At 49.6% G+C, this 1,132,605-nt stretch overlaps 27 protein-coding genes, 3 long non-coding RNA genes, 2 other non-coding genes and 2 pseudogenes across 96 annotated transcripts; 20 read left to right on the top strand and 14 right to left on the bottom strand.

The window, feature by feature from the left end:
• Positions 1 to 9,434: 9,434 nt before the first annotated feature.
• Positions 9,435 to 42,967, top strand: Eeig1 (estrogen-induced osteoclastogenesis regulator 1). The gene is made up of 11 exons (XM_046451605.2): positions 9,435 to 10,376; positions 31,032 to 31,152; positions 31,401 to 31,430; positions 33,559 to 33,675; positions 35,470 to 35,516; positions 35,659 to 35,816; positions 37,755 to 37,859; positions 37,951 to 38,146; positions 38,584 to 38,705; positions 38,799 to 38,868; positions 40,319 to 42,967. The coding sequence occupies exons 1-11, from the start codon at positions 10,231 to 10,233 to the stop codon at positions 40,362 to 40,364; spliced, it is 1,158 nt and encodes a 385-aa protein (XP_046307561.1). The 5' UTR covers positions 9,435 to 10,230; the 3' UTR covers positions 40,365 to 42,967.
• Positions 42,968 to 44,781: 1,814 nt separating this feature from the next.
• On the top strand, positions 44,782 to 47,609 carry Dpm2 (dolichyl-phosphate mannosyltransferase subunit 2, regulatory). 2 transcript variants are annotated; one of them, XM_046451754.2, is made up of 4 exons: positions 44,782 to 44,950; positions 45,241 to 45,330; positions 46,119 to 46,221; positions 46,952 to 47,609. In XM_046451754.2, the coding sequence occupies exons 1-4, from the start codon at positions 44,948 to 44,950 to the stop codon at positions 47,008 to 47,010; spliced, it is 255 nt and encodes an 84-aa protein (XP_046307710.1). In that variant the 5' UTR covers positions 44,782 to 44,947; the 3' UTR covers positions 47,011 to 47,609. The 2 variants fall into 2 exon arrangements, with proteins under 2 accessions (XP_046307710.1, XP_046307709.1); XM_046451753.2 differs by having other exon boundaries at positions 45,241 to 45,402.
• A 2,767-nt stretch (positions 47,610 to 50,376) lies between these two features.
• On the top strand, positions 50,377 to 59,618 carry Pip5kl1 (phosphatidylinositol-4-phosphate 5-kinase like 1). 2 transcript variants are annotated; one of them, XR_009227446.1, is made up of 11 exons: positions 50,377 to 50,683; positions 51,463 to 51,666; positions 52,812 to 52,862; positions 53,077 to 53,231; positions 53,489 to 53,613; positions 53,948 to 53,982; positions 54,070 to 54,125; positions 54,855 to 54,967; positions 55,233 to 55,386; positions 58,233 to 58,946; positions 59,068 to 59,618. XR_009227446.1 is itself a non-coding variant. In XM_046451815.2 (10 exons), the coding sequence occupies exons 1-10, from the start codon at positions 50,654 to 50,656 to the stop codon at positions 58,498 to 58,500; spliced, it is 1,191 nt and encodes a 396-aa protein (XP_046307771.1). In that variant the 5' UTR covers positions 50,377 to 50,653; the 3' UTR covers positions 58,501 to 59,618. The 2 variants fall into 2 exon arrangements, 1 of the variants encoding a protein (XP_046307771.1); XM_046451815.2 differs by having other exon boundaries at positions 58,233 to 59,618.
• A 2,462-nt stretch (positions 59,619 to 62,080) lies between these two features.
• On the top strand, positions 62,081 to 71,207 carry St6galnac4 (ST6 N-acetylgalactosaminide alpha-2,6-sialyltransferase 4). Of its 2 annotated transcripts, XM_046451982.2 has the most exons (6): positions 62,081 to 62,244; positions 62,660 to 62,746; positions 64,192 to 64,380; positions 68,053 to 68,465; positions 69,432 to 69,539; positions 70,524 to 71,207. In XM_046451982.2, exons 2-6 carry the CDS (start codon positions 62,735 to 62,737, stop codon positions 70,711 to 70,713), a joined length of 912 nt encoding a protein of 303 aa, XP_046307938.1. In that variant the 5' UTR covers positions 62,081 to 62,244; positions 62,660 to 62,734; the 3' UTR covers positions 70,714 to 71,207. The 2 variants fall into 2 exon arrangements, with proteins under 2 accessions (XP_046307938.1, XP_046307939.1); XM_046451983.2 differs by lacking the exons at positions 62,081 to 62,244; positions 62,660 to 62,746; positions 64,192 to 64,380 and adding an exon at positions 67,197 to 67,217.
• A 2,165-nt stretch (positions 71,208 to 73,372) lies between these two features.
• Positions 73,373 to 90,998, top strand: St6galnac6 (ST6 N-acetylgalactosaminide alpha-2,6-sialyltransferase 6). Of its 8 annotated transcripts, none has more exons than XM_046451900.2 (7): positions 77,201 to 77,319; positions 78,223 to 78,277; positions 79,795 to 79,885; positions 82,304 to 82,483; positions 84,475 to 84,881; positions 88,882 to 88,989; positions 89,593 to 90,998. In XM_046451900.2, the coding sequence occupies exons 2-7, from the start codon at positions 78,252 to 78,254 to the stop codon at positions 89,975 to 89,977; spliced, it is 1,197 nt and encodes a 398-aa protein (XP_046307856.1). In that variant the 5' UTR covers positions 77,201 to 77,319; positions 78,223 to 78,251; the 3' UTR covers positions 89,978 to 90,998. The 8 variants fall into 8 exon arrangements, with proteins under 8 accessions (XP_046307862.1, XP_058437772.1, XP_058437771.1 ...); XM_046451907.2 differs by having other exon boundaries at positions 77,203 to 77,319; positions 89,589 to 89,928; XM_046451906.2 differs by lacking the exons at positions 77,201 to 77,319; positions 78,223 to 78,277 and adding an exon at positions 73,373 to 73,397.
• A 4,954-nt stretch (positions 90,999 to 95,952) lies between these two features.
• Positions 95,953 to 105,820, top strand: Ak1 (adenylate kinase 1). 2 transcript variants are annotated; one of them, XM_046451992.2, is made up of 7 exons: positions 95,953 to 96,041; positions 98,459 to 98,497; positions 99,856 to 99,891; positions 100,081 to 100,244; positions 100,835 to 100,951; positions 104,433 to 104,624; positions 104,734 to 105,820. In XM_046451992.2, exons 2-7 carry the CDS (start codon positions 98,491 to 98,493, stop codon positions 104,800 to 104,802), a joined length of 585 nt encoding a protein of 194 aa, XP_046307948.1. In that variant the 5' UTR covers positions 95,953 to 96,041; positions 98,459 to 98,490; the 3' UTR covers positions 104,803 to 105,820. The 2 variants fall into 2 exon arrangements, with proteins under 2 accessions (XP_046307948.1, XP_046307947.1); XM_046451991.2 differs by lacking the exons at positions 95,953 to 96,041; positions 98,459 to 98,497 and adding an exon at positions 99,537 to 99,696.
• Positions 105,821 to 114,818: 8,998 nt separating this feature from the next.
• On the top strand, positions 114,819 to 146,538 carry Eng (endoglin). The gene is made up of 16 exons (XM_046451281.2): positions 114,819 to 115,232; positions 123,690 to 123,841; positions 132,944 to 133,084; positions 135,307 to 135,472; positions 135,967 to 136,011; positions 136,176 to 136,341; positions 136,561 to 136,687; positions 137,077 to 137,251; positions 138,031 to 138,173; positions 141,990 to 142,127; positions 142,320 to 142,358; positions 142,756 to 142,872; positions 143,194 to 143,445; positions 144,325 to 144,379; positions 145,501 to 145,602; positions 145,732 to 146,538. Exons 1-16 carry the CDS (start codon positions 114,842 to 114,844, stop codon positions 145,854 to 145,856), a joined length of 2,334 nt encoding a protein of 777 aa, XP_046307237.1. The 5' UTR covers positions 114,819 to 114,841; the 3' UTR covers positions 145,857 to 146,538.
• Positions 146,539 to 147,119: 581 nt separating this feature from the next.
• On the bottom strand, positions 147,120 to 163,115 carry Fpgs (folylpolyglutamate synthase). Of its 2 annotated transcripts, none has more exons than XM_046451284.2 (15): positions 162,745 to 163,115; positions 153,590 to 153,718; positions 153,442 to 153,495; positions 153,294 to 153,358; positions 151,744 to 151,858; positions 151,561 to 151,638; positions 151,371 to 151,432; positions 151,169 to 151,271; positions 150,785 to 150,862; positions 150,384 to 150,531; positions 150,203 to 150,292; positions 149,326 to 149,476; positions 149,155 to 149,230; positions 148,408 to 148,474; positions 147,120 to 147,964 (listed from the first exon to the last, which is right to left on the bottom strand). In XM_046451284.2, the coding sequence occupies exons 1-15, from the start codon at positions 162,865 to 162,867 to the stop codon at positions 147,555 to 147,557; spliced, it is 1,749 nt and encodes a 582-aa protein (XP_046307240.1). In that variant the 5' UTR covers positions 162,868 to 163,115; the 3' UTR covers positions 147,120 to 147,554. The 2 variants fall into 2 exon arrangements, with proteins under 2 accessions (XP_046307240.1, XP_046307239.1); XM_046451283.2 differs by lacking the exon at positions 162,745 to 163,115 and adding an exon at positions 154,851 to 155,003.
• A 2,837-nt stretch (positions 163,116 to 165,952) lies between these two features.
• Positions 165,953 to 170,292, bottom strand: Cdk9 (cyclin dependent kinase 9). The gene is made up of 7 exons (XM_046451941.2): positions 169,602 to 170,292; positions 169,063 to 169,144; positions 168,341 to 168,431; positions 167,867 to 168,033; positions 167,599 to 167,770; positions 167,296 to 167,444; positions 165,953 to 166,870 (listed from the first exon to the last, which is right to left on the bottom strand). The coding sequence occupies exons 1-7, from the start codon at positions 170,033 to 170,035 to the stop codon at positions 166,505 to 166,507; spliced, it is 1,461 nt and encodes a 486-aa protein (XP_046307897.1). The 5' UTR covers positions 170,036 to 170,292; the 3' UTR covers positions 165,953 to 166,504.
• A 6,155-nt stretch (positions 170,293 to 176,447) lies between these two features.
• Positions 176,448 to 205,520, top strand: Sh2d3c (SH2 domain containing 3C). 4 transcript variants are annotated; one of them, XM_046451593.2, is made up of 12 exons: positions 176,448 to 176,563; positions 178,173 to 178,650; positions 188,508 to 188,547; positions 195,445 to 195,573; positions 196,562 to 197,010; positions 198,524 to 198,648; positions 199,971 to 200,506; positions 201,279 to 201,394; positions 201,910 to 202,081; positions 203,056 to 203,167; positions 203,515 to 203,721; positions 204,928 to 205,520. In XM_046451593.2, the coding sequence occupies exons 1-12, from the start codon at positions 176,527 to 176,529 to the stop codon at positions 205,101 to 205,103; spliced, it is 2,577 nt and encodes an 858-aa protein (XP_046307549.1). In that variant the 5' UTR covers positions 176,448 to 176,526; the 3' UTR covers positions 205,104 to 205,520. The 4 variants fall into 4 exon arrangements, with proteins under 4 accessions (XP_046307549.1, XP_046307551.1, XP_046307552.1 ...); XM_046451596.2 differs by lacking the exons at positions 176,448 to 176,563; positions 178,173 to 178,650 and adding an exon at positions 180,252 to 180,403; XM_058581786.1 differs by lacking the exons at positions 176,448 to 176,563; positions 178,173 to 178,650; positions 188,508 to 188,547 and adding an exon at positions 191,494 to 191,589.
• Positions 205,521 to 207,295: 1,775 nt separating this feature from the next.
• Positions 207,296 to 211,132, top strand: Tor2a (torsin family 2 member A). 3 transcript variants are annotated; one of them, XM_046451600.2, is made up of 5 exons: positions 207,296 to 207,509; positions 208,071 to 208,336; positions 209,218 to 209,393; positions 210,011 to 210,138; positions 210,399 to 211,132. In XM_046451600.2, the coding sequence occupies exons 1-5, from the start codon at positions 207,359 to 207,361 to the stop codon at positions 210,641 to 210,643; spliced, it is 966 nt and encodes a 321-aa protein (XP_046307556.1). In that variant the 5' UTR covers positions 207,296 to 207,358; the 3' UTR covers positions 210,644 to 211,132. The 3 variants fall into 3 exon arrangements, with proteins under 3 accessions (XP_046307556.1, XP_046307557.1, XP_046307558.1); XM_046451601.2 differs by lacking the exon at positions 208,071 to 208,336 and having other exon boundaries at positions 207,394 to 207,509; XM_046451602.2 differs by lacking the exons at positions 207,296 to 207,509; positions 208,071 to 208,336 and adding an exon at positions 208,496 to 208,593.
• Positions 211,066 to 225,050, bottom strand: Ttc16 (tetratricopeptide repeat domain 16). Its single transcript, XM_046451597.2, has 14 exons — positions 224,574 to 225,050; positions 223,724 to 223,896; positions 223,342 to 223,432; positions 222,998 to 223,141; positions 221,790 to 221,890; positions 221,571 to 221,700; positions 218,661 to 218,875; positions 217,846 to 218,090; positions 217,418 to 217,559; positions 215,255 to 215,420; positions 214,597 to 214,739; positions 214,259 to 214,439; positions 212,867 to 212,951; positions 211,066 to 211,970 (listed from the first exon to the last, which is right to left on the bottom strand). Exons 1-14 carry the CDS (start codon positions 224,589 to 224,591, stop codon positions 211,228 to 211,230), a joined length of 2,577 nt encoding a protein of 858 aa, XP_046307553.1. The 5' UTR covers positions 224,592 to 225,050; the 3' UTR covers positions 211,066 to 211,227.
• Positions 224,976 to 226,833, top strand: Ptrh1 (peptidyl-tRNA hydrolase 1 homolog). The gene is made up of 5 exons (XM_046451604.2): positions 224,976 to 225,149; positions 225,495 to 225,714; positions 225,931 to 226,030; positions 226,206 to 226,251; positions 226,352 to 226,833. Exons 1-5 carry the CDS (start codon positions 224,991 to 224,993, stop codon positions 226,532 to 226,534), a joined length of 708 nt encoding a protein of 235 aa, XP_046307560.1. The 5' UTR covers positions 224,976 to 224,990; the 3' UTR covers positions 226,535 to 226,833.
• On the bottom strand, positions 226,609 to 232,994 carry Cfap157 (cilia and flagella associated protein 157). The gene is made up of 9 exons (XM_046451599.2): positions 232,781 to 232,994; positions 230,635 to 230,906; positions 229,857 to 230,010; positions 229,175 to 229,442; positions 228,803 to 228,933; positions 228,434 to 228,584; positions 227,668 to 227,834; positions 227,104 to 227,290; positions 226,609 to 226,805 (listed from the first exon to the last, which is right to left on the bottom strand). The coding sequence occupies exons 1-9, from the start codon at positions 232,948 to 232,950 to the stop codon at positions 226,719 to 226,721; spliced, it is 1,587 nt and encodes a 528-aa protein (XP_046307555.1). The 5' UTR covers positions 232,951 to 232,994; the 3' UTR covers positions 226,609 to 226,718.
• Positions 232,995 to 248,753: 15,759 nt separating this feature from the next.
• On the bottom strand, positions 248,754 to 314,879 carry Stxbp1 (syntaxin binding protein 1). Of its 2 annotated transcripts, XM_058581787.1 has the most exons (20): positions 314,701 to 314,879; positions 286,914 to 286,963; positions 283,898 to 283,979; positions 278,510 to 278,586; positions 277,663 to 277,741; positions 276,251 to 276,354; positions 274,169 to 274,317; positions 272,209 to 272,293; positions 271,249 to 271,379; positions 269,698 to 269,805; positions 267,900 to 267,960; positions 265,963 to 266,028; positions 265,194 to 265,274; positions 262,641 to 262,779; positions 261,938 to 262,047; positions 261,336 to 261,437; positions 259,454 to 259,539; positions 257,837 to 257,991; positions 256,018 to 256,143; positions 248,754 to 250,583 (listed from the first exon to the last, which is right to left on the bottom strand). In XM_058581787.1, exons 1-19 carry the CDS (start codon positions 314,735 to 314,737, stop codon positions 256,034 to 256,036), a joined length of 1,812 nt encoding a protein of 603 aa, XP_058437770.1. In that variant the 5' UTR covers positions 314,738 to 314,879; the 3' UTR covers positions 248,754 to 250,583; positions 256,018 to 256,033. The 2 variants fall into 2 exon arrangements, with proteins under 2 accessions (XP_058437770.1, XP_046307554.1); XM_046451598.2 differs by lacking the exon at positions 256,018 to 256,143 and having other exon boundaries at positions 314,701 to 314,878.
• A 140-nt stretch (positions 314,880 to 315,019) lies between these two features.
• LOC131424457 (uncharacterized) lies at positions 315,020 to 333,530 on the top strand. Its single transcript, XR_009227478.1, has 3 exons — positions 315,020 to 315,166; positions 330,393 to 330,499; positions 333,378 to 333,530. It is a non-coding gene; the product is annotated as an uncharacterized LOC131424457 (long non-coding RNA).
• Positions 333,531 to 346,802: 13,272 nt separating this feature from the next.
• On the top strand, positions 346,803 to 394,456 carry Niban2 (niban apoptosis regulator 2). Its single transcript, XM_046451752.2, has 14 exons — positions 346,803 to 346,980; positions 376,913 to 377,043; positions 380,547 to 380,675; positions 382,296 to 382,401; positions 383,561 to 383,728; positions 388,043 to 388,158; positions 388,803 to 388,907; positions 388,991 to 389,153; positions 390,311 to 390,498; positions 391,164 to 391,319; positions 391,673 to 391,789; positions 391,911 to 392,018; positions 392,092 to 392,203; positions 392,528 to 394,456. Exons 1-14 carry the CDS (start codon positions 346,926 to 346,928, stop codon positions 393,121 to 393,123), a joined length of 2,250 nt encoding a protein of 749 aa, XP_046307708.1. The 5' UTR covers positions 346,803 to 346,925; the 3' UTR covers positions 393,124 to 394,456.
• On the bottom strand, positions 352,475 to 352,622 carry LOC124097547 (U12 minor spliceosomal RNA). Its single transcript, XR_006853281.1, has one exon. It is a non-coding gene; the product is annotated as a U12 minor spliceosomal RNA (small nuclear RNA).
• A 3,246-nt stretch (positions 394,457 to 397,702) lies between the features above and the next one.
• Lrsam1 (leucine rich repeat and sterile alpha motif containing 1) lies at positions 397,703 to 433,478 on the bottom strand. 7 transcript variants are annotated; one of them, XM_046451355.2, is made up of 26 exons: positions 433,346 to 433,478; positions 432,831 to 432,969; positions 431,119 to 431,247; positions 430,745 to 430,801; positions 430,177 to 430,221; positions 429,133 to 429,210; positions 426,881 to 426,949; positions 424,692 to 424,776; positions 423,721 to 423,842; positions 420,608 to 420,698; positions 418,696 to 418,826; positions 417,349 to 417,378; positions 416,865 to 416,987; positions 416,407 to 416,546; positions 415,503 to 415,547; positions 413,506 to 413,576; positions 409,959 to 410,058; positions 408,558 to 408,645; positions 407,626 to 407,700; positions 406,178 to 406,258; positions 404,717 to 404,812; positions 402,160 to 402,258; positions 401,318 to 401,449; positions 400,232 to 400,313; positions 399,526 to 399,671; positions 397,703 to 398,375 (listed from the first exon to the last, which is right to left on the bottom strand). In XM_046451355.2, exons 3-26 carry the CDS (start codon positions 431,188 to 431,190, stop codon positions 398,250 to 398,252), a joined length of 2,184 nt encoding a protein of 727 aa, XP_046307311.1. In that variant the 5' UTR covers positions 431,191 to 431,247; positions 432,831 to 432,969; positions 433,346 to 433,478; the 3' UTR covers positions 397,703 to 398,249. The 7 variants fall into 7 exon arrangements, with proteins under 7 accessions (XP_046307311.1, XP_046307312.1, XP_046307315.1 ...); XM_046451356.2 differs by having other exon boundaries at positions 431,119 to 431,222; XM_046451359.2 differs by lacking the exon at positions 406,178 to 406,258.
• Positions 422,080 to 422,665, top strand: LOC124097149 (large ribosomal subunit protein eL18-like; annotated as a pseudogene).
• Positions 433,479 to 433,484: 6 nt separating the features above from the next.
• Rpl12 (ribosomal protein L12) lies at positions 433,485 to 437,162 on the top strand. Its single transcript, XM_046451362.2, has 7 exons — positions 433,485 to 433,616; positions 434,032 to 434,105; positions 435,051 to 435,149; positions 435,526 to 435,607; positions 436,108 to 436,194; positions 436,810 to 436,922; positions 437,081 to 437,162. Exons 1-7 carry the CDS (start codon positions 433,580 to 433,582, stop codon positions 437,084 to 437,086), a joined length of 498 nt encoding a protein of 165 aa, XP_046307318.1. The 5' UTR covers positions 433,485 to 433,579; the 3' UTR covers positions 437,087 to 437,162.
• Znf79 (zinc finger protein 79) lies at positions 435,024 to 445,950 on the bottom strand. Its single transcript, XM_046451361.2, has 4 exons — positions 445,521 to 445,950; positions 443,234 to 443,322; positions 439,998 to 440,095; positions 435,024 to 439,183 (listed from the first exon to the last, which is right to left on the bottom strand). The coding sequence occupies exons 2-4, from the start codon at positions 443,305 to 443,307 to the stop codon at positions 438,057 to 438,059; spliced, it is 1,299 nt and encodes a 432-aa protein (XP_046307317.1). The 5' UTR covers positions 443,308 to 443,322; positions 445,521 to 445,950; the 3' UTR covers positions 435,024 to 438,056.
• Positions 435,909 to 436,035, top strand: LOC124097548 (small nucleolar RNA SNORA65). The gene has a single exon (XR_006853282.1). It is a non-coding gene; the product is annotated as a small nucleolar RNA SNORA65 (small nucleolar RNA).
• A 6,853-nt stretch (positions 445,951 to 452,803) lies between the features above and the next one.
• Positions 452,804 to 453,592, top strand: LOC124097084 (nucleophosmin-like; annotated as a pseudogene).
• Positions 453,593 to 454,057: 465 nt separating this feature from the next.
• Slc2a8 (solute carrier family 2 member 8) lies at positions 454,058 to 467,594 on the bottom strand. 15 transcript variants are annotated; one of them, XR_009227445.1, is made up of 11 exons: positions 467,319 to 467,590; positions 467,084 to 467,246; positions 466,658 to 466,864; positions 465,363 to 465,462; positions 462,487 to 462,686; positions 461,531 to 461,677; positions 461,273 to 461,381; positions 460,432 to 460,602; positions 459,599 to 459,676; positions 458,218 to 458,367; positions 457,188 to 457,203 (listed from the first exon to the last, which is right to left on the bottom strand). XR_009227445.1 is itself a non-coding variant. In XM_046451209.2 (11 exons), exons 1-10 carry the CDS (start codon positions 467,372 to 467,374, stop codon positions 458,230 to 458,232), a joined length of 1,437 nt encoding a protein of 478 aa, XP_046307165.1. In that variant the 5' UTR covers positions 467,375 to 467,586; the 3' UTR covers positions 457,227 to 458,106; positions 458,218 to 458,229. The 15 variants fall into 15 exon arrangements, 13 of the variants coding, with proteins under 13 accessions (XP_058437767.1, XP_058437768.1, XP_046307170.1 ...); XR_006853106.2 differs by lacking the exon at positions 457,188 to 457,203 and adding an exon at positions 457,227 to 458,106; XM_046451209.2 differs by lacking the exon at positions 457,188 to 457,203 and adding an exon at positions 457,227 to 458,106 and having other exon boundaries at positions 459,599 to 459,744; positions 467,319 to 467,586.
• Positions 467,595 to 470,509: 2,915 nt separating this feature from the next.
• Positions 470,510 to 614,311, bottom strand: Garnl3 (GTPase activating Rap/RanGAP domain like 3). 5 transcript variants are annotated; one of them, XM_046451190.2, is made up of 31 exons: positions 614,173 to 614,311; positions 601,576 to 601,746; positions 588,309 to 588,362; positions 582,507 to 582,576; positions 555,723 to 555,797; positions 542,905 to 543,004; positions 541,125 to 541,243; positions 538,331 to 538,395; positions 535,242 to 535,305; positions 532,126 to 532,152; positions 527,344 to 527,419; positions 526,593 to 526,691; positions 524,247 to 524,350; positions 518,381 to 518,489; positions 516,146 to 516,191; positions 515,442 to 515,548; positions 509,496 to 509,611; positions 507,655 to 507,759; positions 506,424 to 506,498; positions 503,388 to 503,499; positions 498,734 to 498,832; positions 498,269 to 498,385; positions 497,543 to 497,718; positions 495,593 to 495,751; positions 490,253 to 490,319; positions 479,176 to 479,283; positions 477,733 to 477,851; positions 475,788 to 475,926; positions 474,697 to 474,912; positions 473,348 to 473,474; positions 470,510 to 470,979 (listed from the first exon to the last, which is right to left on the bottom strand). In XM_046451190.2, the coding sequence occupies exons 1-31, from the start codon at positions 614,262 to 614,264 to the stop codon at positions 470,796 to 470,798; spliced, it is 3,297 nt and encodes a 1,098-aa protein (XP_046307146.1). In that variant the 5' UTR covers positions 614,265 to 614,311; the 3' UTR covers positions 470,510 to 470,795. The 5 variants fall into 5 exon arrangements, with proteins under 5 accessions (XP_046307146.1, XP_046307147.1, XP_058437759.1 ...); XM_046451191.2 differs by lacking the exon at positions 588,309 to 588,362; XM_058581776.1 differs by lacking the exon at positions 614,173 to 614,311 and having other exon boundaries at positions 477,733 to 477,893; positions 601,572 to 601,676.
• Positions 599,594 to 602,705, top strand: LOC124097081 (uncharacterized). Its single transcript, XR_006853105.2, has 3 exons — positions 599,594 to 599,924; positions 600,176 to 600,247; positions 601,578 to 602,705. It is a non-coding gene; the product is annotated as an uncharacterized LOC124097081 (long non-coding RNA).
• A 36-nt stretch (positions 614,312 to 614,347) lies between the features above and the next one.
• Positions 614,348 to 616,922, top strand: LOC124097345 (nascent polypeptide-associated complex subunit alpha, muscle-specific form-like). The gene is made up of 3 exons (XM_046451782.1): positions 614,348 to 614,560; positions 614,676 to 615,344; positions 615,489 to 616,922. The coding sequence occupies exons 1-3, from the start codon at positions 614,348 to 614,350 to the stop codon at positions 615,648 to 615,650; spliced, it is 1,044 nt and encodes a 347-aa protein (XP_046307738.1). The 3' UTR covers positions 615,651 to 616,922.
• On the bottom strand, positions 616,461 to 861,710 carry Ralgps1 (Ral GEF with PH domain and SH3 binding motif 1). 13 transcript variants are annotated; one of them, XM_058581778.1, is made up of 20 exons: positions 861,439 to 861,707; positions 826,461 to 826,582; positions 823,797 to 823,904; positions 812,086 to 812,136; positions 772,968 to 773,051; positions 763,997 to 764,086; positions 761,264 to 761,356; positions 746,501 to 746,627; positions 658,765 to 658,902; positions 657,219 to 657,312; positions 653,607 to 653,674; positions 643,485 to 643,611; positions 642,210 to 642,364; positions 639,929 to 639,980; positions 630,035 to 630,118; positions 628,680 to 628,785; positions 626,781 to 626,873; positions 626,532 to 626,637; positions 625,552 to 625,643; positions 616,461 to 620,963 (listed from the first exon to the last, which is right to left on the bottom strand). In XM_058581778.1, the coding sequence occupies exons 2-20, from the start codon at positions 826,515 to 826,517 to the stop codon at positions 620,934 to 620,936; spliced, it is 1,755 nt and encodes a 584-aa protein (XP_058437761.1). In that variant the 5' UTR covers positions 826,518 to 826,582; positions 861,439 to 861,707; the 3' UTR covers positions 616,461 to 620,933. The 13 variants fall into 13 exon arrangements, with proteins under 13 accessions (XP_058437761.1, XP_046307150.1, XP_046307154.1 ...); XM_046451194.2 differs by having other exon boundaries at positions 861,494 to 861,707; XM_046451198.2 differs by having other exon boundaries at positions 630,035 to 630,115; positions 861,494 to 861,707.
• Angptl2 (angiopoietin like 2) lies at positions 696,115 to 731,057 on the top strand. Its single transcript, XM_046451206.2, has 5 exons — positions 696,115 to 696,605; positions 709,764 to 710,629; positions 724,348 to 724,541; positions 726,868 to 727,138; positions 729,384 to 731,057. The coding sequence occupies exons 2-5, from the start codon at positions 709,813 to 709,815 to the stop codon at positions 729,581 to 729,583; spliced, it is 1,482 nt and encodes a 493-aa protein (XP_046307162.1). The 5' UTR covers positions 696,115 to 696,605; positions 709,764 to 709,812; the 3' UTR covers positions 729,584 to 731,057.
• A 17,122-nt stretch (positions 861,711 to 878,832) lies between the features above and the next one.
• On the bottom strand, positions 878,833 to 904,254 carry Zbtb34 (zinc finger and BTB domain containing 34). 9 transcript variants are annotated; one of them, XM_058581772.1, is made up of 4 exons: positions 904,150 to 904,217; positions 886,021 to 886,142; positions 885,417 to 885,484; positions 878,833 to 885,315 (listed from the first exon to the last, which is right to left on the bottom strand). In XM_058581772.1, exon 4 carries the CDS (start codon positions 885,303 to 885,305, stop codon positions 883,791 to 883,793), a length of 1,515 nt encoding a protein of 504 aa, XP_058437755.1. In that variant the 5' UTR covers positions 885,306 to 885,315; positions 885,417 to 885,484; positions 886,021 to 886,142; positions 904,150 to 904,217; the 3' UTR covers positions 878,833 to 883,790. The 9 variants fall into 9 exon arrangements, with proteins under 9 accessions (XP_058437755.1, XP_046307817.1, XP_046307815.1 ...); XM_046451861.2 differs by lacking the exon at positions 904,150 to 904,217 and adding an exon at positions 901,230 to 903,854; XM_046451859.2 differs by lacking the exons at positions 885,417 to 885,484; positions 886,021 to 886,142 and adding an exon at positions 901,230 to 901,350 and having other exon boundaries at positions 904,150 to 904,254.
• Positions 904,255 to 922,627: 18,373 nt separating this feature from the next.
• Zbtb43 (zinc finger and BTB domain containing 43) lies at positions 922,628 to 946,672 on the bottom strand. The gene is made up of 3 exons (XM_046451843.2): positions 946,546 to 946,672; positions 942,471 to 942,593; positions 922,628 to 928,013 (listed from the first exon to the last, which is right to left on the bottom strand). Exon 3 carries the CDS (start codon positions 927,988 to 927,990, stop codon positions 926,587 to 926,589), a length of 1,404 nt encoding a protein of 467 aa, XP_046307799.1. The 5' UTR covers positions 927,991 to 928,013; positions 942,471 to 942,593; positions 946,546 to 946,672; the 3' UTR covers positions 922,628 to 926,586.
• Positions 946,673 to 1,038,241: 91,569 nt separating this feature from the next.
• On the bottom strand, positions 1,038,242 to 1,114,070 carry Lmx1b (LIM homeobox transcription factor 1 beta). Of its 2 annotated transcripts, none has more exons than XM_046452037.2 (8): positions 1,113,896 to 1,114,070; positions 1,112,880 to 1,113,066; positions 1,045,686 to 1,045,918; positions 1,043,895 to 1,044,076; positions 1,043,663 to 1,043,740; positions 1,043,461 to 1,043,527; positions 1,042,469 to 1,042,633; positions 1,038,242 to 1,042,198 (listed from the first exon to the last, which is right to left on the bottom strand). In XM_046452037.2, the coding sequence occupies exons 1-8, from the start codon at positions 1,114,032 to 1,114,034 to the stop codon at positions 1,042,041 to 1,042,043; spliced, it is 1,209 nt and encodes a 402-aa protein (XP_046307993.1). In that variant the 5' UTR covers positions 1,114,035 to 1,114,070; the 3' UTR covers positions 1,038,242 to 1,042,040. The 2 variants fall into 2 exon arrangements, with proteins under 2 accessions (XP_046307993.1, XP_046307994.1); XM_046452038.2 differs by having other exon boundaries at positions 1,042,490 to 1,042,633.
• A 502-nt stretch (positions 1,114,071 to 1,114,572) lies between these two features.
• Positions 1,114,573 to 1,129,665, top strand: LOC124097366 (uncharacterized). 2 transcript variants are annotated; one of them, XR_006853184.2, is made up of 5 exons: positions 1,114,573 to 1,115,061; positions 1,125,607 to 1,125,787; positions 1,126,203 to 1,126,407; positions 1,127,942 to 1,128,042; positions 1,129,396 to 1,129,665. It is a non-coding gene; the product is annotated as an uncharacterized LOC124097366 (long non-coding RNA). The 2 variants fall into 2 exon arrangements; XR_009227444.1 differs by having other exon boundaries at positions 1,114,574 to 1,115,061; positions 1,129,411 to 1,129,665.
• Positions 1,129,666 to 1,132,605: the final 2,940 nt, after the last annotated feature.

Genomic DNA, 1,132,605 nt, shown 5'->3' with positions numbered 1-1,132,605 from the left:
CATGCCTTTGACATTTAAAAACAATAGCCATCACCAGCAGTAACTCGAGGGATGTGACTAAGAATTCATCAAATAAGCAGAGCTCAGCAAAGACTAAAGGGCTCTGTGCACGCAGGTATCTGCGAGGACAGGGAGGTGACCCGGGAACACCTCTTGGCAGGAAACACAGCCCTGATCTCTGGGTGAAAGGTGTTGGGCACCTGCCAGGTTATGTAAGCGCTGTGCCCTGCGGGGCAGACTCCTGGCCTGCTGGGTGGGCTGTAGGAGGGTCCAGAAGACCAAGTCCAGGCTTAGGGGTCTCCTTCCGGTGGCCTTGCAGTCAGGCTGCCCAGGAAAGGCCCCAGCGGGCCCGGCCCTCCATGTCTTTTGGGGCCGGCTGGGCCCAACAGACACTTCTCAGAAGCCGGCCCTTTGGGAAGCCCCTCCAGCCCTTGGGTGGCTTTGGTTTGACCCTGCACAGAAGGGGTTCAGCGGGACTCCTAAGCGGCTCTGGGCCGTGCACTTTTCCCTCCTGACTTATGTAACTGTGCAAAGAAGGTGTCATTATCTCCATTTTTACAGGTGAGGACACTGACCGTGAAAGAGGCTAATGACTTCCTGGAAGCAAGAGGGCCAAGGAATCTGCGGCCTAGGATCTGAACCCAGGTCACCTTTTAGGCAGAAGGCAGGCCTAGGGAACCGAGTGTTCATGAACACAGCAGGTGGAGAAGGAAAGGCGAGGAGGTGAAATTCCTGAATCTTTTTTTTTTTTAATTAATTAATTAATTTTTAAATTCACATCTTCATACATGTATTTTGGAAATTCCTGAATCTTATGGGGAAGCAAGGGCCATGCGGGGAGCTGAGCTGAACCAACTCCAATATTCTCTCCCTAAAACCTTCCATGGCTCCCCATTACCTTTAGGATACAATACAACATCACTAATACCGCCTATAAGTCCCTCTGGGGGTGTTGGGCCTGGCTTCTTTCCTTTCTAGCCTCACCCACTCTGGGCTCCTACATTCTCTCCTGCTGGGGCCAGTCAGAGAGTCAGAGGGTCCTCTCTACAAACTCCTCTTCTCCCCTGGCTGAACTTCCCATCTGTCCTGCTTGGACTCGCATGCAACCTCCTCATGAGTGTGTCCGCACCACCCACACCAGGTCAGGCCCCCTCTCAATCCCACTGTTCCCAGAACTGCTCCCTGCCCCACCCCCAACGAGGTGTGTTACAGCGGCCTTCACTTGGGCCACCTCAGCAGCCCCTCTCTGCAGCCCCAGTCCCACAGCAGATGGTGGGATAAACGCCTGTGAATGAAAACTGAATGCACGAAGGACTTGGCAGACCTTGGAAAGTGGGGTAGGAGACAGACTGGTTGAGGACAGGGAGGCTCCTGGGCCGGTTGGCAGCTTGTCATATAAAGGCGGGGACAGTTCTCAGTGGCTGGGAACTCAGCTGAAGAGGTGGGACCTTGCCCTGTCAGTGGTAGACCTCAGCTGAAGACCTGCTGGAACCAAAATACTGGTTTAAGAAGGTAAAGCTGGTCGGACTCGGTGGCACATGCCTGTAATCCCAGCAACTCAGGAGGCCGAGGCAGGAGGATCGCAAGTTGTGGGCCAGCCTCAGCGATTTAGGGAGGCCCTGTCTCAAAATCAGAAAAGCTGGGGATGTAACTCATTAGCAAAGTGTCTGTGGGTTCAATCCCCAGTACCAAAAAAAAAAAGAAGAAGAAGAAGAAAAGGTAAACCTGGACTCTGAGTGGAAGGGGGAGATGAGTGGCACTGGGAAGGCTACCCATGGGGTTTCTGGACATAATATAAATTGGCAAATATACAATCTCATGTTTTAATCTGTGAATCAGGCCTGATTTTGCAATGTCAGGCCTCAGCCTTCACACACTTATTCATCAGATCTAACAACTGGGCGTGGTGGCACACACCCGTAATCCCAGTGACTCTGGAGGCTGAGGCAGGATCGCAAGTTCCAAGTGAGTCTCAGCAACTTAGTGCGGCCCTTAGCAACTTACATGAACCGGTCTCAAAATAATAAATAAATAAATGAAATGACTAGGGATGTGGTTCAGTGCATAAATGCCCCTGAGTTCAATCCCTGGCACACGCGCTCGCGCACACACACAGAGGCTTCTGTCCAACAATCCCAGGAGGCAAGGGATTGCTGCAGACACCAACGAACAGATGAGGTAACTGAGGCTTACAGAGGTGGAGGGAGCTGGCCCAAGTCACACAGGAATTCTCCAATCCCTGCTTTGGGTTGTACCTCCACCAGAAGCGTAGACCCTCTATACCTGCTCTGTCCAATATACCCTGTCATCGGCCACGTGGAGATATTTAAATTTTAAATTTGAATTCAATGAAATTAAAAACTCAGTTACTTACTCTACTACCATATTTCAAGTGCTTAGGAGCCACGTTTGGCTAGTGATTACCATATTGAACCATACAGATATGGAACATTTCAATCCTTGCAGAAAGTTCTATAGTCTATGAGGGTCTAGACCATGGAAGTAGACAGGTCCTCAGAGACCATTTCATTCAATGCTCCTAATTAACTAGGAGGGAAAAAGAGAGCAAAGACTGGTTGGAAGTCACACGGGCAATCAGGGGCAAATGTAGAAGTCAAAATCTGACCTCCTGACTCCCTATCCAGTACTTTCTCCATTGAAGTAAATCAACTCCTATCTCTCTTTTTTTTTTTTTTAATTTATTTATTTTTTAGTTTTCGGCAGACACAACATCTTTGTTTGATGTGGTGCTGAGGATCGAACCCAGGCCGCACGCATGCCAGATGATCACGCTACCGCTTGAGCCACATCCCCAGCCCCAATTCCTATCTCTTAACTGGGGCTTGGGAAAGTGCTTCTGTGAGGCAAACTGACTTGATATATAGTCTAAAGATAATTAAGTGGAAGCAACATTTTAACATATGTAAAATTGGTAGCTGCAATATGTAATAAACTACTACAAATAAATAACAAAGCATTGCTACCCTAATTTAAAAACAAACAAAGGCTATGGATGATTTAAGAAGAATTCAAATAGCTAAAAGTAAAAAAAAAAAAAAAAAAAAAAAAAAAATTCTAGGGGCTGGGGTTGTGGCTCAGTGGTAGAGCACTCATCTGGTATGTGTGAGGCACTGGGTTCGATCCTCAGCACCATATAAAAATAAATAAATAAATAAAAGGTATTAAAATGCTAATATAAGACATGAAGTACATAGGAAAGCTTTTATTTTGTTCAGAGGGTTAGTAAAAGTGGAGGAAGTGGAGGAATGAACACTTTCTTGTTTTGTTTTTGGAAATATAAATGTGTCCAACCTTTTTGAAAAGCAGGTTGGCAGTATCTCTCAAGGGTAAATATGCAAATACCCTCTGACTCAGGAATCCCTGGGCTGGAACCCAGGGCTGCCTGATTCCAGATCTCGTGCTGTGAACCATGACTGGTCTCTGTGAGTGATGGTCAGGCTGGGCTGAAAGGGCAGAGCTGGCTGGTCAACAGGGAGGCTTGTAGACTTGGCTGTGGGAGGCTTAAGCAGGACAGATTGCTGGGGTTGAGTTCTTTGGAGCCTTTATCTTCTCGTGTGACTAGCTTGAAGGGTAGTGAGGAGTCTAGCACAAATCAATATGCCCTCGGTCAGCTGCTTGGCTGGCTCTGCTGCCATTCCCATTCTGCAAATGACTGGAGTCTGGTCACTGGTGAATCAGCACTGACTGCTCTCGGCCCGTGGGGCCGGAAGGCGTCTTGGTGTGACCAGGCTGTATGAAGCAGGCTGTGCTGTGTGTCATGTGACTGACAGCTCAGGCCAGCTGCATAGCTGCCTTCAGGGTGATCTGGGCAAGTGACATTTCCCTCCCCTACCTCAGTTTCCCCTTTCTCTGTTTCTTTTTTATTCTTTCTTTTCTTCCTGTCCCCCTTCCCCACCCCTGCCCTCCCTTCCCTGTCTTCCAACGAATGCCACCTGTGTACCAGGTATTGTCCTGAGCCCTGGGAGGCAGAAAACAGGAGGCCAAACCCTCATTTTCTCTGTACATGAATGCAGGTAAAATGAACATGAAGTGGCGTTTGCCTGACGGGCAGGATGGGGTGGGAGTGCTTGACCCAGAGCCAGACATTTAGTAAGTGTTGCTGGGAGAAGGGGGGTGAGACTGGACCTTCAGGCAGCAGGGTTGCAGGGGCCTGAGGGAGGCAGGCAGGGAGGGGCTGCTTAGCTCCTTCCAGAGAGGCCAGAGGCCAGGTTAAGAATCTTGGGTTTTATCCAGAGAATGACAGAGAAGCGTGGAAGAGTTTTTGTTGATAATATGCTTATAATTACATATTGTTAAATTATAAAACGAATTCATCCTATTACCAGTAATATTTTAAAAAATTACTTAATGATGTGTGTGTGGTGCTACGAGGTCAAACCCGGGGTTTGCACACACTAGGCAAGTGCTCTATCACTGAGATACACCCCTAGGCCCTAAAGCCGGAATATTTGTTCAAACAAAGTAAACCAACTGCAGCCCTTGATGTTTGTATTTATTTTACATTTTTGGTACCAGGGATTTAACTCAGTGCTTACCCACTGAGTCAGATCCCCAGTCCCTTTTTTGTTTTATTCAGAGACCAGGTCTTGCTAAGTTGCTGAAGCTGGCTTTGAACTTGTGACCCTCCTGCCTTTGCCCCCCACCAAGTGTCTGTGACTATAGGCATGTGCTATTGCAGTGGGCTCAAGAGTCTTTTTTTTTTAATTATAGTTTTTTAGTTATTGATAGACTTTTTTTTTTTTTTAATTTATATGCGGTGTTGAGACTCAAACCCAGTGCCTCACACATGCTTGGCAAGTATGCTACTGCTGAGCCACAGCCCCGGCCCCTCAAGATTCTTTTTTATGTATGGGTAAACATGGACATTTTTCTTCACAAAAATAAGCTTGGCCGTTAATTATGCTCTGTGACTCGCTCTGTGCAGGAGGGTGGCCACCTCCCCCTTCAGCCCATACCTCTTCAGCCCCCTACTGACAGCTACACAGACTCCTCTTGATGACACTACCTGTCACAGGACACTTTATGAGCACTCTTGTGCACCAGGTGCTGTTCTGGTTGCCCAGGATGGAGCAGGGAACAAAGCAGTCCTTGCCCTCAAGACCTCCCTTTGCTACCACTAGACATTACCTGTTCCCAACAGTTTCCTAGAGTGTAAAACGGCGCATGTATAGACATGTATCTTTGCATGCACGTGAAAGTATTACAATTGGGTAATTTATGTTAAAAGGAATTGTGCACATCAAAACTTTTTAAAATATATCTTTTTTTTTCTTTTAACATCAAAATTGTTTTTGAGACAGGGTTTTATTACGTTGCTTTGGCTGGTCTCAAATTCCTGTCTCAAGAGATTGTCCTGCCTCAACCTCCCACATAGCTGGGACTACATATGTTGAATTTTTATTTTTATTTTTGCAGTGCTGGGGATGGAACCAGGGACGTTTTACCATATGTAAATTAATACATATGTACATACATGCATCTGCCATGTATACACGTGTCCATCTAGGCACACATGCGTTCATTTGGCCTCCAGTAAATGAAGCATATATGACAGGCCTTGAACTGGACCAGGGGACTCCATGGCAAGGTGTCTGGCCTTGTGCCGCTCCTGTTGGAGTGGGAGAAAGAGCTAAGTGAATGGCCTCATAGGGTTTGTCCGGGGGCCAAGTAAGGGTAAGGATTCTCTGAGGCACTCCCACTTTTCCCAGCTGTTCTGCAGGCTGTGGTCACAGTAAATTCCTTCCTTCCTCTTTTCTTTCCCACATCTAATCCAGTGCTTAAGTTCACTTACCTCTCAACTTCAAGAACACTGCGGCACCCGATCAAATTCAAAACTGGGGATATTCAAGAGGCTCTAAGCCTTTGCTGCTCTAAGTCTTTGCTGGGTGCTGCAGTCTCAATCATGACTAACTTTTCTCATGGCTCAGCACCTTCTGTCAGTGCTTCTGTGAAATGTGCCCCTTTCTCTTTCCCTGGCTCTTACCTCTGCCATGGTCTGAGCCACCACTATCTCTTGAAGGACTGTTTGAAACATCCTCCTCACCCGTCTGCTTGCTTCTGTGTCTGCCCCCTGGCAACCAAGGCATGTTCCACACAGCAGCTAGAGGAACTTCTAACAGCATATTTTGGATTTTTTTTTTTTGTACTGGGGATTGAACCCAGGGGCACTTAAGCACTGAGCCTTTTTTGTTGTTGTTTTGTTTTTGAGATAGTGTCTTGCTAAGTTGCTTAGGGCCTTACTAAGTTGTTGAGGCTGGCTTTGAACTTGTGGTCCTCCTGCCTCAGCCTCCAGACCCACTGGGCTTATATGTTGGATCTTGCCACTTCCCTGCCAACATCTTCTGATGTGTTCCTTTGGACTTAAAATAAAATCTAAACTCCTCTTAGGCCCTCAAGGGCCCATGTGACCAGGGCCCTGCCTGCCTGCAACCCTCTCTACCCCCTCTACTCACGCCATTTCTCACAGAGTCTCCCAAACACTCCAACTCATGCCTTTTCCCCCAGAGCTTTTTGTGTGTGGTGGCCATTATTATTATTATTATTATTATTATTATTATTATTATTATTTTAAAGAGAGAGAGAGAGAATTTTTTTTTGATATTTATTTTTTATTTTTTGACAGACACAACATCTTTGTTTGTATGTGGTGCTGAGGATCGAACTCGGGCCGCATGCATGCCAGGCGAGTGCACTCCTCTTGAGCCACATCCCCAGCCCGAGAGAGAATTTTTTGATATTTATTTTTTTAGTTTTCAGCGGACACAACATCTTTGTTTGTACGTGGTGCTGAGGATCGAACCCGGGCCGCACGCATGCCAGGCGAGCGTGCTACCTCTTGAGCCACATCCCCAGCCCAGCCCTTATTATTTACTTGGCTGAGAGGACACCTCCAGGAGGCCTTCCTTGAGCATGCCTTCTGAATCAGGACCCCAGACCCAGTCATTCTTTCACATTTCTTGGACTTCCTTCTCCAGACAACTTGCCTCAGGTCTTGCTTGGTGTTGGGTTGTTTATGTGTCTGATCAGGACCTCAGGGAAGAAGGATAGGCCATACCTGGGAATCTGGGGGGACTGGAGAATTGTGGGAGTGCTGGGCTGGAGCTCCCCACCGACCATGCTCAGATGCCCTTGTCCTTCCAGGACTGAGCCTTTTGTAGACACACCCTCAAGGTGTCCTTGCAACATTATAGAAAGGTTGATATTTTTATTCACATTTTGCAAGTGAAAAAACCGTGGATCAGAAATGGAAGATTCCCTTCTATGCCTATAAAATCATACCCAAAGTTTGTGTGACATAAGTGGTCAATAGCATGCCAACTGGATTTCGAACTCAGTTCTGCTAGTTTCAGGACAAGTGATCTTAGCCATGTCATACTGAAATCCCTCCCCATTGGCAGCACCAGAGCCTCAGTGCTCCAAACTGAGCCTACACTGCCAATATACACCAGAGCCAGGATTCTAACTTGGGCTTGTTTCACCCGAAATTTAGCATCCTGTGTTGGTACCATGATCTCTGCTTTGCCCAGACACCATTGGGGAAATGAGGGAAGGGAAACTTCTTGGGTTCCCAGCCTTCAGGCTGCAGAGAGATAAATGGAGCTAAGCCTGGCAGCAAGGCCCACCCTACTTCCTGTCGGAGAGGACTGAGGCTGAGGTTATTCTCGGTCACAGCTGAGGAGTCACCCAGGCCTTGGGATATCCTTGACTGGCTGCCTCTGAAATTACCTCCTGGGTTCAGGTAGCCAGGCCCAGGCAGGATTAATGAGAACACACCCCCTGTGCTTGTGGACAGCACAGTGTAGCACTCAGCACTCAGGTCAAGGGATTTAAATCCTCTATGTCTCTACTTCCCTGCCTGTAAAAAGGATACAAAGAAGCATGGGGATCTACTATTATAATTTTTCTCCAATCTGGCTGTTATTTCTAAATTATGGGACCAATGAGAGAAGCATGGATGGCCCACCAGTGTCACTGGGAAGCAGGAAGAAACCAGAGATGGGAGTCCTCATTCACACGTCTAGACATAACACATGCTCCAGTCCTGCCCAATCTGCCCATGTCTCAGAATCCTCCTCTCATTTCTCCATGCTGAAGTCCTGCAGCCAGCCCCTCTTGCTCTGATCACAACAGACCCCTCACCCACCTGTTTTCCATCTTCTCCCTTCCACGTCACCTGAAGCCAGAGCAAGCTTCTTACCAGAAAAAGCAAGTCCTACAGGTCAAAACATGTTGGTGGTTTCCTTCTTACACTGGTCTACTAGACTGGCAGATCAGGCTGCTACAGGCCTTTTTTAGCCTCATCTCTTGCCCCTCAAATCACCACAATGTAGCCAAAGAGGTACTGGTAACTTCCTGTGAGCACCATGCAGTATGCCAGGCCTCCGGTGGTTTTCTGCCTGCATCCTGTCCCACCCAATGCATGCATCCTGAGGATGGCTTCGGTTGCTTTCTGCAGGAACCCTTCTCTCTGAGTCTCCTTCCATCCCCGCATGCCAGGTGCCTCCTTTGAGATCCCCAGCTCCCTCTATGTCTCCTACTACAGTTCTTATTCACCACATTTGTTACTGCTTATATCCAGGTCTGCTTTTCCACAGGTCTTAAGCTTGGAGGGGTCAGTGAGGGCGAGACCACCAGGCTCCCCATTGGGTCCCTGCTCAGAATAGTGCCCCTAAACATTTGGGGACTGGAAGAATGAGTTACAAAATACCCCAGGGCCTTGGGAAACCGAAGTTCCTGAAGTTGCTCCATCCCCAGAACAGTAAATCTAGCCAGTGACACTATTTAAGAAACTACAGGACAACAAAAGACTTAGATAACATCAAGGAATCAGACAAGCTGGGTCACAAGGCTGCGTGATGAACTGCTTCAAGTCACCTTCACGGCAGGCGAAGCCTTTGCAGACACTTCGCAGATTCCGAGGGTAAGAAACCAGCTTCTAGGGCCACCTCTCTGCGTGTCAGTTTTCTGAGAAACGGGACTCGCTCTCTTTAGAGCCTACTTTAGTGCTCAATGAACTAAAGTCTGGCAGGACCTTGGAAGGCCGTGCCATTCACAGTTTTCAGACTGTTTCTCCTCGTCATTGTTTCTTCTGCTCTCGCTCTCCTCTCTGCCCTGCTAGCCGCGGCTCCCCGCCTCGCGACCTCCCACTGCCCGGCCTGGGCCCCTCTTGCGGCCCCTCCGTTCCGCCCTGCCCGATGAGGCGGGCTCGGCCGCAAGGCGCACCAATAGGGGCGGCTCTGCCTCCCACGAGTCCCGCCCCACACCACCGAGCACCAATGGTGTTCCGCGCTCGCCCCGCCGGGCCGCCAATCGCGGGCGGGCTGGGCCGCCGACGCCCCGCCTGCAGCGCGCGGCGGCCACTCGGCGGGCGGCCGAGCAGGGCCTCGGCAGTCTCGGAGCGGCTCGGCGCGGCTGGGTGCAGCGTCGGGCTCCGGCGGCCTCGTCGGGGGCGCAGGCGGCGGCACTGCTGCTCGCCAGGTGCCGAGCAGAGGCGGCGGGCGAGGCGAAGCCACCGGCCGGGCCGGAGGGTGCCTCGGTTTCGCCAGGGCCCGCGGCGCGGGTCCCAGGACCTAGGAGGAGGCGGCGCCCCTGGCTGCCCGGTGTTCGCCCGGAGGAGGCCCGCGGGCGGACGTTCCCTACCGCAGCGTCCCCGCCCGCCTCCCGGAGAGGCCGCCAGAGTCCCGGCAGTGCTGTGGGTGTCCTTCGCCACCACCCCTGGCCTCACCTGCGCGGGCCGCCTGGCACCAGGTGCGGGGGCGTGTGCGCAGCGAGGGCACCTCCCCCGTCGCCAGCGGGGCGGGGGCGGGGCCGGGGCCGCCCGCCACCCTTGGTCTCACCGGCCCGCCCGGCCCGCGGCTCGGGATGCTGCAGGTCCGCGCCGCCGCTCGCGCGCCGCCCGCCACACTAGCGCCTGCCTCCTGGGCCATGCCCTGCTGTTTACATGCTGGTGAAGCCCCCGGCCGCCCCGGGCCCCTCCGAAACCCAGCTGCCCGAGGGTGAAGCCGGCCCGCCCGCGAACTGGACTGGTCACTCCGACCTGGGGCTCCGGACTCAGATCCCTGCTCGCTCGGCCGCCTCCGCCACCATCTGGGCGGGATCCGGCTCTGGGGTTTTGGAGGAGGGGGTGTGTTGTAAGGAAAGGAATCCTGGGGATTTCTACCCCTTCCCTTTTATTTGGCCTTCGGGGCTTTAGACTCAGGGAACTCGCCCATGGCTTTCTTGATGAAGAAGAAGAAATTCAAATTCCAAACCACTTTCACCCTGGAGGAGCTGACAGCCGTCCCGTTCGTGAACGGAGTCCTCTTCTGCAAGGTCCGGCTGCTGGATGGCGGGGATTTTGTCAGCTTGTCGTCAAGGTAGGAGCTAGGGCGTTCGTGCCTGCAGGGGATGGGGGTGGTGCTGGCAGGGATCTAGTCATTTGGCAAGTGTGGAAGCCCCCCTGGGGCCCGGAGGATCCTGGGCATTATGTGTTTGGGGCAGGTTTGCACAAGACAGAACCTGGCCTAAATAAGTTGGTAGAGTGACAGTCACCAGTCTGCAGGTGACCAGCCAGATACCTGAGGTTCTGTTTTTTCAGGCCCTGCATGCAGCCCTGTAGGCCCATTCTGCAGACTTGCATGTAGAGCCCAGTAGGATTTGGGCCTTGAAGGAGTGGGTAGGGAAGGGGTGTTCCAGGCTACCTTGCAGTCCAACTGGCCAGTGGGGCTGTCATATGATTTAGAGACCCAGCCAGCCACAGGATCTCTGGCTTTCCACTGTGGCTGGGAAAGCCGGGTTGTAGGCACTCCCCAGTCTGGCTGGAGGGTGGTGGCTGGATTTTGGCCAGTCCAGCCTCCTCTGAGTGACTGTCCTCCTCTGGCTTGAGCTGGGCTACTTTGCATTGCAAAGGCTCTTGTCAGTAGGCTGCTCCCCAGTGTGAAAGAAGGTTTGATCCCCACCCTGTCAGGTCTAGCTGCCCAGCTTATTGCTGAATGTCACGGAACTCCCAGGCTGTTACTTGCTGACTGGGCCCACCTGGGGTCTCACAGTCCTGGCCTGTCCAGAGAGATCCTTGGAGTCCTAAAGATGGGGATTCGAATCCTGGCAGTTTCTGGGCTCCCTTTTCTTCTAGGAAATTGGGCCTGATACAGGTCTCATCCAGAGTAGATAGAATGGGGTGCAGGGCCTGGCCCATGGCCTGGGACACTTGCTCCCCCCACCCTGTCTGCCCTTTGCTCCTCAGGCCTTGTGGGCCTGTTAGCTGCAGCTGCCTCACTATTCAGAGATGGCGGTGTGTGTTACAAATGGAGAAACTGAGGCCTAGAAGGAGGAAGTAAGTGGCTTTCCAGGGAACTTGCAGGAAGCAGTGTCAACTGGACTTGGCCTGTTTGGAGACCTGTTGGATGAATCTGGAGGTGGAGTGCTCTCTGAGTGGGAGGTGGGGAAGAAGAGGGGAGCTGCCTAACCAGATTTTGGAATCTCTGGTCCACACAGAGTGGGGTACCTCTTCTGTGCACTAGCTCCCTGTTCTGGGAGCTACTTATCTGAGGAATTTGAACAAGGGCTGTCCCTTGTGGTGGGGGTGGCAGCAATCCTTGGTTGCCTGGGAAGCCTATGATCCTACAGCCACCCCACACAGTGCCTCGTGGTTTCAGAGGGCTGTGCTCAGAGCTAGGGCCTGGAGTTGGCTACTTATTGGCTGGGTGACCTTGGGTGAGTTACCCAACCTTTCAGATCACAAGAGCCAGCAATTGTTGTTGCTGAGCTCCTTGTTTTGCTAGCACCTGTCAATACCTTGACTTTGTCATGGAGCAGAGGTAGAGGCCAGGGCATAGGATTATCATTGGCCCCATAGGATTATCATCCCCATTTTACTGAGGAGAAAACTGAGGCACAGAGTGAATGATTTGCCTGAGTTAATAAAATGGAACGTAGATTCAAACTCAGGATTGCTTTTAACCATTACCCTGTTGTGCCCCCGAGCCTCAGTTTCCCCTTTTGTAAAATGGGTTATAAGGGGGATAGATTATGTATGTACTGTGTCTGGTCTGGAAGATTGATGCAGCAGAGGGGTACAGCAGCCCAGGTCTTAGGGGGACATCCCCTTGGAATCAGCAGCGTGCCTACTGTGAGCCAGGATGGGGACAGTATCTTGAATCCCAGGGAGGAACTCATAATGAGCCCCAGCCTGAGGTCTTGCCTGGCCTCCCAGGCCCTGTAGCCAATCTCACTCTACCCGTCAGCCTTTCCGTTGTGTGCTAAACCTGCCTCCTCATCCAGGAAGTATGGAAAGTTCCAGGTCTTAGCCCACATGGTCTGGATTTCACCTCTGTTTTCCCTTCTCTTCTGGCAAGGGGCCTCAGATTCCCTGAACCCAGCAGAGCCCAAACAGCTTTTCCCAGCCCTCATCCTGGATGAAACCTGAGTGGGGAGGAGCTGACATTGAGGCCCACAAGGTGCTGGGTTCCTGTTTGCTGCTGGGCAGGTGTGACTGGAGAGAGCAGTGATATTGGAACCAGAACCCAGTTTAGAACCACTTTGGCTTTGGCTGGGCTTTTGCCCAAGAGATGGGGGCTTCTGGGTTCCTCCTCCTTCCACCCACACCCCATCCACCCTGGTCTCTAGCCCAGAAGCCCTGCCTCACAGGCCACTCCTCCAAACCACCAGGGCCCCATTGTTTACAAGTTGGGGTAAGGACTGGGGTGATTGGACCTGGTTAGATCCTGGGCCCAGATCCAGTAGTGCATTCCCCCCAACCCCAGGGACCTTTGAGATGGCTCAGAGCCAGTGTTGGCAGCATGGGCTCTGTCACAGTGAACTGCCTGAGGCCCCACCCTGCAGCACCCGCCCTCCTAGCCAGAGTGTTTCCCTCTGTGTTGGGTGCCATGGCAACAGCTGGGAACTCTGCACTGCCTGACCCAATTTGAACAGGTATAGCAGGTGGTACACTGGGGCTGGACCATTCCCCAGCCTTATCATTCCGACACCTCCTGTGAACAGTAATCCTCACAGCCACCACATTCGGAGCCCCGTGCAGTGTGCCAGGCCCTGTACTGAGTATTTTGCAAGTGGTATCCCCATTAATCCTTTGCCATCTGGAGAGGCACTGAGATCAGATAGAAGTCACCAGGTGGGAAATGGCAGATGGGGAAATTCTTTTATCATGGTTTAAAGTCCTTTGGCCTGTGCATATGCTGCATGTCAAGGAACTCCTCAAACGCATGGTCAGTTGAATCCCCATAACCACCTTGAGCTGAGGGCACTGTCCTCGCTATGGATGAGGGTGCCGGGGTCAGGAGGACTAGGCCTCTGTCACTCAGCTGGAGACTACTGAGATAGGACTTGAATTTCAGCAGGTCTGGCTCCAAAACCCTGTCCTGCTATGGTGGCAGTGGGTGAGGAGCAGCTAGAGACCCATGTGACGTTCCAGACCTTTAAAGAAGGCTTTTTTCAATAGATAAGGTGGTACAGGAAAGTCCAGTTCTGGGTAGTGCAGAGGAACTGAACTAGATCATGGGAGGCACAAAATGAAGAGTTCTCAGGACCCTGAGGCAGGGTGGGACTGGGGTCACTGGATTTGGAAGCAGGAAGAGGCTAGCACTGGGGCATAATGGGTTCCAGCCTGAACACCTCCCAGGTGGAGGGATCCAAGTATGTCTGGGAGGCTTTTCTGAGGTGGAACAAGTGGGGCCCAGAGGGATGCAGAGGTCCCAGCCAAGTCTGAGTCAGAAAGTGGCCAACCTGTCCTGAGGTGGAAGAATCTCAAATATTCTGAGAGGGTTCTGCTCCCAGCTGGCATGGGTCCTTTAGCTTGCCCCACGTAGTGCCAGAGGAAGGGAGTGCATTGTTTAGCCAGTGGGTGGGGAAACTGAGGCCTAGGGCAGAGCAGTGACTTGTCAGGGTCACTTCATAGGAAGAGCATACGTGAGGAGACTGGTCTGGCCCTGACTTCTGTCCCCTGTGCCTCAGTACCCCTCAAAACACAAGCCCTGCCTGCCTATTGTGGGCGCGGCTTTGTTCCCACAGGGATGGGAGGCCCTGGAGAAAGGCCTTGGACAGATCAGCTCTGCAGACGGAGGTCCTATGCTTAGGCCCAGCCCTGGGGAGGCCAGGCAGGCTTGGTCTTTCCTCACATGTGCCATACACTTGGCCAGAGCCCACTGGCCTTGCCCACTCTCCTTGAAAAAAGCTGCAGAATGCCACTTGAGGCTACCACTGTTCGAGCCTGCTCTTAGGGATATCTTGGTGTGGAGCTTTGGGAAGGCAGGATGGAGAAGGATTCTCAGATCTGTCCCAAGGGGCTGAGGGGAGCAGGGACAGAGCCCTGGGCTGTGGAGGCTCAGACACTGGGAAGGGAGGAGGGGCCAGCAGACAGGTTCCATTCTACATTTTTTAAAAAAAAAGTTTTATAGTTATAGATAGACAACATGCCTTTATTTTATTTATTTTTTTATGTGGTGCTGAAGATCGAACTCAGTCTCACACATGCTAGGCAAGCACTGTGCCACTGAGCTACAGCCCCTGCTGTAGCTGATTCCACTTTTTAAAAAATATATATTTTTTATTTATGTTTTTTAGGTGTAGATGAACACAATACCTTTATTTTATTTATTTATTTTTAATGTGGTGCTGAGGATCGAACCCAGTGTCTCACGTGGGTAGGCAAGTGCTCTGCCACTGAGCTACAGTTGCAGCCTCCATTCCACTTTGACCCAGTATTCACCATTGGTCCTGGGCTTCCAGAGATGAGAGGACCAGACCGCCCTGTTCCTGTGAACTCCCAGTGGGTGGGGCCAGTGTGCCTGGCGGGCATCATGGGAACTTTGTAGCCTCACAGATGTGGGGAGTCTCCTCTTGGATCCCATTAGCCCCTGGCAGACCAGCTGGGGAGGCGTTTCTGTCCAGGCATGTGTCCACTTATTATCAGGTGTCGAGTGAGCGCCCATCCAGGTTGGCATGGTCCTGGCCTCACATAGCTCACTGTCTCATGACGGGGCTCGTCAGTGCCATAGGGAGGGCTTCCTCAAGGAGGGAGTGCTGCATGGGAGCCCCCGAGGCTGCGTGGCGTGGCCTGGAAGAAGTGGGAAGACTGTGGACTGGAGGGCCCTGGCCTGAGGCACTGCCTCTTTAGGGGATAAGGCAGGGCACGTTCGTGGGTTCGTGGGTTGGGGTACTGAGAGGGAAGGAAAGGGACAGAGTAAGTGATGGAAAGGAGACAGGCTGCTGGCTTTGGGAGTCCTCTGAGGGGCAGGGGAGCAGTGTGGCCTGCTTTGCCCACCAGGACAGTAGCTCTTAGCTGCCAGGTAGAGATGATGGAAGGGGGCTTGGAGAGAGAGGTGGAGTGCTGGTCCAGCCCTGGGGGGGGGGGTTCTTCACCCTAGTGGCTCGGCACCATGCCTAGTGCGTGGAAGGTGCTGGAAGATGGACATTCAGAGTATGCACAGTGGCACACGTAGCCGGGGTTCTGTGGAGCCATGCAGTGCTCCAGGAGTTGTTGATCACATAAAAATCCTGACTTTCCGTTTCTTTCAAGTTGGGAGATCTGACAGCAGTGCTGCCTGGCTGTTTGGCTTAAGGGAATTTGCAGCTGCCTCCTCACGTGGGCTTCCTGCCCAGGGTTCCTCTGACCCCACCAGCACACCCTTGGGTTCCTGGTGTGATCTTCGTCCCTTGTTTTACCTGGACCAGCCTAGTCCCTGGGGCCCCTATGGAAGCCTTCTGTATGCAGGCATGGGGACAGAGAGGCCTATGGAGAGAAGTCCTTCTGGCGGGGAAGTGGACAGGGCCAAGCTAGTAGCCACAGAGGCCAGAAGGGTCAGCAAGGTTGTGGCACCAGGTCAATTGCCAGCTCCCTTCAAGGTCACGTCAGGCTGCTGGTGGCCAAGGTGAGACCTGAAGCTGCCCAGCCTCTGCCTGGCCTTAATGTCTGCTCCTTGGACCTGACTTTTGATGCCAGCTGGCCACATTGTTAGCAGGTGCCAGCCTGGCAGCAGCCCTGACCCAGGTCACCAGGCTCCATGGAGCCAGAGCTGCTCTCTAAGTCCTGTTCCTTGCTTGAAGCTCCATTCTGGGAGATGCCTTGGCCTGGGATTCTTAGCAGCAACCATTTTGCGTGCATGGAGGTGGCCGGAGGCCCAGAGTGACTTTGAACCCTCTTAGTACCTGGGAGTCCTAACTTGCTTTCAAGGAGCCCTGCATATGGGTACTGGGATAGCTGCTGGCAAGTCTGTGTACAGACCTTAGGAGCCTAGGGACTCTGGAGTGGAGACCTGGCAGTAGTACTGTGGCGACAGTTTAGATCTGGCCTCCTCTCACCATGCAGCCATGGGAAGGTTGGAGCAGGGGAGAGCTGCCAGATTTGCTTAGAAAAGACCTAGACAATTAGAACAAATAATTAATTAATTAAAAAGAAAAGACAAGACAAGACCTAGAGCTAGTGTGGGTGGGGAGGGGGTTGGCTGCTCATTATCCACCTCTCCTGGCAAGTGCTTGGGATTGGGCGGACACCAGACCTGTCCTCAGGCTGCAGAGGTAGGCTGCTGTTTGGTTGGCTGACGCTGCCCAGCCTGTTCCTGGCCCTGGTGACTTCGTAGGGTTAAGGTTGCAGACACCCAGGGCTGGGAAGAACTCTCAAATGTAGGCCCCAAACTCCCACATCCCCACCCTGCCCAGCTGCTAACTGGCAGTGGACAGTCCTCATCCCCAGCCCGGCCAGCTTGGTTCAGTGGTTGGAGGAAGGAGCTCTGATAAGAGATTCTCTTTGCCTATTGGGTTTTTGTCTTGCCCTCCTCTCCCCTTGACCTGCTATTCACTGCCTGTGACCTTGGGCAAGGGACTTTAGATCCCAGCCTCCTCTGTGACCCTCTCTTGAAGCACAGAGTCTGCCTCGCAGAGTTCCGGGGAGGATGTGGTGAGATAACACCTGTCAGGCGTCCAGTTTGGCCGCTGCCCATGGTGGACACAATGTATGCTAAGGTCTGCCCTCCTGTCTCTGGGCTGAGTCCCAGCTGTGCCAGATGATGTGCCCCACTTGCCCCTGGTAGCTGGTATTCTGCTGTGGGCCAGGATGATGGGGTGCTGCCAGGAAAGGGCACTTCCTGCTCAGGGCCAAATCTCTGCCCCCTGCAGGGGTGTGAGTAGGCAAGGAACGTGCCTGGTATCTGAGCTCAGGCGAGGGGCTGCATGCTTTCTTGCCTCGTTAGCTTGGATCTGCCCCATATGCAGTGCCTCTGCACGGCCAGCTCAGGGACTGCTCTGGGAGGCAGGAGACAAGCGGTGGTGGGCCCTGGCTGTCAGCCTGCTGGTGGGCAGGGGCATAGGTGAGAGAGCCCGGGGCCTCCGGGCCCTCACTCACCCCTTGCCCTTCTGGTTTCTCTTTGTCCTGCATCTGCCTCGTCCTCTGTTCTCCCTTCCCACTCCTGCCTAGCCCAAGAGCTACCTCCTCTGGGAAGCCTTCCCTCGCCTTTTTGGCCTTGTCACACCTGTAGGCCCTCATCTCAGGGCACTGGTCCTCATCCATGTGTCTGGCTTCCTTCCCAGGCTGTGGGTCCTTCCTGGGCAGTAGTGGCCTTCCCTGCACCTCAGTTCTGGGGCCTGCTGCTGTGGACTGGTGCTGCCCTGGGCTGGGACTGTTTTATTTTTTCCCCCTGGTTCTGGGGATTGAATATAGGGTCATGCTACTGAGGTACACCCCTGGCCCTCTTTTTATTTATTTTTGAGACAGGGTCTCACTAAGTTGCCAAGGCTGTACTCAAACTTGTAATCCTTCTGCCTCAGCCTCCCAAGTTGCTGGAATTATAGGCATGAGTCACTGCACCCTGTACCACTGTGCCCTGCAGCCAGGCTGGGACTTTGCTCCCTTGGCTCTGAACCAGTGAGGGTGCTGGTAGGGACTGTGTGGCAGCCACTGCCAGCTGCTGAGCCCAGCCCCTCCCCTAGCCTGTGCTGGAGGTATCAGTCTGTGTCAGGAGCAGCTTTCACCCACGCACCAGGCAGCTGGGTGCCACCATGGCCTCAGAGGCTGTGACTGAGAGGCAGCTGAGGGCCCTGCTGGCGGGAGTTGGGTGACTGTCCTGCAGGGACAGCAAAGTTCACAGCAGGCTGGGGATGGGGGAAGGGGCCTGGTGCCACAGTTGTACCTTGGCAATGCTGGGTCACTCTCCGACCACGGCCAGGGGCTTTGCCCTGCAGCCTCAGCTTCTTCCTCCACGTGGGGATGCTCACTTGGGGGCAGGAGGGCTCCCTGAGATCAGGGTGTTTGTGCTTAGCACATGGCCAGGCCTCTGTAAGGTAAAAACAGACCAAACCTGCTGAGAGGGGCTGCAGAGCCTGGGCTGGGGGTGCCCAGCTGGGTCCTCTCCACCTGCAAAACAGCCTTGCGTCTCACCACTTCCTCTCTGAGAACCAGACTCTCTGCACACATGTGGGGGCAGCACACCTGTGGTTTGTGCTCTGCGTAGTCCCCCTCTAGTTGCTCTGTGATCATTTCCTGGGCATCTTCTGTGGCTGGGGCCCTGGCTGGGCCCTGCAATTGCAGCCCCCTCCAGGATCCCTTCTGTAGGGGAGGCACATGAATCTAGTTAGAGTTCCAGTGACGGTCCCAAGGAAAGATGTTGGCCTGGGTCCAGGGGATGGGTGGGGTTAGAGGACAGCCCCAGGTGAAGAGCCGGTGGCCTGGGAGTGGGCTTGGGATAGGCAAGGGCCTGGAGAGGGGTTCCATCTGAGGGGTGGGAGCTCGGAACAGGTGGAATCAGAGTAAAGTTTGTATTTTAGAACCACCAAGGACAGTATAAGGTGGCCTGCTGGGGCTGCAGGTCACAGAAGGGCAGGTGAGTGTCAGCTGAGACGCTCCCCACCCAGTCATCATGGAGTGACTGAAAGCAGAACTCAAGGCACCCTCTGCCACTGCTGCCCCTGAGGACCAGCACACAGACACTGTAGAACAAGAAGGCGGGGCGGGGCTGAGGCTGGGGCTGGGGCAGAGCCCCTGGTGTCAGACTGTGAAGCCCTGGGTGCGATCCTCAGCACCTCATAAAGATAAATAAATAAAATAAAGATATTGTATGTATCTACAACTACAATAATAATAATAATAATAAAAAGAAGGCTGAGACAGGTGGTGTGATGACATTTGTATAACGTTTGGAAGTGTCCAGTACAGGTTGGGTGAGGGTTACGTCTGGAAGGGGCTTCTGGGCCTGCCCTATTCTGCTTCTGGAGGTTAGTTTCATGAATATGTACCCTGAGCTGCACTTTTCTGTGCCAGAAACAAGTCTCCAGATGCCCCGCACCTCTAGGCAAAAATGAGGCACCTCTTTGGGCATCAGGAAGCCTGGGGGAGGTCCTCGGGATGTTGAGCAGGCCAACCTGCACCGTCCTGACCCGTGAGCATCACTCTGGTTTATAAGACAGTACCTTGCCTCGCGGCTGCCGGCAGTCCTCTCTGGCTGGGAGTTTTTCTTCTGTCTCTTGCAAACCCCAGCAGGGCTTACGGGGCAGTTCTGAAGCTTGGTAGGCTCCTAAGGTGCCAGGCTGCTGGGTCTCTCAGCCTTACTTTCCTCATCTGTGAAATGGATAGTAAGCTCCTCTGTGGTGCCTGGACGAAATGGGTGATGCCTGTTATGTGCCCATTATAGACCCTGTGTTTGATAAAGTCTGTGTTTGATAAAGGTTTGGTGGTGGTTGGTATCAATCCAGGGCAATGGACAGAGGGGGCCCAGGGCTGGGAGCAGAAAAGAAAAGCCTACGTTTCTCCCTTTCTCCTGGAGTTTCTCTTCTGTCTTCACGAGGTTCACCCATTCAAACAATTGTGATTAGAGCTGGGCCACTGCCTGGCCAAGATGCATGGTCCCTTTCTGGGGCCCATGCACAGGGGAGACCATTAGACACATCCATCTCAGACCTCTGAGCAGAACAGGGGAGGGGGACATCACCACTTTGCTTGTGCTGCCCCAAACCCTCTCTTTGGGGTTGGCCTTTGATGTGCTCGCTCTGAGAGCCAGAGAAGGGTGGCATTGGACTGCAGCAGTTCCTAAGGGGGTTGAGTTGGCTAAAGAGGGTCACATGTTATAGCTGGACCCAGATGTTGGCTGCAGGCAAGCCTAAGACCTGGCCTATTCAAAGGAGTCCCCAGTGTCCAACTCGGTTTGTAGTAAGCACTCTCTAAATGCATGTGGAGTGAATAACAGAGGCAGGGACTGGCCATTTTCAGAGAATCAGGTGTCCACGGAGGAGGTGGAAAATGGTGAGTAAGGCCCTTGTGGTCCTGCCTGACCCTGAGCCTTTTGTCCTGTGGTTAGAATCCCTGGGAGCTGCTAAGAAAGACTGGAAAAACAGGTCTGAGTTGGTGTCAGACTGTGAAGAAAAGCAGTCCCTACTTGTTTCATGGTCACCTGAGAAATCTCAGGAGCCACAGGGAGGTTGTGGATCAGTGGGAACACCTGGTGGCAGAACCAACGATGGTGATGATTCTTGACTCTGCAGAGAGGTGGGGAGAGCCCAGCTGGAAAGCTGCTGCCTGGGAGTGGCGCAGGAAGGTGTTGGGCAGCCCTGTGGAGCAAGCTAGGGAGGCTCTTGTGTGGCCAGCAGACATTCCTGGGTACCTACTGTGTGCAGGGAACTGGTGTTGGGACAGGGGAGGTAGTTGTAAACACAGCAGGGGCCCTGCCTCTGGGACCTTTGCTCTGGGAGACTGGCTCTGCTCTCACCATTATCTGACTCAGGCCCAGAAGAGGAAGCTCACATGTAGAGGGGGTACCCTCAGAATGGGCCAGGTTGGAGGATGGGGTGCAGAGGACAGAGGTACCCTCAGGACCTGAGTCCAGTCCTTCAGGAAACCAGGCCCAGGAATGGGAATCCTCCCTTCTCTCTCTCCCCCTGTCTCCTCTGGTGAATCAAACACCACCCAAGGGTGAGTCAGCCAGGGGCGCCTGCATGTGCCTGGGCCACCTGCCCAGCCAGCTTGGTTGGAGGCCTGGGGAGACGACCAGATCACTGGTCCTGGGTCAGGGAAGGGGACTGGCTTAGGGGCTCTGCGTGCTCTCTGGAGCTCCACATCCCTTTCTGTGGTTACTGCTGAAGGGCTAGGCCCTGCCCCAAAGGAGAAAAAGTTTATTTAGCACTCCTGTTTCAGAGGTCCCAGTTCATAGACGGCTGAATTCGTTCTTTTGGGCCCAAGGTAAGGCAGAGCATCATGGCAGAAGGGTTTGGCAGAGGAAACCAGCTAGGAACATGGCACCAGGAAGCAGAGTTTATATTTTGTCCTCACCAGGACAAAATATAAACCCCAAAGGAATGCCCCTAGGGACCCACCTCCCCCAGCCCCAGCCTCCCTGCCTACAGTTACCATCCAGTCGAACTCTGTTGAACTCTATCGGGGATTAATGCATGGATTAGGTTCTGGCTCTCCTAACCCTATCTTTGGGGGCATACCTCACATCTAAACCATAATAGGTGCACACTCTGTGCTTGGTAGCAACTCCACAAGACAGGGACAGGTGATGAAAGAGGCCCAGAAAGGTCAAGTGTCCACTGGGTGGCAAAGCCTGATCTTGGACCCCAGTGTCTCTGTCTTCCCATGCCTCTGTGGTGGGCCTGCTGAGCATCTGACAGGCTGAGGAAGGGCAGTCCCCTACCAGGTTCAGCACTGTAGCTCTCTGTGCTGCAGTCGAGGGTCCTGGAGGGGAGGTCGCTACCACAGACCAGTGTGATGGTTGTTGTGTCTTCACTTGAATTCTTGGGGCCTCTGGCCTAGTTCAGTCCTGGAGGTCCATGGGGGTCTAGGATCAGACAGATGGGTTCAGATCACAGACTCTACTATCCAGGAGACCTTACATAGGTGACTTCACCACCTGTGACCTCAGATTTCTAGCCTGTGACATGGGAGCGATGGGCTGTGGATTTGGGGAGGTCAAGCAGGGCACGCTCTTGGTTTAGTGCCTGACTTGTAGCAAGTGCCCAGCAATGGGAAGCTGATCTTGGGCACTTTGCTAAACCAGCCTGTGGGGAGCATTTCCTCACATCTCCCTGCAACCTGGATTGACCTCACTTGTTCCCCAGCACCAGTGGGTCTTGCTGGGTTTGGTCCAGGTCATATCCCACCAACCCTGCATTCTGACCCAGTGAACATCTCTCACTCGGCATGAGCCTGTTTGCAGAGGCCAGTGTGACAGATAACTCATGCTGCTGTAAGACAGTTTCCTGAGAATGGCTCCATTCTCAGCAGATTTCTCAGGGATCCTGCAGCATGGGGACTGGGAGTGCAGACCACCTCTCACCTCAGTGTGATCTGTGGCAAGTGCCTGCACTCCCTGTTGATGTCCTCATCTGTGAAGTAGAAGCAGGAAGTCAATGCTCGAGAAGCCCCCAGCACACAGGAAAATGCCCAGGAATCAGGAGCCAGGCTGGGCCACACTGGGTGGTGGGGGTACCTTTGCTCAGGTCAAAGCCAGCTGTTTACTTTTTTTTTTTCTTTTTTCTGTGCTGAAGATTGAACCTATGGCCTTGTGCTTGTCAGGCAGATGCTTTACCACTGAGCCACACCCCAACCTAGCATTTTACTTTGGGACCCTTCACTTGCTGTCCCTTGTGGGTTGCTCTTGTAAGAGGAGCAACTCCTGGCATCAGTTGAGAATCACATTCACAGATTGGAGCCTGGACAACAGTGCTAGTCGGCCAGGTGTGGGGGCACACACCGGTAATCCCCAGTAACCTGGGAAGAGGATCACAAATTCGAGGCCAGCTTCAAAAATTTAGTGAGGTCTTAAGCAACTTAGCAAGACCCTGTCTCAAAATAAAAAATAAAAAGGACTCTGGGGGCAGAAGACAGAGCATGGTGGCTGCTTGCCTGGGTCTGTAAAGCAGGGTTGCTGGCACCTGCCTATGCTGGTTATTTGAAGACCATTCTCAAGGTTATTTGGCTGGAGAGCATCAGGATTCAAGCCCAGGTGGTCTGACTCCAGAATCCTTACTTTTAACCCTGTTAATCCCACCCCCTGCAAGCCTGAGTGACTGACCCATCTCTCACCCCTCGTCTGTCTTGGGGTTTGCAAAGCCTCAGTGTGCTGTGCATTCTGCTTGTTTGGTCACTTGCTGCTGCCAGCTTCCACTCCCTGCCCATCTGTCAATCCCTCAGCCATTGTTAAGGAGTGAAGAAGGCAGCGTGGGGCTCCAGAGGGCTCCTTTGAGTGCTCCAGCATCAGGCCCCAAGTGGCTTGGCTTCTAGGAACTTCTTGCTGTCTCACTGCGGGAGGAGGGGCTGGCCATGCCAGAACTTTTAACAAGCTGCTTCCCCTGCACGTGGCCCTGAACTCCTGGCAAAGGCCAGAGCTGCTGGGCTGCCACGTTGGCTCTTCCGCCCCGCAGCCTCTGGACGGACGCCTTGGCTGGTCCTCCGGGTGGGCTCCTCCCCAGGCGGCTGCGCTCTTCTCCTCGTGGAAGCGCTGGCACATGTTGTGGATTTAAATAGTTTACTTTTTGACCCTCGCTGCCCGGCCTGGGCTACTTTCATCAGCTGGGACCTGGCTTGCGTCTGTCACTGCAGCCGCTTGCTCCTCCGGGAACTCGGCCAACTCCAGGATCTGCTTGCTGGGAGTAGGCAGGGCCCAGGATGGGTGGCTGCATGGTAGAGGAGGGACTCACACGATGGAGTTTGCTAGGTGACCCTTATTACCATTATTATTAATGAGACCAGCCTTCCTAGGGACCCAGGAGCACAGCTGGGCCTGGGCAGTCCCTGGTGCTCTCTCAGGTCTCATGGCTGCCAGTTCCCCCACCCCAGAATCACCTGAGGGCTTGTTTGAAGTGTCTTCCAAGGCCTACAGCAGCAATCCTCAACTGGGGGTGATTTGGCAGTGTCTGGAGACGTTCCTGGTCATACGTGGAGCTGTGCCACAGGCAGGTGCTACTAAACATCCCACAATGCACAGAGCAGCTCCTCAAAGAGGAGCTCTGTCCCAGAGTCTACCGTTGGGACCGGGCCTGCTGGGAGTCTTCATCTGTGAGAAGCTAGTGGATCTGTTCATGCTCCCTGAGTCTGAGTGGCCCTCACTGCTGGCCCCACTCCACTCTTGCGTGCGAGGTTGAGCACGTGCTCTTGCCAGGCAGGGCCCCATGCCAAGCACACTGGTGGTGAGAGTGCTGGGCTGACGGTGCTGCAGCTGGAGAGGTGAAGTGCTAGGCGGTGGTAGGGTGGTCCTGCACCGTAGCTCCATCATGAGGGCTGGGCTCCCCACTAGTCCCTGGGGTTCCCTCTGCAGGGCTTTCTGCTCCTGCCGTGACCACCAGTCACCACTGCACTTAAGCTGTAACTCAAAGAAGAGGCCTCATGGGCCCATTGGTGCCTGGCAGTCTGTGCCCAGGAAGTAGCTCCCATGGCATTGACCCCTTGTTACCCGCATGGTGGAGACCCACCCAGGGCCAAGGCTCTGGATTCTTGTTGTACTTACTGGTGCTGCAGCTGCTGAGGACGTGGCAGAGAGCTGACCTTGGCAAACCATGGAGCCTTAAATCCAAGGTGGCCCCTACTAGGAGGCCCAAATTTCACCATTTGAGAAGCTGAGGTTGGTAACTCACTGCAGTCTGACCTGCCCCCCTTCACAGCTTCTGAGACCTCTTCATAGCCTTTGGTTGCTGGGAGCCTGGGGCCTGCATCCCCCTCTTCCAGACATCCACTTAACTTTCCTGCTGTCGAGAGCAGTTGACTCAGGGAAATGGAAAGGAGGAGTCTGGGAGTCTGAGGGTGGGCTGCTTTAGGCAGCATCCAGCCCTGGTGTGTAACCTTGGACCTCCCCTCCCCCTTGGACCTCAGCCTTTTCATCTGTGAAATGGGAACAATAGTGGCACATCTTAACAGGACTGCAGGTATCCATTGGTCATGTGATAAATGAAGAAGGAGCTCAAGCACAGGATGCCTCATGTTGGTGGCTGAGGGGAGGCCGAGGGGAGCGTGCTCCGAGCAGGCCCTGCCCAGGGAGAGCACACAGCTCTGGCTTTACTCTCTCCTGGGTTCTGGGGAGAGAAGCAGTTGCAATAAAGACAGGAGATGCGGTCCCTATCTGCATGGGGCCCTGATGGTGGCCCACGACCCTCCCTCGTCTCCTGATACCCAGTGAGGAGGACGCTCTGAAGATGTGGCCACAAAGATACTGTTTTGGCAGAATTCTTTGTATCTTGGGCAAGCCTTGTAGAAAGGAGCCAGGACGTGGCACCGTAGAGTCACCCAAGGGCCCCATGCAGTGCAGGGAGACCACCCTTCACAGACAACTCGAGGCTCACAGAGATGGGGCTTCCCTAGACCTTCCAGGCAGTCTGGCCCTGTTCTTGGCCTTCTCTCAGCTCTGTGAGAGCTACCTCCTTCCTTCTGGATCTTTCCTGTCCTCTTCCTGCTACCTGGGACATCTTTCTCCCAGATCTTCATCCAGCCCCCCTCAGACTTAAGGTCCCTTGACATCACTGCCACCGGAGCAGCCCCATTCCTGCTCTGCTGGTGTTCTCTGTCCTCTGTCAGAGACTGTAGCAGCTGCCTCCCCACTTGACCCGGGCTCTCCAGGAGGTGTGCCCACATCATGCCCTACACCCTCAACGAGCATCCACAGCAGGTTTCTATGGGTGCGTCACGGAGAGCCAGCTTAGCAGCTGGGTCCAGGTTCCAGGAGAGTGGGGAGGTTCTGAGGATATCCGCTGGTGGGGGGCTCCACTCTGTTTCAGGGCAGCTCAGAAATAGCTGGGTTCTGCCTCTGCCACGGTCACAGTGGCTGCGGCCCAGGGAGGGCTCGCCCTGTCTTGCTGGGATTTGCACGTCTAATTGTGTGTCCTATAGCTAAAAAAGAAACCAGTCTCTCTAATTACCTGTCCCCAGCTGTGGGAACTGGGAAGCACGCCCTAAACCCTGACTGGTGGGGCCAACTGGCAGTGCCTCGGCAGGGGGTGGCCCAGGACTCAGGCCTCTGGTACTTCACGCTTTGCTTATACCCTGCCTTCCTACCCTCATCCCATCGTCTCCTTTTTCAATTTAAATTCAATTAACTGGGCACAACTCTTGGGACCAAACGATGGTGGCATCCCTCACCTGCACCACAGACCTGATGAGCTGCCGCCTTCCTTCTGTCCTTTGTCCCCTTACACCAGTGTGAATAAGCTACGTCTGGGGAGCCAGGGTTCTGGGCCTCCCTGGGCTGAAATGATCTGTTCCTCTGGGCTTTGGTTTTGTCATTTTATTTTACTCATTTATTTAGTACTAGGATTGAATCCAGGGACTTGTGCAACCTGAGATTTTGTCATTTTAAAATTGCATTTCTGGCTGGACGTGTGGCACGCACCTGTAATCCCAGCCACCCAGGAGGCTAAGGCAGGAGGATTGCAAGTTCAAGGCCAACCTCAGCAATTTAGCAAGGCCTTAAGCAACTTAATGAGACCCTGTCTCAAAATAAAAAGGGCTGGGGATATGGCTCAGCAGTTAAGTGCCCCTGGGTTCAATCTCTGGTCCCATCCATCTCCCCACCCCCACCCCGCCTCCCAAAAAAAGAAAAAAAAAATTTGCATTTCTGAGCCCCATTAGTAGGGCAAGCAGGGGGATGCACACTGGCTTGTTTTTCCTAATAACCATCTTATTACTGAGTTTTCTCCACAGCTCCTCATTTGCTTAGTTCTTTCTTTCTTTCTTTTTTTAAGTGTGAGAAAGAGAGAATGAGAGAGAGAGAGAATTTTTTAATATTTATTTTTTAGTTTTCGGCGGACACAACATCTTTGCTTGTATGTGGTGCTGAGGATCGAACTCGGGCCGCACGCATGCCAGGCGAGCGCGCTACCGCTTGAGCCACATCCCCAGCCCCTTGCTTAGTTATTTCACACCTTCGCTCTTTCCAAGCTAGTGAGCTCACTGCACCCCCAGTCACTGGGGACACATGTTGGGTGCCACTGTGCCTGGCCAACAGTGTTCCCGGCAGGCCCAGTCTATGCAGTGCCATGTGAACATCTCCAGTTTTCTCTGTGCACATGGACATTTGTACATGTCACTTAAAAAATGTGGGACGCTTCTGCATTTTGTTTGAACCGCGATGGCTGTCCCTCCCTGTTGGTGAGCAGACCACCACCCTCCTCCCCCTTCTTTCTGGCACTTGCTCACTTGACCCGGTTGAGTGGTCAGTCCCCTGTTGCACATTTGGCTTTTTCCTCAGATGTGAACGTGAACCCTCCATCTGTGGCCACTCCTGCACAGGCGGGGCTCCAGGTTCCCAGTGTCTTCACATGGTCCCTTTGTAAGATTGGGATTGAGCCTCCCCTCCGATCTCCCTTCCCTCCCCTCTGTCCCTTCCTTGCTCCCTCTGTACCAGCCACACAGGCCCCTCACGGCTCCACAGTGGCAGCAGGCGTCCTGCCTGAGGGCCTTTGCACTCCTGTTCCTCAGCCAGGATTGCTTTCCCTCTCACTGCAGCTCTGGGCTCCGCGGTGATGTTCCTGCTCAGACCTTCCCTGGCCACCTTCTCTCATGTCCCCCTTGCCTGGGCACTGCCCACTTCTGTTCCAAGTTCCCTTCCCCCACGGCACTTGCCACCCTTGGGCATGTGCCAGCGCGTGAAGGCAAGACTCTGCCTGCTGTTTACTACTCGTGTCTTAGGGTTTGGGTGCCGGGCGTGCAGTGGGTGCTTCATAAAAGGTTCTGAGTGAATCAGGTCTCGGGCCAGCTCCCTCCCTCTGCAGGGACCCCGGGTCTGATGGGGAGCCTGTGCTGTCCTGGTGGCAGCTGTGGCTTTAGGGCTGTGACCCAGGCCCTGGGCAAAGATGAGCTGGGGTCCAGATGGCTCTGTTGCCCATAGCTGTGGGATTTGGGGTGGGCTGTGGAGCATTGGCGCCTCCCTTTCCTCATATGAAACTTGGGCCAGGAAGAGTCTCCTGTCGTTGAAGTGTGTGGGGGGGCGCAGTAGGCCTCCAGGAAGGAGCTGCCCCTGTGGCATTTATCTTACCTTGCTGTGACCCCGGGGTGGGCCAGGGTGCGGCTGCACCTTTCTTCCCGTGGGAGTGGTGGCATCTAATCGGCCTGCAGAAACAGAACAGAGGCCCCACACTAATCCTGTGGCCCTACCCAGGCTCACCTTCCTGCAGAAGGAGGGGACACGCCTGTCACCTGAGCCTGGAAGGTCTCCCTGTGGCTTTCCCAGGCCTGACCTGGCAGGGCTGACAGGAACTACACGTGGGCCTCGGGCCTCCTGACCGGGCGTCCCCTGGCAGTCTCCAGAGGGGACGAGAAAGCCCACACCTCTTCCTGCTCTGGTTCCGAGCACTACCTCACCTCCCCTGGCTGTTTGAACAGCCTCCAGCACTGCCCGCGGGTGGGTGAGGCCTGAGGTCTGCCCGCGCCGGCCATGCCCGCCTCCCTCTCTTCAGGCTTGAGCTCGGCCTCTTTGGCTCTGTTCTGTCTTGCTCCTCTGCCTCCCTTCTGTGTCTGCTCTCAGCCTCTGCCTAAGCCACAGTCCATGGGGCAAGTAGTCACTTCCAATGAGATCCAGCATCCTCACTGTGACCCTGGAGGTCCAGTAGGACCTCACCCCATTCTCCCTTACCCGTCTCCCTGCTGGCCTCTCTCCAGCTACCTGCTTCTGTGCTCGTTTCTACCTCAGGGCCTTTGTACTTGCTGTTCACACTCACACCGTCCCTCACTGTGAGCCTTGCTCGAACGTCACTGCCATAAAGGCCATCACCAGCCACCCACCTGAAGTAGCAGCCACTGCCTTGAACTTCTGCCCAGCACCCACCTTCCCTGTACTGTCCTCCCTATTTCTACCTGACCCACCATATATATTTTTAGGGGTAGGGGAACAGTTCTATTGAGAGATAATCCACACACCATACAATTCACCCATTTAAAGTGCATAACCCAGTGGGGGTTTTTGATTTTGTTTCCGGTGCTGGGGTGAACCCGGGGCCTCAGGCATGCCATTCCCAGCCTGCAGTCCAGCCTGCAGTCCAGTGGTGTTTTTATTTTTGGTTTTTTTTTTTTTTTGGCACTAGGGATTGAGCCCAGGGGTGCTTAACCACTGAGCCACATCCCCAGCCCTTTTTATTTTTTATTTAGGGCCTCACTAAATTGCTAAGGCTTGTGATCCTCTTGCCTCAGCCTCCTGAGTCTCTGGATTACAGGTATGCGTATGTGTTTTGTTTTGTTTTTTATGGTGCTGGGGACTGAACCCAGGGCCTTGTGCATGCAAGGCGAGCACTCTACCAACTGAGCTGAATCCCCAGCCTTTCAGTGGTTTTTAACATTCACAGGTTATGCCGTCATCACTATGTTATTCATAGAACCTTTTCGTCACTCCATCAAGAAACCCTACGTCCATTAACTGTCACTCATCTCCCCAACTCTCCCAGCCCTGGCAACCCCCAGTTTCCTTTCTGCCATGGATTTACCCTTCTAGGCATCTCACATAAGTGAGACCATGCGCTGTTGCCCCTGTGTCTGCTCCAGCCATTCACTGTTGATGTTTCCAAGGGTAACAGCGGTGTAGCATGTGACGTGCTTCATTTCTCTTTATTGCCCACTAATATTCCATCATGTGACTGGACCACGTGTTATTTATCTGTTCGCCCACTGATGGCCATCTGGATTGCTTTCCCTTTTTGGCTGCTGACCACTTATGTGCAAGTCTTTGTGGACATGGGTTTCATTTCTGTTGCTGTATACCTAGGAGTGGAATTGTTGGATCATTTGGTGACTCTGTGTTCAACCTTTTGAGGAATTATGAGCCAGTTTCCAGATGGACATGGCTGGGTGTCTCAGGGACATAGCAGGGTACTGTTGGCCCCATGAGCCTGTGGGGCCTGCCCACCTGGCTCTCCTGGGCTCTGGGCCTATGAGCCAAGTCCTGGTTCTAGCCCTGCCTCTCTGCCTGTCAGACTTGGGGCTGTGATCTTGGATGAGGCTGTGTAGGCTTTCTCCGGGGGCCTTAGTGCCCTCAGAGCAAGCTTGGGGGCTCAGAGGATACCTCTCTGCCGCGCTCTCTGACTCTGTACCCTCAGGCCCCATCAGGTGGCTAACCTGAGCTCCTCGGGTCACCCAGGGTGCAGAGAGGTCACTTCCTCAGCTGTCTGCTTGGCCATCCGGTTAGGTGGGATGAGCTGAGATATGGTCTCTCACCCCGCCCCCACCCTTCCGCAGCCACCCTTTCCTGAGCACAGGTTCTGCCGGGTGGATGGGATGAGGCCAGGCAGGCTCATGGGCTCCTGCTGCCCCCACAGCAGCTGGCCCAGCTCGGCTCAGTGGCTCCCATCGCTCTGATTCCCCAGGAAAGGGTGCTGGGTCTGCCTGTGTGGCTGTGCTCCTGGGCCTAGGAGGGACTCGGGGACGGCCAAACCCCAGTCAGTTCCGGGAAGCCGGGGGCCTAGAGCTGGGCAGCTTGTGTTCCATTCTGTTCTGCTCTTGCCGGCGCTGGGCCTCTGGAGGGGGTCACGGCTCCAGGGCACCTGGGTCCTGGAATCTGCTGATAGTGGTCAGGAGAGTTGGGCACGATCACCTGTCTGCACTCCAGGCAGGCGCAGTGACCGTGGCCTTTTTGTTTTGCAGTTGTAGATGAGCAGCCTGCCTCTGTTTTGTTTATTTTGATGTGACGTTAATGCTCGAACCCGGGGCCTCACCTGTGCTAGGCAGGAGCTCTGCCACTCAGCTGAGCCCCCGCCCACGGCCACGGCTTCTCAGTTTTCTGGACAGTGCCAGGCACGCCACATGAGCAGCGGGTTAGCCGTTTCCAGATGGACATGGCCGTTGGATGTTGCTGCTGTTGTTACCAGTGGTGAAGAGGGGCTGGAGTCTGGCAGGACCAGGCTGAGGGCCAGGAGTTCACCTGGGGTGTTCCCCTGGCCGAAGCCTAGAAGTCTGATGTGGGCCACGGGAGGTGGCCAGCAGGAGCCTGGCAATTCTTGTGAAAATACCGTCACTTGTGATACGAAGTGGGAAGTGAGGGCTCTCTCCCTCCGCTGGTACAGGCCCCCTAGCGTGGACCCTGCCCAGCTGTCTCACACTCACTGTCTGGCCTGGTCTGCAGGGAGGAGGTGCAGGAGAACTGCGTGCGCTGGCGGAAGAGGTTCACCTTCGTGTGTAAGATGAGCGCCAACCCAGCCACGGGCCTGCTGGACCCTTGCGTGTTCCGTGTGTCTGTGCGCAAGGTGAGGCTGGGCTCTGGGGCCCTGGGCCTGGGAACCTGGGGTCCTGGGCCTGGGAACCCAGGGCCGTGGGTGGGGGTGACTTCTCTGGTGGCTTTAGGCCCCTCCCTGACACCCCCTCAAGGGGAAAATGTGGGGAGCTGCCTTGCCCTCTTCCTCCCTGGCACACAAATTTGGGGGGGATCTGGGGAGACCTGTGAGGTGCCTAGAGTTCCGTTCACCCTGTTGCTTGTGTCTCCCTCCCTGTGTAGGAGCTGAAAGGTGGGAAGGCTTATTCTAAGGTAAGAGGAACTGTGTGAAGGGTGGTGGGATGGGCTGGGGTAGCACTGGATGGGCCTATGAGAAATTTCCAGAAGGATTTCTAGCTCTCTCTCTGCTCCAAACAGGAGACACTCAGCCCTACATGAAATGGAGTGTTTTTTGTGTGGGGGGGGAGGGTACTGGGGATTAAACCTAGGGGTGCAAACAACTTGCAGGTTCATAGAATGATCCCCCTCCTCTTTCCTTCTCCACCTCACCACTGGGGGTGGTTAGGATCTTTCTGACCTTTTTCTTTTCTGTTTTTGTGGTGCTGGGGGTGGAACCTGGGGCCTCATGCTTGCTAAGCAAGTGCTTTCTACCACGGACCTATACTCTCAGACCTTTTAAGGAAAAACATGGAAGAAGTATTTTACATATTGAATAAAGTAAAAACACACATTTTATTTAGAGAACTATAAAATGGGTGTCTCTACATGTATTCATGTGCCTGAAAGCAATATGACTTTATAAATACACAAACCCTGTAGCTTGGGGTTTTTACTTGCAGTGCATCCTGGGCATCTTTTCTTGTCATCGCAGATTTCTGTGCTTTCTAGTGGCAGCAGCTCCCTTTGCAGGGCTGGCCACAGCTGACTGAGCCAGGCTCAGTCCTGGCATCTGTGCTGTTTTGGGCTCTCACAGAGGGTACACAGCTCAGCCCTGCGTAGTGAAGGCCTTTCTGCTGGGAAAGTGGGAGAAGACGGCCCTGGCTCTGAATAAGCCTGCTCTGCCCTCAGCCCTTTCTGTGGGAACTTCCTGCCCACCCTCCCCGGGTGGGGAGCTCTCAGCTTGCCCTCTGTGGCTCTTAGGTGGCCAGCCCAGCAGCAGCAGCGTGGGCTCTGTCATCAGGCAAGAGGGGACGCACCTTTGCCTCGCCTCTCCCCCTGCATGAAGCCTGTGGAAGCTGAGCCACTCGGTTCCCCACCCGCAGAGCTCCAAACCCTGTGGGCTGCCCTGGCACAGAGGGCAGGGTGGCTGGAACCAGCTGTGGAAGGAGCTGTTAGGGTGGACATTTCTCCCCTACCGATTTATTTGGGTGAGGACAGCTACCCACCTAGGAGAGAAGCCACCAGCAAACAACCAGGAACATATTGAGGGGTGCTGATGGGATCCCAGCTCGGCAGAAACTGCCCCTCCTTTTGCAGTAGGGTGTCCCCACCGCTCAGCAGTGCACCAGTCACTGGGGACGACACAGAGCCTAGAGCAGTGCTGCTGATCAGGCCAAGCTCCCATACTGTCCCTGCCAGTCAAGCCGTGTGTCCCTGATGAAGTCACTTTTGTCCCTGAATTTAAGTCTCTTTATCTTTAAAATGGGGGTCCCTCTGTGAGCCAGTGGCAGAGCTGGCTCCAGTGACCTGATTCTGGAGCCTGTGCCTCCAAACACTGCAGTAGACACTTCTGTGCAGCTGGTATCCAGTAAATGTCCCCAATAGGCTAGGTTGTCCCTGATGTCCCCAAGCCCTGCACCCCCCACTTCAGCCTCAGTTTCCCCCACAGTCGCCAGATGAGGTCGCATCTAGCCCACGGCCTCCTGAGCTTCCGTGTTTCCTTCACTCCCTTCCCATCCCTGCTCCTCACTTCCACTCAGCGTTGAGCAGCCCCTGTCTGATCCTAGACTCTGCCCAGCCGCCCCACTTCCCTGGGGATCCTGCCCACTCCACAGAGGGTCCCTTCCTCTGTTCCCAGGCCCCCTCGTGGGGTGCCCCTTCACCCCCCTGCCGGGTTCCCACGGGCCTCCCCTCCTCCCGCTCCCGCTCTCCTGGCAGCTCTCGACAGCACAGCCTTGTTTCCCAGGGAACAATGTGTCTGTGTCACAGACAACAATGTCCTTTCATCTCAGGCGTGCTGGCCTCAGTGCACACTGGGACGCGGCACAAAGGGTGCTTTGTGCCACTCAGGGATGTGAGCTCCTAGCTTTGCCACGTCGGTGCTGCCGACCCAGGGTCCAGTGCCTGGGTGCCAGTTACGCAACAGTTTCTGAGGGCCATGGGGTGGCCCCGGGACTGTGCCTGCCCTCCCCTCCTCCACCTCTGCAAGTTAACCCTTGCCGTGCGTCTGCTGCCTTGCCCACACTCTGCAGCCTCCCACACGCTTCTCTTCCCCTCCCAGCTGGGCTTCGCCGACCTGAACCTAGCTGAGTTTGCGGGATCAGGCTCCACAGTGCGCTGCTGCCTGCTGGAGGGATACGACACCAAGAACACCCGCCAGGACAACTCCATCCTCAAGGTACCAGGGACCCTGCTGCCTCTTGCTTCCCTCCCAGGATGGACCTGACTCCCAGCAGAATCCTCCAGAGGGTTATTAAAATACAGGTTCTTGGGGCTGGGTGCAGCTCAGTCGCCTGGTGCCTGCCTGGCATGCATGAGGCCCTGGGCTTAACCCCTAGCCCAGGGATTGGGGCATTATGTGGGCCCTGGGATCAGGACCTCAGCTTTGCCATCTGTGGTGGGTGGACCCAGCAGCCTGAGGGTTTGGCAAGCATGTTCACCAAGTCAGCCTTGTGCTGAGTGCTTGCCGCCTCCTACCTCACGACCAGACGGTAGCTAGTTGAAGCCCCAGGTGTGTGCAGGAGGAGGGGAGTTGAAATATAAGTTCCATCATTTGCCCCCTCACAGGAGATCTGGTACTTGACCCCCAAAACATTGCCTGAGGTCTGAGGGGGGCTTGGTGGGAGAGCATTTGCCTAGCCTGCGAAAACACGAGGCACTGGTTTCCATCAGCAAAACACACACACCTCAGCCAACCTGACTGAGGCAGCCTGGCTCCTGTTGGAGTGGGGAGGGTAGAATCCATGTCCTGACCCATGTGCGCCGGGAAAGCCTGATCCAACTGCTGGCCATGTACAGGTCTCCAGTGGCCAGGACAGCTCCCACCCTTTGGGCAGCTGCCTCTTTGGCCTCTTGGGAAGAGAGATGTCTGGATGGCCACTACCAGCACACCTCTTCCTCCCTCTCCACACCTTTCTACCTGGTTGAGAAGACAGGCTCATCCTAACCCCACCCAAGAGCTGACCCAGGAGGAGCCAGCTGTGCCCTGTGCACAACTGGGCATGAGATGGTGGCAGGGGTTCCAGAGGTACCAGGAGAAGTCCAGGATGGCTGTACTGGGGCCAGGCCTTTCAACCTCCCCAGTAGTAAGCCTGTGCACCCTCAGCCAGAACAGGTCAAGGGAGCCTGGGGTCAAGTGGCCTGGGATTCAAGGACATCTCCCCGACATCCCATCTGCAAGGTCTTGGGCAGTCATTTCCCCCAGTCTTTTTTTTTTTCCTAAACTCAGGGCTTTCGCCTGCTTTATAGGCCACTGTGGTGACTGAGTGAACAACCCATAAAAACACTAAGCCCAAGCCAGGTATGCTGGTATATGCTTGTCATCCCAGTGATGTGGAGGTTGAGACGGGATCACAAGTTCAATGCCAGCCCCAGCAACTTAGTGAGACCCTGTCTCAAGATAAGAATTGAAAAGGCCATTGCCTGTCTTTGCCCAAGTGGATGTTCAGTTCCTAACTGGCTTCATGCTTTACATTCATTGGACTGTCCCAGCTGCCGCCTGCCTGGTGGACCCTGTGAGCAACCCCCAGACCCATGAGGGGCTCTGTGAGACCTCTTCCCACTCCTGTCATGGTGGGCTCTGTCCCTCACACAGCTGGGCACTGCAGATGGGTGTGAATGTGGCCCAGCCCTGGAGGAGCTCCGTGTCTGGTCATAATTTAATTTTCATTTTTATTGATGCATTATGGTGTAGTCAGTGGTGGGATTTGTTGTGACACAGTAGTCCGTGCACACAATAGCTAGTCATAATTTAAAATAAGAGGAGCCGACTTACACACTCCCTGCAGTGCCCAGCCAAGCAGACCCATCTCGCGGCGTCTCCCCGCCCGCCAGGCAGGCCTCAGGATCCACTGCAGCCTCCACGCAGGAAACGGGTGCTCAGTGTGGGCAGGTGCTTCGCCGTAGCCCCAGCCGTGCAGGAGGAGCAGGAGGCTGCTGGGCAGCACGGCTGACCCCTCCCCTCTTCCCATAGGTCACCATTGGTATGTTCCTGCTCTCTGGAGACCCCTGCTTCAAGACGTGAGTGCTGGCCTGGCTGTAGGAGGGGTGGGAGCTCAGGGGATGAGGGGACGGGGACCTTCCCTCCTCCAGGCCCTGAGGCTCCTGTCTCCATCTAATCCGGAGAGGGGGCACCCTAGTCATACCTATCTGTCCTTCCAAGGCCACCCTCCACTGCCAAGTCCATCTCCATCCCGGGCCAGGACTCCTCCCTGCAGCTGACGTGTAAAGGTGGCGGGACCAGCAGCGGTGGCGGCAGCAGCACCAACTCCCTGACAGGGTCCCGGCCCTCCAAGGCCCGACCCACCATCCTGGGTTCAGGTACCGTTTCCCCACCTCCCACCCCTCCCCTACGCAGGAGCCAGGCTTTTACCTCAGCAGCGCCCTGGGGGAGACGGCGCTGGAAAAGGTGGTGGACGGTGTGTGTCTGCCCTGCTTCCACAGATGGTCTAAGCACCGACTGCGCTGGCCACAGTGCTGGGGCCTGCACCACTAGAGGGTGCAGTGTCCCTGCCCTCGTGGCCCTCCAGTCTCAGAGGGAAAATGGGCATTAACCAAACCATAATAAATCCCAGGCATGTCCACCTGCAGATGTGCTGAACGGGGGGACAAGCCCAGCAGGTGGGATCTGAGTGCCCAGCGAAGGCCTCCCTGAGGAGGTGGCATCTGCACTGTGACCTTGGGTGTGGGACACGGTTTGCCAGGCAGATGAATGTGCTCTTGCCCTCCCCCTTGCTAGGTGAACTTGACTGACCATCACACCTCTTCAGGACCAGTGTCCTCTAAAAAATTGGATTGCTAAAAAAAATAAATAAATAAAATAAGTTTGAGGCCAACCTCAGCTCCTAAGTGAGACCCTGTCTCAAAATTTAAAAATAAAAAAAAAGACTTAGTGACTTAGTTATTCTAATTCATTTTAATGTTTGTGTCATCCATGTTGCTATGTATTTATCTATAATGTGGTATGTGTATATTAAAGTTTGCATTTCCTAAATAAATAAATAAAAATTAAAAGTGGGATTGCTAATAGTCACTACATTCCCACAAGAGTAGTTAGAGAGGAGGTAGGCCTCAGGTAGCTCAGCAGATGCTTCTTGGGTGGTTCTGCCCCCAGAGCCTAAACGCGTGAGGGACCCTCTGACCTCAAGGGCCCTGTTTTCTTGCCGATGCAGCAAGAGAGACCCAGAGCAGAGCTGGGTTCTTGCCTGCCGTGGCCTGGAGGTTGCATCAGGAGGAGCTGCGGGCACCATGCTCTCTCCAGCACCAGGCAGGGGGTTCCCAGAGGAGACAGCTACCTAGGATCCTGACCACCCCAACACAAATGTCCTCGTGCAGGGTGGGAGAGGCACCTCTCCTAGGCTGGGTGGACTTTGAGTCCCCACTTGCCCCTGCAGCTGGTCCCCTATGGAATGCAGAAAACCTATTGAGATTTAAAGACACCTGGCTTTAGGGGGCACATTGACAGCCTTGGAGTCCAGCCTATGGCCTGGGGGTGCTTGTTTCTGGAGCAGGGAGTGAATGAGTCCTGTGTGTTGGTGGGGAGGCTGGTGGGCGGCACTCAAAGCCCAGCAGAAGCCCCTTCCCTGTGTCTCTGCTGGGGAGTGCGTTCTGAAGTGCACTGGGATAGGGACACTGAGCTGTCCTTTGGGACCTGGCCTGCTCCCCTGCCCCACCCTGTTCTCCTTCACCTGACTAGGTCTCCTCCCATACCACAGCCTCAAGGCCTTTGTCTGTGTCTCCTCTCTGTCTGGAAGACCCTGTCCCTGATGTCCTGTCTGGCTGCCTCCTTGCATGTGTGATCCAGAGGTCTTGGCATTTAGGCCATCTTCCCAGGGAAGCTTTCCCCTTCCTGCCTGGCCAGGGCCCGCTCCAGATCACTCACTGCAGATAGGAGTAATTGCGGCTCAGTTTTTGCTTTTTTTTTTTTTTTTTTTTGTGGTGCCAGTGATTGAACCCAGGGCCTTGTGCATGCAAGGCAAGCCCTCTACCAACTGAGCTGTATCTGCAGCCCCTGTGGCTCAATTTTTGTTCCGCAGCCTTCCTCCTTGCTGGCCAGTAGCAGGTGTCCAGTACTAGGAGGTCCCCAAAAGCTGTCTGTGGAATGAAGGGACCTGGGTTCAGATGGTGACTGTAGGTTGTTGCCACTCCTACTAGATCTTAGTTTCTCGGTCTGTTATGTGGAGATAGGGCGCCCCTGTGGAAGGCTGAGTGCGTAGATGATGAGGGGGGCACCTCTGGGTAACCCGGCTTTCCTTCCAGGGCTTCCAGAGGAGCCAGACCAGAACCTGTCCAGCCCCGAGGAAGTGTTCCACTCTGGCCATTCCCGTAACTCCAGCTATGCCAGCCAGCAGTCCAAGATCTCCGGTGAGTGGTGGCCTAGCCCCGCTCCCATGTCTTCCCACATCCCCAGATTCCTCCTAATGACCCTCTCCGTGGCTGTCCTCCTACCTCCCAGGCTATAGCACGGAGCACTCCTGCTCCTCCAGCCTCTCGGACTTGACCCACCGCCGAAACACATCTACCAGCAGTAGTGCCTCTGGGGGCCTCAGCATAGCTGTGGAGGGCGCTGAGGGTGGTGAGCGGGAGCACCGGCCCCCTGAGAAGCCACCGAGGCCTCCCCGGCCCCTGCATCTGTCAGACCGCTCATTTCGGTGAGTCCCACTGCTCAGTGCTCCTGGAAGGACAGACCCCTCCCAGTGCCCCCCTCCAGCTCTTACTTCTTCACCTGTTACACAGGACCATCAGGGTCCCCACTTCAGAGGGTTGGGTGGTGACAGTCAACTGCTGATGGTTATAAGGGACATAGCCCCAGGCCTGCAAGCTGCATGTGTGTAGTTAATGTTGTTTATGATTCTATGACTTGGTCAGGAGCATCGTCAGTGGGCCAGGAGACTCTGTGCTCCCTGAGTTGAGCCTTAGATCTTCCAAATACACGTTCTGAGGCCTGGAGTAGGCCAATGTCCTCTTTGTCAAAGCAGCCCTAGGTTGGTGTGAGGGTTAAATGAAATGCAACATGGAATGCAGCTGGAACATTCCAAGTGTCTTGTTGCCGCTCTGACTGATGTGTCTCTGTCCATCCCCCACCCAGGCGGAAGAAGGACTCAGTGGAAAGCCACCCGACGTGGGTGGACGATACACGGATTGACGCAGACGCCATCGTAGAGAAGATCATGCAGAGCCAAGACTTCACGGATGGCAGCAACACTGAGGGTGAGCTTGCCCACATGAGTGAGCTGGGGTAATGGCGCCTGCTCTGGGAGTGTCCCCACCCCTACTCAACCTCCATCCTCCTTGTCCCCACAGACAGCAACCTCCGGCTGTTCGTGAGCCGCGATGGCTCCACCACTCTGAGTGGCATCCAGCTGGCCAACAGGTAGGGACAAAGGGACAGGGGAAGGTTGCCCAGCGGCTATGGGTCAGGGTGATGAGAGCAGTCTACAGCCCCCTGACCTGGTTTTAAATGCCACCTTGTCACCACAGTGTGACCCTGGGCCAGTCATATTCCTGAGCCTGTTTGCCCATCTACCAGGTGATGTAGACAAACTCTCACCTCTGGTGGAACCCTGAAGGACACTCTCACGATGGGGGCCACCTGAGAAAGGGTCTAGCACAGGGCTTAGCACACAGCAGAGGCTTAATGCATGTTTATTTTGGACCCTACTTTTCTTCCCCTTCCTGCTAGATCTGGGAACCCATAAAATAATGTTGGCGATGACTCTTTATAACATTGATGACTCTTTTTTAACATTTTTTTTAGTTATTGATAGTCCTTCCCTCCTTCCTTCCTTCCTTCCTTTCTTTCTTTCTTTCTTCTTTTCTTTCTTTCTTTTCTTTCTTTCTTTCCAAAGCTAAGGATCGAACCCAGTGTGTCACACATGCTAGGCAAGTGCTCTACCACTGAGCCACAACCCCATCCCCAGTGACTCTTTAAAGCACCAGCTACATATCAGGCACTGAGCCAGGTGCCAGGGATACAGCCATGAGCAGCAGTGACGTTGAGAGGAGAGAGGAAGGGATCAGACTTGTGCAGGAACCCTACAGTGGTGGAGTGCTCCTCAAGGCTTCAGCTCAGAGCATGTGCCTGGCTTACACCCGCTCACCACGCTTCCTGCATGTAGGGTTGTGCTGAAAACTTTTCTGTGTTCAGTGAAAGAGTGCCCAGTTAAGATCTGGGTCCAGAGCAGAAGAGCCTTAACTAGACAGCCCAGGGCCCAGAATCTGCCATGTTGTGCTGCTCTGCTGACCCCTGCTGGCCTAAGCTTGGAATTACAGTCACCGTCTCCCAGCAGTCCTCTTGAGTTGCCCTGGGTGGAGTGGGCAAGAAAACTGGGGGCTTCCTTGGAAGTTTGTAAACACCCCTCCGTAGCCCTCTCTGAAATTGAGGAAACGTGTCTGGGGGGAGATTATGGCAGGTGGCATGCTGTGTCCCAAACGTCCATGACTTACTTCACTGGTGGTTCTGCCACAGTAGGGAGAAAAGCTGGCCAGGCTCCCTCTCCATGGCCTTCTAGGCAAACCTCACGAACCTCTGAGCCTTGTTTCATCATCTTTCAAATAAGCCAGGATGACTGTGAGGATGGGGGCAGCACACTGGGAGCACGAGTGACTGGTGCCTTGGAGAGTCTTGTGCCAGCTCTCTGGCCCCTGCAGACTCTGATACTTAGCATCTCTGTCACCCTGGGCAAGTGACCACATTTCTGAGCTTCAATTTCAGCCCCTCTATAGCTCAGGACTGCCTGCTTCTGAAGCACCCCAGGACCTGGCCCAGGGAAGTGCTTATAACTGCAGCATCGAGGTGACATGCTGATCTCTGTTCCCTACAGGGTCTCCTCTGGGGTCTTTGAGCCAGTGGTGATTGAAAGCCATTGAGGAGCAGGTGAGCCGGCTGGAGAATGGCCCTGCCATCTTGGTTATCCAGACCCACAGCATTCCACGAGGAACCTTTCCCTTTGGATCCGCGCCGCATCTCCTCTGTGCCTCATCCATGTACTCTAGCCCACACCTGCCCCCAAGCATAATTCCATTGTCCTCCCATCCATGCGGGGAGCCTCCTAGCCTATGAAGGCCTGGGCACCACTGTGAATATTCTCTGAACCACTAGAGGGCAGGACAGGCGGGCCCATGCTGCAGAGGAAGCCAGAGATGGCCAAGACTGTTCCTGCCAGAGACTGACCTGGCCCCCAGCCAAGGATGCGCAGCAGCTTCTCAACATGTGGAACTGCTGTGGCCAAGGGGCTTCACCCCCTGTGACTCACATCAGGAGCACCAGCTTCAGCCAGGCCCCAACAAGGCCTTGCTCCATTGCCTCCATGTCCTCAGGGGACCAGACCACCCCCAGAATCCTGCCACCTGTGACCCGCTGCTTAGTACTTCAGCTGTCCCTTCCCTGTGTCCTGGGGGAACCGCTGGCGGCCTCTTCCTAGGAGCCAAGACCTCAGACCCCACCCGCATTCCAGATGAGAACTCGCCCTCCCCAGTGATGTTCTGCTGCCCTGGCAGCCTGCACTTTGCACATGCTCGTCCCCAGCACGGTCCCATCAGGCCACTCTTCCCCTTCCCTGTGCCACCTTCCCGAGGACTCCTGGGTGCTGCTGCTGTGCAGCCAGAGGCCCGGGGTCAAGCAGCCCGGCTGGAACGGGGCTCTGCCTCTGCTCTCTCTAGCCCAGCCCAGGCCTAAGACCTGTGCTGAGAAAGGCCTGAGCTTATGGTACCCTCTGCTCAGGGCTGGATCCTGAGCAGCTGGCTTTCCTGCGGGAAGGACTGGGGCCCAGCAGGGCTGGGCAAGCACAGTCCCCAGCTCTGCGCTCAGGTCAGCTGGCCCAGGCTGGGGCCCTGCTAGAGAGGTGAGTGGGCTCTGGCTGGAGCTGGCTCCCTGCCAGACAGGTCCCCACCCTCCTCTGTAAGCACCCCCACCTCCAGGTTCAGAAGAGGTCGGTCCATCAGGGGCCTGCTTTCCCAGTGGGGAGCAGACTGGCCCTGCCCCCACCCTCCCCTTGCCCAAGCCCCTGCTCTCAGCACTTTCGCCTGTGGTCCTTGTACTGGCTTGAAGGAGGGCTCTGGCTGCCTGCCAGGCCCTGGACAGACTTCCCTGCCCCCGAGTCTCTCTTATTTTGTATAAACCCAGCGGGCTGGTGTTTAGTTAGCCCTATAGGTTTTTTTTTTTCTTCTTCTTCCCTTCCTTTTTCTTTCTTTCTTTTTTTTTCTCTTATTTTAGTTCTCAGTTCGATGTTTCCTCCTCCTCCAGTGAGGGGAGGTGCCTCTGTTCTCTGCCCCCACCTGCTGGCTGGGTCCCAGCAGGACTGTGGAACCAGGTGGGACCAAAGCCAGGGCTCTGGTTCTCTCTGGGTAGGGTGTAAGTGTCCTCCCCAGGTGGGAGGGTTCCTCACCCAGTCCCCAGCTGGCAAAAGTTGGGGTTTGGAACTCCCTGGCATTGGGACCAGAGCATTTCTGGGGTTTTTGTTGTCATTGTCTCAATCACCTAATAACTCTTTAGAAAGTGAATGTCAGAAGGTGCCTGCCAGGGTGACAGCATGGGCTGTGGCTGGAGAAGGCTCTGGTCAGCTTAGAGAGTCTTTTCTACCTGGCAGAGACCTGGCACTTTAAAAGGAAACTGGCTGCACTGTCTCAGATGAGGTGACCCCTAGAAGATGGGGAAGCTGCGTCTGTGACCTCACTCAGCCCAAGGAGGTGCAGTCAGGGTCTTATTGGGGTCTGATTCAAGGTTCTGGGGCTCTCGGCACAAAGCAGCTTTGATGCTGTGGGGGACGACTACCCCATACCAGGAGCTCCAGCCCCACACAAGCTAAGGTTTGAGCTGGATGGTCCCCTCAAAAGAAGACAGTCTGCCACCTCCTCCCAGGCCAGGCCCTGGGTCAAAGTAACAGGTCTGAGAATTAAACCATAACCAAATGAAGGCTGGCTAGAGCCAGAGGCCTGGAGCTCTGGCCCCCTCGCCACGTGAGAGCCATTGCTTCAGCCCTCAGGTTCCTTCAAGCTCAGTGAATTCCACCAGGCACCTTCAGTGCCTGGACTTCAAATTCTATATATACAGAGAGAATATATTAGAGATATTTTTGGAAAGGAATTGGTCTGTGCAATGCCAGTCTGGAATCTTCTTGAAAGTCAGTTTAACGTTTTTACCAGGAGATTTAAAGAAAATAAAGGTCTACAATATTTTTAAGGTTCATTATTTTCTAGTCACCCCACAAATGATCTGCCAGGATGGAGAATGTCCCTGTCTTCCTGTCTAGAGAAGATGGAGGAGGGCACCATGGATTGTTTTTTTGTTCATTTGTTTCTTGTTTTTAATCCTCCTTTCTAACAGAATGTTGCCACCACTGCTCTCCATCCTGTGGGCTGTTTGTATCTCTATCCCAGCTTCTGTCATAGAAAATAACATTGTAAGGGGAACTCAGCCTAGTGTCAGTGTCTTGGTTTGGGGGGTGGGGATTAAATATTGCATTTTTTGTTTATTTTGCTGTTTTGTTTTTTACCTTGCTGTTTGCCATATTGACTTTGGGGTCAAAGACAACATCAGAAGGAAGCTGGGTGTGTTAAGGTGACAGTCCATGGGTGGGGAAGGCCTAGATGACCAGATTCTCCAAGACCTGACTGCAATCACAGTTGTCACCTCCTTATTACTACAGATTCCTGGGGAGGAAGCAGGCCCAGGGGGGCAGTTGCCATGCTCACACCTACTGAAAGCTCTGACATCTGAGCCAGTGGGTTCTGACCAGGCTCTGCAGGTCAGGTGGCCTCAGAGGAGTCTGCCTGAGGGCAAATAATTACCTGGTTCCTCAGTTGCAAATGCAGATAAATGAAAATGTGAGTGTACAACTCAAGCCACCGGAGGTAGCCATCTCTTCCCAGCCTTTCTAAAGCCCCTGAAAGGCCTTGTCTCCAGGCCCCTCACCCTGTTCCTGGGTCCCCAAGCCACAGAGGAGCCCAGTGGGTTAGCCAAACTCTGGGAAAGGCTAAGTCACCCCATGCCTTCAATGAGCTTAGAGGTGTCAGGAAGCCTAGAGGTTTGGGCCAGGCCAAAAGAAGGCAGCCACTGACTGTCCCAAAACATCATGATATCTCCACTCCTCAGGGCTGACCCCAATCATGGCCCCTTTAAGCCCCAGAGGGCGGTTATCAGTTCCTTCCCCTATGCAACTCTTGGAAGGGGAAAGTTGACTCAGGGGCCCCTAAAGACAGTGACAGACCTAAAGGACCCAAGAAGACATTCTGTCCCCAGAGAGCGAGCTATGCCAGATTCCCACCTCATCTATCTCCCAAGCTCCAAGTAGAGATAGCAGAAGCTGGATGAGTCACTCACATCTCCCACTCTGTGCCAAGCCCCATTCTGGGTGCTGGGGATACAGTCACGACCACAGACCCTACCTTCAGTGAGTTCACAGGTAAGCAGGCCCAGGCCATGGAGCAAATCAGCTAATTCAAATATAGCAATGTGACAGAAACACATGTGGGGGCACAGAGGAGCCCTTATCTCTAGAAAAAGCAGCTTCCTGTGGACAGTGTGGCATCTGGTGAGACCTGATGGGTGAGAAGCAGCCACCTCAGGCACTGAAAGCATCAAAGATGATCTGGCCCAATCTCCCCTTGTTGTCAGAGGAAAGCACCTCCATGACAGGATAGACCTGCCCACAGGGACTGTCAGAAACCTGTGTCACCCTGGGCCTTAGGTGCAGTTGATGAAGGGAGGAGTCACCTGGATGGCCAGGAAAGCCAGGCCATGGTGGGTTGGGCGTCCCCCTCTGCAACTGAAATCGAAATCCCAGACACTCGGGAGACCAAGGCAAGAGGATTGCTAGTTTGAGGTCAGCATTGGCAATTCAGTGGGACCCTCTCTCTAGAAATAAAAAGCGCTGGGGATGTAGCTCAGTGGGAGAGCGACCCTAAATTCAGTTCCCACACGGAAAAAAAAAAAAAAAAAAAACGAAACAAAGAAGTCCTCCCCATTCCTGCGGGCTCAGGCAGTGAACACGCTTTGCACTCCTTCCCTAAGCAGACAAATTAGGGCCTCGGAACCAGGGAGTGGGGTCCCCAGGTTCCAACATCGGATTCATCACCCACTGCGATTATTATCTTTGGAAGACGGGACTTCACACCCGAAACCCCTTCTAGCTCTGGCTTTGGGCCTATGGGATGTTTAGAGATGGACTTTTTGGAGGAGCGGGTCTGAGAGGAGTGTGGCCACCAACGCAGTCGGAGTTCTCAGCTCGATTCCGCTCCCTAGGGAGATCCGGGAGGCAACCCGCTTTACAATCCTCTTGAACAACTACATTTCCCGACATGCAAAGGGCGGGGGCGGCTGCCGGTCTCGGGTGACATGGGCCTGGGCCGTGCTATGGACTACGACTCCCAGCGTGCTCCGTGGCCTAGGGCCGGAAGGGCCCGGATCCGGAATTGGATGTGGTTCACTGCTCAAGTGGCGGAGCTGGGGGGAAATGGTGAGGTTGAGGCCGGGTGCCTGTGGGGTCGGAGGCGTCTGAGGGTGGGGCTGGGGGGTGCTCGGGAGCGGAGGCTTGGGCACTCGGAGCCGGATTGCTCTCTCCTGGCCCGTGTACGGGTGAAAATGCTGAAGCCCGGCGGGAGCGCCTGGAGATGATGCAGAATCCGCCACTCTGTACAGCTGTTGAGTGAATGAGAAGTTTAGAGCATAAATTGGCCGCGATGCCTCTTCCAGTAGTGCACCTAAATGGATAGTCGCTTCGTCTTCTGAGCCCTCCCTTTTCTCCAGGCCACAGGAACAGACCAGGTGGTGGGACTCGGCCTTGTTGCTGTTAGCCTGATCATCTTCACCTACTATACCGCCTGGGTGATCCTCTTGGTATGTCTGCCTCCTCCGCCCTCGGCTCACCTTCCCCCATCCCTGGATCTTGAAGTCGACCCCTTACACCATGTGAGCAGCTGCTATGTGCCAGGCACTATGCGCGGTGCTTTACTTGCCTTATATCAAGAAGTCTCCAGAAAGCACTAAGAAGGTGCTAGTGGGTTCTGCATTTTGTAGATGATGAAGCTGAGGCCCAGAGAGAAAGGTCTGGCCCAAGTTTGCCTCTCTACACTTGGAAGGTTGCACAACATTGGGAAGCCCTGATCCGGGTTTGCTTTGCTTTTGAGGGGGGTTCTGCACTCCTTTAGCCGGCTGGCTCCTGAGTATATTAAGCAACCATGGGTTTTATGAGGACTTTAGGGGGGTTTTGTTTTGTTTTCAAATGGAAAAATCTGCTTAATAAGTGCAGTGTGTTTGGAAGACAAACTCTTTCATAACTTGATATCCTGTAGAGAAAAAATATTAGTAAAAACGACCTGGGAACCCAGACTGGGAATTTCTGGTGAGGCCCGTAGCTAGACTCTCTTAGGGCAGGTCCTTTGTCTTCTGTTCACTGCTGGCTCCCCAGCACTAACCTAGCACAGGCACTGAGCAAGTGCTCAGCAAACAACTTTTAAATGATCAGAGGAAGAAACAGCAACACCCAAAATGCTATCATCTTAAAGAAAAGCAAATGCTTTCCCAATGCTCTGAATGGAGTCAGTCCTTTGGAGGAGATGGGATGTTTGGGCTTGGGGGCTGGGCAGGGTGAGCAGTGCTCATCAGAGCTCTGCCCCTCATGCCAGCCATTCATCGACAATGAGCATGTCATCCACAAGTTCTTCCTCCCTCGAGCATATGCTGTTGCCATCCCGCTGGCCGCGGGTCTCTTGCTGCTCCTGTTTGTGGGTAAGTCATCAGCCCCAATCCTGGGAAGGATGTCACCTTTGCCACCACCCTCTCCTACCCTTGACATGCTTTCACACTTTGGCAATTATTATTGTACATCTGCTTGAGGCTTCTGGACCCCTACTTTCCCTGAGGTTTCTAGGCCACAAGTCAGTAACTTCTCTGGTCTTCCCAATGCCTCAGGCTCTTGGGACTAAGGGCTTGACTGTCTCCCTTTTCCTCTCCCCTCCACCATCATCACTTGGCTCACACCTCAGTCACTTCCCACCCTCTTGTTGCCCTGGATCATAGATCCTGCATCTCTTTACCTCTCATGGCTTCCTTGGGAAAGGAACTGTGTCTTCAGCACCAGCACAGGCTGTGACACTGAGTTGGTGCTTTAGAGTCAATCAACGGATGACTGGACAATGGGATTAATGAACCGGTGGGTGGTGGGCAGGTAGTAGGAGGGCAGGGGCATGAATAGGGGAGTAACACATGGACCTCATTTTGGCCATGGAATCTAAAGCACTAAATGGAGCTAGCATCTTGCCTGTGGCAGGCACTCACCGTGACTGTTGAATGGATGAGTGGATTTGTGGTTTGATGAATGAACGGGAAGGAACATGAGCAGCTGGCCTGGGGGTGGTTGGGCAGGGACATGACTCTCCATGTGGTCATTTCACCCTGCCCTGGCCTCCCAGCACCACCAGCATGGTATCAGCTGGTCTCTCTGGTCCATACATTCCAGGATTATTCATCACCTATATTATGCTGAAGAACCAGAGGGTGACCAAGAAGGCTCAGTGAAGGCCCAAAAGAGAGGAGGCTGCCAGCATCTTCTCTCCGTCCATCCCCTCCAGAGCAGGGACCAAGGGTCAGAGCCTGTAGGACAGTCCAGGCGAAGCAGCCCCTCCAGCCTGGCTGCCATGCAGCCCTCTTAGGAATGGAGCTGCTCAGGCAGACCAAGCCTCTCCTGCTCACTCTTCCAGAAGCCAGGAGGAGGGAGAAAGACCTGGAAGCCTCCCTTTCATTCCCTTCCGTCTCAGGGCCTGCCCGCCTCACTCTCAGACCATCCCTTTTCCCTCTGGGTTCCACCTCCTTGCTCAGTTTCCCTCCAGTGACATGCTGATGACGTGGGACTTAGCAGGGTGTGAGGAAGCACATGGCCTCTCCCTGTGTCCCCTGAGCACTGCTGCTCCCCAAAGGCAGCTTCTGAGTCGGACACAGCCCAGACCCCACAAGGACATCTGGACCTGGAAAGCCCTGGGGAAAGCCTGAAGACCCCAGGGCACTGGGACACATTAAGGCAGCCACCCCAGGCCCCCAGGCCATGTTTACCTAGGACGAGCAGGCTCCTGGCCCAGAGTGGCCTGTTTGGGAGAACTCAACAATAAATGTTGATGGTATGTTTGTCTCTCTGTCTTCCTTGACTAGGGGAGCGGGGATGGAGGGGCTTGGGGCTGGTCCTACATGGGTCTCTAATCAGGAGACCCGGGTTTGTGCTGTGCCTGCTCTGTACTGTCCCTGTGCTGATTATGGGCTAAAGCAGGAACTGGGACAGATGTAGTTCTGACTGCTAGAGTTCACAGCTGGGGAGTAGGCAAAGGCATGCCCCTCTAATACTTTAATTTAATATGGTCTAATATTTTAAGGACCCTTGGGTCACTCCCCTAAGTGCCCCAGTCTGTGGTCCATCTCCTGCGTCCAATAGCCCAAGTCAGTGTGGCTGTGGCAGGCTGCTTTCACTGGGTGTTCTGTTGAATGAGATGGCAGAGGAGACAGCCTGGCCATCTGTCCCACCAGCCCCTCTGAGCCTCAGCTCTCCCCGATGCACTTAGGGAAAACCTCCATCCCTCAAACCTTGGGTGCTCACTTGTCACAGAGAAAAGGGGACCAGCTGCAGACACAGTGGCCCATCCTCAGCTGCTCCACCCTCTCTATCCTCCAGGCCAGGCAGAGCTGCCCGCTGGGCTTTGGATCCTGTCTCTAGTAGAAGTGTCCTGTCGTTGATGGTCCCCTCTCTTCTGGGAACTGTCTGTGTAACCAGCTCCTCCCAGTATGTCCTACCATGCTCCAGGCTCTCGCTTACAGGACCCTCCATCAACCCGATGATTCCCTTCAGGTCACCCCCTCCCACTCTCACCTCATGCTGTACTCAGTCTCTCCCCATCACTCCAGGAAGACTGTACCCACCAAAGCTATCAGTGATGTCTGCTCTTTAAATTCAAAGGACACTTCTGCTCCATTAAGCTTGTGACATCTTTCAGTCTGTGACGACTGTTCTGTTTGATGTGTCTCTGGCCCTCATACTCCTCTATTCTGCCATGAGATGCTGGGCTCTTCAGGGTCGGGTTGCAGGCCTTCTCTCCCCATACCCTCCCTGGGTGACATCACCTTTCTTCTTGTCACCTTGCAGAGTCTCAGTGCCCCTCCCCACACTCTTGAGCATATCACCTTATTTCCTTCATCGCCCTTCACACTGTGAGATTGCCTGGTTCGCTTATTACATTGCCCCCTAGAGTGGGCATGCCACCCATGCAGGAACCATGCAGGCCTCATTTCCCAGTCAGTGCCCAGCAGAAGCTTGTGCTTGATGAGTATACATTGGACCCTTGTGAGTAGGGGGTGCCTTCGGCCTGGCTCTCCTTTCAGCCTCGATGCATTAGTCCCTAGCTGTCCGCTGGAGGTTGTGTTGGGACCCCAGATTCATCTATCATGAGCTGAATTCTCACTTCCCCCAAATCTGGCTTCCTTCATGTCCTGTCCCTCTCATGACTGATGTTCTATGTCCCCAACCCTGGCTTTCCTTCCCAACTCCGCATCCACATAACCCCAGCCTCTGCCAGTTTTCCCTCCCCTAATCTCACCCCAGCCAGCCATATTTCTGGTGCCAAGATACCATCCTCTGCCAAAACCAGGGAAGGCTTCCTCACTGCCCTCTCCTGTATTCCAATGTGATTGTGCACAATAACCAATGTCCTTTCCTGTTTCCTCTCTCCACATTTTTTTATTGAGCATTTGTACATAATACCAGTGTCCTTTCAAAAATGCTTATCTGAGGCTGTGCCTGTGGCTCAGTGGTAGAGCGCTTGCCTAGCATATGTAAGGCACTGGATTAGATCCTCAGCACCACATACAAATAAATAAAGGTATTGTGTTCATCTACAACTAAAAAAATAAAATGCTTGTCTGGGGGATTGGGGATGTAGCTCAATGGTAGCATGCTTGCCTGACATATACAAGGCCCTCAGTTCTATCCCCAATCCCACCAAAAAAAAAAAAAATGCTTATCTGAGCATCTTTCTCACATTTGCCTTTACTTATAATGCTTCTCCCGGGTTCCTCAAGACCACTGTCAACAGTAAGCCCCTACATGCCCAATGATGTTCTCTAATCACTTCAATCACTCTGGTCTTTCACTTCCTGGGACTCATCAAGGCCCTTTGCAACCCCTACTCACAAGAGTCCAATATATACTCATCAAGCACCAGTTTCTGATGACACTCACCAGGAAATGAGGCCCATGTGGTTCCTGCATGGGTGGCACTCATTCTCTAGGGGGCCAATGTAATAAGACAATAAATGACCCAGGCAATCTCACAGTGTGAAGGGAAATGAAGAAAATAAAGGTGACATGCTCAAGAGTGTGGGGAGGGGTGCTGAGTCCTGCAAGGGGACAAGAGGGACCAAGGCAAGTGAAAGTCTGGGGGAAAGGACTTTAAGCAAAGGAACAAAAAGCCTCCAGCTAAGAGTTTGGTGGGGGAACAGCAGGGATCCAGGAGGCTGGCTGAGGCGGGTGGAGAGGGAAGATAGTTAGGATTGGGGCAGACAGACAGGCCTGGGGTGATGGCAAGGAGTTTGAATGTTGTTCCATTGTGGCTTTAAGCTTGAGAGTGACATCATCGGATTTATGCTTTTAAAAGATCACACTAGCGGCTGTATTCTACCCACTTGCTTGCCACTAAATTTCCGGGCCTAGCCGTGTTCCCGGCCCCAAGTGGGTGTTCCAAATATATGCGATGAGTGAATGGATTCTCCGACTTCCTGTGTGACCTGGAGGTAGTCTCTGGATCTTAGTTTCATCTCTTCAAAGACAATTGATGGGAATTTCACAACTGAATGAGTGGGCGGGGCAGGATTGAGGTTACCCGCCCCCCCACCATGGGCCCAGGAGAGCCGCATCCCAGACCCCAGGAGGGAATGTGGAGGTCCTCGCTCACCAGGACCCTAGCTAGCGCCCCGCGGCCCCGCCCCTCCTGGACCGCGGTCTGAAAGATGCTGCAGCCTCAGAGGCGGGACCTGCAGGCGATCGCCAGCGCCCCCCGCTCCGATTGGACGCAGCCGAGGCCGGTGCCGCGCGATTGGTCAGCCTTGAGGCAGGGGCGGAGCCTGGATCCTGCAGCGGGGCGGCAGGGATGCGGCCAAAGCCCGGGAAGCTGCTGCGGGGGCGATGGCCGCACCAAGCCCCGGGCCTCGCGAGGTAGGTGCGGACCTGAGAGACGACAGGGAACGGTTGGAGGGCAGGGGTTGGGCCTCCCCTCAGCCAAAAAACGCGGACACGCCCCCATCCAGTCAAGGAGGGGCTCTACCCTGGGTGAGGGCCAGGACACGCCCCACATGAGGTACAGGTATGAAGAAGGAGGGTGATCTGGCGGGTATTCCCCAGGTCTTCCTCAGTTTCCTTATAGGAAAATGGGGATGATGACAAAAGCTCCTCCTTCATAGGGCTGTTAGGAGATCCAGCTCAGCCAGTGCTGGACACATGTTGGGCCAACTGGTATTGATCTCAGCATCGTGCTGACCCTCCACGCTGGCCTGGAGGAGCTCAGCATACATGCGCAGATATGTGACTGAATCACCGGCATCACAGCTCCTGCTGTCAAGGCTTCCTGTGCTTGAGCTCAAACTCAACAGTAACACAGCTGCTACCTGCCGCGCAGGAGTTACTATAGTTCTGGTGTTGCAGGTGGAAAGTGAGGCAGGGGTTTACCCAGGGCGATTGATGAAAGGATGTCAGCTTCCGCTTGGTTTGACGGCAGAACGCATGCTCTGCCTATGATAACCATTGCTCTGTTTGGATGCTGAGGGCCAACACCTGGTGAGATGGGCACAGCATTATCTCTATTTTACAGTCGAGGAGACTGAGGCAGAGAAAGACGAGAGGAAGACTCACAGTAGTGGAAGTGGGACTTAAACCTGGGTCTTTCTCCTCTGAGATGACTTCACCTGCCCTTTGCTTCCTCTGCCTCTTCTCACCAGGTCCTGGCCCCCTCCCCAGAGGCTGGACGCAGAGCAGCCACATCAAGCTCCAGCCGGCGTGGCATCCTCTGGCGCCTTCGAGACAAGCAATCACGCCTGGGTCTGTTTGAGATCAGCCCAGGGCATGAGCTGCATGGGTTGACATGTATGATGCAAGCAGGGCTCTGGGCAGCCACCCAGGTCTCTGTAGACCACCCACTCATGGTAAATGGCCAGGCGGTCTCATGCACCCCACAACAGTAAGGGCAAGATCTGGATGATGGCCTGCCTTGCTAATTCTGCTGAACTGAGGATTAGAGAGGGCTAAGCAGAGGAAGGGACAGGTTTGTGCCTCCTGCAGGGAGAGAGGAACATTCTGAGGTGGTGGAAATCCTAGGTTCTTGGGGGTGTAGGGACCCCTTGACTGAAGTGATTGCTATGAGACTCTAAGTGGGCCTCAACCTTTCTCTAGGCCCCAGTGCCCCCATCTGCATAATGGATGGAGGGATTTATATTCTGGTTTCTGAGGTCATCCCTTCCCTGTCAGGGTGTACAGTTGAGAAGGGATCCCACCCCCACCCTGCCAGCCCAGCCCATCCTCCCTGGAGCTTATGCTGGGGCCATGCTGGCTCAGCAGAAAGGGTCACCCAGCTGCAAGCTCAGCAGCTGGGCAGGCCTGGGTGAGCATGTATGTTGTTTGTGTGTGTGCACATGTGCACAGTTTGGCCATATCACATGGCCAGGGCCTGGTACAGAGACCTGGGGTTGAGGGAGAGTCCCCAATGAGTCTAAACCCAATCTGAATTCTACACCAGCTGAAAATCTTCCACAGGGCCCCAATACTCGGCATGGCTCAAGACCCTGCTGTCTATAAGGGTCAACTGTCCAACCTCATCCTCATTCCATCTCTGCCTTACTGGCTACTGAGTGCACCTGCTCCCTTGCACACTGCTCCACAATGATGGCATTGCCATGAGCACCCTCTCCACTACCCTTCATATTTCAGCTTAGGGTCAGGAAGCCTCCAGGAAACCTTCTGTGATCCTGCCCCTTCCAGGATGTATCAGGCAGGTCCATCTCTCTGTACTGGATGAAATCTGACTTCACTTGGCTAACACTTGTGTCTGAGTGATGTGCCATGCTTGACTCAGAGCCTGTGCTGAGGACCCAGCAGTGGACTAGACATACCCTGCCTCGGGTTACAGAGGCCCTTCCTGCAGTCCTGGGAGTGCTGGCAGTCCATCTGTCCAATTCAGTCACACACAGGGACACTTCAGGTCCCTGTTTGCTGAAGAAATCAAATTGAGATCAGGGGGCAAGGCCAGGTATAGGACACTTGAGCTCCTGACACCCTCTATTGCTCCCTGCAGGGGCTGCCCTCCCAGGAGGATTTTTCTGAGGTCCTGACCCAGGTTCATGAGGTAGGAAGCCCAAGACTGCTGTGCAGGAGAGGGCCTGTCCTGCCTGGTCTTTGCGCAGGCTCCTCCTGTTTCCCCATCTGTGCAGTGGGAGTGATGGCTGGTTCCAAGGGCCTTGCAGGGACAATTGAACCAGCGGAGACTCCCTGGAAGCTACTCTTTCTGCGTGACACCCCCCCCCCCGCACAACTCCCACTCCACCCTGCTCCCCTCCCAGGGCTTCGAGCTGGGCACCCTCGCTGGCCCAGCCTTTGCCCGGCTGCGGCGCTCCCTGGGTCTAGCCGAAGAGGACTATCAGGCTGCACTGGGCCCCGGCGGCCCCTACCTGCAGTTTCTCAGCACCTCTAAGAGCAAGGCCAGCTTCTTCCTGTCGTGAGCTTGCTGCAGGGGTGGGAGCGGGGTGGAGGTGGCACCCCGGGCAGGGGGAGAGTCCACTGGGGAGAGAAACAGCGGTCAAGCTCAGGGAAGATCAGGCCCAGGGGGAGGTCTAATGTGGGGAGGAAAGACGGAGGGCCAGGGTGGGCGGAGAGGCCACAGGACCAGACCCGGGAGGAGGAGCCTCATGCAGGAGGCCGGGTGGGAGACTCTTCAGCCAGGTTAGACAGAGACACCCCCTCCCCACCCCGCAGCCACGACCAGCGCTTCTTTCTGAAGACCCAGCGGCGCCGGGAGGTGAGGGTGCTGCTCGCCCATCTGCCCCGCTACGTGCAGCACCTACAGCGGCACCCGCATTCGCTGCTAGCCCGGTTGCTGGGTACGCGGGCTGGGGCCGGACCTCAGAGGGCAAAATTTCCGGGGAGTGCTGGGGTCTGTGGGCGGGGCCAGGGTCTGGGGCGGGGCCCCAGGGCACAGACTTGGGATTGGACAGTCAGGTGAGTGCCGGGACCGTGCATGTGGGGGCGTCGCTGGAGCTTTGTCTGGGGTGGGGACACCCGCTCGAGTCAGAGAAGGTGTCTGGGGGCGGGGCCTGGAGGGAAGGGCTCAGGATGCCGCGAATTTTGAAGAGGAGTCCTGGAGCTGGCGTGGAGGCTGGTTGGACCCAGGGTGTGGAACTTGGGGGCCTCATGTTGCGCCCTCTCCCCTTCCAGGAGTCCACAGCCTGAGGGTGGCCCAGGGAAAGAAGGTGGGTGAGGCCGAGACAAGGTGGCTGGGCGGAGGGCGGCTGGAAGGTGAGGTCCTGGCTTCCCTCACTCCTCACGCCTGTCCCCAGAAATACTTCATCATCATGCAGAGCGTCTTCTACCCCGCCGGCCGCATCTCCGAGAGGTGAGTTGGCCGGGAGTAGGCACAGGGCCACGATGCCACCTGGAGTGCCTCACCTAAAGCATACTCACCGAGGCCGAGGAAGAAGGGACATTCCAAAGATCCGGTGGGCCAGAGACAGTGACACCAGCCACCTGCATCTCCTGCGCACTCAGTATGCTCTGGGCACTGTATTGAGCTCTTGCGTTCATTATCTTCTTTACTCCCAGAAGGAGGTGGAGGGGTAGGTGTTGCCATTGTCATTTTATAGCTGAGGAACTGAGGAAGGCCAAGGTCATACCATGAATAAGAGGAGCAGGGATCCAAACCCAGCCAGTTATATACAGCTCCCCCCCCCCCCGACTCTGCCTGCAGGTTCCCCACAGCCATCGACTTTCCCCTGCCCTACTGGTGATGTCCCTGCTTCTGGGACACTCTTGGGTTGACCAGGTGTCAAGAAGCAGCTACAAGATGAGCTACATCAGGGCTGGGCTTCCAGAGGCCTGAGTGTGAATCCCTGTTCTGGTCTTTACTTACTGTGTGGCTCAGAGAAGTCAGAGGAACCCTCCAGACCCCTTCTCTTCATTTCTAGCATGGGGCCACTAGCAGACTGGGGTTGTTCTGAGTTTTAGAGATGCTGTATGTAAGGAGTTTGGTGTCTACACCAACAGTCACCCAGTAGAAAGTCTTCTAATTTGTGGAGTTGTTGTGTGTCTTGTCTATGCAAAGCTGAACCTGTCTCCCCACCTTCAGGTATGATATCAAGGGCTGCGAGGTGAGCCGCTGGGTGGAGCCGGGCCCTGAGGGCAGTCCCCTTGTCCTGGTGATGAAGGACCTCAACTTTCAGGGCAAGACCATCAACCTCGGTGAGCCATGGGTGTGGTCACCGACTATGCCAGGGTGAATTGCAGATGGATGTCCCTGCACTGCCCTTTGCCTGAGTCCTTAAGAGCCTAGATTCTGGGGTCAAGTAGAACAGGTTTCAAATCCTGGCTTCACAACTTGCAAAGCTAGGTGGCCGAGGAAAATGATAGATGAGTTTCCCCATTTGTGAATTGGGGACTGTAATGACACCTGCCTTCCTGTGGCTAGCCTATGCTGAGAGCTCAGGGGGTTACTGATGCTCCTCAGGGCCCCAACGGAGCTGGCTTCTCCGCCAGATGGAACTGGACACCACCTTCCTCCGGGAGCTCAACGTGCTGGATTACAGCCTGCTGATGGCCCTCCATTGTCTCCATGAGGACGAGAGGGGCCAGGGCAGCTGCCTCATCTTCCGCATGGCCAGGTGAGCCCCACAGGACAACAGCAAGAAGAAGGGTGGGAAAGACAGACGGCAAGGTGTGGGAACGCTGGTTGTACAGGGCACAGACTCAGACACTGGGAGGTGCAGGGTCTGCGAGTGTGCAGGTGAGTGTGTGTATGTGTGAGCATGTGCATGGAAGGCAGGGGCTAGAGAAGCCAGGCTGGTAGAGGCAAGGGGCACAGGTGGACCACAGCCAGGGACATAACTGATGAGGTCCGGTTGGTCAAGGGACTCAGTACTGATTTGAAGAGTCTGCCCATTTTCCAGCAGGGGATGTGGAATCACTGAAGGTTTCAGACCAGGGGACACACCTGTTTAATTTCAGCCACAGAAAGAGTCCTTGCCACCGGGTATGGTGGCATGCGCCTATACTCCCAGCTGCTCAGGAGGCTGAGGTAGGAGGATTCCCTAGCTCTAGGCCAGTCTCAGCAACTTAGTAAGACTATCTCAAAATTTTAAAAAAAGGATTAGAAATATGGTTTGGTGGTAGAGCACTTGACTAGAATGTGCAAGGCCCGGGTTCAATCCCCTGTACTGAAAGGAAGGAAGGAAGGAAGGAAGGAAGAAAAGAAGCATCCTACCCTCTAACCCAGGCATCCCCTTTCCACAGCCCTGAGGGCTTCACCAATGGCACCATCATTGTGCACCCCCCTTTATAGTAATAATTGTCACTCCTTGCATATTAACCAGGAGCCTCACTGAGACTGGGCTCTCATTTTAGAGATGTGAACACAGAGGCTGAAAGAGGGAAGCCAGATTGTGGGATGACTCCTGAGGACCTGTGGGCTCGTGGTTAGTTATTAGATAGTCGTTCTCCCCAGCCCGCCCCACTGTGCTTGAATGGAATGACATGAGGTTAAAACAGGCACTTGAAGACTGGAAGCCATTGATCTGGTGGGTGAACAAGGGAAGTGAAAGACGAGATTCTCTCCTCCAGCCTCCATTCCTGCCCCTTAGAAAAAGACCTCGGAATGGTGGGATAGGCAGAACCCAGGGTGATGCTCCCCAGGCACCTGGGCCCACCTGATTAGGTGGCGCTTGCTGTGGCCACAGGGCCTTCTCTGTCTAGCTCAGGTGGGCTCCTTCCTTGCCCTCTACATGCAGCTGATGCTTAGGCCACTGCTGGCATTCAGCCAGCAAGTCCTGGTTTGCTTAGAAAGGTTATTGTTACAGCTGGGTGTGGTGGTGCACAGTGGCTTGGGAGGCTGAGGCAGGAGAAGGGCGAGTTCAGTGCCAGCCTCAGCAACTTAGCAAAGACCTAAGCAACTTAGTGAGACCCTGTCTCTAGATAAAAAAAAAAGCGGGGGAGGCTGGGGGTGTGACTCAGTGGTTAAGCACCCCTGGGTTCAATGCCCAGTGCCAAAAAAAGAAGGAAAGGAAGGAAGGAAGGAAGGAAGGAAGGAAGGTTATTGGGCTGGGCATGTGGCTCAGGGGTACAGCACTTGTCTAGCACATGTGAGGCCCTAGGTTTGATCCTTAGCACCTCATAAAAATAAATAAAATAAAGGTATTTTGTCCATCTACCACTAAAAAGAAAGAAAGAAAGGTTATTGAGGTTATTGTTACATAGAAATTTTTTATGCTGGTTCTCACCACCACCCCCAGTTCCCACCCCCACTCAGAAAACAAACACACCGCCCCACACCCCCAGGTACACCTCACCTGGACTCTCAAACCCCGGTCCTGATTGATTGGTGTTCTGGCAGGGTTTATCTCCTTTGGCATTTCCCCCCCCCCCCCAAGCCCTGATAGGACAGTAACAAAGCCCCTCAGCGACCCCCACAGGACAAAGTTAGGGAATTGAACCTGCTTCTGCTGGGACTGGTAGTCTCTCCAAATACATCTTCTGATTTGCAATATGTTTTGAGGCAAATTCATGCACACATCATTTGCAAACTGGGGTTGTTGTACTTTGTTTGAAAAGTTTCAGCTGTGGCCCTGAGACTTCCCGAGTTAGATAACCCAAACAGTTTAGGCAATACCCAAATAAGGGATTTACCCAAAGTCACATGGCTCATAAGCTCAGAGCCAGCATCTGTGTGACCCAAATGCTCTAGACTGGCACTACCCAAGACAAAAATAATGAAGGCACCTGAACTTTATTATTATTATTATTTTATTTTTTTGGTACAGGGGATTAAACTCAGGGGCACTTGACCACTGAGCCACACCCCCAACCCTTTACTTGAAGACAGGGTCTCACTGAATGGCTTAGCGCCTCGCTTTTGCTGAGGCTGGCTTTGAATTTCCGATCCCTCAGCCTCCCGAGACGCTGGGATGACAGGTGTGCACCAAGGCTTCCGGCAGATGAAATTAATTTTAACAATATAATTTACTCAGTACATCCCAAATTTGATCAATTTCTTTTTTTTTTAATTTTTATTGTTGGTTGTTCAAAACATTACATAGTTCTTGATAAATCATATTTCACATTTTGATTCAAGTGGGTTATGAACTCCCATTTTTACCCCGTATACAGATTGCAGAATCACATCGGTTACACATCCACTGATCCAAATTTGATCAATTTCATCTGATCAACATAAAAATCGATAATAGTTTACATTCTTCTTTTCATACCGTCTCGGCAATTCAGTACGTGATTTCCACGAACCCCTCGTCTCCATCGGGGCCGGCTGCATTTCGGGTGCTCCGGGCACGTGTGGCCAGTGCTGTGCCCGGCAGGGAGCTCGGGGCGCAGGCTGCCCTTCACTCGGCCTCAGCTGACCCGACGCCACAGGCCCAGGCGCGGCCGGAGGGAGCGGGGCTGGGACGCCGGGGCTCCCTGGAGGAGGAGGCAGCCTCACTCTGCTGTTGGCCCACCCCAGGTCTGTGCAAGGGGCGCAGGGCCCGGAGGAGCCGGAGGCGCAGAACCGCCGGCTGCTGCCAGACGCCCCCAACGCCCTCCACATCCTGGACGGCCCCGAGCAGCGCTACTTCCTGGGCCTAGTGGATCTGGCCACCGTCTACGGGCTTCGCAAGCGGCTGGAGCACCTGTGGAAGACGCTGCGCTACCCGGGCCGGACCTTCTCCACCGTCAGCCCGGCTCGCTACGCCCGTCGCCTCTGCCAGTGGGTAGAGGAGCACACCGAGTGACCAGCCCCTGGCCTCATTCTCCTTTTCGGGAAATGGGCGCACCAGGAACGCTGGTTCCCGCCGGCCCGGGCAGCCCGCCTGCTGTTCCTCCGGATGGCCATCAGAGGGCAGCATCCGCCAACCAGCTCTGCTCCTTTTGCTGGTGGTGCTGGGCCCCGTGTCGCGTCGAGGATTTCCCTATAATCAGTCCGTTTAATCCTCAAAAAATGCCACTATTCTCTCTTTACAGACCATGAAATGAAGGCTCAGGGGTGAAGGCACTGAGCAAGATTATTCAGCAATAAATGCTGGAACCAGGACTCCACCATGCCTTTTGGACCAGGGAGCCTGTATTCTTAGGCACCGGCTCCCGGGCCCTATCCTCATGCTCCGGGGAAGGGGGGGAGGCTGAACGCCCTTCCCCTCGTCATCCATATGGGGAAACAGAGGCCCAGAGGCCTGAAGGGGTAAGTGGCCAGTTCAGCCCTGAGTACCCAGGCCTTACTCCCTCGGAGGTGGGAGAAGGTCGGGGGAGGGGGCTTCTTGGAGCTCTGGGATACATTTTAAAAGTGCACCATTTATCTCCAGTGAGCTCTGCCCTCCTCTGAGAGTCATTTTTCTCATCTGTGAAATGGAGGCAAGCGTCAGTTATCAGAACAAAGGTCTGGACTGCACAGATACTACTAGGATCCATGCCTAGCCCCATATCACCCCTTCTCCCTCCTCCAGGAAACTCCAGCCTGGTCTCTGACCCCAGTCCAATCCAACCAGGCCCAAGCGGGCCTTTCCTTCAGCTGCTCTAGGCTGTGTGACCAGAGCAAGGTGCTAAACCTCTCTGTGCCTCAGTGGTTTAATGTGTGAAGTTGGAAAAGATGAAGAGACCTCATTAATTCATTAAATATTTATTGAGCACCTGCCATGTGGATAGGCTCTCTGCTGAGCAATGGAAACCTGGGGATGGAGCAAGATGGCTTCATGGAACTCAGAGTCTGAGTAACAAAAGCAATCTGCTGTGACAAAGCCCCATGGAGAAGCACAGGGGCCCTGGAGCTGCAGCCAGGAGTCTCCACGTGGGAGGAGGCTTAACAGAGACCAGAAGAGTCAGAGGACTCCTGGTGGGGGGGGGGGGGTCCAGCCAAGAGCACAAAAGGGCCTGGGATGGGAGAAGCCCAGCATGACAGAAAGAAAATGCCTGGGGGTGAAATGGGACAGTGGGGGGAGTGTGGGTGAGACCCCTAGGGAAGGCTGCGGAAGGTCACTCAGTGACACCAATATTTTCATTCCAATGCCCTATTGGATGCAGCCAAAGACGGATGGTGGGAGCATGAGTTCCAGGGATATTTACTTTTAAGATATTGACATCACTGCTATTGTCTGGGTGGCCTTGGGTCATGACTCAACCTCTCTGAGCTGCCGTGAACCACGGAATTCCTTACTCCTGCCCAGCAGGAAGTTGGGCTGCAGAGCTGTTAAGTTCTCCTATCAGTCGGGAGGTGATGGGTCAGGGAAGCTTAGGGGAGCCGGGTGTTGGCAGGAACTGGGGTCAGCTGCCACATTTCCTCTGGTCTGGATCCGACGGGGCTGACCAAGAGCACAGAGCCCTGTTGTCCTGCAGAGTGATGGCCAGCCCTGCAGTGCGTCTTGACGGGGCACTCGGCTGCAGGGGTGGGGGAGTGAATTGTCCAGGTTCTCATGGGACCACGACTCCTGACCTCTTTTGTTCATTTAACAGACATTTAGGTGCTCTTAGTATGTGCCAGACACTGTGCGGAGCTGGAGATGTCCCTGAGAACATGACAGGTCAGAGAGGAGAATCTAGTGGGCACAGGGGCCATAAATAAAGAAACCGATTAATACAGAGAAATTTCAGAGTGTGACAAGTATTACGAAAAAAGTCAACCAGCCATGTGATAAGAAGTCCAGGTAGAAGATGCCATGAGTACAAAGGTCCTGAGATAGGAAGAAGCTCAATGTGACTGGTGTGTCAGAGGATGACCAGAGTGAAGGGAGAGTGACTGAAAGGCAGTCAGGCCTTGACATGGTACAGGGCTTATAGTCTGGAGTAAGGATCATTGATGCTTCCAAAACCCAACTGAAGAGTTTCATCTGGGGCTGTCAAATTTCCTGATCTCAGTTCCACTATGGAATTAGGATCCTTATCTACCCTGGGAGCTTGGGCAATTTGGGCATGTCATTGTGTCTCTGTTGCCCTATCAAATCTCCTGAGGAAGGAATCATTGCTTCACCAGTCATTGTGCGTGATGAATGAATCCACAGGGAACTTTTCACCATTAGGCCCTTGGGATTGGGTCTGTGTTCAGAGAAACTGGAAGGACTAGGATTTGGAAGGCAGAAGGGCTCTGACTTTGGGGACCTACTGTGTTACTGAGGGGCCAAGCTCTGCTGGGCGGAAAAAGGAGGGCTTGTGCTCAAAGGGAACTTCCAGGATCAGCACCACTTGAGTCACCCTCCCTGCCCCTGAACAAAATAGGGAAAGGCTTGGGAGCCTGTGGGGGGAGGGGGGATTGGCCTTGCACCTGGAGCAGGTAGACCTGGAAGGTTGCTGTGCTGGGGATGGACCTTCTGGCTTCCTGCCCAACCCCAAGCCTCTGAGAAAATGGAAAATGGACTCTAAAATGGGGTCCAGAGAGGAAACCAGGCTGGTTCCCAGGCTAGTGCCCCAAAGCAGGTAGGTGGGCTTGGCTGGGATGGTTAGGTGAGGTTTTTTTTATCATTGTTTGTTTTCTGCTTGCTGGGATGGAACCCAGGGCCCTGTGCATGCTAGGTAAGCACTCTATCCATTTTGCCCAAATGCAACTTTTAAGAAAAAAAGATCTTGGGACCTGTGTGTTCCCCTTTGCAGGAGGCCTACCCCGCTCCCTTGGCCCCATACCTGCCCCTTCAGTCGGGCCCCTGAAGTCATCTGCATTTGAGATCCTTATGGGATGCCATCTGAGCCTTCAAATAGGACACAGTTCAGATGAGACTGAATTAAAGGGACTCACAGGCACTAGGGAAAAGAACTCTGGGAGGTGCCTCTCTGGAAACCTGCTCTGGAGGGAAGCCTCCCGCAGTTCCAATCCTGGCTCATTCGGTCTCACATTTCTACTTTACACAGGCTCAGGTGAGGGTCACCGGGTCACGATCAATTATATTAAAAACAATTCGCTTCTTCGTTGTTTAACTAAATTCCAATTTAACTGGGCTTCTTACATTTTACTGGCAACATTACCAACTTGAAAGGCAGGCTCCTGACCTGCAGCCCTGCTTAATTTCCTTGGCCCCCACCCCCAGCGGCGGAAACTCAAGTCTGAACCGCCAGGCCGCCAGGCAGCCACCGCACCGTGGCTCGACACCCTCCGGGTCTCTTTCCTCTGTCCAGCGCCCGGGCAAGGGACGGTGGGAATGCGGGAGGACCAAAGGGGCAGAAGCAGAAATCCAGATAAAAGCCGCGACGCGGGCGCCCCGCCCTCACCCGGAGGCCGTGTGGGCGGCCACGCACACCCCGCCCGCGCCACTGGCCCCGCCCCAGGTCGCGCCGGGCGCGCTCTTAGACCCCGCCCCGGGCGCACAGTCTCCGCCCCGTCCCCGCAGGCCCCGCCTCCGCCCCGCCGCGCTGGTTGAGCTCCCAGCTTCCAGGAGCTGCGGCCGCGGCGCCGCCTCCGCCCGGGGCCCCGGCTTCCAGCCCGGCCGGCCTGGCCCGCGGGACATGGATCTGCGCGCACCGAACCGGGAGCCTCCGGAGAGCCCTAAACTGCCCGCCCGGTTAGCGCTCGGACGGGGGAGGGGGCGGGGAATCTTGAGGGGTGGAAGTCCCAGTCGTGCCGGTCCCAGGCCTCTCCATCGTCCCCGGGTAGGGAGGGAGGATGGATGGGCAGGAATTCCAGCTCCTGACTCCATGTGCCTCGGACCTGATGGGTGACCTTGAGTCGGGAGCATCTCCTCGCTGCCTCTCCTTCCTCATCTGCACACTGGGGATTGGCTTGGTGGGAGGTCTCTCGAAGGTCTCGGATTCTAGCTCCTTTAGGGTGGGACGCTGAGGTCCGAATTTTTGAGACTTTAAGGCATTTGATACCTCAACTCCATTTGCCTTGACCCCGGCCTGGACCCTCTTCTGCCTCAGTTTCTCGGGACTCTGTCCACTATCCCTTCCCTGTTCTGAGTTTCTGGGTCTTGGCAGGTGCCGGGCTCACACCCCTTTCCAGCCCAAGCCCTGGAGACAGCAGCCTCCCGACTGCTGACAGCCAGTGACAGTATGAAGGCTCGGGTAAGTGGCTTGGAAGGGCTCCTGGGGACTTGAGGTACCTTGCCACAGAGTAGCCTCAGCAGCTTTCCCATGCCAAGAATGATGGTCACTTTTGGAGAAGGTGCTCAGGATTGGACCAGGGTCTTGGGCACACCAAGGACTTAGCCTCCACCACTAAGCCACACCCCAGACCCTGGTGGTGACTCTGACCACACCGTTCCTGAGCAGAGGAGAAGGGTGACTGGCCTCAGAGCCCAGCTCTGCTCTTGGAGATGGTGTGATCCAGGCAAATGATATCCCCTTTTTGGTTTCAGTATCTTGCTCTCCTCACCCATAAAATGGAGGTAATAGTACTACATGGTCACCCACATGGGGTCCACCCACGAGTGAGCTAGTGTGGGAAAGTTCAGGTCTGCTGCTCTCTCTTTAATGGGGGTACCTGGTTGTGGGGAGAGACCTGAGTGATGGGGATGTTAAGCTCAGCTGCCAAACTGAGTGAGTCAAGGTCTCTGGGTCTTTGGTCCCTTGTGAACAGGGGACCAGGTGTTCGGCAGAGCCTGAACCCTCACAGACTAAATCCTATCCCCTGAACAGCTGGCCGCAGAGGAGATTTATTTTTAGAAACTGATGTGACTTTGGGCAGAAAAGAAAGGGTAGACCTCTGGCAGGATGTGCCTGGGGGCTGACAGGGGCTGCTTTCCCACTCTGCTTTCCAGAGAGAACCAGCAGCTGCTTTGTGAGGGGTGGCATAGGGCCTGGAAAATGAGAGCCCGAGAGACACATGTTGACCAGGATGGGCCAGCACACAATGGCAGTTGGAGGATCCTGTCCCCCACCAGGCAGCAGCTCCTGGAAGGCTTCAAGGGGGCTTTCACTGAGTGGGCCAACAGGGCTGGCCCCAGACTAGGCTAGATTAGAGGGCTGGAAGGACTTCCTGGTTCAAATAGCCTCTGGCACTCGGTTTCTAGGGGTGGAGTGTCCGGGCAGCAGCTCTCCAAGTACTGAAAGCATTTCTTGAGTAGTGTTTCTCTGAAGTCCCCCTCTGCCACCTGGACTACGGATCCCCAGCCTGATCATCAGCTAGGTGGTTGCCCCCTGAGTCGGATGGGGGTGGGGATGGCATGGAGCCATGAAGGCCACCCTGGGCCAGAGGGATGGAGACTCATACCCAAGGCTGCACAGTGCACCCAAGCATCAGGTTGAAACGTGAAGTGTCCCCCACCTGCACCCTGCTGCCTCTTTGCTGTGTGGCCTTGAACTTGAGTTCTATCTTCAACCCAAATTGGTTTCCTTATCTAAGAATAGGATGCTAAAGTTATTTCCATGGCTTCATGTGCCCAGAACCTGGCACCTCTGAGGAAGGCCTGGTTTATAGAGACTGGGAATTCTCGGGGCTGTTGAAGTGGGGTCTAGATCTGGGAGGCCCAAGTACCCCCCCCCATTCCCCATGACCACTGTCTCCCCAGGATCGCCTTCTGCTCATCATCCTATGCTCCTTGGCCTTCTCTGCTGTCTACGTCCTCTTGTGCTGCTGGGCCTGCCTGCCCCTCTGCCTGACGACCTGCCTGGAGGACCGCCCCCCACCTCTGAGCTCCAGGCCCACGGTGCCAGGGCCCCTGCACTTCAGTGGCTATAGCAGCGTGCCAGATGGGAAGGTGAGTCAGGCAGGCAACGTGGTGGGGCAGGTCTGGCTGAAGCTGCCAGGGTGCCCCCAACTCTGGGAACAGGGAGAGCCAGGCTTGTGCTAGGCCAGCCTGGACCCCGAGCTTGGCTCCTCTGCTCACCAACCGTGTGCTCTTGGCTAGCCACTTCACCCTCTGAGCCCCAAGTTCCAAGAGGAAATGGGCTTTAGTAAGCACATATTGCCCGGCTGCTCCCAGCTGGATGCTGGGATGAAAAGTCACATCCGATAGGGTGGCTGCCACTGGTGCTGCAGTCTGGTAGGGGAGCCGGACACGGGCCTTGCATGCTGTGGTACGTGCAGTCTGCACACCTTCAATATATCTGCACACTCGCCACTCAACAAGCATGTACTTGGCCGGAGCAGTGTGTCTAGCCTGATGCCAATGGTGGCTGAGGATAGAGATGACACAGGTAAAGATATGTCCAACCCCAGGGCTTCCTCTCTGGGGGGATAGGGACACTGGGCTCAGGGGTGACAAGGCAATGTGGCCCCTGCCTGTGGTGCCCACCTCCCCACGCTTGCTCTGTTTGGCAAGATTCAGGGCATTTCACACGCCTTGCCCTGATTTCAGAGGCCCCATGCGGTACGTTTCTCATCCTGCCTAAAGGTATCCTGTGCTGATTTGTGGTACAGAAGGCCCCGGTTCTGTGGCTGGTGGCTCTTGGTGTGTTGGGGGAGGGTATGCTCAGGAACCCTGGCTTGGAGCTGTGTTTCAGGTCCCCATCCCTCTGAGTCTCAGTAGCACCCTCACCTGTAAAAGATGATGGTGACACTTCCTACTTTTGTGGGGATGCTGTGAGATCCAGCAGGATGATGCCCAGTGGACAGAACAGGTCCAGGTAAATATCTGAGGAGGGCCGAGGGCGTGGCTCCATAGGAGAGCATCGCCTGGGATATGCAGGATCCCGGGATACAGCCCGCTGCTGCAAAAAAGGAAAGGAAAAGAAAAGGCATTTTAAAAAAATATTTGAGCTGGGCATAGTGGCACATGCCCATAATCCCAGTGTTTCGGGAGGCTGAGGCAGGAGGATCAAGAGTTCAAACCTAGCCTCAGCAACTTAGCAAGGCCCTAATCCCTAAGCAACTCAGTGAGACCCTGTCTCTAAATAAAAGAGGGCTGGGCATGTGGCTCAATGGTTAAGCACCCCTGATTCAATCCCAAGTATTTTTTGTTGTTGAAGAAACAAGGTAACTGGTAGGTGCAAGGTCTTGGGTTCCCCAGGAGTAGCCAGGTGAGATAAATGCTGGGGTAGGCTGGGTAGATGCTGTCCCATTTACCATCTTGGCGGCCAAAGTCATTTCAGACATTTACACCCTCACGGGGACTTGACCCAGGGAAGCCAGATTCTCTCTTTCATTTCCTCTTTGTGTTTGGGGTGGGGTTGGGGGTTGCTGCTAGGGATTGAACCCAGGGGTGCCTTACCATTGAGCCACGTCCCCAGCCCTTTTTATTTTTTATTCAGAGAGAGGGTCTCACTAAGTTACTTAGGGTCTCCTGCTTCAGCCTCCCGAGCTGTTGGGATTATAGGCATGGGCCACCACACCTGGCTTACTTTTTATTTTGAGACAGTGTCTCCCAAATCACTTTAGGCCTCGATAAGTTTCCCAGGCTGGACGGGAATTTATGATCCTCGTGCCTCAGCCTCCTGAGTTGCTGGGATTACAGGCATGCACCACTGCATCCAGCTCTCTGTTTTTCTTAAGAGCAATGGGAAGTCCAGATTTTGAATGTCAAAAGGGCTGTTTGGGGGATGGGGGTGGCAGGTTACCAGGGATTGAACTCAGGGGCACTCCACCACTGAGCCACATGCCCAGCCCTATTTTGTATTTTATTTAAAGACAGGGTCTCACTGAGCTGCTTAGGGCCTTGGTTTTGCTGAGGATGGCTTTGAACAATCCTCCTGTCTCAGCCTCCCAGGCTGCTGGGATGATAGGTGTGCGCCACTGCGCCCAGGAAAAGGGCATTTTTTTATATGTTAGAAGTTTAAAAAATTTTAAAGACCCTTTGAGGAAGAATGCCCGACGGTCAGGACAAGCCCACACTGAGGGAAGAGTAAGAAAACCATGTCCTTTATCATTGTGTCACAGAAAATGGGCCTACAGGTCTTCAAATCAATACCTGGTCAAATATAAAATTTCCCCAAGCAGGATTCAACAGTGTGTCTTTTATTGACTGGAATTAATGTTCCCAAGTCCTTTATATGGCTCTTTAAACCCAGGTCCCCCCAGAAAGGCATGGAGGAACTGGGGAAGCGCAGGCCCTTTTCTGGGAGACCTGTCCCTTGACCCCCATGAATATCTCCGGGCTTGTGGCTGAGCTGTGACTCTGGTCTAGTGCAAATCACTAAAAAAAAATTCTTTATCAACTTTATTGAGATATGTAATCTCATACAACAAAATTAACCAGTTTTAAAGTGTAAAATTCAATAAGTTTTGACAAATGTATAAAGGAATGTAGTAACAACCATAGTGACATAGAAATTTTCTGTCATCCCCCCAGCTTCCCCAGCACCTCCTTTTTTTGAGGTGCTGAGGATTGAACCAGGGGTGTACTACCACTGAACTACATCCCCAGTCCTTTATTTTTTTTTATTTTGAGACAGGGTCTTGCTAAATTGCTGAGGGCCTCTCTAAATTGCAGAGGCAGGCCTTGAACTTGCAATCCTCCTGTCTCAGCCTCCCTAGTCACGGGGATGACAGACGCCATAATACTCAGCTCTCTCACTCTCACAATATTTATTTTTTAATTCTATCTTTATTTTATTTTTATGTGGTGCTGAGGTGAACCCAGTGCCTCATGTGTGCCAGGTAAGTGCACTACCACTAAGCCACAACCTCAGCCCCTCACAAGCCCTTTTGTAGCCCTCTCTGGGCTGCTTTTCATAAGTTTTTTCTTGCACACCTGGCAGGTCTTTTACCACTGAGCTACACCCCCACCTTGATTTCCAGAAGTTTGACAGAGTTTAGGGGCAGGGATTTACACATTACAAAATATTTTCACCCTGCGGCATCCGTCCCCACTCCCACTCCGGGCAGCTGTCCTTACTTCTTCCTTCATCCGCATTTCCAGCTTGTTTCCTCCAGGCATTTTCCAGTCCTGTTCACAAGAGGGTCAGTTAGGTGTTTTCATCCCCATTTTAGAGATGAGGAAATTGAGGCCAGAGGCTTGCCTGAGGCCCCACAGCCAGGAAGAGGTGGAACCAGGATTCCCAGAGCTAGTGGGCATTGAAGACTTCTTTTACTTATAAACTGGATACCCTATGGGTCGACTCAGGCAGGGGAGGAGGACCCAAGAGTGATTCTGAAGAACTGAGGTTCATGTTTACTTAATACTTTATGATATTCAGTCTGGCCAGAGACTGTTCTATTGCTCTAAAAATATTTGCTCCTGTAATCCTAATAAGGCACTTCTGATGTATGGACTTTAGGACATTAAGAAGAGCAACAGAGACAGATATGGCTGATCCTGGACTCTGAATGTGGAATCTTAGCTCAGTCACTTGCTGTCAGTGTGACCCTGGGAAAGTCACTTCATTTGCCCAGCCTGCCAGAGGGGTTTAGATCAGTCCTTGGGCTGGGGGAGTAACAGGTGCAGGAAGCCCTGTGTCTGAACCTCCCTCCTTTTCTCTACCTCCACCTGCAGCCACTCATCCATGAGCCTTGCCGCAGCTGTGCGGTGGTGTCCAGCTCCGGCCAGATGCTCGGCTCGGGCTTGGGTGCCCAGATCGACGGGGCCGAGTGTGTACTGCGCATGAACCAGGCGCCCACCACGGGCTTTGAAGTGGACGTGGGCCGGCGCAGCACCCTGCGCGTGATCTCGCACACGAGCGTGCCGCTGCTGTTGCGCAACTACTCGCACTATTTCCAGCAGGCCCGCGACACTCTGTATGTGGTTTGGGGCCAAGGCAAGCACATGGACCGGGCCCTGGGGGGCCGCACCTACCGCACACTGCTGCAGCTCACCAGGATGTACCCGGGCCTGCAGATATACACCTTCACCGAGCGCATGATGGCGTACTGCGACCAGATCTTTCAAGATGAGACTGGAAAGAACCGGTGAGCCTGGGCCGGCGGGGGCCAGCCGTGATGGGGGCAGTCTAGCCCTGCCCTCTAATGGGGGGCTGGAGGTGCAGGAGCTGTCAGTCATCAAATGTTCATCCAGATCGTGAAGCCCGTGGTAGTGAGAGGCACTGGAGCTTGGGGACATTTGATGGAGACATTGGCTGGAGAGATGTTAGGGGGTGCTGCTGCCCTCTGGAGGGGTTGTTCTGAGGTCTCAGTTGGTCTCTGAGCTTCCTTCCAGATAATAAATGTACCAATTACAGTAATATAAGCCATCCTCATGCACCTGGCTAAGCACTCCGCATCCAAAATCTCATTTTGTCCATCACCCAGAAGAGCCCTTGTAACTCCACCGGCTCAGCTTAGGAAATGGAGCTGTCGGCCTCCAGTGGTTCAGATAGAAACTTGGGCTTTGCCTCTGAGTCACCTCATGCTGCCCCCTGCCACTATATTTGGCTCTTTAATCTCCTCCCACGCCCTTGGGTATGACCTTGACCCAGGCCACCATCCTTTCCTGCCTTTGCAGTGGCCCCTTGCTGGTCTCCTCCGCGCACCTCCCCCCCCCCCCCCCCCCCAGTGAATTCAGTCCTTGCCGCCACCTGTCCTCAGCTCTCATTTCTCTCATTTGCATCACCGGCAGCATAAGTCTGTACAGACTGTTTCTCCTCCACTTTTACCCACCATGCTCTGCTGCCCCCTGCTGTCTCCCCAGCCTGATCCTCTAGATGAGAGGACCATCATCCTGGGTTTGTTCAGGCCCAGCTTGGGTGGTGAGGTTGAACAGACGTGGGCTTGTTCAGCCTTGTCCCCTGCCCACTGCTGGCCTCAGGCTGGCTCTGCCCTTTCCTGGGCCTCTCTAGAGGTCCAGGTGCGTGGCCCTTGGCTGGGAGGGTAACAGTGCTGCCGCTCTGAGTGTATGGGTGTCGGAGGGGCCAGCTGACAGTGCTCCTGCCTCCCCAGGAGGCAGTCTGGCTCTTTTCTCAGCACCGGCTGGTTCACCATGATCCTGGCCCTGGAGCTGTGTGAGGAGATCGTGGTCTACGGGATGGTCAGCGACAGCTACTGCAGGTCAGAGCAGCTGGCCTGAGTGGGAAGGGAGCAGGGAGGACTCTGGGCCCCTGCAGAAGGCCTAGGAGCTGTGGGGGCTTCAAAATGGGTGTCCAAGGCACAGACACCCCAGGGCCTCAGGCCTCAGGGCAGCCTCTGGACAGAGTGGACACTGATCCCAGCTGCCAGTGTAGCCTCGGGCTGTTCCGCCTCTCCCAGAGCTTCCACCTATTCAGGTATAAAATTGAGAAAATAGAGGTGGAACCCTTGCTGAGCATGGGTGATATCCTGGGTTCAAACCCCAGCCCCACCACAAACAGTATAAAATGTGTATATATGTTAAATAATGTGTATCAGCCATATGTCACAGGCAAGTTTCTATTCTTGATAGTTTCAACATCATAATATTAAGTTCTGATGCAGATTATAATAGTGTTGGATAGCACTGTTACGTTACTGTATTTCAATGTCACCATCACTGATGAGCTCAGGAAGGGTATTCTCCCTCTGTTCTCTTTGGGATTCGTTTGTTGAGCATGAGGGGGGAATGACAGAAGTCCAAGTGCCCCTGCCAAGGCCCTGGCCCAACTGCTGGCCTGCATGGTGCCCCTGGGCAGGTGGGTGTGCGGGGCTGGCCGCACTGCGCCTCTGGCCCTGCCTGTGAGCCCAGCACCAGCAGAGCACTTTGCTGTCTTCATCCCTTGATCGGCACCCTTGTCCTGGAGGATAGGTGTCACCATCTCCATTTTGCAGATGGGCTGTTGAGATTCACAAGGTGTATTTGTGACCCAGAGTTGCTCAGCTTGTGAGAGGCATCCTGGGCTTTGAATCCTGGCCTTTGGGTTCCATGAGCTTCCCTGCTCCTCCCCTATCTGGGGTGGGCTCCCCTGGGACCAGGCATGGGTCTCCGTGGGCCCACAGCACCTAGGGAGGAGTGGTCACGGGAGGCAGGCAGTTCTGGTGCCCCATGCCTGTCCCACATGGGCCTCCTTCCCCACCCCACAGGGAGAAGAGCCACCCCTCGGTGCCTTACCACTACTTCGAGAAGGGCCGGCTGGACGAGTGTCAGATGTACCTGGCGCACGAGCAGGCGCCCCGGAGTGCCCACCGCTTCATCACAGAGAAGGCCGTGTTCTCTCGTTGGGCCAAGAAGAGGCCCATTGTGTTTGCCCACCCGTCCTGGCAGCCCCAGTAGTCCCCGGTGCCGGCTGGCTGGCTGTCATGCCTCCGAAGGCCTGCGTCCCATCCCAGGCCACCACACTCCATCAAGAACATGTGATTTATGACTCTTGCCTCCTGCCACATGCCAGTGCACCTAGGGATCCTTCCTACCCCGGCCTGGGGATACTCGGAGCCATCTCTTGTCTCATGACTTGAGGGGGAAGGGGAGGAGCTTTCTCTCCCACCCCCATTCCTGAGGAATCCATGTCTTCATTTTGGGGTTCATCCCACCACCAGGTCTCTCAAGTGTCCTTTGCCCTGGGGCCAGTGGCCCCCTCACTCACCAGCATCATGACCTTATGCCAGTCCTGGTCCTTCCTTTACCCACCCCAGCTGCCTATGGTGCCACATTCTTGGGCTGGTGGCCCTGTTGAGGCAGCCAGCAGCCTGGGGTTTCTTGGTGCAGGGGCCTTTGGGCAGTGCTTGCCAGGGCCTCTCTGGAACGTACGGGTAAACGTGTTTTCTGGACCCTGTCTCTTGTGGTGATGTGTCTGGGGTGGGGTCTGGGGCTTCTCTCCCTGATGAAATCCCCTAAGCTGTGCCCTTGGGGGCTGCTCCTGTCCGTGGCCCTCCTAGGCTCGCAGCTAGCTGGGCTGCCTGTGTGTGTCTGCTAGCAGTGCCAGTCCTGCCCCTGTCCCACCGGCCAGGTCTCCTCAGTGTCTGGCCCCATGACTCTGTTGGCCCAGGAAGCTGGCTCCAAGTCAGAGGCCTCTTTGGGACCCCTGCTCTGCAGGGGCAAAGCCAGGGCCAGAGAGGACCGAGGTGGGAAGGAAGTGCCTCCACCCTGTGTTGCCTTCCTGGCCCGTGGGTCAAATTCCAGTGATTTTGCCGCTTAAATTCCTTTTAAGTCTAGTCTTGTCCCTTTGTGGAACAGAAAAGCAGGCAGCAGTGGGGAGCTGCCCAGAAGTGAGGCTGGGCCTGGCCTGAGGTTGGGGCCTTTCCGCCCTTGAGCTTCACTTTCCGAAGCTGTGAAGTGGGAACAGCAGACCCACCCCCAACCAGCCGTCAGTGGGGGTATGAAGCCACTCCTGGAGTTGGCTGGGTTTTACCTGCCTCACAGATGAGGCCGCCACTTGGCTGAAGCCAGACAGCCAGGGGATGGCTGGGCCAAGATGCAGTCAGGCCTGAGAGCTAGGCCCAAGGCCATGCCTGTACCAGGGGCTGGGAGGAGCCCCCAAGGGCTTGGCCTGCCCCTTACATCATAGGGAGACCAGGAAACTAAAGGATGGAGCCCTGGGGTGCTAGCTCTCAGATCCAGGGATCAGGCCCCTCTTAGATGGGACCCGCACAGTCACCCAGAGCCCATACTTAGCCTAGCTTAATCCCTGCTGTTGCCAACTTGAAATTCTTGGTAATTTTTTACCCAAGGGGCCTTATATCTTCATTTTGCATTGGAATCCACAAATGATATCCCTAGTCATGCCAAGAGCTGAAGGTGACCCCATGCATCTCCCCCCACCCCTGCCTTCTTGGGAGACGCTGGAGGCCTGGCTCTGGCCCCACAACCTTGGTACCCTCTCCCCCACACCCCCAGTGCCAGGCAAGCCCAGAAGGCTTTGCATGGGTGGGAAGAGGAAGGGGGCCCTGAGCTGGGAACAGGCTGGTAACATAACCATATCCCCTGGCCTGGAAGTGGTGAAGGTCCCCAAGCAGGTGCAGGGCAGAGGTGAGGGTGGGATGAAACATGGGGGGGTGGGGGCGGCTGTGGGGATTTCCAGGTCCAGAGGGGCCTCATTCTTTCTCCATTTCCTGCTGGGGCCGTTTCATCATCTATAAAAGCTATTAAAATACCTAATCTCACCAGATTGTAGAGCTCAGACATTGAACTGCCCCTGGGGCTTATTGTTTGGGGGTTGTTTGTTTGGGGGCCGGAGGACTGAACCCAGGGCCTTGTGCATGTTAGGAAGCACTTTCCCATGAGCTGTACTCCTACCCCGGCCCCTGGGGCTTAGAACATAGTACTTGATATGTAGGACTCTTGTTTTGGTACTGGTGATCGAACCCAGGGCACATTACCACTCACTGAGCCATATTCCTAGTCCTTTTTAGTAAGTTTTTTTTTTTTTTAATTTTGAGACAAGGTCTTGCTGAGTTGCTAAGGCTGGCCTCAAACTTGTGATCCTCCTGCCTCAGCCTCCTGAGTCACTGGGATTACAGGCATGCACCATTGTGCCTGGCTGGGAGCTGTCATTTAAATGGGGTTGTCCTCCCTCAGCTGGCTTTGACCTGCCTTGGTGGTGACAGAGGGACAGCAGTATCTCTGCCCCATGAGTGGTCTCCCCGCTCATGGCCTCATCCTAGGTGCCTAAGGTGCCCAGGCTGCCGCTGGTTCTGGTGGGATTGGAACTCAGTGTTCTCTCACTCTCTGGGTGACTGCCTCCTTTTCCACCTCCATGCTCCCAGGATATGCTGACCTAGAGCACACAGGCTTCTGTGGCCTGGCCCTTCCCCTGGGTGGGGTGTTTACTGTTGGGTTGGTTCAAATAGTGTCTTCCTGGAGTGGTACTCTGGTAGGAGAGAGCAAGAACCACTTCCTTCGGGCATGTGAAGATGGCCCCTGACAGGTCTGGCCTCTGTCTGGGGTCTGCTGAAGGCTCTCTGAAAATGAAACTGAGGAGCCCCTTCCTTCATCACTGCAGACCCTGCGGCTGCTGGAAGGTAAGTGGCGGGGGTGGGGGCAGGAGCCGCCCCACATCCCTAAGGAGTAGGGGGACCCCTAGGCACGAGTCCCTATTTTGGACCTCTGTTTCTGTCCACACCTTAGATCCTTTGCCCCTCAGCAGACTTGCTAGGGACCTGTCTGTCGACTTGCACCTGAACCTGGTCTTGAGCCTGGTGAGCCTCACAGCCTAAGGCCTCCGAAGAGGCCTGGGGCCAGGCCGGGAGCTCCGGCTCCAGCTTCGTCTGCCCAGGTGTGTACCAGTGGGCACTGGTGTCCGGGGTCTTCTGGGCCTGTCTGACCACAGCAGCCATGTCTGGGAAGAACCAGGTACCTCCCCATCCCAGGCCACTGTGCCAGGTTTTGGGAGCACTTGCTTATGGTGCAGCCCTGTGTCCAGGTGCCTACCTGCCAACTGTTCTCTCAGACCTCATGTCCAGAGGCCCCTCCTGTGGGCTCCTCTGCCAAGGGAGCCCCCAGTCCTGGCTCCGAAGACCTCTGTGCAGGTCCTGCTGGGGAATCTTGAAAAAGTCCTATAGGCTCTCTGGATCTTCGTTTTGGTTTTTGTACATTGGAAACTGGGGTGGCAAGTGAGGAGATTTCTTAGGACTCTTTCCAGAATATCATGGAAGGGAAAAATCTCAAGGGCACAGTTTGTTAAGAGGGGCTGGGGATGTAGCTCACTGCCCGAGCATATGTCTAGCATGCACAAGGCCCTGGCTCCACCCCCAGCACTGCAAAAAGAAAACCAAAACTTTGCTAAGAGGCAGGAAGTGGATGTGTTAGGACCCCCTCCCCCATTTCTGGGGCAGGAAGGGTTGCTTCTGAGGCCAGCTCCTTCAGAGAATAGGGTAGGAAGTGGAGAGAGGAGCTGCTCTGGTCAGGTCAGGGAGGACCCCAGGACTGTTCAAGACACCCATCTAGGAGGCCTTGGTGTGGGGGTCCCGGGTCTCTGGGGCTTGGGTGCAGAACAACTATGTGGGTATTAGGCCTAGATGAAGCCCAGCAGGATCTCGAGCCTCTTTTTTCTGGAGAGTGGAAGGAACAGCAGAGCCCATGTCATAGTTTATTTAGGGATTTCGTGAGGTGTGTTTGCACAGGGCTTAGCAGAGTGGGCAGCCAACCAGCAGGAGGGCTCCTTTTCCCATCCTCCTTATTCTTATTATCGAGGTGGTGGTTCTTGTGGGGGCCAAGGAAGGAAGCCCGTCCTGAAGCACAGTCTCCTGAAATAACCCTGGGCCCAGGACACAGCAGGCCTCATGGGGGAGCTCCAGGTCCGAATTTCGTCCTAGGACTGAGCTGAAGCACCCCTTCTATTCCGAGGGTCCCAGCCTGGGTTAGGGACAAGGCGGGGGACTGCAGGCTTCCACCTGTGGTCCAGCCGTTGACCTGCGGACTGGCCCTGGGCTAGGAAACCCAGCAAATTCACCAGGCTTCTCTCGCCTGACTGCCCAGCCCTACTTTGTGGCTTCCGTTCTTGGGCTGGCAGGGTGGAGTCATGCAGACTGAGAGGGATGGGGTGGGGAAGGGACTGTGGCTCAGGGAGCAAGGAGGTGGGCACCAGGGGAGCAGGAAGCTCGGGTCTACCATCAGACCACCCCATTCCTGAGCCTCCCAAGTCGCTGTCCAAGGCGGTGCTTTTACAGCTTGGAGGCTGAATATTCCCCACTCCAGCTCCAACTGACTTAATTTAAAACAAGGTGTCATAAACTTACCATGCAAACAACCTAGATGTTTATGAAGCTAAAGTGAAGGTAGCACATTCCCCTCTGGACACACCTCCACTCTGTAGTCTGTGTGGACCCTTCCCAAACATCGTATATGGGTTATTTATTATTATTATTATTATTATTATTATTATCTGAAAACAGGAAGGAAGGAAAAGGAAAAAAGAATACTATATATGTAGTTCAGTTTTAGAAATATACAGTTTTATGGGTTCAATCCTCAGCACACACACAAAAAAAGAAAGAAAGAAAGATACAGTTTTAGCAGGGAATGTGGTGCAGGCCTGAAATCACAGCAACTCTGGAAGCTGAGGCAGGAGGATCACAAGTTCAAGGTCAAGGTCAACCTGGGCAATTTAGATCCTGTCTTAATAGGCTGGGGTTGTAGCTCAGTGGTAGAGAGGTTCTGGGCTCAATCCTCTGCTTCACTTTCTTTTTCTTTTCTTCTTCTTCTTCTTCTTCTTCTTTTTTTTTTTTGTACTGGGATTGAATTTGTGCGTTCTACCACTGAACTTACATCACCAGCTCTTCCTTTTTTTTTTAAATACTGGAGATTGAAGTCAGGGGCACTAAACCACAGTCACATCCCCAACCTTTTTGTATTTAATTTAGAGATAAGGTCTCACTGAGTTGCTTAGGGCCTTGATAAATTCTGAGACTGACTTTGAATTCTTGATCCTCCTGCCTCAGGCTCCAGAGCTGCTGGGATTACAGGTGTTCATCACTGCGCCCAGCTATAGCACTTCTTCTTCTTCTTCTTCTTTTTTTTTTTTTTTTGTTGATGCAGGGGATTGAACCCAGGGCCTTGTGCATGGGAGACAAGCACTCTACCAACTGAGCTATGTCCCCAACCTAGCCCTTCCTATTTGAAAGACAGGGTTTTGCCAAGTTGCCCAGGCTGGCCTCAAATTCATAATCCCCCTGCCTCAGACTCCGGAGTCACTGGGAACCCAAGCTCTTGCCACCCCACCTGGCTCTAGAACTGTTTTTGACTTTTGTGTTTAAAAGTTGAATTACTGTGATAGGCAAAAGCTCTCTTGTCTCTGGCTACTAAGAGGTGGGCTACTGCCCACTTGAGGCCTGAACAATACTGTAGTTATATTCCTCTTCCCACATTTATCTTTTCACTCCTCCTGTCTCTAAGATTCATCTGTAACTGTAACTCATTCATTTCCCCTGCTATATAATGTTCCCTAGTGTGAATGTAAAAACATTTCCAGCCTCCTGTGGGTGGATACTTGAGCTGTTTCTACTTCTGTATTCTTACAAGCAGTGCTTCTATGGACTTTGTTGGGAATATGTGCAAGAATTTCTTCTCCAGGGTACATATATCTAGGTGTGGACTGGAAATTTTTACTTTGTTTTTCCAAGTAATTATACAAGATGCAGCTCTTGAAACTACCTTTCTTCTTTTAAGTATCCTGTAAACGTCGAGGCCATCCTTTCCTGGCAGCACACTTTGTTTTTAACGGCCTCCTAGTGCACTTGGGAAGGGTGTGCCTGTTTATTTAGCTAGTCCCCTACAATGGCTACTTAAGTCTTGTTTTTTTTACTGTCCCATAACACGATGTAATGAATACCCAAGCAACTATAAGAAGTAACATTTTATCCTTATTCTCCTTGTTCTCGGGAGGCAAGGACGGAGGGGAGATGTATCAATGTTGCAACGCTAATAGACAGCAGCAGTTGAATCCCAGCGTACACCCGGAGTCCGCTGAGTGCTACTGGGTTCAAATCTCAGGGAAGGGAGCTGGAGGCCAGAGGTGGCAGAGCCCGGGAGAAACTCGAGTCTATGCCCAGTGTGCTCCGGGACTCAGTTTCCCCGTCCGGGTGCTGGTGCTGGTTAGGAGAGAAGTGGTCCCGGTTTACACTACAGGGCTCCGGAGGGTGTTTGTTAGTGCCCCGGTCACTACGGCTGTCCAGGCACGCGACTGAAGCGCTCACGTGGCGGCAGACCGGGGTCTGCCCCCTCTCACCCTTCCCCTCCGGCGCCGCCGTGGGGCGGAGCCACTCGCCGCCCGAGGCTCCGCCCACTCCCAGGCCTGGGCCCGGGCGGCGCGCGGCGGCGCTAGGACCGGGCGGGCGGGGGCTGCGGCGGGGCCTGGGCGGCCGGAGCAGCGCGGACCCCGGCTCTCGGCTCCCGGCGCCATGTGAGGGGCTCGGGGGCCGCGGGGGCGGGCGCTCCCTGGCGGAGGTGAGCAGGCGCCGCGGGGGCGGAGCGGGGCGCCGCGCGGGGGGCGCTGGGCGGCCGCGGAGGGATGGTCGCGGCCGCGGGACGCCCTAGACCCGCACCCGGGTGTCTGCACCCCGAGACCCCAGGGCGCGCGCCCGAGGGCACTGCGGGCTGCCGGCTCCCGCGCCGGCCGCTCTGCCCTGCTGGCCGGGCCGGGCGCCGACCCCGGGGGCGCGGGCGGGCGGGCGCGGGGCTGAGCCCTCGGGACCCGGCGCCGCGCAACCGGGGCCTCCCCTCCCCCTCCCGGGGCTGCGCCCACGCGGCTCGCGGGCGCCCCGACCCCGCGAGCAAAGCCCCCCGCGCCGAGGGCAGGGCGTGGCCCCCACCCCAGCTCGGGGCTCGGTCCTCGGCCCTCGCCCCCACCCGAGCGAGCCTCTCCGGGCTGGCCTGCTCCCTGGTGCCGAGCCGGGTGCTGGGCGCACGCGGCGGCCCCTGGCCGCTTGCAGCCTCAGGGGTCCTTCGGGGACACCCCTCAGGCTCAGCCCCGAAAACAAGCTGTAAATGAGACCCTACGCCAGCTCTGAGCGGCCTGCGAGGCACTCTGCCCCTGGAAGCCTCAGTCTCCCCATCTGTGAAGTGGGGAATCATGGCTTCGGCCCTGCCCTGTTGCCGGGCGCATTCTGTGGGTGGGCGATGCTTAGCGAGGCTCCGAGACACGTGCCAAGTCGTGGGTTGGGGTCAGAGGGGGAGGGTGTTTTGCTGGCAAACTTGTGGAGAGGCAGGCCGTGGACACTGAGAACCACAAGACTAACCGCTGCTTGTGTTGATGGAGCACTGTCAAGCTCTGTGTGCCCCTTGTCACACCTGCTTGCATCCTTGCGACAACCCCAAGAGTTACCTACTGTTATTATTCCCATTTCACAGATGAGGCAACTGAGGCTCAGAGAGGTCACATGGCTTGCTCGAAACCCCCCAGCCAGTAAGTGGTGGAAACCAGATTCTCATTGGCACCCGACGCACTGTACTGACCATGGCCTTCTCAGAACAGAATTGTGACGGGGCTGACCAGGGGACCGTGGTCCTGGCTGAGGGCACTGCTCAGGCAAAGGTGGGGAAGTGCGAGGTGGGCTGGGGCCTGGAGTGCACTAGGCTACCGCAGGAAAGGGTGTAAGATGGGGGTCTAGCACCCCACCCCAGATGGGGGTGGACCAAGGGCGGCTGCACCTGTGAGCCCCTTGAGTACCCGACGCGGCAGGGCTGATGGGGCCACCCTGGGACTCTGGATTCCCCTCCTTTGCCCTCACAGTCTGTGTGCGAGGACAAGCCGCTCATCCTTGGAGGCGAGCCTCAGTTTCCCGATCTGTACCGCGGGCGCAGATGGGAGTCGGGGTCTCCCTGGCTGGCCGGGAGGGGCCGGCCCTGGAGAAACCTGAGGCCTGGTGAGGGAAGGGAGGGCGCCAGTGAGGGGGCGGGGTTTTGTCGTGGGCGGGGTCCGGGCTTGACCAATCAGGAGCGAGGTGTGTATAGCTCCGGCCTGAGGTTCTCCAGCTATTCCTGGTGACAGTGCAGGAGTAAACGGCAGCTAGGTCAGGGGGCGGAGACAGTGGCAGGAGCAGGAGACCCTGGAGGAGTGGACGGAGCTGGGCAGCCCCCTGAGGCCCTACTTTCCCTCGCACACCCTCCCTTTCTGCCTCTGGCCTGTATCTGTTGGAGGCGGGCTGGACGCAAGTGCTTGCTGCCTGTTTACAGGTGGGGAAATTCAAGTCTGGAGAAGGGCTGCGTCCTGGGGAGGCGGAAGGGCCGGGTTGGGGGTGAGGACACAGCTGGACTGGTGCTCCTTAGCTGAGGCAGGAAGGGAGGCTGTCTACAGCTTGATGCAGCCATTTGGTGATGGGGTTGGGAGTGTGAGCCCTGGCGGCCTGCAGAGCCAGGACCAAACCTTGCGGGCTCCATTCTGCACCCTCAACCCCAGAATCTTACTTGCTAATAAGTGGATTCATTGGGCAGTCCTGCATGTGCTGTCTCCCACAGGGAGAATGTCAGCGATAACCTGCGTGGGGTGCGCCACCAGGGAGCTAGCGCTCTGCCTGGGGGCAACCAGGACCCAGGAAAGTTCCCGGTCCACCACAGGCTTGGAGGATGTGTGGAAGAAGGTGCAGGAGGGAGGGTGTCTAGACAGGGGCAACCTGGAAGGGGACACAAGGAGAGGAATTTGGGGGGACTACAGGGAGAGTAGTATTTCCGGGGGTGGGGGGCAGTCGCTGCCCAGGGAAGAGAGTGGGCAGGGAGAGAGGCAGGGCTTTGCCGCCTCCTGGCTGTATGACGTGGGCAGATTCCTTCCCCGACTGGGCCTCTGCGTCTTCATCTGTGAAGTGGACAGTGTCCTGAGCTTAAGTTCTGAGCAAGTAGGAGAGTTGAGGAGGTGGAGGGGGGAGGCCTTGACCAGCTGGACCCAGGGAGGGTGCCCAAGCCATAACCCTTTCTGGTGGCTTGCAGGTGTGACCCCACATCCCTGCCCCCTGGGCCACCTGCAGGACGCTGGCCCCTACCCCTCAGCAGACGCCGGAAAGAGATGAGTAGCAACAAAGTAAGTCCCCATCATTCATAATCCATCCCCCCTCCCACCGCCATGCTGGGGATGGAACCCAGGTCCTCACACATGCTAGGCAAGAGCTCTACCACTGAGCTCCACCCCAAATCCAGGCCCCTTCATTTCTTATCCCCATTTGAGTTTCTCGCTGTCCTCTATGGAATGGGCTTCTTTAGATTTGTCTCTGGCCCTCCACCATGACTCTTCCCTGCTGAGGAGTGGCTGATGCTTGGGAGGCCAGGGTGCAGAGCCCTGCTTCTGCTGTGTGGCTTTGGGCAAACTCCTGCCTGTTTCTGGGCCTGGGTTCCCTTGTCTTGCTAGGCTTGATTGGTCTATCTGTGGTGAAGGACTGGCATGAGGTGACCAGAGTGCTGAGCAGGAGGCAGGGTGATGGGGAGAACAGTTTTCATAGTCACAGATGACACAATGTGTCAGGATTCCTTCTCATTCATTCATTCATGTTTCTGAGCACTTACTAAGTGCCTGGCCTGCACACCCCTTCTCTTGGATCTTACAGCCTTGGCAGAGTGTGAGGTTTGGAGACAGGGTGGGGTGGGGTGGTTGGATTAGTCTGAGCCCAGAAGGAAGAGGCTGTACTTTGAACAGAGGACGTTTAATGCAAATTATCGATAATAACAGGGCACTGGAGTAACAGGGGTTCGGAACTTGAAGGAATACAGATGTTTCCCAGCCTGGGATTTAGAATGGTTTGAAAGGATTTTTGAGTTTTGATGGTGCAAAAGCTACATGCATTCAGTAGAACCCATACTTCAAGTTTTGAATTTTGGTCTTTTTCCTGGCTGGCAATATTCAGAGTACTACTTTCCCGTGATGCTGGCCAATGACAGTGAGCCACAGTTCCTAGTCACCCTGTGATCACAAGATCCACGCTATAGGACACTGTGTTGCTAAGCTAGGATGTTTGGTGGAGTAGTTATAATGTATCATCTGCATTTTCCACTTACAATATTTTCAGTTTGTAATGGTTTGTCAGGACATAAAGTCAAGGAGCAGCAGATATAAGGAGTGCCGGCTCCCAAGGATGAGACCCAGACCTGTCTGGAGAGGGCACAGCTGCAGCCCATTGGGGCCATACAGAACTGCCCAGGAGGGGAAGCTGCTGGTCTCTGGGTGCTGGGGCAGTTGGGTGCAGATCACGGCAAGAGCCAAAGCTACGGTCCTGACGACAGGTGCCTGCCCATGCCGCAAGCCCTGCAGTCTCTGGGCGCTGGAGAAGATGCCTGTGTTGGGGAAGCAGTGGACACTGCAGGAGCTCCCCAGAAAGCCCACCAGAACCAAACCCCAAAGCCTCTCCTCTTGCAGCGTCTCTCCAGCGCCCTCTACTGACAAAACACAATACACTGCTGCCTGGCCAGGGAAATTATTTAAAGGGCCCAGATCCATTTTCCTAGAGCAGGCAAAACAGATGAGCTTCGAACTGAGAGGAAGTTCCATTGTCCCTTGGTAGTCCCAGGAGACTCGTACCCAAATCCCCTGGAGATACTGAAATCCAGGGCTGTTCAATTCCATTATATAAAATGTTTAGTATTTGCATATAATCTACACACATGCATCCTCCTGTAGACTTAATTTTTTAATTTTTTGGCAAGGCTGGGGATTGAACCTAGGGCCTTGCACATGCCAAGCAAGTGCTCTACCACTGAGACACACTCCCACCCCCTCCCATATACTTTTAAAAAAAAAAAATATTATATTTTTAGTTGTAAATGGACAACTAAATACCTTTATTTATTTATTTATAATGTGGTGCTGAGGATCGAACCCAGGGCCTCACACATGTGCGGCAATTGCTCTACCACTGAGCCACACCCCCGACTCCCATGTACTTTTTAATTCATCTCTAGGTTACTTACAATACACACACGTTATGTAAATAGTTGTCATGCTGTATCACGTAGGGAATAATGACAAGGGGACAAATCCTGTCCATGCTCGGGACAGATACAGCCCGTGTAGGCCTCGCTACACTTGCAACCCACAGGTGGTTGCATCTGAATGCAGATGTGTGGGGGCGTGCCTGTTTGCATACCTTAGGGAGTTACTGTTTGGGGAAGCTGGACCCTCCTGCATGGATGGCCACCATCCCTAGGCATCTTTTTAGCTGCCTGGGGAGGGAATCCTGACACCCACTTTAAGTCCAGCAAACCTGTGCTTCAGCTCCATCCTGGGATCGGGGGCGTAAGGCCGAGCAGACCGAGTCCTTAGAGCTCCTGGTCTGAGTGAGCAGGTGGTGGTTTGAGTGGTGTGTGTGTCAGAGGGGGACTCGGGGCTGGAGGAGGAAGTGCCCAGGGTGGTCTGGAACAGTGAGCAAGAGTGCGCCGGGCCAGGGGGGTAGCCAGGAGGCAGGTGCTGAGCCGGGGGCACCTGGGCCTCACCGGCCTTTCCCCTCTCCAGGAGCAGCGGTCAGCGGTGTTCCTGATCCTCTTTGCCCTCATCACCATCCTCATCCTCTACAGCTCCAACAGTGCCAATGAGGTCTTCCATTACGGGTCCCTGCGGGGCCGCACGCGCCGGCCCATCAACCTCAAAAAGTGGAGCCTCACCCACGGCTACATCCCTATTCTCGGCAACAAGGTAGAGCGCCCCCGGGAGCTGCCTGGTGGCTGATCCCCCCAGCCCGCCAGCACTGCTCCCTCGTCTTCTGCCACGTCTTCCCCCGTTCTCGTCCCTCCTGAAGGAAAGGATGAACCTTGGAAGCCGAGGCCCTGGCCCCCAGTGACTTTAACCCTGGCTGCTTTGGGACCTTGGATCAGCACCTCTCTGGGCCTCAGTTTCCCTCCAGGGCCTTTGGTAGTAAGGTTCCACCATCTCCTGAGTCCCTCTGGGGAGTCCACATGGGCTTGGCAGCAGGGGTGCGGTGCCACACAAATGAGGCAAGGATGGTGGCTGTCCCTTATCAAATTCAGCTATGTGCCAGGCCCCGCGATCCTCAGTGCTCCACAGGCAAACTGTGAGGTCAGCATTATCATCTCTTGAAGAGTTAGGATTCCAGGTGCAGTGGTGCATGCCTGTAATCCCAGCAACTCGAGAGACTGAGGCAGGAGGATCACAAAATTGAAGCCAGCCTCAGCAACTGAGAAACACCCTGCCTCAGAATGAAAACTAAAAAGGCTAGGCGTGTACTTAGTGTTAGAGTGCCATTGGGTTCAATCCCCAGCACTGGGGTCTGGGGAAAAAGAGATGGGGTAACCCAGGCTCAGAGAAGTAAAGTTGCTTTTCCTAGGCCACACAGCATGGGAAGGGAGGAGCCAAAGTTTTTCCTCAACTCCTGCTGAACTGCAGCTGTGTAGAAAGGCCAGATGTCATTCCTGGCCCGCCCGCCCCCCCCCCCCCCCCCCCCCCCCCCGCAGTGGTCTAGTGGTTAGGATTTGATGTCACTTCTGAGTCCCTGGCTTGTTTGTCAATCAAGTCATTCCTGGGTACTTCTGGGTAGTGATGAAGTTCAACTTGTAGCCAGGCACAGTGGTGCACACCTGCAGTCCCAATGGCTCAGGAGGCTGAGGCAGGAGGATCATGAGTTCAAAGCCAGTCTCAACAGCTCAGCAAGGCCCTAAAGACTCAGCGGGATCTTGTCTCTAACTAAAATACAAAAGGCTGAGTATGTGGTTAAGTGGTTAAGCGCCTCTGGGTTCAATTCCTGGTACCAAAAAAAAACAACTTGTATTTCTGGGGTTCACCCTTTAGTACCTCTCTTCTTCCTTAATTTTAACTGGCTGCCTTAATTTTCTCCTTTGCATACTGGTGGGGGGAACCCCAGCTCTAGACACACCCTAGAGCCCATTAGCAGGTGTTTAGAGACAGATTAACACCTCACTGAGTCTTTTTCTACCCTAAGGACCCCTGAAAGAGGAAGGGAAAAGATGGAACTGGGAGACTGTGGGACAGCGTGGGTGGGGTGATGTGTGGAGGCCGAGCCTGGCTCGCAGCTGCTTCCAGCCGGACAGGGAAAGCCAGGAAATGAGCGCCGGGAAGTTGGGAAACCCTCCTTGGAGGCCCATGGGGCAGGTGCTGGATCTTGGAGTCAAGGGCTTGTTTGTGGGTGGTGTGGAGATGTCCTTTTCTGGGAGCTGAGGCTGTAGATCTGTCACATAGATCTGGTTCAAATCCAGGTCCTGCACTTCTAGGCCAGGACAACAGAGAGGGTCTGTTGTCCCCACTTGTTAACTCTGCCCAGCCCGTCCCCTGCCTGCCTGCTGCTCCTCCTGCCTTGAATACAATTCCCCAGGTGGCTGCTTCTCATCCTTGGGGTCTCAGCTCTGAGAGGCCTCCCTGGAGGACCTTTCTAAAGAAACCTCTGTTCCAGTGGCTGCTGATCACCTGCCCATTTTACTTTTTTCCTGGCATGTTTTACATTCACCGTCCGCCTCCCTGACTGTGGGCTCTGGAGGGTAGGAGCCCTGTGTCCTGCTCATTGCTCTGTCCCCAGAGTTTGGCTGTTAGCTCGCTTGTGTAGATCCTTGCTGGATGTGGAGTGGATGGCTTCAGTTTCCCTGTTTTTAAAACAGGCACAGTGATTCCTGCAGCCCTGAGTGGCTGTGATACTGTTGACTTTCCTTGCCCCCCAGACACTGCCCTCCCGGTGCCACCAGTGTGTGATTGTCACCAGCTCCAGCCACCTGCTGGGCACCAAACTGGGCCCCGAAATTGAGCGGGCGGAGTGCACCATCCGCATGAACGACGCGCCCACCACGGGCTACTCGGCCGATGTGGGCAACAAGACCACCTTCCGCGTGGTGGCCCATTCCAGCGTGTTCCGTGTGCTGCGGAGGCCCCAGGAGTTTGTCAACAGGACCCCCGAAACAGTGTTCATCTTCTGGGGCCCTCCGAGCAAGATGCAGAAGCCCCAGGGCAGCCTCGTGCGCGTCATCCAGCGGGCAGGCCTGGCCTTCCCCGCCATGGAGGCCTACGCCGTCTCTCCCGCCCGCATGCAGCAGTTCGACGACCTCTTCCGGGGTGAGACGGGCAAGGACAGGTACCAGCCTCCCACCCGCCCCCTCTGGCCAGCCCTGCGCTCCTCAGCATGCTCCTCCCAGAGGCCCCAGGCTCCTGCATGCACTGCTCTGAAGCCATGGTCCCTAATGGCCACCCTCTGGTCAGGTGTCCTCGGAGAGTCCCCGTCACCTCCTAGTTCTCAACGTGGTCACCTCCAGCACGTGCCCGTGGCTGCCTCTAGTTCTTCCCAGGAGAGCTCCCGCACCGTGCCCAAGGGCCGGCCTGACCACTCCCCGCGTGCCCTCCCATGCGCTTTATCCTTAGTGACCGTCCCCAGCATGCTCTTCTCTGGTTAATCTCCCAGAAAACTCAGATCAGCACCCTTCAGTGTAGATATCACTGAGCCACATGCGGAATTTAAACCTCACAGCGGTCACGTTGAAGGGAAAAAGAAAGGTACATTTAACTTTGATGTATTCCATTTAACTCAGTGTGTAAAACATAGCTCCTGGGCATATTCTGTTGAATTTATATCTAAACATTTAGCCATTTTTGGAGCTATTGTATTTTTTTTTTTTTAAATCTGTTTCCAGTTGTTCATTGATAATATATAGACATATGATTGATCTCTCCCCCCATGCCATGGAGGGATTATACTAGGTCCCCACACAAACTCAAGTGCCACCTAGTTACATCCCCAGCCCTTTTGAAATTTTCATTTTGCAGTACTGGGGGTTGAACCCATGGGAACGCTACCACTGAGCTACTCCACCAGTCCTTTTTTAGTGTTGTTTTATTTCAGTTTTTGAGACAGGGTCTTGCAAAGTTGCTAAGGCTGACTGCAAACTTTCAATCCTCCTGCCTCAGCCTCCTGAGTTGCTGGTATTATAAGTGTACATCACTGTGTTCAGCTGAAATATGATTGATTTTTTAAAGATTTTTTAAAGATAGATATAATATCTTTATTTATTTATAACTATTTTTATTTATTTATTTTTTAAAAATAATTTCTCGCAGTTTTTTTTAATACCTTTATTTATTTTTATGTGGTGTTGAGGATTGAACCCAGGGCCTCACATATGCAAGGCAAGTGCTCTACCACTGAGCTACAACCCCAGCCTTCTGATTGATTTTTTTTTTAAATTTGTTTTAGTTGTAGATGGATGCAATACCTTTATTTATTTGTTTGGTTTTTATTTATTTTTTTTTTCCCCTTTTTTGCTTTATTTATTTACTTTTATGTGGTGCTGAGGATCAGACCAAGGGCCTTACACACACTAGGCAAGCGCTCTACTGCTGAGCCACAACCCCAGCCCCAATATGATTGATTTTTGTGTTGCTTGGTTCTAGAAGATTTTTGTAGATTCTTTGGGATTTTTCTATGCAAATAATCATGTATGCAATTAAGAATAATTTTGTTTTTTCATTTCCAATCTATGTCTCTTATCCTCTTATTTCTTTTCTTTTTTGGCATTAGGGATGGGATATGGAGTGCTTAATCACTGAACCACATCCCCAGCCCTTTTTATATTTTATTTAAAGATAGGATCTCGCTAAATTGCTTAATGCCTTGCCAAGTTGCTGAGGCTGGCTTTGAACTCATGATCCTCCTGCCTCAGCCTCATAAGCCCCTGGGATCACAGGTGTGTGCCACCATGCCTGGCTTCTTATTTCTTTTTTTCTTGCCTTATTGCACTGGTTAGGATTATCAATACAATGTTAATTGTGCTGAAATTGGTAAGAGCGGACTCCTTGCTTTTTTTGTTTTGCTTTTTGGTCTTTGTTAGAGGGAAAGTAAGTATTCAGTCTTCCATTATTTTGTTTTTATTTGTAGGAGGTGCCAGGGATTGAACCCAGTGCCTCGCACATGCTAGGCAAGTGCTCTACCCCTGAGCCACAACCCCGGCCCAAGGAATTTCTTTTACTAGTTTACTGAGAATATTCTACCATTACTGGGTATTAAATTTTATTTTATGGGGCTGGGGATGTGGCTCAAGCGGTAGCGCGCTCGCCTGGCATGCGTGCGGCCCGTGTTCGATCCTCAGCACCACATACAAACAAAGATGTTGTGTCCTCCAAAAACTAAAAAATAAACATTAAAAAAAATAATAATAAAGGAACTCACTTTGAGTCTTTATTTTAAAAAAATATTTTATTTTTTGGTAGCAATTGATATAATCACATAGTTTTAAGACTATTAATAAGTAGATTATATTGCTTGTTTTTTTTGTTTTGTTTTTTGTACCAGGGATTGAACCCAGGAGTGCTTAACTATTGAGCCACATCCCCAGCCCTTTTTCTGTTTTGTTGGTTTACTTGTTTGTTTAATTTTGAGACAAGGTTTTGCTAAGTTGCTTAGGGCCTCCGTAACTTGCTGAAGCTGGCTTTGAACTTGTGATTCTTCTGCCTCAGCCTCCTGAGTCGCTGGGATCGCAGGTGTGTGCCACTGGGCATGGCTGTTGAATCAGCCTTGCATTTCTGGAATAAACTCCACTTGGTTGTGGTATAATTTCCTTTTTATATATTTCTGGTTGTGATTTGCTAATATTTTGTTGAGATTTTTGTTTGTGTTCAGGAGAGAGATTGGTCTGTAGGCTTTTCAGGGTTTTTTGGTCGGGTTTGTTGTTGTGTTCTTTGTTTGATCGATTGATTTTTGCAGTGCTGGGGATCAAAGCCAGGGCCTGGCACATGCTGGGCAAGCACTCTACCTCTAGATCACATGTACCCAGCCCTTGTAGGTTTTTTGGTACCATCTTTGCCTGGTTTGGGTATTAGGGTCAAGCTGGCCTCAAAAAATGAACCAGGAAATGTTCCCTTTCTGTTTTCTAGGAGAAACTGTATAAAATTGGTTTTGTTTCTTTTTAAACATTAGGGTTTGCCAGTGAAACTCTCTGGGTCTGTAGTATTCTTTTTGAGGAGTTTTGTTTTGTTTTTGGTTTCTGGTGCTGGGGTTAAACCTAGGGCCTCAGGCCTGCTAAGCACATGCTGTACCACTGAGCTACACCCCAGGTCCCAGAAGTTTTTAACTTTGCATTTGATTTTTTTTTTTTTTTTTAGGTAGTTACAGATTATACAGATTATGTATTTCATCTTGAGAAGTTTGTGGGTTTTCAGGAACTGGCCCATTTCATCTAAGTTGTCAAATTTATATATGTAGTTGTTTGTGGAATTTTCTTATTATGCTTTTAATGTCTCACTAGAAGTTTTGTTTTTGTTTTTTTGGTACTGGGGGTTGACCCAGAGGCACTTTACCACTGAGCCACATCCCTAACCTTTTTTATTTTTTGAGACAGGGTCTCTCTAAGTTGCTTAGGGTCTTGCTGAGTTGCTGAGGCTGACCTCGAACTGGTGATCTTCCTGCCTCAGCCTCCAGAGTCACTGGGATTACAGGCAGGCAACACTGCACCCCAGCTCTGCCAGTGTTTTTCTGTTTTATTTTTTAATAAATCTTTTCAAAGAACCACCTTACCCAAATACATGCCAGATATTTTCAGTTCAACATAAAATCAATATAAAAAAAATTATCAGTGGCATATCTAGTTCTTTTTTTATACTATCCAAGAAATCACTGTGTATCTCACGCTCACAACACCTGTCCACTACACATCAAGAGATCAGTCACCGCATGTGGCTCGCGGCCTCTTTGGGGGAAGCACAGCCCCGGGCCTTGCTTTCCGTGGCTTATCCTGAGCTGTGGCTGCTCTGGCAGACCTTCTCTGATTACTCTCCCCTTAGGAGTTTGTTCCTGGTGCAGGCGCAGCTGCTTTTGGCATGCTCTGTGGTCATGATCCCTCCCAGCCTGCCCACTGTGGTCAGCTTCCCGGGGTTCATTCCCAGCATGCTCTGTTCCCACCCTTTCCCTCAGAGGAGCCTGCTCCCACAGCAGGGCTGGACAGGGGTCCAGGGTGCACAAGTGGGGGTAGGGCCCCGGTGGGTGGGTGGGTGGGTGGGAAGAGCTTCTGGAAAACCTTGTGGTTGGATCCTGCCTGTTCCCCACCCCTGCCTTTGTGTCCCTGATGGTGACCCCTCTCTGTCCCCAGGGAAAAGTCCCATTCGTGGCTGAGCACAGGCTGGTTTACCATGGTGATTGCGGTGGAGCTGTGTGACCACGTGCACGTCTATGGCATGGTCCCCCCTGACTACTGCAGGTGAGCCTCCCGGCCAGTGCCCACCCCGTGCACCCAGGCACTGGCCGCAGGCTGGAGCTGGGGGCCTGGGACCCTGAGCCCTTTGGGGGCCTCAGTTGTGTAGCATTCAGGCTGTGCTGCGGAACCTGGGCTCCCTGGAGCCGCCTGGGCCCCCACCCCACGCTCAGCCAGTTGGTGTTTAACAGTAGTGATTACTGTATGAGAAGCCCGCCAGCTGTCAGCCGTACTGCACCGCGTGCTGATCACACGCCACACGTGCGTACCTTACGATCTTGCTTATTCTTCCCAGCTAAGGGACAGGGATTGTCGATTTCCCCATTTCACCAAGAGGAAAGCTGAGGAGAGTGTTTTGTGAGGTGCCTAAGGTCTTGCAAACAGTGAGGGGTGGGCCAGACTCCAGAGCCCCCGGCTTCCACCACTGCCACCCCCCGGAAGAAAGGGAGAGGTTCGCTGCATCAGGGCAGCGGACGGAGATGCTCACTGATAGGGAAACTATAGATAGGGAAACTGAGGCCTGGGAGGGCAGGGGTCTGCCCTACTGAGGTCCTGGCAGATGAGGGGCCTAGCCTGCCCTGATGCCCCTGTCTGCTCTGCCCCAGCCAGCGGCCCCGCCTGCAGCGCATGCCCTACCACTACTACGAGCCCAAGGGGCCCGACGAATGTGTCACCTACATCCAGAATGAGCACAGCCGCAAGGGGAACCACCACCGCTTCATCACGGAGAAGAGGGTCTTCTCGTCCTGGGCCCAGCTGTACGGCATCACCTTCTCCCACCCCTCCTGGACCTAGGCCACCCGTCTGTGGGGCCACCCAAGGGGCTCAGGAGAAGTGGATCTGGGCCCAGCCACTCTACCGTGGGCCATCTGCTGACCAGCCAAGGCTGCTGGAGTGTCTTCTGGCTAGTCAGGGCCTTGATGAGGGTGAACCCTCCGGCCAGTCAGAGGTCCTGGGGCATGTCGGCCAATCAGGGATTTGGGATTCTTTGTGATTTATCAGGCTGTCAGGGGAATCTGTCTTGTCCAGTCAGGGTCTGAGCGTAGTCAATCAGGGTCTAGGGGTTTTTCTGAGTCAATCTGAGGCTAAGGACTTGTCCTTTCCCATGAGGCCTTGGTTCAGAGCCCCAGGAATGGGCCCCAAATCACTCCCTTCTGGGACATTGGGGTCCTGTCCCAAGGAGCTGTGAACTTACCGTTGCCCCCTCAGTTCTCAGCATCAGGAAGGGAGATCGTGTGGGGGTGGGAACTGTCTGGAGGCTGGGTCAGAGAATTCGTGGGTTTATGGAAGTTATTGGGAGGCCCATGAGATGGGAGGCTGGTGTCCAGGCCACGCTTTCCCTGAGTGGCCTTGGACAAGCCCCCCACTCTCCGGGCACCTCTTCCCATCCAGGTTCTCATATGGGACCTGAGACCCTCCCACCTCCCCCGCTGCTGCCCTGTTCTCAGGAGACGGGGTCCCCCAGCTACTGTCCCTCACTGGGGGGCTGGGTCCAGGGGGCAGGAGCGGCTTTCCCCACCTCCTCCTGGAAAACTTTAGGGTATTTTTGCGCAAACTTCCCCGGGGGAGGGAGGACTGTGGTGAGAGTGGGACCCACCCCAGTGGTCCCAGCCCTCAGCTCAGCTGCCGTCGCTTGGCTCTTGCGGGCCAGGCTTCCTTTCCTACCCTCTCAGGGGAGAGGTCTCCACCTGTCAGAGGAGCCTTCAGGGCTGCGAAAGGGGGATCCCAGCCACACGGGGGCTCATGCGGCCTTTGTTTGGAGATACCAGGGGAGCCAGGAGCCGTCCCAGATGGGGCTAGCTCCTCGCTCGGGCACTTTATGAAGCGGGTGCTGGCGGGGGCGCATCTGCTCCCTGCTCTTCCAGATCCCGGAGGGGAAGGACTTCCAGGAAGAGGCTGCGGAGTGGAGGGCGCCTGGAGGCCAGCTCTGGCCATTGCACATGGGGTGAGGGGGGCGTGCCAACCCCAGACCTGGTTTTGTAATGATTTGTAAAGGAATAAACACCTAAGCTCCAGCCCTGTGTCCTGTGTCTCCGGGGTAGAGCTCAGCTCTCTGTCCCAGTGGCGTGTGAGCGGTGTCCTGAAGACTTGGCCCCCAGCCTCTGGGCCGGAGCTCTTAGAGGAGGGGACCGCAGCTTTCCAGCTGACTGGTGAGTCTTGGGTCCGGATCTGACGGCTCTGGGGACAGGTGTGGAACTAAGCCCACCTGCTTTCCTGGGCCCCACCTTGCCCTGAATGACTTTGGACAAGTCACATCACCTCTGACACTCTAGGGCCTCAGGTTCTGAGGAAGGGAGGGACAGTCAGGGAGGCAGAGGACCCAGGAGGGAGCTCGGAGCCAGAGGGAGCTGCAGGCCAGTGGGGCCAGAGGTCAGCTCCTGGGTTTGGGGCCTGGAGGGCAGAGAAATTCCCTGCCTGCCCCACAGGAGGGAGCAGGAGGGAGTTCAGCAGCCGCAGCCTGGCGGGGTGTGGTGAGCTGAGGGCTTGAGTTTCCCGCAGCCTCAGCATAAGGGCTCTTCCAGGTCGGCTGGGAGAAGGGGTCCTGACTCCAGAGATTACAACCTGTTTAGACACCTAAGATGCCCTTGGGAGTGCGGCCTAACAAAGGGTGACTGTGAGACAAGGGCATGCAGCCTGCTGAGACCTGCCAGGGGCTGCTGGGGTCAGGGAAGAGAGCTCTCCCCCGGGAGCCGGGCACTGGGCCAGCCAGGATGGTGAGCCACCCGGGGCTGGGAGGCAAGAGGCCCGTCTGCCTCTCATTTCACACGCTCCATAGGTGGCCGAGCCACTATTAGCCGGGATTGAAGAGGGAGGGACAGTGGGTAGGAGTAATGCCCTGAACTGAAATCGGGTGGTGGGACCCACAACCTTGCTCTGTAGCAGGGAGGTGGCAGCAGTGGGCAAGGCCATGAGAGATGGGGCCAGATGGCAGAAGGCCAGGAATAGTAGCCTGAGGGTGGCGGAGCTTTAACCCTTGTCTGAGAAGCCCAGTGGGACCGCAGGAGGCGGGGAGGTGACAGGGCCCAGGGTCTGACCAGGCCCAGCGATGACTGTGGCAGGGTCCTGCAGGCCAGGGACTCCTCGCAATGACATGACATGGGGTGTTGAGACCTATAATTGCACATTTTCAACTCTGTGCAAAGACTTCTGGGAAAGAGGTTTCTGAGTGACATTTCTCCCAGAAGGCCGTGGCTCTCGTGCCTGCTCACTGGTAGGCATAAAGAGGAGGTACACAGGTGTCAAGAGGGGGTCATTTGCTGGCTGTGGACCTGGGAAGGTTCAGTTGAGCATCAGGAGGTGGGACTTTGGTGGAGGACGCTGAGGGCAGGAGGCCAGGCACAGTCCAGCCCAGCTCTCAACCCCTCAGGGTGGTTCTCATCGCCAAGGTCAGCTGTGGAAGCCCCTCATGGCCCAGTCCTCTGCGCCTGAAATCGTCACTGGTCAGGACCAAACCGCCTCCTCCCTTGTCATTCGCAGCCTCCTGAGCCCACCTCTGCCCCCACCCCTCCCGGTGGTCCCTGAGGGGCCCCCTGCTTCCTCATCTCTTGGAGCGGGCACCACCCCACCCTTCCTCTGAGGTGGGGTCTCACTGTGACCCCCACCAGCTGCAAACCCAGAGGGCACTGTTCTTTCTGGGTTTCTGTGCAGCTGTTTCCTGGGGAAGGCCACCAGTGGGGCCCACAGGCAGGATCCAGCTGTGAACCTCAGAGCCAGGTGGCCCCAGCGTCACTTCCCCTGCCCAGGGCTTGTTTTTTTTTTAATCAAAGTACTTGGAATTCTTTCCTTAAAGTATTTTTAAAATGGTTTCAAAAACTGATTTCCTTTTTATTTGATTATATTTTAGTTTTTTTTATTTGTCTTGCTTAGTTACACATGACAGTACAATGATCTTGACATATCATACATTTGAGGTATTTTTTTCAATAAAATAATTTAAACTGAACACATGATATAAGGTAGAAAGTAGGGTATTGTCACTTGTGTTCCCTGTTAAAGTCCGGGTTAAACCAGGCGTAGGGGGCTGGGGATGTGGCTCAAGCTGTAGCGCGCTCGCCTGGCATGCGTGCGGCCCGGGTTCGATCCTCAGCACCACATACAAACAAAGATGTTGTGTCTGCCGATAACTAAAAAATAAATATTAAAATTCTCTCTCTCTTAAAAAATTTAAAAAAAAAAAAAGACTGATTCAAAACAGTCTGGATTTTTCTAAAAAAAAAAAAAAAAAAACAGGTGTAGGCATGGGGCTGGCCTGTAGTCCCAGTGACTCAGGAGGCTGAGGCAGGAGAATGGCAAATTTGAGGCCAGCTAGGGCATCTTAGCAAGAGCCTGCCTCCCTCAAAATAAAAATTAGAGAAGGGCTGGGGCTTAGCTCAGTGGTAGAGCACTTCATGCAGGAAGCCCTGGATTCCCTCCCCAGCGCTATATAAAAAAGAAAGGAAAAAATCTTGAGTCTAATCTTCCAGATTTTTCCTCTATGCATTTTTTTTCTTTCCCCTTTCTTCCCTCCCTGTTTTTCTTTTTTTAGGTTGTATCTGGGAAATTAAATTTTGAAACTTTAATATCCCAACAGTAGTGGAAAATCTCCAGGTCATATACAAATAATTAAAGCAAATACTTCATTTTTTTTTCTAATTTAAAAAGTGTATTTATTTTATTTTAAAATGTTGTAGAACTGGTGCGGGTGGTGCACACCTGTCATCCCTGCAGCTCAGGAGGCTGAGGCAGGAGGATTGAAAGTTTGAGGCTAGCCTCAGCCACTAAGCAAGACCCTGTCTCAAAATAATCCTTTCCTGTTCCCCAAAACCCCTGGAAACTCCCATTCTTCTTTCTGAACCCATGAGTTTGACTACTTTGGGAACTTCATGGAAGTGGAATCATCTTTTTGTGATAGACTGATTTTATTTAGCCTGCTATCCTTCAAGGTTCATCCATGTTAAAGTTGCCTGGCACATAAAGGAATCGTGTTTGTTGTAGAGAATATGAAAAAAAAACTTGAGGGAGCCTTTGTTCGGGGTGGGTACTGGGGATCGAACTCAGGGGCACACGACCACTGAGCCACATCCCCAGCCCTATTTTGTATTTTTATTTAGAGACCGGGTCTCACTGAGTTGATTAGCACCCTGCCATTGCTGAGGTGGCTTTGAACTTGAGATCCTCCTGCCTCAGCCTCCCAAGCTGCTGGGATCACAGGTGTGGGCCACCACATGGGGCTTGGGGGAGCCTTTTAATAAGCAGTGAAAGTCTCACCTTCAGCCCGGGGTCACGGGCCCACTCACCCTCACCGCTCTACTTAACCAGCTCTCAGAAGCTCTTGCTTTGGTAGGGAGACAACACTATTTTAATTTTGCAAAGGTTTAAAAAAAAAAAATCTGGGAACGGATTTTACACGTAGCTGAATGTTTAGAGCAGTTTGGATGCAGCAGGGATGAGAGGGCAGATGCGGGTTTAGTCTGTTTCTAAGGCTTGGCGTGTCCAGGGCCTTCCACCCCACGAGCCGCCAAGAACCATCTGGCTGCCTTTCTCTTGCCGACCCTACCAGAGTCACCAACTCCCCACCCGCCCTGGCTCTGCCACCGTCCCAGCCAGTCCCGGCTGGCACTAGAAAACTTTCCTGTGTGAATTTTGGGCCCACGTTGGTTGGATTCCTTGAAATGGATTTCTAAAAGCAGAAGAGCACTGTGGAAGTTTTGATTTGCATAATCAACTTGCATTGCCAAAGGCTGTGCCAATGCGAGTGGCCGTCCGGGCTTCCAGAGCACCCCCCCAAATCCTCCTATACAGACTGACTCCCAGCATCTGCCCTCCCACAGGTGAGGAAACTGCGGCTTCAAAAGTGAGGACTTGCTGGCCATCACAGGTGGCAGAGCTGGGACTAGACCCAGGCTGTGGTGGTTGCTAAGGTGCCACCACCTAAGGTGTTCTCATCCTCCTGTTTACTCACTCTCCTTTTTTTTTTTTTTAGCTGTAAATGGTCACATGCTTTCATTTATGTTTTATGTGGTGCTGAGGATCGAACCCAGGGCCTCGCACGTGCTAGGCGAGTGCTCTACCACTGAGCCGCAACCCCAGCCCTACACTCTGTCTTACTCAAACACCTTCCGTGGCTCCCTAGTACCTACAAGACAAATCCCAACTTCAGTCCACCCTGCCATTTAAGGCTGCTGCTTTCAAGGTCTCCGCGGTTGAATGTGTGAGTTTTGAGTTGGTAGCCTTGGGCTCCAGTCCCTTCCTCCACTACTGAGCACCTACACTAGGTGCCAGTCAGTCACCCTTCGAGCCTCTGGGTAAACACATGGCTTTCTAACAGGAACTTCAGGCAGACTCTTGAACAAGCCAGCCTCACATTGGTCCCCTGAGTTTAAGGATTCCAGACGGTGGGATCTGCTGCTCTGCCCAGGTCTTTTATCAATATTGTCAGAACCCCATCTGTCCCAGTGTCCCCCACCCAGCTCACTCTGGCGGAGCTCCCGGCACCCCTGTTGGTGCAGGCTGATTTATAATTTACCCTACCAATAGGTCTTTGGGGTCCCCGGGGGGGAGTTTCAATCTCAGAGGAACTTGCAGTTCCCCTCCCAACAGGGGAGCCGTCCCAAGGTTCTGGGCAGGGTCTGAGCAAGGGCTGGATCCCAGCGCCCCGCATGCTCCCTGCCTGGCCTGGCCCTTCTGCCGCCAGTGCTGTGTGGGGTACTGTACAGAGCGCCTCATTCCTTGGGTCTCAGTTTTCCCAGGGGGACAGTTTCCTCCCCTGTCCCCCTGCAGTAATTGGGATACAGCGGAGGTGACAGGAATGGGAAACCCTTGGCACTCTGTCCAGTGCTGGGCAGGGCGCGCAGGGGCAGCCCCTGGGCGCCAGCCTTGCCCGGGCTTCCCATCAGGGCTCCACTCGGTCCAGTCCCCCTCCTTCCTCTCCCTCCCTCCGTCTCTCCCTCCCTGCCATCGCCGAGCGCTGGCTCCCGGCATGCTGCGCGCTGACAGCCTTATAAATAGTCGCCTTTGCCGCGGCCAGCAGGACCGGCAGGGCAAGCACGCCGACGCCCACTGCACCCTCCCGGCCGCAGGTCAGTGCAGGGCCTTCCGTGGGATGGGGGAGGGGCGCCTCCGCGGGCGGGGACCCGCCTGGGGAGGGTGTGGGGCGGGCCACCCTGGGGCTCTGTGTGTATCCATGGTCACGATCTGTGGCCCTGCTTATCCTTGTTCCCCAGGCTCTGGGTCTTGTGTCACACTGTGTGTGCCTTTGTGTATGTGGGGGGGGGGGCAGCCTGTCCCAGCCCCCCAGACCCCTTTGTCCTGGCGTTCCTTGTCCCTGCCCTTGGCATGCTCCAGCTGGGGCCTAGGGGTGCTGTGGCTGGCCCCCCTGTCCCGGAGGACCTGCAGGGGCCTGTGTGCTAGGAAGAGCTCTGCGTGTCACTTCAAGTGCTGGGAGCACCAGGAAGCCCTGGGATGCTTGGCTCTGCCCCAGCCTCTTGCTCAGTGGGGGCTGGAGGGATCCCCGCATCCATGGGGGTCTCGCTGCAGCCCTTTTCATCCTTGCACCCCCCCCAGGCCTCTGAAGCAGCCAGACAGGCCAGAGAGGGGACACTGGCTGTCCAAGGTCACTCGGCTGGTGATGGAGTTGGGATTTGAACCCTAGCTTCCTGCCAATCACTGAGAAGCTGGGAGACCCAGGCCTTCCCCAGTCTCACCTGTGATTGGGTTTAAGTCACTGTCCCCCCCTGGGCCTTGGCCTCTCAGGCCACCTAGCAGACCAGTCTTCCTAGGGGTGCTGGGACCCTGAGCTGGGGGCCTTATAAGGCCTGGGTGCTTAGCCCGTAACCCAACTCCACCCTGGACCCCTGGCCTCCAAGAGGTCTCCTACCACCCAAGTTATTTTGGACCAAGGAAGAGGCAGATGCCCAAAGGACAGAGGGGCTTAGGTTACCAGGAGGGGGTGGGGTGGTGCAGGCTGTCTCAGGTCTTCCCTGTGGCTGTCCCTGCCCTGGGGACACTCCCCCTCCCCTGGGCAGCTCCTACCCCTCCTTAAGCACACTCAGCAGGACAAGCCACTATAACTCATGTCCTGGAGCAGGGTGACTGTCAGCAAACCGCTGAAGTTCCCATTGCTGGGTCTAGGTGCCAGGCCCCAAACAGCAGACAATGCAGTCCTGGCCAGGCAAGGTGGCACACGCCTGTGAACCCAGGGACTAGGGAGGCAGAGGCAGGAGGATCGTAAGTTCAAGGCCAGCTTCTCCAACTGCCTCAAAATAAAAAGTAAAAAGGTCTAAGGCTGTAGCTCAGTGATAATGCATCCCTGGGACCAATCCCCAGTACAAAAAGAAAAAGGAAAAAGGAAAGAGAAGGAGAGAAAAAGAAAAAAAGGACTGGTTGCTCTGCAGAAAGTCCAGAGAGGGTGCCTACTGTGTGGGGGTGCAAGTGCAGTCCAGGAAGGCTTCCTGGAGGAGGTGACACCTGGCTGAGGTCTAGACCATTGCATCGCGGGGGAAGGCCTCCTAGCACTGGGCAGAACACGCACGAGGGCCTAGAGGGGGACATGGCCACGGTGGTGATGAGGGAGCAGCCGGCAGCTCCAGTGTTTGGCAGAGCTGCAGAGGGTGACAAGGGCCAGATCTCTGGGTCCCTGCCAGCTGTGTTGAGGGGCCCAGGCTTTATTGAAGGTTCTCAGCAGGAGTGCTCACGCAGAGAGAGGCCTCTGGCATTCCGCCCAGAGCTGGGTGGGGGCTCTGGGGCTGACTGCTCAGGCAGGGGTCAAGAGTGAGGGCCAGTGGGGGCGGCAGAGGTCAGTGTGGGGGCGGCAGAGTGGTTGCTAAGAAGGCCGCTGGGGACCCTGGGGCGGTGGGTGGCTGGCGGAGGGGGGCTTGCAGGTTCTGAGATGGGGAGGGGGGAGGCCGGAGGGAGGGCAGGCAGGACCGGTGAGGCAGAGCCCCCCGGGGGGGAGGGCAGCGCTTGGGGTTCTGCATAGGGGCCGGGGCGGGGGAGGGGGACCACCTCTGTGACAACTGGAAAGGGCTGTGTCCCCCCAGCTCCTGCAGCTTCCCCCACCTGTAGCTCCTGTGGCCTGGAGTGGGCCCTCCGTGCAGACTGTCCCTTCCAGAGCTGCCCTGAGCTCCAGCCTGCTGTCCACCTCCGGGCCTGGGGATGGGGCCTGGGGATGTCCTCAAGGTGCCGGGCAGGCGCTGGCCCTGCCTTCGTTCACGGGAGCAGCTCTGCAGCCGCCCCACCCCTCGGCACAGCCGCCACCCTTGTCCTCCAGAGCACCCAGGGGGACAGGAGGGGCCTACTGCCCTCCTGGGATAGGTGAGGCAGTGGAAGCCAGGGAGGAGAGTGACTTTCTCCACGTCACCGCCTCCTGGGCCTTCCCTGCCCCAGCCCCTCTGCTTTCCAGTGGTGCGTGTTGGGGCCTGGCAGCTGCAGGGTGTGGCTGGGGGAGCTGAGTCAGGTGGGAGGACCCCCTCACCCCCACCCGTGCCTTGTCTTGCAGAGCGCTGACCCGGCTCCTGGGACGTCGGCAGGATGGAAGGTATGCAGCTCCCCCAGCTCTGCCCCTGCCTGGGCCTCAGTGTGCCCATCTGTTCAGGGGGTCTGCTCATGGACACATTCTGGGGGGCAGTGGGAGGCAGCTCTGGGGCTGCCAGAGGCGGCCTGTCTGGGACCCTCCAGCGTCCTCCTCTGGCCTCTCCCAGAACGTGACAGCTCCAAGATTAATTTTAGAAGCCACAAGCCCTCCTTGAGGCTTCGGGGCCCAGAGCTCCCCTCCTACGCTGGTATTTATAGAGCTGAGTCCCTGCCTCTTTCTGGAGAGGCTGGTGCCGGGGAAGGGGCCCGCCCGCCCTGTGGAGAGGTGTGCCCCATGCCAGGCCTCGCCAGGGCCAGGCAGTTCCTGTCCCTCTCTGGGACTCCGTTTCCCTGTCATCAGAGGGGTGGGCCGTGAGGAGGTTCTGGGCCCTCCTGGCTCCTGCGCGTTGGGACCTCGAGGGAGACGCGGACGGGCAGACGGCCCAAGTGGCTGCCCTGGCTCTGGCAGCACCATCCGTACAGTCCCTGGCACTGGGCCTTGGCCTGGGCGGCCCTTAAAGGAGCTGGGCAAGCCCCGTGATCCCCTCCTCCCCTGGCTCCAAACGCCAGCCACCACTGGGCTGCGGCCTCCTCCAGGCCGGTGCCCTTTACCAAAGTCCTCCTTCTGTCAGCTCCCCCAGGGCCCAGCTCGTGGTGGGGAAGGCCCTGGAGACTGCCAGGACAGAGGGCCAGCTCGGGCCGGCACTTCTTTCCTGAGGTCACACCCACCGCAGAGCGGGGCCTGCTGATCCTCTATGTCCCCGAGGAGCCAGGGAGTCCAGGAGAGAGCCCCAGCCGGCCGCTGCCCGCCAGGCCTCCATTCCCAGGCTCAGCTGGCGGCCACTGTGCTGAGGCCTTGGAACTCGAGCTCCCCTCCCCGGCTGGGCAGCAGCTCCTCGGCCACCGCAGCCCTCCTCCCTGGCAACCGTCTCCATGGCGACATATATTGTGGTTGCCAACCGCACTTCAGTGCTGCCAGGGCAGGCGGGCCCTGGGCTCGGCCAGGCCTAGGAGGGAAGGGATAGGGGACACCGTGGAAGGGGATCATGGGCTGCTGCACATCTGGGAACCCCAGGAGCAAGGAAAACGAGAAGGCCACAGATGACAGCCCCTGTAGTGCAGCCCCCCACGGGGAGGCACCCTGGGAGGTGGCCAGGCTGAGAGGTCTCTGCAGGCCCCCTGCCTGGTCCCTCTGCCCTGACCCCTCCCAGGCCTGGCTTTCACTCCCACCACCCCGGCTCCTTCTAAAGTCTCCTCTTTGGGGTTGCAAAGGTGCTTTTGGCTACTGCAGGGACTGAGCTCTGCTCCTCCGTCTCTCCACAGAGAAGCTGAAGAAAACCAAGATCATCTTCGTGGTGGGTGAGTTGCAGGCAGGCAGGCGACAGGGCAGCCAGGCGACAGGGCAGCCAGGGAGGGTCAGGGCGGGCTCTGGAGGGTCCTGGACCTGTGAATGCACTCTGGGCCTCTCCCTTGCTGGGGGACTCCGAGAGCCCCTGTCCCTCCCAGGGCCCCATTTCTCAGGGGTTCTGAATAGATGAGTGCTTGCAGGGGGACCTGGCTCAGGGAAGGGCACCCAGTGTGAGAAGATTGTGCAGAAATATGGCTACACCCACCTCTCCACGGGGGATCTCCTGCGGGCTGAAGTCAGCTCGGGCTCCGCCAGGGGCAAGATGCTGTCGGAAATCATGGAGAAGGGGCAGCTGGTGCCACTGGTGAGTGGGCTCTCGGGGTCGGGCTGGGGAGGATGGTGGCCCTGCATGCATGGCAGCCAGAGAAGCCTGTGACACAGACCAGGTTGACCTCGACCCTGCCTGGCCCTGAGTCCCCATTGCCCTCTGCAGACAGTTCCTCCCGGAAGCTCTAAGACCCTGCAGGACCTGCCCTGCCTGCCCTCTCCATCCCCAGGCTACCTTGGCATTTCTGTCCCCTCCAGGAGCCACGCTCCTTCCTGCCTGGGACATTCTTTCTCTCTCAACTTTCTGACCTCTGGCTCTCCAGATCTGAGCCAGGACCCCTGGTTCCAGGCTGCCTGAGCTGCCCCTCCTCTGCCCACAGCCTTACACAGGGGGCCACAAGCCAACTGTGTCGTCCTCAGTGCCCAGACCAGGGGCTTCTGAGGGCAGGGAAGGTCTGATTTGTCCGGGGCCCAGGGCAGGACCTGGCTGGGAGGGGCTTGGGGGAGCCAGGACAGGCCAAGTCCTCCCTGTCAGGAAGGCTTGCTGGGCCCTGCTGCAGGGAGGGAGGGCCAGGGAGGGGATGGGGAGGCAGGCTCAGCTCACTTCCTCCCACGCTGTGCCCTCAGGAGACCGTGTTGGACATGCTCCGAGACGCCATGCTGGCCAAAGTCGATTCTTCCAAAGGCTTTCTGATCGACGGCTACCCCAGGGAGGTACAGCAGGGAGAAGAGTTTGAGCGGCGGGTAAGGCTCACAGTTGGCCTCGGGAGCCGTGTTACATGGGTGGGAGGGGGCTGCTGGGGTGAGGTGAGGGGTGAGGCCAGGAAGGCTTTCTGGAAATCTCAGAGGAAAGGTGTAGAAGAAGGGGAGGTGCCAGGCTGGGAGTTCACGGACCTGAGCTCAGCTCCCAGCTCAGCTGCTGGAGACCTCGGGCCAGTCATTTCACCTCTCTGAACCTCAGTTTCCCCATCTGCAAAGTGGGGGGACTAGTTACAGCTGCCTTGGGGGGAAGCATGAGGATTAGTATGGTTGCAGTGTGGGGCTTGGCACCCCGTAAACACAGTCCGAGGGGCAGGGAACCTCACTGCAGAGCTAGACAGGCAAGTCCGCGCGGGAGGACAGGACCCTGGGGCGGGGCGAGCACGGCTGACGCAGGAGAGGACCATCGCACTCGGCTAGAGCCTCACATGCCAGGAAGGGGCATCGGTCCCCTTTCAGGGGCCACGGGGAACCCTACTGGAAAGGGAGGCCTTGATCGCGACAGCTCTGAGCTTCCCAGCAGAGGCCCTATCCGTGGGGGACACTCACACAAGCACCCACGTGAACACAGGCACGTGTGCCATGCACACAGGAGCAGCACACCATCATGCACACGTGTACACAGACACACACACGTGCACGAGGCCACAGGTGTGCACATGTAGCCTCACACATAAGACAAGGCCCATGGTGCACACAGGTGTGTGGCGGAGTGCACATGTAAGCAGAGGGACACACACGTGAGCACACGTGGGTCCATATGTGTGCGCTCTAGTTAGACTTGTTCAGGGCCACACGGAAGCAGATGGGGCCGCAAGTACCTAGGAGGGGAGATAGCAAGAGTAAGGGGAACTGGGGGTCCCAGTGGGTGGGGCAGGACCAGACCCCCAGCCCACTCCCCATCTCCATGGGCCTCATCTAGGGCAGGAGACTATATTTTTTGACTGCTAAGTGTCTGCAAGACCTCAAGAAAATGTCTGCCCCGGCTGGGCACAACGGCACATGCCTGAGTCCGAGCAACTAAGAAGGCTGAGGGAGGAGGATCGCAAGTTGGAGGCTAGCCTCAGCAATTTAGCAAGACCCTGGCAATTAGCAAGACCCTCTTGCTAATCAAATAAAAAGGTCAGGGGATGAGCTGCTGTGTGGTGCATGCCTGTAATCCCAGCAGTTCAGGAGACTGAGGCAGGAGGATCAGCAACTTAGTGAGGCCCTAAGCAACTTAGCGAGACCCTGTCTCAAAAAAAGAAAAAAAAAAAAGTCTGGGGATGTGGCTCAGTGATTAAGTGCCCCTGGGTTCAATCCCTGTACCAAAAAGGAAGAAAGAAATAAAATGCCTGTGCCCCTGGCCTCAGTTTCCCTATCTGTGAAATTGGGGTTGGTTGGGCTTCCTTTGGGGTGGGATGGTCAGATGCCAGGCAACCCCGAGGGACATCCTGTCTTGGCCACATACATCATCTGTATGAGGTCACCTGTGACACTCAGGGCCACACGTGGAGAATGGGGTTAATGACACCAGGCATAGTGGCTCACACTTCTAATCTCAGGGAGGCTGGGGCAGGAGGATTGCAGTTCCAAGCTAGCCTCAGCGATTTAGTGATATCCAGTCTCAAATTATAAAAGGGCTGGGGATGTAGCTCAGTGGCAAAGTGCCCTGGATGCAACCCCAGTATCAAAGGAAAAGGAAAGGAGAGAAAATGGGTTAATCAAAGTCCCTATCCCTGCTGTGGACACTCCTGAGAGTGACAGGTCCTGTGGTGGCCTCCAGGAATCTGGGCAGCTAATATTCTCAGCTCTGGACACCAGGGGGCGCCAGGCTCCGCAGAGGGAGGAAGGGTAGGCCCTGAGGCTTGCTTAAGAGGCCCCAGAGCCCAGGGCTTTCCTGGGGTTGGGCAGTGGCCCAGCACCCACTCCCCTAACTGAACGCCACTGTCCTGGAGGGGAGACAAGCCTCTCAGCGGGACACCCTGCCCAGGGGCTTCACTGCCCTCGGGGATGCGCTGCCTCTGTCCAGGTCATATAAAGAGGGCCCGTGTGGCCCTGTGGGCTCCGGAAGCCAGAGACAGAGCCTGGGCCCCGAGGAGCTCAGCAGTGATGGATGGCGGGCGGGTGTGGCCTGGGCTGGGCTCAGCTTTGAGCCATTCGTGGTCTTCTGTAAGGTAGAAGCTGTGGGTTGTCCCAGGCCAGGGTGCAGGGGGCAAAGGCAGCTGAGCTGATGCTGCCAACCCTGAACCACCAGGAGACAGAGGGGTGTGACCTCCAGGAAAGTGAGGCTCAGAGAGGGCAAGCGGCCCCCCAGGGCACACAGCTGGGCGGAGGGGAGTCTGGGGGACGTCCAGTCAGTCTGATACTGAAGGTCAGGCTTTGACTTGTCAAGGCAGTGTCACTTGTGATGAGGGGCAGAGAGACTAGAAGGGGGGACATCCTGACCCAGCCCAGAGGTTTCATAACCACGGGGCTCTGCCCCTCTTGGATACCCCAGCAGACCACTGTAGGTCTGCTGGGTGGTCCGCTGGGAGACCTGTCCCCTTCCTCCCTCAGGGCATCCCAGGCTGCTCCGCCAGGCCTGGGGACGTCTTGGTGACTGGGAGGCAGGATCACTACTCTGAGGAATCATGGTCAGGGAGGGAGGGGCCACCATTTCTTTTCTTTTTTTCTTTTTTTTGGGGGGTGGGTACCAGGGATTGAACTCAGGGCACTCGACCCAGAGCCACACCCCACACCCCTCAGGGTCTCACTGAGTTGCTTTGGGTCTTGCTAAATTGCTGAGGCTGGCTTTGAACTCGCTGTCCTCCGGCCTCAGCCTCCAGAGCTGCTGCGTGCACCACTGCGCCCAGCGAGAGGCTGCCACTTCTGACTTCAGTGTGGAGGCCACCTGGGCAGGGGACCTGTGGAGGGGCACTGGGGCCAGCTGAGGCAGAACTGCAAGGTCTTACTCCTTCCTGCCCCGCCAGGTCATCCCCTTGGTGACAACTTATCCCAGTGCCAGTGGTGTGCTCAGAAGCCGGGGACCCAGCTGCCCCCCCCCCTCCTTATCCCTTGCTCCCCTATGGAGCCCTTATCCAGCCAGATGCCTCCCTGCTCCTGGGGACTCCAGCCTCATGGGGAGAGGGGCACTGGATAAATGACCAGAGGACAGAATAAGAGGGCCATGTCCCGGGGACTGGGGCACTGGGTGCACTAGAGGGGTGATTAGTGAGGACTGTGCAGACAGGGCAGGGCATGGCCCCACAGGCCCTCTGGGTTTGGTAAGAAGACGACTTTGGGCTTTGTCCTGAGGGCACTGGGGAGCCATGGAAGAGGTTTGAGTAAGGGAGTGGCGGGGAAGCTTGGTTTCAGGAAGGTCCCCCAGGCTGCTTTGGGGACTGAAGGTTTAGTGAGTGAGGCCTCAAAGGTGGGGCAGTGAGGAGGGGGAGCTGACCCCAGGTGGCAGGAGCAGGGTCCCTGTGACATGGTGCCCCGCTTGCAGATCGGACAGCCCACACTGCTGCTGTATGTGGACGCAGGCCCTGAGACCATGACCCAGAGGCTCCTGAAGCGCGGGGAGACCAGCGGGCGTGTGGACGACAACAAGGAGACCATCAAGAAGCGGCTGGAGACCTACTACAAGGCCACCGAGCCTGTCATCGCCCTCTATGAGAAGCGAGGCATCGTCCGCAAGGTGGGGCAGGAATGGCCTGCGCCGTCGTCCCCGCCTCTCCAGCAGGCCCGCTGGCCTCGTGGCCACGTGGCCGGCCTCTGCTGTCTCCCTCAAGGCCGTCTCCCTGCAGGTCAATGCTGAGGGCTCCGTGGACAGCGTCTTCTCCCAGATCTGCTCCCACCTGGACGCCCTGAAGTAGCCCCACGGCCTCCCCAGCCCGGAGCCTCCCGCTGACTGGAGGCCGTGGTTCAGCCTGGGCCTCGCCCTGCTCGGCTGCCAGACGCGGGGACCCTGGATCCCATCCGGGGACAGCTGAGCATTAAAGGAACTTCCCGGGCGTCTGGGTTTTATTCCTCTTTCTTTGCTTCCAGTTGGAGTTGCTTCGTCGCCCGCCCGGCCTCGAGCCTCCGGCCCCTCGCCCTCCCCCTCCTGCTGAGCCTCTGGCTCCCCTTTTGCCCCTGTCCTCCTCCAGCCCTGGCGGGAGGCCCAGGGCCCTGCCCCAGGCGGGGTGTGCCCAGCCCAGGCTGCACCAGGCAGCGGAGAGGCTGGGGACCTTGCTCTCGGGGTCTCGGTTCTGGCCTGGCCTCCTCTGTGTCCTGGCTGTGTGTCCTCAGCCCTGCCCCTGCATCTCTCTGAGTGTTTTCTGTGTAGGCCTCGGCCGGGGCCGGGGCCAGGCTGCAGCAAGCTGAGAGGCTGCGGACGGTGGGACCGGACCGTGCACAGGCCTCCTTGGTCCTGAAGCTCCGAGGGCCAGGGAGGGAGCGGGGGTCAGGTCCCCTGCCCAGCACCAGCCGCTCTGCTTGAGCCATTTCTGAATGTAAAGGAGTTTGTGCCTCCCCCTGCCCCTCAAGGTCAGTGAGGGGGTGACAGTGACCAGCCTCTGCAGCCGGAGCCAGAGCAGCCTGACTTGAAGGGCGCAGGCCCAAGCCAGGCTGGGGACAGCCGGGTCCCCTGAGAACCAGCTTTCTTCCCCGCCCGCTCCTCCTTTGACCTCATCAGCGAGAAAGGCTCAATTTGGTGCTTACCTGTCTGCAACACCTGTCCCCGCCCCACGGCTGCTCGGAAGCCCAGGGAACCGGATGGCCACCCTGGCCTGGAGGACACCCCTCGGGCTGATTGTGCTCAGTTGTGTCCCTGTATTTATGCAACTGGCCCCGCTTCTCCCTGACATTGGTTATTTAAACTTTCCTTTAAAATAAACATATTTAAGTTACAAAGGCTGAGTGTGTTGACAGGACACGGCGAGCAGGTGGTGGACGAGGAGCAGGGAGCCTCCTGATGGGGCAGGCTTCGGGGGAAGGCTGCCCCGGAACGGCCAGCCTAGGACACAGGTCGCTCGCGACCTCCTGCTGCGTGCAGTCTGTCCCACTGAGGGCACACACTCCTCTTGGGAACCAGTGTCGTGTGAGGTCAGTGCAGGGAGGGGGGGACAGCCCCTGGTGGGAGCCCCCGGGTAGGTCCCCACCACCACCTTGTGTCTTCGCCCTGACTTCGTCAGCACAAGCGAGGCCTAGTTCATGAAGAGCTAACCTGACCCAAATTATCCAGCCAGACACCGCACGATCTCTTCATTCACTTATACCACCACAGGGGTCCTCGGTACCTGAGGGGGGTGGGCACCCGGGCCGCCTGGGTACCGAGGTCCACCGTGCTCAGGTCCCCTCCATAGAACGGGGTGGTGCTCACACAGAACCAACACCCATCCTCTGGTGGACTTCATTCTGTTTGTTTACTTTTTGGTACTGGAGATTGAACCCAGGTGCGCTTAACCTCTGAGCCACATCCCCAGCCCTTTTTTAAATAAATTTTTTAGTTGTAGATACATTCAATACCTTTATTTTTATGTGGTGCTGAGGATCGAACCCAGTGCCTCACATGTGCAAGGCAAGCGCTCTGCCACTGAGCCACACCCCAGCCCCTTTTGTTTTTTATTTAGAGACAGGGTCTCCCTAAGTTGCTTAGGCCCTTGATAAGTTGCTGAGGCTGGCCTTGAACTTTTGATCCTCCTGCCTCAGCCTCCCCAGCCGCTGGGATGACAGGCGTGAACCACCGTGCCTGGCCTCCCGTGTGGCCTCTAGATGACTCGTAACACCCAAGACAGCGCAGGGGGCCTCCTAAATGGCTGAACTGCGTGGTGTCCGGATGAAGGATGGAGGAAAAGAAATCTGTCCGTGTTTAGCAAGGATCTGATTTTTTTCCCAAATGCTTTCCATTCCCAGTTGGTTGAGTCCATGGACAAAGAACCTGTGCTGGCCGGGGATGAATTATCCTCTAATTATCTGTCATCTGTCTATCAATCGTCTCCTAGGGGGCTGGGGATGAGGCTCAGGGGCTGGGGATGTGGCTAAAGTGGTAGTGTGCTCGCCTGGCATGCGTGCGGCCCGGGTTCGATCCTCAGCACCACATACAAACAAAGATGTTGTGTCCGCCAATAACTAAAAAATAAATATTAAAATTCTCTCTCTCTCTCTCTCTCTTAAAAAAAAATGGAAAACTGATGTAAACAGCCAAAACCATCCAATTTCTGAATATCTTCTACACAAAATACTGATTCCATGTCTAAATTAAAAAAAAAATCGTCTCATAGATATGAATCCAGATTCCTCTTTGCTGAAAACTTCAGTCTACAGTTAAAACCCGCAGTCACCTCCCCCCCCCGCCCCCGCCCTCACCCCCACTGCCCCTCCCCTGCCCCAGAGCCTGGGGTGTGCCTATCCCTCAGCCCGCAAACATTCTGGAGCACCTGCCATGCTGGTCACAGAGGCTCATAAGCCCCCAGGCTGCTGCCATGCGGTTCCCAGAGCAGGGGAAACCCACGGGCACAGGATCCCCTGCTGCGACTCAACCAGACCAGAGGTCAGAGGGACCCAGCAGCAGGGGATCCCTTGAGCTGGAGCTCTGGGGCCTTGAAGGTAGCGGCAGTTCAATACAGGACAGACGGCACAGAAAGACAGTGGGACAGTCCTGTAGAGCCTAGCAGTGGAGAAGTCCTGTTGGTGTGCGAGGGTTGAGGCTCAGGGGGCCGTGCGAGAGCAGGAGACAAACCAGGCGTGTTGTAGGGTGCAGACCTGAAAGGACTTGAATGCTGACTCGAGTGTCTGACTTTTCTCCTAAGGGCAATGGGAGTCTCAGAAAGAGGTGGTTTTAGCTGAACAAGTGGTGCACACCTGTAATCCCAGCTACGTGGGAGGCTGAGGCAGGAGGATCACAAGTTGGAGGCCAGCCTCAGAAAGTTAGGAGACACAGTCTCAAAAATAGATACATTAATTGATTAAATTAAAAGGACTGGGGGACATAGCTCTGTGGCAGAACACCCCTAAATAATAAGAAAATAAAGAGGGCTGGGGTGCGGCTCAGTGGTAGAGCATGCACCCAGCTTGCACAGGGCTCTGGCTTGATTCCAGCACCGCACACACACACACACACACACACACACACAAGTGATTTATGTTTTTGTTTGTTATTTTAACAAAGACATCAAACAAACTGAGAAAAAAAAATGGAATGAATATCCACGAAACCATCACCAACGTTTGGCAAGTGGCACTTCTCCTCTCTTCCTTGTTCTACTTTTGCCGAAGGGTTGTACAGTAAGTAAAAGCTGTGAAGAAATGTCCCCCCTGCAATGTGGCTTCAGGATGCCTCTCTGAAGACTAAGAGCCTTCCCTAAGTCACCATGGACGGCTGGGTCAGCACGGTCACTGTGTCACCCACGCTTAGTCCTGTGCAATTTTTTCCAGTTTCCCAAACGGTGTCTGTAGCTGGTTTGTTGAAACCAGGACCATTTAGTGACACTGGGCAAATCTCTCTCTCTCTCTCTCTCTCTCTCTCTCTCTCTCTCTCTCTCTCTCTGCTGCCAGTGGAATCTGGGGCCTTCCACATCCTAGAAAGATGCTCGACCACCAAGCCTCCTCTCCAGTCCTTTTTTAAATTTGATTCTGAGTCAGGGTCTTGCTGTTTGCCCAGGCTGACCTTGAACACGAGACCCTCCTGCCTCAGCCTTTCAAATGGCGTCCCTCTCCTTTAATCTGGGACAGCAGGGAAGGGACCAGTTGTCTTAGGACAAGTCCTCTTCCGGCTCGCCTCCTGCTCCCTCCTGGGGCCCTTTAACTTGCTCCTCATCCTTGTCCTCCCTGGGGACGGGCAGGAGTTGGAAAGGCCGCGCAGGTTCAGGTTAAGCCTAAGGGACAAGGAGGACGGGGGTTCGGAGCAGGCGGGAGGCGGGTGGGCGGCTCATGCAGTCTCCCCGGGAGCTGTTTGGGCTGCGCTGGGGGCTGGACCCGGGGCTGCTGGACCACGGCCACATCCCCAGCCCCTTTTAGCTTTCACTTCAAGATGGGATCTCGCCGACTTGCTGAGACTGGCCTTGAACTTCAGCCTCAGGCGCAGGGGCTGACCGGGCAGGTCTGGGTGGGATGGTGGCGCCCAGCCACTGGTCCTCAGGCCACAGCGGCTGCTCTGCGGCGGCTCAGGAAGACAGTGTCAGCGAGGAAGGACCAGAGGGGCCAGGGAAGCAGGAGGAGGGTCCTTCCTGGGGTCGGCTGTGCATCCCCGCGGACTGAGGTGGGCGTGGCAGGTATGGGTCGAGAGGTCCTTGATGAAGTCACTCTTCTGGTTTCTAGGGACACTTCTGGCGTGGCTTGTTCCAAGGTGCGGGGACATTCTAAGAAGCAGGAGGAATTGATGCCTCTATGACGGGGAGTCTCGGCGAGGGCGTGCTCCTGGGCAGGGCTTGCTGGGGTGGTGGCCTTAGATGCCCCCCGGACTGCACCTCCATGTCTTGGCCTCTGGGGTCCCAAGGGCCGTGGCCGGAGGCACTGAAGTGGGAGAGGAAGGAAGCTGGGAGCAGAGGAGGCCAAGGCTGTCGCCTCCCAGCCGCAAGAGGGGCCTCGAGTAAACAGGAAGGCCTGGCGGCTCCACGCTGGGGGGGCTCTGGAAGGGTGGGGGCCAGGAGCCCGACTGGACTTGCGCGGCCTGTGAGCACAGGCTTCCTCTCTGGGGAAGGGGGCCCAGAGAGGTTGAATGGCTTGCCCAGGTCACACAGCGGGCTAGACCCGTGCTGGCCTTGCTGGCTCTGGCTTCCTTCCTGGGGGCCAGGTGTCCGACCTGTGTTGCCCCGTGACTTACCCAGTGTCAGCCCCTCTCGAGCCTCAGTTTCCCTTTCCATGAACCCAGAGTCCTTACAACTCAGTGGTTCTGGAACCCTGGCCCAGTGGACCGTCTGCCCCCTAGATGGGGCCGTGTCATCAGGAGGGCCACCATTGCCCAGGGTCTGGAGGCAGTAGGTTCCTAGGCCTCTTCCCTGGGGAAGACTGCTTGGGGGGCTCTGCTCTTCCAGCACAGAGCAGCATACAGGGGGACCCCTGGGATCAGCCTGGATTCTTGGAGAGACACTCCCCTTCTTCAGAGACCCCGTGCCTGGGCCCAGAATGCCACCTGCCATGCCCCGGGAACTCAGGGTCATCACCTAGGAAACCTGGGCTGTCAGCCAGCATCATTTATTCCACAAGCATCTACTGAACACCTGCCAAGGGCCAGGTACTTCTCCAAGTGATGGGATCCTTCCTTTATGACCCTTCTGTTGTAGAAGAGGAGACACACAGAACGTCTGCATGTCAGCTGGTGATACGCCACCCAGAGTGGCTAGCAGGAGGAGAGGCCATTTTAAATGGTCTGGGAAGGCCTCTCTGACCTTGTGATGTTTGATCAGAGACTTAAAGGGTGAGGGAGCAAGCCCCACAGCTACAGAGTGTTCAGGGAGTAAAGCAGCACATGCCAAGGCCCTGAGGTGGGCAGATGCTTGGCATCTTCAGGGAACAGCCATGGGCCAGTGTGGCTGGAGTGGGGTGAGCCAGGGGGAGAAGAGCAGGTGAGTTTGAAGAGGGGCAGGGGAGCTCACTGGCCATTTGAGAACCCACTCTGGCTTTTACTCTGAGTGAGGTGCCAGTGGAGGGCAACAGGGCAGAGTGGGGTGGAGCCTGACTTGGCTGGAACAGGTTCCCTGGCAGAATGGAGAAATGTCGGGGCAAAGGAAGGGGCAGGCAGAGCTTGGTAAGGAGACAATGGCAATATTCCCAGAGGACAGTGGCCATGGGGGATAAGAAGCCGCCAGGGTCCGCAAACCTGGAGACCTGGGGGCTTGAGGGAGCACCTGCCAGGGCGCGGGGGGCGGGGGCGAGGGAGTCAGAGTTGATTCCAGTGAACGGGGCCCAGCCCAGAGGAGGAGACCCAAGTGAGCACATCCCAGAGAGGGACGGAGCCCAGAGGTGGGCATGTGAGGTCGGAGGCGACCAGCCGGGACGACAGATGGGATGTGAGGCTGTTTACCTGGCTGAGGTCACCAGAAATAGCACGTCCCAAACGTCAGCAGGAACAGGAATCCCCCGGGGACCTTGAGAAAATGCAGGTCTGACGCAGGGCCTGAGGGTCTGCCCTGTACCGAGATCTGGAAGATGGCCTGCGACCAGGCTGCGGGCCACCCGCCTCCCCTTGCGGAGCTTACAGCCAAGACCCGCTGGTGGGCGCAGGGAGGGCTCGAGTCCCAAAGGTCCAGACAGGTCACACGTCCTCCCGTTATCAGCCTGAGCCCGGGATTATTTGTCTCGCGCTGGGACATGACGTCAGGGTCGTAAAGGTCTGAGAAAACCTGATTTGGGAGTGAGAGTCAACAGAGAAGGGAAGGGGCTCAGGAGCCATCTGGGGCCGGGTGAGGAAGAGCCGGTGAAGATAGAGATAAGGTGAGCAGGGAGGTGGGAGGGAAACCGGGACAGAATGTTCTAGAAGTCAAGGGAAGAAAAGCTGGGGTCTGCGTTATTTTCTCCCTCTCCCTCTCCTCAGCCCACGGCCTTGCACACCTGAGACTGTCCCTCCACTGTGAGGTGGGGACATGACGGTCCTGGCCCACTGGGGTGGCTGTGAAGTGGCACTTGGCACAGGGACAGCAGACACGTGGTGGAGTGGTTCCTGTTCTTGTTTGGCCATCTGCACTCCTCCAGGCCAGGAGGCTGCCCTCCCATTGTGCAGAAGAAGAAACTGAGGCCCAGAAACTAGAAAGGTCTTGCCCGGGGCCCCGGCCCGCGCAGGGCAGCGCCGGGTATCCAGACCCCCGTCCACCTCTCTCTTCCCTCTGACCGTGTGGATCTGGCCCTGCTGTTGTCAACAGCCCCTGGCTCCAGGCCCGTGCTGGAGCCGGACAGCCGCCCGGGGGTCCCTGGGGGCCGCCTGGAATTCCTTCGGTGGCCAGGGGCCAGGGTAGACGTGCTGCATCCCTTCCTGCGGCCCAGGCCTCCCAGCCGGCCGGGAGGAGGAAGGAGCAGCATGTGAGCATCTGCCCACGGTGGGGCCCAGGCGCAGGCCTGGCCGGTGGCCATGTGTCCCCTGGCGTGTGGATGGGCGGCACCTGAAGACATCTGTACCAGAGCCCCAGCAGGAAACAGATGGCACGCTCCCTGGGGGCCTGGGGAGGGGGCTCTTCCCACAGGTGTGGGCAGGGTGTCGGGACCACAAGGGACTGTGTGGACCCCGGGCTGGCAATGGCCTGGGGCGGGGCCACCGTCAGCCTGAAGGGCGAGGACAGGAGCTGATTACCCCTAGAGGGCCAGCCCAGGCCACCGGGGCCAGGGATCTGCTGGGACCCTGCAGGCAGGGCCTGAGGGTGGGGGCCCTTCTGCTCTTCTCTCCGACCGTCGGGGTGGGGTGGGTGGGAAGGTGGGTGTCCCCAGGATGGAGAGTGCCTGTGGGGACAAATGGAGGACGGTAGCCCGAGGTGGCCCTGGTCACAGGCCACCTGAGCACTAAGCTCTCTGGGGTAGAACAGCCGGCCCCGGTCAGGCCTCTACTGCCAGGAGCAAGGCTGTGCTCCCTGCCTCAGTTTCCCCGACCCTCACCCCTGCCCCAGCTTCCAGGGACCTCACGCTTCCCACAAATATATCTCCTGGGCAGAAGGCCCTGGGCTCTGTGAGGGACGCAGCGGTGGAGAGGACACCAAGGTCCCTGCCCCCCTGGGACTTCAGTGGAAGGCAGACACCCGGAACCCCACCCAGGCTAGGGCGCTCAGGAGCTAGAGGTGACCTGCCCTCCTCGGCCAGCCCTCCAGCTCCCGGGGCTCCCGATCTCTTCCCCTGGTCAGGGCTCAGGCCCTTTGGGGCCTACTGGATTTCTCTCCTTGGTTTTCTGCCAGTTTCTTCTTGTGTCTACCTTGAATCTCTCCTGCTTTCTCTGCAACCCTCTGGGTGCTGTGTAGAGTCTGGTGAGGTAGACTGTGCAGTGTGCAAAGAAGGGGGGAGGTTCGAGGGGTCCCTGGTACCGCCCGACACCCCACCTAGACAGCGATGTCCCCACCCTGTGATACCCCAGTCCCTGCACTCGCTCCAAACAGGCTCAGGCAGAGGTGGCGGGGAAGGCGGCCAGCCTGGCGCCGGGCGGCCCTGGGGTCTCCAGGTCCCAGCCAGGGTTCACTTAAATCTCAGGGATCCTCAAGTTCCCGTTCTGTGAAAGGAGGGCCTACTGCACCCGGCGGTGGCTGGGAGGACTCGGGGCTGATAAGGTGAACGCCTAGGGCGGGCCGGGCACCTAGGGCTCAGCCCCAGGGCTGGGTTAACTGTCCCCTGACCCCGCTGGGGCCTGGGGAACCTCAAGCCCCCGTCCTTCCTCACTAAGCAGCGTCTGCCTCGAGGTGCCCTCTGCTCTGCCTCCACGGGGCGGCCAAAGGCAGGGGGCCGCCACCACCCACGTGGCCTGCCTGCCAGGAGGGGACCCTTGACCCCCGCGCCCATGCTGCAGGGAGCTGGCTGGAGAGCAACCCTCCCGACCCACCCGGGCAGCCACACCCGGCCTTCCTGCCCTGTCATCTCCCTCGGAGACCAGCTCCTGGCCTGCTCTGGTCACTGGGGCAGGCCAGCAAGCGGGGGAAGGGCCCGGGCCAACCCCTGCCCAGTGGCTCCCAGGGCTCCAGCCTTCTCCCTCCCGGGCCTTCACTTCTCCGTCTGTGATGAGGACGGGCACAGAGGGAAGGTGACCCTGGCTTCCTCTCACTGTGGTCCTGCACCCAGAGCCCAGCTCGGCCAGCATGCTTCAGCTCAAGAACACTCCGTGACTCCCAGTGTTCCCTCAGGATAAAGTCCAGACATCCAAGGCCCTTCCAGAGCAGAGTCAGAGTCTCCCTGTCCCCACCACACCCCTGCTTGTCCCACAGTAGTCTGACAACTTCCTGCCTCTGTCCTTTGCCCAGGCTGGTCCCCCAGGCTGATACACCCTCCTCGCCCCTCTTTTCTGGCCAACTCACCCAGCGCCCTCAAAGGGCGGGCCTACATGCCACCCTCCGGGGCAGCTCAGGCTTCCCCCTCTGGCTCTCCTGGGCCCGTGATTGGCACCATGGCAGACATATAGTAGGTTCTTACGATTTGCAGAGAGAACGTGGGGCAGATCTGGGATCGTACCCTGGTTCCGGGAGCACAGTGCATGAGCACCTCCTGCATACCAGCCTAGGGCTCCGCACCCTAGTGCCCCGACCCTGGAGACCTCACCACAGCTGGGAGAAGGTGGCACCAGGAGGCTGGGGGTCGAGGGCCCGGCACTCCCAGCTCAGAGCAGGTTTGACTCCTGGGCCAGCGGACTTCAGAAATGTCCTGAAAGTTGGTGTCTCCTTGGTTTGGGCCTGTCTTTTGCCCGTGGGGCAGTGGGTGGTTAGACACAAAATGTGTGGCCCGGGCAGGTCCTCTGTTCTCTCTGGGCCCAGAGACCCCAAGCCCCAGCTGATTTGCTGACAGCGTGAAACGTTCCTTCCCCATCTCAGGCCCTAAACAAGGGTAGCCGCCCAGTGCATTTCGCAGACTGGCTTTGGTGCCCAAGACCTGTGGGAACCCCGGCCGCACCACACTCCCCCAGTAGCTCTCTCCTCTCCTCGGGTTTCTGATCTGCAAAATGGGAACACCCAGCCTGTGGGTTGCGAGTGCCCACGGGCGGGTGGCTTCAGCCAAGGCCTGGTCCCTGAAAGCGCACCTCTGGGGCTGTGGGCTGACTGTTCATTTGTGGGGTGGCCAGATGACCCCCACAGAGTGCATCTGGGGTGTGTGGGGAGATGAGCCTGGAGCTGGGCCCTCCCCCACACCGCCTCCCCCATCCCAGGGCCCCCCACCCAGCGACAAAGCCTGTGGCACTTCCTCTACCCGCCTGGCAGGCCGCCTGGCCCGGCCCCTTCTCTAAGGAAGCGCATTTCCTGCCTCCCTGGGCCGGGCTGGATGAGCCACAGCTCCGCACAGCGAGGGTCAGACCCCAGCTTCCATCCGCGCCGCGTCCCCGGCCAGGCCTGCTGCTGTCCACGCGAGCCCGGCACCCTCTCCCCGCCACCGGTCGGCCAGGAGCCCCGGCCCGGTTTTAATTCTCTTGTCCACTTCTCCTGCCCCTTGGCCACCACCCCAGAAGGCTGGAGCAGGGACGTCGTTGCTCCGGCCGCCTGCTCCCCTCGGGTCCCCGTGCGAGCCCACGCCGGCCCCGGCGCCCACCTGCAGCCCTGCCCCTGGACACTGGATAAGGCCCAGCGCACAGACTGCCGGGTGGACAGCATGGACCGCGGAACGCTCCCCCTGGTCACTGCCCTGCTGCTGGCCGCCGGCAGTTTCGGCCCCACGAGTAAGTGCCCAAGGACCTGGGTGGGGAGGCCCAGCCCCAGGCCCAGCCCCAGGTGTCCCGGCCTCCCACACGTGCTCGGCTCAAGCTCAGGGAGCCTTCCTGGTGGTTTTGGGAGAGGGGGACCAACAATCCCAGTTTGCTGACACTAAGGGGTTTCTCGGGGGGAGGGACTTTCAGCATTAATGTTTTGGACAAAGTAGGGCAAGTTATCTATCTTGACCTTGATCCCTGGGTTCTGTCCCCCCTGCTGTGTCCAGCTCTGCCCTGGAAGTCCAGGTTCCAGAATGCTGCGCAGCCCAGGAGGGTTCCCAACCCTCTCTGGGCCTTGAGCTTCCCATCTAAGGAATGTGTGGGAATGATCTCGGGTTCTGCGTTCAAACCTCACCTTGTTACTTCCTTGAAGTGTGATTTGGGAGTCCACCTTTGGGCCTCTGAGCGAAGTGTGGTGGGTAACAAAGTTCCCCTCCGGGCTGTGGCGAAAGTGGGGTGAGCTCTTGCTTGCTGGAGGTGTCTGTTATCGTCACTGCTGTTGTTTGGTTACTAGCTGTGAATTCCTCTACTGTCCCGGGGGGTCTTTCGGGTGCCCAGGCCAAGACTGCAGTCCCTGCTCTCCCGTCTCCCTCTCCTGCTCCCCAAGAGGGTGCAGACCTGGGCCAGGGTTCTGCTGGGGCTCCTTGGCCTGGGGTTTTCTCAAAGGGTCATGACCCATGTGGCCTTCAAAACTGACCAGAGGAGAGGTCCTGAGGAGTGGCTGATCCCCGGCCCGTGCCCCACTCTGTGGACCCCTGCTACCCCTCACCCTGGCCCCTCACCCACCCGTGCACCATCCAGGGGCTTCCTCACAGGTCTCGGGGGAGGCCAGCAGGGAGCCGAGAATGGGAGAAGGGGTGGGGGGCAGAGGCAGTTTCAGACACCCCCTCCCCACCTCCTTCACCCCCCCCATTTTGTTAATTTTGTTAATTCATTATTTCCGTGGTCCTGGTGGTGGAGCCTAGGGCCTCACACATGCTGCACGAGCTGCACGCTGAGCCACATCCCAGCCCAACCCAGGATCCTCAAGTCCCTAACAGTCGAGCTCCTGCGACCTCACTGATAGACTAGAAACGGAGTCTCAGAGACACTAAGGGACTTGGCAGGGATTTGACTCCGGGCCTGTGGTTACCCAGAACATTTGCTCCCCACCATGTATGATAGGGGAACCCTACTTGGTAAGGGTCCCCATGGCCCTGCAAGATGGTTGCCATTGTCACCGCATTTCGTAGAAGAGAAAATGGAGGCATTGACCTGCCAAGTCCGCAGAGCTGAGACAGAGGCCCACCTGAGCTCCAGGATGTGCCTCCAGCGCTCTTCCTCTTCCTGCTTAGAAGAAGTCCCGCGCTGCTCGGGCCTGGTTTTATGGGATCAAAGGCAGTGACGCGGGGCAGAGGGTCAGCAATGGAGGTGGGTGGGCGAGACCTGGTCCGCAGCACCTGTCCGTCCCCTCGGGGTGTGCACACGCCCTCGGGGCTGACTCCAACCTCATCTCGCCTGTCAGAGAGGGGTGGCAGAGCTCAGGGGCACCATGACCTGGGACTTGCCCACAGACTCTAGGTGCAAATGACCTCAGGGCCATAGGAATAAATAAGCAGAGTAAAATAACTAGGAGGGAATTTTGATATTTATTACCTTTTGCAAAATATACAATTTCCTGAATTATAAGTTTGTATAATTTAAGTTTTAATAAAGTCACGTGTAATGACCATTTTGCAAAATGGGAATGGTATCCACCTGCTCCCGGGAAGAGCAGGGTCAGGACCCCTGGGCTCACTGGCTTAAGGGCGTCACGAGCATCCAGCCTGGCTCACTCGCAGTCTGGGCCACCGGGACCCACCATGGAGGGCAGATGGGGGCCTGGGCCAGGGCAGACCCAGATCTCCAGCGGCAGAGGGCAAGCAGGCACTGTCATTCAGATGGAGGGGATGAAGGCCAGCTCTGATCCGGGTCGGTACGTCTTTGTATGCCCCAGCCAGTGGACACTGGACGCCACCTCAAAGTCCATCAACAGGGCCCTGTTCAATAAATCATGAAGCGGTGGGACATGATGGGCGGGCGGATCTGTGCATCTGCGGCCGGGGCTGGATAGACAGGTGTCTGGAACAGGCTGCTAGGAGCCCCTCAGCAATTCCATTCCTCTACAACAGAAGGGTGATAATGCCTAGGGAAAATTCTGGAAGGATGTCCACCCATGTGACTATTCTGCACCGTGGGGGACTTCCTCAGACACATTTTTCTGTCATGTTGATTTTTATTTTTTAAGAACAAGCATGTAGAGATTTTTAAAGAGCCTTTAACCTTCTGTTTGCTTCAGTCTGCCCCTCGAAGAAAGGAGACGGGGGTGGAGGGCTGGGAGGGTAGCCCAGTGGTCAAACACTTGCCTGGCCGTGTGGGGCCCTGGGTCCACCCCAGCCCACAATCAATAAAGAAGGAAAAAAAATGGAAGAAAAGTCAAGAGTAAAGAAAATAGGCAAGAAAGAAACCAATCACCTCAAACTCCCAGGCACGGGGAGAGATTGGTGAGTTGCTGACTGCTCTCTGTTGAGATTTTATTTTTAATATTTATTTTTAATTTTTATTTTTTTTAAGGTGGACACAATATCTCCATTTTATTTTTATGTGGTGCTGAGAATCGAACCCAGTGCCTCACACATGCCAGGCGAGCGCACTACCACTTGAGCCACATCCCCGGCCCTGTCTGTTGAGATTGTTAAGATAATTTTAATCCAGGCAGATTAATATTTGGGGGTCTTGGGTACCCTTCTTGTGTCCCCAGAGGTTTCCATGTTGTCCTGTGGGCTCCATACGCATCCCTATTGCAGTTCTAGAATATTCTGTCCCTCCCACGTGCCATCGTTTGCCCAGTGACTCCCTCATTGGTGACTATTTAGGTGTTTTCCCTTCGTTTTAGTTATAAATACCACCGAGGCACGTTTGGGTTCGTGCACTCTTCCTGTGTTTCGGGTTATTTCCCTTGGATGGGGTCCCAGGAGCGGGTGCCGGGCCGGCCGAGCTGGGTGGCTGGATGGAGCAGTGTTTCCGAAGCAGAAGCAGCGTGTGAGGGTTTGCCCGAGGACGGGGCAGAGCTGTGCCTCGGGGCCTCCGTGTGCTGGCCACCTGGCAGGGTCTGGGACTCGTGGCAGAGCAGATGGTGACACAGGACAGACACGCTCTTCTTCCAGCTGGACTCTGGGGCAGGTCCGCACTTGCCAGGGGAGAGGGTGGAGAGGAGCAGTGTGAGCTGGGCGTGCGGCCTGGGGGGTAGCCATGTGACCACGAAGACTGTCCCACGCCTCCCACTGAGGGACAGAGGGACTGGCTCCGGGTCGCCTGTGAGTCTTCCCTGGGCCCTTGGAAGACAGGCCTGGTCCCTTCACTCCATTTTTGGTGGATCTAGGTGAGAGGGGGACGACTAACTCTCCTGTGACCTCAGAGAAGGACATCGAGTTTCTCTCCGAGTGACAGCTCCAGGTCCCGGCCCCAGCAGCCTGCTCCAGAGCCCAGCTTCTGCCCCTCACCTCTGGCGTTGGGGCTCTGAGGACTGGGAGACCTGGTCGCCCTGGCCCTGGGCACCCCCAGGCTTCGGGGCACCAGTTCTATAGCCTGAGGGGGACCCACATCCAGGGCTGGGCCGGCTTCGACCCCTACGCGGGGTGGGGTGACGAGATACACCGCTGACACTCAGGCCGGGCTTACTGTATGCCTGCGCAGCTCTGGCTATATGTATGCACTGTGAGGCAGCCTCTGCACCCTGAGCCCTGAGCACCCAGAGGAGATGGACCAGGCAGGGAGGGGAGGTCACCAGAAAGGGGCAGCTGGGGCGTGAGCCCTGGGCCTAACCACTGCACCGCACTGCCTCAAGGGAGCCCATCCACAAGCTTCCTGTGGCCCAATGGTCACCCCACCCCTGCTCCTGTCCCCAGGATGGCCCTCCCACCTCGGGCACAACCCTGGGGCCCTGCCTCAACCCTCAGTGGCCCCTCAGCACCCTGCCCTCTCTTCTGCCTCATCCCCAGAAGGAACCTTGGAGCACGGAGCCCAGGGCAGCTTGGAGCGGGTCCTGTTCCTTCCTTCTTCTCCCTGCCCTGGACCACAGGGGGACTGAGTCCTAGTACAGCGGAGGGACTTGCTGCCAGTCCTCCAGCGAGTGAGAGGCAGGCCCCACCAACCCGTTCCTCACGTGAGCGCAGCCTGCCTGGGCTCCAGTGACCGGGACGCAGCGTGGGTGGCACTTGCCCCAACCTGGAAAAGCTCACCAGGAGTGCAGACGCACAGACGGTCAGAACAACACACCTGGGTGCGTGTGGTTCTGGAAGGGCCACCAGGCACTGGGGCACCAAGGACAGGAGGGGTCGTTCCAGTGAGACTCTCACCACAGGGTTTGAAGATGAAGAGAAGTGGGCCAGGGGCCAGCCCCAGGGTGATTATTAGTCTGAGAAAGGCCATGTTGAGAACAAGGAGAAAGCTGGGTGTGGAGGGAAAGCCTGTGTCCCCACTGACTGTGTTTGCCTAATTGTGATGGCAGTTGCCGGGTCCTGAGTGCCCTCCATTCGTCAGGAGCCAATGTGGCATTGTGTGTCTGTCACCTTAGGGACATGCTCACCGCTTCCTTGGGGAAGGTATCAAGCTTGTGGTCCAGGTAGCATCACTGAGGAGTGGAAAGGCAGCTGGAAGGTGGCAGATTCAGGATCAGAGGTTCTGGTTGTAGTTGGACTCGATATCTTTATTTTATTTATCTATTTTTTGTGGTGCTGAGGACCGAACCCAGGGCCTCACTCAAGTAAGGCAAGCGCTCTGCCACTGAGCCCCAGCCCATCCCCAGATCCCTGGTCTTCCTAACTCCCCACTTTGGGTTGCCAGACGTGAACTTGACCCTACAGGTGTTGGGAAACTGTGGGAAAGACGGGAGTAGAGGGGAGTGGAGGCCTCACTCGTGGCTGAGAAATCTGTGAGGTTGCAATGCACCCTGAAAGGAGTGAAGGGTGGTGGGGAACTGAAGAGGAGACAGATTTCTCTGCAAAGAAGGACCTTGTTAAAAGGTATCTGCCCTGAGCCAGATGTGCTGGCACATGCCTGTCATCCCTGCGGCATGGGAGGCTGAGGCAGGAGGATCACAGCTTAGCCAGGCCAGAAGCAATTTAGCTAGGCCCTGTCTCAAATTAAAAAATAAAAAGGGCTGGAAATGTGGCTCAATGGTTAAGTGCCTCTGGGTTCAATCCCTGGCACTCACCTTCCTCCCCAGCAAAAAAAAAAAAAATTAGGAACAAAAGTGATCTGCCCTTGTATCGTGAGTGAGCCTTCACAGCAGTGGTGTCCTGAGCACCTGTGGCCACTCAGGTTACTGCATCCAGTGATACACAGGCATGAGGTGTATGCTGGGTGCTAGCTTGGCTGTCAGGGCTCAAGTCCAGGCTCTGCCACCTAGGCGCTGATAGCCTGGGGCAAACTCTTCGGACACCCCCCCCCCCCCCCCCCCCCCGCACTCTTCACTTTCCTCCAGTCTCTAGAGGCTGCTGCGAAGAGCAAAGAATTAACTCAGGTGGAGCCTCAAGGCAGCCCCCCAGGTGGACTCCCAGGAGCACTCAGCCATGTCCTCAGCCCTTTTTTAATATTTTTATATTTTAATTTGAGACAGGGTTTTGCTAAGTTGCTTAGGGGCCTTGCTAAGTTGCTGAGGTTGAATTGAACTTGTGATCCTCCTGCCTCAGCCTCCCCAGCCTTTGGGGTGACAGATGTGGACCACCACGCCCGGTTCCCAATAAGCATTTTGGAAGCCTCTGCAATAATGATTGTCTGCAGATGGGGAAACTGAGGCCCGGGCACTATGCAGTCTCTGGTATACTCAGCAGGAGACTCAGACTGGCTTCTGCTCTGAGCGGCCCCCCCCTGAATTCAGAGGCAGAGCTGGGATTTGACCCAGGCCATCCATCTCCAGAGCTGCTCTTCTTGCCCCCAATCCTCTGTGGCTTCCCAGAGAGGTTTGCAAAGCCCCAGAGGTGGCTATATGCTCAGGGTTAGGGAGGCCAGAGGAGGGGAGAGTGTGGGGAGGTGGCTCCAGGGTCTCTCTTGGGAGGCCGGGTCACCCAGGCCCCCAGCGGCGCCTCCTCCGACCGGGTCCCAGGAGGCCCTGGCGTTCCCTTGGTGCCAGGGGATTGTTTTCAGGCGTCTGGGCCCGCCTCGGGCTCCAGGAGACAGGCCCAGGCGTCACACTCCCTCCTGTCTCCCCATTCTCCGTCTGCGGGGTGGGGGTGGCCAGGATTCGAAAAGGCCCCAAAATAAATGGACCTCTTATCTGATCTCCCAGCCTGGCCCGTTATCTGATCATGACATAATGGCCAGGCCTGTGGCCTCTCCCGATGGCTGACGGCATGGAGGAGGTGGCCCCAGGCGGCCCCGGCAATCTAGGAGGAACTAGGGTTCCTGGAAGTCTGGGGAGCGGGCAGGGAAAGTCGGAAGGGAAGGAGGAGGCACAGCGCTGCTCTGCAGGCCAGACCCCAGGCCCCCTGGGGAGGGGTTCCAGGTCCAGCTGGTCAGCCACAGGCTGTGTCTCTGCTTCGCTGGGCCTCAGTCTCCCCATCTGTACAACCTGGGTTTGGACTAAGGAATGAGGTTCAAGCCTTGGGGGCTAGAGGGTCAGGAGTGGAGATGGCCAGAGAGGGTGCCAGCCCTGAAGCTATCGGGTTGAAGGAGACCCCAGTGATGTCCCTCCCACAGGACCCTCACCTGGAGGCTGCCCCGTCCCACCACTTCACCCCCCCTTAAGAGAGTCAGATCTTCTATAGCGACTGCAGCCAATAAAATAATTGTAATAAAAAGAGTGACCGTATGCCCAGCCCCATGGAGGCTCCCAACAACCTCTGTGTGTTATTGGGTTCTATTCTTTTTTCTTCTTCTTTTTTTTTTTTTTTTGGTCCCCGGGATTGAACCCGGGCGCTTAACCACTGAGCCACATCCGGTCCTCTTGCTTTTTTCATTTTAAAACAGGATCTTGTTAAATTGCTGAGGGCAATTCAGTAGCTGAGGCTGCCCTTGAATTTGTGATCCTCCTGCCTCAGCCTCCCGAGTCACTGGGATCACAGGCGTGTGCCACCACACCTGGCCTGGGTTCTATTCTTATTGTCATTTTACAGATCAGGAAACTGAAGGTCTTGAGCGGTGAAAGCCGTTCAGCAGAGCCACCTAGCTCATAAGCCTGGGTTCCAACCCAGGTCACCCTAACTCCAAGGACCTTGCTTGGAGCAAAAATGCCATATTGCCCAGACCCTCTGCAGTCCTGGCACATCAGGATGGGGCTAGAGGAGGCCTCGTAAAGTTTGGGTCCCCACCGTGGTCAAGGTCCTCGTCCAGAACCATCTCGCAGGACTGAGCAGCAAGACCAGTCCATGGCCGGGTGGCCATCTTCCCTCCCCTGGGCTGCGGAAAGCCGGGAAAGGTGGGGAAGGAGGCCGGGTCAGGCTGCAGACGGCGGGGTCCAGGAGAAGCCTGCCTGCCCCCCCTCCAAGCTGGCGTCGGCTGGACGTGAGGCCAGTCCCTCCGCGCCCATCTTTGATCTCCAAGAAAACAGGAAGTGAGCGCGACAAGATGGAGACACAAACTTCCAAACAGTCTCCCCTTCCCTGTCCTCCTTCCCTCCTCCAGCCCCCCCCCCTCAGCACATTCCTCAGGACGAGGTGTAGGGCCCTTCCTCTTCCTCCTCTGCCGTCAGGGCGAAATTCCATCGCTTTCCCTCAGGACCTTGGTTTCCGGGCCAGCCTCGAGGCCTGCTCTGGGGCCTCCTTCCCCCTGGGCTACCCTCGAGGCTCGCCCTGTCCCGGGGCCAGGAAACTCTCAGCCTCTTCAGAACCGGTCCCCCTGGGCCGCCTTGAGGGGGACAGCTGTGTCCCCTGTCTTGGCTCCTGCCTTCTTCAGGGTTGACCGGCCTCGAGGCCTGTTCACGGGACCCTGACCCTGGTGGGTGTCAGGTGCAGCAGGTGAACTATGGGAGTGCAGTTACATTGGAGTTTCAGATAAACCATGTAAGTTCCTCTAGTGTAAGTATAGCCCATGCAATATCTTGGGATATACTTGTAGTTTAAAAATTATTCACTGTTTATCTAAAATTCACAGTTTAACTGGCAGCTTGTCTTTGATCCGTGACCTTTGGCCTAGTAGCACTGTGACCTCAGGCAAGAGACATTTCCTCTCTGAGCCTCAGTTTTTCATCTGCGGAATGGCCTCATTGATACCTATCTCGTAGGGTGGCTGTGGAGACGTGGTGGAGCCCTGAGTGGGCGCCCGTCTCGGGTGTTGTTTCTTTGTTAGCTGCGGCAGTGCCGGGCTGGAACCCAGGCTCCCCACGTGCTAGGCCAGCGCTCTGCCCAGAGCCGCACCCAGCCTCCTGGCCTGCTTCTTATCTGTCCGTCTTCCCCTCTGCTTCTCCAACAGGTCTTGCAGAAAGTGTCCACTGTGACCTACAGCCTGTGGACCCCCAGAGGGGAGAGGTGACATACACCACCAGCCAGGTGTCTGAGGGCTGCGTGGCACATAATCCCAACGCTCTTCTTGAAGTCCACGTCCTCTTCCTGGAGTTCCCAGATGTGAGTGCCCCTGCAGGGTCAGGAGGGGCCCAGAGAGAGCTCCAGGGCCCTGGGATGAGGGTCTTCCTGTGGTCGCCCCTGCGATAGTGGTCAAGTCCTCCCTGGGGACCCAAGAGGTGGCATTTCTGGTGGCAGGGGCAATCCTTGGAGAGAACCATAAGACCTAGGTGGGGGGGCTGGGGAGAAGAGCCAGGGGGCTGAGCGGGGCTCCTGCGTCTCCAGTGAAGGGATTTGACGGCTTCTCAGGGGACTTCACGCCACTGTAGGCAGCGTGGACCTTGAAAAAGGGTTTCTTTTAGCTGAATTCCAATATTCCTCCCTGGACTGTCCCCCATCCAATGTCTATGGCCCCACTGGGCAGTGTCCAAGATCCAAAGCCAGCGAGTCCAACCTCAAGACGAACCCCACCGGGAGAGCCCTCTGAAGCCCACCTTCGGTTTGTCTGAGCCTCTTATTAACGACACGAACACACTTGTCTCTCCTTACTCCACGCTGGGGCCACGCTGGGGCCGATGTCTGCCAGGGGCTAAGCACGGTCCACGCAGAAGCCTCTCCAGGACCACCTGCCAGGGCCCACTCTCGTCCCCGCTTCCCAGAGGAAGGAACGGAGGCTAGTTTTGTGACGTAAAGAAACAGGCCCAAGGCCAGAGTTCACCCCAAATCCCCAGGGGATCCAGAGCCAAGCTGTCACCTGGCTCTTCAGAGGTCAGCCAGCTTGGGCCTGCCTGGGCTGGAGGCCACACCTGGCCCACGTGGCCTTAGGTCCTAATAGCAATTTGCAGCGTTGGCTCAGGGTAAACATGTGGCCAACCTGCCCCCAAAACTGTTGAGTTGCCTTGCATTTGTGTGGTGATAAGAAGGTGCCCAGACCACCAATATCGGGGGGCCCTGCTCCCCACCGCCTTGCCTGCCGTGAGGACTGTGGGCTTTGATAACCCCCAAGCCACAGATAGCACCAAACATATTTTATGTGTTTTTTTCCTAGGCATTGTAATTTTTTTTTTTCCAAATTTGGTAATGATATGGAAGATTGCCTTCTGTGAACTCACTTCGTTTGCTCTGATGTTTAGGTCCCCGCACCTCTTAGGGGTGACTGGGATCGTCAACTGAGGTCCACAGTCAGAGCAAGGCTACAGGTCAGAGCAGGGCCCAGCCAGGTGTCCAGGTGTATGGGAGCCAGCCAGCCAGGGCCCGGAAGACTGGAGCCCTCCCAGGGGCCCAGGTCAGGCAGGGCTTTCAGGAGGAGCAACAGGAAGAAGGGCCAGGAGTTGGCTGAGTGTGGCGGGGTGGGGAAGAGCAGAGGAGAGACCAAGGGGAGAGTCTGTCGGCGGGCTCAGCGTGTGGCAGGAGCTTGCCTTTCATCGCAGAGGAGGGCACGGAGACGGAAAAGATCTGTCACTATTAAGGAGCTTGCTCTTTGTCTATGGGCAGAGACAGTCAGTGGAGGGTTTTTACGAGTGTGGCAGTATGCCACCGTACTCACGTCGCAGTTCAAGGACCCTGGAGTTGGTGACAGAGAATCCCCCTGTCATCCCCGCCTCTTCCAGGGACCTCAGCCTGACTTATTTCTCGGAGCCAGGCTCTGAGCTCCTGTGCTCCTAGGCATAAGCGCCTGAGGAGGTGGCGGAGAGCGCAGGGGCCCAGGAGAACCACACCCAGCCCTGGATCTGTCACTGGTCACACCTTGCAGTGTACTTGGAGTGCAAGGGGTGGACCCCCACACACCCTTCTTGTCTTGAGGGTCTCACCAAGAATCACAGAGCTGCAGAACCTGACCCCAGCCTGGCATCTACTCAAGTGTGAGCCTGGGCAGGGCCAGGAGCACAGGTCCTAGCTGGGCTGCTGACGAGCGTGCCCTTGTAGTCCCAGCTATTCTGGAGGCTGAGACAGGAGGATCTTCTGAGCTCAGGAGATGGAGGCAACTTATCCAGTCACCATCTCAAAACAAAACAAAGCAACAACAACAATAAGAACTCCGTTTCTGGAGCCAGACGGTCCCCAGTAGAACTTTGGCTGACCTCTTCTGGGTCCGTCGCTATGATGGTCCCTACCTCACAAGGTTGCTCTGAGAATCCCAAGGGATCATGCAGGCAAAATACTGAGCACAGCCAGACGCAGTGGTGCCTGCCTATGATCCCAGTGACTCGGGAGGCTGAGGCAGGAGGATGACTAGTTTGAGGCCAGCCTGGGCAACTCAGTGAGACTCTGTCTCAAAAAAGAGCCCAGGGCCTGCCCAGAGCCTGCGTATGGCATGCAGTCATGGTTGTTGTTAGTATCATTGCTTCTCTCTAGGGTCTGTGTCTTCCCCGTTAACACCCCTGCAGGGAGAAGAGGCAGAGGCCAGGAATCCATTTTCAGAGAGGCTAACTGTAGTCCAGCCCCATGGAGCTGGGCCTCTGTACCAAGCTCCTTGTTCCACGATCCTGCCAAGTCCTGCACTGAGGAAGCTATGGCTTCCAAGGCACCTTCCTCCCCAGGCGGCCCCCAGCAGGGGTCCACAGCTCCACGGGCCCCTCCACCAGCTCTCACCAGATGCCTGCTCTGTGCTCCCCCTGTGTTGGGCACTGAGGATACAGAGAGAAAGGAGAGCCAGGCCCTTCCTGCCCCATGCCACTCATGGGCGGGGAGGTAGACATTGGCAGCCGTGGAATTGAGTGATGGGATCGGCAAGGGGGCAGGGGTGCAGGGGCCTGTGGGTGACTTCAGGGGACAGGGACAAACACTGAACATGAAGAGAGGGGCATTAGGGAAAAGGCTTTCAGAGGCTTGGCACTTGGTGGGGTCAAGACCCTGAGGCCAGAGACATAGGCTGGTGGCTCTGTGGGGTGGGACTGGCTCAACAGCCAGCCAGATCCCTCCTGACCTATTACCGCCTTCGTCAATCCTGGCACAGAAAGCGGCTTTCCCGACCATCTCTGCGTGGCCTCAAAACCCTCAGACTTCCTGTGGGTGGGTGGCCCTCGTCTGAGCAAGGGCCGCGGAGAGCCCCAGGCATCGCGAGGCCCAGAGTGTGTGTGTGTGTGCGCGTGTGTGTGCGTGTGCGTTGGGGTGGTCTGCAGATGCACCAGGGGGCTGCTGGGCAGGGGCTTTATCTGCTTGGTCCCTGAAGGGCAGGCCGGAGCCTGGATTCCGGGAGGGGGCCGGGATCACATCCTGACCCGGGAGACAGGAAGCCGGCCTGGTGTCTCAGCAATTCCCGTCAGACCCGCTGCGCTGATCTGCCGTCTTCCTCACTGAGCCCCAGCAGCCAGGCCGGGGCAGAGCCGGGTCGGCCGCTGATTCACCCCACTCCCGGCAAACGGGGCGGGCGAGTCAAAGACACCCCACCCACGCCTAGGCAGAGGAGGGCCAGGACTGGGAACTGACTCAGCCTGGCCAGAGGGGCAGGCAGGGCCATTCCGGCAGAGAAGGTGATCCAGTAGGGACCCCAGGCTCCCCAGATCATCCTGGGAAGGGGCTGTGGAAGGTAGTGCAGCCCCCAGGCCTGGACAAGGGGCCCCCACCCTGGGCCCCAGAATGAGGGACCTCTCGATGGCCATCTTCCAGTTGATCCCTCCTCCAGGGTAGGGGGACTGTGTGGACAAAGGGGTGTGCCCACCTGAACCTCACCCTCCTCTCTAGCTTCTGCTGTGGATATGAGGGTCCCTGAATTCCGTACCCAATGACACAGCCCTTATCCCAGGACTGCATGGTTTTTTTTCTGGCCGGGGGTACTGGGGGTTGAACTCAGGTGCTCCACCACCGAGCCACATCCCCAGCCCTTTTTGTTTTTTAATTTTGAGACAGGGTCTTGCTAAGTTGCTGAGGCTGGCCTTGAACTTGCAATCCTCCCATCTCAGCCTCCTGAGTTGCTGGGATTATGGGCATGGCCTTCACATCTGGTGTGGCTCTTTCTTGTCCTTTTTCTGGGAGGGGCAGCTTCTCTAGGCCTGAAGGGGGGTGGTGTTGGCTATTTGGGGGTAGGATGGCAGAGTTTGGGCATATGGGGGGCTGTTCACATATGGACACCTGAGGTCCTTGCTGTGCTGTCAGAAGGAGGCTGCAGAGACAGGAGCGGGGCTGGGGCCGGCAGCTGCCATCATATTCTTGTTCCAGGATTTTCAAATGTGAGAGGCGGGCTTGACCCAGGGGCCTGGGTGGGCAGGGGTCAGATGTGCTGGGCAGGGACTGGGCTTGTCTCTCACAGTGTCCCCGGTGGCCAGTTCCAAGTCAGCCTGGGGTTAGATATCTGCTGGATGATGTGTGGATAATGGAAGGGAGGGAGGGAGGGAGGAAAGAAAGGAGGAGGAGGAGATATCTGAGCATAAGCCTCTGTCATCTGCCACTTGAGTGCCTGGGTCATTGTTTGGTTGTTCAGGGGTTAACTTTGTTCTCTGCTGTACCATCTCCCATCCCCATTGGGGGGAGCAGAAGCCCCCTAGCCGGCCTCTCTGGCAGGAAAGAGAGTCAGGGGAGGCAAGGAGAGCCCCAGCTGACCCCCAGAAGGGCTGGAGGGAGCAGAGGCCCCACTGTGGGGGTGGGGAGAACATATCTCTCCAGGGATTCTGGAAGCCCCCTCTGTGGCCACCTGGCTGGAGACCAGGACTCCCAAATACTAAGCGCTGAGGGACCCCCAGGAGGCCGGCGGGAATGCAGGAGACACCCAGTTCCTGAATAGCACTGAGCCTGACTCCCCCGGGCAGATGGGAGCAGACACCTCCCTGTGGCTCGTCACACTCCCTGTGGCGTCCCACTACCTGCTGCCCAGGTCTGACATCCAAAGCTGTGGCACTGCCCTGGGTGAGTGCCCATGTGCTGCCATCCCTCGGTGTCCCTGGGGGGATGGGTTCCAGGATCCCCTCGGATGATACCAGAATCCAGAGACGCTCAGGCCCTGTGTGGAGTGGTGTGGTCTTGCACATACCTGAGCAATGATCTGCTCCTCTTTAAAGTGTCTCCAGATTATTATAAAACCTGCCACAATGCCAGGGACACACAGATAGCGACAGAAGGAAAAGCCCTGCCAGGCACACGACACACGCCTGTCATCCCAGCGTCTCGGGAGGCTGAGGAAGGAGGATCACAATTTCAAAGCCAGCCTCAGCACCTTAGCGAGACCCTGTCTCAAAATGAAAAAATAAAAAGACTGGGGATGTGGCTCGGTGGCAAAGCACCCCCTCTCGTACCAAAAAAAGAAAAAAAAAGGGAGAGAGAGAGAGTGAGAGAAAGAAAGCGAGAAAGCTCATAAATGTCCAGCACAGACACGATTTAAATTATATATACATACATACATATTTTGGAGCTGTTTGGTGGCACACTCCTGGAAGTCCTAGCTAGGCAGAAAGATCACTTGAGCCCAGGAGTTCAGGGCCAGTCTGGGGAAATAGGAAGACCCTGTCTCCTTAAAAAAAAAAAAAATTATCTGTGGTTGTTCAAATTTGCGGATGCAAGACCCACATCCACAGAGGGCCAGCCATGCCTAGCTGGACACTGGACAGCCCACTCTGAGGCAGAGTCACACAGCATCCTTGTGAGTCTGTGAGGGGGACGTATTGTCAGCCCATTTTCCATATCATGAAACTGAGGCCCAGGAGGACTGTCCAGGGTCACAGGCTAATGACTGAGTACACATATTTGAATTCGGGTCTGTCTGGCTCTGACCCCTTTCCCTGGCCACCCTTCCTGTATGCACTGTCTGAGTCTGCTGGGTGGACGGAGGGACGGCTGGCTCCAATGTGACCGCCTCCGGCTGGCCCTGAGGGTGGGAGCTGTGGGCAGCCCCGAGACTCCACTCCTAGAAGAATTGCTGGAAGCGGCTTTCTATAAGTGGCTACTAGCGCTCAGGGCCTCCTCTCTGAAATCCCCCGTCCCACCTCCAACCGCTGGCCCCACAATGGCATCTGTGGGCACAAAAATAGCAACTCACCTCCCGCCCACAAGTTCAGGGAAGGGTCGGGCAGGCCCAGCCTGCAGGGCTGGGGGCAAGGGGCTGGCTGGCCTGTTCGCCATGCCTGGGCCCTGAATTCCCCAGGATCTCACCTAGAAGACTGGGAGCCTGGGGCAGGGGCAGGCAGGCCCCTCTCTTTGCCTCTGGGGGCAGAGAGAAGGGAAGTCGGGTGGGTGCGAGTGGCTGCCGGTGAGTCAGGCTTTGGGGATGGAAATGTTTGCTATGGAAACCCGACTGGGTCTTCTGGTAACCAGTTGGCCCTCAGCGAGGCCTGGGAGCTCTGGGACCCCAGGAGCCCCATTTTCCAGCCTCCCCCAGTATCCAAACCACTCATGTGTGATCCTGGCAGGAGACTGTCCCCCAGCTTTTGGCCTCAGCCTCCCTGTCCCCCAACTGAACAGGAAAGTCTTGGTGACAAGGCAGTGGTGGGTTTGGCTTAGGAGCCCTGGGAGAAGAACTGAGTATGTGACAAATGTCACAAAGTTCTAGCCTCCTAGCCTTCTGACCCCAGCTGACCGGGCCCTGACCTCCATCTCCCTTTCTTCACTTCCTTTCAGCAGAGCCCCGCCTGGTTCTGCTTTCCAGCCATATTCCCATTTCACAGGCAAGGAAACTGAGGCACGGAGGCACCGGCGGTGTCGCGGTAGCAGCTGGTCCCATCACACAGGGTTCTTTCCTCCAAGAAGAGCCTGGCTCCCACAGCTGGCGGGTGTCCACCAAGGGTCAGAGGACGGCTTTCCCCTTCCACTGGTGTTCCCTGGCTGCAATCTGCCAAGTCATGGGGCCCGTCTCTCCGCCATATGTACCCCTTGAAGTTCTCCTCTCAGGGTGGGGACAAACAAGTGTCACTGAGGTGCAGTTGAGAGAAGGGCACGGTCCAGGCCCAGGCTGACGGGCCCTGGGTTCGGCTTTGCCTGCATTTGCCTCTGCAGCTTCCTCCTGGAGCCTCTATTTCCCCATCTGTAAGATGGGAGGACACCTGTTCCTGCTTTGATCAGAAGCACCTGCCACGGTGCTCAGCGCAGGGGCAGACCGGGCGGGGTCGAACCCGGTGAAATCACTGGCACTCAGTTGTTTTTCGTAACAACTTTATTGAGGTAAAATTCACCCATTCAGAGAAGAACCTGAGTGGTTTGTGGATAGGCACAGTTGTGTGCCCATAGTTGATGGTTTCACAGGACATAGGACAGAGCATCAGGCCTGGTCTCCACACCAGCGAGGTGGCTTGCACTTTCCTTTGGTCAGGTCTAAGTAGTGATCACAGCCCTGGAGCCAAAGGCTGGTTCTGACAGTTAGATATTTCGCATTTCATAAAAAATGGCCTTAAATCCAGCAATTAGTTATTAAAGTGTTTAGAATGCATAATATTTTAAACAACTGATGAAACAGATGCTTTGAAACGACGTTATAAACCCATTAGAAAATGTGATGCGAACCGATGCACACATAAACGTGAAGCCTCTTCTCCTTCTACTGTAAACCAGTGTGAGAATCACTATTGAAGAATAATTGCCTAAAGAGCCCTCCAAAGGGACAGAGCTGATTTGTGGAACACTGAAAATGAAGTCACAGTATTTGCTCTCTTTTTTATTTGTTTTAAAGAGTGAACTTGAACACAAAGAGTGATTACAGTGTTATTACTGAGTAGCGGAAATGTTTCTGAGCAGATTTTTCCAGGGTCTGACCCGCTGTCTCTGGCTCGGTGGCGTCAGCTGGGGAAACGCAATCTGATGTGAATCCCCACGCTTTCCACGGTGTCTCCATCTTGAAATCGCTTGTCCCTTCTGACGGGGGGAGGAGACTTTTGGGGTCAGCTCTTGGCCACAAGCTTTTGTCTGAGAGCTGCTGGCTCTGGAAGCACAGGAAAGCGTCTGTCTTTGTCCTGGAGAGTCATGGGGCTCTGGGGTCCTGAGCTGTCTCTTCATTCTTGCTCCTCAGCCATTCACACCCTGCCTGCTCAGAAAGCGACGGGCAGAGCGGAGGTCACTCTCCACAGAAGTTATGCCCTGTGGATCACTGTCATCTTTTACTTCTTGGTCATAAGATGTAGAAAAATATGGCAGGAGTTCAGAGCAGAGGCCTGCCTGGGTCCGAATCCCAGCCCCAGCTTATTTGCTGTGCAATCATGGGCAAATGACTGCGCCTCTGGGCCTCAGTTTCCTCATCTGCAATTGAGAATAATAAAGGGTTGTTTCATTAATTAAATGAGTTAATGGAAAATACTTAGAATAGTCCTGGCACATAGAAAGCCATGTGTAAGTGTGGATATTACTGTTGCTGTCATGAAAACATAATTACATCAATTTAAAAACATCTTTTGTTTTTTGCTCTTGTAGCTGGGGATCAAACCCAGGGCCTCACACATGCTAAGCAAGCACTGTACCATTGAGCCACACCTCCAGCCCCCCATCAGTTAAAATTTTTCTGCAGGCTGGGGGTGTAGCTCAGCGGTAACATACACGAGGCCCTGGGTTCTATCCCCAGCAGAAAAAAGAAAAAAGAAAAAAACACCAAAAAATGCAGTCAGAAATAAAATGAATTCCACTTCACATTTTTATATTAAAATAATGGTATTATAGAGACTGGCATCTTAGCACTTTAAAATAGTGAGACAAGAGGAATACTGCAAACTAAAAGGGGAATTCGAAACATATTGGGTTCTGGAGTGTCCCCCGAGTGGAGGGTGGGTCTCCCACCCACTGGTTGCGGTTCCTTGGCTGTGATCTGCATGCGAAGCACATGCTCTACACTGAGCTGCACCTCCAGCTCTTAGGGGAGCAACTGCGAATGTCTCCTGTGGGCTGAAAGCAGAATCTCTGCACCAGGGTCAACCATAGAGGGAGAGGGGACAATGGGGGAGCAGTCACTAACTATACACACAGGACTCACAGGCCAGGACACAGCAGGTAATCAATGGAAGTGATAAATCTTGATTAACTATTGAGAAGTTTGGGCTCATCCCAATTTTTTTCTCTCCTTTGGGATTTGCTGGGACTAATTTCATTCATTCATTTGATATATTTTCTGGCACATCCTGGGGGGCTTGACTCTACTCGCAGGTAACCAAGAGAAACCAAACTGAGTGGGGGGAGTGGAGTGGAAGCTTTCCCTGCTTAGCTGAGTGGCCCCAGCTGTGCAAGTCTGACTGGTCTGTGTGTCTCCCTGTCCCCTCCCAGGAGTTGGCAAAGTTGGAGCTGACCCTCCAGGCATCCAAGCAAAATGGCACCCGGCATCGGGAAGTGCTTCTGGTTCTCGTGGCGAACAAGAGCGTCTTGCTGCAGCTCCAGGCTCTGGGAATCCCACTCCACTTGGCCTACGTGAGTGCATCACCCCCAAACCCAGGCCAAGGCCCTGGCCAGGGTCTCCTGCCTCTACAGCCTTGTTTGACTCACCAGGGCCCTGCCAGGTGACTGATGGGCCCTGACAAAGAGACACCAGAGGGTGGCAAGACCTGAGATCAAAGAACCCAGACCAAGAGTGGGAGTCAGGCTGATGTACAACCTGGCCAGCGGGGGTCCTCAGCGTGCCCATCTGTTCAGTGGAACAGTTCGGCCCAATGATATCTCATCAAATAACATTTTCATTGTCTTTGATAAAGTTAGAAGATATTTGAAAATGTTTAAGTACAGAGGAAAAGGGTCATGAGGAAACCTAACAATGTGTTAACAGTGGTTAGGAAAGGGACATGGGATCAGGAGAGACTCTGATTTTGTTCTTTATACTTTGCCGAATTTGGGAGAGTTGCCCTCATTGACAGGGCTCACGTTGGAGGAAAAAAAAAAATATGTTTTAAAAGCTCAACTCTTAAGTGTTAGACACATCCACGAAGAGAAAGGACCCACAGGCTTTGTCCCACTGCAGGGAGCCTGCGGCCGGTCAGCAGGGCCTCCTACACAGGGAGGGCCCTGGGAAGTGGCCCCAGATGTGAGCAGCTCTTCTTGCAGATGACAAAGCAGAGGAGAGAGCAGAGCAGGCCAGGAGGCACAGAAAGAAACAGACACTGACGGGCGGCCAGCGGGGCGGGGGAGGGGACACCAGAGAGACTGGGGGGGGGGGCAGGACTGCAGGCAGAGGGCAGAAGTCGGAGATGGGCGGGCGGGCGGGTGGAGGGGGGAAAATCTGGATGCAGCGAAGCCAGCATGGAAGGCCCCTGGCGGGAGGGAGAAAGTCACGGCCAGCTCCCAGGGCCCAGGGCCAGGGCGGTGGGCAGGGAAGAGCTGGGCCACCCCAAGAGAGCCCGGAGGGAAACCGAGGCCAGTCGGGGCAGGACTTGCCGTGGCTCCTCCCCCTCCCTCTCCCGCTCTTCTGGGGTGGAGGCTGCGCATGCAGGACCATGGTCGCAGCCTCGGGCTCAGCCTCAGCAGCGCCTTCCTCCTGGGGCTGAGTCCACCTGCGAGCCCGGGAGCCGTCCCGGGAGCTGGGCGGGCCTGAGTGTCAGACCTGGCGCCAGGCGACTGACACTGACAACACTGAGCCCTGGGTTCCCTGCTGTAGACCCATTTTACTGACGACCTTAGCCAGCCCCCATTTTTAAACCACCATCCAGTCCCAGTCTTTCCCACCAAGGGACCTGTGGTCCTCACCAATGGATCACTTTGCCCCCTAGTTAATTTCTGCAGAGAGGGTTGTGGGTTCTATTCTAGAGGGATCATTCTATGGTGTCTTACCTACTGTCACTGACAGGCAGTGCTCCTTAATATCTAACTTGAAGCCCTGCTGCTGCTGCTGCTGCTGCTGCTTCAGCTCAAGGCCTTGGCCTTGGAGATGGAATACAAAGGAACTCTGAACCAGTGGCCCCAACAGCTTCCTCTGAATCCCCCCTAGTTTCCTTGCCCAGCCCACCAGCTCCTCCCCCAGGGCACTGGCAGGAAGATGGGGAGGTGTGGGAGCTTCCTAGATTCCCAGTCCTTCCAACCAGGGGACCCATCTCGCTCCTCTGTTCCTTATTAAATGACATCCTCTGGCTTCTTTTGCTTCCAATGACTTGATGCATATCTAGTTTCCAAATGATGAGGTCCCCCAAAGCAGGACCACCCTGTCTCCTTCATTTTTCATTTCTTCATCTATTCCTGTTCTCCCTTCCTTCCTGCCTTCCCGTGTTCAGGGAGCCGGGTGGCAGGGTGAAGCTGGTATGGCAGGTCCCCCGATGCTGAGCCCCGAGTCCAGCACCAACTCAGACAAATATTTCTTGGTGCCTCCTGCATGTGGAGCCCTGTGCAGGGATGGGCCAGAGTGTAGAGGAGGACAGAAGGTAGCCAGATGTCATTTCATGTGGGTTCAATGGGTAGAACCCCAGCGGGGCCATGTTTGGACAGGTGGATGAAGAAGGATATGTGTCCTTACAGCCCCCAGGTGTGGAAGACAGACAGAGCAGATTGGCAGGGGTGGGGGAGCCCTTGGGGGCTCTGGGATGACTGCAGATCCACCAGCTTCCACACTTTCAGCCCTGGACTCTTCTCAACCAAAGGGCAGACTCCCCATATTATTCCCTAACTTCCTGCACAGGACAGAAAGGACTGAGCACTCTCTGTCTCCCCAGAACCCCAAACTGGTCTTCTGCCAAGAGCCCTGGGGAGCCAACCACACAGAGCTGCCATCCTTTACCGCCAAGAGCCAGATCCTTGACTGGGCGGCTACAAAGGGCCCCATCACCTCAGCTGCGGCGCTGGAGGACCCCAGCAGTGTCCTGCTGCGGCTGGGCCAAGGTCAGCTTCCCCTGCAGCCACTCTGGGCTCCGTCCAGCTCTGGAGGAATCTGAGCACCTCTGATCCATTCCTCAGACTAAGGCGCTAAAGATCCCAAGTGGGATATGATTTGCCCTGGGCCACACACAGCAAGGAAGGGGACAGCGATTCCTCCTTCAGCAAGTATCAGACTGAACTATGTGAAATGACAGGTTTTCCTTTTTTTTTTTAAAGCCCCCAATCCCCCAGCACTGTCACGTTGTTCATTGTGCATCTACTGTGTGCCAAGTTTGCTAGGCACCCGGATGCTCTGTGGAGACAGACTCCCCTCTCCTGGAGCTGCCACTCTGATGAGGGAGATGATGATAAACATGTAAAGAGATAAATTCTATGATATTAGGTTTTGGTAGGAGCTATAGGAAAGACGAGAGAGGAAGGATGCACGGGGTGGAGGCCAGGCTGTATCTCCAACCCGGGCCATGGACTCATTCCTTGTATTAACCCTGTATTGACAGATGAAGAAACAGAGGCCCGGGGACTTGCACAGGGTGGCTCAGAAGGTAAGTGGTGGCGTCGCGGTTTGGACCTGGGTCCTCCCAGGCCCCACCCTTGAGGCTCCATGCTGCCGGCCCATCTCTGCCTTTGGCGCTGGGTGAAGATGGAGCCCTGTGTAGTCAGGAGCCAGGTTGCCCCCGAGGGGACTGAGGTGCGTTTGTCTCTGCAGCCCTGAAGTCACCATCCTTCTGTTTGCTGGAAGCCGGCCGGGACATGGGCCGCACCCTCGAATGGCAGCCGCGGGCCCCGGCTCTGGTCCGGGGCTGCCGCCTGGAGGGCGTGGCCGGCCACAAGGAGGCGCACATCGTGCGGGTGCTGCCGGGTGCTGGAGCCGGGTAAGGGTGCCCGCCCCGCTCCAGGCCCGCCCAGGCGCCCCTCGTGGGGCCCAGAGCCTACCCGACCCACCCAGTCCCATGTCCATGTCCCCCCCCCCGGGCCAGGGAAGAGCGCAGCCGCTGCCCCCTGGACGCCAAGGCCCAGTCCCAGCCCGCGGTCGCCGTCAGACCCCGCGTTCCCCGTGTTCCACCCGCGCTGACCTGTCAGTCTCGCCGCAGGCCCCGGACCGTGACAGTGAAGGTGGAACTGAGCTGCACCTCCAGGGATCCCGACGCCATCCTCATCCTGCAGGGCCCACCCGACGTGTCCTGGCTCATCGACGCCAACCACAACATGCAGATCTGGGTAAGTCTCACCCGCCTTCTCGCCTCTGCCTTCAGGCCGCCTGCAGGCACCGCACCCCACGCTGGGCTTCAGGCAGATGGTTCTGCTCCCAGGGCTCTGCCTGTGTCCACCACCTGTCCTTCCTTCAGATCTTCACCCAGAGGTCACCTCCTCCTGGCAGCCCCCTAACCCGGAGCACAGGGTCCAGGGCTTCTGGGAGAGGTGAACCCTGAGCTGAGTTCAAGGACAATGGAGACAGTAGTCAGGGGAAGGTGGCCAGGCAGAGCAACAGGGGAGCCAGGAAGAGCAGGACGGAGGCCTGGCATCACCCTGCCTAGCCTGCGGGTCCCTGGCCCGCCACCGGCCCGACTGCACCCTGACTCCCCGCTCTGCTCTCTCCTGGCCTGTAGACCACTGGCGAGTACTCCTTCAAGATCTTTCCAGAGAAGAACATCCGTGGCTTTGTGCTCCCAGATACACTCCAAGGCCTGCTGGGAGAGGCCCGGACACTCAACGCCAGCATCGTGGCCTCCTTCGTGGAGCTCCCTCTGGCCAGCGCTGTCTCGCTGAGGGACCCCAGCTGTGGTGAGCCAGCCCCCTCTCCTGCCCCTCTCCCCTGCCGGCCTTGGGTCACTTGCCACGGCGTCCTGGAAGTTTGGCCAAGTTGCACCGACCTCTCTGGGCCTCATTGTCCTCATCTGCAGCATGGGGACAATGAATAGCTGGCCTCCCGAGAGCATAGTGCCAGTGCATCGTGAGTGGTCGGTTGCCGGATTTCTGTTCTCACGACTCAAAGGCTCAGGGGTCACTCCAGGGGAACTGGGCTGACTGGGCTGCGCAAAATAACTGCACAAGAGACACAAAGACCTTTTTCTTAGGGGTCACTGTGACAGCTCCTCTGACCTTAAGGGTCCACAGGAAGAGAGAGAGCTCGAGAGCATGTGCTGACCCCTTTTATTGAGGAGAAGCTATTCAAATGAGGCAAGGGGTCAGGTTTCAGGGGGCTGAGTCTATCTTCAGGATGTCCACTGTCAGCAGGTGACTGACACCTGGGTAGGCCACACCCAAGGGCACAGTAAGAGGAGGGGACACACACAAGGCACTTCCATGGAAGGTTCTATCCCAAACAGGGCAAGGGGTTATATTACAAAGGAACAGGTGAGCATAGCTCCACCCATGGGGCTGTAGGAAGGCACACCCATCCACAAAGACACAGTCAGGTGAACCCTAGAAGAGCAGGGCTGTCTAGCAGCATGGGTGCCTGACACCACAGAGCCCAGCGGGGGAGTTAACTCAGTCACTTGCAAGGTTGGTTTCCCCCAGTCGGTGACTGCCTGCTTTGCCCACCACCTACTGCCCCCCAGGCGGTGGACTACAGACCTCACCTGCACCGGTCCCAACCACCCCTCCCAAGGAGAGCTGCAGCCCAGAGCTACTCATGTCCCTGATCCAGCCCAAGTGCGCCCATGACGTCATGACTCTGATACTGAAGAAAGATCTGGTGGAGGTAAGAGAATCCAGCCCGCCCGCCCTCTAACAGCTAGTTCCTCCCTGGCCTCAGAATCTTGGGGCCCCACCCAGGCAGGGGGGGACAAGTCACCTCTCTCTACAAGCCTGTATTCCCACTTTAAAATGTGATTGGTAATGGTACCTACCTCATGGCGAGAATTCAGTGAGGCCAAACTGAAACAGTCAGGAGTGGCACAGAGAGCTCAGCAAATAACACCAGGGGGTCATTAATCCCACAGTTGGCTGAGCTGGGAGGTCACTTAACATAATAACACTTAGCAGGCACAATGTGGTCTCTGCCATACTGACAAAGGAATATTTACAATAAAAATAATGCATGTGCCAGGTGCAGTGGCCACACCTGTAATCCCAGCAGCTCTGGAAGCTGAGGCAGAAGGGTCGTGAGTTCAAAGCCAGCCTCAGCTAAATTTTGAGGCCCTAAGCAACTCAGTGAGACCCTAAATAAAATACAAAAAAGGGCTGGGGAATGTGGCTCAACGGTTCAGTGCCCCTGAGTTCAATTGCTGATACAAAATAATAATAATAATAATAATAATAATAATAATAACAATAATAATGCACATGGCTCAGTGGTAGAGTGCTTGCCAGGATACATGAGGCCCTAGGTTCAATCCCCCAAACAAAAGCAAAACAAAAAAAGCTTTAAAACTGAACAAGGGGCTGGGGATATAGCTCAGTTGGTAGAGTGCTTGCCTTGCATGCACAAGGCCCTGTCTTCAATCCCCAGCACCACACAAACAAACAAAAAAATAAACAAAACTTAGAAAAGAAGAAAATCTTGATCTTATCTCCTAAAGACAGTGACTGTTGACATTTCGGTTGGGTTGCTGTCTGGTGTGATTTCTCTGTGTTTCTTTCATGAGTGTAATCATAATCGATACTTTTTTCTCCTATTCACTTAACCTACTTTTGAAACTTTGACACCTGTGCCTAATCATATTATTACCAAGCATATATTATTTTATTATATGGACATGCCATAATGAATTCCTCCTCCTTTGTTAAACATTTGTTTCCAATTCTATATTATAAATATGCAGAAAATGTCATTTTGCATAGAACTTCTCTTTTTTCTTTTGTTTAGGTACCAGGGATTGAACCCAGGGGTGCCTACCACTGGGCTACATCCCCGGCTCTTTTTAACTTTTTAAATTTGAGACAGGGTCTCACTAAGTTGCTCAGCTGACCTCAAACTTGTAATCCTCCTGACTCAGCCTCCCAAGATGCTAGGATTACAGGCCTGCACCACAGTGCCTTGTTTATTGTTTTTTGTTTTTTAAGGATAGATTTCCACATGGGTGGGATTTCTGGATCAAAGTCTATGAAGTGTTTTTTTTTTTGTTTTGTTTTGGTTTTTTTTAGTTGTATATGGACTCAATGCCTTTATTTGTTTTTATATGGTGCTGGGATGGAACCCAGTGCCTCACACTTGTAAAAAAAAAAATCACAATGTATTCATCAAGGAAAGAGAAAGAGAGAGAGAGAGAGTTAGTTAAAATACCTGAGAGACTCCCCACCCCACCACAGCCTACCACGTAACTCAAGCTTTACCCTCCTGAGTTAGATGCTGAATTTTGTATTCCCCCAAATTTGTATGTTGAACCTCTGGTATTAGGAAGTGGCACCTTTGGAGGTTATTAGGTCATGAGGATGGTAACTTCATGAATGGAATTAGTGCCCTTATAAAAGGGACCCCACGAAGCTCTCCCACTCTCTTTCTGTTTCCTTGATGAATACATTGTGATTTTTTTTTTTTTACAAACTTACCCCATTGCCGCAGTCTGGCTGTGGCTCTCAACAAGGCAAGTGCTCTATCACTGAGCTACGGCCCCAGCCCAAAATCTATGAAGTTTTGATACATGTTGCCAACTGGCTTTGCCAAAGAGGTTTTGAATTTTCACTGCTGGTTTATGAGAGTACTTTGACCACATCTCTCTCTCTCTAGACTGTAGTTAAAAACAAAAACAAAGAAGACCTTTGCCAGTGTGGGAGGTGGAACATGGTGTTCCATCTCTTTTTTAATTTATAATTCTTTGGTTAGAAGTGAGAGGGGGCGTAGCTCTGTCTCTTTATTTCTGGGTACTGGCGTTTGAACCCAGGGGCACTTTACCACTGAGTCACATCCTCAGTCCTTTTTATTTTTTATTTTGAGACAGGGTCTCACTAAGTTGCTGAGGATCTTGTTAAATTGCCCAGGCTGCCTTGAACTTGATCTTCCTTCCATCAGGCTCCCTAGTCACTGGGATCTCGGGCATACAGCCCTGAGCCCAGATGTCTCCACCCTTTCTTCTGATTTGTAAATATTCTTTATATTTTGGCTAGTGGGACTTTTTATTCTGTTTTGCTTTCAATACTAGGGATGGAACTCGGGGTCTGATGTACTCAGCACGCGCTCCACCACTCAGCTACACCCCCAGCCCCCATTGCAGTGCTATTTAACTTTTTGGACATTTTTTAAAAATTGGGCAGGGACAGTGGCACACACCTGTAATCCTAGCCACTTAGGAGGCTGAGGTAGGAGGATCTCAAGTTCAAGATGAGTCTGGACAACTTAATGAGACCCTGTCTCAAAATAAAATCAAAAGCTGGGGATATAGCTCAGTGGTAGAGCATGAGTTAGTTAGAATGCACGAGCCCTTAGTTTCAATCCCTAATCTCTCTCTCTCTCTCTCTCTCTCTCACATACACACACACACACACACATACACACACACACACAAATATGCACATTTTCTTTAAGGCCATAGAAGTGAAACACCTGTGGAAGGGTCTAAACAGATTCATCCTAAACCCAGAGCCCACTGCCTTCTCATTGACTTGGGAATGTGGCCCATGAAGGTTTGATTTCAGGCCCATGTGATGCTGGAACTTCCCTGAGAGCCATCTCACCTGGAAGGCTAAGGTGGCCCCAGGGAGCTGGGACTCAGAAGCAATCAGAGGCAGTCCTTGAGGAGTGGATGTAGGTTTGTGGGTTAGCTGGACTCAGCTGCCCACTCAACTCTGAGACTCTGAGAATCTCTGATCCTACGAGGGTGACAGAAATTCTAGGGTTTGATACTTCCTAGATGGGTTGGCAAACTCTGGCCTGTTGACTGTGTAAACAAGGTTTTATTGCTGGGGATGTGGCTCAAGCGGTAGCACGCATGCAGCGTGCGGCCTGGGTTCGATCCTCAGCACCACATACAAACAAAGATGTTGTGTCCGCCGAAAACTAAAAAAATAAATAAATAAATATTTTTTTTAAAAAAACAAGGTTTTATTGGAACACAGACACAGTCATTTACAGCTACTTTCAGGCTATGATAACAAAGCTGGGTGATTAAAAAAAAGCTGGGCGATTACGACAAAGACCAAATGGCCCCCCCTGAGATATTTACTGTCAGGTCCTTTATAGGAAAAGTTTGCACACCCCAGATCTGAAGGTGCATTCTGCCGCTAGGGTCTGCATGCCCCGGGGTGTGAGCGATGATTATATGTGGACCTCTAATGAACGGTTTTAGTTTTAACAGTTCTTTATTTTAATACTTACATTAAAAGAAGAATATTAATGAAGGAAATCAGACTCTTGAAGTCACAGATATTATTGCTTCGTACAAGGTGGAGTCCAAAAATAAAGAAGTTCAAGAAAAGTTTTGTCTTAAATGGTTCAGGATGATGAGGTCGCACAAAGGGGAGAGGAGCAGAGGGGCTGGGGTTTGGGACTGCTGAGCCATGAGCAGTCCTTGGTGCTGGGAGTAAGGGTCTGGCCCCAGGGAGCCTAGGCCTCCTAACAGTGCCACCCTCCCTGGCCCAGGCTCTCAGGTGCACCATCACAGGCCTGACCTTCTGGGACCCCAGCTGCAAGGCTGAGGACAGTGCTGACCAGCTCGTCTTGCGCAGCACCTACTCCAGCTGTGGCATGGAGGTGACCACACACGTGATCAGCAATGAGGTAGGGCTGGGCCAGAAAGGTGTCCCTGCAACTGTCCCCCAGTGCTCCAGGCTGAGGGGTGTTTGGGGGAGCAAGGTCTGGCACTCGGTGGCACAGGTGCGGTTTGGCCACCTGCATAAGATGGGTGTGTTGGGTGGGAGACCCTGTGGGGTCCTTTCTGGTTCTAAACAGCTCCTTGCTCTGTCTCTGCAGGTGGTGGTCAATTTCCTATCTGGCCAATCACCACTTCGGGTAAGATGGATGGTCACTATGCTGCCACCTGGTCGAGGGTCTGGTGCTGGGGCTGGGGCCATGATCTTGTCAACCCAGGTGTTTCCAGTGTGCCTCAGTCTCCCCTTCTCTACACGGGAGATGCTGTGTGGGTTATGCCGTCAGCCTCTCAGGTCGGAGGGTCCTAGCACGCCCTGGCTGTGTGACAGTGGGCAGATCATTCAACTTAAGGAGACCCTGTCTCAAAATAAAACATAAAAAGGGCTGGGGATGTGGCTCAGTGGTAGAGTGGCCCTGGGTTCAGTCCCCAGTATGAAAGAAGTTGGTTAAGGAGGCAACAAGAGGACTGCTGCCAGACCACCCCTCCTTCCTGGTGGTGCCACCCACCTGACCAAGTCTCCCTCCTGTGCTCCCACAGAAAAAGGTGCAGTGCATCAACACAGATGGCCTCTCCTTCCGGCTGGGCCTCTACCTCAGCCCACACTTCCTCCAGGCCTCCAGCACCATCGAGCTGGGGCAGCAGGGCTTTGTGCAGGTATTAGGTGGGCCCAGTTACTCCCCAAGTCCTCGGGATTCCTAGGACTTCCGTGCCTTTCTTTCCAACATTGCTACAGAAAAGACCAGAATTAAACTTCCAGAGGAGGGAGCTGGCCTGAGGGCTTGGGAGGGACAGATAGGGATGGTACTGTTCTCAGTCACTGATTAGATGTCACCCTTCTATTTGCTCCAGGCAGACCCTGTCTGTCCTACTGTGAGGATTCAGGGGTGGGAACTCTGCCTTCTGGCTATTTCCAAAGAACAGAGGTGGAGGGTCAAGAAGAGCTGCCCACACCCTTCCCCCCACCTCTCCATGCAGGTGGGCATGTCCCCATTGATCCCTGAGGTCGTGCTTCAGCTGGACAGCTGCCACCTAGACTTGGGGCCTGAGGCAGACACCGTGGAACTCATCCAGGGCCGGGCAGCCAAGGGCAGCTGTGTGAGCATGCTGTCCCCCAGCCCTGAGGGTGACCTACGCTTCAGCTTTCTCCTCCGTGTCTACATGGTGCCCACACCCACAGCTGGCACCCTCAGTTGCACTGTGGCCCTGCGTCCCAGGACCTGGTCCCAGGTGAGTGGAGCCTGGTCCAGGCCCGGCTTCAACAGTGGCTTCCAGCTCTGGCAGGGATGTGGCTGTCCAGGGGGATGTGGGACCAGCTGGTGAGGGGCAGAGCCAGAGTCATGCTTGTGGTCTGACAGCCGGGCTCTGGGGGCATTTGCTGCCACCTACAGCCTTCTGGTGGGATCGCTTTGTCTTGGGCAGAATCTGCAGCTCCAGCTTCCATCTATCCATTTTCCTTCTGTCCGCAGGTCCATTCATCAATAATCCCACTGTCCCACCCAGACTCCTGTCCTTCCCCCAGCAATCTACCCACCCATGTGGTATGATCACCAAAGTGATCCCAATGGACGGGGCCCTAGGAAAGGAGGACAGAAAATCCTCACTTTCTGCCTTTGCTGGTGCCAACGCTTCATGGTCCAGTGAATCTTTGCTCTCAGGCACTCAGTGCTGGACATGTTTTCAGGGTCACCCCAGCTCTTTACGTGGAAAGTTCCTCACTATCAAAAACTGCTCTGGTTGTATGAGGCTGGGGGGCCTTTGGGGCTGCACCTAAGTGGGCCTTTCCCTCTGGCCAGCAAGCCTGGGCCTCCGAGCTGCTCATTGCCTGGCTCATCGAGGTGTGTGCAAGGGTAATGGGCGCCCCACAGTGCCCACAGGCGTCAGGGGCTGCAGGGACTCATAGGAAAGTCCCTGGCAGGACTGTGGCTTGATGCCATCCCCCAGCAGATCCCCAGGCTCGCCTGCCAGCTCCCAGCTGGACAATAGTGGAGGCAGGACTCACAGTCAGGGCTTTAGGCTGGGCTGTGACAGCCAGGGGCGCAGAGCCAGGGAGAGAAGGACGCTGCCTCCCAAAGCTTGTGCCACACTTCTCTCTCCCCTCCCCCTCAGGAAGTCCACAAGACTGTCTCCATGCGCCTGAGCATCGTCAGCCCTGGCCCGCCTGGTGAGTGAGTTCCCCTGGGTCTCTCTGAGGTTTGCTTGGTTAGCTGAGTGGGAATCAGGGGACAGCTGAAGGATCTCAGGTGAGAAGCCCCAGAAAGGGGCAGAGTCCCCAGAGTCCCAGTGGCCGGAATAGCACACTGTAGGCTGCATCTTTTTTTTTTTTTTTTTTTTAAGATATGTATTTATTTATTTTTCGGTGGACACAACATCTTTGTTTGTATGTGGTGCTGAGGATCGAACCCGGGCCGCACGCATGCCAGGCGAGCGCGCTACCACTTGAGCCACATCCCCAGCCCCAGTAGGCTGCATCTTGATGGAGCCTCTGCTGTGACCACCCTGTGGAACAACACTGCAGGCCTCTGGCTCCTGCCCAGGGCTCTTCTCCACCCCCTTGGTCACTGGCTAACCTTGCGGAGGGGCAGGGCCTGCTGGATGGAACATGAGGCACTGTGAGGGGTACTGGCTTTCTTGCTTCCTTGAGGCCCCCAGTGTGGGAGACGCCTCTTCAGTCCAGTGCCCTCCAGTTTCTTCACTAGCTCCCCCAGAGGTGGCAGGCACCTGTCATCCAGGAAGGGTGGCCCCCCAACCCACAGCCAGGACCAAAAAAGCAGGGCAAATGCTCCCCTGCACAGATGGAAAATCAGAGGCTCGAGTGGAGGCTGCCTGGCCTGTGGTCACAGGAGACAGGAGGGTGGAAGGACTGAGGCTTGGGACAACTCCGGCAGAGCTGAAGTGCCCTGGGAGGTGCTCTGGCCTGTTCCTAGCTGGCATGTGGGCTCAGAGAGGGGCAGAGGCTGAAGAAAGGTCACTCTGTAGGGCTGGACAGGCTCTGGAGCCCGAGGCCCTTCTCATTCTTTGATGACTATACCATCCTTACTTCCCATTAATGCCTCTGCCAGGCTTCGGAGGCCGAGGCATGGCCCAGTAGGCCTGGCTGGCTGGGCCTTCTGGGTGGAGGGTCAGAGCTTAGTGCTGGGCACGGGTGTGGCCAGCCCATCTGCTAAATGAAGAGGTCAGGGTCAGTGGCTGAGCCAGAACTAGCACCCAAACCCCTGCTCCTGGCCCGCGCAATAGGGCGGGGTTGGGCTGACCACGTGGCTGACCACTGCTTTGGTCCTTCAGGCAAAGGCCTGGTCCTGTCCACCGTGCTGGGCATCACCTTTGGCGCCTTCCTCATTGGGGCCCTGCTCACCGCGGCGCTCTGGTACATCTACTCGCACACGCGTGAGTATCCCAGGCCCCCACAGGGAACACCCAGGGCCCCCACCACCACCTGGGGCAGCCCGGCAAAGCCTCAGAGGGAGTGGGGAGCCCTGGCCGGGGCCCTGACCTCCGCCCCTGCCCCGCCCCCAGGTCCCCCCAGCAAGCGGGAGCCCGTGGTGGCGGTGGCTGCCCCGGCCTCCTCTGAGAGCAGCAGCACCAACCACAGCATCGGGAGCACCCAGAGCACCCCCTGCTCCACCAGCAGCATGGCGTAGCCCCCAGCCCGGAACCCTGGGCGCCCCCTGCCGGAGAGACTGAGCAGCCACCAGCTGGGAACCACTGGCCACCAACTCTCCCCAGGACCCCAGTGCCTCCACTCAACTGAGGACGGAGCATGCTCTCTGCACCGGCCCTGCCCGCCCCCCTCTCAGGGGCCTGCTGCCAGCGGGGGCACCGACTTGGAACACCATGGGGTCCCCCCACCCCATCCCACAGAACCTCCAAACCCAGGGGCTCTGCGACACAGCTGCCCAGGACCACAGAGGACGAGATCACCGCCTCATTCGTCCACACTGCTGACGGAAACTCCAGTCCCAGCCATTTAACCTGGCTGCTGCGCCGGCGAACTGTGCTGGGGCCCAGCCGCCCAGGCCAACAGCACCTCCACCAGGGGAAGGAAAAGGGGTCCACCCCAAGGCCACCTTGACCTGGTGCCCGTGGCCTCCACACCTGAACTGGTACAACTTTGGTGGGGGAAACAGAAGCCAAGAGGCGCCCGGTCTGAGAGTCCAGAGGGCAGCAAGAATAGTGGGGTGAGGGAGCCTAGCTCCCCCCACCACTGCCACATGGTGACCCCCTCCCGGCCACTGGACAGGCAGCAGGTGGAGAGTGGCCAGGCTGCTTGTCCTGGGCTCACCCCTGTATATTTACCATCAATAAATCAGACATGAAACCCGTGCTGGGCTGGGCTGGGCAAAGGGGAGGGGCCTCTGGAACAACGAGGAGTGGGCAGCGTAGAGCAGTGCTGCCCACTAGGATTAGGATGGCCTGGCATGGTGGCAAATGTGGCGTCTTGAGCAGTAGCAGGTGGCCAGGGCACAGCAGGTTTGATTGAAAGTCCCCTCTGCCACTCACTTGGTGGCACAGCCTTGGGATCGAGGCTTCGAGAAACCAAACACCAGGAGGTGCCATGCCACTTGCTCTGGGTTCAGGACACAAGCCCCCGACAACTCTGGGCTCTAACCCTGGATCCGCTGCTTACCGGCTGTGTGACTGTGGGCAGCTCCCCTAGCTTCTTGGAGCCAGCCAGTCCCTCATCAACAAACCGAGTACGCCTCCTAGTTCACATGGTCTTCACAAGGGCTACAAAGCAGTACCTGGCATGTGGCCCGTGAATGTCAGTCCAGGCTTCTCACAGACAGGCCACCTGAGGCTCAGAGGCAGAGAACTTAGGCCACTGACCCTGGGCTCCCTCTACACAATCTGGTTCCTACAGCAGCTACAGCCCCAGCCCCCTGGCATCTGATGAAGGAACAAGGTTTTTCCATTAAAAAAAAATTGACAGGCTTTAATTCACTCCAGCCATGCTCTTTCCCAGGGTGCCCAAGGCAGGGGTTCTCTCCTTCTCAAGAGGCCCTGGGAGAAGGAAAGATAGTGCCTAGCCCCAAGCAGAACCCTAAGCATGGCCAGGCAACTCACTCCATGAGCTGAGTCTGAGCCAGGAGGCAGGTTGGGTGGCAGGGAAATGGGCTGAGCTGCAGGCCTCCTACAACCGTTGGGGCCCTGGAAGCCCTGCTGTCCTGGCTGCAAGCAAGGTACAGGACCCCAGGGACAGGACATTCCCACTCCAACACCCACAGCCTGGGTTAGTCTCCGAATCAGGAAAGCAGAAATCAAAAGGCACCTGGTGTAAGTTCGTGGTGCTAAGCCGGGGCAGGTGTGGGAGGCTCCCACCCGCAACCCCACCACCTTGGCTACTGGGACAAGGAGGGCTCCAGCAGCTTCAGGACACCGCCCACAAGGTGCAGGCTGCCCGTGACCAGCACGTGGATCGCAGTAGCCTCGCGGAGCACACTGGCCCCGTTGCTTGCCGTGGGGTGGGCAAGGAGGCCCCTCGGGAGGCTGGGTGGCTGGAAGACGGGGTCCCGGCCTTGGCTGATCCACTGCAAGGCGTGGGAGATGCAGCTGAAGACCAGGGAGCTGGAGCTGCAGGGCTGCAGGCCGCGTGGGGCCAGCCGCAGGGGTGCCGGGCCGCCAGGCTCCAGGCTGGAGGGCCGCCAGAGGTCACGGCCGGCCTGCTCCTCATCCAGGCAGCTCCAGTGCTGCTGGTGTTCGAGGCAGCGGAGCAGCACCTGGTCCAACGTCACTGTGAAGTTCTGCTGGTCTGTGGGGTACAGAGCCAGGCATGTCAGTGAAGGGGACAGGGACGGGGAGCGGGGAATGAGACAGAAGAAAGGGGCAGGTATGCGGTGTGCACCTCAGTTTAGCATCAGGCTCAGTACACGGCACATCAACAGACTCTGCTGGTGGCCCCCACAGCAGACACGTGAGGAGGCGGAGGCTCGGGCCATTTCAACAACTTGCCTGAGGCCTGGGAGCCAGCCAGAGGCTCCCGCCCACTAAGCTCAGTCTCTCCCTGGGCCTCACCACCCTCCTGGGCAATGGATGTCTGGGAGGCCTGGTTAAAAAATACAGATTCCAGAACTCTCCCCAGCTTGACGCAGGGCCTGGGATCTGCACTTTTTACAACAGTATTTCAAACTATTTAAAAACATAATGCCCCTAACCCCCTGCCCACCATCAGGGACCACATCTTTCCCCTCTCACCTGCATTGTCTGTGGATGCCACCTCTGTCAGGTTGGGGCAGAAGACAGCATAGTCAAACTGGCAGGGCTTGAAGACCAAGGGAAAGACATGGTGTCACACTCCTGAGGGGACATCACCCACCCTGACCTCACATGCCACCCAAGCTCTCTCAAGGCACTGCCCCTCCCTGTACTAGAGTGACACTGCAGAAGCCCAGCCATGGCACCAGCCCTCTCCCCTCTGCTTCCAGGTACCTGTCTGGCCTCTGCGTTGGTGACAAGAGTACCACCTACTGCGCAGATGGGGGAGAGAGGATTGGGCAGAAACTTGCTTAAGGTCGCCCAGCTAGGGAGCAGGCCCCAAATCCAGAGGAAAGAGCAAGGTTCCTGGGTCTGTGAAATGGGAGATGATCCCTAACAGCCACTTCAGCCCTGATATGCTGGGGTCCCCAAACACAGGCGGTATCTTAGTGGCAACCCCATTTCATGGAGAGGCAAGTTGAGGCTCAGGAAAATGCCACTTCTTGTCCAGGGTCACATGCCAGTGACTAATGGGGCATGGCATGTGAGTGCAGAGCCTGCACCTTTAACCACCACATGGCCCTCCCTGAACCCTGGCCGAGTCCGAGTCCCCGGAGCGCCTCGCGTTTGCACTTGACCCTCAGTACAATTCAGGGGAAAGGGAACGGAGCTGAGGAGGTCCAGGTTCCCACAGCAGGGAGAACCAGGGCTGCTGGGCTGCCGGCCACCCCCCACCTGGCCCCTCACCTGCAGCAGCTTCAGTAGGGCTGCAGGGTCCCTGTCGCCAGTGGAGTTGAAGAGCAAGACCCGCACCTCAGGCCCACTGCACCAGGGGAAAGGAACCAGACCAGGGTCAGAACAGCACCTCCAGTCCCTTCTTTGTGGCCCTGCCCAAGGCCCCGCCCCTGCCGTCCTCACCGGCTGGGCCTCTCACTGCGCTGCAGGGCCTGGCGAAACCAACGCACGCAGGCCTGCACACTGCTGGTGGTGTGTGCCCCGTCCAGGTACCAGGTGAGGGGCCCTCGCCGCAGCACTTGCGTCCGGCCTGGCCACTCAGTGTCCCGAAGCCCTGGTAGAGGCAGGCAGTGCTCGGGATCCTCTCCTACCCTAGTCCTCAGCTCTGCGCGAACTCCAAGCACACTGTCCCCACAAGCTGCCACTGCTAAGGGGCATCAACCCAAGAGCTTCTTACGGGTGCTAGTTGTTGGGTTTGAGGCTTAGCCTGCCTCACCTGGTGGAACCTTCCAGGCCACCCTGAGAAGGGGCTGCCACCATACACTAGCTCCACCTGACAGCTGGAGAGCCCTGAGCTCTCAGTGCCAGGGCTGGGCTAGGCTGTGGTCCGAGATCTGTTCCAGCACTGTCACTAACCCCTGACAGCCAGCTGGGCACAGTGGGTATGCTGAAACCATCTGTTGTAGGGGTGTGACAGCATGAGCGCATAGGCGCTGAGGGCTTCTGGGAGGACAAGAAGCAGAGGGCCTGATGATGACAATGACAGGGACAGTAGCTACCACTGGCTGGGCACTTTTCCCACATCTTCCAGGCCCTGGGCTCAACACCTTACTGATGTCACCTCAGCAAATCCTCACAACAGGCCTAGCCGTGGGTCCTGTCATCGTCATTTGGCAGATGGGAAACTGGGGCTCAGACAGATTCGTGAACTCAAGGTCAGAGAGATACAGACCCTTAGGCACCCTCTCAAAGTGACCTCCCAAACAGGAAGCCAAAAGAGACATCTGAAGGGGCACAAAGACGCGTGGTGGTCCTGGCTAGGCAGGAAGGTCCGACTCACCGTGCCGCATGTGGGATGTGGGCTGGAACACAGGTGCCAGGGGCAGCGGCCATGGCACACTTGGCCTGGACACCTTCAGCTTCCTGACGTCTGTGGAATGTGTGAGGCCCACCATGCTCAGGACCCTCAGAGGCAGGCTCCCATGACTGCCCCCCACCTGCCCACTCGCCAGGCCACTCACCCTGGTGGTCCCGCCACTGCAGCCAGCAGTGCGCCAGCTGCAAAGCCAAGGCCGCGTTGGACCGCTGGTGCTCTCCCTCCAGGCCCAGGGTCAGTGGCCGCCCCCTTTCCTCCAGGGCTTCCAGTGGAGGGCACAGGTAGAGAGGACACTGCACGGAGATGGGCGGCAGGTGGTCAGCAGAGTTGCCACCACCACCTTGAGCAGAAAGCCCTCCCATGCCCATCTATCAGAGCCCACAGGGCCCTGCTCCAGAACCCAGAGATGTTCCAGGGGACAGCAGCTGCAGGGCTGGGCAGCTCCCACACTGCAGGGACAAGCACGCTGAGGTCCCCAGGAGAAAGAGCCTCTCCAGCCAGCCCAGACCCTCCCTGCCCACCGCCGCCCCATCCAGTCCCACTCACTGAGATCTGCTGGGCTCGATCCCTCAGCACAGCCAGGGGACCCTCTGGCTGGAGCACGGTGAAGGCAGGGACGCCATGCTGCATGGGCCAGGAAGAGTGAGATGGGCGGCCAGGGTCCTCCACCCTTCCCTCTCTGGCCCCCACAGATCTGGGTCTGAACCGCCACTCAGCCTCTCGTCCCTTGTGTTTCAATGGGGAGACTGAGGCCAGAGAAGGGCACAACCTGCTCCACACTGTGAAGGCAGGACAAGAACCCAGACCCTGCTCATGGCCAGGACCTTGTCCTGAGTCAGGACACAAAGGCCTGTCCCAGCCCCACTCCTCTGAACCTGGGGCCAGGGCCAGGCCCCCATGTACTTCCCTGCCCCCAGCCTGCCTGATCACCTTAAATATGCCCCCTTTCTGCCATGCAATCTTCTCCACTGTGTCCCCCAGAAGGCTGGTGTGGTCGATGCCGAGAGAGGACACTCCACACACCACAGGTTTCCTGCAGAAGATAAAAAGGTCAGGACGCTCCACCCTGAGCCACTGGGCAGCAGAAGGCCTGGTTCCTAGGCCCACTCAAGTCCATAGGCGCTGCCTTCACCTGATGATGTTGGTGCAGTCGTAAGCCCCGCCGATGCCCACCTCCACCACTGCCAGGTCCACCTGCAGAAAACCAGATGGCAATGGCAGGAGTAGCAGGTACACCGATGTCATCTAGAACCAGGAGTCCCAGCCTACTGAGGTCCTGTCCCCAATGCCTCAGATCCAGTGTTCTGGGAGTGGGCACACACCTTCTCTTGGAGAAAGACGTGGAAGGCCATGAGCGTGAGGAAGCGGAAGTAGGCGGGCATGGAGACACAGCTGCCATCCTGTGGCACAGAATCGCATTAGGGCCCGGGCCCCTACAGCCCCTGCTCTGGGATGATGGGGTCTTAGAATGTGCAGCACCCCCTACCCCACCCTGGCATGGGCACCTTGGTCTTCTCCAGCTGGTGATAGAGGTGCCAGAAGTGCTTGGTGAAGAGCTCAGGGCTGATGGGCTGCCCGTTGATGCGGATCCGCTCACGCACCTGCACCAGGTGGGGAGAGCTGCCGGGAGACGGGTCATCGGGATTCCCTTTCCAAGCCCCAGGGCCTTCCCCTGCCCTGCAGTCAAACTTGTCTTTGGAAAGACACACCTGACCAAGTCACTCCCCTGCTGAATATCCTCCCAAGGCTCCTGATGCCCTCAAGAGAGACCCAGCTCCTCGCACATCCTCTCAGGCCCTGCAGAGACTGATGTCCTGGTCTCTAGGCCTCACCTCTCACTGCCCCTGGGCTTCTCCCTGTGCCCCACTCCCTCTGGGCTGTTTTTGTCCCTCCAGCCACCATCTTCCCCTTTCTATCTCCAGGCCCTTGCACTGCACTCCCCACATCATGACCTGGCCCACCCTACATCACAGGTCTCAAGTAAGACACCCCCTTCAGAGGGAGGGAAAGGCCCCTCACTCTCATCATGGTCTAGCCTGTTCTGAGGGCTCCAAAAATCCCCTGCTCTCCCCATCACACACCAATCAGTCACTCTGCTAACACATGTCTGTCTTTCTGCCCTCAAGGACAAGGCCCATTCTTTCGTGTTTATGCCACATCTCTGGGTGGCCACAAAGACACATGGATCCAAGCCAAAAGTTAGGGCTTCTACCCAAAAATATTATTTTAGAAGACAGATCATTGCCTTATATGTAAGTGTCACATAACAACATTTTGGCCAACGGATGGAACACATAATCCTGTAAGATTACATCACGTAGTGATATCACATCTTAGTTGTGTAAGAACTGTTATGGCTTGGATCTGGAGTGTCCCCCCAAAAGCTAAGGTGTTGAAAACATGGTGCCCAGAACAGCAAGGTTCAGAAGTAGGGCTTTTAGGTAATGATAAAATCATGAGGGCTCTGACCTCATCAGTAGATTAATCCATTTACTGGATTAATCCACTGATAGGTGAATGGACTACTGGAAGGCAGGACCTAGTTGGAAGAAGTATATCAAGGGGTGTGCCTGGAGGGGTCTATCTTCTTCCTGCTCTTTCTCTCTCTCAGCTTCCTGGCTTCCAAGAGCTGACAGCTTTCCTACGCCTCACCCTTCTACCATGATGTTCTCCCTCGCTCAGGCCCAGAGCAATGAAGTTAGATGACTGTGAACTAAACCTTGAGTGAAAATAAACTTTTCCTTCTCTCAGTTGTTCTTGTCAGGTATTTTGGTCATACTGATGGAACACTGACTAACATAAGTCTACCCGTGATGTTTGTGCAACAAAACTGCCTAATGACATACTTCTCAGCACATCACTAAATGATGTGGCTGGATTTGAATTGCCAAATACCCTCTCATACTGAGCCCTTCTCTCCATTTCTTTTTTCCTTTCCGCCCCCACCCTCCCTCACTGTGGCATTGAGGATTGAATCCAGGGCCTTGCAGCTGACCTCACTCTGGTTCCACAGTCCCCCAGAGAGCTAGGAGACACAACCCTCCCAACTCAGTACCTAAAGAATCCTGTCTTCAGGCCATAATTCCGGAGGATATGTTCAGTGAAGGCACAGGTGGAGCCCTGGAAAGAAAAGGTGTTACGTGGACAGGCCCTACTCCACCAGCCTACCAAGTGGACACTGACCCATGGGTCCTGCCCCTCACCTTCCCCTTGGTCCCAGTGACATGTATGATATTCAGTTGGTCCAAGTCCTCCACCTGGAACAGAGAGATGAGGTCCCCACCTCAGCCACGGCATTCTCAGATTGGGGGTGGGGGTGTCAAGAGTAGTCAGAGGCTTTTCCTTCATTACCTGCAACCCACTCCGTGCCAGGTACACCTCCATGGCTTCCAGCTGTGTCTGTGGGTCACCCCGTTCACGCTTCACCTGCTCCAGGTAGCTGGCATTGGTCTGCAGGGTGTTGAGCATGCGCACGGCATCCTGGTAACCACAGTCCCCAGGTAGCAGATTAAGGTTCACTAAGGGTTCTTAGGGACACAGGCACCCAGCATACCAGTGACCAAGCCAGGGTACCAAGTCAGCCCTTCTGCCCCAGCCTATAGGTTAAGCAATGGGGAGAGAGCAGTGGCATCTTTCCAACTCTGGCAAAGATGGGAGCTTGCGGCAGTTCAACCCCACCCAGGGAGTGCCAGGCAGAGAGGGCGGCAAGACTAACGGAACCAGCTTTGCTTCCTGCTCTGGCTCCCAGGACCTTATCCACTGGGTCTTCACCCTCATACTTGGCCCTCATGAGGCTTGGCCCTCATTCCCTCCACCACCACACTGGCTCCTACTAGGCTCAGGCCAGAACCACATGCTAGGATCTTAGAATTCTGGAACTCCTGGAGGAGTTAGATTCTACATCTAATCCTGGGGACTCTGGGGTTCCACATTCTGACCCAGAGCACAGCTGCCTGAAGCAACCAGGTGGAGAAGAGCAGGGTCTTCCATCAGAAGGGCCAGGTAGATCCCACCTCTGGAGAAGCCACAGGGCATGGGGAGTAGGGGTGCTGTTTATTTCCCCTCAGGCCTCAGATCCGTGACTCTTGCCCTCGAGGCTTCGTGGGTAGGATGGAGGCCTCATTCCCCTCAAACCAGTGCCACCAGCCTGCCTGGCCTCAGGTTCTGGTCTCTGGTCACCAGGTCCTGGCACAGCACCCGCACATGTTTTCTGTGTTCCTGATTCTTGGGCCCTCCACGGCCCCTGATTCCTGCTCGCCCACCATTCCAGGCCCTTGGGTCCCTAATTTTCTGAATCCCGGAGACAGCGCCCCCATACTCCCGAATTCCGTCCCCCAGCGCCCCCAGCACTGATGGCGCAGACTCGGGGGGTGCTGTTATTCCTGAGACCAATTGTGCCTCTGGATCTCGATCTTATCACCAACGTCCCTTCCCTCTCTACCGCGGGACACTAACAGCCTAAGAATTCCCAAATCCGGGGACCAGAGCCCAACTTCCTGTTCCCTGTCCCCGCCCCCGGAGTCCCCCGTCCCAAGCTGCCGGTTTCCCCAAAGCTGGCGGAGTCCGGCCCACGTGTCACTGCGCCACCGCCCCCCGCCGGCCCCCCAGCTACCTGATACTCCATGCCGGGCTCCTGCGGCGCAGGCCGCGCGCTCAACTCCCGCCGCGCCGCGCCCTCGGGCGTTGCACCACGCGCAGGCACAGCTGCCAGGGACAGAGCCGCGCGCAGGTGGCTCCGCGCCCACCACATAGTCCCGGTGCGCGGGAGAGCTAGGCCGGGCGGGAAACGCCCGCCCCGCCCTGACGCGCCCCTGCCCTCGGCCAATCAGCGCCGCCCAAGACCTCCTCTGCACCAATAGGAATCGGCGCCTTCCCCTGAGCCGTCCTGGAGGGGGGGCAGGACCCCGAGCGCCCGGCAGCTCCGAGTGCTTCCGAGGCGCTCTCCCCTCGCGGCCTTTCGTTTAAAGGGATATGCACTCCTTTAGTCACCACCCTCCTTAGGACCCTGCCGCACGTCCCAAAATAGTCAGTCCCTGTCAGCAGCCCTCAGCCCCTGCTCCCGGCCCGGATCGAGTGACAGAGCTGGCGGACACCTTGTGGAGGTCACCGAATTCCGATCCCGAAAAGCCCCGACTCGGGGCAGGCACCGGGGATGCGACCTCTGGCCTCGGGAATGTGACAATCAAAGCCCGGGCTTCTACCCTCTCGGAGCCCCTAACCGACCCTGAGGGGCTTGGGAAGGCTTCCTGGAGGAAGCGACGTCCCAGCTGAAGCCTATGGGGTGTGGGGAGAGACTGCCAGGCAAAGAGGGGAGCCGTGTGTGAAAAGCAAAGATCAAAGAGAAAACTGGGCGCTTTCACCTGGCTGCTCCCAGTACCGGGACGCCGGATTTACTGCGGAGTCTCAGCGCCATAAAGAATTTGGATTAAATTTGATGGCATTAAAATGGTTTTATGGAGGAAGGACATGATCGGATTGTACTTGGGAAGCGCCCTGGGGCTGTGTTACTGTATGGAGAATGGATTTGAGGGGCATGGGGGAGGGGGTTAAGCTGTAATGAGGAGGCTCCCCATTTGTGCTAGCATGAAAAAGTGTCTTGGTGAGGTCCTTATGACAGCTGAGGCTCAGAAAGGGAGAGGGGGTGCTGCACTAGGGAAAATCCCTGGATAAAAGGCCATCCTTCAAATTACTGATGGGATCTCCTCGGTACCGCTGTCCTCTCTCCCTCTTTCCTGCATTGGGGTAAATATTTATCAGAAACTGATTTGAAATAAGCAAGTGATATTGGGGAAGAGTCCATCATTAGCTGGACTTCTGCTCTTGGCACACTGCTGGCACCCCCAGGTCTCTGTGGAGAGAGGTGCTTTCCTATCTTAGTTTCCTTCTTGTTTAATCATTGAAACTTTATACATATACATGCATATTATTTAGTAGTTGTATAAACATAATAAGATTTAAGCGCTTTTCTTTTGCTTATCTGTCCCCCAAACAGACACTTCCTTCTTGAGTAATCCCAACTGACAGCCAAGCATGTGCATCCCATAATTTTCTATGCTCTTGAAATCACAAACACACTAGATATTTTTAGGACCTTGATGCAATATTTTGATTCCTCTTAATTTTCTTATTCAACAATAATCTTATAGGGAATCTTCTAGACATGTATTGGACCAGAACGTGCTCTAAACACCATGGACCCAATTGCTCATTCCATCCTCAGATCAACCCTATAACACAAATCCTAGCATCTTCATCATCCTTGCTACACAGGTGAGGAAACAGAGGCACAAGAAGTATAGTCACTTGCTCAAGTGACAAAATCAAGATTTGAATTCTGGCCCCAGGCTTCCAAGGACCAGAAATTATTCTCAGTCTCTATACCTCTCTCCCCTGCCTCTCTGGGGACACTGCAAGTTCAGTGTCTTTAATGGCTGTCTGGCCTTCCTAGGAGCACCCGCAACTTGGCCGAGGAGAGCATTCCCTCTGTGGTCGGGGCTTTGAAGCTATGGCTAGGCATCTGCATCCAGACACTTTTTTCCCTAAGAGTCAGATTGCATGGAATGGGAGTGTTGGGTCCAGGATGTTTGCATTGCTTTCCCCCAATGTAGGAACCTGCATCCCACCAGCTGTGTGTGAGGAGGATCCCAGGCCACTGGGTGGAGAGCAACCTCATGGTTTCCCTGTATTTCCCTGGCTGTAATGAACTTGAGCATCTTTTGATGTGTCTATTTCAGTAAATGGCCTCACTCATCTTTGGCCCTTTTTCCTTTTTATTTTTTTTTATTTTTATTTTTTTTTTTTATATTTATTTTTTAGGCAGACACAACATCTTTGTTTGTATGTGGTGCTGAGGATCGAACCCGGGCTGCACGCATGCCAGGCGAGCGCGCTACCGCTTGAGCCACATCCCCAACCCTCCTTTTTATTTTTTTAATTTTAATTTTTTTTTTTTAGTTGTTGATGGACCTTTATGTTGTATTCATATGTGGTGCTGAGAATTGAAACCAATGCCTCACACATACCAGGCAAGTGCGTTACCACTGAGCCACAGCCCCTGGCCCTTTTTTCCAACATCTGTCAATTATAAAAACATTTACTGGATCCAACATAGTAAAGAACACCTGTAATCCCAGCAATCCCAGGGATTTTGAGGCAGAAGAATAGCAAGTCAAGGTCAGTCTCAAGCAACATAATGAGATCCTATCTCAAAACAAACAAACAAACAAAATATATAAGGGTCCTGATTGTAGCTCAGTGATAGAGCACTTGTCTAACATGTGTGCTGGGTTCAATCCTTAGTACAGCAAAAACTAAATGAATAAGTAAGTAAAATCACAGATATTAGTGTCAGTTCTGTCCTCTGTAAGGCAAGTATTTTTTGTAGAACTACAAAGTCTGAAGGAGGTGACATTGAACCTTTAGACCATTCCTCCAAGAATGAGATGCTAGGAACAGATGTCCTCTTCTGTGGCAAGGTAGAAGTTCCCCCTTGTCAACATTCCTTCATTCCTTTCCTTTTTCTTTTCTTTCTTTCTTTCTTTCTTTTTTAGGGATTGAACACAGGGGTACTATACCACTGAGCCACATCCTCAGCCCTTTAAAAAATTAAAAAAAATTTTTTTTAGTTGTAAATGGACACTATACCTTTATTTTATTTATTTATTTTTATGTGATGCTGAGTATCAAATCCAGTGCCTATGTGTTTAGGCAAGCACTTTACCACTGAACTACAACCCCAGCCCACTTTTTTTTATTTTTTATTTATTTTTTAATTTTTTTATCGCTTGTCTAGCACTGAGGCTTATCTCCAACTTGCAATCCTCCTGCCTCAGCCTCCCAAGTCACTGAGATTACAGGTGCACAGCATCATACCCTCTCTACATTCCCAACTCTGATGTTCAATTTCTTTTCCCTCTGCCTTGAGCAAAGTCTGGATCAGGGCTTCTCTAGAGCAGGTGAATTTACAGAGCCAATGATTTGACTCCTTGAGCTACAGATCTCAGCCCTGCTTGGAAACAAGTAGACATAGGGGACAAGAAACAGCACTGAAAATTCTAGAGATCCAAACTGATCATCCCAGTTTTTCAGGGAAATTAAGTGAAGGCCAAGGCCTTGGGCAGGTAGGTCGCCTGTCCTGTGAACCCCTGTATCCCATAGTTTCTGAGAATGAGTTTCAGAGTGATGCTTGGAATTTTGTTTGTGCCGTACTGGGGATTGAACCTTGGGTTTTAATTTTGAGACAGTGCCTTGATAAGTTGCCCAGGCTGGCCTCAAACTTGTGATCCTCCTACCTCAGCCTCCCAAGTTGCTGGGATTATAGGTGTGCACCACTTGCCCAGCAATGCTGAGAAACATTCAAGTGTCAAAATTTAAGGGTGAGAAGTGGAGTAGAATGGATTTCTATTCTTTTCCTTATTAACTTTTTATTTTGTATTTCAGTTCTAATAATTTTGCAGTATAACACATCATATCAAACAAAGTTCCAGAAAGGTGTACAAAAGAAAAACGCCTCCTCCCCAGGAGCCCAAGTGCTTGCATCCTGATTCCTTCCCCAAAAGCAATCAGTTATCAGTCTTGTGATCTTTCCAGAGATATTTTATGCATTTACAAGCAATTAAAAATATGTTAATTTTCCTTTTATGCTCATATATAGCATCAGGCTATGTATAGGTGAGTCTGCACTGTACTTATTCCATAACACCCCCCCTTTTTTTTTGGTATCAGGAATTGAACCTGGGGAACTTAATTACTGAGCTACATCCCCAGCCCATTTTAGTTGTTGATGGATCTTTATTTATATTTGGTGCTGAGAATTGAACCCAGTGCCTCACACATGCCAGGCAAGTGCTCTACCTCTGAGCCACAGTCCAGCCCCCCAGCCCATTTTTATTTTTCAGTTTGAGACAGTCTCATAAATTCCTTAGGGCCTTGCAAAATTGCTGAGGCTGGCCTTGAACTTGTGATCCTCCTGATCTGCTGGGAATACAAGTGTGGGCTACTATGCTCGGCCCATAACCCCTTTTTCCCCTTCCTTTCATGGTGCTGGGATCATGCTAGGCAAGTGCTCTCTTGCTGAGCTACATCCCTAGCCCTCTACAACCCTTATCCAGGACCTCATTTTTTTTTTTTTTGGTAGTTAGGGTACAAGGGGTTGAACTCAGGGGCACTCAACCACTGAGTCACATTTCATTTAGAGACAGGGTCTCACTGAGTTGACTGAGTTGCTCAGTGCCTTGTGTTGCTGAGGCTAACTTCTGCCTCAGCCTCCTGCGCTGCTGGGATTAGAGGCACACATCACCACACCTGGGGAGGGTCTCATTGTGAACTGTGTTAGTATACAAGAGCTACCTCGCTGACTGATTTGTGTTTCTGAAGCCACCAGTTTTCCATGGTGTGGAAATACTATTGCATGTCCTGCTGGTCCCCCATGAGTGGATGCTCAGGTTATTTTCAATGTTTTGCCATCAAGGGTTCAGCACATAACTTTACCCTCATTGTTTCTTGCAACCAAAGGATCAGTTCCAAGAAGCTGGGTCAAAGGTTATTGTACTTGACATTTCTATACACAGTGCCACATTATCCTCTTGAGAGTGGTGTGCCCCTCTGGCAGGGTACAAGCCAGCAGTTTCCTCACATCCTATTGACACAGACTGTGCTTACCAATGGAATGGTAAGGAGGGGTGGTACCAGGGACGGAACCAGGGATGCTTAACCACTCGGCCACATCCCCAGCCCTTTTTATTTTTTATTTAGAGACAGGGTCTTGCTAAATTGCTGAGGCTGGCTTTGAACTTTTGATCCTCCTGCCTCAGCCTCCCAAGCCTCTGGGATTACAGGCGTGTGCCACTGTGCCACTGCACTGTGCCCCAGTTCATTTTTGAGACAGGATCTCACTAAACTACCCAGGGTGGCCTTGAACTTGCAATCCATTGCCTCAGCCTCCCAAGTAGACGAGATTATAGACACGTGCCACATGCCTGGCTTCTTTGTAACTTTTGGATTTTGAACTATGTGGTGGTATTGCCATTTCAAAATAAACTTTAAAAGAGTGTTATCGCTTGCCTAGCATGCGTGAGGCACTAGGTTCGATTCTCAGCACCACATACAAATAAATAAAATAAAGGTCCATCAACAACTAAAAAAACAAAAAAGAAGAAGAATGTCATGAGCAGGGCATGGTGGCACATGCCTGTAATTCCAGCAATTTGGGATCAGGCTGGGCAATTTAGCTAGACCCTGCCTAAAAAAAAAAAAAGGGGGTGGGGGTGGTGGCTGGGGTTGTGGCTCAGCAGTATAGCACTCACCTAGCACATGCGAGGTGCTGCGTTTGATCCTCAGCACCACATAAAAATAAATAAATAAGATATTGTATCAAACTACAACTAAAAAAATAATATTTAAAGAAAGGCTGGGGAGTTAGCTCAGTGGTCAAGAGCCCCCTGGACTTACTTCCCATAATGCAAAAAAAAAAAAAAAAAAAAAAAAAGAGAAAAAAGAAAGAAAGAAAAAAAAAAAAACATGAAAAGTGTAATGAATTATGATTTAAAAATGTTGGAGCCTGGTAACATAGTTCAGTGGTAGAGCACGTGTCTAGCATATGCAAGGCATTGGGTTCAATCCCCAACAACAACAAAACAAAACATTGTTCATAGAGCAAGCCTAGTGATAACTAGTATGGATATTACTGTTTAAAATAATTATAATTTGGGGATGGGGATGTGGCTCAAGCGGTAGCACGCTCGCCTGACATGCGTGCGGCCCGGGTTCGATCCTCAGCACCACATACAAACAAAGATGTTGTGTCCACTGATAACTAAAAAATAAACATTAAAATTCTCTCTCTCTCTCCCTCTCTCTTTAAAAAAATAAAATAAAATAATTATGATTTAGGAAACAGCCGGGAAGTATTCTCTAAAAGCTGACAGTGATTAGCTCTGGGTAGTAAGACTAGAGATGACTACTTTTTTTTGTGCTCCCTTTGTCCAAGTACCAAAAAAAAAACAAACCATCTCTCAGGTCTCCTCCATGCCAGGTGCTAAACCTTAGCACAACACCCCCATTTTATAGGTGAGGAAACAAAACCAGAGAGGAATCACCTGCTAAAATCACAGCTGGCAAGTGGCAGAGCAAAGATTCAGCTTAAATCCAGCTCTGGTTGATTTTGGTGGGTCCTGATCCCAGTCCTCTAATCAAGCTGGGGCTCCCTGGCTACTGTTATTTATTTATTTTTTAAGATTTCTTTTTTAGTTGTAGATGGACACAATACATTTATTTATTTTTTTATGTGGTGCTGAGGATTGCACCCAGTGTCTCAAGCATGCGAGGCAAGCGACCCACCACTGAGCCACCACCCCAACCCCTCCCTGGCTACTGTTTTTAATTTGAGTTCTCTCTGGATTGCACTGGGCTGAGACTGTCAAACCCATCAATTCATTTAATCCTCATGCTGTCTCTTGGGAAGGGTGTATTCTGAGATCCATTTCTCAGGGCAGACAAAAAGGGCCTAATAGCAAGAGTGGCTTAGTCACTTAGAGAATCTGTAAATCAGGCCCCAAGCTCCACCCCCAGGTCAATCCTGGTCCCTGCTCCCATCTGGCCTGTGCCTTGGAAGGTGACTAGGGTCACCTGTCAAAAGGGTCTTGAGCTGGCTTTTACTTGAGGGAGACCCCTGGCTGGTGAGAAGCCCCAGGAAACACCACTGCTTCCAAGCCCCCGGGTGCATCCTCAGTTCTCCCTTCCTGGCTGAGGGAGGCAGAGCCCTAGAGCCAAGAATGATCCATCATGTGTCCCTGGGTGTCAGTTCACCTCTCCTCTACAGTGAGGAGGTATGGATGGCCGCAGATGGCTCCACTCCCAAACCCTGGCCATCTGGGCTGCCCCTCCTCCACTGCCCCTTTGGGGGATGCTGGGTGAGCCCCAACACTGCAGTTCACAGCCAGAGCTTCACTTTGGGTTGCAGCCCTGAGAGGAAACAGGTGCTCTCTCACCGGTCCCCTCCTACCCAGGAGAAAGAGGCTGGGTGAGCTGTCTGGTGTCAGGATATGAATTCTGACCTCCCCTGGGAGGCCCCCGAAGCCCAGCCTGAGCTTCCAGCTGAGCAGAAAGTCCAAGGGTGGCTGTCCAGCTCCCATCCCAGGCGCCTCGTCTCAGAGCCCCAGACCCCCATGTGTCAAGCCATCCCCACCTCCAAGGACTGCACTGAGGCTGGATAAGGAGGCACAGAGCCCAGAGAACAGCGCCAGGGCTGTGCCCTTGGGCCCAGCAAAGTCCAGTAATCTCCAAATGGCCTGACCTCCTCGTCAAAAAGCACAGGAAATAATGGCCCCACTCTCCAGAAACCTTTCCCTCAAGTTTCCCCAAGCACATTTTAGCTGTCCCCACTGTCCAGCCAAGGCCCCCCGCCCCCCGCCTGCAGTTGTTGAACCCCTGAGCGATATTTACACCCACCATCCACGGGAGGCACGCCAGCAAGGGGAGGTGCCTTGCCCAGGTCACTGCTCGCCTACCTGGAAGGAGGCAGTTTTGACTGCTGAAGGACCCCCAGATGGGCTCTGCCACTCCATGCTCACTTCCCACCAGAACTTCTCAGCCATCGGCCAAGACACAGGCAGGAACCTGGCACCTGTCATCCCTTGGTTTCCTGCTCTCCTCCCAGAGTGGGGGGTACTCACAGGTATAAGCCCTCTGCCAGGCCACCCCCGCAGGGCGGCAGCAGGGACTGTGAGCCCAGCTAAGCCAGAGGGGAGGGCAAGCTGGGAGACTCTCAAGGCCTCCCCTGTCCTGATGGGCCTGGGACAGAAGTTCTGGCCTTTCCAGCCTGCAGGGAGGGGTTCCTGCCCTGATCCTGGAATCAGTCCAGGGACATCCCAGCAGGGACTGGCTGGTTTCCTGACTGCAGAATCTCAGTTAAATAACAACTGGGCAGAGGTTAAAGGTGAGCAGCAGGAGGAGGGGAGGTGGGTGGGGAGAGATGAGGGCGGGAAGGTTGGTCTATCTGGGAGACCTCCAGACCTTGGCGTGGAGCTGGGCTCTGTCCTGCCTCTCTTCCTTGTCACAGCTCACCTCCTCTTTGTGAGGGCCCATTTTGCTCTGGCCCTGCCAGGCTAGGATGGGACACAGGTCCAGCAAGGATACAGGGTGCCCCTGACTTAACAGACCAAGTCAACTGGAGGAGTCCTTGTTCCACTATGTTGGTCCAAAAATGCCAGAACACAAAACTCAGTCCCAGCCTGCAGGGCATGGTGACATTAAGAGCACCTGCAAGTGATACTTGTACACAATGGAATATAACTCAGCCATAAAGAAGAATGAAATTATGGCATTTGCTGATAAATGGATGGAACTGGAGACTATCATGCTAAGTGAAATAATCCAATCCCCCAAAACCAAAGGTGTCTCTGATATGCAGATAGTGACTCACAATCAGCAGATGAGTGTGGGGGGGAGGTTCACTGGATTGGAGGGGGGAGTTGGGGGAAGGGAGGGGGATAGGAATGGGAAAGACAGCAGAATGAATCGGATATCACTTTCCTGTGTTCATATATGAACATGTGACCACTGTAACTCCACTCCATGTACAAGAATCGGAAGTTATACTCCAATGTCAAAATACAATCCACAGTCATGTATAACTAAAAAAATAAAAATTTTAAAAATAATATTTTATTATCCTTAAGCAAAAAATAAAGAGCACCTGCAAATGAGCTGGCAAAAAGCCTTCACAGCCAGCCACCTCCCAGCAAGCTGCAGGAGAGCAGCTGTGTGCTGGAACCAGAGAATAGCCCCAGGAGGCACCGAGGAGGGCACACTTGTATTCTGAGTCACACATCTCCCTCTACAGATGGGGGCAGCACCCGTGTCATATGCCATACCAGTGTCTGGGCTCCGGCAGCCCCAGCTCCTCCCTGAGGTGGACCCTGGGGAGAAGGACTGGGAGAGAACTTGGAGCCAGCAGCTCCAGGGCTCAGGGCCTACTGTTTAAAATACGGTTTATTGCCAGAGTGAAAACACTAACAGACACCGGAGGGCAGAACCACCTGTCCCCACCTGCAATTCTATCACCCGACCCCCCAGTTCCCTTGGGATTTCTGCTCCCATGTTACTCTGACCCGTTGCCCCAATCCTTTTCCCTCCTCCTCCACTATTTTGTTCTCCACAGAATTTACTCCATCAGACTAGTTTGGACCCGTAAGAATGCGAGTTCCACAGGTGGGAACTGCTTTATTCTCGGCAGTTATCAAGTTTGGAAGCGTCTGGTCCTTGGAAGGACCTTCATGAAGGATGTCAACTCTACTGTGGTAGAGAGAGTGGAGATGAAAGAGCAGTACTGTGCAATGGCCAGAAGAAACGGATCTCTCCAGGTGCAATTGCTGGGTCAACCTGAACCCTGGGCCTGGGGGTGTAACTCAGTGTGGAGCACTTGCCCAGCTGAGCAGCCCCAAGTTCCATCCTCAGCACAACAAAGGGGGTGTGTGGGGGGCTTTTAAAGAAGGCTTTTATCCTTTATAGAAAACATTTTGAATTGGGCCAGCCCTTTTTCTGTTATCTAAAATCCAAAACAGGTCAACAGCCATTAAGAGGGTTTTTGTAAAAAAAAAAAAAAAAAAAAAAGTTTTTGTAGATATAATTGAAGTAAGGTCACACCATTATCAATGTGGGTCCTAAATCTGATGACTAAGGTCCTCAAGAGAGACAGAAAGAAGGAAGAAAATGCCACATTCATATGAAGATGAGGAAAAGGTTAGAACAATACATTTAAAAGCTGGAGTACCAGGCACAGTGGTGCACCATTCCAGGAGGCTGAGGCAGGAGGATCTCAAGTTCAAGGCAGTCTCAACAATTCAGCAAGACCCTCTCACAAAATATAAAACATAAAAAGGGTTGGGGATGTAGCTCAGTGGCAAAGCAACCTGGATTCCATCCCAGGTACCAAAAATAACAAACAAACAAGCCAGAATGCACTAAGGACTGTGGCAGCCACCAGGGGCTGGGGGGCCTCAAAGAGTCTCCCAAAGGAACAAACCTGCAAACACATAGCTTTTGGGCATCTAGCCTCCAGAATCAACAGGATGAGCTTGTTCCTTTAAGCTAGTGTGTTCATGGTATTTGTTACAGCAGTTTTAAGAAAACTTACAGGAGTCTGCTGGTACCTGCAGCTCCTCAAAGGACCCCAGCCCAGCCCTCACATCCTCATGTTCACATGAACTATTTTTTCCCTCCTGTCCACCCACCATCCAGATTCATGCGACTGCCACCTCCCCATGGCCAGTGACCGTGATCCTTTCACCCCGGGTCACTTTCTCTGAGCCCTCCTTCACCCAGCAGTGCAAAGAACCTCTGCAAGTTACAGACCTAATGGTCGTTCCAGATCCTCCTGCAGCCCTGTGTTCCTGGGTCAGTCTGAACGTACCCGTCACCTGCCACAGATGGGTCTCTGATCACCATTGCAGATGTGGCTCCCAGGAGACCCTCACCAGGGCTCCTCCCTCCAGCACCCAGCAGAGGAGCAGGGGGCCCATGGTGCGTGCCCTTAGGTACCTGACTACACAGTCTAGGAGGCACCCAGGAAGGAAATGGCAAGGCCCAAATCCTCCGTGACTATATGAGGAGACATGAATGGGGACAAATAACAGAGTCAAGACTTTCAGCAACTTGACAAATCAAACCCTAACCGCTGGGCCAGCCAAGGGTCTGAATGCAGAAAACACACGCCACTTACTGGAAAAAAAAAAAGAAGGGTCAACTTTTAATTGTAACTGATCGGCCTGCATCCAGGAATGTCTCTGAACAACTCAACAAAGAAACACGATAAAATTCTCCTACTGAAGAAACCAAGAGTTTTTGCTGCCCTCAGTGCCCCGAGGGCCAGGCCAAGAGCAGGCTGTTCCCGAGGCAGCTCCGTTCCCCTCGCCAGTTTCTCATCCCAAGAGGAGGGCTGGGGATGTGAGAGACTGTCCCCTCCTCCCACCATGCTGGGAGCTCTTAGAAAGTCACCATTCGAGGCTCACTGGCCCCACTTCCTGTCTTGGGGTACATGGGAGACCCTCCCAGCACCATCCAGAAATCCAGAACAGGGCAAGGCAATCAGGCAGCCCCTGTGCCCGCCTTGCCCTTTGGCAAGAAGCCCTCCAGTCCACTCGCTGGTTGTTCCCAGTACCCAGGGTGGAGACTAAATAAAATGTGCGCTAGAGAAAACAACCTCAAATGCCCATCATCTCCACCACGCGAGTCATAAAGCAGAGAAAAAAGAAAACAGCGGCCCCGCCCTCAGAAGACGCGCTCAAACTCCGTCTGGTTGGTGGTGGCGGGATTGCGGCTCTGATTGGTGGACTGCTGGGTGATCTGGCTGCCCTTCCGGCGTGGTGGCGCCAGGTATTCAAACATAGACGTCAGGTGGGTGGACAGCATGCCCTTGAGGTCTGAGGGCATGGGGTCGGACCAGAAGAAGTCATGGTTGAGGGCGTCGTCGCTGTCGATGCGCTGTGCGGGATCCAGAACCAGCAGCTTATCGATGAGGTCCAGCGCATAGGGGTCCCGGACGTAGGCCTTCAGCCTGTCCTTCACCTTCCGCTTCTGGCCCTTGACCAGCTCCAGCTTCTCAAACAGCTCATATTTGTCTACATTTGGCCACACCTGGGGGGCAGGAGTTGAGAAAGGACGGAGTGGGGTCAGGGGCAGGGTTCGGGGGCAAAACAACCCAGACACTCCCAGATAACCTTTGAGGGAGAACTGGAGCCCTCCAAGATGAAGGCAGCAGTGCCACCAAGGATGTGGCACACACCAAGGGCCTGGCCCTTTGGCACAAGTCATCTGAAATACCTGTGCCAACCCTAACATGGGCATACTTCTGTTTTTCAGAGAAAACAAAACAAAAACAAAAACCCAGCACTAACTCAAACGCCTTGGCAGAGGAAGGCTCTGCAGAGCAGGCCCCAGCCCTCCACCAGCCACTCTCTGGAGAAGAGCTTTCCTGATCCCACTCCCCAGTTCCTCTGCCAAGGAGACCTGGATCTCCCCACCCCACAGGTACCAGGGGCCCATTCAGCTTAGCCACAAACCTCAGGGGTGATGGAACCACAGAGCTGGCTGATGAGGGCAAGCTGGTGCTGCTCCGTGTTGCCCTGCATGATAGGGCTGCGGGTCCACATCTCTGCCATGATGCACCCAGCACCCCACAGGTCAATGGGCGGGCCGTAGTCCCGCTCCCCTGGGAAGAAGAGCGTACCAGGAGGGCCCGTTGAGCCCAAGGGCCTCCTGAGACTCGATGCCCCAGGGCCGGTGGCTCAAGAAGCCCTGGCAGTAAGGGGCTGTGCCGGGTAGGTGCCCGGCCCCTGCCCCCCTGCCCGCTCGGGAATTCTCACCGAGCAACAGCTCCGGAGGCCGGTACCAGAGCGTCACCACACGGTTGGTATAGCGGTTGGGCTGGCTGTTCTTGGCCAGACTGAAAGCCCGAGCCAACCCAAAGTCTGCCAGCTTCAGGACCCCATCTCGGGTAATGAGCACATTGGCAGCTTTCATATCCCTGTGCAGGATCTGGAAGGAGGATGAGAGTGAAGGTCCTTCAGTCACACCCACACAGCAACGTGGTCAGCTTATGCCTCGGTCTCTCCTCCCACCTCTGGTGCCCACCTTGTTCCTGTGGATATAGTAGAGGCCATTGAGCAGCATCTGCATCACCCTCTTGATCTCTGATAGTGTAAACTTGACTAGGACATTGCTTAGCAACCCAGCAAGGTCATGCTCACAGAAGTCGAACACCAGGTATATACTGCCCTTGCAGCGGTTATAGGGGGAAGCTGAGGCAGAAAGGGCAGGAAGGAAAAAAAAGTAAAAAATCTGTACCCAACTCACTCTCCTGCCACCAGCTCCCACCCCTTCCAACCCACAGGCACCCATGCCCTCTGAAGCACTCATTAACATGCTCCTTTGATGGTCAGACACTTTCTGTGTGCCTTCTCTGTTTGGGTGCTGTGGCAGGCCCTGGGGAAGCATCACTCCAAAGAAAGAGGACCAGAGAACAAAGCACGATATGTCTGAACCTAGTTTAGGCCCAAATCCCTAGAAGTCGAAGCCTCATTTTCTCACAGTCTCCAAACAACTTACCTTTGGTTCGACAAATCTCAATCAAGTTGACCACATTCTCATGTTTTAAAAGTTGGAGAATCTTGATCTCCCGTAAGGCTGTGATGGGGAACTGGGTAGGAGAAGAGGAGGAAGTGGTCAAGAGCGAGTGCTACAGACCAAAAGAACTGGCCTCAAGGTCTACACTAAGGGACACAGGCTGGGAGTAACACTATGCGTTCTGAAATCAGTTGTCTCAGATATCTGATATGTAAAACAAGTATAATAACACTATGCACACCAGGAGACAATTCAAGGCAACAAACTGAGGCTTTACAGTCACTAAATGTCCATCGTTTCAACCTTCAAACTTTAGCTCTACACTTGTCGGTAAGACTATAAAATTTCTTTCTAAAAAGTAGGTATCTAAAAAGCTGTACTTATATTTTCCTTTTACATCAAACAATATTAAATGCTAAGGAAAAGATGTTTCAAGGTTTCCTAACTTACAAAACGGACATACACACCACGCAAGCATGAGCTCCCCCTCTTGGCCCCAACCGTATTTGCTTAAAATTGAAACATCAAATGCTTCAGAACATTTGAATTTATTTCGTTGAGAGGCCAAATTCCCTGCAATATGGACATTTCCAAAACTACTAGGTATAAACCGAGTCTCAACCGAGTCTCCTGGAAGCACTAGGATGGATACCCAACCCAGAGGTCTGGCAGTTGGCAGGCCTGCTCACCAGATCCTTACTCACCCCCTCCTTCTCGTTTTCCATCAGCACTTTCTTCAGAGCCACCTTCTTGCCGGTCTTGCGGTGCTTGGCCTTGAACACCTCCCTGCAGGCGGGGAGGGAGACCCAAGAGAGCTCATCAGGCGATTCTGCGGGGGCCCGCCCCTCCCCTACGAGAGGAGGGGGCTGCAGGAAAGATGAAACTCCCTGGCGGGGCTGGGCTGGCACGCGGCTACTTCACCACTCGGTACCTTTGGTCTCTCCCTGAGCCTCTGCGCCCTTTCCTCGAGCCCTTCTTTCACCGATGCATCTCTCGGAGAGATCCCGCTCCCCTCTAGAGCGCCTCTTTGCAACCCCTCCCCGCCCCCAACCCCGGCCTCGGGCTCCTCCCCGCCAGCCGACTCCGTCGGGTCGGGGTGGGCTGCGGCGCGGCCTAGCGCAACCAAGGAACAGCCCCAGGATTCCGCGGCTTCCCTACCTCCTCGTGCCGGGTCCTGGGGCCCCGAAGTAGGACCCCATAGGTGCAGGTTTAGGGCTTCCGGCCTCTCCAGGCCCAGCCTTACCCAAAGGTGCCTTGGCCGATCTTGGCAAGCTTCTCATATTTGGTCACTTCATCGCAAAAGGGGCACTCCACCGAGTCGTACTGCTTTGCCATGGCCGCCTCCAGAGCGCTGCCACCGCCCCCAGCCGCAGCCGCCGCCGCTCCAGGTCCAGCCGCCGCGCTCCAGGCCCCGCCGCGGCCGCGCCACTTCCGCCTCCACGGCCACTTCCGGCCTCGCGGTGCCGACCCCGCCTCTTCCGCCCGCCGCCCGCCGCCAGGCCCCCTGGGACTTGTAGTTCCCGGGAGGCCAGGGGGAGCCGGAGCTGCAGAGGCGCCTCCGCCACCGCCGCTGCCCCCGCCTCCGCCGCCGCCGCCACTACTGGCGGCGGCCCCGATCGGGGGCCCGGGGAGCCGGGGCGCTGGGGCTGGGGCTCTGGGCGGTGCGTCCCGCTGCATCGGCCCGGGCCGCGCTTGCTGCCGAAGCTGCTGCCGCTCTGGCGCCCGATCCGGGGCCAGCCGCAGTGCCCTGCTCCTCCTCCTCCGACGGCGCCGCCTCCGCGGAGCTGCGCGGGGCGGCGGACGAGGGGGGGTGGCCCCCGAGCCGCGGCCTGGGGGGCTCCCTGGCCGGGCCCGGGCCCGGGGCGGCCGGGCGAGGGGGCGATACGGGAAGCGCGGACGAGGAGGAGGCCGGAGAGCCCAGGAGGGGGCGCGTTATAAAGGGGGAGGCGCCCCGACCTCGCCCTCCCCTCCCCCTCTGCCCGCCCCCTCCCGCCTCCCTCCCACCCTCCGCGGCCGCACCTGCCGCCGCCGCCGCTCCTGCCGCCCGCCCGCCCGCTCGCTGCCCGCCGGCCGCCCTCGGCGCGTCACCGCCCGCGGCCCCTCCTCCGCCTTCGGAGGTGGGGCCCCGCGCTCGACACCTGGTTGTGGGGCGCCCTGCCGCGTGCCTCAGTTTACCCCCACAGGCCCGCTGCTGCGCGGAGCCCCTTCCTTCCTGGCTGGGTATGTCCCCCCAGAGGCGAAGGCAAGAGGCGCAGAGGGAGCGGCCTCCGGCCCTGGGAGGAGAGAACAGCCCCAGCCGCCGCCTCCACCGGCCCCCACCACCCGCCGTTGACATGGCAACCGATGGCCGCCAGGGGGCGCGGCGACACTGGAGGCAGCGAGCGAGCAACACCAGGGCCTTCTAACCCTGGACCCTCGGTTCTCTGGGAGGCAGGGACAGGACCCATGAGAACCCCGCCTCCGCCCAACTGCGCCAGAGCTGGTCTAGCACGAGTCAGCAATCGCGAAAATGGCTAACAGGTGCAGCACTCCCTGTGTGCTCAGCGTTCCTGCAGAATCCTGAATCCAGTCGGGACCGCCAACCCGTTTTACAGAAGAGGACATTGAGGCTCAGAAAGGGGAGGTCATTTGCCCAAGGTCACAGTGATGAAGCTGGTCTAATATATGATCAAGACTCTCATCACCCACCCTATTTATAGTCTGACCAGAGGACAGCAGTGGGGTTGTTGGAGGCATACTGTCCTTCTGCAAGCACCATGTCCACCACTTACTCTGCGCCCGTCCTCCTGTCCCTTCTCCAGAATCTTCCTGGCTCCAGGAGCCCCCTGATCCTTCCTTCAGCTCTTCCCCACAGAGCAGCCCAGCGAAGCTGTCCTTTCTGTCTCCTCTGCCTCATCCCTTCAATCTGTTCCTTCCTCTCCAGCCTATTGTGGAGGGAGCCTGAGTCCTGGCCCTCCAGTCTGGCCTTTCCGTCTGATCCTTGCACAGCTAGGGCCAAATCTTTCTGAAATCTTCTACTGTCTTTAGGAAAACCCTGAGTGTGACCCTTGCTCTTTCCAATTCACTTTGGCAGGCTCCAGCTCCACAGTCTCCCTACTGTTTCCCAGCTTCCCAAGCCCACCTGCCTTCAGGGCAGTGCTCCCTGGATCTCACCCCACCCGCCACCTGCCTTCCTCCATGAAGCCCTCCCCATTGCTCCAAGCTCTTATCCCTGCGGCTTGACCTGAAAGCCTCCTCCTGGGAGGAGATGACCCTGATGTCCCACTAGGTCCTGTTCTGGGGAAAGGTGACCTATCCCTCTGCCAAGGAGAGTCTTGAGGATTAGACCAAGAAGCTGGGCAGTGTGGAGGTTTTGGGGCAGTGGGGCCACACTTTACAAGTATATTACTTATTAGAAGCAGGCGGAGGATTGGCTAAATCAGGGGTAGGGAGGGAGAAAAATAATAATTGCTGTAACTACAATTTGTTGAGGGAAAGTAAATGGTCCAAGCTCTACACTTAATGCTCTGTGGGAATTATCTCAGTTGTCACTGACCTGTGTGAGGCAGGCCCCGCTCTCACCTCCACTGTGCACATAAGGACCCTGAGTCTCAGAGCTGACATCACAGTGGCCATACTGGCATTTGAACCAGGTCAGTCTGGCACAAACCCCACATGTTCCCCATATCAGGGTCCCACCCATCTGAGCTAGGGGTGGAGCCAGAGCGGAGCCTCAGGACATGGGTGCCAATGTAAGATGTGGAAGGGGACAATGGCTTTGGGGGACCTGTCCTGGGCTCATGTGGCTTCCACTACCGGACTTTCAGACTGGGGCCCGGTGCCTGTTTTCCACAAGCCCCCTGCCAAGTCACATCCTGTGAGCAGGAGCCCTAGCAAGGTTTCCGGTGATGTTGTCACCTCCACCCTAGCATCCCTGACCTGAACCCTGACATCTGTCAGTCACTTCCCCTCAGGGCCTCAGGCCCTTGGCAGCTGCTAGGGGAGGCAGGCAGAAGGGGTCAGGAGCAGGCTGGAAGGCCGCCCAGCTGCCGGGGCCTGGAGCCTCCCATCATCACGGCTGGCAAACCCTGGGGGACCAAGAGGCCATGAGTGACTTCCCAGCCTCCTGGGCTTCTGCTTTGCTGGTTGGAGGGGAATTTTGCCTGCTTCCAGTGGGCTGGCTGAACAGCAAGGCCCCGTATGAGGCTGGTCCTCAGTAAATGTTTGTTGACTGACTGGCTGAACAGACCTCAAGAGCCTCCGGTCCTGCCACCATCTAACAGGGAAACTGAGGCACAGGGCAGGAAAGGGAGCCACTGAGAGTTTTTTTTTTTTTTCAGAGTAGAAATTAGAAGTTTATTAAAGAACAGCAGAAAAGACTTCTCCCGGAGGAAGTAGGGGATCCAAGAGGTGGAATCCCTACTGAGAGTTTTTGACTCTGGTTTGGGACCTCTCTTTTTCTCTCCCAGCCAGGAAGGAGTGAGGATGTGGAGGGGACGAGGAAGACAGGCTCGTGGGGTGGAGGCTTGGCCTGTGGTAGAGTCAATGCATGGGGGACACAGGACAGAGAATGGCCGTGTGACACCCATGGCCCTTCCAGCCATGGCTCTTTTGCTCCCACAAGCTTCACTGGGTCTGGCCCTGACACTTGACAACATCCCTCTTAGGAGGTTGCTATGGTTGGGCACAAATGACAGAAGAGGAAACAGGCTTTGAGCTGTGAAGTGGCCTGGCCAAGGCCACCCAGCCAGGAAGCTCTGAAGCTGGGATTCAAAGCTGGTTCTCTTTGCTCTCAAAGTCCAGGGTCATTCGCCATCGTCCTGTACTGCCCCCAATACCAGGCAACCAGGTCAAACCAGGGAAAAGCCTCCACTGAGCACTTACAGGAGAGGCCCGAGGACGAGGGCCACATGGATGGGGAGGCCCAGCCCCATCTCGGGAAGCCTGAAGTCTGTTTGGAATATGCAAATAAAGACACGAGTGAGTGAGGTGCAAGTGGTGCCCCCCAGTATTAACATTTTATTTCACTGCCATGAATCGTGTGAGAGATGCTGTATTTGCCTCATTTTGTTGAAGGGGAAAAAAAAGACGCTCAGGTGACCTGACTTGCCCAAGGTCATGCAGGTGAGGACTCAGGTTGGCTCATGCCTTTTTTAAAAATTATTTAATTGTCAATGGATCTTTATTGATTTATTTATATGCGGTGCTGAGGATCGAACCCAGGGCCTCACACAGGCTAGGCAAGCGCTCCACCACTGAGCCGCCACCCCAGCCCTGACTGATACCTGTTACTTAGGTCTCCATCCCTGACAGTACCTGCCCCCTCCCTGGGCTTGTCTTCTCCTTCCCCTCCAGAAGCCCCCCGCATTGTCCCTGCTTGAGTCACAGGTTGGGGATGAGGGGCTGGGAGGTGGGAACTGAAACCAGAGCAGGGTTCCTGGGAGCCCCTGGCTCAAGCTGGCCCTAGAGGGACTCAAGGAGGCAGCCGCCCGCCCGTGCCAGGGCAGGGAAGCAGGGTGTCCTGGGGGCGGGGTCCCAGAGGCAGAGCCTGGAGGGAGCGAGCTCCTCGGTGTCCAGGGCTGCAGCAGGGGGGCAGCCTGGCTGGCCTCCAGTGCAGGCTGAGGAGGGCCTGGGGGACAGCCACCCGCCAGCAGGTCACTGGCTGCACTCCCAACGGCCACTTGAGGCAGCACAAAGGGGGCTCTGAGCTCAGCGGAGCCACCACACTGAGCCCCATTCATTCTCCCGGGGATGCCGGCAACGGCCCTGGCGCCCCGGCCAACGGCGGGCCTGGCCCTCTTGCTGACAAAGCGCCTCTACCTCAGCAACACAGCCTCTCGGTGGCCACGACTCCCAGGTCTCACACCATGTGCCCGCTCACCAGTGTCTGCCAGGCCTACCCCCGTGAAGCTCGGGCACCCACCCTCCAGTTGCTGAGACTCACAGTGTGCTGGCCAGGGAATTCTCCCACCTATTGGTGCTGCTGGACCATCCCATTTCACAGGTGAGGAAACTGAGACCCAGAAAGGCAAAGTCTCTTGTGTATGACACACAGCAGGTCAGGAAGCCAGCACTGGCTGGTGCCACAGCTCAGCAGTTAGCCCAAGTCACACTGGAACTATCCCTGGGAGAAGCCAGTGACCTACCCTCTGCCTCCATTAAGAAGCTCCCCACCAGGCTTTAGGCCCCTCTGACGGCAACCCAGAGATGGGAAGGGGCAGCAGCGTGAGAGTTGGGCACCTGGTTGTCTGTCAGGATTCTGCTCCTTAGTCTTGGTTTCCTCATCTGTGAAACAGGGGCAGGGCCAGAGTTTGTCTCCCAGGTCTGTTGTGTGGATGGTGTGGAGGGTTCCAGCTCCATGTCTGGGAGGTCTCAGTGCTCAGAGCAAGGGTTGGAGTTGTTGCCCCTTCTCCCCCAAGTCCTAGGCTCAGAAACCTCATTCTTTCACCTGAACTTTTTTTTTTTTTTTTTTTTTTGCTACTGGGGATTGAACTCAGGGGCACTCAACCACTGAGCCACATCCCCAGCCCTATTTTGTGTTTTATTTAGAGACAGGGTCTCACTGAGTTGCTTAGCGCCTCACTTTTGCTGAGGCTGGCTTTGAACTCGCGATCCTCCTGCCTTAGCCTCCTGAGCCGCTGGGATTACAGGCAGGCCCCACCGTGCCCAGCTCACTTGAACTTTTGATCACTGGTCTGTCCAGGCCTATCTGTGAACAGGACCTTGCTGCGATGGTCTCAAGGGCTGTGTCCCTTTCCTTCTCAGGTCCTTGGGGTCCTCTTCACCGCATGAGAAGTCCCTAGATCTTCCCCCACCAAGGACTTTTTTCCAGCTACCAGGGGGTTGGGGAGCCCCCACAGGCACGGAACTTGGCACCTCAGACTCTACAGCTGGATGATGAGCAGCTTCCAATTCCAGGTGACTTGATTTGGGGGCAGGGCATGATTTTTATGGAGGATGTAGGAGGAGCCCCAAGTGACCTTAGTTCCCTCTCACAACTGCAGTGGCCAGCTTGGGGGCTAGGATAAAAATACTGAACCTGGGCTGGGTTGTCACTCAGTGGTAGAGCGCTTGCCTGGCATGCTTGGGGCCCTGGGTTCCATTCCCAGCATCAAAAGGAAAAATAAAAAAGAATTTCAAGCCTCTGCAGGCTGACTGCATACCTTGCACTGTCCCCATTCTAGAGATTTGATGACTGAGGCTTCAGAGATGGAACGGACTTAGCACACGGAGCTGAGTTTGCAGCTGCTGATTTTGTGGCACCCCAACCCCAGCATCTGCTCACAGCCTCTACAGGTGTCTACACGGACACCCTGTATGAGGGAGATTGCATTTCCTCATCTCTGTTCTGCACACACACACACACATAGAGGAAGTTTGTAGAGTAAAAAATTACCATCCCATGGTTAAGGAATCTGAAGGGCAAAGCGTAACTCAGCCTGTGCCACCAACCTGCTGTGTGACCTAGGGAAATCCCTCTCCCTCTCTGTGCCTCAGTTTCTCCATCTTTGTCCAATGGGTATGGTACACCAAGCCACCGTGTGTACTAGACTGGAAATAAGTGACCATGGCAGGAGCTGATCCTATGCCAGACTCTGCTTGCCACAGGGCACCCTATGTAGTGGGCACTGCAGGCCTCCCTGCTCACAAAGGGGAAACCAACTCAGGGAGGTGAGCCGAAGATCACTGGTGACAGAGTGGCCAGCCAAGACTTGAACTTGGACCTGGTGGCCCAGGGCACTACCCAGGCTACAGCAGTCTCCTGTCTGTCGCTGTCAGGCTGTCTCCCGGGCACCGGGGTTTAGAATATCCTGAGCTGTGCATAGCCCTGTCCCCTTGCCATCCCCGCCTGTGGGCCAGACCCCCTGACAGTGGATGCCAAGTCCCCAGTGGCCCTCAGCCCAATGGGCTACATTCCCAGAGCCTGTGGCGTGTTCCCCAGACCTTCCAGGCCCCTTGGGCTTGCAGCTGCCCCTGCCCTGCTGCAGAGCGAGGAGGCGGCCCTCAGGGGCTGGGATCTGACTGGGGAGGCCCCAGCCCCCGCCCCCTGCAGAGAGGGTGGGAGGGTGGGGCTGTGGGAGTTTCAGTGGTTTAAAAATACACAGAGGAAGCAGCCAGAGGGCGAGAGAAAGGGGAAGGGGTGGGGGGGGAGGCACCCCAGCTGCCCTGGCTCCGTGCAGCTCGCCAAGATGACGGAGGGACCCAAGAAGACCAGCAAGAAGTTCAGTGAGTGCTGTCCTCTGTCCTCTGACCGTCCGCCCCGGCCTCCCTCCGCCCCGGCCTCCCTCACATCTGCCCTGCAGCACGGCCTCCTTCTGTTTCCTCTGTGTCCATCTGTCTGCCTCCAGAGGGATGCCACGCCGCTCCCGCCAGCTCCGGTGCAGGCTCCCTCTGTCGCTCTAGCTAGTTTGGTGCCCATCTCTGCTCCCTTCTTTCTCTCGGCCTTTGTGTCCCCTACCCCGACTCTCAGTCCCTGATCTGCTCATCTCTGGCTCTCTCTGACCTCCCTGCCCCGGGCTTGGCTTCTCACTGGCTTCTCACTGGGAGTTACTGGGCTTGGAGGGGCAGGTGGGGGTGCCATGGGACACTGTCCCATGTCCCACCAGCCAGGAGGCTGGGAGCTACTAGGATCAGGCTGGGAGGGGTACAGCCACCATTGCTCTGTCTCTTTCCCTAGGTGGATGGCCTTCAGGTCCAGCAGACCTCTCCTGTCCCCTGTCTCCTTTGACCTGACAGCAGCAGGGGAGGGGAGGGACTGTGTGGCTGCATTTCACAGATGGAAACTCTGAGGCCAGAGACTGACTGGGACCTCACTGGCTATCCAGCAAGGCTCAGCCCAGTCCTGGACTCAGGCCTCAGTTTCCCTCCCTGCCTCTACTACCATCCCTCCAGATCCCTAGTGCCCAGTGGCAAAGCCAGTGGCGCAGCCTCAGTGGCACAGCAGAGCTGTCTGGTGGGCTGAGACCAGGTGGGGTGGGCAAGGCTGGAAAGAAAGCCCCGGAGCTTTCACGCCCAAAGTGCAGAGCCTTGGGCCTTGCTGTGTGACTGTGGGCAAGTCCGTTCCCCTCTCTGGGCCTCAGTTTCCATCATTGTCAAATGGGGGCATCCTACCCATTTTCCAGTGTGGGTGTGAGAATCTGAAGCATGGAGGATGCCTAGAAAGCGGAAAATGCCAGCATTTTTCCTTTTTGCTCATCTGGAGGCCTTAAGGAAGTCAAGTGGTGGCTGTGAGGAGGGACAGTCCCACAGCCCAGGGAGGAGAGAGCGGCCTCACATGCTTGTGTACCCCTGCGGAAATGGGGAGATGGTATCACCCAAGCACTGTCGCCAGAGTCAGGAACATGGGCTCAGCCGACAGGAAGGAGAAAACCACAGACAAGGGGACCCTCACGCTGGTGACCGCCCCCTCTTCCCTTCAACCTCACCCCATTAGCACAGACTGGCTTGGACACTCCCTTCCCTGATCTAACACACACACACACACACACATACACACACACTCACACACACACACAAATACAGAATTCACTGTCATTGTGTGACCCATAGAAGGTAGATACTATAATTCCTATTTTTCTGATGTGAAGGAAGGGGATCAGAGAGAACAAGTGATTGCCTAAGGTCACACAGCCAGAATACGAAACGACAGAGATTCAAGTCCAGGGCTCTGACTCCAAGCTGCCGTGGTCTCCCACTTCTGGGAGTGTAAGAATGATGAGAGGGGGTGTCAATGAAGCCCCCAACTCTTTGGGACCCTCTCTGGGTACTTTTATTGTTATTATGTTCCTGTTGGCATTGCCATTAATTTCCCTTTCCTTCCCTTCTTTCTTGCCAGAGTTCTTCAAGTTCAAGGGCTTTGGGAGTCTCTCCAACCTCCCTCGGTCCTTCACTTTGAGACGGTCTTCAACCCCCATCAGTGCCCGGTCCCACTTGGAGTCTGACACCTTTGAAGCCACCCAGGATGACATGGTGACAGTTCCCAAGAGCCCTCCAGCTTATGCCCGCTCCAGTGACATGTATAGCCACATGGGCACCATGCCTCGTCCTGGCATCAAGAGGACTCGGAACCAAAAGATTGTGCAGAAGGCCCAGGAGGTGGGTCCTCAGCCCCACCTGGTACCTCGAGATCTGCCTGACTTGCCAGGCTTGGAAGCACCCAAGGAGGTGATAGGGGGTGCTGATGCCCCCCTGGAGGGCACCTCGACAGTGCGACCTGACCTTTCAGCAGTGGAGGAAGACGCTACAAGAAAGCCTGAGGACCTGATGGCAGACATAGAAGAGGAGAGAGCTCCCAGGGATGTGCACCCAGAAGGGTATGTACCCACCGGGGCAGGGGAGAGTGGACTTGCAGGGATGGTGTCTCCAGCCTCCTACCAATATGCCTCCCTGCACAAACATCTGTGCTAAAAAGAAAAACTGCACATTAACCAAGTGTTTAGTATAGACCCAGCACTGTGCTGAACCCTTCACCTGTGATTCTCAAAAGAAAACTCACCAGGAGATACTGTTACTGTTTACACATGACAGATGAGGAAACTGAGATTCAGGAAGCAGAAGTCATATGCCGTGGTCAGGCTGCACATCTCTCAAGTTGCAAAACTAGGATGTGAACTTGACTCCAAAGCCCTTGATAGCCTCCAGCAGGGAGGGCACAAGATCCTGTTGCTGGATCCTTGCCCTGGACCCCTCGCATGAATCACTCAGATCTGCTAGATGATGACATTTCTCCACTGGGTCTAGAAAACCATTTGTCAACTTAACTTGGTTATAGGGAAGCTGAGTTCATGCAAAAATGGAAATAGCAATAATATGATAATAGCTCCTATTTCATAAGCATTTATCACACTGAAAACTCTGTATTCTATTATTAGCCCCATGTACAGATTGGGAAAGTGAGACTCAGCCAAGGTCCGTGGAGCTGGGATTTGCCTGCCTCCAGGGGCTGCGTGCTCCTCCACCTCATTGTACCCAGCACCTTCAAAACACCAGGGCCTTGCGCTTCAGACCCCTGGAGATCCCTGACTCCAGCCAAAGGAGTCGCTAGCTTTTCAGTCTTTTCCCAAGTCACACCAGTGAGCTGTGCTTGTTGGAAATAAAGAGAAAAAAAGCCAGCTGGCCAACTCCAGGGCTGGGTCCAGGACCTTTTTTTTTTTTTTTTTTTTTTTTTGATGGCTTTTCCCAGGGACACTAAGCACAGTCTTTGTGTGCTGAGCTGTCATTGAGTCCAGACCCCCATTCAGTAGGAGCAGGACCTTGTAAAACTGAGTGAATCCATGTCTGCCTGTTAGGCTGCCTGACTTTGGAAAGTCTGTTCCCCTGAGCCTCGCTTTATCATCTGATCCATGGCACAACAATAGCACCCACCTTGTAGGGTTGTGGTGAGGACTCAAAACTAACACCTGAAAAATCTTAACACAGTTCCTGGCTCACTGCAAACACTCCCTAAGTGGGAATGCTATTTACAATTAATAAAACTAATGCCTTTCCACTAACCCTGGCTGCCTCCTAAACTCGGCTCCATTCAGGGGTGGAAGAGAATGACTGTATCAGGGAAGAAGGCAGGATAGGTCCCGGGGCGTTCTCCGGCACCCCCCAGTCTGAGACTCCGCCGGGAGCCTCGCCCCTCGCACCCGGGACGCTGAATGGTTCGCGGGAGCCGGGTGGGGCGGGGCGAGGCGGGGCGGAGGGCGTGTCCGTGGGCGTGGCTTTTCCAGACTGCGAGGCGATCAGCGGGGGAGGCGGGCCTTGGAGCGGGCGTGCTCCGGGAGGCGTGGCCTTCCCGGCCCTGGACCTTGACGGACGGGCACGGGGAGGAGCAAGGGAGCAGAGGGGCGGGGCCAATGGGGAGGCGTTATCCCTGGAGTGGGAAAGAGCAGAGGAGGGGCGTGACGGGGGCGGGATCTGTAGGTCAGGCCCCGCCCCCAAAGTCCCGCTTTCGGCTCCTCAGTTCGGCGGCCTGTGAAAGGAGGGAGCCGCCGGACTGAGGGGGTGCCCGGGCTCTAGGCTGCGACCGTGGACAAACATGACCGCAGTGGGCAGAAGGTGCCCCGCGCTGGGGCCCCGAAGGTGAGTGACCGAGCTGGGTTCGGGGAGGATCAGCGCGGGACCGGAGTGGTCTGAGGGGGAGATCCGCGTTCCGGAGGCGGCAGACAAACCGGCTGTGGGTTTAGCATCTAGAATTTTTCTAAGCCAGCTTCCTTTGGGTGTGACTCTGTCCCCTGCCCTGCCTCCTTGCCGGCCGAGCATCCACCCGTCTTGTCCCCACGACAGTCCCAGCAGAGAGAGACTCTTGTCATCCCCACTTAGTAGATGAGGACACAAAGCTTTGCTTGTCAGCTTCTCAGCTGGTGGGAGTCAGCACCAGGTTTGAGCACACCTCTGGGCCCGTGCCCCTAACCACTGGGAACGTTCCCCTGGCCCAGCCAGAGCTCCGACAAGGGTCTTGAGAAACCGAGAGCGCCAAGTCCCAGGCCAGCCCACACCTCTCTCCCCTGTGGGCAGAGGCTGGCTGATCTTGGAGGTGCCTCTGGCATCAGGCCTGGAGTTGACCAAAGAAGTGGAGAGACTTTGTCCCCCATCTCCCAAAGTGTCCTGGGGTAGGGGTTGGCAGGCCAGATTGAGCTCCTTCCTGGTGCTCTGGGACTTAGTGTCCCACCTGCCCACCAGGGATGGTTGGAGTATTTCTCTAAGAGTCCCCAAACCTTAGCCTTGTGCCAGGGAGACGGGACAGCAGCCTTCCCTGTGGGTCCTTGGATTGCCCTGCCCTAGGCCTCCTGCTCCCCAGTAGCCCACATGGACCTGAGATGGTCTCTGAGGGTCCACACAGCATGAGGAGGAGGGCATTTGAGAATTGGCAGTGAGCAAGATGGGGTGCCTCTTCCTGGACCTCCCAGGGAGTCATTCCAGTGGCTGCTCCTTGAGTTGGGGAGACTATCCCTCCCCCACCCCTGGGAGGCAGGGTGCACCTGGGGCTGGAGGAAGGAAGGGGAAGAGGTGAGGCAGCAGGAGTTTCCTGGTGCCCTGTTCCCTGCTGAGATCATGAGGGATGTGGAGGAAGAGGGGAGGAGGGGCCCTCAGCTCCCCGCAGCCCAGCGGCCTTCCCAGAGAGCCTGGCACCCTCCTTCAGCCCCTGCTACAGCAGAGGAAGCGAGGCCTGGAGAGGGGAAGGGGTCCCCAATTGCCTCTACCAGAGGGGGGCAAGGGGCGATGCAAAGAATTGCCAGGCCAGGGTCCTACCAGAGTTGATCACCATCCTGCTTACAAGGGGCGAGCACCCAAGGGGTCCCTGAAAGTGGATACTTCTATTGCTCCATCTTGCAGGTGAGGAGATTGAGGCTTAGAGAGCAGAAAGGATTCTCCTGGAGTCGCAGCTTGAACACAGGAGCCTAGATTTGCTCCCAGGCCTGACCCCCTGCTAAGCCCACAAGCTTAATGGCTCAGCCACATTTTCACTCCTGCAAGTAAAACTCTCCAAGCCTTTTCTTTTTCTTTTTTTTTTTTTAAATATTTTTAGTTGTAGATGGACACAATACCTTTACTTTATTTATTTTTATGTGGTGCTGAGGATGGAACCTAGTGCCTCAACTGTGCTAGGCGAGAGTGCTCTACCGCTGAGCTCCAGCCCAGTCCTCTCCAAGCTTCTTCTACCATTATTTCAAATGACTTTCCACAATGCCCTGGAAAGGCGCCCAGAGTCACCTTACAAATGATGACACCAAAGAGGTTAATAACATGCTGGAGATCATTCCCTCAGTGCAGTTGGCATTTCGTTCATCTTAATATTTACTGCGTACATTTTAGTATTTACTATGCCCCAGACTTGTCCTAGCTCTGGAGAGACAGCAGTGAGCACAGCAGACAGAACCCACCCTCATTGGGTCCTCATTCCAGGGTGGGGAGACAGATGGTAAAGTAGATAGATGAGGTATAAGGGCAACTAGAGGAGAAAAGAGCTACCAGGAAAATTTAAAACCAGGTAAAGAAATTAGTCTTGGGGGAAGTAACTGGTGGTGGCTATATAGGAAGGTTGGTCAGGAAAAAAAAGTCTCAGTGAGAAAGTGATGCTTGAACAAAGGAGATGAGGGACCAGCATGTGCAAAAGTCCTGAGGTGGAAGCCTACTTGAGGAACAGCAGAGACCAGAATGGCTGGAGCAGAGCAGATGGGACAGACGGGGAGGTGGGAAGAGAGATCAGAGGAAATGGGTTTAAATAATGTAGGGCCTGGGAGGCCCCAGCAAGGACCTAGCTTTGCCTCAGCATGATGGACACTGTCTGGCCTTGATCAGGGGAAGGCCCCATTGTGTTTAGTGTGTTTGTTTATTGTTGTTGTTGTGGGTGGGTGTGTGTGTGTTGCTAGGCAAGTGCTCTACCACTGAGCCACGCCCCCAGCCCCTGGCTCCTGTTTGAAGAGGACCTCTCTCTCCCCACAGGGATCTGATTGCAGTCCTGCCTGTCTTGTGCTTCACCCAAATGTCCTTTGATTCCCACCCCCAAGACCCAGGTCCCCAACCTCCACTCTCAAGGGGGCTGTTTGGAAAGAAATTGAAACTGGGACAAGGTGGCACCCTGAAGGAGAGTGGGGCACCTCGCATTGCCCCTTGCCCCCCTCTGGTGCCAGGCACGAAGAACGGGCTGGGACCCGCCCCTCCCCATTTCCTTTCGGAATGTTGATCCTGGTCCAAGAATTCCCAACTCTCCCCAGAGTCCCGCGACCCTCTCAGCCCTGCAGAGTGACGTCAGCTGCCGGGCATCTGGTAGCGATTACCCACCGGGGGAGGGGTCCTGCTGGCCCAGCCTGTGCAGCCTCCTTGGGCTCCAGGCGGCTGGTCCTTGTCTTCTGAAGGGCCCCAGCTGCTCCTGGCTCTCATTTCCTGTGGAACTTTCTCACAGTCCCCGAGACCCCCGGACGCCTTGGTCTGTGGGAACTGGGCCTGCTTGGAAGGATGGGCTCTTCCCCCCACAGCTCCGCCACCCCCAGCTGCAGCCACATCCCAAACCTCAGGGGACCTTGTTCACAGGCTGCTGGGCCTGTGTGGGGTGACTGGGGAGGAGGGGGTCAGAATCTCGGCAGCTCAGACACCAAGGGGCTGTCTGTATCCAACCGAGCAAATCCCTTTCCTCTCTGAGCCTCAGCTTCCCCGTCTGTAAACTGGGCCCAAGAGCAGCACTTGCTCCTCAGGATTGAGGCCTGTAATGGCAGGGAGAGTGCCAATGGGATCTGCTGCTATAGAAGGGGAAACTGAGGCCAGGGAGGGGACTTGCTGGGGTCACAGTACCACCCCCAGCTGAAGGCCTTCTCGAGAGCCCCAGGGGGCCTCCCACCCACTCCCCCCACCGCCTCTTCCTGACATGGGTTCTGGGCTCCAATGTGGCCCCCTCCTCCCTGCTTCTCCCCGTTTCCACCCGGGGCAGCTCCCAGTTTCTCGGGGAGCCCACCTGCTAGGGCACAGCACGGAGCTCCAGCCTGGGGCTGGCAGGTGCTAGTCTGAGCAGCCATGTCCCCAGGGCCACCCTCCGGCTTCAGTGTTCTTTCTCTGTTGGAAGGTGGGACTTTGAGAGCACGGAGTTGGCGGGCAGTCCCCTCTGAGTCTCGCAGCTCAGGGCGCAGCACCACCAGGGAATCAAAGCTCTTGGAGAACGGCCCTCCCTGCCTGGTGTGCAGGGCTGGGCTAACAGGTCCTTCCAGCAGGGTGCAAGGCCCTGTGGCCGGTGTCCCACAGCAATGGGGCTTTCCACCTGCTCTCTTTGTCCACGGCCCCTCAGCACCAAGGTGCTGTTGCTTGTCTGCCACGGTGAGTGAGGGCCAGAGGGAAGGACACTGCAGTCCCCCAGGACTGGCACAGGAGGGCCCCAGGTGGACTAGGGAGGCCTGCGCCCTCCGTCTCCTGTGAGCCTGAGGGAGATGGTTACTGTGTGCCCACTCCTCAGATGAGGGGGTTGGGCTCCAGCTACAGGAGACAGGGACAAGGGGTGGGCAGAAGGGGGAAGACTCCGCCGTGGGGTGTGGCCAGGCCCGAGGTGCCAGGGACACCCGGATGAGGCCACCACTTGGAGGGCCAGGATGGAGCTGGAGGCCAGTGTCTCCCGCCCCTTCCCCTCCAGGGTCCCTGCAGGCCCGGGATGGAGGTCCTGAAGGTGAAGTTCAGATTTACACATGCACTGGGAACTAAAGGATAATGGGCTCTAATTACTGCTCATTAATGCAATTAATTAAACTAATGTATGCAATAAGTGGTATCAGTTATCAGAAGGAATCAGTTAATACAGGCAGTTAAAGGGGCTGGTTATTTAAATAATTAATGCCGCTGATTAATGGACCAGTTTCAGCTCAGTTGTCACTATTATTTAATTGATTTCACCACTAAGATCAGAAGGGAAGCATCTTTTAAGTCATATAATAAGAAATTAATTAATTAGTTATTGAAGTAGAGTTTATACAAATGGATGTTTTGATATCTGGATTTTGTCACTGTGGTGAGAGGGACAGGATTCTAGAGATCCCCAAGCAAACTGAGGTCTGAAGGCTAAGTAGGAATCACCCTGGTCATAAGGGACAGAAGATGGCCCAGGCAGAGGCAACTTCATGTGCAAAGGCCCTGAGGCCGCAGGGGGATGGAACTCTTTGGAGAAGTTTGAGGAGCCCAGAATGCAAGGAAGGATAAGGGCAGAGAGGAGGGATACCTGCAGAGGCCAAGCCAGGAGGACTAGAGATACAGAGGGCTGTTGTGACATTCATTCACTTAGGAAAGTATCGTGTGGCTCCGTGGTAGAGCACTGGCCTGGGTGCCATCCCCAGCACCAAAAAAAAAAAAAAAAGAAAAAATTGGATATCTGCTAAAAAAGTGGGGTTCCCCCACTCTTCTAGGAGAGAAGCCGACCCCTGCCTAGTGCCTAGTGGAGTGGGTGTGGCCATGGTGGAACAGTTGATCGGGGAGCTGAAATGCACAGGAGCCCGTGAAGGCCAAGGAAATGGCAGAATTAAGCAGGGGTGCAGGCTGGACTTTAGGAGGGTCCTATTTTCTGGTGACATGGCCAGGCAGGAAAGCGTCACCGAGGAGGGGACTTTTTAGCAAGACCCTAAAAAGAAGACCTGAAGGTGGGCGGAAGGCTGGGAGGTTCTATAAGGAAAAGTGTTCTAGCAGAGGGAACAGAAAGTGCAAAGCCTCTGAGGGGTGGGCGAGGGTGGGGGCGGAGCTCAGCGAGAAGCTGGGCTTGAACTTGGGCTTGGGGGAGGGGCAGCGGCAAGTGTGAGCTGACACCACCCCCTAGTCCTGGGGGTTGAGCCCAGGGGTACCACTGAGTCGCATCCCCAGCCATTTTTTATTTGGGAGCAGGCTCTTGCTAAATCGCCCAGGCTGGCCTGGGAGTTTGTCATCCTCCTGTCTTAGCCTCCCAAGTTGCTGGGATCATAGGATCGCATTTTAACAGGACGCTGTGGTGGGACAGTCCCAGGGCCCCAGAGGGAGGCGGGGGGTCAGTGGTGCTGGTGCAGGCCAGGGATGGTGGTAGACGGTCGGTCAGTGGACATGGTCACGTCGTGTCTTGGGGATCCTGGAGTGTGGCCGAGTGGCAGGGTGAGGTGAGCGGGCTGCAGTGGGACCTCGGAACTCCGGCTCCCAACCTGGGACTTCTCCTTGGCCCCCCTCACGGGCTCCACCCAGGCCGACCCCTGGGGGGCACCCATCCCCAAGGTCCTGCTTCAGCTCCAGAGCTCGAGGGGAAGTGGACAGGAAGCCGGAGGAAGCGCCGGGTCGATCCCAGTGTCCCGGCCAATTTGTTCCCGCAGCGGGAGGATTTCCGGGCCTGAATGGCCGGAAGCATTGGGATGGGACACCTCACCCGGGAAGAGTGGGTGGAGGGTGTGGGAGGTCCCTGCTTCACCTCACTCCCACTGCAGCTGGACAGACAGAAGCCTACAGCTCGAGGGACAATGGTTAGCTGTCAGGAAGGACTTTTGAGGAGGGAAAGTTAGTAATATGGAAGCCCAGAATGCCAAGACAGGGAATAGGGGCTCAAAGGGAAGCCCTAGTCTCAGAGCTGGAGGGATCCTGGGATTTTCTTAGCTCAGCTCTCTCTTGTCTGGAACATCAGACATTCCCACGGTCCCGCCCTCCCTCCACACCATGCAGATGAAGGAGGAGACCCTTCCTGGCCAGAGAAGCAGGGCCCAGCCTGATGGGAAGATTGACCGGCCTGGCGGGCGGGGGCTGTCGTCCGCTGCTCCTGCATTAATTTAAGCAACACCTTGTCATCTCCTACTGTATGCCAGGCATCATGTTGGGGACTCGGGCTCAACGGCAAATGGGACAAAATCAACACAACCCATAATTTCCAGTCAACAAATAAATGCACAGAGGTCATTTCAGGCAGGGGTTGAAAAAATTAAGGAAGGTAAAGCAGGGTAGAGGCCAAGTGAAGGGCAAGGGGCTCTTCCAGGGGGGATGGCTGGGGACGGGTACTCTGAGAAGGCGACTTTAAGTGAAACCCTGAGTAAAGTGGGGGCAGTGGGAGCCACATGAAGATCTGGAGGAAGAGCACTCTAAACAGAGCATTTGAGCAGGTGCAAAGTCCCTGTGGCAGGAATGAGTTACCAAGGAGGTCAATGCAGCTGGGGCAGAATGAGAGGCAGAACGAGGGACAGAATGATGGAGGGAGACATGTTGGAGGGTTGGCAAGAGAGGCAGTGGGTCACCACCAGACCCCACAGGGCCTTGTAGAGTGGCAACAGCTGACCCAATTCATGCCTATTTACCTATAATAAAGGCAGCCCCCTCCTGTCCCAGGGAGAGAGAAGTTCCAACCTGAATAACAAATTATGTGTTCAGGGAAGGGAGGGTCAATTTTGTTCTTCAAGAGAGAGGGCTGGGTGTGGCTTAGTGGCAGAGCACTTGCCCAGGACGCAGGAAGCCCTGGGTTCCATCCCCAGCACCACTAAATAAGTGAATTCAAGGAAGTTTCGCTGGGCACGCCTCCTCGCACCTGTGAGGAGGGGCCGAGGCAGGAGGATCGCTGGAGCCCTGGAGTTGAAGGCCACCTTGGCAGTGTAGCGAGAGACCCCAACTTGGAGAGAGCGAACGAGCGAGCTGGGAGCCCCCAAGGGTCGGGTGGTTTGTGAGACCCAGGCCTGCTTTGGTGCCCACTGGCCATGGATCAGAAGCTGCCCGGGACTATGACAGCTGACCTATGTCCTAAGTGGACACAGGGGGCCAGCAGGAGGGCCGCCCACAGCTCCAAGGGAGAGCCCAGGATGGCCAGGGCGGCAGAGGGGCGGGGAGGACACACCCGGAGAAGCGGCGGGATCCATTAGGAAGGGAGGCCGCTGGTGCCTGGTGGTTGGGCGCGGCGGGCGAGGCCCAGATGGCCAGTGGAAAGACTAACTGACATCACCGAGACAGGCCGGTGGCAGCTGAGGCCCAGGACCCACAGGGACAGCAGCGCTGCCTGTAGGTGAAACTGGGAGATGCCTCAGATGGCAGCGGGAGCCCAGGGGGAAGGGGGCCTGTGGCTGTGGAAGGGGCAGCCCGGGTGCCCGGGGCATGGTCAAGGCCAGGACCAGGGCCCGTCCTCACAGGAGGGATATCTGGAAACAGCCCCTGCAGCTCCTCCAGGCCCGCGGTGCCCTCTGAAGGTGGAGGGACTCCCTGCACCTGCCGTCCCGTCCCCAGCAGTGGCTCTGCATTGTGCCAGACCACCACTCAGGGGTCGTTGTGCACTGGGGCCCTCCAGTGTGCAGAGTCAGGGGTACTGGGTGGCAGTGGGGTGTCAGGAGGAGGCAGGGAGCGGGGAAGAAAACCAGGACAGTGAGGTGTCCAGAGCCAGGTGAGGACAGCGACTCAGGAAGTCACCCAAACTCTGCTAAGAAGGTGGCAGGCATTATTCCCTGAGTCCCTGGTCAAGTCCATTAGGTGAGGGCTGTCATTACTACTGATTTATGGATTGGAAACCAGGCTCAGAGAGGCTGAGGGTCTTATTCTGGGCTGCACAGCGGGAGGGTGGAGGAGCAGCCAGGGACTTGGGTTTCATCAAGTGCCATCAGCTGCAGGGCCTGCTGCCTTCAGGATGCACCCCTGGGCCCCTGAAGACCATGTGCTGGCCCGGGCAGGTGGGCAGAGGCTGGTGACTGGGGGCCAAGCTGGGCTGGGGGCACTCACCGCTCTGCTCTCTTTCCAGGGCCGCTGCAGAGCTGGAGACTGGTGGGGACTACGTGAAGGTAGGAGGACCTGAGCGGGGTGGTCAGGGGACCCTGGAGGGCTCAGAGCTGGTTCCACCAGGGTGGCCCTGTGAGGAGCCAGACCTCCTGGCCTGTTCCCAGGAGGAGGAGCGTCAGGGAGACGCAGTGCTTGGGTGTGGGTCCCCTATCGGCAGCTTCTTCCTGGGTCGCCATGGTTCTCTGCTGGCCCCTGACGCAGCGTCCAGATGTTGTGACCACTAGACCCAGCCTGCCTGCCAGATGGACAGGGCCCCGCGGGTGTCTCGTGCACCCTGATGACACCCAGTCTTTGAGCATCTGCCTTGTGCCCGTTCTGGGAGGGGCAGCGGGAGGGACAACTGGGACCTTCATCACAGACAGTGGGCACTGCTCACATCCATCAAGAGCTTCGTTTGTCCTGGGCACTCGGGAATGTTGAAAATGCTGTTTTGAAATAATGATGATAGCGATAGTGATGCTAAACAGTATTTGAGCCGGACTTGGTGGCACACACCTGTAATCCCAGGACTTGAGGGGCTAAGGCAGGAGGATCGCAAGTTTGAGGACAGCCTCAGCAATTTACCCGGTCTCAAAATAAAAAAATAAAAAAGGCTGGGGATGTGGTTTAGTGGTAAAGCACCCCTGGGTTAAATCCCTGGGTACCAAAATAACATTTGAGGGCCTACTGTGTGCAGGCCCTGTGCTGCTCTGGGCACCAGGGGAGAGGCATTATTCCCTGGTCGAAGTCCTTGAGGTCTCCCCTCCTCAGAGGGCAGGGAAGGCCTTCATGCACCCTCTGCAGCTGGGAAACAGAGTAGTACGGTGACTTGCCCACAGTCACACAGTTGGTACAGGATGGAGGTGGGATTGCACCCAACTTGATGTGTAGACAACACAATGTCCTTGACCCTCCACTACACAGCACTCACCCCAGACAGGCCCCAGGCTGAGTCCTGAGCATACTGCCAGGGCGAGGAAGAGCTCCAGGCCCTGCCTTCACAGACTCCCCGTCCAGGTGCGGACAGGACAGAAGGACAGTGGTTTGGGCTTGTGCTTTGCAATCCACCAGATCCAAGTTTTCATCCCAGATCTGCCACGTTGGCTGTGCATGTCACCGTCTGGGCCTCAGTGTTGGCTCATGAGAAATGGGGTAACAGTGGTGTCTCCAACCTGCTGTTGGTGTGGGCCCAAGGAGCCCATGCCCACAGGTGGGGACCTGAGCCCAGGGCAGGGCACGCATCACCCTGAGCAGATGCTGGTGGAGAAGGAAGGGCTCTGGCTGTGCCTCCACCACCTGCAGCTCCCGTAGGAAGCAAGGAGTCTGCTCCAAGGGAGGGATGACTTTCATCCGTGGGGGAGCTAGGGGGGCAGGAAGACTTTCTGGGGGAGGAGCATGAAGCCAGGCCCCTGCAGCTGCACAGGGGCCTGAACGGAAGGCTAGAGAGAGAGATGGGCCCAGAAGGGCAGGCGAGGTCTGAGGCCAGTGGGGTGAGCCAGGATGCCCGCCCGCCTCCTCTTCCAGTTGTTTATACCTCAGGGGAGGGGCCATGGGAGGACCAAAGCCCACAGTGGGACACACAGGGGACATATTCAGCTCCCACAAGTTCCAGCTGCCTGGCAAGGCAGTGAGATCCCTGTGAGCATTGTTAGCTCTATGTATTTTTCCTTTAGTTTGTGGAGTTTAAAATGTAGATTTTTAAAAAAAATTATAAATGAAATGACACCTGTTCATGGAATTGATTGAACAATCCCCCAGAAGGTAAAGTCAAAGGGAGGTTGGTTTTATTTTCCAAGCCTCCTTTGAGGGTTGGGAGCAAGAGTCTCCCAACTCTATTCCTTGCCCAAGGCCCTCATCTTGGGTGCATCAGCTTTCAGAAATTTCACCAAAGTTCTCAAACCTTGGCCTGAATCCTTTGATTCCAATGTGAGGATTCAAAAATTTCAAGGCTGTAAAGTTCTGTGCTCCATGCTCAGAGTTTCAGGTGTATTTTCAGAAAATAAACTACCAGGATCCCGAGAGGTGAACTCACTTGCCTGAGGTCACACAGCCTGTCTAAAAGATTTGGACACCAGGCCTGACTGATGCATCACCAAGGGCTCTCTTTTCATTAGAGAGACCATGATCCAAGGACAAAAAGTCTAGATTTAGAGGCACTAAGCTTGAAAAAGTAGCGTGCACTAACTGAGCACTTACTGTGTGCCTGACAATTTACCATGCATCGGCTCAGCCGTCACTTAAAAAGTTCTGTGAAGTCCGAACAGGCGCACGGGTATCAGCTGTTCGCCAGAGGCATTCTCCGCAGGAGCAGATTGGGGCTCCCAGAGAAGAGGCTGGGGGTGGCGGCACCGAGAGTTAGAGGAGAAGCGAGTTGAACCCAGAGTGACCCTCTAACCCCTGAGCTTTCCTAGCTCTGTGCACCTCCGGAGTCGGTCTAGCCTCCTGCGATTCCAAATCAGAGCTGAGAAACCCTGCTCTCGAGACTTCCGAGGCCACAAAGGATTTGGTCAAACACATGCAGGGATTTTTCCAGCTCGCGATATGATTTCATTCAAAGTCCCTGCCCGCTCCCGGTCGCTCCCGGTCACGGAGAGGTGCAGCGAGATGGGTAGGAAGGAACCCCCCATCGCCGGCCCAGGAGTCCCCACTCCATCCCGCTGCCCGCCGTGACGTCCCCCTTGGCAGGTGCTGGCGCGGCTCCTCGGGCTCGGAGCGGCTGGGGCGCGCGGGACTGGAGCGCGGGGGGCGAGGGGCTGGGCGCGGGGGGCGGGAGGAGGGAGGAACAATGGCCCCCTCCCCTCCCGGCCGGCGGGAGGGTGGGGTCTCCCCGCCCCGCCTCCCCGCTCCTCCCCCGACTAGGCGATGAGGTAATCGCGCCGCCGAGAGGCACGCGCAGCCGGTGCCCAGCCCGGTCGGTCCTTGCGCCCCTGCCCCGCCGGCCGCCGCCCCCTGCACGGTCCGCGGCCCCGGCGCCCGGCCGCACCATGACCGAGCGGTGCAGCCTGTGGAGCGCCCTGTCCGCCGCCGCCTGCTGCTTCTACCGCGGCTCCTTCGTGCAGGTGCAGGTGAGGGGGCTGCTCGGCCCCTGCCAGCTACGGGGCTGGGACCCCCGGCTGCTCGGCCCGGCCGGGAGCCCAGAACCGCAGCCGGGCAAGTCGCAGCCGATGGGGGCGGCGGGCAGAGGGAGCGGGCGGGTCGCCCAGCCTCACCTCCCGGCACCCAGAGGCTCCACGGGGCGAGGGTCCAGCGACCGCTGGGAGACTCGGGGCTGCGGGGTGCGCGTCCGGTCCTGCCTCCCCCGCAGGAGCAGTAGCGCGGAGCTTGGGCACCGGCACCGGGAGGTGGGGTCCCCGGCTCTCTACGGGTCCTCCAGCCCTGTCGGTCCCCCTGCGGGTGACCCGGGCAACCTGGCTTCCTATTGTACCGGGGGCTCCGGGCTGGGGTCTGAAGGCTGCTGAGGGGCAGGAAGCTGGGGGATGCTGCGGGTGCCACGGCTGAGGCCAGAGCAGCCGCCACCTTCCTGCCTTGAGGTGGGTTCGGGCGTGCTCGGGGTGCGGGTCTCCCAGCCCAGCTGGCCGGGCATCGCAGGACGCGCCGTGGCGGAGAGAGGGTTAAACGGAAGGGGGTGGAGGGGAGGACCCGGGCCCCGCCTCTCTGCGGAGCATCATCTGGGGATGGCTTTGCCTGAGGTTGGGACACCTAAGAGAGCTAGAGCGGGGGTTGGTGGGCCCGGGCTGGTGGGAAGGGGTTAAGACCCTGACCGGAGGTCTCCGCGCTCCTGCCTCTCGGGCCCCCTGGGAGCAGCCGGGCGCGTCACCCCTGCGCTCCCCCAGGCTCACACACGCTCGGAGCCCGCCTGAATGACGGCCCCGCCGGCAGCGGAGCGCAGCATCCAGGCACTGGCCAATCAGGCGCGCGCAGGCCAGGAGGCGGTGAGATCATCTCTGGCCAATAGCAGTGCACCGAGCTCAGGGATGCTGCATTCGCACCCCAACCCCCCACCCCTCAACTCTTGGGAGCTGGGGAACCCCAGGTTGAGGGTGAGGAGAAGAATACAGGGACCCTAAGCTTCCCACTCTCAGGAGTGTAGGAGGACCAAGTTGATTCCCTCCCAAATTCTCTCTAGCCATTGATTAGGGCTGGAAAAGTCTCCCAGAGTCCTTTTAAAGACCAGACAGAGGCTTTGCAGGCACAGAGAGGGGAAGTGACTGGCTCAAGGTCACACAGTGGCAGAGTCTTGGGGCCAGGTCTTTAGCACATAGCCGCCTCCCCTCTTCACCCCATGCCTCTCTAGCTCCAGCCAAGGAACTGAGGGGAGTACCAAGTGCACACTCTGTCAAGGGGAAAGACCCTCGGAAGGCCGGGGAATGGTTCCCTTCTGCTCTGCATCTCCCCCTTTCCCTCCCAGGGTCTAGTATGGTGTGAGGAAAGACACCGGGGACCCCTAGGAACCCAGGACCCTTGAGGAAGTGTGGGGTAGATGAGAAGGCCCAATCTCACCTCGGCCTTGGGCCTCCCTGCCATTGTGGGGTACGGGTTTCCACTATGGACAGAGCATGTGCTGACCTTCCATCCTTAGGCCCCACCTGCCCCTTGCACCTGTACAAACCACTCGTTCCCACCTCTGTCCCCGGAGCCCTGCAGCTTCTCAAAGCCCAATTTCTCATGGGCCCACTGCCAAACTACTCCTGCCTTGGCCCTGCCCACCTCAAAGTGTCCCATCATCCTCCCAGGATCTCCACCTGGAGTTTGTTCCCACCCCAGCCTCTTTCCCACGCCCCATCCACGGCCCTCTCCCCACCACACACCCTGTCCTATGCCACTGCATAGGCTGAGCTCTGGGAGCAGACTGGCCCTGCCCTGGCCCTTCCTTCTGGGGCTCTGCTGTGGTCTGTGCATAGCCCCAGCTCCCCAGGTCAGCCTCGCTGCCCTCCACGACCGCCCTGCCACTCACAGACCGTGGAAGCTTCTCTCCCTCTCGTGCCCACCTTCAGCTCCTGGCTCTGCCTGCAGGCGCTGACTGGCCGCCCCCTCCCACAGCTCTTGTCTGCCCCCTCCCTCCCCCTGCTTTACTCTGCCCCTCGGGCCTCTTCAGGCCCCTCATCTTGTCAGGGAAGGGGTCCCTGATTCTGCCCCCAACTTTTGGGCATCTCCAAACATTCAGAGAACCTGGGATTGTCAGTATCTGCATGGGCTCCCCCAGGGCAGAGGGCCATCCTGGTCATCTTGGGGCCTTAGCCTGGCACAGGACCAGAGTGCAGGATGAGTCACTGTTGAATGCGTGGGGTGGGAGGTTCTAGATAACTCTGGAGCTGGGATCATGCTGTCCAGGGAGTAGCGTGGGCCAGGGAAAGCCAGCCAGTGAGGGAGCTGAGGGGTGGAGATGGGGCTGCCACATGAGAATCTGAGATCTACTGAGGGGCTGAGGAGGCCAGAGGTGGACTGCAGGACTCTGGAGAGCAGGGTGTCCTGGGGAGACACTCACCTTTGCTGCCCTGTCTTACCTGTCCCCTGCTGGCCAGCTCTGGGATCTGTCTGTGCTGGAGCAGCCATCTTTGGGGCCTGGGGCTGAGGGAGGGGAGAGGAGGGATGTCTCAGGTCCTCCCAGTGACTGGGAGGCCTTTGTGCTAGCCACAGTGCTCTGTGGTGTGTCTCCGTTTATCCTGGCCATGGGGTGAAGCAGGTTCTGTCATTGTACCCATTTTACTGAAGAAAAAGTTGAGGCCCAGGTACCTCCATGGCACAGCCAGGGTTGGGCTGGGCTCTGTGGTGGGTGCACCTGATGGCAGGGCTCCCTTCCCCCGGGCTTTAGAGCTCCTGGGATTGGGTAATACCTAACCTCGGGTCACAGCAACCGGGAAGCCAGGAATCTCCCACTAGGGCAGGTGTGAGGGCAGGGCCTGGGCACTGGCTCCAGTATGCGGCCTTGGGCGTCCCTGTTGGCCTGCAGTTTCCTCCCGGGCAAGGGCTACTTGAGATTACAAGGGGGATGGGCCTCAGGGAATGCAAAGCGTGTTGTGGGGTCCTCTGCCCCTGTTTGTGGCTGCCTTCCCCGCCTTCGTGCTGTATGGTTCTCCATCCCAGAATGGATCTGTTCCCCAGCTCTGCTTTTGTCCCCATGCCTTTGCCTGGGGACCTACGGCCTGACCTTCCAGATCCACCTGTAGGAACCTTCCCTCCCTTCCCTCCCCTTACCTCGGGAAGTGTGTGGTGCTCCTGGCGCACGAGGAGCCTTCCTGGTTGCCCTCTCCCCCAGGAAGGCGGCCCAGGCAGGCGCCTCCTGGGCACCTCTCCGTGCGGGATCTCCCTTAGAAAAGCCCGGCCCTTTGCCGCTGTCCAGCACTGTGGTGCTGACTGCGCCTGCTCCTAGGCTGCTTTTGCCTCTTGCCTCTTGGCCTACGAGTTTCTTTTTTCTTTCTTTCTTCCTCCCCACCTGTTTTTTTTTTTTTTAATTGGGGATTGAACCCAAGGGTGCTTAACCACTGAGCCACATCTGCAGACATTTCTATTTTTTTGAGACAGGGTCTCACTAAGTTGCTTAGCGCCTTGCTAAGTTGCTGAGGCTGGCCTCAAACTTGCGATCCTCCTGCTTCCGCCTCCTGAGCTGCTGAGATTACAGGCGTGCACCACCATGCCCAGCAAGCCGAGGGGCTTCTTGAGGACAGGGCTTGGATTTTTTAACCCCACCCCTGGCACTTGGCACAGGGCCTGGAATGTTGTGGGCATGGCTCTGTGGAATTAGTTGGGATTTCTTTGCTCCAGCTGGGATAGGGACCCATGTGTAAGGGCCCTTCTCACACCTAGGCCTTATTGTTCCCAGCATTCCTGGATAGAAGGAGTTCCCCTGGGCAGGGTGTGGTTGGGAGGAAGGGAAGAGGGGGCTTTGAATTGGATGCCAACTCCTGCCGTCTTCCATCTAGTTCTCCAAGGAAAAGTACATCCTGGACTCGTCACCAGAGAAACTGCACAAGGAGCTGGAGGAAGAACTCAAACTCAGCAGTACAGACCTCCGCAGCCACGCCTGGTACCATGGCCGCATCCCACGAGAGGTGAGAGAGCCCTGGGCTGCGGTATGAGCCCTGGGCTGGGGTATCCGCCCTGGATCCTTCCGCCAGTGCTCCGCGAGTCCAAAATCCAGCTCCGGCCACCACAGCCCCTGACCTGATGCTTGACAGGCTCGATATGAGTGGATTGGGATGAGGTCCAGCTCTGCCATTTAATGTGTGATGTTGAAAGAGTTGCTTCACCTCTCTGAGCCTCGATGTCCCCATGTGTAAAATGAAGGACAATAATAGTATCTACCTTAAAGAGCCTCTGTGAAAATTAAGTAATGTCTGACACCAGTGAGCTCAATGAATTTGGCTTTGTTTTTATTTCTTTCATTGCTATTAGCCTGTGTATCAGCCTCTTGTGTGTTGGTTAGTGAGCATTCATCTCTGCGCTATTTGGTTTTGACCAAGTGGAGTTTCTGGGCTGAGGTGACTTTATAAGTCACAGATTGGGGCTGACACGTCACCTATTGCTTCTTTCACTCACATTACGAGTCTTAGCCAAGAACCAACTCTGCCAGGCCCTGTCCTGGGCACCAGTGTTTCCGAGAAAAGAGGTGGTGGCCCTGGATCTGGGGCACAGAGGCTTGGGAGTGGGTAGCCATGACACACCCTATAGAAGTCACAGAGGGGCCAGGATCTGGAGGTGCTGGGGCTGCCTTGGCCTGAGACTTGGGTCCCAGGCCTGCCCCTTCTCAGGGTTCCCCTTAGGCAGAGTGGCTTCAGCCTCATCCTCCAGGCACACAGGGCCTGACTCCATTCTGGTTCTGCACCCTCACGCTGCTTCTCTGCCTGGCTCACACGTTTGCCTGAGGAGGCCCGTCTGCATCTGGGTCGCTGTGTCCTTGGTCCCAAGCTTCAGATTCAGATGTCTCTGTAGTCTGGGTCGGCCTTGGTGTCCCCCGAGTCCTGAGTCACTGTGTCCCTGGCCCTGGGTCTGGCCCTCTTCCATCCCCACCACACTCCAGCCTACCGGTGCCCCCCGCAGGTCTCCGAGACCCTGGTGCAGCGCAACGGTGACTTCCTCATCCGGGACTCGCTCACCAGCCTGGGCGACTACGTGCTCACGTGCCGCTGGCGCAACCAGGCGTTGCACTTCAAGATCAACAAGGTGGTGGTGAAGGCGGGCGAGAGCTACACGCACATCCAGTACCTCTTCGAGCAGGAGAGCTTCGATCACGTGCCCGCCCTCGTGCGCTACCACGTGGGCAGCCGCAAGGCTGTGTCGGAGCAGAGCGGGGCCATCATCTACTGCCCGGTCAACCGCACCTTCCCGCTGCGCTACCTCGAGGCCAGCTACGGCCTGGGCCAGGGCAAGGCTGCCAGCCCAGCCAGCCCCTCGGGCTCCAAGGGCAGCCACATGAAGCGTCGCAGCGTCACCATGACAGACGGGCTCACCGCCGACAAGGTCACCCGCAGCGATGGGTGCTCCAACAGGTCAGCCAGGACCCTGCACCAGGCCTCATTCTGCTGGCTGTCAAATGGGGGTGTACGTAGCGAGCTTGATGGGGAAAGGGAGGCCCAGCCATGCCGAACTGGGCGAGATGTCTCCTGGAGCCTCAGTGGGGGGCGGTGGAGGGAACAGAGGGTCTTCAGGACAAAGACCCAGATCCCAGTTCCAGCTCTGCCGCTTGTTGGCGGGTGTCCTGGGCCCGTCCTTCCTCTCTTACCTCCGTGCATCTACCTGTACAGGGCCCACACTCAAATAGCGCCCCCTGGCTTTGCAGTGTGGAAATCCCTGCACAGGAACCAGAATATTCTCAGTGACATTTTAATGACACCTGGTTGCCCCTTGGGCTGGGTAAGACCAGGCCCGGGAGCCCAGGAAAAGCCATAGCAGCTAATGGTGCCTGAGGCCCTAGGGTGCCTGACCCGGGCTGAGGGCTGACAGAGTGGTCCTGTCAACTCCTCTCCCCTGGGTCTTCTAACCCCTGCTTTGTAGATGAGGAGATGGGTTTAGAGCAGGGCAGGCCCTTGCTGGGGTGTGGTAGGATCAAGATTCAAACCCAGATTCAAATTTGTTCACTTCAAAGTCTGCTAATTTCTGTGGCTTTCCTGGCTCTTTGCAAAGAGGTTTGTGCTCTGGGCTAGGCCCTCGTGGCCCATCTCCCTGGGCCTGGGTTGGGCACTGCCAGCCTAGGAATGGATAGATGGCGACCCTGCGGGGAACAGGCAGCTGGTCTATGGTTTGGAACCAGTGAACATAATGGTGTCAGGATCCACTGGCCATGTGTGCCCAAGGCATCCAGAGCAAAGCGTGGGAGTAGTAAGGAGGAGCCAGGTTGGCAGACCTGGGCCCCTCAGGCCCCTTCCTGCTACTCCTTCTCCCCAGACAGTTTTCCAAGGTTCTCTGGGTAAGGTTCCCAGGAAAGGGAACATTTGTGCAGGTTGTCGACTGCACAAAGTTTTCTACATCCCCGTTCCACCCACAACAGTGGAGGACAAAAAATCCACACTGCCTTCCGCTTATGATGGTGAGGGCGCAGGTGAGGGGTGTGTCTGCTGGGAAAATGTCTGATTTGTACAAAGGTACTTATGGGTTAGCAGGGTTGTGGCCTAGCTGTCCCTTCCCCTTCTTCCTCTAGGGATAAGAAAGACACAGAGAGCCTGAGGAGCCTTAGCTTTGCTGGGGTCCCCCAGGTCTTGTCCTCTTAAGTTGGTCTTGGATTTGAGAGAGGGGAGTGCTGGGCAGGAATCCTGTGGGGGACACAGGGAAGGGGAGCCCGTGCTGTGCTGGCTGGGTAGGATGGACCCTGTGACCCGCGGTGCCACCCCAGCCCAGCACAGCCCTTCCTCCTGGCTTTAGTTTTGGTGCCTGTCCATTGAGAGATTGGATTCCATAATCCCCAAACTTGTTTTTCCTGTGAGGTTCAGGGGGCAAAGACGGGGTCCCAGGAGCCAGCGAGGCCCTGCCCTCTGGGCTCCTGCTCACGGAACTGTCTGTCCACAGCTCATCGCTGCCCGCCCCTCGGGACTCTATCCGCAGCTGTGCCCTCAGCATGGACCAGATCCCAGACCTGCACTCGCCCTTGTCCCCCATCTCAGAGAGTCCCAGCTCCCCTGCCTACAGCACTGGTATGGCCAGCAGCGGTGGGGGGCGCGGGGGTCTGTCCTAGGTCTTTGTTTCTCGTGTGTTCTGGTGTTGCTGCTCTTCTCAGAGAGCAATGTCTTGCAAGAATTTGCCCTAAAGCTTCCTGGTGGAACTCTTGATCCTAACATATTTCTGTGGCTTCTTTACTCAGTACTTCCCCCCAAAACCCCCACCCCAGGGACTAGGGATTGAACTCAGGGGAGCTCACCATAAATCCTTCCTAAAATACAGGCCATCAACTTTGTCAGAACCACAAACTTGCCTTCCAAGCAATACCTCCAAGTTCAAATTCCTTACCAGAAATGTTTGATGACATAAATCATTTATGCAAAGTGGCACGGTCAAGTGGCCTAGAGGTCGAGATTGAAATCTGAGCTCCTATCACTTGCTGGCTGGGTAACCTTGAGCAGGTCACTTAACCTCTCTGAGCCTTAGCTTTCTCATCTGCAGAGTAAGGATCATAAAAGTATTTACATCATGGAACGTTGAGAGGGTAAAATAGATTAATGTGCAAAGAAGGATTGCATAGGCAGTAAGAGCTCTCAGTATGTATCACCTGTGGTTTCAGTTTTTCTTTTATTTCATTTTTGCTGGGGTTCTGGGGATAGAACCCAGGGCTTCATGAACATCAGGCAAGTGCTGCACCCTGAGCCACTCCCCCAGACCTTACCTCTGATTTTTTTTTTTTTTTAATACAAGGGATTGAACCGAGGGGTGCTTGACCACTAAGCCGCATTCCTTCTTTAAAAATTTTTATTTAGAGACAGGGTCACTGAGTTGCTTAGTGCCTCACTAAGTTGCTGAGGCTGGCTTTGAACTTGTGATCCTCCTGCCTCAGCCTCCCAAGCTGCTGGGATTACAGGCATGTGCCACTGCCCCAAGCTCCTCACTTCTGATGTTTGGTGATGCTTTCACTGCTGTTGACCTGTGTATCTCCAGCATTTTGCCAGTTCTGGGCACACAGCATGTCCCTAGTAAATTATTACTGCTCATTCATCCAGAACTAACACCACTGGCACAATCAACTCCAGAGAGCCTGAGCTTCCCCTCCAAGTAGTTTTGTGGTTCCCCGAGGCTGTGACAGCTGCAGGGTAGGGGTGTGGGGACGCCTGTGGTCCTGGTGATTTGGAGTATCACCGAGGACTGACCATTTTCCTGAGTTTGCTGGGCCTGGTCTCCATCCTGGTAGGGAAGGGGGGTTGTCCCTCCCACGTGGAGGATGGAGCCTGTTCTTTAGGGAGCAGGGATGAGGAACCCTGCTTGGTGGGGAGCTGTGGTGACTAGTCCTCTCTCTTGCTCTCCGCAGTAACCCGCGTCCATGCCGCCCCTGCAGCCCCCTCTGCCACCGCACTGCCTGCCTCCCCTGTGGCCCGCCGCTCCAGCGAGCCCCAGCTGTGTTCCGGAAGTGCCTCAAAGCCTCCCGGAGAGTCAGACAAGGGTCCTCATGCGAGCCCCTCCCACACCCTCTCCAAGGCCTCCCCGTCCCCATCACTCAGCAGCTATAGTGACCCAGACTCCGGACACTACTGCCAACTCCAGCCTCCCATCCGGGGCAGCCGAGAGTGGGCAGCAGTAGAAGCCACCAGCCGGCAGCCCAGGAGCTATGGAGAAAGACTAAAGGAACTGTCAGAAAACGGGGTCCCCGAAGGGGACCGGGGCAAGTCCTTCACAGCCCCCATTGTAGAAGCCACCTCTTCCTTCAACCCAGCCACCTTCCAATCACTACTGATCCCCAAAGATAACCGGCCACTGGAGGTGGGCCTTCTGCGAAAGGTCAAGGAGCTGCTGGCCGAGGTGGATGCCCGGACACTGGCCCGACATGTCACCAAGGTTGACTGCCTGGTAGGTGCTGGGTGTGGACTGGAATGGGGACAGCAGCTTTATCCTTGGCTTTGGGGCAGGAGTCAGGGTGGTGAGGGGCCTGGTTCCCCAATTCCGTTTTCCTCCAGACGTGGGTTTGGCATTGAGCCAGGCAGTGCTGAAATGCACTGGGGCTGACTCTGTGAGGCACCCGGGGCCCTTTCGCGGTGTCCAGGGACGGAAAGTCTGACTCCCCGCCCCCGCGCTCCCTCGTGGACAAATAAGGAAAAACATTCCCATAAATCACCCATACCTGGGTCTTCGATTTTTAGTATTTCTTTGACCACCCAAGGACTCCAGTTCTCTTTGTGCCCAGTTTCTAGCTCTGCGTCCGGGGGAGCCGGTTGTTCACGCTGGTCTCCGAGCCAGGGAGGAGAGAAGAGAGACAAGGCAGAGATGTTGCTCCATGGAGAGCGCTGGGCAGGGAAGAGGAAGGTTCTAGGCCCAATGTGTGGCCTTGGGCAAGCCCATTCCCTCCCTGGGCCTCAGGTTTGCCATCTGGAATAGGGCTCTTAAACTTAACTGCATATTCAACACGCGGGGAACCCCTGGACATTGCCCCCTTCTCCCCCATTTCGCAGATGGGGAAACGAGGCTCAGGAAGATGGAATTCCGTGCTCCTGTAGAGGGTCACGGTGGAGCTGGGATTCAAACCGGCCTCCTAGCTAGGCCTCTTAGAAGGAACTCTCTGACTCCCAGATGGCCTGGGCCAGCCCTGACAGGAAATTAATCAGACCTCTGGGCGTCCTTGCAGGTTGCTAGGATACTGGGCGTTACCAAGGAGATGCAGACCCTAATGGGAGTCCGCTGGGGCATGGAACTGCTCACCCTCCCCCATGGCCGTCAGCTACGACTAGACCTGTTGGAAAGGTAAGGCAGGCGCCGCGCCCCGGGACTCGCGGGGGACCCCCGGGCTACCTGCTCGGGCTTGGCCGAAGCCGTGGGGCTCCTTAGCCTGTCCGCCCGCTCCCGGGGTTCCGGCCACACCTCCCACCCATTGGCCAATCGCAACTCTTGATATCCAGCTCAAAGCAATCCTGGCTCCCCAAAGACTGCGCCCGCTATCTCTGGATTATCCGTCTGCAGCCCCTTGTCCACAGCCTGGGCCCGGCTCATCGTTTCTGGCCTCACGGCGGATTCTTAAAACAGCGTGCGCGAGCCACTCCGCTCCCTCAAGCCCCGCCCCAGGCGCCCTGGTCCCGCCCCCGGAGCATGCTGACCAATCAGAAGCACTGAGCCTTGGTTCCCCCTCCAGCTGGCCGCGCCCCCTAACCTCAGGGATCTCACTCAGACTCTGCGCTCGGCCCATCGCCGGTGATGGACAGTGGCAAGGGCCCCTCCCCGCGTACTTGGCCCTGCTCTCTCTCACCCGGCCGCTCCGACAGGTTCCACACCATGTCCATCATGCTGGCAGTGGACATCCTGGGCTGCACCGGCTCGGCGGAGGAGCGAGCAGCGCTGCTGCACAAGACCATCCAGCTGGCGGCCGAGTTGCGGGGGACTATGGGCAACATGTTCAGCTTCGCTGCGGTCATGGGCGCCCTGGACATGGCCCAGGTACTGAGGGGCCCGCCTAGAGCTGGGCACCCTGTAGACTGGAAGCGCCCTGGGCGGGTTTCTCGGGGATGGAAATGGGAAGAGCTTTGTGAGTTCCTAGGTATGGCTGTGAAAGAGTAACCAGGAGAACGCAGTTCCCCAAGGGCTGGCCAAGGACACATTCTTTTCCCTTCCCTGGGTCTCAGTTTCCCCACTTGTAGGATGAATGAGGAGTATTTGATGCATTTAAAGAAAACAAAAAGGCCAGTGAGGTGGCACAGACCTGTAATCCCAGCCAACGGGGAGGCTGAGGCAGGAGGATTACAAGTTCAAAGCCAGCCTCAGCAAGTTACTGAGACCCTGTCTCCAGATGAAATGAAATTTGGAAAAGGCTGGGAGTGAAGCCGAGAGGTGGAGCACTTGGAGGTCAACCCCCAGTATTGCCAGAGAGAGAAACATGACACAGTATCATTGAATGGACACTCACCTGTGCCCTGGGCTGGTGCTACACTGTTTACCAGCATTGATTCCTGAAAAGACTCTCATGAGGTGGATGCCTCTGTTGTCTGCTCTTGTTACAGATGGAGCAACTGAGAGCAGTACTTGCCTGTGGTCACACAGGTCCAAAAGTTTAGGATTTGAACTGATTTCCAGTGCAACCATTATGCCACACTGCCTCTCCTGTGCCTAATAAATAGGAACAACAGGGGCTCGGGGGCAGAGTCTCAGGTTCACATCTCAGCTCTGCCACTTATTTTCAGAATAATCTTGGGCAAGTCATTCCCACCTGAGATTTAGTTCCTTCAGCTGTAAAATGGGTTGTGTTGGCAGCATCATGACACGAAAGGCAGCCTACACTGTCCTTGGTCCACCAATGGTGGCCAGAATAGCTCTTGTTATCCCACATCTGTGTGTCCACTCAGCAGGGTGGCCTGTGGCCAGCATCCACTGCAGGCCACTTCCTTGGACAACTTCTCACAGTCTGATCTCCCCAGATTTCCCGGCTGGAACAGACATGGGTAACCCTGCGGCAACGACACACAGAGGGTGCCATCCTGTATGAGAAGAAACTCAAGCCTTTTCTCAAGAGCCTCAATGAGGGCAAAGGTACCTCCCTGCCTTGCTGTGTGACCTTGGACAGGTTCCAGCCCTCTCTGGGCTGCCATAGATTCTCCCAGCGTGGATAATAAGGAGAGCTTGGTGAGCTTACTTTTTGCACCTGGCAACCTCATTAGCCACGTCCAAGTCTAGGCTCAGCACTTGGGACTGCGTCATCGCTGCTGTGGGTGCACCCAGGGGAAACTAAAAGGAAGGGTCTGTCCCAGGAGTCTGGATCCCCGGGAACTCTCTGGGACCTTAGGCAGGCCCCTCTCCTCTCGCCCCTCAGCTCCCGGGAATCAGTGGATGTGGGACCTCCAGGGTCCCTGAGTGCCTGCTCTCTCTGTCCCCTGCAGAAGGCCCTCCGCTGAGCAACACCACGTTTCCCCATGTGCTGCCACTCATCACTCTGCTGGAGTGTGATTCGGCCCCGGCTGAGGGTCCCGAGCCCTGGGGCAGCACGGAGCATGGCGTGGAGGTGGTGCTGGCCCACCTGGAGGCCGCCCGCACGGTGGCACACCACGGAGGGCTCTACCATACCAATGCCGAGGTCAAGCTGCAGGGTGAGTGTGGTCGATGCCCAGGCTCCCCTCCTCCCAGCATCCACTCGGTGCTTGTCCCTCTGTTCTGCCCCAGCTCCCCGCTCCTCATCTTATCACCTTCTTCACTCAGTAGCTCAACAGACAATTGTTGGGTGCACCTTGGCTGTGGTCCTTAGCTTGGCTGAGCCTCAGTGTTCTCATCTTTGAAATGTAAAAGAAAGAGGTGCCCAGCCTGGTACCTGGGGTGGAGACAGCCGCCACACTTCAGGGAGCTCAGCTTGTAACACCCTCACATGAAAGTGGCAGTGTCTGTTACTGCCTTTGGTGTTAAGTTGCAGAAATTCACTGGAGATAAATTAGAAATTACAGCTGAGCAAAAATAAGATTTAAAAACTGCCGCAGTCTGGCTGGGCACAAATAACCCAGCCGCCAAAAAGCCTTATAGGTTCAAACAGCAACTCTTTATTCCCGAACCCTCACCGGCACTCTACACACACTTTCTGGGAACACACTCCCTCCACCGGGCTCCCGGAACCGGAACCGGAAAACTCAATGGGAACTCCAAAGTAGCGGTGCCTGAAGCAGCAGGATCCGCCCTAATCCCAGCAGGATCCGCCCTAATCCCGGAGCAGGGTCACCTTTCAACCATTCCCTCTAGCAAAATGCCAGGCGTCATTCCGACTAAACTGTGGCTCTCAACAAAAAACTTACCCACAATTACCCAGGGGTAAACTCTGGGAATATTCTGGTAGGTTTTTCTGACTTTCTTGCCTTTTTTTTCCCCAAGAAGGAATAAAAAGATATGTATTTTATATTTACTTGTAAAACGTATATATGTTTCTTAAAAAAATGGAACTTATGGGGAAAAAAAGGAAAGAAAGAGAAAACGATCATGCAAGATCTCAAAAACTTCCAAAGAATTAAACATGAATATTCCGTCTTCTAAGGACTGGGGACTCAGCTCAGTGATGGAGTATTTGCCTAGCATGTACGAAGCCTTGGGCTTGATCCCTGGTAATGAAAAAAATGCTTGTCTAGAAAATAGTAGGAGAAAGACCAGACACTGCCATGCATGGTTATGTTCATTAACAGACTTTGTTGGCTCCCTGGTGGGCTATGGGGAGGTTGCCTCAAATGGGACCCTGAAGAATGTGGGGACTCTGAATGGGAGCCCCAGCCTCCTTCCAACCAGATGGTGGTCCCTGACCCTGTGCCCCTACCCTGCAGGATTCCAGGCCCGGCCAGAGCTCCTGGAGGTGTTCAGCACCGAGTTCCAGATGCGCCTCCTCTGGGGCAGCCAAGGGGCCAGCAGCAGCCAAGCCCGGCGCTATGAGAAGTTCGACAAGGTTCTCACAGCCCTGTCACACAAGCTGGAGCCTGCTGTCCGCTCCAGTGAGCTGTGACCCCCAGGAACCTTCCCCTCTGCAGCTGTGGGCAGCAAAGGGGGCAGAGCCCTTTCCCCAGAGCACCCCAGGGACACTGTGATCAACCCAAAATGTTCTGGGTTCAACTCCAGGATCTCCATTGCAACTCCAGGGTCCTGCCTGGACTCTGGGCTCCACCTTCCAGTCACGTACGTACCAGTCTCCCTTCAGGAAGGACAGGGACCTTGCTCCTCCTACCAGCTTCTGCTGTCCCCCTTCCTGCCCAGGTTCCCTGTTTTTGAGCCATGGGAGGCCCCTCATGCCTCCTCCCTCTCCCCTGGGTATTTGCCGCCACTGGCACCAAGGCCTCCATCTTGCTGTAAATAAGTCTGTTCTGTAAATAGATGTACAGAAACCATGTTCTTTCTTTCATATAATAAACTTTTATGACTCTTTCTTCTGTCTCTCAGAAGGGGCTCGGGGTGGAAAGAAGCACTTTTTCTCAGGAGAAAAGTAGAGAACTTCATTTAACAATTGCTTGCTGGGCATGATGACACACGTCTTGTAATCCCAGCCACTCAGGAGGCTGAGGCACGAGGATCATGAGTTTGAGGCCAGCTTCAGCAACTCAGCAAGACCTATTTCCAAATAAAAATTAAAAGGGCTGGAGCCTCAGTAGTAGAGCACCCCTGGGTTGAAAAAAAAACCCAAAAACTTATTTAGCACTTGGAACATTCCAGTTTGTTCCAGGAGCCAGAATACAAGCAAATACTAAATTCAAACCCTGCCCTCCAGGAGCTGATGACCAGTGGGGGTGATAATTCCAACCTAGTGGGAGACATACAGGTATAAGTTCCTTCTGTCCCATGCCCTGCCTCAGGAAGCCACAGCAACGATTATCACAAACACAAGGACCCAAGATGTTTGGAGTAGAAGGGTTTTCAGAAATCTAGGACTTCAACTCCCTTCTGTAAAACAGAAATGGAGAGAGAAAGGACTTTCCCTAGGTCCCAGCAATAGAACGAGGAAGGCTACAAACTGGCTCCCCTGACCCAGGGTTCTTTCTCAATAGAGGGAAGTAATAATTTCAGGTTTGAGATGTGGCCCTGAAGTCGTGTGTGTGTGTGTGTGTGGGGGGGGGGGGTTGTGTGTGTTAAGCTGGGTAGGGCAGGGACCTTCAAGCTAGACCACAAAGACAGCTCTCAGTTCTTTCACTCCAGTGGGTGGGAGAGGTAAAGGTAAGCAATGTAGATCAACAGGATCCCAAGCCAACCTGGGGTCCCCAGGAGCTTGTTCACCGAATTTGAGATATCTGGGTTCCTTCGCCTCTGAATTATTTGACCAATCGGACCTGGTACCACATGACATGTTACAAAGCATCTTTGGCTGAAGCTGGAGGTGGTTGAGTTTTGTTGTTCATTAGCAGGGGCAACTTGGATAAGAAGCTTAACCTCTTGGGTCCCAAATTCCTCCTCAAAATAAAACAAGGACAATCACAGAACCCATCTGCTAGGATTGATGGTAAGCATTTGGTATGTAGTGGCAGCTAGGTAAGGGACAGTTATGTTTCATACATAATGGATTGTCAGTGATCATTTATCAATTACTTTCTGAGTCAAAATACTATTTGCCTGCACCTCATTGAAATATCACCATTTCCATGTTGAGGTTGTGGCTTAGTGGTAGAGTGCTTGCCTACTACTACATATGAGGCATTGGCACTGGGTTGGATTCTCAGCATTGGATACAAATAAATAAATAAAAAATAAAGGTCCATCAACAACTAAAAAAAATTAAAAGAGAAATATCACCATTTCCATGTATAGCAGATACTATTATATTATAGCATGTGTATGGCACCTGAAGCTAATGGCACATAGTGTTGCTCACCAAAAGCTATTGTTAGCGAACCCTCTTTTGTCATATAAAAGAAGAGGTTGGAAGAGGCGCTTTGCAAGCTGTAAGGTTCCGCACAAGTTTTTGTTATAGTTGTTACGTTACCTTTTGTGGTCATAATCCTTTATTTATCCCTTTCTGAGCTTCCGTGATGGTCCCCTAGTTACCGTGGCCATGGAAACGCGGCCCGCTGACCCGGACTGGACGGTTCGCGGGCTCCCCCTGGAGGCACCCTGGAGTCCTGCTGCGCGACGACGGGGCGGGCCTTTGAGACGCGAGGGAGGGGAGCTGGGAGTTGTAGGCCATGGGCGTGGCTGCGGCGGAGCAGTGCACGCCGGGAGCTGTAGTTCGTACGTCGAGTGGTTGGCTGCCCCTGACTGAGCTTGGGCCGCTCCCGGATGGCTGCCGCCACGCGCGGCTGCCCGCCCTTGGGCTCGCTCCTCCGGCTGCTAGGGCTGCTCTCAGCCGCGACTGCCTCCTGGGACCTAGCTTCGCTGCGCTGCAACCTAGGCTCCTTCTGCGAATGCGACTTCCGGCCCGATTTGCCCGGTGAGGGGACGGGGAGCCCGGAGCGAGGAGCGGGTGGATAGGGAGCTTGCCTCAGGGCCGGGCATCCGTGAACCCGAGGCGGGAACCCGCAGACCTGCGGACGGCCAGGGCCGAAGTGGGGCCGGCTCCGAGGGGACTTGAGCGCCTGTGGCACGGACCTGAAGCGTAGGTTATTGGTGCCCGTTAGAGTCCCAGAGGGTTTGCGAGGATGAAGAGAGCGAGCCTGTTGCCAGGAAGGCCCCCGCGGGGACATATTAGGCCCTCATGGAGTGGACTTGCAGTCCAGGGAGAAGCCTGTATTGGGGATTGGCAGGGGCTTGGGCATAAAGGGTTGGCAGCTCCCGCTCATTTAGGGCTGGCGCAATCTGGAGAACCGCCTGGTGGGGGCGCGGCCCAGATAAGCCAGGCTGATAGGTGGCCCGTGCAGATAGCCGCAAGGGCCCTATTCCCTGTCCACACTTGGGACAAGCATGCCAAACACAGGGTTCCCTAGACCAAGTCCCAGACATGATTTCCACCCTGAAATTCTACCTTGGTTCTGACACTGTCCTGTGACCCTAGGTCTGGAGTGTGACCTGGCCCAGCACTTGGCCGGGCAGCATCTGGCCAAGGCATTGGTGGTGAAGTCCCTGAAGGCCTTTGTGCACGATCCCAGCCCCACCAAACCGCTGGTTCTCTCCCTGCACGGCTGGACAGGCACTGGCAAATCCTATGTCAGCTCCCTCTTGGCTCACTACCTCTTCCAGGGTGGCCTTCGCAGCCCGCACGTGCACCACTTTTCCCCCATCATCCACTTCCCGCACCCCAGCAACATCGATCGCTACAAGGTAGGCTGAATGTGTCTTGGACCACCATTGGCCTGCACATGGGGTGACAGACCCTGAGGAGTGAGTCCTAGCCCAGTAAGTGGAGTCACTTGTCCGAGGTCACACAGCCAGCTGGATCTTCAGCCCTCAGAACCCATCCTGAACAGAGCGTGAGACTGTGCCATTCTGTCTGGCAGGGAGTTCTTTTATTGGCTGGGAAACAGTAATGGTACCTACCTGCCAGTTGCTGTGAAGGGGACAGCATTATACAATTGCAGGTATCACTTATTGAGCACCTGTGTTTGCCAGACAGTCTGCTTTATCGTATCCCTGTAAAACACTGAGCTCCAATTTGTGGCTCAGAGGAAGCACTAAAACACTGGCTCTGACCACTGTTGTTGATTGCAAGGCACCTTCCAAGTCCATCTCTCTTGGCTGCCAACACTTTGGGAGCAAAGTTCAGGTTCAAGTAGTGGGAAAGAGCTTCTCCTGGTATAGAAAAGAGTAGATGTGGGCTGGGCTGGGGCTTAGTGGCAGAGTGCTTGCCTAGCATGAGTGAGGCACTGGGTTAGATCCTTAGCACCACATAAAAATAAACAAAATAAAGGCATTCTGTCCATTTACAACTACAAAATAATTTAAAAAAAAAAAAAGTAGATGTCATGGAAGGAGCCCTCAACAGGGAGGCAGGGGCTTGGGTTGAGTCCCTGTTCTACTGACATGCTGTGCGATCTTAGGCAAGTCTCTGCCCCTCTCTGGGCTCTCTTTTTACCATCAGTCTTAAGAATGGTTTTCTGCTCTTTGGGAGACCGTATCTCCCGGGGAGGGGTTTTGTTCTTGGTTTGGGAAGAAGTTTGGGGTTGAAGCTCTCTGGTTCCCTGGAACTCCTCTTTTCCCCGTAGAAGGATCTTAAGAACTGGGTCCAGGGGAACTTGACTGCCTGTGGCCGCTCCCTCTTCCTCTTTGATGAGATGGACAAGCTGCCCCCAGGCCTGATGGAGGTCCTGCGGCCTTTCCTGGGCCCCTCCTGGGTTGTATATGGAACCAACTATCGAAAAGCTATCTTCATCTTCATCAGGTAGGGCTGGTTTTGTAATGGGCACAGCAGGAGGACACTTGTCCCATGTCCAGCTGTCTGCTCTTGGCCTGTGCTCCCAGGGTCCAGTCAGGCTGTCCCAAAGACCCTCACTCTTGCTGGTGACATCATCTAAGGTGGCTGACGACCCCTTTGACATTCCCAAAGCTATTCCAACTTCTGTCTTTGTATCCTCATCCCTTCTTTGCGGAGACCCTGCTATGTCCACTTGTCCCTCGTTTTTGGACAGGAGGACAAATGGGACTGGAGTTTTCATCCTCTAATTCTCGCTCAGGTCCTGGCCATTAACTCAGGCAAAACTGTGTTACTTTCCTGAGATCCCACCTCCTCTCTGAGCGGTCCCCATGTCCCCATGTTGGTGGCCCTTTGGCCTACCGGAGGCTGCAGAAGGGGAGTCAGTTAAGGACACAGAGTTCTGTAAACTAAGTTGCACGGCACACGTGTGTGCGTACGGCATGGCCGCGCTGGAGAGGAGAGCTGGGGAGAGCAGTGTCTCCATCGGCTGACCCCTGGTCCTGTTAGGTGGCACCAGGGAAGTGAGGGCCCACTCCGGCCCTGGTCCCTGGCTGAGCCTCTGCCTGGGTCCCCCATGATTTTAGCAACACTGGTGGTGAACAGATCAACCAGGTGGCCTTGGAGGCATGGCGCAGCCGCAGGGACCGAGAGGAGATCAGCCTGCAGGAGCTGGAGCCAGCCGTCTCCCGAGCTGTGCTGGACAACCCACACCGTGAGTTACTTGGGCCCTGCCCCGTGTGGCTTCACCCGCAGCCCAGTGGGCTGACTGCCAGGGAGGGCAGGGTTCCCTGGGGTCTCAAGTTCTGCCACTGACCCAGCAGAGGCTTCAGCACTCCCAGGTCTGCGACCTGAATGGGTCACAACCCCTCAGAGCCTGTGTCTGGAAAGGGGCTAAAAGGAGAGGGCCCAGCACACCCCTCCTCTGCCCGGGGGGCTGGCTTCCCTCTTATGTAGCACGTGTCCTTCCTGCAGATGGTTTCTGGCACTCGGGCATCGTGGAGGAGCGCCTGCTGGACGCCGTGGTGCCCTTCCTCCCGCTTCAGCGGCACCACGTGCGGCACTGTGTTCTCAACGAGCTGGCCCAGCTGGGCCTGGAGCCCCGGGACGAGGTGGTGCAGGCCGTGTTGGACAGCACGACCTACTTCCCCGAGGATGAGCAGCTCTTCTCGTCCAATGGCTGCAAAACAGTGGCCTCTCGAATCGCCTTCTTCCTCTGACCCCAGAATGGCATCCTTGCCTGGCCAGCCTGCAGGAAAGGCGGGAGGGACCCTTGTCCAGAGACTCTGGAGAGTGGGCCCCAGAGCACGCAGTCAAGATGAAGAGGGGTATTGGCCAGGCCAAGGATAGACGCCGGGAAAGGCCTGGCTTCAGAACTGGTTAGAGGCGTCCTGGCCTCTGTTCCCGGTCACCCTGGAACCTCACTGAGCCCTGACTTTCTCCTGCAGCCTGAGCCTTCTTAATGTGAATGTAACTCAGGGATCAAGGTTCACAGCTGCCGTCCTTTCTGGGTCTGTTACCCACACCCCTGGCCCTGGCACTGTACCCCACCTCACTCTACAGTCTGTGACCCCAGTATCACAGCTCAGGCTGGGACTTAACAGTTTTCATGAGTTGAGGGACTCAAGATGCCACCTCGGCCTGGATTTACAAGTTTTTAATTTTTTAAAAGAAGAGAACAAGTATAATAAACGTAGCCATGGACTAGAGGAACGCTGGTCGAGGTTGCTTTTGCTTTGGAAGGACTCAGCCTCCGGTGCCTGTGGGGGCAGAATCGTCCCTGCTCCAGCGAGAAGCAAGGGTTTCACTGAGCTTCCTCAGGGAGCAGCACAATGACCGTGACCTCAGCAGCTTCCATCTCACTGGGGCCCTGGCTGGGGCCCTGGCTGGGGCTGGGGGTAGAACTGGCCTTGCTGGGCCTTGGGCTCGATGCCATGGTACTGTAAGTCTTGCTGGAGCTGGAGCCCGTGCTCTGAGTTGCGCTCAGGGCAGCCTCTGTCTTACTAGGTGTCCCGCTCTGGTCCTGGGTGACCATGGTTTTGCTGACATCCTGGGAAACCTGAATCTTGCTGGAATTTCGGATCAGTCCCCAGCTCTGGTCCTGGGGGACATCATCCCTGCCTGGTCTCCAGCTCTGGTCTCGGGCAGCCTTGGTCCTTCTGAGTCTCTGCCTTGGGCTCCGGGTACCCTTGGTCTTGGGCCTCTGCTTTGGGCCCTGGGTGGCCTCTGTCCTGCCAGCCTTCTGGCTCTGTTCTGGGATAGCTGCTGTCTTTCTGGAGAAGCACCTTTGACTTTGGGCAGCTGGGGTCTTGCTGGAGCTCTGGATCTGGTCCTGGGTGGCCTCAGCCTTGCTGGGCCTCTGCCTTCTCTCTGGGGAAGCTTGGGTCTTCCTGAGGTCAGGGCTCAGGTGGTCCTCGTTGACCTCAGTGTCTGAGGATGGGGTCTTCTGTGGTGAGGAGACAGAGGGTGTGGCAGTGGTGGTGGGGCTGCTCCTGTATCCCCGGCAGATGGTGGACATGGTGGAGTCTGAGGTGGACTTGACCCTGTCTGGGAAGGGAGTGCCAAGAGTATCCATCAGGCCTGCCTTACCCTCCCTGGACAGCTCGAGGAAAAAGGGGCTTCCAGGCGACCCCTACCAGAACCCCAGTGGCTTTGTACATCCAAAGCCGCAGTTTTGCCCACTCACACCAGCCTGGCCTCCTCACAACCCTAGCTCTGAGGTGGGCCAGGCTGTGACATGAGCCACTTGAGCCCCTGCCCATCCCTGGACCCCTCCACTCCAGCAGGGCCCTCGCCTGTTCGCTCCTCCCAGCGCCCAACGCTGTGCTCCCTTTAGCTGCTTGAGGTCTTGGCCTCTAAGGGCCACCTGTGCTCAGGCCTGCTCGACTCCCTTCTGGCTGTGTCCGCCTGTTGACTTGGGCTCACTACCCAGGGAAAGGACTGTGCCCTTCATCCCTGTTATTGTTGCCAGGCATAGGCTGGGGCCAGGGCACCCCATGAGGTTTGGGGATTGCCCCGAGTGACAGGAAGGAGACAGCACTGCCATTCTCCTGCCGAGGGGCTCTGGAGCAGCCTTCTGAGATTTTCCCTTTTGTCCCTTCCAGGCTGGTGCCCAGCAGAATTGCAGGTTGAAGCCCCTTGGACATGAACAGGGTTCAGTCCCAGGCCGAGGGGGAAAGAGAAAAGGATAGGCCTAGAGGGGATGAGGCAGGAGTAGCAGCAACATAAAGAGCCTGATGGAGAGACCAGTGTCCCTGCTCTGTGCTGGACACTGTCCCACTGAGTCCTCACACGCCCTCCATGAGGTTGGGACTTCTACTCCCACTGTGGAGTCCCCTGCCCAAGGTCAACAGCAGAGCCCAGGTTCACATCCCTTCTCACCCTGACCTTTAACCTCACTGCTGTTTTGCTCTCCTGGGCCGAGCAGGAGCCCAGGGACTTACAGCGGAAGATGGAACCTGAGGAGGTCTGGTCGAGGTAGCCTTCTGACAGGGATGTCACCTTGTGAGAGGCAAGCTCCTGGGTGTCCTATGGCAGAAAACAGGCTGGGCAGTTGCAGATTGGGAAGCCCTTGGGCCAGTGGCCCTCTCTGGAAGGCCAGCAGGCCCTGGGGATTGTTCTCCCAAGCTTAGAGCTCCTCACAGACACCAGGGTGGGGCAGGGTGAGAACACAGGCTGAGACTGCAGGAAGGGGAGTGGCCATCCAGGAAAGGAGGCCTGCGAGGGGCTGCTGGCCTCCATTTTCTCTGCAAAACGAACACGTTAGTTCAAGTGGGAGACAGGCCTCTGTAACTGTAAAGTGCTGTGTGCTGGGGCGCAGCAGCGACGGCCGAGGAGCTGTTCATGCTCTAGGCACGTCTGGACCACCTGGCACATCCAGAGGAGGACAGGTTCCCTGCTATGACCATCTCACAGACCAAGGCTTCTAGCATCCAAGTAACCTGCCCAGCCACTCAGCTGAGGAGGAGAGAAGCTGGGTTTGACTCCAGCCCTGCTGGACATCTCCCTCAGACCCTTGGCTGCTGGCCACCTCTACCTGAGGTCACACCCGCAGGTGGTGAGGATGGTGGAGCAGGTGTCCATCCCATAGGCCCTGGGCTCTGAGCTCTACCAGATTCAGCTCAGCCTCTTCCTGAGGGAGGGAGCCCACAGTGAAGTGGGAGGGGTTCTGCAGACAAGAGCTTTGTATTTTGCCTTTGTTCTAATGCAAAATAGAAAAAGGGAGTGCCAGCAGGGGCAGGGGTAGGTTGCCTTTGGACGTAAACTTGATGTCTGTCGGCAGCTGACTAGAGGAAGAAGTTTTGGGATGATCACAGGCACAGGCTGGCTCTTGTCCAGCGTCTGGGGAAGGAGCTGGAGAGGGAGGCCGGCTATTTGTCTACTTACACAAAGAAAAGGGGAGACTCCCTATGGTGTTAAGAATCAGGGCAACCTGGGGGGTAGTGCTGAGTTGCAAGGGGGCTTAGGATGTGGCACAAAGTGGCACTGGGGAATGTGTTCTGTGTTGAGCTAGGAAATGGTGTCATGGTGTATTTAGTTTGTGAAAATTTATCCAACTGTTCACCTATGATTTTCACACTTCTCTGTTTACATTGCATTCAACAAAATGTTTTCAGAAACAATTTAAAAATAGGAAAAGTCTGGCACAAGTGGCCAGGGCATCCGCAGGACCTGTGGGGTGTGTGCAGGCCAGGTGTGTGAGACCTGTCTCTGAGGCCGGCCTCTTTACCAGCCTCCCTGCAGGGACAGTCCTTGCTGGTGCCAATCCCATCTCAGAGAAGCCAGCCTCAGCCCCAGACCCCAGGGCCCCAGGCCTTGGTGAAGGGCCTGCTCACCTCTTTCTTCTCCTTTGCTTCCTCCTCCTCCTTGGCAGATGGGGCCTCTGCTGGCTCTACCTGCAGTGCCTGGGGGGTGGGCTCTGGCTCTTTGGAGCTCTCAAACAAAGGCTGGTCCCACTTCCACGAGAGCAGCAGGGCCTTGGCCTTCTCGCGCTCCAGTTCCCGCTCCCTCAGCATCCTGCCAAGCCATGCCCCAGGGTCCTGGGTCAGCCTCTGAGACTCCACCTGCCATCCCCAAAGACTAGGGTGGAGACCCTAGGAGGTGGAGGGGCAGAGGAACCTGAGCCCCAGTCAGTCCCCAGTCTCAGCTCCTGGCCCCTGCCCTGGAAGCTTACCCGACAACGTCCTCCAGGTTGCTGGCCCGAGGGCCACTCTTCCCCATCTGCATCAGCTGCAGCCTGGCCAGTTGGGCCACCTGGCTTTGAAGCACTTCCTCCACTGACATGCCCGGGAAGAGGCTGGTAATCAGTGGGAGAAGCTGCCGGGAAAGGGGTGACCAGAGCCAGGTGTGGGCCAGGGCAGGTGGCAGAAGGCCAATGCTGCCCTGCCTTGCAAAGTCCTACCTGGCCCTTCTCAGGGCTAAAGAGGGGTTTCACGAATTGTTTCTAAAGGGCGGGAGCTTTTTACTCAGAAGGACAGGAGACGTGAGGAAGGGACCAGTCCCACAGGGAGCCCTGATGGTGAGCCAGCTGGGGCTTCTGGAGTGAAACAGAGGTGGTCTGACCTCTGAGCTGCAGGACTGGGGCAAGGGAGCCTTCTCTGAGCCTTGGGGTCAGATGGGGGTGATGGTAACTCTCTGGTTTGGAGGGAGGAAGAAGCCTGGAGGGAGTGGCAGGGTCGGTGTGGTCAGAGCACAGCCACTCTTAGGAGTGCTCCAGCGTTACCTGCTCATGGCCAGCCGTGCAGGTTTCATTCAGGGACAGGAGGACCTTTAGGGCAACCAGGGTGCTGACTTCGGAGCCCACCCACCCTCCTCACCCAACAATAGCCCACCTTTGGTTGCTTGGGATTCAGGAGCAGGGCAGTGGCAACATCCTGACGGGCCCCAAAGATGTCCTGCAGGAGCTGTCGACTCTTGGCCCTGTACACGTAGTACTGGGCCTTACAGGGGTTGTGCTGAATGGCCACTGAGAAGTGGTTCTCTGCCTTCTGGAACTGCCTGCAGGATGCAGTGGGCCCCGAACTGCCATGAGCATCACCTTCTAAGGGGAGATGGTGGCTCCTGGGCCCCACTGAGGAGATGGGGAAATCTAGGGGCTCTGTTCCCCCACTGTGCCCTCTCTTCCTCCTGCCAGCCACACCTCTGGTGGGCCCAACACTTAGATGTGGGTATGAAACTCCAGGGTAAATGAATATTTTTATGATCTTGGCATAGGAAGGAACTTCCTGAGACTATCATAAACCCAGCAGCTGAAATTTAAAAAAAAATTAATTTGATTATGATTAAATAATTCCATATTACTGAGTAGCAAAAGTGCCACAATAAAAAGCAATATATAAAGTCTGGGGCATAGCTCAGTGATACAGTGTCTGCCTGGCATGTTCTAGGACCCAGTCTCATCAATACCCAGACCCTGGGGGGAAAATATATAGGACAAATTATTTTTCCAGACAGCAGGCAATAAGCTGATTCTCTTAGCCTACAAAGAACTGTAATAGTAAAAAATTTTGCTAAATAAGCAATTTAAACATTTTTTTTTAGTTGTAGATGGACACAATACCTTTATTTTGTTTGTTTATTTTTATGTGGTGCTGAGGATCAAACCCAGGACCTCACACGTGCAAGGCAAGTGCTCTACCGCTGAGCCCCAGCCCTAGCCCCTTAAATAAGCAATTTAATAGCAAAATGGGTAAAAGCTTTTGACAAGCTATAATGGCCGAGAAAGAGAGACTGGCCTGCAATAGTAAATAAAGTATTTAAACATGCAAAGTAAATAATCTTTCAGAGAGTTTTTCGTTCTTTTCTTTCTTTTTCTTTTTTGCCTAGGATTAGCAGAATTGAAGAATAATTTTAATACCCTATGCCAGGGAGGTGAGGGGAAATCAAGGTACTCTTTTCTTGAGGGAAGTTTTTGTTGGTTCACTGTTTTTGGAGAACAATATCATAATATCTATCAAAACTTTAAAGATGGGCTGGGGCTGTAGAATGCTTGCCTAGCATGTGTAAGGCACCAGGTTCAATCCTCAGCACCACATATAAATAAATAAGCAAATAAATAAATGTAGGTATTGTGTCCATCCACAACTAAAAAGATATACGTTAAAAAAAAAAAAACTGTGGGTGCACGCCTGTAATCCCAGCAGCTTGGAAGGCTGAGGCAGGAAGATCGCGAGTTCAAAGTCAGCTTCAGCAACAGTGAGGCACTAAGCAACTCAGTGAGACCCTGTCTCTAAATAAAATACAAAATAGAGCTGGGGATGTGGCTCAGTGGTCAAGTGCCCCTGAGTTCAATCCCTGGTGCGCCCTAAAAAAACAAAACAAAAACAAAAAACAACTTTAAATGTTTAAGTTCTTTACCCAACAACTTACTTTCCAGTAAACCAGGCTACAGCTTTTACTAGCAGGAGAACCTATGTCCTGCTTGCTCACTGCAGGACTATTTCTAATTAAAACCTGAAACAGCCCGAGTGCATGTCAGCAGGGGTTTTTCTGAAGCCACCTATCCACCTCCACAGCAGGGGTACTATGCAGACAATGGAAGAGAAGGAAGTGACACCACGGAAAGTCAAAGGACAGACAGTGTGGGCGGGGGACAAGGCTCCTGGGAGAGCGCTGGCCTACACAGTGGCCCTGGGTGACCCCCAGCACTACAAAAAGAAAAAGAAAAAAACAAAGCAGTTTCGCATGTTTCCATTTCAGAAAATCCACTAACTGTTAGCATATGCCTGGGAAAAAGTCTGGAAGGGTCGTTATCCACCTTAGCAGGGAGCAGAGCTGGAGGGAGGTGGGGATGATAACTCACATTTCAAGTTATATGTTACTATTTAAATTTTCCATGAAAGTGTCACTAGGACAATAATCAGGAAGAAAATAAAAGTATTTCTCGCCGGGACTTGAAAACTAAAATTGACATTTAGGAGAGAAGCAATCCCAGCAGGTGGCTTCCTGCAGGCTGGCCCGCACGCACGCCCGCCCCCCTCAGACCCGACTGGCACCTTCTCTTCTCTTCGCAGAGGCCCATCTTCTCCTGCAGCATGCCCATGCGCATGTTGGCGCCCTCGTCCTGCGGGCTCAGGGCCAGCGCCTGCTTGTAGTCTGCCTCTGCGAAGGCCAGGTTGCCCAGCTGGAAGAAGCAATCTAGAGTCCCAGGGTGGGAGCTGAGTGAGCCCCCCCCCAGGGGTGCCCGCCCAGCTGCTCCACCCCCCTCCCCAGGGAGGCAAAACTGGTGGCTGACACCACAGAAGCTCTCAGTCTTCTTTGCACCCGGACGCCTTCTCCCACCTGCCTGATCTGAGAACTGGAGGAGACAGTTGTCTCGACATTTCCCAAAGTGTGTCCCCAGGACACTGGGGATATCAAATGCTTCCTTCTGTCCCCCCACCCCCACACCAACCCACCTTAGGGATGGCGCGGGGCCACTCACCGCCGCGATTGATGTAGAGGCCCTTCTCCTGCTGCTCCTCGCGGAGCGCCTTGTTGAGCAGCAGCACGCCCTCCTGGTAGGCGCCCTGCTTGTAGCAGTGCACCGCGAAGTCGTTGTAGGTCAGCAGCAGCTGGCGCTGTGCCTGCTGCACCATTTTATCCTGGTCGTCAGACAGCATGTCCAGTGCCTTCAGCAAGTCCTCCACGGCCCTGTCAAACTCCTGGAGCCTGCGGTATATGGTGCCTCTGGGGGGAGGGTGTGGCGGTGGCAGGAAGGGCCATGAGGGACAATAAACCCCCCTGACCAGCATTTGGTCTGGCAAACCACTGCCCTCCCTGGGCCTGCTGACCCATGACCTGTGAAGTTGGTGGGACCCTAGCTCAGGTTCTAGGTTTGTCCCGTGGACCTGCCCGCACCCCCCCCCCCATTGCTACTCTGATGACCTGCCCATCACTGGTAATGTTGTATTTCTCAAAAATAGCTTCTCTTTCTTTCAGGAGGCCAGGTGTCTACCTGCCTCTATATGAAGGTGACACGTGTTTTACACCAATCTTCAGGTGAGGAAACCCAGGCTCGAACGCAGAGGTTAACTGGCCCTGAATCATGTGCGTCCCTGAGCAGCGTGACCCTCCCAGTGGGAACCAATCAGCAGGCCTGGGGCTGGAGGATTCCAGGGTAACTGGGAAGGTGCTGTCTGATCCTCCAGGGGCAGTGACCCCAGCAGGAAGCAGGGAAAACTGTCAGAGGGCCAATGGGGAAACTGAGACCATGTAGCAGGTCTACGGGAGGCAGGCCTAGGACCCCTCCCCCAGTACCGGAAGAGGAAGAGGCTAGGGTCCAGAGGGTTGTTCTCGATGGCGGAGTCGATGCGCTGCAGCGCCTGCCGCAGCAGGCCCTGCACTGCCAGGATGCCGGCGTCCTGGCGGGCCTGCTGGGCCTGGTCCACCATCATCTGAAGCAGCAGCTTGGCCTGCAGGTTCTTGGGATCCAGCAGCAAGGCTCTGCGAAGGTCCCCATAGCAGAGCCTGGGCTGCCAGGGGTGGGGTGGCATCAGGGGCACTGGGTGGCTAAGTGTGGAGAGCCATTCTCAAACGTGACTGGGCGACTCCCGGTTTGGGTCTGAGGCGTTCTGGCTGTGTCAGAACTTTCCCGGCCCTCTCCTGATGAGAGAACCCGTCCGTGTGGGGGTGTGACTGACCACTGACCCCGGGGGCCCAATCACTGACCCTGACCTTGGAGTGCGGCCCCCCCTCAACCTTCATTGGATGGAATTCTCCCCTGAATTTCTTGTTCCCCAATAAAAGGCTACTCCCTGGCGTGCTCGCTCTCTCTCTCCTGCTAGCCCTGAGTAATCCTTGCTGCCCTGTGGGTGGTTCGAGGTTGGAGCCAGAGAGGGGAGCCGTCTCGGACCTGGTCATAGAAAAAGGTAACTGAGTCTGTGTGATTTATTTCGATCTCTGCTAGCTAACTTTTATGCCAAGAACCTCATTAATGAAACCAATGTGCAGGCCGCATGGTGGAGCTAAGTGGAGCCCTTTCCTGCCCAGTGGAAGGGAGGCGGAGGACAGACCTCCAGGTGACAAACTGGCATCATGTCATCCCTCCCTGGTGTCCCCCATGTTATTGTTTCATTTGGGAAAAGCTCCTCCCAGGCCTCATCCTTACTGACCCCTCTGGAGGTGTGACCCCATGTGAGGCAGGTCAGCCTCAGCATTTGTTGTCTCCTGTGAGCCTCCTCTGAGACGGAGGGGAGTGTGTGTCCTCCTGAAGTGACTGCCTTGTCCTTCTTATCCTCTCTTGCACTCCCTCGCAGGCTCCCTGACCTTTAAGCCCACGAGACCTCTGACCAAGAACAGATTCAGGTCTGGGTATGAGTGGAAAACAGCCCGAGGCAAATACCTTCTACTGGGTGTGCAGGTTAGTCAGTCAGTCAACAAACAATTCGAGCAGGCAGCTGAGGCTGGGTAGCTGGCTGGATGGCGAACAGGGCAAGAGTGTGGGTAGCAAGTATGAGTGGGGATGGGCGAACGACTGAAGCCAGGACCTGGGCTTTGAGCAGGCAGACCTGGGCCCAGGACAGCACTGCTGACTGGCTTTGTGACACTGGGAAGTCACCCCCGGGGCTGCTTCTTCACCTACCTTCCTCAAAGGTGACTGCAGCCTTCAGGATAAACATGGGTAATGCTTAGAACAGGCCTATGAGCAGGCCCAGGCCACAGGAGGGACTGAACCCACCACAGCCAACATGTGGCAATGATGGCTAGTCTCACACCTTTGGAGGAGACTCCCCCTGAGTCACCTGTGGGACATTGGAGAAGTCCCCTGATGCCTCACCGCATTCCTTCCAACACTCCCTCCAGAATTGCAGGCTCAGTCATCAGCCACCCAGGACACCTCCACCCGGGGAAATGAGGCAAACCCTCCTGCCGCCGCCAGCTGTCCTTCCTTGCCTTGTTTTCATCACCCAGGCAAAGCAGGACCTGGAAACTTCCAGAGCCCGCCCTTACCCTGAGACTGCCCCGGTGAAGCCCCATCCCTTTTCTTTTCTTTTCTTTTTTTGATGCTGGGATTGAACCCAGGGCCTTGCACATACTAAGCAACTGCTCTGCCACGGAGCTGCACCCCCAGCCCTATTTTACTTTGAGACAGGGTCCCAAAAAGTTGCCGAGGTTGGTCTCAAAATTGGGATCCTCCTGCTTTAGCCTCCAGAGCTGCTGGGATTACAGGTGTGCACCACCTCACTGGATCTAGTGGTGGCTTCCGGAGTACTGTGGGACCTGCCTTGACCCCACTCCCACAGCCCTCCCTTCTTCCTCTTGTGGTGCCCAGCCTCTCCCAGGTTCCTGCCTGCCCCCAGGGCCATCTCTTCCAACCTAACACTCCCAGCAGCAGTAAGAGGGTCTTGCTCAAGTCCACGGCCCCGGGAGTACCCCTTTGAGGCTCCTGCTGCTCTCAGGAAGACCTGGAGACCCCAGTGCCCTCTCATACCTCTAGTGCCCTCCTTCGTGTCCAGCACACCTCTCTACCCACCTCCTGAGACCCTGTTTCCCTGGCCTTTCTCTGTACTCAGTCCCCATCCAGCCCAGCCTGTGGGGTGCTGGGAGGAAGAGTGCTTAGTACATGTTCAGTGAGGCAAAGGGAAGAAGGAAAGGAAACGGGGAGGAGCAGGGGCAGGAAGAAGGAAGAAGCCGTGCTGCCTTGTGTGACGGCCGAGGGGCCTGCAGCAGGGCGCTCTCAGCCTCCTGGTCAAATCATTCCTGTGGGGCTGGGTTGTGGCTCAGTGGCAGAGCGCTCGCCTGGCATGCACGAGGCACTGGGTTTGCCCTCAGCACCACATAAATGTAAAATGATGATACTGTGTCCACCTAAAGCTAAAATAAATACATAAATACATAAATAAATAGATCCTATGTGAGCGTCTGCTCAGGGATGTCCCCCTGGGCTGGGAGCTCCAGAAGGACAGCAACGATATGGGCCTCTCACCTTGTGGTCACCACAGAACCTGACACTGTCCTGGCACAGAGCCAGGGCTGAGTGATGATGGAGAACTTTCCAACTAGGCAGCTAAGTGGGCAGCACTGGTCAGGCCCTCTGCCAGGGAGGGCAATGCCGCAGGGCACTGTGGGGAAGGACCTTTGACCTGGCCGACAGCCTAGCCTCCTTCTGTAACCTTGGGGCACGCTTCGGGTTGAAAGCGGGGCACCTGCCCTGCCCGCGTGCTCTACCTTCTGGAAGAAGTTGTAAAGCCTGGCCCGGAGGATGTAGATGTCGGCATTGGTGGCGCCCTGCTTCACCTCCTTGGTGATGAGTGAGAGGCAGTCTTGATGCCGTTTGAGGGCCATGAGGCAGGCTATGCTGAGGGTGGAGGGCAAGAGGTGCTTGCTGTCTCAGGGGGAGGGCACAAGGGGCTGCTGGGAGGGAGGCAGGACACAGCTGGCACTCACCATCGGTAGCGGAAGCAGGGTTTGTCGGGCTGGAGCGTAGAGCCTTGAGAGAAGATGTTCAGGGCGTCCAGGTAATCGCATTGCTCATATAAGCACTGGCCCTGGGGACAGGGGTCAGTCAATGCTGCTTGCAACTCTGACCCAGCAGCACCCACCAGTTGGCAGGCGCAAAATTGGGGCAAAAGGGGAGAAACAAGAGATAAGACAAAGCTTTTTAGATCTGGGAGACTTTAAGAGACAGACACACACACACACACACACATACAGATGCAGAGTTGGGGACAGAGAAAGAAACAGTGATTACTACACAGCTGGTGAGAGGCAGCAGCTCGGAGACAAGGATCGGAGAAACCAGGGGTGGAGGAGAACAGCTGAGCGAAAGGAATCTTTGGGGAGCCCTGGGCTAAAAACCAGAACTCGTCATCTCACTGGCACTAGTGAGTGTCCCCCTTTTGGATGAAGGAAAAGAAGTACAGAGAAATAAAGTGACTTTTCCTGAGGTCACACAGGAAGCGTCTATGAAGAACACAGGCTTCCAACAGACAGATTGAACACAAAGTTTGGGTGCCTCAAATGCTTTTTTAAGAACTGTAATTTGGGGCCTTTCAAAAGACAGCAAAGTTGTCAAAATGGAAAAAAAAAAAACAGGATTTTGTTGGTGTTTTATAGTTTACTATTGACTTTGTTTTGAATTTTGAGTTGCAAATGAAGTCCCTACCATCTTTCAGTGCTTATAGCCTTCCACCCTAGATCTGTGCTAACACTACAACAGCCACCAGCTGTATGTGGCTGTATAAATTAAATTTATCTGTATACTTTTTTTGCAATGTGGGGGCTGGAATCCAGTGCCTTATGCATGCTAAGCAAGTGATCTACCATTAAGCTACACCCCAGCCCAAATAAAATTTAAAATTCAGTTTCTCCATCACAGTCGCCATATTTCAAGAGCTTAACGTTTCTAGGTGGCTGGTGGCTGCCATATTGGATGGTGCAGAGCAGACTGTTGTCATCATTTCAGGAAGTTCGCTGGACGATGCTGCAAAGCCCCCATGCCTGGCAGCAAGCTGCCTTGGAAGGTGAGAGAAACAATGGGTGGCGACACAGACACAGGGACAAGGAATCCCCAGGGAGACAGAACTGGTCGCAGGAGCAAGGAAAGCCCCTCACAGCCAGAGGGAGTGAGGCACCCGGGCTGTGAGGTGGAGCACCTGAATGTAGAGCACAAAAGCAAGCCGCTCCAGGTACTTGGGGTTCTCTGGCTGGAAGGAATATGCCCTTCGAAGATTCTGGGCTGCCGAGGAGAAGTCACACAGCTGGATGAAGGCCTCAGCCCTCCAGGCATAGAAGTCCACCTGAAGGTGAGGAGGTCCAGGCTGTGTTCCAGCCCCACCATCTGCCCCTAAGGGTAGGGAGTGGACTCTGCCTCCCCCAGGCATGACACCCAGTTATCAGCAGGTACTTGGTGGTCTTGAAGGAAGGGACCTAGCAGGGTGACAGTGAAGGGGAAGTGTGTGCCTGAGGTTGCTGGTGCCCACGGAGGCCTTCCTCTCACCACATGGGGATCCAGGTGAAGGGCACGGGAGAAGTATAGCACAGCCATCTCCCAGTCCTCTTGCTCCAGGCACTGATGGGCTCGCTGGTAGCTGCAGTGGCAGGAGAGTATAGGTATGGGGCTGGCCCTGACTTTGGAGCAGCCCCGGGCATATGGCTGGGTGGAAGGAGATCAGGCGGAGAGGCAGGAGGGGTAGATGGTACTAGGGAGGGCACTCTGGCATTTCTGGAGCCATCAGCCTTTTATTCACTGAAGTAGAAGGGCCTCATTACAGAGTGGAGTTCACTGAGGCTCAGAGAGAGACAGTAACAGGCTCAAGGTTGCACAGCATGTTAATGGTTGGGGGTGTGGGGCAGGAACCTGAGACAAAATAGTCACTCACTACTCTCTGACTTTGAGAGGCACCGTTAACTTTATGACCTTTGGTTTTATATCATCCAAATCCAGGAACACTTGGCTGGTCCCAAAGATGCGCTTCAGGGTTCCCTTTGAAACTGGAATAACCCGTGGCTTTGGGATGTCCTCTGAGGGGACCTGGTCAATTGCCAGAGCATCCTAGAACCAAGGGACAGCAGGCTGGAGCAGGCCTCAGAGAGGACCCCCACTTACCAGGTAGAGGAGAGTGGAAAGAGGGCTAGTGGTCCCCTGACCCTTAGGGATGTTCCTGCCTCTGTCCCTCTCCTATGGCAATGTGTGGGATCTGGGTCCTCATGCCCACACCATCCTCTGGGCCTTCCCAGCTCTTACCTCCTGCTCTCAGTACTCACAGCGCTAATGTCCCCAGCTCTGATCCTGCCCCAAGTCCCAGGCCATAGGTGTTCTCAGCTCCTTGGATGTCCTATGGGACCCTCAAGGCCAGCAGGTCACGCTGAACACCTCATTGACTTCTGTGCTAGGCTTTCCCACCTGGGCTAGGACCACTTTCTCCACCAACCACCCAAGCCGGAGACCCATGACCCAACAGCTCTCAAGCCCTGTCTGTTCCACTGCCTCAAAATCGGTCAGATGGCTCCTATTCTCTCGTCCCACGGTCTGGGCCAATGACATCTTGGCCTGGACGCCAACTCTGCCCACAAGTCATGAGCTCTCGGTTCTTAGCACAGAGGCCAGGGCCTCTCTGAGTTGCACTACTGGCCCTGCCTCGGCCGTACTTTAAGCCTCTCCTGGGAACTCAGCCCTGGTGTCCCTACCCTGTCCTCTGCCTTGGCTTTAGCTTCTCCCCCAGCCCGCACCTCGCCAGCGTCTTCCATGAGGCCGCTTGAAGGAGGGCACCGACTCCCCTCGCAGCCGGGACCTCTGGCGTTGCTAGGCACCAGCTCCAGGACGCCCGCAGGCTCCGCCCCTTGGCCACGCCCCCGCGACCTGAGGGCTGCTAGAAAATTTAACGGGGAAGGCTGAGGCCGACGGCAAGGAAGAAAGTCGCCAGGCTTCTGCAGCGAGGCAGGGCCACAGCGAGGGCATAACAAGGCTCCCGCCTCCCAGGCCGGTGACTGAAGAGGGTTCCGAGGGTGCCACAAGAACCCCACAGGGCCACGCTGACGCAGAGCCGCGGATCGCGCGGGGGCGACCCGACGCGCCGCCGCCCCGCACTTCCGCCCCTTAGAGGCTGCAAGGCCCCGCCCGGACTGGACGCCCCAGCGCAGGGGGCGATGCGATTGGCCGCAGGCTGGCTGACGTCGCGGGGCGGGGCTCAGGCCCTGAATGGGGGCAGCATGTCGGCGTCCGGCCCTTCGCGCTGGGGGCTGTGGCGGGGCCGGGCCATGAGCCGGCGTGTCTTGGAGCCTCGGTCCCCCGGGAAGCGGTGGCTGGTGAGTGGGGTGTGAGCGGCGACGCAGAGGATCGGGGCCCTGGCTCTGGCTCTGCCATTGTCTCCTGGGTAAAGTTCCCCACAACTCAATTTTAAGTTTTCTTATCTAGAAAATGGACCCTTTTCTCCACGGGCTCCAGCCTTTCAGGAGCTCGGTGCCTGCACCAAGACGCGCTGCCTGCCCGGCCTTCTGGAACCCCCAGGGGTTCCTGAGCCCTTTTTTGGCGCCTCGTCCTCATTCGGGCCCTGCTGTTCATTTCCGTCCTCTGCTCTGGGTCCCAGGGGATGCTGTGCTGTCAGGGGTGGTGAGAGTTGCTGGCCTCAGTTTCCCTGGTGCTGCTCGCAGGTGGCTGGCCTGGGGAACCACGGACTGCCTGGTACGAGGCACAGTGTGGGCATGGCGGTGCTGGGGCAGCTGGCTCGACGGCTGGGAGTGGCAGAAAGCTGGGCGCGCGACCAGCGCTGCACTGCTGACCTCGCCCTGGCCCCCCTGGGGGATGCCCAGCTGGTCCTGCTCCGGCCGAGGCGGCTCATGAATGCCAATGGGCGCAGCGTGGCCCAGGCAGGTGAGTTGAGGTCCCCATGGATGGGCCGGCCCTGAGGACACAGGTCGTGGAAAGTACCTGTTGAGCTCCAATTGCTGCATGACTTGGGTACTTTGGGAGCCTCGGTTTCTTTCCCTTTGAAGTGGGGTTCTCTTTTGGCCCCTCCTTATGAGAACCTGCGTAACACAGCCCTGTGCAGATAGGCAGTAAACAGGACCACTGTTTCCCTGTGCCCAGCTGAGCTGTTTGGGCTGACTGCGGAAGAGGTCTACCTGGTACATGATGAACTGGACAAGCCCCTGGGGAAACTGGCTCTGAAGTTGGGGGGCAGTGCCAGGTGAGGCCTGAGATGCTCAGGGTTAGGGTAGGGATGCTGACCTCCCAGTTGGGGTGGAGAAGGGCTTCTGTCCCAGTCCCCCAGGAATGAGTCACTGTGAACCCATCCTGGGCAGGGTGGGGTGAAAGGGTGCTGACCCAAGGAAGCACTAACTGCTGTCTCATATCCCTTGAAGGGGCCACAATGGAGTCCGTTCCTGCATTAGCTGCCTCAACTCCAGTGTGAGTCTGCCCTTTTGTCCTACACTGGGTGAGGGGTGGCCAGTGGGGTATGCCCAACATACATCACTAAAGCTCTCTGGCCCACCTCTTCCCCCCACAGGCAATGCCAAGGCTACGGGTGGGCATTGGGCGCCCAACACACCCTAGTGCAGTAAAGGCCCACGTCCTGGGCTGCTTCTCCCCAGAGGAGCAGGAGTTGCTGCCCCCGTTACTAGATCGTGCTGCTGACCTGCTCTTGGACCACATCCGTGCACGAAGCCAGGGTGCCTCACCAGGCCCCTGACACCAATGGACACAGCTGCCTGCCTGATTGCTACCCACAAACCAGCTGTGCCACAGAACTGCCATGCCCACCTGTGATGTCCACTTTTTATATAACTCTTCTCTGGGCTGTCCCAGGCCACTTGCAGACTTAAGATGGGGACTGCGGCTGTCTGGAACAGTCCATTTCCAGGATAGGGGTTTGGTCATTTCTCCGCGTGCCACTTGGGATGCAGGAAAACGTCAGGAAGACTAAACTTTTGGAGTTTTTTTAGAGAGCCAGAGGTGTGGGTCTGTAAGATTAAAGATGCTGGCTTGGAATCTGAGGCTTCCTCAGGCAGATCCCATCCATCCCTCTCCAATGGGGTGGGGACCACAGGAGTAGCAAGCAGCCCCCTTCCCAGGGTTGAGTGTGCATGCCTTCGCCCACTAAGGCCCTGCCACACCTTTCTTCAGCCCATTTTACATAAGGGGAGGCTGAGAGAGGTCCAGTCACATCCCTAAGGTCACATGGGTGCAGTCTGACAGAGCCACAATGTACACCCAGGGCTGGCTGCCACCTTACTGTCCTTGGGGCTCTGGCATCCTCACCTCAGAGACACTGTGTGCCCGGGAGGGCTTCATGCGGGTGACGTATGAGAGCTGTCTGAGGTCCTGGGGGTTGGGTGGGATGTGGACCCGGCGAGGCACCAGTCCTAGATCTCCTGGCTGGTAGGGTCTGATGCCACGCAGCTGCTGCAGCAGAGATGCCGCCTTGGGTGGCTGGCTGCTGGGCTGCCTGTGGGAAGGGACTTGGGGTCATTACCTCCACTTCACAGGAGAAGACCTTTGGCTCCTTGGAGAACCAGGCCTCTGGGCCAGGCCAGCTGAGGATATCCTCCAGAATGGGTCTTATGGCTGCCTCTTTTTATTTTGTTGTTGTTACTGGGAATTGAACCCAGGAGCATTACCCACTGAGCAACATCTCCAGCCCTTTTTATTTTTTGTTTTGAGCCAGGATCTCTCTAAATTGCTTAGGCTTCACTAAGTTGCTGAGGCTGACCTCGAACTTGTGATCCTCCTGCCTCGGTCTCCTGGGTTGCTGGGATTACAGGAGTGTGTCACCATGCCTGGCAATGGCTGCTGCTTTTGAAATCACAAGGGCTACCTGCTCACCTTTCCTTGGATGGGCCACCGGACTGGGGCTCCTGGACAGGACATGCAGCTGTCTGGGGTCTCAGGACCATGGCAGAGCTGAGCAGGGCCAGCAGTTGCTTCAGCATCTCCTTGTGCTGGAGCTGGAATACCACGTCAAAGTAGCCATCCTTTTCCTCTGATTGCATCTGCCAGAGGTGGGGGCGGGGTCAGGCCCACAGTGGTTCCAAGTCCTGCCTTCCTCTGGGGATACTTCAAATCCAGTGCCTATTTTCTCATTGTCCCCTCACTGAAATGGGATACCCATTCTCCAATTGGGAACACTGAGGCCTGAGGTTTCCCAGAACCTCAAAGAAGGCATTCAGTTCTTATGAGATCTCAAACGGATTTTGTGTGTGTGTGTGTGTGTATGTGTGTGTGTATGTGTGTGTGCACTGAGGATTTAACCTAGGGTTGCTTTATCACTGAGCTACATCCCCAGCCCTTTTTACTTTTTATTTTGAGACACGGTCTCACTAAGTTGCTGAGGGTCTCTCTAAATTGCTAAGGCTGGCTTCGAACTTGTGATCCTCCTGCCTCAGCCTCCCACATTGCTGGGATTACAGGTGTGTGCCAACACTCAAAAGGGATTTTTGAAATCTATAGAATCAAAAAAGAACAGACTGGCCAGGAGTCTCTCAGGGAAAACAGGCCTCTCAGCTTGGCCCCAGCCTGGCCTCTTCCAGGTGGCCATACTCTTTGAAAACTGTCCTTCCACTCCTTCCTGCTGCCTCCTACTTTCTTGTACCTGCAGAATGTCCTGTAGGAAAATGGTGGCCCGGTCCAGGCTCATCTCCAAGGTTTCTCGAAACTTCTGCTCCTCAGTCAGCTCCTGCTGCAGCTGCTGTACCTCCGCCTGCTGCTGCCCCAGCTGCTGTATCAGCTGGTCTCTCTGGTCCCTGGTCCAGGGCGAGATGAGCCAGCAGCTTATCCCATTCCTGGGTTGTGACTGGCACCACCTGGGCCCTGCAATTTCTTTTTAGCCTATCCACACCCAGGCCTCAGCTGTCTGACAGACAAAACCTTGACGCCCCTATAGAGAGGGGAAGTTGTGGGCCTGGCCACGTGGCTAAACCGGATGTGCCCACCTGCTCCCAGCCCTCCATGGTAGGCACACCTCAGGGTCTGGTTGTCCACCTGCAGCTGCAGGAAGCTCTGCTTCAGTTCGTGCAGCAGGAGACGCAGCCGCTTGGCCTCGGTGGTACCCTGCTGATGCTCACGGCACTTCTCAGTCAGCAGGAGGATGATCTGTAAGAGTGGGAAGGTGGCCACTCCCAGACCCACCACAGGACTTCAGTTCACTCTGTACCCCCAGTTCTAGGCACGGCCAAGGCTTGCCCCCCTATACAGAGAGGCCAGCACCACTTCTGAACAGGAGCTGGGACCCCCCCCCCAAGGATGCCCTGTCCCCTCAATGTGCTGCTCTCCTTTATCACTTGGCTCCAGGCTGTGGGCACCCAAGGGCTTCAGGTGCCAAATGCAGGCTCACCTTCTGGTGGCCTCTGCTGCTCCTGGCCATGGCCTTCTGTGTGTTCTCCATCATCTCCAGCTGCTTGTGCAGCTCGCACTGGCTGCCCTTGAGCTGCACGTTCTCCTGCAGCAGCTGCATGCCTTGCTGGGACACCTTGGCCAGCTTCAGGGTCACAGTGCTGTTCTCCCTGATGGCCCGCTGTGTGGTCTCCCACATCTGGTTGGTGGCCGCTTTGCGGAATTCAGTGGCCACCAGGTTCACGCGTTGGATGATCTCTTTCCTCAGCCTGGTTGATGTGGGAGTGGAGGGTCGGGTAGATGGATGCAGGCCCTGTGCTCCCCCTCCTCTGCAGGGGTCTCCAGAGCACCCAGGGCCATTAAACCCCTCTGGGCCTGGGCAGGAGGCTTTTCCCATCGACCCTCTGGGATTCTGGAATTTGAACCTTTGCACTGTATTAATTATTACCTATTAAATAAATGTAACTTGAATCACAAGAAGTGGTAAAAGGAAATCCAGGACTTCTCCAGTCCAGCCTGAGGACTAGAGCTGGGATCTTACTTTCTCTCCCCTTCACAAGTCCCAGCCAGAGTTCTGGGAAGCAGAGGCTGGGGAGTCACTGGCCTAGTCCAGTCTCCCCAATTAGAAGCTGAGGCCTGAAGACTGGGATCTGTGGCCCCAGCGCGGTGCCCAGCCTACTCACCTGTCCTTGTCCAGCACCGACTTCTTTTCCAGGTTGTACACATGGTCCTTGTGTTCCATCTCCTGCCTCAGCAGCTGGTCCTCCAGTGACATGAACTTCTCCATGAGCTCCTCTTTCTGCAGCCGGAACTCCTCCAGGGCTGCCAGCTTCCCCACTGCCCACCAAGGACATGGGTCTATGAGGGGCTGCCTTGGACGACCTTGAGTGACGCCCCTCGGGGCTCCACCGTCCTGTCCGTGCCCCTCTGTCCTGCTTCAGCAGGGCGGCCCCCCGGCCCTGCACACTCCATGCCCAGTCTCGCCCATCTCTGGGATGCCCCCCTCCCCCAGTGATCTTGTTCAGGTTCCAGAAAGGCTCCCTTGGTCCTGTCCTGTACTCCCTTCATGAGAGCAGTGGTGACGCAGCAGCTGAATTGAGCACCTTTTCCAGGCCCAGCTGTCACTTGAACTTCATAACACCCCCTGCCAGCTGGGTGGTCTTGCAAGACCCTCCCCCTTTTCAGATGCTTCCTTATCTACAAACGGGAAGGGGGAGGATAGTACTTCCAGCTTCATAGGATTTATAGGGACCTTTGCGGGAGATACTGCGTGTAAAGTTGCACACATCTGCTGTTAACTCAAGGTAGCCATGTTATTCCCATTTCCCAGGTGAGAAAACAGGGTCCCAGAGAAGTGCTTGTCGCAGGCCACACATACTGTCAGTGGCAGAGCTGGGACCCAGCCGTATATTCCCTGCACCTGCAGTACGTGCCGCAGGCTCTAGCCAGTCCCCTCCTCACCAAGGATGATGTTCTCTGTGGTGAGCTGGTCCTTGGTTTCCTGGAACTCATGGCGCACCTGGGCCAGCTGGGCCTCAAAGGCGTCCTTCTCCATCTCCTTTGCGAGCTGTAGGCTCTGCAGCTGCTCGTTGAGGTCTGTGATCTCATCCACGCGCTGGTTGAGCGTGCGCTTGAGGAAGGCCACAATCTCCTTCTTGTTATTAGCCAGTTGTTCAAACTCCTGGCGGAACAGCTTCTCCTGCGCAGCCAGCTCATCCCACTTCCGCTGGTACCTGGGGCCAGAGGAGGGCAGAGGTTCAGGGTCTGGCCAGGCAAGCCAGACCCCTAGGGCAGCTGGGTCCACTCTCCCAAGTACCCTCCAGGAAAGGGGCCCTTGAAGTTCCTCATGGTCTCAGTCCATCCCCATCTCCCACCGAGCCCCTGTGTTGGCCGTCAGGCCTTGGCTTGTTGCATCGGGTACATCACTAGGATGTGAGCCCTAGAGGGCTGAGCCATTACTTTGCTCATGGCTGTGTCCTCAACATTTGTGCCTGGCACTTAGTAGGTGTGCATTTGTGGAGTAATACTGAGTCCTCCCAACAGCTTATAAGGATGTAGATGTTGTGACGATGACACCCAATGTATAGAGCTCAGAGGATCGAGCAGCTCCTAGTTGGCAAAACCAAACTTGAACCCCAGTCTAACCTGAAAATTGAGGCTCTTGGGTGCAATGCCTCCTGCTGCATCAGCCAGCTCTGCAACTCCTCAACACACCCACAGTTAAAAACCCACGCTCTACCAGCTGTCTACCTGTGTTCACCAAGTAAGCCCCAGTGTTGGTGGAGCTTTCTTGGCTCTGAGCCACATGGTCCTGTCTTTGGTGCCCTCCTGTAGGTTGGCTGTTGTCCCACTCGGTGGTCAAGATCTAATGACATGCCCTTCTCCTCCACTTGGCAGACCCTTGACCTCATCCACCTCTGTATTGTCAGAGACTGGAAAATAGTGAGCACCCAATAACTGTCTGATAAATGCATTTTCCTGATACATCCCGTCTGGTGTCTCAGCTCGAGGGAAATTTGTAGCTGTTAAGACTGATTACTAGTTTCAAGTGGAATAATTGACCTTACTTGGGAAGTTGTAACTTTTCGAACCAGCATCCTTTGAATGGCTACTATGGGAGGAGCGAGCAGATGGCTCCTTTGTGGAGTGAGGAAGCAGCCTGGTGTGGGGGAGTCAGACCAGGGCTGTCATCCTGGTGCCTCTTTTTCCTGGGGGTGGCTTCCCCTCTCTGAGCCTCAGTCCCCCAGTGCATGCAGTAGGAGTGCAACAGGACCTCTCTCAGGTCGTGAGGACGCGGTGATGCCAGCACAGGGCCCTGCGTGAGCTGTGATTATCTGCAGCATCACTCTAGGGAACAGCCACTGCCTACTTGTCTGTAAATGTCACCCTGAGGCTGGGGCTGGTGCCTCATAACTGGGAGGAAGCTCGATTTGAAATAAGAAAGGTGATGGGAAAATCAACCATCTCTGAATGCAGGGTTAGAGGATCCCTTCCCACCATCCTCAGCACACACAAAACTGGCCCTCAGATCCACTGTCACAATTGTGGAGGGGACTCAACGCTCTTCGTTTACATTTGGGGCGACAGACTTGACAGCAGGGAGAAACACTGGGACTTGGCAGCTGGGCAGAAGACACCACTTCAGGAGATGGGAGGAAGGGGACTGGCCCACCCACCTGTCATTCCAGTTCAACCTGCTCGTTAAACTCCACCCCTTTACAAAGCGCAAGATCCCGAGGGGCTGGAGAAAGGCAGGAGGGAATGGGCTGGTCTGGGGTGCAGCTCCGAGTCAGCCTTGTGGTCCTGGGACTCTGGAAGCTGAGATGCAGTAGGGGAGGGGGGTCCATTTACCATTTTTTTTTTTTTTTTTTGCAGTACTGGGGGTTGAATCCCAGGCATAGCATGTTAGGCACATGCTCTGCCATTGAGCTACCTCCTCTTCTCAAAATTCTCAAAATTCTGATGTTTCCCAATGTTGGCTATTAGGAATCAGGCCTGGGGGAGGTGGGGTCTGTACATGCCATGGAGTCCAGAACATAGGGCTAGGCCCCCTAGCCAAGCTTAGGGGGGCTTCTGACCCAGCAGCGCCAGCATCCCTGCCACCCACCGGGCCAGCCTGTCCTCCAGGTCTCGGATCTGGTTAAGGTAGAACTCCCGCATCTCCTCTGCCAAGGGCCCTTCCACGATTTTGATGGTCACCGTGGTATCCTTCTTGCCCTTCTTCTTCTTGACATCAGAATCCTTGCCTCCAAAAATTGCCTTCTTTTTGGAAGCCATGGCTAAAGGCAACCCTGTTCAAAAGCCGCACTAAGAGGCCTAGTGGTTGCTAAGGAAGTTAGGCCCATACATAGCAACAGCCTGACTAAGTGAGGCTGGGCTTAAAGGGCCCCTGCCCTTTTCCTTGCTGGGTGCCTATGTCCAGCCTCCCCTCCAAGGCAGACAGCATGACTGGGATCCTAGCCTGGGGTACCCCAGGCAATGACAGATCAGGATGACAGGCTCTGGGGTACACTTTTGGGTTCTGGGAAGATCTTTCCTTCCCCCAGTTGGAAATAAGTGATGTGGGAAATTAGAGTGGTCAGGGCCCTGGACACCACCAGCCTACCCCTCTGAGTCAATCAGAAGATGGAGGACCAGAGAGGGGTGGGACATCCTGTAGCCCCCCCAAGACTAGAAGGAGCTAGTCACCTGGCTCCCAGCCCAGACAGTGCCTCCCCCCAGGTCCCTAAGAAATTCTTGTTAGTGCAGCGACACCACAGTCTTTCTATTGGCTCAACCGAGTGGAGAGAGCGATGCAGTCTGGTAAGAAAGGGCATTTCACATTGGAAGCTCCTTGCTGGAACCTTGGGACATCCTTTTGTGGAGGCTGGTTTCATTTCTACAGTGCTTAGTGGAGATGGTCCATTTGTCCAATGCTGACCCCAGACACACAGGCCCATTTTATAGCTTTGGCCTGGGTGGTGCATCACAGGGGACGACAGCACCTGGGGAGGGGAACCAGCATGCTGAAAGAGGGCACAGAAGGTGTCTAGCTGGCGGCTGCCCTGGCTGGCAGCTGTGTGCCCCAAACAGGCTCTGGCCCCTTTCTGCCCAGCATTGATCTCAGCCAGTCATGCCTGTTTGCTTGCTTGTGTCCCCACAGCCAGGCACACTCTGACAGTGACCAGGCCATCCCTGTTGTCTCAATGTTGTCTTACAGGCAAAGGTTCCAGCTACAAAGGTCCCAACAGAACAGGTGTGGCCACTGTCCCAATATGCCCATCAAAGTGACAAGCAGTGGCAAAGGGCAGGAAAGGAACTTAGCGTGGATGTACTGGGGAGAACAGATTCAGAGGGACGGGGACTGCAGATCTGTCTTTGAGGGACTGACGGAAACCTTGGGGTTTTACAGAAAAGGAGAAGAAAGGCGAGGGTGGTGTGCACATACATGGCTGGGGGTTGTGTAGCTAGGGCCACCTTGGTCTTTGTCTCAGTTCTCGTTCTGCATGGTGGCTTCAGGAAGTCCTAATCACCTGAGGGGGCCATCTGCTTCCCAGGAGGTGATTGCTCCACTGGGGGGGGGGCAGCCTCAATCCTGCCAAAGGGCATTGCTCCCATTTAGCAGGGGGATCTCACAGGGTGATATGTCTGCAAGGTTCTGCTGTTTCTGAAATCCAAAGTGACTGCAGGTGTTGGGCAATCTCTGGAGACATCCAGGTGCCACTCCAGGGGGTCTAGAACAGGACACTGTAAAAGCTGGCAGTTGACTGTCCCTGCAAAGCTTGAAAATATCTCTTGTTATGCTGTCCTCAGTCTTAAAGGAAGACAAGATAGGTTAGGTCAATTTAGGGCCCATGAACCTCATATTCCACTTCCTGAGTGATTGGCATGCGTGCGGAGCTGAGCTGGTACCTGACCCAAAGTTTGAGGTAATGGAAGTGACAGACACGAGCTGAAGGCAGATATGCCAAGTTTTTTTCCTGTCATTCATTACCCATTGGTCATCTGACGACCCAAGTGAAGAGTCAAGTGATTTTAGCAAAAGCAGCTCCTAATTCCGTTCTGCCAGGGTTTGGTACCCAGTGAGAGATGGCCATGGCTCCATCTATAGTGGATAGGGAAAGTCCAGTAGTTCTGCAACTGTGGTGGTCTGAGCAGCTAGATCTTGTAAGCAGCGGGATCCTTGGAATGAGGGTAGGAGTGAGGACACTTTGGGGCTCAAGCTTGGGTGCTGTTTTTCACACTGGTACGACCTTGGGCCTGAAATCTGAGCTGTACAGTGGGGAGACTATGCTGTAGACTGAGCAAGACCTTGTGTAGAAAGTCCATAGCACAGGATGTGGCCCCAGGTAGCGGAGGAACTGAGTAGTAGCCGCCAGCACTGCCATTAGCAGGGCCAGCCTGCCAAGCTCCAGCCTCTGGAATGTCCAGTCCTCCGGTACCTTCAGCCTAGCGTCTGTTCCCTGCAAGCGGGGACAGCCCTGGGAGGGCAAAACGGCCTGGCAGAGGGAAGAGGACCCACACTTCTGTGGGGCCTCCCCATGTGCACACATGCAATAGTCAGTAGACTGCCCAAAGCAATGCTCTCCCACCCAGACGTGGCCCTCTTCTGGACCCAAGCAGCTCCCCCTGCAGAAGCCTGGCCAGTGAGGGTTCTTGGCGCTCCGTCTGCCCTCCCTGTGTTCCCCTCCTTTCCTTCCTCTTTTTCCTGAGGCTCATCACAAGGGGTGAATTCCCAGTGGTGGGGGCCAGCAATCCCCCAGGCAGCCTGGAGGCCATGGAGGGTGTCAGCTTTGAGAACTGCCTTCCCCTCCTTTGTCAGTGTGGGTCGCTGGGGTTGGGGGCAGGCAGGGCCTGCCTATCCTATAACTATAGTCACATTGCAAGAGTGACCAGCTGGGCTTCTAGGCCAGCCTTCCAGGTGGGAGAGCCCAGAAGGGGACTCTGCAGGTGAGGCTGCTGCTTCCTGGGCTTGCCTTGGGAGCTTCCCCAAAGCTCCCTGTCCCAGGCCACAAGCCATCACCCACTCCAGGCAGGCCTTCACATTGCTGCCTCTCTGGCTCCTTCTTCTCCCTCGGGGCTGATCCTGAGAGCCCAGAGCTGCTGGAGCTGCTGGACCACAAAGTAGCAGCCCCCTAGCAGCTGGGCCTGTGGAGTCCTGTGGTGCACCCAGCCCAGCAGACTGTGGCATCAGCCCAAGGTGGCAGAGGTGGCCTGGGGTTCTACCATCTCTGGGAGGATCTGGATGCAAGGACACTTAGGAGGCCAGGCATTACTGAGCAGGCGCTGATGTTTTGTCCACCTCTGGAGCAGGTGACATGGTAACACTGTCACAGGAGAAGAGGTGTCTCCAAGGAAGGGCCTGAGGAATTCCCAGAGAGAAGGGGGAACTTGATTCAGGACCAGCCGGGTTCTTAGCTATGTGACCCCAAAGAATTTCAGGCGGTCAGACAGAGGGTTATTTAAGAAAGTAGATACACAATCAAGCGAGAAGGTGGGCAACTCAAGAGAGAGATGCATTTTGGGTCCTAGCTCTTTAAAGGAAACTTGGTGAGGGGTGCTGTGGGACGGTGTGCAGGGACGGTGTCAGTCCAGCTGTCTCCGGACAGCTCCTGGTGGTCTGGTCATTCGCAGCCTCCTGGGTTGACAAGGCTTTCATCATCTGATCCAGTAACACTGGAGAGTCCCCTAAATTATAGGTTTCCCAAAATATCAGTTCTCTCTGCCGGGGTTAAACATGCAGGGACTTACAGATTTCTCAGGGATGATATGCTGAGAGTCGAGACTAGCCTGGAAAAGTCTGTGGAACTTCCGGATTACGAATTTATTTCCTTGTCCTTCCTTTTGTCTCCTCTCTGCCTCCTTCTTATTCCCTGTCTACCTCAACACAACCTCTAGGGGGTGTGTGTGCGCGGGTACCCGTGCGCGGTACCCGGCTGGCAACCCCACCAGGTAAGTAAGCTGTGGCCGCCTGTCCCTTCTTGACTGCGTTCCAGGAGGAAGGCTGGCACACCGCGGGCTGGGGTGTGCCCCTTAACTGAATGGGATCTTGAAGTATCCAGGGGTGGGAACCATGGGTGCAGGTTTGATGGACTCTCCCCAGCAAAACAATTTCAGGGGTGAAGATTATCATTATTTTTTTTCCCCAAAGAAATAATCACTGAAACTCTCCAGCCACGTGGGTTGGCACACACCCGTAATCCAGGCTACTTGGGAGGCTGAGGCAGGAGGTTCCCAAGTTTGAGACCCTGCCTCAAAAGAGGGTATGCTGGGGGTACAGCTCAGCATTTGAGAACTTGCCTAGCATGAGCAAGGCCCTGGGGTTCAATCTCCAGAATCGGGACAATAAAAAAGTCTCTAGAAAGTATTTTAAGGGCATATAGTAAATGGAGAGATATTCATTTGAGAAAATCTACCACTTTTCACAAGAATATGCCCGTGGTACTGAGTAATAATCCACTCTCTTACCTGAAGTGGCACATTAAAAAAAAAAAAAAACAGTGATCCCTTAGTATCTGAAGGGTGGGCTTGCTTCCAGGACCCCCATGATACCAAGATCCATGGGTGAAGTCTCTATAAATGGTGTAGTGTTTGTACAGAACTATACAATCCTCCCCTATCCCTTGAGTCTTCTCTAAATGACTTATCCTACCTAATACCCAGTAAATGCTATGAAACAGCTGCCACACTGTGGTGTCCGGGGAATAATAACAAAGTCTGTGCATGAGGACAGGTGCAGTCCCCCCCGCTGGGTGTTTTCAAATTGGTGGAATCCAGGACACAGAACCCATCATAGGGAGGCCCACAGTATACATTTGGTCTCTGTCCCTGGTTCCCAGCATGAAGCTCCTAAAACCCTCAGTATTTCCTGAGTGATAGTGGCCTGGATTGCTCAGAACCAATCCCTATTAGCCATGCCTGAGTTTATGCTAATGAGGTGGCTCATTGTGGAGGGGGACTTCTGGGATGGGGAGCCATCTAGATGCCCCAGCACAGGGTCGGAGGGTTGGGCCCTTCAGCTCTCCCTCCCAACTTCCAAGGTGGGGAGAGGGGCTGGATATGGAGTTCCATCACAGGGACCAGTGATTTGGTTAATCATGGCTGTGCAGGGAGACTGCCACAGAAACCTGTCAACAGCAGGTCTTGGGGAGCTTCTGGGTCGCTGAACACCATGTGGTGTTGGGGATGGGTGGCTGGAGAGGGCAGGAGGCCCTCGTGCCCCTCTCTCCACTGTACACGGTGCTATTCTCATGCCAGCCTCTTCCTGGGCTGTGTCCTTTATGACAGACTCTGGATGGAGGGTGAAGCATTCGCCTAAGTTCTGTAAACTGTTCTAGTGAATTCTGAAAGAGGAAGGGGTCATGGGAGCCCCTGAATTCGTTGGTGGCCTGGCAGAAGTGAGGGTAACCTGGGTACCCAGGGTGGCTGGTGTATGAAGTGGGGGCAGTTTGTGGAAGTGAGCCCTTGACCCATGGGGTCTGCATAAATGCTGGGGGGTTGGAGCCAGAACTGAATCGAGCTGTTGGACATTTGGCTGGAGTCAGGGAATTGCAGAACTGGTGTAAGATGTGATATGGACTTGGTGTCATTAAAAAAATCCACACATCCCCCTTTACCCCAATTCTGCACTAGGAATGTTTCCTTCGGGCTGCTCTACTCTGTGCAGATGCTGCCAGATGACACAGGCTCCCTCCCGGCTCCTAGACTGGTCTGTACCTTCACCTGGATGTGGAGGCCACTGGCCTTCCACACTGCCCCAGCCCTGTGTGGCAGAATCTCTGTTGCAAACAGGTAGAACAGAGAGGAATTCCCCACACGGGCCCCGTGGAGGGCAGCTGCTCTACCCCAGTGGGGCAGGTTGGGAACACCTGGACCCTGATGGTCCCACCCCAGCTAGGCCACAGGGCCAGGCTCCAGCCCAGGAGGGACATGCTGAGACCAAGGGCTGTCATCCCCTAGTGCCCACATCTAGAGCAGGGCATCATGCTAGGGAAAGCGGGTCCACCCCCTGTTTCAGATGCAGTGGGGCATGGGGTTCGCCTGGAGGGAGGCAGCGGTGAGAACCAGGAGCTGCACAGCTCTGCCCAGGGGGATGGGCTGTATTTGGATCAGAGCTTTACAAATGCCTCGTCCAAGGGCATTGTCAAAACCAATGGAGTTCTTAGCTGGCGTGGTGACATGCCACTGTAATCCCTGTTACTTGGGAGGTGGAGACAGGAGAATGGCAAGTTCCAGGCGAACCTCAGCAACTTAGTGAAACTCTGTCTCAAAATAAAAAATTTAAAGGGCTGGGGGTATAACTCAGTGGTGGAGCACCCCTGGTTCAACCCCCAGTACTGCAAAATAACAACAACACAACAAAGCTCACTATAAAGCTATGGTAACAGACAGTGTGTACTGTGGTACTGATAGAAGGACAGACATGTAAATCGTTGGACTAGAATTCACAGTCCAGAAATAAATCCAGACCATTAGGATCAACTGATTTCCAACAAGGGTGCCAAGACAATTTAATGAGGGGAAAAACGAACAGTGCTGGGACAACTGATATCAAACACAGAGGAATAAGATTGGACCCCTAACACCACACACAAAAGTAACTCAGAATGCATCACCAACTTAGATGTATGAGATAAAACTATAAATCTTAGAAGAAAGCATGGGAGTAAATCTTCATGACCTGTGGTTAGTGATTTCCTAAATATGACACCAGAAGCTCAAACAAAAAAAAAAAATAAAATTAAATAAGTAAATTGGACTTTATAAAAAGTAAAAACTTTTGTTCCTCAAAGGGCACTATAAGGTGAAAAAAAAAAAAAAGCTCAACACCATCAGTCATTAAGGAAATGCAAATCAAAACCTCAGTGAGATACCCCTTTACTCCCACTAGAATGGCTACAATAAAAATGACAAGCCAAGCAGGGTGGTGTGTACCTGTAATTCCAGAGACTCTGGAGGCTGAGCAGGAGGGTCACAAGTTTGAGGCCAACCAGCCTCAGCAATTTAGCAAGGTCCTAAGCAACTAAGTGAGACCCTGTCTCAAAATAAAAAAATGTAAAAGGGCTCAGAGGTAAAGCACTCCTGGGTTAAATTTGCAGAAAAAAAAAAACAAAAACAAAACAAACAAACAAACAAACAAAAAAAAAACCAAAGCATGTGCGAGGTAGAGCATCCACCCAGTAGTCCCAGCCACTCAGGAGGCTGAGACAGGAGGACAGCTTGAGCTCAGGGGCACACGCTTGCTTCTCAGCAGGACAGATACTCCTAATCCTTGGGCAGGAGCCTGTCTGGCTGTAAAGCGTCCAACTCTCGAGTGCTTCCATTCACTCATTTGATCATGCCCTTTTTATTCAGTTTATAGACCCCTGTACTTTGCCATTATTGATTGGCCTTTTGTGTGTTGGCAGGTGTTAATCTGATGTGCACACACAACAGGAATACTGAGTTTTGCTGCTGCAAAGAGAAGACACAAAGAGCTACCGAGCACAAGGAGGGGCTCAGAACAGCTTAGATCATGGATTCCATCATGGAGGCACTAAGCTGGAAGGAGAGGCAGATGTTACTCAGTAAGGGAGTGCTGGAGGGAGGAAGGAAGGGAGTGCAAAGGCCCTGAGGCAGGGCAAACCATTTCAGGCTTGATGATGCCCAGAGAGGCTGCAGCTAGAGAGAAGGAGAAAGCAGGCAACAGGAAGGTCAGAGGGGCAACAGGAAAGTCAGAGGGACAACAGGGGCAGACTACATAAGCCTCCTGGACCAGTGAGGAGCATGCTTATTATACAATCAGCAATAGGAACACAAGTTCCAGATTGTGAAAGATCTACCCAGTGGTATAAGGTGAAAGATGGGCGTGGGTGGAGGGGTAATTTATTAGAAGGTTAGCATGGCCACCCTGGAGTGGCAACTGCAACTTTTACTATGTACTAAGCATTGTCCTAAGGGCTGTGCACAGATGATCATATTTAATCCTTACAGAAGGCCCATACAGGAGACACTTATATTATTCCTAGTATATCAATGTGAAAATTGAGGGTAACTCCGCCAAGTCTCACAGGGAAGTCGGGAGTCAAATCCAGGCCCAACTCTAAAGCCGGGCTGGTAACCATTATGCAGTCAACACTGGGGAAAGTGCCCGTTCTGTGGTCTTGATACTAGGTAACCAACCAGCAGAACCAGTTGTAAACCCTGGTTACCAAGGAACGATTGACCACTTCAGTAACACCGGCTTGGAAAGACAGCCAGCCAATCAGCAGTTGCTTTACTCCAGTAACCCCACCTTCAATCCAGAGGCAACCAATCACTGCATGAGTCGGGTTTTAGAAGCCTGCCAATCCCCGAGGCCCGACCGCGGCAAGCCTATCAGGGAGCCTGTGTCCTCCAAGCCCCGCCCCCTGGCTGAAAGCTCCCTGAATTCCCACGGTGGAGGCTCAGGTACGTGGAGAGGCGGCCTCCTTGGTCACACTGTCCAGCCGCAGTGCGAAAGCGCAGCCCGTGGGGCCCGGCGACACGCTGGCCGCCCAGGCCTTCAGCGTCAGCTCCACTGTGGCCGAGAGGCGGTGGGCCTGCGGGGCAGGGGGAGCTCTGGCGGCAGCTCCTTGCGCTGTCCGGCGCCGCCTTCCGCGGGGAGCGGCTGTGCCCATCCGCCGAGCGTTTCTCTGACGTTTTGGCTTCAGTGAGACACCAATAAGTCGGTCCTGTGGGAGGCCGTCGCTGGGAGCAGGGAGAGCCCCGGGGTGGCCAGTGCTGCACCTGAAGCATCCCTCTGTCAGGTGGCGTCGGCTCTCCCGGGAACCCCGGAGATGCCCAGCGCGGAGCATCGCAGGGAGACTGGCCTGTGCCCGGCAGAAGGCAAAGGAGCATTTCCCTTGTGCTTTCTGGGTCTCTTGTTTTCAGCAAGGATCCCCTTCTAGAAGCCCTTCTGGAAGCCCCTTGCTCTGGGGAACTGACCATGTCCGCGCCCAAACCATCACCGGCCTGGGGCACGAGACGAGGACTGGATGGAGGAGGCACGTTGCGGGGAGGTGGCTGGGCTGAGAGCACCAGTCTGTAACAGCAGGGAAGCGGGTCGGAGTGTGCCTACTTTGATGGTAATTGGAGTCTACTAATTAATTAATTGTGGGCACACACAGCCCACAGCTCTGTGTAAATTTGAAAAAGGCTTATCAAAAAGTTTTTAAGTAAAAAAATACACCTAAAACTAAATTAGAATAGTCTCCCATGGCCAACGGGGCGGGGATTGTTTGTAGCCACCGAGGACACGGTGTTCATCTGGATCAGAGACTTGAGTAGCAGGTCAGGTCTTAATTTTACTGTTTCTACCAAAGGGGAAACTTCTTTTTTTTTTTAACTTTTAAATTTGTTCTAATTAGTTATACATGACAGTAGAATGCATTTTGACCCATTGTACACAAATGGGACACAACTTCTCCTTCCGCTGGCTGTACATGGTGCAGAGTCACTCCAGTAGTGCAATCAGACATGCATGTAGGGTAATAATGTCTGTCTCATTCTACTGTCCCAAAGTGGCACCTTTTAACTTGGGAAAAGGCATATGTGTCAGAGAGGTTTTATTTTTATTTTTATTGTGATGCTGGGGTCAAGTTCAGGGCCTCATGTGTGGTGGACAAGTGCTCTACCACCGAGTTACACTCCCATCCCAAGAATTGTTGATATTACAAGCAAACATGTCCTCTTTTAAAAAAATTTTTTATATTTATTTTTTAGTTGTAGTTGGACGCAACACCTTTCTTTTTTTTAAGAATTTTTTTTAATATTTATTTTTTAATTTTCGGCAGACACAACATCTTTGTTTGTATGTGGTGCTGAGGATCGAACCTGGGCCGCACGCATGCCAGGCGAGCGCGCTACCGCTTGAGCCACATCCTCAGCCCCAACACCTTTATTTCACTTGTTTATTTTTGTATGTGGTGCTGAGGATCGAACCCAGGGTCTCCCACATGCGAAGCAAATGCTCTACCGCTGAGCCACAACCCCAGCCATGTCCTCTTTTTTTAAAAAAATATTTTTAAGTTTTTGATGTACCTTTATTTAGTTTTACGTGGTGCTGAGGATCAAACTCAGTGCCTCACGCATGCTAGGCAAGTGCTCTGCCACTGAGGCACAACCCCAGCCCCAACAAACATGTCCTTGACAGCTATGAGTTCCTTACTGAAATATACTCTGCCCTGTCACACACTGGGTTGGTAAGTATATCACATACTTAAAAGCCAGAAGGTAAAATGTTTGACTGTGGAGGCCAAGTTAAAATCTTGTATCAGAACTGGCGCAGTGGCACAGACTTGTAATCCCAGCTACTTGGGAGGCCAAGGCAGGAGGATTGCAAATTTGAGGCAGCCTGTATAACTTAGCTAGACCCTGTCTCAAAATGAAAAAAATTAGGGGCTGTGGTTGTGGCTCAGTGGAAGAGAACTTGTCTAGCACATGTGAGGCACTGGGTTTGATCCTCAGCACCACGTAAACAAATAAACAAAATAAAGGTATTGTGTTCATCTACAATTAAAAATTATATATATTTACAAAATAGCTGGGCATGGTGGCACACGCCTGTAATCCCAGTGGCTCAGGAGGCTGAGACAGGAAGATTGCGAGTTCAAAGCCAGCCTCAGCAACTCAGTGAGGCCCTAAGCAACTCAGTGAGACCCTGTCTCTAAATAAAATACAAAATATGGCTGGGGATGTGGCTCAGTGGTTGAGTGCCGTGGTAACCCCCCCACCCAAATAATAAATACATAAATAAATAATAAATAAAAATTGTTAAAAGGGCTGGGGATGTAACTTAGTAATAGAGCACCCTCAGGTTCATTCCCCAGTACGAGGGGCTGGGGCAACATTTACCTTTGTTGCATAACAAACCACCCCAAAATTCAGTGGCTTAGGAAGACAGACACTTAGATGATTCCCTGGGGGCCCTTCTGGTGTGCTCCTGGCTGCTCTGATCTCAGCTGGGCTCACCCCGCACCTGCAGTCAGCTGTGGGGGGGTCACGGGCCAGCTGGTCCTCGTGTCTAAGGCAGGTTGCTGTTGGGACAATGGTGGGACTGTGTCTCATCTCCAAGCTTGCTCAGCTTGCTCCCATGGAGTCTCAGAAGCAGTCACAAGAGCACCAGAGCAGAAGTCACAAGGCCTGCATAGGTCTAGATGTGGGACCTTGCCACTGTGATCAAAGCAAGTCCAGGGCATCCCTGAGCAAACAGGGAGGCAGTGAAGTGCCGTGGCCACCTCTACCATCACCTCACCTGCATCCACTCGGATGGATTTCAGCTTTGAAAAGAGTTTCTTCAGTTTTGTTTCAGGATTTGGTGTGGTCTTGGAATCCAGCCTAATAAAAGCATATTTGGACTCTGGAGAGAGAGGTCACCCAAGACCCTGAAGACAAGTCACTCAAACAAGCTCCTTACTTACCATCCTTGCAGTGGCATGCTCAGTGTGAAGAAGTGTTCTCAGTCTGTGTCCTTGGGACTGTCCACATGGAAATGTGCAGTCACGGTGCCTCACCCGGCATGCAGAGAGACCTCCCACACCCAGGGCTACCTGGTACTGTTCCTTCAGCTCTGAATCAGATCAGGGGGACATTGCCCATGGATAACCAGTCCTTGGGAGCCTGGCGAGGTGGCTGGTGTTTGCAGGGCAGCCTCCTTCCTTCCTGTAGCCAGCCCCCCCCCCGCCCCCCAAGACCCTTTCAGCACCAGGCTCAGTGGCCCTCGGCTTGCAAAATGAGCATCAGCTCACTGGAAAACCACTTCTGAACATAGAGCTTGTTAAAACTTTATTTCTATTTTAATTGTGATAAAAAAACACAAAATTTACTATCTTCACCATTTTTAAAGCATCCAGCTCTGTGGCATGAATCACATTCACCATGTCGTTCTTCTGTCACCACTGTCCATCCCCAGAACTCAATCTTCAAACAAAATTCCCCCATTAAGCACTAATTCCTGACTGGTGATGTGGCTCAGTGGCAGAACACTTGCCTGGCACACACAAGGCCCTGGGTTTGATCACCAGCACCAACAAAACAAAACCCAGTAACTCTCCACATCCCCCCTCCCCAGGCCTTAGAAGCCACCATTCTTTCTGTCTTTATGTGTTTGACTAGTCAGGGTTCCTTATATAAGAGGAATCTCACAGTGCTTATGTTTTGTGACGACTGGCTTAGCATAATGTTTTCCGGGTTCCTCCATGTTGTAGCATGCATCAGAATTTCCTTCCTTTTCAAGGCTAAATAATATTCTTCTGTGCTTTGTTTAACTATTTATCCATTGTTACACACTTGGGCTGCTTTAGTCTTTTGGTTACTGCAAATAATGAACAGAGTTGTACCAATATCTCTTCAATCCCTTATTTCAACTCTTTGGAAAGAAGAATTACTGGATCATGTGGCAGTTCTATTTTTAATTATTTTATTTTTTAGTTGTTGATAGACCTTTATTTTATTGTATTTATGTGCGGTGCTGAGAATTGAACCCAGTGCCTCACACATGCCAGGCAAGTGCTCTATCACTGAGCCCCAGCCCCCACCATTTTTAACTTTTTAAAAATATTTTTTTAGTTGTTGATGGAAGTTTATTTATTGATGGAAGTTTATTTATATGTGGTGCTGAGAATCGAACCCAGTGCCTCACACGTGCCAGGTAAGTGCTCTATCACTGAGCCACAACCCCAGCCCTCTGTTTTTAATTTTCCTTTTTGGTACTAGGAGTGAACCCAGGGTCGCTCTGCCACTGAACTGCACCCCCAGCCCTTTATATGTAATATTTGAGATAGGATCTAAGTTGGCCAGATTGGCCTTGAAATTGCAATCCTCCTGCCTTAGCCTCCCTGTTTGCTGGGATTACAGGTGTGCACCACCACACTTGGCTGTTTTTAATCTTTTGAGGAAATTCCACACTGTTTTCCATGGCAGCTGCACAATTTTACATTCCCACCAACAATGCACAAGAGTTCCAGTTGTTCCACATCCACACCAACACTTGTTTTTTTTTTTTTTTTTCGGTCTGCAGTTCCCGAATAAGAGAACATTGTTTCATGTCCTTATTGGCCACTTGCATATCTTCCTTGGAGAAGTGTCTATTCAAGTCCTTTGCCTACTTTCTATCAGGTCATTTTTTGTTGTTGGGTTGCAGGAGTTCTTTATATATCTAGTCATAGGTACATGAATATATATATATGCATATTCATAGATATGCACACACAAACATGGACATGCACATATTCTGGCAATCAGGGGGAACAGGGAAGGGTAACTCACTGGCTCAGGAGAACCAATTTTTCTCCTTCTCTCTTCTTTGGCTTCTCTGTGAAAAACCGTCACCATCCTGAAGTCACTTACTTGTTCCAGCCCCTGCAGACCCGCATTCTGCAGAATCCCACCATTGACCTCTGCCGACAGTGTCTACCTGCGAGAGCAGAACGAGGCTCCGCAGTCAGACTGGGCATGGGGTGGGGACCTTAGCCAAGTTACTTGGTCCCTCTGCACATTTGTGTCCCCCCTGTGGAGGAGGGCGGATAAGGACAGCGAGGCACTTGGAAAGCCTGCTGGGCCTGACACGTGAGCGCTCAGTGTCTTTAGCCATTGTTAGAATTAGCATCTCTGTTTTCTTTTGGCTCAAGGAAGCCCTGTTGAGCCCCTGGTTCGTCTTGGTTGAGGGTAGGAGGTGGCATGGTAGCAACGTCCTGTCCCCAGGGGCAGCACTGCTCAGACTTGGGTACTTACCACACCTCTGCATGTTCTTACACATTTACAACCCATGCGACCCTAAGTGACACGTTAGCACCTGCTCCACCCACCCAGCGCTAAGTGCCTTTTTTTGGGGGTGTGATGCTGGGGATGGAACTCCGGCCTTATGCACACGAGCAGGCGCTCTGCCACTGAGCTGTACCCCAGCCCCCTGCGGTGCTTTTCGTGAGGCTCCAGCTTTGTATGAATGTATCACTCAGTGCGCGTCCTCGCTCTTCACTCAACGGCAAGCTCCTGAGAGTTACTCGTGTTGGTGTCGGCTGTTGGAGGCCATGTATTTTTAACTGCCTTTAAGTATTCCCTGGGTGAGTGTATGACGTGTCCATCTCTAGTCATGGACATTTGGCCCCTTTTCAATTTATGAGCGTGTGCACTCTTTCTCCCCAGGCCTCATCTTCGTCCTCACTGATGACTGAGCACTTACTGGGTACGATGCGCCAGGCCAGCCGCACTCCTCCACGGGCATAATAGGAGGGAGCAAAGTCCCTCATCGAGTTCACGTGGAAAGAGGCCAAGGGTGGATTCCGCCCGGGGCTGCCTGTCGCTAAGGTTGATTCCCCTGGCCACTCTGCCTCTCCAGGAACAAATGCCCAGTGTGACACCGAAGGGCATGTACAGGCCCCTCAGCTGACTCTGCTGAAGTCTCTGGCGTGGACCTGGGCCTCTGGAAGGGCAGGGTGACAGCTGCAGCGCAGGGGCCCATCTTGGCATTGGGACCATGCGGCTAGAGGTGGGTGCTTTGAATAAGCTTAGGTTGGTTCAGACCCTTCCCCTCAGGACAGAGCACCACTGGAGACCCCTGGGGAAGAGCCACTGGCTTCCTCTGGGCTGCACTAAACAGAGAATAGGACCTTGGCCTGAATGCAAGGTGCCACTCTCATCTGCTCTTGGTTGGCAGTGAGGGAGGAGGGAGAGACAGAAGTGATGGAAAGCCAGGTCGGAAGGATGTCAGAAAGAAATCAGAGACTAGAGAGCCGTCCCCTGGGCTGCAGGAACAGACAGCCCTGGGGAGAAAGAGCAAACAGGATCTACTTTGCTTTAATGTGAACTTAGTTTAGAACAATTTAGAATTTAAAAACTCCAATCTTGGATCTTATTCTATGGCGTTTTTGTTCCTGGTGAAGAAACGACTGACAAAGGGTGTCAGATGCCCGCCAGGAGAGTGAGCTTTGTGAGTTTCTGCATCTCTCTGGGCCTCAGCTTCTTATCTGTAAACTGGGCGAGGACCCATCTAAGGACAAGGTTTGTGAGTGGCCTGGTATGGTTGATAAACAGTTGTTGTCATCGTCACTTCCTTACAAGGCAGGTCTCACCAGGGATATGGCAGTACAGATTCTAGCAACCAGCCTCGAGTTGTTAAATTTCTCCATCTTATGAAGGTGCCTTTGTCCATTTTCTGTTCCTATGATGAAATACCCGAGGCTGGGTAATATATGAAGAAAACGGGTTTATTTAGCTACCATTTTGGAGACTCGAGGGCATGGCACTGGCCTGGGATCAGCTCTGGTCAGGACCTCATGGCTAATAGCATCATGGTGGAACACTTGAGTGAGTGATCGCATGGCAAGACAGGAAGCCAAAGTCCTAGGAAGGGAATAAGAACCCTACTAATTCCTTCCCAGGGCAGCACCCTTTCACTGCCTAGTTATTTCTCACTAGCCCCCAGCCCCCCACCCCGCTCCGGCCTCCCAGCACCGACACACTGAGGACCAAGGTCCCAACACATGAACCCGTGGCACGAGCTCAAACTCTACCCAAACCACAGCAGAACAGGATTTCAGAGGCCCCAAGGACAAAAAGTGGAAACCCAAGCTCGTCCAAAAAGCTCCACTGCCCTGTGCCCGGCATTCCAGCAGATTCCCTGTGTGACCCTGACTCTGATTTCAGGGTCTAGTTACAAGCTGGACCAACCTCACCACGGTCTCCCTGGGCGGGGGGGTCCCAAGCAAGTTTTAAGACCTGCCGGACTTGCACCAGATTCCAACCTGGAAGCAGGTCATCACATGCATGGGCTAGGAGTGGGGGACAGTGACACTGGTGAAGGGATGTCCTGAATACAGGGGCACCATGCTGGAGTGGCATCTGATCCCTGCAGTGTCTGAGCAGAGGCCTCTGGAGAGGGTGGGACAGGGAAGGACTGCCTCATTTTTAGGCAGTGCAGAGGCAAGCTCCGTAGATTGTCCCAGAACCTGAGATGGCTACAGACCTAATGCAGGCAGCAGTGACCTGGATCTGGAAGGCTTCGAGCCACAACATGGGGTGGTGGCCTCCTCTGCATGACCATCGTGCAGCCTTTCTCCTTCTACTCCCCAAAGTAAAAGCAGCCCGGGGGCCCTGGACAGCAGCAGTGGGCGCTGATTCTTTATTTATTAGACTCAAGTGCTTCAGTACAGAACGGTACGGAGGATACATGTTTGTGCTTCAATACTTTCAAACACTGAGATTCTGATAATTTCAAGGTAAACAAGTTTCAAGACAGACTAGCTTTTTTTTTTAAAATATCCTTTTGATAAATTATTTTTTATATAAATAACAGAGAAAGGAAAACCAACATGTTTGACAAACAAGGTCCTAAAGCGTGAGCGTTGCTTGGTCGGAGGGAGGGGACAAAACAAGCGGGGACGGTAAGAAACCAACCAGCGCAGGTCCTAGGGTTCTGTCCTAAGGAGGCAGGATCTCAAGGGGAGAAGGCGACAGGAGACCTGGGAGCTAAGTAGAGTGCACAGGAGATTCCAGAGCCAGCAGGAGAGGACGCCACAGTGACAGTGCGTCCAGGACTGTTCTCCAAGGAAGGTGGGCGGGGCGGCGGGGCAAGCGCACATCACGTTTGCAAGGACATCACGAGACACAGTAATATACACACAGTCTGCGGGAGGCAAGGGCGGCGAGGGCCGGGGCAGGGGACATTTTTTGTGACTTCCACTGTCATTATATTTCACGACAACAGCAGCAGAACGACGTGTGCTCGCTCCTGAGACGGGAGCTGCCGAGACCTGGGGACGGGCGCACCTCCAGCACCTGCTCTTCCCCTCTGCTTCACAGCGACACGATTGCACGGGAGAAAGACGATGGGCCTCTCACAACCACGATGACATATGACTGCACACCACGCAAAATAAAGTACCACAAAGTATCTTAAACTGAGGACAACCTGACAAGGCTGCGTGTGGAGTGGGGACAGCGTCAGCATCAGCCCGACGGGCCCTTCTCCACGGCTGTCAGGAACCACCTGTTCCAGTCCAGTCCTGACCTTGAACTTGACCCAGGCTGACCCTTCTGGGGAACAGAAGCTGTGAGGGGTGATGCCCCAGGCAAGGGACCTGGTCAGTGGGTCAACCCTAACTGCTTCTCCGTCTGGGGAGGAGTCTGCTTTTCATTGTCTTGTGCATAGTGACCTAGGCTGGGAAGGACCTTTCTCAGGGTCACACAGTGTGGCCACAGGCCTGGGGAAGCAGGGCCACACTGCGGAAGACACCAGGGGACACCCAGCCTGGCCTCGTGGACACTCCCAGCCCCACCCACAGCTGCATCTCTGGGGCACAAGCTGGGAGGGAAAGCAAAGAGCCGGTTCCATCTCAGCCTTGTGAGGTGTCTGTCCCCTGATTGTCACTTCCCAGCTTATCTGGATGTGAGCAGACACCCGAGGGGTAGGAACAGGAGAGGAGGTAACAGATTAATCCTCAGTGTGAAATACCTGAAGGACACAGACAGCTCTGCGATTCCCAGCAAGAACAGGAAAAACCCAATACACATTTTTAAAAGGCCCAGACTTCTACCTTTCCGTACTCGAGCAGTTTGCACGTGACGAAGGTGGCTATGTACAAGGTCACAGGATCATAAATGAGGGGGAGGAGTCCATTCATTCTCAAGAATTCCAAAATTTCTGCAGCTTGCACAGGAACTTCTTGTAGGATACATATATATCTTTTTAAAAAACGCAATGCATTATTCTCGGTTCACACTGGAGGAGGGCATCATTAACACGAGCAGCGCGGGCCGGCCAGGGCGTGCAGGGCGGGGAGGCAGCAGAGAAACCGGCCTGCGCTAGGGGCTCAGAGCAGTGGGAGGGCGCGGCTTGGAGGGGCGGCTTATTGTTTAACTGCTTATTTCTTCTTCTGTTTTGTTCAGTTTCTTCAGCGTGTCCAGCAGTTTCTGTGGGGTGAGAATGTGCGTGGATCCTGGGGAGGCAGAGAAGACAGTGAGCTCACCTGCTCTAGCTCCCCATCCTCCTCTCCTGCCCTTCTCCACGCCCAGATCTGCACCCATCCGCCTCCCCCACCCTGGTCTGGGTCCATGGAAGCCTGCAGGGGGCTGGGGCTGGATGTCTAGGCCCCTGTCACAGGAGGCCAGGGAGACAGCGAGGGCTGTGGCAAAACAAAATGCATCCTCTGGCTCAGCAGGTCCCAGGCTGTAGCAGGGAACGAGCCACCTCTCCTCAGAGCCAGCACCAACTGTCAGGTGACAGGGTGGCGGCATTTCTCAATCTCAAGGTGAGGCCAGGGAGAGAAACTCCAAATGACGTGGCCACGGGAAAAAGTTGAGAATGGGCTGGGGTCGGCAGGGGTCTGTGTGTGCCTGGTTGCCAAGGACATGGATGGGGTGCACTGACCTCGGAGCCAGCTGATTGGCGCTGCCTGCCGCGGGTGGGACCTCAGGTGTGAGGGAAAGGGCGGGGACCTGAGGCCTTACCTTGCAGAGACCGCGCATTGTAAGAGATTAGAAATGCTTGCAAAAATTTAAGCTAATGGAATTAGATATATTTCTAGTGCAAAAGTAAATAAATAAATAAATAAATAAAAATTAAATAAATAAAAAATGAAGCCCTTTTTCATAAGGAGAGAAAGAGATCTAATAAGTGCAGTAAAAAATGATGCATGGATCGTGTGATTTGGCCATGGACTTGATCAAACAGAACGGAAGTGACTGGGTGATGTGTGAGCATGAGACCTGCCGCATGCAGCAGTGGACTTCAAAGAAAGATCCTGGTGGGAAAGAACTAAACAAAAGAGGTCCGTACTTGAAAATGTGCCTCCCTGGAGACCTGGGCAAGGGAGGGCCTCATGGGAGAGGAGGAGTGGAAACACAGGAGCCAGATTTCCATTTCAAGGGCAGGCAAAAGAACGCAGTGGACTGGCTTCTGGTTGTGCCTCCACTAGGATGCCGCTCACCACTGCTTGCTGCGCTGACCTGGAGCTGTGGGAGCTGGGGGCTTCCCTGGTGGGTCTAGAGCAGCAGGAAACTTGCAACACTCTCTCTGGTGTGAGAGAAATTTTCAACATCCTGCTGTCTGAGGTCCAGGCCCCAGGCCCCACTCGCTGCTCTGGATGAGGAGCCTGTCCTCGGTTACTTCCCAGGGATGCAGAGCGTGATGCCCTGAGCACGCAGCCTGCCCTGGCCCCTGCGCTCTCTGGCTAACTGCTATCTATCTGCAGGCCTGAGGCTCCTCGAGCAGTGACACCCTGGGTGTTTCTACAGCACCCCTTCCCACATTCACTGCGGGGCGCTTAGGAATCTTCTACTAGTCCTAAAGGAACTCAAAGGCAAAGAGGAGAAAGGACAGAAATGTTTGAGGCTTGTCTCCAATTCTGAAGCAGAAACAGTTGCCAGAAGGAGGGCCTCCAGATCCCAGCTCCCGCGGCCGGCCGGCGTGTCTGGATGTGAAAGCCGGACTGGATGCAGCACGGGAGGCGCTAGGGTTTCCTGCGTGCACCTGCCAGAGAACACTGTCCCCAACGCCCCGCTCCCCAGCCACCCAAAAGGGTTCCAGGCAACAAGAAGGCAGACTCGATTTCAAGGAGAAATCCAAAGGGGTTCCTTTGATCAGATGCCGATCCGAAAGTGCTCCCCCTGGTTTACATGCAGATTCAGGATTGAGCAGGGACTCCTGCTGGAGAATTTTCTGACATTATCTGATCACTGAGCATTCCCAGTCTTGATTGAAGAACAACTCTAGGACTTAGCCTTGGGGACAGCCCATGAGGCCACTAAGGCCCTAGCAACAGGCCCATTCCTGGGCCTTCACTTACTGGTCTCTTTAAAGGGACCAGGCTGGTTGGCATTAATCCAAATCACCTGGAAGCCAAAGCCTGACGCGCAGGGCTCTGTATGGTTCTAACAATGTCCACCATGAATGCTACCAACAACTGGGGTCCCTAAGTCACATGTTCAAATATTCTCAATTTGAATCCATTGGTGGCTGACCACACAGCTCTCCAGAAGACAGTAGCAGGTGGGTTCACTGCTCTGAGGGTCCCTGCTGTTCCATGTCACAGGTTGACTGTGAAACGTGAGCAGTGGTTTCCTAAGCCAGCGGAGGCCTAATCAAATGCTATCCCCACATTCCAAAGCCATGGGCCAGACACGGCGAGCTGTGATGGGAGAAAGTCTTTCCCTCCACACTGACGGGGTCTGACACCAAGAGTTCTCAGACTAGCTGGTCTGGCTGTCCCTGCATCGGCCTGGAACAGATCTACTGACTTGGAATACCCAGGAAGGCTCCTGAGGATGGGCACATTTAAGGGCAAGCAGGTGAGCTGAGGTTCCAGGGCTGGGGCGGTGACCAGCCCACACTTTCAAACATATGTGGCAAGAAGAAGGTCTGAAAGTGGGCTGGTAGCATGGCAGGGCCTCTCGTCTTTTGATTCTGGGCGCCTTGGGGCTCCTGGGAGGGGAGGGGACGTGCAAGTGAGGCTCAACAGCAGCTGGGCTCTGAACCAGGTCCAGACCTGAGCCCTGCTGTCACCTGCCCCCAACCTAGAGAAACAAAGGATTCAACATAAAACCACAAGCAGAATGTGCAAGCCAAGAGGTCCAGCCTAGCCCGGGAGCTGTCCTATTTGCTTCTCACAGCCTCCTGCACGTCCCCTCAGGAGTGGTATTTTAGCCTAAATTAACTAAAGAGATGGAACCCAATCAAAAGATGTCATTTGTGGACAACTTAGAGGCGTGACTGGGCGACTGCAAGGAGACTCGGTGGACCTGCACTTCTGCCGTCCACACTGGCTCCCTGTGATCCAGACCTGGGGAAGGTGCTTCAGTGACAGGAGAGAGGACAGAGTGAGGGACTGTCACCGTGCACAATGCCTGCTGGGGGCATCTCAGTGCTGGGCAGGCGGAAACTCATCCCTCTTAAAAGACAGACCAACACAAAACTGGTATGGAGGAGCGAACTCAAGCTCACTGGAGACTGTGTTGTCTGCAGGACAGCAGGAGGGCAGGTCAGACTACCTGCTCCCTGACCTCTGACCTTGCTGGTACTAGGTTCTGTGTTTTGCTTTTTTATTTATTTATCTTTTTTGGTGGGAGTGGGAATTAGGGATTGAACCCAGTGGTGTCTTCTACTGAGCTGCCTCCCCAGCCCTTTGTATTTGTTCTTATTTTGAGTCAGGGTCTCACTGACTTGCTGAGGGTTTTGCTAAGTTGCCCAGGAACTTTCAATCCTGTCTCAGCCTCCTGAGTCACTGGGATTGAAGGTGAGCGCCACCTTGCCTGGGGCCTCACCGCTCCTTAGCTGAGCTCTGTAAAACCCACACTGTCTGGCAAACTATTTCAAAAGCCAAGAATATATAACTAGAGTCTGTCTACACCCGCTCTGTGCTGACGGCAGCTGGCCCTCTCTGGGGTCGTGATGGAATGTCAAGGAAAGCTTCTGCAAAGGAAAGGCTGCTTCTTCAGGAGCTAGAGAGAGGTGTGGTGCGATTCTTTTAGGTCCTACAAGTGTTCTGCTGTCAAACATTTGTGTGTCCTTCTGGAAGTCTTCAAATATATCTTGCAAGCAAATGTCACACACCTGCTTGCCACCTGCACACAGGCCGGGAGCCTGATCTAACAATCATCGAGCTGCTTCTAGGGAATACTCTCTCTGCTCCCTCCCTCCCTCCCTTCCTTTCTAACAATTGCTTTTATCCCTACTTGCCCCCATTGGCCTTGCTGTCTAGAGGAAGGTGAGCCCAGGAAGGATGGGGGCCAAGGCCAGGGCTGTCACCAGCTCCCTGACCTGGCTACTAGCTGCTGCACTCAGCTTTTGGCTCCCTGGAGCGTGCCAGCCTCTGCCAAGGAGAGGGAAGAGGAGGAGATAAGTGGTGGCCTCTCTTCCTCCCTTCCAGATGGAGCTCCATTTTCTTTATGTAAGTGAGCATCTTCTGATGTCACCAAGCCAAGGTTCTGAAGGGCCATTCTCCTGACACTCACGAGAAAGAGCACTGGGTTGCTGCAGTTCATCCCCCTTGTGCTCATATACAGTGGCCTGGGAACGGGGGTGACCACCTCTGTCACACAGGTACTCGTGGGGGAGCAGAGCTGGAGTCCACTTCTGGCTCTCAGCTCAGGTCACTCTCCACTGCTTACAGGACTCTGCCCCCTGACTCATGGGGCCACGACTTGGCTCAGGGCAAGTGGAGTATCAAAGTCAGGGACACAAAAGGTGGCCTATCCCTGAGCATCAATAAGGATGCAACACTAATGCTGGGACAGAGGGCTTGTGATCAATCTGCCACTGCCACCTAAACACATTATCGGAGTTTCCTAACAGTGGAGGGTGGAAAGAGGAAGGAATGAGGACATTGTCAAAATTTTTTTTCTCTCTCTCTTTTCATTTTTTGCAGTACTTGATATTGAACCCAGGGGTCCTCTACCCATGAGCTACACTCCCAGCCCTTTTTATTTTGAGACAGGATCTTGCTAAGTTCCTTGAACTGGCAGTCCTCCTGCCTCAGCCTCCCTAATCGCAGAGATTACGGGCATGCGCCATCACACCCAGAATGATGGTGTTCTTTAAAGCCCCACAGAGCGTCAAGAGTGAATTTCTCCAAAAAGGCTCCAGACCTTACCAAGACACATCAGAGAAGAGAGGGTATAATTATTTGATTCTCCAAAGATCCATAGGGGAATTAAAATAAAAGCACTTTCTTAGCAAATGGCTATAAAGTTCCATTTCAGCAGAGGAATTTGAGACGGAAGTCCCTCCCACTGGGGACTGGCGTGCACCAAGCGCACGTGAAGCAGCTCATGACCAACCAATACTTAGCTCTTGTTCCTTGGGAAGTACCCGTCCTACGGTACTGGCACGTCCAGAGTCTATTCTAACGCTTCCAGCCAAGTCTTCCTCACCAGCAGGCGCCCCTGGGTCTCCCGGGAGATCTGCCTGCTGGACATGGCCCCTGCCTCGGGTCTGCACTCTCACCCTCCCAAGCCAAGTCACCACCAGGATGCCTACATTCCCTGAGGGTGCCCACAGGGCCACTCCTGGCGGCAGGCTTGGCATGCCTCAAGTGCCCCTCTGCTTCCAGCTCCCTCTCTGAGGACTTTCCTGCAGTCACTGTCACTTTGATTTATACCCAGTGGCCTGCAGCTGTCCAGCTGGCAGCGTGTCACCCAGGGCATGAGTGAGCTGGCAGGTCGGAGCCCCAAGGGCTTCAGGGCAGGGCGCGAGGCACACTGAACACATTTTCAATCGGCGTTAAGAACTGCAAGCATTTTCTTGTTAAAAGAAAATCAAAGAAATAAGAAACTAAAAAGGGGAAAAAAAAAACAACCAAAGAAAAAGAGTGACGGAATAATCAAAGAAAACCCTTCAGAGTGGAAGAGTTTCTTTCTGTAATAAGCTGCTTTTACTTTGTTTCTTTGGCTCTCACTCCATTGTTGGAGCCTGATCCTCAAAAGATACCCTAGAGGACTCCCTGAAGTCGGGGTGTCTCAGGTCCATGAGAAATTTGGTGGGAGTAAGAATGTGAGTAGAACCTGCGGGAGAACAGAGGCCAGCTGACTGCTTGAACAAGGTACGTCACAGGAGCATGCCAACTTAGGCCTACACTGTACGCAGCCAATGAGGCGTGAGGAAGCAAGATGCACAGCTTGCGCACACGTGCATGCACACGCGCACACAGAGGCAAGGTGGCTGGCGTGCAGGAAGCAGCTGAGGCCACACAGCGGACATAGGCTGTCTGCACGAGGCCTCCATGAACCTGCATGGGCGACATCCTAGCCCCAGGCTCCCCCTCCCCTCAGGGAAACTCAAAGCAGGTGCAAAGGGGAAGGGGAAGATCACACCCAAAGCCTGGCTGTGACAGCGTCTGTCCAGAAAAGCTGTGTTTGAGCTTGGGATTATCCAACACATTCATGCAACACAGGCAAGCAGGGGACAGAGAGCTGATCAGGGGCCTGCACCACAAAAAAAGAAATAATTACAGGGAGGCCTGGTGGCCAGACAGGGAAGCCCAGGGAGCTGGGAGGGTCGTGGTAGTGAGAAGGTGGTGGACCCCGTCTGGTCCATCTTGAGGAACCCAGGAGCAGTCATATGGATTGGTCTATGGAGCCTGCTCTCTTGGATGGCTTTGGGGGCACTATGACCCGGCTGCACCACATTGGAGAAATAAAACTGATACCTGTTACTGAGATACTAACTGAGCCTGGGGTTATGACCAGTAGTGGGCACCTATGGGCAGAAGTCAGAGAGGCCTTCTTTCTGGGGCAGTTCAGGGTCTCCCCTGCTGCAGTTCACATGAAAGTGGCCCGCAAGGCAGTCCTCAGGCCCTGGAGAGCCTGAGTGCCCACTGGGAGCACAGCACACCCCTTCCTAAGGGTCCAGGTCTCTGACTTCGGGCCTTGCTCAGCACGGGTGTGTTCCCGCTGAGGATGGGGCTTGGCCAGGCCTGTGCATGTGGTCGCCTCTTGCCAATCAGTGGCAAGAGGGACACCTGGACAGGGGCAAGTCCATTGTGTAAAGGGCAAGAAGGGACACAAGGAGGGTGACTGGAGAAAGCAAGATTTCTCCCAGGTCATGCTTTCCCCACAGACCTAGAAACTGCAGCGGCTCCTGGAGGGGAAGGAGGAGGCCACTGGAGCCGCTGGTTCCTCTCCTAGAAACCAGCATGAGACCCTGGAAAGGATGTGGCAGCGAGAACCCGGGAGGAGCCAGACGGAGGAGCCCTCAACAGAACCCAGAGATCAGGACGGGGTTCCAGGTGGTATCTTCCCACAACATCCATCATTCCCCACTGAAGTAGGGGAGGAAGGCGGTAATTCCCACCTCCTCCGCGGCATCTAGGCCAAGAGGCCCGACGCTAGGACACTGCCACTCCCACCTCGGGCCCAGCTGGAGGCTGCAAGTGTGGGTGCTGAGCCCTGTGTGGCTGCATAGTAGATGGAGGCTGGGAGAGGGCACGACACTGGCTGCAGGCGACCCCGCTTGGCAGTGGCAGAGCGCATTTGGGCCTGAGTCTGCTGGACTCTCTGATCAGGCACTTTCTACCTCACCACGCAGATGTGAGGAAGGGACAGTTAGCCCCTCAATTTCTGCCACCCACAAACGGTTACCTAGGACTACGTCTTGCTGGGGCAGTGCGGAACCTAAGACAGGGTGCGACACCAAAGCGTGGGATGGGTCACAGTGCGATGAGGCAGCTGCTTTCTCCGGAGCCCATGCGCTACTCACCTATCAGCACTTCCCACTTGCCGTTGGCCTGGGTCACCTCGTAGGCACAGCGCATCTCGTTCAGGCTCACGCCCCCAAGGATGAAAATGATAAGGCGGGGCCCGCTGCGGTACTCCCCTGGGGCCTTGTTCTTGTGCCAATGCCCATAGCGGGCGCTGAGGGAGAGGAGAGGAGAGGGGCGAGGTGAGTGTCTGTGCTCACAGTCCCCGCGCTGCAGACCCCGCGCTCGCGCTCACGTGCACACCGGTGCCGGTGCCGCGCCCAGCACAGAGCAGCCATCTAAGAACTGTCGCTTTCTGGGCTGCACAAAGATCATTACTAGCATCTCTGTGGTGACACTGTCACTCTCAGACACGTGCGCAGCCGGAGGTTCAGCTCAGCTCAAGTTCAGCAGCTTCACAGGCACAACGAGTGTATCTGGGACACTGAGGGCACCGAGCAGCAATGACAGTGTCTGAGGTCTGTCTCCATACTGTCACACGGATCTCCTGGGAAAACACATTCTGCCCAGGGCTCATGAGGATTGGTTCTCCCAGAAAGAGGCCGTCCGTGCCCACCTTGGGGCCACAGTTTAACAGGGTGGGTGGGGGAGAGCAGCAGGTCTGAATGGTGAAGTGACAGAGCTCAGTGTCATGGGGTCAGGTACTGGAAGGCCCAGAGCCTGTCTAGGCTGCATGGGGGAGGGGGAGCCAGAGCCTGGCAGCCCTTTGACAGGCCTGTCCCTGCACAGGGACCTGGGAAGCAGGTGGAAGTGGCGGCTGTTAGGACAAGGAAACAGGAAAACTGAAAGGAAGGGCGGAGCCTGCTCTGACACGGCCACACTCCACCGTCCTTCAGCTCTGCAGGCCCTGCCCAGGCAGGAAGGCCCCGGGGCTCTGTTCGGCCAACCTAAAACTCTCCGCCTCCCTCCCTGGCAATCTGACATCCCGCGGCTCCCGAGCAGCCTGGCCCAGGACTGCTTGCCATCAGAGGGGGTGCCAATGCCACAGATGCCACCCAGGTCCTGGGAAGGGGTAAAAATGAAGACAGAGGAGAGGCGGGAGAGAAGACAGCGGGACGAGCATGAGAGGACAGAGGGACTAAGAGCATCTGCCCTGGAAAACCGCAGTCCCCAGCGTCAGATGCCCTTTCTGGAGCCACTAACAGTGCTGTCTCCAGCTCAGACTGTTCTCAGGAGCCTCTGCGTGGACACTCCACGTTCTGTGGAGCCATCGACAGTAGGTGGGCTGTTTCCACACCTGGGCTGTCAGGGGTAGGGCTGCCATGAACCTGGTCTACTGACTTTAAACAGGGAGGTTAGGGAAGGCCTGGGAGGAGACTCTTGATGGCCGACCTGAAGAAGACAAGAGCCAACTTGTGGAGACAGATAATTTCAGGCAAAGAGAAAAGCATGGGCAAAGGTCCTGAGGCAGAAACAGGCCCAGCTGGTTCAGGGACGAGCAAGGAGGCTGCATGGCCATGTGGAGTGGGCAAGGAGCAGTGGAGGACGAGCCCGTGAGGAGCAGGAAGCCAGGGGGAGCCAGGCTGTGGTGAGGGCACAGTGGAGGGAGGGCCCTCATGGGTCCTACCATCTCACTGCGACCAGGTGTCTCCCTCGCCTTTCCCGTGTCCACGCACCTGACAGCGGTGGTGCTGAAGGAGGCAGAGGAGCGGGTGGAGATGTACGGGTAGTGCTTGGTGTCAAGTTTGTCCTCGATTGTGTCCTGGGGAGAAGAAAGGCAGAGGTCAGGCCTTCCCTGTGCTTGCCAGGGCTGAGGGAACCACCACTGGCTGAGGAGTGAGCGGCAGAGCCATGGCCCCCCTCCCCGGCTGCAGTCCCCAGAGCCACACAGGGCTCCTCTGGGCACTGGCTCCACAGCCAGCTGTGACGCCGACATAGCTGCAGCCCTTCTCTTTAAGTGTGAAAAACAAAAAAGCATTCCTTTTTCTTATTTCTTTCTAGTTTATTCCCTTTTACAATCTGCTGGAAGCTACATACAGGCCTGGTGTCCACTAAATCCCTGGCACTGGCCACCAGCCTGGCGGGGCTGGACCCACAGGGCCTCTCCTCGTCTCAGCACTGACTGTCTGGTAGGTACCCGGGAATCCACACTCCTCCTACCGCCACCTTGTGTCTCCCTAGGGGACCAGGGAGGAGGGAAGAAAGGGGCGCAAAGCGCAAAGGCGGGAGAGACAGGCGGGTTGATCCACTCCGAGGAGGAAGTAATTGCTTCTGAATGTTTCTTGTCCACCCAGCCTTTTGTTTGAGGGTTTTAAAAATAGAACCCTGACTCATATTTAAATACACTCATTTTCTCCATGTTTTATTGGTGTGTTCTAGCTGCATACGATGGCGGCCCCGTTGCTATGGTGCCTGCAGATGACCTCTAAGGTATCCTTCAGCAGGAACCTGGCTGCAGGGAGATGGGCCAAGGGATCCTGGTGAGTCCCTTGCTCTCTGGGCCCTGGTTTAGCTGCCTGTCAAGGACGGAAGTCATACGGCTCATCCAGCCTGGAAGACCCAGTGCAGGGCTAGCGCAGGCTTTCCTCCTGCCCGACTGACAGGAGGGAGTGACGCCGCCCCCACGGCCCTAGCTCACAGCCCAGCTCGAGGCTCCGTGCAGAAGACGGGGCAGTCCAGGTGACAGGGTCATGGTATAAGATGACCCCAAACTCCGAGCAGCACATGCCTATAAGCAGCAGCCCGCACACAAACCGTAGTAGGATCACAGGCCTTGGGGTGGTGCTGGGTGGCCAGACAGGAGGGACGGGATTTGGACACTGTGAGACCGCATGGAGTTTTAAAGGACAGCAGGACTCAGGTTGTGGACAGGAAGGGTCAGAGCAGTCCAGGCGAGGCAGTGAGAACAGAGGGCCCAGGAAGAGAGCGGCAGGACAAGTGGCAGGCAGGCCCTTCCCTGCTGAGGCACGAGGTGTGGCACAGCATGTCCTCACTAGAGCGTGTGCACGGCCCTCATCTGACCTGTGAGATGCTATGATGGGTCTACTTGCTTTGTTTTTGTTTTGTTTGGTTTTTGGTGCTGGGGATTAACCCAGGGGTGCTTTACTAGAGCCATGTCCCTAGTTCTTTTTATTTTTTATTTTGGGACAGGATCTTGCCGAGTTGCTTAAGGCCTCACTAATTATTGAGGCTGGCCTCAAACTTACAATCCTCTTGCCTCAGCCTTCCCAAGTAACTAGTATAACAGGTTGGGCCTGGCTGCTTCGGACACACACCACCAAGGGGCCTCCAGAGCAAGGAGGCTTAGACCTCCAAGACAGGAACAGTAGGCGAGTGGCTCTTTGGGGTCTACATCTGGCAGTCTCCCAGTTCTTCATGATCCCTCAGAACAAAGAAGACCAGGGGGCTGATGGCTCTGGAAGCCTGGAGGTTTGTCCTCAAGGGAAAACCATGGGGTGTCACTGCACCTGAGAGCAGTGGATGCTGGAAGCACCTGGACCATCCATTGAAGAGCCCTAGCCCTGGATGTCCCTCCCCACATCCCTACCAGTCACTGACCTCCATGATGTCCTTAATAATCGGGGTCCACCGTGAGAGCTGGTAAGTCTGCTCACTGATGCGCTCCTTCCGCTCCGGCTTGCTCCTGCGGCGCAGCGTGGACTGAACCAAGCACATACAAGATGAGACTGAGGCAGGAGCCACTGGGCCTCGGTGACCTCCACTGGCCCTGGAACCTCTCCCAAGTTCCTCCTTTAGAGTAGCATTGACAAGGACTTATAAGGGCCAAGTTTCCCCCAAAATAGCCCAAGATGGATCCCTTTCAGGAACCTAGAACAAATTTGGTTCTTTGAAGTCATGAAAAATAGCAAATGTGGGTCAAATATATGTCATTAAAAAAAAAAATCCAGGTGATTAAAAATCCCACCTGCTCTCTATTAGAGGAGAAAACACCCGCTGGGTTTGACAGTTCTGCACTCCCCGTCACCGGCACAGGTGGGACTCGTGAGTCACCTTCACTCTTTTGATATGTCCTTTCCCCCCCACTCCCTGACTGCCTGTCCTCTGAGTGTGAGGTGCACCGGGGTCAGGAGGTGCTGCTGATTGGCTAGTGCAAGAGCAGACATGACAGCCCCCTGCCCCGCCTGCCAGCCGGCCCTTACATCCGTGACGATGGGCACACCCAGGTGGGCCATGTTGGTGATGATCTCACTGTCCTCTGGAGGGATCTGGGCGTGCTGGATCAGTTTGTTCAGGTTTTCCTCAGTGATGCCTGGGAGCACAAGACACCTGGTCACCACACCCATCCTGCCCATCACTAGGCTCCAAAGCAGAGCCACCAGCTTCCGTCTCTGAGCAGAAAGGGATCTGCCCACCACATCAGTGAGACTTAAAGATGAGGACAAAATAAGTGTCCCATCTCCCCTGGAGCTAGTAGTGGCAGCGGTGCCCTGTCCTGAGTGATGGCCTCAGCACTGTCCTGGCCGTTAGTCTCTCCCTCTCCTGGCTTTCATCCCTACCCGCCCTTGTCCTGCATCCAAGTCGAACTGGACAGGTGTCTATACCCATCTGTTGCACAGTGGACACTTCTGGGCAACTATGACACGGGTACGAATCAGTTCTCTAAAATCAGAGACTGCAAATGGGATGCAGCTAACGAGAGCCTCTCCTCCCCGCTCCCCGTCCTGATCTACCTAGTACTCAGGGTCACCGGGAAACTCAGCCCCTGGGTGCCACTGGTTGGACTCCATCACATTCCCAGACACGAAGATCTTATTTTCCTTCCCCTTCCACGTCTTCTAAACCACTTCTCCACCTTGTGTCCCCTCTTCCAGCCTGTGCCCCTCTGCAGCCCATCCTGCCTACCGTTCTTCAGAAAGATGTAGAGGAGGATGATGCGGATTTTGTCATAAGTGCTGACGTTCGCATCCAACAGAATGGGGACGATGGCTCTCATGGGGTCCTTGATCTTCTCCCCCTCAGCATCTGTGCCCATCGCCAGGTCCTGTAGGAAACACACCATGCTGACCGTATTTCTGGTGACAGTTTGGATAGATGGCAGTTCACAGAAAGTTCACAGCCATGAACACCGAGCTCTGTGGCATGGCTGGGCAGGTGGAACACAGGCTCCTCTCTAAGCGAGTAGCTGTTAGATGTAGTGTCATCAGCACCGTCTTCAATAGCCTCGGTGAGTGCACCAGAGAGCGCAGAGCTTCTCTTTCCAAAATTAGAAACCCTCGTGATTTGCCACCTGTGTAAAAGTAGGCTGTCCCCTGCAGGTGAGTGTCAGACCTCGTGCACACGAGGCATAAGCCCTGCTGAGGGGGACGGACTAAAGGAACATGCTCCCTGCCCAGGAGAGCTCAGCATCTGGAGATGACTGCGTGGCTACGTCTTCCCACTCTATTCCCCGGCACACAAGAATATGCTGTTTGAGTTTTAACTACTCTGAGGTTTTAACCTGTTTTTTAAAATTATTTATTTATTTGGTATGGGGATTGAACTCAGGGGCACTTGGCCACTGAGCCACATCCCCTGCCCTATTTTCTATTTTATTTAGAGACAGGGTCCCACTGAGTTGCTTAGCACCTCCATAAGTTGCTGAGGCTGGCTTTGGGCTCATCATCCTCCTGCCTCAGCCTCCCAAACTGCTGGGATTATAGGTGTGTGCCACTGTGCTTGGCTTAACCTCTGTTTCTAATCTTCCTACCATTTTTTGCAAGAATGTGGGGAGAAAGAGGGGCTCCCCAACCTGCAGATCCACTCAGGAAGAGGAAGGAGGAAAGAAGGGCTGACAAAGAGCTATAGATGAAGCAGGGCACAGTGGATATGCCTATAATCGAGCGACTTGGGAGGCTGAGGCAGGAGGATCACCAGTTCAAAGTCAGCTTCAGCAATTTAGTGAGACACTAAGCAACTCAGTGACCCTGTCTCTATATAAAATACAAAAGAGGGCAGGGATGTGGCTCAGTGGTCAAGTGCCTCTGGTGTCAATCCTGGGTACCAAAAACCAAAAAAAAAAAACATTCAGATAAAAAGATCCGTGAGCACAGTCTATTGCACCCCACACCTCAGGCGAAACACTGTCCAGAGAGCAGCACTTAGCTCCCAGACCACACTGATAGCCATCTGCTCTAGTCCTTAGAGACCAGCTTCCTTTGTAACTCTTAGGAGGCTGCTGGAAGGCTCCCTCCTTCCTCTCAAGATCCCAGGAGCCCATACAAATGATAATCTCAAATTCATAGTCTCTTTCTGGGTCTGAGGGAGGCAGGACACCCCTCACCTCAGTCCTACCACCAGTCTCAACAGATACCTGCTCAGCAGGACCCACCTCTAGTACCCTCCGTCAGCCCAGCAAAATGAAATAGTCCAACGATACTTTTGAATACATCTCAAAAAATTTAACCAAAAATTAATCCCAAACTGCACTTTAACTGACCTGGGTACAACCTCCTTTTTGGATGGTCAAACTCTTTTGGAGAAGACATGTGTTTCCTGAGATCCCCTGAGAAACTGACGATGGATTTCAGGAGGGCTGCTTCCTCTTGTAAAAAAACCACTGACACAGGACGGGGCTTACAAACTTGAGCTGAGCCTGTGACATCAGCCAGAGGATCTAAATCTAAGCTTCACCCTGAGAACCTGAGCTGGTATTTTTCTATATTGAGAGACTTTTGGCTGAGGCTTCAGATCTTTGAATGTCCCCTCTCTTCCCTTAGAAGTTGACACACAGGGGCTGGGGGTATAGCTCTGTGGTACAGTGAGCTTAGCATGCAGGGCCCGGGTTCATTCCTAGCTCCACACGCAAAGCACTGTGGACACACAATTTAGTAATGTCACACTTGAAGGATGGAATGCCAGGTTTAGGGAGTCCTCCGTATAATTCTCGTAAAAAATGTGTCAGCACTGTGATATCCCTCATGCAATGAAGAAAATAAAGCAGAGAGAAACAGGACAAACAAATAAACCAGTGACAGAGGCAGGACTCAAGTCCCAAAGTCCCGGCTTCCAGGCCTAAGTGTGATCTGCCAGGCTTTGGGGAGGTCCCGGCCAGCGGCTAGACTGCCCTCTCTTGGTCTCAAGGTCTCCAAAGCTGGTCCAGTCACAGGAGGAGGAAAACACATTCAGAACAAAATTCAGCAGCCCTGCTGACGTAAGGCTCGGAACTCCAGGTCTCTCTAGAGCCATCCAGGGCAAAGAGGCTCTGGAGAGAGCCAGGCATGCGAAATCCACACGCACGGCACCCCAGACCAGCACTCCTACCCGAGACGGACGGCACAGCTCCAGAGCCGACGGCAGACCGCAGGCTCTCCCAGCTCTATTCCCTAGGATTCTGCAGGAGGTTCAAGGCCAATGTCAACACGTCAGCTGGGTGAAGGGCACGCAAGTCTGCCATGCAGAGGGAAGAAGAGAGCCTACCTGCTCTACTCGGCAGAGCTTGTCCACAGTGCCTTGGTAGTGCTTCATGCAGTCCTCGGCAAGGTGCAGGTGGGTGGAGTACTAGGAGGAAGCAGGGAGATTGGTGACCGAGAATCAATCCGAGAATCAATCCCTGACACACACTCTATCCCCCGAGCACGTAAGTGTCCTGAACACTGGGCTAGGTGCTAAGGAGCGTCCAGACTGACAAAGGAGACACACTGTGCACAAGCAAGCACACAAACATCATGTGTAGAGTGTCACATGTCAGGAGAGAGGGTCCAGCCACATTCTAACAAAGACGAAAAGTAGAAGGGAAACCCTCTGAGAGGGTAGTGGTGTGCAGAACCTTGACACCCCCGGAGGGAGCCCAATTCCCTCCTCCTTGAGTGCGGGCTGGGTTTAGTTACCAGCTCCCAGCAAACAGTGCAGGAAGTGGTGGCATGTGATGCTCAAGGTCAGGGCCCGGAAGGCCTTCTCACATCCTCCGGTCCTCTCGGATCACTCGCTCTGGGGAGTGGATGGCTGTGTCATGAGGACACCAGCACAAGGACAGGCTGGTATGGTGAGGAGCCGAGGCCCCCCACCAACAGCAGGGGACAGGGAGAATGAAGGAGAGGAAGACACAGAGAAAGGAAGGGACAGGAGGTGAACCCCAGCCTGCCTTCCTTCTTCCTTTCTTTTTCTAATGGAAACTGAAGAGGACTAGAAATCTGGATTTCGACTCAGGGAGAAGAGCAGGCTCTGAGAGGTCCTCGCAGCCACATACCTTGCTGAGTTCTTTCTGATATTGGGGCATCTTCTTCAGCATCTGGGACAGGTCCCGCATGGTGGTCTGTGAGGGAACAGAAAGCACACAGAGTCACTCCAGTGGCCCTGAGCTAAGTGGGCACAGGACAGGATAGCAGTCACCCTAGACTACCCATGTACATGCTCAGTGACTCTCAAAGGGAATCTGTGGAACACAAGGTCAAGTGTGTTGGATACAAACGTCACGACCATCTTACAGGTGGGCAGCTAACCCTCCAAGTCTAGTGGATATGTTATGACTTTTTTTTTCCTTTCCTTTTTCTGAGATGAGGTCCAAGTTGCCCAGGCTGGCCTCAAGCTTGTAATCCTCCTACTTCAGCTTTCCAAATAGCCGGGACCGCGATGTGTGCCACTGTGCCTGGCTTCTGCCAGGTGTCATGTTGTATTCTGTTTGTTGGACTAGAAAGCTGAGAAGCCTGGTCCGGTGGTACACACTTCTAACACTGATTATTTGGCAGGAACCAGCTGATACAGGAGGACCAGCCTGTGCCACTGAGGGTAAACCTGTCTTTAAAAGAAAAAGCTGACTTGGGAGGCTGAGGCAGGAAGACCATAAGTTCCAGGTCAGCCTGGGCAACTCAGTGAGACTCTGTCTCAAAATAAAAAAATACAAATGACTGGAAATGTGGCTCAGTCGTAGCGCACCCCCGGATTCAACCCCAATTACTGACCGCCCACCATAAAGTCATTGAGAGTGTAATTCTTGCCAAGAAAAAATATTTTTTTCTTCCATATACTGCTTTTCTACAGACTCAGCTCAAGCAGTCTTGGCATCAAGTTTGCGCTTCACCCCTGCACCTAGAAAGAGGGTGCAGCTGTGCAGACAGGTAGAAAACACGGAAGTTACAGAGGGCTGGACGCTTCAAGCAAAATGGGTCTGTTTACTTTCCCTGACTGTGGTGACCTCACTCATTTATCCAATGAAACCTGACTGAACTGCCGCACACCAGACACGACTAGGTGAGGCGATACAAGGGTGTGGGGGGGGCGGTTCTGTCTCCTGGATCTCAACATCCAGCAGAGGGGCCAGACAAGCGAGCGGTGGGCAGAGTGGGTCAGGCTGTTGACTGGATCCAGCAGGTGATATGGGCGCGTCAGACACACACCTGGCTGGTTCAGAGAGGCCCAGAGGTTCCCTGAGGAAACCACGTCTAAGCCCAAGAACTAGGTAAGGCCTGAGGCTCCAGAGCCCTGGAATGGCTGAAATAAGGGGAGGTGGGAGCAGGAAGGCAGGAAGGGGGGGGAGAGAGAGCGAGCGCAAGCGAGAAGGCGTGTCCACAGATAGGTGGGCTCTACTCTAAGGGGAACTGAAAGGCACTGAATGGTTTTAAGGAAGAAAGTAACACAACCAGTCCCCGTCCTTTGCCTAAGATGGGAAGGCCACCTCTGACATCAGGGTAAGGAGAGGCCTCATAAGTTGGGTTACGAATTCTAATTCCACCACGAGCTAAACAAAGTCTCACTGTTCTTCTAGCTGAAAATGAACCATGATCCCAACCAGTAAATATTTTTTTTAAAGAGAGAGAGAGAGAGAGAGAGAGAGAGAGAGAGAGAGATTTTTAATATCTATTTTTTTTTTTAGTTTTCGGCAGACACAATATCTTTATTTGTATGTGGTGCTGAGGATCGAACCCAGCGCCATGTGCATGCCAGGTGAAAGCACTACGCTTGAGCCACATCCCCAGCCCCCAACCACTAAATAACAAAACCCAGCTCTCTCTAAACATCAGAAGATGGGAGCTCCAGATATGAATCTCAAATGCAATAACAAGATAGAATGACATTGAAAGAGAGAAAAATACCACCTCACTAACTCCGTCGTCACACACAGAGGCCTCTCCCCAGCTCCCAGAAAGAAAACTCATCTACAGGGCACTGAACATGGCAGGAGTTTACCTTTTCTCCAGTATTCATCCTCTTGCTAGAAGAAAAGTCTTTCAGAGACCGAGTAACTTCCCTGGAAACAGAAGGAGGCAGCTAAGTCTCAGCAACACCAAGGGCTCTGCACAGGGCACAGTAGTCAAGCACCAGCCTCCTTTCACGGCTATGCGGAGACTTAGCTGCCAGGGGTGCCCCAGCTGGGTCAAAGGGCAAAGAGAAGAAAACATCAAAAGTCAAGATGGCGATGCTGCCTGTAATCCTAGAAACTTGGAGGCCAAGGCAGGAGGACCTCAAATTTGAGACCAGTCTAGGCAACTTAGTGAGAATCTGACCCATAGAAATGAAAGGACCAGGGGCTGGGGATGTGGCTCAAGCGGTAGCACGCTCGCCTGGCATGCGTGCGGCCCGGGTTTGATCCTCAGCACCACATACAAACAAAGATGTTGTGTCCGCCAAGAACTAAAAAATAAATGTTAAAATTCTCTCTCTCTCTCTTTAAAAAAAAAAAAAGACTTAAGACTATCAACAGTAATTCATTACTATAAAAAAAAAAAAAAAAGAAATGAAAGGACTGGCTGGGCACAGTGGCACACGACTGTAACCCCAGAGACTCCAGGGGCTGAGGCAGGAGGATCACAAGTTCAAAGCCAGCCTCAGCAATTTAGCAAGACCCTGTCTCTAAATAAAATACAAAAAAGGGGCTGGACATGTGGCTCAGTGGTTAAGCGCCCCTGGGTTCAATTTCCAGTACCAAAACTAAAAAATAAATTTATGAATAAGTTTATTTACTTATTTTTGGAGATGCAGCTCAGTGAGAGAGCACCTGTCTAGCATGTGTGAAGCCCTGCTTTAGTCCCCAGTATTACCCCTCACCCCCCAAAACAAAAGTGAGAGAAGAAGGCATTAAAATATCTATTCCTCTTTATTTTACCTCATTCTTTTCAAATGTGTTTGAACATACAAAATGAAATGTACACATTTTGTTTGAAAAAACACACTAACTTATATGTATGTTGCAAAATGCATATATTAGTGCAATAAAGTATATGTATATGACTAATTCATAGACAAGTTTAATTACTGAAAATGTACATTAGTAATTTTTAAGGTAGAGTGGTCAAGAAGGTCAGGGAAGGGCCAGGGATGTAGCAATGCAGCTCTGGGTAGAGTGCTTGCCTCCCATGCCTTAAGGCCAGGGGTTCAATCCTCAGCACCATAGGGGGAAATAAAAAAGAAAGAAAGAAAAAACAAACCAAAAAGATTGGGAGATTGTTTCTGTAAACAATGGAACTAACTATCCAAAATGTCCTTCCTCACTCTGAATCTCCTGAGGATACCAACTCTCCATAGCAGAATGGGTCTTTCTAGAAAAGCAGCACTGCTAGCTAATGGTTTAAAGGTCTCATAACAATGTTTAAATACTCAAGCATTCGGATACGATTTCAGAGCAAGGTATGGTTCAGTAGGTAGACATGAGCTCTGGCAGGTGAGCAACAGGAAGCCCGCACAGTGGGGGTGCCTGGAGCTTTCAACAAGTGAAGGAGCTTGAAATGTCTATAAAGCATTTTTCTGAGAGAGCCACAAATGCTTTCCAAGGATCCTAAAGGCAACCCTCATTCATAGCGGATTTTCTAACTTTGTGAAACTGGAGTAGCTCAGGCTCAGAGAACAGAAGGAATTTGCCATTCTTGGTTAGGATATTGGCAACTTTGCTAAGGCAAGGAATTCACTCCCCTGAGTTGCCCAGAATATGCGCATCACCCATAGTGGCAGGAAGGAGCACTGGCCAGGACGAGGGTAGAGGGGCTCTTACTGGGACACCTCTGCGATGTGCTTGTGGCGAAGCGCTATCCACAGGTCGTCGTCCTCGTCCAGAAGCACTTCCTTTACCCGTGCCTCCCCAATGCCACTGGTCTCGTACCTACAGGAGACAGGACTTGGGTGGGTTGCTGTCCCCAGAGCACTCACCCGACCACTCTGCAATGACAACAGCTTCCAGGTAATCAGACAAATGACTCATAACACGCTGACCATCTGATGGCCAGACAGGTCAGCTGTGTAGCACCAACACGGGTTGCAATTCCTCAAGCAGCAAGAGACTCCTTACTCAAAGTGTATATTACCTTGCCGAGGTTGGCTGATATGAGCTCCCCCAGAGCCACCTGGTCAGGGTGTGAAGACAGATTCTATGTGGGCTTATTTATTTACTCATTTTATTTATTTATTTGCAGTACTGGAAATTGAACCCAGGGGTGCTCTCCCACTGAACTGCACCCCAGCCCTTTTTAAAATTTTTATTTCGAGACAGGGTCTTGCTAAGTTGCCCAGGTTGTCTTCAAACTTATGATCCTCCTGCCTCAGCCTCCCATGTTGCTGGGATCACAGTTGTTCCCCACACCCAGCTATATGTTGACACAAGAGTCACCCAGAGGGGACAGGCCAAGCTCCTATTTGTGCCTCTCTAAGATGGGTAGGATGCTATCCCTAAATGGTATCTAGCTGTCTTCAACAGGCCCTTGACATTCTGTTACATGTACGATAGTGAACAGCTGGAAGAAGCAAGAGTTACAGGTACTAAAGGAAGAGCTGAGAGTTACTCATATTTTAGAACCTTCATTTTGAAACCACCATTTTCAGGATCAATGTTCAAAAAAAAATGACATAAAGATAATAATCTGTTTACATAAAAACAAAAATTAGTTTTTAGAAATTGAGTTTCAGCAGAGTACGGTGGCCCACACCTGTAACCCCAGCAACTCAGGTGACTGTGGCAGGAGGATCACAAGTTTGAGGCCAGCATCAGTAACTTAGGGAGACACTGTCTCAAAATAAAATTTAAAAAGGGCTGGGGTGTAGCTCAGTGGTAGAGCACCCCTGGGTTCAGTCTGCAGTACCAAAAAAAAAAAAGGAAGAAACTGAGTTTCTGATCATAGTTAGTAAGAGAAATATTTTTATAATGAAGAAAACAGGTCCATTACCAGAAAAGTCAGTAAGAAACTCCTGTTGATATATTTTATCATCATCATATCTTATGATCTGTAATTAAAAAGTTTCAATTCTAAGTAACACACACACACACAGCCCAATCAACCTACTACCACATCTGAGCAGGCTCTGATCTGAGGTGACGTGATGTGAACTATAGATCTGAAGTTTCCGGGCTGCCCAGAAGGGGCACTCGTTCTGCCTAGAAATGCCCCGTGGATCTGGGAAACCACACAAAAACTTATAGGCCTATTGGAAAGACTGGACCAATGCACCTGCTTTTCCTAGGCTTAAAAACATTTTTTTTTCTTAAGTTAGAGGTATTCCTAGTTCACGTGCAAAGTTGTGGTCACTCTAGAGTCTGTAACACTCTACTTACTTGTAAACATCATTTTCAATAGGCAGCAGGTCGTAACTCATGGCCTGAAAAGTCAACTCATGAAGCACAGGGGAGCTAGGGTCAAAGCCCCGATCCAGGATCAGCAGCTGGGAACGAGCCTTGTCAGGACCCTGGGGGCAAACAAGGAGATGTTTCAAGGGCCACTCAGACAACTAGAACTTCCCCATTACTAGAGCCCAGCTTGTCAAGGGTGCAGCAGGAAGAACTCCAAGAAGCAGCCCTACTAAAACAGTACCAGTCTGCTTGTTGCTTGGCAAGAACACCAACACTCCAGGCACACTCGAATATTTCTATTCCATGGTGAGGGCCTGGGAAGCAGATCAGAACCTGGCTGGAGGCAGAAGTGAGTTTGTGGAGAAGAGCACTCTCCAGGTTCAGCTACAATGGGTGATTAAGCTTCCAGCTGGGACTAAGCAGTTCCCAGAACCCGGGACTTTCTGTTTTAGATACAAAGTAGTGATGAACAGCTCTGCATATTGTTTTGTGTGGGGTGGGAAGGGCGAGGCAGGAAGGGCCCTCAGGGTCCTGTACATGCTAAGCTTGTGCTGTACATTGGGCTATGTTCTGGGTTCCCAGCTCTGCATCTTGACTGCAGTGGTGGTGACACACATCTGTGCGTGTGTTAAACTGTATCAGGGCTGTGCACACAGAGAGCAACTTTTTGCCTTTGCTACTGTACTACTACTAGGGGATCTCCAGATGAGGACATTCAGTGTTGAAACTGCAAAAGTCCTGGTGAACAGAATGCAAGTTGGTCATCCTGGCTATGTAGAACATACCTGGGCTCCCAAGGGCTTTGGGCATGTCACTAGAGGCCGACACACAGAAAGAGCAGCCCTCACACATCTGTGAGCAAGAGTACTGCATCATCCCTTGGACTGTCACATAAACACTGTGGTCACTTTGTAAGATAACCTCCTGGCCCAGGCCCAGACTTACTTCCCCCATGGTTGGATCATCAGCTTTATAGGCGTCGAGTTTGTCCTGGATTAGTTGAGCCAGCAAGGCGTTGTCCTTGTACTCCCTGACAAAAGAGGAGGAGCAGAGGTGAACCACCTGGGCACTAGGTGAGGCACTCATGGCCCAGGAAGGATGCAGGATGGCACAGGGAGGGTAGGAAATGCGTGAGCATGGTCAGTGCTGGGTTTTTACGATAAGAATACACGCAGATACTACGAGTATATAAAAAGGAAAAGTAAAATGCTTGCTTCGGTACCTGAACAAAAAAAATGATTTCCTTATTTCTTCTTTTTTTTTTTTTATTTTTCTTTTAGTCATCAATGGACCTTTATTTTATTTATTGATACGTGGTACTGAGAATCGAACCCAGTGCCTCACACATGCTAGGCAAGCGCTCTGCCACTGAGCCCCAGCCCAGCCCTTATTTCTTCTTTTTTAAAAACTGTCTAGATGGAGCAGAAGCCCAGGTAAACAGCCACACTTCCAGACGGGCCCGGCCACTCCCCCTCCTGTGATCAGGACATCTGGGCCTGACCTGCATGACTCTCACTTCTCTTGATTCAAACTCTACTGGGTCTTGTTTGGTTTGGCTGGTAAGTGGCATGTATGTTCACACAACCAGGGTGACAGCAGTGCCTGGGCTCAGACCTTTCTGCCTGGCTGAGCGTGAAGCACTCTCTGGGCTCCCCCTGGCTTTGTAGGGAGTTGGCTGATGTCACCTTTGCCAACCTCAGGACCATGGTGGCCCTGTTCCCCACCCAGGAGAGAGTGCTGAGGCAGGCTCTGCAGCACAGGCCCCCAAAGATGGGAAGCCAGGCGCTGGGGCAGCCACGAGGTGCTGTCCATGGCCACCTATACCCGCCGAGGATGAAACAAAAAGGTCAGGCACACGTCTGAGCCTCAGCCCCCTAGCTCTGTTGGGCTGCGGCCCCATGCCCATGCTGCTTGCAGCCTCTGAGTTGCAGGCCCCACTGCCTGGGGTCCCATCTTCACCCCCCTCCCTTCCACTCCTCACTCCAGCCCCTTCACTCCTCCTGCAGTGGCCCTGCTCTGCTTTCCTGGCTTCTCTGCACCCATCTGCCCCTCAGCCCTGCTATCAGGCCTCCAAAGCACTGCGACTGCTCCCTGTCCCAATCCCCAGACATCCCAGGGAAGCCACTGAAGGACACAGTCCCAAACCTGGGCTTTCAGGCCTCCACTATCTGTGTACTCTACATATGCACCATGCGGACCTGCAAGCCTCCCCAGCCAGCCTTTGCCTTCCCAACTCCAAGCTTCTGCTTATGCCAATGGCAAGAACCAATCGCCCTCTCTCCATCCATGTGAGATCTGAACCTGTCCTTCAAGATGCGCACATATATCACCTCTAGCCTGTGGTTGGCCAGAAAGGCCCTGAGCACCTGGCGGGTGCTGTGCTCAGGTGCTGGCCTCACGGGGCTAGGTGCAGGAGTGCACACCTGTGCTCACCTGTCATATCCAGACCTTACCTACCCAGGGTTCTAGGGCTGTGGCTGAGTCTTCAGCACAAAGCAAGTAAGTGGATGAGTGAATGACCTCATAAAATCTGAGAAGAGTGTCCTTAGGAGAATTATTTTCTCAGTATTGCATCTTACTCTCAAATACCTCTACAAAAATAATATTGGTTTTTAGAGCCTAGAAAGAAATTGAAAACTGGGAAGCCCAGGCTGCAGGCGCACAGAGCTCACACTTTAGTTATTTGATAGCTAAATATATGTACATACTGTGCCCTTTTCTGTATGCATTATATTTCACAATACAATTCAAAAGATAAAACCTTTAGAAGAATGATCTTAAGAGGGAGATGCTTAAACTTGACCCTCTGAGACAACTGCTAGAGGAAACATGAGACCAGAGGAAGACTCGGGGGCGCGCCTCGCAGCCATGCAGGATGCCTGCCTAGCAGACAGGGGTGCCTTACCCCCGATACCGCACAGCTGGGTACTCCTTCAAGGTGGCACACAGGGTTGCGATCTGCTCTGCCAGGCGCTCTAGTATAGGATTCTTCATCTGAGCTTTGTGGGGACTGTAGAAGCTTTGGAAAGAGTCAGCAGAGTCCAAGGAATATACCTGGGAGGAGAAAACAATGCACTTGGCATGTGTGTACGGAAGGGCGAGCCGCAGGAGTCCCGCCACACTGGCGGTGAATTTGCAGGACATGTTTTCATTTGCTCCAGCGCTAGGCACCACACTAAACATTTGGGAGCTATGAGCGACCACAATACCCTTGTCCTCAAGGAGTTTTAAATCTAGCAGGGGTGTGTGGGGGGGAGCAGATATTAAGCAGAATAAGAAGGAAACTGCACGGTATCGAGAAGCTGATAAATGCATGAGAAAATAAGATAGCAGGGAAGGAATGCCCCGGACGGGGAGGACACGTGGACTCATGGAGAAGGGACAGCTGACTCAAGGCTTGAGGAAGTGGGGTGTTCATCACCAGCAGGAGACTTCTCAGGGGCAGGAATGGGTGGTACCCCAGACCTGGGGCAGAGGTGCACCTAATGTGTCTGAACAATGACAAGCCAGGAGAACAGAAGAGGGGGCTGTAAGATCTCAAAGGCCATTGTGGATTTGGAGTTTTAAAAATTCTTTTAGTTTTTTTTTTTTTAAATACACACTCACACACACATATATATTAGTTGTCGTATTCATTTATATGTATTGCTGGGAACTGAACCCAGTGCCTTACATGTACTAGGCAAGTGCTCTACCACTGGAGCCCGAGCCCCAGCCCCAGCCCTGCATTTGGTTTTAATAAATCACAAGCTAGAAATTGTGCTGTGACTGTGAGCGAATGAATGAGGTTTTTGGTAAGTATAATAATATCCTGTCCTCAGTAAAATGTTTTATTTTTATTTATTTATTTATGTTTGTACCATAGATTGAACCCAGGGGTGCTCTATCACTGAGCTATATCCCCAGCCCTTTTTATTTTTTTATTTGAGATAGGGTCTCACTAAGTTGCCCGGCTGGACTTGAACTTGTGATCCTCTTGCCTCAGCCTCCTGAGTAGCTGGGATTACAGGCATGCACCACTGTGCCTGATTCCTTTTATTTTTTTAAAAGGGTCCCAGGAGTTTGAAATTCATTTCTAATACTACTGAGCCTAATAGCTATCATTAATCTCACAAATCTTCATTTATTTAAACTATCTTGATCTTCTTTGGAGAATTATTTTTAAAAAGGTCTATTACTTTCTTAAAGCTTCTGAAATGTAATATTGTTGGACAGGCTGAAGCTGGACTTTGTCCAATCTAGGTGGTGACAGGACTCATGCAGGGAACAAAAATTGCTGCTCTGAAGCAGGAAACAGGCTTCAAGCCAAGTGAGAAGGGACTAAGACCAGCTCTAAATGTTTGTGCTGTCTTTTCCATTCCTCCTTTTCTAAAATCAGGTCAATCTCTGGTTCTGGAAGCTGCTCTATAAAGATCCAATATGCTATAATCATCTCCTGTCACCATGACAACATAAAGGTCTGTTGGTTTTGGTTCTTTTTCTGCTACAAGACGTTTTAAGAAGATACTTTCTTTCACAACCAGCTTCAGCTTTACTGGTTTAACAACTTTGTTTTCTTCCAAGAGGAGAAGTTTGCTGCTGTGGCCTTTGGTGAATGAAGGGTTAACAGTTACTCAGGTCACCATCTGTTCTTGCACGTGACCAGGTGATGCTATCTCCAATACAGCCTCTGCAGCAGATGGGATCCTCTGATCTGCCCCCCTCCTGCCAGGTTCTTTTAGGACTGGCTACTTGTGGTTATTTAAAGAGTCAGCCAAGATCAGTGACGACTGGGCAAGGAGGAAATGCACACAAAGAAAGGCATGAGGCTGACAAGAATCCAGAAGTGGCGCCTGTGGAAAACAGCTTCCATTAAATAAACATCCATACGTAACAGTCACGCGGCCACCTGAACACGAGGCCAACCCTCCCCCACTCCATCACGCTGCCCGCCCTCCCAGAGCTCTGGATAGAATAATCAGCAAGCAGATTTTCTGCTCAGCCTCACCTGGGATTCATATGGGAGAAATGCAATGTTGATTTCCGTCAGCGTTTTGATGACTTTGGCTGCTCGAGATTTTACCAGCTCGTTAAACAGGGCATCTGGGCAAGCTGCAGGAATGACAGGGACAGTCGGGTTTCCTGGGCAGTGGCTGGTTCATTTAACAGCTGAATGCGTCCAATAGATGCTTCATTTTATTCAGGTTTTTAAAAGGCAACTAGAAGGTTCATGCCATCCTAAAATATTCCATATCTCTAGGGTATAGAAGGATGGAGACGTGAAGAGCTAACAAAAACTGCTTTCTGATCCCAAGGAAAGAAACCAGAAGTGATTAAGAAGGGAGAAGGAAAGGTCTTTAATGTAAATGCGCACCTCATATCTAACCTATTTATGATAAACAAAATAAGAAAGAAAAGAAAATTTGTGGGAAACATGATACAGGCATCGCCCTCAGGACTGCTGAGAAGTAAGCAGATGGGAGGGAACCATGACGTCTATGTATCTCTCAGGCCTAACTAAGGCTTCCGGTGCCCAGAAACACGTCATTGGCTTAACATTATTAATGCCATTTCCTTGCTCCCTTTGCTACTGATATTCAAGTACTATATATAAGGTCATTTCTTGCTATAACTTTTCCATTTTCTCGGAGGTGATTTTAGGGGGTCTCCTTAGAGAGAAGAGCAGGTGAGGTCTTGCTGTTTTATACTGTTCCACTCTTCTCTCATAGCTTCTCCAGTGGGATCTACATCTAAACCAGCACAAAACAAGAAAGCCAACTTTAGAGCAATGAGGTAGATTCTATCTAATATAAGACCACTCAATCAGAATCTCTCTGTGGTTGAAAAACTAATGGAAATTTACTGCAGGATATAGTGCTACCTGCAAGGCTGTGGCTGAAATGCCAAGGGTAGCATCAGAAAAATTCGAGGCTCCAAGCCCTTTGTCCTTGGAGGAGGTTCTGAGTGAGCCGTTTCCCGAAGGAGGAAATGCAGGATCTAACAGGTATGTATTTGTGTGTGTTTATTTTTGTTACTTATGCAATTTATTATCTGAAGAGAAAATGAAAGGTTGGGAAAACCATGGCAACAATTAATTTCTTCCCTACAGCCAGGCACAGTGGCACATGCCTGTAATCCCAGCAGCTCAGGAGGCTGAGGCAGGAGGATAGCAAGTTCAAAGCCAGCCTCAGCAACTTACTGAGGCCCTAAGCAATTTAGTGAGACCCTGCCTCAAAATAAAAAAAAATAAATAAAAAGGGCTGGGGATACTGGTCAATGGGTAGAACACCCTGGGTTCCATCCTCAGTATCTCAAAGAAAGCAAAACAAAAACACATTCCTAAAACCTATTGGCCTGACCTGGCTGGGTTCAGCCAAACGAGTTCCCCTGTGCAGCAGGGGCAGCCCGCGGGGTACTTACAGTCAGTGAAGAAGACATGTGCAGCCCGGTACTTAGCAGTTGGTGGGTCCTTAAAGTCACTGATGAGAGAGTGGATAGACTGTGGACAGGAACAAAAGAGGGCACTAAATCCCATTCTAGAAGCAAGTGGGACCAATATCTGAACTGAGCTCAATTCAAGCTGGCTTCAAGCTACTTGCACAAAATAGCGGGGGGTTTGGGCGTATGATTCTAACACTCTCATTCAGCCACAGCCAGATTTTGAGGACTTAAAATTAGGATTATTTCAGAGTTTAGCTCAGTCCAGAATGAGTGGCAGTGTCACATAACATGGGTTCCTGAGACTCACAAAACTGGTGAGGACCCTTGGAGGACACAAACAGCTGCACCTGCAGACTCACAGGTGAGTCAGTTTTCAAAAGTGAAAACTGGAGGGGAATTTTTTTTATATAGATCAAGAGACCCAAGACAATTATCAACCAAAAGCAAGGAGGTGGACCTTATTTGGATGCTGATTTGAACACTTACGAGACAGGTAAATCTGAACTCTAACTGGGTATTGATGAAATAACCCTGAAAACATGCACTCCCAAAGTCTGGCGGGAGGGTGCCTGCCTGAGGAGGGAGTGCAGGGGACACGAACGACCCAGGGCCTGGAATGCCAGCTTCGGCTTGCTGCATAACTGCCATATTTCAAAAGGTTTAACAAACTTTTCACTTCTCTTTGTACAAACACACCCTCCCTGCCCCCGTGATGGATTGCATGCTTAAACAGAGCAGTGTGTTAAATGCATGCTTAACCTAGAAATGTCAGACACTCTGTGCCACAGAGATCCCAAGCCCAGCATTCCTCTGGTGGAGGACTCACCTTCTCAGACGGGGTGATGAGGTACACAGCCTCTAGGCTGGGGAGTGGTTCTCTGCGCTTGTTAATGTCTTCCACAACTAGGCAACAAAACAGCCCAGGTGAATAAGGAAACACGACTGGCGGTCATGAAACTAGAAGCAATGTAGACTGACACAGTCAAAGTCTATAGTAGGGTGGGTGGGGCTCAATGGCAGGGCGCTTGCCTAGCATTTGTGAGGCCCTAGGTTCCATCCCCAGCACCGCCAAATCAAGAAAAGAAAAGAAAATCTAGAGTAAGGGGAAAGAAAAAGAATCGTTCACCCCTTCCTTAAAGTCACCACATTTCTTGGGAGTGCGTTCCACCGGTTCACTATGCCTAAGATGTTAGAAAGCCTGAAATCGTGCCACACTACATATCTCCCACTCTGCATTTCAGTTCAATTCCTTGATCTATTGTGAGGGAAATGGAAAAGGCCACTCATCTGTTGAGAATGGTTCTTTGCTTCTTCCTTCAGTTTTTTCTCATCTGTCCTAAATAATCGCGATTCCTTTAGAATCTCCCTGCTGGGTTTGTCAGTAATTGGACAGCCTTGTCATCCTCCTCTGCACATCGGATAAAGCCCTCCAAACACATCCTCCGCACAGCACTCAACAGTTCAGAACCGACACTCTGTTTGTTAAAGCCAGCTGCTGGGTTTTGATTTCCTTGTTTCCTTTATGGTCATTTCAGCTACTTTGGGGGCATCTTCGCCTCATCTGTTACCTGATAAAGCTTAGGGGGAGTTTACCTATGCTGCGACATCCTCTGGCATGGAGAGAACAGTACAGCTGTGTGGCTGTTGTTCTTCATGCAGATGATTTAAGTGAAAAAAGGCATCACTTCAGAAGTATACCTTGTGGCATTTACAAAGACTTTCAAATCAAATGTTAAAATTAATTCCCTAGCCAGGCACAGTGGCCCACGCCTGTAATCCCAGCGGCTCAGGAGGTTAAGGCAAGCGGATCACGAGTTCAAAGCCAGCAGCAGCAACTTAGCAAGGCTCTAAGCAACTTAGTGAAACCCTGTCTCTAAATAAAATACAAAAGACAGCTGGAGATGTGACTCAGTGATTAAGCAACTCCGGGTTCAATCCCTGGTACCAAAAAATAAAAAATCAGTCACCCAAACATTTACTTTGCCAGTAGTTGTAGAGTTTTAAATTTTACAGGCTACTAAGACTTCCTCCAAAAATGTTTGGAGTCTCAACACAGGGTTATGAACTTTTAAATTTTGCTAAGTAAGGATCCTGTTTGAGACCCACCTTTGGGGGTAGGGGAAAGCTGCATACGGTGGGGGAGGTGAGTTGTCATCTACCACAGGAAGTCAACAGACAACATCAACATTGACAAATCCAGATTTAATAGCATAAGCATTTATTTAGGAATATGTATGTTTAAAAAAAGTAAATAGGGCTGGGGTTGTGGCTCAGTAGCAGAGTGCTCGCTTAGCACGTGCAAAATGGTGGGTTCAATCCTCAGCACCACATAAAAATAAATAAAATAAAGGTATTGTGTCTAACTAAAAAAAAAAAAAAGTAAATACCCGGAAGAAAGAGTAAGGCAGCAGCCAGCAGCCCCCAGGATGACAGGCCTGGGGCATGGAGGTGGGGAGGCGGCAGGATGTGCTCTTCTCTGTTGAGCGTCTTGGTGAGTTGGGCCTTTCTTGTGACAGAGGAAAAAGTAGGGGTGTTTGGTTGGAGTTTGTTTGTGTGAGATGGGGTCTCACTATGTTGCCCAGGCTGGTCTCAAGCCCCTGGGGTCAAGTGATCCTCCTGCCTCAACCTCTTGAGTAGCTGGGACTACAGGTACATGACACCATGGCCAACTGAGAGGATAAATAATTTTAAAAATTTATTGAGGAAAATAACTTTGTAAGCTCAAAATCAAGGCATGCCTGGTCTTAACGTGGACATGGTCCCCAGATGACACAAAAATACTATAAAAAGCATGTGCTCGGAGGGGCTGGGGTGGTGGTTCAGTGTAAGAGTACCTGTCTAGAGAATGTGCAAGGCACTGGGTTCGATTCTCAGCACCTCATATAAATAAATAAAATAAAAGTCTGTTGACAACTAACTAAATATATATTTTTTTAAAGCATGTGTTCCCACATCAACAGGAAAACCACAAGACATTATTTCCATAATTTCACAAATTAAGAACTTTTTTTGTTCCAGCCTTTTTTGTTTTTTTGATAGGGTCTCACTGAGTTGCTTAGGGCCTTGCTAAGTTGTCAAGGCTGGTTTTAAAATTGTGATTCTCCTGTCTCAGCCTCCAGAGCTATTGGGATTACAGGCCTATGCTACCATCCCGGCATAAATTAAGGACATTTTAACATCATAAATAGGGAAGATAAGACTTGGCTTGGGCTTGATGACAAATGCCTATAATCTCAGTTATTTCCAGCGTGGGCAGCTTGGCAAGACCCCATCTCGAAAAACCAAAACAAACAAACAAAAAACCTGACATAATCTTAGAATAAAGAACAGACCTTAAAAGGAAATAATTAAATTCAACTAGTTTAATGCAAAACTCAACCCTCCTACTTTTCTTCCTTTAACTGGGGTAGGGTGATAATTTTAAGACCTCCAATGGTCTGTGTGCTACACATCACACAAAGGTACCTGCCTCCAAGGGAAAAAAATCAGGAGACACATTGCAACAGTCGTACCACTGATATTGACGTTCTAGCTTGGAATAATACCTTGAAAGAGATTGCTTTTCCTTTCAGGAATTTCATCGACTGATTGGTTATGGTGCTGCAGACTGTACACAAGGCCGCGGGCATGCTCACTCTGTGCTCTACCACGGAGCTACAGCTGAGGCCCAAGAGACTGCTCAATCAATGCTGTTTGAAAGATTAAAACACAATGCTTCTTGAAAGGAGCCTTGGGGAAGAGTAGAGCTGCACAAATGTGAACAAGAGCTCTGGAACAGGAGCCAGAAGGGCTGCGTCCTTGCTCTTAGGTATGACTCTGGCTAGTGACCCTGGGCAGGTCACGGGACTTTTTTTTTTTTTTTCTCCTACTACCAGGGATTGAACCCAGGGGTACTTAGCCACTGAGTCACATCCTCAGCCCTTTTATTTAGAGACAGGGCCTTGCTAAGTTGCTGAGGCTGGCTCTGGATTCATGATCCTCCTGCCTCAGCCTCCCAAGTCACTGGGATTATAGGTGTGTGTCACCGTGCCCAGGTAGATGATACAACTTTAAAAAAATCTATTTATTTGGCTAGGCACAGTGGCACAAACTTGTAATCTCAGCAACTTGGCAGGCTGAGACAGAAGAATTGCAAATTCAAGGCTAATCTTAACAACTTAGCAAGACTCTGTCTCCAAAATTAAAAAGGACTGGGTAAGTAGCTCAGCGGTAGAACCTTCTGAGTCTAATCCCCAGTCCCACAAAACAAATAAATCAAAAAAGCTATTTATTGGAAAAAATTATGTTATGTGCATATATGAATATAGCATAACAAATCCCATTATTATATAACTATAATACACCAATAATAAAATTTTTAAAAACCTATTTATTGTGAAATTATAACACTCTAAGAATGAATTAAACATAAACAAGGAATAACTGTAATGCGAATGTCTATATACACACTGCCCCAATTAAAAGAACCTTGCCAGTGTGGCAGAAGTGCCCTCTCCCCACGCCCCCTCCCTTCCCTCCAAAGAGAGCCACCATCCTCACTGGCATGGAAGCGCTGCCCTTTACCACCTCCGTTTGCGTTCCAGCACAGCACCCTGCACTTAGTACTGTCCGGTCTTGAACTTTACATACAGGACAATGCTAGGTGAGCACTCCTCTGTATCTTGCTTCCTTTGCTCCACGCTGTTTATCAGATTCACTCACGCCACGGAGGAGAGTCGGTCTGTTTTCATTGCTGTGCCGTGTTCTGCTGCGTGACTACACTCCACCTCAACTTATTTAACCATTCTACTTTTTTTTTTCTTGTGGTGCTGGGGTCCAAATCCAGGGCCTTGCACATTTAGCCACTTTACTTTCAAAGGACATTTTGGCTGCATCCATTTGGGGCTCCTGTGAGTGCTCCTGTGCGTGTGTCCTGGGCACTCACCCCTTGGGCTTGCTGGCTCACAGGACCACAACCCTTCACCTTTACTGGGCATGGTCAAGGGTTTGTCAAGATAGCTAGACCAATGGACATTCCATCATTCAAGAGTTCCCATTGTCCTACCTCTTCACTGTCACTGGACATTATCAGAGCTTAAGTATTCTAATCTGGTGAGCCTATGTGGTATCCCACTCTGGTTTGAGTGGCAATTCCCTGATCATTAGAGGAGGTGGGCACTTTTCATGTATTTATTGGCTGAGTGGATTTCTTCCTTTGTTAAGTGTCCGTTCTAATCTTTCTTCTTTTTTTTTTTTTTTTTTAATATTTATTTATTTTTTAGTTTTCGGTGGACACAACATCTTTGTATGTGGTGCTGAGGATCGAACCTGGGCCCCACGCATGCCAGGCGAGCGCGCTACCGCTTGAGCCACATCTCCAGCCCCCTAATCTTTCTTCTTGATCTAACCTTTCTTTGGGCATTCCTTTAACTGATACTTAATGAGCATCTAAAACTGCATTAGTGCTAGGCAGTCAGTGATAAAGAGGCAGCTGTGGGTCACTCTTGGGGCCTTACAGTCTTGCCACACAGGTTGTTGGAAGCACCAAAGGTCAAACAAGAATAGCGAGTAGGTCCTCGGTTTATTTATACCCAAAGGACTTAAAATCAGCATACTACAGTAATGCAGCCATGTTAATGTTTATAGCAACTCAATTCACAATAGCTAAACTATGGAACCAACCTAGGTGTCCTTCAATAGATGAATGATAAAGAAAATGTGGTATATGTATTCAATGGAGTATTACTCAGCTTTAAAGAAGAATGAAATTATGGCATTTGCCAGTAAATGGATGGAGTTGGAGAATATCATGCTAAGTGAAATAAGCCAATCTCAAAAAACCAAAGGTCAAAGTTTTCTCTGATATGTGGATGCTAATTCACAATAAGGGGTGTGTGGCACTAGAGAAGAATAGAATTACCTTAGAGGGAAGTGAAGGGAGGGAAGGGAAGGGAGATAGGAAGGATAGTAGAATGGAAGACATTATCACTGTATGTATATATGTGACTGCAAGACCAACGTGATTCTACAACATGTACACTCAGAAAAATGAGAAATTAGATCCCATCTATGTATGATATATCAAAGTGCATAAATGCATTCTACTGTCATGTATAACTAATTAAAACAAATAAAAAATTAAAAAAAAATGAATAGCGAGTAGGAAGGAGTAAAGCACGCCCCAGGGAAGGCAGAGGTCAAGTGCAACTCAAGCAAGAGACAGCACTGTGCTCACTTGTTATCCCTTCAGTCATGATGTCCGTCATCTTGCAACAGGAGGAGAGCATCCTCATGCTTAGCTGGTCCACCACCAGCACCTGGAAGAAAAGAGAATAGCTTGTGGCGTCTGCCGGGAGTCTCGCCAGCTCCCTGCATCAGGCTTCACAGAGAGCACCTGGGGTAGGGGAATGTGGGAGGAGCCACATTTCCTGTGGACCACAAGTCTGCAGAGTCCCACATCCAAACCTGACCTTCCAGGAGTCAGCGTCTGCTCTTACTAACTTGACTGAATTTCAAAAACCTTTAAAAAGTAGTTTCCTTTCCAGCTAGGTATGGTGGTGCAGGCCTATAATTCCAGCTACCCAGGAGACAGACAGAGTCAGGCAGATCACAAGTTTGAGGCCAGCTTGGGCAACTTAGCAAGACCCTGTCCCATAATAAGATATAAAACAAATAAAAAGGCTGGGTATGTAGCTCATAGGTAGAGTGCTTGCCTAGCAAGCACAAGGCCCTGGGTTCAATCTCCAGCACTGGAAAAGAAAAAAAGTAGTAGAAAATGAGTACTTGTAAAAAAAAATACAAAAAAGAAAAAAGAAAAGTGTTGAGGGTTATCATCTGTAGTGCTAACACTCAGAGATAATCATATTAGTGACTATTTTTCAGGGCACAGCTTATTCTTTGTTTGTAGGGAAGGGGCACCAGGGATTGAACCCAGGGCCACTTACCATTGAGCCACATCTCCAGCCCTTTTTATTTTTTCTTTCTTTCTTTTTTTTTTTTTTGTTTAAACTCAAGCTTAAAAAAAAATTATATATTTGTAGACGGACAGCATGCCTTTATTTATTTATTTATTTTATGTGGTGCTAAGAATCGAACCCAGTGCCTCACACATGCTAGGCAAGTGCTCTGCCACTGAGCTACAGCCCCAGCTCTTAATTTTTTATTTTAAGTCTGGATTTCGCTAAATTATTGAGGCTGGATTCAAACATGCAATCCTCCTGCCTCAGCCTCCCAAGTTGCGAGGATTACAGGCATGTGCCACCACACCTGGCCAGAGCCTTTTCTTTCTTTCTTTCTTTCCTTTTCTTTCTTTTTCTCCTCCCTCCCTCCCTCCCTCCCTCCCTTCCTTCCTTCCTTCCTTTCTTTCTCGGGAGGACTCGGGACTGAAAAGTCAGGGGCACTCGACCACTGAGCCACATCCCCAGCCTTCTTTTGTATTTTATTTAGAGACAGGGTCTCAATGAGTTGCTTAGTGCCTCGCCATTGCTGAGGCTGGCTTTGAACTTGTGATCCTCCTGCCTCATCCTCCTGAGCTACTGGGATTACAGGTGTGTGCCACCATTCCCGCCTTAGCCTATTCTTAAGAGAGAGAGATCCTAGAGTCCACACGTATGGCATGGCACATAAGGACTCTGTCTAGATGTCCTGCTCTGTGCTTCACCCTGCAAAGCTCAGCTGACCCTTCTCATCCTCGTTCAGTCCACAGTGGATAGAGGGAGCCATAAGTTAAAACAAGGCAATTTATCTTCTCCTTAATGATGTCAGCTGTGAAGGAAGCAATGAAAGCCAGGCACATCAGGGCAGATGTGTGGACCCAAGAGCTCTCTCCTGCAGTACAAGGGCCACTTAGTTTCATTTTCTTCCTTGAGAATAGCTTAAACCCCCCATGTCTACAAATCCATTTCTGGTGGGAAGGTAAGAGAAAGAGATGTGCATACAGAGTCCCTCCAGCTGGCCTCCCCTCTGGGTGGTGAGAACAGATGTGTTCACTAAAGCAGAATAACAAAAGGCCGGAGTGGGCTTCAGAATCTTCCTGTACCAAGTAGCTCTGTTTTTCCCAGGTCCAGTGAACCTGAACACTATGGGCTCTTGACTACTGGCAACTTGAGGGCAGAATAGCCAGTGTAAACCACATGGGGAAGATCAAGTAAAATGGCACACTCTCCTGGCCAGCATGAGGACCAGCTCCAGACGACTAAGCAACATTTACAATGTTGACAATGTGCTGGGTGTGGTGACGCACACCTATGATCCCAGCTACTTGGGAGGCTGAGGCAGGAGGATGTCAAATTTTTCCCCAGCCTGAACAATTCAATGAAACCCTGTTTCAAAATACAACTTAAAAAGGGCTGGGGATGTAGCTCGGTAGTATAGTGCTCTCCTAGCTTGCACAAGGCTCTAGGTTCAATCCCTAGCACTACAAAATAAATAAATTAATAAAAATAAAGATAATACAATGCTGGCAACATGCACAGAAGACAGCACGGCCATTCCAGGAACCCAGGCCATTTGCAGTCTTGTTGGCTTCAGTGCTTGCTCCCGTGCGTGTTATAGTTTCTAGTCCTGTGCTCGCTGCTTTATGATCCATTCTACCTCTTTTGTCTTATGTAGTTACAGCTCGAAGGGAAAGGGCAGACTAGACGAGGGCTTCTCTACCTGTTGTTTGGGCTCCTGGAGATGCTTTATAGCCACCAAACAAGTAAGAAGAGTCTCTTTCTCCTCTCCCATAGAACACGGAACAAATGCACCTTCCATTTTATCTAACAGGTTCCAGTTGAGATTTTGTTTGATAAAAGAGTTCCACTGCTCACTTCCCGGCCAGGTGATCTTTTTCTTTTTTTGCACTGCTGGGGATCAAAGCCAGGGATACTCCACCACTGAGTCACATCCCCAGCCTCTTTTTATTTTTATTATTATTATTTTTATTTTGAGACAGAATCTCACTAAGCTGCCCAGGCTGTCCTTGAACTTGTGATGCTTCTGCCTCAGCCTCCTGAGTCACTGGAATTATAGGCATGTGCCACCATGCCCAGCACTGACTAGGTGATCTTTACAATAAGCTTTACAACCAATAAATTCTGAACCAAGATCCTATAAAATGGAAGGCAGAGCAGGTCACCTTCTCCAATCCAGGAGCTTTTTGCACCTCTGGTGACAGTAAGAGCCCCCATTCCTGTCAAAACCTTCCCTCCAGCTCTACTACCCTTCTTATTTTTCCCTTATGAATTCACTTTTAGGGCTGTTTTACTTACTTTCCACTCCCCCTTCTTCTTCACCTTCTTTATCACATCATGCATGATCTCTAAGGAGGGAGGGAGGGAAGGAGGGAGGGAGGAGGGGGGGAGAGAGAGAGAGAAAAAGTCATTATCCCTTTGATTCCATACTTGCCTATTAGACTAGGTTATTTGCTCTTAGGCTTTGTTCTCAAATCCTATGATTGCACCAATCTGTCAACTGAGTCAATCCACCCACCATAAAGAGAGTTCTCTTAATTCAGTGGTTCTCAAACTTTCTGGCCCAGGACTTCTTTATACTTTTAGAAACTGAGGCCCCCAGACAGTGTCTGTTTATGTGAGTAGATATCCATTGGCATTTGCCATATGAAGACTTAAACCGAAAAAGTTCAAAAATACTGATTCATTTAAAACAATAATAAACCCATTGTATGTTTAACAAATAGCATTTTAATGAATAGTAATAATATTTTCCACAATAAGAAATCTTAGGGATAGCTGAGTGCAGTGGCACATGCCTGTAATCCCAGTGATTTGGGAGGCTAATCCCAGAGGATCCCAAATTCAAGGATATCTTCAGCAATTTACCAAGACCCTCAGCAACTTAGCAAGACCCTATCTCAAAAAAAAAAATATATATATATATAGAAAGAGGTCTGGAAATGCAGCTTAGTGGTAGAGTGTCCCTGGGTTCAATCCTCAGTAACACATACACTCACACAAAGAAAGAAATCTTATGGAGATTAGCAGTGTTTCACATTTTTGCAGGCCTCCTTAATGTCTGGCTCCACAGGAGATAGCTGGATTCTCCTAGACGCATTTGCAACCAATCTGTCCTGAATCATGTAGCATCTGGCAAATCCACTCTCAAGTGAAGAGAATGGAAAAGGAAGCTGGGCACAGTGGGTACACCTGTATCCCAGTGACTCCGAAGGCTAAGGCAGGAGGATCACAAGTTTGAGGTCAGACTCAGCAATTTAGTGAGAGCATGTCTCAAAATAAAATATAAAAGGACTAAGGATGTAGCTCAGTGGTACAGCATCCCTGGGTTTAATGCCCAGTAACAAGCTAACACCCACATACTCACTGCGGTAAACTTGAAAAACACAGAAAATTATAAAGAAGAAAATACCATGCATTATTTAGATACTTAAAAATAATAATAAATAAAAATCATCTGTAATCCTGCCAATTTGAAATGCTTAATTAACATTTTAGCTTATTTCTGATTAGGTTTCTCTATGTGCTTTTACACAGTTAAGACCATGTTGTATATATAATTTTGTATTGTGTTTTTTTCACTTCACATAGTCATTTTCCTACATTAATAAAAACGGTTCCTGCATAATAGTCCATGGTTTAGTCAAGAATATTCCCAATAGTGTTTTAAATTATGTCTCATGTTTCTGTAGTGAAAAAATTGGAAACAAACAAAATATATCCAATAGTAGAGCAGTGGTTAAGAGAATCAGGTTACATTTGTGCAATGGAATCCTATGTGTCCATTAGAAATAGCACAAGGGAAAACACACATTCTTGCATCCACTCTCATTTCCCAAACCCCTGTTGCATAACCACTGTTTGCCACTCACTGTACCAGGAAGGAGTGATTAAGGTGTACTCAGCTCCCAGGGCCGCCGTGCAGTGGAGAAGCAGCACTGCATCAAGGCAGCAGTCGGAGCTCTGGAGAGTGAATAAGCACAGGCAGGACAGCTCTGGACAGGAGAGCAGCCACTCTGAGGGGAAGCCCGGAGGAAAGGAGATGAAGAAGCAGGAGGGAGGCTTGGGGCAGGTGGGGCAGGCGTGACTGGGCAGTGGACAGGGGTGAGGGGGGGTGGATGTGATACTGACATCAGAGGTGAAGCCATCAGGGCTGCTGGTGCCCTGGGACGGGCAGAGAGAGAAACAAGGGTGTCTCCGAGATGTGGGTCTTAGGAAACCAATGGAGAGACATGTGGAGAGATGGAAGGGAGGAGAGTACCCAGAGTTCTATTTTGGTTGTTTTTAGACCGGGACGGCTAAGAGATATCAAGAGAAGACGTTGGGTAGGTAGTTGTAAGTATTTCTGAGGCTTGGAAGAGTGACTTTGGCCGTAGTTAAAAACTGGGGAATAATCACCAAATAGGACAGGCGGTAAGGTTGGAGAAAACCCCTTGCTCTGATAGGATCAATAAGATGAGGGTGAAAACATGATCTTGTCCTTGATGAGCCTTTCAGTGAGACAATGAGGAGGATGCAGACTAAAGGGGGGAGGAGAAAGAAGACAGGCCATCTCTGCAAGTTTTGCTAAAAGGTTGCAGAGAACAACTAATTAGGAAAACTAATAAGATACTCAGAGATGTAAAAGCAAGGTAGGGCTTGTTTTTAAAGTTGTGAGAGTAGAGGACTGGGGTTGTGGCTCAAAGGTAGAGCTCTCGCCTACCATGCATGAGGCACTGGGTTGGATCCTCAGCACCACATAAAAATAAAATAAAGACATTGTTATAACTAAAAATAAATATTTAAAAAGTCACGAGATTATTTTTTATGAAACTAGCAATAAACCAAAAAAGAGGACAGAAAGAAAGACTGAGGTCCCCAAGAGGAAGAAGGAGTTGAATCTGAAATAGAAGAGACCCTGACCTTGGTAGGAGGCAGGGGACCATGTGACACCCACACTGGTGGGAGGCAGGGGGCCTGCAGATGGGCTCAGATAAGAGGTACAGCAGCATCATGAGGGGTTTTCCTCACTGGAGATGAAGTTATCAGCTAAGGTAGGGGGTCGTATAGAAGATTTGAAGAAAGAAAGTTCTGGGCTGGGAATCCAGCTCAGTGGTAAAGTGCTTGCCTAACATGCGCAAGGCCCTGTCAATCTCCAGTACTGCCAAAGAAAGAAGGTACCAAATATCTTCCCAGAGACAGAGACAGTGAATTCACTATGTTCTAGCATTTCTGGACAGTTCTTTTGATTATGTATTTATTTATTTACTGGGGATTGAACTCAGGGCCTTGCATGTGCTAGGCATTTCTGGACAGTTCTAAGGAATAATTTCAGGTTCGTAATTATGATTTAAAGTGAAACCAGTCAGTTTAATTATGCAGGTTTGCTTTTTCCGCCCCAACAATGCCTAACTGTCCATATCAAAAAGGAAAAGGCAATTTATTTCCATTAAGGTTAGGGTTTTCTTGGGTAAGAACAACAGAGGGAGAAAATGTGCAAACTCTATGGCTACAGGAGGGAAATCAGGCTCCAACTATTTCCTTTAAAAGCAGACACACGGGGGTGGGAGTGGGGGTTGTGGCTCAGCGGTAGAGTGCTCGCTTAGCGCATGCGAGACCCTGGGTTCGATCCTCAGCACCACATAAAAATAAATAAATAAAATAAAGGTACTGTGTCCAACTACAACCCAAAAAAAAAAAAAAAAAAAAGCAGACACAGACATACATAGGACAATTAGAAAACTTATACCACAATGTTTTGTTTTGTTTTGTTTTGGTACTTGGGACTGAATATAGGGGGACTCGACCACTGAGCCACATCCCCAGCCCTATTTTGTATTTTATTTAGAGACAGGGTATCACTGAGTTGCTTAGTGCCTGCCTGGCTTATGTTGAGGCTGGCTTTGAACTCACGATCCTACTGCCTCAGCCTCCCAAGCTGCTGGGATTACAGGTGTATGCCACTGCGCCCGGCCCACAATGTAATTTTTGTGAAGTAATATTAATATAAATTTTGTGAAGTAAATATTATATTATTTTGTGAAGTAATATTATTAATTATTAATTAATAATTAATCTTCAGTTGCCAATTTGTACCTTCCAATATCCCAAGCTTTCTGCATACAAAAAAAGCTCTGGATAATGTGTCAGTGAACATCTGTGTCCCCAGGGTTCTTCTTTGCACAGATCTGTCAGGAGAGCTTTCTGTGCATGGAATAAATGCATGAAAAGTCTAAATGTTCTGGGCTTCTGATAAACACTGCCACATTCTTTTCCAAAAACATAACACACTCTCACCAGTACTGTATGATTCTCCAGGTTAACTACTAACCCATTCAATAATTCCTTGAGGTTTGTCTGTTTTAATTTCTGCTACTATGAAAGCAGAAATGGCATAGTTCTTGGTCTTTAATTTGCTTTTTGTGGTATTAGGAATTGAATTCAGGACCTTGCGCATGCTAGGCAAGTGCTCTACCCCTGAGCTATATCATCAGCCTTCTCTGTCTGACTTTATTTGAACTTATTTTATTACTGAGGGTGTGTGTGTGTGTGTGTGTGTGTGTGTGTGTGTGTATACACTAAAAATTAAATGCACTGGAAAAATATTTTGCTCAAGACATCTTCTGATTGGGGAAGGCAGAGATATAATCAGAAAATCAAACCAAGTACCACAAGTATTAAAAGACATAAATAACTGCTGCAGCTGTAATTCTTCCTACAAAGTTATTTCCTTTCCAAAATTCTAAGAGTATATATTTGTCCTGGGTATTATTAACAGCCAATTCTAACCCTGCCCTACATTTTTTTAAATCCTATACCAAAAAAGGAAACAAGGATTAGAGACCATTTTAGCATTAAGAATCAAGTTGCCTGAGCTACCTTCTCCCATATAATCCCTGGCCATCACATTCCCTCTCCTTCCTACATCCTCTTTATGTGAAGAAAAACAACAGAGCTTTCTGGAGCTGCTCCAGACAAGAGGCCCAATTTCTGCACACCAAACCATGTGCCTCTACAGCCTCCTCTCCCACCCACCTGGTTGACACATATGTGTTTGAAGATTCAGGGGCGCTTCCATCTCTCCGTAATAAGGAAGTCCAAGACCCTGTTGGACCCTGCTTCCTTCTTGGCCAAGAGGAAGGAAAGTAAGTCCTTCTCTACCACATCCTCCAGGTCCTCTGATTCTGAACTCAGCACACCCCTCCCCAGTCCTGAGAGACACAGCGGGGTGGTCTGAGGTTACCTAAGACATCTTCAGATGCACCCAATATCACAACTGGAGTCCCCAAGGCAGGATCTAGGATCACTGCAGGGTCCACTCAAGGCCTGTGGCACCTCAAAAACCTTACCCTTATGGCCCAGGGAGTCAATACAACCACCCAGCACTGTGCCGCGTGCCAAATGCCTTGAGCCCAGGGCATGCCAAAACACCTGAAACAGCAGGACTGATACTAGATGAACTGGAAGCTTAGGAACAGCACAGTTCAAGTCATCAAAACCAAGGACACCCAGACTCAGTGGCTGCAATCCCAGCAGCTCGGGAGGCTGAGACAGGAGGATTGCAAGTTTGAAGCCAGCCTCACAAAAGTGAGGTACTAAGCAACTCAGTGAAGCCCTGTCTCTAAATAAAATACAAAATTGGGGCTGGGGATGTGGTTCAGTAGTTGAGTGCCCCGGAGTTCAATCCCTTGTACCAAAAAAAAAAAAAGGACAAGTCAAATATTCTGGACTCTGAAGCCCCGGAGGGTCCTACTGGCCAGACCATATGCCCTGGGCGAGGGGTAGGGATGGGGGTCTCCTTTTGCTGAAGGAAGTAAGGCAGTTCAACCATAGGCCACAACTCCCTTTATCTCTTACCACCAAAGGGCAGCGAGGTTCCTGCTGCGATGGTGGGAGTTCTACAGGATGCTCTCTTAAAGGAACCCAGTGGGGTGAGGGTGCAAGGGGGCTCCCCAGGCAAAGTCACCACACCCCTCAAGATTAATAAAAAATGGTCTGGACAAACAGGGTTAAAAATTCAGGTTTAGGCATTTGCTGACTGTGTATCCTTGGGCAAGTTTTTACTATTTTTTTCTTTTTCTGCAGTGTGGGGCATATGACCAAGCACTCTGCCACTGAGCTATATCCACAGCCCTGGGCAAATATAAAACCTTTTAAGCTTAAGTTTTCCATTTGCAAAACTTAAGTTATAATACTTTAATGGCCTATTACGAAGATTACATGAGATAAAATGCCTAAGATGGCACTAGGTGTCTGTTGTGATGCCACCATCAAAGCATATTATTCATACAAAGAAATAAGAAAATTAAGAAACATTAATTCCACCAATCAAGATTTTAAATATAACAAAATTTTTCTTAAAAGAAGATTACAAATACAGTTTTGCCAGGTGTGGTGGCGCATGCCTGTAATCCCAGCAGCCCAACAGGTTAAGGCAGGGGGATTTCATGTTCAAAGGCAGCTTCAGCAACTTGGCGAGGCCCTAAGCAACTTAGCAAGACTCTGTCTCAAAATTAAAAAATAAAAAGGTATGGTGATGTAGCTCAGTGGTTAAGTGTCCCTGGGTTCAATCCCTGGTACAAAATAAATAAATAAAATACAATTTTAAAATAATCGCAAAAACATTCTGATAGCAAACAATGAATATTTAATAAAAAGTTTAAACTTTCTGTGATCTGTAATAAACAGGTGAATACATTTTAGAGTGATGGCACTTTAGCACCAATGTATATAAATCCTAAATGTAAAAATAAAATGGAAAATGAGGACCCTCATCCCCATTCCAAGGGGACAGAGGAACCCCTGGCTAAGTAGAAGGAAGTGTTCAGTTGAACCACAGCAGAAGCCCACGGAAAGTAAAAGATCTTTAATGTCACCTGTCATACACATAGGGTTACATTATTTAATACTGCTCTAAAAATTCACTTAAGAACACAAAATAAGAATGGCCAGGCACAGAAGCTCACTCCTGTAATCCCAGCAACTCGGGAGACTAAGGCAAGAAAGTCATAGGTTTAAGGCCACCCTCACGAACTTAGTGAGAGTGACTCAAAACAAAAATGAAAAGGGGCTAAGGGTGTGGCTCAGTGGTAAAGCACCCCTGGCTTTAATCCTGGGTACCAAACTAAATTACATATATATGCATTTATGTAATGTATATAATATACATAATGCACTGTTATCCTCTCTGTAAAAGATGGCTGCTGCTGCTTTGACCTTCTAAGAAAGGATCCAGTGAGTTCCAACTTCTTATTCCTTCTCCATGGAGTTTGTAATATATGTCTCCTATTTTCCAGTTTGTTTCTCTGCATGCAATATTTATGTGTGGGGGTGTGGGCCTAGGGGTCCCACCCAGGGTCTTGTGCATGCCAGGCAAGCTCTCCACCTCTGAGCTACCCCCTAGTCCTCTGCATACAGCTTTTTTCATCCACTCGACAGTAGTTACTGAACACCTCCAGTGTGCCAGACACTCTTCCTGACATCAGAAAGCCCACGGTGGACAAGCTCAACAAAATGCCCATCTTGAGGCACTCACTACTTGAGCATGAAGGGGAGGGACAGTCAACAATCACAAAGGTATAAATAAAAATCACCTCAGAGAGTGATCAGTGCTCAAGGGAATTAAAAAGGTTAACCCACTAGAGTGGGATGGAGGTTTGGGAGAAGGTCCTCTAAGGAGGTGACAAGGAGGTGACAACCAACCCTTGAGGATCTGGGGGGGATAGAGTTTTCCAGGAATAGGAAAGGCAGGTACACAGTCTCCAACTGAGATCAAGGATTCTATTCGGTCGAGGAATAGAGAGAGAAGGGGAGTCGTGTGGGTAGGTGGGTGGAGCAAACAGATGGCCCGGGGTCTCCATCAGTCTGGAAAGCAGTAAGTACCCCTGAAGGCTCCCACTGGCCACTGGCTGCATTCTGCTCCTAGAACACTGAGCCCATTCGCTCCCCCTGCCCTCCCAGCGCCCTGGGCCCACCCCATCTCTGGCATCTCACATACAATGCTGACCTGGCAAATGCCTGCAGAATGGATGGTCGCTCTTGGGGGGTGGCTGCGCAGAGCTTCCAGAGCATGAAAGGAGCAGATCTGCCCAAGGCACAGGGTGGTGATTCACCCAGGCCCTTCCATAGCACCCACACACCTGCCCCCCAAGAGCCTGCAGTTCAAGGAGAGCTGCTCCAAAAAGGCCTCAGAGGACTTCCACGGGGACAGCTGGGGAGAGACACCTCTTTATGTTTGAGGAACATGACAGGCACACATGGTTAATCTGGCCAGTACAAGTTCATAAACCAGATGGACTAGGACAAACTCTCCCTCACTGCAATGCAGTGTGGGGCTGTGTGAAGGTATTGACAGACACAGACGCTCAGAGAGAAAATGTCTGCCACTTAGAAATTCTCCATACTAATTTGGTAGGGTTTTGTTTTGTTTTGTTTGTTTTATGGCTCTGTTTTGCTTTTGTTTGGTTTTGGTGCAGGAGAACAAACCCAGGTCCTCATGCATGCTAATAAGCATATGATCTTACTCTGATCTACACCCTCAGCCCCTACATACTATTTTTTTAACCTATCTGATTAAGATATCACAATCATTCAAAATGCTTTTCAAAGTTCATATTTTTAAAAAAATTCAAACGATAATCCAATGTCAATAAGAATAAAAATTACTCATAATAATAGTAACATCTAACATTTACTGAAGGTTTACTGGATGGGAGAAATTTTCTCATATGCTTTTTAAAATTTATTTATTTATTTATTTATTTATTTATTTATTTATTTATTTATTTATTTATGTGGTGCTGAGGATCGAACCCAGTGCCTCACATGTGCCCAGGCAAGTGCTCCACCACTGAGCAGCCCCACTGAGCAGCCCACCCTCTTCATACGCTTCTTAAATATCATCTTCTTTGAAGCTCACTAATAATCACCCTCATTCTGCTCAGTAGACACTGAGGCCCAGGGAAGTGAGATGTCTAGCAATTGCAACAAAATGCACATGCAAGATTTAAAAACTATATAAATCAATTTATTTACCTCAAAGAACTTACAGTCCAGGTAGGGGAAACAAGACATCACACACACACAAAAAAAAAATCATTAGGATGCTCAGGCACTGATGGCAGAGATGTAAAAGGGTACAGCTGCTATGGAAAACAGTCTGGCAGTTCCTCAGATGGTTAAACATAGTTACCACTTGATTCAGCAATTCCTAGTTATAATATCCAAAGGAAATTAAAAGATACATCTACACAAAGATACTTGAAAGTACACAGTAGCTGTATACATAGTGGCCAAAAAAAAAAAAAAAAAAAGGAATAACCCAACTGTCCATCAACTGATGAGTGGATAAATAAATATAGTATATCCATATGAGGGAATACTATTCAGTCATAAAAAGGAATGAAGTACATGTTATAACATGGATAAACCTTTAACATTTGCTAAGTCAAAGAAGTCAGTCACAAAGGATTTCATAGGATATGATTTCATTTATATGAAATATGCAAAATAGGCAAATCCATAGAGCTAGGAAGTGGATTACTAGTAATCTAGGCTGGGGTTGGGAGGATTAGGGGTGACATCCAAGGAATATTCTTTCTTGAAGTAACAAAAATATTCTAAAAATTTACTGTGATAACGATGGACATACCATTGCATGAATATCCTAAAGCCATTAAGTTGTACACATCAAATGGGTGAATGTCATGGAATGTGAATTATATTGTTTAGAAAAACAATTTCTAAAATTATAAACTTTTAGATGAAAACTTCAAAATCACATAACAGGTTTGGGGCTGTAGCTCAGTGGTAGAGCAGTTGCCTGGCATGAGTGAGGCACTGGGTTGGATCCTCAGCACTGCATAAAAAACAATAAGTAAAGGTATTAAAGCCAATGCTTTTTTTAAAAAAATCACATAAAAAGCAGTTTCACTTAATATGAAACTATTCATCTTAAGACAGGTACCCAGGCTTATCCCTATAAAATATCAGTTATCTAAAACTATAATTTACTATTTGTATCTAAATCATGTTTTGCAAATGTAAGAGAGACCAAAATAGAGACCACAAATTGTCAGCCACAGGGCAAGAACAGAGTACCATCCTGGAACTGCTAAGTGAACACTGCTTAGCCCAGTTATAATCTGAGAAACTTTAGTTTGATTTTTGGATGGTGAAGAGTGGGGAGAAAAGGAGAGGGCCTGATGACTGGACAACGTCGTAAGCTTTAAAACCTACAGAGATGGTTCACAATGGCTTGATTCTGTTGCCCTGGGAAGCACACCCAGAGATTGCATAAGATTCAAATGTTCAAGGTTATGACATCCAAAAATTGGGCCACTGCCAACATGAGAAGAGTGCATGATGGTAAATGCCTGACTTCCGAGAAAAAAGATCCTAACCTCAGACCCACAAAGATGCTGGGTAGAGTTACAGAAATGACCTCACTCTCTCTTCCAAAGGAGACCCTCATCTTTTATCTTCTTTTCCCTTTTCATAAGGTTGAGAAAAAGGTTAAGAAGCTAGAAAATCGCTAAGCAAAGCCTCATGAACCTTGAAACTTTGATTAGTAAAAAGGAAATCTAAAACTGGGTACAATGGAGATGGGAAACAGGAATTCCTCACATCCTTTAGAGGCACAGGTCTGCTCTCTTAGTTCTAAAGGAGAGCTGTTACTGGGGCTGGGGTGTAGCTCAGTAATAGGATGTGTATAGCATGCATGAGGTTCTGGGTTCAATCCCAGTACACACACACACACACACACACAAAGGAAAACAGCCAGGCCTGGTAGCACACACCTGTAATCCCAGCAGCTTAGGAGGGTGAGGCAGAAGGATCACAAGTTCAAGGCCAGCCTGGCAACTTAACAAGACCCTAAGCAACTTAGCCAATCCCTGTCTCAAAATTTAAAAAGGCTGGGGATTAGTTCAGTAGCAAAGCACTTCTAGGTTCAAACCCCAGTACCAAAAAAATGAGGAAAAAAAAAAAAAGACACTGCCCTTTATATTACCAACAGCAGCTGACAGATCTGCCGAGGTCCCACCTAACAACCTGTAGGTTTCTTGGCAAACAGCCCACACTCCTTCGAGCAGGCTCTAGGGCTGCAGCAATTCCTTCCTGAGCTGCAGAATCTGGTGTACAGGCATCTTGAGAGTAGCAGGAACCCAAGGTAAGGCAGGTGTCTAAAATTGGTAGATGTCACATCTAATGGCTCCAAATTATCTTGGATGAAGTTTCCCAAGGACCAAAGGGTTAAGGAAAATGCACTTTGAAGATGGAGGAAAAAAATGAAGTGCTTCATGTAATCCCAGAAACCCAGCAGATGAGGGAGCCTGCTGGTTTTTAACAGGGAGTGAAAATGCCTACAGCATCTAATAGGCAGAGGCCAGGATGCTGCTAAACATCCTACAGGCTCATCAGGCCCCAAATATCAATAATGCCACAGCTGAGAGACCCCAATCTAGTTGGAAGGAAACTGAGCCCAAGAGAGATAAGAGACTTGTCCATGACCGTGGTAATGGGAATAGTCTTATTTTCAAGACCAGGATTCTAACCAAACCAACCTATTCTGCTCTAACATTTAAAGTGCTTTAGGTCTATGGATCTGAGCTATTAGAAAATGTTCAGTCCCATGCAGCATGACAAGGCCCACAGTTCAAGCCCCCTCTGGAAACTTCAATACAGCCATTCGATAGGTGTCAATATAACATAAGAGACTCAATGAAGCTTCCGGAAGGCAGGAAGTGTCCCCTACACACACACACACACACACACATCCAGTTTAAGGAGAGCTATTTCCTCTTCCAAATCCACAGAACTGGTTACAATAAGATACCAGGAAAAGAAAACATCCTGCTGGGGCTGGGGTTTGGTCCCAGGATCAAGCAGGAAGAAGGTGGAGCTAGAAAAATGCTGAGGATACAAAGAGAAAGGCCTGAGTGGACACTCGTTGAATGTGCAGGCGGGTGACATGATAGAGAACCATTCTGCTGCTTATGATTTGATACGGGTTTCTTGATTCTGCAGCACTGTTATTTCCTGTGATCTACCTCCTTGGCCCAGCAAGCCTACTGCCGCCTCATTCTGTCACTGCACATTTCCTCATTTGGGCTCTTGGTTCCTGACTTCTGTTTGAGAGTGCTCAGACAGTCTGCTCTTAGGGGTCATCTTCCAGAGTCAATTCTTCCCCTGAGCCTTTGCAATACTTTTTTCCCTGTAGAAGTTTTACAAATCTCCCATGTAGATTTTCCTCTGTCTCTTCTGCTTAAAATCACCTAGGCGAGGCAGTTCTTTGACGCCCTTCCCCATGCATCTGTGTGTGTTTGAATATTCTGCCAGAACATAGGCGAAGGCTCTGTGCCCAGATAGTACTTGCTGCCTGCCCGCAGCTGGGGGACAGATAGGTGGCAGAGACTGACAGGGAATTCAGCTCTCTGCTCTGTGTCACTGAGCTAAAGGCCATGGCCCTGTTGAGGGAGTACACTGGGGTCCAGGAGGGTATGACGAGCCCAGTCATAAGCAGCAGCCTCCAGCTCCATTTGATCCCCTGCTTCGGAGTGAGCTGAGGAGCTAGCTAGTATGAAACTCCCGGATCTGGGGTATCCCAGATATTTGTTTTTAACCTCTGTCTCTCTTTGGTCAGGCTTTTGTTTGCTGCCCAGTCATCCCTAGCGGGCTCAGAGACTATTTCCTCTCTCTCCCTCTCTCAGTGGTCTGGGCTGCTGAGCGGCTCATCTGCAGTATTAGGAACTTAGGGTGTGGTGGTCTTCCGCCTTAGGCTGGTGGCCACTCCCCGCCTTCCTTCCTGGAATGCATTCTTATAAATGATCAAGTCTTATTTTTAGATTCTGAGTCTGTGGTCTTGTTTTCCACAATAGATGTGTGGTAACTGACTTAGCAAGGTGCTAAACAACTCAGTGAGGCCCTGTCTCCAGATAAAATACAAAATAGGGCTGGGGATGTGGCTCAGTGGTCGAGTGTCCGCGAGTTCAATTCCAGATACACCCCATAAAAACAAAACAAAACAAAAAAACTACTGGGAATTTTTAAAGACCATGAGAACAGAAATGAAAAATGATAGACAGTAATGTAATGTTGAGGAACTCTATTATAAAACACAGCAAAAATTCAGATAGATAAAAGATTTAAAAATTAGAAGACCAGTCCATGAGGTCCAGCATTTGAGGGATAGGAATTCTATAAAGAGAAAACTAAGGGAGGAAATCATTAGGGAAGTCATTTAAGATGCTTTCCCAGCCAGGCATGGTGGCATTGCCTGTAATCCCAGCAGCTCAGGAGGCTGAGGCAGGAGGATCACAAGTTCAAAGCCAGCCTCAGCAACTTAGCAAGGCCCTAAGCAACATAACGAGACCCTGTCTCAAAATAAAAAATAAACAGGCTGGGGATTTGGCTCAGTGATTAAGCACCCCTGGGTTCAATCTCTGGTACAAAAACAAACACAAAAACTTTTCCAGTAGGTAATCCATCCTAAGATTCTTTCTTTTAAGAGAAAGCTAACTGGAAAACACAGAGCCACAGGGTTGCCTCCTCTGAAAATCCTGAAGCAGCACAACTTCCTCAAGCATGATGAGTCTGCAGGCTGAGTGATTTTAAAATGCTGTGCCTCATGGTAGTCTATTGCTAAAATCCATAACCAACACGCAGTGTGGAAAGAACCTCTTATTCAACTCCCATGTTTTATCTTCCTCAAATCCTTAGCAACTAGCACCAGCAACATGGATATATCCAAGACCAGAGTGCTGCCCGGACCATACCAAAGCTCAAAAGAAACTGAGCAAAGAGGTCAACAAGCCTAGCTTCACTAGGTTACTCCCAACCTACAAATTCTTCCTTCTTGCCTCCTGGGCTGCCAAACTGTAGCAGCTTAGTTCCTACTGTCATTCAAAGAAGTTCATGAGGATCAAATCTGCAGCTGGATTAGAATCAACCAGAAAATCCTAGGTGCATCTAAGCACAGTAAAAGCAGACTTTGTGTCCCACTATTGCAATTCTTCTTGTGGCTTAAACTTGTCCTTGTGAACCTATGCTTGTGTGAAACATGAGAATAATGCTGTCTGTCCCCGGGAGTCACAGAGAAGGAAAAAATCTGCCACAGCTTGTCTTCCTGCTCTGAGAGTCCAGACTGCAGGCTTATAAGATTCCTTCCAAAGCCAAGTTTCCACAATTTGATACCATCTGAACACAGCATAAAACCCAAATCCTCATAGTTCTGCATTATGACCAACTATGACATTTCTGCATTTTCTTCTCCAAATGATCAGGAGCAGTCAAGGCATAGTGGCACATGCCTGTAATCCCAGAGAGTGACGAGGCTGAGGCAGGAGGATTGCAAGTTTAGACCAGCCTCAGCAATTTAGTGAGGCCCTAAGCAACTTAGCAAGAACTTGTCTCAAAATAAAATTTTTTTAAAGGGCTAGGGATATGGCTCAGTGGTTAAGCATCCCTGGTTTAACCTTTGGTGCAAAAAAAAAAATTTTTTTAAATAAAAATAAAAAGGGCTGGGGATGTAGCTCAGTGGTAAAGCATCCTTGGGTTACTTTAATAAGACACAAGGAAGTGGGCTGGGGAGGTGGCTCAGTTAGTAGAACACTTGCCTGTATACACAAGGCTTTGGGTTCAATCCTAGGAAAGGAAAACTCCTGAAAAGACCTGGAAAGCTCAGTCATCCTGAGCTGAAGACTCTGTAAGACCAAGGTCCCGGAGTCAATCAGAGGGGCTGTGAGTCACAAATCACAGTTAGATCCACCTTCCTGCTCATATTCCCAAGTCTGCTGGCTGCTCCTGCTGGGCCCATCCGGTCAATGTCAGTATCACTCTCTTTTCTCTTCACTCTCCACCCTCCCCTTGACTGACCTACCCCCACTTCAGGGTCAGATGACTCCTCTGTCCGGCCCTCTTAGCATTTCCCCACAGACAGTTCAGAGGCCTATAGAAGCTGATCTCCCTCCAGTCCTGTTTCTTTTCCTGCCCTTCATCCCCCAGTGAATGGCATGACCTTCAGATTGGCTGCCTGAGCCAGAAAACTGGGATTCTTCCCAGATACCCACCCCTCCCCTCATCTTTCACATCCAATCACTATGACCTTCCAACACCCTAAGACTCCTTCCAGCCTACCTCCTTCTCCCTGTCCTGTGTGCTGGTGCTCAGTCCCTGACACAGGTCAGCATCCTGGCCACCATTAACCCAGCCTGGACCCCCCACAACTGCCTAGCTCACTGCCTCCTGTCCAATCTCCACACAACAACCAGGGAGCTTGTTAAACTGAACTCTAACCCCGTCTCTCCCTGACTTCATACCCTCAGTGGATCCCCTGGCTCCTGACCAAAGATGAAAGATCCTAGGGCTAGTGGCCTATAATCTCAGTAGCTCAGGACGCTGAGGCAGGAAGATCACAAGTTCAAAGCCAGCCTCAGCAACTTAGTGAGGCCCTAAGCAACTTAACAAGACCCTGTCTCTAAATAAAATATTTTTAAAATGACCGAGCCAGATGCGGCTCAGTTTAAATGCTCCTGGGTTCCATCCCTTGTACCAAAAAAAGAAAAAAGGAAAAAAGCAGCTTTCCAGTTTCTCTCTGCCAGCTCCCTTCTCAACCCCAGCCAGAAGGAACTTCGCACCCTCTAGGCCTCCCTAACTTCCTAGAGACCCCAACATCACCTGTAGTGCCCTATCAAGGCAAGGCAGCCAGGACAGGTTCCCACCATGTTACCCCTGCCCATCTGGACCAGGTCTGCTGACCTACCATAAAACCTACACTGTGGTTGAATGGAAGAAAGCCCCTGTTCCAGGGTCCCTCCAAGGCCTGCTGGGGTGGAAACTAGCCATGCTCCATGGTACTAAAGTTCTCTGAATCTGTACCTTAGCAGCTAGGCTCCAAGGATTTTTAAAAATTCTTTTTTATTTCTTTAAAAATTTTCTCCATCTTTCTCTACATTTTTTTCTTCCCAAGAATAAAAGAGCTTTTTCTAGTATGTTTGGCAAATACTTAATATCTCATTTACTTACTACAAGGTCAGCTCTTAAATCAAATTCATTAGTTGTTATTTAAAGCCAAATATCAGTGGCATTCAAGAAACAGAAAAGAGTGATTTGAGCAATTTAAGCTGTAGGTAGTTACTCTACCCACAGAGCCCAGGGGTGTACATCAGGGTGAGGCAGACCAGTGTCTATCTTAGCACACTGCTTCGTGCTAAGCTTACAAACAACAAAAAAAGATTCACCAGAGTGGGGGCAGTCGGCGGTTGTCTAATGATTAGACACACTCCTTTCAAAAGTGCAAGTGATCCCTTTTCTTGACTCTTCTATGATTTATTTAATACCCTGAGCAGAGAAGCTGATCTCTGTAACTACATCTGTACAATAATAACCCCTTATGTTGGCTCCTTATTGTTTTCCAAGCAATGTTTTGAATATGACTTAAAATAATTCTGTGATACTTGGACTAGAATTTCCAATTTAAAAAGAGGTGGATAACAAGACCAGGTCACCCAGCCTCCAAAAGTAAGACCCAACTGTCCCTGGGTGTTCTGACTTCAAATCCAAAACTTTTCCCACTGTCCAATAATGTTCCCCACTTATTTAAGGATCTTTTTCCCCCTAATTAAAAAAAAAAAAAAAAAGGCACAGAAAGAAAGTAAAACTCACATTTGCTGAAATGAAAGTGGAATCTTGGACACTTCCCCTTAAGGTTACCAATGCCCTGCACAGGAGGCAATGAAGGGGAGGTCCAAGGGGGGGATTCCCCAAGCACTTCCAGAGCAAGCACAGGACTACAGTGCAAAATTTATGGCTTCTGAGTTACAAGAAAGGACTACAAAATTTAGAACCACCACCGAATAAAAGTTACTTCAATAGCTGCCAAACACCTTTTGTCTCAAGCGCTGTGTGCCCAGAAAGTGTTGGGAAAACTTTCAGTGTACACTCCAGCTCTTGCTGGACCAGGGGCATGTGCATGCACTGTCACATCTGATGTGACACGGGGATGATACTTGAGCCCTAACCCACCTCTGGGGGGAATTCTGTTCCAATTTAGACTACTAGTCATCCTACTGCAAGAGTGACATCCAGCTGGGTACAGTGGTGCACACCTGTAATCCCAGCAGCATGGGAAGCTAAAGCAGGAAGAGCACAAGTTTGAGGCCAGCCTCAGCCACTTAGTGAGGCTCTAAAGAACTTAGTAAGACCTTATCTCAACATAAAGAATAAAAAGGGTTGGAGATGTGGCTCAGTGGTAAAGCACTCCCAGGTTCAAACCCCAGTAGGGGTGGGTGGAAGATGTGAAGAAGATTTGAGAAAGAAAGTGTATTCAGTTGTTCATTCCAAATACTTACTGAGTGCCTACTATGTACCAGTGGTGGTCTAGTACAGGAAACACCTGAACAGAACAGCGACCAAAACTAAGGTTGTGACCTCATGGAGCTTACATTAGCTGGTGGACAAGAAAATAAACAAATAAAGCAGTACCTATAAAATATTAGATAATGACAAGTGACAATTCAGCATAGTAAAGAAGTTAGGAAATTCTAGGAGAAAGTTTCCATTTCCTATGATAAAGGTGTCATTTTAAATCAATGAGCAAAGGAAGAAAAGCCACCATATGATATTTAGATAACTGGCTGATTTTAGTGGGAAAAATAAGTTTATTTCTATACTTCTCACAGAATAAATTCCACAGGAATCAAACAAAATGATAAAGGTAACAAGATAACATTGACACTTCTTATATTCCTGGGTGAGAGCTTTCCAAACATCATTAGAAAACATTAAGGGAAAGGCTGACAGACACAACTACTTCTACTCAGTAAAAACAACAAAAACCAAATTTAAAGACAAACTTGAAAAATATATGCAACGCATACCAATAGGCCACTGGCGTGGTGGTGCACGCCAGCAATCCCTGTGTCTGGGGAAGTTGAAACAGGAGATCACAAGTTGGAGGCCAGCCTAGGCAACTTAGCAAGACCCTGTCTCAAAATTAAAAATAGAAAGGGCTAGACATGTGGCTCAGGGATGAGAGCACCCCTGAGATCAATCCCCAGTATCTCTAAAAAAATTAAAATAATCTACCTAAAACTAAGACCCACCTTCCTACCTATCTACCTGTTAAGGTCTTTGAATCCATTTTTTAAAAACACCAAATAGAGGGGCTGGGGTTGTGGCTCAGTGTAGAGCGCTTGCCTACCATGTGTGAGGCACTGGTTCGATTCTCAGCACCACATATAAATAAATAAAGGTCCATCAACAACTAATAAAATATAAAAAAAAACCCAAACCCACCAAATAGAAAAATAGACAAAGGACATGTTAGTTATCTATTGCTATATAACAAATTCTCCCAAGACCAAAGATTCTGAGGGCCAGGAGTCCTAAGCAGCGTGACTGGGTGATCCTGCTCAGGGTCTCAAGTGAGGTCACTGCTGTCCAGTTATCCACCAGTTGCAGGTATCTCAAGAGGGCTGAAGAATCCATTTCCAGGCTCACTCCTATTGTTGGAGCCTGTTGTCTTGCTGACCTCAATTCCTTGCCACATGAGCTGCCACAGGCTGCTCACAGGAGGCAACCACTCCTCAGAGCAAGCAAAGTGGCAAAGATGCGCAAGAATGGCTGTGTCTTTACAGCCTGGTTTAGAAGTGACATATCATCACTTCGTGGGAGGGGATTACACAGGTGTGTAAGTACCAGAGGCCATTCTGGGAGCTGCCACCCCAGAACAGGAACAAGAGCTCCTACACCAGGGCTGGGAGGAAGCAAGAAAGGCAGAGGGAAACAGCAGTGGACATTAGGGGACATTAGTCACTGTCCACACCTCTATAATGCTCGATTGTACGACTTTTAATTTACAATGAACTCTACTTTTATAACTTTGAGAAACAAGTTTTTAAAAAATGTTTATTAAGAAAAAAACAGGGCTGGGGTTGTGGCTCAGTGGTACAGAGCTCACCTAGCATGCACAAGGCACTGGGTTCGATCCCCAGCACCACATAAATGTAAAATAAGGATACTGTATACACCTAAAAGTTAATATTAACAAAAAAAGGAAAAAAAACAGCTGGGAGAGGTGGCTCATGCCTGTAATCCCAGCAATTTGGGAGACTGAGGCAAGAGGATTGCAAGTTCAAGGCTAGTCTGGGCACTTTAAAAAAAAACCCTGACTCAGAATAAAAAATAAAAAGGCCTGGGTATGTAGCTTAATGATAGAGCAGCCCTGGATTCAATCTCCAGGATAGAAAGATAAGGAAAGCAAGCAAGAGCACAAGCATAGGCTGCACCTCTGGCTCCTGCCGGGGCACACCAGGAGCTCCGCAGCAGGCACCGTTCCCTTAAGACATCATTCCTAATGCTTAGGTCCTAAGTCGACCTAATTATCCCTACTTTATCAATGAAGAAACTGAGGCGCAGAGATTAAGTCACTTAGAATACGTTATTAGTGGTAAGGCTACAATTCAAACCCAGGGTTCCCTGGCTCCAAAAGGCTGAGCTCTTTGCTAGGCCCCTGGATTCCCTCTGTAAACACTGGAGGGAGGAAGGCACCAATGCCCAGAGCACAAGGAGACATTCAAAACAAGTGGCTCCTGGGCTAAAGAACTGCTGCCAACCAAATTAACAGAACTGTTCCTGTGCAGTTAGGTTCTCCCCTCCTGTTCATCCACCCTTCCCACTTTCCACTTCACTTCCAAGCCAATTCAGGCCCTCTACAAGGTGGTGTCAATATTAGCTGAGCTAAAGATTATGATCAATTGGTCTGAACTTCAAATCTGAATCTACAAACTACTGGTTTGCTTAAAATGAAACTGTAACAATAAAATTAAATCTGCCAATCACAGGTGCCCAGGGCAGTGCATTTAATGCTCACAACAATCCCATGATAAATGATCATCAGCCTTATTTTACATTGAGGAGAGGAGACAGAGGTCCAAAGAGTTCAGGGTGATTCCTCAAGGTTACACTCAATTGTTACAATGATTTTAATAATTAATATTTACAATAGTGTTCAACATATGCCAAACATTGCATAAGAGCTGTGGATATGTTAGCTGGTTTAATGTTTATAATAACACAGGGAGAAAGGACCCATTTTAAATAAACACCTACTGGCAGGTGCACTGGCAGGAGCAACTCGGGAGGTGGAGGCAGGAGGATGCAAGTTCAAAGCCAGCCTCAGCAACTTAGCAAGACCCTGTCTCTAAATAAAATATAAAAAAGGCTGGAGAGGGCTAGGGTTATGGCTCAGTAGTAGAGCGCTTGCCCAGCATGTATAAGGCACTGGGTTCAATCCTCAGCACCACATAAAAATAAATAAGAAAGGAAAGAAAAGAAAGAAAGGTGTTGAAGGTGGAGGGAGTGGTGGAGATGTGGCTCAGTGGTTAAATGCCCCTGGGTTCAATCCTTGGTATCAAATTAAAAAAAAACAAAAACAAAAACCCTACTGTGTATACTAAAAATTTATATACATTGTCTTTAATGTTCACAAGAGTCTTGCAAACTAAACACAATTATCTTAATTTTACAAATGAGTGAGTTCAGTTAACTTGCCCAAAATGATACAAATAAGTGATATCTTTCTGATTCCAAAGTCCATGTTATCACACACGAAACAAGGTAAATTTTTAAAAAGAAACTCAGGAATATAATATTATTCACTTATCTTAGAAAACTATCCTAGGTGTGGTTTTGGAGGGGAAAAATAATAATTTTCCTAGGAACTATAGGAAGGTAGAATAGGTACAGGCAAAGGTGATATTTAAAATTCTTAATGAGGGCTAGGGATGTAGCTGTGGGTTCAACCCTCAGCACCACAAAAGAATTAGATAAAGAAGAAATAAAGTAAAAATAGATGTAACATTCTTTTAATCCATGATGGCCTATTTCTCAATTATTTATGCTTCTTTTACCTCTTTTATCAGGGTTTTTAGTTTTCAACATACAGGTCTGAAACATATTATTAGATTTATATCTAAGGGTGTTCATTTGTTTGTTTTGGTTCTATTGTAGATGATACTCCCCCCCACCCCACCACACCCCTGTTGCTGGGGATCAAACCCAAGGCCTTGCACATGCTAAGCAAGTGCTCTACCACTGGGCTATATCTCAACTCTGTAAATGGTACTATTTTAAATATCACCTTCTAATTATTCATTGTTAATATATAAGAATACAGTTAAGGGCTGGGACTGTAGCTCAGTGGCAGAGCACTTGCACGTTTGAGGCGCTGGGTTTGATCCTTAGTACCACATAAGAAAATAAACAAATAAAAAATAAAGGCATGCTGTCTGTCTACAACTATAAAAAAAATTTAATAAAGAATACAGCTTAGGGCTAGGGTTGTGGCTTAGTGCTAGAGTGCTCACCTAGCATGCATTAGGCACTGGGTTCGATCCTCAGCACTACATAAATATAAAATAAAGATATTGTGCCCACCTAAAATTAGAAAATAAATATTAAAAAAATAGAATACAGTTTATTCAGCAGGCACAGTGGTACAGCCTGTAATCCCAGCGGCTCTGGAGGCTGAGACAGGAGGACCTTGAGTTCAAAGCCAGCCTCAGCAAAAAGCAAGGCACTAAACAACTCAGTGAGACCCTGCCTCTAAATAAAATACAAAAAGTAGGGCTGGGGATGTGGCTCAGTGGTTGAGTGCCCCTGAGTTCAATCCCTGGTACAAAAAAAAAAAAAAAAATACAGTTCATTCATATAAATTGAACTTGTAAACTGAGATTTGAACAAACTGTGAAATTCTCTTTATCATAGAGTTGTTCCCTTATTTATGAAGCTAAGAATTATGGTATTTACATTGCAATACAGCAAAGAAACTAAAATATTAAAAGTAAGCCGTGTATAGTCGTAAACACCTATAATCCCAGTGATTCAGAAGCCTGAGGCAGGAGGATCACAAGTTCAAGCGAGCCTCAGCAACTTAGCAATCGAGGCCCTAAGCAACTTAGTGAGACCCTGTCTCAAAATTTTAAAAAAGGGAGTGTGGTGAGGATGTGGCTCAATACTAAAGTGTCCCTAGGTTTAATCCCCAGTACCTATAAAATAAAATATTAAAATTCCAGAAGGATTTTTAATAGATATCAACAAGCTGATTCTTTTTTTTTTTTTTAAATATTTATTTATTTTTTTTTTTTTTAGTTTTCGGTGGACACAACATCTTTGTTTGTATGTGGTGCTGAGGATCGAACCCAGGCCACACGCATGCCAGGCGAGCGCGCTACCGCTTGAGCCACATCCTCAGCCTCTTTTTTTTTTTTTTTTTTTTTAATAATTTTTAGTTGTTGACGGACCTTTATTTTGTTTATTTGTATGTGGTGCTATGAATTGAACTCAGTGCCTCACACATGCTAGGCAAGTGCTCTTCCACTAAGCTACCACCCCAGCCCACAAGCTGATTCTTAAATTAATATAGATAAGCAAATGAACCAAAATAATTATGAAAAGAATAATGTTGAGGAATCACAATATTTAATTTCTATTTAGGTTTAAACCTAAATAATTAAGACAGATTGGATGTGAGTGAAGGCATATGTACAAATCAATGAATCAGTACAGAGTCCAGAAATAGACCTACTGACATATGGTCAGCTGATATGAAGGCAACTCAATGTAGCTGGATATGGGTGACAAGTTCAAGGCCAGCCTCAGCAAATTACTGAACCCCTAAGCAATTTAATAAGACCTATGTCTTAAAAATAAAAAGGGCTGGGAACTTATCTCAGTGGTAAAGCATCCCTGAGTTCAATCTCCCATACCAAAAAAAAAAAAAAAAAAGACAACTCATATAATAAAAAATAGTCTTTATTATAAATGGTGTTAGAACAACTAGACACTCTAACACAAAGGAAAAGAATCCTTGATCATATCTCACATAATATGCAAAAATTAGCTCAAAATGAGTCAAAAACTAAATGCGTAACCTAAAAACATATAACTTCTAGAAGAAATGGGAAAATTTTTGTGAATTTGGGTTAGAGAGTTTTTTCAGATAGGATACCAAAAACAAAGATAAAAAAGGTGATAAACTGTACTTCACCAAAATTAAGAACTTCTGCTTTGAAAAAATATTGAGAATGAAAAGACAAGCTACAGACTGTATGAAATATTTTTAAATTCCATTTCTGATAAATATTTGAAGCCTTCTCAAAGTTCGGTAACAAGGCCAGGTAAAGAAAGACATTTCTCAAATCCCAGCAACTTAGGAGACTGAGGCAGGAGGGGTGCAAGTTCAAGGACAATCTCTGCAACCTAGAAAGACCCTGTCTCAAAAAATAAAAAAGGCTGAGATATAGCCCAGTAGTAGAGTGCTCCTGGGTTCAATCCCCAGTACCAAAAAAGAAAATAAAAACTGGCATTTTTATATAAAGTTAAACATAACTTATCATATGACCCATTAATCCCAGGAATTTTTATAGCAATATGATATGTTCACACAAAAGTCTGTGTCTGAATGTTTTATGCTTTATTCCTAACTGCCCATAACTGGAAATAACTCAGATGTCCTTCAGCTAGAGGATGGATAAGCAAACTGCAGTGACCCTACCACAGGACAGTAGTCAGCAACAAAAACAGATGGCAGAGATGCAGACGTGAATGCATCCCAAATGCAGCATGCTAAGCAAAAGGAGTCATCTTTTAAAAGATACATACCATATGATTCCACTGACCCGGCTTCTGGAAAAAGCAAAACTATAGAGACAGAAGCAGTTCAATGGTTGTCAGGGGCTGGCAGGAAAGACTTGACAGTAAACAGATACCAGAAGGGAATCTGGAGGGGGTGGGGTGCTGTTCTTTATTCTGATTTTGGTGGTGGCCACAAGATTGGGTGTGACAGCTGAAATTTGAAAAAACTATTCACTTAAAAGGATGAATTTTGCCAGATGTGATGATGAAAGCCTGTCATTCTAGCAGAAGGATTGCAAGTTTGAAGTTAGCATCAGCAACTTGGGGAGACCCTGAATCAAAATAAAAAATAAAAAGAACTGGAGATGTAAAATACCCCTGGGTTTAGTCCCCAGTATCACACACACACACACAAAAGTACATGTGAAGAAACTGGTAACAGGTAGGAAATAACAAGAAATATAGTACATATGAGAATGCTTGAGTCTTTGTAACACAAAACTTCAGCGGATAGGTGAGAACTCTAGACTACAGCATGGATTTACATGAAATATCATATATTAACATACATAGATGCCATCAAAAAAGTGGAATTCTCCTTTTTCTTACAATCTCTTTGCAAAGCAGAGGGAAAAAAAACTAGAATAAAAAAGTAAAAAATTGAGTAGAATCAGGCTACGGATATAGCACAGTGGTAAAGTACTTGCCTAACATGCATTAGGCCCTGGGCTCAATCCCTAGCACAGCATCTCTCTCTCTCTCTCTCTCTCTCTCTCTCTCTCTCTCTCTCTCTCATAATCTAGACGGGCAAGACCATAAGTATACCATAGTGAGCATGCCTAAGTGTGTTGGGAGTTAGGTGCAGTGGTGTGCAAGCCTGTAATCCAGCTACCCAGAAGGTGGAGGCAGGAAGATCATAAGTTCAAGGCCAACATCAGCCACTTAGTGAGACCCTGTCTCAAAATAAAGTAAAAAGGGCTGGGAATATAGCTCAATAGAGAGGGTCCCAGAGATCAATCTCCAGTACAAACAACAACAAGAACAACAAGAAACTGTGTTAGGAAAGTAACAGGAAAAACTTCCCAGAACAACATAAGAGTGGTCCCATGTTTTACTTGGCTTTATAACCCCATGGTTCTTTTTTTTTTTTTTTTTTTTTTTGAAGTTGTAGATGGAAAGAATGCCTCCATTTTATTTGTTTATTTTTATGTGGTGCTAAGGATTGAACCCAGTGCCTTATACATGCGAGGTAAGTGCTCTGCCACTGAGCTACAGCCCAGGCGCCTCCACGGCTCTTTGTAAGCTCTGAATAAATGTCTGTTGAATGAATAACTAAAGTAAAGGCAACCTGTCTCCTCAGCTATCACTGAGCTATAACCCTAACCATTTTTATTTTGAGACAAGGTCTAAGTTGCTTAGGGCCTCACCAAATTACTGAGGTTAGTAACTTGTGATTCTCCTGCCTCAGCCTCCTCAGTAGTTGGAATTACCACCGCACCTGGCATCTCCTCCACTTTTTTTTTTTTTGTAGCTGTAGTTACTGGCTACTCAATAAAGCTCAACCCAGAAGGGACAACAGGGAACTAGAAAAGTGGCTCAGTTATACAGCATGAGCCTACTGTGCACCCAGCCCTGAGTTCAACTGCCAGCATTGCAAAAAAATATTTATTTTGCTTTCCTTCATATTCTAAGTAACATTCATTCAACAAATATTAACTCCCCAGTATGCTGCTGTTCTTGGCACCCAAACACATAAAATAAAGACCCTGCTCTGGCAGAAGTAACATTCAAGTGTATGAAACAATCACCCTCTCTGCCACTGTTCCGCATCACCAAAAAAAAAAAAAAAAAAAAAAGAACAAGATCATTTTAATTGCTATGAAAGTAAACAAACATTTTAATTTATCATGGAAAAAAATGTCATAAATAGGGTTAGAGAGGTAGTCCAAAGGTAGGGTGCTTGCTTAGCAAGCACAAGGCTCTGGGTTCAAACCCCAAATAGCAAAAAAGAAAAGAAAAAGATAAATAGTGATTAAGGATGTTAGTTTAGATTGGGAAGACCAGGGTGTGGAGGTGACATCTAAACTGGCACACAGAGGTTAGAAAACACCTTTATTTTACTTTATTTTTTTAGAGAAAAAGGCAAAGCTAAAAAACCCATCTTCAAATTAGGAGACAGAATTAACCTGTATCAGTGACAAAAGATTGCAATAATATATTTTTCTAGAATATATGCCTAACTCAATCATTACAGCAATAGAATCCCACATTCACCGCTTTAGGTAAAACGGGTTTCCTTTCACTTTTTACACTGTGATTTTGCTTTATTTCAGTAATAAATTTTAGGCATATTGCATATTGATTCATTTTGCTTTTATTTACCTTTATGCTTGCTTCTACAGAAAACAAGGGAGGGGAACTAGGGAGCCACCTGGAAAAACAAGGGTCCTAACAAAAGGATGCACAAACTTGATTTCTACAACAGTTAGGAATTTTATCTTCTAAGTGAAGTATTCAAATATAACATTTGAAACAATGTAGCATGTAATATTCCAGTCATCCCTACTTTTTAACGCTTTAAAAGGATATTGGAAGGAAATGGTATGTATAGAATAATAAAGTTTTTTTTTTTTTTTTAACTAAGGTTGCAAAGAAATGGACACCAGGTTTTAAAAAATTAATTAACACTGACTTTAGCAAGTCATTAACTGCTGCAAATCTCCATTTCTTTCCCTTGGGTAAAATAAGGATGTTGATATAAGGGGATCCCTGTGGATTCTTCCAGTCTTAAACACTGATTCTCCTCAGAAAACAGCCAGGATAATTCGGGTGTTACTGTAAGCATCTTTTAACAAATGTTCATTTGGAGTTCAGTTTTTATAACAATATTCTTCTGATATAATAGGTCAGGTAAGGTCATTCAACAAGACTCCTCAATAGGAATATTTCCCATATTCTGATGAGAAGAATAAGGAAAGGGAAAAACAGTTATGAAGCTCCAAAAGAACTCGACAACAGCGAAAGCACTGGAGAGCAGACACGGAGCAAGACTGCGAGCGCCGTAATAGGAGAGAATCACTGGAAAGGAAACTGTAAATTTCCACCATTTTTATTTTTTTCCTTTTTTATCCTCTCCTACAGAGAAAAGCCCAGTTTTAATTTTCCCTTAACTCAAGAGTAAGCAAAAGCTACAGCAGTCCTCACACGTTTTTTTTTTTTTTTGTCATAAAGAAACGCCAAAATATGGAAGAGGCGCTATTTTTCTACACATAATCACTGATCTTATTTAGCACAGAGAACGCCGTTTTCCAGATATTCCCCATCAGCCCTCACTCCGCTGCAGCCGACGCTCACCACCACCCATTTTTCTAAATCCATTCATGCTGGGCCTTTCATCCAAACCCATAAACAACCATTTCCTCCCTGCAGCAATGTCTGAGCTGCCTAAGACGGTCAGCCGAGCCAGGCTGAGTCCTGCAAAGAGGGAGACTGCAGACTGCGGCGCTGGGTAGGGCCATCCTCCCGCGGTCCACAGAAGCCCTCCTCTCTTCCGAGTGATGGAAGAGGGTTCGCGACCCAGGCAAGACCCCGCCCTTGGAAGCCAAGCCCGGAGATGGGGAGGAGGAGTGAGGCGGCTCAGCCCAGCAGAGCAGAGCCTTTGGAAAACAGGCGTCTCCTCCCCAGCTGGCAGGAGTGGCCGGGCCGCGCGCGCCGAGCCGCTCCCAGGTGGGTCTCCGCAGCCGGGGACCGCGGCTCGGCTCCCGGGAGGGGGAGGGAGGAGAGGAGGACACAGGCCGGGATTTCTCTCGTCACGATTCTCGAGGGAGGGTGGGAAAGAGAGAGGGACGGGAGACAGAAAAAGCAGCGGAATCGGGGAGCTCGAGGAATAAAGGCAAGGAAGGGGAGAGGGGGAATGGGGGACAGGCAATGAGAGTGACGAAGAATCGGGGTGCCGGGGTGATGCTGCAGAGGAGGGCAATGGGCTGGCGGGGATAAAGGCGGAGTGAAGGGGGAGGGATGGGTCCGGGGGTGAAGCGGGAATGGAGGATGGGACGAGGGGGGAAGAGAGATGGAGAAATGGGGGCGAGGGGATAGAGGTAAAAAGGACAGCGGGATGTTGATGAAGGAGAGGTGTGGGTGAAGGGGAAAGAAGTGGGGGAGAGGAGAGGGATGGAGTGAGTGGCGCAGGTGAAGGGGGATGGCGATAAAGGAGAAGGAGCTGGGGTGCAGAGGGGAGCGGCAGGAACAGGGACCACAAGCGGGAAGGGGAGAGCGGGGCCGGGCCGCAGGAGGCCGGGAAGGACTTCCCTCCCGGGTGGGCGGCACCAAAATAACGGGACCCTGCGGGCCTGGAGCCCCCAGAGGGGTGGGCCAGCGTCCAGGCGCGGAGGCCGGGGCGCTGCAGTCAGGTACCGCGGGGCTCCTCCAGGCAGCCGCAACCCCCGCCTGCGGGAAGGACCCCGACTCCACTTACTCTCTCCGACCACAGCTTTGAGACCAATGGGGGCCATGGCGCTGCGCGATTCTCTGGGCTTCAAGCCTCCTTACGCGACGCCCGCAGACACCGCGGTCTCCTCGAACCGCGCGCTCGGAAGGCTGCAGCCCGCCGCCCCGCTGCCGCGCTCGGGACCGACTGACGCGCGGACTCGGCGCGGGGGCGCGGCGCGAGCCAGAGCGAGGCTGCCGAGCCTCCGGAGCGCGCGGGGGCGGGGCCAATTAGGGCGGGGCCTTGCGCCAGCCGATAGCGTCATCCGCGCGCCTCCGCCAATCGCACTGCGACCCGGGCGCTTGGCCCCGCCCTCCGGGATGCGGCTGGGCGAGAGGCAGTCCCTGGCTGGTGCGGCAGGCACGACCTCCCCCCTCACCTCACATGCCGCGAGCGTCGAGTGCCGGGTCCTAAAGTCTCCTCTACAACCTCTGGGCTCGAAATCTGGACACAGGTATATTTAAAAAATCCCGTTATGGTTCTGTCTTTACTCCTTTTGAGAGTCATCCTTTTCCCCCTGCCCACAGAAGGAATTCGGAGATAAGACCTATTATTATAGTACGCTGTCCAGACACGACATAACCTTGGGTACGTGGGTGCCCTCTCTCTCCCTCTCTTTCCTAAACTAAGGGGAAAAAAAAGTGTGGAGTCTTTGTTGACATGTGCCAGCTGGATAAAGAAAATAATACTAAGAAAAATAATAAATAAAAAATTATTTTTTATTATTTTATAACATTGTTATTATTATTATTATTATTATTATTGGTACTGAAAATTGAATCCAGGAGCACTTTACCACTGAGCTACATCCCCAGTATTGGTTTATTGGTTTAGAGACACAGTCTCACTAAATTGCTGAGGCTGTCCTGGAACTTTGGATCCTCCTGCCTCAGCCTCCTGAACTGCTTAGATTACAGGTGTGTGCCTTCATGCCCGACTAGGCATTGTTTTTAATCTCCACTTTCAGATGAAAAAAAAAAAAACCAAGCTCAGATACTGGAAGCAGCATTATGACTTCATGTCAGATTGTGTATCATCCATTAACAAATATTTATAGTTCTCTCGTTAATGTGTGTAAACTGCTATTCTGGGCACTAGACCTACAACCATGCACAACAACAGGTAGATTCTGATCTTAGTCTGGAGTCTAGAAGTTTCTAAGTCCCAAATCTGTTAGGGATGTGCTATGGGATCAACTCTGGACTTAGTATCTCCTCCCTGGAGTCCACATTTACCAAAATGGGTCCTAGGTCAGTTTTTACTGGACTTTCTTTGTTGATGGGAAATATTGCGTTTGAAGTACAGACAAGGATTGGGGGTGTAACCCAGTGCTAGAGTGCTTGCCTAGAGAGCATGCACAAAGCTCAGAGTTTGATCCCTGGCACTGAAGGAAAGAAAAGGAACTTGGCTCACTTCTGACTTCAAATAAAAACCAAGTTGAATCAATTAAACATCACAAAGGACAGAAAAGCTAGTAGTAGTAAAATTCATCATTAAATAATTTTTTATAAAAGCTAGATTCTTTTCTTCATATTATTAAGAAATGTAAAAACTGGGGAAGAGCTCGAAATCCCAGCTACTTGGGAGGCTGAGGCAGGATGATTGAAACTTTCAAGCCACCTGGACAACTTAGTGAGACCTGTCTCAAAATAAACTTTGAAAAGGGTTGGGCAGGTACTTCAGTGATAGAGCACTTGACTAGCATCCACAAGCCCCTGGGTTCAATCTCTAGTACCTCTCCCCCCACACACACTAAAGAAGCCACATGTCCTAGTCAACCACCAGCCCTATGGCAAGACAATTTGACAATCTTCTCATCTCTACTCCAGTCTACCCCTACAGAACCTTGACTTGGCTTCACCTAGAGACAAAGTGCTGCTTTTACCCACAGAACATTAATAGCCTTTGGGTACATTTGGAAGGAGGAGGAGATAATTTATGAGGGGATCTATGATGCTCTTGTGATGCCACATGCTCCTTCTTTATCCAGCTGGCACATGTCAACAAAGACTCTACACTTTCTTTTCCCTTAGTTTAGTTTTGTTTTTTGATGCTGGGGATTGAAACCAGAGGTACTTTACCACTGAGCTACATCCTCAGCCCTTTTTATTTATTTTTTCATTTTGAGACAGAGTCTTGCTAGGCCCTCGATAAACTGCTGAGTCTGGTCTCGAACTTGTGATCCACCTGTCTCAGCCTGCTGAGTTGCTGAGATTACAAGTATGTGCTGCTGCACCTGATGAGACTCCACAGTTCTGTATCTGTCATGAAAATACAAATTAGATACTGGAAAATTCTTTAGTAGAATTTTTAAAGTAGTCATGGCAAGGGCTCCTCTTGTCACTTATTTGGACAGTGAGTCAACAAGCATTTACTGAGTGCCACCAAGGTCCAGGCCATGTGCTATAGATCAGGTATAGCTTCCCCAAGGAGCTGGTATTCTGGTTGAGGAGATAGATGGCAGTCAAGGAGTCCTGTTCAGCTCCAAGTTACCCTTCTGGAAAGTTCTGAAGCAGAAGAGGGGTCCATGATAGTGAGTGAGAAGGTATTTGACCCCTTCTCTGGATTGCAGTCAGAGCAGGTTTCCTGAGCTAGGTAAAGGCAGCAGGAGGAGATGAGAGAGTGTTCTGGAAAACATACAATAGTGCAAAGACCCAGTGGCAGAAAGAAGTTTGGTCCTTCCAGGAACAGAGGGGGGTCAGTGTGTCTACAGGGAGAAAGCCTGAAGGGCAAGGTGGGAGGGAGAGCCCCCAGGGGTGAACCTGGCTTCAGGAATCCAGGGCTCTGAGGCCTAGGTTCTGTGCCCTGGAGGGCTCCTCAAAGTTCACAGCAAATAAAATATAACAGATCCTAATTTTCTGCAGAAGGAAGGACAAGAAAAGGAATAGTTAAAAAAAAAAAGTCTCCTGATGTGTACCTGAGATGTTCACTGGGAATATCCAAAATAAAATAGCATCAAAACAGATGTTATTTTAAATAGGATATTTCAAGAAGTGAGTGGGTGACAGACTGTGAACTCGCCCAGGAACCCTGACTTTGCAGTGTCGAATTGGAATCACACTGCATGTGGAATCCAAGATCTCGTTCTAGACTTCTTGATACCTCTGAGCCTTGGTTTCCCCATAGGAACAATAAAACTTGCAGACCTCTGTTGCAGGATGGCTCTGAGGAGCCAGAGAGATTATCAGCATTAAAGGGCCAACGCCCCTCCCCCTCCCCCGCACAGCCTTCACACAGTGCTACCCTTTGTTCTATATTCTTGTTTTGCATTTACTGAGATCGATGCATGCACGGCACCATGTAGAGTTCTCAGGAATTTTCACTTCAGGCCAACGAGGTCGGTGCTATTATTATCATTTTCCCGGGGCTCAGGCAGGTCAAGTCACGCTTTAAGCGCAGGCGCATGACTGGACAAGCACACTGACTTCCTGATGCTCAAGAGGAATACTCCAGCGCCCAGGAACAGCCTCAGGAACCTGACCTAAGGAGACGTTTGGCTATATGGACAACTTGTCGGACGTGCACCAACGGGAAGCCCAACCCGTGGGATTTTGAACCCAGACGAAGTCACTATCTACAACTGCAGCCCAGGATCAGGACCTGGCGTTGCTGTAGGTGCAGGGCGCAGGGCTCCCCGAAACCTTGTCGCTGGCGCGCAGGTGCACCTACCTGCGCATGCGCGGCCGGCGCCTCTGCAGAGCTGGGTGCGCGCCAGCAGCTGGGGGGCGGGGGAAGAATCCTGAGATCTAGGGGCCGGTCACGTGACGGCGGGAGTCCTCCTGGTGAGCAGATGGATGCGGGTAGATACTAGGGGAAAGGACAACTTGAGAGGGATCTGTCCAGAAATATGCAGAAGAACAAGAAGTAGTCTCGAACCAGAAAAAAAAGAGGAGCTGGTTGCGGCTGCCTTCGCCAGGCCTACTGAGCCACCTACCTGAATGCTTGGGCCCCCGCACACGCTGGGTGCCTTGAAGAGCCCCGAGTACAGGGTTTCGGCCACTTCTCCCACTTTCCTCCCTTCTGCTTCCAACGACGGCCCCCAGTGCTAGGGATTGAACCCAGGACCCTGGGAAGGAAAGCTTTCTACAGCAGAGCCACATCCCTAGGCTTCCGCCCTTGTGCTTTTAAGCTACATCATCAGCCTTATTTTCCCATGCTCATCTCCCACCCGCTCTTCCTGACCTCGGAGCCATTATAGATCCCCTACACTCTTTTAGGAGCAGTTACAAAAGAATTCTAACAATATTTATAAAGTACTTTACCCAATACTGGGAACCTGGTGTGAATTCAGCAGAATGTTACCTATTAATATCATTGTTAAGGAATGACGCATCTTGAGGCAGAAATTGGTGCAAAATATGTATGAGTTCTGTATGCTAAATATGTATGAGAGGGGCTGGGGATGTGGTTCAAGCGGTAGCGCGCTCCCCTGGCATGCGTGCGGCCCGGGTTCGATCCTCAACACCGCATACAAAGAGTGTGTCCGCCGAAAACTAAAAAAAATATATATAAAAAAAGAACAGAATAGAGTTTTAAAAAAAATGAGCTGGAGATGTGGTTCAAGCGGTAGCGCACTCGCCTGGCATGCGTGCAGCCCGGGTTCCATCCTCGCACCACATACAAAGATGTTGTGTACACCAAAAACTAAAAAAATAAATATTAAAAAATTCTCTCTCTCTCTCTCTCTCTCTCTCTTAAAAAAAAAAATATATATATATATATATATATATATATGAGAAATGCTTGAGTTGTGGAAAGTTCAGTCAATGTCCTACCTCTGTTTTTCTTCTTCTCTGCTGGATGCATTGGCAGAGGATGAAAATGTGATGTCTCCACCGCTCTCATCCCCACCCCCAACACACATGCCTGCAAAGACCCGCTGGGCGGGCACTGCTTGAGTTTGGGACATCCTTTCACTCAAGTTAACTGTGTGTGTGTGTGTGTGTGTGTGTGTTTGGAGTCGAGGTCAGGATGCAATTTTTTTTTTTTTTTGTAGTTGCAGATGGACAGAATGCCTTTATTTTATTTATTTATTTTTTATGTGGTGCTGAGGATCTAACCCAGTGCCTCATGCATGCTAGGCAAGAGCTCTACCATTGAGCTACAGTCCCAGCCCCCCAAAAGGCTTTCTTTTTAAAATGCCTAGACCAGGGCTGGGGATGTGGCTCAAGCGGTAGCGCGCTCGCCTGGCATGCATGCGGCCGGGTTGGATCCTCAGCACCACATACAAACAAAGATGTTGTGTCCGCCGAAAACTAAAAAATAAATATTAAAAATTCTCTCTCTCTCTCTCCCTCCCTCCCTCTCTCACTCTATCTTTAAAAAAAAAAAGAAAAAGAAAAAAAATGCCTAGACCAGGGTCTCAAGCTCAATGATTGCAAGGGTCATGCAGACATGAGTGACACCACAGAAGTGGCCAACTGTAGAGCACATGCCTTGCCCTCAGGGAGTATTGCTCACTCAGATCCTACCAGTCATTTCCAGGCAGTGAGCCCTGGAGTCTAGATTGTAGGAATTATATGATATCTCTCCATTTTTAAGTGTTGAAATGTTTGTTTGTTTTTGTTTTTTAGTGTCAATAAGGTGCTGGGGATGTAGCTCAGTAGTACAGCATGCACTTACCATGTATAAGCCCTGGGTTCAATCCCTGATGCCCAAAACTAAACATGTTAATAACTCTACTCTGGCCAAACAAAATACGTTTGAGGGCCACATTAGTTTCCCAGACTACCTGCCTAAGAACTCTGGGGAACTGGAATGTTTCTTGCCAAAGAAAGAGTTTGGGTTATCCCAGCCCCCCCCCCAAAAAAAGGTAAAATTGGGGAGCAGTGATTTTTCCAGAAAAGCACTGATGCTCCTGGTGGGCAGGGCTTTGGAGAGGGGTGGGGAGGGTATCTAGGCTCCAAATACCAAAACCTTCCCTTTGTGGCAAGAGCCACAGAATTTTCTGTCCCCGCAGCCTAGCCCTGGGGCAAAGGATAGAAAAGCTGCTCTCCCTAGATTGGGGAGCATTGTAGTGGGAGGCTCTGCCTGGACTGTGAGAGCCCTGTGGTCCTAAGACAAGCCCAGGAACAAGGAGGAGTCACCAAAACAACAAACAACAGCAAAAACAGATATCAGAAGTCTCAGTGACCTCCACCAGGGAAGGCTTAAAGCTGGTTTCATCTGGCTTAGAAAAATAAATAAATATGGCAGTTTTACATCTCAGATGTAAGAGGACAATCGTGCCTTTTACATAAATTAAACTGTTGTCAGTTCCCAGAGGAAAGAGTTTTCATTCTAAGTGGAGAAATGGTCTCTTAAAAAATATTTTTTAGGGGCTGGAGTTGTGGCTTAAGTGGTAGAGTGCTCACCTAGCACCTGTGAGGCACTGGGTTCGATCCTCAGCACCACATAAAATAAAGATATTGTATCCACCTAAAAATTAAAAAATAAATATTTTTTAGTAGTAGTTGGACACAATACCTTTATTTTTATTTATTTTTATGTGGTGCTGAGCATTGAACCCAGTGCCTCACATGTGCCAGGCAAGTGCTCTAGCACTGAACTACAATTCCAGCCCAAGAATGGTTTTGTTCAACTGTGTTGAATTTGTGGTTTTGTTTTTTTTTTTAATATTTAGTTAGTTGGTTAGTTAGTTCTCGACAGACACAACATCTTTGTTGGTATGTGGTGCTGAGGATCGAACCTGGGCCACACGCATTCCAGGCGAGCGCACTACCGCTTGAGCCACATCCCCAGCCCCGAATTTGTGGTTTTTGACATTCAGATTGATTCTAAACACTGAGAGGAGAGAGGAAGTTAAATGAAATAATGAAAAGAGCATGGACCCATGGTTCTCATTCTGTGTGCCAGGGCACCCTAGGTTACCACATCAAACCAATAAGGGCATGGTGAAAACTTTCATATATGGAGGGAAACACTATGATACTTATTGTGTTTCAGACACTGAAAACTACCATCTAGAAGTAGTTCAACATTAGACTTTACCACATTCCTTTTTTTTTTTTTTTTTGGTACCAGGTATTGAACTCAGGGGCACTCAACCACTAAGCCACATCCCCAGCCCTATTTTGAATTTTATTTAGACAGGGGTCTCACTGAGTTGCTTAGCACCTCACCGTTGCTAAGGCTGGCTTTGAACTTGCTATCCTCCACTCCTGCCCGCCCCCTCTTTTTTTTCTTTTGAAACAGGATCTCACTGTGTTTCCCAGGCTCTTCGGCTCAAGAGGGCCTCCTGCCTCAGCCTCCCCGGTAGCTGGAACTGCAGGCCCTTGTAACTGCACCCAGCTTACTACATTTATTTCTCTGGCATTGTAACTTTGTAAAGGTGGATTTGGGGCAACTGATGTGAAAGTGGCAAATAACTCATATATCAATGTAAACAAAAAAGCATGGGGATTAAGGGTGAGTCGAGGTAGAGAACTTCCTAGTATGCCAAGGCCGTGGGTTTGATGCCCAGAATCACATAACAAACAACAGCCTGGCTAAGTGGTGCATGCCTACAATTCAACCCAGCAACTTGGGAGGCAGAGACAGAAGGATCACAAATTAGAGTCCAGGCTCAGCAATTGAATGAGATCCTCAGCAATTTAGGAAGACCTTACCTCAAAATAAAAAATAAAAAGGGCTGGGGGAAGCTCAGGATGTAGCTCAGTTGGTAGAGCACTTGCCTCGCATGCATAAGGCCCTGAGTTGAATCCTCACCACCACCAAAACAAGAAAAGGGCCGAAGGTGTAACAGTGGTGAAGTGCCCCTGGGTTCAATCCCTAGTACCAAAGACACAAAACAAAAGGAAATTTGAGGCCAGCCTGAGCAACAATCAACAAAAGATTCCAGAAAAGTAATAAAGCACATTCCCACGTGATCCTCTCCAAGACTAAAGAACAGTTACTATTCTTTTTTGGCTTCACAGTTTTATTTATTTATTTGCCAGAGATTAAACCCAGGGGCACTTATCCTCTGAGCCGCATCCCCAGCCCTTTCTATATTTTATCTAGAGACAGTCTTGCTAAGTTGCTCAGGGCCTCACTAAATTGCTGAGTCCTGGCTTTGAATCCTCCTGCCTCAGCCTTCTGAGCTGCTGGGATTATAGGCATGTGCCATCATGCCCAGCACGATTTTGTTTTTAGATAAATAGATCTGGTTATGCACTAAAACGGTAGCAGAGGAATTATAATAAGTTTAGAACTGAGAAGGTAGCTCAGTGGCAGAGCGCTTGCTTAGCATGCATGAAGCCCTGGGTTAGATCCCCAGCACTATAAAAAATAAATAAAAGATAAAGAGAGCCCCCAAATTTCTGAAGTTTCAGGCATCACAAAAACTGGATCCAACGGGGCACTGTGCTGCACTCCTGTAAATCCCAGCGGCTTGGGTCTGAGGCAACAGAATTGCAATGTCAAGGCCAGCCTGGACAACTTAGTGAGACTCTCTCAAAATAAAAAGGATTGAGGATGTGGCTAAGTGGTTAAGTGCCTCTGGGTTCAATGGTATAAAATAAACTATAAATAAATAAATAAATAAAAACCTGTTCTACTCTGGCTCAGTGGGTGGCGGGGAGGTTGGATGGCCTGTCATTAGATCCAGAAGACATCATGGTGAATAAAGTAATTAACTAGCACTACTTATACTCTAGAGCTCATGAGAGGGTGCCCAGGGTGTGATTGTCACCCGCCCCCCACCCACTCCCCAACCCCAGTACCACCCCTGTCCTGAAAAGCTCCCAGGAGCCTGAGAAAACCCCACATTAAACACGCTGCCTTTCTGGTCTCCAAGCTTCCTGCTCTTCTCTGAGCTCCTCCTCCCTACCTCCTCTTGTCTGCTGTCTTCCCTCCTCTGTTTCCCCCAACCCTCCCTCCCTGACAACAGCAGCCTTCCCTCACCCCACAGAGTCAGGGCCAGAGCCTTCCCTGCCCGCTCACAGACCCAGAGCATGGGAGCCGCAGCCCAGCACTCTGGCTCGGGCTGCTGCCTTATTGGTGACTTCGGCCAGTGCCTTTTCCCTCTGGGCTTCAGTTTTCCCATTTCTCATCTACATATCCCCGAGCCCTGGTCTCTGTCCCAAATACACTGGGTGTCTCCAGCTCTTTCCTGAGTCAGAAAGCAGGTGGACAAGGAGGAACCTGCCAGGGAGCTGGCCCCACTCTTTCCCACCCTGGAGGTGTCCCGGTCCTGGCATGAGCAGAGGTCCCTGACCTGATGTTGGTAACTCAGGTCTCACTCACCTGTCATTAGATCCAGAAGACATCATGGTGAAGTAAAGTAATTACTTAGCACTACTTATACTCTAGAGCTCATGAAAGGGAGCTCTTTGCTGGGGCTCCCTCTTAAACCACGCTTCCTTCCAGACTGTGACAGAAGCCCCTCTTGAACATGTCTCCTCCTGGATACAGGAGGAGCTGTTCCAGCAGATGTTTAATACACAAAACGAAAATAGCAATTGTTTCCTTGAATGAATCTCCAACAATCTGAAGACATCTGTTGGTGACATCCCACCCTGGGACCTCCATGGCAACAGCACAGTGCTGTTTTAGATCATAAGCTATTCTGTGCTCCCGTTCACCAAAAGGCTACAAACATACCCCAGGCACCCAGTCTTCCTGCTGAGGAGACCCTGGCGAGGAGGTGGGGAGAAGGGTGTTGGCACCCTTTCCTCCCCTGGAGTTTCTTTTCTGTACTGTCTTTGGGAACCAGATTTCTTTTACTCTGAAGATGAATCTCCCAGGCATGTGATCCTCCATTCCCCCACTGCTGGGCCAATTGCACTAAGATTCTTTGAGAAGCAGGATCAAGCCCTCTGCTGTCACTACCTGCATCTCCACTCCTAATCCCTGGGTTTTCCCTTCTCGCTAGAGCAGGAAAAGCCTAGAAAGGTGGACTACAGTGAGCAGTGGATCTGGGGTGTTGCCCAGCACTGTTTAGAGGTAGGATTGGGGGAATTGGTTGGACCATGAGGGCTCTGACTTGGTCAGTGGGTTAATCCACTGAGAGGTTCTCTTTGGTGGCATATTGGGAGGCGGAGGAATCTATAGGTGTCAGGACCTAGTTGAAGGAGTGGGTCACTGGGGATGTGTCCCCAGCCCCTTCCCTGTGCCTCATGCTTTCTTGCTGCCCTCCCCTTCCCTCCCTCTTCTTTCTAGCTTGCTATGAGCTGACCAGCTTTCCTCTGTCACACCCTTCCACCACGGATATTTCTGTCTTAAGCCAGCAGACCATGGCCTGGAACCTCTGAAATGTGAGCCAGACTAAATCTTTCCTTTCAAAATGTTATGTCAGGTGTTTGGTCACTGACAAAAGCTGCCTAACTCAGGGTTCTTTCTGAGTTTTTTTCCCCTCCACTCTTCATTATACAAGAAATAACCAGTAATAGAACAGAACACCTTTTTTTGTACCAGGGATTGGACCCAGGGACATTTAACCATTGATCTATATCCCCAGCCCTTTTTAAAATTCTTTAAATTTGGAGGCTGGAGTTTTGGCTCAGTGGTAAACCAATTGCCTAGCATATGTGTGAGGCCCTGGGTTTGATTCTCAGTACTGCATATGAATAAATCAATAAAATAAAGTTCCATCAACATCTAAAAAAATATTTTTTAAAAATTCTTTATGGGCGCTGGGGCCATAGCTCAGTGATAGAGCACCCGCCTCGCATGTGTGAAGCACTGGGTTCCATCCTCAGCACCACATAAAAATAAAGATATTGTGTCCAACTACAACTAAAAAAAATTTTTTTTAATTCTTTAAATTTTGAGACAGAGTCTCACTAAGTTGCTGAGGACCTCACTAAGTTGCTGGCTTGTTTGTTGTTTTTCTAATTGGTTATACATGACAGCAAAATGCATTTGTTTGTGTGTTTGTGTGTGTGTGTGTCTGTGTGTGGTGCTGGGGATTGAACCCAGGGCCTTGTGCCTGCAAGGCAAACACTACCGACTAGCTATATCCTCAGCCCCAACAGAATGCATTTTGATTCATTGTACACAAATGGAGCACAACTTTCCACCTGGTTGTACACGATGTAGAGTTGCACCATATGTGCAGTCATACATGTATCTAGGGTAATGCCTTCATCTCATTCCACCATCTTTCCTGCCCCTATCCCACTTCTCCCCCTCTCCCTCTCCTTTGCCCAATCAGAGTTCCTCCATTCTTCCTATGCCTTCCACTTCCCCCCATTATGGATCAGCATCCACTTATCAGAGAACATTTGGCCTTTGGTTTTGGGGGTTGGCTTACTTTACTTAGTATGATATTCTCCAACTCCATCCATTTACCTGCAAGTGCCATAATTTTATTCTCTTTAATGCTGAGTAACATTCCATTGTGTATGTATACCACAGTTTCTTTATCCATTCATCTGTTGAAGGGCATCTAGTTTGGTTCCACAGTTTAGCTATTGTGAATTGATCTGCTATGGACATTGATAAGGCTGCATCACTATAGTATGCTGATTTTTGGTCCTTCGGGTATAGACTGAGGAGCAGGATACCTGGGTCAAATGGTGGTTCCATTCCAAGTTTTCTAAGGAATCTCCATATTGCTTTCCATAGTGGTTGCACCAATTTGCAGTGCCACCAGCAATGTATGAGTGTACCTTTTCCCCCACATCCTCGCCAACACTTATTATTGCTTGTATTCTTGATAATTGTTGAGGCTGGCTTTGAACTTTGATCCTTCTGCCTCAGCCTCAAGAGTTGCTGGGATTATAGGCAAGTGCCACCTCACTTGCCCAGCTCACTTTTTTTTTTCTTTTTTATTAAGGTGGGGTCTCACTCTGCTCCCCGTTGCCCAGGCTGGTCTCCAAATTGGCTTGTGTTCAAGTGCTCTTTTCTGAGCCCTTCCTCCCTCAGCCTCCTGAGTAGCTGGGACTACAAGTTTGAGCCACCTAACTCAGCAGCAACACTACAACTTTGTTAAAAAATATCTCAATAAAGGACTGGGAGCTGGGCACAGTGGCGCATGCCTGTAATCCCAGCAGCTCGGGAAACTGAGACAGGAGAATCTTGAGTTCAAAGCCAGCCTCAGCAACTGTGAGGCGCTAAGCAACTCAGTGAGACCCTGTTTCTAAATAAAATGCAAAATAGAGCTGGGGATGTGACTCAGAGGTCTAGTGTCCCTGAGTTCAATTCCTGGTACCCAAAAAATAAAGTATTGTTTCCATCTAAACTGAAAAAAAAAAAGACTAGGGATATAGCTCAGTGGTAGAGCACTTACCTAGTCTGCATGGAGACCCTCTTCAATCCCAGGCATTACAAAAAAAAAAAAGAAGAAGAAGAAGAAGAAGAAGTCGTCGTCAAGCTGGGCATGGTGGTGCACACCTGTAATCCCAGTGGCTTGGGAGGTTGAGGCAGGAGGAAACCAAGTTTGAGGCCAGCCTCAGCAACTTAATGAGGCCCCAAGCAACTCAGCAAGACCCTCCATCAAAATATATAAAATTTAAAATGGCTGGGGATATAGCTTTATGGCAAAACCCCTGGGTTTAATCTCAGTACCCCCAATTTTTTTAATTAAAAAAAAACAAGGGAGAGAACTGAACAACAACAGATGAGGTAGAGAGGGAAGATGGGAGGGGAGGGGAGGGGGGATAGTAGGGGATAGGAAAGGCAGCAGAATACAACAGTCACAAATATGGCATTATGTAAAAATGTGAATGTGTAACTGATGTGATTCTGCAATTTGTATTTGGGGTAAAAATGGGAGTTCATAACTCACTTGAATCAAATGTATGAAAGATGATATGTCATGAGCTTTGTAATGTTTTGAACAACCAATTAAAAAAAATGGTCTGGGATGTGTCTCAGTGGTAGAGAACCCCTGGGTTCAATTCCCAGTACTAAATAAATAAACAAGATAAAACAAAATAAAAACTATTATGGTAGTCAGACTGATGGCACATGCCTATAATCCCAGCTACACAAGAGGCTAAGGTAGGAGGATCAAAATCTGGAGACCAGCCTGGGCAACCTTAGCCAGACCCTGTCTCAAAATAAACGCTAAAAAGGACTTGTGACATAGCTCAGGGTTATAGTGCCCCTAGGTCAGTCCCCAGTATCAAAAATATTTAGTAATAAAGGTAATTAAAGAGATTGCACTCTCCAGGTTGTTAGTGGACAAACTAACATTAAGTGCTTCCTAAAAGGATGTGGCAGGAACAGGAAACACCCAATATCACCTGTTTAATGTTATAGCCCTAAAAGTTCAGTCTGAATCAAATCATAAACAGACAAAGCAACATGATGGGACATTCTCCAATTGCCTTGGAATTTAGAGAAAAAAAAAATTTCACGAAAAGAAAAAAAAAAATTTTCACGAAAAGTCACGAAAGGAAAAAAGCAAAAGAATTGTTCTAGATTTACAAATTAAGGATCTGGGCATGGTGGCGCATACCTGTAATCCCAGCAATTTTGGAGGCCGAGGCAGGAGGATCATGAGTTCAAGGTCAGCCTTAGCAACTTAGCAAGGCCATGAGCAACTTAGCAAGACCCTGTTTCAAAATTAAAAAATAAAAAGGGCTGAGTAGGTGGCTCAGTGGTAGAGCACCCCTGGGTCCAATCCCCAGTATAAAAAAGGGGGGGGAGGGGCAGGGCTAAGGGAATAGCTCAGTGGTAGAGCGCTCGCCTGGGACCCGTTGGATCCTCAGCACCGAATAAAAATAAATAAATTAATTAAAGGTATTGTGTCCATCTACAACCAAAACATAAAAATAAATTTAAGGCTGGAGTTGTAGCTTAGCGGTAGAGTGCTTGCCTAGCACATGCAAGGCCCTGGGTTCAATCCTCAGTATCACATAAAGATAAATAAATAAAATAAAGGTATTGAGTCCAACTACAACTAAAAAAAAATTTTTTTTTAAAGGATTGGGGAATGTAGCTCAGCATTAGAACACCCCTGGGTGTAATCCCTAATACCACACACATGTGCACAGAGACACAATTAAAATTAAGGAGCTGTAACAACTAAATTCACTGTCAGATTCCTAATTAGAATATACAATTTAATAAAACTAAGCTTAAAGGACATTTTGGGGGCAGTTACAGAAATCTGAACACAGATGGTGTGCTGGATAATTTTGTATCCAGTGCCTCCTAAGTGAGATAATAGAATTGGGCTTATGTAAGATATGCTAAGTATTAGGACACACACACACACACACACTTTTTTTTTTCCTCCTTTTTTGTGATACCAGAGATTGAGCTCAGGGGTACTCTATCACTAACCTTCATCCCCAGCCTCCCTAAATTGTCCAGGCTGCCCTGGAATTCCACCTTCCTGCCTCAGTCTCCTGAGTTGTGGGATTAAGAGTGTACCACCCTGGCAGAAGATGTATTTTTTAAAATATAGTTAAGAGTGAAGGTTGGATATTTGCATTTTATCTTTCCTTTATTTATTTGTTTTCATTTATTTATTGACTTATTGTAGTACTGGAAATTGAACCCGGAGGCACTCTACCACTGAGCTACATTCCCCAGCCCTTTCTATTTTTTATTTTAAGGCAGGATCTCCTTAAATTGCTGAGATTGGCCTCAAACGTGCCATCCTCCTGCCTCAGTCTCCCCAGTAGCTGAGATTACTTGTGTATGCCTCCATGCCTAGCGGCATTTTACCTTTCGACAATTGAGAAAAAGTATTTTTTCTTCTCCCCAGCAGTACTTGGAATTGAGCAAAGAATTTTAATGTGTGTCTGTGTATACCTGTGCACATACATATGTATCAGTTAGGGTTTAACTAGAGAGGAAGGGTCACTCTGGGTGACTGGTATAGGAACTAGGCCTCTGCAATGTGGGCCGCCATGGAGGAGCCAGCTGTGTGAGGTTCTATAACTTGCTAATAGCTGGAAAGGAGAGAGGCTTGCCAAGTCAGGGAGAGCAAGGGCAGAACACACCGGGGCCTCAGTCTGTCCCCCACCCTTTTCAATATTGAGGAGACAGGTGATCTGCCGGAGAACAGGGTCCTTTCCTTGAGTGGTGCACAAACCTGGCCCACAACTCAAAGAAGCTGAAGGAAAAGACACAATGGGAACTGGAGAAGCTGCAGGCCCAGGTGCTGCCCAAACCCAACAAATCCCAGGCAAATTAGCAGATGAACGACAACCATGGCCACCAGCAACAGAGCCTGCAGCCTTCCACCAAAGTGCAGCACAGGCAGTGCAGCTGCGCCACGGCGGCGCTGGGGGATGCAGCTCAGGGGTGGAGCACACCAGGCAAGCGCCAGGCCCTGGGTTCCATCCCCAGCACCAAAAAAAAAAAAAAAAGAAGAAGAAGAAAAAGAAAAAGAAGTTGCTTCTCTTTCCAAATCTGGTACAAACTAATTTAGTGACCAACCCAATTCAGAATCCCACAGGGAGAGAATTCAAGGAAAGTCAGTTCCAGCTGAGCCAAGCTGATACAGCACAAAGTGGAACATGTGTCTGTGAGGAAGAGGAAGCAGACATGGCAACTGTTAGGAATTGGTGGCTCCAGGTGAAGAGCACTCAGCTTTACTGTAGTTTGAAATTTTTAATAAAATTTGGAGAGTTGGAAAAGGCATCAGGCCCAGATGGATTTACTAGGTTTTTAACTCGGTTTCATCTAGCGTTTGAAGATCTGATTGTTCTGATTATTAACAGAAACTATTCTAGATCATAGGAACATATAGAGGTTCCCAATTCATTCTCCTAATATAAGCTTACTTTTTTTTTTTTAAGATCAACAAAGGGGAGCTGGGCACGGTGGTGCATGCCTGTAATTGCAGCAGCTTGGGAGGCTGAGGCAGGAGGATCAGGAGTTCAAAGCCAGCCTCAGCAAAAGCAAGGTACTAAGCAACTCAGTGAGACTCTGTCTCTAAATAAAATACAAAATGTGGCTGGGATGTGGCTCAGTGGTGGAATGCCCCTGAGTTCAATCCCCAGTACCCCACCCCACCCCCCAAAAAATAGTTCCAGGCAGGGGAAGGCAGTGCAGGTCAGTGGTAGGGTATTGCCTAGCACACACAAAGGCCTGGGTTCAGACTAGGGATGTGGCTTGGTGGTAGAGTGCTTGCCTAGCATGTGCTAAGGCCCTGGATTCAATCCCCAGTACTGAAAAGGCCTGGGTTCCATCCCCAGCATTGGAAAAGAAAAAAGAAAAGTTATAAGAGCTTTAAATGGGCATGGGCAGGACTGCAGCTGGGATCATGGACGGGAAAGGGACTGGAGAGAACGTTCCAGTTCCCATCCATACCTGTTGCTTCATCTACATCTGAACCGTAAATAATAAATTATCAAGTGCGCACCTGTAATCCCAGCTACCCCGGGAGATTGGGGCAGGGGATCCCAAATTCAAGGCCAGCCTTGGCAACTTATTAATACTCTGTCTCAAAATGAAGAGTAGAAAGGTTTGGGTATGTAGCTCCGTGGCAAGGTGCTTGAGTAGCATGTGCCCAGGTTCAATCCTCAACATGGCAAAAAAAAAAAAAAAAAGGTACCCAACTGTGCACTTGCTATATGTAACTTTTATTGAAATAGAAATAAAATGTTGGGGCTGGGGCTGGGGCTGGGGCTCAGTGGTACAGCGCTTGCCTAGCATGTGTGAGGCACTGGGTTTGATTCTCAGCACTGCATACAAATAAAAAATAAAGGTCCATCAAAAAACAATTTAAAAAAAAAGAAATGTTAAAACATAACCATTGCCTTGGTGTAGAGACTAGAGCCATGGTCCAGACAGACCTGAGAAGGGAGCCAGGAGAAAGGGACAATGACCCAGGATGAAAGGGGCAGAGATGGGGCACACAGGAGTCCTTGAGGGAGGAAGGGGCTCAAGGTGAGTTCATGTTGAACAACTGGGTGATTGGTAGTGCTGGAAACTGAGATGGGGGTTCTGAGATAAGCGGGACCTCTGGAGCCCTGTTCCCAGCCCCATTTCACCCTCGAGTTGAATTCCCTCTGCGGCTGTGCGTGGACTACCACCAGGGGGCAGTGGGTCCCTTCCTGACTGAATCATGGTGCAGGTGCTGGGTGGAGTCCAATACCAGCAGGTCCAGAGAGCAGCCCTCTGGATTCATAGGTGAAACATAGTGTTCAGGTGTTCTCGGAGCCAAGACTCTGTGCCCCTCGTAGAAGCATTTACGGGAGGGGAAGGGAAGGAATTTCCATCCCCAATCCCTTGTGACTCTAGCCCATCCCTGGTTCCCCTTTCTGGTCAGGAAGGAACCGGGCTCCATAAGATGATTCCAAGAACTTGCTGTGGACACTGTCCTCCCCACCTGCCTCAACTCAACCCTAGTCCTGCTCAGGGAAGGGATGGAACTCCCAGAGAGCACTCACTGCCCATGTCCCCCATACTGTTGCTTCAACCTGACATTCTTTTCTGCTGGGCATTCTATACATTCCTCAAAGATTGTTTCCTCCAGGACCCTTGCCTGACCTGAGCCTTGGGTCACACCCAGTCCCCCTCCTTCTCCCATCATGCCCCTCTCTTCCTAGATCATAGTAGTCCATGTAGCTGGCTGGTGCTTCAGCTCAGCTGTGGCTCTGAAAGGCAGGGCTGGGCCTCACTTGGTCTCAAAGAATATTTGTTAAATGAATGAAAGATTGAGTGAATGTAAAAGGACGGCATCTCAGTCCAACCTGGAGTTTTGAAGTCAGAGAGAGCAGGGATTGCCAGCTGCAGTGGCACATGCTTATAATCTCAGTGACTCAGGAGGCTGGGGCAGGAGGATTGAAAGTTCAAGGTCAGCCTCAGCAATTTAGCAAGGACTTAAGCAACTTAGTGAGACCCTGTCTCAAAATTAAAAAAAAAAATTAAAATTAAAAAAAAGGTTTGGGGATGTGGCTTAGTGGTTAAGCACTCCTGGGTTCAATCCCCAGTACCAAAAAAAAAAAAAAAAAAAAGAGAGAGAGAGAGAGAGACCAGAGTTTAAGTATGGGCATTACCACTTATGAGCTATGAAAGCTCAGCAACAGTGTTAACATCTCTGGGCCCCAATCTCCTCATCCAGGTATTTCAAATTTTTTTGTTTTGCTTTGTTTTGTTTTGTTTGGTGATGGTGGATTGAATCCATGGCCTCAAGGTTGCCATGCACACACTATTAGAATTATTGGGCAGTTTCAGTGGTCTGATGCTTGTTAATCCCTTAACCTGAAATCTACATATAGTATATGCTTAATAAAAACAAGAGATTTATGTGTGTGTGATTAAAAATGTAATTTGTGGGTTGGAGCAATTGCTAGCATGCAGAGAGTGCTGGGCTCTATTCCTAACACTGCAAAAAAAAAAAAAAAAAGGAAAAAGTAAACTGAATTTGTGTGTGTGTATGTAATTATATTTGTTTATGCAAGCATAGAAAAATAAGAATGTAACCAGGTGTGGTGGTGCACACCTGCAATCTCAACGACCAGGACACAGAGGCAGGAGGACTGCAAGCTTGAGTCCCGCCTCAGCAATTTAGCAAGATCCTACCTCAAAGTAAAATAAAAAGGGCTTGGGATGTGGTTTGGTGGTAAAGCGCCCCTGGGTTTAATCCTTAGTACTGCACACAAAAAAAGAAAAGAAAAAGAAGGCTGTAAAAACTAAATTACTGTTAGTTAAGACCAGAGAGTGAAATTGAAGAAATAAGGTAAAAGTTTTCATGCTGTAGTTCTTATATTTCTGTAGTTAGACGTCTCATATTAAACATATTTTTCTCTTCCTTCTCCTCCTTCTTCTTTTTTGAGATGGGATCTTGACGTTGTCCAGACTGGTCTTGAAGTTCTGGGCTCAAGGAATCCTCCCACCTCAGCCTTTCAAGTAGCTGGGACTACCAGTGTGCACCACCACAGCTGGCTAGCATGGTTTAAATAAATAATGTAACATTTAAATGAAAAATAAAATTCAATAAGCATGCAACAGAATGTTCAACTCAAATTATTAGTCATCAGTCACAAAGGAAATGAGAAAACCACCAGGAGATACAAGGGCTCACCAGCAGGAAAGCTAGGATTAAAGGCCTGGCAATACCAAGTGTCCGCAGAATGTGGAACAGCCGGAACTCTTATACATTGTTGGTGAGGGTGTAAAAGAACAAAGACATTCTGGAAAAATGCTTGACAGTTTCTAGTAACAAGAACACATCCCTTCTGAACCAGAAATTCCACTCCTAGCTATTTACCCAGGGCTAATAAAGAAATGTGTCTAAAAAAAACTTACACACATATGTTAGCAGCCTCATTATTTATGAGCCCCAAACTGGAAGCAGCCCAAATGTCTACTGACAGAAGCACTTTATCTAGCCAGTGGAGTATTACACAGCAATAAAAAGGAATAACTAGCCAAGCACAGTGGCACATGCCTGTAATCTAAGCAACTCAGGAGTTTGGGATAGAAGGATCATAAATTCAAAGCCAGTTGACTGAGACCCTGTCTCAAAATAAAAAGTAAAAAGTACTGGGTATGTAGCTAAGTGGTAAAGGGCCCCTGGGTTCAATCCCCATACCAAACATAAAAAATAAAATAAGAGTGAGCTACCCACACAGGCAGCCACATGGATTTATATCAAGTGTTTTGCAAAAGAAGCCAGACACCAGACACCAAAGAAAATCAATTGCATTGCTATTTAATTCAATTTATATGAAGTTCTAGGAAAACAAAAACAGTTCATTGTGATGAAAGTCAAATAGCAGTTATCTTTAAAGCAAAATGGACCAGTACAAGAGGACTTTTTGAGGTGTGGAAATGTCGTATCTGTGCCTGGGTGATGGTGACAAGTATCTACATGCAGATGAAAGACCACTGCCCTAGCACAATGTCCACAACAGCCCCCACGGTACCCAGGATGGAGCCAGGGCTGCTCTGCCACTCAGCGACATCCTCAGCCCCTTTCTACTGTTCATTTTGAGACAGGATCTTGCTAAGTTGCCCAAGCTGCCCTCCAACTTGCCATCCTCCCGCCTCAGCTTCCTGAATCACTGGGATTACAGCATGTGCCACTTGGCTTTATTTTTAACAGCCCCAACAGGAAACAGCTCAAATATCCATCAATAAGCCGATGGAAAAACTGTGATCTATCTCTACAGTATGGGACAGCCCAGCAATAAAGCAGAATGAACTATTAATATAATAATATGGATGAATCTCAAAGTAATGATACTGAGTGAAGGGTGGGGGGTGGACAGCAGTAGATAAAAAAGAGTAGTGCCGCCAGGCACGGTGGTGCACACTTGTAATCCCAGCAGTTCAGGAGGCTGAGGCAGCAGGATTGTGAGTTCAAAGCCAGCCTCAGCAACTTAGTGAGGCCCTAAGTAACTCAAGGAGACCCTGGCTCTAAATAAAATACAAAGGGCTAGGGATGTGGCTCAGTGGTTAAGCACCCCAGGTTCAATCCCTGATACCAAAAAATAGTAGTGCTGTGTGATTCCATTAATATACAATCTTGGAAAATGCCAGCTGATCTATAAAGATGAAAATCAGGTCAACTGTTGCCCGGGGAGCTGTGGAGGGAGTAGAGGGAGGGAGAGTCACCAAGGGCAAGAGGGAGCTTTTTTGAGTAATGGGTATACCTTTGATGTTGACTGTGATGATGGTTTTACACGTATAAGTAAATAAAATAAAGGTATTGTGTCCAAATAAATAAATAAAGATATTGTGTCCACCTATAACTAAAAAATTTTTTAAAAATTAAAAACATATGCCCCAAACCATCAAATTCTGTACTTTAAATATATACAGTTTATTATCCATCAATTATATTTCCATAAAACCTTTTTTTTAAATTTAATTTTATTTTTTTTCAAACTTTTTTTTAAGAGAGAGAGAGAGAGAATTTTAATATTTATTTTTTAGTTTTCGGCGGACACAACATCTCTGTTTGTATGTGGTGCTGAGGATCGAACCCGGGCCACACGCTTGAGCCACATCCCCAGCCCTCCATAAAACCTTTAAAACGTATTTTGTTTATCTATTTATTTTTGTGGTGCTGGGGATGGAACCCAGGCCCCTGCACATGCTAGGCAAGTGCTCTACCACTGAACTACAGTCTCAGCCTCAAAAACATATTTTTAAAATTCACTCAGCCTGGGTGTGGTGGCTCATGCCTGTAATCCCAGTGATGTGGGAGGCTGAGGCAGGAGGATAGAAAATTGAGGCCAGCCTTAGTAATTTAGGGAAAGCCTCAGCTACTTAGTAACACCTTGTCTCAAAAAATAAATAAATAAATAAAAGCCTGGGGATGTGGCTCAGTGGTACAGCAACTCTGGGTTCCACCCTCAGCACTAAATAAAATAAAATAAAATAAAATAAAAAGCCTGGGGATGTGGCTCAGTGGTACAGCACCTCTGGGTTCTGCCCTCAGTACTAAATAAAATAAAATAAAACAAAAACTCAGGCCTAGTGTAGTGATGCACGCCTGAAAGCCCGGCTACTTCAGGAGGCTTAGGCAGGAGGATGGAAAGTTTGAAGTCAGCCTGTACAATTCAGCAAGACCTTGACTCAAATTTCAAAAATGGAAAAAAAGGGTTGAGGATGTAGCTCAGTGGTAGAGCATCTAATGTTCTATCCTCAGTACTGCAAAAACCCCAAACAGCCCACAACTTAGTTGTTATATGTAAATTAAACTCCAACAAAGGAAAGAGGGGAGGAGTAGAGACCACATCCAGGTGCCTGACCTTGTCTCAGGGATTAGCTCTTCTAGCCTCACCCAGGCCCCCAGGGTTTGTTCCTGCTAACGTGGAGCACCCCCAGAGAGTTCCCATGGATCAGCTGCTCTGAGCCCAGCTGGGGCACTTGGGAGGCAGTCTCTTTCCTGGCCCTGATGGCCCAGCTCAAAGGACACAGGCTGGGGGATCCCAGGACCCTGGACTGGAGCTTCTACCATGGTCTGTCATCAGAATTAGAATTCAGCGGGGCTGGGGCTGGGGTTGTGGCTCAGAGGTAGAGTGCTCGCCTACATGCGTGAGGCACTGGGTTTGATCCTCAGCACCACATAAAAATAAAATAAAGATATTGTGGGGCTGGGGCTGGGGCTGGGGCTCGGCAGTAAATGCTCGCCTTGCATGTGAGAGGCCCTGGGTTCGACCTTCAGCACCACATATAAATAAATAAAATAAAGGTATTGTGTCCAAATAAATAAATAAATAAAGATATTGTGTCCACCTATAACTAAAAAACTTTTTTTTAATTAAAAAAAAAAAAAGAATTCAGCGGGGCTGGGGTACAGTTCAGTGGCAGAAGGAGTTGATCTCCAGCTGGATAAAAAACTACACAGAGAATCCAGTGCAGACCCACCTATCTTCCCCTGGGGTCCCCACAGTACTCACAAGAGCAGTTACCCTTCCGGACAGGTGGGCTGTACATAGATGATCCCATTGTCCCCAACAACCAATCTGATGGGGATTATTGGCTCCATTTACAAAAATGGAGGCCCAGAGTGGTCAGAGCCAGCCTAGACCCTGCGACCAGGGGCAGCCTGGAGAACATGCATGCTACTGACAGGGCCTGCTGAGAGCCCCAGCCACTCTCCTGGGTGGGCGGGGAGGAAGCATTTCTCCGCCCTGGGGCTCTCTGAAGGCACAGAAAGACACCTGGAGGGAGCAGGAGTGGTAGTAACTGTTAGTAAAGGCATCACCTCTGTGTTTTGTAGAGCAGGAGACACTGGAGAGAAGGCACTGCACAGGTGAATGGTGTGCAGTGGTGCAGGGGGCAAAGTCCTCCTCCTCCTCCCCCTCCTTCTTCTTTTTCTTCTCCAGTACTGGGGGCTGAACCCCATGGGTGCCTTACCACTGAGCCACATCCCCAGCCCCATTTTGTATTTTATTAGAAACAGGGTCTCACTGAGCTGCTTAGGGCCTCGCTAAATTGCTGAGGCCAGCTTTGAACTCAAGATCCTCCTGCCTCTGCCTCCTGAGCTGCTGGGATTACAGGCGTGTGCCAATGCACCCAGCCCCTCAGCCCTTTTTTTATTTTATTATTTAATTTAATTTATTTATTATTATTTTTTTTGTGGTGCTGGGGATGGAATGCAGAGCTTTGTGCATGAGAGGAAAACACTCTACCAACTGAGCTGTATCCCCAGCCCCTTATATTTTATTTTGAGACTAGGCCTCACTAAATTGCTGAACTGGTCCTTGAACTTTTGATCCTCCTGCCCCAGCCTCCCAGGTAGCTGGGATTACAGGTGTGCGCCACCACCACCCTGCCACCGCCACTGTATCCAGCAGGGGAAAGAATCTTGATTAAGTGGCCCCTTGGTCTGCCTGGTTCTGCAGTTAAGACATCTGTGTGGCTTTTTTCCCACCTGTCAGATGCACCAGGTGTTGTCCTACTAGTAGGGGTCTGAAGTGCTGGGGAGCAAAGGCACCAGGTTGGAAAACTGGCTCCCCTGCTTCCCACCTTTGCACCCCATCTCCCCTCTGCCAACTTCAGCCTCCTCATCTGCAAAATCCTCACGGGACTGTAATGCCGAGAACATGTACCCAGCACACAGAGGCTGCTGGGTGTCATAGCCATGTGATTCTGTCCTTGTCACTTTGTAATCAATGAAGACTCGAAGACGCATTCCCCGGCCAGGGAAGTTTCAGTCTAGCGAGACAGCGTATCTTCAAACCACTTAGAACTTACAAAGACTTTCACAAGGTCACAGTGTGACTGGGCATCAGACAGGGCTCAGCCCTGGATTTGGGGGCAGAGACAGGAATTTGTCCATAGGCAGCACTGGTCCCCTTAGTAGAAGGCTTGGTATCCCTAGTCCCACTCAGTGGCACATGCCCGTCCTCTTAACTACTCTAGAGGCTGAAGAGGAGGATGGCAAGTTCCAGGCCAGCCTGGGTAGCTTAGCCAGAGCCTGTATCAAAATAAAATTAAAAAGGGCAGGAGATGTGGCTCAGTGGTAGAGTGCCCTGGGATTCCTCCCCAGTACCACCCCCCCCACACACAGAAAGAATGAAAAAGCTCAGAATCTGCTGATCTTCAGACACTAAATATCAGTGGCATCCCCTCCCCATGGCCACACAGAACAGACACAGTGTTTCAATTACACCTCTGCAGTGTACACACCCCCATGCCTCCCAGAGGAGGTCCACCCTGCCCCCTCTCTGCAGACTCTTGCCCCAGCCTACTGTCACTGACTTTCCCAGTTCTCATGGAGGTGTCACAAGGGATAGGGCATCCCAGTCCTGTCCAGCGCTCTGCTCTGGGGTCCCTAGCCAGTCCTTAAGGCACAGAGGCCAGCACCCACCCCAAAGTACCACATCTCTCTCCCCCACTCCACCCACCTTCCTTTTTGACCTTCTCTTTGTTTCTCACCAAACAATGGCATCTGTCTGCCAGACTGTGGCCTGAGGAAGGTGGAGACCAAGTCTCAGTCCCCCTGACACACTTGGCATTTGGGAAATATTTTTGGAATCCAAGATTATCCTCATTCTCTCCAAAAAGCCCAGAGGAAAGAAATTAGTAAGACCTGAGGGAGAAAGGAAGGAGGGCCAGGCTGGGGCGGAGGGGACCCGCCCTGAGTAGGCCCAGCCTCACCGCAAGCTTAGTCACTGGGGAGGGCGGGCAGGCCTGCAGTGCTGCCATCCTGGAAGGCTCTGAGTCACCAGCTGGTGAGGGGCAGCTGCAGCCCAGCAGGAAACCAAGGCTAGTGTGAGGAGTGGGCGGGACTAGGGGCCGGCACCCCTCCCCTACTAGCCCCAGGAACAGAGAGGGACTGTCCAGTGGCCGCTCAGTGCCCAGATCTCCAGGCCTTGCAGGGAGTCAGGAGCCTGGTTGATTCTTAGAGGCTCACTCTGGAGGAGGGGGTGGGAGGGGTCGTAAGACTTGTGCACAAGTCACCAGGACACAAGGGATTCTTGACAAGGGACATAGGACAGGCACACAGTGAAGTCCTGGGAAATGCTGACCCTCTTCAGCAGGGCACTTCAGCCGGCAACTTGTCTCCAAGTATCTGAATCTCAAAAGAAGGGTGAGCCCAGTGATTTCAGTTCTAGAAATATGTCCCCAGAAAATAATTATGAAAGCAAGCGTCCAGTCCTAGAAGAGGTTGTTGCTGTTTTCATTTCTGGGGATCCAACCCAGGGCCTTGGCATGCTAGGCTAGCACTACCACAGGACTACACCCAGGAGAATAGTTTAACAGAGCCCACACGATGGGATGGTACACTGCCTCTAAGAACTAGTAGATGAGCCTCTAATCTGTAATCCCAGTGGTTTGGGAGGCTGAGGCAGGAGGATCACGAGTTCAAAGCCAGCCTCAGCAATTTAGTGAGGCCCAAGGCAACTCAGCAAAACCTATCTTTAAATGAAATATGAAATAGGGCTGGGGATGAGGTTAAATGTTCCTGGTTTCAATCACAGGTACCAACAGCAAAAAAAAAAAAAAAAATAGTAGATGAACCAAGTGTTTTAGTGTACCCCTTTATTCTAGCCACTTGGGGAGAGCAAGGCAGGAGGATTGCAAGTTTGAGGCCAGCCTGGGCAACTTATAAGACCCTGTCTCAAAAAAAAAAAAAAAAGCCTGTGGCCTGTGAATGGAGCACAATGGTAGCGCAGCCCCGGGTCCCATCCCTGGTACAAAAAAACGTTAAAAATTATCAGATGAATGCAGGCCTGGTGGCACACACCTGGAACCCCAGCGATTTGATGCATGTCCCGGAAGTCATCTTGGCTGAGCAGTGGTGAAGACCGAAGAGGCAGGAGACTGCCCAGAAGTGTGCAGCCCTACCCTGCGCGAAAGCAGGAGCTCCTGTCACCCTTGTGGTCCTGCTGCAGTCTCACTTGCTGCCTGCCTGCTGCAGCACCGCTGACCTGGCATCAGTGCCTTTGGGTCTAACACAGAATCAAGACCTGGGAGGGTGGCGGGCACCCGCTCTGGGAGGTCTGCAAGCAGAGGACGGGCCTGGCAGAGCTGCTGTAGAAAGGACTTTGCTGCCCAGGCAGGCGGGCTTGGCCGCGGCAGTGTGATCATACACAAACCCATGGTGTGTCCCCTATGCCTCTCAGCCAAGCTCCCGTCACACTGCCATCAGGGATGTCATGTTGAAAGAAGGCAGGCCCGGTCCTCAGAGAGGAAGACCAGCTTACACAGATAATCATATGCAAAGTAAAATAATGGAGTGTGCTGACTGCAATGGAGGAGGAGCACACAGGGTGCTGGGGGAATCCTAATGGGGGCCTGGCCTAACTAGGGGTTGGAGCAGAAAGGCTCTCCCAGGAGGGGAGAGGCTAGAGATCTAAAGGGTGAACGGTCCTCGAGAGGCAAGATGGGAGAAAGGGAATCACTATTTCATAAACCCTGTGGTAGGATGGAGCATGGCTAGTTTGAGGAGGTGAAAGTTTGGGGTAGCTGGAGAAGGGTGAGAGGAAGAGGGACAAAGAGGAGGCTGGCAGTACCCTCAAAATGCCATGTTCAGGAGTCTGACTTTGTCTCGGACAGTGGGAGCTACAAAAGGCTTAAGATGGGGAAATGACCTGGCCGTGTCCAGGGGGAATAAATAGGAGGCTGGAGGCAGGGAGGCCACCAAAGGACCAGGCAGTTGCTAAGGGCAGGTGTCGTGGTGCCTGGGTCTTGGCATGGACAGTGGTGGAACTGGGGGGAAGTGGCAGCCTCACCACTGAAGAAGCAAGAAGGGAGGTCAGGGGACAGGTGGCAGAGGCTGAGGGCTGCGGCTCCTTCCACCATTCAGCAGGTAACAGAGGGGAGGTATGGGCCGGGTGCCAGGGTCCCTTCGGCTCAACAGGCCATGCCAACTGGGTAAGCAGAGGCGGACACTCGATATTCCTCCAAAACAAAATCCTGGTCATTCACACTCCCTGCTGTTCACTGGAGGTGTTTGTTTGTTTTTTCTCCTGGTCTATTTCAGGTCTGACGGGTTTGTGGGGCGAACAGAGCCGGGGCTCAGAGCCAACTGGGAGGGAGAGAGCTCCTTCTTCCTCCAAGACCAGGAAGGGGCATTGCCTGAGCCTCCACTGAAAGCTCTGGGCAATGCCTTCCCTTCTCTGGGACTCCGGCCAGGTTCTGGCTCCAGCCCTCTAGACCCTCCCTTTCAAAGTGAAGTATTATTATTCTTCACCTTTGGGTCCTAGTTTCCAAAAGTGCTTTAGGGTAGAGCGGGGTGGGGCAGCCCTGCAGCAAGGCAGCTTGGCAGAAGCCACTTCCTGACAAAGGACTGATTAGTCAGGGGATGTAGGTGGCATTCTCTGTTCAGGAAGGGACCCAATCTCCCCTTCCTGTCCTAGATTGGGACCATTCCTACTCTTCTGTCCACATCCCTGGTGTGGGCCATAAGAAGGGTCAGGAGAGCCTGGTGGGTAATCAGCATTCAGAGTCCTGGAAGGAGCAGAGATCTCCCCACCCCTATCCCAAAGCATCAAGAAAATCTTGCTATAGAAAGAGTTCTTCCAGCTGGGTACAGTGTAACCCCAGTGACTCTAAAGGATTGCAAGTTCAAAGCCAGGCTCAGCAACTTAGTGAGGCCCTATGCAACTCAATAAGATCCTGTCTCTAACTATATAAAAAATATAAAAAAAGGGCTGGGGATGTGGCTCAGTGGTTAAGTACCCCTGGGTTCAATCTCCAGTACCGAAAGAAAAGAAAGAAAGAAAGAAAGAAAGAGAGAGAGAGAGAGAGAGAGAGAGAGAGAGAGAGAGAAAGAAAGAAAGAAAGAAAAAGAGTTCTTACAGCTCAGCATACCTGTGACCTCAGTGACTGGGGAGGCTAAGGCAGGAGGATTGCAAGTTTGAGGCCAGCCTTGGCAATTTACTAAGATCCTGTCTCAAAATAAAAAATAACAGGGCTGGGGATGTGGCTCCGAGGTACAGTGTGCTTGAGATCAATACTCATTACCTTACCCCAAAAAAAACAAACCCACAAATGATAATGTGTGAAGAAACAGTTCAATTTACTTGAAACCAAAAGGTGAACATCAAAATGTCCTCACACATAAAGGCAGGGGTTTCCAAATCTTTAGAGCTGAGAAATCCTCTGCTAACTTCCCGGAATCCTTCATAATGCTGACAACTATATTCATTTTTCTTTCTTTAAAAAAAAAAAATAGCAGGACTGGGGTGTAGCTCAGCGCTGGAGCACTTGCAGAGCATGCTTAAGATACTAAGTTTGATCCCAGCCTTGAAAAAAAAAAAAAAAAAAAACCCAGCAAAAAAACTTCATAGTGACATACACCTGTAATCTCAGCTGCCCATGAGTGTGGGGCAGGAGGATCACAAGCTCAAGGCCAGCTTGGGCAATTTAGCGAGTCCTTCTCTCAAAATAATTAAAGATAGTTCAGGGTGTGGCTCATGGTAGAGTGCTAGCCAGCACATACTGGCCCTGGGTTCAGTCCCCAGTACAACAAAAAACAAACAAAACCCCTTCATCCCTCCCCTACCTGAGGACGCTAACATGCAGTCGGAAGCTGTGAAAACTCTTAGAACTTTACAACTCTTCCCAGAATAAAGTAGAAAATGTCCCTTTCCAGTGTTCAACTTGCCTTCCCATCTAACCTCTCCCCTTCCCTTCCCTGGGGAAGGTCTTGGAACAGTCATGTTGGCCAGGGTCCCACAAGGACTCATCTTTTTTTTCCCCCTATCAGCGGGAATTAAACCCAGGGGTGCTTAACCACTGATCCACATCGCCAAACCTTTTTATTTTTTTACTTGTTTTCTATTTTGAGACAGGGTCTCACTAAGTTGCTTAGGGCCTTGCTAAGTTGCTAAGGCTGGGTTTGAACTTGTGATCCTCCTAATACCTTAGTCTCCTGAGTTGCTGTGATCATGGGTGTACACAATATTTGGCTTATTCCAGAATTTAACTAAGGATTGCTGCATACATATAATGAAATGTCATTTCTGAAATATTCTCAGGTTTAGGGCTGGGAATGTAGCTCGTGGTAGAGTGCTGGCCTAGCATGCACAAGGCCAGCAAAAGAAAACTCCTCAAGTTTATTCAGCTGGAAAATATAAAATGGGCGCAATCATTCTTGACCCAGAAGTTTGGGAGGACTGTGGGTAATAGGGAAGACCGCTGGCACAGCACCTTGTGTGTGACATATGCTGCACCGTTTTTCTTTCTTTTTTTAAATATTTATTTTTTAGTTTTCGGTGGGCACAACATCTTTGTTTGTATGTGGTGCTGAGGATCGAACCGGGGCCGCATGCATGCCAGGGAAGCGCGCTACCGCTTGAGCCACATCCCCAGCCCTGCACCATTTTTCTTGAAGCTGCACGGAGCAGGCTCCTTCTCACCAATCAGGTTTCCAGGTGACAACTCCTCCAAGAGGCCTTCCTAGACCACCTTCTTAGGTGGCATCCCCCCATGTCTGTCACCTTATTCCATCTTAATAGTTGTCTTAACTGAAGCCGTTTTATGTATGTTGTCTTTCTCCCCAGCATGAGAATGTAACGAGGGCAGGGAACTTGAATATCATTTTTTTTTAATATTTATTTTTTAGTTTTAGGTGGACACAATATCTTTATTTTATTTTTACGTGGTGCTGAGAATCGAACCCAGTGCCTCACGCATGCTAGGCGAGTGCACCACCACTTGAGCCACATCCCCAGCCCCACTGAATATCATTTTTAAAAAAAATTTTTAAAAATATTTTTAGTTGTAGATGGACACAATATCTTTATTTTATTTATTTATCTTTTTATGTGGTTCTGAGAATCGAATCCAGTGCCTCACATGTGCCGGGTAAGCACCTCTGAGCCACAACCCCCGCCACAGGGACCTTGACTATCTGACCATCATGCTGATGGATCCCCAACACTCAGAATAGCATCTGACACGCAGGGCTCCATATATTTGTTTTGTTTTGCTTTGCTTTTTTTTTTTTTCATTTAAAATTTCTCAAAGCACAATTGACATACAATAAAATGCATCCATCTGAAGTATACAGTTTGGTAAGTTTTGACAAATATGTACTCCTATTACTCCTAGCAAACTAGATCAAGAGTTCCTTTTTCTAAGCATTAGCTTGAACCCTGCTACCACCATTTCTCCCCAAAAATGAATGAATTGCCGGAACTGGCTCTAGGGTTTGGTGGGAGCTACTCACATGCATGCACAACACTCCACAGTTTATAATGCCTTTCCGCTTTTGACACCATGATTGCTTAGAGAGGTTAGGTGACATGTGACCATCCAGCTCCTTCCACCACCCAGCAGGTAACAGAGGGGAGGTCTGGGCTGGGTGCCAGGGTCCCTTCCGCACAACATGTCACTTCAGTCAAGAGGGCAGGTCTCTGGGCTGGGAACCTGGCATGCCGGGAGGTTTGTGGGTGCTCCAGGATCACGGCCCTGGCTACACAGGGAAGGCTGGGGAAAGACTGCTTGTGGCCCTGCCTCTTTCCCAACTGGGGCCTGGCTGAGGAGAGGCACTGGGGTGTCCAGATGCCAGCCAGCTCCAGCTGTCTCCTCCCTGAGCAGAGAAGTCCTCTAGTCTCTGTAGTTGGGGCTGCAGGAAAAATGAAATGAGGTTCCTAACATCACTTGCTTCTGGTTGTTAGAGAACATGAGACAGGGCGTCACGAGACCTGGCCACTGGCCAGATTTTGCCCTGGCCTTACTGTTCGCCTTTGGCAAGTCACTCTTTTTCTCGGGGCCACCTCTGTAGGAGGAAACTGGTAATCCCTGCCAGTGTGACTTCAGTTCCACCCGATGACTCTCTGCTGCTCTTCAGAGGCCAGTCGTGCATCCCCTCTCCCTGGAATACTGTTTCCTGGTATCTGCTGCCACAATTCTTGTTTTCTCAACTTTTAGCTCTGGTACTCCCTCTGTGACTGTCCTCAAAACAGAATGTTCTGCTCCTTCCTCAAGTTTCTCTACGTTCTTGAGGGCAGGGACCGTGAGGAATAATAGAATGACAGTTCTGTTTATTGAGAGATGACCAGCCATATGCCAGGCACCATGCCCAGATAACACGTGTTAAAGTGTTAAATGAGATAACACGAGGCACTGTGTTATCTCATTTAATTTTCCAACCATGCCTCCTTAATCCTAGTTGACAGAGGAGGAAAGTGAGGCTCAAATAGGCAGTGCCACTTGTCCAGGGTCATAGAGGGTAGGGCAGCTTGGGCTTTCTCATCTTTTCATTTCCAGCATCTTGCAGAGGGGATGGCACATGGATGTTTATCCTCTACCTGCTGAATGACTGGTGACTGGATGCATGAATGGGTCCACAGTGTGGACTGGTGCCAGTAGTGTTCACTGTTATCATTTGTTGCCTTATGCCAAAATGAGTGTAGGAGCTGTCCAACGACAGGGTGGAAATGCACAGAGAAGGGGTGAGTGCTCAGTCACTGGGGATAAACAAGTAGCAACTTGATGGCCCTTGACAAGGACACAGGGCAGACCTGAGCATCAGCAGCCAAGGAAGGCCTCTGTCACCCCAGTCTACTCCTCCATGTCCTTGGGCAGTCCTGAAACTGAAACGCATTCCTTAGTTACTAGTGACCCACCCATGCCCAGCCCCACAGTCGAAGTACCCAAAGTCCATGCCAGCTCCTGGCTTTTCATTCCCACAGTCTTTTGCAAACTGTAAAGTGCTATTACTTTTTCCATTTCTAATCTGTCCTATCCCACAAACTGTCTCTTAAATGAAATGCCCATATGCTGGACTGGAAGAATCCTCTCCTGGCACTGGCTTCCTGGTGCCTTTGGGTCCGAGCCCTCCTCGTCCCCCGCCCCATTTCCGTCCTTAGCTATTGTGCAAGACAGGCAGGCACACCTTCTGGGGTAGGTCGGGTCAAGGCCAGGGAACTTTGAAAGCGAGTGGCTGCTGGAGGGACAGGGGGCCGCAGCAGCAGTGCAGCGGCACAAAAGCCGAATTCCGGCACGTCGGCCCAGGCGTGCCCATCCAGCAGCGCGAAGAGGGGAGGGGAGAGACCCCGGCTGCAGCCCCCGGCACCCCGTTCTTTCAGATTCCCCCACCAGCCCCTTTCTTCGCTTCTGTCCCGTGCGGGGCGCGCTCTGCTGGTCTCTCCGGGGTGTCCTTTTCAGGGATCGTCTTTGTCTGGGTCTCCCGCGGTCCCGGCGTCCCCAGCCTGGTGCCCCGCCTGCCGCGGCGGGGGCGGGGGCGGGGCCAGGCGAGGGGGGAGGGGGCGGGGCTGGAGGCCGAGGCGGCCGCGGCGGGCGGACGCGGCTGGAGCTAGAGCCGAGGCCGTGGCCGGGGCGGCGGCTCAGCGGAGCGCGGGAGCGGGGCGGGGCGGGGCGGACCGGGCTCCATGGCGCCAGCGGCGTCAGTCTGAGCAGCGCGGGCAGCGACTGGCGACGACCGGATCGGGCCGCGGCTCCTCCTCGCCATGGGGGACGTGCTGTCCACGCACCTGGACGACGCCCGGCGCCAGCACATTGCAGGTGAGGAAAGCGCAGCGCGTGCGGGGGGTTCCGCCGGGAGCCCCCGGGCCACGCCCCCACCGGGCCCCGCCGTCCTGGCCCGGGAGGGTCCTGCGAGAGTCAGGCCTGAGGCCAGGCGGGAGCTGGTGCGGACCGTGCCCTTCGTCTTGTTCCCTCCGAGACTGGGCACCCCTTCTCGTCCCCTTCTAAGCTCTTCTCCATCTTAAGGAGACTAGGACCCCGCCTTCACTACCGTAACTCCCGCGGGGCCCGCTTTGAGGATCCCCCACCCATTACCCCAGATCGAGCATCGAAGGGGTCGCATCCTGTCCCCGCACCCTGCCCAGCAGCGTTCCAAGCCCACCCTGTACCCTGTCTGGAATTTGCCCCACACAGTCAGACCGTCCCGACCCTTTTCCGTGGCTGCCCTGGCCCCAGCTCGTCCTGGCCCCAGCCCCAGTACACGTGGCTAAAGCTTCCAGAGGAAGGGCGCTCTAGGGCCCAGGACAGATCCGGACAGTGGGACTAGCGATAGACGGGGATTCGCTGGAGGGGGTGGGGTCTCTGTCCTTTGACTCAGACTCTGTAGGGTGCTCCTGCTGGCAGCAGCAGCCCGGATGGGCTGGTCAAGGCCAGAGCCAGCCCTTTCAGGTCCAGTCCGCAACCCCTTCCTTCGGCCAGCCCTGCTTTCAGCCTGTCACTGCTCTGTGGCCTCTTCTCATAAAGGAGCTGCCCAGAAAGCTCATGGGGAAGCCCCAGGGTTCTGGGCTCCTCCTGGAGAATGGGAGATGGGGTGAGACTGTCAGGCTGATTGAGAACCCCTGCTCTGGCTGCCCTTCTGGGGCAGAGAGGCGGCCCCTGGTGGAGTCCAGCGTTTGTTTCCCAGGCATTCCATCTTGAACGAGTTTCTTAATGTCCTGGCACCTTGGCTTTTACCTCTTTGAAATGGCATCAGTGACACCCTTATGATGGGCTGCTGAGAGACCTAAATAAGCCAGTTCATGTAGCTTGCTTGGCACATGGCCTGGCATAGAGGAGGCACTGATACTGGGGTGACAGGTGAGTTGGGTGGCAGGTCATGTAGAGGAGAGTTTTTCTTGCCTCCGTTGCCGGCCTGTCTGGTGGACCCCACGTTCCCTGTCTGTGTATATTTATCTGGATGCCCTGTAGAGTTTCTCAGCTGTGTTCTGTGTCCTATCTAGATAGCAAGGACGCCTTAAGAGTAAGGACCAGGTGTTCCTTAACCTCGAGTCCCCAGGTCCCCACCCTGGTTGGGCACAAGGGAGGTGCTGGAGGAGCCCTGCCAGGGACTGTAGCCTTTGGCTGGTGGCCTGAACTCTCTTTTGTGCCAGGCCCGGGCTGGGCACAGGGGCAGGGATGATATAAAATGAATCAGACCCTTTAGCCTCTGACCAGTGGGGGGGTTAAGTCCTGGAAGCCTCTTGCAGGAGGAGGCCTGGACTCTGGAAGGAGGAAGGGCCTGGGCGGAGCTTTCCTGTCGGTGGCAACCTCCTGGGGCTCAGTAACAGTCCCTCCATTCAGGACCTCCTGTTGGGGCCCTTCACCAGGCTTGGGTGGGGTGTGCAGCTCTTTGGCGGGGTTTTTTTCCTCTCTCCAAGCCCAGCTCAGCTCTCCCATCTTCCCAGCTCCTGGGCTGAGAGCTGCCAGGCCACCCCCTGTCGTCCTGGCCACTTACAGGGTGGAGACAGCCACAGAAGGTGAAGTGTCCACTGCTGGAGAAGGCTGGGTTTGTTACCAGGCTGGAGAGGAGAAGGTTTGCAGCCTCTCCTCCCAACACTTGAGTGCTATTAATAACTCTCTTCACATGCCTCGGATTCCGGACAGCTCACCTGAGGGGGCTCCTGAAGTTCAGGGCTGGGGAGGGGACTGCTGGGAGGGGAGCCAGAGGAAACAGCTGCCCTGGAAATGTACTGGAGAGGAATGAGGCCAACCTTTGCCACCTCTAGCCATCTGTGCACCCGCCTCAACCAGCTAACAGAGCAGTGGGTACTTCCAGAGCAGACAATTAGAACTCCAGATCCCTCCCTACCTGGGACGGCCCCTGTAGAAATGTCACGTCTGGGAACATGCCTTCCCACAGTGCCTTGAGCTCCCAGGCCTGTTGGGTTGCTGTGGCTTGGCCTGCCGCCTTACGCCTGCCCAGAGCAGGTGCAGGTGAGTGCCAGCCTGCAAGTCCTGGCAGAGGTCAGGCCGGCCCCTGCCCACCCTGCTGTTTTTGCACCTTTCATCCTGAGATTTCAAAGCCTCTGGCAGGCAGGGGCTTGTTCCTGCACCAGCAGCCTTGGAGCTGTCGCAGGATGGTTACCTCCTACCTAGTAAGGGAGAGGGAAGAGTCCTGGCCTGGGAGCCCTCAGACCTGAGTAACCTCAGGCATCTGGGCCTTGGTTTCCAGAGCTGTGTGCTACCAAAGAGCAAAGTCCCTTTCAGCTCTAGGGCCTAACCATTTCAGATTTTCTCGAGAAATCTCCAGACTCAGCCAGCTCAAGGCCCCCATATAGACTTCAACAAGCCTTAGTTGGCCTGACCTTGGGCCAGCATCTCAGTCTCAGTTTTCTTATCTAGAAAATGGGAATAATAATAGTAGCTACCTGCTAGGCACACCTGGGAGGACTTAATGTGATAAAGCAGGTAAGAAGCTCAGCCAAGTGCTGGGGGCTTAGGAAGCTCTCAGCAAACAGTTGCTACTATCTTTGAACTTGCACTTTACTTTGTGTAAGTGGGTTCTCAGGGAGCAGGGCAAGGGGCTAGTGTCATAGCTGTGGTTTCTCAGAGGTTTGTTCAATTCCTAGGGTCAGGTGGGCAGATCCCGGGATTTGAGAATCCACCTGGGTTTTTGGAAGCCTTGACTGCTATGTTCCTTCAGCCTTGGCAAAAAGTGTGAGTGATGTGGGCTCTTTGGAACGGGTCCAGATGCTAGGGCATATGATGAGTGGCACGAGCTAGAACTTATACAGGTGGCTGGATTAGGACAGCCTACTCTTTCCCTTTGGGCCCTTTTATGGGGGGTCCCGAGCTGTCTGAGGGATTCTATGCAAATGATCTGAGCTACATAAAGTAAGATGCCACAGGTGACTGGGTGAGGGTTGGGGACTGTGTCCCTAGTAGGACACCTGGCATTACCTGGGTTGGGGGAATCCCTTTCTGTGTCTGGGACAACCCGGAGGACTCAGCCCACCCCACATACTCTGTAAGGTTTGCAAGGTTTATCCCTGAGAGGGCGGGCGTTCCCAGCACCTGTGCTTCTGAATGCTCCGCCTCTCTGCAGGTGTCACCTTTCCCCTGGCTAGGTCTTTTCTTTTTTAATAGCAGCTTTATTGAGACATAATTCACATCGTGTACAATCCACCCACTGAAACTGTACAATTCAGTGGTTTTTAGTATATTGATGATTGCGCAACCGTTGCCACACTCAATTTTAGAACATTTTCAACACCCATAAAACAAGCTCCGCACCCAGGGGCAGTCTCTGTCCTTTCCCCACAGTCCTCCAGACTCCAGGCAACCTTTGTCTTATTGCAAAAGTAATGCATGCAGCAACGGAGGCCAGGAAGGTAGAATAGGAGTGCTCCACCGGGTGTGGTGGCTGGGGATCCAGCTCCGCGGTAATCCCAGTGGTCAGGAGGCTGAGGCAGGAGGATTGAGTTCAAAAGCCAACCTCAGCAATTTAGCAAGGCCCTTAGTAACTGAGCAAGACCCTGTCTCTAAATTAAATATAAAAAAAGGCTGGGGATGTGGTTCAGTGGTTAGGTGCCTCTGGGTTCAATTCCCAGTATCAAAAAACAAAAACAAAAACCCCTAAATGGGAACCCCTCCATCTTCCTTCTCATGCATCCTTCCCTGGGAAGAAATGATTTGTTTGGCTTGTCACCGATTCCAAACATACCTTTCCTGGTGTGCACTCATTCACAGAGCCTTGTTTATAATGGAGATTCTATTCTGTGTTTCTGTGGTTTGACTTTTTTCCACTGGTAAATTGTGGACATCTTCCCACATGGGATACACAAGCCTGCCCCTTTCTTCAGCGGTGGGTCCCTGTGCCGGGGTGGTTTACTTAGCCAGCCCCTGGTAATTGGCGTTGGGTCGTCCTTTGCTAATATGCGCAGGGTATGGCTTGAGCCTCTTTGTAAATATCCTGCACAAGAAGCTGGTATCATGCCTCAAAATGGAACTCCCAGGAAACATTTTGATATATTGACACAGAGCCTTTGGAAAGGTGGGGAAGACCCCCTTGCCAGACAAACCTCAGTATTGTCACTTGATGGAACCCATGGCCGGGCAAGTGCTCTGCCACTGAGCTAGATCTCCAGCCCTTTTTGACCACTGGATAAGAGGAAAAAGGTATCCTGTTTATTTATTGAGTAAAACAAATAATGACTTTTTCCAAATGGATTTAAAAAAATCTCCTCCACATGTGGGAGTGGCTACAGTTGCCAGAAGAGAAGGGATGCTGTTCTGCTTCCAGGGCCACCCCTGCCCTGGTATGGGGGAAGCAGTGCCCAGGCTGCCCCCTGCCAAGGTCTGGGTCAGCCCCTGGAGTGAAGCGTCTGGGGACCTGGCTCCCTGGGGCCCAGTCTTACATAAGCCCTTTTGTTGGCTTCGACCCCGCCCTCCCCTCACCCAGTCTCCTGAAGTCCTCTACTCTGCTGCTCTCCTACTGCCCTGGCCTGAGCTCTGACCTCCTGGGGCCTCCCCCCTCAGCTCCAGGCCTTCCCACACAGGATGCCAAAAGAGACCTTTCTCAACTCCAACCCGGCTGGCTGCCCTCCCTGCTGCGGGAGAGGGGAGAGGAGCCGCTCACCCCGCCCTGCTGCCTCTCCCCTCTTGTAGTATTTCCCTCCTGAGTTTATTTTACATGTTGCTGAGACTGTGACTCAAGCCTGGATCTTGCTTCTTTTCTAAACGATTTGTAATAAACATCTCTCCCAGGTCCTTCGAGCCTCCCTGGAAACACTCTGGGTGCTGGATCTTATTCCATCTCAGGATAGACAGGCATTTGCTTAGCTTTTCCCCAAATGCTGGTTATTGGTTGTCTCTTCCATGTTGGTTTCTGGGGCAGGCGGAGTCCCGGTGTTTGTCTCCTTTCTGGTGCTGGCCAGCCTCCCTGCTGAAGAAGGACATGGTGAAGGCTGACTCTGCCTCCCCTGTGTCCACCCCTCTGGACATTTTGAGGGAGCCCTGGACACCTCTGAGCGTCCTTTTAGAGCTAGTGGCTTAAAGCAGCTGCCATGAGCTGGGGACGTGGACCCATGTCCAGTAGCCGCTTCCCTGGCCTGTGGCACGCGGGAACTGATGCATTTCCTGTCTGAGGGTGGTGGTTGATGGAGTGGGGAGGGGCAGTCGTCGGGCTCTGAGTGATAACCTAGACTAGCTGTCTGTGTGTGTGTGTGTGTGTGGTGCTGGGGGTGGAACTCAGGACCTAGCACATGATAGACAAGTGTTCTACTACTAGACTACATCCCCAGCCTCCTGATCCACTTTTTTAGTGTGTAGGGGGTGGGCAGATCCGGACTTCCAGGCATCCCACAAAGTAGGCAGGTGGCAACCTTAGCGGTAACCTTTACCAGCTCAAAAATAAATCTAACATTTAGCAGTTAGGATTGGGATGTCACCATGAATCGATATTTTCCTTACTCATAAGATAATACTAACTATCCTTTAACTGAGCACTTACTCTGTGCCTGGATTGTCTCATTGAATTCTCATGTCCGTGGCAGGCCAGGACTAGGGAGGGTGTTTCAGACCTAAGGCACTGAAGCCATGCACCACTGTGGCCTATAGCTCCTGGTACCCAGATTGATCAGGTGGGGGTCAATGTGGAAAAGGCCCCTAAGAGAGCAGATGTGGCCTAGGGAGGGAGGAGGAGGAAGGGCTGAGTGGGAACCGAGTGGGAGCAGAGCGTTGTGTGTCAGAGGCTCCCGTAAGTGCGTGAATACATCCCACCCGGCATTACTCAGCGTGAGGTGCACAGTCTCTTTGCCGGGTCCTGTTTTCCTTCAGTCCCCCCCCCCCTTCTCCCCGCAGGCAGAGCCCGTGACTCATTCAGCTTGGTCTCTTCGCAGCAGGATGAAGCATCATCCCTGTGGCCGCAGAAATTCCTGAGCTGGTTTTCCTTCCCCTGCCCCACCCCGTCCACTTCCCTGCCTGAGGAAGAGGGGTTTTCTGCAGCTGGGCCTGGGCAGGGAGGAGGGCAGAGGCCTGGGTTTAAAACCCTCTGGGGGGGGGCAGAGCCTGCTCCTCTCCTGGTAGAGTCTTGGGGCCTGAGTCACGGGAAGCTGCACAGAAGATCGCACAGATTTTAAAACTGGAAGAACAGGAAGTGCCCGCCTGTGAGGGAACCTACTCCACCCCCTGGGTCTAGTCCCCTTTTGGAGATGTGCTGCCCAGGCTCATAGAGCTGAAGGGACTGCCTGGCCACACAGTGGATGGGAGCTCTGGGGCAAGGCTCTGCAGCCAGGTGGCTCGGACTCTACCCTGGCTCTCCCACCAGATGGACTGGCGTTTGGGGGCAGATCGGATCCTCTGTGAGCTTCAGGTTCCCTTGTAAAAGACGATGACAGTTCCACCTTCTGAGGTAGTGAGGATCAAGTGTGACAGCCCCTGGGCAGGCAACACAGGGCCAGTAGTGGGTGGTAAAAATACCATGAGTGACAGTTTTTGTGATTGTTACTTTACTGAGCAAACTTGATAACCAGGCAAATACGCCAGGTCTGTCCTGAGCCCTCAGGCATGCCCAGCACCTGCCATGCACCTGGGAATGTGGGCAGGCCCCAACTGGAGGACCACCTGCTTATGGTCCTGAGCACCTGTTTTCAGCATGTACCTGTAGGGCCGAGAGATGGCTGAGGTCACACAGCGAGTCAGCTGTTCAAGAGCATCATCCACTGGCACTGGGCGGGTCACGAAGGAAAGGGGTGAAAAGACAAGTAGGAGTGCACAGCCCTACACCCCTCACTTGGCCACGTGTCCAGAATTAGACCCATATACCTTGAGCCTGGTCCCATTGACCCTTTGCTGTGTGACACTGGACCAGTGCTTATGCCTCTCTGTGACTTTTATCCTCATCTGTGACCTCAAGACCAACCTCTGCTCTTGAGAATTCTCTGCCTCTGAAACCCTTTCCGAGGGGTCTCAAGGTGCCGTCTGAGACCAGGAGCAGGTGGGTCCTTGTGTGAAAATAGGGGTGCAGGCCTGTGAGGCCTTCGGGGGTGATGGGCTCTGGCCCCAATGCGCGTGGTTGGTCTTTCATCCACTCAGGAGTAGCCGGGAGCCCTGGGAGGGAGCCCTGGGAGCCCAGGGAAGGACAGAGCACTTGTGCAGCATTGGCAAGGCCCATGTTGGATCCTCAGCACTGAAAACCAAATGTTACGGAGCCCTTCCTGTGCCAGGCCTGTGCTGGGGACACTGGCACACAGATTCCTCCCTGGTCCCTGCCTGGCTGGTGCTTCCTGGCTGACTGGACTGTTCTCAAAGGACAAGGTTTAAGAGGGGACTGGCCCCGTGGGTGCGGGTGGGCCCGCCTGCCGGGGTGGAGGGATGGGGATGTGGAGAGAGCCCTGGCGCTGGCCTTAGACAGGAGAGGGCTGTGTCTGGGTCCTGCCCCCCCCCCCCCAGTGCTTCAGGCGGAAGTGGTACAAGGCGGGGGGGTGATCAGCTCCTCCTCCCCTGGGATGAACCCAGTGGTGAGAGGAGGCCTGGGCCATGCAGGTGGGGGTGGGGCAGAGTCAGGCGACCTGTATGTATGGGGCATGGAGTGACCAGGCCTCTGACCGTGACTTGAGCGTGGGGGTTGTCTGATGTCCATTAATTTTGGCCCACAGGGTTGACGGATCTTCTGCAGGGCTGGCAGGTCCTGCAGGATTTGGGGTTATTCTTCAGTGCAGGGGATTGAATCCGGGGTATTTTACCACTGAACCACATCCCCAGCCCTTTTTGTTTTTTGAGAAAGGGTCTTACTAAGTTTCCCGGACTGGCCATGAAAGTCTTGTGATCCTCCTGCTTCTGCCTCTGGAGTCACTGGGATGACAGGTCCCAAAGCCTTGGTTTCTGCTTCCTGTCTTCCTGGACAGCCAGAGATTGAGAACCTTCTTCCCTTCCATGGGCGGAGGAGAAAGAGGGCTGGCATCTGAGAACCTGGTTTTGAACTCCTGCCTCCATTACCCTGTGATCTGGAGATGCCCTCTCTTCTCCAGGCCTCAGGCTCCTCATCTGTAAAAGGCATAAGAGTAGCTTCGTCCTGCTAGGTCATTGTGAAGGGTCAGTGAAACAATGTGGCTGAGCTCTTTGATTTTTCAGGAAACACTGGCTCCCGGTGTTATTAATGTGGTGTAGAGGTCCGCAGTAGGACATGATTGAGGGAGCCCCGCCTCTGGGGGACATCAGAAGTGTAGGGTGTGGCTGAGACAGAATGATCACAAGTTGGAGGACAGGTTCAGCAATTTAGCGATACCCTGTCTCAAAAAGGAAGCTGGGTGTGGTGGTGCACACCTGTCATTCCAGTGACTCTGGAGGCTGGGGCAGGAGGATTGCAAATTCAAAGCCAGCCTCAGCAACTTAGTGAGGCACTTAGCAACTCAGTGAGACCCTGTCTCTAAATAAAATCCAAAATAGGGCTGGGGATGTGGCTCAGTGGTCAATCGCTCCTGGTTTCAACCCCCAGTACCAATAAACAAACAAATAAATAAATAGGGCTAGAGATGTAGCTCAGTGGTAGTGGCACTGGGTTCAGTCCCCTATTACTCCCCTTCAACCATGTAGGGCCTGGAGCAGAGCGCTGGGTGCAGGGTCTACCTGCAAGAGGGGGACCCAGCGATACCCGGGCATCCAGGAGGCAGAGGAAGAAGGAATTGTGATTTGTAAAATGCAAATCCTAATTTTCTTCCTCACCTACCAGGAGCCCTTTGTGGGGTGCTGACTGGGAAGCAGGTGCCCCAAGTTGATGCCCGGTGACCTTGTGGCGAGTCCTCTGCCCACTTTGCCTTCCCACAGGCCTAGGGCTGAGTCGAAGGCACAGAGCAGGTAGGACAGATGTCTGTTGCGTGAGGTGGCCTTGCTGTCGAAGGAGGAACTCGTTCTGAAAGCAGGATTGTGCCCTGGGGATGAAACAGTGACCTGAGCCCTGCTTGCATGGAACTAGTGCTGGCCGAGAAGGTTCCATCCAGCCGGGTGAGCTGTGCCTTGTGTTACAGAGACACTGATGAGCCCGGGTTGGGTTTCTGCATTCACCCCTGCTCAAGAGAGTGCCTGGCCCTAGCTGGGTGGCCACAGGGTTCCTGCAGGGGACATGTGTGGCCTTGGGCTAGTTGCTCTTCTCCTCAGAGCCCCTGTTGTCAGTAGTAAGTTGGGACTGGTGTCCCTGCCTGAGTCGTTGGAAGGTTCTGGAAGATGCCATACATAGTTCCTGGCCTCTGTAAATGGCAGTTGTGCTTTAGCTGTGTTCTTGGGGAGCCATGTGGCATTGGCCCTGGACTGTCAGGGGTCTCAAGGGTGATGCAGACATGGTAGAGGGGAGCCCGCTGATAGTTACGTTTCAGTTTTGCCCCCCACCCTTTTTTTTGGTGAGGATAGTGTTCTTTGGAAGGTGAAGGGGTGAAAAGAGAACAGAGCTTAGGCTTGGGGAGGGTGGGCCCTGCTGGGCCATGGGAGCGTGACTTGCATGAAGGGGGCTCGCAGAAGACTGCCGCAGGCCCTGGCCTTGAGCTTGGGGCAGCTGATTGGCAGTGGCTGAGTTTCTTTCTCTGGCTCAGACCCCTCCTCAGCCAGGAAGGCCCCTTTGAAGCCCTCTAAGCAGCCCCGTCTGCATGTCATTATTGGTCAGCAGAGGCCAGAGAAAGGAAAGGGCAGGCCCAGGACCTTAGATACTGCAGGGGACCAGGACTCCCCACCCCAGCACGAGGCCCAGATGGACCGGCCCAGACAACAAAGGCAGGGTCAGGAGGCCTGGCTGGGCTGGGAGGGGCTGCCAAGGTTATAATTTTGAAAACCGAGTAAACAAACAAGCCCTCGGTGAGAGAAGCAGCCCTGTGTGTGAGGACACAGCCCAGGACACCAGCCCTGTGTGTGAGGACACAGCCCAGGCCTGTCCACAGCAGACAGCGAGGTGCTGTGTCTGGTTAAAAATAGCCAGAGCCTCTCCTCTCCACCCCCACTCCCATATTTAAGGCTGCCAGGAAAAGGGGAGGGGGAGATGGCAGGCCTTCCTTTCTGGGAATGGGGCCCCACCCCCCAGGCTGACCACTGGGACAGCCGTCTGGGCTCAGCTTGGGACAGTTGCAGCTCATTGGGTAACTTTGGTCAAGGTACGGCTCCCCTCTGGTCTCAGTTTCCCCATTTCAAAGTGGGGGTGAATAAGCAAGGCCTTTCTCTTGCCCCGACCTGAGGCCAGCTGGGATCTCAGAAGATCTTCATTTCTTTTTGGCCAGAGGCAGGCGCCCCCTCCTTGGAGCAGAGGGGTTGCTTTCTCAGTGACCCTGTAGTCTGCCCGGCCCTGGAAGGGTAAACCCCCAATTCAGGCTGGACCGGGCTGTGCTGTCTCGGCTTTCTTGTTTTCCTGTTGAGATTGTGGTGCAATCTGAGAGAAGCTGCTCTAGGTTCTGCCTGCAGCCTGGGGGCTGGGCAGCTCTCCTGGCCTGGATCCCTCAAGCCCGAGTAGGGCCCAGCCGACTTCCTGTGCAATTAGGGACCAAGCCCCCATCCTCCCTCCCTCTTCCTGCAGTCTCCTGGATGGGTCTAGAGTCCAGCTCTGTGGATGGGAGACCACCTGGTCTCAGGCCTGTGCAGTCTTGGGGGGACCCCTGTCCCCACTTTGGGCCTCAGTTTCCCCAGTGGTTCAATGGAGGAGTTGGTGAGACCTGCTGGTAGTGAAGGGACCTCACTAGTCAGCGTGAACCATCTGAGCACCTGAGGGCTGGGTCCCAGGACAGTGGGAGCTCCCTGGGTGACTGGCCAAGTGCCTCTAGGCGGTTACTGTAGCTCCTCGTGCCTTAGTTTCATGAGCTATAAAATGGGAATGATAATGACACTTCCCTGGTCGTAAAGGTTACTACATGATGTGCTTGGAGCACAGTAAATGCACCACAGTAGAGGACTGTTCCGAACGTTTATTAGTGTGAGTTGTTTTAATTCCCAGCAGTGAATGAATGAATAAACGCTACAGCAGGTCCCTGTGTCCCCCCAGCTCCCCGGTAGGTGCAGTTTGTGTGGGGGTCACGGTGACGGAGCATTGGCGCAGGCACAGGAGCTCAGACTTCCCCTCTGCCCATCGGGAGGAGCGCTGTGGGTCCCGCTGGGTCTGAGACCGCAGGGCCCAGCCGTGCAGCCACACAGGGCTTCCTTCCTCCCCTCGTGTACAACGTGACTTGCTGGCTTTGAGCCCTTTGTTCTCCTCCTTGAGCCCCAAGGGGGAGGCCAGGGCAAAGGCCGGCTGACTCTCCCTGGGGTTTCGGACCCCTCTGTTCCTGGTTGAGGCCCTCTTGTGACAGGCAGCGGAAAGGACCCTGGGCCCTGGTCCTGGCACTCCTGTTGACTCACAGGTGTCAGGCACAGGGGCACATGTGGACCCTGAGCCCACCGCGGGCTCGACGCCCAGTGGGCAAACCAAGTTCGGTTGGGCCCTGCCCGCGTAGTGTCCCTGGCCCAGGATGGGGAGAGTCCAGGAGTCACCAGCCAGTCACGAACGACTTAATTATGGGAGGGCAAATTGCGATGAAGACATGACACCTTTCTAGAGAGTTCAAACAGTCCCAGGGACCTTCCCAGCAATGCCCGTTATTTGTTCCCTATTGCAGAAGAGGCTCTTGTGGCCTGGGTTCTGCTGGGATTGTTAGGGTGTGGGCTCTTTGTCACCCTCTCCGAGGTGCTGTGACAGGGGCTGTGCTGCTGCTCCCACACAGGGCTCCAGGGTAGGCCAGCCGTTGTCTGGCTTTACTCTACTGCAGTGCACAGCCAGGTCTGTTGTGTGTCCCTAGACAGAACTCTGGAATACAGAGCTGCTGTGGCTGATGCCTTGGGTCCTCTTCCTTCTACTTAATTTGAGACAGGGTCTTGCTAAGGTGCTGAGGCTGACCTCAAACTTGCAGTCCTCTTGTCTCAGCCTCCCAAGTTGCAGGGATCATAGGTGTGTGCCACTGTGCGGGCTGCAGTGGGTCCTTCTAAAGGCTAGGCAGGAACTGGTGGTCTGAGGAGGATGGTCCCTCCCCTCCTCAACCCCACTTCTGTTAGCAGAAATGGGCCCTGATACCTGGGCGAAACCCTCCTGGCCACTGTACTTAGGGAATTTACCCTATTGATATGCAATCAAATAATTACATTCCTGGCTTTGGTTAATTCAGAGGGAAGTGGGAAACAGCGTGTCTTCGTGCCGAGGCTGGAACCCAGGGCCTTACGTGTGCTGGGCAAGTGCTCAGCCACTGAGCTACGTCCCCAGCCCGGTGTGTAGCCATTGAAAGGGAAGATGCAGTTTCCTCTGTCTGAAAATGTATGTGTCTGTAAAGACACAGGAAAAAAAAAAAAAAAAGGAGTTTAACCAAAATGATTATTTGGGCATAGCAGGATAATGGATTATTTAAGAAATTTTCCTCGTTATCACTCTCCTTTTTATTTTTATTTTTGAATATATTAAATTAAAAACAACACCGTCGCCCTATTGACTGTATTTTGGGAAACAATTCAAGTTTTCTGGTTCCAGGATCTGAGCCAGGCCAGCCTGACCAGACCCTCAGGGTTGTAAGCTCAGGGCAGGGAAAGAGGAGAGGGCAGGGAAGATTCTAGAAGGGGGATGTTAGAGATGAGTCTCAAAGGACAAGAGATTTTGGCCACCAGAGGTGGGGAACTGGCCAGTGATGGGAGGAACTGCCCATCCGTGAGATGGGGGTGCAGCGTGCAGTGCCCGGCAAGGCGTCCCAGTGGGGAGCCCTTCTCACGCACTTGCTGCCTGGATTCTGGCAGGGACCTTTCTTGGCTGCCATTGGGGAGAATAATAAGACACGTTTAGTGGGCACTTCCCAGTGCCTGGCACAGAGCCAACACCTGCAGGGGTCCTGTCACCAGCACTCAGGGCTTCCTTCTTGGAGGGCCCCTGGAAGGGTGGGTTCAAGTGACAACATGGTATTAGATCAGGTCTCTTGACAGTGAGCTCTGACCTTCCTCATATACCTGCCATGGCTCCCACCTGCCAGCACCCACCAAAGGTCAGGCCCTCGCAGCCCTGGCAGCTTGACCTTTCATCTTTGAGCTTCCCCCTTTCTTCTTGTTTTTGTTATTACAGAAACAATCTCTACTGGCCAAATTTTTTTTAGAAAATCCAGGTAAATAGTTGGAAGAAAATGAAAATGTCCAATAAACTTATCACCCAGAAATCATGATTTTCAGGCATTTTCTTGATGCATAATCTGTTCTGCCTTAAGAGTGAGCTGTGAGGATACAAGTCCCCCTGTAGCTTGTTGAGTGGCTACAGAATATTCCATTATGCCCCAGTATGCTATTGTATTTATTTATTTTGTAGCACTGGTTTCAAAACCAAGGATGCTCTACCACTGAGCCACATCCCCAGCCCTTTTAGTTTTTCTTTTTTCTTTTCTTTTCTTTCTTTTTTTTTTTTTTTAGACAGAGTCTTGCTAAGTTGCTGAGGCTAGCCTGGAACTGGGATCACAGGGGTTGCCCCAGTGCCTGGCTCTATGTCTAACTTGCTCAGCCAAACCCCATACTGTCAGGCAGGAGGATTGTTTCAGGTTTGGTTTTTTTTTTTTTTTTTTGGCACTAGGGATTGAACTCAGGCATACTCAGCTACTGGGCCACATCCCCAGCCCGATTTTATATTTTATTTAGAGACAGGGTCTTACTGAGTTGCTTAGTACCTTGCCATTGCTGAGGCTGGCTTTGAACTTGCAATCCTCCTGCCTCAGCCTCCCGAGCTGCTGGGATTACAGGCGTGCACCACTGCTCCCGGTTGTTTCAGATTTTTGTTGTAAATAATGCTGGGTTGCAGCTTCAGTCCATGGGAATTAATGCATCGATTGATCAGTCGTTCAAGTGCCTGCTCAGAGTCAATCATGTGCCAGAACTAGGAGGCTGGATGAGGAGGTGGCCATTGACACTAACTCTCCCGAGGACTTCTCTCTGGGGAAGACATAGCTGGCATGGAACACCCCTAGAGTTGGGGACTGAGGAGCCCTTGAGGAGCCCTGGAGCTGTGCTAACCTGGATCTGAAGGCCCTTTAGGCTGAGACCGTAGAGGACGAGGAGGGTGCGGTTAAGGCAGAGGACAGCTCTGCGAGGGTCCCAAGCAGAGAGCTTGGGTACTGGGGAAACAAAAATTGCCCAGAAATCGGCGTGTGATTCTTGTCATGGCGGCAGTATCTCCCACACGCATGAGGCTTGGTAGTTTTTTTCAAAGGGATATTTGTCCCTTTGAAGGGTGGGGGTCCTGGCTTCCCTTCCCCTAGGGCTATAGAAGCAGAGTGATGCGCTGGCCCAGGTGAGCGGCCCCAGACCCAGGCTTTTTGACTTACCCAGCCCGGAGGGGACAGGAGGCTGCTGTGTGGGAGTGGCCCTGCTCCAGTTTCCCAGTCTCTCTGCAGGTGGAGGGTCACCTGACACAATCTAGCAGGAAGAGGAAGCTGAGAATCTGAGTTTAGGTGATGGCCTGAGCAGACACGGCAGGTGGTGACCTTTTCTGAAGCTGATGTGAGACCTTGGGTGGCCCGGCCAGCTCAGACCTCATCCTGGGCAGGAAGAGCCCTGCCTGTTGGGCAGTATAGGGACTGGGAAGCCCTGAGTTAACCCTGCCCCCAGGCTGGACAGGTCTATCCCCACTGGAGTTGACTTTCTGGGAAATGGCAGGTGCCTCCTGTTTTACAACACCTGGTGTGATCACACAGTCAGAGGACAAATAGTTACGTGCCAGGTGCTGGGAATATGTCATGAAGGAGACATCAGCAAGGATCCCTGTCCTCGTGGGCTAAGTGGACACAAATGAATTATTGTTATAATTTTTGGTACCATGGATTGAATCCAGGGGCACTTAACCACTGAGCCACCTCCCCAGCCCTTCATATTTTTTTGAGACAGGGTCTCGCTAAGTTTCTTGGGGCCTTGCTGAGTTGCTGAGGTAGTCCTTGAATGTGAATCAGCCTCCCAAGTCACTGGGATTACAGGTGTGCGCCACAGAGCCCTGCACAAATGAATCATTAAAACCAAGCTGTAGTTTTTAAAATTATTATTTAGAGACAGGGTCTCATTGAATTGCTTAAAGCCAAGTTGTGCTAATGACTAACGGACTTCTGACCTACATAGAGGGCTGGTGACAGTCAAGTATGGTGCCTTGCCACATCCTAGGCCGACAGGTAGAACTCAGGATCAGTTTGATCAAGGCTCAACAATGGAGCTCCCTGATCTTGCCACCATGGTAGGAAGGGACATTGTCTTATGTCCTGGTTAGAGGGTGTCAGGGCCCAGAAGGTCTAGTTCTATGGTGTCCATCCCCTTCACTGGATAGAAAAGAGGGTAGCCAAGAAGGGCAGAGGGCCGGCCCCAGGTCATCCAGAGCCCTGCATCACCACCCATTTCACTGCCCAGTGACAGGGAGACTCTGAGCCCATCCCCCTCCCTCACAGACCCCACGGGAAGCAGACGCAGAAACTTGGAGCCTGTTGGCTGAGCAGGGTCTCCCGTGAAGACCAGCGGGGGTCATGCAGGTGCCTGGAACAGCAGGCCGGGGGCTAGCAGGACCCCTGGGATCTGTCCTCCCTTCTCTCCCGGCTCCTCTCGAGCTCCAGGAGACCCAGAGCTGGAGTGACCTAAGGATGGTACAGGGCCTGTGTCACCGCTGGCCCAGCCCAGAGGGGCAGGCCAAGGAGTCTTGCCATTGAACAAACGTTCCATCTTCTGTGTGAGTACACATCTCCGTGCCAAGGGTCCCTGGCATCGAAGCCTGGGGTTGGGTTTCCTGCTGCCCCGGCTGCGGGCCCACAAGGGAATTTTCATATTGGCTCATCTCCCTCCTCCCTTTCCCTGTCTCTCCCTCCCTGACTTGGTGGGGTGGTGCGGTGGGCAGGGAGGACTCTTGGGCCCTGAAGGAGCTTGGGAGGAAACCTGCCTTGGGCTCAGTGAAAGGACCTTGGCATTAGAGGGCCCTTGGCTGGTGAAATGGGGCTGTGTGTCTCTCTTTAGCTTTCCCTTTGGGTTGGGGCACACTAACTGGCACATATTGGTTCCTGGTCTTTATTGGAATAGCCATGGCATTTATCGAGCATCTGTCGGGCAGGGTGCCAGGCCCTCCTCCTGCATCATCTGGTTTGGTTTTTGCAAGACCCCACTGTGGGTGCTATTTTCACACCCATTTTGTGGCTAAAGAAACTGAGACTGGGGAAGATCGTAAGCCGTGGTCGGGCTGGCTCTGCCTGGTCCTGAAACGCGTGTTTTCACTGCTGACCTCCCTCCGGGGCAGGACCCGCTCCAGCCTCTGCTTGCACACCTCCTGTGATAGGTGCCCTTGCCTCTGGGGTCACTGTCCTGGGCAGCTGAGACAGTGAGAGGGCCCTCCCTGGATGATATTTCGTCTTCTGGGGGTCACTTGCAAACAGACTGCAGTGTGGCCAGGGCAGGGCTGCAGCTGGGCTTCCCCCAGCGTATCTTCCCGGGAATGAGCCAGCTCTGGTTGGGCTGGGCAGCAGGTCCTCTCCTTTCCAGTCGCATCCCTTACCTGGTGCCAGCCCTCTTGGCTTCGCGGCGTTCTGTGCGGGCCTGAAACTTAACATTGAAGCCTTAGACGTATTTCCTTCCTTCCTTCCCTCCTTCCTTCCCTCCTTCCTTCCCTCCTTCCTTCCTTCCTTCCTTCCTTCCTTCCCTCCTTCCTTCCTTTTTCTTAATTATTATTATTATTTTTAGATGGGGTCTCACTAAGTTACTGAGGCCAACCTTGAACTCCTGAGCTTGAGAGAGTCCCCTGCCACAGCCCCCAGGGAGCTGGAAGGCACCTTTGGGAAGCAGGAGCCTGGGGAGACAAGGGCTTGTCCAGGGCCACACGTGAATTGGTGACAGCTGAACTAGGACTCAGGAGCCTTGATTTCCCCGCTGGTGCCATCTCTGGGGTGGCAGACCAGCTTCTCTGAAGATGCTGAGGGGAGGAGGACGGGCAGGCCCCTGCCACCTGGGCCTGGGTGCGGGCTGTGGTCGGCCGAGGCTCGCTGCCTGCGGGTTCTGGGGTTTGCTCTCGGGAGCCTTCACTGAGGTTTCTCCCTCCACTTCCCCTTTCTGATCAACCTCTGAAAGGAAAGGCCCAGAAAGACGGACCCGGCCGTGTCACCCCGTCCCTAGGCTGCTCTGCAGAGGGGCTGGTCCCTGCTGAGCAGTTGCCCTTTGCTGGTCCCCATTTCACAGCAGGAAGCACAGCACAGAAGATGGCCACCAGCACTGTGACGTGCCACTCCTAGCACTCATCTCCTGGCCGCCACCACTCAGATGGGGTGGGCGGCACTCTTCAGCCGCAGCCCTTGGCCCTGTTCACACAAGCCCTCGTTCGCTGCTGGGCCTCCTGGACGATTCGGGTCCTTGAATGCCCGTAACAGCCCGGCAGGGTGGGGACGCCTTTTTCCCCTAGGAGAAGGAAGCCACATGCTCCAAGTCGCCCGCCAGCGTTTGCGCTGAGGTCTATTTCAGAACCTTGACCCCACTGTCCCGTGGACTGCCCTGGGCCTGGGAGGTTCGGTCCGCGTTTTCAGAGCGGCTGCTGCCCTCTCACGTGCGGCTTCTGGTCCGCACGGCACCTCTCCGCACAGCCTCCTCCTCCCCTGGTGGCATCTCTGTGGGTCTCAGGTGGCCCCACTGTCTGGAAGGTCCCCCCCCAAGAGGGGGGCTGCCCTCCTCTCCTGAGCGCCCAGTTCCCATGGTCGCTGAGCGAATGAACCAGGACAACCCAGAACCTCTCCTGGCACCAGGAGAAAGAGGCCTTGGCCCTGTCGCCGGCCGCCATTTTGGTCTGACCTAAGCTGGCCCATGGAGGATGTAGATGGTGGGCTGGTTCTGTCCTGTGCCCCTGCCTCTTGGTGGCAGTGGCCTGGGTGATGCAGGGGGACTGGTGGTGGTGTGGCTCTCAGGCTGCTCTGGGAAGCATCCTGGGTGAAGGGTGTTCTGAGCTCCGCCTGGGCATCTCTAGGCCTGACTCCAGGGCGGGCACAGAGTGCAAGTCGGTAGTGGGAGCGCCAGCAGTGGGCACCTCCAGTGTCCATGTGCTGTGACAGAGTGCCCTTGGCCCCCGCTCCAGCCTTGGTGCTCTGGTCTGAACTGGGGCCAGTGTGACGAGTGGCCAGGTCCCTGGTTAGGAGGGCTCAGGCACTTGTGGGGATGAGGGAGATGACAAAGTAGCAGAGGTGGAGGACGCAGCTGAGGAGATCTGGGGGCTGGGGCACCTCAGTGACAGATTGCTAGCCTCGCGTGCGCTAGGCCCGGGCTTCAATCCCAGTACCATGTGCAGGCGTACAGATTAGCGGGAATGGAGGACCAGTGCGGACAGAATGGGGGTGGTGTGTGCGCTACTGTAGTGGGTCAGCTGCCTGCTCTGTGCCCTACGAGGACATCCAGTCCTGATGTCCACGATGGTGTCATTATCCCCAGTGCGCAGAGAATCAAGGCTCAGAGAGGCGAGGCCACAAAGCCACATGTGTCCCCGTGTCCGTCTGGCTGCCAGGCTGGGTGTGTGTGGGGCTGAGCAGTGAGCAGGAGGGATGTCACACATGGTTGGGTTTCCTGGGACACCTTGCAGCCCTGGCATCCACAGGCTGCCTCTGGTGGGCCTTGGCCATGGTGGGGCTGGAGCGGATGGCAGCTCTGGGAGCCTGCTCCCGGGACTTGCAGCTCAGAGTTCCCTGAGTGTGGGCCCAGGGCCAGCCCCGGGGCAGGCCTAGGGTGGGCCTGTCCTGCTCTGCGCGAGATGCTGGGGGCTTGGCACCCCTTCCTGCCCTCCCCAAAGTGCAGGGATGCTGTGTCCTGGGTTCCAGGACACGCGGCCAGCTGGAGGCTGAGGGCTCAGGGCTGCTTGGGCAGGCGGAGGGGGCTGGAGGGATGAGAGGGCCTTTGTTTGCTGCTGTTTGTGTCAGGATGGGACTCTGCCTCCCACCGAGGCCCGAGGTGTAAAGGGCAGTCCTGGCAGGGCGGGTCCGGGGCAGCGCTCTTCTCTGAGCTTTTCCCTGGGTCTCTCAGCCCGCCCTCTCCACTCCTCAGGCCCTCCTGTCTCCAAGCTCCCCTTCCACAGAGACCTGCTGAGCCCTGGTTAAGTATTTGCCAGCTGAGAAGAATTTTGAAGGCAGCTTTGTGAGAATCCCGCTGACCCCCGGCCGCGCCCCCTGCCCCACTCTGCCTTTGGGATGAGGAGACCCAGCCGGTCTCAGCCCTCATACCCCTTCCCAGGCCGCGGTGGCCTCCTAGGCAGCCACATTGGCACCTGAAGCTGGATGGCCTTCCCCTGGGGGTTGCTGGCTCAGCACCTGTCTGGAGCACCCACTTGGGCAGAGCAGGGGCTGGGTGCTTGGGAGCCCTGGTCGCGTCTGTGGGGAGCTGGGGCTGAAGGAGCCATTCACAAGCCACCGTGAATTTCAGCCAAGAGCCAAAGAAGGCCAGGGCCTGTGATCATGGAGACTGTCTGTGGGGACGACCTGAGAAAGGGGCCTTTAAGCCTGTGGAGGAGAAAGAATTGGCCAGGAGGAGGGGGCAGGCACTGAGAAGACAGTCCAGTCGAGACCCCAAGAGCAGACCCGGTTTCCCTCTGGGTGCGAATGTCCCACAACTCCTTTCCCCTATTAGTCTCAGGGAAGGCAGCCCCCCTAGGGTGATGGGACGCTGGATGGCTGCTTCCCCAGTTCCCAGCCTCAGATCCCCTGTCTGAAGGATGGTTGGCTTGATCTCAGGGGGCCCTCTGTCTCAGGCCCAGCACCTGCTATCGGGGTATGGGGCCAACTCATTATTGAGGGGTTGTACCAGGAAGATTTGACCAGTGCCAGAGGTTATATAGTGACTCTGTACCTCTCCATGGCCCACTCGGCCCTTTGACTACTGTGAACAAAAGCCGACCTCTTCTGGGGTCCCTCAGCCACTGTGTGAGGTAGGGGGGAATATGATATTACATCTATTTTATTTTTATGAACTGTTGTTATTAATATTGCAGTTCTGCGTTGGAACCCAGGGCCTTGTCCATGCTAGGAAGGACTCTACCACTGAGCTATATCCCCACCATTTTCACTTTGAGAGTTTCACTAAGTTGCTGAGTCTAGCCTTGAATTTGTGATCCTCCTACCTCAGCCTCCTGAGTAGGTGGGATTACAAGTATTCACCACTGTACCCAGCCATGCTATGCCCATTTTACAGATGAGGAAACTAAGGCGCAGAGAATCCATTCTGAGCTCAGGGTTTGCTCCTTGATTTAACAGTCAGCCCTGGAACATATTTGCCTCCTCTCCCAAGGCTTGTGTCATGCAAGGTTCTGGAGAGTTGTGAATAAGCCACCACTCTGACCTGGGGAGCTGCCAGTCAAAAGAAGAATGGCCTAACAGAGTCAACTCTTATTTCTGAGCTGCTTCTCCCTTGGGACACAGTTCTAGTGCTGAGAGAGAGCAGGGAACCAAAGCTGACTGGAGTTCGCATCCCAGTGTTGTTTTTCCCTGCGTGATGCTGGGTAAGTCACTTACCCTCTCTGAGCCTCAGATTCCTCAATCCTAGAATGGGTTTAATCATTTGTCTGGGTGGGGGTTCCATGAAATGGCGTTGGCAGCAGGTTAACAAGTACTAGGAGCTGCCTCAGTGCTGGCCCTGGGCTGTGACATGCATTGACTCCTGTTGCAGTTATTGGTATTAAAATTACATGCAAATGGGGAACTGATGAACCTCGGAGGAGGAGGCGATGTGCGAGCAGGGGCTTGAAGTCTGACTGGGATTTGGGACCTGGGAATGAGGGAGGGGTGTCCTCGCCAGCGCCAGGAAAGCAGGGAGCAGGAACACCCAGCCGCTGTAGGTAGGAAACTAGGACATGGCCATGGCCCTGGGAGGAGAGGGAAAGGGGCCCCACTCAGGTCCTGGATCTCGGGTTCAATTCGGTGAACCCTGTTTGCAGCCCCCTGGGCCCTGCCATGAGTGAGTGAGCATGGTCCTTGGGCCTTCAGGTCCTGCGGGATCCTTTAAGAAGCGCATCTTGTGGTCTTCTAGATGTTTCCACGGCCCTGGAGTCTAGGTCAGCTGGCCGACCGTGGCCGCGTCCCTGGCCTCACACTGTGCTTCCTCACGGGCACTTCTCGGTCAGTCCTGGGCTCTGTCAGGGCCCACGTCAGGCTGTGCAGTCCACACAGCTCTGGCCACTTGTAAGCATGGGGTCTCTGGCCAGCATGGCCCCTCACCTGCCGTGGCCCAGCGGAGCTGCCCAGCTGCCCAGGCCTTCCTTTCCTGACTGCCCTTTGCTGGACTTTTTTCCCCAGGGGTTGAGCCCAGGCGTGCTTCACCACGGAGGCACATCCCCAGATCTTTCTGTTTTTGAGACAGAGTCTTGCTAAGTTGCTTAGGGCCTCACTAAGTTGCCAAGGCTGGCCTCGAACTTGTAATCCTCCCGCCTCGGCCTCTGGAGCCCTGGGATCACAGGCACGGGCGGCATGACCTCTGGACACGCGAAGTCCCCAGCATGCAGTAGCTGCCCGCACACGTGCACACATGACCCATGACTGTCCTTACCCGGCCTGGTTGTGCTGTGGTCGCTGTGCTTGGGGAAGAGGGTCTTTATCATTAAAAGCTGGTGTCGAGGGCTGGGGATGTGGCTCAAGCGGTAGCACGCTCGCCTGGCATGCGTGCGGCCCGGGTTCGATCCTCAGCACCACATACAAACAAAGATGTTGTGTCCGCCGAAAACTAAAAAATAAATATTAAAAATTAAAAAAAAAAAAAGCTGGTGTCGGGGAAGGGGCGACCCAGCAGAGGGTCCCTTCAGGACAGCTGAGGCTGCAGTCACCTTCCCAAGGTCCTGGGCTGGGCTAGCCTCCTTCCTGGGGTAAGCGTCTCGGGCACCTCGGGAGCCTTTGGCTCAGGGGGGCTGGCTCCCTTTGGGGTGGCTCTGGCTCAGGGTTGTCCCTGCTCAGGTCCTGGGTTCCCTTCTGCTGAGGCCCTGTTGCAGGTGCAGTGTGTGCTGCCTGCCGGGGTCACACAGGAACAGGCCTCACCCAGCAGCAGGCCCCGGGGCTCTAGAGTAGGTGGAGGACACCTGCCCATCTTGGGGTCTTTCTGGGCAAGGGGCTGGTGCAGGTAGAGCTGGGAGTGAGCTCCACAGACCCGGGAGCAGCCTGTGCAAGGCCCCAGACCCTCAGGCCCTGGGCCAGACTAGATTAGTTTTTATCCCAAAGGCAGTGGGAGCCATGGAAGGTTCCAGGTGGTCAGGCTTCCTCCCGTCTGCTGCCGTGTGAGGGAAGAACCAGGGACCAGGATGAGGCCTGAGATAGGAGTGGCCGGCGGGGGGCGCAGGCTGGGCTGAGCTGTGCCAGCCTTTTGACTGGGCCCTGGTCAGTGAGGAGGCAGGGCTCACCTTGGTGGCCTCACACTGGGGAGCAGAGGGTGGCTAGGGCGGGAACCCAGCAGGTCTTGCTCCTTGGGGGCCCAGAAGTGGGGTCCAAGGACCTGCCATTGCTGGACAGGTGTTGGGTGCCCTTCCTCCAGGGCAGCTTACAGACTGGCCTGCTGCAGTCCCTCACCCTTCCTGGCGTTGTCCCCTTCTGAACAAAGTGCACTGGCTGGGGGCCTTGGCTCCCCTGCCCACCTGGCTGGCTGGGCTCTGCAGGGCCCTGGCTGCTAGCTCAGGCTCTCATGGGCCCCTGCCTGCCCCGCCTCCTGCTGGCTGATGGAGCCTGTCATTACCCCTCCTCCCGGCTTCCCACCTGATTACAGGTCCCTAGTAGGGCACTGTGTCAGCCTTTCTGAGAGAGGCCACCCACAGGGCCAGAGCTGTGGGGAGGTTTTGTGTCCTGGGCTGGCAGTCTGGTGGTGGGTGGGAGGTGGATTTGCCCTAACTTTGGTTCCATGATAGATTCCGACTGCTCTGGGTTGAGTGTTGCTGGGGAAGTCACTTAGCCTCTCTGAGCCTTAGCGTGCTCCTCCGTGAAGTGGAAGAATTGTGCAGCGGGCACCATGGGGTTGCTGTCAGCTGATAGAGTCGGTGGTCAGGTGGAAGGGCCTGGGCGCGGCGTGGGGGCCTGGCCTGCCAGCCCAGCTCTGTCACAGTGTGCTCTGAGACCCTGGGAGAGTGTCACCACCTCTCTAGACTTGAGGTTCCCTTGCTGTCCCAGGCAGACGATGGCAACGGTGGTCCTGTTTTGTTTTTGGTCCTACAGAGGTTGAACCCAGGGGCGCGCTACCCCCTGAGCCACATCCCCGGCCCTTTTTATTTTTTAATTTTCAGACAGGGTCTCACTAAGTTGCCCAGGCTGGCTGAAATTTGTGATCCTCCTGCTTCAGCCTCCTGAGTTGCTGGATCACAGGTGTTCACCACACCTGGCTCAGGGTGGTCCTTTGGACAACTTCGTGACATCTGATGTGATGACAAACTGAGCTCCTGCCCCCACTCCACCTCTGCTGCCCCCTGGGCGTGGGGTGGGTGGGGTCAGTGCCCCTGGCTGCCTCCCCGACCTCCCCACCCTGGACCTGCTCCAGGAACCAGGCAGGCAGGTTCTGAGCCTGCCGCACCCTCCAGGCTACTGTCACCTGCCTGGTTTCAGTCGACAGACCTCTCAGCTCTGAAACCCTGAAACTGGGGCTGGGCCTTATGGGTGAGGTGTGTCCCTGAGCCCACTGGAGGGAGACTGGGTGACTTCAGGGATGGGCCTGGCCTGGTGCACTGAGCTAGGGCCAAACCAGGGCTGGGGCTGATGGGAAGCCCGTGGTTGACATGAGGCTGGATGTGATTGGGCTGGAGATGGTCTTCCTTGTCCCTATGCCCAGCCATCAGGGTGGAGTGGGGACTCAGGCTTTGGCTCTGGGGCTGGGAGCTGGGTTCAGATTTGGCTTCTGCTGTGGCTCAGTAGGAGACCGGAGGGCTCCCCGGTCTCTGGGCCTCGGTCTCCTTGTCGGAAACACTCCTGGTCCCACTCCTGCCTGCCCCAGGGTCGGGTTGGATTTGGGGGATGATGATCCAGGTGGGACAAGCTATGCCATGCACTGGCCCGGGGAAGCCACGAGAGGACAGAGCAGGCCCTCCTTCACCTAGTGTCCTAGACCCTTGGGGACATAGCTATCTAGGGACGCTCCCCAGGGACTCTGCACTCCTCCCCAGACTCAGCTCAGCAAGCCTCTTCTGTATGAGCCTCATTTTTCCCATCTGCACAGTGGGCCTAGCACCCTGTCCCCAGCTCCCTGTCCCCAGCTCCCCAGGCTCTAGGGAACTTCAGGCCGCCCGGGGGCCTCCCCAGTTCCTGCTCAGTCCCCGCTATCACCACAGGAAGTAGCATGATCCTTAACATTGTCAGATTGGAGAACCAGAGATGAGTGTTCTTCCGGGCGCTTGGCTGCTGGGCGTGGGGCTGAGCCAGATTGGGGGTGGCTCAGCCTCGGTTTCAGGGGCCTCTCCCTGGGCTGGAGGACCTGGGATCAGAGACACTTTCTAGGAGCCCCCATGCTGTGCCTCCTCCTAGTCAGGCATCATCTTCTCAGAACCCTGGCAGGCAGGTCCTGCTACCTCCAGTTTGCAGAGGGGGACACTGGCTCAGAGGGGGTGAAGTGCTTTGGCTGAGGCCACACAGCTGGTAGGTGACAGTTGGGACTCCAACCAGAGCCTGCATGCCCCTGTGGAGATGGTGCCCCATCACCCCCGTCCCGCAGCCCTTCTGTCCAGCATGAGGTGGCTGCGGTTAGCCCTGGTCAGACTGAGTCACCAGCCACTCCGAGGAGGTGCTGAGGCCAGCATCGTGGTCAGCTCCTGAGGCCAGGGCAGCGCTGATTAGATTGTTGTTAAGATTTTAGGTCAGCTGAGGCGACAGAGACCCACCCACCTGTTTTAGAGTTAGGACCTGGAGGCCCGAGAGGACCCAGTGGGTGGGCAGATTCCCTGCTGTTCTGGCAAGATGGGAGCAAGTGGAGGTTGAAGGCCTGCGTTTCTGCTCCGGCTCTGTGCCTGCCCCCGTGTGACCTTGGGAAAGTGACCTCGTTTCTCTGAGACTCAGTTTCCCCATCTATGAAATGGGGATAATAATGCCTGCTTTGCCTCTCCTTGGGACTGGACAAGGACCCAGCAAGAAGAGAAGATGAAGCCCTACCTTGGAAATTGTAGCAATGCCACATGAGGGGACACTGGGGTGGGGAGGCTTCGTGGGAGGGGGGATCTGGGAAGGCACTGAGCCAAGGTTTGAAACCCACTTCTGCCCCCTTCTGAGCGGTGTAAAATGTAAAATGGAGCGGGGAACAGTGGTGTGCACCTGTGATCCCAGCGGCTTGGGAGCTGAGTCAGGAGGACCACAAGTTCAAAACCAGCCTCAGCTACAGTGAGACACTAAGCAACCCAGCAAGACCCTGTCTCTAAATAAAATACAAATAGGGCTGGGGATGTGGCTCAGGGGTCAAGTGCCCCTGGTTTCAATCCCCAGTACCAAAAAAAACAAAAAAACAAAAAACAGTAGAATGGAGATAATGATACTGTGAGTGTTGAGTGGGGTCGGTCCTCAGTGGGTAGGCAGGCACCGTGAGCCCTGGGAGTTCTGGGGCCAGTTAGTAGGGCTGGCTGGAGAGGGGCCCTCAGGGTTACCCTCCACGGCACCAGAGGGTTGTCCTTGGAGAGATGGGTCCAGTCACGGTAAGGTCCACGGAGCACCCGGTGTGCAGCAGCCCGCTGGAAGATTCTACTCCTGGCTGCAAACCAAGCCCTGTGAGAGGGTGAGGGTGCGGGTGCTTTGCCCTGTCCCTGTGTCCCGGGAAGTGTCTTTTTCAGAGCTGTCTACCCAGCCCTCAACCCTGTTAGCTGTGACATCGAGACTGGAGACAGTCTCTAACCACTGTCACTGTGAGCTAAGCGCTGTTAGGATTGGCGGTAGCGTTCAGGATTTGGGGCGGCCCCGGGCAGAGACCGTCGCCGGCCGTCTGCATTCTGCAGAGCAGAAGGAATGGGTTCTGGGATGCCCATTTCACAGATGAGGAACTTGAGGCTCTGAGAGAGCTGGGAGTTGCAGGGCTGGCATCTGGCCTTCACCAGGAGGCTAGAGGAAGGCTCTGCCCACCGCGCCCATCCCCCAACCCCACCGCAGCTTCTCATGCAGCAGCACCTGGGCTGAGTCATGGCGGAGGGAGGATGAGCGCATTTGGCAGGAGGGCGGGTGGGGCTGGCGCACAAGCAGGCTGCCCCACCCCAGCACCTCTGTAGCACCGTGTCATTGTGTCATGTCCTTTAGCGGTGGCCTCCCAGGTCCTGGCCAGGACCATGAGGTGGGCCCTACTCTGCAGGGGAGCCATGGCTTCTTTCCTCGCTCCCTCTGGGGTGGGGATGCGCTGTGGGGCCCTATGGGCAATGGCTGGACCAGGACCCGAGGGTCAGCCGAGTGGCTGGAGCTGCAGTTGCCTCCATCTGCTGTGTGACCTCTGGATGTCAAGCCCCTCAGGGTGGTGAGCCTTGGTCTCCGAAGCCCTGTCCGGTGTCTTCCCAAGTCCCTGCTGTGTGGGGTCTCCTCTGGGAGGGAACAGGAAGAGCTGGTGAGCAGGGGTGGAGGAGAGAAGGTGCCCCAGGTTCCTGGACTGTCTCACCCATGGACACCCACATGGGGACAGACGGTGGGATGTTCTGCTGGCAGCTGCCTGGAGATGGCTGCTGCAGGGTGGCAAGACAGGGAGAAGTGGGTCCTGAGCAGTGCTCACAGGGCGGGCCGACGAGGACCCCCAAGGTGAGGGGGCTGGATGGGTCTCGGCGGAGAGCTGGGCAGGCAGGGGACGTGGTCCGGCTCGGCCTCCCTGATGCCCCAGGGCTACGGTGCCCACCCGGGTCCTCTCCCTGAGTGCTGCTGGCCTTGTGGGTTCCGGTGGCCCCCAGAGCACCCCTACGTTTCGTCTCGTGTTTCTGTGGCTCTCCCTTTGTACCAGGCACGTGGCAGTTCCTTCCCAGCCGGCTGAGGACATCTCTCAAGAATGTGCTCAGGGCTGCCTGTGCCAAGAAGCCAGCCCGTGGCCCTGTTCTCCGCCATCTTCCCTCCCAGCTGCCCCTGGGCTGCCAGGCTTATGCGGAGCATACCAAGTTCCCAGGCACAGCTGGGCCTCCGTCCTCTCTGCCTGGAACCCCTGGCGGATGCTGCCACCGCCCTCACCTGGCACTTCTAGCCCTCACCCTTCCCCGGCCGGCGCCCCCCACCCCACCCAGGGGCCCCGAGTTCCAGGAGTGCTGGGCGTGGGGAACCCCACTGTCCCACTTGTTTGGCTCTGGAATTTCAGGTTGTGGGTTTATCTGAATTTGGATCCGGCGCTACCCAGCCTGAGTTTGGGGAGCAAGAAACGCCTGTGGTGGCAGCTGGGGGTGGGGTGATGGCTGCTGCATTTCCTTTGGGGTACGGCCCATCGCTCCGCCTCCCGCTCTGCCCGGGCCTCTGCCTCTCCCACGCCGCCCGCTCTGGACCTGGCCTTCATCTCCCGGGCGCCCAGCCTGGCGGATTGAGAATGGATTTCGCCCTTGGCCCTCCCGCCCTGCCCGGCCCCTCTGCCAGGTGCTTTTATGCCTGTTGGCAGTACCAGCCCGCCCCAGCGACCCAAAGCTCAGCCTCCACTCGGCCTCTGGCTCCCTCCCCGTGGGCGCTGGCCACAGCATCTTCCCGGTTCTCACTTCCTCCGGGCTCCTGGGCGTCCTCTCTGCCCCGCGGCCCTGCCTGACCCGGGCCTTGGACGCCCCTCGATGAGCGGGCCTGCTCCTGGCGCACTTGCCCGCGTGTCCCTCCACTGTCCAGGCCTTCTGAACGGAGCTGCTCCCCCTTGGACCCTGCAGCCCGCGGCTGGGAGCCGTCGTGGGCTGGGCAGACCTGAGCCGGTCCTCTCCAGCTTCCTCCTGGCCTGAGGTTGAGGCCAGATTCCAGACATCCAGGAATTGAAGTCCTGTCTGGGGGTGGATGCCCCAGGGCCAGGCTGGGCCTCCCAGGGCCATGGCCAAGGGCCCTTGAGATCCACAGGCCCAAGGTTTCTGGGGGTCAGCAGAGCCCAGGCGGAGACCACTGGGTCCAGGAGCCTCCTCACCTCTTAATGGGGACAGTGATGGTGCTGGCTCCCCAGGGTCCTCATGTTCCTTTGGGATCATGTGTCTAGAACCGGCTTGTCCCCAGGGTTGACACTCAGGGGCAGCTGCAGGGGATGGTGACCGTGAGGGTCCATGCTGGTCTCTTCACCACCTCGATTCATTTTCTCCCGCCCCTCCCCCGCTTCGTCTTCTTCCAGAACAATTCCGTGGCCTCCGATAGAGTTCTGATTGTTTATGGTTTTTAAAAAAATAGGCATCAAAGCAAATTCCTCATTTGTTCCCCCCACCCCGCCTCCTCCCAGCAATGGGGTGCGCAGGCAGGCGGGGTCCGGGAGGGGTGGCGGGCTGAGCTGCTCCATGCTGGGGAGAGCTGTGGGGCGAGGTGTACTTCAGAAAGCCAGAGACCCTGAGCCCTCCTTCCTCCCTGGCCTCAGCCCCTGATGGGTCCCCAGACTCCTCTGTAAAGAGGTTACGGGGCCTTCCTCACAGCCTGGGGATTAAGTGAAGTGCTGACCTAGCCTGGTGTCCTGGCCCTCGGAGACTGGCCTCATGACAGGCAGGGTCCTGCCAGCTCCTGCTCCTTTGAGAAAGGAGCAGGTCTTTGGAGCATGGAATCCAAGTCCATCAGAGGTAACAGGGCCTGTCCGTGCCCGAGTCCAGCGCTCCCGGTGTGGAGGGGAAATTGAGGCCTGGGAGGGAAGCTGCGTGGAAGGCCGGACTCGGGCCGCGGCTTCTCGGGGCCAGGAACCCTCCCCTCGGCGCGCGCAGCCCTGCCTGGGCCTCAGTCTCCCGCATCTGGAGGGAGGACGCCCCGCTGGGCCGAGAGCAGGGCTGCTGAGAGCCAGGCCCACGGTGGAGGTCCCAGGACCCACCCTCTGCCTGAACTGCTTCAGCAGAAGAGAGAAGCAAATGGCCAGCAAAGGCAGAAAGACCACTACGGGGAAGATTGTTTTAGGTTTATTTTCCATTTTTAAAGGAATCATGATTATAAAATAACTCAAATGCTGTTAAAATGACAACCTCCCACCTCCTGCACCCAGAATGATCCTTCCCCCCACGAGTTCTTGGGACTGAACCTAGGGAAGCTGTATCACTGCGCTACACCCCCATCCCTTTTTATTTTTTGAGACAGGGTCTCACTAAATTGCTGAGGCTGGCCTCACACTTGAGATCCTCCTGCCCTGGACTCCTTTTTAACGAGACACCATTCAACGTGTGATTCTGTGACTTGCCTTCTCTTCTAGGCAGCCTGTGCCGCCTTCCCCGTCCCCCGTCCGTGGTCTCCATGTAGATCTCCGCCTCTTGGTCCTGTGTGGACGCTCTGCTTGCTGCACAACCTCTGGCTTCTGCCTTGCCTCGGTGCAGGTGCCTCTGGACTGCCCCGCAGGCGTAAGCGAGGGATGCAGCACCCTCCACGTTGCGCACACGGCCGCCGGCAGCTCTCCAGCTTCTGGACTTTCCTGCTGGTCTGACGGGACCTTGTGGTTTTGCTTGGTTGGCATTTGGTCTCTGGTGAAGCCGGGCGTCTTTTCAGGGGCCTGTGTGTTGCGGTTTTCCGAGTGGCCGCTCCCCATATTCCGTTCCAGAAGGTTCTCCCTTCCCCCAGGCGGCCACCTTGCACAGCCAGCACGCGGCTGGCCGGGATGCCCTGCAGAAGGAGCGAGGCCTGCACGAGCTTGGGGCTGGGTGCCCACAGCAGCTCATGCCGTGTTTGTTCCTCTCCTTCAGAGAAAACCGGGAGGATCCTGACGGAGTTCCTGCGTTTCTATGAGGACCAGTATGGCGTGGCGCTCTTCAACAGCATGCGCCACGAGATCGAGGGCACTGGGCTGCCGCAGGCACAGCTGCTGTGGCGCAAGGTGAGAGGCGCGGAGGGGGCCTGTTGTCCTGCCGGCGTCTCAGGGCCCCTGGTTGCCCAGGGACTCCCGCTGCCCACGCCCTTCATGGTGGGAGCTGGGCCCGAGTCTTGATAGCAGATCCAAAGCCAGCTGCCCTCGACGAGCCTCCGTTTACCGCTGTATCCGGGGGATGAGACACCTCTTCCCAGGGCAGCTGTGGCTGCAGCAGGGAAGGTGCTCGGGAGAGTTGGCTGGTGCCATCATTGTCACTTGCCTTGTGACTGTACCCATCAGCAGCAGGATTACATTTTCCCAGGAAATATCTGTCAGATTAGAAGGTGCCCGGCTCCATCCTGGGGGTCAGTGTGGGTTGGCGGAGGCACCCAAAGCCTCTGGGGAATGGACTCTGGCCGCCCTGGTGAGGGGCTAGAGGCAGGAATGGGGAAGGGATTCAGGATGTGGGTCGGGATCTGGGTTCCCGGCTGGAAGCTGCTGACACTTGGGAGAGAAGCCAGCTGTCACTCCTTTGGGGATGGTGTAGGGATCCCTCTGTCAACCCAGGAAGTCCTATTTGATGGCATTGCATGTCCCAGGGATGGGATCAGTCCCTTTCAGTGACCTCTACTCTTTGCCCCCTGGTTGGCCAGGCTGGTGGCACAGGGAGGGTGACGAGCAGGAAGTGGCATGGCTCTGTAGTAACTACTTAACCTCTGGTTGATGCTGCAGGGCAACCACTGGCTTCCCTCTGGGAGATTGGATTGGCTAAGCTGATGCCATGGAAGTGAGGTGCCCACCAGGTCAGCCAGGTGGCTCCTGAGCGCTCAGTGCTCAGGATGACTCCCCAGGATGGGAGGCAGGCTCAGAGCCTGCTTCAGACTCCTGGCACAGGCCCTTTCTGCTCATGCCCAGTGGGCAGTGGGCAGAAAGGGCAGGACTGTGTTGGGGTCCCCCAGAGCATCATGTGCCTTGCTTTTGGACCCAGAAAAGGCTGTCTCTTCTCCTTGTGTCATGGCAACTTCAGGACCCCATGACAGCAGGGAGCAGAGGTGTCCAGATGTGGCCTGGCTTGGGTGTCTGGCAGGTGGCACCTGTGTGGCAGGAAAGGAGACCTGGAGTCCAGCCTAGGTGAGCAGGGCCAGAGCTGCTCCCCCTTCTAGAATGAAAGGTCCCAGGCAGCCCAGGTTCTAGTAATGCAAGAAAAGTGGGGACCATCCTCGGTGAGGCCTATCCTGCCTTTCACATCCACAGGGGTGCTCACCGCAGGGAAACAGTGACTGAGGCCAGCCCCGAGTGGGGAGTGCATTTTGTCAGGCACCAACCCATCACAATGCAAAGTCCTGATCACAGTAAGAGATACTGTTCTTTGTTGTTTTGTTTTTGTGGTGCTGGGATTGAAACCCTGGCCTCAGGCAAGCACTCTACCTCCAGTCCAGAAAAAATAGTATTAATAATCAGAATAATAATAGTGATTGTTTTTATTAGAAACAATCAGTGATGATGATTAAAAATAAAATGAAGGGCTGGGGCTGGGGCTCAGTGGCAGAGCGCTTGCCTAGAATGCATGGGGCACTGGGTTGGATCCTCAGCACCACATAAAAATAAATAAATAAATAAATAAAATAAAGGTATTGCATCCATCTACAACTTAAATTTAAAAGAAAATGAGAATAGTGATAATAATTAAAGCAGCAATAAGATAAAATGAAGACAGTGGTTATTCTGTGCTGGACACAGTTCATTCAGTCCCCCCACAGGGCTCTGAGGGGATATGTGTCCAGCTTCTCCAATGGGTGACCGGGCTGGGCGGGGAGCCCTTGGCTCTCTGATGCTTTGCAGAGTCTTTTCTGGGTTGTTGTTTCCGTCCCCCTTCCCACAGGCCTCCCCTCCAAACACAGCTTTGCCATTTGAAAGTCTTCAAAATAAAACCCACACCCGCAGCCAGGCAGCCATTGTGTGTGGCCCGGGCTCTGGGGTGGGCGTGGCAGTGGGGTGCCCAGTCTGACTACCTGGCCCAGCTGCCTCTGCACAGCTGGGACCACCCTGTCCTAGGTCTGGGGGCTCACAGACCAAAGAGGCCTGGCCAGGATGGGCAGGCAGGGGTCTTCCGGGGTGGTAGGACAACTCTGGCTGCTTTTTCTGGAAAAGACGGTGGGAGGGCTGGTTCCAGTGGTCTAAATATAGACGGCTGTGCTGCAGCTCTGACTCGCGCCAGCCCATGGGGCTGGGGGGCGACAGGGGGGCAGTTTTTTTATTTTTTTCCTGTAAATATTTTCAGCCAGGGTAGGAAGCGTGGCGGCTCCTATTGTTGGAGCACAATGGCCTTCCTTTCCAGGAGTGTCATTCCAGTGGAGCTGGGGAGAAGGAGCATGCAGGGCCCGGGGCGGGGGCAGGAGGCAGGGCCTGCACTTCCGCTGCAGGGGCTTCGATGGTGGTTTTTCTTATAGAGGGAACTGCGTGTGTCACGGAACAAGCAGAATTTACTGAGAAACAGCACTAGACCACCCTGAGTCCCCCTTGTTCCATCATGGCTTCTTGGCTCTTTTCTAGAAGCTTCCTGGTACTTGTCTGTTCAGGAAGTGGGTGCTTGGATGGCCATAGCTTCAGCTTGGGTTCCCGCCCCTGGTCCAAGGACCCTCTTCAGAGAGCCAAGGTCCCACCCCCAAGTCAGTCCATGGAACTGGGAGACCATCACATGGACCCTGACTCCTCCTGATAGTGGCTGCCAGGTGCCACTGTCCTCATGTTACAGATGAGGAAAGGGAGGCTTTGTAGGAGGTCTGGGCAGTCTGCAGGCCACACAGGTCACTGGCCAAACATTAAGCATGTGCAGCCTGGTGCTGTGGCCCATGCCTGTAATCGCAGTGACTCAGGAGGCAGGAGGATAGAAAGTTCGAGACCAGCAACTTAGTGAGACCCTCTCTCAAAAAAAAAAGTGAGAGTGGCTGGAGATGTAGCTCAGTAGTAGACCACCCCTGGGTTCAATCCCCAGCCTCAAGAGCACACACCGAACACACCCAGACTGAGATCCCCTCTATTCCTACCCACATTCAGGGGGGCTGTGTGGTCAGCTTCAGAACTGGGGAGGCTCTCTGGATACACCTTGTTCAAGGTTTTGTAGTTCTGAGGGGAACCGAGGCCCAGAGTCTGCAGAAACTTGCTTGGACACTGGGGCCTTTGAGGTTCTCGCTTGTAGACATATCCCCTCCAGCTGGTGTGACTGCCCTGCGCCAAGGTGGCAGTGGTGGGTGGCTGGGGCAGGCAGCCTGCTTCTCAGACCCAGTCCCTGTTGGCTGTGTCTGCCCTGGGTCCGAGTCCCTGTGCCACCACTGCCCTGCCTGGCCCCCAGAAGAGCCCCTTCACTTCCCTGAGCCTTGCTCTTCTGCCAAGTGGGTGAGACGCAGGTCCCTCAAGAGGCCTGGGTGAGGCTGGGTGGGAGCAGAGGGTGCCCTCAAGGCATGAGAGCCTAGGAGACCCCATTCCCTTGCAGGCCGAGGGTCTCACTTCCTGCCCCTTCCTGCCTACAGGTGCCACTGGAGGAGCGCATCATCTTCTCGGGGAACCTCTTCCAGTACCAGGAGGACAACAAGAAGTGGCGGAACCGCTTCAGCCTTGTGCCCCACAACTATGGGCTGGTGCTGTATGAGAACAAAGTGGTGAGGGGCGGCCCCCAGGCCCCCGGCCCTCACCCCTGCCATCTTCCCACACTGTGGTCTAGGCCAAAGCAAGATCTTGGTGCCTTCCCCGCCTCTTCCAACCTCCTTCTCCCCTGGTTTACTCTCCCCCTCCCCCCCCCCCCCGTTACTGGGGATGGAACCCAGGAACTTGGACATGCTAGGCAAGTGCTCTACCACCGAGCTGCACCCCAGCCCCTTTTGCTCCCCTGGGTTCCTTCTCTGAGTGGCATTTCATTCTGTGTCTAGGTGCCCAGCTCATAAAGCTGTCAGGAGCCTCCTCCTCACATTCCTGATCCCTCCTTTGCCAAGGCCTGTGCCCGGCCCTCCGCCCACCTTGGCTTCCCTCCTGGCTGGGTTCCTGCCTCCCCCTGGTTCCTTCCTCCATCCTTGCTCTTCAACAGCCCCTGGAAGCTGTTTTCCTTGCCCCCTGCCTGGCTGCCCTCTGGGCAAGGCACCCCTTCTCCTTCCATGACTCCCCGCTGTCCTGCTGTGCTAGGAAATGTCGGAGAGGAGTGGGAGCTGATCTTGCCTTATCTACTTTGGGTCCTCGGGGAAGCCCCAATGGGTTGAGCCATAGACCTGATTTCATCCACCAAATATTTCTCGCGAGTAGCCCAAGGGATTGGCTGGCTTTCCCGACTCAGGGCAGGTCCATTTTCAAGTAATGTAAACAGGAGCAGCCTCGAGTCCCAGGTTAGTGGTTCTCGAGCGTTGCCATGCATCGGAATCAACTTGGGGGCTTGTTTAAAAAGGTTACTAGGCCTACCCCCAGAGTTTGATTCAAGTCTGAGGTAGAATCAAAAAACTGCCTTTCTAACAAGTTTTAGGGTGGTGTTGAAGATCTGGGACCAGGCTGCCAATCACTGCCATGAAGGCTCTGAGCTGCTCTCAGGAAGTGTTTTGAATAGTGCCACCTCGTGGCAGGGAGCAGCCCAGCAGCCCAGCTGTATGAGCTATTACATCAAAATTTCCCCCCTACTGGATGAGGAAAGCTGTGTCCTGACCCATTTCTCCTCCAAACGAGACCTGTGTGGTGCTTAGAACCCAGGAAGTTGTGGGTGGAGGGAGACAGTTCATGGTAATGCTCAAAGATCCCAGGTTTTAGAGGCCGGTAGCCCTCGCTCATATCTGCCACTTCCTGCCTGTGGTAATTTGTGAGGAATCCACCTATTGGATTATGAGCATTTCTGTGAAATGAAGCATGCAATGCACTGCCCCTGGGACACTGCCCAGTATGTAACAGACAGCTAGTGGAGCTGTTGGTAAGAGAAGAGGCAGTGGCAGTAGTAACGATAGTAGCTACCACCTCGACAAAGCTCACTGAGCCCTGGTCTAGGGGCCAGGCGCTTGCTCAACAATTTGTGTGGACTCTGTCACCCCATCCTCCTCCAGCTCTGAGGTAGGAGCCTGGCACTAGGCTGTGGTTGCCATTCTAGCTGTCTCTAGTCACCAGGGTGGTCACACTCTTCTCATCCCTCTCTCCCCACTTCTGGTCTTACTTCTCCTCCTCCCTGCCTTGGAGCCAGAGTTGGAGATGGGATTTGGGCTTGGCCACACACCCTTAACACTCAGGGACCATATCTCTTGTTTTCTCCCCAGGCCTATGAGCGGCAGGTCCCACCCCGAGCCGTCATCAACAGTGCAGGCTACAAAATCCTCACCTCCGTGGACCAGTACCTAGAGCTTGTTGGCAACTCATTACCAGGTAAATAGGCCCCTGCAAACCCCAGCCATGCTGCCCTGCACAGACCTCAGGAGTTGGCCAGGGGAGGGGGTGGCCCTGAGACGCTTACTCCAGGCTCCACATTTTCAGAGAAGCCAGTTGGGCCTAGAGCTGCCCTCAGAGGCCAAGCACAGCGGAGCCTGCAAAGGAGAAGCCTGGTAGGCCTGAGAAGTGTTCCCTGAGGCCACACTGGGGGATGGACCTGGACCATGGTGGGCCCTCGCCTGAGTCCTGCCATGCCTGAGCCCTGTACTTCACAGCTGAGGAGTGGGGGTCTTGCTCTCTGCCCTTCCCAAGGACCTCTTGAGTCCTTGAGAGTCTCCAGGGAGAAGGGGAGTGCAACCCTGCCTTGTAAACTGTCACATCAGTGCTGTTTGTGAGGGGCGCTGTGCCAGGAAGTCCACTTCCACTCACCCTGGGAGGCTTGCCTGAAGGCTCATGTGAACATCACCTGCTGTTCAGACCTTCCTGGGCACCAAGGGGCTGGGGGACACATTATGCCCCCAGCTGGGATTTGGGACTAGTGCCCCCATGGTGGTTGAGGCTTGGCTGGAGTCTAGTTCCTGGACACCAGGCCTGACACTGGCTGCTGGCTGGATCAGCACAGGTGGCTACCTCCCGACTCCAACCGTCAGCTCCCTGAACATCTATGAAATATGGTGCTGAGAGGACGGATCTTAGGGTGTGGCACCCTGAGCAGTGCTGTGTATACCAGGCCACAGAACTGTTATTGTCATATTAACCACAGGGGCGGGTCACAGCCCAGGGCCAGTGATCTCCTGGATCTCAAATATCCATGTGGATCAGAAGAGAAGAATTCCTTTTTATTTATTCTGTTCCCCGCCCTGCGGCCTCCCTCCCCTTTGGGACATTTAAACTACACCTTGGCCTCTGTAGCTGAAGTTTGAAGGGAAATCCAAGAAGATAATGCTTGGCCTTGAACCTGAGGGCTCTGACCTGTTCACACAGAATTTAGAACCTTACCCAAGAGGGAGGCAGATACAGTTTACCTCCACTACCCTGATTCATTTAGCTGGGCTGTGGAGGACAGAAAGAGGGCTGCTGCCTCCCTACTGACCTGCTGTCCTGTGACCCAGGGAAACTGCAGAGGGCATCTGCTTAGCAGGTTCTGTCTCCACAGGCACCACTTCGAAATCGGGCAATGCCCCCATCCTCAAGTGTCCCACACAGTTCCCACTCATCCTCTGGCATCCTTATGCACGTCACTACTACTTCTGCATGATGACAGAAGCTGAGCAGGACAAGTGGCAGGCTGTGATGCAGGACTGTGTCCGGCACTGCAACAATGGTGAGATGGGCAGTGCTTGTTTATGTGCTGAGTGGCGACACCTGGTGGCTGAGTGTGGTGTGGCATCCCAGCTCTATGTGCCATCCCAATTTTCCTTCTGGGATTGTAAGAAAATGTTTTGATTATTGCTCTTCATCTTCCTGGATGAAAACACTTCTGTGTTGTTCCCCCATGGGGGACATGAAAAAAAATTAGGAGATTGTTCATACAGGTGTGATTGCTGAGTCCTCAGACCCTGGATCACAAAATCACATCCTGATTCTACCACTTTCTAGCAATATGACCTTAGGCGAATGATTTCCCTCTTGGATCCTCTATAAAATGGAAGTGATAATCCCTCATGTGTCTTAGGGGGTTTTTAGGGATTCACAGTGAGAGTCCACCCTGCTTGGTTAAGATTTTTCTTATTACATCATCTCCCTCCTGACCACCAACATGCAAGATGATCCGGGCACACCACTTCCTCGCTGTCTGTAAACTTGTGTGGGGACCCTTCCAGCTCATTTATTGACACTTGTGTCTACTCTGAGGATGCAGCAAGGGAGCGAGGCGTGTTGCCTGGTATCGTGTTCCTGCTGGCTGTCTGGAGGGGGAGACAGATGTTAAACAGATGAGCCACCAGGGTGATGAGTCAGCTGTGTTGGGTGCTGGGGGTGGGGGGAGCCACCAGGGAGCCTTGTGCATGGATTGGGGGAGGTGCTGGCCCTGAGACTTGGGGGGTGTCAATCAGGGCAGCCTCCATCGTGGCAATGATGGCTGAGACTGAATAGTCACAGGGTTGGAGGGGCAGCACAGAGGGAGACAGAGCAGGAGCTGAACAGAGGAGGAACTCCCAGGCCCTGAACTTGGGGGAACCTGAAGTGGACTGAAGTGGGCGCTCTGGGTTCAAGTCTGGAAGGGCCCTGTAGGGCTCTTGTGTGAGTGTGTGTGTGTGAGTGTGTGAGTGTGTGTTAGTACCGGGGATTGAATTGAGGGGCACTTTACTGAGTCCTAGTCCTTTATATCTTTTATTTTGAGACAGGGTCTCCCTAAGTTGCCCCGGCTGGCCTTGGGCAACTTGCCACCATCCTGCTTCAGCCTCCTGAGTTGCTGGGATTATAGGCCTCTACCACTGCTCCTGGCTGGCCTTATAAGGCTCAAAGGAATTAAATCAAAATGTTCCCCAGTACCAAGAAAGTCTAGGATTGTCTCTCATGGTGGGGTGGGGGGTCAAGTGCCTCTATGGGAGGAACCCTGTCCTGGACCCTGAACTTCCTGGTGATCTTGCCCCAGGAAAGCAGAGGGAGAATGCTGCACTTCCCCTGCCCTGGGCACAGCTCTGTGCCCTGGAAGGGACTGTGTGGGCCCCTGGGTGGAACCCAGCACACCCGCCCCCTTCAGAACCGCCTCTGCCCGCCTGGATGCAGCCAGGCCAACTCCTGCCACCTGGGCTGGGCCCTGCCCTGCTGCCACAAAGGGCCTCCTGTTCCCAGGTCCCTGGGGCCGTGGCTCTGGCCCAGACTCTGGCTGCCTGGCCTGGGACAGCCTCCCCCTCCCCCAGCCCTGGGCCAGCGCTGTCCTCTCCAGGGCTTTTGGCTGACCTAGTCTGTTTGGGTGGGTGACCCCAGGCCACGTGGTGGAAGGGGTAGGGACCCAACCTTGGGGGAGAGCCACCATTCAGTCCCCAGGTGTACAGTAGGGGTGATAAGGCTCAGAGGAGAGTGGGTGAGCTGGTTCTGGCAGCTCTTGGCCGGGAGCCTGGCAGGGAGCACTCAGCCGGAGGCCTGCAGAGCCCGGTGGGCCTGGCATGCCTTGGGCAGGAGGGGGGGCCAGGGAAGGAGGGGCAGCCTGACAAGGGTGGCCTGGCTGGGCTGGCCCCCTCACCCCAGGGTGAGAACTGCAGGCAGGTTCCAGACACGGTTCTTTGCTCCACCCTGAGGACTGTGAGAAAGTTCTCTGCTTCTTCCCTCTTGGAGGCAGGGCTGGAATTTGTGGAGTCTGGAACTGCTCCCTCCTGGGGCTGCCAGGAAGTGGGGGGTGGTGGGGAAGTAGGCCAAGCTGGGTGGCCGCCAGCTCGTCCTAGGGCCCCCCTCACATCCTGCATTCCTGGAGCAGCGGGGGTGGGGATGGGGGGGTGGCAGGAGGCTCTGGGGCACTGGCTGTGGAGTCCTCTGTGAGCCCTGAGTGCAGAGGTCAGGCCTCTTCCTGTCTAAGGTCTCCCTCCTGCTCCTCCTGCTGCCCAGAGCTGAGGAATGCAGTTTCCCTTCTCCAGAGGCTTCTGGTTCCGCCCTTACCAGGGGGTAGTGGGCTCCAGCCTGTTCTGCCGTCCGCTGCGTGCCTGAGGCAGTCTTGGTGTCTTCCCTCTGGGTGAGGACAGCTTCCCACTGGTCTTGAGGGTTAATGAGCTGGTGTGCTGGCGTCTCCGGGCCTGGTCTCTTACTTTCCCAGGGCTGCCATAACCAAATTGCCAAGACGGGGCTAGCATGGAAATGCCATTTTCTCCCAGCTCTGGAGGCCGAACATCTGGGTCAGGGTGTCAACGGAGTTGTCCCTCTGGGCACATATTTTTTGGTTCTGTTTTGTTTTTCGTGTATTTTTGCTGGGTTCCAGGGCTTGGCATATGCCAGGCGAGTGGTCTGCCACTGAGCTACGCCCCCACCCCTTTTTAGTTTATTTTGAGACAGGGTCTCACTAAGTTGCTGAGGCTGGCCCTAAGCTCCTGGGCTCACGTGATTTTCCTACCTCAGTCTCCCAAGTAGCTGGGACGGTGACAGGCACACACACCACTGTGCCAAGCCACGGTTTTCTTGTTTTAAGAAACTTCCCCTTGTTAAGGATCAGCCTTTGGGTGGGGTCTCACCCTAATCCTCCAATTTAGCATCTCTGTAGGGCCCTGGTCCAACTCAGGGCTCTGAGGCCCTGAGGGCTAGGGCTTTAATATATGATCTTGTTTGGGGGACACACAGGAAGAGCCAGGAGAGGTGACCCCCCCAAGCTTGTCAAACTCAGGTGCAGGCTGTGTGGAACAGAGGGAGTGCCCAGAGTCAGCGGCTCCTGTTTGGCCAGGGCCTGAGGGCCTCACGGAGCCTCCCTCCTGCTCCCTGCGCCTTCTTCACCCTTTCCCCCCTGGGAAGCCCCCCAGCAGGACCTCATGCAGCTCGACCTCATGTGGAGAGGCTGCTCTGCACTGCCCGGTTTTCCAGGCAAAGCCAGTCTCTAGGGTGCAGCCCCTACCCCTGGGGGTCAGCTGGAACAACCCTGCCCTGCTCCCAGCATGCCCTCCTGATGTGGGTCCCTTCTGCTCAGCGGGGAGGGGCTGGGCCTGGGTTTCCCGGTGCCCAGCTTCGTCCAGCTCCACCCCTGGGTCCCGAGGCTGGTCCCAAGGTGTGGGCAGAGCAGGGTCCTCCCCACAGCAGAGCGGGGCTTTTTCTCCACGGGGGTGACTAACCCTGTAGTCACTGCCGTGGGCACTGGGTTCTGAGCCACAGGCTGCCTTTTCCCCTTCTTTGGGCTCTGGGGACATTGTGGTCAAAGGCACGTGGCCAGGGGAGACCGCCCTGCGTGGCTCCGTGCATTCTAACCACATTCGTCCACGGTCAGATTTTGTAACTTCCTGCTGCCAGGCTTCTCCACAGGCAGCGGTGTCCTGCGGAGGCCCCGACCGGCCCCCTCGGCTCTCACAGCTTGAGCCTGTCCCCACACTGACCCAGGGAGTCCCCAGTGGGTATGTGAGGCCAGGTCAGGGTCACCGTTCCCATTGTTCAGAAGAGGAAACCGAGGCCCCTCTGGGTTGGGTGACCTAGAGCGAGCCTCAGCCAGCCACTTGTCTGTCTGTCTGCCTGTCAGGCTGTTGGCCCGGGCTGCTCTCCTTCACTTGGGGGTCGTCGGTGGCTGCCCTCATGTTGGGCCGCAGGGTCGAGTATTTGGGACGGGGTGTGGCCTGCCCAGCTGGAACTGTCCACTATCCAGGGCTGCGGGGAAGCATGCAGAGCCCGTCCAGCCGCAGGAGAGGAACACGGGCACGTGGCTACAGACCCTGGAGCCGCTCTGGGTGGCTCCCCTGGGAGAGGGTGGCTCCTAGTCCTGCCTCTCCTGTCCTGGTGATGCTGAGCCGGTGGCTTGACCTCAGAGCCAGCCCGACTTTTTCTGTGACATAGACCTAGCGGCCGGGGCCTTGGGGATGAGGTTGCAGGGGCACCACTGGGCTGCTTGTCCTGTCATGACAGCTGCTGCCAGGGTGTCACGTGTCCCTCATGACACACATGCCATGTTGGGGGGGGGGGTCTGGTCGGTTCTGGTGGAGACCACTGGTGACCTCTGTCCTCCTCTGGGCAGGGATCCCGGAGGACTCCAAGGTGGAGGGCCCTGCGTTCACGGATGCCATCCGCATGTACCGCCAGTCGAAGGAGCTGTATGGCACCTGGGAGATGCTGTGTGGGAACGAGGTGCAGGTGAAGACAGAGGGCCTGTGGAAGTCACCCTGGGGCCAGGAGGGTGGGGCTGGAGCAGAGAGGGGGGCTCTGGGGACTGTAGGTTCAGAAAGAGACGCAGCTCAGAGTTGGACAAGTGGGGGCCGGTGAAGTGGGGGTATTGTTGTTTTATTTTTTTGAGACAAGTTCTCACAAGTTGCCCTGGCTGGCCTTGAACTCGCGATTCTCCTGCCTCAGCCTCCCAAATAGCTGGGATTACAGGTGTGCGCCACCGTGCCTGGCTGGGATACTTGTTATCTACTGATCACCTCCGTGGACTTGGTGTTGGGGTGCAGCTGTGAGCAGAAAGGATGCAGCCCCAGCCCTCGGGAGAAACTGGCATTCCACACACCCACGCACACACTTGCATGTTCAGGCAAAACGGGAAGGGAGAGCAGTATTCAAGGTGGGGAGCAGCATGTGCAAAGGCCCAGAGGTGGGACCCCTGATCCTGAGGACCCTGCAGGGCACCCTGCAGACAGGTCCAACCAGTGGGGACGATGCTCAGGAGCTAGGGCAGTGGTGGCATGGAGCAAAGCCAAGCCAGAGGCAGGGGCTGGAGTGGCCGAGAGGAAGCTGTGGCTGGGTGCTCCAGCCCTGCCCCGCCTTCTGCCTCTTGGTCCCAGATCCTGAGCAACCTGGTCATGGAGGAGCTGGGCCCCGAGCTGAAGGCAGAGCTCTCCCCGCGGCTGAGGGGAAAGCCCCAGGAGCGGCAGCGGCAGTGGATCCAGGTGGGTGGCCGGGACCCTGAGGCGGGGTGGGGACAGCAGCTGGCCTGTGCCCCCGGCCGGCGCTGACGCCCCCTGTGCCACAGATCTCCGACGCCGTGTACCGCATGGTGTACGAGCAGGCGGAGGCGCGCTTCCAGGGCGTGCTCTCCAAGCTGCAGCTGGCCCGGCCGGCCATGGAGGCCGTCATCCGCACCGACATGGACCAGATCATCACCTCCAAGGAGCACCTGGCCAGCAAGATCCGAGGTGGGCAGCCGGCCGTGCCGCGGCCACAGCCCGAAGGTGCTTGACCTCGGGCCTCCCCCGCCGACCACGGCTTCCTTCCTGCTGCATGATCCTGCGTCGCTCATGGATCGTCTGTGGCCCCTCCAGTCCCTCCAAATCGTCATTTGGGGCAGTTATTTCTGTGAACCCAGGTCCTGAAGGCCGAGGGTTTTTTGTTTTTTTACCGTTTTTTTTTTTTGGTACCGGGATTGAGCCCAGGGCTGCTTAGCCACTGAGCCACGTCCCTGGCCCTTTTTTGTATTTTATTTAGAAACAGGGTCACTGAGACGCTAGGGCCGTCCAGAGCCCTCGGGGCCTAGCCTCCTGAGCTGCTGGGGTCCAGGCGTGTGCCACGTGCCTGGCAAAGGTTGGGATTTTCGTGCAGCCTTCGTCACCCTGGCTGACACGGGTTTCTGTCCTGGCCCGTCAGCCGGCGTGGCTTCGCCTCTGTGACATTTACTCTCCAGAGCAGTTCAAGCTCCTCTCTGTCCCCAGGTGGGAGTCTGTTCCTGTCTGTCCCCAGCACGTCCACTGAGCGCTGTCAGTTCCCTGCAGGTCACCCTCCCCAGCTGCATTCGCAGGGTGCTGGATGAGACACCCAGAGTTGACATTAGCCAGCGGGGGGTGGTACCAAGTCCCCCCTGGGTGAAGACGCTCGGTCAGAGCGCCCTGGAGAGCCCTCGTCCCGGGGCCAGGCCGTGCTGCTGTACGGGGCAGGTTGCCGGCTTTCTTTCTTTCTGATAAACCCGGATGCTTCCCAAATTTGGGTGTCGACTTTGCACAGGGCCACGCCGCTCTGTGCCCCTCCGGGTAGTATGTGTGCCCAGGAGCACTTGTTCTGTTTTTCTAGAGTCACCAGATCCCCCAAGATGGCCCTTGCCCTCTGCTGCAGTAGGCGAACACCACCCGGGGCGCCGAGTCAGCGCTGCCGGCTCTCATCCCCGAGGCCTCTGTCCTCGCGTCCTCACTGCGTGGCCTTTTCCCTTATCAGCTCCTTGGCTGGAGCCCTGGAGCTTGTGGGCGCCACTAGTGGTTTTCTGTAAAGAGAACGCCCCTGGCTTCCGGGTTCAGGGACAGCTGGAGGCGCTCGAGTGTCCCCAGGGCAGGAGCCTCTGCTGACCAGCTCCCTGTGCCCGCAGCCTTCATCCTCCCCAAGGCCGAGGTGTGTGTCCGGAACCACGTCCAGCCCTACATCCCGTCCATACTGGAGGCCCTGATGGTGCCCACCAGCCAGGGCTTCACTGAGGTGCGCGACGTCTTCTTCAAGGAGGTCACCGACATGAACCTGAACGTCATCAACGAGGGCGGCATCGACAAGCTGGGCGAGGTGAGGCCTGGCTCTCCCAGGGGCTGGCCATGTGGCCCGGCGCGGGCTGCCCTCCTCTCAGGCTCAGTCTCTAGACACCGAGCCGCTGGAGACCAGGGGCGGGCCACCAGGACAAAGTTGTCACAGGTCCTGGTGGGGGCCAGCAGTTAGAGAGGGACACTGACCCCTGCCGGCAGCTCCTAAAGCAGGATGCGGCTGAAGCCGGGAAGGCCCCGCAGCTCCAGGTGTGAGCCACGCCAGAGGCAGATCCTCACCCTCCGCGCTGGCCACCTCGGCCGGCCCCAGGGCTCTGGTCTGGGCGGGCGTCTCCCTGGGTGTCTGGCTGCTGGAGTCCACGCCCCCGGAGGTGCGGCCAGAGCCGGCCTGGTGTCCCGGCCGCATCCTCCACATCCCAAACGCGGGGGCCCAGGGATCATGATCAGGATTTGAGAACCAGAAAGGACCTTAGCTGGTAGAAAGCCCCTCTCAATTTTGGAGCTGAAGACTCTGAGGCTCAGAGAGGGTGAGCGACCGCCGAGGGTCACCCAGAAGGGGTGAGCCAGCCCCGTGCGCTAGGCCCCGCCTCCTGGCCTTCAGCTCCTCCTCCTTCGTGCCCTGGGCGCGGGGTTGGCACCCCCAGGAGGCTGTTCCTGGCCCCGTGTCCCACACGCCCCGCCTCCCCGCAGTACATGGAGAAGCTGTCCCAGCTGGCCTACCACCCCCTGAAGATGCAGAGCTGCTACGACAAGATGGAGCCGCTGCGGCTGGACGGGCTGCAGCAGCGTTTCGACGTGTCCAGCACCTCCGTGTTCAAGCAGAGAGCCCAGATCCACATGCGAGAGGTGGGCCCCCGGCTGCTGCCCCCAGCCCGGCCTGCACCCTGCCCACCGCCCCCCCGGGCCCTGCTCGCCGCCGCTCCCTCCGCCTCTCCTCTCGGTCAGAGTGTCCTCCTGTGCTTGTGCCTCGGCGCCAGTCAGCTGGCTCCCCTTCCTCCGGGCAGCCCTCCTCGCTCCCCTCCCTCCCCCTGCTTCCTGCTCTCAGGGCAGGGACTGGCCCCAGGGCCCGACTCCGTGGCAGGGGCAGGACAGTCCCAGTGAGCGGGCGGGCAGGCCCAGAGCTGGCAGGCCCGGGCGGGGGCTGGCTGAGGAGCCAGCGCCCTCAGGAAGGGGCTGAGGTCACTCTGGTGTGCCCGCAGCAAATGGACAACGCGGTGTACACCTTCGAGACCCTCCTGCACCAGGAGCTGGGGAAGGGGCCCACCAAGGAGGAGCTGTGCAAGTCCATCCAGAGGATCCTGGAGCGCGTGCTCAAGGTGAGCGCGCTGCTGCCCTGGGGGGCGCCCTGATGGCCGCGCAGGGGACTGCCCCCACCGGGCTGGCGGAGCCTCCCACCCAGAGCCCCCCACCCAGAGCGCCCCCCACTCCTCCCTGCAGAAATACGACTACGACAGCAGCTCGGTGCGGAAGAGGTTCTTCCGGGAGGCGCTGCTGCAGGTCACCATCCCCTTCCTGCTCAAGAAGCTGGCACCCACCTGCAAGTCGGTGAGTCCCCGCCCAGCCTCGCCCGCCCCTCGCCCCTCGGCCGTCCTGACCGTCTCTGCCCACCCGCCTGCAGGAGCTGCCACGCTTCCAGGAGCTGATCTTCGAGGACTTCGCCCGGTTCATCCTGGTGGAGAACACGTACGAGGAGGTGGTGCTGCAGACGGTCGTGAAGGACATCCTGCAGGGTGAGCCCGGGCTCGACACTAGGTGCAGGGAAAGGCTTGAGCCCCCGCCCTGGGTGGGCCTGCCCACTGGTAGCTGTGTGGCTCCAGGAGGGTAGCGCTTCCTCTCTGGGCCTCACGTGTTCCCTCTGGACCTCGGCTCTGCTGGGAGGGTCAGGGAAGGGACATGGTGGTTGCCAGCCAGGGTCCCAGCTCTGCTACTTCAGCCACCAGTGAGGCCTGGACTGAGTCACATCCCAGTCACAGACCCTGACAGAGGCTGAAGCCGGTCCCCTGTGGGCACGGGTCCCTGTGCTGAGCGTCTGTCGCTCCCCTTGTGTCCCCTAGCTGTGAAGGAGGCCGCGGTGCAGCGGAAGCACAACCTGTACCGGGACAGCATGGTCATGCACAACAGTGACCCCAACCTGCACCTGCTGGCCGAGGGCGCGCCCATCGACTGGGGGGAGGAGTACGGCGACAGTGGTGGTGACAGGGGCGAGGGCAGCTGCAGCCCTGGCTCCCCGGAAGCAGCCACGCTCTCGGAAAAGCGACGGCGTGCCAAGCAGGTGATGTCTGTGGTCCAGGACGAGGACACAGGGCTGCCTTTCCAGGCTGGCTCTGAGCCGCCGTCACCTGCGTCCCCGGACAGTGTCACTGAGGTCCGTAGCCTGTTGTCCCAGGGTCTGCGAGCTGAGAGCCCTCCACCAGAAAGTTCCCTGCTCAATGGAGACCCTGCCCAGGAGAGTCCCCAGCCCACGGCGGCTCCCAGGGCCTCCTCGCCACCCGCCTCACCTGCTCGGCATCTCCCACCTGGAAAGGCTGTGGACCTTGAGCCCCCCAAGCCCAGTGACCAGGAAACAGGGGAGCAGGTGTCCAGCCCCAGCGGCTGCCCCCGCATCCACACCACCACTGAGGACAGTCTGGGGATGCAGACGGAGTTCTAGGCTGGTTGCCCCTTCTGCTGGACACGGCACCCGGCCCCTCCCTCTGAGGCGCTGGGGAGGGCACCCCATCTGTGCCCTGTGGTGGAGGCGGGGCAGGGTGGCGTGGCACCGTGGGGTGGGGCCCACCTGAGTCACTTTTCTGGGTTCAGTCCCTTCTCCCTGCCTTCTCCCTGCGGGCTGATCTCAGACGCAAGTTCTGGTCTTGAGGATTTCTTCTGTGCTGGGGGCTGGACACTCTGGGAGCCCCTCCGCCCGCCCTCCTGCTCTTGCCGTCCTCCTCGGGAGAGGGAGACTGAGCGTCGGGTGCTGCGCCAGGGAGCCTGGGAAGCTGGTGAATGGCCCCGCATGGCACCTGGCCTGTGGCACTGGGTGTCGGGGGGAGGCGGAGCACTGAGGCCCTGCCTCTTGTCCTGTCCCCTCCTCAGCCTCCCTGCCGGGCCCCAGAGGCTAGTCCCAGGGTGGATGCAGACCTGGCCGCCGCCGGCTGCACTGAGGGAGGCGGAGGGGGCTCTTCAGGCCTGAGCAGGCGGGGGTGCTGGAGGAGGGGGAGGTGTTGGGGCTTCTCAGGGGAGAGGGGCTAGGGCCTGGGTGGAGGAGAAAGGCCTAGAATGTGCTGGTCTGTGGCGGGGAAGTGTCCCGAGGGGAGGAAGTAGGTGGCCTCTGGAAGAGGTTACAGTCACCTGAGCAAGAAGCCGAGATGGCAGAGTGAGGGCTGCTGGAGCCAGAGTGGGGGGCTCTGTAGCTCCCCATCCCTCCCAGGCCTTCCTGCTCCCCTGTGTCCCCACTCATTCAGAGGCAGGGCTCAGGGGCTGGATTGTGCCCACCGGAGCTGGAAGGGGCTCCCCAGGGACAGAGGGAGGGCTCCTGAGAACCCCCAGGATCTGGAGTCATCTGAGCTTGGCCTCATCCTAATCTCCAGGCCTCTCCCCCAGTGTCCCTGTGAATCACTGTGGGCTTAGCCACTGTCCCTTCCATCTATTCCTGGTGTGAGGGGCAAGTCCCTCCCCAGGGTCTCCCCTGTCACTGTGAGGGGAGGGTGGGTTGGGCAGGAACTATCTCTGCCATGTCCCTGGGTGGTCGTGTGTCCCCAGCCCTGCAGCCTCCATGCCCTGGACGTACTTCCCAGGGCAGGGGCCTTAGACCCCCAGGATGGCGCTCACAGGTGCTCAGGGACCCCCAGTCCCCAGCTCTAATCTTGGTCACGTCACTAACCTCTTCCGATCTCTCCTCTAGTGCCTTGGGGGTTTCAATCATTGTTCCCAGATATGGTATCAAAGATCCTATGCAAACTGTTATAAGCTTCGCTAATCAATAAACGCTTTATTTAAAGCTACTTCCCTGTGTGTTGCTGGTGCGGGGCGTGGGAGGGGGGACCTGGCTCCAGGGCCTGTGTCTAGGAGTCTCCTTGGGGCTGGGGCTGGGGCTGGGGCTCTGTGTCTCGGCTTCTGGGCTCTTCACTTCACCGAGTAGCAGCAGGTCTCTGGTCTGTGTTCCAGTAGCCTCCCATTGATAGAGGAGGAAACTGAGGCTCAGAGAGACACCTGTCCAGGCTCATGGAGCTCCTATCCTAGGGGACTGTCCTCATGGCAACTAGGGTGTCCTCAGCCAGACCTGTGCAGGGTGCTGCTCAGCAGCACTGGGTGACAGTAAGGCCCAGAGGGATGGAAGATGTGTTGAGGCCAGTCAGGGCCCGGGTGTCCACCCTAGGGACTGGCCCAGGCTCATGCTGGACACAAACGGCCACACCACCTCTTCAAGACCTGACCACGTGCCAGTGTTTGAGGAACACTTCTGTAGGCTGTGGGGGCCAGGAGACTCAGGGCAGCTCTAGGCCCAAAGGGGTGGGGCACCCTAGCTGAGATGACGCGCACAGGGACACCCGGGCCCTCTGCAGCCGGCAGGGTGGGGTGCTTCCTCTGTGGGTAAAACGTGTCCCTTTGGCAAAGGCGCCAGAAACGTGCAGTGGAGAAAAGAGCCTCTTCCACAGACGTGCTGGGACTCTGGAAATCCACAGGCACAAGGTGAGATTGGACCCCACCCTCACCGCAGGCGACCGGCATCAGACCCTGTCCTACCTGGAGGAAAAGCCACTCATCGTCATGTTGGCGTAGGAACCAAATTCCTCCAGTGCCAGAAGTCAAATCGAGACTCAATAAATGGGATGGTATCAAACAAGAGTTTCTTCACAGCAAAGGAAACAAGGACATGAAGAGAGAGCCTACAAAGGGCAGAAAATCCTGCCACCCGCACCTCCGACAGCATCAGTCCCCAGGATGTATGAAGAACTCGAGGCTGTGGCTCGGCGGTAGAGTGCTCACCTCGCATGTGTGGGACCCTGGGGTCGATCCTCAGCACCACATAAAATAAATGAGTGAAATGAGGTGTTGTGTCCAACTACAACTAAAAAATAATTAAAAAAAGAACTCAAAAAACATAACTCCAAAAAACCCCACAAATAATCCTGATCAACAAAGGAACTGCACAGACACTACACAGAAGAAGAAATATGGTCGGTCAACAAATATTAAAAAATGTTCAACATCACTAGCAATTACTGAAATGCAAATTAAAACTACACTGACATTTCATCACACTGCAGTCACAATGGCAATTATCAAGCATACAAGTCACAATTAGCGTTTCGAGGAAGTGGGGATAAGGCACACCCGTACACCTGGTGGGACTGCAAGCTGGTGCAGTCACTCTGGAAAGAGCATGGAGAGTCCTCAGAAAACTTGGAACAGAACCACCACTTGACCCAATTATATCACTCCTCTGCATTTACCCAAAAGACTTAAAATCAGCCTACTATAGTGATGCGGCCACATCAATGTCTACAGCAGCTCAGTTCACAATAGCTAAGTTATGAAACCAACCTAGGTGCCCTTCAGCAGATGAATGGATAAAGAACATGTGGTACATATACACAAAGGAATACTACTCAGTCATAAAGAAGGATGAAATTATGGCATTTGCCAGTAAATGGATGGTGCTGGAGACTATCATGCCAATCCCCCAAAACCAAAGGCCAAGTGTTCTCTGTGACATGCAGATGCTGACCCACAATAGGTGGGGTGAGGGGGAATGGAAGTTCACCAGATTGGATGGGGGACTGGGAGGAGGGAGAGGAGATGGGAATGGGAAAGACAGTAGAATGAATCGGACGTCACTTTCCTCCGTCCCTATATGGATACACGACCAGCATAATGCCTCACCACGTACAGACACAAGAAAGGGAAGTTGAGCTCCATGGGTGTGCAATAGATGACAATACAGTCCACGGTCACATGTAACTAAAAAAAAAACAGAAAAAGTGAAAAACCAAAACCATGTCCCGATTGGGTGCCATGGGGGATGTTGGCTCCCTGGTCAGCCTGGCCTGGTGGCCTGGGGCTTAGGTCCCACCCTCTCTCAGTCAGCAGGGCTGGGATGCACATGGGGCCACAGGGTCAAAGGCCAGGGCTCAGCTGTGTGTCACTGCTGTCCTTACAAGTTTCTAACTCAAGCTCCTCGGCCAGAAGAGGGACAGAACACCTGTTCTCTGGCCCTCGTGAAGATTAGGGAGCCACAAACACGTCCTCCAGGTTACAAGTCTGAGGCTCGTCTGGGCAACTTAGACCTTGCCTCAACATAAAAAGAAGAAGGGCTGGGGGTAGCTCAGTGGTAGAGCCCTGGGCTCAGGCCCGAACGGCAAAGCCTCCAGAAAGTGGGCGGCTGCCTCGGCCTGGGGCCTCGGTCTCCTCTGGACCAAGCTGAAGCCAGGAGCCTGGGGGGCGGGGCGTCAGAAGTCCCCAGGAGAAGACAGGGAAGAGGCACCCAGCTCCCAGAGTCCTTGGAGAGCAGGACTCCCAGGGTGAAGTCGTTTACTCTGTCCTGTCCAGCACTGCAGGACGGATGGTCCCGGCGAGGCAGAGAAACGGAGGCCAGGAGGTGCGGGGCTCTTCCCACCACCCAGGCCCGGCTCCTCCCCAGCCCTCTCCGGTGCTGTACCTCAGGCGAGCACTCAGCGCCCCCTGGTGGCCACCAGCTGAAGCCGGCAGGGCACCGTCCACACTGGATGCAGGTGAAGCAGCAGGCCTGAAGCTGGCCGGGCTCGCTGGGTGAGGCCCAGGTGCCCTGAGCAGCTCAAAGCAAGGGTGGCCCTTGGCTCAAAAAATCTGCCAGGAAACACATAATAAAGGTGCACCTCTGCCTCGGGTCCAAGGGCGCAGGGCTCTCAGGTTTCCATGATCCGTCAGCACCATGGTGCAGGTTTGGGAGTCAGGACGTCTGTGCTCAAAGCCAGCTCCACCAGGTCCCAGTCATATGTCCGGCACCACCCCTCAGCCTCTGCTCCCTTGTCTGGGGTAACACCAATGCGTGTTACCCCAACACGACCCACCCACTGAGCGTCCCCGATCATGGAGAGGGGCTGTCCCGGCTCTGGCTCCCCTCCCCCCCCACGCAGCAGTGCCCTTCTCCCTTTCCTTTCAGCTGAGGTGCACCCGCTCCTGGACTCGTTCCCTGGTTGAGCTGCTCTTCTCCTGACCCAGTCCCCTCCCCTTCTGGGCTCCCAGGAGGTCCCACGGATGACATGGGCCAGGAGCTCACCGATAGGTTTATTGATGTTCCTGCTTTGGGTGGAGCTGCGCGGGGTGAGGAGCTACAGATGTGCAGCGTGGGTGGGGCATGCACAGGGAACAGCAGAGGGGAGGCCCGCGACCCAGGCCTGCACGGCTCACCCCTCCCCAGGACATCCCCACTCCAGGCCAGGACAGCTGGCACGTCCCACAGGTGAGAATGGCAATCCCACAGGCGGATGGCCGGGAGGTGGAGATTTTCCACTTGGCCAGGGTGCTCATTCCCCAGGCCAGGTGGTGGCACAGCCACCTGTCCACTCCCTGGACCCTGTCCTCGTGCTACCAGGGCTGGTCCCCAGTAGAGCCATGCATGCCCCCCCTTCAGCGTTTGGACTAGCTCTGCCACGGGTTGGGAGTGCCTCCACCTGGCCCGACCCGCAGGCGGCTCACGGCTGGGGGCACACAGGTGGTGGAGAGAAGCCCAGGAGGGGGCTCACCCCAGCGTGGGTGGCGCAGGGGTGAGGGGCACCCTGGGCCTGTGGTGGTGGAGGCGGTGCCGAGGGCCCCTCAGCTGCTGTGGTAGATCCGGAGGCGCTGGGCAATCTCCTGGCGGCACAGTGGGCAGGTGCGCAGCGGCTGGCAGCACTGCTGGCAGCAGCAGACGTGGCCACAGGTGAGGAAGACCATCTGGGCCTGAGGGAAGAGCGGCCGTGTGGGTGGGGCCCTGCTGGGTTCTCTGGGATGGACGCCACTGAGTCCCAGCCCCTGGGACCTAACCTTTAATATCTGGTGCCATGGTCACCATGAGCTATTCAAATATCATAGAGATAAATGCCACAGGTCATAAAAACTTAGTTGTTACGTTTGCAGTTTTGTGTCTACTTCTCTATGTTTTGTAAATAACATGTGAAAGCCCAGAACCCACCCCCACCCCTTTCCTTAAATAAAGTTTCTTGGCCTCTGTCCGTGTGGCAGCTGTGTGGGGCCCTCTGCAGGACCATGGCTTGCTTAACCAGCCCCCGCTCCTGGGCACTGAGGTCCCTGGCGGTTCTTTTCAGTGTTGGGAGGGAGCCCAGCCTGTGCCGGGCAAATGCGCCACCGCTGAGCTCCCGCCCGTGTTTGCAGTCCTCGCGGTGCGTGTGCTTGGCCAGCTGGGCTCTGGTCCGTGAGCAAGAGTGCTGTGCCTGTCCCAGGCTCTGCCCTAGCATTTCTTGCTCGGAACACACCCTTAGGAGATGGCCATGGCTGTGCTCCAAAGCCTTCACAGCCGTCTGCCATCTGCAATGTTGAACTGGGCCAGAGAGCCGTGGTCCATTTGCACTATGCCACTCCCTGGCTACATTAATGACCAGGGGACTGTCACACTGCTAACAGAGCTGCTTTTATAAGTAGTATCCCCTGGTGGCGGCAAGTGAGAATTGATAGTTTATACACTTGTTTAATTTCCGAAGAAAGTGTTAATTCTGCAACAATTTTTAAAAGGTGATTTTTAAAGAGACTTGGCAGGGAAAATCCTGTTGTTGATATTTCATGACCTGGGAGAATTCCCTAATATATTTATTAAGTTGGGGAAAAAAACCTTCTTATGAAAAAAAAAAGAAAAATGTTCAGAAAATAATGTTAGCATTACTCATATTTTGGTCACGGGACCATGGGTCATTTTTGTTTCCTTTTAGTTTCCAAAATGTCTGATGAATATAGTATACTTCTGTAACCACAGGAAACTGTTGGGAAATGACGCACAGGTCTGGAGGGGCTGAGGAGGACGGCTGTGGGCATGGGGCAGTGGGCGGCTAGGTCGGTCCGGCACCCTAGTGGCCCTGCCTGGTGGCCCCAGACTCACCTCGCGTTCCAGGCACACAACACACTCGGGGGCCTGCGGCTGCAGCTCAGCAGGGGGCGCTGATGGTCTCACTGGCTCAGGAGGCTCCTGGGGGTGTGTGGGGGACTCCAGGGACCCGAGGACCTCTCCCTTGGGTGGTTCCAGCTCTGGGGAGACGAGAGGGACAGGCTGAGCCAGGGGGTCATCCCAGGGCGAGGATAGGGCTGTTGTGATCTCTGAGCTGGGGACAGCCTCCCCACCATGCCCTCTTATTCCTCCTCTCTGAGCCTCATCCCCTGTTTCCCCACCTGTGAAACAGGAGTGAGCTTCTGCCTGGCTACCTCATGACGCTACCAGGCATGGCCACCGTGCTTAACTCATAACTCAGCCACTCTGCAGCAGAGATGAGAAATCTGAGGCTCAGAGGGAACACCGCTTGCTGGGAGCCACAGTGCCACCTTGTGGTGGAGCGCAGAACAGAGGCCCTTGGTTAGGGGCTGAGCTTTGAACTACCAGGCTACCCAGGAGACTGCATGGGCTGCTGCCCATCAGGAGACACGAGAGGCCCCCAAAGCTGCTTCTCTGATCTTCCCCCCACCCTTGAACCAGCAGAGCTTCCAGCTGCCCACTCTGCCCCGAGCCAGCCCCTGCCAGGGCCAATCAGCCAGCCACTCATACGGTTGGGGCTCTGTTAGGAGAAGCCCTGGAGAAGGCCTGGGGTTGGTACCTGGCTGTATCCTGGCCTTGGCCAGCAGCTCCTGGACTCTCTGTAGGATCTCATGCTGCAGGCCAGCTTCTGAGACGCCAATCTGCGGCAGTTCAGAAAAGAGCAGACTGTGACTGGGGCTGAGCAGGAGGAGCCTGCTCTGCTGGGTGGAGCTGCCCGCGAGGCCCCGGCCCATAGGGAGCCTCTGGTACCTTTGGTTGGAATGTGGCAGACCAGGCTCGGGGTCAGCATCAGGCAGTGCCCAGACAACTGTGAAGGTGACTGGCTCAGGTCTAGGGGCACTGATCAGTGTGGCAGGGGGAGAAACTGAGGCCCCAAAGGACACCAAGACTAGTAACAGCTACAGCTCATCAAATACTGTCCAGTGCTAGGGATTACACAAACGATGTCACTTGAATAACCAGGTGACAGGGAGAGAAGCCACAGTTGAGCCAAGCTGCAGAGAGGCAGCTGTGCCTGGCCACACAGTCCCTGGGCTCCCAGAGCCCAAGTGGCATGGCCCAGGACCCTTCAGTGCCATCTCGTCCTCTGTCTGCAGGAGAGACAGGACACAGAGTGGAAGAGAGCAGGGACTCGGGGCCAGACCACCTGAGGTCAAGCCCTAAGCTTGCTCAGGGGGCTCAGTTTCCCCATCTGAAGTTGCCAAGGATGGCGGCACCTGTCTCAGGGGCTGCCGGGAGAGCGAGTCATCAAGTTCGGGTCTGCAGACTATCGGAGTCTTGCCTGGGAAATGCAAGCGTCCACCAGGAAGACGGCAGCAGCCATCGGGTCATTCTATTTTAAGCAGCACGTGGGCTAACTGGACATACAGAGCTTGACTCACACCCAGAACTTGACTGGGGCTCAGGCAGTGCTGTGGCCATGGCTGTGATGCCAAGGGGCAGGCTAGGGGCTGGACCAGACCACCCCCAAGGACATGTGTTGACACTGAAGAGCACACATAGGCGGCTGGGGACAGATGAGGTAGGCATGAGGTCATCTGGACACAAGGAAGCCCTGGGCCATTTAAGCATGACTGGCCCTACCACATTGAATGAAAAGCAATCAGCCCTTGCCTCTGACCTCCTCAGGGGCCGCTGCACCCACCTTGGCCAGGTCCCCAGGGCTCATGCGGCTCAGCATGTCCAGTGAGATGCGGTGGTGGGCGAAGATGGGCAGGTAGTGCTCGGCAGAGAGCTGCACCAGCAGGGCCACCAGCTGGCGCTCCATGCCTTCCTCCTGCAAGACACACCCGAGCAAGGCCAGGGTGCCCACGTGGAGAAAGGGAGAGCCATTCCATCTGTCAACTTGAGGTAGTGAGCGACTTAAATGTCCACCGCAGTGGAACTGTTAAAATACACCAGGGTTCACTGCACACGGGACACCACGGAGCCTGGGGTGATGGGGCAGCACTGCGCGTGGGTGGGAGAGCTGTCTGTCACAGCTGCCAAAACTGAGGGTACTGGGCTTTTATTATGTATTTTATTATGTATTTAAAAAGTGTGCGGGGCTGGGGCTCAGCAGTGGAGCACTCGCCTAGCACGTGAGAGGCCCTAGTTCGATCCTCAGCACCACATAAAAATAAGTAAATAAAGGTATTGTGTCCAACTACAACTAAAAAATAAATATGAAAAAGTGTGTGTGCGCCTGTGAGCGTGACAGAGAGGAGGGAGAGGAGAGAGGAGGGAGAGACCTCGGTCTGTCCTGCCCCTGCAGGGCTCATGGTCTCTGCCTGCAGGACGGTGACGGGCACCCTGTTTTCTCCCTCTCCAGGGTGAATGGACTCTCACTCTCATTTCTGTTTCTAAAGGGTCCTGGCACAAGAGCGTCACCAGAAAAATGAACTGAATTAAACTGGAGTGACCAGCAGCAGGGCAGGGCTGAGGCTCTGCGGCTCCTCTGGAAGGATCCCTGCTGGCCCCCAAACCAGAGGGCAGCGGTGTTCTTACCTGTAGCTTCAAGGACAAGGGCTTCTGGTTCAGAAGTCGCTGATACTGGATGAGCCAGTAATTTTCCTGCTTGGTTTCACTTTTGGCTTCTAACTCCGTCTGCCAAGAATGGAAACAGTCAATGTTAGTTACAAACCAGAAATAAAAACTAACACTGCCAGGCGTCCTGGCCCCTGCTTGTAATCTCAGCAACTTGGGAGACCAAGACAGGAGGATCACAAGTTTGAGGCCAGTCTGGGCAACTTAAGGAGACCCCATCTCAAAATACAAAAAGGGCTGGGATGTGGCTCAGTGGTAGAGCACCCCTGGGCTCAATTCCCAGTACTGGAAAAAGAAGGAGCAGGGGTGGGGGTGGAGGTGAGGAGGAAGAAGAAGAAGAAGAAAAAAACAAAGTGTAATGACAAAGACAGTTGTGAACTGCATTCCTCTGGGCAGATGGTGGCACCTGGTAGTTCACAAAGGGCTGCCCCATCACTTGTCCCACCATTCATTTAACCCACTGAAACCAAGAAGGCTGGAAGCCTTGCCTTTCCCAGCTGTGGCCAGGGATAATTCTGGAGAAGGTGACAGATGCTTGATGCCACACACCTGCACCTGAGCCCCCTGCCACCTGGTCCCACACTCTGCCACTGCCTCTAGAGAGATGCCCTCTTCTCTGCTGGTGGGAGAGCAGGCCTATGCAGCCCTCTCTGTCCCCAGAGAGCTCAGACTGCCCCGGGCACCAGGCAGGGCGCAGGCTCCTTAGGACTCTCCGGTTTCTGGGGAGGGCTTTGCCGTGGGGCAAGTCTGAAGACTCAGGAACGTGCCAGGGGCGGTGCCCTCACGGTGCCTTTTGATAACCATCATCAGTGCTGTTCTGGGCCAGCACTGCTCTAGGTGAGTCACACCAGTGCCTTCCACAGGGACAGCCCCAGCCGGGGCCTTTCTAGAGCACTGTGCGCTAGAAGACAGATTCTGCCTCACAGGGAGGAAGCTGAAGCCGCGAGACAGGGATCCCCTGCGCTCAGGGCCTGGAGGCTGCAGCCCCTCGGGAGCGGCTCCACACGGGCCTCTCCCCACACACTTGGGCCTCATGTCCCAGGCAGGCCTTCCTGGGCCTTGCCAAGCTGTCCCTGGCCCTCCCTGGCTGAGGGCGTACCTCCGTCCTACACCTGTGGCCCCGAGTGCTCCGCTGGGTGGTGCTGCCCCCTCCCTGGGGAGGCCCCAGGGCTGCGAGAACAGAAGCACCAGGCCACAGCATATGGCTGGCACTGCACGCTGCCGGGCCACCTGTCACACATGCACACGGTGTGGGCGGTGGTGGTGAGGCCTCACGGGGAGCAGGCAGCGTCTGATTGGCACAAACACGCCACCTGGGCTTTTGCTGGGCTCTGGAAGTTGACGGTCTCACTCTTCCCGATCTGCACAGGCGCGGCCCAGAATGGAGCTCGGTGCGGTCACAGTGACTCGACAAAAACTGGGTCTTTTTCAGTCCCAGCTGGTGGGCCTGGCTTCTGTCCTCACTGCCCGGGTGCCCAAAGGGTCTGCAGGAGATAGCCACTGTAGGCTCCGCCACCCCGACAGGCCTCAGAATCAAAGCCATCTGTGCAGAGGGTCTGGCCTCCTGCCCAAAGCTTATTCAGCCACCCGCCCTAGAAGTGGGGTGTCCTCTCCTGGAGGCAATCCTCATGCTGTCCCCAAAGCCTTAGCTACAGGGCTGGGGCTCGATGGCAGAGCGCTCGCCTAGCCTGCATGAGGCACTGGGTTCGGTCCTCAGCACCACATAAAAATAAATAAAGTTATGACAAGTAAAAAATATACATATGAAGATGTTACTTTAGAAAAGAGTCCTTAGCTACAAAGACACTCAGAGACCATTGTTGACAAAGACTAAAAAACTGGTTAATAGAAGCCTGATCAAATGACAGCTTGTCCCAGTGCAGCCGCGAATGGAACTCAGTGGGTCACTTGAATGACGTGAAGGCAGGCTGGGTATTTTGTTTTTTATATTTTTAGTTGTACTTGGACACGATACCTTCACTTATTTATTTCTATGTGGTGCTGGGGATCAAACCCAGGGCCTTGCCGCGGAGCCCCCGCCCCAGCCCCGGCTGGTCATTTTGAGAAGGGGTCTCTACACAGCCCAGACTGGTCAGCTCCTAGGTTCAAGCGAGCCTCTCATCTCAGCCTCCCAAGGAGCTGGGACTCAGGTACACGCAGCCCCAACGTGGGCCTCTAGAAATGTGCGTCAGGAGCTGGAGTCCACATCCAGGCACCAGAAGGGCTGCTCCTCTGTCCTTCCCGCCTTTCCTTCTACGGGGCCCCATTACCCGAGCAATGAGAGTGTTTTAGAGACGCAGCTCGAGTGTGGGAGAGGACAGCCATGGGTGGGGGAGGACACTGTGTGTGTGAGAGGTCACCCGTGTGTGGGAGGACACCGTGTGTGGGAGAGGACACCATGTGTGGGAGAGGACACCATGTGTGGGAGAGGACACCGTGTGTGGGAGAGGACACCGTGGGTGGGGGAGGACACCGTGGGTGGGGGAGGACACCTGCTGGACCGAGGCCAAGCACATACCAGGATCTCGCGGAGCTCCTCCTCCCGTTGCTTCTTCTCTTTGAGCAGCTGCTGCAGCAGGGAGCTGAGTGCCCGGCGCTGCCCCGAGACCACTTCCTGCAACATAAGTCGGCCCCTGAGCTGCCGCGAGCGAGCGCCCAGCGCCAGGGCCGGGTGCGCCACACTGCTGTCACTCGTTCTCAGCTCAGTTTGAGGCTCTGCCCGATGCCTCTCGGCGAGTTGGGGACACAGCCAAAAGGCCCCTCTGCCCTGCGTCCCACTCCCCTTCCTCCCAAGCCCCCGTCTCCCTTCCTGAGCTTAAGCCAGGCATGGGACCCCAGTGACTGATGGCGATGAGTGGGAAGAAACGTCCAACAAAAAATGATGGGCCACCGGCCTCACTGACCACAGAGCACGGGCAGAAGCAGGGCGGGGAGCGCCATGTGAGGAAGGCTGCCACATGGAGGCACATGCAAACCGGAGCCCGTATCGTGTCCCTGCCACTCATCCTCTTACCTCTGGGAGCCCCAGGGGAGCCCTGGCAGTGGGGGCCCCTCCAGCAAGGACAAGGGCACCACCAAGCGTAGTGGTGACAGTTTCTGAGTAACCCCAGCCCCTCATCTCTTAAGCTCACAAAGGGCCTTCTCTGCCTCACCTTCTCTGATGGCCAGTGACATAGACTGGCCCTGAGTGATTGCTTCCACCTTGGGGTGGGTAGAAAGGGAGGCCCAGGGTGGGCAGTGACGTGCCCAAGGTCACACCGTACCTCTGGACAGGGCTGAGGGCAGGACTCCAGGACCCAGCATCCTCACTGTATTGAGAAGCTCACACGACAACTGGAGCCCCTCCACTGAGTACGACGGGGACAATGACAGATGCAGGCTCTGTCTGGGAGCCTGGCATGGGCACATATCCTCACAGGCCACCCCTCCAGCCCCTTAGTGAGCACCTGGGGAGTCTGGGGTCCAGAGAGGGGAAAGGAAAGCCCTCCTCTCCACATGCCAAGCCACATGGCAGATCCCAGCTGTCCAGTCCAGACTGCTGTCCGCCACCCCCTGCTGTCCTCTCGCCTCTGTGACAGGACACCTAGGTTGGCACACACAGATGCTGCCTACAGACAATGGCACAGAAATAGCTGGTCATCTTCTCCAGACATCCTTGGGACACCAAAAACTCCCTTCTGCAGAGGCCCAGGGAGTGGGACCAGTGGCCCAGAAGCATGGCTTAAGGAGACAGAACTCAGCAGCCACCCTCTCCCAGTAAAGGAAACGCAGAGCGGCGGTGATGAAGCCCTCCTTCCTCTGACCCTCCTGCCTAGCACCAGCCCCACTGGCCTGGCTCGAGCTGGACCGCCTGGAGCTGGGGCTTGGTCCCACTCCCCTGTGCTGATGAGCAGTGGCCACGGGCCGGCCGGGAGGGAGCGCTGGGAGTCTGGCTGGCTGGGCTGGGGAGGGAGGGTGACAGGCAGGGAGCCCTACGTACCTGCAGTGCCTCTGTGTCCAGGGATTTCCTCTTTAACTCCAGCTGTGTCAGCTGCAATAACTCAGTTTCTATTAACCTAATCTAGACAGAAGACGAGACAGGGGGTTTTATTTGCGTTAACCGTGGTTCTATTTTGCGTTGCCGACCTCTGGTGGCCAGATGGGGCCTCAGAAACCCTTCTAGGGGAGGCTGGGGGCTCTGGAAGAGGGGGACCTGAGGGCCTTGGAATCTCACCAACAGCACGGAGGGCAAACAGGATCCGCTTGCCACAGCTCTGCTGCCTTGTTACATGGACATGCTGTCTGAGTCCAAGAGTCCAGCACAAGGCCTGTTGCAGAGCCGGCCGACACCCAGTAAAGAAGTGTGGGATAAAGAAGGGCTTCCTTCAGAGCCAGGGAGAGTAGGAACAGATACACAGTCCCCTGAGCAGACTTTCTTGCTTCCTCCCCATGGCAGAGGGCCTCAGAAGGGAAGGAAGAACTAACGGTGGCGGCTGACCATGGAGCATCCACTGAGTGCAAGCCTGCTGTGCTTTATCTGCACCATTCATTTTCTTTTTGCAGAGCTGGGGATAGAACCCAGGGCCCAATACCAGTGAGGCAAGCCCTCTTCCACTGAGCCACATCCCTGTCCCTCTCTGCATCATTTAATTAGTTGTTCTCTGCTTGTTCGGATATATTATGTCTCCATTTTACAGACAAGAAAAAATTGAGGCTCAGAAGGTTACGTAACTTGCCCAAGGAACAAAGCAGGTAAGTGAGAGCACTTTCCCTGGGATGCCTGCTCCAAGCTGAAGAGCTGGCCTGGGGGGTCACAACCACCCACCTACACTGAGCATGTCTGGGGTCAGGTCCCACAGTAGTGGCTTTACCCTGTGCCTATGACCCTCTGACCCCACTAACCCCTGGTCAGAGGAATGAGCTTCATTTCCGGCAATGTGGGGTTGAAATTAAATAGGGAAATTAAAAAGGATAGGTTGGTTTTGGCCAAAGAGGAAAGAAATAGAAAGGAAAATAAACCATGCAGAAAGGTGAGGTTCGAGTGTGCTGAACAGGATGTGATGAGCGTCCCATGGCCTGCAAGCTCCTCCTCCAGCCCAGCCCCATTCCAGAGCGTGCCACAGAGCCACAGCCCTGGGTGGGAGCACAGTCCCCTCCTGCCAGGCCCAGGCCTCTCCCCAGCAGATGATAGGACGCTCGAGGCTCCTAGTGACCCACCGAATCCCCCGGCTGGGAAATCCAGTCTTCCTAGGGGAGCCCAGAGCTGCTGTCAGTCTGCCTGCGTTGGCGGGTCTGCGAGGAAGAGGAGGGCCCCAGGCACAGGCCTCTTGTGAGCCCGCAAGTGGGGGCCTCACACCTTGTCCTGTGACCTGCAGCCCTGCTCAGCAGCCTCCAGGTGGCTCTGAAAGCTGAGGGCAGGTCTAGGATGGAGCGCCCCCCAGCACCCACCTGGTTCCTGATCTGCCGGTGCATCAGGTCCTTCTTCACCTGGAGGGCCTCAAAAGCAGCCTTCTGCATGGCGCTCTGCAAAACAGATGGCGCTCAACCGCTCAGCACAGCGGTGGCGCTGCTCTCCCTGGGCCATCCGGGGAGTAAATCTGCATACAGTTCCTGGGCACATGATTTCTACGTTTCTCAGGGAGAGACTGAAATACACATTCACCTTTTCATCCAAGTTTTTAAAATCCTAACGTTAAGGGCTTCCCATGGGCTGGTACCCTGCTCCGCGCTCTTCCTGCGCCTTGCACCGATTTCTATAGCAGTGGCTGGCCTGCGAGCCTCTGCGGCCGTGGGGATGAGCCAAGTCTACTTAGCTCCTGAGCCCCTCCTTAACCAGAGGCAGATGTCTGCCCTGGGAACAAGACCCTCCTCAGCCCTGTCTCACAAACATCAGGTCACGCTATTAGGAAAACGAAGAGACTGGGTTAGAGAGAAAAGGGGAAGGGAAGGTGGCCTGGCCAGGCTGGGCGGGGAGAGCGCGGGCTACAGGGAAATGCTGCAGACCGCGGGGCCCACAGTGGTGTTCCATCTGCTCTGGGCTCCACCTGCGAGGCCCAGCTAAGGAGGGGGACGCAGTAGCTGGGAGTGTGAAGGGGGCGTGTCTCACCACGCTGTCCTGAGGGCTCCATGGACACCATTACCTCTCACCCTGTGAGGCCTTAGGATGAGCCCCGTGTAAAGGATGGGGGAGGACGGGGGAGGTGCCCCAGGGAGGGGGTGCTTCTTTAGATTCGGTGACCAGAAGACCATGCTCCAGAGGCCTCTCCCTGCCCCTCTGGACATTTCCAAGGTCACAGAGTCTCCTTTCTTACACACTGTCCAGCTTAGGGGCCCTGGGCACCCCCGTCACCTCTGCCCTCATGCCCCAAGCCAGGGCTCACCTCCTGCAGGATCTGGCTGATGGCTTTGTTCTGATCCATCTGCTGCCATGACAGGATCTGCTGGAACCGCTCATCCATTTCGGCCATGCTGCCAGAAAAGACAGCACATTTGTTAACTCTGAACAATTCCTGAGTACCTATTATGTGCACACACCTTGGAGGAGATGAGATACCATTCATTCACTGACCAGTACCCATGGAGTCCCTGCTGGGGCCATGACCCTGGCTGGGCACACACAGTTTGTCCAAACTGCATGGTCCCAGAAGGGAGGTGCTGGAGCCAGGAGCTGGCAGAGAATCTCCCAGGTCTTCTCACCCCTCCAGTCATGCAGTCCCCTCCATGATGCCCCTGCAATGGACACCTGGGCTCTGCCCAACCACTCCTACAGGTAGAGAGCTTCCAACATCCCAGCAGGCCACTCCACAGGGAAAGCATCCTTCCTGGACACTGTTGCCCTGGCCATCTGCTCTCAGCTCCCGGAACATGGCTGGTGATTCTGGCACAAAACCTGCAACCTCACATACGCCCTGGCCTCCATGCAGTCTTGGTTTTGAGTTATTGATTAGACCCTGAAGTGGGGGACTGTATGCTCATCAAATCCTCTAACCAATCTGCGAGTAGCTACTAGGAATTTCTGATGAGAAATTTTTAGGAAGGGACCAAGACTCCTCAGGTAGGAATCTTGTACTCCCGAACCATGTCACACATCCAGAAAGGAGGGAGGTTCCTGCATCTGCAGGGACACAGGGATGGTTGGCATAGGCAAGGCCGGGGAGGGTGGTGAGTGAGTCAGGGCAGCAGGGGCTGCTGAGCACCCACTGAGCTCTTCTCACCCGGGCACCTTTGGAACCTTTGACAAGCCCACAGGGCTATGGTGAGCTTGGTGACCCAGACCCAGAGGGACCAGCAACACCGACAGCCCCATCACTCTCCCCCTCCAGCACGTCCCACACCCGGCTTCATGAGCCCTAGGAGCTGGACAAGGCCAGCCCAGTCCAGAGCGCGTGCTGCCTCTGCCAGCCTCCAGTCCTGGCCTGCCACCTGCTGGCTTGTTCCCTGCATTAGTCTCTTGGAACCTGAGCTTTGACTGTAAAATGGGACTAATAAAAATATAGTCCCTCACAGATAAGCTAATGCCATCAGTCATAGAGCCTCTGGCTTGGCACAGGGACAGTGCCTAAGAAATGGGTGTGACTGTTATTACTGCATCTCCGCCCAACCCTGAATCATGGGGTCCAGCTATAAAAGTCAGGAAGGCCAGTCACCACTTGCGCTGGACAACATGGCTAAGGCTGGGGCAGCCCAGGGCAGGGGATCCAGTGCCCAGCTCTCTGCTGAGTCCTAGGCCCTGCGCCAGCTCCCCCGAGGCCCTGGCCTGGGAATGCTCTTCCTCCCCTTACCTGGAACAGGCCTGCTGGACCAGGCTCTGCCTCTGAGACTCGTAGGCCATCTGGATGAGCCGGTTCTTACAGCTCTCAGTCAGCATCTGCTGCATGGCGGCTGCGGACAGAGGGGTAAGGGGTGTGCTGAGGGAAGCTAGCTACCCTTGGGGACCCCAGTAGGAATGAAGCTGCATGAGGACAGGACTCAAGGCACCACCTACTTATGTGCCTGATAGTCACTATAAAAATTGTTTCTCTCAGGGCTGGGGGTGTAGCTCTGTGGTAGAGCATTTGCCTAGCATGCCTGAGACCCTGGTCCATCTCCAGTACCCTCAAAAAAAGAAGTTTCTTTCTATTTATTTATTCATTTTTGGCTGGGAATGGAACCCAGGACTGCTTAAACATTGAGTCCATCCTAGCCCTTTTATATTGTTACTTAGAGACAGGGTTTCAGTAAGTTGCTTAGGGCCTCACTAAGTTGCTGAGGCTGGCTTTGAACTTGTGATCCTTCTGCCTCAGCCTCCCAAGGCAGAATTACAGGTGTGCACCACCATGCCCAACTTCTCTTTTTAACTATAAAACTAATACAAACCAGATATATGATGGTGTAGACTGGGAAAGGTGATAGGAGGATCATAAGTTAGAGAAAAGCCTCAGCAATTTAGTGAGACCCTGTCTCAAAATAAAATGAAATTAAAAGGGCTGTTTGAAAAAAAAAAAAAAAAGAGTAACCTGAGCTTGGAAGACGGACCAACCATAAAACACCAACACACACACACAAACCTTCTATAACCTTGTCACCAAGAAACACTACATTTTGATATGCATTCTTCCAGTAGATTTATTTGGAGGGGTACTGGGGTTAGAACTTAGGAGCACTTTACCACTGAGCTATACACCCAGCCCTTTTTATTTTTTATCTTGAGACAGGGCTTTGCTAAGTTACAGAGCCTGGTCTTGAACTTGTGATCCTCCTGCCTCAGCCTCCAGAGTTGCTGAGATGTCAGGTGTATGCATCGTGGCTGGTGCCAACAGATTTTTAATGCATATTTTTGTATTTAAAAAAAGTAAAATAGGAGGTTGAAACAGGAGAATTGCAAGTTCAAAGCCAGCCTCAGCAACTTAGCAGGCCCTAAGCAACTTAGTGAGACCCTATCTCTAAATAGAACATAAAAAAGGCTGGGGATGTGGCTCAGTGGTTTGCCCTTAGGTTTAATCCCTGGTACCAGAATAATAAAATAAAATAGCCCTCTCCCTCTCTTTCTCCTCCCCCGGCCAACTCCCTTTCTCTCTGTGGGTGGAGGGGGAGAAATATAATAATTAAAAGCTGGGAAGCTGGGGCTGGGGCTCAGCAATAGCACACTTGCCTGGCATGTGAGGCACTGGGTTCGATTCTCAGCACCACATATAAATAAATAAAGAAAGGTCTATAACCAAGTTAAAAAAACATTAAAAAAAAAAAAAGCTGGGACTCAAGTGAAGAGGTATCTGTACAGTGGCCAACCCAGATGCTCACTGAGGGACAAATGCACCAACAGTGTGGCTCGTGCATGCTGTGGGGTGTCATCCACCCTTAAAACAAAGACGACTCTGACAGCTGCTGCTGCGTGATGCGCCTCGAGGACCTCATGGTTAGTGCAAAGACACAGGAGGACAATACCGAAGGGTTGCACTGCACCAGTCCCCAGAGGAGGCAAACACAAGCCAGGAAACAGGGTGGGCATTTATGGGGGGCTGGAGGAGCGGGATGGGGAGTGAGCGCGAAATGGGACAGATTTTCATTTGGGGAAGATGGAATCGTACTGGAGAGGCGCGGAGGAGAGGATGGGAACATCAATGCCACCGAATTGCGCATTTCAGTAGTTAAAATGGCGAAGTTATGTGAAGAGCGTTTTACCATAATAGAAAGAATCGAAAGAGAATCACATTAACACAGCACTTCTCATTTTTTTAGTGAATATCTGCCTGTGTCAATTAGATGTGATACTTATGACTGCAGAGGACTCCCGTACGTGGGTCACCAAAGTTTATTTAGGTAATTCTCTATTTGGATGCATTTGTGCTTTTTTAAAAAAAAATATTAAATGATCCTTCAGTAAATATTCTTGCTCAAACATCTTTGTGAACATCTGATTATTTAATTATCCTCTAAGTAATCTTAGAAGTACAATCTTAAGGCATGAACAATATATTTGGGACTCCTGAAACCATGTGCCCTTGACTCAAGTGCTACCTTTCCAGAACTTTTTGCTATTTTTCTGCTGCTTCACCATTGAGCCACATCCCTAGACCTTCTGATTTTTTAAAAAATTTTTTTAGTTGTAGATGGACACGATACCTTTATTAAATTTATTTTTATGTGGTGCTGGGGATCGAACCCAGGGCTTCACACATGCAAGGTGAGTGCTCTACCACTGAGCCATAATCCCAGCCCCAACCTTCTGATTTTTTGAGACGGGGTCTCCCTTTTGTTGCTGAGGGTGGCCAAATTGCCCAGGCTGGCCTCCAACTTGTAGCCCTCCTACTGTAGCCTCCAGAGTTGCTAGGATGACAGGTGAGTATCACTCTGCTGGGCCTTTTTGCTGTTTTTACTGAGTTTTTTTAGTTATAAAAATAATAAGGGGTTGGGGCCTAACAGCATATGCAAGGCCCAGTATGGCATAAAACAAAACCAAAAATAAAACATGCTCATTTTTTAAAAAAGTTAAGTAATAGGGAAGCTTGAATAGGGGAAAACAAAAGTCTCTAGACATGTTCCCATCCCCGTGCAGTTAATTAGATGAAGATCTTTCTGGAAATTTCCCCACATTTTTGTTTTTACAAATGGTGGATACAGTGACCTTTAACACCAAGATGCTAATGACCTGACAGGTGGTGGGGGGACGACAGGCATGCCACGGGCTTGCCTCAGAGCCCAGCCCACAGACAGCCTTGACCAAGTGTGCGAGGGAAGCCTGCTTCCTGACAAAGGCTGCAGAGGCGGGGACACCCAATAGAATCAGTTCTTACTTTAACAAAGGACAGGCAACACCTCCTTGGCTGTCCTTAGCCCACGTCTACAAGTCCTCAGGACCATGGTGGGGTCCCTTCATTAGTGTGTACCACGTGGAGCCCAGGACCATTCCTGAGGAATGATGGGAAGGGGCACAGCACCCAGGAACCCCAGAGGGGCCAGCCCAGTTCCCTGGTTCTCAAAAACAGGGAAGCCAGCCCTGTGAAAGGCTCATTTGGTCCAGGTGTGATCCCATCTGGCTCTCCTAATGACCCTATGAGATGGCCAGGTCATCAGCATTTTCCCATATTATAGATAAGAAAATTGAGGCTTAGAAAAGTTAGGGACCAGTAATGCCCCCAAGGTCACAGCGGGTATCCAAGCTGAGACTCTGAATCCAAGCCTAGCCTGGCCCCATAGCCCCATCTCCATGAGCTGGACTTGCCTGCCTTTCTTGAGGGCTGACACTCAGTGCTCTCCACACATGACTGACAGACAGGGCTGCCCATCCACTGGCCCAGGCGGCCAAATGTTCTTCTCTAGGGCCCTCACCTTCCCTATCTCAGAACTCACCGGCGATCTCACGTTGTCGCAGGTTCTCTGTCTCCTCCTGAGTTATGGACATCAACTGTTCCATTCTTATTCTAGGGAGAAAAAAAGCCATCCATTCACTTGGCAAACAACTTTTCCAACAGGGAACCCCACCAGAAGAACACCACCTCCTCCAGGAAGCCTGCCCTGAAGAGCCAACCCAGATGAGCTCCCTGAATGCCCACATCACCACCTCCTCCTGTGGGGCCTGTTAATTCCAGCCCTGTAGCTAGAGCACCTGTGTAAAAGGGTGAACATCCCCTTAGAAAAATGGGCCAGTTCTTTACTACAAGTAACCAGTAAACATGGGAAGACGCTTAACATCACTGGCAAAGAAGGCCAGACCTATTCACCTGTCAGGTTGGTTGAGATTAAGAAAACCAGTAGCTGCTGCTGCAGGCAACGATGATGGAGAAATGGGCATGTCTGTGCACTGCTCAGAGCACAAACCGGCAACATGTTTTGGAAGGTGTGCTGGCACCCATCTAAATGGGGGTGGTTACTGTAGCCCCAGGAAGCACCCTGCAGAAGGCCTTTCCAGGCAGTGGGGGCCTAGATGTTTGGACTGACTGGGCGAGATAGGGCTCCTCCAAGGACAGCTCAGAGTCCTCGCTGCTATTGCAGGACCTGAGAGAACCAGGAGGGATCAGAATTGACATCTCAGGGAGGGGTGGAGGGTGGAGTTGGTCCTTCCTCTCTATCATCTTTTCTAATTACAAAAGTGGTGTGCCCCAATGCAGTCGACTCAGAAAACACAGAGAAGAAAATGAAGGCCACTACATGTAAGTCCCATGACTCAAAAACATTCAGTAGTAACCCTGGGAATGGGTCCACATGCTTTCTGCACACAGATATGTGCAGAGTGTCTTTTTTTTTGGTTCTAGGAATTGAACCAAGAGGTGCTCTGCCACATCCCCAGCCCTCTTTATTTTTTATTTTGAGACAAGGTCTTGCTAAGTTGCTTAGGACCATGCTAACTTGCTGGGGTGAGCCTTGAACTTGTGATCCTCCTTTCTCAGCCTCCCAGCTCACTAGGATTATAGGCATGTACAATCACTCTTGGTCAGAGTGTCTTTTTAAAATGATAACTGGTATATTCCTCTTTAAATACAGCCTCCCACTTTTCTACTTAGCAACATGACTATTCTCCCTAGTGAAGAACACAATTGGCCCTCCATATACATGGGTTCCACATCTGTGGATTCAATTTACTGTGGATCAACAATGTTTGAAAAAAACCTGCCTCTGTACTGAACAGGTACATATTTTTCCTTGTCATTATTTCCTAAATAATAGAGTATAAGAGCTATTTAAACAACATTGACATTGTATTAGACATTATAAGTTATCTAAATATAAAGTGTACAGGAGGAGGTGTGTAGGTTATATGCATATACTTTGCTATTTTACATAAGGGACTTTGAGCATCAGTGGGCTTTGGTATCTGCAGATGGTCCTGGAACCAATCCCCCTCAGATACAAAGGGACAAATGTATTTTATTTCTTTTTCTTTCCATAAATGTAGATTTGTTCTGTTTTTTTTTTATATTGGAAATATTCATTATGTATCCATCCTATTCATGTCTCTAAATTTTTTAAAGAACTTGAAAGTAGTGATAATTTATTTTTTGATCTAGTTATTTATTTTGACAGTACTATGGATGGAACCCAGAGCTTTGCGCATGTGAGGCAAGCACTCTACCACTGAGTCACATTTCCAGGCCTTTTTATTTTTTATTTTGAGACAGGGTCTCACTAAGTTGCCAAGGCTGGCCTTAGACTTGTGATCCTCCTGCCTCAGCCTTCCAATTGCTGGAATTGCAGGTGGGTCCTGCCACTCCTGGCATGGCAATTCTTTTTAATTTGATCCTAACAAGCTGAATCTCTTTATAGCTTTAAGAAAACTTTCTGGGACAATCTCCTGGAGATTCACAAAGACATTCCCTCCCCAGAGCTGCACTCCCTGGAAGGACGCTTACCTTTCGTTTTCCAGAGACTTCAAGATCTCCGCACTTTTCTTTTGCCTGTGAAGAAAACCAGAGCGCTCCCTGCGGTCACCAGCCCATTTCCCGCAGCGCTGCCCCACCTCACTGCACGGGCCATGCTAGGGGCCTCAGTGCCTGCCTCTGAGCCCTGCCACCTGGGATCTCTGTGTCCAGGCCAGTAAAGCCACTCCAGGCCCCAGATGTCCTCACTTGTGAAAACAGGTGAAAAACTTCCTGGGATGTTTGTAAAAAGTAAATGAGAAAATAAACATGAAGTGAGCTCCCAAAAAGCGGTCACTTTCTGGACTCAGGCGCTTGGTAACTGACAGGTGAGGGAGCACCAGGCGCAGCAGGATGAGGAAGAGGAAGCCCGGAGGGACAGGAAACGAGGCGAAAGCCTGCTTCTGGACTCTTCCTGCAATCTCCCCTCTAACTAGACATTCTCAAGCTTCTTGAAATCTCTACCTGTCCCCCTTCTCCCCAGCCCCACTGAGACCTGCTCTTAGGAGCTCCTACCAAGGACAGAATTTGTTCAGCTAAATCTCACTACAGGGTGAAGCCCTCAGGCAAAAGGCTACTTGGAACTCAAAATCCTGGAGCAGGCGAGATCTCGACTACCTTGCTAGAGCCACTCATTTTACAGAGGGGAAACCTGGGGCCAGCAGGGAAACACTTGCCACGGCCATAGGTCCAGTCAGCGTAAGTCCCATGACAAGGACTCAGACCTCGACATGTTTGGGTAAGGTTCCTTTTTCTGTGTGTTGATGGGGATTGAAGCCCCTAGCAGAAGCACGTGGGTAGGAGTGAAGACCGTGGGGAGGACTGGACCTCCATTCTGGGACCTCGAAGGGCATCCTGCAGAGAAGGGCTCTGGGCCAGAGGCAGGGCCAGGACTGACCTCTGGTTCTCCTGCAGGAGTTTCTGGATGCGATTTGCGATACTCTGCTCTGTCTGCTTTAGCTGCTCCTGCAGACGCTGCCGCTCTGCGTCCAGGTAGCGCTGGCGCTCACTCAGGCCCTGCTCCAGCCGAGACTGCTCCTGTGGGGCGGGAGGCAGAGGTCCTGAGCGAAGCCCTGATGTGCCATGGAGTGGCTCTGACTGGAGCTAGGAGACTGGGTTTCCTGCCCCACCGTGCCTGTCTACTCTGTGTGAACTTGGGGGGGTCCCCTCTTGCTGGACCTTAGAGTGCCCATTTGTGCCTGAGGAGGCCTGGGTGATGGGTCAGGGCCTTCTCTTTCAGGTACCGGGGCAGATGTGAGAGCTTAATCGCCCTGCCCTCCCACCTCAGGGGGGCCTTGGCCTGTGTCAGAAGGCCACTGGCTAGGGACAACAGTCTGATTCCTGGGCTGCTCACACCTCCTTGACTGTCTGGAGGATCTCGTCCTTCTGACAGCTGCTCTGCTGAAGCAACTGGGCATGCTCTCGCTGCCCGAGGTCCAGGCGCCGCTCGAATTCCAGCTTCTCCAGCATCTTCTGTTCCTGCAGGAGTAAAGATGCTGGTGACTGCCAGCATGGGCTCCGTGGGCACCAGGACACAGCAGCAGGGGCAGTGCTAAGTAGCATGGGCTGTAGGTCAGTGCTGAGCAACCCCAGCTGTCCACTGGGGCCTGGTGGTCTAGAACCTGTCTGGCCTCCCACTCTGAGCTTCTGTCTTATCTGTCAAGTGGATACTCTGCCATCACTGGAGGAGGCACGAGGACCCAGTGAGACAATGCACGTGAGAGGAGAGCACATCTTCAGCCTTGAATCAGAGCCAGGAATAAGCTCTTTCTTCAAATATCTCAGGAGTTGAGATTTTTAGTGAACAGATCAGAGAAGAGGAAAAGAGGCATCTTCTTACCTTCCTCTTCTCATAGTCAGAGAACCTGTTCTGGGGGAGAAGAGACAGAGGTCAGGAGAAGGGCACAGCTAGGGTGTTCAACAGCACATGTACCAGAATCTCCCCAGTGGCCTGGCCTCATGCGGACCCTGGCCTACCCAACTGCTGCAACAGAATAGGTGGGGGGCTGCCCAGGAGGTGCCAAGACAGCTCTGGGCAGGCAGCGCTGAGCAGGCCTGGTGCTCCAAAAGAAGACCATGAAACAAGATACACACTTCCCGTGGCTGTGTGTGGCACCTAGAGCTCCTGTCTGGCTACCTAAGTACTTGCAAATGCAGAAGGAGCATGTACAGGTTCCTACAGGATCATTGAAGAGTGAAAACTAAACCACACCAGCGTCCACCAACAGGTGACCACATCAGTGAGCCCTGGAGCATGGGATGTATATTGTAAATACTTTCTCAAAGTACCGATTAGCACAAGTTTCCTAGATGGTCATCTCTTTCCTTTCCAACTTTCATTGAACTGTCCGAAAAATATAAAATTGCAAATGCATTTACGTCAGCAGCGGAAACAGGGAAGGGTGGCATCTGGCAACCAGAAATCAACCAAAGCATCATTGGAAGCTGTGAAGCCAAACTCCGGCAGCTGTGCTCCCCTCCCCTGCAGTGCTGTCCTCCACCACAGCCAGCAGAGCAAACTGACTGTGAGCCCGGGCTGTGGAAGCCGACAGTGGAGACAGTTTCTGCTGCTCCAGGAGCAGGTGCCCCCAGGCTGCAGTGCAAGTCCTTACTGAGCATCCTGCAGGGCCACCTGTCACTGGTGCTGGCCTATGTGCCCATCAGCCTCCTTCACTACACCTAGGGCATGGTGGGGGGCATGTGGTATGTGGTCAGGAAGAATTTGTTGAAAGACAACAAGGAGCAATCCAGACATGATCCCATCCCAAGGACAGACAAGACGGTAGAAAAATTATTTACCACTTTCATTAAATTCAGCACGGTGTTAAATGCTGCCAAGGAAATGCACAGGGTGCTTTGAGAACACAGAACAGGACACTGACTTGGGCTGGTGCTTCTCAGAGGACTCAATAAACTGGTGAGTGGGGAGAATTCCAGACAGAGGGAACCACTTGTTCAAGGCCCTGATGGAGGGAGGAGTGTGGTTTGTTCAGGAAACACAGAGATCCCTGAGCAGCTGATGGTTGGTAAGCCCATGGCAGGCCTTGTAAAAAAAAGGCTGGTCTGAATGGAGGGAAGCTCTAGTTTAATGGAGGAATCTGGGGGCTTCAGCTCTGATCATCCCCTCATCCTGGCAGCCCCAACACAGGCACATGGCAGTGAGCACCACCAGACAGGCCTGCCTTACCTGCCACTTGACCTCCTCCCGTGAGAACCGGTCTGGGGGCCCATCAGGACTGTCCCGGGAGTTCTCAGCTCCATCTTGCTCCAGAACTGGCAGCAGATACTGAGAAGGGGGATAATATTCCAGCCCTGACTCTGCAAGAGATGGGACACTAGCTGGCAGGGGGACCTGAAGTTGTCTGTTCCCAAATCCCTTGCTCCTCTCCTCTCTCCTTCCTCCCCCGCAGCCCATGCTGCCAGGCTCAGTCCAAACTGCTCTCGTTCTCCCTGGATGGGGCCCCCCTACCTTGTCCACTAGTCCTAGCCTCCAGGCCTGGGATGGGGCAAGTGCTTAGTGTCAGCTGAGTGAGTAAATGGGCAAGTCATCTGCCTCTCCATCCAAGTGAGAACAAGGTGGTAGAAAAGCCCAGGAGAAGCAGAGAAACTGGGTCCAGAATCCAGCTTTACTAATAACTTCCTGTGTGTGCAAGATCTTGGGCAAGTCTCCTTCCTTCTCTGGCCCTCCTGTATAGATAGCTTCCTTCTGTATAATGTGAAAGGGGTCATACCCTATACTCATTTTCCATTGTATTGCTTGCCTTTTTCTTGCTGATTTCCAGGAGCTCTTTACATTTTATGGGTCTATAATATATATTGCACCTATTCTGGTTGCAACACCTGGTCTTTTTAACTTGGATGCTGGTGTCCATCTGAGACCAAAAAAATAGAAAAAAATTGTTTTTATTTTTTATTTATTTATGTTGCAGTATTAGGGCTTGAACTCGGAGGAGTTCAACTACTGAGCCATACCTCCAGCCTTTTTAAATTACTTTTATTTGAGTCAGGGTCTTGCTGGGGCTGGCCTTCACCTTGCAATTCTACTGCCTCAGCCTTCCAAGTTGCTGGGATTACAGGGCTGTGCCATTGTGCTCGGCTTGATAAAAGCAAATTTCACATTTTGGTGTAATCAGAATTATCTCCTCCCTTGGAAGGACACAAATAGGTAGTTGACAAGAAATACCAAAATAGGCAGACATACAAATATTCAACTAACAAGGAAGTGACATCAAAATAACAATGAGCTCTGCTGTTTATCCACCTGATTAGCAGGCTTTGCCTTTCCTTCCCTTCTTCCTTTCTCTTTCCCTCTTCCTCTCTTTCTTTCCTTCTTTCTTTGTGAGCTGGGGATGAAACCCAGGGCTCTCCTGCCGGGCAAGGCCCTCACCACTGAGCTGTGCCCAGCCCGGGGTTCACTGTCCCCACAATTGTTCCAGAGTCACTCAGGTATTAAAAAGACCATCCAATCCCACTGCTCCGCAATGGCACCTTCATCAGATGTCGGACGACACATGCGCGAGTCTCAGCTGTGCTCTGAAAGGCCCACAGTGACAGGGCCAACTGGGGACATCCACCTTGGGAGCGCAGGCGTTCCAAGGTTTAGCTCCTTCTGCGGCCCTGTCCTTCCACCAAGTCCAGCCCACCACCCTCTCTCCCCTGGATGACCTCCATGGCCTCCTCACTGGTCCCCCATTCATTCTTGCCCCCTCTAATCCCTTCTCACTGTAGCCCGAGTGATCTTTGTAAAAAGTGAATCTGATCTTGTGAAATCCAGTCTCCCTTGGACACTGGCCAGGCCCCTCCATCCCCCTCCCCACCTCTCCTCCCTGGGCTCCAGCGCTCCAGCCCCACAGGCCTCCTCACACCTCAGGCTCACCCACGGCCCACCCCTCCGCCCACCCCTCGAGAGCCTTCCACAGGCTCCTCCTTCTGCCAGGCCCCTCACCAGTCCCAACCTAACCCAGGGGCACCCCTGTGCTCCCTCCTAAGCCAGCCCGTGATCACAGACCCTGAGCTCCGAGCAGGCAGGGACAGTGACACCATCCCCCACCCCGGGGCTGGCGCAGGGTGGCCGCTGGTGACAGATGGCCTGAGTTTACCTTTGCAGAGGAACTGCTGAATGGCGGTGGTGCCGGCACCACACACCTCCGGTGGGGGGTGGATCATGGACGAAGCATCGAGACTCAGCGTCTGCAGACATAGGGGCCTGTCCTTACTGTGTGCCTCACCTGCCACCCAGCAGGAGTGGAAGCCACCTGGCCCCTCTGCCTAGGTGTGCCAGGAGCCCTTCCAACACCTGGGTGGTGCTGGCACACAACAAGCTCTCTTGCTCTCTTAGGGACAAATACGTAAGTGAGTGACCAAAAGGAATTTACAGGATGGGCAAGAATGCGATTCCAACTCTGTTAAAAATTATACTATACCTCTGACATTAGTATGGGATAGAAGCCATGGGTGGAGGGTCTGTCTCAAACTCAAAGTGGTTTCCTCTAACAGGAGGATTATGGGATACTGCCTATGTGAAATCCTTTTTTTTATTGGTACCAGGGATTGAACCCAGTGGTGCTTAAGCCCTGAGCCAGCCCTTTTTATTTTTTATTTTGAGTCAGGGTCTTGCTAGGTTGCTCAGGACCTCACTAAATTGCTGAGGTGGGCTTTGAACTTGCGATCCCCTGCCTCAGCCACTGGGATTACAGGTGTGTGCCACCATGCCTAGTTGTGAAATCTTTTTAATATTTATTATTAATATATATATATATATATATATATATATATATATATATTAACAATATATACACGACTTTTAAAATGAGAAGCTCCAAAGCTTCTTTTTAAAGGATTGGGCCCACGGAGCCTTCCTCCTGGAGCTGCTTCTGTAGTGCTCCACCCTGAGCCGCACCCCAGGCCCAGAGAGCTCCCCACAGGTCTGAGGATATCCCCGGGGAACACATGCTCTGCGCTGTGTTGTCTACTGCTGTGGCTATTTAATCATAAATTAACTAAAGTTCAATGAAATCATTTAGTTCCTTGGGCACACTGGCTACACTGCACGTGCTCGAGAGCCACCTGTGGCCGGCCTGATGAGACAGCACAGACACGGACACTCCCACCCTTGCAGAATGTTCTCGTGGACAGCACAGAGAACAACCTGTGCTCTCCTGCCCTGAGCACCCTGTGCTTTCCAAATCCAGCCACCAGGTAGGAGGATACCAGCTACAGAGGGGGGCCACTTCCTTTTGCACCCTCTGAGCTACCTGCCCCCCCCAACAGACAGTTTGGCTTGAGGGAGGTGACTGACTGACAGAATCAGGGGACTCTGGGATGCTCAGCATGACTGTCCTCACTGCGAGTGGATTGGTCACCCCACACACAGAGCTGCAAGAAGGTGAGGAACACAGGCATCAGATTCAGGCAGCCTACGTTCCACCTTGCCAGGGCTAACTGCGTGACTCCAGGGCAAGTCACACACACAGTGACTACCTCTGTACATGCCCCAGCTTCTTCATCTTCAAGGTGCCACAACAATATTTGCTTCAAAAAAATTCTGTGAGCTCTTTCCGGACTAGGCTGAGCTCTAGGCTCCATCATGGGAGTCGACATACGCCACAACAAGGACCGAAAGGTTCGGCACAAGGAGCCCAAGAGCCAGGACATCCACCTAAGGCTGTTGGTCAAGTTGTATAGTTTCTGGCTAGACGAACCAATTCTACCTTCAACTGAGTTGTACTGAAGAAGTTGTTCATGAGTCGCACCAATAGGCCACCTCTCTCCCTCTCCCGGATGATCCGGAGAGATCATCTCGGCTTCCTGGCCGAGAAAACAAAACAGCTGTGGTCGTGGGGACCATAACAGATGACGTTCGTGTTCAGGAGGTGCCCAAACTGAAGGTGTGCACACTGCGCGTGAGCAGCTGAGCCCTCAGCCGCATCCTTAAGGCTGGGGGCAAGATCCTCACCTTTGACCAACTGGCCCTGGACTCCCCCAAGGGCCGTGGCACAGTCCTGCTCTCTGGTCCTCGCAAGGGCCGAGAGGTGTACAGGCATTTTGGCAAGGCTCCTGGGACCCCACACAGCCACACCAAACCCTATGTCCGCTCCAAGGGCAGGAAATTTGAGTGCGCCAGAGGACGGAGGGCCAGCCGAGGCTACAAAAACTAACCCTGGATTTATTGTTAATAAAGAAGCTTTGAATTTGAAAAAAAAAAAATTCTGTGAGGATTCAGAGCTAACACAGGTCAAGTGACTAGCTCTAGAAAGCTCCAGGTGAATGGAGCCATCTTGTCAGACCACGAGAGCTCACCTTCGGAGTGGGCTCCTTGAGTTGGTGTCTGTTGTGGGCTGAACTATGTCCCCCAACTCACATGTATGCCAGTTGAGGTCCCTACCCCTGTACCTCAGAATGTGGCTCTGGAGAAAGGCTGGACCCTGATCCAACATGACTAGAGGAAATTTGGATGCAGACAGGCACAGAAGGAAGGTGACATGAAGTCACGGGAAGGAGAGGCCCCAGACAAGCCAGGAGGAGAGGCTGAGGGGGAGCCAGCCCTGTCAACACTGACCTTGGGCTTGCAGCCTCTGGATGGGGAGAACACAGATTTCTCCATTTCAGCTCCCAGTCCATGGTTCTTTGTCATGCCAGCCTGAGCTGACTCACTCGGGGTCCCAAGAGGCCCCTGCCTTCCCCTGCCACCCGACATTCCAATGAGGTTTGGTTTCTGCCCAGCCATGCTGAGCCCAGACCCCAACCCACCCTGCAGGCCCTGCCTTCCCTCCCAGCTTCCTGATGACCGGGGTCCCAGGTCCAGCAACTCCCGACCACTTGGCCCCTCCTCCCTTCTGGATCCTGTGCTTCCCACCTCCTGCCTCTCCTACCCTGCCCCCTCTACCAAATGCTCCTGTTGTCCACGTCTATATCACAAAATCTCATTCCTCTCCAAGGTCTAGTTTGAATGCCATGGATTTGCTAAAGTGTAGCCCCTCCAGGTTCAGCGTTCCCTCTTCTCTACTCTAGACTGCTTTCCTGCCTCCATGATGGTAGCAAAAGTCACATTGTTACAAATGCCCACATATCACTGGCTCTGTAAGCTCCTAAGGACCATGGCTGGGGGCCTCTGGGACCAGGCACCTTGTGACCAGAGCAGACCCTTGGGAATGGGGGTGAGCAGAATGGGGCATGCTGAGAGGACCCCAGGTGAGAATGGCTCCCCACTTACCTCCAGGGTTCGGACATGAGCCAGCATCTGTGGCAATCTCTGAATCTCGTTTTCACTGATGTCAAGAGTACGCAGGCTTCGAAGCTCCCCCACGGTGTCCGGCAGCTCCTTCAGCTTGTTGTCTAGAGAGACCCCAGTGGCAGAGCTCAGCACCCCAAAGTCCTGCCTGACACTGCAGGTCTCAGTGCGGGTAGGGATGGAGAGGTTCTGCCACCACTGACTAGCTCAGTGGACAACTAACTACCTCCCCAGGCCTCATCTGTGAGACATGGACGAGGACACTATCTGGCCTTGCAGGAGTCCAGAGGGATTCAATGAGATGATGCCTGTGAGGTCCTGGGCCCAGTGCCTGTCCCATGGTTAGTGATCAACAGCTGGGGCGCCATTATCTTCAATCACTGTCAGACACCACCGTTAGATAGGCTGAGGCTTCTGTGCAGAGTGCTGGGGAGGAAGTGGAGGAGCTGGGGTGGGGCAGGGCTGGAGCTACACTGCATCAGAGTCTTGGCTCACTGTCACCTCACTGGGTGCTCTTGGGCACATCACTGTTCTCTGAGTGGCACTTTCCTCATCTGTAGGCTGCAGACAACTCTGCTGCCCTCTGGCTCCTCAGGGACCGTCAGGAGACCACGTTATTCAGTGGGTGTGACACACCACTCAGAACCACTGTCATGGCGCCTCCATCACCCTCAGCCAGGCAGTCCTCTCTCTTCCCACCACTCCTCATTATACACACGAAGGACCAAGTCTCAGTGTAGCTGTCACTACTGTCTGACTCTGAGGAGTCACGCGAACCCTCCAGACACCTTCTCTCTGGTTACTATAGGGACACACAGACCTAGCAGGAGCTCAGTCCAGTTTAAGTGTCATCTTCATGTTCAGTGGCTCCAGACAGAGCTCCCTGTGGATCCTGACTGGGCTGGCCCACAGCTGACCGAGGGTCACATGGACAAGCCTTCCTGGTCCCCTACCTTTCACATTGAGGGTCTGGAGCTGGATCAGGTTCCCAATGGAGCGTGGGAGATAAGTCAATTGATTCCTTTCCACATTTAATACCTAAGAAAGAGAAAGAAATAACATGAGAAGTCACACACACAGTGACTACCTCTGTCCCCTCACCCCTGCTTTAGGCCAGGTGTCCTCTGGGCACTGTAAACACCTGCCTTGACCTGCTTCTGCCTGTCCAGTGAGGAAGGTGTGGATTGTTACGATCCCAATAGAGAGATGGGAAAACCAAGCTCAGAGTGGTGAAGTCAGCTGCCCCAGAAGGAAAGGCCAAGACCAAAACCTGCTCCCGGCTGAGGCTCCATCATTTGTATTAACCAAAAATGCCCAGGCAGGAGGCAGGAAGGAGGGCTATCAGAGTCAGGCTGGGTGAGGCAGCACAGTGTTGAGGAAAGGGAACTGGGCCACAAATGGTGATGTGGTCGGCTGAGGTCTCAAGGCCAGAACTGGTGGTGCTGAAGTTGGAGCTGGGCTTAATGGATTTCCAGAGCCTGCTCCCTCCAGGATCCTGCAAGGCAAGGTCAGGAGGCCAACAGGATGCCACACTATGAAGTCATTAAAAACTATGCAATGGGAAGCTAAGTGGCCATTTAAAAGATCGTGGTAGGTAAATATTTGATGAATCAAAGGAGGTCTGCATTTTTTAGTCAGGTACCCAAAAGTTACAAGACAGAAAATGCATAATTCTACAAAAACATACATATTAAAAAAAAAAAGTTGGGCTGGGGATGTGGCTCAAGCGGTAGCGTGCTCGCCTGGCATGCGTGTGGCCCGGGTTCGATCCTCAGCACCACATACAAACAAAGACATTGTGTCTGCCGAAAAAACTAAAAAATAAATATTAAAAAATCCCCTCCCTCCCTCCCTCCCTCCCTCCCTCTCTCTCTCTTAAAAAAAAAAAAAAGTCCCACTGGGCATGGTGGCACCTACAATCCCAACACCTCAGGAGGCTGAGGCAAGAGGATTTCAAGTTCCAGGCTGGCTTGGCAACTTAGTAAGACCATGCCTCAAGGTGAAAAATAAAAAAGGCTGAGGATGTAGCTCAGTGGTGCAGCACCTCAGGTTCAACCTCCAATTAAAGAAAAAAAAAAAGGAATGCAGATCCCTTAAGATCCTATGCCAAGTTCATACTGTGGATCAAAGTGGGGACAATCACTACTGCTCTGCCACATGTTCTCTATGTGACCTTGGGCAAGTTACAGACACAGTCATCTCTCTGTACCTCTGTTTTCTTTTATGTAAAATGCGATGACATCACCCATATGTTGGGGTGGTTCATTGAAACTGTTCTTTGGTGTTTTCCATGTGCCAGGCGGTGAGCTAGGCAAAGGGGCAGCATTCAGAGAAATCACATTCCACAGGTGAGGCCTGAATACATAATTATGATTATAGACTGCAATTATAGAGTGCCCTTGGGGAGATAAGTAGGGTGGGAACAGAGAGGACCGAGGGGATGCACTTAGGAGGCTGGGGAGGATTCAGGACATTGGGCTAATAGGTGAAGGAAGGCCCCACAGACAGCCCCAGGAAGGACCACTTCAGCAGAAGGAAAGGTCCTGCTGGGGTGGGGACAGAGAATAGAGGGTATTAGGAGGTGATTTCAGCAAGCAAAGGGAGGAAGAAAAGGAGAGGAGACTAGAAGGACAGCTGGGTCCCATAGCATGGGTCTTCTTTCTGCAGTGCTGGAGATGGAACCCAGAGCATTGCACCTGCTAAGCAGGAACTCTACCACTGAACTGCACTCCCAGCCTATTTGGGATCTTCTGGTGTGGTAAAGAGAGATTTTCAGCCTCAGTGCAATGGAAGCCACTTCTTCCTCTGTAGAGCAGGGGCAACACTAACACTGGCAGGTAATGCCAGGGGCGGAGTTATCTCAGCACTGGCACAGAGTGATTGCTCCATCAGTGCAAGGCTGCTACTGCCAAGGCAGCGGTGGGAGTGCGCAGCCATTGCTCTTCAGATGTAGACTGTGCTTTTTTTTTTTCTGAAAAGCTGTGGAAGCTCAAGATGAAGTCCCAAAAAGCAGGTGTCAAAAATAGCCACAGCCCAGACAGAAAGGGTGGCACCGGGACCAAGTGCAGCCTGCTTCTATTGGCAAGAACACACCCAGAACATTCCACCATGGGAGGTGGGTTTCTGTTTCCCACAGTCTTACCTGCAGGGCTCCCAGCTGCCCTATGTCCTCAGGAAGGGCTGCCAGCTGATTGTTGTGGAGATCCAGAACCTGAAGAGGAAGACACCTCTCAGACACCCACTGAGAAAGCCCCAGGATTCCAGGCTCAGAAAAGCTAGATGACAGGGGCCACTCAAGCCTCTGGTGTTGCAGCCACCATCACCTGACCCTCTCTCCCCCACTCAACATCCAGCAATCCCATCTCATTCCCTTTTTCAAATGATTATGCCATTTCCTTCCTTTATTTATCAAGTTTTTATTTTTACTGATAAGCCAAAAAATATGATATAAAACAGTATGTGTATCTGTAGGCTAAAAAGTAAAAACATTCCATAGCATCAAAAATATTCCCACAGGAAAAAACCCTACCAAATATGCAATAAAATAGTGATAATGGTTCTCCAGAGTGCAAAACTGTATGTTTTCTCCCCTTTTCTTTCTTTATTTTTGTGGTGCTGGGGATTGAACCCTGGGCCTGGGCATGTTAGGCAAGCCCTCTACCACAAATGGTATCCCTTGCTCCAACTTTTCTTTGCTTAACTGCTATTTGCTAATTTTTTTTTTTTTTTAAGTACTAGGGATTCAACTCAGGAGTGCTCTACCTTGGAACTGCAACCCAGCCCTTTTTATTTCATTTTTGTTATTCTTTGTTTTCGTGGGGATTGAACCCAAGGTCTTGTGCACTCCACCCACTGAGCTATATCCTCAGCCCTTTATTTTATTTTTAAGAGAAGGTCTTGCTAAAGTGCCTAGGCTGGCCTTAAACTTGTGATCCTTCTGCCTGAATCTCTTGAGTTGCTAGGATTACAGGCATGTGCCACTGTGCCTGGCCTACTAATTTTTTTTAATGATTAAAATGAGCAAAAAAGGCAAAGAATAAATATATACCAGCACACACATGTGCAGATAAAATATACACATATAAACTACAAATAGAAATATTAAAATATATTTTAAATGTCTATAGCTCTCTCTCTCTCTCTCTCTCTCTCTCTCTCTCTCTCTCTCTCTCTCTCTCTCTCTTTTTTTTTTTTCTATCCTGGGGATTGAACTTAGGGGCACACTACCACTGAGCTACATCTCAATCCCTTTTTACTTATTTTTTTAAAAAATCTTTATTTCATTCATTTATTTATATGTGGTGCTGAGAATCGAACCCAGTGCCTCACACATGCCAGGCAAGTGCTCTGCCATTGGGCCACAACCCCAGGCCTCCCTTTTTACTTTTTATTTTTAGACAGGGGCTTACTAATTTGCCCAAACTGGTCTTGAACTTGCGATCTTCCTGCCTCAACCTCCTGAGTTGCTGGAATCACATTTAATCATCAGGATTAAATGTTCTCTTTTTTTCTGAATACAAAATAATTCATCAACTGGGGAAGGAGCTGAGCAGTAGAGCACATGCTTGGCCTTGGGTTTAATCCCCAGCACCATAAAACATACACACACACACACACACACACACAAAACAACAACAATAACAAAAAACATGCTGGATCAAAACAAAAAAGAAGTGTAAAAACTATCCCCAGTCTGTAACCCAGAGCGGACCGTGAAGAACACTTGATGTCTGAGATGCCAGTCTTCTCTCAGTGTGTACACTAACTCTCACAAGTTCACATTCATGCAGAACAATCCTGGGTGATATCTTGCAAATGCTGTGATGACGCCCCAGCCCCTGTCCAGGAGGGGCCCACAGTTAGGAGGGATTTTCACATGTTGATCATACAATGCCCTGGATGTCCCTCTGTCTTATTTGAGGCCATCTGTTTCCACACTGTCTGCTAATTTACTTGCAACAAATCTAGGATTTAGTTTTTTACTTAGCATGTAAACCACCTAGTTTGGCTATCTTTGTCACTCTACCTGCTGGACAGCGTACAGAAGTGCCCAGTAAAGCAGGCTGATCAAATCACAGATTGACCATTTATTATATTAGGACCATCTGGAGCCAGAGGTGGTGGTGCATGCCTGTAATCCCAGTGACTCAGGAGCCTGAGGCAAGAAGATTGCAAGTTCAAGAACAGCCTTAGCAACTTAGCAAGACCCTGTCTCAAAATAAAATAAAAAGGGCTGGGGATGTAGCTCAGTGGTAGAGTGCTCCTGGGGGTTCAATCCCCAGTACCACCAAAACAACAATAGCAACAAAACCATATGGCATAACCTTTAACAGAAATCCAACTGCTACCTGGAACACGATATAGAGTCTATGACACTGGAGGGGGCCCCAGTACCTTGATGGTTGCGAGGCTCAGGAGGCTGCAGGACTTGGGAAGCAGGGAAGTGAGGTGGTTCGTGTGCACAATCAACACCTGTGAGGCAAAGAGTGGAGGAAGAGTCAGGCAGGAAAGAGCAGCAGGGGAAAGCCAAAGGCAAGTGGAGTGTGGCACAAGATGCCCAGCAGCCCTGCTGTCCCCTGGGTATCTCTGCTTGCCCAGACATGCAATGGGAATGCTGTTAGTGTCATGGGACTTCTGAATGTGGAATCATATGGCGCTAAGATCTGGAATTTAGAGGTCTAATTCTGAGAAGGGATCAGCTGTCCTGATTTTAACCTTTCTCAGCTTCAGTGTCTTCCTGGAAAACAGAGAATAATAAAGTACTTTCCTCAGAGGACTGCTGTGATGATAAAAAGTCCTCAGCCCAGGATGGGCACCCAGTGAGTGTGTGGCCTGTCATATGTTGCTATTTGTGTTGGGCATTGACTGCTGGTTGAATACTTCCAGGGACACGGAGCTCATGACGCTCTTGGGAGGGAACACTTTTTACTTAGTTCATTAGAGATGTGCCCGCTGCACCCAAATTTGCTAAAGCTGCACTGCACTTCTGAAAAATCATTCATTCCCCTCCTAAACTCCCTTGTATGGCCAGAGCAAAATGGGTGCAGTTTCTGTTGTTATTATCACTGGGGTTAATAAGTGTTTAGTATGTGACAGGAATTATATCCCTCTACCTACTGTTCCTTCAATTCTCACAATATCTCTGGGAGAGTAGAACTATGAATACCCTCATTTCACAGATGAAGAAGTTGAGATGTAAGAGTTTAAGGAAGTTACAAAAGTCATAGAGCTAGTGAAGGCAGAGCCACAAGACCCCCAGGGCTATCCAGCCCTGAAGCCTGCTCTCCTAACTGTGACCCCTGCCGCAGACCAACAGGGTGAGAGCCAGAGAGAAGGTATCTTCTGCCTGGGTAAGGAAGATAGCACCTAAAATCCCACATGCTTTCAGACAAGCAAACATGTAGTAAGCAATTCTCTGAAAATAAAGAATCAGCTCACCTTCTTCTGTAGAACTTTGCATGTTGCAAAAGCCCCAAATGGGATCTAAGACAAGATAAAGAAGAGTAAGAGCCTCCCCTCCTGCCAAGTTTTCATTTGTTCTCTGTAGGGCATTGACTTGAGGGAGAGGCAGGCAGAGGGGAGCATGACAAAATCTGCTGAGAAGAGCAATCCACCAGGGAAGGGCTGGGGAAGAAGAATGCTGGGGACGAGGTCAGTCCTGCCCCAATCAGTGGGCAGGAGGGGCCTTGTCCTATCTTGCCCATCCAGTTCCCATCAGGAACCCTGTCTTTTTTGAAGAATCCTGACTTTTCCAACATTTGAGGACTCTGTGGGTACATTTTCTAACTAGAGTTCTTGACTGTTATGTCCAAAGGATCATCTCAATTCTTTTGGACAAGAATGGAATCTAAGGAAAGATCTCTTGACTAGTACTTCTGTTTTTGTTTGTTTGTTTGTTTTGTTTTTGCTTTTAAGCCCTCTTCCAAATCTGTCTTTCCTGGGGAACATGCAATAAAAGAACACAATATAAATCAAATCCACATCCCTTACACTACCCTCAGTTTACCTCTGAGAGCTCACATTTAGAGATGTCAAGAATGTCATCTGCCCCAGCTTCTTTTGCCTAAGGAAAAAAAAAATTTTTTAAAAGAATTTTTTAAAAAGCATGCAAACAAAACAGGCAAAGAAACATAGAATTCAGGAGCTGCAAGGGACACAGCACAGTCTGGTTCCACCAGTCCATCCTGTGTGTGATCCCTGCTTCCCCGGAGTTTGAGGTCCAGCAGGGAAGAGAAGTCAACAAGGAATGAGTACGTTCAGCCCAAGGGGAAGTGCAGGGGTTAGTAGGGAAGATGGAGGCAGCTTGGGGCAGGCAGAGCCCTATTCCACTGGGCAGAGGAAGAGCTGAGAAGGAGTTGGAGGAAACCCGCTTTCCCTCACCAGGCACATCTGGTACTCTAGGCGTTTCCTCGCTTCCTCGCTGGGTTTCCGCTTCCGGAAGAAGAGTGGCATCTTTCCTTTTTCCCAGGGAAATCTTTAGGACACTGGTCGTAGAAGACAAGTCAGGGCCTGGGGAATTCGTTATAGCCCCTGACTCTCAGGACAGGCGGCAGAGTAACAGAGTTTGCAGTTGGCTGCTGGACTGTAAGCTCTAGGCAGGCAGGGCTGTGTCTCCCTTAGTCATCAGTACTCCTAGCCTACACAGTACAGCTCAATACTTTGGATGGAAAAATAAGGAGCAGGATGGGGTGAAAAGAGCACAAAGGCAGGCCAGGTCACCTGGGTTCAGGCCTACGTTTGCCACTGACCCACTGTGAGATGCTGGTCCTTCTCCATTCTGGATCCCCTCTCCCCTCTGCCTTAGGGGAGTTTCCTCAGGTTCCTCTGGGCCTCAGAGTAGCATCAGCAACACCCAACTAAATCAGCCATGACTTGGGGAGCTCAACTACATCATAACCAAAGAGATCCGTGAGTTAAGTAAAAGTTAAAAAGCAATCCTCGGAGCTGGGCATGGTGGCACACACCTGTATTCCCAGCAACTCAGGAGTCTGAGGTAGGAGAATTGCAAGTTCAAGGCCAGCTTGGACAACTCAGAAAGACTCTGTCTCAAAATAAAAACTAAAAAGGGCTGGGAATGTATCTCAGTGGTAGAGCACCTCTAGGGTTCAATCCTCTCAGTAACAAAAAGTTTTTTAAAAAAAAAAAACACCAAAAAAAAAAAAATCCAACAATCCTCACGCACCTTACCACCTTCATGGTTGTGACAGTTGTTCTATTTGATTCTCATCCCAGCACTGTTTATGGTGTAGAAACCAATGCTCACTAAGTGCAGTGATCTGGTTATACAGCCTGACTGTAGCAAACCCAGCCTGGAAACCTGCTCCTATCTGCAATTATCAATGTTGGATAAGTGACAGCAAGGCCTAGGAAACAATCGCCCAGGGAACTGGATGGTTCACATCATGGCCTTTGAGATGAAATATTACTGGGTTTGAGTCCAAGATCAAACCACCCACCAACTGTGTCAATTTGGTTCACCTCTCAGAGTCTCAGTGTCCTCATCTGTAAAGTGTGAGTAATAATGTTATTAACATGGGGGGGGGGTCTGTGAGGACCCAATGATTAATGTATGTGATGCCCACAGCACAGTACCCGGCAGTATAATCTCTCCCTAAGTGGACACTACAAAGCACTGTATAGGTGACACTGAATAAGGGACTACTACAAGAGCTAGGAAGAAGGGAAACAGTGCAACCAAAGAAGACACACCCGGTCCTCAGAGGGAGGACTCCATCCCTGGGCGTGGGCTGTCAGAAGTGGCTCTGCCAGGCCTGCAGAGCCAGCTCAGAGCCCTCTTGTCACCCACCTGCCTATAGGAATGAGAAATGATCTAAAAACAGCCCTTCTCCAATCCTCCCAAATGACCAGCACTTACTCTTTTGCTCCCTGATGACCGGCTACCCCTCACCCTCTAGAGGATGTCCAGCCCTCCTGACCTCCTTCCCAATGCCATATGGCTCCCCAATCCATCCCAAATCAGCTCCTTTCAATCTGCTTCTGATGTCTATCCCTCATCCGTTTCCTCCCCGAAGTCCGGTCCAGATGGGGAGAACCACACCCATCCTTCCCTGGCTGGACTGGGAATGGCTAACCTGGCTTTGTGGATGGAGAAATCCCCGAAGGTCCCTTGGGAGGACCCGAAGGCAGGCGGATCACTCAAAAGGCTTGGTCATGGACGTGGGGTCGCAGACCACCCAGCACGGAGCTGGTGGTCTTCTGCAAACACAGGAACTGGGGACGGAAACTCAGAACCTCAGAAAGTCATGCAGACTAGGATGACGAAGTCTGAGACTCTGGGAGCCGCAGAGTCTCAGAAAGAGTCAGACTGGATTTGGACCCGAATAGATTGGATTACTAAAATGCAAACACCATGAAAGGGCTAGAAAGGGTCTGGGATCGCCGTGGTACTGGGGTCCGGGAATGGGGGTGAGGACACCTCACGGGAGAGGCGGGGCTCTGGGATTGGGTGACAGGGACCCAGGAGTGACCCTCATGACAGGGAAACATGGGAGCGGCAGGACCCAAGATCTCAGGAACAGCCCTCTCTTCTCTGACACCTTGGGCTAAGTGGCCCGAACCCCCTTTCCGAATCCCTAGCCCAGCTCACCGCGGGTACCCGGCCCTCCAGCCGTCAGTCTTAGGCACCTGCCCACAAGCAACAAGGCGGCAAGGGCGTCACTCAGAGACTGGGCGGAGCCGTAAGTTCTCGCGAGAGCCGCGTTTTCCTGCCTATATCCGGCGTGGCAGCAGGGTTTCCGGCCTTTCGGCTTGGAGGAGGTCAAGGTGCAACTCTCTTCGGTCGTCCCGAATCCGGGTTCATCCGACACCAGCCGCCTCCACCATGCCGCCCAAGTTCGACCCCAATGAAATCAAAGTTGGTGCGTGCCCTAGCTGCAGCCGGGGCTGCGAAGGCGCCTTCTTTCTCCCCTCGGCCCTGGGCGCCGCGTGCTTTTCCCGTGCTGGTCTCTCGGGCCTTCTGGCGCTGTGCGGCCCTAACGGGTCTCTCTCCCGGTCTGGGCCTCAGCTTCCCCACGTGTAGATGGGGAGGGAGGAGCGGACGACCTTTGGCGGCCTTGCAGCCCGCATGCCTTAGGGTAAGGCTGGCCCCCGGGCGTTCTGCCCCCCCCCCCCCCGCTGGTAGTGTCAGCGGCGGGGGCTCGGCGCTGTCCACGCCCGAGGGAGGAGGGGTGCCTGTCTTGCCCGCGCTCAGGATCGTGGTGCTGCCAGTAAAGACGGGATGAGGGCTGTTCCTCGGGCCCGCTCCGCAGAGGCGCTAATTCTTCTTTCTCCCAGTGTACCTGAGGTGCACCGGCGGCGAGGTCGGCGCTACGTCTGCCCTGGCCCCCAAGATCGGCCCCCTGGGTCTGGTAAGTCATCCCCGCGAGGGACAGAGCAAGCCCTGGTTTGTGCAAACAGGACTAGACCTGAGCTGTTGTACTGGAACTAGCTACTGTAAAAAGGTCATGTGTGAAAAATGGGACCCATATCTTGAAATTGTGACATTCCACGTGTCTCAGCTGCTGCCTTTGGTGTTTGTGAGGGATGGGAGCTAGGAGCCAGGGCTTAGTGACATAGGGCAGTGTGGTTAGGGGAACGTAAGTATTGTGTGGGTGTTCTTGATGAACACAGTGGGCTGTATTTCCAACTCAACCTTGTTATCATGACTTAATGTACCTATTTTTTGTGTGTGGTGCTGGGGATTGAACCCAGAGCTTATGCATGTAAGGCAAGCACTCTCCCAACTGAGCTGTACCCCCCCCCCAGTTTTATACTTTGCTTGTATTGAATTGACCTATCTCTGAATATTATTAGGTCTGTATTTCTCAGACAGATCCCTTGCACCAAACACTTTTCCCCCTTCATTTTAACTGGTGTCTTGTTAAACTTCCTTGGCTCTTTGCTCAGTCGGCACTTATGGGACAACCATCCCATTTAGGCAAACTAAGTAGCGAATTCAGTGATCCTCGCCCTCATCATGGCCAGGCATTGGAACCTAGTATTAATTAAAGCTGCTTAGGTAGCCAGCCATGATGGCACAGGCCTGTCTGTAATCACAAGCTACTCTGGAGCCTGAGGCAGGAGGATCTCAAGTTTGAGACCAGCCTCAGCAATTTAGCGAGTTCCTATCTCTAAAAGGACTGGGGGGCATAATTCACACTAAAGCGCCCCAGGTTTAAATCCCCAGTACCAAAAAGAAAATGGGTCCCTAGGATACGGAAACTTTGGTGTTGGCAGGAGAGTAGTACTGGGCAGGTTTTAGGGCTGTGGTTCAGCTTTGAGCACAGTTTGATTATATACTTTTATTTCTACAGTCTCCCAAAAAGGTTGGTGATGACATTGCCAAAGCAACTGGTGATTGGAAGGGTCTGAGGATTACAGTGAAACTGACTATTCAGAACAGACAGGCCCAGGTATTTACTTCTTGTGCTTGGTTTGAAGGAGGGTAGAGGTAACAACCCCCTGGAATCCTGGATAGGAGGGTTTCACCATTGGTGAACTAAACAATTTTGGTCCTTGTGGGAAGACTTTGTTAAAAGCATGGACAATAAGGCAAAGAAAGACTTTGGGCCCAGATTCAACCCATGTGACACTGGGTAAATCACATAACATTTCCCACACAGGAATGTGTTTTAATACATATGAATCATACATACATGTATAACTTATACGTACAGGAACCTAGTGTCTGGCCCATGGTCTCTTGAGGGCAGTGTTGGTTGTCATACAGTGGTAGTACTCTTTGGAGGTGGGGTTAGGGTTTGTTTACATCAAGAATCTCTTCTGCAGATTGAAGTGGTACCTTCTGCCTCTGCCCTGATCATAAAAGCCCTCAAGGAGCCACCAAGAGACAGAAAGAAACAGAAAAACAGTAAGTTGGCTGTACATTAGTTTGCAGTTTTTTATGTTATATACCTAATGTTTTTTCTTTAATGAAACCAGGGTTGGTGTGGGGATTGATGATTTGGTCAGCATTGTGAGAGCCAGGCAGTACCAAAAAGTACTAGATTTGCTTTCCCCAGTGGGGAAGGTCCCTTGGGTTTAGGCATCTGAGAACATGTGGCTGGCTGATGCACTGGACACTTAACCAATGATTTTAGCTATGCTTTTAATCCCTTAACAGGAAGTCTGTCCATGGCAGATTGGTGAAGACTTGGTTTTGTCTTTAGCCACCCGCCACTGCACCTGACCAGTTTGTGGGCTGGTGCAGTCCAGTGGTGAGCTGACAGTAAACCCCAGCTAAGGAAACAGGGTTATTCTTCATGTGGATGACTCTGTGCCGAAAGCATGGGAACAGCCTGCAAATAGTGGAGGACATACAGTCCCTTTGGCCTCAGACTGTCACAAAGCTTTTTTTTTTTCTTCCTGCAGTTAAACACAGTGGAAATATCACTTTTGATGAAATTGTCAACATTGCCCGACAGATGCGTCACCGATCTTTAGCTAGAGAACTTTCTGGTAAGAGCAAGACAACGTGTTATCTCGTAAATTTGAATGTTTTCAGTGAGTGGTTAGCATTCTTGCCACTTTGAGGGCACTTAACTCATGTTCTGCCATCCTGCATTTAGGACACCTATACAACAAATATCACTTAATGATAGCTTTGCTCAATTTAAGGTTTTGTGTATTGAAGGAAGTCTGTTGAGCAAAGGTGAACACTGCATTCCTTTCCCTTAAATTTGGAATGCTTCACAAATCTGCATGTCATTTTTGTGAAAAGGCTGTGCTAATTAATCTCTGTTCAAATTTTAGTATATGGGCAGCCCAAATGAGTACTCATTAAGGTGTTATAGGTGTTGTACATAAGGGCTACTGAAGTTGATAAGTTTCAAGGTTGGGGTATGGTGTTTTCTGGGGATGAAAGAACTGCTTAGGTCCTGAGCTGAGCATTTAGAGATCCAGTAGAGACTCTATTTAAGGTTTATGAAGTTCCAAGTCTTGTACTATAGAAATGGGTTGGGGTTTTCCTGTTTTTTGCTGTAGTGGGGATTGAACACAGGACCTCGTGCGTTCTAGGCAAGAGCTCTACTACTGAGTTATACACATAACCAAACACATTTTTCCTAATTGTAGGAACCATTAAGGAGATTCTGGGGACTGCCCAGTCTGTGGGTTGTAATGTTGATGGCCGCCACCCTCATGACATCATAGATGACATCAATAGTGGTGCAGTGGAGTGTCCAGCTGTAAGTGATTTCTGCATCCATTTCACTTGGGTTATAATAGAGGGGTGAAAGCTGGAGGGGGAGCGGCTAATGTGTTCATAAAGGTATTAGTGTAGGGCTAAGGGGAGGGTCTTTTAACTCCCCTTTCACTGATAGAGCTTCTATTTTCTTTCCCACAGAGTTAAGAAGTACATGGGAAAATTTCTTTTCCACAGTTAAGTACATGGGAGAATATTTTAATAAAGGATCATCTGACAACCAGTGGGCTGCATCCTTGAATGAGCGCCTATCATCCCCTTAACCTAACACTTGACACTGGGACAAACTGCAGCTAGGCAGCTTTTTCTAGGCACCAACAAATGAGGTTTGGAAATAATTGCTCCGAGGACTTGATTTTTCTCTATGGGTCATTTCACCCTATCTTGGATAGCTGCCTCCAGTGGAAAGGTGGATTCTGGGCCTGTCTTTCAGCATTAGGAAGTAATTCTCCCTGTTTGGTACTGGATGATTGATAATGGAATCCCTTTCCTCATCCACATTTGCTACCCTAAACTGGATAGGACTTGGTATCTGGCCAATACTTCTTGGTTCTTTTGCAGCCATTCTATTTCCAGAAGAAATGAGCATTGCCAAAAATACTTTGATAGAAGAAAACAAGTTTTTCGTTGATTTGTTCATTTTGCCTGAAAGAATTTGGACTATTGGGTGTTTTGTTTTGGGTACTGGGGAATGAACAAGTGTACTCAACCAGTGAGCCACATACTAAGCCCTATTTATATTTTGATATAGGGTCTGGCCGAGTTGTTGAGTGCCTCACTGTTGCTGAGGTTAGCTTTAACCACAGGATCCTCCTGCCTCAGCCTCCTGGGCAACTGGGATTATAGGCGAGTGCCCCCAGGCTGTGAGTGCTTTAGATTCTTGATGCTTACTAAAGACTGAAATTGTTAGCAAGCTCTTGAGCTTAAGCTTTTACTTACAACACGTAAGAATTGGATATTCAGGGTGTTTCTGTGTCTCTTCTCTGGGCTACAGATTAAAGTGCGAGATGTCTCCAGATGCTTAAATTGACAGTATTTATCTGAGCTCACCTATGCACCTGACTTGGATGCTGAGTTGAGTTGGAGCATCTGGGGTTCCCTTGATCATTGCTCCCAGTTACTCTGCAACATGGAGTCTCTGGTGTCTGACAAAAGCTGAGCTACACCTGAAGGCCTTCCTGCACACACTGCATTCATAGGGCTTTACACCACTGTGAATTCTCTGATGTTGACTAAGGGATGAACTCTGGTTAAATGCTTTTCCACACTTACTGCACTCATATGGTTTTTCTCCGGTGTGAATTATGTGATGTCGAATAAGGGCTGAGCTCTCACTGAAGAGTTTCCCACACTGATTGCATTTATATGGTTTCTCTCCAGTGTGGGTCTTCTGGTGGATTATAAGATTTGTACTTTGGCTAAAGGCCTTTCCACACTCACTGCACTTGTAGGGTTTCTCTCCAGTGTGAATCCTCTGGTGGTTGGTGAGGTTTGCACTCTGGCTGAAGGACTTCCCACATGCAGCACACTTGTAAGGCTTCTCTCCTGTGTGGATCCTCTGGTGCTGAATAAAAGCTGCACAGTAGCTGAAGGCCTTTCCACACTCGCTGCACTCATAGGGCCTCTCCCCAGTGTGAGTCCTCTGGTGATTGGTGAGGTTTGCACTGTGGCGGAAGGCCTTTCCACAGTCACTGCATTCATAGGGTTTCTCTCCAGTGTGGATTCGCTGATGCTGAACAAGGGCTGAACAGTCGCTGAAGGCTTTCTCACACTGACTACACTTGTAGGGCTTTTCTCCGGTGTGAGTGCGCTGGTGTTTGGTGAGGTTTGCATTCTGGCTGAAAGCTCGCCCACATTCAGTGCATTTGTAGGGTCTCTCTCCAGTGTGAATCCTCTGGTGCTGAATAAGCGAGGAGCTCTGGCTGAAGGCCTTCCCACACTCAGTGCACTCATAGGGCTTCTCCCCAGTGTGGCTCTTCTGATGCTGAGAAAGGGAAGAACAGTAGCTGAAGGCTTTGCCACACTCATGACATGTGAATGGCTTTACTCTCTGAGGCTGAATTTTTTCTGAATTCTGAAAGCTCTTAGAACAGGTTTCAGGTTCACAAGGCCTCACTCCTGCAGGAACTCTGTGTTGTAGAGACAGGACTGGTCTTAGACTGAAGCTCTTCCTCTGCTCACACATGCCTTGGCATGACTCTTCAGAAAGGGCTTGCCCTGGCAGTTCAGGGACAGTTTCCCAGTCTGAAATTAGAAAAGCAGGTATCCTGTATTCTCTTAGTGGAACAAATCCAATAGGCTGAAGGAGTCTGGCCAGGCTATTGCATAAATAGTTCCTCAGACCCTTCTTTTTGCCCAGTATATTTGCTCTAACTTGTTAAGATAACAGGTTGGCCGTTAGCTGCCACAGCACCCTTTACCTCTTCCTAAACTGCCAAGGGGCAAAAGTGGACCCCCACTCCTGCCCCACATGTGTGTATCTCCCATTTCTGAGGCTCCTCTTGCTGTCTCATGCGATCTCTGGTTCTCAAAATTCTTTTTTTAAAAATATTTTTATTAGTTTTGTTAGACTTTTTTATTTTTATGTGGTGCTGAGGATTGAACCCAGTGCCTCACACATGCTAGGCAAGTGCTCTAACACTGAGCCACAACAGCAGCCCTGGTTTTCAAAATTCTCAAGTTGGTTTTGGACAACCTGCTTACCAAATTTACTTTAAAAAACTGATGACCAATGTTGAGTAAGATGATTTTTTTTTCTTACCTTACTAAGTCAGCTGGATTTCCAAAGATGGTTAATGCTAGAAGGTTGGTAAAGGTGCAGCACAACGGGCTGTCTCATGTACCACAGTGGCTGAAGGTGCACCTCAAGATGCACCATGCCAGGCCAACAAAGATGACTCCTGTTCCCCACCAACAAGGAGGTGTACCCTTCCAGAGAGTTAACCTATCTTAATGCTCATCTGTGAAATGGGCATAACACCTTGCAGGGTTGACATTAATGTATGTTTCTGAGGTCCTCTGGCTCTAAGACTTAACTGGTTGGTGTCTGCTCACTTACCTGGACAAGTGCTTCTTGGGTCTTCTCCCTTCAGCACTCCCACGGGCTTTCCCTTTGTTCTAACTGGGAGTTCATGCCAGGTTGGAAAACTGGAAGTCCTAGTCAAGGGAGGAAAACCCAAACACGAAGATTTGTACTAAGTATAGTCACCCAGAATTCCCGGGAGAAGACACAGGCTACTTAGGTGGTTCATTTCATCACACCAATATATACGTTGAGCATTGGCTCCACAGTACAGGAACGAGGAGATACATCAGTAAGATGTGGTGCCTGGGTCTTAGTAAAGCATTTCCATCAGGAATTAAAGAAAACGATGGAAGGTGGCATGGAGCTAGGGAGCTAAACCCATCAAACACTCTATCTGGAAGATGGGCACAGACTGAACACAGATCGGCTGGGCCTACAGGCCTCTATACACTGAGAAGAAAAGTGCCACAACTTTCCAGAACAGTGCATACCTGTAATCCCAGTGGCTCAGGAGGCTGAGGCAGGAGGATTGTAAGTTCAAGACTCTTGTCTCTAAATAAAATATTTTAAAAGGCTGGGGGGGGGGGCGCGGCTGGGGTTGTAGCTCAGTGGTAGAACTCTTGCTTAGCATGTGTGAGGCTTTGGGTTTAATCCTTAGTACCACATACAACTAAACAAAAGTATTGTGTCCATGTACAACAGAGCAACAAGGCTGGGCATGCAGCTCAGTGGTTAAGTGCCCCCTGGGTTCAATCCCTGGTACTATTAAAAAAAATTGAGCTGATTCTCTCAAAAGAAGTGGTTTCTTTGGCCAGCAGGACCAGGTTTCTGGACTTTGCTGGTTTCCCTTTCCCCCTTGAACCTTTCCCCAGCAGGGAATGTGTGTCTCCATCCCTCCTGGTAAAACACTACTAGAGCTGTGGATCCTGAAACAAAAAGCAAATTCCTTCTTACTGGTGGCCTTTGGATCTTGAGTGGAGGCAAAAGACAGTAAGGGGGGTGGGCACGGAGGCTGGAAAAGAGTCTGAAAGTGTACCTATCATCTGCCTAACACTGTAATGGCTTCTGGCACACAAAACAAAAACCCTACTGTCTCCATACAAATTATCATCTTGATAGATTTTTTTATATATGAAAAGTTAACAAGTGTATTAGAAGAAATTACACACAAAAATATAGGTGCCAGGAAGAGACAATACAGAAAAAAATGAAAGTAAAATGTGCATTCATAATAGTGAATAATCAGGTGTAAATTATCAAGGAAATATGAGAGCTGAATTCTCAGAACTTTGAACAAACATTCCTGTGAATTCAGATATTACCCAGCACAGTAGGAGAGCCAGGCTTCTATGTGGTCAAAAGAATAAAAGGGGAACTGGTTGCAAGAAGAGGAGATGAAAGACAATCAAGGAGATCTATAGAAGGCCACATCAAGCTGGGGTAAGAGAAGGCTAGTCAGGGCAGGGGGAGCACCAGGAGCAAAGGCCCCGTGCTGAGAAGGTTCTTGTGTGTTGAGAAGCAACAGGTGGTGGTGGTGGTGGTGGGGCTTAATTAAAAGTTTGAAATGACCTGACAGACATGGCAGTTTTATCCTATAGTCAATAGGGAGCCAGTAGAAGTCAAGATGCACCTTAAGATGGAAATGAGAGGTTAGGAACTACAGCTGTCAACATCAAGTTGAGAGAGGGTTCTGCTCAAATAGAGGGACTAGATGCGTGGCAAGGAAATGGTGTGGGAGAAGATCCAGGAGAAGTCAAAGATATTGGGAAACTAGAAAGAGAAGAAACACGGACCAAAGTAGCTTGTGAGCAAATTAACTAGTTTGTTCAGGGCCCACAGGATTTAAGGTGGCCGCAAGATGTCTAGGTGCAGGTGTTTTGTCCCATAGGAAAACAGGCAGCAACTATCCTGGCCAGGTTGCACAGGAATCTCACACCTTTAACTACTTTTCCTTGTCTATTCTCAGTTTGGGGATGGGACCTTCTTTCATTGCCTGGTCATGCCAGAAACCTGGCCATCCTTCCGTCTCACTGTCACTGCCTTGTAAGCCAGCATCATTTTCCAGATTATCGCTAGTCTCCTGACCTCCAGTTTTACCTGCCTTTCCAATCCATCCTACGCAGAAATGAGTTAAATGGAATGAACAGAGTCATTTTTAAAAACTATGACATATTTAGACTATTAGGGCCACTTTAATAATCAAGAAAGTAAAATCTAGGGGCTGGGTTGTGGCTCAGCAGTACAGCACTCGCCTAGCATGTGTGAGGCCCCGGGTTCGATCCTCAACACCACATAAAAATAAATAAAAGTATTAAAAAAGTAAAGAGTAAAACCTATTATAAATATATAAATGCCAGGAGCCACATAGTACATACTATACAAGAAGAAAAATTATACAAAGTACAAGAAGAAATTTAAAATATATAACAGCTTTAAGATATTAAAATGTCTTAGTTAATCCAAAATGAAGAATGTACAACAAAATCAGAGCTGAGCAGTTTAATAAGGCTGAGCAGACAGAGCTATCACACCCCATACCCTGCAATCAGACTACAGTGGCATTTTGTGTTGAACAAGTCATGGTATCCATCCTCATGAAGCAGACCAGCTGTGAATGGGCAAATATCAAAGTAATAGTTTTGGAATACTAAAAAAAAAAAAAAAATGAAACCCACAGTCTAAAACTTTTTTTTTCCTTTCCTTTTCTGGTTCTGGGAAATGAACCCCAGGACACTCTACCACTGAGTTACATCATTAGCCCTTTTTATTATTTTGGGATGATTTTGTTAGCATTGCTGAGGCTGGCCTTGACCTTAAAATCTTCCTGCCTTGGCCTCCTGACCTGAGTCAGCTGGAATTATAGATGTGCATCACCATGCCCAGCTTTTAGCCCAAAATTTTCTATGTAAATGAGTAAGGAAGAAAATGGAGTAAGGTTTCAATTCAAGAAATTAAAGTGAATTGTAAAATCTGAAGAAAGCAGAAGAAATTAAATATTCATATATATTTAAACTAGGGATTGAACCCACCCAATTTGGGAAAATATAGAAAAAGGAAGAATGAGAGGCAGGCCACAAATCAAATTGTTACTGCTGTTTCTGTGTAGAAGTAAAGATATTTTTTAGTTTTTTTGTGTTTTCTGTATTATCCAAATTTTCTTCAGAGAATTACTTTTGTAATTAGAGGATGAAAAATAAAACCAAAAAACCCAAGCCAATTTCACCAAGAATGTTAAGGAAAAAAGGGCTGCCTCTCAATTCCCAACTTACCTGGGGCCCAGCTGCGAAGAGACCAACAGCCATTCTGTTCTCTCCTGCTCTTTCCTCTGAGGGAAGTGCAGCATTTGGAAAAGGTGGTGCTAGAGGAAGAGAATGAAATCAAGGAGACAAAGTTTGCATATTATGAAGTTACCAATTCTCCTATAAAGAGGGGATTTGAAAGCCAGAGCTGGTACCAGGGTGCCTGAGATGAATCTGTAGATCTGCAGTGGGACGGGAATTTTCCTGTTCCTACCTAACTCCATCAATGCCAACAGGTGTTGGGAGGTATTAGACTGTAATAGATTCTTAACTAAGATTCACCACTCACCAGCAGAGTGCAAATCACTTAAGATATAAGTCTCATTTCTCTCATCTGTAAAATGGAGATGATATTATAAAGTTTTTGAGAATTAAATACACAGTTAAGCAGCTGGCATGATGCCTACCAGCTAAGTATGCAGTTTATAAATATTACCTTTTGCTTAAAAGAAGAGGTAATGAATGACTAATGGGGTCTGTTCCTGGAATGTAAGGTTAATTCAACATACAAAAAACAATCCACACACCATATAGATAGAGCAAAGAAAAAAAACCTAACATGGATCATCTCATTGGACACAGAAAAAGCCACTTTAAAAAATCAAATAGTAGGGCTGGGGCTGTAGCTCAGTAGTAGAGTGCCTGACTAGCATGCACTAATCCCTGAGTTTGATCCCTAACATTTCAAAATCATCATCATCCTTATCCTTTCATGATTAAAAAAAACACTTAACAGAAGGTTGGGGTTTGTGGCTCGCTTAGCATGCATGAGGCAGTGGGTTCGATCCTCAGCACCATATAAATGTAGAATAAAGATATTGTGTTCACCAAAAAACTTAAATAGAAGAGAACTTCCTTAATTTGATGATGAAATGTACCATTAACCTCATACTTAATGGTGAGAGATGGAAACTTTCCCCCCCTTAAGATAAGAAATAAAACAAAGGAGCTGGGGATATAGCTCAGTTGGAAGAGTGCTTGCCTCACATGCACAAGGCCCAGGGTTCAATCCCTAGCACTGAAAATAATAAATAAGATGTCTGCTCTCACCATTTTTGTTCAACGTAGGTTCTAGCCAAGGCACTTAAGCAAGAAAAGGAAAGATGTCAGGATTGGAAGGAAGAAGTAAAAAAATCTCTATTTGCAGATGACATGATTTTGTATACAGAAAATCTTGACACATGAATAATTATAGCTATTAAACAAATTTAGCGAGATTGCAAGCAGCATGATAAATACACAAAATCAGTTACATGTCTACAAATTAGCAATGAAACCAAAACAATTTCATTTATAATATCATCAAAAAAATAAAGTACCTGGGAATGAATTTAACAAATGAAGTACAAGATTTATGCACTGAAAACTAAAACATGTTGAAATTATAGAAGACCTAAATAAATGGAAAAAATCCTATATTCATGTATTGGAAAACAGTATATTGTTGAGATGGCAATAATCCCCGAATTATCAACAGAGTCAATGCAATTACTATCAAAATTCCAGCTGGCACTTTTAACAGAAATTAACAAGCTGACCTTAGAATGCACATGGAAATGCAAAGGACAAAGAGGAGTGGGGGGATGAAGTTAGAGGATTCATACTTCTCAACTTGCTTCAAACAACAGTTATCAAAACTGTGTAGTGGCATAGGGCTGACTGATATTCAGATCACTGGAATAGACTTGAAAGTCCAGAAATAAAATCATGTTTATGGGCAACTACTTTTTGACAAGGATAACAAGAAATTAAATAGAGAAAGAATAGTCATTTTTAAAGAAAACCCTTAGTGGGCATGGCGAAGCACACCTGTAATCCAGCTACTCAGGAGGTTGAGGCTGGAGGATGCAAAAGAACGAATTTGGAGTCTTATCTCACATCGTATACAAAAGTAACTCAAAATATATCAAAGACCTAAGGAGCTAAAACTCCTAGAAGAAAACAAGAATTAAATCTTTCTGACCTCAGAAAAGGCAATGATTTCTTAGATATGACATCAAAACCCCAAGAAACCACCTGGGTACGTCTCATTTTCCTTCCCAGGAACCCACTTTTCCCTGGCATTGGTTATAGGTAGACACTCAAGCGATCATCCAGGACAGTGATCCTCGAACCTATTTGACTAAGAAAAGGACAAGTTTCCAACCGCTAGTGGAAAAGACAACCAGGGTCTGGTCCGGGCCACAAAGCAGCATTAGTGGGCAAACTGGAACAGGAGGCTGGATCTGCAAATCGTCCCTCCACCACTCCCCCTCACCTCCTTCCTCCAGCATACTGGTCCCTCCTCGCGCCACCGGCTGCCAGCAATTCCCTGGTGTCAGCGTCACTGCAAGTGAGAAAACGACAAGCAACCTACAACCGGCTACCCGTCCGAGCTCAGGAACCCTGGACACCAGCGCTGCAGACGCTAGAGCTCCTTGGCGACAAGCCTGACCAGCAGCACTTCCGGTCATGCGATATGCTCCCCACCCCGCCACTGGACTCCATTTCCCAGAAGTCTCCGCCAGGCGCTATTCCTGGCCAAACCTTTCCTCTCCCCAGACGCCAAATATGTGACCCGCACTGCCTCCTTCCCAGACCGTCTTCCGCCTGTCCTTGCTCCCAGAATCCACCACCCAGAATGCTTTTATGTTGCACATCCCTCAGGTGCACGGGCATCCAGTTCAAGGGGACTCTGGGACAGGAAGCGGGTTGGCTGTCGAGGATTCTGGGAACGGCGGTGTGGCGCAGACGCAGGGCGACGTGCCCTTGGTGGTGGTGGTGCGTCGGCTCTGGGCCCATCTCCAGCCTCCTTCATGGCCGTCTTAAGCCGAACTTAAAGTCTGAGAAGGATCAAGGAAAGGGCCCTTCAGTCTGAACAGGGCAACCCTCCACGGGGCGGTGTCCTGGAACCCCCCAAGTATAGGAATCTGTCCGCGAGCGGGAACGTCTTGTCATTTCAGGCACATTCGCTAGTGTTTGGTCGGCCCTGTTTCAGGAGATTCCCGAATAGTCTGCCCCGTCAGGACTTTCCCAGCGCCCGGATGGAGTGTCCTCCTAAGCCCGTTGGGGATTTGTCAAACGATTTTTCCGATGACCAACTCCATCTTAATCCTGTTGCCTTTAAGAAGAAGGGAATGAATTACTGGAAAGCAGAAGCAAGTGTGGACGTCCTGAGGCCTCTTTTTCAAAGTCAGCAACCTCTGGTTCTCTCTTTTGTCACCTGCTTCCGCTTTAAAGGACCATCCTAGTTATACTGTGTCCACCCGAATAATTTTTTTTCCCCCTGAGGCTGGGGATTAAATCTTTGTGCATGCTCTGACCCTAGCTGAGGAGAATTTTAAGATCATCTGGTTGGCGACCTTAATTTCATCTGCAACCTCAAATTCCTTTTTGCAACATAACCGATTTGTAGGTTCAGGGTCTAGGACAAGGACATCTTTGGGATTGTCGTTATTTTGCTGTATCCAAAGTCCCACCAATGGCTGGGATCCTCATGTTTTCTCAATAGTCTGCTATTTGTGGAGCCATCTCAGCTGTGTATCAGCCCAGCCAATCCAGGAGAAGCCATGAAGGACAGTGGAAAAAAGAGGGTCAAATTGGGCAGAAACAACACACAGCCTGCCATGTCATGCCTCTCTACCTGGCGTTCCCTTTCCTGGGCACCTCTGTTGCCTTCTGGTCTGTACTGGCCTGCTCCTCTACGGTTGAGGCATGGCTCAAAACCTTTCCTTTGAAGCCTCTGCAGATTCTCTAGGCATAGAACCATCATCTGTGTAAACCAACACCTTTCCTGTGTCATTGCTCAGCAACTGACCTTCCCTAGGCCCATTTCTCCCAAAGTTGCTCCCTAAAGACCAATAAGGGTCTTGGTCATTTCATCTGGTGTCAGGGGAGGCATCTCCATCTCCCAGTGAAAGCCTTTTAATAGTGGGCCTTTGATATACTGATAGAATCCTAATGCCCATATATGGACAGCATGTATGCACGCTTGAGGCAGTGTGATAGCTGCAGCAGAGGATGTCAGACCAGACCCTACTGAGTTCCTCCCTTAGCTGAGGAAGACTCAGGTGTAGGATGACCTAAGCCCTTCTCAAGCATCCTTCAGGGTGAGATGGTTTCCCTTCCCCGAGGCCTTTTGTGGGTGTCTGAGGAGCATGTTTGGAAACAGTCTGAGAGCCATAATCTGTGCCCCGGCCTGCCTCACCCTCTTCTTGCTTTGTTCAGAAGGCAGGATGAGCTTTGGAGCTGTAGCCTCTGCCCTGGTAGGAACTGGAGGCTGTGTCTTTGTTCAGGCCACAGTGGAGACAGCATCAAACCTCATCCAGTGGCCACAAGATACAATAGGTGCTAATTCCATAATGGTTGCTAGTCTGCAGATTTCCTGCCATTGTCTTGCAATCCTACCCATGGCCACTGAAAGGTGGAGAGAGTTTCATGCTCTAGATGGTGCAATTCCTCCCATGGTCACTGAGGGGTGGTGCGCACTCCAACCCTCCATTTTGGTAGAAGCCAGGATTTACCTGGGAGTTATTCTGGGGGTGGGAGTGGAGAGGCAGTAATGGGTAATGGGCATTGGTAGACAGTGCATATTTCTACCCTGGGCTGGGTAAATCACAGCTTCTGCTATACTTGGCCCCAGGATGTCCATCAGTCCTCTCCTCTGTGATCCTGTTTCTGATGGTGCTGGCCTGGGCTCCTAAGGGAACCATACAGGACTGACTGCTGGGTCTGGCTCTTGGTCTCCTAACTCATATTCTGATGGGAAGGTTACAAAAGAGCATGTGGGCCCACAAGTCATTGGCACCTATAATTGGATGCTGGTGGTGTGGGTAGGAGTTGCCGAGAAGGCAGGGTAGGAAATAGAATATGAGAAAAAAGTGCGTAAAGATTTCAAATGTCCCTTTATGAGGCACTCTGGGGATCTCACATTGGCCTTACATGCAGCTCTTCCTTCCCCACAGCCTTCCATTCTCACCTTACCTCCTCACCAGTAACAACAGCTAGCATGGATTGGGCACTTATTCTCTGCCATCCTCATTTCCAAGTGCTTTACTTAGTTATCTCCTTTCATTCTCATAAGAACCCCATGAGGGATGTAGCATCAATAGGCCCATCTTAGATGAATTAACTGATGCTTACAGAGGTTAAGTGACTTGTCCATGTCACACAGGCTGTAAATAGTACAACCAGAATTTGAACAAGCACACTGACTCTTACCCTCCAGCCCTTCCTCTGCTGCCCTGGTCTGGCCCTAGGATTACAGAGGGAAGAGGCCAAGGTGGGGTTTTGATCCACAATGCAATATTTCTTGCCTACATATTTAACCATCTCTTTGATAGTCTGGGGGACTGAGCCTCTGCCTTCCCCCTGGTCTGTTGACAGCCCCAGTTTGCTGAAACTGGAGAATCCAATCGGATAAGTTATCTAGGACAAAGAAGGGAAGGTGACTGAATCTTGCAGGGTGGGTGACCTGAGCAGAAAGTCTAGTTCAGGAAGGAATGAGGTTAAACCACTTGCCTAAACCCTTTGTGGTCTGGTATATCAAGCAAAAGAGATGTCCTACTCATTAGACACCTCCTATGTGGCTGAGCCTGTCCTGCTCCCTGGCCTTTAGTGCAACTCACTGAGAACTGATTTGTAGAGCAGACCCCTCTGAGACACAGGCAATGTAGTCCAACATGAAAGAACAATAGCTGGGCTGGGGATGTGGCTCAAGCGGTTTCGCGCTCTCCTGGCATGCGTGCGGCCCAGGTTCGATCCTCAGCACCACATACAAACAAAGATGTTGTGTCTGCCAAAAATAAATATTAAAAAAATTCTCCTTTCTCTCTCTCTCAAAAATAAAAAAAATAATAATAAAAAAAGAAAGAACAATAGCTTTGGTGGTGTGTACCCCAGGACCAGCAGTTACACCTCTAAAGTTTTATCTTATGAAAATTTCTGTTCAATTAGGCAAGGTCTGTTCTAGTTCTACCATTTCTGTCTCCAACTCTCATCATCTCCCTTATCTCCACCATCACTATCACCTCCACTTTTGTCTCTGCCACCTGTCACTATCTCCTCTCCATCATCTCATCTCTCATTTATCAACCTTTCATCTCTCGTCTCTCCATTTCACCTATCATTGCTCTTTTTTTTCCTCTCAACTCTCTCTCATTTTTCTTCTATTTTCTCTCATCTGTCTATATCTAGAAGAATTATCAATAGCAGATAATTGGAAACAACCTGAATGTGGAACAATATAGAGTTGATTTAAATTCTGCATTTAATATGGGTTTGACTTAAGTTCTGATATATTTATAAAAATGAAATAATCTACATTCAAAAGATATTTTAGCACCTGTCTTTGCAGGGTGCCATGATGCCAATGGTAAACAAATCAGTCGACTGAACTTCTATATTCTTACCTCCTGTTTTTTCCCCTGCGGAATCCCTCTAAAATGACACTGTCAATGTATAAAAGGGAGCAAATAAATATCAGAGCTCAAAATGGGTAGGGAGGAGGGTACTTAATACAGCTACTGCAGTTAAGTTCCTAGCTCTTCATTTCTAAATATGAGCAATTTAAGCTCACCAGATATTTGAGATAAACCAGCAGCATTAAAGAGACAGACCAAGATGAACCACCACCTCATTGATCTCAGAAGAAATCAGAGACTAGCAGATGACTTTCAAGAGTTAAGATATGCAAGTAGTTTAATTCATAATAGCAAATGCCAAGTGTTGACAAGTATGTGGAACAACTGGAACTTTCATGCACTGCTGGAGGGAATGTAAAGTGGTACAACCACTTTGGGAAAGCCTGGCAGCTTCTAAAATAGCTAAACACAAACTTAAGGCCCAGCAACTCCACTCCACACAAAGATTTGTATGCAAATGTTTATAGCAGTGGAAGTTCAAGGTGAGCCTCAGCAACTTAGTGAGGCCTGACTCAAAATATAACAATAAAAAGGCTGGGGATGTGGCTCAGTGGTAAAGTGCCTTTGAGTTCAATCTCTAGTATCAAAAAAAATAAAAATAAAAAAAATCCCTGTATCTTGAGTTTGGTGGCAGTTATAGAACTTATAACATCATAAATCATCAAATTATATAATTGTTGAACTTTTTGGGGGGTGGGGCACCAGGGATTGAACTCAGGAACATTCCTTCACTGAGCCACATCCCCAGCCCTATTTTGTATTTTATTTAGAGACAGGGTCTCACTGAGTTGCTTAGCGCCTCACATTGCTGAGGCTGGCTTTGAACTCATGACCTTCCAGTCTCAGCCTCCCGAGCTGCAGGGATTACAGGCGTGCACTATCCCATCTGGCCTAATTGTTGAATTTTATATAAATAACGTCTCCATCTGATTTTCAAACGTGAAAAGATGTTTCCTCAGAAAAGGAATTCTATTAAAAAGAAAAACATAGGATGCTGTGAAAAAAAGGCATATAGAATAAGATAGAATTTAAAATGATCACCAAGGGGCTGAGGTGTGGCTCAGCAGTAGAGCACTCGCCTAGCACCTGTGCGGCACTGGGTTGGATCTTCAGCACCACAAAAAAATTGAAACAAATAAAAATAAAGGTATTTAAAAAAAATGATCGCCAAGAGTTGGGGTTGTAGTTCAGAGGTAGAGCGCTTGCTTAGCATGTGTGAGACACTGGGTTCGATTCTCAGTACCGCATATAAATAAATAAAAGTTCCATTGACAAAAAAAATTTTTAAAAATGATCGCCAAAATGGAATGACTATTTTAAAATCAGACAAAACCTCAGAACAAGGAATATCACCACAAAGAGGGCCATTTCCTAAGGATAAAGGACAAAACAGGAGAATATAACAATTCCCAATGTGCAGGCACCTAAAACTAGAGTTCCAAATACATAATGCAAACCCAAGAACTGCAAGGCAACTAGATTAATCCACTTTTAGGGAGGAGGTTTCAAAACCCCATTCTCAAAAAATGGGTATACCAAGTAGACAGGAAGTCAGGAGAGTTGATGGTTAATTTTATGTGTCAACTTGACTGGGCCACAGGGTGTCCATATTTGTGGATGAAGTTAATATTTGAACTATAGACTGAGGCAGACTGCCTTCCTCAATATAGGTGGACCTCGTCTAATCAGTTGAAGGCCTGAATAGAACCAAAAAGTTGACCCCTCCAGAAGGAAGGGGAAGTTCTCCTGTCTGCCCTGAGTTGATACACTAGTCTTTTTCTGCCTTCAGACTTTAACTGAAATGTTGGTTCTTCCCAAGTTTACAAGTCTTTGGAATAGAACCATACCATCTGTTCTTTTAGGTCTCCAGCACACCAACTCACCCTGCAGGTCCTGGGACTTCTTGCTTCCATAATTATAACAAATCTCTTTGTATGCCTTTGTCTCTCTGTGTACACACACATATACACTACTGATTTTGTTTCTCTGAAGAACCCTAATACAGATGACCTGAACCACCTACTAAATAAATTGACCTCCACCCCAAAACAACAGCATACACATTCAAGGGAAAATGGATCCTAAGATAGAACCTGTTCTAGGTCAGAATACAAGTTTCTATCAATTGAAAAAGATCAAAATTATTTTAAAACAAAATTGGTAAATCAAAGTATTCTATAGAAGATCTGGAAGGTAAAAAAAAAAAACAATCTAGAACACAAAGCAAAGACAATGAAATAGCATATAAGTGAAAATATTAACAGTGGAAAGGTACCACACCAGGAAGTACAATATCTACCAGAAGTGCCTGAAAAAGAAAACAGAAAAAGCAAGGTGGGGGGGTTTGGAAATAAAGAAATAAAAGACATTTCTAGAAGAAAGTAGTCAGACTCAACATCTTACAGAATAAATGAGCAAAAACCTACAATTATACTCATTCCTAAGAAAATTTAAATCGTCAGAAGATTTTGAAAGTTTTTAGAGAAAAATCACATACCTGCAAAAGAACTGGGGCTGTGGCTCAACAGTACAGCACTTGCCTAGCATGCACCAGGTCCTGGGTTGCATCCCCAGCACAACCAACAAAACTACCATATGAAGGTGATGGTAAAAGAAAGCCTTTTTAGGCAGAAGCTATCTTGGCACCTGTCATGAAAAAAAAAAAAAAAAAAAAGACTAGAACCAGAGCATGATAGCCTCATGAAGGTGTACACTCAAGTGAATTAAAATGGTATCCAAAGAGCAAAGCAGGTAATTCAAGAAACTGGGGAGTTAATCCAGGAGTTCAATGAAATGAAAACCTAGGATAACAACTTTGCAGAAGGTCAGAATTGATTCCTTTAGCAGAGAGCATATTACAAAAGGGAAAGACAATGAAGACGATAAAGATGACATGTTTCTTAAGGGGATAAAAAAAACTTCAGGAAAAAATATCTAATAATGTTTTTAAAATGGCAAAACCAAATATGGCATTAATTTGAATAATCAACATGGTATAAAAGCAAATCCATTTTATCTTGATTCTTAGAAAATGTTCTTTTCTGGCCCTGGTGTGATTCCATCCTGCGTGTCTCTTCTCTAAAGCAGCAACCTATTTTCTGTCCGCCTTCTCTCCCAGCTAAGTGTGTACTACCACCCCATGGAAGATTCGATGGATATGGACATGAGCCCCCTGGGGCCCTGAACTATCTTTTCAGTTGTGAGCTAAAGGCTGACAAAGATTATCACTTTAAGGTGGATAATGATGAAAATGAGCACCAGTTATCGTTAAGAACAGTCAGTTTAGGTGCTGGTGCAAAGGACGAATTGCACGTTGTTGAAGCAGAGGCAATGAATTATGAAGGCAGTCCAAATAAAGTAACATTGACAACATTGAAAATGTAAGGCCAACCGTTTCCCTTGGGGGCTTTGAAATCACACCACCTGTGGTCTTAAGGTTGAAGTGCAGTTCAGGGCCTGTGCATATTAGTAGGCAGCACTTAGTAGCTATGGAGGAAGATGCAGAGTCAGAAGATGAAGAGGAGGAGGATGAGAAACTCCTGTATCTGGAAAGCGATCTGCCCCTGGAGGTGGTAGCAAGGTTCCCCAGAAAAAAGTAAAACTTGCTGCTGCTGAAGACATTGATGATGATGAAGATATGATTTTCATGAAGAGGAAACTGAAGAAAAAGCTCCAGTGAAGAAATCTATATGAGAGACTCCTGCCAAAAATCAAACCAGAATGGAAAAGACTCAAAACCATCAACACCAAGATCAAAAGGTCAAGAATCCTTCAAAAAAACAGGAAAAAACTCCTAAAACACCAAAAGGACCTAGTTCTATAGAAGACATTAAAGCAAAAATGCAGATATAGAAAAAAGGTGATTCTCTTCCCAAAATGGAAGCCAAGTTCATCAATTATGTGAAGAATTGCTTACAGATATCTGACCAGGAGCCTATTCAAGATCTCTGGCAGTAGAGGAAGTCTCTTCAATAGTTCAAACAGTTTGTTAAAAATTTCTGTCTGGGCTGGGGATGTGGCTCAAGCGGTAACACGCTCGCCTGGCATGTATGGGGTGCTGGGTTCGATCCTCAGCACCACATAAAAATAAAGATGTTGTGTCCACCGAAAACTGAAAAATAAATATTAAAAAATCCTCTCTCGCTTCTTTTAAAAAAAAATTCTTATTTCATTTCTGTAACAGTTGATATCTGGCTGTCCTATTTATAATGCAAAGTGAGAACTTTCCCTACCGTGTTTGTTAAATGTTGTCCAGGTCCTATTGCCAAGAATAGTTTTAGTTTTTAAAGGTGGAACTCCACCCTTTGCTTGGTTTCTAAGTATGTATGGAATGTTATGATAGGACATAGTAGTAGTGGTGGTCAGGCATGGAAATGATGGAGAGACAAAAATATACATGTGAAATAAACTCAGTATTTTAATAAAAAACAGGTTTATTGACATAGGATTATATCTTTTTTAGTCCCGTTGGTTTATAGGGAATATTATTTATATAACTATAATTCTATGAATACTTTATTGGTTCCTTCTTCCCCCATGCATGAGGGTTTATCTTTTATATATTACTAAATGTCACATACCAGTGGTTTTCATATCAGAGCAAGGGATCATTTTGGGCCCCAGATTATCCTAAAGGCAGCTTGTAGCATCTCAATTCTTAAAAAAAATAAAGTACCAAGGGGGTGCTTCTCAAATGTTAGCACATTCCTCTCTGTACATCCAATGTGCTCATTTCTCCTCTGAAGCTCCAGTTTCTACTTATATCTACATTCTACTTATATCTCATTAGCTCTTATTGCATGCCAGAATTTTCCTTGTATATAAAGACCAGGAAATGTAATGCAGTCAGCCCTCCACATCCAGTTTATGCATTTTTTTGATTCAACTGAGGAACAAACATTAAGAGAAAACATCGGTGTCTCTACTGAACACATGCAGACTTTTTTCCTTTGTCATTATTCCCTAAGCAATAACAACTGACATAGTATTTATATTGTATTTTCTATTATAAATAATGTAGAAATGACTTAAATTATACAGGAGGATGGGTGTAGATTATATGTAATTAATATGCCATTTATATAAAAAAAAACATGAGCATCCATGAATCTTGGTGTCTGTGGGGCAGGGTCCTGGAACTGATCCTCTGCGGATACCCAAATGACTGTAGTCAGCATGGCTAGGACTTATCTCATGCCTATCGGACAGGGTGTTCTCACCACCACCTGAAATACGTGGTTTGTTTTTTGGAAACAATCTACAGCCTAAGCATGAGGCAACTATAGTCATGTATTAAAAAAAAAAAAAAGAAAATATCATAACTATTGACAATTTAAAGTAAAAATAAACTGAAAAGAAGGAAAACGGGGATGAAGTGGTATGGAAATGCTGCTGTCCTCTTCTGCCCAGTGAGGAATCAAAATAAGGTAAGCTAGCTGGGCATGGTGGCACATGCCTGTAATCCCAGGGGTCAGGAGGCTGAGGCAGGAAGGAGGATCATGGGTTCAAAGCCAGCCTCAGCAACACAGTGAGGCCCTACACAATTCAGTGACACCCTGTCTGTAAATAAGATATAAAAAAAAGGTCTGGGAATGTGGCTCAGTGGTTAAATGCCCCTAGGTTCAATCCCTGGAACCCCCCCACAAAAAAAAAAAAACAGATAAGGCAAGCTGGTGGCTTTTGTATCATATTTAGGTCAAGCAGGTAACCCTGAGGAAAACTAAAATCAGAAACTCTTAACTGGGGTGGGGCAACTCATTTTTCATTAATTCTATTCTCTACCAATTTGATATTTTAAACATGTACATGTTACTTTTATATATATATTTGTATCAGAGATTGAACCCAGAGGCACTTTACCACTGAGCCACATCCTCAGGCCTTTTTTGTATTTTATTTAGAGACAGGGTCTCACTGACTTGCTCTTGCTTAGGGTCTTGCTGAATTGCTGAGGCTGGCTTTGAACTGGATATCCTCTTGCCTCAGCCTCCCAAGCCACTGGGATTACAGGTGTGCACCACTGCACCCGGCTTCCAGCCCTTTTTAAATTTTTTGAGACAGGGTCCTGCTAAATTGCTTAGGGCCTTACTAAGTTGCTGAGGCCATCTTTGAATTTGTGCTCCTCCTGTCTCAGCCTCCCAGGCTGCTGGGATTGCAGGTGTATAATGTTTTTAAAGTTTAACAAAGGAGCTGGGTGCGGTTGCAACTTGGGAGGTTGAGACGGGAGGATCATAAGTTCAAGGTCTGCCTCAGCAAGATAGTGAGGCCCTAAGCAACTTAGTGAGAATCTGTCAAAATAAAAAATAAAAAGGGCTGGGATGTAGTTTAGTGGTAAAGAACCTCTGGGTTCAATCCCCAAATCCCCAGTACCATTTTTAAAAAGTTTTAAAAATGTTAAATTTCTAAAAAAAAAAAAAAAAAAAAAAGACTGGAATTCACCCTGCATATAAGTCATGGTTTAATTTTCCGAGTCAAATTTTTTATTTATTTATTTTAGTTTAGTTTTCGGCGGACACAACATCTTTGTTTGTATGTGGTGCTGAGGATCGAACCCGGGCCGCACGCATGCCAGGCGAGCGTGCTACCGCTTGAGCCACATCCCTAGCCCCCGAGTCAAATTTTTATCTGGCAACTTTTACTTGGTGGTATATCTTGAGTTCAATCTCCAGTACTGAAAAAAATATTGATACCAGTATAGATTGAGTATCCCTTATCTGAAATGGTGAGGACCAAAAGACTTTGGATTCAAGTTTTTAGATTTTGTACTATTTAGCAGTTGCACATCCCTAGTCTGAAAATCCAAAGTACTCCAAAATCAGGAACTTTTTGCATTCTCGGGGATCCAACCCAGGGCATCATGCATGCTAGGCAAGCATTCTACTGTGGAGCTACACCCCCAGCCCTTTTTATTTCTACTTTGAGACAGGGTATAAGTTGCCCAGGCTTGCCTAGAACTTGAAATCCTCTTGCCTCTGTCTCCTGAGTAACTGGGATTATAAGTGTGTGCCATGATATCTGTGTCATGTTGGCGTCTCCAAAGTTTTGGATTTCAGATCTCAGTAGCTCTACCACTGAGCTACAGTCTCAGCCTGATATTGCTATTCTTGTTGTTCAAAATGCAAACATCATGGGCTAGTTCTCAACCTGTACTACTGTTACTGCCCTGAGATACAAAGAACAATCAATCTAGTTGTAGCCCAACTAACCACTGTAGGTATTGGGAATGCAAATGTAGACAGTAGGTGTTGGTGCAGAAGGTGTTCTTGCCCACATGTGTGACTCCTTCTGAAAGGCTCCAGGGGTTTTTGGATCTTGCCACAGCAGACAGAAATCCATGTTCTTATGCATCGCTTCACACACATCACTGAAAATAGAGCCATTGCCTTGGCATCTTCTGGAAACTGACCCTGGAGTCTTGCCCTTCCACCCTTCTGCCTGCACACATGACCTTCTATTCCCCTCGCAAAGGCTTCTGTCCTCTGGCTTATTACAGGACTTACTGGGAGATGCCCAGGCTTACACATGCTTGAGCCATGGCACCTGGAAGGCAGACAGAGAAGTGGTGCAATGAAAAGAATGGTTTAGTGACAACAGAGAGCATGAGTACCAGGAGAGAGTTTTCAAGAGGTGAACCAAAATCTTAACAGAGGTTATCTTTGGAAAGGGGCAACTGTGAATATTTTATTTATCTAAATAAATAAGTTAATATTTGTAAAATGCTTAGAACAGTACCTAGCAGATGGTTAACTACTATAAAATAATTTATATTAAGTAAATATGTTTCCTGCAATAAACATGCATTACTTAGACAATGAATAATACAAGTCACTTGTAACAAGATTTTTGGGTCCATTAAAGTCAAAGAGAATTTTTTTTTTTCAAATTCAACAGGATTTGATGGCTAATGACCAAAGACACTGTGCCCAAGAAAGAAGCCAGAAATCACCTCTTAAGTGACAAGGGTCTGGGTGGCTGACCCAAACAGGTGAATACACAGGATGTTCTGGGCAGGGCCGAGGGCCTGGTTTATGTAAGTAATGGCAGCCCTCATCAAACCGGGCTCATGCAGAGGTCATGACCTGATTTGTGTCAAATTTTTATTTGGCAGACAGTCCTTCCTGATAATGCAGCTCAGTGAGAAGAGCAAGCAGATGCTTGGACCCAACCTCCAAAAGCATCTTCCACGGAAAACAGGAGCTGAGAGGCCCCTCCTCTTCTCTTGCTGCTTTAGTACCATGGAGACGACTTGTGTATAAAGGGCTGACCACAGGCCTGAAGACCTCCTCAGATGTTCCTGAGCCCACAGAGCAGCAGCAGAAACTGGACCCAGAGGCTGGTGAACCTCCTAGCCTGGGGAGCTGGGCCATGAGAACTGGACGGGAAAGAGGGCCCTGGAAACCCAGGCTCCAGGGGCTCTGGTCCTGGGTGCCAGCTTCCCTGGGCCTGGGACAGTCAGGGGTTCCAGGCTCAGGCTGAGGTCCAGCTTAGAGTCACAGGCTGCTCCACTCCCTCTAAAGCCCAAAGCCAGCCCAGCTAGGAGGGGCCACCACTCACAGAAAGGGGCTGTCATCGCCCCTCAAAATGAGCTGTGATTTGTTCCAAAGTCTTTCCTTTGGTTTCAGGGACCCAGAACAAAGTGAAAAGGACACTGAAGATGCAGAAGGCAGAGGCAAGCCAGAAGGCTCCATATGGCCTGAGGACCTCCTGTAGAAAAAGGAAGGGCCACAGGTGCACATGGCCGTAAATTAGGATCTCACTCCCTCCCTGCAGTCTGGACACTATCCTGCCCCAAGGCCTACCTGCTGATGACCTGCCTATGTGTCTCCTGGACCCAGTGAGCTCTCTTTTCATGGTGCAGTGGGAATGAGAGAGCATGGCCCCAGGAACACTGGGGACATAGAGGGCGCATTGGCATGGAGGGAGGTATGGGCCCAAGAAAGAAGCCAGAAATCACCTCTTAAGTGACAAGGGTCTCTTTGGTCAGAGTCTGTGACCTTTCAGTGCCAGACCAGAGTCTCTTCCTTTCTCAGCTCCTTATCCTCTGGCACTTGGAAACCCCTCCTCCTCAAGACCCTTCTCTTGGTCTCTTAGACAGCAGACACATTTGAGTCATTATTATATCCTTTGTCACTTCCTTACTGGCTTCTCTCTCTCCCTCCTTTTCTGTCTATCCTCTTGAACATCCAGTGAGTAAGTCCCACCCCAGGCCTCTGCCCTGGCCTTCCTAATGTGCTTCCTAGGGCAGCCCTGCCTGAATGAGCCCAGGCTCAGTAAAGACTCCAGGCTACCTTGAGTGTCCACGGCTGTCACCGACTTGCCTCCCCACGCCCCAGTCTGGCTTTCCATCACCACCCATCACCTTCCTGGCCATGCCATAAAAAGGGACCTGTCCTTTTCAGCTATTGTTGTTTCTGGTGCCTTCAAAAGGCTGGGACATGGTACATGTCAGGGGACCTGGAGAGAACGAATGACTGAACAAATGACTTGATTATTTGCTCCAGAGCCTCTCTGTTGGCTGGGGAACTGCGGGGCACATCTGTCAGTCTACAAGGAAGAGGAAAAATGTTGAATTGACTCAATTATCCCATCAACTTTAAGAGGAAGGTATTTTCAGCCAAGGAAGATGGTTCAGAGGTAACAGCATGGACTTGGCCAGGGTGGTGCTGGAGCCTAGGCCTGGGACTCTTCCTACACAGATCATGAGTTCTTGGCCTCTGTTCCCAATGTTCATGAACTGTCCTCCTGCCAAGGCAGACTGGAGACTTCTGGATCATACCCTGGGTTCCTTGACTTCCAGTCCATCTGTCTCCACTGCACCCCTGGCTAAGACTGCTGGTGTCCCAGGTACAGGGAGGCCTCAGCCTGCACATGAGGCCACTGACTCTGAGTCTTTTGCAACAAATTGCATGAAGGGGAGGCCTAGGCCTGCACTCACCATGAGGTTGTTGAACTCTTTTGTCACCAGAAAGGCCATAAGCCAGTTGGTGAGGACACAAACTCCAGTGGCCACGCCCTTAACATGCAGAGGAAAGATCTCAGACATGAGGAGCCAGGGGATGGGCCCCCAGCCTATTGCAAAGCCTGTGGGAGCAAGATAGCATCAGAGCCCAGAGTCAAGGAGCCCCAGCCTCCCAACCTGTGGGAATGAAGGGTCCTGGAATCCTGGGTCCTCTAGCTCTGTGCCTTCCTGCTGTGAGGTCTTGGGCCAGTTACTTCCTTTCTTAGGCATGAAGCCTGGTATCTATAAGATGGGACAGAGAGGGGCTGGGGTTGTTGCTCAGTGGTAGAGCACTCGCCTAGAACATGCAAGGCACTGGTTTGATACTCAGCACCACATAAAAATACATAAATAAAATAAAGGTATTATGTCCAACTACAACTAAAAAAAATATTAAAAGAAATAAGATGGAGGCTGGGGTTGTGGCTCTGAGGTAGAGCGCTCGCCTAGCATGTGTGAGGCCCTGGGTTCGATCCTAGGCACCACATAAAAATAAAATAAAAATATTGTGTCCACCTGTAACTAAAAAATAAATATTTTTTTTTAAAAAAGAAATAAGATGGGACAGAGCTGGGGCCTACTCACAGGGTTGTTATGGGGATTAAGTGAAAGGAACACAGAGGGCTTAGTTCAATGCCTGGCACATGGTCAGAGCTTCAGACAGAGAGGTAAGGCTAGGTAAGACTGGACTTGCTGGCAGCTGTAGGAACCTGGCAGCACAGGCATGGGGACAGTGGCCCTCACCCAGCCTCCCACGGGGCCCCTCTCACCAGCGATGAATAGACACATGCTGCCCACGGCCAACCAGGCCAACCCCACATTGGTATCAACAGGCTCTGCAGACACAGGCACCAGGAGGTCCACGTGTGAGGAGTTGGAGCCATCCTGGGTCAGCTTGAAGTAGGTGCCAAAGGCACTTGTGCTGAACACCATGACCATACCTGCAGGCAAAAGGCAGGAACAGGCAAGGTACTCGGGAAAATGGCAAGAAGGCAGACCTATTTCCTCAGAGCAGCCAGCTGGGCACTCGGGCACCTTGGCTCCAGAAGCACTGACTGGATAGCACCCTGCCACCCTGCCTTAGACCCTGGACCTCAGTAAACTCTGAGAGGTTCCTAAGAAGACACTCTCTGGCCTGTGAAAGCAACAACAGTAATGATGATGGCATTTTAATACCACCTAAACAGTGATCTTTGCAATGGCCAGTGGACACCAAGTGTCCATGGGTAGGCTTGCGCTCAGGTCCTCACACATGTAGATTTTCTCTGATCTGCCCAGGAGCCTTGAGGGAGGCAATGCCATTACCCACATTTCACAGAGGCTCAGAGAGGGAAAGTCACGTGCCCAAAAGGACCACAGCTTCTGGGCCATTCTGACCTCTCAGCCCTCAGTTTCTCCAGTGTGAGCTAGGACCATGATGGTGTCTTTTTGTAGATTTGTCAAAGAACCTGTAGCTCAGTGAAGAGCTGCCAAATCACAGCCTGGTCTGTCACAGTCTCTCTTCATCAACGCTCAGTGGCATTCAGACCTGTTGGCCAGGGCAAGGGCTCTCCAGCAATGGTGAAGGGATCTTGGCCAGGGCACCCTGTATACACAGAGCAAAGTCCTCACCTGACAAGGCCAGGAGTAGTCTCCTCCCAGCTCTGTCCATGATGAGGGCTGCCACGGCTGTGAACAGCACCTGGATGGTGCCCATGACAACTGAGGCCAGACTGCTGTCCTGGAGGGGATAGAGGCCGAGGCTGGACAGTGTGCCAGCCAGAGATGGGTACCTCCCTCTGCAGTCCTATGCCAGGTGATGAGGCCCTGGGCTTGAGGAGGCAGCCCCATCCATATGGCATCTGGATAAAGTCGGCAGAGGCTTCTTACCTTGAACTTGGCCTCCTCAAAAATGGTCTCTGCATAGAACATGACGGCGTTGATCCCTGACAGCTGCTGGAAGGCCATCAGTGAAATGCCAATGAGGAAGGGCTTGTAGATGCCAGGGTGTCTCAGGAGGGCCAGCTGAAAAACCTGCTTGAGGACAGGAGCCACCAGTGCTCCTCCACCCTGTCCCAAGGGTCCTCCTGGAACCTACCATCCTAAGGCTTGCTGGAGAGGAGTGAGCCTCAGCTTCCTTTCCTGCCTCATCTGGGGCCTCAGGGCAGGTGCAGAGACAAGCTCCAGCATTTGTGAAATGAAATGGTCCTTACCTCCCACAGCTCTTCCTGAATGGTTGGAGGAGTCACAAAGAGATTCTGGTACTTGGGCAAAGAACACTAGTTTCTTGAGTCCCAACAACCTTCAAAGTACCCAGTGCTCACCTTGGGCCTGGCCCTGGCTGAGCACCTCCCATGGCCCGCTGCACGGGATCCTCATCACAATGAGGCACTGTCCCAAGACACCCATTTTACAGATGAAGAAATCAAGTCTCAGACGGGAAAGTCACAACCCGGAAGTGGCAGAGTCTATCTGACGCTAAAGCCCAGACTCTTGATCTTCTCCCCCACCCTACAACTCCCTGGTTAAATCCAAGTCCTCAATTCTGCATCTGTAATTTCCTCTGGCCTTTTTCTTCTTGGGATGCTAAGAATCCAGCTGGGATTCAGGGGCTGGGAATGTAGTTCCTCAATGGTACAGTGCTTGCTTTCCATGCACAAGGCCAGCAAACACACACATACAAGAGGAATCCCCAGTGACCTAAGGTTAGGGCCCAGCTAAGTGGGGTGCGGGCCTGCCCAAAGAAAGAACAGCACTGGTCCTCACTAAGGGCAGACAGGCACCCCCTGTAGGTGTGTGGCCTTCGGTACAGGCTGTTTCCCTCAACCCACCTTCCAGCCACTCACCTGGTGCTCAGACTCAACAGAGGGCTCTTCCCAGCCCTGTTCGGAGCCCCACAGGAACTGCAGGGCAGCCATGGCCTCCTGGCGCTTGTGCTGAGTCAGGAGAAAGCGTGGGGTCTCTGGCATGCAGCACATAAGCAGCAGCATAAAAGAGGGGGGCACGCAGCCCAGCACAGCCAGCCAGCGCCACTCCAGGACTCGGCCTGGTGGGGTGCAGACATCAGAGCCAGAACAAGGAAACCTGCATCCCCCACTTGCCAACCTGATACTCAGCTATAAAGTGGGAATCTTGCTACTCTGTGGGTCATGTTCATTACTGATATTGCCATTCTTTTTTTTTTTTTTTTGGTAGTTGTAGATAGGTAGAATGCCTTTGTTTATTTTTATGTGGTGCCGAGGATCAAACCCAGTGCCTCATGCATGCTCCGCAAGCGCTCTACCACTGAGCTACAGTCTCAGCCCGATATTGCTATTCTTGTTGTTCATAAATGCAAACACCATGGGCTAGCTATGGCATTTGGGGCAATGGTGGTAGGTCATTGATATGTACATTCTACATCTCCTCAGTGAAATAGTCCTACGCCATATCACGATGTTTGGTCAATGACAGACTGCATATATGAGGTGGGCCCATAGATTATAATGGAGCTGAAAACTTCCTGTTGCCTAGTGATGCAGTCATGGGAATATCCTATGGTCACGTCTGTGGTGATGCTGCTGTAAACACTGCACTGTCAGCTGTACAAAGGTACAGTACATTCAGTTATGGACACTACATGATACTTGATAAGAAATGGTTGGTTTGGGTTTATGATTTGTCACACTATACTTTGAAAATTTTAGAGTATACTCCTACTTAAAAAAAAAAAAAAAATCTTGCTGGGCGCGGTGGCACATGCCTGTAATCCCAGTGGCTCGGGAGGTTGAGACAGAAGGATTGCGAGTTCAAAGCCAGCCTCAGCAAAAGCAAGGTGCTAAGCAACTCAGTGAGACACTGTCTCTAAATAAAATACAAAATAGGGCTGAGGATGTGTCTCAGTCAAGTGCCCCTGAGTTCAATCCCTGGTATATCACCTCCCCCAGCCACGCCACTAAAAAAATTCTTGCTGTAGAACAGAGTGCTATTACAGGGCAGCAACCTCATACATCCTGTGCTTACCATAGCTCTGGACTGTGTCAAGAGGCCATGCCCAGTGATTGGCCAAGACCATCTAGGATTGTGGGAATACACTCTAGTATGTTTACACAGAGACAATACAGCCTAACAATTCAGTTCTTAAGTCTCTGTTAAGTGACGCATGACTGTAACCACAAAACAGAATGAGGTGCTGGTTCTTTATGGCCTTGGTATGACACAGCACCATTAGTGTCAAGGGGGTGGGAGAGTAAATGTGCACATTTTTCATAAACACACACAATCTCTGGAGGTCACCAAGAAACACGCCATACTGGCTTCTGTAGGGAGGAATCAGGACACAATGGGGAGACTTTTCACTGAGCAGGCTCTCCCTTCTGGTACTTCTTGAGCGTTCAATCACTTGAACAAGTTATCAAAGTATGAGCACAACTGAAGAGGTGGTAAGATTTTGATTCCTTGATGTAGATGGGTTATAGGAAGAACAGTATAAATGCAGATTTATCTACATTTAAACAAAGCCCAAGGGTTCTCTGATAAAGGGGCTAGGAATGAATTTAGGGTATTGTCTAATTTTTAATTTTTCTTAAGTTCAAAGCAGTGATGGCATGAAACACCTTTCTTCTGCATGCAGGGGGTGGGGCATACATATGTATTTGCTTTAGCAATAAGGTGCAGATAAATTATAGAGGTTCCACAAAGTCTAGTTATTGAGGCATTATTGTCCCCATGACACTTTGTGGTTAATGATTAACTCACACCAGTGAATCAAAACTCACAGAAAATGATCAATGAAAGGCAGAAGCAGCAGTAAGTCCAGATTAAGATGAACCAGAGGTAATGCCGTGGGCAGATGGACACAGAGGATCTGTCCCCCCAAACTAGGAATGTCAATGTCTGTGCACAGTGGAGGCTCTGGCTTGTTTTAGGGCTCCCAAGGCAACCAGACTGCTGGCAGGATTCTGAATTAGTTAGGGTGGTCATTGGGTTAAAAATGAAAGAGCAAAGACATATCTGTCATCTATTCTCAAGACCCAGATGGTGCATCCCTCAGGCCCATCAGGCCCTCAAGGACCCGCATGGACCCTCAAGGATCTCATGGTTCTTAAGCCATCACTCTACTATTCTCATTTGGGACCTGCTGCCAGGTAATTATCATGTGTCATCTAATAGACTAGGTGAGGTTATTTCCATTTAAAGACAGGGAAACTGAGGCTCCTACGGGCAATGAGACTTGGTCAAGGTCACACAGCAGGTGGCAAAGATCATCCAATATCTAGGACTGTTCAGTTTGAAGACTTCCTTCTTTCTACCCTGTTTCTAATGAGGACATGTATCTTCCTGAACCTCTCCCAGGCTAGCACAGCTGTGGCCCCTGGGGTACTGAGGACCAGCCTTCCTAATACTGCACTTTGCTGACACTAATATGCTGAGGGAGACTCAGCATGAAAATTGTCGCAGTGCCCCTCCCACCCCTGGAATCCTCTGGTTTGTGCCTAACCCTACTCAGACCACTAAAGTAGGCTTTTGAGAAGATGAGAACACCACCTTCTCCAGCTGTTCCCTGAACTTAGACATAAGACCTACATATCCCAAGGTTCCAGGGGGGCAGACTGGAACCTGGCATCTTGGCCATTGGCTGTGTGACCCCAGGCAACCCCTGTCCACCATGAACCTCAGTTTCCACATTTGTAAAATGGCCACATAGCCATTAACAGGAATCAAAACAGATCATGCAAAATACCTGCCAGGTAGGCCAAGAGGATGCCTATGACGACCATCAGCTGCACACAGGAGCCGAGCAGTCCCCGGACCGCTGGGTAGGAAATTTCAGAGATATAAATCTGCCAATGATTAAGACAAGACTTTACTCAAGGTCCAAGTGTTCTTAAAACCGAAAGTCCTCTGTCACTAAAAGCTGAGGAGACTCTGCATTGCTCCAGGTCAGCAGAGCCCTGTCCAGGATACCAAGGCCCAGTGCTCTTCTGAAGATGAGGGAGAGGTATAGGCACAGAGCTTCCCAAATGTTCACTTAATGTGCACAAATACCCATTATAAAATGCAGACTTTGAGGCAGTTGGTCTGGTGGGACCTAAGCTTCTGCCTTGCTAACCAGCTCCAGGTGCTCTTGACAGCTGAAGGGGCCTTTTTCCGTTAAGTACATCAATTCCCCAACTCAACTGCTACAAGATGCTCTCTCCTTCTAGGCGCAGGGGCCACCACGGCCCAGCCCACACTTCTAAGTTATTCCATGCCTTATGCCCATAACTAAGACAGCTGTTTTTTGCCCAGTAAAAATGAAAACCAAAAACCAAATCCACTTCCTCCCTAGCTCCTGACCGCCTGCTAGCAGGTGGGTGAAAGGAGAGGCATATGGGTATGACCAGGGAGAGCCCTGAGAAGCTTCTTTCAACTTCCAGCAGGGTGAGGGATGAATGAGTGGTTATCCAAGCCTTGGCCAGCAGCAGTCCACTGGTCACCCAGCAATCACGCCAGAGTCCAAGTCCCTACAGGATCATGCCATGGCCAGGGACTTCAGGTGCAGTTTGCCCAATCCTTACAACCACCTCATGAGTAATGCCATGAACCCCACTATAGGGAAGGAAACAGGCCCAGAGAGATGCTTTGCCCAGGTAAGTGACCCAGGTGTCAGGGGTGCAAAGTGAGCAGCTCTGGTTCAGGGGAGGGTGAGAGAGGCTGGGGAAGGAGACCTGTGAGAAGACAAGGGAACGCAGAAACCAGCAGCCTTTGTTCCAGGGACAAACCTGTAGGGGGAATTTAGCCTTAACCTGGGGCTCTGTTGACCATCCTCAGGTGCCACCTTGTTATGAGGTGGGGGGCAAAAGAGGCACAACTGGGTCCCTGGGTTCCAGTAATCCATCCAGCTGACTAGCCGGGGCCCCGCTGGGCAGAGGACTTCGCCTTTCTGAGGCAGTTTCATCTGGCAGGGCCCTGGCTCCTTCCCAGGGCGTGGTGAAGGTTGGGGAGATAATACCTGTAGGCACGGGGGCCTGGGACCCCATCCAGGAAGACACTCACCGGGGCCACTAGTGAGGCGACGCCGCAGGCCAGGCCGGTGAGGAGGCGGCCCCCGAGCAGCATCCACACGTCCTGGGCCGCAGTGATGACGGCAAAGCCGGCCACAAAGGGCACCGTGCAGAACAGGAGGCTGAGTTTGCGCCCGGCGCGGTCCACGAGCCAGCCGCCCAGAACGCCCCCCGCCGCGGCGCCCAGGGTCACGATGGCCTGGGGGCGAGGCGACCGCGGGCTGAGGAGGGGCCAGGGACGGCAGTCCACGCTCGCCCTCCGCCCCACGCCCTGCAGCCTCAGAAGAAAGGCAGTTGGGTCCCGGGCTGGTGGTCGGGGACCGGGAGACTCTGGGTAGGGCCGACAAGATGCATGCGGCGGAGGGGGAGCGGGTGGACGCGGGGGTCCCAGGTGGGCTGGCGTGAGCCCCGGCCTCACCCCGAACCAGGAGGCGGTACGGTCGTCGAGGTGCGGGGCCGGGGGCACCGAGCGCCTCAGGCTCGGGATGGCCGGGGAGCTGTAGCCGAGCGCGAAGCCGAAGCTGAGGGGGCCCAGGGCAGCGGAGAAGGCGGCGAGGAAGACGCGGCGGCCGCAGGGAGAGCTACGGAGACAGGGCGAAGGGTGAGAGGAGCCGGCAGAGTGGGAGGGCAAGGCCACGTCCTCTGCCGCTCACCCGCCGCCCGGCGGCCTCAGGAGCGGTTGGGACTCTTCCGAGTTCTCAGGCGTCATGTCGGCGACCAACGCTTGCCCAGCTGGCTCTGACGCCCGAACCGCCACGGGACCCGCTAGTGCTGCCTCAGACTTCTCCCGGCAGAGCGGGCCAATGGGCGACGGCGGGCGGTGCTGAGGCGGGATCTGAACCAGTATTAGCCAATGGAAACGCAAGGCGGGGTTAGCATCTGCGCTAGCACCCGCCCCTCAGGTTCAGAGTCGACCACTGGAAGCACAGGGTGGGCGGGCCAAGCGCCCTAGAGCCGCCCCTCGGGCGGACTGACTTAAGTAGAGGTGGAGGGCGGAGTTTGCGTCCGCCAAGAGCACAACCGTCCAATTGGAGTGTGGTGCGAGTCTGGGGGCGGGACCATAAAAAAAAAAGCTACCTCAGAAAAAAGTTGGCCAATGAGGGTGGAGGGCGAGGATTCCCGCCCCCCCCCCCCCGCGTTTGCCCGAAGCCGCCTCTCAGTCGATTTTCAATTAATGACAGTAGGAGAGGGACGTAGGAGGAGCACACTGACGGGGCCCAAATTTGAAACCCCAGCTCCAGGCAGCTGTGACTGTCTTCCGAGGTTAGGTCTGCAGTTCCTGCTTGGCGTTAACCGTTGCCCTGGACCTGGCTGGAATGGCCTGACCCAACTCTGCCCCATTGAGACTCAGGGGCCAAGACTGGCCCAGCGCTTCTGCTGGGGTACTAGGGGCTGAGGCGTAGCTAGTCCTGGGCGCGGTAACCCATCTCCACCCCGCGCAGCGGATACAAAGCCGGTAGGGCCTCCTGCTGAGGACGTGTTAGGCGGGGTCCCCCATTCCTGTATGTGTGATTGAGCTAGGTTTAAATGGTGAACTCTACTCTCCCTGTACCTCACTGACTCTTGAATCTTCATCTTAACTACCTCCCATTTTTGAGTCCCCTGCGGATTCTAGTAACCAATTTGTCCACATGTGCACCCATCATGCCACCGCTGTCAGTGAGGGTTGTGAGGCTCTGCATTCAATTGCCATCTGTACTCAATTCATATCCTACACACTGGGTGCAGGCAGCTGCAGTGGGGGTACTGGTGTAATTCTGAAAAGAATTAGGGCTTTGGGAGTAAGAGATCCCTCCCTGGGTCTCTGTATCCTCATCTCTAAGAGTTAGGGATGCTAATTAATCTCCAGGAGAGTTGTGAGCAGGGTCACAACTATATGAAAGACTAAACATAAGCCAGCATATGCTGGCCTGTATGCTTATGATAGTGGTTGTACTCACTGCAGTCACCTGATTGTACTAGCAACCGATATTTTTCAGTCGTGATTACAACACTATATCTAAAGATAGGCAACTGCCCCTCTGAACTTCCACAGCATCTCATGCCAGGGTTGTAAATTCTTGATTGCAGCATTTATAACTACTTTGTAATCACCTGCTCATTTATTTCCCAATAGACATGAGTTCCTTTTGACAGTGGGCATCCCATGTTTGCAAAGTGGGTGAGGGCCACAGACCCTTTACTTTGTAACACAGGGCAGTAGCAGAGAGGCTTAAGTAGACAGGATGCTGCCAGGAGCCCAGCTTGCACCAGACAGCCTGTGAGTCACAGACCCCCATACACCTGTTCTTTTGGCTGGTAGTCTTCCTGCCCATGTGTGTGCAGACATTGTTGCCATAACAGGCTCTCACCCACTTTTCATTTTTTGTTGTTGTTATTTTTACCCCCTTTAGGTAAATAAAGCACTATCAGCCTGATGAGTAGGGTCAACCTCTTGTCCTCTCTGTACTCCTCAGATCTGACTCTTATCAAATCATAGGTGGCTTTAATGTAAGAAACTTAAAAAAAATGACAGAAAACACAGATACAGCTCTTGAAGCTTACTAATTAACAAGAAAAACACCAGCCAGTTCCAGCTGACCCAAGGCAGAGGTGAGAGCAAGGGCTCTGGGATCAGATAACTTGCAGATTCAAATCATTGCCTCTTCCTGAACCTCAATTTCTTTATTTTATAAGCAGGAATAATGACCCTAATTCACAAAATTGTTGGTGGTGTCAAACTATAGCATGTAATTGATTTTGTATCCCCCTGGCCCCTCTTATACCCATCCATGAATGAAAAGGCGCAACAAAATACAAAGAATGGGAATGCTAAATGCTGCAAAGGGTAGGAGGAGACATGTCTAGTTATAAGAAGCCCCACCTGAGTACACCTAAAAACCACCATTACTCTTTCTTTTCTTTCCGGCTGGAGATTGAATTTCCTGTCTTGCCAAGAGGAACCAGACTCTTTCAACCTGGGTGTGTTGTGCTGAACTGTTTGTGCAAAAGTCAGAGAGGGGAGTCTTCCCGCAGTCCCATGATGAGAGAAGATCCAAATGTCTATAAAATCTGTCAGGTCGAGGTTCTGTCCAACAGTCCTCCGCACTTAAAAAGAACACTTGTAGGACTCATCAAAGCTGCTTTCGTGGGGACAAATAATTTAGAGCAAATTATTAAATTTTTTCCCATGGGTGATGGAGGCAAGAAGACATACAATAAAACGGATTGCATTTCCCAAAGCCAAAGGTAAATTTCCTTCTTCACAAAGCTTAAAATTTTTACAGGAAACATCAATGAAACTGGAGTTTCCCCATCTTTCTCTTCTGGCTTGAGGCTGATAATTCCTACTTCATTTGCACTAGGCCCAATTCACAATTTTTACGGCTCACTCTGAGGAAGGAGCTGGAGAAGGCAGATGCATGGTATCCTTCCTCTGAAGGATAATGATTTGGTTCATGTGAAAGAGCAAGACAAACCCACAAGAGGAGGGAATTCAAGGATTCATTTGATCACAAGGGAGAACCTGGTTATATCTCAGTAACAAAATCAGACAGAATAATCTTAAGACTTTGACAAGTTCCTATGCCTTATTATTTATCAAGAGACACAAGGAGGAAGAAGGAGCTTCTGAGATCCAACCATGCAACTCTTCTCAAGTCTACAGGCAGGAACACAGCTGGTTCCAATCACAGTGAACTCAAACAGTGGGCCAACAGTGCAGAAAGAAAACTTATTTATAATAAAGTTAAAAAGCAATGGCTACTCTTTATAAAAGAAACACATTGTGTGACATAAATCAAAATTATACTGAAAAAATAATTTTCCATCTAAGTATATAAAATATAAGAGAAGTTGCAGTAAATAAGAATGAACATTTTTGATTTATTCAAAGTTTCAATCTAAAACTTCAATGAAATCTATCACCTTTATTACAAGGGAATGATGGTTCCTGAAAGGAAAGAAACAAAGGTCAAGAAAGATGGCACCGGACATTGGAGAGTGACCCAACTGGCCGAGTGTGCAGAAAGTTTGGTCCAATAGATCGCTGACAGGCTGGAGCCACATTTTGTTGAGAAATGATGTTAGAACTGTTTAAAGAGTATAAATCTCCATAAGAAAACTAAGGATGGCAACAAGACTTGGACTGTTTACTTCAAGTCAATAATGTCTTCATCTGAGGAAGCTGTGAGCTGAAAGGGGCTGCTGCCCCAGACCGAGACGGGGCTGCCCTCCCTCTCTGCCACTGGGTCCTGGTCAGAGCTTGTGGAGTGGTAACACGCCTTGGGATTGACTTCAGAAGTAGAAGGACTTTCCAAGGAGCCTGATGGGATCCTGGAAGAGAAAAGTCACTGTCAAGGACTCAATGGGAACACAAGGGAACTGGGCTCATTGGAGTGTCTGCCCTGTCCCCATCCCAATGGGAAAGGTGTGGAAGTACAGGGGTCCCCTCCCCAACTCAAGCCTTGGAATCAGATAGCCCAGCTCTGGGGCTTGTGAGGACTAAAGACCAGGGTGTGACACAGAATTGTTGCTGAAGCATTATTCATTCACCTCTCTGAAGTGAACATCTGGATAATGTCACTCTGCCTCAAATCCTCCAATGGCCTGAGGATAAGCTGAAATTCCTCCCATAGCAGAGGTACAGGGCCTGGGCTGCTCCAGTCTCCAGCCAACCAGTTCCCTCTGCTTTCTTGATAGCTGCTTAAATAATTTGACCCAAACTGGTTCTGTGTCTCAAGGAGGGCATGACTCAACAAATGCTCCTGGGCCTGCTCTGCCTGCTCAGCCTCATACCGCCCCTGACTGTTCTCCATGTTCAGCCTGTCCATTTGTTCCTTCTGTCTCTGGCCACACTGTGCCTGCTTCAGGGTTCTTTGCCCCAAGTCCCTGCAGTCATAGGAACTGTTCCCCTAGTTCCTTATCATTCATTCCAAGCCTAGCACCATGACATTTCCTCCAAAATCTTCCTTGACCCCCTATCAAAGTTGACCTTCTAGGGGCTGGGGCTGAGGCTCAGTGGTGGAGTGCCTGCCTAGCACATGTGAGGCGCTGGGTGTGATCCTCAGCACCACATAAAAAGAAATAAAGGTCCATCTACAACTAAAAAGAAAAAAAAAATTAGAAAAGAAGTTGACCTTCTATTTGCCACCCTATCACTTATATTCTTTAAAATCTCTTTATAGCATTTGTCATTATTTGAGATGATTTGCTTATTTGTTTACTGTTGACTTCTCTGGGGCAAAGTCCCTGGCACTGAGTGTTGGATTAAAGCACTAGTGAGGGCTGCCTCTCCTCTGTCAGGCTCATACACATTTGCCCTAGGATCCATGCTTGATATGCTCCTGCCCGTGTCACTTGTCACCTTGGAAGCAGTGACTGTGGGGCTCTTGACCTTCGCCACTGGCCTGTGAGCCCCCTGAAGGCCCAGATTGGGGCTGGGTCATTTCCATATCTCAACCCCTGTTCAGTGCTGGGTTCTCCAAGAATGTGTGTTGGGTGAACAAGCAAAGATGGACACAGCTCCATTACCCTGCACACACAGGAGCCATAATGCTGCCTGAAGGACAACAGTAGAGCTTATGGGACAAACCTGTGTGACCCCACAAATATTACATGTGATGCTGAACCGCCATTCAGAAGGGCCCTCCCTGTTTACATGTCCAGTGGTTAGTATTGATAGTGTTTGTGTATGGCTGGGGATAGAACCCAGGGGCTCACACATACTAGTGTTATGGGCCAGGCTATATGGGCAATGACCAAACAGACTCCATTTTACCCTGAGACTTCATATCATGTAAGAAATGCTTCTCCCATGTGAAAGCCCTTCCTCTGTAACCATTAATAGCTACATAGCATAACTTGGCAACACAAAATAGCAATTCTTATACAATGTAAAATAGTTCTCCTTCCTTTCCATTTTTCTTGGGCAATGTACCTTGTCAGAGACTGATTGTCTAGATGTTAGTAACCATTCTCTAACTTGTACTAAACTAGGGTCATTTTGACCCACTTCCCTTCTGATTGCTTGCTATTATGCCAACCTGGAAAGTCTGTGGGAAATACCAGTGTACCCATTGCATTGTCTTGTTAACTGCCCAATTCAGCTTCTGTACCTGCTTGCTTGCAGCTACATCAACCCAGATGTGGTTTTTGCCTTTAAATATTCTAAAATGCTCAGGCTCGGGGCTGTTTCTTACAGAGGCAGTTATGGGTCCTGTGGGGAACAGTCATCAGCTGGCCAGCTAAATAAAGACTCTTCAATTTGGACAAAATTGTGACCTGGTGTGTTTTCTGAGCAACCTGCCCCACAACAGTAGGCAGGTGATTTACTACTGAGCTACATTCTCAGTTCTGTTGCTACAAATTTCTATCCATCTGATGAGTGAAAAAAAGTCTCAATATATTTTTATTATTTTTTATTTTTGGGGTGCTGGTGATGGGAACCAGGGCTTCCCACATGCTAGGCAAGTACTCTACCACTGAGCCACACCCTAGGCCCTCTTGATATATTTCAGTGAGCATTTGTTTGATTGCTAATAAGGTTGCTTGTTTGTTGAGCCCTGTCCTGGAAGGTTCTGCTCTTTGAGGGTCTCAGAGAGGAACCAGATGCTGACCCTGTGCCATGCTGGCCAAAGGCCTCCTGGGCACTGCTGTGACACATAGGATCACTGCTCTGGGCAAGGGCTGGTCCCCTCTTTACCTGTCACTGCTAGTCGATCTCACTGTCCCAGGCTTGGGGCCTCCTTGGTTCTCTTCTAACCGTTTCCGGGGTTTTGATTTGGCCCTTGGTGCTCCTTCTGCCCTGGGTCCACTTTCATCTGAGAGGCCTGGATTACAGAGGAGAATCACAGGGTCATTACCATGCAGCTGCCATGGAGATAGGAAACACCCTTTTTGTTCTTGGTTGAGTATTGGTGTGTTATTGGGATAGAGTCAGGAAGAAAGATGATAGGATATATATAAACTCAGCTTCCTTGTTGGTAAAGGGGTTTCCCCCCTTTTGACTATAAAGTATATATGCACTGCAAAAAACCAAACCAAAACCAAAACAAAACCCAACCAACTAACCAATCAAACAAAAGTCCCCAAAGAGACTCAGAAGAGCCTAATAAAGGAGATAAAGTCCCTCCAGTCTTATAGAGAGTGATTTGTCTTTCTCTGACTCATCAAGTTTCAGTTTCTGAAAGGCTTGGTGGTTTGTACAACAGTGGCCAGCAGATGAGGCTTTCAGATGAAAGAGTGGGTTAAAATAGCAATACACATATTTTACCAACTCCAACTGTGAAAACCACCCTGTCAAGTGGCCTGAAATACTTCTCCAGTTATTCAGAAAACATTACTGTAGGGGGGAACGCACCAAAGCCAACTGTCCTTGTAATTTTCATGCCATGTTGATCCCAATTCTAGTGTTCAAACCAGTTCTTACTGGTTTAACATGATGCTTCCATTTTTCCATTTTTTGATTCTGCAAATCTGAATAAGAAGCTTCCAGCCCTTTGACAATGACCAAGGGGCCTCATGTTTTTCTGGTTGGGCCTCTGTGCATGCTGGGAGAAGAGGGCATGACAAATGCCTTGCATCTGGACTTGCTCTCAGACCTGCCCCTTTGGCCACTGGGCTGGGGGAAATGATAAGGGAAGTGAGGTGTGTGTGTAAAAATGTGGTAAATTTCCACTTCTGGATGTACCAATATAAAGTGGTCTCTGAGAACTGTGGGCCACAACTCCTGATAGATGCTTTTCTAGACTACTAAACATATATAGATACTTTTATTTAAAAAGTTGAACTCCACTAGACACAGTGTTTTATAAACTGCCTGTTCCTCCTTAGCAAGGCTTGGGAAGTGTTCTCCACCAATAAATACAGATCAACAGCATCACTTTTTTTGGGAAAACAATATGGTATTCCCTGGACTATAATTTATTTATAAATCCCTTTTTAAAGGGAAAGTTTTTTTTAAGTCATAGTTTTTGAGGATATTAATATCCAAAGGTAAAACTAGCTAGTCTATTTGTCAGCGGTGAAAACACAAACATTGAAAGCCATTACCTAGCAGTTCCCTGCGGGTCCTGCTTGCTATTTCTTTAATCTCCATGCGTGACAGGGACAAGGAATGAGTGACAGGAATGGCAGCGATGCCAAGGCTGATGGAAGTGGGCGGGGTGATGACCTTGGAGACTAAGGGTGATTTCAGAGGTCGCTCGATGCTTCTGCCGACTAGGTTTCTAAGTGGAATCCTGTACAGATTTTTTGACTGAATTTCACCTGAAATATGATTTAGAAAACAACATAAGAACTTTAGGTTGCTACTATTTACAAGAGAATAATTTTCTGATCCTCAATATAGTTAGCATGAAGAAAGGTTTTGTCACATGCTGATCTTCCATGTCACAAGCAGTGGCTCCGATGGCTTTGTGTTTTCTATGGACTTCCTCTTCATGTATTTAGATTAGATAAAATGCACTTGTTATGGTTATGCTTGGCCAGGAGAAAAGCTAGACAAGAAAGGCAAAGAGCTGCCTTGCCTGGGGGCCCCATGCTTTATCTTAACAAGTGATAAGGACCACTCATGTGGCAAGAAGTTACGAAAGGTATTGTGTTCACTGCCATGCAGAAACCACTGCAGGCCGCCAGGGTTCCCAGTGGGTGGGCTGAATGATGCTGAGTCTTTATGACTAGGTACTTCTAGCTACAAACCCCATGACCGTTAATATCCCTGAAGGAGAGAGAATAGCTTATTGCAAGTCAGAAACTCTCTAGCTCTGAATTCCCTTTTCCCTACTGAAACAATTTTTAAAAGCACAAAGTTTCTTAAGAATGCAACCAATACATTCACATTGCAAGATTCTTTAAGTGGCTTTAAATAATGGCTCCCCCTCCACCTGTATTCAGGGTTGAATCCAGGGTGCTCCAATGTTGAGCTATATCCCAGCCCTTTTATTTTTTATTTCAGACAGGGTGTTGTTAAGTTGCTCAGACTGGTCTTAAACTTGCCATCCTCCTCCTTAGCCTCCCTAGTTGCAGGGATGACAGGCATGCCTGGCGAGGAGAGTAACTTCTTTAGCAGTAGTCACCTGTAGATATTTGACAATGAACTAGAGAAATCAGCTATTAGTAAGACAGTAAAGATGGGGCTTCACCTTCCCCCAGGGAAGAAGGAAATACTGGAGTGTCTCGGCCTGGGGGTGTCTGAGGAGAACTGTGGGCACTGGCTCCCTTGGAACTGCCTTCAGATGAGACCTCGGGCACAGTCGCGGCTGCTGTGAAGTATATATCTGACTGAAAAGAAGAGAAAGGGTTATTGAGCTGCCCAGATTTCCAGCCCCACACCTACTGGCCCTCCGCCATCACTGCCAAACCCCATTTGGTCCCTGGCTTGGCTATGACATCCTGACATGCTTAGGGTGTGCAGCCTGGTACAGGACGGCCAGTGGGGGCCTCCAGAGTGCCTGGCACAGCATTAGACTTCCCTGAGGATTGGGTCTCTCCACTTCCTGTATCTATGTGTTGATCTACAGCAGAAAACAGCCCTCACACTTGTGCAAACACAGACGCCACACACATTTCCTTCGAGGGAATCTTAGGCACCCAGGGTTTCAGCTGGAAGGGATCTGAGGTTCTGCCAGTCCATTCTGCAGAGTGGAGGTGGATGTTCACTCAAACATCGGCAAACATTCCAGTACCCTATGTGCTGGCTTTGGTGACAACAGCAGTAGTACGTTGGATATGACTCATGACAGCCAACTTTCAGGAATTCTGCAGGCCAACTCTTAAACACAGCCATATTAAAAGTTAAATTGAGCTCAATATAAGAATACAACCTTTCCTAATTATTGGAAGACATGTACTATTATCTGTGCTCTTGTGGTTATTGACATCAACATGATGTGTACAGTGGAAATGATGTCCACTGGTGGCCACGGCCAGCTCTTCCCACCCCACTTTCAGTGATGCTGCACAGTAAGCTGGAAACCAACTACAGTGGGACTATTTATACCAAAGCAATTGACAAGGGCTAAAAACCAGAGCTTGATTTGTGGTTGTGTTGACTGTCTCCACCAAGGCAATGTGGACATGAAGATTAAACTTAAAAGTGTGTTGAGTCTAGAGCTAGGGCCAGAAGAAGTTCTGGTTTAATGACTACGGTTTGTTTCCAGGTGAGAAAGGTGAACAGTAGGCCACATATCAGATTTACGGACAATAAACTTATTGGAGAAAGAAGTTGGGCTGAGAAATAACTATAACCATAAAATCAGAGTTTCCTTATAGATGTTGGCTGGCTACGGATATAAGAGCTCAGCAAAAATTAAATGTGTTAATAAGAACCAACTGGCTATGGATTTTATGATAAAGAACATTGTATATTTTACTATTGTTTGTAAATTGAGAGCTTTTTTATATCAGTAACACAATCAGCTAATGCTCACACCCACAACACACACACACACACCCATTTCCCCCACACGGTGGGAGTTAAACTTGATGCCCGCTACCTGCACTGTTACTGGGAAGACCTTGCCACATCAAGTAGGGAGCAGCTGCCCTCCACCCAAGTGTGGGCAATGTCAGGACCGTTAGGACCACATGCCCCAGGGCACCAGCCCAATGTGCCAGTGATGGCAGGCACTTGTGATGTCACCTGCATCCCTGTGCTGTGCTCAGTCTTTGTGTTATGGGACATGGATTAGTCAATGAGCCACATTACATAGGCACAAACTCAAGCTGAGGCTGGAAAGTGGTCAACGGCTGCTTCAAGCTCCTACTTTTCTAGACTTGAATGGTCCTTCAGGGCAGCAGTGACATGAACGGATTTCTCTTTTCAGCTGGGTGTCCCCAACTGCCATCACCACACAGTGATTGTGTCCACACAACTGAGAAGCACTGTGAAGGCTGAGGAGGCCACACACATGAGCCCACCCCTCGGTCTTGTTGCTTTTTCTTCTCATTCCTGGAATGGTGACCCACAGTAGCATTGTCACCAACCACCCAACTTGGTGAGAGGCAGTTTCTGTGCTCACCTGAAATCCCACAGTGCTGGGGCTCCCTAGGCCCCTCCCATGGAAATAAAACCCCAGTTCTCCTCACCCTGGAGGCCACGAGCTGCAGCTGCGGCACCACGGCCGTGTGGACCAGGTTCCCGTTCACCACCAGGCGGATCTCCATGGAGTCGGGCGTGAAGGCCAGGAGGTACGGGAAGGCGCAAACTGCAAGGTAACGGCAGTCAGCACCCACCGCTGGCCAGGTGGCTGCGGATGGCCATGACCGTCTGTCACACAGTCATCCTCACTGCTTCAGAAACATCCGTCTCTCCCACTGCCCTGGCTGCTTCTCTTCTTCCTTCACAGGGCCACGGCCCCCTGTGCTTAGATGGCCTTTGCTCCCGAGGCCTTCTCCCCTTGGCTGCCACCCAGGTGAGCGCTGTCCGCACTTCTTGCCATCAACCCACCTTCTGGCAGCTCACCTGCCAGAGCCCTGCAGGACCTGCCCCCTTATCACCCAGACTGCAGCTCCACACACCCCTCCTTTGGCACATGCCATCCTGCCTGGAAACTCGTTCCTGTACAGTTTCTTCAAGCCCATTCCGTATCCCCATACTTGGTCACTCCTCCCCATTCTTCTGGCTGTGGGCCTGGGCAGTGGCTGCATCTTGTCCCTTCATTGTCCCTCACAGCGTCCCTTGGGCTCCAAGGGTTTGCTCGTTGGTAAATGTCAGCCCCTCTCCTTGCAATGGTAGTTATAACACAGATTTCCCTGAGTGCCCTCTGACTGCACCTGTGTCCCTTTGCCTGATCCCTGTCGTGCTCTTGCGCTCCTTTACTCTGGCCCTTCCTTTCTGCACTCAGTCTATCCACCATGCCTCTGGCTTTGACCTCTCAAGCGACCTCTAGTGGCTCAGCCCCTGGAAGTCATCTGGCACTCTCCCATCTCATCTGTAAAAGCCTGGCCAGTCGCCCAGGCCTTGCCTTGCTTCCTCTGCTCATCCCTTAAAACACTACAATGTGGATCTATTAGCAGACAATTTCATTGTGAGGAAAACAGCATAACTGGAAAATTCCTGGCTCTGCTCCGATTCTCAAAGGCAAAACCCAGCTGTAGGTCGTGAGCCACAGACACAGAGCAGCACCACTCGGGTCTTAGCATCTTAGTGGCAGGTAATGTACCTGCATCTCTGTGATTCTAGACTTTTAGGCTTCAAGATATGTGAAAATGGCCTGGAAAGCACTGGGCTGCCCAGAAGCCACTCAGCATCCTGAGGCTGGAGACCTTGTGCTTGAGTTTTAGAAAGAAGAAAGTGAGGCCCAGAAATGATGAGCAGGCACTGAAAATGATATTTAGTTGCTCTTGAATGCACATGTGCTCAAGCACTGGGAAGAGCCAGGAGCAGAAGACAAGAGCCCCAAAGGGGCACAGAGCAGGAGTACTTTAAAAGAAAAGCCCCTGAGAGCTCCTCACACACATACACTTCAGGGCAGTGTAGAAGTTCAGACACAGCGGTCAATGGGAAAGTGTCATGATGGGTTTTCTTACCAATCGCATATGGAGCCTGGTTCCAACAGAACTGGAAATCTGACGCGGAAGGTTGAACCAAAAAAGAGCCGCCATTAAATGGACAAACCTTTTTATAGATGCAACTGTCTGCAATGAAAACAACAGCACCCGTTTTGTGAGAGACCACACTTAGATGCAACTAGAGAAACAACCAGAATGGCATCCTCTCAGCTAGTTCTTTATAAATACCCAGGGGCAACACTGCTCTGATGCTAGATGCCAAGGGCCAGAGGCAGCCCGAGCCAGAGTAATGTTAGGACTGCAGATACTAACAGCTGCCATTTGTGGAGTCTACTGCGTGCCAGGAGCTGAGCTTTAACAACACCATCTCATTTAATTGGTTTGACTTTCTGAAGCACTTCCTATACAAAGAAAGTGCTGTTATTATGCTTATTTCAGAAGAGAAGACTGAGGGGAGGAGAGGGAAGTAGCTCCTCTGGCCTCATAGGTACTGCCAGGAGCAGGGTCCAGACCCAGGCCTGTGGCTGCAGAGGGTATGCTTCCTGCCTCTGCCATAAGGTCCCCCCACGTGTGAGAGATCCAGAAGGGCTCTGATTGGCAGTCTTCTGGTGGAGGGAGTCTGCTGGCAGGGTGGGTCCCACTGGAGCCTCACTCAGGACAAGTGTCTTGGAGCTGGATACACTCTGTGCTGTTTCTCCATGAGAACCTGAAGCCACCTGTGCGCATCCCCCTGGTGAACCAGAGCCAGCACTACATTAAGGTCTGCTGAGTTCAGTTACACTGTTCCACACTCTGAACCCAAGTCCACGTGGCTCAGATACCATCAGAGTGACAAAGTCCGGTAGGCCCCTTTTGTACAGAAGTCATCACGGTTAGCCTTACAATTTTATTGTAATATTAGTTTTAAAAAGCTCTATTTTAAACCATAATATTCATCCACTTAAAAGTGTACGATTCTTCAAATTTTATTTACAGAATTGTACATCAGTATCCAAACCTAATTTTAGAACATTTTATCACCTAAAAAGACCCATGCCCACTAAATAGTCACTCCCATCCTACCCAGGCCCTCGATACCATTAATCTACTTCCTGTCTCTGAATTTGTCTTTCCTGGACATTTTTTTTAAATGGCATCATATAGTTTGTGGCCTGATGTGTCTGTTTGTTCACTGAGCACAATGTTTTAAGGTCCACCAATGTTTCGGTGATATATTTTTTTTTTAATGGAGAAATAATATTTTTCCTTGTGGACACACACATTTTGTGTGTGTTGTTACCAGCTGGTGGGCCTCTGGTTGTTCCCACTGCTTGCTGTTGTGCATAAAGCTGCTGTGGACATCCCAGGATGAGTCTGTGTGGCTTCACTTCTCTGGTGGACACACAGTGGAGTAAAATGTGCTGGGTTATAGGTGAGTCACATAATTTTATTTTATTCAGAATGTGACTATTAAACACTCTTTTTACATAGACGGCTAACATATTTATGGGCTTTACTATTTTTTTCTGTGTTTTGTTGTGAAAAATTCAAGAAACCAAGAAAAACATAAAGCCACAGAGAAGGACTGATGACATTTTCATATTTCTCCTCCAAAAATTTTTATGAAGGAATAAAAAAATAGAGAAATGTTCTAAGAAGAGACAGAACTGAACTTGAAAAAGTAATTTCCTTTTTTCATTTTTTTGTATATTCTATGTATTCTTCTAGAACATGTTTAAATCACTGTATGGCATTTCAGTATTTGAACATGACAAAATATATCTTCTTCCCTTGTTTCCAGATTTTGCTTTTCAGAAGATGTTGTAACAGATGATCAAGCATTCCTCCTTCATAGTTCATTAATTGCTTTTTAAAATAATTGCCTGTGAGTCAATGTTGGGTCAATTTAAAATCATATCCTGCCAATTTCTTCCCCCAAAGGCTGGACCATCTAGACCACATCTAACCACAGGGGATGCCTGACTGCCTATCCCTGCCCATCTCAAGGTCAAATCACTGCCCAGAACAGTATGCATATTAAAATTTTCAGTGAGGCACATTTTTTTTTTCTTTTGGTACTGGGGATTGAACACAGGGGCACTTAACCACATCCCCATCCCTTTTTATTTTTTATTTAGAGACAGGATCTTGCTAAGTTGCTTAGGGCCTTGCTAAATTGCTGAGGCTGGCTTTGAACTTGCGATCTTCCTGCCTCAGCCTCCCAAGCTGCTGGGATTATAGGTGGGCACCACTGAGCCCAGCTACTTTCTTGTTTATTTTTATTTTTTTGGTACTGGGGATTGAATTCAGGGGCACTCCATCACTGAGCCACATCCCCAGCCTTACTTTGTGTTTTATTTAGAGACAAGGTCTTATTAAGCTGCTAGTGTCTCGATGTTGCTAAGGCTGGCTTTGAACTTGCGATCCTCCTGTCTCAGCCTCCCGAGTTGCTGGGATTATAGGTGTGTGCATCCAGCTCCTTTCTTATTTTTAAGGATTAGGGCTGGGGTTGTGGCTCAGTGGTAGAGTACTTGCCCAGCATGGTGAGGTGCTGGTTCAATTCTCAGCACCACATATAAATAAATGAATAAAATAAAGGTCCATCAACAACTAAAATATACATAAAAAAAAAAAAAAAAACAGGGGCTGGGGTTGTGGCTCAGTGGTAGCCATGAAATGATACAGCAGTAAGAAGACCTTGACTAGATCTGGTTCCTTGATCTTGGCCTTTTCAGTCTCCAGAACCATAAGACAGACAAACTTCTACTGTTCATAAATTACCTGGTCTGTAGTATTCTGTTATAGCAGCACAAAGTGGACTAAGGCATTTATGATCCATTGTATTCTTTGATGAAATGTCTAATGGAATGTTTTGCTCTTTTTAAAAAAATATTTATTTTTTAGTTACAGGTGGACACAATATCTTTATTTTATTTTTATGTGGTGCTGAGGATCGAACCCAGTGCCTCATGCATGGTAGGCAAGTGCTCTCCCTCTGAGCCATAACCCCAGCCCTGCTCTCTTTTTAAAAAAAAAAAAAAAAAAAAAAAAAAATATATATATATATATATATATATATATATATATATATATATTTAGTTGTAGTTGGACACAATACCTTTATTTTATTTATTTATTTTTTATATGGTGCTGAGGATCAAACCCAGCATTTTGCATGTGCTAGGCAAGTGCTCTACTGATGAGCCACAACCTCAGCCTCTCTGCTCCCTTTTTAATTGGGTTATTTTCTTTCTTTTTTTTAAATTTTTTTTTTTTTAGTTGTAGATGGACACGATTCCTTCCTTCCTTCCTTCCTCCCTCCCTCCCTCCCTTCCAGCTGAGGATCAAACCCAGGGCCTCACACATGCTAGGTGAGTGCTCTACCATTGAGCCACAGACCCAGCCCATAATTGGGTTATTTTCTTATCATTGTCTTGAGAGTTCCTTATATTTCCTGGATTCCGCTCTTTACCAGATTTGTGATTTGCAAATATTTTCTCTGAGCCTTTTTTTTTTTTCATTCTCTTAATTGTGTCTTTTGAAGACACTTTTAGTTTTGATGAAGTTTATTAATTTTTTCCTTTATGTGCTTGTGTTTTTGGTGCTATAATCTAAGAAAATTTTTGCCAATTTAAGGTCTTCTCTCTCAGGGCTGAAGTTATGGCTCAGTGGAAGAGTGCTTGCCTCATATGGGTGAGGCACTGGGTTCGATTCTCACACCACATACAAATAAATAAAATAAAAGTCTAACAACTAAAAAATATTTTTAAAAATCTTCTTTTTAGCCTTCTTTTAAAAGTTTTCTGGTCTTAGGTTTTACAATTAGTTATGATCCATTTTTAGTGAAATTTTATCTTATGTGAGGTACAGATCAAGTTTTTTTAAAAATTTTTTTTAGTTGTAGATGGACACAATACCTTTATTTTATTTATTTTTATGTGATACTGAGGATGGAATCCAGTGCATCATACGTGTGAGGCAAGCACTCTGCCACTGAGCCACAATCCCAGCCCACGGATCAAGTTTTATTTTATCCCTTTTTCATATGGCTATTCAGTTATTCCATCACCATTTGCTGAAAAGACTCATTTCTCCTTTGAACTGTCTTTACATCTTTGTCAAAAATCAATTAACTGGGCTGGGGTTGTGGCTCAGAGCTAAAGCACTCACCTAGAATGCGAGAGGTGCTGGGCTTGATCCTCAGTACCACATGAAAAATAAAATAAAGATATTGTGTCCACCTATAACTAAAAAATAAATATTTATAAAAAAATCAACAAACCAAATATATATAGGTCTATTTCTACATTCTCTATTATGTTCTATCGGTTAATTTATCTTTACATAATTATATGTGATACTATTATATATATATGTATACATATGTATATAAAATCATTATTATAATGAGATGTGATTGTTACTCATTTGATAATAACATTTGAAATGTTATAAAGCTGAAAATGATGACATTGAAAAAATTGAATGAAGCCTTATCACACCTTTTCTTTAGTAGCATTTTATATTCTACATAAAATTTACCTTGAATCAACAGGACCCAACTGGCAGGCAAATAGATGGTGAATATATTCCTTGACCTTCAGCTTCTTCCCAAAATGAGACTAATTAGCTGCTTTCTTTCTTTCTCTTCCTCCTTCTTCTTCTCCTGTGATGCTGGGGATGGAATTCAAGGCCTCGTGCATTTTAGGCAAGCATTAGCTGTTCTTGTCACCCGGCACAGTGATACAGCCTGGCCAGCTCCATCAGGGGCTTCCCACATGTGCCCAGCCAGTGTTACTCTTGCATACGAGTCTATTGGAAATCAGTCATCTTCTTGTCATTCAGGATACATTTACCAAGCATTGACCTATGCAAGGCAGACTGTGCCCAGGGCTGAGGTTCTGAAGGTGAATCAGACAGGGTTCTGCCCTGCTTGACCGTGGATAGGAAGATAGGCAGAGAGCCACAGAGCACAGGGCACATGCTCTCTCAGCAGGAGGCAGGCGGACAGTGGAAGCCCAGGTATGGCACATACCCCACATGGGCGGATCAGAGCACGCTCCAAGTGCTGGAGGACAAGAGTCGGGCTTCTAGGAAAAGGGAGCAGACTACCAGTTTCCAAGGAAAGAGATGAGAGGAAGTGGACCTGGAGGATACTGTGTGTATAAGGAGAGGCAGGAGACAGGCCAGGCACGGAAGCAGGCAGAGGCCAGCTTGGGAGAGGGGTTCACAGCCAGGAAAGGTCAGATGGCTGGATTAGAGTTTTAGGAAAGTAACTCTCAGCAGTGGAGAGAGGCAGGCAGGCTGCTGTAAGGCACAGCCAGAGTCCAGTTAGGTTATGCTCCTTGGGCCGGGGAGCAGGTCAGCAGTAGGGCACTTGCATGTCATATGCAAGGCCTGGGTGAGATCCCCAGCATTAAAAGAAAAAAATTACCTGCCTTATACAGTGACCCAGGTGAGGAGGACTGGTCCAACAGCAACAAAGATGATGGGGCATTTGTGATTAATCAGAGCTCTGTGGGGAGACAGCTGGGAGCCTGGCGGTGGGAGGTACCTGGGGGCCAATGGCCTGGGTGACAGATAGATGCTATGGCCTTTGCTAGGGCAGGGGCTATGAGGAGGGGCTCCTGGGAGGAGGCTCCTGGGAGGAGTTCAGGTTGGATAAGGTGAGCCTGAGGTGCCTCTGAGCTGCCGAGGTTGGCCACTTGGTGAGGAGTGAGACGAAGCTGGAGCTCTGGACTAGGCCTGGCTTTGAGGTACCAGTGGGAGGATGAACCTCCAGATGAGAAGGGCAAGGACCCAGGCCTTTGGCCAGACGAGGTTTCAGTGGTGGCTGGAAGAAGAGACCAAGGAACAAACAGCCAGAGAAGAAGGAGGAAAACAAGAGGGGACAGAAACCAGGGAGAAGGAGTCTGAAAGGGGAGCAGGCTGCAGTGTCTGAAAGGTGGGGACAGAAGCGTGTCCTTAGGTGTCTTTCTCTCTGTTATGGCTGTGGGATACCACTGGGTACAGTTTGGTTCAGTTCGGGGATACCAGCACTTGTGCCTGCCCTGTGAGTATTGGACATGGGCGTTATGGGCACTGGTGTTCAGTGGCAGGGACTGTCCCTTCTCTTCTTGCGTAGCCTGACTTCTCACGCTCATCTCTCTGGGCAACACCTTCCCGTGACATCTTATTACATGGAATCCTGTACAGCGTCATTGGTCTTTTTGAAACTCCTGGTGTCACCTGCCTCAGCGAGACAGGAGAGGTGAGGAGCCAGGACGGCCCATCAAGGACAATACCGTGGAGCAAAGGCGGTGGCAGCAATAGAGAGGTTCCACTTAAGCACCAGGAATGAGCACCCCTCCGTTACCCTGTATAATCTGTTGGACTCCTTTGGCGTCACCACTGTGCCTTGTAAAACACTGTCTACTGTCTCACAACAGTTTACCTGACAGAATGAGTTATTAAGAAAGGGGAAATTAACTAGAGTTAGGGAAGAAAAAGGATCCTCGTTCTCAGCTTCCTGTGACATCAAAGTCTTCTGAGAAGACTCCCCTCAGGACTGTGCCCTGCCATGCTGGGTGCCCACTGCATGCACCCTGCCAGTGGACTCAGCGCTCAACGCTCCGTGGTGTGGCTGATCCGTTCCTTCTCTTCTGGTGCTTCTAAGCAGCCTTACAATCAGGTGTTTGTTAACAAGGTCCTTATGACCAAGAGGGGTCCAACTTTTGCCCCTTCCTTTTCTCTTTTACACTTAAAGGAAAATTCTTTACTACTTCAGGGAATCTTTGTCTTCCCTTTGGCCACTGTTTTATGCCTCTGCAATCAGGCTTTTGTCTTGTGGCTTCCAAAGAGCCCCTCTTCTCAAAGTTTCTGATGCCTGTCAAACAGCCCAGTGCAGATCTGTCACATCTGGTCTGCCAGCCATGTGGCACAGCAGATGGCATCCTTCATTTTATTTTGTGGCACTGGGGAGTGAACCAGGATCACTTTACCACTGACCTATATCCCCAGACCTTTTTAATTTTTATTTTGAGACAGGGCCTTACTCAGTTGCCCAGACTGGCCTTGATCTTGCGATCCTCCTGCCTTAGCCTCCTGTATCACTGGGATTACAGGTATGCACCACCACACTTGGCAAACTTGGTCTTCTCAAAGCTTCTCTCATGTCAGGAAATGATATTCTCCATGTTCCATGCCAAAAACCCACAGGCTTCTTTTTTTTGTTCTCTTTCTCTCACATCCCACATTTCATGTGTCAGCAAACTTTCCTGGTTCTTCTTCATTTTTTGGGGGGGGCTGAGGATCAAATCCAGTGACTTGCACATGCTGATCATGTGCTCTACCACTGAGCCACACCCCAACTCTTCCTTTAAAAAAATTATGTTTAATTTAAAAGAGTAGTATAAACAAGAAAGTTTCACAAAAACATACTGTTGCCAGGTACAGTGGTGCATGCTTGAAATCCCAAAGCCAGGAGGTTGGCAAGTTCAAAGCCAGCCTCAGCGACTTAGTGAGATCCTAAGTACCTCAGTGAGACCCTGTCTCTAAATAAAATACAAAAAGGGCTGGGGATGTGGCTCAGTGGTTAAGTGCCCTGGGTTCAATTCCTGGTACCCAAACAAACAACAAACAAAACATTGTTGCCATGGAAGGCTAGTGCTTGCTGCTGAGAACCTGCAGCCAGAGCGGGTTGTGGATTTGCGGACTACACGGGATCTTGGTTTTGAGATTTAAACACATCATGAGTCTGACTGCTTCTTGGCACATCCGATGCTCTCATTCTGGTCCAGGCCACTGTCACCTCTCATCTGTTGAGCATAATCCCCTCCAGCTCGGGTGGTCAGGGCTGCTATAACAAGGCTTCAGGAGTGTGTTTTCTTTTTTTCTGCTCTTCTGCCACGTGAGGAGAGCTTGCCCCTTTTTGGCTCTTTTTTTCTTCCAGTGTTTGGAGACACAAGAAGGCCCCTCAGATGCCCATAACTTGGTCTTGACTTCCCAGCCTCTGGAACTATGAGAAATAAATTTTGGTTCTTTATAAATTACCCAGTCTTGGGCACAAAGGCAGCACAAAGGCCTAAGACTTCCTTCACTGAGGTTACCGAGGGCAGCCTGATGTGCGGCACTGGTGGAGGGATATTTTAAGAATCTCACTGCACAGGAAAAAGCTCAGAGCTTATAATCTTCTCCTGCTAGCTGATGAAGAACAAGGCTGACAAGCACTGTTTCTAATTTTAAGATAAAATTCTTTGAAGAAAAGTCCTTTCTCCATGTTGATACCCTGTGAGGATTAAAAAACTGGGATCTGCTGGGTGTGGTTCTGCACATGCCTGAAATCCCAGTGACTTGGGAGGCTGAGGCAGGAGGATTGCAAGTTTGAGGCAAGCCTCAGCAACTTAGCGAGACTCTGTAAAAATAAAAATAGTAAAAGGACTGGGGATGTGGCTCAGGGTAAAGCACCTCTGGGTTCAATTCTGGGTACTTGGCCCCCAAAATAAATGAATGAATAAATTGGATTCTGAATCAATACTTTGATGACTCTGGAATAAAAAGAAGAAAAAGAAACCTAGCCGTGCCAGGAGATGTTATAGGCTTTACAGCACAATCCTATTTAATCCTCAAAATATGCTGAGAAGCAGGCTTTGCCTTCTCAACGCTGCTCACACAAAAGTTAAGACTTCCTGAGGTTAAAACCAGTCACATCAAGAAGTTGTGCTTACGTGAGCTCTTCTAGTGCTCTCTGTGTGATCATCTTTAAAACGTCATCAGCAAACACATGAGTTCCCTCTGAGCACTGCAATGTATTACTGAGATTAAAGGTGAACAGTTACTGAATGCTAAGGTCACAATAAAGTGTTCTTTTCTTTCTTTTTTCTTACTCTGGTATTCAACAGAGAGATAATTAGGAGAAAATAAGAACATCATGGACATGTTGAACTATTTATACTCCCTTCCCAAGTTCATCTTGTGAATATATTTTTTCTCAAATAACATATAACTGGAAGTCACAATCTGTTACAAAATATTGTCATCATTAACATATGTGAGGTAATGATTTTTTCTATATAAAACTCTGGGTTTATAAAAGGTATTATAAATTTTACTTTTTTTTAATAAAAAGAAGCTGACGTGATAAAAATCAGCTTCAAATTTTGGGGGAGTCAATCATTCTGCAGCACCTTGCTGAGAAGGGCCTTGCTGAGAAGGGCCTTCACTGCACAAGTGTCTGTGACCAAGACAAGAATGTGGACAAACCCAAGTGAGGGCTGTCATGGGAAGGAGTGACAGGGCCACCTGGCAACCACAGGGAGAGCACTCGGGTTCTCTGGGGCTGTTCACCAGGTACCTGCAACCTTCTGGGAGAAAGGGAGATAAAAAAGGAATGCCAGACTCCTGGTCCAAAGAAAAGGGCATGACTTTGGAAGCCCTGGCACTGCCAAAGCCTGGGCTCCTATGGAGTATGGGTGCACACAGATGCTACCTTCTGATATGGGGTCTGTGAAAAGACACACACCCACCCCGACCTCAGATGACACCAGAGGCTGGAGAGGGACATCATGCAGCCAGGGAAGGGCTCCAGGAGACCAAGGGGCCACTCCCATCACACGTGGCATGGAAGCCACTGAGTGGGCACAGACTGCTCAGTCGAGCTTCTCAGTGGCAGAGGGGACACCACTTGCATTGGTGTTCGAGCTTTCTGTTTGGGTTAATCTCTTATCCTAAAACCCACTCTGCTTCTCTTTCTCCTAAGCTTCCCCTGTCCTTTTGAAAATGAAACAAAAACAACCACCACAACCATTTTTACATCATTGTTATGTTTTTCTTTTTAATTAAAAAAAATGGTTTTGTTTCATTTATTTTTTATTTTTAGCTTTTTTTGTTACAGTTTCTTTCCCCATATATTTTTCAAAATCAAAAGACCACACTTTAAAGACCCATTTTTTTGAGAAAATTTTAAGTTAAAACCTGTGGATAAAATATGTCCCGAGTGACTGACTGACTGTAAAGCACTTCCTGCCTTGCAACTACCTTCCCCTAACTTATGCCCCATAAATCTTGAATTTTGAAAACATTTCCAAATTTCTTTGCTTAATTGATTTTTTTTCATATTTGTTCATTACAAATTAATTTATTAAAATATCTGATTCATGAGCTATAACCAGCATCACTATACTAAAATGATACAAGTTTAGGCTGGAAAATATGTTTTAGTTAAGTCTGGGCAAACTTACACAGAGAATTATTATTATTATTATTTTTAGTATAAAAAAACCCTTCTTATTAAAGTGCAATATTACCTTTTGAAATGCTGAAAATTCTCAAACACATTACCTCATATCTTTGGTTCCAAAATCCACTCTGCCACCTAACCTAAACTAAGTCAGCTGTGGCTGGCCCAGGCCGATGCTGACTTCATTAACACCCAAGAAACACAAAATCAGGATATAGCAGCCCAAATTGCCAAATCAGATATCCAAAATGGCCCCAAACCTAAAACTTTTTGAGCATCAACAAGTGGAAAATTCCACACCTGACCTCACGTGATGGGTCACAGTCAACATGGACATGCATGAAAAATAGTGAATAAAATTACATAGATTATATATGAAACATAAATGAATTCTGTGTTTAGATGTAGGTCCCAGACCCAATATATGTCATCGTGTATGTGCAAATACTCTGAAATCCTAGAGATCTGAAACTGAAACACTTCTGGACCCAAAAATTTCAGATGAGGGATTCTCAACCTGCAGTAACAGTGGTTAAAATTTGGGACTCTGAAATCAAGAGGGTCCCAAGTGTTTTGAGGTTGATGCTTTGAGGTTGTATGACCTTGAAAGAGTTAGCACATCTGCTGCAGGCGTCTGCAGTGAGCATTAAATGAGACAATGACCACTATGCACTAAGCACAGCCCATGGCACACAGCAAGGGCCCCTGACTGATGCACATCCTGGAGACAGCATCTCTGAGAGGTCTGAGGCACAGCAGAGATCCAGGGAGGGACATGTTTTTTAGCTGCTTTCTAGAGTGCAGTTTGAACCCAGGATAATTCATCAGGCAAATCTAAGGACAAGTCCCTTTCAGTTGCCCATCAGGGCAAATGCGAATAAGAACACAGCCTCGACTTACAGTTGTAGCACAGGAGCAGGCCGGCCTCTCCGTCTTCGTACACATCAATAGCTGCAACAAAATTAACCTGCAATGACAATGGGCAGTGGTAGTGGCGGGTGGGACAATGACACTTGGAAAAGACTTTCTCAAGCTGCAGGTGTCTGGCGGCACCCTTGGCCCTCTGACACTAGGGTGCTATGCTGTCTTTTGGCCTCAGCAGTGCCCAGAGCACCACCTGGATATGTTCACTGGAGGCGTGAAATACAGGAAAGGTGCCACTTCCCCCTCACCCCAGGACGTCCTCGTTGCCTTCTCATGCCCTCAGGAAAGCCTTGCTCACCAGCATTTCTGCCTGGGGATTCATTTCACACTCAAACAGCCCTGGAAAGTGGATAGCACTACTCCCATTTTACAGATGACAAAAGTGAGGCTCAGGGAGGTGGTCAAGACCTCAGCTGGAAAGTGCCACAGATACCCATTGAGGAGCTTGTGAGGCAAATTGTGCAGGCATTGTGCACAAGGCCTGGTACTTATAGACGCTCAGTAGAGCCTTATGGAGCCTGTTCCAGTGAGCCAGTCGTTGGGTCCTCTCAGACCCCTGAGGGTCCCAGTGGGTGGTGGGCAGTTTTATTACTCCCTCAGCTCGAGGCTGTGCTGCAGGAATGTGTCTCTTCAGCTAGACTGAGCTTTCTGAGGGAAGGGGCTGTGTGCTACATTGCCAGACCTGGGTCCCTGCCCCTCACCCTGTGCTGACTGTGGAGACAAAAGCATGCTGGGTTCAAGGGCATGGTCTTTGGAGTCAGGCAGATTGGCTTCAATCCTGCCTCTGCCACTTAATAGCTATGTAACTTGAACCTCAGTTTCCCTTTCAGGATTCTAAGACATAATGCCATGACATGCTATAAAATGGGGCTTGGTATGGAGAAGCACTCATTCATTGGTGGCGTGATTATTGTAATTATGGAAAACCTAACCGCAGGGGCACAGAGACCTAGACAGCCTCTGGTTGGGTGATAGAGCCTGTGAGTGTGTTTGGGGTGGGTGGGGTGGGAGGCTGTGTCAGCAGAGGGGGATGTGCAGGAAGCCTTCTAGACCAAGGTCTGTGCCCTAAGCAGGGGACCTGGGGGTGAGGAGGGGAAGCTGGCCTCAAGCAAGTCCAGCAAGGGGTTGCAGGACTGCTGACAGATGACCAGATTCAGGTGGTAGGGCAGGTGGGCTCCAACCCCAGGGGAGTTCAAGGACAGAAGACCGTGACTTGGACTTGACCATGTTCTCCTTGGGTATTGCCACTCTGATCAGACCTTCACTAGCATTCACCACAATGAGATCCCTTTCATGCTTTGACACATATACCTGTCTGCATCCTAGGAGTGGGCCTGGAAGGTGTCACTCCCCAGCACTGTTTTCCTAACCAGGTGAGGATACCAGACTCAACTGTGGTGCTTTAAAACCTATATTTCTGGGTTCTTGCTCCTAGAGACCCCTATGGAGGAGGTCTGGGGTAGGCCACAGCGTTGGATTTTTATTTGATTAAAAATAATAGATATTGGGCTGGGGTTGTGGCTCAGTGGTCGCGCTTGCCTAGCACGTGCGAGGCCCTAGGTTCAATCCTCAGCACTACATAAAAATAAATAAAATAAAGGCATTGTGTCCAACTACAACTAAAAAATAAATTTAAAAAAATTCAAAAAAAATAATAGATTATAGGGGCTAGGGTTGTGGCTCAGCTGTAGAACGCTCGCCCAGCATGCATGAGGCGCTGGGTTCGATCCTCGGCACCACATAAAAATAAAATGAAGGTTAAAAAAATTCCTCTTTAAAAAAAAGAAGTAGATTATTTTCTTGGCATTTTAAAATCTTAAAAGTAACATGGTGGGTTAAGGTTGTGGCTCAGTGGTAGAGCCCTCGCCTAGCACATGCGAGGCTCTGGGTTCGATCCTCAGCACCACATAAAAATAAATAAATAAAATGAGGTATTATGTCTAACTGCAACTAAAAAAATAAATATTAAAAAGAAAAGTAACATGGTTGTTGTAAAAATCTCAAACACAGACTTGCAGGAAGTGGAGTCTGGCCCTGCTGCCCCTTGCCCCAGTTGGAAGAGGCAGCTGCTACTGGCTCAGTGGTCAACCCTCCCATGGGGTTCTAAGTTAGCCCAGCTGAGAACCACTGGGCTCTGGGTGGCTGAAGATAGGATATGGGCCCAGTTTCAACTGGAACCCCAGGTCCAGTTCCCAGGACTGCAGTTCCTTCCAGAGTATACCCTGGTTTTGGGAATGAGGCCAAGGTTGGCTGCTAAAGCTGGGGCAGTAGGTCACTGTAGGCCTACTGGTACAGGCACCTACTGGTACAGGCACTTGACTTTCAGGATGCTGTTTAATGCTTAGACCTGCCTTCTCTCAAACTGGGATTGTCTCAGAACCTGAGGTGGAGTGAATCTGAAATGGGAATCAAGTGGTGGCTGGGAAGAGGGGAAGAAAGGGGTAGGAAACTAGGCCACTCTGATCAGTACTGGCACACTGCAGAGCTGGCACCAGCGAGTGCCACTTCATGAGTTGAATCCCCACGACTCTGTACTGGCTCTCTGCATGGTTGTGGAGGACAAGAACCTCTTGGTAAAGGCCAGTCTGTTCCTGATGGGTCTGCTTCTCACTAACTATCACAACCATGCTGCTCACCACCTTTTCCATTCTCTAGGACCTAGCACCCCAATTAGACAGCAAGTTCCTTTTTGCAAAGAGGCATAACTGTGTACACCTTGGCACATGCCTGCTTAGCGAGGGCTCCACAGATGCCCGTGTGCTGCTGGAAGACTGTGCACACTGACCATCTCCCAGTCAGGACCCAGAGAAGGGCTGTTTTTCTTTTTTCCTTTTTTTTTTGCTTTTTAAAAAGCACATTGAAGAAAAGAGAATTTTAGAATTATTTTCTACTACTGTCATAAAAACAAAATGTGGAGGTCATCAAGGAAAACTGATTCAAACCCAATTTTTCCTGGGCCTTTATGAATCAAAAGAAAAGAATTCAGAAGCACTCTAGTGAGTGATCAGGGTATATAAGCACACAATAACTGTCACGTGAAAGAATTTAATAAAATGATTTTTCTCTATACTAACCCTGATGAATAATCATTAAATGGTACAATTATCAACCACTAGAGTGTGATTTGTTTTAAACCAGAACATGCCAGGAAGTGTCTCTGAAATAAGATGAGTACTTGTCCATTAAAAAAGTCATGTCAAACTGGGCATGGTGATGCACGTCTGTAATCCCAGCTGCTCAGGAGGCTGAGATAGGAGGATCGCGAGTTCAAAGCCAACCTCAGTAAAAGTGAGGTGCTAAGCATCTCAGTGAGACCCTGTCTATAAATAAAATACAAAATAGGGTTGAGGATGTGACTCAGTGGTCATGTGTCCCTGAGTTCAATCCTTGGTACCAAAATAAACAAACAAACAAACAAATAAAATAAAATAAAGAAAGAAAGAAAGGAAAAAGAAAAGGCAGGTCAAGTCCTGGGAGACTGGTTGTCAGGGACAAGACATGAACATAGACCTGAAGACCATGATCTTTCTGCCTCTTTTTGTGGGTCAGATAGAGTTCTGAAAAGCAAGAATGTGGCAAGAATTTCAAAGGACCGACTGGGCTTTCTTTGAGAACTAAGTGGGCTGGTGGAGGTCACAGGCCCCTGAGAGAGGCCCAGGCTACTGCTGGCCCATGTTTCCAGTGACACAGGTTCTGGCTACTGCTGGGGTGGAGAGGCAGAGCGGCAGAATAGAATCCTTCTCCTGCGCCCTGGGGAAATTAAAAAATCTTGGTTCCCAAGTGAATTCTGATTTGATTGTCCTGCCTGGGGTCAGAACAGAGCTTTTTAAAGTTCCCAATTGCCACCAGGGTGGAGAAGGATGACGGAGCACACCACTGGCTCCACACTTGGCTGAACATTAAAATCACCTTTAAGACTCCCCCAGCCCCTGTCACCTCTCAGACCAGTGAGATCTCTAGGGAGGGACATGAGCATCGTGGCTTTTAAAGCTCCTCCAAGGACTCCAACTGCAGTCAGTCTAGGAAGCACCAACACAGAGAGGAGAAATGCCAGACTCCTTTGTGATGGAACACAGCTGGAGACAGAAAGACTTCCTAATCAGATCTAGATCTTTCTACTTCTAATTTTTCTGTTCTCTTAAAACCTTGCTCTAATTAGGTCCTAAGTTTTCTTAAAATAGTAATTTAGCAATTTTTTAACATCTTTTTAAAAATTTTTAGTTATCGATGGATCCAATACCTTTATTTCATTTATTTATGTGGTGCTGGGGATCGAACCCAGTGTCCCACGCAGGCGAGGCAAGTGCTCCACCACTGAGCCACAACCCCAGCCCAGTAATTAGAAATTTTAATGAATATTTAGATAGAACACATACCAGTACTATTTATAAAGCCGAATTGGAAGGAGTTCTATGGTCTGATTCAGTGGAACAGGTCTGGGGTCGGCCTGTGGGCTTGGAAGCTCTCCTGAGGAACTCTATTTTCTCTGGGGTAATGCCCCCATTCTGCTTGTCCTTCGTAACTAAGCAGGATGCTGGTTCACAGTGACCATGTGAGCTTCAAGCAGCTCCATCTATCAGGCTGTCCTCAACCTCACAGTGGTTAACAGGCTGAGGAGCTCTGTGACGTGCTAAGGTCATGTGAAGCCATCCCCAGTGCACAGGTTCCAGGCCTCAGGGTGGTGAGTGCTCACCTCTGTGCAATAGAGACCTCACGCAGTCATCATTAAAGCTACAGAACAATTTTGGTTGGCCATAGATTGTCTCAAAACAGAAATCCTTGTTCTCCCTGCATCCTGGGTCAGGGATGTGAACCTCCAGTGCTGACCTGCTCTCACTCTCCTAATGGGGTTCTGCCCCATCTTTCTTTCTTCTGGGCCCCTAAGGGGCTGGAGAAGGGTGCTATGACCATCATAGCCACCTAGTCCTCAAGCTGTGAATCTGCAGGGCCACAGAGAGCAAGCTTGAATTCCAAAGGCCTTCCCTGGATGCATTAGCAATCTACTATTCTCATTTATTTTGTTAGTTATATTCTGCTTTTGGATTCTCCCTGTCATTTATTTGGAAATATACAGAGGCTTGATCTGGGTGGCTGAGATCTGGAAAAGCTAAGCAGGGCGACAGGATGGTTGTTATTAGATGAATCTTTCTGATCTACAAAGATGGCAGCTTCATGTAGTTCAGCCTAAATAGCATGTTACATAATACAGATACACGGTATGCAATCAGAAAGAAATTGGAGTCACAGCATCCGAAGTTAGAAGACACACCTCCTCATCTCTCCTGGTTCCCACTGTCCCTGAAACCATTGCCTTACCCTGCTGGCCTCCACATGATGCAGCCTGAAGGCCTCCCCTGTGCTCTCGTTCACCACATCAAACTGGTGTCGGTAAGCCACGCAGATGAGGTTGTCGCTTTCTTCTGTTGGCCCGTCCACCAAGGTCATCACTGCGGGGGAGTCGGACAGACAGATCTCCTGTGTGGGTGATGATGAGTAGGAGACAGGTTAGGACAGGAGCAGCCACCTTCATGTCAGCCTCCACCCCCTGCTGTCTCCTTCCAGAAGAGGTCCCTGCAGAGGCCTTGCTGCAGGAAGGCAGGGTCAGGGTGGGAAGAAGGAGCCAGGGGTCCTACCACACTACTGCCTCCCATAATGTGTCCTTGAGACCTCTATTACAAATTGGATCCTAAGGTACGGTGGGTTTTAGCCTTCATGCAGTCTGTTCTGGGATTGCAATAATAATCGCAAATAACACATGCCAGGCGCAGTTTCATTGAATCTTTGTAACGAGCCCTTGTAGTAGGTATGGTGGTGTTCTAGTTACAGATTAGGAAACTGAGGCTCAGAAGTCAAGCAACTGGCCCACAGTCAGAGTTCATACATGGTAGACAGAACCAAGATTTGAACTTGGGAAATCTGACTTCAGTCACACTATATACGTAAACATTCATTAAAACAGCCAACTAGGTTGGCTGAAGAAGGTTGACACCTAGTTGGACCAAGATTTTAATTTGTTTTAAGTGTCATGCTGTTCTGTCCCTCTCAACTGAATAATAGCAGAAACTGATATTATAATCCAGGCCTAAATCAAAGCAAAAATAATTTCTCAGCTCACCTATAGAAACACTCAGCTTTAAAGTCCAATGTTTTCCTATTTCATAGCTTAATTTGCTGTACTTGTGAAAAGATATGAGACAGGAAGCTGAGCGAAGGGACTTCACTTTCAAGGGTGTCTCTCCCAAGGCTGCACCTCAAAATCTACAACATACCTCTGACAAGGGTGAGCAAGGTGGCTCTTCCCAGAGCTTACTCCCACCTCTCCAGCCACCAAAACCACTGCTGTCTTGTGCCTACATGGGTCTCCATTCTTGGCCCCTGTGCTCTCCTCTACCTGGTAGCCAGACCATCATTGTTTCTTTTCTTTATTTCCCTTTTTTTTTGGGAGGGGGTGATACTGGGGATTGAACCCAGGGGCACTTTACCACTGAACTACATGCCCTGCCAGTCCTTTTTATTTTTTTTGAGATAGGGTCTCACTAAGTTTCTGAGGCTGGCCTCAAACTTGCAATCCTCTTGCTTCAGCCTTCTGAGTTGCTGGGATTACAGGAATGTACAACTCTGCCAGAACCATCTTTTAAAAACATGCCACATCTCTGCTTCAAACCTCCAGGAGCTTCCCATCCCACTCAAGAGCCCAAACCAACAGCCTTATAAAGGGCCTCAGGATGCTAGAGAGTCTGCTGCCTGCCATGGCCCCTCAGTTCCAGCCACCCACGTCTCTAGACTAGGCATTCCATAGGCCTCAGGGCCCTTGGCTTACCGCCTCCTGCCTGGAATACCCTTTCCCCAGGTATCCTCATGGTTCACTCCACACCTATTGTGGGTCTCTGCTTAGAGGTGACCTTTTCAGGGAGGGCTTATTGGTTCATCTAAAACAGTGATCCCAATTCCCTGCTTCATCAGCCTCTGTCCCCCTAGCTGACTTTATTTTTATTCTTAGTATCAAGCCAGCACAGATTCTTTAAAAAGCTATGCCGGTGAGCACAAAGGCTTTGCTTGGGTCACAGCTGCATCTTCTTGGTGCCTAGCATGGTCCCCCCTGGGTTTGCTGCAATGAATAAGTTTTTACCTTTGACTTGTGGGGTAAATGAGGGTGCCAGAGATGAGGGCTCCCTAGCTGGTCACTGAGCAGCCTCATGGCTGGAAGGAGGGAGTGATCTCATGACACCCTGGTCCTGAGAGAAGCCATGGGAAGAGAAAACCTACCCTGATGTACTGGAATTCTTCAACAGGTGACTCCGACAGGGGAGATAACAATGAGACACCAGTCACCCCACTTGGCTTGTTGTGTTTCCTTATGATCAGAAGCAGTTTATTCCGAATTGCAACCACGATCCTCAGTTCTCTGCTATGGTGAGTATTTATGGCATATAGGTGGCAGCCTGGGAAGAAAAACGGATGATACGCAACACACGACAAAAGGGTTTGAAAGTTCCCAGGCCTTGACAATTTGGAAGTGGTTCCTAAGAACCCTGGGAAGTAGCATAACTCAGGAAATGGACTAAGAATGTTTCTGACACCAGGCAAAATGGAGACCTGACATGCAAATGAGATAGAATTAAGAGAGTCATATTCCCTTCAGTGTGTGGACATGGCTCCTACCTATTACAGGACAGGACTTAGATGGAGGGTGATCTGAGCTCCAGGAACCAAAGTCTAAAAACATCTTTACTCCCAAATTTGCTAATGGAGGTTGACTCACCTCCAAGACCTGTAATGTAGTGCCTCGGATTTCTCCTAGTCCTCAATATGCTTTTCTATCTTTCAAGCTTCTTAAGGAAACCTAATTCTATCTTTATATCTTTTTTGCAAGTAAAAAAACAAACCAATAAAAACCAAATTCCTACTCATTTTTACTTTAAGTAAAACTTGGGTAGTCTAAGATAAATAAATGAATTGAACAGAAACAGCCAACAGGAAGATCCGAGTCACCTTTGGTTTTCTCCAGCTTGTTCTCTCTGCAGTCAGACCGGCCCCTCCCAGTCTGCCTGCCTTCGAGGCCCTTCTGCACAGCACTCAGCCTGAAGACAAAGAGGCGGGCATCTTTCCCTGGTGACAATGGGAAGAGGGCAGATTAGATGGTCAGATAACAGGACCTGGAGGAGTTCCAAGGTTGGACAGCAGGGAACAGGGCAGGAAGTGTTCTGAAATTCAATACACCCCACGCCACCCTTACTCACGTATCATGGATGCACCCCTCGTATCATGGATGTGCCCCTCTTTCCTCCACTGCTCTGCCTCACCCTGAATAAATGGGCCACCAAAAGGCCCCAGTACTGACACTGGGAAAGAAACTGGGGCCAAGCCTATGCAGTCAAACCCCAGTGACCCTTGGTGTAGGCTGAAGAAGGCCACTTGTTTCCTCCCTCCCAGAGCATGCCACTGAGGTGGTACCACCTTTGTCTGCTCTGAGAACCAGAAGGTCCAGAGTCTCCAGCACATGCATCTGCTTCACTGGCAGAGTTCTGTCAAACACAGGCACGGATGGAAGGTCATCTGGAAGAGAAAGCTGGTTACTGGCTCCTGCAACTGGTTATCCAATCCCACAACCTGGTTATCAGCCCCTGCAACCGTCCTGTGCTTTGCAACCCATGACAAGTGCCTGCTGGGGAAGGGGCCTGGTTCTTTCTAGGTAAGCAGGAGCAGGCTTCTAGAGCTCTCACAAAGTCCGTTGGGCAGGTGAACCCTGAGCACTGTGTTCTCAGCTCAGGTAGAAGCAATGATAAGCCCTTTCCCAAGGCATCCAGAACTCTACAGGGCATAGCAGCAAGGACTTGAAAACTATATTCTTTTCCTCAGTGATCATCAAATAAAAATCAACATCTCTCAATCCCATTTTATTGGAGTTGTACCAAAGGACTGAACACTCAAAGTAAAAAAAGAAAAAAAAAAAAAAGAAAAGAAAAGAAAAGAAAAGGAATAAAAACATCCATTTCTCTTAAATGTTTTCTTATCTTCATGTACCATTTGAAAGTACATCATATCTTAGATCATTTTGTATATTTCTCAAGAAAGCAAAATTAAATTTTCCTTTTTGTATTTAAAATGGATACAGATATATCCACCCTATCCTAGCATGCCATGGGTCTGCATCAACAGTAGTTTGCTTATAAATTTTCAATATTTTTCCATACAGAAAACTGAAATCTCCTTTTTAGATAAAAATAAAATAATAGAAAAATATCAATTAAGTTGTGCAAATAATAGGAAAAACTAATATAAGTGTAAATGCTCAGAAAGATTTAAGGTCTAACTGGATTTAAAATGTTGCAATTACACACAGGATTTGTTTTTAAGGTTATTTACTGGGAACTTAATGGCTAATAATTACTTTGTCTCTGGGGGACCCCAGTACACAGGGGACTAAAGAATGACTTAGGGTGTTCCATAAGCCAGAGTACCAAGCAGAGGTGAACAGGCAGAGTGTAGTCATTTTAGGCAGAGGTGCCCAGCTCGTTCTTCATTTGTATTTAGTCTTTAAGGGCTCTGCTGTGGGTTTGGGTTGGTTTGCTTCATTATAATTTAGGTGCAAGGGGCCCTAAGGATCTTGCCTCTTTCAGAAATCCAAGTGTAGCTGGGAGTCATCCTTCCCTGAATGAGATGAAAGAAGGAGCAGGATTGATAACCACCCCAGGTATTAGGTAGTATGGAGGGGGTCTTCTGCTTCTGCTGGCCTGGGAGGCTCTGATTTGTCACAGCATAGAGGCTGCTAAACTCATATTAGGCATATGGCCTGTCTCTAGTTCCCCTCAATCACACAGGGCTTTCCTCCAGTTCCTCTTTAATTCCTGGGGTAGATGTAAATTTTATGACAGCTCAGCAGCCACTTTCCTTCCTCCTCTACACCAGGCCTCCACAAAAAGGAATCGATTCTTAGGGTCTTTGTAATGCTACCGGTCACACTTAATTACTCAGAACATGAGATGATCACTAAAAAATCTACCACCATATTTGGCTAAATAATTAGAATTATTTCATTTTGCGGGATAACTGCAGCATCAGCAAGGGCAGATCACACATTCTAAGTGCTTACTTCTTGCTAGACCCTCATGCTTGGAGTTTTGTCTGTTATTTAATTGAAATGTTCCCGTGACCTCATTAGGTGTGGACTTGTAAAATTCGCATTTAACAAATGAGGAACCTGGGGCTCAGAGATGTTGAGAATGTGTCCACTCTTTAACATGTGGAGCCATGAGTGATGACAGAACTTCATTTTACATTGAAAACAGGTCCACTGCACGCTGCATGCCAAGCTGCACACAGAGCAGGTGAGCATTTATTTCCCATCAACCATTCTCAGAGGGCTGAACAGGTTTATACACAGCACAGAAAGGTAGAGCAGTGAGGACAGAAGAAAGGAAAAGGTGGGTTTAATGGCTGCCAGATAATTTTTTCCTTCCTGTAATCTCTGTATGAAGATACAATCTTTCAGAGTCAGCTTTTCTATTACTGTAAAACCCAAATGCATGGCAATAGCATATTTAGTCAGTACTCAGGTCCTTTCAAAATAGGTTTTGCTATACTAGAGTGCAAAGGACCTTAATTTTTAACAATGACCTTGACAGGAGCATACTCTCAAGGGGTAAATCTAATGAAATGAAGCAAAGGCTAATGGGATATAGTGGAACTCAGACTGAAACGAAATGGACAGATTCATTCAGAGATGACTCATAATATGATTAAGTGTAGACTGAAGAAGAAAAACAAAGAAATTGGAGAATTATGGCACAATAAGGAGTACTCAGCAAGCCTCAGGGTTATTCTCCTTTTTAGCAAAAACAGACAGGGAAGAACTACTGCATAATCAGGACTTGAGAAACATGATCTGTGTAATAAATCTAAGCTGGTGGTGGATGTCTACAGCCACCACCAGATGAAGACGACTTCTTCCAGGTTTGGAAGAATAGAATTTCCTAGAAAATCACAATAGTCATTATGCCTGATACCACTGTCAAATTTTAAATCCACAACTATGAAAATTTCAGAAAAGGTTTTGGTAATCTCAATTTGGATTTTACATTTCTAAAAAATAGAATTTCTTCTGATTTAGGTAAGCCTTATCAATATTCATAGTGAAATATGTGTTTCATTCCCAAAAAGGCAAACAGAGGACCTAACGCTCTTTTAATCACAAAGTTTTTTTAAAAAAATATTTATTTTTTAGGTGTAGATGGACACAACACAATGCCTTTACTTTTATGTGGTACTGAGGCTGAAACCCATGTCCCTCCCATGCTAGGCAAGTGCACTATCGCTGAGCCATAATCCCAGTCCCTAATCACAAAAGTTTTAATACTTATTTGCCCAGGACTATGTTTTCGGAAATCTGTGTCAAGGTAGAGATGAAAACATCAGTGGTGTTTAATTTAGTATTAATGGAATGCAGTTAGTGGAAAGAACACTGGACTAGGATCACATTTGAGTCCTGGTTCCAGATGTGCCACCCACCAGCCAGTTGTGTGATCTTAGACAAGTCTCATTTCTTCATCTACAAAACAGACTGAAATGAGCCTTTAAGGCCATTTTTTTTTAATAAAAAAAATTTAGTTGTACTTTTGGCAAAATCTAAGGATTTTGTTAACTTTAAGCAAATTCCTAAGAACATAGTAAAGGTTACAGCTGTCATTTAGTAAACTGCTACTAACGTGTGCCTGATACACTTTAAACACTTAACAAAGGTTTAACCTACAGCCCTTACAATCCTCTCCTTGAAGTTGTAATCATCATCCCCAAAGAATGTCATCAGTTTTCATTATTATAAACAATTTTTCAGCCTCTTTTAAAAAAACTACCCCCCACTTAGAGAAACTCAAGGCTCAGAGAGGTTAATTTCCTTTTTCTTACTTTTTTTCCTTTTTTTTTTAGTGCTAGGGATCATACCCAGGGCCCTGCTTGTGTTAGGCAAGCACTCCACCACTGAGCCCTAGCTCCAGCCCTGGATTCTCTCCAAGATCACAAAGTTTCTAAATTAAGGATTTAAAATATGAATAGATGAATTTAAAATGAGCTGCCTTTTATTAAATCTGTTGTAGATATGATTAGATTATGGGCACACGATCAAGACACACAGCAGAAGTATCAAGACAGGAAGCCCCGTAAGCACTGCCTCTCTCTAGCTGCGCTCCAGCAGGGGCCGGCACAGAGCAGTTACTTCATGTGCTGAGCAAGGGTCTGAAGGAGGGAGTAAAGGTCCTGCCAAAGGACAGCAGGATGCTGTGCTCTTAGGCCATCATGTGAATCTCATAGTGGCGGCTTTCAGGTTCTCATAAAATGGCAACCTGAGATTCGACAGTAGCTTCTGTGCAGTCTGAGGTGCTGTCTCTGTGTCTATGGCTGTCACTGAAGCCCCAGGAGGTGACCTGTTGCCAGAGTTTAGCTCTTTTTGTCATTCATTAGGAGTCTGGAATAATCGAAACAGGCCTGTTGTTGGAAGGGGCCACACTGTCCTAGAGTCCACATCCCCCTCTTTCGGAAATCTCCCCTTCTGTTCCCCAGCACTCTAGCCCAGGGCAAGCTCCAGGTGGCTGGCCTGTTTCAGGGTGCTCTCTTGCCAGTTTGATTTTCTATTGAGTTGAAATCTGCCTCCCTGTCAAAATATTTGTTTCTCTATCCATCAAAAATGGTTTATCTAAGAATCTTACCATTTCTTTTGGACACCAAGCACTTTTTAAATTAGAAACTTAAAAAAAAAGGCTTTGCAAGAGTAAGTTCCTGAGAGAGTGGCTCTATATTTTCTGATTTAAGATAAAATGCTGGGACCAGGATAAGTATTGGCTGTATCGGAGATTCTTACATTTAATATCCATGGACTAATGAGAGATGTGGGAAGGAACCTAAGGCTCACTCACCCTCCAGCATGCCTGGTTCAGGATATACACCCTCTGCTTGCCTTGAAAACAAGGTATTAGTTTTATAAGGAAATCAGACTTTGCTAACACCCCGGTGGACCATGCATTCAATGGGCTAAAGAGAGTTGATTGGGAGAAACCCATCTTAGAAGTACTACGAGTCCCACAAATAAAGACATTTGTAGAAGCAGCTACTCACTAACCATCCACTAGCAAGACGCCAGCGTCAGTGGAAACCAGCAAGGCCTGGCCCCAGGGATCTGCGCACACAGCTTCGTGAGGGAAATTACTGCAGAAACACTGGGGCTCCCAAGGCTGCGAGGCAACACAAGCATCGGAAAATGAGTGCACCAGGAAAATACATGGCAGCCCCCAGGTGGAAAGGACAGAGAGCAGACGCCTGAAACAGCAACACAGATGCGCCATGGGAGTGGTCATGCCAAACCCTGGTTGCTCTGGGGTCTGGACTCAGTCATCTTCCTCAGGAGGAAGATCTCCTTTCAAATCCATATGCAGTGGGAAAGCAGTGAATCCACATTTCTGGTGCCATGACCTGTCCATGTGATAATGACATTTCTGGGACAATCAAAACATTGGTAATATCTCAGTAAATGGTTTTCTTTAACACCTGGAGATTGGGCCAATTGGCACTTTTTTCTTTTTCTTTCTTTTTTTTTTAAGAGATTAACATTAGTTCATCATAAAAGCGGGTACCACATAACTTCAAAATTGTGATTCCTGTGTTGCTGATTCAGTAAAATCATTCAATCATGCATAATGCAAGAATTGATATTATCTTAATATGAAAATGCTTATTGATCAATAAGGCTACAAAATCTTAAAGAAAAATATAATAATAATCTGTTGCCAACAAAATGACTCCTGTTCCCCCATGTTCAAACTGCATGAATTCTTCTTTGAATCTTAGTTTTATTTTCATTTTAGGCATAAGGAGTTATTATTCTCAGACATAAGGGCCCAGTGTGGTCCACCTGTGTGTGCACACACAGTTGTGCCTGTAAGTACCCAGTGAAGCCATGCTCGCACCCTGAGAGTAGAAGAAAGGCTCTCTGGACCACCTTTAGAGTCCTGGGCACTGAGGGTGGACATTGTATCTTATTTCTAGCTCAGAAGAGAAAAGCATGCTTCCCCTTTAGGAAACCTACAGCATTGAAAAAGAATATCCTAACTGCTAAGATAGACCTGCACTGTTCCAAAAAGATTGCCTAAAGAATGTGAAAACATTTTATAACCTGAAGAAGGGCTACACAAGAGCATATCACTAATTGAAGTGGCATTTCCCCAAGAGGAGTTCTAGCAATTCTGAGCTTGACACTTGTAGCAAGAGGACATGAAAAAGCAAAGCCAATACAAATGTCATCCAGGAGACAGACACAGAAACCAGTGCATGAGATAACACTGAGAAAGAACAACCAAGTCTTTGTTTTCGGACCAAAGGACACAAGTTGGGGATACTCAAGGAGAAAGGGGTTTTCACCCTAGGATCTGGGGGCCCTAGAGGATCCATGGGGACTGAAGGAGATCTGTAAAACCCCAGAACTTGCATCTAAAATGTTCTGAATGTGCCACTGACATTTCAGTGTATGTGGGTGTCCATGGTGAGCATGTGTTCTCAGAGTGCCAGTGACCAGGAGATCTCAGGAATCACTCTCAAGGCATGGAGTGTCAGTGATTGACTCAGATTCAGCCACACAGAGGCTCTGATCTGAGTACGGGCAATGTTTGCCCATGCCCCAGACCCCTTCTCCCAGGCGAGAGGCTTGTGCAGATTTTGTGGAGTGGGAATGTGGCCCAAGTGCAGGACTTCTGGGGGGCTCCTCTGAGAATACCAACACAGATCATGAAACAGTGGATGCCCAGGACATTGACAAAGCCCAGTTATTTGGAAACAGATGGCTCTATGGAATAGCACGAGGGACTGTGGCTTCTGCAGTGCCAAGTGACAAAGTTAGTGGGGTCCTCTGGAGCAGTGCTTCTCCAAGATGGCCCGTGGCAGGTTATAAGCCAACCGCAATAAGGAGGTTGCTCTTTGTTGTTCACTAGTGAACAAGTTATGGGACAACAGACCTTTTTTTAAAAAAATATTTTAGTTGTTGATGAACCTTTATTTTATTCATTTATTTATATGTGATGCTGAGAATTGAACCCAGTGCCTCACACATGCAAGGTAAGCACTCTACCACTGAGCCACAATCCCAGTCCTATATCTAAGAACTCCTTAAGTATGTTATTGAATTTTCCTGTAATTTGGTATTTACAAAGTGCTTGAAAACACTGTTCTATTCTATACAGAAAGAGACAGTGGAAATTTCTGCTCCTTGGGAAAGAATGCTTTGCCATGTACATTGTCTGAAGTTGTTGGTGGTTTTTGGGCATCCACTGCATTTGAGCTCATCATTTTTCTAAAGCAAACTTTAAAGTATACAGGCTCAGATCATCTGTGTCTTTATCACCTACATAAATATCTCCTTAATTCTTTTGCTTTTATAACGAATGCTTCTCTAGTGATGTACCATGTGACACTGTTCCATTTAACTAACTTACTTATTCAGAGTGTAATTAAGAACTTAGCGTATTGTTTTACAGTACAAAAGCATGGATATGGTAAGCGCACACTGCAATTTGTTTTTCTTTTTTCCTGTTCTATTTTTATCACTTAGTTTTTCCCCAGGGAAAGTGAAAATAGAAAGTCAATAGACCACAGGGGTTTCTGGCTGGTGAACCATAGATTAAACAGGGGTTTCCACCTGTCTCCTCTGCGTAGCAGCCTCACCATACCCTGGGAACTAGTTAGAAATGTAACCCTTTGGCCTCTCCCAGACCTAATGGGTCAGGAACTGGGGGTGATTCATACACACACACCAGCGCTGGGGAAACCCTACTCCAGGGCCTCTCTGTTTAGAGGGCGCTGTGCTCATAAGAGATGTCCACTCTTGGCCCAGTCCAGGCCTACTGCATCAGGACCTGCAGTTGGTTAGGATGGCCAGGTGTCACACATGCACAACAAGTTGGAGGAGCACCGCAGGACTGGCCTGGCTGACTGCAAGAGTCCACAGTGGAAACCCAGAGGTGCTGCCTGAATGATCTGGGCTTTCCCTGGGACTGGGTAGGAGCAGAGCTCTTCTTTCTTCCACCCCAAGGCCTTTTCCAAAGAGTCTCAATAACTTTACTGAGGACAAAGAAATTCACAGTTTAAGTTGAAAGTATCAGCAACTCACCTCTTTTTTACAGATCCCTGAAGTGGCCAAGCTTGATGGGGCATCCCCTCTCACAATGGACTTCAGTTTTAGAGCCTTATGGGACAGAGATCTCTTTTAAGTTTGTTATCAGGCAGCAAAAGAAAAGCAGGATAAATAATTGAGATTTGAAAATAATGTGATATTTTAATAAGTGGGAGTGACTACAGGTTCATCTACTGACTCATCCCTAATGATAAAGAATGAAGCTAGTGGGACAGGGTGAAGCCCCGGTCACAATGACCTGGCCCAGATCATTTCAGTTTGTTCATCTCTAAGAACTGTGATTTCTAAGCCAGGCATGATGGCACATGCCTGTAATCCCAGCAGCTCTGGAGGTTGAGGCAAGAGGACTGCAAGTTCAAAGCCAGCCTCAGCAACTTAGTAAGGTCCTGTCTCAAAATAAAAAAGGGCAGGGGATGTGGCTCAGTGGTTAAGTGCTCTTGGGTTCAATCCCCAGGATACAACATACACAAAAAACCCCCCCAAAACCCCCTGTGCTTTCTTAACTGTGAGCATTGAAAATTCAGATTCCTAGGTCCCTTTTCAAACCTGATGGCTCAGAATCCCTGAAAGGAGAGGCCAGGCATCTTTAAACAAGGACCGATGCACCTGTCTTAGAAAAAGTGATCTCTCCTCCAAGATCCTTGACTGTGGGTCTCCTTCACCCACCCCCACCCCCTCGGCTTGTGCCCTACTGCCTGTCAAACCTTATCTTAGCTGGCAGTCCCCCTGCCCCTGTTTCCCTGCTGGGATGGGGGATCTGGGAGGAAGCTTGGAGCTGAAGAGCGCTAGTATCATATGGGACTGAGGCAGAGGCAGCATGAGTTCCTCCAAGGCCTGGGACACGGGACAGCATGACAGTGGCTTCATGGAAACAGAGTGGACATTCAGGCTTCCTGTGAGCAGAACTGCCACTCTGTGCTTCCTCTTGCCATGGGTGGGTCAAGGTACTTTTCCCAAATTGGCTCCCTACTCTTCAGAAAATTCCTAGGAGTCAGGCAAGTGGTCCCTGCTCCCTTGAAAGGAGTGCTGTCCTCTCACCGATACCTACAGGGAACTATAGCTGTACACTCAAAAATCTCACTCATGGCTCCCATGGCAATCCTAAGAGAGATCACGGAGCTGTGGCGACGGCAGGCAACATAAATGCTTCTGCATGTGGGTGTCTGCTTTGGATGTCTTGCAGAAGAGGTCTCAGAGTAAAACCCACCTGCCCTATTCTGACAAACTCTGCCTGGCGGGCCTCCTCTTTCTTCCGGGCTGACTTGGGCGATTCGGGTAAGACATCACTGAAAGACCGTCTATTAAGCATGTTCTGGAAAAACAAACAAACAAACAAACAAAATAAGCTGTGAATTCCACAAGCAGTGGTCAAGTCCCACCCTCTGGCTTCTCTTAATGCACAGACCTGTTGCCCAGATGGTTCTATTTCTACCCTCTGTATTTATGTATTCATTCAATAAGCAATTATGGAGCACCTGTGTGCCAGGTCTGTGTCAGACTTGGGGATGAAGTGTCCACAGGTAGGAGCCCCCACTGCATAATGGCTGAGGATGTGGCCTTTGAGACCAGGCAAACCAGAGGCCCCTTACTCAATGACTTATTAACAGTGTGACTTGGGCCATACGCTGCACAGCTCCAGGATGCTGTTCCATAGAGTGGTGCCTCAGGAACACAACACTGAATTCTACAGGACACTACCCCGTAACTACACCTCCGAGGCCCCATGGGCATGTAGGGTAAGTGGTCAGTCTTGAGTCTGTGTAGTTGACACCTGTCTCCCAGGTGTGTTATGAGGATTAAATGAGATGGCACATGTAAGGTGCTTAGCACAGCTCTTGGTGCATACTAGGCCAATGCTACAGTCCCCTCTAGACCATGGTGAGAGAACCGGGTACCCTCACCCACTCAGCAAGCACTGACTGAATGCCTACACCTCTGCCAGACTTGAAGGATGTGGCAGACACTGTCTCTGTCCTTGTGGAGCACAGAGGCGAGTGGGGGTGAAAGCTAGTAGCTAATGACATGGTTAGCACAGGTGACCACTGCTATGCAAGGCAAATCTCTGGGACACAGCAGAGCATTTTATAGGACTGGCTAAGGGGACTGGCTTCTACTGGAGGGTTGGGGATGCCTGCCAAGGTGGCAATACCTCAGCTAAGACCTGAGGGGCATCATTACTCATTGGTACCTTCCTTGTCCTTAGGGGGAAAAGGAATTGATAGATTATCAAGTCAGCCCTTCAGGGTCCTGGTTTCAGCCAGGCCGACTCCCTGAGAACTGTTACAGAGCACCAGCCAAGAAGATGGCAAGGGTACTGTAAAAGGACAGTGGTCACATCAGTTCCTTCTGATATCCTACACTTCAACTGGGTGAGAGCCAGACACCTTTATTTTACCTACATTATCAGGAATAATTATTTCTATAGGAGTTCATGAATGAATACACAGATTCTAAGGGAATTCCCCTACTTGTCCTGTGTTTTCTTATTAAATAGGGAAATGTTTTAAACAGTGATGATGTTATTCTGCACTAATGAGTCTCTGACCCTGGTGAGCTCACACGTGCCCCTGAGGAAGGGCTAGATCTCATCAGTGTGGACATACCATGGACTAGGAAATATCTGGCACTAAGGGGGTTTTTCAGGAAATGAAAATGCTAGTTTCAGTGCTGATTATGGAGCAAGCCAAGAAATCTTAGAAAAGTACTCCATTTCTCCCTTCCATCCCCATTTTTGCCCAATTGTTGGCTGCATGGCATAGAAAACACTGAGCAGTTTACCAAGGACAACACCCCAAAAAGCACTCTCCAGTGCCCAGATGTTGCTGACTGACATTTACAACCACCCCTGCTTGCACCCTGATTTCCACAGGCCTCAGCTTTGTGAAAATGCCTTCTCATGTTGGCACTCGACACCCCACTTGTTGTGTCAGCTGCAGTGGCTGCGGACAGGATCAAGGCGACACCTGTGCTTTAACTAGGGCCACATTGCTAGGACTATGATCTCAGCTCACACCCCACAGGAGGGAAGGAAGACCGCGGGCCAAGTACCTTATGCAAATCTGGCATCAGGTCCTGGTGTAAAGATCGAATCAACATGTCCAGAGTGCGCCGACGTTTCTGGGCAAAGGTTGGGGTTTCCAAGGTGGCTTTTTCGCCGTTAATTACTATGACAAAGAGTAAAAAGGGGATTGCAAACATCAGTAGCTACTGAAGAACGTTATTCTCAAGAAGACCCTTCACAGTGAATACCACCTACCTTCCCAGTACTGGTATTACCATCAATGTGACTGTCCCTTCATGGAAGAATACTAAAAACCCTCTAAATGTCTCTGTGCCAAGACATGCAGAGTCCATAGGCATGTCAAGCTTGGCTTTCTTGTAGGACTTCAAGCTTTTACCGAAATACCTCTTTAACCAAATACCCATCAATCCACCATGCATCTACCCACCCATCCAACACAAGGGGCCAAACCACCAGATGTCATTCCAACAAAATGCAGCAAATATATAACAATTGTTTCAACAGAATACTGGGATTCTTAGCCTAATGGAAGTTTCTTCTGGAAAGAAGTAGGGTTTTAGTGAATTACAGACACTAAAAGCCAATAAAGTAGAAAGTGCAGTCATGTATTAGAGCACAGAACAGGAAGTATGAGCTCAGGAGTCTGAAGTCAAGGCAGTTTTGGGTATGGGTCCTGGCTCTGCTACTAGCTGTGCATTCTCTCTCTCTTTTCTAGTACTGGGGACTAAACCCACAGCCCTGTGCATGCTAGGAAATCACTTTATCATTTAGTTGCATTCCCAGCCCTCTTTAAAATTTTATTTTAAGACAGGGTCTTGCTAAATTTTCCAGGCTGGCTTTGAATTTACTATCCTCCTGCCTCAGCTTCCCGAATAGCTGGGATCACAGGTGTGCACCACCACACCCAGCCTGGCTGTATATTCTTAAGCAAAATTTTGAGCTTCTTGGGGCTTCAGTTTTATATATATATATATATATATATATATATAAAACCTAATACAATAAGTATAGACATATTTTTATGGATTGTTGCCATTTAACATAAATAACACATATAAAGAGTTAGTACAGGTTTAGGCAAATTAAACTGAATAAATATTAACTATTAGTTGTCTCATACAGGAGGGTCAAAGGAAGGTCAGTGTTTATAGATTGAAAAATGGAACTCTGGGGACACCTATATAGGATCTGTATGCTGGGGACAAACTGAGCTTATGTGGGCAGAATCAATCTCTCTCTTTCTTTCTCTCTCTCTCTCTCACCAGGGATTGAACCCAAGGGCACTTATCCATGAGCCACATCTCCAACCCTTTTTATATTTATTTAATTTGAGACAGGGTCTCACTAAATTGCTTAGGGTCTCACTGAGTTGCTGAGGCTAGCTTTGAACTTGTGATCCTCCTGCCTCAGCCTCCTGAGCCACTGGTATTATAGGAGTATGCCACTGTATCAGGTAACATATCTCTTAAGAAATTTAAATTATGTGTGTAGCTATTATTTTCACTAATTAGGTGACTGGGGATTTTTTTCCTTCCTATTACCTTAGAAAAATCCATGATTTGTTTTAATAGACTAAGAGAAAAACCAGGATTTTTGTTGAAATTCCACTTCCCATTACATAGGCATTTTTCTACCTGGCCTACTTCCTTCCTCTTGCTAAATCCTCTTTAGAATTCAAAGTGCCTTCTGATTCTAGGGCTTCTCCTATTCTGTTAGTTCACTGAGTCCTCCTGGTATTCCTGGCCCCAGGCTCTGTCCCTGCAATGTGCCCTCTCCACCACCTACAGCTTCTTTGTTCTCTTCCTGTCTACCTTCCATATGTTTAATGTCAGATCTGTGGAACCTCTCATTTCATTTCCCTCCAAGTCTCTGAGGAGCCAATGAGTCACTGCTGATTGGCTCTATTTAAATGGCTGGATTCAGGGATGCCCTCTGCCACCACTTCTATTTAACACAGTTCTTGAAACTCTAGCCAGAGCAATCAGACAGATGAAAGAAATGTAAGGGATATGGATAAGAAAAGAAAAACTCAAATTATCACTATTTGCAGATGATATGGTTCTATACCTAGAAGATCAAAACATTCCACCAGAAGTGTCCTAGAACTAATACATGAATTCAGCAAAGTAGCTGGATATAAAATCAACACCCGTAAATCAAAGGCATTTCTGTACATCAGTGACAAATCTGCTGAAAGTGAAACTTGGAAAATCACCCCATTTACAATAGCCTCAAAAAAAAAAATACTTGGGAATAAATTTAATGAAAGAGGTGAAAGACCTCTACAATGAAAACTATAACATGCTAAAGAAAGAAATTAAAGAAGACCTTAAGATGGAAAGATCTACCTTGTTCTTAATAGGCAGGATTAATATTGTCAAAATGACCATACTTCCAAAAGCACTATTCAGGGGGCTGGGGTTGTGGCTCAGTGGTAGAGTGCTCGCCTTGCATGTGTGAGACCCTGGGTTCGATCCTCATCACCACATAAAAATAAATAAACAAAATAAAGATATTGTGCCCATGTATAACTAAAAAAAAAAAAAAAAAAAAAGCACCATACAGACTCAATGCAATTCTAATCAAAATCCCAAATGGCATTCCTTATAGAAATAGAAAAAGCAATCATGAAATTCATCTGGAAAAATAAGAGACCCATAATAGCCAAAGCAATCCTTAGCAAGAAGAGTGAAGCTAATGGCATTACTATTTCAGACCTAAAACCATACTACAGAGCAATAGTAACAAAAATAGCATGGTATCAGCACCAAAATAGACCTGTAGACCAATGATACAGAATAGAGGACACAAAGTCTAACCCAAATAACTTCAGTTATCTTATATTAGACAAGGGCGCCAAAAACCTACATTTGAGAAAAGATAGCCTCTTCAACAAATGGTGCTGGGAAAACTGGAAATCCACATGTAACAAAATGAAATTAAACCTTTATCTCTCACCATGCACAAAACTCAACTCAAAGTGGATCAAGGACCTAGGAATTAAACCAGAGACTTTGCACCTAATGAAAGAAAAAGTAGGCCCCATCATGTCGGATTTAGGCCCCAACTTTCTTAATAAAACTCCTGTAGTGCAGGAACTAAAACCAAGAATCAATAAGAGGGATGGATTCAAACTAAAAAGCTTCTTCTCAGCAAAAGAAACAATCATTGAGGTGAATAGAGAGCCTACAGAATGGGAGCCGATCTTTACCACAAGCACGTCAGACATAGAGCACTAATCTCTAGGGTATATAAAGCACTTAATACAAAAACAAAAACAAATAACCCAATCAATAATGGGCCAAGGAACTGAACAGATACTTTTTCGGAAGCTGACATACAACCAATCAACAAACATGAAAAAATGTTCGACATCTCTAGCAATTAGAGAAATACAAATAAAAACTACTCTAAGATTTCATCTCACTCCAGTCAGAATGGTAGCTATCAAGAATACAAACAATAATAAGTGTTGGCGAGGATGTGGGGAAAAAGGCACACTCATACATTGCTGGTGGGACTGCAAATTGGTGCAGCAATCTGGAAAGCAGTATAGAGATTCCTTGGAAAACTGAGAATGGAACCACCATTTGACCCAGCTATCTCACTCCTCAGTTTATACCCAAACGACTTAAAAACAGCATACTATGGGACACAGCCATATCAATGTTTATAGCAGTACAATTCACAATAGCTAAATTATGGAACCAACCTAGATGCCCTTCAGTAGATGAATGGATAGGGAAACTTTGGTATATGTACACAATGGAACATTATTCAGCATTAAAAGAGAATAGAATCATGGCATTTGCAGGTAAATGATGAAGCTGGAGAATATATTGCTAAGTGAAGCAAGCCAATCCCCAAAAACTAAAGGCCAAATGTTTTCTTTGATATGAGGATGCTGACTCATAATGGCGATGGTGGGGGAGCATGGGAGGAATGGAGGAACTTTAGATAGGGCAAAGGGGAGGGAGGGGAAAGGAGAGGGCAAGAGGGTAGGAATGATGGTGGAATGAGTAGACATCATTACCCTAAGTACATGTATAAGATACGAATGGTGTGAAAATACTTTATATATAATCAGTGTCTTGAAAAATTGTGCTCTATATGTGTAATATGAAATGAATTGCATTCTTCCATCATGTATAACAAATCAGAATAAATTAAAAAAAAAAAAGAAAAAAAATGGCAGGATTCCACTTATGAGTTGGGTTCCAGTGTTGCTGAGCAACCCTCTAACTAATCTAGTTTGTTAAAGCACCACAAGCCCTGGTGGCCTCAGCCCTCTGCAGACACCCTGCCAGAGTGCTTACCTCCAGTGCCTAGGCTCCAGGGCCCTAGGGCTTGGTGCTGCAACGCCTGCTCCCTGTTGCTGGCTGTTTCTTGCTCTCATCTGATCCTTGGGCTTTGAACCATATGGACCCACAGTTTAAATCAGGCAGATTTTCAGATGTTTGGTTTGTTTTGAAAACTCAGAATATCTGGTAACACGGGCTCATGATCCTGAAAGGCAGCAGCTGGCTGGAGCAGGGGAGTTTCTCCAGTCTACAGCGGCTCCAGCTCCCAATGCTCCTCACTGTCCTCTGCTCTACCCCTCCCTCATTCATTTCCCTCCCCACCTCTCTAGGCATTTGAGTTTATGACCTCTGTTCCAGCATTCAAAGAAGGGGCACAGACACCGGAAAGGAAGAGATAGGATCATCATCTTTTTCAAGCGGTCTGTAGTGGGTTTTTTTGTTTGTTTGTTTGTTTGTTTCCAATGAGGGGGAGTTATTGCCCTTACACCCTGGAGCAGGCTAAAGAATGGGCAATAACAATTCTGGGGCCAGCTGGGACCATGAAGGAGCCTGGCCAACATGTGCCTTACGTCTCTTATTCACCAGGGTAGAGGCTGGAAATCATGAAAGGATCTCTGCAAGGGGCTGGAGGGATTCTGGAAGGTAGAGTGGTTATCAATTGTTGGCTAAGACTGGGATGTTTCTGGTGACTGGAGTTAAGTGACACTCATTCTTTTAAGTGCCAGCTACATGTGCAGACCAGGGAGCTTCTGGTGGCTACTGAGGGAAGATTCCTGTGCAAGGCCAAGAAGAACGAACTGGGGAGATAGGAAGTCAAAGGAGGGACAACTTATGTCTGGCCCTGGCCCTGGCCTGTGGGATCAGTTTTGGTCAATTTTTAAGACAGGAAGAGGAGAAGCAGTGTCAATGAAGGACTCTGAGACCTTGAACTCAATATTGCTACCTTGGGGCCAGGTGAGATGGACACAGAAGAGGGTTCAGGAGCTTTTCCGAATGCTCCTATCTACACAGCAATAGTGACAGAATTAGGCAGACCATGTTTGTAGGTGGGCAGGGATGAGAGGCAGCCAGCAGAGCAGTTGCAGTGCCCAGCGTGCCTGGCAGAAGGCTAGAAGTGGCCTCTTCACAGGGCACAGACTGAGTGGTACTGTCAGGGCCCTGGGGCTTGCAAGCTGCACTTCCATGAAGAGGTGCATGAGTAAGCCAAGAGACTTGTTTCCGATCACCAGAGACAGACCTCCCTGGCCTTCCAGAGAGGGTGACCAAGGGACACGCTGGGTGTGGGTATTTGCATGGCAGAGCTCTGCAGTCCAGAGGATGGGGACTCAGAGTGAGGCCCTGGGGTATCATCAGTGGAGCCAAGACACATGCACCTGGGTTAGTGAGGCTTGGGGCGGGCAGAGCTGCCACCCTCTCACAGCCCACTTGTCTGTCTCACCCCTTACCCCTAATGTAATCACAGCCTCCTCCCCTCCCCTGCATCCCACTGTATATGAGGACCCAGGAGGAAACCTATACAACACTGCCAGAAACCAGATGTGTGCTGTGGAAGAATGAACGGAGCCCGGAAATACTTCAACAGTAGGTTTCTTTGCAGCATCCTGGGAGGATTTGGAGAGAGAGATTCTGATGCAGAACAAGTTGCATAAACATTTCAAAAGAGAAACTTACGTTTCACTAGCAAAAAGTCCCTGAATTCCTGGTGATCTGTAAACACCGGTGGAGATGGCAAGGGTGGGCCAAAGAGTGGTACACTTTCTTCTGAAAATATTTTCAGCCTACACAGAAAACATTCCAGAATTAGTTGGTTTTTCTTCAAAGATCACCACTATTTTGCCCTTCACTGTGTCCAGCAGCCTCGGCCATGGCCCTGCCCTCCTTTCCAGCTGAGTTGTTTTCAGGGCCATGGCCAAGACTTCCTGCATCCTCTGTGGTCTAACTCATCAGCTACGGATAAGGTCAGACTCCCCAGGAATAATGGCAGTGGTCACCTCTGTGTGCCCGCAGCTTACAGGTGGCACAGCTGGCCTTCTAATACGCAGCCCTGAGTCCGATTCTCCCTTGGCTGCCTGGGGTGGTTCCCTTCATTCTACAGAGGACTGAGGCTCTAATGAAATCAACCCTTTCACAAAGCCTCAGAGTTAACAAGTGACAAGGCTGAGATTCAAAACAATCTATTTGGTCGAAGTTCACACTCTTTTCACAACATGATAACTTTTAACTGTTAATTTTTGAGCACAGAAGGGTAAAGGAAGGAGACAGAAGGCTCAAAAAGAGGCTCAAAAAGAAACATGCACATCAAGAGTATCAATCAATGTCAAATTAACATGTAGACAGATAATCAGAGCAAGAAGTGAGATGAGGCTGTCACCCACCTGTAATTGTCATTTTGCTGGTCATACCTCACTAAGGCAAAGATATCTGTGGGGAGATGGTCAAGGAAATAATCAACAACCCTGGCGCTCGCAGTTGACAGCTTGTGCTGTGGAAAGTCCTTATGCAAAAGGCTCTTGCCCAGCCCTTCTGTGGTTAGGGCTCCTAAGGTCCTCGGGTTAGGACAGAACTGTGGCTTCTTTACAGGAGAGCCCCCTGCCTGGTCCAAGCATCTGTGTGCACCTCCACTGGGAAAGAGCTGCGTCTCCAAAGCTGTCAGGAGAGCAATGTAAATAAAGATATGAAATGAAGCAGCCAACCAAGCAGAGAGAGCAAACAAGACCCCAGCATGAAATTAGTCATATATTTCATCTCACATGTTCGAGAGGAAAAGCAATTTAAATGTTTCCACTATACACCTTCCCTCTCTCTCTTGGCTTTGGTAGACAAAACAAGATAGAACAAGCCAATGTGGCTGGTGACAGCTTCTAAGCAGAGTCTCCCGAGCTTGGGCTGGAGCCTGCCAACCCCAGAATAGAACAACTGCTAGGGGCGGAGCTCCGCGCTGGAGTGCTGGTTCCATCCCCAGCATTGAGAAAAAAAGAAGAGGGTGAATTGTACAGTGTGTGAATTATATCTCCATGGAGCTCTTTTGAAAAATCAAAATAGCACAACCACATCTAGTGGCCTCCTCTATCCATGCTCCACTAGCTTCCCTCTCCCAGCTGGCCACAAAGCCACCAGGCCCTTGGCATTTCCCTTCCCTGGCTGGGTGGAATAGAATTTGCATTAACAACTCCTGCTGTCCTTTCCAGAAATGAACCTGCTAAGCCCCAAATATAAAACTTACAAAGAAGGGAGAGTAAAACAAAATTGACTTGGCCACTTAAAGCCACCTCACTCCCTATCCTGGGGTGCACCTGGGAAGTTTTCTGCTATGTCCAGGGACTTGATGCAGGAAGGAGGTGATATGATTCCTAGTTCAGTGGTCAGGGGAGACAGTTTTAGCAAGCAGGGATGAGGATGGGGGAAATCTATAGCGCAGGTGGAGGCAAATACCTGTTTTCCTCTCTTCCTTCTTAGGAGAAGTCTGGAGGCTTCAACTTTAAACACTTACTAATGTGCTATATTTCAGGTTCTAAGGGATAAGGCAAAGCATAGAGATGTCTGAGTCCCAGAGTGCCTGTCCCCAGATATTTCTACTGGAGTCTTCAGGGAACATGAAAAACTAGGTAGCATTTATCCTGGAAATGCCTGTTGGTTGCCCTTTACTTACAACCTGTGGGTTTCACTGTCATAGCCTGTGGCCCAGAGCAAGTGGGCCATGATTAGTTATCATCTGGACTGGCTGAGTCCATGCTCCCTGCTGTCTGGCCAAGCTGGACTCAGACACTGCAGGGGACGTCAGTCTCATCACAGGAATTTGCTAGCACTATGAGATGAACAGTAATTAGGGGAAGCAAATTAAAATATTATCAACTCACTTCTCAGATTTTAAGAGGTGGTAATGTGGCAGCTATGGTCAAACTCAGAATCAACCAGGCACAATTATTTTGGCTTTTTTTTTTTTTTAACTTACAGATTTTGATACCTAAAGAAAAATTACTCAGATACCTAAAGAAAAATTCATTACCTATCATTCTTCTAATTCATTTATTACTGATGGGTGCAGGAAGTTTCCCTCAGAAATCAAGAATTCTCTGAGAGCTAATCTATCCATGAATTTAGTGGGGGAAAAGGAAGAGGCAAAAATGCAAAACCTTGGGAAAAAACCCCAAAACTGGGAGTCTCAGACCATAGCAATGAAAACATGTCACTGCAATGGCACATGCCTGTAATCCAAGCAGCTCAGGAGGCTGAGGCAGAAGGATCACAAGTTCAAAGCCAGTCTCTGCTGAGGCCCTAAGCAACTTAGTGAGGCCCTAAGCAACTTAGTGAGACCCAGTCTCAAAATAAAAAAAATAAAAAAGGAATGGGGAGCTGGGGATATAGGTCAGTTGGTAGAGTACATGCCTCACATGCACAAGGCCCTGGGTTCAATCTCCAGCACCACAAAAACAAAAACAAAAAAGGACTGGGGATGTGGCTTTGTGGCTAAGCATCCCTGGGTTTAATCTCCAGTCCCAAAAAATAACCCCCTCAAAACAATAAAAATCACGTGAGTGATAACATTTGTGCGAAGGTCAATAACTTCCAGTGAGACTGCTAAACCAGAGCAGTCAACAGGCCCAGGATACGTGTAAAGTGAGAGCGGATCATGGAAGGCTTGAAGGCGGCGGAAGATTCCTCTCCCTCCTGGAACACAATGGTGACAATATCGTTTCCAATGTGGCGTTTCCTTTCCACCTGCAGTGAGCACAAACAACATCACTGAGAAAGCTGCTCAAATATGGCAGAGCTGAAAAACAGGACGTTGTATAACAATCTACAGCAGCCAGCAGAGCCCAACCCTCAGCTGACCTTGACTGCTGCCTCCCATTTCCCTGCCCATCTCCTGACTCAGGCCTGTACTTCCTCTTGTCTACAAAAGCCTCCTGACCAGCCTCCTGGCCTCCATTCTCTCCTCACTCTTCTGCCCTATTAGGTTTATCTTTATTCATCTCCTGAGCTGGGCACTGAACAAGGGGGTGCATCAGAATCCCCAGGGGAGGAGCTCAAACATTCATATTATAAATGCCTTAGCTAGTTTTTCTTTCTCCCTATATCTCCAGTCCTCCTTAGCTAATTCTGAAGTACACACTTGGTGAGAACAATGGCCTACCAAATTTGACCTATCCAGAATGATCTCCTAGACCCATGGCTGATAAGATTTTTTTCTGTAAAGGGTCAGAATTTAATGTTTTCAGCTTCAAGGACCGTGTGGTCCTTTCACAGCCAGGCAGCTCCTGTGGCAAAAGCTGTCACAGTGCACGAACAAGTGAGCACAGCTGTCACCAATACTGCTGCATTCACCCCAACAGGGGCTACTGCTCACCTGTGCCCTAGCCTTTGCCTGTTTGGTCAATCACAATGCCTCCCTGTTCCTCTGGATCCCATGTGTCCTCAGTTCTGGGTTATGGGGGACTACAGATGGAAACTCATTCTTTCTCACGCCCCTTACCAAGAGGTGGTTCACCTTGAATATGGCTGGCTGGATAGTGCAGCGATGAATAAACCGTCACAAACGTAACCCTAAACTGGTGCCCAGTCCAGCCTCCAAAAGGAGAGTCTGTAACCCCAGCAACTTGGGAGTCTGAGGTAGGAGGATTGCAAATTCAAGGCCAGCCTGGGCAACTTGGTGAGAACCTGTCTCAAGATGCAAAACAAAAAGGGCTGGGATGCAGCTCAGGGGTACAGTGTCCCGGGGTTGAACTCTGAGTGAAAAAAAAAAAAAGGGGCACCATAGTTTCTGCTGCCTCCTGTTGGAACATGGAACTTGTGCAGGGGGCCAGGAGGGCTGTGCCACCTGTCAGTAGTGAGCCCTGCTGCAGACAGGAGAGCGCCCCCAAGAGGCCATGCAGAGGCCCCTGAGAGGCCCTGAGACTTCAAGGACAGGAGCAAGGACAGATTCCCAGCATTCCCATCTAGCCTCCAAATAACTCCAGCTCAGCTACCAGGGGACTGTCTCTGAGGAGGCTCCCTGAGACAGCAGTGGAAAACCTGCTGGCTGAGCTGTCAACTTGCAGGACCATGAGGGGTTGTGAATCAGTTTTCTCCAGCTGGTAAGTTTAGGAGTGGTTTGTTTTGTGGCAAAAAAATAAATACAACAGGGCCTTGGCTTACCCAGTTTATTTTGCCTTGTCTCTTATTTCTTTTCTTTTTTCTTTTTTTCCAGTACTGGGGATCAAACTGAGGGCCTCATGCAAGCCAAGCAATTGCTCTCCCATTCAGTACCAAGCCCACATAAACCTCATTATCTAAGCCCAGACAAATTACACTTTGCCCAGGAAGCCTCCCTGTTTCTGTTAGATGTTGCCTTCTTTGTCCCCTGGTGTCTGTAGAACTTTCCTGATGCCCTTCCTTGGGGCGCATGACTTTCTATTTTGCACAGTAATGTTTGCCCAGGCTTCCCGGAATCTTCTCTGCACTGCAAGCTCCTGGAAAAGAGGGCCCCTGCCTGATTCTTACAGGATATTATGGGGAAATTAAGGTTTAGAGAGCATCTCCAAATTTCAATTTAATTCAGTGCAAAAAGTAATTATTAGCTGGGTGCAGGGCACACACCCAGTGATTCAGGAGGCTGAGGCAGGAGCATTGCAAGTGCAAGGGCAATCTTAGCAACTTAATGAGGCCCTGTCTCAAAAAAAAGGGCTGGTTATGTGGCTCAGTGGTAGAGCACTGCTGGTATCTAGTACCAAAAAAAAAAAAAAAAAAGAAAGAAAAGTCATTATTGTTGGCAATGATTTCTTAGGTATGACACTAAAAGCACAGGAAAAAAAAATAGTGTCTGGGGATGTAGCTCATTAGTTGAGCTCTTGTGTAGCGTGCACAAAATGCCCCGGATTTGACATCTAGTACTGGGGGAAAAAAGAAGATGATAGATAAATCAGAACACATCAAAATTGGAAACTTCTGTAAACCAAAGGACACTGTCAACAGAGTGCAAAGGCAGCCCAGTGGAGAATGGGAGAAAGTAATTGCAAATTAGATATATGATAAGGGTTAATATCCAGAATTTATATTAGAAAACTCCTGCTACTCAATGACAACAGCAACAAATCCAATTAAAAAGAGACAAACAACTTAGATATTTCTCCAAAGAAAATTTATATGTGGATAACAAGCACATGAAAAGGTGGTCAACATCATGAATCATTAAGGAAGTATAAGCCAAATGAGGCCTCACTTCATGCCCACTCTGTGGCACCTGAAATAACAAAGGTGAGGAGGAACTGCAAGCTTATGTGGGGCTGACAGGAATGTAAAATGGGGCAATCACTTGGAAAAGGGCATGGGTGCTCCCCCCAAAACATAGATTTACCATATGATCCGGCAGTTCCCCTTTTGAATATATACCTCAAGAATTAAAAGCAGGGTTCGATTGGGTGTTTGTATATCCATATTCATAGAGGCATAATTCATCAGAGCCAAAAAGTGCAAAAGAACATAGTGTCGACAGATAAATGGATTAAGAAAATGTGGTGCATACACACAACGGAATATTACTCAGCCTTGAAAATATAGGGAATCCTGACATATGCTTCAACATGGATGAACCCAGAGTACATTATGTTAAGTGAAGAAGCCGATGTAAACGGACAAAATTATTATTCCATTAATATGAGGAACCTTGGGGCTGGGGTTGTGGCTCCGTGGTACAGTGCTTGCCTAGCATGTGTGAGGCACTGGGTTTGATTCTCAGCACCACACATAAACAAACACATAAATAAAGGTCCATTAATAACTAATAAAAATATTTTTTAAAAAATATGAGGAACCTCAAGTAGCTGGGAGACAGGAAGTAGAATGGTGGCCATCCGAGTCTAGGGGAGGGGAAAATGCAGAGCCATTGTTTAATGGGTACAGGGTTTCAGTCTGAGAAAATAAAAAGTTCTGGAGATAGACGGTGGTGACAGTTGCCTACTGATGTGAAAGTCCTTAATGCCACTGAACTGTACACAGAACAGTGGTTACAACGGCAAACTTTACATTATGCATATTTTACCACAATGAATATCAGTCATTAATGCTGGGGTTGTGGCTCAGTGGTAGAGTGCTTGTTTAGCATGCGTGAAGCACTGGGTTAGATTCTCAGCACCACATAAACATAAATAAGTACAATAAAGGTATTGTGTCCATCTACAACTAAAAGTGTTTTTAAAAAGTCATTATTAATTCATTAACTGCTGAATGAACAAAATGTGGTATAAAGCCATACTATAGAGAATTATTTAGCAATTAAAAAGGGATTTTAATAAATGCTACAATGTATTTTCATTTATAGGAAGAGTCCAGAACAGGCAAATACAGAGATAGAGAGTAAGTTCACGGTTACCAAGGTAGGGTGGGAGAGGAGAGCTGAGGGGAGAGGGCTTCTCTTCCAGTGATGGAAAAGTTCTAAACTGACTGCTGGATAACCCCGCAAACACACTAGAGTCTACAGAGCTGTGTGCTCTAAAGGGTGAACTGCATGGTATATGAGTTAAATAAATAAAATAAAGGTACTGTGTCCATCTACAACTAAAAATATTTTAAAAACAACAACAAAAAAGAGTCCCTGAGGTTAGTTTCGGAGTACATTTGAGCAGGTCCAAGGAGGCACGAGGAGGCCTGCTGGAGGGCTGGGAGAGAGCTCAGCGGCCTGGAAAGCAAGGCGAAGGCCCCGAGCAGGCCAGGTTCTCCTGGGAGAGGAAGAGGGAGATGCATGTGATGGGATGCAGGAAACAAGGGGAAAACGAGAGAAGGAACAGGGTCACAGAGGCTTTCCCTGGTGGAGTGGCAGCCACGTGGTTTGGGAAATGACCTGACCTGCATTTTAAGGCTCACTCTGGCTGCTGGACTGAGATGCTGGCTTCAGGGGACAAGGGAGAGACAGGGAGGCTACAGCATGGTCCATTTGAGAGGTGACGGTGACGAAGACCAGTGTGCCGAGCGGCCACAGTTTAGATGAGTCTTAAAGGTAGAATAAGTGGGATTTCCTGCCAAATCAAACGTGGGATGAGATAAAAGAGAGGAGCTGAGAATGATTCCACTATCGCTGCCCTGAAAAAGGAGGAAGAGAACAGAGCAGGTGTGCAGAGCGCCCAGGGCGCAGCCCTGGAGTCCAGGGTCAGGGCATCCTTCTCAGCGGGTCAGGCTTCCCGGCCCTAACACCTCTCTAGGTTTCTATTTCTCACAAATCTGAACAACCGTCCATGCGTGTCAGTGATGCTGCCTCATACTGATGCCTTCAATGCGGAAAAGCATGAAACAATCTCCTAAAAAGGTCCATGGAACCCCAACCCCCAGCCTTTGTCATGTCTGAACTGGAGAATTTCCCCCTGAAAATGGCCAACCCCTGGGGTGGGCAAGAAGTGTACAGGGAATTTCCCAGCATTGTGCTGCCCATGCAGACGCTCAGGGTTAACCTGCCGCGGCCCAGAAAACAGCACTTGCCAGCTACCGCATAGGATCCACTGTTTTATGTCCTGGAGTCTCATTCTGAAATGACCAAAGGTACACTGAGGCAAGGCAACACCTACGCAAATCAGTCTCTGGGGTGTCTTGCTGTGGTGTGAGCATGTCCCCCGGAGGCTCATGTGCTGGGAGCTTGGCCCCCAGTGTGGTGTCAAAAGGTGACGAGACCCTTGAGAGATGGGCCTCGTGGGAGGTGATGAGGTCTATAGGTGGGACTGACATTTTTTTTTTAATGTTTGCTTTCTTATGCTTTTTTAAAAAAAATTGATTTATTTATTTTACAATAGAATACTTTTTGACATAGAGTACACAAATGGAGCACAACTTCTCATTCCTCTGGCTGTCCATGGTTCAAAGTCACTCCACTAGTGTAACCATACATGTATATAGGGTAATGATGTCTGTCCCTTTCTACTGAGGACTGACACTTTTCTCTTGGGAGTCCATTCTTGCTCTTGTGGGTCTTGCAAGAGTGGGTTATTATAACAAGTCTGGTACCTCCCTGAATCTCTCTTGTTTCCTGTCTTGCTGTGTGATTTCTTCCATATTCATGACAGCTACTATGATATCATCTGCCATGAGGCCCTCACTAGAGCTGAGCAGATGCCATTGGCATGCTCTTGAATCTATACAACTGTAAGATAAATAAACCCCTTTTCTTTACAAAGTACCCACACTGGAGCATTTCATTATAGCAACACAATACAGACTAATATGAGTCTATGAAACTATTCACACATGCAAACACATCTACATGTTCACACACTCATGCACTTTATTACCTATGTCCCTTTATTTCTTTATGGTGATATAGCATCAGTGAGAATAGAGCTTCCAAAGTCTTGTTGAAGGTTTTCAGAGTACAGACTGTAAAAAGCATCCTTAAATTGGTAGCGATATTCTACTATAGTAACGTACAGTCTCAATTCTGTGAAAGCAGTATGGTGCTCTCTCCACATTCAGGTCACTGATGGCTGGTGTTCTCAAAGAGCCTATGTTCACACATACCTGCTGTTTGTTCTCTTTGGAATATGGCAGCATGGTGGAAACATGGAACATGATCTCGTGCCCTTGATACACAGTATAAACTGAGTGTATCCCTGTGGTGTCATCTGCAAAATACAAATGTGCATTTATTGGATGCAGAACCTTCTGAGGCCATAGGGAAATAGCTTTTATCTGCAGATCGAGGAGTAAGGACACAGTGAACACACTCTGAAAGGTCATTCTGGATTATCCACTTGAGTGGAAGCAAAGCTTCTACCCACATGAAAAGACCTCTTCTCTCTCTGAGCTCACTTGCTGATTCATGTCTTGCCTCAGAATGGAGGAGATCAGGAGAAGTCTGGGCTAAAAAGCAAAGTTTGCTATGATTCCCTGCCTTCCAGTTGCTGAGGCGTACAGGATGAAATCAACACAAGACGACACAATTATCATGTCCACGAGACAAAAGTAAGTGATATATCTGGCAGAATTGTGCAGTGGTTGAAAGCAGGGGCTTCAGAGTTAGGCAGACTTGGGTTCAAACTCATTAGCTATATTATTTTCCCCCCAAAGTTTAAGGTTTTGTTTTATGGCATTTTCTTAATTTATTTTAAGCTATAGTTCTTTTGACAAGTCATCTCACTGTTCTCTGGGTCTCAATTTCTTAATTTGAAAATGGGGGATGCTGGGAAGACTGAAAAAGATTATATCCACAAAGTGCTCCACAGAGTGCCTGGCTGTCTTGGGGGCCCCGGGGACGGTAGTCTGCTCCAGAGTAGGGAGGCTGTGTTGGTCCTGGGATGATGAGCTTACAGGCACTTGGGAATTCACCTTGTGCACACAGAACTTGTTCTGGGGAGGCTGGGGCCATGGCCTCCTGCCAGCCCTGTCAGTTCGCCTACTTCCAGCACAGTCCTCACACACCCTGCTCTCAGACTCAGAATCTGAGATGATGCCAACAGGGTTGGTAGGAAGATGGGGCTCCCTGAGGGCCAGGGCACCCAGATTTGAAGCCTGTCACATTTAGGCCAAAGGAGCCTCTTACCACCTGCCCCACTGTTCTAAAGGCCTGATTGTGAAGATCAAACAGCGGCACAGGAGAAGCACAGGAAAATGACAGAAGTGCTACCTAGACATAAGATCTAAACTTGGATCTTATCTACCATCCTCTCTTAGGCCCCACCCCCAGATCCCGCTCTCAGATGCTCCCAGGAAGTTTTATAATCCCAGATGCCACCACCGCCAACGTCCCCAGGCCAGAAGCCCAGATGCTGTGGGGGGTTCTTTCTTCCTTTCACCTCCCACATTTCAGTCCTACCCCCTCTGCCTTGGAAAGGGCTCTCTGGTTAGTGCACTCTTCTCCCTGCCAGCTTGCTGCCCCCCAGCCACGGCGGCCACCACCTCCTGTTTGGACTGTGGCAACCACCTCTCCACTGGCCCCTCCTCCTTCTCCATTCAGACCCCTGCCCAGGGGACCACAGACTTCTTGCAGGGTCATGCTACTCCCTTCTCCAGTCCACAGGGCATCCTTCCTGGCCTGTCTGCTCGCTCTAGTAATAAAGGGTTTCTCTTAGTTTCTAGAAGAAGTCACATGCTTTCCAGTCTCAAGGACTTCACTGATATTCCCCTGCTGGGAGTGCTCTTCTCTCCTTAAGACACTCCAGCTGCTGCCACTTGTCATCCCTGCCTCTTACTGCAAACATCACTTCCCCAGAGAAGCCTCTCCCAAGCCCCCAGATTTGGCAAAGTGTCCCAGCAGCATTCTGCTCCTTAACTGCTGTAAGTACTTAGTACTAAGCTATTTGATTGTTAGCTATTTTCTGTCCATGTGTTCAGTGAACTCTAGGCTCCTAGAAAGGCAGGGCCCATTTTGGTTTATCTACATATGTACTACAGTCCTGGTACACAGATGGTGCTCAATAGTAAGTACAGATAGGCATCACTTAATGATGGGGACATGTTTTGAGAAGGTGTCCTTAGCTGATTTCATCCTTGTGTGAACCTCTTGGAGCATACTGACACGAACTGAGATGTTTTCAGCGTCACTAGGTGATGTGATCTTGTGGGATCACTGTCACAGATGTGGTCCCTCATTGATGGACATGTCATGATGTGGTGTGTAACTGTATTTATGAGTAGATCATGACTACTGCCACCTCCTAGAGGCTGTGAGGCTGACTAGTCTTGCAAAGCTCAATGGAGGCACTGAATATGTCCAGTGACCCTTGTCAGACTAGATGTGATGCTCGACTCCTGTCCTTTGTCTCTGGTCCATGCCTTCCCTCATCTTGGGTATAAGTTCAAACATAGATCAAATTGATTAATAAAATTCTACCAGCTACAACAAGATAAATCAAGAAGCAAGCTTACTTTTGGTGTCCAGACCGCCACGGTAGCCTGTCCAGCCCTTGAGAGTGATCGTGTCACCCAGGAGATTTAAAAATTTTTGAAAAGCTTCACTTCCAATTTCTGCAGGAAGAGGCAAAGTATGAACAGAACAGGGGTGCAACCAAGCCCTTGTTTTCTAACTACCACTGACATCACTTGAAGGTTTTGAGGCACTGCTGAGGTGCGCAGCATGAAGCCACCTTCCCTCTTCCTGGTCCGTGAGGAAGTTTCATAATCCCAGGAATCAGAGGAAAGGAAATTACCAGGAAAGAACCAGATGAACAACCTTACCACTGCCAGATCACCATAGGATCACCATGTTTAGAATTGCACTACTAATGAAAACATTAGTAGTGCTTCCACCAATAACTAACAGGTATTTCACACGAAAAATGATTAATCTCAGGAAGAAGACACCATCGTATAACTCTCCCCGCATAAAAGTCACAGGAAAGTTTTCCGCTGCAGAATCAAATTCTCCAAATCCATGTGCTTTCCCACTTAGACTGTATCTCCAGTGCCCAGAGCAGGGATTGGTAGAAATCAGGTGACCTGTAAATATTTGCCAAATGAATGAAACTGGGCAACAATTGCCCTACAAAATTTACCCTGAAATTTTAAAAAAAACTGTCTTCTTGAATTAAAGACTCCAATGAGTTCAGTTTCAACTGTCAAAAATGCACCAAGGCAGGATGGGTTTCCTGTATGCAGAGGGGGGGTGGTGTTCACATACCATTGCTGAACATCTCGTCATCAGTGAGCTGCCCATCTTTGGCAAAAAGAACCCCAAACTTGAAATTCACAGAGCCCTGACAATAAGAAAACAAAAGGTGTGGAAGTTAATTTTACCATCAGAGTGTGCATGGTCCTAAGATGTCACCAAGCTGGACACTTGGAGATTCCTTCCTCCCGTTCGAATTTTGACAATGTGAATGACAATAATTACATTATTTTCATAGGTTTTTAAAATTTAAAGATGAGACCATATGCTTCTATATGTGCTAACTCATTGGCAATCTCATAACTAGTGGCACCTGCAGGATGCCAGGTCCATTTTGGGGCAACACAGAGCTCCAGATAAATGGCCACAGCAACTCATGGGGCTGGCACCATCTTCTAATCCACCCACCCGCAACAGTCCAGATCCCAGTCAGCAAAGGAGAGCTCATTGTCATTCAAAGCCGAACATAACAATCTTAGGCTAATGTCTTGTGGACTCTTTTAGAAACAGAATGGTGGGCAATTTATACTAAAAGCTCATTTTCCCCAATTCCTAAAGATATTTAATCTGAACAAGTCACAAAACAGATGTGCAAGGAAAAAAAAAAAGCGAAGCAAGCAGTCACTAGTCTAATGTGCAGTCTGCCGTCCTCGACCTCAAACAGCGAGTTAATAAAATTGGATCCTGTGGACATGACAAATACCAAACGAAAGAGCAGCTTCTATTGGAAGTGAGGAAGACAGGGGAAGGGGTCAGAGAGTGAGAAACAGGGTTTCAACTCTGTTTTTTTTTTTTTTTCCCTAAAGCTGGGCAGTGAGTTTACTGGTATTCATAACATGATTCTCTTCACTCTTTTGCATTCCTGAAGTGTTTCATAATTAAAAAAAAATCCCACTGTTGGAAGAGAATCAGTTCCCTGCACAGTTGTGTGACCCACCACTAAGTGGGGAGTTCTTGGTGGTCAATCAAGGGACAGACAAGGAACAAAGTTGCAGAGCCCTGCCCAATGGGTCAGAGGTGGAAGGTCAAGGCAGGAGCAGGATTTAGGACAATGGAATCTGGGAGCATTAAGAATCTGAAAATCTTGGAGTCTGAGGTTATGCTTCTCAACATTTTTCTGTCCTAACATGCCTGCAAGTCAGATTCACACCCACCAGTGACAGTGGTTTTCTACACAGAGGCAGGAAGAAGGAGGATGCTCTGGCCAACCCCTCCACCTGAGCTCTTACCCAGCCCCCGGGGATGGCAGCTTGTTCCCAATTATGCAAGTCTTGGCTCAAGCAGCAATTTTCAGAGAAATCTCCTAGGACAAATCTCCCTGGAGGCCACCCCTTCACTCTTGGGACAGAGCCGCACACCCCACTCATCCCCACCAGGGCACCCTTCGCTCTGTAGCTCTTCTAAGGAACCTGAACATTCATTTCTTTCCACCACCAGAGCCCCAGTACCTGCAGGAGGGATCACATACATTTTACTTTCCACTGAATCTGCAGGGCTGACCACAGGTGCCAGGACCTAGAGGTGAATTCATGTGAATGTGTGTGTAATAAATGAGAAGAGACAAACCTGGTCAGAAATCACTCATTTTTCACCAGCTGCCTCCGGGTGATCATCTCTTCCTTACAAGCCAGTTTTGGTCAGTTTCTTAGAATTCTGTCAGGGAACTCTGCTCACTTTGGGTTTCTACAGTTTGCCGCTTTTCCTTCATCTATTTTAGAAGTGATGACAGCTATCCCTTGTAAGATGCTGTAACTCTTCCATTCTTGGGAGTCCCTCAAAAAGCATCTGTAGCAATTTGGATTCTAACAGATGGCCCCTGTGGAAATAACTATGCAGGGACAGAAGCAGCGGCTCTCTAAGTTGAGCAGGCATAGGGATGCCCTGGAGGGCTTGCTAGAATAAAGATTGCTGGTCCCACCCCTGAGTTCTAAGTCAGCAGGTTGAGATAGGGCCCCAAAGTCTGCATTTACCAGGTTTTCAGGAGGTGCTAGTGCTGCTGTCCAGAAGCCTGCTGTGAGAGTCACTGGACTTCAGGAACAACAACAGGCTGCCAAAAGCCCAGGATTGGGTCCAGCCAAACTGGCAGCCAAAAAAAAAAAAAAAAAAAAAAAAAACCAGGGGAAAAGGGTCAGGTCAATGATCAGAGCTATGGGCCATGAACTAACAGCCTGTTAGGATCAGAAGGGACCTGTAGTCCCTGGAGGCCACCCCTTCACTTACAGACAGGACAGGGAAATCCAGGGAAGCAGAGACTAGGTACTAAGTGAACAGTAGGGGGCAGATCTGGAACTTGGGCCTCCTGACTTCTGACCACAGCTCTTGCCAATGTCATGCCACTGTCTTCTCAAGACGATTATGAGTTGAGCAAAGCTGAGAGCTACAAGCTGAGCTGTGGTTTTCAAAGCTTTATGGGGCTGTTCTGAGGCTGGCCTGCTACCAATTCTCTTTGCTGAGGATCCCTCTTGCTTAGGTGGAGACCCCAGAAAGACTGGTGTTGCAGGGCCTTTTTAAGTCTTCATCACATGGTGTCAGGGCCAGATTGCATAAGTACAAAGTCTGTAGGGCACAGAGGGTGCAGGATGGGGATGTTTGTGCATCTGAAGGCACAGGATCTTCAAGATCACTTATAGACAGAGAGATTATGCAACCAAGTTTTCCAAGACAGCCCTGGCTTGAATCTGATTTGCCTGTTGTTTGTTTTTTATTTTATTTTTTTGTGGTGCTGGGGATTGAACCCAGCGCCTTGTGTATGCAATGCAAGCACTCCACCAACTGAGCTATATCCCCAGCCCAAAGAGGGTACCAGTTTAAAAGATAAATTATATGGAACCTCCTGCTTCAAATCACCTTCAGATGCAAGGCCCTGTTAAATTCTTAAACTTTCTTATAGGTTCTTTTAGATCATTTCCCAAATGATGTCCATGACTAACATGGAACTCTCATCTATTTCCAGAAATCAGGGCATCCCTCAATATAGTGACTTCTCATATTTGAGGAGTGTGTTGATCTGGGCTGAACTCACCAGTGGATATTTTCCAGTTTTTGTTGTTTTCTGGTGCTGGGGACTGAACCCAGGTCCTCAAACATGCCAAACACACCCTTTCCCAGAGCTATACCCCAGCTCCTATCAGATCCTATCAGAATGAGCCACTCAACAGAACACCCTTAGTGCATCAAGAGGCTGGCTGCCATTTGGAGCACTAGATCTTGAAGGATGGAGGCAGCTTTCAAGGTCCCAAGAGCAGACCTGGGCTCCAGAGAGAGGTGACTGCTAAAGGGAATCTGGGAGCACTCGTTTGCTTAGCACATAAGTCCTGCTCAGACACAGAGACAAGGTCACATTTTTCATTTCTACTTGTATGGAACTTTTTAAAAAGTTTAAGCTTTAAACTTCATGAAACAGAACTTCCCATGCTTTGGAATTAATAGTATGTTAGGAATTATATTTCTTCTGCAAGAAGTGAAGTATGAGGAGAAATGAAAGTCCCAATGATTCCAGAAGAATCTTTTGGAATTGAGAAAGGATGGCCTTATTCAAAACTCCACACCTTGTTTCTCCTGTCTGGACACGCTCTGTATTTCTAGGATTCCACTTGTCCCTACAGTTCTCTTGCTATCCCATGTGTATTACAGCACAAGATGCCATGTTTTCTCCTGGGGGTGCCAAATAAAACATGGGTTTTGGGACAGTGACATCCCTTTATCAAATAGCTAACCTTTCAGGAACATCATAGGTGCTATTTACTAACTTTTTTCCTGCCCATCTTTACAGCTTATCACTAGAATAGGCTAGAATTGGGATTAAAAGATACCAACTGATCTTAGCTGAGAAGCTATAGAATTGAATCAGAATGCCTGGGTCACACAGCTCTCCAAGAAGCTCAGAAGGACCCAACTATTGCTCAGATCTCTCCAAGTCACTATAACAGGGCACTCTTGCTGCTTCAGGCAAGTATTCCCTTAGAAAGGAAATGACATTGAGAAACAGAGATCTGGCGTTCATAGTTCAGGCCAGAGAAGATTGGGATGGTGGCAGTTCACTAGCGTGGTTGTGGTGGAGGCAACTGAGAGGTGTTTGTTTTGGGGATATTTATGCAGAAGTATCAACAGGATGTGCTGATGGATTAGATATGGGGTGTAAAGAGAAAGATAGCTATTAAAGATTTCAAAGTTTGTCTGAGCAACTGGACAGATGAATTACCATTCATGGAGGAGCACAATATGCCTAAATCATCATTTATTTACTCATCTGCCTGTTGATAATATTTTGGACATCTCCTTCTATTAGATATGTGCTTAGAAAACCCAATGTATTCTTTTAATATTTTTTAGTTGTTTATGGACCTTTATTTTATTCATTTATTTATATGCAGTGCTGAGAATCAAATCAAATCAGTGGTAGACAAGTGCTCTACCACTGAGCCACAACCCCAGCCCCCAACGTATTTTTAAACAATGGGGCAATAGGACACAAAAACATGCAAATAAGTCAGGGATCTTGTATATTTAGAATCTGCTTAATAACTAATGTACAAACATCCTCTTTTAATGTAATAGAAATTAAAGCCTCATTACTTACCTTGATCACAAGCAGACTAAGTAGTTTGATTGCTTTTATATCTTTATAGCTAGCAGCATAGAAAATTCTGAAGTATGCCTTGACCAAACCCCTCAGTCCAGTCTTCCTGTGGGAAGGACCCACACTGTAGACCCATGCAGAATCACCCAGAGGGGTGTCACACTGACACACAGGAAGCAGAAATGGCCAAACAAAGGCTCCATAAAAACACTCACCTCTTGTTCTTCAAGAACCAGCAAGTCCTGTCAAGTAAAGGTTTCAAAAGTTACGTGCATGTGTAGGGTCTCATTTGATTTTGGCTTTCTATGGAAGCCGAATTTCAGTTAACTCACAGTTTTGCATTAAAACATTTTGAAAATAACAAGTTGTTTATGGATCTTTTTTGGGGGAAACAAAATAAAACAAAACTATGACCAAAGGCAGGAGCCAAGAATCTTGGGTTTGTCCCCTGTAACTTGCCTGACCCTAGGTCAGGTCGTCTCCTAAGACCCTCTCCTATGAGAGGCCTGGAGCAGCGACCTTGAAGAATCCTGGCTTTAGATCCTTGCTCCATCATGTACTTTAGTGTGTTTGGGCACAAGATATTTAGCCCATTAGGGTCTCTGTTTCCTCACCCACTGCCCAAGGATAACACCGTCTTAACTCTGCACAGGTTGCTGTGTGTGGAAAGCCTGGTATGCAGCATAGATACAATCAGCCTCTGATTTCTTTCCTTATTATTCTCAGTCACTCCATATATAAATTTGTAGACTAATTACATGGGAGAACTTTTTTTCACAACTTCTAAAAAAGTAGATACTGGTTGATAAGTGGATAGCAACACCAAAGGCTCTGGCAGGGATCAGTGGGTGAGTGGAGGTGGGGGAGGACAGGCCTGGTGAGCCATTGCTGCTGTAGGGAGGACAGGAGGGAGAGAGCCAGGGTGGCAGTGGAGGAGGCTGAAGGGACCCTCACCCTCCTTCTTGCCCAAGAGGAGAGGAGCTGGGTTCACTGGAGACCTGGCAACTCTGAAAGAACTCTGCAAGGCACACAAATTCCCATTTTATTTAACAGGAGGCCTTTTTCATTCAGAATTCTGTGATTTTGGTTACTTCTAAGTTTTGGGAAAAAATAAAGTTATTATGTATTTTTTCTCATTGGGACATCTTTATATTTGCATGTCATCATGCATTTCATTGCAAAGTTCTCTTCCCACAGTTTCTTTAGATCTTTTCAAGTAACCTGTGAGCAGTTCAGCTGTTCCAGAATCCCAGGGAAGGGTCTGAGTTAAGGTCACGAGGCCTGCCAGTAAGAACTGGATCTGGGGCCTTCTCTTAACTGATGTGGGGAGTAAGACAAGGAGGCGCTCATGACTCGGGCTTCCCAATTGCCAAGATCCCAGCAAGTGTCAGGACTGGGCGTTTTGCCACCAGTCTCTGGCCTGGTAACGGGGGCTGTCCTCGGCAGCCAGGCTCAGAGATCAGCTTTAAGCAGGAATCCTGCTGAGCTCTGGGGAGAGGGTCTCCACACTCAGCTACTACAGGGATGGGGGTGGGGAGGTGTCACAGGCTGCCAGGTTACATTTATCTTAAAGTTTCCTTATTTCAGATGACACTTCTTCAGAAGCAGGCGCTCCTGCCATGTGTTCCTGCTTTGCTAAAGTTTACTTAACACGATTCAAGATTTTAAAATATTCTTGTTCCTAAAAATTTCTTGTTCCGAAAGTATGGGGCAAGGGATGACAGAGGTGGGCAGATGGCTCTAGACCTTTCTTCTTGTCCCCTTTTACTCTGAAGAAGAGAGAAAGCAGATGGGGAGGGCCGAGCAGGGCAGTCTGTCAGCCAGAAGCACCACAGCTGGCTCTGGGGGTTTTGGGGCCATCTGGGGGCAGGGATGGTGGCAGGATCACACCCGGGCTTGAAGAAGGAAGGGTTAAGACTCTGTATAATGAAGTGACAAAGGCACAAGGGTAATGACATATTTGCAATTCAAATGTGCTATAGTCACTTTAAAGCATGTCATGGCTTAAAATTGCTTAGTTTAACCCAATGCACCTATTTTTGTCTGAGTTTTCTCCTAAGGCTGCAGCAGGGTACAAATACTATTTTAAACATTAAATCAAAATAAAAGATATGAAAATTCAAAACTCTATATATTTGAGGTAAGCAAGGCTGAGAGCCAACGACCTTATCCTCAAGGCTAACCATGCCTTAGCTAAGGAATGCACGCCAGGGTGCTCTGCTCCCACCAGGCCTCTCGCTCTGGCTTATTTCCCCAAACACACAAAGCACGGCCCTCATCACCCTCAGACCCCACTGGCTCCCTGTCACCCCCTGAACAGAACTCAAAACTGCCTCTCAGCTTCTTCCCTTGTCACCCAGCCCCTGCACTTACAGTCCCTTTAATCTCCACTTTGCCATATGATTGGTGCGCTGCTTATTTCAGATGACATTTCTTCAGAAGCAGGCACTCCTGCCATGTGTTCCTGCTTTGCTAAGGTCCCACTTAACACAATTCAAGATTTTAAAATATTCTTATTCCTATAATTGTGAAGAGAACTTTTTTCAGAACTTCTAAAAAAGTAGCTACTGGTTGATAGGTGAACAGCAACACCAGAGGCTCTGGCAGGAATCAGTGGTGAGTGGGGAAGTTTTCAAAGCTAAGATGATTTACAGCTGCGAGACAGAAGTGTGGCTGGTATTTTCACATGAATCTTATCTAGATTATGACTGAACTTTTATTGCCCCTTTAAAAGTCCCTAAGAGAACAGGATAGCTTTCTGGGGACTCTGAATCCTCTGATACTCAGCACAGTTCTGAATGAGTAAGAGCACATGGTCATTTTGTGTTTTATTAATTAAAAAAAAAATAGTTATAGATGGACACAATATCTTTACTTATTCATTTATTTTTATGTGGTACTGAGGATGTAATCCAGTGCCTCACACATGCTAGGCAAGTGCTCTACCACTAAGCCACAGTCCCAGCCTTGTTTTATTAATTTTTAAATATCTCTTTCACATTCCACATGATTCTGTATCATTCAGGAAGAGATTAAGTTTTAAGACCTTTCTGAACAGACACTTTACTGGTTCATGGGTTGAGGACCACAGCTCAGCGGTACTCACTCGTGGCTAGGTGTCAGCACCACTCAAGGAACATCTGAGAAACAGATTCTCAGGCTCTTCCCCAAACCCGCAGAATCTCAGACATGAGGTTCTCCCATGAGGATGTTTTAAAAGCTACACAGGTGATTCACCCTGAACCCCAGCCTAAGCATCACAGCCCTGTCAGGCCTATCCTAACATGGTGATTGGTTCTATACAATTATGAAGAACAAAATTTTTCATTACCTTTTGTATCTCAGGAAGAAAAATTTCTCTAGGGCCTTTCTCAAATTTGTCCAGATTCATGGCACTGAAATAGAATAGACAGAGTGAGCCACAGTGAGGTGGAGATTAAGCAATGTGGAATGAATCTCAGCTCTCCAGAGAAGTTAGATAACATCTTCTAGATTCTAGAACAGCATGGCTGGCTTCTCTGAAGGGCCTGGCACACAGGAGACACCAATTAACAAATGAATGATCAATGAACAAATATGTGAAAGTCACCAAACACCACATTCTACTTTACCTACATACTGTCCCTGAGTGATACTCATATAGTAAGAGTGGGGAGGAATCAGGAACATCTAATTTAGGCAACCTTTAAAAAAATTCTTATAAATTCTTATTTTTAAGAATAAAAATTCTTATTTTAGTTTACTAGATTCTTCTTTTCATGTACTAGAAAAATGATGAAATGTAAATAAGATCAACTGACTTTTTTTCTTACTTTGGTGACTGCTCTACCACACAAAGCAAAATATCCTTAAGAGTACTTTTTAATGTCTTACTTAGGACAAGAAACATGAATTTTCTCAAAGCTAAGTTCCACTAGAGGTAAAACAGGGAGGGTGAACTAGGTGATCTCTAAGGCCCCTTCCACCTAGGATGCCCATATTCATGAGTCACAGGTAAAAGTAAGAACTAATATGTGAAAAGGACTTTCCACATGGGCGCCCACACCCCATTTAGTCCCCAGGAGGTGGGTACTGTTTTGTCCGCTTTAGCTGTGTGTGTTTGTTGCTAGGATAGCCTTGTGCATGGCAGGCAAGTGTTCTCCCACTGAGCCATGCCTCCTTGTCCCCATTTTAAAGGTAAAGAAATCGAGGCTCAGAAGACAACAGGATAACAAAGCCATTAAGGAGCAGAGCGAGGACTTGAACCCAGGCTTAATCTGACTCTGTAGTATTTATATTTTTGTTCTGGGCCAGGCTACATGGGCAATGACCAAACAGACTCCATCTTACCCTGAAACTTCATGTCATGTAAAAGCTGCTTCTCCCATGGGGAAGCCCTGCCTCTGTACCCATCAACAGTTGCTTAGCATAGCATGTTTGGCAAAGCAAAGTAGCAATTCTCATACAGTGTAAAATTGTTCTCTCTTTGGTTCCCATTTTTCTTGGACAATGTACCCTGTCAGAGATCAATTTGTCCAGACATTAGTAACCGTTCTTTAACTTGTACTCAACTAGGGACGTTTTGACCCATTCCCCCTCCTGCTTATGATTTTAGATCTCATGGTGTTTGCTTATGGTTTTCAATCACAGCAATAACCACTTATGATTAATATGGTTTTGGACTGTAAAAGGTGTTTTCAAACTCCAGGAGGGGGTCAAAGGGTGTAGACTTGCAGCCTTCCCCTTGGCCCCCCAGCTGGTGAATAAAGTTTCCGTTTCCTGCTTTAATATAGACTCGGTGATTAATTGCAATCTTGACTTTTAACGTTTTAATTTCCTTTTAAGTTCTCGAGTTCATGTTTGTAACAAAAGAAGATAAGTCTACTTCTGTTGATGGTGACTGTGGAAGTTTCAGTCTTCCCTGTCTTTAAAACCTTGCTGCAACTTGCTCTGTCTGTGAGTGGTGTACTGAGTAGGGAGGGTGCTGCTCACATAACTAAGTGAAATTCTAACTAAATCAATTCTAGCTGAATTAACTGCCCTGTCTTTAAACAAGGAAGAAGGAGCCAGAGTAACTTCTAGAGAACATCAACAACAAAAAAAGATTCATAGAAATCTTAAGCCAGGACTGGGGTTGAGGCTCAGCAGTAGAGCGCTCGCCTTGCACGCGCGAGGCCCTGGATTCGATCCTCAGCACCACATAAAAATAAATAAGTGAAATAAAGATATCTTTAAAAATTGTGTTAAAAAGAAATCTTAAGTCAATATAATTCAAAGTATTATTCTTGGTAGCATGTTAAAATTTATAGATCCTTAGAAGCAACAAGATAGTTCCATGCTCAACAAAAATGTAACCTCTCTGTTGATACTTCTTTAACTCAGGCTTCAGACTGCTCCAGAAGAAAATCAGAATGCTTAGAGCAGACAAGAGAAGGCCTGCAATCTGAAGATCAAATCAAGTTTGAAGATGGGACATGGAAATTTTACTGTAAATCTTAACCCTTAACTGATGGAGTCAAGTCTCTCACTCCAAGAGACATCCTGGTCAGTCAGACTTGGAGCTATGATGTGCTACCTGGGGATCCTGAAAACCATCTCCCACCACCACCTAGCTGCGGGTGAACAGAGGAAATCAACAGGCCCTGGGATCTGCGTCATCCTTGGCCCAAGTCCTGGGGTCACATGGACTAGGTTTAAATCCCAGCCTGGCAGTTTACCAGCTGTGAGATCTTTGCCAATCCCCTCACCTCTCTGAAGCTCCAGTCCCTGATAAGCAGATGAAGACAACCACAGATGTACTTCCTGGAGCTAGTCACAGGTTTACCAAGAGAACACCTGAAAGCATTTAGCACAGTGCCGACAAAGGAGCGGGTCACTAGGATATAACATCCTAGCTAGGGAAAAAGGGACAGCTCCATCAGCACGGTGGCATTCCCCTGGGGGGCTGCCACCCAAGCATGGGAAAGATATAGAGGGGGTGGGAAGGTGGGGGCATGGAGAGGCAGTTGGGCAGGGAGCGGCCAGATGTTCCAATCATTTCACTTTCTGTTTGGGGAAGAATAAGCACATTCTCCTCAGAGAAGTTTTTGCTGACATCTGGGTTTCTATTTCAAAGTAGAAAAATGAAAAGAAAAATATTTCTTGATTTTGTTTCTAAGACTAAAGTGTCCAAGTGAATGCACAGAAAAGCATCAGGCAATGAATGTGCTGGAGAGGCCTGAGTGGCGCCGGAGCTGCCGGGCCTGGATTGTGCCCAGCTCCACCCCATGTGAGTTTCAAGCTGGGCCTTCTCTCAGAAGCCTCCGTTTCCTCCTCTATAGAATGGGGGCGAGGGCACCTGCCCTGTGGGGCTGCTGTGAAGGCCTCGTGGGGGACGGGGGACGCTACACAGTGCATTCCAGGGAAATCCGGTGGTGTGGGTTTCTGCTCATCCGTACTCACCTTAAGATGGACTTCACAGACAGAGTTTTCGTGGGGCTGTAGGGAAGGCATATTTTCTGCGTACCCTGGGAAGTGAAAACGCTGAATCAGTGAGGACTGCGGTGACTCCCATCTCTGAGAGAGCCCTGCCTGGGCACTGGAAAGAAGCTGTGTCTGGACTTTCTTGGGCTCCTTCAAGGGCCATGTTCAGAAATAAACATGTTCTATGCTGGAACGAACCTTGCTCTGGCCTCTGGCATCTTCCACTGTCCCATCACCCCTGCACACTCATGGATTTGAGCACGACTTTCCACACAGGGATCCTCAGCATCTTGGCATTGTGGAGGGGAGCTGAGCCATCTGCCATGGTTAGGCTACGTGTCCCCTAAAGGCCGTGTGTTTAAAGGCTCGGTCACCAGCCGAGTGCTATTGGCAGAGGGTGGAACCTTTAAGAGGTGGGACCAGAGAAGGAAGTTAGGTCATTGGGCTGAGCTTCTGAAGTGGACTGTGGGATGTTGGTCTTTCTCCAGAGGTTCCCAGCTGCCATGAGGTGAGCAGCTTCCTCCATCTACCTATTCCTGCCATGATGTGCTGCAATGGGGCCAACTGACCATGAACTGAAACCTCCAAAATTGTGAGCCAAAACCTATTTTAAAGTTGATTGCCTCAGGTATTTTGTTATAGTAACAGAAAGCTACCTAAAACACCATCTGAACCAGAGGAGAAGAGGGTTTATTTGGTCTCTGAGCTGAGAATTGGATAAGCCTCCAAGATCATAAAAAGAAAACAGTCTCCACTTGACAACAAGACCCACATACAAGGTCTCCAACTCAAAGATTTTTTGTGGGGAGGGGGCACCTGGGGATGGAACCCAAGGCCTTGCACATGCTAGGCAAATACTCTGCCACTGAGCTACATCCTCTCCTCTTTTTACTTTTGAGACAGAGTCCCACTAAGTTGCTGAGGCTGGCCTCCAATTTGCTATCCTCCTGCCTCAGCCTCCTGAGTTGGATGTGTGACCATATCTGGCTTCAAAGACTTCTTGAACCAGAAATCATCTGAATCTTCAGAGGTTCTTCTTATGGGAAGAATTTTTGGTTATTTGCCCCAAAGAGAAAGAGGTATCCAAAAGAGAACACTGAAACCAGATGAAACCGGAAGGCTGTAAGTAGCAGCCATAAAATAAAAAATACATATAAGTAAATAAGTAAGTAAGTACAAAGTTGGCCAGAAAACCTCCTGCCCACTGCTCTGGATGAAGACACTGTTACTTCTCACTAAGGTGCAGGCACTTGAGAAAAACTGGCATGCAGTGCCCCAACGTGGTCACCTCCAACTGTTGCACAGAGTACTAATGACAGGACCCAACCCAGTTGGCACAGGAAGGGGGACATGCCAACATTTCTCTGTAGGAAATAATTTCACAAGACTTCACACCAAATAGATTTTCACCCTAAATCTGCTTCAAAAAGAAAAAATTCTGAATGTACCATAAAAGTTTATATAAGGTAAAGGTGGCATATGTGGCTCAGGGATTAAGCTGGACTGGATGTCATTTATTAATTTACTCAACAACTTATTACTAGGGCCCTGCCTATGTGCTTAGCACAGAGCTAGGTAGTGGGATAATGAGGACAGAGAAGACATCTTCCTGACTTCCATGAACTCGGTCTAGTGGGCGAGACAGTAGGAATCGAAGATTTACACATAGAATTAATTATGTGCAATGGTGACAGCTTGGCTCTGCTGGTTTCTGCCTGGTCTGCTACCAGCATGTGGCCTCAGCCATGTCATTTAACCTCCCTGACTTCGAAAGCATCTATTGAGATAATGTACTTGGAGGACTTAGTATAGTGCCTGGCATGTGCTCAATAATGTTAGATTTGATTACTGTTACTACTCCTGTCTTAAATCACTATAAAAAGCTCCTAGCCACAAAACTGTGTGGTGACTCCTGGACATTCTTCTGGGCCTTTTGAAGTTACTGATTTATTGCTCTGTGTGTGTGTGTGTGTGTGTGTGTGCGCGCGCGCGCGCACCCGCACGCGCGCAGGCGCACACCATTTCCAACATACCATATGTTGTCTTTGAAAAATTCTTCAAGAAGGAAAGGGAAAAATACCAAGAAAAGAAAATGAAAAGAATGACTGAAAGACAGAGGTCAAATATAAGGACTACTAGAAGGGGAATTCAGGAGACAGGAAAAAAAAGCAGCCATCATGAACATGACATAAGAAACTCCCCTGAGCTCAATGAAGAGTTACACCTGCAAATTGAAGGGTTTCCTTTCAGCTCACTCCCCAGCTGGGTGTTTGGAAACTACCACAGGCAGTGGCTGCCTGTCCAGTTAAGTCTAGAGCAGTTTTTCTAAACTGCTAGACTGACAAAAGGGCTGAACCTAAAAAAGATTCTAGAAGTGGAGCTGATGTGGTGGTTGGCCGAACATCTCCTGGGGCAGGAGCACCACAGGGCTGTACCCAGGTAAATGCTGTGGAATTTTTCCAGGACACCTTTCTCCTTTAGCTGAAGGTGGGCCGGTTCACTGCTTTCAGTATTAAAAGTGGCTGAGGTGAATGAACTGATATACTTCATAAAATATAGTTCTGTATTCTCAGAGGCCAAGACGGAGGCAAGTGACTGTGTCTGATTAGTGGTTTATAAATAAGGGAAGGTTACTGTTAAACTCAGAATTGTGTAATCCTGAAATACCCAAACTGAAAGAACCTCGTAGGAAAAGGCTTACCTGAGCCACCTGGACAATGAGGCTTGCGAAACCCTGGACTGGGAATGACCTGTGTGCGAGTCAGGTACTTACTGTTTTCCTCCAAAGAATTGCACGGTATTGAGGGACACGCTGATTGTTCTGGTCAGAAAGGGTCACTGACAAGAAGAAAGGGCTCTTCTCTGCGTCATTTCCGATGTAATTCTGGTGGACTGGAGAAGAAACAGGTTTAGAATCCAAGAGCGCAACTCCTTCTTCTAGGCAGAGAGGAGGGGACCCTGTGGTGGTGTCCAGACTTTCCTACACGTGAGCTCAGGGAATGATAATCCCAAGCCCAACATGGGACAGAACCTGTTCATACCTGATAATCATGCCTGTGACTGGTTCAGGAATCAATCCTGAATCAAATTCCCCTTTCCCTTGCCAGTGACTGGCTCAGGAGTGAACATGTGACCCAATGCTGGCCAATGAGAAAGAAGGAGAAATCTGATAAAGAGATTTCTAGAAAGCCTCCTGACTCAAAAACCTTCTTTTGGACAGATGTCTAGATGTGATGATTGAATTACTACTGAAACCACCTTGTGATCCGGTGGAGGGCCAAGTTGCCACACTAAGGATGCAGAAGCAGAAAAGGGGCAAGAGCCCAGGTCCTTGACATCACTGAGCCTTCGAATCACCCACCTCAGAGCCTATCCTCCTTCTGGATTTCTCATCCTATATCTTCTCATTTAAGCCAGTTTAGGGCAGGCTTTCTGTTACTGGAAGCTGATGGCACCAAACTCATGGCACCATTTTCTGTCAAATCATCACTGTGCTGGGTTTGCACTGGGGAAGGCGACAACCTTCCTGCTGATTTCTGTCTCTATAAAAGCTTCTATATTCCCCCACCAACTTGAATAAATTCTGCTGTCCAAATACACGAACTTCTTAGAGGTGCTGCATCAGGTTTCTAAAGACATCACTAAGGTCTGATTGCTCTCATTTCACAGCTCAAAGATCAACATATGCATTAGCCTAAGAAGCAACTTCTCAAACTCATTTAGGATCCTGCGCAGAGCTTATTCTTCCATTGCCAGTGTCTTCTGTCACTAACACACTCCTGTTTTCCATCTTTTTGTGTATTTTCACTTGAGTCCTTTGTTCTAGAAGTATGATGTTTGAAAGCTCTTAGTGACTGAGCTCTTGGGATATGCCAGGCACTGGGTTTAGTGCTATTTCTTCTTTTCAAACCTTCTAGGTAGGGACTAACACCTACTTTAAAAATAGGGAAGCTGACTCGCAGGAAGTGGAGAGTAGCTCCTGTAAGATTCTCTGTTAATAGATGCAAACCCATTGTGTGAGTGCCTGTGGGCAGGGACCACGCTGCCTCTGCACTCTGTCCCCACTGCTCTTGCAGGCTGCCTGGCAGATAGCAGGCTACTCACAGCTGAATGGCACCGGCACCCACTATCTAATGCCCCTCTTGCCCACATTGGCCCAGAAGCTTGGGGAACCAGTTCTCTGCCTCACTGCCTATGTTCAAAGCTCACTAAATTTGTTTTTCCACCTGAAAATTCTAGTCTCTCAAAGCCCTCATTCAGATTCTATAATCCCCTTTAACTCCCCAGGGACAAAAACACCTTGGAAAAAATCTAAATGACAAAACAAATCCCAATCAAAAAAAAAAAAAAGAGGAAAGAAAAATTCCTAGGGCTGCGACTCCAAATAGCATCTTTTAATCTACAAAGCTTACTACTGACAGTGAAGTGAAATGCCCTGACCTTAGTGTCCCTAAATTGCCTAGTTTCACTCATATATAGCACCAGAAATTACACTAGCACTCATTTTCATTTTGAGTATCTTTTCTTCCCAACCACTATAATGGCATAATTACCTTGTCCTAAAAAATACTTGAAATACCATCTGGTGTGGTATTCCGGGTTCTCTAAGTGCACGTCTGTTCTTCGCCAAGTACCTGGCAGAGCAGTCGCATTCTGTAATGGAACAAAGTTTGTGCCATTAAGAACCTTACTTAGAAAGCGAATAAGCTGGAAATGAACCAGAGGCCAAAGAACCAGAAAAAAACCATTGTTCAAAGCAACACCCAGGGGCTCTAACTTCATGTTCTCATTAGAAAAGACACTTGGTCTGAGTCTGCATCATGGAGGTGTTCCAGAGGCCCCCCGGAGACGAGAGAGAACCGAGTGAGGCGGGAACTGACAGGAGTATAAGGTAGCTCTGTCAGAGGTTTCACAACATTTGGGGGTTGGTGCCCCCCAGAGTGCCAGCTGTTTGCTACCTGACACAGGCACATTTCACCTCCAACTCATCTCAGCCTCTGACCTCAAGCCCACAACCATGTAAAATTCTTAAGATGTATTATAAAAATCACCCAACTGATGTGGAAAATATGGATGAACATAACAAGTAACCAAAATACTTTATCTGAAGATAATCATTATTAATGTTTGGGTATTTTTTCTATGCATATTCATATGCATTCTTCTTACCAAAATGAATTGTACTGAACATACAGCCTCTGGCTTGCCTTAGCTCTTATCCATGTCAATAAATATATTTCTACAATGTTAATCTTTTTGGCTCAGGTGGCAGTCTGCCCTGTGGACACAATATGACTATTTAACAATATCTGACCACTGTAAATAAAGTTGTGCTGAACACCTAATCCCCGGCTCACATGCCAACGTGGCAGGTTATCCCTGGAGGATAAATTCTTGGAAGCCAAACTGCTCTGCCAAGGAGTAGGCACATCGCCAGGGATCTGTGACATGGTGCCGTGATCAGAGCTCCCTCAGCCCTGATGGAGGCTTCCCCTTCCCATGCCCTTGATGTTTCCTCTTCAAAATTTAATGGCAAAAATGTCATCTCAACGTTGTTTGGGTTTCTTTATTCACCAACGGAATTGAACATTTCCTTTATACTTTTATTAATTATTTACAATTCTTCTTTTGTGGGTTACCCGCTTATGTCCTTTGTCCGTTTTATAATCGTTGTATATTATTTTTTCATATTTATTTGTGAAAACTTTGAAATAAAATGCAAATCATTTTTTTAATCAGTTTAATTTTTAACTTTGCTTATGATAATTTTGGGCACAGAGGGATGTTTTAAATTTCTCAGATTGTTCCCCTCCTGGCTCCTGTCTTTAGTATCATTACATAAAAAGGTTTCTCCATACCATTATTTTTAAAAATATATTTTTAGTTGTTGATGAACCTTTATTTGTTTATGTGTGGTGCTAAGAATGGAATCCAGTGGCTCACACATGGTAGGCAAACACTCCACCACTGAGCCCCAGCCCCAGCCCCTCCATACCATTATTATTTTTTTTTTAAGAGAGAGAGAGAGAGAGAGAGACAGAGAGATTTTTTTTTAATATTTATTTTTTAGTTTTCGGCAGACACAACATCTTTGTATGTGATGCTGAGGATCGAACCCGGGCCGCACGCATGCCAGGCAAGCGTGCTACGGCTTGAGCCACATCCCCAGCCCTCCATACCATTATTAATGAAACTATTTACCTTTAAATTCTAAATGTTCTATGGCTTCATTTTTAAATTTCATTCTTTAATCTGTTGAGCATTTTTGATGTTTGCTATGAAGTAAAGATCAATTTTTTCCTAATAGTTTATCAATCAACCTAATTCCAATTTTTTGAACACTATCACTCCCAACCTTCATAAGGTAATAAATACTTTTATGGTGAATGTCTGAGTCTTGCCTGGACTGGGCAGGAGTTATGTTAGACACACATTTTTCTGAATGATTGGCAGTTACTCTACCAAAGCTCCATGGACATCTATTTTGTGCCTGTGTAGGAGGCAAGCTACTAGAACGTACTTCTTGATTTTTCCTCTAGCGATTTGTTAGATGTTTGCGATCAGTTTTTTTTTTCAATAATTTTGAGAAACTTTTCTTCAACTCTGAATTTTCAAAGAGGTTTTTCTCTGGAATGAATATTAAATGTTACTAAGAGCTTTTTTTTTTTTTTCTTTTTTGCCACTATTGAGAGAATAGTTACATAGAGGAAAATCATAGTGATGTGTTATATATAGCAACAGTTCTTCTGGTGTTGAAGAATTCTTAGACTTCTGGAATGCACCCTACTGGGTCATGGGGTATTATTCTTTTAATGGAAAGCTGGCTTTAAAAAATGATTTATGCATCATAGTTGTTAGTGAGATGGATTGATGCTTCTTTGGTGTGTGTGTTGCTGTCACATTCTCGGGGTTACGAACTGAATCGAGAAACTTCCTGCCTTTGCTAAGAGCTCTAAATGCCAAGTATCAGGCTATGCATTATTTCCAGAACTGCCACCATCAATTTGATGAGACACAGTCTACTTTAACCCCATTCTTTCTGATGAGGAAATCGAGACTTAATAAGTTTATGAATGTTGCTTGCGGATGCAGAGATAATCAGTAGCAGAGCTGGAACTGAAGCCAGTTCCCATTTCAGAGGTGTTTTCTCTCTTTAATTTTAGCCATTACATCATTTTCTGTGTCTTTTTTTTTTGTGTGTGTCCTGCCTTTTTAACTTATCAGGGAATAAAACTGTAGGTTAAAGTTTCTTAATATTATTATGCTTTATTGGATTATCTTGAATTTTGAAAAACAGCTGCAGCTAAATATGTATAAATCTTTATTTGGAAAAAATTTTTAAACTTATATAAGAGCTGCAAGAATAAGAACAGTGAAGAGAGCTGTGAGAATGAGGAAGCAGAGAGCATCCCCTTTACCAGGCTCACCTGTGAAAACGTCTCACCCGCCATTTGTTCTCTCACCTACACACACACACACACACACACACACACACATACAATTTTTCCGGAACCATTCAAGACTCAGATGCATAAAGAATAGCCCTTGGGAGCTGGGGTTCTGGCTCAGTGGTAGAGTGCTTGCCTAGCATGTGTGAGGCATTGGGTTCTGGTTTCGATTCTCAGCACCATGTAAACAAATTAAATAAACAAAGTAAAGTTATTAAAAAAAAAAAAGAATAGCCCTTTACCCCTCAACGCTTCAGTGTGTACTTCTCAAGCAAAGGGACATCTTACATAACCATGGCGTGGCTTTGCCAGTGTCTGTACGTTTAACATTGGTGCAGCACTTTTATTTTCTATATTCCCATTTCATCAAGTGGCTCAACAGTGCTGTTTGAAGCTTTGTCCTTCTTTAGTGTGGATCAATTTGCCTCTAGCTTCCCTTCATCTGCAACTTTTCCACACACTCTCTTTTATGACAGTGACATGAAGACTGCAGCACCCTTTTTCCTGGTTTTTTAAAATAAAGCCCTCCGCGTTTGGAGTCTGCCTGACATTTCCCCGCACTTAGACTCGGGGTCTGCACACCTGTGGGAGCATCATGAGTGAGGCTGGTCCTTCTCAGCTTATGGAGACACTCGCCCGAGATGCCCTGTGCTCCTTGTTGGTGAGGTTAATTCTGATCACCTGATCAGGGTGTCCCTCTTGGCTTTGACCTTCTGGTGAGACTTCAGAAGGCGTATTGTTGGAATCTGCTCCTCATAGGTTCACTAGCAACAGCCCTTTACTTCCTAACCAGGAGCCCTGGCAGTGCTCCTGCTCCACAGAGGTCTCTCTCTACCTGATACCAGGCAGAGTGCCGCCTCCACCTAGGGCCTGTCAACCAACCTTGGGCATCAGTGGACCAGAGTGGGGTGTAGCCCAGGAAGCTGGCCTTAGCCAGTCAGACCCCTCAATAGTTGGTATCATTGCCTTGAGCCCTGGAACCTAGAAAGCTTCCGTAGAGCCTGAAGAGGAGACTCTCTCATGTCCCCAGCACAGCTAAACTCCTGGAGCCTCCAAGATTTGCACAACTCAGAGAGGGTTCTTTGAGGCAGCGGCACCAGATGGCAGCTCAGCACTTCTCAGATTTGTTGGAATGTGCACTCCTGGGTTCACTGTAGAACTCCTCCTCCAGATCTCTCTGAGTACCTTTTTTTGTTTTGTTTTTGTGGTGCTGGAGATCAAACCCATGATCTCATGCAAGCTAGACAAGCGCTACACTGCAATCCAAGATCTACATTTTAACAAGCAACCGGGTGATGTTGATGACATGAAATTTTCAGAACCAATGCTCTATACCAGGGGTTCTGAAAGAATTGAGGCTGGAAAGGGGGAAAGGACTCAGATGGGGCAAAACAAATACATCTGTATTTTCCCTAACTTCCAGAATTTAGTGTTTCATTCAAGTATGAGCATATAAAATAAACTACAGTAGAGTGAACAGTCCTAGTAACCATCTCTCTCTCTTTCTCTCTCTCTCTCTCTCTCTCTCACACACACACACACACACACACTCACACACACACACACCAGATACTTTTAAAAACTTGATAAAACTCATTATAGTGTTTGCAGCTATATAGAAACACTGTTTATGTTCTTCCACCATTTAAAATTATAGTAGTTACAGAATCTACTTCTGGATTGGTTATTTAATATAAGTAAAAAACACATATATCATGAATTAGGTTTAGAAAATCCTCCTGGGGCTGGGGATGTAGCTTGGTGGCACAACACCTGCTTAGCATACATGAGACTCTAGGTTTGATTCCCCAGCAATATGAAAAAAAAAATTCTGATAACTTGATTATTGATCAACCATTTCCTTTGTAATCCTCTGTGGTTTTTTAAAAATATTTTTTTAGTTGTAGATGGATACAATATCTTTATTTGTTTATTTTTATGTGGTGCTGAGGATCAAACCCAGTGCTTCACACGTGCAAGGCAGGTGCTCTACCACTGAGCAACAGCCTCTGACCCAATCCTCTTATTTTATATGCCTTTAAAAATATTATTCTGAGAAGGGATCTACAGACTTCACCAGAATGCTGAGAAGGGTTGAAGGAACAGAAAATGCACACCTAGGACCTTTGAAGCATGTGCCTCTGCCTGACCTTCTCTAGAGGCTGATGGTGGCCACTGTGGAATGGACTAACCCAGGAGAGGTAAGATGCAGTCAGCATCTGGAGGGAAGGACAATGGGACTGGGCAGTGGCTCATCTCATAAGTCAGGTACAAGCTGTTAATTATAGGCCTTTTTTTTTTTAATGATTTAAAAGTTACCTATTTAACTTTCATCTTCACTGAATATTTAACTGAAATGGGGGACCCAACACCCAAAAAGTTGTGAGTTTCAGTAGCAAGCACCTCCTGGCCCTGGTGAAAAGCACACATGACGGGATGTGAAGACAAGAATGCACACAGGAAGTGACAGGGCCAGAGCCACAACCCCCAGCCCAGGACCCAGGAGAACATCTCTGAAAACAAGCCCTGCTTGGGATGACATAGTGGCCGTAATGGGACATGCAAGTGTCCAGCTTTTTACACGTGAGCACCCTGGTAACCACTGCCTGATCACGACCGGAAGTGTTCTCAGTGTCCTGGAGGCTCCCGTCATTACCCAGCCACATCCTCAAAGGCAACCACTAGCTGCCATCTGTCTCCATGGGCTTTATCTGCTCTGGAACATCATAAAAATGAAATCACTTCCTGTGTTCTCCAGGTTTCCAGTCCCGCGACATTCTGTCTGTGATGTTCTCCTTTCCCCGGCTGCAGCCGTTCTTTCTTGTTCACACTGTGTGGTCCATGGGTGGTAACAGCTCAGGTTCATTCTCCAGCTGGTGGACATTGGGATTGTTTGTGATTTTATTAAGAATAAAGTCACTGTGAACGTTCTGTGTCTTTCTGTCCTGGGACACAGAAGATGCACACGTTCAGTTTTAATAGGTGCTGCCAGACAGATTTCCAAAAAGGAGTCACCACTTCACACTCCTACTCGCCATGTGTGGGTTCCAGCTGCTCCATAGCCCCTGACCAGATGCTCAGCATTTCAGGTCTTCACTTCAGCACTTCTGGAAGAGTGCAGCAGCACCTAACTGTGGTTTTAATTCTCAATAAATTCTAATTATTTTACATATGCCTGATTTTACAAAGGAGGTCAGGAATACCAAAACTTTGTCTATAGCAATTTAAGGTGTCAATGAAACAGGAATGTGTTATTTGCTGCTGACAAGAAAGTTAGGAGGAAATATTGTGATGAGAGCATTTTCTAGATAACTGAACTATTTAGCTCTGCAACTGCCCGTGTTTACTTTACACCCACGTAGATGTTTGCTAAAGGTCTCAGTAGGTTAATGGGCTTATGCTGTTCTGTGCTGCAGAAGTGCCTGGACGGGCCTGCTGTCCAGAGAGTTCAAAGGCTCAGAAAACCTCGTCTTCTCTGCTTTGAATTCCAAAGCCCACCAAAGCTTCTTATTGCCTTCACTCTTTTTTTTTTTTTAACCCATTTATACTTGTGGGATGTGAAGGAGAGGGCTTGAAACTGGCCAGGATATTTTAAGAATTCAACAAAATCTATATATGAAACACTGATTTTTTTAAAAAAAATTTTTTTAGATGTTGATAGACTTTTATTTTATTCATTTATTTATATGCAGTGCTGAGAATTGAACTTAGTGCCTCACCCATGCTAAGCAAGTACTCTACCACTGAGCCACAACCCACGCCCCAAAACACTGATTTTATTTGAATGTTCTTAAATATTTGGCTTCAAGCAGAGAATCAACACAATACAAACCTGCAACAAATGAGTCCCCAAATTTCATATAATGCCTGTGATTTTTCATCATCTCTTTCACAGTGAGCTCAATAAAAATGTGAAAGCCTTGAATAGCTTGGCCTTTAGTTCCTCAATTAAATTGCTGAGAGAACCCTGGCAGGATGGAAGATAGATTTTTTTTAAAAAAAGCTAAATTTTGGGGGGCTGGGGTTGTGGCTCAGCAGTAGAGCGCTCACCTAGCATGTGCGAGGCCCTGGGTTGGATCCTCAGAACCACATAAAAACAAATAAACAAAATAAAAGTACTGTATACAACTAAAAACAAAATAAATATTTTTAAAAAACTAAATTTTTTAAAATTACATTGTAATCAGGGGTAGAAGCTGCTTGTAAAAAAGTAAAATTAAACAAAAATTAAAATCCATTTTTCTCCCCATCTTCTATGTTCCATTCCACTTCTTTTCCCTGAAATAACCATACTATCAGATTGATTTTGGATAGTGCCAGATCTTCTTAATGCATTTTCAAGGATGTGCTTACTTTACACACACACATACACACACACACACACCAGACACATACATATGCATACACACATATACATGATTTGTTTTCATAAATGGGACAATAGTGCAGATATTACACTGAAGCTTGGTTTTTCACTAAAGAAAACATCTTGGAGCAGGGCATGGTGGCACGCGCCTGTAGTCCCAGCTATTTAAGAGGTTAAGGCAGGAGGATTGAGTGAGCTTACCAGTTCAAGACCAGCCTGGCAACAGTGAGACACTGTCTCAACAAGTACAACAGCATCTTGGGAATAGTCCTATGTCAGGACATAAAGAGCTAATTTGTTTAATGTATACAGATATGACTTATTCTTTTTAATAATTTGGGTTGACTATAGACTTATAAAACCTGTGAAGAACATGGAAGAGTCCAAGGAGGGAAGCTAAGCCTCCAGCTGCTGTCCTGACCTCTCAGGCTCATTCTCCAGAAGCAATTATGGTTACATTCTCAAGTATTCTTTTGGAAATTTTCTTACATATTGACACGCATATTTATCTTTTTTTTTTTTTTACAGAAGGAAAATGGATATTATACAAATCATTCTAGAATTTGCTCTTCTAACACTCTGCTGTGATGTTTTTCTATGGTAGTGAATATACCTCTATTTCATTTTTTTTTTTGTACCAAGGATTGAACCCAGGGGCAATTAACCACTAAGCCACATCCCCAGTCATTTTAAAAATATTTTGTTAGAATTTTTAGACAGAGTCTTACTAAGTTGCTTAGGGCCTAAATTGCTGAGTTTAGCCTTGAACTTCTGATCCTCCTGCCTCAGCCTCCCAAGCCTCTGGGATTACAGGCATGCATCACCACACCCAGTTCTACTTTATCTTTCCAATAGTTGAGACCAATCATTCCAGTATTTCAATTATACAGTCATAATTGTACCATAATTTATATTAATCATTCCTCTATTCATGGAAATCGAAGTTGTTTCCAGTTTTTTCCCCACTATTTTAAATATTGCTGCAGTACACATCTTAGCAGAACTGAGGCCAAATGGTATACACATTTGTAGTTATTGCTAATTGCCCTCCCCAAATATTAAACTAATTTCTACATCCCTCAACAGTGTATAAGAGAACCATCCCCATGCTAACGGCCATTGTTGTAAAGAGCCGAGAGACTGTCCCCTCTGCTCCACCATCTACTAATTGGTACATACAAGTGAGCAGTGTGGGAGCTCCCTAGTGACCCACCTGGGGGGGTCATGCACATTTTAATTAATAATCTGAATGAGCACACAGATGGCAAGACAAGAATATCTGAAGGAAATATAAAGCTGCTCAGTGGTTCAGCTAATAGGACAGGTGACAAAATCAAGATGTCACAAAAATTCTTGATAATTAACAATTATGGGACTCTCTAATGAGATTAAATTCAGTGAAGATAATGCCAAATCCTACCCTTAGGTGCAAAATATGAAGTACTCCAGTGCAGGGCGGGGAGGTCAGGTGCTGTGAAGTGGGCTGCAGCTCCTTCTCTACCCATCAGGAGCTGAGGCTCAGAGACACCGAGCTGCAGACCAGTAAGCGTTGGAGCTGAGATGGGAAGCTAGGTCTGTGTGACTCCAAAATCATCCCTGCAACCCCACACTGCCTCACTGCTAAACCCCAGCACACATGAAATAGGCAGGGGTGGGGGATGCCATACTGTCAGTTCATAGTGGGTTTAGGGGCTTCAAAAAAGTAGACGGAGTGTCTACAGTAAGGAAGGAGACAGCCCGGCTTCCTCTGTGGCCTTATAGAGCACATCCAGAGCCCTGTGTTCCCTTCTGAGCACTTAAGGCTCATTGGCTAGAGATGTTATTACCTTGATTTGATCATTGCACACTGAAACTTCACACTGTACCCCATAACTATGTTCAATGATTATGTGTCAATCAAAAGTAAATAAATTTGCCAATTAAAAATTCTGACACATAGTAAGTATATTTGGTAAGTTTTCAATATTATTACTAAAATTATAGAAGTAGGAATGAGAAATTAATAGTGAGAAGGTAGACTAAATGAGAAGGGTCAATATGCATGATGACTTATAAATATGTTGAGAAACTAATAAAATAAAAATAAGATGCTCATTAGTGGCCTCCCATGTATCCAAGGAACAGAAAGGGGGATAATGGAGGCACTGGTTCCATCTAATAAGGAACACAACAGATATCTCTGAATACGGAAGACCCATCATGGTGAAGAGGGCTCAGCCTTATCCTATGGGGCTGTGGAGAACAAAGCAGAAAAAATAGATGTGCTCTGTTCAGTGAAAAGAATTTTATAGCAATTAGCAATTCTGAAAAATGGAATTATCTACTCTGGGGATGCAGAATAATGGGAGACAGATATTTGGCCTTTGACCCTGGTTCCTGACATTGAGCTCCTAAAATCCTTGGAATTCCCTGAGTGAGAAGGGTAACAGGTGTGCCTTTTGTTCTAAGGAGGTGACTCTTGGTGGCCGGTTGTTGGAAAGACTAAGCCTTGATTAAAAGCTTGGAACTTACATCCCCACCTCCCAATCTCCTGGGAGAGAAGAGGGCTGGAGAGAGAATCATTGATGAATGGCCAATCATTCCATCAATTGTGCCTGTGACACAGCCATAAGCCCCCCGCACCGGGGTTCCACAGAGCTTCCTGTTGTTGGACAGTCATGTGCTGAGAGGAGGGCACCTGAAGGGGGTGCGGCAGCTCCTTGCCAGGCACCCTGCCCCACACTTATTCTATGTGCCATCCCAGTGGGATGTTCCTGAGATACGTCCTTTATAATAATCCAGTGACAAGAGTAAACTGCTTTCCTGAGCTCCTGAGTCATTTCAGCAAATCAGGGAACCTGAGGAGGGCTATGGAAACACTGGCCAAGCAAGCCAGTGGTGAGGGCTGTGTGGCCACCCATGGCCTTCACATGAACCTGCAGTTCTGGTCTGTCCCCTGGATGTTTAAAGGCTTCAACCCAAGGACTGAGTTTAAAGGTACCTTGCAAAAGCAAACCAAAATCCTCTGTGCCAAAGGCAATGTGCTGAGGGCCTCCAGTGTCCTCAGGATAAATTTCAAGACCAGACAGCACAGAACCAGGTGGCCAGGCACACTCAGACACAACAGACGGCGAGTCACAGAAACCTCTGCTCGCTGTCCAGAGAAATAAAAAACAAATTCAACATTATCTTAAGGAAACAGCAAACTATAGGAGGTGACCATACAACCTTGATGTAGCCAGTGGATTCTTACATACTGAAAGCAAAGCAACCAAAGAAACAATAACAAACTGTGTACTATCAAGTTAAGAACTCTGTGATTCAAAGGACACAATCAAGAAAGCAGGAAAAAAAAAAACATAGAATGGGAAAAAGTTTTTACAAATCATGTATCTCATAAGGTCTAGTGTGCACCCTATATAAAAGACCTTATAATCCAAAAATGAAAGGACAAGTAACCCAATAATGAAATGCTTTGTAATTTGTTTTTTCATGGGTTCAGAAAATTTTAAATTGCTGTATTGAGTCTTCTATTGCACTAACTGCTCTAATTAACTCAGAGCAAGGCTGATTATCTTCCTCTGAGTGTCATGTGCCTCTGGGGTCTTTCATTGGGTGGGACATTGAGTTGGACACTTGTCAGAAGCTTATAACTGAGGACCATCAACATAAAACAAAGCCAAGGTACTCCAACTGAGAACTCATGCTCAGTAGCTTTGGTGGAAACAAAATCTAAAACACTACTTGATCTTGGTATTATCTTCCAGAGAAGCAATCTGACGGGATTGTGTTTCATATGCAGCAGACCACAGTGATCTGTTAAGTCAACAGATCCACCAATGATTCCAGTAGTCAAAGGACCTACCCAAGGTCATGCTGCTGGTGAGCTGTAGAGCCATAACTTGAGCCCAGGCATCTGACTGCAGAGTCAGTCCTGTCCATGACCTGCCACAGGTGATTTCCCATCCATGGCTAGGAGCCAGAACCTGTCCCCAGGTGTATGTCAGAGTAGGTGACTCGGCCTGGTGAGCAGTGTTTGATGGCCAAAGTTCATAGTGATTTCAGAACCACATGAAGACCCCATTTATGTCTTTCCTGGAGGTGTGGGTTTCCTCCAGACACAAGTCCCAGCAGGGGCCAGAGCTGTGCTTGGTGGGTATAGTCCAAGGCAGTTTGCTCATTTTGGGCTGGGCTGAATTCTGAAAGCTTTTGGTAGCAGAAGCATGTCCTGAGGCACAGTAGTCTCTGGGGTCTCCAGTGTGTTGGTTCTCAGAGCAGAAACTTAGCATGGTGGTCACTGGTTTTCTGAGTACTGAAACAGGGACTTGCTGCTTATGCTCTGGGCTTTGCACCTGGGACATGCGAGACTTTGTGTTTTGTGTCATCACAAGCCACTTGGGGAGGGCCATTTCAAAGCTTCAGAGGCCAACTTCCTGACATCATTCTGGCAAGAAGTCTGTGGGCACCTGTTCAGGGGCTTGGCGGAGGACAGCGATGCCTCCTTTTGCCTGACACAGCAATAGTGAGGGCACCATACCTGGGTGAATGGGTACGCTAAGCCAGGGCCAAAGGTGAAGATGAACATTGACTTCCCGGATGCTAGGGCCTTTCAAGTTCAGCCCATAGTCTTTCACCAAGAATTTGCTTTGGGAAGTGGTTGGGCGAGCAGCACTGTCAATATGGCAACGATCAGGGAGCCACAACAACCATGATCACAGGAGCAAACCCCTACTGTATGCCAGGTGCAGGGCTGAGAGCTTTCCAGCTTACCTCACTGAGCTCACTCAAGACTCTCAAGATGGTTTCTGATTCACAGATGATGAACTGAGCTTAGCAAGGCTGGGCTCCTCACCCAGGTCATACAAATAGAGAGGGGAGCTGGAACTTGAACCCAGGCTTGCCTGATTCTAAAGCTGAGGTGCTAAAGCACTGATTAGCTACCTTGAAAACAGGCTCAGAGATGATAAAGAATCAGGAGCTTCCACTGTACTCTGCAATTTCAGGGGAAGATTCTAAGGGACAGAGCAAGCTATGCAGGTCTTAAAGAAAGAAAAGCAAAGTGATCCCTGTGCCTGGCAGCAAGGAAGACCATCAGGGCTCAGAAGGAGGGTATGGGCCCAGGGAGTGGTGGGCAGCAGTACCCTCCTTTCCCCGCAGCTTCTCTGAATAAAGGTAACATTTGTAGTCAACACAGCCTTTGCACCTTTCTCCTGGAAATGGATCTGTTCATGTGGCAATGCAGGGCTGATCAGCCTGGCAAATGGTCGGAGCTTGGATCCAAAAAAGATGCTGTGGATTTTTTTTACCATTCTGAAGGAACAATGGCATGTGTCCACCTGGTTTTATGACAGAACTTTTAAAAGATATGTGTCACCCAATTACTAGCACATTCCATGCCAGGGTAATAGCAGTGCCCCTCCACATCTACTCCATGCAAAGCTCTGGAAAGCTCTATTTACCCCTTCCAGAGCTCCATTCAGGTGAGTCGTTTGTGACCATCACAAACTATCCACTGCTATGGCACAGGCATCACAATTGTGTGCTTGGTGCCAGAACAGGAACTGAGGAATATTCTTACCTCATCCGAAGAGCCATTTTCCACTCTGAATCTGCCTGCCCTCTGGATAGCTCCATCAGCATCACTGGAAATAAGCTAGGGGGAAAAAAGAGCATTCAGTCAGTAGCTGGGCCACCATTTTCAATGCCCCTTCTGTCCAAATGGCTTCCTGCTATACTCAAGCCAAATGAGCTGACGGGCCCTGCCTTGAAGCTAAGGGTTCCTTTTAAGTTCTATCAGTTGAGTCCTCAGAGCATCAGTCCCAAGATCTTAGGAGTCCAAGAGTCAGGACCACATGGGCTGCAAGAGTGGAAAATGAGAGCATCAAATCCAAATCAGAACATTTTCCAAAACTGAAATACATTAAAGCAATGGTCTGTGGAAAAATAATCTTTCATACACAGCAAATGTGGACAAGCGGCGGCTCACAGATGGCAAAACTCAAAGCCAAGCATCAAGTTCAACTGCCTTCCCAGGGAAGCCGGAAGAACAATTAGTGGCTGGCAGGAACACATGCCTTCCAGGTGGGCAGACCGTCTGAGTAACGGCAAGAGGGCACTTGCAGACGGATGGTCTTCAAGGGCTGGGTGCTAGGAGGAGGCGAGGCGGGAGGAGAGCGCACGTGGCACCACAGTCCTCAGACTGCTCCCCTGAGATGCTCTCCTAGATTTCTCAGAGTGACTTGGAAAAATGATCTCTCTTCTTTTAAACTTTTAAATCTACCTGTAATTTTCAGCAAAGATCTGCCAACAACTTCCACACTCCAGACTTATTAGAATATGCTTGCTGTGGGTGGGAGGGGCGCATCCTACAATTCCATCTCAGGCTCATCCAGTGAAACAGAAACACTATCTTAGGAGAGATTTGCTATCTATTACTTTCACTAGTATTTACAAGACATGGAGATGTGAAAATAAGAAAAAAAATTTCAGAGAACCTCCCCACAAATTTTCCCAAGGAAAATTATTTGAGAAAGATTGGCACATTTTTCTCAAGATAAACATAAAAATAGTATTGAGTGTTTATTGAGTATTTATATGTGCCATCTATTCTTTTGCCCTTAATATGTATTATCTTACTTAATTCTTAAAACAACACAAGGCTGAAACTCTTACTAATTTCATTTATGAGCAAGGAAATTGAGGCAGAGAAGGGTAAATCAATAGCTCCCAGCTAGCTGCCCAGACAGAGCTGGGAGTGAGCAAAGGCAGCCAGACAGTGGATGCCGGAACCCTCATCTAACCAGACCTTACTTGAAAGGTCCAGGAGGCCCAGTTTTCATACCTAATCTTTAACCTGCAAAGCAATTCCTAAAAACAAATAAAAAGATTTCTATGTATATGCCTGGCTATTGCTGGTAGCAGATCCTATACTGCTGATAAACTGAGGGTTTGCCTTATCCAAACTGAAGTCTGGCTTTACCCTAGGCTCCTGGGATATACCTTCTAAGCCTGAGGAATTTCCTGTGTCTCTTCACAAAGGGGCCTTGAGCCACACTAGATAGTAAGTAACATTGTGGAATATGGTGAGGGCTCCCATTCACACAGTACAGGTCTCCCATGGAGGGGCTGGAGGCTAAGGACAGCCACACGGTGGTCAGCCATATCCTCATGGTCAGGCCCACTGAGGACTCTGGATCCCGCGGCTCAGTGAGTTCTCCAAGTGCACTGCCACACATCGTTGCCAGCAGGGGTTGTTGCTGCCCAGGTCTCCAGCTGGAAGCTCTGCTTCTGGACCCTCCTGGACTCTGCCCTGTCTGATTTTCGTCTGTATCCTTTGGCTGCCACTTGAACGTAAGTGAGCTGAACAGCTTTTGGTGAGTTCTGAGTCCTTCTAGTCAATGATTGAAACTGAGGGTGGTCCTTGGGCCCAAACTCTGCACTTGGTGTCAAATGAGGCTGAGCTTGTGGACTGTTCTCTGACTTTACAGAGGCCAATTCTAAAGTACAAGAGCAAGATTGATTTGGGTCTCTAAGGGTCACTGTCATTTCCACAAGGTAGTGTAGAGGACTCGGCACCAGTGTCATCCTTGCTGTAGGTGTCCACTCACTGTTAAAGCAGAAGGAGTAGCAAATAGGATCCAAGCTGGGTGTCACTGGCGTAGACTGCCTCAAGGGCTCTGGGAGAGCCATTCTGCGATCATATCTGGACTTAGCAAGAAAAAGAGTGCTATAATTAGCTAGTAACATCTCACAGGTATATGGGAGGAGTGTATTCTCCTTGTTATGCCTAAAGTAGAGGTGGGTAGATAAAGTCTTGATGATAGCTTGTTCCATCTAGGACTGGGGAGAAGAGCGACCATCTTTCACCAATCTACTCATTCACTCTTAAACCAATACAAATTAAAAGTCTGCCATTATGTTCCAGACCCTGTCAGGCACAAGCAACCCTGCCTTTTCCTTTGCTGATGTTAGAGTAAGAAGCATATGGCTCGCCTTGCTTAAGAAGTTCAGAAAGAAAGGAAGAACACAATTGATGATTTGATGGATAGAAGGAATTTAGCTCCCTGTGAACTTAGGAGCATGAGTTCCCCATCTCTCCATCACAGTCTGCACATAGGTCACCATCATCTCTCACCTGGATGACTGTGACCACCTCTACTGGTCCAGACACCTCCACCACTGCTCCTCTGCCACAATTCCTCATAACACTGCACCATGCTGGGTGGTTTTGGCAAACTGCTCGCTCATCTGTGCCTACAATCCACTTCCCTGCAGCACCCTTTCTTCCCATCAGAGGGCGTGTGCATGTGGTGCACCAAAGTACAGAGACCCTGTGGCCCACCTCCGCCATCCCCAGTTCCCCCAGTGAAGCCAGCTCATCCTTCAGACCTGCCAAGTCTCCATTACTCCAAGATCCTTCACTGACCTCACTGCCCAGGGAAAGGATGCCCTGCAAATTCCCAAGTACCCTGGGGAGTGATGTTTTCCCTTCCTTCATATGATCACTTGGTCCATCATCAGCTATCCTCCAACACTCCCTCTGCCCCCCAGAGCTGCATGAGGACAGCCGGTATCCCCAGAGCTAAGCATACCACCTGCCATAGTGCAGACACTCATCAAGCATTTATGAACAAGAAATACTTAACTAAATGAAGGCTGAAATCCTACTGAAAGCGACAAAAGAAATATAAAAACAGGGGCAAACCTGTGAAACTAGAGAGGATTTGTTACTTTTGTGTGAGAAATGTCACAGAAATCTACCAGGTTCATTGTGTGGGAAAGACAAAGTGACAGAAGGGCCACATAGCTCGGGAATCACCATGGCAAAGGAAGTCAACCTGGTGGCAAATTCATCAAGTCCTGTGGGTTCACACTCACACCCTGTGCACAGGCTGGCGAGTGTGGGGTGGCCCCTGAGGGTGGAAGGCCTGCCAGTCACTGGGCTGACACAGAGTGGCAGCCCCAGCATGCCCCACCCCACCCCCACCCTACAGCTGGCTCGGGCAGCTGTGGTGGCTGGTGCCTGATGAAGACTGGCACACCAGCTGAGGCAGGAGGAGACCGAGCCCCAGCAAACTAAGGGACAAAAACAAACCACACTAACACTGCAGGAAAACCCCTGTAATGGCAGAGAGGCTGTAGTCGGGAGCTACGTCAGCTGGTTCTCTTTCAGTCACTCCTCACAGACCTCTGATCTGGCCACCAAGACCACACAAAGTCTACACTCTTCCCTTTGCTGAAAGATTTGACTCAGAAAAGTCAGTTTCTACTGGAACCATTTAAATGTCCAATACCACAGTGCAGCTCACCCTGTATAGTTAAGGTTTCAGCTGGCATCAATGTGAGTGGACAATGCCACTCACATTGTCCTCCAGTGACAGAAATGTACCTGGACACAAGGCTGGACCTCAATCCCCTGAGGTGGCCATCTGACAGTTTTCTCCATTTGCAGGTGGGCCAAAGTCCTGGGTGGCATTTATATTATAGGCCCAGGCCTTCCAGGAGAGAGGCAATATCTCCCCTGCACCTTTTCTCTCCCGCTGGCTAGAACCCCCATAACCAGAGGGGTCCTGGAAGCTCACACTGAAACCCACAGGAAGACAGTGGCTCATCTCGAGCCTGAGTTTGGGAGCACAGCCACCTCCCACTTCCAGTACCTGGCTGGATGTGAAAAATAAATCAACGTGCTGCTTTCCACTGCACTGCAATGTTCCAAGCCAACTATTACCCTCATGAGGGAGAAAAAAAAAATCACTGGTCTTATGACAAGCTCATAATTCAAAAGGTGGAAACTGACCTGAAGTATCAAAGCAAATGTTCTATAAAATAGATTTACTACCTAAAGCACAAGCACATTTTAGAAAGTCTCTAGTTATTGCAAAAATTTTGGGGTGAACTGCATGTATGAAAATAATCTGTAATTAGCTTACAGATGAAGTGCATTGATTCCTGGATTTTGAACAGCAGCGGCCACCATGAACCAAAACACTGATGCTAAGACGAAAATAACTAGATTATCAATTTGACACAAATAGAGGAAAATGATGATAAAAACCAGAGACATGCCTGGGGGATGCATGAAGAATGACCCATGTCATGAAGGTGGTCTGTGGGCAGAGCCCAGAAGGAACCAAGTCACCCCTCAGACCCACCTGCCCCTCCAGCATGGCTTCTGCTATCCAGTGAGGCCGAAGCCCGAGAAGCCTCCTGTGTTGAACACAGTTGGGCCTGAATGACAGGGGAAGAGGGCAGAGAGCAGACAGTCTGCCATCTGACCACTCTGGAGCCAGAAGCAAGGGGCAGGTGGGTCAGGTCTCCTCTCACCTGAGAGCACATGGGGCCCTTGGTTAATCTTCCAGGAGAAGTGTCCAGAGAAGAGATTTTTTCAAATAAGTGCTCTGTCCTTAAACACAACACTGCCTCTTCAGGAGTTCAGTGGTTCATGAAGATTTTTTTTTTTTTTAAAGCTGGTATTGGGGATTGAACATAGGGGTTTTGCACAAACAAATTATCCACTCTAAGTACAATTTTAAAAATATTTAATTTTTAGTTGTGATTGGACACAATATCTTATTTATTTATTTATTTATTTATTTTTATGTGGTGCTGAGGATTGAACCTAGGGCCCCGCACTTGCTAGGTGAGTGCTCCACTGCTGAGCCACAACCCTAGCCCTCTAAGTACATTTTTTTTTAAAAAATAAAATAAACACTTTTTTCAGTGCTAGGAATGAACCCAGGACCTCGCACGTGCTAGGCAAGCCTCTACCACTGAGCTATATCCCCAGCCCCATGCAAGATGTTTTTTAATCTGATCAATCCAGATCTGTATTCCTGAAGGATGCAGCCAGGAGGAGAGTGAAATGAGGAGGTAGCTAAAGGGGAGCAAGGAACAACCAAGAGGTCAACAGAGAGAATGGCACCCACATCTTAATAAATATGAATAGGTTACATTCCCCTGTGGAAAGAAAAAAAGACTCAAGAATTAGGAACATAAATGAAATTCAACTAGTTGAAAAAGCCATCTATTATATACAATAAAACAATCATGAAAAACAAAGGTAAAATAAAAAATATTTTAGGGGCTAGGGATGTACTTCAGTGGTAGAACATTTGCCCAGTACCACCACAAAATAAAACAAGATGAAACCAAAAACACACATATGTGAACACAAAAAGAGAGAGAGAACAGTTGTATAAAATGAAGTACCCACTGAATGCTTGTTATCAGGGAGAATATTCTCTCTCTCTCTCTCTCTCTCTCTCTCTCTCTCTCTCTCTTTTGGTGGTGGTGGTACTAGGGATTGAACCCAAGGGTGCTCTACCACTAAAGTATGTTTCAGCTCTTTTTATTTTTTATTGTGAGACAGAGTCTTACTATTACCCACATCAGCCTCAAATTTGCAAGCCTCCTGCCTTAGTTTCCCCAATTGCAGGGCTTATAGGTGCACACTGCCACACCTGGTTTCTCTATTCTTCTGATGTTTCAAGAATTATGTACTTGGGGCTGGGGATGTAGCTTAGTGGTTGAGCACTTACTTAGTTAGTATGCACAAGGCCCTGGGTTTGATCCCTCATGCTGCATAAAAGAAATTATTGGTAAATTGGAACAACAACAGAAAAAGACAGTGAAGGAAGAATAAAATCATAAAGTAAAACTTAAGAAAAAGAGGCATCAAATGAAAAAATTAAAATATTATTGTTTAGGGAAAAATAGAATTACCCCCCAAAATGGACAATTATAAATATTTATATAATGAATAATAATATATAATTATACAATAAAACTATTATAAATAGGAGTTAATAAATAATAATTATAGGGGGGCCAGGAGTTCAGCTCAACACTAAAGCACTTACCTAGCATGTGTAAGACCTTGAGTTCAATCCTCAGTGCCACACACACACACACATAAATTATGGTGGGAAATTTTAGTATGCTTCTCTGACAGATCAAGGTAAAAACTAGTAAGGATTTATAGAAGAGTCAAATAATAAAATTAATAAGCATTATTTAATAGCCATATGTTGAACTTAGCAAGGTACAGAGAATACACAATTAAAACATTTATTAAATTTTAATAATAAAATTAATATTAAAATTAATATTGAACAAAAACCACAAAAATTGTATAAAATTCCTTAAGACCAAAAAAACCCTGTAAAGCTGTATAGATCATGTTTTTGTATAATGCAAGTGAGAAATCAGTTCAAAAGGATCAAACAATTGGGAATTCAAAATATACACTTGAAAAATCTTGGGCTGACTAGGAATAGTCAAACTGGACGTGATTCAAACCCGCCCAACAACAGAGACAGGATGCACCACAGCATACAAAGCCCTAGATGTTCTCTAATGGGAAAATTCATATTCTTAAATGCTTTCATTACTAAATAAATAAAAAAGGATAACAATAAGGAACTAAATAGGAATCTCTAGAAGATATGAAAAATAACCATGAAGTAAACCCAGGACCAGCAGGGACAGGAATCAGCCAAAGACTGAAGAGGGCAGTGCAGAACGAGGAGGGCAGTGGAATTCGTAGACACATGGGAGCAGGGGACAAATGTGTGCGGTGAAAAGGAAGAAAATCAAATACGATGACAAAGTAGAGAGAAATTTTTTTAAAAGATCAAGAGAATGCAATGTGAAACTATGAGAATACCATGAAAACTTCGATGAGTGAACAACTAAGAAAACACACAAAGTAAAAATTATTTTAAAAAGGGAAGAAACTTGAATCTGCCTATCTATCACTATTAAAAACCCAAGATAGCAGAACACTGCCCACAAAGGCCGCCATGGCCTGGGGGTCTTCTGAAGAGGTCAAGGTCCCGTCTTCTACATGCACCCACCCCATGATGGCCACAGATGTTTCCATAGAGAAGAACTGACAGATCTTTTGCATGTTTTGGTGGAGAAAGTCAGCAAAAGGGAGTTGACATATATTGAACATCAGCAATGCTAAGGAAAGAAGGCAGAATGTTTAATTTATTTGGTCCCACAGCTCTGATTGGGTCAGACACCAAATGATCAGATCCCAAGGATGATATCTAGTAGACAGAAAAAGGAAATGACCAATTATATGGTCAGTTGGCAATTCCTTTAGAATTCTTGCTTTATTTAAACTTATTTTCACTTAACTAAAGTTAAAAAACAAAACAAAACCCATCCCTCAACTGCACTAGCTCCACTTCAGGTGCTTGACAACTACACGTGGCTACTGCACTGGACAGTGCAGCTATAAACATTTTCGCAATTGCAGAAAGCTACACTGAACAGGACTGACCATGCTGGGCCTTCGTGCAACTCTGAGATCAAACCGGTTTCTCATCTGATTTGTTAAATACACTAAATGGTAGTTATCTGTGTGAGTCAATGCTCTGAGTGGGCTCTGCCTAATCTCAGCCACACTGTAACTGACTCACACAACAATGAACAGTGTTCAATGTATTAGATGTTTTATTTCAGGAAAAAAATTAATATCTAAGCAATAATATCCATTTGTAGAATTTAAGAAATTTATGGGCTGTGGTTGTGGCTCGGTAGTAAAGAGCTTGCCTGGCACGTGTGAGGCACTGGGTTTGATTCTCAGCACCACAAATAAATAAAGATCCATTGACAATTAAAAAAAAAAAGAAAGAAATTTAATAGAAAATAGGAAACAAGAGGGGCTGGGGTTGTGGCTCAGCGGTAGAGCACTTGCCTAGCAAGTATGAGGCCCTGGGTTCGATCCTCAGCACCACATAAAATAAATAAATAAATAAAATAAAGATATTGTGTACAACTAAAAAAATAAATATTAAAAAAAGAAAATAGAAAACAAGAAGCAAAAAATGTAATTAACTTATCACTAAATAAAAATATCATTTGTTTCCTATTAAAAACAATTAAATGAGAATCTTTCTAAAATTAATATGAATACATACTTTCTCAAAAACAAAAATCTCTTTCCCCTCTACTTTACTACTTTGTCTCCTGGGTTGGCATTTGTTCCCATCCTAAATCTGTCTGGGATTACTGTGATTTCTGTTTAGCATGCACTGTGTAAGTGGCATTCAAGTGTATAAACCACAGAACAATATTTTTACTTGGTAAAGAATATCTCAGAAAGATTATGTAAAGGGCATCTTTAAAAATAATATTTTGTATTTTCCTCCAGATCTCTTTTCTTTAAAATGAGTAAGTGCAGAGATTAGGACCCAACTGACTGGGTTCAAATCTCAGTTTTACATTTATTAGCTTACTGGAAAAGTCACCTGATCTTTCCTTGTTACATTTTAGTTTCCTTATCTCTAATATGGGGATAATGACTATATCCACTTCTAGGTTCACAGAGAGAATTTGATAATGTAATATATATAATAATCCCAGAGTAGCACCCAACGTATCAGGTGCTCAATAAATATTATGCTATAACATGTGTTATTATAATAATATGACATTGATTAATATAAAATGCTGATTAGTATTAAATCACTAATTAGTGGGTTAGTGATTAAACTGCCTTAATGCTGGATTTAAACTCTTGGAAGATCTGTTTAAACATTGATCCATCTAGTAGATATTACTGAGAACTTGTTTTTTAGGGCCTGTTCGAACTGCTGGACTAATAAAGATAAATGCAATATGATCCCTGCCCTGGAGGACCACAAATCCTAATGGGAGAGAAAGACTATACATATAAACAGATAAATCACAATGCAACCTGGTTAAATGCCATAACAACAGAAGCGAGTTCAGGGTGCTGGGGGAGGTCAGAGGCTGGAAAGACCTGCTCTGCCTGAGGCAGCGGTGGAAGGCTGCATTGCTATAACACAATTTATTCTGGCACAGGACCTTTGAGAAATGATTTCCAACATAGCAGGCTTTTTAAAACAGCAAATACTTGTCAAGAAAGCAGACCGCTTGACCCTGTACATACAAATCTGCCTGTCTGTCTGTCTGTCTCTCATACACATACACACACACATACTCACTCCTGACTTAGAAAGAACTGTTCAGAAAGGAAGAACATTTAAATGTGTGCATAAAAATAACTATGGGCAGAAGGCATTGTCCCTTCGCTGGTGGGCGCTGCTGAGTCCTCATGCTGAGCGGTGCTCCCCACCAACTTCCCCCCTCCCATCTCTGTCTTTCAGTTCACTGCTGGAGGGAGGGATGGGGGAGCCAGGTTCAGGGACAGAGGTGTGTGTACTTTTCCTCCCACTCTTCACCTTCTGCCTGTGCCAGGGACAGGAAAAAGATTTGGGAAGCTGAGCAGCTGAGTGCTGAGCACCATGATGCCTGGAGGAACATCATCCAGGAGGACAGATAGTGACTGGAAGAGAAGCAGTGAGAACTTGGCCCTGGGCTCAGGCCTTGCTTATCATCCTCATCCTGGCCACCATCCTCAGCGAGCTCCACATCCATCATGATGATTTTGCCAATGGCCCGAGCTCGCCCTTCTGCCTTCTCCCACTTAACGACCTCGCCTGGCTCCAGAGCTTTGCCACCCATCCTAAGACTCCAGCAACGCCCTCCCCCCACACTGGCACAGTGCCTGGCTAACGCGCTCTGGTCTTTTGGTTCATGGCCTCCAGACTTGGGGTTAATGAAGTTAATGCTGCTCTAACTTATGCACAGGCCTTGCCTACTGCTGACCCCTCATCAGGCCCTCATGACCACCCAGTCACCCCCCACACACTCTCACCCCTCTTCCTGTGTTCACAGAAACACATTTCCACAGGAGCAGGCCTGCAGCCAACTCATCCCACTCAACTTAGGCTAGCTCCTCTGGGCCATGGCCCAGGGCTTCCCTTCATTCCTGCTTCCTTTCCCATCACAAGTCCACCCCATCAACCACTAGTCACCTCTCTAGCACACCCTCTCTCCTGACAGATGGCCTTGCTGAGCAGCATGCCACCATTTGTGAGGTAGGTCAGGATGGGCACTGTCAACAAACTCTCCATCTCAAATGAACTTGCCTCAGTTTCCAAATTCAAATTTATCTGGCTAGCAGGAAACACCTGTGGAGATCCAGCGCAGAAGATGCGACTCATGAGTGAAGGCCGCCTTTCATCCTACAGTGAAATATCAGAACACTCTCTGCTTCTCCATGACCAATGGGGAGGAACCGAGAGATGCATCTGGTGACTGGCTTTGTTGCTTCCAACAGAACCAATCTGGTTAATTTTTCCCTCCACTATCGCATTTTGGGTCAGAGATACTGGGTTTATATGAAGAGCAACTACATTTTGAGGTATCCCACCCACGCCAGCACCTCTTCTTCCCTTCAAGAAAACAACGGGCAGGAAGTGGGGAGGACTCTTTCCCAGTTAGAACCATGGAAACATCCAAGCCTCCTGCTCTGCCAGCAGTCTTGAAGAAAAAGCAAAGGAATTTCACAGAGCCCAAGATCAAGTGCCTGAGAAAGAAGCTTGCCCAAAGATGTTTTGAAAGGCTAGGAGGAAGCTTATCTGTGGAGAAACTAAACAGTATCATAGGAATACAGGTAGGTGTGCAGAATGAATGTTTGAATGGCCATGGCAAGAAAAGCAGGAAACTCTACGTATGTGCAGAATTCAAATTAGTGTCTGTCATCAGGATCAGAGGTGTCAGTGATAGGGGGCCCCCAGATCTGAAAGATGTCCCAGCTGAGTCAGGAGGATTGCAAGTTCGAGGCCAGCCTGGTCAACTTAAATTGACTCAGCCTCCTATGGGCCTGGGCTTATATGTGGGCACTACTATGCTTGGCAAGACCACCCGTTTTGAAGAAGTAGGGATAGTGGCAAGAGAGAGACCAGATCAGCAGGCTTATTAGAAGGATGAACTAAGGTGTCTATTGTGGTATTTTTGTAATCTGGTCAGTTAATAAACAGAGCCTACTGTCAAATTTAAAAAAGAAAGAAAATAAGGGGGAAAGAAAAAAGATTCTATTGTAGAAAATGCAGTGTTTATAAGCCAAGAGCCACAGATAGGGAGAGAGACAGGTAGAGTCCTGGGGCAGAGTGCTGGGGAGAACAATTTTGCCTACATGCCAAGCTGTTGGCCTCACCAAAGGGAGAGGCGTATAATCTGCATCTTGTTCTTTGATCTAGAAAGCTGACATTTTCTCAAGCTTATGTAAAGAGCTAAGCAAACATTACTTCAATATTCCTCTTCCAAACAGACTACTTTTTGTAGCCCTAAGCTCCCACTGTATGTAAATTCTGGAGCCACTGGTTCAGATCAGCAAAGAGCCAAGCACAGGAGAACATCCTATCTCATGCCAGCAGAGCTTTACAACATAAACACCAACTGGACGCTGGAAATCGATCAGGAAGCTTTGTACAATCACTGGCCACGCAGCTGTTGAGCTCAGAGAAGCTACAGTCCTCAAAGGACAATGACAGCAGAGGGCCAGTGATACACTCTGAATGCTGAAGAAATAAGGTCTGAATAGCTTTTTGTTTTTGTTTGTAGATATTGTAAGAAGGGGTATAAAAACCCCCTTCAATATAGGAGCTCTGGAAAATCGCTACATATGATCCTGAAAATTAAAAAAGGAAGTATAGCTTTAATCTTCCCCCCACCCTCCACAGTGCTGGGGAATTGAACTTTAATACATCCTCAGCCCTTTAAAAAATTTTATTTGGAGGCAGGGTCTCACTAACTTGCTGAGGCTGGCCTCAAACTTAAGATCCTCCCACCTCAGCCTCCTGGATTGCTGAGATTAAAGGTGTGTACCACTGCACCTGGCCTTTGAATCAGTCTTTACTACAAACTCAAAATAAAATTTAGAGAAGCAATTGCTGCCCTCAAGGAAATGGAAAAAAAATAATCTCTTTGTAATAGTATGTAAAGGTTCTACACATGTTGAGATAAAACAAGCCCAAAAAACACAAACGGAGGATGAAAATCTTCACTGGAGAGGGAAACAAGTGTTAACCTTAGAAAACTGAAACACTGAGCTGTGGGTGGGGGATGCCCACCTGGAATCCCAGCTACTTGAGGTTGGGGTTGGGAGGATCATCCTGGGCAACACAGCAAGACTATCATCTATGAGAAAAGAAAAGAATAAGTATAACAGCATTTTTAAAAAAACATTTTAGATGCTAAACACAGAATGAAAAGGAACCAAAATAAAAATTTTTAAAAAATGAATATAAGGAGAAAAAAAAAGACAGTCATGGAGGAATAAGGAAAAAGATCTTTATTGTTTCAAGGTGGGGGGGGAGCAATAATTAAAGATATAGTAGAAGAAAATATTCATCCCTGACTAAAGACCTGGGTCTAAAAAGCACAAAGATACATATTTCAGGCAAAATTAATCAAAACAGAAATGTGCAAAGAAATTATGGGGATTTTTTTTAATAAAAGAAAAAAGAACAAAATTTTGAAAAAATTTCAGGTAGGAAAGGTTACTAAGGAAGAAAGAAAATAAATTGGAACTACTCCTGTTAAGTAATCATACTGTGTTGAATAGCACTGCTCTACCCCATTCAGGCCCATCCTGAACCTCAGAACGTGACCTTATTTGCAAATGGGGTCTTTTTTGCAGATAAAATTTGTTGAAATGAGGTCCTACTGAATTACTATGGGACCTAACTCCACAACTCTGACTTTACAAGAGGAGAAGGAGGTTCAGATTCAGTGGTGCAGGGAGAAGGCCACGCGAGGACACAGAGACAGTGGAATGCAGCTGCAAGCTGAAGGGGGTCTGGAAGGGTAGGCAACCCCAGACGCTGCAAGAGGCAGGGAAGAACTCCTACCCAGAGCTTTCGGAAGGAGCATGGCCCTGTAGAACCTTGGTTTTGGACTTTAGCCTCTAGAACCTTGAGGGAATAAATTTCTATTGTCTTAAGCTGCTTAATTTGTGGAAATCTATGATAGCAGTTCAGGAAATGAATACAGTAACAGATCGATATTTGTGAAGTTCTAAGAGAATAAGGCAGTTGACTCAGAAATCTTAAAATCAAGTTGTTCTCATGGAAACTGTAACTCAGTCATTTCCAGATATGTAAGGATTACAGAAAGTACTGTCATGTCCCCTAGCACACTAACCTGAACCTGCAGGACAAGCACACTTACTTAGAACCACTGCCATTCACTTGTATTGGGGAGGTCACAGCCGATGTATTCAGACGTAAATAAGAAATATGAGATTTGGATGGAGGGAGACCAAGTGGTTTGTGGAAGAGTATCTATGCCTTCAAAAGATGATACTTTGTTTTTAAGTAAAGAAGCACAGTAAAATAATAATATATAAAATATATAAGTCCATTTTATATATAAATTTAATTACTGAAGGGACATACCTAAATCTTCATAGTGATTATCTATAGGTGGCAAGATTACGGGTGAATTTAATTTTTCTCTCTGTGCTTTTTAGTACATTTTAAATGTTCCATAATAAGGGTAAGTCAGAATGCACATATACATATACAAAGGATGAAAAGCAATATAAAAAAGTAGGAAAAATAATTTATCAGAAACCACATTTCTAGCAAAACTGATTGTGTAGCTCATATGTGGACACCCAGCAGTGAACTTGGTGGCTGCCAGGGATTCAGTTAAAAAGAATCCTGACCCTTACTAGGACAGGTAAGGAAGGCCCACAAATTATTACAGTGTGAAATACGATGGGTGCTGGAGGAATGCGAGAACTGCAGGGCTCTGGAGAGGGAAAGGTGATTGGCCACAGGGAGGCCAGGAAAGGCGGCCAGGAAGAGCAGGGCCTTGGCAGGGGCAGGTCTCAGCAGGGCGTTCTAGAATGACGGAAGGTGTGAGGCGGCCTCAGAGGCCAGCGTCACGGCAGATAATGGCCTGTTGGATGGATCCTAGGCCACGTGAGCTGAGGCTCAATGACAGGTTGGAGCGAGACCATGGAAATTCTGAAATCCTAGGCTAAAGAGCACCTAGTCAGTTCCCTAAGCAGAGGAGAGATGCTGAAGGTGATGCTGCCGTTACTTGTTGGAAAGCATAACGATGACACTGCCAGGGCTGTCCAGGATGAAGGTCCTCTTATAGCATCAAGGAAGGCAAAGCTCCCAGACTGCGGCGAATGACATTTGAGAACGTGGACACACTAGGTAACAGCACACTCGTTTACATTTCTTTGAAAAGTCATAGAGTCAGGAAAAGTCCCAGAAGCTCACAGGAAATGGAAATGACACAGAAGTCACCCAGAAAAAGGAATACCTGGAAGTGAACCAGGCAACATGGAAGTGAACCAGACAAGAAGAGAGAGGTAAGAAACACATAAGGAAATGAAAGTTACTTTCAAAATGGAAGATGCATGCCACTCAGCCCACTCCAGATGTGCTGATCAGGATGTGAATTTTAAACAAGCCACTCAAGGAATTTGTAGGCACAGTGGAATTTGAGGGTCACTTATAGCAAAGGCACAATCTACTGTGGATAAAGGGTGTATGTGGGGGCAGTTGTGTGGCACTGGATAAGGTAATCTGCCTTTCTGCAACTCAGTCACCTCAGCTGTAAAATGGGGCAATAATGGTACATACACCTTTCTGTAGGCAGTTGTAAAATTCAAATTAGTTTACACATTGAAGGCATTCAAAAGACTTCCACCGGCCATGCACACTGGTGTGGATAAAGAGCAACCTGGCCATGGAATCTATTTGGAGTACAGTCCCAAGAGGGTTTGGCAGGAGATGGGTGGGCCATGGCTGGTTTCCTGTTTCTGGAATTAGCAACACAACACAAGGCAATGCCATCTATTTGGTGGTCTGGCATGGGGCAAGAGGGATGACAGTAAGTTCAGTTTGGGGCACATTGAGGTTTGGTTGCCACTGGGCCAACCAGTAATGATGTCCAGGGGGCATCTGGGCAATGGATCCAAAGATAGAATTCTGGACTCAATATGTGGATCTGGGAGTCACCAATCTACACTGAAGCGTGGGACTAGGGAATGTCACCCAGAAGCAAGCAGAGTGAGAACAACACCTGGGACAGACGGGAGGAACATCCGCATGAAAGGCCAGGCAGAAAAGGAATCCCTTGGAAACGCTGAAAAGGAGAAGCAGGGAGACACCAAGGAAGGAGAGAGTTCGGGCAGGGGAGAGCGTGGTCCCATGAGGCAAAGGTGGAGAAACGCCGGTTGAATTTGGTCTTTGGTGACCTTGGCAAGAGAAGTTTCTGTGGAGTGCAAGAAGGGGAAGCATCAGAAGGAGAAAATCAGGAGGGATCAAAAAGAGAAGGTGCAAGACGCTGGAACATACTCCCAAAGCAGTCAGCACGCTCTCGCGTGGGTGGAGCAAACCCAGGTTGAGCCTGCAGCACAGCAGCAACTGCAATAGGCCAGTTAAGAAGCTGGGCCCCAAAGCACAGCATCTTTTGCCCAGGGTAACCGCTTTAATTAAACCAGTAAAGTAAAAAAAAAAAAATATATTACTCATGGCTCAGCAGTAACAGAGGGATGAGAAACCTGAGCCCTTTTTGATAAAGCACATGCAACAGGAGAAACTGGATTTTTTTCATGATTTTCCCTCAATGGGGAAAAAAAAAAAAGCATACACATTATAGATATTCCTCTCTCCGAGAGAGAGGCAAAGAAGATGCTCCAACTGTGGGGTAGCCGTGCATTCGCAAAGGCGTGGCTTTGCCGGAAACAGGAGAGAGCCTAAAGGAAAGGGCTCAGTTTAAAGGCACCAAGAGAAACTTCAGTGCTCTTGGATCCACAGCCCCGGGGGAAGTTTCTCAAGCTGCCTGCCTGGAGCAGTTAGTAAGTGAAAGGGGCTACATGTCTGCAGGCCAGACAAAAGAGCTCTTCATGTTCAGAGCCTGTGTGGTGAAAGGTTGGCTAAAAGATAAATTCCTTTCCATCTTTGACGACACCAAAAGAAGGACAAGAGCAGTTTTCAAACTCTGCGTGCCCAATGCCTCAGCTGAGATGGGAAGACTTGCCTAAATTCAGAAGAAAACGGGCCTTTTCTAAAGGCAGCTTTCAGAAAACTGAGAATACTTTCTACTCATCAGAGCAACATCAAAGGCATAGAACACTCCACATTTTGATCAAGTCGACGATATTTTTTTTCTACAACAATGAGAAATATTGCTGAGCCTGTGTTACTGGTATGAAAGTCGAAGCAGGTATATGAGGGGCATGGTGGTGGGCAGGGAACATTGTGGTACAGGAAGATAAGTGGGGCACCGGAAGAGACTGCATGTCGGAGATGCTCAGGAAAATTTTGCCACTGGAGTGCACAAGAGATCACAACCAAGGAGGAAACTGGTCTCTCTCTCTCTCCTGTGGTGAAGAATTAGCCAAGTAAACAATGCGCTTCACAGTTTGCATCTCTGATTATGGGGGGGGCCTGTTAGCTATCATGCTGTTGATTAAGAGTAGCCGTGTTTACTCAATGATCAACCTAATTTCCTTAGAAAACACTCTGTAAGCAATTTGAAAATACTGTCATAGTATAGCAGGGTACCACATGTGACCAGGTGAAGGCCACTGGAGTCAAAGAACAAAGACCCCAGGATACTAGCAGAAGCAAGAAGTAGTACAGAGACACAGAACACATGGACCTGAGGAGGAAAGACCTGGACATATAGGAGGCAAAGACCTATGTGACCTCTGAGGAGAGCAAGAGACACCCTGACCCACAGGAGGCAGGGAGGGGGGGCACTGGAAACTCTTGTTTTGAGAACGGAGACCATGCTGGTGACAGATATCATGGAGGTGGCTCTTCCTGGGAAGGACTGGAGGTTCTGGTATTCATGTATGGTGTGTGTTTAGCTAGGCCATTTGGTACGGGTCTGTGCCTCAGCCATCCATGTCATTAACACATGGCTCAGTGCTCAAGATGGTCACCAAATGGCTGGTCAGATGGTGCTAATTCTGCCTGCATTTTGTTGATCCTAGGAAATGAGGTCATAAAATCACACTGTAGAAAAAAGTGGGGTAGGGAAGAGACAATTGTCCAAACCATTCCCTAAAACTGAGCATGTTGATGGCAGACTGAAGGATTATGTTGTTAAGGGCTGGATGTAGAAATACCTTGTGTTTATGCTCTATCTTATGTTCAAAACAGGATTGAAAGCAGCTTAGTGAATGATATCTTACTCAAAGGATAAAATTAGATAACAGCACACTCAGAACAAGGGTGTATCAGATGTGGATAAACAAACTGAAAACAAGAGAAAAAGATGAGCAGGCATGTTATAAAGCCTCTCAAGGTTACCAGAGGCAAGGAAATAAGTAGGGTCCTGAGATTTCTAGAAGCCACTGCAAAAAGGAAAAATCCCTTCCATTTACAGGATCCTCTCTGCTTATAAGGCTGACCACAAGCTTCCCAGAAGAAGCATGGGGTACTTTTCCATCCTAAGAAAAGTTTTTCTCCTAGGTTCTCTTAAAGGAGACACTGTGTGACAGGCTTAGAGAGCTCCTCAGCAGCATCCTCCAAGACATACACCATCAAGACTCGTCAGGCTGTTCTCCACTCTGTCCATCAAAGAAGATGAAAGGCACAAAGCCAAGGCACAAATCAAGAAATGCAAGTCTGCGAGAGAGCAGGAAAGGTAGGCCAAGTGTGTGTAGCTGTCTTGGGTTGGCTTGATCCAGGTATTAAATTCAAACCATTTGAGGCATGGCCATCTCTTTGGATAACTCTTTATGAACAAGCTTCTTATAACCAAGCTTTTGTTAAGATTTGGACAGAAACAGTTTGAAATGATACATTTGAATTAAAAGCTAAAGCAGGGTGCTCTGTGCTGTTGATTAAGAGCAGCTGTGTTTACTCAACGATCAACCTAATTTCCTTAGAAAACACTCTGTAAGCAGCCAGACCATAAGAATATGAGATTGTACCCTAAAAGATTAGGTGTAGGGGGGTTAAATGTCACTTCTGGCACTTGCTAGCTACGGGACTTTTCTGAGATCATCAGTAAATGGGAATCCATTCAATGTCCACAAGTGTCTTCTGAGCAGCTGTCGTGTGAGGCCTAATCAAATAATACCCACCTCTGATGGTTGTTACTGAGGATTAAATGAGTAAATGCATCTCAAGGATTCAGCATAGCAACAACTGGAACATGGCAAGCACTGAATAAGTGCTCAAACTAATAATAACGACAACAAATTAATAACCATAATAGAAGATTTATGGCTCCATTCTAATGCATAAATAAGTATATGATTAAGATCTTCAAATTCTACCCACAGAAAATGGTTGCAATAATTGTAGCCTGGCAAAGTTTCAAAGTCAGCAAGACCAATCACCCACAGTCAGTAAAAACATCAAGAAGTATCATCAGAGTTCTGGACCACACAGAACTGCTAGTGAGTGTGCCCAGATAAACATGTCTCAAGGTACCAGAGGGAGCTGACCTGCTATGTGAGATGCAGGCTCGAGCCTGTTATACCAGAGAGCATCTGCCAACACTGGGATGGCTGTAGTCCTTGAGGTCTTGGTGTCCCAGGGGAAGATACGCTGGCACCTTCACTAATCTCTCACTTTGGTGATGCCACATAGAATATGATTTCTCCTGTTAATGCCCATGTGAACAAAAAGCCTACTGGACTCTGAAGAGAGAATAAGACTGCGCTGAGTCAGGGATGCCTGAGCGGCAGCTAAGTTACTCATTAGCAAACTATCCTCTTTCTGGACACCAGTCCCTCAGGCATAATTCAAATTTGTGCTTGAGCAAAAATATAAATTACTACATATAAAACTTTGAGAGCCCTCAAAGAGTCAAAACTTCAAACATTAAAATCTGCAGATGCCAGGCATGTTCATTGTCAACCATTCCTTTGATAGTCATTAGATAGCACAAAAGCCAGATGTCCTTTGAGGCCACTCTGAGTTCCTAAGAACTAAATCCCACCCCTTTCATAGGTTTGTTTCCTCTGTGGCAGGGGAGCATGCTTGTACCTCATCCAAATGCGGGTCCGAGTCATTAAGAACAAGTTTAGGGAGGAATGGACAATATTCCCCCTTGTTTTATCCTGATCCCAAATTACCTGCAGATGGTGACCTCCCAGAAGGACTAAGAGATAGGGGTGCATGAGAATAAACAGCCTGATGGGACAGGAGGGGAGAGGTCTATATTGTGCCCAGACCATTCATCATTTATGCCACTCAGTTTCTGCTCCATCAAGTCGAAGGCCGAGAACAGATCGATAAAAGCTACAAACAATTTTGTGCTTTTCCTGACCAATTTCGATATAAAGTGATGAAGAACGGTGGTGGTACAATGCCTGTGCCTTGCGGGATGCTGCCACGGAGACCAGACTTGTAATTTATCAGGAAGAAAGATGGTGTGTGTTTTAGGTGGAATACACCACACCTAATGAGTCTAACTGCATGGGCAGCAGGGGTAGGTGTCAAAGAGGCTGTTTTCCTTTCCTTTATTAATTTTTCATGGGTCAGATTATTCTCTAATTTCACCTGATCATTCATTCATCTAATCAATACTCACTAAGTAATGCTAAGCCTTGTGCTTGGTACTAGGGATACCATGGCAAGCAAACAACCATGATTTCTATTTCTCAGGGAGCTCATAATCCATATCCTTATTTATGGGATTAGTCAAAGTGTCAGGGAAAAGAGTATACCAGCAGAGGGAGAAATGTTCACCAGGTGCTTGTAAATAATCTACCACATGAGAAACATTTTGAGGTTTCAGCCCAGCTCCTGAGTTTAAAACTGATGTGTCTACATCGTTTTCAGAGAAAATGTGCCCTATCCACAAACTCTGTTTAGTAGACAGTTCTAGAAGATCATGCATAAACCCCTCTACCCTGAGCAGTGTTTGAATCAGTGATATATACCTGTAAAAAGAGGAAATAATCCATAATATTCTACTTGAAATGTTAAATAGACTACAATGGGAAATGTAAATGTTGGAGACTGGGGGTCTGGAAATCAATTTAGTAATAAAATTTTATGAGAATTTAGCATGTGCCAGATTCTAGAAATAAACAGTGAACAAGTCAGACATGGATCCCATCTTCACCTTGAATGGAGAGAGTAGTAAATAAATAAATAAATGAAACACATAGAAACTGTGGTAAGCAATGTTCAGAGAGTATAAGGGTGCTGAGTTAGAGGACAGCACAGCAGGGACACTGTGGAAGAGGCAGGGGCTGCTTTGAGAAGGGGGCGTTTAGGCTGAAATCAGCCACAGGAAGCTCTGGGGAAGCCCATTCCAGGGAGAAGAATTAGCAAGGCAGAGTCCTGGGACAGGGAAGAACTCAGTGCATTCTAGGGACCAATGAGGACAGAAATTGAAGTACAGTGAGTGAGTGAGAGAAGGAAGAGAAAGGCAGAGTGGGGCGTCTTGCAGGGCACGGTAAGCGTCCAGATTTGAAGCGTACCGAGCAACCGATGAAGGGGTTCAAGAAAGAAAAGGCATTGTGCTCTCAATATTTACAAACATCATTGTCATAAGACAGACATATTGACTGATGAGAGAGAAAAGAAAGCCAGAAAATTAACCCTTGTGTATAGGGTCAGTTGATTTTTCAGAGGGGTGCCAAGATCATTCAGTGGGGAAAGGACAGTCTTCAATAAATGATGCTGGGAAAGAGGTGTGTGTCTGGGGGCAGGGCAGAATAGAGGTTCATTGGATTAGACAAAGGAGAATGAAGGGAAGGGAGTGGAGGTGGGGATAGGAAAGACAGTGGAATGAATCAGATGTCACTTTCTATGTTCACATATGAATATGCCACAGTGAAACTCCACACCATGTACAACCACAGAATGGAAAGTTATACTCCAATTATATACACTATGTCAAAATACATTCTACTGTCATGTATAACTAAAAAGAACAAATAAAAATTAAGAAAAGACCAATAGAGGGTGGGAGAAATAGCCCTGGGTTCAATCCCCAACACCCACACACACACACAAAAAAAGAGCAATAGAATGGCCTATCTAAATCTACCATATGAAAAAATACTAGATATAAATGGATAATACAATACAATCTAAAATTAGATGTTTGGGCTAGAGGCACAATCCCCTGGAAGAGTATGTGCACAGAATGTACAAGGAACTGGGTTCAAACTTCAGCACCACAATAAAATGCAGATGTTACAGTGAGATGATGTTGAAAACATAGCAGAATATGAGTCTCCTGACCCTCCCTCTATTTACAGATCCACCAAATAAACATTTACTCATATAAAAAAGAAAATGGGGCTAGGAAAGCTGATCATCCACACTCAAGAGAATGAAGTTGGACTCTCAACTCACATATATATGGAAATTAAAATGAATCAAAGACAAATATAAAAGCTCAAACTATAAAAATTTTAAGAAAAACATAGGGGAAAATCTGCAGAATAGTGGATCTGACAATGAGTTTTTGGATGTAATGTCAAAAGCACAGGCAACAAAAGAAAAAATTATAGATAAATTAGATTTATCAAAACTTTTCAAAAGAACTTTTGTACATCAAAAAACATTACCTAAAAACTAAAATGATAAATCAGAGATATCCCATTCTTATATCTGATATGGAATTAATATCCTGAATATATAAAGAACTCATACAACTCAATAGCAAAAAAACCCAAGAAGCCAATTTAAAAAATGAGCAAAAGACTTGAACAACCATTTCTCCAAAGGAGATACATAAATGACTTATAGCATTAGAGAAAACAAATCAAAATCACAGTGATTACGTTATGTACATATATGACTGCAGGACTGATATGATTCTACAACATGTACAATCAGAAAAATGAGAAATTATACTCCACCTATATATGATATATCAAAGTTCAAAAATACATTCTACTGTCATGTATAACTAATTAAAAACAAAAAAAATTGAAAATCACAGTGAAATATCACTTCATGCTCCTTAGGATACTATTGCATATAAAAAGAAAAATAACAGGTTTTGGCAAGAATGTGGAGAAACTGGAACCCTTGGGTACTACTAGTAGAAACAGAAAGTGGTCCAGCCACTGTGAAGACTAGGTTGGACTTTCTCAAAAAGGTAAACATGGAATTACCATGTGATCTGGCAAACTTGACTCCTAGTTAATATATTCCAAAGAATTGGAAGCAGGGACCCCAACAGATATTTGTACACCAGTGTTCAGAGCATGTATGATTAATAGCTAAAAGGTAAAAACAACCAAGTCCATCAACAGAAGAAATAAATGAAATGTAATACATATGGATATACATGGAATACTACTTGTCCATAGAAAGGAAAAGAAACTCTGATGATCCCATAACAGGAAAGAACCTTGAAAACATTATGCTGAGTGAACTATCTCAGACACAAAAGGAGAAATTTCATATGATTTCACTCATATGAGGTACCTAGAAGAGGCAAATGCCCAGACATAGCAAGTAGAGTTGAGTCTACGAAGAGCTGGGGAGAGGAGGGGTGGGGAGTAGTGTTTAATGGGTACAGAGTTTTAATTTGGGATGATGGAAAATGTTCTGAGAGCGATTAGCAGTGATGGTTGCATAATATTATACATCATATTGCCCCTGAATTATATATTTAAAAGTGGTTAAAATGGTAAATTTTATGTTGTACATACTTTAGCACAATAAAAATGAAAGAATACACCCACCTGTCTGGCTGCTGGCAAAAAGGGACCAGAGAGAGATGATATGCAGTCAGGGGAAGCTATGTGTGGAGAGAATGGTGAGACACAGAGCAAGGTAAAGATGAGAAATCATACAGGCCAGAGAGGAACAGACAGAACAGCTGCTGGGCGGCCACAGGGGGCCCAGCTCTGCACTTCATTCCAGGGAGACTCATCCATGTCTTTTCAGTGAATTACTTTATGCTCAGCTAGACTGACTGCCTCTGGGCTCCTTGAAGGAAGAGGAGCCTGATGAAGGCTGGGAGCGCAGCTGAGAGCCAGGAAAGACATTGCCTGGGACGCCAAGCTCAGGCAGCTGGCTTCTGAACAGGACTACAGCTCCAAGAAAGCAGGAGACATGGCATCCCCTGCCCCTCAGATCCTCGCATGGTGTCTGCACATGTAGATCTTCAAAAGGGGCTGGGGGTGGCTCAGCAGTAGAGTCCTTGCCTGGCATGGGTGAGGCACTGGGTTTGATCCTCAGCACCACGTAAAAATAAATAAATAAAGGTATTGTGTCCATCTACAACTAAAAAAATATTTAAAAGAAAGATATTTATCCAATAAAGGTTAAGAATCTCTCCCATGAGTTTACAGAGATCTAGGATTCCAGGCTCTCACTTACCAAATTCATATCAATGGCCACCATAGGAATTTAAGTCCCTAATTTTCCCCTATTACTGCTTTGAATGGCCACACTTAGCTTTTCACAAAGACTTATACCTAATTTGTTCAAAGTCAAAGTCTCTGCTGACATTTCCATATTATATAATCCTGAATACTTTCCATAAAATGTGAGTTCCAGCATGTTCAACATTTATTGGATTCCCAATGGTTTCCCTCATACCAGGTAAAGAAAAGTTAAACCCACTTTCTTATGTATATAGAACACATAATAGTTTTTAATTTCATAATACAGTCACCCTCCATATCCATGGGTTATACATCCAGGGATTCAGTCAACAGTGTATCAAAAATATTTTGAAAAAAACTGCATCTGTGCTGAAGATGTAGAGACTGCTTCTTCTTGTCATTGCCTAAGAACCCAGAGAGTACAGAATTAGTTACCTGGCATTGTGTCTTACTAGGCATTATAAGCAATCCAGGGAAGATGTGAAACACATGGAAGAAGTGTGTAGGTCATGTGCAAACATACCATTTGATATAAGGGATTTCCCTCACATTTTAGCACCCAGTGGGAGTCCTGCAACAAACCCCCTGCAGACATCAAGGGAAAACTGTACTCTATTATCCAGAGGTGAGAGAAAATATTGCCTTCCTTTCAAAACACAATGTCAGAATTTCAAGAGAGTCTTAGATAGCAAAGCTGGAGTTCTGCTCGTTTCCTTTTTCTCACTCATTCCAATCACCAGTGCATACGTTACTTCTAACATGGGAAACTAGAAACAACCTGATTTTATAAAAAGAGGGACACTTTCACAGATAGTCATTTATCACCAAATTGGGCTATCATGCTCAGATTGAGATGGCAACTCTTTAGAAGGAGACATTTACAAAACATAGTTAACTGAAAAGAGAGGAATGCAAAAGCAAACATGCAATTTCATTACAGTCATCTAAAAATGAATTTTGTAGCTATAAAGATTATGAGGTACTGAAAGGAGATGAAAACAGTTGCTACAAGGCAGTGAGACTGTTTACGGGATTTAAAAATATATTTAAAGTTTGTCTATAAGATTTTTAAAAGTGAACTATGAACACACACACGGCTCCAAAATGAATGAAGATTTTTTGGCCAGGGCTAACAGATGCCTTGTCTGGGATTCTATAAGGCAGGGGTTCTTCAAGTGTGTTGCCTGGACCAGCAACATTATATCAATCTGGGAATTTGTAAGAAACTCAGATTAAATTTGAAACTCTGGGCTGGTCCCAGTGATCTGTTCTGATAAGCCTTCCAGGTGATTCCCATGTCTGCTAGAGTTGGAGAGCCACTGCTGTCAAGTACCATTCTGAGGTTCTATGACTTCCACAGGTCTGCAGGGTCCGCCTTTCTTCCCATGTTGTTTTCCCAAGCATCACTCTCACTGTTCACAAGAGCTCCATGCTACTTACTCAGCCAAGTGCAGGTCTTCACTGACAGCTGCACTCCTGCTGCTGAATTTCATCTTTACTGCTGCAGCCAGTTAACATGCACTGTACCCAGGTGTTAAGTGCTTTATTGTATCATCTCATTTAATCCTCATGTCAGCCTCACAAGGCCAACATCCCTATTGTATGGAAAATGGAAGCCAAAAGAAGTTCAAGATCACATCACTAGCAAATCATGGTTCAAGAATGACTTCAGAGCACAGGTTCTTTGCACCACTAAGGTTCAGAGAAGTAAAGCAATGGGCTGGTGATATAGGTATGGTAGGGCTGGCGTGTGGACCCAGGCCTGCCTGGTTCCAAAGCCTGTTTGCCTTGTATCCACTCAGCTCTGCTGCCTCACACTCTCTGCTAGGCAGAATCATCTGCTCACTGCCCTTGGAACACATCATTGCCAAGAATCATGCTGCTTGCCCACATCTCCTGTCTATTCTCTGCCACCCGCCCACAGCCCACAGCTCTCCACGAGGCCTTCCATGTCACTTCCCTGAGATTCCTGGCAGAACGTTTCCCTCCCTTCTCTTGTCCCCTACCATGCTTTCTCTGTGTCCTGCTACATTTACCAATTCCCACTCTGAGTCACAGCACACAGCACACAGCTCCTTAAGGTGAGGCAGAGGTCTAAATTGGCATGGTGTCACCAGTGAGTGACAGAACAGGCACTGATTGAGTCAATCAATGTGTCTTTTAAGTGGCTAAATTCATTCTTTAGATATTTTATGTATCTTCTCTGCCCAGCTGGAAGACAGTAAGCTCCTGAAGAACAAGAATGGAATCTTTTATTTATTTTATATTTTCAAGAGTCCTCAGCCCTGCACCAGGTATACAGTCAAGTCCATAACATAAGCTTGAATTCACGTAGAATGCTGCTGGTGCACAAATCTGGTATAAATTTCTCTACTACTCAAACCCTGTAAAAAGGCAGCTTATGTTAACGGGATAATCAGGTCCTATACTAATGGATATAGCAACTCATTTTTTATAACTAGATGGAAACAGTAGATTTAATGTTCTTAACAGAAATTAAACAATAATAAGTAGAATTTTATGAGTACATTTTCCTAAAATTTGTTCAAAACTCTATGCAATTGAGGAAAAAAATCATAATTCTGTCTTTAAAAAAGGTAAAGATGCTTACACTGTACCTCTTTTAAAATGAAAACATATTCTTTATAAAAATCATACCAGAAACTCCAATGTCTGTAATTAGGAAAAGGTGGGTATCTTTCATCTATTGTAGTCATTCATCTAGTTCAACTAGTATGCTAGTAACAGGAGAGAAGATCGAATAAATATTCCAACTCCTGTCACATACCCAGAAAGCAAAGGTGCTGAAAATCAGAATAAGTATTTCAATAATAAACCTTGAAAACCAGCTCTTTAAACTTTTAGAAACAAGGCAATATAAAAATGAAATTGCTACCTTTATTAATTCACAAATTATTTTATTAAATCCATACACCATTAACAGGAAAATATCAAGCCACAACATATATTTAATAAACTGAAGACATGAGATTAAAAGTACATAACAATAAAAATAAAGATGATCAAATTATCATAGCCTTTCAATAGATATTTATTCCAATCCAGTCCTTACCCTGTACTCACATGGTCTAACAATAAATATATAGCAAAAGATTCGATGAGCTTGGCTGGCAATCGTCTCTAAATCTACATCAATGGATCACCACTGAACAGGCAGCATCGACTTACCAGCTCCACAGATCCATAATGTTTCCTACTGAAATCCCCACGTCTACAGCCTAGGTCTTCCGAGACAGAGCTGGAACAAAAATGCTTCATCAGTATTATACATAGCGATCTGGCCACAAACCTTCTGCAGAAATCAACTACCATTTGCAAAAAGGGCTGCTATGGAACGGGCTTGCAGCGCCCTGGCTCCTCACTGCAGGGGAGCCTCCGTGCGACAGATACGGTCCCCAGCAGCCATTGCAGAGCCCGGGTTTCATGGAGCCCTCAGTAAAAAGAAAAATGCCCGAGTCATCCCTGGAAGTATAGGCAATGATTGAATTAAATATTTAGTCATTTGGAATCGATTGAAATTTCCAAGGCTACTGGTGGTTTATAATTTCATTTCTCTATTACCAAAGGGGATAGAAGCCCTGCAGTAACTTGAGGCAAGGGACAAAGCTGCTGAACCAGATCTTGCAATTATCTTTTGCTTAAGTCTCTTTGTCCCAAATATGCAACATAAAAATAACCAGCATCATTTAATGCTATATTTTAAGCAGGAGACAAAAACTCCCAAATCCCAGTAGGCCCTACTCCCCAGCGCCCCCTCCCTCCACTTTAATTTAAGACTTTTATGTGACAATATGAAAAAAGACCAGGACTAACAGAAAATCTGAAAACTGAACATCTGAGCCTCTTCGATTTTTTTACCCAGCAGCAGCTAATACATCCCACTTCCTCTCCCCCTCCCCACAAAATCAGGCTTAAATCAGATAAGAAAACTCACAGGTGTTGTTGAAGAGCAATTAAAACAAAGACAAAATTGTTCCTGCGTTTACATCTTGAAAGCATAGTTATTCCTTCAAAAGGCACATACCTTATTGGCTAGTTAGTACCTTTAGGACCCCAAGCAGTACTCATGAAAGCAACAGAGATCCACAAAATACAAAACAGTTTTAATAAGTTTGGTTCTAATACGTCATGCAAACAACTCTAATAAAACAGAAAATAAAACAACAGAGGAATCACAGGTTTAATATGTTCAAAACCTTTGGAATGTAACGTGCAAAGAAAGGTGCACTCGGTACCTTTTCATCCTTCCTTACAAGGAGGCTACATTTTCTAAATTACAGCCCTCTTGGTAAATTCGGAAAGACACCAGCTCTGATGTTTAGCATCCACAGAACTGACTCTCTGCCAGGACACTGTTTGATAGGCTCCAAGGAAGACAGCATGAGAGGAATGAGATTAGAGAGTCTAATGGTATTCTGCCTCCACCATTTCACAGAGACGGCTGAATTAATCTTATATGAGGAATTTAACCTTTTGTCGTCCTCACTCCCTTAGCTGAAAATGTATAACAGATCAAGGAAGGCAGTGTGGGAGGGGTCCCAGATGCTGCCCCAGCTACCTTCCTGCTTCTAGTGACATCATTTTCTTCCCCTGCAAAAAATCTCTGAAGGAGAATTTTAAAACTTTTCCCTGTGGTGTGTTCCTGTCTGTTAAATCTCGTCTACACTCTCTCAACCCATCCTGCAAACCCTCCTAGAGACACCACCCTCCAGGTTCCAAGATCCTACCCCAGCAGCCTGAGGTTACTAAGAGATGGGGGCTCTTGAGAGGAGCATCCATGCACAGACCAACATGGGGCACAAAGCAGATGCTAATCTCAACCCACCGCTGCAGTGCCAGCCAGGCCCACAATGAAACCAGCATCAGCAGCAGTTCTAATGCAAATGGCCCACAACACGAAAAGAGCAAGGATGCCAGCCCTTCCAGGGCTGCTCTCAGTGCCACTGAGGGGGTTCTAAGATGCGTGACAACAGTTAGAAACAAACACAAGAAAGACGGCAACCTTATATCCCTGGAGCAACCACCTCCCTTAGACACTCATAGGGGAAAACACTGCCCTCTGAAAAAAACTGAGGGAGCTACAAAGAGACTGCTGCTATCTGCTGCCCCCACCCCCGCCGCTAATTACATTTCATCCAATACACTGCAGAGAAAGAGAGAGAGAGAGAGAGAGAGAGAGAGAGAGAGAGAGAGAGAGAGAGAGAGAGAGAGAGAGCTTCCTCGTGGTAGGGGCCAGGCTGGACTCTATGGGGTGCATTTCTAAGGTTGCAGGAGGCACTCAAAAGCAGTTGTCAGATGTGCCCCCTTCCCAGGCATAAAGCACCAGGGTTCCAAGTGGAGGGGATAACCCTGGGCTCCAGAGGAGCTCTGTTCTCCTCTCAGTCCCAGGACTGGCCCTCTGCCTGACACAGAGTGGGCAGACAAGCAGTAAATGCTTGCTGCCTTAGTGGAGGCATCCTGTCAGGGCCCATAACTTCAGGGTCTCGGTAGCTAGTGCCTAAAGGCATCCCTTGTAGGCAGGGAGGAAGGCTGCCTGTTGCCATCCTCCCTGATGGCCACTGGTCTTTGTTCCCTCCATTCAGCCAGTCTTGGCCCACAAGGCAGCCACTATTATATGTACACCAAAACCTGTTTCTCATGGGCTTGTTGCTGGACTACATTTGCTGGCCTTTGTTACAGTATATGTGACCATGTGACAGCTCTGGCCAAAAGTATGGGCAGAAGTGGGTGAACCACTTCCAGGCACATCCCTTCCTGGAAGGCATGCTGTCCTCCCTGGTGGCCACCAGAAGGACCTGCAGAAGGGCAGAGCTTTAGGGTGGAAAAAACCCATGTCTTTGAATGCCCACATGAAAGGCCATACCAAAGAGTATCCAAATTGGAATATGATGTGAGCAAGAAACAAACATTTAGCTGTACCAGTCAGGTAGGATTTGGGTTTGCCTGTTAAAGCCACTGTGTTGACTGAACTAAACAGCATCTCGTGAGGGTGCCCTGCAGCAACATAACAGCCGAGATACAGACCTGGTGGCAGACAGTAGCCAGAGAAAACTGATCTCAGAGGTCCCCAAAGTGGCAATGTGTATTATATAGTCACAAAATATTTGGTAACACTCATATCCACAGTAATTCAGAAGGTAGACCATGTACTTTCTGAGGCTGCAGCTCCTGGGAAAGGGTCAGACAGAATCAGAGTGAAATCAGTGCCAGCTCCTACTGGCTGACCTTAACAAGGGTTTTTATAAGAAAGAGACCAGCTCTGGAAAGAACTAGATGGGTTTCAAGTGAAGATAGAAGGGAATAGAAAAAAAATAGAAAAAGGGAATAGAAAAAGGGCCTCAAGGACTTGACAAATCACTCTGTTTCTGGCTCCAAATAAGAGTGAAGTGAAATGCAGGTGAAATGCAGGTAGGCATGAGAGGTGCCTCTTCCAGATCTAGCCTGTGACCATTTCTCATGAATAACCCATGGTCTCTTTCTTTATTTGCTAGCTGAATGGGGAGGATGAGGACTGTGAGGGATTAAACCATAACATGGAAGGAGCCTTGGTCTCAAATGGGCACACAGAAGATTCTAACTGGGAATTCCCTTGCTGGGCTGGGCTGATGGTAAGGACCAACTCATACTGTTTTCAATCATTAAGAGCCAGGGCTTATCTATTAAAACAGGTAATTTTATCTCCATCAATATAGCTCTCCATAGGTACTGGAAACTAGTATTAGAATAACTTCTACAAAAGGCGGGTGTCAGAGGGCTGGTAGGCCACAAGGACTCTGTATCAGAGATTGGCAAACTGTGGACCAACCCAGCCCCTGCCTGTTTTTGAAAGCAAAGTATGACTGGAACCCAGCCATGCCTACCGGTTATGGATTATCTATGGCTGCTTCTGCAGAATGACAGAGGACTTGAGTAGTTCCAACAGAAACTAGGACTCACAAAGCCCAAGCTATTTACTAACTGGCCCCTTATAGGGGAGAAAAATAGTCATCCCTTCAAGTAGTCCATGAATCCCTATAGCTGGGTTCAGGTGCTTCTAGATTTTAAAACCCATCAGACTCCTTAAGGGAGCTTTGTACAAGTGCAGATTCCCTGGCCCTGTTCACAGAGGTTGTGTTTGGTATGTCTGAGATCCAAACAAGCAACCAAAAGACTTCTGCTGCAGGTCACCCACAGACAATGCTTTGAAAAATACTGCTCTTCCAGACACCGCTGGAATCCCCAGGAAACCTGCAAATGGTTCTACAGCACTTTTATAAAGAAGATGAAGGCCTAGGTCAAGGTTTCCATCAACGACGAGGTGCAGTGTGGTCCTTCCGAGCATTGCTCTGTTGCAGACCTGGGTTCTTAGCCTCTCTGGGCATCAGTCACATCATCTCTAAACTGGGTTGAAAGCAGCACCTACTTGACAGGGTTCTAAGCAGACAAAGCACTAACCATGATGTCTACTGCATGGAAACTACTCTCAATGTTATCTATTATTATTGCTCTTATTATTAATATAAGTTCCTCTTAGGCTTTTAGAGAGAGACCTAGGAAGAAAAGCTTAGCATAAATGATTATCAACTTTTTTATTCTTTTCTTTTTCTTTCTTTTTGCAGTGCTGGGGATGGAACTGAGGTCCTCCTACGTGCTAGGCAAGTGCTCTACTTCTGAGCTACATCCCAGCCCTGGGTACGAACTTTTTAAAGCATTTTAAGTAAAATGTCCTTTTTTCCCTCCTGCAGCAGTAAGGAGGACCTGGGTCAAGCACCAGCCTTCCCAGGACAGGCTGAGGAGAACACCCCAGCTCAGTACCACTCTCTTCCTAAAATTGCTGGCCTCGCAGGGTGACTTCATCTGGAAAATACCTGAGGCCCACTGCTGCAATGACGGGGAAAACACATGAAACCTGGCTGGAGGATGCCACCAGAACCAGGCAGGTGCCGCCGAGAACCGCGGGGCTTCCAATTCCCCACATGCAGTGTGGCCCAGCTAGAAATAGAAACCCTTCTGTTTCAGCAAATGAATGTGTGAGGGTGCTGGATCACACTTTGCAAGCATGAACAGAGTGGAGGACCTCCATGTTCAATTTCTACATATGGCCTGGGATGGGAGAAAAGACTTCCAGCTCTACACCGAGACTACCCGAATTACAGTTATGTAAGTCAGGTTCCTGGAAAGCAGGATAATGCCCTTTGAAAAGGCAAGAGCTGGCAAAACTGAACAAGAGAAGAAAGGGAGCCGGGCAACCCCCAAAGGGAAAGCCCAACTCATGACACAGGCCCTCACTCAACTGGCCCAGAGATCAGTGCTGACCCTCACAACGGGCTTCAATATTTCCCAGCCCCAGTGGAAGGGTTAAAGCCAACAGTGACAATGGGGACACCTCTTGGGTCAGCAGAGAGAATTTGTGAAAATCAACAGACAATTTTTTGAAGCCTACCAACAGCCACTTCAATGTCAGGATCTCCAGGAGGAACCCTCCCCCTCCTCTACCCAAGCTGAGAGCAAGAGACAGATGGAAGGATTCCCCTAAAGAAGGCCAGAGAAGCGTTTAACTGCTGGATTTCAGATTTGGGCTTGGAGGGAGCTCAGGGTGTCTTAACACAGGTTTTGAATAGCTGATAGCATGTTAGGGCCCAGTTGTCTCGTTTTGTGAAGATACGTCAAGTGACAGAAAAGCAGAGATGCAATTACACATTAATTTCTAATGATGAAATGGAGGAATTCTGTCCTTTTCTGAAGGCAGTGAAGTATGAGGAAGAGGTCTGGAATGAAGGAGTCTGGGAAATCAGAGCCCTTTGATTCTTAGAACTCCCCAGATGGCTCCCTGTTCTCCTGCTGTGTCTGGGGGTACAGTGCTGGGTGCTCCTTGTACTAGGATCTTAAGTTTACCCTCCCTTAGCAAGATGAATCAGCCACAAGGGTGGTCCTAGACCCGAATTTCAGTCCCACCATTTGCTAGCTCTGTGACCCCAGTCAACTACTTACCCACTCTGATCCTGTTTCCTCATCAGTAATATGGGATTAAAATAGTATCTGTCTCTGTGAAGCAATTAAAAGACATCATAAGGTGTTTAGCACAATGTGTGGCACATTAAGTAGTAATTAAATAAATGCTAATTATTCTAATTGTCAGAAACCTCACATTTCTTGGCCATCACCACACCCAATACATCTTACAGAGTGCCTGTTGTAGTAGATCATCAATAACTATCTGTTGAATAAACTCATCATGAATAAATGCTTAGCTCTGCTCCCCTTTGCTCTACCTGAAGGTGTATCTCTGCTTCTTCTACCTCCCTGCTTCCCGACCTCCCGTTGTATATTCCCTGCTGCACCTTCAGACACATTTGATGTCAGGCTGTTCAATTAACTCTCTCATTCCAAACTTTCTCTTTGAAGTGCTAGAGGCTGAACCCAAGGACACTTTATCACTGAGCTACATCCCTAGTCCTTTAAATTTTTGATTTTGAGGCAGGGTCTTAATAAGTTGCCCAGGCTGACCTAAAACTTGTGATCCTCCTGCCTCAGCCTTCTGAGTAACTAGGATTATAGGCATATGCCATCACGCCCAGCCATTTAAATCCTCTTTTGTTTAACATTCTGGAATGAATTCCTTCTACAATATTTATGTGTCTACTAAGTTTCTGGCAAAGACATGTGTGCTCTAGAATTTATCTGATTCTCTAGTATTGATGGTTTTATGGTAATTCACTGCAAGATTCCCTTCACTAATGATCTCTACCAGTGCCTTCAAAGTTATATCTCTGAAATAAAAAGTGGCAACCATACCAAATATTGGAGAGGTTGTGGAGAAACTAGAGTTGAAGTTCTTTTACTCATTCAGAGATAGTTACTCAGCACCTACAAGGTACCAGGTACTGTGCCAGGTGCTAAACCTGTGATGCGTGGTCTCAGCTCTCAGAGAGCTTATGGTGCAGTGGAAGAGATAAATCCAAAGTCCACAGAACTTCCCAGGAACAAAAATACTGAGCACGTAAAGCACACCTGTCTATAGGAAGCTGGTAAGATGGTCTCCAGTGTACACAAAGCCTGGGAGCTGCCACATTCTTGTCAGCTCAAGACCCACCACCTGGACACCTGAGAGATGTATCTATACAGTGAGTGATTCCTGCAAAGTGGAATGTTCCCACACCTGCTCCCTCCCTCCTGCCTCTCCAGAGGATCTGCTGGCTTCTCCGTTTTTGTAAGCTTAAGATTGCTAGGTTTTCAAGCTCAGGTAGAATTTGCTTTGGGAAGCACTGCTCCCTGGGCATCTATGAATGCATGACCAAAAAACGTTAAACAGAAACTCAATGTAAGGAAAAAGACTCAGCAGACAACATATGTTGCTGTGCACCTCCTTTAACCACCTGCAGATCTACTTCTGTGGGGAAATCCCTCCAAGATCTGTCTTCCCTAGTTTTTCAAAGTCTCCCTCCTAGGAGTCATAGACCTGCTTGGATGTGCACCCAGACCTTAAAGGGAGACGCACTACCCAGAGCATACTTATGTACAGTTTGTAGGTGGCCAGAACTATAGAAGCACCAAGGTCATTTTGACCCTTGCTACTCAGTGTGCTCCTTGCACCTGAACTTGTTAGAAATGCAGGATCTCAGGTTCCACTCCAGATCCACTGAAACAGAATCAGCATTCTAACAGACCTTCCAGGGACGCATCCAACACTGAAACATGAGATGCTGTGTTCTAGACCTTGGTTCTCAAACCTAGCTCTCTATCAGAATCATCTGGATTTTTTCCTCTAATTGGTTTTACTATGAAATACTTCAAGATAAATAATAATAAAGAATTATGTAATGAACAGTACAGATACACTTGAATTCCTATGTACCTATCCCTGACCCGTTTGATCTCTCCCTCTCCTGACATAGTTGTTAACTGGGCTTGTACACCCTGCTAATTTTATTTTATTTTTATTCTGTTTTTTGTCGTACTGGGGATTGAACCACAAAGAAATACCATAAAGAAAATACCATAAAAATACCATATTTATGGGGCTGGGGATGTGGATCAAGCGGTAGCACGCTCGCCTGGCATGCATGCGGCCGGGGTTCGATCCTCAGCACCACATACAAATAAAGATGCTGTGTCCGCCGAAAACTAAAAAATAAATATTAGAAAATTCTCTCTCTCTCTCTCTCTCTCTCTCTCTCTCTCTCTCTCTCTGTCTCTTTCTCTCTCTCTCTTAAAAAAAAATAAAAGAAAAAAGCTGAATAAAAATACCATATTTGTACATCCACAAATATTTCTTTTTTTTTTTTTTTTATCTTGAGACAGGGTGTTTTTAAGATGCTCAGGCTGGCCTCAAATTTGGGATCCTCCTGCCTCAGTCTCCTGAGTAGCTGGCATTGCAGGTATGCACCATGCCTAGCTTTTTTTTACATTTTTATATTTATATCTATGTACTTATTCATAAACAATACATTATACAATGCAACATGTTTTAAATTTTTATACAAAAGAATACCATACCATATATATCTTCCTGCAACTACTTTCTTTGGTTAAACACTGTGCTATTGAGAGTTGTGCATGGGTTTACCTGTGGCTCTAATTCATTCACTTACAGTGTCCTGCTGTATCAATACCCCAATGTTTGTCCATACTATTATCAGACATTTTTATTGTTTTCAATTTTTAAACAATACTGTAATAAACATCATTTTACATGTCCCCTTGAATACAGGTGCAGTCACATCCTTAGATTATATCCCCAGGAGTGGACTACAGGGTTGTGTGTGCATTGTTATTTTTTCTCCCTAGGGAAACATTTCCTTTCCAATTCACATCCTGTGAACAGTTTATGAGCTCTACTTGCTCCACATCTTGGCCAGCACTGGGTGTTGTCAGACATTAGATTTTGCCAGTGTGAAGGATGGACAATGGTATCTCACTGAGGTCTGGTTTTAATTTGCATTCCCCTGATAGCCCAAGGGATATTTCTTTTATGCTTATTGACTATTTGGACTACCTGTTCCATGGTCTGCCTATTCCAAATCCTGTACCCACTCCTTTTTAGTTTTTCTTGGTCTTTTCCTGATTTGTAGGATTTATATATTCTAAATACCAACTTTTTTTTTTTTGCTAAGAAATCTCAAACATCCCCTTTCAGTAAGTTGTTTTTCTTTTATTGTCTATGTAATCATACAGAAGTTCTAAAATTCTAGTATAATATTTTCAATCTTTTCCTTTATGATCTTTCTTTGTCTGCCTTTAAGAAATCTTTTACCACCATGATGTCATAAAGATTTTCTTTCTTGTTTCCTGCAAAAGTTTTTAAAGTTTGCTTTATATTTTTTTTATCTAAATATGTAAATTCCCAGTTCCTACTGCAGACCTTTTTTATCTGCATCTTTAGGAGTGGGATCTATATACCTGTATTTTTAGCCAAAATTCATTACATCAGCGATTCTCTTACAGCCAGTCTGAGAAACGCAAATAGATTCATTTCTCACCCACTAGATGCCAATGAAAGGCATTTCCTACAAAATCCCAGGAAATCATCTCATCTCTGCCTCCTTGACTGGTGGGAAGAGACTTCCGAGACATCCAGGGCCACAGACTTAGGACCATCTGGTGTCCAACCTATTATCTGTGCTAGGGCATCCTCTCCAGTCTCCCCTTACCCGCTACTAGTGATATGAAACACTCCATGCCCCAAGGTTCTCTCTTCTTCCTGCTAAACAGTTTGTATTTCTATATTGAGTTGAAATCCATCACAGCTTAATTTCCACCAGCTGGTCCTCCATCTACACCCTTTCATTTTTCCTTAACTTCCTCACCGTCGCTCACACACCCCCGGCCACCTGTCTAGTCTGGCTCTACTCCTGCTCCCAGCCCTCCAGCCTCGCTGCCTTCCTTCCTTTTCCTTCCACTTGCTGAACTTCTTTTTGCCTTGGACCCTGCATGTCCTCTCCAAACTTCTTCCTGGCAGCTTTCCCCTGGACTAGGGAATACGAAGAGGGTATTTGGTCAACATCTGCCTCCCGACCAGAAGAGCTCACAATGGTAGGTTCTCTGGCTGAATCCTTAGCACCTCACATAAGGCCTGCACAGAGTTAGCTCTTGGAAGGGTTTAGTTGACTGATGGATGAGTGAAAGAATGAATGAATGAGTGAAGGCAAGCCAGCCAGCAAATAGCATTAAGATCACGTCTGCAGGAAAGTCCTTCAAATGTGTGAGAGCCACCATTTTCTCTAGGTTTTCTGTCTTTAGTAGGATACTGGGAGTGACCTGAGAGGTTAAGGCCAGCTCTCCTGCATAAGTGTGTAAAGTAGGGTCACAGCAAACACACTGACCACTTCATCTCTTTCCCTAGGGTCAGACAATCCCTGGGATCACGATCCCACTGGTAGCTGAAGTGAGATGCATTACGTTCACGAAATTTGTTTTTGAGTGAGACATAAAAATATTGTAAATATTGCTTCAGGTTAATCTCAAAAATTTCATTTCAGAGGTTAATACAATGCCAGCAATATGAATTAACAAGGAAAATGCTGTGGGAGCTACCACAATGGACAGAGGGCAACTCGGCTCATGAGCTGTCAGCTAGAAATGAAGTGGCATTTCCTATGTCCAGAGATTGGTGTTTTTCAATAAATAGGTAAGTCAAGTAAGTGGGATGAGTGATATTACATAAAAAGTCAATCAACTACAACTATCAAAACTCATCCAACTTGTATACTTAAGATCCTAATATTTTTTCATATAAATTACAGTTCAACAAAATAAAAATTTAAAAAGTCAATCAAAGAAAATATGGAACTCTAACCCAAAACTTTAGTAAATTAATATCTATATGTTTAGAGAAATTATATATGTATAAATATTTTCTGATATTTACATAATTCTGTCTAAACTATTAGTAACTCATTCCCTGATTGTTGGCAAAAAGCATCTTCTTAATGGGCCTCAGTGCCAATGAAAGGGCATGATATGAATTAACTCAATAAATACTGATAATATTAAATAAGTGGAGGATGTACATTTGCACCTCTTTTTAGGAATATGTGTACCTGAGCATCAATGACACAGAGAAGAAAAAACTTTCTTTGTGGAAAACTAGAATTTGCTCTAGTCTAAAATTTTCTCCCTTTGGGAATATAGCTATCAGGGAAGAAAACCTGTTCTCTATTTTCTGTACCTGAAGCCTGCAAATTAAACTGACAGAGACAGATCAACAGGACAGAAGGCAGACAAATCCTATTTTTAACTTGGTGTGCTAGGGCGCTCCACAGAAAAGAAATGAAAACCCAAAGACACAGGTAGACTTGGGGACTCATCCACCACTTTAACAAAAGGTGATAAACCGTGGGGCTTCTAGGGGTAGAAAACCATGGGAAGGTGAATATGGGGGAATGAAGGCCAGACAAGGGCTATGTCATGGGGTTTGTCTCTGCAGACTCATCTGGTGGCTTCTCTGGGTTTGGTGAGAAGAGTTCTTCTTATGGTGCAGGTGAAAGAAATGTGTGCCCTGCTTCTGGGAGTACACATGGGGAGGGAAGGGAGCTTCCCATGTCCGTTTTTTCTCAACTGTCTTCAGCCCCAAATAATCTTCATGCCAAGGTATATTGTGGGGCGGCCTATTCTGACCTTTTATAGCCAATAGCAATATGTAAAAAATATAGTCTTGAACATAAAAGTAAATGCTTTTTATTTTAGGTCACATGGAGTTGACATGAATTTTGCCTTGAGGTGACCCAGCACAGGGGCAAGGCCCTGGGCTACATTTTAAATGACTTCTGTGTCATATTTTAATTTTGTGGACCAAGTTAGAGCCAAGCTTATCTCTGCTGTTTTCTTCCAGGCACATTCAGACCACAGAGTAGAAGAAAAGCAGTTTACTTGTGCTTTCAAGGTCAAACTATATTTCTGAAATATCTAAAATGTTTAATCTCTAAGCTGCTCAGACTCTGAAATAGTCTCCTAAGAAAATGAAACTGTGAAAGTAAGGGCGATCAGGGGTAGGAAGAGAAGGGAGACAGATACACCAAATGCACAGAGCCCCGGGAGACAAAAGCCCTTAACTAAAAACTTTAACTATCATAGGAGATGACACAAGAACAGCCAGCCTTTTTCTGAGGCCAAAATGGGATTTATAAGATGAGTGCTGGCTAAGGTGAATTTAGGGCAGGGCCACCCAAACTATGGCCCTTTGCCTCTTGAAAGTACTGATCAGAAGGCATGATATCCCCTAATCACTATTTATAGTGTGTCCTTCCGGTGTCTGTACTGTACTTTGAGTTGAGGTGAGCACCAAAATGGGTTGCTGGTCCCTGAGGAATATAAAATTTGAGAGAACTGAAGACTAGAATAGTCAAAGGAACACAGTTCTTAGTAATGGCCTAACTTCCTTGGGGAAAATTGATTGCTTTGTTATTCCTGCAGGGGACCCGGAGCTCAACAGTGAGTCCAGAAAGGGGCCAGCATGTCCTTGCAGAGAGCGAGGCCATCTTCCTTCCTGATTTTAGGTCACATGGAGCCACAACAAATGAGTGTGCCTCAGTCTATCAGCAGCATCTTTAACTCCATGTTATCTTGAATGATTACCATCTACCTTCCTCTCCCTTCAACTCAGGCCACCTCCCTTCCTGGGGCCTCATTGCTCCTGGGCCTTCTAATATCACCTCAATGCTAATCACGCTCCCAGTCAAACACCCAACTGGACCCTTCTCCCCACCTGCAAGCTCAGACATCTGGCTTCTGGACACAGTCCACAGACGCCCCAGAAGCCACCCCCCGCCCACCCAACACAGCCCAAACCGGATTTCCTCCTGACTCCTCCCAGCCATTTGGGAACATTCCAGGGTTCTCTCAAATCAACAGCTAATCAGTCACCTGCGATAGCTCCACGCCACCACGTCCCTTTGGAAAATTGTGTGACTGTATCTGTGTACCTGTGTTTCATTCTTCAAAGGAACACCACACTTGCTTGCTTTAAAACTCAGAGCACATAGACCTCAAGGGGAAAACCTGCCCCCTCCTGCCCCACATAGGCAACTTGGAACGCTCCTGTGTATCTCCCAGAGGTGATGTGTACACTTACAAGGAAAGGGCAATACATGTTCCCCTCTGCTTACACAAATGGGAGTGTATTACAGTCAGCCCTCCGTATCCACAGGCTCCACATCTGCAGATTCAACCAACCACAAATCAAAAATATCTGGAAAAAATTGCATCAGTACTGTACACATAAGGACTCTTTTTTCTTATTATTATTCCCTAAATAACCATTTACACAGTATTGACTGTTACTATAAGTAAAATCAAGGTGATGTGAAGCATATGGAAGGACAATGTAGTGAACCACACTGTCTCACATAATCCACAGTTCTGGGTACCTGCAGGGGTGTGAAACCAATACCCCATGGATAATGAATGTTAATTGCATGTACAATCCTCCTCCTTGATCTTGTTCTTTTTTTTCCCACTTGACATATCTTGGTGATTTTTTCCAAATCTGTACCCAAAAAGCTCCTGTATTCTTTCTCATGGCTGTGTAGTATTCCACTGAATAGCTATATCATGTTGTATTGAACCAACTCCCCAGTTAATGGTTTCCGATATTTGCTATTACTAATACTGCTGCAATGCATGACCCTGAGCATGCACTTTTGCACATGACCATGTTTATAGAACCCTGCGACATCTTTCAGTTTCTTGCTCCTTGCCCCTTTCTATCTCCACTGTGTCTGCTTTAGCATTCCACTGGCATCTCTGCTTTATTACTCTTAACTCACACTTAACAAATACTTGGTGTGTACTTTCCACAAGCCGGGGACTCCATTCAGATGGGGAAGAACAAGGGAATAAAGAAGCAGACCCACCCCACAATATCCCTGCCTACCTCACAACTGTTGAAGCTTTGGGAGCTTACGAAAAATCAACCCCTCTCTCCTCTGTGTTTGGAATCAGTAGAGAATTAGCGACAGGAATCAAACAAATGGGAATAAAAACATGAACTTCCTTACCATCAGTGTTTCTTTGGCAAAAGAGGCCAGTCCTACAGCCAAATGGGCTTCCTACTGTGTCCTCCATGTTCAGACCTGGAGCAACCCTCTTGTGGGAGAGTTGGATCTGTAGAGGGGCAGACGGCTGCCCAGATGGTGGCCAGGGGAATTGCTGTCTCATGACTGACAAGCTCCGGCAGGGGACAGAGACAGACAGGCCTCTACACCAGCTTCTAGAAGACTCAGGTGTATTTTCCAAATGGAAATAGGAGGTGAGATGAGGCACCAGCTCCATGGGCAAGCAGATCCCAAGAGGGAGAGAGGAAGTGGGGAGGGGACAGGTTAGCTACCCAACCTCTTTGCCCCTGCCCGAGGAAAGTGGAGAAATTTCTTCATGGTAACACAAGATTAGCAGGATAGAATTCCTCTAACAGTAAACCAAAAAGCTTACTTTCCATCACTCTGCTTTAAAACAAAGTGGCTCTTCAACTAGGAACAAATGAGATCTTTCGAAGTTTCTAAAGGGTATTTTTGAAAAAAAGGTTTAAATAAAAAAATTGCCTACTATTATGCTCTCTGACAAACTCTTTTGAATACTTGTCTATTTTCCTCAAAGATAAAAAAAATAAACTATTACTAATTCAGCTTAGTGACAGGAATTGAGTCTGAATTATAGGATTTTTAAGAAATCTAACTTTATTGTAGCATGCTGTAATTGAACATAAGAAAGGCTGACGTAAACAAGAATTAGAAGATTATTCCAAAGTGATTAAAACATTTTCAAACTTTTTTCTGTCCTTTCCTCTTCTGGCTGATATCTTTTTAAGGCAGATGGCCCTGAACGACCATCTTTCTAATATGTTTACTTTGCTACAATACTAGAAATTTTTTCTTGCATAGCCCAGAGCCAAGTTTACACATTAGGAAAGGTGAGAAATGCCTCAGGGTCTTGCACTCAGCCTGCCCCATGCCACTGGGTCTCAGAGTTCCCCAGGCTTCCTGATCAGCAAGTTTATAGTCAGCTTTTAGTTCTGATCCCTGACCTTTCATTCTGCTGCATTCGACACCATCAGCCAGATTCCTGAGTCCCACCACTAGGGACTCTAATTAAACAGGTTCCATGATCCATTTTTTGACAAAATTTCTGAAGTTATTTTTGTGACTGGCCACAGACTGCTCCCCTTCTCCTTGACACTCCTCCACTGGCTTTCACAACCCACTAGAGCCCTGTTCTCCTGCCTTCTGACCACTCCTTTTCTTTTGCATGGCTACTGTAGCTCACCATTGCAATAAGAACTAACACATCTGCCTGAATAAAGGACCATCCCAGAAGAAGCAGACAGAGGTCCACAAGCCAGGATGGACAACTCAAGGCCTTCCTCAGCTCCTTTTCCTGGATGGGGAAGATGTCCCTCAAGTCACAAAGCTGGCAAGATACACCCAGGATGCCTGTGGCATATGACATGGCCTGTGACATGGTAGAAAATGGACAGCAGGAGTCAAGGAGGCAACAGGTAGAGAGATAGGCAGGCTGCAAGGTTGGAGGTGCAGGTAGCAAGAGAAAAACAATCTGACTTGGTAGCATTTATACATTTAGGCCCTTTAATGGCCATTTATCTAACTTTTTTATCTGACCCAACATTCTTATGACTAGTAGATTAGCTTCTCAGAATGCATAGCTAAGCTTAGCAGACATCTAGCCTTCTCTAACCCTAAAGCTAAAAATGCTATAAAATAGCCGGGTGTGGTGGCACACGCCTATCCCATGACTCAGAAGGCTGAGGCAGGAGGATTAAAAATTCAAGAATAGACTCAGCAACTTGGTGAGGCCTTAACAATTTAGCAAGACCCTGTCTCAAAATAAAAAAATAAAAAGGGCTGAGGATGTAGCTCAGTGATAGAGTGCCCCTGGATATAATCCCCAGTACTGAGGATAGGGGGTGGGGAGAAGCTCTAACATCTGAAACCCACAGAGAAGAATGCCTTGCCACGTTGCAGCTCATCTACCCTATGCTCCTACCAGTGTAAATGGTAAACACATTGATTTATGACTTACATTTGTTCTGGCTATAAAAAGTTCATGCAACCTCTTCCACAGTGGAACATGTCATTCAGGATAATTCAAATCCATGTTCCTAGGCCATGGTCACTCACATTTGGCTCAGAATAAACAATATTCTCATTTCCTTTAAAGCAGAGATGTTACTTTATGTCAACACACAGGTTTATCAAGTCCATTCTAATCTTCCTCTGAAATATTCCTAAGTCCAGCCTATCCCTTCTGCCCCGACTAGAACTCTCATTGGTCCCCACTGCCAACAGACTCATCTAAATGCAATTTAGCTGTCCCCTGACACTATTTTCTTTCCAATATGCAATTCTAATTGTGCAATGCCCTGCCTAGAGTGTCAAGGCCAGGGGTTCCCATTCCCCCAATGACATGGCTCTACCCAACCACCAAAGCTCACTGCCCACCACTCCCCAAGAAGCATCAGCCAAATCAGATTGCTTCAAGGTCTCCCCACACCTCTACCTGGTAGTTCCCCAACTTCAAGTGCTCTTTCCACTGAGAAATTTTGGACTGTCCCAGCTAACAACACTTTTATAAGTCCCCTTTGCATCCCCAGCACTTGGCACAAGGCCCAGCTCTGGCTTGGTCAGTTTCATTGGTGTACAGCACTGGACTATAAGATTCTTCACTTGACAGTACCAAAATGCCCTGTGGCCAGTGACATTCCATAAACACCTTGATTGCACACCTGAGTGTTCTGGGGTTGAGAGATGGGCACTGGAGCTAGACAAACCTAGGTTCGAAACCCTGCTGTGTGTCTTGGACAACTCTCTTAATCTTTCTGCCTCAGCTTTCTCAAGTGTAAAGCGGGGATAACAGTAGCAGCCTCATTTTTTTTTTTTTTCATTTGTGAAGACTAAAGGAGAAAACGCATTTAGGATGTTTGGGGAAATGCCTGTACATGGGTGATAGATAAATATTTGTTGAATGGATAACTTAATGAATGAGAGATTCTTAAAGAAACACCTTTCTAGCTTGTTTTCCAAAGAACTCAACGTTGGCTCCGGCAAATTCCAGCCTGTGCCCCGGGCATGGTCCAACACGCCCATTCTCACGTGCCGCTGGGTGAGCTTAATGAGCAAAAGCACACACCTCGGGCTCCCTTGGCTCCGCAGGGACACAGGCACTTCCCCCGCTCCGCCCGCAGCCAGGTCAGCCCTGAGGCCGCCAATCACCAGGGACCCGCCCCGGACTCCAGGAGTCCTGCCCGCCCCTCACACGTCACCCGCGCGGTGCACCGTGGGGCTCGCAGTCTCCCAGTCTACGAAGGAGGCCGAGCTGGCCCGTCCGCAGTGAGGACTAGCCCCCGCCGAGTTCAGGCGGAAGGTCTCGGGTAACCCGCCAACGCTCTGCACACAAACCCCGGCCTCCAATGAGTAAGGAAGGCAGGAAGGTCGGCGTTCTCGGCCGCCCGGCGGGTGGGAGCCCACGCCCTGCCTGGATTTCCTCTCCTCTGGCTCAGCCCTTTGACAGGCGCATTTTGCTCGTTAATTGAACATTAACTGACCTCCTAGAGTTCTGTTTCAAGTCACCGGGAGAGTCAGTTCTCACTTCACCTAAGAGGTAATTTATGGGCGGTAGGGGATTGGCTTTGAAAAGCCACGGGACTCACAGATCGCGAATTGACCTACCCTAAGTGGACCTTTTACGTTTCAAAGGGCATTAGCTCTAAGATCGTCAAAGCCCTCTGCAGCTCCCATTGCCTCAATAGAAATTCAGATCCCTTTGCTAGGCATTTAAGGGCTTCATTATTATTTTGTATTTAATTACGGAGAGTCACATTTTAACGCAGCCTTTCTCAACTTTTGTCACAGATGAGAACCACTTGGGGAGCTTTTTAAAAATAATGGTGCTTGTGTTCCATCCTATACTTCGAAATTTTGGAGGTACAGTGCAGACTTCTGTTCATTATTTTCCCTAGGCGATTGCTATGTGCTGAGAATGGCTGGGAGAACGTCTATCAACAGCTCTCAAGGATGAAGGTTCCACGGGGCTTTCCTCTGTTCACAGTGGCCTTTTCCCTCATCTCCTGCCCGACCTGGGCTGGGCTTGACCTCAAGGCCGAGCTCAGCTGCTGCCCCTTCTCAGGAGCCTACTTCTTCCATCAGCGTTTTATAAGTGCTTCTTTTCTAGCACCGTGGGGGTTACTTGTCCATCTCTCTGGATGAGCTCTGTGAGCTCCTTGGGGAACAGGTCCTCTTTCCCTTCACTCCAGATCCATTGAATCAGAACCCCTGGGGGTGGGCCTCAGGCCAGAGTTGTTTCTTAGGTTCCAAAGGTGATTTTTTAAAAAAAATATTTTTAGTTGTAGATGGATACAATACCTTTTTTGTTTGTTTATTTATTTTTAAGTGGTGCTGAGGATCAAACACAGTACCTAACAGGAGCTAGGCAAGTGCTCTACACATCCCCAGGCCTCACAGGTGATTTTGATCCATATCCCCAGCCAGGAATTGATTTCACAAAAGCACTGGACACAGTAGGCATAGATAAATATTTGTTGCATTGAATAGATGAAGCATTTCCTTTGTTTTGAAATCAATCATATATGCTAGCTAGTTGCCTTTGATTTCCCTGGAGATCTAAACACTTCTCTCCTATAGGATTTTCTATATCCATGTACTTATTCATTCATCCAACAAATATCACATATTCTAGCAAAGGCCTGTTGTGGTTCAGGAATATACAGGAAAACACAGTACCACCCTAATGGACTTAACATAACATTTATACAATTATTCTTATATTTTTTCTGTATTATATTAGAATAATTTTCTTCCATATTCTATTGGCTTGCTAGAGGTGCTCAATGAATATTGTTAAATAAATAGATAAATAAGACATCATCAAAAATAGAAATGCAATGCCAGGCTCAGTGGCGTAAGCCTGTAATCCCAGGGGCTTGGGAGGCTGAGGCAGGAGGACCGCAAGTTCAAAGCCAGTCTCAGCAACTGTGAGGCGCTAAGCAACTCAGTGAGACCCTATCTCTAAATAAAACACAAAATAGGGCTAGGGATGTGGCTCAGTGGTCGAGTGACCCTGAGTTCAATCCCCAGTAACCAAAAAAGAAAAATAGAAATATAGTCTCCAAGATCACACCCACACCGCTTTCCTTCCCACTCTCCCCTGAAAGATATTCCTCCTGTACACTAAGGGATTTCATGTTAAAACGAGTGTGTCCCCAAACTGAGACCTGCTTTTTTTACTTACTTACAGGTTGACCTGGGACTCTAGCTCAGGGTCTTTCGTTGGCCATGTCTGAAGGGACTGGATGCCAAAGGAGAGAGACGACTTTGCTTTCCAGAGGAGGGTCTGTGCCATCTGACTCCCACAGGACCCCTTGGTCAGCGGCTCCATCACTGGGCCTGGAGACTGTGTTGCTGTGCTGAAGCAGAAGAAGTTGGGAAAGGCTCTGAGAAACAGAAGAACACAGGCCCACCAAAGCCTGCCCTGTCCTCTTCCTCCCAGGACAGCTGTTCATAAGCCAGGAGCAGGGGGATGCCAAGCACGCCCTTTACAGCAGAGTGGTACTCAGGGACCCTGGGGCTAGGGGTGCTGCCCAGAACAGTCCAAATCTTATCTCATCCCTGAGCAATAAGTTATGTTGCCCACAATGTCAAGTCAGAGGACTTGGTTTTGACATTGGTTTTGCTCTGGTTTTGATATTCTATGTCCTCCAAGGGTTCATGTGTTGAAATTGAGTCCCCACTGTGAGGAATCAGAGGATGGAGACTTATTCTGCTATTTTAGGGGTGGGGCCTTTGGAGGTGATTAGGATTAGAAAAGGTCATCTAGGAGGGGCCCCCATGATTGAATCCTGATGGCTTTGTAAAAAGACAGAAAGACCAGAGGAGGCACAGACACACATGTACACTCCCTATCTTTTGCCATGTGACATCTTGTACCACCTTGGGACAATTCCAACAAGTTGGCCATCATCAGAAATGGTCCTCACCCTTTGATAAGAACTATAAACCAAAATAATCCTTGTGGGAGGCCATCCTCGCACGTGATTTGAGTTACCTCCCTGGCTGGGTGAGAGGCGCTTAGACACAGCTGTATTAGAGCCTTCCCCACCCTTTCCCAGGTCCGAGGGCTTGTCCGTGCAGAGGCGTGCCTGGCCACTGCCCTGAAGACCCAGTTGTTGCCCCTGACCTTGGGATGCTGTCCCTCTTAACCTTCATTGGATGGGATTTTCCCTGGAATTTTTTGTTCCCCAATTAAAGCCCACTCCCTGGCGTGTTCTCTCTTTCTCGCTAGTCTCTTCTGTAAACCTCACCACCGCATTAGGTGGTTGGAGGCGGGAGCTAGGAGAAGCCGTCTCGGAGCTGGTATTAAAGGTAATGAGAGTCTTGTCTCTTTAATTTAAAACTCCTTAGCAATTACTTATGAACCGAACCTTCTTTCATGAAGCCAGCGCTGGTCGAGTGGCAGAGATCCTCTTCTTTTATACAGTTACCCAGTCTCAGGTATTTTGTTATAGTAATGAAAAGTGGACTTGGGGGCTGGGGATGTGGCTCAAGCGGTAGCGCGCTTGCCTGGCATGCGTGCGGCCAGGATTTGATCCTCAGCACCACATACAAACAAAGCTGTTGTGTCCGCCGAAAACTAAAAAATAAATATTAAAAAAAAATTCTCTCTCTCTCTTTAAAAAAAAAAAGTGGACTAATATAGTTCAGAGTGAGTATTTAAACAATCACAAACTTATTTAGAAAAAAAAGGCAATATTGGTTTAGTACAGGAAGTTATGTCTAAGATGCTTTAGGAGAACAATGTGGATCTCTCAGCCATCACTGGGATAGTTCCAGTACTACTTGGTTTATCAAATTTCCAGTTTAAAATGTCCAAGAACAATCATATAAAGGCTTAGACTGGCAACACTGGAGACAAAAAGGAAAAAAATCACATATTTTAAGAGTAATAACATTTAATATGTAAAGAGTCAATGCTGTAGAATTAACAAATAGGTTGCTCATGGGATAACCTGAGAAATGTACTCTGAGATGTGCCTGCCCTTTCTCTGGTGGCACATGGAGGAAGGTTGGAAAGGCAGTTCTAGCATAGAGCGGGTGGTGTATAGGAAACATAGGCATCCCTACTCCTCTTGACTGGAGTGGTGTTCTGAGCCATCTGGCAGCATCTTCACTCACCTCTACCTCAAGTGACAGACAAAGGAGCCACAAAATCCAGCTACTTGGAAATGGAAAAGTAAAAAGCAATCTTAGGGGCTGGGATTATGGCTCAGTGGTAGAGTGCTTGCCTAGCACATGGGAGGCCCTGGGTTTGATCCTCAGCACCGCATAAAGATAAATAAAATAAAGATATTGTGTCCAACTAAAATATTTTTTTTTTTTAAAAAAGCAATCTTAGATGACATTTGGTCAAGAGGTGCTCTTCATAATGTTAAGGCAGAAGTCAGAGGCCTAGTGGTCCAGAGCAGTATTATCTGAGGAAGGGTCTACACAGGGTACTGCCACCTGCCCAGGGCTGGATGCCAAGGGAAGTGACTCCACACTGCTGGGTATCAAGAGATAGGCACTGATCACTCGAAACTGTTCTGCCAGTGTCACCCAGGCCCAAGGCTGCAGGCATCTTGAAAAAGCAGATGTTACTCTAGTGACCTATGTCTCATGAGGAAGGATTCAGGACCTTCTCTTGCTAGGTCCCCTGGTGTTCCTCAGTGATAACTCCACTCTCCCCACTGCCTTTCCTGGCCCTGAGAAGCCAAATGCTGCACACCTGACCCAGACTTCTAGAAAATCTTACCCTTGGTCCCTTACCATTGCAGCAGACATCAAAGTCTCAGGCTTTCAACCTGTGACAAAAGCCAAGTAGCCATTCTATTGTGCAATCAGTTTTTCTTTATGCAAAGGCGCCCCACAACTCCTAAGCCTCAGTGGCACAGGAGTTTACTGCTGCCTTGGCACTAAAATAACAAATAGATTTAATCCCCATTGTGGGATCTGGGATGAGAGAGACATTTTGTTTTCTAAACTCTTAAAATTTCTTTTCAGTACAAAGATAATACTTGTATGCAAAAAAGAAATTGAAAAAGTATTCTCAAAACCCCCAAAGGAAGTGAAGGAAGCAGGCTAGGGAACGGGAAGGGGCCAAGTAAGGCTTCGAATTCTGGCAGAGTCCTTTGAAGGGACAGCTTCAATTTGAAGGAGGCTGTGCTGCTCAGCTCAGCTCAGCTCAGCGGCCACTCACCACATAACTTCAGAGCAACTCCAACATGGGCAGTCTGAAGTGAGCTGCGTAAGTGTGACACACACTGGCTCTGGAAGACTTGGTACAAATAAAAAATAATGTCAAATGTCTCGATTATTTTTTACACTGATTACATATTGAATGATAATAAGATAAATTATTAGAATTCATTTGAACGTGGCTAGTTGAAAATATAAAATTCTATATGTAGCTCACTTTATATTTTGACAGTGCTGCTAGAGGAGGTAAGTGATGTCTCAGAGTTGTCCCCATCTATAAGGAGGAGCTGGATGATCACATTCCTGCAGTTTTTCATTGGCTGAGGGCCTTGGGGTAGGGTGAGTAGCCCAGGCACTTGGGGCTCTCTGCACAGGTACGCAAGGCAGCTGCAGGGGTTCAAGGGAAGACACTTAAGAAGAGCTGCCTATGAGTGCTGGAGGTGCACAAAGTTCCTTTACCTCTGAGCACAGGAGAGGTAAAGGGACCTGAGGAGACCCATGTATTGGTGACAACCCCAAACTCCACTCCCTTTTTCCTCTGGTTTTCTATCACTCCTCTCTATGTAATATATATGCTTGGACCATCCAATGTTCTGTGGCTTTCTTTTCTGCCTAAACCTTAGTTCTTAGACATCTTTCCAAAATGCATACAAGTACATCCCCAACAAGAAAGAGCAAGACAACCTTACACATTGTTTACATTTGTTTAGATTTTTAATCTTAAAATACTGAGTTTAACATGCTATTTTTCTTGAATCTTTATGACTTTGTTAAAAATCTTAAATACTAGCTCTTTCAAACCTTTCCCACTCCTTAATTTTATCTTTTGACCATAACTTTACTCGTAAGAGTTCTCCACACTTCAATTCTTCACCTACATTTCTGTTTCCCCACTATTAACTATAATCCATTTATCTTTTTGCCTCTTATCTTTTCTTGTTTTAATTTTCTAATTTAAAAAAAGTGTATGTTTCCTTTAATCTTCTGACACATTTTATCTTTATTGTCTTTCAACAGTTGAAGAACTTCTTGGAGAGTTGCAAAACTTTTTGGAGCTCATGGAAATAAAAGCCAACAACAGCTCAATAGAAAGAAGGACAGTTACTGAAAGAAGAGAAAGGCCAGGGTCTCCGCTGCACAGCTATGTGCACATGCTGTCAAAAGAGCCCGGGGGCTCCGCACGTTATGTAGTGGGAGGGAAATGGGCAAGAATGTCCTGAGGGTCTGACCCTGACACAACCTACTTGGAGGGGTGAGAACTGGGCAGGCTTCTTCTTTTTCTTTTCACTGCCCCAGCTTTCTAAAAAGCAGCGGCCCAATCTGAAGAGGGCTGAAAAGAAGGGTATCTTATTTCTGAACTACTTGAAACTCTGGGAAGGTGTTAAGCAAAAGCACACATGAATCCACCAAAAGAAGGGCCGTGGGTCATGGGAGATCATGCGGACCCAGACCCTCTCTGGAGTGGCCATGCTGCCCTGAATTGGGAGGAAAGCTGGACACCAAGGCAAGCCCTACTACAGGGGCAGAGCATCACAGCAACCAGGGCTTCAGTGGACCAGGGAAGTGTGGGAGTCAGTGAAAACAGAGGGCCTATTCCCACAGTGTCCAGATCCTTCCTGCTCCTAGAGACGAGAGCTCCAGCCCAGGCCAGGAGAGGACACATCAGCTCAGAGGAGCGGGCTGAGGTGGACCTGCCCATCACTAGCAAACAGGTAAACACAGACCTAGACAGAGCTGCCTCCATCTGTAAATGAACAGAACTAAGGTGTCCTTTAGGGAAGAATGGTCCTGAAGGTATCCTGTGAGCAATGTTTCTGTGCATGGGGTTCCTGTGGACTGCCAAGCTCTGAGGAGCAGAGTTGACCATTTTCTCTTCCACGGCTCCCCAAGGCCCTGTGTGCCTCATGTCTCAGGATTAAGGGTCTGAAGTGATGGGAGTGAAGAGAAGCATGGCCTGTTTCACAGGTAGCCTCTGCCGAGCGCCGTGAGGAAGCAACAGCAGCCCACTGAGAACTCATCTGGGAGCCCCAGACAGAGCTGCAGCCATGGCACCTGGTCAGGCCTGCAAAGCTCACAAGGTGGGGGAAGAGACCATGCAAGAACAGAGCTGCAGCACTAAAGGAGGCTCTGTGCTAACAGGCAGCTCTCCAGGCACAACAAAAGGCATACGAGGCTCCTTGGATTGACAGATGGCTCACTGTCCTGAGCACTGAAGTTGCCATTTTCCCTATGGACCGAGAGGAACTTCTCAGAGCCACACCCACCTGCCAGCATCCTGCACATTCCTCCTCCTGTTTGCTGGAAACAACCTTAACCTCATTGTTCATCAGTAGCTGCCTGTCTTTGACTCGGCCTGGCACACATTCTGCCCCCCACATTCGGTCACTCCTTATCCTGTAGCATCCTACTCCCTGGCACTCACCGCTGTCTGAAGCTGTCCTGATTATGCACTTGTCTGTTGGTGTATGGTCCACTGCTCTCCACTAGAATGCTAGTCTACAAGGGCAGGAACCTCATCTGCCTTGTTCACCTGGTCTCCCCAGCACCAAGCACACAGAGGTGTTCTGTGTATATTTGTTTGATGAGTAAATAACTCATTGAAATTTATGAAAGCCAAAAACACTGGGAAACTACTCCCTTGGAATAGGGAGAACAGGTGCAATGTGCCTTCCCTGAGTGACGTCACTGGCAGCTTGGGTCAGACCTCTCCCTGCTTCTCTCACCTCCAATGGGTTACTGCTTTGTGAGGACTATGCCAGGCACACGGGTGCAGACAACCACCTGCAAAACATTAACCCAGGCTCTAGGTACAGAGTGGATGCTAGGAAATACTTCTTGGCTGGCAGTGCTTCTCTCTGGTCATAAAATGAAAGGCAGGAGCTTATGTCCTCACTTCCATTTGTGCTATAGGTCACTGGCAGTTGTGGCTGGAAAGTCCACCTCAGCCCTCCATCTGAAGCTGAAGTGCCCCTTTTTACCTCTTTGCCCAATAAGATGGCTCCCAAGAATGGGCGCCAGCTGTGCAGTGGCACCCCAAGGCACAGAGGCACCTAGACTAGTGTGCCACCAAGTTTCCCATCCATGTGACCAAGCTGCTTTCACTATGACTGAAGAGACATACTGCTCGTGGCGATACAGTGGGTGACTTGCTCCATGCTCACCTCACCCCCCTTGCACAGTGCAAGTTGGAAAGCCAAAACTAAGCTGCCCTTGACTCCTCTGAAGCTAGAGTTCCCAATGGATGTGGATTCCATGAATTAGAGGTCCTCACACATCTGTGGTTTGGAAAGGAGCCAGGCAGATCAAGAGAGAGGGTACAAGGCAACCTTTTGCAGATGGTGACAGGATTTTGTGGTTCTGGGGTCAGCAGCTTCTTGATTCTGCAGCTGTCTAAAGTAGCAGTGGCAGCTTTGGGGAGGCAGGCCAGTTGACAGTGGGGTTCTGGAGTTAGTGGTAGAGGTGGCAGCAGCCTCTGGCCTCTTGATTAATCAGCTTGGTTTTGTTTTGGTCTTTTGCAGTAATGAGGACTGAACTTAGGGACTTGCTGTGCCAGGCAAGTGCTCCACCACTGAGCTCCATTCCTGGCCCTGACTAGCTTCTTGTTGGGAAGTGGCAGCTTTCTTTCTTGAGCATGGCAAATCTGAGCATTGTGGGAGCTCCAAGCTATTCCTAGGGGCTCAAACTAGTTGCCTCTCTGGCTCTTCCAATGACTCTGTAAGCACTTAACTCCCTGTATCAGTATTAAATCCCTTTGTGCTTGCTGGGGAGAGTGGATTCTGTTGCCTTAGATTATCACTGATATGCCCTTTATAGCGTCAGATTGAATTGTGAGCCTAACAACTGATATGACCCTGTGCAGAGTGAAAGCAGGGCACAAATTTCTTCCAGTAGGAGCAATGGTATAACCAGTGAGCAACAAAAAGGGACGTGCATTTTTACTGGAAAACAGGACTGTTGCCTTTCCAGCATAGAAGAAACCTTACTCAAAACACTATGCACTTCTGCTCAAGCAACAAAGAGGCACTAATGGGCAACCAAGAGGGCAGCACAAAACAGAGGGTACTTCTGAGGTCACTGTCACATGGGAGCATGATCCATTTTCACTGCTGCTGACTGGCTAACATTGCTTTGAGTTTTTTCAAATAAGCTACCAAAATTGTTATAACCAAAAGTGTGCTGAAAACATAAAATAGTTGAGAAATACTAGCCTAACTCACAGATGCATCTCCACTAATGAAAATGTAACTGCATCCTAAAGCCTTCCTTGGGATAGCACCCATTGCAGGAATGACTTTCATGTGCTGAACCCAATTTGTCTCATCACACCTCATGCGTGCAGTGATTTCAGGTCTAGCCCAGGGCCACACACCCAGTGGGCCCAATCCCTTTCATATGACATCCTTCAAATGTGGGAAGGCTGCTATCATACCCTCTGTGAATTTTGTTTTTCAAATAAAACACCCCTTCCCTATACTGAAATCCTTTCCTTTTACTGAATCATTTTTATAATGATCTTTATAAAGCAAAAGCAAAGAAACACCAAACCAAAATAAACAATTAACTCCTCTCCTCTTCTTCCCTCTACCCTTGCAAAGCGCTGACTATATTTGCTATTTCCAATTGGTCACCTGTCATGATCTCTTAGAGCAGGTCCAGTGTAATTTTCATCCTCTTTTCCTGAAAAGACTGGTCCAAGGCCACCAATGACTCATGGGATGCTTAAACCTAGTGTCAGTTCTTAGTTTTTCACTTTAGCCAAAGCAATGTTTGACACACAAAAAATCATCCCCCTCCTTTAAAAAAAAAACAACACTATTTATGTTAATCTTATTTTCCTAAAATAGAAAACTATCCAACCACATCATGTATCCATGACACAACAGTTTCACATGCAAGTCTCAAAGTCTAAGTTTCATTTGGGACTTATAAGAACAATTAATCCAAGTTCACCATCTTGGTTATCCTTCCTACTAAAACTTCTTTGATTCCCTTCTCCTTAAGTCTCCAAAATCCCTTTTATTTCATACTTTTTAAAATCTTATTTCACTGTGACTCATAGTCACATTAAAAATCAAAATAAAACAAAAACCTTGATGTATTCCTTCAAATATTTTCTAGCTGAGGACCCTTATCTGCACCGTCCATTAAGGCACCAGCAGCTACCTGACGCTCCATGCACTTTCCACATGATGAGTGTGAACTGGAATGTGCCGTGTCAAACTCATGGATTTTTTAAAAACATTTCTGAAAAAAGTAAACCATCTTAATACTTTCTAATATTGATTAGATGTTGAAATGATACTATTTGGGATATATTAGGTTAAATAAAATATTCAAATTAATTTTGCTTTTTACTTTTTAAAATATGGCCACTAGAAAATTTTTAATTACATATGTAATTTTACACATTTGCTATTATCAGAAGTGGGCTGCTTCTTTTCACTGACATATCTGTATTCCTAGCTAGCTTTCTAAGTCAGAAAATACAGACTGACGTCAACTCTTCTCACTGATGAGAGCACTAGACTTTAAAAAAGAAATCTTTCAAGTGCTATGGTCTGAATGTTTGTGGCCCCCCAAATTCATATGTTAAAACTTAAATCCAAATCTAATAGTGTTAAGAAGTGGGGCTTCAGAGAGGGTGATTAGGTTATGAGGACACCACCTTCAGAGAGGACTAGTGCCACTATAAAGAGACCCAAAGTAGTTTATTAGCCCCATTTGCTCTTCTGCCATGTGAGGACACCTCTAGAAGGCACTGTCTATGAGGAATAGGCCCTCAGCAAATATTAGATCTGCTGGGGCCTTTAACTTGGGGACCTTCCATCTTCTAGAACTATAAGAAGGAGATGTCTGTTGATTATAGCAGGCCAAATGGCCAAGGACAACAAGCAATTCTACAGTGAACAGACTTTTACAAAAATCTCTTGGGGCAGTCACACTTTAATGCCAACACCAATTTGCTTCCTGTCCTCCAGGGACCCAGCTTAGAAACCGGGTGCTTCTGGTTCTCCACATCTCTGCCTTCTCTGCGTCCCCAGATCTCTGCATGCTCCTTTACCCCACCACCCCCTCCAGGAAACCAGCAATGAGTCTCCCTATAGAGGCCAAATCTCATAATTTTCCTGTGGTGTTGTTTGTCAGAATTCATCTCTCTTTAGATCTTCAACTCTGTAAACCAGATGACCAAACATAATTTCTATATTAACCTTCTACAGTAAAGCTAATTTGACTATTGTCTTCCTCCAAAAAAGGAAGCTGGTTTGCATTAATTTAAAACCTGGGTGAATAATAAATGTTGTTTTTTCCCTGCCCTTAGGAGAACAGACATAATATGAAAATTAATTTTCTCCTGTTGGCCTTAGGAGCCCATTATGTCAGCCCCACTGCAAGACAGCTTTTCAGAGTCTTTCCCAGGAAGACTGCTGTTGCTCCAAAAGAAAATTGACAGCAGATTTATTTATGATTAAATACTTAAAGGCCTGATGTAAACACAAAGAGTAACAACAGAATATAGAGGAACGAAGACTGTAAAAGAGCTCATGTTAAAATACTTGTTTATGAAACTACCTGAAAAGCTGAAAGACTTCGGGAAAAAACCACTATCACCAAAACTGGGGAGTCAGGAGAAGCATGAGGAGGAGGAGGAGGAAGAGGAAGCACCATGTGCAGAGAGGATGACTGCTCTTTTCAGACTAATCTGGGCCTGGAAAGCAATATTCAGGAACAAGAAAGCATTCGTCTGGCATTGAATCTGCTCTCCCAAGGCGTGGGTTCTATGCATTACTAATAAGGAAGCCATCACACACAGAAATATTTGGGAAAGTAGAAGATGTGTTTTCCACTTGTAATTCAGAATATTTTGTCCATGGTAGGGCTCTGCACCCACAGTAGCTAAACTTAGTGATCATAATTGAATCATTTAAGATAGTCTATCATGACTAGAACTAAAAAATACCCAAACCCCGCCTGCCTTATAAAGCAGTGGGTTCCCTGACCTTGGGGTACACACAAGCTGCATGATCAGCTACAAGGGTTGTTGTAAAAGATTCCTGTATTACCCTGGAGGCCTGCTTTTCAGAGTTATGTCCCTGGGCCAGCAGTACTGGCATTACTGGTGAGCTTGTTAGAAACTGAAGTACCCTAAAAATACCCTGACCTTGTGATAAGAATCATGGGTGGGTGGGGGGAGTGAGGCCCAGGAAGCTGTTTTAAGAAACCCTCCTCCCAAGTATGTTATGTTTGAGAACCATACATCAGACTGAAGAGCTTGGGTTCTCAAACACAGATCCCCTGAACCCTGCCCCAGAGTTCAATCTCCAGTACAAAAAAAAAAAAAAAAAAAATTCAATTTATTTGATCCAGTAATCACCACCACTTCTATATTTATCTTACAGAAAAAAAAATTTACCTCTCCACACATAGATTAATGCACATGGATTCACTGTCTTTAGGAAGAGTAAAAAACTGGAAATGAACATGTCCAAATTATAAAGAATTGTTTAAGTGATTGTAACAATCTCTATGAAAGAATGTCATACAGCAATTTAAAGCAGTTTTCTTAAAAAACGTTTAAGGATGTGAAAAAATCCTTACAATATATTAAGTGAAAAAGCAGAATGTTAATATAAATATCTGTGTTCATATGGAAGAAAAGGTCCAGATGATACCTAGTAGGATTACGGGTCAATAAAAAGTTAATTGTCCATTTCATATCTTTCTTGATTTTTTTAAACTTCCTCTCATAAACACAAATTATTTTTATAATAAAATGATAATCTTATTATCTTGAGGCTCATAAGATAACACTCTAGAGGCCAGGACGTTATTGAATCTTTTAGGCCTAAGGCCATGAACATAAAAGAGAAGCTGGTACAAGTGGGATTTCAGAGGAAGAGACAAATTTGCTCAATTGGCATTTTTCACTATGAAGAACATTAGTCCTAGTTGATTACTTATGTGGAGAATTGAACAAAATTAAAAATTCACTTCCTTAGTTGAACTGGCCACATTATAAGTACTTTATAGTCACAGGTGCTAAGGCATCCCCTCTGGGATGAGGCAGGTTATGGAATATTTCCTTCACTACAGAAAGTTTCACAGGACAGCACTGCCCTAAACATGCAGTCTCAGGACTTTTTTTGTCCTTTGTGCTCCAGCCACAAGTGTGAGCTGGAGCCTCTTGAGGACAGAGACCATCTCTGTGTGGCTCTCCCAATCCAGTGGGGGAGATCCCTATACACAACCAACCTGGGAGTGCAGACAGGCAGGAAGGCACTTGGTGGACACAGCACAGAGCTGGGTCAGGGGTTCAGGGAAGACAGGAGGAGTAGGTGCTATCCAAATAGGGAAGGATACTTGTGCATGCAGGGCGAGGAGCATGAAAGTAATAAAGGTACTGATGACAAACAGCCAGCACAGGGGGAAACCCCTAGCCCAACAGCATTTGTTCATTCCTCACACAGTAAAGGCCGCAGTGGGCCAGGACTGAGCAGAGACCAGGACAGCTATGGTCCCTGCCCTCACCACGCTTACAGTCTCATCAGAACTGTGGGTGCACTGCGGGTAGGTGAGGTATGCCAAAGACTGAGGATGGAGAATTTCCCAATCAAGGCCCTTCAACCTATATTAAGGATCCTGTTTGGTTTGCTCTGTATCCTAGCAAGAGAACCCTGTTTTCTGCCTCAGTGGGGGCAGGAGGGCCCCATCCTTGGGCTTCTCTTGGTCCCCACCTGTTAGTCCCCACCCATGCCAGGGCTATGGAGAGCTCCTCTGAACGGCAGGCAGCACAGGGCAGGAGACTCAGTCTTAGGAAATCTCTCCAGAGGCTAGGTGGGCTGTGAGTTTAAGAAGTGTGAGAATAATGACAGAAATCTGGTTGGGGGGACACCGGAGTCCTCCAGGAGGAGATCGATTCTGAAAAAATACAGGAGACCTGAGTGACCTGGAAGCAGGAGAACCCACTCCAATTTACAGAAATGCTAGAGACAGGAGTCTAGCAAGGTGGAGGGAGGGGCACCAGCCGCTGCGGGGAGGGTGTGTCCGGAGGCCCTGTCGCACGCAGGGCGGCCCTGGCCTCTTGGGAGAGCACCCCTGGTAAGGCGGATGGAGGCCTGGAGGGGCGCAGGCGACCCGAGTAGAGGAAGGACTCGGGGGGGGGGGAGGGGGGGCAGAGATAGGCGGGGCCGGCAGCAGCAGGTGTGCAGGCACCTGGGGCGCGAGGATGGGTGGCAGAGGGCGAGCCATTCCAAGAGAAGGAACCCCTTCCTTTAGACTTAGGGGCTCTTTCCCGACCACGTCCTTGAGCATCTAGAAGCGGCAGGGCACGTTCTCCCCGGCCTGAGACCCGTGAGGGCCGCGGTGTGCCGGCCTGCCACAGGGCGGAGGCTTCGGGGCGCAGGAGGCGGCTGCTCCCCGGACACTGGCCCCGGCCCTCCCGCCAGGTGACCCCCTCAGGCACCCCGGCCTTTCCTCCCGGAACCACACCGACCCCCTCCCACAACGCGGTCCCTCCAGGCTCGGTCCCCTCTCATCGCTACCCTTCACGTGGCTGGCTTCCCGCTCCTGCCCCTCCCGGACGCCCCCCTCCCAGGCCATGGTACCTGGGGCTCTCGAAGCTGCACCCCCTGCGCCGCAGCGCCGCCCTCTTCTGCCGCAGGAGCGCAGCGGCTGCCCCGCCGGGCTCCGGCTCCATCGCCCCGGGCGGGGGCCGCAGGCTCGGGCGCACTCGGGTGGGCTCGGGCCTCGGCCGGACGCTCGGCTAGCGCGCCGCAGCCCATGCCCCGCCCCGCATCCCTCAGCGAGGCCCAGGCCCCGCCCCGAACCCCAGCCAGTCAGCCCCGGCACCCCTCTACCGGGCCCAGGCTCCGCCCCGAACCCCAGTCAGCTCCCAAGCTCCTTTGTCGGACCCCAGCTCAGCCCGGAATCCAAGCCCAGCTGGCCCCAGGCTCCACCCCTGGCCCACCCAAGCCCCGCCCCACACCAAACCCAGTCAGCCTTCAGTCCCCCCCAAGCCAGGCCCAGGCCCGCCCTGGCCTCGCCCGGAGTCAGCCCAGCAGGATGCAAGCCCCAAGCCTGGCTCAAGCTCCGCCCCTCCCACGCCCAGACCCCGCCTCATACCCAGCCCAACCGGCCCCTCAGCAGGGCCCAGGCCACGCCCCCTCCCCGCTCCGAACTTCTGCGTAGTCGGCCCCGGGCTTTTGCGGTCCATCACAGGTCCCGCCCGGGCTCCGCCCCAAGCTCCAGTCACGCCCCTCCCGCTCAAGCCACGCCGCGGGCCTCAAGGCAGCCTTTCGCTTGCACCTCTGTGGAGATTACAGTCCCGAAACGCCTTCCCTTCCTCACCCTGTCCCACCCACCGCGCTGGCCCTCCTGCTCCTTGCCCTTCAGCACTGACTCAGCCCTGCCCACCTACCCCTCAGCTACTGAGCGCTCGCGCGGTGGCGCGGCCCAGGCCCTCACACCGCAGCTCTGCTCCCTCAGCGTAGCCGCCCGGCCCCTCTTCGCCTCAGCGTCTCCTGGCCCTTTCCGTCGTAGCACCGCCCCCTTTCGGGGCCGCCCTTCCCCGTGTCCCGCCCACAGGCATGACCGCACTGCTGGAGCCCCGCCCCTCCCCTGCCCAGTTCCTCCAGTCCCACGGACCCGACCCGGGCCTGCCCGGCTCCTTCCACGCCGCCTCTCACCTCTGGAAGCACCTGCCTGCGCGGGACCGCCCTTCTGGCTAAACCGGCGTTCCTCCGTGAAGCATGCGCTAGCTGCGGATCGACTAGCGAAGGTGGCGTCTCTCCTGGGGGCTGTTTGTGGCGCCTGACTCAGGCTGAGGGGCAGGAGCTTTGCAGGCTAGCCATCGTGGGCTCAAGTTTTGATTTCAAAACTTTCCAACTTTGTGATAACTGTGCTCACTTCCTCCCAAAATTAGATGCATCGTTTCAGAGCCCTTGAACGCTGGCTGAGAACGGGGACCCGTATGGGTAAAACTGGGAATACTGGGTCATCTCGATCAATGGAGGAAATAAGACTATGGCTACTTCAGCAAGCTAAGCCTCGTCGCAGTTACGGAGGTGTGATCATGCTGGCCTGAACTAGCCTGGTAGAACAGAGGCCGAGGACCTTTGCTTAGAGAACTGCAGCGTTGGTAGGCACTGACCAGGCAGGCAGAGCCAGGGGATCCCATAATCAGCGTGGATCGTGGCATTCCCTGGAGCACTCTCTCAATGACTTTCAGTCGCTTTTCCTCCGGCCTGGCCTCCCTTGATGCTGCACATTCAAGCAGAGAAGCCATTCTGGAAGGAGAAGGAAGGAGATGCCTGGAGAGAAGACTTGGGGAGCTCCCATGAGAGAGGGAGAGAGATAGCAAGAACTTTCCATTTCTCCTTCCAGCCCCTCTTGAGATTCCCTTGGTCCTTGCCCCAGGGTTCCACAAGACAGCCCTTTAAAACTGTCCTTTTTCTTTTAAGCAAGCGAGAGTGGATTTTGGTTTCGGTTTTGTTGTTGTTTACTTTTGCCTAGGATCATGAACTTCTAAAATATCTTTTCGGACTTAGACCGCATAGCTCCCCTAATTCTTTACACAGTGAGACCTGGGCGCTTCCCCTCTCCCTTCACCCTGCTTCTCATTTCTTAGCCCTGGCCTCCAAGTTTTCTGTGGTCTCTGAACTGAATTTTCAAATGCCCTTTGCCCTCTAAGGTGTCTCCAGCTCTCTTGCCTTCCTCTCCTGAGTGCCCCCACAGCACTGCCCCTGTCCCTTTCTGAGAGTACTGCTCCTATATGCTATTTATGTTCTAGTTACTCTTAGCTGAGCTCTGAGTGCCCCATACCTCCTCCATGTTCTACCTGGCACAGTAACTGCCATGTGAATGAATGCATGTGATTTTAATAAATTGAACAATATTCATTGGAAAACACATTTAATTTCAAAGTAAACAAAGATGTCTGTACATTAAAGTATTTAATTAGTGAAACAATTATTATCAATGTAACAAGCTGAAAAATACAGCAACTTGATACAAGACTGAGGTAACAAAATACTTCACCAAAAATCTAAAGAATCCCATGGAGGGCTGATGTTCAGTGGTTATTGCAGATGAGACAATTCACAAGTATTAGAGAAAGTCCTTACACAGCTGCATGCAGGGGTCTGCTGGAAAAAAAGACAGCCTGGGAGAATGCAACAGATTTAACAAGAAACGAACAAAAATGTAGAAACTGATTTCAACCCACTTAGAAGAATACATAAGAAATCGAAAACTACTTTCTACGCAACATTTTGAATGCTAAGTGGAAAACCATGCATTTTGGCACGAAATTTATTAAAGATTATACTATACTAATAAATCAATTTCTATTATTTCATTACTGAATGGTCACAGTCATTCAGAAATGGATAGACTCATGGTTACAAAATGAACCGATGGATCTTCTGCGCTGCTGTGAGGGGATTTGGGGGCTGCCCGAGGGGTAAACACACTTGTGCAGCAGAGGGCTATGAGGTGGATCAATGTCCATGGACAAGTTCTCCACGGCCAAGGAAATGCAGCTCTTGCTCATACTGTACTTGAATTTAACACTAAAGTTAAAGACAAAAGCCCATCACATAAACTCGGTGGAGGTTCCGACCTTACTCTCTCATTCTACCTTTGGAGTCCTCTATATGCTCAGCCACAGCTCTGTGCCTAACTGTTCTGAGCTATGTGGCCTCTAGTGCACACTCCAGCTAGTCCTCATTGTGACAGAACTCAGAGTAAGACTGGTCAGTCTGTGGGGACTTTTGAAGTGTTTCTGGAAGAATCTGTGCATGAAGATTGTACCCAGGGCTGGGGAGAGGTGGGTTCTTGCCCAAGGAGGTGCATGAGGTGGGGATCATTTGTTCATTGAGTGGTCAACCCTAGGAGAGCAGATCCAATCTGTCTCGTTTTCAGCCATTTATACCCTGGATAGAACCTCGTGCATGGGAGACACTCACTAGAGATATGAATGAATGAATGAATGAATGGGGGTTTTATGCAGAGAAACTGTATTTCAAAGGGACTCTTACAGTTTCTTTTTGTTTTTAAAACATGAAATCACCCAATATTTCAATAATGACATAGGGTTGATTACAGTAATATACGGGGTCACAAAAAAGAAGTAAGATTGTGTTTTGGTGATGTTCACCTGTAACTGTGAGCATCAGCAATGTGGGTGTAGCACTCTGGACCCACCCAGGAATAAAGCAAGCTTGGCTTGCAAACGGTTCCCCATTTTCACAGACCATATTCTACCTGAAATATGGTGACCTTAAAGATACACCTTTCTGGGCTTGGGACGGGGAGCAAGGTAAAGGTAGAAACACTGGCTGTCTCGGTAAGGAAAAGAAATACTTTAGAAATCAGTTGGCAATCCTTGAGTTCCTCAAGGATTCCTTCAAGTATTCAGCTCCTCAGCGCCTCTGTCTGACAGGATACTGAACAGTAAGGGGAGGGAATGCTGCATTCACCCTGGGTATATTCAGAACAATGTTTCTACGGCTTTCCATCAAACCCTCCTCCACAAAGCATTCCAGTTGCCAGAATGCACTCAGCTGACCTTGAGTTTTACATACAGAACGTGTTCAACTGAGGGTTAGAAAGTATGTGGGGTGAGCTGCATGGATTGTTCTTAGGACATCACAATGCTACCAGCTACCTACTCCAGTTTGTAGACAGCATTCTACACCTTTCATTTTGGCCACGATTTGTTTGCCTAAAAAAAAAATTACAGTATATGCATGCAAGACATAAGACCTTCAATGGGTTCACAAGTATTTGTGCACAATGGACAGCAAAAAACCAGAAACACTTCCCTCTAGGGCGAGAATCCACCCAAGGACCTCCCCCACTCTGTGGTTTGTGCCCGGTTTGTGGGACAAGCTAGCACTGGGAAGACAATCAGCACTGAACTCACATACTTGGCCTGAGTCCCTGCTTGGAGAATTGAGTATCTTTCAACTACATCTCCAGGACTCTTCTGATGTGTTCAGGGCTCTTACCAGTCCTACCAGGCTTTTGCCAATAAGACTGGCTTTTGCCAGTCAGTCCAAACTGATTCTTCAAGAGTCCAAGGAAAGAAATGTTTCTGAGAGGTGATGTGGGATCAGTCTCAACTAGTGAACAGATTAAGTGCTTTGAAAAGAATTGTGATTGTGCTCTTTCAAATTAGGCTCAGAAGCAAACATCTGTGAAGGAGAAGAAGCATCTGTAAAGGACAGAAAACTATTTGATTTAGTTGAGCCTGAAATTCTGGGAGTTTGGCATCTGTTGTATTTCATATGTGAAAAGCCAGCGTAGTGTGAAGAGTGGAGAAACAAGGAAAATAAGTAGCCAGTGTTCCAGTCTTGCACTTCTATCCAAGCTGAAGACTTTTTAGAAGTTAACAGGTGAGATCAGATTGGATGTAGGTCAAAGCATGACCATTGCATGGTTCTGGTTGGAAGTGACTGCAGTGTCTGGCCTTGTTACTCAGCCTTCAGATACCAACTTGAAGAGTCTAGGTGCACACACTCAGACCTGGGGTACGGGCGGACATGCAAGGCTGTGGCTGAGATTTGATGGCATCAACATTACCATTGGGAGTTTCTTTTGGCATGAAAGTATCCAGTCTCTGCTCCAAAGGAAGGTGAGTTTCTGAGCACAGTCAGGCTCCAGCACAAAGTATCACCCTGATGACAACACTCCCTCAGCAACACATTCAGATTTTCAGAGTCATCACCATTTGATCAAAGTACTGTGGTGGGTTTGTAGGTGGATCTTATCATGGTGACCTATTACAGTGTACTGATTAAGGTGTTGTGAAGCTTCTTGCCAGGAAACTCTTCAGGGCAGTTTGATGCCTTGTTGGTGTGAGTTCTGATACCATGATAGCAATGGACCCAGAAATTCAGTCTCTTTCAGAAAATCATTTAAGGGTTTCCCTCTCAGGATACAGATATTCAAGTTAAAGAAGAGAAAGGGAGACAGAGACAGGCTATGATGATAAAGCACAATTAATGTTGAATAAAAATATATTTGTGCAAAATAAAAATCACTTTAAATTATGACAGAGTGTGACAGATCAAGGCTGTTGTTCATGGAAAGCACTCTTAGCCAAATGCAGAGGCTGGACCATTTGCTCCCCAGAGCTCTCAGATGGTCATCCACAATTGTGCCCTTGGACTTGGATGATGGAGAACTTGCTGGTGACTGCATTTGGGGGCAAGACTGGGGGAGCTTAAGGCCTCAGTGTCACTCAGCTCCCTGCATGATCAGGAATCCTGGTGGGTCTGCCCTGGCAGTGGAGGCCAAGGGGTGCGATGGCAATGGCATCGAGCACAGCCTGCCCTGTGGGGGAGGTTGGCGTGAAGGGGCCTCTGGGCAGCTGATCACTGTGAGCACGGCGGCCTCCGAGCTGCTTCTGAGGACACCAGGAGAACATGCCACAACTTCCCATGCAGGCACGGCGGGAGCGGGGGAGATGAAAGGGCCCCAGGCCCTGCCAGGAGAGGGCATGAAAGGAAGCAAGCAGGCCAGTGGCCCAGTCCACCGTCCTGAGCCAGTTCCTGCTCGGAAGGGCTGACAGCAACAAGGCCTGGCAGAGCCCCAGGGCCCAGGAAGCAGGCCTTCCAGATGAATAGCACCCATAGGAACAGAAAGCAAGACACGGTTTAAGGCATTGTTTGTTTACAGTGAAAGAATGTGAGGGAGCCTTAACACTGGCGCTCCCACCCGACCTTTCTCGGTGGACAAGGCTATGACTGAAGGTGAAAGCAGGCCCTCAAAGCGAATGAAGTGTGTGATGTCACAAGTCCTGTGCCAAAATGCATGTTTCTTGAAGAGTTCACACTCACTCCCACACACACATGGACGGCACACATACGCAGAGGACGCTTCGGGGATTGTACAAAATCTGAGGCAGCCCTGGGGGGTGAGCAGCCCCGTGCACTTGGGGTGTAACGAGCCTGTCCCGCAGCCTGTCCTGCTCTCTGGCCCTTTCGCAGGTTAATGCTGTCCACTGTGTCAGCAGAAAGCAGGAGAACCCAACGTGGGCCAAATGCACTCTGTTGCAGAAGCAGCTGGTGGACAACAAAGGCCCAGAAAGGGGACTTGGGGTGTGCAGTCTGGGGTCCAACAACCGCCCTGTGAGGTGGTGCTGCGGGATGAGAGTCATGAGAGTCGCTGGGGATTGACAGGTGGATCCAGCACTTGGGGAGCCCTCTGCGACTGTGAGGCTGAAGGCTGTGTGCATCCCCTGAGTCTGGCTGTGAGGCTCCCAGCGCTCTGGCTCACAGCCTGTGCCCAGGGTTGCTCTTGTCCACCGGGCCCAGTCTGGGCTCCCAGAAGCCTTTGTAGTCACGCCAAGTCCTGCAGAGACTTATTCAAATGACATAAGGTTTGCAGGTACCTAGAAGAGAAAGCTCAGCTTCTTGTCAAAGTTTTAACACTTCAAAGAGACAAGGGTGGTCTCTAGGGGAAGTCTGTTAATGCACAGGTCAGGTGGGTGGGGGCATGGCAATAATAACAGCTGCTACGTGTCACAATCCCATGTGCTGGGCACTGCTCTGAATGCTTCCTATGCATCATGTGCTCAAGTCCTTATAGCAATCCTATTAGGTGGGTGCCAGAAACACCCCCATAATGAAGATAAGAAACTTAGGCTTAGAGGGTTTAAGTCCACAGCAAGTAAGAAGCAGGGCTCAGACCCTAAGCCCATGCTCTCAGCCATTATCCTATGTTCAAAATAAAACTGTGTTTAGGGTGAGGAAGCCAAACCCTGAAGGAACAGAGTGTATGCCTTTGGAGGGGACAAGCAGCAGAGGGTGGGTCATTAGGGGATGGCAAGTAGAAGCACAGGAGACTGACAAAGCGTGCGGATACTGAGAACCCAATACCTCTCCATAGCTATATCCAGGACAAGATCTTAGCTCCCTTTACTGGGAGGACCACTGACCTCAAGGTCAGAATGTTGCCACTGTCCCCAAAGCTGTCTCCAGATCCCCAGACTTGGACTTTCTTCTCTGGCATTGTTTTGGGTTCCAAGAGATTTTATTAAAAGCATATATATAGCAGTAGCCCACACCTGTAGTCCCAGCAACACTGGAGGCTGAGGCAGGAGGATCCCAAAGTTGAGATCAGCCTCAGCAGCTTAGTGCAGCCCTACGCAATTTAGTGAGTACCTGTCTTAAAATTTTAAAAAATAAAGGACTGGGGATGTGGCTCAGGGGTAGAGAATCCTTGGGTTCAATTCCCAGTACCAATTAATAAACAAACAAAATAAGCACATGTCAGTAACAATTGGTCAAAATGATGAATTAGAAAAAAAAAAAAAGCACTCCCATATACCAGGAGACAGTTACAAAAATGTTTGCAGCAGCATTCTCATAGGAACAAAAGGCTGGAAGTCATTTCTGTGATGACTGACAGCAGAACTGATAGAAAAATCAGCACAAATAAATGAATGACAGCTACACACGTCAACACTGATGAATCTTACGAACGTGTAGTAGAAGAACAAGTCACAGAAGGAAATGTATAGCTCTGGTTCTAATCACAAAGATGCTTTACAAATGTACCCAGACAATACAAGAAAAAAATCAAATGCGTGTTCTAAAATTATGAAGGAGTGCTGGAGGTGTAGCTCAGTGGTAGAGCACTTGCCTAGCATGCATGCACGCCCTGGCTTGCTCTCTCTACCACAGTAAATGAAAATAAAGTAATAAAAGTAAGTAACACACACACAGCAGGAGCATGGCTATGGGGTGAGGGTGAAGAGAGAGAATCAGGAAGAGGCACTTGTGGGAGGGAGGGCTCCTAGGCCTGAGGGCTCTGCATTTTGGCTGGGAGGTGGATATGTGGGTGTTCATTCTGCTGTTGTTTGTATCTTACACATATGTTATAAATAAGGTTTAAGTGGATTCAGTGTCAGTAAAACAATTTTGAGAAGTGCAAAATAGAAACACAGTCTAGTGGCTGAGATTCCACGTGGACAGCTGCATCTCTGTGCAGCCCTTTCACACCTTCCCTCCCTTCCTTTGCAGGGACACACCATGACTCATTTAAATAATCCCCTTATGTTGAGTATTTAGGTTGTTGCTAACCTCTTATTATTCCATACAGTACTATGGAACTACTTGATGGGAAGTAAATTAGAAATAAAAAGGAAACAAAATAGGGGAAAAAAAAAAAAGGTCTGAATATTGGACAAAAGTACTTCAAAGTGGCAGAAGCTTGCCACAGTGCACTGTTTGCCAGCATGAGCAATCTCACCAAACGCTCACTCTGCCCCATGTTTTTTTCCTAAACCCCCACTGCCTGCTGAGCAGCTGCTGCCACCTGCTGACTGCTCCCTACAGAGGGACAATGGGTCCTTGCCCAGGGCTCTCTTTGCTGTGCCTCCATGAGACCAGGGCCCTGCCTCTTCCCCCACACCCTCCTAGGCAGCCCACTGCAGGGCTGTCAGTTCCTGTTGGACCTGGAGCCACCTGGCCTCTGTGCACAAATCACAGGGCCACCTGTGTGTGGTAGGTGAGCATCAGTGTGCTGCATGTTCTTAGTGGTGCTGAGACACCTGGGATAACCTGTGTGGAGGAGGTCAAGGTGGCTCCAGGTCCAGCTCTTCCTTTCTTTATGCAGCTTGAGATGGCAGCCCCTTCGTTTTAACCTTGTCAGCTTATCCCCTTTGAATTGCCTTGAAACTACTGTCGACCCAAACCACTGGTCTTCCTGTTGTGTAGATGGGCAATCATGTTAATTGAATGTACTAAATATATACAAACTGGGCTGGGGATGTAGCCCAGTGGTAGAGTACTCGCCTAGCATGTCCAAGTCCCTGGGTTCAAACCCAGTATTGGGAGGGGGAGAAGTAAACACTCTAGAAACTTCAGAATGCTAGTCTCTTCTATATCAATGTAGAAATTCTACATGCACATACAAACATACATACAGTTGTGTTTGTTTTTTTTTTTTTCTTTCTTTCTGGGCTGGGGATTAAACCTAGGGCCTTGTGCCAGCTAGGCAAGTGCTCTACCCACAGCCCTCTCCCCCTACAGGGTGACCATGAACTTGTGATTCGCCTGCCTTAGCCTCCTGCGTAGCTTGGATGCATACATACTTTGGTACAAATAAGACTAAGCCTTCCAATGCTCCTGCCCTTTCCTATATTGCTTATACCTAGAGCCTCTTTCGGGGATGGCACATGGCTCGCTATCCAGGGTTGTGCAATAGGGATCTGCTGTGGGTCACGGAGGGTTCCAGGTGTTTTGTTTGTTGTTATTGTTGTTTTTATAAAGAATAATGCTACAGTGAACATTCTTTAATATGTATCTTTAAGGAAATGGGCGATCATGTCCCTAGCAGTCCCATAGGTGAGTCAAGGGACTCCAGTGCAGTTTTTTGGGGGCCTCTGTGCTGCCTCAAGCTTATCCTCCAGTTAGTCTTGTCCTGTTGCTTCCATTTATTGAGGACATTCCACTAGTTCTGCTTTCCAGTCTCTTTACACAGACAATCTCAATCAGCTTCTCTTGTGTGTCCTCATCTACATTACAGATGAAATTCCTCAGTGGGACCAAGCTGAGGGCAGAGTCCAAGGACTTGCCCCTAGAGACCTCCATCTGTTTATAAGAGATACTCTGAAGAGCTGAGAAGTCTGTGGCAGTGCTGTGTCCCTATCCCCCCCAGACCCAAGTGTCTGGTGTGAGCTTGCCTTTGCTGAGGACCCCTCAGACCTGCAGGGCTGCTGCCAGCTTCTCATCTGCTTCCAGCCACCAGCAGCTTTCCTCCTGGAGGCTACCACTAGCTATTCTACACCCTATGCTCTCTCCATCTGGTGTGGAGGCTGGAGGCAGCCACTTTTGACCCAGGCCCGACTGGCTGGCTGGCTGCGCCCCCAGGCCCCTTAGGCAGTTGCAGGTATGCCCAGGGAAGTGGAGGTGGGAAAGCCCAGGCCAACACGGTCAGAATCCAGAGGCATGCTCTGTGGGCCCCCAGCCCCATGGCTCACTAACTGTAGGCCCTTGAACAAGTGTCCACCCCTTCCTCTCTCCCTCCCTCCCTTCCTTCCTTTGGTCCCTTCTTTTTGGTTCTGGGGATAGAACCCAAGGGTGCTTTACCACTGAGCTACATCCTCAGTCCTTTTTTTTTTTTTAAGATTTATTTTTTAGTCTTAGGTGGACACAATATTTTAGTTTTATGTGGTGCTGAGGATCGAACCCAGTGCCTCGCACATGCTAGGCAAGCACTCTACCACTGAACCACAACCCAGGCCCTACATCCTCAGTCCTTTTATTTTTATTTTGAGACAGGGCCTTGCTAAGTTGCCTGGACTGGCCTTGAACTTGCAATTCTCCTGACTCAGCCTGAGTCACTAGGATCACAGGCCTGCACCACCCCAACCAGTGTGCCTGCTACTTTATAAGCATCGGGATCCTCAGTGTTAAATAGAGGCAGTAAGAGAAGCTACCTCTCAGGGACGTGGGAGGACCAGCCAACTCCTGCATGTGAAGCATCTGTATAACAGGTGGTGAGGAGAGGGGGCGGTAGTGGGGGCAGAGGGAGCCCACATCAATACAGTCCCCATTCATCAGCACCCTTGCCTGGCACATGGCTGGCCCTTAGCAACTTAGCCATTACTGTTATTCTCATCAGTCAGTTTTGAGTATTCCCAAAAAGTTTACTTTTGGGGGATGACCAAAGTAAAGTTCCTGATGATGCAGGAACTTGATTCTTTGACTGATATCATACCTGCCACCTCATCTTCCCCCAGTGGGTATTTCTGTGGTGTTTCCTTTAGTGGGAAAGACACAGGAACCAGATTTAATGTTCTGATCTGGACCTGGGCTTTGTTCTAAGCTAAGAAGGGGTGCCTTGCCCCAAGGGAAAATGCTGACCTAGGGAGGGTGCCCAGGAGCAGAGCTGATGGGCTCTGAGGGAAGAAGGGAGCCCCATTATCTAAAGGGCTGAGTGCCCAGGGTGGGAGGGTACTCAGGGGACTTTACCTGAGGCCTGTTGCTCTTACACGCGTCATCCAAATGCTTGTGCCACAGTATTGCGTGGAATCGGGAGCCTGTCTGAAACTTGTAAACATTGCCTGATGGGCAGAGAAAGCAGTGGTTGAGAAGAGGGACACATGGGATGGTTGCCTGTGACCATGTAAAGGAAAACAGGTGCCTGAGTGACTGAAGTAGGGGCGCCCTGGGTGAGCCGGAGCTGGCAGGGGAGGCAGCCTCCCATGTTCCTTTGGCCTGTGTTTTTGGAATAAGCTCTTGGCCATGTTTGGCTGTCTGGTGAAGCCTGTGTGCCCCTTCTCAGAATAATCATTTTAAATGTCCAAAGTATAATACCAAAAAAATCATTAGCAGTTATCAAACCAAACCCCCAAACAAGCTGAGTGACATCATCTATGCACTATACTATACTGATGCACTAATAATAGATCTAGTGGCAGGTCTGACACTGCTGTGTTTCAAAGATGAACAGAAGTGATATTTTGAGATATGTACAAATGAGACATGATATGAAAATATCCTCGATTCCTCTTAGAAAAAAACCACAGGGACTAGAGTTTTTGGAAGTTGCAGAATTCTTTTCTGAGTTGGCCTTGGACCTGGACAGCTGGAATCTTGTGGTTATAGTTAAGTCCGGAGTTCCTGAAATGCCCCAAACCCAAGACCTTCCCAGCTCCACAGCCCTGCCTCATCCTACATTGCTATTTATTCCAAGACACTGAGGCTCCAGCTCCAGGAGTGAGGGGCCTCAGTAGCCTGAGGCAAAATCACGAAACTGATTCCTGCAGCTACTGCTCAAAGGACACACCAGCTGTGGTCTAAGAAGTTTTGTGGACTAATGAGGGGACTTGTGGGTGACACCAAACCTCACACAAATAGAAACCGCAGCCTCAAAGGTCCTAATGTGCTGAGATGCATCTTTGGCAGAAGTGGAAATGGGGGAGGTGCGGTGCCGGTAGCCTGCTGCTTACCTTTGTCAGGGTTATTCAGCTGGAAGATGTCAGGGTGCTCGGGGTCATCGGGCAGTTGTACCATCCAGCCCACGATGGAGACCTTCTTGCCAGGTGTGGATTTATACTGAGGGGAGCAACAGAGAGCCGGGAGGCCTACCTGTGCCAGGCCAGCTTCCCTCCCACCCACCCCTGAAGCTCACAGAAGTGCCCTCCACTGGATGAAGTCCAGTGAAGTCCTGGTGTGGGTGTCCTCTCCACCTGACTTACGTGTTTTCTGTCTGTGCCCCGCAAGGACTTGGCTCCATAGTACAGGAGGGTGGATCCTGAGAGTATGACCCAGTATCTGGTCCATGAGGACAGCTACAGAGGAAGGGGAGGCAGAGAGATGACACACGGTGGGGACAGAGTGGCCTGGTCACCACATCAATGCCAGTACAGGTTTCTCTCTTCACTGCCCCCTGCCATACCCCTGGCAATGCCACCTCCACCCAGGAAAAGAGGAGGGGCCCCTCTCTCATTCCCTCATGTGGCCTTCCACCTTGTTGAGGGCAGGGTGGGAGGGAAGCTGAACTCAGGGCCTAATTCCTACATGTTCCATTGACCTGAACTCAGAGGGTCCTGGAAAAAAGCATGTTTAAAATACAGCCATGGGGCTGGGGTTGTGGCTCAGCGGTAGAGCGCTCGCCTCGCACATGCGAGACCCTGGGTTCGATCCTCAGCACCACATACAAAAATAAACAAGTGAAATAAAGGTGTTGTGTCCAACTACAACTAAAAAATAAACATTTAAAATAAAATAAAATACAGCCATGCCAAGCAGTGACCAGAAGAAGCATAACATCTGTAGTGAACGGCTTTGGAGGAGACTGATGCCTGGAAGCGGAAAACCTGCAGGGCCCTGGCGTGGGCCGGCTTCTGTCACCAGCTAGAGGTGTGGTTCCCTGCTCAGGGCACTCTGCTCCTTAGTTTAGGAAAAACCACTCCAGTGGGGGCTTTTGGTTCTGAAAAGGTAAAGCAAATCCCCCACCCTGGAAGGAAGAAGGAGCCAGCTGCTCTGCACCACCGTGCTCAGGCCCCTCCCTGCTGGGTGGCACTGCATCATCATCAAGGGAAAGCAGTGGCCCTCAGACTCTTCACTGACACCAGAGGGCCCGGCACACAGACAACACGCATGTAAAGAGTTCAAGAAACAGTGCTGATCTCCACTACATATGAGGAACTCTGAGATTTTTTTTTCTATTTTATTCTTTTCTACTCAAAAATCCTGGTCATGTCCCACTGAACTGATTCCATCATTCACTGAGGTGTCATCCAGCATTAGGGACAATGCTGCTTCAAGGACACTGTCTGGTTCCTGCCTGGTAATGACTGAGGCCTGCATTCTTGGTCAGGAGAGAAGTGGGCAGGTTTATACAACAGGACAGACTGAAGTCCCCATGCTGCAGGAGGTGTTGTGACACTGTAGGTCTAAATGATCAGTGTGGCCAGAGCTGGAGCAGAGACTCTCCTCCTCACAAGGCAACTGGCGACTCAAGGCAGGGGCTCCATGGGTACCTGGAGGTGGCAGGTGGGCCCAATAGCTTCACAGTGGATGGCAGTAGGAGGGGGCAAGTCCAGATGACCCTGGCAGTGGACAAGGCCAGAGCAGGACAGGAAGGGCAGAGCAGGTTCTGCCTGGACCTGCAGCTCCTGATGGGCTTGTCAGCAACTTGTCACACAAGGGGCTGATGTTCATGCCACCTGAGGTCATGGAGACCATGACCTCTGGGTCCAGCACAGGAGACGGTGGGGGCCAAAGGCCTCCTGATGCCCTGTGCTTTCCTCCATTAACTTAGGATGCTGCCAGGGAGGAAGGGACTCTGCATATGAGGATGCTACACAGCAGCTGATGTGCTCTGGGCCACTCAGCCTCCTGGGTCTCCAGGCTCCCACTTGCCCTCCAGCCCTTTACCACAGCCCCAGCTCACCCATGTGCTCTGCACACAGACGCTCTGCCACACATGGCCTCCAGGAAGCGGCACAATCTGGTCCAGGTTACAGATGTGGAAACTGAGACCCTTACCCACTTGGTGACCTGGCCAGAGCGGAAGCCTGATTGGCAGGTTCCTAGACTCAAACTGCTCACTGCTATCCACACTGCTGCCAGCAGATGTGCTCCTGACTTACTGCGGGCTTCCGTCCTTCTTTGAGCAGGGTCTTCCTCCTCAGGGGACCCTCCATGGTGGGCACAGCTGCTGAGCTCCCCAGGGTACAGGTACATGGGCTGGTAGGGCTGAGGGGAGACCACCATTCAGACTTGGCCCAAACAGATGAGGCCAGGCACCTTCACTCACGGGGGCCCCTTGGAGCCCAAGGGTGAGCCCATGATGTTCCCAAATGCTAGAGGGCTCACTAGTGCTAGGTCAAGCTGGGGAAGGGAAGGCACAGGGAGCAGAAGGGGCTCATGCAGGCTGCAGAGTTCGAGGCTTGGTCACCAGGTGTCGCATAACCCAGCCCCAGCAGCAGCCCACCCTATCCAGAGGACACCTCTGTCACGTCTTCCTCCTGGCTGCTCTGGGGCTCTCCTGCCCATGTGCTTCCTCTACCCAAGGAACGAGGGGCCTTGCAGCCCCAGCTCTGGAAGCCCCTCCTCTCTGTGCTTCAGGAGCACTGGAGGATATGGGAGTGGTGGGTTGCAATGGCAAGAAGGGAAGGGGTCTCCACATCCCAGGCCCCTGGCCCTTTTCTTCCAGGCTTGCTGTGGATCAGGCACCACACATGGGTGATGACATGGGAGGGCATGGTCAGCCCAGCCTTGTCCTGCACTCCAGATCTGCGTGCTTCTGCTCACTGGATATCCCAGGGGCACCTCGCTCTCCTGTGCTTTCCCCCAGCCTGCTTGCTGCTCCAGCCAGAAGCCTGGGGTGTGTCTCCTCTTGTGCTCTACAACCTAATCAATTCCAAGCATCTATTGATCCCAGGTCCTAAATAAGTCTCGCTGCCCCATCCCCCAGCCCTCCCCAGCTGCCCCTGCCTACCCCAGGCCACTGCATCTTCCTCTGGACCACTGCCCAGGGGCTTTCCCTGCTCTGCCTCCTCTCCACACCAGACCCCTCCTATATCTGACCCCTCCTGCATCCAATGCCTCCCGCCTCCTGCTGCTTTCAAGGGGTAGGTCACCACCTTTGCCCATGCTGGACGAAGCTCCTCCCACTCCCCAGCCTCACCTGTGCCCCCTTGTACAACACAGCCTTTCCTCCACTCAGGTCACCAGCCCTCCTGGTCTCACAGCCGCACCCCAGGCTCTCTCTGGCTGGGAGCACACTCATCACCTGTGTCCCCTTCCGTTATTTGACCAATTCCTATCATTTTTCCAATCCAGATCCCCACCCCTCTCCCCTGGAGCACCCAACACCTCCTCTGGGATCATCAGTGTGCCCGGTGGAGCACTGTGGAGGCATCTATCTCCTCGGTAGCCTCTGGCACAGAGGTTTGCACCCTAGCTATTTGTTGAGTAAATGAAAAAATGAATAAATGAATACCTGTACACGCAGCTCCGGGTTCTGGGAGAATTCCGAACTGGAACCCTCCAGTTGGGCCCCAGCGTGGCATAGAGACGTCCCCTGCTTCGGAGGAAAAGGGGTGAATTTTAGTGACGGCCTGGAAAGACTAGACTTATGAGTACCTCAGATTATGTGGGTCAGCCTCCTCCCCAGGCTCCTCACTCAGGCTGTAAGCATATCCCACCTGCCCACTCCAGGTCAGTGAACACTCACCCCTCAGGGCCTCCATCCAGGAAAGTCCCTAAGCCTCAGGTGATTATTTCATTAACTTTTTATTAATGTTCCCCTTTCCCAGTTACCCCAGTGTGAGGCTGTCATGTTTAATATAGGACGTTACGTGGCCCATGCATCCATGATAGGTCCACGTTCAAGTGCATGCCAGCACAGAACTGTGGGCAGCCTTGCATGTTGGGCCTGGGGCACATGCAGCATCCCCATTCTCCAGGACATAGCTGGATCCTGCTGTTTGCTAAGTCCTCTCCTCTGGATGGCCTCCTCTGCTGGTCTAGCCATCCCTGTCCCTGCAGACTGGTTGGGTGACCTGATCAGCATTCCAGAGCCTGTGAGCCAAGATCTCTCCAGGGCCTCTTGCTGGCATTTCCCTCACCCGTGAACCTTTCCAGGGGAGATGAGCAGCCTCGCCTTCCTCCTTCTGTATCCTTTTCTATTTTAGAGACTCATTCCCCAAATCCACTTGCTGTGCCAGCCTCCTCCTCTCCCCTGCAGGGTACTCCAGCCCTTTCTTTGCCCATGGGCCAGATGACAATGTAGCTTCCTGTATAAAGTCAGACAGGGTCCCTGCTTCTTTTGCAAATGTTCCCCGTCGTCCACGCCAGCCTAGGTACTGGCCCCATGACACTAGCACCTGCGGATTGTGTTGGACACCTTCTCTGCCTGCTGTGGGTACATAGTGCCATCACTGAGCCTACGGCCTCACCCTCTACCTGAGGACAAATAGTTTCTAATGGCCATCAGGTCCACTCTTCAGGGCCCAAGTTCTGGGCTGATAGAAGTCTGCTGGCTGTGTGGGATGGCTGCTCCCCACTTTGACCATCACCCCTCCTCTTCAGGCGATGACATGCCACAGCTTGTGCTTGGGCCTCCAGGTCTTCCATGCAATGGGTCTCTTGATGGTCCCAGGCTGACCCTGCCCTACCATGAGCTGTGGCACAAATGAGAGGCCTGGGATGCCCAACCCCAGCCCTCAGGCTGAACTGCACCTGTCTCTTCCCCTGGTGGAGGGTTGGAACGGTGTGTGCGTGAGATCCTGCAGAGGACCTGTGGCCAACTCTCGTCTGCTAACAGAGGAAGCGCAGACTCACAGCTGAGTGCAGCAGCTGCACAACAGGTCTCAAGCCTGTGCTGCTTAGGGACAGCAACAGGTGGGCCGCGGGGCCGCTCTCCTCCCCAACCATCACCCTGAATGTGTTTTGATTAGGGTATGACGACGGACATTCGTACAGTGTTGTCCTTTGTGGGTGTGTCAGCTGCCAGGGAAGTCTCTTCCTCAGATCTGGGCTCCCACTCAGAGCTGCAGCCTGTCTGGAGTCAGGGATGGCGCTGCCTTCCCAGAGCTGGTCCTTTGGCCCTTCTGTCTGCCCACCTCTCATGCTCTAGGACAGTGAATGACAAAAGGACTGTCCACAGCCACCAGCTGGTTCTCAGGGCAGACAGTGCTGCCACCTTCCTGCTGTCGTTCTTCCTGCTTCTGTGAGGCAGCCCGTGGCTGTGTCTTCCACCGATGGCCTTTGCTGATGGACAGGCTGAGATCGGCATCTTGCAGCCACCTGGCCCTATGAGCAGTCCTTCCTCAGGCCCTTGGGAGTGGGGAGTCCAGCATGCAGGGCATGGCAGGATAGGAGTCACCAGGGGGTGGTGCTATCCTGGGCCAGGTCTTCATGCTCACTCCTGGAAGCTTCGTTTAAGCACCATTATTCCCCCAATGAGGCTCAGCAATGTGAAGCTACCAGATGGTGGCACAAGCCTCATCAGCCAGGATATGAACCCAGATCTGCCAGAGCCATTCAGGTGTAGGGAGAGGCAGAGGGGCCATGGTAGAGCCTACGTGGGCCAGGTCCATGGCTAGTCAGTGTGAGGCCTTCTTGGCATTCTGTTCACGCGTACGTCACTGTGGTCTCCCTTGTGGCTTGCACTGTGATTGAGGTGTGTCAGCGTCTGTGAGGCTGTGTGGCCACCAAGTTCTTAGGCCTGAGGATCTCCTGGGCTGGGGCACCTGCCAGGGCCCCTGTCCCTGGGCTTCCAGGATGAGTATTCTCCTGGGGCTTTGGCTGCCAGCTGCTTACTTCTAATTAACGGCTTCCACCAGGAATCACCCGACCCTGCAGAGGGGCACAGTTCTCATGCCTGTTTTAGATGAGGACACTGAGGCTCAAGGAGAAGCCAGCCTTGTCCCACCCTGCTGGCCTGTTATCAGATGTGGAAAAATGAGTGCTCAGAGAAGGCCGTCTTGACATGTGGGCGAGGTCTGCCTGAGCCGGTCTCGCTGCTCCCGACTGTGGAAGCCACGTCCTGCTCTCCCTGGAGCTGGGGATGGCCACACCAGGTCTGGAAGGGCAGCAGGATGGTGACCTTTTTCCAGGGCCAGCTCTGAGGGATGGTGGCCAGCCTTCTGTCCCTGCAAGCTGTAGGAGGCAGCATTCCAGCTGGCCTGGTAGGCTGGCACCTCACAGCCAGGAGCCTTGGTCACAGGAGCCAGACGGCCTGACCCCCTCCCTGCTCTGAAAAGACTTGTTATGTGGGTGTTCAGGACAGAGCTGCAGGATGAGGGGGCAGTGGTATCTGGTAAACCACAGAAATCATGGGATTTCCCATGGGGGCTCCCACTCCAGAGCCAGAGGCACCTTTCCTACCATCATTCTTGGGACATGTGGCTCAACACAATGTGTCCTCAGAAGGCCAGTTGGACTGTCTGCTCTCCAGAACAGAGCTGAGGGTGAAGGGTACAAGCAGGCAACTGAGGGGGTGCATGGGAGGTTTTCTCTGGGGAAGATGCAGGCTGGAACCAGGGGAACTCCTTCGTCCCACAGGGCTGGAAAAATGACGATAATGTCATGCTGGTGATGATGGTGGTGGTGGTGGTGGCAGCAATGGAATGGTGGGTCCAGGCGACATGCTCAGCAGTATTCGTTCCTTATCCCACGATCCTACAACACTGTGAGGTGGGCACTGGGATCCCTGCCTCACAGATAAGGAATCTGAGGCTCTGAGAGGAGGAGCCACTTGCCCAAGGTCACAACACAAAGAAGAGGAAGCATGGGCAGGCTGTTGAGGTGGCAGCAGCTGGGGCACTCAGACTGGCTAAGGCATTGTTTTCTAAGTAATGATTAAGCTGTAGTTATCACGAGGGTTAAAGCTTGAGCCCTTGCTGCCAGTCTAGGGAGCAGAGGAGTCGAGAGGAGCCTTGGATCAAGCCACTGTGAGGCCTCAGGAATCTTGGTCTTAGCAGAGGTAGGCTCCCCACCCCGTCTCAAGTGCATGGAACCTGGGGAGGAGTGCACCAGAGTGGTGTACCCCCAGCAGGGCCCAGGTGCACTGCTCATCAACCATGTTGACCTCACAGGCAAACCCTAGACTGGAGGCCAGGCCCATCAGGCATGGCTCATCGGGGCCACTGTCTAATGGTCTCCCTCACTGATAGGCAGGAAGTGCTACCCTGAACTCTGCTGGGCCCTGGGACAGCCCTTTTTGCAGCACTCTTTGAAGGACACTTGCTCTCTGTGAGCCACCTGTCCTTCCTTCTCTGGGAGATGTCCCTATTCACTGGGTAGTTCCCTAGGAACCACACTGACTACATGTCTCCATTCCCTGGATAACTGAAAGGACAGAACAACAGGCAAATCCAAGCCAGATTTTTCTCTGCTGGCAGTTAGGAACTAGATCAGAGAGGCTGGGCATCAGGTTCAGTGGCTGGGTGAAGCTACCACACATAACCTGGGAGCTGTGAGCATCCATCCTCCCCTCTGGGCAGCGAGAAGTCCAGAAATCTGGTGTGCAGGGCCGGGGGGACTAGAGCAGACAGGCAGAGGGGAGGATAGACACAGGCAGGACAGTCCTGTTCACCTTCTAGGTACCAGCTATGCAGGGGTTGTGGTGCTAGACAGAGGAGCCATGGGCAGAGTTTTCTCAGTTTCTGTGAAGCAGCGGCTGGCCTGGCCCGGCCCAGCCTTGACTGCTCTAGCCAAGGACAGAGTCAAGTGTAAGCCTTTGGAACCAGGGGATCAGCAACTCCTGCCACTCCTCTCTCAGAGGAGCCTCACTTGCCAGGCTCTAGATTGGGAGCTAAAGGGGTGAAGCAAGAGATGGCACCTTTTGGGGGAAACCAGTCAAGAATTTGGCAAGTCACCCAACAGGGCTGCCACGCTAGGGGCTGGGCAGAGTAGCCTGATCCAAAGTCCAAGGATGAACCCAGGGAAACTGGACCTTGGGAAGGGCTAGCAGCAATGAGAGCTGGGATCCCAGGCCTTGGGCACAGGTATGGGGCAGAGGGCATGAGGTCATTGTGAGTCACCTGAGCATGGCCACTCACACAGCTACGTGGCAGCCGAGGGGACCCCTCATTCCAGATCTTGGCCTAATTATTCTGAAATACTGCAAAGTATGGATCTGCAGAGGCACCTGTGCCCTGGAAAAACCGGGGCATTGTCCAGAGTCCTCTGACCCCAAGAAAGGAAATGTATATTTTTAAAACTGTGTGGGGTCGCCAGGCATGGTGGTGCATGCCTGTAATCTCTGTGGCTCATGAGGCTGAGGCAGGAGGATCAAGAGTTCAAAGCCAGCCCCAGCAACATAGCAAGGCCCTAAGCAACTCAGTGAGATCTTGTCTCTAAATAAAATATAAAAAGGGCTGGGGATGTGGCTCAGTGGTTGAGTGCCCCTGGGTTCAAACCCTGATACCAAACCAAATCAATCCAAACAAAAAACTGTGGGGTAGCAGGTGTGGTGACCTGTTGCAGCCCTCCATGACTCCACTCTCCATGTGTCTCCCTAAGGGTGGCAGGCAATTCTGTGAGCTAAGCTCATCAGGAAACCTCACACAGAGCATCTCTCACCCTCCTTGCTACCCCTAGGGATGCCAGGGTCAACTGCCTGCAGCACCCTTTAGAGGGCCCTCCCCACGAGGCAGCACCACCCTGAAGACCAACAAGGGCTGGTGAAAACTTGACTTCATTCCAGTCTGCCCACCCACCTTGACTGAGATGCCACTGGGGGAGATTCTGCCCAGCCTTGGCCTGGGTGGCATGCTTGCTGGCAGAAGGCACCTATTTGGGGGAAGCTCTGGAAAGTCCCCTTTCATTTCTGCCACAGAGCACCCCACTGCGTGCCATGCTTACTCTGCAGTTCCCAGCGCACAGCCAAGGAACTGAGGCTTAGAGGCCAGGGGGTCCCCGGGAGATGGAGAGCATAAGTGGCCCTGACCTCAGGCCCTGTCTCTAAATAATATATAAAAATAAATATACATTAGGGACTCTAGAGAGCAAGACATGTCTCAGAACCCACCCGTCCTGCATGAGACCTCTAGTGGTCTCCTCAGAGCTCACAACCTCCTCAGGCCCCAGGACCCCCTTGAGGGCTCACCAAGGTCATCTTCACCAAACGCCCTTAGGCCTCTGTTAAGCCCATCACATCCTCCAGAAGTTACCCTAAACCTACAACCAGTGCAGGTCCCCCCCGGACACCGGCCCCACTGGATGGCCCCAGTGCTACAGTGGCCCCTGGCATATGGCTTCTTTAAGGCTCCATGAGCCCAGACTCCCTCCCTGCGTACCCCCACCCCTGCTGGGAGGGAAGAGGACCCTCTGCTTCAGAGAAGCTGAGTGCTGCCCACTCCTGCCCTCTTCCCTGTCCCCCTAGAGGGGCTTCCCCCTGGTAGCTGGGTCTCCGAGGGCACTTCTTCTCTCCTGGTTCTCCCTTTACCCTATCATGGCTCATCTCCCACATGAGAAGCCCCTGCACCCCCGTGGGTCTCAGGAAACGGTTGCCGAGGGCTTTGTGGTGAACTCAGGGACACACCTTCATATTTTGCTTCTTAAAACTGGTCAGAAATCATCTCTAATGATATCTTTAAAAAGCTAAGTACTAATTATTTTTCTGAGTAGAAAAGAAAGATTTGGCCATTGTGGAAAATCTGGAGAATATCAGCTGAGACAAGGGACAAAAGTCTCTCAATAACCTACAACCCAGAGACAATTAGGATGAATGAGATGGTGCATGTTTGCACACACCCACGTGTGTGCATGATTCATTTTGTTCCTTTTTAAAAACAAACCTCTTTTAGGATAAGCTGACCATGGGGACAATATTCTTGCTCTCACCTAGTGCCAACACCTCCCTCTCCAGTCAGACACACAGCGCCTGCCCCACTGCCCGCCTGACTGTTCGGCCCTTTCCCTTCTTCACTTCCCTGAGCCTGAAGGTGGCTGGAGCCCAGACCAGTGTGAGTCCCTGGCCCCCACTCTCCAGCTCATTAGGCCCAGGTTGAAAATGTCTTTCAAGGACACCTCCCCACTCCATGGGCTGCGGGGCTCTCATTCTACCTGTGGCCCCATGGGTCAGGGCCGACTGGTATAGTCACAGAGAAAAGCGGCCCACCCTTGCCCTGCTCCCTAGTGACAAAGACCATGGCTCAGGAACACGCCCTGGCAGTCCTTCTGGGCCCTGAGGATAGGGTCAGGCCTTTGGGGCAACCAGGGACTGAGGGATGACCAACTGACCCCTGGCCTACTGCTCCTCCCCAGCCCCACAGGCCCGTGACTTTGCTAGGGCTGACATGGATGAGGGGACACAGGGTGGGGAGCACAGAGGAGGGTGTCTTTTGCTCCCTGTCTCCTTACTCCACAGTCCCAGAAAGAGCAGGTACAGTGCCTCTACAGTGGTCCATGGCTCCCCAGGCACAGTGTGGGAGTTCTTGAAGCCAGACATTCCAGGAACACAGCGAAGTGTGGCCTGGCCTCTGACTGACACCGAGGACCACCTTTGAGCCCTTCACTGACAACATCCATGTGTGTAGACTTGAGGAAGGTAAATTCACAAGACCATGTCAAATGATTTCCCTTTTGGCAGACAATGGGAGTTCTCCTGCTCACCTGTTTGTGGTGGCATTAATGGTGATTTGGATGTACTTTTGAAGCTGTGTGTGGTAGGGGGTCTCTGGCTTGGGGCCTCTTTGCCTTTTACTTGGTACCTGGCTCCATTTCTCTCCCTAGTCCAGGCCAAGTCTATCACCAGGCCTGGGGTGCTGGGGGACTTGGGAGCTGGTCAACTGAATGTCATGGTTCCTGAATTTCAGAGCGACAGGTCAAAATGCTGCTCCCCTGCTCTAGCCAGACCCCTTCCTCTCTCTCACCTTGTTATTCTGAGTGGGCCAGAGTGGACACCTAGAGATCAACTCCTCTTTAAGAGGAGGAACTTGCGGTCTGGGGAAAACTGGGAATGGAGGGAGGACCCGCTAAGCACTGGCTACCTGAAGATAAGCAGTAAAGGGACCCAGGTGGTGACACACAACTGTGAGGGAACAGCAACACGGAACAAGGATGTTCAAGCTGTGAGAGGAAACTCTTCCCCTGGAGCTCAGGTGCTCTCAAGGAAGCAGGAGCAGAGGATGGTACAGGGTAGAAACAGGGACTGGTGGCCTGGCCACCAGGGCTGGAGAGTGGGAACAGCTGGCACCTGAATCATCAAGCTTGCATGAGGCTGGGACATCATAACTCCACTGGCATCTCCTGAAGCAAGTGGACTCCTGTTCCCCACAGCCAGGAGGGTTTGGCCAAGAGCTAGGTCACAAGACAATGAGAAACAGGTCACCCTCCCTGCAGGGCAGTTTGAGGGCCCTGGAGGCAGGGCTGGGTATCTGTGTGGATACACCAGCTGGGAGCCAGTGCTCAGAGGAGATACCACCCAAAATGCACCTGCTATGGACATTCGATGGATAGTGACTGAGACGCTGTAAGATGCTGCAGCCCATAGCGCTCACCCCCCGGCCAGGACCTGCACCTTCCTCCCTCCTAGCAGCTCTGTCTCTGCTCAACACCCCTCAGGGTGGCCCACCGTCAGCAACCAGTGAGGGTTCTGGCAGGGAGTCGTTGCCTAAACAGCTACTAAATGAATAAATGAGTGGATGGAGGAATGAGCCAGTGAAGGAATGAAGGAAGGAACTGGGAGGTTTCTGTGGTGCTATGCTGGACCTTGGCCCTGTGCCAGTTTCCTGTTTGCTGTCTTCCCATTGGCCTGTGTCTAGGGGAGAGGCTGGCTTGTGTGTCATCCTGTTTATCAGGGTGTCCCCAGGAGTTTCTGACTGAGTGACTGTTCTGGAATATGCCTCTTGGCCCCAGGCTCTCCTTTCCAGTGGCCAGGGTGGGTTGCCTGAGCTCCCCAAACTGGAACAGAACAAATGTCCCTCCAGGAGCCCTGTGGGGAAGGCAGAGAGAGAGCCTCTGAGTGTGCACGGCCTCCTCGCTCCCTCTCCCTGCCCCCATCTTGGGGCTCACAGACACACTGGGTGACATTGGGCCAGTCCCTATAGCTGTCACTGCCAGTCTTCAGGCTAGGTGGTGGGGCAATGAAGAGGGGGTCCTCGATAGCAGGAGGGTTTGGATTAGGGTCATCTCTGCCATTATCAGATGAGTGTGAAGCGAGCATGTCACCTCATCTCTCTGCATGCTCCATACAAAATGGGGACAGCACACATGCTGCTGTGGGGAACACTGAGGCTACGTGAGTCCACATACAGGTGGGGCCCAGAGGTGGCGGCACCTGGGGAGTGCCAAGCACAGCTCCTGACCATGACAGCCCCTCTGCCTGGAGGAACAGCTGGATGGGAGCGACCTTCCCTCTGATCTTCCTTTATGATCATGGGGGCTCAGGCAACAGAAGCTTCAGCATCAGAAGCGGCGTGTGTGTAAGTTGTGTGCACTCACATATGTGTGTGTGGTGCAGTTGCCCACATACACGTGGAAGTGTGTGAGTGTGCATGTGTTTGTGCATGCACACGTGAGTGCACATGGACAAGTGTCTGAGCTGTGAGGATGGGCAGGGTGTGCAGATGCGGGTGGGAGTGTGACTGTGTGTGCAGATGTGAGGACACCGGGGAGAACTCTGTGGCAAAGCCCCTGGATGCTGGTGGGGGACCCACCCTGAAGGACAGTGAAGGCCTACCTCTCTGGGACATTCTTCATCACTGGATTTCCTCCTGCTGTCCTCAGACCTTGTGTCACCAAGGTGACTTTCACCTTCAGCAGCACTGCAGACACCCATTAACAGCTTCCTAGTGGTCCCAGAGCCCTGCGCTGGCCCAGGAAGCCTGGGTGTGTGGATCATGTGGGTGATCTCCTGAGTGGGAGGCTGGACACCTCGGCAGACAGGCTCTGCACGGGAAGCCAAACCATGTGCCAAGGGAGCCAAGAGGGTGCGTGGCAGGGGTGGCCTCTTCACTGTCACCAGTGCCCAGTAGGGTGGTATTCAGTAAATGCCAGGCCCAGGGTCCGAGGACGTGTGGGTGCAATACTCTTAGAGTCCACCAGGCGGAGCCACGAGCCCATCTCAAGACTAATCAATTCTCCAGCTTCCAGTTTCAAGAGCTCGCCTCGCAGACCTGGTCTGCTGTGGGTCTCCTGTGGCTGGGCTGGAAGAAGTGCTCCTGGGGCGACTCCAGGACCAGAGGAGGAGTGGAGCTACACAGCGTGCGGGGGGGGGGGGGGGGCAGGACCTCCACACACTCCTGCTCATTCCAGCTGATGAGCCACAGGCCACCCAGCAGAGGCACAGCAGTGGGGCAGGGCTGTCCCTGCCAGAGCCTGTCTCCAGCTCCCTGGGGCCTGAGGTGGGATAGGAGGGAGGCTGTGCTGAGGCCACACTCACCTTTCCAGCCCTGAAGACATCTCTTCACTAAACTCTGAGCTCTCACTACTGCCTGGAAAAGGAACACAGATGAGTGAGTGCAGCGGCCTCGCAGAGAGGGGGCTGTCCCCCAGGTCACTGGGCACAGGCCCCTGAGCTCGCCATGGCTTCCAGTCTGTGGGCAACAACCTGATGTGAGTTTTTGTTGCTATTTTTGGCTCTGATCTGGGAGGGCTGAAAGAACCGTCCTGTTCCACTGTTCCGCAGGCGGGGCTTCCGCCGCCTTCCCACTGCCTGCCCTCAGGCCTCCCTACTGGTTCAGGGGACGCAGGGCTGGCCCACCCTTACCTCACAGAGGCCATATGAGCACTTCTACCTGCAAGGTCAGGGCTGAACTAGATGCTAGTCAGTGTGGCTGACTCACATTGGCCTGAAGTCTTGAGGGAGTGCCCCTGCCGACCCCTGGCCATGGAGAGAGAGACAAGGTCTGGACTGTGCCCCTGTACCATGCTTGTCCTCCCTGTGGGCCTGGACCTGGGTCTGACAGGGACACCCTGCTTCTGTACAGACCACGGGAGCCTCTCCAAGGAGAGATTTTTTTCCTGTCACTCAAGCATCCACACATCATGCTCTGTACTTTCTCAGACTTCAGATGCTCTGAGGGTCGAGCTCTTTGCCTGAAAGAGCACCTAGCCAAGCAGCTGGAAGGAGCAAGGAAGAGTCCTTGGCTCTCATGTGGAGGGTGGAAAGATGGACAAGCCTGCTCCAAGCAGGGCACGTGCACACGTGGCCACTTACTCAGGGACTTTCAGCCCCAAACAAAAAAACATTTTGAGTTCCCTGACTTGAGGAGCCAGAACCAAACAACCTCGTGATCTCCCCCTGGACGCTGGACAGCACAGCACCTCACTCATCTTCTGCCTCAGGAAGAGCAGGCCTGTGCTCAGGCACCGCTCCGACAGTTTCCTGGATGTCAAACAGCTGTTCTGGGCCCAGCTGAATACTCTTGGGCCTGCATTTGCCAGAGTGTGCTCCTCGGAACCCCTCTCTTGCCACACACTTCAAGGAAAAGGGGTCCATGAGTGGAGTCTGGGAACCCATAGGCTCTGAGGGGTCCCTGTGAGGGGTCACAATGCTGATGAGCATAGTAAGGTCCCTGGAAGAGCCTGCTCGCCTTGTTTAACTGGTCTTTCCTGGCACATGGCCAGAAACCTTCTTCCAAGGCACACCTGTGAGCAGGGATGCACTGTCCTGAGCTCTCCTCCATCCCTGCCCGTTTCCAAACAGGACGACCTCCTCCAATGACAAGAGGCAGACACAGCTTGCTTATCACAGACTTCTGGGGATGGGAAGCAGCTGACCCCTGGACTGACACGGCCGCAACCTGAGACTGCCCTAATTCCCGAGTTTGCGGGATGCCAAGAGTCCTGCCTGGGTTTCCTGTTGCCTCCCCTTGCTCCTGGCCCACTGTCCTATAGTCTTTGCCAGATCAACTCTCTGTCCCACCAGACCTGAGAGAACTCCCTGATAAGGGAAGCAGACAGACACACAGATACACTGGCCACAGAAGCACAGGCAAGCACAGGCACACTGAAAGGCAAGGGCCATTGGAGAGGGCACTGGTCTGCTGGCAGTAATGACAAGGGGCGTCCACCTTGCCTTCAGCTAACCTGGGCACCAGGAGGATGGCTCTGTGACTAGAGCTCAAGGCTGGCCTCAGCCCTACTTCTGTGTCCCCTGCCCCGACACAGAATCAGCAGTACGATTTCTGTCCCCTCCATTGATATGAGCACCATCTCTGGCTGATGCTCAGTGGTGCAATCTCATCCCTGAAGACCACATTTTTGTCCTCCTTCATTTGGTTTCTCAGCATAAAGAGAAGTACCCAACTGACTACCCAGTGGCCCATCCAGCTGCCACCCCAGGCAGCTTGCTTTGCTTTGCCCTGCAGTGTCCCGACTGTAGCTCTGCCTGGGACACAAGTGCTACGGCAGCAGCAGCCAGGCTTTGGGCGTTGACAAGGACTCAAGCGTGTGCTCAGCTGCTTCTTCCACCTGCCCACCACACTCAGGGCTACTAACAGCAGGGGGACATTGGGGCTCTTCCTGAAGCCCTGGAGGCTAGGAAGTGGAGGCTTCCTGGCTCCAGGGGATTTCTGCAGGGAGCCACCTCTGGAAGGGTGAGGGGCATTGGGTTCCCTGGAGCAAGGTGCTACTGGGCGTGGCACAGTGACAGAGACAGACACAGAGCACACGCCGGGCCTGTGGCCCCCTGCCTGTGGTGTGCAGGCTGGAGCGCTTACCTAGGGAGAGTCCATTGGTGACAGCGGAGGAGGTGAGGGTGAGGCCCTTGCGGGGGCTGCGGGACTCTAGGACACTGTCGTCCAGAAGGTGCCTGGCTTTCTCCGATGGAAATGTCGCACTTTTACTCTCAACTACACTCAACTGACACATCATACTGGAAATGGAAAGGAAGAAAGAAGGCAAAGCTCCTTATCTGCAGGGTAATGGTGGCTGCACCTGCTCTGGGGGCGGGAGTCCAGAGTGCAGCGGCAGGAATAGGCTCTGCCCAGAGCTGCGGACAGTACGGCCCTCTCATGGCATGAACTTGGGCAAGTCACATCCTTTTCCAGAGCCTCAGTTTCTCCATCTATCTACGGCGACTAACACTGCTTGCCCTGCCTGTCTCTCAGGATGAAGATGAGGCTTGTGAGCGATGAGGCTGCGCGAGGGAGGCGCAGTGGGCGTGGCCAGCATGGCTGATCTGGAGTCACCAGCACCTGGCCCGGTCCTGGCTCCAACACTTCCTCACCATTGCAAGGGACATCACCTTGTGACCCTCACTGGACTTATTCTTACAGCATGCATAATAATAGCAGAGGCCTGCATGGCTCTCAGTGACCTCGGCCTCACAGGTGTGTGGCAGAGCATCTATGGAGGGGAAGGAAACGCCAGGTACCCAGAGAGCGACCCTCTCCTCCCTCAGCCCCGGAGCTCCTCCAGGCTGGGCTGGGACCGAGCCTTAGTGGTAGAAGGAAGGAATGTAGGGAGGACAGAAGGTGGGCGGGTGGGAAGGAGGAGACGGGAAGAAAGCAGGCAGGAGAGAGGGAGGGAGGGAAGGATGGACCCATCTGACCAGGAGTCTGTGCCCAATGCCCAGGGGACACAGGCATGACTGTTCGCAGTCATGCTGAGGACCTACACGTCCCCCAGCTGTCGGCCTCATTGGACAGTGAAGAAGATGCTATGAGGACAGAAAACTGCTCTGAGGACAGTCGCTGGTGTCGGCCTAAGTGAGTCGATGACTTCGGGCATGTTCTCTGGAATCCCACCATTGCTCCTCTGTCCTTTCTCCATTAGCCCAGAGTCTGGGACCCCTGTGAATGGCACAGACTGTGCCACCAGGGGCTCTTTCTGAACCCACACCAACCTCAGGAGAGTTGGCTGGCCACAGACCCCAAACCCCCAGGATGAGGTGGGGAGAGGCCCATCGGGCAGGGCTCTCCCAGCATTTCTGCAGCCATGCCTGCCAATGCAGGCCAGTCTGAAGGCCGGGGAAGGGCTATGCAGTCACCCACTTGTTGCCCAGGCTGTGGCTCTTCCTGTGTCTGGGGACTGGTGGCGTGGGCAGGCTGCCGGCCACAGACGCATCAGGACAGGTGGGCCTCCGTCGGAACCTCGCCGAACTGGAGCCTGCAGAGGGGCCTGTGAACAGAGCAGAGGGAGGGCAATGGGAGTGGGTGGGGTGGTGGCTCAGGGATGGGAAACCCAGGTTTGGGGTGAGGCCCTGGCCTGGCTGTCCACGTGCACTTGGGCCTTATAGCTCCTACTGGTCAGATGCTGACTTTTCCCTCCCAATGTCATTGACTCCCAAGGCTGATAACCCACTGCCAGGATGGCCTGGGTCCCCCTGGGCACAGGGCCCACTGGATATCTGATGTCTCAATTCCTGCTTCCAGGTGGCATCTGACAGACCAATCCATAAAAATGGAACTAGGGTAGCATGACCCTAAAGCAAAGGTTCTTGGCCTTGACTTTGCAGAGCCAGAGGGGTCTAGGGAAGGCCTGTTAGTTGCGGGGACTGAAACTACATCTAAGCTTCTGTGCATTTTATTGGCAAGGGGATCCAGCTGGTAGGATGGATCTTTAAGGCTTTTGTTCTTAACCAGGGGATGTGTCAGAACCACCTGGAGAGTGTGGGCTGTCCCTGAGGGCCTTGTGTTCTGCATAAGCTCTGCAGTTGACCCTGAGGCACCCCTGGGGAAGACCCTCTGCTTTAAACCCAGGCAGGCTCTGTGTGGGGGGAAACAACTCGTGCAATTACTCCAAAGAAGAAGAAGAATGAAAACCATCCTGCTGTGTTTTGCTTTTGCAGTATTGCTGGAGAAGAATCCAGAGGGTGGAACTGCCTTGTTTATCAGCAGCCGTGTGAGGCTTACGGTCCCACTGCCTGAGTCACTCAGCTCCCACCCTGGTGCACAAAAGTGGTTTCTAAAGGTCAGGCTGCACTGCTGCTCCTCCCTCTGAGGTTTAAGTGGAAGCTTAGCGGCCCTGGAATGGAGCAGAAATGATAACGATGCTAACTGATTTGGCGCTGCAACCTGGTGCAGTGCTGGGTGCCAGTCTGTCATGCTGCAGGTGGGCACACTGAGCAGACCAGAAGGTGGGGCTTCCAGAGCTGCCACCTGCTGGAGGCAGGACTGAACCCAGGCATGAGGCTCACTGGACAGAACACAGGGAGAGACTGTATGAAGGATCTGGGGAGCAGGTGACACTTCTCCAGGAAATTTGGAATGGGTAAGCCCAGTCACTGCACTTAGGAAGGAAGGGGGAGGGCCTGGTGCCCACTGTGCACTAATGAGCTGGCATTGTCCATGTCCTGGCTCGCGGACTCGCTGACTTCTCTGAAGTAGGTTCTTTTGTCATCGCCACTTTAGAGGGAAGATCAGAGGCACACCAGGGCCCCAGGCTGGAGGGTGCTGCAGCCTCCGCTGGTTGCCTAAGGCCTGCCCACTCTTGCCTGGCTCCTTCTCACTGGGTCCTGCTGTGCACAGGGCCCCACTGACTGGGCAGCCCCATTGGCTGTCTGATGTACCAATTCCTGCTTCAGGTGGCATCTTGAGAACAGAATCTGATGGACCACAGAATCTGTGTAACAACAGAACCACAATAACCTCTGCATGTAGTTCCTGCTTGCTGGCTGGCTTCCCACTTTGAGTTCTCCAGAACTCTGGACCTGCTTCCGTCTCTTCTACTCAACTCTCTACCCTCCGTCCAGGACTAGGCCCGGATGTGCCCCCTCCCCTTTCTGCTCTGGAGTATTGGGAGGCATGCCTGGCCTCAGATACCCCTCAACCAGCTGGGGAGGGTGGGCGGGGGCCCCAGTGGAAGAGCCCGTAGCCTCCTGGGCCAGTGTCAGAGCTGATCTGCTCTCCCAGCATTGGGTTGCGGCCACTCCCCCGCCCCCTGCATTGTTGACCAATAGCCTGAGTCTGACATGGAACCAGAAGAATTTCCATTCAGCTGGGACCCAGATGGGGGGGTGCTTTCTGCCAGTAAGTGACACCCTCTGCTACTGAAAGGCCTCACGTTCCTGCCCGACCAAGCCTGGGGTGGCCCCCACGTGACAGTGCCAGGGTCACTTGTTTTCTGGTGCTGTTGTAGAGGTGGGCAGCTGGCAAGTTTGCTTGCCCCGTCCTCGGGCAGGGGAAGGGGCGGGATGGGGGTGATGATAATGAGCTGGGGTTCTGCACTTCATAGCAGAGTGCAGTCCCTACTGCCCAGCCTGATATGGCACGGATGGCTGGAAAAACTGACCATGTGGCTTGACTATCTCAGAGGATTGCTCTATTTTTCCTCAGCATAATTTTTCCATGAATAATCTTTAAATCTCTTTAAGTGGCTGTTTCTTTAGCAGTTTTATTGGAACATATGAGAACTGACAGTCTCTGTGGGGAACGAGATATTATGTGTTGAAGAAAAAGATCTGGTTTTCATTACATTTCTCTCAAGAAACCAAAACACTGTCCAAAAGACCACTCATTGATTAGAAGAGAAAAAAACCACAGGGCCTTCTAATAATGGCCTTGGAGTGGTTGGGGTAAAGGACAATGAACACTGATGACAAAGGACTTGGGATCCGGAGGTGGCCAGGCCTGGACTCCCACCTGTATCTGCACTTCAGGCTGAGCAAGGGTCTTGGGCAAGTCACCTCACCCCTTTGAGCCCTCAGGCTACATCTACAAAACAGGAATGGTGATCCTGTGCCCGCAGCCTCCCCGGGAGGGGTCAACCACACAGTAACCTGCCTTCTGCTCCCATAGATGTTTACTGCTCCCTGACCTAGGGGCTGCCTCTGGGCCAACCACCAGAGCTACAAAATGGATTAGAAAGATGATGTTCTGCTTTTATGGGATTGGGAGTCAAGTGTGGGAGAGGTAACTGAACCCAGGAGAGACTCCTGCTTTGACAGGAGAATGAGAATAATCAGTGCAGCAGGAGCATCATCTGTACCAGGAGTGAAACACCACCACCGTGATGGTAACGGTGCTAAATGCTAACATTCACTGAGCACTCCTGAGGTTCCCGAACCCAAGATAAATGCTTGGTTCACAGCATCTATTTATTGCAACAACACTGTCATGCAGGTACTATTGTTATCTCAATTTGACAATGTGGAATCTGAGGGTCAGAGGGTTCAATAACCTGCCCAGTTGAGCAGCTGGCAAGTGGGAGAGCTCTGGCTGCTGCATTTGAGAACCCAGAGGGAGGACCAGAGAATCCTGGAAAATCTAACATCCCAGCTGTTGCAAGAAGAGCTCCAGCGTGAGCAGCGACGGAAGCAGAAGGAGCTGCGTGTGCAGACTCAGGTGACGGCAGGCTCCAAGGAGCCTGGAGATTCCCCAGGGGAAGGTGCTCTGGCGCCCTCAGACTCCCACCCTAGGAAGCCCCTGCTGACTGGAGAGCAACTGGATGTGGCCAACTTGAGGCTGCAGGTGGGGTGGAGAGGTGTGGCTGAGAGGTATCCAGGAGGCGGCCAGGTAGAGATGTAGAGGGAGGGAACCCGGAGTTACCCTCCTGGAGTGGTGCCCTGCACTCAGGGGGAGGTTTGAGGGATAGTGAGCAGGCCGTGTGGGGCTGGTGTCTGGAGGCCACTGGCTGGCCTCACATGGCTGCTGAGGAGGGCCTGCTCTGGGCTGGGGAACCTCTTTCCCACGGATTTCAGGCTGCCTCCGAGTGCTGCCCTGGGCCAGCGCTGTCCTATTCCAGTCTGCTTGAGGGGCGCCTTCCAAGTCTTGCACATCGGGAATTAATAGGAGGCAGCTGTGACAGAGAGGAAACTACTTAACTTGGAGTCACAAGGCTTGGGTTCCAGTCCCGCCTGAGTGACCCATCTGAATGGGAGGCTCTTCCAAAGTGTGTCTTTCCTCACTGGAGGAGGAACGACCATGTGCTACTGGGAGCTCCTGCCAGCACGGTCCCGGCTTCTCGTGTGCAGGGCGGACTTCTGCCCAAGTGAAGGCTCAGTGTCCTCTGTTTCCTGCTTGCCTGAGTCAATAGTCCTGTTCCCAGACTGAGGACTTGGGCCCTTCTGGGTCTGCCGGAGCCCCGTGGCTCTTAGGGATGCTGGACCTCTTACACAGAAAGTCTCTGAGTGGGTGGGCTGGGGTTGTGGCTCAGTGGTAGAGCCCTCGCCTAGCACATGCAAGGCCCTGGGTTTGATCCTCAGCACCACATAAAAATAAATAAAATACAGGTATTGTGCCCATCTATAACTAAAAAATAAATATTAACCAAAAAGAAAAAAAGAAAGCCTCTGAGTGGGTTTCATGGAGAGGTCTGGGAACTGATCACACACATTTACTTCCACATACATTTTGTGTTTCTCAAACATGCAGCTCTCACAGGTCCTTGCTGCAAGCCAAGATCAAGCTTATACACCACACAGAAGGCCACTTCATTTCCTCTTGAAAACAGCATCCAATCACCCCTCGACTGGGCTTAGGTTGTGGCCTGCTCTCTGCACAGACAGAAGGTGCAGACTCCCAGGCCACAGGGAGCCAGGGGAGCCTGGTACCTGTGTGCCCCTAGCAGGACAGTGAGACTGGGCAAAGTGGGCTTGAGTCTTGGCCCCTCTGTTGTTTTTTTTTTGGTTTTTTTTTTTTGGTGCTGGGGATTGAACTCAGGGGCACTCGACCACTGAGCCACATCTCCAGCCCTATTTTGGATTTTATTTAGAGGCAGGGTCGCACTGAATTGCTTAGCACCTCATGGTTGCTGAGGCTGGCTTTGAACTCACGATTCTCCTGCCTCAGTCTCCCTAGCCGCTGGGATTATAGGCATGTGCCACTGCGCCTGGCTTGGTCCTTCTTCTTGACGTTGACATGACCAACTCCCAGCCCGTGAGCTCCTTGTGTGGAAGCCCTCTGCCATTCAGAAGACAGAAAAGGTTTCCAGAGGGAGGAGCCTCTGGAGGGAGGCAGGCCCTACCCCATCCCTGGGCTGCTCTCTTCCTCATCAAGCAGAACTTGGGGTTGCCAACAGACCACTTGGAACCCAAAATGTCTCCTCCTGGTGAAAGACCTAGGGGGCTCCCAGTGCCTTATCAGGCCTGAGGATGCCAATATGGCCACAGCCAGAGGACAGCAGTGGCCACAGGAGGGCTAGCTGTGTGCTCAGGTCAGTCTGGGAGGGTAGGCCTCCCGTGCACCAGGGGGCCCTGTGAGGAGAGTTGGCATGACATCGAGGGCAAGTAAGAAGTGATGGTGGGGATCTACTCGGAGGGGACACAGAAGTGGCTGCAGGGGTCCCTTGAAAGGGGATATGCATGTCTCTTGGTCAGGGAAGGTAAAGTCTCTAGAACACTGTGCCAGTTCCCAGGAGAGGGACAGGTGAACTGACCACTACCTGGAAGTCACAGCGCCCTACAGCAACAGCATCCACTGCTCTGACTGTGTCCCATCCTAGGCTATGGTCAGCAAGTAGAGGAACACAGGGAGAGGAAGCCACACTGCTGCTCTCTTGCCACAAGCACCCAGGCCTGAAGAACCCCAGTCAGGGCAGGGAAAAGAGATTTAGTGCCAGTCAGGTATAGAGTTCTGATTCTAGTGTCTGAGGACCAGTGGAGACAGTGGCTGGCTCCAAGTGCCTATAGGAGATGCAGGGATGTGCCAGGCGGTTTCCTGGGCAGGTGCTTTTTTTTTGTACTGCACAGGTGCACCAGGCAACAGGGACAGAGCCCTGAGTGCTCCGGGGCCCTCACTCACACCCTGCTTTTCCCATGTTAGATACAAGTGACACATCTATCCAGGCTCCTAGGCTCAGCAATCGGCTCTGCCACTTCTTTGACATGTGAGGCTGGGTGAGCCCCTGGCATCCTCACCTACAGAATGGCCCACATCACAGGGAGGTGTCAGGGGCACTGAGTGAGCACATGGCAGAGATTGGGAGGACAGGGATGGGGCAGCAGCTCCGTTTTCCTCCTGTGAATTAGCTGGGGTGCTGTCCACATAGTCCATTACTGCTGCCTGAGTGGTAGGGTCTCCCTCCGCTCTCCTTAGGCCTGAGCAGGCCTTGTGGCTGCTCTGACTCACAGAGTGAGGCTGGGTCATGAAGACCCTGCCATGCAAGCTTCCTTCATGCCCTCCTAGGACATTCATTCTGGGGACAGCCAGCTGGCCCCAGCCTTGGAGTCTGATGACTTAGAGGCTGCCATACTGTGAGGAAGCCCAGCTGCTATGGAGTGGCCCTAAGTATGTGTTCTGCCACTGCTGCAGCCCCAGCCCAGCAAGCCCCAGGCATCTGAGTCATGATATCTCCAGATGTCTTCAACCCCAGTCTGACCTTCTGAACCATGGATGTGTATTTGTCATAAAATGTTTGTTTTGTGACCCTGGCTTCTGGGGGACATGGCTGATAAGTACCTGAGTAGGAGCTGGGTGAGGGCCATGGGCCCCTGTGCAGTGCTGGCAGGTCTTCATTGGAGCCTACCTGGGAGGGCTGAGAGCACTCCCGTGAGGCAGAGTGTGCAAGTGCCATGCGTGGGCTTCCCAGCACCTCCTCAGAGATTCCCCTAGTGACCCTGTGGTGAGAGACTGTGGTGTGAAGCATTCCTGTTCCCAGGAAAACCAAGGCTCAGAGAGATTAAGCCAACTGCCAGGGGTCCTACAGTCCCCAGGTGCTTGAGTTAAGCTCTGAACCTCGGTCTGGCTGGCCCTAGTACAGGGCTTAGTACCAGATGATAAAACCAGGAGACAGAAAGATGCATCAGAGAGCGGTCCTGAAGTGCAGGTGCAGACTGTGGAGGCCAAGGCCAAGGCCAAGGCCAAGGCTACCCTGGACTCTAGTCCGAGGACAAGTGTCCTTTGGGAAAGCCATGCAGAGGTGGGGCCAATCTGGAAATGTCCTAATCAGTTCCAAAACCATGAAATGTGTCTTGCCCTCTCTTAGGGTGAGTGTTCTGCGTGAGTTTTTCTCTCCAGGAAAGTAGTAGTTCATTTATGTAAGCTAAACATTACATGAGGGGGAGCAGGGGTTTGAAGATGTGGCATTCCTGGCCTTTTTTCCTCCACAGACCTGGAAACCAAGGTTTCTTCATCTCCTTTCTCACAGCCTATTTGTTGGAAGTGCATGGCCATTCCCCAGGGGTGGAAAGTGGGGGACAGCCCTCTCTGGGGTCTAGGGGCCATCCAAGGAGCCAAAGGAAGACTGCAGCTTAGAGACCACTTTTGATTATAATTAAGCTCCTGGAGAGGCAGTGACCGTGGCTCCTATCAATGCCTGGGTCAAGGCCTCCCAGGCCCCGAGGCAGAGGAGCTGGCTAGAGAAGGATTAGAGCATGCCCCATCCCACTGCTGGCCATCTTGGCCTGCTCACACTGGCCTTCTTTTGATTATGAACCTGCCAGTTCTTGCCCTTGATTTTGCTGCCTATCTTCCCCACCACTTGTGAGTGCTAGGGGTCAGGGTCTTGCCTTGCTCTTGCTGGGCAATTGGCCCATAGCATGTCTGAATGAATGCACGAGAACATCTGGGGGCCTTTCCTTGGCAGGTGTGGGGATGTCTGACTGCTGGAAAGAGCCCCAATGGAGCCTAACCCCCCTCCTGAGTAACGAAGGGAGGCTACGTTCCTCCCATTCCTGGGACTGCATGAGGCACATTCCAGTTCCTGAGTCTGGTCGGGCTCCTGCCACGCGGCTCAGTCTAACTGCCAGACCCAGAGAGGCCTCCCTGGAGCTGCCTTTCTGGTCCTTGCCTCTGGGGGACCCCTATCTGCCCCTGGCTATAGCAGCACCCCCCTCTCTGTCCTTTGAGGTGGCGAGGGGAGAGTTTGGGCCACTGAGCGTTCTTCAGCCTTCAGATACTCCCCAGCCCTCTGGTGATCAATGCAAACCTTCACATCCTGCTTCCAGGGCTGAAGCCAGGGATTTGGAAGACGGGTGGAAAACACTCCTGTGTGCCGGCTCCCTGCACTGAGTAGAAACTTGCCAGCATCAGCACTTCCCTGGAAGGCTATGCAAAATCAGTGGTCAGCCCATGCTGGAGCTGCCACCAAGACTGGGTGCCAGGAGCTCCAGGGCTGGGCTGAGGGGTAAGGCAGGTGACTAAGGCATTTACCCAGGGCCCCTCTGTGCTGGGCTGGTGGAGTTCCATACTGGGCCCTCCATCAGGGGGCTTTTAGTCTGGTGAGGAAAGTAGACATGGGACAAAGGAGCCCAGGGATGACTGGAGGGACATATAGTGCAGGAGAGGTAGAGTGCTGGCAGGAGGGTGCAGCATGGGGCTGGGGCCAGTCATAAGGATTCTAGGCTTTGCAGGTCACAGGGGCTCTGTCCACCCACTCATCTCTGCCATTGAAAGCAGACAGGCAATCTGTCTGGGGGTGGGTGTGGCTGTGCATCCTCCTATGCAAAAATCAGGGTGGGCCAGTTTTGGCCCACAGCTTGCTGGCCCTTGTGAGATGGCACCTGACCTGGTGGGGGTGGAAGCTGGGGAGGCCTCCCTGAGGCAGTGCCAATTAGCTAAAAGCTGAAGGCTGATTCAGTGACAGGCAGAATCTTGGTGTTGACAACCACAGCACCAATGACAAAGCTGCACCTGTGGGTCTGGTGTGTCAGGCTCCGCAATGCTTCACACATATCACCTCAGAAAGTCCCCATGACAGCCCAGTGAGGGACGAGTATGTCAGTCCTACTTTACAGATGGAGTGTGGGTTACAGAGCATCTCAGAGGAAAAAGTTGTCTGGGGGAGTATTCTAGAACAGGGAGCAGGTGGAGACCAGCCCAGCCCCAAGAGCTTTCCCTTGGACACATTTGCCAGGGGCCATTTGTCATGGGAAGGCAGTGAGCTTGGAAGATGTTTTAATGGTGGGCACAAGGAAGCCCCATGAGCTCCATGAAAATCAAGCCATGGCCAACAGTGACTTGAGTACCTTGAGGTGTAGATAAGAGCATCTTCCAAGCTCTGAGGAGCAACCATATTGCCCTCTGCCAAGTTATCAGAGGACCAGGGTGCTAGGGTATGGTCCAGCTGGCAGGATGGCGTTCACAGAGGCCGGGAGACAGGGAGCTGGGAATGCAGCCCAGGGACAGGGCAGAGGCCTTGCAGGGTGGGGCTTGCAGAAGGCTGCAGTACTGCCCAGCCCCGCCACCCCATGGCTCTGACATGGGAGCGTGGAGATGGTGGTTTGAGCAGGTCCAAGGCTGGAGGGGGCATGGCAACGGCTTGCTACCCCTTCCCAAATAGGCACTGCATGTCAAACTACACTGGATGCCTTCCAAACATGGTCCTGGTCTGACATTCTAACATTCCTGGGATGATGGTTTTAGTATCCCATTTTATAGGTAAGGAATTGAAACCCAGAGGGGTGAAGTCACGTATGTAAGACTGCAGTGGTCTAAATCACAGGTTAGTGTGCTCCAGAGCTCAAACTAGGAGAAATGCTGCTAGAGATCAGCCCTGGTCACTGAAAGCTGGCTGGACTGTGACTAAAAGGTAACATGATGAAAATGACAGTGAAGCCACCAACACCAGGGGCATTGTCACAATGCGCTGACACAGGCAGAGCACTTTACGGGCCTGACTTATCAGGAATTATGACAGCTCTACAAGAGTGTGCCATCTTAGCGCCACTCTGTGGGGGAGATCACTGAAGACCAGAGAAGCCACATGTCAAGCTGGGAAAGGTGGGGCTGGGGCTTGATGCAGAGCCTGGGAGCTCATCACCAGGAACATGTGTGCACGCACATGTGCGCTCCCTAACAGGGGAATAAATCCAATGCTCCCAGGAGGATGAGCCACCTGAACATGGTGACACCCAAACCCTAGGCATCCAGGGCACCCCTGAGGGGCACATAACCCAACCCCCGGCCCACATGCCCCAAAGGTAAAGGTCTAGGTGGCCTGGAGAAGATCCTGGGTTTTTCTGTTCCTCATGCACACTTCCAACTTGGGGCTCTGTTTTTCCCTTTCTTGGGGCTGTTCACTCCCAGGGTCCTCCAGGGAGCCTCTGCACAGGGGTGTCCCTCAGGGGTCCAATGTGATCAGGAGCCTGGCAGGTTGGCATGGGACACCGAGTGGGGACAGTTGAGTCTGCCACACTCCAAACTCAGCTGTGCCCTTTGGCTCCACAGGCAAAGGCCAACCCAGCAGCCACCTTTAGTCCATGAGGGCTCTGATCCTACCTGAGGTGGCTACGATACCTGCAAGATCTTCCTTGGATGAAACTAGTCTTGGAGAGCTGCTTCCTGGTTCAATTCTGAGTGACAGTCTGAAACAAAGATTTTCACAAAATCAGACGGGCCCCTGGCTTATCCGAGGGAGAACAAAGCAAGTGTGCATTTGGGGTTGGGATATGGGATGTCATTGAAGGGCCAAGTAGCCACAGGACCCAGGAACACTGTGAGATCTGCTCCCAATCACAGCTGCATACATTTTATAAATGAGGACACTGGGGGCAGTGGGACTAAGTAGCTTCCTTTCCCAAATTCACAGGGCCAGCAGTGCAGAGCAGAGCAGGGATGCTCTGACACACATGAAGGCCCTGTGGGTCACAACTGGCAACCTGGGGTAGCTCTTTCTGGAGTGGATGGAGACAGCCCCCAGTGAGGTGAAGGAAACCCTGAGCCCACTACCAAACTGACTGCAGGCTTTCTGTCTCCAGAGAGCTGGCGGCTCCAGCTCCCCCAGGCTACAGAGTCGGGGAGATCTGGGACCCCTGGGCCTCCCAGCCAGATGGAGGGGAACCAGCCCCTCTCTGCACACAGGAGGAGGGCCAGGTGCCCCCTGCTACAGCAGAGGCATGGAACACCCAGACAGCCTCCTGAATGGAAGCAAGAAGAAAAGAAATGGCCTGGCAGCCTGCAGACCTCCTCTCACAAAGAAGGAAAGAAAAAGGGAGACAGCGCTGCCCGGGCCTGACCCAGCACCCCAGGAAATCCCCTCAGGCGTTCTCAATGGGGGGAAGACTTACTAAAAAGATGGCTGAACACAACAAAATCTGAAAAATGAGAGGATGAAACAAAGGAACAAGATGGAACAGGGGACTGTGGACTGAGAGGACTAAATGGAAGATTGGAATGAGAACGTGCTGGCCCAACACCTCAGTGGAAACAGATCACCTGGGGACACTGAGCACTGGGGAGGAGCTCGCAGCCCTTAGAGAGGAGCTCAGGACGAGGAGGGCAGAGAACACGCAACACATGGCACCCTGAACGACAGAAGCCAGGAAATGGCATGGATGAGAAAGTCCATCAGAGCAGAGAGACCCTGCGTGGCTCTGAGGCTGTACCCTATAGGGCTTTGGAACTTCACAGAGCTCTTCACCCCCAGGCAGACAAAACAACAGACTTACTTGAGACTTCTCTACAGCACCACCCAAAGCCAGGAGGCAATGCACAGGGTCTACAGGCCTGGGGGAGAGCAGAGCCCCAGCCCATGCAGACATTTCCATGGAGAACTCAGGGAGTGCAGGACCCATGAGGGAGGGGAGGGGCCTGCTTCCTGATGAAATTCAGCTATTAAGGGAGCGTTTTGAAAATAAAGACTCCAGGAACTGAGATGCTGTGGGGGAACAACAGGTGGTAAGAACTGAATCCATTTAAAAACATGAAACAGTAGGAATTGTGATTCCTGAACATGATGTTTATGTTATAAACTTGAACTACGCTGTCCAATAATAACACAACTAACAAAAATCTGGAAGGTGGTGGAGGTGAAGGAGGGGGTAGTGCTCATAGTTTCAGCTTTCAAAACTGGAGCCAACTGATACCGGACACAGTAGAAACCTAGATACAAGGAAACTCACTGACTCAGGCCTCTTCATGTTTTTCCTGATCCCTCTTAAGAATCTTAGGAGGCTCATTTGGAAAATAATATCCCTTGTAAAAGAAATATTATTTAGAGAGCAGAGATTCTTGCCTTTTATTTCAGTTCCTTTTTCTTGTTGAATTAAACTAAAATACTTGAATTAAAAAATAGCAAGGGTGGTATGATCCTATTTTAATAAATTCCATCATTGCATCCATCCATTGGTCCATGCTTCATGTACATGTAAATTTTCCACACATAGAAAAATGTCCAAAATGATGTTTACTTAATTCTAATGGGTGTGCTTTCTAGGTGGCAGGAATTTGGGTAATAAAAAAAAAAAAAAGGCCAAAGCACTAACTGGGCCTCTTGGTGCAATACCTCAAAGCAGACGGGAAGTGTGTTAGGCAAGTAGGTCACCAATGTCCTATGTGAGGGTGAGAAGCCAGTCTCCAGGTGCGAGCTGGCCATGGAGAGGATGCCCCCAGCAGAACCACAGGCCCTGAGTCCTCTTGCTACTCAGAGCCAGGACCTCCCTGGGAAAGGAGCCCCAGTGGTGGCTGATTGGGGCCAAAATGTAGCCTTCCCTGCTGGGCTTGCCCATTTTGGCCACAACAAAGGGGTGACCGTCCTTTAGCATCAAGTGCTGAGGGTGCTCTTTGACCTTCAGAAAAGAAGGCGTAATCGCTATCAATCTTCAGCCTTTCCAGGGATTGTGTCATGGTCACAAATATTTATAGACCATTTTTCTCTTTAAAGAATATCACTGTTAATGAAAAACTACTGTCTCTTTAAATCGAAAGTCTGGCGCATGAATGGAAAATATTACCCAGAACCTAAGCAGGAATAGTCTCGGCTGCAGGGCACTCTTTTCAGGAACAGCAAATGCTTTGTGAATAAAACAACTTGTGTGATGAACTGCAGTTTTAATGGTAATCTCTGGCTTCATCTGTTCTTGTTGCTATTATGTAATAGATTACAATTTCACATTATTTTTAATTTTGACAAATTATTTTATAATAACAACTAATATATTACGTCTAGGATCTTAGAACCACAGAGGGAACTCTGAAAGAAGACAGATCTCCAGGCCCCACCTGAGACATCTGGATGGTTAGAAAGTGTTTAGGGCAGCTCTGATTTATAGCCAGGACAGCAAGCTGCTATGGCAGAGCTGGCCAGTGGGGCGCTGCTGACCAGCCGTTCCCAGATCCCAGTGTGGGACTCAGTGGCCACAGTTCTCCACAGTTTTCAGTGGCTTAGATGAATACCAAGTAATAAGGAAGACCAAATTTGTAGACATAAAACTGGAAGAGAGAGAGAGAGAGAGAAAATCCATACTAGATAACAAGATTCAAAGGAATCATGGTATACTGGGAGCAACCAGTAGGATAAGATTTAAAAGAAAACCTGTAAAGTTGACATTTAGGTAGCAAATGATCAACTGCAGGATGGCTGAGACTGGCCTTGATATCAGGTTACATGAAAAGGAACTGAGACTCACAGGTGACCTGAAACTCAAAATGAGCCAAGAGGATGCCCAACCAATATGGCAGGGTTGATACCCAAAGTCAGCCTTCTCCCTCCAAAGACAGAAACGCTGGATATACTCCCAGGTGTCTCCAGTGAAGAAAGAACTGAGGACCAGAGCAGGGTGAGCCATGACAAGCCACAGGGTCTGCAGTGGTCTCTCTGACAAGTGGGTCTATCCACAGGGGCTGCCAAGAGATGGTGCTGGGGGTTCACTCGCTTGCCCCATGGGCCACGTGGGAAAACCACACTCAGAAGGGAAAACAATAGCTCGGACCTTGGGGCCTGAGGCACCAGGGCTGTGCAGACAGTGCTGCTGTTTACCTGGTTTCTGGAGGGCATACAGTGCTGTGGGTGCTGGGGCATGGGGGCCCTGTTACTTACTGGTCCCAACAAGGGCTAGATCACCCCCAGGGACTTGAGTGCTAGGGACAACACAGCTGGTAGGCCTGACTCAGGGGTGGGTGGGGACTCACTTATAGTTGTCATCTTCCACGAACTTCTGGAGCTCTTCAATGTAGCGCACTGACTTCAGGTACTTCTGCACATGGGGCAGGGTTGTGAGGTGATCTGCAAAAGGCAGACAAAACCCAGAGGCCTCAGTCTCTCCCACCTCCAGTCCCAAAGGAAAAGCACAGGAAGTACAAATTAGATGCTCCTTGGATACTGAGGTCCATTCCCTCTGCCAGCAGTGCTGACCTGCCTCGGGGTCAGACCCTGTGCTGGGCACAAAGGGTGGTCAGACCTAGGTTAGGCCCTTGAGGAGCGACCCCTAAATGTGTGGGCCACAGACACCACACTCCAAGGCCACCACAGTTCTCTGGCCAGGAAGGAGAATCTGAGGCCTCCACTTAGAGCTCAGAGTTGGGAAGAGAAGGTGTGCTGACCTCTAGAACAGACTAGAAACAGCTGTCTGTGCCCTAAACATATGTCCACTGGAGGAATCAGGCAAACCTCCCATGCCTGCCCACTGTCTGTGTGGCAGGAATGCAGGAACCACTGATTTGGGTGCACAAGCCCAACCCAGACCATGGCCCATGGCTTTAGCTGATGCATGCTGGGAAGAAAGGCAGGAGCCCTGTGCCTGAGCACCAGTCTGAGCTGGACTGGGCTCCAGGTGACTCACAGGAGTCATCTATCTTAACCTTCACTCAGCCTCACATAGGAGGCATGGAGGAAGAACCTGGGCAACTGAGAAGCAACAGAGCCATGGTGGACCCAGGTTAGCAGAAGCCATGCCACACCACACTGCCTCTCCTTCTTGGGTGATTGCTGCCAGCCACTCTCTGTAGACTTCACAGTCACTGCACTCCTCCTGAGGGGGCCACGGGGTGGGACAGAAACTTTAATTGGCAGGAGTGGAGGAGGCTTTGAAGAGGATGGGTAGGGAGGACCCTCTTTTTCCTGGACGGGCATCCAGATGCTGGGGGAGCCCTTGGAGGCTTGGCCCCTTGGCTGCCAGATTCTGAAGGTCATTTTACTTCTCTGAAGTCTCCATGTTCTTGTCTGTGAAACGCGAGTAAGGACACCTGCTTTAAGAGCTGATGCAGTGGCAAGTGAGGCTAATAGTGAAAGGTGAGAGCTCTCCCTGAGCTCTGCTGAAACATGAGGGCTGTGCCCAGAGCACCGCTCACGTCATGGCCCCAGCTTCATGCATGAACAAACCTTATAGAGGAGAAAGTGACTTTTCAAGAGGTAGCTCTGAGACTTCAACTGAGTCTGTCTGACCTGAAGCCTATGTCTGTGACTGCTCTGCTCATCATGGTGAGTGGAGGCTCTGGGACAAGGGAGGCCCCTGCATTGAGAACACAGGTACCTGTCAGAGGAAGGCTGACCTGGATGGTGGCCTTTGAAGACCAAACTGATGTGGAAAGGATCTAGCACATATTTGAAGCTTGAGATATTAAAATGAAGAGCTTTGTTGGACTACCTGGTTTCTGAAGTGTTCTAGAAGAAATTTGATGTTGGACCCAAATTTCAATGATGCAAGATCTTAAAATCTCAAGAAACAAGGTTACTAACCATAGCTGCAGGAAACTTGTAAATCAGCAATTATTCGGAGAATATTGTTCATCTGATTAGATCTTTGTTCATTTTCCATGATGCTGCCTGAGGCAGGATATGCAGAATCGATGTAGATTAGATCCAGAAGATAGATTCCTAAAATTAAAGAAGACATTAACTGTGGTCGGAGTTCACTACTGATCAGAGCAAAAGAGCACAAAATAGCCCTGTTCTGCAAGAAGGTAGAAAGGATGGCTCAAGGAGACCCGTTTTGACTGCAATTCCAATCCTGACTCCTCATTTTTCATGCAGACTGTAAACTGAACATCTGAGCAACATCCAAAATGAATGCTGGCAGAGTTTAACATTTCTTGTTCATACTTTTTCCAACAATAAAGCTTTTTACTTATAATACAAATGGAAAATAACAGGACATGAAAGAGATGAATACTTTAATTTTTCACCAACCAGTAAAGTTTATTTAACAGGTCTAAACTGTCATGTTGAGCAGGATATCTGTTTGAGCTGTTATAGTTTGGATCTGGAACATTTTCCAAAGGCTCATGTATGGAAAGCTTCAGAGATTTAGGGAAGTGACTGGATCATGAGGGCTCTAACCTTAAGAATGGATTAGTCCACTGGGGGATTCATGGCTAAATGGAGACTAGGAGTGGTGGTGGAGACTAGGAGGTGGAACCTAGTTGGCAGGGGTGGGTCCTTGGAGGCATGACCTTGGGGACTGTATCTTGTCTCCCCCATTCCTTGCTCTCTCTCACTTTACCTCCCAGTCACCATGAGGTAAGTAGCTATGCTTCACTACTCCCTTCTGCCATGACACTCTGCCTCACCACAGCCCAGAAACAATGGAGCCAGCCAACCGTGGACTGAAACCTCAGAAACCAGAAGCCAAAATAATTCCTCCCTTCTTTAAGTTGTTTATCTCAGGTATTTTTTTCAAAGCAATAAAAAAAGACTAACATGTTAAATTCTCTTCATTTATTCACTTAAGTGTGTGTTTATTTGTCTCTGTCCAAATAGTATGCATGCACGCACATATACAATCATAGATTAACTAGAGAACAAAAGAAGAGATTAAAAATGGAAAAGTTCTCAGTACACAGAACTAAGACTAGACAGAGAATTCTCCTGAGAATGCTTAAAATAAGGTATGATATAAAAACATTGTCATGGGCTGGGGATGTGGCTCAAGCGGTAGCGCGCTCGCCTGGCATGCGTGCGGCCTGGGTTCGATCCTCAGCACCACATACAAACAAAGACGTTGTGTCCGCCAAAAACTAAAAAATAAATAGTAAAAACATTCTCTCTCTCTCTCCCTCTCTCTCCCTCTCTCTTTAAAAAAAAAAAAAAAACATTGTCATAACAGGCCAGTAATGAGCTGGGGGAATTCAGGTCAAGTTGCCAGTGAGAGAGAGAGAGAGAGAGAATATATATACATACATATATATATATATATATATATATATATATATATAAAATAGTGGTATAGTAACAAAATCAGCAAGCTTGGTGTTTTGGTTTCCTCCTCCTCCTCTTTCTTTTAGTTGTACATGGACACAATGCTTTTGCTTTATTTATTTTTATGTTGTGCTGAGTATCGAACCCAGTGCCTCACAAGTGCTAGGCAAGTGCTCTGCCCCTGAGCTAAATACAACTCCAGCCCCACAAGCTTGGTTTTACATAAACGAAAATATAGTTCTTTTCAGATACCAATAGACTACTTACAAAAATTTGTTTATACTAGGTTATAAAGAAAAGGAACTTTAGATAGGGTAAAGGCAAAGGAGGGGGCATGGAGGTAGGAAAGATGGTGGAATGAGTTAGACATCATTACCCTAAGTACATGTATGAAGACAGGAATGGTGTGAAAATACTTTATGTACAACCAATGACTTGAAAAATTGTGCTCTGTATGTGTAATATGAAATGAACTGCATTCTGCCATCATATATAACAAGTTAGAATAAATAAAATTTAATAAAAAACTAAAAGAAAAGTTCTGTAAGTTCTAAAAAGTAAATACCATATTATTCACATGCTTTGACCTTACTATAATACCTCTATGATTTAAATCCTAAAAAGTTCTAACCATTTGAAAACACACACACATATACATATTCATAAGTAACTCCTAGGTCAAAGAAAAAACAAAAAAAAATCTAAAATAAAAAAATCTGTTTGAAGATGATAACAGGAACACTACATATCAAAAAAGTATGGTTCTGGCCAATATGGTAATATGAGAAAATTTTATAGCCTTAGAAGTTTATTATTAAATGACTAAGTATTATTACAAACACAGAAATTAACCTCATACTTTAGAGTTTTGCATAGATGGAGAATACTGAACTAGGAATTATACCTTCATTATCTTATTTATCCTTCCAATAACCCATTTTATAGAGGGAAAAAAAGGAAACTCAGAGAGGATGTGTAACTTGCTTGAGGTCACAAGCTGGTAAATGCTGGAGATGGGAGTTGAACCCAAGCCTGCCTCCTCTGGAGTGCACGCTTCCTGCTGCCGTAGTGGACCAATGGTACTGGATACCATGACTCACTCGTCTGCTTTTAAAATAGTTACACATTGTTATGGGAAACCATTAAATCACAGAAACATATGCTAGCACTTCTCATAGGAGTCATTTCCACTTCCTTTCTTTCTGGTGGTACCATGCTTCCAATATTTACTAATTAGAAATAATTTCCCTTGAACAGAAGCTCTAAGTCTGGTAGGTTTGAACCCATGGCTTTATTCTTTCTCTTAACTTTGTTTTTCCTCTCTCCTCTTTAAAATGTAACTCAGTTACCTCCCCAAGGACTCAGCAATGGCAATCCTGAAAATCCCATTATTGCTTCAACCACAACAGAAAGCAACCCCCAGAGTTGAGCAAGGGGTGGAGGGATGTGGGCCACGAGGCAGTGTGACTGCAGACACAGCACACAGATGTCAGCCTGGCTGACTCAGAGGGGCTGGGCAAATCTCAGCCCAGAGCAGGATAAGGGTAAAGGGGGCCTTCTGCTTCTGGGGTCTACTGAAAGACCGAACTGACCCCTCCTTGTTGCATCAACTCTGGGAAGAAGGAGGAGATAACTAAGTCTCAGGGATTAAGGAGCAAGAGGGCTGGGACTTGCCCCAGGTCTGTCTGGCTGCAGGTCCAGCCCCAGCCCCTCCTTTCACCCTGAGGAGTGGGGGTTCACTACTGCCTGAGAGTAGCATGTTCATGGATCCCTGCCAGGAAGCACGCACACTCTAGCACCTGCCTTCTCCTCAGGCCACAGTGTGCTGAGGATGGGGTGGACCCCACCAAGGAGGCTCCTGGCTCCAGTGACTTGGGGAAACCTACCCCTGGTCATGCATGAACAGACCCTCCGCTAGACAGTCTTCTACAGCCACAGCGGCTACAGGAGCAGATTTTCTGTAGCTAACAAAGTTTTCAGGGAACCCTTTTCTGTGGCATAGTAGTCCATATTAGGAAATATTTATACACCCTAAGCATAGGAAATCATAAGAATAACCACCTCCAGCTGGCACTGTGCCAGGTGCTGGGCTGATTCCTCTGTTAGTGCTCGCCACAGGCCCAGCTGGAGACGTGATTGTGTCACCCATGTACTTAAGGCCTGATTCCCCACCAGCCTAAACCCTGAGATCAGGCGGTGTGTCCTGTTCTAAGGGCTCAGTCCCCGGTGTCTGGAACAGACAAGGAGGAGCTGCGTGGTAAACACCAGCTGAAGAAGGGAATGCCGGAACAAAGGCATATTTTATTCATCACAGACAATAACTGTAGGAAGCGCATGTTGTTCTGTAGCTGAAGAGACACCGAGAGTCACGTGACCATGATGACCACTGATGTTTACTGAGCACTTATTATGCCACCCCAGGTCCTAAACTAAGAGCTTTGGATAGGTTACTGATCTGTAAGAACAACACTGTTGCAGGAGGTCTCACCCCTGTGGTACAGAGGAAGGAACTGAGCTGAGAGAGGTTGCATTGCTGTCTTAGGTCACACAGTGGGGGAGTTGCACAGGCAGGATTTGCACACAAGTCTGTCCAGGCTGCTGTATTATCAGTCCTTCTTTCCCTTCAGCCAGATCTTCCAGTGCCTAGCCAGATGGCGACATAGCTGAAGCTGGGGGGACCACACTCTTCCAGGAAGGCTCATGAGGAGACTGTGGCTACCTCTCCTTGCTACACCAACCACCTCTTATTCCCTACTCCATCATGGCCATTGGAGCATATCTGTCCCAGGTCCCATTATCAGTGGCCCACCCAGACTTGGGGGGCTCTGCCAGATCTGTAGCATTGTAGGCAGTTGTGAGTGGGGGGGGGGCAGAGGCAGACTTGGAGCCTTGCTTCTGCTACCTACCAGAGTGAGGGTGGCCTCAGGTGAGGCTTTTCATCTCCTGGGACCTCAGTTTCCTTGACAATTAAAGTGGATAATAACTGAGTGAAGGGAGTCTCCTGGCCTAGGGCCTGGACCATTGAAGTTAGGCTGACCCTGACCTGGCTCCCTTGTGAGGTCTCACTGGGATCAGCAGTGGATGTTCAAGAGAGAGAAGCACCCAGCTGCATTTGCCATAATCATGGATGGTGCCCAGAAGCTAGTCACACAAGGCCACTCCGAGCTGGACCATGCTGGGAGCTTCCATCTGGAGGGGATAGCACAGCTGGACATCACAGCCCTTATTCCTATTTAGACAGTTAATGAAGCGGACAACACTGTGTTGTTGGCCCAAGAAGATGCGCAGCAACAGGACCAGCCACTGACTTTGGCTGCCGTAGGGCTGAGTGATGCCAGGGACTGGGCTGGAAGGGGAGGTGTGGACACTTCAGAGGAAGGAGCTGTAATAGTCCCAGCCACTGTCTGCTACTGGGAGGATGTGTGCTAATATCTCATGCACTTTTGCAGCAATCTTGACAAGCAGGTACCCTCATTCTCCCATTTTACAGGTTAAGAAACTGAGATTTAGGAAGAAAAGTGACTAGGCCAAGATCAAACAGCTTGAAAATATGAGTCAGCCTATCTGACTTCAAAGACTTGGGACCGAGATCAGTGCTAGGGGCTTGGGGCTGGCAGGGTCCTAGCCACAGAGCTGGAGGCATGAGGAACACTGCTGTGGCCTGCCTGTTGAGGACACTGTGGCAGCTGGCTCCAGCCCCATGCCATGCCACCCGCAGACCAGCCCTCCCTTGAGGGGGCAACTCCCCAGACCACACGTCTGCTCTGCTGCTCCTTTGTGCCCCACACAGGGCCTGGCGACACTGCCGTGGCTGCCACATGAGTGCCAGCCAGACTGCTGTGGCGGGGCAAGGACCCCCAGGGCCTGGAGCCGGCAGCCCGGCTGGCTGTGTGGTGGAGCCCTCACCGAGGCTGGGCTGGCCTCAGCATGAGGGGTGGGTGGCCACCCCTGCTTCCTGACCTGAATCCGGGCTCCCTCCAGAGGCATGCCCAAGATGCCCCAGTCCCAAGGAGGGAGCTCTCAAGAACAAAGGACGCGCTCTCCTGAACAGACCCCTGCTCTGAGGCTGAGGGACACCCATGTTCAGTGGCGCAGAGCCCTCTGCAAGGCCAGGCACTTGAGTTCCCCTGAGCCAAAGCCCGCGGCTAGCCCAGGGCTCCCCGCAGGCCCGGGGACTCACTGCGCCCTTGTTCTCCCATCGCCGCCCCGTCTCGCTTCCAGCCCAAGTCTGGTTTTGGTTTTTCTCACACGGCTTTCTTTTCAATAAGGAAAATTCTGCTGTGTTGAGGGAAAAAAAATCTTTGCGGTATAAAAATGTGCCACATTTCCATCTCAAGCATTCTATTTTCTCTCTCTCCTTTTCAAAGTTTGAGATGAAAGACTTTTTCCCATATTCTCCCACTCTGCCTTGCAAAGCCCACTCTCAGACTTCAGAAATGAGGAGTGCTGGCACCCAGGACTACACTGTGTGGTTCGATCACACTAACTGTCCCCATAAGTTCCAAATGAAATAACAGCAGCTGCTCGTTAGGGTTTGCGTTTGTTTTTTTTCCAAGAGAGCACAAAGCAATTCCATTTTCTGAAGACAGCCCTGGCTCCCTGAGAAGATGCAGAAGACTGTGTGTATTAATTAGTGCCTGCTAATTAATATCAAGCATGCAAAACAGGGGCTTCAGAATAGATCCTCATTTAAAGAACAATTCCTATGGGCAGTCTGTGGGCTGCTCGCTGTCATGGAGACATATGCTTCCAGGCCTGCAGGGAAGGGGAAGGCCGGCCCAGCAGTCACGTGTCAGGTGGTGAGAAGCCGTGTTTTCTGCAGGAGCACATGGCTTCATTTATGTCTTGGTGTTGTGGCTCATGAATCACAAAGTCACATGGACAAAGTCCTGCAGCCTGGATAGAATCCTGGGGTCCAGAGGAGCCAAGTCTCCTCCAGGTTCCCCAAGGTGAAATGAGGACATGGCCAAGATCCCTGGGTGCCCCGGGGATTACCTGGCAATATAAAGGTGCAAGGAGGTAACCTACTGCAAGTGTATTGCAAGGGTCCCCGGAGAGCTAGGGATGGCATGGCATGTGCTGGGGTCCTAATCAGCAGAAAGAAAGGGGGTGAAGAGAGGGCATTGGTCTGGTGACTGTTATTGGCCTTGTTTTGTGATAGACCCTATGCTACATGTACCATCTCATTTAAACCTTCAACAACTTTACTGGCAAGAGAAGAAAAAAAAAAAAAAAACCCAAAAAACAGACACTTTTGTCTGCCCAATATCCACTCCCTAATTCTTCTGGAAACAGCCCTTGATTTTCCATTGGGGGAAATCCCACCTTCCACACTCATGATCCATGTGGTTCTGGTGGGTCTGGAGAATTCACTCCTTCCTTTTCCCCAGGGGTAAAAACAACTTCTTAAAAAAAAAAAGCATTTGGTAAAGAAAAACCTTTACCAAATAACTCAGAGATGAAAGAAGGAATTAAAATCACTAACTATCCACACATGATGTAATCAAAACCTTATAACTATACTCAGAAAAAAGTCCATACTTTAGAAAGAAAAAAATGCATGGTCTTAGTATTTATCATAGAGAATTAGGATTTTTTATACAGAAAAAGAATAAAACATAGCAAAAAACAAGAAGAACACAATTAAAATATAAAAGCAGAAATAATGAATTAAAAAAACCAAAAGTCCAGCAGAGTAATAAAAAAAATCTGAAAGTTGGTTCTTTGAAAAAGAACTGAAGAAATAGAGAATATTTTGGTATGAATGACAGAGAGGAAAAAAAGAAAGAAAACACAGATGTACAATGTTAGTGGTGAGAAGGGGCTAAGACTACATGCATGGAAGAGATGTTAAAATAATTGTAATTTCATGGCAACAAGGTTGGAAATCTAGATTAAATGGTTGCTTATTAGGAAAATCTACTTTTTCCCAAATTGTCTCAAGAAGAGGCAAAAACTTCTGCTAATATTAATATTTTTATTAAACTAAAAATTTGCTAATATTCTACCTAAAATATTAATATTTAGAAAGACACTATAATTCAAACTACAATACCTGGAAACTCGTTCATAAAACCTTTAAAGAAAATCTGAATGTTATTTAAAGTGTTTCATACCATAGAAGGGAATAATTGCAGCTCTTTTTGACTCTAGCATAGCAAAACCCGACAGAGGTGGCAAACATCAGAGCATTAAGATACTTGCAAGTTATAGGACAGCTGATATATAAAGAGCTCCTACAATGAAGGCCAATGTTATAGAGGATGAGCCACATGCTCATGTGGACGAGATAAATGATGAATAAAGATGTGAAATTTAGCTGGGCACAGTGGCGCACACCTGTAATCCCGGTAGCCCTGGAAGCTAAGGCAGGAGATTGGGAGTTCAAAGCCAGCCTAAGCAACTTAGTGAGGCCCTAAGAAACTTAGTGAAACCCTGTCTCAAAAAATAAAATAAAAAGGGCTGGGAATGTGGCTGAGTTGTTAAGCACCCCTGGGTTCCATCTCTAGTACCAAAAAAATAAGGACATGAAAGATGCTCAAGGCTCATTAGTAATCAAAGAAGTACATATTAAAACAAAATTATTTTTGCCACTTATACTGAAAAAAATAAAAAAGACTGATAATACTTAGGATGGATGAGAGTGTAGTAGAAACTGATAGAAACTTAGGAGATAATTGGCCATATCTACCAAAATTTCAAATGTATATTTTCTAGGACCCAGAAATTTCACTCCTAGAAACTTATTCTATAGCAATGCTTATACAAATTGGCAAATATTAACAAGTAATATTCATTAAAGCACCACACCCCTGGCCCCCTGGGCCTCCTTCTGCCTGCTGGCTGTTGGCTGGCTGCCCTTTCTTCTGTCACAGTCTTGATCACACTCCTGGGGGCCAAGTGCTGTTAGTAGAGCTGACCAGAGCCAAAGTCGCATCCATTCTCTCTCTCTCTCTCTCTCTCTCTCTCTCTCTCTCTCTCTCTCTCTCTCACACACACACACACACACACACACACACACAACTCACTTGCATCTGGCCTCTGAAACTCCACTGTTCAGTGGAAGTGAGTGGCCATGGCTGTTGGACACCCACTGTACTGCCACCCTGTTAGGGCCAGCCTTGAGTTCTGCTATCTCCAAGCTAAATACCCTTATTTCTCTGAGTGCTCTGAAGGGCTTCCAGAGGTGCTAACGTCACCAAGAGGAAATGCAAAATGATTCCCCCAGTGAAAGCCTCGGAAACCTGCCTCTATATTGGGTAGAACCGAGGCTGCCCATGTGCCAAGGAAAACACTCCCAAGCTTGTCTTTCCAGTGCTGGCTCAGGGACCTGCTACTGTGCACAGAAAGGCTCCCTGAACGTCTCAGGCCACCAGGATCCCAGCCAGAGAATGAGCTCACAGACAGCCGCCTTAGTCGCCAAGGTATTTTCCACTTCCACTAATGCACTCCTATGTCTGCGGCCACGCTGTACCTAGTCTTCACAGATACCGAAATAATAACAGGGCAAACGTAAAACCTGCTTCATTCAGGACTCAGTGGAAACTGTGTAACAAAATACCACATTCTGAACCTCAGTCACCAATCCCTCCATTCTCTGGAAACAAGCAACAGATTTTGGGAGGGTTGGCTAGTACCAAGCTGATTTTCACTTTCTTAGAGTAAATTTTTCCCTGATTTTGCTAACTTGAAAACTGAAAGGCTCCTTGGGCCCTCTGGAGAGAAGGTGTTGTAACTCACCTATTTGTGGCTTTAGGCTCAGGGGTTTTGCTCCTTCCTGCCTTTCCTGAGAGCAAGAGGATGTGAGTCCCCACAGGGCAGTCCTAGGAAACCCACTTTCAGTGGCCGGGGCTCCTCTAAAAAACTTCATAGTGGAGCCATCTCTGTGGACTCTTCTCCAGGACACTGTGGACACAAGTCTCTCAGCCCAGCCAGATCCAACTGGCCTAGGGCAGCCCCACCTTTCCAACGCTTCTGATGTCAGGGCCAGGGTGGGCAAAGCAGCCTCTCAGCACCATCAGCAGAGGAAACTGGAAGTAGCCAGTGCAGTGGCTGGCTGCATTGGCCCAGGTTAGTGGGCATGGGTGGCTAGAGGAGAGCCTGGCTGGGTCCTGCTTTGGACTGGAGGGCCCAGCCTCATCTTCCCTCCTTGTGTGCCTCTCTCCTACTCACCAGACTCAATTCCCTTGGAAAAAAATCCAAGAAACTTGACCTCCTGGGTCCGGGGCTCCTGGTCAGCTCCTTGAGAGCTATCTGTCTACTCTGGCCTGGTCTCCAGCACCAGTTTTACTCCTTTCTGGCTTTCCCTCTCCTCCACAGCTCACTGTGCTCCCAGCAGGCCTTGGGGTCAGTGCTGCCCTCATTAGGACACTCCTGGTTACACCATCAGAGGATGCTTTGTAGGGAAGGGAGAGATCTAACTGGCAGAGAATCAATTCTGCTGGTCAATTAGAAGAGACCAGGAGCCTGAGAGAAGATGGTGGGACTCTCTGGGAAGGGATGCCACAAGGACACAGGGACAGTCTACTCAGCGATGTCCACCATCACTGATAAAGTACATCAGTGCTACAGATATTTGTGGAGTATCCCCCTCCACCCTAGATTCAGGGGAAGAAGAGAACTAGAGAGGCATGTTTCCTGACCCCATGAGGCACACAGCCTGGCACTAATTACACAGATAATTAAGGGCATGAAACTACTAAAACAAAAACTCTAGGAATTGGGGCAGGGGTTGTGGATCAGAGGAAGAGCACTCGCCTAGTCTGCGTGAGGCACTGGGTTCGATCCTCAGCACCACATAAAAATAAAATAAAGGTATTGTGTCTAAATACAACTAAAAAATAATTTTTTTAAAACTCTAGGAATTATCCTCAGTTGAGATAGAAATGGGTTAGTTATGATCTTGGCATTGGTGGCCTCTCCTCAATTCCAGTGCCCCAGGTCGCTCTATGTGAGGGATTTCAGCCCAGGTGTCTAGCACCTGCTGTTAAACCCAATAATCAGAATTCTACACAGCATGGAGGAAAGCCACAGGGGAACAGAGGAACTTGCATTCAAGTCCTGGCATTAGCTGTTATTATTCAGAGTGAGCTGGGGGAGCCATCCAGCTCCCTGAAACTTGCTTTCTCCAGCTTGAAGCAGAGCTGAGCCCTCAGCTGCTGGAGACTCAGGAAGACAATGTACATATGAGGGGCTGGCATGGGATCTGGATAGAGTGGATGCTCAAAAAAGCCATTCAAAAAAACAAACTTTAGGAGGGTCTGGGGTACACAGTAGGGTCTGGCAGCATTTCAGAAGAGACAGACAGCTCTTCTCAGAACCTCCCTGACCTATCACTAAGATTCTTATAGGCAGAAATAAGATGGAAACTCCCTTACTAAGACTAAGAGGGGCAGCCTATTGCTAGAATCTGGGAGGACGTTTAACATAATATAGGGAGATGTACAGGACAGAAGTTGAGCACATCTAGACCCTGTCTCTTGAAACTGAGACAGTGTGTACTTCCCAGGGGCTGTCCCCAGACTCAGAGGTCCAGGGTTATGAACACTAGAGAGCTTGGGCCAACCATAGCACACTGCTCATCTGGGGTTCTGGAATATTCTGACCCACCCTTTTTTGTTCCCTCTTATCATCCATTTGCAGATTGCTCCTTCCAAAAAAGAAATGGAGTATGCTCAGAGGGAAGGCCAAAGGCCTGCCTGCTGATAAACCCCAAAGTGGAGTTGATTTCACCATGTTCAAGGGTATGTCCAGTAGAAAGAAAACCCAAAGGGACACTTGAAAAAACACCAACAAATCATGAGGCTGTGCAGTGTGTAGGAGGTGGCAGAGGCATGACGGCCACCTCCCCTGAACTGTCCATTCCAAGGTCTGGGAGACAGTGTAAGACCATTTCTCTTTGGAACATGGCACAAGAAGACAAAGCTTCAAGGATAGGAGATAACTGGCAGAGGGGGCACTGCAAGAGGATGAGGTGATGAGAATAAAAGACTTAAAGCACCAAGAATTCGGGCTGGGGGTGTAGCTCAGGAGTAGGACGCTGTCTAGTGTGTGCAAGGCCCTGGGTTCCATCACCAGTACTGCAATAATAATAATAATAATAATAATAATAATAATAACAACAACAACAACAACAAAAACCCCACCAAATTAAAAACCTGACCGCAGAGGCCATAAGTGGCCAACTGGGTACGGTGGAAACTCACATCATGAATATGGAGGGCCAGCTTGGCAACCTCTCTCCAAGGTCAAGAAAAAGCACAAGGGAAGAAAGAATATGAGGGGATCTGGGGCCCCCCAAAAGAGACCTAACCCAGAGAAGGGTGTTTTCTCCAGAAGAGTTCACCAGGCTCTAGGAAAGAGATCCATCCCTAGACATACCCTGGCTAAATGCTTGAATAAAAAAAAAAAAAATCCCCCCCAAAAACATTGTGAAGTTCTGGATAAAAAACAAAGAGCAAAGCTCTATAAAAATGACCCCTGACCCTCCAAGCAAGCTTTGGGAGTCCCTTTCCTCTGCTCCGGCTGAACCTCTGTGATGCTGTGTGGTAAGCTGGCCTACCCGCCACCTTCTGTAATGGGGAGGGGCTTCTTGAAGGCGGGAAGAACTGTTTATTCATGCCAGCAGGCATCTGGCGATATGTCAGTTGCTTGGATTTTTTTTTTTTTGAAAGAAAAATATTTTCCCTTAGTAATTATAGTACTTAGGTATAAAGACCCAAAGAGACGCTATATGATTTTGGATACCATAAAATGTGGTCAATGCTCATTTTTTCCATATAAATCTATGGGGTTGTTTCACTGTTGCAGACCAAGAGAGCAGAAGACGTCAACTTCTGAGTTCACTCTTAAGAGATCACACCCCCAGGAGCCCTACTCCTTCATCAGCAGTCTGTGAAGGCCAGAACCCCTTCTGCAGAGGCTGCCCATGCAGCTGGGTCAGAAAGCAATTGCTTGGGTGTTCTTTTACCGTTGCGTCTGATCTGGATAATGCCAGTGGGCTTTGAGGAGAATGCAGCTGTCACAGCTCCGAGAGGGACGTTTCTGCCAAGGCCAGTTCAGGACGGGGCAATGGTGCTCTGTGCCAACTCCTAGGCATGAGCACACCAAGCAAGCAAGCAGGAGCCTGTATTTGTCTGTGGAGGGGCCTCTGATGCCCACTTTCCTTGGTTCACACTAAATAAGACACAGATTGTGTGGTGGCAGTGAGACTACCTGGGGCCACCCAGAAGGAGGTCCACTGGGAGGCTGAAAAGCCCATCTCAGCTCAAGTGGGAAGTCCATCCCAGGGCTGTGGTACAGGAAGAGTGATTTCCAAATGTCCCCTTCCTGGGCTACAGCGCGTGCTGGACTGAGAGACCTCTCCTAGGCTTTGCTCAACTTCCCTGATAGCCCCTGGCTCCTGTGACCCAGAGTTCATAGACAGGAACCCAAGAGAGGGCTCAAAGGAGGCTCAAGACAGCTGCCTCGGGGCAGGGGGTGGGAGAATAGGAACTGGAGGCCAGCAAATGCTAGGGATAGTGACAAGTTCCACTAAGCCCTGGGCTAAAAGAGCTACAGTTTCATGAAGTCGTCATTTTACCATAGAGCAAAGGGAAGTTCAGAGACCCTGAGTTACTTGTCACCCAGTGAGTGGTGGCAGAGCTGAGACTCTGCATCCCAGGTCTGACTCTGAAGTCAGCTCTGACACAGTGGCCCACCTTGCCCTTCCTTGTTCTGTCCTACCCGACAGCACATGGGTGTGCGGAGTCTGCTGAGCTGAGGTGTTGCCATTGGTGGACTGACCCTGAACCAGATCCTGGGCCTCTGGATCCATCTCCTCAGCTCGTCTACCCACAGGACACTGAGGAAAGCATCATTACCCATCATCCCTGTGGAGACAGACTCAGAAAGGTAGGGTGACCTTCCCTTGGTCAGTTGGAAGAGCCCAGGTCTGGCCACACCCCTGCTCTTCTATCTTCCCATAGGGGCCACATGGACTCCTGGGGTTCTGCTATTTGGCCCTTAGTCTGGCTCTGGAGGGTGGAGTCACAAGCCTTGCAGAGGTCCATCTGGGGACTGGAAACATCTCTGGGTAGAACATATTTGGGATTTAGTTCCAAGAGGATTATCAGGAGCTCAGAAAGCTGATTTATAGCCACCAAACCTCACTGCCACTGGCTCCTGAGCCCAAACTCCACCATGTTGCTGGGCTTAGGTCTCCAGAGCCAAAGGCTTCCTTCAATGAGAGTGTCGAAGCCCCCAACATCAGCACCACTCCACATGGACCTCACAGCATAGCCCTTAGAGACCTCTCAGCACCAACACTGGAGACCACGGTGACAGTATGTTGCCCAGTGGATGGGCTGGCTTGGAAGCAGGAGGCCTGCCATGCTTGGGAACAGCAGCAGCTGCTGAAGGATCAAATAGCCCTGTGGAGGCCAGCCTGGGAAGGGTGGGGGCCCTGGAGCCAGGCAGTCTCGGGGGAGAGCCAACCCTGCCATTGAATTGTTCTCTGTGGCCTGAGGACAGTTCACTGCTCCTCTGACCCTTGGTTTGGGCTTCATGAGTAAAGGGCAGTAATGAGGGGGACTCCCTCTGGTGAAGTGAGATGGACCGAAGCGAGGCATGGACGTCCCTAGCCCAAAGACAGATCGAGAATAGTTAGGGCATTAGTAGAAAATGGCATCTGGCTCCCGGCTTACACTCTTCCCCACTGTCCCCTCCCTCCTCTAGCCCCACCTCCTGTTCTGTCCACAGCAAGGCTGAACAAGGCTGTGACACCTTGAAGACAGCCTACTCCTGCCCTGCCTACCCTCCGAGCCTTGGCCATGGCCATAGCTCAGAGTTCTCTTATTTCAGGAAGAAGAGCACTGACGGCCAGGTGCCTGCTCCAGGGAGCAGAGGGATATGGATTCAAATGCCCACTGTGCTGGGTAAGCAGCTTGCCCTCACAGCCTCAGCCCTTCATTTGCTCCCATCTTACACATCCATTCTTAGCATTAAATGAGATAATCAAAGCAAGCCAACCCAGTGCCCGGCACACAGCAGTTGGCTCATTCACCAAACAGGCACTGAGCCCTCTCTACCAAGCTCAGTGCCAAGCTCCAGATACAACAGTGAGGACCACCAGATGTGCTGCCCTCGTGGGCTGGACGGCGATTAAGCACTGCAGCAATGTTTGTGTCCTTTTGTAGAAGTCCCATACGTTGCAGGGAAGTATGCCGGGGTGTCCAGATTGGTAGGTCACAACTGGGAGTGGGTGGCAGCCTGGGAGTTCTGCTAGCTTTCTGGGCAACGGAAACTCCTCATACAACCAATGCACAAGACTGTGCCACTTCCCACAAAAGGTGCTCTGTCCCTAAAATACAGGAATTTCCTATCACCAGTGACACCACTCCTGCTTAGTGGGAAGGGCTTAGGATTCTGTGCCTATTAGGGACTGGCAGGTTGGGGTCTGTTGCAGTTCTAAGGGGCTGGGGCAAGTTAATTAATCTGAGCCTCCATTTCCATTTTCTTCAAGATGAGCATAATTCCAAACTTATAAGGCTGTTTTGAGATCCAGAGTTATTTTATGGTGTTTTTAATACATCAGTAACAATGACATCTATAACACTACTAATAATAACTAGCCTCCATAGCATTTCCTGTTTGCCAAACATTGTGCCAAAGCCTTCTGAGTCCTTAGCTCATCCTTTTATTTAACAAATAGGTCTCCAGGGCCCACTATGGTCCCCAGGTCAGGAACATCACAGGAAATAAGACCAATACAGCCCCTCCTTTTGCAAATAGATAATGTCACAAATAGTTATGTAATTAAAACTGCAATAAGAACATTGAAAGGGGAGTCCAGTCCTCCATTTAAATAAATGCCATCACATATATATTTTCTAGATGAGGAAACTAAGGGTCAGAGATATTGGGTAACTTGACTAAAGCCACATACCTGGCAAGTGGCAGGTCTAGGCCCCAAATCTCATTAAATGGGAACTATTAGCCTACAGCATCAGCATTCAGACCCAACTCCCAAGCTCCACCTCTAGTCAGAGCAGCTGCAGGGCAAAGGCAGAAGCAGAAGACTGCCTGAGAGCAAAAGGGCTGCCGTCATCCCATGCAGCCCTCTGGCCTCAGTCAAGGAGCTGGAGAGCCTGGTCCCTTGGGGTCCCCTTGCTATGGAAGGCAGGCATCAAGAGAAGAGACTCTAAGGCCTTTGAAAGAAGATAAATGAGTTCAGGAAAGTAACTGTTCCATTGTAAAAGACTGAGGATAGCGGGTGTCACCACTGCAAGACAACCCAAAAGAATGCCCCCGAGGAAACCTGGGTGAGAGACACAGGTTGTCACAAGGCCTGGTGGGTAGGTGTGGCCCCCTGGCACTGCCACTGATCAGTGCTGTGGTCTGTCAAATGGGGCACACAAGGGCACACCTTGTGGAAGGCCACTGGGAGGCCTCAGTGAGATCATGCGGACAGGTGCCAGGTGCAGAGCAGCTGTTCTTCTATGTAGACTCTGAAGGCGGAGAAGATCCTCCCTTGAGCAGAACAGATTTCAAGAATACAGCGGAACCCCCTGGAGCCCAGGAGGCAGCAGCCCTCTTTCCTATTTTGCTCTATTTGCTGTAATACTGTTTTCACTTACTGACACCTCAGCCAGCACAGCACGTATATTATTGTATTTTTAAAAAATATTTAGTTGTCAATGGATGTTTTATTTTGTTGATTGATTGAATGATTGATTTGTAGTGCTGGGGATCAAACCCAGGCATATGCCAGGCAAGTGTTCTACCACTGAGCCACAACTCCAGCCCATTATTGTATTTTTGTATGGTGGCAAAACACACAGACCCTAAAACTCACCATGGCGACATATAGTGCTTTCATGATATTGGGCAAGCAACATTTCTCCCCTGCTCCAGGACCTCGTCTTCTCCCCAGGAGGAAATGCTGCATCCATCAAGCAGGCCCCCCTGCTCCCCACTGTCCAGCCTAGAAACCACTAGCCTGCTTTCTGTCCCTGTGGATTTACTGACACTGGACATTTGTATCAACGGACTCCTCCAGTAGGGGCCTTGGGGCCTGGCTTCTTCCCCTTGCGGTGATGTTTCTAAGATATCACACGTGGTGTCCTAGCATGGGTCAACGCTTCTCTCCTCCTCAAGGCCTCGAGGGCTCCCTGTGCCCATGTGCCCTCTTTGCTTTTCTGTTCATCAACTGGAAGACATTCGGGTTGTTTCCATCTTTTGGTTACTGTGAATAGTGCTGCTGTGGACATATGTGTACGAGTTCTCATTTAAACACCTGTCTTTGAGTCTTCTGAGTATAGACAAAGGCTTGGATTCTTGAGTCAACATTTTACTTTTTAGTACTAGAAATGGAACTCAGGGCCTTGCTCTTGTTAGGCAAGTGCCCTACCACTGAGCTATGTCCCCAGCCCTTTAATTTTACTTTTATTTTTTGAGACAGGATTTCAAAAGTTATCCAGGCTGGCCTTGAACTAGAGACCCTTCTGCCTAAGTTTCCCCAGAATCTGTGATTATAGATGTGTGCTATCACATTCAGTGGAAACATTGTTTTTTATTTAGTTTTTTTGAGTGAAATAATGGATTTGATGTGTTGATCACTAGCAGGTTCAAGGCCAGCCACAGAATTTAGTGAGTCTCTCAGCAACTTAGACCCTGTCTCAAAATAAAAAAAAAAACAAGGTTAGCTACAATGCCATTTAAAATCACAAGGTCCAAAACAGTGCGTGTGGTTCCGTGTACTTCTGAGTTAACTGTCTGCATAGGCTCCTGCTGGGGGAGGGGCCTTGGAGCTGGGGCTGGGTTGGGTCAGGGGTTACCTGACAGGGCAAAAGCAATGCTAGAGGGGCACAAGAGGCAGCTGGGGTGTTGGGCCTGAGGGATAAGTTGCAGTCACAGCAACATGAGGCACAGAGAAGAGGAAGAAAGTGGTGGGTAAAGAATGAGGCCAAGGGCCCAGGGCTTCTGCCCCAGTAGAGATACTTCAGAGCAGAGGCCCCTGGAGGTGTCTGGGGCTGGTCTCAGGTGGCCCTTCCTGAAGCCCAATGCACTCTTGGTGCTCCTGAAGCTGGCTCTCCAGGTGCCTGGGAGGAAAGAGCAAGGCAGAAGCCAAGGGGCTTGTCTTCCAATTTCCTCTAGACTTTCTCCAGTTGCAAGTCCTGGCCCTGTGTGGAACCTCTGTCTTGATAATTATGGGGTGCCTAGAAAGAGGAGGGTTGTTTTGGGTGTGGAATCTTTTCATCTCTGGCTTAAATTATACATCCTGGGATAACGTTAGCTCTGATGCCTTCTAGAATTCAAATGCGACATAAACATACTCCCAGTGGCAGAGTCTGCATTCATTTCTGGAACCACCTTGACCAAATAAGAGGGGCTACCAAATCTATTTATAGTTCAAACATCTCTGAACTCTTTCCTTTAAAATGCACTGTGGTAATTCCCACACAAAAAAGGAAGACTCTCTAGCTCAAGTAATCACTCATTCATTAAGGTGTTGTGTCTGGGAGCAGCCATCAATCAAATCATGGCACAAGGGTGATGGAAAAAAGTGCAGGAGCTCTGAGCAAAGAAATGGAGCAGACGCATCAATGTAAATGAACAAACACAATCCAGCTTCTAAAATCCATTACACCATTAAACTAAAAATAAGCCCAAAGCAGAAACCTAGCAGGGCTGTAGATAAGGGAAGCCCATATATAGCCAGTAGCAGATTACGGTGGTAAAAAATTTGGGGAAAGTTACAGGGATTCCAAAACCAGAAAAATATTGGTATGTTTTGACTAGGTAATCCCACTCCTAAGAACTTATTCTGAGGAAATAATTCTAAAGGAAGTGAAAACTGTGTATGCACAAAGGCATTAAGTGCAGGGAACGACAAAAATATAATCAACACAAACCAAAAACATGCGATGTCAACAAAAGGGAAACAGTGAAGAAAACTGAAATAAACTACATAACAAAAATATGGGAACATGAAGTACTAAAGTCATAGGATTTTAAGTGTTTTAAAAAGTTTTATATGTTACACATACTGTTACTTGTGGAGTTTAAAAGAGAATATTAATCTTTAATTAAGGTAGAACTTTCTTTTAATCATTGATATGTACCTCCAGATTTAAGCCTAAATCTTATCAGAGTAGTAACACACACACACACACACATTAATTTAACAAAGAGTTGACAAACTCTGAAGAACAGTGGTTTCTTCCTCAAATGCCAGGGAACTGCCTATCCCTCTTCTTGTTTCCTGAGTTGGCTCGCCATGATGCTCCAGGTTAGCAGCAAGCGCAAGATCTCTGAGCCACAGAGTCTCACAGGGTTCACTGAAGGAGCTCACAGCTGACCCACCTGGTTCCCTGGGTTGCTGTGTGGAGCTCCTCTGCTAGCCTCCAGCTCCTGCCTCTCTCCAGACATGCCACCCTCCCACTGCCTCTGAAGGCCCTGTCACCTAATCAGTGAGGTGAGGCTGCTAAGCCTGGTCTGACAGACCCCCCCGCAGTGTTGAGGGGCACTGGCTGAGGAGCACACTGCAGTCAGCAGCCTTTTCCTAGGCTCTGCTCCCACAATCTGAGCCTGAGACAGGGGTTTCCGAGACACCTGAAAATGGGGCTGGTCTGTCAGGACAACTGATAGGCCCTCCCTTAGAGGCAACTCACTGCAGGTGAGGAGAGTTGGCTCCATGCTTAGAGCCAAGCATTTGCTGCAGCAGGGTGGGAGCTCCCCGGCCCTGCTAGCCTGACTCCTCAACTGACTTCCCAGCAGTGGGGCAATGGGCGGGGTGCGGCCTTTGCTCCGAAGGCTGTCTGAAGCAAATCCCAGGCGTTTGAGAGTCTGCTCCCATTTTTATCCACAGACCTGGAAGAGGCTGGATTTTCACAAGTGTGACAAATATCATGCACTAGAATGGCTGTGAGATACATACCCAAGTGACAAACTCAGATCAAAGGTTCAACTACACACAAGGTAAACACACAATAAAATTTTACGTTGCAGTTTTCCATATTCAAAGCCTTTAAAAAATACATATAAAAATACTTTTTAAAATGTGTCAGCAAAAGGCGAACAATTGTCCTTACTTGGGAAAAAAATATTCTTTATTCTGAGATTAGGTCCTGCTTACATTATTGGTGTCAAATGTTCCTTACTCCAAGAAATGATGTTATAGCATTTTTTCCTAAATTCAACATTAAAAAAAAAAATTCTGGAAGTCCATGAGAGTCTCTAAAGTTTTTCTTTCGAAGTTTCACTTGCCTGTGAAACCCCAGATCTGGGGCCCCTGGCCTGAGATCACATTTGGTTCTCTGGCTGCGGGCAGGCTGCTGGCCGGCATTGACATGATGGAGCTAGACACCCCCAAGGGTGGCTTGTGAGTGAGGGAGGTGACAGTGAGGGAGGGAGGGAGGCAGCTCTGTGTGGCTGCAGCCTGGAGGATCTTCACCACTGAAAAACAATCTGAAGGTTGAGTAAGTGAGGAATTTCAGTCTGGAACAAAAGTCGCAAGCTTGAGTTCTCCTCTGTCCTCATTTTTCCTGTCCGAATTTGCAGAAGACTGCAAGTCTGCCTCCTGAATCCCACTCCCACGGGCACCCTGAAGCCCTGGTCCCTTTGCCAGGAATAGCCAGCAGAACTTGTCCTGCATCCACCAGCGGGTGTTCCACAGCTGCCACACAGGCTGCCACCACGGTGCAGAACCCAGACGGCCCCTACTCCCTTGGGGGCTGCTTTCCTACACAGAAGCCTCCCACTCCTCCCTGCTGACAGTCCCCACAGGCACCCGGCCTCCCAAACTAACATCCTGGGCTCCTGGCCCTGCCCCCATCTATCCATGCCCATTTTCCTTTCTCTTCAGGACCAGGCCAGCCTGTCTCCCCCCTCACCCCAGCACTCCTGACTCCTCTACAGGAGCTTTTCAGCTGGCCCTATGCTTGTGCATGTAGCTTTAACGTCTCTGTAGATTTTTTAAAAATATTTTTATTAGTTGTTGATGGACCTTTATTTTATTGATTTCTATGTAGTGCCTCACACATGCTAGGCAAGCACACTACCACTGAACCACAACCCCAGCCCCATTTGTAGATTTTTTTTTTAAGATTTAAGAGAACATTTTTTTTTTTCTAATGAAAAAGGGAATTTGTGTTCATTCTAGAAAATACAGAAAAGTATAATGAGAAGAATAGCTGTCTATAACCCTATTGTTGAGAAACAACCAGTCTCAGGATTTAGGTATGTCCCTCTTATAAACACATGAATCTACCCAGGCCAACACCCACTAGTGGATGCGAGACAAGTTCTGCTGGCTATTCCTGGTGAAGGAGAGGGACCAGGGCTTCAGGGTGCCCGTGGGAGTGGGATTCAGGAGGCAGACTTGCAGTCTTCTGCAAATTCGGACAGGAAAAATGAGGACAGAGGAGAACTCAAGCTTGCGACTTTTGTGGGCCCCATGGAATGTTCTGTTGGTGAAAGACTACAGGGGATTCACCCTTCAGCAGAAGTGGAAAGGGTCCCAACAGAAGCAGGCACCCAGGCTTCTTTTAGGTTCTGTGAAGGCCCAAGGAAGTGGACAGGGGCTCTGGCCTGGCAGATGTGCTGTCCAGGATCTGGGAACAGACAGCCACAGCCTGAACATCTGAGCCCGTCAGTCAGGGACTGAGCTGCTCCACTGCCTTCTAGGTGCCAAGGACCGGCCCTCATGGGTGGAGAGGAGGAGCTGGCCAGGAGTGAGTCCTACAGACTCACTGTCATGATGATGGCAACAATAATAACGTACAAGAGCTCAACTGCTTGCTGTGTGCCAACCATGGAGAATAGCCATCAACATAGGTCATCCCTGAGTTCCCCAAAGTGTGGACACATTGCACAAGAGAAAGGTGGTGGCAGAGGGATGGAGATTTGTATCTATTTTAATATGCATTAGAAAACTAATAGCTCATCAAACCCTTGAAATCTATGAATAAGAAAGATTTAAAGGAAAATATTGAGGAAGAAATTTAAATGGTGAAGATGGCCACAAACACCTGGGAACATGCTGTGCTGTCTCACTGACTCCTAGCAGTTGCTCTACCTAGGTGGAGGCCAAGGCACAGGAGGTGACCGGGGCCACATACCTGGAGGTGCTTATTGGGCCTGATGGATCTGGATCCTGAGCCTCCACTCGCCCAGGTCCCTGGGGAAGAGGTCCTGCTTTCTCTCCACCCTGTCCTTGCTCTGTCAACACCCATGTCCAGAACATCTGCTAGGCATGTGTGTTCCAGGACAGATTCCAGAAGTGCTGGGACATGTCTCTGGCCATTTGGCACTCATCTCCTGATAAGTCTCTCTGACTGGTCCTGTTCATCTGGGCACCCACAGCAGCATAGCTAGGCATGCAGCAGGCCTGGTTCAGGAACATTTATGCAACTGCTGATTGTAGATCCCCTCCAGAGAAGAGGAGCCTGGGTGGCATGGCATGAGAGAACTGACCTCATCCACAGCAGTGACAACTTCCCAAGGCCTCACTCATCAGAGTGGCCCAGGGATGGCAGTTTGGCAAATTCGTTTAGCCACGGGCTGTGCCAGCAGTCCTGGGACTGAGGACATGGGATAGCTTGTCGACTCTTGTCCGGCCAGGCCTGGCTCATGTCAGCAGAGGACAGCATGACCCACCCACCTATGGCCAAACCTTCCTCAGAGGCAGGGCAAGCCCAGACAACGTGCTGTTGGCCCTGAGGTCTGGCCTTGGTGCTCAGGGGAGGATCATCTTCCATCCCTTGTAAGGGCACAGCACAGAGACGCAGGGCCCAAGCCTCAGCAGCAAATTATAGGGAGAGACAGAGGGACCCTGTGGGATCTGTGAACCCAACAGAGATCCCTGTGTCTGCTGGGACCAAAACAAGGATGTGAAGAATTCAGATTTGCCTGAGTTAAGACAGACAATGAAAGGGCTACCTACCAAGCAGTATTGACAGCCCAAGCATGTTAGTGATAAGCTAGTGCGAATAACCACATTGACTGAGCTCCTAGCAGACGTGTCATGTTGGGCTGAGTCCTCACACAACTCTCTGAGGAAAGCACTTCAGCACGTGGACACTAACATGCTGAGATGCTCAAGGTCACAGCCAGGCAGGAATTTGCAGGATGTAGACCCAGACTGTCCTTCAATGGCTGACTACCACCAGACCCTGCTGCTCTGCAGGACAGTGTGGGTTTGGAATAAGGCAGACCACAGTGCCCTTCATCTAAGACCCTGACCCTCAGTCACCAAGATGAAGGTGCCTCACCCAGAACAGCAGGGCTACACCAGTCTCCTGTGATTCTAGTGAGGAGAGGACAGGGGAGGCTCAAGTTGTGGGGCCCGATGGGGGCTGTCTGAGTGTAATATTCCACACCCAGGGCACAACTCCACTCTCAGGGACTGCTTCATTTACTGCAGGACACTGATGCTCAGAGAGGTTGGAGTGCTCCCCCAAGGCACACAGCAGTGAGCTGGGACTAGAACTCCATTCCTGTAGCTTTGGGAGCAAGGAGAGAGGAAGCCTGTGAAGGCCTCTAGCAGGTGCCTGGAAGAGGGCGGGGACTCAGAAATGCCCACTAGGTTCCCAGCTCCTGCTTTCTTCTTAGCCATTCTCACACCAAGTCCCCTCTGATACCATGGGCCTCCCTGGTGGGAAGCAGCCAGTGGTGCTCAGGGGGTGTCTCTGCCATCTCTCCCACACAGTGGGCAGGGGCTCCTTGGGCAACCCTGGGCCTCTGGGCATCTGTGGGAAATTCAGATGGCCAGACCAGGGACTCCCAAACTGGGTTTCTCATGTGATGATCTAGGTCACTACTGATTTATGGAGGTCTGAATCCACTGGGGATATAAAAAAGAAGTGCTTTATTCTCTCCAACACCTGCTTCCCAATTGTGCAGAGTTGACTCCCCTTTCCAAGTATAGGCAGCAGGTTCCTAAACAAATCCTGAGTCAGTGGCTGAGGCTGTAGCTCAGTGGTAAAGTGCTTGCCTTGCATGTGTGAGGCACTCGGTTCAATCCTCAACAACATATAAAAATACATAAAGATACTGTGTGTTCATCTATAACTAAATAAATATTAAAAAACAAACAAACCTGAGTCAGATTCTAGAATTTTGTGGTCACTTTTCATTATTAGAATAGTTTCATTTCAAAACTTGATTCAAAATCCATCTCTGTTCTCCTTTGTCCCCTCCCTGACCCATAAGCTATTTATGGCTCTTGGGGTTGGGAGGTAAGGGGAGCGGTTCCTTTCAAACCCCTTCAGACTCACAAATGGATGCCTATTAGGCAGGGAGGGCTTGTGATCAGGTTCCTCTGATGCAGGTGGCCTCATCAAGTTGGTGATCTGGGTCTCTTGTGTTCAGCTTTGTCCTGGTCCCGCCGTTGCAAAGGGCAGCCAGGTCTCCTTTCCCTGACACACGGGACACATGTCCCTGATTTTGCCCTCTGCCAACTGTAGCACCCCTTCACATAGAACCTTGACAGCTTATGAGTGGTTCTTGGCTCTGGCCAGGGCCACAGAGAACTGGCAAGGGAGGGCGGAGCGCACCTCCTTCCTGCTGTCCAGGTCCTCATAACTCCAGAGGCTTCTACTTTAGAATTCTCTACACCATTCGCAGGCACCAGTTTCTGTGTTCAGAAACGTGTCAATCACCTCCTCCTATTCCCCCAACAGAGGAAGGGATCTGAAAGGACATAGCCCTTCTACTCCCAGTTCTGGGAGGCTCTCCCAGGCTCGCTGTGGGCCAAGGGCCTATAGTTCATCACATGCCCAATGTCCCCTGAAGGAGGAGCAACTGTCTCATCTCAGTACTACCCTTAGCTGCAAGTCCAGAACCCCCTCCTTCCCATGGTGCCTGCCCACCTCAGACTCAGGAGGCATGAGGGGCGGGAAAGGAGCTGGCATAAGGATTAGGCAGGGAGAGCATCTCCATTTGTTCTAATGAACGTCGTATCGTTAGTCTCGGTTAGGAGTAAAGGAGTAAGACATTTATTTTTACTTAATAAAAATGGCAGGTTCTGCAGAGAGAGCATATGTTCTAACAATGAAGCAATGAGGATCTGAGTCTATTCTGGGAGCGAGACCCTGCTCTGTGGCTTGGGCAAAACCTTTGACGTTCTTAGGGCTCAATTTTCTACACAGTGGAGATGATAACCATCATAAGACCTTAAGGAAGAAATAAGTTTATAAAATGTCACTTCCTATGTAGCTTGGCACGTTCATAAACTTCACAGTAGACATGGCTGCTATTATCACTTACTTGCATTTTCAAAACCCAGATCTAAGAGAAGGTAATGAAGGGGTAAGAGTCCAGATCCCTAGCCTGTGTCCTCCAGGCTTCTCCCAGCTCTGCTGAGGAGGCTAGCACAGTGCCAGGTGCTCAGCAGGACCAGAACACATGTTTCGTTGAATGGTGTCTTTTAATTCCAGGTTCTATTTATCTGGTTCTTATCAGTAATGAGGTGTTCTGAATACAAATTGAAGTTGCATTTAGTCTAACAACCATAAGATGGTTGGTCTTGGAAAAAAAATTTAAAAAGGAGAGACCCCTGTGTGTGGAGGGTGAGGTGGGCAGCCCTGTCCTGTGGGGCTCTGGCTGCTAGCAGGAGCCAGCAGCTGTCTCCAGGGTGGCGGAGCTGGATGGCAGCTGTGAATACTTTCTTTCTTAAATGAAGCTCCTCTCTGTGTGTGCTGAATCACAGCATTGGGGGGGGGGGGGGGGGGGGGGGGACAAGAGCATTTACTAAGGGGATCCCAGGCACGAGCTGTGCAGCCGGCAGGAGGCTGGGTTGGGCCAACATTCAGGTGGTAAAGGAACGTGACTGGCTCAGTGATCTGTCTGACCCCTGTAGCGGGTGTTGGGGGACCCCAGATGAACACTCTGACCGCAGACCTCAGTGGGAGAGAGACTAGGCCCAAAATAGGCTGAGTGTCTGGGGTGTCAGCTGGGATTCACCCCTTCCAGCAAGTCATGGCTCAAGCATTCTGTTTACCAAATGCTCTGCACACATAGAAACCAGGGACGGTCTGGGCTCTGTTAAAGGGGGAAGGGGAGGGTCCTGGGTGCGTGGAAATCGAGGTGTCAGATGCTTCTCTGACAATCTGTGCAGGAGGTCCAACGCCCAGGCTGTCCACAGTGAGCCTGGGGGAAGAGGAAAGGCAAGAGAGAAGGCAAGGGCGGGGGTGGGGACTTGTCCCTACAGGGTCTACCCCACCCGATGCAGCCCAGCCTGGCAGGTAGTGGAAACAGGGTGACGTCTGCAGGAGAATGCAGATCTGTGAAGGAGGACGCCACCTCGGCACGCTGTCGAGCTCGTGAGAGTAATCAGAACCATCTGAGCGTGCAGCTCCGGCTGAAGACTGAAGACGGGGCTGCTCCTGCACGGGCTGCCAGGAGGAGGGCTTCCAGCAGCAGAAGCCCAGTCCAGCCCTGCATGCTGGATGGGCCCTGCCAACTGCCCTTCTCTCCCCTGGGGTGGGGCCGAGGGTGGGGTATGGGAGGAGGATGGTCTCCTGCTCCCCTGGGGCTTGGCTGCTCTCTCCACAGGCTCCTTCCCACCCCTCTGCAGAAGCTCAAGGGATGGAGTCAGAGCTGACTATGGGCCAGACAGCAGCAAAGCACCTGATATACGCATGTCCGGAAGAGTCACAAGAACACCGGGAGGCTGGTGCTTCTTACCCCTGCTTTACAGAGGAGGACACTGGAACACCAAGAAGTGATGTGAACAAGTACACACAGGGTGTCTGTTGTGGAGCCAGGATTTAAACCAGAAGTCTGGTTCCAGAACCCACACTCCATACAAAGCTGCTTGGCAGGATGACAATGATGATGATCATGACAATGAAGAAAAAATAAAGTACTTCCTGCAGGCAGGCACTTTGGACATCTTATGTCATTTAACTCCTATGCCAACCTACAGAATACAGGTGCTATTTTTATCCCTGATTTGGGAAGGAGGAAAGAGGGCCCATATTGTAGGCTCTATTCTCAGGGCCTCTGGGCTGGGAAGAGCAGGCCCAGAAACAGTCCTGGTATCCTCTGCAGCACCCCTCCACTGTGCCACCAGACCCCTCATCTACTTGCCATCCCACCCACGTGTCAGACTCTGGGCTGTGCCCTGGAGCCCCCAGAGCACCCACCCAGATTGCTGGGGAGGAAAGAAGACCTATTGCTTCCTGGAAACCTAAAATCCCAACTGCCAAGCAAAAGCATGCCTAATCTGAACAGAGCTCCCAGGTGTTCCGTTGTTTCTTTGGTAGTTAACTTCTCAGAGCCATTCTATAAGATCATTATCTTTTTTTATGATCCTTTTCTTTCCCATTCTGTACCAGAGATGAGATGAAATCGGCCAAGTGAGTCCTGGTTCCTGTCCAGACTTCACGTAGCTTAAACACTGCAATTTCCCAGGGCCAGTGCCACACAGGCGAGAGCGAGGGCAAAGTGGCCAGCTCCCAGGAAATGGCCAGAAAAAGCCAAACCATGCCTTCCTGCCTGCCACAGAGCCAGCATCTTCACACAAGACAGTTATCAGAAGCAGTTGTGGTTATTTTGGGGTCAAGCCAGACTCAAGGGTCCTTGTGTAAACTTGTTAGAACAAAATGCAAATTCCTGGGCCCCACCCCAGACCTACCTAATCTGAGGGTGGGACATAGAAAACTGAGTTTTCACCAGACCCCAAATTAATTCTGAAGCCACCGAAGCTTGAGACCACTGCCCCGGGCTGGGCTGAAGTGTTGCACACAAGAGACCCAACATCTACCAAGCACCAACCACGTTTCAGGCACACAGCCTCTCAACCTAGGCGCTAGCCCTGGGCATAAACAGTACTCTGGTACAGATGAAGAAATGAGGGTCAAAAGCGTCCCTGGGCTGCCCTACCTCACATTGCTGGGAAGTCTGTCAGGGGTATGGACTTTGGGTCCAAGCAGCCTCAGATCCAAACCCTGGCTTTGTGGTTCCTGGCTGAGCAGAGCCATGTCGTCATCAAGATGTTAGGTGGTGGTGAGGACCTTTCCTGGGCAGTGCTGTCTTGAGGCCTGATGAGAATCCACATGGAGGCCTCCCACTGGGCCAGGCCAGGGAGTGTGGGCCTGCAGCTGTCATGTAAGAGCAGAGGGATGGTAGGCCCCAAGGCCTTGGGTGATAGAGCTCAGGCAACTTCTCTCACAGGGGAGCCTTTTAGGCTAGGTTAGTGCTATTTACAAATAATGATCAGACTCCCTGGACTTTGGCTGGTGAGAAGCAGCAAATGAGAAGGAGAAGGAGGAGAGGCTGGGAGGGGAAGGTGTCCGCTAGGAAGAGTTGGAAAAGCAACAAGGAACACAGCTGCCTGGGATTTATGGGGCTCCTGTAAGCAGCGCCCCTCCCCCACCCTGCAACCCTCAGTGAAGTCAGTCTGTTGTGCAGGCCTGAGTCACCCAGGAGAGGCTGACAGCAAGAGCGTGAGCAGCCAGGGTTCACTGAGGCCAGTGCAAATGTGCATCTGTGTGTCCCTGTGGCTCTGTGTAAAAGGCTGAACAAGAACAGATAGAAACTTTAAAACATTGCATATTTATAGAGAAAACCTTGTAGTTTTCCAGCCAATTAGTGGATTATCTGAATGACTTGCTTCCTGGGATCTGGGGAGCTGCTTTTTATTTATCACAGAGGAAGAATACCCAGAGGCTGAGATGACAGTCCCTGTGAGCCAGAGTACCTACCTTACCACTGACCCAGCATGTGACCCTGGAAAATTAACATAAGCCTCAGTTTCTGCATCCTGAAATTGGGTGTTATTTAGATATTATCCATGCCCCCAAAACTCGTGTGTGAGACAATCCAAGAACATCCACAGATGAAATTATTAGAATATGAGAGTTGTCATTTAACCAGTGAATTAGTCCACTGATGGATTAATTGGTGGTAACCGTAGGCAGGTAGGGTGTGGCTGAAGTAAGTAGGTCACTGGGAGCATGGCTTTGGAGTTTACATTTTGTCCCTGGTGAGTGGAGCTGGCATGTGTACTTGCTCGCTCTCTGTCTCTCTCTCCCCATTTCTTGATTGCCATGTTCGGAGCTGCTTTCCTCCTCCATGTCCTTTCCTCCTCCATATCCTTTCTGCCTCACCTTGGGCCCAGAGCAATGGGTCAGCCATCTATGGATGAAGACCTTTGAAACCGTGAGCCTCAAATAAACTTCTCCTCTGCATTGTTCTTATCAGGTCTTTTCATCACATCAATAAAAATGTTGACTAAAACACTGGGAAATAAAAACAGAACCCACCTTACATGGGGTTAGGGATCAATAAGTACTTAGAAAATGTTGAGAGCTATTTTGGGGGGGGGTGTCTGCACAGTCTCCACAGCCTACATTCCAACGTGTTAAAAGGTCCCTTTCTTTGGTTAAGCAGGTTTCCTACACTGGCTGCAGGTGAAGGGATTGAAGGACTATCAGTAGTGAGGCTAGAGGTAGTGGTGCTAGGAGAGTGACAGATATGACAAACCCAAAAGAGGAAGCTAAAGGAAAGTTCTCAAGACAGAGAGGCAAAGTGACTGATTTTCAGAGGACCCGAAATAACAGGGCTCCAGATCACCAAAGGAAGAGAGCATGTGCTGAGTACCAACTCTGCCCAGATGCTACACTGGACATTAGCACTCACACCGACTCACTTATTCCTCCCTGACATCCTAGGAAGGGGACAGTGCTATCTCATTTTAAATGAGGAAATGGAGACTGGAGAATTCAGAAGTCACATAGTTAGTAAGTGGTGGAGGTGGAACTGGCAGCCGTCACTGGCAGATCCTATAACACAAAGACAGGGTTGCTCTGCAAGGAGAGACCTGCTCTCTTCCCACCCTCTTGTCTCCCACTGGTGCCTGCACCAGGCAGCCCTAACCCAAGCAAGGAAGCCCACTGAGCAGTGCTCATGGCCGACCTCAGGGTACCAAAGAGCAATCTGGGCAGCAGGCGGAGAACACCCACAGAGGGAAAGCCCATCCCTGCCCTTCAGGGCTTCAGGCCTCAGAGCTAGGACTTATCTGGCCCTGCCAGGCAGGGAGGAGGGTGGGCAAGGAGTAGTCCGGAGGCTGGTGGCACTGAGGCAAGCCTCCTACACCAGTGCCCTTACTCCTTGCAGGCCCTGTGTGTGGTCCCTGGAGACCCCTACATCAGACCTGCAGTCAGAGCTCCCTGCAGCAGTCATTGACTGGCACCAGCACCTCTGTCTGGTGACCCCCCCCCACCCCCCCGCTCTCATTCCTAGAACTTCACTTTATCAGGCTTTTGCCAGAAGCCCTCACTTAGCTGCCTCCTTGGGTCCCAGAAAGGTCAACAAGGTCAGAAACAGCTTAGCTGCTTTCTGCCATGAGGGTTTTAGCAGGTATCTGTGTAAGGGGGTTGCAATCTGTTAGGGTTTGGATTTGAATGGTTTCCCAAAGGCTCATGTCTTGAAGGTTTTACTCTGATGCAGCAGTGTTCAGAAGAGTGGGGCTATCTGGGACAAAGGTCCTGCCTGATCTAGACGAGGTTTCAGTAATGAGAATATCTTAAAAATTTTATATTAGATGGGGATATTTTAGAAAACTTCTGTGAAATTTTTGTTATGAAGAAACAAAGAAAACCAGCCAACTACAATGGAGTCTCTACTCTCCATGGTCCTCAGTCTCCCCTCTTGGGATGGGCCCCAGCTCAGCTGCAGTAGAGGAGCATTAGGCCAAGGAAAAATGAGCATTCCTTAAAATCTTATTCTGAGGTATCATGAAAACCAGTTGACTGAAATCTCAGCAAATTGGCTTTGGGAAAATTGACCTGGTGCTCAGATGGGGCTTAATAATATTTGTTGACTAACAAACGGGTTTTTCAGGTGATGTCCACACTTGAGGAGAGGTACTGGCCCGACTGTCCCTTGACACGTGGATGGAGAAGTTAAGAGTGAAACGGATCATATGTGAGCTAACAACTGGCTCTCAGAGCTGCTTTGAAACTGAGCATGCACCCTGTTCTGACCTTTGGATTGGTTTATCTAGCAAGCATTTATCAGACAGACTCCTCAAAGGACTTTCTATGGTGCCTGGATATCCTTTGTGACACCAGACAGTAGCACTACCTTGGAGACTTCACACAGACACAAGTCTCCTAACTTCCCACCAGGGTACAGCCCCTGCCCAGCAAGGAGCAGCAAGTCACAGGACCTGACACACGCCTCCAGGACAGGAGGGACCAGCTGGCTGACTCTCAGCTCAGAGGCGGCTGTTTTGTTACATCTGGTGGATGGATGCCTTTGGCAGTGTGCAGGCTTCCTGATGCTTGGACACTCCCCCAGGCCTTTCCAAGACCAGCTGACCAGGAAGGGAGGGACTTGCCTTTTTTTTCCTCTACCATGGGCCAACTTAACTGGAGCTTTGATGACTAAAACAGTCACACTTCTTCAAATCTGACAAATAAGTCCTCAACTGTAAAATGCGTCATATTCTATTAGAGGAAAAAAAGAGCTGTAAACTACACTATGACATGCCATCAACTGGAAGATGCATCATGCTCTGAACACAAGAAAAAGTATGTTAGAATTGAAGAAATACAACTTGTTTTCAGGACAATTGCGTTCCTCCTAGCTTGATGTAGGGTTTAATTTCAGTCCCCTCACTTCCTACCTGTGTGGCTCAGTGCCAGCAGCTTCAATTTGCTAAACCTCCGTCTCTTGCTAGAATAGAACCATAACACTCCCTCACAGAGTCTTGAGAGATGTGTTAGTCAGCTTTCCAGCACTGTGACAAAATACCTGAGGTAATCAACTTATAAGGAATAAAGATTTATTTTGGCTCATAGCTTCAGAGGTTTCTTGGCCCTGTTGCTTTGTGCCTGTGGTGAAGCACACATGGTGGGAACATGTGGCAGAGGAGGTTTGTTCATCTCATGATGGACAGGAAGAAAAAGGAGAAGAAGAGGAGAGGCTGGGTCCCTTTGAGGGCATGCCACCAATGACCTAACTTCATTCCATAGGCTCCACCTCAAGGGTACACCACCTTCTAAAAGCAGCACCCCAGGCCTTCAGCACCCCAGCCTTCAGCACATGTGCCTTGGGAGGATATTTAAGATCTAAACTATAACAAAGAGGAAGAAATAAACTGATATATATTAAATGTAGAGCTGGATGCTCTAACAAGATGTGTGAGGACAGCACAACTCTTTCATCTTCTAATGACCAGGTGGGTACTTGAAAAGAAGCAACCTGGGGCCTCTTGGGCTGATATTTCCCAACAGAATATGACCAAGAGCAGAGAGGGCAGATCCTGGACGAGGAGCCAGCAGCCATCTGACTAGCTTACAGTGCCACCAGCAGCAGCAGAACAGGGCTGGGTGAGAAGACAAACTTACCTGGGATGTGGGAAGTCCCAGGTCCTGACATGAAGGAGCGGTCTCGACTGACCTAACCCCTGATCAGTAGCAATCTGATACTCTGGACAACTCAAACAAAACAAGTCTCAGAAGCATCAGAGAAGAACCAAAAGCAGAGACGCTGGAGGGAACAGGTCCTCGAAAAAGGGGAAGCACGCAGGGCACTTCTGGGACATGGAGATGCACAGGAGAGCAGAACTGAAGCAGAGAGCAGCAGTCACTATCTGGGAAGAGGACAAAGAGAACAGACTTCGAAAATCCCAGAAAGGGAAAGATACCAGAAAGGAGAGCACTACAGAAGGGGACACCTCCCAATTACTACACAGATTCCCCTCAAATTTCTAGCTAGCACCAAAATTGTACACATGTGGACAGAGACTCCAAGGACCAAAGCAGTAGTGGGGAGGAAGAAATTCCAACAATGTCCTGGAAGACAGAGTTTGGAGTTCAAGTCCTGCCATGTTAAAGCAGCTCAGCAAATATGTGAGGCTTTTGATTTGGTTCCAGAAATGCCATGTCTTATACATAAGCCCAAGGTGAAAGGTATGCCCTCAGGCTGTGAACAAAACCAAAATAAAACTACCAAAACAAAGCCTAAAAACCAAGCCTCCACACACCAAGCAGCTTCACTCCCTGCTAGAAAAACACAACAGAGGAAGAAAATCAGATACAGAATTTCTTTGATGTACTGTATATCTAGTGTCTACTATACAATAAAAAATTATAGTTACGTGAGGAAAGGAGAATGTGACACACAATCAAGAGAATTAAAAAAAAAAAAAAACAGTCAGTAAAGTCCAACTTATGCCCCACACCTAAATGCTGGAATTAGTAGATAAGGATTTTAAAATGTCATTATAAATATGCATGGGATTTTAGGAAAAATGAAGGACATAATGAGTGAGCAGATAGGGAATAGTGAAAGAGAAATGGGAACTATAAAAATCATCCAAATGGAAATCCTAGAATCAAAAACCACAGTACCTGATAGAAAATGCTTTGGATGAAATTAATAGATTAGATACTATACAAGAAAGGGTTGGAAAACTTGGGGACAGGTAACTGAAATGACCCAAATTGAACCGCAAGAGAAGAATGGGTATAAATAAATAGATGCAGTTTCAGTGACCTGTGGAATGACAAGTATGTAAACAGAGTTCAAGAACGAGTGGGGAGTTGAAGCATAAAAAATATTTAAGGAATAATGACCCTGAATTTCCCTGACATCCTCAGATTTAGTGGGGGGAAAAAAATCAGCTAGGCATGGTGACACATGCCTGTAATCCGAGAAACTCAGGAGGCTGAGGAAGGAGGATTACAAATTCAAAGCCAGCCTCAGCAATTTAGTGAAGCCCTAAGCAACTCAGTGAGATCCTGTCTCTAAACAAAATATAAAAAAGGGCTGAGGATGTGGCTCAGGGGTTGAGTGCCCCTGGGTTCAACCCCTGGTACCAAAACCAAAACTAAAACCAAACAAAAACAAAACAACAACAACAACAAAAAAAAACACCCAATCCATTGTTTCAAGAAGCTCATTGAACCCCATATAGAATAAATATGAAGAAAATCATTAGTCACATCACAGTCAAACTGCTAAAAAAATCAAAGATTGGGGGGAAATCTTGAAAGAAGCCAAAAGACCCTTTATGTATATAAAGGAAGGCAGCTGACTTATCAGAAGCAACACAGGCCAGAAGATAATAAAAATATTTAAAACGTGTTCAGGGGGCTGGGTTCACTTTTGGAAATTTAAGACTGGGTAGGAATCTGAGGTTGCAAGATTGAGTTCCAAGCCTCCCTCCCTCTAACACACACCAAGTGTGGACCCCACACACCCCTGCCACATACACAGTACCTTAGTAGATGACTTGATTTGTTGCTGTCAGAAAGGTGATAAGACATGAAAGCATTTGTACAAATTGTGGCACATCCATGAAGAGTCTCCGTATTCTCCACCATATAAACATCACATGTTTTTCATCTTGATGAAAACTACAAGGAAAATGAAGAGTCCTTTCTCCTTGACGTTTTTGTCACATGATGTTTCTATCCAACAGAATCCTCCACCTGGAGGAGGTGGGGGATTTTGAGCTCCGTGAGTCAAGCTGAAGTTTGATGGAGATGATGGGTGACATGGGAGGGCAGGGAGAAGGGGATGGCAGCCCGTGCTTCCTGGGCTCTAGCAGATGCTGGAGTCCAGGTGCAGTGTCAGCGAGCCTTATCTTATTCAATTCTCACATTCACCTGAGCAGTAAGTATTGTCAGCTCCATTTTAGAAACAAAGAAACAAAGTTTCAGAGAGAATAAGAAAGTTGCCCAGTGGCTGGGGATGTGGCTCAGCGGTAGTGCGCTCGCCTGGTATGTGTGCGGCCCGGGTTCGATCCTCAGCACCACATACAAACAAAGATGTTGTGTCCAGCGAAAACTAAAAAATAAATATTAAAAAAAAAAAAAGAAAGTTGCCCAGAGTAGTAAGAGGGTCAGGATCTGTGCCCAGATCTGCCAGACTCAGGTCACAGCATTTCACCCTCCCCAGTCGGCTGGTCCTTAGTTCTGTCCCCCACCCTGGGTTGTACAACAGGAGAGTCCTGTGTGGTCTGCACTTGTTCCTGTCCTTGAGGTACTCACAGTGAAGGAAGCAATAAAGAATTATTAAAGGAAGTCACTGAGCTATGCATCAGCCAGAGTGTGTGTGTGACACTATTATGTCATCTCTCATTTAATCTTCACAACAGCTCTGCGAAGCAGATCCTTGTATTATCCACATGTTATGACGAGGAAAGTGAGGCTCAGAGCTATGAGTGGCAGAACTGGAATAGGCTCCAGAGCTCAAGCTCCCCAGCAGGATCCCTGGCTGCCTTGAACCACCAAAAGGGCAGAGGTTGTGCAAAGACGGGCAGGGGAAGGCCAACCTGATGCTGCCCCCTCACTTAATGGGATCCTAGGGACTTCAAATTGGGAAAAGAGAATTACTGTAGTGATCAAGGAAGGGACTGGGGCAGAGTGGGACAATCAGCCTCCAATCACCTCCTGCCAGGATGGTCACAACCACTGCCACCAGCTCTCGATGGCTAGTCTATGGCTCCCATCAGTCCAAGCTCCACTCAACAACTAATGTGGCCTTTTACAAATAAAAGCAGCCTTGACACTGTCTTGCTCAAAACCTTTTGGTGGCTTCCTGGGATTAAGTCCCACCTGTCTCTTAGGGTCTCAACACTCTGCAGCCTGGGTATCTGCTCCAGTTCCTGCTGTGGTGGGACCCAGACCCAGCAAGCTGGAGCCACCCTGCCTCACAGCCATGGGCTCTATGGGCCAGGAACAGGGATCTGGAAGGCGGGAATGGCTTAGTTCTGCTTCCTGATGTCGAAGCCCAAAAATGAAGACTCCAAAGCTGGGTGGCCCCATGGCCAGGGGCTGGAATCAACTGGAAGCTTCTTTCTTCACATGCCTGGGGCTGCCTATCAAGCACATGGCCTCTGCACAGTGGCTTCTGTAAAGCTCAGGCTCTTCTCTCATTTGGCCTTGCAAGCCAGGTAGAGTCACTCCCACTGTGTTATGCTGGGACAAGTTCACAAAGATACTCAGATTCAAGGAGGTGGTGCATGGACACCAGAGTCCCACTGTCACAGCTCATAACACTGAGAGTTCCACTAGTCACAGCTGATAACACTGAGGCCAGACAGGGCCACAGAGAGGCTCAGAGTGTTGAGGTCTCCTTGGGTCCTGGGAGATGATGTTGGGCTCTCTCTGAAGAAGCAATCTGCCATAGGCTCTTTACACATCCTCTCTGCCCAGACCCTTCTTTCTCCACGAGGTCACCTGCTAGTTCTGAGCATCACTTCCTCATAGAGCCCTGATTGCCCCACTCAGGCTCAGCCAGGTCTACTGGTGAGATCTGCCCTCAGCGCCCGGCACCTCTGTGCACACAGTCTGCCTCCCAGCCTGACTGCTGCTCAGAGGACAGGGACCTTGGTCAAGAGCAGGTTCCCAACAAACTCTTCCTGGGAGAACTGGGAGGGAAGAAAGAGAGGGTGAAAGGGGGAAAGACAGACACACCAAACTTTCAGTGTTTATCTTGGGCTGCAGAATATGGGTTCCTTATCCTGCCAAGGGCACAGCTTGAGGAGAAGAACTCAGCTCCTTCCCATGTACGTCTGCTGACCTCAAGCCCCAGCCCACCATGCTCCCCATGGCCCCTCAGGAGCTCTCCAGGCCCTCTGGGGAATCCAGAGTGGGCTGACATTTTCACCCCACAGCAGAGCAAGGGAGTATTTCTGACCAACAGTCTAATCTAGCTCTCTAACGTGGGGGCCTGCAAAGACGGGGTTCTCTTCTAAAAAGGGAAGGAACTTACAGATGGAAAAGGGGGACAGCTTGAGAGGCTGGGGAGAGGCTAAGAAGGAAAGTTGCACCCCTGCAGAGGTTAGTGGAAGTCCTAAATGGGCCTCAGTGGCCCTTCTGCCCAGGGGCCAGGAACACAATCCATGGTGCCTTGAGGTGGGGAGAGTTCCACTGAAGTTTTCACCACCATCATCACTAAGACTTTAAGGAGGAAAAAAGAGCCACTGCCAATACTGCCCACACTGCAGTCCAAACAAGGGTGAACAACACTCTTGGGTGCCTCGGGGGGGGGGGTTGCCTTCCTCTTCCTCTTGGACAGAGCACATAGCAGCAGGCCTGGCCCTCCTTCCTCTGACCCTGCCTCCCCACTGACCAGCCTGACAGGGCATCAGGTCTGGAGGATGCTTGATTCATGGGGTCAGGTGCCATCTACTCTCTCCTGCTCTGATCCTATGAATGTTCAGATTTCACCTAAGGTGGCAGATTCTGCTCCGAGATCTCAAGTGGGACTCCAACAGTTCTTCCTAGAAGAGTCCCACTAGTCACAGCTGATAACACTGAGGCCAGACAGGGCCACAGAGAGGCTCAGAGTGCAAGATCTGGCTGGCCCATCCTTTGGAACACTTGCCGCAGCCCTGGGAGATAGATTACTAGAGGTATCTGCCTAATTTACTGCTGCAGGTAAGGGACATTGGAAAGGTGACTCAGGTAGAAAGTGATTCTTCTCTGGTGCCCCACCCCTAGTGGGTGGTCCTAAGTTGCTGCCTCCTGCTAACCTCCAGCAGCAGGGACGGGATGGCCTTGGGCTCCCTTCCCCAGGGTTTGGAGAGCAGTTCAAGCGAGGCCTCCAAAATGGGAGCTGACAAAGGGAGGCTACAGAGCTGAGCAGCGCCCTGGACTGGGGCTCTGTAGGCAGTGCATGGGGCGGGAGTTGTCAGGGAGGGCTGCTCCCTGGGCTTGCAGGGCAGCGATGTGAGCCCATTACCTGAGTCAACTGGGAAGCGCTCTGCCTCTGCAGGACGCCCCCGGAGCTGCCTGGCTCTGGGGAGCAGCGGGCCAGCGAGCAGAGCTGGCCCGCCAGCCCGTGTCGAGAAAGGAGGGGGCCGCTGAGGCCGCCAAAGTGGGCGGGCAGGGAGGGGCTGGACCAGCTGGGGCTGGAGCTAGTGTGACATCACCGGGCGGCCCGCCCCTGTCTGGGCTGAGGGGAGGCCCGGAGCCTTTCTGGGGCCTGGGGGATCCTCTTGCACTGGTGGGTGGAGAGAAGTGCCTGCAGCCAACCAGGGTCAGGCTGTGCTCACAATTTCCTCCAGCGGCATGTAAAGCCTCCACAAAGGAGTTGGGAGTTCAAATGAGGCTGCTGCAGTCGGCCTGAGGATGGACCCCAAGCCCTGAGCAGCACTGCCCAAGGCCAGACCTGCAGAGCATGGCACCAAGGTGGCCGCCTGCCCCGCAGTGAGGGAAAGCAGATTGAGAGCAGCCCTGGGGCACCCCGCTGGCCCCCGCCCCATCCTCGTTGGAGCCGGCTGCAAGTCAGAGCCAACAGAGGCCAGTGAGCAGGGCTGCCGGGCCGCCAGCTCGGCCTGTGACTTGGGACCTCTCCTGGAGGCCATGGACAAGCTGCCCCGCTGACGCCACAGTGCAGCATGTGAGGAGCGGCCCCAGGAGCCACACAGGAGGGAAGAGGTAAGGGGCCAGCTGCCAGGTCTGTGGCAGCAAGGGGCAGCAAGGCAGCAGCTGGCCCCGGGGCTGGGGGCTCAGACCCTGACCCTTCCACCAGGGAGTGTGTGCAGCTGGACCCAACAGGGATCACTCCCTTCTTTCACTTGGAGCCAACCAGGCATCTGCCTGGGCAGGACTGTGGACATGGGCAGGGGTGGTGCTTGGGGTGCAAGATCACAGGTCAGGATGTTGAGGGCTTCATCAGTGAGCCCCACTCTCCTCCTTCAGACAAAGGGCCTGTGGGGTGAGAGCAGGCGGCTCCTGGGATGGGGCCGCAGCTGGGATATGTGCTGTGCGGGTAGGTGTGTGCCTGAGGGGGCAGTGCACGGACAGCTGCAGACAGCAGGGTAGCGGGACTTGGCGAGGCGTCCTTAGGCTTTGGGCTCCTGCACACCCAGGCTAGAGAATATGCCAAGGCAGAAGCAGAAGCAAATGCAGTCCAGAGGTAGACCAAGGCCTTGCTTAGAAAGTTCTCTGGAGCCCAGCAGCCTGTTCACATCCCTCCAGCTGGTGAGGACAGCAGCAGAAGTGTCCCGTGCTGGATGGGATGTCTGTCACCCATGGGTTTCTGCCACTGGGACTGGGGCAAAGTGCTGCCCTGACCTTCCCTCCATGCCCTAGGACATCAGACCCCTCCAAGCACCCAGGGTCCCCCAGGTCTTGAACTTGCTGAATGCAGCCAAGTAATAGGGGACAATGGGCTTCCCTGGCAGCTCAGCAGGGGGACATTGCAGGCATCACATACCAAGTCCCTTGAAAGTTCTCAGCGTTAGATAACATTTCCAAACAGAAATTCTTTACTGATCCTTCCCTTCTCCCTCTGTGATATGTGTGTCATGGGTCAGCTGTTGCCTCTGCTGTGGGATTATGAGAGCTCCCAGAGGCCAGTTTGGTTACTCAGAAAAGGATCTCTTTTCACCAGGGCTCTGAGGAAAGTTGAGAGCGCCACTTCCTAGGTTGGCCAAATGCTCCCCACGTGGATTTTCCAAGTGCAGGCAGAGGAGGGTAGAGCTCTTGAGCTGGCTTCAAGTCCAGGCTCTTCTACTTACTAGCCAAGTGGCTCTGGCAGAATGGTTAGCCTTTCTAAATCTCAGTTTTCTGTGAAATGTGAGCATAATAATGCCCGTCTCAGCAGCAGCTGAGCCAAGTGCTTCCCAATGCACAGAATCCTTACAATCTCCCTACAGTGCAGACACGATCACGTAACTGAGGTAGGGGTGGAGTGTGAGGCCATGGGGCTAGTCAGTGCCAGCCCCAGGACTTGAGTCCAGTCATGTAGCTCCAGATGCACTAGGCCACATTCCCCTGCTCTCCAGGAGCACATGTGACCTGGTGTGTGGCAAAATCCTTAGAAAACATCAGTCACTGGTTATCATGAGCCATAATAATCAGAATTGCACAGAGGGGACAGCAGGGACTCAAATTACTTCCCTGTTCTCGACATATTCTGCTAAAGTTTTTAGGAAATCCCAGAAGGCAGAGCCAGTGCTGCAGCTACTACTACCCACATGGGGACCTTCCAGGAGCCCAAGGGGCTTTATGTCTGGGGTCACCTGAAGTATGTGTGCATTCTAGAAGTCCACACCCAGGAGTTGTGCAGACACTTGGATCCAAGCACTTGAACCTCACAGGCAGAGCACCCCACCTCTCCCACCTGCCCACGGGCACCACTGCTCTGCTCTTTTGCATCCCTGCTAGAATCTCAGAGAAAATAAAACTTCCTCAATGATACAGGAGGACCAGAGGCCAGGACTGTCCTAGAGTCGCAGAGGAAGAGGCATGGAGTGGCCACCAGCAAGGCTGGCCACGGCGGTGAATCTTGTGCCACAGAACACTGGTGCATTTAATTCCAGGAGAGCACCTTCTGTCCTTTAGCCCCAATAGGCTCCCTGAGCTCTCGGAGGCATTTTGAAAGCTGCTGTGAAATATGTGCTTCTCTAGCACAGGCCTCTGTGGCTGCTGAAGCCACATTTTCCCTGCTGCAGCTGGGAGGCCTGGCGTGGTGGCTCATGGTCTTCTCTGGACAGCTCAGGCTGAGCAGAGGCTCTGACTAACTTCATGGCCTGGTTAACGGGTCTCAGTGGAAGAGACATAAACACGTAAAGCACATGGTCCAGAGGGCTCCACACGGCACTGCTGCAAGCTCACGGGTGGAGGAAGGAGCCCATCATGGTTAAAAAAAGCTCCCACTGGGCTAAGCGAGGAGCACATTTTGTCCCACTTCATTATCACCACAACCCTCAGCGGCAGGTTCTAAGGTTAGCATCCTATTTTATGGATGAGAAAACTAAGGCTCAGAGAGGTTAATTTGCCCAAGGTTACACACTTAATTGATTTCTGTGGGACCTGGATCCAGGACTGTCAGTCTACAAAGCCCATGTCTTCTTCCTCCACATGCCACTGTCTTGAGTAAGGTTCCTCAATTTCTTTTGTCCTGATACTGTTGCTGGGTCCCTGTCCCATGCCCCCAGCAGCCAAGTCTGCTTTTACTGTCCTATGGATCGCTGCACTACCCCCTCTGAGAGCCTCATGCTCATCCGGCCTCATCACATGGCTTGTTATCCACAGAAGCCCACCTTGGAGGCAGCGGAGCAGGAGTGTTACGTCTCTTCCTGGTATCATGTACCAGCAGCTGCACACCACCCCTGCTGTACCATGGCCAGTACAAGGTGGATCTGGGATATTAAACACCTGCATGCCTGGGTGAGCCATGGCACTGGCCCCCATCAGAACTCAGCTCTAGCACGTGGGGGTGGGGCCTCAGAGAAATGTTCATCTACTTGACTGAGGTACCACAGAGCATCTTCTGCATCCTCCTTTGCAGACTCCCTTAGGACTGCAGATTCTGTGCTCAGATCCTCACTGTTTGTACTGAGCCACACTTGAGCAATCCCTGAGCTGACATCTGAGAGATGGCATCTGGTAGCTACAATAGAACAAACAACAGACAGAAGCCCCACCCAAGGCAGGTACATTCAGCCTCTGGCCTCTCTCTGAATCATAACCCATTTAATCTGGAATGTTCTCAATTGACAACAGACAGATGGGGGTGGGGCCCTGCTGTGTGGAGCCCATAGCCCAGCAAGATGAGGCAGGTAGACAGTAAATATTTATACCAACACACAGTGGTGTAAGAGTCCTAAAGAGGGGGCCCATGGGGCTCAGAGGGTTCTCAAGGTGGGTGGTGCTGCCCCATTTTACAGAAGCAGAAATTGAGGCTCAGGAGCACCGTGCCTCTCTCATGGTCTCACCAGTGGGCCAAAGGGCAAAGATGCAAACCCAATCTGTGCTCAGCCCAGCCCAGCCCACTACCATCCTGCACAATCATACGGCAGAAAGCCCCAGAAAGAATCAATTCACTGAATAGCGCATTTTTTCCCAGTGTATATAAAACACCCCAAATAGAAGGGTTATTCAGCTGTGGGCAGCTTGAAGTTTGTGGTGATAGATAGGTCACGCCAGAAACCTCATTTGGGGGCAGTTTCTATGACAAAACTATATTCCCTCACGTGGACTGAGTCTTAGGACTGCTTTAATAACAGCTTTGGGGGGGGGGGTGGCGGTTATAATTCTAACAGTGTCCTGTTCCATGTACATATCAATTGTGAGACACACTCTGATCATAGGAATGTTAAAATGTTGGGTGGGGGAGCCAGCCTCTGACAATCCAGCTATTGTGTCAGGTCCTTTCTCTGGCGACATCAGCCTGTCCTGGGGCCAGCAGGCCCAGAGCCTCAGCCCCCTCTGCTGCCCTGTCCTCCCTCAAGCAGGCCAAGACCACCACAGAGAAGCCCAGAATCAATCCTCTTTTCTGCCAGAGATGCCCAAGAACATGCCTGGCTCTGGAATGCCCAAAGCCCCATCTAAGGTGGTCCCAATCCACCCTCCCCCAGGGAAGGTCCTGTCTGCCTTAACTACTGCCGAACTTCCGAAACCGCCCCTGAGCCAGGCAGAGAGAAGATCTGTATAACAGACAACCAGTGGAACCACGGAGCAAACCCCAGACCCAGGTCTCAAGCAAACAAGCCCTCCACCCAGCTGTACAACAGGCCTCCCTAATGTCCAGCCAGTGTCTTTTCTGGGGTACCTCCCCTTCCCTGAGGCCCCAGCCTGAGTGGATCATGGGCCCCTGAGCCGACCTATCTGGGTGTTATCATCTTCTTTAGGAATGCTTGAGGCTGTGGGCCCCTTGAGGGCAGGGACCTCTCCTGCCTTTTTCCTGCTGTATCTCTAGCCTATGGTATAGATGCTGGCTGGGGAAATACACGGAATGAATGAAATCCTAGAATTCCTATTCAGTGGCCTGGGTGCCATCCTGGGCACTGGGCATTCAGAGGGTTATACACCTCTGAGTCTGCATCCAAGCTCACCATGATTTTAAGAAGTTCACAGGTGGCCAGATGGGTGCATTCTGTGACCTGTATATTGGACTGGAGGAGGCCATGGCCACTTTTGCAAGCTGGAGGAAGGTGGGGACCTCACTACAAAGGGATGTCTTCACAGAGGAATGGCCTCATGAGGTCACCTGAAAGGAAGACAGGCCCGCATCAGGTGAAGCAGTGGGTGAAGTGCTTAAGGCAGAAAGCAGGGCACATGCTAAGGCCAGGAGCTGGCAGCTGGGCTCTGCTTGCAAGTAGGATGCTGAAGCGACCCCTCATTGAGTTTTGGAAAGGCGGCCCTGGATGTGCAGGCAGTGTGGACAGCCATGGAGAGAGCGCCCAAAGGCAGGGAGCCAGCTAGAACTGTGTGGGCAAGAAGCTGACTCCAAGCCCAGCTCCACCCCTTGGCAGCTCTGTGGCCCTGGGCAAGTGACCGTGAACCTTGCCTCTGTGTGCTCATCTGTGAAATGGGGATAACCACAGCCCCTGCCTTGCAGAGGGATCAATGAAATAGACCCAAAAAGAGCTCGCTCCAGTGCTCAAGGAACAAATCCATTCTGACAGGCCAAGGTGTCCCTGGTGGCCCTGGTACCCAGAAAAACAGCTGCAGGCAAAGCCTGGATTCCCCAGGAAGCCACCCTGGGGTAGTGCTATCCAGCCCTGACTTCTCCCTCTTGTCTGAGGCTCCCCAAGTTCTAGGGCTCCAGAGCACATAGGCATTACCGGAAATGTAGCAGCCAGGACTCTTAAATGGCTTCTGCAGACTCCCTGCCTCTGCTCTGCTGGCCATGGCTCTTGGCACAGAGGGTTCAGTGCGTGGACTTTAGGGGAATCTCAAAATGGTTCCCAAAAAATAACAGCAGTATCCTTGGCCCCCTGGCAAAGGCAACCAGCCTAACCACATCCCCTCCTGCCCTATGATCTCACAGTGTGACCACATCCCGCCTCCATGCTCTCAGTCCTTCCCTAGAGACAGCAGCTCACCCGTGCCAGGAGCACGAGAGCCCAGGGCATCAGGCAAAACTGTCCCCACCCCCTATTACTCCTCTAAGCACATCTGGAGGGTTTCTGATCCTGGGCTATCTGGCTCACTCCTGTGTTCCTATCTCCTGTGACAGGGCTGGACCCAGGTTGCTGCAATCTATAATGGCGGGCTGGCTAGGAAAGCTAAATGGATGGGTGATGGAAGGCTGGACAGGAGACAAATGGTGCATTTGCAGGTTTTGTGAGAGCTGAGCTGGTAGGGCTTAGGAACTGGCTGTAGCCTCCCTGGAAGCCTACACAGCCTTCTGGCGGCAGATGATTCACAGGGTCCCAGGCTGGGAGGCACGGCGGTTGAAGATCTGGTTATTCCCTCCCTGGCCTCCAGGCTGGGGGTGAATCACGGAGGACAAATGATGCACAGTCCCTTCTCCAGGTTTTCCAAGGTGAGGCTGCCACTGCTCATCCTAGATGCCCATTCTGGGGTCTCACCACTTGTAAGATCAAGAAGCTCTTTCTAACATCCAACAAAACCCCGCCTGTGCTGATCCGAATGCCATTTCTACTCATCCAGGCAACAGTATGAAGTAATCTCCTCCTGGCCATTGGACAAACAAACAAACAGGCACCTTTTATTCACTCTGGTTGGAGAGGCAGCCTTGGTGGGTGTGAGGGCCTGGGGCTGGCAGTGTCAGCGGAATCCCAGGCCTGACATTTACTCCAAGTGTCAGCAGCAACCTCACCTTCCCAAACCTGGGTTTCCTGTACTGCCTTGTGCTGGCAAGACTCTTCTGGGTAAGGGGTCAAATGAAGCGTGGTGCTTCATTTGAGAACGAAACAGGGTGCTATGAATAATCACACAGGACAACAGGCCTCGGGATCGGAGGGCAAGCAGTAGGTATGGCCCTCTGATTAAGGGTGAGAGCCAATGAGACAGAGCGCAGAGGGGCACATCAGTTTACAACAAATGCCAGCCGCTATTCCCAATACTGTTGGTCACGTGGTCAGCTGAGCCCTCTTGGGACTTTTTCTTCATCTGACTCCCTCTTGCACCCTGGGTCAGCAGACAGCTTAGGTGCACTCTGCCAGCACGCCAGGCCCTTGCAGCAACAACCATTTGTCAGCGCTGAAGTTTCCCACTGTTTCTCTTCTGTCCTGATGTTGGTCTAATGATCCTGACTCACATTCTTGTCCGTCAGACTCACTTGAGCACAGCTTGAGTTTCTAGCTTGCTAGAACCGGATACCTGGAGCTGGTGGGCACACGTGAGCCAGGTGGCAATTCCAGATGCTCTCGCTGCTTTGGCAGAGGCCTGCTTCTTGGTCCTTCCATGGGGCTGGGACACCTCTAGCCTGGACTTGTTCTCAGCCCTTGCTCAGGGACAAAGGGGGTGGTGCTGCCTGGGAAGGGGGTGTCTATGCATTCTCCAGGCAGGACCACACCTGGCCTGATGAAGAAGCAGCTCCTGAGAGTGAGGCTTAATTTGGAGGTTTCCCCGCAGTCTGCAATCCTGGGGACCCCAAGAGTGCTCCTGTCCTCCTCCTGCCTGGAAGGTCAGAGAACATTTTCTATTGGGTTTCCTGTTACTTTGGCACTTTCACAGCAGGTGTGCTTGGGGGTATATTCTGGGATTCTGTTGCCAGTTCTGCTATTTAGTAATACTGATTCGTGCAAGTGATTCACAGTTTTTGAATCTCTCTAATTCCCTTACCGGCAAATGGGATGGCTGTCAGCCCTGCTGCCAGCCTTAACAGCATCTTTGTGCAGACTAGAAAATAGCTGTGATACTCACGCACAAGACCACAAATGTATGTTGTTCCCCTTCAAGTTTAACAGTGTACAACCATGGCCACTATGCTGATGGCCAGGGCCTTCTCCCAGCGTTGTTGGGAGAACTGAGATGATGTATATAAGTGCTGGTCATTGGCTATGGTTATCATTTTTATAATTTGAACTTTTCTCATTCCTAACCTTTGGCATGAGAACTCATAAGTAGACCTCAGGCCAGCACCTTCTGCCACAGGGCAGGACACAACTCCATTGTACCAAAATGTCACTTTTTCCCACAAAGTGGCCCATAGCCTAGGCTGCAGGGCTATGGTGGTGAGAGGGATGTGAACGCACAGTGTGTGGCCCTGCCACACAAGCCAAGCAGGGACACTCAGAAGCAGCCCCCCCCCCCCCCCCAGGGAGGCTGGGTAGGACCGAGCCCTGGGGACTCTCCCTCCCTCTTTGCACAGGCTGTCACGCGGCATGGTCACCAGCCTCACTGTGGGGAGGGAAACCCTGCACGGTGGAAACTCCTCACAACACAATGTGGAAAAGCGATTCCAAGAGCCGTTTTTACTTTAATTTTGAAGCCAAAGAAAACAGTTGGATTTGCTTTTCTTTGTTGGTCATAGGAAGAAACTGAGGAGCTCGGCCTTGATAGGAACTGAGCTCTTCTCCAGGCCTAAGATGGTTGGAATGCCGGGGTGGGGGGGGGGGTGGGGGGGTGTTACTTCTCTTGGGATGCAATTAGTTGAATAAATATCAAGAGAGCAAAAGTAAACACACTCATTACTGCCCATTCAGAACTGCCAAACTAGCAAAAGGCTTGGGGGTTGGAATCTTTAAGGAAAATAAATGCCTCAGAGGCCAAGGGCAGTGTAGGCCATGGCTCTGGGTATGAAGGGACTGTGCTCCAGCTGCCCAGCTTGGGCCCTTACCTGCCACGTGTTCTAGGGCAAGTCCCTTTGCCTGTCTGGGCTTCAGCATCTCCACTGATCAAATGTGGGGAATGACAAAATAACAACCCCACTGGGTTACTTGGGACAACATATATCAGGCCCCGGGCACAGTGCCCAGTCCCTTCCCGACCTTTCTGTAAGTCAATCTGCTCCAAGTCACCCCATTAAGTCCAGGCCCCAAAGAGATTAGACGGTAAGACCCCAAATCTATCGAACAGCTTCAAGACTGGTCCCACTACCAGCAATGTGTTCTCAAGCCAGTCACCTGGCACTTTTGTGAGCTTTCGTTTCCTCACCTTAAAAATGGACATAATGTTAATAACTAGATCTGAATGTTGGAATGATTGAAGGGGATAATGTTTCCACAAAGGGCCTTGAGGACCCGAAGCCATGTGCAAGTGTGGGCTGTCAAGTTTGGTTGACTTTTAACCTGACCATTGCAAGAAAGGCTCTTTTGAGACATCACAGTCTACAAGGGCACCCTGGCCCTGGCCTCGCCACCCTAAAGTGGAGCAGGCAGCTAAGGCACTGTCAGGTAGCGGACTGCTTCTGGGCAAGGTGGCTTGGACCGGGATTGAGAACCTCCTCTGTGAAGTGTGGTAACAGTGGTACTGTTACAGGGCAGAGGCCTGCCACAAAACTGAGGCAGTCACGGAGATCCCTGCTTCAAACCCCAATTCTTGCAATCATGCCAGAAAGATTTCAGATACGTCACTCAGAATAACAGGCATGAGGTTACCGAAGGGATAGGAAAAGGGAAAAAGCAACACTCTCACAGGAGAGAGTGGGTCCTCTCAGAGAGAAGGACAGTGAGCTCCTAATGCACTCCAGTTTTATTGGGAGTCCCCGGAAGTTTCCAGAAAGACCCACCCAGATCCATCTCTTAACTTTTGACCAACAGCAGAATGAAATCAGACTTTCAAGTCACCACTGTCATGACAACTCCAGGTCACTTTGGCTCATGCTGACTGGTTCTAATTGGAACCTGGGGAATTATACTTATCTCCCTGATTTCCATGATCTGGTCTGTGTAAGGGTCACAGAAGTCCACCCTCCCCACCCCACCCCCACCTCAGGGTAACTTTGTTCTTATCAGCTTTTTGGCCTGCCTTTCTCCTGCAGATAATAGGTTGTTTGCTGAGCAATGTAATATATGCTCTATTTAATCCAGGCTGCAGGTAAATTGTTTTTTTTTTTTTTTTTTTTTAAAAAAGCATGTGGGGGTCAGCACAGTGGACTCAGTTTATAGAACTGTTCCCTCAACTTTGAGTTCCCCCTGCTCATGTTTCGCTGTTCCCTGTCAGAATCTCCTCAGGGGGTGACTGTAAGGGTCCAAGACAGTGGCACATTTTGCTGTTAATATTGTTACTGTCATTCTAGTTATAGTGTTGCTATCACATTATTCCAATCTCTAGTTTCTGAAGTGCTTCCACTTTTCTCACCGGGTGTGCAACATGGGTGGGATTGCTGCATTTCATAGAAGAGGCTCAGCCTTTAGATTTCAGGCCCAAGTGCAAGATCTTTCCCAGGAGGGATATGAGAGCCCACATTTGGGAAGGCACTGAACTTAAGACAGTGCAGCCCCCTGGGTCTGAGGCCTTGGGAAAGTTTGGAATTCAAGCCTTTCCTGGAGCCAGGTTGCCTCCCTGGGCCTCCGGCAGTATCTTGTCCCTGGCAAAGCAGCACAGAGGTGTTTGTCACCAGCCACAGCAGGTGAGCAGCCTACAAGGTGTAGCAGGCCTGCCCTAGCCTGGGGGTGGCTCTTCCCCATTGTTCTGGGCAGGCACGGCCACCAGTATGGGAGGGAGTGGCCAAGGCATGATGGAAACCAGGCAAACACTTGCAAACCAGCTGTTTCCACTGACGTCACTGCAGTCCCACCTCCCAGCAGAACCCAAACCAGAAGCTCTCAGACACCTCTTTCCAGCTGGCCAGAGAGGCCTGAGTCTGCCTGTTGGTAGGAACCATGAATGGGCTTTGGCGTTCAGTGGGATATTGCTTGGCATGGCCCTCAGGGCACAGGGTCTGCTCTGTACCTGCCTGGCACAAGATCAAGAAACCCCAGGGAGTCCTAGGTGGGACACAATTTTTGGTCCTGTGGCATGGCTAGTATTTTAGCACAGAAGAATGTGAAACTGGAAAGTGGTCACGCTAATATCTGTTTTACTACTAACCATCAGGTTAAGCTCATTTCCGCACAGTTATAAGAGTTTGGAGGTTTGTGTCCATCAGACCAGGACTGAGTCCTGGTTGTGCCAACTTCCAGTTTTGTGATCTTGGGCAAGTCACTTAGCCTCTGGGTCTCCTCTCAGTTTCCTCCTCTGTAAAATGGAAATAGCAAGTTTACCATTGAAGGACACTGGGTGAATCAAAAAAGTAGCCCGGGGTCATACCAGGCGCACTCAGTAAACGGATGTTCTGGGTGCCCAGATACCTGCCCTGGGCAGCTCTGGCTCCCTCAGGCAGTCCCTTGTCAGGGTGCCTCAGCTCCTCAGATCCCTCTCCACAGCACTCCTACCACACAGCACCTGTTCGGGGTGTGTATTTTTTTTTCATTCTGTCAATAAATATTTATATTCCAGGCCACGTGCTAACAGAGCAGTGGACAAAACTAACCTGTCCTGCCTTCATGGGGCTCACGTTCAAGGGGCCGGGGTGGGGGCAGCATACGTCTGTTAAAATAACGACTGTGGAGGGGGAGGGTGGAGAGGTCACCATCTTAAATAAGTAGGCAGGGTCTCCTGAGAAAAGTGGTATTTCAGCGAAGACCTGCAGGCTGTGAGGTGGAGTAGTGAAGAAGGGGGCAGAGGTGCTCTGGGGAGGAAATGGAAGATACAGGCCCCAGTCAGAGGTGTGCTTGGTGAGCTGCAGGACGGGCCAGGGGCTGGAGCAGGTGATAAGGAGCACCAGGGTCAGAGACGAGACCTGGGGCCAGGTCAGGGAGGACCTCAGAGTCATCAGCTTCACTTCAACATGGGGAGCCATCCCAGGGGTCGGAGTAGAAGAGCGAGCTGATCTGACTTTTGTGAAAGGATCCTCTGGCTGCTGGGTTGAAGATAGACTTTAGGGTGGGCAGGGGCAGGGGAACAGTCACTGGCTGTTGCGAACACTTGGATTTAGAAGAGCTCTTGGACCACTGCAATAGCCCAGGTGGAGGAGGCTGCACCAGGACGGAGGCAGGAGTGGGGAGAAGCAGTAGCATTCTGGAGTGTTCCTAGGATATTGCCATCAGCATTTGGTGGTAAAGTAGATGCGGGGAATAAAAGATAGAAGGGACTCGAGGACAACATCGGGTTTTTGGCCTGAGCACTAGAACGCAGTTACCATTTACTCACAGAGGAACAACAGGAAGAAGTAGCTGGGGGGAGAGATGGGAAGAAAGAGGATATGCGGAGTCTTGAGATGCTGAGTCAGAGAAAACTATCAAAGGGCAGCGGGGCAAGGTCTGGAGCCCAGGGCAGAGCCCAGCTGGAGACACACACGCAGGTGTGAGCCACGCTGGAAGGTAACCGCACCTAGAGGAGATTTCCAAGGCAAAGAGAGTCTGGGACAGAGCTCCTGGCCCCTGACATGAAGAGGACAGGCCTGAAGAAGCCAAACAGGGGCAGTTGGGGAGCCAGAAAGATAGGCGGCTCCAAAAGGAAACCCAAGAGGGGAGCTGCCAATTCTGCCCACAGGGCTGGCAGCAAATACCAATGAGAACCAGAACGGGCCATTCCACCCAGCAGGTTGAGGCACTGGTGACCTGCTGGAGTACCCGGGGTGCTGGAGAGGGGCAGGGCTGACGAGTGGGTTCAAGAGGGAACAGGGAGAGCTTTCAAGAACCCTGAGTACAGGAAGCTCTTTGGAGAGCTTTGCCAAAAAAAAAGGGGAGCAGAAGAATAAAACAGTATCTGTAGAGGGGCTGGGAGGTCAGGAGAGGATCTTCTGCAAGTTGAAGCAGCAGCAGGAGTGGAGGAAGAATGAGATGACGGGGGAGGCAGCTGGAGCAATGCCCCCAGGGGCCAGAGGAGGGACCAGTGCACATCCTCCCCTCCCCTTGGCCTGCCAACTCCTGCTCATCCCTAGAGGGTCACTGTGAAGGTCACTTTCTCAGGGAAGTGTTCCTGACCCCTCCAATGAGGTCAGTACCCCTTATGGCCTTTCACAGCACATGATGCTTCTGCTCCCAGTGCCTGAAAACTCTGATGTTGTGGAAGCCCGGTGAGGGCAGGGGCTGGCTGGCACGCTGCTCGGTATACTGTAATGTTCAGTGGATGTCAGGATGAATGGTCCAAGAACAGAACTGAAGCAAATCTGGAGACATGTGTCTGTTTTGTGCTCCCGTTTGATATAATCACGTTGCAATGATCGGGACTGTGCAGTCACTGGCTGTTACAAATACTTGGATTTAGAAGAGCTCAGTTGTTTGTTCCTGTTTGGGACTCTGTAGCCTAGCTAACGCACAGACCAGAGCCATGTGACCGGACACATCCTTCTACTGACACTGTCCACTACAAGCCCAACACATTCCATACTATGTCTAGTAATTCATTCATTTAACAGGCTGAAAGCCTGCTCAGTACCATGCTAGGGAAACCAAGTTGAGTCAGACGTAGTACCTGCCCTCATGGACCTCAGGTCCAGAAGAGGAGACTATTTAGCAGTGTGGCAGATCACACCTGTAACAGGAGCTTCAGGGGAAGGCTCAGGATGAGGCGATATGACAGTCAGAGGATTGCAAGACAGACTGTGCCTCCTCTTTCCCACTTCAAGCTTCCCTGAAGGTGGTTCTCAGGCTCCAGGAGTGGCAGGACCGGGACCCTGACATCCATATGTCCAGGTCCTCCTTTTCCTCTCTACCTTGCTGGGCCTGCTGTCTCTTGTCACTTCCAGAATGGCTCCCCTGCCCACTGACTCCAGAAGAATAGAATGTGGTCTCCCAAAACTGTATTTGGGAAATGTTCCACCTGGCAAGAAGGCTAGGACCCTGATGGCACTGGTTACTGGCAGGAATCGAACTGTCACTGATTCTCCCCTCTGTTTACTTTCAGGGTTTCATAGAATCCATTCACAAAGAATAACCACCACATTGCAAGGACCATGAGGCCACTGTGTATCACGTGCTGGTGGCTGGGACTGCTGGCCACCCTGGGAGTTGCTGCAGGCCCCGAGGATGGTTTTGAAGGCACAGAGGAGGGCTCACAGAGAGAGTTCATTTACCTCAACAGGTACAAGCGGGCGGGCGAATCCCAGGACAAGTGCACCTACACCTTCATCGTTCCCCAGCAGCGGGTCACAGGCGCCATCTGCGTCAACTCCAAGGAGCCAGAGGTGCTCCTGGAGAACCGCGTGCACAAGCAGGAGCTGGAGCTGCTCAACAGCGAGTTGCTCAAGCAGAAGCGGCAGATTGAGACCCTGCAGCAGCTGGTGGAGGTAGACGGCGGCATCGTGAGCGAGGTGAAGCTGCTGCGCAAGGAAAGCCGCAACATGAACTCACGTGTCACGCAGCTCTACATGCAGCTCCTGCATGAGATCATCCGCAAGCGGGACAACGCACTGGAGCTCTCCCAGCTGGAGAACAGGATCCTGAACCAGACGGCTGACATGCTGCAGCTGGCCAGCAAGTATAAGGACCTGGAGCACAAGTACCAGCACCTGGCCACACTGGCCCACAACCAGTCAGAGGTCATTGCTCAGCTTGAGGAGCACTGCCAGAGGGTGCCCGTAGCCAGGCCTGTACCCCAGCCGCCTCCTGCCACCCCACCCCGGGTCTACCAGCCACCCACCTACAACCGTATCATCAACCAGATCTCTACCAACGAGATCCAGAGTGACCAGAACCTGAAGGTGCTGCCACCACCTCTGCCCACCATGCCTGCCCTCACCAGCCTTCCATCCTCCACTGACAAGCCATCAGGTAAGTCTTTCTGGGATCCCATCCCACGTGGGCCTCAGAGCCCGGTACCAGGCTTCCCTTGGCTGTGACCACAAGTGGGGGAAGAGGCACAGCCAGTTGAGATCAGACCAAAGACTTGCACAATTCTCTGGCAATCCCTTGAGCAGGCCACTGGAGCCAGTGGGGTAAGGGGAACTACATTGCTTTGATGGATGTCTAAAGGTAGAACCGGGAAATGGGGCAGACACCCCCTGGCTTCTGAGAGAAGAGAAGGGAGGCTCATACTCCCCAGGCTCTGTAGGAGATGCTCTATGTTGGCAGCTGGGATGTCTTTCCTGCAGGCTTAGGGATAGGCAGGGCCCAGAGCTGGCACTTTCTAAATGTCATCCCAGAACAGCAGGCCAAGAGAAAGAGCACCATTACAGTAAAGGTAGGTTAACACACTGCAAGGGCTGGGGATTGGGAAGGTGCGCTTCTCAAATCCCCGAGTTTCCTACAGTCTGCTGGTGCCTGGGATTTTCAATGAGGCTTCCATATACTTTTAAATATACATTTCACCCCAAAATACGGTAATTCTCAGAACACTGTGATGGAGGAGAAATGGGGTCCCTGGTAGGTTTGGGAAATTTAACTAAGACATGGGCGCTGGATGCCTTCAAGCGCATTACCTGATATGTCTTGCAGGTCCTTGGGAGCACTCCTATTAAGTACCTTGCCCACAGGCTGAGGAGGGCAGGCTGCATTTGAGTTCAGACCTCTTCACTTTAACTCTTAAGCTGACTCTTCTGTGTGAAAGGACTCTGAGAATCCTCAGTCTGGGTGGAGTGGGCCAAAAACCCCTCCTGCCAGAGCTTGGCCTCTCATTTACCCAGGAGGCAGCAGCACTCCCAGTGGGCCGCCGTGAGAGGCAGAGTCATCTCCACAAGAGCTAACCACATATCTGCTCCATGGCAGTACTTTGGGTACTGCTTTGTTGTATAAGCAGGGAAGTATTTTTATTGAAAATACCCTATTTCATATTTTTAAAAGTAATCACCAGAACTGGGAAGAGCATTCTCTTCATATATCTGAGGAGCTGAACCTGCATGCCCGAGGATGGCCAGTGGGCAGGACAGAGCTTGCTGTTTGCAGGTCAGTAGGGATAGAGGGCAGCTAGGCACAGGGCAGAGCATCTGTCATAACATCTCGTAGGACAGACTGGACTGGGCATGGGGGTTAAGAACAGGTGCCTTGCAGAGAACTGACCTGGTTTAGAATCCTGCTTCCTCCACTGACTAGTTCTAGGACAAGTCACTTTGTCCCTCTCAACCTCAGCTGCCTCACCTAAAGCTTCTGATAGATTCTATTTTAATCTATCCTCAAATGACAGTTCTATAAAATCAAACACTGTAAAACCTGTGTTTATTTTTCTGTTTGTTCTCTTTCTCTGTGGTGCTGGGGATTGATCCCAAGGCCTTGCACATGCTAGGCAAGTGCTCTACCACTGATCTGCACCTCCAGCCAAAAACTGCTGAGTGTCTTCATCTTAAAACCAGGAGACTAAAACAAACAATCCCTCTTGAACTCTGGCATTCCAAGGCTGATGACTGATCTATCTGCACACATGCCTGTTTTACATCAGAAGCTCCAAAAGAGAGGGTAGGGTGTGTTAATAGGTCTTTACCTAGAAGGTGAAATGTGCCATTTGGGCACCAAATGAAGCTCAGCTGAATGTGGTCATAAAACTGACATGAGTGACTACCCAGAAAGTCTCCACTTTTCTAAACATCTCTAGTTTCTAGTTCAACAATTTTGGACATTCCTAGGCTTGAACTAAGCTGGTAGATTCAGAGTGAAAGAATAAAGATCTGAGTTTGCATCCAGGCTCCACCCCTTGTTAGCTGTCTGCTCATGAGAAAGTTATTTAACTCCTCTGAGCCTCAGATTTCTCTCTGTAAAATGTGACAAGTGCCATAACCACTGGGTCACGTGGTGGACACTCAGCACAGCCAGCAGGGAATGCTGTGCTCCTGCAGTGCTGCCACAATGCTGAGTCTGGCTTCCTGCTCTTCATGGCACTAGGCTCGGGGAACCAGTTAGAAATGTTGTCCCTGCTCACAGGAACTCAGTCTGTGGAGGTGGCAGGTGCATGATTGCATCTGGGATCTATCCAGTGCTCATCATTTCTATTCCCTAAAAGCAGCACTTCAGTTATAACAAAGGACTTCTCTGGGAGGGAACATCTGGTGAGGCAAAAATTTCCAGATCATTGTGAGAATTTATGGGGCCAGCATAACAGAGAACTTAAAAGCAGTGATGCAGTGAGTCAACTCCAGCTGGGGGAACTGACCCCGGAGTGCTAAGAGCCCCTCAAAGGGGGAGTACGAGGCACTGGGGACACAAAGGTAGCATGACTGAGTGTGCCCTGAGGAGAGGGGAAGACTGCACAGAGATGGGACCTCTGTGCTGCATTTTGAAGGATTTGTAAGAGTTCAAGAGGCAGACCTGGGAGCTGGGAAACCAAGTTACTGGTAGGTCCCTGAGAGAGATGAGTCTGTGCAAAGACCCAGGGACACGGCCCTGCTCCCAGCCTCCCAAAGGATCCCAACCTCCTGCTGCTTCATATTCCAGCATGATCTGAAGTACAGGTAAGGGAGGCTATGGGCTGCTATGGATCCAAGGCTCCTACCCTCACTGCACCCTTTCTGTCCCACTTGAAGAAGTACCTGGTGTGGGACGGCATGACAGTGTGATCTCATCCCATTATGGAGATGGCTGAGGGCACATTTATTTATTTATTTAAGAAAGCCTCCCCAAATGTTGGTGCACGATCCTTAGTAGCAAATTTTTTGTGGCCCATCTTACCACTGAGCTCCCACACAAGCAGACACCAAACTGTGAGGGGGAAGCAGAGGGTTTCCTTCTACCGCGCATTTGCCTAGCCAATCGGCAGAGGGCTCTTATCTGAGCTTGGGCAGGTTCTAGTCCCTGAAGACAAAACCCTCTCTGTGCTCTCTCCCGACAGAGCCTTTATTCCCAGAGACATGAGTCAGCCAGAAACACCTTTGCAATTAGACACCTTTGTACCCAGGCCTCTGCAGCCTCCAGAGCTTTCACCCAGCAACCCCAGAGCCACTGCTCTTTACCCCATTGTTTGGGGCACTGAGCCCACAGCACGCCCTTCTCTAGGGGACTGAGGCAGCCCTGGCTCCTTATCTGAAGCTGCATTCACTGGCCTGTTCCTGGCCACAGTGAGATAGTAGCAGGCTGGCACCAGGCCAGGGGGCCTGCTGAGAGCCAGGGTGAAAAGCCCGAGCAGCTTCTGGCTTCCCTGGCTCCTAACCTGGACTCTGTCCTGTCTCCCTCAGGGTTGGCCAGACCCACCTGGGGCATTTGATTGGGATGAAACTTGTGATGAGGCCTGGAGACCTCTCCCTATGCTCCTACTGCTGCTGTTAAAGGAGAGAGCTGCAGGGATCATTCCCTAACAAGCAAAAGAAAGGGGAGGGTGGACTCTGGACTGACCCCAGAGGCTGACAGGGAAGGACAGTTAGTGCTGCCACAGTACAGTGAGTCCCTGTTGGAAACGAATTTTTAAAAACTAGCAGGAGTGGGCACTTTTGCCATTTTTCTCTCCTGAGACAGAGGACACAGCAGCTCAGTTGGTTTCTCAGTGGATAAAGGAGGAGCTATAAAATTATAAAGTAGCAGAACCGTCAGGGTCCCTCGGATTCCCCAGCATCACCTTCCTATCACAGAACTTGTCCATGTAGAGCTGAGATCGGTCCCTGACTTGTAACTTTCAGGACACTGAGGTTCAGAGAGGTCAAGAAACTTAGTCAAGATGACACAGATAGTAAATAGCTCAGCAAAGCTCAAACCAGGTCTGTCCTAATGACTCTGGGACTCTGAGAAGCTGGAGGGGCACCAGTGTGAAAATTGCTCTACAACACTTGCCCTGGCCCAGCCACCGGGGACCTACCTGACCTTCTGTCACTGTTTCATGGTACTGGGTTCCAGAACAGCCCCTTGAAAAACAGCTCTCAAAAGAGCTAGTGGATGTGTTGTTGGAACACTCACGGTGCTGACAGCCCAGAAGCTGCACAGTGAGACCACTGGGACCACCCCTCCCTCAGCCCACAGAAACAGGGGAGTGCAGCCATGGAAAGAGCCACACAGCCCTGGCTCCTGGGAAATGAGCCAGTGGAGGCTGCAGACCAATCTCATTTAACTATCAAATCTGGACACACCTGAGGGGTTCATTCTGCTCCATATTTCAGTGGATATCTGTCTTTCAATGTAGAGCCAAGCTTGAAGTCCTGGCATCTTTAAATCTTAGTTCTCCAAGAATAGAATCAGTCACTGTAGTCTTTCCTCCAGATCACACTGCTTCACAGACAGCACAGGGCACATGTGGAGATCATCCCTCTCTCATCACAGGCATCTAGGGATGGGGGGACTTGGACAACTTGAACAAGAGTGTTTCGAGAGTTCAAGCAACTTAGCTAAGATGACACAGCTAGCAAGTGGCGCTACCAAGGCTCAAAGCTACGCAGATTTCTTCCCCTGTATTTTATCTCCACTCACCCTTTATGGTAGGAAATATGTCCATTACATCATGGTTCCTTAGCATGTTGGAATGTTTTGTAACAGAGAAGGAGGTATACGGCACAGTGGCTTCCATTCTTTCTAGAAGTCAAGCAAGCATCAGTCCAGAGGGAAGTGGTGCTGGCCCTGTAGGCAGATAGGTCAGCTTCGCAGCCTGAGCTCCCTGGCCTGACTACCACAGTGAGCTGGAGAGGTCTGGGGTGCAGTGCTGATGTCAAGTAGGGGTGACTGTGGCTATACTTGATTTGAATTTAGCCTTCAAGGTTGCAGAGGCCGAGGGGAAAGTCTCACAGGTCTCCTGTCTTGAGCCTGTGCTGTTCCCACTGTACTCCCCTCTCACCAGCCCCTAGCAAGCTGTGCACCTCTACCCCCAGTGAGACCTCCATAACCCCTCCCCGTCTAACCTCTTTTCTTCTTTGTTTTAAATCCCTATTTCTCTTCCTGCCCACCTGTACCACTGGAAACCTAAAGAAGAGGGGTTTTAAGTGTCTGGAAGATGTTGCTTTTTCTAAAGTGTTTTATTAAACATAATAAGATTCCCAGTTCATTGCAAACTACATAATGCAGTGATGCTTCAAAGTGCATTCATTCTTTGCTAGCTTCTTGCTCAACAAAAGCCACAGGAGGAAGAGGGTTCCAAAGCCACCCTCCTCCTCCCTCCCCACTCCTCTGGTGGCTTGGGAGAACTGATCACAAAGAGCTTTTGAGTGTGATGGAAAGCTATTCCTCCAGGCCTCAGGCTGTTTTCCAAGGATGACATTGGGCTAAACGCTGTGGTATTTGCAGCCACAGGAGATAAACTATCAACTTGTTACTGTTAGAAGCATGGGGATTTGGCATCTCATGACTTGGAAATCCTAACAGTTTGGCATTTGGCAAAATGGAAGTAATCTAGAAAATCCTGGAGATCGGGCATCTGTGGCCAGCTTGCTACTCACACTGATGGGTTGTCGTGGCAAGCTTACATAGCAGACTGTATCATAACCCTGAGAGGCCGCCAACATTTTTTTTTAAAGACAAAGAAAGCAGAATTAAGTTAGCATCACATTTCTGAGTGTCTAAAATATCACTGGTTGAATTTGTTGACACCAATGGCTAGGTTACTATCATGAAAGTAATGATGTGCACCTTCAGTGACTTCTACCCACATCAACGAGGTCTGCAGTCACAGGAACCTACCTGTGGGATGCTGGAGATGGTCTCTCCCCAGTCCCCATATGGCTGCCTCAGCCTCAGCCTTCCCTGGAATGAATCTGGAGAAGAGTAGTTGACACTAAGCTGAAGATACTTTGCTTAGTATCTCAAGATCAGCTGATGAAGTAGTTGTAGGTTACCCTTTTTGTGTGTGTTTGGTGCTGGGGATTAGAACCCAGGGTCTTGTGCAAGTGAGGCAGGCACTCTACCAACTGAGCTATATCCCCAGCCTCCACCCCTCTCTTTTTAAGTGAATAAATGAATTTCACTTAATAGATTTTTTTTTAAAAAATACAATAATTTAAGTTAAAATTTCTATACATGCAGAGAACAAGTTTGTAAGAAGAGAATTTTAGTTTAAATGACAAATATATTTAAATCATTTTTCCCTAAATATTAAAATTAAGTATCTTAGTACGGTATTTCTAGAGTAATTTCTAAAAGAACAGAAAGGGTGACCATCTGTCCCCAGATACCATGCGCCAACTTCCCGCTACAGACAGTCCAGTCTCCCCCACAGAACAGAAGTCCTTTGCCAGGGTTTGGTTGGGATGCTGATGATCAGCTGCTATGGGGCCCATTTCCAGATGGTTCTCAAGCTGGAAAGGACAGAAGGAGGGTGAGGAAGAGACTGTGGATTGGGCTGGTGAGAAGATGCAGCCTGGAAAGATGGATGAGGGCTCCCTGACCTGACCAAGTGTCCACCCCAGAAAAGCCCACAGCCTAATGAGGAGACAGGAGTCCCCTTCCCCCAAGGCTAACACAGTGTGGTAATCGCAGCATAGTACGCAGGAGTAACCTGGGCCTGGAAGGCAGACCTGAGCTCCAATTCCAGACCCTGCACTTCTCAGGCCCAGGCATGTGACCTCCTCACTGCAGGGCCTCAGGAGGATAGAACAAAACATGGGATGCCTAGCAGGTGAAGGCTCGCCACATATGGTAGTCATCATCTCTACTAAATTCCTAGAGATAAACATAAAGCACTTTGGGCATCCAAGCAGGATTCAGTATCTCCTGTGGGGATGGGAAAGGGTTCCTGGAGGAGGTAATGAGGGTAGCAGGGCCTTGCAGATATGCTCACAGAGTCTCTGCCAGCAACTGTCAGGAGTTTATGGAGACCAGGCTTGGTGCTGGGCAAGTGCCCTATTTTGTGAAAGAGAAAAAGGACATAATGCCCAATTATATACAAGTGGCTTGTGGTTGAGCCCCAGTAAAATGACAGAACAGAGTATGAAGAGGGGTTTTAAGTGTCTGGAAGATGAAAAGGTGATGGATAAAGTCAATCTTGGTTCTTTAAGAAGTCAAGGAAGCTGGTCGCCTTCCTTGGAAAAGGTTAACAGGTTGGCCAACCACAGGACTGTGGAGCACTGTCTAGCATCTGTGGGTTGGTTGCAATTCTGGGTCTGATAAGTCCTCCCAAGATGTTCCCGCTTTGAACTGAGATCCCTGGTCATCCTCAAAGTGTCCTAGGGGTGGGGCGGGGGGCTCTGTGCACCACCCATAGCCACATCCAGTCTTGGGCACCTGTAACGGCATCCCTTAGGGAGCCCCAGGGCTCCCCTCTCACCAGTCCCCAGCAAGCTGTGCACCTCTACCCCCAGTGAGACCTCCATAGCCCCTCCTGGTCTAACCTCTTTTCTTCTTTGTTTTAAGTCCCTGTTTCTCTTCCTGCCCACCTGTACCACCAGAAACCTAAGAGTGGGCACATGCTTCTTAGTGTCCTTTGGAAAGCAATATTGTGACGCCTGTTTATCTTGAGGTCAAACCAATACAAACAGAACCCCCTTAAACCCTTCATGGGCCCTAAGAGCTCTTGGAAGGCCCCAGACTATATCAAGTGCATTGAAGCCACACCCACCAGGCCATCTCACATATCTAATATAATTTTTACTGTAACAATCTTGAAAGTATTTGACTAATTTTGCTTTTGAAATTATTTGGCTAAGAGTAACTCAATTAATTTATGGTTAACTCTGATTTCTCAGCAAACAGCAGGCATGTTCAGGAATTCTTGGGAAGTGAGAAAAAATTTAACCTACAAATTGTTTTCAAAAGTAATAACATTTTTATGAAAGTTAAACTTTACAATTAATGAACTTGACAAGATGTTACACTTCGTAGAAATTTAATTATATACTAATAAATTTCAATTTTGTAGTTTTCTTTTCATATTTGACAGCCAATAAGTATTTTTTAAGGCCTCAAACATTTTCATAAACTCCTGAAAAGGCACTGTGCCCACCACCTGAGGACTAAAGCAGCCTCAAGAGCGGGCAGAGCACTTGGACCCTTTCCCTGGAATGACTGGAAATGGCATTCATGATGTAAATGCTGAGGCTCTATAAGAACTAGAGGCCTTTGGCATAAGCTATTCCTGTATTCAGGTAATTGTTTTGGACTCTGGTTCTGTAAAAGTTAGTGGCTGACATAGAACATATATGGTCATCATCAAACTATTATTCCACCAAGCTTCTGGATAAATGAGTCTCGAGCAACTACAGATAGACTGGTCATCACAGACCCTGCCCAATGCCTGTCCTGCCCTGGTGGGACTCTCAGAATTCTGCTCCTGGCTGGGGGGGGGGGGGGACTCACACCTAACAGCCCATGTGCCCTGGCACTCAGGATGGATAAATGTGAACAGGAAACTCCAGATCCAATTTTAACAACTAGTCACTTCGGTTAGGAATATGTTTCCGGGAACAGAAAAATGACTTTTTGGAGAAAGGCCATCAGTAAGAATAATTGAAAACCCACATACAGTTCTCATGCAAAAGCAGGTGACTTGGTGATATCACAGAAGCCTCTCCCCAGGGGTTTAGGGACAAATGCATTCATGGGAGCAGTTCCCCATGATGTCAGCACAGGCTCCAGGGTCCTCTACATGGCCAAAGGTGGTTGGGTTCTTAGGTTTGGGGCTGGGCTTAGGAAATGAAAGTCAGTCAACTGCTGGCCAGCCCAGCTCATGACCCAGAGGGCCTCTGCCCCTCTTGCTGCTCCTCAGGGGGAGCTGCAGTAGCTCTGCTCATATATTCGTGGTGTAGGGAGCCCTCATTGAAAGCTGCTGCAGTTTGTGAACCCATTTCAATGCTGGGGCCTAGGTGGGTGAGCTGGCCTGACACAGGTCCAGCCCAGACCACAGAAAGCAAAGAGAAGAGGAAGTTACACGATGGCCTGGCCTGGCTTCTGGCTCTAACTTGCCTTTATCAGAAAGGCCCTGACTGGAGGCGGTGAACACTGCATTGGCCATCAGTGAAGTCTGGTTTCCTGGGCGGCTGGGCGGCTGGTGCCTTGATGCCTCTATCCAGAACACCAAAGGAGGGGAAGCAAAGAGGGGCTTGGCAGTTACCAGGGCTGACACTAGGGTTCGAGAGCCCAACACCTGCATCTCTGCAGGAGGGATGTGCCAGCATTCCTTCTCTCCTCCTGGCATCAGGTCCTGTGTCCTTCCTGTGCCCTTGCCACCCCTCTAGGGAACCACACTGGTTCGGCTCAGCCATGGCGACTGCATGGCTCTTCACGTGGAACATTCCAACTGTGGTGTAAATGTGGTCTTTATAGAGGTGAGGTTGGGGCACGTACACCGCTCTGGGCCTAGGTGCTGCCGAGTTAGTATTGGCCTGGTTCTCTGGACAGAGCCGCCCTCTCAGAAGGGGAGCCAAGTCAAATAGTGCCTGGGCGCTCGCACTGTTCTGGAGGGAGGGTTTCACCCACTGCACGTCAAAAATTTAGCTTCCTTGACAAAAAAAGATTTCCATTCTTTATTTCAATACATCTTTGTGGCCTTTTCCGCTGAAACTCTGACTTTTAAACTATGCCTGTGAAAAATATCTATTAGCAAATAGCTTTATATTTAGTCTTGGAAATTCAAAATATACAGTGATGTTTGTTTGTGTTTGTGTGTATATGTGTGTGAAGTGGGTGGGGAGGGAGAGGGAGAGACAACAGAGACAGAGGAAAGAGTATGAACAACTTCCACCATGTCAGCTTTCACCTATAACAGGAGGAAAGAGACTGTGCTGAGCACCGGCTCAGGATGGCCTCTTGGCTGCTCCACGTTGGTGAGACCCTTAGGATAGCCAGTGCTCCTTCCCCATTTTACAAGAGAACTTGAAGCTCAGTGAGGAAACTGCCCAAGTCATATTGTGAGTAGGTGAAGCCACCAAGATCTGAGCCAGTGGCTCGTGACTCCAAGTTGGGAGTCCCTTCTTCAGCGCCACACTTGCTCAACCATGGGCCTCCCCTAGCCCCCCGGGGCATTATGTGTAACAACCTGCATATTGGCCTTATGTTATTTATGTTACAGTTGCAGAATTCTGGACACACTGCATATGACAGGTGTGCCACTGCATCACTCCCCTGCTGCAGCTGTAGGTTGCCCATCAAATCAGGAGGCTTGGGCTTGGCTATTTTAATGCAGCCATTATTTCACTGCTGCCAGTTTTTCAATGCAACCTATTTTTTGAACAAATTTTCCCTCATTGTTTGCATTTTTTACATTTGCCACAGTGTCTCTAATGTAAGGAAAGGAATGCATATGGATGTGTGAGATTTGGTGGAGGTCTACGAAGGAGAACTGTTTGGGGCTTCAGTTTTTATTTTATTGCTTCTTTTCAGTTATTTATAACATTAGGATTCATTTTAACATAATTATAAAAGCATGGAATATAATTTGCTTTATTTCAGTTCCTGGTACTCCCCCCACCTCTGGCCGCTGTTCCCTTGCCTTTGCTCTACTGATCTTTCTGCTATATTATAGTGTGTGTGTGTGTTTTTAATTGGCATCTGTGGATGTATGTGATGGTGAGAACTACAGTGGTATATTCATGCATGTGCACAGGGGGCACAGTTCTTGTTGAAAGCCAACAGGCCTGAGTATCAAAGAACAGGCTGCAGGGATATACGAGAGTCTTATCTAACATCATGAAATGCAAAATGCTTCCTGATTATACCTGCCCCATGACTCTAGAAGGACATAAATTAGAAAATTACTAGATTTGCCTAAAAAAACAAAAGATAAAACTTCTCCATCATAAGATACTTAAAATAGTTGAAAACTGTGCAAAGGATATTAAGAAGTCAATAGGAAAAAAAAAAAAAAAGCAGACTTTTTAAAAAGGAGTTTAACACCTTGCCAAAGAAGAACTGTTTTTTTTATTATTTTTTTGACCTGGGATGACTACCAGGTTAAAAAACTAAAATTTTTAAAAAAGTAGTCCTCAGGACAGAGATTGCAGCCTGGGCCCCCAACCCTCAAATTCACTCTGGTTGGGGGAAAACAAGAGTGCTTTGGAGTCAGGACTCTGGACCACCCAGACCATCTGAAGACAAAGACTCACCCTGAACCTTACTGGCTTTGTCACCTGGGGGTCCCTTAATGTCTCAGGGGCTCTGCTTTCTTCATCTGTAAAATGAGGAGCCTGCTGCCACCTCACTGGAGTGTGGGTAGAGGGAACACCCAGACAGGGCTTGCCCTGAGCCCAGTACATGTGTTATCTATTGTTATTATTGTTATTACTACTACTGCAGACAAGACTCTTTTAGAGCTCACGGTCATAACCTAGGGCTTGAGGGTCCATTTTCCTTCTGTTCTGAAACTATACAAAATTATGTGAGTCTGTGCATTTTTCTAGAGAGTCTAGAACTTTCCCCAAATTCCTAAAGGGACTGGAGACCCCAAAACATTTTAAAATACTTTCTTTTTAAAAGGAACCCTTTGTAGGAATGCCAAAGGTAAAGCTGAAGCCATGAAGGAACATAGGCTTGGGCCACAGGACTCACCTGCTACCTCTCACTGGCCTCCAAAGGCTCCCTACGTGGTAACCCCTTCAAGGACAGCCTCTCTACCGCATGAGAGCCCACGAGCCCAGTGGCTCTGCAGGAGAGGCCTGTGGCTTGGTTAAGTGATGTTATTTTGCAGGCCCTGGGGATCTTCCATCTCCAGCATGAGCATCAACCGCCCCTCCTGCATGGCTGACCTGGCGAGGAGCTGGGCGGCCTCCCACGCCCACTGTCGCTCTGCTCCAGCTGTTAGGGACAGACTCCTATTCTCTGCCTTGGTCCCTGGAGCATGGACCAAACACAACCAAAACCTTTTTCTCCTTCCTGAATGTTCTTCCTGGAGGTCTGGCCTCCCTTCCTCAGGATGGATATTGAAGAGGGCCAAGGGCAGGAAGGGAGGACACAGCCACTGGTGCCATGCCTTGTGCTGGGGTGGGATGCATGGGAGCCGGCCCCGGGCCTCATATGGGAGAAGGCTTGGTAAATGGGTGAGAAGCACCCTCAAGGAGGAGGCCTGCAGTGACTGTCAGCACCCAGGCCGCCCTAGGTGCCCAGAGCAAGGCGGCTCTAAGATGGGTTCTCTGGAAGAGCCCGCTGAGATGTCCGACAAGGACGATCCCAAACCTCACCCATCTGACCATCCATCATGTGTGGGCTAGCTAAGCCAAGCATCAGCCAGGACTGAAGCTGAGAAGTTGGGGCTTCACAGGCAAAGCTGAGTGTGCCCCGACCCCAAGGAGGGGGAAAGACAGGATTCCTCAGGAAGTGGAGTGAGAGGAGGCAGGCAAGGCCAGCTCCTCCTCACATCTGCCAAAGCAGCCATGCTCTCCTGGGCTTCTGCAGCCCTGTGGGGGCTGGGCCACAGTTAATAGCAGTTGAATAAACATACATACTAATAGAGCAAGATGAAATTTTCTAAGCACTTTTGATCTTAACCATTCTCAGTCTGAGAAGTATTTTAAAGAACCTGAACCAATGTGTGGTGATTTTACGTATTTTGAACTATGTGGCTGAAAGACCTGGAAGACCTCCTAATGTTCCATGAGATGAATAAGGAGGACCCAGCTTGTCTGGACCTTAGTGACTCAAGTCAGTACCTTCTTGCTGAAGTGACCAACCTTAGAACAAAGGAAACTGCTAGGGGAGGCTGGACCTCAGGGTGGAGGGGCTGAAAGACCTAAGCTATTCAGAGGCCTAGAACCCTTCTGGCCTCAGTTTCTGAGGAGAGCCATAGATTGAGGTGTGTCCCAGACATTGTCCCTTCGGTGATCTCAGAATGCATGGGCTCTGAGCATCTGGTCACAGTGAGCTTCCTTCAGGAAACACAGATTGAGCTGAAAGGGAACCTGGTACCACCAAAAGATGCTTGGAGACTGGTGTATGATTCCCTGCATCATTCAGATGTCTCTGGCTATTTGGCCAAACTCTGGGCTAATCTGGGCCCTGTAATCCTTCAGAAGTTCTTACTAGAAGCTGCAGTGGTGTCATGGAGCGCTGTCACTGGAAGGGCAGATGTGGAACCTGGCTGAGGTGTGCCAGCGCTCAGAAGTGCAGTTAGGTGAAGCCCAGGCTGGCTAGTGAAGCAGAGCAGGAAGCTGCCTGGTGCTGGCAGGCGGTGCCACATCCAGCAGCATACGCCTCTTCACCAACAGAACTAACTTTTTAAAAAGTCACTCCAGGAACTTCCACACAAATGTGTGGTGATTTTATGTATTTTGAACTATGTGGCTGAAAGACCTGGAAGACCTCCTAATGTTCCATGAGATGAATAAGGAGGACCCCAGCTTGTCTGGACCTTAGTGACTCAAGTCAGTACCTTCTTGCTGAAGTGACCAACCTTAGAACAAAGGAAACAAATAATCTCTGAAATCCTGACAACCCTGAAGGATGTAAATATGATGTCCATTCTACAAATAAAGGAAGTCAAGGGTGGGGAGAAGTGAGGAAGCGTGCTGGGAGGTCACAGTAGGAACCAGTGAGGGTAGAAGATGGGCTTGAAGTCCTTACTTTTATACCACATTATTACTCAAATGTGCAAGACAAAAACCAGTTCCCTCAAATTACAGGCCTGTGGCTTCCTGTTGGAGCCCTGCCAGAGGCTGTGCCTATCTAGGGTACATCTGGGGCTGTGGCCTTGTGGCAGGCAGTATGTGACATGTGCACGTCTGTGTCCCTAGGCCCATGGAGAGACTGCCTGCAGGCCCTGGAAGATGGCCATGACACCAGCTCCATCTACCTGGTAAAGCCTGAGAACACCAACCGCCTCATGCAGGTGTGGTGTGACCAGAGACATGACCCCGGGGGCTGGACTGTCATCCAGAGGCGCCTGGATGGCTCCGTCAACTTCTTCAGGAACTGGGAGACATACAAGGTGAGATCCAGTGGGGCCTGTTTGCACTGCCCACAGGTGACTGGCCCACCCCAAGGCAATTAGAATGAGGACAGGGCCATTTTTGCAAACACCAGGGCGGTAAGGACAGGCTCCTTACTCTGCCTACTGCTAGCATCTGTCACAGGACAGCAGTTAAGAGTTTGGACCACCAAAACCCCACAGGGCAGAGGGACTGCTTGCTCCAGCCTGGGTGTGGGCAGACTCCTGCTTCCAGCTGGGGTTTCCATGGGTATGACTTATTCTTGGTGCCCAGAAGGGGCAAGGCCTGAGGCTTTCAGCCCTGGGAGATCCCAAAGGGCTCCTGGAGAGAATTCTGCTACTACTGGAGTCCTAACTGTAGGGCCCATCTCAATTTGTAGGGCACTGCAGTGCTCATCATTGTAGAAAGCAAGGCTGCACCCCACTCTCCTTCTTCTGGTACTGAGGACAGCCTAAATGGCTCGGGCCATGGGAGTACCCACAGGGATCTTGTACATGACCTGGTGACATAGGTGACAAGGGAGAGTTCCTTGCTCACAGCTACCTAGCTGTGACATGCAAAGCAGTGACTGCAGCTTAGCCTTCTGAAACCAAAGCCATGACTCCCTTGGCCATAATGCCTCTACATGTGGCTCTGCCACACCCCCTTCTTGGGTCTCTCTCTGTCTTGGCTCCCTGGACCACCTCCTGGCCAGCCTATATTTCTGCTTTTCCTCCATATCCCAGCTTGGAGGCTCCTGGAGTCTCTCCTCCACACTTCCTCCTCTCCTGTGGAGGTGGCAGAGCAGTGCCCAGGACTGTGTCCTTCCTGCTCGTCCTGGCTGGACCATCTAGGGAGGATAATGATAGCGCCTTGCTCTTAGGGTCGGTATGAGGGTTATTAAAGTATCCTGGTGAAGTTCTTGTGACAGTGCACACATGCTGTAAGTGCTCACCAAACCCTAGAAATGGTTACTGCCAATGAACCCATCTGCTTACGAGGCTTTGGTGGCCAACATGCAGCTGATGACCTTAAAACTACCTGTCAAAAACAACTATAAGGTCAGCTAAAGATGGCGGTGGCGGGATGAGCCAAGTAAAGTTTGTAGCTTAAGCCCCCACCCCCACCCCCCCCCCATGTTAAAGGAAGAACAGGCGAGGCATTGGCTGTTGGGAGGAGAGCAACAGGGTCAAAACGGAAAACCATAAACCACATGATATTATCAAGAAAAACTCAATTTTTGATGTCATAGCCAGAAAAATTGAACAACTACCAGAAGCAGAAAGGAATCTACTTGAACATGGATCTACAAATATTGAACTTAATGCTGCTCTCTGGGGCCTAACGGCAGTCTTTTTCGGTGCATCTTGCATGTAACACAGGCCCGAATAGCTGCTGGCTTACCAATGGCAGTGCTCCCATTTTGACAGAGAATGCATCTTTCAAAGGTTTTGTAAGCATAGCTTTGGGTACAGGTGATTTGAACTGTGAAATCTGTACTGTGATACGAGGTGGACCGGTTGATTTTGTTTTAGGAGGTCTATACCCTTTTTTCTTAGATATACCTGTAACTGGTGGCCTAGCAGCCAGGTACAATCAGCCCTGCTGCCAGAGAAAGGAAACACCTTCACTTACTGGACTAGAATTTCTAAGCTTATCTTCTCAAAAATGTTATTTCCCATTTTACTTCAGACTATGTTTATAGCATACTTTGGGTCTAGACAATATAAAGTACTTATAAAAGCCCTTCAGTTATCTGAGCCTGGCCTAGAAATTCACTGATTTTTAAACAAATGTAGATACAAAAATAAAATTTTAAAGATAAAAAAAAATGCTAAAAACTGGTAGGTTTTCAATCTCAAAGGGAGCCCGGGTGGATGCGACATGTCCCTCACAGCTCACACCTGTCTGGTGTGCTAGGGCTTATGTGTTACACGCACCCACAGCAGGGAGGTGAGGACTCTGTCCACGAATGCCGGCCACATGCCTACTGTGTGCCAGGTTCTCAACTGACCACATTGTCTGTGATCCTGCAGCAGCATGTGGGGAAGGCAATAGCATCCTCAAGTGAAGGTGAGGAACCCAGGACTCCCATGATACCTGGCCCAGAGGGGGCATGGTCTGCTCTCCACATGACCCCTCTCCACATGTCTGATGCACAACTGAGGTTCAGAAAGGTGAAGTGACTCTCAAGTCACACAGCCACCATGTAGAGGAGCCAGGATTGGAGCCCAGGCCTGTCTCTGGCTCCAATTGTTTCCTGGGCTGCTCTACCCAGGCTGAGGGTCTGGCCGCTGGTGAGGACACTATAAGCTCCAAACTCATGCTCTCCCTTATCTTCCCCAGCAAGGGTTTGGGAACATTGATGGAGAGTACTGGCTGGGCCTGGAGAACATTTACTGGCTGACAAACCAAGGCAACTACAAACTGCTGGTGACCATGGAGGACTGGTCCGGCCGCAAGGTCTTTGCAGAATATGCCAGCTTCCGCCTGGAGCCAGAGAGCGAGTATTATAAGCTGCGGCTGGGGCGCTACCATGGCAATGCGGGTGACTCCTTCACCTGGCACAATGGCAAGCAGTTCACCACCCTGGACAGAGATCATGATGTCTACACAGGTAGGAAAAGTGGAGTCAAACCCAGGAGCAGGGCAGGGAAAAGAAGTCAACCAAAGCCAGAGGCCACAACCCAAGGGCTTGGGAACAAGGAGTCTCTAACCCTGTTCCCACCTCCTGAATATCCCTTCCTCTACCAACTGCCCTCAGATTCCCTCTGCAAAGCTAGGTTACAGTGGCACTTACCAAAAGGGAAAAGCGAAGAGATGGACACTCCCATGCCAGGCTGTCCCATCCTCACCTGTCTGAGGCAGACACGCCCTGGGTTCCAATGCTGTCCCTACCTCCTCAGCACACTGCACAATCTCCCTGGGCCTTGGTTTCCACATCTATAAGTAAGGACAATACCTACCTTGCAGGGCAGGGAGAAGGTTAGAGAGAAGGTACCTGATAGGACTCTATCAGGTACCTGCACACAGCAGGGGCTTGAGCTAGCATTGATGCTAGCGGGCTCTTGGCCATTACTGTGTCTAGCATGTAATGTTAATGCAATGCGGAGAGGAAACCAGATAGGAGACATGAAGTGATTTGTTCAAGGTCATGTGCCTCAAACCCAGGTCTTTATTAAGTTTTAATTAGATAAAAAAAAACAAGGGAGGGGGCTGGGGTTGTGGCTCAGTGGTAAAGCGTTGCCTTGTACATGTAAAGGAGGCACTGGGTTCGATCCTCAGCACCACATATAAATAAATCAAGGTACTGTTATAAAAACAAAACAAAACAAGGGAGAACACAGGAAATAATAAGATACGCAGATACAGTCCTGCCATGAGTGCTGACATCACACTTCCCCACAGTTGATGCCTCCCAAGGCCCCAAACTCAATCTGTAGGTTGGTGACCCCTGTAGCTAGCACCACCTCTGGGCTGAGGCCAAGTCTGTTTTCCTGGGTGAGCCTGGCTCCTCCTGCCTGGTCTTCCTTTCAGTCCTGGTCTGAAAGCAAGTCCTCCCACCTTTGAGTAGCAGCCTCTGGGGACTGTCCCAGGAATGGCCTGTGCTTTAGGCATGCCCTAATACCTATGCACTGTGGTGAAGGAGCTTCACTCCAGGACCCCAGGCAGCCACGCTCTAGCAGACAGGTGTCCTGACATTGGGGAACAGGAGAGATGCGACCCACCTGTCCTCGCACTACACTGGTACTGTACTGACCCTGGTAGAGAAGCAGGCCCTTGCTGTGCCAAGGCTTCCGAAAGAGCAGGGCAGGAGGATGACCCTCAGCACTGGGACAGGGTCTGTTGTAGACTTCTTTGGGGTGACACTGGAGAGCAGTGAGAACTATGTGAGGGCTCTTTACCCTTGGGATATGTGAGGCCAGAGCAGAAGGGGCACCCTGGTGGATGGGAAGCAGACCATGGTGTGCCACGGGTCTCCTTACTCCCCAAATGTAGCACTGCCATTTGGTCCTTGTAGCCTTGAGCTGAGGCCCCAGAACAGCTCTGGGAAATCTGGGGTGCCGGGGCTGATGCTCTCCTCCAGCTTTCTGCCTCAGGCTGCTGTGACCGTCTCATTCTGTCCCAACATTTCCACTGGAGCAGGGCTGCCCCTCCATCAGGCCCTCCAACCCCCAAGCCTGGCAGGAAAGCTCCTCTTAGAGGAAGGAGTCCCTTCCCAGGCCCAGTCCCCCCAATTGAGCAGCCCCAGTGACAGTGGCTCCTCTGGTCCTTCCCGCCCTGTGGGCACTGTTCCCCTGCGCACCCACTCACACTTTGCCCACGCTTCTTATTGTTCTGAACTGCTTGTCCTTGGCAGCAAAATTCAGCATGATGTGATATGCCAAGAGTTTTATGGAATATCCTTCTTTTATGAAATAACACAAGAAGTTATTTGGATGGAATACAGGCTGGGGAAGAAAAAAGGGGCATTTCATCTTTAACACTTACTTTGTCATTCTATAAAGACTTAATACAACACTTTCCACTCTTAAAATCCTAAGAAGCTCCCTGCTCACCCCCCAGGCCACTTTCACTTTCTCCAGACCTGAGGTGGGGGTGTGGAATTTTTACCATCCTCTAAGAGATGAGGATGATGCAGGATGGGAGGGAAGCCATTGGTCTGTGATCTCGCAGCCCATGAGTTATAAAGTCCAACTGGCTCCAAATCTGGCCTTTGACCTCTGCCACAGAAGGCTCATCTCTCCAGCAGTCTTACTCTGAAGGCCTCCTAGAGAGGATCTTGCGGGAGACCTGAGCACACCAGGGACAGGGCACAAAGCTTGCTTCCAGGGACCTCCTTGCACCCTTCTCTCCTGCAGGAAACTGTGCCCACTACCAAAAGGGAGGCTGGTGGTATAATGCCTGTGCCCACTCCAACCTCAACGGGGTCTGGTACCGCGGGGGCCATTACCGGAGCCGCTACCAGGATGGAGTCTACTGGGCTGAGTTCCGAGGAGGCTCCTACTCACTCAAGAAGGTGGTGATGATGATCCGGCCCAACCCCAACACCTTCCACTAAGCCGCTCCCCTCTGGATCTCCCGTGGCCATCAGCAGGAGCCTGCCCAGCATGCAGCCCCAGCACAATGAGCAACTACTCACCAGCTCATCCTGGGCTGTAAGGACTGAGAGCTGGATTCTGTTTTTTGAAGTCACTGTGTCAGATAATGAAACTGGACTGGTACTGTGTTCTCTGTCCCTCCTCTACTTTCCTTCAAATCAGACAGCCCCTCATGTTTCTAGGACAGGACTGCAGACAACTCTTTCTTTAAATAAATTATCCCTACAATAAAACACCATTGCAAAATACCTTCACGATATACATGTGCATGAGCCTCTCCATGCACTTAAGTGTATGCCACATGTATATGCATTACATACTATCACATGTGATATGTCTAGATACACATATGGGTTTGCTATATATACACCGAAATGCACTCCAACTCTGACATTAAAGTTGTCCCCAACTTTGCTCTTTGAAGGAAAACATTTCCTTGATGCTGTGTTTCTGGAGCCTAAGGGCAGATCATAGGCTGTGTAGGCCCGATTCAAAGACTAATCCTCGGTGTTGGCGCACCTGGATTCTTCCAGGAAGGTCCACAAGGCTCATCTCTCACATAGGGGTTCCTGTCTCCCTCTCTTAAGAACCCCCTTGGGCACCTACTCAAATTTCAAAAATCATTTCTGTTTTTATGCTTTCTCTGTTCTCAGGATTGTCACCACCTTCTACCCAGTTATTCACTCACCCAGCGCCCTCTGTGTCAGTCCCCTGCTGCCTACACATTCAAGGCGCCCTTTCTCTTTACCCCTTGCCCATCCTTTTCTACCACAAGACCTTTCCTTCCAGGCAAGAGTCCGCCACCTCTGAGTAGGAACAGTCTGGGCGCAGGTTCTGGCCAGGGAAGGGAAGGCCAGGCCCAAAGCTACACTGGCGGCCATGTAGATTGTATATTCAGTTCTGTATCTTCCGCTCATACTTTAGCCTCCATGTCATTTTAACCTTCACACAATAGTAGCCCCTACCTTGCCAGAGACACTCAGCTGAAGAGACGTCATCACTAATGTGCTGGGGCCCCCAGATGGCTACAGACTGGAGATCCCATGCTCAGGTGGACCAGAGTCTGCACCTCATCCCCCAACTACGCTTCTCTGGAGGACAGGGGCCACCAGACTCCTTGGTTGGTGCGCTGCATCATGGCGGCTTCCTGAATTCTGCCAGACTCAGTACTACCGGGACGACTGCCAAGCCAGGGGCAAGAGATGAGTCAGGAAGGTGAGACCCTCCCCGGTGGGCACATGGGTCAGGCATGCGAGATGTGGGGCTTTTGGTACTGTCCACGTCTGGGTGCGTGCCTATTACCTCAGCAGTTCTCACAAGTGTACCATGTAGCATGTTTTGTGTATATAAAAGGGAGGGTTTTTTAATATATTCCCAGATTATCCTTGTAATGACACAAATCTGCAATAAAAGCCATCAGTGCTATATGATGCATCTACCCTGTGTGTTACTGTTTTAGACTGCTTTCCCGGGGCCTCTCACATTGGACCCTTTAAGATTTGGCATCTAGGGCACATGCCCAATCCATGCCTATGGCACTCTCCCTGTCTGGTTCCTGCCTGCTCCCTCCTGATCCCTGTGCCAGCACCTCAGCCAGAGTGGCTCTCTGGAGCCCAGCTCTGCGCTTCTAGTTACATTCTGAATACTTCCAGTGGGTGTCCTAAGAGCACCTCACAGCCGGGCAGGCAATCTCTGAGACGTGCTCCCCCAGGCCAAGCCTTCCTCCCCACCACATCCTCTGGCCTCCTCTCCCCACACCACTGCAGTGGGTGCCCCACCAGGAGCCTCTATCTCTCCCTCCTCCCAAGCCACACCCCCCACTAGGCACCAGAACTGTCTCCTACTACAACAGATCTGTGACTTGGGAAGGCAGGTCTAGACATGATAGGAAACCTTGAAGCTATAAAGGAAGAGACCAAGGGATATGACTTGAAATTTTTTTTTCTGTCTTCCAAAAAAGCAAAGCAAAATAAAACACTACCAAGATTGAGATGCAAATATCAAAAGAAAAAAAATATTTGCATGTAAATAGCAAATCCAGAATTAATACTATGACATATTCCAAGCTTTCAAATTAAGAAAGATGCAAATACTGTGATAGAAAACTTGGCCAAGTATGTGAACAACCTTAGAAGTTGCAAATGGCCAGTAAACACGAGAAGATGTCAACTGCAGGGAGAACTAAGGGGTTGCACTGAGGGAAGGGTTAGCCATCATGTGTTGCCTCTCAGACTGGCAAAGACAGGACTGAGGTATAAACTGACTATTTTTTCAAGAGTAAGTTGGTGATATCAAAGTTTAAAATGCATTTAGGTCCTTAGACCCAGCAGTTCTTCTTAATCATCAAGAATACAACTGTGGGAAAGCCTTCTGGAGTGGGGTGTAGTTAAGGAGACTCTGTGTGTTTGGTGCTAAGGATGGAACCCAGGGCCTTGCAATGCTAGGTAGGTGCTCTGCCACTGAGCTATACCCCCAGTCCCAAGACTTGATGTTTGTAAAGCTTATTACATGCTTAAAAATGGACTTCTATTTTTTATTTCACCTTCATACAACTCTGTGAAGGAAGGATTATTATTCCCATCTCACTGAAGAGCAGGAGGCTTGAAGCTGAGGCTTGAAGTCAAGAATGTGCCACCAGGAGTTAATCCAGAAAGGACTAGGTGTTGGCACTGAGGACAAGTTCTTAGCCCTCCTTCTACCTCTCAGTCAGTTGCTTGGTCACAGGGGAATGCTACCTTGGCCCAGACCACAGCCACACCTCCTCAACATCTGGAGCAGAGTTGGGAGATATAGAAAACTTAGGCAAAGGAAAATGAGGTACACCCTTACTGCTCACTGGCATCATATCCAAACCCCAAAGCAGAAAGTTCTAGAAAGTCAAGCTAGTCAATATGAAGAAGTCCTTTATCTGAGCTACCTGGGATCCAAATAAAAGCAGACCATAATACCAACTCCTACTCCCCACCAAGCCCTATCCTGGCACCCAAATCTGGGTATTATCCAAACCATACCCTGGCTATATGGAGCAGAGGAGTAAGGTCCTCAAAGATGTGCAGCCTGCTTTCCCCAGAGTAAAAATGAAAGGGAGGAGGTCAGTTCACTGGGTAGCACCTGGAGAAAGATCATGGGAAAGGGAGTTGGGCTCAGGGACCTGGAGGCTGGGGACCTTGAGCTGTTCTCACTAGCAGACAGCCAGTTAGCATCTGGAGGTCTGCCCAAGTCAGATCAGCAGTGCTCCTCTGCCTTCCAGCCAGCAAACTTGTCAGGCCTATAATCACAGAAGTACTCCATGGTTGGTACCTCTGTAGACCTAGATGGATATCAATAAAGCCCAGACTTCCTCCAGTGCCAGCCAAACCCCCACATCCCAGTTTTGGCCAATACTTTGACCAGTAATGGTCCCCAAGCAGGTGCCACTGAACAGAACCTCCTTCTCCAAATTTTGCCAGTGTGAGCAAGATTGAAAGAGAAACCTTCAAAGGACTGGAAGCAATGACAATGGGAGTCCTCCATGCCTAAAGCCCAGACACTCAGGAGTCCAAGGGGTCCTCCCTGAATTCCAGGACCACCTCACCTGCTTCAGTCTTATTGAAATCTGTTAAAGAAACCCAGGCAACTAGATTAAATAAAAAGGGCACATTTTGGGTACAAAGATGTAAAAAGGCACTCCCTCTGCCTCAGTTTTACCTGGCAGTCCCAAGACTAAGGACAAAATAATAGTTACCAGGATCTCATATTCCAGAGCTTGCAAGGTGCAAGATCATCACCACAAAGGAACAACCTCAGGCTGCAGCTTAGTGATGCCCACCTGAATTCTATGTAAGAAGTGCAAGGAAAAGATCATGGGGTGGGGGAGAATGATGTGTCCCTATGATATGTCCTCTGCCACACAGGAAGAGGAGATGTCTTCCTTACCCCAAACCATGTGAGAGGGATGACAAGGAACCACTCCCGGAGCTGGTGAGGCCCAAGCCAGCAGAGCAGTGAGAAGTGTAAGATTCTGGAAGCTCCCAGACAGCAGGCTACCTGGATGACAGGGGTGGGGGCAGGGCAGCAAGTACGGAACAAGGGAAGCAGCAGTGAGCATCAGCTGAGCTGGAGGAGCAGCGTTACCCTACCAGGAGAAGGTGAGGTGCCCAGAGAGAGGCTGGTAGCAGAAAAGAGGAGACGGAGTTCAGGCTGCGTGCCAGGGACAGGCAGGTACAACTCTGGAGGAGAACTGAGCAGCCACGGAACATGGGCTCTTTCCTGTCACCTCTTCTGGCCCCTGCTCCAATTCCAAGGGCCGGAAATCTCTGTGGGCAAGTGGAGGAGGCAGTGGGGCTGGCCAGGATTCAGCGAAGAAGCTGACCTGTACCCTCCCCAGCTCCAGCTGGTTGGCTTTAGGAGTCCAGACTCATGAGTGCTACACAGGACTATCTGGAATGACAGCATTGTCAGAAGGAACTGGGCTTTGTCAAGCCTGACACCAAGAAGACCAAGGGGCCTGCTGAGTTCTCAGCTTTGCTGGGAAAAGAATTAGTTTACTGAGACGCTTGAAAGGACACTGCAGAAAAAATAAGGTTGGTTTCTTCTTCCACCTGAGTCCAGCTCATTTAATAAGCCGGTTATATAAGGACACGAGGTATCTCCCTGAGTCCACGGGCCGGGATGCAGCTGGGCCTCCCGAGGGCCAGGACCAGAAACTGCCTGGAAACCCTTCAGGAAAGAAGGCGGCACCCTTCCCCGCCCCGCTCCTCTCCCCTTCCTGCAGGATTTCTTTCTCGGTTTCTCACTGTGCACCTGTCCAGAGTACCCTCACTCCCTGTTCCAGCAACAGCCCCACCTGGCTTTCCTGAGTTCACACGTCCCCCAGGTCTGAGCGCCAGCATCTCTACATTCCTATGCCAACTCCTGGATGAAGAATCTGATTGGCCAGCCAGGGCCCTGGCTCAGAGCTGGACTGGGTGGAATGAACGCTGCTGCTGGGGTGCAATGCTGTGCAAGAGACAAGGAAGTCCCAGGTTCCCAAGGGTGGGGGTCATGGGATGGATCTCTATTCAAAAAGGGGTTTAGACTATACTCCAACTGTCATTGGCTCCTATCCTCTCTAGAGACCATGCATACTTTGCCAACTAGATGGATTCCATCCCATTACTCATGTGAAAGGGTCCTGTTTCCCAGGCTTTCCCTTCCTGACCACTGTCCTTTCCTAAAAAGCACACCTAACCCTTCCAGGCCCAGCTGGGTTACTAAACATGACCCCTGGCTATGCCCTTATGGGGTTCCTCCTGCCCTTCCTGGGGACACTGGATTTCTCAACAATCTCTGGATAAGAGAAGCAATAAGCTCCCCACTGCTGGGACCTTCCTGGCCACATTTTGCTCTGGGCAACACTGATACCATCTATCATTATGGGCTACTTTCCATGTTCCAGGGAGCATGAAGGTTTCTAAATTCTTACAGCCCTTTAAGATGGGTTTTATAATTACCCTCTCTTCAACATAGAAAATTGAAGCTCTGTGATGTAAACAACCTGCTCAAGAAGGTGCAGCCTGAGAACCTGGGAACTTCAGCACCATGGGTCTGGTTCCTGAGCTGCCTTCATGGCATCCACCACTGCACTCTAGGAGGAAATGATACCACCGCTCCATTTCTATTAGCCATGGCTCAGGAATGCATCTGAGAATCGTGGTGATCCTGAGCTCCTGCCCACAAGAGTGGCCAGCCTGCCTGCCTATGCAAAAGCAGCTAGGGGACAGCAGGTCCCTAGATGTCAGGAAGCCAGTCCATGACTATTTGCCCAATTTACTTCAGAGCAATGGGCACAGAATAATAGAGGCAGTGATGGAGAATATCTCATAGCTTCTTGGGCCTTCCAACAGCTAAAGCCACTGGACCTGCCTTTCTCCTCTCTCTCCTATGGGACAGAAAGCCACTTGTCCTACAACCTTCAGATCCAACAACCCCAGCCTTTAATGCTCAAAGTGTTCCTCTGTGGCTAGTCTGGTATCACCTCATATACCAGTTCTTCCTGGCCTGAGCCTTGGTCTATGTTGTCTGGTAGCTGGATCCTGGGTATGGTGGCTTATCTCCTGTCTGTGTACCCTCAGGTATGTGGCTTGCTAACCTTGGTCTTTCTCAGATTCCAGAGTCAGGCTGGTACCAGTACTGACCTGGGATTCTACCCCTTATGGACACAAGCCTTGAGGCCAACCATCCCGACATTCAAGCATCTTGTCTCCCCCAACTTGGGGCATCGTGGGCCAGCTCAACACACATGTGGGAACCAGACACAGATTATTTTCCTGTCTGCACAGCCTCCCAAAGCACTTCCACATGTGGCCCCTCCTGGGTGGGTGGCCATCTGGCTGTCCCATGTCCTGCTGGCTGATGGTCATGATGAGTATGACTCCATGGGAGGGTTAGAGGGTTCTCCCTTTCCCTTGCTGAAGTGCATCCTGAAGCTCAGAGACATGTGAGGAGAGGGATCCTTGCCTATAGCTGTCCTGAGCCTTTGCAGATATGGGAGTGGCCCAGAGTCTGAAAATGCAGCTCCTGTAGAGGAAATGGAATTAGAATTCCCTTTTGAAACCATGTGATGGCAGAGGCCTACCCCCTGGTTATTTCAATGAGGGGAGAGGATTAGAAGAAGCTCACAGTCACTTTGAAGCCAGGAATTGCTGACCAGACCTAGGCAAGTGTGCTGGGCCTAGATTTAGGTCGGCCTCCTCTCCACAGGAACCCAAAGCCAGGCAGCCCTTCCTCTTGGATCAGGGCAGTGCAGGGCTATGTAGGGAACCAGAATCAGGGCCAGATATTGAGGAAGCAGAGGACAGCTGATTAGTGTAGAAGACCTGAAGCCTGGCTGCCTAACCCAAGAGAATTGACAGAGAAGTGTGTATTTAAAAAGATGCCATCTTCACCTGTCATTTCAGCTTAGGAAGAGTGAGAAAGCAGGCATGCCCGTGGAGCAGGTGGAAGAACAACGGCAGCCTTTTTAGAGCGCATCCGAGCGGTGGCTACCAAAAGGCTGCGACAGTATTTGCCCTAGTGGTTCCACATCTAGCGTTCCATGTTTCAGACCGGTAAATATACAGACAGGTAGAAGGATATTCCCCACTGTGCTATCTATAAGTGGGAAAAAGCAGAAACCACCTCAATGATCATCAGAGGGGTATGACTTGCCAGACCAGGACACACCCACACACCTGCAGGTGCCAAGGAGCCACTGAAAAGAACGAGAGGAGGCTCTATACTGGCTGCCACTGAGCAGGATCTGACATTTTAAGTGGGAAAAAAAGTAAGGAACAAAACACTATCTATCAAACATTCATTCCAACTCTGGATAGAAAGTGCAGTACCTTATGCACCCTCCCCGGCACAGCTGCTCGTGGCTGTGAACTGGCACGTCTGGAAGGGCCCACGCACCAGCTGCTAGCAGTGGTGCCTCTGGGCAGGAAAAGAGGAAGAATGTGATTTTCACTTTTCACTTTATAGACTTCTTTTTAGTGTGAATGATCTTTACAGCAAGTAATGTGTTACTTTTGTAATTTTTAAAAGCCTTAAAAAGAATGTGTGGGAGACCAATGCCATTCACGGGCACATTTCTTCTGGGTGACTGTAAGGAACGAAAACGCCTTAATTTCCCCCAGACAGGCATCCAGGGCCTCTGCTGGCCTGCACACACAGCAGTCCAGAGTCCAGCGTACACTTCGTCAGCAATCACATCCTTTCTGTGAGGAAACTTCCAGTCCCCGACTAGTCTCCCCACGCACCTTCTTCCTTACAAAGCTGTGAGAACTTGTCATTTCCCAAACTGGCAGCCACCTTCTCCACCTATTGCATTTTCCTCCCTCAAAATTAACTTTTGGGAGAGGCCTAGAACTTCCTGCTCCCCTAGGGTCAGTCTCCTGCATGTGGAGTGTAGTACAAGATTGGGCAACAGACTGGGCAACAAGGAATAGCCAATGTGGGGTAGTGATAAGGTCATGTAACATCCTAGTTATGTATGTGTTGCTATGCAACAAATGCCCCAAACCTTGGCAGGTTGCAATGAGCATTCATTATCTTGTAGGTTCTATGGATCAGGAACTTGGGCATATTTTAGGTAGTGTCTCTAGCTCAAGGCTGCCCATGAAGCTCAGTCAAGCTGCTACCTGGGGCCTTGGTTTTAGCTGAAGGCTCAACTTTAAGGTAGGACCGTCTTCCAAACTCCCTCCATGGTTGTTGGCAGCCCTCAATCCCTGCCACATGGGTCTCTCCATGGCATTGCCAAGCACATCATAGCTGGATTCCCCCAGGATGAATGACCCAAGACAGTAAGAAAGAGCAAGTACTCAACATAAAAAGGACATTTCGTTTATAATTTCGTCTCCAAAATGAGTCACTTTAATCCTACTCTTATTTATACTTCACTGCTATGACCTAAGTTAAAAATAGTGCTTCCTTCAGAGGAAGGAGTGTGGGGAGGATTACATGAGATAATGCACATAAAGTGTGAAAGAATAAACATGAGTTGTTGTAATTATTAGTAGTTAGTTTCTAACCAGAGATCCAAAGAGTTAAGGAAGCCAGAGAAGAACAGGTGTCCTGGTGAGAACACAGGCTCTTGCTACAGAACCACACTTTCTCTTGCACACAATGGGTTTATACTCTTACCTCCTATTGGGGTGTCAGACAAAACCCAAACCAGAAAAAGGGTGAAGTAGGTCTTTCCCTGGCCCCAGAAGACAGAAATGGACAAGACATTCCAGCTTTGGCCAGCAAGGCATGCAGGAAGCCAGCCGGCCCCAGGGCTCCTTTCCTGACCTTCCTGTTTTCCTCCAACATCTCTATGGAATCAGATGTTGACTGGAGGATGCACTAGTTAAGGCTGGGTGGAATCCAGCCATGGGCATGAAGTCTCAAGTTAACTGGTATCTACCTGGCCTATGATGTTGGGTAAGTCATAGGTTAAGGTTTTTTCATTCATAAAATGAGGATTTTAAATAATCTAGCTAGTTTCTGTAAGGACTGAGGAAGATTATGAAGCCCCAGAGAAATGTGGATTTTAAGGTAACAAATCTTGAGATTGCAAAAGTAAAAATGACCTTTTCCCTTAGGGAAGGGAGAGATTTGGAACAATATGCAATTAACCACTCTATAAAATAATGGAAATGTTTCCTGCATTTTGATTGGGGATAGGACATTTTTTAGATCATTCTATTGACTAAGAAACAAGTTTGAGCCTGGGGCAGAGGGAAGCTCTTCTCTGCTCACTAGGGTTGAGAAAAGGTTGAATATCGCCACTGAGGGAAGGGGAACCCTGATCAAAGGCTGTCCTGGGCCAGGGAGGGAGGGTAGGATTTCAGCTATTTGCAGCACATGGCCATCAGGAAGAGAGGAGAAAAGGGCCTGGCCATTGCTCTGCAGACAGACATATCAGAGTCCAAGCTTAGATGTTTCTTTGTGGCCCTGCGGTCTCCATATCCATCCCTCCACCTTGCTGCCCCAGCTGAGGAAGAAACCTGGCTCTTTACCAGGTCAGTCAGAGAGCCTGGCTGGGAAGGGAGAGCCGACCAGTGGGAGGGGTCAGAGGAGTGAGGCCAGGCAGTGAGCAGAGGCAAGGAGCCACAACCAAAAGGCGCTGTGGAACAAATGAGTGCTCCTGGGAGTCCTTAGAAACGCTTGGGGTGGGGAACTGAGAAAAGGCCAGATTTCCTGCACGTGGAAGTATTTTAGTTTTGGAAAAAGGAAAGGACTACCCTAAATGCTGGCCCACTTGGGGCCAGCCAGATGACACTATTGCTAACCCTGATGTGGGCGCTGTTGGATTTGGTCTGGGGGTGGTTGCCACAGCAAAGAGGCAACAGCATGTCTCAGTCATCAGCAACTCTGCAGGCTGGGCCTGCCTGCTCCATCCCTGCTGCGCTTGCTCTCTCCCCTCTACTTTAAGGGTGTCCAAGGCTTAATGCACATGGTGATCCTCAAAGGCCATGGGCAGGGACGTGCTCAGTGTCTCCATCAGGTATAAGGGCTGTGCTCACCAAAAATTGTCTTAGGTCTTTCTAAAGCTTTGCTCTAAAATGAACTATTTGTAAAGGCCTTTCCCTGGGCCCTCACTTTTTCTGAACTACAGTGATTCATCACAGGCCTATCCATGATCCCCTAACTATCCCTCCTCTAGCCACCCCTCCTAGAAACCACTTTCTGCACTGCAGCCAAGACGATGCATGCTAAACGCAAATCCAGCCCAGCTGTACCCTTATGTAAAATTCTTTCACAGTTCCCTACTGCTCTAGGTTGGTGGGTCAGGTCAGAGCCAGAGCTGCCCACTCCCAGTGTCCAGGCCCTCAGCAATCTGGCCCCTCCCTTCCACTCTGGCCACTTCTTGTGACACCCTCCTCCTCCTCCCCCTCCTCTTCATTCTTGGCTCTCCAGACAGTTTTTCTAATATGTTTTTCCTACTTCAGGGCAAGGTGTTGTCTTTGAGGGGGATTTTAGCTCCTCACCTCTGAACCCAGGGTATACAACCTTTAGGAGCTCCACTTCCCTCCAGAAACCCCTTCCTAGTAACCCAGACCAGGAAGGGTGCCCTTTTCTTTGCTCCTTTGCCGTTCCCTTTAGAGTGTTCAACTCATTTCCAGTTTCTTCCTCATGGCTAGTGCTCAAGGCTGGATGGGGAGCTTTGCAAGGGCAGAGGTGGCATGTGATTGATCCACATAAGTCCCTGCTGAAGCCCAGTGGCAGGGCACACCCACTTTGTGGTGGGACCTACCACATGCTGCCCGCTATTCTGGGGGTCTCTGGGGCATCAGAGCACACACTTTCTTTTGATCAAACGCCACTTCTTTTTTTTTCTGCCATCCAGTGCAGAACTTTATTTTTTGTCAGTTTATAGAATATTTAATTAGATCACTTCATTATAATATAGTACAAATATAATTAGAGTATGGGGCACAATCAGGCTGGTGAAATAGCTCAGTTATTATCTGTTCCCAATTATTTGAAGGTTCTCTATCTAGAGTAAATAATTCCTAATTATGAATGATTTCAATCAAATGGAAATTTATTGTATAATATGCAAATGCTGTTTAATACGGGTGGTTTGATGGGATTAGGTCCTCTGTAATATCACAACTATACCCAGTAGGATCTGAATGATGGACTTGTCATGCTGCTTTCAGAGTCCACAGGTCTGACCAAAAATGTATTATCAGCATGAAACATCCTGAATTCACTATTCTTTCTTTTTTTAAATTTTAATTTGTAATATATGACAACAGGATGCATTACTCATATTATACATATAGAGCACAATTTTTCATATCTCTGGTTGTACACAAAGTACAGACACATCCTTCCTGTTTCTTCTTTTTGAAAACTCTTTGAGGTGTCTGGCTGATTAGCCCAGAGTGTTTTACACTCACCAACAACTTGCCTTTGTTTTAAACTTCAGAATTTATATTTGAAAATAGAGGCTTACTTTAAAAAAAATGAAGGGTTTGTTTATTTGAAGAAATAACTTAGGATCTCAAAATTTCCTTCACATATTAGAGGTCTGGATAGGTTTACCAAGAATGTCAAAGTTTTCTCTTATTATTCAAAATTGTCATGATGCCTGATTTTTTGTTTCTTGAGAGATCATAATTTTCCACACTGCTACAATACTTTTAAATCAGCTCTAAAGCATTTCAAATCCATCACATTCCTAATTTTATTTAGTTATTTCCTGGAAGGAGTAATAAGTAGTGAAAACCAAACACCCCCTAAATCAATGCAGCTATTTAGAAATAGGTGGTGTAGTCATTCTTCAAACCTCTGTCTGCTTTTGTTATCATTTCATCAGAATTGGGTGTTTATGGGAGTTGCTATCACACAAAATTAGCTGCAAAATATTGACTGTATCTCCCAATACTATTTTCACACTCTGAAGTAATTTGGAAGAAACTAGATGATTCAAAGAAAGACTTATTTCTTAAATGTAATAAATTTTCCCCTCTGTGTTTTTTAAATTATGTTTCACAAGGAACCCAGGACACCAAAGTGCAGCCAACTGGCTCTAAAGTTCACTAAAGGTTGGACTACATGCCCACGCAGGTTGGCAACAGTGGCTGATATTACGTGAGGGCATCTCTCGTGGATGACACAAGAGTAAAGAGTCATGGAAACCCAGTTAGCACAGAACCTTCCACAGAGAGTTAAGAGAATCATCACAAAAATAAAACCCACATTTGCTATTAGAGGCAAATAGCCACTGAGGCGGGAGCAAGGTCTCAGGCAGTGGAAGCAACAGAGCAGCTGGAAACATCAGAGAGGAGCCTACACTCCTCCCAGAGCAGCTCCCTCCCTCCCCGAGGAAAGACCTACAGTGAGGATTTGCCAGGGAAAAACAAATGGTTGCAGACATTTTTTCCTATATTGTACCTTCCAGGAATTATGTAACCATCACTTTTTAGATAAACAAATCCATCCCCATGAAGGTTGGGTTTTCAAGAGGAATCCAGTATTGAAAGAAACCACAACCTAGGTTTGGGCAGGGTCTGTCCATGGCATTCAGATGAGCAAGTGAAGACCCCAGCTGCCCTCAGGACAGTGGCCCCACTGAGCCTCAGAATGAGACCTTGCTTCATGTTTACTTTTCAAATTGTGGAGCTCCCAAGGTAAACCCTCATGCGCTGTCCTGAGAATAGAAAGCCGCTGGAGTCCAGGTGCCCTCTGACCTATATATATCAGGGTCATTCTGCTGCACTGTGAGGAACGATCATCACAAGACCGGGGACAGGAGCAGGGCAGTTCACTGCACTCTCAATGCCAGAACAGGAAGGCCGTGCAGGAGAAAGGATGCCTCCAGGAGCCAATAGGAAGCGCCTGCCAGGAACAAGGCAGCTGAAATGAGGTGATGGAGGGCAAGGATGCTGCCTCTGTTCAGACGCTCTAAGTGGCAAGGGGCCCAAAGGCCAGCTCAGGCTAGCCAATGACACTGAAAGCCTAAGAGAGCCTGATTGGTGATCCAACAACAAGAAAGAATGGCAGCAATTCATCCATTTCCTATAGTGCCAGTGTCATTATAGTCACATATGACAGAGGACATGTAGGTGACAACTGCAAGGGAAGGGTAGGAAAATACTGACCTGAACAGTGGAGGTGAGAAGTCGGGAGAGGGCAGTGTCGAGTGCCCAGGCTCATAGCCAGCACTGCTAGGCCCCTTCCTGGCTCTGAACTTTCCAGTAATGCGACCCTAGGCACCTCTCAGTGCCTGGGCTATTGTGAGCATTCAGGGAGGTGATGCACACAGAGAGGTAGGCAATAAACAGCAGATCTCCTGATCACCCCTGTTACAGAGGCCATCCTAACCATGCTGGACTTCATCCACTAGTTGAGCCACACATGGTACTAGGCTGCCCTCACCCTTGTTCCATCAATCCCATCCCTCAACTGAGAGCCTCGGCAAAGTGGAAATGGACTTGGAACTATGCACATTAACATTTCCTCCACTGTGAACCCAAGAGGGGATTTGCCAGCCATCAAGTAGAAAGACACTACAGTTTACTGCAAACTGGGAGAAGGGTACAACAAGAGAGTGAGAAAACGTGAAAAGAGGAAGGAAACACAAAATGAAATTCATTTCAATTACATGACATAAGACTAAACAAATGTGAAAGACTTACATGGCCCTACCAATAAACAAGGTCTCTCATATTGGGTCCAACTAAATGTTATTTGATCACACCTAGAACAGGGCAGCTTAAAATTAAAATCTAAAATATAGACAAAGATTTATAACATAAATGCAATAAAAATAAGATATAAATTAAGTGTGACCCAACTAATATCAAAGAAGCAAAAGCAAGTAAAAAAATGGAACCAAGATTGTTTTGTATGGGACACTTTGCAATGAACTTACAACTATTATAAACGTTTATATAATAAACACATATGGCAGAAACTACTAGAAACACAAGGGGACTCTGACTTATATTTCTGTTCTTGATAAACCAACTTTTCAAAAATTTATAATTTGAATATTATAAGGCAACTTAAGAGAATTTTGAAAGATTATACCTTCTTTCCCAGAACCCATGAATACTGATCATGTATTAACCCACAAGAAAAATCTCAAATATTTTTTAAAAACCTAGAAATCACATAGGTCATATTCTAAAAAGATGAAAGACCAATTTTTTAAAAAAACCCAGTCATTCAAAGAAATGTTATCATAATACCCCAAAAGTTAAAACAACTCGCATGTCCATCAAATGAATGAGTAAACAAAATGTACTGTATCTATACAATGTAATATTATTTGGCAATAAGAAGGAATGAAGTACTGATCATACTTCATACTCCAACATGGATGAATTTTTAAAACATGATGATAAGAGAAGAAATTCATTTATTTCAGATAATTTCTATGATTCAGTTTATATAAAATTTTCATAACAGGAAAATCTATGAAGACAGAAAGTAGATTAGTGGTAACTTAGGGCTAAGTTTGGGGGTGGGTGGGGGGGTGGCTAGAGAGAGGAAAAATCAGTGTCTACTAATGATAAAAAATTTCTTTTGGGGTTCATAAAAATGCTTTAAAATTGATGGTGGTAATGGTTGTACAACTCTGTGGATATACTAAAAACTGCTAAATTGCACTCTTTAAATGGATTATATATTAATTATATTTTAATAAGTCTGTTAGGGAAAAATACAAGCCCTTGAAAATTTAAAAAAATCACCAAGTAATACTAGAACATAAATTTAAACTACAATTATAGAACATTTGTATTAAAACATGTACTATGTAGCAAAAGCAGCACTTGGAGGATAATTTATAACCTTAACTGTTTCCATTACTCAAGAATCATGTGTGATTCTATCTTTTTTATGTATCACTCAAAAAATTGCTGCCAATTAGACAATGTTAAAATGCTTTATCATTAATTGAAAGGTACATCCTAATTTCAAAGGTGCTAAAATGTGGAGAGAAAAAGCACTTCATAGAAAAAAACATGGTAAACTAAAAAGCAGAAAGGCAGTGTGACTGATAAACACATCCAAAATCTAATTCTTTGGAAAGAACAATGGATAAACCTCTGGCAAAACAAATTTTTAAAAAGAAAGAGAAAACAAAAATCTAAACTATTAGGAACATGAACACACACACACACACACACACACACACACACACATATATATATAATCATATATGCCAAGAAGTTCAAATTTACAAAAAATATACTATATAGTGCATTATGGTAAAATAATTAAATGGGTAAAAACCCTATGCTAATAATTTTGAAAGCTGGAATCAAATAGACAATCTCTTATTAAAAAACAAAATTTCCAAGTTGGATTTAAAAGAATTAGAAAATGTAAATAAAGAATGCTTATGGAAGAGATACGCCAAAGATTAAAGAAAAATTGTACTACATCCCTACAAATATTAGGAGTCACTTCTATGAAATCTTAGTTTTTCCTTATTATTAAAAGCTATTTTATATCATAAAACCAAAATATTTCAAAAATTAGCACAAAACTGAAGCCCAAACTAGCAGAAGCATTTTTTTGCCTATCAAATTGGCAAAGATAAAAAAAAAAGAAGGAGAGGCTAAGACTGTGGCTCAGTGGTAGAGTGCTTGCCTAGCATGTGTAAGGCACTAGGTTCAATTCTTAGCACCACATAAAAATAAGTAAATAAAGACATTGTGTCCATTTATAACTAAAAGAAAACATACAGTATTTGTACATGTGGGAGAAAAGCAATTTCACCCTCTTCTAATAAAAGTGTAGTTGGGCGCGGTGGCGCACGCCTATAATCCCAGTAGCTAGGGAGGATGAGGCAGGAGGATCAGGAGTTCAAAGCCAGCCTCAGCAACAGTAAGGTACTGAGCAACTCAGTGAGACTCTGGCTCTAAATAAAATACAAAGTAGGATTGGGGATGTGGTTCAGTGGTTGCGTGCCCCTGAGTTTAATCCCCAGTTCCCCCCCACCCCCCAAAAAAAGTTTAAACTGATACAAGCTGTCTGGAGAGCATTTCGAAGAGGCATGCCTTTTTTTAAAAATACCTTTATTTTATTTATTCATTTGTATGTGGTGCTGAGGATCAAACCCAGGGCCTCACAAGCGCTAAGCAAGCACCATACCGCTGAACTATAGCCCCAGCCCCCAAAGGCATAAATTTTTGCATAAGTTTTGACCTAGTAATCACACTTCTGGGAATTTATTACAAAGTAATAATCATAACTGTATACAGCAAGTTTTTGCAATAAGGTATTCATGGAAAATGTAGAAATAACTTACATGGTTAATACCAGCAGTAGATTCAAGTTTGACAAATCCATCTGATGAGGCTAAGCCAAAGTATTGAAATGTAGATAAAAACCCTACTGATTTTGTAAATGCCCAAAGGAATGATTAGAAAAGGAGCAAAGTCTCTCTAGGTGAGTTAAAGAATATTAACTTTCTTCTCTTCCTAATTCCTTATAGTAAACATGTATTATTTTCTAATCAGAAAAATAAATAATTGTTGCTATAAATTTGTTTGTACAACTCTTAAGAAATATGCTAATTAAGAACAGAGAACCAGAACAGAGGGTTTGCTCTCAAGTTTGGAAGCAACGTGGATGAACCAGTAGGAGTTCTACTACCATCACTGTGGATGTCTGGGCTGCAGCCTAGGAGCCTGGGGTTCAAAGATCACACATATAAAAAAGCAGAAAGTCCCTCTTTTCTCCCCTCATCAAGGTTCCCATCCCTGGAAGTATCAATAGCCTGTTCCAACCCAAGGAGCCAACCAATTGCCTCTTTATCCATGCTCCCTGCTATTTCCTGGAAATTTTTCAACTAGAAACTATAAAAATATCTTATTTGGCACTGAGCATGTTTCTTAAAAAAATAATAATAAGCCAATTCAGACTCCTACCTAGATAGGGAATACTGGGCACCATCTTTAGGCTTCGGATATATTCCCGTGTCCGCTTGTAATTATCTTCTTTAGACATCAGATAGTCCAATTTCTCAAAGGTAGTCTTGTCTTTTCGATTCAAAAGCTGGAAATGAGAAGAAATTACAGAGGATGAGAGAGAGAAAAGAAGGGGGGGACAGGACAGCTGTCACAAAGAACAAAAAGGACACATCCTAAAGAGTATGGCTGTCAGGTGCCAAACCTGGGCACAGCTAAAGATTAAAAGGACATTTCACACAGAGGTAGAAACTCTCACAGCCACAGTCTTCCTGTCTTCCCAGAATCTCACACTTGAAAGATACCTTCTAAATCCACCTAATCCACTGCTCTACAAGATAGACCCTGCACCAGAAAGGGGCTCAGAGAGTGAAGCAAACTGCTCAAGTTTACCAGAAGAGTTATTTCACAGCTATGTACTCTCCCTCCACATCTCAAACAGCACAAAGCCCCATGAACTGAACTTGCACATGACTCCATGCACAAGCCACAAGAACACAGCCAGGGCAGTGCTCCAATTCAGGCTGTCTCCTCCACAGTCCCCAGCATCTGCCTCTGTCATATTTACACTGGGCATGGTGATTTGATCAAAAGAAGACAAACTTCTTTTCTATAAGCAGTCATCTAAGGGGTGACCTCATTATGCAACACAAGATGAGCAGTTACCCACAGCCAAAGATTAGGGAAGCAATCTCCTTGGTGACTTGCTGAAAGCTATAGCCAAGTAGGAATGACGCATGGCATTTTGGGTTGAAAGGTGACCCTGCTCAGGGATTAGGGTTGCTCCGGGTTTAGGGTGGATCCTGCTGGGAATAGGGCAGCTCCAGGATTAGGGCATATCCTGCTGCCTCAGGTGCCCGCTCCTTTTGAGTTCTCGCAGGGTTCTGAGAGTATTGGTCCGCAGAGCCCGGTGGAGGGAGTGTATTTTCCCAGGTAGTGTGTGGAGAGTGTCGGTGAGAGTTCGGGAATAAAGAGTTGCTGTTTGAATCTACAAGGCTTTTGTGGTGGCTCGGTTATTTTGTGCCCAGCCAGACTGCGGCAGTGACTAAGACCTCTGCTCTGTAAAGCTAGTGCTTTTTGGAAAGGAGTAGAGACATAAACTCCTGGTATTCAAGATTTGGTGCTAAGGTCTCCCCTTGTGGTTCCTGAGTGGCCCAAGTCAAGGGCCAGTGCCAGGAAATGGCAAGAAGCCTCTTCAAATACAAAGGCTTTGAGGAAAGCAGCCTATGCTGAGAGTCTAGTGCTGGGGCAGGGCTACATGGGGAGGGCTGGCTTTGGCAAAGCATAGCTGTTCCTGGGAGATCCCTCAAGTCTATCTGCCAGGACCCAGAGCTTCTGGAATTGGAGGTCAATTGATAAACACAGGAGTGTAAATGAAGCAGACCCCAGGCTTGGTGCATCCTTGGCCAAACTTGGTACAACGACCTGAACCAATACACCCACCATGACCATCAGACTGAAGTAGGCCAGTGTTCAAAAGCCTCATAATGCAGCAGAGAGAAGTAGAACTGTGACTGCCCAGCACCAGGGGAAGCAGTGCAGCTCCTAGGCTAGGACTGGTGTATCAGGGAGCCCAAGGCTGTTCTGAGCAGGCCCTGCCCAATTCTTCCATCCTCAGCAGCTAGAGCCACAGAGAGTGAAGCCATGGGATAGCCCACTGCACATGATGCAGAAAGCCTATGGACTTCACAGAGGAAAGGCAGAATAAGCTGCCTTTCAAGTACTAAAGAAATTAGAGTTTGAGAAGCAAGCTTTTTTCCTCCCACTGAGAAATTCAGGACACATCAGGGTGGGGACACGGCACAGATGCTAGGAAAAACGGCTGCCTAACTGGCTTGTTAATTTGAGGCTGTTATTCATTATAGTAAAAAATGGACAGGAAATAACACCACCCCATTTGCTGTTTCTAAAGCATATAATATACAACTCATCTGAGCTTTACACAGCTCTGAGACAAAGAGGGAGCCAAGACGATCGCTTCTGGTTCAGGTTCATAATCACAAGGATTGAGTGGCTTGTCCAAGAATTGTTAGGAAACTTGACTCAACAGAGAAGTGAGACATTTAAAAAAAACAACAACAACAACATGGAAGTGAGTAAATAGAGACTAAAGACTCAGCAAATAATAAATGAATTTGGGCAAGGGAAGTGTCAAGGAGAACTGTGAAAGGAGGCAGCATTTAACATGAACAATCTGGATAAAAAGTTTGCCAAATGAACAACATATACCCAAAGCAGAACCACAAACCTAGTGTGAACTGCTCCCGGTGAAGTTCAGCAGGCCTCTCACCTCCCTTGTTCAGGAGGTCTTTTACTTATTTATTTATTTTATTAATGGAATCTAGAACCCCACTGACTTATTTGGCATCATCCATATTCATCCAATAGTCAGACAAACCTTGATTCTGTGCTCACACAAATGCAGCTGACACACACAGGCTTCCAGCATCCACACCACTGGTTCTCTGGTCCCAGCTGGATGACTGTCGTGTTCAGCTACCTACCAGCCTCCCCAGTACCCATACCCATAGCACCTCAGAGGAAGCAGGCCTGTCTTCTGTGTGTCCTCCTCCCACCATCCCACAGATGCATTCAGAAGGCCTAGATCTGGTTAGCCTCACTTATCTGCTCCAGTCAGTGCCTACCAATGAGATTCAGGGCAGCAATGATTTCTCAAGGAGCACTATATAGGTTGCTAGAATACCCACCAAAAAACTCAGACTTGAATATTTGCCATGAAGTGTATGAAAGCTGCCCAAGAATTTCCTCTAGTGAGATGAAGGCGTAAACCAGGAAAAGGAAGACATGGGATACAGGAGACACAGGACTCAGTCCAAGAGTGGTGAAGAGGTTCTGGGATGCTGGATGAGCAGCAGGCCTTAGGAGCAACTGGTCCCCATTGCAGCAGCCCTGGAGAAGACACCCTCAGGTTTTCTCTTGAAAACCTGATATGAGAGCACATTTGGGGGGAGGGGAAGATAAATAACAAATAAAATAAAAATAAGTAAAATATTTTTAAGATTGCATGTTTGTGTATATATCTAGTAAGTAGATGGGAGATATGGTAAGATGATTTTTCTAAAAGGAAACTAGAATATCCAGGGAAATGAAAATATTTAAGAAAGGACATGTTATTCATAATTTATTACTTGAGTACACAGTGAAACATACTCACTCATTCCTAATCATTAAGACACTGAATATTCCTTTAACAAAATGAGTTAACTAGAGTTTTAACCACAGTGATGGAGATTGTTTTTAAAGAATGAAGGAAGGTGGTTTGGAGAACTAAACCAGCATCTATAAATCCTATGAAGAAGTCACCAGATACTGTCCAGAGCGCATGGCTCAAGAATTTGTAGCAAATGCACATGGGAGGGATGTACATTTTTGTGGCACAAACTACCAGAAGAAACCGCTAAATAACTGGAAGTGGCTGCCTCCGGGGAGCTGAGCGGGTGTGCAGAGAGCAGGGAGGGCTGGTTGTTTCACTGAGCCTTTCAGTACTGATGTTTAAAATTAATGCATGTATATTATGTTGATAAAAACTCGCTTAAGATTTAGGTTTTTCTTAAATATAGGATTTGTTGATTCAGAAGAAAACAGCATTTACTTACACGTGTTTTAAACTTTTATTGCAAGTAGAACCCACAAACTACAAACCTCATATGAATTGAGAGTCCTTTACATTTTAGAGTTTATGGGAAGCCTCAGGAAAGAACCATCAGAACTACATACAAGAAAATAAATTACTTGCTTGCCTAGAGTCAAACGGATACTAAAACCATTCATGTTCAGGAAGAGAGGCAGGGAAGTAAAATGAAGAAAAAGTTCACTGGATGTAATAGGCAACTTTCCTCCTAGTAAAGTTAGGAGTCTTGGGCACCCTGAGATCTTTGTCCATGTTTATTGCAATTTTAATTAATTGTGTGGTTACATTTATGATTTCCTCAGCAAGTGACAAGTCCCATGAGGCCAGTAAGTGTGCTGGTTACACTTGTTCCACTATTCTATGCATTTGGTGTGGCTCCTGATAAGGAGGAAGCACTGCTAAAATATTTTTTGAATGAAAAATCAATGAGGAAGATAATAATGATAACTTAGGTAATAAGAGCCAAGATTATGGACTATTTAGAAACTACAATGAAAACACTATGTGGAGCTATGTGATAAGGCCAAAACTGTATCAAGAGGAAAATTTCTGAGTTTTAAACTCTTATAATTAAGCAAGTAAGATGAACTAAACATTCAGCTCAAGTGCCTAGGAAAAGAGGAGGAAGATAGGAGAATCAGATTGAGAAAATCAGAAAACTGATCCTCTAGTATACATCTGTCAAAGCTAAACATTGAACCTAGAGAAATGATACCTAAAACCTAAGAGCTTATTTCATCAAATATTAATGAAACAGATAACACATCTACAAAAAAGGCAGAAAGCAAAAACATACATGAGGATTGAAAAGGGGCTCTAACTACATATATGAAGTAAAAATTACAGGGTAAAAGTGAAGCCCCTACATATGGATTGTAAATCATTTTCATAGTTCCAAGTAGGCATTCCAAGGGATAAATGGGACTCATAATCCACAAGGTCAAAAGCCAGAAGATCACAAATCTTGGTGAAATACTTGCTTTTAGAAACACCCTCGTTGTGTGTGGTGCTTGTCATCTGACTATTCAGGAAACACACCCCACAGCTCTTTCTGGTAAAGTAGCTCAAATCTGGAAGTTATCCATAGAAGGGGAAGATGATCCTCCAAATTTGCTTTATGAGAACACAGTATTTTGTTCCTTTGCCTTGAGAGAATAACATTTCTTGACACACAGAAAGATTTTTCAGCAAAGAGCCTATTGCCCCAAATATGCTAAAATGGGCTCAGAATTCTTTTTCAATTCCAGCGTCTACTGTGGGGATGGAAAGAATTTTTAGTGCTGTCAATAATCTATGGAACGATGGACTCAGCAGACTAAGTATGGAATCTACAGGGGATGAAACTGGAACATTTTTTAAAGACCTTTTTTTTTTTAAACCTCTTCAAATATATGAATTTTAGGGAAGAAAAAAAAAAGGTACAAACTGGGCATGATGGCACATGCCTGTAATCTCAGCAGCTCAGGAGGCTGAGCAGGAGGATCACGAGTTCAAAGCCAGCCTCAGCAAAAGTGAGGCACTAAGCAACTCTGTGAAACCCTGTCTCTAAATAAAATACAAAATAGGGCTGGGGTGAATTCGATCCCTGGTATTCCCCACAAAAAAAGCAAAAATAAAAAGCTACAAAGTCCCATATCTGATTAAACTATTAGATGCAACAGTAGTCTATTGTACATAAGAGAAAATTACAACTTTAGAATTTGGTGTTATCCTGGCTGCTTATATTTGTCTTTGCCTAGGCCATTTTAAACCCTGTATAGACATATATTAACTTGCATAAAATACAATAATGTAAATGGTTCCATTTTAAAAATTATTGTAGCAGTTCTTGTTTTTAATTTTTTTTTTAGTTGTAGATGAACATACAGTATCTTTATTTATTTTTTGGGGGTGTTGAGCATCGAACCCAGTGCCTCACACATGCGAGGCAAGTGATGTACTACTGAGCTACAGCCCCAACCCATTATTGTAGCATTTCTTACTTGAATATAAAAGTATGATAGTCTGAGTTCTCTTTTGATATATTTGCAAATATCTTACTAATTCTCTAACTAATAACATAAATAAAATCTTTGACAGATATTCATTTTGTATTGTATGAATCATGATTTTACCTTTTAAAAACTTATCCTTGAACAGTTTCATGTACACTGATATACACATGTACCAATTACATGCACATATACCCACATACATAATGTATAATCTCATGGGACAATTTTCATCATATATTCCCAATAATTTTTGTTAATTGTTAAAAATTCCACATAGCAATCCCAGGAGATATTCCAATAAGACCTGACAGTACAGCTGGGAGGGTGAGACTGATCCCCTAGTATATATTTGTCAAGGTCCCATTGGGGGTCTAGAGCTGGTGGGTGGAGAGTTGGGCACCAAATCTGCATTACATTTGTTCAATCTGGCTGGATGATGAAAAGGGCAAGCTAAGGCAAGGAAGGGCCAGAACACTAGCAGAGGGCTCTAGAGATTGGGAACTGTCTCTGTCACGAGAAAGGGGGACTCTAGGAAGTGGGAGTGCTGAAAATGAGTCTTGAAGGATTTTGATAAGCATGAATAGGGCTGAAGAAGGGCTAGAGGCTGGAGAAGGCCGGAGAAGAAGCCTGGGGGTAAGAGCCCGCCATGCAGGAAGGGAAACAGCAGTTTGACTAAAATGTAGCCGAGGGTTGCTATGTTGCTGTGTTGCTGTGCATGACAATGGAAAGGTAGGGGAGGGATGGAAACTTGCCTTTTGGCAAAATCTGGCATTGACCCAGCCATGTAGTGCCCAGTCACGTGACCACTATGTTGACTGCTTATTCTACTTTTCCAGATATTTCAGCTCAACTTGCAAACAGCATGCCAATCACAAGCTGAGAAGCATGAACAGTGAATACTAATCAAAGGGGAAGAATGAGTTGATTGTGGCCATGTTTTAACAGGAAATTCCTCTGGCCAACTCTTGCGTCTCTTGCGCACATGACTGGGGGCTCTGAATTGCTGTTGCTGGTGGGAGCAGATGCTCAGTTGGCCACAACTGAAAGGTTTATGGTTTGTTTTTTAGGATCAGGAAGTAGGTGTGAAGTAGGTATGAAACCTTTTTGGCATTTTCTGCCTTTCCCAAAATGCCTCTCTTATGCTTGGAGCTCAGTAAGACACTCAGTACTCATGAACTTTCACCAAGTGCCACATGCACAGATCACCCATCAGGACATAACCAACCGTCTCCTGTTCAAATTCAATATCTTCCCTTTGCTCACTAAAATATGGGGTTACAGTACAAATGATATGGTTAAAAACTGGCTAATAAAATCATCATCAAAATGCTGGAGGTGGGAAAATGAAATCTGAAATGGAAGACTGAAGAGAGAGATTGGTGTCAGGTGGTCGTACTGGAGCACCCTGCTTTGGGGGATCAGGAGGCATGGGGCACCTCTGATTAGCAAGATGGGAGTAGCAGGGCAGGTGAGGAGAACACTAACACCTCTCTTTAACCATGGTGTGAAAGCTCCAGCGCTCTTTTAGGGTGATCACTCAAATAGAGTTGTGAGGGTGAATTAGAGAGTAAGACCAGAAACAAACGGCCCAGAGCTGAAGATGATAGTTCAGGTCACAGATAAAAGGGCCTGTCTCACAGTCCATTTGAGAAAAGTCAAGAAGAGCTGAAAATTATAGGAGCAATAATAACATCAGCTAATACTCATCTCGCCCTTACTATGTACCAGGCATGGTTCTAAATGGTTTTTTTTATATATCATAAGAGGCAGGCCCAGGGCTGGACCCAGGCGTCTGATGTTAAGAGCTCACATGCTCAAATTCCAGGCCCTTCTTTGCTTCCTCGTGGCTACACCAGTGCAGATCCTGTGTGTTCAGACCCCACAGCCTCATGAGGTACAAGCTGGGGTGACAATTTCTCCTAAGTCACTCTTCCCACTGATTCTCCTTAGCGCTCCCCTGGGCTGTACCTTGTGTCTAATGGGTGGCATCTGATGGTTCTCTGATTGCTGTAGGCAGCTTCATTTCAACCCTATTGAATGTGTGGGGCCTGAAACCAGTACTCTCCCCGTTGAGTAGGCATTAAATCCTAGGCCCTAGCTGCAAAGGCCTGTCCACAGAGGCTCCTCTTAGCTCTGCTCACTGTTCCAACTCTGAGAGCATTCTTTATTTTTAGCACATGGTGACTTTTCTTTCTTAGCTTTTACTGTAGCTTTGCTTGTTGGTTTTTAATGGCTTTTACTGTAGCTTTGCTTTTTGGTTTTTAAACTTGGTTATATTTTTTTCAGTGTTTATAGTGTCCATGTGCTGGGACAAAGATAGGGAATGAAGGGCTTGTTCCTTATCAGCTCTGTCTACCGTTTCAAAATATAGTCTGAGAAGAGTGTGTTCTGGCACTCTATCACGTTCCTGGAAGCCAGAGTTCGATTTCAGACATGCCAAGTGTGAGGTGTCAAAGAAACATGCAAGAGAGGGTGTGGGGGAGCAAGAGCTGGAGTGTGGATCTTGGGCTCAGGAGAGAGGCTGGAGCTAGGACCACAGAGCCAGCCACCATGAGGGCAGACAGGTGGCATCTGAAGCTCCCTGTCGGGAGCTGCCCTGGATGCAGACACCTTTAAGTCCTGATGTACAGGGTTCTGACCAATTATTGCCTTCAGTCTAGCACAGCAGTGCCAGGTCATAGTAACTTGGCTGCTACCCCAGCTTGGATAATGAGGCGTGGCTCCAGGTGTAGGCATCAACCACAGGGGTTGAGTTACATTCACCTGTTCTCTTGTAATCCTACCCCTTCGCCCTTTTTTGGGATAGAATGTTTCATGGAACCTCCCCTTGTATGTCCCCTATATGAGAATAAAGAATTCCAGCGGCGCTCTCTCTTTCCACAGATCCTGGGGGTTAGAGAGCAGTCACGGATTATTGAAAAGGTACTTCTCTGTGTTTGTGAGCTTTCTTTGTTGTTTTCTTAAGTTATTGGAATAGTCAGATTTTGTGAACCCAGCATAGACTGCCATCTATCCCCACACTGGTGAGCTCACCATGGGAAGGGAAATGGAGTGGGGAAGGGAGACTGAGGTCAGGGCCTTGCTGAACTTTCACATCCATGAGCACAGGAGGAGCAGCTATCAGAACAGCAGAAGACAATTAAGCTGAGGCAGAGGGACTTCCCAGGAAGAAGGAAAAGACCACTGTCCAGCCCTGTGGCAATGTCAAGGCAGATGAGAGTCAATCGTCAGCAGAGTGATGATGCGGAACCTCTGAGAAGCAGTCCCCATGGGGGTCCTAAGGAATACCTGCAGGCTGCTAACAATGGCTTCCTCTGCCTGCTGTCTCCTCATCTCCACACCTGGCTCTGCCCGCACCCTGGGTCAATGCTCAGAGATGCCCATAACTCAGTCTTCCCACTTCAGCTGTGTCAGAGAGCAGCTGCCAGGTGCTGCCACCCACACAGGGAGCAGAGGCACCTCCTGAATGAAAGATGCTGAGATCCAAAAAAGTGTGAATGCCTGCCCAGGATAATTTCATGTGCCCTGCATTCTATTGGTGGAAGGAACTACCCTCTGACCTGTAGTGCTCCAGGATGCTGAGAGTGAGCCTTGCTCCCAAGATGTTCCCCTCCTAGGCCACCACCCAAGACCAGGCCTCTTGACCATCAGTGCTGATTTCTTCCATGTCAAGGACTTTTTTTTTCAATTTTCACTTTGCTGTTGCAAATGAGTCGAACTCTCTGGGGCAACTCAGTAGGAAACAGTGAATCACTCTGCACACAAGCACAAGCAGCCACAGCAGGTGTTTACATGTGTGCACAGTGTGTGTGGCCCATGGAACACGTGGCTAAGACTACCCACATGCCAGGAATTCTCTGCCCACTGGTCACTCAGAAATAAGTGGTCACTGGCCAGCTGCTCATCCAGGTATAGGAACTGCCCCTCCTTCCTTTCGTCTCCTCATCTCAATGTCTCCACCATGGCACCTCCTGGAACCTTCTCCTTAGAACGCATCCTGCACCAGTCTATTTCTTTCTGCACCTACTACTGCTCCTGTCCTGGTCAAGGTTACCTGGTTCCTGGACTAAGCTCTCACCTCCAGACAAGGCCTCTGGTTTTCACTCCTAGTCCCCTACCTCCCAATCTATCTTCCACGAAGTAGCAACAGTGATTAAAAACAAAAACCTAGAGCCACTGTAAAACCAGCTCATGGCTGTCTGCTTAAAGCCCTTGGTGCCCTTGAAACAGAATCTGACTCCTCCAGGGCTACCAGCCCCACACGCCAGCCTCCTCCTGGCACAGTGAGACACAGGAACACTGGCCTGCAGGTTCCTCCGTCACTCCAAGCTCATTCCCATGGTGGGCCTCTGCACCGGCTGCCCTTCTGCCTGGAAGGCTCACTCCCTCATCCCGTTATGGTTGCTTCCTTTTTGCCCTTCGGGCCTTGAGGTATGGGATCTCACCTCAGAGAGGCCTCCCCTGAATGCCCATGCTAAAGCTGACATCCAGTCCTTCTCCATCATGCCATCCTGTTTAGTCTCATACCAACACTTACCTTTTTTTCTCCTCCAGTGCTGGGGATGGAACCCAGGTCCCCTGCATGTTAGGCAAGGGCCCAACCACTGAGCTACACCCCCTCCCCATTTAGTCTCTGCATTGCTTTTATTCCTGTCTCATCGTTCCTTGTTCACTACCTTCACACATTCAACCAACACCTATTGATCACTTCTTGTGCCAGCTGGACTAGACATGTGTTTATTCTCCCTGAATTATGTAAAAGCCCATGAGGGTAAGGCCTTGGCCATAGGCTCAGGGCCTGGCATGGAGGCAGCATTTGATAAATATTTAATTTGCAGAATGAATAACAGTCAATAGGTGATGTGTACTCAGGAAATCAGAACTTGCTTAGACTTCATGGCTTTGAGGCAGCCAATATTCCAAAGCAGCTCCAGTGCTTGGATATACCATTCCCTGCCTGCATTTTTCCAGGCTAGCTATGACTCCCTTCCTGTTTGTATATCCGTCATGCATTTATTAGGTCCTACTGCTTACAGATCTATGCTCAGTGTCAGTCTCTGTCCTGTCTAGCTCGCCCAGCTGTTGGCACTCAGAGGCCAGCCATGGACAGGCCAATAGGCTGCCTTTTCTTAGATGATGACCAACTGACTCCTCACTAGAGGCCATTCAAGAAGCAACAAAGTGCCAGGCCACCTCTCACACCTGTAACCACCTTCCATCCAGGTCCCCCAGATGCTTAGGATTTCAATGCAACTCCCAGGGACAGCACTCAGAAAGCTCAAGGTGCCAGGCTCTTTTCTCCAGTGCTACTTCCCAAGCAGTGTGTGGGACTGCTTATCCCTACCAGTGCCCAACCTGACTGCCTTACACTTCCCACCATCACAAGCCACTCCCACAGGGGACATGCAGGCTGTGGGGTCTAGCAGGGCTATATCCCATAGAGTTGGCATTCATTAGCTCTGGGATCTTCAACAGATCACTCCATCTCTGGGAACTCGTTTTCCTCCTTGGTAAAATGAGGACTATAAAAGCACTGGCCTTTTGGGTTGTTATAGCTCATCCCTCCAGAGCTTCCTGCTCCTCCCTGATCTGCAGGCCCCTGAGGTCTTACCAGTCCCAGTTCAAGGGACAAGGTAAGAAAGGAAACAGCTCTTTGGAGGGGGTGAGGGGACATATAGTTAAAACAACACATGTAGGCAGGCAGAGATACAGAGAAAAATCAGACATCATCACAGAAGACTGCAGTCAAGGGAGGAGGCAGGCTTTAGACAGAACCATGGAGCAGACAGACACATGCTCCACCTGGATGCTGTCACATGCCAGTACACCAGAGTACAGACCAGGGAGCTGTCCACTTCACTGGGCTGGGGACAATTTGAATGAGAGGGGTAAGATGAGTTTGGTCTCTTGTTTCCCAAATGTTCTGTGTCAAATGCTATCCTTGGATTAACAGGACAGGTGGATGGAAGAGGGGAGTCAACCTAAAAAAAGGCTACAGTGAATGACATAAAAACCCTCAGGCTGTAATCTATACAGTCTGCCTTGCCTCTCCCCTCTCCCTGACCCCAGACTTTCCAGTTACCACTCTTATTTCCTAGAATGCTGCATCCTCCCACCTTCTGCCCTGGTTAAGCGGCCTCTGTAACTAGGGAAGCAGCCCAGCTCACTGTCCTTGGGAAACAATGGGAAGAGTTCTCAGAAAAAGTCAGGATGTGTTGTCCTGACTTCCCTGTTCCTTGGTGAAGGTAACCTCAGATCCCAGGCATCTCCCTGGTTCTGCCAGCTAAATCCAGAGGTGACAAAATCAACAGTCAATCCCAGGGGAGTAAACAGAAACAGAAGCCATAGCTTGGATAAACCAAGGAGTAACTTGATAAACCAAGAAAGCACTAGATAAGGAAGCCTTCAAGGTCTGCCTGCAGCTCTCCAGCTGCATGTGCCCCCTGACCCCACTAGCCCTCCTCTGACTTCCCTTTCTGCTGCAATGCAGTAGCCAGATACCAGCAAGCAGCAGCCACAGCAAAGACAGAAGCCTGATGGCCTGGGGAGTGCTGACAGTCCACTCATCTCCAAAGTTCCTAATACAGGATTTCTGACAGAGGAGAAAATTTTTTAAATTAAAAATTTAAAGGGCTGGGATTGTGGCTCAGCGGTAGAGCACTCACCTAGCATGTGTGAAGCCCTGGGTTCGATCCTCAGCATCATATAAAAATAAATAAATAAAATAAAGATATTGTGTCCAACTACAGCTAAAAAATAAATATTTTTTAAAACATTTAAAAAGTTCCTACTCTTAGGGGCTGAGGCTATGGCACTTGCCGGCACGTGTGAGGCACTGGGTTCGATTCTCAGTACCACATATAAGTAAATAAAATAAAAGTTTATATATATATAAAGTTCCTGCTTTTATTTAGAGTGACAGGTGACAGGTTGGAATTGTGCTTGCTCAGATCAGTGGATTTTAGTGGTTGTGTGCAAGGACTCTGGAACCAGACTGCAAAGCTTTGATCCCAGCTCTGCCACTTGGTTGTGGGGCTCTGAAGAAATTGCTCCACCTCACTGTGCTTCTATTTCCTCCTTGTGAATGAGAATAAAGCTGTACCTGTCTCCACGGGTAGCTGTTGAGAATAAAGGAGTTAAAATAAGTTAGAGCATGTAGGGCAGTGGCTGCCACGTGTTTTTATTCTGCCAAATCTGTGAGGAAGAGTGGCTGGCCCATGAGGCCTGGAGGGGACCCAGGTGAAGGGCCCTGCTTCAGGGGGTCCTGGGTGGGTATTACATTCTAGGACTCTGAAGGAACAATGGGAGGTCTATTTTCATTGCCTCAAAGACCCATCAACAGCTGTGAAGACGCAGCCGCCCTGAGCAGTGCTCGTCAGGCTAAACAGAGCAGCCCTAGGCGTCCTTCTGACCTGATGCTGCCCCACAGTCCTGGCAGTAGACACCCTTTGGAGAATATGATCCACAGCTTCATTGATGGGTCCTGCCTGTCCCTGAGTAGGTCATATCTTTGTGCAGGGACTTTAGCCAGCCCTGGTCACTGGTGCTGATTCACTCACTCTGCCCTCACTGACTAGTTTGTAGGGGTCCCATTTACAGTATTGCTGACAGTTGGGACTCTCTACACATGAGCAGATTCAAAACTCAGCCCTCTGGGTCCTTGCATAGCCCTTAGGAGTCCAAGAAACAATAACAGTAAGTGTAGAAGATGACATACTTTGAAGAAGAATCTTGAAGCAACTTTAAAAAAAAAAAGCCTCACTGCTCAGATGTACTTGGAGTCACAGGGTCGGCAGCTGCTGCAGAGAACAGTGGCTTCCAAACTTGCTTTTGACCTCCAAAGCCATTGCTCAGTTGCAATTCATCCAGGAGCCCAATACATAAAAAACACAAACAGGGCTCTAGTGGAAACAGCACCCGAGCTGCCTGCTTGGCACCCTTTCTCCTCCCCCTGAGCCCCTGATGGCACTCATGGCAATTCTGAGGACCCCTAGGGCTCCACAAAGCACTGACAGAAAACCACTAACCTAAACCAAGTTTCCCAAGTAGAGATGGGAAAAAGAGCCCACAGGAGCCAGGCCTCGAATGGTGCCTGAACACAGACCTCGTTTTTAGACTCGAGGCTAATGCTTTTTGCCCTACTCTGCTAGGACTAGATCTATGGAAAGCTGAAATGTAAAGAAACAAGGCTTATTTCTGGTCACCTCCAACATAATCCTTAAGTATTTTAAAGGCCCCTAAACCAGCCAAGTAGGAAACAGAGCCTAGCCCCATAGATTGGCAGAAGGAAGGTCGGAAATGAGTTGTAGAAGCACATCTGACAATTCCATACAGTTTCCATCAGTTCTGTGGGACATAAACAGGTCTTGAAAGGCTTGGGCTTTGTGGCTGCGAGAGACCTGGACCAGGAGGGCCAGGAGGTGAATGCTAATGAGCTATGGAAATAGCAATTACTTCCCCCATGTCAGGCACTGTGCCAAGCAAAGGAGAATAAAGAGGACTGAGATATTTTTAAAGTATTTTTACAGCAGAAAAACTTTCCTACAGACTCAATTATATAACTATCAGACTCCACCTCTGAGCTGAAATTATCCATGGCCTCAGAGATGAAAAAAAAAAAACGGCAAGCAAAAAGTCATTTTTTCCTACATGAGGGTCACAGGTTTCTCCCGAGAAACTCTGAGCTATATGGCCAGTGACCCAGGGCAGCTGCAAACCATCAGTCCAAAGAGCTTCCCAAGGGCAGTGTGGAGTCTGCCAGAGACAAATACCGGCCAAGTGGAGGGCAAGAGTCACATGCTGACCCCCGGCCATCATAGAATAGCGCCCAGGAAGAGCCATTTTAGGGGCTGCCAGCCCCAACCACATCAGCATGGTCACCACTACTCCCTTGGACCAAAATGGGGCTGGGGTCATTGAGCCACGAGGATGCCCAGAGGATGTTCCATGCATTCACAATAACTCTGTCCTTGGCAAAGTGCAGATGGACAGAGAAAGCCAGGGGATTAAGCAACACAGATCTTCACCAACAAAACGACAGCTGAAATCAAAGGGATAGACTTAGGGAGATTAACTTACAGCCCAGGTTTTTGTCAGCCTGAAGATGGGAGCGCTTTGTAATGCTGACACCACAGACATGAGAGAATGAAGGTTGTTGAGTTCTAGAAGTTTCTGGGGGGGAAAAAGATATGGAATACATTATTTTGCTGCTATAAACAACAGAACAAGAACATGCCAAGTGTTACCAAATGTTGTCATATTCATGAAATTCAATTACACTTAAAAATATCTCATGTAGAAAATATAGTTCTAGGAAGTTCATAGGAACCATATGCTTTTGCTCTCAAATTGTCAAAAGGTGAGTCTGCATCTAAAAGGCTTGCAAAATTTCATAAGCTGACTCGTCTGGTTGCTGGACAGAAATGTGGCTCAGGATAAGATTTGATAATCCCTTTATGGTCTATTTTTAGATGAATCTGTCCCAACAGGCTTCTGTAAGCTAAAATCCTGGCCGTGCCAACAGTATCAGCGGTTCTTCTGCCATTACCTTAACGCCCGGATGAGAAATGGCTGAGGGAAGATGTTAGCCATCTGCGTAATCCCTCTCAGCTGGGAAGGCAAGCTATTCACCATGCTCCCTTGAACCAGACCCCAAATTAGTGAGAACATTTGGAGTCAATTCAGACTCAGACAAGTTCCTTACCAGGAAGGGCAACAGAAGGAGACATAGTAGAGAGTAAATGCAGAAAAATGTAAAGGCTCTGTTCTTGGTTTTATGCTGAGGGATACGGCTCACATGACAAGGTTCCACTTTTCATTCTTGGGAGACAGTGAAGCCTGGGCTAGCGAGTAGGTTCTATGGGACCCGCAGGCCTGGTTCCAATCCCAGCTCCCACTCTGCATTTCCTTCGACAAGTTACCCAATCCTCTGCACCTTGATGTCCTCACAGGTAACATGGGGAAGGTGATAAAGGCACTTGTGCTGCATGAGATGGTGCAGCCTGGGCTGGGTGGTGTGCGGTGGTCTCAGTCTTTTCTATCTGGAAGACTCATCTTCCCTTTGCTCATTCCTCGTCTTGGGTAATTCCTGGCTCAGATACCACTTCCTCTAATATGGTTTTCCAGACCACATTCCCAAATTTATGGTGGTGGGAACTCCATCTGTGTTCCCACACTCTTTGTATTCTTCACATTCTAGATTGTACTTGCTTTTTATTTGCCTCTCTCTCACCCTGAACAGTGTGTCCCCTGAGATATCATGTCCCTGTACCTAGTTCAGCACCCAGCACATAACAGGTAAAATGAATAAATAAACGAAAAGCCCTTGTATCTGGGCCTCATAGCTCTATTCTTACTTGGAAAGTTTTCTCTGACCACACAGATTAATACTTCAGTTCACACATCTTGTAACAATTTCTAGTTGTTTCCTGTGTGAGAACAGATTCCCCGAGTGAACTGAACTGCATTCTAGTATCTGAATTGCCATGCCTATCACTGAATTTCCTCTCAGTGCCAAAGGCATCTGGGAGTTTATCTAACCTACCTCTTCTAATTTATAGATGAGAAAACCAAGGCCCAAAGAAGGGAAGGGGCTTGCCCAAGGACATACCCAGCATGTGGGGCCAGCATGACAATCTACAGTAAGGAAAAGGGTGGAGGTTAATGACAGATCATTTGGGACTCCTTAGACAGGGGCCATAAACTCATTTCCAAACTGTAAGCCCCAGGAGGGATTAGAACTACAGCCAGATATCTTTTCTTCTGCCCATCATAGCACTGACTGACAGCAATAAGTATTATTAAACCCAGTGACAGTCCCAAGTACTTCAGGAGAATGAATGGGACATTTGGTGACCACTGCTCCCAACATCTTTATAGACCAATGCACTTAACCTTCCCCTGAAGGGCGGCAGGGCTGCTCCCCCGAAGGCAGAGATATGGCTTTTATTCCTACTCTGCTGCTGACTCTCTGTGGGGCCTGGGCATGGACATTGCTCTCCAAGTCTTCTTCCTCTGCAAATTGGGTGGTACTAATGTGAGCCCTGAATGCAATCAGCTGAATGCAGCTGCTTTGCGGCCTGTTCAGGAGGGCCTGGGTGGGAAGAGGACACATGCATGCACAGAGCAAGGGGTGAGCCCACTGCAGCAGGCACAGGACAGGGAGCTGGGCGTGCGGAGACACTCCTGGCCTGAGAGCAGCCTGGGAAAGCACCAGGATGGCCCAGCTGGGGCTGGAACAGATGGAGGAAGAAGAGGGGAAGTCGGGGCCAGATGAGCAGGCAGGGTGGACTACACCAAGCGGGGCACTGGAGGTGGAAATGAAGGGCACAGGGTCATCTTGCCCAGGCCTGAGCTCAGGATGGAGTGGAGCAGACTCTGCTGACTAGTGACATAACTGTGCAGGATGTGAGTAGATCACAGGCACTGATGCTACCTAAAATCATTCAGACCCAGCAATTCCAAATCCGATGGAAGAATGAACAGAGTCCAGGGGGCACCACAGGACCTTGGGGAAAGAGTGCAAGCCCAGTAAGGAGAATGGCTGGCTGCCAACATCATGGGATGGAGAAGCATGCTGCTGATGCACATGCAGGTACCAGGGCATAGGCAGCAGGGTAGATCTCAGAGGTGGCTCTACCTGGGGAACTCAGGCCATAGTCCCCACCCACCATTTCAACCCTGTCCTGCAGGCCCACAGAAAAGCACTTCCCAAATACAGTTGGACAGACAGACACATGGTCATCCTGTGTGCACATTTTTGAGACAAAAACAAGGAGGGGGGAGGGAGAAAATAATAATAAAACAGCTTACCTTGGCTATTTTCACAAAATGGCTGAGGATTTCTGCTCTTATTTTTAAAGTCTGTGCTGTTAGAATTTCTCGAACAACCCAAAAACTGACCTGTAGAATCAAATACACACACACACACACACACACACACACAACCAGAGAAGTCGTTAAATGCCAGACACCCATCACCCTTGCCCACTACTGCTGTGAGATATCCATGAGACTGGGAAGCTGGGAGAGCATGGCCCAGGGTCATATGAGGTGAAGGGCTCCTTGTGGCACCCGATCCTGGATGGGACCCATGTTCTCAGCACCCACTCTCCGCACATACAGCAGTGCTGGGAGAAGCAGGCATGTCTGTGTACACCCAGGGGAGTACTGGCCTCCATGACATACCAGTGTCTCTGCAGGTGCTGCAGGGAACTGAGAAATGAATTGGGCTGGACACCTGCTTAGAAGGATCTAGATGCAGGATGACCATGGATGATGGGAGGACAGTTGGACAGACAGACACATGGTCAGCCTGTGTGCACTGACAGTACATCCACTAGGTAGGCCCAAGACAAGGAGGATTCACTGAAAATGTGTGCAACTGCCACAAACTTAATTTTCTAAGAAAGGTTGTCCAAGAATAAATGATACAAAAAGTCTTTCCAAATTCTGAGCAGTGCAGGTTGCAGCTATGACTTCCTGGAGACAGCCTGTGCCTAAAGGGCATGCCAGAAGCTGTGGTTCAGAACCTCATTCATGCTTGACCTCTCACATCAAGCCACAGCCCCAAATCCCTGGGTCTGGTGGGAACAAGAAAGTCATCTATCAGTGTAGGGCTGACTCACAGTACCTCAAGGAAACAGAGGAAAGGGTCAGCCAAGGAATGCTGGGAACTGGCTGGCCTTCTGGCTTGTGTTTCAGGGTGTTTCACTATCGCACAACGTGTGATGCGAAACACGAACACCCAGAGTGCTAAGAAAGGTGGGCCAAAGGATGGGGGGTGAGTGGCATGAGAAGGAAGGCAAGGAGTCTGAAACCCTCCATTTTTAAAAAATATTTTTTAGTTATCGATGGACCTTTATTTATTTATATGCGGTGCTGAGAATCGAACCCATTGCCTCACACATGTAGGCAAGCATTCCACCACTGGGCTACAAACCCAGCCCTGAAACCCTCCATTTTATAAGGAAAAAAAAAAATGAAGGATGACCCAGAGTTAACAAAGCAAGCCCACTGCTGCGATACAGTACAGTCTTGTAACAGAAATACTGTTACTTTTCCAAAAGAAAACAAGGAAAGAAAAACCCAGAATCACCAATTTGCCTTTTATATTAAGCAGGAGTATTATAGAAATGTTTTCTTGGTGTAACGATCTGTGGTTGCCTCCAGGACACGCCTGGGTTTCCATAGAATCATTTTTTCCATGGATTTGTCAAAATTAAGTTCAGATTCAAATGTTTACTAGCCAGTTATGGAAGAAAGTGTTTCTGGATAGCAAGCACTCAGCCCATAACCTTGTATGTGACTATGTATGCTCTTCTATGCCACATAATCTCAAGTGCGATACTTTGTATGTATAATTTAATAGATTCCTACATGCCAAAACGCCACACATTTTTCTAGCCTAATTATGGGAGGTGGCAGAGCTGACTTTGGATCTGCAGCACATAGTTTGCAGGGGAAGATCCAGGTCAACAGTTTGATTCAACAGAGCTGCCTGAAGCCCCAGTGGGTGCAGGCTCCAGAATCCACGAGTCTAGAAGAGAATATAGGTTTCTTATGTGGAGCATTTCCAGATTGGCTTTTTTTCATTTAAGATTCATCTCTATTTTTTTATTTTAATTTTTAAAATATTTTTTTGGTTGTAGATGGACATAATACCTTGATTTATTTTTATGTGGTGCTGAGGATCGAACCTAGTGCCTCACAAGTGCAAGGCATGTGCTCTACCACTGAGACACAACTCCAGCCCCTCATCTCTATTTTTTTAGTTAACTATTTATTTATTTATTTGGTGCCAGAATTGAACCCACAGGCACTTAACCACTGAGCAACATCCCCAGCCCTTTTTATCTTTTATTTTGAGACAGGGTCTTACTAAGTTGCATAGGATTTTGCTAAGTTGCTGAGGCAGGCTTTGAACTCACAATCCTCCTGCCTCAGCCTCCTGAGTTGCTGGGATTCCATCTGTATTTTTACATGACTTGATAACTTATTCCAGTTTATCTTACCCATTCATCTACTGAAGGACATCTCCATTGCTTCCAGTTTTTAAAAACTTGAATGAAATTGCTGTAAATGTCTCTGTGCTTATGTGCATCCATGTGCATATGTGTATGTATGTGTGTGTAAGCTTTCAAATCATCTGGGTAAATACCCAGGAGTGCAATTGTTGGACACATCTGCCTCGTTGCATTCCCACCGCCCCACACACAGGACTTCGTGCTGCTCCAGATCCTGGCCAACAGTTGGCACTGTCAGCTTTTCTGTGTTTGAGGCATTCTAATAGGTGTGTAGGATTTTGCTTTTCTCTAATGATAAATAATACTGAGCATCTTTCATAAGTTTATTTGGCATCTGGATATCTCCTTTGGTGGGGTATCTGTTGAGTTCTTTTGCCTGTTTTTAATTGGGCCATTTTTTTTTACTGCTGAGCTTTCAGAATATGATTTGTACACAAGTCCTTTATCAGATATATATTTGAAAAATATTTTCTCTCAGTGCCTGGTTTGTCTCTTAATTCTCTTAACCATGTCTTTTGAAGAATGAAAATCTTATTAACTTAATAAAGTTCCAATCAATTTTTTATTTCATGGATTGTGCTTTTGGTTTCATCATCAAACCCAAGGTCATACAGATTTTTTTCTTCTGTTTTCTCCTGTAAGTTTTAGAGTTTTGAGTTTCACATTTAGTCCTAAGGTTGATTTTGAGTTTTTATGAAAGGGCTTAGGTCTGTGTCTAGATGCATTTACACACACGCACATGTCTGCTGTTCCAGCACTATTTATTGAAAAATTATCCTTTCTCTAGTGGATGCCTTTATACCTTTATGAAAAATGAGCTGACTCTATTTGTGAGGGGCTCCTTCTAGAGTCGATATTCTGTTCCACTGACCTAGATGCCTGTTCTTTTGCCAATACTGAGTCCCCTAACTTTGTTCTTTTTTAGCACTGTGTTGTCTATTCTAGGTCTTCAGCCTTTCCATACCATCTTTAGAAGAAGTTTGTTACTATTTATAAAATAGTTTTGTAGGATTCTTATTGGAATTACATTGAATCTACAGATCAAGTAGGAAAGAAGTGACATCTTAACAATAATGTCTTTTGACCCATGATGATAGAATATTTTTCCATTTATTTAAATCTAATTTGACTTCTTTCATCAGTGTTTTATAGTTTTCCACATATAAACCTGTACATATTTTGTTACATAAATACCTAAGTTTTGTTTTTGGTGCTATTACAAATGGTATTTTTTTAAATTTCAAATTCCAATTCTTCATTACTGGTATATAGGAAAGCATACTGACCTTGTGTCTTGTAACCTTGTTGTACTTGCTTTTTAATTCTGGGGTGGAGGGCATTAAATAGACTTCTTTGGAATTTTCCATATAGACAGTCATGTCAGCTATGAATAAAGATAGTTTGGTTTCCTTCTTTCCAATTTTTGTCTGTTATTTATATATTTTTCTTGTCTAATTGCACTAACCAGGACCTCTAATACAATGCTGAATAGAATGGAAAGAGAGCACACCCTTGTCTTGTTCCCAATCCTTGGAGGAAAGTGACCTTTAAAAATGATTTTGACTAAAAGATTTTTATAAATGTTCTTTATCAAGTTAATGAAATAGCCTTCTACTCCTAATATGCTGATTTTTTAAAATTGTGAACAAAAGTTGGACTTTGTCAAATGTTTTTTTCAGGTCAATTATTTTTCTTTTTTGGATCAATAATACATTACATTAATTGATTTTCAAATATTTGAACCAGTTGTGTATACATGGAATATATCCCATTTTGTCACAGTGTAAATAACTTTTCAATACACACAAATTATTACTATAATGACAGTTGCTTCGGTGATATAGCTATAGAGTTCAACTGCTGGGGACTTAGACATCCCCTGGGAGACCCAAAGAGGTATTATAGATGAACAAACTAAATACATAGGAACACAAAGAACTTTATTTAGTTAATCAACCACAAATAAAAACAATCAAACCATGTGGCAAAAGGAAAAAAAATATCTAGGTTTAAGAAAAAAAATTATCTTTTCTTATGAGAAATCTACTTTTGCCACAAATTTCTCATAAGTCCATTCATGATTTTTTTTTTTTTTAAGAAACCAAGAGTTAGAAGGGATCTTAGAGGTTCTGCCTTTTCTCTGCCACACCATTGGATGCAGTTCTACACTAACCATGATAAAGCCCTTGTCTGGCTTCTGCTTGAGCCTCCACAGTTAGGAAAGAGCCAAACTGCCTCCTACTTCTGGCCCCTGTATTTAACCATCAGGCCCTCTGGGCTGATCCAGCCACCCAGTAAGAACCCCACAGTTACTTACAAACCTCGCTGACTCCTCCCTGAGCTTTCTCACTCCTTAGACCTTCTCCTGATCCCCTCACCCTTCTGGTCACTGTGATACTTACAAGCTCCTGTGTGACATCGGCACCCCATGTGAAGCACCCCAAACTGGACATAAAGCAGACCAGAATAGAATTACTTACACCTATGAGAACTTCTCAATGCAAAAGAGCTGACAATGCCAATGGTTGGCAGGGATCTGGAGCAAGGCAAACTCTCACATGTTGTTGTGAGGGGGCAGATGTGGTCCAGATTGCACCCCTAAGTATTTACCCAGATGATTTTAAAACTTACATAGCACACATACAAGCATGAAAATGTTCACAGCAACTTATTCAAATTGTCAAAAACTGGAAGAAACTGAGATGTCCTTCAGTATTGATCAATGGGTAAGCTGACCATGGGGAATCCATATAGTGACATAGTGTTCATGTAAAAAACTGAAATGAGTTATCAAGTCATATATAGAGAGATGAGTCTATTACAAAGTGAAAAATGCTGGTCTAAACAGGCTACATATGTATCCTTCCTTTTTCTTTCTGTCTTCCTTTTTAGACTGTCTGGAAAAGATAAACCAATAGAGATAAACAAGCAGATCAGGATCTGGGTCACTTCTTTCTCTCCACCACAAATCCCACCTTCTTCCTCAGGCAACTTGTACATCACCATGAACTACAGCTTCATGCCTCTTGACCACTTCAACTGCAGCAACCATCGCTCCCACCACTTCCATCACCACCTCCTTCCTGATTACCAGGGATGGCTCGACAGCAGAAAACTACACTCCAGTCTTGGCCACAACCCTTCTCCTTGACCCCACTGTGCCAGACCCTCCCTCTTAGCATCCCCTGGAGTCCCTGGCAGCCCTCTTTCTTGGCATCCTTTTCCTCTAGGCAGACCCATCCCCTATCAGTTGTTACTCCACTCCCTCCTTTGCCAGTACTTGAAGTTCTCTTTTGCCTTGGTCCTTCCAGAAACTCAGGCTGCTGGCCTCTGTGTGCATGCACAGATGGATCCCACCACGAATCCCACCATGGATCCCACCATGCCTCCTGTGCTCCCACTCTCAGGCTGTGCAGGTTAACTAGATATGACTACCTGCCCACTGCCCCAAGGACACTGTAAAAGTCACAATTTTTACTGTGCCACCATCGGTGCCCTAGAGCCTTTCCATATCAGCTCTTCCTCCTTCACCCTGGAGTAGGTTTTCCACTTTCCCACCCTCTGCTTCCCCCTTTGCCTCCTGTTTTCCTGAAGAAAAGAGGCCACAGGGCCTCCCTGTGTCACATCTACAGGTGGACTGACAACTGCATCTTGCCTTTTTGGGGCACCTCTCATCCCAAGAGCCCCAGCCTCAGCCTCTCCCACCTTCTCTGGGAAATACTTCATCAAGGATTCCTTCTCATCTTTAACTTTTCCTTGTTTCCTGGATTCTTCCATTCAAAACAGGAACCTCCTCAAGACTGCCCACTTAGAAGAAGAAACAGAGGACCACCTCTCTGGGCCTGTTTGACCCCTCCTGCCATCTCCTCCTCATCTCCGTCTTTGGAGTCACAGTTGCTGGGATCACCCGCACCTGCTCTCTCTCCGCTGTCGCCATCTCCTCCTACTCAGCCTGCTACGATTTCGACAAAACTGTCTGCCTGATGTCACCAGCAGGGTCTCGATGCCAGGTTTCAAGGCCTCTTCTCCAGCTGACTTACGTGGCCCATGCTGCAGAACTCTCTCTCTCTCTCTCAAAATGATTCCACTACCTTTCCTGGGTGTTCCTCCTGCTCTTGGCCACCCTTTCTCAGCTACCTGTGCTGCCCCCTGTCCTCTGCCCATCCACAAACACCAGCAGTCCTCACATTCACACTTGGGCCTCTGTTACTCCTGATTTCCTCTTCATCATTTCCAAAACTTTCAGCATCCCCTGGACACCGTCCCTGCCCTCACGCCTACACCTATGCCCCAGCCTCTAGTCTGGCCTTAACCTTTCTTTTGGCTCAGAGCTCCCACAACCCTTCATGTTAATCGTTTCCTGTGTGACAAGCATGGGGCTAGACCCTTTACTCCCATGATTCTCATTTAATCTTTAAAAAACAGTCAAAATGCTTCCTGAGGAAGATGAGCTCACAGAGGCCAAAAGCTAGCCCACACTGTACAACTAATGAGTTATGGGGTTAAGACGCCAACCCAGGTCAGATCTGTTTCATTCTCTGAGACCCTGAAGTGATCCCGCATTCATTTTAGTGCAGCAATCAACTCCCTAAAATTACATGCAAATGTATGTGTCCACAGTTTCTGGGGAAAAGTTCTTATGTGATATCGTCAGATTCTCACAAGAATCCATGACTCAAAAAAGATGGAGAATGTCTCTGCTGTAAGGAGAACTCCTTGAGGTCAAGACCCCAAAGAACCTGGCTGAGCTCTTCCATGCAGCTGTTCTATGAAGAAATCCCTAGGGACTCGGGCCCTGCTGGCAAGCAGATCAGGACACTGGCCACTGAGTTTCTGGCCTGGCCACAAGGAGCCTCAATCCCTGGCAACCTCCTTCCCATCAGCTGATCTGCACATTTTCCTTGTCTTCCCTCTAAAACGTATGGATACCTCTTGGTGCCACCCACTATGCAAGCAGAGGATGTCATTCTCAGTTACAGATTTGGAAACTGAGGCTCTGCAGGGGCAGTGACCTGCTTCCTTTTACCTGGAGTCCTGTCCTCACATGGAAAGGCCCACCAGGAAGGGACACCAATGAGTTCATCCCGAAGAAAGCCACCCCAGTGGCTGACCGTCCTGGCCTCTGGGCAATGTTCAAACTAGAGCTACCAGGGCTATGTCCAGGAACGGCCAAAGGGCCATCAGGAAGTCCATTTCCTGGAGCATTCTGCTTGAGAAAATGCAATTTCACTTCTGGCTCATTTCACCACTCAGCCTGAGCTGGACATAATGCAATTGTTCACAGAACAAGCTGCATGGCCTTTGCCAAGCTGGCCTGGCATCTGCCTGCAAAGCAGATTGCATCAGAGCCCCAACAGCCTCTCCTACAGGAGCTCCATGGCTGGTCAGAGGAGGGACTGAGTTGGCTCCCAGTCAAGTTGTTTTGTTGGGAAAACTATGAATCCCCTGATAGTTTATGCACATCTGTTTTCTTAAGACTAAGCTCAGTTGAAAAGAAAAAGATTTTCAAACGAAAGAGAAAAGAAGCAAAAGGTTTGGAACTTGATTTTTCAAAACAAATGATATGCAGCTTCTAGCCCAGCCGCATCTAGGCCTTTCTTAGCTCTTAATCATATCTCACCAAGGAACACCTCGGTCCGCTCTAGTCCTGATCTTCAGCCAATAAGCTGGTGTCTCTGTGAGGCTCCCACTGTGCTCACATGGGTGCTGAGGCTATGAGGGCTGGAAAAGCTGAATAGCAGTGATGCACAGGACCAGGCATTTCCAAGAGGGAAGGCCCAGCTGGAGCCATGGCCTCAAGGGAACATAGGCCCCAGCACCCAGAGGACCAATCATGCACATTATGCAACCTCTGGGCCACTGTCCTCATTTGAAACCAGAAAAACAAAACAGAAGAAGAAAAAATTGCCAACAGCATCATTTGGGGGTTTGGTTTATGCAACGGGAGTCGTCACAACCAGAGCAAAAATTGTGCTCCATCAAATCAGTTTGGAATAGTATGGGGCCAGTTAATCTGGGTTCAAAGAAGTCCAACTCAAAACTGTTTCCTGAGCACCTCATTCACTGGTCCTACTGAAGGTCTAGTACCTTTCTGCCCGACACTGGGCAAGGGAGCAGGTGGCAGGTGGGCATAGTGATAAGTAAGACGTGCGTGGTACCTGTCCTATGAAACTCACAGACTGGCAAGGAAGCAGAGACCAGAGAGCTACACAGGATGAAGACAGATGGGTAAAGCACCACACAGAGAAGGACATGGTGCCATGAGGGAATGGATGATCGGGAGACCTCTGACAGGCTGGGGACCCAGGGGACAGGCTAAGATCTGAGAGTTAAACATGAAGGAGGAGCTCTGGGCTGACAGCAGAACACATAGGGCCCCTACAGGACAGAGACACGACGTATCGGGCAAGAGACGCAGGCCAGCATGGTGAAGCCTGAAGAGGGAGGAATAGGAAGCAAGGCTGGAGGATGGCAGAGGCTGGATCCCGATACCTGACCTCTCAGAGCACAACAGGGTGCTAGAACCTTAGCTTATATGGAATTGAAGCCCCTGGCATGACATAGACACAGGAAAGACATGTTCAGTTCTACCCACCTTATGAACTGGGTTGTAATGGCGCGAGAGTGGGTGAACACAGGGGTCTGGAGGAAGGGTTTGGATCTGGGGCAAGGTGCCTCGAAGTGAACCCTGGTGGGGCTGCAGCATTTAGGGACAACAGACTGCCTCTAGACAGGCATACACAAGGGCGGTTGCTTACCTGGTTAAACCTCCGGGTGAAGGCCACGACGTTGGGGGCCAGACTGTGTTTCTCCTTCTTACTCCATCCACAGCTGGCTAGTTCCTAGAAAGCAGAGAGTCCATTTCAACAGGGATTCTACTTGGGATGCAAAACCCACCACATCAAGTGGGAAGGAGCGGGGAGCTGAAGACCTGGCTACTCTCACCTTCCTTCACCAGGTCGGGGAGGAAGGCGGGATCTGTGGGAGAAGGTGTCTGCACGTGCTGCCAAAGGTGAGGAGGAGATGCAGAATACTTTCCTCCCATAACTTTGGCCACATTTCCCAAGATTTCTACGTCAAAATGTTCTCTTTTTATGTTTTGAGTAGTGCGTTGTAATCATGCATAATAGTGGGGTCCACTGTGACATATTCATACATGCAAATAATCTAGTTGCTTCATTTCATTCCCTAGTACACACCTTTCCCTCTCCTCATGGTCTCCTTCCTCTAGACTACTGGGCTTCCTTATATTTATTTACTTTTTAAAAATTGGTATGTTATATATAAAAAGTAGGGGGGCTGGGGTTGTGGCTCAGATGTAGAGTGTTCACCTAGCATGCGTGAGGCACTGGGTTTGATCCTCAACACCACATAAAAATAAAATATTGTGTCCATCTATAACTAAAAAGCAAATATTTTAAAAAGTAGGATTCATGATATATTCATACATGCATAGAGCATAATTTAGTCATCATTCATTTTGCAGTTCCTCTGATACTTGCATTCTAAAATTTATAGCAACATAGTTCACAATAGCCAAGGTATGGAACCAGCCTAGATGCCCCTCAAAGGATGAATGGATAAAGAAAATGTGGTATATATACACAGTGGAGTATTACTCAGCCATAAAGAAGGGTGAAATTATGTCATTTGCTGGTAAATGGATGGAACTGCAGAGCATCAGGCTAAGTGAAACAAGCCAGATGAAGAAGTCAAGAGTTGAATGTTTTCTCTCATATGTGGCTTCTCTGGGGCCAAAAGTCCTTTCTTAGTGGGGACACAAACATTTTAACTAGCAGGACTCCTCCTGATGTAGAGTGAACCCAGAGCCCCAGGTGAACTTAAAACTGAAATCCAGCTGAAGGCTTGCAGATTTCATTGACCACATGACAGCCTCCATTCCTGAGTCAGGAAAAATCCTAATCCAGGCCCACCACCACCAGAAGAGCTTCCAGGACTACAGGGGCTTCCTTCCTGAAGTTGGACCCTTCCACTGTATATGACCAAAGGGACAGAAGGGAAGGTTCACTTTAGTGTCTTGTTCAGGGGCCTTGTCTCTGCTTTTCCAGCAGGTTTAGCATCATGATTTGAAGAAATAGATTAGCTACATTTTATCTATCAGTAAGGCTGGTTCCTACCTGGAGATAAAAGAAGTAATCTAATGGGGGTTTTAAAAAGGACCAAGGTAAAGCCACTATCCAAAGACCATTCCCAACTTGTGCCTGCCGGAAAACAGAAGAAACGTAGATGCTAGAATTCTCTATCCTGAGTTCTAAGACTTCCTATTAATTCATGTCAGGCTCAATATCATTAGTATCTTTTTTTTCCAGCTGCACAGCTGGAACTTTCTAAAGATTTTTAGTGAGAGTCAGTTATCCAGCAGCTGGGACAGAGGCAGATCAGGAAGTCAGGGCAGTAATGGGAATGGCCATAAAGAAAACCATCGGCTGGGCAATTATGCCTGAGGTGTGGTGCTCATCAAACATATCTCAGGGCCCACAGGTAAGCCACAGATAGGAGCCTGTGGAAACTGGCCAGAGTTACTGGGCAGCTCTGGCAACAAGATGGACAAGCCAGGCACGGGAACACATGGGAACCAACCAGGAGGAGCTATCACACACCTCCTCACGGCTACCTCGCATGTATCACGGCCTTCACAGAAACCCCCACAAGAGAACACGACCAACCCAGACCCTGCCAAGTCCTCACACTGCCCCCTCCCAGGCTAGACCCCAGGTAAGAGTAATGACAATGATATTAACTAATGCTACCGCTTAGCAAGAATCCCCTATGTGGCAGGTGCTGGACCAGGCACATCACCTATGTTTTCCATGTGATTCTCACCACATTCATTTTAACAAATGGGGGAAAAAGGGCTCAGACTTCATGTACACCGTGAGTCCACTTCTCAAAATCAGATGTCTGTCTCTTAGAGATGTACGATTTACCTCTGTTATTTCCTTGTTCTGAACTGTGTATTTGACCTGCCTCTGTTGCATTTACCCACACCATTAAACACACCTGAATTGTTTACAGGTATATGTTCACACTCATTTAGTTTATCAGGACAAAGGCCTCTCTCTCCTGTGGATTCCAAAGCCAGTGCTGGAAAATATGGGTCATGCTCATCAAATATAAAACCCAGCTCCCTACACTGGGTTCAAGGCTGTGGTGTGGTTGTTGCCCAATTTCTGACTGAGAGTGGCCCTCCATATTTTCCTGAAAATTTTAATAAACAGCAGAAGTTGTGCATGTGTGTGTGTGTGCGTGTGCGTGTGTGTATACACACTTAATTCAGAGTCTGTGAACTTACTTCTGTACCATACAACTTAGAAAGACACCTGTCGACCAGTTAGACCCAGGTCAAATTCTTGCTGTGCATAACCCAGCAGCATGATGCTTATTTTCTTAGAACTTTCATGTTCTCACCTATGGATTCCAAAGCCAATGCTGGAAAGGATGAACTATGCTAACTAAATATAAAGGTCGCCTCCCCTTCGCAGGGCACACTGCCACAAAACAGCAAGGGCAGCATTCAGCCTTCGCCCAGCCCACAAGCACCACTGTCTTTATTAACAAGATCTATTATTATTTCTCTGCCTTTGTCACACAGGCAGGAGCCAAGCAGGAACTTTATCCACCTGAGTTTAATGATTTGGAATTTCTAAGACCCTGATTCAAACATGGCCATTTTCCAAGGATTCCCTGAGGAGCCTGGTGCTCTAAAGACTGGAGACATCTACCATTAAAACCTCAGCAGCATGAAGCATTGTGCTGAGAGGTACTGGGGCAAAGGTCTTGGGGCTCAAAGGCCCTGTTCTGGATCCCAGCCCTGCTGCTTGTTTCCTGGGCTTCAGTTTCATCATTGATGAAATGAGGATGCTTAACCCCAGGACTGCAGTGGCTGAGAAAGGTGGTGGCAGGTGGGCATAGGGCCAGGCTGGCCATGGACACTCACGCAGTGTTGGTTGAATGAATGAGGTCTGAGTGGTCCTCCGTGTTGAAACCTCCCAAATGCAGTGATCAAGATCAAGATGATCAAGATGTCCGAAGAAATGAGACCATTCTATCTGCACTAACGCAAGTTCTGGCCCAACCTTGTTGGCACTATTCCCCTCTGTGTTTAGCCTTTTAGGATTACAAGAGATTCTATCTGTGTGAAGTGGATCTGGAAAATGTGAAGTAATAGAACAAAACTCTTCCAGTCACTAATGCCTAAAAAAGGTTCATGCTATGGAACTAATGGTACCTATGGTGGGCTGAGGCTGGGAAGGCCCTGGGCTCTACATCCTGGTGAGCAGGAGCTGCCCCAGGCCCAAGCACTTCCCTTCCTGGGGGCACAGTCCCACCCACCTGGGCTGCCCTGCCTCAGAGTTCTGGGCCCTGGCTGCCAGGCTTCTGGGATCTCTCCTCCATCACACAATGTTCCCCAGATTCACCAGGGAAAACAGAATCTATGAAAAGAAAATTTCCTGCTACTAAACTTAACGATTATCCCGGCCTCACTCTGGCTTCCCTCCTAGGACCCACCCCTCCCCCATCCCAGAGGCCCTGTCCATGTCTTTGACCTCCTCCTCTCCAGCGCCCCCTTCCCGTGGGCATCTTAGTGATCATCAGCCTCTCCCAGAAGCCACAGGAAAACAGCCTCCCAGGCGCCCCTCTCCTCCAGCTCCTGCTCTTTCTTCTCCTCCAGGGGAAAATTTCTCACACCCCCTTCCCTCTCCCACCCACCTCTCTACCCCTGCTCATCTGAATGTGCTCTTAACCAAGGACAACTTCCTGACTGGAAAACCACAGCCCCTACTCAGGCCCCTCCACCCCTCTGTGCCCTCTGCCGGGTGCTGGCCCTGCCCTTGCACCCCACGTTCTTCTGCTCATCTTCCCACTTCAGGCCCCCACCTGGGTCTGTCCAGGCTCACTGTCTACATTTCACCCTGAAGGTCACAGAAATACCCTGGCTTCAGCCATGTGTCTCTGTACCCCAGGTTGCCACCCTGAGTGCCAGGCTAGGCTACCCAGCTAGCTGCTGGCCACACCGCAGCACCCCACACTGCAAAACCAGCAGGCTCAGAACAAAAGGGTATCAATGCAGTTGCCTTAAATAAAAACTCAAACATGAGATTCATGTAAACATTCAAAGGCAAATGCATATCAGAAGTCACGAAGGAAAAATCCCTAACTGGCACAAAAATAGCCCCATCTTAATACCCCCACCCGTGCTCATTCCTAGGTGACAACAGGCATCAACACTGGTCCTGCAAAGCTTCTCCAGCCATGTGACAGGAGGCTTGCCCACCAGCAGTCAGATCCCTCCAAGAAGGAGCATCAGCTCTCTGCTTAGTGGTCAGGGAGTCAGAAGCCTTGAAGTGGCCGAGGAGGGCCTGACTCTGACAGTGTCTGAAGCCAGTGAGGTCATCCCTAGAAGAGGTGGCCTGGGGAGTGGTGACACATCCTCCTTGAAGACCCCATGGTATCCAGGCTGCCAAGCCATAGGAAGCTGGCGCCAGCCCACGGTCCCTCCAATGTGGGCTTAATTCTGACCACAGCTTCTCCAAAGCACATTCGTTGACCGTGTCCACACGGAAACCGCATCACATTCAAGAAGAGTCTCTAAATCAGACCTCTGACCACCACCAGCTGGCACCAGCCAATGACACCACGTCACCACTGTGCCTCCCGGCAACTTTTCCCTTCCTCTTCCTTCCCACCCTCTGGCAGGGGAAAAACAAAAACATAAGATCGACTTATGAACAATCTTCAGAAGAACTGGTGGGACAATGACAGTCAAAGGAGCTCTAAAAACACCCAGGACAAGGTGGCCACTGAGGCAGTGGGGGACAGAGCCAACCAGGGGTGTCTAACCAAGAAGCAGGCCCAGCCTCTGGGGACAGGGCTCACAACAGACTCAGGTCAGGAAAGCTTCAGGGGCTGATGTGTCCCTCAGGGATGTGCAGGCCTCATCCCAAGGCAGTCGTCATAGCACAGTGACCTGTTGCCCACACCCCTGCTGTGGAAGTGAGGGAGGAGCATGAGCTGCTGAGGAAGCCTCCCGCTGGGCCCTGGCAGAGGCTGGCTCTGGGCTCAGGAGGGAGCATTAAGGGCACAAAGGTCACAGAAAGAACCCAGCGAGCATGACTGAGGAGTCAGCAGATCTGGGACAACCTCCTGGGTTTCAGTCAGCTTTTTTGCTGCTGTGACCAAAAGATCTGACAAGAACAATTTTAGACAAGTAAAAGTTTATTTGATGCTCATGGATTCAGAGGTCTCGGTCCAGAGATGGGGATTCCACTGCTCTGTGCCCAAGGTGAGGCAGAACATCATGACAGAGGGGTGTGGCAGAGGAAAGCAGCTCAGGACATGGCAGTCAGGAAACAGAGAGCTCTGCTCACCAGGGACAAAATATAAACCCAAAGGCACGCCCCCAGTGACCACCTCCTCCAGCCACGACCCAACTGCCTACAGTTACCATCAGTTAACACATATTGGTAGATTAATGCACGGATCAGGTTACGACTCTCATAATCTAATCACTCACCTCTGAAAGCTCTTGCATTGTCCCCCATGTGAGCTTTTGGGGGACACCTCATATCTAAACCATAATACCATGGCTGGGTGACCTGGGGCCATGAGTTTGCTCCTGTGAAAAAGTGGCACTGATAGCAGTGCTGCCGCCTAGGGAGTCAAAAGGGTTAGATGAGCTGACATTTGTAAAGTGCCCACAACAATGGCTGACACCTCATAAGCACGTTAATCATGTTAATAAAATAGTGCTCACGGGAAAAGGCATCACTGAGCGGGTGGGAGCAGGGCCAAAAATCCAGGCCAGGAGAGCCTGGAGGTAGGAGAAGGCACCAGGCTCCAAAGCCTGGGGTGAGGGCCCAAGCCAGCCAGTGGCCGCACGTGTGAGATATGAGCACCTACTGCATGCCAGGAACTGCAGGAGACACTTCTCACACATCATGTAGGTTCATCCTCACAAACCCTGGTGGTCGTTCTCCCATTTCCAAACAAAATAATAAGGAACAAGCAGATGATTCGATTTTTCCAGGCCACAGAGGCCACTGACAGTAGGGATGGTAGGAGCCATCTTCACCCAAGCCAGGACAAAGCTGTGGTCGCCACTTGGGCTCTAACCAGTGCCAGCCTAGAGAAGAGCTGGGTGGCACAAGGGCCAGACAAGGGCTTCTGAGGGGTCCCACCAGGTCAGAAAAGGGTATGACGCCTCTGGCTGCACAGGCAGGAATAGAAGACAAAAGGATGGTAGGATCCAGAGTGAAGATGCCCACCAAGCTCCCGGGAGCCCTCCCCAGAGCAGAGACTCGGGGAAAAACACAGTCGATACGCAGCAATGCCAAGCAGCCCACAGATTCCAGGTAAATACTGAGTCATTACCACTGAGTCTACACACGAACGACAACACACCAGTACTACTGCCATCTGATGGATGAGGCTCTGAGCTCAGAGAGACTTGTCACTTGTCTAAGGACACACAGCTAGAGCTGCTGGAACTGAGATCCAAACCCTGGTCTGATTCCAGAATCCAAGCTTGGCCACCAAACAGCTACAGGAAATAAAGGGGCTTCCTGGGTCCTTTCAGACAATAAATGTGCCAGTTTATGGATGCGCTACTTGGGAGGAACACTTGTCTGGCCCTTTTCAGGAGCCCCATCCACTGGAGGACATCCAAGGCCACTGGCTGTCCCGTGGGTAAAATCTGAAGTTCTAGCAGATCCTAATAATTATTAACAAAACATGAGTGCTTTTATTAGTATGTATTTCACTGTCAGCACAATTAAATATCCTGTTATGCTATCCACCCTCAAAGAGAACATAAATCAAAAATGTGAGAGCAAATGTAGTTAGTCTGTGAATAAAAACAGGTTTCAAGAGGGAGAAACGGCTTCTGCCCATCATCTATCCTGCGATAAACCCGAACCACTGCTGTATTAAGTTCAAAATAGGTGACAAGTTCAAATGACACATGATATACACATTTCCTAAGGTCACTCCTGAGATCCCTCTGACAAAGCCCACAAATGAAAACAAATCCAAAATAGCAATGACAATAGCAGCAGAGGGATGTTACCCTCCAATGAGAGATTTCAATACCGTTCTGGGGATCAGCCTGGTTTCTGACTAACTGGAAGCAGAAAGTCTCGAGCTGGAAAAAGTCATGAGGGAGATATAGAGGTGGTGAATCAGCTGCCCAGGGCACTCAGAGAAGCAGAGGGCAGGGGCCAAAAGCCAGCAAGGTCAGCATGCCCACCCCCAGGAGAAACCAAGGTGAGGGAACTGCAGGCTCCCCTCCTATTGGCATTGGAAGGGCTGTACCCTGTAAGCCTGTCCCACAGTGTGGGCATATTGCTGTGTCCTACCTCGGTCACTCAAGAGGAAGGCCAGGAGGGTCAGATCACGAACAATGACAAGCTACCAGGAATGAGTTTAACAGCACAATGAGAGGAAAGACCAAGATAACAGAAAAATTAAGCTTAGAAGGAAAAAATAAGAAATGAAAACTCTAAAACACATACATACGCTTCTTGTTTTGGTATCAGGTATTTAAACACAGGGGTGTTCAACCACTGAGCCACATCCCCAGCTGATTTTTTTTTTAATTTTATTTTTAATATTTATTTTTTAGGTGTACATGGACACAACACAATGCCTTTATTTTTATGTGGTGCTGAGGATCGAACCCGGGTCCCGCCCATGCTAGGCGAGCGCTCTACTGCTGAGCCACAATCCCAGCCCCCCAGCTGATTTTTTATCTTGAGATGGGGTCTCACTAAATTGCTTAGGGCCTTGCTAAATTGCTGAGGTTGGTATTGAATTTGTGATCCTCCTGCTCAGCCTCCTGAGCTGCTGGGGTTACAGGCATGCACTATGGCATCTGACACACACACACAATTTCTATTGCACTTTGCTACTATAAGAAAATGAGAAGTGTTGGACTAAAAAAAAATTTGCAAAGCACAATCTAATAAAAAGATAAGAAATACATGTATGAAGATGTGAATTTGGTGTCAACGTATCTTATGTACAGAGATATGATAAATTGTGGTATAAAGGTGTATTAAGAATTGTAATGCAAAAAAAGATATATATATATAAAATATATAAAAAACAGCTATAACTCAATGATAGGAAAACAAACAGCCCAGTTTTTGGGGTTTTGTTTTTTTTTGAAAACTTGGACAAAAGCTTTGTTCAGATCCTTTATGAAAGAGAATGCAGAGGGCGAGTAAGCCATGGAATGACGTTAGCAGCATTAGCCCCAGGAAAAAGCAAGTCAAAGCTGCAAGATGCCACCCACACATGTTGCCACAACCTAGAAAAGACAACAGCTGACCTGCCACGGCTGCAAAGGATGCAGCACAGCTGACCTCTCATCTGTCACCCTGGGCATTCAAACTGGCACTGCCATCTGGAAAAGCAGTGTGGCTGTCTCTTATAAGTTAAGCACACACCTACCCTGGGACCTAGCAATCCCACTGGTAGATGTTCACACAATGCAAACCCATGTCCATATAAAACTGTGTGTGCTTGTTTATGGCAGCTTTATTTCTATTTCCCAAATTAGAAACAACCCAGATGTCCATCAGTTGGTGAGGGAATAGGGGAACTGCAGCACACCCACATAGCTGAGTACTACTCGGCCATGAAAAAGGGAATTAGTATTGCATGTGCTAAAAAAGATGCTTCACTTTCTGCCAAAGGAAAGAAACTAGACACTGAAGTGTTGTATGATTTCATTTACACAACATTCTCAAAAAGGTAAAAACTACAGGAACAAAAATTAGATTAATGGCTGCCAAAGACAGGGTCAGAGTTAAACCAATCTCAAAGGGCAAGAGAAAACTGTGGGAGTGACAACAAGCTCTCATCTGGACTGTGGTGACTGCGAGAGAGCACACGTTCTTCAAAACCCACCAAACTGTTCACTAAAAAGTTTGATTCCTACCTGATATAATTAAACTTTAATAAACATGACTTTAAAAGAAAAGGAATTTGCAAGGTGAGTCCCATGCTGACAACTGTGCAAAAAGACCTAAGAACTATTAGTCAACCTGGGGAAGGACAAGGTTCCTGGAGTAAGACTCTGGAGAAAACAGCAGCCATTAAAGATATGTCAGAAATGAAATTACGATAGAAAGCTTGGGAAAGCTTGAGGACTCAGTGAAGGGGAAAGGCGAGAGAGAAAAGGTGATAATAATCTCCAAGAATGCCAAAAAACAAGAATTCCTGCTTGTGTCTATTTAAATTTTGAATATATTTAAATACTACATATTTATTTAAACACATACTTTATATAAATTCAAGTAGCATAATAGGTTTACCATATGCTAAATATTATGTATTTTAATACTCATCTACATTTACATATTATATACGTATATGTGTGTAATATACTCTGTTTCAAGCAACTGATGGATCAAAGAAAATAGAGTATAGTGCTGAACTGGAGGCCTGGTCCCTAAGAGAATGAAATACAGCCCTGGCACACAACTTGGCTTGTCACCGAGTAGGACCTACACAGCCATAAAGACAACGAGTGCTGTTCGTTGGCTTTCCACTTTTACGTCCACCTAAGGAATCTGTGGTTGCTCCGGGGAATGTCAGAATGTGTAGTTCACTAGCTTGACAATGGGGACGTGCAGCTGAGGCAAGGGACTTAAAGAGGGGAGGGAAACACAGGGAGCAAGCAGCCTAGAGACTGCAGGAAGAGAGGTTTCAGAGCACCAAACAGAATCCCAAATAACCTGGAGGAAAACCCTTTAAAGAGGTTGCCTCTGGGAAGGGCCAGGGCGAGGGATGGAGACTTTATCTACACACTCTACTATTTGATTATCATGTGCAGGATTGCTTTGAAAAAACTTTTACTAGATAACATATTACACATAATAAGCCTTCCAAATTAAGTTTTAACAGTTAGTAAATATTCCAAATATACAAAATTTTTATAAAATCATAACCTGCTTATGATCTGTCATTGTCAACGGTTATAAATATAGTCCATTCTCACATGACCACTAGATGCTCTATACCTTTCAGTGGAGGAATCATGAGTCCTCCAGAGACAGTCCCTAGGATGGGACAAGGGCACTCAGGGCCCATGGTATGCACAGAAGGCAGGGCTGGCTGAGGGTTCAGGAAGGCTCCCTGGAGGTGGGTGACTGCTGGGAGCGGCACTAACCCTTCCTGGAACAAAAGTAACTGCTGTGAAACACAGAAGGAAAGGGAAGAGGACTGAAGAGAAGGGGAAGGAGGCAAGAAGGGAGGAAGAATGGAAGGGAGGAAGAAGGAGGCCAGTCACGTGCCAGGCCCTGCGCCGGGGAGGTCCCAGACATTGAGGAGCTTGGAGTCTGCTCGGGGGGCAGCAGACAGGAAGGCAGAGAAGGACACGTACACTTTCCTGCCTGTTCCCTAAGGCTGACATCCCAAGACTGTTCTAGCTCTACGCCTCCTGTGTGGCCATCAGTGGGCTGTGTCTCTGGCTCTTTCCTGGGCAATGATGATGGTAGTGGTGGTGGTGGAAAAGAAAGGGTGAGAAGGAAGGATGAGGGAGGAGGGAAGAGGGGAAGAAGGAGCAGCAGTGACTGACGGCTTGTGGAGCACTTCTGCATTCACCTGGTTTCCCAAGTTCAAGTGGATCTTAGGAAATAACAGCAATGAGCACAACAAAGATGCTCTCACATTCATAGCACTCACCTTCTACAGGCTGGGGAGAGGAGTTTGTCAAATAATAATAAATTATTCAAACCGACTTGATCAGGGTGAAGGCAGGGGACATTCAGAGGTTGTCTCAAGGGTCTGCCTGGCAAACTGACCTGGGGTAAAGAGGTGAGGGGCACTCTCTGCAGCTGTGTGGAGGAAGAGGCTCCCAGACAACAGAAAGTTCATGTATGAGGCCCAGGTCAGCGTGCCCCCTTGAAGCTGAGAAGAGTCAGGTAGCCAATGGGGCAAGAGGACACAGGCTGGAGAGAGTGGGATGAGGGGGACTGGGCAGGACAGGAGCAGGTAAGCATGGGGTTTGTTGTTTCGTTTTGAGGCCCAAGGGAAAGCAGTGGAGGAATGAGCAGAAGGAGCTCCCCAGGCACACAGTGCTCATGACACGAGCAAGAGCAGCAGTGGCCCCAATCCACAAGCACTCTTCCACTGTCCCAGCAGCCACTTTGGTAACTGTGTGGGATGTTCCCATGTTCTCATGTGACAGCCAGCTTGCTTGCTTGACTGCTCCCTGCAGTGCAGGGGATGACCCTGGGCCTCAACACCCCCAGCCGAAGAGAGCAATCCCTTAGTAACTCTGAAACAAATACCTGCAGGAGGCTGTGAGTGTGGAGAAAGGGAGGAGGCAGGTCCCAGGGAGAAATGGCCTCAGGACCCCTGGCCAGACAAACCACAAGGGCAGGGAGATCTAGTGGGGGCAAAGTCAGGATGTATACACAAGCTGGAGGATCAGTGAATGAGCAGAAGCAATTCCTCTTTCTCAGTTTTTAGTCTTGTTCCTTTCTATAGAATAACAACTCATTTACAGCCACTACTGTTTCATCAAGTCCTCAAACCTCCATCTGCTTAGAAAACATGTACTAGATTTAGGGTCATGAAGATGATGCAAATTTCCCAAAACATTCCCGTTCCAGCCCTCGTCCTGTGCAACTCTGCACAATCAGAACCAGCTGTCGACACAGGGCAGCAGCCAACTGCGACCCTGCGAACAGTCTCCATCCATGTGAGAGGGAAAAGGCCCTAATTAGCAGCAGAGAGCCGAGACCAGGAGCTCAGCCCCACTAGATTAACAAGCCAAAGTGTGGGGCCACACACCCACTGCCACTTTCTACCCGGGACTGCACTCAACTCCCTTGCTCCTTCGAAGTATTGGGAAATTCCCCCCAATGTATCATTTAGACATTCTCTTGAAAGAAGGAAGAAAGAGAGGGAGGGAAGAAGGGAGGAAGGAAAGGGAGGAAGGAAAAACTTTATTTTGTTTGTTTTTTTTGTTTGTTTGTTTTGTTTTTTTAAGAGAATTTTTTAATATTTATTTAGTTTTCAGCGGACACAACATCTTTGTTTGTATGTGGTGCTGAGGATCGAACCCGGGCCGCACGCATGCCAGACGAGTGCGCTACCGCTTGAGCCATATCCCCAGCCCCTATTTTGTTTGTTTTTAATTAGGGACCTAGTACTTGTTTATATAGAAAACCAGAAAAATATAGAATGCTCAATGAAGGAAATTAAATCACCTGATAGCTTAACCCCTAGGAGATGAACCTGGGCCTCAACACCCCCAGCCCAAGAGAGCAATCCCTCAGTAATCTGCATTTTGATTTAAACTAATGACAATAACAAGAGTGACTAACATATTGAGCGCTCCCTAAGTGCTAGGCACAGCACTGACCATTTCATTCCCGGTTATCCACACTCATTGGATCCTCAAAACAGTCCTATGAGACAGGTACCACTGCTGCCCCAGAAGCTTACCTCAAGGAAAGCAGATTGCGGCCAATGTAAGAGCCAGGATTGAACCCAAGTCTATGGGTGGGTAAAGCCAGGATCCTCGGCCACAGCACCTCCACCTCCAGGCTGGAGTGTGCATTCATGTGCCGAGATGTGCATTCATGTGCCATCGTGTGTGTTTACCAGCTCTCTCTAAATTGAATTCACACCACATCTGGGATTTTATAATATACTTTTGTCCTTAATATAGTACAAACATTTTCTCACATTTGTCCATCCTTCCTTTTCAAAATTCCTGATACCTGCAGGACACCTAGAAACAATTCCTCCTATTCATCTCCTTTTGTCTTTACTCTCGAGTTTTAGGAGAAAATTTTAGCTTGTCTCTTAATTTGCTACTTTGGAGTTTTGCAAAATTTTATTTGCTTCTGTTTTCACTGCAATTTAAGTCTGGTAATATGGTTCTCAGACGACTCTTCATAATCTTGATCTTCACATACTATAGGGACACCCTGAATATCATGGAAATACGAAATGAAATTTCTGGAAGCACATGCTTCTAAAAAAGATGTAGGCTCAGATCAATTCTGCACTGGACCAACTGAAACTTTTCTGCACTGACGAAAATGTTAAAAAGCAATAGAAAGAATGAACCCAGGGGCTAGGGTTGTGGCTCAAGTGGTAGAGCGCTCGCCTGGCATGCGTGAGGCACTGGGTTCGATCCTCTGCACCACGTAAAAATAAAATAAAGGTATTGTGTCCACCTACAACTAAAAATATATTTAAAAAAGAAAGAAAGAAAGAATGAATGAACCCAAAGTTTTCAGAGCCACAGAATTTTACCAGGGAGTTATCTGAGTCTTTTGATGAATGCAAAACCCTTATGCCAAAAATTTATACCAGAGCCTGAAAATCAATGGGAAGAATATCCAAGCCTACTGGGTTTATCTAAGAAATACAGGACCCAGCTAATGTTAACAATCAAAGAAACACATGGATAATTTAAAGAAAAAGTGATCTGATTCTCTCAATAAACATTGCAAAGTTAATTAGCAAAATGCAATGTTCATGTGTAATTTTAAGAAGTAAAAAAGAATTTCTTAGAAGCTTAATAATGTTTATCTCAAGCCAACAGCTACCACTCCACATCATTACAGCCAACAACTCAGCTCTGTGGGCCCTGAATTATGTCAGAGATGACAGGTGGCCCAGCCTTTCACAAAGCAACTGCCTTCTCTGAGCGCAGAGAACAGAAAGGGGCCTGAGCCACAGCGGCAGCTCCTCTCAAGTGTTCTGTGGAGCATGGAGAGGCCTGGTCAGAGATTCAAATAGGCCTGGGGCATAGGGGGACCTGAAGGAGACATCTGGGGAAGCTGAAGACCAGAAGCAGCAGTCAGGGCACTGAGACAGATGACCAGGGCAAACTCAGATTCCAAAGACAGAAGCCAGAGGAGACAGGCATGAGGAGAAGGAAAAGGAGGATGTAGATTTTACTATTCCATTTCACAGGTGAGAGGATCAAGGTTCATAGAGATGAGCTAACTGGTGCTGGTAGTCAAAGTAGTCAGTGGCAAACACCAGAGCCTGACCTTTGAGTACCAAGGGTCCCTGAGGGAGACTGAGGGGTGCAGTACAGTAACTAGACAAGAGGACCAGGGAGTGGAAGGGAAGAGGGGCTGTAGAAATCAACATTCCTACAGGTGGCATAGGCAGGAGGGGCCACAGGATGAGACCTCATTCATCAAGGTCACAGCTTCATTCAGCACGACACATCCACAGAGCCTCTGCCCCATGCAGTAACCTGCTTTTTTTTTTTAAGAGAGAGAATTTTTTTTAATATTTATTTTTTAGTTTTCAGTGGATACAACATCTTTATTTTTTTTTTTTATGTGGTGCTGAGGTTATCGAACCCAGCGCCCCACGCATGCCAGGTGAGCTCGCTACCGCTTGAGCCACATTCCCAGCCCCAAGTAACCTGCTTTTTGATCACAAACAGCTTGAAGTCCCTGGACAGAAAAGGACTTCTGGAAACAATGGCAAACTTGACGAATCCCAGAAATGATCGGGACTGACGAATCCCAGTCTCACGGGAACACTGGGCTGCTTTGACATGCCCCGGTGGGGGCCACCGAGGCTGGTGTGTGAGTGGACTATGAAGATGGCTCTTTCAGAAAAGAGCCACTCTCCTCTCCTGAAAGGCTAAAAGGGAAAGCCAGCCTTTCAGATACTTGATCTCTAAAGGGACACATATTTAAAAGTGTGCAGAAACCTGTCAGACACTAGAGCTGCCAGCCTCCCACGCTGTGAGACCACTGTAAGCAGGGAACCCATGGCTTCCTTCCCAGCCTCAGGCCCAGCCTTCTCTCTGCTCTACCCCCAACTTGCCTGCGTGGCAAGAGGGGTGGGGCAATGAAGGAGTGAGTCTTCCCTTCCAGTGAGGAGACCAGGCCAATGACTATGAGTATGTTCCTAAACATGGGATAAGTTGAGAGCATGATCAGAGACTGACAGGGTCGGGTGGGAGGAGGCAAGCATGTCAGGCAGAGGACAGCAAGTGTGCAGGCCTGAAGGGCTCAAGCTGGAAGGAGGCCAGTGGAGGAGATGCAGAGAAGTGCATGGGGAGGGCACAGAGGAGGGTCAGGAGAACAGGACCAGCTCTCGGAGACCTGCACATCTTAGAGACCTGGGGCTGATCCCAAGGGGAAGCAACTGGAAATTTTGAGCAGGCTCAGTGATGTGGACAGACACTTTTAAACCACAGGATGGGAGTGGGGGGCGTTAGGGAACAGACGTGTGAGGAAACACCCACTGAGAGGGAAGTGCCAAAGCTGGAGGGAGGAAGGAGGGCAGTCTGCACTGGGAAGCAGCACTGGACACGGGCTGGGGACAGCCTGGGTGCAGACAGTGTGGGAGAAGACAGACGCCGTGATTCTGACCTGACAGGGTGGACAGACTGCTACGGCAGGGACAGAGCTGGCAGAATTCTTAGGAAGCACCACAGGTTTGCTCTGGGGCACGCTGGGGCAGTGGGGCCTGCAGGTCTTTGCTGCCTGCCCAGCTCCTTGAAGGAAGCACAGCTCCCAAGGACCCACTGGCTCGCTCAACAAAGCATCCCAGACTCCACTGTGGCCCACCCTAGCCCCAGTCTTATTGTCTACGTGCCTTCACCTACCCTTTGCTCTGGCCGCACTCACCTGCTCACTGGTCCTCCAACAAGGCCACTTCCTTCCCCGTGGCCTCACCTGTGTTCAAGCTACTCCCTCTACCTGGAATGCTCTTCCTTTCCATCTCGGGTCCAAATTACACCAGTGCTCTAGGCCGTGAACAAATGGGACCCCCACCAGGATGCTCTGTCTGTTGCCCCTACTAGAAGTATGGCCTCTCTTCCCACACATCCCCTTGTAATCAGTTAGGTAAACATCTTACCTTTCCTACTAGAACAGGGGTTCCTCATTTATTCTTGAGTTCCCTGAAACACCAGGCAGTGAGCCTTGCATATGGTGTGTAGCTGACCAATATGTGCTGACTGTGTTACAGGCGTGGGACCCACCACCCCAAGCAGGCCCCAGTGGTGCCCAAAAAAACCATGCTAAGATTGTGCAGAGGACTTCTCCTCTAATTACACTCAGATCTCTAACTCTGATCTGAGACCTCAGACATCTAGCCCCAAGCTTGTTGGCTTCCTCCGGACGCCACTCAGACTTGGCTGTTTTGAATCCTGACTTCAGCATGTCTGTAGCCAAAATTGCTCCGCCCTGCTCTGACCACCTCCATTTCAGAGGAGCAACTAGCATGGAGGTTCCCACTGCCTGGTTCACCTGACAGGTCACGGGGGTCTGAAATGGAAAATGGGGGTGCAGGGTGGCGGCTGGTGAGAGCCTGGGCCTGAGTACCCTGGGCCTCAGAGGAGAGAGAGGGTAGAGAAATGGGGCTGCTCTCGTAAGCAGGACAGGCTCAGGGGCAGACGGGGCAAACTCTACTGTACAGGGAAGAATCTAGGCATGACGTCCTGAGATTCCCCCTCCAAAAAGTTTATCTATAATGCAGAAGGTAAAAAACAAATAAGAGATCACAGCTCATTTTATGGTGGGATTTATCCAGGAACCCATATTTTCCACTGAAGGAAAAACCAGTCTGAGTTTAAAGATTCAAACCTTCAATATCTCTACTCCAGCCGTAAACGGAAGCTTTGCTTTAAACTTTCACGTCCCAGGAGGATCAGGACTTCGGCACCCTCCCCACCTTGCAGTTGGGCCCTGCCGGCAGCCTGTCTAGTCAGAAAGTAAGCAACACAGGCTATTTGTAATGACAGGTAAACACTAATGAATTTGGGAGCATGTCTGGTGCTTGCTTTTATGGGTCATAAAATCACCTGGCTTCTTCTTGCCCCATGCTGACATGCCAATGAGGCCACCCCAAGTATTTATAGGCAGGCGGGCTTTGCCAGGACCACTCTGCAAGAGGGAGGCTAGGGGACAGGGGCAGCCTGTTAACCTTCCCATTACATACAAACCCATTTGTATCCTCTGATATTCAGCCTAGATCTTGGCATTGCAAAAGCCTGTTCAAAGTATTTATTTTTTAAACACCTTGGGGTGAGAGAGAGAGTGAACTTAACTCTCTCAACTGAGCACAATTACAAACTGACAGAAGGTACCCAAATGGTCTTTTACATATCAGCCAGATATAAACAAAGGGCTTAAAATGCAATTTTTCTAATTAGACATACAATTTGTTTAATTCACCCAGAGGAAGTGTACCCCCAGTCTACACTGAGATACATCCCGAGCCACCAAGGCAGACCCCTCACTGACAAGCCAAGGCAGCACCCTGTCCTGGCCCTGCTGCCATGACCACCTAGGAGGAAGTGACCATGGTGGCTCTGGGCCTCCTTCCACCTCTAAGGAGGTCTGGGAGTCTCCACAGAATCCAGATGAGCCAGACTGGCCACAGGCTCCCTGGGACCCACCAAAGGCCGACTTTCATCCCACAGGAGCCAGTATGTTGGAGCCCCAGGAAGAGCCACAGAAATGCAGAATGGGCCTCTATAGAGGAGCTAGGAAAAGCTCACCTCCTAACAGCCAAGGATGACCAAGACATGTAAAACCAATGTTAATAGCTTTAGTCGTCCCAGTTAACCTGGGGGGCCCTCACTCTTGAACCCACAACTCTGCAGGCTCCTGGCCACCAGCCCAGCTGCCACCTTCCCAGCCTCCACACAGCGGCCTGCACAACAGGAATGTGAAAGGACTGATGAGAGTAGATGGGGCTCTCAAAGCCAGAGGTCCCCATCAGGCAAGTGCCATGTTGAAGAATGCTAGCTCCTAGTACTGGCCCTGGGGAGTACAGTGTGGCCAGGCTCTTGAGCCTTTCCTCCTCTGGGACATGCGACTCACCTTGACACTCTCCCAAGGTGGTATACAGGCAGCCATTCTGAATGACACAAGCCTGACCCCCACCAGGGGTCAACTGTTCTGTGTATGAGAATTTGAAGTCCAGGTAGAGGGGAGATGAGGGGACTCTAGGGCAGCTCTCTTCTGCCCCCTTTGCAAACCAGGGGGTCAGAGGAAGCCAGGAAATGCAGGAGAAAAAGGGATGAGAAAGGAAAGAACAGAGGGAGATGAAGGACCAGAGTCTGGCCAGGCATCCAAGCCCTGCTTCCAGCATCTGTCCACCTCCAGCTTCCACGAGACACCCCCACGAGGCCAACAGCAGACTCCTCTTTGGGCCAAGCTGGCTTGGGCTGTTTGCATTCCTTGAAACTAAAACCATCTTGCCTCACCGACTCCCAATGCTCTATACTCAGGCCTTCAGCCTGAGAGGCCTCAGTGGAGGAAAGGGTGAGGGAAGGGCAGGCCTTGGGAAACTCCTCTCTCAGGGAAACAAAGCAAACGGGGACCAGGAATCTCTCCTTGGAAGATGGAGAGCGGAAGCCAGGACCATAGCCCAGGGACATGGCTTCTGCCTCTGAGGATTCTAGAATCCATCGATATTCCTGGTGTGCAGCTTTGCTTCCTGCTTCCCTGCAGAGGGGTTCAACAAACCCAGGGCTCCGAGACAACCTCCAGGGAGGTAGGAAGGGCAGAGGAAACCAGTATCCCATCCCACAGCTACACAAGGGACTTTTTTTCCAGGTGGTAAAGTGGATGGCAGTAGCTTTAAAAAAGAGGAAAACAGGTCTGGATGTTTAGGCTCAGAGACTCAGAGAAGTGAAGCAAACTGCCCAAGGCCATAGAGTAGCAGGTGGCAAGGCCCAGATTTCTATGTCATAACCCAAAATCTATGTTCACAACCCCTTCAGTAGGTCTCACCAGCTGAGGTCTTTTCCAAGGACCTAGATCAAAGAAACAATCCAAAGCATTTATGACCATTAATAATAAAAATAATAAACTCATCCTCTAGAAGGGGGCTATTTACACCCACAACCTTCAGTGAAGGGTAGTCCTGTTAGCTGGGAGGTGCTCTGTCCTACTGTCTCCCCTGAGGGATTTGAGGTTGCAGGTTGGGCAGTGGGTGCTAGGGAACCTGTGCTGCTGTGCATGGTGAAAGAAATGGGTGGTCTCAGGGAAATCCAGAATGAAGGAGAAGAGGGGAAGCTGGAAGAAGCTGGGATAGGCTAAGGGGCCACAATGATATGGCATGTGGTGGGTGTTTCAGAAACAGCGATGCCTACGGTGTCTACTGAAACTATTCTTATGGCTCCACATTTCCCTTTCATGATATCTGTGGGGCTCCCCAGTGCTTTCATGGCAGATTTCCTGATGATGAGCTTCCAGGTGTCTCTGCATCACTGTGCAGAAATGGTCTATGTGATAGTAGCAAGTCTCCAGGAACTTGCTGGGGCCTAGACAGCAAGCTCTAGCCTTCCAACTTGGGATTGGGATTTAGAGCTGTCTCCACACATCTCAGAGAGACATCTGGGTGACAGTAACCATAACACTTAAGGGAAGAAGAGAGGAGAAAGGAAGGAACATGAGTGATTAGGTCTGGGCTGGACTGTGAGGTAAGAATTTAAATTCATTGTCACAGGAATCCTCTCACATTCCTAAGAAGCAGTCACTATTATCATTACCATCTTATAGATGAGCTAACAAACATTACAGGTGTCACACAGCCTACCCAGATTGAGACCCCGAGTTTGTGGTGGAGCAGAATTTCAAACCCAGCTCTGTCTGAATCATAATGCATGCTATTAACCAAGGTGTCACACAGTGTTCCCAAAGAGAAAGCAGTAGTGCCCTGGTTCGCCTCCTTCATTTCTGGAAGTTCTGGGAATCAGGGGACCTAGCCAAGACATGCACCTTCACTCCATGCCAGCTGGTTATCTCCAGCACCTCCCCTTCCCAGGCTGCTTCTGCCCAGGTTTTTCCTTCCCAGGTCCCACTAGGCCCAATTCTCAGAGATACCTGGGCCACTTCCAAGGCTCCAGTGGTAAGTTGGCTCCCAAGGTCCCTTCTCAGGGCCAGGGACGGCCACTTCTAAAACCCCAGAGTTCTGTAGGAAAGCATGCAGAGTAGTCCCACAGAACAGTCCAATCCATTCTACTCTATATGGAGAGCCATGCTTCTGATGCTGGATATCTCGTGCACGTGTCTGACAGGTAACTCAAGGTCAGCGAGTGCAAAACCCATCTCTGCATGCACCCTGCCCTGCAGCTTTTCTTGACCAGTCACCCCACTGCCCAGGCCAGAAACTTTGGGGTATTCTTGACTCTTCAGTCTCTCCCAGAATCAACCTAGCACCCAGGGTGCCCTGCACCTATGTGGGTCACCCTGTCCCACAATCTTGTCCTTGCATAGATCACCTCATCATCTTTGACCTAGACCAGGCTGCCTCTGACCTGCTGAGCCCATGGGCCAATCTGCACAGACAAGCCTGAGCAAGCCTTGTAAGCAAGGGCAACCTCCTCTCTGTCTCTTACCCCCAAAATCTAAAACCCTTCAGTCTCTGCACACTGTCAGGTTCAGGACCAAACCATCTGCCCTGGCCCACAAGTCTCAGCTCCACTCCTGACTGGCTTCCAGCTCAGTGAGATATGATCCAGCCACACTGAGATGCTTTCTCTAGGCTCATCTTCCTCCTAGTTTTGCTCACTCTCACCTCAGGCCTTGGTACATGCTGCCCCTCTGCCTGAAACACCCACCTCTTCCCATTCACCTGTCAGTACCACCCCGTCCTCAAGTCTTGGCCCCCACTGTTCAGACAAGCACTCCTGAACCCCCACCACCACCCCAGGAGAGGTGGGATGCTCCCTTTACATTATTCCACAGCAGGTGGAATTCTCATCACCAACCTCACCTTCCTTCTTGGGACTGCTGTTGAATCCTGTGTCCTCACCCAGAGACCATGAGCAATGTGCAGGGACAGGACTTCACAGTCTACTTGTCCACCTCTGCTGCCCAGCTTCCAAGTAAGCACGGGCCATAGAGGCTGCAGAATAACCAACTGCTGAGTGAGTGACATCCTGTATCAACTGGCAGGAGTCAAAATGTTTTGAAAAAGGAAGTTTTCCAGATAGTAGAGGTTTAACTCTTTAAGTACACCAGCTTTTTATTCAGTGAGTCAATGAAAATTTACAGAACAGGGGCTGAGGCTGTAGCTCAGTGGTAAAGTGCTTGCCTCGTATGTGTGAGGCACTGGGTTCAACCCTCAGCACCACGTAAAAATAAATAAAGATACTATGTGTTCATCTACAACTAAATAAATATTTTTAAAAAAGAAAATTTACAGAACAAATACTATGTGTCTGGCATCATGCCACAGACACACTGGATGTGGTCTCAGGAGTCTTTGGGATCTGTTTCTGTCAGCTTTTTCACTGCTGTGACTAAAAGACTTGACCAGAACAATTATAGAGGAGGAAAGTTTATTTGAGGGTTCACAGTTTCAGAGGTCTGAGTCCCTAGACAGCCAGATCCATTCCTTGGGACCTGAGGTAAGGCAGAACAACATGGTGGAAGAGTATCTTAGAGGAAAGCAGCTCACATGATGATCAGAAAGCAGAGAGAGACTCCACCTGCCAGATACAAAATACATTCCCTAGAGGCACACCCCCAGGGACCCACCTCCTCCAGCCACACCCTCGCTGCCTTCGGTTATCATTCAATAATACCATCAGGGGATTAATTCACTGATTGTGTTAAGACTCTCATAACCCAATAATTTCTCCTCAAAATCTTGCATTGTTTCACACATGAGCTTTTGGGGGGCACCCCACATCCAACCATAACAGGATCTAATGAAAGCTATGTATAAAATATGACTAACAAAGGCACATAAAATTTTGTACGTAATTTATCTCTTTTTTTACTATTTATTTTTTAGTTTTCGTCGGACACAACATCTTTTTCGTATGTGGTGCTGAGGCTCGAACCCAGGCAGCACCCATGCCAGGCAAGCACGCTACTGCTTGAGCCACATCCCCAGCCCCATAATTTATCTTAATGTTAAATTTAAACGGAAACCCTCACCACCAGTGAAACTCCATCGCAAGAATAGTATCCTAATTAGAATTAGTTATATTCCCAGTATGTATATGTCAAAACACAATCCACTGTCATATATATTTAAAAAGAACAAATAAAAATATATGTATACTGTGAAAAATAAATGAAAACCCTTTTCAGAAATTATTTTGCCACCCTCCCTTTTTCTTCCATGCACAAATATTAGTATAATTTTCCTGAAAAGAATCAAAAAACATCTGTAACAATAAGATCAACATGAGAACTATAATGTGGAGCATGATGCAATCTGGTGTGACAGAAAATTGCAGGGGTGAAATGTGGACCCTGGAGCTAGGCCATCTAGCTTTGTATCTGACCCCCACTGACCAGCCCAATGACCACAGGTAGTATGGTTAACTTCTTTGGGCCTCAGTCTTCTCATTCAAAATGAGTGTAACAAAATTGCCTACCTTCTATGGATGTTATAAATATTCAACAGACTGAATCATGTGAAGTTATTAGAATAGGGCCTGTCATAGAGTGAACACTCAACACAGTGACAGTGATTTTTATTATTGAATATAAAGTTGGAAGGGTGAAACACTCCTTGACACAACACATTTGACACCAACACCCTGACATTCAGTTAACTTGATGTTTTTCTTTAGATCCCAACAAATGGTTGAAACCCTGAGTCCAAAGAAAGGGAGTGGCCTACCAAGCCAATACTCCCAAACCCATGGCTAGAGCCAGTGAGGGTGGAGGCCAGGGAAGAGCATCCTGCCCTGAGAGTGTCAGGCTGAAGCAGTACCACATCATTTTCTTTATTCTCAAGTCCCTGAGGAGAGCAGCATCAAGGTCTCCTTCCCAGTGGCCTGTCCCCAAGGAAGGGCTGGGGATCTGCTCTCCCTCTGCACGTCTCATGCAGCAGAAGCAGCCTTCAAAAGAGGAGTGTGCTTCTGGATCTTGGCAGATTTCCGTGGCCACAGAAGCAGGACTCTGCCACTCCCAAGCAGCACAAACCTTCCAGAAGCAGAAAGTCAGCACACTTGTCCCCGCCACCCAGTCTCCTCTTCCAGAGGACAGCATGGCCCCAAGTGCCCATTTTCCAGCAATGTCTATAATAGTGAATTGAAAGGTTTACCTCACTCACTTGGCCAAAAATAGCTGGTAGGTAAGCCAAGCCATGAATGAATTCCTCTTTCTCTATTTTGTGGGTTTTCCTTTCCTTTCAAAGAAAAAAAGTAGGACTTCAGTCTGAAGTTCAGTCAAGTACTTCAAGGCTTGTTCTTTGGAGAGCCAGTGAAGCCCTCTCCAAAGCAGCTGAGGCAGTTCTCTGTTCTGCTCCATTTCCTAACAAAGCCTGGGAGGTGGCAGTCAGGGCCCAGCTCTGGCGAGGCTGTGGACTTCTAAGCAGGCCGTCTAGAGTCCAAAGTCCTGCCATCAGAGCATGCTGGCACCTGAGGCCCAGCCATGGTGGCAGGTGGGCCTTCTTGTTCACCAAAGCTGCAGTTCCAGATGTGTTTCCAGACAAAGCAGTGCTTCCTCTCTACCAAGAGCCTCAACATTTCTTTCGGTAGAAATTTCATTTGGCACAGAAGCTGTTGGCCATTTTGAAGACTTTGAAATTTTGCAAAGGGGTCTGCAACATAACAATTCTTCCTAGACACTGACAATATGCAGGCAGTAGATACCAGCAGAAGCTGCATGCACCGAGACTATCAATTAGCAGTTCGTGTAATGAGCTTCCAGGGAAATGGCACTGTTGCCAATTCTTCCCATGACCTGCCTCAGAATACCAGAGATAGGCAAGCTATTCTAGAAATGACTTCATTTGATACAGGGACTGCTTCCAGCTCCTTCTTCTGCGCCAAGACACCACTCAGCCCAGTCAGTCCAGTTTTGCGGCTTCTCCAAGCTCTCACCTATCAGAGCAACTTCTTTTCTTGGAAATACAATAAGCACTTTTGAAGGGTATTCTAAAGCAGGCTTCTAGCTTGAGGTAGATCAGTTTTAGAAAACTCCCAGACTTTCCAAGTCAAGCCTTCTTCTCACGAATCAGGTCTCCTTTCCTCTATGAATCTTTGAGACATAGGTGCTCTCTCCTCTTTGCAAGTGCCATACAGTCATTGATAGAAATTCCATCATTGCAGCCTCAATGTCTGGTTACAGAAGCTGACTTACAGCCAGCGGGATGTAAGCACAACACATGAGCATGGTCATAGTAAGATGTCCTTTCACAAACCCTCCCAAAAGGAACTGTTCTAGCCACTATCATGGCTGACATCACAGGAGAGGACAATGAAAATGTCACCATCCAGACATGTGTGAACCTCAGACCATCCTGTACTCTTCTGGAGTAGAATGATAGTTCAATGTAACTTGAGGAAAATAATTTCTTTACCAGAAGATAAATTTCAAAATAAAGAAAGAAGCTTTTAATTCTAGGACAAAGTAACTGGGATTAGAATAACTATAAAATGTGGAGAAAGTAACTTCAATAGCAACAAAAATGTAGCCATTTAAAGATAGCGGACAGCAACCAAAGCAGCCAGGATTTGAGTACCCCAGGCGCTGAGGATAGGAGAGCTCAGTGGGTGAGCCCTCCACTCTCAAGGGATGGCAAAGACTAGGAGCAACCAGCACTCACACTCTGCTGAAGGGGATGTGAATGGTATGACCACTTTGGAAACAGTTTGGCATCATCTATTAAAGCTGAAAAACACAACAAAAGCTCCCTAAAAAACAGATGACCTGAATAGCGATTTCTCTTTTAGAGAAATAATTGAAATATATAATAACCTTTTTATATCACTAAAAAAAAAAAAAACAGATAATCCAAATAGCAGTTTCTCTGTCAGAGAAGTTGACTTTCCACAGTGGGACAGCTATTATCCTCCTTGGGACTCACCCCAAAACTTATGTGTACATGAAAACCTGCACATAGAGATTTCTAAAATCCTTATTCATAATTACCCAAACTTGATAGCATCCAAGATGTCCCTTGGTGAATGAACACATAAACCACGGTATATCTTGACAATGGAATATTATTATTCAGCACTAAAAGGAAGTAAGTATCATACCACAAAAAGACACAGAGGAAACTTGAATGCATATTACTAAGAAAAGAAACCAGTACAAAAAGGCCACAAAAGGTATGATTCCAAACTTTATGATATCCTGGGAACAGGCAAAACTATGAGACAATAAAACAATCAGTGGTTGCCCAGGGGTTTGGGGAGAGGAAAGGAAAGGTGGAGCCGAGGAATTTTAAGAAAATCAAACTATTCTGTAGGACACTATAATGGTCCATACATGACACACACTTGTCAAAATCAATAGAAAGTACAGCACCAAGAGTAAACCCTCATGTAAGTGTCAATTAATTGATTGTAGCAAACATAATGCTAGGGTGAGGAAGTTGATAGGAGGAAATGCTCTGGGGGAGGTTGCAAGGAATATAGGGGAACTCTTTGCACTCAATTTTGCTATGAACCCAAAATTATTCTTAAATATAAAGTCTACTTAAAAGAAAAAAAAATAACAAACTTTCCACAAAGAAAAATCCATGTTCTGGTAGTTCTAACTTGTGAAATCCAGAAAATATTTAAGAAAGAAATCACACAAATTCTACATTAAAAAACTGAAATTCTATATGGAAAACTAAAAAAGAAAGACTGCTTCTCAACTCATTTTATGAATTCCACTTTACATTGATACCAAAACCAGATAAAGACATTAAAAGAAAAGAAAATGCACTCTGTGTATGTTAATATGTCAAAATATACTCTGCTGTCATGTATATCAAAAAAGAACAAATAAAAAATGTAATAAAAGAAAAAAAGACCAATATTCCTTATCATGAACATAAATACAAAAATTCTAACCAAAATTTTAGCAAATCAAATTCAACGATATACAAAAAGGAGTCTATATCATAACAAAATGAGACTTACATAGAAATGCAAGGTTAGTTTAATATATTTTTTAAATCCATCAATGTAATCCTCCATAGTAAGAGACTAAAGAAAACAACCTGATTATCTCAAGAGATGTATAAATACATTTGATAAAACCCAATATCGACCCCAGATAAAAATCCCAGAAAATCAGAAATACAAGGAAATATCCTCAACTTAGTAAAAGGCATCTATGAAATGCCTACAGCTAACAGCTACCATAATGCTTAATGGTGAAAGATTCTTCCTTTAAAATCAAAAACAAAGACATCTGCTCTCATGTCACTTCAACTCAACTTTATACCTAGAGGCTATAGTCAGTGCAATAAGACAAAAAAGAGATAAAAACATTCATTTCAGAAAGAAAGAAATGATAGTTACTATTCATAGAGATATCATCTGTTAAGAAAAATCTTAGGTAATCTATTCCCCCTCTCCCCTCCCCCCCCCCAAAAAAAAAAAACTATTGAACTAATAGGTGAGTTTAGCAAAGCTGCAGGATATAAGGGCAAGTTACAAAAATCAATCATATTTCTACAAACTAGAAATGCGCAATTAGGATTTAAATTTAAAATAAAATTTGAGATAACTTTAAAATTTATTTAAATAAGACAACACAATAGCATAGAAAATAGAATACTTAGGAATAAATCTGACAAAAAAAAGGCTGGGGCTGTAGCTCAGTGGCAGAGCGTTTGTTTGCCTAGCATGTGTGAGGCACTGGGTTTGATCCTCAGCACCACATAAAAATAAACAAATAAAATAAAGGCATTCTGTCATCTACAACTACAAAAAAAAAAGGTGTTAAGACCTATACACTGAAAACTATATAACATTACTGAAATAAATTAGAGAAGATCTAAATACATAGAGATATATTGTGTTCATGAGTCCAAAATACATGCAGATACATAGTATGTGTAAAGTTCAGTTGATTTCCTATTGCTTAGATGTTCAGATTGACCTATCAGTTCAATATAGTCACAATTAAAATCTCAGCAGACTTTTCCTCTAAAACTTAATAGGCTATTCTAAACTTCACACAGAAATGAAAAGGATTAGTATAGCCAAATTTTTAAAATGGAGGAAATTTTAAGGATATACTCTACCTGATTTCAAGAAGAAAATGGGGGGAGTGGAAGAGGAGGAAAAAATTGCAAAAGGGCATGAGGAAACTTTGGGGAGATGGGAATGTTTATCATCAGTGTAGTGATGATTTCCCAAATATATACATATACCAAAATTCATCAATTGTTGACTTTAGTATTCATGGCTTATTATATGTCAATTATTAGCTCAATAAAGCTGAAAACAAACTCACATTGTCCTCATGTCTCTCATCATCTCTGCTTTGCACACATGAGATGGTGTGACCATCTCATCCAGAGCCCAGGCTCTTAAGCTTTAGGTCACAAAAGTAGAAAATCTTTTTTACCTGCTTCTCATCCATCCAGCAAGTGTTGACAAGTATTGATCACATAATATACCAGACACCGTGCTTGGAGTAGAGGACACAAAAGTAAGAGAAAAGGTCCAACACATGGGAGTTGCGCATACTAATGGGCTCAGGCCATTTCGAAGCTTAGAAGCTCAGGCTTCTAAGCTTGACTTATTAGCAGTCCTTACTGATCTTCTCCTTGTTATATCCCTATCTTCTTTTAAAAATGAAGAAATATTTGTGGGTGTCTGCCTTGTGCCAGAACCATACTGGCCCTCCACCTGTGCAATCTCCTTTAACTATCCTATGACAGTATAAGAGAGGTCTCACTTCTGTCTTACAGATAAGAAAATAGAGAAACTGAAAGGTGAAGAAAATGCCTTTGAACCATAGCTAGCAAGCAGCAGAGTCAGGTTTCCAGTGCAGATCCTGCTCCAGAGCTTGGGATCCTCCCCCACATACCAAACTTCCTGGAATCATGCTGTTGCTCCTGCCACCAAAGTCCAAACAAACCCTCTTTCCCTTGCAGACAAAATCACAATCTGGCGCCAAGTCCCCACGGATGAAAACAGCTGTTCACCAAAGGTTCTGTTTTGTGTTATTAATTCACTTAAAAGGAAATTTGGTTCCTAACCAGCACTAATGTCATATCCATGTTCAAGAAGGGAGAAAAAAATGAGTCTTAAAGTTGCAAAGTGTTGGCTTCACTGGATCCAACATGCTGCTGGCCTGCAACGGAAGCCAAACCCAACTCCTGACCCTGTAGACTCTCCTCATCCTGCAGACAGGTCTTCTAGGGCCCACAGAGAGACTTAACCTTTGCCCCACCTCCAGCATTCATGGAGTTGGGGAGAAGCCCTCTTCCACTGTGTTTCTAGTACGACAAGAAATCATTACAACAGAGACAGCAATTACTAGGAAACAAAGAGCAAATAACAAATGTGTACTCAGACCAACAACAGATGAGAGAGACAGCTGCTCAGGCTTCCGGGGCTGACGTCAGCACTGAGGAGTCTTGTGCTGGGGGCCATTCCATGCCTTAGCCCCAAATGGAGGACACCTGGACTGCCCTATTACTTAATTCTGGGTTTTTTGTTTGTTTCTTTTAGCAAAGGAAGGCAGTACAGCACAGAAGACTAGATGCTTCATGGGGGCTTCATTATTACTACCATTACTACCAATCCTAACTGTATTCGACAGATTAAAAAACAACATCAGCACTATGCTGGGTCCCAGGAGATGGGATCACTGGTGTGTCCTGTGCCCCTGGAGTTTATAGTCTAGGAGGAAGACAGACTAAACAGCTAACAGCTCCAAAGCAATATTTCCAGACAAAGGTGAGAAATGCTACCTCTAATGGACGAGGGGAGGCTGTACCACCCTTGGGTTCTACCTGAACACCACCTGCTGACACAGAGCAGGACACTCCAGGCAGAGAACATGGCCTGTGGGGAGCCAGGCTGGTGGGAAGCACCAGGGACTGTGGTCATATACTGGACAGCGGATGAGGTCTCACTGGCCCACCTCAGAGCCCCACAGGCTGGTGAAAAGGCAGGTTGCCTCCTGGGAGCAGCAGGAAGCCATGGAGGGCTCTGAGCAGAGCAGGGACTAGTCAGATGTCAGCTTTAGAAAAATGTGTCTGGCTCCAAAGAAGAGGCTGGGGGAAAGTGTCGACCCTGGGGAGATGTGAACAGGTCATTGTCATCGTTGGAGGAGAGATGGCAGTGGCTCAGATGGGGTGCAGTGGAGGGAAACACTCAGAAAACTGTCCAGAGTGTGACCTGAGAGAGGAGTTTAATGATGTCAGTGAAAGCGATCTCCTCCCACAAAGACTGCTGTTGGCCATGCTCCCTCCTAGGGCCAAGCACTGTGCTTCCAAGGAGCAGTAAGGACTCACAGAGTCTGTCCGACATCCAACACTGACCTCGGCTTTCTGGAATGCCCGCTTCTTCACAGCAGCCAGTGCATCCAGACAAAAGGCCAGAGGGTCAGTTTCCTGAGCTCACAGCAGTGTTTCCCTGAACCACAGCCGCCATGGGCCCAGAGGAAAGCCTGGCCTGTGCAGAGAGCCCTCCTCCCCTTCAGCCAGTCCATCTACATGTGTGCCCGACATGCTGTCAGGTCTCGCTCTGCATCTCCAGGCCAAAGCAGGGAAGCAGAAACCAAGTAATCCAGATAAATGCTAGCATGGATACGCCTCCATCCATACAACAACCCTTTGCCCCAGACATTTCTGCTTATGCTGCCCTTAGCTCCTACTCAAGCTGGATCTGACTCTTCCTTAAGAGCCCTCTGAGCAGGTTCCCTTCAGGGCCACAGTGCCTTATGTGGCCTAATGCTGAGCACCTAGCCAGTGCCTGGAGCCAGTGGCAGGCACCAGTGACACTGTGATTCCCATCTCACAAAGCTCAGAGGCCAGCCCCAGCCTCTCTTCTGGGCAGCCAAGCTACTTCCTGACTCTGACTTCCTTCACACCACTGCGGCTCTCTCCCTTGGCACTGGCTCACAGCCCTCACCCTCCCCTCATCTCAGGAGCTTCAGTACAGGGGTGGTGTACCCCCTGATCCTGTCAGGCCTCATCTCTTCCCTCCATGAGCTCTCCAAAGACCGTTGCCCCCACAAGCAATCACCAAAGCTCTCCTACCTTGAAGACCCTGAACTCTGAAATCCTTCTCCATGACTTCCTAGCTGCCCGCACCCCAGTTCTACCCAAACCTGGGCTCACACTCTTTTGGACTGGGCCCTCAGTCCTTCCTGAGTCTTCCAGGCTGCAAATTCTGACCAGCTTCCATGAACTTCTGCGAACTGTGCTCCTCGGCCTCCTAATCTGTCTAGGTCCTCATGCACAGCCTCCTTCTACCCTGTTCTTTCTTCTGCTCCTCAGATGCACAACCCACTTCTCTTCCTCTACATCCACAGCCTTTCATCTCTTCTTGGCCCTGTGAGCAGTCTCATAACCAGTCCAACATTAGCCCTTCCCCCTCTGCCCACTGCAGCCTCCTCCACCTAACTCATCTAGGCCACTGCAAAAGCCCCAACCTGCTTCCCTGACTGCAGTGGTTAATTCTGTCTCCAAGGGAATGTCCTAAAATACAAATCTCTCCATGTCATTCTTCTTCCAAAATCCCTCAGTGACAGCCAGGTGTGGTGATCATGCCTGTAATCCCAACAGTTCTGGAAGATGAGGCAGGAGGATAAAATTCAAAGCCAGCCTTAGCAACTTAGCAAGACCCTGTCTCAAAATAATATATATATGGCTGGGGATGTGGCTCTGTGGTTAAGTGCCCCTGGATTCAATTCCTGGTTAAAAAAAAAAAATCCCCCAGCCTCATGCTCTCCTTGCCCAGCCTGGCCCTCATGGCTGTCCCTGCCCCTGGAAGATACCAGGTCCCACATAAGTTGCTGGGTCTGCAGCTCTGCCTCAATGCTCTTCTCTTGCCACCTCCTTTGCTGCTGCCCTTGCCATATGTCCTTCTGTGTCCTGGGCACCCATCCCCTGAGTCAAGGCCCTGGCCTTGCAGGGGACACTAGATACACTTCCCCCAATCATAACCAGCTTCACTGCCCTTCAGACACCATGTGCACCTGAACCTTTCTGCTTCACAATGCTTAGCAGCCATGTTCTCCTGGTTCCCTGGTTCCCACCTCCCCTCCTCTGGGACACATGTGTTGATCCTGCACCTCCGCTTTGGTGCTCTGTGGCCCTGTCTGCTTCTTGTCTACTGTTCATTTGCATGTCTGCCTCACTCTCTCTGGATGGTGCCAAGATCCCCTTCGTCCTTGTCTCCAGTCTTGGCGCAGCAGACTAATGTAAAGGTATGTCTGACTACTGGGAAATCGGAGGTGCAGATGGAGCAGTGCTGGCAGGGGAGGCAAGAAGACTGGAAAAACACAGGCACTCAGAGAAGCTTTCCACCTCGCTGAATCGGGTACCCAGGCAGCTCATTTCCATCACACCCGGGCCCACTGGACACTGCATGCCCTAGCTGTAGCCAGCAAGGGAATGGCACACTAACTTCTGGTAAGCTCTTGGCACATGCTAGTAGCCTGGCAGCAAAGCCCTGGAAGAGCACAGAATGGGGAAAAGCCCATTCCCTTTTTCTTCACCCCAGAACTCCAGACAACAAAAGTAGTATTCAATTTTGCTGAATATATCATCTGCCTCTTTGATGAGCTGTTCTTTCTGCCTGAAATTCCCTTCCCAATTCCCACACTTTCCCTAAATCACCAGTGAGATATGATCCCTTTCAACTTCAAGGCCAGGGACAGCATCCCAACTCCAAGGCACAGCAAGCCCCTGGTCAATGGGCAAGGGTCATCTGGGACTATGGTACCAGTCTGCTCTAGGCCTCAGCCTGATGGCCATCTGGGGGACCCAATGTGCACCTAGGTCTGAAGGATTCCAAATGCAAAGCTCACAACCACTTTGCTTCTCGAGTATCACCTCCCTAGGGCATTAGCTGCTGCACAGATCTAGCTGAATGTCCTATGGTACAGAGACTTCACGTCCAAGATGCACAGTACTCAAACTTTGAGCAGGTAAAAACAGCAGCCATGACTTATCAGGAATTTGCATACAGGTATTGTTCTACATTCTTGCATAGCTGTTGTAAGGTTAAAAACTATGATTTTCTCATTTTACACATAAGAAAATTGAAACATAAAGAGAATAAGTAACTTGCCCAAAGTCTCTGAAGCAGGGTGGGCAACACTGGTATTCAGACCCAGCAGACCAGAACCCTTACACTTCAGAACACTGTTCAGGATTAGTGAGCAGCAGCTCAGTTTTGATGGGACTCTGGGATAAGAAGAGCACAGACGTTGTCCATTTCTAGCATGTTCTAAGAATAGCAGTTTCCCCTTGATGCTGCTCCATATCGAAACTAAGGACAAAACAAATGACATTTGGTTGAAACTAATGACATTTAGACTGGCCTCTGAGAAACTGTTGGGCCTTCAACAGGCTGAAAAGTGGGTATAATGACAGTCAGGTTTGGTGAGGATGGTGATGGGGATAAAATACCACCCTGAAAATATACCCTCTTAGGAGGCTGCTGCCCCCAGGACTCCTCAGAGGCAGACCTGCATTATAGAACAGCCCTGCTCTGAGCCCTGGCAGCCACGGATCGGTCCAGGCCCTGCAACCCAGTCTGCTACAGTGGCAGTGGGGTCCAAGGCCACCACATGTGAGCTAAACACAGCTGCGAGCTATTATGCTACACAGCTAGACCTGCATTCACTTGCCAACTCTTGATAGAATTGGTCACTTGTTGGAGTAATTGGGGAACAGGGCCATGATGGTTCCATATTTGTGACTTCCATTTTCCTTACACTCTGCCAGTCTGTATGGTTTCCTCTGAGCCCTGGGATAAGGCTCCTGTGGTCCCCCCCTCAAAGAAATGAGCACAAGTCACAACAAGCCACAACATTTGATCAACAACATTTGAAAATTTGAGTCTTTAAAAGACTGAGCTCACCAGAAAGAGCCCTGTTTGGGGGAAACAGCATCCTGTGATGATGCTCTCTTGGTTGGCACAACCTTGGCAATGGGTCACAACCCAGCCACAGAGTGTTATGGCACTTCTCTCTTCAGCCATTCCTTTCTTTTCTACTCATTCAACAGATAGTCACTGAGTATTTTCTGCTTTACAGCATGGGGACCTCTGGAGATGAAGAGGGTGAGCATGACCTTCCTTCTCTACCCTGGGGCCTCCAGAGATCTTTGCAGGGAAGTCAAAGAGAAAGACCCACCTGGGTATGTAAGTGGTGGGAGGGAGAAAAGACAGAAAGAAAGAAACTAACTACAGAGGGAACTACAGAGAAATGTTCACCTTTAACCACAAGCCTACCAGTTAGTAGTAATACTGATATTATTATTTTATAGATATATACATATCTATATATATATATAGAGAGAGAGAGATACATACACCTGTATATATACATTTAAATACATACAAAATATATATCTATATATGTCTATGGATATATACATATATAATGGGATAATGCAAAAAAGTAACTATTTAATATTATTAGAAACAAAAATTGTCACTGTAAAATAAAATATATAAAAGTCAAGAGAATTAAGGTAATAATGCTGTAAGGTTAGATCATAATTGGAAAGATCCATATTGTATTAGTCAGCTTTCTATAAGATAATGTGGTGTAACAATCCTCAGATCCCAGAAGCCTACAACAGCAACATTATTCATGTTCCCAGGTCTGTAGAGTGACGCAGCTCTGTTGATCTCTGTGGAGTTCACTTGGGCTTGGCTGGGGTAGTGTGGAATATAGGCTTTGGGTTCAGTTCAGGTCATCTGTAGTGGCTTTGCAAGCAATAGCTCCTGGCACATTGTGGAGAGTGGGTATTCTGAGAGGCCTAGCAAAGGCTTGCCACACCTCTTACCACCTCAGCTCAGCCTCTGCACACTGTCACCACTGCAAAATCAGGCAACAGAGCCAAGCCCAAAGTCAATAGGGTGAGGAAATATATGCCATCCCCAGTGAAGCAGTGACAAGGACGAGGAGGGAGGGAAGAATTCTAGAGAATTAATACCATCTACTCTAACTATGGAGTCATGGCTTTTTTCCTTTAAAAAAATAATTATTTCCTAGTTCTGTCCACCAAAAATACCCAAAAGTAATGGCAACTCAGTAGCCTTAGCAGCTCACCCAGATTGTAGTTTCTATGAATCATTCAAAACAAAAGAAACCCACACCCCCAAAGGAAGGCCTGACCCCAGATCCACAGCAGGAAATATACAACATTACCCTGGGAGTCTTACTGAGCCAGAAAGCAATGAAGCTATCACAAACCAACAAGATTTAAAAGGATTCAGGAGCCAACATCAAAGGGCTCCCTTTGGTCAAAGATAGGGCAACTTATGCTTTAAAAAAATGGGGGTAACTAAAAAGATTTAAATATACAAGTCGGGTAAGAATCCACAAGTTCATGATGATCGAGAGACCGCTTACCCCAAACAGACACCACCACCACTGAAGAGGCAAAAAGACGGAACAGCTACAGGGTCGGGGCTGAAGCAAGGAGGCATTTGTCCTAGAGAAAGCCAGAGACTGACACAAAGGTGTTCTGGTGGGTGACAATAGTAGTCACAGCAGCAACAACAGAAATAGCAATAAGCAATAACAATAGCTATAAGCGCTGTGTCCTGCTGCCAGGGTTCAAGCCTCGCTGCACTCACTTCCTCACGGGATAAGCCTCTCAACACTTACATCCTCTCCCTGTGCCTAACCTGCTCCATCTGTAAATGAACTTACCATGCAAATTCTAGGGTAAGTTCAGGAGTGGATAAGGCGACACTGGTGAAGTCTGCAGTTAGCACACCTGGCACACACCACACATCCAGAAGTGGCTATGGTTAAAGTTTACTGGGCCCTGGGCTCTGGGCTATGTGCTTTACATGCATTTCTCATTTAATTCTCCAAATAACTATACAAGGGAGACATTTGCCATCTCCATTCTATGGGTGAGGACTGAAACTCAGAAAGGTGATTTATTTACCAGTGGTCCCATAGCTCATTACTGAAGTTCTAGAATAAGACTGACCACCTGAATTTGACCCTTTGACCTGGGTGCCTGTGTTGGGCATCTCCATGATGCCCCCTCCACACACGGTGATTCCCCTTCCCAGTGTTCTGCCCTTGGGTGTCCCTTCCCTCACTGGATAGGGCTGCTCTGTGAAACCAACAGGGTGCTATGGGAATGACAGGGTGGCTTCTACCTTGCTGTCTTGGATCTCATACTCTAGGGAAATTCAGTTGGTATGCCAGGAGGACACTCAAGAGGCTCTATGGAAGACCTACATGGCAAAGAACTGAGGCCTCCTTCCAACAGCCAGGACTAGATTGCCAGGCATTGTGTGGTCACCACCACAGAAGCAGATCACCAGCCCCAGCTGAGCCCTTGACTGACTACAGTCCCAGTAGACATCTTGACTACAACTCCTGGGGGCCCTGAGCCAGGACTACCCAGCCAGGCCACTCCTGGGTTCTTCACACACAGAACTGAGACATGATAAATACGTATTGTTTTAAGGTGCTCAGCTTGGGGGTGACTTGTTACACAGCGATGGGGGGTTCACATGATAAGCACGAAGCAGGTTCTAGTACATCCTTCCATTCTCTCATGTAAAAGATGAAGACTGCAATAGCAAGGGCATCATAAAGTGGTTGTGAGGATCAAATGCAATCCTGCATCCAAGGTGCCTGGTCTAGAGCCTGCACACAGCCCAGGCCTCCCAAGAACAGACTCCACAGCAGCACCCACCCATTTCTAAACCTGTGCTCAGGCAATGAGCCATGGGGTATTCAGATACGGAGGACTGGCCGATCAACCTGAGACAGAAAGGGATGGTGAGTGGGCAAGGACTCTGCCCAGCACTCCACCACAGGGAGACACTTTCCTGGAAGCACCAAGATTCAAGGCCTCCCAGGGCTGGGGGATTTCTTGTCACACTCAAGGTTCTCCCACCTCCCCATTCACTGCAGGTCTCCTAGACACAGCTCTGTGCATGCTAACCCACAACACAAACCACCTTTGCTCCAGGTCCATCACCAGTGCCTTCCCAAAACATCCAGGTGTCACTGTAGCTCTGCACAGCCTGCTCAAAGCCTCTCACATCTCCAGAAGAAGTAATCATATCCCTTCTTTTTTCAAGCTAAGCACCCCCAGCTCCTCATGACAACAACTCCCCAAGGGGGAGGATGGAGGAAGCAGAGGCCTGAAGTTGGCCAGCAAAATGACCCACTAGGAGGAGGGGCTGAAGCCTTCCAGGGAACCCCAAACATCCACATCACCACCTCTAAACACAGCCAGCATTAATACCCCCATTTAGGAAGGATCTTGTAGACCTAGGAAGGGCTCATAAACTATATTTCCTGGACAAAGGAGTCCTGGTATGATGGCTGAATTCAAACCAAGAGGTGGGAGTCACAGCCCTGTACTAGTAGGTTCTGGACTCAGACAAGATTAGGTCAAGTCCTGGCAATACAGTCCATGGCCCATATTACTCTTATAATCTATGTGGGGCTGATCTGAGAGAAGTCTTAGCCAACAAATAGGCAGGATAATTCTTTAAGAAGTCAGGATTTCACAAAGCAAATAGCTATCAATCTTAAAATCACCTACATGCCTGATTCTCATTTTTGTGCATCACTGGTGAGTTGTTCAAAAACAGATACCCAGCCCCAAATCTAAATCTATGAAGTCAGATTTATTTATTTATTTATTTATTTATGGTGAAGGCATCTGAGAGGGGTGTGTGTGTGTGTGCGCACACACGTGCGCGCAGGGACGCGCGCTTTTACAGATATACCCTGATTCTGAGGCATAACCGGGGTTAAAAGGCCCCTGTCTACAGGTCTCTTGATCTCTTGAGAGCTCAGGTCACTCCAAATGTACACCCTCAGATGCTGGCCTCTACCTCCTGGGAAGTCTTGCCTACATCAAACTTACAGCGGCCTCTTATTCGTGTCCTTCCCACTCTGGGTAGTCCAGCCACAATATGGCAACATCCCCAAGAGGAAAAATTCTAGTTTTCAGTCTGCTAATAATAATAACAGCAGCAAAAAAAAAAAAAAAAAAACAAAAAAAAACAAAGAACAGCTGGGGAAGCTCCAAGGGTCTTTCTTTTAACAATGGTTTGACAATGAGGAACAAATTCTTTCATTTTAGCTAACCTGTTTTAAGATATTCAAATCTGGAGTTTCTCCAGATACCTCAAAGTAATTAGTTCTGAATCCTTACTCTGCATCAGAATCACCTGGAAAATCTTTATAAAGTAGGGCTGACTGGGTTCCAGACCCCAATTCATAGATCCAGATTCCATGTCTAGGATGAGATCTGGGTACCTTACATTTCAAATGCCGCCCAGTTGATTCAGAGGAGCAGTCCTGACTAAGAACCCCTTCCAAACTAAACTCTTGAAGGCAAAACAACTCCAGTTTAATGTCTTTTCATAACTTTAAACAAGATGTGCCACACTGGGGAAGAGCTATGGTCTGTCCCTGGCTGTGCCTCTGAAGAGGAAGAATCCCCTATCCCAGCCACCTGCTTCCCCCTTTCAGTCAGTCTGGACAGTGGAGTCAGTCTCCCAGGAGGCTGGATGCTGCCCTTGACATTCAGAACAAAGAACAAAGCCCCAAATGCCTAAACTGTTACAGACTGAAGCTCAGTAGAGAATGTGATCAGAAATAACTTCCACTAAGAGTAAGGCAACTACCACACAACTACTTCACCCAAAGGCTCCAAGAGGTAGTGAGCTGCTGTAGAAAGAATGAATCACTCCATGTTGCAAAAGCAGGAAACAATCAAGGCAGCCAGTTCAGCACACATAGCTCTGCTCCCCAAACCCCAAGAACATGGCACACAAGGCCAGTGCCACATCTTCACGTCCAAGACAAGTGCAGCCAGCAGGGCTGGTGCTTCCTGATTTGCAGTGAGTGGTGCCAGCTCTTGGAGGGCCTGGGTGCTCTGGCTTGGTATTGGAGTACAGAGTCCTTCTAGAAGTCTTGGCAGTCACTGGACTGCAGTGATAAGAGTGCTCTGGGATGCACACCATAGCCACAGCAACTATTGACCTATCTCCCCACCACACCCCCTTCTCTGAATCTGCACCTCACTCCTGGACCTGGGTTCATCAGCATGTTTGCTAGTCTTGATCATGTCCTGCTGTCATCAGGTAACTGTACCAGCACTAGACACATGATGAAACAGGGCTGAATAGAGTTGCTGGCCTCAGTCTCAGACATCAGCTTAAATAGGGATTGTGTAAACATGGGCACTTTGGAGAGGTCAAGTTGGGCCTTGTGTACATAGAGGAGAGGGCAAGAGAGAAGACAAGGGAAGCAGGGACTGTCCATGTCGTGGGGACTCGCCAGGCTGCCTGAACTGGGGAAGAGCTGTGGTCTGCTGCCTGAACTCTATGGCCACAGATGATTCTGTGAAGTGCCATGGTATTGTTGGAATAAATTTCTCTTTTGTCTACGTAACTACTTGGAAATGGATACCTATTACTTGCCCCCCACACACACACACAAAAAAAAAAAACCCTAAATGAAATAACTAGAGCCTCATTACCAATAGCCAGACATTTCCAAGTATGTTTGTTCTTAAAGATCAAAATCAACTCTTTTCCTTTTATTGTTTCTAAAACTAGACATTTGCTTTTAATGTAAATTGTATTTGCTCTGCTGTGGCAACTGGTTTTAGAAACAAGGCAATCACTAGCATCTAGGATCAGTAAATGAAAGTTTTCTAGAAAACATTCTGTTCCAGGACCTTATTGACAGTGGACATCTTTGGCAGGGGCAGCCTGGGAAAGAAGGGGTGTACCCATGCAGGCCCAGAACAGGCCAGACAGGTGGCATTCTCTGTAGAACCCAAACACCTGGCTCAGAGAACAGTACCAGCAAGAACAGGAAGCAGTTTAAATAGATAACATGGATCCAGAGACTTCAAGAGTGAAGCCGGGGACTGAATATCCTAAGAGGCTAACCAGACCCTCCCTTCCCAGCCACAGCACTGGGAGAGAATATAGGATGCAGTACAGACCTCCGGCTGGATGGCTTTAAACACAGGGATGTCCATTAGTGTGATCTGGCTCTGCAAGAAAAGAGAATCCATATTAGAAAATACTGGATGTCAAAGACAGCTGTCATGTTGCTTTAGATCTACAGAGACACACACATTCATTAAAGTTGTACTTTCCCTGTGAAAGAAAGAAAGTAAAAAAAAAAAAAAGGATAATTTTCGTTTTTAAATTAATTTTAACACATAAAACATTAAAATTTTACATATTGATGGGGCACCATACAAAAATTCAATACATCTATACATTGTGTAATGTTTAATCCAGGTTAAACACACTTATCTTCTCATTTGTCATTACTTTATGGTGGAAAAAAAATTGAAACCCTTTTTTTAGCTGATATATACAGTACACAGTTATTACATATAATGTCACCCCACTGTGCAATAGCAGGCCAGACATCTTCATTCTAACAGTGACTTAGTAGCCCCTGATCAGCTTTTCCCCATCCCTCTGCCCACTCACAGAGCCTCGGTGGTATTTGTGTTTCTGGGGTTTTTTTTGTTTGTTTGTTTGTTTTTTTGCCCAGTCTGGCGATTGAACCTAGGGGTACTCTACTACTGAGCTACATCCCCTGCCCACTTTTTAACTTTTTATTTTGAGACAGGGTCTCACTAAGTTGCTGAGGCTGTTCTTGAACTTGCGATCCTCCTGACTCAGCCTTCTGAGTCACTGGGATTCCAGACGTGCATCCACACCTGGCTCTGGCTTATTTCTCCTAACATAGTGATCTCCAGTTCCATCTGTGTTGTGGCAAATGACAGGAGTTCCTTCTTTTTTACGGTTGTGTAGTAATTGTGTGTAGGTACCACATTTTCCTCATCTGTTCATCAGTTGATGGGTACCTAGGTATTTCCCCTTCCTGGCTGTTGTGACCAGAGCTGTAGTGAACTTGGGCATGTGGACGTCTCTTCCACAGGCTGACTTTATGTCCTCCGGATCTATACCCAGTAGTGGGGACTGCCGGATCCTAGGGCAGTTCTGTATCTCATTTTTGAGGACTCTCCATGCTGTTTTCCATGATAGCTGTACTAACTAATAAGTGCATTATATATTCTGGATATTAGCCCATTGTCAGATGTAGTTTACAAATATTTTCTCTCATTCTATGGTTGTCTCTTCATTCTTATGATCATTCTTGCTGTGTAGAAACTTTTAGTTTGATATAGTCCCATTTGTCTATTTTTGCTTTCATTTCTGTGCTTTTGGGGTCTTGTCCAAAAAAAATCCTTGCCCATTCCAATGTCCTGAAACATTTCCCCTGAGTTTTCTTCTCATGGTTTCAGTTTCAGGTCTTACACTTAAGTCTTTAATCCATTTTGAGTTTGATTTTTATAACTGGTGAAAGATAGGGGTGAATTTCTGAAATGCCTCTCCCACCCCTTTCCCTCTTCATAAATCTTGATCCACACCCTTCTTCCTTGAATATGAGATGAGCATTCAAACTTAAGAATTGATAATAGTTATTTGGAGGGTGGAGCTGAGAGTAAGGAGAATATTTTTAGTTTGAAAATTTTTGTACCATGTAGATTTTTGCTCTCAGCATGAGTTGCTTTTGTAATTTTAAAAAGTAGATATAATATTAAAAATTATAATGTTGAACAGAGACACTATCTATTACTCTAAATTTAAGTTTACTTTAAAATTGTGGCTTATAGAAATGACATTTCTCTTCTGAAGTCTATGCCTCCCCTAAATTACACGGTAGAGTACTATTCAAGATGCATCCAGAGGCCAGTCTGGGGCCACAACCATTTATTGCACCAACCCACAGTGAGATCAGTACAGAAGCTGAGAGCAAGCAGGGAAACTTTTACAGCAATTTGGCATGGTGGCGACATTTCTATTTTTTTGTTGTTGTTGTTTTGTTTTATTTTGTTTTTTTAAGTAACAGTCCTCAACAGATTAGAAAAGAAAGAGCTGGTGCTTCACCACAGCCACCTCAAGGGCACTGAGGCCATCAATACAGAAACACACACTCCTGAGGTTGAAAGGCTAGGCCCAAAACTAGATGTTCTTCTGGGGTCAGAGGGGGAAGGCACCTCTGCTGACGATTCTTCAGGCTGAGACATGGACTGAGTCTTCATCACATAACCTACCTCCACACGTCACATGGGATGGCAGGTGTCATTTGGCAGATGCCTCTGTGAAAGGCCAGAAAAATGAGAGCCAAGGGCTTTTGGATGCCTATGAATGCAAGACAATGCCCTGTCCACTGGATACAAGGCCCTCTGGGATGATGGTGCTGTGGAACATACTCAGGATCTGGAACCTATAGGGCTCCGTATGCGTTGTTTAACAGCAATATTCTGACATGTCTTAACTTCTCCCAGTCTCAAGTGCCACATCTAGAAAATGGTAACAATAGTCTCTATCTTTGAGATCTTGGTAAAAATTCAAGATAAGAGGTGTAGAGAGCCTGGCCCCTGGCAGATGGTCAATAAAAATATGTGTGTGAGAGAGAGATTAGCAAAAGGGTAGTCACACAGATGCGCCTGTGTATTGACCATGGATTTATGGTTCCTGACCAGTGCAGGATCTAGGAAACAAGGGACCATTGAATGGGCTGAATATCCGGGCACTGAGGTTGTTTTAGAGAAAATTAAAAGAGGCTGTTACGATGAGCCAGCAAAAAGCCTCATGTCAAGAATACATTGGAGAAAAATGGCAATATATACAGTGTGTCACCTGTGACCATAATCCAGGGCTTAGTGCAGAACTGTAGCCAGCTTTTGGCACAACTCAAAGGTGGGCCAAGGTGACTGGGTTCCTGTGAATCCCAAGATACAGGCCAAAGCATACCATTCTCAGAGCTGAGAGGGAGAGGAAAGGAGCAGGTGGCATCAGTGAAGAGCCTCTTTGCCCCGTCCCAGGGGACAGTGCTCCTCAAGGGCACAGGGGTGAAATGCTGCCACCAAGGGAAGCTTGGCAGACAGACAGTAGGTGGCACCAGGGATAAGGAAGTACTTGGAGGATCCCAGCTCTTCCACCTCTGGGTCCCCTCCATGGCAAGGGGGCATCTGACACCACACAACAGGGCTCCAGGCCTCATGATCTGGTGTTGAGTGGCAAGTGCACTCTTGAAGGCCCATAAGCCCATGCCTGGCCCAGAGCTCTGGGGCCCAAAGCTATGTCCTGGGCAGCATAAACAGACTAGCATTTCTTCTGCCAGACCCATCGGGATTGTTAGCCAAGTGCTCCTCATATTTGGATTAATTCTGCCACACTGGGGAACAGAAAGGCCTTGTGAAAACAGGAGATTTGAGCTGAAAGCTCGGAGGGCCTTGGAACTCTCTCCTGCAGTTCAAGTTAACTCCCTCTCCAGGAGAGCCAGCAGGATGTTTGCAATGTTATTTAGGAAAAGAACCAAAAGTCTGCTAATGTGAAAATGAGAAAACTTCCTTTCCATCCTTCCATCAGTTCTAGAATTTGCTACTCAATTTCTAAATGATTTATTAAAATAGTGACCTGATGTTTCATATTTTTTGGATGGTTTCAAATATTCTGATCTCTACTCAGACCGTAAGTCAGAAAATGTGTTCAGGTGTTCTATTAAAAACTCACAATGACAGAGGTCAGCAGACTAAAAATAGACTGGCTGATCCCAGCCACACAGTGAGGATTTGGGGGAGAGTCTCTCCCATTTCTATCCTCTCAACCCTGACCAAAGCTGATATAGTACCAGGGTGAGAGTGTATCAACACAAAGGATTCAGGTAAGTCACCAGATCACAAGCTTCATGCCACCCTCCTACCAGGCCAAGGTCATGTGGGAAAGGCTCCTGAGGAGCATCTTCCCCAGAGGCCTGGGTGGGCCAAGAAAGCCAGCTGCCAAAAGAAAGGGTGAGCATGGAGGGCCTGAGCACTGAAGCAGGGCCTCTCATACTCCATGGCCACTCTTGGGGCCACTGGGACCCTCTCCCCAGCCCTGGTGCCCAGGAGAGATGCCCTGGATTCCGGGAAACAAAAGGCATCCCCAGAGGGTGTCCCAGCGTTAGCAGAACCTCAGACAAGGAGGCTCCTGAGTGCATTTCCACACAGCAAGTATCCCACAGGGGGAGACTCATCAACAGGGCTCTTCGTGGCTGCTCCTTATTTGAGGAACAAAAAGCCTTAATACAGGTGTCCAGGCCAATGGGTCACATGGCACTGCCTTCTCCATCCTAGTCCCTTCTCCTGGGCCACCACCCTAAGAACCCAGGCTTTCAAGAGACATGGCCCATCTCCACACATTACAAAACTTTTCTGTATAGATGAATCCTACGGTCTGGAGAGACTACTGGAGCACTGGCAATGTGGCCTCCTAATGAAAACTGGGATCTTTTTGAGCAGTCAAAAAGAAAAGCCCTTCTTGCCTAAGTTAAATGCAATGTTTCTTCTTCTGACAGGATGACTACATCCTCTCCCTACCACAGCCTTAGTATAAGGGTCTCCCAAGACCCCAAATCAACAGAGACAGCTGCTGACAAATCAGTGGTGTATTTCATAGTGGAAGATGCCCTAACATTTGCCTTTAGTTCACTCCACCAAAACATGACCAAGACAGTTCAGAGCAAACCGAGATCAGCCCAGAAGAAGTATGCTAGATACACACACTCCCAGAGCCTCGGGAAGCACATGTCTAATGAGCCTAGAATGGTAGTCAGAATTTTAGAATTGAAATGCAGATTACACAGGAAGACACCATGGGTGTCTCTGAACTATTTTATTTCTTTTTGAAAAATAATCCAGCAGTAACTCACTAAAATGTTTTTTAACTTATTTTTTTCAATGAATCTTTATTTATTTATATGTGGTACTAAGAATCGAACCCAGTGCCTTACACATGCTAGGCAAGTGCTCTATGACTCCAGCACCATAACATCTTATTTTTTTTAAATGTCAAACCTGCAAATAAGTAGGATGAATTCTCAAAATACTTCACCTAGCTTTACTAATCATTAAGTCACCAGATCATTGACATTGCACCCCATTTGCTTTATCATTCTATTCATAATCAGATAAATGCATTTTTAAAATATTTTTTTAGTCATTGATAGATCTTTATTTCAATTATTTATTTAGATGTGGTGCTGAGAATTGAACCCAGTGCCTCACACATGCCAGGCAAGTGCTCTACCACTAAGCCCCAGCCCCAGCCCCTATATGCATTTTTTCATTAATTATTTGAGAGTACAATGCAGAGTTGTGATTCTTTGCCCCTGAGTATTCCAACGTGTTTTTCCTAAGAACAAGACCATTCTCTTTCTTATTGTTAAATGTAGAGCAAAATTATTACCTTTAGGAAACCTATCACTGATACAACAATATTGTCTAATGCACAGTTTATAACCAAAGTTGCTAATTATCCCAACTCTATTTTATAACCATTTTTTCCCTCAATCCTGGGGCATACAGTGTATTTAGGTATTATATCAAAGAGTAAAATTAGCAAACTATTGATTAAACTTACTGATACATAGAGAAACACTGGCATATAAGGAGACTTCATGTGTACAGAGCTAGCTGATATGATACAAGACAGACACAGACAGAAACACAGATGCTTACTGTATCATTAGCTATTCCAAAAATCTGGAAACAACCTAAAAGGCCATCAAAAGGGATTTAGTGGGAAAAAATAAAAAGTATGGTGCATCAGACACTGAACTATTATTATGCAGCTTTTAGAAAAGTGATGCCAAGCCTGGAGGTGCAGGCCTGTAATCCCAGTGACTCCAGAGGCTGAGGGAGGAAGACTGCAAGTTCAAAGCCAGCCTCAGCAACTTAGTGAGGCCCTAAGTAACTCATTAAGTGTTAAAAAATAAAAATAAAAATAGCTGGGAATGTGGCTTAGTGGGAAGTGTCCCTGGGTTCAATCCCAGTACCAAAAAAAAAATTAAAATAAATTTAAAATAAAAATATAGTAAAGAAATCTGCACATATTGATCTGGAAGTATGTCCCCAATTTATTAATGAAAAAGACAAGTCCAATGCAGCTTTCTGCTCTGATTTCAGCCACTGGGGAAGTAGGAGGACTGAGGTAAGCAGCAGAGCAACCCTGGTTAAAAAAAAAAAAAAATGAGGACTTTGAAATTATTTTAACCCTTTTATTATAAAACAATACACATTTATAGAAAATCACATCAACAAACACAAAGTTTTACAACTTATTAGAATACCTTAGCCAGGTACGGGGCTGAGGCTCAATGGTAGAGCACTTGCCTGGCATGTGTGAGGCACTGGGTTCAATTCTCAGCACCACATCTAAATAAATAAATGAAATAAAAGTCTATCAATGACTAAAAAAATATTTTAAAAATGCTCACGCCTGTAATCCCAGTGGCTCAGGGAGCTGAGACAGGAAGAGGATCACAAGTTCAAAGCCAGCCTCAGCTACAGTGAGGCACTAAGCAACTCAGTGAGACCCTGTCTCTAAATAAAATACAAAATAGGCTGGGGATGTGGCTCAGTGCTGGAGTGTCCCCCAGTTCCCCAGTACCAAAAGAAAAAAAAAAAAAAAAGGAATACCTTTTAGCCACAACCCAGGTCAAGAAATAACCACACAAAATTAATGATGAAAGGAGAAACACAATGGAATACAAACAATGGAATACTATCCAGCCTTAAAAAGGAAGGACACTCTGACACATGGATGAACCTTGAAGACATTATGCTGAGTTAAATAAGCCAGGCGCAAAAGGACAAATGCTATGATTTCACTTATCTGAGGGACCTTAAGTAGTCAAAATTCATAGAGACAGAAAGAATGGTGGCTGCCACAGGCTGTGGGAGGAGGAATTGGGGATACAGAGTTGCAGTTCTGCAAGATGAAAACAGTTCTGGAGTTTGGCTGCACAACAATGTGAATGTACTCGATGAAATGCACAGGTAACAACTGTTGAGATGGTAACTTTTATAGTATCTACATTTTACCACCCTGGAAGCTCCCCATAAGCTTTGTCCCAGTCACAGGTTCCCTCCTCCCCACTCTCCTGACGCTCCTCAAGTCTCTTCATAATTTCATCCCCAAAGCTTGTATACCTAGTATCATAGTGCACTCTATTTCACTCTTTAAAAACTTTGGGGTGTGTGTTTTTACATCTCCTTTAATCTACTAGTACCTTCTCCATTCCTCTATATTCCTCCCCATACTCACAGGGCTGGTCGCCATGTTTTTCCATCCTTGGTATTTTCAATCAACAGCTGGACCCACAGGCTCCTTCAGACACAGATTCTGTCCCTCTGGTAAGACTAGAGGTGGGTGCTTTGCTTTTCAGCAGGCACATAACGTTGTGATGTATTGATGTTCACTGCTTGAATCTATTCATTCACTGGGTTTACAAAATGATGGCATTCCAATTCTATCACGTCTTTTCCATTCATTAACTGAACTAATCTAGTGAAGACACACTTTCCCTCATCTATTATTAGGTTATCCAGCATCGCTCAAAAGCAAAAGGAAACTCAAATGCTTGACTGTTTTCTCACGTGTATCAGGGTTTAAGGTAATAAATTGGTCTCCTATCATCACATAGTGGTGACCCATTGTTTGATGGATTTCAATCAATTGAGATTATTATTCTTTTGAAGGTCAAATTGTCCCCTCACTGGACAGTAGGAGCTTCTAGCTGGCTGTCCTTGACAGCTTCCTCTTTAGAACTGGAAGATGTACCCAGATCATCATCTCTTATCCCAGACTTGGAATTAGCTAGCCCTCCAGAAGTCCAGGGATCTTTTAGTGAAAAATGATATTTCAAGTCCACAGTCTGGAATTCATACCTAATATTTCCAATTCAGGTTCAAGATACCTTTTAAAAAAAAACTTACTTAGCCTATTGTGTATTGCATTCATATCTTCCTTCTTCTATACCAAAAACCCATGTCTCGAGTACCACAAGTAGACTAGGATCACAGTATCCCATAATTACTAATTTACTTTATCCTATGTTATATATACAGCAGTCTATTCTCAGAATAACAATACTAATGCTACCACCACCTACATACAAGCTGTGAATACTTATGAAATTTTTTGCATATGTTCTCTCCATTCTCTCCCCATATTTTAAAAGAGTTTAAACACTATAAGAACAGCAGTCTGTGTATTGTCAGGGCATAGCCACTGTAAGGTCCTCCTTCTGTGTTTGAATCCGCACTTAATCTCAGTTCTATGAGTAACAGGCATGCTCACTGTTCTCCGCCAGTCCCTCTCATGATGCTTCTAGTTGTTCTCATTCTCTGAGCTTGTCCAGCAGATTCCTCAGGAAGAGCCCGGGGGCAATATCCTCTGAGGACCTGCTGGTTCATAAGAGGGTATCTGTGTCCTTGACACTCTACAGTCAGTTTTGCTGGATATAAAATTTTTCAACTTACTTTTTCCTTCTTTCCTTGACTTACTCAATTATCCTATTCCATTGTTCTCTGGCATTAAAAAAAAAAAATGCTTCTTTCTAAAAGACTGGTGGTGATCTAATCTTTCCCTAATAAGTTATTTGTCATTTTTTCCAAGATGTGCAAAGGATTTTTCCTTTCCCTTTAAAAATCCAGTAGTTTGGGCTGGGGCTGTAGCTCAGTGGCTGAGTGCTTGTCTGGCATGTATGAGGCACTAGGTTTGATCCTTAGCACCACATAAAAAGAAATAAATAAAATAAAGACATGCTATCCATGTACAACTACAGAAAAAAGTTGTGTTTTTTTTTTTTTTAATCCAGTAGTTTATCAAGAACGTCTGTAGTCATGGTCATTCAGGGTTCATGGTTTCACACTGAGTTCTTTCAATATGTAGCCCTGAATTTTATTTTTCATAAACTTTTCATAAATATAAGTATTGTTCAGTTCCCTTGCCTTTTTATTCCCTTTCGAGGATTCCACTATCTATATGTTGGAGATTTTTGACTAACACACTGTCACTTTGCGTCCAAGTCTTAAGATCTCTTTCATTTATTTTTATATGAAAGTTCTCTCTCTTACAACATCTTCTGCTATGTTTATCTATTCCTGTGTTCCTTCCAGCTCAATTTTTTGTTTCCAAATGAATTTTTCTTTTATTTTCTCTTTTTTTCCCTAAGTTCCATTACTTCATTTCTAAGATTCTTCTATTTTCAAAGTATGTTGATCACTTTTTTTTTTCTTTTTTTTTTGGTACTGGGGATAGAACTCAGGGACACTGGAGCACTGAGCCGCATCCCCAGCCCTATTTTATGTTTTACTTAGAGACAGGGTCTCATGAGTTGCTTAGCACCTTGCTTTTGCTGAGGCTAGCTTTGAACTCAAGATCCTCCTGCCTTAGCCTACTGAGCTGCTGGCATTATAAGCCTTCGCCACCATGCCCAGCTCTTAGGTCATTTTGAAATAGTCAGCTTTAGGTTTTATTTGTTTTATGGTGCACATCTCCGCCAAACTTTCATTGCCTGCAGGTATTCTCTTTCTTTCTCATGATAATTTTTAGTGAGATTTGACAACAATAAATTTCTTTTGAATATTTTTATGTAAAATAAGTTTTTTGAACCTTTGGAGAGAAACATGTTCAGGGTACCTTTTCTAACTTCTCATAGTTCTTCTAGGTTAGTGTCATGTGGTATTCAAAAATGTGGCAGTTACTTTTTGAGGTTTCTTAGACACAAATGCACTTTTATTTTTGTAACTTCAACTCTTTTTTTAAAGAGTCTACTAGAAAATATAAACTTGCATCTGAGACATGGACTACATGTCTCTTGAGCAGTGTGTCAGCTCCAGTTTCAAATCCCAGCCATGCCACTTTCTGTCTGTGTGAGGTGACGCTCTTTTCTAAGCACTGATTTGCTTATCTGTTATCTAAGAATAATAATTATGCCTAATTCATAAGGAGAAGGGAATTAAATAAGACATGTAAAACATTAAGCATAAGATCTAGACATAGGACGTATCTAAAAATGGAAGTTGTTCTTATTACCTCCTAGTATTGGGTGTATACGAGTTTCAGAGCTGGATCTGTTGGCACCTGGCTATATGATCCATGTAAGAAAATCAACCATATGGTCCTCAGTTTCTCTTTCAGATAATCAGGAACTGAGGATATGCCCCAATAGGCTGTTGTGAGAATTAACACATACTGAGCACCTACTATGAGCTAAGTACATTTTGGGCACTGGGAAAAATCAATGAACAAGTCAGTTCTTGACCTTAGGGAGCTTATATTCCAGTGGAGAAGACATGCAATAAAAAAAAAATTAGTGTTCTATAATGTAATGTTAGGTTCCAACATTAATGTGTAATAGGAATGCTGAAGAAAAACAGAGCTGGCCGCACAGTGGAGAGTGGCGGAGGACACTGCCTACACCAGGGAAAGGGAGGACTGAGCATTTGAATGGAGACTGAGCAGGCTGCTGGACTGAAGGAAGAGCCAGGCAGAGGCTCTGGGGAGGCTAGAGAGAAGGCAGTCAGTATGCAGGAGGGGACCATGGCCAGACCCCCAGGCAGGGGCCTCAGGAGGCACCCTCACTGAAGTGGGAAGGAGGAGGCACTGTAGAAATCGAAGCAGGTTTTCAATGAATCCGTAGACACACCAGAGAGCATGTGTGCACAAGGCCCAGCACAGCCTTCCATGGATCTAAAGAGAAATACAGCCCTTGGAAAGAGCTCAGAATCAGGCTTGAGGCCATCCCAAAGCCAATATCCCCCCTCTATCCACAAAGTCAAAGGAGGAAACCAAGTCACAGCAAAACATGGAGCCACCTCTGCTGCACCCAAGGGGAAGTCTCTCTGTCAGATCAGCAGTAGCTGGAGAAAAAACAATTTTTTGAATTTATGATTTTTATTTTATTTTTAAATTTTATTGGTATATTATATTATTCATAATAGTGAATTCATTATGCCATATTTGCATATGCACACAGCTTAACCAATCTCATTGCCCAGCCCACCCCTTTCCCTCCACTCCTTCTTCCCTTTATCCACTTGCTCTAATCTACTGATCTTCCTCCTATTATTATTATTATTAATTAGCCCATTAGAATTACATATATGTGGGGGGTTATTTGTGGTATATCTGTACCTGGACACAGCATAATCTGGTACATTTCATTCCTGGTACTTTCTCATGGCCCCCTCCTCCTTTTCTCTTGATTTTCTTCCTCTACTCTATTGATCTTCCTTTTATTTTTGTGAAATCCCCCTTCCTAAATTTATAATTTTTAAAAATTACACAAATAATGTTGTCTATCATTGTAGAAAATGACTATTATAAAAATATAGCATGTGCAAATAGATAAAAAAAGAAAAATTAAATTCCAAATATTGGAATGTACAGCCAAATAGTATAGTAAATATGTTTGGCTCTGCAGACCTGATTATTTATGAGTATATATCAAATTTAGAACTTATCCCATTATGGGTGTGTGTACACACATACTACATGTGTATGCTTGTGTGTGCGTGTGCACGTGTGCTGAGAATGCTGTCTAGAAGCAGCCCATTCTCCAGGACTGTGCTGGACCTGCGTCCTTTGCCTCCTCGTTGTGTATACCGTGTGCGCCTTCCACGATGGTAACAGCCAGACCCACAGCCTCCTTTCCAACGGGTATTTCATAAAGGACATAGCGTCCTTTATCCAACACTCCCCTCCTGGTAGATGTATAGGGTGCCCCAACCTGGGAAGGAAGCCCAGAGCCATGATGCCCTCTAGCACCCTATCACTGTGTCACTGTGTCACTTACGGCAAACTCCTCAGGAGTCACTTTCAAGACATCGAAGACAACCGCGTCATAGCTCTTGCTGGCATAGTCGCAGCTCTGGCCCTCCAGAGAGTCTGAGCTGCTGCTGCCCTGTGAAGAAAGTGGAGAGCGCACAGGCTGAGGGTCTGCCCTGGAATCACTGCCCCAACTGCCTCACATGGAGGTCAGAGGAGGACAGATCACACAATGAAAAGGCTTCTGTGGCCAGCACGTCACTCTTGTCCAGGCACTGTGATAAGCACTTCACACACAGGATCTTATTTAATTCTCATGAGCCCCCATGCATACACACCATTATTACTCCCATTTTACAGATATGGAAGCAGAGGCAGAGTTACTTCTCCAGGGTACCTCAGCTGTGAAACTGGAAGTCAGAATGTGAACCTAGTTTTCCATGACACCAAAACACGTGCTTTCAATGGCCACCCTCAACTGCTCTGTCCAGTGTTAAAAAAAAAAGTAAATAAGTAAAAAGCTACGGCACAGGGCTTGGGGCGGGCTCAGAGACAGAGGGCTTGCCTAGCAGGTCAGATCCTGGGTTCCTGAGTGTAGAATGGCTAACAGAGCTTCATCTCTATCCCAGCCATCTCACTTTCTGTCTGTGTGAGATGACATTCTTCTCTAAGCACTGATTTGCTTATCTGTTATCTAAGAATAATAATTATGCCTAATTTGTAAGGAGAAGGGAATTAAATAAGACATGTAAAACATTTAGCAAAAGACCTAGACACAGGAGGTTTCCAAAAATGGAAGCTGTTCTTATTACTCCCAATATTGGGTGTATACGAGTTTCAGAGCTGGACCTGTCGGCACCTGGCTATATGATCCATGTAAGAAAATCAACCACATCAAAATCAACCTACAGAGCTTCATCTCTATGAGTCATTCTGCACTCAGTACCCACCTTCCAGGAAGGTACTGAGTACCCACCTCCATCAGGCTTGACAGGGCTGATTTCCTCTGGGACAGTACAGTGTCATGGTTAGGGGGACAAACTCAAGAGACACAATAGACTGGCTTAGACCCCACCCAGCTGGCCAGCTATGAGATCCAAAGCCAGCATGTTCACCTCTCTGTGCCTTTAGTTCCTCATCTATAAACTGGAATATCAATACATACCTGTGGGGGTCACTGTGAGGGTTAAGTGAGAGAAACCTTGTGTACCACATTTTAAAAACTGCCTGAAATAGAGTAAAAGCTAAATTATGGGTGTGTATGGGTATAACTGTGCCATCCCGTCACCAAGATTTATGGAGCACTTCAATTATACATGCTAATTCATTCATTCATTCATTCAAGGAACATTACCAAATACTTACCAAGTGCTGGTACACACCTACACACATGCAGCCTTCCCTCTGTATCCATGGGGGATTGGTTCAGGACCTCTCAAGGATGCCCAAATCTGCAGTTGCTCAAGTCCCTTATATAAATGGCTTAGTATTTGCCAATAACATATGTATATGCTCTTGTATACTCTGAATCATTTCTAGATACAATACCTAATACAATGTAAATAGTTGTTACACTGTATTGTTAGGGAATAATGACAAGAAAAAGTTATGTTCAGACTAATTTTTTTAGAACATTTTCAATCTATAGTTGGTGGATCTCATGGATATAGGGGGCCAACAAAATATAGTACATATACATATCATGTATATGCCCACAAGTATACACACAGATCAGAGAAGTTTTACTCTATTATTACAGTTGGAAACAGAAGTCTAATTCCTCCAGTTATCAGAGTCCTTTCCTGGGATTTCAGGTTTTATAACCTTCCTATAATAATACTCCACCGTACCTGCTCCAAACACACACACGCATTCACGGGGACTTGTTTAATCAAAAGTTGCCCAAACATTTTCCTTGGTGATGATGATGATGGTGAAGCTATAGCAACTTAATTTAAACTATACGGGCCCTTGTGAGGAATCTGAAGCTTGATTTCAAGATTAGAAATCAAAATAAGGAATTTTTTGAAAGATTTATAAGAAATGAACTGGTTCCCATGACTTTCTGGCTGGTCACCAGGATGACTTCAAAAGCCCCACTTGTGGTGAGCTCAGGACCCCAACACTGCCTTACCAGTGTATCAGAGGGGCCAGGCATTATGCAGTCAGCAAAGAAGGCCTCAGGTGACGCCCACTTCTCCTGCAAGTCTGTTCCATTACTGAGCATGGAAAGCAAACTCCCATACCCCATGCAGGGGCCTGGCCCAGGCCACTCTCAGACCACCAACCCTTACAGCCATTTCCTACAGAGCATGGCAAACAAGAACACGGGCCAGTTGGAATTATTTCTGTCTGACTTCATTCCGGAATGTGCGACTTATTTATAATCAGCAGCGGCTTTTCCTGGGAAAGGTCTGATCCCTTTTTGCCACCAAAATGGAATGTGGCACTTGCTACGGCTGGACTGGGCAGGTATTTGTTTTCCTTTGAAGAGAACGACTTCAGAAACACACTGATCCTCAGAGCTGACTGCCTCCCAAATCTCACGCCTGGCATGGCCAGGGGCCTTGCGAGTGCTAAGAATGGTAGCATTCATGGGGGTCTGTGGCCTTGCTGCCGTAGCTCAGCTGGGGCCTGGGTCAGCTGGAAGGCCCCTCCCACCCACTGTCCCAAATCGTTGCAGCTTCTATACCTGTGGAGTGGCGGAGGTGACCAACACGCTAGCCATCAGACCATTCCTCTTGTACATAGTCTCCAGGCCGCAGGGAGCTTCAGGGCAGCCTCTGCCGGTGACATAACCTGCCTGGAGGAGTCCTGCAAGGCAGAGGAGCTCATAAAAATCAGGTTTTGAAACCAACTGAACCTTCCCCAGGGGAGAGTGTGCCAGACTTCAGCAGAACCCCTAGGAGGATACCTTAAAAGAAAGGTCAGCTGGTGGCCTTGGCACCAAATATGGCCCACAAATGTCGTCTGTTGGGCTGGCTTGTGCAGTGTTTTATTAGTCTTTAAATTAATTACCAACATCTAAAAACTGGAAGATTTCACATAGAATTCTGGATCTCTGACTTTCCTGACAGCACTGGGCCCATATCTCTCCACAGTGACCATCAGCTGAGCTGAGCAGAGGCTGCCCCATGCATCAGAGCTTTTGGTCCCCACCTGGCCTGTGCAATCATTTCAGTGTATATGTGACCCTTGCAGGTAGACGGAGTTTGTGGACTTTGTCTTAAGACAAAGGTGGAGTGCAGACAAACTGATCCTACTGTGCACCCCAGACACCACATCACTTCCTCAATAACTCCCTGGGTGACAGCGGGATTCATCATGCGCCAAGCACTTGACATCCACCATCTCATCCCTCCCCCGATCCTGAGGCAGCTCCACTCGTCATACTCATGTTCTTTGCTCATGCCATTCCATCATGTCATCACTCATGACCTGCTCCTAGGTCACCTCTGATTATCATGCAGAGACCACCCAACAGAATGGGCTGCTCCTACACCATGTTTGCACACCTTCGGAAGCATCCACCACATCCCAGAGCAGAGTAGCTGCCAACACTTTTCTTAGCAGGAAAGTGGCCATGAGTGTAGGGTGGATAGGTAGGGGAACACCAGTCAAAAGCCACCTGCAACTACTCAGGTAAGAGATGAGGGGAGTCCTCTGAGCTAAGGTGGGAGCAATGAAGACAGGAGAGAAAAACGGAGGACAGAGATTCCACAGAAACTGAGGTGAGGGAGAGCTGGACACCAAATGGATGGCTTCTGGCTTGAGATGCCAGAAGGATGCTGTGTCCCTCGTCATGGAAGAACAGAGGTGGCATAATGGACTTGGGGGAAGGAGATGAACTTGACCTGGGACATGTAGCATGAAAAACTTAGTCCTAGAAGGCAAGACCTAACCCAAAGGACACCAGGAAAGATGAAAAGTGCCAGTCCACCCTTGACTCAACTGTGCCCCCGTGGCTCTGTCATGGGCCCCATCACAGAGCAGAAATCTGTCACAGAGTCCAGTGAACAGAAGGGACATCAGATGACTAGGCTCCTCTTTGCACGTCCTCAACATGCCAGTGACACATCTCTCATCCTGCTAGCTAGCTGCTCAGCTCCATCCTGTGAGCCCTCTACCTTCTCTGACTCCCCAGAACAGAACTTCCCTGTGAGCCCTCTACCTTCTCTGACTTCCCCAGTCTGCCCTATAAACACCACTGAATGGGGTCCTGGATGACATCACTGAGTACCCCAATGTCCTAGGCAGGAGAAGGTGTGCACTGACTAAGTGGGAAGAGGTCCTGATCTGCAGACATTGCCCAGGCAGAATTTAGAGGCAAAGTGAGTTTGTGACTTGCTTTCAAATGGGCAAAACTCACATGAGCAGAGATGAAGCAAAAAAAGGTAGCGTGTTCACAGATGCAGGATCCAGAGCAGAGGACACACGGGAGTCCACTGTCCTGGTCTCTCAATCTTTCCTAGTGCCTGATAATTTTCATTTAAAAAAAGGAAAAACAGGGACTGGGGTTGAGGCTCAGTGGTAGAGCACTTGCCTAGCATGTGTGAGGCACGGGATTCAATTTCCAGCACCACATATAATAAATAAACAAAGGTCCATCAGCAAATAAAGACAGCTTAAAAAGTAGGCAGAATTTTTTAAAAAGGAAATACAGACAAAAAGAACCAGTCAGGTAAAGAGGAAACACTGAGCCAGAGAGACCAAATTCCGTTTTCGTGACCAAGGAAAGAAGATGAACTGAGAAGGCTCATTTCTTAATCATTTTTGTCCCAGGAAAAGAGTGTTCCCTGTCATCAAGGACCACGAATCCCACAGCTGGTATAGGCTTAGAAAGCGGTGCATAGAATATTCAAGTTGACATTTCTCAAAAGAAAATATGTCACCAGCATACAAGGGAAATGCTGTCAGGGAAGTGCAAATCAGAACACTAACACCCCACCTCATGCCCTAGGGTAGCTAGAATTCAGAGGAGGAAAACGAATGGCCCATAGCAACTGCTCCATGGTGTGGAGCAGTGGAACCCCTGTGCATAGCTGGTGGGACAGCAAAATGGTATAACCACTTGGGAAAATTAGCAGCTCCTTAAAGTTAAACCAAAACTTACCACACAACCCAACCATTGTATTCCTAAGGATCTATCTAAAAAAAGATGAAGACATATCCACACAAAGGCACGTATGTGAATGTTTATAGGAGCATTCAAAAGCTGGAAGCAATTCAGATATCCATCAGCTGGCAAATGCATAAGCATGGTAAGACATCCACCCGATGTAGTACTACTAGCTATAAAAAGAAATGAAATACTAATACAAGCTATAACACGATTAAACCTCAGAAGCACTACACTAAGTAAAAGAAGTCAGATGTAAAAGAATGCACTGTATGATTCCATCTTAGGAAATGTCTAAAAAAGGCAAGTTTATAGAGCCAACATGCCATCAGTGGGGCTGAGGTGGGAGTGCTACACAGGGACACAAGAGCCTTTTTGGAGGTAATGGAAATGTTCTAAAACCAGATGGTGGTGACAGGTACACAGCTCCAGAAATGCGGTTCTATGACATATAAATAGCAGCACAATAAAGAATCATGCTGAACTGTTTCATAATGGTGATTCCAACCTGCACACGTAACATTTCTTGAAATGAGCAAATAAATACTAAAGCACTAAAAATATGTTGTATTAGTACATGATAACAAAAAGGGAAATATTAAACTTTGAGGAATTTCCTTGCCAAGGAGATGGAACTGAGAGGAGCAGCCCCAGAGCCAGGGAAAGGCCTCCTGGACCTGGGTGGATAAGACAGTCCACTAGAAACCCTTGAGAAAGTCAGGCATCAGAATGCAAAATCCAAAAACCATGATGAAAAGAAATGTCAGCTCAGGGGTGCCAGGCTGGATCAGGCCCTTGGGCTATCTCAACAAGACTAACCAACTGGAACAGGTGGACATCTGGCTGGGGGTCTGGCAACAACCCCAGCAGGCCATTCAAGGTCAAAACAGACAAGCCTGCTGGGATGGAACCTGCCCAGCTTGGTTCAGACAGGATCACAGTAAGTCACCATGGGAGGCGGAGTGGGGGATGGCCAACTGGCCCATCCTCTGAGTGGATTCCCCCCTGCTCATTTCAAGGCTGAGGTGGGCTTTGCTCTTGAAGGATGTGCCTGGCATTCTGTGGGTCTCCCCAAGAGGATCTCCGACTGCTCAGCCTGGTCAAATCAAAGGCCTTCTCTCCCTACTTGTCCTGTGTCACACATTCTTCCACTCAGATGCCACGGCTATTCAGGCCTTCTGCCTGCACTGGCCATAGGCTCCCTGCGTCCCATCTGAAGGATGCCAACAGCCCCAGCCACTTCTCCAGTTAGGGGCCAGCATAGCACTAAGAGATCATGGTGTGGGAGAGGCAGTGGCTGGATATTACATTTTTAGCTTATTTAATCTTCACAACAGTCCCAGACTTCTTGAATCCCAATGAGAAACAGGCACAGAGAAGAAGCGTGACCTACTGCTAGTTAGGGACAGGACCAGGGAGTTCAAACCCTCATCAGTGAACACCGGGGCCTGGGCTCTGACCATCCCTCACACCGCCTTCTGCAGAGCCCAGGTGGGGACTAGCCATGGCAGCACAAGGAAGGCTTTGCCAGGCCAGCGAGGGACAAGCACTCGTTTAGGCTGCTAGTTACTGTCCATTATTAGCCCTTACCCTAAAAGCTTCTATTCACTTATTCCTTTCTCTTTTCCTAAAACAAAAAAATAAGCTATAAATGTTCAAGAAGGAACAACAGCACTTCTAGCTCTCATTGCTAGAAGGCGGGTTCCCAATAGAGGGCTCTGGGCTCCAAGTTCAGAAAGCCAAGCCCTAGAGTTGGAGTTCAGCGCTCCCCCACCCTGTGGCCCCCATCCACCTCGAGATGAAGTGTGGCAGCGGCAGTGTGTGACCCGTTATGCTTTCTATGGAAGGCCTGAGCTGGAAAGACAGAGCGCTTGTTTCCGATCTGACTCCTGCATGTCTCGCCACTGACAAAAACAGCCAAATTTATGGGCAGTAACTCTCAGACAAGCGATATTTCACATGCTAAGGAATAACAGGACCAAGCAGAGCAGAGCATCCCTGCCAGGTCCACAGAACCCCCCACCATCCAACTTCCATCCTGGAGCCTGCTAAGCCACGACTCCTATATCAGGGAGTAGACTCCCATCGGGGCTCAGCCTGGCCAGAAACCACCCTGAGAACTGCTCCTCCACCCCAGGAGAGGGCCCTGAAGACTGTGCCACCCAGGCCAGACCAACTGTACCCAGGTGGCCACCTACTCTCCCAGGAACTCAGGACCCCGAGACACCAGTCTCTGCTCATCAACCAGGTGGGGGCACTGTGCCCTCAGGAGCAGAGGGTGGCCCTGTGAAGGGACAGTCTGGTCAGTGGCGTGTATGCAGGGAGGAAGCAGATGCACAAAGAAGTGGGGGAGAGAATGGCCAGGACTCTGTCATAAAGCTGCTTTCATGGCCACATGATCAAAGTAGTTTCCAAAAGACCTTGTTGAAGGCTAGTTCCTAAACATCAATCCACCAGAAACCTAACACTGAAAATGCAAATGGGAAAGAGACACACCATTCATTCACTGAGCTTTTTTTTTTTTTTTTTTAAGACAAGATCCCGCTTTTTGGCCTGGGGTTGGCCTTGAACTTATGATTCCACTACCTTAGCCTCCCAAGTAGCTGAGATTACAGGCATGCACCACCACACTCAACAGCTTGTAACTGTTTTGTGCCATGGATCCTTTGGGGCCTCTTGTCACAAAAATGATTTTTAATACATGAAATAAAATCACACAGGAAACCAATTAAAATGCAGTTATTATTTTTAAAACAATTCATAATGTAGTAATATGTATTTTTATGTAAGAGGTTATATGTGTATGTATTTCTTTATTATTGTGTTAAGTAACAAGATCTATCAGTGAATCTAATAGCTACATTAACTTAAAAATAGTTAGGAGCATAGATACTCTAAGATGCCCACAATTATAAAGTGGGCATCTGTGATATCTATTGGTAACAAAGTGCCAGTTGTTAGTATTGTTGTCTGTCTGTATTAATAAATGAAAGAAATGCTAAATTTCAGTTAGAAGTTAGTGAAAATAAAGATGTCATTTTTCCCATCCAAATTCATAGATGCCCCAGTCAAAAACAAACCAACCAACCCTGTTTCAGGTACTAGAGACCCGAAGTGAGCAGGCACATAAGGCCCCTGCCCCCACAGCACTTCACTAGAATGCTCACACTACAGAGAAGGAAGCTTCAGATACTGACGAATGCCATGAAGTAAAGTAAGGAGGAAGACATTTTCCAGGATGGTCAAGGAAGGACTCTGAGAATATGATGTTTGGGGTTTGGTTTTATTATTGTTGTTTTGAGGACTGGGGATAGAACCCAGAGCTTCACATAAACTAGGCAAGTGCTCCACCACTGAGCTCCAACCCCAGCTGTGATAGTTGGAGGAGGCAGCCATGGAAATCAGCAGGAATATTTGCTGTAGAGGGCACAGCAAGTGCAAAGGCCCTGAGGTACACTTGAGCTTGGCAGATCTATGATGAAGGCCAAAGGCCACAACTGAAGCTTAGCCAAAAGAGTGGACAGACAGGCTAAGGTACAACAAGAAGAGCCTTGTCAGCCACATGAGGAGAGCACTAGGAACCCTTGTGCATGCAAGGGTTTGGAGCAGGGAGTGGCATGATCTGACCTGCACTGAGTTTGAAGATCACTGTGGCTGCTGTGTGGAGAATATCCCTGAGAGGCCAAAAATGGAAATAGTAGAGCCATTTAAGAGGTAAGAGATGGCAGTGGCTTGGGCTGCCAGCTGCAGGGAGGAGGGATGGGTGTGTGAGGTGTTTGGGAGGTAAACACATAGGCCTGCAGACGGATGCACAGAGGAGAGGAAAGGAGCCAAGGATGGCATCTCAGTCTGGGGCTATCAGGAATGGGCAGGTGGCTGCTCAGAGGCTCATTCCCTTGCTCATGTAGCAACCATCCACTAAGACACTGGTCAAGGACAAAGCTTTGTCCTCAGAGCCCTGGGGGTGTGGAAGGAATTAAGGAGACACCCCCAGGGCAGGTTTACTGGAGCACAAACAAGGGGGTGACTATGGCCTTCAGGGGTCAAAGTAGCTGCCCTGGGTCTTAAGCATGAGTGGGAATGTTCCAAGTCGGGGGCAGGGTGAGCACTGAGCATGTGGAGGCACAGGACCTGGGGGACACATGGGGTGCCAGGGTGCCCACACCGCAAGCAGTAGCAGCCCTTCACCCCTTCCCCCCGGCCCATATCATCACAGAACAGCACAGATGCTGCAGATACACACAACAAGGGAGGCAGGGAGGGCCCCAGGAGGCCACATGGGGGCCCTAGCGCTCAGCAGCAGCATGGGCTCCCGCCCACTCCCTCATCCCTTCAGCAAACTCTGCCAAGTTTCTCCCAATCCCTGCTCTTTGCAAAGGAGTCAGACCAGCCCTGGGCCTCAAGGAGCTCAGAGCTGCCTGGTCACCCACTGTCACCACCACAGTGTATTGGAAACTAGCTTTGTGCCAGGCTCTGGCTAGAGGATTTATGTGTTTTATTAAGATCTATTTGTTTTATTAAAATCCATGTTACGGATGAGGAAATCAAGGCTCAGGGAGTGATAACTGTAGCATGGCCACCCATCCTTCTGCAACTGCACCCCTGTGCCCCTGCTAGTCAGGAAGGTGGGTGCCACAGGAAGTGCGCCAGTGTTCTGGGTTTGGGCAAATGAGTCTGTACCATACCAAAACCCCATTCCTCCACCTCCATCTGCCTCTCAACACACACACACACACACACACACTCTCTTTCTCTCTCTCTCTCTCTCTCTCTCTCTCTCTCTCTCTCTCTCTCTGCCAATGCCTCTCTGGAAAACAAAACACGGCAGGAGAAAACGCAGTTCTCATGATGTAACTTCTTAAGAACGTGGCAGCTGCATCAGAACCACAGAACAATCCCACGTCTCTTTTCTATTCATGACAGAATCTGGCCTTGTGTGTGTGGGCTCCCGGCGAGGGAGAGGAAAATCCCAGATGCACCTCTGGTCTCCTTCCAAGCTTTCTGAGCACCCCTTCAACCTTTCAGGTTCGAGAAACTAAGGAAATGGCCTGAGACAGTCAAGGCAGACCCTGCTGAGAGGGCAGAAGGATCACTTTTTCCTAAGCCCAGGGAGGTTGTTTCAAAGAAAATATACACTTCCAGGCCTGTCCAATTACAAGAGAGTGATTTCTTCCAAATGCCTCAGACAAGTATGAAAATGGATCCCAAACATGGTCTAGAGCCGCTTCCACAGGTGGGTGGTGCTGCCCAGAAGCCGGCTGCACACTCCTCCCTCCTGTCATGCACAGGAGCTGTGACGAGGACAAATGGGAAGGAAGCTAAGCAGGCTTCTGCTCATGACCCGCACAATGGTTCATCCACCTTGTGGGCCTGCGTGTGCACATGCTCCTGAACAGAGCCCAGGCACAGTGCACTCTCCCACCAGCGACCACCTGCCAAGAGTGAGGAAAGGCCCTCCTACGGGGCTAGAAGCACTGTCATCTCCCTCCTCGGACCCTCTCCAGGCTCAACAGAACTCTTCCTGGCAAGCAGCAGCAGCTGGCGGCTCTCGAAGGCAGGCCCTGGCCATGCAGACACACACTGGGCTTGAAATGCCATCACTCAGTTGGCACTCACAGGCTCCTTTCTAACCCCCTCCAGATGTGCAGCACTCCCCCTCTGGCTCCTCCTGGGGACAGACAATGGGCTGAGGAGCTACTGCTGTGACCAAAATGTCGCCTGTAGCTGAGTCTCTACCAGGAGAGGAGCCAACAGCACCTGGGCCAACAGCAGAAATGGTGAAAGTGGGATAAACCTGAGAGCCTGGGTGCAGAGGGAGGCCAGGGCCAGCAGCTTCATGAGGAAGGAAGCGCCCGTGCCTAGGTAGCTGCAGTAGGCACAGCAACGACAGGCACCAATCCGTGTCTCCCACGGCAGGCGCTCCCCAGGGTGCAGGAGCTCCTGTGCTGAAGCCAGGGAGGCACCAGTGGAGAAGGCCCATCGTCACCCACAGGGAACCTGAAGTCCATCCCAGGCTGCCCAATCTTTCAAAGTAGGGGGATTTTCTGAACCTTTAAAATAAAATACATGTGCTTAGTAGAAATATATAAACTGAACTGAAAGTTATAAAAGAAAAAAGGAAAGTCCCTCTCTTCACAGTCCGTAGTTCCTGTCCCTGAGGTCACACAGCTCACAAGAATAGGGCAGCATCATAATGCACATAGCTACACAGACCTGAAGCTATAGAGACATAGATTCATACAGATATAAATGCATCACAGAAACCTTTCTTTTTCAATACTAAAAACCTTTAGTTCTCTTCTTGACATCTGTTAAGAAAATACCCATGATAATAGGAACTATTATAAAATCACCAACAAGTCCGGCAAGCTGTTATACACCTGTAATCCCAGCTGCTTGGAAGGCTGAGGCAGGAGGATTCCAAGTTCTACACCAGCCTAGCAACTTAGCAAGACCTTGTTTTCAAATAAAATTAAAAGGGTAGGGATGTAGCTCAGTGGCAGAGCACTTGCCTAGCATATGTGAGAACCTGCGTTCAATCCCCAGTACGACAAAAATAATAATAATAATAATAAAATATCACAATACTTTTAAATGAGTCAGTGGTTTAACAATCAGAGCAGTACCTACATCCATAAGAAACACAGCGGGGCATTTTACAACACCTGCTCTTCAGTCTACAAACACTGCTCCAAGCACACCTGAAGTTGAGAGAACTTATAACTTGTAGCTTAACACCCTCCATCCCCAGGAGTTTACAACCAGCAGTCACAGGCTTGGTAGACACCAGTCCCAAAACAGCTACAGAGCAATCTCTAGAGCAGTGAAAGGAGCCAGGAACCTCTCTGAGACTTAGGGAATAGATAAATCAGGATGGAATGCTCACCTGTCATTACTCTGTGCCCTTAGCAAGCTGTTGGACCTGGCCAACCTTCTTGGAAAGATTCTTGGATTATGTATACAGAAGTAGCTGGCATAGCACCTGACACATAGCAAGCATTCAATTAAGGTATTGTGTCAGCTTTCTGTCACTGTAGCAAATACTGAGACAATGAGCTTTACAAAAACAAAAGTTCTGTTTGGCTCATGGAGGTTCCAGTCCACGACTGGCTGGCCCCACTGCTTGGGGCCTATGGTGAAGCAGAATGTCATGGCAGGAGCACATGGTGGAGCAAAACCACTCACCTCATAGCCAGGAAGCAAAGAGAGGAAGAGAAGAAGGCTGACTTCCACACACACTTCCAGGGTACATCTCCAATGACCGAAAGCCCTCGAGCCCCACCTCTCAAAGGTTCCACCACCTCCCCAGAGCACCATCCTGGGGACGGAGCCCTTAAAATATGGGCCTTTGGGAGACATTCAAGATGCAAACTCCAGAGTATCTCTGTTAATAGCCTCCACTAGCACCGTCACCCTCCTGGGGGCAGGGGTGGGCAATGCTCTCCTGGCTTAAGACCACAGGAAATTGATTTGAAGTTGAGACGATGGGATGAATGTGAATGAGGAATATGTATTTCCCCAAAGACCAGGAGGAGGTCCTGACTTTGGAGTAGAATTTTATTTTAGGCCCTCTGGGAAAGACCAGCCAGTGCTTCCCCATCCCCCCAGCATGGTCCTACAAACCTCTCTGGAAACCAAAGGTCCCTCCCTTCCAAAACAAGGATGCAGAAGACAGGAAGACGGGGAGAAGCATTCTTACCGGCAGCCACTAGCTGGGAAACAAGACCTGATGTCTTCCACAGCAGGAAGGGGGAAGGCAAAAGATAAAGGCAGCAGATTGGGGCTGGGGTTTTAGCGGGGTCTTGGGCAGACTCCTGAGTATGTGTTCAGAATCAAAACAAGAAGTGAACAGAGGGCAAAATACTAGAAATGCAAAAGAAAAAGGGCACACCTAGGCAAGGCCCATATCAAGAAAGTGACGAGGAGGGACTGTGCTAGCTGCTCCCCTCTGGGTCGAGAGGGATGGCAGCGGAGAGGCCTGCAGAGGGGAAGCCCACAGGCTGCCCGGGCATGGAGACCTTTGTTACCACAGGGAGCCCAGCCCTAACCAACCCAAGCCCCACACACAGGGAAACCTCTGGCATGGGTGGTAAGGCAGGCGAGGTCTCCAGGAGCAGGGGGACTGCAGACAGTCTGGCAGCAGCAGGAGAAAGCACACCCAGAGGACAGAGGATGGACCGGGGGCCCACCTGGATCCAGGGTGTCTTCAAGCATCATCCACATTCCACAGAGGGCACCACAGGGGTGAGGGGTAGGGTGGAAGTGCCAAAAGTATGTGGGGGCTGATGACTCTTTTATATCTAACTCCAGAAAGACTCTGGTTTCAAGATAATGCAGTATGTCCACACTGCCTTCCCTCTCCAAAACTTGTTGAAATGATCACAGTTCAAGATGATTAAAAAATAACAGGAAAAAAATCTGTTTTAACATTGAAATATTGGAAAGCATGATTCAAACCAGGAAAAATGCAGAATTTCTAGATTTAAAGCAAATGTAACTGAGGGGAAAACTGAGTGTTGGCTATCAGGTCATAAAAGCAATAATTTCCTCTGCATGGATAATAATTACTAGAAAACAGAGTGGCACAAGAGCCAGCTCACAAGAGAAAATGCCTAAGGAAAATTTTTAAAGAAATGTATAAAAATCATTTGAAAGAAATTCTAAAATCTTACTTTAAAAACAAAAAGACTTAAAGGAAAGACCTTTCCTTTTCCTGAATAAGGATACAATATTGTAAATCCATCAAATCTCCTCAATTAATCTATAAATAAAATAAATGCAGGTTTGCTCCAAATCTTAGGGGATTCATTTTGAAACTCAACAAATTGATTCAAATTTTCACCTGGAAAAATAATTTTAAAATTTTCAGGGAAAAAAAAAAACGGTTTAATGAGAAGGGCCTCATCCTGCCAGGAAGCCACAGTCAATAAATGGCACAAAAACGATGAGCAGGTCAGCAGGACAGAACCCAGAGCAGAAAACGGTCACCCATGTGTGAGGGACATGCACTTCCGACGTGCATTGGGATAGATCACTGGATGAACGCAGATGGAATAATACCAGATTCACTTGGGGAGAGGAGGAATTTTGTTTAAAATCCTATCCAATATCATATGCTAAGAATAAACTTTTGGTGGATTAAAGATTTAAACAGACGAAAGAAAAAACACTACAAGAGAAACAGATCAACATGTTTTTATAATCTGGGAGTGAAGATGTCCTCTCTGAGAGGATACAAAAGACAGAAAGCCAAGGAAACTACCAGGACACTGATTTGGTCTTGTTTGTTTTTTGTTTTGCAGGCTGGGACAGACAGGGCCTCACTGAGCTAGCTAGGTGAGTGCTCTGCCACTGAGTCACACCCCAGTCCTATTGGCAAATTGAGATGTGTGGAAAATTAAAATTTCTGCGTAAGAAAAAAATATATGAAAGAGATGAAATAAAATCAACAAACTTGGTAAAGGGTGTTTGTGGTGTCACATGACAGATGACAAATTAACATCCTAATGTACAATTCCCCAGGAGCTCTGGCACAGTGATGCTTATTGCTGGGGCAGAGGGTCATCCTCCCTAAGTCTGTGCCCTCTCCTCAGTGAGAGAGAAGCCAAGGCAGCACCTGTTCAGAGTGCTATGAAGCTCGATAGGAAAGGCTGTTAAGTGCCAGGCTGGAGCCTCAGCGCTGCAAGGAACCAGCATACAGGGCGAGTTCCAGGAAGGTTCTGCTGCCTATAGAAAGGCAAGAAAGCAAAGGGAACCTGAATGTGTTCCCTGCAGGCTGCCAGAGTGCACTCCCTCACTGGGACACTGAGCATGGGTTGAAATGATGGGTCCGTCAGTACCTATGGGCAGAAAGAGGTCCGCAAGCTCAGGCACCACCCCTAACAAATACTTACCAGAATCCAGTATATATTAGGCTCTGTCCTGGGTGCTAGGGACAGAACAGTACAGAAACAGCCAGAAACCCCATAGCACATTCTACTGAGGGAAATAGACAATAAATCAATCATTTGGTAAAACACATGGCATGCCAGCAGGCAATATTTGATAAAGAAAAGTTAAAGGCAGAGAAAGCTGATGGGCAGAGTCTGGCAGGAGAGGGTCCTGGGACAGAGCAGTATGAGAAGTCCTCAGTGAGTAAGCAACACTTAAACATGTTTTAGAATAGTTATACACACATGAACACAGGACATAAAAGTATAAAAAAATACACTTTAATTAAAAGATAAACTGTTAATATCATTGTCTCTTAAAGGCTTCACTTATAACAGCACTTTTACTTTCTACCTTTGCTACACTTAGATATATTTTCTGACTTTTAAAAAAATAAGTATGGAAAATGTTAATGAGGAACACAGCATTTAGGGAGACCAAAAATAGGCTTCCACAGACTGGAACTTCAAGGATGGCTCCCGGTGGGGATTAAGAATTTGACTGCTCCCAAGCCTGGCAGCCAGGTCTTGTGTCTGGTGCTGCAGCGCCACCTGGTGGCCAATTGCCTACATGATCGCTCTCACAACCACAAGGAAGCAGAGACAAGTACAGTACAAAAACACTTCTGCCCGTATTGTCAGGAACAGAAAAGGAAGTAGGGAACCACAAGCACAATTTGATGTGCCGGATAGCAGGGATTTGATTCAGTTGGTGGAGTTGACTCAGTTGGCTTGAGTTTTCAATCACAGGTTATAATGTTTCGTTCCTTTATTTTAACTGTGCAGTGGAAAGGCGGGACAGCTGAGCATGCCCTGTACTGGCTGGACTGGCTTCCCCCCCCCTCCCCCCGTGGCTAATCACTCAGTTCCTGGACCAACCACTGAACCAGGGCTTCCTTGCCAAAGCCCAGAGGTGACTGCGTATACTGCATGAGCGAGCAGCAAATGACCCTGATCAATCCAAGGCCTCTACCTGGAATACGGTCCCCTCCCCTCTGTCCTTCAGGTCCAGTCTGGCTGGGTGCCCCTGCTCTGGGTGCCTCCTGCTTGGCCATGAGCTCTATAGGGGATCACAGGTTCCCAGCATAATCAGTTATTCTTGATTAAAATAAAAGAACTATTCCTCAAGTTGGAAAGAAAAACAGAAGGTCAAAATGAGACTAGGATGCCTACGCAGCCCCAACAGCAACCCACCCACCTGGTTCTCCTGCCAACAAAGGCACAATGACAGTACCAAAAGACCAAAAGGAGAGTCAGAGAAGCATCGCACAACGTGGAGCTGACACCTGGGGAGGCAGCAACACTCTGGATGGTCAGGGTGGGGCCCAGGTGGAAGCTGCCACCAAGAGGGCAACACTTATCAACAATCTTTCCAGCTTGGGAGCCTCTCCAGGCTCCCTAGAGACCGACCTCAAACACACCCAGCCAGAGGCTTCTGGCAACACTTCCAGGAGCAATGGGCCCAGATGAATGAATATCATGTCCTATCCTCAGATTCTAAGAAGTCAGGGTTGTGGCCCTCATAGGAGAGCCAGCAGACAAGGTCACTGAGGAAGCAGGGGGCTTAGAGCACTCACCCACTGAGAATCACAGAGCCTATGAGGTTCTTCTGTGCTGGGAGTGTGTCCCCTGTCCAGCCCTTACAAGTGGCTCCACTATCACATAGCCCAGTCAGGAAGGAGACGTGCAGACTCTGGCAGGTAAGGGCCCACAGGTACCCTCTAGGCCACACCCAGCCTGCTTATCCCACCACCAGGAAAACAGGGGCTTGTTCCCCCTCACCACCCTCTTCTACTCCTGGCTCATTTTAAATGTCCCTTCCTGAGGGAACCTTCCATGACACCCTATGTGTATTCTCCTCCAGTCTGTCAGATTATCCAGACTTCTCCACAGCACAATAGGGTGTGTTGTGATCTGTTATACTCCCCCCTAAACCATATCACAGCATGGCCACATGCTCCAAGATGTCCAGAAAGAGGGTCACTCAGGCAGCATCAGGTGCCCATGGCTTCCACAGCACCCAACCCCTGTTCTAATCAAGCCCACTGCCCAATTCCTACACCTGCCACTAAGCCTCCCATGGGGCCAGAACCTCCCTCTTGGTAAGCAGGACCAGAGCCCAGGCCTGGGTGCAAAAAATGGGGTATTCAAAAATGGGAGGTGTCCAATGATGGCCCAAGCCTTCATCTTACAAAAAGTGAAACTCAAGTTTAAATAGTGATATTCATAAACACAATCTTAAAAGAAATAGAGAAAGGAAGGTGCCCTGACTCATCTAGGCTATTTCTTGACTTTTAATTATTTTAAATGATGCTTTATTCAATTTCTTATTAAATTACAAAAGCAACATATCCTTGTTGCTATGGCCAAACCCAATAGGGGTGTGCAAATAAAAGCATCAACCAAACTTTTCCAGGGCCTCCCCTTCCACCCACCCCAGAGAAGCACTCTGTGCAGCCAAAACAATCCCCAAGCCTCTCTGCCTAACAAAATACATGTAACCAGATGCCAGGGCCATGTCCTCAGGGGCAGAGCATGGAACTTCTGCACAGCACCAAGCCGGCCCCACACAGCAGCTGAGAGGGCAATGAGACAGCTCTCTGTGCAGGGCAGCAGCTGATGAAAGTTTAATGTTTAAGTCACTGATATACAGGGTAATATCTTATATGCAATCAAATCTAGCCCTAATACTACTTCCAATCCTAAAATTCTCCAGTCAAACTCTATCCCTCTTTCTGTAACAATAAATAATTATATCTCCATGTTCTATTTGCCCACTCTCCCATCCTTCCTCCCAAAGCCTTAAATTTTGCAGAGGAGGTTTAGAATTTTTACTTCAGCCAACTATTGTGATTCCTTCGTGGTAGGTCTTTTTTTTTTTTTTTTTTAATATACCTAGGTAACCAGGGATGCTTTAGCACTGAGCTCCATCCCCAGCCCTTTTTATATTTTAGTGAGACAGGGCCTCACTAAGTTGCTGAGGCTAGCCTCGAACTTGGAATTCTCCTGTCTCAGCCTCCCAAGTCACTGGGATTACAGCTGTGTGAAATTCTTAATAATTACACAAATAAAAATTCCGGATGGTGCTGCAATCTGTGGTGAGATCAAATTGCCTGCACTGAGGCCTGTGCCCCTCCCTTCCTGCACTCTCCCCATCCCGTCCCAGTGCCTCTGCTCTGCCTCAACTGTATCTTAGTTGGAGAACTTCTCTGGGTATTTTCCTCAGGTTCATTTAATCAGTACATTTTGTGTCCTCATGTGTTTTAAAATGGTTTAATTTCACAAGGACATCTATGTGACATCTGTGCTGTGCATATAGAGGACTCTGGGCCCCTTCACTTTCATAATCTAGTAGTACCAATTCCCCATCTTCCCAGCTCCAGGACTGCACATGGAAGCCCAATGAGAACCTAACCCTCTTTCCTTTGCTAAAAAAAAACAAACGAAGAAAAAATAAAAACTATTCTTTCCTCCTATAAATTTTTTTTTATTTTTTTCTCTTTTTTTCTTGGAGTTTAGGAATTTGTCAAAGAAAACATGTACATGTGAGTCTTAATGTGTGCTAAATGGATCCACCTCATCTAAAGAAGCAAGTCTGTCTTCAGCACAGACCAACTTCTCTTCATGTTTTTTCTACTCCTTCCCTATCCTCCTCCTCTTCCTTCTGGAACTCCTGCCACTCATATGCCTCTTCGGACAAGGCCTCTAAACCTCTCACATTTTAAAAGCACACACACACACACACACACACATACACAAACATTTTTTAAGATGTTGATGGAACTTTATTTATATGTGGTGCTGAGAATCGAACCCAGTGCCTCACACATGTTAGGTGAGCGCACAACCACAGCCCGCCCCCTCACATTTTAGTTCACTGCCCGTAGTTCTTTCTATTATTGCTCTAGATAATGTGATATTTCTTCCTTTAGCCTTCCAAACTACTAGTATCAGTCCTCACATTGATTTTTTTATTTACAAAGGCATGTTTTAGTTCCAGAAGGCCTCCAGGACATTTGGATCCTATCTCTCTTAAAATTTGAGCACATCCTCTCCACTCCTTCTACCGAAAGGATCCCCTGCTCCAAGAATAAAGCAGTCCTCTATCACTCCACCCCAGCGAAGCCCCTTAAGTACATGGTGGCTTCTCTGTCTGTTGCTAAGTGCAGGGTGTCACAACATGTTCATCACAGGTTGCCTGCTGAGGCTGTGTGGCAGCAGCAAGCCTGGGGCCCACATGCTGCTAAAATCAGACTGACCTGGGATCAAATCCCACTCTGCCACCTACCTGCAGTGTGACCAGAGAAATGGGCTCATCTGAGTCTGTTTTCTCATATATTCTTTCCAGCATCCTCCTTAGGAGAACCAACCCCACTGAGAGCAAATTCTAGGAAACTAACTTCTTCAAGCGCTATAGGAATTACTTGTAGTTAATCATGCACCAGAAACTTCTGCCTTCTGTCTCTTTTGTGATATGAATTGACAGCAGAATGGGGATACCAGAAGAATCTGGAAAATATTCTAATATTTCAGCTTTTTACATTTTTGGTGACTACTTTTACCTGAACAGAATCTCCTAGGATTCTTCTAGGTGAACACTGCCTCTTCCCACATTCCTTTGTGATGTCAAGTCCTGAGGGCCATGGCTGAAAAGGGGGTGCATTCTGGGAGTGATAACAGATTCCATGTTAGTTTTAGTCTAATAACTTTATTAAGCACCTACTATTTGTACAACATTGGGCATGACACAGCCCTGCCTTAGAAGAGCTTAAAATATAGGAGATAAGGCAGGAGGTACAGGACAGATAAAAATAAATAAATAAAAAGCACAATGCAAGGCAGAACATGGCCAGGGCCATAAAGGAGATAAAATAAGCTTTACAGGGTTTAGGAAAGGAGAACTCCAATGAGCTGGGGTGGGCAGAATCCCAGGGAGAGAGAATGGCTGGGGCTGAGGAGGTGACCAGTAGACTATAGTCCCTTGAAGACAGTGACTCATCTTATTCATCTTTGCAAGCCTCTGCCCCATCATCCCAGGGCCATGCATAACCCACACAGTGAGCTGGCCCTTTCCAATCGAGGGTCTAAAGCCAGCACAGCTCACAGGAAGGAAGGCAGCACAATTGGAAAGATAGGAGGGGCCTTGTGGGTTGGTACAGGCGCCCAACTGAAGTGGGGAAAGAGGAGGTTATACAAGTAACCCCAGCTGCTGGGGGATCAGGAGCAAAAGAGGACAGCACAACAGGGTGGCCACAAGTGGTATGCACAGGGAGGCAGAAGGGAAGAAAGGGAAGAACTAGTATGAGAACCAAGAGAAAAAGCCCATCCATCTGGCGAGGCCCAGCGAGGCAAGAACAGGATCTCCCTCACCTCAAAGAAATGCTGAGGCAAAGAACTTAGAAAGAGGAAAAGTTTATTTGGGGCTTATGATTCCAGGACTTCCAGTCCAAGATCAGGTAGCCCATCACTTTGAGCCTCTGGCAAGGGTGACACATCATATTGGGACCACACAGCAGAACAAATTGCTCATCTCATGAGCCAGGAAGCAGAACAAAAGAGAAGAAAGAGACCAGAGTCCCACTATTCCCTTCAAGGGCAGCACCCAATGACCTTCCACTAGATCCTGCCTATAAAGGTTCCACCATATCCCAACAGCCCCACCATGGAGACCAAGCCTTTAACACATGGACCTTTGGACACTCACCCAAACCACAAACCACAGCAACTCCCACCCCCACAGATGCTCCCTGAGGATGCCCAGTGTCCCAAATCCCTGTGCAGCCCCTCAGTCCCTCAATTTCATCTGCAGGAGATTCCTCTGACTGTAGCCACTTCAACTCACCTGTACCCAGGGTGTACCTGTGGCTTCCCACACAGCATGGACACCTACTCAAAAGGGCACATGTCAGCGCAGCCAGTGACAAGACTCACCAGAACTTCACCTGCTGGGCTTTATAATCAACCGACCACCAGCATCTACCATCCCAACACGTTTCTTTCCAAAGAGTGGCAGTCATAAAAGCAGGGGAGATAATCCAACTTACATGATGTTCCACATGGCTAAGATTTGCTCTTCAAACTTCAGCCAGGTCAGACCAACTACAGTCTACAGGCTCTGATTTCCACCTGCTCTTTGAAATGTCAAATGCTTTTTCTAAGTTGATCTCCGATATCATCATTAGCCTATCAGATAGCAAAGCGTGCCCTAAAATTACAGGAATTCCTCCTCACTGGCCACTGGTGTTCTTTCCTACCATGCTTTGGATAGATGGTTTGTATGGGAAATCAACCCCAAAGAAAAACACCATCTCCATGTGAAAATACTTTCTAGTAGGCCAAAAACAGAGCTAAGGCTCTGGGCACTACCCAGCATGAAAGAGACTCATGAGTGCCCAGTCGCGTCCTGCCCTTGCAGCACATCGCCGTCTGAAAAGGAGGCAGTGCCTGGTGTGTTCCAGGTACAGGCAACAGTCAGCAGCCCTGCCACACTGCAGCCAAACACTGGTGCACAGGCACCGCAAGCTCAGCTTGCCATTGGTTCACTTTCTGTCCTCCATGGTGGCCACACAAAGCACCCCTCTGCCCACACAGCCACACTCACTCTGTACCTGCCCACTCCCAGCTGCGCAGCCTCATGACCTCCTTCACTGCAGAGAGCCAACTTCAGCTTCCTCCTTTAACCTTGTCCTCCCCTCTCATCTCTGAAAAAGAAATCTGCCTGTGACCCAGGGCCAGGGCTCCGGGGCCCATTCCCAGTTGCCAGCCAGCCAGCCAACTCCTTCTCTGCACCCTCTAGCTCCTCCAGTGCCCTGGTCCTTCGCTCTGCCTGATCCATCTCCAGTTCTCCCCAACCTTCTCAACAGCTGAGGCCCCTGGGCTCCAGCTGCCTTCTGCTGAAAGGCACAACACTAACTTCCTCCCACCTGCCTTCAGCAACCCCCACCTGACTCCTGGGTTACCACTGATCCCCCCATCCCCATCCCCAGGACTCCTTGCTGAGACTGGTGGCCTAGGACTTTCTTACTCTGAGGCAGCTCTTAACACAGTTCACCAGCCCCTGGTCCTGGAGACTCATCTCTCTACCCTGAGATTGACCTCATCATTCCTGTCCTCCTACACAGCTCCATGGCTTTCCACTGCCAGCTCCTTTCTTCTGCCCAGATGCCCTGCCAGCTGTCCCTGCTCTTCCACCTCTCGCCAAGCTTCCTCTTCTCCATTCCTGACACCTCCCCCCCGAACCCCCACCCCAGGCTCCAAGACACTCTGAGGCCTGGCCCCAAGGCCCCCTCCAGCTCACCCTCCACCATCCCTGATCTCACACTTGCGCTCCGGCAGCAAGGAAACCACTTCTGATGTGGACTCAGCTGAACCACATGCAGCCTACCAGCTGGCCACGCCCCACAGCCAGGCCTCTGCCCACTCTTCGAAGACCTCTAGCCATGGCCCATCCAACTTCACAATCCTTCTTCAGCAGCAGTTTAAAAAAGGATAGTGACTGCACATGTATGTTTTATTGCAGATTAAACACATGCTGTAAGGTACCAACATGCATACACTGTAAAATACAAACTTCAAGCAAAGAGACAAAACAAATTATGTTAGAGCAATCATTTTATTCATCAGAAAAATAAAAATCTTTGATTCTCATTGAAATTTTTAGTGAAAGCAGGAGGATTTATACTCTTCTCTTTCTAGTGTTCATATAAACTTGTACAACGCACATACAAAGAAGCACTAGCAATATGGAACACATGCTCTCGCAGTGAGCACACCCTGTAACCAGCACCCAGGTGGAGCAAGGTCATCAGCCACAAGTCCACTAGGCCCCCAAGGGTCACCCACTACTACCAATACACATTAGTTTCATCAGGTTTTAGACTTTATATAAATGGACTTGGATATCCATACCCTTGTGTCTGAATGAATATTGGGAAGTTAGTCTACATTTTTCCACTGGGAGTTACCTCATGCCTGTCCGTCCTACTACTGACAGACACTGAGACTGCTTCCAGGTTGGATATTACAGATGCACAAATCCTTGTGTGCTTCCATGTCAGTCCCACAGCTGGACTGACACTTGGCCAAACGATGCCAAACTGTCTTCCAAAGTGGATGAGCCAAATTACAGTCCCACCAGCAGGGTGTGGGAGTTCTGTTTGCTCTACACCTCACCATCAGATGATAATGTCTCCCTTTCCCACCCTTGTACCCACTCTGGAGTGAAAGCCATCATAGTGTAAGCGCGAGCCCCTTTCAAACATGAGGTGAGAGACACTGAGAATTATGAGAGACTGAGCACTCCTCTCAAGCTCCCAGACCTGAGGTAAGGCACAGCAGACACCCAGGTCTTCGGACTCAAAATCTGGTACTGTTCCCTCTTGTGCCCAAATATAGTTCCCAGCATTAACACCCTAACAAAGAGGAACATGAAAGAACTAAGATAAAGAACAGGCTGTGGACTGTGCTAATCCCAATACACCAATCACGATAGAAAAGACAAAATAAAATTGGTCCATCAATCCAACTTTGAGACACACCCAGACAAACATAGGGCCACATATTCCCCAAGTATTAACAATGGAGTGACAATTGTCCCTTTGTTTTCTGCTTATCTTTATTGTTATTTTTCCACAATTAACACTTAATAATAAGAAAAGGCTATTTTTAAAAATTGAGATATAATTTATTTTCCCTAATTGTCACCCTTTTAAACTATAGAACTCAGTGTTTTTTAGCATACCCACCAAGTTGTGCAAAACATCACCATTATCTAATTCCATAACATTTTCACCACTCCCAGAAGAACCCTACACCCAACCCATGAGCAGACACTCCCCAGCTCCCCTCCCCAAACCTGACAGCCTCTGGTCTACTTCTTGTCTCTCTGGATTGGCCTCTTCTAGACATTTCATACAAATGGGCTCATGCAGCATATGGACTTTTATGTATGGCTTCTTTCACTTGGAATGTTTCAAGTTCATCTAATACATCCTTTATGACAACTTTCTAGCTGAATACTAATACAGAGCTCTAGGGGCTCATACACTGGACATGTTATTTATCCATTCATCAAATGGTAGACACTTAGTTGTTTTCTATTTTGAGTCATGTTGTTGGGAACAAGCATGCATAAGTCTTCATATGGCCATATGTCTTTTGAGTAGACATCTGGGAGCACAATGGCAAAGTCATGTGGTAACTAGATGTTTCACTTTTTGAGGATTTGCTGAATTGTTGGCCAAAGAACCCTGCACCATTTTACATTTCTACCAGCAATGTGTGACCTCTCAAGAATGCAGATGCTGAGAAAACCTTTCCAGGAAAGTCTGAAAAGGTAGTACCCTGAGGAACATCCACAAAAGGCCCAAGTCGACTACATACCTGCACAGCATTATGTTATCTACAGGACACACATCTGGACACACAGGAGGGTCCAAAGATAGCTTTCAACTTCATCCTCACATTTGTACAGCTCTTTGGGGTGCACAGCATGTTCATACGCATGAACCCTTGGAATTTTATTCTTGGTTTTACTATTAAATATGATGTGATGCTATATTTTCATTTGATAATCATTTATTTTATGTTTCATTTTATAATCATATTCACAATTGTTTAGAAATAAGTTCACACTGGAATGGTTCCACTCTCACTGCCAATCATTTCACACTCTGACTTATCCAGCCACAAGCCCTTCACTGTGAGTGACAGCTCAGTGGCTAGAGCATATCTTCAAGCAGTTCTCCCCTTAGATGGTGCGTGGGTATAGCAAAAGCGTCTCACACAATGTGTCCTTGCATAACTGAGGTGAATTTGTTACCATTAATGTGAAGTAAGACCTAGCAGTAAGGCCCAATCACCTTTTATATGCTGGGCATAAAATTCCTGAGTCAAAACCCTTTTCCCTCAGAACTCTATGGGCATTGCTCCATGCCCTCTGGCACCTAGTCTGTGGATAAATCTGAGCCCAGCCCAGTTTTCTTTATTTGAAAGGATTCTTCTGCCTGGATGTTAATGGTATCTTAACATGTTAAGTGCTGGCTATTTTGGTAATTTTGCCTGGTTCATGAGAAGCCCTCATAATTCTCAGGTTCAGATCCTTCTCCAGTTCAGGAAGACAAAGGATTCCCTTCTATTCCATTATCCTGGTCTCTACCTCAAGAGCTCTAGAGTCCCCCCCATGGGCCACTCTAGCACCTCCTCTGCTTCTCTCCTGCACCTGCCCAGATGGGCCAATTTGCCCTCCTCCTGGTCTGGTGACTTTCCACACCACTGCCCACTTTCAGTGTTGGCATTACATGACTTACTGTCTAACATTCTTTGGGTTGCCTATCCCCTTTCTCATCCCAGTTTATTGTTTCATCTTTCATAGTATCTGTAACTCCTCTGAGAGGAGAAAGTAGAAGACATTTGAAACCCACCTCAATTAACCTAGACAAACGTTCTTCCAAAAGCACACTCCTCCTCTATTCCTCGACTGCCTGTTTATCTTCCTCTCTAGGCTGGATCTTTGCAGTCTCCCCTTTGGCGCTGGTCTTTCTCTTTGTTCCTTCTGGAATGAGGACAGATGATTATGTTCCAGCCTGATATGTTCCAAAACAGGGCAGGTGGATTCTCTCTGCTCCCCTCTCTATCTGCCCTAATGGATTCAAAGGTTCCTGGATAGAGCTAGGCGCTAAGGTCTAGTACCATGTCCACCACTCACCTGTGACCACTCTTGAGCAAAGTTCTTGACTTCTCCTGCCTCAGTTGCCTCTTCTACAAAACCAGAAAGTTAAGCTAACCTTTAAATGTTCTTTAGCTCTACATTCTTATGATAATTTTACACATCATATAAAGTTTCATTAGCTTAGAAACAATTAGCAGGACTTGAGTAAAGTCATGTATAAACAAGTAATACCCTATTTCTTTTTTTAATATTTATTTTTTAGCTTTAGGTGGATACAATATCTTTATTTTATTTTTATGTGGTGCTGAGGATCGATCCCAGTGCCTCACACATGCTAGGCGAGCACGCTACCACTTGAGCCACATCCCCAACCCAATACTCTGTTTCTTTTTTTTTTGTTTTGGTTTGGTTTTTTGGTTTTTTTTTTTCTTAATACCCTGTTTCTTAAGAAAGATTCTCTGCCCTTTATTCCAAAATGAGTCACTCATAAATATGAAGCTCAAGAAATAGCCTTCATTTGATTATACACAGGAAGAGATAAGAATTATAAATAATTTAACAAGAGCTAGCAGAGACGTCTTGGATGTAAGATGTGTATGAGAAGACAAAAGCTACACACAAGCAACCATGAGCCCTTTCTCCCTTTCAGACTCCCCAGAGCCCTGTCCACTCCAGGACCTTCCATCCATCAAAACACTGAAAACCAAGCAGAAAAACTGACAACTCATCATGCTGTCTATAGGCCTGTCTCTCCACAGCTCCAGAAATAACACTGATGTGCCTGCTGCAGGCCACATGCTGTGGCAAGCCCTCTGTTCGTATTGTCTATTTAACCCTGCCAACCTCCAGGTAGAAGACTCACTCCTGCCCAGGTCTCTGGCACCTCTACACTTCCTACCCGGCTCTTGCCTTCTCTTTGCAGAAGCGCTTGGGTTTTTCAACCAACATTACACTCTTCTTTTTCCTTTCCTGAGAAGCAAAAGGCTTCATACCAGTGTGGTTGGCTCTGGTACCAAGCACAGCCACTTCCCTGGGCTGTCCTTGATCCTGTCTCACTACTCCCCAGCTGTGGCTTTCAGCACCAGGGTCAGTGCCTCTGCCAATGCTGGGGTCTCTGGGTCAGAGCAACAGAAGACACATCATCACAGATGTTTCCCACTGGCTGTCCCAGATTAGATCCTTCACCAGATTCTGTGTCCTGATCTCAGTCTGATTCCTAGATTTACCAGGGGGATGGACACACTTTCCCTCAGCCCCCACCAACCGTCTGGGTAGCTCTCATGTACTATAACTCTGAGACCCCACTCATAAGTTCCGGAAATTCTACAGCAGGGTTCTCTTTGCTACCAAGCTAGGAATACAGAAGGGGCTAAGGATGCACCTCAAGTCACAGGGCTCCTTACCTTGGGCCACATTAGTCCAACTTCCCAGGACTTCCTTCAACTGTTCTGACCAGCTGCCTTTCCTAGGGTCTGGACATGCACCCCTCCCATGGGACTGCAGATCCATCCTGAACCTGGATGTTAGACCGCTGGTGGTGGGGCAACTTTCCTGCTCAGGAGCCACAGATTTCACGCCAAAGGAAAAGCAGTAGTAGGTACCAGTAAATTGCTTGAGAAAATTTGCTGAGAAACTGGACACAGCAAAGAATCTCTCTCTCTGAGTCTTTTGCACATGGTAGTGAAGGTAACTTCTCTGGAAAAAGCCAGAAACTGACTGACTGACTGACTGACTGATGAGACAGTGCATAAAACTGGTTCTGACACTGGCAAAAACAAGAGTGTCCAGCAGTAGGGGCAGGGACAGGCAGGGCCATGCAGGGAGGGAGGTGGAAACTAGTGCCTACGCTACAGGTCTTCCTTCCCAGCTGACCACTTCACATCTCGTCCTTCCCTTGGCCCTTCCTCCATGTCCACAGTGTCCCTCCTACTGGCATTCTGCAGCAGTGCAGATAGGACCCTCTGCCACCACATAACCTTCCTAAGCAAGGACAACCCAAGTCTCCTCCCCAGCCCAGTAAGTATCTGAATCACCTGTGAAGAATATCAATCAGGCAGATGGCCAGCCCACAAAGGATGCGGATGCTCCAGTGAAAGCCACTGTCCCAGCTGAGACCTTTTCTCTGAGTGCCAGATGACAGGCCACTCACCAAAGGACAGCCCTACTGAGCTGTCTCAAGGTATCCTAAACTAAATGGCCAAACCAAATTCACTTTCCTTACCATGTACTACATCAAACAGAGACTGCTACCTTTCTTCCTTGGAACCAGTCTTTCTGACCTCTACTGCCCACGATGGCCAGATTCAGGACCTACCATCTCCCACCCAGACTCCTATCTCCAGCCTCCTCCCACAAATTTTTCCCCACCAGGAAAAATTTTGCCACCAGGATTAGTGATAGTGTTTCTCTTGACCAATTATTCACTGACCACAGGATGACATCCAAACTCCTAAGCACTGCCTGTGAGGCCCCTGCAAACAGACCTAAAGCACTCTTCCAACCACACTTCCTCCAGCCTCTCCTCCCACCTTCTCCACTCAAACCTCACACTCCAGCAACACACCCCGCCACAGCCTACGCATCACGCTTGCTCAGCCTTTTCTGCCACTACATGATGCTTCCCCTGCCTGTCCCTAATGCACCTGGAAAGCTGAAAATTTCCTTTAAGATCCAGAATCTTATAAAGTTCCATGGGCTCCCATTTCAACACCACCACCAGCCCTACACCACATGGCCCTCACTTATTTTCTCCTGTCTGTCAAGTCTGTAGGATGCCTGAGGCAGGGCTGCAGTATCGAGCCCAATTACATGTGCAATACATATCTACTTAATGATTTAAAACTGCTAATGAGATCAAGGTATTCTTCCATCCCCTCAAGAAGCAAAGAAGCCAACCAATCCTCAGAGCAACAGAAATAAGGCCAGCTGCTATCTGGAAAATAAGGCAGGTAATATCTCAGCAATAGGTGCTTTAGGTGACAGCTGGGAGATCCTAAAAAAGAAGAGCCAGCAACTACAACACAGCTTAGTCAGGGATCAACACAGTTCACAAAAACAACGCCATGTCTGACCCAGGAACACTCATCCCTCCTTGCCCTCAGGGCTGTAGCCACACAGGTGTCATGGTACTTCCTGGATTCACCATGCCCTGTCCTTCAATGGGACCATGCAGGTGTAGCTGGCATCTCTGCATCTGACTAGCTCCAGGCTGGCCTTCAGGTGGCAGCTTGAAGCCTCCTTCCTCTGAGAAGCTGCCTCTGACCTCCTTGCAGGAAAAACCATTCAATGTTTGGTCTCCTGGTGTCTTGTACTCCTCCTGTAGCCATTAGCAGTAATGTGATTCCTTTGCTACTATACTTCAAGCCAAGAGATAGCCAGGCTTTGTTTTTCACACTGTGGCCCCACATTCATCAGGGGACTCTCTGCCACCACACAGGCCAGAACAAGAACTGGATAAGTGGATAGTTGGATGGATGGATGGATGGATAGATGGATGGATGGACAGGCAGGCAAGCAGGTTAGCAGGACAGGGAGGAATGAGGAATGAGTCTGCCTTCAGTTGCTGTATCATCTCCCTTTACTCTGACTTAACCCTCACAACTCAATCTCACATCTTAAATCCAAGGCTTTTCTACTGAAAAAAGGTTGCAAACACACTGGGGCTATTCCTGTTCACTTAGAAAGCAGCTGTCACACGGCAAATTCATATCCCTGGCATTCTGGCTCCATTGATCATCCATTGATCTGTGATACCAGCTTTGCTCTTCTCCATTCCATAGGTCTTACTGGCCATGGTGATAAAACTAGGTTCCAAGAATTTTCCAGTCCTAAGAAGCTCCCTAAGAACATGGTGATGCTAAGAGACCACTGAGACACTGTCTTTTCTTAGATAGCCACCATCATCAGATTGGTCAGTGGAGCTGAACACTAAGTCAGGGATTAGTCCCTGCTCCCGTGCAGTTGACCACCTTGGAGCAGAGTTTTCATTTGAGATAAATGCTTCACCATAGACACAGTTTGTTAGAAACAGTACATGACCCACAGCCAGCTGTTAAGACTACCTTATGCAAATGGATGTGTGCAAGTCCACAGGCCTGCAGGTTGGTGAAGCAGTACAGCTGAGCATGAAACACTGGTGAGGTCTCCACCCTCACCTGGAAAGTCTGGACTCAAAGATCTCTAACCTTCAGACTGACACTATATCTGATAAGCACAAAGGCCACAGGTCCCCAATGCAAAGGTGCCCAAAGATAAATCACAGAAATAAGCTCCGTAAAACACCCCACAGCAGAATGCTGCACATCAATCAGCAAATAAACTCTAACCTTATCATCAAAAAGTTTCCCAACAAGCTAGGTGTGGTGGCACACACCTGAAATCCCAGTGACTCAAGAAGCTGAGGCAGGAGGATTCAAAGTTTGAGGCCAGCCTCAGAAACTTAGTAACACCCTGCCTCAAAATTAAAAATAAAATAATAAAAAGAATTTGGATATATCTCAGAAGTAAAATGCCCTTGGGTTCAATCCCCAGTACAAACCAAAAAAAAAGAGGGTATCTTAAATACCTCACAGGCATGCTTATTTGGTCTTTTCTCTAAAAGAAGATGCCACTAAGGGTTTTAAGTAAGGGGAATGACATAATCATCATTCCTGCTGCCTTATGCTGGCTCTGGGATAGTACATTTACCTACAAAGTCAGGGAGAAGTATCACAAGAAAGTCATCAATGATCACACAGTGTAACCACAACATACCATGGCAGGACACAGCACAGTGGGACCCCAAAGGTGGTGGTAGGAACAACCTATAAATACACTTGGTTCACAACCAAGTGTCGGGGCCTAGAGAAGAAAAAGCCACTACAGAGTTAGGACACAAAGTAAGAAATATTTAAAACCAGTGAGAGTCATTAATTCCACATAAGAGATTTTATTGCCACAAAAAAACTTTTTTTCCATAAATACTTCATTATTAGGAGTACTGAGAGCACAGATTTCCCTTGCCCTAGTTACCAGACTTGTACAAGACATGAGAATTATTGTGTTCAATAAACATGGACTGGGGCTGGGGATGTGGCCCAAGCAGTAGCGCGCTCGCCTGGCATGCACAGGGCCCTGGGTTCAATCCTCAGCACCACATAAAAATAAAATAAAGATGTTGTGTTCACCGAAAGCTAAAAAATAAATATTAAAGAAGATTTTCTCTCTCTCTCTCTCTCAAAAAAAAACCAAAAAAAACCAACATGGACTTAAAGACTCTCAATATTAATTCCTGTTTCTCCAGTAAGATAATTTTCAAAGAAAATCAAGGCCAAACATTTAAATTTTCTTATTACTCAATTGTCCTAATCTTAAACCTTACAATAAAAATATTTAAATCCTAAAGAAGAAAAGAACTGTGTTTGCATTAGTTCCTATGAAAGACCTTTATGTATATGGATTCACAAAAAATGGAAGAAACTAGGAAGCCAGCCCAGAACCCTGGACAGGTCTGAGACAGAGGCCTAGTCCTACGTGACTCCATGTGCTCCCTCACTGGACCTGGTGTCCTGCTGGAAGTCGAGGCTTGCTCCTGCAATGCCAGCACAGAATGAGCTCCACCAGCTGACCCCATCACCAAGCTCATCTGAGTTTTAACACATTCCTTGTGCAATTACTCATATAACTTCCATTAGCAATAAATTAATATCCCAAAAAAAGCATCTTGAAACTCCTGTGATCCTGGGTGAAGAGAGAACATCATATCATTCTATTTTGTATTCACTGGTGCTTGCAATGTGCACGCCCTCTGCCATGTGCTGTTCCACAACATCTGCCTGTACCCCTTAAGAAACATGCCAAAGCTGGGCGCTGTGGTGCTTGCCTGCAATCCCAGAGACTCAGGAGGCTGAGGCAGGAGGATCATGTGTTCAAAGCCAACCTTGGCAACTTAACGAGGCCCTAAGCAACTCAGCAAGACCCTGTCTCTAAATACAATACAAAAAAGGCCTAGGGATGTGGCTCAGTGGTTGAGTGCCCCTGAATTCAATCCCCAGTGCCAAAAAAAAAAGAATCATCCAGAGGCAGATGCTATCATAGCTTTTGTATGGATGAGGAAAAGCAGATGGAGTTACTTGCTCAAGGCCACAAGGCTTGTTAGTGTTGCATTCTGAGCTTTGGGCAGTGCCATCCTCCTCTCAGGTACTCAGGAGCTAAATCCCTCACTGGGAGCAGAGTACATTCAAAAGCTCTGAGGAAAAGCAATGGAACGATTTGCTGCTATGAGTCTTCACAGTCTCTGCCCTCCTTGGGAAGGACAGGTGAGGCAAGCCCATGTGTGCCAACCCTGGGGAAAGGTCAAGGAATAGACTAGTACAGAGCTCAGACAAGAGAAGGTACCCACAGTGACGGTGTGCTGACCCCTCCTTTGAGAAGAGTTGGAGCAAAAAGAGGGTGAAAATACCCGTAGACAATCGCAAGCCTGGGAGAAGCATCCCGAGCATCCTGGAAGGAGCATCCCAGGGCATTATAACTTCCAGATGGCTTCTCAGATGCCATGTCCATCTAACTAGTACCATGACCATGACACTAGCATCCAGAGGAACAATCAGAGAGAGATTTCTTAATGCTCCCAGTGAGTACTCTAAGCATGAGGTTCCTGTCAGGCACCAGCCAAATATCCCACTACATTATTTGACCAATTCTTCACCAACCCCAAGGTAGAAAATACTGCTACCCTCATTTTACAAAGCAGGAAATATACCTGCCCAAAGTCACACAGGTTGTGGAAGAACTAGAAATTTGAACTCAGATCTGCCTGCTCTAGAGCCTAAATCTGCTTGGCAACTTCATTTGAGGTACCCCTGGTCACCTTTCATGTGTGACTCTTCTGTGACATGAGCTCCCAAAAGGCAGGGCAAAGCTCCTTCATCTCCATATGTCCAACATCTAGGACAAGGATAGCTCAAAGCTGAACCCCAGCAGGGCTGATAGGAGAATACCCACCTGCAGAAAGTGAAGTGGCCTCTCTAACTCGAGGTACAGAAACAATGACAGTCAAGAGAGTGTGTTCATGAGCAATGCCCCTCACAGCAGCCAATTCAACCAACCCTTTCCTGGTCAAAATGCACAGACCACCTACTTGGCACCTGCAGTAACACATCCAGACCCCAGCCCAAGGGAGGAAGAAAGGTGAACTCAACAAGCAAAAGCAGCCCACCATTAGACCTGTTATTCTCCTCCATTCCCATCCTGACCTACAGCATCTGGAAGAAATGTTCCTTTTCTCTCCCATACTCAAGACTCCACAAGTGTCACCAGCCTTGCCCAAAGCCTACAGCTCCAGAAAGCACAGCACATTCTGTCTCAGAGTCAGCACTCAGATATCTGGGGAGGGAAGGAATAGAATCCAGAGACTGGGTTTCACCAAAGTCCTGCTAGCTTATAAATAAGAGCTTGCAATGTGTATAGCATGACTCATCTAAGCAGACGTCCATCAGTGTCCTCCAGGAGCTTACCCTGTGCACATCCCTCGAGACCCAGCTGCAAAGAAAGCTGGAGGAGACAAAGGCATAAAGCTCCACATGCAATAACACGGTACATAGCCAGATCCAGGTGTGTTCATAGTGACAGTGGAAGGAGCACAGGGCAGCGGGGAGGGGTAACAAATACCTGGAAGAACTGGGTAGATTTCACAAAGGAGGGGAAATAGGAGCTGTGGAGGCACTTCCATGATACAGGGAGAAGTAACTGTCCCTGCCTCTGTGACCTCACACCCTACTCACCTCCCACCATCCGGCCAGCACACTATTCTGCAACTCTTGAGTATCTGTCTCCACACACAGCAAGTAGCATCTTAAAGGCAGAAACTACAGACATTTTCCACAGCCAGTAAGCATCTGCCGACAAGGAGTATCTACTTTAGATTATTAATAACACAGTACTCGCCCTTCCTGAACACCTACATGGCCTGCTCCTGTGACATGTGCCTTGCATGCACTATCCCTTCTCCTCCACAGAAACCCACAAAGACAGATTCCCATCATCAGTATCCATTTTACAGAAAAGGAAACTGAGATGCCGAGAGATTAGATAAATTGTCCCAAGTCATATAGCCAATAAGCAACAGAGTTGGACTGTAAATCATGAGCTGAATGGAAAAATCAATGTTCAATGACCAGCAAACATCCCCTTTCCTTTTCTTTCTCTTTCAGTTCTCTGCCTTGCATCCAGATACATGGACTGCCCTTTAACCTACTGTTCACTGGAACCAAAGTCATTTCTTTACCAGAGAAGAACAAGGAATGGCTCTTGTTAAATCTATGACTGCTAACCAATACTGAGTAGATATATGAGTGGAGGGGGAAGTGGCTATATAAAATTGTGTTTACAATATCAGTCAAAACCATTTATTAAAGATGAACTAAATGTACCAATAGGGCATCTTTCAATACTAGAACATTTTCCAAAATAAATCAAGTACATAACTGAAGGAGCAAAGAGTATGTGTAGAATGCTACTCTTTGTGTAAGAGAAAAAAACATATAAATAAACAAGAAACTGGTGATAATAGTGGCCTCTAAGGAGAAAGACTTGAAATTGGTAGTTTGAGGCAAGAAAGAGTCTTATTTTACAAATGATTTCCCTACTTGTCTTTTTTTTTTTAATCCATGTGGAATTTTTCTACTTCTTAAAAAAAATAAAAACATTATTTAAAGAAATCGTTTATTGCCAGACTTTCCCCCAATACTCATACACACAACTGCAATCATGAAAATTCATGTTTGTGAACAAACCTGGATGAGTTAAATGTGTAATGAAATAAGGCTGTGAAACAATTTTTGTATTTCATGTCGAGGCTCACTAATTCCACTTAATGTTGTGACAATATTTTTGTCCAGTAAATAAAATGCACATTAAGGATACAGACACAAAGGACACATAGCAACAGGGACAATTTGCCAGGTCTTCTTCCGAGGTAAAGCCCTTCATCTGTTCCTTTGACAAGTATTTAATGAGCAGCTACTATGTGACAGACAAGATGCTAGACAAGCATTTTTAAAAGAGGAACTAAATAATAGGTCATTAGCTTTCACCCTCCTACTTTTCAGGAACATATAACAGCATGTTAATCAGAATCCAGAGTTAGGACTCCAGGGGATCACACAGTTGACCACTTTTACCCAGTTAAGAAAACAGGTGTGCCAGGCACAGTGGTGCACGCTTATATCCCAGCAGGATGATTACAAGTTCAAAGCCAGCCTCAACAACCTTAGCAAGGCCCTAAGCAACTCAGTGAGACCCTGTCTCTAAATAAAATATTATTTTAAAGGGGGGCCTGGGAGTGTGACTCAGTGGTTAATCCTTGGTGCTCAATCCTTGGTGCCAAAAAAGGAAAAAAGAAAAAGAAAATTGAGGTCTGTAGTGGGAAAGAGACTTACTTGAGACTGCACACGAAGCAAAGGCCTCAGAATCCCCAGCCCTGCTCTTCTTACATGCTACTTGCTGTTCTAAGCAGCTTGTTTTGAAAGATGGTAAAGTTAGGGACAAAGGCAGGGAAAGAAAAGAGCCCTAACATTGAGTGCTAAGTACAGAATGTGCTTTCAAATATCGTGTCTTATTTATTCTTCACAACAACCTCACAAGGTAGAAATAAGAAAACCAAAGTTCTGAGAAGCTAAGAAGTTAGTCCAGGGTCACACAGCAGGAGGCAGCAATAGAGAATAGGAGACTTCAAACCAGGCCTGTCTGACTACTAAGTAGGAGTTCTCTCCTTCCATACTGTAAAGGAAACCCCATTTATAAGGAAGACTGGGGATATATCACAGAGAGCCTTGGGTGCAACACTTTTCCATTAATGAAGTTTTTCCTCTTGACTTTGAATACTGTCACTCATATAATAACAAATCAAAAAGCCAATCATTGGGGCTGGGGCTGGGGCTCAGCTGTAGAGCACTCACCTAGCATGCATAAGGCACTGGGTTTGATCCTCGGCACCACGTAAAAATAAAATAAAGGTTATTGTGTCCAGCACAACTAAAAAACATATTTTTTTTAAAAATCCAATCATAATCCAACATGTGTTCTAGTTCTTGTCTGTCACCAAATTTGGGCTTTCTTTTTAACTCAGAGGGCATGGTAGTCACCCAGGGGACTGCAGTCTTGAGAGACATTAACACAGTTTCTGCCAGGACAAAGTGGGACAACTCACACATGCTGCTTCTAGACCCTCTAGCATACCACACAAGCACTGGCCCCAGTAAGGGCCTGTCCCTGAGATGCCCTCCCTAAGATGCTACTAGGTCACTACCACACCAGTGGTACTGAGGGAGTCCCGCACCATGGTGTTTGATCCCCAAAGTCTCATAGCTTCTGCAATAAGGAAACGTATAGGCCAGCAAAGAAGATTCTGCCACCTTCACTTCTGACTACACAGAATAGGGCAGAGGCCATGCAGGTCAGATTGACCAACCGCTAATGAATAGAGACACAGGCATTGAAAGGTTACACCTGGGAACAGGAAACTGGCATGCCCTTCTTTTTGATGTCTGCCTTCTTGAATAGCAAATTCAAGGCTCTTACTTCGATGCAGGAAGGAGAATTCCTCAGGGCTTCAACATAAACCTCCTGTACCAGCTCAGAGTCCTCACTGGGACTGGGGTCTAAAGGTCAGCAAACAACAAAATGTTCCTCTGCTTTCCACTTGCCATTGCTCACTGTGTTGCAGCAGCTCCCTCAAAGGCCCACAGGAAGAAGCAGTCATGATCCAAGACACCACTAGTCTTTGGGGAACTCCCCAGCACAAACCTCATTCCAAATTTTAACAAGAAAGTGGCCTGATATGGCCTCTTGAAGTTATCCCCTCTTCTTGAGACTCATCAGTTCCCAAACCAAACTGCTCAACTATACCCAAGGATTTGACTCAACTTTACCCAAGGATTTGCTCAGTAAGCACCATTTATACTATCCTCACAAAGCTCTTAGGAGGCTGACAGGCAGGTATAAAGATGCTCATTTGTAAGGAAGGAAACAAAGCTTAAAAAGGTAAAAGACTCCCAGAAAAGTTTCCAAATTGTTATACTTGCTCTTTCCCCTCACCAGGCTGCCATTTCAAAAATCTTTTTGAGACTAGTACTGTGAAGATTTGCAGCAGCATCTGGTCCAAGGAGCCAACAATCCAGGACGCTCCCAAGCTTCACACTAACTATACACTTTAAGCACACATTTTCCAACAACCAATCATCCATTGAAAGCCAACCACCCTCCAATCTAATTCTGTCCGCTCAACAGCACTAGGGAAAAACCCCAGGGGTGAAAAACAGCGCGCCCCACTTAGGACGTGGCGTGGCACTCGGGAAGCAGCCGGCCTAGTAACCAGGGCAGCTGGGATCCAAGTCAGGCTCAGCAGAGGCACAGACAGGCCTAAACGCCCGTTCCAGCGGCAACCCTGGATGCCTCTAGAATCCGCCGAGCTCCTGCTGGCACCCAACCCCCGGGCAGTGAACAGGACGGCCTTCCCTTCTCAGAGGACCACTCACCCTTGGCCCGTTCCTCACCTGTGGACCTGCTTCCGGACCTGCAACCACCCGGGGCCCCGCCCCCCCGCCTCTGCAGGTGTCCCTAGTCCCACCCCTTGCACCCATGATTTCCCCAGGCCCTGGCTGCCCGCCGTTTTAGCCTCACCTCGCAGACCCTTCCCGCTATCAAACACGCCGACGCTCCTGGCCCCGCCCCCCGCACCTGCGGACCCTCGCCCCACACGACTGCCTTCTCCAACCCCGCTCTCCGCACCTGAGCCTTTGTCCCACCGCCTCCCCCACACCCCCAGTCCTTCATGCCCCCCGGGAACAAGGCACCTAAGGCCCCTGACCGGGTGCCCGCACCCAAAACCTGCCAACAAAGCCGGGTCCCCGGCCCCGCCTCCCGGGCCCAGGCTCCTCCCTCCCGGACAGCGGCCCTTGGGTCCCGCCCCCCGCACCTGCAGCTCCCTTGGGCCCGGCCCTCAGGGCCCCGCCCCGCCCCGCTCCTCTCACCGCCGCCGCCGCAGTCCCGGCCGGTCACCTTGACTCGGGCCGCAGTGGTTGCCGCCGCCTCCTCATGGCCCTGGGAGCGGCCCAGCGGCAGCGGCGCTTTCGCTCGGAGGCTGGGGCCGGGCTGAGCCGGGCCGGGGCCGGGCCGGGCGCAGCTGGAGCGCGGGCCGACGCGAGAGCCAAGCCGGTGCCCAGCCGCAGTAGGAACCGTTCGCTCCCGGGCTTGAGCGGCGGGCAACACAGCCAATCGGCACGCAGCGCCAGACCAGCACCCCCCAACCAGCTCGTCGCAGGGGCGGAGACACGCAAATTGACCGGCTGGTCGCTTCAGTGCGCAGCCGCTGCAGCTGCGATCCTCTCCTGCCTGGGCCTTTGCGCGCTGGTAGACGCCGGCTCAGCCTGCAGGGATGCTCCGCTGCCCTCGTCACCGGCTCGGTGCCCCGCCACGCCCATTCTCTCCCTAGAAATAGCCGTGCATCTCATGTCCCACACATCCTTCCAGGCCTCACCAATTCCCCCCTTAAATCCCTACCTAAGATTTATCATTTTCGACAAAAACATGTTTCGTGAGTGGAGCATCACCTTAGTGCCCATTCTTTAAGACTGAGGTAGGCACCGAGCACAGAACGTCTGAGCCACAAGACACCTCGGAGATTCTCAGGTCCAGACCAATTATTTCACAATTGGACGAAGTTAGACCCAACCTGGTGAAGGGTCTTGCCCAAGACCACTCAAGGGCACACCTGGGGATGAGCCTGGATCCTGCCTCCTGCACCAGATCTTTAGTCTGTGCCAGGTACGATGAGGTAGGTGAGCACAGAGGTTGTCATTTGCTCAAAGTTACAGAAATAATAAGTTACAAAGACAGTAAAAGCCAGGTCTGTGAAGACCTGGGAGTTCAGGACCACAGCAAAATCGTTCTGTGCCCCCACAGAAAGGACGTAGAATACTCTTTCCTACTCCGAATGCTTCTTGGACGCGTAGACAAATAGAACATCATTTTCACGATTTTCAAATTAATTTTGCAGTAACAAATAGAAAGCATATAGAAAGATTTGGTTACTGTGTTTCCCAAAGCTTATAGAAGGGGGGAAAAAAAGCAAGAAAAATAGAGTCAATAGAAATTAAACCATTTCTAAGTCTTGGAAGTATCTTTGAGGGAAATTTCTGCTATTGTATTAACAGTGATCATCAAAGAATATTCTTAACTCTTTTACTCAGAGAACTAGAGGCTAAATAGGCAATGGTTCTGCTCAGAGCCTCTGTATTCAGAAATATTCAAGGTGGGAGTTCAGTGCAAAAGTTGGAGAGACACATTGCCAGGGATCAAACCCTGGTTCTGCCATCAGTGGGCAAGGTACTCAACCTTTCTGTGCCTCCATTTCTTTGTTGAGAAAATGAATGTAATGAAGATAGCACCCTTTTCAGACAAGTTGTTGAGAGGATGAAACGAAATGATATATGGAAGAAGGCCTGGCACCTAACAGGAACTCAGAAAACATTAGCTATTATATTTACCTGTGTGACTTTGGGGAAGCAAAGATGTTTAGCACAAAGTTTGCAATACATGCTCACTAAATGGCATCTATTATGAGCTATCAGTGTGCTGGAAGTTGCTACAGAAGCTCCTTCCCTCAGGAAGCCCTCCACCATTGCTGCCCTCACCTGTTCTCCTAGCAGCGTAGATGGTAGCCAGGGCTAAATTCCAGAATAACCTGATGGAGGATATCCTGGGCCAATGAGGGGAAAACATTCGAGAATTACCCAAAGTGTACTAGCTCAAGACAAGAGAATATGCTGGGATTGGATTTTCAGCATGTTGGATCAAGGAAGCTGGAATATAAGACTAAGTAAGTAAGAAATCTTGAGATTTGAGATTTAACACGGTAGTCAGGGCCTCAGGGATTGGGGTGGCAAAAAAGAGTGCCTAATTCTCAGTGAACTAGAAATTCTGTATCATAAATCCTTCCTCTACCTGGCAGATGGTAGAAGTAAACACCCTGAAATGGACATACAGGTGATTCTCACTAATCACAGATTCCAAATCCATATCTGTGAATTAGCCTACTTAGAAGAATTCATTTGTAACCCCAAAATAAATAATTACAACACTTCCATGTTCCATGGTCATGTATAGAAGATGAAAAATTTGAGTCAAAGTGCAGATTTCTAGCTGAGATCGAATAAAGTGACATTCTGCCTTTTTGTTTCAGCTCTCATACTATAAACAAGTACATTTTTCCAATTCAGTACTGATTTTTGCGTTGCTTTTTTTTTTTTTTTTTTTTTTTTGGTGATTCACTGTGTAAAGTAGTCCCCAGGCATAGTGCTGAAATGCTGTTTAGGGTTCCTAGGCACAAGCAAGCTGTGATGTGCCTTACTGAGAAAATACATGTTAGATAAAACTCCATTTGGGTGCATATTACACACAGTGCTATCAGTTAAGTTTGATGTTAGTAAATCAACAACATGTATTTAGTAAGTTATCTTATTAAAACTTAGATATTGGCTGGGGATGTGGCTCAAGCGGTAGTGCGCTTGCCTGCCATGCGTGCGGCCTGGGTTCGATCCTCAGCACCACATACAAACAAAGATGTTGTGTCTGCCAAGAACTGAAAAATAAATATCAAAAAAAAATTTCTCTCTCTCTCTCTCTCTCTCTCTCTCTCTCTCCTCTTTCTAAAAAAAAAAATAAAACTTAGATAAAATAAGATCATACAGTAATGTTGACTGGTTGATAAAAATGTTATGATCAGAGGCTCATAGGAACTCAACTTCTATATTTCCTCTAAGAGCAATAGTTTAGTATTTTCTCAATTAGCATTCACAAATTTTATATGACAAAATTACTGCAAATAGTGATAAACAACTGTATTTTTCACTAATAACCCTTCCAGCAAAGGGTTGCTGGGAAATGTAGTTCCCAAGCTTCTGAATCCTACAATATATGGGAAAGTAGAAAGGGGAAATAATATTAACTGTTCCAGATAATACAGTGCAACAGGTAAAATCATTTGATGACTTTGAAAGAAAATGTTAATTATGCCGTAAGCTTGGCAATGTACATATGCTTTTTGTTTCTTTGTTGGTGCTAAGGATTTAACCTGGGGCCTCACACATGCTAAGCACATGCCGTATCAGTGAATCATACCCCAGCCTCTACAATATCCATCTTTAGTCAATCAGAGATGGACATAAAGATGATCCTTGTTACAGGAGGTAACAGAGGATCCTTGTCACAGAATCTACCACCAAATGCTATGATACGATTTCACATGTGTCATAGGGACCTTATTACCTGTGAAAATGTGCAATAACTGAAGGAAACATTTTCCTAGGGCCAAAGGCATAAAGGAAAGATGCTAGGCTGTAAGAACTTATTAGTTTAAGTTTCCAGTCAAGTAGGACTCAGGCCTTTGAGAAGGGGCACTTCCTGGCTAGTGCTGGTACCTCTGAGAGGAGATGCTGAGTCTGGTTCTGGAAGCACGAGAAGAAATGGGAAACTTGCCAGGTGTGATGGTGCATGCCTATAATCCTTGTGGGGTGAGAGGCTGAACCAGGAGAATCACAAGTTCAAAGCCAGCCTCAGCAACTTAGCAAGGCCCTAAGCAACTTTGTGAGACCCTATCTCAAAAATAAAAATAAAATTTAAAAAGACGGGGGATGTAGCTCAGTGGTTAAGCACCCCTGGGTTAAATCACTAGTCCCCCACCCTGCCTCCAAAAAAAAAAAAAAAAAAAAAAGGAAGAAAGAAATAGGAAACTAGGAATAACTGCTCCTCCCACCAATAGGTGGAATCTGTCTCACAGCCCTGCAGTTCAGGCTGGCCTTGTGTCTTACTTGATGAGCACAATGCAGTGGAGGTAACAGTATGGGATGTCTGAGCCCAGTCCTTAAGAAGCCCTACAGCTCTGCATTTGCCCTCATGGAATTCTTCTAATTCCTTGTGAAGAGGCCCAAACCAACCTGTGAGAGACACATGGCATCAGCTGCCAGACATGAGACCACCATGGATCATCTAGCCCTAGATTAACCACTGGATGACTGCAGCTAGGTGACTGACTCCAGGAAAGTCCAAAAAAGGACCAATCAGCTGAGACAAACCCAAATTGCTGATCCACAGAGTCAAAGAAAATGAAATAGCAGTTGTTTTAAACCAGTAAGTTTGGGGGAGTTTGGAACATAGCAATAGATAACCAATATAAGTATCTTCACATCCTGTGAGCATAATGAGAAGTACATTTACATATCTCTTCCCAAAGCCCACCTATGACCAACCATCTTCTAATTCTTTTCTTCCCAAACTCATGACATCCAGCCAAACCACTAACCACTGCCAGTGAATCTATGTGTATCTGCACTCTGGCCATCTCTTAGTCTACACAAAGTGGACAATCATATGTTTAGCCCACTGGGAAGATTTCTCTTTATATCGTCTTTCAGAGACACTCTTGAATGGAGCTATAACTTTTTAGCAGTTCAATTCTGGACCTAAATTTGGATTATAGTAGAGGAGGCAATACAACAGGAGTGTTATGGGCATTTGAGTCAATTATTCAAGCATCTGAACCTCTGGACATTCTTGAGCTCATTCTTCATATTATACCATTTCCATTTGATGATGGATTGCTACTGCCCATGCCCAACCTTATGGCTTCATGGATCAGATAATACTCAGTTTGTGATGAGCAGCTCAGTCACATGGTCATTCAATGGGTTCAGTGTTAAATATTCAGTTTCTTTTTTTTTTTTAATATTTCTTTAGTTGTTGTTGGACACATGCCTTTATTTTATTTATTTTTTTATGTGATGCTGAGGATCGAACCCAGCGCCTTGCATGTGCTAGGCGAGCACTCTACCGCTGAGCCACAACCCCAGACCTAAATATTCAGTTTCAACAAGGGCTCAGCAGTAAGATACGAGCTGTCTCCCCAAAGGAGAAACATCTACAGAAGGTATGGCTTTGCAAAGGTCTGTATTATGATTCTTCTACTGGGGCTCAGCAAAGTCTCCATAGAGCACAAAGTCTCCATTAGCCACATGCATTCAGAATGTCATAGAATCTGCTAGGTCAAAAGGCCCAAGTGGCAGAGTACCTTCAGACCCTCTTGCTTTAGGTCCCATTCAAAACCACCATTCCACAGGTTCCCTGGTCAGTGGGTCAGGGGGCCCTCTTGAATATAATATACAATGCCTCCCAAATATATAAGGGCTCACCAAGCATTGTATTCCTTTTTAATGATAAGCTGTGTAAGTTGAAACATTTCTATTTCACATTGGAAGGAAATCCCAACATTCTCCAAGACCTCTAGACCCTCAGAAACTTCAATAAGGTGGTGGGGTCCTGAATCACAAGGTCTGCAACTCCCTAACTGGTGCATATTTGTAAGGCATGTGAAGTACTTGCTACTTCCTGTTTTTGAAGGGGGTGGGTGTTGGTACAGGGGATTGAACCCAGGGGTACTTACCCACTGAGCCATGTCCCCAGACCATTTTTTTTCCCCTAGAGGCAAGATCTTGCTAAATTGATGAGGCTAGCTTCAACTTGTGATCCTCCTGCCTCAGCCTCCCAAGCAGCTGAGGTTACAGGTGTGCACCACCATGCCCAGGGCTACTTCCTGCTAAACAATCTGTAGAGGAATGGCTCCTCCAGGGCACCTTGGTGACCTGCATGCATCCACAGCATCCGTGCAGCAAACACTTGAGTGGCAGCTTCTCTGAGGCTTGGAAGAATGCCTTGTAATCCTCCTGGAGCACAAGACGATGAGAGGTTTGTGGAGCTGCCTTGAGACCATCTCCCACTCACCTCTCTCTCTCTCCCCTGAGAGTTGTCACAAGACAACTGATCACCTACCAGGCTCTGATGAGGTATGAGTATTTCTAGGTCAACCCCCCAGAACAGAATTACCAAGTCTGGGGCTGGGGATGTGGCTCAAGCAGTAGCGCGCTCGCCTGGCATGCGTGTGGCCCGGGTTCGATCCTCAGCACCACATACAAACAAAGATGTTGTGTCCGCCAAAAACTAAAAACAAAAATAAATACTAAAGTTCTCTCTCTCTCTCTTTAAAAAAAAAAAAAAAAGAATTACCAAGTCTGTCCTACAAACTGCTTAGCTGCAATCTAGCATTACCTTCTTAGAAATAGGGGGTCTCACTGCAGTCTTCGGCCTCTTTTGTTTTGATATGGTTGTTACTGGTATGTGAGAGAAGGATCATGGGGTTGGGGCAGCATCTTTGGCTACTCTTCTTTGGCTAAGTAATAAACTGAATCTAAAAATGACTCATTATATGGCTGGAGATACAGCTCAGTTGGTAGAGTGCTTGCCTCATATGCACAAGGCCCTGGGTTCAATCCCCAGCACAATATAAATAAATAAATTGATTAATTAAAATGGCTCATTATAACCTTACTAATCATCAGCTAGGCATTAGCCTTGGCCTTATTTTATCTAGTATGCCTAACACCAGTGCACATGATTTGTCAACAGAGTGGGCCAGTGTGATGCTATATGCAATTTCAAGACAGTCAAGATCTCTAGGGATGAGATTATTAGACAGACAAAAGGATCTGAGAAAGCCCAAGACAAGACCAAAAAGATATATGGTCCACCACTGTGTTAGGTTAAAGCAAATTACTTCTGGTGGCCCCTGCAGTTTTGCAGAGGGAAAAAAAGATTGTTTTTCTAAATCCGTGTCTTCATACCAGATGTCAAGGACTGTGTTGATTTTCCTCAGTAGAGATTCCAGACCTGGAACGGTAGTTGCAATTGGAGTAACCATTCTGTGATAAAATTTTTAAAAGTACATATATATGATCTTCATCCCTGAATCCTGGTACAGAGCTCTTAAAATCCTTGTCATTTCCCAAGTGACAGGGGTGAGAGGAGCGCCATTTATTGTTCAGATTATACCCCTTTAAGCCAGGCCTGGGTTTAAGCCATGGAGTTGGATCTTGATAGGCCCCTAGATAGCTTCAGCAAGGGGGATGTTTACCAGAGGAAACAACCATGTGTTGTTTAGAGACTTGGAACTCTAAGCCAACACCAAACCTCCAGGGAGGGGAGAGAGGCTAGAGATGGAGTTCGGTCAACCATGGGCAATGTTCTTACATAAGGACACCTCAAGAAAAATCCCATAAAGAAAAGATTAACATTAAACAGATACATGAGGTGGGAGGGAAAGGGAGAGAAAAGGGAAATTGCATGGTAATGGAGGGAGACCCGCATGGTTATACAAAATTACATATAAGAGGTTGTGAGGGGAATGGGAAAATAAACAAGGAGAGAAATGAATTACAGTAGATGGGGTAGAGAGAGAAGATGGGAGGGGAAGGGAGGGGAGATAGTAGAGGATAGGAAAGGTAGCAGAATACAACAGTTACTAATAGGGCATTATGTAAAAATGTGGATGTGTAACCCACGTGATTCTGCAATCTGTATTTGGGGTAAAATTGGGAGTTGAAAACCCACTTGAATCAAATGTATGAAATATGATATGTCAAGAGCTTTGTAATGTTTTGAACAACCAATAAAAAAAAGAAGAAAAAAAAAAAAAGAAAAATCCCATAAACTATGGGGTTCAGAGAGTGTCCAGGCCGAATACATCGCGGTATCAGAAGAGTGCTGAGCCCAGAGGCCGCAGGGCAACTGTTTACCCCTTCCCCTATGCATATCTCACATGGGGCTGTTCTTGATTGTAGCATTAATTAAATTTTTAAAAAATGGGGCTGGAATTGTGGCTCAGTTGGTAGAGCGCTCGCCTAGCATGCGCAGGGCCCTGGGTTTGATCCTCAGCACCACATAAAAATAAATGAATAGAATAAGGTATTGTGTCCAACTAAAAAAAATAAATATCTAAAAAAAACAGTGATAGTAAACAAAGTGCCACCTTATATTCCAGAAAATTATCAAACATGAGAAGGGGGTCTTGGGAACACCTGGTTTATAGCTGGTTGACAAAAAGTACAAGAGGCATCTGAAGGGGTGTAGTCTTGTGGGACTGAGCCCTTGACCTGCAGGGTCTAGTCTAACTCCAGGTAGGTAGTATCAGAACTGAACCAAACTGTTGGATACCTCATTGGTTTACCCAGAGTTAAAGAATTGTTAATAACCATCAATAATAAATCCCACATATGGTGTCAGCAGCCTTGTGAGTAGAAATAGACCACAGTATATCCAATCCACAGATATTCTTCAAGACTGTGCCTTCTGCACAGGCCAGCAGGAAAATTAAGAAGGGATGAGATAGGAATCACCACCCTGGTAAACTTCAAATCTTTCTGGGCACTCTCTTCTGCATTTCCCCCAGGACAAAGTATTTCTTTTGGTTGAGTAACCAGTAAGGAAGAGGAATTCCAGGGGTTTCCCCTTGGCTCTGCCTATCATAAAATCTTCTCCCTACAAGTTAGAGAGCCCATTTGAGGAAAGCTAGGGAAATGGCAATAAAGTAGGTCTATGAAGCTACTGGGCCCAAGTGAGAAAGACTTTGGCCAAAATTCCATTTTTTTCCCCACCTGCTCACCCTAGGCCCTTGGTGGGCCACAATGGTATTTTATATCTCCAGGAACCAGCATCTATTTAGAGTCTTCAATGGACCAAATGTTCATGTCGCCCCAATTCATATGTGGAAATCCTAACCCCCAAGGTGATGGCATTTGGGGATTGGGCCATCTGTGGAAGGTAACCAAGTCATAAGGACAGATCACACATAAAAGGGATCAGCACCCTTATATGAGAGACCCCTGAGAGATTCCTTGCTCCTTCCATTTGTGGGGCTACAGTGAGAAGATGGCTGAATGAGGAAGCCGGGACTTCACCAGCACCAGTGCCAGCACCTTGGCCTTCCTAACCTCCAGAACTGTAATAAATAAATTTTGGTTGTTTATAAACCAACCAGGTATATAGCATTTCATTATAGCAGCACAAACATAGGAAGATGGAGCCAGTATCTAAGAGTTCTCAAAAAATGCACAACCACTTACTTCAGCAAATTCTGAAGCAAGTCCCTTGAAGAAGGCTGGCAGAGGAGACTTACAGTAATGTCTTGTGCCAATGCAGCAGAACCCTTTCTTGAGGAAACCTGACCTCTCCTCCACTGTGGAGGTTAAGGGCTATGAACTGGCTTGGGTCTGGAACTGGGTGAAAAGTTATAGCTTTGGGGGGTACATCTATGATAGGCAGAGCACTGTTTAGCATGTGCAAAGCCCTGAGTTCCACCTCCAGCATGCCCCCCAAAAGCTGTGACTTTCCATTGTGGAGACTCAAGTTGAATTTCTGGGCACCAGAAATTGTTCCTATTATAGTGAGTCAGGCAATGTTTTTTAGCAGCCTGCTTATTTCATGCTGAGGAATACCATGATCAATTAACTACTTCCAAATTCCATATCAGTCACAACATTCTGATTACCACTTTGTCCTTGCTGCCTGCCCACGGTGGCCATTCTGAGATCCCATTATCTTCACTAAACCCATGTTTTAGTCAAACCACCAAGTACACAGTGCCCCTTCTAGCTGCATGAGCCAACTCAATATATCCAGACTTACTGGTAGATCAGTAGATTCATTCAGTCCTGTCCAGTGTGGCATTCTGTCTTCCTGGGTCTCACCATTGCCAAACATATTCCCCAGGCTTTTTGATACAAATTACAAAATCTGGGAATCGTCTTACAGTATAAACCACTTCCCTCCAGACCATGCTTTGTATTCTGAAGTATGCTGAAGCCTGACTCTAGATGCAATTCTAGAGATGATTAATTTGGGGAATGATTAAGTGGTGGTTGGAGTGGGTCTCGAAGAGAATAGTCATCCTCTTAAAAGGGAACTGTCCCAGGTGATATTATTGCTAATCTTCAACAAGGAAATGCTTTTCCCTTCAGACATGGAAGGGCAAGCTTCTTCCTTCCATGGAAGGGAAGGAAGGATCAGAGACTCTTCAGGGTTCAAGATTCTCAGATTTCTGAACCTACTTTGATGCTCCCTCAAGGATTCTGGGTTCCATTTTTTTCTGAATCAGTGCCCTGTTTTCATGAGAAACATAGCAAGTCTTGGAACTCAACTAACAATTCTGCAAACCCAAAATTAAATTTGGGTCTGATTTTCACTGAGGTGAAAGTGGTCAAAATCAAAATGGAGTCACTTATGTTGACCTTAACAAAAAATTAATAAATAAAGCCAGGAGGCTAGGAAAGAGGGGTTCTTGTGCATGATCATTTGTAACTCACAAAGGCTCTGCCAGAACTACAAGCTTGGCACAGAGGCCACCACAACTGTATACAAAAAGTACTCTGCAAGGACATCAGCCCAGCAACTGTACGACCCTTGACGTCACCCTTGTTGTTAACCACTGTGGCCAGAGATTGTTACCATCCTCATTTTTGCCTTTATAAACCTGCCCTCGCCTCACCTCTTTTTTTTTAATCTGTATTTATTTCACTTATTTATTTTTATGTGGTGCTAAGGATCGAACCCAGTATCTCATAAGTGTGAGGCAAGCGCTCTGCCACTGAGCTATAACTCCAGCCCCTCGCCTCACCTCTTTGATAAGCCCATGGTTGATTATGGCACAGGTATTCCCCTGTGCAACGTCATGCGATTCCCAAATAAAACTTGATTTTGCTTTGAACACTCTACACCTCAAGAAAGAAGGGATTCATAAAAGCTCTTTATTCTCTGACCATGGCTTGAGGGGTCAGCAGTTTCTTTCTGTAAGTGCTTCACACAATCAGGAAAAGCCATCGCCGTCTCAGTCCCTGAAGTGATTATTCCTACCTCAATGGTCAAGCCAGTGGCCATGTGGTCTCCTAAGACAGTGCTTTAATAGATATTTCATCAAAACTAACTTGGAATGAGCATTTAACCAATAGCAATGCAGCTGCAGGCTGGGGGTTCCCAGTCTATCATTTCCCATTGGAAGTGGGACAGCACTGTACTCAGGATCAGGAACATGATCAGATCCTCCAGAATCCCAGCTTTGAGAAACCAGTCAGAGTCCAGGCCAGAAGACAGAAACCACACTACTTGTTTAGGCAGAGAGAATTTAACTTAGGAAATGAGTTAAATATATATTAGAGGTCTGAGAAGAAAGAACCACTAAACTATGAGTGTAAATAACTGTCCCTTGGGATGGGGAGAAAAAAAGGTAGTCTTTGGAATAATCAGAATCTGGAAGTTTGGAGGAGGACCCAGGTTAATATTAGGGAAAATGTATTAAACACCTATCTCTGTGTTTTGCATATTGGCCTGTTTTTCTCCTGAGATCAACCATATTAGGGTATATTTCACATAAAATAAAACGTGCCCATTTTAAATATTCAGTTTGATGAGTTCTGACAAAGCCATACATCCAGGTAAGCACCTAGCAGTTATTATTTTATCTCAGTTCCACATAAGTCTGTGAGCTGTGCAGGGTCAGAGACAATAAAGATCTCCTTTCTGCGTCTCAGTGCCCGCATGGCACAAAGCCCCATATTATCAATGAGGCACCTTCTGGAAACACTGACTCCAAGGGAGATGAGACGATCCTCTGAAACTTCAACTTTAAATCCAAGTGGAGGAAATCAGAACTAAGATACGTAAGGATACCTTAAAGACAGGTTGATTCTCAGCCCAAGAAAACTTGACTGTAAAAGAAAAGGTTAACAGTCTAAAGAAGGGATAGATCTATTACATTCACTTGAAGGCAGGTTGCTTGGTCACTGAGGACCTTACTGGAAATGCAGAGCTTAAGAGCAGGACTGTGCCTTCTACATGCCCCATCTTAGGCCAAGGCTTCAGACACCTTGGCCTTTTTCAGCTGTCCATACATGCTGAGAATCCTCCAGCCTTGGGACCTTTGCACATGCTCATGCTTCTGCCTGAATTGCTATTCATCCCTACTCCTTGCTTACCTAGTTAACACAGGCTTCTCTCAAGTGTCACTTCCTCCAGCGCTTCCCACCACCCTGAGGTCAGGTTTCACTGCCATAAGTTCTCATAGCTCCCTTTTACCTTTTCTTCACTGTGTTAGGATTATAGACTATGTCACCATGTGATGGCCGTTTCTCCACTGCTGAACTCTAAGCTTCCCTCGGGCCTGGACTGTGTCACCTTTGCTCACCACTGTGTCCCCCGTGCACAAGTTTGCATAATTGACATTCACTATGTAAAGTATGGCAAGCTCTGAAGTCACACTCCATCTCACATCACTCTGAAGTGGTATGACTTTGATCAATTTATTTCATCTCTGGAGTCTGTTTCCTATAAAACAGAGGGAGGTAGTAGTACCTCAGTATTGCTCAGCTTTGTGTAGCTACAAAAAAAACTATTTGAGGGCTGGGGATATAGCTCAGAAAAAAAAAAAAAGAAGGGAAAAAATATTTAGGCTGTTAACTTTATAAAGAGAAGTTTATTTAGCTCATAGTTTTGGAGGTAGAAGTCCAAGTGGTTTGACCTCTGGTGAGGTAGATACACCACAGCAGGAACACATGTAGGAGCAAAACAGTCATATCTCCAGTCCCTTTTGAGGGCACACCCCAATGTTCTAAGGACCTCCCGCTAGGCTCCATCTCCCCATCCCACCACCCTAGCACCAAGCCTTTCACACGGGCTTGGGGAACATTCAACATGTAAACCACAGCAACACCTCACAGAATCCTTTTGAGGATTCCAGGAAGTAATGAATGAAAAGTACTTAGGATATTGTCTAGCACCTATTAGATGTTTAATAAGAGTCGGTCATCACTGGTAGTACTACTAGCTTAAAATTAATGAGTTAAACATGTTTCATTTTAGCAATCGCTTATATTTCATAATAAAATTTAGCATAACATACTAATGCTACGTCTTGGTGACTGGGAGTTTACTTTCCCTGGGTGCCACAGATGGCTTTCCAAGTCTAGGAGCCTGAGGGCTGGCCCCAGATCTAGCAAAGTCCCAAGGCAATGCACCCTGGATTCTCAGCTTGCTGACCTTCCTTGATATAAACCTCCCTCTCTGCAACAATGTTCTCTATGAAAAGCCTTTTAAACGTGATTTGAGTTCTACTGCCTCCCCATGGCCACAAAGTGAAACCCAAATTTCTTAGCCTACACTAAAATACAGCATACCTCAACATCTGGCTCTCTTTTCCAACAGTAGGGTAAGAATGTCCCACTTCTCCCAACATCAACAACGCTGGGCACTGTAGAAAAATGGTCTCTCATTATCACTTTAATTGCTTTTTAGTGAGTTAAAATATCTTAACTATGTATTTATTAGCCCTAAGTATTTCTTTTGTGGATTGTTTATGCTCTCTCCCCTTCTTAAATTGGATTATTCATTTTTTCTTATTAATGTTAAAAATTCTTGTTCTACATATTACACAGTGTTTTTATTTCTCAACTTGCAGTTTTCCATTTTTTTATGGCTTTGTTGTCTTCTTTTACTAAACATTTTACATTGTATATAGTGAGATCTATTTTTTCCCTTAGAGTTTTAGTCTCATCAAAAATCTTTGCTATAAACAAAAATGTCAATTAGTCTTCATGTCCATTTTTTTTAAACTAGTATGCTCATTGTTTCATTTTTCTACAATTTCCTACTTAAATAAGTCACCTGAATTTTGCTTCATGGTCCTGCTTCACCTAGCTGGGCTTCTTAGACTAGGTCACTTCTGGTCCCTCCTCCCTCCAGCAGGATACGGGTTCTCAAGGGACCTCAAAAGTAGCCCCAGATACTGAGCTATAAACAAAAATATCAATTAATTCTTCATGTCCATTTTTTTTAAACTAGTATGCTCATTGTTTCGTTTTTCTACAATTTACTATTGTAGTAAAACAATAGTAGAGTAAGACTGAGCCTCTACTTACAGGATGTGTCCCGGGCTCCACCAGGATTCTGCCCTCCAGGACCTGAGGGTGTAGCCAGCCATCTTAGGACCCTGGGAAAGAATATAGCAAGCTCTATGTGGCTGACCAATCCACATAGAGCCTCCTGCAAGGGGACCACCAAACCTTTCCATGCAGGTTGGACAATTGCATCCAGACAGTCCCTGACACATCGCTGGGAACTGTTTTTAAGTGCAATCATGGGCAAGAGGCACAGGCCTTACCTCCAATGTGGAAGTCCCCAGTGTCACAGGGCCTGCAGCTGGGCACCCCTGATCACAGTCGGAAGTGGGGCCTTTCAACAGAACTTGGTAGCAGGAAGCCCATTCTGGGGACAGGGGGAAATGCAGTGGAGGAATTAGAAGGGAACTGGTAGTTCAGTTACTGAAACGTAACAGCATTCCTATTTCACCACCTGCCTGATCAGGGGGTGCAGCAGGCAAGGAGGAATGGAGAGGCCGTGTGATGAAAGGGCAAAGAGAAAGTGAATAAAACCAGCCACTGGCTTGAGAGCCTTCCTGTGCAGAGACAGCACAGGCAAGACAGGGCCAGCCAAGGCACCACGGAGAGTAAGAAGAATCAGCCATCAAAGGGGAAGGAGGAGGCTCTAGAAAGTCAGATGCTGGAGTCCAGGCTCAGAGCCCAGATCTCCCAAAGTCAAGGCAATGGCTGACTTTCAATTTTCACACAGATATTTAGAGAAGTAAGGGGAAAGAGAGAAGGAGCTGAAGATGAAAAAAAAGAAAAATCATTTAGAAAATCCCCAAAGATAGCTCAAGGGACCCAGGTGTGTGGTGAATAGACTGTCTGGCAGTGACAGGCTGGTTAAACAGTCACAGAAAAGATCAGGTTGCCAAAGAAGTGTTCCTCCAAGTATTGGGCTCTACCACTTCAGTTCCAACAAAACTATCAGAAACAAGTCCCAGAGTCATATTGATTAAAACCCCGAAATGGAGAAGGTGTGGGTGATGTAAAGGAGAAATATGTCCTTTTGGCCTAGACTCTATAAAGAAAAGACAATAGCCCAGTCACATGTAGCCTGGAGCAACCCAGAGAGAGGGTTAGACAGAGATGGGAATGTTGTCACAGAATGTTTAAACATAATGTGGCCAAGGGCGGAAGCACCAGAGAAGCAGATTTGGGACTCAGGACAAGGACTTTGTATCATCAAAAGCTGTCAAATTTCCAGGTCCCTTGGGAAGCAGCAGTTTCCATAAGCAGAAACTGCAGATGATGGATGTAGACCAGTGTAAGAATCCCAGCATCGGCAGGTCCCTGTGAGGTCTCTTCCCACCATTATGGAAGGGCGCAGATCTCTCCGTTCCATATCTGACACTCTGGGAGAAGGGGACAGTTCAAAATGACCTTTTTATCTGTTCATTTAAAAGAATTGCGCGTGTGTGCCCGTGCACACATAGTATCTGAATATGCCCACAGGATTCATGGGAAGCTTTGGCCATGTGTTCACAGTGGGGCCCAGGAGAGCCCATCAAGGACAAAATGTCCCCAGGGCAGAACCCACAAGGGAGAAGTGCTAGGGCCTCACTGCCTCACAGCAAGGCTGAGGTGGGCTCATCTGTCCTGCAAAGCAAGGCTGTCACAGCAGCACATCCAATGACACTATCTGAACAGCTTCTCCTGGGGTAATGTCACTACTCTGCAGCCTTCCAGACCCCACCCCAGACATCACCACAATAGCCAAGTTAGGCTATCCTTAGGGCTGAGGCAGAATAAAAGGAGCCCCAGTGAGCAAGCTGTTTCAGAGACAAGGGTCTGGGAACCAATTCACCTGCCCTGAGTAGACAGCAGGCACTCTGTTCTCTCAGATTCTGGAAGGTGGTCCTGGGGGAGTCCACATTACAACCCCCTGTGACACACACAGATCTCCCCCCTTTACATCATTGGTACTCTGAACCAAGCAAGGGGGAGGAAGAGCTTTATCATACACCTTGATAAGCACAGCAGAGCAAGCACACCACGGGGCTTCCATATACACCCCAGGTCAACGCGCTGTCTAATCTCTTCCCTCACAGTGGCCTCTTCTGTCACTGCATGTGTGCACGTGTATGTTCTGATGTTTTGAGCCCTCTCTGCTGACAAAAGGCATGCAAACTAGACCTACTGCAAAAACCCAAACATCACAACAGATGTTCAAATATGTCCCTGAGGTCTGAGAAGCATTCAAGGAAATGGTCCAGGAAATAGAGATGAAGACCAGCAGGCAAAATCGGACAGGGGCTGGTACTTTAACATTTGAAAGGGCATCATGAACATCCCCGAAGCCTGCAGGGCAGAGTCAACACCTGAATTGCAACTGGAAGAAACGAAAGTGAGGATAAGTCTGACTTCAGGACAAATGGAAGGCCAATGGCCTTTGCCAGGAATGCAGCCCAGGAAGATCTATATATGTGCTCTGACTCGGTCTATCTGCTCCCATGGGTGCTCCCACCACCAGGATCACATCCTCTTGGATATTCCTCTAATCCTGTGGGAGGGAAGGTTGGGCTACTTTTCGAGCCCATGGGAATAGGCACACTATCAGGAGCCACTGCCTCACAACATGTCTAAGCCCTAAGAGTCAAACTGGGGTCAAAGAGGTTGCTTAAGGTCATGGTAAGGCAAAAGCAGGGCTAGAAGGCAGGCCTCCCGTCGGGCCTGTGGATGCACTTTCTTCATCCTCCCCTTTTGTTCCTCAGGAGTCCTGGGCCCCCAATAGCAAGTGAAACTGGCCTCAGCATGGACCTTTCATATCACCTCACCATCACCTAACCATAGAAAAGCCCTGGAGAGAAGGCAGAGAACTTACTATACAGCAGCCCTTACTCATGAGTATAAGGAGCAAGCCAGCTCCACAGAAGCCAAACCGAATCCCACCCTGTACCAGCCCTGCTGCCCTGCTTGACCCTCCTGAAAATGTGCAACTGCCCATTCACTCAAAGAACACACAAGTGAGAATGAGTTCAGGATCCCTGCAGCAGAGGGCTGCCAGACTGGTGGGGTAAAGATGAGCTGAATAATCCCACTAATGAACATCCAATTACAAATGGTAGTAAGTGCTCCATGGGCAGGAACCCAGCTCAACAAGACCTTTGTAAAGGGGCCTGACTTCAATAGCCCTTGTAAGGAAGCAGAATTGGAACCCGGAGGAGTTGTCTTGGCCAAGTGGGAGAAGACAGAGGAGGCAGAAGAGACAGCCCGTACAGCTTCGAGCTCTGTGCAGGACCAGGTAAGGCACTTTCAAGAAACCAAATGGGTACTTCTGCAGGCAGGTGGGGACAGCAGGGTTCACCCCTGCTAATCCAGTCTTAGCCACACAAAAGAAAGATCAGAAACACACCTGCTCCTATCTCTTCTCTGCACAATTGTGGCACAAGAGCTTCTTATGAAACCCTTGCCTTTTGAAAACAGTGGTTACAGAAACTATGAGACAGCAGATATTTGTCAGGGCCAGGGAAACTCTCAGAGGCCAGGGCAGGCGAAGACAGAGGGCAAACACAGCACAGTTGCTCTAGCAGCATTTTTATTTACAAACAGCAATTTCCATTGACTTTATACCATAAAAAAGCCATTTACAAGCAAGAAACGAGAATTCAGAACAAAATTAAGCAGCACTGAAATATTCATGTCACAAATCTAAAACAAAATGAATACAGAGTAAAATATCATTTGAATAAATAGTCTTAAATCCATGCTATAAAATAATCCTTAATGGCAAGTTACTAGTTGATACAGCATCCGCTTAGCTAGCTTCATTTACTTCATATGGTGATGAAGTGTGGAGTTGTGAGGTTACCAGTTTATATTGCAAGATAATGACACTGTGTTAAGTCATTCAAATTGCTCAACCATTTATAACGGAAAACAATGTTAGCCCTACTAATAAAAGTGGTGAGAGAGATGGTTTTCACATTAGGAAAATGGTCATTCTCAAACAAACCAGGTAAGTTTACCTCTTACTCTAGTCAGGGCAGCAACCAGAGGCTTAGGCCACAAGTCCAAAGGTTGAATTCACAGCATACTTGTCACTGAGGGGCAGCAAGAGGTCTGTTTACTGAATCGGCTACTCGGAGTGCCAAGCAAGGCTGACTCCGGGACTTGATCAAGATTTACAATAGCCCTGTCTGTGCCAGACCCAGAGAGGGAACCAGAGAAAACAGGTTCTCTTCTGGGCTGAGAAGTCAAGGCAGAAACAGTGGACACACTCTGGCACTTACTGAAAAAGATGCATGTGACATGATAACCGTTACAAATTTGGAACAATGTGAATGACTCTTCTGAACGTTCAGTTCAGTTGCACTGAGTAATATGAAATCTATGATTTATGAACTAGATAGTTTCATATAAAGAATTTACATAATTCCCCAATACTTTCATATATAAAATTTAATAAATAACCCTGACCAGTCTAGAAGCACCATTCAAGGGGCATGTGCCCTTGGAAAATAGTTTAGGTGTTGCATATTTGAGTCCCTTTCAGTGGAGGCTTCACAGGAAACCATTATAGAATTTAACAATAACGACGATGACGACGACAACAACAAAAAGTCACAGTAACAAACAGAAAAGTTGTTAAAATAAAACACATCAATCTCTTTAAAGTAAAGCTCATTCACATAGATGATTCCCCCCAGCCCTTGTTTTGTGTTCCTGCAAATTCTTCCTAGAGTCTAGGCTGTAAAAACAAAAAAATAAAAACAAAACTACACATAAAAACATGCAGGCTATGGTCTGGGCTAAGGGAAAAACAGAGTTGGTTATAACTGCTTTCATCAGAAGAGACATATGCTCTGAAAGATTTAAAAATTATCAATTTAGTTCTACAGTATATTCTGCTTAACAGTGAACTGACAGTATCCTTTCTGCTGTTTAAAAAAAGAAAAAAGGGGGAAAAAAAACCCTAAAAACAACAACAACAACAAAAAAAAATCAGACAACTGCTAAGGCAGTGCCAACTGGGTGGGAGGCTTTCCACTAACCAAAAAGTTAACTTGTCTTCATATACTGTATTTACAAATATAATTTCTAAATGTATTTACAGCTTTAGTAGAAATTAGAGGGTAGAGAACTGATTAGAATGAAAAAACTGTTTAAAACCACAAACATTAGTACAAGTATAAAATTCTTTGTCTTCACAGTTTGTAGTAACAGGTTAAACATTGATAGAAAGGACGCTGTCACTGTCTTCACATTGTCTAATGCTGAGAAGGTAGCTCAGGAAGAGACTCAATTATGAACAAGCCTTATGGATTCAGGATATACTTTACTGTAAAAGATTTTTTTCACATATCACTTTATCTTAATTGATTTCTGCATTTGATATAAATGAAAACACCTAACCTAAAACTGTACAGAAATAGGGACTTTGCGAGTTACACAGCGTACTTCGTCTGTGGAGACGTGAACTTCAGGGAGGGAATGTTTCTGTTCTGTGGTCATGTTAATCCTCCTGGCACATCCTCATGTGGCAAGGCACAATTAACTGCTGCTGCCCGATCTGAGTGGAGTGACCCTCTCACCAGTCATGCACACTGGAAGGCATGACAGTGCGAATGCTCAGAAAGGCTACTCAGCTGTGTGCTGGCCTACGTGCTGCCTCCCTCGAAGCCCTGCGGAACTTTACAGTACTGTGTTATGGCTTGAGAATTCATTCTTAACACTGCTAGCAGTGGAAAGGGTAAAGTGTTAGCAACAAGAATGGGAGCAAGTGGAACTTGCAAAATATGGAATCATGATTATTAGAGAGAAACTCAATCAATTTTCTGCCCCTTAACAGTCCCATGACAATGTTTGAACCTGAACTGTACAATCAAAGCAATGTATATTTTTGTCAAAGACAATTTTGGATAAGTCACTCTTTGGTAAACTCAAACCAGTTAAACAAATTTACAATTACAAGAACTTCATGTAAATAAGGTTAAGACGGACACGATGACAAGAACCAGGACACTAAAGGTGCTTGCCCCAAGTGCTCTCCCTCCCAACTTGTCTCATATGCTGCAGAAAGCTCTAGAGGCCTTGCAGAAGGCCCCAAGCCTGAGTGAAAAGGAGGTTCCTTCCCTGAGCTTGACCTCTCATGTCCTTGGATTTGGGTCTTTCTTGTCACAAACTTAATTTGTAATACAACACAAATTTTTTGCATTCAATTCTTAAAAAAAAAAAAAAAAAAAAAATCAAAATCAAACTTATTCATGTTAAAGAAAAAAAAAAATCAACAAACATTTACCTGAAACCCCAGAACATATTTAAGTGGGTAAACACTTGGGGTCCAGCCTCCCCGTGAGGCACGCGGCTTTATCAGGAGTTGTACAAGTGCTTCAAGGAGAGAACAAACCCCCACTTAGGCAGTTTGACGAGGAAAAAGGCATACTATATACCCGATTTAGCAAGAGCTGCTCCTCAGGAGCAGCAGAATTAGAGTGTAATCTACTCGGAGTTAACACTGATGTGTAGCGTAGCAGTTCACACGTGAACAGGTCCTGTGTGCTAAAGAGGTGCTACTGCACAGCCACCACCCACGGGCTATTACACACAAAGGGTTTGAATGACTTTTTTTTCTTAAAAACAAAACAAATCAAAACAAAAAACCCAAACCAAAATAATTCCCCAAATCTATGTTGGTATTTTAAGAGCCAAAAAAGCATGGAACACCAGCAAACGTCCATTTCTGCATTCCTTAATGCACAGCCTCAGAGGCTGTCTTTTGTTTCTATTCCTCTTAGATGGCAGCACTGTTCCCCTGTGGAGATGAGCGGAGTGTAGACTCAAGAGTCCAGGTCCACAGACAGAGGCTGCAGTGCTGACATCCCAAGGGCAGCCTGCAGCAAGACTCACCACCAAGCTGCTTCCAGAACTGCCCGCTGCTGGAGTCTACAGCACCAAAGCGATCTTGTAAAGCCTGTTTGTATATGTGAACACAACAGTGAAGACTTTTCCTACCAATAGAACATTTTTCAAACAGGATCAGGTATACAGTAATGTGTTTGCCAGCACATACATGCTTTTGAGGTCTCTCTTCAAGCTATGAACCAAAGAGAGGAAAATAACTGTAATTCGCAACTACCATTAAATTTCACATTTTCTACAACTATACTGACCTAGAAGATACTTAACAAAAATAGCACCACGTGACCAAAAATATGGTGATACACACACAAATTTGGTGACACACTGAGTATCTCAGAGGGCTTTTAACTGTTGGTTTCTTTAAGCAGGAAACACTGAGAGAGTGGGGGAGCCACCGAGGCTCTCGTTAGCACACACAATACTAAGATAGATATATTGCTTGCAATTCCCATAGAGTATAGCTTTACAAAAAGTACAAATTCCAAGTTCTGCAGTTTCCCAGGGAACTGCACATAGAAAAAGTTGCTGTGCACCTGAACTGGCTGTTTGAAAAGGGAAAGAAAAAGGAGGAAGAAAACAAAAACACCACAACACTGCTTGGAGAATTTTGTAGACAAAACTACAAATCCCTTTCCTTTAGTGCGAGGACTAACTCATGGTAGAGAGTGATTCGATTTAGTTACCTGGTATGTATGTTTCTACAGTACGGAATGAAGGTAGATTTGTAGGCCGGTAAAAACCTTGAAAACCACTGCTCCTTTGGGGTTGGCTAATATAACACTATACTATGTAAAAAGGTCAGCACCACAGGTCGTCCAGCTTTCCTGCCAGACAACGAACAAAAATTCCAAAGGGTTCCCAACTAGAGTTGAAGAAATTTTATGGCATTTGGTTTATGTACTTGTTATGAAGCACAGCTGTGAACACTGTGATTTGCTTTGCTTGCTTTTGGACACAATGATTAATATATATGAAATCTTATTAACATTCTTCTGTAAGGAAAACAAAGGGGCAAAAGTAACATATTAGGTAGGGATGAGACAGAGTCAAAAGCTCTGTTCACATTGTATTAAATTATATATTCCTCTTACATTCACCTCAACCAGAATAAACTCAAATTTGAGAATGTATATATACTATATATATAATAATCGTTTTATTATATATATATATAAATTGTCTAACTACCCCCTAAAGTAAGCTTAAATTAGAAAAGGTTACCCATTTGTATCAGCTGACGGCATCCTAGTCCCTCCGTGGAAATGCACTGGTGCCAGCGCCCACAATGAGAGAGAGTATGCCTCTTGGCAGAGAATGGCGGATCAACTAGTTGGCATAGCTAACTCACTGGAGGATTTTGGATTAAGAGTTCAGCCAAAGAGGAATACTGTCAGCCCATGTTTTCCCTGGATATGTTGCCCTTCATGCTTTGAGCTCCTTGGGGGAGAGAGGGCGGGGAAAGGATAAACACAATGAAGTGTTCCATCCAGAAACTTTAGAAAAACTGCCAAGAGACCAAGAGATTTCCAGATGGTTGGGAAAACCAAAGATTACAACAAAGCAAATCACAAATATGCATTGATTAATGTGCTTTGTTTGGGTGCACTTCTTTACCATCTTAATCAGGAGCATCTGACACTGTATGAATTTCCATCCGGGTATCTAGGGCCATCTCTGAGGCTGATGCGTCATTTTCTAGTTTCTGTTCCACATACACATCTGTTCTCTCAGGGGACTCTAGACGACTCCTGACTTCGGCAACGCCTGGGTGGTTTTTCCTCAGGTGCTGGTTGAGGGTACCTTGGAATGGAAAGCACTTCCCACAGATCTCACAGCGGAATGGTTTATCGTCAGTGTGGCCCCGGATGTGGTACTCCAGTTGGTCCTTCCGTGTGTACTTCTTCCCACAGAACTTGCACACAAAGGGGGTGATTCCCATATGGAGGCGCATGTGCCTGTCAAGGCTTCCTTTCTGGTTGAAGGACTTCCCACAGTAAATACAGATCAACCTCTCATTGTATGGGTACCAATGACCTCTTGCACTCCTCTCCCGGGGACTGCTCTCATACCCAGGGTTGCTCATCACAGCTTCACTGTCAGATCCCTGTACCATGCCCTGCAGGTCACTGTGCAGGTGGACGGACAGAGCCCGCTTCTGGCGGGCACGCCCTCCTCGGAAACAGCTCAGCATGGACCTGGATGGGCTAGAATTACTCAGACTTCCAAAAGCTTCTGAAACACTGGTTGGCTGTGAGGCTGCTTGGGAATAGGAATATGCATGCTGGAGCACAGAGCCATAGGAGCCCACATTCACTGCCACAACTTGTTCCCCATCAACCATTTCGGTGTGGTACCCGTCATCACCTAGGGAGGAGCTGTCAGAACAGCTGGGTCGGTCGGACTTTTCCATCTTCACTTTAACCTCAGTGATCTGGCTTTCCCTCACCAAGAGGTCCCCTTGCTCGTGGTCCCCCTCGATCTGAATCTCATACTCAGACACACTCCCACTGCTCCCCCTGTCTGAATGCCCCTCCTCCTGTAAGCGGCTGCGCAAAGCTTTGCTGGGAGTTGTCTCCATCCGGAGATCACTGCTCACAGCGGGCTGCCGTACCTGAGGGCAGTATGGAGGGGAGATCTCAACAGGGTTGGTGAAGAAGCTGCCGTCTTTCACTCCATTACGGCTCTCGGGATTTTCCTCAGCACCGACAGTGACAGAGTCGACATCTCCAACACTTATTTTTGAATGGATGCTCTCTAGGATCTGCGTGCACTTGTCAATGACACACTGCATCTGAAGAAAGCTAGCTGCTGTCAGAAAACTGACAACATCCTTCAGCTGCAAGGACATTCTTCCAGTGTAACAAAAGGAAAGCAACTGTTCAAACACGTTGGGGTTTTTAATCACCGATATTGACAAGCCACTCATGGTACTTAATGCTGAATGGTCCCGGAAATACGGAGAACTGGCAGCAAGAACTGCTTTATGGGCTCGGAATGGCTGACCCTGAATATGGACAATGATGTCACATAGTTTCCCTTGCAGGCGGAGTTCATTTAGCTGGCTCAGAACGGTGCTGCTGTACTCGGGCACATCAAACTGAATAAAACTGCTGCTGTCCATTTCTACCGACATGAAGCGCAATCTGTGGAAAAAGAGAGATTTCATAATTCACCAATGACTGCTCACCAAGCACAAGTGAAATAAACACAAGCTGACAACATCTAAACACTGCAGCTATCGTACCTCCTAAGGTCTGCCTCAACATTCTTCCTCTTGCTTTTTTTTAGTCTTTCAGGTTTCAGTTAATTTACCTAAAGCCAAATAACCACAGGATTAATTAGCTCAGTATCATTACCATCCAACATTCTCTTGATCAAAAATAAAACACTAGACATAATAGGGCTATTTCTGCTCCAACTGAGGAACTAGTATACTTTCAGAAAAAATATTTCCCTGTTTCACTTACTTTTGAGGATTTGAAAGACTCTAAAAATTACTGAAATTCACCTAAAGGATGACCTGACTTACTGTGTATTTTTTTTTTTAGTGGACACAATATCCTTATTTTATTTTTATGTGGTGCCTCACGCATGCTAGGCGAGCACGCTACCACTTGAGCCACATCCCCAGCCCTTATCTGTGTATTTCTAACTGGTATTTTTCAAGTTAACAGCACACTGGGCATCATGAGTGAAGCAGGTCCCTTGTCAGTACTGTCATGATTTGCACTTTTCCACCTTCTGCTCTGCACACTTTTCTGTGACACAGCAAAGCTCAGTCCCTTCCAGTAAAGTTATTTTTAGGAGTAGGAGCAAGAAGAGTGATGGACACATCAAAAGTGCCTCACCTCCACTAGAGCTCACAGTGCTGGCGCACCTGGGACAGTTCTGCTTCCCTCTTGTCTGGAATCTGCAGCACCAGCTTGCTCAAAACTGATGAAGTACAGAGAGGCCAGGCTACATTTTCTGACTAAAACACAAGATGAGATCTAACAATTATATTTTAGTTTTTAAGATCCAACCAATAAAAAGTTAAAGCCCTCCTTAATAGGTATTGAATCAGAGAAAAATCAGAATGGAATACAAGTATTTATAAAATGAGAAAACAAACAAAATCAGCAGTAAAGAAGGGTCTGAGTGACATTTACATAGGTCTTCAACTTACTTGGGAATGTATCTCCAAAAAAATTAGATGGACAGGTATGTAATAAAGCAAACATGATAAAATGCTAACAATGGCAGGGTCCGGATGGCAAATATCCAGGTGTTTGCTATAGAATTCTCTCAACTTTTACGAATATTTGAAATTTTTCATAATGAAATGCTGGATGCTTAGAAAATATCACCAACAACAAGAAAGGCAATAAGAGAAGTCAAAGCCTTCAAACTTTTTTACCATTAAAGAATGAGTACTAAAAATAAGTGAAACTACTCAACTCAGGAGGTTGGTAAATAAATAACAAATTAAGCTCAAAGAAAGAAAATAATACAGAATAATAACATAATCACAGAAAAAAAATTTAACAATTTCAAGACAAGACAATGTGCAACCAAATACAAGACTTGCAGGAAAGGATCAGTTAGTAGAACTGTATCACTTTAGAATTTTTTTTAAAAATCATGTCAAAATCTGAGTTAAAACATTTTAGTCAAACAGGAATACTGTGTCTTTATTTATCCTAGACTTACGACTGAAATCAATTTGAAATCTGTATGGAATGGACATATTTTTAGGATAACATAAATTGGCAGAACTAAATAAAAAAGAAACAGAAGTGCCAAGACACAAATGATCTTCAGGCCGTTCACACTGTTCCAGACACATGTAGAAACATTTAAAGCATTTCAGTTCATCTGGCACAAATCTGATACCAGAAGATGACAAATAGCACAAAGAACACTGTCTACTTTGTCTAAGTAGAGATTTTAAAGTTCTAATGGAAATACTAGGAAATACAACGCATTAAAAGAATATATTATAACCAAGAACAGCTGCTTCCCAAAAGTAGGAGTAGCTACATATTAGGAAATATACAAATATAATCTATAAAATAAGAAGGTCAAAGGGGAAAAAATACATATGACTAAATCAATACTATACCAAAAATGCAGTTGAGGAAGTTGAACACCTCAGAGTAAGGAAGGAATATTCAATAAGCTAGTCAGCAAACAATACTTTCTTGATATAATAAACAGTATCTACTGCATGTCAATGACAGCAGCATCCTTAAAAAGGAAACATTATGTCTGCATGTCCCAAAACGTACTTGGTAGAACACAAGCCCATGAATTAGCCAGCCCCAGATCATTCCTTATCTCCTAGGGATCAAAAACACATCAGCATAATAACCCATCTGAAAAGTCCTGCAGAGGAACATTCTGTTTAACTCAGCAGTTTGCAAACTCATTTAATTGGAACTCTTTTCTCAAGGTACACACATTAATATTCTAAAGAATTAATGCTCCCTGGAGCACATTCTGGTAAACACTTTAGTAAGGCATTCCCATCAGGAACTGGAAGACAGACAACATTTTTACCATTACTACTCTTAGATTGTTCTGGAACTTCCAGTCAAAGCAACACAACAAGGGGAAATTAAGGCATATAGCCATTAAAAAAAAAAAAGAGAAAGAAATTACTGTTACACACAATTATGACTATTTACATAGGAAATACAAACAAATCATCTGCAATATATATTAGAGTTAGGATTTAAGAAGTGGAGGGTCTCAAAAATAACTGCACATAAAAAAAAAAAAAGTGTAAGATCACAAGTTACAGACAGCAACAAGCAATAGAAACTATACAATACCTGGGTGAGGATGAAGATAAATAAATAGTGAATGTAAAATAGACAGTAAAATGACCAGGCAGTCAGGATAATTGGTCCCATTCAACCACATAGGCTAACCAATAGACATGTTAATGAGCCTATTTCAAATGTTAAAGACACAACCTGTGGGCACACCTCCAGCCAATTCCTTTGGGCCAGAGGTGGAAAATGAAAAATGGGGGTAAACTCAGACTTAAGTTATAGAAAGGTAGGTGGGGGTGATGATAGTCCAAATGATAGTCTTGATACTTTTTAAAAAATTTTTGATTGTATTTGTAGATGAACAGCATGCCTTTATTTTGTTTATATTTATGTGGTGCTAAGGATCGAACTTAGTGCCTCACACATGCTAGGCAAGCGCTCTGCCACTAAGCTACAGTCCCAGCCCCTTGATACTTTTTCAATGCCTTTTTATATAGATTTTGTTCCATGCTCAGCCCAGAATCATATATAAACTCCTAAGCTGGCACACCAAATTTTTTTTTTCCTGCTATGAGTCCCCCTCCCGCATGGCAGGGGTTCTATCTCTTCTCCCTTAAATAAATCCTGCTCTGCTTGCTTTTCCCTTCTTCAAAATTTGTAGGACAAAAACCCAGAGGAAATTGACCAAACAGGGAATCTAGTCTCACTCAAAATTCTGGTTTCAGTAGGGCCAACAAAAAGGAAATACAATACTACCTTAATACAAGGACAAAATACAAATGCATAAATGAAGAGATGCTTCTGAAGGAAGATTCAATACTATAGAGGCAGAAACCTTTATCTAAAATTAATTTGTAAATGTAATGCGACTCAATGGAATATTTTCTTAGAAATTTGACAAAATGATTTCAATTCATCCCCCGACCCCATGCTGGGAATTAAACCCAGGATCTCAAACATGCTAGAACAATGAAAAATAAAACACATGTGTAACTTAATGTTTTCTAGTTGCTTTTTTTTTCTTTTTCTTTGCAGCACCAAGGACGAAACCCAGGGTCTTATGCATGCTGGACAAGTGCCTTATCACTGTATTGCAACCCAAACCATCTAGTACTTTTTTTTTTTTTTTTGGTACTGGGGGTTGAACGCAGGAATGCTTTACCACTGAGCTACATCCCCAGCCCTTTTTATTTTTTTATTTTATTTTGAGACAGAGTCTCATTAAGTTACTGAGCGCCTTACTACACTGCCTAGGCTGGCCTCAGACTTGCAATCCTCCTGCCTCAGCCACCCAAGTTGCTGTGATTACAGACATGCAGCATAGTGCCTGGTGTTAGTAAATTATATTTTTTAAAATAAAAAACTAAAATAAATTTTCACAATATATTTAACCCAATGTATCTAAAACATGGCACCGCATAATCAACAACAGTTTAGAAAGCTATGAGACGTTTTAAATTCCTTTTTTCATATTAAGTCTTTGAAATCTGATGTGTATTTTATATACAACATGTGTGGACTAGTTGCATTTCAGGGGTTGGTTTTGTTATTGGTTTGGTTTTTTTTTTTTTTTTTTTTTGGCAGGACTGGGGATTGAACCCAGGGCCTTACATATGGTAAGTATTCTACCACTGTACTACATCCCTAGCCCTACTAGTTGCATTTCAAGTGTATGTGTGGCTAGTGGCTACCAAATTGGACAGCACAGATCTAGAATAAATGCTAAAAGAAATTTTAGAAAAAGAAAAATATAGCCAATGTAAAATTAGATTCAAGTTAATTTGGTAAATAAAATAGATATTAAGTACCTTTTATGTGCCAGGCACTAACCACCAGGTGCGTTATAATCCTCTCATAAACTGTGATACAAACTATGAGATCTTTTATAATGGGGGACTGGTCAGAGAAGGCCACATGAACAAATGCTATTTTATTTTATTCTTTAATATATTTTTTAGTTGCAGAGAGACACAATGTTAGAGTCTGTAAACAAGTCAAGATGGCGCCTGGCATTTTGCGAGAGGGAGTGGTTTGTGAAGTAACACCAGCGGGCCATTGAGTGTGGAGATTCCTTATTGGTTGACTGCTGTATCTAGTTTATGTTAATTAAGATACGATGTGTGTAATGTATATATACCCCTCCTGTCCTACAATAAACGGCTCCCACTCCTGCTGTATCAATCTACACAAGTTCCTTGTCACCCCCCTGGTTATTTTGCTGCAGCCGGACTGTGGCAACACAATACCTTTATTTTTTTTTATTTATTTATTTTTATGTGGTGTTGAGGATTGAACCCAGTGCCCACATGTGCCAGGTGAGTGCTCTTCCACTGAACTACAAACTCAGCCCATAAATGCTATTTTAAATGAGACCAAAAGGATGAGCAAAGGTTAGCGAGCTCTGTGAGGGTGTGGGGGTGCTGCAAGGAAACTGTCTAGGCAGAAGAAATCACATGTATAAAGAGATAAAGAGCCTGGGCTGGGAAGGAAGGATCGCTGGGAGTGTCATACCAGAGCAGGACAGGGCTGAAGGGAAGGGCAGAGCCCACATCATGCTGTCAGGGCAGGCAGGTAGAAATCAGACTGAGATAGACCGAAGTAGAAATCAGCCTCATGAGCCATTTCAAATCAGTGGAAAAAAAAAAAGGAATAATGATTAAAATAGATGCTGCTTAGGGAATGTGAACAAACAATAACAGAATCAGATTTCTTATAGCATATCCTGAAATAATCTCTAGGAAAAGACAGTTCTAAGCACTGGAAGATAGATATATAGGTTTAACTACAGAAGTAAGTTTTTTATATACCTAAAAAAAAACAAACTTTTGACCAAAAGAAAAAAAAATTATGAAAAATATTTTCCAACATACATGGCAGAGAATACAAAATTCATAAATCAATGAAAGTCATATATAACAATTGAAAAAAATCAGCAAAGAGTATGAACAGATGCTTTAAAAAAGAAATGAAAATATCCTTGCCTTTTAAACAGAGAAAAAATGCTTAATCATTTCATTTGTAAACTAAAAAATTAAGATGAGACAATACTTTCTCAAATTGGCACAACTTACAAAAATGCAACCCAGCTGGCACCTGACGAGAGGTCAAATATTACTTAACCTTATAGCATTTCCATGATACCAAGTGTGTAAATAGCAACTTGTGGAATGAAGGGGCAAAAGGGGGTGGGGGACAGACAAAAACCAGGGGAAAAGGACAAAAAAAAGCATTTCTGAAGCAGAATGAAAAACCAAGAACACGTTTACAATGAGGCCTCCTCTCCTGTGTGCAGCTTTTTATCTTCTCAGAAGTAGAGAATGATACTTGAAATAAAATCACTAAGGGGAAAAATGAAACACCCTGATTAACGCCTAAGAGGGATTCCATTTTTCTGCGAAATGAGAAAGGTAGCACTTTGCTCTCCTCTCCCTTATACCAATGCTTCCTTCGACAGTGACAATGAGATTCAAAGTTCCTCCCTAGAGCTGCTAACAAGCAACACTCTTGAGTAAGCAGCTTCTAAAAGACTGGAAAAAAGTGAATTTATAGTTAATCTGAGTTCTAGGCACATTACCAGGCTACAGAGAGCAAATAGCATAATTCATCACAAGTTCTATACCCCATGACTGGACTTATTAGGCCTGGTTGGTAGTCCTGAGATAGAAGAGGTCAGAACCTTTTGTAAAAGGGACTTCAAGTTCAAATAAGATCCTCCAAGAGGTTACTCAATGGCTTCTGGCAGTTCTTGATTTCTTCCCTACATAGAATGCCAGAGGGCCTATACCTATGTTAGATCAATTTTTAATTATCTTTTTAAAATATGCACATAGAATTTCAGATTATAGTAGAAAAAAGTACAAAAACTGCCAAACTTTCCTCAATCTCAACCCCTTTTCCCACAGACAATCACTGGTAGTTTTGGGGTGCTCTTTCAGAGAAATTTAAACATGTATTGTATTGGCCTAAACTGTTTTGTACCCTGATCTTAAGAAACAAAGAAACATATTTAATATACCTTAAAGTCTTTCCTTAGCAGCATATACCCCATGACCCCACTTTTTCCAACTTCACAGCATTCCATGGATGGTTGTGTCAGTGTTTTTAACCAGTTCCATCTTATATCAAAACAGGAAGCAACTTAAATAGCCAATACAAAGCCAGAACAGCAACATACATGTCACATACATTGTGGCTTTCTTTTCTAACTCCTCACAGAGAAATCATGAGGTTTTCATTTCAATAGTGCCAAATTATCCTCTATATAAGGTGGAAGCAACTAGCCTTTTACCAAAAACATGGGGAAGAGTCTGCTCCCCTGCAAGTGCCAGCAATTGGTATTAAATTTTAACTTTTGCTGAACTGACAGGAGAAAAATGGTACCTCATCATTTCGATGTGCATATGTTTATGTTTAAATGAGGTTGATATCTTTTCTCATGTTTAATGCAACCTGTCTAACTTTTGTCTTTGAATTGCCTATTCTTATCTTTGCCCACATTTGCCTTTTTCTTTTTAATATTTTTTTAATTGTAGATATACACAATATCTTTATTTATTTTTATGTGGTGCTGAGGATCGAACCCAGTTCCTCACATATACGAGGCAGGCACTCTACCAATGAGCTATAGCCCCTGCCCCATATTTGCCTTTTTTATTGAACTGTCAGAGCTCTTTGCAAATTAAGGAAATTAGCCTTTTGTCATATGTGCTGCAAATATGAGATTTAACTGTAGTCACTAAATGGCATACTAACTGGGGATTTAAATTATTTTTTCCTCCTTTTATAGGAAATATTCATTTAATATCAATCTCCTACTTATACAAAACCACAGGGAATTCAAAGATGAATGAGTCCCAGTCTTGTAGTTTGATCCAGGCTTAATGCAGTTCCTCCCAACTCAAAGAGATATGGGAATGGAATTCATTTTTGATAATGCAGAGTAGTGATTTATATGAGTTTTTCATTTAGATTAAGTTTGCAGCTTCTTCAGAAAACAATAATGAATTTGATTATTCTGCTCACTAAAAACATCAGAATCAGTCTTCTTTAATTTAGCATATTAATCATAGGGCTTTCCCTCATATTAGGTAAAAAATCATGCCCACAAGACATGTACATTTTTGCACTTTAATTTAAAAAAGAGGCACATATAAAATGAACATTTTTCTGTAGTACTATTAATACTTATTTTAACAATATTTATTTTGGTTTTGTTTGTAAAAACTATACTTTTGATAAAAACCAGAAACACTTCTTTCAAAACCACCACATGGAGAGGACTTAGTTGAAGGGGTCTGCTGGCTCCTCAGCTTCAGAGGTCTCTTCTGCTCATACAACCAATGAAGAGACCATCTTTCTGCTTTTTCAAATTCTTACTTTAGAATTATTTTTCTTTTCCTTCCTTCCTTTTTTTTTTCTTTTGGTAGTGCTCAGAAATCAAACCCAGGATTCTACCATTGAGTCATACCTCCAGCCAGAATTCTTACTGTCTTATAAAGAAAGAGTATGAAGAAAGAGTATGAAGTCAAACTATGGAAACAGCTTCCACCTCTCACACAGCTTCTGCCGTGGCCATTTGATGCTCTCGCTGGTCTTGTGGCTGGGTTTTGGGAAGGATCCTCTAATATGGGCAATCCAATATTCTGCTTCCACACATATCAAACCCCTATACCAGTCTCAGAAACTGAAAAAAGGAGATGACTGCTACCTCCAATCACATACCTTAACCTTCCTCCTTTTCCTGGAAAAGTCCTTTTCCAGCTTCCAACATTAGAAGATCTGTGGCTGCAAGGGTCCGTAAACAAGTGGCCAGCCTTGGACTACAAAGCCCAACTCTTTGGACAGATGTCCGTGTCAAGACTCCTACATGGACATCTTGACATGTCAGTAACCACCAGGTACCAAATGCTTGATGCATATAGGCATGACTGAAAGACTCACCATGCTCACTGAACCTTTACCATCCCCCATGAAGCAGCACTATTAAACCATTTTAAAGATGAGGAAACAGACTCTAAGGCCAATTTTCCCAGGACTGTTCCGACTGCTGCCCAGGAGGAAGAACAGCAAATGAAGGCATTTTAGTAAAATCCACCAAAATTACAAATGCACATCTCTATGAAAAAGCAATTTCAGCATCCTCTTTTTAGATCAAAATCACCTGTAGAAGTAAGGACTGTGAGCAGAAAACCCAGCTAAAAGTGCATTATGCCATCCATATTCACAGCTTTGATCCCTATTTCTCCCTCAGAGCCCCTTAATCCTGGCTCATTTTACCTGCTTTAAACAAAAAACCATCTTTACATGTTAAAGTCTCAATTAATTAGAAACCACAGAACTAGGCTCAAGTGACTGGTCCTTTGGTGTTTAAAGGTGGAAGTCCCAAAGAGCAGATGCTTCCAAGAAGACACAGGGTTCATCCAGTCCAAGTTCAAAAGAATTCAAAGTAGCAATGGGCCTGTGTTCCAAAAACAAGAGCAAACTGAGGGGACTACCCACGAGTGAGCAAATAGTAAGGAAGCCAAGTCTGATGGCACCAGAGGACAGCAGGTGGGGAAGCTAAATCACCAAGGTGAGTCCAGGGGGAGGTGGACAGCTTTAGAAGTAAAGTGACACACACTGGGTGGAGTTAAGACAGAATGGGCTCCAGCAAGAGAGAGGCTACTCATATACTGAGGCACTGTGGGCACAGCCATAGGGAGAGTGGGACTGGTCTGTCAATACCACCTGAGCCAGGCCAGACACTCCTCCCAAAGACCTGAAAAAGGTGAAGGAAAAGAGAACAAGGGCTGATGCAAGACCATATGGCAACAGGCTTAGTAAGTAAAGCTGCTTGAGATCTTTGCAAGATCCCACTCAAAAATTAACTACAAATGACTTCACCATGCCCATGAATGAGGACAAGACGCTGTTCTGAAACACAACAAACAAGGAAATGACGCCTCTAATGCAGGCTCCAAAGCTCCCCTAGGAGGAAAGTACATTTTGCCTAAAGGAGTTCTGGAACAGAAAGGCATTTTGCAAACTATAATCTAGTCAACCATAATCTAACAGAAACTGCTCAAGTCTGGACACCAGTAATGAGAGCCCCTGCTCTTCCATCACCCAGCTCCTCCCACTGAGTTTGAGCAAAAAAAGGCAACAACCGCCCTTATATATATGATGACTCCATAGGGTAACATAAGCTAAAGAGTCCAATTAACAGAAACACAGCACCCTGAGTTTTCAGAGCTATTGCATTAGTTTACCAAGGCCCTAAATAGTACCAGGGAATGTATGGAGGGTCCTATTAATACAATTATATTATTCATTATATTCTTATACCACTATTTTGAAAGATTTGCATATCACCAAAAAATAAATAAAACATGGGTTAATTTGTTTATATTGACATAAAGGCCTTTCTAAGCATAACATAAGTTCCAGAAGCCACAAAGGCAAAGACAACATAAAAGCATGAAAAAAACATACCCCCCTTTCCAAAAACACCACAAGATGAACGACATACTAGAGGAAAAATGCATGCATGTTTGACAGAGGGCTACTGTCCAAATTCTTTAATTTATAAATCAAATTGGGTGAACACAAAAAAACCTACTGAAGAAAGGGCAAAGGATACACAGTTCAACAAAACAAACAAAACCCAGAGAAAACAAAAAAAGACCATGAAGAGATGTTTTAACTTTACTCATGATTAAAGACATTTGAATTCCAAAAAGAAAAAAGACCTTTTTTTTTTTTTTTTTTAAAGTTCTGGAGATTAAACCCAGAGCCTCTAGTCAAGCGCTCTACCACTGACCTATACTCCAGCCCATGAAATATAACTTTTAACTCATCAGACTTGTGGACATTTTAAAAGAGCTGGCAAATGTAATCCTGAGAGATAACTAGGTAATATCTCTCAACACATAAAGGGCATTTACCTGTTGGTCCCCAAATGACAGCTAAGAATTGAGCCTTTAAATACATCATATTCACAAACTAGGTGGGTGGTGCACACCTATAATCCCAGTTACTGAGGAGACAGAAGCAGAGTATTGACTGAGCCCAGGAGTTTGAAGCCAACCTGGGCAATTTAGGGAGACCTTATCTCAAAATAAAACACAAAATGGACTGGGGATGTAGCTCAATGAAAGTACCCAGTACCATCAATAGATAGATAGATTTACTTATATATAAAACCCATAAATTTTTTCATATATATATATATATATATATATATATATATATATATATATATCTCCACATTAGGATTAGGATATATGTAACAAGGATGTCCAACTAAGGATTTTTCTTTGTTATAGGAAGAAGAAAAAAAAAAGGACCACCATCAAAAGGAGACTGGCTTTAAAAAAAAAAAAAAAAGAAAGAAAGAAAAAAAAAGAAAGAAAGAATGAAAGAAAGAAAGAAAAAAGCAAATTGGATGGGGTCATACATTCCTGCAGGAGGAACATGAACCCAGGAGTTTGACGACTGGCTGGCCAACACAGTGGGCCCTGCCTCAAAAACAAAACTACTATGAAATATTATGCAGTCATTTAAAAGAACAGATAGCCAGGTGCAGTGTTTTGTAAGTTTATAACTTTTGACTTCCCCAAAGCTTTACAATTAATAGCCTGTTATTGATAGGACGCTTACCCATAACAAACAAGTAGATTAACATGTTTTGTATGCTATATGCATTATATGTAGTAAAAAGCGCACAAGAACCTCAAGAGAATACTTTTTATCACTACATGCAACTTACTGGAGTGATGTGGAAGGATTAGTATTACACAATTATTTTAGGTGAATACTCCTAACACTTGAGCTCACTGCAATAGCAACAGGAGGTAGCTGTGAAATTATTACAGCAATACAGTACATACTACTATTAATTTTATGCAGTTATGACTTAGTACTGCATCTTTATGTTTGTTTACATTTCTCTCAAATGCAAATGGTACTATGTGGTCTGTGTTTGTTTTAAGGGTTTTTTGGGGGGAAATGGGGTACCAGGGATCAAACTCAGGGGCACTCAGTCATATCCCCACTGAGTCATATCTCCATTCCTATTTTGTATTTTATTTAGAGATAGGGTCTCACTGAATTGCTTAGTGCCTTGCTTTTTTTGCAGAGGCTGACTTTGAACTCAAGATCTTCCTGCCTCATCCTCTGGAGCTGCTGGTATTACAGGCCTGTGCTGGGAGCCATTAGCCAAGTAGGTATGACAATTTCCTTGCCAGCGTACCCCCATGTTGCAGTGACATTGAATGTAGGTGACCTTGCTCAAGGACCAAGGCGGATTAGGGCGTTCCCGGTTTAGGTTCCAGGTTTAAGGTTTAAGATTATTCCTGCTGGGAATAGGGCGCATCCTGCTGCCTGAGTTCCCCTTGAGTTCTCACGGGATTCAGACAGTATTTTTTGAGAGATAGAAGCCCAGTGGAGGTGAATTTGGGCAGAGAACGTGGATTTGGGCAGAGAACGTGGATTTCCCCAGAACGTGATTGTAGACGGCTGGTGTGAGTTCGGGAATAAAGAGTTGCTGTTTGAATCTACAAGCTGTGTGGTGGCTCGTGATTGTGTGCCCAGCCAGACTGTGGCAGGCCTGCACCACCACAACCAGCTGTTTTAAGTTTTGATACACATTAATTTTTTTTTAATATTTTATTTTTTAGTTGTAGTTGGACACAATACCTTTATTTTATTTATTTTGTTTTTATGTGGTGCTGAGGATCAAACCCAAGACCCTCCCCATGCTAGGCGAGCGCTCTACTGCTGAGCCACAACCCCAGCCCCATATTAACTTTTTGTAATAGATTTGTGGGTATTTTATGGCAGAGAACAATAAAATAAAGACTAGTATCCACATATTTACACATTCATGACATCTTTTTCTCATTTCTAGGCTACATGCTTTGTGAGGTTTTTCAAATTATTAAAATATAAAAAAAAATTTTTTAAATGTTCCATGAATGAGTGAACCCATGCAGTTCAAACAGGTGTTACTCAAGGGTCAAATGTATGTGCTACTGAATCTGTTCTAGAAGGAATCACATGATATATTAACACTGGTCACCTTAGGAAGGGAAACATACTTCATTTTAAAACTTCTGATTTTTTTAATCACACAGTTGTATTAGCCTCACTAAATTTTATAAAAGACATGTAGGCTTTTCGCCTAAAAATAAATAGTTTTTTAAACTAAAAAATCTAAAGAAAGATGGGCTGCAAATGGATAATTTTTATATAAAACTAACAATTATACAGACAGAAATAAAGAACTATGAGGAACAATGACAGGACTGATTACTTCTGACCAAAAAGATTTTTTTAAAAATCAATAGAAATCTTCTTAGGCAACATATTTTAAAACAGGGCCTTGCATTTCAAAAGGAACAGATCCAACACTCCAGACAGAAGTGGCAGGAGCAGTATGCAAGCGGATGGGGTCTGGGGTGCAATGAGCTGCATGAGTGGTACAAAAAGGGATGTGACAAAGGACTGCCATAGGGTGGAGGCCCTTGAGCACCTGGATAGAGACTGCAGGTGGGATTCTCAAGGCAGCCACTGTGAACGAGAGTCCAGAGGATTTAACAGGACTTTGGAGACAGGTATGACATCCACTTTGAGGAGGCAAGGAGCTCAGCCAGGACAAGCTGAGTTGAGGCTGCCTACTAAGGAGTAGGAAACATGGGGCAGGAGAGAAACAGATACTGATTGGGAAGTGACCAAAAACTGTATTGAGGATGGTGGTGAAAGATGATGTTCCTCAGGGAGAGAACATAGAAGAGAACTGGGAACAGAAAAAGGTGCGGTACTCTAACACAGTATCTGATGAAAAAATGTACCATTCATACTTAGCTCTCTCCTGAAACAGCATTTCCACTGACTAGTACCAAAAGTAAAACTATCAGCTGGGTGTGAATGCGCAGGCTTGTAATCCCAGAGCCTGGAAGGCTAAGGCAGTAGGATCACAAGTTCAAAGCCAGCCCCAGCAACTTAGTGAGGCCCTAAGCAATTAGCAAGAACCTATCTCCAAAAAAAAAGGGTTAGGGATGTGGTTCAGTGGTCAAGCACCCCTGGGTTCAATCCTGTTGGTGGTGGTAACTCTGCATCATATATTCTGCTAGTGAGGAAACTAGACAATAAAAACTAGGAACATCCTGTCACACTGTTGACCCATGCTACAGAAAACTTACAGACAAGACAGGACTCTTAAATGTCACCTGGGCATGACACCCTCACGAAATTCTTGGGTAAATCCTTGGAATCATTTCCCCATGACAACCAGAATTAAAGCAAAAGAGTACAGACTAAGGGACTGGATGTGTGCTGGTTTTGTGAGCTTCAAAAGCCACAGAGCTTTCCCACTCTGACAGCTCTGAGAACAGAGACAGAGGGGCTCTTATCATGGCTCAGCTGATGTAACCTAAACCAAGCTAGAGATTCAAGATCCACGTAGTGCTATCTTAGCTGTATTATTGGCTCTCAGCCTTTCCTGCTGAAGAGCCCTGAGGTATAGGACCATGTCTAAGAAAAGGCAAAATCTAGCAAGGTGGTTTATTCCCACCTAACCTGAAAACGCTATAATTTGTTTCACAAGATGCTACACTTCTTTTAAAAATATCCAGTTACACTTTCAAGAAAGGAAAGTAAGGTTACAAATTTGGAAGTTGTTTAAGGCGCCAGGAGGTACCCATTATTCTCAGTCAAGATGCTCATGATTTCAAACCCAGATGCACCTGCTGGCTTCAGTTAGTAACTTGCTGACACCTGAGACACAGCTCAAACTAAGCTTTCTCCATCAGACACTGAAGATCCCTAATTTTCACTCATACAAAGTCTTTAAAAAAGACCACAGATTGAAGCAGGGAGATGAAAGGCATGGTAACAGCAGTAACAACTATATAAAAATAACTTTTCTAGATATTTCTGCCCGGGTCTAGATCAAAACTAAAATTGAGCTGTCATGAGCTACAATCTAATCCTTTGGAAAGCAGCAACAGCCGAATAGCACCAGGGCTGCACGAAACATTCTGGTGCTACTGAAACTCAACGCAAGAAAAAATAAAAAATAAAGAAAATGGCATTCTGTGATGGATATTCATGAAGCACTCATCCTAATTTAAAGGAAAACAAGTTTAGAGTTCTTACTGCATTAATTCATGTAAGCCTGAAAGAACATTTTTATCCAAACTGTTACATTTCCTACAAAGGCGTTAACATTCTCCAGGTCTGCTCAGATATACTAATTCTGAGAGGGTGCGATTTGTCTTAGTCAATGCAAAACATCAGAAGCTGCTTCAGAGCTTTCCAAGCAGGAGAGGAATGACCTCTTTACTTGCAATGGTAAGGACTGAGTTATTCAGCTCCTACTGTGTACAGTGCTCTAAGTAAGCTCTTTACTTGATCACTAAATCTTCCTGACAACAATGAGACAATTGTTATAAGTATTCCCCTTTTACAGATGAAGAAACAAACTGAGATATGAAGAAACTTTCCCTAGTTCACTCAGCTAATTACTGGCTCAGCCAGGACTTGAACCTAGATTTGTCATTCTTAAGAGTCAGAACTCCTACCTCCTCTAAGACTTTAAGCTGGGTGTGTTGATGAAAGCCTGTAATCTCAGCAGCTCCAGAGGCTAAGACAGTAGGATTGAAAGCTTGAGGATAGCTTGGGTGACTTCACAAGACTCTGTCTCAAAAAAATAAATAAAAGGGTTATAAAAAATAAAAAGGGCTGGAGATAGCTCAGTGGTAAACTGGCCCTGGGTTCAATCCCCAGCATCACACAAACACAAAAAAGCAGGGTTTTTACTGATGCAGAATTCTTAATGATCAACTTCAAGAAGAGAATTCTCATTTAAGGATGTACTACATGGATAAAGTCAGGCTAAGTCTGACATGGTAATAATTACAAGGTCACAATATATTATACTTCAAATGGTTTGTGCCATTTCTCTATGAAATGTTCATTCTTTTTACTGTCAGTGAAGAAGGCAAAAAGATATTCCAAATTCTTTTTCTTTTTGTTATGGGGTCTCACAAGGTTGCCGAGGCTGGCCTTGAACTCCTGGGTTCAAGCAATCCTCCTACCTTAGCCTCCCAAGTAAGCTGGGACTGCTGGTGTGTGCCACCATGCCCTGCTAGATGTTTCAAATTCTAATCACAAATTGAACAGCTTTGTTTCAGGTAAAAGAACAAAAGTTTCTTACAGAAAGGAACTCAACATAAAAATATTAAGGGTGCATTATAGGGGCACTGGACCTGGAAAATACATTATGCTCTGCTTCTTATGACAAAAGGATTAGAAAAGCTCACCTGGAATTGCATTCTTCCATGAGGTTTTCCATGCCATCAACATCAACCAGAAAATAACCATTAGAAACTTAACTGCGTTCAGTTGATGACCTTCACTAAGCTAAATTCAGCAGTTTGTCAGCTACAAAACATTAAATGGACAGGATTAAGAAGTTTGAAAAACATTAAGCAGAATTTAAAGTAAAGCAACATGAAAATTAATGAGAATAAAATATAACTATGGCTTCTAGATTTATGATACTGACATTTTTGACAAGTGCTTCAACTGCAAGGCAGATACAGAGCCATGCTGAACTCTATAACTCAGGGGATACAGTCAGATAGCCTATGATCACTCCCCCCCTTGATAAAACCATACCCAATGACAATGTATTAAGCAGTTACTAGGTAATACAAATTTTACTACCTTGTTTGTATTTCATTTTCATTTAAAAATTCATATGAAATCCTATGAAAGGGTCTTTATCATCCTACATACTACAAATAAAAAATGAAGGCTCAGAGATATCTGATAAATTGCTCAAGTTCACATAGCTAGTAAGTAGCCTTGCTGGGATTCAAACCAAGGTGTGATTGCAAAGCTGATAATCTTTCCCCACATCTTCTGACTGAAGAATTATGACATTTTTCTTTTCCTGTGATCAGGAATAAACATTTTAATGTTTGTAAGATTTCTGTACCCCAAGAATGAAAGCTGAAAACATCCACCTTGACTGGCATTAAACATCAGTTAAACATGATAGACAACACTAATAACTAAAAGAGCTTCTCCCTAAAATAAATGTTAAAAAATTGTTTACCAACAAAAATCAGAAAGTATCTGAATACCTATTAAAAAAAATACAGGTACTAGAAGGGCTCTGAGAGAAGTAGTAAAAATCCAGTGCCCTTAAAAAATCTCCCACTCCATTTGGGACAAGAACAAGTTCAATAACTAAGGAACAAGTGCTGGATCTGAGTGTCACAAAGGCATGGGGGTAGGGCAGTCAGGGAACATGTTCTGAAGGAAGTATGTCTTCAGCAGGGACTTGAAGGAAGTGAAATGGAGAATGTGCACAGAGGAGGGGAACAACAGGGGCAAAGCCCAAGAGGCAGTCATGACTTGGCTTCTGCTGGGGCCAGACTTGGAGAAGAAGCAGGGAATAAGGTTCAGGTGGATGAGGTGGGACTAAATCAAGGACAGCCCTGGGCAGATAGGGCATGCAATGGCTGGACACCAATCAGCTTTGAATAGTAGTATAACTACCAATGCCTCCTAGCTGATCCTCTGGCCTCCAGCCTCTCCCTTCCGGCTCTAGCGCATGAACCACCCCTTGTCTCCTGTCGCTCAACAGTGCCTTTAGAATAGTTTCAACTTTGGCCTACTGTTCAAGTTCTTTCTGGAACCAGCCCCAACCAATCTTTCCTCCTACCCCTCTCTACATGAGCCCTTTTCTGCCAGGAGACTGGTCTAGTCACTAACTCCACAGGATCACTGGGCCTGACTCCTCTTTTCCTATCTGAAGCCTACTCATCCTTTAACACCCAGCTCAAATCCCGCCCCCTCACTAAGCCCTCCCTGACCACTGTGCCTACAGTGACCTCCATCTTGCCTTGTTAATTCTACTGTACACAGCGTTGTCTAATCAAAATTACCTTTTCACAGGTAATGTCTTGGCACCTAATGTGAAGCTATTTGGAGACTAAGTGATCCTTCAATTACTTTCCCCCACCACATGGAACAGCATCTTGGCATTTAATAAGCAAGAAGGCGCTCAACTATTTTTTGACTTCCTATAGTAAGTTAGGCGTTAGCATAAAGGAAGGATGGGGGAGGGGAAACCTCTGGAGTCAGCGACCAGCTAAGAAACTGTTGCAATAATCCAGATGTGAAGCAAAGAGGGCCTGGACTAGGGAACAAAGAAAAATGGGCAAATATAAACAAAATGTTTGCATGCAAAACTCCGAGGAATGTGATTCACTAAAACTAGGGTGAACAGCAAGGGATGAAAGATGATAAAGTGAGGTTGGAAAACGCTGCTTGTAGTCATTTTAAACCTGTGTGAAACAAAAGTGAATTAAGTGGCTAAAAGTGCACATTTGAGGGAAAAAAAAGTCTTCAGTGAAGCTGCCCAGTGTCTTCAACCAGGGACAGCCCTTCCAATTCCAGGCTTACACAGCGTAGCAGCGCTGGAACAGTCTTTAGAGAACTAATCCGAACCCTCCGTTCTCACGTGGGGAAACTGAGGCCCAGCGTGGAAAAGGCTTCCTGAAAGCCTTAACACAAGACTCCCTGACTAGTGCCGCCCTACAGCATGGCCACTTGGCCTCGAAGGGCACTGTTTACAGCCCCCGGGGCGGTCCGCCCTCGGAACGGCAAGACCAACTGAGCGCGAGAGTGACCACGGAGACCTCCGGGGCCAAGCACAACCCGCCGCCGCCTGTTTACCTGGAGAAAAGCAGTGGCGTGAGGCAGACGCCTCTTGGCAGCCCCTCCCGGGGGGACCCCCGGCCGGCCAGGCTCTCCAGGGGCCTCAAACACCCAGACCCCCGCCCCCGGCACAACAGGGAGCAACCCCGGGAGCGAGGTGCCCGGAAGCGGGGATCCAGAGACGGCCGGGGCGGAGGCTGAGCAGCCCAGGGCAGCCTCCTTCGCGACCCTCCGCCCGGTCAGCGGCGCCCGGGCTCCGGGGCCGAGCACGGCTGCCCCTTGGGGTGCGCGCCTGGCCCGAACAGGTGCCCGGGCCTCCGACCCCGCCCGGCCTCGGCTCCCGCCGGCGCCGCCCGCCCACCCGCCGGCCCGCGGGACTGACCAGGCGCGGAGACGCCCGCCCCGCCGCGCCCAGGGGGAGCCGGACAGCGGCCCAGGGGCTGACCCCCGTCCTGCCGGCCCCGCCCGCGCCTCGCCCGCCGCCCGCCGCCCCCGGCCGGCGCGCCTCACCTGCCCAGAGCGCCGCGCTCACATCGCCCGCCCGCGGCGCCCCCTCCGCCGCCGCCGGCGCCAGGCCCGTCCCCGCCGCTCCGGCTGCCGCCCCTGCCTGCGCCCCCCGCCCCCGGAAGCGCTTCCCGGCCCCGCCCACTCAGCGCCCGCGCTTCCGGGCTGGCGTGCTCCGGGCTAGCGGTGCGGCGGCTGGGCCTCTCGCTACCGCCGGGGTCCGGGATCTCGCCAGGCCCTTGCCCCTAGCTGTCGCCACCGGCTGGCGGGTGGACAAGAGGAGGCAGCCCTGGCCTCGACCTCGGAGTCCCGGCTCCGGGAGGGGCACCGGCTCCGCGGACCGCGGCCTTCCGCCCGCCCTCTCTTCGGCGCCCTCTGCCGGCGAGAAGAGGGCTCAGCCGCGGGGCGTCCCCGGGGTTCCCAGACCCTTGGCCCGCCAGCGCCCGGGCTGCCCCTCCCACTGTAGCGCCTCGGGCGCCTGCCCGCTGCCCGAGCCGCGCCGGACCGGCCGCTGAAGGCAGTAAGGTGCAGTGGTCACTTGTCACCCCGAGCAGGTTTTCTGTCTCTCAAAACAGCTCGCAACTGGGGGTTATAAAACTCCGGTCACCAAACAAGCCCCAAAGAATGTCCATTTCCAGACCTTAAAGATACCCCAGTCTTCACACTTCCGGAGCGGGAGTGAGAACCTCACCTGGCATTTTCCTCTCAGTTTCAGACGAATGTAGCACCCTTTGAAGAGCTTCCTTTTGCGTTTGGGTGGACTCCTCAGCGTTTGTGGCAGAGATCTTTTTTCTGACTTTGTAACAAAAATAAACTCTAAGAGTCAGAGATACCAGCTTCTCTGCAAGATCAAAAAGTGAGACTTTCTGATGCTACCTAATGCTTTACAAGCAACTCTCTCCAGGGTGGGTAGGGGGTCATCTCCCCAAAACGACAGCCACCCTTGGTCAAACACTGTGCCGGACACCGTGTATAGACACTTAAGATACAGCCTTCTTTAATACACAACCCCAGGAGGTAGCAATCTATCGTTTCTGCTTTATTCAGGAGGGAACTGAGGCACAGAGATTGAGTGACTTATCTGAAGTCATACAATTAGTAATGGTAGACCTGTATTCAGCTCCTTTTTCTCTAGCTCCAGACTTTCTTATGGCAGCAGAACATTCCAAACAGATTTTGAGGTAGGCACCTGGGGCAGACAGACAGACAGACTTGCTCACTAATTGCTATTCCTGAGAATCTTGAGATCTGGCCCCATGTGTGAGATCAGTGGACATGGGGCACAGGAAATACATCATCTGGTCTGACCAGGTTTCCAGGACCCATTGGGCTGATTCACATACCCACATCACTGAGTGAGTTCCTGTTTTCCTAGAGACCAGTCCTGGCCTCATCACTTTAACTCATTTTTGCTAAATGTGTTGGTAAGAGTTGGGGTACTCTTGGCCATGGTTCAGTATTTGCATGTCATCAAGGACATAAAGACCAGAGTGTTCCTAAGTATTTGACTGTTCTGCCAGGCACCTAAAAGTTGTTGGCCATTTACCACTACAGCTACTGCTTGGCTTTGGCTGACCTTACAAACCCCAGGGTTTGGCTAAACCTACCGTCTGTATTGGAGTCTTTACAGGACACACATAACTCATGAGTATCCCTTAAACAAAAATTGCATAAAATGGTAGGAGTCTCCTCATTCTTGCCCTTCACCAAGACATACTGGTGTGCTCCTTCCACCTGCCTCCTACCTGAGTAGTACTGGGCCAGCAGGGGGAGCCTGCCTCTCTCAACCATCCAAGCCGTCCACTGACCTCTATAATATCCCAGTGGGTGAGGGTTCCTTCTACCAGCCGCCTCTGCACAAGATGGGGGAACATTTTCCTGGTCCAGGAAGAGCCCTCTTCCTTGGAGACCCCTTTGGCTTCCAGATGGGTCCCTCCTCCCTCTGACCTGATCCCTGCTGACACCTACTGGACCCAGATGTCCTTCCCCACTGTAAATTTCTTCCTGGTCTGCTCTCTCCTGTTTTCCTGCTGATTCTCTGACACTGCCCCTTGTAATTGGCTCTCCTGTTACTCTGCACTTCTCCTTTGTAGTAATCACAGTGGTAATTGATTAATTATTTGTACAGTTGTGTGCTTAGCATTTGTATCCCTCATCACTAGTCTGTAAATTCTGTAAGGATAAGAATTTGACTTTTTCCCTGCTATTTCTCCAGCACTTAGTACTTCAATATTTGTTGAATAAACAATGAGGAGCTACCTGTTTTTGCTTCTGAGTCTATGTTCCTGAGGGAATAGACTGTTTTATTGATCCATTTTCTCTGTATCCTGCAGAGAACCTGGTACTGAATGGGCAGCACTATCCATTTGCTGAATGAAATAATAAATGAATGAATGAATGACAGATTGAAAAGCCCCATTTAGCTGCATCATGCCTTAGATGGGTCTCTCCATCAGTGTAAATGGTTTCTTGGTACCGGCAGCCTCTATCTTTACCAGATTCCTAAGGATGATAGGCAAGAAGAGAAATCCTTTTCATTTTTATAGGGCATACTCACCTGAAAAATAAGGTTTTTCAGAAAATCTCATGGGTCTCTCTATTCAGTTCCTGCAGAGGACACACCTCCCTGGTCTAAAAGGGTGACTTTGCTTCTGGACGTTGGGCACACAAATTTATGCAGGACTGGCCTTGACTTTTCCTCAAGAGTCATTGACTGCAAATTCTAAAGGCACACTCACACATACTCTCGTAGGTACCTAGGGTGGTTGTAGTGCTGTGTGCTGATTAAGAGAACTGAGATGCTGGGCACAGTGGCAATGCCTGTAATCCCAGTGACTTAGGACGATGAGGCAGGAGGATCCCAAGTTCAAGACCAGTCTAGCAAACTTGGGGAAACCCTGTCTTAAAATGAAAAAAAAAAGGACCGGGGATGAAACTCGGAGCACTTGCTTAGCATGTATGAGGTGCTGGGTTCAATCCTCAGCATTGTTTAAAAAAAAAAAAAAAAAGGAGGTAGTGAGTGTGCATGTGGAATGAGATGGACATTGTTACCCTAAGTACATGTATGACTGCACATATGGTGTGACACTACATCATGTACAACCAGAGAAAGGAAAAGTCATGCTGCAGTTGTGTACAATGAATCAAAATGCATTCTGCTGTCATATATACCTAATTTAAATAAATAATAAAATTTTTTTAAAAAAATTTAAAATGGTGGGAGTAATAGTGTGGAGGATGGAGGAGGAGTCTTTAAAAGTCTTTGGAGTTACTTTGGGTGAATTACTTCATCTTTTTAACTTTTTCTTAAAATGGGGACTAGTGTCACTGAATTTCTTCAATAAAGAAAACATTATTTATTAAAATTTAAATATTTCTGGAACCCAGGGACATTTTACCATCAAAGCATATATTAAGGGGCTGGGGTTGTGGTTCAGTGGTAAAGCACTTGCCAAGCATGAGTGAGGCACGAGTCTCAATTCTCAGCACCACATAAAAATAAATAAAATAAAGGTATTGTGTCCATCTACGACTAAAAAAAATTTTTTTAAAAACACAAATTAAATTTGGTCGTTTTTTTGCCCTGAACTTGGTCATAAAATCAAGTCTGTCTCAGAATCAATGGCCTTCTCTTCTGCAGTATCTTAAGGTGGGCTGCTGTAGTCACCTTGTGTTTTCTCACCCGCAGTCAGGAAAGCAAAGACATCTGCCCAGATCTAGCCTGTTTAAAAAGGTGGCTGTGCTCTGAGTGTTACAAGCAGGCAGAAACCCGCTGGGCACACCCTGGATTTCAATGAAGTGAGCAAGCTGCACGTGAAGAGCATTCGTGCCGCCACATGTGTTTAATGTAAAGCCAACATCCTGTCCATCAAACTTCAGACCAGAAACACTGCTTGCCTTCGCTCAGAAGTCAGAGGGCTTTGCAGGATGACTTTGATGACCAAGGCTTTTTGAAAAGATTCCCAGGAAGATGGAACCTCCCCACCCCCCCCACCCCAAGTAAATTCCCCTAGAGCAAATAGTTCCATTGACCTTAGAGGCGACTTCAGGGCTTTCTTCAGAGTTGAAAGCCAGTTAAAAATAAAAGTCATGGCATCTGATTGCTTAAAGGCCTCACTGACAATTTCAAATATGAGGATCTGGAGAGCTGGCCTCTCTTTAATTTTTCTCCCTCTTCCCCCACCCCCCCTTCTGCTGGTTTTTTAAATTCCTTTTCTGCTTACAGCAGAATCAGAATGGAGAAGAGCCCTTCAGGAATAGAATCCCAGAAATTGGAGAGGAGGGGGGAGGGTCCATATTTTTCGTTGTTTTTGTTTTTCTTTTAATCAACTTTAATAAGGTAAAATGAGTCTTGACCAATATCTATATTTGTTCACTGCCACCAAGACCTCTGCTTTTTTGAGTCTTGCCTTTCTTCATGGCTGAGCATGAACAGGGCATTCTGCATCTGATATTGATCCTGCCTCCTAGGGTCCCCGCTCATCCTCACTTTAATAGCAGAAATAGTAACTGGGGGAGTCCTAACAGGAGAGACAAGGTCACCACGCTGCAAGCAGAATCAGTTGGCAGAGGAGCTATGTAGTGCCCGGGAGTCGTGAAAACTACTATTGCATATTTATTCATTTGACAGATATTTATTAAATGTGTAGTAAGTAACAAACATTGCTCTGGGTGCTGAGGATTTAGAAGTGGACAATAAAAACAAAAGTCATGCTCTTAAGGAGTATATATGTCACTGTGCTTTCAAGGAAAAGAGAAAAATAAACTGTCAACATTGTGACATAGTAGATGGTGAGAAGGGCTATGGAAAAATAAACAGGAAGAAGGGAAAAGAAGAAAATGCATCCCCAGTGACTACTCTGAATACCTACTGTAGTTCTAATCTTCCCCTTCTATGTCAAATGAGAGGATGCTCATGGATGCCAGCGAGCAGGGCTTCTGACAATCTTCCTCCCCAGATATTGAGCTAGGGAGCCCTGTGTACCTGCCCTGCTCTGAGGGGTTCTCTTCTCCAGGGCTTCTTGGGGATCTGCCCCTCACCACCTCCTATGTTTCTTCTGTCCCCTGGTCTCAGTTCTGTCGTTCTGTCCACTATCCTTGGCCCAGCACTTTGTTTTCCAATTCAGTGCTTCCACAACTGCTGGGCACTAGTCTTCATGGTATTCCCAAGACTGGGCGAACATCATAAAAACCTTGTGACCTGGGCAAGTTGTTCACTCTCTGAACCACCATTTTCTCATCTATTAAGTGGGCATGGTAATGGTACCAGCCCAGATGGTTATTGTGAGGATCCATGAGAAAACAGAGGTGGTTTGCAGAGCCCTGCACTGAGTGGGTTCTGAGTTGATAGGAGCTGTTAGCTTATGTGGGACTGAACGGATGGCAGAGATGCAGGGGCAGCACAGTATGGGGTGTGCTCTGGTTTATCCCCCGCCCCACTCCTCCTCCAGGCCTCCCCTCCTCCATCCCTGACAGGCTGTCAGTCTCTGCTCCCCTTTCATCATGGAGCTTAGCTCCGTGGAATCTTTGCCTCTGGCCACTTAATGAGAAAACTCTTCAACTGATCTGCCCCCTCCTTTTCTCCCTCCCACCTTGTCGCCTGAAGAACAGTCTCTGTTCAAAGAGAGGGCTGCCTTGTCAGTCAAGACTAGAGAAGGCTGGGTTACCTTGGCTTTTTCTTTATTTTTAATGCTCTGGTTTGAAAGACACTCCCCTCCCCCCCAGACTAAGTAGCCTTTTGGAACTTCCAGAAACCTTGGCGCTCAAAGCCCAATGAGTCAGTTCATGCAATTCATCTTGGGGATGCCTCGTACAGAGAATCTCAGTGTCTCTGCCTCCAGCTCTTCTCTTGGCTGGAATCGAAGTAACTTTTTTTTCCCCAGCATGGAAACCTGGCTTTGCTGACAATGTATAATGAAAGACTCTCCTTAATACTCACCTCCAGTACCCACAGATTTGGATAAGTGGGTAACATGCCCATCCTTTTGGGTGGAAGTCTTATTAGGGGTGGCTCAACTTCTGGTTAAGCATGCAGTTAAGAACCCAGTTTCCATGGTCAAAACTCAGTGAACAAAGATAAGATGCTGCTTCTCTGAATATCTGTTTCCTCATGTGTAATCAGAGATAACAATTACTCTGATCACAGAGTTGCTGGGGGTAGTACAATGAGATGGTGATTCTACAGTGCTTCACAAAGTGCCTGGTGTATGATCAACATGCAATGGATGTAGTTCCTATGTCCACGTTGGGGTTTGCTAAGATAAGTCTATTTATCATGTCCAACTTACCTGGAAACTATCACACCAAGTGGGGACATCTGCTGACTCATCCGTCAGGCATAAGTAGCTGAAAAATGGGACCTTGTCTTGTTCTCCCAGTTCTTAAAAGATACCAGCATTTCCTGTTGTCAGAAGCTTCCTGTGACTTGAAGACAGGGACTGTGGATTGTTTCCCACTAAGGTCCCTAATATCCAGTACCAGGCCAGGCATAAGGCAAATGCTCAATAAATGTTTTAAACCAAGGAACAATGGAGGGACAAAAAGAGGTCAGGTTCCCCTCCCCCTGAGATGAGATGGCTTAAAACAGGAGGACACCGATTCAGAGCCCTCCTGAGTGGGCAGCACTCCAGCATCCTGCTAAAGGCAGATCAGCCCTCCATGTCTGCCCTCCTTGGTCCTCACTCCAACACCTTCTCAAAGTCACCACAGTCACCTGCAGTTGCCTCTTCTCCAACAATCTTTTTTTTTTTTTTAATGTTTTAGTTGTAAATGGACACAATAACTTTGATTATTTTTTATGTGGCGCCGGGGATAGAATCCAGTGCCTCATGTGTGCTAGGCAAGTGCTCCACCACCATACCACAACCCTAGCCCTCTAACAATGTTGTACTAATAATATGCTCCAGAACATTGGACATACCCATTGGACAGCTATTCCTTTCAGCCTGTGGGTCTCTTGGTCTGTTAAATTTCCTCAGCAGAAAGTCCTTTTTGAATTCTAAAGCACCTTCTAAAGGGCCTAACCTTACTCCTCCCAATCAGGAAACTCAGAATAAAGACTTGGAGGCCAAAGTGTGAGTGTGGCCCTTTCTTTGCTCAACAGAGTGAAGCTACATTGTTTGGCCCCTGAATTTTTCCAGAATTTTAGCTTGCTGGTGTCACCTCCTGTAGATGGGAATGCTGTTTTTAGCAGGATGAGGATTGGGTATGATAATCTCAATCACAGTTAACACTGTCCCCTGTGGGGTATGGTACTCTAATAGAGCTCGAATTGCAATTTTGGGAACCATCTAAAGACAAATGAAGGCTGGGGATGTAGCTCAGTGGTAAAGTGCCTGCTTAGCACTTTAGGGCCTAAGTTTCATCCACAGTACCATGCAAAAAAAAGCAACAAAAAACAAAGAGCAATGAATTAAAACAAGGGTTGGGACTACCACCACGAGCGATGTGGCTGAATCTCAGAAACAACATTGAGCGAAAGAAGTCAGAGGCAAAAGAGTATTTGCTATGCAATTCCACGATGTGGAGTTTCAAGATAGCAAAACTAACCTATGATCCCACTGGTCAGGGTAGGTTTCCCTTGGCAAGAGGAATGAGGGGAACTCAGAGAACCATGTTTTGTTTTGTTTTGTTTTTGGCACCAGGGATTAAACTCAGGAGCACTTGACCACTGAGCTACATCCCCAGCCCTATTTTGTATTTTATTTAGAGACAGGGTCTCACTGAGTTGCTTAGCACCTTGCCATTGCTGAGTCTGGCTTTGAACTCGTGATTCTCCTCTCTCAGCCTCCCAAGCTGCTAGGATTACAAGTGTACAGCATCATGCCCTGCGAGAACCATGTTTTTTTTTTTTTTTTTTAAATATTTTTATTAAACTAAAAAGTTGTAGTTGGACACAATATATTTTATTTATTTATTTTTATGGGGTGCTGAGGATCAAACCCAGGGCCTCACATGTGCTAGGCAAGCGCTCTACTGCTAAGCCACAATCCCAGCCCGGAGAAAACCATGTGTTTTTGATCTGGGTATGGTGACATGTTCATTTTGTCATTGAGCTGTACACGTATGATTTGGACTCTATGGTATGTGTGCTGGCAGGAAATCCTGAGGTCCAGGAGTGAACCACACAATGATAAAGCAAGTTTTGGTGTAAGCTTCTTTATGTTTAAACGAACTCAGAGTAATGAAAAGAGGAGCACTGCAATCCAGCTCTCCTGTGTCCACAGGGCCATAAATTTTCCCATGAGAAAACTTAACTTTCCTAGCAAATGGAGGGAGGGACTCTTACCCAGAATCTCTTCCTTGGACCCCTGTCTGTACAAGTCCTATGTCATCCCCTCGGAGGGAGGCCAAGGGTCAGTAGCTGCTAGACAGTGCAGCTGTTGCTGGCCAAAGTCTTTACTAGCATGTAGCCACTTTGCCTGGAGCAGATTGAGGCCATATTTGGGGAGGGGCTCCCAACCTCACGTTTGGAGGCTGCCCTTCCACCCAACAAGTGCCATTCTGATCACAGGACAAGCTGTCCTCCAGGCTTTCTGTAAAATGACAAGTCAACTTTCTTTTCTGTTCTAATAGAGCTCGAATTGCAATTTTGGGAACCATCTAAAGACAAATGAAGGCTGGGGATGTAGCTCAGTGGTAAAGTGCCTGCTTAGCACTTTAGGGCCTAAGTTTCATCCACAGTACCATGAAAAAAAAGGCAGGGGGGTTCTTTGGGGCCCAGACTTTGAAAGGGGTGGTTTGCAACTCTGATAAGATTATTCAAAGAACAAGGAAAAGCCTGTGTTTTTAAAGTCAGCCAAGCTAGTCATTTCTCTAAGTCCCAAAAGAAAAGACAACCTGAATTCCTCTGTTCACAGAGGGTGGAGGGGCCTGCAGGAGTAGCTTGACTGTGGGGGCGACCACTCTGGTTTGACACCAGAGCTCAATTCCTGATCCCCGGCACTGCTTACTAGCTGTGACAGCTGCTCACGGGTGTGGAGGAGTGGCAGTGGGTCAGCACATTTCAGTTTTCAGGAGGGGAGAAACTGGAATGTGACAAAGCCAACCTTCATTACTCTGCCATTTCTTAAGCAGTTCCTGGCTTGGGAGAGGCTGGCAATGAAAAATCTGTATTTGAGAGATGATTGATTGACTCTATAAGAGGGAACACAACCAGCAACAGTACAGTTTCATACATTTCTAACTCTAACCAGAAACATTTGATGTTCATATCTGGGTAAGTATTTTGGTCTTCCTAGTCTTTCACCTTGCAGGTGCCACACCCATATCTGCCTCCAGACAGCAGGAGACTGTTCTGACTTCAACTGAACAAATGTTTATCAGGTGCCAGGTGGGAGCAGGCTCTGGGAACTCAGAAATAAGCAGGTCTTTGCACCCTACTGGTCCTCACAAAGCTAGAAATGTGCATATAAATGAGGCCTGCATGAGGACCCACCCTGAGCTTCATGAGGATTCTAAGGAGGGACAGATGCTACTGGGCTGGAGTGACTGTTTCTTAGAGGAGGTGGCCTTAGAAATAGCCTTGACTAGTGGGCAGGATTCTGGCAGGAGGAGAGGATGAAGTGGGCGTCCCCAGCAGAGGGAAGAGCCCAGCAGAGGGAAGAGCATTAGCAATGCTATGGATACCAGGAAGTTAAGGGAAAGTCCAAGGAAGATGGGATTTGGCTGAAGAGTTCAGTAGGTAGGATGGAGAAATAGGAGAGGAATCATCCAGAAAAGAAGTCTAGGAACACAGTCTGGAGAGCTTGGACCTTTGGTAGGAACTGGAAATTCCTTGGAGGTTTCTCCAGCAGGCTGGAGACTAGAGGGGAAAGTGAGGCAGACGGGCAAATGTAGGGTGGAGGAGAGCAGAGAGAGCAGACCAGGCTGCCGACGGCCACCCTCAGGCTAGCATCAGGCTTAAAGCAGTGTGTGGGAGGCGAAGGGGTCATAAGATTCTCTGCTATCCACCCTTCCCCTCAAGACCACCACAGAGAGAAGGGGTGAGTGTTGCCCATTCTGGGGACACTGGAAAATTTTAAATTGTATTAAAGGAATTGCTAATTGGAGGGTTATGTCCAGTGTCAGAGACAAAAATCCCATGGAAATAAGTCAAGTTTAAAGGTGCCTCTGTTCTCAGACAGCTCTAGGTTAACAGGCCCCCATTAGGCCGCAGGAGTTGGGCTTGCCCCTTTTCATCACTGACTTTAAACTTGACCTACCTGGGCTCCTGGTGGCTCCACCCTCCAGGCACCTGCTCCACACCCACGAGACCACAGTGGCAAGCCTATTATTAGTCACTCAACCCATGCAGGGAATGCAGCACAAACACCATGTCCTAGGTCACATCATCCCGTTGGATTCATCTTCCTGACAGCTCTGATCATCACCTACTAAATCAAATCCATGCTCCTCAGCCTGAGATCTGCAGAATGCCATGACCTCGTGCAGCAACATGGTGCAATCACTGTGAGCTTGGGCACCAGAGTCAGATGACCTAGTTAGTTAGAATTCTTGCCCTGCCACTTATTTAAATTCTCTGAGCCTCAGCTTCCCTTTACCTTTCAAGCTGGGTTGTAGGGAAGATCTAATGAGATATCACACATAAAGAGCAGAGCACAGAGCCTGGCACAAGTGAATGCTCAGTAGTTGATATCCATTACCATGGTAACCACCGGCTCCCCCTCCTCCTGGATTCCCATAGCTACTGTAGCAGGCTCCAGCTCCTCTGTGGCTCTCTTTACACTTTCCCCTCTGGGCAGGGTGGCCTCTTCTTCACTCCAGTCCACTTTTCCACTGGTCAGAATCCACTCACTCCTCCTGAATGCTCCTAGTCATCCTGCTCCTGTGTGTCTGTGGCCCTTTCTTCTTAGCATTAGAGAGCTATCAGTCTTATATGTCTCTAGAATGTGAACTCCAGGAGGGTAGGAATTTTAAAAATCCGTTTTATTTACTGATATATCCTCAGTGCCTGGAATAGCACATAGTATTAGGCTCTTTTGTGGTTTTTTTTTTTTTTTTTTTTTTTTTTGGAGGGAGGGGTGAAGATGGGGGAGCATGCCTCTGCTTCCTCGACAGAGCACTCTGTGGGAAGCTAGTACTGATTTATTCTGTAGCTTCTGTATTCTGTGAATCAACATGATGAACTATGGTAGATGGAATCTAAGAAAATGGTTCTGCTCAAATAGAGAAATGGGAAAATCCTGGGAGGCAGAAACAGGAATCTTTAAGGACAGGGAAGATAATGAGGAAATAAGGGACGAGTTAACAGAAAATTGAGGGCAGCTCCACAGCTATTCCAGGAAGAAGCCATAACTAGGGTCTATCTAGGTCTGTTAAGCTCAGTGACTCAGGTCTCACCCACAGCTCTGATGTCCCAGCTAGCGTCCAAGATTAGCTCTGTTTGAAAATTGTTCTCTTGAAGTTGATGGTTAAATCTAATTTATGGGTCTGGATTCATAGGTTTAGCTAACTATGTGATGTAGCAGCAAAGAACCTATGAGGAAATATCCGTTTCTTTGTCCATTGGAGGGATTTTCACAACTTTGGCCCAGGGCCAAAGCTGGTGGTTAATAAGTATTTGGTGGGCAGGGCATGGTGGCACATGCTTGTAGTCTCAGTTACTTGGGAGGCTGAGGTAGGAGGAGCACTTGAGTCAGGAGTTCAGGGCCAGCCTAAGCAACATAGTGAGACCCCAATCTCAAACAAATAAATATATATAGGTAAATAAAGGAATGAATGAATGAACTAAAGAATATAAAACTACTTTGAGGTCTCCTATATTTGTGCTAATTTACCTAGTTGATTGAAAAACATGAATTATATGTTGTTTTTTTTTCTTCTCTCAGTACTTGGGATTGAACACAGGGGAATTCTACCACTGAGTTATATTCCTAACCCGTTTTATTTTTGAGACAGGGTCTCACTAAGTTGCTAAGGTCAGCCTCAAACTTTCTGCCTTAGACTCAATTGTATACTTAAAATTTTTAAAAAAATATTTATAGATGGTCAGAATGCCTTTATTTTATTTGTTTTATTTTTATGTGGTGCTACGGATTGAACCCAATGTCTCATACATGCTAGGCAAGTGTTCTGTCACTGAGCTACAGCCCCAGCTCCTTAATTGTATACTTTTTGAAGAACAAATATAAATGCATTTTAGCATTACTGGATTTATGAGTGTTTTTAAAAAAATTTTTTATAATTGTAGATGGACTGAATGCCTTTATTTTGTATATTTTTATGTGGTGCTGAAGGTCAAACCCAGTGCCTCATGCACGCTAGGCAAGTGCTCTGCCTCTGAGTTACAGCCCCAGCCCTCATGAGTGTTTTTGTGATTTCAAAGTTTTATTGAGCAACCTATTATGGAAAAGTAAGAGGCTCTGCAAAATATTCTGATATTAAAAATGATCCTGGGACTGTAGCTCAGTGGTTCAGTGCTTGCCTCATATGTGTGAGGCACTGGGTTCGATCCTCAACACCACATTAAAAATAAATAAATAAAACAATCTATGTGTCCATCTACAACTAAAAATAGTAATAATAATAATAAAAAAGATTCTTTTACTTAAAGAACTTGGAAACAATGGCCCGGAGGTGCTTCTGAGGTCCTACACACTACCTTCAGGGCAGAGCTTTGTGTGAGTTACACACCTCACTGCTGCAGTCAGGAGAGACTCATGCCACGCCCCTTCAGAGCCCAGTCCCACAAAACAGTTTTTATTTCATATAATCCCCCATGTTGTCTGGCTCAGATTCTGTTTTCTGATTGTAATACTCTACCATTACTTAAAGCTTAGATTGGCACAATCACAATTTGAAAGTTGTTCAAAAGCAACTTTTAGTTCTTATTCAATTGCCATTTATTTTAGTATTAGATGAAGCACCAAATAACATGTAGCCACCTGCTTTAGATAATGCTAACATTACACTGAAAGTATGCCCTTCTAGAACCAGCTTCTCGGCAGAAATTAACAACAAAATTAGTCACTTTTTGTAATTATCGGGCTGGTATATTTAATAAGGAGTGTGGTGATTCTGTTTGTTTTACTTCCAAAACAAGTGGTCAACTCTGAGTTATTCCACCAACACCCACTGACTTCTCATGCTGACTGCTCTGTACCAGAAACCCTTGATAACTCCAACTGCCCTCTTCTGCCTGACTTTGCTTAAATAATTAGTGTTAATTATTTAAGCAAAGTACCTGCTCAGATATAAAATCTTTCATTTGGGTTGAAAAGAGAACCCATACTTATCTCAGGATTCTTAGCTAAAATGAAATTTTGGCAACTTCATAAGTTTGTTGAATGCTTACACGTCCTTAAGAAAGCTTTTTGTGTTTTGTTTTGTGGTGCTGGGATGGAACCCAAGGCCTTGTGTGCTTGGCAAGTGCTCTGCCACTGAGCCACATCCCCCGCCCCTATGAAAACTGTTTTGTACTAGGGATTGAACCCATGGGTGCTTGACCACTGAGCTACATCCCTAGCCCTTACTTTTTTTTATGTGGTGCTGACCTAGCCCTTACTTTTATTTTTAAATATTTTTTTAGTTATTGATGGATCTTTATTTATTTATATGCAGTGCTAAAAATCGAACCCAATGCCTCACACACGCTAGGCAAGCACTCTACCACTGAGCTACAACTACAGCCTCCCTCTTTATTTTTTATATTGAGACAGGGTTTCACTAAGTTGCTTAGGGCCTCACTAAGTTGCTGAGGTTGGCTTTGAACTTGCAATTCTCCTACTTCAGCCTCAGGAGCTACTGGGATTATAGCTATGAGCCAGTGTGCCCACCCCTAAAAAAGGTTTGTGAAGCAAAAGGTCCACAGTGGTAACTGGTGGATAACTACTCAACAGTGCATTTGCTTTATTTTATCTTTAAAAATTCGATGGTTGCCTTGCATGCACAAGGCCCTGGGTTCAATCCCCAGCACCACAAAAAAAAAAAAAAAAAAAAAGAATTTGGGGCTGGGGATGTGGCTCAAGCGGTAGCGCGCTCGCCTGGCATGCGTGCGGCCCGGGTTCCATCCTCAGCACCACATACAAACAAAGATGTTGTGTCCGCCAAATACTAAAAAAAATAAAATAAATATTAAAAAAAAAATTGAAAAAAAAAAAAAATTCGATGGATCAGGACTGTGCCAGGGCAGCCATTTAGAGGTGATCGAGACACAGTTCCTGCCTGAGTATCTTGCTGTCCGGCAGGAGACTTGGGTGTGGGAGGATGAAGAATAGATGGAATACATAAAATTACAATTTTACAGAGCTAAGTTCAAAATAAAATGAGGTTATAAGAGTGGTGTGAAGGGCTGGGGATGTGGCTCAAGCGGTAGCGCACTCGCCTGGCATGCGTGCGGCCCGGGTTCGATCCTCAGCACCACATACAAACAAAGATGTTGCGTCCGCCGAAAACTAAAAAAAATAAATAAATATTAAAATTCTATCTTAAAAAAAAAAAAACAGAAAAAAAAAAAGAGTGGTGTGAATTTGGGGGGCACTCAGGGAAAGGAGTTGCTAATATTATTTTTGCAGAGCCTTAACGGAAAGGAGTTTGCCTTTCAGGAAGAAAAAGATTAGGGAGAGGTGGTTGGAAAAGAGCAGGATGAATACTCAAGGTAGTGAAAATCATCCATGCAAGGACCAGGAGAATCCTAAGGAAACCAGCCAGGCCCCATTGGGAAGCAACATATGAGGACAGAAAGAAGGCCATCATTAGATCTGGAAGGGCCTTGGACACTAAGTTGAGGAGTTCAGTCAGGTGGACCTTGCAGGGGAAGTTACAGTCACATCTGCTTAGAAGGAAGACATCTTGGGCAACTAGTTTGGTGTGGAATGGAGGCTGCTATGAAGGAGTGGCTGCCCCAGAAGCTGATGGGAACAAGGTGGGCCTGTGTGGTGGGTGGGACGCAAAGATAAGCAGGTCCGGCCAGTGCCAATATTCACAATCTCCTAGAGGGCAGTGGGCAAGTAAGCCTGTGACATTTGTAACTCTTATTTCTCTGAGGCAGCAAAGGGTAGTGGGGTTTACCATGGACATTCTGAGCCCTTGGATGGCTGTCATAGGATGACAGCAGAGCACATGGAACCCAGTGGAGCCCAGGACTTGGTCTGCCTGGTTTTGAATCTGGCTCTGCCACTCTGGAGCGAGTTTCTTACCATTTCTGCAAGTCAGTGTCCTGCTTTCAGGGATGGCACTGGCCCCTATCCTGGCAGGGTTAATATGAGGGTGGCCAATCCACGGAAGGTGTTAAGAACAGTGTGGAATATAGCAGGCCCTGGGTAAGGGTTATCTCTAGCAAGTTGCTGGTGGACTGAAGGCTATGAAATTAAAGCTGCTGTGGTGGAAAGGGGCTGCAGTCCAACTCTTTGTCCTTGCCCATTCCGTGGAGCAGGCCTTGATAAAACCTCTCCACCTGTCTGAGAATCACAAGGTTCTCCACTTCCGGAGTTAATTTCTATGTTTCCTGAACTCAGAGAATTCAAGAAATTCAAGTAGGGTAAGCTGCTGATGCCTGAATTCTTTCTCCTCAGGCAGCAGAGTTCAACAACCTGAGGAGAACCAGTGGTCCCCCATACCTACAGGCACCAGGATAATCCAGCCTAGGCCCACAATGCCCAGAGTCAGGAGCTGGGCCCAGTGCTCTGCAGGTACAGGACAGTTGTCAAAGCTCACCCCAGATACAGACACCCCTGCTGGCCCATGAGGAGGGCTTGGAGGGGGGCTTTTTAAGGGAGGAAAAGCCCTCTGCAACAGAATAGAAGTTGTCATCATTTTCTGCTACATGAAGTGTCCTCGAAGGAAGTTCTACCTCATGGTTACTATAAATGAGCTCATTTCAGCTGAGTGTTTAACACAGTTAAGCAAGCAAGGGCCTTCCTCCGGAGCCCACTTACCTGCAACCCATTCTTCTTATACCTACTGAAGTATGTACAGTGTTCAGCAGGTTGAGTGGGTATTCCAGGCCCAGTGAACATCCAGAGCTATAGTCTAAAAAATTCTAAGAAAAATTCTTTTGCAGTTTTCATAGTGTGACTAGACAAAAAGATACTTCACATTTTGACATGCTATATAAACGAGGCAAAAATTCATTCTTTCTAGTCTGACTCAAGGTCACTTTGCTGTCATTTTAAAGCCTACAATTTTTAACTAAGCCAAATCCTACAGGAATTGCAGCAGTGCTTATAGTGTTGGCACCCATCCATCATGACTGGAGTTGAGGATCTTTTCAGAGACCCCTAATATGTGAGATTTTATCACAGCATTACTGATCCCAAATTAACAAGAGCAGTTCTAGAAGCAACCTTTAGCTTCCATTCATCAAGGTTAGCTGTTATATTAAGCAGACCAGTATACTCTGGGGAGTAACTAGTATTTTATTAAGTTATAAATACATTTAATGGCTTTAGTACTGGTTTCTTATTTTGGAATATGAGAAAGAAAAAAATAGAACTCATAATCACAAGAGTCTAAGTAAAAAGCCACTATTTTTTTTAATAACATGTATTTACCTACAACATTGCTTATGAATTATCTTTTTTTATGGAGCCCACATGCCTCCTTAAAGGACAACTGTAACTCCCCTATAACTGATCACCCAGCTACTTGCAAGGATGAACTGGCTTATCTGCTCAAGAGAAATCAAAATTGGTACAAGATTTTAAAATCAAACTGTTCAGTTTTGATTCATACTAGTCAAACCAGTTCAGAAAAAGACCAAGAGACTTCTTTCCCCACCCCCACCTGCCTTTGTGGTTTCTCCTTAAGTGAAATACATGCCCATCTTCATTCACTGAACTTTAAACAGAGCATTTTCTTTCTTTTTGCACTGACTGAACTGAGGACCTCCCACATGCTAGGCAAACCTTCCACCACAGAAAGATAAAAAGAGCAGAGTTCTTATCTTTCCCTTATCTACACTGAGAAAAAACATATTTAGATCATCCACCAAATAATAATTGCCTATTACAGCAAGTGTGAGCTTACCTCATTTCCAGCTGCTGATTTGCTCCCAGGTCCACTGATTGTAGGCAAATTCTAGGGCAGTGCCCACTGTATTCCCAGGAATGAGGACTGTCAAGGAATCCTCAGTGATTTGCTGGGAAGAAGTGGTCCCTGAGCTGACTAGGAAGAAATCTAAATTAACTGCACAGGTGCTATAAGCTCCATATGGGTAACACCCCTCACATCCCACCCCCTTCTGTTCCCAAATACAAATGAGCCACTCCATCTTCTCCTTTCTCCTCACATGCTGCTCAGCTCTAGCCCCACTGGCCTCCACCCCAAGGGAGGTGAGTGTTCTGGGATTCCTGATCCTTAGGTGGGATTCCCCAGACTAGTGGTAACCAGGGCCTCGGGAGAGCCCCAGTAGGGGTGGGAAAGAGTGTCAGAGAAAGGTCACCATTCTGCAGGGGCTGAGCTGCTTGCTCTTGGTCAGGATAAACAGGACTCGCCTCAAATAAAGGCTAGCATGGTCCTTTGGGTTGACTTCTCCCCCATATAGAGGACGGCTAGCTGAGGCAATCTGGAGTTGGCTTAAAAATCAGCAACAGGGAGGGGGAACCTCACAACAAACAGTGGTAACAGAAGGTTTGTGTGGGAGGATGGTTAAGTTTGGTCTAAAACAAGCAGTGTCTCTGGTAATGAGCTGTTGTTAGGAAATACGTGGGGCCCTCGGTGCTCGCAGCCTATAAGAGCACTGTTGCTGCCTCTCGAGGGCTGGGGTTTTTGAGGGGAAAGGATGGAGAAGGGCAAAGTGAGGTGACACAAGGACTCAAGTGAAATGCACAGGGACACTACAGAACAGTGGGAAAAACCACCGCATGTGTGGCAGCCACAAGGGCCTGCTCTTGAATCCTGGCCCTATTCATATCATTCTGTGACTTTTAGTTAATACCTACCTTCTCTGCATCAAAGCTGGCTATCTCTGAATGAGGACACCTAAGCTATCAGCTGGAGTTCTGGCCAAAAACACTCAAGGACAGTGAAGCACCTGAGGCTGAAAAAAGCAGGGAGCTAAGACCAATCCTGTGCTGGGAGGCAAAGAGGAGGGTGTGATTACCAAGTCTCAGAAGTCACCTGACTGGAGTTGGGTAGCCCTTGGCAGAGAAGCCCAGCCACAGCCAACCCACACCTGGCAGGAGGAGGCCCTAGAGATTTCCTTTATCCTCCGAGTTCCTCCCAGCATCTGCGGTGATCCTGATCAGCAGCCAGGACAGGTCCATAGAGGCTGACTTTCAGGGCAGGTGCAGGGTGAGGAGAGGGCCCAGGGAGTACTCAGAGACTATCCTGCATGCCTGAATACGTGATAAGGCTGGCAGGGAGCCAAGCCTTAAAGTGAGATGATCATCATAAATGCCTGGCACAGTAAACAGTTACTCACTGCCCAAGTGACAGACTTTACGGCATTTACTTATCAAAAAGCCATAATACAACTTTATTCTTAGGTGGTCAAAGCCAGAATGAAAACAAGATATGGTCATCCACTCAAAGTGAAAAACAAAACTTTTACAAAATTGACAGATAACATTTATTAAAACATGTCATACAAAAGGGCATGGTCTCTTCTATAAGAAGAAATATTAAACAGTAACATTCAATTAAGAAAAACCATGCTGTGCACCAAAGACAGCAATTATATAAAGACAAAACTATTCAACTTTTGCAACACAGGCATAACATTTCACAAATACCAATAAGATATGCACCTAATGATAATCTGCTTATCATTAAATGGTTTTGTGGCCTACGAGTCACCTGACTTGCATAAATAAATTTTCTGGAAGAAACATTGGGAACCTCCATAAAAGGAAAGAAGGCAGCAGCAACTGACATGACACAGGCTTCAAGCAAATTAAAAAAAAAAAAAAAAAAAAAGTCACATTTCCAAAATGTGTTCCAGCATCTTCCCATAGGGCACAATCAGTAGAGATCTGAAATAAGAAACTTGTACCTTTAAATATGTGAGTAGCAAAAGAAAAAAACACAAACAAACAAACCCTGGTTTCACTGAACAAAGTTAGTTACTCATGAAAGCAACCTAAATCACAAAAGTCAGTGGCACAGAAGGGGGCTAGCGTAACACATCCCTTGGTTTCTGGCATTCCTAAAGTATCAGAGAGTTTACAGGAACAAAAATGAGTGGATTTACTGAAGTTGCCTTCCCCACCCCTACCTGAGGCTGCAGCACACCCTTCTCAAGGAAAGCACAACCTTGCCCCTAACTTCCCTTCTGCAGCAGCTCAGGGTGTGCCAGTCTCTGTGGGAAGGAGCCACAAGGCTTTCCCAATAGTTAGCAGCCTGCCCAGGTCAGTGTAGTTCAACAAATGCCCAGTAGAATAAAGGGGACCCTTTGGGGTAGACTTTTAAAACAAGGGCCGAAAGAGACTGGGGAAGGCAAGATCTAGAAATGGGACTCAATGGTATGAGGCTCAGGAGAGGCTGGGGGCAAGCCCTGGCATCTGAGTCACTGCAGTCCTTCCATAGCTAGATATCTGCTTTACCAAGTAGATTACTATAATGTGTCTTGTCTAGAGTGAAAGGCCTAGTCTTTGCAGAATATCAAATGCCACTGGTGGTGCCTTGAAGCCCTTTCCCACTGGGATGAGAGAAAAACCACAGTTAAGACTCAAAGTAGGGGACAAATACCTTGGTTATAGGCCATCAAATGATCCCTGAAAGACTGTTTGGAAAATGTTACTATCCAAACACATTTGGAAGGATAAGGATTTCCTAAAGCTGTGTCTGGGCTGAAGGAGAAACTGAGGGCGGGGAGGCAGGAGTGCAGCATGACCTCCTAATCCTGCAAAGCAGAGTCCACCAATACTGCAGTTCCATATCCAGACTGACACCCAGCAACTCACAGGGCCTGGCTGACCCATAAGCAACCCCCATTTTTACCAAAACCTGAACTACCACAAAAAACTTCAAATAGCAGATGTGAAGACCTTATTTAAGTTCTACATTTTTTTTTTTTTTTGGTACTGGGGATTGAACCCAGGGCCTCATGCATGTGAAGCAAGTACTCTACCAACTGAGCTATAGCCCCAGCCCCTTAAGTTCTACATTTAGCAGCTGATGTACATATAAGGATTTCAATAAGATACTCCTCTCTTCAAACACATTAAGTCATAGCACAACTGTCTGCTTCCAAACTGCCACCCAGGGACTGGCCATACTCCTGGCTGAACAAAAGCTCTTTGTCACAACTCAAGATGAGGGTGCTGATTCAGCAGAACTGAAGGGTCATGATTTTCCCAGTATATTTCAGTTTTACATCTCAGACCCTTCTCTCCAAATGTGCTAATACTCAGTTCAATATAATGTTTAATGGGAAATGCACACCAAACTTTCTCAAAGGGGAGAAAATGTCTTGCTAATACCACAGGAGTGGTGATCAAGCTTTCGGCAGAATGGAATGGCTTCACTGACTCAGTATGGATATTAGTAGGAGCAATAAAACAATTTCTCCTCACACATAAAGGCTAGGATCATATAAAACTCACTGGCCTCTAACATGAGAAAAAGAGAAGGAGCAACTGAGCTTGATTGTACAGTCACATCTGCACAATTCCGTCAGTACACAGAAAAAGGCCTGCTAACTGGCAGTTTCAACACTAAGAGAAGATGATATTAAGGTGGCAAACAACCAAGAGGTAATATCTAGTTTCTAGGTTAAAAAACAATATATATTTATATTTATAATAAAATTTTAAATACAAAGTGCTTTTTATATATCGAGAATGATACAGTGTTAGTGAATAGATCCCTGTTTTGTAACCTTGATTACAAGAATTAACTGGTAAATAAGCATTTTCTTTCCCCTTTCCAGACAATGCTCAACGAGTAAACATCTTTGTGTTAGGAGCTTGAGGATCAGAGGCCATTGCCAGCGATGTCTACCATGTTAGATCAAAACCAAACTTTTTAAACAAAATTCACCCAAATCCAAGAAAAATTATTTTTATTTTAAGAAAAAAAATTCTACTTAGAAATAAGAGACCAGTTAAGTTTATGGAAAGATGACATAATAGTAGCACCCTGTCCTACCCTGATAATAACCTCAGGTACATTACACAGCTTAGGAGCATTCTGAGTATACACCTTCTTTTGATCCTAAAACATCTGACCAGCTGGCAGAAAAGGTCTCAGAATAGCTGCTTGTTTGTTGCTGGATATAGCTGTGTGGACTTGTCAATTTATGCACTCATCTGCAACCTGGAAGAATGAACCTGTAGAATATTTGGCTAAAATTAGGACTCCTTCCCCCTCTTGACACACATTGCTGCACTCAAAAGAAACTGGCAGCATTAGCTCTGTGTATCCTTCTAAGAGAGTATCCCCCTCTTCCACCAGTGTATTTTCAAGACTCCTCTTGTGCAGTGTTTTTCCCTCATGTTTAACCTTTCATTCGTAAGATTCTGCTTCTCCTCAACTGTCGCTCTGACAATAGGAGTGCCATGCAGCACTGTTAACTCCTAGAGCTCACAGGTAACTCAGCCAAGACTTCTGCTCCTCCTTCCTGTGACATATGGTCACAGGCTGCCCTTGCTGGGAAGCACCATAATCTAAGATGGAGCAACAACTGGGGTACTACCTGGCACAGAGGTAAGAGTCACAACAGGCTAGATGTCTCTTAACCGGAGTAGATTTCACTGCCTGGATGCTACATTTAAAAAACAGGATTTGGGGCAGCAAACCAATTAGAAACACCTATCTCTGGCACCCAAAAGAATTACAATTAGATACAATTCAAACTCAAAGTTAGTATTAAAATACAAAACTGTGCCTTATTAAGAGTTTGAAACATTGTGACAGTCGCATCTTACAGAAACTGAAGCTTGTACCATAAGTTGTTTCAGAATGTTTGTTTTAGAGTGTTACCCTCTCAGGATCTCCATAGTTTTAGTTAAAATACTCTTTAGAAAGAATGAAACCAAAGAGAGCTCTGTTAATCAGTTTCTCATACTAGGAATCACATTATATGTAGCTTTTACATAAGTAGCATTTCATTCAGTGAAGCAGCTACCAAAACAAACCCACATTTCCTAAGTATCTATAGTTAAAGCAAAATAAAATTTCAACATGACCTTGTAATAATGAGTGATCAAAAACTGCTGCCACTGCAATGGAACTGGTAGGCTGGAGTCCAGTTCCAAGTACAGGTGTCTCTATTACCAAGTCCACCTGCTTCAAACACTACTGGCTTGAAGGTTTCCCTTGCCAGCTGGGCAGTGGGTTAACTTATCCCCATCGCCCATTTCAGGCCAAGATTGAAACATACAAAGTTGAAGAATTAGATTTTTTAATTGGCCTACTTAGAGCTGGTCTTTCAGAAATATCTTCCTTTTTTTTTTTTTTAAGCCTCTCTCATAATAGCAAGTAGCACGCATCATCTGTGCCCAGATTTGCATTAATTACCATAGTTTATTTTTGTGCATGCCACTCAAGGGCCAGATCCTATTTTTAGTTAGCCTCAGTTGTATTCTGCTCAGCCTTTGCAGCTTCGTAGGACTTGGTACAAGAAGTCACATGCCTGTGGAAACTGTCCCTCCACATAAATCTCTTTGCACAGATATTACACTCATACGGCTTAATGCCTGTATGAATTTTCATGTGGCCCACGAGATGGTGCTTCATTTTGAATTTCTTACCACAGACACCACAACCATAAGGCCGAAGACCGAGGTGCATGCTCATGTGTCGATCTCTCTGACTCTTGTGAGTGAAACTTTTCCCACACTGACAAGGATACAGCTTGTCAGTGGCTGAAAATCCTAAGTGGGAAGCTTCTTCTTTAATCCCTGTCACCATTTCAATATTCTCACTATAGCCTGCTGCAAGGGCAGCCTCCTGTCTATGCCCAATGAGATTCCCATCTGACCTCTCTCCAGAAAATTCTTCCATGGAAGAGCCATAGAAATCCACCTGCTCATCGTAGTTACTTTCATCAGCCTGTTCGTCAAACTCTGCTTCCACCTTCTTCTCCCCAATGGGAAAGTCCTCCTCCACTCCCGAAGTCTGCACCGAGTGCTCTGTCTGCATGGTGTTGATGGACTCGGTGACCTGGTGCTCATCGTAGGCTGCATGCACATCCATGCCCTCGCAAGCCTGCTCCAAGCGCTCAGGTTTCACGTGGATCCAGCGTTTGTGAGCCATTATGCTAGGCTTGCTATACATGGGCCGGGTGTAGTGGAACTCAGCGCTGTCACTGGCTCCCTCCTCCCCATCCTGGCTTGCCATTTCAGTACTCAGCCGGTCATGCTCCGTCGACGAGTTGCTGGGCAGGTATTCATGCTCCGTGAGCTGAGACGACAGCTCATCTTTGGTGCTCTCCTCTTCATTCTCACCATCTCTCAGTTCTTGGGCTTTGGGGAAATCAGTGTGGCTCCCAGAACCCAACTCAAAGCTCTCTACCAGGCCATTGTAACTACTGCTGCTTGGAGACTGGTGGTCACTGCCATGATTTAGCTTCTGACAAAGGACTGTAGGGTTTCCCTCTAAAACCTCAGTGCATTTGTCCACCACATGCCACATCTGGAGGAAGCTGGCTGCTGTTAAGTAACTAACGATTTCTGGAGCAGGCATTACTAGGCGTCCTGTGTAACTAGAGAGGAGAATGTTCTCAAACACTCTTGGGTTCATCACATCAGGCAAAACAATTCTCCTGCTGTTTTTCAGAAGTACTTGGTCACAAAAGTAGGGTGAACTGGCAGCAAGAACAGCTTTGTGTGCCCGGAAAATGTGGCCTTGAACAACAATGGAGACGTCACATAATTGTCCTTGCTGGCGCTGCTGGTTCAGTTTCTGCAGAATGGTGCTAGAAAAATCAGGAAACTCGACTCGAAAAGAGTTTGTTCCAGGCTCCATTTCATCACAAATCTTGTTTAGTACTATAAGAGAAAGAAAAGTTAGTACTAATTCCAGCCCAAAGAGACACTTATTCTATACCCTTTTCCGTACCTAAGAAAACTAAACAAAGTTCCAAAGTTCCAAAAATTCTCCTTGCCTACGGGCACTATTGCAGATATGAGAGTGTCAAAAGCCAGAGTCACCCACAATCCTTCACAGAATTAACTCTTGATTTGCTTCTGTGTGTGAGAAAACAAAATCCACAGTGATTGTATTTGTAAACTATAAAAATCCTCTAGGTAAAACAAGGTAAATATTTCTAATTAAAACAAACATGATTCCTACGAAAACAACTGAATTTTAAGACTCAAATTCAATTCACATTTGACCAGCTGTGGTGAGGGAAAGAGCAAAGAATTGTGGGAATAGGGCTGTGGGTATAGCTCAGTGGTAGACGGTGTGCTATGCACGCTTAAGGCCCTGAGTTGGATCCTCCGCAAACCTCCCCTCTTGACACACAAAATAGTTGTGGGGGGAAGGAAACACAGATGCAAAGGCACTCAGGCAGGAATGAATCTGGCAATTCAAGTATCCCATAGGAGACTGCTAGGCTAGATTTCAGGGAGGGTGTGAGAATCAAGGGAACTGGAAACATTGTACCTTTGGTCTCTCAACACCAAAAAGGGTATATTCACTGAGGCCCTGAACAATGCAAGTTTCTCTAGCGGCTGTGGGAATTTTAGCCCTTGAAGAGGTTTTAAAGAAGTGAGGCTAGATGAAGTTGCAAAGCAAGGTACTCTGTCTATTTGGTGGTCTCCAAATGGGTTATAGAGCAAGGGAGACAGTAAATATTGTTTCTGCTACTAAATAGAATCAATTAAGACATAGAGCTACTACAAAGAATAAAGGATTGCCTGTGTTATTACTGTACATACATCTTATGGGACAAGTCCTACATTAGAGATGATTCTTAACAATAGCAGCACATGATGAACTCTGCTAGGGATCCAGCCTATGCCCCATAACTCTATAGTAAATTAAAGCACACAAAAACACTCAAATGCCATATTTGATACTTATCAAACATCTCTACATATCAAGTCTTCTATGTTTGAGATAAAGAATCAGGCAATTCAAACAAAGACTGGAAGTTATTCTTGAGGGATAAGGAGAGGTGATAATAGAAGAAATGAATGTTTCTTGAGTAATTATATGCCAAGGACTGCACATCTTTTTCTACTTTAGTCTTTATAATTACTCTGCAAATGTAGGGCTTGATATTCTTAAGTTCAGCTATTTTAAGTAACTTTCCCAAGGTTAAAAGCCAGTTTTTAGTAAGTTGGGATATGAATTCAGGTCAGTATGACTCCAAAGCCTGTGGTATTTTTCCCATCATCTCACTCTGTCTCCTCTAACTTGCCAAAATGCCAGATCAGTTATTAATAATTTTAAGATAAGGACAATATTTTTGGAACGAAGAATTATTTATGGTTTTATACATCTTAAAACATTTCACAATAATTTTAAACAAAGATCATGAGGGCTGGGGATGTGGCTCAAGCAGTAGCGCGCTCGCCTGGCATGCGTGCGGCCCGGGTTCGATCCTCAGCATCACATACAAACAAGGATGTTGTGTCTGCCGAAAACTAATATTTAAAAAAAAAAAAATCATGAGATTATTTAGGTTATTTGTAATTCTAGATTTGTATAGACTGGAGGTCTAAATGTAAATTCTGACAACTACATCTGGGTGAACAGATTCTCTCAGCTAGTTCTCACCACTATAGAATTTTCATTTTAACTATTTAAAAAAGAGAGGGCCAGGCACGGTGTCGCAAGCCTGTAATACCAGTGGCTTGAGAGCAGAGGCAGGAGGATCATGAGTTCAAAGCCAGCCTCAGCAATTTAGCGAGGTGCTAAGCAACTCAGTGAGACCCTGTCTCTAATAAAATACAAAATAGGGCTGGGGATGTGGCTCAGTGGTCTAGTGCCCCTGAGTTCAATCCCTGGTTACAGCCCCTGAATAAACAAAACAAACAAATAAATAAATAAATATATACACACACACACACACACACACACACATTCAAAAGGGGGGGGGGAGGACAGTGCATGCACATGTTAAAAAAATTATACAAAGTATTAAAAATCTGCTACCATTTATTCATCCAATGGAAATTACCTTTGACAAACTCCTGTATATCTTCCTAGAAATTTCTGTGTACATATATCAGAACAAATCATATATATCCTTTAAAAAGCCTCATCAAAATAGGTTGATTACCACTTTTTACTTTGCACTTAGCTTTGTCATTTAATATATCTCAAAGGCCTTCCCACACACTAGCCCCACAACAGCTACTCATTCTGTTTTTTGGCTACACAGTTCCTGGTCCACGAATACATGCTAATATAAGCAGTTCTCATAGAATTTCACTTGTCTAGATTTTTAAAATTACAAGCAATGCTACAATGATTATTGGCGTACCTTTGAAAATATCTATGGGGCAATTTCCACCAGTAGAGTTGCTGGGTCAAAGGACTGCACCATGAACATGCTGATATGTATTACCCAAACTACTTTCCAGAAAGCTTGTATCAAGTCACACCTTCACTAATAGTAAATGACAGTGTCAACTTCCCACACTCTAAGATTGGCTATTATTAAACAAGAAAAAAATGTTGCAAATCTTGTAAGGGAATAATCCATGATTCATTGCTACTTTAATTTTGTATTTCCCTAATTATGAGTAACATATCCTTTGCTCAAATAAACTGGGAAATTAATGTTGATTTATAAGATCATTTTGTAAATTCAGAAAATTAAGTTTATCCTTTGTTGCAATTCTTTTTCTGTTAGCCAAACAGAACTTTTTGCCACAGTGAAATTCATGTAAAACAACCATTCTTTTTCCTTTTATGGCTCCAGAATTTTGTGTCAGACATAGAAGGACAATCCAAACTCCATTTTTTTTTTTTTTAAATATAAGAGAATTCCTTATTTATTTTTTTCTTGGTAACATTTAAAAAGGCATTTAAACCTTTAATACATAGTTTACTTTGTTATGAAAAGTAAAGCTGGAACCTAGCCCTTTTCCTTCCAAATAGCTAGCCTATTTTCCTAACACCATTTATTGAATAATTCATCTTTTCCTCAAAAAGTTCAAGTATCTATTGTGGAATTCTAAACAACAAGACATTTAAAAAGAGTTCTACAGAAATAAATGCCATAAATGAGGTTATGGAAAATAGAGTAGGAAGCTCCTCCACCAACATAATTGAGAAGCTGAAAAATGATGATTGGGATCACTATTTCAGAACTCTGAAAGTGATCAGACATAGCAATGAAGAGAATGCTGGACAAAGAGAAAGACTGCTGAACTCAGAAGAAAGTAGTGTGTGCACCCACCATTCCTTAGCCCTGCCACACCTGGTGGCAAAGAGACCTGCATTCCTAGAGCAGTGGGCTGATGCCAGGATGCACAGTATGGAGCCTGTCCTCCAACCAAGTGGGGTTGGGTACTCTGGCTAGCCCGGCAGACCTGCACAGGTTTGTTTTGGCCTCCTCATGATACAGTGACCTATTACCTAGCCCTATTACCCAGTACCTTAGAGTGACTTCCCACTGGCATCTATTATAAGATTTAAGAACAGATGGACCTGGACCCAGAGAGAGAGAGAGAGAGACAGACACATACACTTGAGGAAATCGCTAGCAGGTCACAGGCTGACTGCATATATATGGAAACTTCAGTGACTGCATGCAACTAGGAATACAGACTTTGCAAAATACTTTGGGAAAGTTCCAGACAACTGCAGATTCAACAAGTAGCAACAACAACAAAAAAAGTCCCTAGGGAGGAGGAGAATCTGATTTCGAGTTACAACAATACTCAAAATGCCCAGATCGCCACAAAAAGTCACAAAGCATGCATAGTAAAAGGAATATATGGCACATTCATAGGAAACAATAAACCATGCTGAGGAAACTGAGACACTGACTTTTACTATGGTTTGTAGTGTCCCCCAAGAGTTCATGTGCTGTAAACTTCATCCCCAAATTAATATGCTAAAGGTATCTGGAGGTGGGGCCTTTGGGAGGTAATTAGCATGGTGTTAATACTTCATAAGAAGATTAAGAAAGATCTGAGCTAGCATATTTGCTGTCTCTGTCTTGCCATGTGGTTTCCCATCTCACGTTATGACGCAGCAGGAAGGCCCTCACCGGATGCCAAGCAGATGCCAGCATCACGCTCTTGGACTTCCCAGCCTCCAGAACTATGGGCCAAATAAATTTCTGTTCTTTATAAATTACCTGGTCTTGGGTATTTTGCTATAGTAACAGAAAATAAACCAAGACATAATTACTAGTCACAGATGTTCAATCAATTGTTTTAAATATGCCCAAAGGACTAAATAAATCTATGAATAAAGAACTAAAGGAAATCAGGAGAAAAACATCAATAAGGCAATAAAAATTATAAAAAGGAACCACATATCAATTGTGGAGCCGGAAAGTACAATAGCTGTGTTGTGAGCTGAATTGTATCCTCCCCCGCCAATTCATATGTTGAAGCCCTATTACCCAGTACTTCAGAGTGACTCTAATTGGAAATAGGTCCTTTAAAAAAGTGATTAAGTTAAAATAAGGCCATTTTGGTGGCTCTACCACAACATGACTAGTGTCCTTTTAAGAAGATGAGATTTGGACACAAAAAGAGACAGCATGGATGTACACATTTAAAGAAAAGACCATGTGAGGCCCAAGTGAGAAGGCGGCCATCTACAAGCCAAGGAAGAGGCTGCAGGGGAAACCAAACAAATCAGCACCTTGATCTTGGACTGCTAGGAAGTCAGAAGGTAGTGGGATGACATCTTTAAAATACTAGAACAGGCACAGTGGCACATACCTATAATGGGGAGCGACTAGGGAGACTCAGGCAGGAGAACTGTGAGTTCAAAGCCAGCCTCAGCAACTTAGCAAGGCCTTAGGCAATTTAGTGAGACCCTGTTTCAAAATAAAAACATAAAAAGGACTGGGGATGTGGCTTAGTGGTTAAGTGCCCGTAGGTTCAATCCCTGGTACCAAAAAAAAAAAGGAGAAAGGTATTTCCAGGTAAATAGAAACTAAGGGAATTCATTACCAGTAGACCTGCCTTATGAGAAATGCTAACAGGGGTCCTTTAGGCCGAAACATAAGACTCTTAGACTGAAAACTGAAGCCACATGAAACAACAATACTGGCAAAGACAAGTAACTACTTAAGTAAATATAAAAGCCACTATTATTGTACTTTTGGTTTATAATTCCTCTTTAAACACGATTTAAAATAAAAATGCACAAACCAATAATTATAAAACGATGTTAACAGGCACATAATATATAAAAATGCAATATGTGACAATAACAAAATGTAGGCAAGGACAGGAGATAAACAGGAGCAGAGTACATATGTTGAAAATATTTGATATTACTTGAGTTAGGTTGTTATAAGTTTAAAATGGTCATTGTAAACCTCAAAGTAACTAAGAAACTAACTAATTGAAAAAAGCATGTCACAAAATAAAAATAATATGGTATATTACAAAAAAAAGGAAAAAAACATAAATATTAAAGTGGGGGAGAGACAGTAATAGAGGAAGTGAGGCAGCTAAAAGATAGAAATAAATCCTTATCAGCAATCACTTTAAATGTAAATGGGTTAATCTCAAGAGATTGGAAGAATAAATTAAAACATATGATTTTTTTACATGACACTTTAGACTCATTTTAGATATGAAGATACAAAAAGTTGAAAGTAAAAGAATAAACAAAGAAATTCCATGTAAAGAGTAACAAAAGGAGACTTCGGATGGCTGTATTATCAGAATCATCAGGTTTTAAGTCAAAACGTTACAAAAGACAAAAGGACCTCATACATTAAAAAGATGTCATCCATCAAGAAGGTATTCTACAATTATAATCATATATAGAGGACTCCAAAATCATAAAAGGCAGAAATGGATAGAACTGAAGGGAGAAACATAATTTTATAAGTGGAGACTTTAATGCCCACTTTAAAAAAAAAAAAGATTTTTTTTAGTGTTGACAGACCTTTATTTTATTTATTTACATGCAGTGCTGAGAATCGAACCCAGTACCTCACAAATGCCAGGCAACTGCACTACTACTGAGCCCCAGCCCCAGCGCCCACTTTTAACAATGTTCGTAAGGGATATTGGTCTTTTTTCTACTCATTGTTAAAAGTTAGATATTGAAGTTTCCACTTATTATTGTAAAACTGTAATTCTCCCTTCAATTTTATCCATTTTTGAATCCTATCCAGATACTGCCAATCAAAATCTGAAGCATATTATAAGGATCAATCACCATGATAAAGTGGGTTTTATTCTTTGCTATGGTTTGGATGTGAGGTGTCTCCCAAAAGCTCACAAGTGAGACAATGTGAAAGGGTTCAGAGGGGAAATGATCGTTGTGACAGCCTTAACCCAATCAGTAAAATAATCATCTGATGGGATTAACTGAGTGGTAACTAAAGGCAGATGGGCATTGGGGACGTGGCTTTGGGGTGTATATTTGTATCTGGCAAGTGGAGATCTCTCTATTTCCAGATCATCATGTGAGCTGCTTCCCTCTGCCACACTCTTCTACCATGACTTATGTTCTGCCTCACCTCGACCCCTGAGAGATGGAACCAGCTTTCTACGGACTAAAACCTCTAAAACCACGAGTCCCCAAATAAACTTTTCCTCATCTACAAATGCGCTGGTCAGGTCTTTCACTCACAGCAGTGAAAAAGCTGACTAAAACATTCTTGGAATACGAGGATGGTTCAACATAGGAAACTAATTAATATATCTCATTAACAGAAAAAAAAGGGGGGGAAAGTTCCACATGATCATCTCAATTGATACAGAAATAATATTTGACAAAATTTAACACCCTGTCATGATAAAAACAGTCAAGAAACTGAGAGCCCTGTAGAAGAAAACTGTCTCAATATAACAAAACTGTCTCAATATGAAAATCCCACAGATAACAACATATTCAACGGTGAGAGAATGAAAGCTTTTCCTCCAAAATCAGGAATAAGACAAAAATGCCTGCTTTTACCACTTCTATTCAACACAGTATTGGAAGTTCCAGCCAAAGCAATTAAGCAAGGAATAAAGACATTTAAATTGGAAAGGAAGAAGCAAAAATTATCTATGTTCAAAGCTCACATTGTTTATAGAAACCCTTAAGATTTCACATAAAATTGTTAGAATGAACTCAGCAAAATAGCAGAATACACCATCAACACAGAAAAATCAGTAGTTTCTATACACTAACAATGAAGGACCCAAAAAGACAACTAAGAAAAATAATTCCATTCACAGTAATATCAAAAAGAATAAAATACTTGGGAATTTACCAAGAAGATAAAAACAAAACTTTTATACTAAAAACTACCAAATCTTGTGTAAGAATTAAAGAATCAGAAAATAAATAAAAAGACATCTCCTGTTTGTGGGCTAGAAGATTTAATATTGTTAAGATAATAGTATTATCCAAAATGATACATGGATTTGTTACTGTTTGGATCTGGAATATCCCTCAAAAGCTTATGTATTGGAACCATAGTCCCCAAAGCAGCAAGATTCAGAAATGGTGCTTTTAGGCAATGACTGGATCATGAGGGCTCATTTAATGGATTAATTTATTGATAACGGAATGAACTACTGAGAAGGGGAAACTAGCTAGAGGAAGTGTGCCCTAGAAGGATTTATCTCCATCCCCACTTCCCTGCTGCCATGAGCTGACCAGGCTTCCTCCACCATGCCCTTCTATCAGGATGCTTCTCTGCCTTACAGCCAGCTGACAATGAGCTGAAAACTCTGAATCTGTGAACCAAAATAAATCTTTCCTCCTCTAAGTTGTTCTTGTCAGGTATTTTTGTCACAGTGACAAAAAGCTGACTAACACAAGATTCCAGTCCTATTAAAAACCCAGAGGTATTTCTGGCAGAAATGGAAAAATTTTATCCTAAAACTCACATAGAATTTCAAGAAACTCAGAATAGCAAAACGATGTGTGGGGAGGGGGACAAGGAGAACAAAGTTGGAAGTCCAATTTCAGAATTTACTACAAAGCTATAGTAATCAAAATAGTGTGGTATGGGCAAAAAGATGAGCATAGAGAACAATGGAATAGAATCGAAACCCAGAAATAAACCTTCACATCTATGGCCAATTTGAACTGTGATAAGGGTGCTAAGGACATTCAAAGGGGAAAGAGCAGTTTTTTGAACAAACAGTGCTGAGGACTCTATATACCCACATGCAAAAGGACCTCAAAGGCTGGACCCTTACCTTATGCCATTTACAAAAATAAAGGATCAAAGGCTTATATATATTTAAGAGGTGAACTATTAACTCTTAATATGGGCAAAATTTAAATAAAGTAGACTTCATCAAAATTAAAAATTTGGGGGCATCAAATGATACTATCAAGGGATGGGGTACAGCTCATCATGAGTCCCTCAATTTGGTCCCCAGAAGTTAAAAAAAAAAAAAAAAAGATGCATCAAGAATAAAGACAACCATGGGATGGAAGAAAACATTTACAATCATATATATGACAAGAGTCTAACCTAGCACCCAGAACATATAAGGAATTCATCCTACAACTCAATAATTAAATGACAAACCAATTAAAAAGTAGTTCAAGAACATGAATGGATATTATCTAAAGAATATAGACAAATGGTAAATAAGCTTAAGATGTCACATTAGCCATTAGGCAAAACCAGAATGAGAAACCACTTCACTCCTACTAGGATAGCTATAATAAAAAGTCCTTTGAGCTGACAAGCACAAAGGTGCTGACAAATGTCCACATACTGCTGATGGAAATGTAAAACAGTATAGCTACTTTGGAAAAGTTTGGCAGTTTCTCAAAAAGTTATACATAGAATTACCATATGCTTCAAAGTCTACAGCTAGGTATATACCCCTAACAACAGGGATTCAGATACTCATATGTAAATGTTCACAGCAGCACTATTCACTACATTGCCAAAAGGTGGAAACAACCCAAGTATTCACCAAAAGATGAATGGATAAGCAAAATATTACTCAGTCCCAGAGAGAAATGAAATTCTGATGTTCCACAACATGAACACTGAAAACATTATGCTCACTGAAAGCCAGACACAAAAGGACAAATGTGAAATATTTAAAATAGGCAGATTCTCAGCACCACATATAAATAAATAAAAATAAAGGTTCTGGGGCTGGGGTTGTGGCTCAGAGGTAGAGTGTTCACCTAACACATGTGAGGTACTGGGTTCGATTCCCAGTACAACATAAAGTAAAAAACAAAGACACTGTGTCCACCTTTAACTAAAGAATAAATCTTTAAAAAAATAGTTTAAAAAAATAAAGGTCCGGGCTGGGGATGTGGCTCAAGTGATAGCGCGTCCGCCTAGCATGCGTGAGGCACTGGGTTCGATTCTCAGCACCACGTAAAAATAAAATAAAGATACTGTGTCCACCTAAAACTAATAAATAAATAAATAAATAAATAAATAAATAAATAAATAAGGTCCATCTACAACTTCAAAATAAAAAAAAGATAAGATTACAAGGGGGACTAGGAAATGAGGAGTTATTTCTAATGGGTGATAAAATAATTTTCAAAATAGTAGTGTTGGCTGTACAACACTGATTGTAATTAGCACCACTGAATTGTACACTAAAAAATGGTTAACATGGGGTTGAGGATGTAGCTCAGTGGTAGAGTGCTTACCCAGCATGCACAAAGTCCTGGGTTTAATCCATAGCATTAACAACAACAAAAAAAAAAGGTTAAAACAGCAAATTGAAAGTTATATATATATATTTTACCACACAGAAAAAAAAAAAACAAACTGGAAAAAATTGTCATTTTTTTTTTTTTTAACTGTGTCAAGGTGGTAATGATCCTTGAAGTTTACTAAGTATCTGAACTTTGCCCTTAAATTTGGGTAAATGTAACATTTCTCCACATTCTCTGACATTAGTAACATATAAAAATCTAAAATTCTCTTGTAGGTTTTCCTGCTGTCTAGTAATATTTACACACTCACAAGCAACTGTAACTATATTGAGTACAGTTGCTGTTTCAATTGGTTAGAAGATTAACTCACTAAAAATACCCCATAAAACACACAAGGAATTATGGGGAAATACTGTTGTCCTTGGAGAGTTTAAATCTGGTAGAGCAGATAAAACACATTTATACAACATTTTATGCAAGGCAAAGCCTGATGAAAGTACCATAAGAAAATCACAAATCCACAAGGAATTCAGAGGGTACCTGGCATACTCTAGAGTTGTATGTCCCATTATTATACATTTTGGTGTCATCAGAGTAAAAAGACAACTTGAAGACAGGCATATAATTCTTCTCATCTACCACAACCTTATAGAAATATGGAAAAATTCGACTGATTTCTAGAACTTAGGGAACAGTGTTATCTACATGGCACAATCTTTTAAGAAATTTAAGATACAGTAGATATGGATCCAGATTGAAGGGAGACATTGCAACTTCACTTCCTGCTCCAGGCAATCCTGGTATAGTAACAGTAATTCTCAGGGAGGATTAGAACACCCCTTCATTTGGAGAGCCCAGAGCTAAAAGCCAGGGTAGGGTGGGCCATGGGACAGGCAGGTGCTACAGATTGACAACATTCAAAAGTGGTGATATTAGGATCTCAAAGGTTGCACATTGCCTCAGCAAGAAAATACCTTAATCAGAGGGCTGGGGCTTAGTCATTCAAATGACCATCCATCATTTATCAGCAGGGCCTAAGAGACAACAGAGGCTCCTATCCTAGTATCACAATTTCACCAGCTCAAAAGAAAGTGCATAGAACCCAAGCCCTCTGGAGAGTGCCTGAAGCCTAACCCCCATCCCCAGCTATTCCACTCAAGCTAAACCCTGCTGTCAACATGGCTCAGCCCTATATCCAGCTTATGAACTAATTAAAAGTTGGTTCTAACAACATTTAAGTGTGCAATGAAGGACACAAAACAATTCACAGAGGAGTAAAATTTCAGTCCTGAACAGAACGCTTCCCTCAAGAATAAAAATATTACAACCAACAAGGGTCTGCAAATAGATTCTACAATATCAAAAAAGAAAACGACAAGGAATAGGCAAAAATACATTTTAGATAACACTTCTTAAATTGATGTTTTCCATCAGCTTTAAGAAAACACAGTCTCTTTGAAGTATAAGGAAGATGAAACAAAATAGTGGAATGATATGAAAAAAGAGGATAAAGAAGAAATTTATACAGGTCACAGAGAACATCAATAAATTTCTGCCCCAAACAAAAATACACAGGGCACATTTGATTACATGTGATTACACAATGTAATAAAACTAGAAATGTTAAAAGTAGTGGGGAGGAAAGGGGCAAGAAAATAAAGGTGGGAGAAAATCTGCTAATAAATGTTATATGAAATCCTAGTATCAAAACTAGACAACAGAGGAAAAAACTACAAGCCAGGGCTGGGATTGTGGCTCAGCGGTAGAGCGCTCCCCTCGCACGGGCAGGACCCAGATTCCATCCTCAGCACCACATTAAAAAAATAATAATAATAAAGGCATTTTGTTGTGCCCATCTACATCTAAAAAATAAATATTAAAAAAAACTACAAGCTGGTCCCATTTATTAACATAAAAAGAAAATGGTAAGTTACGTGGCATTCTGATTTATTTGCTTTAATCCTCATGGCTATAGTGCACTGAGTATGGTAAACTGAAGAAACTGAGTTACTGGTCCCATTACATGGAGTGTAAGATCTTATATTATGGTAAAATTGCCATCAAAAGTAATTTCAGGGGCTGGGGTTGTGGCTCAGCGGTAGAGTGCTCGCCTCACACGTGCAAGACCCTGGGTTCCATCCTTAGCACCACATTAAAAAAAAAAATAAAAAAATAAGTGAAATAAAGGTATTGTGTCCAACTACAACTAAGAAAATATACATATATATATATATATATATATATATATATTTTTTTTTTTTTTTTAAAAGGTAATTTCAAGAGGCCTGGAGTTGTGGCTCAGTGGTACAGCGCTTGCCGGGCATGTGCAAGGCCCTGGGTTCGATCCTCAGCACCACATATAAATAAATAAAAAGATCCATTGACAACTATAAAATATTAAAAAAGAAAAATAAAGCAATTTCAAGAGATCTCCTTGGCTTTCTTCCAGTTAAGACCAACCCTGGCAACGAACAGATCATTACCTGTACTTTCTTTTACAAGTGGCAGTGAGGGGTTGGAAGAAAAGATGAATGGGATTACCTTGTTGAAGGCTGAGTTTGAGCATTAAATGTGGGCCCTGGGGGAAGCACTGAGAAGTTCAGAGTGACATGCTACAAAACATGGTTCAAGAAGGTTAATCAGTTGATGGACTAAAGCAAAAGAAGTCTGATGGAGAGCCTAATTAAAGTGCATATGCACACACACACACACACACACACAAATGGTTGCCCCCATTATCTGAAAGGGATTGTTCCAGAACCCCCTCAAAATTCAAAATCTGTGGATGCTTCAGTTCCTCATATAAAATGGCATCATAATATTTGCATGTAACTTATACATGTCCTCAAGAATACTTTGGATCATCTTTAGATTATTTATAATACTGAATACAATGTAAATGTTAGCTCAATGGTTTTTAAACTGCATTGTTTAGGAAATAACAACAAGGAAGAAAAGTCTATGCTTGTTTAGTATGGCTGCAATTTTTTTCTGAATATTTTCAATCTGTGGTGAATTGAAACCATGGATGTAAAACTCACAGATACAGAAGGCTGACTGTATATAATGTGCTTTGCCCACACCATAGGACAATGTCTAGGCAAAGCACTTGTCCATTTGTTAGGTCCTTTTAATATTTATTATACAGAATAGGCAATAGAGACCAAGAGGCCCATTTTATTTGCCTAAGGTCATTGTATGGTTTGGATTTTTAATGTCCCTAGGAAGCTCAAGTGTTAGGCAATGCAGGAATGTTCGCAGGTAAAGAGTCATAGCCTTATCAGTGAATTAATCCACTTAATGGATTAATAATATAAATGGATTACTGGGTGGTAACTATAGACAGGTGAGGTGTGGCTGGAGGAGGTAGGTCACTGGTGACCCACCTTGGACTGTATCTGTCCCTGAACCCCACTTCCCAGTCCTAGTTGCTATGAGCTAAGCAGCTCCCCCACCCCATGCCCTTCTTCCATGATGTTCTGCCTCACCTCAGACATAGAGCAATGGAGTCAGCCAGTGAAAGAGTGAGCCTAAAATAAACTTTTATTCTTATAAGTTGTTCTTGTCAGGTATTTTATTCACAGCGATGCAAAGCTGACTAACACAGTCACATATATAGTAAATTTACAGTACTTGTTCAGACCCAGTATAGTCTGAGAGGTGGAATGGTACGGAAGGTAACAGTGAATACCATTTTCATGTATAGCCTAAACAATCTATAATTTAGGTTATAAACAATATATTCATACACTCCAGAGACTTCACCAGCCTCAGACTTAATTAGATATTAGCAATTTATTTTATCTTGCACATAATTAAGAAAAAAAATCCAACAGCAAGTTTTTCTAAAACAAATATACTAGTCTCAGTTCATTCTCTCCACCCTTCATGATAGCCATCTGGCTTTTTAAAAGCAGAAGATAAAGGGCAATAATACTGAAGAATCCCTGAACTAGAAGACCTTCAAGATCCATTCCAACTCCTATGAATTTAATAGTAGTCACTATTTATTATTCGGCTGAGGAGGTGTATATTGAGTTTTATGCACCATTTAAACAAGAACTAAACATTTGAAAAGCACAGATATGGCAATATAACAGGAAAGCCAGGCCCACCAGCTACTTGTCTTGAAGCCCTTCCGAGATTTCTTTAATCAGAGCATATGGTAATTTGCATGCTTGCTATAGAAAGCACATTTAAACACAGTAAATGTTGCTTTAGTAAATTTAAAGTCTGGCACAAATGTACAAAAATACCAACACCCCATGCCTACCAAAATTCTTTACATTAGCCAAATGCTTTACAATCTACGAAGTACACTATATAAACTTGGGTCTTGAACACCTCTGTTCTACCATCATACTCAATTTAAAGAGAAGTAAACAGAGTTCAGATTAAAAGACTGTCCCTGGTTACCCTTCTTATAAGAGGCATGTGAAGAGTCAAACAGAAGTGTAACCAAATCTAATAATCTCCGATTAAAATAAAAAAAATTTCCCCCAAATTAAATGCTCTATCAGTGCAAAGTATGGCAGTGATTGGCCTTTTAAGTGTGCAACATCTCCTCTTCAGAAGAGAAGAATCATCTGGTCTAAAGTCATTAAGAATCTTGACAAACTACATCATTATTTTTGCTGAAAAGAGAAACAATTACAGTAAATGGTTTTAAAATTTGTATCAAAGGCAACTTTATAGCTTACCTAAAGTAAAGCTGTATTCCTGGGATAAAGTTCCTTATGCCATGGCCATCAAAAAACAGTATGAATGAATGAGGAAGAAACATTCATTTCTTGGTTTTGCTTCAAATTAAATCACATCGACTTCTGAAAGGAAAAATTATGTTGAAAATGTAAGAGATGCTGGTGCCACCAACTCTGTACATGTGCCTCCCTAGTAAACACTACTTCTGTGAGTAGCAGAAAGAAAACTAATAAAGACTGGTGTTTTTGGTTGGATGAACTTTCATTCTGAAACTTCTTAGCTTCTTCATTTGTATTTTTTATTTGATTTAATTTATCTTCTTTGAGAGAGTCTTGCTATAGTCTCACATTACAGTCTTTGATTTGAGATATTGTCTTGCAAAGATAATGCAGGGTTTCTATCTACTCCTTGCCTAATTTCCTTTAACGTTAATATTTTACATTACTATGGCATCTTTGTTAAAAGTAGGACACCAGCAATGGTCAATGCCTATAATTTTGCAGAATTAAAATATTCTTTGGGGGACAGTAATGCAGTTTAGTGGCATACACCAGGCTCTGGGTTCAAAAAAAATTCTAAAATAATAAGTATCCTTTAGAGGAGTACTTTTGGTCTCCTGACCATTGTCAATAAGCATTCTTGTATCTTTTTCTAATTGGAAAACTTGGAAGAATTTAATAAACTCAATTTTGATTTTTTTACGATAGTTCTTTTTTAAAATATATTTTTAATCGTAGTTGGACACAGTACCTTTATTTTTTATTTTTATATGGTGCTGAGGATCAAACCCAGGGCCTCGCACATTCTAGGCGAGCACTCTATGGCTGAGCCACAACCCCAGTCCCTCAATTTTGATTTTTAAAAGAACAAGCCAGGGCTGGGGATGTGGCTCAAGCGGTAGCGCGCTTGCCTGGCCTGCGTGCGGCCCGGGTTTGATCCTCAGCACCACATACAAACAAAGATGTTGTGTCCGCCAAAAACTAAAAAATAAATATTAAAATTCTGTCTCTCTTTCTAAAAAAAAAAAAAAAAAAAAAAGAACAAGCCACCTACTTTATATGAAATTTGATTTATGACTCCCTTCAATTTTAAATCACAGCTGAATGTCTTAAAACTTCTAAGGCAAAACATTCCCTTAAGGTAAACTTTGAAATTCAAAAGAGAAGATATTGTTCTCCAGTTATGTCATTTTTCCATTATACTTCAATCAAATCGAGGGTTTTTATGTTTTGTTTTGTTTTTTATTTTTGGTGATACGGGGATAGAACCCAGAGGATGCTCTACCACTAAGCTACATCCTCAACCCATTCTATGTTTTATTTTGAGACAAGGTCTTACTAAGGTACCCAGGCTGGCCTGGAACTTGTGATCCTCCTGTCTCCTGTATCTGCCTTCAGAATAGCTGGGATTACAGGCCTGTACCACCCTACAAGGAGATATTTTTAACAATACTTTCATATGCAAGAGAATTCAGGGTAAGATATTCAATAGAAGTACTCATTTCAATAAAATTATTAACTACATATCAAGATATAAAAGTTTTTTCTCAGTAATTACTAATAAGACAAAAGTCTATTTGCAAATAAGGTGAAAAAGAAAAGTTCATGAAAAATGAATATAAAGCACTGACTGAGTCAACTCATTTTAAGAAACACCCTTTTTCACATTTTAAAATGTTTGAAATCAGGATGTGATCACCAAGTGGCAGTTTTAATAGTTGTCACTGCCTTAGATAACGCTAGAGTGTTTCTGATGGCACAAAGGATGATACCATGTGGAAAAACTATGGATACACCTCTAGACTGAAAAGCATTCAGAAAAGCTGGGGTTAGAATGTTAAGTTTAATGAGCACTTATTTATTTAATGAGCAACTTATTTTTACATATTTTCCCCTTTAATACATGCATTAGAAAAATGTATTGACATAGCTTTTTTAAAGTCTAAAAAAGTTAAAATGTTTCCAATAAGAATAAAATAGTCCAAAACGATAGCAAAGAGTTTTGTTACAGCTTAACTGTAATTTAACTGGTAGTATTTTTCTCTCCTTGGTGTTACATAAAACAATTGATGGCATCTAAGATTCAATGAAATATGATACTAATTCAGCTGTTATCTTATTAGAAAGTTTGATAAACTACCCTAAAGTCAAACTGAAAGCTTAAAGAACAAAATACAAAAACAAAGGCATCTCCCATAAGAAATAACACATAATTTTGTATTACGGTAACAAAAGGGCTATTTTTCCAACCTTACAAGCTTTCTTCATATAAAAAGTAAAATCTTTTCTTAAAAGTTTCCTCCTTAGGCAGATTTCTGCACTGATTCTGAAGAAGGTGGAAAGAGCAGAGCCAGGATAGGAATCTGCTGCAAACAGAAATCTTGAAGATTTAAACCAAACTCTTTTTCAAAGGCCCTCAGGTTAACCCACTGCTGTGAAGAGTAGGCCTCAATAAACAGGTTCCACTAATGTTCCTAACAAATTTTTAAAATATATTTAAAAAGAGCATACTGGTTTCAGGAGACTCCAGTGAGTACTTTTTGTGTGTTTATTGTGTAAAATATAAATAACATAAAATCATTTAAATCTGTAAGTGTACAGTTCAGTGGCATTAAGAATCTTCACAATGCTGCTCAACCATGAGCACAATTCATTTCCAGAACTTTTTTATCATCCCCAAAACTTTGTATCCATTGAACAATACTTTGACTACAGCATAGCCTACTTCCTATCTTTATGAATTTGCCTATTTAAGATCATTTCAGAAGTCTCAAACAATATTTGTCCTTGTATCTGGTGCATTCCTCCAATGGTACTTTGGTAAAACAGTGAATGATCCCTAATTAACAAGTTTCTCCTTATTTAACTGGACAGTGGCACAATCTCTGAGCTACGCACATAGCTCTCCTAGAAATCTTTCTACCCTTCAGAGATCCCCAAAGGCAGAAGATCTCAACCTGACCCTTCCTCAGCTTGTAGAACGGACTAGTTGACCAGTTCTAACTCAAGGAGTAGGCTCCAAAGAGCCCTGGAGGGCATGGGGGTAGGTGGATAAAGCAAAGGGATGTAGGCCGCTGTGCACGCCTGGAAAAACCGTAGGCAATAAAAGGCAAAGATTCATCAAGCTGCTTTGGTCCTGAGTTGGATCTCCTGTCTGTCCACCAGGTGCTCCTGCACCCTGACACTTGTTTAGGGTGGGTGGCACCTGTCAGAGCTGAGACCAGACTGCGGTCGAGTCACTGAGAATGTCACCAGTGCAGGGAGTTTCACGGGGTCATGAGTCACCTTCATGGCTCAGAGATCTGGGCAGGCCTGCCCCGCCCCGCCTGGACAAACCCAGTAGGGAGAATCAGAAACGAGAGAGAAAGACACAAAATCAGCAGAAAGTTAGAAACAAACAGATGGCCAAAAAGGTCAGTATGACATCCAAGCCGAGAATGAGAGGAAGAGCTGAGTGGCAGAGACAGGGTCAAGAAACAGAGAAGCAAGAAGACAAAAATAAAGACAGGGTCTGGACACTCAGAGACAGCTCAAAGACACAGGTGGGGAGAAACACCAGGTTGACAGGGGCCACGACAAGACACAAAAAGGCCAGGTGACAACAGGTGATAGAGACAGCCACAGGGGTGAAACAGAGGGAAACGGAGATCAGAGAAGTCCTGGCACAGCCCTTCTCCAGCCTCGACTCGCCAGGCCTGGCCTGGGTGGCTTGAACCCCAGGCCGCCAAGCCGCGCCCACCCGTGCCCCGAAAGGCCAACGGACGGACGGGGGCGGGATCTCTAAGCGCCCGGGCCCGCCGAGCTCCGCTGCCGCGGGGTGACCTTGGCGGAGAAGCTGCCCGGGGTTGGGGGGATCTCGGTGTCGCTGTCTGCGCGCCAGGAGGGCCAGAGACCCCGGGAGTCGGACGTGGGGCGCTGGGACTCCAACCGCCCGCGCGGCTTCAGCATTCCGGTCCAAGGGATGGGCCCGAAGGGGACGGCGGCGCGCGCGCCCGGGCCTGCGGAGAAGTCCTCAACCCTCCCCCGGCTCTTCCTCCTCTCGTCCTCGCCTTCGGTAGTTCCGACGCCGCCATACCTGCCACGGGCTCCACGCCTCACGTCCCCCGCCCGAGGCACCCTCTCAGCCGCCAGCGCCAGGCCTCTTCAAGCCGTCGCCCGCCGCGACAGCCTCAGCCTGCGCCTCCCGCCCCCGGAAACGCTTCTCGGTCCCGCCCCCGAAACCGCCAGTGCTTCCGGGGGTGCGTCAGCGAGAGAGCGTGGGCGCATGCGGCATCCCGCTCGGGGCGGGGCGTCAAGAGCGCACGCCGAGGTGTCTGCGCCTGTCCGGTGCTCAGTAGGTTTTAGGGAGTGAGTCTACTGATGGAAACTGGAGCAACGATTCTGGGTTCCAAACCCTTTTAAAACCTTGACCTATTTCAGGTCATCCAGCAGACATTATGTCAAAATCCGTGTCAGCCTCCAACAACGCCCGATCCGCTGTTTGGTATATCGTAGATGCTCAGTAAATACTCAGTGAAGGGACCAGTGTTCCCCCTCTGTGGCTGGCACTGTGCTGGGCAGCGGCGTCGCAGAGCCTTTCCTGTGGCTTCCAGTTCTGCCACCCCCAACAAACCTCCCTTTCCCCCCTCTATTAGTGTAGAAGAGAGGTAAGTAGTGGTGTGTGGGACCCGAGCCGCCACATACCTTTTGGTCTGTTTAGAGACCCAGGCCCCACTTCGTTTAAGTGTTAATTCATACTAACCTGAAATCCAGGCAGCTGCATGAATTCGGTGGCTTCTGGATTTAGGGTGAATTCTCTTGTTGGATCAGACGTACTTGTTTGATATTGTTTCTGTCTTAGCTTAAAGTGTCCAGTTTCCCAGGTGTGTGCCTGTCTTGCTGCTTCTTGGACTCTAGAACTGAAGGGTGTTCAGAGAGGAGATTGGGACTTTCTAAAGTCTACACGGAAATTCTAGAAAACAGCCAAAGAAAAAAATATATTGAAGTACAGAAATGGGGATGGGTGCAGAAGGGCTTGTTTAAAAGGATTCTGGTTCAAGGGTGTATGTTCCAACCCCTTATTTTACCCAACTGAGGCACACTCCCACCACCATCCTGGTAATCTTACTCTCAGCCAGTAATTAAGCTAGGCATGGTCTTGTGACCAACTTCTTCCCAATAATAAGTGATCAAGAAGTCATCCAATGGGAATTCTGGAACAGTACTGTTTACAGAGTCCACTAAGACTTCTAGTTGAATGTCATTTTTAAAGTGCTTTGCCAGTTTTCTTTCTGCCTCTAGGCAGGCCTGAAATTTGGAAGTTCAGCCACCATCATGTGTCTGTGAAGTGGCAAATACTAAGGCTAGCAAAGCAAGAAGATTGAGAGAGACTAGGATTCATATGACATTAAGCTACAATCCCAGCTTTGGATTGCTCACTATCAGATGCTTTGTTTCGTGAGCCAAACAAACTTGCTTAGACTTATTCCAAGGAATGTTGTGAACTCTGTCTCCTAATATTATTGCAACAAATTATTTAAAGTTAAAAGAAGATAACCTTTCAGGAAAATCATCAAGAAAATCAGGAAAAAAACAGTAACACAAACCTACTAAGTTCGAATCAATGTTCAGAAGTTACACAAGGATACATACAGTCTGCATCTGTTCTGATTGGTTTGTGTTTATGCTATCTGACAAATATTTTGAAAATCATCTCTGAAGATAAGTAAACACTAATGCTTCTACTAACTATAAGGTATTTACCTGGGTCCAAACAGGGTAAGAATCAAATTATAGCTTCACATTGGGACCCTAGAAGATATTTACCTCAGGAAAAGGGGAAACTAGAATGTAAAAATATGCCATGCAGAGGTGGGCAGTAGAATGGCTGTCTTTCTTTGCTTTGGCACTGGAAACAACATTTCTCAAGAGAATTCATGGCCAAAGTCCAGCTTTCATACAGGCAGTTTTCATGGTCCCAAACCCTACAATCTAAACATTCTTATTTAAAATTGACCTGAGTAGATAGTGTCTGTGGTACTTCACCACAAAACCCATTAGGAAATAAGAAGAGAAGCAGCAGAAGCAAATCCACAACTACCTTGGATGTTTTATAACCAGAACATTGAAAAAGCATGTTTTAAAAAACGAAGAGGAAGAGGATAGGGCTGTGGCTCAGTCGTAGAGGATACCGTTAATGTGTTCATTACCTAAAAGTAAAAAAAAAAAAAAAGGAAAGAAAATTTAAGGAAGGTAGAAAGAAGGACATAGAAAAAGCTAAGATCATATATTAGAAAGCAGAGATGCAATAATAAAGCTCAGAGGTTTTTTTTTTAAATATTTTTAGCTGTAGATGGACGCAGTGTCTTTATTTTATTTATTTATTTGTATGTGCTGCTGAGGATCGAACCCATTGCCTCATATGTGCTAGGCAAGTGCTTTACCACTGAGCTACAACCCCACCCGAAAGTTTTTTGAAAACACTAAGCAAACTGAGACCTCTGGCAAGATTGAAAATACATGTATGTATATTCATATATATATATATATATATATATATATATATATATATATAATATATATATAAACACACATACATATATATGCATACACATAATTGTATATAGCCACATAAAACATTTTCTATCTTTCTCTGTATATGCATTTATTTACCCATCAAATAAATCCTTTATTAATTTAAGTTATTATATCTATCTACCTATCTTTCATCTATCCATCCATCTGTAAAAGGAACAAACCCATTATTCATCTAAGTCACTGTTTTGGGGATTTTCTCTTATAGCCAAACATATTTCCAACTGATAAACCAATCAAACAGAAAATTAAAAATTGTCATTTAAAACCCAACCATCTTGTTAGGAACATGGAATTTGTGGGAGGAAGTAGTCTTAGGAAGACAATTCTGTTTAGCTAAAAACCACAATGTGGTTTTTTTTTAAGGTTCTTTTTTTTTTTTTAGTTGTAGATGGACACAATGTCTTTATTTGTTTGTTTATTTTTATGCAGTGCTGAGAGTCAAACCCAGTGCCTCACACATGCTAGGCAAGCGCTCTACCATTGAGCCACAACCCATCCCTCAATGTGCTTTTGATGTGCAAGTATTAGCCTAGAGTCCTTGGAGGGTAGGGACCACAGAGGCAAATGGTAAGTGTATTAGTTAGCTACTGTTGAATAATAAACACCCAGCCTGGTGGATTAAAACATCATCATTAATTCTTTTGTGCTTTGAACTGTGTCTCTATCCCAGCTTGGTTTCTTTCTGTTGGGGAATGGATCTGCTCCACAGATATTTACTCAGGCTGAAGTTAAAGGGACAGCAGCTACCCAGGAGGAGCTCATCTTGTGATGATGTCAGGGGTCCAGCATCTTAAGCCTTCTCTCGTGTTTTATTTGTTAATGTTCTGTTGGCTAATGCAATAAGGCCTAAGTCAAGGGGCAGAGAAATGCATTCTGCTTCTAGAGGAATAAACTACAAGTCATGCCAATAGGCTTGGGACACAGGGAGGAATGAAGGGTTGAGAACAATAAGTGAATTGACCAAAGTCTGCCTTCTTAACAGCTATGTGGTTTCCTCCCACATGCAAAACATATTCACACCCAATCCCCAAATCCTCCAAAGTCTCATCCAGACTCAAAGCCTTATAAGGCTCAAAGTCCAAGGTCTCATGATCTACATCAGGCCTGGATGTGGTTCCTCTGGATTCCAAGACCTATGAATTAAAAAGACACAGTTATCTGCCTCCTCACCCCCACACCCAGCAAACTATTTTGGAACAGGAATAACTGCAATAAGCACTGTCATTTGAGAAGGAGGAGGAGTGGGAGGATGTCACTGGCCCATAGCAATTCTGAAGCCCCATTGGGCAAACATTGTAAGATCTCCCTACCCTGGGATTTAGTTATGTTTCTAGATCAGGCCCTTGATTTCTTCTGGGAATGGTTTCCCAGTTCATTCTCTACAGGTCTTGGTTCTGCCCTTTGGAAATTGTTCCTTTCCAACAACTCCCTTGGTTAATTCTGAAGCGTGCCTTAAAAGCATTTGAAGAGTATACACATGTTAGTGGCTGATAAGCTTTCTCAGCTTCATACATTCCCACAGAAAGTTGGGGAAATCTCTGCTTCTTTTAATGCAGGCTGGAGGTACTTTTGCTAATAAATAGCTTTTGAAAACATTGTAAATTTTCTGTGTATTTTATTCCAGTCAATGCCATATGACAAAAGCCGCACTCATAATTCCTTTTGACACGTCTGTGTACAGATTCAACAGGATTGTGTAGGAACACACCCTAATCTTTCTAGAAGCCCTTTTGTCAATTCATAGGACCTATACCCTTAATTAGGTTTTTGCTTGCAAATCATATTTTAATTTAAGCATTTTACTGATTAGGGAGGCTGAAGATTATAAACTTCTATTTTTCAACCTAGCAATTTCTAGACTTATATTCTTTCTAGATATTGCTTGCAAAACTGCTCAGGTTTTTTCAGAGCATGTCTTTCTTGTAATAATAACTTTAAAAATTTATCTAGTATCCTGTGGGGGGCCTCCTCTGAGCTATTTGCATAGCTTCTACTTGGCCTTGAAGCCAAGGAGATTTTGGTCCGGCATTGCAAGTCATTTTGTGGCTTATTATGCAAAGCACATGACCTCAGTCTTCGATTGGCTATAGAGGCTGCTCTGTAGCTCTGGAGTTGGGCTGGACAGCCGCCCACCCCTCCGCCTTATTTGGTGAAGAATATTCTATGGAAAAGCCTTTGTGTATCCCCCATATAAAAATAAAAAACGTTGGCTCACTCTCGCTCCTTCCAGTGTGGAAGCAGGACCCTTAAGGTCACTGAGCCATCCTGCTTTTGCTCACTACACACGCTGGCCGCAGGTGAGAGTATCCGAAAGTCCTACTTTTGACATTCTGCTTCTAGATGTCTTCTCTCAACTCTAATAAAAGTTCATTAAAATTTCTGCGATTTGGATCTTCGCCCTCAGCAGTTTTATTAAATGTTTTACACTGCTTAACACAGGCTGCCTTTCCCGTGTTTCCTCACCATTCTCCAGCCTCCTTCCTGTAAATGTTTCCTTGCTCCTGATTGCCTGGTCCCAGACCCAGTGGAACCAAACCTGGTCCCAAAACCATATTTAAGGTTTTGTTATGGCAGCCGCACCCTTTCCAGCATCAACTACTCTAATAGCCTACAAAAAAAAAAAATCCCTAAAACTCAGTGGCTCAAGAAATTTATTTATTCTTATTTGTGTGCCTACAGGTCAGCAAGGATTTGCTGATTTAACCTGAGTTCAATTTGACTGCTCTGCTTCCAGCTGTGGGTCCAGGGGGTGGGCTCCTCTGTGCAGGTGGGGCTCAGATCTGCCCCTTGTGTCTTCATTCTGGGGCCTAGGTTAATGGAACAATAACTACCCAGGAGAATTTCATTTCAGGGAGTACAGGTAAGAGATCAAGCCCCACTATGCAAGCATATCTTGTGTTTTGGCTTATGTCATTTCACTTAACATCCCAGTGACCATATGAGTCCTGTGGCTGAACCCAGGCTGATGGGCAGGAAAGCACAGTCCTCCGCTTGGGAGGGGAACTACAAAATCACATGGGAAAGGACACAGAGGAGGGTGGAGAATTAGGGCCAAAAATTCAGTCTATCACCTTTACTCTGAATATTGGGATGAGAATTGGGAGAGGCATCTAGGAAAGGGGGTGAAGAGGAAGGGTAAAAGAGTGCCAGCAGCAAGGTGGGGAGATGAGGGAACCTCAGGTGCAATCAGAGGGAAAAACCTGGTGAGGGAGGGAAGCCTGCTCATGAATGGTCATTTAAGAAAAAAGGTGTTTCACATGAGTCTGTCATCTCAGACTTTCAGTAAAGGCTTTCTGACCCACAAAGGCCCTGCAGGAATGGGGGGTATGTGTGTGTGTACATCAAAGCAAGAGTCAAGTTCCTTTGGGGACAATGAGGTACAAGGGACAGAAATTGAACAAGTTTAGCACAAGCTGTCACTCAGATCCAGGAGTGGCTAGTGACAAGTCTACCCTGGCTATACTTGCAGGCACCTTGGAAAAACATAGGAAAAGGGATGGTGGTTTGGGCTGATCATATTTGTATTAGAAAGGACCAGGACTCTGTCTGACATCTGGGTTATAACCCCGCATCTTCACTAGCCCCAAAGACTTCTAATCTGACCCTAACCCTTTGTGGAGAAGTCTCTCCTTTCCAGCTCCCTCCTACTCCCCTGGATTCCACACCTCCCTGTGGGCCACTACCTCAGCTCATCCCTGTTCCTGTCAACTGGGCAGCAGACACTGAACCAGGCCCCAAGACTCCAGCTGTGGTGTCCTGCCCTCATCCAGGCCTTTTCTGTATCCTGCTGATTTTTCAAGAGTTTTCATTCAGTATGGTAAGCAGAATAATAGATCCTTAAAGAGCTAATCTCTGGAACCTCCACAAATGTTACCTTACAGAGAGAGAGAGAGAGAGAGAGAGAGAGAGAGAGAGAGAGATTTGTGTAGATGTGATTAAGTTCACAGATCTGGAGATGGGAGTTTATCCTGGATTATCTAGGTGGACCCAGTTTAATCACATGAGTCCTTAAAAGGAAAATAAAAACAAAACTTTCCTGCCTGACTCTGAGAGATGAAATGGTAGGAGGAGGAGAAATTTGAAGTGTTAAGGGGAATTGACCTCTTATTGCTGGCTTTGAAGATGGAGGAAGTCAGTCACAGGGGCTATTTCTTGAAGACAGGAATAGCCCTCAGCTGACTTCCCAAAAGAAAACTGTCAGTCCCACAAGTGTTGAGAAATTGAATTCTGCCAGAGATCTGAACAGGCAAGGAAACAGCCTCCACTTGAGCCTCCAGAATGGGTGGGACTCATGTTAGACTTCTGACTCATACCCCCTCTACAGGATGGCTCTACAGAACTGTAAATTAACCAGGTTGTGTGGTTTAAGCTGTTAATGTGTGGTAGGTTGTTACAGCAGCAATAGAAAACTAATACAATTAGTAAATGTTCAGCCAGGCCCTGCCCTGGTATCCTGCACTCTGTGCCAGGCCCAAGAATTCTGTCACAATTCCTTTCCTCACCAGAATTCTGGATGCAGCAGGGAGACAGGTGAGGACAAGGGCAATTCCAATCCAGTGCTGGAGCTGTGAGCCCACCATGGACTCAGAGGCTTTCCAGAATAAGTAACATCCAACCGGAAGTCTAAAGGCTGAGCTATCCAAGTGAAGAGGAGGGACAAGCACTTTCCTGGTAGAGAGAATAAAACATGCAGTTCCATATGTTTAAGGAACTGAAAATAGTTCAGTGTGGTGGGACCATGGTACTTGAAGGCAGGAGGGGTGGCCAAGAGGCTGCAGGGGCAGCAGGGGTCTGACTCCTGCAGGCCTGCTTGCTAAGCCATGGGAGGAGTTGCACTGACTCTGAGGACAGGAGAACCTGGAGGGGGGGAGGGAGTTTCTGCTGGGATTATGTTCAGGACTGTTTGGAAAGACCTTGCTGGCTGCCCAGTGGAGTTTGGGATGGAGGGAAGTGAACCTGGGTGCCCAGAGACCAGTGAGGTGGCTGGTCCAGCTATCAGGTGGGGGCTGGAGGGGGGTTTGTGTGGGTGGGTGTGTGGGGTGCGTTTAGGAAACAGTATGGCTCTAACTCAGGCAAGCTCAGCGACATCTTCACCCTGCAGGGTCCGAGCCTACCCTATCACGGTAATCTTCACACTACTCTGAGCATTTACTGTGTGGACATATCCAGCTAAGTGCTTGGAATTTACAAGTCCATGCACAAGGCCCTTCTGTATGCTCATCACAGGTGAGGTGTTGGGGGCCCCAGAAGATGCATAAACCAGATCTGGTCATATGGGAGAGGGAGTTCATAAAACTTTCTGAGCCTAGGTATAGAGGGCAGAGTCTGGAGCCGGCTGTGTGGGCTGAGAGGAGGTGACTGCCTCTGGCCAGTGAGCAGCCACCACCCTCTGACTACTCACCTGGAGCCCAAGGCCTAACCCTGCTGTGCCCTGTTCTCTCTGACACCTCTTCATCACACTCCCCATGGTCACCCTGTCTGCAAATGGATAACCAAGACTGTTGGAAGTTCAACTGCTTTTGTAAAAGGTGCTCCTCCCACTTTGCTACTGGGCTCAGAGAACTGAAGTGAGTTGCAGTCATGGACCTGGTGAATGCCAGGCAGGGATCGGAACTCTGACTGATTCACCCTCCCACTTCATGGAGTGACTTGCTACTTCCAAGTTCATAGCCACTGTGCCAATTTTCTAGGGCTGCCATCACAAAAATACCAGAGACTGGTGGCTTGAACAGACATTTGCCTGGGGCCGTGGCACACAACTGTAATAGCATCTACCAGGAGACTGGCAGGAGGATCTCAAGTTCAGGCCAGCCTGGGCCATGGAGCCAGAGCCTGGAGAGAGGAGGAGAGAGAGGGAAGGAGAGAGGAGGGAGGGAAGGAGTAAATAAAAGGAAACAACAGACATTCATTCTCTCACAGTTTTGAAAATTGAAAGCCTAAAATCGGGATGTGGTAGCTTTGATTTCTCCCAAGGTCTCTTTCCTGGGTTTGCAGATGTCCTACTATGGACACCCCCAGTATCTCTCTGGATGTTTTTGTCTCCTTATAACGACATCAGTCAGATTGGATTGGGGCCCACACAAGTGGCCTCATTTTAACTTAACCACCTCTTCAAGGCCCTATTCCCAATACTTTCTGAGGCACAGTGGGTCAGGACTCCAACACGTGAATCGGTCACACCCCACTCACTGTCTCCAGGTGGTGCTGAAATGCCTCAGAGACCCACGACCTGTAGAATGTCCGGGATAGAAGGGCTCCAGCATGGGCCCCCTCCACCATTGTCCTGATGTGGTCACGGTGCACGAGGAGGACAGGGACTGGCCCATCTTCACCCGGCTGGGCAGGAGCAGAGCTGAGACACACCCGGTAATGGGAATCTCCTGAGTGCCCAGCATCATCCCCCTCTTCCCACTCACAGGGAGCTTAGTTTTGGGGGGTGATTTTGCCACCTGCTCCCTTCTCTCTGTGAGGTGAGAGGGGTTCAGCTCTGGGGAAGGTCTTGGTTAGATAAAACTGATCCACATATCCCATTTTCCTGCCACCATGGTGTGTTCTGGGACAGATGTGCAACCCCATCTGGAAACCCAGCTCTTTGTATTTTTTGAGACAGGGTCTTGCTCAGTTGCAGAGGCTGGCCTTGACCTTGTGATCCTCCTCCCTCAGCCTCCCAAGTCACTGGGATTACAAGAAGGTGCCCCACCCCCAGCCAGCACTCAGGATAGTTTTAATGGGTACACAGGCTGCAGGTGGCTGCCACTAACCCACTCTTTCCTCCAGGGTCCCGGCTGTTGCAATGGCTGTGCACAGGTATCGGTAGAAGTTCTAAGTCGCATGGAACAGGAATGGATTTAAACAGAGAAGGAATGCACTGAAAGGCTCACATTGTCCCTGGGAGCGCTGGAGAATTAAGCTCCTTGACTATGTAGCCAAACCACACTGTAACTGGGCCATCGAACTAGAGTGGCCAGGTTGCTGCCACCACCACCATAGTCACAACCATAGCCACCATCGTTGCCACTGCTGACTGGACTCCCCTGCCTGTACTGCTGCTGCCCTGCTACTTTGGAGGCAGATCTTGCTGCAGCTGCCACCACTGCCTCCCTGGGCCAGTGGTCAAGTCAGAGTCCCCTGGCTGGTGATGCTGGGGCCAGTGCCTGCTTCCCAGCTGTGAGGGAGGCTGGGAAAGCAACTAACTAGCCCTTTGGGTTTCTAGAGTGGGAGGTGGGACCTGCCTCCCTACAAATCTCATAAAGTGAGGGATTCTTTAAATCCAGGCTGGGTCTCCATGGTGGGATTCAAAAAACAAAACCACACATTCAACATGAGGCAGAAGGGACTGAGATCCAATGGGGACACTAGCTTCAGTGTAATACATGATAAGTCTGAACTGAAGAATGCAGCTTGAACCTCCCTCCTGGAACCCAATTTTCCAGGGCTGTTCTGCCTTGCTGAGCGGCGGCAGGGCAGCAGGAGCAGCACAGCGATGAGATTCCAAAGGGCAGATCCAGGGGAAGGCCAGCAACTGAGCATGACCTGTCCTCTGCCTCCCCATACAGACCAGGGGTGGAGAGGACCGAAGGGTCTCTGATGCCTTCTCCTCCTTGTAGAACCCATGGGAATCTCCCTTCTCACATGGACATAAAGCCAAGATTGAGGTAGGGTGTGAGGGTTGGAGGAGGAGGGAGAAGAGGATGGCGCTCCCAGAGTCCCGGAGGCAAAGTCAGATATCCGGGGGGCCTGGAAGGTGAGAAGGGAGGAGCGCACCTTTGCACATTTAGTGTACAAGGAAGCGTGGCCTTCACTTCCACACAGAACTGCCCTCTGTTTGTCCTTAAACATTTGCTTCTGCGTGTGTGCGTGTGCGTGTGTGGGGGGGCAGTCTTGACAATTTTGAAGGACATGGGACATGCTGGCTCTCTTCCACTGGCCCTTCCTTCAGAGTCTTCCTGCCTCCCCATTCCTAACAGTGCTGGGTAGAGGCTGATCCGCATGGACTCCCTTGTCTGCTGGCTTCCAATGGTGTAGCTCCTGGGAGCCACAGAGAAGACTGGAGGGAGTGGAGGAGAATGTATTTGAATAACTATTTTGAGGGCTTCCTTCCCATGGAGTGACCCAGCCTCAGCCAGGTCAGCAGCCCCCTCTCTGCAGGCCTCCTGCCCATATCCTTTCAGATTCACAGTGGCAATAGCTCCCCCTCTGTAGCCCTGGGGACTGTATCTTTCATTCCCTAGATCCTGGCCGTACCGTATAGATAATCCCAGTAAATTCTCCTCAGTTGCCCAGCATAAAAGCCATCTGTTCCTGCTGGAACCCAGAATGAGTGGGAGAATGCTTCTCTACCCAAGAAAAAATAGCTCACATGAGAAAAAACAGGATCCCAGTCATCTCGTGCTCCTTCATGTGAGGTGGACAGTAGGGAATAGTAGGGACTGTGACAAATGGAAGGCACAGAGCCTCTCAAATCCTAGCCTTTTGTTGCCATGACAGTGACTGTCCAACATTGCCAGTTCTTCCCATTTTTTCCAGAGTGACAAAACATCAGATTTTCAAGAGAGAGCTCCAGTTGTCCAAGGTTAGCTCAGATCAGTTTCAGAAGTCAGGGTGAGAGCCAGGCCAACAACGAGAGCTGAACTTGGCCACAGGTATGCTTAGCAATAGCTGGATGTCACTGACAAGGACCATGATCTAGAGACAGACGGAACAACGCCTGAGGGCAACAGAACAGCACCCAAGGACGGGACCGATGGGCACCAACTTGGAACTGTATTTAAACCGCTGTCCTGCCACATCAGAGAGCTTCGCTCCTAGGACGTCAGTGAGACTGGCCGCCTTGCTGGCCGTCACTGGATCGATTCCACCATTCCCTGGTGTCCAATCATCGGCTGGAGAGAACCACTGCACAACAACAACAGTAACAATGACAACAACGTTCCCTCTTCAGCTAAGAGAAGTTGCGTAGCATCGGAGGTACTTGGAACTCGTGGTTGTTCTGGGATTGTTGTGATGTGTTTAATTAGTGTGAGCTGAGTTAACTGTTTGACAGTTGATATGATTGAATGAATATATGTTTGCATTCAAAGACAATCCTCCTCCGAGTAATTATTAAAGCACCGCTCAGGACAGCCAATGGTCACCAATTTTCAGTCTCTGCTCTCAGCCCAATGTCCTGCCAGCCCCAAACCCTAGGGGGCAAGAAGGACCATGTGTGCAGGCCATTCATGAGACCCTTGGGGTGTGCCCTGCAGGGGTAGCACACAGTCTGGGTCATCACACTACCTCCCAAACAGTCCAGTGGTGGAGCCCATGAGCTCACGTCCCACTCCACTGCTCTGGAGCCTGCAGCCTGCTGCGCCGGCCTGGTCCATCACATCTAATACGGGTGTCAGCAGAAAGTAAATTAAATCCGCTGGGCTGTAATTTGCAAACGAAACATTTTGTGGCAGTAACTAAACAGAGCATTATGTTTTAATCAGGTTCTTAAAATGTTGTTTTAAAAATCATTTTATTGTGCAGAAGCTGTTATCCTAAGAGCTATAATTCCTTAACTAACAGTATGCTAATGCAATACCCTCTAGTCTAAATGTTCTTACCGCCAGGGCATTTGTCTTCATGCTCTTAAACCTATGTATTCTCAGAGCAGAAGCATTACACTGCCTTCCAGCTGCTGAAATGGGGAGCCCCAGCAGCAACTTCCTTAGAGGGGAGCTGCCTTTTGCCCTGGCTTTGAGAGAGAAACAAAATGCTTCATCTTTCCTTCATTTTATTTATTTATTGTGTGTGTATAATGTATATATTTATTTGCTTAACAAACATTTGTATACTTTTATCCAAGTGTTCTACAAACATTAGCCCAATGAATTCTCCTACAACCCCTTGAGGGAGGTGCTCAGTTTCAGGTGAGCAAATTGAGGCACAGAGAGGTGCATAACTTAGTGTAGGTCACACAGCTAGTAAGTGATGGAGATGGGAGCCTGGCTCCTGAATCCATACTCTGATCCACCCTGCTGTGCCCTATCTGTTGTCTGCCTCTAACCCAGTTCCTGAGCCTACCCATCCTTTTGCACTCTTTTCTGCAGCTCCCATTTCAGCCCCCAGATATTTGTTTATTCTCATTTTTACAGACATTGAGAGTCTGCTGGGTGCCAGGCCCTGTTTTAAATGCTGGAAATCCCAGTCGAGTTGTTCTGCTGTGATCCTTTGCAGGTGGGGCTCACAGTCTAGGAAGTGAAACAGCCTCCATCCCCTGAGGTAAGTACAGTCTGCCCACAACAGCCTATGAACACCTGTGTTAGAAAAAGATGCCTCTTGGCTCCGGTCTCTTTACTGTCATCATGGGAAAAGTCATGCAAAGATACAGGTCCATGATGGCTATGTGAACTGTGCCCTCAGAGTTGTGCACAACTTCCCCAACTGTAGGTGGCAGACTGTATAAAGTAGGGCAGTGGGAGGTCAGAGGAGGCCTGTCCAAGTCTGGAGGAAGGATCAGAGAGGTTTCCTGCAGGTGGCTAAATTCGAAAGATGAGTAGGTATGATTGGATGATAATAGGGCCTATGTTCCGGACAGGGGTGAGAAGAGCTGATGGAGTCTTTGTACTGTGCACTTTAACTAAGCTAGAACTACATTTCCCAGAATGCCCTTCCCTGTGCAGTTCTGGGGCTGGGTTGGCTTCAAGGAAAATTTGTATGAAGATAGGAAGGAGAGATGAAGCAACAGACGCTGTTGCAGGCCATGCATTTGACACCAGGACAACCACCAGAAAAACTGCTTATTCAGCTCCCAGGAACTAAAGTCAAGTTCCAATGTTAAATCCTTAAAAAAATATTTATTTATTTATTTATTTATTTATTTATTTATTTATTTATTTATTTATTGTGGCCCTGTTGCTCTCGGCAAAGTGATCAATGGAAAGACTAATAAGAGACAGGGCTGGAAGGTCAGGCAGGGGCTAGATCATGAAAGTCCTTGGGGCCATGTGGAGCTGCCAAGGTTTGTTTTTATTATTATTATTTTTTAAAACAGATATAACTTCACACCATAAGCATCACCCTTTTAAAATTTACAATTCAACCTATTCATAAAGTTGCGCGACTATCACTACTATCTAATTCCAGGACACTTTTATAGTCCCAAGAAATCCTGCATTCATTAGCAGTCACTCCGCGTTCCTTCCTCCCCCATGGCCCTGGAAACTACTGATCTGCCTTGTGTCTCTTAGCACTTAGCTATTCTGGAACTTCATGTAAATGGAATCAAACACAAGTGGCCACTGTGCGACTCTTTTCCTAGGGAAATGTGGCAGTACTTACTTTTTAGGGCTGAATAATATTCTGGACATTTGGGGTGCTTTCCCTTTTGAGTTACTATGGATAATGATGATAATGAATATCCACATGCACACCTTTGGGTGGACAGCATATATCTTCAAATCTCTTGGATGTGAAATTGCTAGACCATAGGCAACTCTATGTCTGACTTTAAAAAATAATAACATTTTTTATACCTTTATTTTATTTATTTATTTTTACGTGGTGCTGAGGATCAAACCCAGGGCCTTGCACATGCTAGGCGAGTGCTCTACTGCTGAGCCACAAACCCAGCCCTAAGAACATATTTTTTAACATATTTAAACAACCTTTAATTTTTTTATTTTTTTAAACGTTGATGCTAGGGATTGACCCCAGGGCCTCATGCATGCCGGGCAAGCACTCTACACTGAGCCCCAGCCCCAGCCCTGTGCTTGACTTTTTGAGAAAATGCCACACTGTTTTCCACAGTGGTCCCACCACTTTACATTTCTACCAGCAATGTGTGGGGATTCCAACTTCTCCACATCCTCCCCGGCTCTGCTGCTATCTCTTTTATTGTAGCCACCCTCGTGGGTATAAACTGTCTCATTGTGGTTTTTATTAATTAATTTATTTAGATTAGGTATATATGACAGCAGAATGCATTTTTTAAAAATATTTATTTTTTAGTTTTTGGTGGACACAACATCTTTATTTCATTTTTTTATGTGGTGCTGAGGATCAAACCCAGTGCCCCGCGCATGCCAGGCGAGTGGGCCGCCGCTTGAGCCACACCCCCAGCCCCAGCAGAATGCATTTTGATTCACTGTACACAACTGCAGCACAACTTTTCATTTCTCTGGTTGTACACGATGTAGTGTCATCATAGGGTAATGATGTCCATCTCATTCCACCATCTTTCCTGCCCCCATACACCCTCCCCACCCGTCCCTCCCCTTTGCCCAATTAAAGTTTCATTGTGGTTTTGATTTGCTTTTCCCTGTGACTAATGATACTGAGCATCTTTTCATGTGTGTATTGGCCACTTGTTTATCTTCCTTGAAGAAATATCTATTCAGATTCTCTCTCTCTCTCTCTTCCTCTCTTTGGTGGTGGTGCTGTGGATCTCACCTGGGGCCTAAAGAATGCTAATTCTCTATCAGTGAACATCACCCCAGCCTAATCCTTTGGCTGTTTTTAAATTGGTTTATTTGCCTTTTTATTGGTGAGTTGTAATAATTCTTCATATATTCTGGAAATTGATCCTTATTATATGTATGAATTGTAAATATTTTCATTTTCTTGGTAGTGTCCTTTGAAACACAATTATTTTCTTTTTCTTTCACTTATTTTTTATTGATGCATTATAGTTGTACACATTGATGGGGAACACAATTTTTTAAAAAGAGATGGAATCTGTGTTGCCCAGGTTGACCCCAAACTCCTGGGCTCGAGAGATCCTCCTGTCTTAGCCTCCCAAAGAGCTGGAACTATCCATGTGCACCACTGCCCCCGGCCAAAGCAGAAAATTTTAAAACTTTGATGAAATTCTTTTTTTCCTTTGGTTGCTTGTGCTTTGGTGTCATACTTAAGAAACTATGGCCTAAGCCAAGGTTGCAAACATTTACACCTATGTTTTCTTCTAAGAGTTTTATAGTTTGAGCTCTTACATCAAAGATCCATTTGAGTTAATATTTGCATGTGGTAAGAGGTAGGGATCCAGTTTTTGCATTTGGATATCCAGTTGATTTAGAATCGTTTGTTGAGAAGACTGAAGTTTCTCCCACTGAATCATTTTGGCACTCTTGTTGAAAATCGATTGACCATAATGTATGGGTTTATTTCTGGACTCTCAATTTGTTCCATCGAATTATATGTCCATGCTTTTGCCAGTAAATGAAGATTTTAAAAAGAGGAGTGACTCACCTATTTTGTTTTTAGACTGAAGGGGGAGAGTCCTATAAGGAGGCTACAACCGCTCTCCATGTGAGAGATGTTAAGGTAGTAGCCATGGAGATTTCCAGAAAGGGAACAGATCTGAGGGCTCCTTAAGAGAAAGAATTACCAAGACCTGGTGACTCAAATGTGGCAGTGAGGGAGCCGGAGGAGTCTAGGGTGACTCCGATTTTTGGCATTGGCAACTGGGTGAACTGGGTGGTGGTGACATTCAAGGTGTGGGAGCACAGGGTGAGGAAACCAGGTTCAGGGCAGGTGATGGATTTAATTTGGGACATGCTGAGTTTGAGAGGTTTGTGGGATATCCAAATGGCAGTGTCTGGGAGTTGGTTGGGAATGAGATCCTGGGTTCAGGGAGCAGACAGAGCTGGAGCCAGAGATGTGGGAATCATGGCACAGGAGTGGTTGGAGAGGCAGAGGCTGTGGGAATGATAGAGAAGCATGAAGATGGACCAGACTAAGAAGTGGGGGGGTGCAGGAAGAAGAGGAGCCCCCCACCCCGCTGTGTCTACTTGACTTTCATTCCTGATTCTAGTTTTTTTGCTGGGCCCTGGTGGCATTTCTGATTCTGTGTTTTTGAAACATACGATTTCCACTCTAGGTCATGAGCCAGTTCAGGTGTATTTCTGTGTTTACGTCACCAGAACATTCCAATCGGCGTGGCTAGCCAGCCTGCTGCTTCTTCACCCTGATGTGGCGTCCAGTGAAGCCAGATTCTGACAAGGCCTGGACAGGGAAGGAGCACCTGGGCCGCCCCTGAGGCCTCACAGGTAAAGAGCAAGGCTGGAAGGGAGTGGCTTGGGGGACATTCAAGATCCAAATATATGAACAGTCCCCTGACCTGGGGTCTTGGTGGTGTGCCTCTGCAGGAAGCCTGGGTGGGGACACGGGGACATGCCATAGAGAAGCAAGCATGCCTCTGGTTTCCCAACCCTCCACACTCTCTCTTACTTGGAGGAGGAGGGGCAAACTCTTTGATTGGCATCCTAGACCCTCAACGGTCTGGTTCTATCTACCTATCCCGATATACACACCACACCTCTCCACTCGCCCTCTGACCCCAGTCCTTCCCCACACCAGGCTCCCTTCTTTTTGAACTTCTCCTCGTTACCAGCAGGGGTGCTGTAACGCAGAGGGCTCAGGAACTGCCCCACTTGGGTTGGAATCCCAATCCTGCCCCTGTGATTTAGAGATTCTTACGCCAATGACTTGCTCTTTGAGCCTCAGTTTCCTCAGCTCTAAAATGGGATGATCACAGCAGCCCAGGAGAGATGCTGTAGAGACTCAATGAGAATGCACTGAAGTCCTAATCCAGTGCCTGAAACACACTGTGAACAGGAGGAGGAGGAGAGGGCTGGGCAGAGCAGCCCGCCTGGTCCATCGCAGACCCCCCTTGAGACCTGCACGCAAATTGTATTGTTGCATGTGATGAAAGGACAGATCTACTTGATTTCTTCCCTATGGATAATCAATTGTTCCCAAATTACTGATTAAGGGCATATGTTTGGATCTTGAATGTCCCCCAAGGGCCCACGTGTTACAGGTTTGGTCCACTGTGCGAGGCAGTGGGGAGAGGAGGGGCTAGTAGAAGTCTTAGGTCATCTGGGTGCGTGCCCTGAGGGGACTGTGGCCCCAACCCGCCTTCCTGTTCTGCTCCCTGGCATGGGGAGCAGTCTGCTCTGTGGGGGCTCCTGCCATGAGGGGCTGCCTCTGCACAGGCCCAGAGCAACGGGCCACGCGGTCATGGACTGGAACCTTCAGGACCAAGTACCAAGACCATCCCCTCATAAATTGGTTGTCTCAGGAACTTGTTTAGTGAGGTACTTGTTTAGTTAGCTTACACAAGGACTGTCCTTTCCCCACTTTCTGTGGCCACCTCTGTCAAGGGTCTGCACATGCGAGGGGCTATTTCTCGTCTGTGTTCCCTTCCGTTGGTCTTTGTGCCTATTCTTGGGCTGATACTATCAGGAATCGCACTGCTTGGCAATCAGTAGGTCTTGACACCTGCTACCTGTTCTTGAGTGTCTCAGCTATTGTTGGCCAAAGTAGTTAAAAATAAACAAACAAAAAAATGTATGTTGGTATTAAAGTAAGTGCTTGAAGTTAAAAATAAAATACAAAATATATTAACAGTCTGTGTGGAATCTCCCAGCCCTGACTCCTCCCAGGGCGTATTAAAGGAACCCAGGCCAGGAACCTGGCTGGGCTTCAGAAGGGCTGGGGTAGGGCCACCGTGCTGCCTGGAGTCCGGGGCTCTCTTTCTCCTCGCCCAGCCCTCCCCTCCCCTCCCCTCCCTCTCTTGCCTGTTGTTTAGCTCTACTCATCCTCTCCTGTTTCTTTCCTTTTTTTGGTTGTGGGTGGACATAAGATCTTTGTTTTATTTATTTATTTTATTTTTTATTTATGTATGACAGCAGAATGCATTACAATTCTTATTACCCATATAGAGCACAATATTTCATTCCTCTGGTTGTACACAAAGTATATTCCACCAGTACAGTATATTCACACCTGTACTTTGGATGTTTATTGATTTATTTTCATGTGGTGCTGAGGTTCGAACCCAGTGCCTCCCATGTGCTAGGCGAGCGCTCTGCCCTCCTGTTTCTTTTCCATGAGGTCCGCCATTTAGCCAGCATCCCCACAAGGAAAGCACAGCCCCTCAGGGGAGGCTTACGGGGGGACAGGACGCGGCTCCTCACACGTCTCTTTCTGGGTCACACTCCATTCCTCACAGTGAACAAAATGTGCTTTCCTTGTTCCAGTTCTCTGCTTCCCTCCTATCTGTGCCGTCTGCCATGCGTCCTCCTGGTGGCCTGGCCAGTCAGGAAGGGTAGAGGGGCCCGTGCTTCCCTCAGCCTGTGCTTGGCCACCATGCATGCTGTCCCAGGGAGGTTGATGGACACATGGAGCAGAGCGGCCCCACAGAGCCCAGCCCCCATCAGTCCACCCAGCTGCCCTGGGGACAGGTGAGTGGCACAATCAACTGCTGTGTTCTGCTCTGGGATTTTAGGGATGTTCGTTCATAAAGGAACAAAGGGATACAGGATAAAACGGAAGAATTTGCGGTGGACGTGGGAGGATGTCACCCCAGGGGTTGCAGCCTCAGTGTCCATCTTGGGAGTGTGCACCCTGACTGTGTGAGACTAATGGGCCCCAGGGGAATTCAGTGCTCAGGGCTCAGTGACGCTTTGATCCCCAAACAGCCATTCACACAAGATTGTTCTCTGCTACCAGCAGTCACATGGAAAAATTCACTGTGATGGCAGGTGGGTGGGGCATAAAGACAGCATCAATTAAGTTATAAGATTGCAGCCAGAGAAGAATATGTAAAGTGCTAATAAGTCACGACTGCTCTTCTGCTGATTCAGGGGCTAAGCAAACCAGCCCTGAGACTGTGCCCAGCACCACATTGGTCTTCGGTGCCCACAGGCAGCTCAAATCCAACATGGTCAAGGTGGGCTGGACGCAGTGGTTCCTTTTCAACCTCCCTGCACCCCCCCCCACCCCATTGCATGCATTTGGAGAGGCTGGGGTTGACACCTCTCTGAGCCTGAGGAACAGGTTCTGGTTTGATAACTCAGTGGGTTTCAACCCCGTCTGTCGCATTAGGATCACCCTTCAAATGACCAGGCCTGGGCCTCACCCCAAAGACTCATGTGCAGCCAAGGTGGAAAAGCTGGTCTGACCCACTCAGAGAAAACACAGCTACAGTGATTAGCTCAAGTAAGCCATCTCCAGCACTGAAGCCATGCCATCCTCGGGCTGCAGTTCCTGGTACAGACATAGGCACAAAAGGCCTGTTTTATTTAGACCAACGAGACAAGAGGAATCTGCTAGGATTTTAGAGAAAGACTATTCTTCTGGGCGGACCTCTGCTGCTCTTTTTCTTGTGGGTTGGGTAGGTGCAGAGGTAAATACCAGTGATAGTACCAGGGCTCCTGCTCCAGCTCCTGCCGGAGCTGCTGCAGCCATTTTGTCATAACAAAGTGAGCTGCTTCGGGAAGACACTATCATTGTGGAAGGAAGAATCAAAAGAACAATAACAAAACATCAAAACGAAGCAGGGTCCCTGATGATATGATTGACCTCTAAGAAAAACAGATTCCCCAAACACTCTACCTCAGAACTTGCCATTAATGGCCAATTTCAGTTGAGTTTTCTGTGATTTGCAACATAAAGGTTATAGCTGAGACATTTATTTTCTCTCCCCACACATCAACGAATGTCGCATCCATATGTCTCCCCAGTTTGGCAGAAATGTGTCACTGAATAATCTGTCCTTCAAGACTCCCTATCTAATCTGCTCCCGAGGCTGCTAGACTCTCTGCCCAGTTTCTATCTCCCACGGCCTTCCCCTGTCTCCACTCCTGCCTCCTCTGGCCTCATGTGCAACGCACCTGCCTCCATCTCACCTGATGAGATGGTCTAACTGGTCTCTCTGCCTTCAGCCTTCCCGGCATGCTTCACAGTACAATTGAGGAATATTTGACTTTATTCTTATTCTTATTTGCAGTGCTGGGGATAGAACCCAGGGCCTTGTGTATGCAACACAAATCTGCATCTTCCTCTGTACCTCTCACCTCTCAATGCCAAAGGTCCAAATCCAGTAGCCCTGGACCCTCTGCCCTAGCCTTGATGTAGGTCCTCCATGTTCTCCCTCCTCTTCCCCTTGTACCGGTTTTATTTCCAATTCCAGTTTCTGGAAGGTGGCCACAATCTCCTGCCCGATTCTCCTGCAGCCCCCTTTCCTAGCCTGCTCCTCCTATCACCCCCTTCTCATCTGGGCTGCTTCTGTTTATATTCTAGGTCTCCTTGGGAACACAGCTCTGCCCCCCTCTGTCTGGGGTTGGTGGTCCTCCTATGTTTCCGGGGCACCTTGCCCTTGCCCTAGCACAGTGACTTTTCATTCATTCCACATCCACTTTTGTACCTACTACGTGCCAGGCCCGGTGTGCTGGCCAGCTAAAGGGACGTGCTTGCTGCTCCTCAGAATTTACGCTCTAGTTTGGGAGACAACGAAAACGAGTTGATGGGAAAATAAAAATAGCTGTGGCAAGTGGCAAAGTGTTCTGTGAAGAAAGCAAAACCAGAGGCTGGGGTAGAAAATGACAGGGCAGGTGGCCTTTAGAGAGGGTGTCAAGGAGAGCCTGTTTCCATGGCACACAATCCTCTACTAGAGAAGTGAACAGCCCCTGCAAGGAGGCTGAGGTCAGGAAAAACTTGGTGTATTTGAAGAACAGTGAGGCCCGCGTGGGCTCGAGCACAGGGAGGGAGGGGGAAGGACACCAGGCAGCCCTGGTGAGACCCAGCCTCACGCGACCACCCAGGGCCTTCTGGAACATGGCAAGGTGCTTGGAGTTCATTTAAAGAACACTGGGTGCCATCAAAGGTTTAGAGCTGGGTGGGGGGATCTGTTTCATGTCTTAAAACCAGATTAGCTACGAGGAATAGTGTGAAGGACAAACAGGGTGCACCAAAGTCCTGGCAAAGGTGAGTGTGCCGAGGGCTGAGGGGTACAACCATGGGACAAGGACAAGGGTGCCTGGGTGCATCCCAGGAGGAATGGAGAAGCCCTACAGAGGGCTGATTGTGTGGGGGGGGATCAAGGAAGTTACCTGGTTAAGGTTTTCTCTTAGCTTCAGTGTTTTCATCTGTAAAATGGGCATGACCACCATTGTGAGGGCATGCTCCATTATCATGGAGCCCTGGCCTACATGAATGTCAGTCATGTAGGCCAGGGCTCCATGCAGTGATCACTCACTGGAGCAATAGTCCATCACCAGGGACAGCCCACCCTCAAGGCCAGTCAGCCAGCTGCGATCACCACTCATTACCACTCTGGTTTGGGTCCCTAAGAAACCCAGGATGAATTTCTCCCTTGACACCGGGAAAGGACTAAGCGATCAGTTAAACACGTAAATATCGTGTTTTTAAAATGCCTCTGGAAGCATCAGCCCTGTTTTTCCCTGATCCCCCTCCTCTCCACTCTTACCCTGAACTCAAATTTGGTCTCCTGCTGTCCTGTGGGAGAGCTGCAGTTCAGCATTCTGCCAGCAGATGGCGCCGGAGGCTAAGGGAAGAGGCCCCTCCCTCCGGCCCTTCCCGCGCGGGGTCTTGGCGCTCCTTTGCTCTCTGGCTTTGCAGGGCTGACTCCAGCTCCTGGGATGCTGTTGCCGCGGGGCGGGGGCTAAGGCTGGGCCCTCTGCAGCCTCCTGGGGACACTGAGCCATTTTGGAGAAGAAGAAAGAAAGCCCAAGAGCCTGCTGGGATCCCAGAATGTGGCTCTGCTCCCTGGAGACCTCCTGACCTCCACTCCCTGCCCTCCCTCCCAGGAAATCACTTTATAAGTAGGGCAAGGGAGTCCCAAGTCCTCAGAAGAGCCACTTCATCTGTGAACAAGGAACTATGAAACCTCCTAGAGCAGCCTGTGACCTCCCCGTCCATCCTGTGTAAAATATGAAATAAGAGTTTTAATTACCAGGCTTGGAAGGCAGCCGACATGTTTAATATTTAATGTCTCCATTGCTTGTGCCCCAGGCAGGCCGGCACTGACAGAATTGGGGTTTCCCTTGGGTTGGCTCTGAATGTGCTTGGAGAATGGCCAGGCAGCCTCCTTCCCCAACACCTGGGAGCCTCCTGTAGCCTGGCCTGGGCCTGCCCTGGGTCTCCCACCCCCTGAGGGACTCCTGCCAGGACAGTCCAGTGGGACCTGTTCTCCCAACTTGGGGAGGACTTCAGGACCTGGTGACCCCATCAGATATCTAGTGTTGAACCAGCTCAGGTCCTGGCAGAGGATGGGAGTCAATGAAGTCAGGCAGCCCAAGAAGATGGGAATGGGGGAGGGGCGATGACACACCAGACAGATGGGGCTGAGTTTGAATTCTGCGTTCCTACAAGTTCCTCAGCCTCTCTGGGCGTCATTTTTATTATTCATAAAATGGAGAATGTATTTCCTGTGGTTATGGGTTGTTAATAATAATATATCACCATTTTTGAGGTTTAGCATGTGTCTGGAACCATACTAAGCCCTTCACACGTACTGTGTCTTTGTAGTTTAAAATAGCCCTTTGAAGCGGCTAAGTTGGAACGTGGACCCAGCACATTCTGATTCCAGAGCTCAAGACTCTGAAAGCCTGAATACAAAACCACTTCATGGATTTACAAAAATGTGAGCTTGAAGGGAATGTTGCCACCCAGTCCAGACCCTACTGCAGGAACCCCTCCTGCCTCAGAAACAACGGAGAAAATGAATGACTAATGGGGGCTCAACACAGCAGCCTGAACTAAGTCACCTGCACCACTGTCATCTGCCCCATTTTGTTTCTGATTGGCATCTTAAAATGGTTAGAATTCTTGGAGCATCTTGGATCTGGCTTGTCTCCAGGCCCCGGTGGCTGGGTCAGTGTCTTGTATGGCCTCCCTAACAAAGCATAGTGAAGGGTGGTGGCGAGCCATGGGGTGTGGGGCAGCTAGTCCAGCAGCTGAAGCCACTTGTCTTAAAAGATGACAAACAGCACCTGGCATGTGAGAGGCTCCATCAATTCCTTCTGCAGCACATCCAGAAGGGACAGCTAGGATAGAAAGGAGAGAGAGGTGACAATGAGCTCCATTTTATAGCCATCAGATGGGTGTATGCTCGTGAGGACTTACAGACACAGGAACCCTGGTCTTAGCAGAAAAATGAACTGAGCCACATTTGAGAGCGTGTACCCCACACTGCAGCAATTCTGGGGACATACCCTGGAGCATCTCTCCCCCAGGTGTGCAGATGCACAGGCTTAAGGAGGTTTCTTCAAGTATGCACCAGCTGAGGGAAATAACAAAATGCCCTCATGAAGGGTAAGTCACATGTTCAAAGAATGAATCACCATGCAGCACTTCAATGGAATGAAAAAAGACAGCAAGCTGGGCGTGGTGGCCCACGCCTGTAATCCCAGGGGCTTGGGAGGCTGAGGCAGGAGGATTGCCAGCCTCAAAGCCAGCCTCAGCAACTTAGCGAGATCCTAAGCAAATTAAATAAATAAAAAAATAAAAATGGAGCCGGGCGTGATGGCGCATGCCTGTAATCCCAGTGGCTCTGGAGGCTGAAGCAGGAGGATTGGGAATTCAAAGCCAGCCTCAGCAGCAGTGAGGCACTAAGCAACTCAGTGAGACTCTGTCTCTAAATAAAATAAATAAAAGGGCTAGGAATGTGGCTCAGTAGATGAGTGCCCCTGAGTTCAATCCCGGGTATCTCCCCCGCCCAAAAAATAAATAAAAACGGGCTGGGGATGTGGCTCAGTGGTTAAGGACCCCTGGGTTCAATCCCTAGTACCAAAAAAAAAGACAGCAAAACCTATTAACAAATAAGATGTCTGGAAATGCTACTTATATATGCTGCAGTGTGTGTTTTCATGGACACACACACACACTGACAACACAGGATTGTTCACTTGTGGAAGATTGTTGGCTTGTGGGGGAAGGGGAAGGGAGGGGGAGACTGGAGAAGGGGATGAAATCGACAAAGGAAAGGGGGAGGCCAGAGGCCTGCGTGCCCTCAGAACAACAGTGAGCTCAACGGAAGATGGTCATCTATTTAATGCTGTGCATCCGAGATCCAAAGCAAAAAGGGAAAGAAAGAGGCCGAGACTTCTGTGAGATTTTCATAAAACTCAGAAATGGTTGGATGTTTGGGAATTTTCCAAGCCAGGCCAACAAGTACGTCATCCAAACTCAAACAGATTCGGTTATTGCTTGGTGCCAGACGCGTTCCAGGTGTATGTGTGATCTCACAGCTGCCCCTGGAGGTTTTACCAACCCCATTTTACAGAGGGGCTAGGAGAGGGGAGGCCAGTTGCCCAACCCCACCAGCCCCCCCCCCCCCAAGGTAATCAGGTGCCCGAAAGGTTCAGAAAATATGCTTCTCTAAGGTGGTCTGGAGGTGGCGCTGTTGCAGTTGGTCCAGGTCCAGAGGCCTCAGCCTGTGAGGTGGGGTAGGGGGAGGACGTGGGAGGATGATGGAGTGCCCTCCAGGGGTAGGCAAGCTCACCAGCTCTGGGGCAATAGAGAGCTTACGGAAGAAGGCAGGGACCACGATCACTGGCAGGGACATGGCAGTGAAGAGTGCCTTGTTCCTCACCCTCTCCCATCTGGAGGAGGGAAACCAAACACACTCCAGGAGACCATTTCGAGCAAACCTGGAGTCTGAGGAGATGGCTTAGGGTCCAGATCCCAGGATTGGGTGCCTGTCAACCTTGGCCAGCCTGTTAAGGGGATCCCCCTGCTTCCCACCCTCACTTCCTGCCTTCTTTTCTTTCTGGTGAGCTGTGGGGCTTCAGGCCTGATGCAGCCTCCTTACAAGAGTTGGGGGAGGGGGGCCTTGGCATCAAGGTCAGAGGGCGAGAGCCCTGAGAGCCCAACCATGGGGTGTTCCTCCTAGCACCAAGGACAGTGGGCAATCAGTCCTCTGCCCTCCCGTCTCTGCTTTCTGATCACTGACCCCCAGGTGGTCAGGGATCCATTATGGGGGCCATCAAGAAGATGAGGGAGAGAAGGTAGCTTATAAGTAAAGGAAATCAACACAAACCTGCTGGGGACAATGGGGACATCCCTAGGAGGACACAGGCATATGGACTGGGAGGACTTGGAAAGGTCTGGAGCCAGGGCGGAAAAGTGGTTTTCTCTCTTCTCCCTCTGAAACTGGCTTTCTTTGCCACATTGTGCATGTGGTGGGAAATGATCACCCCGTCTGGAGTGATGCTCCCTGCCACCCAGCACCCCACTCCACTAACCAGTGTCCCGGTGTCCAGTTTTGTAATCCCAGGACAGAATCCCATTGACCCAGCTCAGTCAGAGTTCACCTCTCCCCAGGAAGGAGGCCTATTGCCATAAGCGTGGTCCCCTTTGTTGGTGGCCAAGAAAGGATTATGAGAATTCGGAAGAAGACACCCCAATATATATCTAATCATGGAAGTCCAAAGACAGCATGGAGGCTAAGTGCAGAGTGGGGGTGAGTGCTCTTGGACTTGATCAGGTCATGAGTTTGGGCAAGACAGCACACATGCTGGCTCCTGGATGGAGCCTTGCACGTGACCTGGCACAGTCCATGCTTGTTAAATAGTAGTTGAGTGAATGATTGGGTGGAAGGATGAGTAAATGAACGATATGAATCTCCTTGACCTCATAAGGTGCCATCATCCGAGACAGGAGAACCACGGCTGCTCCCCTGAACTCTCTGATGGCCCTCTGTGTCCACACAGGAAAGACATAGAGGCAGGCACCTCACTCATGATCATATCAGGGTGCAAGGGCCTCTGGAGTGTTCTCCTTACTAGCAAGCTGAGTGGTTTTCCAGCTGTTCATTCCTCCAAAAGAGCTGGTCCTGCCAGAGGAAGGAAGAGCTGCCCAGCCCAGGATCACATCTGTCTCACAGGTATGGAAAGGAGGGGCCGTTGGGGGTGGGGATGCACGGGCCATAGGTTGCATCCAGTTTTCTGCAATGGGACAGGGAGAAGAAGGGTTAGTCAAGCTGGTCCCCTAGCATCCTGCCCCATGGCCTGAAGCAAGGACTTGGGTGTAGGAGGTAGTTTTTTTTTTTTTTTAGGGATATGATTCCAGGAAGTGAAGTGAGGGGGCCAAGAGGATGAGGAAGGGACTGAGGAAAAGTTGGTGTAAGGATACGTGGTCCTCTGGGCCTCTGAAGGTACAGAATTCTGCAGGGAGTTGTCTCGTCATGATAGGGGCAGTGCCAGGTGCAGTGGCTCATGCCTGTCATCCCAGTGGTGTGGGAGGCTGAGACAGGAGGATTTTGAGTTCAAAGCCAGCCTCAGCAAAGGTGAGGTGCTAAGCAACTCAGTGAGACCCTGTCTCTAAATAAAATACAAAATAGGGCTGGGATGTGGCTCAGTGGTCGAGTGCCCCTGAGTTCAATCCCTGGTACCAAAAAAAAATCAGGATGGGGGGCAGCACTGGTTCAGAGGCGCCCATCTCCATTGTGTGGAGAATGACGGGGAGGGGGCTCCCTGCATTTCCAGATAGCACCTGAGTTTAGCTGAGCACATGGCTAAGGCTGTGGCCTTGGAGAAGGGAAAGGCCTGTGGAGGGCGCTGGAGGGATGCTGCCTGTGCTTTTATAGAACTGAGCACCTCGGCTACAGCCAAAAGCCTGGGTGAGCTAAGAGGGTGGGGTGCAGGATCCTGGGTCCCCAGAAATGTGTCCTTTGAGCTGCGCTGTGGCTCTGCTGCAGGGTCAGGAACTGCCGCAGTCTTCCCTTTGGCCCCCAGGACCCAGAGCTTCAGATCTGGGAATGCAGTTAACCCCCTGGTAGCTGATGCCCTGGGTGCCTCGGGCTCCTCAAACGCAGAGAACAGAGCCACACTCATGGCCTCCAGGCCAGAGCAGCTTCTCCTTCACCCAGCATCCACCTGGGGGCCCAAGGGGACAACCTAAGGCTCATCCTTGACTTCTTCATCTCTGTCACTCTCCACATGTGACCAGTCACCAAATCTCGTGGATTCCATCTGCCTTTTTCTTCTCCTCCTTCAGCCCTCTCTGCCTCCCTCCCTTCCTCCTTTCATTTCCTCTCTATCAAATTAGCCAGGGAGAAAAAATAGCTAAACACTGCCCGCCCTCAAACTTTGGTGACAGGAGGGCTCATCGATAACCTTTTGGAAGGCAATGTGGCAAAAGCCATAAAAAATCAAAAACGTTATCCTTTGACCTAGTTATTCTACCTCTAAGAATCTATCCTGAGAAAATAATCCTACCCACAGAAAAAGGTTTCTGCATGAAGAAATGACAGCATTGTTTAGATTAGCACAGAAACCAAAGAAACAAAGTACCAACCATTATAATAGACAGCTGGCCACCGACTAAAAGTTAGTGCTGGGTGATGGCTGATTTCCCTGCGGAGCATCTTCCTCGCGCTGGGCCTCACCCCGGGGGAGGCTGCCCTCCGGGGGTCTGCCCTGCGGCATCTTCTCAAGCTCCACACTCTGATGAGGTCACCCCTTCCTGTGGCCTGGGCTACCCTCTTCCCCAGCTCTTCCCAGATCCTTCCTTCTAATCCCCACAGACTTTTTGAACATCTCACCTGTAAATCCAGTAGCCCTGAATGACCCAAAGCCACGTCAGCCTCAACAGTCCAATGCCAGTCCACAGTCCACAGCTAACTCACCACCAAGCTATTTCTATTTTCTAAGTAATTCTCAAGAACTTCTATTGGCCTCCATCCCCACTGCCACTGAATGCAAACCACTGTCATTTCCACCCGCGCCTACAATGGCAGGTTCCATCTGCTCCCTCTCCTTTTACCTGGCTTCTTCTGCCCATCTCCTTCCCTGAAGCCAGAGTGGACTTTCAAAAGCACAAGTTCGGCTATGTCCTGAGGATGTGGATGTGTGTTGTACTTCTGAAGCCCCTCACTGGGTGGGGTTTTAAGAGAAGTGGGAAGTGTGTTCACACGGGGGTTGCCATCACTCTTAGCCCTGTTTGAAACCCAGCAGTGTCTTCTCATGTGATGAGCTGGCTGTCTTGGGAGGTGCCACCCTGTGATGATATCTGTAAGTATTCTTATTAATTTGCAAACATTTCTTGAATGATTAGTGTGTTCTAAGTCATGCAAGCTCAGGGGGAGTCATCTCACCCCCAAGAAGTAAAACTTTATTCTTGGCAGGGAGAAAGTGATCATTAAAGTGTCTTGTGGCCCTTTGTTATGGACTGAATGGTGGTGTCCCCTAAAGCCCACATGTTGAATTTCCAGCTCCAGGGTGGTGGTGTTTGGAGTGGGGCTTTGGGAAGGTACTTAGGAATAGACTAGGTCGTGAAAGTGGGGTCCTTGGGATGGGATTAAAAGAGGAGGAGACATTGGATCTCTCTCTCTGCCATGTGTGGACCCAGTACTAACAGGGCCCTCTGTATACCAGGAGTCACGCCCTCACCATGGTCTTAGGCTTCCCAGCCTCCATAACTGTGACATACAATCGCTTATTGTTTTCATCTATGGTAATTTGTTATAGCAGCCTGAGACACCCTCCAAAGCTCAACTCTTCTATACAAAAATGTATTACTTAGTATTTAATTTCTCTCATCAGGGAGAATTTCAATTCAGTTAAAATGTTCTCCTTGGAGCTGAGGTTGTGGCTCAGTGGTAGAGCACTTGCCTCGTATGCATGAGGCCCTGGGTTCAATCCTCAGCACCGAATTAAAAAATAAATAGAATCACCAAGAACTCTAAGGGGGCAGATATTCTATATCCTGATTGTCGCGGTGGTTCTCCAACTCTGCCAAACCTCACACATCTACTCTGAAAGAATGTTAATTTTTTTATATTTACTTTTTAGTTTTATGTGAACGCAATATCTTTATTTTGTTTCTATGTGGTGCTGAGAATCGAACCCATGCCTCACGCATGCTAGGTGAGCGCACTACCACTTGAAGGTCATCCCTTCCTGTGGCCTGGGCTACCGCATCCCCAGCTCCAGTGAATGTTAATTTATACAAATGATATCTCAGTCAACTTGCCTTAAAGTGGCTATGCAATCAGTGATGCATTCAGCCTTGTGACAAGTGCTGCACAGGACAGAGAGGTAACAGTCTAAGCCAGCGGCAGGTGGTGGACCAGGTCCCATCGGGGGAGACTCCCTGGGGAAGCAGGTTGAGCTCTGAAGGGTGAGTTCAGCTCACTGCTGTAATGGGGTGAATGTTGGCAAGTGGCACGAGTGTCTGCCGAGGGGTCCATGTGAAGTAGGACAGTGCCTTACACCAGGGTGATGGCTGTAGAGATGGACAAAACTGGACAGATTCTAGAAATCTTCAAGAGATAAATCAACTGGACATTGTGCCAGGGGGACACATGGGATAGGGGAGAGCCAGGGGGCCTGGGGACCTCTGGATTCCCGCTTGGCTTGACCCTAGTATATGGTGGTATTTTCTGAAATAGAAAACCCCTGGAGAAGGACTGGGTTAGTGGCAGAGACCTGTGTTCAGTTTTTTCAAGTGGAGTTGGAAGTCTTGGAAGCGAACAGGCGGTGCCCAGGAGGCACCTTCTGCAGTGCTGGGGCACCCTCAGGCTGCTCCTCCGGAACCTTCCCTCCCCCCAGGAGAAAGTTCTGAACTCCAGGCCATCTCAGGTGGGCTCAGGGGTGAGCCATCTGGTCTGGAGACAGCTAAGTCAGCAGCTTGAGATCTGAAGTGAAAGGAAGATGGAAGGAGAGTTTGTGGGTGCAGGGGCTGCACCGAAGGAGGTGGATCACACACAGCACACATCTCTTGTGGCTGACCCCTGGCAGAGTCCTACTCCTGCCCTATGAGCTCTGTTTGCTCCCCTTATCTGGATCTGTATGAGAATCTAGCATTCTTCCAATAATTCCGTATTTGGATTTACACTAATATGAATAAGTTTCTGCTCTCTGCAGCTTCTAAAGCCTCGACAAAGACACCACCAAAACCAATAAAATGTGCTATTTTATCTCTGTGTCTTTTTAAAAAAGCTCTATTTTCCAAATTGTCTATCAATATCTTAGCTTTGTAATATATAATCTGTGTAAGGCAAATGACCAATTGTTTCCTTTTTAAATATTTTTTTAGTTGTTGACAGACCTTTATTTTATTTATGTATTTCTATGGGGTGCTGAGAATCAAACCCAGTGCTCACTCATGCCAGGCAAGTGTGCTACCACTGAGCCCCCGCCCCCCCCCCCCAATTGTTTCCTTTTATTTCCCAAATTTCTTGACCATTCTATGCAGTTTCTCTACCAGATGAACGATAGAATCAATTTCTGAAGATAAAAAATTCCTGTGAAGATTTTCATTGAAATTACACTTTAAATTTATAGATTACTTGAGGAAGAATTGACATTTTTACAATACTGTCCAAGAACAGGACCCATTCCTCCATTGATTCAAATCCCTTTTTAATGTCCTTCCTCCACTTTCAACATATATCTTTGCACATATTCTGCTAAGCACATTTTTTGGTCCCCTGATGCTTTCCAACTAGTTTCTGCTGGTTGTGCAGGACAGGCATTGATCGGGATCTATTTATCACCTCGCGCCAGACTCTTTAGTCAATGCTCTGATGAGTTCTTGTAGCTTTTCAGTTTATTCTCTTGATTTTGCAGGGTGAACACACTTATTATCAGCAAATAATGTATTTTTGTTCTTGCCTCAATGATCCATATACCTTCTTTTCTTTTTTGTTATCTTCTTGACTGATATTAAGGCAACTAATTGTTGTGATAGCAGCGACCCCTGAAATGTTTCTACCTTGAATAAAAATACTATAATGGTATTTCCAGAATAACATCTGTGAAGTCTTCACAGATACTAACTGTTAATAATTGTTTTATTGATTAAAAAAAGTCTGGATCCAAATAATTTTAGGATATGCTGGGTCACAAAGACAAACTTAATATATATATATATCTTAGTTGTCGCTGGACCTTTATTTTATTTATTTATTTATATGTGGTGCTGAGAATCAAACCCAGTGCCTCTCACATGCCAGGCAAGTGCCCTACCACTGAGCAACAACCCAGTTTTCAAACTTGTTTCTTGACCTCAGCTATAATCAGAAAATCTGAGGTTAATTTGCCCAGTGGATGTCCAAGAGGGAGGGATACTACGTAATGTGTCTTAAGCTTACTTGACCACTGACCTATTTGTTTCATGCCTTACTATTTAACGTCCCCTGGATGGAGATATGGTCCACAGTGTAGTAATAAATTACTGCACTAAGAATTTGCACTGTATGACATTGGCTATGATTCTAGATACAGAATTGTTGCACAAATGAACAAATATATTCATCACAGTAAGACTTTTTTTCTGCAATTCTTAGTTTACTGAGAGTTTCTTTGTAATTTTTGAAATTATATTTATTTTTTTAAATTTTTTTTTAGGTGTAGAAGGACACAACACAATGCCTTTATTTTTATGTGGTGCTGAGAATCAAACCTGGGTCCCACCTGTGCTAGGTGAGTGCTCTACTGAGCCATAATCTCAGCCCTTAGGAAAGTTTTTTTTTTTGTGTGTGTGTGTGTGTGTGCTGGGGATTGAACCCAGGGCCTTGTGCATGTGAGGCAAGAACTCTACCCACTGAGCTATATCCCCAGCCCTTGAAATTATATTTCTCTCTCTCTCTTTTAAGATACAGGGTCACCTATATTACCCCAGCTGGAGTACAGTGACTATTCATAAGTAAAATCACACTCATGAAACTTAGAGTAGACACCTGGTCTGCATAGTGCAGGACAGCCCTGACCTCCTGGGCTCAAGAGATCCTCCTGTCTCAGCCTCCCAGGTAGCTGGGACTAAAGGCATGGCATGCCTGATTTTGTGGTTTTTTTTTTTTTTTTTTTTTTTTTTGTCTTTTTAAAGTTAGAAATGGAAGTGAATTTGATCAAATGGTCATTTTCCTCTTTAATGGGTGAAACTCTGCCACAGTGTATTAAATATGGTTCAAAACACCCTACAAGACTGCATGCCCATGATGTTCATGGACCAATTGCCTAAAACTGAGCAGCTAGCAGGCCAGGTGCTCCTAGTGTCTGGCTGTGACATTTAACTGCTTTGGCTGCAGTTTTCTGTCCCCTGATGTGTGTTTGCTGCTATAACATTAATATCCATGGAGACAATTTTGGGCCCTGGCTGGCTAAGACTTCCAGGAGAGGAGAAGCAATTCCAGGGATGCCCCAGGTTATCTCGTGCTTGTTTTGTCAAAAAAGCTCAGAAGGTTAGATTGGAAGGACCCTGGAAACACAGGGACTCAGCTCTCCCTTCTGCTCACTGAGTCTGAGTCTTCCCTGCCTTGACCTCCTCTCACGTTCTCTCCATCTGCCACTCAGAAATTAAGGCACCGATTGGGCTGTGTTTTGAGAACTTGGCTGTGCAGAACTCAAGACGGTTTCCAACCATATTACCTAGCGGTTTTTAAATTATTTTCATATTAAATATTGATACCTAACCATTATCGAGTGCTCACTATGTACTGAATACTTGGCTACAACCTTTAAATGAATTATTTTCATCTAATTCTTCCATCCCTCTGAATCAGATATTATTTCCATTTCTTCAACTGGAAAATAACCACAGAGAGCTTACATCACTTACCCAGGGGACCCAGCCAGTACCTAGTATGTGATGAAGCCGGATTCGACACCTGGCAGTTTGCCTCTAAAATCTATAGTCCTGAGTTTAACCTACTTTGCTCTTTGCTTCCAGAAATAGATCCAGCAATGGTGTGTTGCTCTTTTTTCTAATATATCATTTAGAATTTTTGAGTATAAATGAGATTTTTCAACAGTTTCCTTTTTCTTATGTTTTATTTGCTTAGAGACCACACAAGATTCGTAAAATAAATTGGAGGTTTACTGTAAATTTTAGTGCTTTGACAATTTTTAAAGAATTTAGGCAATATCTGTTCTGACACCATTCACTATTTCATCTGTAAAACCATCAGGTCCCCGAGCCTTTGACAAGTATCATAAACTTATTTGTTACATTATTCATCTTTTCTGCTTCTTCACTAATTTAGGTTTTCCTAAAATAATTATCAATGTTACTTAGAGAAGTTCAGATTTATTAGCATTAAGTGATACATAATATTCATACTGTATTTAAAAAATCTTCTCTATATTTCTGGTACCAATTATAATCCTGAAAGATGCAATCATGAATACCATAATTCTCTATTTTGAAATCCAAATAATCATAACTATGGTCTAAGATCCCTGTAGTCTCAATTTAAAATCCCAAGATTAAAATGCAGAATGTTGAAACCCTGAAGGCTGAAAATCTGGAAGACAAAATCCTGAAAACCACAATACCCATTGAAAGAGGAAGTCTACAGAACTAAGGTAGGTGCCAAATTCTATGGAGGGAATTAATGCTCTTTGGTTGTTTGCAGGATAGTTGCCTTGTGTTGGGTGGAAAAGATACCCAGAAACCTGGTCAAGCATGGTTTTGAGTGCATCTGTGGGAGTGTTTCCAGAGATTAAGTGTCCATCAGCGGGGGTCCCAAGGGAACAAACAGAGAAGGTGATTTGGTCTCTGAGAACTGTATAGTTTTCTTCTCTTGCCTTGGACATCAGAACTCCAGGTTGTCAGCCTCTGGGCTTCAGGTCCTCTGGCTTTTCAGTTGTTGTCTTTATTTTCCTTCTCTGTTATAACCAGTGAGCATTAATTTTTACAATCCACTGTGCTATGTATTTATCTTCACTTCATTCTTAATAATGGAGATGTAAACTATGTAAAAACTTTCAGAGAGTTCTAATTCTCGTTATTCAGTTTTTTGCAAATTCAACTCCGTGGAAGTGCATTATTACAACATTGACATTGTACAGAGTGTGTGTGTGTGTGTGTGTGTGTGTGTGTGTACAATATTGAAACCTCCTCTGACTGTGTGGTAGAGTGCTTGCCTAGCATTCTGAGGGCCTGGGTTCTATCTCTAACACCACAAAACCAAAACAAGAAATGCTGAAATCCCCTCATTATGAAGAGATGTCCTGTTTGTAGAACTGCATTTGTAAAAGATAAGATTTCTCAAGATCTCAGTTCTTTGGACAATTACATTTGCAGTGGAGACCTCTCGTGGATTTTTGATCCATCTTGTCAAAAGATTTAGGTTGGGGCTGGGGTTGTAGCTCAATGGTAGAGCACTTGCCTAACACATGTGAGGTACTGGGTTCAATCCTCAGCACCACATAAAAATAAATAAATAAATAAAATGAAGGCATCCAGTCCATCTGCAACTAAACACACACATACACACACACACACACGCTCTGTGTGTGTGTGTGTGTGTATATATATATAATATATATATATATATATATTTATATTTATATACATAGATTTAAAAGAAAAGACTTAGGTTGTCCATCATGGCATTTCAGATGCCCAGGAGCACACATTATCAACTACAGTGAAATGAATTTATTTTATTTATTTATTTTTATGTGGTGCTGAGGATCAAACCCAGGGCCTCACCATGCTAGGTGAGTTCTCTACCGCTGAGCCACGACCCCAGGCCCTGCATTTCACTTTTTGATCCATTTATTATGAATGTGTTGTCTTTGTTATAACTGCTGTATAATGTAACTGCTGTTAGTCTACCTGAGGGTTTATGCTTGCAAAACTGTGTGTTATTATTACCTACTTTATTGTACAAAGTGGCCTATGGAGTGTTTTGTTCTGTTATCAAATAAATCCTCTTTTAAATTTTTAAATAAATATCTTCTGAACAATTTAAAAATTATTTTTGAAGGATTCTATTTTGGAGTCTTTTATCTTTTGGGATTTTTTGATTTAGGAATCTTGATCTTTGATGATTCAACATTTGGAATTATGGAGTTTGGGACTGTGTCTTTCAGGATTATAACCCAAACCTCTGTATATGATATTTCTCTCTCTCTTTCTCTCTCTCTTTCTGGATCTGATGTATTTGTATATTTATTATTATTAGTTTTTTGTTTTCTTCATCAGACTTGCCAGAAATGTAATAGTAGTAGCTGTGGTAGGGAAATATAATAACAAACATTTATAAGTGCTTACTCTAAGACAAGCACTGTTCTAAGCTATATTAACTCATTTCATTTTTTAACAACTTTATGAATTAGGGACTATTAATATTTCATGTTACAGATACAGAAGCTAAATCACAAAATTAGTAAATTCCTTGCAGAAGCTAAATCACAAAATTAGTAAATTCCTTGCAGAAAAGCTAAGTGGTGGAGTTGACCTTGAAGCCTTGGCAGTATCTGCTTTTTTATTTATTAATTCTTTCTTTCTACTTTGTCTTTTTCTAACTCTTTGAGATAATTGTTTGGCTCATTTATTTGTAAATTTTCTTGTTTATTAGTAAAAGCATTTAAGGTTATAAAGTGAGATGACTAGCAATTATTAATCTTTTCAAAGAACAAGATTTTGATTTGCTCATCTCTAATATTTTTCTGTTCTTTCTTTTATTAATTAATGCTTATATTAATTATGTGTTACTTCTGTTGTTTTGGGTTTTGTTTTATTTAATTTCTTAAAATGGAAGCTTATGTATTTCATTTGATAACCTCCTTCTTTTTTTAAAATATAAACTCTTGTACTATGAATTTCCCTCTTGGCAATGTGTTAGCTGCATTCCATAATTTTCTATTATCATAAAACACAATACGAAATCTATGCTATTAACGTGTGCAAGTGTAAACACAGTCTAGTTAACCACTGTTACATAGCATCTTTCCAGAACTTTATCATATTTTGGTATTGGGGATTAAACTCAGCGGTGCTCAACCACTGAGCGACATTCTTGCCCCTTTTGGTATTTTATTTAGAGACAGGGTCTCACTGAGTTGCTCAGCAACTCTCTTTTGCTGATTCTGGCTTTGAACTTGTGATCCTCCTGCCCCAGCCTTCGGAGCTGCTGGAATTACAGGCCTGCACCACCACAACCGGCTAGAACTTTATCATCTTGCAGGATCAAAACTCTCATTGCACAGCAACTCCCCTTTCCTGTCCCTCAGCCCCTTTCTCCCACAAAATGTTCTATGTAGTATTTTCATTAAGCTCAAAATATTCTCTAAGTTTCTCTTGAGACATCCTCTTTGAGCCATGGGTTATTTAGAATTGTACTGCTTAATTTCAAAATGTTGGGTGGTTTTAAAAAGTATCTTCCAGCTGGGTGTGATGGTGCATGCCTGTAATCCCTGCTGCTCAAGAGACAGAGAAAAAAGGATTTCAAGTTTGAAGCCAGACTCAGCAATTTAGAGAGACTTAAGATAAAACATAAAAGGACTAAGGAGGGGCTGGGGCGGGGGCTGGGGCTGAGCGGTAGAGTGCTTGCCTTGCACGTGTGAGGCACTGTGTTCCATCCTCAGCACCACATAAAACTAAAGGAACAAAAGTATTGTGTCCATCTACAACTAAAAAAAAAAAAAAGGACTAGGGATGGGGCTCAGTGGTGGAGTACCCCTGGGTTAAATCCCCAGTACCACCAAAAAATAAATGAATACTTAAATAAATAATATCTTCTTATTATTGGGTTTTGCCTTAATTATGTTATGAGTAGAGAACATTGGATATCTCTCTTCCTCTAAAAATTTGAAGGTTTGTTTGTTCTATGATCCAAAATATGGTTTATCTTGGTGAGAGGGTTCCTTGCACACTTGAAAGAAGTGTATTTGATCTTGTTACAGGGACTGTCAGGCTGGTCCCATGGTTGATAGTGATGCTCGAATCTTCTTTACCCTTGCTAATTTTTGTTTATTTTTCAATTTCTTACTGAAAGAAGAGTGTTTGACTCACCAATTATAGCAGTGAATTTCTCTCTTTTTCATTTTGGTTCTATCAGTGTTTGCTTCATGCATCTTGAAGCTCATTGTTAAATACATACACATTTAGGGTTTTTATATCTTCTTGGTGAATTATTTATTATTACATAATCTCTCTTTGTCTATGGAAATATTTCTTGTTCTGAAGTCGACTCTGTCTAATATTAATATAACTATTCTGGCTATCTTTTGTTCAATATTTACAGATATATGCTTTTCTATCATTTTATCTTTGTAATTATATTATGGTGACTTTCAAGTAGACAGCAAGTCAGATCTTGTGTGTGTGTGTGTATGTGTGTGTGTGTGTAGACACACCCTTGTGCACATACGTGTGTGTGTTCAGCTCAATCTGACAACATTGTCTTCCTATTGGTGTGTTTAGACCATCTGCTGGCTACTAGGTGGAGTTTCCTGTAGGATTTTAACACCTGTGCTGCTGCTCAGCTTCACATGACTTGGGCCACTCTCAGAGCAATGCGACGAGACAGAATAGGGAATTTCTTCTCCATATCCCTTTCTCTTAATTCATCTGGCAAGAAAGATGGGTTTTCCTCTTGTATTTTAGGTATCTATGCCACTACCCCATTACCACAGTGAAGCTTTTTGACAGAATCACTCACAGGACAGGTCAATAAAGAAAAAGAGACCCCATTTCTCTAACTCACAGAGACCCCTTCCAGGCTTTGTCCAGAAAACTGGGTTTTTCTTGGAGGTTTTGCTTCCTGCACCTGCTACACAGGTCAACGCTGGGTGTTAAAGAAAGTATGAACTTCGCAATCTCATCCCATAAGGGCCTTTCTTCAAGTTTTGGCCCCTTCACCAATCCACCTACTATTTATTTTCTTTCTTTTACAGTAGAATGCATTTTGACATGGTATACAAATGGAGCACAACTTCTCCTTTCTTTGGCTGTACATGGTACAGAGTCACTCCAGTAGTGTCATCAGACATATATATATATATATCTGTCACACTCTGCTGTCCTTCGCATCCCCACAGCCCCACCCCTCCCCTCACTCCCAATTTCTGGGTTCCTCAAGCAGTTACAGTTTCCATTTTGTCCAGACCTTGAAGTTGTAGTCAGTGAGAGAGAATCTATACTGGTTCTTCTCTTGGCTAACACTGGAAGCTCAGGCTATATTTTGCCAATGGAATTGCTGTTTGACATAGTCACGTATGTTTATGCTATTAATTGATACTTCCAAATTGTTCTTTAAGATGGCCATGCCAATCTATATTACACAAGCACTATTAAAAATAAAAAACCTTCTCTCTACCCTTACCAACAACTGATATCCAACTTTTTGTTTTCTTACAATCTGTTAGGTGAAAAGAAATACTATCTTATTGATTTGATTTCAGGTTCCATGTTGGCTAGTGAGGTTGGAGCATCTTTTTATATATTTTTGGCCATTTATATATCCTCATTTGTAAATAGTCCCTTTCTATCCTTTGCCCATTTTTCTATCTGGTCATTTGTCTTTTTCTTATTGATTTGTTGAAATTGCCTCTGTAGTTTCTAGTGTTTGGAATTTATTGAGGTTTATTTTGAGACTCATTACTTAATCAATTCGTCTATTTGTTCAATGAGCATTTGAGGAAAACAGGAGTATTCCCTGTTCAAATTCTACCTAGATATATTACAACAATCTTGTTGATTTTGTTATTTAGATAGTCTATTTGATTTTTAAAATATTTGATCTGTTACATCCTGAGACGTGTGTTTTTAAATCTCCCATTTTAGTTGTGGTTTCATAAAATTCTTCTTGCATTAAGGCTTTTGCTTTATATATTTTTTCAGTGTATCTGTCTGTGTGTCTGAGTCAGATTCATGATGAACTCCTCACTTAGTGTCTGAGAACACTAACTCTGGTGTTACCATACCGGGGTTCAAATCTTAGTTCTTCCCCCTACCAAATCAATTAATTACTTAATATTTCTAAGTCTCAGCTTCTTCAACTGTGAAATGGGACATAGAATAGCACTTACTTCACATAATTGCTATGAGATTAAACAAAATTATCCAGGTAAATGTTGAACAAATGGATATTACCACATTTTCTTAATGAAAGTACATCTTTATCTCAGTACACAATCGTTAAAAAAATAGCCTGCAGTTCTGTTTTTTCTTTTTTTAAATTCTATTTATTCTTTTTCTCTTGACATATCCTTCTTCTCTTTGCATTTTCCAGGAATATACTGGTCTATTTTAGATCTTTCATAATTATTCAACTTTAGCTGAATCTCTTGTAAAGCATAATTGAGGTAGTCTCCAAAAAGATGGCCCAAGCTGACTGCCATAAATCATTTTCCTGCTTTGGCTCCACCCATCAGGAGGTCGGGTCTATTCTGTCCTCCAATAGAGATGGCCTTGTGTCTCGCTTTGACCAATAGAGAGCAGAGGAAGGGACGTTATATCAGATCCAGACCTAGATTCCAAGAGGCAAGGTGACTTCCGCTTGCATTTGGAAACACCAGCTGCTGTACTTGCTCATGCTTGAGTATTAAGTAATGAGGCACAGTTGAGATAGAATTGTACCCAGCCCAGCTCCCTCACAACGCACCTGAGTGACCCAGTCTCTGCCCATGAAGAACACCCCAGCCAGGCCCTGCTGCCATCCCAGGCCCACAGTAGTGTGTGAAATAACAACTCATGGTCGTTTTAAGTCACTGAGTGTTGGGTTGGTTTGTTACTCAACAGTAGACGACTGAAATTGGAAGAGAGAGCCAGGACTAGGTTTTTCTTTTTTATTTGGTCTGAGCATCTTGGTCTCGCTTTTAGCATCTTGTGTTATGTTTTCTGTTTCTTTCATTTTCCTATCATTTCCTTTTCTGCTTTACTGCCTTGATCTTTTTCCATCTCCTTTTTGTATAATTATATATGCTTTTCTAGTAATATGTTTAATGTAAAAATCCAACAAACATATTTAAAATTGTTTCTAAACACGTCAAAAATCAAATGGCTTCTATCACTTCCATCCTGCTCTCCAAACAGGATTTGACCATTAGAACATGTTAGTGTTTCTTTCCTTACATGCACACTTCAAAAACATTAAATGAGCGTATAAGGTAAATTATGCATTATTAATAATTTTATTTTTACTGTATGCCTCATATTTCAAGGATTCTTTTTGAAAGATTACTTAAAATGTTACAACCCACATTGTCAGCCTTTGGTTAGAATGAGCTTAAGGGGTTTGATTTCTTACCCATGTTTCTTGAAGATCACACTTTACAAAAGTCTTTATCTTGACTTGATTCTTCTTTGAATAACTTTTTCTCCGTGGGAATCAGGAGACCAACTATACCCTGAAGAAAGCTGGTGTCTGGAAAGCTGATCAGACGCCCCTCCCACCCCTCTCCACACCCACGGTATGAGGGGGGCGGGATGGCGGCTGCTAAAGGATCTGTGGCATGTCTTTTGGAGAGAGCTGTTGATGTGCTGGGTACTCCCAGTCCCCGGGGGATAGGCAGAAGGTGCCTGCCCCAGCCCTTAAGCCTAGTCAGAGGAGCCTCAGTGGAACCAATTGGAGAGCTGGTCATGTGGCCCCCAAAGGAGGGAGTTGTATCTGATCCCTACCTGAGAAGTCTGGCTGCTGGAACCAAAGGAGAGGTGTCCATGTGACAGTGGCTTCCACTCCGAGCTTTGTCCCGGCTGAGGCTACATAGGTGCTTCCTGTGGACCAATTTGGGCTTGTCTTCAGCTCTCAGTGGGTGGGGCCTGACACCCCAGCAGAGTGGAGCCAAATGCAGTTGCCCAGAGCTGAGGAGGGAGTGTGCTAGCACCTGGCACAAGGGGCATTTGCCTGGGTCGAGGGGAGCGAGGGGGAGAGAACACTGTGACTAAAGGTCTGTGCAAGACCCAAGAAAGAAGCTTGACTTCACACTGCTGTCAAGCCTGGAGAGCACCATGTCCCTTCATGGCAGGACAGGAATAAAAACTTACTTGCTCCCCTTCCCTCTCTCTCTCACCTCCACCCTGGGCCTGGAGTGCAAATGGAGGACTCATGAAGGTGTGGAATGCAGCGGGAGGAGTGCCAGGCAGCTTCTGGACAAGGTGGATGTGGAGACCAGGCAGACAGCCAGTCGACATCACCTTGCTTCCCCTGGTGGGGTCAGGGACAGGCCTGCGAGGTGTCGTGATGGGTCTTGCTGCATATCTAGGAACACAGCAAATGTGTCACAGACTTCTTGACGAGACTTCTTGGGGCCGTGTGGTCCAGCGAGTTTTCCTCTGCTCTGGCAATTCCACCTTAATGCATGAGTGGGGTTCTTGAACTTGACCCTTTGAAAGTTCAAGAACGAATGGACGGGAGCGACAACGACAACACTGAGACAGAACATGTTGCATCCTCTGCCCAGCCCAGTGGTCTCACTTACCTGAGACCTTACTGCCCTGTACCTGACGAGGGAGGCTCCAGGAAGCCGTGCTTACTAAAGAACTCTCACAGTTACCTGGGCCACACCACGGTGACGGTGGATCATGAGAAGGTGAGGAGGTGCCAGGTTGCAAGACTAGATGGGCTTGGGAAGTCTCGGTGAGCCCCTCAGGAACTCTCACCTGACGAGGGGCCCATCCCCATCACAGTGCTTGGTCAAGTGTCAGTTTAGGAGGCATGACAGGTCCCGCACCCTGCCACGCAACTTTGGCTATGTGCTTTCTCTTTTAGATCTCGCAGGGTCACTGTAACCTCAGGAAGCTCAAAGCCAAGTATGGAAATTGTTTCAGTTTGGCTGTCTGGTGGCCCCCAGCAGTTGTTCATGCAGGACTATACAGAGGCGAAATCAGTGGGTTATAGAAGCTGTAACCTGACCCGTCCACCCTAGTTAGAAGGACTGATGGGGTGGGAATGTAGAAAGGTGGGATGTGGTTAGAGGAGGTGGGTCACCAGGGGCCTGTCCTGGAGGGGTTGTTCTTCCTGCTCCCCCTTCCGCTTCTCTCTTCTTCTTCTTCTCTCTCTCCTTCCTTCCTCGCTGCCATGAAGAGAGCAGTTTCTCTCTCCAGCACTTTTCCCTCATGATGGACTGCCTCAACCTGGGCCCAGAGCATGGCGCTAAGAACTCTGAAATTATGAGCACCAAATACACCTCTCCTCCTCTAAATTGTTCCCGTCAGGTCTTGTGGTCATGATGATGCAAGGGGTAACTAAGACAGAAATAATGGAGAAATGCATACAGATCCACCTTACCCATTTTAGAGGAACTTCTGTGGAAGCCTCCCTAGCTCAAGTGCAGCAGGTGATCACTATGATGAATCCATCTATTTTGAAGATGTTTGAAGCTATTAATTGAATATCAGGTGAATGAATTAACCTAGATGTGAAGGGGGTTGGGGAAAATGTGTCACCAGTGTTTAAGTGATTATAATCCGTGAAAATATATAATTAATGATATAATCAGTGTTTAAAAGAACTTGATCACAGCTACAAATTTTTGATCAAATAGTTGCATAAAGATATCAAATGTCTGGGGAGCTTTTTGTTCTTTTAAGATTGATATGTTAATCTCTGTTAGTCAGCTTTCCATTCCTATAATGAATACCTAAGATAATCAACTTATAAAGACAAAAGGTTTATTTTGGCTCACAGTTTTGGAGGTTCCAGTCCATGATCAGTTGGCCCTATTGTTTGGGGCCTGTGGTGAGGCAGCACAGCATGACAGGAGCACGTGGTGGAGCAAAACTACTGGCCCCATCACCAGGAAGCAAAAAGAGAGTAAGGAGGGAGCCAGGTTTTCCCCATCCCCTTCTGGGACATGCTCCCAGTGACCTAAAGTCCTCTCACTAGAGCCCACCTTTTCAGGTGTCAACAACCTTTCAAGCTGGGCGCCAAACCTTTAACACATGGGGACATTTAAGACCCAAACTATAGCAATCACTAAATATGTAAAGAACAAAAATGCACTTGTGGCTGCTCACTGTGCGCCAGGCATTATTCTAGGCATATTAAACATTTTAGTTTATTCCTCTTCACAGGAAATCTATGAGGTAGAAGCTCGTATTATCCCCATATTATAGATAAAACCGAGGCACATACAGGTTGAGCAATTTGACCAAGGGCCTGTGGCTGTGCAAGAGACCAAGAAGATATAAACCCACTATTCGGCTCTGTTAAGCCCTTGCCTAATTTTTTTTTTTTTTTTTTTGGTTGTAGACGGACACAATAACTTTGTTTTATTTATTTATTTATTTTATAAAGAGAGAGAAAGAGAGAATTTTTTAATATTTATTTTTTAGTTTTCGGCGGACACAACATCTTTGTTTGTACGTGGTGCTGAGGATCGAACCCAGCGCCCCACGCATGCCAGGCGAGCGCGCTACTGCTTGAGCCACATCCCCAGCCCTGTTTTATTTATTTTTATGTGGTTCTGAGGGTCGAACCCAGTGCCTACGCTTGCACATAAGCAAGTGCTCTTCCACTGAGCTACAACCACAGCCCCCTTGCCTAATCTTGAAACTCTAGAGACTGCCAGACAGTGAAGACCCCACGACAATGACAACCCCCTTCTCTCTCAAGCTGGTTGGATGTGAGCTTCCCTTTTTTTGTAAATGAGTCTTTCCTTCATACAAAGTGACCAAACTGCAGCACATAGGACTCACCTCTTGGGCCCCTTGCTCCAGAGGACTCCATAGTGGCCTTGGTGCCTAAGGGGTCAGGGAGGGAAGTCAAAATACTCAACAAGCATTAGTGCAGGCGTGACAGACAGTGGGCAGGTGCATCCAGGACGCGATGCGGTGGCGTGGGGACCCTGGCTGGCTGCCTCGCTTGGCTTTTCCTTTCTGAATGGCCCCTCTGTAGTTGCACTTGTATTTACACTTCCGAAGTGTAAGTTTCCATGGCCCACGTGTGACAGCTGCTGTCTTGCTGCTGTTTGTCCTTTCTCTTTCCCATTAAGAAATATTTAAGTTGCAGAAGGAATTTGGGCTTGGTGCAGCGAAATTAAATAATAAAGAAGCATAAGAAATGAAAAGCGATTCCCAAAGCTCGCTACAAGTTAGTGGCTTAGTATGTCTTTAAGAATTCTGTCCACACATGCAATGCTTTTTTTTTTTTTTTTTTTTTTACAAAATTAGGATCATCCTAATTTTCTACTTCTACAAAATCTTTATTAATTTAATAACATATTGCGGGCACATTTCCAAATGTGCACTCATATCTACCTCACTACTTAAAAGGCTGTGTAGGATTCTCTTTGTTTAAACAGCATTGTCCAATAGGAATAGAATGTGAACCACACTTTAATTTTAATTTTCTAGTAGCCCCAATGAAAAAAAAATATAATCAAACAAGTGGAATTCATTTTACTAATGTATTACTTCACCCAATATGTCTAATATGTTATAATGTCAACACACAAATAATATAAAATTATTGAGATATTTCTTTTTAAATAGTAAATCTTTCAAATCCAGTGTGTATTTTACACTTATACCAGATCTTTTTTTTTAAAGAGAGAGAGAGAGAGAGAGAGAGAGAGAGAGAGAGAGAGAGAGAGAGAGAATTTTTTTTAAATATTCAGCAGACACAAATTTTTGTTTGTATGTGGTGCTGAGGATCAAACCTGGGCCACACGCATGGCCAGGCGAGTGCGCTCCCACTTGAGCCACATCCCCAGCCCCACTTATACCAGATCTTGAGTTGGACTAGTCACATGTTCAGTACTCTATAGCCACATGTAGCCAATGCTACCATCCTTAGTGGGTGACATAGGATTCAACCATAACTTATAAAAGTGTGCCTGTCCGTGGAAAAATAGGTTGCTTCTAATACTTGCTATTAGAAGTGATGATATAATGAAAATTCTTATGCTTATCATGTTACACAGGTACATGACTATTACTTTGAAATAGATTTATAGGAACAAGGTTTCTAAGCCAAAGACTATGTATTTTATAGTATAATGAATATAGCTAAAGGCCAGGGTGTAGCTCAGTCGTAGAGAACTGGCCTGGCAAGTATGAGGCCCTGGGTATAACCCCAGCCCTGAAAAAAAAATGTAACCAAATTATTCTTGAATAAGGCTAACCAATTTATATTTCTGCCAATATTATATAAAACTGATCATTTGCCCACACTCTTGCCAAATTAGACAGCATTCCTGTTCAATCCTTTTTCATCTCTCTCTGCCCTATGAAATCTGTATACCAATTAATGCATTGCAGAGGGGGAGATCCATTTTCAAAGTTGCACTTCTTCCTATTGGTTACCACTGGCAGCCAGTTAGACGATGTGTTTGGTTGTGTTGGTAACAAAAAAACAGCAAAATTGACTCAGACAAGTAGGAGTTGATTTTCTCATGTAAAAATACTGGAGGAAGGTGTCTGCTTATGGTGGCTGACCACTCCTTGATGCCTTCAAGTTCTTTCTAATTCTTAGCAGGTGGTCCTGGTCTTTGTGGCTGTCAACTGATGGTCACAAGGTGGCTACCACCACTCTGGTTAACGTGTCTGGGTCCCAGGCAGGAAGGAGGGGAGATAGATGGCGCCAGCTATTTCTTACCCAGAACTCACCCTGGATGCTTACATTTCATTGTCAGAAGTGGGTCATGTGACTATCCCAGTTGCAAAGAGGCTGGGGAAAAGGGTAACCACTTTCTGGCCTAGAGTGGAAGGTGGCAAGGGAAGGTGAGATTGGCCATGGTTTAGTAGCAGAACAATCCTGCTATACCATCTACTCTGACGAGTAAGTCTCAGGCTTCAGTGTAATGAATTCCACTCTTGAATCCAGGGCCACCTCCTTTTGGTCCTGGTCACAGTGGCTGAAATTGTACTAACTAGTCTTGCCTTCTTACTGTGATCTCCCTTGTACCACAAACCTCAGAGATCCTTCTGGGTTCAATTTGTGGCTGGGGAAGAGAACCTTCTAGAAAGGGTGCTTGTGCTAGGCAATTTCTCACATGGTGCCCAATGTTCTCAGCCCCCTGATATTCATGTCCTGTGTATTTGCCTCCCCCTGAGTTTGACTTGCTTCTAAGGAATAAAATATGGCAAAGTTATGAGGTGTTACTTCTGGGATTAGGTGGCAAAAGTCTTCCATATTTGAACTGCTAGCATTCTCTCTCTGTCTTCTCAGCTTGCACACTTTGATGAAGCAAGCTGCCATGTCAGAGAGGGTCCTATGAGGTGGAACCAAAGAGTCCCCAGCAGGCACTGCAGCAACAGAATCCTGCCAGCAGCCACATGCAGGAGCTTGGAAGCAGATCCTCTCCCAGTTGACCTCTGAGATGATTCCAGCCTCAGTCAAGACCTTGATTGCAGCCTCTGAGAGAACCTGAAGCTGAGGACCCAGCTAAACCACAACTTGTAAGATCCAAATCTCCAAGAAAATGTGGGATACCAAATGTTCCTGCCTCAAACTTCTCTGTTTGGGGACAATTTGTTACACAGCAGCAGTAACTAATTTAGTGCTGTTGCATGATCTTCTCTTTGGGATCAATCCGTTTCTATCTCTGCATCATTTTCTTGCCCTTTAAAAATTTGCCTCTTCTCACACAACTAGGGGGCAAGAGCAGCTATGGCTCAGAGTAACTCACAGGCATTCAGAGAGCATGGCAGTCCTGTATGACCTTTTCCCATCTAGTGACACTTTCCTGGTGAGTTTCTTGGGACTTCACCTCAGGGGAGATGCCAGGGGTGGACATACCTTTGTTTTTATGTGGATGTGTATTTCCTTGAGGAATAGTTCTGCCTGTCTCTGCCCCTCATAGGTTATATGATCAGGTTATACATGGATTATGAGGTGAGGCTCAGCTTGGTGCACTTGGGGGGAACCCAGCCTTCTCTTCCCAGACCCTTTTGGGCTGTCCTGACCCCGGGACGGCTCCAGGGATGGTGCCTGCTGGCCTGCTCCTGACAGGGGATCTGAGGCTTCCCTGGGAGGCTCTTGCCCTGCAGGGGACAGCCTGCAAGTGGAAGGGACAAATTCAGTTCAGGAGGAATCGGAGGAAGCCACTGTGCCGCGCGCCCTCCGGTTCCCCTTGATGGCTCCTTGCACAGATCCTGAGACCTGTCTGTCTCTGCTTTGTTCCTCATTAGTTCTAAGTGGGGAGGGAAAGTGAGGGTGTCTTCTCTCCATCCCCTCTATCAGTCTCTGTATCTCTGTATCTATGTCTGTCTCTCTATCCAAGATAGCTGAGCTTTTATGAAAACACAAGGCAGGTGTTGATAGGAGGGAAGAATCAGGCACCCGGGTCATCATGGGTGGTGGAGACATCTGTCTATTGTATCTTGGCGTCCCTGGGTGCGTCCCTCATAGTGAGGGAGTGAATGTGCCCTTGTGTGTCTAGGTCTTCTGTCCCTTCTATGAACCAAGGACAGTGAAACCTGGGTCCCTTCCAGCTCTTACTTCTCCTGGGTAGGTGGGTCTCCCATGTGCAGGGAGAAGGTTTTGACCTCCCCTTAGCACCAGGGCCTGTCTGAGGCTCTGACCCGGGGGGAGGACCCTGCTTGCCCACAGCACCTGCTGGCCAGGGCCCCACCTATCACCACACGTGCGGGGTGCAGAGCAGCACCCCCCAAGCTGCTCCTGCCTCTGCCGCTTCCCGGCATCCCCGATCTCTGTTCAATGCGTGACTTTTTACGATCGATCTTATATCCGGCACAATCAGATTTATGGCTCCTGCATCTTATGAAATTACACAGATGTTGCTGCTCTGCTTCTCTCCAGGACAGTAAAAGGCAATAACGTTCTTGCAGATTTCGACAGCAGGCAATTCAATAAAGGGCCATGTATATTTTATAAGTACAATAAAGACGAGGCTGTGTGCCCGCACTGCGGCCGCCAGGGCCCAGCACTGCACCGGCCGCCACCGCCCTCCCCCTCCCTGTCTGCTTGTCGATCAGGTCTCTCCCACCATCACACAGGGGACTGAGGAGATTTATCCCTTTTCTGATCCATTATTTAAGTTTGGCTCCAGGGACCCTGCAATGGGGGCTGTTTAAAATTTAAAGGTGTTTGTGGAACTTAATACTTTCCTCCCCCTGATTTGCACTATAAAATTTTATCTATATTTTTGTTGCCCCATAAAATGTTTCTATCTTATCGGGATGGCTTGTCCTTTTATGGGCAAAACCATAAATACCTGATGAGGTGAGGGTTGGTGGAAGGTCTCATAGAGGAGTGCAGGGGGGGAGGCAGGAGAGGAGAACCTTTGCCAGTTCTGCTGCTGGCACACTGGGTGGCCACAGGTCAGCCTCCATCCCTTTCCCTGGCTCAGTTTCTTCACCTGTAAAATAGGGAGAACCCAGGCTCCTGGGAAGATTCTGGGAAATATGACACTGGAAGTGTACTTGGTGCCTGGCACAGCATGTGCAAAGGCCCAGAGGTGGAAAGAGTCTGGGGTGTTGGGGGAAACTGACAGAGCTCTGTGGAGGGAAGTGTCAGGGTAGCATAGTGCCAAGCCGGGCTGCGGGCAAAGCTCTGTGTGGCGTGGTAATCACTCACCTGTGTTCTCATTTATAAAATAAAGATGTTGAGGTTCCCATCTCTAAGGGTGTTGAGCACATTAAGTGACTTAATGTCTGTCAGGTGACTGGCTCAGACGCCTGCACACTGTGCCTGCTTCCCATATGTCAGGGGTGGCTGCAACACTGCTATCATTCCAGGGCAGGCTGGGACCAGGGAGAGGCAAGGGAGGTTCTTGGGGTGGGGGAATGCAAGAGGGCCCGCTCTGGGGGGTGAGCAAGGCAGGTGGGTGCCTGATGGCCCCTCTGTGCACTGTGTACCCTGCAAGCTCGCTGGCCTCCCCCTCATCCCAGGTCTCCGGGACACTTCCTTCTTGGCTGGGGATCTACATGCCCAGACAGACGCAGGCCCCCAGGGCTCGGGCAGTGCAACAGTCCCACCCGCGACAGAACCCACGCTTCTGAGAAGTCTTGGCATAACTGGAACAAGAGCAGACAGGTCCCCTGGTGTTGCCAGGGCCCAGCCAGCCCGTCCCTTGTAGTCACAGTCATGATGCCTGCTCTGGGCCAGGTGCTCGAAGGGCACCAAGGAGAATCTAACCCAAACTCTTCCCTCAAGAGGCTCCTGGTCTAGTTGGGGTGACACCTGCCTGCCTGCAGGGAATTTAGGGGCTGCTGACTGTCCTTCCACCTGTGTGGAGTGGTGAGGGCTGTCAGGAAAGGCTTCCTGAAGGGAGTCACTTGGGCTGGACCAAGAAGGACCAGTAGGAGCTGCCCAGGTGGGAACCAGCACACTCCAAGGGCTGCGGTGTGAAGCGGGCCATCCGCAGACACCTGCGGTCAGTGTCTGTGCGAGGACCCTTCATCCCTTGAGGCTCCTGGTGGTCAAGGTGAAAGTCCTCAGTGAAGTGTTGACAGGAGTCAGCTCCTTCCAGTGCCTGAGCCATCTGTGTCCTGAGGACATGGTGGGATGGGCGCTGGTTGAGGCTGGGCTGGTCTCAACACAGAGCCTCAGAGCCCAGGGCATGAGGCTGGGTTAGATGCTGCTGCACCTGACCACCCCCTGTTGGGCTACTGACAACTGCCCCAGTGTTCAGTGGGGTGGTTCTCAAACTGCTTCTCCGGGGACAGAGACACCAGCCTGTATCCAGTCCTTCCTGGTCCCAAGAACTGCAGTGGGGGAGCCGACGGGGAGGGTGAAGGTGAGCTGCCACGTGGCTGTGGGGCTGGGACGGCCCCTCCTGTGCTTCTGAGTTGAGACAAGGAGGCTCAGACATTGGAGGTGTGCCAGTGCAGGGAAGGAGCATCGCAGGGAAGCCGGACCCTTTGGCCAAGGACAATTCCTGGGGAGGGAGGGGTTTAGATGTGAGCTGTCAACAGGCTACACTGCTGGCGGCCAAATGAGTGCGTTGGTCCGGGGGAGGATCTTGGAAGCTCATCACAGCTCTGTCGACACCCCGCCTCACCCCACAGTGGGGATGGCTGGGTGCCCATCCCTATAAAAATCCAGACCTGCCACCTCACACCCATTAGGGTGGCCACTATCAAAAATAAATAGTAGAGGGGGTCAGGGTTGTGGCTCAGTGGTAGAGCGCTTGCCTGGCCTGTGTGAGGCACTGGATTGGGTCCTCAGCACCACATAAAACTAAATAAATAAAATAAAGGTATTGTGTCCATCTACAACTAATATATATATATATATATATATATATATATATATATAAATAAAATAAATAGGGTGTGGTGGCGCATGTCTGTAATTCCAGCTCCTTGAGAAACTGAGGCAAGAGGATTGCAAGTTTAAAGCCAGACTGGACAACTTAGTGGACTGTCACACACAAAAAAGGGGGGATATAGCTCAATGATGGAGCAACTCTGGATTTGATCCCCAGTACACAAAAAATTATGCACACACACGTATGTCCACATACTTAATCAGCATGTACGTATGTGTGCGTACACAGAACATAACAAGTGTTGATCAGTACGTGGATAAATTATGGTAAAATACACATACACTCTTTCCTCGTAAGCATTTGTAAGTGTGTTGAGTCTGTTGACAGTGCACCAGGTTATGGTTCATGGGACTGTAAAATGGTACGGCTGCTGTGGAAAACGGCGTAGACATTCAGAAGAAAAATAAGAATGGAATTACTATATAATTCTGCAACTCCACTCCTGGGAGTAGACTAAGTGAATTGAAAACAGGACTCAAGACAGATATCAGTACACCCACCCTCAGGCAGCATCTTCACAGGAGCCAAAAGGTGGAGGCCACCAGCGTCCATCAACAGATGAATGGATGGACACATCGTGGTGTGCACCTGCAGTGGAATGTTAGCCTCAAGAAGAAAGGAAATTCTGGCACAAGCTACAGCACACATGAACTCTGAGGACATGTGAGCGAAGTAAGCCAGACACAAAAGGAGAAAACCTGTGCGGTGACCCTTACATGCCATCCATAGGTACTTAGATGAGTCAGATTCGCGGAGAACGTAGAATGGGGGCTGCCTGCGGGGGCAATGGGGAGTTTGTGTTTGATGGGGACCAAGTTTCAGTTTTGCAAGATAAAAGGAGTCTTGGAGGCAAATGGTGATGATGACAGCACGACATTGTGAATGTCCTAAATGCCACTGGCATGTACACTTGAACATGGTTAAGATGGTTACAGGCTAAAATGGTATATTATCGTACCACAGTTACACGTAAATTAATCAGGAAAAAATGCAGACCTGGAAGGGCAGGAGAAAGTGTGTCCTGAGCATTCCTTTGCTAATGCATAAATGAAGGAGCTGGAAATCCAGCTGCAGGAGTTTTCCAGAACATAGCACAAAAAGAAAAAGAGAGGACAAGTATGAGAGCAAAGTGCAGATATTAAGAGGCTAGATTTAACAATGCAAGCGTCTATCTACTGGAGTAAGTGGAAACCACAAAAGTGACCCCTCCACCCAAAGAAAGAAAAATCCCTACAAAGAAAGGAGACTCTATCTAGTGGGCTTCGGACTTCTCATCATCTGCATTGGATGCGAGAAAAAAGTAGGATCATGTCTTTATGTGCTGATGGGAAACAGCTTTGAATCTGGGCTTCTATAGCATCCTTCAAACTTCAAGGTCATCTGAAGGCATAACTGACATCCAAGAAAGTAGAAAGTGTGCCGCTCACAGGGTGGCCCAGAGCTGATAAAAGATGAATTCTAGAAGGAAGAATAACAAAGCCACCAGGAAGTAGTGGGCCACATAAGCAAGGAAAGGGTAATACATAGTGGTGACACTTAACAACTAGTGGTAGTTTTTTAAAAGTATTTAAATAAGCTAAAACCACAGTTTGAACCTGAAAGTGTGTGTGTGTGTGTGTGTGTGTGTGTGTGTGAGTGTCTTAAAAAAAGAATCAAAAAATGTCAAATTAATTTTTTTAGGTGGATCACATAAATTCTGATTACCTTTTTATTTAAGCTACATTTAATAATGGATGCCAAAAATCTAAGGGCAAAAAATACCCTTAATGATAACCATTAAAAGAGCAGATATAGAATGTATGACTTTCAAACTTCTGAAGGATAGAGAAAAAAAAATTTGATCAGTCATCATCAGAAAAAAAGAAAATAAATGTGTCTGCTGGAGAATAATGAGGAAGACACATTTAGCAGTCATCTTTTGCTGAGTAACAAAGTACCCCCGAATTTAGTGACTCGAAACAACATCAATATGCAGAGGAACCATAGGGGTAGGGTGCAGACCTGTAATCCCAGCTACTTTGGAGGCTGAGGCAGGAGGATGCCAAGTTAATAAAAAGAGCTGGGGTGTAGCTCAGTGTAGAGTGCTTGCCAAACAAAAATTAAAAACCATGGTTGACCTTGAGGACCTGCTAAGTGCAATCAGCCAGTCACAAAAGACAAATACTGTGAGGGATCTACAGGAGCCTAGTTTATACAGAGAAAGTAGAATGGTGGTTTCTGGGAGCTGGGGAGGAGACCTGGGGACTTGTTTAATGGGTACAGAATTTTACATTTGCAAGATAAAAAGGTTCTGGAGATTTTTGGCACAACAATGTGGATCCATGTCACACTGTTGAACTGGACATTTAAAAATGCCTTAAGATAGTTTTAAAAAATTAAAATGGGGCCTGGGGTTGTGGCTCAATGGTAGAGCGTTTGCCTCGCATGTGTGAGGTACTGGGTTCAATTCTCAGCACCACATACAAATAAATAAAATAAAGGTCCAACAACAAATTAAAAAAAAATTTAAAATGGGAGAGCAAGATGCTGTGAAAAGTGAACATGAAAAAATTAGTGCACAGACTCAGGGCCCTGGCTCTCCTGGGCTCCACCTGGGTGGTCCTGACTGTGGGAGCTCTGGGCCTGGAGCTGTCCTTGACATGCCAGCAGGTCCTGTGGTCACTGCCCATCTGCTTGCTGGTGTCCACTGACTGCTATGTTCTGGGGACTGTGGTTATGGCATGGAAACTTTTCACAACTGCGAAGATGCTACAGAGCCAGGTTCAACAGGCCCACGTGGAATCAGTCCACAAGGGCCTGCACTTCTGACACCCTAATCCCATTCCTACCCAGACACTCTCCCTCCCAATCTCCATTAAAAAGCAACTTTATTTTCTTTAAAAAAAAAGGAAATTGAAAACAGCAGTTGGTTTTGGCTCATGATTCCACAGGTCAATTTAGACTGGGCCCAGTGGCGTGGTTCTGCTGACCCGGGTTGGCCTGGGTTACTGTTTGCGGTTGCTGCCTCCCTGGCAGGGGGCCCGGCTGGCCTGGTGTGGTTCAGCTGGGACAGGGGGTCTCTGCCCACTAGCCTCTCATCCTCCAGCCGGTCAGGCAGGCTTGTTTTTATGGCTATGGTAGGAGTCCCTGGGGGGAAGGTCAAGCTCAGAAGTGACACCCTGCTGTGTCCCATTGGTCACAGCCTGTCTCAGGCCAGGCCAGATTAAAAGGGTGGAGAAACAGGCTCCATCTCTGGATGGGAAGAGTTGAAACATTACTTGTAAAATGTCTCTGCCATCTTATTTCTGTTTTTCATTCATTGTATCCGTGTTCGATTGCTAAAATGTGCAAAAATTAATTACCTCCCCTGTTTTACTTATAGGAAAACTGGCACCCGGAGAGTTTTAATGATCTACTCCAAGTTCCACAGCCATAATGTGTGGATTGCAGAAGTGGGTAAGGGCATGGAATTGGCAGGTGGTCTAATTCCAAAGCCTGACCTCAGCACTAGGGGAGGGCAAGATGTGGAGAATGACCCCCACTCCCCGCCACCGCTCATCATGTGTCCCCAAAGGCCTTCCTGGCCCCAGGTGGAGAGGGAACACAGGACTTCAGGGGGAACTCGACACTTTCTAGGCAGCTACTTTTCTTAGTGGCCACTTATTTTCCAAATCAAGTGCAGAAAAACCCCAACTTTGACTTGGAGGCATAAAAGGACAAGGAACTTTGAATCCATACAGAGAATGTGTGGGGGTTTGTGAGATAGAGGTCTGGGGGCATGGGAGAGGGAGGCAGAAAGGCCAGGGACAGACAGGGATAGAGAAAGTAGGAGTGGAAACCAAGATGTAGGGGGGTGACAGAGAAAGAGTTAGATAAAAGACCATATATATGTATAATGTGTTGATTGTATGTGTAATATATATGCACACTTATGTGTGTATGTGATGTACACATGTGTAAACTTATATACACATGCATACGTACACATATACAGGCATGTAACATATACTGATATTTTGATCCAACAATAGACCCCGTATAAAACAGTGGCCCCATAAGATTATATCTCCCAGTGAAGTCACAGGGGGCTGGGTTTGGGGAAGTCCACACAATGTCAAGGCCTTTCTCAGAAAGTTAAGCAGCGCGTGACTGACATGCATGTGCAGATATGGACGGAGAGCAGAAATGTAGGGAGTCACAGGAAAGCCCTTAGCGGGAGAGAAAGAGAAATGGAGGAAGGGGCAGAGTGTGGAGTGGAGAGACGGAACACAGAGAACTGATGAAAGAGAAAGATGAAGCAGGGCGGCCCAGAAGCGCGGAGGCAGCTGCAGAGAGCGGTATAGAGGCCCAGAGCAAGCAAAGGAGAAAGGCAGAGAGACCGCAGCGGAATGGAACCAGAGTGGAACAGAGAGGGCCCTGAGACAGGAGGGGGGAGCAGCAGAGAACAGGGAAGAGGCAAGAGGGAGACACAGGAAGCAGAGACAGGCAGGGCTGGGGCTGCTGGGCTCGGCGGTCCTCAGGGAGCCTGACACCCCCCCACACCCCGTGGAGACACCCTGGGGGTGGCTGACCGCCCCATCACTGGGAAGACCCCCTGCTGCTACTGCAGCCAAGAAGCCCACTCATCCTCTCCCAGCCTGGCACCAAGCACCCATCAAGCGTGGGAGGGAGGGACGTGGGTGCAAATATCCCTCATTCAGAACAGAACCATTAATGTATTCTAAAAAGCTTTTTAGCTGTGGCCTGCTCTGCATGTTATTAATTTCTTTATTACAGATCTTGTTATTTTCAGAGGTCCCTGGGGACCCATTAACAACGGGTTTTTATGGGAAAGAAGTCGGTTAAAGTGGTGGGAATAACTGCTTCTCAGCCCTGAGTCAGTAAGCGGAGTTGCACGGAGGATAATGTAGGCCGTTTTAATTTCCAAAATAGCAACAGTTCAGACATTTAATTGCAATTTTATGCCCTTTTTTCATGCTGCCGAGTGTAAAATATGTGACCAGTAATATATAACAGCTAACCACTGAGCCTCAGACTGCTCCAGCTTCCTCATCTCTCCAGGAGAAGGGAGCAAGGAGCGGGGAGGAAGGGAAGGCAGAAAGAAAGGAGAGGAGGGACAGACAGGGACAGAGACCCTGGAGTGTTCTGCTGAGCTGGACCCCTGGTGTGCGCTCCAACATGTGTCCCCTCTCCTGCCCGTCCCCTGGCTCTTTCTCCATCTCTGTATCATGAATTTCTTAAACTTCTTATTTTTTCCACCCAATTGCTTCCATGTCCCCACAAACAGATTGTGAGCACCCTGCCAGGTGACCAGGTATGCCCATGTGTTAGGGTGGGGCCCCGCCACAAGTTCCCCTTCCTGCCCTGTCACCATGACCTAGTGACAATCCCCAGTGCTTTTTCTTGGGCTCTTTACTCTGGCCCTTTCCCGGGGCCTCTTGGTGCCATCTTGGGGTACAGTGACTCTGTCTCCCACAGGAGAATAATAAACTTTGCTTGCGTGAGTCTCTCCCGTCTGTCCCTTTTGGTGGCCACACTTGACCAGCATCAACTGAAAGGACACAGAAGAATCTCTTAGTGTGCGGTGAACATTGTTTAAGAAGTCTGAATGGACAGGGTGGTTTCAGCGACAAGTATGTGGAGGGGACCTATCTCCCGGGCACTATCAGGCTCCATGTTTTTTTTGGATCCCTTCTTTCTTTGGGTGCCAGGCTCCAACTATTTAAAGCCTTCTCATTTGCAAATTCTACAACAGCTAACGTTGTATTAGTTCCAAAATCTAATGCAGTGGCTGGCACATGGGGAAAAATCCATGGATTAACTGACGAGGGTTTCCATTTTTCCTTGCTTCCTGCTATTCTGGCACTGAAGAATTGAGTGTGAGCTCCTTGTGTGGACCCTGCCTCTACTCCCTTATGAACAGGATATTTCTCATTAGTGACAAGCAGTTCTCCAAGGTTCTCAATTTCACACAGCACCAACTGAGGGCTCAGAGCCAGCTCCCTTCTCTGAGAATTGTCTCTGATTCCCAGGAGAGGGCTCCTGGGCACATTTTACTACATGACTCGGGTCCCTTGAACATCGATGATTGGACCACGTCTGGACACAGGACCCAAATTGAGCTGATCAGATTCTCTCCAAGCTGTTTGGAGCCTTCAGGGAGCAGATTGATCTCAATCCATATCTGAAATTATAACTTGTAAATTTATGAGCTGTAGAGCCATTATATTCCAGGCTGCTAAGTTCTATTGTTAGCTTGTTAATCTGTATGCTGCCACTCCCAGGATTCCTTCCAGGGTGGACTTGATCCAAAAAGGAATCAGGAGCCAGGAGATGGGAGGTAGAAGAGTAGAGTTGAGATTATTCTCTGATGGTCTTTCTGGTCACCTATGGTCATGATGCTGAGGGGCTGAGTGGGTCCCAGTCTGTCTGCCTCCTTCTCTGTTCTACGACCTGCTCATCTTCCTGTTCACCAGGAGCAGCCCAGGCCCAGCATGAGATGCTTAGCCATGGAGTCACAGAGGAGATAACTACCAAGAGGCAGCAGCGTCCCATGAACTATTCTACAAGGCCCTCTTTGCAGTCCCACTTCAGTGGCTCCAAGTGCTTGGCTCTACTCAAGTCATAGAGCCTCAGGAGGATTGCTTAGTGACTTTGCCTCAGACCCTCCAATTCCCCTCCAGATCTTTTCTCCCCTACCGTCACCCACCATTGTGTCAGGCCTACTTCCTGTAATAAACCCATAACCTATAGCACACGCAGTGGCTTTGCTTTCCAGACAGAACACTAAAGGATACAGGTACTGGTCCTGGTGCTGCTTCCAGGGGAAGAGAGTCTTAAGAATCTGGCATAGTTCTCCAACCTGAGTAGACTTACAGGCATTAAGGATGCTGTTTTCAGTAATAAAGGGGACACTGCTGGTGCCTGACCTGTGCTGGTGAAGAGCTACTTAAATGATAACCTTTAAATCCCCATAGTCAAGGCCATAGATGGCAAGAATTTGGTTGAGCAGTTAGCTAGTGCCATAGAGTTGCTTGGTTGCTCTTTAGTTGGTTGGTTGCTCTTTAGTGTGCTGGAAATTTTGGAGAAGAATATAACAAGTTGAAGGCATTAAATTCTCAGCTCAAGAAATGGGTAAAGAGGGGCTGGGGATGTGGCTCAAGCGGTAGCGCGCTCGCCTGGCATGCGTGCGGCCGGGGTTCGATCCTCAGCACCACATACCAACAAAGATGTTGTGTCCGCCGAAAACTAAAAAAAATAAAATGTTAAAAAAAAAATAAAAACATAAGAATGGCTGGGGGTGTGACTTAGTGGTTAAGAGCCCTCGGTACCAAAAATAAATTTAAAAAAAAAAAAAAGAAATGGGTAAAGACCCTGGAAGTATTTATGAATGCTCTGGAAAAAACCCCCAACTCCTGGAGCTGCCAGTTGAGAGTTCTGAAAACCAAACCAAAATCGGATCTTGCAGGCAGCTAAATTACAATGCCAACTGAATTCACAACCCTGGAGGGTCTTATGTTAAAGTCAAATGGCATTTATTGAGAAGGAGTGGGACTCTAAAACTTGGGACGGGTACATCTGGGCAGATTTTCATTAAGATGAGAACCTTGAATCTCCAATTCCATCAACATTTGTGCCTAGAGATGCATTCCTTCCTCTCATTCTGGGATTACTCACTTCTTGCCTGGAGAGTTTGTGGGGGCCTCTACTGAGGCAATATCCTTACAGGGAATGGTGGTCTTCTTCAGACTTAACCCTCAAACCTCTTGTTGCTTCTAGATTTATAACCAGATCCAAGAACCAGCAAGCTTTGGTGATCAGGTTCAAAGTATGCCTCATTTTGATTGTAAAGAGAGAGAGAGAAGGAAAAAAAAGGCAAGGCATCTCCAACTTATATCAACATAGGAATGGACCCTAATGGTGTCAGATCATGATGGAATGAATATGATGTTGAAGCTGGCTGAATTTGTTGACAGGCATGTATAGATAAAGATTCTAGAGTTACTTCAATCGTTTGAGTGGCTGGCCCACTCAATATAGTATGGCCCTTATTGAGTAAGGTTGAAGTTTCATAACTTTCTCAGTATACTATATAGAGGGAGGTATCCAAGTACTTAGGGAAATCAGAATGCTGGAATGGATTATTATTTTAAGACCTGCTTACCCACCTTTTCTCTGTGTCCTCAAGGAGGGCCCAGAGGACATGCTCACCAAGGCTTTAAGAAATACATTGGTAAACCAGGTGTGGTGATATGCACTTGTTATCCCAGATACTCAGAAGCCTAGGGCAGGAAGATGGCTTGTACCTGGGAATTTGAGGTCAGCCTGGGTGACATAGCAAGATCCCATCTAAAACTAAATAAATAACCCAGCTGCTTGGGAGGCTGAGACGGGAGGATTGCAAGTTTAAAGCCAGCCTCAGCCGCAGCAAAGCACTAAGCAACTCAGTGAGAGCCTGTCTTTAATCAAATACAAAATAGGGGTGGGAATATGGCTCAGTGGTTGAGTGCCCCGGAGTTCAATCCCTGGTACCAAAATATAAAAAATAATAAATAAATAAGAAAGAGAACGAAGACTACGCTGATGAAGGGAGTCCCAGAAACTCTGAAGAACTTCATAGTGTCCATTTCTTGCAAAAGAGGAACTACAGTGGGAAATTATGTCATAAAGTCACACTTTCTGAATTTGGTGGGGATAATAGGATCCTGGGGGTAACAGGGACCAAATAATAGTAATTAGCAGAAAGAAGCAAGGTAGGTATGCTTACATAATGGAAGCCAAAGCAGCTCGCAGAATGGTCTGCCCTGGAGAATGCTTTAGCATGGGCTACTTGACTGTGGTGTTCTTAGGACTGAAACAGATGGGCAGTCTGCTAAGGGCTTCCTTGATTTTTTTAAGGAAAAAAGCTCCGGGCCTGGCAAACCAAAGTCAGACCTGAACCAACACATCAGAGAGCCATATGCTCCAAACTAATTTCAACTTGGGTCAATTCAGAGACCCAGAACCTTTTGAATGATGGGGAAGCTCTTGAGAAAGGAATGCTACACTGCCAACAAAGGTATTGTCTAACTTTTATCCTAATCTCTCCTAAAGGGACCTACAGCCATTTACCAGGGTGACTGTGCATTTGGGAAAGAAAATAGACAGATTTGGGGGGTGAGGGGGCTTAGGCACCCAAAATGACACTGTGATCCACCAATTAGAGAAAAGGATTGTGGGTAACTAGGTAATTAATTGGGTTTTGGCATGTGTCAGTCTTACTCTGGGCTCCATGGGCCTCCAAACAACTCTGTGGTTATTCACATCGTCATATCACGTGGATCCGTCATCAAATGGAAGTGATTTATTGAGTGGGTCTAGAAGGACATGTAAGTTGGATGAGCAAGTGGCTCCTACTTCGGCAGCTTTGCCTCTTGCTTTCAATCTTCAACCATAAGGACCAGTTACAGTTGGTCCAGTGACCAGTTAACTAAGAACGGAACTATTTAGATTGGAAAATAAACGGTTCTGCATTCTGGAACCACCTGTAGGTGGCCTGCTGTAGTACTGAAGCCTCACTTTGGGGTGGTTCTGAAAAACACTGGGGGAGGGAATCCTCCCAGTGGACAACCGAGCCACGCACCTCATCGTTCACTTTGCCTGGAAAGAAAGATGACGATCAGCCACTCATAGTGGTTGATTGACTGATTATTACCACACACAGGTCTAGTAAAAATTAGTTGCAGGAAGTAACTGATGGTTTGGTTGGATGGTTAGGGGCCTGGAAAGAACAAGATTGAGAAACGGGTGACAAAGAGATCTGTGGAAAAGTTATGTGAATACATTTCAAATTGTAACATAGTATGAAGATATTTGTGTCCCATGAAAAAGCTCTTCAAAGGGCAACCTTAGCAGAGAAGGATTTTAATATTCAGGTGACAAGGTGACCAGTTCTCTGGATCCCAGCCGACTAATGGGATCATTGGTTGTCCTTCCTCAATGGGATCATGAATGAAGAGGCCCTGCAGGCGAAAATGGAGGTTATGCATGGGCACTCTCAGCCTCATGGACTTCCTTCCACTCAGGAAAACTGATTTGGCTGTGATTACTGCTGAGTGTCCAACCTGCCAACAGCAGAGAGCAACACGGAGCCCTGAGGGGTACTATTCCTCCGGGAATAGCCAGCCATGGGGTGGCGTGTGGTTAGACTGGACCACCTCCACCACAGATGGGACGTACTCTGTTCTCACTGGAACAGGCTCATACTCCGTTGCGGAGTGGCTTTCTCTGAGTATTGTGCTCCTTCACAATCACCATCCACAGCCTCATCTGTAGCCGTGATATTCCATACAGCGTCGTTTCTGGCCAGAGAACTTATTTTGCAGCAAGAGAATAAGTGTGGAAAAAGGATTATGGCCCATGGAATCCACTCTTTATTTCCCCATTACCTTGTAGTAATAAAAAGGCCTGATAAAACAATGAAAAGGCCTTTTGAAGACTTGATTATGATGCTAGAGGTGGGGCTAAGGCAGAGGTCCTCCAGGATACAGTATGTGTTCTGAATCACTGTGGCCAATGTGTAGTGAGATTTATTCCATAAGCAGGATTTGAGGTCCTGGAATCAAAAGGTGGGGACCACTATTACCTCAATGGTTCACTAACAGAATTTTTGCTTCTGCCCCTGACACTTTGGACTATACCGGTATAGAGACCTCGGTTCCAAAGGGAGGAATGCTCCCTCTTGTGGGCACACTTGTGTTTCCATTAAGCTGGAAGCTGAGTCAGCCACCTGGTCACACTGAGGTCCTCATGCCAATGAGCCAAGAGGCAATGAAGGATTGACCATAGTGGTTGATCGACTGATCCTGGGATTGATCGGGAAGGTGGACTTATATAATGGGGGCAGGGAAGAATAATCTGAAACACATGAAGTTTTCTGGGGATTTTTCTTAATACTTTCATGTCCTGAAATAAAGGTTAATGAAGAATTACAACAACCCGATGCAGGTTCTATGGTTTGAATGTGGTTGAATTGTGTTCCCCGAGGGTCCACCATGATTGGAGGGGTAATGGTATTGGGTGAAACCTTTGTAAAGTCTAGCAGCAGGTCCTTAAATCTATGGGTATGTGCCCTCAGAAGGGATGGTGGGACCATGACCCCTCTCTGGGCTCCTGTTTGGCTATGTAAGTTTTGTGTGCAGTGCATTTTATGTCTCTGCCATAATATGTCACAGTTGAGAGAGAGGGTCCTCACCAGAACCAAGCCAATGCCAGCACCATGCCCTTGAACCTCTGAATGTGAGTTAAATAAACCTTTTCTTCCTAAGTAGCCCATGTCAGGTATTTTGTTATGGTGGTGAAAAACAGACTAATGCAATAGGCAATCCTGCTAATGGTATAGACAGACGCTTGAGAAATGAAGGCTTGGGTCATCCCACCAAGCAAGGAGACACACGACCAATTGGGTCCTTGCTGAGAACAAAGGAATATTACATATGTGGTGGAAGAATAAACTTACTGACTACAACCAATGATACCCACGGCAGAAATGAGAGCTGTGGTGATTTTGAGTTTCTCTCATACTTTGATATGAATATATTGACCAATTCTTTAGAAGAGTTCTACTGAATATGAAGAAGTTTTAGGAGTACATTAATTAATTAATTTTGCTTGTATTTTCCTTTTATATTTTTCTAAGAGTAATATAGGATATACATCTATATCAGAAAAAGTCCTTTAATAGGTGTTTTTAAAAAAAACTTTCAGTACTATCAGTGGAATATGTATATGAATATGAAGGGGACTGAGGGAGAGAGAGAAGGGACCCAGTAAGGGAAGAACAGTGGAATTAATCTGACCTAATCTTACTAGGTGCATATGTGAACTACCACAGTGAATCTCACCATTATGTACAGCCACAACACACTAATTTAAAAAAACTATAAAAATCTATTTTAAATAAAAGCATTGCATCAGAATCTCTCAACCTTATTCTTTCTTGGCAAATGCTTTTCTGTACTTACGGATCATGTGGCTTTTGTCCTTTATTCTGTGAATACGATATATTATGTAGATAGATTTTTATATGTTAAACCAATCTTGTATTCCTGTGATAATCCCATTTGGTCATGGTATAGTATCCTTTTATTTTTTAAAGAGAGAGAGAGAGAGAGAGAGAGAGAGAGAGAGAGAGAGAGAGAATTTTTTAATATTTATTTTTTAGTTTTTGGCAGACACAACATCTTTGTTGGTATGTGGTGCTGAGGATCGAACCCGGGCCGCATGCATGCCAGGCGAGCGCGCTACTGCTTGAGCCACATCCCCAGCCCTGGTATAGTATCCTTTTTAAATGTTGTTGGTTTGCTAGTATTTTGTAAGAACTTCTATGAGTAGTTTTCTTACTAACAAATGACTTGATATCAGGACATTCATTGCTGGCTTTATAGAATGCCTGGGATTTTTCTCTTCTATTTTTTGGAAGGATTTGTGTGAATTCTTCTTTAAACATCTGGTAGGCTTCAGCAGTAAAGCCATCTGGTCCTAGGATTTTCTTTGTGGAAATTTTTAAATTACTGATTTGACTTCTTTCATTATTATAAGTCTATTCAGTTAATTCAATTTTTTTTTTTTTTTTGGTGCCAGGAACTGAATCCAGAGGCTCTTTATTGCTAAGCCACATCCCTAGCCCGTTATAAATATATTTTTTAATTTTGAGACAAATTCTCAATAAGTTGTTTAGGGCCTCACTAAGTTGCTGAGGCTGACTTTGAAGTTGCTGTCTTCCTGCCTCAGCCTCCTGAGCTGCTGGAATTACAGGCATGTGCCACCAGCCTCGGCTAATTCAATCTTTAATTGCTTTCAGTGGTTTGTGTCTTTCTAGGAATTTATCCATTTTATATAGCTTATTTAATTTGTTCATAGTATTACCCTATAAACCTTTTCATTTCTGGAATGTCAGAAGTATTCTCTTTCATTTCTGATTTTAGTAATTTGAGTCTTTTCTCTCTCTCTCTTTTTTTTTTTTTTTGAACAATGCTAAAGGCTTGTCAATGTTATCAATCTTTTCAAAGAATCAATTTTCGTTTGCATTTTATCTACTGTTTTTTATTCTCTAGTGCATTTATTTTCATTTTAATATTTATTATTTTTTCTTTCTGTTTTCTTTTAATTTGTCTTCTTTTTCTAGTTTCTTAAGATGAAAGTTTAGGTTACTGATCTGATATCTTTCTATTTTAATATGGGCATTGACAATAATACATTTCCTTCTTAGCACTATTTTAGGTAAGTTTAGTATTCTGTATTTTCATTTTAATCCATCTCAAAGTATTTTCTAATTTTCATTGTGATTTCTTCTTTGACCCATAGGATCATTTGTCAAATCTCCACATATTTGTGAATTTTGCCCGGGGTCTAACACATGCTAGGCAGGTGCTCTACCACTAAGCAATATCCTTAGCCCCTTTGAATTTCATTCCATTGTGGTTAGAAAAGACACTTTGATTCCAATATTTTTAATTTGTTGAGACTTGTTTGGTGGCCTAACAAATGGTCTACCCTGGAGAATATTTCATGTGCACTTGGCAAGAGTGTGTATTCTGCTATTGTTGAACAAAAGCATTCTATTGGTGTCTGTTAGGTCTATTTACTAAATGTATTTTTCAAGTCTTATATTTCTTTGTAATGTTCTGTGTGTATGCTCTAATCATTATTAAAATTGGGGACTTAAAGTCTTCAAGCATGAATATTAGATTGTCTATTTCTCCTTTCAATTCTGTCAGTTTTTGTTTTGTTATTTTGGGATTCTGTTATTAAGTTCATATATATTTATAATTGTCATTTTCCTTTAAGAATTGCTCCTTTTATTATTATAAAATGGCCTTCTTTGTCTCTAATAACACTTTTTATCTAAAAGTCTGTTTTGTCCAATTGGATAACTACTCAGATCTCTTTTGTTTACTGTTAATATAGTGTATCTGTTTCTATTCTTTTACTTTCAACCTACTTGTATGTTTAAATCTGAAGTATAAGAGATAGTACATTGGTTAGATTGCTTTTTTTTTAAAGAGAGAGAGAGAATTTTTTTAATATTTATTTCTTTTTTAGTTTTTTCGGCGGACACAACATCTTTGTATGTGGTGCTGAGGATTGAACCTGGGCCCCACGCATGCATGCCAGGCGAGCACGCTACCGCTTGAGCCACATCCCCAGCCCTAGATTGCTTTTTTTAACCCATTCTCCCAATCTCTGTACTTTTATTGAAGTGTTCTATCCACTCACATTTAATGTAGTTACCCATAAGGTAGTATTTTCGTCTACAATTTTGCTGCTTGTTTTCTGTATGTCCTATGACCCTTTTCTTCACCTATTATTGTCTACTTCTGTGTACTATTTTCATTCCTTTGTCATGTCTTTTATTTATTTATTTGAGTTATTTTCTTAGTGGTTGCATGAAGGATTACAGTTAATGATTTATAATAATCTAGTTTATTTCAATAACAGTTTAACTGTAGTAGTAGAACATTTTCACCCTACATAGTTCTGTTCCCATTCCCTTCTTTCAGATTATTATCATAGAAATTGCATCTTTATACACTCACTGAATGTATAAATACATAAACTTATAATTACTGATCTGTTCAGGTGTATTTTTTCCTATAAATCATATAGGAGAAAAAGGTACAGACAAAAATATGTTTATACTCCTTTTTATAGTTGTCTATATTGTTACCTTTACCACTGATCATTATTTCTTTGTATACGTGTATACTGTTTGGCATCGTCTTGTCCAAGTCCTTACATTGGAAAACCCTTTTAATCGCTTCTTGTAGGGAAGAATTTTTTCAGTTTCCTTATGTGGGAATGTCTTGATTTCTCCTTCAGTTTTGAAGGACAGGTTTGCTAGATACATAGGTCTTGTTTGACTTGGGTTCTTTTTTTTTCTGTTCAGTACTTGGGTATGCCATCTCACTGTTAATTTGGCCTCCTTGGATTCTGGTGAGAAATCAGCTATTGATCTGATTGAGGATCCCTTGTATGTGATGAGCCATTTTACTTTTACTTCTGGTGTTTCCACGACCCTTTCCTGGTCTTTGTCTTTCAGCAGTTTATGCTGTGTCTGGGTGTGGATCTCTTTGATTTTACCTAACTTGGAGATCCTTGAATTTCTGAGAGGGGTACATTAGTGTTATCAAATTTGGGTAGTTTCAGGCCATTCCCTCTTCAAATATTCTTCTTTCCTCTTTCTCTCTCTTCTTCTAGAACACTCACTTTACACATTTCTTATACTTGTGATGTCTCAGAGCTCTCTATATTTCCATCTATATTTCTTCATTCTCTTTGCATTTGGTTTCCCACACTGGAGAATCTCAGCTGGTCTATCCTCAGGTTTGCTTATTTCTTCTTCTACTTGTTCAGATCCGCTGTTGAGTACCCATAGTGAATGTTTCACTTCAGTTATTTTAATTTTTGGACTCCAAAACTTCCATTTGGCTATTTTCTATAACTTCTATCTCTTTATTGATACTCTCTATTTGAGATTATTCTCATACTGCCCTTTAGTTTTTTTTAGATGTGGTTTCTTTTAGTTCTTTGAACATACTTGAAATAGCTGATGCAGATTCTTTTTCTCATAAGTACAACATCTGGATTTTCATAAGAACAGTTTCAATCGACTGCTTTTTTCCTGTTTGTGGGCCATATTTTCTTGTTTCTTTGCATGTCTCATTTTTGGGTTGAGAATCAGACAATTCAAATAATTTAATGTGGCAGCTCAGGAAATCCAATTCCTCTTTCTCCTGAGTTTGTTGTCACAATCATTTTTTGCTGTTTACTTAGTGCGTTTTTGAACTACTTCTGAAAAGTCTATATTCTTTCTCATGTGTGGCCACTGAAGTCTCTGGTTAGTGGTCAGCTAATAATTGGACAAATATTCCCCTAGATGCCTGGAACCATTAAGTCTTTAAGTCCTTTTCAGAGAGAGAGAGTGTGTGTGTATGTGCAGGCTTGTGCTGGGGCATGCCTTCATATCCAATGGGCAGTATACAACTCCCCCTTACCTTCACTGCCTGTTTGCACAGACTCAAGGTTAGTCAGAGGCGAGAGCTTAAGTCCTTCTCACATCTTTCCTGAGCATGTGCACAGTCCTATATATGTGTGTGGCCTTCTTGATTTCCTGGGACATGTCAGAACTTTTCCAAAACCCCCTATAGTCATTCCATTCCCCCATATTTTCCTTTTAAGCTTTTGGTCAGCTACTTTTTGTCCTGTTATTGCAGCCTCGGGCACTTAGTGTTCAACAATTGCCTCTATTTTTTTTTTTTTTTTGGCATGAGCCTCTGGAGAAAGATTATTTGAACGGGGTGAGCTGAGTTGGGTCAAATAAAGCCAGCTTCTATGGAACCACCTAATAGGTCAAATAATGACTATTTTCTGGGAAGGGGGCTTTGAAGATGCTCCAACCCATTCTGCCCCTTCTAATGGCTACCAGGCTGCTGGTTTTCACTGTAATTGCAGTAAAAAATGCTACTGCAGAGCTGGGAGGGGCAGACGGGAACGGGGAAGGTTAAAAGGCAATAAGGCAATAAAGCTTGCTATTCTTACTGAGATTCAGCTAGAGAACTCTTTTTTTTTTATCTTTTATAATAAACACTGTCCAGGTTGCTGCAAGCCTTTGGTTAATTTCCAGAGTTCTGAAAAAGTTGTTTCTGACAATTTTTTGCTAGTGTTTTCATTGCTTTTATGGAGGAAGGAATTTTCCCAACGTCCTTACACTGCCATTTTTGCTGACGTCACCCTTTTTATTTCTTAGAGGGGCATAAAATAATAGTGGTCCTTGCAATTGACGACATCTTAGATTTGATAAAATATTGTAAGCCCTAGCTACAAAAAAACATAACTGGCTAACTAATGGAAGAGTCAAAAGTAAGGTGACACTAAGTGTTAGACAATAAAAATGTGGGTGATGAGGATGACGTGTGAGCTATATATCTTTGATTAATGTTATTATGAAAAATGTTAGAGACATTAACTCAACTTTGTTGCACTGATTATGTTAAACTTTAAGAATAACTACCCAAATAATATAAATAGATATATAACTTAGAAACCAATTGAGGAAAAAAAGGAAAAATGATTGATTTGATGGAAGGTAAAAAAGAAAGAAGTAACAAAGAAAAAGTTAAGACCCACATAAACACAAAATAAAAGTTAGTTACAAATAAAATAATAGTTACACTAAATGTAAACAAATTAAATTCACTTATTAAAAGATGTTCAGATTGGTTTCAAAATTTAGCTATAAATGCTCTTTTCAAAGACACAATTTAAAAAATGACATGGGCCATGGCAAATGGATGGGAAGAGACATTCAGTAATAAAGAGATACTAACCTAAAGAGAACCCGGGCAGCAATGTTAGCTAAACTAACTGCAGGGGAAAAAGCAACAGTAAGAAAAGTGTGTGACGAGGAACCATAAAAAGAATTCCTAGGAACATTCAATCCTACACTGGGTAGCCTAGCATGAATTAAGCAAAAGTTAACAAATCTTTGTTTCTACTGGAAGACGTTAACACATCCAGAAGCAATGGAATAAAAAATAAATAAACCAGTAAGAATAAAGAAGATGGGAGTCTAAACAACAGAATTAACAAGCTAATTACAGCTGGGATTAGTAGTGCCCACCTTAATCCAACTCAGGAGGCTGAGATAGGAGTACCACAAGTTCAAGGCCATCCTCAGCAACTTAGCAAGACCCTGTCTTAAAATTAAACAAACAAACAAGCTAATATAAAGAACTCATGTAAAATTCTGAATGAAGCAAAAAGATAATATACATTCTCTTTGTGAAGGTGTGGAATGTCTAAACATCAACCCATTCTAACACACGAAAGAAGACTCAAAAAGTAAACAAGCTAGGTATGGTGGCACATGCCTATTATACAGCTACTTGGGAGGCTGAGGCAGGAGGATCACAAGTTCAAGGCTCGCCTCAGCAACTTATTGGGGCCCTGACCAACTAAGCAAGACCCTGTCTCAAAAATAAAAATAAAAAGGACTGAGAATGTGACCCAGTGGTTGAGTGCCCCTGGGTTCAATTCCCAGTACCAAAAAACCAAAACAAAACAAAAAATAAATAAATAAATAAAAATAAACAAGATGCACTATCATGAAGACTTCATGAAATTAAGATTTAATAATAAAAGACAGAGTGGGGAAACATCTGTAAATAACTAATGGGTTAAGGAAAGGATTATAATAGCAATGAGGAATATTCACCACAAAGAACAATTTAAGTTCTACATACCAAAATTTGTGTGTTTCCACCAAAGTGTACTTTATAATATTATTGCCTTAAAATACCTTTATTAAAAAAAAAAAAAACTAAATGAGCCAGGTGCTGTGACGCATGCCTATAATCCCAACGGTTTGGGAGGCTGAGGTAGGAGGATCACAAGTTCAAAGCCAGCCTCAGCAATTTAGCGAGGCCCTAAGCAACTTAGTGAGACCCTGTCTCTAAACAAAATATTTTTTAAAAAGAGCTGAGGATGTTACTCAGTGGTTGAGTGCCTCTGGGTTCAATCCCTGGTACCAAAAACAAAACAAAAAACCACAAATGATAAAAATAATTGAACCGAATTTTCAATCAAGAGGACAGAAAAATCAGTTAGAAAAACAACATAAATTATCAACAACATCAAAATTCAATTATTTGAAAAGACTAATAAAAGAGACAAACTCTAGCAAGACCAATGAAGGAAAGAAGAAAATTTTAAAGGAGGACAAAAAATTCAGAGATAATAGAGATGAAAAGGGTCATTTGGGGATACTTTTCTACTGTACCCCTACATTTATAAATTCTCATGAAGTAGACACCTCTTCTAGAAATCTAAAGAATGATCAATATTAGCTTCAGAAAAAAAATTAGAAAATTTAAATAGACCTATAACCACTTAAGAATTTAGCCACAATTAAACATCAGAACTTGGATTTTTTTTTTATATGTGTGATACTAAAATTCCAGGAAATAGATAACTCCTGTCTTATTGAGGCTGTTTCATGAGTAGAACTGGAATGAATCCCCACCTCTACCATCTTTTCTGTGGCCAAGATAACACTGCAACCAGATTTGGAAAAAAACAGTGTGAAATGCAAAAAATGATAGCCAGTCTCACTTACGAACATAGATGAAAAAATTCCTTTTAAAATTTTGGCAAAAGGAATCTTAAAATCTATGCTAAAAATACACTGAGATTAAACTAAGTTTATCCCAGGAACATAATGCTGCTTTAATATTAGTAAATCTATTGGAACAATTCACCATATATTTAACAGATGAAAACAAAAAAAATAGTTCTTAATCTCAAAAGATGGAGAAAAACTACTTGAAATAATAATAAAATATTTAAACTCTCAGAAAACTCTATGCCCATGGAAAAATTATATTCATGGAAAAAACTTACATTTAAGGAAACTTTTTTTACCTGATACAGTGAACCCACCAAAACCTACTTTAAGGGTTATGATGGTAAAATATTAGAAGCACTCCCTTTGATTTTGTACTGAAAAGAAATAAGTGGAAAGGGATAGGAAAGAAACAACATGGACATTATCTTATTTCTGTTTCTTGGGTAAACGAGTTCCAGGCAGATGGAGTAACAAGTGAAGGTGTCTTTGACACGATTTTCTACATTGAAAACCCGCCAAAAATATGCATTGGTAGGACTAAGAGGGGAATTTAGCGAGGTTACCAGATACAAGATAAATATTATAAAACCAGTGGGATCCCTATACAATAGCAGCAACTAATTAGAACATAGAATTCAAAAAGGAAAATATTTAATTCACTATGGCAGTAAAACCAATGTAACAGAAGAGACATAAGAGCTATGTGTAAGATAAATTAGAAAGTTTTGTTGGTTTAATAAAATCTGATCAAATAATATCAATAACATCTGATAAATAATATCACGAGGGTATTAAGATAACACTAGTTACTGAAACAAACCAACCCCAAATGTTTAAGGGTCAAATAGGATAAAAGTTTATTTCTGGCTGGTGTAAAATCTAAAAAAAATGGATTTCTCTGATAGTGGTCAGCTGTCCTTTTAAGGAACAATTCAGAGACCCAAGTTTCTTACAGTTTGGGTTCCCACCTTTCCAGGTCACCATGCTGGTTTGTAGCAAGATGATGAAAGGGGAAAGAGAATGAAGGGTCTTTTTTTTTTTTGCTTATCAAAAGAACTTGTCTCACCACAGCAAAACTAAAGGTTAAAAAGTCAAATCAATATAGGAATTTTGATTCTTGTAAGTGTAAAGAACGTTGACAAAAAATATCACAGTGCTGATTGCTATTATCATCTTTTCATTTATAGTTACAGTTGTTTATATTGTTTCTTGAAATTTCACTGAAGTTATCAAGGTTTTTATATGTAAATTTTTAATAAATATCTTAAAATTTCAACACAAATAGTGAGTGAGACCATGAAAAATATTTTAGACAGGTTGACAATATGATTCCTTATTAATTTGTCTTTGTACTGAAGTTCCATATTATTCATAATCACATGTATAAGCCAAATACGACAAATCCCTCTACAGGGATGAAATGTAAAACACAAGGTAGTACTAGAAAATTCTTAAAAATTATACATAGTATCTCAGTGGATTTAGCAAACAAAATAATTTTGAAACATTATTTAAATGAACCCAAGCTTCATTGATTTATATACATTTCAGATAGGCCTAAGTATGTGTGGTAAATTGGTGAGACCATGATATGGAAAGGCAATCTACATGAACCCCTGAAAAGCAGTCAAGGGCAGAATTTATTTATAATCATGTCAAACATAATAGGTCAATGAAACAGAAGAGGTCCTATATTGAGCCACACATGTAGGAAAAAATGATTTTCTAGAAGGGTGCAACAGCAATTCAATGGAAAGAAGAGTCTTTTTGACAAATGGTTCTGAATATATGTAGTAAATGGGTATGGAGAAGAGAGAGCCATACCAAAAAATAGGACTTTGTTCCCCAAATCTTACCACATAATTACTAACTCAAGATAGATCAAAGACAAAAATATAAAACATAATACTATGAAATTTCTTTTTTTTCCTTTAATTTTTATTGTTGGTTGTTCAAAACATTACATAGTTCTTGACAAATCATATTTCACACTTTGATTCAAGTGGGTTATGAACTCCCATTTTTACCCTGGATACAGATTGCAGCATCATATCGGTTACACATCCACTGTTTTACATATTGCTATACTAGTGTCTGTTGTAGAGAATGAAGGGTCTTGATGGGAGGTTTTATAAGCAGTGCCTAGAAGAAACACTTGTCTTCATTCCCATCCTTGGCCAGAACTCACTTATGTGGCCACACCAACTCACAGGGGAGTCAGAGCCTAGCTGTGTCCCAGAAACAGGAGGAAACAACTGTGGTGAAGAGCAAGCTAGTCTCTGTCACGTCTGCCATCGGTCAAGATCTCTTTTACAGATATGATCATCAGAACAGGGCTAAACAAACAGATCTCAGATCTACAGAACACAAAGCAGAGCCCAGAAACCGAGATACCCATTATGGAAAGTCTGTATATGACACGTTGACTTCATAATCAGTGGGGAAACGGGGAGCCATATACTAATTATATGGAGCTGGGACCATTGGCTACCAATATGAAAACCAATATAAAATAATAAATAATATATGGAAGGCCATAGGCAAAAATAAATTCTAGGTGATTCAAAGCCCAAATGTAAAAAACAAATACAAAACAAAACTTTAAAATAATTAGAAGAGGGTATTAAAGGACTATCTCATGTTCTTGGATAGGGAAAGAGTCCTTCCTTCCTTCTGTCCTTCCTTCCTTCCTTCCTTCCTTTATTCTCCCTCTCTCTTTCTTGGACCAGGGATTGAACTCAGAGGCACTTAACCACAGAGCCACATCCCAGCCCCTTTTTATTTTTTATTTTGAAATAGGGTCTCGCTGTTGCTTAGGGCTTGCCACATTGCTTAGGCTGACTTTGAACTTTTTATCCTCCTGGCTCAGCCTCCCAAACCGCTGGGATTACAGGTGTGAGCCTCCACACCTAGTCTAGGGAAAGATTTCTTAAGCATGGGAGAGGGTGGGGAGTGGAGAGGGAGAGGGAGGGAGGGAGGGGGAGAGAGAAAGGAAAGAAGAAAAAAGAAAATAAAAAGTAAAAGAAGGAAAAAAAGGGGAGAAGACAGACAGAAAGAAAGAGGAAGGAAAGCACCAACCCAACCGTGAAGACAGATAAATCTGACTTTCCTCTCTGCTCTGTTGTTTTGTCTATCCCTGTGCTTGATTTTAAAAGTTTTTATCCAAATTACTGAAAAAGAAATTGTGTAAGTTCTCTCACTACAAAAAACAGGTATGCAAGGTGATAGATGTATTAATTAGCTTGATTTAATCAGTCCACAATGTAAACCTACAACAAAATATCATGCTGTACCTCATAAATTCATAACATATACAATTATTATTTGTCAATTGAAAGTAAAACAAAATTTGAAAATAACACTGTTTCAAATTTCAAACTGTGAAATTACTGTTCACAAAGTGGGAAAAAATATTTCCAAACTAAAAAACTATAAAAGGTTAATATTCAGATTACACAAGGAACTTTTTCAATCCACTAAGATAAAGGCAAACAGGTAGAAACATGGACAAAGGATACAAATAGTTAACATACAAAACAGGAAATGGGAAATTTCCCATAAAAAGATGCTCTATTTCACTAATAATTGAAAAAAGAAAAAAAGATTAACAAACCATACCCTGTCACATCCTTTGAAGGTGCAGAAATTTTAAAGTCCAGCAGTATCAAGTCGTAGCAAGGATGTGAGAAGGAAGATTCTGGAACACTGCTGCTAGTTTAGCTCAATATCTTTGGAGAGCAGTTTAGAAGTACTAAAATTTGGCAATGTACACATTCCTGGACAAAGCGATTTCCCTTTTTAATGTATGCACCAGAAATATTTTACTATTACAAAGAGACATGTACAAGGACGTTCATTGCAGGATTGTTTGTAATTGAAACAAAATCAGAACAGTCTGTATGTCTTAAGTAGTGGAGTACGTGAAGAGATTGTGGTATTTTCATACAGAGGGCTATTCATTGTAAAATCAGTGAAACAGAGCTACATGTATCAACATGGACAAATCTGAGAAAATAACATTGAATGAAAACAAGTTGAGAATGATTCATTCATATAAATATGCACACACAAGAGTACCGTTGGCCCTCAGTGTCAGCGGGTTCCACACCCAAGGATTCAGCCTAGGGAGGATCAAAAATATTCTAATCAATCTTGGTTCCTCCTGGGGGTGGGTTAGGAGGTAGGTTAGGGAAGAGAGGAATGTGAGCTCCCCTAGAGGCCAAAAGAATTAAGGTTGGTGAGTCTCCAAAGTTCTTTCCCGTGGGAGCAAAATAACAAAAAGAAAAACAATGACTTCCAGAGCACTTTTTCTTAAAGTCTTTTTTATTGGTGCATTGTAATTATACACAATAGTGGCATTTGTTGTTACACATTTGTACGTGAGCATAATAGAACAATATAATTTGGTCAATTTCATTTCTAAGGACAACTGTGAAGAAATGGTGTGCTCAAAGTCCTAAACTGGGGGCAGGGGTGTCAGAGTCAGGATTCAAACCCAGGTCTGTCAGATTCCCAGAGCACTGCTCTTAATCATATGCCACGGGCAAACCTTGCTTGGGTCATTAAATACCCCCTTAGGGTATAGCCCCGACTGGTCCCCCTTCCTGCCTGCCTGTGACACAGGGAGATTGTACATTTCTCCAAGCACCCAGAGCTCTGCATGGTGATGAAGATGCTGGTGATGGCTTCCTGCCTTTTTTCTTACTGTTGCCCTCCCTGCCCTGCTTTCTACCAAATCCATGAGGCTCTGCAAAATGTACAGTACTGTTGGTTACTTACCTCTCTGGTTCCCCCCATCAGCTATGTGTTCCCACAGGTTCCCAACTCACTCATCTCTGTATCCCTAGCTGATGAATAAATTGAGGGTATGAGTGCACACACAGAGTGAATGAATGAATGGTAATGGTGATGGGAATCAAATGGTAGCAGTGCAGTAAAGAGGGATGTGGTGCCTGTAACCATAGTAACAGTGATGTTGCTGAGTGATAGTGCTAAGATGGTAACCATGGTAACACTGATGGCAAGGACTGTTTAGACCTTACTGGCCTCACAGCTGCCCCAGTCCATGCCAAGCCAGACCTGTTTAATGGACCAATAAGATGATGAACACATCTGGCAGCTATTGTCCAACCCCTGTTCCAAGACCCCTGCCCGGGACTGAGCTTCACAGGGGTCACAGTCTCCTCTTGCATGATCCAGAAGGTTCAAGAGCACTTTTTTTTTGGGGGGGGGGAAGTGACCAGCCTGCCTGGATGTGTGTCCATGGCAGGGAGGAGGCAGTGTTATGGGCAAATGGGTAAGGGTGATTTGCCTAAGAACAGAGCCTCGGTCTGTAAGTGCTAGGGTGCTAGGAGGTGTGAAGCCGCTATGTTAGGGAAGAGGGACAGTTTCAGTTTCGTAAGTGCGTGAGGGGCACAGCCAGGGGACACTGTGTGTGTGTGTGTGTGTGTGTGTGTGTGTGAGAGAGAGAGAGAGAGAGAGAGAGTGAGTCAGAATGCCTCGTGTGTGTGGCCGCAGTGCGGAGTTTCTGGGAGGGGCGCCGCAGGACGTGTGTGAGTGTGTGTGAGTGTGTGTGTGTGTGTGTGTGTACACGCGCGAGGGGGCGGGTCCGGGGTGGGGGCGGAGCCCCCTCCGTCCGTCCGTCGGTGCCCGAGGGGGGAGCTCCGCCCCATCCATCACCCGGAGCGCGGCGAGCGGGCGGATATCACGGTGTCACGGCGGCTCGGCTCGCAGATCTTATCCTCTTCATTTCCGCCCGAGCCGAGCCCGCCCGCGCCTGTTCCCTGAAGGCTCCATCCATCACGGGGGGACAGACGGGGCCGGGAGGGGGGCTCGCAGACGGCGCGAGGAGGGCGGGGCGGCAGGAACCAGACCCACCAGCGCACACTCGAGAAAGGCATGGGGACAAGTTGGGGGCGATTTCTGGGCCCGTTTTCCACGTGGGGGAGGGGACGCTCCCTGCCCTGGAGGGGGAGAGGCCCAGCTTCTGCCCCGCGGGGGCTCTGGCTGGCGGCTGGCCGGGGTCCACGTCCCGGCGTGGACCTCGCTCTCCGGGGCTGGGGACAGCGCGAGGGCAGCGGGTGTTTCCCCCGTCCAGGGAGGGTGTGGAGCGCGGGGCCGGCACCTGGACCCTCCGGGCGCCCCGGGGCGGGCGGCGCGGGCGGGGGAGCGCCCCGGGGGGAGGCCTTATTTCATTTCCCCGCGCTGCTGAGGTTTCTGCGAAGTGTCTCTCTCACCTCTTTAAATTTTACGGCGCTTGGCCCGTGGCCGCCGGCCCCGCCCCGGGGAGGAAGCGGGTGCGGGGTCTGGGAGCCTCCCGGGTCGAGGGTGGCCCCGCCAGGCAGGGCGTGGGTCAGGCCCGGGGCGCCCGGACTCCGCGGGGCGCCAAGCCTCTGACCCTGCGGGTTCCTGGCCCTTGCTGGAGGGGTCCCGGGGTCTGGGCCCCGAGGGCGGGGCTTGCCTCGCCGCGGCTCGGCCAGGCCCCGCCCCTTATCCCCCTCCCCCGGCCACACCTCCCTCCTCCTGCCCCCACCAGGGAGTTTGGGGAGTGGGGTGGGAGAGGGATTGTGGAAGAGGGAGTAAGAGGGACAGAAATGAGACCGGCCTCGGAGCCCCAGGTGACACTTCCCAGGCTTCCCCAGAGTCAGGGTCAAGTGTACTAAGCCGGCCAGGCATCGTCTCTGGTTGCCGGTGCTCAAACTGGCACCTGCCTGGAGACCAGGTTGGGGGCTGGAGAAGAAGGGAAGGGAGTGGGGAGGCCTCTGGGTCCTGACACTATTTCCTCAGGAGCCTGCAGTGACTCCTTCGCAGTATCAATCTGCAGATCTGGGGAACCTGACTTGGATGTGGGCAGGAAAGGAGTGTGGCCTGGAGGGGGGAAGGAGAGGGCTGAGGGAGAAGGGTGTGTGAACCGAGGGCTCGAGGGAGGGGTGTGGGGGGAGGCGGTGTGAGCAGAGGGCTGGGAATATCGAGTACCCGCTTGAGTACCTCTCGTACAGCCCAAGGCTGACTGGCCAGTCAGGGTAGAGTCAGGATTTGAACACATGCCTACTCCAGAGCCACCGTTCTTAGATTTCTAGTCACCAACTCAATTCCACTACAATTCCCTTCCCATTAATGCAGCCCCAATCTGCAGAACCCCAGAGCCACACACATGACTTTGTGACGTGCATGAAACCTGAACAAGGACAGAAGTGTGGCTCCACTGGCCTGGGGGACAAGGGGCAGTGACTCAGCGACTCAGCAGTGGGAGACACCAGGCACCTCAGATGCTCCCTGCAGAAGCTGTGGGACTCTGGGGCCGGTGCAGTTCAGTTGTGTGGCAGAGGCCAAGCCTACAGCCTTGCAGCCTGCTAGAAGCCTCAGGGCTGAAGAAGGCTCTGGAGCATTCTTTTTCTCTATTGACCAGGAAGAGAAATGTCCTGGATATCACACTTGGGGGAGCTCGACCACTGATGTCTTATGAGGAAAACTAGTCACCTCCACTTGACCTGGTGAGGGCTGTTCTGACTGCCGTCTCCCTGCCCTGCTCCTTGGTTCCCGCCCTGGTCCATGCTCACATGCTTCTCATAGGCAGTTTCTCCCCAAGTCCTGTCCATCTGCCCTTCTGAACACCCCTTAAATCTGTCCCCTTCTATCTTTTCCCTGCCACCACAGTCATTGTCTTCTGGTTCCTATGGTCTCTCCTCTGTATTATTTAAACAGGCTCCTTGCTGAGGACCACAGGGCCCTGTTGTACCTTCATGCAGTCACCAGAGCCCACCACTTGCAGGATAAAGCCCAAGTTCACAGCTGCTTGTTCAAAGGCCCTTTGATCTCTGAGGAGCCTTCCTTCTTTGGCCACCTTTCCTGCTTTCCTCACCTCATTTTTCTACAAGGAATGAGCTTTCATGCCTCTGAGCCTACCACACTGTGGTTCCCCTGCCTGGAAAGCTGTTCCCTTCCTTATCTAGGCCAAGTCCTCATTGCCCTTCCAGGCCCAGCTCAAATATCCCTCTGCTGCAAGTCTTGTTGGGGGCATTCACTCAACTGTGCTCTCATGGCCTCTGTACCCTCTTTGTCCCTTGGTGAAGTTGGCTGTTAAAGATAATCTTGCTCACGGAGAGTGGGGGCCTGTCATCCCATCTACTCTGGAGGCTGAGGCAGGAGGATCACAAGTTCAAGGCTAGCCTGGGCAACTTAGGGAGACCCTGTCTCAAGGTTAAAGTAATAATAATAATAATAATAATAATAATAATAATAGGGTTAGGGATGTGGCTTAGTGATAGACCAGCACCAGAGAGATAGGTTCCTGAGGGTGGGGGCCTTATCTACTCATTATGCACAGGGTCCTTGGGACCTGGCTGGAGGAGATGTGAAGGAACTGTTGTTGAATGAAACAGAGAAACCTAGTTTTGTGTAGGACCCAGCATCAGGCCCACCCAGCCTAGTACTGGACTTGCCTGGACCTGGGACTCTGCAGCCATCATAACTGTGGTGTGGATGAGGAGAAAGGGGCAATGGTGGCATTGTGGCCAGCTTGAATGTTATTCTTGCACAGACATTCTCTTTCCTCTGAGCCCCCCTTGCACTGTCCCTAAGGCTGCAGAAGACCCACCTGTAATGAGGATCAGAATTCAGGAATGTTCCACTCACTGCTTGTGGCTTTTGCATCTCCTGGCCCAGGGTGCCTGGTTGTCATGGAAACCAGAGTGCAAGAAGCGCCTGCTGGCTCCTTCCCAGGATGGGAGGAGTGGGCTGTGAGCTGCAGTCAGTCTGCTGAGCTGGTGCTGAATCGGCAGGCAGCTAGTGCTGCACTGCTCTGGGTCAGACTGTGTCACCTCCTTCCTTCCCCAGCAGGAGCTTGTGTCCTAGAGCACTGGCTAAGAGTGCAACCCTCCTGTGTTAGTCAGCTTTTTGTTACTGCCACCAAGATACCTGACAAGAACAACTTGGAAAGTTTGTTCTGGGCTCAGGGTTTCAGAGGTTCAGCCCAGGGTCAGCCGACTCCTTGCTGTGGACCCGAGTTGAGGCAGAACATCATGGCTGAAGGAATGACAGAGGGAAACTGCTCAGTTCCTGGCAGCCAGGGACAGCATGTAATTGCCAAAGCAAGGCCCCTCATGACTTCTTCCTCCAGTCATGTGCCACCTGCCTATAGCTGCCACCCAGTAACCCATTCAGATTATTAATCCATCAGACAGATAATCCACTGACTAGGTTACAGCTCTCATAGACAAATCATTTCACCTCTGAACATTCCTGCATTATCCTTAAACTTTTCAGGAGACAGCTCATATCCAAACCATAACACCTCCAAACACACTTCTCCTTTGTGGGCAGCAAACCTCTGGTTAAATACTTGGGCTCTGAAGTCAGAGAGCAAGGGTTCTAGTCCTGACTCTGCCACTGGTTGGCTGTGTAGTCTCAAGCAAGACATTTAATTCCCCAGCCTCAGTTTACTCATCTATGGAGTGGGGATAATAAAAGCACTATGGGATTTCCCACTTTTGGCAAGATTAGGGAAAGTGATCTCATTAAAATCAACTAAATGGAGCTGGGGTTGTAGCTCAGTGGTGAAGTGCTTGCTTAGTACATGTGAGGCACTCGGTTCAATCCTCAGCACCAAATAAAAATAAATAAGCAGGGCTGGGGATGTGGCTCAAGCGGTAGCGCGCTCGCCTGGCATGCGTGCGGCCCAGGTTTGATCCTCAGCACAACATACAAATAAAGATGTTGTGTCCGCCGAAAACTAAAAAATAAATATTAAAATTCTCTCTCTTTAAAAAAAAATAAATAAATAAGCAAAGGTCTTGTGTCCATCTACAACTGAATGTTTTTTTTTTTTTTTAAAAAGACAACTAGATGCTGCATGAATTATAAAAGCAAAGCAAAACAAATCATTATTCTTCACATGTTGCTGGGCTTGCTAGAAAGTAAGGAAAAACTCCAAGGACTAAATGTCTTCTGCCAAAAAAAAAAAAAAAAAACATGGCAAGATAGCTTAAGCATGGAGTGGTGACTAACAGTAAACAGGAAAGTCGGGCTAAATGTTGCAAGAAACACTGCGACAGGCACCGTGAGTCTAAGCCAGAGGCAAGAAAAAGAGTATTGAACTGGAGTCTCTCGCATTGAGCCAGAGTCTCTTGAAGATGGTTAAAGTAGTTCCAGCTAATAGCAGACCCTGAATCCTGGCAGGAGCAAATGCAAATGCACTCAGTAATGTACCTCCAATTTAGGTCTCCAGGATTCTCGTGGATTAACTTTAACAAAATATGAGCTCCCAATCAGTGATCACCAAACTGCAGGGAAACAAATCAAGATGAATGAGAGTAAGCAAAAAACAATACTTCAGCAACTGGAATTTCCAAATACAAAATATAAAAATAATCATGTAGAAAAGGTTTGAAGAAATGCAAGTTGGAATCATACTCATAAGTGAATGAATGTAGAATAAGAACATTCAAGAATGACCAGGAAGATTTGAAAATAAACCAAGAAGAACTCATGCAAATGAACATTATAATTGACAGCATAAGAATCTTCTCAGATGGATTAAATAACAGAATATATGCAACTTAAGAGACATTCATGAATTAGAAAACAGATCTGCAGAAGGTACCCAAGGTACAAAACAAGGAAAGGAGACGTAAGGTCTGGGTACATAATTAACTTTCTCAAGGCCTCTGCTTCCTTACTCTCCACCCATCAGACCCATAAAGAACAGAGACAGCAAGAGGGGAGCTGATATTTGAAGAGAGTTTGGCTGAGAACTTTTCACAGCTTAGAAGAGACTTGAATTCACACATAGATACATTGTAATAGATTTACAGAAGACCAAAAATCAAGAGCACTTAACAGCAACAAAGAAAAGAAACAAATTCTTTTGTAGCCATTGAGAGTGACTGCAGACTTACCAACAGCCACAATAGAAATCCCTAAGAAATGGGAAAATATCATTTTAAGTTATTAAAATAAATAATTTAAATTAATATTTAAATAAATAATTTAATTATTTTAAATGACTAAATTATATACAATAATGATCAATATCAAATAATGAGACAAGATAATTATCAACCTAGATTTGTATACTCAGTACAGCTATCATTTAAGAATGAAAATAAAATAAAGTCATCTTTGCAGGGATCCAATCTGAGGGAATTTATCACTGTAAAAGTAAAGGAAAATGCCCCCTAGATAATGCTGGTATGTAAGAAGAAATGCTGATGAAAGGAGTTGGTGTGTAGGTAAAAAAAAAAAAAGTAAAATTATATCAATAGTAATAGTAATGTTTGTACTATAATAATAATAATGCTTACAAAAGGGAAGAATTCAAATACTGGATGTCAATTATATGCAAGTCGGAAGGGTGATTGTAGTTAAAGTGGCTGAAGGTCTTTGTGCTCTTTAGGAATTTTAGACTCCTTAAAATTCCCAAGGTGAGGTTTCCAGAGTAATTGTTAGAAGAACAGCAAAGGAGTGTGCCACTGATGATTCTGTCGAGGAACAGAAAAGGGATGAAAAGGGAAAACCTTCAATTTCAAAAAAATTTTAAAAGAAGAAACAAGAACCATGATAAAGATGAATGAGAGATCAATGAAAAATAAAAAAAGCACAAAATTAGGTGGCATATAAAAGTCTCACAATTTTAGAGATTAATAAAAAGGGCTGAGGATGTAGCTCAGTGGTAGAGCACCCCTGAGTTCAATATACAGTAATGAAGATAAGATAAAATAGATTAATATGTGGCTAAACTTTTAAAGACTCAACAGATACAAGGCATAAATGATTGACATTAAGAATGGGAAAGAGGCTGGGGTTGTGGTTTGGTGGTAGAGCCCTTGCCTAGGTTCGATCCTCAGCACCATGTTAAAATAAACAAACAAATAAATAAATAAATAAATAAATAAATAAATAGGGTATTGGGTCCATCTACAACTAAAAAAATATTTAAAGAAAAAAGGAATGGGAAAATAAGATTGCTATAGAAGAGTATAAAGATAAAAAAGAGAATATCCTCTATAGATTTGCATTAACATATTTAAAAACAGGCAAAATGGACACATTCCTTGAAACATATAACTCTTTAAAGCTGACTCAAAAGAAAAAATAAAAATGAATAAAAAATGCAAAAGGGGGAAAATCTGACTCAAGAAAAAATAAAAATCCTGAATTGTCTGTTAACTGCTAAACATAACTGAAGTGGTTATTTAAATATTTCCTCATAAAAAAACACCAAGCCCAGATTAGTTCAAACTTTCAGAGAACAGATATTAAAATTTATTCCAACCCATCCAGGGAATAGGAAAGAGGGGACACTCTACAGCTCACTTTGAGAACCACATAACCTTATTACTCACACCAGGACAACCTCAGTCCTGTGCTTAGAAAAAAATCAAGAACAAACAGCAGGGTTAGGGGTGTAGCTCAGTAGTAGAGTGTTTGCTTAGCATATGTGAGGCTCCATCCCCAGCAGAGCAGGAAAAAAATAAAAGTGGAAAACTGAAAAAGTATTTTTAAAAATATATTTATACATGAGTGTTTAGCATTTGACATATTATATGTCAATAAAGATTGTTAATAATAATAATATATAATGTTATAATAGATAATTATAATCATGTAAAAAATAAATGTAAAGTATATATATATATATATATATATATATATATATATATATATATATTAACATTAACAGATTAAAGGAGAAAAATCTATGCAGAAAAAAAGCATTTGCTAAAAATCAATATCATTTGCCCCTGTGGGGGTACAAGTCTATAATATCTTGGGAGGCTGTAGCATGAAGTTTTCAAGTTCAAGGCCTGCCTAAGCAATTTAGGAGCTCCTGAGTCAAAATAAAATTTACAAAAGGGCTGGAGATGTAGCTCAGCAGTAGAGCAACCTTAGGTTCAATTCCCAGTACCAAAAAGAAAAAAAAAATCAGTATCCTTTCAAAATTAAAATTCTTAATGGGTGTGGTGGCACACACTTGTAATCTCAGCTGCTTGGGTGTCTGAGACAGGAGGATCACAATTTTGAGGTTAGCCTAGGCAACTTAGCTAGATTCTGTCTCAAAATAAAAATATAAAAAGGGCTTGGGGTGTGGCTCAGTGGTAAAGTGCCTCTGGATCCAATCTCCAGTACCAGGAAAAAAAAAATCTTATCTTACTAGAAATATAAGGAAATTTTCTTAACTTGCAAAATTTAGCAAAATCATACTTAGTAGTAAAGGGTAAAAAAAAAAAAAAAGCATTTTCCTTAACAGAATAAGATAAGGATCTCCAGTTTCAGCCTCCTAATCAACATTTTATTGAAAGTTCTAGCTAGGATGTTTAAGACAAAAAAAAAGTAAAATGATTAGAAAGAAACAAAACTATCACTGCTTCCAGATGATATAGTTATTACACTTATACACATATACAAATTCAAAACAATCTAATCAAATAATATGGATGATTAGAATTAGTGAGTTTACAAGGCGGCAGGATATAAGATCAATATTCAAAATTAAATTGCTTTTCTCCACACTCACTTATAAAAGTAAACAACTCAGAAAAAGACAATATTTAGAACAGCTACAGAAAGAAAGCAGTCTAAAAACAAGTCTAATAAAAGAGGCGCAAGACCTGATATGGAAAATGATACAACTTTATTGAAAAATGTGAAGAAAGACTTGACTACACAGGGAAATGTATCTACTCAAGCAAGGAAAGAGTCATTAACTGCAATCTTATCAGCTCTCCCTAAATTATCTAAAGAGTGATTGTAATTCTAACCAAAACCCCAACAGAATTTTTCTTTTTCTTTTTTTTTTAAGAGAGAGAGTTTTTTTAATATTTATTTATTTATTTACTTTAAGTTTCCGGCGGACATAACATCTTTATTTTATTTTTATGTGGTGTTGAGGATTGAACCCAGCGCCTCGCGCATGCCAGGCAAGTGCGCTACTGCTTGAGCCACATCCCCAGCCCCCCAACAGAATTTTTAAAGGTACTTTAAAACTGACTCAAAACCCTGCATGGAAATATGTGTGTGTGTGTGTGTGTACATACGCACACACACACACACACACATACATATTTACATAGTTTTTATATATATATATATATATATATATATATATATATATATGTATATTTGTAGTTATATGAAATAACATGTCTTGAAAGATGGAAGAAACTGCCCCAAATGCAGTCAGGACATTATAATTTAAAACATTGTGGTGTCGGCTCAGGATTGGCAATAGACCCACATGACAATAATAAACACATACATGGAAGCATCCTGACATAGGACGGAATTGGCACTTCAGATAATTGAAGATGATCTTAAAATTCACTGTGAGTGCAGGGGTGATTAATTACACACTTGGAAAAATGTGAAATCGGGTCCTTACTTTCCCTGTCCCTCAGAAATCAATTCTTGATGGATTAAACATGTAAAGTGAGGGCTGCGGTTGAGGCCCAGTGGTAGAGCGCTGGCCTTGCACGTGGGAGGCCCTGGATTGGATCCTCAGCACCACATAGAAATAAGTAAAATAAGGTATTGTGTTCAACTACAACTAAAAAATAAATATTAAAAAGAATAAACATGTAAAGTGAAAGTCAAAAATTTAGAATTTAAGAAGAAAATATAACAGACTGTCTTACTGACTCAGGTAAGATTTCTGTAAACAAGACAACAATTAAAAGCACCAGCTATAAAAAATAATGCTAGGGGCTGGGCTGGGGCTCAGTGGCAAAGCACATGTCTAGCATGTGTAAGGCACTAGGTTTGGTTCTCAGCACCACATATAAATAAATAAAATGAAGGTCCATTGACAACTTAAAAAAAAAAAGTACTGCTAACTTAAGCTCCATTAAAATAGAAAACTTGTATTCCTCCAGAGGCCGCAAAAAGAGGGGGGAGGGGACCCACACTGGAGCTGGAACTATTTGTAACATATATAAAGTGCAAAGGGTTTGTATTCAGAATAATAAAAAACCCCAAAACCTCCTAGTAGTAAATGAGAAAAAGAGATAACTCAAGGAAAATTGAATAAAAGACATAAATAGGTTTTTCACAGATAAAAAAAAAAACATAGAGAATATGCAAATGAAAAGCTGTTCAAAGTCCTTGAGGGAGCAGCAGATGAGGATGACTTCAGGAAGATCAAAATTGAGAAGGGTCATCAGGGATGGGTGAAGATGAGAATGCTTACTAAGTGCTGGTGGAACATAAATTAGGAAAATCACTTTGGAAAACACTGGTTTCTGTATGTACCGCGTTGACCCTGTGTACACCCTGGCCACTGAATTAGGTTAGGTGTTGGAAATATTCTGGCACGTGTGCACGGTAGGCAGTCCACTCTAGTGGAGAGCCAGAAAGAACCAGAGAGCTGCATTGGCAAAATGCGTAAATAAGTGGAATATTATACAGCCTAGTGAATAATGACTAATGCAACAATGTGGGTGTACATTGGAAGTAATCTTGAGTTAAAAAAGAAAAAGAAAAAGAACTGGCAGAAGACTGCACATAGTATGACCTCACTTGTATAAAACTCAAAAACAAGCAAAACTGAAGAGTATAGAGTTTTAGGGAATCAGGAGTTCATTTTTAAAAATCAAGATGATGATAAAGATATTGATTGTCACCAGGTGCAGCGGCACATGCCTTGTAATCCCAGCAACTTGGGAGGCTGAGGCAAGAGGATCACAAATTTGAGGGCAACCTCAGCAAGTTAGTGAAATCCTGTCTTGAATTACAAAACAAACAAACAAAAAATACTGGGGGTGCACTCAGTGGTAGAGCATCCCTGGATTTAATCTCTAGTACCACAAACAACATCAACAACAACAAAAAAGGATAGTGATTATCTTAGGGGACAGGACAAGGAGATGTGAGGGGTGGATTCCACAAGAAGGCTCAATGGTTGTGGCAATATTCTAGTGTGTAAGGTTGGTGAGTTCCTAGATGTTTATTTTATTATGCTTCATAATTCACACCAGTTGTGCATTTCAAGTATGTACCAAATATGATAAAAATTATAAATGAACTCCATTTATACACACCTTAAAACAACAACAACAAAAAAGAAACAGCTAAAGAGGACAAAGAAGATTGTGAAATAAAAATCTGGACAAAGATGAAGATTAGTTGATTAAAGTGAAATAAAAAAAAAAAGATGTGGGAGCACCCAAATTATGGTCAAAGTGGAATTCAAGGCCAAACAGCAGAAAAGGGACGTCATTTAATAAAGAACTATGCATTCCCTGAGCAGGAGAAAGCAATAAAAAACCTTGTTGTACCAAACGACACAGCAGCCAGCTCTGTAAAGCAAACACCCAGGAAAAGCAACTCTGGATATTTTGTCTTGTTGGGCTGGGGTAGTGGCTCAGTGGTAGAGTGCCTGCCTAGCATGTGTGAGGCCCTGGGTCAGTCCACATAAAAATAGATAAATAAAATAAAGGTATTGTCCATCTACAACTGAAAAAAAATATTAAAAAAAAAAACATATTTTGTCTTGCTGTTTTTCCGGCTCAGCACAGACAGCCCTGCTGGAGGGGGTGGTGCTGGCCAAGCCCCTGCCTGAGCAGCACCCCGACTGTGAGGAAGGAGCTCCCTCCTTCTTCAGTGATATGGAAAGGGCCATGGAATGTGGCCAGGCTCCCAGGGGTCCCAGTCTGGCCCTGTCCCACCCCCAGCCCCAGTTCTGCCTGTGGCTGATCCTGCTTCTCATGGGTCAGCCCCACTGCATCCTGCCTCCTCTCCCACCTGCCAACTTTCTAGGATTGGATGTACCCCGTGCCCTTTCCTGGGAGAAGGGGCTTTCATCTGTGACAGTGTTCTCTTTCCTTCCGACCATATAAAGCGTCTCTCCACCTTGGGCTGCTGGCAGTGTGACCCCAGCAAGTCCCCACCTCTCTGAGTTCTGCCTCTCCCCTCTGAACAGCACAGCAGGGGGGTATGGATGGTGCCCATGGGAGGCTGGGCTGGGCCAGGACAAGGAGGGCGTCTCTCTGGCCATCCACCCCCTTCTCCTGGCTTCTCTTGTCCTGTCCGAACCAAATCACTGGCCTGTGCCCAGGGAGCAGCTGAGGCCGGGCCACACCTCTCAGCCCTGTGCTCAGTGCTCACGCTGCTTCCTCCCCTGTCCCTAAGGCCCCTCCAAGGCGCTCCTTGGCTTGGAGCCTGGGTGTTGAAGCCTGCTCCGCCCCTCAGAAGGGCAGAGTTGAAGAAAATCTGGGGCTTTTCCCGGCTTTCCGTCTAGGCAGAGTTGCTTGTTCACACTGTTAACCTGCTCTCGGGAACTGCCACTCACTAGTTCTGTGGCCTTCAACAAGCTCCTTCACCCGTCAGAATGTCAGTGTCTTCATCTATGTGATGGAGACAATGCTACTACTGCCGTGAGTGAAAATTAAATGAGATCATGCCTGAAATCACCAGCCCAAGTAAGTACTCAACACAGAGCAACTGTTAGTGTGTGGTCGTCGCTATTATTATTACTAGGTGCTGGAATTTTAAATAAGCAAAAAGATGGATGCGGTGAGCTGCCTTCTGGTACACTTGAGACTTGCTAAGTTTTTGCAGAGCCATGATCCCAGGTTTTTGCTACTTTTGGGATGGGCAGAACCAGATTATTTGCTCGTGAGTAATTGAGCACCAGTGATTCCCCTTTTCAATTAAACTCTGTTGCATGTGAAAACCCTCTTGCCTATCTGTCCTGTGGCCCGGCCACCCAGTTCCAGCTGTGGGTAGGCAGAGGGGTTTCTCCTCTGTGTGTGTGGGACCAGAGGGACCCCGCCTGCCTGGCAGGTGTTCATGGCCATCAGAGCTGAGATGGCAGGGATTTTTTGCAGTGATGATATGCGTTGTGCACTGTATTGACAATGTATTTTACATCATCGATCATCGTTTTCATTTGTTCTTGGGAAACCCCTGACGACTGTCTGCTTGGGCACAATCCACAGAGAAAATGCCCCAAACCATGCTGACTTGTCCGTACCAACTCAAAATTTGGGTGACAGGTAAAATCTCCACAACCCCTAAAAAGTGGGGTGCTGTTGAAAAATGGTGGGGGTTTGCTAATCTTTGGATATGGTTTGAGCATGTCCCCCAAGGGTTTATGTTTGGTCCTTAAGGTGACACTGTTGGAAGGTGATGGCACCTTTAAGAGGAGGGGCCTAATGGGAATGATTTAGGTCATGGAGGGCACTGTCCTTGGAAGGCACTGATATAATCCTGGAATGACCCTGGTTAGTTCTCACAAGAGGGTTTTTATGAGTCAGATTGACCCTCCCTGAGCTCTGGCTTCCTGTCTCCTCATGTGATCTCTCTCTTGCTTGTTCACACTGTTAACCTGCTCTCGGGAACTGCTAGGATGCCATCTTCCATGAGACCCTTGCCAGAACCGTTACCATGCTGTTTTTGTACTTACAGTCTCCAAAATGATGAGTTGGATTAACTTCTTTCTTTAAAGTATCTGGCCTCAGGTATTTTGTTATAGTAACAGCAAACAGGACTAATACAGAAGGAGAAGATACCTAGGCCATTAGTGTGCTCTGTTGAGAATCATCTTGGTTACTTTTTTTTTTTTAGCACTTACTTTTATGTCAGAAATTTGGAAATATTATCACATTTATTTACTTAATAACTGAAAATGGTGTGGGTTTTTGTCATGACTCTGGTGACAAGTGAGAGACTCAAACTAGCTTGAGCAATAAAGGGCTTTAGTGGCCATTTACTTATTACCCCCTTAGTGCCTCCATAAACAGAGATCTTCCAGACCGCCTCTGCCCCTCTTTCTCTTACATTCTGCCTGTGGATTGGCCACAGTCCCTAGGGCTCCCCTTCATGGGCAGGAATATGGCTGTGAGCATCTATATCATTGTGATCTAAGCTTTGCCCAGCGCAGAACACCACAGGGCAGGAATTTTGACCACAGACTCAAGCCTGGCTGACCCACAAGGACAAGCTCCCAACCTCCCAGGATGTAGTGCCTTTCCTGACATGGCCCCTATGGAGCCCCTGTCCACCTATCTGCTGTCGGCTTCCAAGAAGGGGAGCGCTGGGGTCACAGGAAGCTTCCAGGCCTAAACGGGTGTGGGAGGGCTCACCATTGCCAGATCCGCTGCTCTACAGTGGTGAATCGCAGCGACTGAAATGGTCAGAATGAAACACTGGCCCTGGGTCAGAGGCTCCCAGCTGTGACCTGCTCTGGGAGGTTACTTAACATCTCTGAGCCCACTCTCCTGTCCTGCAAAATGCGAAGACTCATATCTACTGCCGGGGCTGCGGTGGGGGATGCACGGTCTCATCTGTGTCAGCATGCACATGGTGTCAGCATGCACATGGTGGCCTGAGCACGGCGGCCAGCAGTGGCTCTCTCCTTCCCTCTGGCCTTCTTTAGAAGCCTCCGCCACGCCCCCACCCTCAGCATCTCCAAGCGAGCGCAGCCGCCTGGGCTCTCACCTGCCCGACTCCCGATCGCCACCTCGTGGTCATGTAGGTGACTGCAGGTTTAGTGCCGAAATTCAAAATTCAAACCAAGCCCTGATCTGTCTTGGGGATTTTGTAACAAAACGCCCCAAGGTTCGAAAAGGAGGTGAGAAACGAAAGTGGAGTGCGGCCCATGAAAAGCCACCTGGATGTTATGCTACAGAAGGGAGATGCGCCAGGAGCTGCCTGCCAGATTCTGTGCTGAGAGTTTTTTGTGCATCACAGTTGCTGATCAGAGTTTTCCAAATGAAGAAATAGCAACTCTTGGGACCCCAATGGGGCACACCAAAGGTCTCAAGAATTGAAATGCACATTTTCTTTATCTAGAGAGTGGGTACCGAAGTTTTTGTTTGATCATTCCTGTTCAGGCCATAAATATGTACTTTAGACAATACCTAGGCTCTTGTATTATTCAGTATTTCTTAGTGTGCTGACTTGATTCCCAGCTGAACTGCAGAACACGATGTGCCAGGCATCCCTTCCTGCCTGATTGACCCTGGTGTGTCCTGCCTAGGGCACAGGCAGCACCAGGGATCTCACCTCCTGCCATGCCTGATCTTCAGATTCTAAATTCATCCTGGGTGTGCCCCCCTTCTCCATTCTTGCAGCTCCCACCTCTGAGCCTTTATTCCAGCTATTCCTTCTTCCTGGATGACCTTCCAGTCTCTGCTTGCTCCACCTTGACCTATCTTAGAAGGCTGAGCCCGATGCTCCCTCCTCCAGGAGGGGTTCCCTGATTTCCCAAGCATGACTGATGAGCCCACCCTGCTTTGAGCCCTTTACATCTTCCTCAAAGCTCCCTGCTCTGCCCAGGTGGATGTGGGTCATGGGGTAAAGAGCAAAGGAGGTGAGCAATCCAGGGGCTGCCTCCCTTGTTCCCTTGCCTGAGACTTTTGTCATGAGACTTTAACCTTTCCTGAGGTCAAAGCCAGGAACAGAATCCCAGTCTGTGAGTGTCTGGGGTTAAGATCTGTCTGGGGGACATGGTGGCTGAGACAGAAGGATCACAAGGTTAAGGCCAGCCTTGGCATCTTAGTGAGGCCCTAAGCAACTTAGTGAGACCCTGTCTCAAAAAAATAAAAAGGACTGGAGATGTGGCTCAGTGGTAAAGTGCCCATGGGTTCAATTCCCAGTTAAAAAAAAAAAATCTGCCTGACAGAGAGCCTGGGGACATTTAGAAGCAAAATCTGGCCCTAAAAAGAGGGACTCTGGGGACAGGCCTCCTCCTGTGTCCTCTCTTGTGCCCAGGGACTCAGCCTGTATTTCCTCCCCCATCTCCTGCCTTCACCTTCTGGGCTGGGGGCCGGGGAGAAGATAGGCAGGTGCCAGGAGAAATGGATTAGCACAGCCCCCACCCCGAGCATATTTTAGTGACAGGATTTTAAATGGTTGCTTTAGGCAAGAGAGTTGGCAGCCCACTGTTAGTGAGGGGTGGAGTGTGGAGGGCCCTCCCGTGAACCCAGGCCTGGGGCGTGGACACCAGCGCTTGGTTTAGTCCAGCCTCTGCTGTGAAGTCTGAGCTGGGCCACTTAGTTTCTCTGAGCCTCAGTGAGGCACTCTGGAGGTAGGAGAGTTTCCTTGTCCCCAGGTCCCTGGACCGGACCTTGGGGGATCAGCTCACAGGGCTGTCTTGGGGACAGCTTGAGGTGGTAGCCCAAGACCAAGGATTTGCAGCCAAACTTTGCTTCCAATCCTGGTTCTTCTACTCCCATTGGTTTTATCATATTGAGCTGGTCACTTGCTCCTTTGACTCTTGGTTTTCCCTACTGAGTGGGGTCCTGCCTCTCAGGGTTGCCAGGGGCTCCAGTGAAGAAGTAAGTTGAAGTCCCTGGGGCTGGGGATGTGGCTCAAGCGGTAGCGTGCTCGCCTGGCATGCATGCGGCCCAGGTTCGATCCTCAGCACCACATACAAACAAAGATGTTGTGTCCACCAAAAACTGAAAAATAAATATTAAAAATTAAAAAAAAAAAAGTTGAAGTCCCTGGAGCCAAGTGGCTGCCTGAATCACCCACTGTGAACAGGGAGCCCGGAAGAGGGCGAGGGTGACGCTGCCTCTAGGGGGCGCTGGCACTCACTGGCAGAGGGAGAGACCCTGAAGGTGGTTTCAGGTGGTCCCCACCACGGGAAAGGGGAAGTCTGCCAAGGAGCGGTCAGAAGGAGGGTGAATGAGAGGATGTAGGATATCAGGTCTGTGGACATGAGACCCACTGGCGTAGACGCACAATGAGCTACCCATGTGCAGACATACGAACATCTTCTCCAACACCTGGGGGACAGCAGCCTCTCCTCTTGCACCCCATCTCAGTGACCAGCGACCAGGACGTCACCTCCGCCAGTCAGCCTCATCTCTTCCCCTCCTGGCCCGACTCAGCCACAAGACCCCAGTTGGTCTGGCCCTGCCTCCAGGTCCATCACTGCTCCAACTTAGCTGTCCCTGCAAGTCAGAGAGTCCTGACGCTTGCCCTCTTCACTCACAGACACCCTCGCCACCTCTGTGCCCGCTGTGCCAGGCAACTGCAGGTCTCGGCTCAAGATGGAGCTTCTCCCAGGAAGCTTTTCATGACGCTCCGCCCTGGGACAAGGCTGGCTTCAGCAGTCTCTGTCCTGGAGCAGGCACCACCCATCCTGGGTTCTCAGCTTAAGGGACCCTTCTCAAAAACCGGTTGGGAGATGGAATGATTGAATGATGTCTGTCGGGGGGTGGGACAGAGCCGGGTGGGACGAGTGCGCCCCTCTTAAGACCACCGAGATGACTCAGCGATGGGCTAGGACAGGACAGAGGAGATGAGGATTATGGGATGAGGTTGGGAAGACCGGGGATCCCAAGCCCTCCCTCCCTCTTCCTTGACCTGCTGTCCCTGGCTAATGTCACAGGCAGGAAGACCCCCAGCCCCCAAGGAGAGGCAGCACAGGTGTGTACAGGTTGGTTTATTTACAAATATACCGATGTCTCATCTTTTCTTGTTGTTTCCATTTCCTGCTTTTGTGGGAGGAGGCAGAAGGTGAGTGGAAGGCGGGGGTGGTGGTGTGGTAAACGCTAATAAATAATTTAACAATGACAAGTTATTAAATAAAATGTGTGTGGGGATGGCAGGGGGCAGTGAGTCTGTACACGGAAAACGGAGGGATGCCTGTGGCCTGCTCCCACGCCTGCTCTGCTGAGCCCCCCGTCACCTCGGTTTGGGACAGGGGCCCTGGCCAAGAGGCTCATTGGCAATGGCACCTTCTGGTGCCACACAGAGTGCCACACCTTCCCACTCCCCCGATCCCAGGCCGCGTGTGCCTGGGAGCCCCGTGAGCACTGGGCGTGAGTGTGTGTGCGTGAGCGTAGAACCCTCCCCAGGGCAGAGCCAGCCCCAGGCTGCAGAGTCTCCGCACCCCAGCTGGTGCCCGGAGCTCAAGGCTGGGGCCAGGTGGGCTTTTGCCAATCCCCTAGGCTCCTGCGTGAGTGGTGAGGGGACAGACATCCAGATGAGTGGGCAGGGCAGCCTCACTGCCAGGGGCTACAGAACCCCTAAAGGAAAGAGGCTGCCCCCATGCTGGGGACCTGACCCTGGCTGGACTTGCTCATGCGGACGCGGTGCCCGGACTCTCCTCGTTCACCCCCCAGGAACCCCTCCAGGCCCTTGGCCCCCCAGCCTTCTCCTCCAGGTTCCGCTGGCCCCTTGTAACCACAATGTCCCCATCTCAGCGGCCTCCATGGATCTCCTGGGATAGCACAGCAGCGGGGAGGTCGCCCTGAGCAGGCGACAGGGCTCTGGCGAGGTGGAGCAGGCTTCCTGTGTCTCCTCTGCACTGACTCGTGCTACCTGGGGCAGGTTCCTTCCCCTGAGCTCCACTCCCAGCAGAGAAGTGGAACCTGGCCCTTCTCCAAGACACCCCTGTCTACCCCTCACTTTCTGCCTCATCCCCCAGGAACCAGAAAGTTCTTCCCTCGGGCTTCCTGTCCTAGCCCGGATAGTGCTCATGGGCCCACACCAGGCAGGGCTGGGGAGGTCCTGGTCACTCCTTACCCCTCCCCATTGGGGGCTGCACTTCCTCCATGGTGTAGGTGAACCTGCTCATCTCAGCTTGCCCCAAGCCCCAGGGCGCTGAGTCTCAGGTTCCTTGCCTAAAAAAATGGGTCCCTAACATCTGGGCATCTCCTATGAGAGAAGCCCTCCATGAAGGCAGCAGAGGCCAGGGCTGGATTCAGGGTGGGAAGAGGTGGCTCTTTGGGCCAGCAAGTTCACTAAGAACAAGGCAGGACCCTGACCTGGAGGCCAGTCACATGCCGGGGAAAGGGGGCTGGCACAGTGCTCCTGTTTCCACCTCCGGCTCTGACACTTGCTGCGAGGCCTGGGGCAGGCCTCTCTTGGTTCAGGTTTCTAGCTGCGACACGAGGGGTGGGCTACATGACCCACTGTTGGTGATCCTTCCAACCTAGAGGGTGTGGAGGAGAAGGGCCAGGTCTCCTGGGGGCTGGGGTGTCTTCCCCTGAATCTGCCTCAGGTGTCCTGGGCACAAGTCAGCCTGTGTATGTGCCAGAGAAAGGGGAGGATGTCAGGAAGGGGGCATGGCTGGCCCAGACCTAGGTGGGCAGAGGCTGCAGAGGACTGAGGATGTCAGCTGAGGTCCCTGGCAAGGTCCTTTTTGTAAGCACAGGAGGGCCAGGCTGGCTGCCTCAGCCTGAATGGTGATGCTGAGCCACATCTTTCCCTCTGACAGCTCTGATGACAAACAGGATGGGTGAGGAGACTGGAGGAACCAAGGTCTCCCCAGTAGACAGAGGAGCAAAACAGCACAGCAAGTTGGTAGACTTGGAGGATTCCAGGGGGAGCCAGGGAGAGGGGCCTGAAGGTGGGGGGAGACCCCTCGTCATCCTCATTTGCTCCAAGGTGGGACTTGGCAGACCTTAGGGTGGTGGCCTTGGGCTAGACTTTAGATTTAAAGGCAGGTTTGTGAGCACCTGGACAAGGACACAGAGGTCACTAGGGGCCAGTGAGGGCTCTTTGAGGACCATCAGCTTGCCCTTACTTCCTCCTCTGACAGGATGGAGTTGAAGGAACAGGGCAGGGGCATGGATGCCAGGGTGCCTGGATTTCATCACCCAAGGAGGACTGGTTTATGGGCCAGTGCTGAACGGGGACAGGCTCCCATGGCCCTCCTGCCGTTCCTCTAACTGGCAGAAGTGTCCAGGGGGAGGGAAAGTCAGTGGTCACAGAGTTGGGTTGCAGAGAAACCACACAGGTTGGCTGAATCAAGTAAGAGGAAATGTAACCAGAAACAAGCTGGGGCCCTCTAGGTGTCTAGACAATGAATGTCCCCTCCCACCCCACCTGCTCACAGAGAACAGGTGTGGCTTAGTCATCACATTTGTGCAAAGCCTGGGGGATTTGTGACAGAGGGGGCAGTGTGAGTTTCCAAGGTCAAGGGGCCCAAACCACTCAGGCCACATTAGCCAGAAGGGGACCTGAAGTAGGGAAGGCCGTGGGCCTGCTCACAGTGGGCCTGCGGAGAGTGGACTTACGGCTGCCCACACCTTCAGAGGGAACGAGTGCTGCAGGCCAGCCAGGGCGCAGCTTTAAGAGGAAGAGCTGGAGGAGGCTGGCATTGGGAAGCGAGGACTAGGGACTGGGAGACACAGAAGCCGACCAGCAGGAAGGCCACTGGCGGGCGCTAGTCACTGGAGGCATGTGAGGAGGGCGGAGGAGGCTGGGAGGGAGCCAGGTACCAGTCGGCATGCCCAGCAGGCGACTTTAGAGTCCCTTTCCATCTGGAAGCTGGCCTGACTCTCCCTGTGCCAGGGACTCCGACTCTGACCTTGGAGTTGGCTGGGTCTTGGGCTGACTCACCTGGGCCAGGTGAGGGTACACCTGGGTCTATACATCTCAAACCCAACCCTACCTCTCCTCTTCCTCCCTTTCCAATTGCTCTTAAGAAGAGAAGTCCCTGTCCCTCGTGGCCCCCTTTCCCCTTCCGACAAGGCAGACCCACAGAACATCCCTCCGCCTCTTTCAGCAGTTCTAAGGGTGTGTGTGTGTGTGCGTGTGTGTGTGTGTGTGCATGTGCACACATGTATTTTGCATGGGGGGGTGCCTGTAGGTATGCATGCATTTGCATGTGTGTCTGTCCCTTTGGGTCTGCCTGTCACACCTGCTGGGCTCCTTCCCACTTCCCTCCAGGCTCCGGCTTGAGGAGGGGTCCTGGGCTACCTGGGACCTCAGAAGTGGCCCTTGTGCTCACTGGAGGGAAAGATGGGCACAGTGCAGGCGCTGGTGCCCACGGCTCTCAGGTACCAGGCACTGACTGTGTCACAACATCATCGTCCTGGGCTGACATGGGGTGGGGGGCATGGAGGTTGGCTGGACACAGAGAGGACGTTTAAAAAAATAGAGAGAATTTACGCTTCCCAAAAAAGAGATGGGGAGGGAGAAGGCGATGGAGTCGAGGTGGGGCTGGGAGGCGAGTGGCTGTCCGAGAGCTCTGGGTCCCTGGGGGTGACAAGGTCTCTGTGGGCAGGACACAGCTCCTGCCCAGGCTGCGCCCATCTGCCTGTCCGGCTGTGCCCAGTGGACACGTGCGCCAAGCTCTGCCGGCTGAGGGGAGGGCACCGTATGGCTGTCGGTAGAGTCCATGTGGGCGGCAGGCCAGGGCCGTGTGGAGGCTGCTGAGGCCAGCATTCTCACCCCAGGCCCTGTGCCCAAGCGTCCCTGGGGCCCAGCTGGCTCTCAGGAGGCGAAGTAGGAACTCTGCATGGAGTAGAGCCGGTCGATGGGGTTCCCCACGCGGGCTTGCAGGGAGCCCACGTCTGAGGAGCCCAGGAAGCAGTCGCTGAGGCTGGTTAGGGAGGTATCGCTGTCGATGTCATGGAAGATGGAGTCGTTCCCTGGGGGACAGGAGGGGCGTCAGGACCAGGTGCAGGCAGGGGCTCCTGGGGGCCCCATCATCCCTGCAGGCTCTGTGGCCAGAGGCCAGGAAAGACAGGACGGCCTACCGGCCAGTGTGTAGCCAGAGACTGGGGCGCTGGCCGTCAGGAGGGAGCAGGTGGCTGGGGTGGCCTGGGCCCCTGGGCAGCAGGTGGTCATCATGGCCCCAAGCTTGCCTGGCCAGGCCGGGGTAGGGGCAGTGCTAGGGCAGCGGGGGTTGGGCGGCTTACCATAGGGGTTCATGTGGTCACCTGGCATTTGGGGTGGCGTGAGGCCCTGCTGGAAGGGGTCGCTGCTGCCGTAGGGACTCTGCTCCATGGCCACGATCTGCTGCTGCGGCGGGGCCAGGGGCGTGTAGGAGGCCATCATGCCCTCCATGCGGCTTGACAGGACCTCTGGGGACAGTGCATACCTTCACCAGCTGGCCGGGCAGCTTCCGCAGATGTCCCCAGGGGTCCCTTATGACCTCCTCGGGGCTGCCCAGGGCCCGTCTCCAGAGTAGACAACCCATACATCGGACTCCCCAGCACCATATCTACTATGGCTCCAGTTCCCTTCCAGGATCCGGGCCCCACCTGGCCTTTCCCACCTGCTCTGCCCGCCCCCAATCCCAGCTCAAGGTCCTCAGGTGGCCAGGGTGGCAATCCCACCTGGCCCTGCGTCTGGGAGCACCAGAATGGGGCCTGAAGCCAGGCCAAGAGGCCCAGGAAGGCGTCTGGAGGGAGAGCCCCAGCCCAGAGTGACCCAGAGAGCCCCTGGGGAGGGGCACGCCAGGCTGGGGCAGGGAGCCCGAAAGTCCCGATCTGTGGGGTGGGCATGAGGGAGACAGGGGCCAGCGTGGGAGGCAGCTGGAGGGTGGGCAATCGTGGGCGCGCTTTGGGGGCTGAGTGTCCCCTGAGGACATCAGGAGTGAGGGATGGTCTCGGCAGGGAGGGACTGTGGGGAAAGGCTGGGGGGACAGACACAGGCACTGCCCAGCAACTGGGGGAACAGGAGTCAGGAGGGGTCCTGAGAATCTCTGTCGAGGTCATTATGGGAAAGGCAGCTCTTTGGAGGGACATAAAGGACATGAAACCATTCCCTGACCGGTGACAATCAGAAGCAGCCAGGGCAGGAAGGAGGTTGGGGTGTTGCCTGATTGTGGGCAGCAATGTGGAAGAACACAGGGTGTGATATGGAGCGGGGGGCATGGGACTTTCTCCGGGAGGGTCGTCGGGCTCACCTTGGCCAAGCCGCTGGGAGTTCTGCTGCTCCTGCTGCTGCTGGTGCCGCCGCGCCAGCTTCTTCATCTGCAGGGGAGCGCGGGTCAGGCCTGCCCGCCCTGCGCTCCCCCATGCCCCCCCACCCGCCTCCCTGCCCCCACTCACTCCCAGCCCCCCACGTCTGGGCCCCAGGAGCACCGGGGGCAGGAAGTGGCCTCTCACCTTTGCTCTTTGGTTCTGAAACCAGACCTGGACCACGCGGACGCTGAGGCCTGTCTCAGCTGCCAGCGTCTCTCGAACCTGGCCCAGAGAGAGGGAGACAGGTCAGGCCTGCAGGGACAGCTGGGAGGGGACAGCTGGGTGGGGGGGTGGGGAGGTGAAGGGCCATCCTGCCCCCAGGGCAGCCGGGCAGCGGGTCTCGGCCCCCGCCCCGCCCACCCCAGCCGCCACTCACCTTCCGGCAGGGCTTGGAGGAGACCTCAAAGGAGGCCTTGAAGGCTCTTCGCTGTTGCGTGGTGAGGATGGTCCGGGGTCGCTTGGGTCTTCGTGGGTCCTTCCCATCATCCCCGCTGCCCTTGCTCTGGCTGCCCTGCCCCTTGGCTGGCTTCATGTCCCCATCTTCGTCCTCACTCTTCACTGTGGGGGACACAACCCAGCCTGTCAGGTAGGGCTGAGGGGCAGTCCTAGGTCCTAGCTTGTAGCCTCAGGTGACAAAGGTGACATGATACCAGACAAGATCCCATCTCCATCTGCTGACACCTGCTATGGGTGCCCAGCACCCCGGGATCAAGAGCCCTCCTTCCCAGCCAGCAGCCTGCCTTGCCGGGTCCCAGACGTACAGGGTGTGCTCACATTCGCACGCACGGCAGGTCTGCTGGCCTCTTAGGGCTGATGGACACCCTTAAGACAGATGATGGCATCTGTGGCCCAGGCTGGTCCTGGATTGCCCCCAACCCATCTTGCCTTGGACCCTCCTTATCCTGTGGACCTCTGTCACCCTAGAGACCTCAGCCCAGCATGCTGCCTTCAAGAGAAGTCTCCGCTGCACTAGCCGCGTGCCCGCTGGGTGTGGGGTGATAAGAGGAGAACACAAGGGGCCTTCTTTCTTGAAGCTTCCAGGGACTAAGAATCGACTGACAAAGGACATGTACCACACGTCCTCACGCCGGAGTACGCATGGCAATGGTGTGCATGTGCACACACGGAGGAACACTCACCCTCTGACACGCACATGCAGATTAGCAATTGGCCCACAGCAGCCCGTGCACATGCCACTCACAGACACAGGCCAGGGGCACATGACACAGGCAGGGACACATAGGCCTGCAACCTGATCATGTGTTTCATGATCACACATGCGGCGTGAAAAGCGTGTGTTCACCCAGCCACACACCCACACCACAAGCATGTGCAGCACTTCCGTTCCCCTGAGTACTGGGCTGCAGCGATGCCAGCCCCAGGGGGCAGCCGAGCCTCCCCACCCCGCCTACCGCCAGGCCACCTGCTGCCCTCGCCTGAGCTGGGCTCTCTCCTCCAGCCTGTCTTTCTCAGATCATGAGCCCTGTGGAGGGGCCGGTCTCCCCTCTCCCAGGCCTGGCACGAATGGGCAGTGGCACCAGCCTGGCCTCTGCTCCTCAGGGGGAGCTCGGGCAGCCGCAGGAGGGGCTGTGGTGATGCCCTGCCTAGGGAAGATAGCGACAGAGGGAGAAGAGCCCACTACCTCCGCCAAGGCCCCCACAGTGACAGACCCCTGTGCATGCAGGTACCGTGACTGTGGGGCTCAGGATGCCCCTGAGGGGGCCAGCCACCTCCCCAGCCTTTTGCACATTACACAGTTTGTGCACGTGTCTGTGTGTGCACGTGGGCAGTGGGTGGGAGTATGTGCACAAACACACAAGTGCAGCCATGAGTGCCTGGCTGTGTGTGTCCGAGTGTGTACGCCTGTGTGTACCTGGGTAGGGTTTGCAGGTTGGACGCGTGAATACATATTCACACCTATACGCATGTGTATGTGCGTCCGTGCTCCCAGGCGTGCCTGTGTGTGTGCAAGTGTGATCACATGCTCGTGTCTGTAGGGTCATGTGATTCAGGGCCAGTGTCCGGGTGCATTTTGAGCCGGGGGTGGTGTGCACAGTAGTGTCCGTGTGCTTGTGTGGCGTGGGTATGTCGTCCTTGCGTGGCTCAGGTCCCTGCTGAGGAGCTGGCCTGGCCGTCCTCACCACACCAGCCTGGGGACAGCACTCACCAGAGTCGGACTCATCGGGGCTCACGGAGCTGAGCAGGTCCTTCTCCTTCTCATAGTCGCCCTTGCACAGCAGCTGGCCTTCCTTGAGCACAAACTCGTCACCCTTGCGCAGCTGCCGCTCACACACGCAGCAGCAGAAGCAGCCCAGGTGGTACACGCACTCCAGCGCCCGCATCACGAACTCCGTGGGTGCAATCTTCTCCATGCAGCCACTGCACTTGGCCGCAAAGAGCCTGCCAGTGCACAGAGTGGGCGTGTCGGCCGGGCCCAGGGTCTCCCAGAGGCCACTGCCTCCAAGGGCCTCTCCCTCCTGCCACCCGGACCCCCAGGCCCACGTGGGACAGGCCCTCCTTGGCACAGGGCCAGGCAGTGGGAGGGCCCTGCAGGCCTACTCTTCTGCCTGGCAGGTTCAAGTGACCCAAGGTGTGTCCTGGCCTGGGTGCATCTGCTCAGGGCCCGTCCACCCAGAGGCATGGTGGCCACTAGAGGGCAGTGTGTAGGATCAGTCCACCTTCCCCCAGGGCAGGGTGATTGGGGGAGAGGGTCCCACCCATCCCAATTCCCTGACCTACTTTGCCTCCTCCCTACTCCTCCCTCAACCCCACATCCGTGCATCCCTGATCCTGTCCAGCCTTCCAGCCTCGGGCCCTCCCCTGCCTAAGCAGCTGCCCCAATCCCCTCCCCAGGCTCCTGGCTACTCTAACCCCTCAACCTTCTCTCACCTGACCCCCCAACACAGGATCCAGAAGGATCTCTTTAAACACATGTCTGATCTTGCTGCTTCCTGCTCCACCTTCTTCCACGGCTCCCTAGGGCCCTTAGAAGAACATCAAGTGCCCAACCTGGTGATCAGGGGCCCCATGGTCCTGCCTCCTCCTTCACCACCTCCTGTGCTTCACAGAACAGCTGCTGTTTCTCCAAAGTGCCATCATGGTGGCCTTTCGACATGCTCTTTCCTGTGCCTTGGTTTGACTGACGTCTTATTAACCTGGTTTCAGCTCAGGCATCGCCACAGTGCCGGGTGGGGCAAGCACACCGCAGCAGCCACGGTTCTAAGCATTTTAGCAGACAGGAGATAAGCCCCCGAAACAACCCTATGGGGCAAGAACCTGAACTGGCCCCATTTTAGAGATGGGGACACTGAGGCCCTGAGGGGAGCATGGGAGCCAGATGGGTAGTCAACATGGGGGCCACTCCCAGCCTGGACTCGATCCAGTCCCTCCATGACAGAGTGGCTCCTGCTCCCGTCTCCGGAGACAACCCTGGCGGGGGTCTCTGCCTCTGGCTGGGGGGCTGGGCGACAGGCCCCTCCTCTGCCGGCTGCTGACCGCTCCCCCTGACACCCCCCTACCCATCACGTGCCCTGCTCTGTGGGAACTCGGCCTCAACAACACTTTGATGGAAAAATTTATGAAGAATCAAATTATTGCTGCTGGGAGGGAATTAAAACCATTTTTCATTCCCTGCGTCCCCGGGCCACGTCTGCAGGCGCCACCTTGGGAGCGCTGTGCGCATCCCATCCCTCTTTATGGCCCGCCATCTCGGGCAAGGATTACAGCTGCAATTCTCCACTAATCGGCTCTGGAACAGGAATGGCCATAAATGTGCGGCTCTGGGCCTGCCACCCTTCCCGGGGCTGCCATGCACCGCCCACGGCAAGCCACTGGGGTGCAGTGGACAGGGCCAGCGTGAGCTCTGCCTGCTGTCCTAGCACTGACCAGGACGCTCAGCTTGGAGGCACCTCCAGGTTCTCTGGACACCCACCTCTATTCTTCCCGGTGGGCTCCTACTCATCCTGCAACGCCCAACTCCAATGCCACCTCCTCTGGGAGGCCTTCTCTGATGCCCCATCTAGGGGGAGCGGCCTCCTCTGTGCTCCCCTGAGCTCTCCTCTGGCCTCAGCTCACTCTGTTGTAAAATGGGACATCAACAGGACCTCCCTCCGATACGTGGCCAGGATTTGATGATCCTGAGCACATAACCCCGTAAGCATCACCGTGGAGTGGCCACACACTCTGAGGGTGCCCAACTCTACTGGGGTCCTACGAAGCAGGGCCTGGCTCCACCAGATCCTCAAGGAGGCCCCTGCATGTTTGAGGAGAGGCAAGCGCAGGCCCGGAGTCTGCGCAGCTCAGGCTGAGCTCTGCACTCCAGGCAAGCGGCAGCCTCCAGCTCACACACTGCAGGTTTTGCAAAGGGCACACCAGCTGGGTCTCAGCTCCAGGTCTATCCTTTGGTTGGATACTCTTGTTCAGAGCACAACCTACTCAACTGTCCGTGGCAGCTGCAGGGCACCTCAAGGATTCTGGCTGACCAGCCACCTCTGCTAAGGACTTGCAGAAGCAAATGACCATGGAGGATGCTCCTGCCCTGTGTCCCTCCCTGGCCCTCTGTACCTGACCGAGGGACCCCACTGAGGTCCGCAGGCTGCCCTTGAGCAGACAGACACAGGCAGAGTCTTTGCAGCAATGGCAGGGCCAGGTCCCAGGCCAGGGTCAGCACATCTTGGGTGGCTCCCAGAGAGGAGACCTCCTTAGGCTGGGGGTGGGGGTGCGGGCTGGTGACCCGCATTCGCGGTCGAATCCACCATGCTGGCTGTTGAGAACAGCGCGCTAATGCCTTGGCAGCAGGGGGTGGATTGCTACTTTCTCCAAACTCATCAACACAATCTATTATTAATACTTCTCCAAAGGCTCGGTGCCGCCATTACGGAGGCAGCGCCAGCCACTCGGGGCGTCATCTGTTATCTAGATTGCAAAAACCCGGGAAATAAAACAAACGGCACGCACTTTATAAACGGAATGTGCCATCCGTTTGGTCTCCAAGCATCTCTCCACCCAATAAAACATCGGGGGGGACGCATGAAATACTCACTCCCAATTATGGGGCTGCCTTTGTCTATGCGCAGTGCTGGGGTAAGAGCTGTTAACGGGGGGTGGGAGGGGTTGGGGGCACCAGCGGCTCCCCTCCTCTCGGTGAGCCCCATTTCCTCCCTCTGATTCTCCCACCATGGAGGGACTGGAGCAACCAGCCCCCGGGAGGTGTGAAGAGGCAGGCCAGCCACAGGCAGGGGGCCCCCCCGCAGTGAGAGGACGGGAGGGTCACACTGGCTCCCCCACTTGCTGACTGGTGACTGGCTCTTACTGAGCCTCAGTTTACTTGTCTGTATAATGGACTCAACACCACTGCCTGCTTCTTAGCACAGAGAGGCAATGAGTTCACTGTCAGCTTAAAACAGTGAGCACAGAGGGCAGAGCCTGGGGTCCATTCCGGGCAATGGCTCGACCTCTGAGCTACATACCCAGCCCCTTTTAAAATTTTTTATTTTGAGACGGGTCTCCCTAAGATGCTGAGAGTCTTGCTAAGTTGCCGAGGCTGGTCTTGAACTTATGATCCTCCCGCTTTGACCTCCAAAGTCACCAGGATCACAGGTGTGTGCCTGGCAAGTTGGATGCATTCAAAGCCTTTTGGTTCTGTGCTAGTATGGAGGAGGCTTTCGCCAATATCTGCCCTTCTTTTGTCTCACTTGTATCCCAAATGTCTTCATGGGTCACCCCTGTGGGGTCTCCATGATTCCTGGGGCCTTCCTGACACTGGAGGGGTTTTCCAGTCCCAGCTTCTGTGCCCCCCTGGGTTCGGGCTGACCCTTCCAGCTTCTGTCTGGCCTGATCTGGGTGGAGCACCCCTGGCTTCAGGATCGGGGGTCTCATTAGCATTCCAGAGGAGTGCTCATGCTCAGAGATCATCCCCCTGTGTCACCTCCTTAAGTCCCCAAAGGACCCCAAAAGGAAGAGCCATCTCATCACCGTTTTATAGATGAGCACACCAAGGGCAGGGGGCAGGCTACTCCTTCAAGGTCACACCCAGCCTCCCTAGCTCCCTCCCTGCCCTGTGAATCCCAGGTGTCCTGCATTCTGGGGACCATGCCTGTGTCTGTGAACTGTCCTGGGAGGGGCCCGATAGACCCCAAGTGCTAACTACTCAGAAGGTGGGGCTGAGTGTCCGGGTTTTTTTTTTTAACATATTTATTTATTTATTTAGTTAGTTAGTTAGTTAGTTATTGGCAGACACAACATCTTTGTTGGTATGTGGTGCTGAGGATCGAACCCGGGCCGCACGCATGCCAGACGATCGTGCTACCACTTGAGCCACATCCCCAGCCCCATTGTCCGGGGTTTTTTGAAAAACAAACAAACTGAACACACACACACACACACACACACACACTCACACACACACACGCATCTTCTGTGCCGTTGCTGTCCCTCTCCTGGAGGATCATCTGGGATGGTGGGGCAAGACATTCCATCTGTAGGGACATCCCTCCCTTGAAGAGTCCCAGGCTGTGAGATCACATCTCCAGCTCTTCTCAGTTTTTATTGGTTTATTTGTTTAATGCTCAATTTATTAAACTCATAAAGCTAATAAACAAAACTCTGAAAACCGTTTTTTCAGGAGTATTCAAACATGGATTACAGATCTGATTAATTTCTCCTAAATCACAGATGACTGCGGAGATACAGGAGTTCCGTGGATCCTTAGGCCCCCCGTGACCCTGGCTTCCTAAGGATACTCTGAGCAGTCTTCACCCCAGATCTGAGTGTCCAGATGGCATGCACTGGGCTTGGGATCCTGGCTCTGTCACTTCCTAGGGCTGGGACTTTGTACAAGTCCCTTCTCCTCTTGAGCCTCCGTGTCCCCGTCTGGGGAATATGATAGAGGCGCCTGATTGGGTTAGGCGCAGGGGATGGGTGCATGGTTGCTATTTTAGGCACAGGGGATGGGCAGATGGTTGCCATTTCCCTCTATCATCTCAACATTCCTGATACCCATTCACCTTTCTTGCTAGGTGGATGCTCCCTGTCTCCTCTGCACGGGGTTACCATTTGCTTATCCCAGCACTGCACTTTACAGTTGATAGAGCCCTTCGTTGAATTCCCAGAATAACCCTCACTCCATGTTCATCCTCTACTCTCAGTGGGCCTCTTCCCCCCCCCCATAGCCTCAGTGGTGATTCCCGCCCCCCACCCTTCTAACCACCACACTGACCCACCCAATGGGCACCGATGCTTTTTATTCCACAAAAATAGGCTTGATCTTGCCGCCTTGCTGTTGTTAGAAAGTGTCCCCCAAAAGTCATGTGTTTGTTAGAAGTTTGGGCCCCAGCCAGAGATGCTACTGGGAGGTGGTGGAACCTATAGGAGGGGGGCTAAGGGAAGGAAATTATTGGGGGTGTGCCCTTCAAGGATACTGGGACCCAGCCTTCCTTTCTCTGTTTCCTGGCTGTCATTAGGTGACAGTCACCCACTCCTGCCATGAGGGCCGAAGCAACCATGATCTGAAGCCTCTGACACCGGAGCCACAAACACACATATTTTCCTTTTTGCAAGTTGATTATTCAGGCATTTTGTCACAGCCACAGAAAACTGACACATCAAGTCAAATCAGACTTCAAACCCCTTTGCTTCAGGATGTCTAAGAACAGCCAATAATTTCAAAGTAAATCCTGAGACTCAATCGTGGCACTCAAGTCCCCACCTGTCCCTGCCACCCCTAGCAACCAGGCTTTTCATTACTCCTAGAAGGGAGCAAGGCCCTTCTGGCCTCCTTAGCACTTAAAATGCCCTGTGCTGGCAAGGCCTGCCTTTTCTGTCCCTTTCCTTTGCATCTTAGGGAATTCCTCTTCACCTCCAAGGCCCATTTCCAAATGTCACCTCCTCCGTGAAGCCTCTTCTGATACAGGTCCTGCCACCCTCCAGCTGGGGACAAACCCACTACTGATCTAGAACGCAGACGCTGGGTATAATCCACCCCCCCAGCTCTGGCACTGAGTTAGGGGGTGCCTACTGAATGAACATACAACCTTGTAAGGAACGAAAGGTGCGGCCAGATGGAACAAGAAGACATTAACCACTCAGCTTCTAAGGGCTTAAACACGCCACAGCTAACGAGATAAATGAACGTGCCCTCCCTAGCCCCCCTCCCCACACAACTACACATTTTCTTCATCTTTTATCACCGGAATTCCATACTTGGTTCCTGTTGGGCTAGCAAACCACCTCCCCACACTGCGCCCTCACTACTAGCACCCACAAAAGGCCCAGGGGTGCGTGTGCATAATGAATGATTCCCCTGACCATAAGTGACTGGACCAGGTCTGGACTTCTGAACCCACCCCACCTCTGAGTGCGAGGCTTTCCACATCTACAGCACCAGCTAGGTCACAGCCTTTCTTTTGAGCCTCAGTTTTGTCTTCTGTAAAGTGGAGTCACCTGCTCTCTTTGGGCGGCTGGGAATTGGATGATTTTTATCCTATGTGAAGAGGCTTGGCCCAGGGCCTGCCACAGAAGAGGTCTTGGAGGTATATCTGCCTTTATTCTGACTGCAGTACTGTGGTCTGGTTCAGGCTATGGAACCTTCTCTCCTTCACCAGCAATTTCACTCTGAAGCACCCTAGTGACACGGTTAGATCTGTATTCTATGTATCTCTTTGTAGGTATGGGCTTCTGTCAGGCCCTCAACCAGGGTCACACTGGGTACCAGGTAGGTTCTGGGCCTGGTTTCCTTCAGGGCCTCTCCAAGTCCTATGCCACAGCTCCTGGGGTGCTGCTGGAAACACCCTTCTCCTTCCCTGGGACCAGGAGGCTTGGCTGCTGGAATGGCAGCCCCTCTGTGCCCACTGGTGACATCTCTAATTCCCCAGCTAATGCCCTCAGAGGTTGACTCTGAGCAGGGCTCCTGCAAGATGCCTGGGCACAGTTAGGCACCTGCCATCCTCTGGGTGCCATCTGTATTTGTGCAGCAGTCTGGGCAGCAGGGGGGGCACCAGAGTGCACCCATCTGAGGGCTTCCTGGAAAAGGGGACAGGACACAGGGTTAAGAACCTGGCTTTGGAGATGGATGGATCTGAATCTCAGCTCTCCCACCTACTGGCCTGACCTTGGGGCAAACCCCAAGGCCCTCTGAACCTGTATTCAATTTTGAAAAGCAGAGGCTCCCAGCGCCCACCTTCCAAGGAATCAAGCAACGAGGTTACTGGGTGGCAGGATCCAGGGTGGACCAGCCTGACGTGCTTGGGGCAACAAGAATTCACGCCAGTGCTAAGGCTACCATGGCGGTGGAATTGTGCTGCCTGCCACGATGCTGCTGAGGGACGGGGTGACAGGACCATGGACGCTTTGAGGCTGCTGCTGCTGCTGCTGCTGCTGAAGTCCGCCTGTCACTTGGCAGAGGCAGCCGCCTGGCCTTCTCCCTGCTGGACTCGCTGACATCTCCCCCACGTGCCTGCCACGTCCTTATCATTCCGGGCGTAGCTGTTTTTTATTTTGAGACAAAAAGGGGCCTGTGGACGGGAATCCAACTCAAACCAGCTGCAAACATCTGCTTTGATGCGGCGGGCTGGGAGGCGGCGGGAGCCGCAGGCGGGGGCCCCGGTGCGCGCGTCAATCAGCGGCTGGAATGCCGGCGTGGCCGCTGCTCGGGGCTCGCTCGGCGGCGGCCTCACAGGGCCTCACAGGGCCTCGCAGGCCTCCGCGCCTCGCCTCGCCGCGCCGGGGCCGGGCCTGCAGCGACGCTGCCCGGGCGCTTCCTGCGGGGCGGAGGAGAGCAGACCCCGCCATGCCAGCGCCGCCTCGGCCCTTTGATCCGCGCCTGGGCGCAGTGGGAGCCCCAGACCCGGCTGGAGGTCACGTGCCGGGGCCAGGGAGGGACCGCCCGCCGCCGGCTCCAGGTGCCATCCAGGGGCCGACCTGGCCAGGCGGGCACACATTCGGGGTTCCTACAAATACTGACTTAGCACCTAGTACTCACGGCCAGGCACTGTCTGGGGGCCAGGCAGAGAGCAGGGACAAAAGAGACCGTCATCCCGCCTCCCGCTTCCCTTCTCCTAGGTGAGGGGACATTCTAACAGGCGGAGGGGCACTTGCATTCATCTGTTTGAAGGAATAGAACCGCAGTGGTCAGAGTGTGACAATGGCGGCCATGCCATGGGAAAAGGAGGCGGGAAAGATCCTTAGAGAGGACATCATTAGAGAGGAGCATCAGAAGCAGCCCTGTGACAGGACACCTGAGCGGAGACCCAGGGAGGATCCCTGTGAGATCTGGGGGAGGTGGGGGGGGGACCAGGCCCAGCAAGCGCAAGGCCCTAAGATGAGTGCACGGGTGGGGGGGGGACCCAAGGAGCCCCTGTGGTAGGAGCAGGTGAGCAAGGCTGAGAGGACCTGAGGGACAGCTGGGGAGAGCTGGGGGTGGGGCAGGCCATGTGACATGGTTGTGAATCCCGTGCCTGTGTGTGCTGAGGCTTGGGCCCAGGGTGGGTGAGCAGAAGGGAGAGGCTTGGGGACCCAGGCTAAAGACCAGGCTGCTTCAGACCAGGCCAGAGCAGGGGTGGCACTGAGAAGTGGTCCCCCCAACCCCGGGTGCATCTGGAAGGTAGGCAGGGACCCAAGAGCATACCAGAGAAAGGATGGAGGTGTGCAAGAGTCCAAGCCTGAGCTGCTTTCTAGAAGGTCAGCCATGTGGATGTGTCCCCGGACAGCTGCCCATGGCAGGCGGCAGCTCCAGGAGGGGTAGGCGGGGAGATTGTGTGCAAGCTGCCAGGACAGAGGCACACAGAGACACACACAGAGACACCCCCCCCCCGCCCCACGGCACTCATTCACACTCAGGTACACACTCCTGCAGCCTGAGTGACTGTGTCCATGAGGCCAGACACTTGGCCTCCCATCTTCAGGGAGTCCCGTCCCTGGGGAGTTGGGTGGGACAAGGGCCAGACTCTTCTCCAGGAGTTTTCTCCACCTGGAGATGTGGCACTTCTCTGAGACGAGATATCCTCTGGTGACAGGCATGACCCTTCCTGCCATCAAGGAGATACAAGGGCCCAGGACAGGGGGTGGGTGGGGCATCATGTCCCTCTGAGCATCCTGCCATGTTCCCCTCCAGCTGAGCTCAGGACACTGGTCCAGGCCAGAAGAGCTGCAGGAGAGCCCGGCCACCAAGGCCACAGAGGGCATGGGGGTACCACGCTGCGGGCTTCAGCTATGTTCTTTCATTAACCTCTGGGTTGACTCTCCCTTCACTAGCAAGTTCAAGTCATTTGAAGGAAGAGGCTCGGGACCTCTGTTTTGCTTGCTCACTCAGCCATCTAACATTTATTGAGCACCTACTCTGAGCCAGGCTCTCTATGGTGTGTGCTGGGGGGAGCTTTCTCCTCCCACTTGCCCATCAAACACCTCTGAGCTGATCCAGGTTCTGTCCCCCATTCTCACTGAGGTCACCAGCTCCTGGTTGGGAATCTAACAGCTGTTATGTCTGTTACTATTATTTACTAAGATCCAGCATTCCCTACATACTGGCTTGTGTTTCTCTGCACATGAACCTGTCACCCTTAAGACCCTGAGAAGCAGGCCAGCCACTCTCTGTGACAGAGAGGGAAGTGGTGCTGGGAGGTGGGACGCAACTACTGAGAATGGGCGAGAAAGGGCGCTGGGGTTCAAGGCCCACCGTGTGGGCTGCAGAGTGCGTGCCTGTTCTCCCAGCCTCCCTGGTGGCTTCCTGGGCTTCCCGGATCTGAAACCCTTTCTAGCCTCAGCCTCCTCCACCCTGCCCACCTCCTTGAATGACTGCACTGTCTCTGTCACCTCAGAGCCTCTGGGTCCATGCCCTGGGCTGGGGTGCTGAGGACACAGGGAGGAGTCCAGGGGCCAGCAACACAGAAGGAAGAGGAGCACCCCCACCATGAGACGCAGAGGACTTGGGGCTTCTCTCTAGGGTCCTGCCTGGCGAGAAGGGCCCGTGCCCAGAGCTGTGTGCCCAGGAGGGGCTGGGGCAGGGGAGCAGGGCCTGATGAGGCACAAACTCAGCCAGGTGGGGGCAGAGCTGGAGGACAGGGAAGATATGCTGGTGACTTCAAAGAGTTCCGAGGATCCCAGTGGAGAAGGGGGGGGGGGGGCTGCTGCAGGAATGGGGCGTATCTGAGCCCAGAGCAGCTCTGTGTAGAAATAGAGAGGCCATTCTGGGGAGGGGGGAGAAGTTGAAAAAGAACAAAAGCAAGAAGAATATGGAGCCAAGTCTAGGGTTAGGGAGAGCACAGGTCAGGGTGGAGCAGGTGAGCAGGAAGGTCCGGCTGGAGTCCCAAGGGCGGGGCTGGAGAGGAGAGGGCAGAGCTTCTCTGCTCCCAACTCATCATCCACCCATCCACCTGTCTAGCCATCCACTAGTCATCCACCCTTCTACCCAGCCATCCATTCACCACATATCTATCTATCCCCTTACCCACCTCACACGCCACAGCCATCCATCCCTTTATCTCCCATCCACCTGTCTAGCCATCCACTAGTCATCCACCCTTCTACCCAGCCATCCATTCACCACATATCTATCTATCCCCTTACCCACCTCACACGCCACAGCCATCCATCCCTTTATCTACCACCCACCTATCCACCCATCCACCATGCACCCGTCATTCCTTTAGCCACCAGCCCACCCCCCTCCACCCCTTCATCCACCCATACATCCACGCATCCCTTTGTCTCCATCCAACCCTTCATCTGCCCATCCCTCTATATCCATCCACCCATTCACCCACCCACCCATCCATCCCTTCCTCCATCCATCCATCCATCCATCCCTTCATCCAACCATTTATTCATCCTTCCTTTCTTCCTTCTTTCCTGCCACCCACCCCCCTACCCACCCATCCTTCCCTCCCCTTATCCACCCACCTGTCCAGCACGCACTTAGGCACTCTCTCTTTGCCAGAACCTCTCTGAGCCACGGCCCCTCCTCTAAGAGAGCAGACACTATCTGCCTTTAAGGCTGTCACTGTCATACAAGATTCATTGATCTTGTTGGCATTTCCCAGTCACCCACCTGACCAAGCTGCCATGTGGTGGGGAATCAGTGGGGAACAAGACAGTGTCACAACTGCAGGGACATGTGCTAGATTGGGGAACAAAGTATCCCAGGGAAGAGGTCCTAGTGGGAGCAACGCAGGGTCCCACTGGAGTCCTCAGGAGCTGCCCAAACTGACATCTGGGCCCCTCCATCCATCCGGCCCCCAGGACTCTGGCCTCCCTGTACTCAGACCGCAGCATTTTAATTAGGGCTCTAACTTCATCAATAAACTTCCTTTGAACAAGTGTTTTCTGGAACAAACTCCATTAGAGCAATTTAATTTTTTGATCAATTTTCTTCCTAGTACAGTTAAATAATTTACGACTTTTTCCATTTTCACTTTTATTTTACTAAGATTATTTTCATGGAGATAAATGATTTTTCATGAAAATGTTTTTCAGTAACGATTTGCTTTGCCATCCTGTTTGTGCCCATGTTGATCTTGCTGCTGACTGTGGCGAATGTGAACGTACAGTTGGGGACACATTTTACCAAGAGTAGTTTCACTGCTGTCGGTTGTATTTTGCACTGATTATTTATTTATTTTTTTAATTTTTATTTTATTGAGTTAAATCTTCTCCTGATTCAGGGAGGGTGGTTTCCGATATTACCATCAAAACTGCCAAAATTTGCTATCATGAATTTTACCAGGCAGCTGAGGAAAACATGCTCTGGGTTGAAACAATGGGTCAAGGCAGCCCCGAGGGTCCACATGGTTGGGTGCACATGTCCAGCTTCAGTTGGGATCTCAGAGCCTAAATGTGCTCCTTTCTGCCCTTCAGAGACTGTGGACTGCCTGCTCTTGGTCAAGCTCCCCAGCCTCCTTGGGCAGTTTCTCATACTCCAGTCACCCTTAGAAGGAGTGTGTCTGTCCACACAGCCCTTAAGGCAGGGGGTCCTTATGTGGTTCCTCTAGAGGTCAGCCGGCCATCTCCTCCCTTATCTTCCACCCATTCTCCTCTGAATGCAGCCAGGGAGCTCTCTTAATGGGCCCTGGGCCAAGCCTCCTTGTGCCCAGGTGCGCACACTCCTGCGCTCTTGCTTGTTTCAGCCTAGATTCTGAACCTGGCATGTTTCTACCAATGTCACACTCACAGGAACCAGCCCAGCCCAGGCTCAGAGCTACACACGCAGGACCTCACTGATGTCTCCTGACCACCTTGGGAGGGAGGAGCCTCTTTCTTAGGCTGGTCACCCAGCCGGAGGTGCAGAGCCAGGGCCCAACCCCAGGCCAACTTAGCAGTAACCTCCTGCATTCCTGGGGCTGGGAAGGTGTGTGGGGTCACTGGAGCAAGCGGTGGCCTGTCTGTACCACGCTGACCTATTGCTGGGACACAGAGTGGGCATTCAGAACATGTGCCCTGATGGAGCACCCACAGGGGCCTGAGATGACCCTGAGAAGTGGGTGCAGGCCCTGAGCCCAGGACAGCAGGGCCCGGTGGGGAGGTGCCCAGGAGGCCCTTGGGGGTGTGGGTGGTGACATCCACCTCTTTCCACTTACAGCAGGACCCTTGGCTAGGGAGGGAGAAGAGGATGGGGGAGCACATCCCCGGGGCTCCCAGGCCAGGCTGGCGGTGGGCGTGAGAGGCCTGGCAGGGCGCCCCCACTGGCCAGGGCACCCTCGGCCACTCGGCACCCGCCGGACCCCACCAACGCCACCGCCGCCACCGCCCATTTAGTGGGTAACTGATCGCCCGGCGCCCCGCCCCAGCCGGCTGCCGCCCGCTAGAGCCGCTTAATCACCGCCCGCCCGGCCGCATTAGCATAGTAATGGCCTTTAAATTGAGCCTCTTTGTTTTTTAATTAAGCTCCCAGCAGGTACAGAGAAGAGCGATTATTGAGGAAGCTGCCAGCGCTAATCGCCCGCAGTCATTTGACAATTAAAAAGCGCCCAGCGTTAACCCTTTCCCGGGGCCGCAGCAGTTCCCTCAGCATTTATCCAGCACCGACTGTACGCACCTACATTCCCATTTGGTATCCGGGGACCCTGCCCCTAGAAACTCAGAGAGGTCCCGTCAACACCCCCATTTTGCAGAGGAGCAAACTGAGGCACCGAGAGGGGCGGTAAGTTGCCCAAGACACCCAGCATGGGTGTGGGAGAACCGGCTGGCGGACCGGTTGCTATGGCAACCCAGCTGCCGGGTCTTTACGTCCTGCCACGTCCTCGGCTTGGAGCACCTTCCCACTTGCAGGTCCTCCAAAGTCCTCCAAAGCCCAGGGGCACCTCCCCGACCCCTGTGCAGTGGAATCCCCAGGTGTCCTCCCCCTCCCTCTACTTCACCTATTCCCCAAATGCTGATGTGGTGACTGGGGACGGTGGAGGACGGCTGTGGACCGGCCCGGAGCAGGCTGTGCTAAGCTGGGAGGCAGACGGGCGGATTCTCAGGCAGGCTCAGTTATTCCTGATCAGCCCTGGCCAGCGGGCGTGGGGGCAGAGCGAGAGGAGGTCCCTTCCCGGAAAACTGGGCTGAGACGGGAAGAAGGGAGAAAGCTGGGCACGGACCGGGATTGCGGCAGAGGCCCTGGGCGCGGAGTCCAGAGACACAGAGCATTAACAGAAGAACGGTGCAAGGGAGGCGCGCGGGCCGAGGGAGCCAGAGGAGACTGGAGAGGGTAGAAGTCAGAGGAGCGCGCCGGGTCCTCAACCACCCCGCTCAAGCTTGGGGGTGGGGATTCTGGAAAAGGAACCCAGGGCCTGCCACTGAGCCATGCCACGCCCCCAACTCCTTTTAAATGTTAATTTAAGACAGGGTCTTGCCAAATTGCTGAGGCTGGCCTCGAACTTGTGATCCTCCTGCCTCAGCCTCTGGGGTCGATGGGATGACAGGCATTCTAAAATTTTCCATTAAAAATAATTTATTTTCTAATAGGTAATGCATTCCATAATTTAATATTTAAATCCACAAAAGGATGTTGCCTCTGCTAGACCCGTTTCTACCTTCAGGTCTCCTCCCTGGGGGCAACCAAACCTTCCCTAGGAGCCTCCTTCCGAGACTTAAGGTGGACCCAAACCGTGTGACCCCCTACTCCCCTCCCCCACCTGGATTTTCCTTTCAGTAATGCGACCTGGTTGTCCTTTTTTCTTACACCAACACCAACACACTCTCTAGCTCCGCGCCTCCTCCCGGGCTGGGGAGGTGCCGCCTAGGCAGGCCCGGGCTCCCTCTCGGCAGCTGCCCACCCTGTAACGCAGGACAAACCTAAATTTATTTAACCTGCGCCCCATCGATGGCCTTGCGGGCTTTTTAAAGGATTTTTGTCTTGATCTCGAGAGCCCTAGGAGGCCTGGAGAGGCTTTGAGTGAGGAGTGGCTTGAACGATTTACATTTTTCAAAGCTTGCTGGGGCTCGGGTAGGTGGGGCGCGCAGGGGAGCGGCGCTGAGCGGAGGGGTCCGGGATCAGTGTCCGGAGGTGAGAGGCGCAGGGGCTCCTGGCTGGGGTGCGAGAGGGGGAGCGCGGGGAGGGGTGCTAGAGAGGAAAGGAGGCTGTGAACTGCACAGGGTTTGGGGTGGTGGAGGAGCCAGTGGATGCAGGGGGCGTGGCTGTATGGGGACCCCTTGGAGATGCAGGCAGCGGCCACCCGGGTCCTGCCTCACTGACAGCCAGCGCAGCACCCGGTCACGGCCAGGTCCAGATCTCCCCCAGGTCAGGCTCCGGATGCACCAGAGGAGGATGTGAGCCTGGCTCCCCCGCGGCTGGCCCCAGGCCCCACCTCTGCCTGACACTGCACAGGGGCCTGCTGCGGGTGGGCCCGACCACCCCTACACACACACACACACACACACACACACACACACACACACGCTTCCTGCATCCCAGACCCTGGGCCCTGGGCGGGGCCTGCGGGTGTGCAAATAGCAGCCCTGAGAAAGCCTATTCTTTCCCAAACACAGGGGCACTTCCTCAGGGCGGGCGTGGGGTGCGGCGGACTGTGGGCAGAGAGAGGGACACATTCTGCCCCTGGGTCACCACAGCAGACTCCCTTCTCTGACCTGGGCTCCCTGGTCGAGGTGGTGAGGCAGGCTGTCCGTGCCCTGGACCCCGTCAACCTGGTCCTGAGCCACTGTCCCTGACCTAGAGCTAGGGGTGCCCACTCAAGGGGAGCTGGGGTTGAGACAGCCAGGGTGCCCACGGAAGGAGGCAGGGAGCACAGGCAGAGCAGGCAATGAGGGGTTAACAGTCCGCCCACCCCCATCTATCAGCCAGCATCTCCCAAACAGACGGACAGACAAGACAGCTGTCCAAACAGGCCTGTGTACCTGGCCACAGCCACGGGGAGGGGCAGCGCTGTTTACTCTGCTCCCCGCCCCCACCCCCCCCCTCTCTCTCTGTCTCACACACACACTCAGAGACGTTTCCATGCAGCCCCCTCCTCCCCTGCCCCCCACCCATGCAGAGCGAGGAGGCTCCTAAAGGGTCAGGCCCTTGCTCCAGGTCTGGCCTATGGGTCTTCTTGAGCTGGTGGCCAGAATGACTGATGGGACCAGCTGGGTCACAGGGCTCACTCCCAGCCATGTCCCTGAGGCCCCCTCTGCCCAGAATGCAGCTGACCTGGGCTGGGGGCACCTGGGGAAGCCAAGTGCCTGTGGAGTCACATCTCCAAGCACCTTGGGTATACGTCTGCACAGGGCAGTGCTCGGGCTTCCTCGGCGCTTCCTCGTGGCTCCTGGACAGCTCCACCGCCACACCCCAACCCATGCTGGCGCTGACTGCCACCCTCCACCCTGCCTGAGTGGCCTGGGCTCCCTTCTCCCCTCATGACTGTCCAGTACTTGGGCTGTCGTCCTGCTCCTTGTGCAGTGCTCAGGTCTGGCCCTCCTCTGGGATGAGCTGTGCCCAGGGCCTGGTGTGTTAGGTGCCACACAGCCCAGTCCTGGCACGCCATGTCCCCTCCCTTCCTTCATTGGTGGCTGGTCACCCCTGAGGTCCCCCCAGAGGTCCTTTCCCTTGGGAGGATTCCTGCAGTGTCAGGGGCTCCCTCCACACCGTGGTGGCTATGGACCTGCCCCAGCATGGCTGTCACCTCCAGCCCAGGTCCCGAGGGCCTGCTGTGCCCAGCTCTGGGCTGAGCTGTGCTTTTGTGTCATCTCCCCAATCCTGGAGGAAGGCAGGGGAAGTGTCCTCTCCATTCCCCAGAGGAGCGCTAGGAAGGCCCCACGCCAAGACACTCAGTGTCAGAGCCCCCAAGGGGAGACAGCTCTGTGTGACTTGGTAAAGGACTCAAGAGCCCCTTGCTGCTCGGGAGTAGAGTCCCAGCACTGCCCTGGCACATGCAGGCAGTGAGAGGCACATGACTTTGACCAAGTCCCTGACACCATGGGTCTGTGAACCTATCACAGCGGGGCATCACCTGTCTCACAGACTGACACTGTTGGGAAGGGTTCATGACAAAACACTAACACCCCTACCTACCTACAGCACTTGCCAAGATCTTGGTCGGGCTCATTCAGCTGGGATACGTGCAGCCAGGATTCTGTCTCAGGCAGCGTATCCCCCACCAAAGGCCAGGCCCTGGACGGCTCCTCGGCACCCCCACCCAATGTGACATCTTTACGGCACATGCTGCGCCTTCCAAGGCCTGGATGGGCGAGGGGGAGGCAGGACACCTCTCAAGTAACGGATTGTAAATTCCTGGGCCCCAGCTCTCCATCCCTAACAACCTCCTCCCGGGGCTCGCAGCGCCTGTCCCTTCGAAGCCAATTTAAATGAGGGGTCCCAGACCCTGGGCGTAAAGCATTCCAGACTCGGGAGAGGGGCAACTATTGTTTCTCTGGGAAATAAAATAAAATAAAATAAAATCAACCGGGTCTCTGCAGTTCCTAATCACTCTCACATGTGCGGTTCCCACCACGGACAGCCCTCTACCGAGTTCGAACCCTGGGGGCACTAGCTTGCTTCTCCCCAAAATCTGTGACAGAGGCCCCAGGCCCTCATGGCCTGCTGGGAGAAGATAAGGTTGCGGGGGGACTACCATGTCCTGGTCATGCTGGACACTGGCTCTAATTTAACTCACTTACTAGCCTCACACTGGGACTAATCGAAGAGGGTAGGGTTGAGTTCCTTCCTCAAGGTCATGGGCCATTACATGGCCCAGCCAGGATCTCCTCAGACCCAGGCTCACGGGATTTGAACCCCATCCTTCCGACTCCAGAGCAGGAGAGCCCTGCCCTGCACGGTATGGCTTTTGCATGTGAGGACTGCTCCTAGGAAGGGCCCTGGTCCCAAGAGCCCTGCCCCGGGCAGGTCCCACACAGCCACAGCTGGGGCCTGGTAGCACGGAGGCCGGTTTTTAATAAGGAAGATGAATTTACTTGGAAGCCCGGTCCAGGAGGAGGGGGCAGTGGGGGCTGCCGACCTCAGTGCTCCCTGCCCTTCTGTGGGAGGAGACTGGAGGCCTGGCCAAGTGGCCTCTCGCTGGCCGCTGGGGGCCTGGGCTGTGGGGGGCCACTGCCCCTGGCCTGGAGGGAGCTGGCTCTGCCGGCTGCTCGCTCGTAAGCCCACAGGATATTACAGCGCCTTTGTGTTCCTGGTGACCCAGCTGCTGGTTATTGAAAAATTCCACTGCTCGGCACAGGGCAGGCCCGCTGACCCCGCATCCCGGGACGCGCCTATCTTTCAAAAGATACGGGATTAGAGAGGCAGACCCGACCCCGAGCAAAGCCCGTCTGGGTGTCTGTGTTTCCGTGGCCTCTCGGGATACTGGCTGGAGTGGGCTCTTGGCGCAGGATTTAATTAGTTGGAATCAGCCTGCGATTACTGCGGCGACTATTTACCCAGCCACTCGGCAGTCTGAGCCCTACTCGGAACAAAGATGGGCCCCTCGGCCTGGCTGGCCAGGCCAGGGGCCCCAGCTGAGCCTGGGCCCAGCTGCCGGGCGGGCGGGGAGGGCTGCGGGCCTCCGGGCCTTCTGCTGGAGCACCTCATTTAGCCGATATTTGTGGGTTTTCGCGATGCAAAGCATCTACGTGGGGCTTTTAAAAAATTAAAGCATCTCGAGAAATTTATGGCCCATTTCCGAGGGAGGCCCCACCCCCAGCTCGTGGCTCAGCAGCCGTGGCCTGGGAGCTGGGCTTGCTGGGGCGGGATTGAATCCGAGGAGCAATGCCCTGCTCTGGGTGAGTTGGGGGCTCCACCCCGAGGCTGCCCTTGTCCCCACACTGCCGTAGGAGCACCCTCCCCCCATCTCCAGGCAACCTGGGTGTGGCAGCTGGCCTGTGCTGGGAGCGGAGTCTGCGCACACGGCTCCTGGCCGCAGCCTACGCCCATTCACACAAGGCTGGGCTCATGCACCTACTGACCCCGGGGTTCTCAGGTCCCCCGTGGATAAGCGGAGATGTGCACACTTGTATGGCACAGGCCAGTGGCCTGGGGGTCCCTACCTGTGTCCACCTGCACGTGCCTGCCGAGGCACACGCGGATGCTGGCACTACATGTGCACAGACCTGTGCTCAGGCAGGTCAGCCATGCTCAGCTACCTGTCCGTCCTACTGTGCAACCCATTTGCATATGCCCCCCGCCCCCGCCTGCAAACCCAGTGTGTCTGTACCCACAGGCACACATGCTGTCCATGTGTACCCAGGCACCCTGGCACGTGCCACCTACACCAGGACTATTACAGGCTGCTCCCTGGGCACGCTCTCACAGTCGCACGCCACTGCTGGTGCCCTGGACAAGCGCGCACACGGTTCCAACCTTGGGGTTGCCCGCAGCCTCTGCTTCTGTGGACAGCCTCACCGAGGGAGGCTGCAGGGCGGTTTCAGGGGTCTGCCCCTTGGAGTTATGTGAGTGCACTGGGGACAGGATCCTGCCGGCCCAGGCCAAGAGGCTGAAGCACAGTCTGGAGACACTCTTGGGAGCTCCGTGGATCAGGGCCCTCCCACTGCCAGGTTTGCAGAAAAGCTGCCAGGCCAGGTCCCAAGGCAGGGCTGGGGTCTGGTCGCTGTCAGTTAGGCAGGCCCTGCCCCCAGGTGCTACCACTCCCCTGCCAGGAGCCCCGTCCCCAGCCTCCTCCAGGACTTCACACCTCACCTGCCTCCCTGCCTCTACCATGGGCACTGTGGATCCTGTCCTCTGTGCGTCCTTAGGGGTCATCCTGGGTCCGGGGCAGGGAAGCAGGCTGCCCAAATTCAGAGGGGCCCGGGGCTCTGGTGGGCTACCTTTGTGCCTTGCCCTAGAGGCAAGTGACCCTAGCCCTAGCCCCAGAGCCACATGTCCTCACAAGTGCACAAACACAGTGACACAGCTATAATACAAGTAAGCCTGTGCACACACACATGTGGACACACAGTCATACATAAGGGGGCCAGAGGCCACCTGCTCACACAGAGAAGCACACAGGTACACCCAAAGGCCCACACAGCACCTGGAGACACACGGGTGTGTGTTCACACTGAGCACACGGGAGATGCTGACCGCAAGGACTCAGCAGACCCCGGCCATTGAGGTGCTGTGCAAGGGGCAGCTCCCAGAGACACTCAGACACCCAGAATGAGGCTCAAAGGCCTGGCCCACCCTACGTGGCTACTGGGTTCTTGCTGGTGGGGCAGGAGGCCCTGGGCCAGAGGGCAGTGAGTCACCCTGGGTCCTGGTGCTTGGTGGCCAGGCCAGGGGCCCCTACTTACCAACTCCCCGGCAACCCCAATCTGCCCCAGTCCCACACCCAGATCCTGCTTCTGTCCTCTTGTCCGCTGGGCCCTGCTCCAGGCCCCACCACCCTCCTCTGTCCCCTGTGGATGGCCCTGGCCTGCTCCTGCCTCTGGCCTCCCACCTTCCCACCTGGCAAGTCTCCATCTTCCTCGCCCCCACCCCTCCCCGCCTCTGTCCTCTCGGCTTAGTGCTCGAGCCAGGGCAGGGCTGGATCCCAGGCCCGCCACAGTCTCTGTGTCCATCTCTAAATGGCCAGCCAGCGTTTGGGGCCCTTCGTGTCCTCGATGGTGACGATCCACAATGGCTGAGCAAAGCTGCGAAGTGCAGCAGCCTCTCCCAACGAGGGGCACTGGGCGCAAGCAGGAGGCTCCCTGGAGCGTCTCTCTCCCAGGGCCCATCATGTCTGGCTAAGTACCATCCCAGGGGCTGGGCTGTGGGAGGGGCAGGGGACAGGAGGAGGGTCGGGGTCTCCTGGATCTGGAGGGTGTGGATTCAACTCCTGCCTCTATTTGTCTAAGGTGCCGTTGCCTCCAGAGTGTGGTGTCCTTGTCTGTGCGCTGGAGTCCGCCTTCGAGGGCATCTGGTGAAGGCGGAGGACATGGTGAGCGCTGAGCTCGCTAGACACTGACTTCCAGCCCCGTTCCAACCTAACTCAGCTCTGTCTCCCGCCCAGAGGGACCCCAGAGGGACCCTCCCCTGCCGCTGAGGTCCCTGCAGACCTTGGTCTCCTTGAGTCTCTGTCCTGGAGCCCCAGTCAAAAAAGTACCTCCTGGACACCGCTCCCTCTGTCCTCCTCTCCCAACCGGCTGGGACAAAGGTCCCTCATCCCCTCCCCCCACACACCCCCAACCTCCCTGGCCAACCACCTGTGGAAACTCTCCATACCCACAGACACCACGTCCTCATTGGGACTTCCTTCCTCCATCAGCCTGGTTCTGTGGCCTCCTCATTCCCCAAACCACCATTCAGCTGAAAACACACCTCCTAGGCTCTGGACCCTGGTTCACTGGTTCATGGATTGAGTGAACCGGCCTGTGTTTGTTGAGCAGCTACTATGGGCCAGGTGCAGAACAAGGGGCATCTCAGCCCACACCCTCCTCAGCCATTTGCCATGCCTAGCCGTCCCTTGGTTCTGGAAACTGCCCAAAGGTACACGGCCTTGTCTCTCCCCTGGTTCTCCACCTGCTCCTAAAAGGCAGGCCCCCAGGTTTTAGTCCTCTTGTGACTTCGTCATAAAGCCTTCCGACCACTGCCCCCCGTTCTACAGCACCACCCGCCCGCCCCCTCTTCCTCCTGGGAATGCAGCCCCTTTGCCCACCTGCCTCCCTGAACACTCTGTGGGTGCCTCAGGGCAGCACGGCCCCCTGTGTCCACACCCGGCTTCTGTCAGGCAGCACAGATGCACAAAGGCACACACACCAGGACCCCTGCTGACGGCGTGGGTGTGACAGCAAGGCCCTGGCCACAGCCCAGGCTGTCAGACGGAAAAATGGGCTCATAAATCAGAGCTCACCCATTCCCTGGAGCGCTATGCTGTGGCCACAGTGACAAGGCGTGCACTGGAGCAGGCGGTGGCCTCAGCGCCGCTGAGCACTGAGCCGAGGACAGGCTGGAGGGAACGGGGTCCCCAGCTTGGAAAAGCAAAACAAAGCAAAAGTAAATACCGGTGTGCGCCGAGCGGCTCCAGGAACCACGCGGCAGGAGAAGCCTGGACCCGCAGCCCCGGGGCCCACTCTGGGGAGGCGCGGGACGAGGACTGTCCACGGGTCTCCCTTATTTCTGCTTTGCCTGAGCTTATTTCACAACGAGCAGGAGGACTCTATAACACCAGAAGAAACAATGAGAGAACTACTGAAGAGAAGAAGACATCAAGAAGCAAGAAACCTTAGCTCATTCATCTCCCTCCAACCAGCTTTTCGGGAAGGGACACCACCGTCCTCCCAAGCTGAGGTCCAGGACCTGGGAGCCCTCATCACCCTCTTCCCCTCTCGGCCCACCACGCGGCCCTCCTGCAGGCGCTTGCCCTGGCACCACCGCCAGGCCTGGCTGGCCTCCTGGTCCCTGGGAATGACAATCCAGCACAACTCACAGCCACAGGGCAGAGCGGCCGACTCCTCTGAGCGGCTCCGGAGTCTCGGGCTGCAGCTCCTTCCAGTGTCTCCTGCGCATGGAGCCTCGCAGGGCTCCCAGCACAAAGGCCTGCCTGCCAGGCCGCCGTCTATCCCCTCTGCAGTGACTTCTTCCTCCCTCCCTCCCTTCCTCCTTCCCTCCGATTTCTTTATGGGGACTGGGACAGGGTCGGGGCCTCAAGTGTGCTCCGCCACCCAGCTACAGCCCACTCCCGCAGGTCCTTCCTCTGCCTCCATTTCCACCCTGGTCCCTCTCGCTGCCGCCTCTGCCTCTTTCTGGACAGGGATCCAGGGTCCAGCCACCCAGGCGCGCTCTCCTGGAGCTGGCCCCACACCTCACCTAGCCAGCCTCTCCCGCCCTCAGCTCCTCTGGGCCCTGCGCTTTGCCCTGGCCGTCTCCTCTTCCTGCCCTTCTCGGCCAGGTCCCCCGTCCTCCTACTGCCTCCAGAGAGCGCTGGCCCCCGGGGGGGGAGCTGAGCCAATGACCTGGCTTCAGGCCCAGCCACTGCCTCTCATCAAGTCTCAAACCTCAGTTTTCCCATCTGTAAAATAGGGTGGAACAGTGGCTACCAGCAGGATGTCACTGGGACTGCTGAGATGCAGCACGGTGCCTCCGCCTGGCACCCCCGCATCGTACCCCATGGTGCTGGCTGGGACGAAGGGTCTCCCCTCCCATATCTGTCTCTCCGCACACGGGCCTCTCCTTGCCTGCCGCCTTCTGTGCTTTGGTCGGCATTTGCATTCACCCTGGAGACAATGGTGCAGCCCTCAGGGAGTGCCCAAGCCCCCCTTGTTCATGCCGGGGACACAGCTGAGATGCCGCAGGCTGGCATGGCCAGCCCCACTGAGAGGCGGGCTACCCAGTGGCTGGTGGGGGGCAGCTGGTGTCTGCTCTGCTCAAAGGCCAGCGATTCTCCACGGCTGGTGAGGGACGACCGGGGTGTCCCGCAGGCCTCCTCCTCCAGAGCACATATCATCCAGGGGCAGGGGGGGATCAGAGACCTTGCAGCACAGCACAGGGAGCATGGGAGGGGCCTTTGTTTCCCTGGCAAGAAGGGCCGCTTCCAGTCCCCAGGCACCCTCCCAGAGCAGCCCTGCTGACACTGTCACTGATAGGTGGCCACGGAGCCCAGGCTAGGCAGGCCTTTTCTCCAGCACTCAGTAGATACTCAATGCTGCATTAAAGCAATAAATAGTCATTTTAAGGAAACCGAGACTCAATTTAGCCAGCAGAGTCAGGAGCAGTGGTTGGCAGGGCTGCGGAATGCCACCGCACAGCTGCAGCCCCACCCCCGCCACGAGGGCCCAGCTGGAGGGGGCCTGACCGTGGGCTGTGCCAGCCTGCACCCCTCCTCCTGAATCAGGGTGCTAGGAGCGGCTCAGCGGGTGGCTCGGGGAGCTGGGGGAAGCTAGGGAGGTGCCAGGGTTTGGGGACACCTCTCCTCCCACAGGGAGGTCACGACAAAGACAACACCAGCAGGGAGAAGGTGTCCCAGTGGGACTTGCTGATCCAGCTGGGTGCTGGGCATGGTCAGGCTCACTTTATTTAGTGCTTCATCCCCTCAAATGAGTTGGACACCTTTATCCCCATTTTGCAGGTAGAGGGACTGAGGATTGGGGAGGTGGGTGACTTTGGTCAAGGTCAGGAAGGACTTGCACGATTCCCATATTGATGAAGCACCTAGAACAGCCCGGTGCTGTCTCAGGGGCATGTCCCTCCCCTGCAGACAGGGCAGACAAGTGTAGAGGTCGCCCCTCTCGGCCCCCTGCCCCTCTGGGCCTGCCCCTCTGATCAGCAGGGGCCTGGGCCGGCTGGGCGGGAACGGGCCTCTGACTCGGCCTGCAGAGTTATGCAGGCAAAACAAACAAGGCCCCTCTGTGAAGGGCCCGGGGATTTGTGCTCATCGCCATGGAAACCACACAGAGCGTGGTGGGAGGGGAGGGTGGCTTTTGGCTCCCTTTACAGATGTGAGACCCCCACAGCCTCAGACCTGGGGCTGGCCGTGGGTGGCCTGGAGGCTGCGGGGGCAGGGGTGGCTGGACAGGCATCTTCCTCTCCCTGGTGTCCCCTGGGCTGGGGTTGGGTGACAAGAGCCTGGCACAGGACTCAGACCTGGGCTCTGTGGGTGCAGCTGGCACAGGAGGGCAGAGGAGCCCTGTCAGTCCCCGTGCCAAGAGTGTCAGGCAGAGATAAGAGCAGCGGCCCCACCTGCCTGGCTAAAAATAGCCCCAACGGGATGCAGAGAGGAGGGGCTTCCCCAAAGAGGCCTGGCTGCTGCCCCACCTGGTGGGTGGCCTGGTCCAGGAAGAGCCCATTTCCCAGGCACTGCAACCAAGGCCAAGAACAGGGCCAGGCTCCCGAGCACTGTCTCAGAAAAGGCACCCAGGACTGCCGCGCGCTGGCCTCGTGCCAGGTGCCACATGGAAAGTGCCCTGCAAGCCTGGGTTCACCCAAAAGAAACCAAGGTGCTGGGGACGGTAACGACAGCTACAGTCAGCGAGCCTCGTCGCACACCCACTGCGCGCCAGGCCCCACTCTAGACACCTCCCTGGGTCATCTCACTTCAGAAATGAAGGAGGAATTCTTAGTATTCCTATTTGACAGATGAGACTCGCAGAGCTCAAGTCCCTTGCCAAAGTCACTCCACTCTGTGGAAGGGCCGAGCTAGGATTTGAATCCAAGTCTCTCTGACCACAGAGTTCTTAAAGCTTAGGTTATTTAGTTGAGGCTGATAAGGCTTGGAGTGGGACATTCACTTACCCCAGGTCACACAGCAAGAGCCAGGACTGGAACCCAGGGTTTTCTGACTTAAGTCTAGGCCCCTCTCTGGGTCCCAAGTACGAAACCACGGCCAAGGCCATCCTCCTGGCCAGCAGCGTTTGGACCACATACATTCTTCCTCTGCCCCCGTCTCCCTGGCATCTACTGGGTACCATCTGAGCAAGGGCGCAAGCCTCTCTGTCTGCCCAGAGTGGCTCAGCCCCACCTGGAGGCAGCCCAGGCCAGGGCCCCGGGGCTGCCCTGTCTAGACACTTTTCGAAACTCGGCAGCAGCAGTGGCCGCTCTCGTGGGTCTGGCCTGACTGGGCCCAGCAACAATGGGCCCTCTGTGCCCAGCCTGGGGCCTGCTCCAACAGGCCACCCCCCGGCTTCCAGCCCAGCCCCACACACTTCCGCCCTCACCTCCCTGGCCCGTGTGCCCACCCTGGGAGCAGGCACCCTTCCTCCTGCGGGCAGGGCGTGGGAGTGCAAGGGGCCAGGGAACTGGTTCTGCAGAATTCCCAGGGCTGTGCAGGCTGGGCTGGAAGCCAGGAGGTCTCCGGGCAGGAACCAGTCCCCACCGCCACCCTCAGGGAAAGAGGATCCGGGCCCCACTCTACAGGAGAGGAAGTGGAGGTTCGAAGGAAGCTCTCTGGCAAGGGTCCCTGGGACCCGTGCATCAAGGCTGTTCCCGGGCAGTGATGTGACGATCACTGGATCGCTGCGGCTGCCGGCCGCCCATCAGGCCCACGCACCAGGCCCACGGGAAGTCGGGTCCCCGGCCCCTCTTGACCACAGCCTGCCAACGCCTGGAATGGGTTCATCCCACTTGTGCGGAGGAGAGGACTGAGCCGAGAGAGGTAAGGACTCTCGCGTGAGGCCACACAGCTGGTAACTGGCAGGGCAGGGCTGGCAAGCACCTGGGTCAGTTGGATCCTGGTCATTCTTTAACCCGAAGGGTGCTGGGGTCAGAGCTGTGGGCAGGGGCGGGGGCTTGCTGCCCCCCAGGTGTCCTCAGTGCCCGGTGGGCCTGGTGCTGGGAGGGAGGCCCTTTCCCGCCGTTCCGCCTCCACAATCCCCGCATTGTTGATTCATTAGTCAATTTCCCTGGAAGCACCAGCTGTTCGGAGGGTGGGGGGATGACTGATGGCTGTGGCTGGGGCTGCAGGGACCACTGGGCCGGGGGCGCTGGGGGCCCGCCTGGGTGGGGCAGAGGTCAGGCCTGGCCAGGTGTCCTCTGCATTGACCACACCTTGCAGGGAGCCCTGAGGGCCTCGAGGATGGTGTGGGCAGGTCCAGACCCTCCCACCAGGGCCTGGTATTCCCAGGTGCCACGGCCCCACCACAGGCTGGCGGCTGCAGAGGAGCAGGCGGGGCCCCCAGAGCCCCAGGCTCCTGGCTCAGGCAAGCCCAGCTGAGCTGGGGCAGTTGCAGGGAGGGAGGGCCACCCGTCCACGGCTCCGGGCTAGCCCATTAAACCTGCTCCGCTGCCCAATAAACAGACAGCGACCATGTGCTTCCGCTCAGCCTCAGTGCCCCCTGCATGGTGGCCTCCGCCTGCCCACCGACCGGAGCAGCTGCCTGAAGCGGCCAGCCCGCCCCACCCGGCTCCTGCCCGGCCCCGCTGCTCAGTGCTGAAGGAGCTACTGGGCAGAAGCCAGCTGGACCTTGGAGGTGGCCTGCGTGGGGCATGTCCTGGGTGGGGCGACCCCTGCCCCCTGGTCCAGCCCACCTCTTAGTTTAGACGCTGCTTTTGCAGAGATACTTCCAGGAGGACCCGCACTGTCACGGGCTATTGCTGGGCCTCTCCAGTCCCCGCTGTGTGTCCTCTCAGGGCACCTCTCAAAGGGTCCTGTCACCACCTGTTGCACGTCTGCATCCCCGTCCCACCCAAGAGCCCCAGCAGACATCGACTCCCACCGTCTGGGTGCAGGGCGGCCCGGTTGCCAAGCTGCTCAGTGACTCCTAGTTGTTAGAGGCGGGAAGAGTTAAGACCCACGTGTCCGAGCTGGCCTCTGCAGCCCCCTGACCCACTGTGTTTCCAGCCCTTCTCTGGGCTTTGACACAAGTGCTCTGTAAACGTCAACCCTCATGGTGATCCATGAGGTAGGCCCGTTACTACCCCAGTTTACAGATGAGGAAACCAAGGCGCAGAGTAGTTAAGTGACTTGCCCAAAGTTTCACAGGAGTCAGGCTGGAGTCAGACTCCAAGCCACTGGCCCCAGCATGGCTATTCTCTGTCCTGTTCACAGGGGCATCAGGAGTCCCCTCTTGGGCAGCTCCAAGCAGCTCTACACGGACCACGGGAAGCTCTCCCTGGCCCCACCTCTAAGGCCAGGGTAGGCACTCTCACAGAGCACAACCTCTGAGGCCAGAGGAGACAGCCCCAGAGGGGACAGTCTCCAGGGACAGCATGCAACCCTCACACAGAACACTCTTTGAAGCTAAGCCAGCGTCTGCAGCCAGAAGAGCAGCGAGGACCCTGCCCTGCTCTGTGTGGAAGAGGCTGGACAGGCCGGGGCCAGCCCTGCTGGGGTGGGGGGTGGGTGCCTATGGGGCTGGCCCAGGCCTGGCCCAGCTGGGGCTCAGGAGGGCCTCCTGGGGACAGCGTGAAATTGCCATTCTCTGCTCAAAGGCTGCTGCTGGAGGGAGCCTTCCTGGCCCAGCTGCAGGAGGGTCAGCGGGTGCCCCCGGACACGTCCCGCCCAGGCCCAGGGTGCTCCTCACCACCTGCCCAGCACTGGTGGCCAGGACAGGAACCAGACGGGCCTGGGGCAAGAACTGCCTGAAGCTGTCATGTTCTGTAAGGGCAGGGGGTCCATTCATGCCTGTGACAGGGCCCTTCTGGGGCCAGACAAAAGACACTGGCTCCCGGCAACAGACAGTAAGAACCGTGGTGCGTCGTCTGCGTGTTTGCACGACTCCGCGCACACATGACAGAGGCGGCGGCAGACCTAGTCACCCACACGGCGGCCCTGGGCCCCGGGAGCGCGCCTGCTCTGGCTCCTGACAGGTCCTGTGGCCTGCACCCAGGGGCTGGCCTGCCCACCCATTTGGGGCCTTTGGGTGCCTCCAGCTCCCAGACCCAACTTCTCGCCCCAGCCGGAAGTCCTCCTCCCTCCCTTCCTGCCAAGCCAGGCCTGACAGGGCAGGGGGCTCTCCAAATTTGGATGCCCGGCCCCTCCTGCTACAATGAATGCAAATGACTTTCCCAGGTTTGGGCTTGATAATTTGATTATTTGTTCAGCATTTATCTTAAGCAAAGTGGATGTCAAATAACTGGAAACTAATGTGGTAAAAACCATTTATAAAGCTGCCTCGTTCGGGGGCCCTCCCCTAACCGTTTATGACAAGGTAATAATGCTGCCGCGTGCGTCCGCCTGACTTTAAATTGGTTACTTAGCGGCATGATGGATGAGGGGCGAGGCCTCCTTCTTCTGAGGAGAGCTCCTGATTTCTGATCTCATTTTTGAGGATAATGAATTATATCTAATTAGTCCTTCCCAAATCTAATCAGGAGGTGGGAATTTGGACAGCAGGGAGGGGCTAGCCGGCGGCGGGGAGGGCAGGGGTCAGCAGGCCGAATCTGAGGCGAGGTGGCTTCTAGCCCCCTCCCACACCCCGGCCCAAGGATCCAGGGCTTCAGCCTCCTCCGGCTCCTGTCCCCCAAGCCCCAGGCCTGGCATTTGCAGCCTCACCCCTTCTGACCCCGCTGACTTCATGGTCCCCTCTTCAGGGCTCCTTGACCTCGGCACTGGGTGAGACTCTCCGTTGGGCTGTCAGGACTCATCTTTGGCCCCTCTTCTGTGATTTCTTCCACTGTTAGTTTCCCTGAGTGAACACCTCAGGCCTCTTGTTCAGTCCCTCTGTGCAATCTCTGATCACCGACTGCCAGCCCTCCTGAGTCCTGACTGCTAGTGAAAACAGCACCCCTTCTGGGCAGACAGAAACCTGTGCTGGGGAGGAAGATGGATTCCCCACTGCCCTCCTGGATGCTCTTGTGCAGTGAACAACCTACACGACAGCACACAAACAGCTTGAGGTGGTTTCACAAAACCAGCAGCCTCCTGAGGTTCCCTTACTTACCTTTGCATGTTCCATGCTCAGTAGAGTGACCAACACATGGTGCGCCCTCGCTAATTGCTTGCCGAATGCCTGCCCGATTGAATGGATCAGTGTATCAAGATCCTCACTTCTAAGACTCTGGCCCAAGGCATCTCTGTCCAGGTCCCTGTGGGGTGGCAAGAGCTCCACAGTGAGAATGCCCGGCCACCTCTATGACACACTTCTGAGATCCACAGCCCAAGAGCCCCCTTCTCCACTGATCCTGGCCCAGCTGCCTGGAGCCCCTGCTTCCATGGATAAGGTGACCCTGGCCATGCGCCACAGGGGGTCACCGTGGGGGAGCCCTGCACGGCATAAGCAGAATTCTGTGTGCCCAGAACGGATCCTCTCGCCAGACTCCCACGTGAGCCTTGTTTTGTGCATTTTCTGTGCCACGTGGCCCAGGTGCCCGGCACTCACACGCCACCGTGCTTGTGTCCCCTGGTTTCATGACTTTCCTTCCTGACCTGGTCTTAGGTTCACTTTGCAGAGCTGGTGACGTCTGCCTTGGCGGGAAGACTGTTGCTTCTCACCAGCCTGGGGGTGCTTTTATTTTGCCCATTTCCCACTCCACTTAAAAAAAAAAATCTCAGGATAAAACAATTAAATACTCAGAATACTGCACACACACTGCTGCTTCAGAGGTGGCCCTGGGCTCGGGCGAGGGGGCAGGAGGTGGCCATGTCTCCTCCCCACGGTGCCATCCCCTTTCCTGCGTGATGATCAGATCTGGGTGGAGGGAGGTGCAGGGTGCAGAACACCATGTCCCCGGGCCTGGCCACACAGAGTGTCAGGTGGGAAGGCCTGGGGCCTCTCCGACTCTGCTTCTGCACAGGAGGCCACTCTGCCCGGGGGACATTTGGCAATACCTGGAAGCATCTTTGGGGGATGTGGGTGGGGGGCAGTGGGTAGTGCTGGACACTGCTGGAATCCTTGATGCCCACAACAAGGTGACCCCACCCACCTCACCCTCCTGCAGCAGGACTGTGAGGCGCAGTGCCATCCTGCAGAAGGTGCTGGTCTGAGGAGGCCCAGATGCCATCTTCCAGTGGGGCTCCTCCAACAACCTGCCCCTGGGTCCGGGCGCTCCCTGGAGCACCTCTTCCCGCACTGGGCCCCGCACTGCCTTCTCCAAGCAGCCTCAGAAGCCGTGAGCCCAGGGAGATGGCCTCTGAGGACCTCCTTCAATGTTTCACTTCATCAAAGGCTTAACGAGAGCCTCGGATGGGCAGGCACCGGCCAAGCCCGGGGATTTGACACCTGCCCGTTTTCCTTTCTCATATAAGACACCTGCAAAAAAATAAATTGGGTAACAGGAAAAACAAAACAAAAGTCTCCCAATGCACTCATCAGCCTCCTGCAGCCAGACAATGAGTTCCTGACCTCATCCTATTTCCCCTTCTGTCCTGGCTGCTAGGAGGCTCACGGCTCCACTTAATCCTCCATCTTCATGAGATACTAGCCCGGGTATTTGATTTACTTCCCCTGCATGCTCTAGGGATTTGATCCCGGTGCTTTTAAGAAGCTGACCGGCTCTCCGCCCCTCTTGGAAGCTGCCGCCCACCCTGGCTCTTGGGAAGTAGCAGCTGTGCTTCACACGAAGGGACCCCCCAACCTCCAGCCAGCAGCCCTCAGCCAGGATGCTGTGCAGCACGTCTCCAAAGCACCAAAATCCACTGAGTGGCAGGCTGTCAGAGGGAGAATTTGGGGCTGGGGCTGGGGGAGGCTCCACAGCAGAGGGCTTGCTAGCATGTGCGAGGTCCCGCCCACACCACACACGTGGACTAAATGGTGGCGTGATGTCCTGTGGATCACGTGTCCAACCCAGCAGCAGCGTCAAGTCCTGTTCTGGTCTAGGGCTGGAGAGTGCTCTGCCCAGGCGCGCTCGCCCACTCCATGTGGGTTTTCTGAGCCTCACCACATGCCAGGCACAGTTCTGGGCTCTGAGAATATGTCGGTAGGCAAAACTGAGCAGTCTCTCCTTGCTGTCCGCCCTGCAGACTCCACAGCAGGGGCAAGGCCCACCATGATGCTGGTCACCCGTCTCTCCTCTTGAACAGAATGCCCTTGCTGGGCAGGGATCACCGGCCAGCTCCCTCACCCCTCCCAGCACCCTCCTCCCGACCCCTCCCAGGCCCCTTCTGGAGGGGATGGACTGGGGCTCAAGGACACTTAGATCTTCCCATCCAAGGGGGCTGCCACCCAGGGCTATGCTGGAATGCCCTTTGGGGCTCTTGGGAACCTCAAAGAAGCCAAACATGCCACCTCAAAAGCCCAGCTCTCCCGCCACTCAACCCACACATGTGGCCACCACGTCCTGCACCAGGGAGACATGAGCCCTGCCCAAGGTCACACAGCACAGACACAGGTCTGGGATGGGGTGTCACAGCTGCCCCCGGGGCAGGCTGGGGCCTTGGCAGCCAGGGTGCTGGCAGCTGCTCTCTGTCTCCTCCAGAGCCAGGGCTGACACCTGGAAGGCAGAGGTCAGGTGAGGAAGGACGCCCTGTGGGACGATGGCGAGAGGGAGGCCAGTGGTCCCTCCCTCCACCGCACTAGCCCCTGGTGGCCCGTCCCTACCCTGAGTGGCACAGCAGGCCAACCTGCACACCCGCCACCTGCCACCCACCGGTCACGGTCCCCACACTAGCTAGGTGCCTGCTCCCGGTTATTAGCTGCCTCTGGGGAAGAGCAGGGAGCACCCAGAGCCGGACAGTGTCCGGGGTCAGGGCTGGGAGGGCCAGCCAAGGGGCCACCAGCCTGGACAGGACATGGACATCTGCAGAGGCCAGGAGTCATCCAGGAGGAGGAATGGGGGTGCTGGGCCTCGGCACAGGGACTGCCCCGCAGGGAGGCATCTCAGCAGCCTGTGATGTGCTCAGAGTGGCCGGCAGGGCCAGGGCCAAGCTAGCATTCCTTACCCTAGGACAGTGGAGCCGTGGGAGATGGGGCGTGGCAGTGACATTAGGGTGGGCACTGGGGACAGTGCAGGGACAGGGCTTCTGGGGCCAGGCCCGCAGGCAGAGAGCCCGGGCACACAGGAAAGGGGCAGGGGAGACGGGGAGAGGGGTCAGTTTCAGGGACTGAGATGAGAGGCCCCAACGTGAGGCCCTAACAGCTTGGAGCCTGGCAGACAGAAGTGACCCCAAGATGAAACCATGCCAGGTGACAGCCCAGAGGGTCAGGGAGCAGGTCACAGGTCAGGGAGCAGGTCACAGGTCAGGGAACAGTGTGTGCAGGGTAACAGGTAACGGGGGGACCCGGTGGGGCCGGAACAGCTCTATTTCCTATGTGTAGTGGTGGACTGTGAACTTACACAAGGACCAAACTGCAGGCAGGCAGACACACACACACACACACACACACACACACCCAGATCCAGTGTGGGCTGCATCTTGCACTGACATGAACGTCCTCGTTGTGATACTGGACAATGTGTTACCACTGAGAGAAACTGGGTAGAGTGTATCAGGGATCTGTGGGCTATTCTAACGATTGCACATGAATCCACAATTATCTCAAAACAAGACTTTTAATTAAAAATTGTCCACTTGATCCAGGCATGGTGATGTATACTTTGGTAATCCCCAAATGACTCTGGAGGCTGAAATAGGAGGATCTCAAGCAACTTAAGCCAATCTCAAGCCAGCCTCAGCAACTTAATGAGACCCTGTCTCAAAATAAAAAATTAAAAAGGGCAGGGGACGTGGCTCAGTTGTTAAGTGCCCCTGGGTTAAATCCCCAGTACCAAAACCAAAAAACACCCAGAAGTTATCACTTGAAAAAAAGCAACAGAGAAACTGCAGGGGGCATGTGGCAAGGCTAGGGGATGGACATTAAGCTGAGTGAATTCCTAGAGCAGAAGACCCAGGCCCCACAGCAACTTTCTGTCCCTGTCTCTGGACATGCCAGCCTTTTGGCTGGGTATTCAGTCTGGCTGGCCCCTGGCCTCGCCCACCCTGAGCAGGCTTGACGTGGCTTATGCCTTGGCCTTTCCACTGTCCCTTTCTTCTCCACCAATACCACCCGCTGCCCGGGGCTATACCTCCTCTGCCTGCTGTGCCTGTGAGTAAACTGATCCACCATCCCCGGTTCCCATGGGCCCCAGGTACCTGACTCAGGAGGGCGGGCACAGGGGCCCAGCAGGGACCAGCATGAGGGCAAAACCAAGCAGTGCCCTGTCCAATGCCAGGAGGCCCAGATGGGAGCCCCATCTTTTGGTCCCCTGCCCCGGGCAGGTCTGCTGTGCGCCCACCCACACCCACCAAGTCAGGCACAGGAGGGAGCGGCAGCCCTGGAGGTGCGCACCGCGGCAGCATGCTCACGCAGAGCTGGCCACATTCGTGGCGTGGACATGCACACCCTGGAACCCAGACCCACTGGGCCGCCCCCCAGCACCCCCACCTGCAGGTCCCTTCCCCACCAGGTGCAGCTATCACGCCCCAAACAAATCCCAGCTGATAAGGAGCCTGCCTTTGAAGGGAGCCCTGCCCTCCTGGGATCAGATAAGCACCAAGAAAGAGAAAATCCCCGCTCTTTCTCCTCCTCAGCCTCCCGCTGTGCTGCGCGGCTGCTCAGGAGCAGCCCCTGGGGGCCTGTGGCCCCCTCCCCACTGCACCCCTCTCAATCATGCCCAGATCACAGGCACCTGACAGGCCGCTCCTCCGGTTTGGGTTTCAATCTGGGGAGCCGCAGCCGCAGGCAGTCGAGCTGGGGCCCCTACACCTGGGTCTGATGGGCCGCTGCGCCTCTGGGGAGGGGGAGCCCTGCCTCCCAGGCCCTGTCTGCAGAGACCCAGCCTCGTGGGGTACTGCTCCTCAGAGACCCCCACACAGGCACCCTGGCTATGGCCTGGCTGGTAGGGTCCCCGATAACTAGATTGTGGGATCCTCCATCAAGGCCCTGGCTTGTAGACCCCCCACTTTAAGAGCACCGGTTGTAGGATCCCTCAGTGTAGACCCAGCTCCTGGAACCCTGGTCTGCTGGATCCCTGTGTGGGACACGGACCCTGTTCTTAGAGGCTAACTGAACACCCCGAGTTTCTGAATCCAGGTCTTGCACTGAGAACCCTGGAGGCTTCAGAGGGGGAGGAAGACCAGGGGTCAGGCGGGCGGCAAAGGGGCAGCGTTCCCACGGCCTGCCAGCTGAGGTGTGATTAGAGGTCTCAGGTGTGTGTGCTGTGGGCGGGAGGGCTGGGGGCCTTGCTTTGTTTATCCTTCACAAAGACCCTAACGGGCCACTGTCTCCCTTGAGACAGCCCTCCACCCCCGTACCTGCCAGCTGGCCTGTGAGGAGGGCGGCAGCCCTGGGGGCTCCACCAGGGCTCCAACACCACATGGGGACCGGGAGGCCGGCTGCCTGGGCGCCTGGGGCTGTCGGAGCCCCCTGCAGTCCCTCCTTCCAGGTGCCTCCCCCACCCAGCTGACTCAACAGAAAACCCCATGATTTATTTATGCCCAGGAGCAGCCTCTGCCTAGGATGCAGGATGGAGGAGGATCCATTCAGCCTGGAGAGCGGGGAGAGAGGGAGGGAGAGAAAGGGAAGGGAGCTGCAGGCCTGTCCCCTCCACCTGAAGCCTCACCCAGGCCCTGTCCCCACGTCCCTGCATCCTATGGAGTCCTTCCCCATCACCGCCTCATCTGGGCCTTAGCAGACCCAATTACTTATAATAAACAATTCCGTTTATCTTTATCAGAATCATTATCTAAATTGGCTACATGACACATACTGTTCTCTAAGTGCGCCCCGGGGAGGAGGGGCCATAAAAGCCGGGTTCTGCACTCCGTAATTATCCCTCTATGGGCCATAAACCATTACACTGGTGTTTAAAATAGGTATGGCGAGCAGTTTCCCAGCCACCAAGGGCTGCCCAGGGCACCCAAGGAAAGGATGCACTGGAAGTTCTGCTGTGGCCGACAACTTCCCGCCGTTCTGGGAACCCCAGCGCGCTCCTGCAGGACCCTGGCCGGGCTGTCCTGGGGTAAGGGCCAGGGGCCAGGCCTGAGCAGTGGGCAACAGAGCGGCCGGCTCTCCCGCGCCCTCCTGGCATAATGGACGTCCTCCTTCTGGGACAGCAGCCTCCCGCGCCCGCTGCTGCTGACCTGGGCTTCCCTGGCTGTTTGCAGAAGCGCCTCCACCGCTTGTGGGGCTGGTCTCATCCCCGCCATCCCCGGGGAGGGCCACATCAGCATCTCATCCATGATTAAAACAAAACAAAACACGGGCCGCCCCCATGAGCCCCGGCCGCCTGCCCTTCAGGAGCCCCTCAGAGCTCTGGCTGTGGCCTCTGGCTCCCAGAGGCCTCTGCTCCTCTTGGCTGTTGGGAGGGCTGGCCACCCTGGCCATCAGATCCCGTGCTTGATGTGGGGGGACAAGCAGTCAACTCCTGGCAAAGCAAGCCCTCCAAAGCCACCTATGCCCAGCTGTCTCAGTGGACTCCAGGTTCCCAGCTGTTGGGACCAACAGGGACCAAGGGTACCAGTGCTGTACCAGTGGGCTCCCTGTTGGCCACTGCCTGGGGACTCGGGAGAGGATGAACAGGAGCTCACCCGCCAGATAGGGAAGCAAGACAGCAGGCAGAGGGGGTGCCAAGGGCCGGAGGTGGGAAGGGAACTGTGGGGGAGCCATGCCGTGCAGAGTGTGGACAGCAGGCCTCTCCCGGGGGGGCCCCCAGAACAGCCGCCTCCGAATCACCTGGGATCTGGTCAGAAATGCCCAACCCCGCAAGGGTCACGAGAATCAAGGAGGCCGTGACCATAGGAACCGCAAGCTGACTGTGACGAGGAGGGGGGAGACCTCCTCTGCACACAGGCAATGTCTAGTGGCTGAGCTCTGACGCCGTTGCTTCCCAGGCCCAATTTGCTGAGCCAGAAACTCTGGAGAAGAGAGAGTGGCAATCCAGGAGGTTCCAAGATGCCTCGAATCTGAGAGGCTGGTTCTCGAGCACACAGAGGGGAGGGGGCTTGGGGACACAGGGAGAAAAAGCAGGAGAGAGGCCTCTGCAAAATCCCTGGAGGTCATGAGTTCCTAAGAGAATGCTGAAGACCATGCAAGGTGTTAAGCAAGGGAGGAGTAAGTTCAGATCCTAAAGAATTCACTGAGAGCCCAGGTGCAGTGGCACAGGTGAGAGCACCTGTAATCCCAGTGGCTCAGGAGGCTGAGGCAGGAAGATTGCAAGTTCAAAGCCAGCTTCAGCAACTCAGCAAGACCCTGTCTCTAAATAAAATATTAAAACAGGCTGGGCCTGGGGCTCAGTGGTTAAGGCCCCTGGGTTCAATCCCCGGTACAAAAAAAAAAAAAAGAAACAAAGAAAAAGTCACTGGGACCTCAGTCTGGAAGAGGACGTGTGGTAGGCACATTTTACAAACGAGGAAATTAAGACCAAGAGAGGCCAAGTCACCTGCCCAAGGTAACACAACACACAGGAAGGAGGAGTTGAGATTAGAAAGAGGCTGATGTAGCTGTTCAGGCAAGGAGTGGGCAGGCCTGGGTTTCAGGGGAGCAAGGGAGCCAAGGGGACAGAGAAGAGGACAGATTTGAGTGATGGGGAAGGGGTCAGAGGGCCAGGATGTAGGAGGTGAGGCAGAGGGAGGCCCCCAGGAAGACACAGGTGGCTTTGACCTAAGAGCCCCGAAGGATGTGGGAGCCTGTTCCCAAGACAGACGCAGGGAAGCAGGCCTGGGTTCTGAATAGGTGGGGGTGGGGACCGTGACTTCGGATGATGCTGACGAGTGGACACGAAGCCACGGCGGCAGGCCAAGCCTGCAGAGCTCGGCCACCAGGCATTGCCCGTGTGCAGAGGAGGCCTCCTCCCTCCTCGTCACAGTCCAGCTTGCAGTTCCTATGGTCACAGCCTCCTTGATTCTCGGGACCCTTACAGGGCTGGGCAGACTTGTCACCCCTGGTGCCTCCCACTGGCTCCTGGTGTCTCCCGGATTCCTATCATCACCTTCAGCTGCTGAGCTACCCCTCACACATCTGTCCACCCAGCATGCTGAGCCAGGGAGGGGCCTGTCCCTGTGCCCTTTATATTAGTGACCTTTCCCATCTCCTCTTGCCCCTTAAGAGAGGGAGAAACAGTACATTTTACAAAGGAGGAAATTAAGACCAGGAGAGGCCAAGTCACCTGCCCAAGGTAACACAACACACAGGAAGGAGGAGTTGAGATTAGAAGCCGGGTCCTGTCCTACCACTCCATCAAGGCAGTGCTCAGATTTTTCTCCAGCTGCAGTGCCTGGCCTGGCTCTCTGGGAGCAGAAAGGAGCCAGCGCCTGGGGAGGACAGACCCACAGGCTGGAACCTGACTTCAAGGGAGGCCCCGGAGCCTCGAGGCCTCCTTAATGCGCCCATAACTCACTCCCTGGGTTCACTAATGCTCCCGGCTATTAGTGCCGAGCACAGCGAAGCAAACTACAAAATATTCCTCCGACTCAACAATCAATTTCCATATTGTTACAAATGGAGTCCACGCCTGCCACGGTTCATTTTTCTTCAAGGTCCTTTTTTCCCCCCTTTCCCTTTACCCAGTGAGGAAGTCATTACTGGGTGTTATGAATTTCACAACGTGCTGAAAAAATAAAAATGCATACTGCACAGAGGCCAAGCCCCGCACTCGAGAGCCGCCCTTCCCAGTGTCCAGGGGGCTGCCAGGGTCAGGAAGGCAGGAGAGGAAGATGGTGATGCCGCTCCCGGGGAGGAGGAAGGGGCAGGGGCAGGTGTGGGATCTGGGGGGAGAGGACTCGGTGTCTTCATGGAGTCACCCACGGAACACCCACGGAATGCCAGGGGCCGGCTGCTCTGGAGCTGCTGATTTCCCAAAAGAACACCACATGGGCTGCAGGAGCCAGGCCCCGGGCCTCTCCAAGAGCAGCGACCTCACACACAGGCTGAGGCGCCAACCGCCCTGGCAGGAAGAGCCCGGTGCACGTGACCTCCCAGACTGGCTTCCGGGAAGGAGCGCTGGTGGCGGATTCCCCTTGAGGTTCACAGCACTTCAGGAGCCACTGACCACTCCCCAAAGCGGGCAGCTATGAGCGACACGCAAAGGGTCAAATGGCCCGGATGCAAACCCCCTGTCCACAGTCAGACACAGACCCTGACTTGCTGGGCATCGGTGCTCTGGCACATGGACACGGAGGAGCTGACCGCACCAGCATGGAAGGAACCGCCCGGCGTGGAGTGTGCGTCACCCAGAGGACGTGCAACTCGATCCCCTCTTGTCCAGAAGTCATGCCCGTGGAGCTGCACGTGAAGGTGCGGACTGGTCCACCCACTACAGTTTGTCCCCAGGGAGCCGGTGGGGCCACGGGCGGGGCTTTGGGTTTGCTCACAGCCTGTGGCCCAGCCCCACTGCTTTGGTAACAGCCATTTTACAAAGGAGATTTGCCCAAAGGAGTGAGCTCATTGGTTTCCGCTTACATAAAACCATCCTGAACTGCCAAAGCAGAGCGCGTCATCCCTCCTGAGCACCGAGCCTTGCCTCTGAAGTGCTTTGAGCACATGGCGCTGTGTTCCCGTCAGAGGGGGATGTCTCACTGGTGATTCTGCTCACCCTGGCACCTCTAAAGCCAGCTCAGGGCGTGAGCATGAGCTCCTCCAGGGCAGGACCTGGACCAGGACCATGTCCAGCCAGGCCAGGCAGAGCACGGAGCTCAAGGAAGATCTGGTGACTGTACCAGAGTCCCAGGAGCCAGACCCTGCTCCTCTGCTGGAAGTGAAACCGGGGCTAAGGGGCTCGCCCTTCAGATGTGCCCACGGTCCTGGCACCATGGCGGGTCCCACTGCCCAGCCACCTGATCATCTAACTGCCACTGGGTGGGAGCCCACGAGGGAGGCTCTGTTGTAGTGTCACCCTAGTGTCTTCATCTGCGTGCTGCGGGTGTGTGTGGAGGGAACCCCGGGCCCGCTGGCTGGCTGGGAGGTGGGGGCGACAGGGAGGTGGGGTGGACAGGGAGTGGGGAGGCAGCAGGCAGCACCCAATCCAGCTCCTCCCGCACTCACACATCCCTCTTGTCCATGTTCTACCCTGGGTGTCACCGAGTCACAGTGGAGCAAACCGAGGTCTCTCCCAAGCCCCGCCCACCCTGAGCTTCTGCCCCAGAAGATCCTTCCCTAAACCTCCTTCCTCACTAGCTCTCCGTCCCCAACCTGCCCTCCATCACTCCCTTGCTTAAAACCTCTCTGGGGCCCCCTTTGGGCTCTAGAGTCAATCAGCTCAGATGTGGCATCTGAGGGTCTGAGGACAAGCTCCATCCTCCAGGTCCCCCGGCAGCGCCTTCCTCAGTGACACCAGCTCCTGCCCTCTCTCCTTGTCAGGGCCCCGAAGGGAGGGCTCCCACCCTTCAGCTCTGCTCCGCCAGCACCATCTGGCTAGAAGGGTCTGCACACTGTCCCCTCCTCTGTGATCATCCCCTCCCACGTCACCCCACATGGTTTTGCAGGTTGTTCACTGAACAAGACACTCATCAGATGGGTGAGCGGGTTGAAATCCCCTGCTCACACCTGCAGGGTGGGCCGAGTTCGAGATGGCCTGGAACCTGCCAGAAGGCTCTGGGTTGTCCCTGCAGGGGTCACATGGCTTTGGTGACATCAGCATTCTTGTCTGCCTCCCTTACAAGACTGGGTGCTCTCCAGGGACAGGGTCCAGGTCAGTCCACCCTGTGACCTTGCACAGTGCTGACCAGGCCCAGAGGGGAAGCCAGTGAGGGGCCTGGAGAAGGCTCCCCCTGCTCTGGGGGAGGTGGGATCCTGGTCTGAGGGAGGCTCTTTACTGGGGACCTCCAATGTGGTGGGGTGACTGCCCAAGAACACAGACCCAGGGTGGGCACCGTGCAGGAGGCAGGTGCTGGGGCCAGGAGGGAAGGGAGCAGACGGGGAGCAGGTGGGCTGGGGTGCAGGAGAGCTCCAGGGGTCCTGATGACCTGCAAGGTCCTTCTTGCTTGAGGGGTTCCCCAGGAATCACACCCCCCTCCCACCTCCAGGGGCACCTGACTTAGGAAGCTGCCTCAAGAAGTCCCCTCAGTGCCCAGGAGCCCAGGTGCACGCCCTTCGAGGGGAGAGGTCCCCATGTGGCAGGACAGGAGGGCGGACTCCAGGGGGGACTGGCTTTCAGCAGGAAGCAGCAGGGTGGGACCGTCGCCCAGAGTGGCTGGGGCAAAGCCTCTGCCCCAGCTTGTTTGCTGCCCTCTGGACACTGCACTGTGCAATCCCACAGTGAGCGGCCGCCTGGCTTCGGCAAGAGGCAGGGAGCATGGATTTCAGGAATGACTGACTTCCAAAGATGGCTGTCGCAAGGCTGTGGCGGTGGGTGCAGCGCCCCCTGCAGCCTGCCCAAGGGAAGGGGGCAAGTTAGGTGGGGAAGGTGTCAGGATGGGGAGTGAACGCTTCCCCCTCCCTTTCCTGGGCCTGTCCCCACCATCCTCTGTTGAACACGAGGCCTAAGCAGTGGAGGTGACGCAGGTGGAGTCAGGGGGGCCCAGCTCGCCCAGCACACAGGCGCTCAAAATCACCTCATGGGCTTCTCTCCCCATCCCGTCGCCAAGCCCACCAGCTGCCGGCCAGGGGGAGACTCCACAGCCCTGTGGGGCCAGGAGCCGGCTGAGCCAGTTACCTGGCAAGGTGAGAGGATGCCCACCTGGCCTCCAGACGGCCCCCTGTGGCCATTCTCAGCCGCAGAGCAGGGCCGCTGTGGTCAGCCTCCAGCCCAGCCAGACCACCTCCAGTCCACGCCTTCCTGCCTTGGAGGCCTTGGCAACTCACCTGACCCTCCTGAGTGTCTCCCCATCTGTAAAGTGGACAGAAAAGTGGAATCTACCTCCCAAGGCCACTGTGACAATTCAGTGAGGACACAGTCCTAGAGAATCCCTTCTCTTCCACGGACCCTCATGACGACCCTGTCCCAGAGTACTTTACTGACAGGTGACTGCAGACCCGGGATGCCTGGGCCGTCCTGGTTTACATTTATGGTCTTGGCAGAATTATTAATAGCATCCTCTTTCACTCTGAAAGTCCCCGTTTGGACAATGAATGATCTGGTCCCTAATCTGTTGAACAGCTCAGGTACACCAAGGACAAACAGGGTATCACTGAGTCTCATTAACAACCCAGAGGTAGAGATTATGTTCCCCAGCAATAAAGGAGGCAACAGGTTCAGAGAGGATGTGTGATTTGCATGAGGACACACAGCGGGAAGTGACTAAGCGGCATCACTCGGATCCTGGTCTGTGGTGTACTAGCCACATCTTAGTTCTGTTGGCTCACTCAAAAGATGCTGTCGAAGGCTCAGAGGCAGGGACTTGGGACTCCCAGGGGCAGACAGAGGCCCTGAGACCCCAATTCCTTCTGCAGCTGTCTCCCAAAGTACACAGAGCCCTTCACCCCTCCACAGGCGGGTCACAGAGAGCAGCCCAGCTACCTGGAGAGCCCCCGCCCCCCAGCTGTGCACACAAGTCAGCCTGACCCAGGATAACAAGCTGTGAAGATCTTATCAGGCCTGATGGCTGACACTGGTGCTAGGGCTGTGCCTCTGCCCAGCCCCTGCTCCTCCCGGGTGGGAAGCCTGTTTTCTTTCCTAAGTGGGACATCAGATTACTCAGCTCTGATTTCACTGCTGATTGGGGGCGGGGGAGGGTGGCCACTTAACACCCAGACTCAGGGCGAGGTGGGAGGGGCCTGCAGACGGGTCTGGTCCATGGTGTCTTCATCCATGTTCCCTCCTGTCCCAGGGTGGGGGTTTCTGAGTGGCAGGTCAGTCTGTCCCGACTCACCCCTTCATTCATTCGACAGACCCTCCCCAGGGCCTGATGGAATGGTGTAGCCCCCTTCAGTGAGGCCAGAGAGAGGGAACACAGCCCCGTGACAAGGACTGGGGAAGGTGGGGTGCTGGACAAGGCAGGGCCAGCCTTGGGGGACACCCTGGGAGGCCACCTGAGGGGTGACCCGGAGCAGTGATGAGCTGGATGAGCAGAGGCAGCCTGGGGAGAAGGAGCTCTTGGTGGCGAAGGGCAGAGGTGTGGGAGGCGTGAGGGTCCAGGGAAAGGAACTCTGTGGGGGAGCTGAGGGGCTGCCAAGTGACCAGAGGAGCAGGCGGAAGGGACTGAGCCCTGGGTCACCTGGCATCTAGACGGCAACCTGTCCCCAGGTGCCTGGAGGTCTCAGAACGGCTGTGGCCATGGGCTCTGGGGGCTGCACTGACTTAGGCATGCAGCTGTCCTTCCCAGGACATGTGTGCCCCCCCCCACCGGGGTCAGCTAGACTGTGAGTGGGACAGGCCCAGTCCCTGTCCTGTCAGGTCTCCTGGGCTGGCTGGAACACACGATGGACCTAACTGCCCAGTTGTTAGATGCTGGGAGGCACGGAGTGGCGGGGAACTATGCAGTGGGACAGCTGTACCAGCTGGGGGGGGGCAGTGCTGTGGGCAGCTCTGAGTCTCAGCTAGGATCCCGGCAGGAAGGGGTCTCTCTGCACCTCAGTTTCTTCATCCATAAGATGGCCCTACCTCCCTGGGAGAGTGTGTGTGCAGTGCTCTGCCCAGGGCCTGGCCTGGGTGGGGCTCTAGAGTGAGCCACTGCCATGACAGCGCCTTGTGCCAGGGCCAGAGCTGGCTGGGGTTGGTGTGGCGGGCAGCACTATGTGGAAGGGGAACTGTCCATGGGAGAAGCTGGGAGAGATGGTGACATGGGAACTGCCCAAAGGAAGGAGTGGCCAGTCCCCTTGGCAGAGCGCCCTCCCAATGCCAGGACCTACCCGAGGCTCGGCTGGCAGCTGTGGGTTACTGCCGAGAAGGGTGGGCTCCAGAACAGAGCTGTCCACACTGTCAGCTCTGGAGACCAGGAAGACACACCTGCCTGGGGTGATGTTCTGTCCTGCCACTAGTTACCACCTAAGGCAGGTGACACAGAGCCTCAGGCTGTGCCTCCATAAAATGGGTACAATAAATCCAGAGTCTGCTATAAGCTGATATTCACAGGGCACAGGTCAGGCTACTCAGACAGCACTCTCCACAGACGGTGGTGTGGACGAGTCCTATGCCCCGGGCTCCCTGTGCCCCAGGAAAGGGGACCTTCTAGACCACATGCCCTCTGGAAGGCGTAAGGGTGTTGGTCAGGCCAGGCTGCCTGAGCAGCCCTGGTGCCTCAGACGGAGAGACTGAGTCCCCCTGCCTTGGGCCATTTCCCCTGTCACTTCCAGGGAGGCTCCTGAGCCTCTATAGACTCCTTTCCCCAGAAGATGTCTTAGAGCATCAGCCAGCTGCCCGTGGTGGGCAGCCCCCAGGAGGAGGCACCTAGGAGTGGGCTTTCCCAGGAGTACCCTTGTGGTCCCACCCTGCTAACCAAGGGCAGAGGGCCAACCCAGCTGGTGGCCCAGTCTGTAGCCTCCCTGGGGGAGAACAGGAGGCTTGGTTTGGGATTGCTGCCCCAAAGAGGTGGGCAGTGTCCACCCTGCTCTGAGGACCTTGGTGTCCTTTCTGTTCTCCATCTGGCCTGAAGAAACGACCAGCACAGCCTCCAGGAAGCAGATCTGGGACACCAACCAGCCCTGGCCATGCCCCCGGACCTACCCTTGCCAGGGAGACCAGGAGGGGACGGTCAGGAGCAGGCAGGGATAGCAGTGGGGGCATCCCTGACCTAGAACTTGGGAGAGAGAGGCCCCACAGGACTTGTCACTGTGAAAGGCATGTCACAGAGGCACCCCAGTCCCTGCCCTCTCAGACTCAGGCCAGAAAAATGGGTGGCCGTGAGAGGCCGACCTTCTAGCCTCTGCAATTGCCCGAGACTGAGCAGGCAGTGACCTGAAGCCACGCTGAGAGGGCCAGTGACAAGGCCTACAGGGCACAGAGCTCAGGATATCTGGAGTAGAGGGCTGCCTGCTGGCCCCTGTGCCTGAGCCCTGGTGGCCACGTCAGCTCTCCCACCCTCAGGCCAGCTTGGTACCCCGGCCTCTGAGATCTCCACCCCAGGGTGGCCACACACCTGGGCGGGGTTCCAAGGGAGATCCCTTTTAGAACCCGCAAGGGTGTGTGGGGTGTCTCCCCCCTTTCTATACATTGGGCTCTAAAATCTGGGCCATCCCGCCACCCGCATTAACTGTGTTAAGGAGGAATTATAAAAAGAAATCAAATTTCCCATAGCATTTGAACGCCATTAAAATGCCAAACAATAAACTACCAGGCTGCAAATTAGATCAGTGGAAATATCAAACACATTGAGGTATAAAATCCATAATTGCATTTAGTGGCAGCCGTCCCTGGAGAGGCCCCTGCTAAAGATCACCACCGCCCCACATATGAGAAGCTATTGACAGAAGAATAAAAATCGACAGGCCAACCAAATAAACCGAGCAGGCTTCATTAAATATTCAGCAACGGAAATTTGACTATCCCGGGCTGCTCCCCTTGGTCCCATCCGGAGCCCTCCTGGCCCCAGCTGGGGGCTCGCCCCGCCTGCCCTAGTCGCCAACAGCTTGCACAGGCAGGGCCGCGAGGGGGTCGCCGAGGGTGGTGGGAGGGGGACCGGCTGCAGCAATAACGGGGGCTCCAGTGGGATTATTATTGTTGGGCGGGTGTTATTAGCTGTCACCCTGGAGAGGTGGCCCCTGAAGTCTTTAATTAGGTCATTACAGGGTAATTTCCAGGGAGTTTTAACTCCTTAGCAGCTGTAGAGCCTGCAGCCCGTCCAGGCCCCCTGCAGGGGGAGAAGGGGCGGAGCAGGTCGGGAAGGGGTGAGCCAGGCTTTGTTCTAGGCTCCCGCTGGATGAGATCACCTGTCCCGGATCAGACGGAGGCCCGGGCAGGCAGACCAGGAGCCCTGGGCTGGGCCCTGGGGCCAGGCCCCTACCTGCGAGACCCAATGTCAGGCCGAGCGGATGCCCTGCCTCCCCGGGCTCCTCGCAGGCAGAGGCGCTGGCTCTGCCCTGCCTGCCCGGCTCCCCTCCGCGGTCCTCTCGGGTCCTCTGCTCTTTCTCTTTTCCTCCTTTGCCTCCCTCCTCTGCCCGCCCCTGCTGCTCTCCCTCTCCCACTCTCCTCCCCTTTCCTCGGTCTCTCTCCTCCTCCCGGTTCTCGCCCGCTCACCTGGGCGGGGCGCGGGTCCCTCCTCACCTAGGCGCCGGCCATGTATAATGCATGCCGCGGAAGCGCCAATAGGATTAGGCACCTCGCCGCCTTGGCGGGGAGAAGTTTATGTAAATGACTGATGACAGCGCCATTGTGTGAGGAATATCAATGGAGTAATTACAGTTACACGGCGCCCGCGCCGCCCGTGTTAATTTTTCACCGGCTCCCCCGGGAGAGCGCGCGCTCCGAAGAGCACAGCTAATAACGGAGCCGAGCCGCCGCTGCGCCCCGCGCCCCGAGGTCTTTCTGCGCAGACTGCTAAGCACCGCGTCTCCCCCGAGAGCCGAGACAGAGATAAAATGATTAAAAACTGCCGAGCGCCCGGCCATCACTCGCTCCGCTGTCAGCCGAGACAAGACAAATTTCCGCGATTCTCCTCTCCCCTCCTCTCCCATTGTGAGCCCCGAGCTGGGACCTGGGGGCCGGGTGGGGTCGGGGTCTGCTCCCTGGGGTGCAAGGGCCAGGGGCAGGGCGGCGGCGTGTGCGGGGCTGGAGCCTGGAGCTCAGGGCCTGCCGCCCACTGCCTGGCTCCTCCAAGAAGCCCTCGGGGCGCACCTGTCAGGGCACACCTGTTGGGCACTGTGGATGGCACACCTGTGAGGACATACCGGCAGGGACACACCCACTGGGGCACACCTGTCCTGATCCACCTGTCCAGCAGGGAGGGGCTCTCCTGGGCCAGCATCCGGCCACCCTCAGCTTCCCTGGACAGCCTGCCTGCCTCCAGACCCCGAGACCCCAGCTGGGCAGGCTGATGGGACCCCCACCAAGGACCCAAAGGAGATCTTGGGGTGGTGTGGGGCCTCCTCCAGGGCTTGGGTCCCACCTGGTGTCCACCCCTCTGGGCCTGGAGCTAAGCAGGGCCCAGCACCTAGAAGAGGAGGAAGGGGAGAGGAGGAAAAGCCACTGTTCTCACCCCAGAGAGCCTGTCACTCATGTCACACCGCCTGCCTGGGGATAAAGGTGACAGGAGATTCCTAGGAAACTTGGGCTGGACCCTCAGAAGCCTGGCCACTGGCCACCAGCCTCACAGGCCAAGAAGGCCCATCTGCGGCTCCGCCTGTCACACCCGCCCAGGGTCCACACATCCACCTGCAGGGCCCACATGGACAGAGGTGTGAGCCCCTCCATGCCCCGACGGCCCACCGTGGCTGACACCACACACTGACACCTAGACCCATAGGGTGTCCCCAAGATGGACATATGTGCCACACAGGTGCAATTACCAGCCTGCCTGCACTAGGAAAGGCACATGCCACACATTTGCCCACATTGACACCATGAGCCTGTGCTCAGGGACATGGTGACAAGTATGCACACTCAGCATACACACACAGCGCCTGTCCACTGTACACACTGGCATTCAAATATGGGCGAATACACCAGGGTCCCCAGGGAGACACAGGGCTTGCCTCTCCAGATGCCGAGTGCTCTGAAGCACAGCGTCACCTGCTGCCAGCCTGCCTGTGATCAGCTCAGCCAGAGTAGGCTGGGCAGGTACTGCGACCAGAAACTGGGGTGACTTATAGCAGCAGTGACCCTGACAGACATCCTGGGCACTAATGCCAAGCAGTTTGTGCTTGTGGCCTCTGGCTGGGATGGGGTGTCTGTGCCAAGCTGGGCTGGGCCACACCCTGCACTCTCCCAAGGATCCCTGGTTCTGTTCCAAGCTGGACAGAGGGGCTGCCCCCTCACACCCTCTCACAGGCCACACCACCATCACTGATGGGCTCACACACGTGTGCACCCCGTGCATGTACAGATGTGGATACCTGGTGCCCATTTGTCCACGTGTGTTGCCTGAGTCCCCACCACAGGCCAGGTGCTGGGCTAGGTGCTGGGCAGGGGTCCTGCCTCCGGGCACAGGTCAGGGTGGGGCTCTCACCAAGATCTAGTCCGCTGATACCCACAAGACCCCCATGCACACGTGCACTTGTGGTGGCATGTGCTCAAGGGCACACACTTAAATACAACCTTGCAGCACCCCTTCCCACATCCACGGCTCCTCGTCTCCCGAGGAGGGTCCGGAGCCCCCCCCCTGCCTCCCCCTGCAATCCACACAGCAGTCAGAGTACATTTCCTAACCTCGGATCCGACACACCGTCCCCTGCTTAGAACCTTCCTGTGGCTCCCAGTGGGCCCCGGAGCAAAGGCCAACCTCCCACATGGTCCCCAGACCCTGCGTGGTCTCACTCCCTATTAGGCCCTGGGTGCGCTGCCCTGCCTGCAGTGCGCCCCCTCCCTCCTCTCCCAGATAATCCCTCTGCTCTGGCTCCAATGGCTCTTCCTCCAGGAAGTCCTCCTCTGAGCCTGTGTGAGGAGCCCTGTCCCCAGGGACCACCAAACCCTCTGCTCCCTCCATCAGAGCCCTCACCGAGCTCCTGCCAGGCATACATTTCTCTCTCCCACTGGCCAGTGCATTCCTTGGGGACAGGGCTTTGTCTACCAGTGTCCTTAGCACCTGGGACAAGGCACATTGTCACCTCTTGCAAATACGCAAAAGGAAGGAGGGAGGGAGGAAGCCCCAAGTGGGGTCCTGGCTCCCAAGTGAAGAGGAGGCCTGAAGAAAGGCCAGGCAGGAGGGGTCCAGGAGGGGAGGCTGGGGTCCGAGGGATGCCCAGGAACCGTGGGGCCATCAGACAGGAAGAGGCTGTCATTCCTGTCACTCGTTGTCCCCAGGGCTCATTTCTGGGTGCAGGAGTGGATGCCTCCTTCTGCCCCCACTGAAGGGCTGGCCTCCACAGAGGCACCGACTGCTGGGCTCTCCTCCTTTGGGGGCAGCAGCTCACAGCTCCGAGGGGTGCAGTCCTCGGTGCTACTCGCAGTCAGGCTCGGGTCCAAGTCCCCGGGTCCTAGCTACCTCAGAGCAGCTCCTTCACCTCTCTGAGCTCCAGTCTTCTCAGCTGCAACTTTGTGAAACTTGAACAATAGAGACACACAGCTATTATTTCTCTTTGCCGGAAACTGTGCCTGGGTTTCTAGAATACTGGTTTTGTAGGTGAAGAGACCCAGGTGAAAGCAGGAAGTGATGAACCAAGGTCAGGCCCCCAGTCTCTGAAATCCACCCTCTCAACCGCCCAGGTCATTGGCCAAGTGAAGGGAATCACCAGCAGGTGGGCGGTCAGTCCCCACCCCGTGCCCAAGCCGTGCCCTTGGCTGGGGTGCGCTCGCCACGGCATCCCTCTGACTGCAACTGGCTTTTCATAAGCATCCTGCGTCTGCCTCACCTGCAGAGCCATCCCCGTCCCCCAGTCCCAACAGCGCGCCCCGTGAGTCCCGGCTTTGGTGTGAGTCCCAGGGAGTCTTGCTTGCTCCTGTGGGACAGGCAGTGTGAGGATGGCGGGCTAGTGGGTGACAAGTTGTGGCCCCGGAGAGGAGAGCGAGGGCAGCGAGGGGCAGCCAGGAGCCAGTGTGGGCACCGAGCCTCTGGGTTTGGCACTCAGTTTCCGCATCTGTAAACTGGGGACCGGGCCAGGTGTGGCCCTCACACTGTGTGCATGCCTGCCCATGTGCTGGCACTTGGGACATATCTGCAGGGCTGCAGGGCAGAGGGGGACACCAGGGCAGAGGAAGGGAGTGGGCACATGCTTCCAATGGGCCATGGGCTCCAGGCGCGGGCCTTGGTCCTGTCCCTGTACCTGCATAGCCCTCCTCCTTGCCTTTCCCCGCTGTCCCAGTGTCCCCTCTGACGAGCATCCGGGGCCCCTCCTGCAGCCACGGCCCCCATGGCCTCACCATCCACAGTTCTGTCCCCTGTGGAGCTCCAGCTCCACGGGGCTGAGGCCAGGCCCGTCACCCCTGCTCCCTACTCCACGTGTGCAGACGGGTAGCTGGCCCCAAGAAGCGGGCAGCGGGGAGCCCAAGGGGGCGAGCGTGGAGGGCCTCCTGGTTCCTCTTGTAAACTCTCATTATAACAAAGAGGGCTGGCGGGCTGCGGGCAGAGCACCTGTCCCGCTGCACCAGGCCTGGGTCCCATCCCCATGCAGAGGAGAGAAAAGAGGGCTGGGCTGGGGGTGCAGTGCTTGCCTCATGACATGCTTGAGGCCCTGGGCTCCATCCCAGCCTGCCAAGACAGACAGACAGACAAAGAACAATAACCATAAAAACAATAGCTTGGCTTTTTTTGGCGGGGGGGTGTGATGCGCTTTGTACTAAGTTCTTTACATCCTCCCCTCACTAATCCTTGCAGCGACCTAGAGGGAAGAAATGGCTGTACCCATTTTACAGATGAGGAAATTGGGGCTCAGAGAGGTCAAGGAAGTCAAGACAGTGGCTCATGGCGTGGCCTTGGGCAGAACCCAGCACCCAGTGTTGAGGGAGCCAACAGGAGCACCACAGGAGGTGGGCAACCCGGGAGCTCCGGGAGCACCTACTGTGTGCCCAGCCCACTCCCTGTCCATGTGAGATGGGATGTGGTGTTCAGAGACCTCTGGATGGTGGGGGCCTCTCAGTCACTGCCGGGCAAGGAGACTGACTCTCCAGGTCTCCACTGCTCTGCCACCAAGCCTTCTGGCTGTCCCCTGGATGCCATCCTGCCAATCAGTGCTTCTCCTCTGGGATTCCCTGCCCACTCCTCATCCCCAGGTGTGCCAGCTCTGATGACCCTGCTCACCCTGGTGTCTCAGTGTCATCCCAGTCCTGCCTGGAGCTGGGGTCCTTCTGGTTGGGTGGGCGCTAGGCTTCCTTCCCCTCCCCAGCTTCCTCAAACACTCTGAGCCCCCGCTGTCTGCCAGGGCGCCCCGGGAGTGTGCGGAACGGGACTCAGGCAGCTGGGGGGGTAAGCTGGGCGACCTGGGACAGCTGAGTTCCCTCTTTTCCTCAGTTTCCACATCTCTGAAATGGGGACATCAGGCCCTGCCTCCTAGACTGACCGGGGTCTGCAGTGATGATGTGAGTCCTCAGCTCGGTGGCTGGCGTGGTGCAGGCTCTAGAAATACCTCCATCAACCCGGGCTGAGTACTGAGAAGTCCAGGTGGGGCATGCACAGCCGCCTCGGGGAGGGGAGAGCGGAGGGAGCTGAGCTGGACCCCGTGGCCTCTGCCCTCTCCTGCCTCCTGAGGGTACTAATGCTGCACTGTGGCCCACATCCTGGGCTTTCAGGGAGGGGCAAAACTGTATCCCAAGTGACCCCAGGATGGGCCAGTGTCCTCACCACTATCCTCCAGATCTACATCTGCTGCAGTCCCAGCCACCGGCCTGCTGCATGCTGGGAAATGGGCCAGACCCCAGCGAGCTGCATGCCCAGAGACACACAGAGGGCGCTGGGGACGTGGCTCAGTGGCAGAGCACTTGCCTGGCATTGTGAGGCCCTGGGTTTCATCCCTAGTCCTCCCCCAACCCCGCAAAAAAAAAAAAGAAAGAAAGACAGAAAGACAGACAGCCCTAGTGCATCCCTCCATTTGCAGAGACAGGACACACAGACACCAAGCACCTACCCGGCCCTGTGGGCCAGGCTGCCAGTGTCCAGGGCAGATTCTCAGGCCTTAGTGTGCCCAGGCATCCCTCGGGGACAGTAGGGAGCGAGACCTCCAGGCTCTCCTGGGGGTCGGAGCCCTTCACGACCTGGGAATCGCCACGGGTAACAAGTGCACGGGACGGAGCCCAGCCTGGGGGCCAGGGAACCCCATGAAACTGAGACTCCCACGCCGGGCCTCCAGAGAGGAGGCTCCCAGAAGAAGAGGCCGGTGAGGCTGGGCGCGGGGCCACCTCTCAGCCGCGGCAAGATCTAGATGCGGGCGAGGGGCCAGGACAGGGGCTCCCACAGGGACACCTGTGCAAGAGTGAAGGACTCCAAGAGGGTGACAGTGGAGTGTTAGCCGAGCCAGGCCTCTGCACACCGGGTCCTGTGGGAAGGTGCAGGTTACACGCTCACGAGGCCACACGTCCTTCCAGAGCCCAGCTGGTCACGCTCCGCCTCAGCCAGGCAGCTTCCCACTGGGGGCCTAGCCCCAGGCCTCTCCCTCCGCCCTGTCCCCTCCCCCACCCTCAGAACCACCAGCTGGGGTTGGTCCCCTCTGGGTTCCTCTGCTGCCCTGGCCTCCAGCGTGGCAGCAGCCCCCTCCTGCCAGACTCTGATCCCACGCACACGCCACCAGCATCTTCTCCATAAAGTGCCTCTCTAGCTCCCGTCACTGCCCTGTCCAATAACCTTCAATGGCTCCCCATTGCCCACAGGATCAAATCTAAACCCTGGAATGTGGCTGCTAGCCCCTGCCCTGATCTGCAGACTCTCGTCCCAGCAGCCCTAAGCAGCCCTTCCTGCCAGACTGCGCCCCAGCTCACCAGGCTCAGTCCAGATTTAACCCCCAATATTCCACGACTAGTGCCCCCACCTGGAATGCCCTCCCCTAGTCCTTCCCAGCTCTAGCCTCCTGCCTCACAGGCCCCTGCCCAGGGGGACCTGGAATGCAGATTTCTGCTGTCCTCTGATGTCACTTACTACCCCGTCACAGCCCTGCCCCTAAAAAAAGTAGCTCACATTGATTCATGTGGCTCTTCACATACCTCAGTTCTTATTTCTCCCCACAACTCTAGAGGATGGGTTCTCTGGTTACCTTAATTTTACCAGTGGAACAGAGGCTCAGAGAAGCTAAGTAACTTGTTAAGGGTCACACAGCCAAAAAGAGCCCAGGCCTGCCTACCCAACTCCTGACTTATTTCTCTATACTTCTTTCAGTACTAACTGAGCACCTACTATAAGCCCTGTTCCAGCCAAGGCCTGACACATATAACCACAGCCATACACCTGTCAAAGCCCAAGACATCCATGGGAAAATCAGCAAGAACCACACTCCTAACAAGAAGACTGCATCTGTTTTCACCCTTAAATTTTGTCATTGCCCAGAGGCAGGTATTTGGGTTTTTTTTTTAATGTTTATTTTCTAGTTATAGGTAGACACAATATCTTTATTTTATTTTTATGTTGTGCTGAGGATCAAACCCAGTGCCTCACGCATGCTAGTCCAGCGTGCTACCACTTGAGCCACATCCTGAGCCCCAGGTGTTTGGTTCTTAATAGACTTTGAGAGAACTAAAGCACAGAGAGGTAAAGCATCTAGCCCAAGATCACTCAGCCAGTAAGCAACAGAGCCTAGATTTGAACACTGAAATCTGAGACTCCAAAGCACTGTTGAAGAATCTGGTTAAGAAGCTGGGGTAGAGTTCAGTGGAAGAGCATTTGCCTGGTTTGCATGAGGTCCTGGGCTCTATCCTCAGTACCATAATAAATGAGTGAACGAATGGTTGTTTTTGGCCTGCCAAGGAATTCTGGGGTCACAAAACCCAAGAAGATGCAGGGTACAGTGGTGCGTAGAGCGCCAGCTCCTCAGGAGGCTGAAGCAGGAGGATTGCTGGAGTCCAGGAGCTCAAGACCAGCCTGGGCAACATAGTGAGACCCCAAGAAGAGGTGGGTATCTGCAGGCCTGGAGACTACACTGGCCTGAATTCTGCTTAACTCTGCCCCATGCGCCCCCAGTACACCCCGCCCATAGCCGGGAGCTCGCCAAGGCCAGGGTGGACTTGCCCCTCCTGGGCCACCTTAGCCAGGCCCCTGCGGGCTCTCACCTAATGCCCTCCTAACCTCTTGCCAGGGGCTCCCAGGCCAAGCAGAGACGGTCCACATGCTCCTGGGCTCCCTGGGAAGACTTGGCTGCCGCTGTTACTTGCTACATTGCGGCCATTCAGTTCATTGGAGGAGATACTCCTCTACACCAGGAGGGCAAGTCTGCAGGGGGTGGCACCTCTGTGACTGGTCTGCACTCTCCCACGTAGACGGCCAGTGGGGGCCAGCCCGCCTCCCCCCAGGGCCAGTCCCGGAGAACTCCTCCTGCAGCCCACAGGGGGCTGCGCCCCGCCCACCCCTCTGGCTCCAGGCCTGGACGGGACCAGACCTGGAGGGTGGACAGGCCAGGCGGGGCACGTGGGAGGGAGCTGAGCCCTCACCACAGGCCCCTTTGCAGTTCAAAGTGACCCACTCAGGCGGCTGTCCCTTCAAAGGGCAGTCAGCGCCTGCCCTGGGCTGTGTACCGGCAGCCCGGAGCCAGGAAGGCCCCGGGGTAAGGACGGCCCTGCAGGGCAGCCGCGCTCCTGTCCTGGGGTGGGCTGCTCACTGGGCCCCTGCCCCAAGTCCCTGTCCCGAGCAGGAGGTGGACCCCGCCAGAACCCCTCCCCACCAACCTCCCCTCCTGATGCATTTGGGGGCAGGGTGGCGGGGTGGCCGGGAGGGGGCGGGGTGACCGTCCGCAGCTGAGGAGTCAGCCTCTCTGAGAAGCACCCCGCAGACCCGGGGGCTTGAGGGGGATTCCCTTCAGCCGCTCCCTGGCTGTGTGACCTGGGGCTCCTCACTTGAGGGCTCTGTTTTAGTTTCCCCCAGGTAAATTGGGCCGGGATGGGAGGAGACCGAGCCCCGTTGGCACAAGGCAGGTCCCTCCCCAGTGCCAGTGCTCCACCCACCACAGGACAGCAGTTCACGCCAGTGAGGCCCAGGGAGAAGGCGTGGCCTGGGTGTGGCTCCACCCCGGAGTTCCCTCAGGCTGGTCCATGCTGGGCAGCCCCCAACTAGCTGTGTGACCTCAACATTCTGAGTCTCTGTTCTGTCACCTGGAAATGCAGGTTAACCCAAAGTGCTTTCAGGAACACTCACAAGATCTGGGGTGGCAAGGGCTGAGCCTGGTGCCTGGGTATAACATGTGCCTTGTAGGTGGTAGTGCTTACCATCTGAAGCTGTGTGACTTTGGGGAAATCACTGCACCTCTCAGGTTAAGCTTCAATGTTGGTAAAAGGTGAAATGATACAAAGCCTGTCCCCAGGAGACTCGGTGAGTCAACCCCCATCAAAGACTTGCCCCTGGCACATGCAGCCAATACTGGCCATTCATTAGGAGCCACACGTTCAACAAACAACATTGAGCCAGCCTGCTACCAAAGCACCGAATCCAGCAGGAGGCCAGATTCTGTCCTCCACAAGGATCCCAGAAAGTTTTCTCATGACACAATGCCTGGGCTCTGCTTGCAGTTCCACTCACTAGCTGTGTGACCTTGGACAAGTTACTAGACTTCTCTGTGCCTCAGCCATCTCATTTGAAAATAACAATAGCACCCGTGTCCTATTGTCATTAAAGAATGGAAAGTGCTCAGAGTTGTGCCTCAAGAGCCCTAAGTGCTAATCAAGTGTCCACTGGGGTTATTCTTGCTGCCGCTGCCACTGCCACGTGCTCTCCAGGCCTGCCCTGCCTGTCAGAAAGCCTCATGCAGCTGGGCCTTCTTCCGCAGACTTGGGAAGGGTTAGCTACTGAGAGGTGCCCCTAGTACCCTGCAGATCGGAGGCTGCTGCGGGCTTCCTCTCCTTCCTCTCGGGTCTGTTTCCCTAGCAGCTGGAACGTGTAGAAAAAAGCTCCCAGCCTGCTGGGCTTGTCAAAGCAGGGCCGGCTTTACTGGAACCAGGTTTGGATGGTAATTTTGCGGTCATAACAACTATTTTCTTTACATACTGCTATAGAAAGGGGAACCCCCTGAGTTTTTTTTTTTTTAACCTAATTGAAGACACTATCAAGCATAAATATGCTGGCGTTTTTAATAAAAACATGATGGAGGAAAATATTCAAAGCTCAATAATCAGAAGCAATTTGCGTGGTGAGCAGAGATGTGTCAGATTCTGCCCCCTCTCCGCCTGGCTGGGCTGTGCGGGGCTGGCAGCCTCAGACCTATGGCAAAATAATGAGCAGCAGTGAGGCTCGGAGATGGCCTGAGAAATACCCTGGAAAAGGAAAACAGATGCCAAAGAGTGTGGTGCAAAAGTCATATTTCATGCCTGACTTTGGAGAATGTTAATAAGGATTAGGACCATACTCCAACAGAACCGCTATCAGTCAAGGCGGGGTAATTAATTTTGCTTCAGATCTCTGCTCGGGGAAAATGAGAACGGCGAGCCTGGTTTCACGGCGTGGAGGAGCCTGGTTTCACAGCGCGGAGATGCCACGCCGGGAGAACAGCCGCAGGAACTCCCAGAGCCACGTCCTGAGCCAAGCCGAAGCCCGGCGGTAGCTGGTGGCCCCTCCCCATTTGTTGTGTCAATTTGGGGATCTTTTCCGAATCATAACATTATCAAATTCTTTTTTTTTTCAGGATTGGCTAATAAATATGATTAAGATAACACGTCCCAAACCACATGTCCTCAGCTCGGCCTCAACATGTGGAGGGCAGATGTGTCTTCCGTGCACAGATGACCCAGCCGCGGCTCCCCTGAGGCAGGGACCCTGGGAGATGGAGCTTGGAGAGGTCCCAGCAGTACTGGCAGCCCGCTGGCCTGCTGTGGCCCTGACCAGGCTGCTGGCCTCCCCATGACCTACGCAGAGAGGAAGAGCCAAGCCCAGAATGTCTGGGAGTCAGAGATTAAAAGGATGGAGGGACAGCAGAGGATGCACTGTGCTCTCCTGGCCCTTGTCCCTCAATGTTCCAATTAGGAACACAAAATTCCCAAACCCCACAGGACTCAGGAAACTCTCAAAATCATTTGACTGTTGAGACCACCTGTCACCCCCTACTAGAAGCCAGGATCCTGAGACCTCAGCCCAGAGGGGACAGAGGAGGCCAGTATTAACGCCAGATCCTTCAAGAGGGTTCTGGAAAGAAGCTGGAGTTGCTCCATTGAGCCCTAGCTTGGCAGTATGCAGATGGGGGTTCCTGCTTCCACTCTGCCAAGCACAGTGAGCCTGGGCCAGTCCTGGCTGCACCTGGTTCTCAGTTTTCCCACTGCTAAAAGGATCTTGAAACGTCCTTCACCTGGGATACCCTTAAGTTGCCCGGGCTGCAATCCTCCTGCCTCAGCCTCCTGAGTCTCTGGGATCACATAAGGGAGCCACTGTACCCTGTTCACTGAGATCTTCTAAAGCAGCCCCCGTGGGTGTGGCCCAGCTGTACCCTCATTGTCTCAGGGTCCTTGGAGGCCCCAGAGATGGGGCTAGGAGTCCTGGCTTGCTGAGGTTGACAGCCCAGCTCCCGTGCTGACCAGAACAGGCCACTGGGGCAAAGCCAAGCCTTGGTGCTGGGGAGAGCTCCTCCCACCAGGACCAAGCAGCGTCCCTGTCCCAAAGCAAGATATGAGTGAGCCAAGGTATGAGTGATCCACCTTACCTTTCCCTTGGGACCAGGAGGAGGAAATAGCAAAAGTCCCTCAGAGTTAGCCCAGCCAGGCCAGGCCAAAGGGGTCAGGCGGACAGGAGGACAGGCCATTCCACCACAGTGTAGATAATGAAGGAATGTCAGGGGTGGTGGACACCTCCCAGGGAGGACACCAGGACTGGGGTGAGCCCACTGTCTGCAGGGCAGGCCGGGGTAAACCTGGCCACCTGGAAGAGGCCAGAAGTCTTTCCTTCTTGACCAGTTCCTGCTTCGGACACCACTCTGAACAAGTGAGGAGACCCGGCTCCTTCGGAGCTGGACAGGATCGATCTGCCTGGCCGAGGAACTCTCCTCCTAGGTTTGGAAGCCGCTCACTGCCGGGTTCTGGCCCCGCATTAGAGCTGTGCGGGGACGCAGCGACGCGAGGCCTCTCCCCTCTCCCTGCTGCAGGAGCCGGCCGCGGGGTAGACGCTGGGAGCCCAGGGTGCGGCCGGCCCTGATATGAACCATCTGCGTTGTCTTAGGCCGCCCCTCTGCCCACTGTCCCTCTGAACTCGGCCGGTTCCCGCGGGCCGTTTGATGCTCCAAGGGTCACAGACCCCGCACACAAATCACTGCCGCGGGACTGGGGGTGGGGCGGAGGCGCTGAAACCTAATCCGCAAAGTTTGCTCCGCCGCAGGCTCGCTCCTTCCCTCGCTTGCTCGACGCCCCCACCCCTCTCCAAACAAGGCTTATTTTTCTTGCCAAAAAAACAAAGTTGGTATCAAGTGTTTCGAGGGAGAAAGTCTCTCCCCTGCACCCCCACCCACTCCACCACCCAAAGAAAGGGCCGGTCGCTGGCTGAGCAGGGGACTGCAGAGGGGCGTCGGGACGGGACGGCTGGGAGGTGAGCTCTGGGCTCCAAGCCTCTGCGTCCCCTTCTCGGCTCCCACGGGCCTCAGATTCGGACTGTCTCTGGGGCCCTGCCCTGTCCCTCTGGTCGTCCCCCGCCTGGATCCGGCTCCCTCCGTCGGGGCTCCCAGTCCCAGCACGCCGGGAGATGGAAGCATCACTTCCTGCCCCTTCTCCCTCCCCATAAAACAACCCTTGCCTGTCGCTTTTACGAGGTGACACCCTGCTCTCACCCCGATCCTCCCAGAGCCCAGAGCCTGGGCTCAACCGGGGAGGAGACTGTGTGCAGTCAGGCGTCCCCGGAGCACTGCCAGGGCGCAAAGGGATCCTCGGAGAAGAGCCTCAGAGCTTTAAAAGGAGGCCACAAAGCCAGTGTTAGAGGCAGCTTCCTCCGAAGGTCCCCCTCCTGCTCCGTTGACTCTGGGGTCTTCGGGCTGAAACCCTGGGAGCTGTTCCGGCCGCGGGCCGGTGTCCCCGAGGGCGCAGAGCGGATCCTGGGAGTGCACGGGTTTCCTTTGCTGGGTGTTGGTTTTGCTTTTGGTTTTTTCAGGCGGCGCATCGACCCGGAACCGAGCGTTGCCGCTTCTGGGTAGCCCGCGGCTCCCCACTGTGCCCAGTGGCCAAGGCTGGTGGGTGTCTAAAGTCCACGCCTCCCGCCCCCGCTGCGCGGGACAGAGTTCTAGTTGTCCAAGCAGGCAGCTGGGCTTGGACCAGGTGGCGACATCGAAGGGTGGGTCGGGGACTGGGCTGAGTCTGCGCCACCGACCCGGGCGCCGCTGGAAGGACCTGCAAACGGTGGGATGAGGATGGTGGCCACGGCAGTGGCGAGAATAAAAGGCGCCACCGCCCCGGCGGAGAAGCGGGTTTCCGCAGGGGTCGAACAAAGGAATTCGGCCTCTGAAGAAAGGGGCCGAGCTCGCAGCTGGGAATAGCCAACCCTGGAGACCCGCGGGAGTGCGAGGGCTGCGACTTTAGTCCCAGGGATCCAACGAAATCTGCCCCTCGGAGGACTCCAGCCTAGTATCTCTATTCTCGTTAAACCGGCGTTGATAAGGGTGGCGGGTTTGTGCCCCCAGCGGCACCTTCCCTGGGAAGAGGGGACCGAGTGGGCAGTGCGTTCCATCAGTGCAGGCAAGAACAAAACAAAAACAAATCTCTCCACGGTATTCTCCGATTCTCTGGAGGGGGGGGGGCGCTACTGTCCCCATTTCCCAGACGCTTCCAATTGAGGCTCCAGCAAAGCACCCCTATCCCCCGCCTGCTTAAGCCCTGTGGGCTCCAGAGGCCCAAGCACTCTCCGAAATGAAAGGCTCCGGGGGGCTATAGGGCCCAAGCCCCCTCCTCCCGCTTCCCTCGGAAGGGGGTGGAGGGGACACGGTTGTAAGGTGCTCGGCTTCTTTTCTCTGCTTGACATGAATAAGGGGATTAGGACGGCAAGTTTCCGTCGTTCACTCCGTGGGACAAAAGGTCCCGCGGTTTGAGCGGTGCAGCCTCTGATTAAACGACAGAGCCCTGTCACTCAGCACCATCCTAGGTACTTGTGTTCCTGACATAATCTTATTAGAAGATAAAACCGGCGAAATCCTTTTCATAATGAAAAGTTACATTTAATGGCTGGACTCGCCCCCACTCCCTCCCGGACCTGCCCTCCTTCCCCGTTGCTGTTGGATATGGCTCGCCTGTAATTGGCATTTAAAGCACCAAGTCCAGGAGAAAAACGGGGTTTAGGGTTTTTGTAATCCCCCTAAACTGTCTTTGTTCGAAATCTCCACAGATACAAGTCTGTTAAGAGTAAATATTTGTGGATTGATACAACCACATTTCCCCCCTGCAATCCGAATCTGAAAACCCCCGCAGCCGCCCTCGGGCCGGGGCGCAGGAGGAGGGGGCTGGGGTAAGTCGGTCTGCGCTGGGCTCCGGGAACTCGGGTTTCGGGCCGCCCTGTCTCTCCAGGAGCTTGGGCGACTTCGCACATTTCCCAGGCGGGAAAAGGGTCTTAGACTTTTTTTTTTTTTTTTTTTTTAAATTTTTGTGTTCCCTCAATAAACAAACCTCCTGAACTAGATGCTTTCGCGCCTGCCCAAGGGGGTCGGCGGGAGGGTTTGGGGAGGGGCGAGGGCTTTTCTCAAACCGGAATGAAAATGCGAACTCTGGCCACCAGCCCTGCTCCCTTCCAGCGGGAGCCTGCAGTGGCTCCGAGGGGAACCACTCCTTCTGGGCCTCCAGATGCCCCAGTCCACAGGTCACCCCAGGAAAGCCCAGGAAAGCCTCCGAGCTTCCAAGGATCCCCAAAAAGCGAAGAAGCCCGAAGACCGCCGCGGGGCCCCGGGCTCCCGGCTCCAGCCCAGCCCTGGATCGGATTCCTTCATAAATCAGCGGCTGGGTGAAAGGGCTCCGCTTTAGAAAGAGCAGGACGGTGTGCGCGTATTAGAGCGCGCGGTTCCCAAATCCGGGCTAAACCCCTGGTGACACCGAAATTCATCAACCTCCCCCGGCGCCCCCCGCTCCGCCAAGGAGCCTGGGAGCCCTGGAGCCTGTGCACCGTGCTGTCCCACCCTCGGGAAAGAGAATGTGGCGCAGGAACCGAGGAGGAGAGGGCCTGGAGGAGGGCGCCGGTGGAGACTGCTGAAAGCCGCGCGGGCCGCGCGCCCCGGCGGTGAAGAAAGCTCTCCCACTCGGGAAGGCAGTTATTCTAACCTTTTTCCTCCTCTGGCTGGGCTGGCCCTACAGGGGACATTCAGCGCAAGGAGGGCAGTGACCTTCCCACTCGCCCCCATCCTTCCAGGCAGGCCACTTTAGGGGGGCGGGGATCCTAACTGTCCAGACTGGGCATCTGAGGCCTCAGGAGGTCAGAAGAGAGGACTTGGAGATCCCAGTGGGGTTGGGAGTTAGACTCATCTGGTGGAAGTTATTTAAACTCCTCAGCCTCAGTTTCCTCACCCATCGGTAGAGCAGGAGCAATAAGGCCAGTGAATTTTGCAGGCGCTCACCAAATACCAATTTCCTTTCTATTTGCACTTCTGTGGTCTGCCCCTCTGAGGTAAGGCTGTGCTCCTGCAAGTTCATCTATGCTGGTCATGCTCAAGAGTCTACTGAGAAAAAAAGGGGGCCTGTGCACCTCAGTAGTTATGGCAGCCCATCCACAGTCTGCCTCTGCTGCTGAGGAACAGCCAGACCTACCCCATTCCCTTCTCAAGGGAAGAATTCAAAACACAGGACCTGGACCTGCATAAGGAGCAGAAGGGTGGGCAAGGCCCCTCTGGAGGCCTGTTCTGGAGAGTTCACTTTCTGGGCCTCCCATGCAGGGCAGACAATGCATTGCTGTCTGGCCCGGCTGCCTCCTGCTCAGTTCCCCAAAGGAATGAAGAAGATATACATTGACTGAGTGCCCAAAACAAGCTGCCACCCTTTGGGTTCATTCCACTTTATCTTCAGAGCAATCCTAGGAGATTGGAATTATTACCCCCATTTCACAGAGGAGGAAACTGAGGCTTAAGAAGAGCTACCAGTGTATCCCTCAAGGACCTTGGCCTGTGTCACTAGGAGATGGAGATGTTCTCTATCCCCAAGTTGTGATTGCCACCAACCTTGCTCTTCCTTTGAGAAAATGTGCCCCACCCAGGGCCCTGCCACTTGGAGGTCAACTCATAGCATCTTGATTGTCTGACCTCTGCAGGCTTAGGCAACTCAGACCCAGGCTAGTGCCCACACCGGACAGCCCAGCAACGATAGCAATGCAGGCGTCACATGATGAGAGTCACCGAGCCCCCCCAATCCCACGCAGGCGCGAAGGAGGAGGGAGAAGGGGGAACAGCAGTCACACCCAGCTTGTCCCAGGGCTGCGCTGCTCCTCCTCTCCCGTCATCGCTGCCGGAGCACCAGCCCTGCAAGCCGCCCGCCTGGGGGGAGAGACCCCTGGTGGCCCGTGGCCCAGCACACTCATCTACCAGGCATCTTTCTTGAACTACCCAGCAGCTTGGTGGCCTCCATAGTCTTGCCAGCCCTGGTGGGCACCTGGGTTGCTCTGGGCAGCACTAAGAACTCTCCCTGCCCAGCTGGCAACCTCCCCACAGTTCCTGGGGAAGCCTCTCAGCACCAGCCCAGCCAGGAAGCAAACATCTTTGTTTCTTCTGGAATCAGACTCCAAGAACCGGGTTTTTTCTCCAGCAGCACTTCCCCCAAGTGCACCAAGCGCCAGGCCAGCCAGGTGCTCTGCCATCACACTCTTCTAGGGCCAGTTGGAGCCAAGCTCTCAAGACAAAGCTTCCCCCTCCCTCGTGCCCACACAACCTGAGAACCCCTCCCTCAGCAGAGCCCCAGGGTCAGCAGGGCAGGTCCAGGGGCTGCCAGTCAAAAAGCTGAGATGGATACAATATTGCCCAGGGAATAACAAAGGAAGGTCTCACGCAGAAATTTATTTGTACTGATCAGGAGAAGCAAAAGGTAAGGGGCAAGGAGGAAGTGCTGTCAGGCAGGCCTGAAACCCAAGAAAGTCGCCATTCGGAGCACAGTGGCCCCTTATACCCCACCACTCCACACCACAGCAGTAGTTAAAGCAAACACAGGCCCTTCACTGCCCCGTCAGTTACACCTTCCCCCCAAAATTACACAAACTTTGAAACATTTTTCTGGGAGAAGATGGATATTTCAGGAGACTTGAGGTCAAGGCTGGGCTGTTTAAAGTATATTATTAACAAATAAACATTTACTGAAAAAAAAAAGAGAGAGAGAAAAAAAGAGAAAAACTCTATAGGCCACCGGGGAACCAAATCATGTTGCTTTTGGCATCAAATGACAGGAGACATTTATGACATGAATGGAGAACACCAGCTGGTCGATGAAATGGCAAACGTCTGCCACTTTGCTTCCTCTGCCTTCCTGAGTCAACTTTTTCAAATATGGTTTCAGCCTGGCCCGCCCTGGCTACCTCCCTACCACACCTCCCCACTTCTGACAGCAGGGGCAACACATATCTATATAACTTGGGTTTTGCTCTTTGCTGCCTTCAGCACAGAATCTGGGGGTTGGAGAAGGTCCGAGGAACTTCTGGCTCGGTCAGCCAGAGAGCCAAGGGCCTTGAGTCCTGGCACCCAAACTGACTGACAGCAGCTCCTGGGATGGGTGGACCATCCTCCCACCTCCTTCCCCCAGGCTGAGGCCTGATTGTGGTGTCCAACAAATTGGAAGTCATAACTCATGTCACTCAGAGTATTCTCCATCCTTCAGTGTAAGTGATGCCAAAGTAGGACTGGCTCCCTCCTTCCCCCTCTTTCTTTTTAAAAACACTCCACCAACACAGGACAGAGAAGGCTCTAGTCCAACACGGGTGCAAACCTCACAAGGTCACACAGCTTGGGCAGGAGGGTCCCCTGGACCTCATGAGATAGTGTTCCTGCACCATTGAGGTCTCATCTTCCTTCTGAGAAGTATCCAGATCCCCCCTTCTAGATCTCACCATCATCTAGCTCAGAAATGTTTGTTGAGCTCTATTCTCTGTCATTCGAATCACAATAACCATGAACAGTCCTCAAACATGAAATCGTATTATTGAGTATGCATTTCCAAGCAATACATAGACCCTGGAGATGCCCACTGTGTCCCAGTGGGGCCCAACTCCGTGCCCCCAAGGAGGAGCGAGCAGCACAGAGGCGCCCCTGCTGCCTGACCTTCCTGCTAATGCACTGCACTGTTGGTATCTGTCCTCAACCTCAATCAGAACTTTTCCCACCCCTCTTGAGGTGCGGGAGGAGATCAGGGATTCCCTGAAGCCCCACTAAGTGCCCTGTAGTCCTCACAGCCACCCTACAGAGTGATGGCACCCCCAGTTCGGTGATGGAGAACACAGGCTGAGAGTGGGTAGCTACTCAGTGGTGATCAACATTCACTGAGTGTTGGGGCTGGGAGGTGAACCCAGCCCTGACTCAGAGTCTCAAGTGCTTTTCATGGTGCGGGGCAGGACCCTCTTAGTGCCCTATCAGGCAAAGGAAATGGTTTCTCGAAGGAATGCCCCTTGCCATCTCTGCCTATTTAGAGAGGGTCAAGACAAGCCCAGCACACCAGCTGGACCTTGGGCATGGAACCTGCTGTAGTACCGTAGGTGTCTTTGAAAACAAAGCATTCCCTGCCACCAATGATAACAATAGTAATAATATTTTCCAGAGTGTTCATATCTTGCCAGGCAAGATGCCAAGTCCTTTGGGACACCTTATCTGGAGTCCCTATAAGAATACTCCCCCGCCCTAGGTGGCTAAGTCCCCATGTAGAGAAGAGGATAAGCTAGGTGCCAGGGTTCTGAACAGGAAGGAGCTGAGAATCACCAATTGTGCACCCCAGAGCACAACCTCAGAGTAGACTCCCCCCACTTGAGAGAACCTCAGTAGGCAAATAAAGCTCACCAGGACCAGTGTGGTGAGGGGAGGGTGAGCCAGTCACAGCGTGAATAATACCTCCTCCTAGCCCGGTGACTGCAGCCTCAGGATTGCCGTCCTGTAGCCCCAACCCACAGCCCAGGCACGGGGTTAAATGCAGAGTCCTTTACCCCAGACTTGGGCCGGCAGACCTCCCCCTCGGAGGGTCCCTCCTCCTTGGTCCCCCAGGGAGAGCACCCGGCAGGTCTTTTTGTCAGGCAAAGCCTTGGCTCCTCCTTCCAAGCCCCTCGGTGTCTAAGACCCTCTCTCCCGGCTGTGCACAGGGGTGTCTGCGGTCCTGAATTGGTCCTGTGGGGGACCATGCTGGCTGGGGTGCCCGCTGGGAACGGTGAGCGGCCCCCTACAGTAAGGCGGTGGGAGGCCTCCAAACTGGGAAAAGCAGCAGCCAGAAAAGGCTGGCGTCTGGCTTTGTTCCCCGAGTGCCACACCGGCACGCGGCCTCCCAGGAAGGCCCTTCCCGGTGTGAGGAAAGGAATGTGCCTGGAAGAGTGGTAGGGCCGGGAGCACCGCAGCTGGGGGATTTGGAAAACGCCACCCCAGGACTCAAAGGCTTTGGGTGAAACCCAGACAAGGCCCTGATGCCCCTTTCTGTCGCGTGGTGTGGGGGCACCCCACTTGGGCAGGCGAGCCCAAGGGCTCCCTGGCGGGCTCCGCGGAGCCCGGTCAGCGGAGCTGCTGGAGGCTCAGTGCCCGTGCAGGCCCCGCCGCGGAAGCCCCGCGAGCCTCGGCCGCCGCCGGGGTGGAGCCCCGCGTCCCTCCGCGCACAAAGGCTCCTGCTCGCGCACCAACGAGGCTGGGTCGCCAGACCTGGGAGCTGTATTACAAGCGATTAGACTCCATTTTGTGACAGATTTTTGGACTCTCCCACCGACCCTCCCCCCTTCCGGAGCCTCCTCCAGGAATTCGCCACCTCCTCAGGATAGAAAGCCTTTCCAGACAGCGACAGACGGCAAGAAAGGAGAGTTACATAATTCTATCTGGTCAAGGAAAAAAACGTTGGGGGGGGGGATGTTGTCATTTTTGTCTTTTCCTAACCTTCTCCGGTGGAGGACGCGGAGAGGTGTTGGCGATCATGCGGAGGCCGGGTTCCTCCCGGTTCTAACCGGGTTTTTTTTGTTGTTGTTGTTCAAAAAAGGCTGAAGCTGTTTTTTGTTTGTTTTGTTTTATTATTAGAAGGAGCCCCCAAAAAACACTCAGGGAGAAAAAGGAGACTTTTCGAGTTACGAGTGAAAATGCCCAAACTGCGCAGCCGCAATGTGCTTTGCTCAACTAGGCCGGATGAGAGGATTTTATCAAATGCTACTAAATGTGCCCAAACGTCCATTAATCACCCCCGTGGTGCGTAAAATAACTTTGCGCGTCTGGGTGCCCGGGATCTTTGAGAACAAATCGAAAGGAGGAACACACACTTAACTAGAAATGGCAACCTCTTTCTTTCTAAGGACGAAAGAACTCTGCAGCAACTCGCACCCAGGCGAGGACGAGGACGCAGTTTTTCAAAAGTTGGGGCGGCCTGGGGGAGTGTTAATTTCCCCCTACCTCTGACGCAATGGCTCAACAAAATGAAGAAGGCACGTTTCTGAGCCCACTTGCCTGGATTCCCGTCTGAAAAGCATTTGCACACAGATGAAATAAATATGCATCTGCGATTCTCAAAGAAAAAAAAAAAGAAATCGAGAATAAAAATATTTTTATTGTGTATAGAGCACTGCTTTCTTGTGAGCTCTCTCCTGCTTGGCTGCGCTTGCTCTCCCTGGTAAATGCTGTCTCCAGACTCGCTGGGGGATTTGCGCCCAAGATTGTCTTGATAACCCCCACGCAGCCACCCCGCCCCAGCACAGCCTCGGCCTGCCAGGCCTAGTGCAGATCCCTAATTGGCATTATCGGAAGAAAGAGGAAGACGTAGGAGGGGACTACCAGCAAAGAGAATAATGCCAACCCCTCCCTCCCCCTCCCCAGGCTTCAGCCTCACAGGACCCAGACTCAGGGCACTGGGACCTGAGATTCCCTCTTGGACAAAATTCATTCCCAACACATGGGACTGCACTGAAGAAGCAGGCTTTTAGGGGACTTTTTTCTTTTCTTTTAAAAATAAATATACATTGGACAAAGCAGTTGCAAATGTTTTATGTTTAATTGTTTTGTAAAATGAGGGGGTTAGTCGGCTCCACTTTAAGGGAATATTCAGCTCAAATGTGACTCCGGTTCTATGCCCACTGAACCAGGGAGCATGCTTGCTTTCTTTTGAAGAGAAGCCCTATCATAATTATGGGAATAAATACATACAAGAGGTTGGAAAGAGTCTTTCCAATATGTTAAAAAAATTTTAAACCATGCAAATGTTTCAGAGGCCCATTTTTACCTTCCCCAGCCTCCTGGCCCCACATGTGGAGTTGCTGAAGCCAGTGGCTGAACTGGGTGCAAGTGGCATTGCCAGAGCCAAGTTCAGGGCTAGGTAAGCAGAGCAAGGCCAGGGGGACAGGGTGTGGGTGTGTTGGAGGCTGGGGCACCCTGTGGAGGTGCTCCCTGGGCCAGCCCAGAGCCCCCAACCACATGTACGTCATTTTATTTGTGCTGCTGTATGCCTGACTTCGGGTGAAATTAGTGGTGGCCCTTCCCTCTCCCAGAACTAGAATCATATCAGTCCAGGGCACCATACAGCAAAGACCTGACCAATGGCCCTGGGCTTAAGTCTGAGTTGCTCCATACAAAGGAAGAGGCCTCAGTTGCATTTCTGTAGAACCTGCAAAAGAGCTGATTCTCTCTACCAACCCCAATTCCTACCCACAGAGCCCTCAGTGAACAGGAGCAAGGAGCCAAAAGCAGCTCCTGCCCATTCCCCAGAGCAGGGGACCCAGTCAGTGCCTTTATGGTAGGACCTTTCCCTCTATAGGACTCTGGTGTGCAGTCCCACTATTTCCAGGCCTCAGTCAGGCAGTTAGGATGCTCCCCTCCCCACCAGGCTCTGGATTTTGGGACAATCCTTGGGCAGAGTAGGAAGTCTACACTCAGCACTAGGTACAGGCAGCCCAGCCTCTCCAAGAGGCTTGGGCACTCACAGCCCTGTCTGAGCACCAAAGCACCTGAGCAACCTACCCACCCTGCAGCTCATGCAAGACGGCTTTCTGGGCACCCACTAAAAGTTCTCCCAGGAACCCACATCTCTCTGCAATACCATTCTGGGGGCCCCCAAAGCTCTCGTGACTCTTGCTCCTCACTTTCCCCTTTTCAATTGTACTGCCAGGCACAAAACCCAGCAGGTCAAAAGAAAAGGCCTGTCTATATTCTCTGTCCCTGGCCTCTTGCCATATAAATCCAGTCACAGGTAAACACAAAGTCAGTAAATGGGGCTCAAGCCACTCTGGCCTAAATCTGAGGCTTGGACAATACCAGGACAGAGCGGCCACCACTTTCCAACACACACTGTAAGAAAAATGGCCATCAGGGAACTGCTCACCCAGTTCCTCACCCTAACTGGACTGCAGCTTGCCACCTCTTGAGATCTTCCTAGACTACTTCTCTAGCCAAAGGATGGGGAGAAGCAAAACTCCCGCATGGAACGGTTTGCAGAAGATGGACACCATTTCTCTCCATCAGGGACAAAAAGTACAACGGGAGCCTAGCAGGACCAGTATGGGGACTGCTAAGGCAGCTCAGTGGCCAGTACACCACATTCCTGCTCCAGAAATCCCAAATCCCCACACACCGGCTGGGTTAGCACACCAACAGGCTTGGCTCCGAAAGCACTGCCTTCCTTTGAAATGCAATTCCTGGTCCCCAATTCAGGCTTCAGGGGGGCCAGGCCCCTTCCCTGGACTCCGGCATCGTATGCGCCAGTCCGACTAGGGCCTTGTCTTGTACCCCACCTCAGCGGCTCAGCACAGGTTTCCGGGACAAACTGATGACATCTAAGGGCCACCGCACCAGTTCGGGCCGGTGGGGATGGTCCACCACAGCCCCCAGACACGCAGCCTGCAGAGCCCTCGGAGCCCTCGCAGCTACTGGGCCCAGCGGAGCGCACAGCCGGGAGGGCGGACGCCGGCCCTGCCCGGCAGGGGGCCGGCCGGGCTCGAGTGCCGGGCGGCGGCGGGGAAGGAGGAGGACGAGAGGCGCTTACTGTTGGTAGTCTTGTTTGCAGTACAGTTTCCGATCCCGGAAGTAGCAGCTGGTGGTGAGGGCTTGCTGACACGCCGCGCACTGCAAACACTCCTCGTGCCAGGACGACTCGTTGACTCGCATCAGGAAGCGGTCGGAGATGGGCCGCTGGCAGCCCTCGCAGACGGCGGGATGCGGGCAGTCGGAGCCTGCAGCGCACAGGGCGAGAGCCGGGCCGTCAGCGCAGCCCGGCCCAACCCCGGCGTCCCGGTCGCGCGGTGCCCACAGCCCTCCGCTTCGAGGGCGAAGGCGACCCGGGAGCGCCGCTCGCTGCCTGCGGTCTCCCAGCCGCCGCGCCAGGGTTCTGGCAGCCCCAGCCTGTGAGTCCCAGTCCTTGGGCTCCGGCGCAAAGAGGCCGTGGGCCTCGAGCCTTGGCTCGGCGCTGCGCTCTCCTCTTTTCCGGAGATTCAGCGCTTGGTGTTAATATAAGCGAGAAGGAGCACGATGCAGGGTGCCCAGCTGCGACTGAGACAGGCGAGGTGAGGTTGGGGTGCACGCAGGCTGACACGCCCCACGGTGGCTTCGTGATCTTCTCTCCCCAATCTACCCCAAACCTGTGGTTTAGATGACCCACGGGACATTTTTCTCCTAGAAGCTTCCCCTCCTCGGGCGACCTGACACCTCTCCCAGGCTCGCCAAGGTGACTACTTGGGTCCTCCATCACCCGTGTCACCAGCTGCCTACCGTTGCCGGGAGTAGTAGCTCTAGAACCTAGGCCCAAGGAGGATGGTGGGTGGAGGCTGGAACTGCCCTGTCCTGTCTCCTGAGTGATGTCCCTGCACACTCTGTCCCTCGGGAAGCCTGTCTAGGCGTGCTTGTTGGCCCTCTGGTATCACTCCGGGAGTCCTGTCCCTGTACCTCCTCCCTATGTCTGTGCACCCATTTTCTTCATCTGTTGGCCAGGACGCCTGTGTGCACCGCGGACGACGCCCCGGTCCCCTGCCCATAACCACTCAGGCGCTATGACCCCGCACTCACCCAGCAGCACCCCCAGAGTGGCGGGCCCGGGGCGCAGGGCGTGCTCCTCCATTTTGATGCCGTCCAACATCTTGGCGCAGTCCGTCTGCCCGCGAGGAAAACACCTCTCCAGCGACTCGGGACCTGTTGCTATATCCATGGGACGCCGGGCGCGCTGCGGACCCCGCCGGCCGGACTGCTCGCCCGCCCGCCCGCCGGTCCGCCGCTCGCCGCAGCCCTGGAGCCGGGGAGGCGCGGCCCCCGCGGGGCTGGGGCTGCGGCTGGGGCCGCCCGCTGCCCCAGGCGAGCGTGGAGCGGCGGCGCGTTGGCCCCGGGCCCCGGCGTCGTGCGGGCGGGCCGGGGCGGCTGCAGCCCGCGCCGCGCTCTCCCGGGCACTCTCAGCCACGCGCGCCGGCTCCTCTGTCACCTGCTTGTCAGCCCCGGAGCCCGGCTGCGGCGGCGGCGGCGGCGGCAGACGGAGCCGCGGGGAGGAGGCGGCGGCCGCCGCGGCCGCCGCGGCGGGCGGGGGAGGGGGCGGGGGTGCAGGGGCTGCCCCGCGGGCTGGGGGGGCGCGGGCGGCGCAGCGGGGTCCCGGGCGGGGCGCAGCGGGCCGCGGGGCTCCGGGCGCGCTCCCCGCACTACTCCAGTGCCATGGTGCGCCCGAGGAGCGGCTCGGTTTAGAGCTGGGGCTGGCGGCGGAGGGATACTCCGGCCGGGAGCCGCCTCACCCCTCCTCAAACTTCCTGACATTTGAACTCATTGGTGCGCCTCGTATCCCTGCGCCGGGATGAGCCGGCGGCTCCACGTCAAATAGTGCCGTCGCCGCCCCCCCGCGGGAGGGCTCCCCGCGCCCCCAGCCAGTGTCCCGCGCTGCGCCTGGCCCCGAGCTCCGGCCCCGGCTTCCCTGCCCGTCCGGTCGCCCTGATGGTCCCTCGAAGAAAATTGGGTCGCCTTTGAAACAATCCTCTGCCCCACCTCCTTGGAAAATTGATTTGGGAGTTGGGAAATGGAGGCTTTCTTTTTTTCTTCCTTTCCTTCTTTATTATTAATATTTTGTAAAGCTTCAGTGCTAAGAGGAGTGGCCCCGAGCAAGGCCAGACTGCGCGGACGGCGGGGAGCGCAGCGGCTCCTCCCGGGTACGGCGCCAGCCGGCAGCGGCCGCCCGGGGACTCCGACAGTCGGCAGAGGTAGGTCGCAGGGGCTAAGTTGGCGTCTCCCGGGCGGCGGCGGGTGCCCACACACCTCGGTTCGCTGAGAGGGCTGGCTGCCGGGATTGAGGGACCGAAGCGAGCAGAAGAAGACTGCTGGCTTCGGCCTCGCCTAAGGGAGGCCCGGCCCAGGGAGGGAGAGTGGGACCGGGTTTCGGGTGGGGAGTCGGGAAAGCTTCATGCTGGCAGAGATCGGATGGAGGAGCGAGCTGAAGGAGGAATTGGGGCCCCGAGATCGAGAATGCGGGACATTGGGTAGGCGAGGAAGGTCAGGCCCGGGTTCAGGCGAAGAGTTTAGATGATGATTGAGGCTGGGAAAGGGGACCCTGGGCTGGAGCTGGGCCTCGCAGGGTTTGGCGTGTAAGACGCGGGTAGGGAGTGGTGGCCCCAAGGTCTAGAGGTAAAGGCACGGGATGACTTGTGCTCGGTCACCCCAAGGAAATCAGGTTGGACACTGGGAGAAGCACCCTTTGGCGACGGCCGAGGATCCCAGTTAGGAGTCGGTAGGCTGGGCAGGTCAGGAACGGTGTCCTGGCCATCACCGGCAAAGTGGGCCTAGACATCTCCTAGCGAAAGCCCGGCTAGACCTAGCTGACGACTCCCGCGCCCGTCGGGCCTGGCACCGGCTCTGGACTCAGGAGGCCAATGCGTCGGGCCACAGGGCGTCATGCTCGGGCTGTGGCCCCTGGGTCCTCCCCAACGCACTGCTAGTCCAGGGACAGTAGGGCTGGTGCAGCCCTGAGGCAGGCGCGGGCTGCTGGGTGAGCCGCTGCAGGGCTGCCAGAGCCCCTCCCGGAGAGGAGCAGCGGCGCGGAGCGGGGCGGGGGCGGAGGGCAGGGGGGGCGGGTCCCCTGACCCCGCTGGAGGCGAGAGGGCGGATCGGATTTGGAACCTGCGGGAGGCTTGGTCAGAAGTGGCCCCTTGTGCCGCGGGGCCCCGCGGAGGGGCCCGGCTTTGTCAAGGATTAGGAGCTCCCACCCCAGTACCTGCGTATGTGTTGGTGGGTATCTGTGTGTGTTTGTGAGTCTGCACTCTCCCCTGAGGTTCTTGCGTACTTGTGCACCCGTTTCTCTGAGCACATATTTTTGTGTCCTTGTCACTTTTCGGTATCTAAAAGTGTGAATCCGACTCTGATTACCCTAGATCCTTGTGTGTGTGTGGGGGGGATCTATAGATCCTTTCATGCTTCTGAGTCTTAGGTGCTTTGGTACATCTTTGTTGGTGTCCCTGTGTGTCTGTGTCACTCTATGTGGGTGCCTACATCTTGTGTGTGTCTCAGCCCCTGTATTGTATTTGGAAGGTTTTTCTGCTTATGTGTATCTTCATGTCACATGTGCGCGCCTAACTCCGAGTTCCTGAATGATTCTGTCTCCCAGAGGGGGGTGTTTGTGTGTATGCGTGTGTGTGTGTGTGTGTGTCTTTGTGTCTCTCTATATGTTTCGGCATCTTTGTGTGTCTGTATTCTGGAGGATGCAGGAGTAGATGTTCAGTGTACAACCTGGCCCCCTCTGCACGTCTCCTCCCGCACACGCCCTTGGTCCCTTGTCTTTGCTTAATCTTTGAAACCCCAGGTCATGAGCCCCGAGGTTGGCCTGAGCCTGGGCGGTCTTCTTCGGATATCTGAGCCTGGGCGCTCCACTGCCGGGAGAAGCCTGGCAAACTAGACTCCAGCACACAGAGCCTGGAGGCGCGGATCCCCGCGCGGGGCGGGCGGGTGGACCGGGCGCATTCTGCCCTCTGCTGGCCATGATTTGTCCCTGCAATGCTGCTGGGCGACCGCCTGTTGGCCTTGTTCCAGGACCAGACCCAGACCCTGGCCCTCTCCAGGGCGCACTGAGAGTCCTCTCCTGTTATAGGCCCTGGCCCTTCAACTCCGGGCGCAATGTTCCACCCCCCTCCTGTTTCCCGTTCTCTATCACACCGTCCCCGTTCCCTGCCCTTCCCCTCTACACCTCTCCTGTGCACCCACTCTGCCCCCCACTGCTGAATGGAGGCTTTTCAGGCTTCCTTGTCCCTCTGGCTGGCGATTGTGTTCAGGGGCTCCTTCGCACAGCGCCTGAAAGCAGGGTTTCACTGAAGTACCCCTGATAGTCTCTGCCGCAGCCGGTGCTCCCGGGCGCATAGATTCTTGGCTTTTCTCTCAGCGTCCCTGTTGTAATCACAGCCCATGCCACCAGCCACCACCTGGGACAGGCTGCCAGCGCCTGCAACTGGGTGAAGCCAGGCTGCCTTCTCTGGTCCTTCTCTGTTCAGTGTACAACCTGGCCCCCTCTGCACCCCCATGCACTTCCTGTAGGCCCTGTTCCTTGCCCCTTGTCCGTCTCTCTGTGTTCCCCATCACCCCAGTTGAGATGGCCCTCGGGGTCCTGTGCTTACTGCCCCCTGAGGCCCCAGGTCTCTCTCTCTCCCAAGCACCACCAGAGCTCCTGTGCCTCCGGATCACTGCCCCTGCCCAAGAACAAGGCTGCCGCATAGGGGCCTAGGCCCAGAACCAGCTCCTGCTGTTGGGAGCCAAGCCACACCTGGCTCCGCCTGACCAGCCCTGAGCTCTTGCGTACTGGCGGATCCCACCCGTTGCCCTGTGACCCACCGCACCAGTGGCCCCTCGCACCCCCTGGTGCTGTCGGACCAGACCCGGATGCTCTCTGGCTTGGACTTCAGTGGCAGAACCAGCAGGGGATTGTCTCCAAAACTGAATCGGCGACTTGAAATTGCTCTTGAGAAACAAGAAGGCTGGGAAGGAGACTGGTCTCTTCCTAGTCTGCAAGACACCTCATCTCCACCGAGCCCTGCCCCGTTCCCCTGGCTCCTCTTCTTAATTCCTCACACACTTCCTCGCAACCCGCTTACTGCGAGCTAGGAGCCAGCACAGCTGGTAGGACTTTCCCCAGGGAGCCTGACCCAGGTTGCCATGATTTCGTGGCGGTTTCCTGATTCCGACCAGAGTGGAGCCAGAGGACCCTCCCGTGTAGAGCCCCAGCACCTCGGCTGGAGGCATGCGGATGGGCGGGGATGGAGCAGGAGCTTCTAGTTTCTGCCCTCAGGGGACAGCCAGGGCCACTGGATTGTCCTGGCTGCGGGGGACCTTTGGTTGTCTGGGAGAGCCGCAGCTGGGCCTGGGCCAGGTTAGGAGCTGCTAGTCCCGGGATCTGACCCACGAGGGAGGGTGCTGGAAGTGCATTGAGGACACCTCTGCTGCTGGGAATCTCTGAGCTAGCTGCAGAGGAGCTCCCCTGTAGGTCCCAGCTGAGCATGGCCGGGCCATGGGGGTCAGAGGGTCTGGCAGCATAGAGTAACATTGTCCTGGCTTCCCCACAGCCCCATGAAGTGTCCGTGGTCTTCCTGTCTTCCCTGTGAGGGCGGTAGAGCCCCAGAGACCCTGAGCCCAGGCGGAGGGCCATAGGACCCAGTGACTGGGAAGCCTCTGAGACAGTCCTGGGGTCTTTCGCCCCAGGACTGCGGCTGGGTCTCACCTTCCCTGCTGGAAGCTCCTCACCCCCAGGGTGTGGGGCAAGGGTAGCAGGGAGACAGGAACTCACTGGTGAGGCAGTGTGGCCCTGAATGCCGAGTGTGGGCCGAGTGTGGGCCGTGTCCAGCGTGGGAGATGAACACACCACAGCCAAGTCCCTCTGCCCTCCTGGCAGGGCACCCTCACCCTCCAGTCACAGACCCAGGACTTTTCAACACAAGGTCAGACTCATTAGTCCTGGGATTCTTCCCGGTGTCAGGAGATCAATCTCCCTGGTCCCCGCCTTCAGAGAATGACTGCCCTGGCTGGGTGGCCCAGGGCTGAGGCCTCCCTCTGACCCGGCAGTGGTTAGGTGTGTTCAAGAATGGGTCTCAGGGAGTCCGTGAGCTCTGGTTCAGGATGTGGATGTGGAATCTCAGAAAAGGTTTACAGTTCTGTGCCTCAGGGCTCTCCTCTGTAAAATGGGCATAATGATAACATCTCTCCCATAGAGTAGCTGAGAGGATGAAGTATAAGGACTTGCCCAGGGCCCAGCCATAGTGGGGCTCCATGAATATTTGGTGAATAATTGGATGGGGATCCTTGCTTAAAAGGGGGGGCACTTAAGAAAACCACAACTGCCTCCACCTCCTACAGCTAGGGCCTTAGGACAGACCTGACCTAAGCTCAACCATGTTCCTTCCTTCAGGGCAGGTGAAGCCCAGCTGCAGGCTGAGCACAGGACATCCCCCAACCAGCAGCAGCAGCAGCAGCAGTGCCCAGGCCCCCAGCACAAGCATCTCAGCCTCCTCCCCTCGTCCCACCCTGGAAAGATTCTCTGGGAAAGATTAGAATTAGGGGCTTCAGCCCATTGCATTGAGAGCACAGTGTGGGACTCTCCAAGTGTCACTTATAGTTATTTTTAGCAGGCTCTTTCCTCAAGAATCTATGGATTTCTTGCCAGATGGATGGGCTGGGTTATTTCAGCAACCCACTAGAACCAGGGGCTTCCCCAACAGAGGACCTGAGCCAGAACAAAGAGAAGCCAAGGACCGTATTTGAGCCATAAAAGCCCCATTAGGACGCTAAGAATAACTCACAGAAAGACATTTTATATAAATTGGACACGAATTCACAAAAACCAGAGCGTTCATTTGTCTCCACCCCAAGGGGTCCATAGCTGGGGCAGGGGGGCTGGGCGTGAGGGGGGCCAGTGCCTATCCTATTTGATCTTTATCTTAAATCCACTTCAAAAAGCTGCGGAGAGGCGGAGTTGGAGGTTCACCCCTTCCTGTAATTATTTGGTGTCTAGTAAAGTTTTTATGAGTGTCTGTGCAAATAAATGGATCTGATGTGCATTTGTTTTGGCGAGCGCCGCTTGACGTAGGAGGTGCATGCAGCTTCAGAAAAGAGAGGCTAACGGTGAAAACAGAAATAAAACCCAGCCCTCCAGGTCAGGCAGAGGAGTGGAGCTGTGCAGTCCCACTGAGGGCCACCATCCCTCGGACCCAGGGGCTCAAGGGTCCCCAGGATGCTGCAGATTGAGGGTGCAGCCCTTGGGTTTGTGGCTCGGGGTGCTCAGGGCTGGGAGTCGGTGTTGGTGGAATCCAGATTTGGAAACTGAACCAGGCCTGCCTTCTGGTGTCCACTGGGTATTCTTTATAAAGTGAAATTAACAGATGAGGGTGAGGCTTTTTTTCTGTGGGGTGGGGGGGCGGGTGTCACATTATCATTTAAATGGCAGAATATGCCTATTTCTTTCAGTGTGAACTCAGCACACCTGTTGGGAGGCAGAGGTGAGGTCAGATGCATCCACTGTCCAGCCCACTCCCTCATTAGGCCAGGAGGGCATTCTTTCCATGTGGCTTGGAAAGTAGGGGACTGCCCATTTACACCTGCCCACTAAGAGAGAGGAGTCAGCCCCAAGTGTCAGTGGGTAGAGCCCCCGTGCCCTGTCTCGGTGTCTGAAGGTGGTCCGGGGCCAGGATGCAGCCCACAGGTGTGTTTGGTGGGACCCACCCACCCTGTCTCCTAGTCCTGCAGTCTTGATTTATTTGTTTTAAAATAATCTGAGCATCTTCTTGATGTATAATATGCATGAAGAAAAATACTCAAAGTTAAAATTACCCCACATCAGCAAGCCCCAGATTAAGAGAGAGAATGTTTTTGGCGCCCCAGAATCCCACCACATACCCTGCTCCCAGGCACTACCTACCCTCACCACCAACTGTGACTGGGCCTCTGTCAGTAGACATGGGTTTTGCCTGTTTTTGAATTTTCCAGTCTGAACTCTTCCCCGTACTTCAATCATGGCATTTTGCATGAAAAATTGAAATTTTCTCCTGAATAGTCAGGGATCTGATGAGTTTGGACCTTCATTTCCAGCAAGGTACAGATAACCTAGAGCAGAATTATGCCCCCCGCCCCCTCACAGCCCCACCGTCACCCAAGCTGGAAACCCTCCCTGTTCCTGTGTCTTGCCAGGAGGCTTTTGTGTTGGTGACTCCAGCTGTAAACCTGTGGCTACTTCCCTGATCTTTAATTTGTCCCCCAAAGGAGTCGTTGTATGTACACTAGGGAGTGCATCTGGAGTCATCTCAGTCCCTCCATCAGCATCAAGTGCCCTCTGAGGTAAAGATCATGAGACTTTGTAACAGGTGAGGAAAGCAGCACCTCAGAGAGGTGAAGCCACTTGCTCAGGGTCACACAGCATTCTGAGTGTCAGATTCTGCATTTGAACCCCATTGGCCTAAATCTAAACCCCAGGCTCTTGTCACTTCCCCACATGACTCCCCTGGGCATCCAGGCCCAGGCGCGAACAGTCCCCTCCTGCCTCCTTCCAGCAGGGAGGAAGCTGGACTTTTTCCAAAGGAAACGCTGGGAAACACAAAACCCCAAACAGAAAACAGGGCAGGGATGGTTCCCAGGCCCCAGCTGCCTCAGGGGTGATGCAAGTCTAGTCAGGGCTGGGCTGGTCTGAACTGGTGTGGCCTCCCCAGATGCATCAAGGGAGGGTGGCAGCGTGCCACTTGCTGAGTGTCCACCACATGTCAGGCACTTCATAGATGTCATTCCTGGTACTCAGAATGTGCCTGTGGGGTGGGTAGTTAGCCCCATTTTACAGATGAAGAAACTGAGGTTCAGAGAGGTAGATGTCCTGCCGTGGTCCACAGGTCCCTGAGTGTCTAGGTTGGATCTTGAATGAACTGAGGATGACTTCCTGCTCTTTGCCACCCTGGCCCCACCCTTGTCCTTCGCTGCTCAGTCCCCTTATCTGAACCACCTCCACACCCCTGTTTTATGGGAGGAATGGCCAGATGCTTCCTCTTGGGTCTCAGAGATTCTGGGGTCTGGCTGGCCTGGCTTGAGGCCAAGTTGCAGGAGCCACTTTGGTAGTTCTCACGGCCTCAGTTTCCCCAACTGGAAAGTGGGGGTGATTTTACTACTTCTGTTACTACTGGGGGGTTCAGCAAAGCCTGCGGTCTTTTGAATCTGGAAGAACAGTCAGTGCCCTAATAGAGGATGTGCAAAGGTTCTGAGGCCAGAAAGAACTGGATCCGCTGCAAGTCTGTGTGGCTGGGTCATTGCCAGGCTGCAGTGGGGCTGCAGGTCCGGGCGGGAGTCTGACCACAGGGCCCTGGAGGTCAGGTTGAGGAGAGTGCCCTTGGGCAGTCAGTTTGATTTCTAGGAAGAGCTCTGTGGCTGTGGTGAGGGGTGAGACCAGAGGCGGGAGGCCAAGTGACGAGGCCCTTGGGTTTCAATATCCCTTTTGTATGGAATGAGGCTGGGCGGTCCGCGGAGCAGACCTTATCCTCCAATTTCCCATAGAGGTTGTGTTTCCAGATTCAGGGTTTCATGTTACACAGAGTTATTCTTTCTGGAATGTGTCCCCCGAGCAACCCCGCTGGACCCTCTGTGGAAGGAGGGGCTCTTGTGAAGGCAAGATGCACATGTATGCAGAAAAGCACAGCCCCCGGAGCCCGGGCTCAGCAGTAGTCTGTCCCTGAATCGGTCCAGCCTGGATTGGGACAGGCTGCAGACAACAACAGCGATAGTAAACCAAGTTTTACTGGGGACTTGCTCTACCCAGTCCTAGGTGAAGCCTCTGCCATCAGTGACCTCACGGGACCCCAAGAGGACCCCGAGAGTAACTGTCATGGGGCCCATTATTGTACAGACAGGGAAAGCCTTGCCCAAGGCCCCTGAGCAGCCGAGCTGCTGCCCTTGACATGTACCAGCCTCAGAAGGGGGTGTGAGGGGCTGTTGTTGAGCTCTGCAAGGTCCAGGCGTCCTGGCCCCCATTCCCAGTGGGCAGAAAAGCCAGGAAATCCCACCTCCGTGCCCAGCCTCCACCCGGCTGCAGACCATGCCATCTTGCCTGGCTGTTCCCCCTGGAAGAGCTGGCCATGTGGGCTTTCCCAGACCCAGCGGAATCCTCCCCATGGCCTCTCCCTGGCCTCGTCTCTGCCTCCCTCCCCTTTGCTCTCCACGGGCCTCGCCAAGCCTGCTTCTCATTTCAGCTTCTTGGAGTGGCTGTCCCCTAGCCAGAGAGGCTTTCTCCACTCTCTCCCGGCTTCCTCCTGTTCATCCTGCCTGTCTCCTTGCAAATGTCACCTCCTCCCAGAAGCCTGCCTCCCCTCCCAGCTAGATCCGGTCCACCTCCTCCACGTCCTCAGCCATCTCTCCTTCAGGGTGAGTGGGGTTCCCTGCCCCCTTCACCCCTCTGTCTCCAGGACTAAGCCAGGAAGGGTGAGGAAGGAGTGAGGAATCGGATCCAGGAACAACTTGGGGGAAATTTCCCCTCCTTTGTGTTCTGGCCGTGTGGTGACATTGACAGCAGCAGCGCAGAAATGAGCCCGTGTGCTGGATGGGCCCAGCACTCTACAGCGTCACTGAATCTTCATGACAGCCTTAGTGGAAGGGACTGCTACCGTGCCTGGGCTATAGACGGGGAGTTGCAGCTCACGCAGGTGGAAGCACATGCCTGGGATCACAGAGGGACTGGCTGGTGGAGCTGGGATTGGAGCCTGTATCTCTCAGAGACCAGGCTCCTCCTCGATGCAGATGCATTTGTGTCCATCCATGGACGGTGACCAGATCTTTGCCAGCTGTCAAGGTCCCAGTGCTGTACACGCCCCAGAGAGAAGCCTGCCGGGTGGGTTGACAGCATCCCTGCCCGCCATGTGGGCTGCCTATTTGGGACCCAAACCCATTTGGGCTCCTCTCAGTTGGGGGTCCTCTCAATTGGGGGACGGTGGCGCACGGCACGCGGCCCCTCCTCACCCTGCTCAGGCAGTTTAGAGCCAGCTTACCAACAGGTTCTTGGAAGAAGGAGTGTTGAGAAGAAAATGCCACTCAAGCCACTGTTGACACCAAGAGGGGACAACAGAAAACATCAGAAGCACAACAGCCCGTCCTGCACTGCTGTCCTTCTGTTTTGCAAAAGGAGCTTCCCAAAGCTTGTATTTATACGTTTATTTGTGTTTTTTGGGTGCTGGGGATTGAAGCCAGGGCCTCATGCAGCTATGCGAGTGCTCTACCACTGAGCTACACCCGCAGCCAAGTTTTATTTTTATTTATTTATTTAATATGAAAAATTTTTAAATATGGAAAATTTCAAACTTATATAAAAGGAAAATAATGTACCCATCACCCAGCTCTGTCACCCATTGTTAAAATTGCCCAACAATTTTAACTCAGGCACAATCTAGTTTCACCTCTATCTTGGAACTCTAATTCTCTTATCCCAATAGAGGTTTTTTTTTTTTTTTTTTTTTTTTTTGCAGTGCCAGGGAAGGAACACAGGGTCTCATACATGCCAGGCAAGTGCTCTACCGTGGAGCTACATCCCTTGCTCCCAACAGATTATTTTAAACCAAATCCCAGACACTATAATATCTCATTTAAGACAATTTCAAAATATATTTTCAAAAGATACGGAAATCTTTTTAAAAAATAGCCATGGTATCATTATCATACCTGGAAAAATCATCATCAAACCTACCCAAGGTTTTAGCATTTCCCTGCCTGTCTCAGATGCGTCCTGCGCCTTCTGCAAGGTCTATGTATCTCCCCCGCCTCCCCCGCCCTGCAGTTCATCTGTTGGAGAAACCCAATTGTTTGTCCTGCAGCCTTCTCCCCACCTGGATCTGCTGCCTGGATTCCTGTGGGGTCCTTTAACATGTGTGTCTGCCGCTGTATTTCCTGTAATTAGATCTAGAGACTTGATCAGATTCAGGTTCAATTTTTGGCAACGATTCTTCACAGGAGGTGCAGTGTCCTTCCGTCAGGAGCTCATGACATCTTGCTGTCTGTGTGTGTGTGTGTGTGTGTGTGTGAAGTTGGCTGTGGCTGATGTTCATTGATGAGGTTTATTGATTCACTCAGGATCACACAATTTCATTTATTAGCTAGAATAATTGAAAAAACAGCAATGTGTCCTTATTAACACTTTTTTTTTTTTGCGGGGGTGGGGGGGCGGGGATACCGGGGATAGAACTCAGAGGTATTTAACCACTGAGCCATACCCCCAGCCCTTTTTATTTTTTACTTTGAGAAGGCTAAGTTGCCTAGGACCTCCCTAAAGTAGCTGAGGCTAGCTTTAAACTTGTGATCCTCCTGCTTCAGCCTCCCGAGCCACTGGGATCACAGGCGTGTGCCACCACACCTGGCCAATACCCGCTGCCATTCTTGTGACATTCCCCTTGGGCCGGAGAGGACTTCTCTGGTTTGCCTTCTGAGGCCTTTGGTCCCTATAGAATCGTCTGGCTTCTTTGCTTTCTGGAATAGCAAGTTGCTCTTGACAAATCTTGTACATTTTCCGTTCCAGCTGAGAAACCGTCATTTCTCAAAGGAGTCTCGGCTTCCTTGACTGAGGAATGGGGTGCAGATACCACAGTTAGGTTTAAGCACTGTTTTCTGCTATTGGGTTGGTCCTGGTCTCTGGGATTTTCAGTGAGGAGAGTGGGAAATGCACTATTTACTCTGGCATTGGGGGTCGGACCCAGGGGTACTCTGTCACTAAACTGCATCCCCAGCCTTTTAATTTATTATTATTATTTTTTAATCTTGAACAGGTCTTGCTAAACTGCTGAGGCTGGCCTTGAACTTGTGACTCTCTGACCTCACCCTCCCCAGTACCTGGGATCATAGATATGCACCACTGTGCCTGGCTTGAAATAAATTAAAAAAAAAAAATCAAATACATCGTGAGTCCTGATTCCAAAACTGGGAAGCAACCCAGATGTCCTTCAACAGGTCAGTGGGTTAACTAACTGTGGTACACCCATACAGTTCAACATTATTCAGCTATAAAAAGAAATGGCCTTGAATACATATTGCTAGGTGAAGACGTCTATCAGTATGATTCTAATTATGTGATATTCTAGAAAAGGCAAAACCAGGGAGTAAGAAATCAGTGGTCGTCAGGTGTTGGGAGGGAGGCAGGAGGGCTTATCCACCTATTTGGTGGAGCATGGGGGAATCTTTAGAGTAATGAAACTATTCTGTGTGACACTACAGTAGTCCTCCCCTACGCTCCTAGTTTTAGTTACCCATGGTCAGCTGTAGTTCAAAAATATTAAATTGAAACTTCTCCAAAATAAACAATTTTTAAGTTTGAAATTGCATTCCATTCTGAGAAATCTCATATTTTCCTATTTTGTCTCTCCAGGACATGAATCATCCCTGGGTCCAGTGTATCCACACTGTATATGCTACCCACTGGTTAGTCACTTAATCACCAATGTGATTATCAGATTCCCTGTCATGGCATTGCAGTGCTTGTGCTTGAATACTCTGTGCCACAATGCCTACTTCATTCACCCCCGTTCATCTTGTCACTAGCCATTGTCTCGTCATACATCATCACAAGAAGGGTGAGTACAGTACAGTTAAGATATTTTGAGAGACCACATTCACATCACTTTTATTACAGTCTGTTGTTCTGATTGTTCTACTTTATTATTAGTTATTACTGTTAATTTCTTATTGTGCCTAATTTATAAATTATTAATTTACAAATTAAACTCTATCATAGGCATTCATATGGGGAAAATTATTTATACACACACACACACACATACACACACGTGTATATTTCAGTACTATCTGGAGTTTCAGGTATCTGCTGGGGCTCTTGGAATGTATCCCATGGATAAGGGGTCACTAGTGTATAAGGTAGATAAGTGTCCTTATGTATTTGTCAAAACCCATAGAAACACAGGGTTCACACTCAGTGTAAAATTTAACTTCAGTTAATAACAATGTATCAATATTGGCTCATAAAGTGTAACAAGCTTACTCCATTGATGGAAGAAGTTAACAGTAGGGGAGAGGGAGGAGAAGGAATATATGGAAACCGTACTTTCTGCTCAATTTTTCTATAAACCTAAAATTGCTCAAAATATAAGTATATTGATTTATTTTTTTTAAATCATGAGGTCATAACAACACTTCTTACTTGAATTCAGGACTACAGTATTTTTGCCTGACTTACATCTGTATGTCCTTTGTCTTATGAGAAATGACCTTTCTTTTTGCTTCCATTTGCTGGGAGCCACTTAACATGCATAGCATGCTGAGCTAATACCAACCTCCATCTCCTCATCCATGGGGGCTGCTCTAACAAAATACCTTAGACTGGGTAATTTGAAAGCAACAGAAGTTTATTGCTCACAGTTCTGGGGGCTTAGAAGTTCAAGATCAAGGCAGCAACAGGTTTGTTATCTAGTGAGGTGCTCCCAGGCTCTGCTTCCAAGATAGGGACTTCTAGCTGCATGCTCTCATGGAGGAAGGGCAAAGGACAACTACGCTCCCTCAAGCCTCTTATGGAAGACCATCGATCAAGTTCCTGAGGACGGAGCAGCCCCCTGATATGATCCCTTCTTAAAGGCCCCCCTCTTGACACCAGGTTGCAGGTTAGCTTCCAACGTGGATTTTAGTGGGACTGACACAAAATATTCAGGCCACCGCACACCAACGGTACTAACTTTTTTTTTTTTCTTGCAGCTGAGTCAAAATTCCTATTTCAAAATCACTTGGAGTAATTCTTCTCTATGGTGCTAATGGTACCAACTTGCCAAAAGTTGGCTTTTTTTTTTTTAATTTCTTGGGCTGGGGATGTGGCTCAGTGGTAGAGTGCTTGCCCAGGATGTGTGAGGACCTGAGTTCAATCCCACTGCTACAAAAAAAAAAAAAAAAAAAAAAAAAAAAAAAAATTGATATTCAGAATTTCTTTTTAAACATTTCATGTCATTTTATAATATTGTCTCCAAACAGCTTCTAAAAACAAGGAATATTATATGTATTCTTTCTGCTCTTCTTCCCTATTCCCTATTGGTACTGGGGATTGAACTCAGGGGCACTCAACCACTGAGCCACATCCCCAGCCCTATTTTGTATTTTATTTAGAGACAGGGTCTCACTGAGTTGCTCGGTGCCTTGCCTTTGTTGAGGCTGACTTTGAACTCGTGATCCTCCTGCCTCAGTCTCCAGAGCCGCTGGGATTACAGGTGTGTACTCCCGGCCCTTCCTCGAATTTTTACTGCTTCAAGGTTTTGGTTTGTACTTAAATCCATTTTAAAGTTTAATAAATGCTTCTGTACTTCTTAGATAAAAGTGAGAATAATCTAGACATTCTTCTCCAAATTATAAACCAAATTTCCTTCTAGTCAAACTCCAGATATTTTCAGAGGATAGCTGAACTCAGACTTTGTACATCATCATAATCTACCCCAATGTTTGTTTTGTGTGTGTGTGTGGGGGGGGTGCTGGAGATCGAACCCAGGGCTGTGTACATGTGAGGCAAGTGCTTCACGGCTGAGCTACACCCCAGCCCCAATCTACCCAATTTGAAATGCATTATTTCTACTGTTACAAGAGCCTAGTATATATCCAGGTATCATATAAAGGACTTTCTACATGTTAAACGAGTTTTCAAACAACACTGTGGAGTGGGTATTACCCTCATGTTTTGCAGAAGGGGAAACTGAAGTCAAATAAGCTGGGATATGAACTCATCTATCCCAGGAACTGGGGTACAGAGATGACCCAGAGGGTCCTGACCTCATGGGGTTCACATCTAGTGGGCTACTCATGCCTGGGCAGACAACTGTGGTCTAGGAGTGTCTGTCTGTCCACCTACTGTACAAGGAGTTCCTCAAGGGAACCTGTGTCTGGTCCACTCTGATTGGCGGCCCAGCTCAGCAGAACTCAGTGCATGTTTGTTGAATGACAAAACAAATAAAGGAAGAGGGAAGTTAAAAGGAAAACAGAACTCGAGGTGGTAATGGGAGCCGTATGCTCCTTAGACTTGGAAACATTTGTAAAAATTATAATGACTTTTAAATTATGAATATAAAGTACTTTGTTATAGAAAATTTGGTAAGTGTAGAAAATGAGAACATAAAAATAATCATAATACCAGCTTTCAGAGTTAGTCTTTTTGTTTATTCCTTTGGTCTTCCTTATATATGGCTAGTCTTTTCAAAAAACATTTGGATCATATATATATATGATATGCAGTTTGCATTTTTAAGAAAATCACTAACAATCTATCATGAACATTTTCCTAATTGAACATCCACTTAAGCCTAAGTGTCTACTTAGGGTTTGGATTTACTTTCACCAGTGATGTCATCCTTCACCGTATAAAATAATTATAAACTCAAGATTAAGGCTGAACTCGCAACAGGAAGAATATGCAGCAGCCCTGGAGACAGAGCTCTGTTTCTTAGCTCTGATTGCATAACCCTTTCCCAGCAAATGCCAGGAAAATGTGGAGAGGACATTAGCCGGGGGGCATCTGCCGTCCTCAGCCCTTAAATACTGGGAGCTGCGTCCTCCGCACGTCCACTTTCTTCCAGTTCTGATCTCCACAGGTGCCACCAGAATTCCCTCTTGTCTGCAGAGAGGAGCTGCCGGGCAGGCAGTAGAACCTGAGACCTCAACCCCAGCCCTGCTCCACTGAGATGGCTGTGTGACCCTGACCAGGAACTTCGCCCCTCTGCTGCAGTCCCTCATCTGTAACACAGGGCACCAACTGTGCCCACCTCCCCAGGCAGCCGCGAGGAGTTCACAGCACAGTGCCCAACACGTGATAAGCCACCAATAAAATCAGCCGTTATTATCATTAACTGTGTTCCGACTCCCTCTCTCTCCTCCCAGCCGCGCTTGCCATTGCTGGTCTCAGAGCTGCTCTTGACACCTCGTCTTGAGGGAGGGACAACGTGGGTCTTGCAAAGTGCCTGCAGGCTGCCACCATCTTGGCTGGAGGTGCTGGGCATGGCGTCTCAGGGAAGCCCTAATCCAGTCCAGTTTAAGCAGCCGGGCACCACCAGCCCACTAAGGGGGGCTTTTGATTCTATTTTATTCCAAAATGAATCAAAATACTATACAAATGATCATAGGAAACAGGTTCAAGCAGTTAATAAATGTATGTCTTTGGAGTTAGACAATGCAGGTTCAAGTCCTGGCCACCTTACTCTCTGTTGGACTTTGTTATAAATTAGTTCCTATTTCTGAACTCTAGTTTCCTCACTAGCAAGTTGCAAATGATAATTGTGGTGGATGGTTTTATTTTATCCTCCTTCCAGGATCCATGAGCCTGATTTTATTTTGGCTTTGGGAGAGCCAGAAGCCATCCAATAAGAGTAACTGGGCTTTTGCTTGAAGCTCATCTCTCCATGGCCTCACAGCTGAGCACTTCAAGGACACCCCACTCCCAAATGGAGCTGGATGTCCAAGAGTGGAGCTGCCAGGAGAACCCTCAGATTGGTGGACAAATTTCGGGCTCCTGCAGGAAGCCAATCCTGGTTTTCCATTGATATTAGCTAATTAATCCTTTCTCTTTGCTTAAGCCAGTTTGAGTTGAGTGTTTTGTTACTTTCAACTAAAATTATCATGCCTAAAAAAATGAGGAAGATTCAGTATCTCATCCAAAATGCTTGGGACCAAGCATTGGGTTTTTTTCTTTCCAGATTTTGCAATATTTACATATTATTTTACCCTAATCCCTAATCTGAAAACTCCAAATCCAAAATCTTTTGAGTGCCATGTCAAATCTCGAAAAGTTTTGGATTTGGGAACATTCCAGATTTTAGATTTTTGGAATAGAGATTCTCAATCTGTAGGATCTGTCTCCTCGAATTGTTACCAGGATTCACTAAGGAAACATAAATAAAGCACTTGATCTGGTGATTAGCACAGAGTAAATGCTTATTAAATGATATTGATATTGTTATAAACTTAGCTAAAGAAAAACAAGAAAGTGAAGATAAAACAAAGAGGGAAAACTTATTCTTAATATCACTTTTAAGGAGTAGGTAAATATTTTGAAATATTTCTCTTCCAGACATATTCACATATATGTATCATTTGATATGGAGATATATATATATATATATATATATATATATATATATATATATATTTTACATCAAATCAAATTTATATATATTTCACTCCATTTCACTTGGATATAAATCAAACACATCATAAAGATTTATTTATTTTGATATCAGGGATTGAACCCCAAGGGTATTTAACCACTGAGTCACATCCCCAGCCCTTTTCATTTTTTATTTTGAGACAGGGTTTTTCTTAGTTGCTTAGAGCCTCACTAAGTTGCTGAGGCTGGCCTTGAACTTGTGATCCTCCTGCCTCAGCCTCCGGAGCTGCTAGGATTACAGGCATGTGCCACCACACCTGGCAAATATATCATAAAGATATGTCTGTGCAAGGTGGCCATTTGAAATGGCTGTATGACATTCCACATTTTCTCTGAATATTCAGGTGATCTCCAAGTTATTTTATATAAGTAATAATGTGATAATATTCCACATCCTCTGTCAATTGACTGATCCACATCTTTGTGCATTTTATGATTGTCTATCAGTTACTAAGGGTAGGACTACAGAATCTAAAAGTTTTAAATATCAAAAAACTTGTACTTTAAATATTGACATGCTTAATTTTCAAATAAAGTGTATTACTAAGGATTTACATGTTTTCACCAGACAGCAGGCACCCAGTTCTTTGGGTTGCAAATTCTGTTCCCACCAGATATTTCACGAACTCCATGACCACCCAGGAGTGGAGGGACTATGATCACTGTAACTTTGCCATCAATAAGTTGCACGACAAGCTGATTTTGCTCATTCTGAGTCTTAGTTTCTCAACTTGGGGGACCTAAATCCTTGCAGAGCCCATTCTTCTTCCCAGGTGTTTCAGGAAGCCTTCTAACGTTAATACCTGCAGGTGAATATGAGTTGCCACTTTTTTTTTTTTTTGAAATGAAACAGTAAAATTGGCAGGGTGTGGTGGCTCATGCCTATAATCCCAGCAACTTGGGCGGCTGAGGCAAGAGGATCAGAAATTTGAGGCCAATCTCAGTAACTTAAGCAACTTAGCTAGACAGTGTCTCAAAACAAAAAATGAAAAGGGCTGGGGATGTGGCTCAGTGGTTAAGCACCTCTGGGTACAATATCTGGTACAAAACAAAAAAAAAAAAGGTGAAATTGCATTTATTTGCAGATGATATGATCACTATATAGAAAATTCAGTGTAATCAATTTAGCTACAAGAACTAGTGAGTTTAGTGAGATTGCAAAATACAAGTTCAAAATATCAAAAAATCAATTGCATTTCAGTATCCTGGCAAGGAATGAATGCAAATTAAGATTTTTTTAAAAAAAAAACAGCACTAATGAGATCTCATTCACAATAGTCCCTCCGGGTTGGCATTAGACGGTATCTCCACGGCCAGTGGCTGGGCTAGAGCTGCATACTGGCTCCTGGCTGTTTCTGAGCCTCCTGGGGGCTTTTGGGGGGACAAAAACTCTGCCTGGGTCATGGCTACGCCATGAATGTGCATGGCTCCACTTGGCTCTGTCCATGCAGAGCGGCTCCTCCCTGTGGATTTGTCGTGTTCGGATGGCCCTGGAGGAGAAGGTGAGGTCATGCCTCTGGCTTACACTTGGTTGGGAGTCAGCCCAGCAGGGCTGCTTGGGACACAGAGTCTGGAGTCAAATGACACGGGCTTCCTTCTGCAAAGCCCCTTCCTCCCAGGGAGCATC

Source organism: Marmota monax, unplaced genomic scaffold, assembly GCF_021218885.2.
Source record: "Marmota monax isolate L192 unplaced genomic scaffold, Marmota_monax_Labrador192_F-V1.1 WCK01_AAM20220418_F8-fsc00020, whole genome shotgun sequence".
NCBI classification, from domain to species: Eukaryota; Metazoa; Chordata; class Mammalia; order Rodentia; family Sciuridae; genus Marmota; species Marmota monax.
The sequence above is the reverse complement of the archived record's forward strand: the minus strand, read 5'-3'. Positions and strand labels throughout refer to the sequence as shown.

What these genes read in the sequence shown, in the direction of transcription:
- Eeig1 (XM_046451605.2), top strand. Translation starts at nt 10,231, where the DNA reads ATGGCTTTCTTGATGAAGAAGAAGAAATTCAAATTCCAAACCACTTTC. An exon ending in TTTGTCAGCTTGTCGTCAAG is followed by an intron (nt 10,377 to 31,031) that starts GTAGGAGCTAGG and finishes CCTGGTCTGCAG; the next exon opens with GGAGGAGGTGCAGGAGAACT. An exon ending in CTGTCAGACCGCTCATTTCG is followed by an intron (nt 38,147 to 38,583) that starts GTGAGTCCCACT and finishes TCCCCCACCCAG; the next exon opens with GCGGAAGAAGGACTCAGTGG.
- Dpm2 (XM_046451753.2), top strand. An exon ending in AAGTCGACCCCTTACACCAT is followed by an intron (nt 45,403 to 46,118) that starts GTGAGCAGCTGC and finishes CCCTCATGCCAG; the next exon opens with CCATTCATCGACAATGAGCA. An exon ending in CTTGCTGCTCCTGTTTGTGG is followed by an intron (nt 46,222 to 46,951) that starts GTAAGTCATCAG and finishes CATACATTCCAG; the next exon opens with GATTATTCATCACCTATATT.
- Pip5kl1 (XM_046451815.2), top strand. Translation starts at nt 50,654, where the DNA reads ATGGCCGCACCAAGCCCCGGGCCTCGCGAG. An exon ending in CAAGCCCCGGGCCTCGCGAG is followed by an intron (nt 50,684 to 51,462) that starts GTAGGTGCGGAC and finishes TCTTCTCACCAG; the next exon opens with GTCCTGGCCCCCTCCCCAGA. An exon ending in CTGTAGACCACCCACTCATG is followed by an intron (nt 51,667 to 52,811) that starts GTAAATGGCCAG and finishes TGCTCCCTGCAG; the next exon opens with GGGCTGCCCTCCCAGGAGGA.
- St6galnac4 (XM_046451982.2), top strand. An exon ending in GCAGCGTGCCAGATGGGAAG is followed by an intron (nt 64,381 to 68,052) that starts GTGAGTCAGGCA and finishes CTCCACCTGCAG; the next exon opens with CCACTCATCCATGAGCCTTG. An exon ending in GATGAGACTGGAAAGAACCG is followed by an intron (nt 68,466 to 69,431) that starts GTGAGCCTGGGC and finishes CTGCCTCCCCAG; the next exon opens with GAGGCAGTCTGGCTCTTTTC.
- St6galnac6 (XM_046451900.2), top strand. Translation starts at nt 78,252, where the DNA reads ATGGCTTGCTCGAAACCCCCCAGCCA. An exon ending in TCCCTATTCTCGGCAACAAG is followed by an intron (nt 82,484 to 84,474) that starts GTAGAGCGCCCC and finishes CTTGCCCCCCAG; the next exon opens with ACACTGCCCTCCCGGTGCCA. An exon ending in GTCCCCCCTGACTACTGCAG is followed by an intron (nt 88,990 to 89,592) that starts GTGAGCCTCCCG and finishes TGCCCCAGCCAG; the next exon opens with CGGCCCCGCCTGCAGCGCAT.
- Ak1 (XM_046451991.2), top strand. Translation starts at nt 99,579, where the DNA reads ATGGGCTGCTGCACATCTGGGAACCCCAGGAGCAAGGAAAACGAGAAG. An exon ending in AGGGGCAGCTGGTGCCACTG is followed by an intron (nt 100,245 to 100,834) that starts GTGAGTGGGCTC and finishes CTGTGCCCTCAG; the next exon opens with GAGACCGTGTTGGACATGCT. An exon ending in GAGAAGAGTTTGAGCGGCGG is followed by an intron (nt 100,952 to 104,432) that starts GTAAGGCTCACA and finishes CCCCGCTTGCAG; the next exon opens with ATCGGACAGCCCACACTGCT.
- Eng (XM_046451281.2), top strand. Translation starts at nt 114,842, where the DNA reads ATGAGCCACAGCTCCGCACAGCGAGGGTCAGACCCCAGCTTCCATCCG. An exon ending in CTGCCGGGTGCTGGAGCCGG is followed by an intron (nt 136,342 to 136,560) that starts GTAAGGGTGCCC and finishes GTCTCGCCGCAG; the next exon opens with GCCCCGGACCGTGACAGTGA. An exon ending in CACACGTGATCAGCAATGAG is followed by an intron (nt 142,128 to 142,319) that starts GTAGGGCTGGGC and finishes CTGTCTCTGCAG; the next exon opens with GTGGTGGTCAATTTCCTATC.
- Fpgs (XM_046451283.2), bottom strand. Translation starts at nt 154,988, where the DNA reads ATGTGGTGGGCGCGGAGCCACCTGCGCGCGGCTCTGTCCCTGGCAGCT. An exon ending in ACCAGCTGGAGAAGACCAAG is followed by an intron (nt 151,639 to 151,743) that starts GTGCCCATGCCA and finishes TCTGTGCCACAG; the next exon opens with GATGGCAGCTGTGTCTCCAT. An exon ending in CCCTACTGAAGCTGCTGCAG is followed by an intron (nt 148,475 to 149,154) that starts GTGAGGGGCCAG and finishes TTGGTCTTCAAG; the next exon opens with CCCTGCCAGTTTGACTATGC.
- Cdk9 (XM_046451941.2), bottom strand. Translation starts at nt 170,035, where the DNA reads ATGCAGCGGGACGCACCGCCCAGAGCCCCAGCCCCAGCGCCCCGGCTC. An exon ending in TGAGATTTGTCGAACCAAAG is followed by an intron (nt 168,034 to 168,340) that starts GTAAGTTGTTTG and finishes TTTCTGCCTCAG; the next exon opens with CTTCCCCCTATAACCGCTGC. An exon ending in ACTATATCCACAGGAACAAG is followed by an intron (nt 167,771 to 167,866) that starts GTGGGCACCAGA and finishes TCCTCCTTCCAG; the next exon opens with ATCCTGCACAGGGATATGAA.
- Sh2d3c (XM_046451593.2), top strand. Translation starts at nt 176,527, where the DNA reads ATGACGGAGGGACCCAAGAAGACCAGCAAGAAGTTCA. An exon ending in CTGGTGGGGACTACGTGAAG is followed by an intron (nt 188,548 to 195,444) that starts GTAGGAGGACCT and finishes TCTTCCATCTAG; the next exon opens with TTCTCCAAGGAAAAGTACAT. An exon ending in ATGGCCGCATCCCACGAGAG is followed by an intron (nt 195,574 to 196,561) that starts GTGAGAGAGCCC and finishes TGCCCCCCGCAG; the next exon opens with GTCTCCGAGACCCTGGTGCA.
- Tor2a (XM_046451600.2), top strand. Translation starts at nt 207,359, where the DNA reads ATGGCTGCCGCCACGCGCGGCTGCCCGCCCTTGGGCTCGCTCCTCCGG. An exon ending in CTTCCGGCCCGATTTGCCCG is followed by an intron (nt 207,510 to 208,070) that starts GTGAGGGGACGG and finishes CTGTGACCCTAG; the next exon opens with GTCTGGAGTGTGACCTGGCC. An exon ending in TGTGCTGGACAACCCACACC is followed by an intron (nt 210,139 to 210,398) that starts GTGAGTTACTTG and finishes TCCTTCCTGCAG; the next exon opens with ATGGTTTCTGGCACTCGGGC.
- Ttc16 (XM_046451597.2), bottom strand. An exon ending in CCTCTACATCAATCGCGGCG is followed by an intron (nt 217,560 to 217,845) that starts GTGAGTGGCCCC and finishes CTGGGACTCTAG; the next exon opens with ATTGCTTCTTCCAGCTGGGC. An exon ending in AAGCAAAGGAGAAGAAAGAG is followed by an intron (nt 212,952 to 214,258) that starts GTGAGCAGGCCC and finishes TTTCTGCCATAG; the next exon opens with GACACCCAGGAGCTTGCCTC.
- Ptrh1 (XM_046451604.2), top strand. Translation starts at nt 224,991, where the DNA reads ATGCGATTGGCCGCAGGCTGGCTGACGTCGCGGGGCGGGGCTCAGGCC. An exon ending in GCGCAGCGTGGCCCAGGCAG is followed by an intron (nt 225,715 to 225,930) that starts GTGAGTTGAGGT and finishes CCCTGTGCCCAG; the next exon opens with CTGAGCTGTTTGGGCTGACT. An exon ending in TTAGCTGCCTCAACTCCAGT is followed by an intron (nt 226,252 to 226,351) that starts GTGAGTCTGCCC and finishes TTCCCCCCACAG; the next exon opens with GCAATGCCAAGGCTACGGGT.
- Cfap157 (XM_046451599.2), bottom strand. Translation starts at nt 232,950, where the DNA reads ATGGCTTCCAAAAAGAAGGCAATTTTTGGAGGCAAGGATTCTGATGTC. An exon ending in GCAGCAGAGGCCACCAGAAG is followed by an intron (nt 228,934 to 229,174) that starts GTGAGCCTGCAT and finishes CCACTCTTACAG; the next exon opens with ATCATCCTCCTGCTGACTGA. An exon ending in GGTGGCCCATCCAAGGAAAG is followed by an intron (nt 227,291 to 227,667) that starts GTGAGCAGGTAG and finishes CCCTTCCCACAG; the next exon opens with GCAGCCCAGCAGCCAGCCAC.
- Stxbp1 (XM_058581787.1), bottom strand. Translation starts at nt 314,737, where the DNA reads ATGGCCCCCATTGGTCTCAAAGCTGTGGTCGGAGAGA. An exon ending in TCATCACCCCGTCTGAGAAG is followed by an intron (nt 277,742 to 278,509) that starts GTGAGTCCTCCA and finishes TCCTGTCCACAG; the next exon opens with TCTATCCACTCTCTCATCAG. An exon ending in TTCAGCACCACCGCTGTCAG is followed by an intron (nt 257,992 to 259,453) that starts GTGCGTGGACAC and finishes CCTCTCCCTCAG; the next exon opens with CGCCCGCTATGGGCATTGGC.
- Niban2 (XM_046451752.2), top strand. Translation starts at nt 346,926, where the DNA reads ATGGGGGACGTGCTGTCCACGCACCTGGACGACGCCCGGCGCCAGCAC. An exon ending in TGTGTGGGAACGAGGTGCAG is followed by an intron (nt 388,159 to 388,802) that starts GTGAAGACAGAG and finishes TCTTGGTCCCAG; the next exon opens with ATCCTGAGCAACCTGGTCAT. An exon ending in TCCTGGAGCGCGTGCTCAAG is followed by an intron (nt 391,790 to 391,910) that starts GTGAGCGCGCTG and finishes TCCTCCCTGCAG; the next exon opens with AAATACGACTACGACAGCAG.
- Lrsam1 (XM_046451355.2), bottom strand. Translation starts at nt 431,190, where the DNA reads ATGCCACTCTTCTTCCGGAAGCGGAAACCCAGCGAGGAAGCGAGGAAA. An exon ending in TCAGCAGTTCCTCTGCAAAG is followed by an intron (nt 418,827 to 420,607) that starts GTAAACTCAGGC and finishes CATCTCTTGCAG; the next exon opens with AGTCAGGGCTGGAATATTAT. An exon ending in AGGAGCTCCGCGAGATCCTG is followed by an intron (nt 402,259 to 404,716) that starts GTATGTGCTTGG and finishes CATTCTTGGCAG; the next exon opens with ACGGAGTTAGAAGCCAAAAG.
- Rpl12 (XM_046451362.2), top strand. Translation starts at nt 433,580, where the DNA reads ATGCCGCCCAAGTTCGACCCCAATGAAATCAAAGTTG. An exon ending in AGATCGGCCCCCTGGGTCTG is followed by an intron (nt 434,106 to 435,050) that starts GTAAGTCATCCC and finishes TTATTTCTACAG; the next exon opens with TCTCCCAAAAAGGTTGGTGA. An exon ending in TTCAGAACAGACAGGCCCAG is followed by an intron (nt 435,150 to 435,525) that starts GTATTTACTTCT and finishes TCTCTTCTGCAG; the next exon opens with ATTGAAGTGGTACCTTCTGC.
- Znf79 (XM_046451361.2), bottom strand. Translation starts at nt 443,307, where the DNA reads ATGCTGCACTTCCCTCAGAGGAAAGAGCAGGAGAGAACAGAATGGCTG. An exon ending in TCTTCGCAGCTGGGCCCCAG is followed by an intron (nt 440,096 to 443,233) that starts GTAAGTTGGGAA and finishes TCCCTTGACTAG; the next exon opens with GACTTCCAGTTTTCCAACCT. An exon ending in CCCAAGAAGCACTTGTCCAG is followed by an intron (nt 439,184 to 439,997) that starts GTAAGTGAGCAG and finishes TTCTAATTTCAG; the next exon opens with ACTGGGAAACTGTCCCTGAA.
- Slc2a8 (XM_058581782.1), bottom strand. Translation starts at nt 467,374, where the DNA reads ATGACGCCTGAGAACTCGGAAGAGTCCCAACCGCTCCTGAGGCCGCCG. An exon ending in CTGTTGAGTCTGAGCACCAG is followed by an intron (nt 461,678 to 462,486) that starts GTGAGTGGCTGG and finishes CCTGTCCTCAAG; the next exon opens with CAGGTTTTTCAGCTGGCCCT. An exon ending in TTGAGGAGGCCAAGTTCAAG is followed by an intron (nt 461,382 to 461,530) that starts GTAAGAAGCCTC and finishes TATCCCCTCCAG; the next exon opens with GACAGCAGTCTGGCCTCAGT.
- Garnl3 (XM_046451190.2), bottom strand. Translation starts at nt 614,264, where the DNA reads ATGGAGCCGGAGCCCGGCGGGGCAGCCGCTGCGCTCCTGCGGCAGAAG. An exon ending in TGGTTCTTGAAGAACAAGAG is followed by an intron (nt 527,420 to 532,125) that starts GTGAGTGTTTTT and finishes TCTTATTGTCAG; the next exon opens with GGCTCTGTGAATTTCAAGTT. An exon ending in CCAAAGAGAACAAACAGCAG is followed by an intron (nt 518,490 to 524,246) that starts GTATGTGTGAAC and finishes TGCTCACTGCAG; the next exon opens with GTGGAAAGGAAACGCCACAT.
- LOC124097345 (XM_046451782.1), top strand. Translation starts at nt 614,348, where the DNA reads ATGCCCCGCCCCGCATCCCTCAGCGAGGCCCAGGCCCCGCCCCGAACC. An exon ending in CCCGCCCCACACCAAACCCA is followed by an intron (nt 614,561 to 614,675) that starts GTCAGCCTTCAG and finishes TCCCACGCCCAG; the next exon opens with ACCCCGCCTCATACCCAGCC. An exon ending in CTGCGGATCGACTAGCGAAG is followed by an intron (nt 615,345 to 615,488) that starts GTGGCGTCTCTC and finishes TCCCAAAATTAG; the next exon opens with ATGCATCGTTTCAGAGCCCT.
- Angptl2 (XM_046451206.2), top strand. Translation starts at nt 709,813, where the DNA reads ATGAGGCCACTGTGTATCACGTGCTGGTGGCTGGGACTGCTGGCCACC. An exon ending in CTCCACTGACAAGCCATCAG is followed by an intron (nt 710,630 to 724,347) that starts GTAAGTCTTTCT and finishes CTGTGTCCCTAG; the next exon opens with GCCCATGGAGAGACTGCCTG. An exon ending in GGAACTGGGAGACATACAAG is followed by an intron (nt 724,542 to 726,867) that starts GTGAGATCCAGT and finishes TATCTTCCCCAG; the next exon opens with CAAGGGTTTGGGAACATTGA.
- Ralgps1 (XM_058581778.1), bottom strand. Translation starts at nt 826,517, where the DNA reads ATGTACAAGAGGAATGGTCTGATGGCTAGCGTGTTGGTCACCTCCGCC. An exon ending in TGACTCCTGAGGAGTTTGCC is followed by an intron (nt 812,137 to 823,796) that starts GTAAGTGACACA and finishes CTTTTCTTGCAG; the next exon opens with AGCCAGATCACACTAATGGA. An exon ending in GCCCAGTATTCCCTATCTAG is followed by an intron (nt 658,903 to 746,500) that starts GTAGGAGTCTGA and finishes CTTTAATTTTAG; the next exon opens with GAATCTATCTTCTGGATCTA.
- Zbtb34 (XM_046451859.2), bottom strand. Translation starts at nt 901,261, where the DNA reads ATGGAAAACCTCATGGAAGAATGCAATTCCAG. An exon ending in ATGGAAGAATGCAATTCCAG is followed by an intron (nt 885,316 to 901,229) that starts GTGAGCTTTTCT and finishes CTTTTTCCACAG; the next exon opens with ATTGCGCTTCATGTCGGTAG.
- Zbtb43 (XM_046451843.2), bottom strand. Translation starts at nt 927,990, where the DNA reads ATGGAGCCTGGAACAAACTCTTTTCGAGTCGAGTTTCCTGATTTTTCT.
- Lmx1b (XM_046452037.2), bottom strand. Translation starts at nt 1,114,034, where the DNA reads ATGGATATAGCAACAGGTCCCGAGTCGCTGGAGAGGTGTTTTCCTCGC. An exon ending in CACTCTGGGGGTGCTGCTGG is followed by an intron (nt 1,113,067 to 1,113,895) that starts GTGAGTGCGGGG and finishes TGTGCGCTGCAG; the next exon opens with GCTCCGACTGCCCGCATCCC. An exon ending in TGCAAACAAGACTACCAACA is followed by an intron (nt 1,045,919 to 1,112,879) that starts GTAAGCGCCTCT and finishes GTGCACTGGCAG; the next exon opens with GCTCTTTGCGGCCAAGTGCA.